The sequence below is a fragment of the Ranitomeya variabilis genome, chromosome 1 (assembly GCF_051348905.1).
Source record: "Ranitomeya variabilis isolate aRanVar5 chromosome 1, aRanVar5.hap1, whole genome shotgun sequence".
Taxonomy (NCBI): Eukaryota; Metazoa; Chordata; class Amphibia; order Anura; family Dendrobatidae; genus Ranitomeya; species Ranitomeya variabilis.
Window position 1 is genome coordinate 154,916,031 of NC_135232.1, and position 1,153,433 is coordinate 156,069,463.

The 1,153,433-nt window shown below is 42.5% G+C and overlaps 1 protein-coding gene and 1 long non-coding RNA gene across 4 annotated transcripts; both read right to left on the bottom strand.

Moving 5' to 3' along the window:
* Positions 1-41,499: 41,499 nt before the first annotated feature.
* On the bottom strand, positions 41,500-594,988 carry EFNA5 (ephrin A5). Of its 3 annotated transcripts, XM_077289975.1 has the most exons (6): positions 593,239-594,987; positions 164,711-165,003; positions 97,166-97,231; positions 96,679-96,759; positions 56,592-56,648; positions 41,500-42,988 (listed from the first exon to the last, which is right to left on the bottom strand). In XM_077289975.1, exons 1-6 carry the CDS (start codon positions 593,361-593,363, stop codon positions 42,867-42,869), a joined length of 744 nt encoding a protein of 247 aa, XP_077146090.1. In that variant the 5' UTR covers positions 593,364-594,987; the 3' UTR covers positions 41,500-42,866. The 3 variants fall into 3 exon arrangements, with proteins under 3 accessions (XP_077146090.1, XP_077146101.1, XP_077146109.1); XM_077289986.1 differs by lacking the exon at positions 56,592-56,648 and having other exon boundaries at positions 593,239-594,988; XM_077289994.1 differs by lacking the exons at positions 56,592-56,648; positions 96,679-96,759 and having other exon boundaries at positions 593,239-594,984.
* Positions 233,955-237,441, bottom strand: LOC143793793 (uncharacterized). Its single transcript, XR_013220265.1, has 3 exons — positions 236,412-237,441; positions 235,605-235,685; positions 233,955-234,461 (listed from the first exon to the last, which is right to left on the bottom strand). It is a non-coding gene; the product is annotated as an uncharacterized LOC143793793 (long non-coding RNA).
* Positions 594,989-1,153,433: the final 558,445 nt, after the last annotated feature.

The following is a 1,153,433-nucleotide window of genomic DNA, read 5'->3' on the forward strand; positions in this document are numbered from 1 at the left end:
TTGTGCAGTCCTGTGGGACTTGTGCTCGAGCTAAGCCTTGCTGTTCTCGTGCCAGCGGTTTGCTCTTGCCCTTGCCTGTCCCGAAGAGACCTTGGACACATATCTCCATGGATTTCATTTCTGATCTTCCGCTATCCCAGGGCATGTCCGTTATCTGGGTGATATGTGATCGCTTCTCAAAGATGGTCCATTTGGTTCCTTTGCCTAAGCTGCCTTCCTCTTCCGATCTGGTTCCTGTGTTTTTCCAGAACGTGGTTCGTTTGCACGGCATCCCTGAGAATATTGTGTCAGACAGAGGATCCCAGTTCGTTTCCAGATTCTGGCGATCCTTTTGTAGTAGGATGGGCATTGATTTGTCGTTTTCGTCTGCTTTCCATCCTCAGATTAATGGACAGACGGAGCGAACCAATCAGACTTTGGAGGCTTATTTGAGGTGTTTTGTCTCTGCTGATCAGGACGATTGGGTGACATTCTTGCCGTTGGCTGAGTTTGCCCTTAATAATCGGGCTAGTTCCGCCACCTTGGTTTCGCCTTTTTTCTGCAACTCTGGTTTCCATCCTCGCTTTTCTTCGGGTCATGTGGAGCCTTCTGACTGTCCTGGGGTGGATTCTGTGGTGGATAGGTTGCAGCGGATCTGGAATCATGTGGCGGACAACTTGAAGTTGTCACAGGAGAGGGCTCAGCGCTTTGCCAACCGCCGCCGCGGTGTGGGTCCCCGACTACGCGTTGGGGATTTGGTATGGCTTTCTTCCCGCTTTGTTCCTATGAAGGTCTCCTCTCCCAAATTTAAACCTCGTTTTATTGGGCCTTACAAGATATTGGAAATCCTTAATCCTGTATCTTTTCGTCTGGATCTTCCTGTGTCGTTTGCTATTCACAATGTATTTCATAGGTCCTTGTTGCGGCGGTACATTGTGCCTATAGTTCCTTCTGCTGAGCCTCCTGCTCCGGTGTTGGTTGAGGGCGAGTTGGAGTACGTGGTGGAGAAGATCTTGGATTCTCGCCTCTCCAGGCGGAGGCTTCAGTACCTGGTCAAGTGGAAGGGCTATGGTCAGGAGGATAATTCCTGGGTGGTCGCCTCTGATGTTCATGCGGCCGATTTAGTTCGTGCCTTTCATGCCGCTCATCCTGATCGCCCTGGTGGTCGTGGTGAGGGTTCGGTGACCCCTCACTAAGGGGGGGGTACTGTTGTGAATTTACTTTTTGCTCCCTCTAGTGGTTACTAGTTTTTTGACTCTGGTTTTTCTGTCATTCCTTTTATCCGCACCTGGGTCGTTAGTTAAGGGTGTTGCTATTTAAGCTCCCTGGACCTTCAGTTCAATGCCTGGCAACGTAGTTATCAGAGCTAGTCTGCTGTGCTCTTGTCTACTGATCCTGGTTCCAGTTATATCAGCTAAGTCCGCTTTTTGCTTTTTGCTATTTTGTTTTGGTTTTGTATTTTTGTCCAGCTTGTTCCAAATATATATCCTGACCTTTGCTGGAAGCTCTAGGGGGCTGGTGTTCTCCCCCCGGACCGTTAGACGGTTCGGGGGTTCTTGAATTTCCAGTGTGGATTTTGATAGGGTTTTTGTTGACCATATAAGTTACCTTTCTTTATTCTGCTATCAGTTAGCGGGCCTCTCTGTGCTAAACCTGGTTCATTTCTGTGTTTGTCATTTCCTCTTACCTCACCGTTATTATTTGTGGGGGGCTTCTATCCAGCTTTGGGGTCCCCTTCTCTGGAGGCAAGAAAGGTCTTTTGTTTCCCTCTACTAGGGGTAGCTAGATTCTCCGGCTGGAGCGTGTCATCTAGAATCAACGTAGGAATGATCCCCGGCTACTTCTAGTGTTGGCGTTAGGAGTAGATATATGGTCAACCCAGCTACCACTGCCCTATGAGCTGGATTTTTGTATTCTGCAGACTTCCACGTTCCTCTGAGACCCTCGCCATTGGGGTCATAACACACTCCTTGCAATCCTCCTCCGCTGACCACAATGCTGCCTGTGTATCCATGTAACCTATTTAAAAATGCCATGAGCCTATTTTTTGTTATTTTAGGCCTTCGTTAGCCTGTCTGCGGTCACTCCTTGCAATCCTCCTCCGCTGACCACAATGCTGCCTGTGTATCCATGTAACCTATTTAAAAATGCCATGAGCCTATTTTTTGTTATTTTAGGCCTTCGTTAGCCTGTCTGCGGTCACTCCTTGCAATCCTCCTCCGCTGACCACAATGCTGCCTGTGTATCCATGTAACCTATTTAAAAATGCCATGAGCCTATTTTTTGTTATTTTAGACCTTCGTTAGCCTGTCTGCGGTCACTCCTTGCAATCCTCCTCCGCTGACCACAATGCTGCCTGTGTATCCATGTAACCTATTTAAAAATGCCATGAGCCTATTTTTTGTTATTTTAGGCCTTCGTTAGCCTGTCTGCAGTCACTCCTTGCAATCCTCCTCCGCTGACCACAATGCTGCCTGTGTATCCATGTAACCTATCTAAAAATGCCATGAGCCTATTTTTTGTTATTTTAGGCCTTTGTTAGCCTGTCTGCGGTCACTCCTTGCAATCCTCCTCCGCTGACCACAATGCTGCCTGTGTATCCATGTAACCTATTTAAAAATGCCATGAGCCTATTTTTTGTTATTTTAGGCCTTCGTTAGCCTGTCTGCGGTCACTCCTTGCAATCCTCCTCCGCTGACCACAATGCTGCCTGTGTATCCATGTAACCTATTTAAAAATGCCATGAGCCTATTTTTTGTTATTTTAGGCCTTCGTTAGCCTGTCTGCGGTCACTCCTTGCAATCCTCCTCCGCTGACCACAATGCTGCCTGTGTATCCATGTAACCTATTTAAAAATGCCATGAGCCTATTTTTTGTTATTTTAGGCCTTTGTTAGCCTGTCTGCGGTCACTCCTTGCAATCCTCCTCCGCTGACCACAATGCTGCCTGTGTATCCATGTAACCTATTTAAAAATGCCATGAGCCTATTTTTTTTTATTTTAGGCCTTCGTTAGCCTGTCTGCGGTCACTCCTTGCAATCCTCCTCCGCTGACCACAATGCTGCCTGTGTATCCATGTAACCTATTTAAAAATGCCATGAGCCTATTTTTTGTTATTTTAGGCCTTCGTTAGCCTGTCTGCGGTCACTCCTTGCAATCCTCCTCCGCTGACCACAATGCTGCCTGTGTATCCATGTAACCTATTTAAAAATGCCATGAGCCTATTTTTTGTTATTTTAGGCCTTCGTTAGCCTGTCTGCGGTCACTCCTTGCAATCCTCCTCCGCTGACCACAATGCTGCCTGTGTATCCATGTAACCTATTTAAAAATGCCATGAGCCTATTTTTTTTTATTTTAGGCCTTCGTTAGCCTGTCTGCAGTCACTCCTTGCAATCCTCCTCCGCTGACCACAATGCTGCCTGTGTATCCATGTAACCTATCTAAAAATGCCATGAGCCTATTTTTTGTTATTTTAGGCCTTCGTTAGCCTGTCTGCGGTCACTCCTTGCAATACTCCTCCACTGACCACACCAATGCTGCCCGTGTACCCCTGGAACCTATTTAAAAGTTCTTAGAGCCTATTTATATATTTTATTTAATATTAATAAAGCCATGATGGACTACGCTGTACCACACTACGAGCTACCCAGTCGGCACTTCTTTTCTAGAAAAGCCATCCCAACCCTCCACCAGCATGTAAAAGACCGCATTGTCCATGCAGTCTGGCAATCTGTGAGTACAAAGGTGCACCTGACAACAGACGCATGGACCTGTAGGCATGGCCACGGAAGGTTACGTGTCCATTACAGCGCAATGGGTTAATGTGGTGGATGCATGGTCCACAGGGGACAGCCTACTAAGTCTGTCTGCAGTCCCTAATTCAAATTGTCCTCTACTGTCTAAATCTGAGCTTCAACCTTCAGGCTCTCATTAAGTGCTGTTTTTTAAAAAATTGGTGGTTACGGCCTACTAACGTTGTCTGCCCCTCCCTGGTGTTTTTCCTCAACTGAATAAAGCTGAGCTTCAACCTTCTGGCTTTCGGCCTATAGTATCAGATATTAAACTGCATTTGGCCTTCAACTTTGGTTACGGCCTACAAACGGTGTCTGCCCCTCCCTGGTGTTTTCCGTCAACTGAATAAAGCTGAGCTTCAACCTTCTGGCTCTCATTAAGTGCTGCTTTTTAAAAAATTGGTGGTTAGGGTTTACTAACGGTGTCTGCCCCTCCCTGGTGTTTTCCCTCAACTGAATAAAGCTGAGCTTCAACCTTCTGGCTCTCATTAAGTGCTGTTTTTTAAAAAATTGGTGGTTAGGACCTACTAACGGTGTCTGCCCCTCCCTGGTGTTTTCCCTCAACTGAATAAAGCTGAGCTTCAACCTTCTGGCTCTCATTAAGTGCTGTTTTTTAAAAAATTGGTGGTTACAACCTACTAACGGTGTCTGCCCCTCCCTGGTGTTTTTCCTCAACTGAATAAAGCTGAGCTTCAACCTTCTGGCTTTCGGCCTATAGTATCAGATATTAAACTGCATTTGGCCTTCAAATTTGGTTACGGCCTACTAACGGTGTCTGCCCCTCCCTGGTGTTTTCCCTCAACTGAATAAAGCTGAGCTTCAACCTTCTGGCTCTCATTAAGTGCTGTTTTTTAAAAAATTGGTGGTTACGGCCTATTAACGGTGTCTGCCCCTCCCTGGTGTTTTTTCTCAACTGAATAAAGCTGAGCTTCAACCTTCTAGCTTTTGGCCTACAGTAGCAGATATTAAATTGCATTTGGCCTACTAGTGTGGTTGGGCCCTTAAAACAGTGTCTGCTGCTCCTGGGTTTACTACTCCACTGAACAAAGCAATGCCGCCTGTTTAGTCCTGTTACCAATTTTGAACTGCATTTAGCCTACTTTATTCTTTGGCCCTATATCTCTTTCCTCCTCATCCTGCCCATTGCCCAGCCACTGCTAGATGAGTCTGCTGGTACATTGACCTAGACCACTACATTCCCCTTGCACTCTACACAGCCAGAATCTGACTCTGCTGAAAGTAAGGTTACCCTTCCCGCATGTTATACCACCTTACACAGGGACAAAGAGGAAGGTGCAGATGAAAGTGCAGGTTCCTTCATCAGGTGGGGGGGCATACTCGTTAGCGACGTCACTGGCACAGGGCCCCTCAGAGTACGCAAAAGTGTCGCTGCTGGTGGGAGGCGCCCCCGCCGTGCAAACACACCACTGTACTTTGAGGGGCCCTGTGCCAGTGCCAATGCGAACGAGTGGGCCCTCCCTGCTTGCTCAGGATCACAGCACTTGCAACGTTGAAATACTTACCTCTCCCTGCTCCACCGCCGTGACGTAGTCCACGTTTCCTGGGCCCACTAAAACCTTGAACCAGCCCTACCCCCCACAACTTTTGCCAAATGACCCCCAATTTCCAATGCCCAACTATTATTATAAAGTTAATTAAGATTGACAAGCTTCAGAAACAAGAATGGATGTTTTTGGCATTAAAATGGGCACTGTAGGTGTTTTCCTGGCCTCCACTCACTGCCGACTATGCTTCCCCATTGACTTGCATTGGGTTTCGTGTTTCGGTCGATCCCCGACTTTTAGCGATAATCGGCCAAATGCACTCGACTCGACTCTGGACAAAGTCGGGTTTCACAAAACCCGACTCGATCTTAAAAAAATGAAAGTCGCTCAACCCTAATGGTGACACCTACAAATGAGCCAGCATGTCTGGATAAACAGTAGAGGAGTCTCAATACTCCAGCAAGCACCATGGTCCTTTCATTATGCTCATTAATGAAGATCCAGGGGATGGATACCCAGCAGCAATCACTGATGGCCGAAAAAATAAAAATCTTGGATTTGATATAAGCAACAAATGCAGATTTATGGTTTCCATTTTTGGTCAACAGAATAAACATAATTTTAGATAACACTAGATAGGTATTTTTGATTCATGCAATGCTTAAATTATAGTGATAAATTTTATACACTTGAGACATTGTATTTATTATATGCCTCATTAATTGCTGCCAGCATGTAACCAACTTTACTTGACTTTTTCTTTATATTAGGCAGCTCATTTACTGAATTTTAATATGAAAACTATAAGCAGTGGAAAAGTTCTGCAAAAGTTGGGCTATACAATAGCTCTAGCCAGGAGTGAACAGTAATTACAGGATGTCACACATTAGTGGAGCAGCTAAATACTGAATGCATTTTTCGAAAGAAGGTATAAGCAGCATATGTACAAGGGTATATCATAAAATCCTCTTTATTACAGCACTGAACACATTAAGTACAGAAAAAAAATGAAATTTGGTGTTTTGCAAAAAATGTAAATGTTTGCAATAAACTGACATGACCTTTTTATTTTTTATGTACATACTTAATGAGTGTGACAGGGTATTTCCAGTAGAAAGACAAAAGCATAATGCTAAAAAAGGGAGAATAAAAAAGGGGAACACTGGCATCCAAATAAATAGTGTTACCACAGTGAAAGATCACTTCCCAGCCATATAACACATCTCACGAAAGTAATAATATTTAAGACATATGCAGTTGCAATCTAAATTATTCAATCATCCATTGCAAATTAGATTTCCCAGCAAAATTTGCAACGTTTCTGCTGTTTGCAATGAACCAATGAAAAAAAAATAACAACGTATGTACTCTAAGCCAAAACAACTAATATAACAAGGGGTTTCTCCAAATTCAAAATTAAATGCCTCTTTTACTATCTAATGGAGTCTTAGAATTACATGATACATAGCCATGCATCAATGTCTAGCAACATTCCTAAGAAATCTTAGCCCATTTACATGGACAATGGCCTCCAGCTCACTTACTGTTCACTCTTTTGTTGTTAATAGAGAAACAAGCAAATTTAAATTTGCCTGTTCTCTCAGATTTTCACAGGAAATGTGAATCACAGACAAAATTTTGTAAAATTTGTGTAGAATTAAATTCCACTCAAATATATTCACTCACCTCTAGTTATTGTCATGGTTCCACCCCTCAGCGTGTCTGAAATGCAGTTACTGACAGCTCAGCCATCCAATCTGGTACAGGGGAGTGCTGAAGCTGTCAGTACTTTGACAGCTCACTAATTCAATCTGGTACAGGGGGTTGCTGATCTGTCAATGTGTTGATTGACAACTTCACTATCCAATCTGAAACTGGGAGACGTCAGCTGTCTCTAACTGTTTCTTATCCCAGGTGATTGCCATCCTAGGTAACTGAGCTGTTTCTTCCAGACCTCTGCCAGATGCATATTCAGCTTGTGTGGTTTGTTTTTTCTGTGGCTAAAGTTCTGTATGTTGATATATTGTTGCCTGACCTTGGACCTCGTTCTAACCAACCATCTATTTAACCTCGTTTTTCTCTGATCCCCTGACCTCCTGGTATTCTGAGCTCGGAACGTTACCCGACCACTCTTTTGTCTCTTCCTTCTGTTATGATGTACCCTCCTAGCTTCTGACCTTGGACGTCTTGACTATCCTGACTCACGACTTAGCCGTAAAAAGTGACTAGCATCACATTATGTCGGGCCAATACGTTTTTCTTTTCCATTAGTATGGAGCCAGTTCACACGCTTTGTGACCAGGCGGCGATATTGATGCAGATGACTCAGGATCTGACTAAGGAATGCCAGAGTCTGGAGTCATCGCAATTTCTGTTGCAGGGTCAGATAAATGATTTGATGAAGACCCCATATAGCCCTTCAGCAGTGGCTGTGATGGCAGTACCCTCTGATGTAGAAGATCAAAATTCACAGCACTCCTGACTTTTATTCAAGCCTGTGAAAGAAAGCATAACAGCAGCAGTGCACAAAGGCGACTATGAATTCTAATAGACGTTTCAACCCATCCCGGGTCTTAGTCATTACCGAGGAGCAAGGTATCACATTAGTGATAAAGGAGGGGAAGGATATCCCTGTGAGATCCACAGAACAGGTGCGCCTCTATCACTAATATGATACCTTGCACCTCTACCTTCAAAAAACAGCGACTTAATGATTAAGACCCGGGATGGGCCGAAACATTTGTTATAATTTATAGTCGTCTTTGTGTACTACTATCTGACCTGCTCCTGTTATGTTTTCTTTCAAACACTTGAATAAAAACCTTTTTTTCACCATAAACCTCAGGAATGTGTAGTGAATTTTGATCTTCTATAGTCTTGGCCTCTACAGCCCGTTCCACCAGCACCTCGCTCCTCGTCAGTGTGCACACTAAATTCTACTCCAGTGCCCTCTGATGTACAATTGGCCTCTCCCATACCTGTGATATTTCTCCCTTATTATTTTTGGGAGAGAAAGACCAGTTTAGGTTATTCAGGGAGAGCAGTAATTTATTTTTTACACTTAACCCTCAGGGGTCCTCAAACCTGGGCATTCTCTTTGTCCCCACAAGCCCCAGAACGGTTTTCTGCTGACACCTTTTTTGACAGTTTAGGTCTGATATATGATGAACCTGACAGAATTCAGGTCGCTGAGGCTAAGATCATAAACCTGGCACAGGGAGTCACACAGTTGAAGACTGCTGTACTGAGTTCCGGCAGTGGTCCACCGAAGTTCTATGGAACGGTGATACTTTCAGGTGCCAGTTCCAAAAAGGCCTTTGAAAACCTCAAGCATGCTCTGGTCCTTCATGACACTCCTTGTTCTCTGGTGGGAGGTCATAACTCAGGCCATACGAATGGACCAAAGAATCCGTGAAAGACTTGCTGAACAGCAGGCAGCTCATTATACTTCCACAGAGCAGGTCCATTTACCCAAAGTGGACCCATTGAAGGTTAGAGTTGCCAGTCTTTGTATTGCAGAGAGAAGACGTAGACAAGATCTCACACTCTGTCTATACTTTGGTCTGTCTGGACATTTTCTTAAGAATTGCCCACTTCTTCATCAAGCTATCAAACCAATGGGAGAACATCTGAGTCTGGGTGATGGCCAAAGGGGTCACCCAGACTTGCAGGTACCTTTTTCTTCCTCTGATAAAGTTCTGATAAATGCGATGTTATCCTTCGAGAACCAGGTGTTATCAACATTCAAATCAACTGAAAAGATTGCACATCTAATGATATTTATATCTACTCCATTGCATTGTTTCTTATTGCAGGAGGATTGAGATCACAAGATATCATTACCTGCTAATATCTGGATTAGACCCGCTGTAAAGTAGAGTACCAATATCTGCTGTTTAGGCAGGTGTTCAGTTATCAGGAGACAGTTTAGTGTTACATTAGGGTTTTCTATGTTTTTATTTTTCAACAAGTTCTATGTTCTTATATCATTGGGATGCAAGTAGGTTCACTATTTTTGTCATTACCTGTGCACAAGTGACTTTCTTAAGGAATGTTTTTCTTGCTGCTACTAGTGCAAATTTTGCAAATTTGGTTCACATGGTGGTTAGACAGATTGCCATCCATCATTTAGTGGTTTTGTTTGATGTCATCACGCATCTAGGGCTTAACAGGGCAGTTAGGGACAGCCACTGTGGAGCGGGGCGCCATTTGCGTCTATATCCATAGGGTGCCAACCTCCACTGGTAGGCAGGCAATAGGTTATGCATTATATTATAGGGTAACCTAGTGTGTGCCTTTTGGTCTTTTTGATGTGTTCTTGTTATTCCTTTTAATCTACTTAATCAAAGTAAATTTTTACAATTATCTTATTTTTGGGGTTTCTCATGTTAGCCACCGGCAATGCCAGTAAGTAAGGTTATGTTCCTGGACTCATGCTGGTACAATGTGGGGATGCCACACCAGGAGAAAAAGTGGCAGCTGGGGATCGAATACCGAGGGATGGCAGCCGTTATGAGTCAATGGAAATCCTCCGGGTCTACCAGCCTAAACGACATCATGTCCAAGGAAATCAGCCTGGAAATGTGTCCATTTTGCATTTGGGCCTGTGGTTTGGTGTCTGGGAACTTTCTTTTTTGTTCCAAGACCTGGGAAAGGGACATCTGAACGCTGGGCTGAAACAAGAATTTGTAAGTCCCTGATAATGGTAAGTCAGAATGTGCCAGAATAGATGACGGGCAGGAAGCATCTGGGCCAGTGTTTTGTACAGGTGATTGGAAAGCGCCTAGCACCCGGGCTGATGTCACCTGATGGTACTAATCGTGTACCCAGGTGTTCTGCCACCGAGTGGGATGCTTACATGATATGTGCTTAATCATGCTGGTGGTGGTTAGGTTCTTAGTGGTCAGGCTCCTGCTGAACTTTGAATGGCAAAGGTTGCAAATGGCCATTTTATTTGTCTCAGAACTATTTTAAAAAGGTTCCAGACTGGGGACCAATTAACTCCTTGACAGAAAAATTGAGGACTGTCGATGCTCTGCAGAACAGTTGCCCGCCTTCTCCCTCTGATCACTCCACTGCCTCTTACTAACTGTTTCAGTACTGAAAATCTCTCCCCCTCAGCGCTGCTGGCCTTGCTCTATATGCCAGCTTCGTAGGTTTGGTTGGTGAATTCATCATCCACCCCCTCATCTTCCATGACAGCACCCTGGTCCTCCTGACATCACAACTTAACAACAACAAGACTTAGCGGCAACTGTGTCTCATCCTCATCTTCCTCCTCCTTATCCCAAATTTGCCATTCCCCACCATCATGATCTTGTGGCCGTGGCTACTCTAAGTTTTGTGCATAACTAACCAGCATGTTGTCTTGTCCTTCTTTGAGCATGTAGGTTGAGAAGCCATAATCAAGAAATGTTGTGGTAAACAGCTCTTCGAAGTGTCCTAGTGTGGGATAACTAGTCTCCTGGGACTCAAATGGTGGAAGAAAGAGAATCAGGGTGCGGATAAATTGATCCAGACTTTAGGCTGGTAAGACTGGACCATGTGGAAGACTGGGTGGTGCTGCCAAGCCTGCTGGAAGCATTATCTGCTATCCAACTGACCACCTCTTCGCACTGCTCTGGCTTCAGAAGTGGTGTACAATGCCTCCATGCAAAGTGGGACAGAAACCTATGTGTCATGGATGAGTGTGTTTCTTGTCCTCCAGCAACAGGTGTATTCGCACCTGCCCCACATCCTCAGCTTCTGTGTGCACCATCATCAGCACTTCCAGTTCCCTGTCCCTTAACGCATACCTTGTGCATTTTGTAATTGCTATGTCTTTTGAAACCAAGTTTATTTTTAATAAAAGAAAAAAGTTGGTCACCTGCAGCAATCAAAACTTTTTTGTGAGTTTACTCCACCGTAATGTAACAGAACGAACGCAAAAGTATATGGATGACAATCAAATTTAATCCAGAAAAATGTTTCAAAGCTTTTTCTCTGTTTTAGAGATCACAAAAATAAAAAATCGTGATATTCTCACCTTCCGGCATCCCACCGCAGCCTCCCCACTCTTCGCGATGCTCGTGATGCTCCCGGTCCCAGTAATGCATAGCGGCAATGACCCCAGATGATGTCCGGTCTCACGAGACTGCTACATCATCACAGGTCATTGCCATGATGCATTACTGGGATCGGGAGCATCGCGACCATCACGAGGAGCGGGAAGGCTGCCGGGTCCCCCAGAAGGTGAGAATATCACGATTTTTTATTTTTGTTTATTATTCTTTTACATTATATCTTTATCCCGGATCTGGAAGAAAGGCTGATCCGCCGCAATCAGTTTTTACACTAATTGCGCCGGATCCAGCAATCCATCCCGCTGCCGGATTATGCGTGACGAAGCGGGACGGATGTGTGAAAGTAGCCTTACCAGATCTTAGGTCATGGCACTGCTGGATATCTTCTGGTTTTGAAAAGAAATAAGCATGACGTATCTTTCATCTGCTACAGTAGGTTTTCTTGGCCGACTGTTGTGTCTAATGTCCTCAATATTGCCCATTTATTTGTACTTCTTCAAAAGAGATTCAAGATGTGCTGTTTAAACCCAAGTACAACTACCTTGTACTTTGTGTCTTGAAAATGTCTTCCGCAACCTGACCTTTGTAGCAGAGGGTGGCTTTTTCTCACACAATGTTAAGCCTCCTACACAAGTATTCCTATTTCAGTTAATGATTGTGTTTCAACCTTCATACAAAAATGATGATCATTATTACCTGTTTGGTAAATTTGGTTACTCTTACAACTGACTATAGTACTAGAAAATCCCTGACTTTGTGCAGGTATACCTAGAAGAATTAATGCTGTTTAAAAGGCAAAGAGTGATTGTCCCAAATATTGATTTGATTTACATTTCTTTTGTGTTCTTTCACTATATGAGTGTATTCCGTGTTATAAATGAATAATCACATTGCATCTTGGCACATTTAGCACAAGTTAGAACATATAAATTGTGTATGCTATCATTCATATACAAATGGTTCTGCACTATGTTCTGACAAAGCAGTTCCAAATAATTTTACTTCTCAAGGGACGATAGACAAGGTTTCCTTAATGAGAATCTGTCAGCAGGTTTTTGCTATGTAAGGTGAAGACAGCATTAGGTAGGGGTTAAAACATGGATTTCAGCAATGCCTCTCTTATCAAGCTTCAATGTTTTGTTTGCTTGCAAAGATTGTTTTAACACCAGTAGTTTATCATTGCTGTGACTAGCTAATCATGTGAGCCCTGGTTCTACATGCCCCCCCCTGTGATAGGTACCTTCCTGTCTAAGGACTTTGGCCATAGAGAGCCTGGTGTGGGCGGGATTAGCTTTCTAATCTCTGCTTCATTAACAATCTAAAGGCTGCCCCATAACGGCTGCCCCAGTAATCTAGTGATACATTGCTGGATTTAGCTTCTCTTTGCCTACATCAGACTGCGCTCAGGTATGGTAGCAAAGACCTGCTGACAGATTCCCTATAAGGTACATTTAGTTCAGTTATCTAAGCATCAATTTAGCACAATGAGTTAATATCAGGAAGGGGAAGCAATTCAGAGTGTCAGAGAGTATGGAAGACATAGACTTAAAATGATAAATAAAATCCACCTTAGCAAGGTGTATTCAATAATTCACAATTTGTAGTATTTACTCAATCCAGATATATGTAAGTTAAGGGGACTTTTAGCATTCATCTATCATACATTCCTCATCCTTCTCCTATATGGTTGTTTGTGATTCACAGCTCTGAGCCTGGTATCTCACATGCTAATTGTTAATGCACATGGTAAACAGTAGAGATCAGCTGATCTTTTGAAATTTAAATGCATCAGCTTTTCTACATTTTCCCAAAGAATTAGATTAACTCCTTAGTGACAGAGCCAGTTATGTACTCAATGACGGGGCCAATTTTTACAATTCTGATCACCGTCACTTTATGAAGTTATAGCTCTGGAACGCTTCAATGTATCCCACTGATTCTGATACTGTTTTTTTTTTAAATATTGTATTTCATGTTAGTATTAAAACTTATTCGATATGACTAATGTTTATTTCTGTAAAAAATTAAAATTTGGCAAAAATGTTTAAAAATGTTCAATTTTCAAACAATTAAAGGGAACCTGTCACCTGAATTTGGCGGGCCCTTTTCTCGGTCCGATGGGCGGTGTTTTTGGGTCTTTTATTCACCCCTTCCTTTCCCGCTGGCCGCAATATTGTCTAGAAGTTGATTAGTGCGCATGCGCCGGCGCACTATGTCCCGGAACACAGCGAAATACTTCCGGGACATAGTGCGCCGGCGCATGCGCACTAATGCTTTTCGGCTTTGCCCGCAGTTGGGCAAAGCATACGGCGTGTTTTACGGAGGAAAGCGAATCAACTTCTAGACAAAATTGCGGCCAGCGTGCAGCCAGCGGGACAGGAAGGGGTGAATAAAAGACCCGAAAACACCGCCCATCGGACCAAAAAAAGGGCCCACCAAATTCAGGTGACAGGTTCCTGTTATGACCCCAATGGCAGAGGGTCTCAGAAATAATTACTAAGTCTGCAAACACAAAAAACCAGCTCATAGGGCAGTGGTAACTGGGCTGACCATATATCTAATCCTAGCACCACAAATAGCAGCAGCCGGGGAACGTGCCTACGTTGGTTCTAGACGTCTCGCGCCAGCCGGAGAACTAACTAACCCTAGAAGGGAAAAGAAAGACCTTTCTTGCCTCCAGAGAAAAGACCCCAAAAGTTGGATACAAGCCCCCAACAAATAATAACGGTGAGGTAAGAGGAAAAGACAAACGTAAGAATGAGCTAGGTATTTAGCAAAGAGAGGCCCACTAGCTAATAGCAGAATATAGTAAGATGACTTATATGGTCAGCAAAAACCCTATCAAAATATCCACACTGGATATTCAAGAACCCCCGAACCGTCTAACGGCCCGGGGGCAGAACACCAGCCCCCTAGAGCTTCCAGCAAGGTCAGGAATCACATTTAGTACAAGCTGGACAAAAAATAAGAGCAAGCAAATAACCAAAAAACAAAGAAGCAGGACTTAGCTTAATTTTGCACGAACCCGGACCAGCAGACAGGAGCAAACAGAAAGGATCTGATTACAATGATGCCAGGCACTGGACTAAGGATCCAGGAAGCTAATATAGCAACTCCCCTGGACTAACGACCCAGGTGGGTGCCAAACTGAGGAAAGACAATCCCAGAGTCATATCACTAGTAACCACAAGAGGGAGCCAAAAAGTCTAATTCACAACAGGTTCCCTTTAATTATTGTCCCCTTAAATCAGAGTCATATCACACAAAATAGTTAATAAATAAATTTCCCAACTGCCATCTTTTCATCAGCACAATTTTTTTTGTTAGGAAGTTATAAAGGGTTAAAAATTGGCCAGCAAGTTCTCATTTTTCCAGCAAAATTTACAAAACCATTTTGTTTGGAACCACCTCACATTTGAAGTGAGTTTGGGGGTCAATATGATAGAAAATACCAAAAAGTGACACTATTCTAAAACTGCACCCCTCAAGGTGCTCAAAACCATCTTCAAGAACTTTATTAACCCTTCAGGTTATTTTATTGTTCGTTTCTGCTCTATGCAGCCGTAAAAGTGCTGATATACAGCTCTGGCAAAAATTAAGAGACCACCACATCAAACCCCTTCACGGGCAGCCCAATCTCCAGACCTGAACCCCATTGAAAACCTCTGGAATGTAATCAAGAGGATGATGGATAGTCATAAGCCATTAAACAAAGAAGAACTGCTTAAATTTTTTCGGCCAGAAGCAGCGTGAAAGACTAGTGGAAAACATGCCAAGACGCATGAAAGCTGTGATTAAAAATCATGGTTATTCCACATAATATTTCTGAACTCTTCCTGAGTTAAAACATTAGTGTTTCTAAATGATTATGAACTTGTTTTCTTTGCATTATTTGTGGTCTGAAAACCCTGTTTTATTTTTTTATTTTGACCATTTTTCTTTGTCAGAAAAAAAATACAAAATTTATTGCTTGGAAATTCGGAGACATGTTGTCAGTAGTTTATAGAATAAAAGAACAATGTACATTTTACTCAAAAATATACCTATAAAGAGAAAAATCAGACAAACTGAACATTTTGCAGTTGTCTCTTAATTTTTGCCAGAGCTGTATGTATTACCTAAGCTATTGAATAATGTATGTGTGAAAAAAGAATCTACCGTATATACTCGAGTATAAGCCGACCCGAGTATAAGCTGACCCCCCTAATTTTGCCACAAAAAACTGGGAAAACTTATTGACTCGAGTATAAGCCTAGGGTGGAAAATGCAGCAGGTACCGGTGAATTTCAAAATTAAAAATAGATACTCCATACCGTTCATTATGGCCCCATAGATGCTCCACATAAAGCTGTGCCACATATAATGCTCTGCACCATTCATTATGGCCCCATAGATGCTCCACATAAAGCTGTGCCATATATACAATGCTCTGCACCGTTGCCCCATAGATAGCTGTGCCATATATATAATGCTCTGCACCATTGCCCCATAGCTGTGCCATATATATAATGCTCTGCACCGTTGCCCCATAGCTGTGCCATATATATAATGCTCTGCACCGTTGCCCCATAGCTGTGCCATATATATATATAATGCTCTGCACCGTTGCTCCATAGCTGTGCCATGTAGTGGTCTGCACCGTTGCCCCATAGCTGTGCCATATAGTGCTCTGCACCGTTGCCCCATAGCTGTGCCATGTAGTGCTCTGCACCGTTGCCCCATAGCTGTGCCATATAGTGCTCTGCACCGTTGCCCCATAGCTGTGCCATGTAGTGCTCTGCACCGTTGCCCCATAGCTGTGCCATATAGTGCTCTGCACCGTTTCCCCATAGCTGTGCCATATAGTGCTCTGCACCGTTGCCCCATAGCTGTGCCATATAGTGCTCTGCACCGTTGCCCCATAGATACTCCACATAAATCTGTGCCATTGCTGCTGCTGCTGCAATAAAAAAAAAAAAACACACTCACCTCTCTTGCTTGCAGCTCCCCAGCGTCCGGTCCCGGTGTCTCTCTGCACTGACTGATCAGGCAGAGGGCGGCGCGCACACTATATGCGTCATCGCGCCCTCTGACCTGCACAGTCAGTGCGGAGAGACGCCGGGAAGATGGAGCGACGCCCGGCGTGTGGAACGAGGACAGGTGAATATGTAATACTTACCTGCTCCCGGTGTCCCGCTTCTTCCCCCGGACAGCTGTTCTTCGGTGCCGCAGCCTCTTCCTCTATCAGCGGTCACCGTTACCGCTTCATTAGAGAAATGAATAGGCGGCTCCGACCCTATGGGGGGTGGAGCAGCCTTTTCATTTCTCTAATGAGCGGTCCCACGTGACCGCTCAGGGGAAGAGGCTGCGGCACCGAAGACAGTGGGACGGGCAGGGGGAGCGACAGGAACGCCGGAACTAGGTGAGTATATGACAGTCCTCACCCGCCGACCCCACCACCGATCATGACTCGAGTATAAGCCGAGAGGGGCACTTTCAGCCCAAAAACTTGGGCTGAAAATCTCGGCTTATACTCGAGTATATACGGTAAGTCTGAACCTTCCATAGTGTATCATAGACCCCAGATAACCACTGCTGATGGGGGAAGTGAGTGTCCACACTGAGAGTGGATGGGCGAAGCATGGAGAAAACCCCTTATGGGTACTAGACCCATGAGACAGTAGCTCCTTTGTGGACACCAACTAACCCTGTGGAAAATGGTTATACCATTTACAATAGGGGGAAATTGATATAGAAGGGTTAATGTTTTTCCTTCTGTTACTAGAATTTGTTCTTATATTGTTGTAGCCTTATAATCTCTGATTCAAGGATTTTATACTTCATATCTCATATGAAATGTTTTCAAGAGTCAGCAGGAACATGTTTTGGGTACATGGGGGCTACATGAGTTACATTGCTGTAAATGGTATAAAATACTGCTTCTTGTTTCAATAAACTAGAAAAGTGACTTGCTCACAACCAGTGTGCATTCTTTTCTCCGAGCTCCTTATCTGGTGGCATAATCTTTTAATTCGGCCTCACTTTGATCCGGCATATTTGACTTCTGGGTCAGAACGAAAACAACTACAACAGTTTTTGGCTACTAAAGCCATGTGGAAGGAAAAAATGAACATTTTACTTGTTTCACAAAGAAATTACAAAGTTTTTATTTTTACAAGGGTGACAAGAGAAAATGGACCACAATATTTGTGCAATTACTCTTGAGTACACTGATACCCCATATGTGGGGGAAATCCGCTGTTTGGGCACATGGCAGGGCTCAGAAGGGAGGGAGCACCATTTGACTTTTTGAACTCAAAATTGGCGGAATCAATGGCGGGCACCATGTCACGTTTGGAGACCCACTGATTTACATAAAAACAGTGGAAACCCTTTAATTCTAAATCCAGCCTTAACACAGCCGTACCCCTGACCCTAATCCCAAGCGTAACCCTAACCACAACCCTAAACCCAACTCCAACACCCCAACCGTAACCCCAACACAATTGTAACCCTAACACAACTGTATCCCCCACACAACCCTAACCCCAACACCACAACTGTAACCCATACACCACAACAGTAACTCTAACCGAAACCCCAACACAATCCTAACCCTAGCCCAAAACCCAGCCCTAGCCCCAACCCTAATCCTAGCCCAACCCTAATCCTAGCCCAACCCTAATCCTATCCCAACCCTATCCAAACCCCAACCGTAGCCCCATCCCTACGCCTAGCACTAACCCCAACCCTAAATCTAATGAAAAAATGGAAATAAATACTTTTTTTATTTTATTATTTTTACCTAGCTAAGGGGGTGATAAAGGGGGGTTTGATTTACATTTTTTTTTATTTTGATCACTGTGATAGGGTCTATCACACTGATCAAAACGAACAATAGGAAAAATCTCCTATTGTTGCCGGCCTACAGATCTCGGCGGGCGCACTGCGCATGTGCCTGTCTTTCCTGGAATAAGACCGCAACAGAACAGGTGGGTCCAGGGACACCGGAGGTACCAGGGGGGCTCAGGGGACCCCATTTCTCTTTTCTCTGATGTGCTAGATCATATCAGAGGAGAGAGAAATAAATGGGAAATCAGACTTTTTTTTTCTTTGTAGGCACTGTTATTTGGTGAATATCGGCGATCGCAACACTTGGGACGGTAAAAAAAGACCCGAATCATGTTCTCTGTGGTCTCAGCTACACCCGGTAGCTGAAAGCCCAGAGATTTTCCAATGCTGGGGGCGCTATATCCTCATTTCTCCGCACCGTTAAAAAGGTGTTGCGGAGTAAGTACCCTTAACTGCCGCCATTAAATGGTGTATCGGCCTTCATTAAAGGGTTACCATCAAATATCAATACTGCAAGCCTCAATTTATCTGGAAAATATGTGTATAACACTTCTGAGGTCTCCTTATGCTGGATTGAACCGGTAATCAGTTGTTAAATGCAAACACAGCCATAATACTGTTAAATGACCTCAACCTATCTAGCAAGGAAAAACTGGATGGCAATCAGTGGTAATCAACAGACAATTTAACAACACATGACAGAAATAGAACTTTTAGGCTCCTTAAATTGTGATAAAAATCCAAAAACTATCCCTTTTGGCAATAGATGTATGCGTTATTTTTATGGTATAAAAATGTAAATATATACATAAAGATGTATGGTATTTAGGCACAAGTGGTGCAAATAGAAGAAGCTATGCCTTTTTTACAAGTGGTTGAACAAAAGTAATCCTTGTTTAGATATTATCAATCATTTTTTCTTTTCTAAATGAATAGTGTTAGCTAGTTAGCTAAATGAATAGTGTTAGACAGGGTCTCTGTCTGAGAAAGCTTGTGGTCTACATATGACTAAAACTGACTGTTCAGCAGTTGCATTCTTTATTTGTTGAAATGTGTTAGGTTGGTGCATGAACAGACAATATTTGGTAGCTGTAGCTGCTCTCTTGGCACATGCATGAGAGTGTCATGTCTGTGGGGATCACATAAGTCATTAATGGCAAACTACAATCTAAAACCCACTTATTTATCACGACAACATCCACCATCTTGGTATAATGTCCCTCATGTTGTATAATGTAACCATCCTGGTATAATGTCCCTCATCCTGATAGAATGTCCCCCATTCTGGTATAATGTTCCCCATTAGAATATAATGTCCCCATTCTGGTATGTCTCCCATATCGATATAGTATCCCTATTCTGGTATAATGTCCCTAGCCTAGTGTAATGCCCCTTCCTAGTTTAATGTCCCCCATAATATTACAGTAGGTACGGAAAGTATTCAAAAACCTTTACATTTTTCACTCTTTGTTTCATTGCAGCCATTTGGTAAATTCAAAAAAATTCATTTTTTTGGCATATTAATGTACACTCTGCACACAGAAATGTAGACATTTTTGCAAATTTAATAAAAAAGAAAAACTGAAATATCACATGGTCATAAGTATTCAGACCCTTTGCTCAGACACTCATATTTAAGTCACATACTGTCCATTTCCTTGTGATCCTCCTTGAGATGGTTCTACTCCTTCATTGGAGTCCAGCTGTGTTTAATTAAACTGATAGCACTTGATTTGGAAAGGCACACACCTGTCTATATAAGACCTCACAGCTCACAGTGCATGTCAGACCAAATGAGAATCATGAGCTCAAAGGAACCGGCCAAGGAGCTCAGAGACAGAATTGTGGCAAGGCACAGACCTGGCCAAGGTTACAACAGAATTTCTGCAGTACTAAAGGTTCCTAAGGGCACAGTGGCCTCCATAATCCTTAAATGGAAAAAGTTTGGGACAACCAGAAGTCTTCCTAGACCTTTCCGTCCAGCCAAATTGAGCAATCGTGGTAGAAGAGCCTTGGTGAGAGAGTTAAAGAAGAACCCCAAAATCACTGTGGCTGATCTACAGAGATGCAGTAGGGAGATGGGAGAAAGTTCAACAAAGTCACCTATCACTGCAGCCCTCCACCAGTCGGGTCTTAATGGCAGAGTGGCCCGACAGAAACCTCTCCTCAAGACATATGAAAGCCCACATAGAGTTTGCTAAAAAACACATGAAGGACTCCCAGACTATGAGAAATTAGATTCTCTGGTCTGATGAGAAGAAGATAGACCTTTTTGGTGATAATTCTAAGTGGTTTGTGTGGAGAAAATCAGGCACTGCTCATCACCTGCTCAATATAATCTCAGCAGTGAAACATGGTGGTGGCAGCATCATATGCAGGTGTTTTTAAGCTGCAGGGACAGGATGGCTGGTTGTCATTGCAGGAAACATGAATGCGGCCAAGTACAGAGATATCCTGGATGAAAACCTTTTCCAGAGAGCTCTGGACCTCAGACTTGGCTGAAGGTTCACCTTCCAAGAAGACAATGACCCTAAGCACACAGCTAAAATAACAAAGGAGTGGCCTCAGAACAACTCTGTGACCATTCTTGACTGGCCCGGCCAGAGCCCTGACCTAAACCCAATTGAGCATCTCTGTAGAGACCTGGAAATGGCTGTCCACCAATGCTCACCATCCAACCTGACAGAACTGGAGAGGATCTGTAAGGATGAATGGCAGAGGATCCCCAAATCCAGGCGTGAAAAACTTTTTCATTCCCAAGAAGACTCATGGCTGTATTAGTTCAAAAGTGTGCTTCTACTCAATACTGAGGAAAGGGTCTGAATACTTATGACCATGTGATATTTCAGTTTTTCTTTTTTAATACATTTGTAAAAATTACTACATTTTTGTTTTGTTTCAGTCAAGATGGGGTGCAGAGTGTACATTAATGTAAAAAAATGATTTTTTTTCAGTTTACCAAATGGCTGCAATGAAACAAAGAGTGAAAAATTGTGAAGGGGTATGAATACTTTCCGTACCCGCTGTATAATGTCTTCATTTTGGTATAAAGCTCCCATCCTAGTATAATGCCCTCATTCTGTTATAATGCCTACATTCTGGTATAATGCCTCCATTTTGGTATATTATCCTTATTCTTGTATAATATCCCCATCCTATAGCAATGCCCCCCCATGGTCAGCATCATTATCATCATCATTTTCATTCTAAATGTCAGCCTTGTTTCTATGCAAACTCAAAATCTTCCCTCACATTCACCTGCTGTTCCTCCTCCTTCTCTCCCTCCAACTCCACAATATGCAGCATATAACACAGATCTTGGAGGTCCCCAGTAGATAATAGGCAGTGATATAGGTGGGAGTTGCTGACCTTCCTCCATTGACTGTTGTATTCTAGCAATTTTTTAAAGAATAAATATGAGGAGGATGGCATGGTTGATTCCATAGTTGTTCCTTCTTACAATTTTTTTCACCTCTTTGAAGGGCTTCAGCATGTGACTTGTGTTCCTCATCAGCTGCCAATGGTGGATCTAAAGGTAACTTGTGCTCCAGTTTGACTGCTGCATGATATAGTCATTCAATACTTAACTCTGCTCTTACAGATGCTTCAACATATGCAGAGTCAAATTCCAATGGGTTGTTACATTGCAATATGGGCGGCATTCTGTAAGACCATTCTGTTTTTGCAAAGCCAGTATGCTTTGCCATGTTAAAACAGTTCAAATATGCAGACTCTTTCCTAGTTCTAAAATAAATCCACCATTTTCCTCAAGCAAGTATATTCCTGAAAGAAATGTTTCACAATTAAATTTTGGATGTGTGCCATGCTATTAGAAAAAGTTACTTTGCCCAACCAAAAAGCAGCAGAAATGTTTCGGAATTGTTGTTCACAATTCCCAGCTGTAGTTGATGGGGAGCCAACAAGATATTTGCATCTTGATGTATAGCAGCAGCTCATTTACTGAATAGCTTTTCTCCTCCCTGCTTTCAAGCTACCAAACTGCTAAGCAGCGCTTTACTTTGCATGAGCAAAAATAATGAGGTAGGTGTGTTGAATCAAAATTATACCCTGTGGCTGATGGGGATAGTTTTAGGCCTGTTGAGTAGGATCTGAAGAAGGTGTAGGAGGAGACAACAACACGAAAAAGTTATGTCTTTGTGATGATGACATTATGTTCAATTTATCTGTTATTATGACCATGTCTGTTATGGTTCCCAATGGCAGGGGAACATCAGGAGCATAGAAAAACGGACAAGCTCTCGGGTGATGGAAACTAGAGCTGACCGCGATGCTAAACCTATACACACAACTAATAGTAGCCAGGGAACGTACCTACGCTTTCGCTAGACGTCTCGCACCAGCCGGAGAGCTAACTACCCCTGAACGGTGAGTCCAGATGAAAAGACAAACGTAGTATGAAAGCAGATTTAGCACAGCGAGGCCCACTAACTAGATAGCAGAAGGATACAATAGTGGACTTCGCGGTCAGCTACAAAACCCTATAAAATACCACCCTGAAATTACCTTAAACTCATGTGCCAACTCATGACACCGGAGTGGTAATTCCAGCCCACAAGAGCTTCCAGTTGCTGAGAATCACATAACTGCAAACTGGACAAAACATACAAAAATAGACTAAGGACAATGTGTCCAACTTAGCTGGTCAGCAGACTGGGAGCAGGTACATGCAACAGAAAGACTCTGGTTACATTGATGGCCGGCATAGGAATGACTGAGGAGCAAAGCTAAATAGGAAACTCCCACATCCTGATAGAAACAGGTGAAAAGCTCACAAGACATCAGTACCATAAGCGACCACTGGGGGAACCAAATAACCGAATCACAACAGTACCCCCCCCCCCTTAAGGAGGGGGCACCGAACCCTCACAAGAACCACCAGGGTGATCCGGATGAGCCCTATGAAAGGCACGGACCAAATCAGAGGCATGAACATCTGAAGCTGAAACCCAAGAATTATCCTCCTGACCGTAGCCCTTCCACTTAACCAGATATTGAAGTGTCCGTCTGGAAACCCGGGAGTCCAAGATTTTCTCCACCACGTACTCCAACTCACCCTCAACCAGCACAGGAGCAGGAGGCTCAACAGAAGGCACCACTGGCACCTCATACCTCCGCAATAACGACCGATGGAAAACATTATGGATAGCAAAGGATGCTGGGAGGTCCAAACGAAAAGACACAGGGTTAAGAATTTCCAAAATCTTATAAGGACCGATGAACCGAGGCTTAAACTTAGGAGAAGAGACCCTCATAGGGACAAAACGGGAAGACAACCACACCAAGTCCCCAACACGAAGACGAGGACCAACACGACAATGGCGATTAGCAAAATGCTGAGTCCTCTCCTGGGACAACTTTAAATTGTCCACCACCTGACCCCAAATACGATGCAACCTGTCCACCATAGTATCCACTCCAGGACAATCCGAAGATTCCACCTGACCGGATGAAAAACGAGGATGGAACCCCGAATTGCAAAAGAAAGGGGAAACCAAAGTGGCAGAACTGGCCCGATTATTAAGGGCAAACTCTGCCAATGGCAAAAAGGTGACCCAATCATCCTGATCAGCAGACACAAAACACCTCAAATAAGTCTCCAAGGTCTGATTAGTACGCTCCGTCTGGCCATTCGTCTGGGGATGAAATGCAGACGAAAAAGACAAATCAATGCCCATCCTGGCACAAAACGCCTGCCAAAATCTGGACACAAACTGGGATCCCCTGTCAGAAACAATATTCTCCGGGATACCATGCAACCGAACCACATTCTGAAAAAACAGAGGCACCAACTCAGATGAGGAAGGCAACTTGGGCAAAGGCACCAAATGAACCATCTTAGAAAAACGGTCACACACCACCCAGATGACAGACATCTTCTGAGAAACAGGGAGATCAGAAATAAAATCCATAGAGATGTGTGTCCAAGGCCTCTTAGGAATAGGCAAGGACAACAACAATCCACTAGCCCGAGAACAACAAGGCTTGGCCCGAGCACAAACATCACAAGACTGCACAAAAGTACGCACGTCCCGAGACAGGGAAGGCCACCAGAAGGACCTAGCCACCAATTCCCTGGTACCAAAAATTCCCGGATGACCTGCCAACGCAGAAGAATGAACCTCCGAGATGACTCTACTGGTCCACTCATCCGGCACAAACAATCTACCAGGCGGACAACGATCAGGCCGATCCGCCTGAAACTCTTGTAAAGCACGTCGCAGGTCAGGGGAGACAGCAGACAATATCACCCCATCCTTAAGGATACCCGTAGGTTTAGAATCACCAGGGAAATCAGGCTCAAAACTCCTAGAAAGGGCATCTGCCTTCACATTTTTAGAACCTGGCAGATACGAGACCACAAAATTAAACCGAGAGAAAAACAACGACCAGCGCGCCTGTCTAGGATTCAGACGTCTGGCCGACTCAAGATAAATCAAATTCTTGTGATCAGTCAAGACCACCACCTGATGTCTAGCACCCTCAAGCCAATGACGCCACTCCTCGAATGCCCATTTCATCGCCAAAAGCTCCCGATTACCAACATCATAGTTTCGCTCGGCGGGCGAAAATTTTCGAGAAAAGAACGCACAAGGTATCATCGCTGAACCATCAGAACTTTTCTGTGACAAAACCGCCCCCGCTCCAATCTCGGAAGCATCAACTTCCACCTGAAAAGGAAGTGAACCATCAGGCTGGCGCAACACAGGGGCAGAAGAAAAGCGGCGCTTAAGCTCTCGAAAGGCCTCCAGAGCAGCAGGAGACCAATCGGCAACATCAGCACCTTTTTTAGTCAAATCAGTCAAAGGCTTGACCACGCTAGAAAAACCAGTTATGAATCGACGATAAAAATTAGCAAAGCCCAAAAATTTCTGAAGGCTCTTAAGAGAAGTCGGCTGCGTCCAGTCACAAATTGCCCGAACCTTAACAGGATCCATCTCAATAGAAGAAGGGGAAAAAATGTACCCCAGAAAAGAAATCTTCTGAACCCCAAAAACACACTTTGAACCCTTTACAAACAGAGAATTGGTCCGCAAAACCTGAAAAACCTTCCTAACCTGTTGAACATGAGACTCCCAGTCATCCGAAAAAATCAAAACATCATCCAGATACACAACCATGAATTTATCCAGATATTCACGGAAAATATTGTGCATAAAAGACTGAAAAACCGAAGGGGCATTTGACAAACCAAAAGGCATTACCAAATACTCAAAATGGCCCTCGGGCGTATTAAATGCGGTTTTCCACTCATCCCCCTGCTTAATTCGCACCAAATTATACGCACCGCGAAGATCAATCTTAGAGAACCACTTAGCTCCCTTAATGCGAGCAAATAAATCTGTCAGCAATGGCAAAGGATACTGATATTTGACTGTGATCTTATTTAAGAGTCTATAATCAATACAAGGTCTCAAAGAACCATCTCTTTTGGCTACAAAAAAGAACCCTGCTCCTAAAGGAGACAAAGAAGGACGAATATGTCCTTTTTCCAAGGACTCCCTAATATACTCTCGCATAGCAGCATGTTCAGGTACAGACAGATTGAATAAACGACCCTTAGGAAATTTACTGCCAGGAATCAAATCTATGGCGCAATCACAATCTCTGTGAGGAGGAAGAGAATTAAGAGTAGACTCCTCAAAAACATCACAGTAATCAGACAAAAAAGCCGGGATCTCAGAGGGAATAGATGAAGCAATGGAAACCAAAGGAGCGCCCCCATGAATTCCCTGACATCCCCAGCTTAGTACAGACATAGTTTTCCAGTCAAGGACTGGGTTATGAGTTTGCAACCATGGCAATCCCAGCACTAATACATCATGTAGATTAAACAACACAAGGAAGCGAATCACCTCCTGATGGTCTGGAGTCATACGCATGGTCACTTGTGTCCAGTATTGTGGTTTATTACTAGCCAATGGTGTAGAATCAATACCCTTTAAAGGTATAGGGACTTCCAAAGGCTCTAGATCAAACCCACAGCGCCTGGCAAAGGACCAATCCATAAGACTCAAAGCGGCACCAGAATCCACATAAGCATCCGCGACAATAGAAGATAACGAACAAATTAAAGTCACAGACAAAATAAACTTGGACTGCAAAGTGCCAATAGCAGAGGATTTAGCAACTTTGTTTGTTCGTTTTGAGCATGCATGATATAACATGAGTTGAATTCCCACAATAGAAGCACAACCTATTTTTGCGCCTATAATTCTGTCGTTCGCTTCTGGACAGAAAACTATCACATTGCATACTCTCTGGTGCCCTCTCAGAAGACACCGCCAAATGGTGCACAGGTTTGCGTTCCCGTAAACGCCGATCAATCTGAATCGCCATTGTCATGGACTCATTCAGACCCGTAGGCGTAGGAAACCCCACCATGACGTCTTTTACGGCATCAGAGAGACCTTCTCTGAAATTCGCCGCCAGAGCGCACTCATTCCACTGAGTAAGCACAGACCACCTTCGAAATTTTTGGCAATATATTTCGGCTTCATCTTGCCCCTGAGAGAGGGCTATCAAGGCCTTTTCAGCCTGTATCTCTAAATTAGGTTCCTCATAAAGCCACCCTAAAGGCCAGAAAAAACGCATCCACATTGAGCAACGCAGGATCCCCTGGCGCCAATGAAAATGCCCAATTTTGAGGGTCACCCCGCAATAATGAAATCACTATTTTGACCTGCTGTGCAGGATCTCCAGCAGAGTGAGATCTCAGAGAAAGAAACAATTTACAATTGTATTTAAAATTCAGAAAACAAGATCGATCTCCGGAGAAAAACTCTGGTAAAGGAATTTTAGGTTCAGACCGAGGAGCATGTATAACAAAATCTTGTATATTCTGAACTTTAGCAGCAAGATTATTCAAATTTGTAGCCAGACTCTGGAGATCCATATTTCAACAGATAAAATCTGAGCCATTCAGGGGTTAAGAGGAGAGGAAAGCAGGAGACTGCAATTAGAGCTGGAGTGCAACTTCAGAGAGAAAAAAAAAAAAAATTCCACACAGTTCCTTTTCTCTCCTGCTTCAGCCCATAGATTAAACATGTTGGCCGGCCATACTGTTATGGTTCCCAATGGCAGGGGAACATCAGGAGCATAGAAAAACGGACAAGCTCTCGGGTGATGGAAACTAGAGCTGACCGCGATGCTAAACCTATACACACAACTAATAGTAGCCAGGGAACGTACCTACGTTTTCGCTAGACGTCTCGCACCAGCCGGAGAGCTAACTACCCCTGAACGGTGAGTCCAGATGAAAAGACAAACGTAGTATGAAAGCAGATTTAGCACAGCGAGGCCCACTAACTAGATAGCAGAAGGATACAATAGTGGACTTCGCGGTCAGCTACAAAACCCTATAAAATACCACCCTGAAATTACCTTAAACTCATGTGCCAACTCATGACACCAGAGTGGTAATTCCAGCCCACAAGAGCTTCCAGTTGCTGAGAATCACATAACTGCAAACTGGACAAAACATACAAAAATAGACTAAGGACAATGTGTCCAACTTAGCTGGTCAGCAGACTGGGAGCAGGTACATGCAACAGAAAGACTCTGGTTACATTGATGGCCGGCATAGGAATGACTGAGGAGCAAAGCTAAATAGGAAACTCCCACATCCTGATAGAAACAGGTGAAAAGCTCACAAGACATCAGTACCATAAGCGACCACTGGGGGAACCAAATAACCGAATCACAACACATGTCATAATAGTTTATGCCCCCAATTCATCAAGATTGGCATGTTGTACTTCAGCATTGATGAAGAATATGCTGTAATGAGATGCGTCAAATTCATTAACTCTTGACTAGTGCTTCAAATCTAAGTCCCCTGCCCCCTGTCTTATTACTTTCCTTCCAGTGTCTTCGTCTGTTATGACTCTTGCTCCTGTTGGTCTTCCGCAGTTTTTTACCTGCCAGCTACTCAAGTGTTTCATGGCATGAGACTGAAGTTAGAACTCGTTCTTGCCCTCATAGACTTGCATTGACAGCTGGTGATGTAACTTCTGACTTTCTGCCAGTCAGTAGCTGTGGTCACAAGATGGCGAGGTGGGACCGAAGCGGCACCAAAAAAAGGTGAAGAAACTGGAGGGGGAGTATAAAAGTAGAGGCAAGATTAAAGAACCACTCAGGAGCAGAAAAAACAACTGGAGTAGTGCTTTAATTAATTTGGTGCAACTAACAGCTGTTGTGCGCCACTGCAAATAATGTATCTTCAGTCGATGACTGGTGTACACTTCTGTCATAATTTATACCACTATTGTGCCATAAACAATGATGAATTTGATGGAGTGTTGGGCCAAACACCTCCTGACTTTGCTCTGACCACTTTTCCAAAGAATGGCGATGCTGGCTGGGATTGCCATACAAGTGTCAAAAAATGCAAAAAATGTTCCAAACTTCAAGGTGTGCAAAAGTGTTGTAACATTTCAAGCAGTTTTATGACAGAATTGAATTTTGGCAGAAACTGCTTGATGAATCATCCTCTATGTCTTTATTTAAAAGTTGTGTTTTATTTGGATAGTGACACTATATTGTAATGCAAAAGTAAGAAAAGTATATAAATACTATATATAATGCCAAACAATGCCTGTTTTTTTTATTTTAGACTGTAATTTTCCTTTTAGAAATGTGTGCAAAGAAAAACAGTGAAAAAGAGTCAAGATGAAAAAGGAGCAAAAATAATGTTTAACGGAGCAGTTTGGTTTAAAGGCAACGCCAGAAAAAGATAACAGCTCTATTCATTTTAAAACTGAGAATGACTTTCATTTATCGGAAAGCAAAAGGGATTTACAGATTATCCTTATAGTAAATGGTTTAAAGGCATATATTAAAGGAGCTCAGGAGGGAGATTAACACTAGAGACTACTAATTCCTTTTATGTTATGGCCCCATAATGTCCTGAGCTATCTTCCACAGCATTCTGGGGTAATTCATGAAAACAGTCCATATAAAATTTTTTTTTGTGAAATCAGGTATTAGTATTTATTTATCGATGCACGTCTTTAGCTAGTGCATGTGTGTTTAATATATTTTCCAGAAAATTAGAAAAATTAGACATCTTTATAGAATTATATGTCATCCTTAATTGTGTGGGAGGCAATTTTATAAACATTAACATTTCACCACTATGAATAATCAGCCACCCACACCACTAATAAACGAGACATGCAAAACATGAAGCCTGAGCTGTTGATACTTAACTGCATTTCTGATATTACAATAACACACAGGGTATTTTTTCTAGCTAATGTTTGGCTCATAAGGGTGGAAAGTAGTTAATGCATTTCAATATTTTTAATAAGTTCTTAAAATATGTATGTTGGTTAATGCATTACTGTGGAGATAACAATCTTAGGGGATCATTTCATGTATTAGAATACATACATCTCTTTTCCCATGGGATGTTTTCAGCAAAAGAATCTTCAGTGTAATCTAATACATTATGCTACATTGTTAGCATTGTATTCAATTTGCTTACCGCATACCACATACAATAACGGAAGTAATGGGGATTCACGGTGTTACAGTAGATGTAGGGAATAGAAATTACATATGAATGTAGAATACTGGTAACAGATAAAAAAGTGGCCTATAATGTATATTCCATGCATACTACATGTTAAAGGAGTTGTTCCATCAAGACAACTCCTGTTGGAGGGCTGCGGAAAAATGTATGAACAATTGCTCTGGTGGACTTGGTATAATTATGCATTATGCGTGTCCATGTATATGCAAGGGGTACATGTATTCTTTGTGGGAAATGTGGGCTATCTAGAATTGTGTCTAATCGCTTGACACACTAGACTAGACTACACTAGACTAGACTAGGAAAACTGTTCTTGTAAAATAAGGTGGCTTCAGCATCAAGTGATGATCAACTTGCTTTAAATGACAAAGATCCAGACTTATACTAGGGGTTGAAACGTTGTTTCTGTTTCTCCATCTGTAATGCCATACAAAGCAAGTTGATAATAATAATTTTCTTTATATAGCGCCAACATATTCCACAGCGCTTTACAGTTTCAAACACAACAGTCATAAGTAACAACTATAACAATAATACAATAATTAAAGCAAAATAAGATTCCCTGCTCGTGAGAGCTTACAATCTACAATGAGGTGGGGGAGATACAAAGTACAGGTGTGTATTTACAATGATGGTCCAGCCAACTTGAGGGAGTGGGGGATAGATATAGATAGTGAATGGGCTGCACACACACACTTACATAGAAAATGACTTTGATTAGGGAATGTGATAGGCTGTTTTGAACAAATGTGTTTTGAGGGATCGCCTAATACTGTGCAAGCTGTGACTGGTCCTAATTTCTTGTGGTAGATCATTCCAGAGGATTGGCGTGGCACTAGAGATGTCTTGGAGTTGGGAGTGGGAGGTACGGATAAGTGCAGAGTTTAGACGAAAGTCATTTGCAGAGCGCAGCGATCGGCTAGGCAGATAGATGGAAATAAGGGAGGAGATTAAGGGGGTGCAGCACTGTGGAGAGCCTTGTGGGTGAGAACAAGTACTTTGAATTGGATCCTATAATGAATGGGCAGCCAGTGTAATGACTGGCAAAGTGCGGATGCGTCCGAGTACCTGGCTGCTGCATTAATGATACACTGGAGAGAGGAAAGTCGAGTGAGGGGGAGGCCAATTAATAGAGCGTTGCAGTAGTCCAGGCAGGAGTGGATCAGGGAGGCAGTGAGGGTTTTTGTGGTTTCCATGGTGAGAAAATGGCGAATTCTAGAAATGTTCTTTAGGTGTAAGTGGCAAGAGTAGGAACGAGATTGTATATGGGAGGTGAAGGAGAGATTGGTGTCAAACATAACACCCAGACAGTGTGCCTGCTGCTGGAGTGTTATTATGGTGCCACCCACAGAGAGGGAACTGTCAGTTGATCATCATTGGATGCTGAAACCTCATTTATTTACTTGGATTTTGCTTGGAAAAAAGGAATCATCCCACATTTGGAATTTATGCATCTACATGATATTGAAGCTTGATGCCGTCTCGGAGTCAACACCAGTATGGTTAACTTTTCTAAAGTCAACATATTCCTTTGAATAACTTTGCCTACCTCCTCGGCAAACTTAAAAATTGGCACCTTTGCATTACCTTTATTATCTTATTTCTTAAATCTAATTGGCTTCTCCTGATTGATGTAATTCTGACTTTGTTATGTCCTGAGAGCATAGATTATGTGGACCTGGATTCTTCCTTTAGGCTAAATCATATTTACCTTTGATGACAATTTTCTTTCTCCCATTTGTGGCTTAATACTTCTACTTTGAGACTACAAAATAAAAACATTTTTTCTATGCTGCACAAAATTGTTTTAAAACAAAAAAACATAGCAAATAAAAATATTTTAAATGATGTATTAAAGAGATGCTGAATTTTACGTTGACGACTAGTGTCAGTGCTGATCAAGGATGAAGCTTCATCTTACTAGCTTATCATAAGCCTTCATATTATCAGCTTACTGTTTGGTGATTTTGTAGTATGTCTACTTGAAGCTAGTTGTAAGTCTTCCCATCTCCTTCTACTTTTACACATTATTCCTAATCACCCTCTCTGCTCGTTTCCTACTCTGACCTATTGTCAACTTCAATTTCTCTTTCTTAGTTTCATTGTCTTCTTCTATAGGTGTCGAAAATAGACATATAATTTTTTTCATCAATCTATCTGAACAACAACATAGATTAATAATCTTATTTTAGGCATTTATAGCATACATTTTGCAAAGCTTATAAAAATGGATCCCATAGCATTATAAATGTGACAAAAAGGTGTCATGATGAGCATGCCTCTCTTCCTTATGTGACCACTTTGCTTTCATACTATATGTGAACCAAATAATGTATATTTATAATAAGTTAATGATTTATAAAAGTAGAAAGTATGCTCATCCAAGATTCTAAAAATATTAATACATCTTTTTTCTCTCAATGTAATGCAATCAGTTGCATTCCACTCATATCATCAAGGAAAATAAGTTCAAACTGTGTGCTTACCAACCATTTAATAAAAAAAAGTTCCATCATTATTTTATTCTCCGGACTATTAGGTCACAGCTACTGACATTGTCTGATGGAGTATGTTTAGTCTGAAGAACTAACTGTAGTTTAGTTAACCAGTCAGCATCTATTGTCAGAAACAATATAATAGCCCTGTAATAAAGATGGCTGTGCTTACCTGTCTCAATCTTTAGAGCAAAACAGACACGTGAACAGCAGAAAATGAGAAAATAAATTGTGTAACAGTTGGAATATTTCAGCAGATTTTATTTGAAACGTAAAACTAGATTTAAATTAAAACTCATAGCTGAAAAGTTCAAAACAACATGTTCACAATAAAAACATATATAGAATATTTAAATATTATGTATTATTCTCTCTGGAGATGACTTCTTCTGGCAATAGCTTACACCCCTTTTGTATGTGTATGAAGGTGAAGGAGGGTTGAAAAAGATAGCTTTTGGCCCAAAAAGCATCCAACACTAATGTTATTTTTAGGACTGTTGCTCTATGCCTTCTCCATTCTCTACATAGCAGCTGTTTTATCTTGGCTGCACAATTCCACTAAAGATTCACAGAAAATAATAGTGATGGTGAGCTTATTTACATCACAATTAGTAATTAATCAGTGAGAGCAATGTGATTATTATGTGTTTGTTATGAATACTAAGGAAGCCAAGTCAATTTAGGGGGATTGTGGTGTCCAGCATAAACTTCTTCAGGTGCTAAAAACAAAATAAAATGTGTACATTGCTTCAGTGGTTAGCATTGTTGAATTGCAGTATTTGGGGTCCTGCTTTCAAATTCCACCAAGGACGACAGCAGCAAGCAGTTTACATGTTTTTCCCATGTTTGCACTTTCCTCCCACACACCAAAGACTGGGAATTTACATTGTGAACCTTAAAGGAACAGTGATGATGATGTCTGTAAAGCGCTGTTAAAATGAATTGCTCTATATAAGCCAGTATATCATATAAATACATCTGTTAGTAAATGCCTAATTTGATAAATATGTCAGTATGGAAATTATAGGATTTGGCAGGCACAGTAGTGCATAAGGAACGTGCCTCTGAGTGTGGAGCCAAATTCCCCCCTCGCACCACTCCCCTTGGTGATGCACTAATTGGGATGCCCCTGCCGACCAATGGTTCTTAAAGGGGAAGGCTCCTACGGCTACACCTACAGGGATTAAATCAAGGTGTCTGGGTCAGTAACTTCCTCTTTCTTCCTCAGCGGACACCTGGAAGCTTTCTCCTCCATCTGCGGCGTCCGCCCCAAAACCGGGTGATATGCCTCTGGTGTGGGGGGGCCCTCAGTGTCTGGCTGTCCCTCCGTCTACAGCATCCACCACAGTGCTGAATTGTGTGCCTCTGGCGTGGGGGGCGGCGGTCCATGCAGCGCCCCTGCCATCCGGAGCCGCTGCAGGTGGATGGTTCCGCCACTATGGCCTATTCTACGTGGCAGCAGGCCGGGAAGCACTGGGCATGGGTACTTGTAGTCCCTGCCCTGCTTCCGGCATGTCACTTCCAGGCTCTACCCACTCAACATCACTTCCGGTCCTTATGTCGGGAACGTGATGTTAGCCCCGGCCCTGTCTTCAGTGTATCTCCTGCTGGCGCTGCATCAATGCCTGCAGGAGTGTACTTGGAGGCAGGTCACAGACCCCTGAACACAGCTGGGGAGCGCGTTGATCAGTCTAATCCGACCAAGCAGAGTGCTCCACAGCCTAACAATGAACAAAGTCATTACAATACGGTTATTGCACCAAACACTGTCCATACACCAGCATTAACCCCTATAACTGCTCAATTACCCAAATAAAGATTTAAGATTAACCATTGCCCCACCACCAATAATTTGATCATGGCTAGTAACACCCCCCTTGTGACTGATATCACCCCCATCACGCCACATAGTGACATGCCGTATAGTAACGGTGGACGCAGGCGTAAATGCCACACGTCCTTCCAATCCTCTTTTAACAACTCCCTCCACCATTATCACTACCCCTCTGAACGCTCCTCCGATTACCAAAATAGGTGCAGCTCACATACGAGCAGCCGCAGATTGCGGGCCTCAGGATGGCTTTCATCAGCCACATCAGAAGGGTCCGACACATCACCATCACAGAGCCCAGATAGCCGATATTGGGCACACGACAGATACCAAAAGTGTGCACCCTCCAAGGCTATCAGCCAGGGAGATCCATCCCCCTGGGCTTCCAGCCAAATCAGCTACCACGTAGTTGCACAGGACAGAGCCGTAATTCCACCATCACATGGTTGTAATCAGGCTTGAGCGCACAACAGTCCGTCATGCGCTCCAACATTGGCTAACAACCAGGAATACCCCTCTCAAGCTTCTCTAGTTTCCAATCAACGCATCGGCCAGGCCATCGCTGCAGTGGGAGCCAGAGTTTCTCCACCCTGTGACATCACCCCGTCAGCATCAGTGGGAGCCAGGGTTCCTCCAGGATCAGTTTACACTCCACCAGAGTCACACAGCGGTGAGTGTACCAAAGGTAGCAATGAATCATTACATTTCGGGGTTAACTTAGGGGAAATGGAGCTAACCTCAGTGATAAAGGACCTAATTATACACCTATCGCAACCGAGCAGTACAACGGAAAACAATACAACAATACAGTCAGCGAGTTTACACAAAGATGCCGTTTTCTGCGGGATCAGCCCGCTAGGTGCCCACATAGATCAGGAGACTGGACACAAAATATGGAACAATGATTATGTTGATATATGGTCGTTATTATCTTCCGACCAACAAACGGTAGATAAAGCTAACGAACGGGGATATGATATAAATAGACCAAGAATAGCATTAACTATGAATAATTGGCTTCAGGCCTTCTCAGTATTGGGCTGTATTATGGGCCAGAAACATCCGGAATGCTGCTCCGAATTATTTATATATATCAGGACCCGATATAGTTCATACAAATCACATGGCAGTTCAGCCTGGCGGCGGTATGATGAAGACTTCTGCAGGCGTCTGACTCTACAGCCTGATCTAGGCTGGGGGTGAAGGCTACAGACAAGTGGTTGCGACTGATGCTGTCACAGAAGCAGCCCCCCCTTTTTATCTGCGACCACTAACTACTCCACAGCCGCAGGTCAAAACTCAGTGGTCATATGAAAACCCGGGGTTTGCTGGCTATTTAACAAAGGATACTGCTGTTTCCACACACTATGCAAATTCAGACATGACTGCTCAGTTTGCAAGGGGGGGGGACACACCCAGCTTCAAGGTGCACTCGGCAGACAAACAAAGTGCCGACAAGGCAGAACCCCAGTGAGCGTAACCGCGATAGGGCCCTGGCTAGATCTCTACCCCAATAAGGAAGCGGCACGGCAACTACACTCTGGCTTTACGTACGGGTTTTTTATTCCTTTCAAGTTGACTAGAACACCAACCCTATCGGATAACCCAAATTCTGCTTATGAATTCCCCAAAATTTTAAAACAAAAAATACAAAAGGAGGTTGAATTAGATAGAATAGCAGGCCCGTTTCAGTCGCTGCCCTTCAAAAGTATCAAAATATCGCCATTAGGCATTATTCCAAAAAAGGAACCCGGTAAATATCTTCGGATCCATCATGTCACACCCAAATGGCGAATCGGTTAATGGCGCTATATCCCCAGAAGAAGCTTACGTCACATATGCGTCTTTCGATAAGGCAGTAGAATTTGTCCGGGCTGCCGGATCCGGCACCCTGTTAGCTAAATCCGACATAGAATCATCATTCCGCTTATTACCCGTGCACCCAGAATGTTTCCACCTATTAGGATGCAAGGTGGACAGCACTATTTTTTTGATATGTGCTTACCCATGGGATGTTCCATTTCGTGTCACTATTTTGAGCTATTCAGTATCTTCTTGGATTGGGTAGTTCGGTACGAAACGAGCAGCAATTCCCTGATCCACAACCTTGACGAATTTTTGTCCGTCGGTCCCGGAAATTCTAAACTCTGCTCCTTTCTTCTAGAAAAATTTAAATTTATATCGTGGCATTTCGGAGTGCCACTATTGCCCCCCAAAAATGAGGGACCATGCAATGTTTTGCCTTTCCTGGGCATCGAAATAGACACAAAGGCGATGGTTTTTCGCTTGCCGGAGGATAAAATTAAAAAAACTCAGGAGATGTTGGAAGGCTTCTGCGAAGTTAAAAAAGTAACCCTCAAGCAAATGCAGGCATTACTGGGTCTACTGACATTCGCCTGCCGTGTAATGCCGGTCGGCAGATCATTCTCACGCCGACTATTGTTGGCAACCAAAGGCGCTTCCCAGCTCGGCCATAGAGTTAGGCTCACTTGCGGGTTAAAGGTAGATTTGTTAGTGTGGAAGATATTCCTGCAATCGTACAATGGACATACATGTGTTATGGCTAGAGAAACTGCAAGCAAGGACCGAGGGCTGGCAATAGGGTGGAGCAAAAATGAGGGTTTTGCAGCAATCTCCAAAAACCAGTGGTGCAATAGCGATTGGCCAGAGCTATGGACAACATCAAACTGGGGGCGCGACCCAGCCCTGTGGGAAATGTTCGCAATAGTGGTGGCTGTTGAGATATGGGCTAATCAGTTGAGAAACATTTGTTTCCAAACCAAAAATACGAGAACAGCAAAGAGCCACATGTCATCCTCGCCCCTACTCGCCCTCTTACACTGGCTAGCGCTGCTGCTTAGAAAACAATATTTGGTGTAGAGCCACCTTTGTGGTGGACGTAGACAATAATATCATTAAGTCACTGTTATTTTCCGATTGGCAGGTTTTCAGAATCCAGCATCCCAAAGCGCAACCCCAGGGTATTCAGTGTCCACCATCCCTATGGGACACAGTGGCCAATCACTGATGTCCTTAATCTGTGCCTCCGTTTCGCCAGCTACCTAGCAGGTCTATGGTAAGGCTTGGGAGGAATGGTGCTCATGAATCCAGGGTAGGCCAGTCGATAAATGCGACCAAACAAGAGATGCGTTGATGGCAGAATTTCTAGTTCGAATGAGAGAAAGTGGGGCATCGGGGACGTCAGCGCAACATAAATTATCGGCATTGGCCTATTTCTTTCAATTAATGGGGTGGGTCAATGTAACAAAGCTCTTTTTCATTAAACAAGCCATTAAAGGCTGGAAAAGGCTTAAACCGAGCCAGGAATGCCGTCGCCCATTCTATTGAAACTATTGCATGACACCTCGGCTTCTCGGGTCTAGAAGTCAACTGGAGGGGTATAAAAGGCCTCCAATGGCAACAGGTGTTCAAAGAGATAGTTGACATTTCAAGGAGGGCGAGACGCCAGGTGATAATGGTGTTACACATGGGTGACAACGATCTCGGCAAGCGAAAGGTCGCTGATCTGTATAAATGGATGACAACAGACACGGAACGCTTCAGCTATTTGTTCGAGAATATGCTACTGGTGTGGTCAGAGATTATACCACGGGCGGTCTGGCATGGCGCAAGGGATAAAAAAGCAATAGAGCGCACAAGGAGGAAATTGAATGCTTGAATTGGAAAATTTGTGAGAAGAAAATGCAGTATTGCAATTCGTCACCACCAGCTGGAAGGGGATAACACAGCACTACTAAGAACGGACGGAGTTCACCTGATGGATATAGGCCTCGATATATTCTTGTCTGGCTTACAGGATGGGGTTGAACAGGCCTTAATGTTGATGGGTGGGGGTCGGGGTCCCGGGTAAGTCATAAACGGGATCCTCCATGGCAGAAGCGGAGGGCAAAGGTTCGTAACCGCTCATTGGCCAAATTGTCTGTCAATCGCAGACAGGAGCTCGGCGACGAGCCACCCGTTACAAAATGTAATTGCCTTTCTCTGCTGATGCAATTAATAAACTGTGACTGACCTGTTCAACCCACCTAGGACTGTTTCATTGCGGAATTGGTGGGAGGCACTGGTTACGACACACAGGTCTCCACAGTCTGGCAGGCACGATACTGCATAAGGAACGTACCTCTGACTGTTGAGCCCATATGACTAAAGCCAATAAAATACCATCAGTGCCCAATTCCTCACACCATTCCCTTTGGTGATGCACTAATTGGAATGCCCCTGACGGCCAATGGTCCTTAAAGGGGAAGACGGCCACACCTACAGGGGTTAAATCCAGGTGTCCGGGTCAGTAACTTTCTCTTTCCCCCTCTCAGCAGACACCTGCAAGCTTTTGTCCCATCCTCCCTCCCTTATAGACGTCAATGAGGTGTGAATCGCTATACTACCTGGTGGATGGTAGTAAACGTGTATAAATAAAAAAAACGATTATGTATATATAACTAACCATTGTTAACGATACCAAGTCACAGTGGAAGAAGCGGAGGAGGGCAAAGGTTCGTAACCGCTCATTGGCCTGTCAATCACGGACAGGAACTCAGCAGCGAGCCACCCGAAACGAAATGTATTTGCCTTTCTCTGCTGATGTAATTAATAAACTGTGACGGACCTGTTCAACCCACCTAGGACTGTGTTTCATTGCGGGATTGGTGGGAGGGGGGAAGGCACTGGTCACGACACACAGGTCTCCACAGTCTAGCTTTTCCCACCATGATCATGACTGTCATCTGTGACTGCAGATTTTCTTCTTGACTTACCTGGATCATCTATAAACTTCTTTATATTGTATGTTATTGGGTCTAATTTACTTTGGCCTACCACACCTAACTATAGACCTAGATTTAATTGTTACTAGTCTGCCTTTTCTATGCCAGCTGTATAACAGACCTGCCATCAGTCAACATATCCTCTACCATGTAACAATAATGAAATGGCTTTGATGACCTGGTCCCAATCTATACAGCAAAGCCAGCAAACGAACAACAGCAAATGAGATTCAATTGTGTAAGCTCTAAATGTCAATTTTGCAGATGAAAAATGTCAGCATGTTTTATTTGAAATGTAAATAATATTTTTAAGAAAATGAATGTAGAAATGTGCAAACAAAAATAAAACAGCAACAAGGTAATACTTTTTTTTATTTAAGTTTATTTGTACGGACACGTGTATATACAAACACAGCTTATGATTATTTTTTTTTACATTTTCTTTTTAACTCATATAATGTAAGCATTTCAAAACAGCACTCAATGAATAGTAAGTCCAAAGCAGGGGAGTACAAGCACAGGACCACACTGAGCTGGACTTTCTTACCCAGATGCACAGACAATGAGTGGTTTCAATGAGATGTCAAGAGTAAGTATGGAAAGCGGATTTTGTAGCCTCATGGGTAACCTCCAACATGCCAGCATTTATTAAACTGCACAGACAATGGCAGTGAGCGTATCATAGGGAGATTTGTCTTAGATCTGAGAAAGTTGGGGGTGAATGCCTGGGAAAAATTCTGTGATGCCAAAAAGTAGGGCAGATCTGCTCATTTACTGCTTGAAAGGAGAAAGATAGATAAGAGCAGAAGTAACAGAAAAGGGTAGAAATTAAAACAGGAAGCCACGCAGTTACATGACAGGTTAAGAGAACTAAGTACAACTTTTAAGAGATACTGAAAACACATTTAATATTACAATGATAAATGAACTATGAGGACTGTGGCTCGGCTGGACAAAATTACATAAACTTTAAATGATTAACATATGTACTGAAGTATTACATTAAATGTCTTAAATATGTCTTTTATTTCAATACTAGTATTTTTTTATTTGTTAAAGAATATGCCATGTAGATGATGCATGGCTCAAGCATGGAGAAAAGTATGTCTTAATTAGAAGACCCCCCCGAAGAAAATTATATAAAAAAAAATTCATATGTTCCCGTAAGCCAACATGCCAAAAATACACAGGGCTCCAACACTGGACCTATAAACATTTAGTATAAAACATTGATCATTACATGTTGTGTTTCTCTGGGTCATGACTGAGTGAGCACTTGTGAGTGATCATGTTTACAAACAAACCTTTTATTCTTTTTATTTATTTTTTTGTCCTTTTTTTCCATTTTTTTAAGTGTCATCGGATGACCAGCATGATTTTTTTAAATCTTTTTGTGGTCTGAAAGTCTAATGTATTCACTTACAAAAGACATAAGAATTGAATGAATACTTTATTATCAAACACTATATACAACATAGGTTGCTAATAATACAGAATTTAAAGAATGTTCTTTTTTTATCTTATATTTCTTTGCCATCCAAGAAGGTATAGTACAAAACAATATTCTAATCTAACATGAAATGTTATCTTGTGTATTAAAGGATACACAGTATCCACCAAACATACTGATGCTTAATCCCCCTGCTTCAGGTTGGAAAGCCACTGGCGACCAGGAAATTGGGTTTAAAAGGTTACCCTACCTGGGCCTTAATAGTTTATGGGGAAAAATAAAGAGGAAAAGACAAAGCGTGTGAGAAAAGAAGAAAGCCAAAGAGACTTCAAGTGCAATGAGCAGGTTCAATTTTGCCCCAATTTCCCAATCTCTAAACATTATGGAAAATCTCTATAATACTGTATTATTTTGGAGTTTCCTATCTGATTGTTTCTATATGGATACAACATTTACTCCGTTGTACTACAATATTGATAATTTAGTTGGTCATAATTGTTTATCACTGTACCTTTGTGTTTAAGAGGGGGATACAATTTTTTTAAGGTACAAAATAAAACTGCTACTTCAAGACAATAATAACAATAATAAAAAATGACTATAATAATCTTAACATTTATTAAAACTAAAAGCAATGTTAAGGCTGTTAAATACAATAACACCCATCAACACGCAATCCTTAGAAGTAGCAGTTGTGTTACTTAGGTGTTACTAGAGGCCATATTTCAAGAAACTAACATAAGGTTTCTTATTGTTTCATTCCATAATGGCTGTGATCAATTACTGCTACATCATCATTATAGAAACCAGACCCCGAACTATTGAAGGTAGTTTTTGTGCTAACACTGTAAAGTTGCGGCATGACAAATTACAACATATGAATCACATCGTTGTCAATGTAGCCTATGTGACAGTATAATATTTACTTCTTAGGTTATTGGTCTCTGTGCTTTATTGTACTTTATTGTATATACGACATAAAAAAAATTGCATAATACTATTGTTCTAGATTAAAGCAACTCAGGCCAGCACATTGATTTTTTGAAGGCTCTTGTTACAGCTCCCACTGTATTCATATCTCTAGGAATACATAATTTAGACAGTTAGAAAATGGCATTGAATAACTATGACCATTTATGTATGTCTGTATTGTTCATAGAAATATATTAAAAGTTATTGTACTTGATAATTTTTTTTTACTTTTTATATTAAACATAATCACAGTTTGTTAAAGTCTTTATTAAGTAAAGTACATTTGGTGACTATGAAGTGTCTGAGTCACGTCCTTTGCTATACATCAATAATAAACAAAAACTCAAGGCACCCTGAAAAGTTATTAAGCGTCCATATTTGATTCTTCCAATGTGACAATAGGTAGCTGTCCATGAACACAACCAAGATTTGATTTACTGCTGGAATCAGGTCTATCAACAATTTGGTGTTTTTGCAAAAACACATTGCGGTATCCTCAGCACAAAATATTTCTTAGCAGTGCATATACAAGTTGGTTGAGCGTTTTTCCTTACAATCTATTGGGGACAATTTAGATTATATCTAAATTTTAACAGATTTTCCATGTACATCTTTATTTTGGGGATACAATTCATTACTTAATTGAAACCACCTAAAGGGTCAAATGAAACATACAATGACTTTCCGGCATCTGACTTTCTTTTGAAGCTGGCACTTGACCATCATAATTTCACATAATTCTTCCAAGATTTAAGAAAAGTCAATTCAAAACCAAGAATAATGTCCGGTATTATGTCCTTGCTGATGCACATGTTGTAGGACGGTGGACCAAGAAGATGCTCTATAACTGCCTCCAAGACAGTTTAGCCTTGGGGCAAGTTCATATTGTATATAAAATGCATGAGTTGTAGAACAGCAAAATCAAAAATGTAGCACCTTGGAGTTCAATGTATGGTTTTTGCCAATGTTTTAAATAGTACAATGCTCTGGACTCCGGATGAATTCAAATATATTAAGACAACAAAAAATAAAATAATCTAAAAAGACTCCCTCATACCCTTTGGTACTCCCGTAGTGCATGTAAGAGTGCTTAGGAGAGTCATTGAATATTGTCTTCTCAGATAAACATGTCCTTGCCAATTTTGAATAAATCCTCTTGTGTTCTACTGCATATATTATCACACCATCTAACAGTTCTGTAAAGTGGTCAACAAAGGAGAAATTCCTTTTAGATTTCACTTCCATTAATATCCATATTATCTGGTTCATGCTGCCTACGTCGATCTGCACAGACAAAAATGTGTGCCAAATAGGTATTTTCATATGCCCAAATGCACAGGAAACTTTAATTCACTAGTGCTCCTATTTATATTTGGCATTTTACCAGGATTTAACGTTCTGGAATAAAAGCAACTTCTAAATTATAATATGTGAAGTAAATATTCTTGTGGAATTCATGTTCGCTTGAAAGTGGGAAAATATATATTAAATGCAACAAAAAAGGGAGAATAAAAACAAAGAAAATTTGTTCCTTTCTTGGGTGAAGCAGTTAGGTGGATCTTTGATGTTCCAAGACCCTGTTTTTCTGCAGTTGGTCTGTGAAATATGCTGTGCTATAACGTCAAATGCATCGCCAGGAGAAACAGAAGGATCGTTAAAAGCCAATTTGGTATCCTTGGTGTTGGTGCTGAATTTTCGCCACGGGAAGGCTCAGCTGATTCATGAACTGTGTCATCTGTTCAAACACAAAACAGACATTTAGTTGCTTGACTGGAAAGTTCACATGACTCACGTTTTGCATTTTAAGGATAATTGTTTCTTATTTTTAGAAAACACATTTTTTATCCAAATATTATCAAAATAGTATTTATTTTACTCTAGATAAAGACTGTTTGACAACTCATAGAAATCTTGAAATAATAAATGACATTTCATTTTTATTAGAAAACTGATGTTTGCATGCAAAATTTTGCAAGTAATTATTTACAAACAATATCTGCTATGTCAAAAACAGGTAAAACCCCCAATATGGTGAAACAGCCCAGCTAAAATTTACGTAGAGGAAAACATGTCTGAAAATGACCTTGACCTCATGCAGTATAGGCTGCATAAAAAGCAATACCCAATTTTGTTTAGCAAAATTTCTCCCTTCTTAGGCTCATGCACCCAGAACATGTATGTTGGCACAGACGCTTAGGCACCAAGCATGCCGTTGTATGCCTCTATGCTGCACCATGTTGTAGAGGTAATCTCTTCTCAAAAAAAAAGTTCAAAAGGGTAATGGTTCCATAATACATCATCTCATGAAACATGCCTTGATTTTTTTTTTCAAGTTTTAAATGAACATGACAAGAAAATAAACCTCTACTTGTGTTGCTACAGTTTCAACATTTTTCTCTTTATTTTGCCATCTCATCACTCCATCTTGTAAAAAGAGATGGTCTAGAATTTGTTTCTGCTATTTAGAATGTTCTTCAATATATTAGCATATGCTCACCAATGTTCAGCCTACACTATCACATAGAACGCACTGCACAAGATGCATTACACCATTTATTTTGCTAACATATGTTTCTTTACAGTGTTATGTAGCTAGACAATATGTTTAGCATCAGTATATTTATATTGCTACTCTAAAAGAAAATCAGATTTCTCGTTCTTTTTCAATTTATGCTTATAGCATATACAAAATATTCAAAGGGAACATAGCTTGTTGAACATAATATTTTCCAGTCCGAGGAGCAGAGAAGACATAGGGTTCGATTCAGCAATGCATTTTTACCACACATCTGGCAAAAAAAGGTTTGAAAAGTCACATTTTTTTTTCTTTACACAAACCCGAGGTTGTGCAAAAATATTTTAATACATTTTGCGTGTTTACGACATTCTCGCCCCAGTTCTGACAAAGTGGACAGAGCTGGAGTAGAACAAGGGCAGGGTGACCTGTTTGTCACATTCGTAATGAGTTGTGGCATTTGCTATGCCACAAATCTGACTCCTGCAAAAACTGGAGTAAGACTTGTGGTGAAGCGTGAATAATGGTGCATGTCATTATACAGCTTGCCTGCTTCATTAAGAGGCATGAACCTCTTAATGAATCAAGACCATCTGCTCCAAAACGCCCGCCGCATCAAGACTCATGAGGGAATTTCCGGTCTTGAAGAGTCACCGCCAAATAATTTTGTTTGAAGTATAGTTTGCAATTTATGGCTGACAGCTATCTCTAAAACCATCCAATGGACTCCTAAGTCCACAATGAGAAGGGAATTACAATAAAATTACAATCTATATTTAATAATTTCCAAAAAAACAGAATTTTAATTTTGCTAAGTTTCTCCTTTCTTTATATGCTGGCTTCAGATCAAAAGCCATGTTTAATTTGTCAGGTTCCCTTTGAGGCAGAAAGAAGAGTTGAAATTACCCGCAGTTGTCTTCAATATCTATCAATGGAGGCCAGACTATAGGCTATCATAAGACGAGGCAGATAAAGGGAGGAAGCACAATAAAATTAAGGTGGTCTACAGAACAAATTGGTAATAGAGTGTTCCGTGTGCATAGACTGTCGTTGTTTTCGGCAGTCTGCTGAGAACAATGACTTTTAGTTAAGCTTAAAAATAACTACTCTAATAACGAGCGTTTTTGCATATTCAGCGCGAGATTGGCAGACTATTTACACCTGACCGTTATAGGCAACCGAACTTTCAGAAGAACGCTCATTGATGATAATCTGCCATTGTAAATGCAGCCTTCGGACTCATTCACACATCCGAGTTTCAACATGTACATAAGCAAAATGTTACCAGTGTCATCAATGTATGGCCCATGTATCTGTTTTCACTATCAATGCCATCAGTTTTTTCACAGATGGATAAATAAATGCTGTAAATGACAAAGCTTCACCTATACTTTACAGTGTAAAATACAGACAGAACACAGATGGCACACGGATGCTATACGAGTGCGGTAAGTGTTTTTCACAGACCTAAAGACTTGAATTGGCACTTTTCATCAGTGATATCAGAGAAAAACGGACAGGACATTCTGAATTTTCCACAGACACACAGTCAGTAAAAAATCACTGAGATATGAATAGCAGCATAGATTATAATGGGTGCGTGCTGCATCCGTGAAAAAAAAGGATAAAACACGGATGTGTAAATGAAGCCTTAAATAAATCTGTAAACAAAAAAGTAATGGAAAGAAAAGGGAATAACTACAATTACAAGGAATTGTGTCAGGGAATTACTTTTTATGCAGATCCATAATGATCTTTAAAGTGAATTCACAAAAAAAAACAGATATTGAAAACTTTATCAACAATGACACTGCAAGATAAGTGATTATTCTTCCATGTAATTTTTTTCTGAGGCATACAACATGCTGTACATATTGGGAGCCAAAAGCATTCAATCTCAAATGGTAGTACTATACTGGCAGTAATTAAGTACTAAAAAATAAGTTACAAGATAAACGTCTTAATCAGGGGCACATCAATAAATGCATAAATTTTGGTGTGAATATGAAAAGTCTGAGTGGCTTCGCTAGTGGGTTTAGAGGTGTCTGTTTCTCCCTGGCCTTATGCCTGAAAGGCCAATGTCACATAAAATTCCCATCATAGGCAGACAGTTCTATCGTATATTTTATATGGGGCCCAGAAGTTTCCTATAAGGTTCTTTTCACCTTTGCATTGTGGCATCTGTTAACAACGGAAGCCAAAGTGCATTGTCAGATCCATCACACGATGGACATTACCAGTACCTAATGGACCTGGTCGACTCATAATGGTGTCCATTGTGTGCTGCCTTGTTTTATTAAAAGAGATGGAGCTCTCTAAGGAACATCAGAACCGAAGATTACTTCTCTGAAACTGCGATAGGGTTCTAAAAACTGTAATTCGAGCATTTGTGGGAGGAAATGGAATGATGCGTCCCAATGATTATGTGCTAGAAAGATACACCGAGTGATTGCCAACAGTCACAGCGGAGAGAGGAGAGGATAGCAAAAGAAACACTGTTTTAATAAATCTCCCACATAGTTCCCTTTATGTTTATCCAGCAGAAACCCTTTTATTTTCCTTTAACAGGCATAGATTTTTACAAAGGTTCTTCAAATATTAAACACGCGCCCCTGATAAATCAGATTATCTGGTAAGCTTATTGATGAATCGCTCTCAAGATAACATTGTTTTTATGAAATCATCATTGCATAAGACAAGTGCACAATGCTAAATAACATTAGAGAGCAAATTCTTCCACCATGCTTCAGTTATTCACACAAGCTGCTCAGACTACTGTGGTTTCCAGGCACAGACAGCTGGAGGATTGATAAAAGCAAGACTTGTAATGATTTTCAAAATTTTGAATGCTGATTTTGATTGGAGGATCCATTCAACATAGCGGCTCGCCCAATCACCAATAGCTAATCAATGTAAAGCCGGCCATAGATGTAATAATGCTGCCTGCTGTTGTTCAATAGCAATAATCTATGTAAAAAGCGTTTATGAGTTCTGAATCCCAAAAATGCATACACCATCTCGGCAAAATATTTAGAATTGAGAGTCCTCAGTGGCACACTCGGGACCGAAGTGTGCTGCTGCATTTCTATGCAGCTGAATGCTCCAGACCCGAGTGCTGGCGGCAGTGCCGGGTATAGATGCGCGAGTTTCTCGCATCACACTCGCAAGTGTGACCCCGGCCTAACTGAAAAGATGCTAACAGTTAGCCATTAAAAGGTATCAACCACTGCGGACTCTCAATTCTAAATATATTTCTGTTTACTGGCTAACATGGTACAAAGATATATATCTTTCCTGTACACCATCTCATACATATTAAAGTAAAACACACCAATTTCGCTAGACCTGGCCAACCATCTTATGTGTCTGGAGTTTCCCCCTTAAGAGCTTTGGGTATGTGGAATTTAATGCTCAATCTTCCTATTCCTCAACTCTTGTTATTGAGAATATGTGAACATTCATATGTATGGGGGTAGTCAGGTGACAACTGAAAGGTGTACAAGCACTTTTTGAAGAGCATTCCCATCCGTAATGTAATAATGGACATATATTAATTTATCAGTAACGGGCAATATCCAGAGTTTGATGCACTGCTCATTGATACCAAAACTTAGCTACAATATGATGACTATTATGATTTATTTTAAATTGGAAAAGAAGATTACAAGTTAAGATATTTACCATCTTAAAAACCCATGAACAATTAGAAACTATTTTGAAACATGAATGACAACGGTTTCTATATAAAAGATGAAAAGCAATTATTTTAGCATCATAGTTGAAATGATTATTGTTACCTCCCGGAAAATTTGACGTTATGTTTATGCCCATCATTACATGTATTACCAGAGCAAAGTCAGACCATACTGGTTGTTACTTTGATTAGTTTCTCAGAATTCACCATGCAATTTACAGCTTTACTACAAGGCTGTGCATACGATAGGGCCGATTCAATGGGGGCAAATCATCTTGATGAGGAGGACTCTTAACCCCTTTCTGACCTCGGACGGGATAGTACGTCCGTGGTCAGAAGCCCCGCTTTGATGCGGGCTCCGGCGGTGAGCCCACATCAAAGCCGGGACATGTTTTGAACAACTGACATGTGCCCGTAATAGGAGCGGGAAGAATCTCAATCTGCCCGCGCCTATTAACTAGTTAAATGCCACTGTCAAACGCATACAGCGGCATTTAACTACCGCTTCCGGCCGGGCAGCCGGAAATGATTGCATCGCCGACCCCCATCACATGATCGGAGGTCGGCGATGCTTCAGAATTGTAACCATAGAGGTCCTTGAGACCTCTATGGTTACTGATGCACGGTAGCTGTGAGCGCCACCCTGTGGTCGGCGCTCATAGCACACCTGCATTTCTGCTACATAGCAGCGAACATCAGATTGCTGCTATGTAGCAGAGGCGATCGTGGTGTTCCAGCTTCTAGCCTCCTATGGAGGCTATAGAAGCATGGCAAAAGTAAAAAAAAAAGTAAAAAAAAAAGTGAAAAAAATAAAAAAAATACAAAAGTTTAAATCACCCCCCTTTCGCCCCAATCAAAATAAATCAATAAAAAAAAAATCAAACCTACACATTTGGTATCGCCAAGTTCAGAATTGCTCGATCTATCAATAAAAAAAAGCATTAACCTGATCGCTAAACAGCGTAGCGAGAAAAAATCGAAACGCCAGAATTACGTTGTTTTTGGTCGCCGCGACATTGCATTAAAATGCAATAGCGGGTGATCAAAAGAACGTGTCTGCACCAAAATGGAATCATTAAAAACGCCAGCTCGGCACGCAAAAAATAAGCCCTCAACCGACCCCAGATCATGAAAAATGGAGATGCTACGAGTATCGGAAATTGGCGCAATTTTTTTTTCAGCAAAGTTTGGAATGTTTTTTCACCACTTAGATAAAAAATAACCTAGTCATATTAGGTGTCTATGAACTCGTACGGACCTGGAGAATCATAATGGCTGGTTAGTTTTAGCATTTAGTGAACCTAGCAAAGAAGCAAAACAAAAACCAAGTGTGGGACTGCACTTTTTTTGCAATTTCACCGCACTTGGAATTTTTTTCCCGTTTTCTAGTACACGAAATGGTAAAAGCAATGATGTTGTACAAAAGTACAACTTGTCCGCAAAAAAAAAGCCCTCTCATGGCCAAATTGACGGAAAAATAAAAAAAGTTATGGCTCTGGGAAGGAGGGGAGTGAAAAACGAACACGGAAAAACGGAAAATCCCAAGGTCATGAAGGGGTTAATAATCAGGTGAGGGGTGTAATAGCGTTTGCTGTTAGGTGCGCCTTGTCCCAAATATTATTTCAGCAAATGCCGTCACACATCATGAATTTTACAAGTGGGGTTCACCACGCCCCATCTCTTTTCCAGAATAGCTTGAACAAACCAAAAGTCGTTTTTTTCGCAGCCTGATGTTTTCCCCCAAAATGAGACTTATCAAAGTTTTTTTTTTTACACCAGAAATCTGTTGGAAAAGCTTTGAAGAATCGCCTCCTATATCTTTTGCAGGGGGTTTCTGCTCAGAATGCACCTGAAAAAGTAAAGCATCCCATAAAATAAACATGATAACATTACTTTGTACATATTTAGTCCAATGTCACTTCTTTTAACCTCTTCAGGAAAATTGGTTGTTTTGCCTGAGAAAATGTTTACACAGTGCATCCACTTGAAAATTCTCATCAAAAACCACTTCAAACGGAATACCCTCTTTGGGCTATCCGCATACAACCTATTTTAGACACCAGTGCAGCCGCCAAATTTTCCAAGACATAGTCATTTAAAGAATGGGTATTTGGAAACCCTTAAGTGGTAAAATAAGGGACATTGGAATGCACCTGAAAAAAATGTCACAAAAGCACCCCATAAAATGAGCACAGCAATGTCAAAACAGCAATGATGTGCACTTCTTTCTTCTGAAACCCTGAAGCTCTTATAAGAAGTAATATGCTCATTCTTCGAGTGACTTCAGCTAGGAAGCTGCCCGCTCTCTATACTTCACGTTATAGAGTAAAAGACACTGGCGGTGGAGCAGCTGCAAGAACAACGGCCACACCTCCGGCAAAGTGGCCTCAGAAAAATGACTGATTCTACTAGGAAAACTAGGCGGAAATGCTAGTATCTACAAGATGCCTTATGCACACAGTCACTGAGCAGAAACTTAAAATCTTTGAAGCACTTTGGGATTTGGTGAGTTTCCGCACAGTTTCCTTTTAGTAATTTCTAATACAAATACTCCCCAAAAACTCTGAGCTCATAGCCAAAATCCTCCTTAATAATTTGGAGTTGGTATTCAGTAGTTTCTGCTCTAAAAATGAAGCAAAAAGACTCCTTGTGCAGATAGCCTTATTCATTTTTATGGGAAATCCATTTATATAAGGAAATTTTGAGCTTTTTTTTTTCCTGAATAAGTTTTGAAAAATACATGTCTATTTTTTTTAGCGGATCCTGATGGAATTTAGTCTAAACTAGGCATTGTCAAATAAAAAGACTGCCAAAAAAGGCTTTAGGAAAATCTGTTTTAAAACTCTTCAAAACTGCTTCAGGAAAATAAAAATTCTTCCAAAATCTCCTGAAGGGTATATGCATACGGCAACATTTAGACACTGACGCCGCTACCGAGTTTTCTCAGGCAAATCCACGTTTTCCTACGCTTTCCATTCTAAGGCCATTATCACACTAGCCTTTAATAGAGACGAGTGCTATGCGAGAAAACATTGCATAGCACTCGGACCAGTGTTAATTTATGGGGCAGATCACATCTGCAATTATTTTCTCATGCTGAATTACTAGTAGATTAGGGAGACAAAAAGTGCATATAGGGTCTTATCCTCAGATTAAGTGCAGTTTTTTAACAGGGAGTTGCTCACCTGATGGTGTAAGGCAAAAAACATGTGCTTATCTGCTGCTGCAGATCCACGGGCTGCCCACGCGACCTTCTCAGAGACGTTGTGCATGTGATGTCTTTGTGGTATTTTCCTGATGAAGAGGTCAGATAGACCTTGTAATGCGTTGAATAAACCACCAGAGCTTTTCATTACCTTTGAATCTGTATTATTGTGGCAGTGCGGACTTAATCCACAAACTATCCTGCACAACGTCTCATGCTGAATTGGCATCTGAATTGGCATGCGAGAACAATCGGCTCACTCGCACCCATATAAGTCTATGGGTGCGAGTGACAATGCACATCACTCGGATATCATCCGAGTGTGGTGCGATATATGCCAACGCCGGCAGTGGAGGAGATGGAGAAATTACTTTCTCCACCTCGCCCCCAGAAGTGCTCCAATTCGCTCTGTGCGAGAGGGTCAGACCACAAAAGCATGAAACTCGGCTTCCGTTCACAGCAGAGCAGGAGCCGAGGGTCATTAGCATATCGCATCCGATGCTCTCGCTAGTGTGACCCTGGCCTAACTTCACTGGCGTGTTTGCCATTGTTCCTGTGGCGACTTTCACTCTATACTGTTAAAGAGGTTGTCCACTATTAGGACAACCCCTTCTTAAACTAAATGTTCAGCCCTGATAACATAGTAACGCCTATACTCACCCCCTGTGCCGGCGCCATTCCAGCGGTGTTGGCACTCGGGGTCAGGGGGCTGTGATGAGGTGGAATGACATGTGACGCCCGGCGCCCAATTAACTCTGGCCTCACTGCCTCTGCCTTTGTAAAAACTGAACATGAAGAGGAAGACAGGGCTACAGCTGACTGCAGAGTCCTTTTCATGTTCAGTTTGTCTTGAGGTGGAGACAGTGATGCCAGCGCTGATTTGACGCAGGGTGTCACATATCATTCCACTACATTACAGCCCCAGGACCGTGAGTGCCAACAACGTTCGAATGGAGCCAGCATAAGAGGTGAGTATAGGTTTATTATGTTATCAAGGCATAACATTTAGTTTAAGAAGGGGTTGTCCTAGTAGTGGACAACCCACTTAAGTATAAAGAGTTAGGAGCTTTCAGCAGAATCTGATCAAATAATGAGCATGTCACTTATTTTAACTGCTTCAGGGTTTCCCAGCCCTAAAGTGGTTAGAAGAAGTGATGATAGATGTAACGTGCACAGCAATGTCGTTTTGACATTGTTATGAGCTATGTTAATTCTATGGGAGGCTTTTTCTCACTGTGTACACATACCCCAAGGGTGTGCTCACACTGAGTTTTTTTAAAGAATTTTTGGAGCAGAAACCCTCCAAAAATCCCATGAATGTTAATTCTATGGGAGGCTTTTTCTCACTGTGTACACATACCCCAAGGGTGTGCTCACACTGAGTTTTTTTAAAGAATTTTTGGAGCAGAAACCCTCCAAAAATCCCATGAAGTTTAAAAACCATAGGTCTGCTTCGAAAATGTAAAAAAAAAAAAAAAAAAAAACCTCTGGGTAAACACCCCCTATGGCTATGTTCATAGCAGAGAACAAAAGAGTTAAACAATGATGAGTTGTTCAAGCCAAAACAACTCTCCTGTTTTTGGTAGTTTGGGGAAAAGTTTTTACTTTCCTGTGTTTTCTGAAGAGGTTTTAAGTGATTTTGAAAAGTCTTGAATCATTTTTTTCTTCAATTAATCTTTGCAGCCTTTTCGTTAGGTAGTCCGCGTTTAGAGAGATGTTCTTCAAGGTCTACTTCAAAGCAGTGACATGGAATTTCTTTTTTTCCACCAGGTGTTTTTCAAAAGCTCAAAAAATTCTCTAAGGGTATGTGCAGATGACAAAAAAGCACCCCTTAAAAAGGACAATGAATCAAAACGAAATTACTGTGCACATGTTTTGTCTTATGTTACTTCTTTCAGTCCCTTCACTGTTTGGAAATACTCACGCAGTTAAAAAAAAAAAAAAAAAGTGACAGGGTCATTCTTGTGGTGGCTTCTGCTCGAAAGCTGCCTGCATTCTATACAGGGAATATACATCGAAAGACCCAGGTGGCATTTTTCCGAAGTGGCTGCTCCTGGAAAAACTCAGTGGCTGCACCAACATCTAATAAATGCCTTGTGTCCATACCCAAGGGCTATGTGCATATGAACTACTCAAAACCAGAGGTTCTGCTCCATTTCTGCTCTGAAAATCAGCAAAAATGCTCTATGTGCCGATACTCTAGTAGTCTTTCTGCTGGATTTTGGGAGAAGGAACTGAGCAAAAACTGATTTTTTTTTCGGAGTTTTGAAATTTGGAGGAGAGCTTGGAATGTTCCATTCACTTTCTGCTCCAAAACATTCTAAAAAATTTCTGTTTGCACATACCCACTTTTCAATTAATGTGAGCTCCAAAAGCTCTTTGGCAAACTGTGTGCACATAGCCTTAGGGTATGTCTCCACGTTCAGGATTGCATCAGTCTTTGGTCAGGATTTTATGCAAGTAAAATCCTGACCAAAACTGCACCTGAGGTCACTGGCAGGTCACCTGTGGTGTACCTGCGTGTTTTGCTCATAGTAGCAACATGCAGCGTTTTGAAAAAACGCACAACGCATGCGTTTTCGCGGCAAAAACGCATGCGTTTTTAAACGCATAGTGGAGTCTGGATTTCATAAAATCCCATCCACTATGCTGTAACATCTGGACGCTGCGTTTTTGACGCAGCAGAAAAACGCAGCGTCAAAAACGCAGCGTTTCCTGAACGTGGAAACATACCCTAAGGATAATTGCACACAGCATCTTTAAGATGCCGGTGGTCCCACCGAGATTTTCCTAGGCAAAGTTGTTTCAGGCAAAAGTTATCAGCCCTTTTTCTGAATTAGCTATGCTGACGGTTTTCTCATAGATGTTGTTGCCGCTTCACCCCAAACATGTTTTCTTTATTTTAAACTGTAACTAACAAGTGACTTTCGTGTGGAAGCTGCCCAAAGAATGAACAAACTACTTCTTTGAACGGCTTCACAGTTTCCGAATCCTGAAATAGTTAAAAGCAGTAACAAAACAGTGAACATGGATGAAGCAATGTCATTTGTTGTACATTATGCTCATTTTTTGAGGTGGTTTTGAAATGAAGGTTCCAAGTGAATTGCAATGTGGATTTCATATATATATATATATATATATATATATATATATATATATATATATATATATATATATATATATATATATATATATATATATATACACACTCACCGGCCACTTTATTAGGTACACCTGTCCAACTTCTTGTTAACACTTAATTTCTAATCAGCCAATCACATGGCGGCAACTCAGTGCATTTAGGCATGTAGACATGGTCAAGACAATCTCTTGCAGTTCAAACCGAGCATTAGTATGGGGAAGAAAGGTGATTTGAGTGCCTTTGAACGTGGCATGGTTGTTGGTGCCAGAAGGGCTGGTCTGAGTATTTCAGAAACTGCTGATCTACTGGGATTTTCACGCACAACCATCTCTAGGGTTTACAGAGAATGGTCCGAAAAAGAAAAAAAATCCAGTGAGCGGCAGTTCTGTGGGCGGAAATGCCTTGCTGATGCCAGAGGTCAGAGGAGAATGGCCAGACTGGTTCGAGCTGATAGAAAGGCAACAGTGACTCAAATCGCCACCCGTTACAACCAAGGTAGGCCTAAGAGCATCTCTGAACGCACAGTGCGTCGAACTTTGAGACAGATGGGCTACAGCAGCAGAAGACCACACCGGGTACCACTCCTTTCAGCTAAGAACAGGAAACTGAGGCTACAATTTGTACAAGCTCATCGAAATTGGACAGTAGAAGATTGGAAAAACGTTGCTTGGTCTGATGAGTCTCGATTTCTGCTGCGACATTCGGATGGTAGGGTCAGAATTTGGCGTAAACAACATGAAAGCATGGATCCATCCTGCCTTGTATGGAGCATCTTTGGGATGTGCAGCCGACAAATCTGCGGCAACTGTGTGATGCCATCATGTCAATATGGACCAAAATCTCTGAGGAATGCTTCCAGCACCTTGTTGAATCTATGCCACGAAGAATTGAGGCAGTTCTGAAGGCAAAAGGGGGTCCAACCCGTTACTAGCATGGTGTACCTAATAAAGTGGCCGGTGAGTGTATATCTGGAAAAGTTTTCCAAGAGTTTTTGGAGCAGTTTTTGAGGAGGATTTTGGTGAGCATCTGCTCCAAATATACCTTTAAAAATCACAATGTGAACATAGTCTTACTTGCTGAGAAGCTCTTTCATAGATGACAACCAAGATGAGTGCAATTGCTGTTTTTCCAAAAATAGCTTATATAGCAAATTAGAAAAATATTAATATCTAGGTTAGTAAAAAATACAGTTCCCAAATCTTGTTTATAATCTTGTCTATGTCATCAAATGAATCTATATTGTGATTCACTAATTTTAAATATTTTTGCCATTTCTTGCTATTTTGTCTATCATTAAAAAAGAAATGAGCTAACATCAGAAAAGTTGATAAAATTACTATAAAAAAGATAATAAAACAAGGCTCACTTTTTCAATTCTTTGCATATTCAGCGCCAATGCTTTGGTGGTGTCCACCATACATGCATGTGACCTCTGCAGCCAGTCAATAGAATCATTGGTGACACTAGCATATACAACCAATGATTGACTGGATATGCTTAATGTCATTGCTCCAGGGAAGATAACGGTCTTGTGGGAACAAGTGGAATCTTTTGATTTTATATTATCAACATGCCTACTGGAAGCTTACTTTTATAAAATCCCATACAACCCCTTCAAGAGTTTTTTTTTTTAAGTTCTTGTTCCTACTATTGCTACTACCACTATTGAAACTATAATGTTTAAGTAACAGCCATTTGAGATTTTCCCACACAAGACAATGCACAATTAGTGATTGGAAACATTGTACTGTATGAAAAACTTCTAGGTAAGTCATTACATCTATGGTTGACCACTATAAGACTGGTGTCCCACTTGCGAGTGCAATGCGAGATACTCGCGAGAGTCTCTAGCATCAATACCCAGAACTGCCGCCGACACTCGGGACTGGTTGTGCGGATGCATGTATTTCTATGCAGCTGAACGTTCCGGTCCCAAGTGCCAGCGGCAGTGCCGGGTATTGATGCGAGAGACTCGAGCGAGATTCTCACATTGCACTCGCAAGTGTGACCCCGGTCTAACACTACTTTTAGATGTTCCGATAATTGGGGCACTAATGATGATAGGAACTCTCATTCTCGTCTACCTGGCCGTACAGACAAACCAGGAAGCACCTGACAAACAAGTAATTGCAAAATGTGATGATTTTTAGCCAACATTTTAGCTAATGAATGATCTCAGCAGCTCATCTTCCTATGTAAACTGTACATGTGAAGTGCCGCCGAGAACATTTTCATTCTATGTGCACAGAATAAATTTGTTAGCGATCATTCTGTGAGAATGGAGGTGCTAAACAATCACCAATTAGTTTGCATGTAGCAAATTGGTGGTTCTCTAACAGCGTTGGTCGACATTTGTAAACTCATCATTAGTCTTGGCCATTTTTAGATTTCTCCAGTTGTTGCTCTTTAATCTCTTTATATCAGACATTACTGCAGGGGAATTGTGGCTTTAGGATGAAACATAGTAGAATAACATTATTTCAAAATTTGGTTCATTCTCAAACACAAATTTGAATATAAATAGCTTGCCTTGGGTGGAAGACAATATTTTTGGAATTTTCATATATTGATACATTATGAGCATAATTTTAATGGGGTTTTTTGCCAATGTTATAAATTCTCTCCCCAACATATCTTAATTCATTAATTTGGAAAATTTTATTAAACACATGTTACAGAAAGACAAGCAAGGATGGTGGAAGAAGCAGCCAAACACAGAGCTTCATGGTAAACCCCTTCCCCAGTTCTAGCCCCACAAAATGCAAAGATTCATCTCACTGACTGAGTTCTGTGCTTGTCAGATTGGCAGGGTAACTTGGTGCTTCACTGATATCGAAGCCTGCAGGGAAAAGAGAGGAGTACCACTTGGGAAGGATATATGCTGCGGTTGTAGTACTTTAGTTTGTGAGCTATTGAGTGTTTAAAGCAAACTGTGTAAACACAGAGCAAAGTGATGGATAACAGTGGAGGCTTTAGGTGTGTTGTGGAGGTGGACAGATAGGAAATTAATGCATATTCCACAATTAAGTGTTGTATTGTGCTTGTTAAGTTTTCCAAATAGTACAACTTTGTGTTGGTTTTTATGGACTGTTTGGATAGTACACAAACAATTATGGTGTCTTCAATGTATTATTTATGCTATTATGTGATCAGTGCCTAATATTAAAATTGGAAATGTTAAATGTCTGTGCACAATAGTTTATCTCTAAGTCACATTGCACATCAATGCAGACATTTTGTGAATTTTTTAAACAACATAACACTTTGCACAGTGAATATAACCAGGTAAATCCTAAAATCAAATAATTTGTCCAAGTAAAATTGTGGGAAAATGAAGTCATTTTAAAACACATGAAATCAAATTTTATGGGAATTGCATTTTGTGGGTGGTAATGTAGGTACATTGATAAAATTGCATGAAATGCCAACCAAATGCCCAAACACAACATTGTGATGTGATAAAGACAATGAAATAAGGGACAATGACTTTAAAATAACTTATGACAAATTTTCTCAGCTAACCTATCAGCTACTATAATTAAAATTCTTTTCTACCAGTAAAGTAAAGGAAGCTATAGCCCAGGGTCAAGTGATATCAGTTACAACTAGAGATCGGATTTGCTAAGACTCAAACATAAGAAATGTAGGATGTAAAAAAATTAATACTTGCCTCACTGCTCACATGCACAGCTTTCCTCGCAGCCCAACGCTCGGTCATCTGTGCCTCTTTTTCTCCCCATCCTCTGTCAAGTACATTCTCTTTGGCCTCTTGGCTCCAGGTTCTGGCTTCTGGCTTGACTAGGCCTCAGACATCACTGCTGTTACTTGGACAATGGCCATAATTTTGTGAAATCATGACATATGTCATGATGGCATGGCAAACAGTGACATCAGAGGTCTAGGTATGTCAAAATCCAAAGCCCATAGTGAGGAGGCCTAAGAGGATGTGGGCATCATAGGTAGGGGAAAAGAAGGGGTGTGCAGGACTGGACAGTGGACTGTGGGGCAGTGGAACAGGTGAGCAGCCCGATCAGCATTTTTTTTACCATTTGCATGGTTCAGAAAATGGCAGTCACGGTTGGTTACCAGTTCCCTAAAATTCTCACACACAGAACTGCAAAATATACAGTTATGGAGAATACAAATGTTTATAAAAGTCTGCAAAAATTCAATTCCACTCATTTATAATCGCTCGTCTCTAGTTAGAACAATGTTATCATAATCCTTCTTATCTGAACTCTTATCTTTATTTCTAAATAGAGTTTTCATTGTTTGATAGAGTCTCAATTCATTGTAACAGAATGGCTAATCATAAAATCATAAAAGTTGTATTCTTAAGGTACCTTCACACTGAACAACTTAACAACGATAACGATAGCGGTCCGTGACGTTGCAGCGTCCTGGATAGCGATATCATTGTGTTTGACACGCAGCAGCGATCAGGATCCTGCTGTGACATCGTTGGTCGGAGCTAGAAGGCCAGCACCTTATTTCATCGCTGGATCACCCGCTGACATCGCTGAGTCGGCGTGTGTGTCGCGGATTCAGCGATGTCTTCACTGGTAACCAGGGTAAACATCGGGTTACTAAGCGCAGGGCCGCGCTTAGTAACCCGATGTTTACCCTGGTTGCCAGTGTAAATGTAAAAAAAAAAAAAACACTACATACTTACATTCCAGTGTCTGTCTCGTCCCCCGGCGTCCGCTTCCCTGCACTGTGTCAGCGCCACCGCTCTGCTTTACGGCCGGCGCTTACACAGTGCAGGGAAGCGGACGCCGGGGGACCCGACAGACACCGGAATGTAAGTATCTAGTGTTTGGTTTTTTTTACATCTACACTGGTAACCAGGGTAAACATCGGGTTACTAAGCGCGGCCCTGCGCTTAGTAACCCGATGTTTACCCTGGTTACCCGGGGACTTCGGCATCGTTGGTCGCTGGAGAGCTGTCTGTGTGACAGCTCTCCAGCGACCACACAACGACGAAACAGCGACGCTGCAGCGATCGGCATCATTGTCTATATCGCTGCAGCGTAGCTTAATGTGACGGTACCTTTAAATGTTACATTTTTGATTTTCCACTGGACAACCTCCTCCTCCCACTCAGTGTGGTTACTTCTATAGTTAAATATATTGTAAGTAGTGATGACTAAATCTTATCAAATTCTAATTCGTCATCAGAGCTACATTTTTACTAGGACAGCTGATTGGCTGCAAATCCAAAGTACTCCTAAGCCTTTAATTGTCCTGAGAAGATGTGTATGTGTGAAGGACATGTAGCAGAACTATAACTAATCAAGCAAGCAGCAGCCGCCAACAATATGTCCTTCTCTTTCCCTGCTTTACAGACACAGAGACTCTCCTATCTCTCACTCCCTACCAATTAAATCTGTATTATTCTATTTTCCCATAAATTCTTCTTCTTCAATGCTTTGCTGTCACACACTATCTGGACAGTTTCTTCATGTGTTTTATGTCTTACTCTCCCTATCTATATGGCTAAAGTATAGTCTGTGACATCCTGCTTACAACCTGCAGTAAAAATCGTTCCACCATACCGCTACACTACCAGCTCTACCCTCACCTGCTGTATGCTCACCCATCCCTTGTTGACTGTGAGCCCTTGTGGGCAGGGTCCTTTCTCCTGCTGTGCCAGTCAGTGGTTTGCATTGTTTAAAATTTTTGTACTTGTCTTTAATTATATAGAACTCTTTTCATATGTAAAGCGCCATGGAATAAAAGGCAATATAGAAATAAATAATAATAATAATAATAATAATAATAATAATAATAATGATCCTGTCACAATCCAGAATTACAACATATTGGCTGCTATATTTCCTGCTTCCGCTTTTATACAGGCTATGATATTTCTTTCTGATTGGCTGCACAATACCATTTGATGCGTTAGCTGCAAAGAATTATGCTTGCATTTGTGATCCTTCTCTAGTTGATGCAATGGGTAAAATGTGACTTTCATTTTAGGTGATTCGCACCAAGTGAATCACAAAATTTTCAAATTCACAGGCTTCAGCAAATTTCTAAAAATGTGTCACTAATTCAATTAGTATCAAATGGATTCACACATCTTTAATTGTACGTTTTTATATTCTGTATATAAAACACGGAAAGAATTGCAGCAAATCATACTATCTAGTCATTTTCACAATGATACTAAATAAAATTTCTAGTTATAGCTTTGTTTTGATCATTTCTGTCTTTTCACATCTAACATCACAGTATTATTCTGACATATGATCTCTGACCATATGCACACAAAGGAAATTAAAAAAGCACATTGCTTGTGAATGTTATAGGAAAGTAGCTAAAATCAGAAAAAAATTTCAACTTGATTACAAAAAAATTATATTTTATATTTTATATCAGATTGTTAAATAAAAAATACCGATAGATTTTAACTAATTTGATATATTTCTTTGTGAAACAAGTGGACACTTATGGTTTGAACTTATTTGAGTTGCATATTTTAGTATAATTTAGAATAGATTTATAGATTTTACATAAAGTAGATATGAACATATATTTTTTACTTAAACAGATAAACAATCCGGTCTATTTTCTGCATTGTTTTCATGAGTGCATAGAACATTTGCTATGATTTAATTGGGTTAACTAACTCAGGACTTTTCAAACTTTTCCTTTTGAAGTTTCACTTGGCCAAGGTGATACCTGAGCTTTATTATTTGCGAGCAGAGAATTTACTGTGGTGCTTGAAGGTTTGTAAACCCTTCACAATTTCCATATTTATGCTTAAATTTGACCTTAAAACTACAACAGCTTTTCACAAAAGTTCTAAAAGTTGATAGAGACAACCAAATAAAATTAAAAGGTGTAAAAAATATTAGACTGTCATTTTTTTAAAATGAGGAAAATTCCCCAATATCACAAGGTGAGTTTCAAAAACATTAGTCGATATTTACTGGTGAAATCAGAGTCTGGTATTTTCAACCAACAGGATGGCAATCAGGTATGAGAGGATTTCCTAGCAACCAGGTAACCCCCACATGTACTTATGCTGGCTAACAGATGTAAATCATTCAGCTGCGGCAAGAAAAACTAAATCTCCGAGCACTAAAAAATACTCGGAGGACCCCCGAGCATGCTCGAGAAATCTTGAGTAACGAGTATATTCGCTCATCACTAATAATAACATCATACCATCTGTAAAACAAAGCGATGGTGGTATCATGCTATTTTTTATTGCAGCATCTGGGCTAAGACTACATGCCATTATTGATGGAACAATGATTTTTCAATTTTAATAGCAAATTCTAAAGGAAAATGTCCATGAGCTAAATCTTAAGAGAACATTGGACATGTAGCAAGATCACAAACGACAGCACACAAGCTGTTCTAAAAAATGGTAAAAGAAGAATGAAGTTAAAGCTTTGGAATGGCCAAGTCAATGTCTTGACCTTAACCCTATAGAAATGATGTGGAGATATCAAAAGGAGCAGTTAATGGGAGAAAACCTACCTACATAATAGGGTTGAAGCTGTTTTATAGAGAGAAATTAGCTCAAACTCCTCCTAACCCATGTGCTGAGCTAATAAATTGCCAGAAATGTTTAGATGCACATATTGATGCACAAGGGGGTAATCCCAAATACTGAAAGCTAAGGTTCGCTAATTTTGCTACTCGCAGACATGTGATATTCGTAAACTACAAAAATTTTTACTCATTTGTTTGCTTTGTTTTTCTTTATCTACTTTTTGGACTTCTGTGAAAATCTGATGTAGTTTAGGTCAATGCAGCAATATGGAAAATTCTGCAGGCTTCACAAACTTTTAAGCACCATTGTACAACGCTTTTCCATCTGTATTCCCTATTTGGGGCATGTGGACATCATTAAAAAGGTGTCCATTGCTTAGGATCTCTAATAGCCAGTAAAGAGAAATGGTAGCAAGCATCTCTGTGATGGACTAATTCTGTCCTAGTATTACATGGGTGGCCAAAATGCTGATTTAAAAAAAATCATACAGTAAGAGGGGTTTCTGATAGCCGATTATCATTTTCAATTTAAAAAGGGGTTGTCACCATTTGCACAATCCATTTGATAGCTCAATTGTTCACCTTCTTATTGAACGTAATAGTAGTGATATTGACTTGTGCTTTCAAAAGTTTTCTACATTTTAACATAAATCAATATCTATTGGTCTCCAATTAATAGACATGAAGATATTCACTGTGACCACAAACTAAAGTTGAATGACTATGTCATTCATGAATACGGTAACAAAAACTAAATGTCTAACTGACAAATATCTTATGGATTTGAACATTTTTTTATTTTAGCTGCAAGACCTGCAATACCAGTGAAACAATCCTATATTTTTAACACTAATTTGTATGAACAACATTTTTATTCTTTATGTTGATTTTTTTGTAATGGTAGAATGAGTTATATGTAATGTTCTCTCAGCAGGAAGCCAATTCATAATGCTTTAGTCCAGAGTAATGGAATATTCATGCACTACTCAAATTGTGCTATATTAATTTTCAAGTGTCTCTTACTGTATGTACAAGGCTAAGTCATAGCTAGACTTGCTGCTCCTATAATCCCTTTATAGTATTTTATGTTTGTACAGTGCATTCATTCATTTTGAATGTATTATCTATGTTAAGTATAACAGCAGGTCCTTTCTGTCAGGTTTCTAATACACCCATTTAATTACTGAGATACAATGCATACGCTGTTAAAGGAGTTCTCTGGGAATATATAAATGATGCTAAAACAACAGAGTATTGCAAGTGCTCACACTTCCTAAATTCGTGTCTTAAATACCGTATATACTCGAGTATAAGCCGAGATTTTCAGCCCATTTTTTTTAAGCTAAACGTGCCCCTCTCGGCTTATACTCAAGTCATTGTCCCAAGAGGTCAGCAGGGGGAGGGGGAGTGGCAGCTGTCACATCATACTCACCCTCCATAGGGGTGGAGCGCATATTCATTACTTTAATGAGCAGTACCATGTGACCGCTGAGTACAGGAAGAGCTGCCAGCACCTGGAGATCATCGTGTAAGGAGTTAAAAGCACCAGAAGAATCTGGGGGCGGTTACCTTCTCGACTCTGTGCCCGGAACCTTTGAGCTGTGCCGCAGGTTCCCTAGGGGAGAGACTTGTAGACTGGGACAGGAGGGAAGCAGCCAGAGAGCGGGAAAGAGACGCATGCAGGAGAGAGAGCAGCTTGCAGAGCAGCGTGCAGAGCCGGGTGCAGCTGCGCTCCAGAAGAGAGAGAGAAAGAGACTGCCCAGAAAGACTGCATCTTGTAGAGACTGCTCAGAAACACTGCATCTTGTAGAGACTGCCCAGAAAGACTGCATCCAGTGAATACTTAAAGCAGACTCTGCTGTGACTTTAGGGGGGCGCTTTGAGACCCGTTGAGAGACTACTACACCCTGGCCCCTGACTCCTGGTACAGAGACTTAACAGTGCAGAGCCCCTTGTTTTCCTGGTACAGAGACAACCGTGCGGAGCCCTGATTTTCTGGCTGTGCTATAAAAGTTAAAGACTCAGAGCCTGTGCATACCACATTAACTCCCGAAACCCCAGGCAGCAGGCTCTCAGAGACTACTCTGCTCACGGACCACAGAGGGACGACAAGTGCCACTGATTCTCGGCGCCTACGTTGGAGAAGACGACCCTCCAAGCAAGTCCTCATGAGACTGATAAGTGTTCTTTTCTCAAGAAATCGTGCTTAATTCTGTTTTATTGTTTAACTCCCGTATTCTTGCATTGTTTTATTGCTAGTTATTTTCCATTGCTTCCTCCCTGCGAGGAGAACCTAATTCCTGTTATTAAACCCCTCAACTGTTGGTCTGCCTGTTCCGTGGTGACATACTCAGTACCTGCACGTTATTACATTTGGCGTAGTCGGCAGGATGTCACACGGTAGTGCGGATAGGGCAGACCAAGCAGCGGGGGAAGTTCCCAGGTCTAGCATTTCCCTGGGAGCCATGTTGAATAATTTGCCAAGGTTCACTGGAAACAATGTAATGTTGTGGAGTTGGACAGAGCGTATCCGGGGAATGATGCGGATGCACCCCATGACACCAGCCCTGGAGGCAGAAATTGCATTGATGGCTCTGGAGGGGGAGGCGCGGGATTCTGTCATGCATAGGTCCCCCCGGGAGAGAGATACCCTGGACAAAGTGCTGCGCATACTTGAGGAAACGCATGGGGACCCCACTGACGTAGGGGAACTTTGCATGCGACTGTTTCACCGGGTACAACGGGAGGGGGAGACCGTGACCCAATTCATGAACGCCCTACAAGAGCTTCACACTGCTATCAGACGAAAGGACGGTGTAGGGGTAGGGTCAGTTGATGTGGTGCTCAGAGATCAGCTAGTGACAGGACTGCGTGACGCAATGATGAAACAGGCACTGCGAGAGCACATGCGAGTAAAGCCAGACATGACTTTCTCTGAGGTTGGCAGTGAGGCGCGTGTGCGAGAACAAGAACAGGGAGTGACGGGGCTGGTAGGAAGGGTGCAGAGCGGGGAGGTAACCAACACCGCAGGCAATATTCCCCAGTGGGAGGAGGACCTGAGAATGGAGATTAGACAGGTCCGTGAAGAAATGGCGGCCTCCAGAAGAACTCTGGCAGAGGGGCCCGGCCCTCTGGTTCGAGACAGAGAAGCTGCCCCCCGAAGGGAGGGTGAAACTACCAGGAGGAGAAGCCCTCTTACATGCTACACTTGTGGAGAGTCCGGCCACATTGCTCGATGGTGTCCCCGGCGGAGCCGACCATCCCCGCATCCTCCTTTAAACTAGGTGGCTCTGGGCTTGAGGGGCGCCGCTCAGAGCGTGAAGAACAGAGGAGGAGGAGTAAAAGTCCCCACAGCCTTGTTTCCATGTGCCCTCTGGTCTGGGCAGAAATCAATGGAAGAGCAGTGCGATGCTTGATAGACACCGGCTCACAAGTGACCACCATGCCTGAGAGATATTTCCGCCATCACTTCACAGAGGCGCTACGGCCCGAATGGGGTCCTGTGATCAAACTTATGGCGGCCAATCACTTGCCCATCCCGGTCGCAGGGGTGGTATGGATGAACATAGAGGTCTGCGGAAAAGACCTCGGGAGGAGAGGAGTGGTATTGGTGGATGGAGAGGTAGCTAAAGACCATACCGTGACCCTGGGCATGAATGTGTTAAAAGACCTCGGAAGCCTTGTTTTCAACGAGTCCCCGGAACAGTTCCTACAACAATGGAGCGACCAAACTCCCCAGAGAAGGGTCTTCCAACAACTGATATGGACCGCCCAGGTCCGGGAAGCATACAGCGACGGAAAGGAACTCGGCAAAGTCGTCGTCCCCGCCTCAGTCAATCGAGTGTTGCCCCCTGGGCAGACAGTGCTTCCCCTGCCTGTACGAGCTGGCATCCCACTGGAGGGAGTCGAAGTCCAAATTGAGCCCAGCAGAGCCGACCAGCTGCCGTCAGGAATATTGGTCGCACGGTCCCTGGCTACCGTGCGGGATGGAACTGTCCTTGTGCGCTGCATCAATTTGGGGGAGACAGATATAACTTTGCCCCCTAGAAGCAAAGTCGCTCAAGTCCTGGGCCTTCCAGACGAATTGGTCCCCACTGAGGCGGTACAGCTGACAGCAAGGCCAGAAGATCCGTGGCTGGTGACCGTCAAGGCGGAGGCAGCTCCGGACCCCAGGTTAATGCAAGAAGGGCGACAGATACTGGAACGCATGAGGGCAGAGCTCTCGGAACTTACTCCGCAGCAGGTACCTCAGGTAGAAGCTGTATTGGGGAAATTTCAGGATGCGTTCACCAAAGATGAAGATGACTTTGGACGTACCACGGCCATTACCCACGAGATACCCACCGGGGATGCGGCGCCAATCCGGGAACGGTACCGCCAAATACCTCCACAGATGTACCAGGAGGTGAAGGGAATGCTGTCACACATGCTGAAGAAGGGAGTTATACGTGAGAGTCAGAGCCCGTGGGCTGCCCCTATCGTCTTGGTGAGAAAGAAAGACGGGTCCCTGCGGTTCTGTGTGGACTATCGGCGGCTCAATGCTTGCACAGTGCGGGACTCGTACCCACTGCCCAGGATAGAGGAGTCCCTGACGGCACTAAGGAATGCCAGATATTTCTCCACGTTAGACTTGGCCAGCAGCTACTGGCAGGTGCCCATGTCTGAGCAAGACCGAGCCAAGACGGCCTTCATCCTTCCGATGGGACAGTATGAGTTTGACCGGATACCCTTCGGCCTAGCAAACACCCCAGGAACATTTCAGCGACTCATGGAGAGATGTCTGGGAGACCTGAACTTTGAAGCCACTTTGATCTACTTGGATGATATCATCGTCTTTGCCCCCACCTTTGAGGAGCATCTGCAGAGATTAGAGCAAGTTCTGAGTCGGCTACAGAAGTATGGCTTGAAAGTGAAACCCCAGAAATGTCACCACTTCCGTACCGAGATTGAATACTTGGAACATGTTGTCTCCGCTGAAGGGGTGAGGCCTTCCCAGGAGAAGATCGCTGCGGTACAAGAGTGGCCAACTCCAAAAACGGTGAAAGATGTGCGTGCATTCCTGGGACTCACGGGATACTTCAGACGCTTTGTAAAAGACTTTACCCGCCTTGCTAATCCACTCCAGGAGTTGTTGAGGGGAGTGCCCTCTTGCGCCAAAAACAGGAACATACAGTGGGGGAAGCATCAGGAGGAGGCATTCTTGGCTTTGAAGAAGGCATTTACGGAGGCCCCCGTGCTGGCCTACGCTGACTTCACACAACCGTTCATCTTGCACACTGACGGGAGCCTGCAGGGCCTCGGGGCTGTACTGTCGCAGATGCAGGACGGGAAAGAGCGCGTCATCGCATACGCCAGTCGGTCTCTGCATGACTCAGAAAGGAATCCAGAAAATTACAGTTCATTCAAGCTGGAGTTGTTGGCGCTGGTGTGGGCAATGACTGAGAAGTTCACGGAATATCTGGCTGGCTCAGAAGTTCATGTACGCACCGATAACAATCCGTTGGCCCATCTCGAGAATGCCAAGTTAGGCGCCCTAGAACAACGTTGGGTAGCCCGAATGGCCAAGTTCCGATACAGAATTTCGTATAAAAGAGGAGCTGAGAATGTACATGCGGATGCCCTCTCTCGAGTAAACTATCGCAAACCAGCACCCAGCCAGGATGAAGAACTGGAAGATGTAGAGGTTCCAGGTTTTGGAAAGACTGCCAGGACAGTGGCAGCGGCGTGGGAAATTGAACAGGAAGAGGCCTCTGTGAATTTGCTGGAGCAGCCCCGCGATGAGTGGGTCCGAGTACAACAGGAGGATCCGGAGCTAGCTCAGTTGAGAAGGTGGGTCGTGTCTGAACAAATGCCCAATCGACGTGAGAGGAGGTCCATGTCACCTGAAGTACTGAAGATGCTACGCCAGTGGGAGAGGCTCGAGTTGCGGGATGGTATCCTGTACCGGAAGGTATTCCTGCAAACAGAACTCAGTCTTGTATGGCAGACAGTGATTCCCTCGTCCATGATAGACCAGGTGGCTAAGGAAGCACATGAGAAAGGAGCACACTTTGGGCCAGAAAAGACTTTCCAGTGGTTACAGCGCCTATTTTATCACCCCCACTTAAGGAACACTGTGGATAAAGTATGTCGGCAATGCAGAAGTTGTGAGCTGGTCAAACCACCAGAACAAAGAGCTCCCACAGAGACGGTGAGGTCTTCTGGCCCCATGGACCTACTGGCAATAGATTACTTGACAATTGGACCAGCACATCAAGGTTATGAGCATTGTTTAGTGATGATAGACCACTTTACTAAATTTGCCGTAGTGACGCCCACGCGGGACCAAACTGCCGAGTCTGCGGCTCACGCAATCTGCAAACACTTCATTCAGGTGTACGGGTGTTCCAAGCGCATCCATTCTGATCAAGGGGCCTGCTTCCTCGGAAGAGTGATGGAGGAGCTGCACCAGCTGTACAAAATAGATAAGTCCCGGACCACCCCTTATCATCCACAGGGGAATGGGGCTTGTGAAAGATTTAACCGCACTCTGATTCAAATGCTGAGGACTCTGGAGGAGGACCAGAAGGCGAAGTGGACTGAGTCCGTCCCTGAATTGGTGTGGGCATATAACAATCGTAAACACAGCACTACCGGATTCACCCCCTACTCTCTGTTCTTTGGCCGACCCGGGAAGGGACTGGCAGAGCTGGCGCTGGAACCCGAGGAGGACTACCCACGGACGGGGGTGTACTCCTGGGTTCAAGAACATCGTCGTCGGCTGCGGACAATTCAACGTCTAGTGCAGGACCGGCTACAAGAATTGGAGCATCCCCAGGTAGCTCCTAAAAAGGGGACAGCCCTGTGGCCTGGAGACCGAGTCTTAGTGAGGGAAAAGCGCCCACACAACAAACTGGAGTACTGATGGGAGAAAAGGCCATACCGAGTGAAGCGGCGGCTCGGCAACGGGGGTCCCATTTATGAGGTCCAGCCCGAAACGGAAGAAGGGACTCCCACCCGCACGCTGCACAGGAATATGTTGCGTCCATGTTTGTCTCGAGATCCTGAATCAGTCCAATTGGCTCCAGCACCCCCACCGGCTGCGCCAGTGATCAATGTAGATGTGGAAGATGAGGAAGACTTCGAATCTCCTCCAGTGAACCCAGGAACAGGGCTGGTGCCAGATTCTACCAACGTATCGGAGGAAGCCTCGACTCCTCCCACAGCAGCTGACACCACCGCCCCTGCTGGTTTTAGACGCTCTGAACGTTCAACGGCTGGTGTACCCCCTGTTCGCTACAATCAGGATGAGTTCATCTGGCAGCAGATTGTGCAAGGACTAGAAGATTGCCAACAGGAGCTCCTGAAGATCTCGCCCGTGGAATGGCGAGCAGAAAGAGGGGGGGAATGTAAGGAGTTAAAAGCACCAGAAGAGTCTGGGGGCGGTTACCTTCTCGACTCTGTGCCCGGAACCTTTGAGCTGTGCCGCAGGTTCCCTAGGGGAGAGACTTGTAGACTGGGACAGGAGGGAAGCAGCCAGAGAGCGGGAAAGAGACGCATGCAGGAGAGAGAGCAGCTTGCAGAGCAGCGTGCAGAGCCGGGTGCAGCTGCGCTCCAGAAGAGAGAGAGAAAGAGACTGCCCAGAAAGACTGCATCTTGTAGAGACTGCTCAGAAAGACTGCATCTTGTAGAGACTGCCCAGAAAGACTGCATCCAGTGAGTACTTAAAGCGGACTCTGCTGTGACTTTAGGGGGGCGCTTTGAGACCCGTTGAGAGACTACTACACCCTGGCCCCTGACTCCTGGTACAGAGACTTAACAGTGCAGAGCCCCTTGTTTTCCTGGTACAGAGACAACCGTGCGGAGCCCTGATTTTCTGGCTGTGCTATAAAAGTTAAAGACTCAGAGCCTGTGCATACCACATTAACTCCCGAAACCCCAGGCAGCAGGTTCTCAGAGACTACTCTGCTCACGGACCACAGAGGGACGACAAGTGCCACTGATTCTCGGCGCCTACGTTGGAGAAGACGACCCTCCAAGCAAGTCCTCATGAGACTGATAAGTGTTCTTTTCTCAAGAAATCGTGCTTAATTCTGTTTTATTGTTTAACTACCGTATTCTTGCATTGTTTTATTGCTAGTTATTTTCCATTGCTTCCTCCCTGCGAGGAGAACCTAATTCCTGTTATTAAACCCCTCAACTGTTGGTCTGCCTGTTCCGTGGTGACATACTCAGTACCTGCACGTTATTACAATCGCATTGGAGAAGCTGCCAGGGACCGCACCAGGAGGGTGAGCATTGCAATATTCACCTGTCCCCGTTCCACCACCAGGCTCCATCTTCCGCGTCCTCTGGCTGTGACGTTCAGGTCGTGGCGCGCAGCGGTGGAACGGGGACAGGTGAATATCTCAAGTGCCGGTGTCCCCGCCTGCTCAGGACAAGAGGTGAGTATGTCATTTTTTTTTTTAATCGCAGCAGCAGCATATGGGGCATAATATTCTATGGTGCATCTTATGAGGCCATAATCAACCTTTATGCAGCATTATAAGGGGCAAAAGATTCCATGGAGCATCTTATGGGGCCATAATCCTCCTTTATGCAGCACTGTATGGGGCAAATGTTTCTATTGAGCATCTTATGGGGCCCATAATAATCCTTTATGCAGCATTATATGGGGTAAATGTTTCTATGGAGCATCTAATGGGGCCATAATCAACCTTTGTGCAGAATTATATGGGGCAAACGTTTCTATGGAGCATCTTATGGGGCCATAATCAACCTTTGTGCAGCATTATATGGGGCAAATGTTTCTATGGAGCATATTATGGGGCCATAATCATCCTTTATGCAGCATTGTATGGGGCAAATGTTTCTATGGAGCATCTTATGGGGCCATAATCAACCTTTGTGCAGAATTATGGGGCAAATGTTTCTATGAAGCATGTTATGGGGCCATAATCAACCTTTATGCAGAAATATATGGGGCACATTTTCTATGGAGCATCTTATGGGGCCATAATCAACCTTTGTGCAGCATTATATGGGGCATATTTTTGTATAAAGCATCTTATGGGGCCCATCATAAACTTTCTGGAGCTTTATATGGGGCGTATTTTGTATGGAGCATCTTATGGGGCCCATCAAACTTTATGGAGCATTATATGGGGTGTATTTTGTATGGAGCATCTTATGGGGCTCCTGATTCAATATGGATATTCAAAAACACTTAACCTACTGATGTCTCAATTAATTTTACTTTTATTGATATCTATTTTTATTTTTGAAATGTACCAGTAGCTGCTGCATTTCCCACCCTAGGCTTATATTCGAGTCATTAAGTTTTCCAAGTTTTTTGTGGCAAAATTAGGGGTCTTGGCTTATACTCGAGTCGGCTTACACTCGAGTATATACGGTATTAATTTTTGTCTTAAAGTTCTAGTCTTAAGTACCAATGTTAGGGAGAATGGTGGTGTTGTCTATACACTTTCATCGTTTCTATAAAGACACATTTAAAATGTATAATTCACAGAATAGCCTTGTGGACCAACTGCAATCCTTCTTCCCAGATATTTAAGAGAACACTAAGAAAAGACTGAATTTCAACAGGACTTGTATAAGGTTGGCAATCCACTTTTATAGACAGTAGGCCAAAATCATCAGACTTAGCCAACTTTTCTTTACTATGTATGTATATGCTTCTTAAAGGCTTACAACCAGCAACTTTGCAAATCACTTTTTATTAAAATGTGCCCCTGTTGTCCTATAACCCTACATTATTATTTATTATCCATTGCCAATCAGTCATTAAGTGTTCTCTTTCCTATTGAGCTTGTAACTACTACATTGAAGCCAGCCAGAATAGCTGTAATTCTTTGTCAGCTGCTAATCATGATAAATTTCAGCTTCACTCAACTTTCAATACTGAACTTTCAAACTGCCTCGTATGGCAGCACCAGGAGCACAAAGTTTGGGCAAGTAACTGGATGATGCCGCTGGAGCGAAATGTCACTCAATCAGGATTGCCATTTACCCCAAGCAATAAAAAAGTCAGGAACCTGGAAGGTGTGACCAAACCCTTTAAAGTGTAACTATCATTTTAACTTTTACTTGATGAATCAATAATACACAAGAAAATAAGAAACTCTGCAATGTATCAGAGAAGTAAGCTTCATTCTCCTCATGGACTGATCTTTCATTCTCAATTCATGGGTTAAATCTACAAAAATCTGCATTCAGTGAGGACAAATATTCACATTACACAGAAAGAAGATTACAGTTGGTGTTCATAAGATTGTATGGAGAGGAGAGGTCAGAGGAGGAGGGAGGTGCTCCATTGAACCTTATGAGAACCGACTGTCAACTAAGTAGTCTTGACTTTACCTGTAAATTGAGAATGAAAAATCAATCCATGAGTAGAAAAAAGCAGAGTTCTCTGACAAGATAAATTAAAGTTTCTAATTTTCACGTGTACTATTGATTTATGAAAAAATAAAATAAAAAATGGTTACTCTAAGTATATTTGAGCCACAGACTATATTACATGTATGCTTCAACACAAAGTATAGCAGTGGAGTTAGTATAATGTGATACATTATAACATATATTATAATATATGGTGGGAGATTCAAGTAATGTAGAATACAGTTTTCTGCAGCATAAAAATTTGGAAACTACCACCAAAATTATGTGTTTAGGATGCAACAAACACATGTAAAATTATATGCGTATAAATAGTATGAACACTTGCAAAAAAATTATACACACACAAACACAGGTGTACACACAGATGCATACATAAAAGAACACACAAAAACATACTAACACTCATGTATAAAATTAGATCCACTACATACACGCACAATAGACTGCTATCCTCTGTGGCCCACTACACATGAAATTAATTAGAAATCAGGAGGAAATGTACTATACTCTGAAGAGAGTGGCCAAATAACATAGTAACATAAATACAAAAAGAATGCGTCAGTAAATTTATTTATGCATGCGACTACTCGATCATTAGCTTTTTAAACTGGAGAAAAACGAGTCATATTTCGCCTGGATATATAAAAGATATCCTTTATTAAGATAAATAATACCAATAGAATCCTATTGACACAAATGTACACATAATATACTGAATGGTAATTTTCACAGGGTTAATGTAAAGTGACTAATCAAAAAAGGTGCAACCCAAAAACCGGGACACAAGGAAGAACACTGATAATCAGTAAAAGGTATCCGGTACATACCCGCAAAAAATGGGCCCAGCGTTGCAGCACATAACAGGGTGTAACTATATTCATAAGGCTATACTGCCGAAGTCACTACCATCATCATGTACCACACTAATGCTGTCCATATTGCATAAATTAGAAAAGGTAAACAAACTAATTACCCATATTATAGTAGAGTGTCCAAGCTGGGTCCCGGTCCCGTACCCCAACGCGCGTTTCGCGTTCACGTGTTGCCGCTTCCTCAGGGGTATGTACCGGATACCTTTTACTGATTATCAGTGTTCTTCCATGTGTCCCGGTTTTTGGGTTGCACCTTTTTTGATTAGTCACTTTACATTAACCCTGTGAAAATTACCATTCAGTATATTATGTGTACATTTGTGTCAATAGGATTCTATTGGTATTATTTATCTTAATAAAGGATATGTTTTATATATCCAGGCGAAATATGACTCGTTTTTCTCCAGTTTAAATAACATAGTAACATAGTTTTTAAGGTTGAAGGAAGACTTTAAGTCCTTCTTGTTCAACATATAGCCTAACCTAACATGCCCTAACATGTTGATCCAGAGGAAGGCAAAAAAAAAACCCATGTGGCAAAGAGTAAGCTCCACATTGGGGAAAAAATTCCTTCCCGACTCCACATACGGCAATCAGACAAGTTCCCTGGATCAACGCCCTATCAAGGAATCTAATATATATATAACCTGTAACATTATTAGCAGAGAAAACTAGTGTATCTTTGTAACTGAAAAGAAACACAGGTTGCCTCAAAAATCATGGTGTTTAACTACCATGGAAATCTCTTATTATAAAAGAAAGTTGGGTGGATCATTTGAAATTCATATTTGCCAGCTTTGCCAAATTTTCCCCAAAGCGGCAATACTGAAAAGCCCCTAATTGACCCGAAAATACGTGTATAACACATTGAGTTTTTATAGAACTGCATTCAATTCATTTTGACCTCTTTAGAGTGAGCACAGCCTTATTAATGTCCACATAACCTCAACCTATCTGGCTATGTGGAAATGAATGGTAACCTGTAGTATTCAACACCGGTATTTGGGGGCTGTGTAAGTGTCTAATGTTGGACTGATTCAAGGAAGTGTGCAAAAAAAAATAGAACAATATTTTTTTGCAACATGCACACTGTGTGAGATACAAAGTTGTGTTTTACAGTTTTGGATTAGGGATATTTTTCTTTTGACTTGAAATAAAAATGATGTTCTGGTGGTCTCACAATGCAGAAAGCACACTTTCTGACATAGCCTTGGCTTCAAGCTTTGGGTTTAGTAGAAAAATTAGCACTGAGGGGTTTAATACTGCCTGCCTTTTGCAGAGTGTGAAGAATAAAGACAAGCTATTGTTAAAGTTGTACACCACCATCAGATTAGGTCTTATTTTACCACTATGTGCAATGAGCTGTGCGAAGTGACTCCTATCACTGAAACAGCCTATTATGGATCTCCCTGGCTTGCTTCCATATATTATACTGGCTGTAATAGTCCTCACCGATAGGCTGAGCTAGTTTATGTTATATGATAGCTGCAGGGCATTATGGAGATGCCAGCATAGTCACGTAGTCACTCATGATGCCATTAGCTTACTCACTCAGTCTTCAGAAGTATATGAAACGGCGGCAGATTTTTTTTGTCAACCCTTGCAAATCGATTTGCAGAGTTTTTAAATTTGAAAGGACCTGTGAATTTCAGGAAATTAAACTCCAATTTGATCCTCCAAAGACCAATCTGATCATCTCTACTCTTCACTATTGAAGGACTTTTTTTTAAAATTGATAAGAAAAGAATAGATTGCGAGACTTCACCCAAATGGACTTTAAGCATCAGAGTAATAATGTTCTCTGGCCTCCACTCACCTAGTGTCCTTTGACTTAGACCTTTAATGTGGCAGCTACAGCTGGGGCAGTAGTAGATTTTCTCTTCATATTACAAAAAATTATAGTATTATATGAGATGGTATAACATATATTTGTATTTCTTCTGCGTTACAATGATATAGTATATGGCCAAGAAAATATGGTGTTAAATAAGCATATAACAAATGAAACACCAAAAGATGTTTAATGTACTGCAGGAGTAATATTTGCATATCACAATCTGGTTATAATGCAATGAAGAAATGGCTTGAACACAAGAGCCCACCATACCTCTATGCTACAGAATTAAAGATATTTGGAGCAATTTAAAAATAAAATGGATAAAGAATTGGAAAGCAGAGGAGTTGTTCACAGCCAATAATCAATTAGATCCTGCCATTTCTCTTGGTGCCTTGTTAAAATGTTCACTGTAATGTGCTTGTTCTTGGCTATTCTACAGTTTTTATGAGATTTTAGCAAACTCAATAGCATTACTGTAACCATTGAAAGATGAAAGGATAAGTATTGCATGCCATGCCTAAAATTCCCTTCATTTTCTGATGTTATGTGTAGCTTTGCTTTAACTATTTGGATATAGACACATGCGACTATCTCATTTACTTTCTTGAAATGACACCAATACTTCGTACTTCTAATAATAGCAATTTACTCAGGGTGTTAGGAGCTAGATGCTTAAAGTGCATTTTCTTCGTATAATTTGTACTTCAAGGTTATTCAGAGTGTAAATGTTAAAGGAAAAAAAATAAAATAAATATATATATGTATATGTATATATATATGTATGTATATATATATATATATATATATATATATATATATGTATATATATATATATGTATATATATATATATATGTATATATATATATATATATATATATATATATATATATATATATATATATATATATACACATACACACACACACACACACACCGTATATCCTCGAGTATAAGCCGACCCGAGTATAAGCCGACCCCACTAATTTTGCCACGAAAAAACTGGGAAAACTTAATGACTCGAGTATAAGCCTAGGGTGGGAAATGCAGCAGCTACCGGTAAATGTCAAAAGTAAAAATAGGTACCAACCAATAAAAGTAAAATTAATTGAGACATCAGTAGGTTAAGCGTTTTTGAATATCCATATTGAATCAGGAGCCCCATATAATGCTCCATACAGTTTATGATGGCCCCATAAGATGCTCCATATTAAAATATGCCCCATATAATCATGCACAAAGGTTAATAATGGCCCCATAAGATGCTCCATGGACACATTTGCCCAATATAATGCTGCACAAATGTTGATTATGGCCCCATAAGATGCTCCATAAAGATATTTGCCCCATATAGTGCTGCACAAACGTTGATTATGGCCCCATACAGACACTTGCCCCATATAGTGCTGCACAAATGTTGATTATGGCCCCATACAGACACTTGCCCCATATAGTGCTGCACAAACGTTATGGCCCCATAAGATGCTCCATAAAGGTATTTGCGCCATATAGTGCTGAACAAACGTTATGGCCCCATATGATGCTCCATACAGACACTTGCCCCATTTGCTGTTGTGGCGATAAAAAATCCCATACTCACCTCTCCGTCGCTCAGGCCCCCGACACTTTCAATATTCACCTGACTTTGTTCCGGTGCCTCTCCATCTTCAGCGTCTTCTGCACTGACATTCAGGCAGAGGGCGCACACTAACCACATCATCACGCCCTCTGACCTGAGCGTCACTGCAGAAAAGACGCTGAAGATGGAGCGGCGGCTGGAACGAGGAGCAGGTGAATATCGCGCAGCACTCCCTGTTATACTCACCTGCTCCTGGCAGTCCCTGTTTCCCCGGCGCTGCTGCTTCCTCCTGTACTGAGCGGTCACCGTTACTGCTCATTACAGTAATGAATATGCTGCTCCACCCCTATGGGAGGTGGAGCAGCATATTCATTACTGTAATGAGTGGTACCATGTGACCGCTCACAACAGGAAGAAGCAGCAGCGCCGGGGAGCCAGGGACCACGCCAGGAGTAGGTGAGTATAATTAGACAGCCCACGCTCCCCCTCCCCTGCCGTCTCCTGGGTATGACTCGAGTATAAGCTGAGAGGGGAACTTTCAGCCCCCAAAAATGGGCTGCAAATCTCGGCTTATACTTGAGTATATATGGTATACTGTAAATATACACACTCAGACATATACTGTTGAAGCCAGAAGTTTACATACACTATATAAAAAGACAAATGCATGTTTTTCTCAATGTCTGACATGAAATCAGAGTAAACCTTTCTCGTTTTAGCTCAATTAGGATTACCATAATTGTTATTATTTGCCAAATGCCAGAATAATGAGAGAGACAGAGAATGTTTTAAGGCATTTTTATTACTGCACAGTCAAACGTTTATATACATTTCATTAGTATTTGGTACCATTGCCCTTAAACTGAATGACTTGGGTCACAGATTTGGGATATCCTTCCACAAGCTTCTCACAATAGTTGGTCAGAATTTGGGCCCATTTCTCCTGACAAAGCTGGTCTAACTGATCCAGTTTTTTATGTCGCCTTGCTCACACCTGCTTTTTCAGCTTTGCCCATAAATTTTCAATAGGATTGAGATCAGGGCTTTGTGATGGCCACTCCAAAACATTGACTTTCTTATCCTTAAGCCACTTTGTTACCATTTTGGCAGTATGCTTCGGGTCATTGTCCATTTGGAAGACCCATTTCCACCCAAGTTTTAATTTCCTGACTGATGTCTTGAGATGTTGCTTCAGTATTGACCAGTAATCTTCTTTTCTCAAGATGCCATCTATTTTGTGAAGTGCACCAGTCCATCCTGCAGCAAAACAACCCCACAACACGATGCTACCACCCCCGTGTTTTACAGTTGGGATGGTATTCTTTGGCTTTCAAGCTTCTCTATTTTTGCTCCAAATGTAACGATGGTCATTATGCCCAAACAGTTCAATTTTAGTTTCATCAGACCACAGGACATGTCCCCAAAAATGAAGGTTGTTGTTACTGTGTGCATTTCCAAACATTAATCTGGCTTTTTTATGTTTCTTTTGGTCTTTTGGAGTAATTCTTCTTCTTCTTCCTGGCAGAGTGGCCTTTCAGCCCATGTTGATACAGTACTTGTTCCACTGTGGATATCGACACAATTTTACCAGTTTCTGCCATCATCTTCACAAGGCCTTTTGCTTTTGTCCTTGGGTTGATATGCACATGTCGGACCAAAGCGCATTCATTTCTGGGACACAGAACACATCTCCTTCCTGAGTGGTATGATGGCTGGACATTCCCATCTTGTTTGAACTTGCGTATACTTGTTTGAACAGATGAACGAGGCACCTTCAGGTATTTTGAAATTGTACCCAAGGGATCAGACAGACTTGTGCAATTCCAAAATTATTTTCCTGATATCTCGGTTGAATTCTTGAGAAGTTCCAATGATGATACGCAAGGAAGAATTGTGTTTCAGGTGTGCATGAAAATACATCCACAGGTGTGTCTCTAATTAGCTCAGATGTTGACAAAAAACTGAAGCTTCCAAACACATAACATCATCATATGGGCAGTGCAGAATTGTTTAACGGCATAGTAATCTTAGTGTATGTAAACTTTTGATTTTGCAGTAAGTAATAAAAATGCCTTAGAACAATCCATCTCACTCATTATTCTGGCATTTGGCAAATATTAATCCCACCTCAATCCCACTATCCAACTCTAGCAGATTTACATGGGACGATTTCCTGCACTCCAATGGCCAATGTAACGAGATAACCTTCTATCCTAACCTGACCAGATCACAGCATGCTCAGTTTATTGCTGCTTATGGTCATGTGACTAATGAATAAAATGAAAAATTGGGAGTCCAATATTTGGTCTACTGGCCAATGTGGTGTTAAATTGGCGAGTTTTTTAATTTTTTTTTTTCGATATAGCAATGTAGAAAAATGAAAAAACAATGTTAAAAATGTAAAATATATTTTAATGTAAAAATATTTAATCATTAAATCATTTTTGGATGAGACAGAGAAGAAAAAAAAAAAAAAAAAAAATAAATAAATATATATATATATATATATATATATTTACAACATAAACAACTTATTTACAAATCAGATCATTTTCAGATGATAGCGAGAAGTGAATCTCCCAAAAATTATTTCGATTAAACTTGACTCTGTCTTGATAAAGTAATTCAGCATTGAACGTGCCCTGATTACCATGAAGATGTTTATTAGGTCTTTCCAGACTCCAAAATGGAATAAACACTTGAGGCCACAGTCATGTGGGGGGTGATGCACTTTAATGATGGAGGTCCCCCTACGTGGCCTCAGCATTGTAAGAATCAAAGACTGACATGAAGGACCACGGAGCTATGGCATCAGCATGAGAAGTCAAGTAAAAGCATAGGAAATTATGTTTATTTTTATTTCAGGCTCTTCATGTCCATCAAAAGCATGAAGCGAAATGGGGTCTATTTAGCCTCCACTTTGTTTAATTCATGTGAATCGAACCCCCAAAATTTCAGGTTTGACAAAATCGCTAATTTTTGTAATATATGTAACAAATTCAATTTGCTAAGAATTGATTTGCTCATCTCTCCTGATTCTACATTACCTTCTATATAAAAGATACATTTAAATTAGCAGAGATGGTTTGTACATGGTAATTATTCAGAGCTGTATAACTCTTTTGAATAGTGGTTGCTATAGGGGAAATTGGTGTTAAACTGTTCTTTAAAAATTGCACCAGGATTATAGAATAAAGGACATGGTATCAAATTGCAGGACTAAAATCTAATAGCTGATAGAAATATTTACAAGGCAAATTATTCTAAAAGTAAAAATTAAATCAGCTTTATAGGGGACTTTTTGCATTATTTGATCCCATTGTTTTACTTTTTGAAGTGCTACAGGCAACACTTTATTCTGCTTTACAGTAACAATTTACAGCAATTTAAGATGGAGATTTCATAAAGATGAACTGAAAATCTTAAAGGGAATCTGTCACCATGAAAATTCATTCCAATCTTCAGACACTATGCTATAGAGCAGGAGGAGCTGAGCAGAGTGATATATAGTTTTATGAGAAAAGATTCAGTATAACCTGTGTTTTAATCCTTTATACCTCTCCCATTTCAGGGATTCTCGGTCCAGTGGGTGGTCCTATCAATGACTGACAGTTATCTATTGATAGGACAGCCACTGGACTGAAGATACCAGATAGAGCAGAGGTTTGAATGATTAAAACACAAGGTTATACTGAATCTTTTCTCACTAAAATATATATTAGCCTGCTCATCTCCCCCTGCTCTATAACATGGTGCCTGCACATTGGACTGCATGTTCATGGTGACAGGTTCCCTTTAACAGCAAAAAAAAATTAAAGTAATTTTATTAGGATTTCTAGTCTTGTTTTTCATATATTTATCAGTTTTATTTTTTGGGATTTTGTGTTCTGTAAACTCTCTCAAATTTTTAGCATTCTGTCTGAATGTTTGTATTAAATATTGATCTCTTCCCACTGATCGGCTCCTGCTGCTCACTGTGGTGCTTGTTGTAGACTTGTTAACACAGGCGGTGGCATTGATGGTCAGGTTAAAAATGCAGAATTGGAAGAGGAAGTTCAAACCAGTAAATGTAATCACAGAAATTGTCAGGAGTAATGTTACTGGAAATATAGTGAACACTCGGATTATAAATTTGGCAGACATGGTAGAAACAAATTCAGCAAATGAATGTAATCATATTTTTTGTAAACATATATAACTAGATAAAATATGACGTTTCTATGAGAATCGAGCCAAAGGATTAAAAATCATGTTATAATCAGATGCTATTTTTTATATATATACCTAAACCCAAATAGTCAAAGGTGACTGAAGAGTATCATTAGTCAATGACTGTAAGTCATTATGTCTAGATGATTAACCCAAAACTACAGTATTCATCGTTTTGTAGCTGAAGTTCACTTTGGAGCCAAATCATATGATTACAGGATGTACATCCAACAAATACAGCTCAGTTTGATCTGCCAAGTTAAATAATTGAGGAAATGAGGGAGGAAAGTTATTTACTATAGCGCTGATAGGTAAACAATGGGATTTAGGCTGGACGCTCTGGTAGTCCCTGCCCCTATGGTAGTCAAGCCAAACTTGAAAACATCCGATCTAAGCTGCCAGAATGTTCATTAGATTTATAAAATATAATACAGGACTGCTATTTACAACTAAAATTAGACATTTTTTTCTACTTCTTTATGATTTTATGGAACATTCTTACCAATCACGTCATTTATCTTAAAAGATAAAAATACTGTGAAGCTAGAAAAAAAATTACGATTTGTAAAAAAAAGGATCTTTAAAGATGTTATTTTCATGGCTAATTCTTTCTATGTGTTCAATGCATTTTAGTTGGGTATTTTGGTGATGAAGCATGATCTGGTAAGCTATTTTTTGCATTCTTCCCATCCTACTTAAAAGAACACATGAATTAAAGAGAGTTACAAATGTTACCAAATACGAAAAAAAATTCTGCTAAAGTGATTGTAAAAAAAATGTATATAACAAAGACATTAAGGGCACTTTATGCCACATTCACAATGACAAAAACAAAATACAAAGGGAGGAATTCTTCAATGTGTTTCACAGGTTCCTGACATTAATCACCATGAAATGTTGGGAAATGTCAGCAAAGTTGGGCAATAATTTGGAGACCTTTGCCGTTTTTTTAACAACAGTCCCAACCAGCTCTACCTAAATGGATGGAGCTTGGCCAGGAAGGGGAGTGACAAAGACTACTCGGTACATTCATAAATATTCCCATTAATTAATTAGGTGCACATTTCTCTAGTGCTCCCTTCAGTAAGGCTGACATACAAAACGCCAGTCTTAATGAACTGGGCCCAAAACTCTTTGGATTAACTGGATATAGTTATTCTATTGTGCTGCTGTATTGTGCCTTCAAACAGCGCTATTCTTCAGAGAGGTTTTCCTGTGGAAACATTGCAGTTAGGGGAGAATAGCTCTGTAATTCAGCATCCGATAAAACATACTATTATTTTAATTAATAAAAAAACAACAAAATATAAACTTCTGTATTCCTACTTGTGTAATCAGAGTCATCCAGAAGTACAGCAGGTTCCAACTTGGAGATTACATGGTTCCTTTATTTAGGGAATCTTTTACCTTAAGCCCTAAAAGTTATTTTGGAATCAACTTTTGAAGTTTACTAAGGGCACAATCCTCTCTTGCTTCTCACAATCATGCCCAATAATATGATGATATTCAATATGTAACACCAGGTAAATATCTATTGTATTAAAGCAAAAAAAGAGAAAATGGTTCCGATATATTTTTACTGAGGAGCGGAAGAATCATCATCTGTTTTGTTGAGCACACAGCATGAATAGTTTCAAACTTCCGAAAAGTAATTTTTATGAATACATTTTAATAAAATATAGCTATATCTAAACTATAATTAGATTTCACATTGTTATGTAGTATGAAAAGTGGTACGGACATATTGAGGTCTATATTCTGACTGCAATCTGAGTTAAGGAAAAGCATAATCTAGACAAAACAATAGTCACTCAATGTGCATCAATAATCTTAGATTTTGCATTGACTTTTCACAATTTATGTAATCTTTGTTCCAATATTCTGTGCTGAATCATTTAATTGCTGTTGAAACAAATTTGATCCATTCTCACATAAGCCACAACCAACAGAGTAATGCAATTTTTTATGAAAACTGTTCATCTCATAGATTGTAAGCTTGCGAGCAGGGTACTCATTCCTCTTGGTATCTGTTTTGATGTGCTTATGATGTGCTTATTGTTATGCTCTAATGTCTATTGTATGTACAAGTCCCCTCTAAAATGTAAAGTGCTGCGGAATATGTCGGCGTTATAGAAATAAAATTATTATTATTATTATTATTTTCACCACTGATCTCAGGGTACAATATGCCTTAAGCTGAAGAGAATTTGGATCTACAGTGTGGGCCATTTATATGGATACACCTAGGTGGGCCATGTATATGGATACACCTAAATAAAGACCATGGTGGCCATTTTGAAGTCAGCCATTTTGGATCCAACTTTATAAATGGCCCACCCAGGTGGATCCATATAAATGGCCCACCCTGTACAATCATCACTCAGGGTTCTTACCACTGTATTTCTAGTCCTGTGTTTCAGTGCAGCAGTGAGTAAAGGGAATTGACTAGTTTAAAGAGGTGGTTCACTAATTTAATGTTGATAATTTATCCTTAGGATAGGTCATCAATGTCTGATTGTTGGGCGTGCAGCACCCCGCACCCTCACCTATCAGTTATTCTCCATGTCGGCGGTGTCCGAAACTGCTCAATTTCGGAGCTACACAGCCCAGCTCCATAGACAGAATAGTAGCCACGGCCGGGTAATTTACATCCGCCCCCTATTGATTTGAATAGGGGGTGGATCTGCAATTTCCAACAGTGGCCACAAGAGAATTGACGGAGCTGCACTGTGCAGCCCCATAACTGAGCAGCTCTGGCCGCTGCAGACACCGGGAACAGCTGATCAGCGGGGATGTCGGGTGTCGCAACCCGAACGATCAGACATTGATGACCTATCCTTTTCAATTAATATAGTTGTATGGGGCTTGTTTTTTTGCTGGACAAGTAGTAATTTTGAACAAAACCATTTATTTTATTATATAGTCTACTGGAAAACAGGAAAAAAATTCCAAAAGTGACGTAGGCGTCATGAAAGTCGGTGCCAATCCGACCTGTGACGCCTATGTGGCATCATGGAGTGATCGCGTCCCTGCAGATCGGGTGAAAGGGTTAACTCCAATTTCACCTGATCTGCAGGGACAGGGGGAGTGGTAACTTTAGCCCAGGGGGGTGGCTTCACCCCCCGTGGCTACGATCGCTCTGATTGGCTGTTGAAAATGAAACAGCCAATCAAAGCGATTTGTAATATTTCACCTATGAAAATGGTGAAATATTACAATCCAGCCATGGCCGATGCTGCAATATTATCGGCCATGGCTGGAAACCCTGATCTGCCCCCCCCCCGCCACCGATCGCCTCCCCAGTCCTCCGTCCTGTGCTCCACTCCCCTCTGTCCACCTGTCCGCTCCCCCTTCCTCCTGTCCGCTCCCCCGTGCTCCGATCTCCGATCCCACCCCCCGTGCTCCGATCCCACCCATGCTCTGATCCCCCCCCCTCACACTTACCGAGCCTCCGTCCGTCTGCTCCATGGGCACCTCCATCTTCCGGCTGGCAGATTCGTTCCAGGTACATTTTGATCACTGTGATAAAACCTATCACAGTGATCAAAATAAAAAAAATAGTAAATTAACTCCCCTTTATCACCCCCATAGGTAGGGACAATAATAAAAATAAAGAAAATATATTTACTTTTATTTTTCCACTAGGGTTAGGGCTAGGGTTGGAAATTTTTTTTTTTTCAAAAATGGTGCGGAAAAATCTCACACGAATCCGCAACGTGGGCACATAGCATTAGGGTTAGGGTTGGAATTAAACTTTTTTCCACTGTTTAGGCACATCAGGGGTCTCCAAACGCAACATGGCGCCACCATTGACTCCAGCCAATCTTGCGTTCAAAAAGTCAAATGGTGCTCCCTCCCTTCCGAGCCCTGAGGTGCGCCCAAACAGTGGTTTACTCCCGCATATGGGGTACCAGCATACTTAGGACAAACTGGGCAACAACTATTGGGGTCCAATTTCCCCTGTTAGCCTTGCAAAAATAAAAAATTGCTTGCTAAAACATAATTTTTGAGGACATTTTTTTATTTTCACGGCTCTGCGTTATAAACTTCTGTGAAGCACTTGGGGGTTCAAAGTGCTCACCACACATCTGGATAAGTTCCTTGGGGGGTCTAGTTTCCAAAATGGGGTCACTTGTGGAGGATTCCTACTGTTTAGGCACATCAGGGGATCTGCAAACACAACGTGACACCCGCAGACCATTCCATCAAAGTCTGCATTTCTAAATGTCACTACTTCCCTTCCGAGCCCTGACGTGTGCCCAAGCAGTGGTTTACCCCCACATATGGGGTATCAGCGTACTCAGGACAAAAAGGGCAACAAATATTGGGGTCCACTTCTCCTGTTACTCTTGTTTAAATAAAAAATTGCTTGCTAAAACTTAATTTTTGAGGAAAGAAAAATGATTTTTTATATTCACGGCTCTGCATTATAAACTTCTGTGAAGTACTTGGGGGTTCAAAGTGCTCACCGCACATCTAGATAAGTTCCTTGGGGGGTCTAGTTTCCAAAATGGGGTCACTTGTGGGGGGTTTCTAATGTTTAGGCACATCAGGGGCTCTGCAAACGTAACATGATGCCCGCAGACCATTCCATCAAAGTCTGCATTCCAAAACGTCACTACTTCCCTTCTGAGCCCCGACGTGTGCCGAAACAGTGGTTCCCCCTCGCATATGGGGTATCAGCGTACTCAGGACAAACTGGACAACAACTTTTGGGGTCCAATTTCTCCTGTTACTCTTGTGAAAATAAAAAATTGAGGGCTAAAAAATAATTTTTGAGGAAAGAAAAATGATTTTTTATTTTCACGGCTCTGCGTTATAAACTTCTGTGAAGCACTTGGTGGTTTAAAGTGGTCACCGCACATCTAGATTAGTTCCATGGGAGGTCTAGTTTCCAAAATGGGGTCACATATGGGGGAGCTCCAATGTTTAGGAACACAGGGGTTCTCCAAACATGACATGGTGTCCGCTAACGATTGGAGCTAATTTTTCATTCAAAAAGTCAAATGGCGCTCCTTCCCTTCAGAGCCCTGCTGTGTGCCCAAACAGTGGTTTACCCCCACATGTAAGGTATCAGTGTACTCAGGAGAAATTGCTCAATAAATTTTAGGATACATTTTATCATGTTGCCCATGTGGAAATGAACAAATTGAGGCTAAAATAATTTTTTTGTGAAAAAAAAGTACTTTTTCATTTTTACGGATCAATTTGTGAAGCACCTGGGGGTTCAAAGTGCTCACTATGCATCTAGATAAGTTCCTTGAGGGGTCTATTTTCCAAAATGGGGTCACTTATGGGGGAGCTCCAATCTTTAGGTACACAGGGGCTCTCCAAACGCGACATGGTGTCCGCTAACGATTGGAACTAATTTTTCATTCAAAAGTCAAATGGCGCTCCTTCCCTTCCAAGCCTTGCCGTGTGCACAAACAGTGGTTGGTGACCACATGTGAGGTATCAATGAACTCAGGAGAAATTGCCCAACATATTTTAGGATCCATTTTATCCTGTTGCCCATGTGAAAATGAACAAATTGAGGCTAAAATAAATTTTTTGTGAAAAAAAAGTACTTTTTCATTTTTACTGATCAATTTGTGAAGCACCTGGGGGTTCAAAGTGCTCACTATGCATCTAGATAAGTTCCTTGGGGGGTCTAGTTTCCAAAATGCGGTCACTTGTGGGGGAGCTCCAATGTTTAGGCACACAGGGGCTCTCCAAACGCGACATGGTGTCCGCTAAAGATTGGAGCAAATTTTTCATTGAAAAAGTCAAATGGCGCTTCTTCCCTTCTGAGCCCTGTCGTGCACCCAAACAGTGGTTCGCCCCCCATATGGGGTATCGGCGTACTCAGGACAAATTGTACAATAACTTTTGGGGTCCAGTTTCTCTTTTTACCCTTGGAAGAAAATAAAATAGCGCCATATACTGAGACCCATAGCATCTCCATTTTTCTGATCTGGGGCTGTGTGATGGCTTATTTTTTTGCGCAACGAACTGATGTTTCCATTGATACTATTTTGGGATAGATATGATGTTTTGATTGAATGTTATTACAATGTTGCAGCGACCAGAAAAAAAACTTAACTCTGGCTTATTGATTTTTTTTTTCATTACACCGTTTACCTATCAGATTAATTTACTTTATATTTTGATAGATTGGACGTTTGAAGACAGAGATACCAAATATGCGTATTTTTTATTTTATTTTGAATAGGGCAAAAGAGGTGATTTGAACTTTTGATATTTCTTTTATATTTTTTAAAACTTTTTTTTTTTTATATATATATATATTTTACTTGCTTCAATAGTCCCCGTAGGAGATTTGAAGCTGCGATATTCTGACCGCCTTTACTGCAGCCCTGCTATATGTAGCATAAATAATCTCATACCCCCACATGTCAAGACAACCCATCGACGCTATGTGGTCAAGTGACAGGGGTGCCGATGGGCATGACATGACATGACATGCCTACAGTTTGCGCAAATTAAATGCTGCTGTTAGAGATTGACAGCACATGACAGCTGATCACATTACCAGTCATGTGCAGGGAAAGATGAAGGCTCAGGGCAGGAGCCCATATCAAATGCAGGGAGACGACCTTGGATGTACAGTATAGGTACATATAGGGGTTAAAGTAGTGGAAACCTATTTCAGGCTATGTGCCCCCAATCCAGAAGTAGCAGAGTTTTGGACATAGCGTATGTTCGCTGCTTCTAAAGCACTGCCTTCTATTGAACGCAGGAAAATCTGCCTGTGTTCACTGAACCTTGTGGATTTATCACATTCAATAAATTCTATTGAATAACTTTTCGTTGTGGAGACTCGCCTCTCCGCAAGAGAAATTGACATGCTGCGGTCCTGAAAAACGAGCCGCATGCCAGGGTCCATGGGTGATTCACTGGCGCACATGCACGGATAGTGGACATGGAATTGCATAAATACGCAGCATGAAACCTGCAGCAATTCCTGATTTGGGCACATACCCTAAGGCCGGGGTCACACTTGCGAGTGCAATGCGAGAAACATGCACGAGTCTCTAGCATCAATACCCGCACTGCCACCGGCACTCGGGATCGGAGTGTGTGGCTGCATATATTTCTTCAATACCTGGCACTGCCGTCGGCACTCGGGATTGGAGTGTACGGCTGCATATATTTCTTCAATACCCGGCACTGCCGTCGGCACTCGGGATCGGAGTGTGCAGCTGCATATATTTCTTGAATACCCGGCACTGCCGCCGGCACTCGGGATCTGAGTGTGCGGCTGCATATATTTCTATGCAGCTGAACGTTCTGGTCAGAACTTCCGGCGTCAGTGCTGTGTATTGATGCTAGAGACTTGTGCGAGTTTCTCGCATTGCATTCGCAAGTGTGACCCTGGCCTATGTGTTTAAGCCAGACCCCTTCTCTGAAGCATAGACAAAGTACAGGTCCTTCTCAAAAAATTAGCATATAGTGTTAAATTTCATTATTTACCATAATGTAATGATTACAATTAAACTTTCATATACTATAGATTCATTATCCACCAACTGAAATTTGTCAGGTCTTTTATTGTTTTAATACTGATGATTTTGGCATACAACTCCTGATAACCCAAAAAACCTGTCTCAATAAATTAGCATATTTCACCCGTCCAATCAAATAAAAGTGTTTTTTAATAACAAACAAAAAAACCATCAAATAATAATGTTCAGTTATGCACTCAATACTTGGTCGGGAATCCTTTGGCAGAAATGACTGCTTCAATGCGGCGTGGCATGGAGGTAATCAGCCTGTGACACTGCTGAGATGTTATGGAGGCCCAGGATGCTTCAATAGCGGCCTTAAGCTCATCCAGAGTGTTGGGTCTTGCGTCTCTCAACTTTCTCTTCACAATATCCCACAGATTCTCTATGGGGTTCAGGTCAGGAGAGTTGGCAGGCCAATTGAGCACAGTAATACCATGGTCAGTAAACCATTTACCAGTGGTTTTGGCACTGTGAGCAGGTGCCAGGTCATGCTGAAAAATGAAATCTTCATCTCCATAAAGCATTTCAGCCGATGGAAGCATGAAGTGCTCCAAAATCTCCTGATAGCTAGCTGCATTGACCCTGCCCTTGATGAAACACAGTGGACCAACACCAGCAGCTGACATGGCACCCCACACCATCACTGACTGTGGGTACTTGACACTGGACTTCAGGCATTTTGGCATTTCCTTCTCCCCAGTCTTCCTCCAGACTCTGGCACCTTGATTTCCGAATGACATGCAAAATTTGCTTTCAGCAGAAAAAAGTACTTGGGACCACTTAGCAACAGTCCAGTGCTGCTTCTCTGTAGCCCATTTCCTGCACACGCCTGTGCACGGTGGCTCTGGATGTTTCCACACCAGACTCAGTCCACTGCTTTCTCAGGTTCCCCAAGGTCTGGAATCGGTCCTTCTCCACAATCTTCCTCAGGGTCCGGTCACCTCTTCTCGTTGTACAGCGTTTTCGGCCACATTGTTTCCTTCCAACAGACTTACCATTGAGGTGCCTTGATACAGCACTCTGGGAACAGCCTATTTGTTGAGAAATTTCTTTCTGGGTCTTACCCTCTTGCTTGAGGGTGTCAATGATGGCCTTCTTGACATCTGTCAGGTCGCTAGTCTTACACATGATGGGGGTTTTGAGTAATTAACCAGGCAGGGAGTTTTTAAAAGCCTCAGGTATCTTTTGCATGTGTTTAGAGTTAATTAGTTGATTCAGAAGATTAGGGTAATAGGTCATTTAGAGAACCTTTTCTTGATATGCTAATTTATTGAGACAGGTTTTTTGGGTTATCAGGAGTTGTATGCCAAAATCATCAGTATTAAAACAATAAAAGACCTGACAAATTTCAGTTGGTGGATAATGAATCTATAGTATATGAAAGTTTAATTGTAATCATTACATTATGGTAAATAATGAAATTTAACACTATATGCTAATTTTCTGAGAAGGACCTGTACATGGATAACTTAACTACTGAAATTACCAGATAGCCGGTCTTTATCTCTTACTGCTCCTATTGAGGGAAGGAGCTAGGTATGCAAATCATTACATGCAGAATACTATCACAACCCTATCAGATGAGCACAGTATATTGTTCCCTCACTATTCTACCTGGATAAGACCCTATTGCGCTTTGCATCTTTTTACCTTAAAATTATTCATTGCAGAATTATTTTATAATTATTGCTCTATTTAGGTTACAAAAACTTAAATAGTGTCTCTCTCTTTCCATGGCCGTAATCATCTTCTGTTCATATTTAGAACATCACGGGCCATAATAACCTACCAGAAAGCTAAATGGTTGGGAAAATAATTGAACATTTTTACAATGAATTCTGAATTGTGGATTTAATATCTATTAAAATTATCATTTTTTTCAAATGTTTTGTGTTTGGAGTTCTTTAGAAAAATTGATTGATACAGAACCTTACGCCATACACCTATTTATTCAATCAACGGTGAATCCCTTGTAAATATACGTGCGTATGGATTCATATGCCTTTGTTCTAATATTCTAGGCTTTGTAAGACGTATGAAATAGAAAAAAACATTACTTCCACTACATATAATGGAGTATGGAGCTGTCAGAAGTAGCCTGGAAAATTCCTTACAAATTGCGAGACGCTTTTATCCGTACGTTACACAGATGTGACATTTTTCAGACATATAGGATGTCCAAAAACCATTTTCAACATATTCTCAGAGGGAATCCTATAATCATAGCAATAAAGATTCTCCTGATTACCTTAAAATCAAATACTGGGAAGTAAGAAGAGCTACATAATAATACATGTGTTCCTCATAGTTTCTATGATTGTCGATCATTACAAGAGAATGCACAGATGGGCGCGGAATACTATGGCATTCTGGCAGCACTATATTTTGCTCACAAGTGCATACATTTATATTTAGAACGCAGCCGTGTCTGATGACAGAGTCATTTGCTTCTGTGTGTTGTTTATTGAATTCTCTACAATGTAAAGAAAGTCTGTGTATTCGTATGTGTAAAGAAAGCTGTTGACTTCTACGCGCCACATTTCCCCTGACATCTTTACTATTTTCTTAAAAGCAAGAATACAAAGTGTTGTGTGTGTCTTACATTTGTGTACTCTAACTATAAAGTGATGGTGCAAAAATATTATATTATTTAATATAATGGAGAATCTGTCATACTTCCACCATCAATCAGTCCTTCAATTCTATCTAGGGCAGTAGTTTGGGGGAGCCGTTGTTGCATGTCCCCTGAGATGAGATGGGCCACCAGCCCGGTCAGACAATGGTTTACAGCCAGCCAAGTTTTACTCTCACATCAATTTGCACACAGAGACCCGTGCCGGGCACATAGAGCATTTCTTCAAGCCAAACAGCAGATTTCAGTGGCAGCCACCTTACACACGCAACGGAAAGCAAAGGCTCTGTGCTGCACTTGGAACACTTATGAGTCCCAGATTTATAAGTATGCCACCCAGATCAGCACAAAATCAGCAACTTTTAAGTGTGTCGTGTGACTGTCATTGTTCACACTACCTCTTTTTCAACAGTGATTGTTGGTGATTCTCAAACTTCCATGTGCACAAAGTTAAATAATTCACACGTTTATCATTGATTGTGTGCTGGCCTAGCTTCCACTCTTACGACTCATGCTAAGCTGGTGATTTTTGGCAATGGAACTGGAGGAAGTGGAGCACTTACAAGTAATAAGTAGAGCTAGATTCTAATTAAACCCTTCAGAATGAAGCACTTCTCCACCAAGTCTTAGTACAGCAAACATTGCTGCTTACTGAGCCATGGTGACATCTCCTCTATGTGAATTCTACCTAGCATGCCACCAGGATTCGATGGTTGTTGGTTCTTCACTCTTCTTGGACCTGGTAGACCATGTTGTGGACCACATAGCCTACCTGGATGTCCCTGGCCTGCCTAAAGAAGCCTACTATGTTATTTGATCTAAAAAAATGTAAAAAGTAACACCACATTTGTTACACATGACATACCAAGATTTTAACTATTTATGACCCTTTTGCAAAATAAAATGCTGCGACTTATTGTAGATTTTACAAGAAAATAACATTCCCATTGGTGGGACTAAAAATAGTCTCTGTTGCTGGTTGAGGAGGACCTAGTATCTTTACATCTGACTTCCATTTATTTATTTCTATTAGATTGTAAAATAACACAAAAAAAGCAAAATATTTGGGGGAATTCATAAATTATCCACTAAAACTTAGTTAGAAGAATATGACTTAATTCAACTGGTTTTAAAACTATACTTGGACAACAGCCAGTTAGGGATTTTTTTAGCATTGTCAAATGTGTCTGACACAATTTTGTACAGTTATAAAATGCAATGTAAAGGAGATCCTATTGGGAAGAGTAACAAAGGTTTTTTTTTTTACAATTTTGTTTTGTTTGTTTTTTAGATATGATAGGAACTGGTAAAACATGTCTTCTTCCTGTTCAAAAATCCCCTTCATACTCTGACTTTGGACAACCCTTTTAAAAACAGAAGGTCTTGTCAGACATTTAGATATCAGCTGACTATGATTGGTCATGGCTATTTTTAAGATTGCATGTTATTACCAAGGAAACTGATTTGCTAGTGCTGCATTGAATGTTCAAACTTTAACAACATTTCACAGCATAAATCTATAATAAGGTTTAAAAACTATTTTTTTTTTATTTTTGTCTCAAGATTTAATGCATCTTTATAATGCCAATAATGCAATTCTGGTGGTTACCCTTGGAAAAACAGTCCAACAATAGGAAGGCGATTGACAGCAACTCTCCCACAATGCATCTCCCTCTTCTCTTCTTACAAGAAACTAGGATTTTACTTTAAAGGGAACCTATCACCCCGTTTTTTTCGGTATGAGATAAAAATACTGTTAAATATGGCCTGAGCTGTGCATTACAATAGTGTAGTTTGTGGACCCCGATTCCCCACCTATGCTGCCGAAATACGTTACCAAAGTAGTCATTTTCGCCTGTCAATCAGGCTGGTCAGGTCGGATGGGCGTGGCTTCTTCCCCCAGATATTGCGTAGTTTTCCGTTGGTGGCGTAGTGGTGTGCGCATGCCCAAGGTCCCCAATCCTGCACGGGGGGGTGAAAATAGCAGCGATGTCCGTTATTCCATTGGTGGTCGGTGGGCGCGGCCATCTTCCTTTGGCCGCGCGTGCGCAGAAGCGGCGCTCTGCTGGCCGCGGCTTCAGGAAAATGGCCGCGGGATGCCGCGCGTGCGCAGATGGAGATCGCGGCGGCCATTTTCCACGCCCATCCGACCTGACCAGCCTGATTGACAGGCGAAAATGACTACTTTGGTAACGTATTTCGGCAGCATAGGTGGGGAATCGGGGTCCACAAACTACACTATTGTAATGCACAGCTCAGGCCATATTTAACAGTATTTTTATCTCATACCGAAAAAAACGGGGTGATAGGTTCCCTTTAATACAGAACTTAGTCTAAGGCCAGGGTCACACTTGCGAGTGTGATGCAAGAAACTCGTGCGGGTCTCTCACGTCAATACCCGGCACTGCCGCCAGCACTCAGACCGCAGCATGTGGCTGTATGTATTTCTATGCAGCTGCACACTCTGGTCTCGAGTGCCGGCGGCAGTGCCGGGTATTGATGCACGAGTTTCTCGCATCACACTCGCATGTGTGACCCCAGCCTAACCCACAATTCTGGCAGTTTTCATTGTAGTTTTTGATGATGATTTTTAAGTCAGAGCCAGGAGTTGATACAAAGGAGTGTAAAAGCATCAGTTTTATTTTATATATAGTTTTTTGTATGTTTCCTTCCATTTGATTTACTCTTGGCTTTGGCGCATAAAAAACAAAATTGTACATAATTCTGTCATGAAACCCCCCCACAAAACATAACCTTTTGCATGGAAGGACAATATGTAGGTGTTAACTGTGCAATTTTTGAGATTGCTGTTTAAAGCTTGAGATCTCATCGTTCGGCAAGATAGCACCTATTGAAATCAATCGATGTCTGCTAATCTTAGGTCAGCCATATGTGTTGTAAACAGGTTGTCCAATCAGTTTTGCAAAAAAAAAAGTAAAAAACAAAGCAATATTTTCCTCCACTGATCTACAAGCACTCTAGTTCCTGCTTTTCTTGAGTCCCTATTGGTCTCTAATTTCTTTTGACTAAGAGGAAATACCGGAACAGATGGCTGGCACTTCCCCCTCACCCCTTGAGGTGCCAGCCATCTGTACCTGTGCTCCTGTCCCTGACTAAGGTATATACCATCCTTGTATATTTATATGCTCCTCACCTATGTGGTTCTTATAATTGCTCTGGTTTCTTGTTTTAATTGTGCCCTCTTATACTTTACAGCTTAGATAATTATATTATTGGATTATATACAGAGCGTTTTCCTCAGCATAGACACTTTCTATAACAAATTAAGGCATTATTACTCTTGATCCATACTAATACAGCTGTGCTCAAATTTTTACATACCCGGCAGAATTTTTTGCTTTCTTGGCCTTTTTTCAGAGAATATGAATGATAACACCAAAACTTTTTCTCCACTCATGGTTAGTGGTTGGGTGAAGCCATTTATTGTCAAACTACTGTGTTTTATCTTTTTAAATCATAATGATAACCCAAAACATCCAAATGACTCTGATCAAAAGTTCACATACCCTGTTGATTTTGGCCTGATAACATGCACAGAAGTTGACACAAATGGGTTTGAATGGCTATGAAAGGTAACATCCTCACCTGTGACCTGTTAGCTTTTATGCACAGACACTGATTACAAGCAGAGTGAGTTTCTGGGATCCAGACAGACTCTTGCATCTTTCATCCAGCCACTGATGTTTCTGGATTGTTAGTCATGGGGAAAGCAAAAGAATTGTCAAAGGATCTACGGGAAAAGGTAGTTGAACTGTATATAACAGGAAAAGGATACAAAAAGATATTCAAGGAATTGATAATGGCAGTCAGCAGCATTCAAACTGTGATTAACAAATGGAAAATCAGGGGCTCTGTAAAAACAAAACCACGGTCAAATAGAACAACAAAAATGTCATCCACAACTGTCAGGAAAATTTTTCGGTACGTAAAGAAAAACCCACAAATAACATCACCTGAAATACAGGACTCTCTGAAAACTAACGGTGTGGCTGTTTCAAGATGAACAATAAGGAGGCACTTGAAGAAAAATGGGCTGCATGGTCGAGTCGCCAGAAGAAAGCCATTACTGCGCAAATGCCACAAAGTATCTTGCCTACAATCCGCAAAACAGTACAGAGACAAGCCTCAAGACTTCTGGAACAAGGTAATTTGGAGTGATGAGACCAAAATTATACTTTTTCGCCACAACCATAAACGTTACATTTGATGAGAGGTGAACAAGGCCTATGATGAAAGGAACACCATTCCTACTGTAAAGCACGGAGGTGGATCGCTGATGTTTTGGGGATGCGCGAGCTACAAAGGTACAGGAAACTTGGTCAAGGTTAAAGGAAAGATGAATGCAGAACGTTATCAGCAAATACTGGTGGCAAATTCGCACTTATCAGCCTGGAAGCTGCGCATGGGATGTACTTGGACGTTCCCACATGACAAAGATCCAAAACACAAGGCCAAGTCGGCCTGTCATTGAATACAGCAGAACAAAGTGAAGGTTCTGGAGTGGCCATCTCAGTCTCCTGACCTCAATATCATTGAGCCACTCTGGGGAAATCTCAAGCGTGCAGTTCATGCTAGACAGCCCAGGAATTTACAGGAACTGGTGGCTTTTTGCCAAGAAGAGTGGGCAGCTTTACTATCTGAGAAAATAAAGAACCTCATCCACAACTACCACAAAAGACTTAAAGAGGTCATTGATGTTAGAGGGGGCAATACACGGTAGTAAGAAATGGGGTATGTGAACTTTTTATCAGGGTCATTTGGATGTTTTGGGTTGTCATTATGATGTAAAAAGAGAAAACACAGTAGTTTGACAATAAATGGCTTCACCCAGCCACTAACCATGAATGGAGAAAAAGTTTTGGTGTTATCATTCATATTCTCTGAAAAAAGGCCAAGAAAGCAAAAATTCTGCCGGGGTATGTAAACTTTTGATCACAACTGTATATGAGAAGGCATTATGATTTTGATTTGGTTAAGTAAAGGGTATTTGTTATTCCTTACATTTTGAGTATAGCCATACCTCCATACTTTATATATTATTTATGGTAAACACTTCCCCCTTTTGAGCACTCTGCTTTTTTATTAGTTTTTTCTATGAATGATTTTATTGATATGTTAAATAAAAATTGATTTTATATTTCACCTTCTGGTTCTCTTCATCGGCTATGGTTATGTAAGACCAAATTTATGTTTATATGTTATGGTATGACATGCCAGCTTTTCTATAAACGAACAATATTTGACGAGTTAATTTACATAGAGAGCATGGTGAGAGCACTCTCTGAGCTGTGCTATTTGATTGTGTGTCAACTGCCGCACCTAGTAAACTAAGTGATACATCGTTGGAATCAGCGTCTCTAGTCCTACAGTTTGGCGCTTTCAGATGAGGTACTAAAACCTGGTGATAGATTCCTTTTAATAGGAAATTAAACATAGGGTTTCTTCAAGAGGCAAACACTAATATACTAGTCTTCGTTCTGAAAGAAAGGTATTCAGATCTGAGCCTAAAGTGTGTTTATTTGGGCTTGGCTTTGATGCTACTAAACCCAAACAACTGTAATTTAAAGAATCACAACCTATTGACCTTACTGAAGGAATTCTACAGTATATTATGCTAAAGAATTGTATTAAATTAATGGAAAAAAACATGTCAAACAAAATACACAGAATTTTCCTACTATGAAACATTGATGGTTATAAACAAGTAAACAATGATGGAGTTTTACATTAAAATGTATTTTATTATGTCTCTATGCTGATTCTGAATGATAATCTGAATAGTGGGCACTGCCACCAAATTATATGTTTGAGCCAGAAAGTGTTATGTTGCTAGATTGTTTAGTCATAATAATCAATACAGAACACTGACACAAACAAAGACAAGTACAGATTTCGAGATTACAAAGAGGGGTGTGAGAGGGGTGGATTTAGTCATGCGGTATTATGGATCAATACAACAACACGTCATCTATTCATTATACACATAAGAACAACAAAACACTGATTAGAAGACTTGCCATCTACATACATAAAACGGAGGGATTCTATGTATCGGCATGCAAAAAGACATACAAAGACGGAGCTTGTGGTTGGCCCATAACAATAGCATGTTTACCAACATCAGCATAAACAAGACATTCAGGAAATACAGTCGTGTCTTTCATGCATTTCATAGCACTCAAAGAAATGAGGTTTACCATGACAGCAGTAGCACCGATATCATGCAAGACATGCAAGGCCGGAAATAAGAAAGACCAAAGGGAAGGATAAATTGGTTAAAAGATATTCTCTAAGCATACTAACCTGCTGGTTCTAATGAATTTTCTACTTTGTCGTTAACATCGAAAACACGGTCATGAACACCTATAGTTTTCAAACAGCTGTCTATAATAAAAATAGAGATAACAGCCAAATACGTTAGTGAGATCGTTTAAACTCCATCACTTTTGTTTATCTCTTTTTCTTTTTGTTTGTTTTTTCTTTTTTTTTGTTTTAAATACAGTTTTTTTTATTCTGTTACTTTGATCTATGGGGCATCTCCTCAAATGCCAAATTTAGCTTTTCTTTGTATAAACTAGACATAGACAACATTTGAGAAACAACAAGTTAGCAAGTGGCCTGTATTTATTAATGCTCAGTGATGAATGATTAGAAATTATAATGCAAAAGGAATCACAGATGTTGAGGTATCACACAAGGCTTTACAATAAAAACTTGAGGGCTTTTCCTTGTAGCTCACGTTATAACATGCATTTGTGGCCACCCATTAAAGCAGATGAAACCCACTTACTTTGTGGCCGTACGTAGACTTTGAGTTTTAAGCAGGATCTTCTTCCATTGTCTGGGATTGCTGAAGCTGAAGAGCAAACAGAATAAAGTGTTTCAGTAATATTTTAAGATCAGATTCTAATAAATAGATTTCACTCTGCTCTCACTGTATGTATCATTTACAGAAGTGTATTTACCTATTGAGCCACTTACACAGTGGACCATGGTCACCTCTAGATAAATTACACTGCTCTACAGCCAAAGTTGTGCATAGATGAAAACAGTTGAACTTAAAAAGGCCGTCCGCTACTTTAGCATTGATGACCTATCCATAGGATAGGTCAACAATGTCTGATCAGTGGGGTCCGACACCTAGCACCCCTGCCGATCAGCTGCTATCAACGTCGGTAGAGTCTGCCGCCGTACGAAAATGCTGGCTATCTTTTAACAGTGGTCGAGTCTTGGGACTATACATCTGCCTCATATTCAAATCAATAGGAGGTGGATGTGTAGTACCATGCGGCGACCAATATCAAAAGATGAACAGCTCCACAATTGAGTATTTCCATCCGGTAGCTGCCACAGGTGACACCAATTACAACTGGTTGGCCAGGAACCCGGGTGTTGGACCCTGACCAATCAGACATTGATGACCTGTCTTAAGGATAGGTCATCAATGATAAAGTATTGGACAGCCTCCAAGTAATTGTGTGGTGCTGAACACAAATATGATCCTTAAATTTGCTGATTGGCTCAAATTTCCAAGGTCCAAATGAAGTTGTAATTGCTTATTACGCCTTCATTCAGGCTTATAAAGAAAATTGCATCTTTATTATTTCATCATCATTATTGCATTGTTAGTAGCTAGTCTATTAGCCTGTTTAGTCTACTGATCATTCAGTATTCTATCATCTTAGGGTGACCTATGAAAAACTGCCAACTCCGCTCCGATGATGTAATCCTAATTACAATTACATCACCTACTTTAAAATAGCTCTCTGTGTAAGGTATACAGTTTTAGGATTTCTTATCTTCGTTTCTTAGCATATTGACATGACTCTTTATGTTTGTTCAGATATGCCATTCTTGCAGCAACAAAGCAGATAGTTTTTACTACATATACGGAGGGGTGCGCACACTACAGTGACCAGACGGACCTTAAAGGTATAGCCCTCCTATTACCTCACTACCTTTGATACACTTATATTTGTATCTTCGCACTCTGCACTTTATTTCCTTTTGAAGTTTTACTATCATGTGGGACTTAAAGGCATAGCCCCCTGTTTTATTTACAGTTATATGAAAAAGTTTGGGCACCCCTATTAATCTTAAGCTTAATGTTTTATAAAAATTGGTTTTTTTTGCAACAGCTATTTCAGTTTCATATATCTAATAACTGTTGGACACAATAATATTTCTGCCTTGAAATGAGGTTTATTGTACTAACAGAAAATGTGCAATCTGCATTCAAACAAAATTTGACAGGTGCATAAGTATGGGCACCCTTATCATTTTCTTGTTTTAAATACTCCTACCTACTTTTTACTGACTTACTAAAGCACTTTTTTGGGTTTTGTAACATCATTGAGCTTTGAACTTCATAGCCAGGTGTATGCAATCATGAGAAAAGCTACTTAAAGTGGCCACTTGCAAGTTGTTCTCCTGTTTGAATCTCCTCTGAAGAGTGGCATCATGGGCTCCTCAAAACAACTGTCAAATGATCTGAAAACAAAGATTATTCAACATAGTTGCTCAGGGGAAGGATACAAAAAGCTGTCTAAGAGATTTAACCTGTCAATTTCCACTGTGAGGAACATAGTAAGGAAATGGAAGAACACAGGTACAGTTCTTGTTAAGGCCAGAAGTGGCAGGCCAAGAAAAACATCAGAAAGGCAGAGAAGAAGAATGGTGAGATCAGTCAAGGACAATCCTCAGACCACCTCCAGAGAGCTGCAGCATCAACTTGCTGCAGATGGTGTCACTGTGCATCGGTCAACTATACAACGCACTTTGCACAAGGAGAAGCTGTATGGGAGAGTGATGCGAAAGAAGCCGTTTCTGCAAGCACGCCACAAACAGAGTCGGCTGAGGTATGCAAAAGCACATTTGGAGAAGCCAATTTCTTTTTGGAAGAAGGTCCTGTGGACTGATGAATCCAAGATTGAGTTGTTTGGTCATACAAAAATGTGTTATGCATGGCGGCAAAAAAACACAGCATTCCAAGAAAAACACTTGCTACCCACAGTAAAATTTGGTGGAGGTTCCATCATGCTTTGGGGCTGTGTGGCCAATGCCGGCACCGGGAATCTTGTTAAAGTTGAGGGACGCATGGATTCCTCTCAGTATCAGCAGATTCTTGACAATAATCAGTGACAAAGTTGAAGTTATGCAGGGGATGGATCTTTCAGCAAGACAATGATCCAAAACACCGCTCCAAATCTACTCAGGCATTCATGCAGAGGCCTCCTGAAGAAGAAACAGTGAAACGCGCGTCGGGGCGGCAGGCGGGGATACCAGGTCTCCATTTAAGTAAGCTGCCTTTTGATTTAGGTCGCATAATTTAGGTTTTGTACAGCACCTGGTATTCATCTCTCTGGTAGGGCTATACTATATGGCACTTGGGGATTACATATTTAATTCTCTATCAGCTCTAATGAAATATCCAGGATAATTCAGTCACGTATATATAAGCGCCCTAGGTTATTTCTTACTTACTTTCCTCTTAAAGGGCCATACATCCTTTTGGTTTTTTACCATACACAGCAACTTTGCATAAAAAATAAGATATGGATATATATGGCACCTGTTATGGTGGTCTTGACATTTATGTTTATTAAATGTTGATGGTGTAAATTGTTACTTGTAACATACCTGGTTTTACTTCCCCTTTCCTGTTTGGTTTGTGGTACTCTATTCTCATGTAAATAAATCTTGTTTGTATAATAAAATATTGATATTTTGGTAAAATACTCTCTACCTCATTGATTAACATTTATTTTATGCAAATAAAATTTCCCCCTGTAATTTTGGGAGATTTTCTTACCTCGAAGTAATATAATCAAACCATATCAAAGGATGTCTATAAGGAATTTGTTTAGTAGCCGTTTTAAATAGGATTATTACAATCACTTTGTTTCCTCATAGATCCTAGTAGCGTTGTGTTCTGATGTATCAGCTTTATATCTAGAAGTGTCTTTAGAAGTGAGATGAGCAAACGAATTACTTGGCACAAAATAATAATCAACACATCCCGTGTGTCAATTCATTTCACAAGCAGCTTTCTTCAGTTTGACATAAAAAATAACTTACTCTACAGGAAAACAAGTGACTGGGACAAGCATAATCTACATGATGAATGATGATGAACATGCTGTAGTCCCACATAATTCTATCATATAAAACTTTGTACGTAAGGTTCATACCTTCGTCCATCAAAATTCTATAAATGCTCAAGCTGGAGAGTAGCTAGGAGGCAGCTGGACATCTGCTATGAAAGCTAGGTGTCAGGGGGCAAAAACAAGCCACATTTCTTTGACAAGGGTATTTAGATACAGGGTTAAGGCAGAAAAGTAAATTTTCTTCCTGGGTAAAGAAAATCCTTGCTATTACCTAGAGTTAATTGTAACATACTCCGATAATCAAGAATTTTATACATGCAATTAGAATTTTAGGCATGTGAAAGAGCAGTTAGCTCTTTTAGATTATAGTTAAATATTCAAAGCAATTTTCATTAGATTTCTCTTTATTACCCATTGACAATTGTTTCCTGGGTTGAGAGAAAGAGTCTGATAATAACTTAGATTTTCTCTATAAAATCACATACATTGTTAAAGCAGTTTCTAGTTTAAGAACCGTCAGAAGGTATCATCAGGAGAATTCATGGAAGAGTGTAGGCCCTAAATAAAAAAAACATTCTCCAGGAATTAGCGAAATGACAACCAGCTTCTGGCCGTGATCACCCTTAGGGCTCAATAGATTTTCTGAGTTTGTTATAGCTAGGAATGCCCAACCATGAACACTCTATTGGGGGACATTTTCTGAGTAGCTATGGATGCAATTGCGAAGTAAATTGGCATATTTTTATCTGCAAGCCATACTTGCTCCAAAAATGTGAGACTTTTTGCAATTTTAAGCCACTTGTACTACTTGAAAAAAATGGATGGTGCCTTGCAGGAGGTGACAAGACCTGTTGTATTTATTATAATTTATTTAAGAAGATGGCATAAATTATAATGAAAATCTATGATAGTCTATTGACTAATTTGGGCAATAACACAATATCAAGATGCATTGCTGTAATTTAGAAACGTTAGGACCAAAGTGAGTTCAATGTTTTTTCACTTTCCAGCGTTGAAATGCATTGTGGAAATAAAAAGCGTTCAGCTCATCTTGGTCCTTAGAATTCTTCATTACAGCAGAGCAACCTAATATCATGTTATAGTCCAAATTGGTCAACTATCTTGGAGATCATCCCACAGCCACGAGGTAGCACCAGCTGATTTTTTCAGGTGTTCATAGGAATTGTGCCTGCACACAATCTGTTCTGGTGAGCACCTTCCTTTTCCTTTCCTTGTACCCAAAACGGTATCATCCTTTAGTCTTTTGTTAACCTACAGATTGTCTTTGATTGTCAATTGACATACAGTACAGACCAAAAGTTTGGACACACCTTCTCATTTAAAGATTTTTCTGTATTTTCATGACTATAAAAATTGTACATTCACACTGAAGGCATCAAAACTATGAATTACCACATGTGGAATTATATACTTAACAAAAAGTGTGAAAAAACTGAAAATATGTCTTATATTCTAGGTTCTTCAAAGTAGCCACCTTTTGCTTTGATGACTGCTTTGCACACTCTTGGCATTCTCTTGAAGAGAACAATCCGAGATCAGAAATGCTAGACACTTGACTCTCCCAACATCCATCTGTCTGGGGATTCTATACGTATTAGACGGTCGCCATATCTGTTCATTTGGGATGTAGGAGGGCTTTAGTTAGTAGTAATTTTGAAATAACGTGCTGGTTTTATAGCCACCTATCCCAAGAAAAATATATGCATGAGTTTGGCATGCTATCCTGGGTACTGCTGTTTATATCCCAAACACATACTGATGGTGCGCTATGAATCTGACCAAAGTGCATGCTCTCTATGTGTCAGCCAACTATGATTGTGACAGACTGATGTGAATAATGAACATATATGCAACATGAAATAAATATGGGCATCACTGTGTCTCCCAGCACCCGCATCTCTGCCAATATCGTCTGTTGACAGGTTTAAATGATATCCCATGGCTTTAGAACATGTCAATTTGTGATTTTGCTCATTATCTACCAGCTCATTGCATCCACCATTTGCCTAATATCTCTATGTATAATGCATGAACATGTACTGAACAAATGAAAGCAAATGTTTCCATACTGAACACAGTTAATATTAATAAATGATCAAACTGTAAGTGTATTGTAAGATTGTATTAATATTGCAATACTGTGTCCAAGACTACAGAGAAGACCTACGATTCAGCTTCGCTGTAATAATATTTTGACCTTTCAGTTTTACATCCTTTTATACTTTCCTCTTTGCTATGCAAATCAAGAGGAAAGCAAACATGTCTTGTACTAAAGCCGCAATGTGCAGAAGTAAATACTCCATGAATCCTTGAATATGAAAGGCTGTAAGTGGTAAAATAAAGTTACAATTATTCTAATTATTTTTTGTATATGAAGACGACTACACTATTCGAAATATTAAAAAGTAATTTGTGGAATATTGTTAGAACTAATATTTGGCCTTGTGAACCCAGGTATTATAACTTCATACAACTCTGAGGTTGTACAGCACCCGTAGATGAGACCTTACTGTACTCTATGCCTGTGACCTTTTATTCACCAATCTAGTGAGGCATTTTAGCTGATAACAAGCTCTTCCAGAAAGACTCTGTTAGTGGAGTAAAAGGTCACTTTTTCTTTTCTACTGGGAGTTGCAGCCTCTTTCCTTCCTCTTGCACTTATGTGGTTCTCTTTGAAGGAGTTCTGAAGGAGCTGTCCACATGGCATGTATTATTCCTTTCATAGACCGTGTGAATAGTTAGACTGTACACCTCACTAGGTCCAGGAACTTCACTCAGTGGATATTATCTATGCTCACTGGTACGGCACATAAATAAAAAAAACAATACACAATACATCAAGTAAACTACTAAACTGAATACATTTTTCAAGCTTAGATGAATACTTTATTCTCTTGCTGAATATCTCTTGAAAAAACATCATTCGCATCTTAAAGTGGACCTGGCACCAGTTCTGAAATGTCAGTTTTAGTAAATACTTTTATTTCCCATGAAATGACAATTGTGGAGCACCTTTTCTTGAACATTCTTTTCTGCTGTTTCTCTGTTATTCCTTCTAGAAATAGATGACTAAGTTGATAACTGGGCGCCGCCATTTTCCTTGTTACAGGGGCGTGTCTTTACAGAGTCTGATTTTGTTAGCACTGATTGGACGGTATGAGAGTGTGCAGAGACACGCCCCCCGCTGGTAACGTAGGGAGAAGTAACAGAGCAAGGCCAACTTTGTGTTCTAAGAAAAGGTGCCCCAAAGTATTGAATTGTGGATAAGGCAAATATTTACTAAAATAGACATGTTACTAGGACTGGCATCTTTCTTTAAACATGGAATAGTTACCGTAAAAGGGCTATTCAAAGTACAAATAATTGATTTACCTATTCTCATAAAATGAGTAAAAATTATTCTGAAACCTGGGGAATAAATTCATGAATGCATACCAGTGGCCAAGCAAATTATGTAAATGGCAATTGGACATTTTTGATAAAATGGAGACATGTCATGTACTTAATCATTTATGGTCAGTGAAATATGTTGCCTGACTATGGCCACATTATAGTCATTCATCCATAGGGCTCATATACAAGGCCATATTTTCGGTCCAAGTGTGATCTGACAAAACATCGGAGAGCACTTGTACCAATGTTAATCTATTGGGCAGTGCTCATGTTCAAGTTTGATCCAATATTCAGATCGGCAGTGCAAGTCAATGAGTCCGTGGAAAACATCAGACTGCACTCATATGACAAGACATTTCTACAGAATAACAAAATGAAGATGGAGACATTTTCTTCTCATCCAAGAGAATCAGATCACACTATGCTGACACTCTGATCAAACTCTGATCAGCATGTGATTAGCATAATTCAACTGATTTTTTCAGATAAGAGAATATACACTCATGTGACCCTAGCCATCAATGACTGATAGATTAAGGACAGACGTCTAAAAACAAACCTTAGGTATTACATTAAAGACAAATGCACCCATATATATGATAAAACAATAGCATTAAGTTGGCTGTTGCCCTTTGAGAATACATTAGGTTTTCTATACCATCATAAACCATATATCAAATCAGCTGCAGTATAAGTATCATTGGTCATAACATACCTAACATCTTAACTTCTGCTACATACACTAATCTTATAACATACAGTCTGGACAATGACAGCATGTTGTTAACAAACACGAGAAGTATTAGCTGTTCAGTGGCGGCGGCATGATGCACCGCTCTATGAAATTATTTATTTCCCAATGAATCAAATCACTATTGGTTTTGACTGGTACAAAATGAAATCTGATTATCCCTTTGTAATATATTAGGAAAAACAAAAATAGTTATGATAGAACACTAATAATACATGACAGTACATAGATAATCTGACATAACAGTAATAAAACATGATGGAATGTCTGAAAGAAAGCAAGCAATGCATCTGTCTTCTACTTCTCCTAATCATTGACTTTCCATTATCTGAGATAAATACAAGGCTTTTGTCTGACCTGCACTTCGCAATAATTATTTGGGTGTCAATTATTTTATTTTGTACTGTTATTACAAAATAACTAGCAGGGTTTGATCAGGAATAGAAAAGAACATGGCTGCTCACGTCCCCTAACAGCTCCACATATGTCCACAGGATGTACGCGGAATTTGCAACTCAGCCTCATTCACTTCAATGCATGTCAGCCTCAGTACCACACTCCAGACATCGTGTTGCTTCAGAAAGAAAGCAGCCATTGCCTTTAAGGGAAATCTGTCAATGGGTTTTTACCACTTGATCTAGAATCAGCATAATATAGAGTAATATAATATAGAGTAATAGACCTTCATTACAGTGATGTACCACTTACTGTGCTGCTTGCTGTAGTTTTGATAAAATCACTGTTTTATCAGCAGGTGATTGTCACTAGAAGATTAGAAAACCTGCTGCCAGGTACTCCTCCATATTCATGAGTTGTGTATAAACCCATCCCACTGATTGGCAGATTTCTGACTATGCACAGTGTACACAGAAAGCTACCAATCAGTGGTGGGGGTGGGGTTATACAGATTGCAGCATTCAGAGAGCTGCAGCAGATAAAACAGTGAGCCCAGTAAGTGATACATCGCTGAAATCTGAATTTCTGTCCCAACACGATGATGCTCTGGTGTACCATCCACAATCTGTCTCCTCCATACATCTGTGACCTCGTCTCCCGGTACTTTCCTGCACGCAACCTCCGATCCTCACAAGATCTCCTTCTCTACTCCCCTCTTATCTCCTCTTCCCACAATCGCATACAAGATTTATCTCGTGTATCACCCCTACTCTGGAACTCTCTACCACAACACATCAGACTCTCGCCTACCATCGAAACCTTCAAAAAGAACCTGAAGACCCACCTCTTCTGACAAGCCTAAAACCTGCAGTAACCACCGATCAACCAAACCGCTGCACGACCAGCTCTATCCTCACCTACTGTATCCTCACCCATACCTTGTAGATTGTGAGCCCTCTCGGGCAGGGTCCTCTCTCCTCCTGTACCAGCTGTGACTTGTATTGTTCAAGATTATTGTACTTGTTTTTATTATGTATACCCCTCCTCACATGTAAAGCACCATGGAATAAATGGCGCCATAATAATAAATAATAATAATAACAAAAAGCTGGTGACAGATTTCCTTTAAATCTAAAAAATCATGTATAGAAATTACATCTGAAACCCACAGGGTCCACTTCATCATTTGCAACTTTCTAAGCAATATTTTTTGTCCTGTCTTTCTTTTTACATTAACAGATTTTATCTCAACTCCATCAAAATGGGTTAAAATTGGATGCTTTATTTCTTGATTTGTTGTATTTTTGTGCCTTTATAATGTAAAAAGTGTACAATCCTTTAATTAAACTCTTAAAATGTCACAATTTAAAATTTGGACTCCACTAGAGTCCTGGAGTACAATTTGTCCTGTCTTTCTTTTTACTTTTGGCAAATTTTGTCTCAACTTTATCAAACTGGATGCTTTATTTTTTGCTTTTTTGCATTTTTGTGCCTTTTTAAAGTAAAAAGCTGTATAATCCTTTAATTAAACTTTTAAAATGTCACAAATTACAATTTGGACTCCACTAGAGTCCTGGAGCACAATTTGCAAATTTTGCATCAACTTTGCCCCCTCCAATTTTGATTTTGTAATCATTAATCCCAATAAAGCTTTAATTATGTCAGCTTAGTCATGCATGCACCAGCGCACTATGTCCCGGAAGTCCCGGAAGTATTTCGCTGTGTTGCGGGGACATAGTGCGCAGGCGTATGTGCAGTAATGCTTTTTGGCATTGCCCGCAGTTGGGCAAAGCATACTGTGCATGTGCGACCGAAGATTGCATTGCGTATGCGCCAACTATGGAGCACAAGTACTCTAATTCACTAACATATTATAACCTATAATAAATTGCACAAATAAGACCTCAAAGTACAATTAATAAACAACTTTATTAAATAAAAGCAAACAGCAAAAAGGACAACAATGATGATGGTAAGTACCAATGGTCAGGCACCATGCACCCCGGAAGAAGGCCTATACGGCCGAAACGTGCGTAGAGGTTCCTGGCGCCACTATACTTGAGGTAACTGTTATATGCGATGTAATATTGTGCCTCATTATATGTTAACTCTGTCTCCCTTTGTGCACTATCAGGCCACTGGGCGTAATAGTTTATTGATTGATGGGAGGGCTTTGTATGAGGCATTTGTAACATTCATTATTTATATTACCTCAGGTGCATGGTGCCTGACCATTGGTACTTACCATCATCATTGTTGTCCTTTTTGCTGTTTGCTTTTATTCAATAAAGTTGTTTATTAATTGTACTTTGAGGTCTTATTTGTGCAATTTATTATAGGTTATAACGTTTTTTTGTACGGGACCGTGGGTATAATTGTTTCCTTACGGACACAGGTGTTGATATACCCTGTGTTTTGTTTGTCCTTTTGGTAATTTTCACTAACATATTGCAGACATCAGGGACAGACGGGGCGGAGAAATGAAGATGAAACACCGCCCATCGGCCAATTTGAGGTGAAAGAGTCCCTTTAAGAATTTGTCCTCCTCAATCAATCAATTCATCTACCCTTAATTCTGGGGAATTTTCCAGGGCAGCTTAGTTTTTTTAAGGGTGAGGAAGAGGTTTACAGCGTATTTCTATAGCGAGACTGTTGTAACTCTTGATGAGATCCAGGGTCTGGCCACACATTTTCGGGCAATAAACAGACCCTCAGTCAGGAATAGTCTCTCTACAGCCCTTTGATATTGTTCAGGGTCAGCAAATAGTAGACAAGTCTTAAGGTCTTCTGTGATTGGCATTCCTATGTGATTGTGTAGGAACTGAACCACTTGGGCCCAGTATCCCTTATTCTCCGGGCAATCCTACAGATGGTGAGAAACTGTTCCCAGACATTTGGGGCAGTCAACCAGGAATTAAGTGTGTACTTTGTGCAAAAGGTGCACAACTTTATGTCAAGCAATTATGTACATCACCCATTGACTCCAATTTCTGGTATTTCTTTGTATAAAAGACACAGTAGTCCACTACGTTATACAATGCAGTGTTTGCTCTAGTATGCTGACATATACTGCCCATTCTTATGCCAAAAAAACTATCTTGGGTATGTTTGGAGGCCATTATACCCAAACGACATCTTTGGCATATGTATCTGGAGATTTTCTCATTGTATGCAATGTATATGCACCATATGTGTGGTATGAACAGAGTCTAACACTTAGAGCAGAGACAGACTACCGTATTTCTCGTGCGAGAATCGCATCGCACTGCACGGACTGACCTGGCACCTCTCCTGACCTGAGCAAGACAGCGTGATGGATTACTATGCAGCTGTCAAGCTCAGGTCACGAGAGCCGACAGTCAGTACGAGGTTTACGATGCAATTCTCGCATGAGAAATACGGCAGTCTGTCTCTGCCCTTATACTCCAACCCAGTCTTCTTCTCCTGTTAATTTCCCACACACAGAGTCATGTTACAGTGCTGGGTTAATCTTACTAAGGGCAGCATGGTGTTTGAAGATTATTTGCAGGGTTTAACTATTTGGCTATCCTGTTTTCTTCCACACCCCAAAACATACATGTAGAATTCCTATTGGGAACCCCAATGGAAACAGAGAAACCAAATTATTGATGAAAATTCTATACAGCTCTACAGAATGGAATGTATTGTTGGCATATAAATACATTATTAATTTCAGTCAATGTTGGATTCATATATTTCTTGCGTAAAATCAAGTTTGAGCCCTTGAATGAAAAATAGGACAACTCTATATAAATAGAGATCCAACTTTGAAGCTATCTTTCAGAATATCCAAGAGAAATTCCCTGCAAACTAATTTAGAGGCCCCAATTCATCTCTGTTGTTTCTTCAATTTCTGCAGTAATTTGCAATTTTGTAGTGGCATTAGTGCTTTACGCTTTTTACTTTACAAAATTATCACCAATTTTTATATTGTATTTCTTTTCTTCTCCTTTTTATTCTTCCACAACAGCTTTGCTTATCCAGATGTTTTTGTCCTAAGACACACTTTTTTTTCTAAATGTCACATTTTTGGGACCTACTCCCTGAATTTCCTGCCTGGAGTAAAGTTTTTAGTGGAGTTTGTCACATTTTAGACAAAACGTGTGACTTCCTTTTTTGAACTAAAATAATGGTTATATATTAAATTAAAGAGCGTTTTCCTTTTTGCAAAAAATTCAGGAATCTCGTGCGCCATTTTGAATTTGTTGTAAAAAACATCAGTGAATACAAGGCAAAAAAGACTTCAATAAATTGTAATTGGTAAATAGGGAACATAAAGTCTATAAAGTCTCATTTATTGACTAAATTCCTGATCTTCTCCTTAGTTAATCACTAGTATTTCAGTGTTTTTTAACAATATTTGATTGTTATTTAAGCAATTTTTCCAGACAGCAGAGCCAAAAAGTGAACCTTACTTTCATATGTTACTATATCGATTGAGAAGAGCCAGCACGTACGGAAAATAAGGACTGAATACAGGAATCTCATTGAGGCATTCCTCGTCTTCTCCTTTGCATTGAATTACAATAAAGCCACGTAGTAATAATTACCCAAAGAAAGAAAGGCGACAGATTAAAGATAATAATTACAAAATTTAAAACAATTCCAAATGATATTTGGCAGCAGCCAAATTACAAGCTAAAGCCGACACTGCGAAACATACTGTCTGCCTTCAATTGAAGCACGATTAAAGGGAGTCACAATGGGGATAGCACGAAGACAAGAAGCATTAGCCGAGTGCAATTACACATATAATAAGAACACATTCAATAGCTCCTTTAACGGTTTTTAGCGGAAATCGTTGGAGCTCAGTTCTGCGTGAATGTGCCGTGCCTCATTTTTCACTTTATTGAAGGCACTTGGTCTAAGTCTGCATTTTAATTTCCATTCACCATCCACATATGGAGTCATCATAAAATTGGCACGGGCTATTGAAGCTTTCGGAAATTGCACATTATAAAGGTAGAGATACGAAACATGGCAGTATACGGGGAACTGTTTTATCGCCTAATAGTAAAGGGAGATGGGGCAGAAAAAAAATAACTTTTGTGGGTTTGCCTCGAAAGCGACATTTAATTACACCTAATTTCCAACGTTTTAAAAGCTGTAATTCTGGAGCACTACACCAAATGTTGCTACAGAGGAAAAAGCACATAAAGGACTTCCAGCATGTGGAAGAAATGTATATATGCAGAGAGGATGGTGTGCTATAGGTGAAATTGGTGCTGAAGTGCCCTCAGCACTTACTGCTTCTCGCCGTCGTTTAAGTGACCATGCGTGAGTCTTTTTATTGTGTGTTGAAAAGATCATTTCTATTCGACTCAAGGGAAGTCTGCCCTCCTGTAAGCCGGCTCCTTTGTTATGAATATGGAACAGATGGAGATGAATCTATCAGCTCTGCTGGAACAAAAACACTTACAACCAAGCTCTATTAAATACTCTGCTTAGCTCTTTGATACCAGAAGCTCTTTGTGAACTGCTGTGATGCTACAGTTCTTTTAAAAAATAAAAAAAATCTTATTATAGCAAAATTACCTGATCACGTAAAATATGCATAATGTCTTCAATAATATATGACTGCATAATAGGGTGTGAGTCATAAGAAGATATGGATTTGTCTAATAGGCGACTTTTATAATTGTGGAGGAGGAATTCTGCGAATAATCTGTGGGAGTCAATCGGTGAATGATATGACTAGATGATCTTCTGATTAAAAAGGTGTCCTTATGTAACATACAGTGTGGAAAATATCACATGTAAGATGCAAAGCAATATAGCCATCAGTACAGTGAACCCTTGGATTTGTCATATCTGGTAGCCATGCAATACATTAAACGTATCCTATAACAGAAATGCTAGGTGAAAGCCAGTTGGGCAAATCTTCAGTCCAGGTTGAGCTCATTAGCAGAGATGAGCAAATTGAATCAAAATTTATCACATTCTCTATGAATTTCACAAATAAAATTGGATCTGCCATCTACAAGTTTGCTAGGTTACTTAAAGAGCCAGTAAGGGGTTAAAAAATGCCAAAAATATATTATACTCACATCACTCCTCACCTGCACCATTGTCGCAGCCCCCTGAACCAACCTTTGCTGCCTCAATACCCTTTCTACTCCTCTTCACCTCACCTGTCCTTCTGCCGGTTCCCTGCACACTTCCTCCCTCCAACTTCAAACATTTTCTTCTCAGTCTTCACTAACTGGGTCTAATGCCATGTCATGTGAGACATAGTCAGTGCTATAGGTACCAAAGAAAGGACTGACGAGGAGAAGAGAAGAATGGTGATATCAGTGGAGGAACTGGTGACAGGCCAGAGGAGTATAATGTTTGTTTTTTAAAAATCTGTTACAAGCTATAGGGACACATTTCATTCACATAAAATAAATTCAATGTGAATCGAATTTCTTGGCCAAATTTAAGCAAATCTGGGGCATTGGAATTTTTCAGCAGATTTGCTCATCTGTACTCGTTACTCACTAGCAGAGAAGAGAGAACCTGAAATGTAAATTTTGGGGTTCATACTGGATACCTTGTATCCTGTGCTGAACTCCGAACATGGAGCTCTCCAGGAAGTCCGTTTTGTAGTGCGCAAGTCTAGGGAGGAGATAGAGATATTTTCCAGTTCCAAAGTTCGGGTGCCTATTGATGAGGTTCAGGTTCAGGTTCAAGTTTGGGTAGAGGTCTGATACCAGAACTGAACTTTGGACTAATGTTTGGTCAGGTACCAGAACCTGAACTTCCAAGGATCTGCATATTTTACTTAATAGTAAATTGTAAGGATATATGGATTCCTAGGTCCAATAACTTATCTTAAAGTGACTAAACACCTATGTTTCTGTAAATGAGCCTGTGCGTACATAATTCTCCACTAGTGCAATTTTTTTTATAACCCACAAAATTACCCATGACACACATTTTCATCATTGGTCATGGTCACATGAGGCACATACGATGCCAACTCATTAGCTTATTTTGTTATATTCCTAGTAGAAGCTGATTGTGTTCCACAGCCAGTATCGGGCTGTAAAAGCAGCAACTGGAGCAAGAGCTGATTGCTGCTGTTTAACCTCAAGGTAGGATTCATAGGAAAGCATCAATTACACCACATATTGCAATACTCTAGTATTGCAGTGTATATTACGAGTGATCACAGGTTTAAGTCTCTTAAGGCAACTTTTAAAAATAAAGTAACAAAAAAATGTAAGTATAAAAAAAGAAATGAATGACACAAAAAAAGTTTTACCGTAAGACAGTTTTTGATTAATGAAGCCTGATAAGCATTATCATGAACAAACAACACAGAGAGAATGAAGGATTGAAAGTTTTTGATTTTAGGGATGTCTGACAGAGGCTTAAATGGACTGTCTGGTCTAAAATGATAAGCCTGCAGTCACTCTGTGTGTATGTAGCGAGGCCATGCCCACTTATCGGGTTCTCGACTTGCGTATGTATAACGCATTCATTGCTGCCATTCCCAGCTAAGAAATCGAGGCGCCCTCACTGCACACAGAGGATTAATAAGTCCGCAGTCACACAGAGTGGCTGCAGATTTTTCATTTTAGACCGGACAACCCCTTTAAATGCTCACTCTATTGAGAACATATGAAGATTCAGCCAAATCAAATTGGTGTGAAAGGGGTGCAGGAAGGCCAGATTTAGTGTGGAACAACTCATATCATGAACCACACAGATGAACAGTGTGAAAGTTAACAATTACAAGCACACACAGTGCAATCATTGCACTTACTCCAAACTTAAGAACAATAGTAGAGGGCTAGCGCTACAATGCAGGACAGTTAGGAATTTAGATTGTGAGCCCCGATGGGGACAACGATTATTATGTTTGTAAAGCACTCAGACATTTTTAGCGCTATATAAAAGTGAGTAAAATAATTTAAAAACTTAGTGTATATAATTACTGTGACATTCAGAGTATATAGAAATGATGTGTCATAGCATGAATATCTCTACCTGGAGGTCAAAATTGGCTTTAGTATATGTTTATTGATCATTGCTCTGAGAAAGATTAAAGGGGTTGTCCACTACTCAGAAAACTTCTTCTCAATCTTTTCTCCATGTAAAATTATAACACTCATACTCACCTCTGATGCCAAAGCCATTCCAGCCGTATCAGTACTGGCTCTCCTGTGGCTCGCGTGATACTTATGTCATGTGATCTCTGTGGCCAATCAGCAGCCACATCACGATACTCTCCTTCAAACAAATCAGACATCTAGAAGAAGTTAAAGAGTAGCCACAGCTTTCACTTCCTCCAGATATCATTAGTAGTAGACAACCCCTTAAATGAATGTATGATTCACCAGCATTTTGTTAATGGGCATAATTCTTATAGTCATTGTCTCCTTGTATAAGATAATGTAGGTTAGATCCTATTTTAGGATATGGCTTAAGAATAGGAGAAAGGAAAGTGATAATTTTAATCGTTCTTTTCTTTTTTTGACATTTATTTATATTTTGCTCATGTATAAGTTCTGTAATGAATATAAACTGAGACCTATATTTTGCTCATATGATCTTGAAGCCGAAAATAAAAACTGCAGACACACATTAGGTTAGTGTAGAATTCTATCATGCCCAAGTCACAATTTTTTATTTCCCTGCTTTCCTAAAATGAGCGATAGTAAGCTGGCAGAGCCGGGTATGATTCTTATCATAAACAAAGTGACAAAATAAACATGAGCGGCCGCCTACTCCCTGGTGAAATTAGGTTGTTTGTACATGTAGATAGAAATTTCTAGTTTCTATTAAATTTATATCGGAATCTTCAACACAGAGTACATTAACTCCATAAAGGTTTAGTGATTTCCGATCTATGTAATATCAAAGCTCCTAAGAATTAGAATATTGATTAACTGTTGAATCTAAAGTTCAGTCACTTAGGTTCTGTGGATAAACTTCCCGAAAAATTATTGATGAAACGTCCACCGTTAAGAAACTCACAACTACTAAGCCATGGAAAGAATGTTTGTTTTCTAGGGTAAAAAGACTATAAAAGTGACTTTCATATTCATAGAAACTGGATTATATGGAAGGATAAACTGTAATCAATGAGACTGCATGCACAATCAGATCATTTGGTATGTTACGGGGTTGGTAAGATACAATTAGTTCAATCCTTGTCTGAAAATACTTTGTAGGGTTTCTATTGACTGATGTGGGTTAGGATTCTGTTTGAAATATTTTGGTTGAATTCCCAAATATTTTTGAATAATTGTAAATATTTTTACCTATGCTGGGCTGAACCCTTGTGCAAACCGCTGTATTCGGAAACGGAGTTGTACTGATCTATGATACATCACCCATCGATAGTCCATACTCTACTTCGGAATACCTCTAAATGCAGGTGTATCAAGTTACTTCCCTTGGATTGCTGCATATCCCATCACTTGCCATGTTATAGAGATTCTTCCTTTTTTCTGCAATTTCCATTATATGTGGCAAATAGCAAGCTGCTACATTTGCATGTTATTTGAAAGCAAAATGTAAGGTCAGCCCTTTGTGACTCATTTTCTCCCAGACAGGGATTTGGGCTGAATATTAGTTTACATGAACTTTTCATATGGCGTGACGAACGTCATAAATTTTGCTCCCAAACAGAGAGTTAAACTATCCGCTATATGTTAATTTTATTGTGTGTTGATATCACCGTTTCATATAATTTTACAGAGGTGTTGAACCTCTATTTAGGAACTGACTAGTAAAAGTTAAATTTTAAAACCGTACTGTTGCTATTTTTCCTTATTTTATAGTCTACATTGGCATAATGGTTGCATTTGGCAAATTTTTCTCTTTTATCTGTTGAACATTCAGGTCGTCCACACAGGTCCATAAAACAATAAAACTAATACAAACCTAGCCCCATTCCTACCATGAGGCTGCACTATGCCATTGGTCATTAGCGATAAAATAAGATTGTCAGGGTTCTGTTGTTCTTGTGCGGATTGACCACTAGTGGCTGCTATTGATCTCATAGCTTATTTGTGCTGAATTTCCACTCATTACCACTGAAGGTTGTTATTGTAAGGGCTAGCGGAACGCACCAAGTAAAAATAGATGTTTATTATAAATGGTGCGTTCGCAGCCCGGGGTCCACCGTGCAGGAGAACCTGCTGCTAGTGAATGGTGGCACTGTTTGACGGTATAGACTAGCTCTGTTACCTCACAGAGCAGCCGTGAGAAGAAAGCACTGCACTCTGTTAGCCTCACAGGAGCGCAAGCTTGCTGCCGAACTGATAGCAGTCAGTGGTTATGCACACACACAATCTCCTCACTGGAGAAGCTGGTATTCTAGGGGCTTATGTCAGCCGGGTCCCTGAACACATTCATGCATAACCATACTGGCGCAAAGCACATATTTGAATTGATACTAGCGCATGGCCGTGCGGCCATGCAAGCCTTTTATAGCTGAAGCATGAACAAGACCTTCCTAGAAGGACCAATGAGAAGCCTGAGCACCTTCAGGACCTTCCAGGAGAACCAATGGCCTTTGCTGCAGTATCTAAGCATGTGATCCTCGATCTCCAATGATAGATCTTACCCTGGGCATGCTCAGAAGGAGAAAAGCGGGACTTAGTCCCAAAAGCGTCTGCTCGCCGCTGCCCAACACTGGCTTCAATGGCAGAAGCTGGAAAAGCAGCAGTAACCCTTTGCACAGAGTCAGACTGAGCGAGGCGCTGGGACCGACGTCTCCGCTGAGCAGACTCCACTGTGGCAGGAGAAGAATGGGAGACCGCAGTGGAGATGGACCGAGATTCCCCCTGTGCAGAGGCGGGAACTCGACCCCTAACAGTTATGTTCTGCATTCGCCCTTTAGTAAGATGGCCAATGTTGAACCAGGGGAAGCCATCGTGTTTCCTGTTTGGGTCTACTTAAAGCCACATGAAACATTCACTCATTATTTGAGTATTGTGACTAGACTTCAGTCTAGTTCCAGTCTCCAGCTCCTTGAATTGTCTTACACAGACTATTGCCACTTTTCACCAGGTTGTTCGTACTATCTCCAGTGTCACAGATAGATTTGTAGCCGAAGGCTGGACTGCTCCTTTAAGTGTACCAGGTCGCTGCCATGTCAGCGGATTTCCTACAAGTCTTTACTGTGCCCTGCACTAGCTAAGCACCTGTCAAGGGCATTCTGAAACAAAGGGATAATGTATTTGAAATGTTTCTAATGTATTAAAAATACATATTATATTGAATGGCTCTAAAAAGCAGAGAGTTGTACAATAACAAATGAATACAAACATTTTCTCTATTATAGTTCACAGATCTCATCCAATAAATGACCATGATAATAAAAAGGGAACAATATCCTTTGCTATTCAGAAGAACCACATTAGTATTTATAGCAAGGGATTGTGATAAAACATGTATTTGAGCTCAATATAAGCTAGCATGTTTAGACATATATCTGGGTGAGGCAAAGCTTGTGGTTTCCAGCAGACGATGAAGAACTGGAAAATATACATAAACTTTAAAGTAACACTTAAGGAACATTTGATCTGAAAAATATTGCACTACGGCTTGTTGGTTTAATAAGTTTGCAATTGCTAGAAAATAGTGGAACTCTCTGGATTCCTATTCTTATAAAGCATCATTTAAAAGAGAGTTTTCTGGGGAAAAAAATATTGTTCTTTATTAGCTTCCCAACAGCCCTTGCAGCCATACTTGTGGTCTGTTATTGTTTAAATTCTCACTTCGCCTGTATAGCACCATCTAGAGACTCCTATACAGTCTCAAGATGGATAAATCGTTGCTCACAGTTTCTTCCTGAACATTCCTCCAATTTCACCAAGTATGCACTGTTTAGAGATTCTCCTACAGTCAATATTAAAGGTTCTGACACTGCCACCCTAAACGTTCAGCGTACTATAGGGAGCAATGATGGCTACATTTAATATTTTATATGATGTAATCTAGCACACTGGAATACCCAGCACAAAAGTCACTAATTGCTTGTTATTCTCTATGGAGCCTGCATTGCTTCTGCGGTTTCTCTTGTTCCTCTGTGTGAAACCAGTAGAGGATCACTGGCCCAGCACATGCATGACATCAGCATTCACACTGCACTGAGAGCTGCCTCCTGCTTGCAGGGCTCTGTTCAACTTACTGGCTATGTTACGTTCAAAGCACAGATGGGAAACCTCTGTATTCTGTGCTTTGAATGGACTGTTGTAAGAAATAGGGAGCTGAAGACACATGACTGTATGTGCAAGCTCAGAATTTTAACAAGTAAAATATGTTTCCTCATTTCTCATAGGATTTACAATAATTAATATTGTGTGCGATCAAAAAATGCCTTTAAAGGGAACCTGTCAGGTCCCGCCTGCCCTCCAACCCAGCATTATTCACTTATGTATGAGTAAAATCCCTGCCTAACCATCCCTGTATAATGTTTTTTTGGTAAAATTAGGTTTAAAAAAGCATTTAATTGTCCCCATTTCCGATGCTAATTAGGGCTTTGATTAGTCAATGGGACATTAGTTTCCCCAGACTAGTCAGCCTTTTTTCCGTGTTATCACGCCCCTCTGTGTGTGATGAGATCGCCAGCTCCTGCAAATCTGCAAAAGTTCAGGTCATAAAGATGGCGCCTCTGAAGCCGGGAAGTGTACATCCAGGTGTAGAGGGACAGTGATGCTTCTGAACTTCTGGCCATGCGTTCTGTGCCTCTGAAGTCGGGAAGTGTACATCCAGGTACAGAGGGGCAGTGATGCTTCTGAACATCTGGTTATGCGTTCTGTGCCTCTGAAGCCAGGAAGCATACATCCAGGTGCAGAGGGGCAGCCAGTGATGCTTCTGAACTTCTGATCATGCATTCTGTGCCTCTGAAGCCGGGAAGTGTACATTGAGGTACAGAGGGGCAGTGACGCTTCTGAACTTCTGGTCATGCGTTCTGTGCCTCTGAAGCGAAGAACAGTACATCCAGGTGGAGGGGCAGTGACACTTCTGAACTTCTGGTCATGCATTCTGTGCCTCTGAAGCCGGGAAGTGTACATCCAGGTGCAGAGGGGCAGTGACGCTTCTGAACTTCTGGTCATGCATTCTCTGCCTCTGAAGCCGGGAAGTGTACATCCAGGTGCAGAGGGGCAGTGATGCTTCTGAACTTCTGGTCATGCGTTCTGTGCGTCTGAAGCCAGGAAGTGTACATCCAGGTGCAGAGGGGCAGTGATGCTTCTGAACTTCTGGTCATGTGTTCTGAGCCTCTGAAGCCGGGAAGCGTTCATCCAGGTGCAGAGGGGCAGTGACACTTCTAAACTTCTGGTCATGCATTCTGTGCCTCTGAAGCCGGGAAGTGTACATCCAGGTGCAGAGGGGCAGTGACGCTTCTGAACTTCTGGTCATGCATTCTGTGTCTCAGAAGCCGGAAAACGTACATCCAGGTGCAGAGGGGCAGTGACGCTTCTGAACTTCTGGTCATGCGTTTTGTGCCTCTGAAGGCGGAAAGTGTATATCCAGATGCAGAGGGGCAGTGACGCTTCTGTACTTCTGGTCATGCGTTCTGTGCTTCTGAAGCCAGGAATCGTATGCGGCTCCAATGACGCAGTTACGCTGTCAAAATGTGCCAAGTGCATGTGCGAGATTTGCAAGAACTGGCGATGATGACGACTCCTGTAAATTATGTTCTTATGCCCACAGAGTCGTGGTAACAAAGTGCTGACAAGTCTGGCTACACTAATGTCCCATCGACTAGTCAAAGCCCTAATTACCATAGGAAACAGGGACAATGTAAATACTTTTTCAAACCTGTTTTTTAACCTAAAAACATTATACATGGCTGGTTAGGCAGGAAATTTACTCATACCCAAGTGTATGGGGGCATGTGGGACCTGACATGTTTCCTTTAAGATCATGTCATAAGATTACATTGTTCATGGGACGGGGCATGAGATTCCACAGATACCCTGAATAGGAGGGTTCTGCACAAGTCAATTCTTTGATTGAATTAAGAGATGATAAAAATGTAGCACCTTTAGGGTACTGTCACACAGTGCCATTTTCATCACTACGACGGTACGATTCGTGACGTTCTAGCGATATCGTTACGATATCGTTGTGTCTGACACGCAGCAGCGATCAGGGACCCTGCTGAGAATCGTACGGCGTAGCAGATCGTTTGGAACTTTCTTTCGTCGCTTGATCACCCGCTGACATCGCTGGATCGTTGTGTGTGACAGCGATCCAGCGATGTGTTCGCTTGTAACCAGGGTAAACATCGGGTAACTAAGCGCAGGGCCGCGCTTAGTAACCCGATGTTTACCCTGGTTACCAGCGTAAACGTAAAAAAAACAAACAGTACATACTTACATTCCGGTGTCTGTCCTCCAGCGTCTCAGCTTCTCTGCACTGTGAGCGCCTGCCGGCCGGAAAGCGAGCACTGCGGTGACGTCACCGCTCTGCTTTCCGGCTATGGTGCTTACACAGTGCAGAGAAGCACAGCGCCGGGGACGGACACCAGGATGTAAGTATGTACTGTTTGTTTTTTTTACGTTTACGCTGGTAACCAGGGTAAACATCGGGTTACTAAGCGCGGCCCTGCGCTTAGGAACCCGATGTTTACCCTGGTTACCCGGGGACTTCGGCATCGCTCCAGCGCCGTGATTGCAAAGTGTGACCGCAGTCTACGACGCTGGAGCGATAATCATACGACGCTGCGACGTCACAAATCGTGCCGTCGTAGCGATGAAAATGACACTGTGTGACAGTACCCTTAGGTGAATTTAAGCAGAAGTTTATTTGTAAATGTAGAATCTAAATTACAAAGCGGTAACATCCTTTACCTAATGCATACAATTTTTTCAGGTAAATGAATATTGCTACAGATGCTGTGCAAAGTCGCGACAAATGCCTCTTTAGTACAGATATATATAAAGAAGTATATTATGCCTCTCATATGTAAAACATCTTGTTTTGGAAATATACAGGTTCTAAGTAACACTTCTATTTAAGTTCCTGCAATTCCATTTATTGCAGTATATGATTTATCTGTTTCAGCGAAAGAACATTATTAGAAAACTCACAGCTTGCCACTCGCTTTTCTGTATCTGAAATAATCCTTTCACCAAACAAGAGCATTAAACCCTCTTGACATGTGTAAAATAACTTGACTTTTAGACTTGATACAAAAAATGCACAGTACATAATAAGTGACATAGGTGCTTGAATGGTGACTGCGCCTCTGGAGGGAAAAACAGATCTGACAGTCACTTTAAACAAGTTTTTGAAGTTATTTGTCACAAATTTACATATACATTACTTTTAAAAAGTTTCTCCTTTTCAAACCCTGGATTTCGACTATTGTATTTCATAAAATGATTACATAAGGTTCAGTATATCAGAAAGTTAAGGGTTGTCAGTGTATATATCATGATATAAACTTTCTGAGGAACCCCTACGTGCCTCATTCTAACCTCAGAGTAGCTGGCGTATAGATGGGCAAAGCATTTCAAAATTCTTACCAAATGTTATATTCTGGCTTAGTTTAACCCCTTTACCACCCGTTTGCACGTTAATGACAGGGCCAATTTTTACAATTCTGACCACTGTCCCTTTATGAGGTTGTAACTCTGGAACACTTCAACGGATCTTGGCAATTCTGACACTGTTTTCTCGTGACATATTGTACTTCATGATAGTGATAAAGTTTCTTCGATATAACTTGCGTTTATTTGTGAAAAAAATGGAAATTTGGAGAAAATTTTGAAAATTTCGCAATTTTCCAACTTTGAATTTTTATGCCCTTAAATCACAGAGATATGTCACACATAATACTTAATAGGTAACATTTCCCACATGTCTACTTTACATCAGCACAATTTAGGAACCAAAATTTTTTTTGTTAGGGAGTTATAAGGGTTAAAAGTTAACCAGCAATTTCTCATTTTTACAACACCATTTTTTTTTAGGGATCACATCTCATTTGAAGTCATTTTGAGGGGTCTATATGATAGAAAATAAACAAGTGTGACACCATTCTAAAAACTGCACCCCTCAAGGTGCTCAAAACCACATTCAAGAAATTGATTAACCCTTCAGGTGTTTCACAGGAATTTTTGGAATGTTTAAATAAAAATGAACATTTCACTTTTTTCACAAAAAATTTATTTCAGCTCCAATTTGTTTTATTTTACCAAGGGTAACAGGAGAAATGGACCCAAAAAGTTGTTGTACAATTTGTGCTGAGTACGCTGATACCCCAAATGTGGGGGTAAACCACTGTTTGTGCGCACCGCAGAGCTCGGAAGGGAAGGAGCGCCATTTGACTTTTCAATGCAAAATTGACTGGAATTGAGATGGAACGCCATGTTGCGTTTGGAGAGCCCCTGATGTGCCTAAACATTGAAACACTCCACAAGTGACACCATTTTGGAAAGTAGACCCCCTAAGGAACTTATCTAGATGTGTTTTGAGAGCTTTGATTCCCCAAGTGTTTCACTACAGTTTATAACGCAGAGCCGTGAAAATAAAAATTCTTTTTTTTTTTCACAAAAATGATTTTTTAGCCCCCAGTTTTGTATTTTCACAAGGGTAACAGGATAAATTGGACCCCAAAAGTTGTTGTCCAATTTGTCCCTAAGGAACTTATCTAGATGTGTGGTGAGCACTTTGACCCACCAAGTGCTTCACAGAAGTTTATAATGCAGAGCCGTAAAAATAAAAAACCATATTTTTTCACAAAAATTATCTTTTCGCCCCAATTTTTTATTTTCCCAAGCGTAAGAGAAGAAATTGGACCCCAAAAGTTGTTGTGCAATTTGTCCTGAGTACGCTAATAACCCATATGTGGGGGTAAACCACTGTTTGGGCGCATAGCAGAGCTCGGAAGTGAAGGAGCACCGTTTGACTTTTCAATGTAAAATTGACTGGAATTAAGATGGGACGCCATGTTGCGTTTGGAGAGCCCCTGATGTGCCTAAACATTGAAACCCCCACAAGTGATGCCATTTTGGAAAGTAGACCCATAAAGGAACTTATCTAGATGTGTGGTGAGCACTTTGACCCAACAAGTGCTTCACAGAAGTTTATAATGCAGAGCCGTAAAAATAAAAAATCATATTTTTTTACAAAAATTATCTTTTTACCCCCAATTTTTTATTTTCCCAAGGGTAAGAGAAGAAATTAGACCACAAAAGTTATTGTGCAATTTGTCCTGAGTACGCCGATACCCCATATGTGGGGGTAAACGACTGTTTGGGTGCATGGCAGAGCTCGGAAGGGAAGGAGCGCCATTTGACTTTTCAATGCAAAATTGACTCCAATTAAGATGGGACGCCATGTCGCGTTTGGAGAGCCCCTGATGTGCCTAAACATTAAACCCCCCACAAGTGACACTATTTTGGAAAGTAGACCCCCTAAGGAACTTATCTAGATGTGTTTTGAGAGCTTTGATTCCCCAAGTGTTTCACTACAGTTTATAACGCAGAGCCGTGAAAATAAAAATTCTTTTTTTTTTCACAAAAATGATTTTTTAGCCCCCAGTTTTGTATTTTCACAAGGGTAACAGGATAAATTGGACCCCAAAAGTTGTTGTCCAATTTGTCCTGAGTACGCTGATACCCCATATGTGCTGAGTACGCTGATACCCCATATGTGGGGGGAACCATTGTTTGGGCGCATGGCAGAGCTCGGGAGGGAAGGAGCGCCATTTGGAATGCAGACTTAGATGGATTGGTTTGCAGGCGTCACGTTGCATTTGCAGAGCCCCTGATGTAGCCAAACAGTAGAAACCCCCCACAAGTGACCCCATATTGGAAACTAGACCTCCCAAGGAACTTATCTAGATGTGTTGTGAGAACTTTGAACCCCCAAGTGTTTCACTACAGTTTACAAAGCAGAGCCGTGAAAATAAAAAATCTTTTTTTTTCCCACAAAAATGATTTTTAGCCCCCCAAATTTATATTTTCCCAAGGGTAACAAGAGAACTTGGATCCCAAAAGTTGTTGTCCAATTTGTCCCGAGTACGCTGATGCCCCATATGTTGGGGTAAACCCTTGTTTGGGAGCACGGGAAAGCTCGGAAGGGAAGGAGCACTGTTTTACTTTTTCAATGCAAAATTGGCTGGAATTGAGATCGGACGCCATGTCGCGTTTGGAGAGCCCCTGATGTGCCTAAACAATGGAAACTCCCCAATTCTAACTGAAACCCTAATCCAAACACATCCCTAACCCTAATCCCAATGGTAACCCTAACCACACCCCTAACCCTGACACACCTCTAACTCTAATCCCAACCCTAGTCCCAACCGTAAATGTAATCCAAACCCTAACCCTAACTTTAGCCCCAACCCTAACCCTAACTTTAGCCCCAACCGTAACCCTAACTTTAGCCCCAACCCTAGCCCTAACCCTAACCCTAGCCCTAACGGGAAAATGGAAATAAATACATTTTTTTAATTTTATTATTTTTCCCTAACTAAGGGGGTGATGAAGGGGGGTTTGATTTACTTTTATAGCATTTTTTATAGCGGATTTTTATGATTGGCAGCCATCACACACAAAAAGACGCTTTTTATAGCAAAAAAGTTTTTGCGTCTCCACATTTTGAGACCTATAATTTTTCCATATTTTGGTCCACAGTGTCATATGAGGTCTTGTTTTTTGCAGGACGAGTTGTCGTTTTTATTGGTAACATTTTCGGACACGTGGCAGTTTTTAATTGCTTTTTATTCAGATTTTTGTGAGGCAGAATGACAAAAAACCAGCTATTCATGAATTTCTTTTGGGGGAGGCATTTATACCGTTCCACGTTTGGTAAAATTGATAAAGCAGTTTTATTCTTCGGGTCAGTACGATTACAGCGATACCTCATTTATATCATTTTTTATGCTTTGACGCTTTTATACGATAAAAACTATTTAATAGAATAAATAATTATTTTGGCATCGCTTTATTCTGAGGACTATAACTTTTTTATTTTTTCGCTGATGATGCTGTATGGTGGCTCGTTTTTTGCGGGACAAGATGACGTTTTCAGTGGTACCATGGTTATTTATATCTGTCTTTTTCATCGCGTGTTATTCCACTTTTTGTTCAGTGGTATGATAATAAAGCGTTGTTTTTTGCCTCTTTTTTTTTTCCCTACGGTGTTCACTGAAGGGGTTAACTAGTGATATAGTTTTATAGGTGGAGTCGTTACGGACGCGGCAATACTAAATATGTGTACTTTTATTGTTTTTTTTTATTTAGATAAAAAATGTATTTATGGGAATAATATATATATTTTCTTTATTTAGGATTTATTTTTTTTATTTTTTTTTTACACATGTGGAAATTTTTTTTTTAACTTTTTTACTTTGTACCGGGGGGGACATCACAGATCACTGATCTGACAGTTTGCACAGCACTCTGTCAGATCACCGATCTGACTTACAGCACTGCAGGCTTACCAAGCGCCTGCTCTGAGCAGGCACTCGGTAAGCCACCTCCCTCCCTGCAGGACCCGGATGCTGCGGCCATCTTGGATCCGGGCACCTGCAGCGAGGAGGTGGTAAGAGACCCTCGCAGCAACGCGATCACATCGCGTTGCTCTGGGGGTCTCAGCGAAGCACGCAGGGAGCCCCCTCCCTGCGCGATGCTTCCCTGTACCGCCGGCACACCACGATCATGTTTGATCGCGGTGTGCCGGGGGTTAATGTGCCGGGGGCGGTCCGTGACCGCTCCTGGCACATAGTGCCAGATGTCAGCTGCGATAGTCAGCTGACACCCGGCTGCGATCGGCCGTGCTACCCACGTGAGCGCCGCCGATCACGCTGGATGTACTATCCCGTCGGTGGTCATACGGGCCCACCCCACCTCGACGGGATAGTACGTCCAATGTCAGAAAGGGGTTAAATCAGTTTGCCATTACTATAGTAAAATGGTTAACAATGGCATAATTAGAGTTTGATGGGCCCTGGTGCAAAATTTGAACAGGGGACCCCATCCAGATTATACATACATGTCCTCTAACCTGGTACTTATGTCCCTCAGCCTGATATAGATAGATAGATAGATAGATAGATAGATAGATAATATATATATACATTATATATGTCACTCATTGTGGCCCTATCTTGATATATATTACCCATCCTGGTATATGTCCCTTATCCTGGGCTCCATGCTGATATACCAGGATGAGGTGTGTATATATATATATATATATATATATATATATATATATATATATATATATATATATATATATATATATATATATATATATATATATATACACACATATATATATATACACACTCACCGGCCACTTTATTTGGTACACCATGCTAGTAACGGGTTGGACCCCCTTTTGCCTTCAGAACTGCCTCAATTCTTCGTGGCATAGATTCAACAAGGTGCTGGAAGCATTCCTCAGAGATTTTGGTCCATATTGACATGATGGCATCACACAGTTGCCGCAGATTTGTCGGCTGCACATCCCAAAGATGCTCCATACAAGGCAGGATGGATCCATGCTTTCATGTTGTTTACACCAAATTCTGACCCTACCATCCGAATGTCGCAGCAGAAATCGAGACTCATCAGACCAAGCAACGTTTTTCCAATCTTCTACTGTCCAATTTCGATGAGCTTGTACAAATTGTAGCCTCAGTTTCCTGTTCTTAGCTGAAAGGAGTGGTACCCGGTGTGGTCTTCTGCTGCTGTAGCCCATCTGCCTCAAAGTTCGACGCACTGTGCATTCAGAGATGCTCTTAGGCCTACCTTGGTTGTAACGGGTGGCGATTTGAGTCACTGTTGCCTTTCTATCAGCTCGAACCAGTCTGCCCATTCTCCTCTGACCTCTGGCATCAACAAGGCATTTCCGCCCACAGAACTGCCGCTCACTGGATTTTTTTTCTTTTTCGGACCATTCTCTGTAAACCCTAGAGATGGTTGTGCGTGAAAATCCCAGTAGATCAGCAGTTTCTGAAATACTCAGACCAGCCCTTCTGGCACCAACAACCATGCCACGTTCAAAGGCACTCAAATCACCTTTCTTCCCCATACTGATGCTCGGTTTGAACTGCAGGAGATTGTCTTGACCATGTCTACATGCCTAAATGCACTGAGTTGCCGCCATGTGATTGGCTGATTAGAAATTAAGTGTTAAGAAGAAGTTGGACAGGTGTACCTAATAAAGTGGCCGGTGAGTGTATATGTCCCCCATTCTGCCGCTATTCTTTAAAGTGAACCTGTCAGCAGGATTTTGGTAAGTAAACTAAAGGCATTGTCATATTGATGTTGTTACACTGATTAAAATGATATCTGGGATGAAGTTATCCATCTTGTGGTTATTGTGTAATCAGTGTTAGAAGTTTTCAGCTAATGAGAACTCGTGTTCCAGGGTGGAACTGTAGGCAGAGTTTAATCTCCCTGCTCTAGGCCAGAGAAACCAAGGAGAGACCTGCCCTCAGGCCGCCCGGAAGCACAAACATGTTCCTCGTCATATAGACAGACAGAGACAGTCAGATACACAGACAGATACAAAGAGAGATGGAGAAACAGACACAAAACAAGAGACAGATGCACAGAGAAAGAGACAGATACACAGAGACAGAGAGAGATGGAGAGAGATACACAGAGAAAGACAGAAAGATAAACAGAGAGACACAGATACACAAAGACAGACAGAGAGAAATACAAACGTCATCTCTTCTGTGATCACTGCATTCAGGGATCTTCGGGACAGGTGGCGGCGACTTCCGCTCCAGTGACCTCCGGTGTGCGCACCGATAAGTTGCTCTTGCCACTTCTTCCCTGCATAGTCATCACCATACCATGTACACATGGTTCCTAGCATTACTGTGCAGGGAGGAAGTGGGGAGGGCATCTTATCTGCGCTCACACAGGAGGTCACAGTGACTCGCCTGCATTGAAGATCCTTGAACGCAGCATCCCCAGAAGGCAGGATGAGGTATTTGAGAGAGAGTGCAAGGTCGGGATTCCGGGGCTGTAACTGACGCTGATGGGAGGAGGTAAGTATTACAATGAGGAGAGGAATCGGGATTTCTTCCAGGCGCTGCATGTTCCAGAGCCTGGAAGAAAACATTAACATAAAGAAAGAATATAAGGTTTCTCAGCAACAAGACCATTAATATGAGGCATACAGGTAGGACTAGAGTATCATCTCTATTACCTGTATGCCCATATTAATAGGGCGTACCCCCGGGGGGGGGGGTAACCGATTTCCTTTAAGGCAGCTTCACATGCATGACGGTGCCTGTGCAACATCGTTAGTCTGTTTCTTAAACACACTTGCTAGTTCTCAGGTCCTAGTGCTCATATCCCAGTTCCCAGTATACACTGTGTTCCAAATTATTATGCAAATTGAATTTAAGTGTCATAAAGATTTAATTGTTTTGTTTTTCAAATAAACTCGTGGATGGTTTTGTGTCTCGGGGCTCAATGGATCACTGAAATCAATCTTAAACACATGTGATAATTGGTTTTCCAGGTGATTCTAATTAAAGGAAAACTACTTAAAAATGATGTTCCACATTATTAAGCAGGTCACAGTTTTCAAGTAACATGGGAAAGAAAAAGGATCTCTCTGCTGCTGAAAAGCATCAAATAGTGCAATGCCTTGGTGAAGGGATGAAAACATCAGAAATTTTCCAGAAACATAAGCGTGATCATCATACTGTTAAGAGATTTGTGGCTGCATCTGAGCACAAATGTGTTTGTGCTGATAAAGGCATAATGAGGAAGATTTCTGCCAGGCAAGTTCATCGGATTAAGAGAGCTAAAAAGCCATTACAAAGCAGCAAACAGATATTTTAAGCTGCTGGTGCCTCTGGAGTCCCTCAAACCTCAAGGTGTAGGATCCTTCAAAGGCTTGCTGTGGTGCATAAACCTACTATTCGGCCACCCTTAAACAGTGTTCACAAGCAGAAATGGTTGTATTGGGCCCACACATACATGAAGACTAATTTCCAAAAAGTCTTGTTTACTGATAAGTGTTGAGCAACCCTGGATGGTCCAGATGGATGGAGTAGTGGATGGCCACCATGTCCCAACAAGGCTGCAACGTCAGCGAGGAGGTGGAGGAGTCATGTTTTGGGCCGGAATCATGGGAAACAGCTGGTAAGGCCCTTTAAGGTTCCTGAAGGTGTGGAAATGACCTCTGCAAAGTATATAGAGTTTCTGACTGACAACTTTCTTCTATGGTCTAAAAAGCAGAAACGTGCCTTCTGGAGCAAAATCATCTTCATGCTGACAATGCCCCATCTCATGCTGCAAAGAATACCTCTGAGTCATTGGCTGCTATGGGCATAAAAGGAGGTAAACTCATGGTGCGGCCACCATCTTCCCCTGACCTCAACCCTATAGAGAACCTTTGGAGGATCATCAAGCAAAAAGATCTATGAGGGTGGGAGGCAGTTAACATCCAAACAGCAGCTCTGGGAAGCTATTCCAACTTCATGCAAAGAATTACAAGCAGAAACTCTCCAAAAACTCACAAGTTCAATGGATGCAAGAATTGTGAAGGTGACATCAAAGAAGGGTCCTATGTTAACATGTAACTTGGCCTGTTGGGATGTTTTGGCGTTAAATTGCTTTTTTGTTCAGTGAATGTGACCTCCTAATGCTGCAAATTCCACAAATGAGCATTTTCAGTTCTTTAAAACATATCAAATGTTTAGAAATTCTACTGTGCATAAGAATTTGGAACAGTGTATTTTGAGTTTTTATTTTGGAGATTATACTGTTATCATTGGGAGGTTTTTTCAATAAAATTTGATGTATAATCTAACGGGTGATGACTTTTATTAGACTGACTGTCATTTGCACTGACCATTTATGAAAATCTGATAAAAATGTAATTTACATAATAATTTGGAACATAGTGTACATGTCCTGTACATTAGCAGTGCTCACACATGTCTATTAGCCATGTAGCACCCGGGTCTCGTCTCCCTTGTCCCTCCTCAGATGACTCTTCATCAGCCACTGTGCATCCAAAGTCATGTTTGGTGAGGCACCTAATCACACCCCTCCAGGCTCTCCTCAGATCACAGCACAGTTGTTCCACCACCAAGTCCGTTACACCAGTAAACATATTTACACATACTAAAAAATATACAGTTAGGTCCATATATATTTGGACAGAGACAACATTTTTCTAATTTTGGTTATAGACATTACCACAATGAATTTTAAACATGTTAAGGAGCTGAAACTCCTAAACCCTTCATCCAATTTTAATGTGGATACCCTCAAATGAAAGCTGAAAGTCTGAACTTCAACTGCATCTGAATTGTTTTGTTTAAAATTCATTGTGGTAATGTCTATAACCAAAATTAGAAAAATGTTGTCTCTGTCCAAATATATATGGACCTGACTGTATACAGGTGCTTCTCACAAAATTAGAATATCATAAAAAAGTTAATTTATTTCAGTTCTTCAATACAAAAAGTGAAAATCATATATTAAATAGAGCCATTACAAACAGAGTGTTTATTTCTGTTAATGTTGATGATTATGGCTAACATGCAATGAAAACCCAAAAGTCATTGTCTCAGTAAGTTAGAATACTTTATAACACTACCTTGAAAAATGATTTTAAGATCCAAAATATTGGCATACTCTATTGGGTTAAAGTCAGGCGAGTTTGCTGGCCAATCAAGCATAGTGATACTGTTGTTTTTAAACCAGGTATTGGTACTTTTTGCAGTGTGGACAGTCCTGCTGGAGAATGAAATTTCCATCTCCAAAAATCTTATTGACAGAGGGAAGCATGAAGAACTCTAACATTTCCTGATAGATGGCTGCCCTGACTTTGTTCTTGATAAAACACAGTGCACCTACTCCGGCAGAAGATATGGCTCCCCAAACCATCACTGATTGTGGAAACCTCACATTAGACCTCAAGCAGCTTGGATTGTGTGCCCATGCACTCTTCCTCCAGACTCTGAGACCTTGATTTTCAAATGAAAAGCAAAATTTACTTTCATCTGAAAACAACACTTTGGACCACTGAGCAACAGTTCAGTTCTTTTTGTCCTTGGCCCAGGTAAGGCATTTCTGGCATTGTCTATTTGTCATGAGTGTATGGACACAAGGAATGCGACACTTGTAGATCATGTCCTGCATACCTCTGTGTGTGTTGGCTCTTGAAGCAATTACTCCAGCAGCACGCCACTCCTTGTGAATCTCCCCCAAATTTTTGAATGGCCTTTTCTTAATCCTTTCAAGGCTGCGGTTATCCCGATTGCTTGTGCACCTTTTTCTACCACACTTTTTCCTTCCACTCAACTTTCCATTAATATGCTTGGATACAGCACTCTGAACAGCCAGCTTCTTAGTAATGACTTTTTGCGGCTTACCCTCCTTGTGGAGCGTGTCAATGACAGCCTTCTGGACATCTGTCAAGTCAGCAGTCTTCCCCATGATTGTGGAACCTACTGAAACAGACTAAGGGACCTTTTTAAACACTTAGGAAGCCTCTGCAGATGTTTTTGTTAATTATTCTAATTTACTGAGATAATGACTTGTGGGTTTTCATTGGCTGTAAGCCATAATCATCAACACTAACAGAAATAAACACTTGAAATAGATCACTCTGTTTGTAACCACTCTATATAATTTATGAGTTTAACTTTTTGTATTGAAGAACTGAAATAAATTAACTTTTTGACGATATTCTAATTTTGTGAGAAGCACCCGTACTGTAGATACATTTTCTTCAATTTGCTTGAATTAGTGAAATTCAAAACCACCTGAATCTTAGTGTGTATTGCAATCATTATACCTTATACTTTCATAAGTATTACATTAATACTTGTTCAGCAGCCACATCTTACTGTAAATGGGAGCAGAATGGGTGAGAGACCTGAGTGATGTGCACAACATTATGGTATGTGCAGGCAACAGGAGACTGCGCCAAACTAAGGGCATCCATCATGCCAGGAAGTGCCTGCATGGAAGCAAGAAGATATAAAGCATGTAATAAGAAAGAAAAAAAGTCCAAATATGCAGGTTGGATGCCAAATTATTAGAGGCACAACATTAATTTTAAGGTTGAACTTTCCTTTAGCGATGTAAAGAATATGTCCATATTAAAACTTCCTGGAAGTGATAACCTTTTTTAACGGAATTAAACTGTCCTCAAAAGCAGCTGTTTCTGCCAAATCATAGTTTTGGTTTGCACCAGGTCCTGCAAATGAGACACTTTCAGTAAGCGTTCAATCATTTCAATTTTCCTCTCGTATGAAACATGAACTTAACAACAAATGGCCAGCTTGTGGTGCCGCTCAGCATCGTGTCCCAGCTGTGCCCAACACCACACTGCTTGTTCAATAAGTCTGTCTTGTAATGCGCCATCAGCTGAGGAATGCCGTTCAGGCAGTTTTATGGGATAAGACAACAAGATTTGTAAAGATAACTTTGCATTACCCACGTATGTGGTAACCAAACTCTTTTTCTTTCTAGCCAGGCAATTACAAAGTTTTCCCAATTTGTTCATTGATTGATTCCATAAGAGCCCCACTACGGGAACACATGTTACAAGGAATGGATGACGAGCCTACAGAAGTGAGAGAGAAATAACCAACTGTCGTATTTAATTACTACAAACTTTGCTGGTTTCATGTTTTGGCTGAAAAGAAGATTAGTGTTTGCAAAGATGGAACAAAAAGTCTTTATATAGCTAATTGTAAAATAACAGTCTGATCCTAAAATCCATCTGTATTTACTGGCTGTTACCGCTACTGGGCTCAGCTCTATAAATGACTGGGTGATTGTCAGCTTATTATGTGGATTAATAACAAGTGAGGCATTAAAAAAAATCCTAATGTATAGCAGAGCTGAAACTGGATACGGGGAAATAGATGGAATAGAGCTGCGGGATACTCTGAAGTTCTATAAATAAAGGATATGTCAAAGTAATTATTCTTTCATTATGTGGTAATAATATAGTAGTTACATATTTCACAGTCCCGTGCACAAAGAGACACATAATGGTATATATTATAATCTTTAAAGAGAACCTGTCATCTGATTCATGCTTCCTGAAACATAGGCAGCATGAATCAGAGTCTGGCTTCACTGCTGCAACCTTGTATGTTTTACTCTGAAATGCTCCACATTTCGAATGACTGGTTGGAGGCCTGTCCCTGGCAGACTCTCCCCAGCCTGCTCCATTAGAGTGATAAGTATTTCCCTATAGGTGTACGTAAGGAGACACCAGTGAGCCAAAGAGGTCGGAGTGTGGAGAAGCCACCAGATACTAGGCTCAGACTAAAGAGCCGAGACACACAATCTCAACATACTTTCAAAAGTTGGCCAAACTCTGAAATGCCGCAAAGTTTCACACTAAAACACAGTCGGCTGTGATAGCGTACCAAGACTCTGATTCATGCTGCTCTTGGTTCAGGCAGAAAGGATGAAACGACCGGTTCTTTTTATATGCCAAAATGTTACAAAACAATGATACTCGAGCCCACCAGAGTTGACCAGAATTGATTCTTATAGTCCACAAACTATCTGTACTACCTTGGCATAAGTAGTTTTAATTGGATCGGTATTTAGTTGGCATACTTACACAAACAGGACATGTCCGCAATAAGAATCTACTGAAAAAACAGACTGTAGATTAGAGTAATTTCTAAATAGGGCTGTCTTTCACTTGACCTTAGGGTGATTTATTGGGTCTGAAACCACTGGATGATCCCACAGTATTCTGCTGGGAAAATTTGATAATGTGGGCACAACATTTTTTTGTAATTCAGTTCTGCACTTATTCAGCAGTTCTGCACTTATTCAGCAAAATGGCAGCCATTGGCCGCCATTTTGGTGAACTGTAAATGTCCATCAAAAGGTTAAAAAATAAAGCAAACCTTATACACACCTTACAGTTCACTTCTCCATCCACCCCCCCCTCCATTCTACCCCATCACCCATCTTTTGCTCATGGTCTCTCCTTATCACCACTGTTGAGTGCTGAATTTCCTGGCTTCTTCACACTAAGATGGGACTATTGGCTCTCATCATTGCGTCATGACCATGTGCACTCAACCATCCCACATCCAGAAATCTCAGCCTTCAGTGCTCACAGCAGTGATAACACATGATGACCGGATGGGTAACAGTGAGGAGTGTAGCAACAGGAGAGGTGAGCTTTAAGGAGAGTATATCGTAAGTATTTTTTTTAATTTTTTAATCTTACATTTATTAAGCACTGGGGTTTAGAGACACATCAAAACATAATAATGGACATTCAATTTGCAGATAATAATTTCTCTTAGAATCAAATTTCCAAGGAAAATGCACACAAATAGGTGAATTTGAATGTTGCCTGATCCGCTCATTTCTACTCTTTAGGTGATGCTGACAACTAGTCAGTGTTTCATTCTCTTGTACGCTTTTGTGATAAGGCAGGGAAGATTGGTATGCGGCAAATTATCGAAGAATGACACATTTTTGACACAGTTTTATTTAAATGTATTGCGAATTTAGGATGCAAAATTTCATTACAGGCTTGTGATATTTCATATCCCACATTAAATGTGCCAGAATTCTGGTGCAAATTGTGCTCCCCTCCACTCCCTTTCACCCAAAAATTACATACATAAACTTTTATCTATTAAATACACAGTATCTTGAAAATTTGCATGGGCGTAGAGAAATTGGGATGTGGTTGAGAAAAAAAAAAAAAAGAGATGGGTTAAATTGCACCCATGTGCACAAAGAAAAATTTTGTCCCCAAACTTTGATAGACGGTATGCTCACCTAGAGGTATCATAAGAAAGTGTCTAAAATATCTAGCAGATACCGTATAGTGAATGCCACTGTGATAGATTTAATTTTTCTAACTGCCTGATCAATTGTTAAGCTGCCTATAATTAAGATAGAACTAAAAAATCTGCATCAATGTTCAAGAGAAAGCAGAAATCTTACAGAATATTTGTAAAACTAGTTTATTATACAAAGATATTACATAATGCCAGAGACTCCATTTAATCACAGAAAATGAGGCACGTGCACCGAAATGTGTTCAATTACATGAGTCACTGTGTACACCGAGACTCCCAATCTAGCAGTTATCCTACCGCTACACTTATGGCTGTTGCAGTTATTACAATAACGATGATTATTATTATTATCATTATTATTGTTCTTCTTATCATTATTAGTACTATTATTGTTGTTATTATTACTCCTGCTTATAAAACTATTGTCAGATTAGCTTTTTCTAAACTAAGAAATCCAGAAATGAAAATGTTAAAAAGGGATATACAGGAACATCAGTTTCTCAATGAAGCCCTTGAGAGCAGAATCCTATGTAACAAGGCGATAAATAATTAATTACTCATGTAACATGCACTGTTACCAAACTGTAACCACACTGTGAATTCAGCATCATATGAGCCGCGCCAATTCTACTGCTTCATGCCTGTTTCTGCTGTCACGGACAGCCGTACATCACAGGCACTCAATACTGTATTAGTTTTGACCCCTGCATGATTGCATTATTAACTACTCCAATAGAGCCGTTATCCAAGGATAAAAAAGGAATAGAAAGCACATACCATGAGAGACCTATGGACAGAGCAGCTACGGACAAATGTATATACAGCTAGCTACTATCTACAAAGCATCATCTCAATATGGACATATTCAGTGAAGTAAAATATGGAAATGCTGTTTAAAGGGGATGTCCGAGAGATTGGTGGAGGTGTGACCCAGCGCTGCTACCGATCAGCTGTTCCCGGCGGCGGACAGAACTGCTCAGTTAAGGACCCGGACAGCACAGTCCTGCAATCAGCAATGTTTAAGTCCCAGACAACACCTTTAACATAATTTGCTGTAGGTACTGTATATAATATTATTGCGCACACAATACATCTCCTAGATTTAAAGGGTCCAACTAAGCGGAGAGGTTTGCTGTTCCTACTGGCACATGGAGGTCAGAAAGGGAGGAGTAGTCTGAGCATATGTCTTGTTCAGAGAAGCACATTTAGCTCTGAGGCCATTACTGGTGCAATGAGTTCAAATTCCATTTGTATGATCACAACAATTTCATGTCATTAAAGATGTTTTCTGGAATTTTCATATTGATGGCCTATAGTTAAGACAAATAAGGCAGATCTACACAATCAGATTATCAGGAGTTTGCACCTCCATCGATCAGCTGATTTAAAGGGCAACTTTGCAATTTACCTCTTATTACAAATCTTCTCCATTCTTAAGAATGGAAAGATAACTAATTCTAAGTTTGATGCTCATTGTCTAGTTTACAGCTACCTGTGCAGTCCATCAGTGGCGGCTGGTTTCCTAGGCAAGGAGCACAGTATTTACAAGTTCTTTGATATAGAGCTTGCAAGCGCTGCTCTAAAGCTGTACTGGATACAACGTGATTCAGTGTCCCTGGATTCCTCCAATGCTGCAAAGGAAAAGCTGCATCTGTTTACAGCATCAGAGTGGGCATAGTTCGAGCCAGAGTCACAGCTATGCCGATCGTCCAAACTGTCAAGTATCAGGTGTGCACCCCCACACATAAATACATAAAAAACCTGGAACCCGGGGATCAATGCACTCCTAAAAAACACCATGAGACAAACTCTTTAAAGGGCACATCGGTCCCCTTAACAGTGTTCCAGACATGGTTCCGTTCACTTTGTAGTGGCTGTGCCTGGTATTACAGCTCCCTACAGTTAGTCGGACTCTCATGTGCATAGTACAAATAATTTCCAGAACAGAAAAATTATGGGATCTTTAAATAAGAATTTACATTTATTCAGGCAGTAATAATTCTACAATCATGAGTTCAGTACTATGGACATAATTATACTGCCAAGAATGCATTCAGAAGTGTACTTACAAAGTTTTGAACAGAGTTCAGAGCTCTGTAATTAAGCCATGCTTTTCCATCATCCATGTGACCACAATGTCATACACTCCTATAACCATGTCATCCACCCGTCTTACTTTCCCATGACCCCTTTTCAGTGTGAAGTTTAGTGTGAAGTTTTAATCAAGATAATTACAGTATAATATATAATTAGCAAGACCTTGTAAAAGTAGAATATATAGCATAAGGAGAGAAAATAGCATTTTATATTTCATGTATTAGTTCCCATGTTATTGCCACTGCACAACCTCCTCTGGATCTGTTTACCTGCCTTAAAGGGATTCTCCATTGTTTATACCTTTAGGTTTCATTTTTTATTGTGGTCTATCATATTATTTTATCCAAGGAAAAAATCTTTAATAAATCACTATGCAATTCAGTCCTGGGACTAAAAAAGCACATTAAAAGGGCTATCCACTGCAAAAAGCCCATTTTCACATTCCAAATTAGGGAATTTGGAGTCACCATCTTTGGAGCCCTCATCTTTCAAGAGGAGTAGAATAGAGAGTGTTGTCAAAGAATGTGTGCGTTTCTGGGTGGGGTGGCTCAAAGAATTGATCAATTGTTTGATAAATGTCTCATTTTCAAATACAGTTAGAAATCAATATGTGCATGTGCACTTTATGTATTGTGTTCTGACCATAAGCAGCGCTGGCTCCTCCCTTTTTTTATTTTGATATTGGTTTGTGGTTGACCTCCACTGTTGCTGTGAGCGCTGGGTTATGCATGCCATTCTTTCTGTGTTCATTGTGATTGACCTAGGCTGCTGTACACACATACAGCAGCCCTGCCCTAGGCTCTGTGTGATTGTGCACCTGTGTCCAAGCCTGTCTCACCCTTCATCTGTGGAGCTGGTTAGGCAGTGTGTAGGTTGGACCTGGTCAACCTTCAACCTTTATCTGCGCTTGCCCTTTCTGGCGCCATGGGAGTGATTCAGAAACGCTTCAGGTACAGTTTGCATTTAATGTCGTCTTGCTTTTTATACATTTAGGAGGCCGAAATGGCACAGCGAATATAAAAAACGTACAGTAGGACTGCCCCATGATGAGAATGCCTTGGTGTAGCAGGGTGGCTCAAAGAATTGATCAATTGTTTGCTAAATGTTTCATTTTGAAATCAGTTAGAAATCAATATGTGCATGTGGACTTTATGTATTGCGTTCTGACCATAAGCAGTGCTGGCTTCTCCCCTTTTTTGTTTATCTACATCAAACCTCATTTGCCAAGTGTTTGCCCATTCAGACATCTTATCCAGATCGTTTTGCAAAATTGTAATGTCAAGGTCAGATTTTAGTATCCTACATAGCTTGGTATCGTCAGCAAAAACTGAGACTTTACTCACAATCCCATCCAGATGAGACGCCTAGTTTGTGGCTATAAGGGTATGTGCACACGTCAAGATTTCTTGCAGAAATTTCCTGACAAAAAACGGCCATTTCTGCCAGAAATCCGCATGCGTTTTTTTTCAGGTTTTTATGCGTTTTTTGCGTGTTTTCTTTTCTCCCAATGCATAGAATAGCGGGAAAAATGCGAAAAATCCGCAAAATTAATGAACATGTTCATTTTTTTTACCGCGATGCATTTTTTCGCAGAAAAAAACGCATCATGTGCACAAAAATTGCAGAATGCATTGTAAATGATAGGATGCATAATGTATGTGTTTTTTATAGCGTTTTTATCGCGAAAAAAACACGAAAATTCCTGAACGTGTGCACATACCCTCAGAGTGCTAGGTCGCTTATTGAAGGTGTATGGCCACTGTAATCCTAAAAGCCCCGATTATTCTTACCAAAGTAGTAGATGTAATTCCTAAGTTATATCTAGTACAATAAAAGTTATTAGACACTTCGCTTGTTTTATTCAAATAGTTTTGTGGATGTGACTCGGCATTTTAATTTGTTCCAAAATTGATTTCTTTTTATCTGCATGATCCTCATTGTCTTAATTTTGATGTAAATGAAATCTAGCTGGGATTGTTACAACTAATGTTTAATTAATGATTCCTGATCCAAACTTTATTACGAGAGGTGGTTTTCATTTTGATTTTTTTTCTAAGGTGCATATAATGTAAGATACAACATAATCCTCAACCAGCATAGCGGCATGCCGTAACATTGACTTAGTCCGTGTAAAATTCCCTGAAGTTTTGATATCAGTCTGGGTTTTAACAACTCATGTAGCGTAACCAGACCATTGCCCAGAATACAGCAGCCAGCCTGGCACACAATCCTAAGCATGGAATAATCTACCGAGTTTATTTCTTTATGCAGAAAAATAATGAAAAAGTTTTATTCAACACAAAAAAACCTCAAGAGGCTAACTAAAAAAATGATTGATTATCTATACAACGGGTCTTTGAGAGAGGTATTGCTCTTGCATGGCTATAGGTCTCATAACCAGTGTGGTACTCCATTGGCATGCTCAATAGTGAACATATCTGTGAACCGTCACTTATTTACATCAATCACCTTGCTTATAAATAAAGTATGGTTCTGTGGGCTTACCCCTTTAATAGCAATCTAAATTAGACATACCTGATTGAGAGCAGCTCGCTGTATGTTGGGTTCGATCTTGGTTACAGCTGGATTTTTTGATAAACCTATTCACTTTTTCTAAAAATTAATTACAACGTCTCCTGATGAAGCCCAGTGTTGATGAAACGAGCGTTGAGGTGCCTGTGCACCCCATCCTCTTTTCACAATCCTATTTTCATTATACATGGCAGTATAAATCTGGGGCATGCTTTATTTCATGCAGCCTTGGTCTAAGTTTTCATGTGGTTTTAACACTTGCATGCAATTCACTATAGGTGTTGGATCTTTGTGAGCTTACATTCATATGTAGACCTTAACATGCTTTTTTTTTTTTTACTCTGTACTTGATGTGCCCTTGATTTGCATTATTATATATTTATATTTTATCTTCTAGGCAGGTGTCTTTCTTAGCTGCTGTGTGCACCGATTGGATCTACCTATAACTATTGTGCTTTCTAAGTATGGCTGATTAGTATTTGGCCTATGTTATTATAATAGCATGTCATTCATAAGGAGTGTTTTTGCTGGTGGGTTTTTCTTTTTCACATTAAAGGGAACTTGTCACCCCCAAAATCGAAGGTGAGCTAAGCCCACCAGCATCAGGGGCTTATCTACATCATTCTGTAATGCTGTAGATAAGCCCCCGTTGTATCCTGAAAGATGAGAAAAAGAGGTTAGATTATACTCACCCATGGGCGATCCCGGTCCGGTTCTGGTCTGAGAGCCGGGAAAGGTCAGAGAGGCCCGGCACCTGCGCACTGCAGTACTTTGCTCTGCCCTCAACAGGGTAGACAAAGTACACCTGCGCTGGAGCCGCAGCGTGAATACAAGAAGAGGACGTCATCGTAAGAAGATGGGAGGCCCCGGACCAGAATGTGACGCCCATTGGAGCAGAACCGGACCGACACCGCCCCTGGGTGAGTATAATCTAACCTCTTCTTCTCATCTTTCAGGATACATCGGGGGCTTATCTACAGCATTCCAGAATGCTGTAGATAAGCCCCTGATGCTGGTGGGCTTAGCTCACCTTCGATTTTGGGGGGTGACAGGTTCCCTTTAAGGATATAATATTTTCCACTTCATTCCTTATCTGTATATTTTAGTCTTGTTGTTATCTTGTGTATTTACTCATCAATAAACTTTATATATTTTTTTCTTTAATTAGTTGCCCTTATTACTCTTTTTATTTTTGTTTTTTTGTTTTTTTAAATTAAAGTTTCTTTGGTTCTATATATTGTATAATTGGGGCTTCTGTTACTCTTGGTGGAGACTATTATAGATTGGCACATTGTCTAATATGTCTGCCATATAATTTTATCAGACCGACAACAAATCAAGACCGCACTGATCCCTCTGCGCTAATGGAAACTACAGTGAAATATGTATTTTATTCTTCAATAAATTGCTGAAACTGTTAATCTTTATCCGAGGGCCCGTAATAACTGTTTTGTTCTCTATGACAGTTTGAAAGAAAATATCTTCCAGAAAGTACTTTGGCAGCCACTCTTCTTGTTATTAAACTTGGAAAAACGGTTATGATTAATATAGATTGCTAATTCCTTTTTTAATGCAGAAACGTGACAGAGACTAATTCATAGTCCTTCACTCCGGCTAGCACCGGCCATTGTAAAATAAGGTTCCGTGTCATATCATATGGCCGCATTCTTCTCTGGAAAGCTGCCACAGGTGCAGTTTAACATGCTAGTAATCCTATATATGAGTCTTTTGAAATAATAACATCTGCACGCATGTCTATAATACATTTAGAAGGAGTTGGGGTAATATAAAACTGAAGCTCATTTGTTGTCCTCTGCTGGCTAGACAAGGCTTGACGTGAACCTATGAAACCACTTTAATCACTTTTGACTTTCATAGTCTGAGCTCAGACATGCAAAAAGAAAACAAACAGTAGCCGGCACAGATAATGCCCCCTTCATCAAGTATCTAGCAAAGTGTAACCATCACATTAGAAATGATGCTCCGGAGATACAGATTCATTAGAAATACAGTAGAGATGACTGTATATTATTACTTTTTTTTTCCAGCCCATTATTGACCATAAAGAGCTCCACTCTTTCCAAGCTTTCCTCTTCTGATTGATTTTTAATAGTACAATTGGTGAAGGGAACCTGTCAGCTGATTCATGCTGCTCAAAACCACCAGCAGCATTCATAAGAGCTCCGATGCTTGATTGTTCTCCTATAAAACTCTCCGTAATTCCGGTTTTCAATATACAATGTCCATTTATTATTCATAATCAGTTTTTAGATCCTATTTACTTTATTTTTATTCCACAGCTCCATTCTGTATCCTGTTGCTTTGCATTTACTCCTCAGATCCCTCTTCTACATGTTCCCAAACCTCCGTGTTCCCAGCAATCAATGACTTTCTAAACTGACAATCCTGTTCTCAGTACATAAAAAGTGCAAAATTTGACATTTATTTTCATCATTTAAACTTCAGCAGTCAGTGTAGCTCTAAAAGTGTGACAAAAGTTGAATTCAGAGTTAAAGAAACACTCCCATCCTTATTTTTTTCATTAAATGTGTGTATATGTGCATGTAGCGTAGTGAGAGTGTATTAATATACCACTGATCTCTCTGGTACCTAGCGTCGCTCGGCTCCTCTTCTCGCTGATGTCACACTTTTGCAGAGACTCTCTGAGTCAAGCTGCTTTGTGTGACCCGGAAGGGACTATTACAATGGAAGCCTATGGAGCGCGGCTCAGAACAAGGCTCCATAGGCTTACTTTGTAAAGGAAACTTCCGGCTCAAACATAGAGTGACCTGGGTAGTCGGAGTTGCAGTTATGTCATTGAGAAGAGGAGCAGATCAGTGCTGGACACCAGGCAGAGCAGCGGTAGGGGAGTATATTAATACGCTCACAATACATTCCATGCACATCTACACACAATTAATGGAAAACTATATATGGTAGTGCTTCTTAAGTACACCTTAGAAAACTGTAGGCCAAAAGCTTGTTTATCTAAAATTGTTTAGATTTTGCTTTAAGACCTGATACCCCCATACCCATAAATGCTCAACTTGGTCAAGCTTTCATATGTTCTCATCTGGCAGAAACTTATCTCCCTGCATAAAAGGAGGATTGGAAGACTGAATTCACATAATCATGTTGGGGAAGATTCGGAGGGCCATAAATGTTGGCCAGTAAAGCCAAAATCAGCAGATTCAGTGACTTTTTATCAAATATGTACAGGAATCCATAGACATAGCAAATTATATTCTAGTGTTAAACGAGCATGCTCGGGTGTTATCCGAGTATCTTGGGCTTGCTCGTATATTATGTTCTATTCCCTGCAGCTGCATGATTCGCGTCTGTTAGACAGCCACAACACATGTGGAGCTTGCCTGATTGTTTGGGAATCCCCACATGTGTTCAGGCTAACAGCCGCGAAATACGCAGCTGCAGAGAATAAAACATACCATACGAGCACGCGCAAGATACTCGGATAACACCCGAGCATGCTCAGATAAGATATTATCTGTGCACGTTCGCTCATCACTATTAATTATCAGTACTGCAGAGCAAGGCTGATGGACCCTTTTAGGCAGTGAAACATAGGTGTTAATTCAACTTCTGCACGGAATATGGCTGAGAAGATATCAGAATTATTAAATATCCAGTAAATAGCCTTGTATGTGCAGAATATGCTTCCAATAACATGCTGTCATATGATTTGCAAAGAATTGTTGCCACATACAGCAGGTGTAAAAAGGAAGTTTACCTTTCCTGTGTCACGTGGGTATATACTGTATAAAGTATTTTGACATCAAGCAGCAAAAATAAGAATGCGCACATGGATGGCATTGAATCAGTGGTCTACAACTAATTTATTCTACATGCCTGTCGAAACCATTCTTTTTTTTTTAAGATTTGCTCAGTCTTCCATGTTGCACTGAATACATCTCGCATTGTAAAGCCAGTAGTGAGTGTCTTACCCTTTCATGGTCTGAATCATCCGCAAAAAGAAAATGATAACCATCTTATGCATATATCAGTGATGCTATTGCAAATATACAAAATATATTCATGGCATTGTTTAGCATTCTTTGTTATCAAATGTATTCCAAATTAAAAAGAGCATTCAATGAAGTCATAAATGAGTCACATTTCAATGGAGACACAACATTCATTCCCAATGAATACTTAATATTTCGTTTTTTCCCAAATACATGTTAATGTCATTTTGCAGCTACCTTATAACAAGAACATTGGATTTACAGTAATTTATGGAAATTAATTCTAGCAAATCATTTAACACTTTAAAAATACTGTACTGTATTGTACTACCTCAAATTTTTCCTAATTAAAGAGGTTTTTCCGGAGTATGATACAGGTTACCTAACATTACTATAGGTCACCCATATGAGATCAGTTAAAGGGGTTGTTTGTTCTAAAAGGATAAGTCTGCAGGCTCTCTGCTTGACTGTAGACTTATGAATTCCTCCAGTGGATTCACCAGTTTCTGAGCAAGACATGGCAGCAGGGCCGGACTGGCCATCTGGCAATTCTGGCAAATGCCAGAAGGGCCTGTCTGGTCATGGGCTGCCTTGTCTGCTACATTGTTAACAGAATCAGTCTTCTCAAGACACCCATACTGGTAAGAGTTGTGATGGAGCACAAAGTTGCTGACTCCGTCACTTACCCCAACAGGCCAGTGATATCATTAGAAATATTGGTCTTGTAGAAAATCTCCCTTTCCTCCATCCAGGGTAATATTAGTAATATATCCCATCTGTTTCATGGGGACGGGGACAACATGGGCCTGTGTGATTTCAAATGCCAGGGCTGAATTTCAGCCCCAGTCCATACCTGTACGGCAGTGGTGTATGCGATATACATACTCCCAGGCAGAAGATGTCTAGTGGGCGCAGCCTTGCTCCCGTACACTGGTATAGAGCGAAGCTGCTCCCACTAGACTGCCGCATCCACTGGAAGGTCGAGTCATTAGATGGAGCATGGCCTCACTAAATACAAGTGTATGGAACGAGGCCGCGCCCACTAGACCCGCTCCAGCCGGGAGAATGTAAAACTCATACATCACCTCCGTTCCCAGCTCAAAAACCGGTGAATCCCCACAGAGCACAGTATATGCTGGGGGGGGGGGGGATTCCGAAGTCTGCAGTCACATTTAGACTGGACAACCCCTTTAAGGTTCAGGTTCCCACACTAGACCAGAACGGTCTGTTTTTCTAAATGATATATTATTGCCATGAAATATATTGCTGCTCTTCCATATCAGTGAATGGAACAAGTAAGTAAGGAACTTACTTAACTGAAAAAAATAAACTGGAGTATAAGTTGGTATGCATGCAAAATAGGAGCATGTTCACAATGGCCATCAAAAAGACAAAAACTATGACAGAAACAAGATGAACAAATACCCTGCTGTAAGTAAATACGTCAAAGCACTTTTGCATTTACATTCTATGTGTTCATTTTATTTCTGTCTTAGGCTTTGTCTAAAATAATTAGGGGGCATCTGTCACTATGTTTTAGCTATGTAATCTGAGAGCAGCATGATGTAGGGCACAGACCCTGATTACAGTGATGTGTCACATGTTGGTTTGCATTCTGTCATTTTGATCAGTTCACTGTTTTCTCTTCTGCAAAACGAGCAGTGCTCTGAATGTTGATCTCTCGCCCACATTAATGATTGACAGCTTTCTGTGTACACTATACACTGACAAAAAGGTAAGTGGCTAATCAGTGAGGTTATACGGATTAGCTGGTCGGGCTTGCACATGACAACTAGTCATAATTTCCTGCTGATAAAACACTGATTTTATTGAAACAGAAACACACATCCCAGTAACTGACACATCATGGTTATCAGGCTCTCTTGCTCTACATTAAGCTGCTCTCAGATTACATAGAAAGAACCTGCTGACAGATTCTCTTTAAAGCACCATTCAAGCATTATGGGTGCTATTAATCTAAGGTCCCAGCCCTTAGTCTTATTCTTACTCTCTGCCGCCTTCACCATTTATCGGCATGACTCCGGTCCTGAAACGTCATTTTGTGACCGTAATTTCCGGTGACCGGAATTCAGAAGCAATAACCACAAGAGCTCAATACAACTCTATGAGAGCCTTACAATTGAAAAATGACCTCCTGCTCGCACGGCAAACACTGCAGCCATTCAGTTGGTCACAACTTGCGGAAGACCGACGGGAGCAGGATTGATAGAAGGTGAAGATGGTGGTGGATAAGTATAAGACAGGGGGCAGGGAACTTAGATTACAAGCACCACTCCAGCGCTGCAATAAAAAAGATGTTGGAGTGGTGCTTACTTTTTAGTTATATTTCAGTTGTTTTAACACTTTCTCACTTGTCAAGCATTGCGCTACAAATTACTTCAAATAGTCCCATATCACTTTCTATACTTACTGGATTAAAAGTAAGGTTTACTTTATGGTGTAATGTTAAATCTATGCCATAAATATAATCTGGAAGCAACTGCTCAATTTCCCTGCAAAGTCACCACAAGAGAAATGAAGCTCCAATATATTGCCATGTAAAGCATGCACAAGTCCTCCATAGACAGGAACTCTTTGCATTCATTATTACCTCCTTAAATATTTCAAGACTTTGTCTCAACATCACTAATAGTTAAAGGAAACCGGTCACGTACAATAAAGCTACTAACCTGCAGATATGGGGATAATTTGCAGGTTAGTAGCGTTCTGACACTGTACAGTGCCCACACTGAGGGCCCCACTGCCAGGAGGAAATAAACTTTATTCCCCCTCTAATGCTGAGCCAGCTGTCAGTCCGTGTCGGGTGCGGTTACAGCCGCCACTTTCTTTACACTGAGTGGTGACTGAAACCGTTCCAGCACCACCCCTGTGACAGAAAGAGCGAGGCTGCCAGGAGGAGGGAAGTTGACATCCTTCCGGAGCTGGGCTCTCAGTGCTGGAGCCGCCCGGTGACAGAACGCTACTAGCCTACAGATTACCTGCATATCTTCAAGTTAATAGTGTTGTTTTACATTACAGGTTTCCTTCAAAATTTGCAAAATGCTTGTAAAAATTTAGCATTTTACTTTTTATTAAAATGTTCTCTGTCCTCAAGAACTAATGGAGTTTTCATTTTAATTGTTTAATGGTTGTTGCCTAGATTACCGGCCACCACTGCAGTCTATCAGCAGTGGATGACTAAGCACAATCCTTACAAGCTCTTTTTAATTGAGCTGTAAGTGCTGATCTCAGGCTGGTTGGATGGTTGCAGGGCACTTTCCGGCCAGCTTTAGTGCCTTTACAGTCTTTCAAAGCTACAGTGAAAGATGCCTCTGCCTACAGCATCAGAGGGTACACAGTTTGTGCAGCAGTGCAACCATGCCGGTGGTCCGAACTGTCAATCTTCAGGAGCATACCATCCTAGAGCAAAAAGGGAGTGAGGAGGCAGGGGAGCAGAGAGCTCCTGAAGAGGAGATATGAGAAAATTTGTTCAAATACCCGTATTTTTCCTGACTATAAGACGCACCGGACCATAAGACGCACCCCAAATTTTCAGAAGCAAAAATAGGGAAAAAATGTGTCAAATGGTGGTCTGTCTTACAGTCAGAATTCAGCTTACCGGGGAAGGGATCGGCACAGGTGGAGGAGTGGTTACAGGGGTCATTTGGTGGTCAAGGCTGGTGCTGTGGCCTCTGGGAAATCCCATCCCAGGCTGGTGCGGTGGTGGTGCTCTGTGTTGCGGCGGTGCTCTGAGGGGTGGCTGGGCTCTGTGGGGTGGCAGGGCGGCAGTGCTCAGTGGGGTGGCAGCGCTCTGAGGTGTGGTGGTGGCGGGCCTCTGTGGTGGTGGCGGGGCTCCCCCAGCATGTTTTCAAAGCCCGGAAGCCCCCACAGCTCCATTGCTGCGATGCCGAGATCTGAATCTCAGCATGCTCTGCCCCAGCAGCCATTTTTACAGAGACCACCACATCGCAGCAACGGAGCTCTGGAGGCTTCCGGGCTTTGAAGAAATGCTGACGGAGCCCCGCCACCACCACAGAGCACCGCCACCGCTGCACCAGCCTGGGACGGGAAGCTGCATCAGGACCCCCGCCACCGGATTTGTAAGTATATTCTTACCATAAGACGAACCCCCATTTTTCCCAAAAAAATGTTTTGGTCTTATGGTTCGGAAAATACGCTAATATACTTTTCTGCTGTAATACAACAAGCCTTCCTATTGTGTACAGAGCTGTCCATAATAAATCACCAATTTACTAAAGTAGGTGGCAAGTTTGCGTAATATGAAAATGGACATATCTGCTTCATGTGATGTTATTGCACTGTTCAAGCATTAAACTCCTCTATTAAAATAATGTTTTTTTTATCAGTTTAAAACAGGCTGTACATTAGAATCACTGCATTATTTAGTCCAACTAGAGCAAACAGCTAATAAGTAAAGTATTTATCTACCCATTCATCTCACCGGCCTGAACTAAGCTAATTATATTGCACAAATTGATTTTATTGAATTGGCTTACAGAGCTAGCTGAATTCCCAGATATTTATTTTATGCAACTGAACACATTCACATTTATGAAAAAATGCATTCAATCAACTTTACCCTGTGTTAATAATTTCATGTACTGTAAAACCTATTTTCCGTGGTTGCTCATTGTGAATGGGTCTTTTAAAACTTGGTGACGTTCTCACAGTATTTCGCAGAGGATTACTGCATTTTGCAGATTACAAAGGGACATTCTAAACCATCCTCATCAATTCTTCACTTATAAAAAAGTTAAACTTTCATGTATTTGAGCCAAACTCTAGATTTGACAAGTTTTGTCTGGATTATTGTTTCTGTAATTTGTGGTCACACTATATAGCACATTGGGCAAATGCTTAGAGATCTCCACCGCTTTGGGGACCTATATGGTTTTCACAATCCTGTCTACTAGAGATGAGAGAATCTCTTGAAATTCAAATTCAATTAATTTTCAAAAAACCTCCCATCGAAAAAAACATGTTTTGTACACAAAATAGAATATCATAATAACTCATTTACAGTTGCTCCAGTGTGACCATTTACAGCACGTGACTACTGCAGCCAATCAGCATAAGACTTCAGAACTAGTGATCGTCTGCAGTGGTGAGGTGGAGTAGATAGGATGTTACTCTACAAAGCAATGCAATGTCTCCAAAGATCAGCACTGACCAGCAAAAGGGGGGGGGGGCTGAAATGGCAGTAGGTAAGTATGATCATGCCTACCTTAGGCAAGCCACTTAATAGACACATCTTTTCCCATATCTTTGATATGTCAATTTAATTTAATACTTTAGATTAGATAGATAGATAGATAGAGTAGTTGTCCCACATTTTAAATTGGTAAAATTGCAAAGTTCTTGTAAAAATGAGAAGCTTTGAAAGATAGTTCTTACTAAAATTCCTCTCCATTCTCAAGACCAAAAGGATTTTTACTCCTATTGCGTATTGCTCTTTGCCTAGGTTTTTGGCCATATATGCAGTCTATTAATGCTTTCCAGTCTTCTAGAGACAAAGTGCAGTGCTTACAAGAGCTTTGCTATAGAGCTTGTCAGTGTTATTCTGAACTTGGATGGAACTATAGATTCAGATAGCTTTAGTGTCACTGTGCTCCTCCAAATATGCCTCTGCTTGCAGGATTGGAGAGCGTACAATTTGTACCAGTGATGTCATGATTCCGTTGATCTGAGTGGTCAATCAACTAGGAATGCACCACACTCCAGCAACAAGGAAGTCGATAGGCTGTGGCTTTACTCAAGAAGATAAGAAAACCCATTTAATTCATTTTCTACCAAAATATGTAGTCTATAGAATAAGATATAATTACAGTTATTAAAGGAGCTGCTAATTACCGGCCTATTCGGTCTGGTGACGATCTCTGCTGGTGATCTTGCGACTTCTGCTGACATCACGTTGACAGAGCAGTGCCTTCTCTTTCGCTCTGCCCTGTTGGTGTGACATATCTGCCAATGTCATGCTGCTTGGCAGCCGGCTCCCCGCTTCGTAACTGAGGGGTGTCGGCTGTCAATCAGCAAGACTTCTGCAGTGACACCCCTTCAACAGAACACCAGAAGAGAATGTGTTGCTCTGTTGACAAGGGGTGAAATAAAGCAAGGGAATCACCGGCTGAGCCTGCAGAGATTGACCCTGTGTGAACAAGCAGGTAGTTAGCAGCTAACTGGCTGTAAGCTCTTAGCTCCATACACAAAAATAATAAAAGTCCCGGATAACCCCTTTAAAGTAACTATCTCAACTACTGAAATACTCCCTCAAAATATAACTGGTTTGGTGTTAAGTATTTAAATATGAGTCCATTTGCTGAAACCAACAATTGACAATGGCAGTAAAAATGCAACACATTCAAATGAGTGGGCAACCAACATATATTTGGTCACAGTGAGTGCAGCCAAATTAAGAGTTGTGCTTTCCAACAAATTTTCGGTTTGGTTATCAGTGGACTCCTCCCCTCTTCTGATGTCCATTTGTCCTACCCATAAAGATACATCCCTTTAAAGTAGTAGTTTAACCAACAAACATGTAATAGTTGTGATATGAGTGTAGTACATAAAAGAATCTGTTGGTTTTGTTATTTTGACAATGTTCTAGTAATTTGGCAGGGCACCAAAATTGTATTGATTTTGAACAATAATTCCTTCAACCTTAGGTTCACTTACAAATGTTCACAAAACTAAGATTGATTTTTTTTTGGATATACAATTGTGTGTCAAGCAGAATGAGTCTATACAAACCGATCTATACCAGCGGTTAACTCTTTGTTACACACCTCCTTGGCACACATTTACCCAGTCATTAGGGCCGTCCTAATTAGTCGATTCCAAGGACTAGATGAGTTTGTTCCACCAATGAGAGATTCGAACGACAATCGGTTGATCTTTGGCATAGATATAAAGCGAAGGAATACAATGGTAGATGTATCAAGAATAGATGCAGGAGAGCTAAAGCTACACAAAGAGCTTATCTTCTGATGCACTCCAAGGAGACGACAAATAGTAATTTAGTTTTTTTTTTTAAACAATGATTTTATTGGATTATAACAAATATTACATGTGATTGCATGTTGAAGATACAGAGAAAAGTCCACATCAAATATAATAAGAATATAGTGGATTACATGTCTGTGTATTAATGGTAGAACGAGAATCAAAATAATATCAACACAACATAAACTTTAGAAACTGTGAATTAAAACTTGCAGGATTTAATTAAAAAAGAGATCATCCAAAGTCGGCTTAATGAGAGACCATTTACCCCATCTTGCCTGGAACCGCTCCTCTGTTGAATGAAGGGTGTAATGGATTTTTTCATACGTTTGTTGGTTATCTACAAACATGATCAAGATCTTGATGTCAGGAACAAGCTTACTCTTCCAACCCTTCGCTATGTGAAAAGCCGCAGACATCAAGATATTGCATATCAAAAATTTGTTAGTTTTAAATTGTGACATATTGAGGAAGAGCAGCGCCAAGGACGGGTCAGGGGCAACAGCATTATCATGAATTAGTGAGATTATTTTAAAGATATCTCTCCAGAAGAGTGAAAGCTTAGGACAGGACCAGAAAACATGTAGAATGTTGGCTTGTAGGTTACAATCCCTCCAGCAAACGCCTGATTCTCCTTTGTAGAAGTGTTTGAGCCTAGAGGGTGTCATATAATACCTATGTATCAGTTTAAAATGAGACTCAATGATGTTGGTACATTTAGAGGATCTGTTTGGGAGCCTGAGGGCTATCTCCCATTGGGATGGGGTAATTAGGGTATTTAAACTAGTCTCCCACTTTTCGAAACAACCTGTATCGTTAAATATCAATTTTTTTGTCAACATATTATAAAAAGAGGCTAGGCAACTTTTGTTGTTGGGAGAGGGATTATTGAGGAAATTCAAAATGGATTGATTTATTAGTATTGGTTTAGACGAAGTCCAAGCCATCTTCCTATATTCCTCCTTGAGAAGGTGGAAAAGCATAAAATCTGAGTGTGGTAGTTTAAATCTTTCTCTAATTATATTAAATGGGGCCAATTTATTATTCTCAAACAGATCCTCCACGTATTTTATTTTTTGAGTCGACCAGTTTATAAATAAATGTCTCAAAGAAGGTCTCACTGGAAGCAAGAAGGGTGTCTTCAGCTCTGCTATCGAGTGGGGGAAAGAGCTGTGTTTTTTAGAACAGAGGTGTAACCAACTTTTTAGTGAAGCTTGTAGAATGGGGTCTGAAATAAGACTTAAATCTCTCGGATTGGAGAGGAGGCTTCTTAAAAGCAAAAGAGGTTCACCATTCGGCATCTGTTGTCTCTCCATTTTTGCCCAGTCTGGACTATCACTGATGTTGAACCATTTCTTAGTTTGATCTAGAAGGGTTGCGTGGTAGTAAGCCGACAGATCCGGAAGGGCCACACCACCTTTTTCTCTTGCCTTTACAAGTGTATTTTTTTTGACCCTAGGTCTCTTTCCATTCCACACAAATTGATTTAACTGTTGGGAGAATCTGGCCAGGATGTGAGGAGCAAGAGGGACCGGGATGCAACGGTAGAAATATAAGACCTTGGGTGAGTACAACATCTTATAGAGTATAATTCTCCCAAGCCATGAGGGTGCCAATGTCGTAGCTCTTTTCATTTTTTGCTCTAAATCGCCAAGAAGCCAGTCCGCGTTGACTAGAGAAATTTTATTTATGTTTTTTGTTAAGAGGATACCTAAATAGGTAATCTTGGTACAGTTCCAGTTCAGCGCAAATTGTTGTCTCAACGAGAAGGCTACTAATGGATTTAATGACATGGAGAGAACATTAGTTTTACTCAGATTTACTTTATAGTATGAGACAAGTCCAAACTCGGCCAGCAGTCTCCAAACTTCCTTAAGGGAGTCATAGGGATCGGTGAGTGTCAAAATAATGTCATCAGCATATAAATTTAATTTAAATTTATTGTTGCCCCAAGTGATGCCCTTTATATTTTCTGATTCTCTGATGGCCTGGGCCAATGGTTCTATACTAAGAATAAAAATCAGAGGGGACAGGGGGCATCCCTGTCTAGTGCCATTTGTTATAATAAATCTGTCTGATTGTGTGTTGTTGACTACTACTGTGGCGGAAGGACATGAGTACAAGGTCTTCACACTTGTAATAAAGGAGGTACTAAAGTTCATCCTTCGAAGAACATCGAACGCAAATTCCCAATTTAATCTGTCAAAAGCTTTTTCCGCGTCGAGTGTAACAAACAGACTGGGAATCCGCGTCCGACTACAATGAGACATAAGGTGAATTAGTTTTCTAGTACTATCGGCCGTTTGCCGGCCCTTTATAAAACCCACTTGGTCTGAATGAACAATTTCCGGTAATATGTCCTGTATCCTAACAGCTATCATTTTTGCATATAATTTTATATCTGCATTGAGCAGGGAAATGGGTCTGTAGTTTTCTAATTTACTTGGGTCTTTGTCAGGCTTTGGGATAACAGTTATCTGGGCTCGTAGCATGTCCTCTCTGCATTTCCCATTTTGTCTTATGTATTCTAAGGCCTTAGTCAAATATGGGGTGAGTATTTTTTGGTAATGTTGATAATATTCGTTAGGAAGGCCGTCGGGACCAGGTGTCTTATTTTTACTAGTTTTTTTTATAGTTCTAGATACTTCCTCTTCTGTGAAAGGAATATCCAGAGATTCCTTTTGTTCCTCAGAGAGGGCTTTGATGTTTATTTTGTCCAAGAATTTTTTAATGTCTAATTTAGTGGGGACAACAAAGTCTTTATGGTCTTTTAGGTTATATAATTTTTTATAAAAAATTTCAAATTCTTTAGCTATGTCTTTTGGCTTGTAAACTACTTTACCTAAGGGGAGGGATATTTTATCTATTGACTTCCGGGCATGTATGGGTTTAAATTTGTTTGCCATAATTTTAGAGGGTTTATTGTTATTGGTGAAGTAACCTGCCTTTAGAATTAATCTTTTTCTCTCATATTGAGAAATGAGTAGTTTTCTCAATTCTATTCTCGCTAGGTTTAATTCGTTGAATTTGTTAAAGGTGGGGTCTAACTGTGCGTTTCTTTCTAATTTATCAATATTATCAATAAGTTCTGATTGTTTTGCATTCCTTAGCCTTTTTAGTTTGGCCCCTAATTGTATCATTGCTCCTCTTATTGTACACTTATGAGCCAACCAGAGTATCTCAGGGCAGATGTCTTTGGTATCGTTTAATTTAAAATAGTCTTTCAAAGCAAGCTCAATCAAGTCTGAGTTTTCTTTAGTATTGATAAGAAATTTGTTCATCTTCCAGTTAAACATAGTGATCTCTTTTGTTGGCATACGTAACGTTAATAAAATTGGGGCATGGTCTGACCAAGTTATGGGACCTGTGTGGAAGTTTAAATACGAGTCTACTAAGGACAGACTAGTTAGAATATAATCTATTCTACTGAAAGATTTATGTTGAGGGGAAAAATGCATATATTCCCTAGAGGAAGCATTTAATAGTCTACAACTATCGTGCAGACCTGTCCCCTTAAGCCAGTGTTTTAGGTTTCTTGTTTTGTGAAAAGAAAGTGTTACTGAGCTGTCTAGTAGGGGGTCTACAATTAAATTAAAATCTCCTCCCCATATTACATGCCCTATGCTGAAGGATTCTAGTTTTCTTTTGAAGCTGTTTAGGAACCCTATCTGTCTAGTATTGGGGACATAGGTATTGACTATGGTAATGGAATTACCCCCAACAGTACCAGATATGGCTAAATATCTTCCCCCTGGGTCTTGAAGGACAGCAGTTTGTATAAATTGTAAGTCCGCATGGAGGGCGATCGCCACCCCCGCTTTTTTTTTTGTACTATTGGCGAAGAAAATTGTTGGGTATTTCTTATGTTTAAATCTGCCGTTATCTTCATTCAGAAGATGGGTCTCTTGTAGCATAATAATATCAGCTTTAAGGCCAATAGCCTCTCTCCATACTGTGAATCTCTTGTATGGGAGATTTAGGCCATTTACATTGTAGGACAATATTTTTAAATCCATATACGATAGTGTACAGAAAAATGCATGAAATATACAACAGTGACCAAACAAATATGACTACCAAAAACCCGACTAGTAGGTACCCATAAAACATTCTGATACCCGCTCAATGAGTTTTGAAACATTGACTCCTGGAAAGACGAGTCCCACAACAATTTATAACCGCAAGGATGATCTCCGTGAAGTGTACCTGCATAAAAGTAAACAGTAATAAACGCATAGAAATTTGTACAAAACTGAAGAAGCACACTGAAGAGTGTGGGGCTAAGAGAGCGGCAGCTCATTTAGCAGGTGGGGGTAACAAATTGGCCAAATAATCAGGTTGACCTATGCAATTTAGTTATCTCCTGCGAAAGACATGCACCGTGGAGAGATGTTTTGCAGGCTCTCTGGCGTTTTCCCTGCGAACTGGGCCCTGGATGGGGGGTAACCCAAGATCCTGTATAAATCTCTCCGCATTTCTGGCATCTGTGAGGGCGAAGGTAACACCGTCTCTCATTACTAGGAGTTTTGTGGGAAATCCCCATTTGTATAGGACCTTACATTTGTATAGGACAAATAGTAATTTTGAGATCAGTTGTATTTCTACTTCTAACTGTCTTTGGTACAGGATCTGTAAAATATTAACCAAACATTGGTCGGTACTAAAACTTGACAATGTGTTGGCTGTTCATCTTCCACAGATCCCTTGCAATACCTCTAGAAAGAGAGGAAATCTCAATGATTTCTTGATAAAAAGCCTCGATGTGGTGAAATATACCACTCATTTTAACACAATAGGTCCAAAACGAAGTTGTTATCCTTGTGGTAATTGTTTAAATATTCTGAGGGGTCTAATATTATCATCATCTAATGGAACAAAGAATATCAAATTCATGATTACATCAAATGTAACACTACATATGTGGCATACTATGCCACATGTCCATGCTCCAAAATTTATATTGGTCTAACATCACTCAAATTGAAAGTTGGAACTCGTGAACACGTCAGGGATATTTTGGCAGTCAAAAAGATATCAGATTTGTCTATGTTAAAAACGCTCCCCAGACACTTCAACAATATCATGATTGTGATCCACATGGCCTAAAATTAGAAGTATAGACAATATCCAGTGTGGTATTAGGGGTGGCAATGTTAAACAAATCCTTGCTCAATACAAATGTTAATGGCTCATAACACTTAATACAATGTAACCAATAGATCTCAACGAGAAATTGAGTGTTGTCCTCTTTTTGTAATGGTCTCATATGTATCCTATTGTCACCTTCTGTAACTCTTTGAAATGAGGTATGTTTTTAATGATTGTCTTTCTTTGTCTTGTTTTTAGTGTTGTCAGCATACCTATTCATGGTCTGTTTGGTTTTTGGATTCCAGTTCATGCCTTCTGTCAATATTTGTTATCCTTATGGACACTATGACATCATTGAATTTATATGATGATGATAGTTTTGGTTGCCCTTCATAAGGATTTATAGGGGAAGGGGTAGGGAGGGAGGAGGGCATTGTTTGTATTTCCATAGTCAATGTCATATGGACGTTGTGCTATTTATTTTATTATTTTAAATTCCATTTTATATATTTTCTTGATGTACTTAAACATTTTTTTTATTATCTTATATTTAATGGTTTATGTATTGACTATTTTCACATTTTCATCTCACCAATGCTATTACACTAACATTTTTTTTATACTCATAATACTTAATATTCACTTCACTTATACTATTAGTTACCTCTTTTGTTTACCTTGTTTTATCACATCTTTACAATTCTTACCTTTGTTTATTCTTGCATCAGCCTGTCTTCACATTTTACACTTGACATTTATTCAACTTTAGTCAGTGTTGACCTTTTTGATTAAATATAGTTTTACACATATATATCATGCACATTGCACTTTATGTATTACACTGCTTCTTCATAATGACTTTTCCCTTCGATCCCTCCATCCCACCCACTTTATGATATATGCTGCTTTATCGTAATGCCTCTCCCCTTGATCCGCCGATCCCCACCTCCCTGCTATTTGTCGTCCATCTCACATTTTGTCTGTGCTTTCCAATATGGTTGCACCCTTGGTCTTCTTAAAAATGGCCACCGATGTGCACATGCACACTGTGATCCAATGCCATGTTACTTCATATAGGTCATCAATACTGCGGCCATTACAGAAGTACCTTATTTAGCGTGGACCACGGAACACATGAACAGCTTAGTTGGAAACATTTAGTCCTTATATAATGTGGCTCAGTGGTTAGCACTGCAGTCTAATAGTGCTGTAGTCCTGGGTTGAAATCCCATCGACGACAACATCTACAAGGAGTTTGAATGTTCTCCTTATGTTTGCGTGGGTTTCCTCAGGGTTATCAATTTTCCTCCCACATTCCAAAGACATACTGATAGGGATTCTAGATTGTGATCCCCATTGGGGACAGTGCCGATAATGTCTGTAAAGCGCTGTTAATTAATGGCACTGTATAAGTGAGTAAAATAAATAAATATATAAACCTAGGCAAAACCAACTATGCAAACACGCGCATCGGGGCAGCCTAGGGAGTACAGCTATCCCTTAACACTATGGGTAAGCTACTGGCATTAAATTATTAATCTTTTTATGGAACATACATGCACATGGGTCGCTCTTTGCACTATTGTAATTGGTCTCTGATGCAATTATTTTTTTCCTATATTTGATGCTAGATATTGATGTTTTTCCCATTTTCATCTTCCTCCTTATTAAACCATGATATTTTGCATGTATGGTAATTTTAAACTAATTTCAATTAAAAAAAAAACTTATTTTCTTTGGTGGTATGTGGCTACTCTATCAGTGGTGGGTTCACAAGTTTTGATAGTTTTTAGGAGAACTCTACCCCTTTATTCTTCTTATCCAATTAGGCAAGGGGGGACACCCAAATTAGTTATGTTCCCAATCTGCATAAATAGTATGTGCTATATGAATGTTTTCATAGTAACCTTTTAAATAAGTAGTTTAACCATCAAATGTGTAATAGTTTTGATATGTTTTGAGTGTAGTACATAAAATGATTAAAAAGCAAAGCCCATGCTTTATTCATGATTATTGTATTCATTTTCTTTGTAAACCACATATTAAATAATCAGGAATGTTAGTTATATAATGGTGTGGTTTTGTTTCTGGATGGTATTCTAATAACAACATTAATTCCCATTATTGCTGTAATGCAAAACACCCTTTGGTTTCTAGATAGATCATGTCAGGCAAGCAGAGGAAGTTAGAGCTTAATGAAGCATCAAGCCACAACTATCCGGCTTGGAAGCATCTGCAGGTATTGGTTCCCCGCTGAATTTATTTACTGCATGATGCCAATATGGAGATGTAACATTCACAAGACAGGGATATGAGGGCTTTAAAACAGTAATAATATTTTGCCTAATGATCTTAATTTCTGCTACCAAAGGAAACAGACAGCAGGCACTTCACGCAGGTGGCAATCTTGAAGGAAAGTATAATTCCATCTGGAGGACCACAGGGGGATTTTATAAGCTAAATGAAACCATATGCAAAGTTGCCAAATCTTTTCCCACTCCAAAAGAAAAAAAGATATGACGGAAAAATAGTCTAAAAAATATTTCAAGTTTGTTTCTTCACACACTCATTTTGTAATAATACAATTTTAAAATCAACTGGTACTAGACGGATATAAGAATGTGAAAGTAGAACAAGCCAGGGATACAGGTCACTACTGGCTACTAACTGTACGAGCAAAGTCCATCACTACATGACCAAAAACCTGGACCATAATGAGCCACATGAGCCATTGCCACATTCAAAATATTGATGGCACAGTTAGTCTTACATTCTTGGGAATGGTCTTGATTTTTAGCAATCCCAACAAATGAAGGGATTTACCAGGCATGATAGTAGTTGGATTGACACCCACAAACACATGGTCGGTCCTGTCAGTTTTCGGGCTTCCTGGAAACAGGACTTAAACATCACTACATTACCAATTTCTGGAATGACCTAAAGGAATTGTCTCTGAAGATAAAAAAAAGTGACCTCTTAAAGTGGTTGTCTGGGTATCTAATACTGATGACTTATCAATATCAAATCAGTGGGTGTCCAAGACCCTCCATCCACCCCCACTGATCATTTGTTATTCTCTCCAGTGGAAAATGGATGTGATCATTGAAAAGTGATGCACAGCACAGCTCTTTTTACTGTAAGAAGAACTGCAGACCAATTTTTATTCTAGAGAATTAAACCTCAGCTCCTATTCACAAGAGTATTAGTAGACATGCAGTTCTTGGACGCAAGCCCTACCATATTGAGTGGAGTGGTGTTGTTCCACTTTATTCAGTATTTACATCGAACTGTCCCTGGATGTAATAACAGACCGGTGGGTGTGATGGGTGTAGGATCCCCAGTGATCTGATATTGATGAACAATCCTAAAGGAGAAATTATCAATATTAGATGCTCGGGAAACCACTATAGTTACGTCCCTTACTCCAGGTAGATACAAACTAAGGCAAAATGAGCCAAATGTGGAAGAAAACAGACTAAATTGATGAACTGCATACTGTTGGGAACCCCATAGACCAAGTATATAACTGGCAATGGGAAGTTGCATGAAATATTTGAATGATTATTTTCAACCGTTCTCTATTTACTGAAACAAATCTTTGCAATCTAAAGTCCTAGGGTTACTGGCTCTCATTGAGAAGATCCCCATGAGGAAGGGACTCTTACAGCTAATGCTCCATGAGAGATATGCATGTAGTTGGGTGTCCAGTTTCGCTGATATCCGCAGCCATGTTTCAAGGCTCATTTATGGGTCAAACACGCATTTGTTGGGTAGTTATTTATAGGTGGTGCTACTTAGTGATTTTTTTCTTTTTGGAAATAGCTGCTTTACATACTCCACAAAGAAGAACATTTCTCTCAACTTGTAATTTATTGCCTGACTCACTTAAGAGTTAAGAAACATGTACTAGATAGCAAAATATGGGATTCATTTCTCTTCCCACTTACATTGCCCTGAATTGATGCTGTGCAGAAGCAAATCATTACATTGTAAGGGGACTAATAGCATTGTACTGTAATATCCAACCTAATAAAAGGAATGATGCAGTAACTGGCACTTAACTTTAAGAAACAAGGCAAAACCTTTAATTCTACCTTTTTTTGCAGACCAAATGACTATTCTTGTAAAATCTTAATCTGGTCATACACAGTAGATACATATTGGTGGATCATGTCATTTTCAACAGGACCGACCAACCATCCAATATATATGAGAGACTTCCTACTCTCCTCCTGTAGTAGATTTCAGAGACATAAAGATCAGGCAGTTGGAATTTAACTGGTTGAACCTTTTGTTCTCAGAGAAATAAGACTCCCCCTCTTCTTACTAAGGAGAAATGCATGTGCATGAGGGTTGGGAAAGATGGCTTTCATCCAAGAGCGTGACCTGCCAACAGCTATTTAATGTGTATAGCCAGCCTCAGTGATACCATAGTTAAAAAAAAATCTAAATTAATGAAGTTGGCCACAAATGTCAGATCAAACAATCTTTATCATCTTAGATACATTTGGTGGATTTCCTCATTTCCGTGTGATGTTGTAACGAGTGATTCACTGCTAAAATTTAAGAAAGTACTGGATGCCTTTCTTGAAACGTATAATGTTACAAGTTATATATACTAGATACCTTGATAGGGCGTTGATCCAGGGAACTAGTCTGATTGCCGTATGTGGAGTCAGGAAGGATTTTTTTTCCCCAATGTGGAACTTAGTGTTGGCCGCATGTTTTTTTTTTGCCTTCCTTTGGATCAACATGTTAGGACATGTTAGGTTAGGCTATGGGTTGAACTTTATGGACTTAAAGTCTTCCTTCAACCTTAAATATTATGTTACTACGTAGATAATAAGGTGTACTGTAATTATGCTGTAAGTACAGATAATGAAGGCAATCACTGATATGTAAATGTCAGCCACAACTGTACACATAGGGTCTGATTCATCAAGATGTGCACTGCTTACATCAGTCTTGATGAGGGGGTGTACTAGAGTCAGATGCTCCTAACTAAGAGAACCTCTTAGCCTCTTCATGAATCTGTAGCATCTGGCGAGTGTGAGACCATGTGCCACACCAGAAACCTTGATACACTCAGTTAGTGCCACAGCTCATCATTTATTAGACAAGTTTTGGTGTCCAGCACCCAGTCCTAACCTTGTCCTGCCCCGCTCTGCCCTTTTTGTTGCAGTTGGGAGAAACTGGAGTGAAAATGCTGAAAGTTACATAATTTTGGTGCAACTATGGCTAAATTTTGTGACTTTTCAAAGCTTTTACAACAGAATTCTGGTATGAAAGCCTTGATGAATGGGGCCAATAGAATTGAGTGATGCGACAGTGTTGTTGTACATTAATGACCCCCCATAAAGCAATTTCTCCAAGCTAAAAGTAAAACTTAAGAATGTTAGTTCAGCTACCCTGAAACTTCACTTGATGTTTAAATTGACTTTTCAGTTAACCTTTTCACTGTGTCTCACATCCTTCTGGCAGGAATGACAAGTGAACTCCTGTCCTTGGACTGTATAGAGCTCTGGGTCAGAAGTGTCATGTCAGACAAGCAGATGAAAAGACCTCCTGCTTGGTAATGAGAAGCATGTCATCGTACAGAAAGCACCAGATCATTGTTGATTCCTCAGGTCAAAATTGGAGGCCACAGCTCGCCAGAACTAAGGACCAGGCTACAGTCAATTTGTATTCCCAAAATAGTACATACATTGCTTACACTTTACCAAAGACCAATACAACCAGGGTCTACGTGACAAAACAAAGCATGGTTTCTCCCGTATAACTGAGAGCGCAGTTCATGCCTGATACAGATGGAAGCTCTTTTTTTGTAATGAAGAGTTTAAATTACAAAATGCAAATCCTTCCATGCTAAATACATTACTGGGGAAATAGGATCTGCACAACTAAAATACAGTCAATTATCCAATATAACCCCTAGTACTTTGTTTAGAACATTGATTTGAGTACCAAAAGGCCAAATGCGTTATTCTTTATAGTAAATTCAGCTCTATCTTTAACCTATTCCCAATGGCAAATTTTAGTTTTTTTCTTTCATTTTTTCCTTACTTTGCCCACTTTTTATATATTTTTTAATATATTTTTATTTTTTAGATTGGGGAATGGTAGTGATTTAAATGTTTATTCCTTTGTATTTTTATTTTAAAAAATTTAAAAATTACCTTCTATAGTGCTTGAACCTGCGGTTATTTAATTTCCTGTAATATATGTGTACCAAAATGCTGTTGTCGCTTCCATGGCATACCATGATTACTGTACATTGCAGGGGGAGAAATTATATATTTCAATGTGGACACACACACCATTTCAAGCTATTTAAATGCTGCTGTTAGAGATTGACAACTCCTGAGCCCAACCCATACATCCAATACCACATGGGCGACATTTATTTCATATGCTGGGAAGGGGTATCTATTAGTGATGAGCGAATATACTTGTTACTCGAGATTTCTCGAGCATGCTCAGGGTCCTCCGCGTATTTTCTAGTGCTCGGAGATTTAGTTTTTCTTGCTGCAGCTGAATGATTTACATCTGTTAGGCAGCATAAGTACATGTGGGGGTTGCCTGGTTGCTAGGGAATCCCCACATGTACTTAAGCTGGCTAACAGATGTATAACTCCTATTAAATAATATCACTATACCTACATGTTGCAAACTAAAGTTAAGCAACCAGATAGGCAATGCAAGGAAGAAATTTCCCCTTTCCTTTCGCTTGCTACGATTCACTTCACTTTAGGATATGGTCACGCATGACGATCAGTTCCATCGCATGTGACAGGTGCCGAAATTTCTGCATTAATCCTTTGCGTGAACACGGCCTAAAGAAACTATTCTTCTGCACAACTGAGTAGGTGAATCTTATACTGTGACATTAAGAGGCCATTTCCATATTTTCTATGGGGGTTTCTTATTAAAATTGTATAAGCAGTTTGAGAAAATCTACCTAAATAATATCAATATAAATTGTATATGTGAATTGGAGGGATTATACTTCACATCTCGCCTTTGATTTGAAACTGATATATAAATAGCTGCTAATTTAAATTCTAGTTTTCTGTATTCAAAATTTTACAATGTTTTTATCACTTATTTAATCATCCAGATATTCCTTTCTGGAGATCACGGCTGTCTGGTACCTTCTATGGCCCTCGTGACGACCCTTCTACTCTTCAGTCTCTACTGTCAATACCTTCATAGAGATTATTGGCGAGGAACACAATAACTAACTAAATCCAGCTCTTGTACTAATAAGCTAGTGAAGGCATTAAGGATGTGGACATAAATGTAGATGGTGAGATCAGTGCTCCTGGATCTTTACAAGAGGATATCAAGGCTACGGTAATTGATTTAACATTCATTTCACACTGCAAAAGGGACTTTAATAAGGAGTTTTTAATAGTTCTCCTTTCAATGATGTATAATGCAGCATTTTGTAACTGTAACTAAAACACCTCCGCTGACTAATAAATGAATACTCTGTAACATCAAAAATGGAATTACAGCTAAATTGAAACGTTCAACATTTCAGTAACTCGGCACAAATAATGTTCGCTCCACTGGCTGAAATGAGTTTCCTTAGGCTTTTCTATTGTGCTTTGTCTATGTTCATGAATATCCATATTTTGAGAGATTTGCTTGTAACCTGGCTCATACATCCATCCTGGGCCTCTTAAACTGTGCGTTATTTACAGTAGTGAAATCACATTCTCACAAGCGGTGTAATTTCTAGCAGTAAACTGATTTTGCAGCCGGGTAATACAGATGTGTCTCAATGGTCCATTTTTTATTCTGCAGTTTAAGAAGTTAAGGGCCTATTTATAAGTGTGGAGAACAAAAACCATATGCCACGGAAAAGTACCGTATGATGTGTTTTCCTATAAACGTTTTCACTCGAAGAGTTAAAGACATAAATAAGAACCAGTAATACTTTCTACACTTTTAAATAGCTTTTACATGTCTCTTACAATACTGTTCTACTTGTGCCTATAAGAAACTACCGATCTCCCTATCTATCTTCGAATTATCTGGCTATGAAATCAGTGCATTTTATTACTGCAAGTGTGAATTCACAAATATCCCAATACCATTGTTCAGTGGCTGCTTTTATTCAGCTGTACCATAGGGTCATTTTAGCTTCTAACTTACGGCTTCAATACCTGGGACCTTCCACATTCTACTGAAGCAGACTTGTAGCACCATATAATCATGTAGAACCGAGGGAGGTCCAGACATTGCAGCCATAATACAGATGCCAGAATGCAAGCAGAATATGAAATAGGTAATGTAGATGGAAATATGATGATTGCATATTGCCCATACTGTGAGGAAGGGGTGGTACGGTGTACAAAAATGAAAAACGCTGCACTATTTGCATAGGGCGAGAGGGTGATAGAATTTTATTACAGGCTTTATGTTAAGTAGCTCATTATTCTACTAGTTTAAGAGGACTAAATAAAATCTAAATACATCCCAGAAAACAACTTTAAAGGGAAATTACACAAGTGTTCGATTCACTACACTGTCCCGCCAGATACTGCAATGAAACATTACACCGTTGGCAGATAAATTAATAGGCTGCTTCTGTCATGTACAAGCTAGTTCCCCCAAAGCAATTATTTAAAAAAAAATTAATATGCCTAAAATAATATTTAGAATCAGGCAAATGACTAGGAGCAAATTTAGCTTTGCTTCTTATGGGTGGTTTTGGCTTGGTTTATTGATATAGGATGGACACACAGATGCAGATTGGTTGGAAGCTTCAGACTTATATAGTCATCCTCAGAGGGCCCTAACTCACAAGATCAAAAACATGGGGACCACTTTTCACTGTGTCCATCACAAGGACTTGTTGGGATGCGGTTCTCTCATAGATGAATTCCCTGGGAGGATGTGTGTGGCCATCAGGTTTCATGCCCTGTGTAATACCTTGACTATGCTGACTGAGAACTAGACTGGTTCTCAGTTCACCTAGGATGGCACCTTAGGTGGTTGCTGGGAGAATGATAGGTTCTTTCCAAGCTTTGATGAGGGGTGGTCACTGACCCCTGGCTGTTGTTGTGACTTTCTGGACTGCACCAGAGAGATGAGAAAGTTTTTTTGAGGGCACTTCTCCTTTTGGAGGAGATTTTGATAGCCCACATCCATGTGCACTTTTTGTGTGGCGCCTCTCACATTTTTTGCCTGTACAACAACAGTTGCACTCAATAAAGGAGTTTTTAGAACTTTCGTTAATCAAAAAACGTGATTTCTTTATTGTGAACAAACACCAAAATGAGGGTATCACCGCAGTGTTTCAAGGTAGGTAACGTTTCGACCCACAGGGTCTTTCTCAAACCTTACTTTCAGTAGTAGATACCAAGAGGAGGGCATAAATCCCTGTAGAGATGCAGAAGTCCCGTTAGGGGCTGTAATATGTAATATGTCACACACCACCACCGCAGACATCGGATACTCTCATATTACAGCCCCTAACGGGACTTCTGCATCTCTACAGGGATTTATGCCCTCCTCTTGGTATCTACCACTGAAAGTAAGGTTTGAGAAAGACCCTGTGGGTCGAAACGTTACCTACCTTGAAACACTGCGGTGATACCCTCATTTTGGTGTTTGTTCACAATAAAGAAATCACGTTTTTTGATTAACGAAAGTTCTAAAAACTCCTTTATTGAGTGCGACTGTTGTTGTACAGGATTATAGTCTGGAGTATCCCTCCATGTTCAGTCTGCACCAGCACTAGCGAGAGTGCACGTCTTGTCCTTCACCTCTCACATTTTTTGAGCACCTGGATGGAGAGCACAATCTTAGACTCTTACAAAATGGGTTTTATTAACCAGACAAGTTAAGAACTGGATCTTTGAGGACACCCTGAAAAGGTACCATGCCACTTCTAAAGCATATTGTGTAATTTCTGAGCTAGCCCTATGCCCATTTTGTTATATACATCATAATTTTATATTGGTACATGTATCAAAATAATATTATAACAATCTGTGTAGTGATAAACCTGTGCATAGCAGGCCAGCTCTTTAATTTTGATGAACAAGATTAAGGTCATTCCTAAAACTTCAGCTTACATTGACCATGGGTTACCATTATCTGTTAAAAAAAAAAAAAGCAAATTTAAACACTGAGAGAAAAGAAATAAAATAGGATAGATTGTACTCACATATATAGTAATATTCTCTTCCTGGTCTAAATTCAAATCCTAATGAGAAAGGAGTGAAGAGTTGGAATTTTTCTGAGAACTTTAGAGGTCCATTGGAAGAGTGGGGTCGATTGCACTCCCATCTTTTGAAGCCTTTGGATGTGTGATCACAGGAGCTGTAGCCATCAAAGTTCACCATGAATAAAACGTATCTTTCAGTTCTATCTTCAGGCACGGAGTCTTCATAATGAGGGCAGAATACATCTAGATAGTCATTGATACAGACATCAATGTGGTAGTCACCTCTCATAAACCTGCCATTACAGAAGGAAATAAAAAGAAAGGGTTAATATTGTAAGTGGATTTATAGCTTTTACGTATTAGAAGCTCTTAAATACATATTACATTTTTAATCAAAACTAACTTGTGATTTACCTTTATCTAGTTACTGAAATGTCATTGAAATCTGTCAGGGAATTGGGTTCATAGAGGCCTACTGAGGTAAGACCCCCACTGACACCATGAAAAAAAAGGGGCCACTGCTCTCACAATCTACATATCAAATCAGCACTACTTAGGGATTTTCATAGCTCTAAGCTATGCTGATTGTATTATCATTGAAACTGATAGGACTCTAATATGAGCAGTACGTCCCTTCATTCTAGTGGAAGTGAATAAGGTCAGGTACAATGACACGTCAGAAGGTAGATAAAGGCAAAATTCATTATGAAATTATGCCCCCGCGCAAGAAAATATAACTATATTAACTGTACAATGTAATAAAAAATAATACTAGGGACAAAAATAAATAGTTAAATACAGACAAGTATTAAGCAAAAGTTTAAAAAATAATATTAATTGTATTATTATATACATATATAAAAGTATTCCTTAAAGAATATTAAAATAGATTATTATTATTATTGTTATTATTATTATTGTAATATTCTTGAAGGAATAGATATTTATTGAAATATTATAATTGTAATATATTGAAGGTATAGAAATGTATAATAATATAATTGTAATATTCTTGAAGGTATAGATATTTATTTTAATAATAATCATACAATTGAAATATTCTTGAAAGAATATTTATTTTATTATTATATAATTAATATAGCTGTAATATTCTTGAAATAATAGATATTTATTTTAAGAATAATAAATAATAATATCATTGTATTTTCTTTAAGAAATAGATATGTATTATTATTAATAAAAAAATAATAATTGCAATATTCTTTAACATATATTTATTTTAATCTATGGCCAATATCTGTCTATATTTAATGACTACCGTAATTTCATTCTTAGAAAATAATAATAATAATAATAATAATAATAATAATAATAATAATAGTAATTTATCATGAACAATATTTACACTATATGGACACAGTATATATTGCAATACCAAGCCAGGTTCTAGCTATTTACTATGATTTATGACATGAGGACAGCCATATTTACATAGTTACACATTGCTGGCACTTATTTCTGGTACATATACAAGGTCTTGTACAGCATTTACAAGAAAGGTAAGAGCAATGCAGTTTCACTGCCAAACTACACAGTAAAGAATCTGCAGCTTTATGATAAAAAGGATTCTGGGATATGAATTAATAGCGCTCGTGCTAACCTGACAGCTCTGAACAAGAGCCAGACGATCATTGTAGCCTTAGGTAGTCTAGCCCAAATGGGTTTTTTTCTTTAATTATTATAAAGCATTTTCCGACATGCTATACTTGAGAATTTGCAAGTGTCATTTTTGTGACATTTGACACCGATGTGCTATGAATGATAAATTAGGACTGAAATTTAAAGCCCACCCAAGGCATTGCGAAGAGAAAAAATGCATTAAATATATATTCCAGCAAAGACAGACTGGACATTTGTAGAACAAATGGTTTTCCACTCAAAAGACTGCGTGACATTTTGGAAAGCAAACCTTTGGCCATTTTAATTTATGCCAAAATTGTCAGTCGAAATAATTTAGCTAGTTTAATTCATCTAATTGGTTTATTGTTAAAGCTTATGTATGAAAGAGTAGACTTACTGTGTAAAATTTATATAGAAAAACATTCAAATCAACAACTCCTTTATTGGCAGAGAAGTCTCCAAAAATGCCAGAAAAATTGCTCAAAAAATGCTTGAAAGCCTAACTATTCATTTCTATTTTAAAACTACTTCATACGTTCAGACGTTTGAGTGTTTTTCTGCCATTTCAGGTTTTAGAACATGCCTGGGGGTAGAAAAGGAGGTGCATGTACTGTCTCCTCCTTGAAAATAAAGAAATACAAAAAGCACTGTCCAATCAAAAGGCTGGAAAAAAAACGCTTCAGGAAAACTCACCAACTCGCCAAAAATGCTTGAAAAATCTCTTTGAACTGCTTTAGGAAATGAAGAACCCCTCAAAACAACTTTCCGAGGCTATGTGCACATGGAGTTTTTTGAGGCGTTTCTGGAGCAGAAACTTTGCAGAAAAGCTACGAATCCTTCTCCAGATCTCAACATTTCTCAAAAACTCTGCTTCTACTCAATTTCTACTGTCAAAAACTCAGCAAAAAGACTCCATGTGCACATACTCCAAGAAAGGATAATTACAAGCAAGGCTGATTATTAAGAATAGAGGGGTCCCCACACCATTTTTTTAAATTATTTCAATAATAAAAAAAATGGCGTTGGGTCCCCCTATTTTTGACAACCAGCCTGTTTATCAAAAATACAGGGGAACCCACGCTTTTTAAAATTTTTAATTATTTATTTATATCTCAGGCGCCGGCTGATAAATACTTTCATCAGCCACTGCCTGCTCTCGCTGTTACTAGCGGCAGCAGGCGTAGGCTGATGGGAGTAATAGTCCCATCAGACGACTTCAGTGACCGGAGGTAAATTTTTTACCTCTGATCACAGTTGCGGGGTCATGCTGTCATTTGACAGTGTGGGAACCGTGGCTCTCTGTCCGGCGGCAATGATTTTACCGCCAATCAGGGCCAACAGCGTTTCTCGTGCGGTCATGCACATGACCGCACGAGAAACACCCAGAGTTGGGGGTGCCAAACTGGAACAGTAACATGGAAGTCCATGCCCGAACAGTAGGTGCTTGGTACGGACCCCCAACTCTACGTGGAAGTGTCCTAAGTAGAGATGGGCAAACCCGAACAGTAGAGTTGGGGGTCTGTACCATCTCTACTTAGGACATTTCCACGTACATTAGATGGTTGATGTCTTAAGTCTTCCATATACATTAGGCTAATACCAACTGTACCCACCGATATCGATGGGTTTGGCCGACAGTATAATGTGTATGGCCAGCCTGCTGATTGTCGCACAAGATATCAATTGGACATATGCATTTTTGACTGCCAATCCCTCAGTTCTCCTGGAGATAAGCCACCAGATAAAATGTCTGTTATTTATGAGAAAACCATTAACAGAGTCATGCTTAGCCAAATGAGCACTCCTGTGTATGGGAGAGATGGCTGTCGGCCGATCGTCCGAAGCATCATTCAGACTGCCATCTAATGTGCATAGAGGCCATAAAGCTATAATTCTCTTGTGTATGGCCACCTTTATGACTTGTAGGATTGTTATTTAGAAGAGGCATTTATGGTTCAATGCTAATGCTACTCTTTCTGCGATGAGTCAGTGTGTATTATGTGATAAACCTTCCCCTATGGAAATTTCTCAGTGAAGTCCCATGAAGCAGAAGTGCTACAGTTTAGACTCTTTGCTTTAGTAATCAGAGGGTGACTTGACTCAGAGACCACCACCACTAATGCATCTCAATGTTGTATTAGAAGATGCTCATATTGGCATGCACATACTTTTTAAAATTGTAATAAGATATTCTTAAGGCTAGTTTCACACTAGCGTTTAGCCGGGCTGCGGAGGGATGTGGACTTCCTCCGTGAAGCTCTGCCCACTGCCGCACCTCTTCATTCAGCTCCGCCTACAGCTGCATGCGGTGTGCACACCCTATCTTTAACATTGGGTAGGCAGGCCATGCTGCTGTATGCGGATGCTGCCGCATGCGTCGTTTTGATGTTGCGATGACCTGCACCAAACGCAACAAGTTGCAATTACATGCAGATGCCGCACCATCAAAACGATGCATGCGGCGGCATCAGCATACAGCAGCAAGGCAGAGGGCGGAGCTTCACGGAGGAAGTCCGCATCCTTCCGCAGCCCGGCTAAACGCTAGTGTGAAATTAGCCTAAGCCCAACACAAAAGGAATTCCAGACAACTGACATCATGTATAGTCATTAATCACACAAATCAGTAGAATATTGTATCATTTTGTCATGAATAGGAATTTCACAAAGTTTTTATGTGTAATGAAACAAAATAAGTCTTTTCAGTCAGTCTATTCGTCTGAATGTTCTCTAACAAAGTGTCCACTTTTAGGTTAGTGGTGTAATTCTCTAGAAGCACATACTTTACATTTACAAATCTCCAAAACATTTAATGTGATGAAAGTTCATATGAAGATTAATGAGGCATAAAGCTTATTAGCGGAACCTCTGAAACCCCAAATTATATATTACATCCAAATCATGGTTCATGGCAGCTCCTTAATCCATCAGTTATATTGATGATACAGTAACCCTTGTTCAGTGACCTCCTTCACTATCAGCTAATTGATCTTCTTTCACCAGCAGTCACATTGACAACCAAAGTTCTTTGCGTAAACAAAGATTAAAAAGGGGTCATGGTATGTTTCAGTTTGAAAGTGGACATCTGTAAAACTGTATAATATTTCTTATCAGTGCTGTTGTCACAAAGTGAAGAAAAATGTGACTGTGTGAATTTTGGTCCTGTAGTCAAAAATAAATTAGCATCCCAACAAATATAGTTCCTTGTGTATTCTCTTTTATACATTATAATCTCTGCACTTTCTGTGCTTCAGGGTCCTATTCACTGACTCACAGTCGTTCGTGTATATGTATAATCTACTTCGCCATGCAAGTCCTTTATTGGCATCGCTTTCTGTGTGATGGAGGGCAGGACATATAGATATTATCTCTGCTTTCCCTATATAACAGGGCATACAGAAATTATTGTCAATCACTAAGTAGGACCACCTACTGGACTTGTAAGGTCCCTTATATGCCACTGTGCATTCTTATTTATATTTACTTATATCTGACATCTTTCTCCATTCTTGGATATTTTTTGGCTTTGGTCCATCTACATATTATATGTTTGACATTTGCTATTTTTGGATCCAGTCTCTATTGAAGTATCCATTTTCAATATTGCTGACTATTATACATGAACTTTTCATGTCCTCTAATTTAACCTTTTTTGTACCTACTTGTGAGGGAATAATGTCACTACCCACTGGTCTGTGGTATTTTTTGTCTTAACATTGTTTAATTTTAATTACTATTGAATTAAACTTAAACACATTTTTCCAAAGATATTGTGCCTTGCACTCTAGTTATGTAAGTTTTCTTAAATGTATTGCATGTTAAATTGTTAGTATTTCCATTAACCTATGAATAACAATTAGGGATGAGCAGACCATTAGAGTTTGTCAGGTTCGAGCAAACTTTAGTTCAAAATTTCGGTTCAGGTACTAGAACTGTACCCAAACTTGAACCCTATCCACATAGAAGTCAAGGAAGACTCCGATTTTGGTGCTGTAAAATGGTCAGGCTAAGGACTAGGGGCTACAAAAGGCCCTCTCTCTCCTTGCCTCTCTCTCCCCTCGGTATCCGAACTCCGAACACTAAAAATTGACTTCCGGGAAAAATCCGTGTTTGGAGTTCAGAATCAGACACGTCGGTGTCGGGTACGAACCCGAAACTTTACAGTTCGCCTTTGCTCATCTCTAATTACAGTCTGTTGAGCATTTTCAGCTCTACTATGTAACTCACAGTTAGGTCAGCAAGTATAATATAACAGGTTTTCTTTAAAAAAAAAAAAAAAAAAAAGAGAGAAATTCATCTTCTGGATGAATGGGCACAAATTTCCACAGATTCACTCCAAAATCATGTAAAATATATTCCCAGAGGAATTGAAGCTGTAATAGCTGCAAACGGTGACAGACTGCACATTAATGTCTATAGATGTAGAATGGGATGTCATAAAAGATCCTTAAAGGGAACCTATCACCCCGTTTTTTAAAGATTAGATAAAAATAGTGTGAAATAGGGGCAGAGCTGGGCTTTACATTAGTGCCTTTTTGGTGCCTTTACACCCCCGTTAGGCTGCCGAAATACCTTTGTGAAGTGGCCGTTTTGTCCTGTCACTCAAGTTGGTCAGGTCGGATGGGCGTGGTCACAGCGCTGTTTCTCCCCCAGATCAGGCTCATCATTACGTTGGTGGCGTAGTGGTGTGCACATGTCCAAAGAGAAGATCCACTGCCCAGGAGATTCAAAACAGCGCGGTCTTCGCTATTCGCCGTTTACGTGGGATTCCGCGCGTGCGCAGATGGAGATCGCGGCGGCCATTTTCCTGAAGCCCCGGGCAGCAGAGCGCTCCAACTGCGCACGCGCGGCCACAGGAAAGATGGCCGCGCCCACCGGTAAACGGCGAATAGCGAAGACCGCGCTGTTTTGAATCTCCTGGGCAGTGGATCTTCTCTTTGGACATGCGCACACCACTACGCCACCAACGTAATGATGAGCCTGATCTGGGGGAAAAACAGCGCTGTGACCACGCCCATCCGACCTGACCAACTTGAGTGACAGGACAAAACGGCCACTTCACAAAGGTATTTCGGCAGCCTAACGGGGGTGTAAAGGCACCAAAAAGGCACTAATGTAAAGCCCAGCTCTGCCCCTATTTCACACTATTTTTATCTAATCTTTAAAAAACGGGGTGATAGGTTCCCTTTAAGGTGTAATGTGTAGGTGTCCCAAAACTTTTGTCCATACAGTGTAGTAATTATCTCCACCTCCTTGTTATAGATTGCTGAATATCGTGACAGATAGTGGAAGCTGTGTTGTGCTATAGATAATGAGTGTTAGTACAGAAGGAAAGCTATCATCAGAAAATAATCTAGTCAGGTTTTCCTCTTTCATGTACCTTTAAACATTTTTGGCAATGTTTTTTTTCATGTCACAATCTTTATTAAGTAAAACAAAATTTAAAATCTTGGAATTTTTACACTGGCCACTGATGCACTTTTGGAGTTTCCTTTCCTTTCAGCATACTCATTACCAGCAGAGGCAGGCTTTAAAAAAACAGGTAACATTTCTGCACACAGCTGATAATTCAAGACCCACCAATCAAAATAGGCGATGTCACACCTGACCCTGCTCCTCCTCTATTCATCATGACCCTTGTACAGACTTAAGGCCGGAGACACACTGGTGCGAGATACGGCCGAGTCTCGGTGGTTAAAAGCAAGCTGTGGCACCGGCACTCCGGAGCGGAGCGTGCAGCTCCATGTGTTCCTATGCGGCCGCACGCTCCGCTCCACAGTGCCAGAGCCAGAGCTTGGGTTTCACATGCGAGACACGGACGTGTTTCTCGCATGTGTGATCCCGGCCTAATAGATACTTCAATACAAAAGATAGTTATAATGTTCAAATCTTTAAAATAGTATACATTTTGTTTCCTGAAACAACAGGAAGTTAGAGTCTAAGAAACCTCCAGTGGCTACTTTTTATTTTTAATACATCTTGTCATAGCATAATGGAATCAATGATGCTCTAAAAATAAAAAATAATAATATTATATGCAAAAAATACTATTGCACAATATATTTAAAAAATACATTTAACAAAAAAATGATTAAAACAATATTTTCTAATGATAGGTTCCCTTTAACAATTTTTCAGCAAATCTTAACAATCATCCAAATCATTTACAACATATTTTGTGCACCAATTTATTGCACATTTTTATGAACACATCAGACCCTGTAGCCCTTGGGACTCATTATATGATTTCCCTATCTCAAACATACACGTTAGAGCCATGCAGATGTTGCATCTGTAATATTTTATTATATATATATATATATATATATATATATATATATATATATATATATATATATATATATATATATATATATATATATATATATACACACACAGTACATACATTATATATATATATATATATACACACACACACATATAATTTAATTTAATATTGAGATATTAATATGAGCAACATATAACATTATAAGAATCAACTTTTTCATTTTCTTTTGTTAGGGGAGATTTTTATGAAGCTTTGATAATTCTATTTCACACACTTCTTTCCAAACTCATAATGATAGGAAGTTTTGAGTTTCCGGGATCCACAGGTGGAAGTCAGTAATACATACAGTAAATGTTCATTGACTGACCTTTACCCTTTACAGCTGCTAGACGTGGCAGAAACGTAACCTTCCCAAATGTTTGCTCATTCAACAGACAGAATGACTCATTAATCAAATTCTCACAGAATTATCCATAACTATACTAGACTTTTCCTTTGCATATATAATTAAAAGACAGATTAACATTTTTAAATGGAAGAGATTCCGCCTAAAATAATTTGCAGCCGGTGCATCAAATGAAATTATTAAAGAATTCTATGAAATTATTAAATTTTAATACAAAAATAATGAGATAATATTGCAATTCATTATAACTGAAATAAGTTTCATGCTATGGAAAAAGTAATAGTGATCCTACTGTCTTTCAAGGAAAGAAGAGATGACTAGAAAGGTCATTATTCTTGATAATGATAAGTGTGAAAGCCACTGACTACCTGATTTCGAAGTCACAGAAAGTCACCATGTCACATATTCCCAATCAGCTATAAAGTCACCAGTCACAGAAAGGCCAAAATAAAAGGAAACAACTGTACATCCAACTAAATAAACAATGTATCACAAAACAAGTATTGAAAGCAAACACTAATGTAAGGACTATTGTGCTTTGATTAATCAGAAAAGGAAAAAAAGAAAAAAGCCAGCTCACCGATCCTGCAGAAGGAGAGTGGAACTCCGTCCTGATGGGACGTGAATATATGGAAAAAAGCACGCTTGTTGTTCCAGCTCCTTAGTTAAAATACTTCAAATTTATTTGGATTCTTTAAAACATGGTAAGCTATTAGACAGCACTATAGTGCACACTGGGACTGAGAGCGACGCGTTTCGATGGCAATGGCGATCTTTATCAAAGCTTTGGAGCTGGAACAACAAGCATGATTTGCTTTGATTAACGCAAGGAAGAAAAAGACGGCAAAATCTACAGATAAATGTATTATTATTCCACTTTTGGCAAGTAGAGGGTGTCCGTTTTCTCACCGCAGCGTCATCTGGCAAGATAGTAAATATTTTTGCAAGCGCTGGTTCAGATACCAGTCGATTGTTATGCCTGTGTAGTAACTCACTCAGGAAAATAGAATGTAGGTTATATACTAAAAACTGCAACTGACGCTGATGGTTCCTGTACAGATTAGATATCCTGACTCTGCAGTTCCCAATGGTGCCTGCAAGTGCAGAGATAGCCCTAACCATAGACTAGGAAATTGTAGCTTGGACCTAACTGCCTTAAAGCCCATCGTCTTGTTTCACGTTTCATCTTAAGAACCAGAAGGCAGAGCAGAGTGTGAATTATCTACAAAAGGAGAAGTGTACTGAACAAAGGACAGGTCCCAGAATGAATAAAGTAAATAACCAAAAAACAAACAAAGAATGAAGAAAGTACTAATAACAAATAGTGCCTCCTAATGCCTACTTCTTAATGATAAACAAAAGAAAGAAGAAAGTATAGCAAAGAAACAGTAAAGCAAAAACTCTTAGCTGGAATCTCACAGACTGGCTCAATACCATGCCTGCATATGCAAACGAATCTATCACCAGCCGTAAATGCCAGCAGGGGGACAGAATATAAAGCTGCATTCAAAAGGTGATAGGCAGACAAATTAAAACACTTCTGTTAAGCTAGACAGATTACAGCCACAATAGCAGAACCCAAACACTCAGCTAAAAGGTGTGTCTCCTGTGGCTCGGTGTAAAAACAAGCCGACCACAGAACACAAGCTCAAGGGATCCAATCAAGGAGCATGAAATTAATAAAGTGGCACCTTATACACACGTTACATTCTTGGGTTATTATATTCATTGTTTAACTCACTGTGTTTTATAATGTTATAAGTGGGACTTCGGGCCATATAATTTTATAGAACTTAAATAAGCACAGATTTGTGTATCCATATTGGGTCCAAGTCTGGAATACAGACAATTAAATATGGTCTAAATCAGTCCTGCCAATCAGAACGTGTCTGCCGCCATAACACTTTGTCCCCTGTTACTAAATGCAAGTAATGAACTATAAATAAAAGGCAGGATTAGTGTGTCATATTCTGAGAAAATTATTTTAATGATACAAATTTCAGTAAAAGAAATAATCACAATCTAATTATGACTAATAAGAAGCTAAATCATTGAAATGAGTTGCTTGGTAATACAAGCACAACCTCAAATAATACTGTACTAGGAACATTTTATCCATTGCAAGACGATCTTTGTGCTTTTATCAGCATGATCTCAAGGTCATGGTAATTCCATTTAACTTTCTGTCTCAGTTACAATACTCATTAAGACCTGGTAAATTAAAATCTGTATTCAGGACATCTCCATAGCATCTGGCTATTGAGGAAGAGCAGATCAAATTCCATAACGCATTGCATATCCCTTTCTAAAAGTACTTCTCAACTCAGACCAACAAGTGGGCAAAGAATGAGTGTAACAAACGGACACGGACAGGTAAATATTTCCTAAAGCTTATGTACCATTTACAAGAAATCTGAAATTTCATATTAACAATAAGTAGAAAAATCAATGAGATACATTTTTTCTATAAGTTATAGCAAAAAACGATGTAAAAAAATGAATAAGAATACGTTATAAAAATATTGTAGAACTGTACATTTCCTGCCATGGAGTTCTCCCCTCGAATAATTGCATTTGGAGGCGTACACGGTATAATATCAATGTACTATATGGCGGCACACTTAATACACAGAATCATAGGGGCAATTTGAGCCAACACATGAATGGACTATACGGAAACTCACGTAATACAAAGTCACAGGGCTCTTTTTGCCGATATTTGAGCCATTAATTCTTAGGATGGTTGTATAAGAAAACAACCAAAGAACATAATAGAAGTCAAGTGCTTTACACTATAAGAGCACATTTTAATAAAATGTCCCGAAATATTAGATTACTAGGCTAGAACAACTAAACAAAACAAAAGTGGTATCTGTAAGTGTGCATCAGTTCCCGCAAGATGCTAAATAATTATTAGTTCACATGAAAAGAGCTCATCTATATGGAAATCATTGGCCAGACACTTGTGTACAGCATGAATTCTAGCTGCTCCTTTGCTGATACATCCTTTATATTTCAATAAATCGTTTATATACAGGTTTTCTGCATTTATTTGCATCAATTGCATTTCTGCACATAGGGTATATCACCTCTCTAACTATATAGGAATAATCATTTGCTTTGTATTAATTTGTTTCTCCCCTGTTTAACCATAGAAATGAGGACTATAAAACCCTTCAATGATCATATTTAATGGCTTATTTTATAATCATGGTTTTGTATTTTCTGTGAAATAATACAATAGTTCATCAAAGATTCGGAAATCTAATTATGATAATTTGGATACAAAATGCAATATATTTCCCATTCCCCAGCTTCTGCCAGTTTTGCCGTTTGTTCCCATGTACCTGCAGACTGTGGCTTACAATGATGTATGGGGAGCTGTAATATAGAAGTCTGTCGCTAAACTATTAGCACTCAGGGGGATGTAGCGATACAAAGAGGTATGATTATCCATCACTCGGGGGCTAATCTGATATACCCGGAGGTGCGTTCTTTATGATTGAATTCATCTTAAAAAGTATCCAAGTATTTAGTAGCCCTAAAAACACTGCTACATATTCCACCCATGTAATTCCTATCACCATAACTTGTATTACCAATAGATTGATGGATGGGGTTTGCGACACCCGGCACCCACGCTGATCAGCTGTTTCTGGAGTTGGTAGCAGTCGGTGCTGCCAAGTTACGGAGCTACATATTGCAGCTCCATCAACTCTATGGAGGTCACGGCCTGGACACATCCTATTGATTTGAATAGGGAGTGGATGTGCAGTAGCCGGCCATAGCCACAATTCCGTCAGCCCCACAATTGAGGAGTTCCGGCTGCCGTTGACACTGAGATTAGGTGTTGTACCCCCATCGATCAGACATTGATGACCTATGACCTATACTGATGATAGTAAGGAAAAAGAAGCGTGTGCACTACTGGTAGGAAGGTGCTTAGGTAGGCTCCCACACCTTGATACAATAACGAAAAAAACCTAGCACTCAACTTGATGCTTAAAGTGAAGAATTTATTTGTAGTACCCAACAATCTACTACAAATAAATTCTTCACTTTAAGCATCAAGTTGAGTGCTAGGTTTTTTTCGTTACTATACTGATGATAGGTCACCAATGTTAAAATACTGGACAACCTCTTTAATTTCAGCACTCCCTAGTAAGACATCTATGAGTAGTAATACAAGTTATGGCTCTATCCCCTGTTCAGGACACTCATCCGTTAGCCAGAATGTACAGTAGCTACTAATAGTAGCTCTTCTCTCCCTCTAGAGGTCCTGTGAATGTCTTTGTATCAGACAGAAAGTTGCCATTAATTGAAATCGTAGCTTTGTAATGCTTCAGTTCCCCTGTGGTGGCGCTGCAGGGACATTGGACACTTAACTACAGCTGATCGCTGCGGTCAAATGTGTGGGATAGCTTGTAATTAGCTTTTCCTCTGAAAAAGCAGACAACTCCTTGAAACATGAACATAAACATTAAAAAGGACCTGTCCTTTTACCAGATACCACAGTAAAAACTGCCCTCATCTTCCAAAACAACATGAACCTCCTTTGGGTGCACAAACCCATCTAATATGTCCAGGAAATTCCCTTATGTTCATGCTCTGCAAGTTGATGTTCACTCTTTTTGAGTGGTTCTCTTACATCAGCATTCATCCAGCACTTTAGGTGCTGGAACTTCTTTTCCTTCACTGTCCAGTATATGTTGTACCTGGAAGTTTCCAATAGATTGCTTGCCATGAACTCACAACCACATTCTAGCAGATACCTGACTTTATGCTCCCACTGATAAATAACAGAATAAATTAATGACGTTGATCAGCTTAGACACTTTCAGTTGCTTTAGATCTCATTGATAGAGGCATCTATGGCTTACATCCACATGTATAAAGTTATATATACAGAGAAAGTGAATAAAAGTTGTATAGTACAATACATGTGAACAAATAAAAAAACACTAATTTTAGAGATAATAATGACATGAAAGTTGGGAATATGATTAATAAAAAATGAAGACAGATGTATAAGGTAGAAGTAAATATAATCACGAACTTGCATACAGACGGGCACATAACCCTCATTACATGCAAATTAAAATCTGTTTGTTCTTCCTAGTTTGATTTGCACATATGCTACAACCTGAGCGATGTGCAGAAGCTCCGCTAACACTAAGATTAATAGTCAAGGTCAAGCACCGATGGCGAAATCCTGGCAGAATGTAAAACAGGGGAAGTGATACTGTGTCTACACAACACGACTGAGCAGGCGGAGGACAATGATGCAGTGATCCTACCTGGAACAGACCAAAAGTTGTCTTTTTTTATCTTGCTGTTAAGTTCGCTATTCAATTACAGGTTATCAGGGTAATTAAACACCAAGAACGGATGCCAGGCTAATTGTTAGATTATGATAATTACAAGCCATAGTTCTGTTAAAGCTGATCAAAATAAGATGTGGTTGCATGCACTTGGTTAAAGCTGCTTTGTAATCTTGTACTGAAGCAATGAAAGCTCGGGTCATTTATAACTAGTTCATTACAAATCAGCCAGAGAGGCTTATTACTTGTAACCTTCCTCCTTCACCCAGTCTACTGGAACAAAACTCCAAAAAGGTTGAGCCCAAACTATTGCCTTGGATTGGCCTGCTTCCATCATAATTACACAGATGAATAAAATTAGGTTAGCTCAATGTAAAGAGTTTAGACTCGGAAACATTGTGTCAGGGAAGAACCTGCAGCTCCAAGGTGAATCTCAGCAAAGACACTGAACGGGAATTACAGAGACGAAAACAGAGGTGAGACCTTATTTATGCCATGTGCAAGGGGTTAAACACACAAGAGCACAGAATTAGAATCGTGTCTCTTAGAGTTAGACGAGGCATGCCAAATTTATCTCAGTGGCTCATGTTGGATGATAAATTTGGTGCATTTTCAGACAATGCTGTCTAACTTTATTCTAATCAACAAAGATGCATTTAATAAAGATGTTTGCATACATTTACATACTATCTGTTGGTTACTGTGAATTCATTTTTTTGCACCAAAATTTTGGCTTGATGGATCATGCCTTAAAGGGAACCTGTCACCCCAAAAATCGAAGATGAGCTAAGCCCACCAGCATCAAGAGCTTATCTACAGCATTCTGTAGTGCGCAGGTGTCGGGGAAGGTCAGAGAGGCCCAGCGCCTGCGCACTGCAGTACTTTGCTCTGCCCTCAACAGGGCAAAGTACACCTGCGCCGGAGCCACAGCGTGAAGACAAGAAGAGGACGTCATCCTATGAAGATAGGAGGCGCTGGACCCGGACCGCGACGCCCATCGGACCGGACCGCAGTGGGACCCCCCCTGGGTGAGTATAATCTAACCTCTTTTTCTCATCTTTCAGGATACATCGGGGGCTTATCTATAGCATTACAGAATGCTGTAGATAAGCCCCTGATGCTGGTGGGCTTAGCTCATCTTCGATTTTGGGGGTGACAGGTTCCCTTTAAACCACATCCCTAGATAGATGAATAAAATGGTGTTGAGAATGCCACCTAGGTCACTTATCTGCTCTGGTCTACATGCCCCATGCAGGAAATTCTTCACACATTTTACTGCTAGTGTTGGTTTAATTTTGCAACTTTTTGAAAAAGCTGAATTTTGAAGATACCTAAAAGGTAATATGTTAGAAGGAGAAAGACCAGAACACAGTCCTATTAACAAAGTAACATAGTAACATAGTTAGTAAGGCCGAAAAAAGACATTTGTCCATCCAGTTCAGCCTATATTCCATCATAATAAATCCCCAGATCTACGTCCTTCTACAGAACCTAATAATTGTATGATACAATATTATTCTGCTCCAGGAAGACATCCAGGCCTCTCTTGAACCCCTCGACTGAGTTCGCCATCACCACCTCCTCAGGCAAGCAATTCCAGATTCTCACTGCCCTAACAGTAAAGAATCCTCTTCTATGTTGGTGGAAAAACCTTCTTTCCTCCAGACGCAAAGAATGCCCACTTGTGCCCGTCACCTTCCTTGGTATAAACAGATCCTCAGCGAGATATTTGTATTGTCCCCTTATATACTTATACATGGTTATTAGATCACCCCTCAGGATTATTTAGTCTAGAAAAAAGACAACTAATTTCGCTAATCTATCTGGGTATTGTAGTTCTCCCATCCCCTTTATTAATTTTGTTGCCCTCCTTTGTACTCTCTCTAGTTCCATTATATCCTTCCTGAGCACCGGTGCCCAAAACTGGACACAGTACTCCATGTGCGGTCTAACTAGGGATTTGTACAGAGGCAGTATAATGCTCTCATCATGTGTATCCAGACCTCTTTTAATGCACCCCATGATCCTGTTTGCCTTGGCAGCTGCTGCCTGGCACTGGCTGCTCCAGGTAAGTTTATCATTAACTAGGATCCCCAAGTCCTTCTCCCTGTCAGATTTACCCAGTGGATTCCCGTTCAGTGTGTAATGGTGATATTGATTCCTTCTTCCCATGTGTATAACCTTACATTTATCATTGTTAAACCTCATATTAAAAAATTGTGTGATTAAGCAAGGCAAGACCTACAGTCTTATTTTCTTTTGTGGTGCTGAGGTTCCTTCCTCTAATAGGTACTATACCCAGAACAACCATAAATTGGGCATACACAGTATTTGCCATCATTTAAAAAAAAAAAATGTTGCTGTGAAATACATACATGTGGACTATGTCATTAGGGGTAGGTTATCTTTTCACATTTTAGCAACAATGTACTATGAAGTTGGGATGCTCCTGATGGCTTTTAAGCTAAGGCCATCTTTGCAGATGATGGGCCAACAGTAGACAAGACTACCAGATCGTTTACACTCGTCGATAATCGGGAATGAGCATTCCTAGTAATGGTCGCTCTTGATCCGATTGTCTAATCAGTCAAAATACTCATTGATTGGATGAAATTATTTTTAATCTTGCTAAAAATCACTGTTCTCAGCACTACATCTTGTGTAGACAGGACATATGGTGCTGAGAACATGATATTAGATGCTCACAGAATGATCAATTTAACGATCATTCTGTGCACACAGAAATGTGGTTGGCCTGTCTAAAAAGGCAACTAAATGAACACCGATCTGCAATTGGCAAACATTGTAACTGGACCCGGAGTTTAATTCCTATCTCATTTCATCACACCATGCTAGATAATGCCAAACTCTTCTTTAAACACACATTTATTAGGTCCTCAAAAGAAAACAGATTTATTATCATACCGTCCAGTTGTATAATGTCAGAATAATATATTGACATGTTTTCAAAACAATCAAAAACTGACACCAGTGGACCAAAAACAAGACTTCCGATCAAGTAACCAGTTTTATCCCCTTTCTAATCTCTGTAATAATCAAGGCAAGAATAGAGCCTTTGCTATTCTGGATCTAACATTTATTTTTCTCTGAAGGGCACCGAGTACACAATACCTACAGTCAGCTCAATTCACATCAATATTATTCTTAGGATTGAGGGAATTCATCAGACGGACACCATATGTCACTCAAGGCAATGACCCATTCGGATTCCTGTCAACTGTGACAACAGCTTGAACTTTTTAGTCCAAAAAGTATTCTGCTGGAAAAAGTTATATGAAATCCAAGTAATCACATTGGGGGGAGCTATCAATTTCTGCCTCCTTTCCACTTCGCAGTCAGTGATGAAACCAAAAAAATCTACAAATCAACAACTGTAACACTTTGTGGTGGAAAACGTGACATTGCATTAAATATTTGCTCCGAGATTCATGGTGCTTAGGGCTCATATGATGCTCACAACATTAATCAAAATTCATGGCAGGACGTTGAAAGCAATGGGCATAGCTTTCATGGAGAAATAGTTAGAAGTAGTTAAATCACTTGTAAAATACTTTTTCAGAAGGTTTTTGCAAGAGTTCCAGAAAACTGAAACTCTTAAAGTCTTAACTGATAGTTTACAAATCAGGATTTATTCTAAAAAATTGCCCCTGCAGTTTACATTCAGTCTCAGACTAAATGAAGGTGTCTCAGATGTCTACATTTGCAGGCTTATACCGTAAAGGGACTGTACTGTGCAGACAGCAGAATGCACGGTTTTAATTGTTACAGCTTGGTGATATAGGTTAAGTTCCTTTCTAGATTATGATGTAAGACATCCCTATGGTTTTTTTGTGCTGTCTTCCAGGTTGACGGTGATGCATTGAATGGTTGCTGTACATCCGAAGTAATGATGGTTCTGCTGAAAGCTGAAATCTGCACCAGTGAGTGGTAACTCTGGTCAAAACAAGTGCTAGGAAGAGATAAAAAAATAAATATTAACCTATAAACCCTGTCGAGTCCACTGCCAAGGCTTCAGTGGTCCCCACCAGTCTACACAATGATGACATGCCCTACATGCAAATTACCAATGCAGCCAAACACTGGCCATAGTGGTCCTCTGCCATATAGTGATTGGCATGTACAGCATGTTCTCACTGTAGGAAAATAATACAAAAGTGGTAGTTTGGATTTACCTTTTTTTTCTTAGTTTTTATTTTATCCACTTCCCTGCAATTTTTTATTGTGGGTTAAATATTTAATAATAGATTTTTTTCCAGCCCTTACCCACCCCCCCTTATCAAACACAATGGATGCTGAGTTTCCTATACTAATGCTGGGTAAATGTTTGCTTTGGGATAAAATTAAGATCTAACATTAGAGCTACTTTAAAGTGGGTACTAGGCAATACCCTAAATAGCCTTTCCCGAATAATGTAACGTTTCTGTAGCTAGATATAATTTTAATGTTCCCCTTCAGTTTTCTTACAGACCTGTACAGACTTGTAGAATGATGTGTTGTTAAAGGTCTAAAATGTTAAAAGGTCTAAAATGTCATTATCAGGTCTAAAATTACAAGTCTGCAGTCACTCTATGTGACTGCAGACTTGTGAGTCCTCACAGCTTGCGGTGTACATGGTTCTCAGGTAACAGTGCCAGGAGAGGGGGACATGATCACAAGTATGCTATTTGAGTACATGATGTCACCTGCTGACTAGACTGTATCCAGCCTTGGTCAAGTCAAGTGTATTGAGTGAGGTCTAGTTGGAATGTGGCTGGAATAAAGCCACTTTTTCATCTGAATATCCATTTGGACTTCTATCTTTCAAGCAGCGTGGACAGTGGCGTAACTACAAAGTGAGGGGCCCCGATGCAAACTTTCAAATGGGGCCCCCCGCGCCAAAATATTTCCCACCGAAATTCACATTTTCCCTATTCATTTCGCACACTATAGTTTTGTTGCTTTGTTGTATAGTCTGACCTAATACTGCCGTGTAATCGCTGAGAAAAATTATTTTATAACTAACAAGTCCCTATACTAATTAGGGCGATGTCTTCAGAAGTGCAGACTCTGGGCGTTCATGTCCTCCCTCGCTCTAATTCCAAGCGCACTCCCGGCGTTTGAAATCTGTGTGCTGTTTCTTCCTGGTATGACGCTGCAGTGCGTCATTTCCGGACCTGTGCAGTGTGGGGGTGTATTGGGTGTACTGGTCGGCTCCGGAGCATACGCACTGCACATTCTGATGCTGGCGAGTACACCCAATACTCCCCCACAGTGCACATGCTGGGCTCTGCCCATAGCCGAGTACCATTCTTCCCGACTCGGAAATTTACAGCCCGTACACACGCGGCTTCGCTCTGTGAACCCTGTACACACACGGCTCTGCTCCGTACACCTTGTACACACGCGGCTCCGCTCCTTACACCCACGGATCTGCTCTGTACACCTCATACACACGCGGATCCACTCCGCACACCTCACACACACAGCTCCGCTCCGTATACACGCGGCTCCGCTTCGTACACTCCATACACACACGGCTCTGCTCCGTCCACCCCGTACACATGCGGCTCCGCACACCTCTTACACAAGTGGCTCCGCTCCATACACCTCATAAACACGCAGCACCACTCCATACACCCCATACATACACAACTCCGCTCACCTCTTTCACACTCGGCTCAGCTTTGTACACCTCGCACACATCTGACTCCGCTCTGTACACCTCGTACACATTGCTCCACTACACACATACACGGCTCCGCTCTGTACACCTTGTACACACACGGCTCTGCTACATCCACACTATAAACCCCTCCTGACCCCACACATAAACTCCCCCTCATTCAGCACCATGACAATCAGCACAGCAGAGTCCTGCATACAATTAATTGAGACATCAGTAGGTTAAAAGTAATATTATACTAAGCGACGCTCCAGCGATATAGACAACGATCCGACCTAAACTAGATCGCTGCAGCGTCGCTGTTAGGTCGCTGTAGAGACGTCAAACACAGCAGCTCCAGAACGATGCAGGAGCGATCCTGTGACGTAACGGCGACTCACTTATCGTTCACGCTCCATGTAAAAACATTGCTGACATCGTTGCTTTTGCTGTCAGACGATACACGCCGATCTAGCGACCAAATAAAGTTCTGGACTTCTAGCTCCGACCAGCGATATAACAGCGGGATCCAGATCGCTGCACAACGAGATCGCTATCCAGGACGCTGCAACGTCACGGATCGTTCTCGTTCTCGTTGGAAAGTTGTTTAGTGTGAAGGTACCTTAAGTGTTTTTGAATATCCATATTGAATCAGGAGCCCCATATAATCCTGCATAAAGGTTAATAATGGCCCCATAAGATGCTCCGTTGACACATTTGCCCAATATAGTGCTGCAGAAACATTGATTATGGCCCTATAAGATGCTCCATAAAGATATTTGCGCCATATAATGCTGCAGAAACGTTGATTATGGCCCCATAAGATGCTCCATAAAGATATTTGCCCCATATAGTGCTGCAGAAACATTGATTATGGCCCCATAAAATGCTCCATAGAGACATTTGCCCCATATAGTGCTGCACAAACGTTATGGCCCCATACAGACACTTGCCCCGTTATAGTGCTGCACAAACATTATGGCCCCATAAGATGCTCTATACAGACGCTTGCCCCATATAGTGCTGCACAAATGTTATGGCCCCATAGATGCTCCATACAGACACTAGCCCCATTATAGTGCTGCACAAACGTTAGGGCCCCATAGATGCTTCATACAGACACTTGCCCAATTATAGTGCTGCACAAATGTTATGGCCCCATAAGATGCTCCATACAGGCACTTGCCCCATATAATGCTGCACAAATGTTATGGCCCCATAAGATGCTGCACACAGATATTTGCCCCATTTGCTGTTGCTGCGATAAAAAAAAAACACATACTCCCCTCTCCGTTGCTCAGGCCCCCGACACTCAATATTCACCTGCAGGCTGCTCCTCGTTCCAGCCGCCACTCCATCTTCCGCCTCCTCTGCACTGACACTCAGGCAGAGGTGCGCACTAAGTCACCGCGCCCTCTGACCTCAGCGTCACTGCAGAAGAGCGGCGGCTGGAACGAGGAGAGGTGAATATCGTGCAGCGCTCCCCCTCCCCGTTATACTCACCTGCTCCTGGCACGGTGCAGTCCCTGGTTTCCCGGCGCTGCTGCTTCCTGTACTGAGCGGTCACTGTTACCGCTCATTACAGTAATGAATATGCAGCTCCACCCCTAAGGAAGGTGGAGCCACATATTCATTACTGTAATGAGCGGTACCATATGACCGCTCAGTACAGGATGAAGCTGGGGCGCCGGGCAGCCAGGGACCTGCAGGGACCGCGCCAGGAGTAGGTGAGTATAATTAGACAGCCCCCACTCCCTGGCCCTGAAAACCCCTGGATACGCCACTGGACGGGCCCCTAAGAACTCCGGGCCCGGTCGCAGCTGCGACCGCGGTGGTTACGCCCCTGAGCGTGGATTTAATCCACCTTTTTATCCCATTTTTTTCTTTACTTTGGCTGGTCACGAGGAGACCGGTGGATCTGCAGCAGCTAATATTTCTATGAGCCTGTGTTTGGGCTCTATCTGGTGAGTAAAATCTGATAAGAGGTATATCTTAATACCCAGATAAGACCCTATTGCGCTTTTACTTTCCTTCCAGCTTTTTATTGACTCACTGCTGGTGCCAACACCAGAGGATCCTCACATGGCAAAGTGCATGCGATGTGAGGATTCACAAGTCTGCAGTCAGATAGAGTGACCGCAGACTTGAAGCTGTAGAATGGACAACCACTTTAATGAATCCAAATTAGAGGTCATCATAATATATACAATTTTTACTTGGAATATGCAGGTATGGGTGAAATCAAGCCCTGCTGGTTCTTACAGTCCTGTGGTTATAGTTATCTGTGATGATGATATTCAATATAATTTGCTTGAAACCGAAAAATGTACATTTTGTGATGAGTTCATACATAGCAAACTTTTCTCCAAGATTTGCTTTGTTATCTTCCATCTTTTTTGCCGTCGTCCCTACATCTGCACCCTCTAACAAAAGATGTTACTGTTCTACCAAGCTGCAGACAGAATAAAGCTTTACATTCTGCATTTTTATAAATAATACTATTTCAAAGTAAACATGTGTGACCCTTCTCTTGATCTTTAAGGATCTTTGTTCTGTAACTGTCTCAGAAGTGTGGTACTGCTCAGTAACGCTTCTCTGGGCATAGTTGGGCCAGACATGTGGATGATAAAGTGAGACAGTGAACTGAGGGGCACCTTCATGCTGTGTGACATGGCAGCGCATTGATCCTCCGGTGGTTAGACTGGTGTTCATCTTCCCCAGCGCCTATGGCTTTAATCCCTCCAATTGCTGCTTCTACCTGTGTATTGATCGCACACTGCAGTGGGAATTTAACTTGCTGGGAAAGGAAAGAAGAAGAACATTTCTGCCTGTTTGCAGCATAAACAGACTTACACATCAAAAACAGTTATTTGCAGGAAGTGGATTTAAAATAAAAACATTTTATATACCATTTTGGAGAGAAAATATTGTATTTCCAGCAAATATAATCGCAAAATATGCATCTTACAGAGATATTGAGAAATATGCTTTATACCAATACAAGCAACTTGGGCTTATGTTTCATTATTGTATATTGTCTTACAGTTTATTAAAGCAGTAAATATCATTTATACATGTGAAAATGAATGAGGACGAATAAAACATTGAAAAAGAAAATGGTAAAACAGAAGAATTTCAAACCTCGCTAAACCTTTGTATACAAAGATGTTGGATTTTGTACCTTGCAATGGGCAGAGTTTGTTTGTATAATTTTTAAATAAAAAATGTGACAATATATCAAAAAGTAGCTGTTAAATTTTATACGTTGCCTATAAACTTATGTCAAGGCATTCAACTTCCCTGTCCGCAAGACCACTAAGGGGTTAATCAACGTCACTATTTGTTAAAATGGCAAAGCGCTTGGAAAAACAGAGAAATTTGCACTTTAATGATTAAAAATCCTCTCTGTTCTCAACAGAGTGATTGTTAAGCTTGTGGATTGATATTTGTTGTCTAGGTTACCAGCCACTCCTGCCATTTTATCAGCAGGGAGCAGGATGCCCATCACTGTTGCAGCCAAATCACTAGAGGAGCAGTGGGGAACTGGTAATGGACCTAGAGAGGGGCTGAGTACTTGCTGTGCTTATTAGTTTAGATGTTTTGCACCATTTGTGGTCTACTTTCCTGAAACCCGTGAACAACCCCTTTATAACCTCACGTGAGCCCCAGGAACATGAGTGCCGACATCGCTGGAACACCACCGGCACGGGAGGTGAGTACAAGTTTTTTTTATTTTAACGTAGCCAAACATGAGGAATGAGATGGGATTGTCCTAGTAGTGGACAATCCATTTAATAGTAACTGTTCAAATCTATTTTCAGCAACCTCCTCTTGTGGCAGATACATGTAAACACAATTTTATCCCTTTACATCCTCGAATATGGGTCCCATTCAAAGTGGATTTTTTTGCTTTTCTGCATTTAACTCAGAACTAAATGTGCCTAATTGATGAATTTCTACTATGCTGTTCAGGAATCAGATTTGACATGGTCTAGGAAAATCATATTGAAATATCAATAGTTAACTTATTGGCATATTTTTTGTTATATTTTTGTATATTGTTTAAATTGCATTTTTCACCAATAAAGCTAAATTAAAAGCTAAGAGATGCTGGGACCCTTGTGATTGCATGTTGAACACGCAGTATGTATGGTACAGAAAAACATTTCTGTTCCAGTATCTTTCAATACTCTGCATGTTGTCCGTTCTTGTAAAATTCCCATTGAGCTCAATTAAAATAAAATGGAACGCTGCATTGCACATTTTGCAATATATTAAAAAATGTATTACAGTTCGGAAAAAACAACTCTGTCAAATATATGGTATCCATAATATAAGATAAATATGTTCACTATATACAGTAATGATGTAGAAAGCTACCGTTTTTCAACACCTGTAACTTGCCGGCGAACAATATTTTGGGCTTTTCCAAATCAGCACATATTGTACAGTTCATGATTAGAGGCACATTTTTAAATTGTTAAGAAAAAGAATTAAAAGGTTATTCATATAATCTTAAATGGGTGAAATTGTGAAGTGCTTCTAAATACAAATAGCCTTGCATTACACCTATTATTAAAAATCTTCTCTGTTCTCGAGAACAAAAAGGATTTTCAATTCTAATGTTACTGGTCTTAACATAAGATACTGGCACCTTCTGCAGTTGATGAGCAGTGACCGGTTTCCTGCGTATGCCATGTGAGCACTGATAAGATGCATTATTTAAGCAATGTTTTTCCTTGTTCTTATTGGAATGTGCTAATTGTTGCTTAAGACTAAGGCTATGTGCACACGTCAGGATTTCTTGCAGGAATTTCCTGAACAAAACCGGACATTTTCTGCAAGAAATCCGCATGTGGATTTTTCGAGTTTTTTTGTTCGTATTTCTCGCGTTTTTTGTGGATTTTTTGCATTTTTTTCCGGAGGTTCTGGGATGCAATAATATAGTGGGAAATCCACAAAACATCTGCAAAATTAATGAACATGCTGCGTTTTTTTCCGCGATGCACAAAAATTGCCGAATGCATTCTAAATGATGGGATGCATATGTATGCGTATTTTAAGCATTTTTATTGCGTTTTTATAGCGAAAAAACGCAAAAAAAAGCAAAAAATCCGCAATGTGTGCTCATAGCCTAATGGAAACTTTGAAAAACAGATAAGCAAATAGTAAAAGAACACACATGAAACAAACATGAATATGTATTATATTTTTCACTTCTCAAAGTGCCCGCTCCTTTTACTCTGATGACAGCTAGCTTTACACCAAGTTGGAATTCTCTCAAGTAGCTTCATCAGGTAGTCACCTGGAATGGCCCTTGTAGGCTGCTTTGCCTTCACTCTTTGGTCCAACCCAAATCAAACCATTTTTATTAAGTTGAGATCAGGTGTTTTTTTTGTTCACTTTTGTTCACGTAGCCCTTATATTGCCTGGAGGTGTGTTTCATCACAAATAGCGTCACCTACAAAGTATTTACACCATTCACAGAATTCACTCTTCATGATTCATTGCTATTATTACCCATGTCAAAACCATCTGCTCACCTTTTCAGCATCTGACAAAGAGATGGAGAATTGTCCAAAATTTCTCAAACTTTAACCCATCAGACCATAGTAAAAGTTTCCATTGATCTAACATCCAGTCCTTGTGTTGCTTTGCCCAAACAACATTCTTCTTTAATGTCCCCAGTACTAGCTTATTTGCAGCAATTCAACAAAGGCCTGCTTCTCACAGTCTGCTACAGACAGTTGATGTAGACGTGTGTCTCTTGCTTGATGTCTGTGCATTACTTAAGAGAGCTGTTTTCTGAAATAATGTCAATTTGCATTTTATAAGTTTGTTAACTGATGAACTTATCCTCTGCAGCAGAGGTAATTCTTCATCTTCCTTTCTTGGGACAATTCTAATGAGAGACAATTGATAGTTTTCATGATAACATTTAAAAAGGTTCCAGAAGTTTCCTGGATTGATTGACTATCCTGTCTTAATAATGATGGAATGCAATTTCTCTTTACTTAGTTAAATCTCTTTTACACATTCTGATTCAGAAGAGTTGAGAGATAGGGCTCAGTAATGTATGGAACCGTGTATCTCCACTCCTCCGGAGAAACATCTCTGGTGGTCGCACAGACATTCTTAACACCAGTGAGTCCACGAGTGTACTATTGACTAGGGATACTTGCTCAGTTGAAGCTATTCTAGGTGACCACTTTATGAAGATGCTTCAGAGAATGCCATTAGTATGTAAAACAGTCATACGAGTAAAAGGGGGGAGGAAAATTTGAGGAAACTAAGATTTAACATATATTCTGTTTTGATTCACACATGTTTCTTTACTCCTGTTTCCATTTGTGTCCCTTCATGGTTTTCCTATATTTGAAATTACAACATGCACATTACAGTAAAAACAAAGAAAACCATTGCATGAAGTGGTGTGTCCTAACTTTTATCTGGTCCTAATATTTTAATACTACCTGCAATATCAGTTTAATATCAGCTCAAAGGATCTACTGGCTAATGTTTCTCTAAAAAGACATCTAGCATTGCTTAAAAACGAGTGTCCCAAAGTAGGCAGCTGCTGATTTAGTTGAAGATTATGCATCATTATAATTAAACAAGAAGGCTATATGACAGCAGTAATTAGCAAGCACTGCTTGTTCGTCCACATGTAGCCGGCACAGTGACATGTGCTGACCGTGTGTCTATCCTGGCAATCTCTATGTAAGTAATGCGTGCTTCTAGGATTCCTTTTCCTTACTGCGCCCAGAGGCATACACTAAAATCCATTAATGGATATTGAAAACAATACCCTATCTGTCAAAGACCTTGTTGGCATAACATGCAGTTCACGGGATTAAGACAGATGCCTGCCTGGTACATCTACTAGAACGATCATGATACTCTGATATTGTGAAGGATTTTTTTGCTCTGGGATGAACTCATACGTTTAGAATCAAAGAGACAGAACTCGCAGGAAATAGAATGCGACAGTACGGCTTCATTCGTAGAAGCTAATTACTATATGATCCCGCCATGAAGAACAAATGAAGGCAGCTATCAGGTTCTTAACACCTTTCTTTGACCAAACCTAAGCTTAGATATTCTCTGTGGGGAGCTCCTAGTGTTTTATTTGGGGTAGAGTCTGTTGCATAGATCTGAAAATGTATCAAGTCACAGCTACAGCAATGAAACAATTTTCAGTCCATCTTTATGAAAGCAGTAGTTCATGTTCCTCACCTCTAAGTGAATGTAGTGCTGCAAGTAGTCCCTTGGGAAAAGGCTGACTTCCATTTTTCTCTTTTTAAATCTCTCATTCTCAGATAAAAAAAAAACTGTTCCAATTCTAAAAAAATATATATGTTAGGAAAAAAAAACCACATTTCCACAGTTGAAGCTCTTCACAGTGGGGAAGCAATGCGGTCATATTCCAGATGCCCCCTGCGGTTCAGCTTTTATTGAGATGTGAGCAGAAGATATATATTTTTTAAAAACTTCTGCATGTTTTATGTGGAGGGAAAGGATTTAAAGGGGTAGTCCCATTAGAAAAAATAAAATGGGGTTTTACATCGTCCTACAAAAGAAAATTTTGTAGGGGGGGGCAGCACTAAAGGAGTCCTCCTGATCAGAAAATGGTGGAATAACCTAGTGAGATGTCATCACCTTACGTGATAGGAATGCATTCTTTTCTAAGTGCCATGAAATATGTTTATGGGAAAATGAAACCTTTTGCTCTGTAAGATAATAGAAAAAATTGGAGTTCGGCTCAACAGGACTGGATTTTCATTTTATTTTTTCAAAAGAAAATATAGTGCATAGAAAAGAAAAAATTACATGGTCCACATGACCCAGTCGACGTGCTTCAACTGCACTAAGCAGTCCTACTCATTCACTCTGTACCGAATGTTGGCTCTACCGGCAGGAGGAGCTAAACAGATTCATATATAGTAGGAAAGAGTCACTGTATCTTGCATTAATAGATTTCACTCTTCACTCAGTGTTTAAGAGTCAAGGAGGTGGTCCTCATCAATGATTGGCAGCTATTACATGCACAACTGTATGAGAAGACTGTCACGCATTAATTAGAACTGTCCCTCAGACTCCTAAATGCTGAACTAGCCTTGAGTTCAATGAATACAATACATTAAATTACATAGTTACAGAGTTACATAGGTTGAAAAAAATCTAGGTCCATCAAGTTCAACCTTACGTAATCTTTTTCCACAAAGCAATATATCAATATTTTCAGCTTCTCCTGCTCCTCAATGATATAACAGTATTTCCAAGCTGATAGGATCCTTAAGCGATCATGTTTTATGTAATAATTAGAACAAAGTATTGATCTTGCAGCTTAGATTATTGTTTAAATAATCAATGCAGGACTTGAAGAAAGTCCTTACAGATGAAGCAGCTTGCTGGCCTATACCTTACACTACAGGTCCAGACATCATGTGAATTTTTAAATCATGTGGAACATAAATGGACATCTCGGTTAATTGCCTTCAAATTAGCTTTTCTTGCAAAATGACTTATTTGCAGGAGTAGAAATAGAACTTTTGATTTTGTATGTCTTGGCAGACACTGCTTGCAGAATATTATAGAAAAGCAGCCAAACCCATTTTTTTTTTAATCACAACAATTTAGAAGCCAGATGCAAATTTTCTCAGTTTTAGTAAGGAAAATTATATAACCTGCTAGAATATAATGGCTTAAGTGTTTCAATTTGGTCCTAAAATTAATACATATACAAAATTTGAAAAAATAATGTCCAATTTTTATATATTATATATATATATATATATATATATATATATATATATATATATATATATATATATATATATATATATATATATATATATTTAAAGGAGTTTACGTTACAGACTATACGAATGACTGAAAGTCCTGGTCATCCACATACGAGCTGCTCAGCAACACCCAGCAGCGGCAGCTACACATTGAATGGAGTCGTGCAGTGCCGCGTCGTAACATCTGTTCACGTTAGTACAATAGCTGGTTGGTGGGAGTGTTGGGTTCCACAGATTCGATATATTGATGACCCATCTCGTGGATTAATATCTATCTATTTTAGGGCCCAAGTTGCCTATTTAGCTGGCAGATCGGCTAACATGCTTTCGTTAAAATATGCAAGAAACTTGTGTTTTTACATGTGCATTAGGGGAATTAATTTATTTCATATCTATTTATCGAATCTATGCTTCTATGTATATATAGCCATTTGTAAATCATGTGACCAAACTTACACAAAGGTTCATTGGCTTGAGCAGTTCAAATCTTGAAGAAAATACGAGTAAAATTGTCCTGATGGTGTAACAAGAGTAAGAATGCTAATAAACGAATCGTCAATTCCCACTTTTCAGGGACTATTTTCTATCCCTTTAGCCGTGGCTTTAAAAGAAAGGCTTCTTCCGGGCTTCTAAATAGTCTTATTTCTGGTTATCTATAGGCTTCCAATACGTGTGGTGAACAGGTAGCATTGAGGTTGATATAATCAAATACTTTTTACACCTGCTCGCCTCCACAAAGACTTTGCAAGTAACATCCGTAGATCTTTTCCTCTAATAATAAATCTTCTCATATTGAAGACTTTTTTTTTGTAGATAATTATTCTTCTCAATCTCCCAGGAGCAAAGGTAATTTAAGGCTTTGGCCTTCACCACAATTGTAGACAATATGTTGAGCATATGGAGGTCATTTCTTTACTTCCTAACTTTTTCTCTGTAGATTACTGGGAGGAATGAGAAACTTGAAGTTGCCTCGCAGCGTGCACATGACATGAATAATACTTGGCAGTGAAACTAAATAATACATTTTTAAATGATTTATTTTCTCCTCCGTTGTCTCCAATTACTGTTATAAGCATATACATATTTAAGTATATCACTACCTTAAGTATATGGCTACACGCATTTGTAATTAAAGTGCAGTGGACACATTGGCAATACTTTTCTGGGGTAAGACGTAAAAATATTAGATTTTGTTGATTACTCTCAAAGGCCTTCATTCTGCTTTTCTTTGTGTAAGTCTTAATCTATCACTGCCATTGATGCAGTATTATGGCGGCTTCACACTTTTTTGGGGTACAGTGCCCTCTAGTGGTAGAGCACTTGTTGACATTCAATGCTTACAAAAAAGAAATGTGATTTTACTGGTGTCATATGATGTCATAAAGCACCTTGTAAAAATGAGGACCACCTTATAAAAATATTGTCATTACTCAGATTGGGGCTTGCTCCATGTCAAGGTATACTGTAGTTTAAATAGGTTGAAACCATAGAATAAATATACGGTTCAGGCAGAAATCATGCAATGAGTATAAAGTAGCAACACTGCCTGCCTGCAGCATCAAGATCAACAGCAAACATTTAACCCAAGATATTACAACCAGTGAGAACTTTGTGATTAGGTAGAGAAAAGCATGTTTTTTAAAAGAAATGATGGCGAGGATCATGATGTAACGATGCAATGATACTTCAGATTGTTTCAGCAGTCAGCCACTGAACGGAAATCATGCGGCTGCAGGAGAAGGTATCTGACAGCCGGACTTCCCATAGAGAAGGCAGAGATGGTTTCTTACCAGCTCTGCCTTCCTAATTCCTGTACACACAGTGTTGAGCGAGCACCAAGTATACTATTCGCATGGCACTAATCAGCCCTTCCTTCTGTCCTGGCGATCATGTCATCACCAGGTCTTGGGTGGGAGCAGGAGCTGCTAGGATTAACAGACCCAGAGCAGCTCTATAGTGCAGGCAGGAGGCGGAATTTGCCTTGTAACTTGTGATAGCATACCAAAGCTAGCTACAGGTAAAACGAGAATATTAACAATATATTTCAATGTTGAAATGTCCTTCAAATGTCATTTATGACCTTGTGGGGGCATAAAATGTGTAACGAAAGAGGGAAGGAGGCATAATTACGACATCATTTAAAAACAGGCAACTATTTATTTTCTTCTTTACAATTTACTCCGATAATGGCAAAATATAAAAAATATAGTACAGTTATGAAAATAATTTGAAAATTTGTCCGCAGCCATCATTAAAAAAAAAAGACAAAATTTATTTTAATAACCAAATGAGAAAAAAAACAAAGCTCATAAAACCGCACATGTGAAAAACAAAATTTGCTTGGTTTTGAAATGCCTAATGACCAGATCTGGCCTTCTTCGCCGTGTGTGACCCCTTCCTCACTCCTGGACTCTACTTGGCTTTACAAAATATGCTCTTGTCTCAGTCCTGGGATTAAACCCCTGGGTCCCGTAGTACTACTTCTTGTCTGGTTTCATGGTTCTTTCCGACTACATTTCTCCTTTGACCTTTGGATAATACGTCTGGTACCTCTAGTACTACAAGTAGTAATAGTGCTGTTCCTCTTCCCAACTATGTGTCTGTTTCACCAGTGTTGGGGACCACAATTTAGGGATTGTTTTGCAGCCAAGTCCAAACATTCTTGCAGGAAGCAAAGAAAGCCAATCCTATGTGATATAGATTTGACAACAGCAATTGGCTTGGTCCAGTCTAGACTATAGTAAAAAACTTAAAGGGGTATTCCCATCTCCAACATCTTATCCAAATATGTATTCAGTGTAATAATAATATTAGGAAATACCTCCAATTAGAAAGGTAGTATAGTTCTTCTGATTCACTATGTCTCTCTTCATGTGCAGGCATTGCAGGTCCTTAGCTAGTTGCTAGTGGCCGTAGCCATGGATACCTAAGTGTCACTATATCAGTGTGGTCATAACTATGAATACCTAAGGTCCTGGAATGCCTGCACATGAGGAAAGAGACTTAGCGAATCAGAAGAATTATACTACATTTCTAATTGGAGGTATTTGCTAATATTATTAGTATTACTACACCTACTACATATAGGGATAGGATCTTGGAGATGGGAAGACCCCTGTAAGCTTTCTATTACAATCTAGACTGGACCAAGCCAATTGCAGTTGTCAAATCTATATCACACATGAGCATATACAACACACGGATATCTGTGAATGATAAGTTTAGTAAAATAAGAAGAATATTCAAGTAGATTTTATCTTTTTGTCTCAGTGGCATAACATAAGCAATTATAAGAGATGTGACCACGCAAAAGGCTTTACTTTCAGAGCATAATCACTATAAGTAGTATCCGTAATTAGGAGGGCAGAGGTGAATTTGAGAGTGCTTGTTGGCATAGATCATTATTAAAAATACAGTAAAGAGTCTTACAGAGTATTCATTATTCTCTTATAAATCAAGCTCTGTTATTAAGAAGTATCATGTGCTTATCACTAGTGGAGTGGACAGCTTCGATCAGAAAAAAAGGCGAGCATTTGATAAGCTCTATGCTGAATTGATATCATGCTGAGATCTTTCTTTGACCATAATCAGTGTTATTAAATAAAAAGTTAAGATAAAAGGGACAAATATCACAAGCAATATTGGAAATAGCATGAGGTTTATTACATGCAAGGAACTGCAGAACAAAAAATGAATATTTATCTCCCATCTTTATAGATTACAAATGAATTTCCTAAATTCACTGTCCATAGTAGACATGGCTGTGGAGTTGGTAAGCCAAACATCGGGTTCTACTTCCAACTTCAGTGCTTTAGACATTGCGATAAATAATATGAAAGAAATAATACATTTCTTACTTTCACTTGATAAACAGAGGCCTTGGATTGAACATAAAATATTATATGATAAATATGTTATTACATTTTCAAAGGTTTCCTAATTCATATGACTATACACGGTGTTCCAAATTATTATTCAAATTGGATTGAAGTGTGATAAAGATTTAATTGTTTTGTTTTTCAAATAAACTCGTGGATGGTATTGTGTCTCAGGGCTCAATGGATCACTGAAATCAATCTTAAACACATGGGATAATTAGTTTTCCAGGTGATTCTAATTAAAGGAAAGCTACTTAAAAATGATGTTCCACATTATTAAGCAGGTCACAGTTTTCAAGTAACATGGTAAAGAAAAAGGACCTCTCTGCTGCTGAAAAGCATCAAATAGTGCAATGCCTTGGTGAAGGGATGAAAACATTAGAAATTTCCCGAAAACTTAAGCGTGATCATCGTACTGTTAAGAGATTTGTGGCTGCACCTGAGCACAGATGTGTTTGTGCTGATAAAGACATAATGAGGAAGATTTCTGCAAGGCAAGTTCATCGGATTAAGAGAGCAGCTGCTAAAAAGCCATTACAAAGCAGCAAACAGATATCTGAAGCTGCTGGTGCCTCTGGAGTCCTTCGAACCTCAAGGTGTAGGCTCCTTCAAAGGCTTGCTGTGGTGCATAAACCTACTATTTGGCCACCCTTAAACAGTGTTCATAAGCAGAAATGGTTGCATTGGGCCCACACATACATGAAGACTAATTTCCAAACATTCTTGTTTACTGATAAGTGTTGAGCAACCCTGGATGGTCCAGATGGATGGAGTAGTGGATGGTTGGTGGATGGCACCATGTCCCAACAAGGCTGCAACAACAGCAAGGAGGTGGAGGAGTCATGTTTTGGGCCGGAACCATGGAGAAACAGCTGGTAGAGCCCTTTAAGGTTCCTGAAGGTGTGAAAATGACCTCTGCAAAGTATAGTTTATTATAGAGTTTCTGCCTGACAACTTTCCTCCATGGTATAAAAAGCAGAAATGTGCCTTCAGGAGCAAAATCATCTTCATGCTGACAATGCACCATCTCATGCTGCAAAGAATACCTCTGAGTCATTGGCTGCTATGGGCATAAAAGAAGATAAACTCATGGTGTGGCCGCCATCTTCCCCTGACCTCAACCCTATAGAGAACCTTTGGAGTATCATCAAGCAAAAGATCTATGAGGGTGGGAGGCAGTTCACATCAAAACAGCAGCTCTGGGAGGCTATTCTGACTTCATGCAAAGAAATACAAGCAGAAACTCAATGGATGCAGGAATTGTGCAGGTGATATCAAAGAAGGGTTCCTATGGTAACATGTAACTTGGCCTGTTAGGATGTTTTGGAGTTAAATAGCATTTTGGTTAGTGAATGTGACCTCCTAATGCTGCAAATTCCACAAATGAGCATTTTCAGTTCTTTAAAACATATAAAATGTTTAGAAATTCTACTGTGCCTAATAATTTGGAACAGTGCATTTTAAGTTTTTATTCATTTTGGAGATTATACTGTTATCATTGGGAGGTCTCTTCAATAAAATTCGATGTATACTCTAACGGGTGATGACTTTTATTAGACTGACTGTCATTTGCACCAACCATTTAGGAAAATCAGAGAAAAATGTCATTTGCATAATAATTTGGAACATAGTGTAAAGCATGCATGAATTATATTGTATTACTAACAGACTAATATGGAGATTGAGGCAGCACATCCAGTGAAAATAAAGCTTTATTAACCCATGTGACATTTCATCACTAGGGAGCTCTTCTCATGCATTATCATCCTCAAAAAAGCTCACTAGAGATGAAACATTGCATGGGTTAATAACAGATTCACGCCACTGGCTGCGCTCTCTCATTTTCCATATTTGTTGACTGTTGGTAACTGTTGGATCCACTACTTAGAGGCGTGCACCCCCTCTTTCAAATTGCCAGTGCTGCTGACTTTATTTTAATTAAGTATTGCTAAAATAGTTGTCCTGGTAAAAATAAAATAAAACTTTGCCCAGGTGACTGGATATAGAAAAATTAGCAAACCCAGCCACTTACCAACTGGCACCCACCATGGTCTGCGTAGAGACAGGAAGCCGTAACCATGATGTCACCATTCCATCAGTCACTGGACTATTGCAGATTGGGATTGACTACAGCGGTGAGGTGACTGAGCATTACACATCAGAAAACATCTGCTGCACTCTCCTAACCACTGCAGCCAATCAAATGCCCCAGCGATCCTGCTAATGATGGAACTGTGATGTCTTCTCTTCCTATGTAAGCACAGACAAGCAGAGGCTCCTCAGGACCCAGGTGGGTGCTAGTAGTTGAGCATCACTAAGTTTGTTATTCTTTATTGCACCAAATCACCTTGTTTTGCCCAGATAGCCTCTTTATTACATATTTATTTGTTTCTCCTGCTTATGCCAAGTAAGAGCAGATGGTTTGACATTAAAAACTGCTTCTTATCAAAGGTTTATGAATATTGTGATACTTATGAAGTGTACCACGTTAATTTTAAAGAGGGCATTCACTCTTTCTACACACTAACGATCATCTTCTTTCGACAAATCTGTGTATCTGTGACTGAAGTTCAGACTATGGTTTTCAATAAAGAGTCACTGTGAGACATTTGTAGCAGCGTATCTTTCCTGAAAACAAAAAGATCTAGAATATTGAAATTCCATTGCCGGATCCTTTTTTTCACCACAATCAAGAGGATGCCTGAAAGCAATCATACACACAAAATCAGAGAAACGCACTATTACACACAAGGTAGTGATCGGGTCCACCAAAATCATCCAAAATTCCACCAACGTTAATTTAATGTGTATGGCCACCTTTAAAGTAAACTTACTGTAGCATCTTGGAAATTTCAAATTATAAAATGAATATATCAATGTTTCTCAAATGAAAAACAGTCAACACTAAAGGTACCTTCACACATAACGATTTCGTTAACGATATCGTTGCAACGTCATGCTTTTTTATGACGTAGCAAGGATCCCGCTAACGATCTCGTTATGTGTGACAGCGACCAATGATCAGGCCCCTGCTGGGAGATCGTTGGTCGTAGGGAATGATCAGGACCTTTTTTTGGTGGCTGATCACCTGCTGTCATCGCTGGATCGGCGTGTGTGACGCTGATCCAGCGATGTGTTCACTTGTAACCAGGGTAAACATCGGGTTACTAAGCGCAGGGCCACGCTTAGTAACCCGATATTTACCCTGGTTACCATTGTAAAAGTTAAAAAAAAAAAAACACTACATACTCACATTCTGATGTCTGTCACGTCCCCCGGCGCCAGCTTCCCGCACTGACTGTCAGTGTCGGCCGTAAAGAAGAGCACAGCGGTGACATCACCGCTGTGCTCTGCTTTATGGCCGGCGCTGACACAGAAGCTGACGGCGGGGGACGTGACAGACATCGGAATGTCAGTATGTAGTGTTTTTTTTTTTTTAACTTTTACAATGGTAACCAGGGTAAATATCGGGTTAATAAGCGCGACCCTGCACTTAGTAACCCGATGTTTACCCTGGTTACCCGGGTGCTGCAGGGGGACTTCGGCATCGTTGAAGACAATTTCAACTATGCCGAAGTCATTCCCCTGATCGTTGGTCGCTGGAGAGAGCTGTCTGTGTGTCAGCTCCCCAGCGACCATACAACGACTTACCGACGATCACGGCCAGGTCGTATCGCTTACCTTATGTACCTTAAGTTGTACATATCTCTCCCCCTTGAAATTGTGTGACTTTACTTAAAAGAGACAGGCTAAAACATAACATAACACATAACTTTTAGCTTACGTCATTGATCTTTATCAACTTTTATTTTAAGTCATTAGATGATCAAAACTAATATACCTTAGGTGCAGAAAAGTAATACCTTTTTGATGCAGCCAAAATTTTTTTAGACTTTACATATAAAAGCCTGGTTCCTGAAGTAAAAAGGGTGACCCAAGACAGCACAGGAACCTAGACCCACATTCCTGGTCCCTAAGTACATTGCCAGATGTCACTCTCTCCTTCGAAAGCATTTCATCAATCCAGGTTCATTAGAGAGAATATCTTTGGGAATTGTCTATATGTAGTTACTGTAAGTGGTGTCCGCAGCCCTTTTCACGATGTGGACGTGCAGTTGCCAATGTTAAGGAATGTGAAGGGGAGAGCTCATGATTATAGCTTGGGAACCTCAGAGACATCCTTCATACCCTACTCCTAGTACCACCTTACATAGGAAGAAGAACTTGCAGGACTACATTTACCAGATGTTAATATGGAAATATTTCAATGACACTTGTAGGTTTCTACATTAGTAAGGTGTCTACTTAACATGGGCCAACTGCAGTCTCTGAGTGCAGTCACTATGGCTCATAAAAAGTTGATATCATGTAAGTTTGGCAGCAGGCTAAAGTTCTTTGAGCTCAACAGAGAACATTATTCTGGAGATCCCTTCTCAATCTATACAAAGCATGAGAATTTCCCCTTTTAATTCTATCATATCATCAGTAATGTCCAATAGGATATTTATGAATCAACATGTAAGAAATAGACATGACTGACATGACTGGCTAAAATTTATCGTCAAAGTGATATCAAAATTGGGTTGTATTCTGATGTGCCACCAGGATTCCTGAATATTTCATTTACTGTAAAAACAATTTTCCCTTTTCATTCCCATTTTCTTAATGGTTTCTTTATAAGCAAGTTTATATTACAATATAAAAAATACATATCTTTCCTATACTTATTAATTACAGGTGAACCGCTGTCACATTGTCCTTCCTTCCATTTACGGTAAATTAGTTCCACAAATATCTACTGTATTGAACACAAGAGGAGAAAGTAAAATTGCAGATTTATAGCTCACATAAGAAAAAACAGAGTTTTGTAAAATCATCTTTTCCAGTTCATTAAAAAAATCTGTCACTACTTTAACTTTACAAATGTTAAATGCTGGCAAACTGCAAATGTCCCATGAAAAGTTTCTTCTTCCGTGGCAACAGCATAGTGTTTGAATTGTGACCTTTGTGAATATTCTACATCCTGAATGATAAAAAATGGGAGTAAATTGTTCTGTTACTTATCTCATTAAGATTGCAAAAAAAAAAGACACAAGCACAAAGCTGAATAGCAAATGTCCAGCCAAATAATCTTTTTCCAATAGTAGAGCAGTTAGCCATAGTTTCAAGCTATAGGGTAAAGGTTTCCAATTAGAACATAGCTATTTTGTACGATATCCTGACTGAATGCCATGAAGTACTAGTAAGTAAATATTATATTACAGTATTTCTAAGGGCGGATTAAATGTAATGTGAACCAATTAATCAGAAAGGAGTGGTATAAATACTCTTGTCAACAGCTATGAAAGATGACAGAAATCTAATGATGGCTAAAAGAACCCACCAGATCTCGATTCATTTCTAGTTCAGTTTTAATATATGTTTCAGTCATTCATTCAATTTCCTACCGCAATAAAACTTTATTCTGACATGACAAGAAAAAAAAAAAAAAGAGTGCTGCTTTATAACTAGTTGACTTCGTAGCTAGTTACCCTCTTGCTGTTCCCTGAAGGTTGTCCAAGAATGGTTATCAACACATATATTAGTGGTTCTCCACTTTGTCTTTATATGAACAGATGTGTTATGGACACATTTTGTGGCATTTACTAATATATAATACAAGTTCTTCTCCTATTCTTACTTATGCTGCTTTTTTCACAGACTGCACAGCTCTCCTGTTTTCAAAATGGCCTAGGAGCATGTCATCAGACCAGGCCATCAAAAAATTTCAGAAAATTTCATACCAACTACATAGCTTGAAGAGAAGTTGTTGATGGGAGATTCTTGATAATGTTACCCTAGTTTTTCACTACTTGATATGACTGCTATATGGAGAAACAAATCCACACACTACGAGGATCGGATCACCTACTAACCCTATAATCACTATAATTTCATTTAAAGGAAAGAAGAAAATACTTGGGCAATTGTTATTTATTTATTTATTGACTTTATTGTCTGTTTGCCTAATGTTAACATTGCTACCAGAAATGTTATACACATGAGTGGGTTTTGATGTCAAATCAAACACTTACTATACTGATTTCTTTGTACATAGTTTTGTAGACCAGAAAAAGATGTTAATAAGAACATTCGTTAAACAAACTCACGGAACATGGTGATGAATAGAAGGCAAAAAAATTAATTCATCTCACCTAGTTGAGGCATGGTTGCTCTCCTTGAACTCCATAAAATTATTCAGCACTCAAGGCTCTTAAACTCTTTCATAATTATTAAGCTTCAGATTAAAAAAGTCCACACAATAGTGTCTTAGTGCAGACAGTATACTCAAAAAATGGACATGAGTGACAGCAAATATATAACATTTCAGGCAAAGCATCTCTGATCTTCACAGTCCTTAAGCTCACTATACATATGAGATGGCTGTTGGCCGAGCAATGCTTAAGCCAATCGTTTATGGTAAAGCCAGCAAAGATGTCTGATTACTAAACTGGAACATTCGTGTTAGGGCTGGCGGAACGCACCGAGTATATTTAGATATTATTATTGGTGCGTTCACAGCCCGGGGTCCACTGTGCAGGAGACCAACCTGCTGCTAGCAAATGGTGGCACAATATGGTGGTAGAAGCGAACTCTGTTACTTCACAGAGTCGAACAGAAGGGAAAACGCTGTCCACTGTTAGCGTCATAGAGGAACACAGCTGCCTAACAGAGCAAAAGCAATCAGTGGTCAGGGAGTAGCAAGCACATAAACGCCTCCTCTCCGGGGGAGCCGGAATTCTAATGGCTTTACGCCAGCCCTGAATTCACCAAACTCCTCACCGGAGGTGCCGGTATTCTAGTGGCTTATTTCAGCTGGACCCTGACCACAAGCAGACAAGACCTCTGAGTAGATAAAGCTCATAACATAAGCTCATACTAGCGCATGGCTGTGCGGCCATGCAAACCTTTTATAGCTTCAGCAACTTCAGGACCTTCCTAGAGGACCAATGGGAGCTGCCAGAGTACCTGAGCATGCGACCCCCGACCTCCAATTAGAGGTCTTACCCCGGGCATGCTCAGAAGGGGAAAAGCAGGACTTAGTCCCAGAGACATCTGCTCGCCGTAGACCAGTACTGGCTACATTGGCTGAGCCTGGAAAGCAGCAGTAACCATCTGCACAGTATCAGGCTGAGCCAGACGCTGAGACTGACTTCTCCGCTGAGCAGGCTCCACTGCGGCTGGAGAAGAATGGGAGACTGCAGCCTAGATGGTTCGAGATTCCCCCTGTGCAGAGGTGGGAACTCGACCCTTACAATTCGCTTGACCAATCACTCCCATGTTTTCCATGTCTGGGAGAACAAAAGGAGTGGCAGTTCGACATCAGACATTCCAGGTCCTTAATTTTGTGGACAATCAATTGCCGAGCCGATCTACTTCAGCAGGTTCAGCTAGAAATAGTCCAATGTATATGGGGGCTTAAATAAAATTTGTGCTAAACTTGTAATATCTACATTGTATAGTAGAAAATACTAGAAAATCAAAGCGCCAACACATTTGTTAAAATAACAATAAATTAAAAATAAAAAACTAAAACGTTAATCTATTCCTGGAACTAGAAAATAATAGCTCTTGTGTTAGACAATCAGCATTGTCCAGTAAAAACAGCAACTAAAGCTTGCTTCAATTGGGGCAGTTTATTCATTGACAATGGTATTTCAATGATTGCTGGTGCATATGTGCACCAACTCCCCCAGACTGTATGAAAAAAGGGGAATGGGGAACGGGACAAGTCAGCTCACCATTTGCAGTCTCTTTCCAAGAATGAGTTCCAAGCATGGAGTCGCCTGGGCTTGGGTGTGTAAGTTCCAAAGAATGAAGAAAAGAAGGTACTCCAGCGTAGAAAAATATAAAACTTCGTCTTTAATGGAAAAAAGTAATAAAAACAGACACAATGTGGACAACATATGGATCCCAGAGAGCTACCAACCGATGCGTTTTGACACATGATTAAGACCGGAGTCTCGAAGCTCATCGGTTGGTAGCTCTCTGGGATCTACATGTTGTCCACATTGTGCCTGTTTTTATGAATTTTTTTTCCTTAAAGACGAAGTTTTATATTTTTCTACGCTGAAGTACCTTTTTTTCTTCATTCTTTGGAACTCCCCCAGGCCACCACAAATCATCTCCTTTTCCCCATTTAAAAATACAAACATTAAAAAATAAGCATATTTAGTTAGTATCAATACGTGTAAAAGTCAGATTTATCAGAATGTAAGTTTAATTAACCTGTATAGAAAACATGCATTAAAAAAAATCAAAACGGCAAAAATACGGGTTTCTGTCCACACCTTTCAAAAAAATTAAATAAAAAACAATCAAAATGTTGTATCTGCCACAAATTGACATGAATAAAAAGGTTATCACCCGAAGACAGCTCAGCTCCTTCTAAAGAAAAATAAGATCATTACGGGTTTCAAAAAAATGTCGATACACAACAAAAACCTTTTTTTCTTTACAAATTTCATATTTTTTTCATACCACTCAAAATTAAAAAAAACATGCAGATGTGATATTTCTGTAATTGGAATGACCTGGAAAATCATATTGCCAGGTCACTTTTGCCATCGATTGAACACCATAAAAACAAAAAATAATAGTGGAATTGCATTATTTCTCACTATTTCTCGCACTTGGAATTTTTTCCGTTTTCAAGTATATTTCATGGTAAGTAAATGAAACGAGATGAAATTTTGAATTACACCAAAGAAAGATAAGCCCTCAATCGTTGAAAGAAAAATAAAAAAGCTATGGATCTTGGAAGAAGTGGAGGAGAGAATGATAGCGTAAAACCCGAAAAATTACCTGTGCATTTAGGGGTTGAAATGTGAAGCATCACATTTTGGCATGAAAATCTAAAATATATTAAAAAATGTAATCTTTTTAAGGACTCTTCATATAGGAACAAAATCTGAAGTACTGCAGTTCTCCTTTTGGCCACTAGGACAATCCTAGTATCATACAGCAATCTTTTCAGCTGTACTATGCATACAGAATGTTGTGAGATGTGTTATATCTTCTTTACCATTAGATGACACCTTCACAGAACTGCAAGAGACTGGATAGACAGGATTGCTCCACTTATAATAGCAGAAGAGTGCACGCTTATCTATGAGGCATATGTATACTAGTTTTGTGCACTTTAGAATTAAATGCAGAACATCTACGTTAAAATATATATCTGTATACTGTTTATGTGTTGTGAAGTATAAAAATTAGTGTTAAAGGGATTGTTCAGGTCTATGATTTTTTCTCTAGCAGATTAAAAAAAGTACAACTAAAGCAGTAATCACCTCCCCAGGCCCAGTGTTGCCTCTCTACCGCTGATACTGTGAATATTTATGGATTTCAGCAGTGACGTCAACTGCAGAGCACTGTACCACTGCAGCCAATCACTGAGCTCAGCAGCGATGAGCATGTAGTTGGTAAAAGCTGCTGAGCCCAGTGAGTGACTGCAGTGGTGACAAGCACTGTAGTTCTGACATCACCACTGAAGCATTATCATTTTCCAACTATGACTAGAGCAGCACCGGCAAACAGCTTTGTCTTGGGGATGGTGAATATTGCCGTAATTGTTATTTTCAATATATGCAAACTTACACAGAAGGATAAATTATTCCAGAACAATCCCTTTAAATATTTGTCAATTTCAACTTCTATATATTTAGTAATATTAATATTATATTGTTGATGGATTGTCCTCAGAGAGAGGCAGGACGCTGATCTCATTGTTAACCTTAGGGTAAACAGAGTTTACATTACTGCAAATGCAGCTATATATATTGATTAAGTAATTCATCAACAAATCAGTTCCTTAAGAAATCATTCATGGGATATTGATGAACTCAAAGATGTAAATAAGAGAGAAAAAAGATTCCTATGAGAGGTACAAAAAAGGCAGACAAGTGTTAAGATTTTAGAGCTCTAATTTCCTGGAAATGTGCCCGCGTAGAAAGTTACCAGTCCCGGCCTTGGAAATTTCGGATGCAGCGCAGATTTCAACGGCTTCAGTAAAACACATTTGGCAGAAATGGCAACTTATGGAATGAATCTTACAGAAAGAAACGGCTATAAAGATGAAAGGAAAGGGTTCATGCTCGCTATACGGTAGGACTCGCTTCTGCAAATACATTTCAAATCAATTCTTCAGGAGATAAGAAAACCGCTGGGAAATTTCATTTGTAATTAGGATTAAACCAGACAATTAAAGTCCATTTGTACTAGGAGGTATTTTGTTGAGCCGTTTGATACATATGCTTTATGCGTAGATACTAGCTATGCAAGTTTAGTCTCTGCCGGTGTGTACATTAAATCATTTACTGGTCTCCCAAGTGTGCTATAGTTAATAGGGACTTTAATGTTTTACCTGCTTTAATTTCATAATCATTAGCACTGGCTTGACACCTATTACAAAGCTTCAGAAATAGTGATTATTAAGACAGAAAGCTTTAAGGGAAAAGATAATGGAATAGATATGCATCTGGAGGGCCATAATAAATTACTGTCCAAATGAGTTTTCCTCTAGATTTGGGCGTGAAATGGGGTAAACATTTTTAGACAGTGGCCTAGGCGCTACCAACAATTACGCATCAGCTTTTTTTATTCCAAAAATGAAATGGTTTGAATGAAAAGTCAATGCCATGTTTAGCATCAAAGGTTCAAGTACAAAATGAGTAGAAAACTTACAGTGAAATAATTGGGTGAGATCCTGGTGAAGTGTCTTGACTTCCATTATGTAAAAATGTCTTATAGAAACATCTACATCTGATAAATTTATCACAAAACTTAATTTCTGATTGAAAAATGTATCACACACTGGTGATTGCTTTTCATTTTTTGAACTTGGTAAACTTTTTTTTTTAAACTGTTGGTATACAAGCATGACCTTTTGAAAGTGAGCTAATTTTGAATGCTATGTATTCTAAAATGGGGGAAAATAGAAAAGATTTAGTTGCCTCCAAACTTAAAGGCCTCCATATACACAGACCAAAGTTGGTTGAACCTGCCAATATTGGCAGGATTGGCCAACAGTGTTAGGGGCCCTCACAACTTTCCCACGATATCATCTTAACTTTAGAGGAAGATCGTTTTGTTCTACCAGGAGATAAGTCAAGCCGAGCATTCCTGTGCATTTGGGAGTCAGGAGAGACAACGGCCAAATACGGATGATTGGATAGACCGCAGTGAGTCAATTTTGAGACGTGTTTCCTGAAATTCATGCAAATCAGCTAAAATAAATAACAGGTGTCATTTCACATACTGATGAAGGGTAGGCTAATGTAGGCAAAGACAAGTGGTCTTCCTCACAAGTATCTGAAGCTATCACTTCCCATGGGCTAGGGCAGCTAATCATGGGGGACTATCACAGCCTGTAGAAAACATGGGGCAGGCCAAGAAGCATCACTTTATGCCTAATGAGCAGGGATAGAGGTCACAGTGCATAGCTCATTCTACATAGTCACAGAAAAAAAGAACTAATGTTGACGAATACTTAGTTGCATCAATAGGGACACAGAGAGATACGGCAGAAAGTAATATTGTAATTGATTAATGACCCACATTTCTCATTGTTGCATTAAAAAAGTTTAGAACTTTCTGTGTCATACTCACTCCCTTCACTAAAACTATATTAACAATAAAACAGATTGCATAAAAATGTTCTATACACTGTTCCAAGGCAACAGGACTACTTGAGATTTGCCACAAATAAATTTGATAAAAATCAAATTTTAGGGAAACATTTGGCAAATCTGGCCAAAATGTTCGATCAAATCTAATGACAACAAAATTATTGTTTGTTATCTAATATACTTGGGGGCATTTACATGGTCACCCGAGTTGATTTCAGTGAGCAGAAGCCTTGCCCAATTTTATCAATTGTTTCTCAGCTGATTGATCCATTTTACATCCCTTCATCATCAGCACAGAAGAGCTATAGTCCTCCAGTTTATACTAACCCTTCAGTAAGCATAGACTGGGACTGAAAAGCAGTAAAGCTGGGCTTAGGTGAATATCACAGAAACTCACCGTATTTTTCAGACTATAAGACACACTTTTTTCCTCCCAAAATGTGGAGGAAAATGGGGGTGCATCTTATAGTCCGGATGTATGGGCTGTGGCTGTGGTGGGGAGGTTGGGGTGCGGTTTCGGCGGAGCATCAGGTCATAGGAGGCTGGAGCCATTGGCTCTGGCTAACTCCTGTGCCTGCTGCTAAAGAGAAATTAATATGCACTGCATTTCACACCCATGAGTGTGGAGGGCAATGAATATGCATTTCTTTCTGGCATCCTGGTATGATTGGCCCCATCCTGTTGCTGGTATGATTGGTCCCATCAGAAAAGATAAAAAAAAACAAAAAAAATTACACTTACCTTCCTCTGCTCCCTCGCAGTGTCCTGCTCCGGTGCCAGCAGCTGCCAGAAAACTCACTGAGACTGTTCATCGCAGAGAGCTGTGAGTATTCATTCCTCTTCAGTAGTGCGCAGTGTCAGCCGGAGCCTTTCTGCTGTTGCAGGCGGTCACGTGTGCCGATACATAAGAGAAATTAATATTCTGAATATTCATTTCTCTTAAGTATTGGCACACGTTACCCACAGCAGCAGCAGGAAGCCGCTGGCTGACACTGCACATTACTGAAGAGGAATGGATACTCACTGCAAAGAACAGTCCCAGTGAGTATTCTTGCAGGTGTGCGCTGCTTGTGAGCAGCGCATGACATCCCTGTCATGCGCTGCTTACAAGCATTAAGCAGCTGCTGGCACCGGAGCAGGACGCTGCGACTACAAGGGAGCGGCGGAAGGTGAGTGTAATGTTTTGTGTTTTTAATCTTTCCTTATGGGCCCATGCATACCAGGAATGGGATGGTGCCAATTATAAAAGAAAAAAGGATGAGACCAATCATACCAGGAACAGGATGGGGCCATTTATACCAGAAAAAAGATGGGACCAATTATACCAGGAACAGGATGGGGCCATTTATACTAGAAAAAGAATGGGACCAATCATACCAGGACCTTGATGGGGACAATCATACCAGAATAAGGATGGGACCAATCATACCAGGACCTTGATGGGGACAATTATACCAGAATAAGGATGGGCTCAATCATACCAGGAATGGGATGGGGACAAACAAATCAGAATAAGGATGGGACCAATCAAACCAGGACCATGATGGGGCCAATCATACCAGGACTGGGATGGGGCCGTGTATACCAGGACCAGGATGGTGCCAGTCATACCACGATAGGGATGAGGGGCCATGCATACCAGGATAGGCATGAGGGAGCCATGCATACCAGGATAGGGATCAGGGGCCATGTGTATCAGAACGGGGATGAGGGGCATGCTTGGGTGTCCTCCTAGTATTTGTAAGTGCTCGGAGATTTAGTTTTCATCGCCGCAGCTGAATGATTTACAGCGACTAGCCAGCATAAGTAAATGTGGGGGTCGCCTGGTTGCTAGGGAATCCCCACATGTAATCAAGATGGCTAAGAGATGTAAATCATTCAGCTGCTGCAAGGAAAACTAAATCTCCAAGCACTTACAAATACTTGGAGCTCACCCGAGCGTGCTCGGGAAATCTTGAGTAACGAGTATATTCGCTCATCACTAGTAAGCACTGCCACCAATCACTGGCCACAAGAGTGGCCAAGCCATAAGGGACTAGACCAATCACTGGCTGCAGCAGTCATGCCTTTCAGAAATGAACAATCAGTGTGGATACCAATGGGGAGAAGTGTTAGAAGAGGAGGAGTGGGGATCGGTTAAGGTGAGCGAGTATACTTTAGTTAATTATTTTTAAGCACTATTGTAAGCTTCAGGTGGGGACTACCCATTTAACTATTTATTTTTTCTGAACAGCTGCATACTCCACTTTTTTTTACGCTTGGCATGTACATGAAATGAATATTGTATATGTGTAGTTTATCTTTTGCAATATTTAAATTCTGCAAAAGGTCAAAGACTAATTGCATCAGACAGAGTGTCTGCATAGAAATGAACACTCAATCAGTAGCAACATAGTTTTGCTTTATTTTGTCTACTGAACTTGCTGAATATAATGACTTCAACCTACTGTCAGCTATTTTGCCAGCAGCAAATGATTAGTGTAATTTTGAAAGAGCAGTAATGTGCAAAAGCAATTATGTTTTTAGGCCAGTTATTTAGAAAAATGGACATTTTTCCATCATCCCAAAGAGACAGATTAGTTTACGCAGTCCCTGAAAAATAGAATAAAAATGAAAACTACATGCAGATATCTTCTTAGAATAAGGGCAATCCAATCATTCAATAACATTTCTTCAGCAAGCAATTTAACATGAAACGAGAGGGTCTGTTTATACGGCCATACCTTTTACAAAATGCCTTTGAAGTGTGCACTACTGCAATCTATATCCTTGTACTTCATAATCCTAAGCAAACCATGCAAAGCTAATACTCTGATTATATGGGTGTAATTTTACAGATTCACAGATATTATCATATTACTCCGAATAAAGCATATGGGAGATCACTGACCATTTTGTACTTGACACGACATTTACAATCCTGGTCCCACTATAGACCTGCTAATTGATTTGGTATCTCCCAGCTTACCTTAAAATGTCCATATGCCATAAACCCCTCATACATATTTGGCTAAATTTGGCTGAACCCGGTGATATTGTCAGCATCTGCTGATAGTCTCTTGGGTGTTTTTATGACAGTGTCACGCGGGCCTCCTGAATCTCTCCAAAAACAATGTTAGAGGCAATAACGTTTGGAAAGATGGAACTATAATGCCAGACCATTATGATATTCAGGAGATAAGAAGCTAGCAGATGCATCTGGCAATGACTTTCTCCACTCTGCCCGTTTGAAAACACAGGAACCATCTATACGGAGGAGTCAGCCTAATGTTCATCCAGCCAAAAGATATATAATGTACATGGAGGGACCATGTTGAAGCTCACAATACATATGAGATAGAATGGAAATGTTAGACAAGTATGGAGCCATCTTTCTGACGTATTCAGTGAGAAGAAATCAGAAAGCCACTGACAGACACTTCTGCCAGCAGGTCATCTAACATCCCAAGTTCTCAATCCTTTTTCCACCCCAATATAACCTTTCAGGGAAGAGTTGGGAGGCCCAAATACACATCAAGGTTTTGCCTGGTCTAACAGTAATTGGCAATTCAATAGAGATTCACCTAATGTATATACGGACCTTTAAACAGCAAGCAGAGAACAGTTTTATCTCCTTACTCCTCTTTACAAATGTACATTTGCTTTGGCCAAGCATGCATGTGTCTTTAGACTTCTGTTTCTGTGACAGATAAAACTAGAGAGTTGAATTTCAACATGCCAATCCTTTATTGCCCAACATCATCTGTCGGGGGACAGTTAGAGGATTCCCATACACCTTCTATGGTCAGCCAGTCCCATGGAAATTTGCAGACTTGGATGACATTACTCTAATATGTATGAGGGTCAACAGGGCTACATAGACTCTGTATATAGTGAAAGGTTAAGGGGAACCTGTCACCATGAAAATACAGTCCAATCTGCAAGCATCATATTACACAGCAGCGGGAGCTGTGTGGATTGATGTATAGTTTGAGAGAAACGATTCAGTATAAATTATGTTTTAATCATTTCATTCTCGGCTCTTTCTGGATTTTCGGTTAAGTGGGCGGTCCTATCACTGATTGACAGCTTTCTTTCTATAACTGTGCATATATATCACTGTCAGTCACTGATCGGACCGCCCACCGGACCGATAAACCAGAAAATACAGAAGTTACACATAACTTGATGCCTGCAGATTGGGCTGAATTTTTAGGGTGACAGGTTCCTTTAAAGTCTAATCATCGACAATCTATAGCATCCAAAGTATTATAGTTAACAAATTAAAACAGTGAACAGAGATTTAGAGGCTATATTACCCCTTTATGGCTTTTTGAACAGCTGACATGTGCCCGCAATATCCACAGGTAGAATCGCGATCCATCCGCGGCTATTAACCCTTTAAATGCTGCTGTCAAACTGACAGTGGCATTTAACAAGCGCTCTGGGAAGAAGGGGAGCAAAAAATGAAAATGCAAAACCAAAAATACCTCTGGTGGCTAAGGGGTTAATTCTACTTATGCTAAATTATGTATTCATATGATATACATATAATTGTTCTTTCAGGAAGCTACACATCTTTAGATATACTGAATACAATATATGCAGAAGAACATTATGGCAGTAGATGGTGTTTGATCCATGGTGAAGCCTTTGATATTTATTATGTTGGCATTATCATTTTATTTCTTATTGTTTTTTAGTCATTAAGTGAAGATTTTCCAAAAATCCCCAAATAAAATAATAATAAAAAAAAATGTATTCTTAACATAACAAAGCAAAACCCATTTCTATCTAAGTTTATACATGATAATAGCACAATGCTTGAACCCTGGATCAAATTGATCCCAGGCAACATCTGCATGTAATTTATATGTTCTCCTTGTCTTCATGTGGATTTCCCCCACACTTCAAAAAATATACTGGCAGCTTAATTGGCTTCCCGTGAAATTGGCCATAGTGCATACATGTGCATTCCTGTGGTATGGCAAATTAAATTGTAAGCTCCTCTGAGGCTACAGATCCATGCAAATGAATAGCCTCTTTGTACAAGTCTCTGGATTATGTTTGTGCTATTTAATTAAATATACTAACGATAATACTGATATTACAATAATGGAGGAAGAAAGTCAATTTTATTTATTATTACTCGTATCAGGAACTTTTCGAGAATTTTCTAATTGCAGCTATAGATTATAAATAAACAAAAATAAATAAAATATTATTTGCCACAAATCTTATGCTAAACAATTTGCAGTCATTATTTTGTATTACTAAAATTCATTCTATCATGACATTTGGTGTGGTTATCTGGAGTTCTACACTCCTTTATATTTAGATTCAGCTAGTTGGAAGGACGCACATTTTCTACACCAGCCACACATTTTCTATGCCAGCCACACAGTGCAATCACGGCCTGTCCTACACAGCTGAGGGAGATTAACTAAAAGGAATATGTCAACCTGTCTATTAGTTAAACGGAGGAAATATCCATTAAACACATCTATATTTTAGCCTTTGACCGAATCTGATCTGGCAAATTTTTTACATTCTTGTTGCTGGAATTAAAAGGCAGCCAAAAATATCTTCCCGGGCTCTTTCCTGCCACTAATGGATTTAATGCAGAGCGAAATTAAATTGCCTTTGTATTAATTCATCTATTTACAAGTAAAAGGTGAAATAACAGAATGGACAAAAAGATGACTTTTCCTGTTTTTAAGGCAGGAAGGTTCTGTGTCATCTCAGATATATTTATCTCGCTGCCAAGGGTAAGTAACCTATGAATAACGCATATTTGGCATTCAATATACAGTGGAATATAAGAGCGAGAAAGGGAGGACCGATTCATGTGGCAGAAGCAACAAGTGAGAAGGTTTCTTTTTCATTTTATTGTTTTTTTTCTTATACTGTATATGTGCCACTCAGGACTCAGAGGGCTGAGTAACAAGCTCTATGGAAAGGAAGGGTTATCCCTCACTATGGGCAAATTGATACCAAACAAATCATATTCATTTCGAATTTACCAAAATTTGCAGATTATAGCAAAACATTTTCAGAAAATTATTAGCCAGTCACGATTTTGTTTGATTCATATGGGCCAAGAAGGGGTTAAAAAAATAACATTCATTTGGTTCCTCACCTTTCCTTACAGCTCAACAACCATCCTCTGCTGGCTTCCTAAGGCACAGCCCCCTCTGGCTTCCTAAAACGTGCTCTCATGTCATGACATCATCATGTGCATTACCCCATGCAGTCACATAGGACGTCATTCCTATGACATCAAAACGCGCGCCGATGCCTGCCAGTGCTATAAAACTTAGGAAGTCACCAAAGGACCAGTGGGGAGATGTGGTGTCAGGGTAAGGTGAGGGGCTAAGCCAGTATGATATTTTACTGTTTTTAACCCTTTCCCAACCATTTATTTAAGCTTTGGAGTCGAGAGACTTAAGAATAATAATAAATGACTTTTCTTAAAAGCAATCAGGGATTATTTGATTTGTATCAAATAAATGTGATGTAAATTGAACTTCCAAGGCGAATTTGAGTGAATTTGACAACTTCAGCATGTGTCAGATTTGCTTAACTCTAGTTATCCCCCATAAACATTTATAACATGTCCACAGGATATGCTGCCATAATTGATAGATATTTTACCTCAGGGACACATAATATCTGTCTTCATAACTGAGGCCCCTGGAATATTGACCCTTACAGTGAGGTCACCACTGGTTCATCTGCACAGTAAATTGGGTGAAGAGTTGAAAATACGACTGAGCTTATGTTTTTGTAGCTCCCATATAATTTAATAGAGAGGGGCAAGCACATGGACCGCCATCCCTATAGTTACCCCCTCGCCAGGTGGAGCAGGAGTCGGGGAATCCCATTCTGAATAGATGCAGGTCCCAAAGGTGGAATTTGAGCCTAACAAGCAAATATGGATTATCACAAATCATTTTTTAAATACAATTTTTACTTCAAATTTTAATATATATCTTTTTGACAGCCATTTCATTGGAAATCCTAGTACCAATTTAAAAACTGTGAAAACAATAATGCTAATCCTGAATTTCTACAATTTCAGTTACATGATAAATACATAAATAAAAACAATTATAGTAATATATCAGTTACATGATAAATACAAAAATAGTAAAATTATATATGTACACACATGAATTATACATATATTAAGTATTTATCATGTAACTGATATTATTATCAATGTATTTAACATGGCACTGAAATGGTAAAAATTCAGAATTTCGCCAATTTCACTGACATGATAAATTAATTAATTGAAATTCAGATTTACCGTTAATGTTTGCATGCATAAAAAATTAACCATATATATAATTCTGCAATAGTTACCAGAAATCTATTGGAGTTACTGTGTACTGATCCACTAGATATTCTGCATTATTATATATTGAGTGCTACTTTAATTGCCATGGGTATTGCTACGAATCAGACTTTGTCCTATTTTTTTCTAGAAATCAATCAGTACTGTTTAGTAAAAAAAATAAAAAAAGTAATGATTTACTTTTTGTGAAATAAACAAGTTTCTATAAACTATAGTAAGACAGCGGAGTGGAGAATAAAATACCCCATCAACACCACTGCAGGAATAGTGGCCTTTGCTTTACTCTAGTAAAGGGCCAGGCAAAAATTAGCCTTGTGTGTCATCATGTGTCTAAAACAGAATTACCTCCAGTGAGCAATTACATTCAGGCCAGGCTCTTTTCTTCCAATCAGACCTTTGCGTACTCTCATTTAACACCGCGCCTGCTACAATGTAAAAGGATTGATGTGTAAAGATTCGCAGTGTATCTGTTTTTTTGACTGGGCTGCTGCATTGAACATATTGATAAAGGAGAAGACATCTTTAAAGGAAAAAAAAAAGAATCTTTCACCATAGAACAAGGAGATCTCTACCCCATCCATTTCTGCTCGATGTCTTCCATTATTGCCTGCTGACTATTGCTGCTCATGAGGGAGCATGAACTATCCATGAGTGTAAAATAGATACTGCACAAATTGATTCCGTAATACTGCACAGACATGTATGAATAATGAGACTCCGCAGACGCTTGTCACAAAGCAAGTATATCAGTGTATCTGATTTATTGACATTTTGACTGTAAAATCAAATCCGTAACAGGGAAGATGTAAGCCAAGCGCAAGGATTTTATCTTATGATTTATAAGCCGTTCAGTATCAGCGCACGAATCAAAGGTTAAAGACATATTTGTGGAAGAAATGCAGATAGGTATTCTAAGAAACTTATCAATACTTAATGTAACATGTATGCTAAGCGGTACCTTTACCTTCTCTCCAAAAATATGTGTACATAGATCATATTTTCTAATGTCGCCTTTGTATTACAGGGAAATTCCTACACATGAGTTGAGCATCAGGAGTGTAAACTATAATTGATGCAAGGGTTAAAGTCGCAACCAGGGCTTGAAGTTTAGAGGACCCTAAAAAGCCCTTTTGGAAAGATGAAAATTATTAAAAACTGTCATTTTTATTTTTTTTTCATAAATCATTAGTACGCATAAAAATAAGCAATTGTGTAATTCATCTCATCAGAGAAATCTCCCTCGTCCTCCTCCTGGACTGATTTTTTACTTACAGTTCATGAGTAAATATTGTATTCAGTGAGGACAGATTTTCCAGCTACTGAGGTAGAAGATGACAGTTTGTGCTCGTAAAATTCTAAGGAGGAGGCAGGAGCTAGAGGAGTACACAGACATTCTACCGTAAGTTCTGCTGAGACAACAGTTACAATTCTTCATGCAACTTTATGGGTTAACGTATTTTTCGGACTATATGACGCAGTTTTTTTCCCAAAAAATTGGGGGGGGGGGGAAACGGGGGGTGTCTTATAGTGGGAATGTACTTACAGTTAGTGTGGTGGCAGCCGAAGTCGGGTGATTCTTCTCGTAGTCTGACGCTGCAGGTCGATGATCTCGCTTCCATCCCAGCCTGATGCGGCAGGTTTGGTGGTGCTCGGTGGTACACGAGGCTCCAGCAACATTTTGTGAAAGCCTGGAGCTCCCGCACTTCTATTGCCTCAATGCTGTGGCCTCAGGGAAGATGGTCGCCAGATGCGGCGCATGCCCTGATTGATATCTCGGGATGAGATCTTGTTGCCATAGTCTCAATCTGCGCATGCGCCGCCTCCGGCGGCCATTTTCCTATAGGCCACAGCATTGAGGCAATAGAAGTTGCCATAGCCCTGCCAAACCTACAGCACCAGCTGCACTAGGCTGGGAGCGAGATCATCGCCCTGCAGCACCAGACTTGGATGGCATTTCCCAGAGACCACTGCATCACAGCAATGGATGCGTGGGGGCTCCGAGCTTTCACAAAATGTCGCCGTAGCCCCCCTCACCGCCAAGCACCACCGACCCTGCACACCAGTCTGGATCATATCATTGCCGGACCACCAAACACCCCCTGTGACTCCACTGCCGATCCCTCAGGTAAGCTGAATTCAGGACTGTAAGACGGACCCCCATTTGATGCATTAATTTTTTTCCCCATTTTCCTTCTGAAAATTTGGGGTGCGTCTTATGGTCCGATGCATCGTATAGTCCAAAAAATATGGAAATCTTTCTCAGTAATGGGAAAATTTGTTATCACTGAAGACACATTTTACCCATGAATTGAGAGTTTTTGATATGAATGATCAGTTGAGGGGGAGAAAGTCTGATTTCTCTGATAAGCTATATTACACATTTTCAGATTTTCATCTGCAAATTAGTTTTTTTAAATGAAAATAATATTTACTCCTTTAATATTTGCAAAAGTTGAATATTTTGCACTTGTGGTCATGAACTTTAATTTACGTCACTATTGCACATAAAATCTATAGCGTCCAGAGGACCTGTGATGGTGGCTAACTTCATTAGTGCTAACGAGAGAGTGGAGGGGGAACTATACCAAACCAGTCCCTCCGTTACCAAATTTTACCAGATCCAAAACAAATTAAAGAAAAGGTAATGAGAAATCATATACCATCTAGAGCTTCCATAGCTTCTGAACAGGGATGCGCGGACCCGTGGAAGTCAAAGTTCTGGTACCCAACCCGAACTTTATTCCAAAGTTCTGTTCGGGTACCAGAACTGTACCCAAACCAGAACTCCATTGAAAACAATTGGGGACCCAAACTTTTGAGCTGGAAAATCTCTCTCTCTTTCCCCCGGAAATCCGAACTTTGCAACCGACTTGTATGTGTTCGATGGACTAAATTTTAAGTTCGGATTCCCTCATCTCTACTTCTGGAGAACATGTCCACTGTGTACCATACTATATCCCAAAAGTAGGAGACTGATCACCATTGTCAGCTGGTGGGTTTTGGTACTTCCTTTTGCTTGGAGAACTTTAGAAAGGAAGAAAACCCTTATTCTTTCCGTACATTCTCTTGTGTCAGGAGAGTGTCCAGTGACAAAACAAAGTATATCAGGATCATCTTAATTTTGAGATAGGCAACTCCTGGTTTTGAAATATGGAGGATGCTACATTAGGAGACAACATTACATTTCTGAAAAAAAGATCAAATCACAAGAAGGATTATATTTGCCACCTAAGGGAATTAGACGTGAATTAGGCCAATAATTGAGGATTGCTGGACTGGTAGGATTCTGGGTTGGATTTAAGGATTGCTTGGAAACTGTTGTCTCACATAGTTGAAGGAGGATTTGTTTAGATCTTTATTAATCACGGATTATGCACGGATCTACATATGAAGGCTGTGTACGCCAGGTGAAGACACTTTGTAGTTTTAATAAAGATAGGCACAGCTGGCTCAGAAAGACTCATTAACCACTTGAGAATAACTTGGGTTTTCTCAGCAGAATCAGCTCAGCTGCAGTGAACCTGCAACTAATTGCCTTTCCTTAATAGGAACTGGCTAAGACAAGCAGGAAACACATGGGACACATAGGAGCCTCTGAACCTGGGCGCCAAACACTTATTTGTGTACATGAATTCAGAGAATAGCACAGTTAACCTAACATCTTACACAATACTAGATATAGTCTAGCTGGGAAAATATTAATGAAAAAAAACAATGATCCATGAAAATAACTACCGTAAATAAGGTTGAAAACACCAAACCACACTAAAGCCAAATGCCCAAAGACATTTAGGGGTCATTTACCTAGAGTGGCATTCTGTATTCTGGCCTAAGTACAGTGCATGCTAAAGGAAAGCGTGACAAATGAGCCTCTAATTGACAGATTTGCTGCTCCTTTTCCTGTCCATGTGCCAGAAAAGCCAATCTATGCTAGCTACTGGCCGACATAGGTTGGCACTATAGTTTAATCCAATTTGGGAAGGAAATTACAATAGATTCAGCCACATTTCTCCACTATCCCATTAGTTAAAGCCATTCTATGAATAAAAAAGGCTAAGTCATAAATTTGTGCACCAAAATGTGCTACTTTTTCCACCAGAAAGTTGGTGCAAGTTGCTAAACTAATTTCTCTCATTGTATAAAGTAGTAGGTTTTGATACGTTGAGCTGCACATAAACCACTTAGCCTGCACTAACACCTCAATATATTAGTCCTGTTTGGAAAAAAATCCAATTTCCATCATTCATTTGAACCCACTGATTTTTATCCATTTCTGGTCAATGTGTTCATTTTTACTAACGGTCTTTCACACGTTTTCTTGAATGAGAAAAAAAAGATGGCTGATTTTCAAGCTTTTTGTAGCAACCAGATAGTGAAAAATGGAGAGCACATGGGTGCAAAACGAATAATAAATAGGTGCTGTTCATTTTTGTTTGGAGAGCCATGTACTCACATAAATGGTCACGTTTGATCCAAATATCAGGCTAAACTTTAACATGTCCCTTTTTTTCTAGACTATTGGACAACAAAATGAACGCAAAAAGTGCCATAGATGCTATCTAGTGATGAGCGAGTGCACTCGTTACTCTAGTTTTCCGAGCACGCTCGGGTGCTCTCCGAGTATTTTAGGCGTGCTCGTAGATTATGTTTGAGTCCCTGCAGCTGCATGATTTGCGGCTGATAGTCAGCCTGAACACATGCAGGGATTGCCTGTTTGTTAGGGAATAACCCACATGCATTCAGGCGGTCTAGCAGTCGCAAATCACATAGCTCAAATAATCTATGAGCACGCCCAAAATACTCGGAGAACACCCGAACGTGCTCAGAAAACTAGAGTAAAGAGTACACTCGCTCACCACTAATGCTATCCATTAAAACAGACACCTAAAAATGACAGGTCCCATGGCAAAACTCAAAATGAGTAAATGACAACCAAATCTATCAATTTCTTAGCTACCTTTGGGCCACTAGCATAATCCTGAAATTGCTAGTAGGCACCCTTAAAATCAACAGCACTGATCCAGATATCGACATAATCTTGGTACAAAAGCGTTTTATTTAAAGGGGTTGTCCAGCCCTAGGCTACAAGTCTGAAGCCCCTCAATGTGATTGCAGACTTGTAAATCCTCATGCTTACTGCGCACTGTGAGGGTTCTCAGGTGCCGACACCATGAGCAGGAAGTCATGTGACCGCATTCATGCTGTTACATGCAGACTACATTGGAATGGCCTCGTTCAATGTGAGTATATTGAGTGAGGCCAGACAAGTCTAGTCTGAATGTGGCCAGAAATATGAAAATCACATGACCACCCACTCCAGGCATCGGCAAAATCCTCAATGCGCAGGGTGTAGATTTAAAGTTGCACTAATATGCAGTCACAGAGTGACTGCAGACTCGTAGCCTAAGGCCAGAAAACCCCTTTAAGTCCTTATCAAGTGTTGGGCCTTCATTCCTGATCCATGGCTAAGTTCAGTAAATGATTAATACTGAATCCTATATTTGTAAAAGTCACTACTACCCATCTTATGAGCCAATCATCATCTATAACTTTTTAAAATTGGATAAACTCTTCACTTTCATCATGTAATTTTAACCCAAGACAAACTGGTAAAATAACAATGGGGATATGAAGAGAACTGGTAGGAAAAAAATGTAAGGCACCTTTCTGAGAATACAAGAACATGAAAGAAAAAAATATTTGACATTGTGTCACACAACATTTGCTGTTGACAGACCTGTTGCTTAGTAGATAAATGTGATGCTGCTACCTTTCACAGAACAGATATACTTAAGCAATGCTGGGTGTGCAATCATAAAAGGAGATACATTCAGCAGGCATGTTCTGACTTTGCTCAGAAAAATCTTTAAAAAGAGCCCTGTGGTCAGGATTGACTGTCTGTGGAGGTTATCGTAGGAGGTCAAGACGTGAGACTTTTGTACATTATTTCACAAGCTGCTGTGGATTTAAATTACATTCAAATGTGGCTATCCTTTCAAATCCGGCATCTCGGTGAAGCGCGGTTCCAGTAGGTTGAATGGAGAGAAAAATCATCCTAAAAAGTAATGCCTTGTTTCCCATGGTCTCTGAACCTTAGCAGATGTTCTATAAACTCTGTAGGATTCAAGAAATGTAACGGGAAGAAGTCAAGATGTCTTGCAAACTCTCACACCCAAGTGACTATCCTCACACTGTTAATTCTTGACTATGACGAGACATATATTCATGTAATCTCTGACATTGAGGGAAGATCCACAGAGGTTATATTCAGAACCACACACTTTTGGTTAGAATTTATTCTCCGTTTTTCTCTGGGCTGCAGTTGAGATGTCTGCTGTGTAACAAAATATTACCGAAATCTGCCGTAACGTGACTATCTCACATACTACAATAAGAATATCCTATTAAACTTCAATTATACAAATGCCTGCTAGCAAATAATTTCATGATTAATTACCCTAATTTCTCTTTTAATTTAGAGTGGTTTGTTTTATTAACAAGAATTTACACATGGGAACCGCCATTAGGAAACTCTCTCCAGCAGTAAGATTATGTGTGGGGAAATGTTTGCAAACAATATTTTCACTGCACCCACAGTTAAAAAATAAGCGGCAGAAAATCAGATTATAAATGCAATATTGTATGTAAGATGTACTTAGGATATTCGCTCTCTTTTTTGTGCCTCAGGCATCTGGCACTTTTATGTCAATGAGTGTCCCCAGAACATGGCGGCAAATGTCATCTGCTCTTTGTTTTGTCAGTACTTAAAGGGTCACTGGGGGCAGCTGATCAGTAAGCCATTTAATATACTACTTGACCTAGTGGTCTGGCAGCTCGAGAACATATCATGTATTTAGTGCAAGGTACATTGGGTAAAATTTCACAATATTCTAAGACCAAAAATTCAGGTTCTTTAGTGTTTTTGCTCTTCTAACCTTTGCCTTTATTATCTCGCTATTGAATTAATATGTCAGTGACATTTTATTAGTAGAATCATGTGATTACAAGCATAGTAAAGTGAACTTACAGGTAACACCCCTTTTAAAAAGAAGTCAACTACAGTATATGATCAGCTGATCACCCTTAGGCTATGGTCAGATGGCCGTGTTTTCTTTCATCAGAGAGAATCGGGCTAATTATGATAATGACACGCTGATCAAACTCTGATCACAGTTTGATCTCAGTTTGATCACAGTTTGATCACAGTTTGATTAGCGTGTCGCCTTAGTGTGATCCAATTTTCTCAGATGAGAAAACCATAGCGCATGGTGAGGAAAAGATGGAAAACAAACTTTTGATATCTTCTTGATTCACGGAAATGTCATCCAAGTGTAGTCCAATGTTTTCCACACACACAGATTTAAGTGGATGAGCACATCTGATTTTAAAGTGAGATGACAGCATACCGTAATTTTTTTACAATAGATTTTTTGGCATTAGTGCAACTTCTGAAATATTAACTGATAGACTAATATTAACCAGGAGAAGAAGTTGTGGCTGCTCAAACAGAAATGTAGTGTCATGCAGGTGACCATACACATTAAAGTCAACCTAACCTACCATTTTTGATGGCATCTGTCAACCATCTAATGTGCATGAATAGTTTGGCTAAGGTTTCTTTGTTCTCAAGGTAATTTGCCACTAGAGTTATACAACATTGGTTTATTGGCCTTTCCCCAATGAGAACATATGCACATCCGGTGAAACAGCTGTCTGCAGGCCAAGCATTCTGCCAATAGCTTTTAAAGGTGTATGATCAACTTATGGCTCCCATGTAAATGAAGGGCAGACTATGTGATACAGTGCCAAGTGTAAGTCGTCTCTCTTACTAGCCGCTCTCAGTAGCTCTGGCTCCTAGTGCAGGTTCTTATGTTCTGATTAGATGAGTTTATTTTTTTGAGACAAAAAAAGTTTATAAAGTTTGTAAATTATTTGCCGACGTAAAAATTCCTTAATGTAATTTTAATATACACTTGCTCTTGGATGCTCTAATAATAACTCACAGAGCTCATAGGATTTTAATATATATATATATATATATATATATATATATATATATATTTTATATATATATATATATATATATATATATATATATATATATATATATATATATATATATATATGCATTTATTTTTGCAGAATATAGACTACTTTAACCCTTCCTGTCTGAGGTTACGATTCTTCAGTGTTTTTGCTGCTCTATTTTCTGCAGCCAAAACTTGCTCTCTTGGCAGTAAAAACAATGAGTTCCAAATGTCGATTTTTAGCATTTTCGCAGCATTTATTTAATTTTGGCAGAGGTTATTTTGCAGAGTTTTTGGAGTGTGGATTACTCGTGTGCTTCATCTACAGGACATGTTTAACAAAATAAGTTTTATTACCCAAAAGGGCCACGAAAAACGCCATTTTATTTTTGTAGCGTTTTCTAATTTTCTCATTGCTATCTATGGGTGAAAATTCACTGAAAGAATTGAAATGCTGCAGCTCTCAGGAAATAAAAATAAGCGTGTACATTTCTGAAATCTCATCGCCTTTGCTGGTACTGTAAAAAGCAGTTTTTAATTTGCATAAAAACCCTGCAAAAAAATGCTGCAAAAACAGCACATGTAAACATAGCCTAAAATCTGTTACAAAAATCACCATTCCATTAGAGATCTTCACTAGTGATGAGCGAGTATACTCATTGCTCGGGTTTTCCCGAGCACGCTCGGGTGATCTCCGAGTATTTGTTTGTGTTCGGAGATTTAGTTTTCATCAACTCAGCTGAATGATTTACAGCTATTAGCCAGGCTGAGTACATGTGGGGGTTGCCTGGTTGCTAGGGAATCCCCACATGTAATCAAGCTGGCTACTAGCTGTAAATCATTTAGCTGCCGTGATGAAAACTAAATCTCCGAACACTAACAAATACTCGGAGGTCACCCGAGTAACGAGTACACTCACTCAGCACTAATCTTCACACATCCCGAAAACAATCTTTACATTTGAGATTCATTTTTTATTCATACAGAAAACCGTCCCAAATTCTGACTTCATTTTATCCCGACTTGTAAGACTATGTTCAGATGATATCATTTTACTCAGTGTATGGCTTGAAAGACATGTTCCATTAGTTCTGTAGAACCCATAAGAATACTTGACAGGATAAATTTAATCAATCTATAAATGTATCTGAAGTTCTGTATCATGCAGACGTTTTACACAGAAATATGCTATGGCTGTCCAAATATTTCCAGACATACCACTCATCATACTGTATCTACATCTAGTAAAGATGAGGTCTGTCATTTGATAAGTAACTAAAAGCCAATTCTTTATTTTAACCCTTCTTAAAGTTTCATAGACACATTAAGACACACGTTCACATGTTCAAAAATAGAAGCGGATGGCTGGCTCGGAGGAGCTCTGGATGAAAATACTGGAGACTAACATGAACACTAATAAAATGTATTTTCCCATCGGCCTGATTTGAAGTCACAGGGAATTGGATTCCCAAACATGGACCTTCGATACCTTCAGCAGAGTAAAGGCTGCTGTCACAGATATTCTACGATAAGGAAAGTGAAGGGCAGACTGTTGGAAAATGCTCCCGGTCTGCTAAGAAAATTTGGCAGTATACAGAGTCACTGTTTTATTTTCTGCTTTCTGCCTCTACTTGATCTCTTGGGTAATTTAAAACCTTCAGCCCCAATAATAAATATAATATTACTGCAAAATATTCGTAAACCGGTACCTTGGAACATGGCCGTTTGGTAAATAGTTTATGACTCCAAATAAATTCCGATATTAGCAGTGAATTCTTTTATAATGGTTATTGATGGGTGTCAGCTACAGGGGCTGATCATATTTGAGCCCCCTTGGCGTTTTTCATATACCTTACCATTTACAACAGGACAGACAACTGCAACTCATCCCTTTTCATACAACTGGGACTGAAACGAAGCACATTTTCCATTTCCTATCATATATAGTAATCCGGCCTTATTTTAGTTTAGATTATATTTCAGCGTACCTAATATTTTCTGCAGAAAAAAAATCATATTACTAAGGTTATTTTAAGACGCTGAGTAAAATAATAATTATTCCATACGTGTATTAACTAAAATTATATAAAAAAAATCTGTAATTTATTCATTGGCCCTAGGGAGGGTTTGTCAGAATCAAAGAAGGACAAAGCTGCTCTCAAAATACTCTTACATGTTCTTGGAAAAGATCTGAAAGTGGTAACTACTTATCTGCTTGAGGCAATGTAGTAACTAAATTCCAACTTGCCCTGTCTGACATAACCCTTTTTATTGATTCCATTGTGAGTTTGTTGAAACAGTATTTCCATACAAGAGTGATCAAATTCTGTGCATTATGAGCAATATGAAATGCATTAGCCGAAAATATATATCGGGGAATTAAAGACAGGAATAGCGATCTTATTAAGAGGGGCTGCAATGAATTCTCTACGCCGAGCACACGTCACGGTGTGAAGGGATATATTGTTTGCCTTGCTATACAAGAGTAAATAAAATAAAGATGGGAAGGGGCTTGCCAGTGATCCATATAACCTGACAAAGTGTATTAGAAAGACTAAACTTCTCGAGGGGGATTCACTCTCTGAATAAACTGTGTCTATACCAACAACTACATCCCGAATCAGCCGCACTGGACCGCCCTACATGATAACCGACACAATGTGGTAACCTAAAATTGCCTCCTAAGCTGCAGCTTGGCTCATCGGTGACATCTGTTCGCTATTTTTTTTATTATTTTTCAAGAGCTGAACAAAACTCATTTTATTATTGAGATCCTCGCACAGATCAAGTTCAACTTTGCTCCGTGTAGTCAGTGATCACATCAAATAACATTGTCATACTGCAGACACGCTCTACCTCTTTCTTAGATTCCCTTGAAGAAAATATATCAGCAGGTTTTTGCTATCTAATCTGAGATTAGCATAATATAGTGCAAATGAGCCTGATTCTAATGATGTATCACTTTGATTATGTTACAACTCCCGCACCCAATAAACAGAGTTCTCAGATGCAGCTTGCAGCAGAGCTCAGGAAGCTAACCCCGCCCACACCAGGTTTCTTATGTACACAGTGTGTTGTTAGTGAGCTGCTTATCACAGGAGGGGGTGTGGTCAGACCAGCTGTTGTCCAGCAGTGATTATCTCCTAGTAATACAACCTACATTGCAAGTAAACAGCAGCACACAACCAAAAAACTTTACATATTATTGACTTCAGTGTCTCAGTTCCTACTTCATGCTGTCCTCAGATTACATACCAAAAACCTGCTGACACATTCCCTTTAAAGACTCCAAATATGATGAAAACAAACTCGCTTGTGGTCCAATGGACCCCTACACGACTAATTAAAAGTTAAAATAAAAACAAGGACCCTCACCTCCCACTGCAGTCTTGGCACCTCTGTTCCTGTAGGGTGCCATGACATTGATGCGTCACCTGCTCGCTGCAGAGCGCACCCAGCAATATTCCATCAGCCTCTGGGAACATCAACACAGACAGTGCTGAAATGGTGCTCTTGTTCGAGAAGAGTAGCCATTATTTTTATTTTTAATGGGTCCAGAATTGATTTAGCAGTGGTTGTACAGTAGTGTACAACCTACCTTAATGACCGGAGCTTTTTTTGGTTTCTCATTTTCATTTTTCGCTCCCCTTCTTCCCAGAGCCATAACTTTTCTATTTTTCCATCAATATGGCCATGTGAGGGCTTATTTTTTGCGGGACGAGTTGTAATTTTGAACAACAACATTGGTTTTCCATGTTGTGAACAAGAAAACAGGAAAAACATTCCAAGTGCGGTGAAATTGCAAAAAAGTGCAATCCCACACTTGTTTTTTTTTGTTTGGCCTTTTTGCTAGGTTCACTAAATACTAAAACTGACCTGCCATTATGATTCTCCAGGTCATTACGAGTTCATAGACAACAAACATGTCTAGGTTCTTTTTTATCCCCACTCCCTGAAGAAGCTACGTGTGAAACGCGCGTTGGAGTGCGGGGTTCAGGCACAGGAACGGTATCATGAGCATTGGTAAGATCCTTTACATGCACTTTGCACCTTTAATTGACTATATCTCTTAGGGGATGTGGGATAGGTATCATATAGGGATATTTACCCCTCATTGAATATTGGCATTAAGGGCCACTAGTACTGTGCACTATGCACTTTATATTTCACATCATCTAGAGAAGTGGATAATAAATCCATGAGATTTGAATGCACTATTAGTATGTACTTCTACTGGCTGGTTCTTACCATGGCTCATGTTTACATGGATATGTGAATTGGAGGCAAAGGCGTTATCAAGTACTATATATTATATTGAATGCTATAGCAAATTGCCTCTGCACCAATTTTTGTAAATTATACTTTGTGCCTCCTCCGGATTTCTGTGTTTTTGTTTTGTTGAGTGTCCTTATATTATCATAATAAAATATTTGGTTTTATAAATTGTGTGTTATTAGTGATATTTTCAGGTGGTTTTTTTAGGTTATATCTTTTTTATCTAAGGCTGGCTTTACACTTGCCGTGTTTTTTTGGCCCGTTTTTGCGGCCTCAATGCATTTCTATGGGGCTGCAAATACGGGGCCGCAAAAATTCGTAGGAGTGCCGTACGCCATAAGGCTGTGAGGGCCGTATTTATGGTAGTGAAAAAATATCGAGCTTGCTTGATATATTTCACGGCTTATGGACAAATGCAAAAACAATGGAAGTTTTTTTCCCAATACTTTTGCTATAGTATTGGGAACCCGAAAAACGGCGATCCACAAGTTTTTTGCAGTTCGTTATTGCGGCAGCAAGTGAAAATTGTGGCAACACGGCCTGCAAAAAAGGCCAGCAAAAAACCCTGTAAGTGTAAAAGAAGCCTAAGTGGTGAAAAAAATTCCAAACTTTGCTAAAAAAATTTTTAAAAATGCGCAATTTTCCGATACCCGTATCATCTCCATTTTTCGGGACTTCGGGTCGGGCGAGGGCCCGTTTGGTGCAGAACCGTTTTTTTGATTGCCCGTTATTGCATTTTAATGCAGTGTCACGGTGACTAAAAAAAGTAATTTTAATTTTTTTCTCGCTACGCCGTTTACTGATCAGGTTAATTCTTTTTTTTTTTTTTTATAGATAGGGCGATTCTGAAAGTGGCGATACCAAATATGTGTAGGTTTGATTTTTTTATTGTTTTATTTTGAATGGGGCGAAAGGGGGGTGATTTGAACTTTTATATTTTTTTATTTTTTCATATTTTTTTAAACTTTTTCTTAATCTTTTCCCTATGCTTCAGTAGCCTCCCAGAAGCTGACTTAGCCTGATCGGCTCTGCTACATAGGAGCAATGCTCAGATCGTCCTTATGTAGTAGAATTACAGCACTGCTATGAGTGTCAACCACAGGGTGGCGCTCACAGCAATCTGGCATCAACAACCATAGAGGTCTCAAGGAGACCTCTGGTTGTCATGCCAACACACCGATGACCCCCGATCACGTGACGGCCGGAAGCGCTTTTTAAATGCCGCTGTCAGCGTTTGACAACGGCATTTAACTAGTTAATAGCGGTGGGTGGATCGTGATTTCACCCGCCGCTATTGTGCGCACATGTCAGCTGTTCAAGACAGCTGACATGTCCCGGCTTTGATGCGGGCTCACCGCTAAAGGTTGTATAAAAGCGCAGGTTTCTGCAGGATATGACCTGACCAGCAGAGGAGGCTTCACCCAGTGGCTTGGACCCATGAGCGCTTGTTCACCTTCTTACAGTCTCTGGTTTCTAATCACGTCAGGCTCGGAGGTGGATGAATCTGCTTTCCCCATTTCACCATGATTGAATGTGCGTGGCGTTCATCATTCCAGCATGATCCAGTGTGCAGCGCTTACCTTGATCACCGAGCATTGACTTGGAGACAATAACAGATTACATTGCTGTTTACAACAACAGAAGAAATATGTATTTGGTGATGAAAACTATAAAGTTGCTTATCTATCCTTGCAGATTTCGCAGTAAATGGAGCATGCATTTTTTCACTTGTCAGGTTAGATGGTGTACTAAATGCTAAGCACATCTTTTTGCAATGATAATTTCAATATGCAAGCACAGTCATGAGAAATGATTTCCTCTCTCACATTTATTTATTTATTTTTCGCTCCATCAATACTGTAATCCCCCCGAGTCCGGAGCTGGAACATTAACATACCCTCATTTATTAGCAGCCAATTTTTACATTTGTAACCTTGAAATTGCTGGTAAACTAATTCTAATTAGCCAACAGAAATGACACAAAGCATTGACTGATTCCAAACCCGAACAGGCAATATTCTTTTAATTTGTTTCAGCTACTTAAAGGAAATCTGATCCGGGAGCTCATGTTGAAATGTGCTGCTCTACAAGCCCCTATAGTGTTAACATCAGACAGCTGCTTTTGTCCAGCAGTTTAGCATGGATTCAGTTCATTCATGCCGTGAAACATCAGCACATTTGTACCTCAATCCAGTTTTTCTTGAGAGCAAAATTAAAATCACTCGTCTCGCAGGCTGCGATATTTGCATGCATCGGTAACCTGTTGAGATGTGCTGGTCATTTCCCAAGCTTCTCCTAAAGAATTGAATTTTCGAGAAGCCTGATAACATTCAAAGAGAGCTACTTAGTAGCATATCTAAGTGGTTAGCTCAGTCAAAGCCCATGTTTCAAATAACTTTGATACAGTGGAAAAACAAAGTAAGTCAGTGAACCCATGTATTCCATTGTAGATAGCCTGACCTTACAAAGGCGATATCTCGGTGTGTCTGTGAATGTGCATATCATCACTCAGGACAGTATCTTTCCCAGGTTCAAGTCATTGCATTACAAAGACATTTTAATGCAGGGATCTCAGATGGCTCATAAGCCCAGCTTGTGGATTGGATTTCCATATGGAAATGTACGTTTAATATTTACAATGGGAACATAGAAGGACAAAGAATGGTTTTCAATATAAATACAATGAGCTGCTCGAATGTATCAGTCTACTGTCTCCAGTCTTATTAATTAATTTTTAATAATCATCATGTTTTGAAGCTGAACTGTACAATATCAATATGTATAAACATAAAATTGATATTTAGGCTACACGGAAGAGAGCACAAAACTGCCACCGACTCCCTCCGGGGTCTGTCTAATGGACAGTGTCATTTGCTTTCTAGCTCAGGAACATATAGCGACAAAAGTGCTAGTTAAAGATGCACTCCCAAAATTTTTATTCTCAAGATATTGCAATCATCATATATTATTATATATAAATATTTGATCAAAAACAGTGTTTTTACTATGTCCCCAATGTTATTTAGATGCACTATTGCTTTTTACTTGCTTACAACAGGGTGTATGTTCATTTCATTTCTATCTTGGGTTTAATCATCATATTATATAGCACTGTGTACTTACAATTGCTCATTTTACCTTTCTACTCAGATAATTATTCTCGTTTCTCTGCTCTATCTTGAAACAGTAAGTCTCTTTTCCCTGGAAAAATAATTTCCTTCTTCAACTCCTGACCCAGCTGCTCCCTTCTCCTTTTGCAGGTATTTAGGACTCATACAGGAAAATTGATCTCTTGTTTCTACATAGAGCTTAGAAGGATTCTGCTAGTCAGTTTGTAATGACATGATGTCATAGACCTAATGGGAAACAGAAGAAATAGCTGGGTGGAAGGGCAAATACACAGTGCTATATATTATGACAATGCAAAAGATCGTTCTCGGTGGCGCATCTTCCTGTCTAAATAGGACTTGCCTTGCCGAGAACAATGGTAGACTATACCCACTGAGCAATCTACTGCAGATCACTCAGTATGCATGGTTTACCATGTTCTGCCTATGTAAACAAGACAATAAATAATCCCCAACAGGTAAATGTTTACTGTCAGTGGACATTTAATGATGCCGGTCGTTCCGTGTAAAAGGATACTTAAGAATCATTTATTGTTAAAAAAAATTAGAGAACTTTATAATATAATGTAAAATAATCAAATAGCGGAGGTTAAGGAGTCCATAGGATGGCGTGTTTTCACTGAAATTTGGGTGTAACTGGGATAATTTGTGTGGGGTTAGATAACACCACTTTTAGCTAAATAGGTTCTTCAGGGACAAGATACTGATAAATTATCCTTAGGATAGGTCTTCAAAATCAGATCATCGGGCGTCTAATGTCCGGCATCCCAACCAATCAGCCCAGCTGGATGTGAACACTGAACAGAGTTGTTCTTTAAAGCTCTAAATCTCGGTCACTGCCAGGTACTGTAGTTCATATTCTATTCTCTTGTGTAGCAATATTAAATGTATACATCTGGCCACCACCAGAGATGTAACATGCGTCGAACCCCCAAAGACCTGATATTGATGACCTTTCCTATGGATTAGACATCAATATCAAATGACTGGACAAACCCTTTAATGCATATATAGATGGATCATATCTAGATTAGCTATATTGACAATCATAAATTGATTAAACACAGTAATTTAGACATGATGGTAAATTAACAAATAATCTTCAATGACTAAAAATACCTCAACACCACTCTTGTGATTTTTTTTCGTTATTTGGTAAGTTCATTTGGAATTACTCATTTTATTAAATATATGCTATGACGGTAGTGTACCGGCCTACGCTACTTGATAAGCACATCACTTATTCAGAACCATCAGAATGGCAAATAGCAAAGATCTGCATTGCACACCATATTGTTAATGCACAGCACTAGCTGTCGTGTGGTAGCTGTTACATGTGCATCTATGCAATCTGGCTTCTTTTCAGAAGATAGCACAAAAACAGTGTACTATCTGTAGGAGACAAATTTACATGCAGCTGAAAAGTACTGTTAGGTACAGCTCACTCCAGCTTGATGTGCATGTGATAAGTGTTGGTGTATGGGCAAAGCTGGTGAGGCTCGAAATGGACTAGATGAAGTCCAATGATAAATTGAAGTCCTGCACAAGGTGTTTTAAAATCCAATAAACTATATTGTGAACCTATTAAAATATTGAAGGTACAGAATAGTTCTCTGACTCTTTTAGACTCTTAATTGTAGATGATTCGAAACGTGTCAGTAAAACTCTTCTGTACCTTCTAGATGTTAATGCATTTACATTAACATTATTGAATTTTAAACTACTGTGAAATGGACTTCAAGCTATCAATGGACCAATTTGCATTTTTTGCATCCACCAATAGATAGCTCTAGAGAGACAGTTGCTTCCTTCTTTAGGGGAGCTATTGTATTTTGGACAAAAGGGGCGTAAGTATAATAAGTGCAGGGGTTGGTTCTTGACTCTAAGGGGTCCAAAGGGTTCCTTCAGCCCATGAAAAGAGACTCATTGCTGTTAAGGACTTGTAATAGTTGGGGGCTCCATTGCAGCTTTTGCATCGGGTGCCTACTGAGCTCCAATTTACGCAACTGTTTGCATACTTTTCCAATGAAGCATTAACCTGAAGACATTCCACGGGTATGTGTACACGATGCGGATTCTCTGCGGATCCGCAGCATTTTTTGAGGTGCAGAAACGCTGCAGATCTGCAATTGATTTACAGTACAATGTAAATCAATGAGAAAAAAAAATACTGTGCACACTTTGTGGAAAATCCGCTGCGGAAACGTTGCGGTTGAGTCAATACCTAGCAAATGGGGTTCATAAACTAATTTACATAGCAAACAAGGATCAACTTATCAAGAAAATAAATCAGGTAACACAAGAACGCATCAGGTGCCTAGGAGCCCTGCGCTTAGTAACCCGATATTTACCCTGGTTACCATTGTAAAACATCGCTGGCATCGTTGCTTTTGCTGTCAAACACGACGATACACGCCGATCTGACGACCAAATAAAGTTCTGAACTTTCAGCAACGACCAGCGATATCACAGCAGGATCCAGATCGCTGCTGCCTGTCAAACACAACGATATCGCTATCCAGGACGCTGCAACGTCACAGATCGCTATCGTTATCGTTGTAAAGTCGCTTAGTGTGAAGGTACCTTTACTCAACTGTTAGCATACTTTTCCAATGAAGCATTAACCTAAAGACATTCTACTACTTGGAGGATTCAATACCAAGCAAATGGGGCTCATAAACTAATTTATATAGCAAACAAGGATCAACTTATCAAGAAAACAAATCAGGTAACACAAGAACACATGGAGACTTTTCAGCCGCTGAGCAGATAGTTTATATATAATGTAGATTACACGCCAGGGTCCAAGATCAGCTCTGACAATGTGTCACCATAGTGCTCATTTTAGTTGGCAAGATATCAAAAAATTTTGACACACAAAAAAAGAAATGGTTTGTGTTTCCAGAACATAGTACAGAAATATTTAAAGTGCTTTTTTAATCAAGTGAGCTAATTTAATTTCACATTAGAAACATGATTGTTTACTTATTAGGACAAGAAATAGAACATGTCTGGTGTGAGCTATGTAACTACAAATCCAGAACCGTTACATCTTGGCTCCATAGTTCTCTGGAAGGATAAATTATGATGTAACACACTTGCATTCCTTTGCTGAAAGATTAACCAAAATCATGTAGTGGGAGCCGAGTCAATGGACCATAGGCGTACCATGCTTAGAGAAAGCCTTCAGATGATTTCCAGTATGTCAGCGACTGCTTGTTATGTTCATGAAGAAGTTGTTTAAGGTCTAGTGGAAAACTGTGTGACATGTGGAAATGCTTAAAAATAAACACGTTTTGTGCAGCAGAACACAAGCTAGAACAAAGAAAAACAAGTAAATGTCATCTCACATGAGAAACACAATTGAGTTGGCGAACATCATCAAATAATATAGGATTTAACTACAAAGCCATAAGCTGCTGCTTGTCAGAATATATAGAGAACAATCTTATATATAAAAGGGAATGGAATGCATTTTCATTCAGCGTGATGCCCGAGTGCAAGAAGCAATGGGCTACTTAGCACCAGAGTGCCTTCATTTCCTTCCATTTAATATCATGCAAATAAAGGTAATTATGTCATTACTGTTGAGACAAAGCCAATGATAATCTTCTGGTTGCACCAGCGCATCTTCACAAATAGTTCAGAGGTAAATTACTCGGACTCAGACTTTATTAACTTGCTTAAGTAAATTGAAGTCTTTAGGCATGAATCAGCCCGTATCATTCTCTCCTCCAATCTAAATATATCTAATAGTTCAAAGGGAACAGTAAGTTCTGTTCAACTTAGCTAGGGAGTGACGGAATGGTATTAAAAGAAAGTATTTGGTTTCTAAGTTTATGGTGTTAAATCTCTACAAATCCTTGAAAAACTAAACCCTTTGCGCATCCCTGATGTCTGGCCAGAACACAGACACTGAAATCTTTCACAAGCTGTAAATTCATATATTTTTTTTTTTCTTTTGCCAGATGTTCGCTTTCCATATTAAACCACAAGCCCTACACTTATCAGTTTTTCTGGAGAGGTTGGCACACAGACTATGTCAGGTGACACAGCATGGGCACCAGATAAGATGGCTTAAGCTTAATATTATGTAATTTGCATAAATGCGTACAAAGAAAAATAACAAAATAATAAAGTAGTAAACACAAGTCCAACTATGGTAATATTCCATAAACTTACTTAACCACTTGTGCTTTGCAGTTGAAGGCCATAGGGATAATTATCCAGAAACACTGATGGTATATATCAATACATTAACCCTTCACTGCTACAGAAAGTAATGTCTTTGGATCTCTAGTAGAGTATCTAATAGGGTGCCCAATACAGGGAGATTATTGGAACATGTAAAAAGACAACTTCAAACTTGTACCCAAGATAATTGATTGGGTAATGTTTCGAAAGTTCTTCTAAGCCTCCAATTCCCCTTAAAAACATGTATGGCAATTTTCTAATTACCTCACACTAATCTTTTTCATGTCTTCAGTGTTTGATGGATTTCTCTCTCTGTCTCTATTGCTAAGCTGTGACGTCTTCTCACTATATAGATTCATAAAAAAATAGTTGTTACATTCCCTGCTTCTACTTTTATATAGGCTAAGTCTCTAATTCCCTAAAAAGTATGTATGAAAAAATTCTAATTTCCTCACACTAATCTTTTCCACAGCTGTACTGTCACACACTATCTGTACAGTTTGTTCAGTTTTTTTTCTGACTAGTCCCTTTTCCCTGTCTCTAGCTGTTGCATTCCCTGCCTTTACTTTTATAGAGGCTTTAATTGTCCCTCCTGATCAGTTGTGTTGGTTATAAGGGAATATGGGAAATCCTACCTGAGACCATGTACTCTTTCTCTGACTGAAGCAAGCTTCTGTAATGTGTAAAAATACAATAGTCCTTTTAGGCTATTCAAACACTGCAAACCACATATTGAATGAGAAGGGTTTAGCTAATTTCTAAAAATTCAACACAAATTCAATTCACATTGAATCAATTCGCTCATCTCTAAAAGGACCTTTAGACACAAAATGGCATTGTGTGGCAGTGTTTGGCACTGGTTGCATCTCTTTGAGAGTATGGCAGCCAACTAGTCATCTCAGAGGCTCTAGCAGGGCATTCCCTTGTAGACAGAACATCCCATTCACCCATTTAGAGCCACTGAGCTCACTAATGAGCTACTGCACTGTCAACGTGACTTCATTTTCTATTGTTATGAAACTGAACAGAGTTCAGCCCAAACAACTGTCTCATCTGACCAGACCCACTCACCTTGATGATGGACCAAGCTTCTCTCGTTGTCAGGTCACTCATGACCTGTGTTCAAAAACACTTATGACCAGTGTTACATGTACATCACAGGAGCAATTACAGTAAATAGCAGGCTGAATGCACTTCCATGTGCACAGAACAATCAAATGTATGATTGTTCTGGGCAAAAAGAACATCATTGTTCTCAGCAGCACTTGTGCGGTTTACACAGGACGATGTGCTGCTGAGAACAATGATTTTTAAGAAAGCTTAAAAATCACTTCAACTGTTGAGCAAGATTAACGCTCGTTCTTTGAGGGATTGGAGGCCTGTGTAGACAGGCTGATAAATGGGAACTCTCATTCACAATTATCACCAGTGTGAATGTACAAATAATTCAGTTCACTTTCGATTAAAAGCACTACCCAAACTCATACTGTAACCACATACACACATACAGTCACATACACACTGCATCTTCTACTGCATAAACTATTGCATAAACTATAATTCATCGCTGGTTCTAAGAGGCAGCCATTTTTTCCTGCAGACTAATTCTTCACAAGGCCCTTTTGTGACTGATTCCACACCTTTGCGTTTAACATCTTTTGCCAGAGAAAAGAAGTACAACATTGAGTATTAAATTTTATCTGCTTTGTAATAAGTTTACTTTCTCTGAACGTCTGTGGTACGTTTAATATGGGCAGGATCAATGCTATCAAATTCCCATTACACAAAAAGACCAGGAAAGTTTATGACACTAAATAAGGAAAACTGAGATGGCCCAAGACATGTCTGTGATTGTCTGTGTTTCCAATTTACTATTTTTACATTTTAATTCTGATTACAGGGATATGACTTTCATCTCCATGAAAATTTACAAGGTCAATTTTAACCGATTCTAAATAATTATCCCTTTCCTAAATGCAAGAGAAATGAGACAAGCTGAGTTGTGGGCACAGTTCCCAGTAATTACTCAGAGCAAGTTCAGAGGTGTTACCTCTGCAAATAACATGTGGAGTTGGAATACATTTAAATTGCTTAACATATCTTGTAAACTTTCATTTTGTTGTTGTTTTTATTGGTTTCTATGGAAAACCATAGACAAACAGTGATATAACTGGAACCAAAAACAAGATATATAGACGGAAATATGAGGCTGTCTAAGGTGGAACAATAATTACAGCCAGTTATTACCAATTTGTTCATCGCAACTCTACAAGGTAACTCTAGCATTGGACACTATACTATGTGACATTTCTGTACTTGGGGTCTCTATGGATCATATTTTCAAGTGGGACATTTTTGTTGAATTTCAGCACATGAACATGTCATGTTAGGCGTCAAGCTACCATGCATTTTTCTTCTCCTATGTGCGTCATGGAAAATAACACTATAGCCCTGATTCATCAAATATTTTCTTCCAAAATTTTGGTGTAAAAAGCTTTGAAAAGTCATGATTTTTTTTTGACAAACTGTCAAAATGGAGAAAGTGGAGTTTTTCTGTTTTTTTTTTTTTTATTTCTCCACGCACTAAAAAAAGAGATGACACTTGTACCAGACTCTGATCAAACTCTAATCAAACTCTATTCAGAGTCTGATCAGAATGAAACAAATCGAACATGTGAATGAGGCCATACTTAGCACTTCAGAGCTCAATTCATATTTTACCCATTTTTCCCTAACCCATTGTCAGATAAATAAAAATTCAATTAATCTATTGGTTTCAGTTTAAAAAAAAAACAAATGAGAAAATGACGGATGGCACATGATGGAAAAATGGTCCCTTTTACAAGGATGGAAAAATAGATACAAATGTGTGATGGAATGTAGCCTCACCATTTTACAACAAGGCATGGGAGTAATTTTGTTAGCTGCGCCCATGTATTTAGTCTGACAGAAGGCCATTTATAGAATATATTATACTATCGCTAAATAGTTATCTATACTTTAATTACACCCTCCTAATGAACCAAAATTGTAGCATACATGGTTGTTGTATTGGTGGCCATTTCTAAAATAATCTTTTGCTAAGATTATCTGCTTTTTATCTGAGCATTGGAGAAAAAAAAACATACTAATCGCTTGGAACGACCTCCACCCAAATGATTACACTTTACCTATTATTTGGTGCCAAAACATAGAGCGGTCTGCCATGAAATGAAAGAAATCATACACAGAGGATTCACATAGCTATTTTATATTATCATAATATGCTAGGAATCACTTGCAAAGTCTAATTAACTCCTCCTCTACTGGAAAAGACTTCTCGCATTGATCTGTTCAGCTAATGCCACATAATGAGCAGCAACAAAGTCTAATAAGGATTTCCGTCCAGGGGTCATCCTGCGGGATTAGCCATAAAATGTTCTGCAAGTTCAGAAGATGCTGTATCTACACAAAAGTCCGGGGAAGAAATATGGCATCTTAAAATAATTCTAACTCAGGACTGTTTAACTGCATCACATTTGTTAGGCTCAAACAACCTATAAATTCTATGTAAAATATCAAAAGATGCAACTGTAATGAAAACGTATGGGGCAGCAAAGTTGTAAAACATTATAGTGAGAGTGTATGGTAATTTTACAAGCCCTGATCAATTCTTATAAAGCAATCTGACTTACAAAACTTTACATATCGCATCTATAAAAGTCCCTCAGTAGCTAATTATTTCTTGAGAAAGCAAGAAGTTGACTCCTTGATTTGCTTTCTTAAGTAGAGTGCCTCATATTTCATTAGTCAGCGTTTTATTAATAAAATGTAATGTCAGCTTTTTATTGACATGCTGAATCACAAAATATGTATCTTCCAGGCTATACATCACGGAGAATTACTAGTTTTTCCATTCCATATGTCACTCTGTAATGTAGCCACAGCAAAAGTGCTACCGTTAAACCACACAATAGTAGGTAGCAAAGTATGAGCCTGTCATCTTTTACCAACATGTCATTATTTTTTTATTACATTTTCTGCAGCGCTCCAACCAAGAGACATAAAACATATAGCACTAGTCTTCTAAATCACAGGTACAAAAAAAATGATGAAACTGAATTGCTGTAAATCCTAAGTCGGTATGATGAGAAGTAGGAACAATAGCTGAGTATTTTACAGAGCAACTGTAATAATTTTAAAATAAGGGTCATGTGTGAAAATTGATACCAAAACCAAGCCAGACTAATCCAAGATGTATTAATGGACTAAGAAAATCCAAGATTAAGTCTCTGTGATTATGTGGGGTTTGTGACTTGGTACTACTTCATACTATACTCCAAAAACAACGAAAACCGGAGAACAGATCAAAACGACCCTAGCTAGAATCTAAGAAGTTTGCTCTAGGATCTATAAAAAGACCACAAACTGGGGTTAGAAAAAAACAATTATGTGCAATGCTGCTGAATATTGTGGTGTGATATACTGATTTGTCCTTTTTTACCTTTTCTCTTGGATTGACATATGGTGGGAAAAGATCAGCTTTCAAAATAAAACTAGCATAATATAAAAAAATCAAGCTAACTCCCCACCAGGTGCACGGAGTGCACTGTCTGCATGTGGATGGAAGAAAATATAAGAAAGATCCAGCTCCTACAATTCAACGGATTCATTTTTTTTTTGATCGTGGGAGCAAGATGTCTCTGCAATTAAAAAAAAAAACAACACCTACCGTATTTTCTGGTGTATAAGACGACTGGGCGTATAAGACGACCCCCAACTTTTCCATATAATATATGGAATTTGGGATATGCCCGCTGTATAAGACGGGGGTCATCTTATACGCCTAGTCATCTTATACGGCGTGTGGTTCCCAGGGTCTGAAGGAGAGGAGACTCTCCTTCAGGCCCTGGGATCCATATTCATGTTAAAAATAAAGAATACAAAAAAAAAATATGTATATACTCACCCCTCCGACGGACCCTGGCTGTCACTGCTGCAAGCGTCTGCCTTCGTTCCTAAGAATTGCAGAGCATGAAGGACCCTCGATGACGTCACAGTCCTGTGATTGGTCCGTGACCGCTCATGTGACCGGTCACCTGACCGTGACGTCATCGAAGGTCCTTCACGCTCTGCAATTCTTAGGAACAGAGGCAGACGCTTGCAGCAGTGACAGCCATTTTTATTCTTTATTTTTTACATGAATATGGATCCCAGGGCCTGAAGGAGAGTTTCCTCTCCTTCAGACCCTGGGAACATCCAGGATCGCTCCCTGCACATGCCGTACCTGGCGTATAAGATGACCCCCGACTTTTGGGACAATTTTTAGGGGTTAAAAAGTCGTCATATACGCCGGAAAATACGGTAATTTTGAAATATTCTGTCAGGATATATTTATGCTATATGTATCCGCTCAGTGGTTATCCTGTTAAGGATTTGGATATGTCATAAACATCAGATTAGGGGTGGGCAAAACCTGACACTCCCACTGATTAGCTGCTGGCGACAGGAGTAGCGCACATCAGATGCTACTTAAGAGAATGGTAAGGGTGGACATGTCTAAAAATTTACTAAAATTAATACACCTAAGGAGAAATGTAATTTAAGTAAAGGGGTGTCCGCTTTTTTTTTTAATTGGCCTTTGGCTCAATCTTAAGCCTTGGCAACTTGATGCATGAACGATCTGTAGGAAGACGGATCTTATGCATGCCTAGATAGGTCCACCAGGGTTTTCTCCACAGTTATCTTGATGGCTTGATACTATCAGGTTGCTGGTCTTCCTCTTCGCTTTGCTCCTTCTATTCTTCTTATGATGATGGCATTCTCCAGGAATTGCTCTCTTTGTATGATGTGTCCAAAGTAGGCAAGTCTTAGCTTGGTGATTCTTGCTTCCAGTGATATGTCTGGTTTGATTTGTTCCAAAATTGATTTATTTGTTCATCACTTTACATTTCAACAAATGTATTGAGGATATAATTTGTGTTACACTACTTACGAGTTAGTAAGTATTAGAGGTTCTTCTTCTATGTGAACCTTTCTTCACATAGAGGACGGAGGAGTATGTGACCAGATCTGTGCATCAGCCTCCTCCAATTTATAAGCCCACCACATCGGAAAACTGAATTTCTGTTGAAGGAGCCTGATGAACAGGTGTGGTCAAATACTTCTCAACCTGAAGCCATTTTTTTTTAGACAACAGTGTGTGAGGAAGGTGGCACCAACAAGCGAGAGGTGCTTGAAAAAGGAGAACCCTTTTAATTCAAAGAGAGGCAGTTTCTGTATACTGTAATTGAAGTCACACACATCCAATTCCTACTGAATGCGATATTGATGTAACAACAGCTTAAATGATTATATATTCCAGTATTCTCCCGTCTAGGCGTAATAACCAAACTCATTACAACAGAAACACAAATCCCAAGCAATGCGCTTTTCTTTTCTACTGGGTTCATGAACTATATATTAACCATTGAGAATGAGGTTTATGGCTACTGAACGCTAAATTATTTTAAACAAAACACCAAAAGTACAACAAAACTATCCACCATGAAGATTGAAAGCCACAGTTTTCAGTGCAGACTATATGCTGAATTAGCATAAAAGGCTGCTTGTGTTGAGTTTTACAATATGTTGGTTATAGTTCATTGTTTATTCACCATCAGAGCCCTGTGACAAGATCTTGACAATACATCTATAGTAAAACACGCCACATACCATAAAATAACCCAGTTTGTGCCATACATAATAATTCTCCATAGTTTATGACATTTTGAGTTTTAGTGCAGCCATAAGTTAAATCTCTGGCTCAATGCGAAAGTATATTTTCTTCCATAAATAATAATAAGAGCTTTTGTTATTCTGGCACATTATAAAATGGCAGAAAATCTTGGAATGAATTCAACATGGTCACCTAGATGTCTGTGATCACTGGAGTATAAACCATTGCATTAATGTTTTGTGCAATATTCTTCCAAGCAATAAAGAAAAATAGCTAGTACCCCATTTCTATACAAGCATTTTTTATCACTTCAACTTGAGCAGATGTCGGTGTGACACTTTGTAATGCCTAATGGCTCCTACTTTAGCACAATAGGGGTCAACATAAAAAAAGATTATACTCACTTATTCTAGACATGTCCCTCACCTGTCTTACCACTGAATCTCCTTGTTGGTCCTTCAGATCAATGTTTTGACGAGTCTTCTCTTCGGTAAGTTCTTCCAGAATTTTATTTTTCATGTGTCTGCATTGGGCACTGAAGTCAATGCCGGAAAATCTGGACTAAAGACAGAACCAAACACTGATGTGGAGACCAAAGAGAAGACCAATATGAAGACCGATGCAAAGCAAGTGGAGGATCAGACAGGGAGCTATGGTGCCAGAACAGTTGAGGAGCAAATGTAGAATAACTTCCTAGCCCTCATAAAAATCCAGCAAAATGATGAAATCCAGTGCTTAAAAAACTCACTTGAGAGAAAAAACAACAAGTGCAAAGTCGGCTGACCCAGGGACTTGACAACTATTTAATAAGTTTGGGGGCCCCCAGCTTCTCCCCAATTGATGATCTGAATGGATGTATGATCCTTTGTTCTCACAATAGATTGGTCATTGCCAGAGGTGTCTGACAGCAGCTTAGTCCCATCTCCTCAGATTACATACATATTCAAAACAGAGTCTGCATGCTTGTAGGGGGTTTGTCAGTAATAGCTGTCAGAACTCTTGCTCTCATAATAAGTAAACGATGAGCACATTGCTTTAAATTCATGAATTAGCTAGCAAATTCAATTCACTGAAAATAAAATTAATCCAAATGAAAGTTATCAACAAAAGACATTTATTATGCTTCCATGTCTTTCCAAGCCTCAAATGATAATAAAAATATAAACTAAAGAGATTAAAAAAATGATAAAAGCTTACAGTCACCTGTTTTATGGCTGCATCTCATCTGTCCTGCTGCCATTGCTTCCCACTAGGTTCTGCATTCACTCCTTCCGGTCATTTTGGCATGAGCCCTCATTGGGTTATGTGGGAAGCAATGCATGTAATTAACATGTACTGTGCCCCCCATATTTGAGTGAGATCTAGTGTTGGAAGATCTAAAGAGTGAAGTGTGACCGGAAGGAGTGAATGGAGGGTCCTACAAGGAGCTAAAAGAGGCTTAGGACAAGTGAGTATACACTTTTATAAACTCCTATAAAGAACTCTTAACCCTCTATAAGGAATCCAGCAAACTAGCAGCCAGCTGGCCACCATTTTGCTGCATTTGTTTAAACCAAATCACAAGTAATTTGGGTACTGGCCAATATGAATTTGTAGAGAGATTTGTAACAAATTTGATTAATTGCAAATCATTTTGCTCATGTCTACTTGCGATACTGTACGCCTTTTGGATAAACTGTGATCTGTTGTAATGACTGCAGAAAGTGTAAATCCAGTCTGATGTAGACATAAACTCCCGTTGCAGAAAATGTCATCCTATCAAATATAGACAAGTATGGCACTTTCTGTTTTGAGTGACCTTAAGTATTTCAGAGAGTCTTGTAATAGTTTGCAGATTAGAAGATGATGAACTCTTTGTTCCTGCGGTCTTATTGTTAAGTAACAACACATGTCACTTCTGGCTCATGTTCAGATCTTTACAAAATCAAATCATTAATTTATAAACTTGAGGTCCAATTGAAAATCCTCATCTGAACACAAGGAGTGAGAATATTTTATGAACTACTTCATGGACATATGTTCAAGTGCCATTATGTGAAAATAACAAAAGCGTTCTACAGATAGATACATTTATAAATATGAGCAGGATCATACTGAAGGCAAATCAAACAGAGATGGAAATGGACTAATGATTTTGCTAACATCTGGACTGCGAGACATAACGCAGAGCAAGCTGAGCACAATCAAAGGGCAGATCTATTTCTATCAATTAAGCTTTGAATGAAAAAACAAATGCTGAAAATCATTTCATAAAATAAGGTCTTGTAATATAAAACATACCTGACATAGAAGCAAATGGTTTGTAAAGATCATAGGAGGTAGGAGGATGAAGTATGAGCCATTTAAGCCCTTCAAATTGCCTGTGTCACAAGGCTCATAGGAAGTGCACACAAACTAACAGCTCTGCCAAATCTAGATAGGAAAGGGAAAAAGTAGGGGCAACCACTAGTCTTGAAGGCTCCGTGATGTCACAGTTGGCATTTCTTGCAGTATGGTTGTTGGAGCACATACCGAAAGTGATGTGTACGTGTCATGGCCAGCTCCCTGCTCTCCAAACACCGGATGTGCTTCGCACAGTCCTAATATGCAGCCGCGACTCGGATATAAGGTCAGAAGTGGAGGGTACATCTGACGCTGTAGCAGTAACTATTTAAATGGGATCGTTCAGGGTCACTACTAGAGTTGAGGAAATTTGTACGGGACCCTGCTTATTCGGAAAGCTACAGTGGAAAACCCAGATACATGGAGAGTGCCGGCTGATCAGGTTTCCGGCACCACAGCTGCATGTGTCACGGCTATGTCACTGTCACAGCACATGCATGGAGAGCTTGTGTGTTGGGCTCTCCATGCATGTGCTGTGACAATGTCACAGCCACAACACTTGCAGCTGCGGCACCGGACAGCTGATCAGCTGGCGCGCTCCATGCATCCGGGTTCCCTCTGCAGCTTTTTCGGCAAGGACTATAGCTTGCTGAATAAGCAGGGACCCAAACAAATTTGCTCAACACTAGTCACTACATCAGCCTTTTCTGCATGATGCATGCCCCCTAAAGATGACAGAATTAACTACATCAAGTCTCTGACGAATCAAGGCGATGAAACACATCGGGAGATGGAAAAGTAGGAACAAAAAATAGTCTTAGGCTTTACCATGTATGAAGGCACATAGCCAGAAATAATAGGTAAGATATTTTTTTTTCGTAACACCACACGCGGAAGCTGACCAAAAATGCGAGTTGGGGTGCATGTGATATTGCAGACATGGATACTGTAAGCGCCATTAACAGTAGCATTCGTTTCACCGCTACTAAGGATACTACCCTGATCATTACTGACTAGAGTATATGTACCTTGAACTGTTTTCCCTGTGCGGTGTTATGAATCTGCCGTTACACCTATGTTTTTCTAATTAGTTGCATGGTCACTTTACTTAGTAATCTATTTGCACAATATGCTCGTTATCAATGTTTGTGCCTGTGGTGCCATACTACATTGTGGTGCACCTGAGATCTGTAATTAATAGCTGTCATTGATACAATTTTGTTATCTTTGTATTGCCGTGTATACTATGAAATATTTATTAAAAATATATCTTTTTTCATAATCTCTGTGTGGAATAAATGCTCCATGTTTTTCTGTATATATGCTATGTATTAGCTCCAATGGCTATTGCCTAAAAAATCCTAATAGATAGGCTCCGGATTGGTTTTCAATAATATGGTTTCTATTTCTGAGATCTTGTATTATACTACTAGGTGCTGGAAGTCTGCTGCCAAGCAAAGATGATGTAAAAATCAAAAAGAAGCATCAGACGATAGATAGATAGATAGATAGATAGATAGATAGATAGATAGATAGATAGATAGATAGTTGACCAGTTCAGCAAAAATCATGGAGAAACCAAATCTTTTGTAAAATTTGATGCAAATTCACTTTGCCTCAAACAGATTCTCTAGCAACCATCTAACGTGAGAACTTTACACGACATTCACAATACAGTCTTGGTGGACACTTATGTAGCTCTTGCTCCACTCAAAGTCACTAATGATTGCTTTCACAGTGAGCAAATATTTTTTCATCTACAGTAGGTAGAAAGATCTGGATAAATAAAAATGTCAAAAACTGCACTACCGTGTAATGAATTATGGCACTTTAGCATACGGTAATAAAAGCAGCATTTAATTACTGCAATTATTTTTTTTTCATGTAAAACCTGCCATTATCATCAAAAAGAATCCTACATCCATGACTGCAAACTGATGTGGGTGTCCTGGAATAGATATTTTAAGGGATTGTCTTAGATTTTCTGAACATTCTCTAAGAGGATGAAATACAGTAAAGTGAAAAAGACGGCCAGTTTTTCTTAAATTTATGCCAGGAGGATCAGTTTTCTTGCGCTTCAACTTATGACAACTAATGTAAAAAATGGCATCAGTTGTCATCAGGGATGGCTTTTGCATTTTTTGATCAAAAAAGGTATTAACTTAGTGCCCTATATCATTTTCCTGCACTATTGCTGTTTATTTACTGCAGTGTATTCAATCATTATATCTCTGTCTGTTTTTTTCTGTTCAATGGCCAGTGTGAACATGTGCTGACATGCTGTATGCACACCAGTTTATATGCTAGTTCATACCTTTGGGTTTTTTTAGTTTCTACTATAGCTAGATCAAAAGACGCAACATGTAGTATTTTCTGATCGGATTCTTTGAAAGGTCCACTACAACAACTGATGTGTCAGATGGACATAAACAATCAAAGAGCAAACTTTTGGGGTCAGTTCTCCCATCAGTGTCTCTCCGAGGTTTCACTGGAGGGGAAAAAATGCCGGATGGCGGATAAAGCCTTACTGTTATGCGCTCTTCGACCCTTCTGCTGCTCCCACAAAACTGTTCCATTGCTCCCACAATGATCACGTGTCCGACATCATTCACTTGACTGAGTGGTGACACTTGCATTTATGGCACATGACTACTGAGAGTATTGATTGGATGCATTAAAAAAATTATTTTTTTCTTTTGTAGAACTTTCAGAAAATTGTTTAATAACAGCACATCACAAGAAAAAATGTTGATGAAAACAACCAAATCCACTAGCTGCCTGAGATAACCCTATTAATAGGGATCTGTCAATGCATAGACATGTGAAGGCTGGGTTTGATCTGGAAACTGACACTGAACCTCTAGTGTAATGCCTGTTAGTTGCAAACACAAACTAAATGAGTTCCTAAAGGCAGGAGCGCTAATTAGATGTATGTCTAAGAAGTGGCGTCTCCTGCCTGCCAGCGACCATCAGCGGTGTAACTCGTAAACATCATCAGAATCCAGCGTGGATGAGGCAGATAGCCATGTCTAGGGTTCAGTCTACAGCTGAGGAGCGTACAGCCACACGTCAGTCAGATATGCTACACTCGTAGAAGAGGCTGGAGAGGACAAGGTGCGGCAGCCATCGAGGAAGCCCTATTTTGGTGTCCTTCTCAAACATCTTTTCATTTTGACTGTTCTCTTTTATGTGCACATATGACAGTAACAGAAAAATAAATTGAAAAAAGCAGTGAGGCAGAGTGTATTTCATGCACTGGTGCCAATATTTCATATCTCATGAACCTCGGGAAAACAATTCGTCGGACTAATTAGTTTACAGTGTTTAAGCAGCTTGTTTCCCCGTCTTTAATCTCCTTTATGCAATATTGTGAACAAAGACATATTATCTACTGTTTTTTTGTACAGTTTAACAAATATAATCTTTTCTTTTCTTGTGGAGATTACTTCATTTAGACATCAGACTTGGTTGGTGTTTTCTTTTTAACCATCCCTTTTTTATAGTGGGGGGGATATAAACAGCTTAGCGTCTATTCAGTTGTATTTCAATAGCCGCAAATATTAAACCATAATCCATAATCTGCTTTTGGCCGTCAATGAGTCCACCTGCTGCAATCATATGAGAATTTGAGAACTCAACATTTTTGGCCATTTTGACAATAATCAGAATATTGAGGCACGGTGTGAATTGTTACTATTATCAATTCTTGTTGACTACAGTGTGCTACATAAACTCCTTCTTATTATTCTAGCACAGCTGGAAGGCTCATTGAAAAGTATCAATGAGCAAGAAATATTTCATTTTTGTTTGAAATTGATGAATTTATCTCTTCGTATCCATTATGTTGTCTTTTATATCCATTAGAATTAGTTAAACATGTCTTATACATCAAATAGCTGTCAGCTAAACATTCATTCTTCCCAACTCCTAAACAAATACAATTTTAGCCAAGCTTTCATGTATCATCAATGGGGAGAGGAGAGTAAGGCTACTTTCACACTTCCATCATTTGGCCAACGTCGCAATGCGTCGTCTTGGAGGAAAAACGCATCCTGCAAAGTTGCCCGCAGGATGCATTTTTTCTCCATAGACTTGCATGGCCATACGTTGCATGCGTCGTGCACTGGTTGCGTTGGGTTTTGGCGGACCATCGTCTCGGAAAAACGTTAAAGGGAACGTTTTACTGTATGTCGAATCCAGTGTTTCACACTGTGCATACCCAGCAGGAAATATCGCACTCACGATCTTTCCTGCTCGGCAACGCAGATGGAAATGTGAAAGCAAACACGTCCGTCGGTACGTCGCGCCGACGCTTCATGACGGCCCCGTACCGACGGAAGTGTGAAAGAAGCCTAAGCCACAACCAGACAAATATGACGGCATCATCAGTGGTGAGAGCAAAAGGATAGGGCAGGTTGAAATTCAACCTGTCCAACCCTCCTTTACCCATACATTTGCAATCAGGGAATGTCAAAACATTGTATACATGTTAGATGGTTCAAAAGTCTCAAGTACATCTGTAATATGCATGGTCACATTGAGATCTGTGCATGGTAGAGCCATAGATATTAGTTATTTTATAAATACATTTTCTGTAATATGGTTTTCTACAAAATAAAAACGTTTAGGTATGTTTCATACGGAAACTGTGAATAGGACCTTATAGGGTTGCATGCAACATGGAGATTATACAAATTCATAATACAGTAGTGAGGATGAAAGGTTATGTTCACCTTATGGCCTTATAGAGGTTCTACGTAAGGCCGGTTTCACATTTGCATTTGGGTAGAGTGCGTAGGACTGCGTACTTCCTCCCTTAAGCTAAGACTACTTTCGAACTTCTTCCCTTAAGCTCCGCCTACTTCCTATGCATCCTGCGTACCAATCGTTAACATTTGGTATGCAGGGACATGCATTGTATGCGGATGCGTCATTTTGACGTGCACGTCGACCGCATGGGAAGCTTAAGGGAAGAAGTGCGGAAATTGGCTGGAGCTTAGGGAGGAAGTATGCAGCCCTATGCACTCTACCCAAACGCAAGTGTGAAACCGGCCTAAAACAGATCCTATGTCAGGACAGCCTGCTGAAGGATAGGGCTGATGTCCTTAAACTAGTGAGTACATCTCTTCATAGTATTATTGTTTGTTGACTTGTCTACCTCAAAACTACTTGATGCATCTGGGAATTTACCTTTTTTATCATTTGATGCATAATCCTCAGATTTTTTAATAGTTACCAAAGATTTAGTTAAAATGGCAAAGGTAGGTGAAATTTTTTGTTTTCACAAATGTATATTCTATTCTTTCACTTATAACCGTTTCCCCTTAAGAGCTGATGCAGGCATCCGTGGATCTCGGTCCGATCATGGACAACAATGCACGGACTCACTGCGGATCTCCTTACCCAAACGTGACAGCCTCATAAAAATATATCAAGCCGCCATGCTCGGGTTGGGAGATTGGCAGCTAGTCCATGCATTGCGATCTGTGTTCGGACCGAGATCCAAACGTCTGCATTAACCCTAATATGGTATTTACGGTAATGTAAATACTGATTTTTCTAAATAGACTCAGAAACATGCCATGCTACGAGTTAAAAGACTTGCCAAATTCTATTAAATACACACTTTTTTATTTGCATGACAGGTGTAATTCACAGAAATCTATGAAATGACAACAGATATGCTTAAGTGTACTTTCCACCTGTCATTGTGAAACCTAGTAATCGGGTATTTTTTAATGAAAATTTATTGTAAGAGGAAAATATTTGTAAACGGCAAAACTGCTCTCACGTGAAAACATCAATCATTTTCTTCTAGTTATATAACAATGGATTATCCTGCAGAGCTGTGAAAGATTATATTTCTCTACATCTGACCTGCTAGTCATTGCAGCCTGCAGTAACCATTTCAGCTGTAAATGCTTAATGTCTACCTATAATCATGTTTCTAAAGTACAAGAGGGACAATAGATAAGTTGGCCAAAGAACCAGAGTTGATGGACTCCATTTTTTTTTATATAAATGGGTTTTAATGAAATAGGACATTTTGTTTATTGTTTGCCTTAAAAGGGTGGCCCATTACTCTGACTGCCCCATCTCCATCACTATGTCCCCCCTCCTCATAAAATATTAACACTTCTAGACGCCTCCAGTGTGGTCACCACTCCAGCGGTGTTAGCACTGACTCTCCCAGGGCTCGCATGACATTGATAAGTCATGTGAGCCCTGCAGCCAATCAGCGACCATTTCACGCTCCAATCATTTGGACATATCAGACATAAGGAGGAAGTGAGCGCTGCGGAGGTGAGTATAGCTTTTATTATAAGTGGCAAAATAAAGATTGAGATGGGGTTGTAAGAGTCGTGGACAACCCCTTTAATCTCGTGAAAGCCTCAAAATTTATGACCTGTAATGAGTTTTGGACACGTCAACACAGCAAAAAAAGTCTTCATTTACTTAAAGGGGTTTTCTGGTCATTTAATATTGATAACTTAGTCAGAGAAAAGGGCTTCAAAACTAGATCTTCGGGCAAGACTCCTGGCACCTTGACCAGATGATCTATCATCAGATCTGGTAATGGCTGGTTGGAAACATTGAATTGAGGTGAACATCAAAGCAAATGTTCTGTTCTATTTCTAGCATTGCAGATCAGCTACTGTGCTGTTCAGCTGTTTAGTGTCTACATTTGTCCGTCACCGGAGCTAATCACAGCTGATCAGCTGGAGGGCCAGGTGACGGGTCCCCACCAATCTAATATTGATGGTTATCCTTTAGACTGGTCCCCAGTATTACTACTAGTTTACATAACAGGTCGGCAGACCATTACTGTTTATTAAAGGTGTCAGCAGCACATTCCTGCACATGCAAAGTGTCAGCAGCACACCCCTGCACATGCAAGGTGTCAGCAGCACACCCCTGTACATGCAAGGTGTCAGCAGCACACCCCCATACATGCAAGGTGTCAGCAGCACACCCCTGTACATGCAAGGCATCAGCAAAACACCCCTGTGAATGCAAGGTGTCAGCAGCACACCCCTGTACAGTTCTGGCCAAAAGTATTGACACCCCTGCAATTGTGTCAGATAATACTCAGTTTCTTCCTGAAAATTATTGCAATCACAAATTCTTTGAATTATTATCATCATTTAATGTGTCTCAAATGAAAAAAACACAAAGGAGAATGAAGCAAAAAGCAAAACATTGATCATTTCACACAAAACTCCAGAAATGGGCCAGACAAAAGTATTGGCACCCTCAGCCTAATACCTTGGTTGCACAACCTTTAGCCAAAATAACTGCGACCAACCGCTTCCAGTAACCATCAATGAGTTTCTTACAATGCTCTGCTGGAATTTTAGACCATTCTTCTTTGGCAAACTGCTCCAGGTCCCTGATATTTGAAGGGTGCCTTCTCCAAACTGCCATTTTTAGATCTCTCCACAGGTGTTCTATGGGATTCAGGTCTGGACTCATTGCTGGCCACCTTAGAAGTCTCCAGTGCTTTCTCTCAAACCATTTTCCAGTGCTTTTTGAAGTGTGTTTTGGGTCATTGTCCTGCTGCAAGACCCATGAACTCTGAGGGAGACCCAGATTTCTCACACTGGGCCCTACATTATGCTGCAAAATTTGTTGGTAGTCTTCAGACTTCATATAGCCATGCACACGGTCAAGCAGTCCAGTGCCAGAGGCAGCAAAGCAACCCCAAAACATCAGGGAACCTCCGCCATGTTTGACTGTAGGGACCGTGTTCTTTTCTTTGAATGCCTCTTTTTTTTCTCCTGTAAACTCTATGTTGATGCCTTTGCCCAAAAATCTCTACTTTTGTCTCATCTGACCACAGAACATTCTTCCAAAACGTTTTAGGCTTTTTCAGGTAAGTTTTGGCAAACTCCAGCCTGGCTTTTTTATGTCTCGGGGTAAGAAGTGGGGTCTTCCTGGGTCTCCTACCATACAGTCCCTTTTCATTCAGACGCCGATGGATAGTACAGGTTGACACTGTTGTACCCTCGGACTGCAGGGCAGCTTGAACTTGTTTGGATGTTAGTCAAGGTTCTTTATCCAACAGCCGCACAATCTTGCGTTGAAATCTCTTGTCAATTTTTCTTTTCTGCCCACATCTAGGGAGGTTAGCCACAGTGCCATTGGCTTTAAACTTCTTGATGACACTGCGCACGGTAGACACAGGAACATTCAGGTCTTTGGAGATGGACTTATAGCCTTGAGATTGCTCATGCTTCCTCACAATTTGGTTTCTCCAGTACTCAGACAGCTCTTTGGTCTTCTTTCTTTTCTCCTTCTCCATGCTCAATGTGGTAGACACAAGGACACAGGACAGAGGTTGAGTCAACTTTAATCCATGTCAACTGGCTGCAAGTGTGATTTAGTTATTGCCAACACCTGTTAGGTGCCACAGGTAAGTTACAGGTGCTGTTAATTACACAAATTAGAGAAGCATCACATGATTTTTCGAACAGTGCCAATACTTTTGTCCACCCTTTTTATGTTTGGTGTGGAATTAAAAAGAATTATCCTAAAGCCATATTGGATATGTGTTTTTTCATTTAAGACAAATTAAATGAAGATAATAATAACAAAGAATTTGTGTTTGCAATCATTTTCAGGAAGAAACTCAGTATTATCTGACAGAATTGCAGGGGTGTCAATACTTTTGGCCACAACTGTACATGCAAGGTGTCAGCAGCACACCCCTGTGCTTGCAAGGTGTCAGCGGCACACCCCTGTGCTTGCAAGGTGTCAGCAGCAAACCCCTGTACATGTAAGGTGTCAGCAGTGCACAACTCTGTATATGCAAGGTGTCAGCAGCACACCCCTGTGCATGTAAGGTGTCAGCAGCACACCCCTGTGCATGTAAGGTGTCAGCAGCAAACCCCTGTGCATGTAAGGTGTCAGCAGTGCACACCACAGTTTACACAAGGAGATGTGCTACTGACAAATGATTACCTTTATAGCCAAATAAAAGATGCAATACATGTACAGACAAATCTGTGACCATATGTTGGCTGATTGCTTGAGGTTCTTTTAGGGGACAATAATCAGGAATTAATGTTAACCTTTGTTCTGTAGATTAACAGCCTATGTAAAGAGCCTTAAAGGAGGACCTGGTCAAAAACAGCCAGTTTTTACTCTTATTTTATTCCCAACTGCTGCCAAAAGTGATCTGTGTTTTGACTTTATATGGTTCCTGAACAGAGATATGGACCGTCTTACTCAGATCTAATTTATATGGTCTATACCAAGGGGACATTGCTCACAGAATGTTCTAGGGATGTGGCTTTAGTTTTCTTTGCATAATTGACGTATTAACCATGCTCCATTGTAAAGACTATAAAAAATGTATAATCTGCCAAATTTTGACCTGGTGACTGGTCCTCTTTAAATTTTGGGTTCTAGCCTTTATCCATTAGTGACTGCCAGCTTACAACAATGGCAATATATAGTAACATAGTAGTATAATGTTTTGCTTTGTTGGCTAAGAGTAAAGGATAACTTTAGGACGTAGTGGAAGTAATTTCTCAGATGTACTGTGGAAACAATGTAATTGTAGGCACTGATTTTAAGTGCTGAGATCATGAAAGGTATAAGAGCACAGCACAGACATGGCAATCCAGCTACTTTAACTTTTCCGGTTGTAATACAGTAGCTAAGTTGTCGGGTCACAGACAGGTTGCAGGTAATATCCTTCCCCCTATAATCACAGATCGATTTCCTCATAGGATAGAATTGCCTTATATAACATTATTTGCCACCCAAGTAAAGTTATTAATTTTTTTTACAGCACATATAAAAAAGGGAGAGAAATCCATCTCTCAGCAGTATTTCGCTGCTGACTCCTGCCTTGTTTCAGACTGCTCATTTTCCCATGATGTCAATCTGCACCTAAAGTTCATTCCTTTTAATTGTCAGATAGATTCATCATAAACATAATTACCACCCAGACAATATAGAGGAACAGCTGTATGCGTCTGTCCTCATGAGCACCTTCAGGATTCAGAGACAGAGCCATTTAAGTTGATAGAAGCATGCTGCTGAGTTGGGCCTTTTTTAACCATCTTAGTAAAATTTCACAGACAAAAGTATATTACTGGTAAATACATTTCACTGTAAAACATGATTCATTTTTTCAGATCTGAAACCGCATGAATGGTGTATTATTTCATGAAAGCAGTCAATATATCCGTGTTATTTCAGGTGAATAAACCCACGATGGTTTGATATAAATTGTCTGTCCTGGTAGCTTTATTGAGTATCCGGTCTACTTCTGCTAGATTTGCCTGTAATTTTAGTCCTGTCATTTTATGTTTGAGGTTGCATATCAAAATAGGATGTGGTTAAATTTACAAGATATCGAATACCTTAATATATGTTCTCTGCTTGGAATTCCATTAAAAAAGGAGGTAAAAGGAAGAAGAATGTGGTACCTTTATTATACCCCAAGTTTGGGGTTTCATGGTGTTAGTATTAGGAGTTGTGTTTATTGTCAGGTAAACTCACATTGTTAATTTTTACCCTGAATCCTTTTCGTTCATCTATATCTTAATTATCACATTGTAAATATTTATTTTTATTACAGTTTCAATTTATTAAATGGGTTTGCAAAGACTAATAATTCAGACCAATGACTTTGGCCAAAAATAGATAAATAAAAGTATTTAGTCAGGGTATGGACTTTTTCTACCAATTTTAATGAGCCTTGTATTACATCAATCCCATGAGACTTGTTGCAGATTTCAGCTTTCAGTAGAATTATTCAACACTCAGACAATGTGGGAGAGTGAACGGTTTAACTTGGGACATAATGCATTATCACAACATGGAGGATTTCAGGAAGTAGATTGACACAGATGAAAACCGAGAGGTCATGCAACGCAGGCTAGATGAACTACTACACAAAGCAACCAAATGTATTAGTTAACACAGTGCAAGCAATTGTCCCTCCACCATAGCTGCAGTTGTTTTCATGTCATCAAAAAGACTTAGGCTATGGTAGAACAGGGCGATCACTGACACAGATGAAAACGGAGAGGTCATACAGTACAGACTAAATGAAGTGCTAAGCATATCAACCAACTGTAACAGTTGACACTATGTCAGCTATTGTATCTCCACCAGGACTGGACTGGCCTTCTGGCAAATACCAGAAGGGCCTGTCTAGTCATGGGCCGCCTTGTCTGCTATGTTGTTAAAAGAATCAGTGTTCTCAAGACACCCATACTGTTAGGAGTTGGGATGAAGCACAAAGTCGTTGACTGCCTCACTTACCCCAGCATGCCACAGTATCATTAGAAATATCGGTCTTGCAGTAATCTTGCTTTCCTCTATCTAGGGTAATATTAGTAATATAACCCATCTGATTCTTGGGGACGGGATGGCATGGGCCTGTGTGATTACAAATGCCAGGGCTGAATTTCAGCCTCAGTCCGTACCTGCCCTCCACCATAGCTGCAGCTGTTTCACCAAAAAGATTTAGATATGGTAAAATAGGAAGATTTCTGACACAGATGAAAACTGAGAGTCCATAGAAAGCAGACTAGATCAAGTACTGTGTAAATCAAACAACTGTAACAGTTAACGTAATGTCAGCTGGTGTCCATCCACCATAGCGGCAGCTGTTGTTGTTGTTTCTCCAAAAGGCTTAGGCTATGGTAACCCAAATACATATACTGTATATAGTCATTCATGAAGGAAAAAAGGACCCAACTATGAAAACAAAAAATTGAGTGTTACGTTATTCATAACGTTTAAAAACTAATTAATAAAATGACAACCAGCACTACCAACACTACTTAAAGCATAATAACTTAAGTAGTCTTCAAAATGTTCTACTGGTCAGCATCTTTTCAGTAGCGACCCCCAAACAGTAGAGTAATTCCAGTGGGACTGGGCCAACTACCTAATATATTTAATAGTCACCAGACTCCCCCAACAGATCAATTTAGCTATGGCAGTTTGAATTTAAGTTTTGGATCCTATTGTTCTGCCTGCCTGGAAATAAGCCACTGCTCTCTTCCTATCACTCAAACCAAACCTGCATCTATGTGGAGAATCAGGAGAGATAACTATTAGCTAAGTTTATAGAAAACCTCAGCACTGACACAAATGAAATAGATTTTTCTTGCTAACAAAATAAATCTGATTTATTATCAGATCCAGCATGGAGGATAAGGAATAGGTAACATCCAATGTTTCGACCTGCGTGAGGTCTTAATCAAGGACACCTCTCAGAGTGGTGGACGGGTATGCAAAGGGAGTGGCTACATACCACTACCATCAACTTGCGTCAATAACATATTTGTTCAGAGCAGCCTATCATGTTCCCTAATCAAAGTCATTTTATATGTAAGTGTGTGCAGCCCATTCACTATCTCCATCTATCCCCCACTCTGTCAAGATGGCTGATCCATCATTGTAAATACACACCTGTACTTTGTATCTCCCCCATCTCATTGTAGATTGTAAGCTCTCACGAGCAGGGTTGGCTTATTGTGCTTTAATTATTGTATTGTTAACGTTGTTACTTATGAACGTTGTGTTTGAAACTGTTAAACTGTAAAACGCTGCGGAATATGTTGGCGCTATATAAAGATTATTATTATTTATTATAAGCCTAGCAATAGAAAAGATGATAAATATGACTAATAGTTAGGGTTATAAAACTGTATATGTGACCTGAAGTTCGTATTATATGTATTATTAATTTTTAATGTCATGTGGTTATTTCCATTTTTTAATCTGTTTTGGGATCATAAAAATGATAGAAAATGTTGCAGTACAGTATGGGGCCCTTACAATTAAAGCTTGGGAATGGTCCTACACAGCTCCTTACCCTTTCTTCACTCTTTGTCCCTCAGACCTCTCCACGAGTGGCTAAATTTGCATGCATATAATAATAAGAGCTCTGTATGGTTCGTATCTTTTCTATATAACAATTTGTTTTGTAACTACCATATACGACAAGAGATATGTCTCATCTCTTGTGCACACGAAGCTAAAATCAGACACCTGTAATGTGTTAGAGAAGAGCTACAGGAACCATCAAGCATGAGATATAGCTTTCTCCTCTAATTCTCTATGTCCTAAGAATAATGATGAGACTTCGGGCTTTCTGCTGGAGATGGGGCACTACCATTCTCCTATCAGTTCTGAATATTTCAAGTCAGCACTGAAGCTTTTCACTTGGCTTATTCATTTCTGTAGCCCCAAACGCTTCAAGATGAGCAAAGAGCATCAGATGCATGTTTCTTTGTGGCTGATGGTTGATTGATTTTTTTGTACATAAGATGAATACATTGAAAGTTTGACCTGGATTGGAAATAACGATGCTTATGATTTTTGGAGAATTCCTGAGCAAGGTCCCATTACTGTTCAGTTTTACACTTGATTGAAACAGGATATGAGAATCACACTAGTAAATTAAATTTACTCAAGGTTTCCCATGCAAAAAGAAAGAAAAAAAAGATTACAGCCAGCATTGGCCTGTGCAGCAGCCAAAATGAAAATTGGATCCTCTGAAGGAAATGGAATCACAGGAAAAAAGCGGAGATAAATTGTAAATGTGGCTTTAGAAAATATGAAGGTGATATTTGCCTCACTCATCCCCTACAAGCTACTAAAAACTTGTCTAATGGGATTGCACTCTAAAACTGAACTCTACTGAAGCACTCTACTCTGTCTACAATACACATTCTATAAGCACATTTTTGAGCAGCACATTGGAGAAAATGAAAATAGGAATTGGCTTCAGTTTAGCTTCAGTGCAATTGTTTAGCAAGTTACGTCTGTAGTCAAGTAGTGAAATAACTTTAACTTGCTCAATTGATTTTATTTGTACACTGCCACATATTTGTATTCTTGTCTCATAGTGATAGGTCTTAAGAACTAAATATAAGTGATAGAAAACAAACTACATAAATTTGATGTGTTTGCTTTGTCCAACTTTGCTGGCTAAATATAGGGTTATTACAGAAAATCTGTCAGTAGGATCAACCCTCCTACGCCACCTATATGGACTTGTAGGTCATAGGAAGCTGGAAAAAGTGATACCTTGATATCTGTGATCCAATGTCTTACTGCAGAGTAATTAACATTTTTCTTATTATGTAAATTGTTAAGATCTATGGGCCGGACACTGATCTCCCCAAGAATCTGCCTCCAGAGATTATTTGAAATTAAAGGTGGGGGTACCATTGAAAGACATGTAATGACTGACAGTTTGCTATCTGATCCACCTGTTTCCCACTCGTAATGCTTACTTTCATAAAATAAGCTCTGGAGGCAGATTATCAGGGAGATCTCTTTCCCACCCATAGATCTTAGCAGCTAATGTACATATTAGGAAGAACATGGATTTCTCTGGAGTAAGACATCAGATCACAAATATCAAAGTATCATTTTGCTCAACGTTCAAGCCCATATAGACAGCTTAGGAGGTTTGACCCTACTGACAGATTCCCTCTAATGAAATTACTAACCAAGTTAAAATAAGCAAAAAAATGTTTTTAAGTTGCCTTATTTTTGGAAGATCCAGATATAACACATTTGGGGTGTTACTTTTAATGATTTTGGCCATAAATTCATGTTGATTAATCATTTGTAGAAAATGTACACAGATCTCTTTAGGTCATCACCTTCCTCAACCAAATGTAAAGTAAAAGGTAATGGACTTTCCTGCTCTGAGATAAAAGCTTTACCTTCTTTAACTTCCTTGATTGATCATTTGGCTTTACAATGTCATTTTCTGTTCTTGGTTGTAAGGAATAGATTGCCATGATTGCAGTATGGAAACAATTAGATGAAAGTCCAATTATCTGTATAAATAAACAGTGCGTCTTGTATTTTCAAACTCATTTATAAGATCTATGAGTTCAAACAGGTTTACACTTTTATTCCAACCATTTTTAGTAATTCCTTTTTTAAACCAAACATATAGTAACAGAGGGCAAAGTCAATGGTACAGACCAGAAGTGGCACACAGCAAACACAGCAAAAGTCCCCCATGATGACATCATGCTCCACATTCCTGGGGCAGAATGACCTAATGTGTTGTTATATCCTTCATTGCCATCTATACTTTGCAGGAGAGATTATCGGCTGTAATCCATGGTTCTTTCTTTATTACTTATTTGCTATTTTGGCTGTGATTGATGGAAGGGGTAATGACCTTGGATCCTATTTTCAATGGACCTTTAAACAACTGCAAGGCTAAACACTATAGTACATACACCATTGGGGAAGGGAATTATAATTTTGTATTAAAATGTATTATGTGGAATCATAAACGTGGTTAAGGGATAGTTCTTATCAGAAAGTGACCTTTTGTTTAATCAATTTTTGTGTTAGGGTATGTGCACACGTCAGGATTTTTTGCGTTTTTTCCGCTATAAAACCGCGATAAAAACGTGAAAAAAACGCTAACATATGCCTCCTATTATTTACAGTGTATTCCGCATTTTTTGTGCAAATGTTGTGATTTTTTCCGCGAAAAAATCGCATCGCGGAAAAAAAAGCAACATGTTCATTAAAAATGCGGAATTGCGGGGATTCCGCACACCTAGGAGTCCATTGATCTGCTTACTTCCCGCACGGGGCTGTGCACACCATGCGGGAAGTAAGCAGATTATGTGCGGTTGGTACCCAGGGTGGAGGAGAGGAGATTCTCCTCCACGGACTGGGCACCATATAATTGGTCAAAAATAAAAGAATTAAAATAAAAAATAGTCCTATACTCACCTTCGATGTCCCCCGCAGTGTTCCCACCTCACCGCTGCATGATGCCGCTTCGGTTCCTATAGCTGCTGTGCGGTGAAGGACCTGTGATGACGTCACTGTCTTGTGATTGGTCGTGAGCGGTCATGTGACCGCCCACGTGACCGCGACGTCATGGAAGGTCCTGCGCGCACACACCAGCTATAGGAAGAGGAACGGACGCCGCTGAGGAGATGTCTGGGTGAGTATAAGCATTTTTTTATTTTTTTAATTATTTTTAAACATTCTATCTTTTACTATAGATGCTGCATAAGCAGCACCTATAGTAAAAAGTTGGTCACACTTGTCAAACAGTATGTTTGACAAGTGTGACCAACCTGTCAGTCAGTTTTCCAAGCGATGCTACAGATCGCTTGGAAAACTTCAGCATTCTGCAAGCTAATTACGCTTGCAGAATGCTAAAAAAAACGCGAAAAAAACGGAAAAAAAACGCAAAAAAAAATGCGGATTTCTTGCAGAAAATTTCCGGTTTTCTTCAGGAAATTTCTGCAAGAAATCCGGACGTGTGCACATACCCTTACATGTATATTTTTTAAATGTTGTCAATGTGTTTTCTTTACATTGCAATTAATTTTTTTTTTTTTAAATAGTAATCTTCAAATTGGCCACTGGAACATTTTTAAGGCCCCTACTTCTTTCAGGAACATTGTTTCCTGAAAGAACAGAAATATAAATTCTAATAAAAAACAATGTGAAAGTTGCAAGATTTTTATTTTTAACAAAGATTGTGATAGGGTAAAAAAAATACCAAAAATATTTTAAGTAGTTTAACACAAAAAAAAACCTGATTAAAACAATAACTCATTTTCAGATGACATTTACCCTTTAATGGTTGCACAACCCTGAAACAATGTGTACAATTCAGGGATGAAACGCAAACATTTCAATACAAAAGATAGGATCAGAGTCGGAATATTGTGGCTTTGTTCATGTGTTGTTTCCTGAAACAGGAAGTTAAAGTCTAATAAAAAGTGAAAGTTGCAAAATTTTTATTTTTTATTTTTAACAAAGATTGTGAGGGTAAAAAATACCAAAAATATTTTAACAAGTAGTTTAACACAAAAAAACCTGATTCACACAATAGGTCATTTTCTGATTATAGTTACCCTTTAAAGGCAGCACGGAAAACCCTGAAACAATGTGTACAATTCAGGGATGAAATCCTCCCATTCCTATTTGCATTCTTATCTATTGAGTTTGATAAATTCACTCGGTTACCACGGTCTGATAATTTGAAGCAATTTGTGTACTTGGAAAGAAATACAATATATCTTGAATTATCCTTATATGCTACAATGATTAGATTAAATTTCAATATGAACTTAAATATGGAGACAATTTGTAATATTAAAAAACAACATAATTTAGTATACATGAATTCTGATGTGCTAATATGAACGTAATTTCTATTATACTTGGTGTAAGGTATGAACAACCTGTCATATCTTAATACAATGGAACATTATGACTACTTGGCGAATGTCTATTGTGAGAGAGAGAGTAAAAGCTTACATTGTTCAGAGAAACAATAAAAACATTACTCACGCTTGAATTAATCCCGCATTTTATGCAAATGGCGGGGTAATTGGTGAAAGATATAATTATCTAATAAAAGTATAAACAATAGGTGTGTCGTCTTAAAGGGTAACCACCATTTTTACAGTCAAAAACATCAGTAACAATAAAAAGAAATATACAAAAATAACTGAGAAAAATTTATAAAAAAATGTAAAATAGTTTTATCCACCCATACATAATTTGCAGATGTGCTGTTATGCCAGTATTAAATTGCTTTGCACTTTCTAAATCTGAGTCAAACTGGCCAGAGGAAGTGGTGCCGAAGTGACAATTGGCAGCAAGAGAACCAGGCAAAGGAATGTATGTCACCCAGGGCTACATGGTGACATGTCATCTACAGCCCCTATTGTGTGCTGCCACACATATGTATGGATATGTCACTGCCGTTCTGTTATCTGAATCATTCTCTTCACATACAGGAACCTTGCGATATTCACAATTCCAGAGAGGATATTTACATTCTCTTTCACTTGCCAACCCTGTAAGCAGACACAGACTATGCCTTCTAGACCATCAGCCATCAGGCTTTGTAAATGGTGATCACAGCCTGAGGATGGTGCCTGCATAGCAGGGGTGTGAATTTTGGGAAATCCATTTTTTTTACTTATAAATTATTATTATTATTATTATTATTATTATTAGTAACAGTATTAGTAGTAGTAATTATATTACAATGATATGTTCTGTTTTTTGTGCTCAATGCCTTTTCTTTTGTCTAGGTGGTTATTCATAACCAAAGTCCTATATTTCTATTGTTGCCTATTTTTGGATTTTCTTATTCCTATATTTGCTGACCACATAGAGCCATATGACTTATTGGCCCCATGCACCTTATTATTATTATTTATTATTATAGCGCCATTTATTCCATGGCGATTTACATGTGAGGAGGGGTATACATAGTAAAAACAAGTATAATAATCTTAAACAATACAAGTCACAACTGGTACAGGAGGAGAGAGGACCCTGCCCTCGAGGGCTCACAATCTACAAGGGATGGGTGAGGATACAGTAGGTGAGGGTAGAGCTGGTCGTGCAGCGGTTTGGTGGATCGGTGGTTACTGCAGGTTGTAGGTTTGTGGGAAGAAGTAGGTCTTCAGGTTATTTTTGAAGGTTTTGATGGTAGGTGAGAGTCGGATATGTTGTGGTAGAGAGTTCCAGTGTAGGGGTAATGCACGAGAGATGTCTTGTATGCGATTGTGGGAAGAGGAGATAAGGGGCAGTAGAGAAGGAGATCTTGTGAGGAACGGAGGTTGCGTGAAGGCAAGTACCGGGAGACGAGGTCACAGATATACAGAGGACACAGGCTGTGGATGGCTTTGTATGTCATGCTTAGGGTTTTGAACTGGAGTATTAGGGAAATGGGGAGCCAGTGAAGGGATTGACAGAGGGGAGAGGCCAGGGAATAGCGGGGAGCCAGGTGGATTAGTCAGGCTGCGGAGTTTAGAATAGATTGGAGGGGTGCAAGAGTGTTTGAGGGGAGGCCACAGAGCAGGAGGTTGCAGGAGTCAAGATGGGAGGTGATGAGTGCATGGACTAGGGTTTTTGCAGATTCTTGGTTGAGGAATGTACGGATCCGTGAAATATTAGATCAAAGTTGTACAAATGGACGATTTTGACCAAACATATTGTTCATTTCTTTAGATAGTGAGCAATCTATTTTTGGGCTACATAAGTTCATAGCCATCCAAAAGATCGAGCATTTCTGATATTTTCATATGGCTGTCGTCTATGTGTATGTACTGATTCTTTGGAAAATGAAAGATCTGCTACTTCAGTTAAATCATCCCACTGATTATTGAACATTTTTGCCCTCAATGCTTTTTTGTTTTTGTTCGCAATACATTAATAATGTATGGCGTCATCTAAAAGATATTTGTACAACGTAATCAGATCTTTCATCATTCGAATGTAATCTCCTGTGTGTGAGGGCCTTCAAGGACTCTGGGCCCTTTTCAAAAAGTTTGTAACAGAGTTCCCTGCCTACCATATGCCATTGATATCACTAGAGTTTTCTTATAGATATAGCAAAGTTTATCATGAATCACTTAATCACAACCCACCAATTTGATAACTTGAAACATGACAGAAAGTTATCTCATATAAGAGGATTAAGGCAACTTAATATTACACAAGCCAATGAACAATGTTAGGCTCGGTGTCAAATTAAACTTTTTTTGCGGCACAATTTACCCTTGTTGTGTTATCTGAGACAAAGTAATAAGAGATGAGTGATTCTCCCAAATTTTTTTCAGACAGATTTGCTCAAATTTGATTCGGTTCAAATAAAATTCGGGCTAAAATCAACTCTGCCGAAAATATGTTAATTATCCTTCAAGCTTTCTCCAGCTCCAAAAAGCATAATAAAGAGAGGGCTGGGAAGCTGATAAAAAATAATAAAAGGTTATAGACACCTTTCCAGGACCTGTCCGATCTTCCAGCCCTTTCAAAAAAGTCTCCTACTTGCTCTTCCGATAGGTCTTCAGTCTGGATTTTATATGACTGACCAGCCTCCCATAGTCATGTTGGGAGCTAGCAAATCCTAAAAAAAATTGACTGTGGAGAACTCAATTTTTGGAAAAATTTTAAAGAATTTGATTTCTTACAAACTGATTCACTCATCTCTAAATGTAACCTTTGCTAGATTTGTAGAAGTCAAAATCATTGTTGTGCCCCCTTGGCCACCAGGACCAGAGTGTAATTGCCACCTCTACACCCTTAAATTGCTCTTCAACAGACCACGCAAATTCACCTTTATTAGAACACTCATTGTAAACTACTCCTTGAAAAAGTGTAATGTTGAGCAATCTATACCATATTGTCCTATACATAACAGCGTAGGGCAAATCTCATTGTAATCGTCTGAAGAGAACGTATCGAGTGCACAAGCTTTGTGGAAAATTTCAGGTGCATAGTATTATATATGAATGAAAAGTAATTCATTATGTGTGAAGCCATTCAATGCTGCAAGAGCTTGAATGAAGCCAGGTGTTTAATGCCTGTGTCAAATGGATTATAATATATTTTTAAGGATTTCTTTCCTTGAAAATGTCAGTATTCTGAATACTACTTTATACAAGTGAATCATGTTCTCCAAGTTGAAAATACCTCACTTCATTGTATGCGCAGTTAATTGAGCTCTCTCTACACAATTCCCTTCAACAGCTTCCCACAACGTCTATTTTTTTCTGATTGATAACTCATAAAAGTGGGAGAACATGAAAGAAATTAAGATTTTCAACTCAGTGAGGAACATGTAAATAGCCATATTGCATTACTATAGTGTCAGTTGTATCTTAGCAATACTATATATGGCTTTCCATTAATTTTAATTTTTATTTTTTGTGAACATATTAGTTTGATGTAAAAAATAAAAAATAAAAAAATCTTATAGGTGTTTTCCGATTTCCAAAACTCACTAGAAAATTATGTTACTAGAGGGATTGAGGACCCCTTTAAGAAACTAAATGTATTAGCAGAAACAGATGATTTTTTCCACAGGTTTGTCCGACATTAATCTAATGTATGTGGTCAGCTTTATTTTCCATTTTCCCACCATATTAAACACGGTTAAATTAAAATCCAGGACCCCAGAAATGCAAGTGTATTGTACGGACCAACAAATCTTACAAAATTTTCTACTTTTTTGGACACTTTCCTATACAGACACTTTTCTATACAGGTTGTTGAATGAATCATGGTAAAAAGGTTGTCCAATACAATGTATAGTGGGCAGATTGATATAATCCTTGGAAATAAGGCTTTCATCAATTACTTTGCATTTCCAAAAGTGCCTGTGAACGGAGTCCGCTCATCCCCATCACGAGACCCCCGGCTGAAGCTGCCCCTGATGTCCGATGATGTCTTCTTAACTTCCAAAACTGGAAGCTGATCCGGCATCACCGAGGTGAAACCCAGTCTCCCCAAGTGACTGGACTGTGGGCTGAGCTTCACCATACGTCACAGCCCAGCATCACACGGGCTTGCTGTGCTCTGTTAATGAAAGTAGTGCAAGAGAGCCGGCATTGTAGTGGACAACCTCTTTAAATACTGCCCAAGGTCTGAGCACACAGGCAGGTTGTTCCTGCACTCTGAATTTTATGCGCAAGAGCGGCTTTCCAGAGTGGTTGCTACGATACAGGAGGAACACCAATGAGAACAGCAAGTGGTAGAAGGAATCATAGAATGGTAGAGGTGGAAGGGACCTCCTGCATCATCTGGTCCAACCCCTGCTCAATGCAGGATTCACTAAACCATCCCAGACAGATGTCTGTCCAGTCTCTGTTTGAAAACTTCTATTGAAGGAGAACTCACCACCTCTTGTGGTAGCCTGTTCTGAGTCCTTGGAAGTAGAATTAGGAGTTGTAGGAAAACAATCCAGAGCAATGTGGGAACAGTCATAAGACAGTTGAGAGCTGGAGGCTGGAACGAGACAAACAGCTAGACGATACTCAAGCAATGAGTGAATATTTTATGCTGGTTCATTTAGTCCCAAACAGAAAACAAGATGGCTTCCACAGGTTCAGAATCTGCCATCATAGAAAAAGGCAATTACAGAACACAACAACAGCCTCTAGTGGTAAGAAGTGGACTTGCAGAACAATTATTAAGGCGAAGAACAGCAGCCATTAGTGGTCAATCTGCAGAAGGACATAAAAATCCTAGCAGTGGCCCACAAACAGATGTGTCAACCCTGAACCTAGCTTGAATTTCGTTAAGGACCCCTAACGCAATACTGTATCACAACATGCCAGCAAAACTGTCGACTTGCTGAAACCCACACTGGGTGGTGAGACAGACATAAATATACTCAAACATCTCATAAAAAAAAGTATTTTGTGATACTCTGTAATATGTTACTCATCTCAAGCTATGCATCTCAAAATATATCAAGTCAAGTGGAATGGAATTACACATCGGTAGGTAACATTTTGGCCTGGTGGACTAAGCCTATTAGTATAGATTATCACTATAAAGGGGCAATTTCCCTGGGGTTAGAACAATAAAAGATGGCATACTCATACCTGTCCTCTGCTCGCTGCTTCTATGTCTCTACTGGACCAGGAGCAATAACATCTCTGACCACCAGTTATTGACTACTATGGCCACTGATTGGTTGCAGGGTTAGAACTGCCGATCCTGCAGGAAACTAGTAACCACAGTGGTTAGGTCACCGGTGGTCAGAGAAGTAACTCCTCCACAGTCAGCCAGAGTAGCGAGCAGAGTACAGGTGTGAGTGTATGCCAACTTTTATTGTTTTAGCCTCAATGCTGCTTAAGGGGAAATTTTCTAATTGAGAGGAAAACCTCTAAGATTTATTTATGTAAAATAGAAAAAGCCTTGGTAAAGGTCCATCAAATGAGTGGATCCCATAAAGAACAGATTGTAAATTAGAACAGCTCTGACACATATGTTTTTTCATTATTAGATCCATCTCCATCCTTTATTTATCATGTGGCGTTCAATCAAAGAAAATTATTAAGGCCCCACAAGATTATTGAAGCTTGCCATGTAATTTTCCTACACAGGCACACATGTAAGCATGTGCGCATATATACCATCTGTGCCATATTATATTAAAGGCATTGAAGGCATTTAGGGAAATAGCCTCAGGCTCCAGGCAACAAAAAGACTCAGATCTGACCATTTCAACCTCACTGATGAAATATTCACAGTAACGGATGAAGTCAGCTAAAAACGTTCTTCCTGCTTTATTGCAATCGCTTGATCAATGAGGCTTGTTGAGCATAAGACATGTTGTTTTATAATACTGCAAATGATCAAAAGTGGAGATTATATCACAGGCCTCTTAGCGGATGATCACGATGTATTGCTTTGGCACTCGGCCCATGGTTGCTGAAATGAGTTGCTTAATGCTATGTAAACAGAGCAAAAATATATAATAATTAATAACTAATTAATTAATATTCTAAATTCACAGCACTTTAAAAGTTATAATTGCTGCCAGGGAATGAAATGATTATTGCTTATACTCAAACTAAACACTTATCCTAACTTAACCCCTTCACCACTTTGGTATTTTCCATTTTTGCATTTTCATTTTTTGTCTCGCCTTCTTCCCAGAGCCGTAACTTTTTTATTTTTCCTTCAATATGGCAGTGTGAGGGCTTGGATTTTGAGGTACAAGTTGTACTTTTGAACCACACCATTGGTTTCACCATATAGCATCCTGGAAAACGGGAAAAAAATTCAAAGTGCGGTGAAATTGCAAAAAAATGCCATTCAACTATTTTTTTTTTCTTTAACCATGTTCACTAACTGCAGAAACTGACGTGTCATTATGATTCTCCAGGTCATTCCGAGTTTGTAGATACCAAACATACTTTTTATTTAAGTGGTGAAAAAAAAATGTTCAAAGTTTGTAAAAAAAAAATAATAAAATGGCGCTGGGTGAGGGCTTATTTTTGATTTCCGAGCTGACGTTTTTATGGATACCATTTTAGAGTACATACGAAACAGATGTTTTGTTTCTGCATTTTATTGCAATGTTGCCGAGACCAAAAAGATGTAATTATTTTGCTTTTATTTTTTTTCTCGTTACGCTGTTACTAATCGGATTAATTCTTTTTCATATTTTGATAGATCGGGCGTTCCTGAATGCAGCTATATCAAATATATGTATTTTTCTCTTTTTTTTTTTAGAATTTTTTTTTTAATATATTTTTTTAAAACTTTTTTACTTGCTTCAATAGTCTCCTTAGGAGACTTGAAGCTGCGATCTTCTAATCGCTTGTGTCCTGCTGTGTGTAGCAGAAAGTATCACCTGCTAAACGCATCCTGCAAAGTTGCCCGCAGGATGCGTTTTTTCTCCATAGACTTGCATTAGCGACGCATTGCGACGGATTGCCACACGTCGCATCTGTCATGCGACAGATGCGTCGTGTTTTGACTGACCGTCATCACAAAAAAAGTTCCATGTAATGTTTTTTTGTGCGTCGCGTCCATTTTCGACTGCGCATGCGCGGCCGGAACTCTGCCCCCTCCTCCCCGGACTGCAGAATGGGCAGCGGATGCGTTGTAAAACTGCCCACGTCTTGCAGTAATTTCACAGGTTCCGTCGGTACGTCGGCCCGACGCAATGCGACAGGCCCGTACTGACGCAAGTATGAAAGTAGCCTTAGGAGCACATGTCTGCTGATCAGATCAGCTGTCATGGGCCTAAAAAGATGTGGGCTCAGCACCCAAGGTATAGGTACATCATAAGTCGTAAAAGGATTAAGGTTGTTCACACTTGTTTTTTGCTGCGAAAAATGCATTTTACTGTCTCAGCAAAGTGAATGAGATTTTCAAAACTTTATGCTCATGAGTAAGACTGCCTAGTGCAGTCGAAACGAGTCAACTGGGTCTTGTCGACCATGCACATTTTTCTTTTGTATGCACTATAATTTCTTTTGAAAAATTAAAAAAAAGGAAAATCCAGTCCTGTTGAGCCGGACTCCAATTTTTTCTATTTTTCTTATTTTATTCCCTGCAGATTTGAAGCAATTTCAAATCTGCAGTATGTCACTTAATTTGAAGTGTTCACAGTGTTTTTCCTCCACTCAAATGAATGAGAAAAAAATGTGTTAAAAAAACATGAAAAATTAATGCAGAAAATTGCCAAAACGAGTTGATTTTAAACTGTGTTATTTCTTCCAAGATACACTTATTTTTGTCTGCAGCAAATACTTAAAGGCAATCTGTCAGCAGGTTTTTGCTACCTCATCTGAGAGCAGCCTGGTGTAGGCAAAGAGACCCTAAATCCAAAGATACATCAGTTAGATTACTGGGTGCAGCCGTTCTTACACAATCAGAGCTTTTAGATTTATCATGAAGCAGAGCGGAGAAAGCTAGCCCCGTCCACACCAGGCTCTCTATATACAATGTCCATAGACAGAGAGGTGCCTATCACAAGAGGAGGCGTGTCAGAGCAGGGCTCACAGGACCAGCTAGTCACAGCAATGATTAGCTACTAGTGCTAAAATAATCATGCTTGATAAGAGAGACATTACTTAACCCGTTAACGACCGCCGATACGCCTTTTAACGGCGGAAGTTAAGGGTACTTAAACCACAGTGTATAGCGCCCCCAGAGTCGGATTTTCTCTGGAGTCTCGGTTGCCGGGGGTACCCGAGACGCCAGAGAACATGATTCTGTCGGTTTTTACCGACCCCCGAGTTGTGATCGCCGGTAAATAACCGTTTACCGGCGGTCGCAAAAAAAAGCAATATGCCATTTAATTTCTCTGTCCTTCGATGTGATCGCACATCAGAGGACAGAGAAATGGGGTCCCCGATCGCCCCCGATACTCACCCATCTCCCCCGGTGCTCCTCGTGGTTCCCCATGGGCACCGACATCTTCTTCCGGCAAAAAAATGGCGGGCGCATGCGCCCACCTGCCGACACCCGGAAGTTCTTTGGGGTCTCGGCTTTTGTGATCGCCGGTAAACAACAGTTTACCGGCAACCGTAAAAAAAAAAAATGTGGTGTGTTATTCTATGTCCTCTGATGTGATCGCACATCAGATGACAGAGAATTAGCGGGCTCGGGGACCCTGTTATACTTACCAGTGTCCCTGGGTCCTCCTGCTTCTCCTGGCCGCTGGCATCTTCCTCTGGGAAGAAAATGACGGGCGGATGCGCAGTGCACCCGCCGTGATCTGATGGCCGGCAGAGGAAAATTCTTCCTCTTGTTTTATTTGATCACTGTGAGATCCTATCACAGTGATCAAAATAAAAAAAAGTAAATAACCCCCCTTTTATCACCCCCTTAGATAGAAAAAAATAAAATAAAAAAGTATGTATTTCCATTTTCAATTAGGGTTAGGGCTAGGGTTAGGGTTGGGGCTAAAGTTAGGGTTGGGGCTAGGGTTGGGGCTGGCGTTAGGGTTAGGGCTATGGTTAGGGCTAGGGTTGGTGCTAAAGTTAGGGTTGGGGCTACAGTTAGGATTGAGGCTAGGTTAGGGCTAGGGTGAGGGCTAAAGTTAGGGTTAGGGTTGGGGCTAAAGTTCGGTTAGGGCTAGGGTTGGGTTTGGGATTAGGGTTAAGGTTAGGATTGGATTAGGGGTGTATTGGGATTATGGTTAGGTTTGAGGTTAGGGTTGAGATTAGGATTAGGGGTGTGTTAGGTTTAGGCTTTTGTTTAGGGTTATGGTTAGGGTTGGGATTAGCGGTGTTTTGGGGTTAGGGTTGTGATAAGGATTATGGATTGGGTTGGGATTAGGGTGAGGGGTGTGTTGGGGTTAGGGTTGGAGTTAAAATTGGGGGGTTTCAACTGTTTAGGTACATCAGGGGGTCTCCAAACGAGGCAGCCAATTTTGCGCTCAAAAAGTCAAATGGTGCTCTCTCCCTTCTGAGCACTGCCATGTGCCCAAACAGTGGTTTACCCCCACATATGGGGCATCAGTGTACTAAGTACTAGTTGGACAACAACTTTTGGGGTCCAGTTTCTCCTGTTACCCTTGCAAAAAAAAATAAAAAATCGGGGCAAAAAAAACTTTTTTGTGGAAAAAATGATTTTTTATTTTCACGGCCCTGCGTCAAACTTCTGAGAAGCACTTGGGCGTTCAAAATGCTCACCTCACATCTAAATAAGTTCCTTGGGGGGTCTAGTTTCCAAAATTGGGGTCACTTGTAGGGGTTTTTTACTGTTTAGGTACATCAGGGGCTCTGCAACATAACGCCCACAGACCATTCTATCAAAGTCTGCATTCCAAAACGGTGCTCCTTCCCTTCCGAGCTCTGCCATGCGCCCAAACAGTGGTTCCCCCCACATATGGGTTATCGGCGTACTCAGGATGAATTGTCCAATAAAGTTTGGGGTCCAATTTCTCCTGTTACCCTTGTGACAGTAAAAATTTGGGGGTGAAAAAATCATTTTTGAGGAAAAGATATGATTTTTTATTTTCATGGCTCTACATTATAAGCTTCTGTGAAGCCGTTGGGGGTTCATAGTGCTCACCACACATCTAGATAAGCTCTTTGGGGGGTCTAGTCTCCAAAATGGGGTGACTTGGGGGGGGGGGTTTCTACTGTTTAGGTACATCAGGAGCTCTGCAAATGACACATGACGCCCGCAGACCATTCCATCAAAGTCAGCATTTTAAAGCGTCACTACTTCCCTTCGGAGCCCCGATGTGTGCCCAAACAGTCGTCTCCCCGCACACATGGGGTATCAGCGTGCTCAGGACAAATTGGACAACAACTTTTGGGGTCCAATTTCTCCTGTTACCCTTGGGAAAATAAAAAATTAGGGGCTAAAAAAAATCATTTTTGTGGAAAAAAAATATTTTTTATTTTCACGACTCTGCAATTATAAACTTCTGTAAAGCACTTGGGCGTTCAAAGTGCTCACCACACATCTAGATAAGTTCCTTAGGGGGTCTAGTTTCCAAACTGGTGTCAATTGTGGGGGTTTCTACTGTCTAGGCACATCAGGGGCTGTCCAAACGCGAAATGGCGTCCAATCTCAATTCCAGCAAATTCTGCATTGAAAAAGTCAAACGGCGCTCCTTCTCTTCCAAGCTCTGCCGTGCGCCTAAACAATGGTTTACCCCCACATATGGGGTATTGGCGTATTCAGGAGAGATTGCACAACACATTTTTTAGTTAATTTTTTCTTTTTACACTTGGGGAAATAAAAAATTGGTTCTGAAGTAAAATGTTTGCAAAAAAAGTTAAATGTTCACTTTTTCCTTCCACATTGTTTCAGTTCCTGTGAAGTATGTAAAGGGTTAATAAACTTCTTGACTGTGGTTTTGGGCACCTTGAGGGGTGTAGTTTTTAGAATGGTGTCAAGTTTGGGGATTTTCTGTCATGTGCACCCCTCAAAGTGACTTTAAATGTGAGATGGTCCCTAAAAAAAATGGTTTTGTAAATTTTGTTGTAAAAATGAGAAATCGTAGGTCAACTTTTAACCCTTACAACTTCCTAACAAAAAAATTGTGTTTCCAAAATTGTGCTGATGTAAAGTAGACATGTGTATAATGTTATTTATTAACTAATTTGTGTGACATATCTCTCTGATTTAAGGGCATAAAAATTCAATATTTGAAAATTGCAAAATTTAAAATTTGTTCGCAATATTTCCATTTTTTTCATTAATAATCACAAGTAATATGGAAGAAATGTTACCCCTAACATGAAGTACAATATGTCACAAAAAAACAAACTCAGAATCAGCGGGATCCGTTAAAGTGTTCCAGAGTTATAACCTCATAAAGGGACAGTGGTCAGAATTGTTAAAATTGGGTTGGTCATTAAGTACCAAATTGACTCTGTCATTATGGGGTTAAATCTGTGTTTTAACCAGTACAGTGTATGGTCTTCAGTTTACATAGCAAAAATATGCAGACAGATTCCCTTTATCATGTGCACAAATCTTTAAAGTTTCTCACACAACTGACATTTTGTGACAGTGTAACAGGTTGAGACGTACAAATCATCTTCTTGGATTTTAGAGTGATCGCTTTTAAGTATATTGATGCAATGTAACTAAAGGTGAGTGAATCTTCCAAAATTCAAAGTCAGGATATTTGAATGAATTTGGCTGGGAGATTTGATCTGGATTAACTTTATTTAATGCAAATCCAAAGAACCCAATTGTCATGCGTCCAGACCCCAAAGCAAAACAAACATAGAAAAGGAAAGGAGTTATAAAAAATATTATAGTCACCTTGCCCCTCACTTATCTTGTACCTGGTCCTTTGTTCACTCCCTTTGGTCTTTCACCGGAGACCTCTAGTCCTTCCCTACGGACCAATCTGGATAATCCACACATGCGTCTATGACATGCTTTATGCCCGGTCATGTGGCGTGTGGTGAAGGGAGTGTAACATTTTAAGTTTTAACACCTTCATACCAGAAAAATGGAGGCTGGTGGGTTGTCATCTCGCTAGATTCAAGCAACCTGCCAATAGCCAAAAAATTCTACTTCTGGCAAACCGTGTTTTATTTTTTTCTAAAATTCACAGCAAATTTGATTAATTTCAAAATGATTCACCCAGCGACAGAATGAAGTAAACAACGCATAATTGGTTTTCAGCAAAAATACTTCCAATCATTGACAGCCAGCGGACATCTTCAAAATGGTGGGAATGAAAATAAAAGTCTGTTAGAAAGCGGAATTTCCATGTTAAGGAGAATCATGAGGCAATGCAGTGCCCGACGATAGGCAGTGTGGAGGCAATGAAAACAAGTGTCCCATTGTGTGGGCACAGCAGGTGACGCTACAATAAACTAAAACAGCAACCCCTGCTAGGTAATGCTGGTGTGCGGCTGATATCTGGACATCATCCCTAACTACCGTAGAACTATTAAGTCTTTTGCAGAAATGTTACAGCAGTTCCATAAACCTGATCCTATTTTATGAAGGTGAGTGATTGGTATTATGTGCAGTTCTCTCCCAGAGATGATGATGATGATAATAATAATCATCATATAGATTATGATCTTATGCTATAAGAAATAATATTGTCACTGGAAAGATTTCCCCTATAAAAATGCTTCTGTTCTGCATAACGTCGGCATTTCCCAATAGCGGGCCATATCATCGAGTGCATGGAAAGGTCTCGCTACGTGTTTGTGTGTTTGTTTAGACTTTCCCGTACGAGTAATTTGTCCGGGGACTGCAAATCAGATCAATAGCTAAAAGTAAGCTGCAGCTTGGCACTGTACAAGCCTATCGACTGCAGCCTCATTTTTTATACCAATGCTCCTTAGTGCGGCCTCAACTATCTCGCACAATTTTCCAGCAGATGCCGCAATTAACTTCTCCAATTTCCCGCAGCTCATCACACGCCAGCGTCCTGATTGTCGGAGTCTTTGTGATTTCTGCTTCCAGTGGTGGCAGAGGTTTCTCCATAGGTAAGAGGGAGAAGAACGAATCAAGGAATTACATTAACATTAATCTCTCTCTGCACTTACTGCCTGATTTGTAGATTTCTCTACTGATTCACAAAGCACATGAATCATTTCTGAGAGCAAGATACACTGATATGACTATACTTATGTGTATTAATTGCCTCCGTATAAGGACGCAATTCCTATCTACAAACAGCCTTTTACAATAACTCTTTAATATGGGTAGGACCTCGCTTTTTCGGTTACACTGTTCCAAATCTTCAGCTTTTATTTATACAGCCATATAGTAAAGTGATAACATTCTGACTACCTGCAGCTGCCACTAGAGGGAGATATGGAGCCTAACGAACATGGGTTAATTGAAGAACTGAATCAGCACTATTAAAAGAGTCCTTCACCAGGATTCTCTTACAAATCTGAGCAGCATAATGTAGAGACAGAGACCCTGAATCCATCAGTCTGTCACTTACTGGGCTAGTTGCTGCCATTTTCTGTTGAAGATCAACCAGTTTTTGAATTCTGAGTAGTGATGAGCAAATATACTCGTTACTCGAGATTTCCCGAGCATGCTCAGGGGTCTTCTGAGTATTTTTTAGTGCTCGGAGAATTAGTTTTCATCGCCGCAGCTGAATGATTTACATCTGATAGCCAGCATAAGTACATGTGGGGGTTGCCTGGTTGCTAGGGAATCCCCACATGTACTTTTGCTGGCTAACAGATGTAAATCATTCAGCTGCGGCAAGAAAAACAAAATCTTCAAGCACTAAAAAATACTCGGAGGACACCCAAACATGCTCGGGAAATCTCGAGTAACGAGTATATTCGCTCATCACTAATTCTGAGCTGTGTATAACCCCGCCCACACCTCTAATTGGCAGCTTCCTGTGTGCACTGTGCATAGGCAGAAAGCTGCCAATCAGTATAAGGGTGGTTTTATACAGAACCCATGAATATGGAGGACTAAACAGCAGCAGTGAATAGTGAATATATCAAAACTGTAGCAAGGTCACTAAGTGACATCACTGGAATTAGTGTCTCTGCCGCTACATTATGCTACTCTCAGAATAATTGGCAAAAACCTGGTAACAGATCCCCTTCAAAACCATCTTTCCTGATCCTTGCCTAGTGGGTTAAGTGGACAACCTAAATGTTATTGTTTGAAAACCACCTGATATGGCTGCATTGTAAAGAATTCAATTCCTCAGAAAACAATTCAGATTTTTTTTTATATAATCTTACAATAAGCATTTCCTCTGTTATTCCTCTTAAAAATGTATGCGTAAATTGACAGTGCTAATAGTTTGGGTGGGTGTAGGGGGTGTGTCTGCATAGTCTGACACTGTCCAATCAGTGATGAACATGCCGAATTGTAGAGGACACAACCGGTTGGATTAGGGGAATGGTTACACCCAGATGTTAATTTTTTCCTACTTTTCCAGGAATCATAGAATGGTAGAGTTGGAAGCGACCTCCAGGGTCATTGTGTCCAACCCACTGCTCAAAGCAGGATTCAATAAACCATCTCAGACAGACGTCTGTCCATCCTCTGTTTGGTGACTTCCATTGAAGGAGAACTCACCACCTCTCGTGGCAGCCTGTTCCACTCATTGATCACCCTCACTGTCAAAAAAAAGGAGTATTAACAGATGCAAAGTACCAGATAATAGTTTTTTTTTATAGTGTAAGTAAGTACTTTTTAGACCCGGTACAAATCCAATCGTAACTTCTGAGGTTTTTTTTTTATTTTGATATACAGCACGCCAATAGAGATAATAAACATAATTTCCAATGAAATGCTGCATGCATAACCTTTATGATTTACTGTGGATGTGGTCCTGGTATTTTTTATCCTTACAGCTTTATTTATACGCTTCCTTATTCTGCTTCACTATTAAATATACCTGTGCGTGACAGAACAGTAAAATCCCAAATAATGCCTTAGAGATACATGAAAGATTTCTTGAACTCATGGGAATTGTATCAGACAGTCAGAGAGAAGCACTGAATATATTCTGGTGATTTATAAATTGAGATACAGTACATACTGATCGAATTGTACAGAACACATCTTTTATGGATCCTAGAATGTATTTTTTAAAATTGTAATTATATTAATTTGTATTGGAATCCACCTTAATATATTTGATTTGCATTAATGTATCAATGGACAGGACTAAAAAGAGTTTTAGCTTCAATCAGACAAAAAGGCCATTCAATACTATACACCCTTGTGCACTCAAAGTACTAATTGAATTTCAAACTAAAAATAATGACAACTGGTGAATGTAAAGGTATCGGGATATAATGTATACGCTGACTTCTAAATGAAACAAAAAAACAAAACAATAACTGTAATATATCTCATCAAATAGATCTGCTTCCTTTCCCACTATTAAGACTTTTTTCCCCAACCCCCTGCATCCTGAATTCATAGAAAATCTTGTCTAATTTGAGCTTTTTTTTTAATCTGCCCATTGTGTTGGTGTCAAGTGGCACAGCTGGAGAGAGGAAGAGGAAAAAAAAAAAAAAGAGGAATAGAGTGAGGAAACCAGCAGAGGGAGACACAGAAAGATCACGGTGAGCTTTCTAACAAGGCTTTTACCTCATTTCGGGATTTATATCTACACTGATCACTACTGCTCCATGCTGCTGCTGTTTGTCTTTTTTTGCTTAAAAAAAAAAAGAAAGAAGAGGATGGTTCCCTCTCTCTATGCTGTGCTGTGTCCGGCAGAGATCATAGCATCTAGTATCCTCTCACCAGCTTATAGAGAATTGCCAATTAAGGATAGAGCCTGCAGATGAGAAAACTTGTGAAAATGCAGGATAAATGTCATGTAATGGCCAGATATAGTGTCATTCCTCATGTACATACGAGTTTATTCCGAAAAGTTACATGAAAGTAGAGTTACCCATTATTGTTAATCTCTTAAATTTACGCTGACTCCCATGGGATTGCACAAAATGTATACCAAGATAATCTGATTAGATTCCACATGTCTGGAAAATCTTCATTAATATGGGAAGTTATTGCAGGGCTTCTATACAGATTGCAGTAATGTGAAATACCATGCTATGTAAAGTACCATGCAATGTGCTCATTAATGATGACATGCTACGGGATACTGGAACTAAACTTATGAGAAGTAATAAGAGGTACAAATTTCGATATCACTCCAGGAGGTCTGGCTGACATTATGTGGAACTTGAGTTTCAGGAGACAGACATAGAAATATCAGGCGAAACAAACTTATTATTAAAGATTAAAAAACATATGCAGATGTTTCTAATCCTTACATTAATGGCACGGAGACTGGGGACGTCATGTGTCTGTTCCAGATGGGCTAGATCTACAGGACAATTGTGTAATTAGGGCTATGGAATCTTACAGAAGATTGTTTTCTGTATGGATGGATATGGTGTCAGTTACTAGAATTACTTGGTTTCTTTATTTCATCTTCGAGGTACATTACTGTAAGAGCAATTTAATGTCATGTGCTTTTAACCTAATTTCGCAAATCATTACCATACCTGTAACTTAACCTTTTCAGCATCACTTTGTCTCCTTAGACAGAATAATGATTAAAAATCGGAGTCATAGGAATCTGCTGGGCCAAAGCTTTTACTTAGAGTAATGTTAGCGAATATAATAACACTCGGTATATGGTCTCCAAAGAGCAAAATGTGGTGCCAGGGAAAAGCAAATCGTGCATAGTAATGAGCATGCCCTATAGTTTATGGACCATATATGCCCCTATAACATTAGACCAAAGTTTGTCATACCCAAGTCTCTGCAAACAGATGATGTGGGGAGGGGAGATATTGGTCAGACAGATTGAATGTTGATGCCCGATCCTTTCGGTCTTCGTGAGCCAGAGCCACTCTCCCCCTTTGAAAACTCGTGAATGTTCAGCCAAGTGTATGGCAGATTGGGTAGTGAGAGGGTTGACGCTTGAATGAATGCTCCGTTGTCAGCTATCCTCTGTGTATGGCTAGCTTATAGGGAATTTGTCAGCAGATTTTTGCTATGTAATCTGAGAACATCATGAGGTAGGAGGCTAAAACACAAATTTCAAGACTGTGTCACTTATCAGGCTGTGTGCTGTTTACATACAATGAAGGTTTTATCACTAGGACACAATCATTGCTGTGACTACCTGGCACATGAGAACTGGCCCAAATCCACCCATCCCTGTGATTAGCAGTTCATTGACATACAATTGTACACAGAGAGCCTGGTGTGAGCGGGGTTAGCTTTCTCAGCTCTGCTTTATGCTGAATCTAAGTAGTCCGATTATGTCACAACTACTGCAACCAGTCAGCTAAGTGATACATTGTTGGATTAAGGGCCCCTTTGCCTACTTCAGGCTGCTCTCAGATGAGGTAGCAAAAACCTGCTGACAGATTCCCTTTAAGACTCGCAGATCATAACATGGCAGAACACAAGCACTCTGCAAGTCCCCAGTATGCGCACACAAGACTGGGTGCCACTGTGCACCCTCCTGCATACTAGTCTGATCAGTACACAAGGCCTATTGCTGAGAATGAAGCAATGCACTACATTCATTAAGAGGCAAGGACCTCCTTATAAATGTGACACACACATTGTGTTGTCCATGCACCAGGAGATTCAATTCAAGCCAGCTAGGAGTAATCTGTGCAAACATGACATATGCAAAAATTCTGCCTGCTTTCTATGCACAATAATAATTATCATCCAATGTACCAATATTGGGTATTTTTTGTTTGGAGAATTCTCATTCACGTCTTTATTTTCAGCAGTCAGATATAGAGTACAAATGAAAGCACAATGAATGCATAAACAGTCAATATTGAGGTAGTAATGAGCGAGCAGCAATAGAAAAATGGAGTTTGCTAGAAACCCTTATGCCTCAGCTCAGGCACGTTTATCATGGCTTTTATGTGCTCGCTACAGGATGCACTTTCTCCTCGCTTTAACAACTTCCTCTCATCGCCTACTAAAATTTCTCCAGCATCCTTCCAAGCCAAAGTTACAGCATGTCAGACCTGGAAAAAGGACAGAGGATGGAGTTTTACTGGAGGTGAAAATGATGAGAGGGTTTCTCTGAAATCGCTGACAGATGTTTGCAGCATGGATTATGGACTTTTGAAAGAGGGATGAGAAATATTTAGAGGACGGCCAATAAGTTCAGATGTGTGATTTAAGGGTGGCCTGGAAATGGGTTAGTGCGGTGTAAGGCTACTTTCACACTAGCGTCGGGCACTGCACGTCGCAATGCGTCGTTGTGGAGAAAAAACGCATCCTGCAAAGTTGCCCGCAGGATGCGTTTTTTCTCCATAGACTTATTAGCGACGTATTGCGATGCAGTGCCACACGTCGCAACCGTCGTGCGATGGTTGCGTCGTGTTTTAGCGGACCGCCGCCACAAAAAAGTTGCATGTAACTTTTTTGTGCGTCGAGACCGCCATTTTCGACTGCGCATGTGCGGCCGAAACTCCGCTCCCTCCTCCCCGGACCTTACAATGGGAAGCGCCCTAAGACTGCTTCCGCTGCCCACGTCGGGCATTTTTTTCACAGTATGCGTCGGTACGTCGGGCCAACGCAGCGCGACGGCTTCGTACCGACGCTAGTGTGAAAGCAGCCTAACAGAACAGAAAGCTTGTTTATAGAAGAATACTATACTAACAGAAGAGAACTATTATATAGAAGGTTGGCTTAAAGGAAACCTGTCAGCCCCCAAAATCGAAGGTAAGCTAAGCCCACTGGCATCAGGGGCTTATCTGCAGCATTCTGGAATGCTGTAGATAAGCCCCCGATGTAACCTGAAAGATGAGAAAAAGGTTAGATTATACTCACCTGGGCGGGCGGTCCGATCCGATGGGCGTCACGGTCCGGTCCGGGGCCTCCCATCTTTCTTAGGATAACATCCTCTTCTTGCATTCACGCTGCGGGAAAGGTCAGGGAGGCCCAGCGTCTGCGCACTGCAGTACTTTGCTTTGCCCTCAACAGGGCAGACAAAGTACGCCTGCGCCGAAGCCACAGCGTGAAGACAAGAAGAGGAAGTCATCGTAAGAAGATGGGAGGCCCCGGACCGCGACACCCATCGGACCAGAACCGGACCGAGACCGCCCCAGGGTGAGTGTAATATAACCTCTTTTTCTCATCTTTCAGGATACATCGGGGGCTTATCTACAGCATTACAGAATGCTGTAGATAAGCCCCTGATGCTGGTGGGCTTAGCTCACCTTCGATTCTGGGGGTGACAGGTTCCCTTTAAAGTGGAACCATCATTTTATAAAAGTTTTATATATAACATGTGCTGTATAGCATTTCTGATTGGTGGCAGTCCGGGTCCTGAGATCACCACTGATCACTCACAACACCGCTGTGAAGTGTTGCCGCCACTGCATGAACTGCGAGCACATAGAGGTGTATGTGCAGTATGAAGTCTATGGGAACGGGCACAGCTCTGCGAGAGCCATAGACTTGTTATTATTGTACACCACATTGCACACGCAGTTTATTCAGGAGCTACAGAATTCAGATCGGGGTTTTGACCGATCTGTGGGGATCACAGGATTTGGACCCCCAACCAGTCAACAACACTGTGCAGCGCCTTTAATCTATATATAAAGCTTTTATTTTTAAAATGATCGTTACATTTTAAATTTAACTTTTTTAATCCATGGGTTATTCAGATAAATGCTTGAGTATTTAATATATGGACAGGCAAGATCCGCCAAAACCAGTTGTTTTAATTTAGCATTTCTTTGCGGTCGTTGATAGAAGAGAGTCCAGAGAACAGAGACCCCCCCTCTATGGTGTCTATATGCTCCAACAGAGCTTATGAGTGGGGTTTGTCTTAATGAGATAAACCATTAAAAAAAGATAAGATTTCACCAAGTTTAAAGGGGAATGCACCTTGGCTCTACAGGTTCAGCTTAAAAGTACATTTTGTGGACTTGTGGTCACCATTCATTTTAAAATGTTATTTCATTCTAGCAATCTGTCATCAGTCCCAGACCAATTTTTTTTTATATAAAAGATTCTTACAAAGATGTTAAAGGGATCCTGTCATCTGATTCATGCTGCCCAAGCCACAGACAACATGAATCAGATCTTGGCTGCACAATTTTGTCCAGGTATATTGTTTCCTGAAATGCTCCGTCATAGTTTGAAGGTTCAGCCGGGAACAAAGGAAGAAGTATAACTAGTCCAGGGAAAACCCTGGTCAGCTTCTCTCAGCACCACTCCAGGTGACTGACCGGTGTCTCTAATGTGTGTACATCGGGAGAGACCTGTCAATCACCTGGAGCAGTGTACCGGTCTAGTCTGGTCTCCAGCTATTGTTTCCCGGACAGATCTTCAAACTATATTTTCTCTGACACACCGTAGCATTCCTCAGAAAAATATACCTGACGGCAATTGTGCATCCCGGATCTGATTGGTGCTGCTGTGGTTTAGGCAGAATTAATCAGCTGTCTGTTTCTCTTTAGGGCAGAATTCCCGTTTTTTATAGCCTTATTACACTTAGAACACATTTTTGCTGGCTTCCTTATAGTCCATGACCTGCAGTGACATTACAGACTATGTTATACTGCTACTGTTTTAGGTCAATGCTAGAAAACAGGAAGCCAGAAACATTTCTTCACGGCATTATCCAGCTGCTATGGAAACACAGAATGCAAAACTTCCCTTCAAATTGCTTTAAAGACAATTTATATAAAATAATAGCATTGTGATCTAGAACCTATCTATGTACAAGGCTGATGGCTGATCCATTGACCTGAAGTAGGTGTATGATGTAGGCTTCACAGGCATGTCATTTGTATTTCCTTCTTTTACCGCTAGATGCTCTCATACATTCATGACACTTCGCCGTCCCAATGTCTAGAGTTTAATGACTTCTAGCATCTAATCTTTAATGACATTCATTGTTCTAAACCTGCTACTCTGAAGACCTGTGTATATAACCCGTTCTTGTGCCTAACAAGTTGATTGCATGTGCTTGTAGGTGACATCTATATTCAGATGTTTGCCTTGAAATTCAATTATTGCTTCTGGCTCTTCAGTATTGCATTTAGTAGTCCAATTTCCATTGTCATGTACGTTAATCATCAAACAAGTCTAAATTTCCCAGGAAATTCTTGGAACTAAATGTATGCAAAGGCAGCAATAAAGATACGAGTCCCATTGATGTATATTTGGAGTCACCGATACACATGTTGGATTTCTAACTCCATCACTGAATTGTATGGACAGCTGAAGATATAGCAGTCATACTGGCAGATAAGACTCAGTTCACATCACGTCCAATGTGCACGTTTGTAGAGTGCCAATGAACATATGCCTCATCTATAAGTCTAAATAGTTCCATCGGTCTACTGTTGACTTCCACAAAAATGGTATCTCACAATGCCTAAGCCGCTTCAAAAAGCATGCATCTTTGTAGATTGCGGAATAATCCAATAAGAAAAAGTAAAATATAAATATCATATAAAAAAATATATAATTTCAATGTCCACCTCAATAGAATAGGCATTAGGTAGGAAACCTTTTTTGAAACCTTTTTATAAAACAATGCTTTATGTTTAAATGGCCGAATGAAGAGAACCAGGAAATGGAATAAAAAAAGCAATCTTTATTTAATCCCTTAAAGACAACATGGAATAAAATTAAATTCTAATATAACGAAAAACTTTCCCAAGAAGAAGCAGAAGGCGAAACGTATGTTGGGGTGAGGAGGGACATTGGTGCTTGTCCACATTGCTGTGCCCTATGCAGCTACCCTGGAAAGATGTTCACTCATTGAACTTATCCATTTATTTGATGTCTATATTTACAGAGTGGTATGATAATGTTTGTATAAACCCCTTTGGCCATCTATCAGGCTATATTAGGACTATGATTTTAGTTACCCATATCCACTCCAGTCTACTTTATATAACCAAGAGCTCACATATTGGAGATGGTTTTCATAGGTACTTCTGGCGTCATTGCAGTCGGCAGGCTGGGGCATTATTAGGTGGGAGGTCACGAGACGTTGAAATATGTGTAAATTGTTTTCTTAAGCCCCACATCTTCCAGTTCAGCTTTTCTCCTCAATATTTGGCTTTATAGGACACTGCATTTCCCCCCCTTTTGTGCGCTCTGTTTTTCGCTATATTATAATTTCATTTTATTCCATGTTGTTTTTAAGGGATTAAATAAAGATTGCTTTTTTATTCCATTTCCTGGTTCTCTTCATTCAGCTAGTTTGGTATGTTAGTCCAATTTTGTGTTTGTGCATTGATTTGAAGTGCCAGCTACTTAATATATGGATTCCCTTGGATAAATTGATGGCCAACACAAACTATCCTGGTTTACACGTGTTCCCTGCCACTCACCGCCACTTTGAGTGTACTGAAGTTCGTAGGAATGAGCGAACCCATGGAAGTTTGGGTGCTGGTACCCGACCTGAACTTTATTACAAAGTTTGGTTCAAGTATCAGAACTGTACTCAAACTTGAACCAGAACCACATTGAAAACAATGGATACCCAAATTTTTGATATGGAAAATTCTCTCTGTTCAGTATGAACCCCGAACTTACTCGGTTTCGCTCATCTCTAGTAGTTAGCAATGGTACCTTGTATCCCTGTGCTCCTAGTATTAAACCGACCAACCACATTAGTTGCTTTGAGTTTATATGTTCTTCCAGTGTTTGTGTGCGTTTCTTCCCCCACTTTGCAAACTACACTGATAGGTAAATTTGGAATTTTGATTGTGACCTGTAATGAGGAAGCGACCAAGATGGATGATAACCACTGTACAGAACTGTAGCCTATGTCGGTACTATATAAATGAATAAAATAAATACTCAATGTTTTATGTGATGTTCTCTTTAAGAGACTTTTACCCATCAAGAAAAGTACAAAATTGTAGCCAGATGACATTTTTCTCTATAGCTGACATCTATGAAAAAAAATCCCTATTTATGTGCACTGAGGTTAGGATGCATAACCAAATGCAGCTGTATCCTGTTTTCTAAATCCAGTCACATGGCAATGAACAGACATGATCAAGCAGCTCATGAGCTGCAGACAAAAAGCATACACAAGCGGCACAGGCAGCGCAACAGAGTGCAAGAGGCATTCCAACAATGGCACAAAGCAGTGCGTCACAAATTCCACCCCATCAGCTGACAGAAGAAATATTTGATTAATGAGTCCTAAGAGAGCGCTTTCTGTTGCCTTAGGACGGAATGGCTCGCAGGCATATGACACTCCATCAATGCAGAGAGATGGCAGATTGAAAGAAAGCTCACTGATCTCATGCATCTGCTTGCTAATAGCACTCGGCTGCAATCCCTTTCCCACTCATTGCCTAGAGAAACTGCTCTGCTGAGAGTCTGCCGCATCAACAGATGGGCCATGCACAAGGTGTAATCAGGAGCAGCTTGCAAAATTTACCCAAAACAAATAGAATTACAGCCTCTCTGCCTGACTCTGGATTCCTATTAGAAAGTCAGCATGGTAGAAATGATACTCCACATCTATACCTACAGCAGTGCTGAGATTGTGGAGATAGCGGGAGATTTACTCGTAAAACACTGACGTCACAATTCGTACGCCTCATTATGACATCACAAGGTATTGTCCGTGAACATACAGAGATCTGTGCAAAACACTGAATTATCTTAGAGGAACATCCAATATTGAAATGAACGTTTCAATTAAAGAAGAAATGTGGTGGCCCCCTCTTTTTGTTAGTCTGCAGAATCTTTAATGGGTCACTTGGGTAAATCTTCCCTGCTAAAGAGGGGGGAGGCTCAGTAATATTTTGTACTATTACAGGCAGAACACATGATGGATGCTTCTGCTGCAGACAATTGTCTTACAACCAAAGACTTGAGGATTGAGGGGCATGGCTGATCTTCCGAGACAGAAAGAGGTTAACTGAGATCATTCCGTTTTACTTGTAATCCGAGACAAAATAAGATAAAAAAGGAGAAGACTTATGGAGGAGTAGCTTGGATTTTTTTTATTAAAGCATCATTCTAGCGGTTTTTGTTTTCTTGCAGCACTGGAGCGGTAGTACTCATGCAAGTTCCCTGCACTTTGTCTCATACTTACCAACCATCAATTTCATCTTTCATCAGGGCTGCTACGGTAAGTCTCCAGCAGTTCGTGACCTGCCGGATTACTCCAGTGTTTCCTGGGTGATCAGGAAGTCACAACTCATTGTAAGGGTAAGTTTCCACGGTCAGTAAACACTGCAGGTTGGACACTGCGTACATCCGCAGCGTCCAGATGTTACAGCATAGTGGAGGGGATTTCATGAAATCCAATCACCACTATGCGTACTCTGACACCCGCGGCTTCCCTGCGGACACACGGAGCGTCTTTTCAGACACTCTGTCTCCACAAGATAAAGTCACCCATACAATGTATAGGATGCGGTGATTCCGCACGGTTCAATGAACACATGCTGAATCACCAGCGTACAAAAGCCAGCAGCGCTTTGGACGGAGCCGACATGTGCTGCATCCAAAGCGCTGCCAATACTGACCGTGGAAACATAACCTAAGTCTATGGGAGTCCGAACGAGGCCAGAACAAGACTCTTATAGAATTACACCAAGAGCTTATGGCTGTAAACCTCTGACTTGTGGTCAGTAAGAAGATGCGTTCACAATATGGCAGCGCGAGACCAGAGCGGTGAAGAGCTGAAGATGGTGGCTGTTAAGTGTCATACTAAGGTCAAAGAACTTAGATTAGTGATACCACTCCCGTGCTGAAAGAACAGAAAATGCTGGAGTAGTGCCGTAATTTTTTGCAGTTTCTGTGTTAAGCTTACTTTTAGTTTAAAAAGTGCACAAATCTATCTATCTTTGAGTCTGTACAACTGTATAAATATAATACTTTCTTTTTATTGTACCTTGAATTTGTTTCTAATAGATTCTAATGTTCTTCCAACTCGGTCCCTCAGGCTCTGGGTATCGCAGCACCTTAGCAGCTGTCACTAAAATCCTAAATGGCAACATACTACTTAGTAACACATTGTAACGTTGCATTACAGATAAATGACTAAGTAACGGCAGTGGAGACAGTTTTTCAGTCTATTTACATTCTGTACCATCTCTGCCAACCCTCCTGCCTTAATTACAGCAGCTAGTGGCACTGTAAGAGCGGATTCTCCGAATAGGTGTATTTCACGTACATGCTAGCTCTGGGACATAGTTTAGCCAATGAGACGTAATTCTCTTCCTTTTATGCATATTGGATGTAAGACAGATTGGCGTAGTTGTTTTGCAAAATTTCTGTGTAACAGTGGAATATGAAGGTCATGCAAGGTCAGTCGTCTTCATGTAAACATAATAGACAACAGATGAGCCAAATGCAGAGAACTATTTTGGCGACACACACACAAGGCTTTTCATATTAACTATTCGATTTCTGTGAATTTATCAGGACATTCATTCTGATTGTGTGAAACCTAATAATTACTCATTTCATATTGTATTAGAAAAGGCTAAATGCATTTGGATGATCTTGCCTCTTCCAGTGCATAAACCTAAAGAGATAATCTCCATTTCATATACTGTATATACCGTATATACTCGAGTATAAGCCGACCCGAGTATAAGCTGACCCCCCTAATTTTGACACAAAAAACTGGGAAAACTTAATGACTTGAGTATAAGCCTAGGGTGGGAAATGCAGCAGCTACTGGTAAATTTCAAAAATAAAAATAGATACCAATAAAAGTAAAATTAATTGAGACATCAGTAGGTTGTGTTTTTTAATATCCATATTGAATCAGGAGCCCCATATAATGCTCCATACAGTTCATGATGGGCCCCATAAGATGCTCCATATTAAAATATGCCCCATATAATGCTCCATATACAAATGTGCCACATATAATGCTCCATGAAGTTCATTATGGCCCCATAAGATGCTCCATATACAAATATGCCTCATATAATGCTCCATGCAGTTCATTATGGCCCCATAGATGCTCCATATACAAATATGCCCCATATAATGTTCCATACAGTTCATTATGGCCCCATAGATGCTCCATATACAAATATGCCCCATATAATGCTCCATACAGTTCATTATGGCCCCATAGATGCTCCATGTACAAATACCTACCTTTGCCTGACATTGCCATCTCCGTGTGTGGTTCCACCATTACTCCAAAGCAACATGCCCGCTGCCTTGGGGTTATCCTTGATTCCGAGCTTTCATTCACCCCCCACATCCGATCACTGGCTCGCTCTTCTTATTTGCATCTCAAAAACATTTCTAGAATTCGCCCTTTTCTTACTTTCGACTCTGCAAAAACTCTTACTGTTTCTCTTATTCATTCCCGTCTGGACTATTGTAACTCTCTACTAATCGGCCTCTCTCTTACCAAACTCTCCCCGCTCCAATCTGTCCTGAATGCTGCTGCCAGGATCATATTCCTCACCAACCGTTACACCGATGCCTCTACCTTGTGCCAGTCATTACACTGGCTACCCATCCACTCCAGAATCCAGTACAAAACTACTACCCTCATCCACAAAGCACTCCATGGCTCAGCACCACCCTACATCTCCTCTCTGGTCTCAGTCTACCACCCTAACCATGCCCTCCGCTCCGCTAATGACCTCAGGTTAGCATCCTCAATAATCAGAACCTCCCACTCCCGTCTCCAAGACTTTACACGTGCTGCGCCGATTCTTTGGAATGCACTACCTAGGTTAATACGATTAATCCCCAATCCCCACAGTTTTAAGCGTGCCCTAAAAACGCATTTGTTCAGACTGGCCTACCGCCTCAACGCATTAACCTAACTATCCCTGTGTGGCCTATTAAAAATAGAAATAAAAAACAAAAACAAAAAAAAAAAAAAACCACATCAGGTTCCTTGCATCGTGTTCTCATACACTTTATGCAGTTAATAGCCCTATGTCTCTGTACTGCTACATACTTAGGCAGTTAACTGGTTCATGCAGCTTTACATGAACACCCGAGCCTTACACTATGGCTGGTCCAAATAACTAAAGCAATTGTTACCATCCACCTCTCGTGTCTCCCCTTTTCCTCGTAGTTTGTAAGCTTGCGAGCAGGGCCCTCATTCCTCCTGGTATCTATTTTGAACTGTGATTTCTGTTATGCTGTAATGTCTATTGTCTGTACAAGTCCCCTCTATAAGTTGTAAAGCGCTGCGGAATATGTTGGCGCTATATAAATAAAAACTATTATTATTATTATTATAAATATGCCCCATATAATGCTCCATACAGTTCATTATGGCCCCCATAGATGCTCCATATACAAATATGCCCCATACAGTTCATTATGGGCCCATAGATGCTCCATATACAAATATGCCCCATATAATGCTCCATACAGTTCATTATGGCCCCATAGATGCTCCATATACAAATATGCCCCATTTATTGCTCCATACAGTTCAGTATGGCCCCATAGACGCTCCTTATAACAGTGTGCCACATATAATGCTGCTGCAATAAAAAAAAAATGACATACTCACATCTTGTCGCTGCTCCTCAGTGTCCAGTCTCTCCGCACTGACTGTTTAGGCAGAGGGTGGCGCGCACACTAATACATCATCGCGCCGTCTGACCTGAACAGTCACTGCAGAGGACGTGGAAGACGGAGCGGCGCTGACGCTGGAACGAGGGACAGGTGAATATTTAATACTCACCTGCTCCCGGCGTGGCCCCTGGCAGCTTCTCCCGGACAGATGGTCTCCGGCGCCCGCAGCTTCTTCCTCTGTTCAGCGGTCACTGGTACCGCTCATTAGAGTAATGAATATGCGGCTCCACCCCTATGGGAGTGGAGTCCATATTCATTACTTTAATGAGCGGAACCACGTGACCGCTGTACAGAGGAAGAAGGTGCTGGCACCGGAGACCATGGGACATGCAGGGACCGCGTCAGCAGCGCCAGGAGCAGGTGAGTATGTGACCGTCGTCGCTCCCCCTCATCCGCCAACCCCCGCATTCCATGACTCGAGTATAAGCGGAGAGGGGCACTTTCAGTCCATTTTTTTGGGCTGAAAATCTCGGCTTTTACTTGAATATATATGGTAAGTTGGTATGTGTGACTGGGTGTCCATTAGTCGGGGTCTTGGTCCCGCTTGGCCCTTATTCACATTTACATCATTTGACATATGGTAAGGTTTTAATGCTAGAGGTTAAGACCATCCCGAATAGTGTCACCTTGATGTGGTGGGATGGCTTTTACTTTTTTTTATTTTAACAGAATGATGTTAACTGAGTACCCCATGTCTTTTTCAAGCATTATTGCTATTTATTTATTGCAGGGTATTTGCTCATTTTGTTTTTATCTTAGGTTTTGTCTGTTCCAGTGTGTGCACAAAGGAAGAGAACTATAGAAACTTTCAAGATTCAATCCAACCAATTCATTCATCAGAAACCAGCTCATCATTAGTTTTGGCCTTTTGGTTCTTACATATTTGTTCCTTTCCTGCTTTTAGGTGACAGGATCCTTTCCCGCTGTGGCACCATGTGCAGCTCCTGCATTTGGACACATAATGCAGCCATCACTTGTATACTCGATAACTTAACCTTTAACCATTTATGCTAGGACTCAAATGTAATTATCAGGATACAGCTGCAATTAAAAGGACCACATTGAATAAAATGCAACCTTGTAGACTGCAGCTGTCACTCAAAAGTTAAAAAGAATCAGTAGCGCTATGAAAAGTCTAGCTCTTGTCAAGATTATCCTGAAAGTAATGTTGATCCTGGTCCATTGGTCACGTCAGTAATCAGTGGTTGTCCGATAATAGTCCTTAGAACTGCTCCTTAACTCTCAACATCCCTAGCTTTTCTGATGTTGCCAATGGACCCGGTCCTGGAAACTCTACCTGTGAGGCCAGTTTGTCTCAGTAAAGTCATGTGTACAGTGTGTGTACCGCTGCATTCAGAGTCCTAACAGATCCATTCTATTGAGCCCATACACACTTTGTGTTCTGCCAGAAGGTGCCATATTGTAGAATTCTGGACGTATTCTCCTCTGCATGCTATTCTTCAGGAGTAGAATATAACTGTAATATAAAGCATTCCATATTTTTCTGATGACTTTCAATCAAATAAAAAAAATCTTTTTATGCATCCATGTATCCATGTACTGTAAAATTAGAAATCCCCAAAACTTTAGTATGGGCCCAAACATAGCCAGTATGGCAAGTCTATGCAGTGTAAAGGCTGTATAAGTCATGATATGGCCAGGCCTAAAAATAATGCAAACCAATATATCTTAAAACAAATTTGTCACCAGATTTCACACATTATTAAATAGATCTCTTTGGACCTGGTGATCCTGGTGTACTTTATAATTATATCAGCTGTATAATAATTTTGAAAAATTAAATTCAAACCCTGTCCACCTAGACTGACGACTCTTCAGTGTCACTTCCGCGGCTGTGAAAGCGCATATTACTTACTAGTATTTCCCAAAATTCATGCATGATCGTTCAAATTGACCCTCAGGATTGAATTTGATCAGAATAAAATCGGTCCAAATTGAAAGATCTCTGTCATGATCTTCAGACCCCAAAACATGATTAAGGCTGGTTTCACACTTGTGTTTGGCTGGTCTGCATATGGCTGCGTACATTCTCCAATAAGCTCCGCCTACTTCCGCATGCATCCTGCGTTGTCCTGCGTACCTATCTTTAGTGTGTGCAGGGACATGCATTGTATGTGAATGCGTCCGCATGCGGCAGTTTGACGTGCCCGTCGACCACACGAGAACGCAAAAAAAACAAAAAACAATGGTGTGCTTGGTTTTAATGTAACTTTATTCTTTCATATGTTATTTACAAGTTTATGAGCACTTATAAAATGTGTTCAAAGTGCTGCCCATTGTGTTGGATTGTCAATGCAACCTTCTTCTCCCACTCTTGACACACTGATAGCAACACCACAGAAGAAATGCTAGCACAGGCTTCCAGTATCTATTGCTTCAGATGGTGCACATCTCATATCTTCACAGCATAGACAATTGCCTTCAGATGACTCCAAAGATAAAAGTCTAAGGGGGTCAGATCGGGAGACCTTGGTGGCCATTCAACTGACCCACGACAACCAATCCACTTTCCAGGAAACTGTTCATGTAGGAATGCTCGGACCTGACACCCATAATTGATGGTATGGTGTGGTATATGGGGTAAAAAGATAGTGGGGCCATTCTTCATCAATGGAAACCTCAATGCCACTGGATATCTGAAATTGCTACATGATGATGTGTTGCCCTCTTTATGTACTGAATATGGCACATTCCCTGAATTTTTCTAGCAAGATGGTGCACCACCACATTATGGGTGTCAGGTCCGAGTATTCCTACAAGGAATCTGACCCCCTTAGACTAGCATTTCTTCTTATCAGTGTGACAAGAGTGGGAGAAGAGGGTTGCATTGACAATCCAACACAATGGGCAGCACTTTGAACACATTTTATAAGTGATCAAAAACTTGTAAATAACCCATAAAAGAATAGTTACATTAAAACCAAGCACACCATTGTTTTTCTTGTGAAATTCTCAATAAGTCAGATGTGTCACAAGACCCTCTTCCCATTGGAAAAAATAAAGTTGGATCCAAAATGGCCGACTTCAAAATGGCCGCCATGGTCACCACCCATCTTGAAGTTTCCCTCCTACCATGTACTAATGTGCCATAAACAGGAAGTTGATATCACCAACCATTTCCATTTTATTTAGGTGTATCCATATAAATGGCCCATCCTGTAGATCTGGGAATAATCATTTCCACAATTGGATGTGCTGAGATAATCTTATAAATGTGCCCCTGCTGTATACTGTGTAATGGCCGCGTTTGATCATACAGGGATATGGTCTGATCATATCACAGCTCCTGGGAAGGGGCGGAAGCAGGAAAAAAAAAAAGAAAAAAAAAAGAGTATTACAGAAGGGGATCACAGACAATTCTTTTTGTGAAGGCAAACATTTCACTGCCTGTTTTTGAAACAATGTTTTACTTAAGAGAAAGAATCAGTTGCGACCCCATGATGTAATGTCTGTATACTTCCCCCACCCCTGCCCAGGAGCTGTCCTATGATGAGACCATGTTCCTGTATGGTGAGACACAGCCATTACATAGTACACAGCAGGAGCACATGTATAAGATTATCTCAGCACAGGAACATTTTATTTAAAACACACCCAATTGTTGAAATGTTTATTATTCACAGATCTATTGATCAAAAATAACTTTTGTTCTTGGGAAAGCCCCTTTAAAACTAATCCTTTGCCAGATTTCTCAGCACAGGAAAAAAAATTGAAACATCCAATTGTGAAAATTATTATTATTCCAAGATCTATTGAATAAAATGAACTTTTGTTGTGGGAAAACCTCTTTTAAGAGACAACAGCATTTTCAATAACAAAGGTAATATATTGTATTCTAATTTTTTTGCTGCCGTAACAAATGTTAGCAGTTAAGGTAATAGTTTAAGGTACACTGATCTGTAGATGCAGTGGATGGGCAACACTACAACCTACTACATCCATGGTCCACAGATTCCAGAAATGTCAAGGCTAGGGTTATTTTCTACTCAGTCCTTTACGTATATACATATTATCGCGCTATAAAAACTGATTAAAAATGCATACATTATGCATTCTATCATTTAGAATGCATTCTGTATGTTTTGTGCACATTGATGAGTTTTTTTTCCGCGAAAAAACCACATCGCGGTTATAAAAGCATCATGTTCATTAATTTTGCGGATTTTCTGCATTGTTCCTGCTATTCTATGCATTTGGGAAAAAACGCACAAAAAAACGCACCAAAAACGCGTCAAAAACGCATGAAAAAATGCGGAAAAAAAATGCATGCGGATTTCTGGCAGAAATGTCCGGTTTTTGTCAGGAAAATTTCTGCAAGAAATCCTGACGTGTGCACATACCCTAAAAGCTAAAGAATTAGGAGAGTTCTTGATAAAAATTCTAGCCATATATTGTAGGAGATTTTTCTCTGCTAATATGTCCGTTTGATATAAAAGAATAGGAAACACGAGCGTGCCCGGCAGCATACAAATTTGACTGGAGAACTAGAGATATGTCTCTGGCTTCAGGGTAAAGAACACACTGCCAGCGAAAAAGCGAAAACTGTGTGTGGGCCTTAAATCCAATGCATTTATACTGCATCTTTAAGTGATTAACTTGTACATTCAGTTCCCAATATAATCATGAAGAATCCAACTAGACGATAAAAATCTCACTTCCCAAAGCACACCATTTTTCTTTTTTTTCCGATAAGAAATTTTTGCCTTAACACAATAACATGTCAACATAAAAAATGACATCCCATATCAGTGGCTAATACTCAGGATCAGGAAACAAGGAACAAACAAATGGTGCCAATTACTGTCCCTGGGGTCCAAGCGCGTACATAGGGGTGGCTGTTTGTCCTGAATGCTGACAGAAATGGCAGCATTTTACCACATTTTACGCTTCTTTTGTGGAGGTTTGATTTACAGTTCTCACTGTGGGGTGAACTGACAGTGAGGTAAACACATACCACCTGCAAAATCCTTCATGCTAGGAAGGAAAATACAAAACTCGATCTGAATGTCGCTGATCTGCCCACATTTATTGCATTTTTCTAATGTTGCTATAAAAGCAACATAAGAGTAAGAATGCTACGTTTTTCTGTAGGTTTCTCTCTATTTATTGATCTTTACATAACATTGTCCCATTCAGTCCATATGTTTTCAGGAGAGTTTGATTATTGCATTTTATGATCACAGAGGTCAGATATTAAAAGGGGTGGCCATATAATGATAGCCCCTGTCCTTACCCGTATTAGAGCATTGGATGCCATAAAATAAACAGCTTCCCCTCAGGCAGCTCCATCCTATCAATATATTACACGGTTGGTCATTCACGTATAGCCAAATGCACCAGCTTTTATTCTAAGGGGTTTTATTTGTGAGACGACTTCTTTATATGTTAATGAAGGTTACCCTATAAAATTATGCTGAGACGGTGAACTGAATGATTTTAGGGTCTGCAGGACTTTTTAAAAGACTAAGTCAAACACTATCATTAACCCTTTAGCCTAATTTTTACTGTTTAATCGTTACCTGCTGGACCAGAGCCGTTCCTCCGTGCAATATCCACCGTTGGTCATCTGGCATCAACATTTGAGGGGGTCATCAACTGACTGCCGCAGCCAATCAGCAGCCCTCCAATGACTTGCAGCTTTCCGATTTTGTCCCAGATGGAAGAAATAATATCTCCTCTCCCGAGACAAAACATGAACATGAGCATTTTGCCTGGTAAATGTTAATGTCAGCTGAGCGATGAGGGACACAAAGAAGGGGCTTCTGTCCAGTAGGTGAATATGGGTTTTTACTTTTCTTAACCTCCTTAAGCCTTTTAAAGGACTGACCTGAATGCAATTTTTTTTTTTAATTACAAAGCCAAAAGAAACCCCTAAACTAAAGAGCTAACTTAAAAATGAACTTTTAGTTGCATAGACGATGGCAGATTTCCAATAATACAGATAGGATTAGATAGAATAAGGATCAGAATTACTGTGGTGGTCTGTGACCACGCAACCTACAGGTAGAGCACTAATGATCAACCACCTCCTGGGGACTATCAGAATAAGGAGACGATTGGATGATCTAATCCTCATAAAGGATATCTATCCATCATGCTATGTGTTTTTAATATTTAGCGCACCTTTCTTATCAATCAATCTAATAAAAGTTACTTTTTAAGTTAGGTCTTTAGTTTAGGGCTTTCTTTTGTCTTTAGCAATATGTAAGTAAGCAATAAATCGCCCCATCGATGACTGGTGAACAGTGATCTGTTTGTGCAATGCAATTTTTAGACACAGGTCGCAAAACAGTGTACAGGTTTGGGCACTGGTGCTCAGGAAGGATATAATGGAACTAGAGCAAGTACAAAGGAGGGCAACAACATTAATAAAGGGGATGGGGGAACTACAATACCCAGAGAGATTAGCAAAATTAGGATTATTTAGTCTAGAAAAAAAGATGACTGAGGGGCGATCCAATAACAATGTTTAAGTACATAAGGGGACAATACAAATATCTCTCCGAGGATCTGTTTATACCAAGGAAGCTGACGGTCACAAGGGGCATTCTCTGCGTCTGGAGGAGAGAAGGGTTTTCCACCAACATAGAAGAGAATCTGGAATTTCTTGCCTGAGGAGGTGGTGAAGGCGAACTCCGTCGAGGAGTTCAAGAGAGGCCTGGATGTCTTCCTGGAGCGTAACAATATTGTATCTTACAGTTATTAGGTTCTCTAGAAGGATGTAGATCTGGGAATTTAGTCTGACGGAATATAGGATGAACTGGATGGACAAATGTCTTTTTTCGGCCTTGCTAACTATGTAAAGCAATTTCCTTATTTAAGGATAACACTTATTAATATAGAACCTGCCGATTTCATCTGACAGGTATCCAGACTCAGACATCTACCATCTTGGCAGAGGAAAGAAGAGTCAGAGTGCTAAATTTCAACATATCCTAGCCCTTTTGTTATAAGAAGAGATAAACCACCACCTGAGGTATCCACTATGCTTCACCCCACTCACCCAAATTAAAAGATATTCATGTCCAATGAAACCAGGGTCAGGAGAATTAGCTATGGACTTAACTAGAATTTGACATACAGCTATCTAATGTATATGGCCACAGTTAGTGTCTTCTCTGATTAAATGCCACATCTTCCCTTGGACCAAACCAAACCTGTACTTTCCATTCCCAACTTGCTAAGCCTCCTGTAACCGTTGCCACTTTTGTTTTTTTTTCGTTTCTTGATTAACGAGCCTTGAACTAAGTTGTTGCCATTTTTTTTTCCTTGCCTGTGAAAACTACAACACTGAATTGCTAGGTTACAGAAAATATGAGCATGCCTGAAAACCACAGTACATTATCAAAGTCAAGGTAAAACTAAGCACAGGATATGCTCTAGTTGAAGATTAATGTCTTTCTATATATAATAAACCGACATGATGTTTCCACATGAAAAAATATGAAATTAGATCCTACTTATAAACAAACTAAAAACTTTAACAGCAAATTATAATTACAATAAACCTATCAGAAAAATCAATGATTTTGCTGGAAACTGTAGATAATGCATTGATTTATGAAAACTTCATTATTTATATATTGTTCAGTAAAGCAAGTGAAGTCTAAGAACAGGCATTTGTTATTCATCTCATTATCAATGGAAGGATAGGAAATGTAAAGCAGCGAAGATGGCGTAGTACTAATGATCTCTATCGTTCTTCCTCTTATCTCGTCTGCATTATACCTGCACCTTGCTCTCTGCTTAAATTTCTTCATCACACTTTAACCTCAGGAACCGAACTGAATACACAAAACAATTGCAAGTTGAGCAAGAATAAGGGAAATAATGATATCTTAAAACAAAGACACAAACCACGATGGACAGTTGTAATAAAAGGTAAGTAAACAATTTGGAAATATTAAGACTTCTGCATTGATTTCTAACAATAATTATACTTACAATGTAGAACCTACTTTTTCTCCAACTGCATATATCACTAAAACTGCAGTAAAAAGATATCGTAGAGCGACAGTAGATTTATTTGGGTCACCCTTCTATTAACCAGAGTAGAGTGTAAAAAGTTAGCAAAGAGGAGCCACCTCAAGTAAATCAGCGTCATTCGCTATGACAGCAACGACAAACTGTAGGTTCATATTAGGTCACTTTATCACAGACTATTGAAATCATATCTAAATAGAGATGTTGAGAAACAGGTAATTCATAAGAGAAAGAAACAGAGTGCCAGCGCTGCACTCACCTTTCCCACAGCTTCTATCACCATGGATCCAGGACATCTTCAGAGGATGGCAATGCTAGAAACTACATTAAGTAACTGCACCGCTGCACCCTGATTATGTCCTGTTCTAGCAGGAGCATAAAATATATATATTTTAGTATTGTAAAATGTTGGTTTTATTTATGCTATACTATTGTCACAGGGTGACATATCTGGAGTGATATGTTTAATGAAATATGTCTGCACTTTGTTATACGTACTTATTTATCAATTCTATTCATTGTACTAATATGCACTCTAGTAATGTTTTATACAATTGCACTGTCACTTTAAAATTTATTCATTGTACTAATGTTATAATATGCACTCTAGTAATGTCCATGCTGCGCACTGTCATTTTTGTTATTATGATAATAACTCTTTTCTTTCTTCTTCCGGTTTGGAGTTCGGGTCAGACGCATGCCCACTGTGATCACACGCTGCCCAGTGCTGTGTACGGCACTCGATGGTGGCTCTCGCGGGATTATGACATCATCGGGGGATTTCCCCTGCCCGCAGCGTCACCGAGAATGCCGGAAGCAGTGCTGTTACTGGTGGTGATTTTCAGCGCGCATGCGGCGGTTCCCCACCCGCTCCTATCGAATACACCTGAGGCAAATATTGGAATTAGCTGCTCCTATAAACTATTGGCATAGCACGCAATGAGTCACGGCCCCCCCGAGGAAGCCCACGCAAAACGCGCGTCGCGGTCCCATTGGCATCTCCACACACGGGTTATTATGGGTGAGATATCCGGACTTGGTTTCTAACCTTCACTTACCATGGCCTGTTTTTATAAAGCGGGCAGCATTCTTATGGGCTCTTTTTGCTCTGGTCTCATCTACAACAAATAATGATTATAACAGTACTATGAGATGGATGCTTTTTGGTATACTAATAACTTTGACTTGTCGGATATCAGAAGTGGACTAGCAAGCATTATTTACATTGTACTGATTATTAATTATGTATGTTTGCATGGTTCTTAACCTGTACCCGATACTTTATGTGTGGATTTGTGCAGTGGGAATTTTTTGACACTGTGCGCCATTTTTTCCATCACCTTTTTCTTTACTATTTGTGAATTTAATATTTGTATTAATGTAATAAAGTTTGTAATTTTTTTTACATATTCTTTGGACTCTGAACTCTATGTCTAGTATAGGTTGCAGCTTCTGTTAGAGTGTCCACTTTTATGTCCATTATAATGACAAAACAGTGTGTCTTTTTCTCTTTGTTTTGGGTTCAGTTGATATTGAATATAATGTTACAGGTAGAGTAGTAAAAAAAGTAAATCACATTTAGATATTAGCCAAATAGGTAGACGTGCGGGGTATTGTATAATAAAAGGAATTACAAAAGTGGTTAGGATGTAAAAATAGATATTTAGAAACATTTTAGGTTCTGTAACACCTAGCATCTGCTGAACCTATCTATTTCTGTAAGACCAACTAGCCATCTATAGTAGATTTCTGGATCTCCCCCTATGGCAGATGCAAATAAGGACCAGGCAATTGGATTTTAACATACCGATCCTTTTGTTACTAAGATAGATAAATCGCTGCCACAAGTGTCTGGCTGTGGCCTTCTTCCTTCTGTACACAAACGCGAGTTGAGTCTGCAGTGTGTAAGGTGATTGGGAGAATAGCAGTCACTCAGCTGACAGGTCTCTTTCTAAGGAAATGGCAAGTCTAAGAACCAGCAAACATTACATGCATCTTCTATATAAACACCACCAATAATTTCCTACAGAAACATTGCATTTACTTTTTCGTATTCATTTTCTTCCTTCACCGTGGGAATACAAATTCCAACAACTAGTAAAAATTCTTCCTTATTTTATTGATGTACTGTAGTTATCAAACTATACTTATATTTAATAGGTTTTAAGCCGGGCTATGCTCTCATGCTTTAAAGCAAATGCAGCCTCAGCAAAAAATTGTTCAATAATATGACAACCCCATCAGAGAAAATAGATTCTCCTTACAGAACATGGCCGAGCTAAACTGCTCGAAACGACATTTCTTCAATCAATGAAGATTTTTGTTCTACTGCTTTAGCCTAAATACAGCTGGTAATATTCACCTGGGAGCTCCTCTTTGGATTCATCTTCAGGAAATGTCTACACAGATGAACATTATATGTGAGGTGGTGTGTTTTCTTTGCCAGTGGATACGTTTCCGAGAGGGGGAAAAAAAAGAAAAGTCTTTGTTTTGTCTGGAATAAAATGTATTTTTTTATTCTCCTCATTGTATTGAGCTGAAAAACTACCAAAGCTTCCTGTGCTGTGTTCCTTCCCTCCTCGCCGTGTCATCTTGCTGCAAGCATTAATAATGGCGCTCTGACAAAAATCAGTTGTCAGGAGATGTTAAAGTTTGAACAATTTGCTGCAGACTGTGAACATCACAGTTTACTCGGTCTGGTTATAGTATAATATGTATCTTTCCATTACTTTTATCCTCTTAAATTGGATCTTTCCGAATGTCCTGATGCCACGGTGATGCACCGGAGTGCTACTGAAAGCTTACACTGCACTTTAGGCAGGCTGACGTGAGGAGCTTGCAAACGATGCGTGACAATGCTAGATAGATTATTATTGTAATACTTAGAATTCTGATCATGAGAAGAAAACAGAGTAATAAATAATAGAGGGTTTACGAGAACTCTGGCACAATTGTTTTCAGCCCTCTATCTCTATGCCAAGTGTGGGGATTCACTCTTGTAAGCACTGGCAGGCATGTAGTAAAGAGACGCACATAGGTTTTCAGTCCAACCTCAGTGTTTTATTCATACTGGCAGCAGAAAAAAAAACACAGCTTTACATGAGACAAAGCAAAAGTCCACCTTGTTTAAACAACATAGGTTAGGGTCCGAATGTGACAGTCCGTTCAGCTCAGCTTTTCCCAACCCCAAAATACACTCTGAGCAGTCCCGGCTGTCTATTTATGTTGTCCTAAGTCCTTCAGTTGTGCAATCTGGATGATGTCCCAATAACTCGGAATGGAAGAGAAGGTCTGGGCAAAGGCATGACCTCCTTTCCTGCTGTTCACCAGTGCAAGAGGCACTTGCTGGGAGGAATATATATCCTATCCAGCACTAGAGATGCGGAAATATTTCAATACTCGGTACGGATTACGATTGCAGTATTTGTAATATTCGCAGAACATAACCGAACACCATTGGAGTCAAAGGGAGTAAAGATAAGCGAATATGTCCAAAAACTATCATCAAACATAAAATAGGCACAAATATGTTACGAATATGGCACATTCAGATTCAGTGATCGTTTTCCAAACATTTTTGCTCATCTCTATCCAGCATCATACCCCTCAATGCGTCACACAAGGTACAGTAGTCAATCTGATTACTCATACAATCCTTTCTACTTTAAGAACTAAGCATAAAACAACTATATGCATTGATATAATTTTATTTAAAACTTGTGCCTAGATTTAGTCTATTTTTGCAATTGCATTGAATTTATGATCATACACTAATTGTAAACTAACTTTGAACAACTGTCACGAGTGGCAATCTTCATGGTAGCCTAGCAGTTAATGATATGGCTCCCACTGACAGGCTTAGCACTATCCACTCCATCTACCAGATCCCAATGATTACTCTGGCCTTCAACCTTTAACACCTGTATAAGGATCTGGACTTTCACTAGTGCTCCTGGGTTGGGGCTTTGGAGTAGGCCGCTGGCCAGTGGAGCAAGCTGGTGGCAAAAAGGGTCAACGTGTGAGACTGGTACCAGGAGGTCAAAGCTAGAGACAGAAATGAAAAGCAAGCAGGTGGTTAGAATATGAGTAGAGATCAAAAAAACAGAATAATCAAAACAGCACCATAGGGGCAGGGATACAGACCGGGTAAGCTGAACTTAATAACTGGCAGTGAGGAACAGGGAAAAGGAACTTAAGGTGCAGAATCCCCAGGGTTAATCAAAATGGATAAAATACAAACTAGAGACAGAAGTAACCCTTAAGTAAGCTACCTGGATGGCACTGCAAGTCACAGGGAATACAAAGAACTGCTTCATTATCGTCAATTTAATTCACAGCAACAGCACATTACCACCCAGTCAGAGAAACCAAAACAGAAGGACAGGCACTGACACGTGAGATACTTAAACATAGTTAGGCACCTTTTCACCTTCTCTTGGAGCACAATTTAATCAAATCATTCAGACATGCAATTTAAATAAATGTTAATACCCGTTATGTTCACATGACAGATATTTCTCCCAACCCTCACTGGCTGAGCACCCAATAGTGTGTTCCCAATAGTAATAAAGGAGTAAGCAGCTGCCAAACACCTCTGGCTGTGAGAAACAAAACAGATTGGGCATTTAGAAATCCACCACCAGATCCTTCTTTCCTCCGAAATCTTCTATCAGAGGAAAGTCAGGACTTCCTCATGCACATTAGGTGGTAAGCCAGTTCAGCCTAAATTTGCAGGGTCAGCTGATAGTAGTTTAAAGTGCATGTCCACCATTTCGTAAGAGGAAAATTTACTGGAGTAATCAGTGATCCCAGGCAACAACTCAATACCTAATTCAACTAAGAATACTCTCTTATCTGCCCAGTAAAATAAGGTGCTATAAGGCGAGAATACACTCCTACACAGTAACATATTCAGGAAGAGATATTGATTTTGGTCCATGAACATCAATATACTACCACAAATGTGAACAACACTATTGAGTGGGGATCTGTTGCTTTTAAGACTAAATGGAGGCCATCATTTGTAAAAATGTTTCCAGTAACACAGTAACGTGATATATAGCTACTAACTGTATTTCTAGACATGAATCAAATCCATTACTGTTTGTTTACACCTGATTTATTTCATCAATGCATTAAGGTGTGGGTCGATGATTGTAAATAAGCGAGTGTTCTTCAATGTGGGAAATTTTTGAAATTGTGCAATCTCACTAGAACCTATCATTAGAGTCATTGTACCTTAACCATGGGAAGAATGATCAGAGCCAGGTATGTCTACCTTAGAAATACCACGGCACTTCAGGGAAAACAAAGTTTGAAAAGCCATTCGAAGACCATAAGTAGAGATGTAACCATTCTGATGACATTCTTGGCTAGCTTCACCGGCTCCATTCCAAGTGATTGACAAGTTTCTCCCACATATACATGCCAGCCAGGGGATGTGCCAGTCCCATCTCTGCTAACGGTCCCCGGATGTCCAAACTATATTGTATCTGAAACGGTATGGAATTACAGAATAAAACATACCTGGCTGCAATCGCACAGCCATGCTCTGACTCATAATGCCTGTGGTGCATGCTACCTAGCCTGATTCTTTGAACATATGTCATCTTGTGGACACTGAAATCTCAAACTGAATTTTTCACTGAAAACATAAAATTGTGTATATATATATATATATATATATATATATATATATATATATATATATATATATATATATATATATATATATATAAGTAAATCAGTAATTAGCGAGATAATAGAGTTTGCTAATTAAGTTAATTAGCAAACTCTCTATTATCTCGCTAATGCATAGGGAGATACTGGCATATTTGCAAAAGTCTGAGCAGGAAGTGTAGGTTGACTTTACTGATCAAAAAACAATGGCAACACTAACTATGTCATTGATAAAAATGAAGAATTTGTACATTACCATCGGTTTTCCTCTTGGACTCCATGTTAGAGACTTCTCAATCATATAATTTAGTTCTACTTTGCACTGATGAGAGGTAAACCGCCCCAAACACATATTTACAAATGGAGTTTCTGGTTTGGCTTTTTATTCTAAGGCTACTTTCACACTAGCGTCGGGCTCGGCCTGTCGCAGTGCGTCGGGCCGAGGTTACCGACTATCGTTGTATACGCCGCACAACGGGGGCAGCGGATGCATTTTTCCAGCGCATCCGCTGCCCCATTGTGAGGTGCGGGGAGGTGGGGGCGGAGTTCCGGCCGCGCATGCGCGGTCGGAAAAAGCGGACCGTCGGCAGCAAAAAACGTTACATGTAGCGTTTTTTTTGTGCCGACGGTCCACCACAACACGGCGCAACCGTCGCACGACGGTTGCGACGTGTGTCAATCCGTCGCAATACGTCGCTTAATGTTAGTCTATGGGGAAAAAACGCATCCTGCAAGCACTTTTGCAGGATGCGTTTTTTCGGCCAAACGACGCATTGCAACGGATTGCAAAAAACGCTAGTGTGAAAGTAGCCTAAGTCATGCGGCAAGGCCTTTTAATGGGTCGATATTGTTATTTTCATCACTGTATGGGTTGCTTATATAGCACCATCATATTCCGCAGCGCCTTACATACATTATAATTGCTCACCATCTAAATTTCCTATCAGTATTTCTTTGAAGTGTGTGAGGAAACCGGAGTACCCAGAGGAAACCCACGCAAACAAGGGGAGAACATACAAACTCCTTGCAGATGTTGTCCTTGGTGGGATTTGAACCTAGGACCCAAGTGCTGCAAAGCTATAGTGCTAACCACTGAGCCACCGTGCTGCCCGATAATCACTTTCAGTATAGAACTTATCATCTGTCCTGTTACAAGGAGTTACCAGCTACTTTATGTCTGTAGTCAAGTAAAGTCTGGGAATAAGGGGGATGTCTTATCAATATAACAACTTTTTAAATTGAAGATGGGTTGTGAGCCACTCACTCCTGAAACTAGCAGAGATCAGCTTTTATTGTGGCTTCTAGACACTTAAATTCAGTGTTGCATGTCTGTCATCCTTATTAGTGGTTGATAGTGATGCCTTTCAGTTGCGTTTCTACACTCTTTCTAGTAGAGGTGAGTCCCAAGTGGAGGAAACCCTCTATAAACATGATATACACTAAGAGATCAACTAATAAGGGGTCCTTGTGGAACAACTTTCCGGACACTCAGCAGTGTGACAAACTTATACTAAAATATCAACTGTTTGCAGAATGCCATATTTGTATAGCTTATGGTTTATTCTAAACAATCCCATAGAAGCTGTGAAGCGCTCATGACCAGTAAAGTGCTACAAGCCTTGCACTGCCCGTTGCATTTTTTGGGGTTCCCATCCTTTTCAAATGAAATCATTATTTCTTTGAGAACACATAAGGGATGAAGTGTATGGAAAAGTGTATTCAAAAAGAGAAGCAAGCCTTTGTAAAAGCGTTTAAAGGGTTCTTAGTAATTGTATGCATGCCATAATAATGTCCTCTAAATCTTCTCTGTTTGAGATGTTGCAAACATTGTCAATATATTAGATTTGCTCAGAAACTCATTATTCAAGGCTCGTAATTATATAAACAGGAAAACAATTCATGGTAACCAGGTTTGAAGGCTGTAGCCAGGCATAAATATTGTTACAATAAAGATGTAGGTTTTATTTTGTATGAATACAAATCAGTCAGTCCTTTTTTCCCTCCGCACTTCAGCCGCTACCAGATGGGAATTTTTGGAAGTTTTGTTGCCTGATGAGAGAAGCTTAACTTCTTTGAAGGCCAGAATATAGAGCCCATCTATGCAGATAGAAAAGGATGTCATCAGAAAAGCAGAGGCCCCACTTAACGTCCCTTATTCAGTGTTTGCATACTCTTGTGAATAATTAGTGAATTCCTATACCAAAACAGATTAAAAAAGACTTTTTTTTCCAGCTTTGATTCTCTTGTTTGCTAGGCTTGTTAAGGGCCATGGCAGGTCATGGTGATTGACAGGCCTTGTGTGTGTATTAGCCTTAATAATGCATATGCATCTTCCAAGGAAGTTCGGAGCACTGACTGTGGTTAACCCTTTGGCGTTGAGTGATCCTTCACTACTTCATAATGCTATAAAGCCGATGCTAACTGCAACATCCAAAGAGTTAATGAAAGCACATCCAGCATTCACATCAGCTCTGAAGAATCTAGAAAGAAGTGGACTCAGCCATTGCAATTTATGCTCTCTCTGTCAATTAGTGCCAGTAAGGAAATTGGACGACTATCCACACACATAAAGCATGTTGTCCAACAAAGCACTATTCACCTTCTCCTGGCTTTTATCATTGGCAGTCGTTATACAAACAAAATCATCATTACCTCCAGAAAGGACCTGCTTTCCAGCAAATTTGTGGTGTAAATTTAAAGAATTTCATGTTTAGTAGATATCTCATTTTAGGAATTTTCCAAAAAATATTCTAGTAACTGAACGGTGTGAGATGCACTAGGACTTGGAGCGATTCCAAAGGGAGGAGAAGACATAATTACAGTGGTGATACTTGTTAAAAATACTATATATTCATTTGGTTGCATCTTAATGGCTGGAGACTTAGTCACCAACCGGTAGATTTAATCAGAGCCTGGTATTTATTTAATCCACGGAGATTAGAGAGTGAATTTAAAATGTGTCAGTCCTATATCTGGAAAGAAATAAAACTATGCCCTTACAGCTAATTGGAACTAAGCGCTTTCATTGGTATGCTAATATATTTAATGTGACACAATGTAATAAATCTGTCTCTTATTTATTGGCATTGAATGGCTTATGTTCTTAGATTCCCTGCAAGCACTGACATACTTTGTCCTGGGTTCTACAATGTACAGCCACAGAGCAAACATATTATATCTCAACAGCCCTATCGTCAGCAATCAGGTATTCTTCATCTAAAGACCAGCAGGAGGCAGCAGGTCAGTGACCATAAAAAGCAATATAATCTTTAATTATGTACTACATGCTCTAGAAGCTAACTGAGGGTACTGCATCCACATGTGATTAAGGGTCCAGTTACATGGACCCACCAATGCCACCATATTACCAGTGATCAGTAAACTTTTACCCAGCGGCAGTCGTTTAAATACCTGTTTACACAGACAGGTCCCAGTAAACTAAGTGCACTGGGAGATCTATTGCAGACCACTCAGTGCACATAGGGTGCCATGGTTCTTGGCAGTGCGAGTGATGATGCACCGCTTACAATGATTATTTTTTGCAGTGCAACAAATCATTTCACCCAATGAACAAGCAAAAAGCTTGAAAGACCTTAGATGACGTCGCGGCTTGTGATTGGTCGCATGAGCGGTCACGTGACCGCCACGCAACCAATCACAAGCCGCGACGTCATCTGAGGTCTTTCAAGCACTCATTCTTAGGAACGGAAGCTGCCGGTTACATCGGTAAGGTCCAGGCTGCGTCGGAGAGGTAAGTATATCAATATTTTTTTATTTTTATTCTTTATTTTACACATTAATATGGATCCCAGGGCCTGAAGGAGAGTTTCCTCTCCTTCAGACCCTGGGAACCATACAGGATACCTTCCAATACTTGGTGTCTCATTGACTTGTATTGGTATCGGGTATCGGTATCGGCGATATCCGATACTTTTCGGGTATCGGCCGATACTATCCGATACCGATACTTTCAAGTATCGGACGGTATCGCTCAACACTAATTACTAATAAAACAGCACATTTTATCGGAAATACCAAAGTTTTTCCCTTCTTCTATTTCCCATTTTGCCTATTGGGCCGATGGGCTTCCTGGATCTCTGAGTTTATACGCACGCGGTGACGGAGACATCCAAGTGGTGAGTTAATTTTTTTACTGAATACATCTCATCTGGGATATCATTATATAGAGAGCTGCCAACAGCAGATCCTGATGATTTGCATAACCAAATGCATTCAGCGAGGCAGCAAATTCCTCAGACAACTATTAGTAACCATATCAGCCATATTTATTAGCACGACTCACACTCGATATTGAATAAATCATTGTGTTCGATGGGAGACAAGTCTGGAGACGCTGCAGGCCATGGTGTCACATTTACAACACATATGCTGCCTGGCATTGTCGTGTTCAAAAACAGCTCCTGCGCAATTTGGGGATATGGTTTACCACTGGTTCCACTCCAAACTTAACGTAACCTTAAGCTGTTAGTGTACCTGGAATGAAGGCTGTGAAGGGTTAGGCTACCATACATTACCCTACCTCAAACCATAATCCCGGACGTAGTACCAATGTGATCTTCCCTTGTAAAAGCATTTTCCTGGCGTCACCCATTGGTCTCCAGACTAATCTCTGGCTAGCAACAAGACAAAAGCTGGACTACTTTCACCCACAAAATAACAGACATCATAGCAAAACTAAGATGACCCTATTATAAGTCAATATGGTCCTCTGGCACTTCTGGTGCTGGTTCTGAGACAAATCTTTCAGAACTTTAATTCAATTTTTTAGCTCCTACAACATCAGGGTGGATTGATTTAAATCACGCCGATTTAAATCATGATTTAAATCACGATTTAAATCAAAAGATTTTTTTCTATTTAAATCGGATCGATTTAAATCATGATTTTAATCATGATTTAAATCACTGATTTAAATCAAAAGGTTTTTTTTAATATAAATCACGATTAAAATGAGAAGTGAGAGCAGTGCGCATGTGCGCCCATAGTTACACGGACGAAACTAGGGGCAACGATCTAACGCCAGGGTGAGGGGGGGACCCCAAAGTAAGTAAAAATCTTTTTTGTTTTACTATATGGCAATAGGTAGGTGTTTAAAAGCAGCATGTCTTAATTGTATAAACTATTAATAGCCTCCACATTTTGTTCATACTGCCTCTTTAATTCCACACTTCTAGCTTGGTTTCACTTTTGGTTTAGTTTCTTTTTCCATTCAGTTGACATGCCCAAACTTGTTGGATAGTCAGCATCCTACAGAAACCTCTGGAAGAGCATGGCATTGTGAATGTTACACATATACAGCCTTTATTCTACTGAGTTAAACAACTCAGCTTAATCTCATGATGGAAGAACCTTTGGATGGTAAAATATTTTCCTCAAAAAGCAGTTTATTGAAAAAAATCCGATTTAAATCAAAAAAATCCGATTTAAATCAAAAAAATCCGATTTTTTTGATTTTTTTAAAAAAACATTGATTTTTATCCACCCTGTACAACATGCAATAAAATTAATTTTACAAACCAAATGTAAATTCTAGAAGAAATACAGTCTTTTTTGCAAAGGTATACTGTATAGAGTGCTGTACACAGTACGCACTTACAATGAGAGGGAAATTAGATTGTAAGCCCAGTAGGATAGTTTTCTTATCTTATACACAAACATGCTAAGTCCAATTTCAAAGAAAGTCAAGTAACATTTGTGCAGGAAACAAATATGTAGGAGAAAATCTGCACAAACATGGAAAGAATGTACAAACTCTAAGCAGATGTTGGTCTGATCAAATCAAAGTCGATTTCTCTAGTGCTACAAGGTAAACAATGTAAATACTGAGCCACCGAGAGAAATATATATGGAGCTTAGAAGGGGGATCCAAGAGCAAATTCCACGTGTTGGTTTCCTAAACTTAAACTTTTTTCTCTTGTAGATGGTTGGATATATAGATAGTCAGATATACATTATACAGATCATAGTGGAGGTGATCGAATCACCAGATCATTCGATTTACAATATTGGTCCAACTGGGAAATTGGATTTGTGTTGAATATATTTGTTTCTAATTGAATTGCTGGTAAAAACCATTGATTATGCTCCAAGATCTCTTTCAACCCCTTAGCATAAAAAACAAAGGTGTTAAAAATTAAAAATATTACCCACCTTGTCCCTCACCTGTCCTTGGGCCACAGCCCCACACCTGGCCCTCTTCTAGCATGCTTCCTCCATCTGGTTCCCGGTTTCTCTTGTTTTCAGCCTTCTTCACTCTTTGGCAGCTCTGGCGCTCACTAGGCCTCACAAGGCATCATCATGTCACTTGAGACTTAGAATTAAAGGCAATGAGAAGTGAAAACGGAAGAGTGACCGGAGCAAGACAAAGGAAGTAAGCCAGAAGGAGAATGGATGGGATGCTGAAGCCCTACGTTCAGCCCTGGGGTCCTGGGTTCAAATCCCACCATGGACAACATCTGCAAGGAGATTGTATGTTCTCCCCGTGTTTGCGTGTGTTTCATCTGGTTTCTCCAGTTTCCTCCCACACTCCAAAGTCATACTGATAAGGAATGTAGATTGTGAGCCCCATCGGGGACAACAGTGATGTCTGTAAAGCACTGGAGAATATGATAGCATTACATAAGGAATGCCTAATAATTAAATAGGTAATATTTTTTGGTGTTTTTTTAGTTTGCAACCGCTTCCTGTTGTTAAATACAATGAAGCAAAGTGAATCGAATTGCAAAATAAATCAGAACGACAGATAGATTCTAGTGGGTATAGATATGTAATTCAAAATTGATATATATTATTGTTAAAAACTGTAATTAGCATTAAGTCTGAAAAAGCACAATCCACGTAACACTTCTGTGGCCTGCAAATTCAGTTCATGGTACTATGTCCTGTTATTTTATATTCAAACTTTTTGATTTACGTGGTTTGATAGAATGGTCCTGAGTTTTTATAAGGTTCTTTAGGTAGAACATTTCCTTTCTAGCTAATTACAGCTAACTGTTTTCATTGATATGCTAATATATCTACCATGACAGTATGCAATAAATCTGTCTTCCCTGTATTGACACAAGAGTGCTCGTGTTCTAAGGCTTCCTGCAGCTAATGGTGTTCATTTCAGTGTAGTTTGTAAGGTCATACAATGCACCTAGGAAAACATATATCTCCACAACTGTCTTGTGTAGAATACGCATGTCACCTTCTATTTCAAACCAGAGAGGAAACAAGCTGACAGTCAACAAAATTTTGTAACTCAATTTTTAATGATAAACTGCATCATTAAAGCAAGATTATTACCCAAGAGCAGCTTCAACCCATATGATGTGCTATTGGTGGTTGAAGGAAGCAAATTAAAGCTGTGTGCTCTATGATCATTGCCGAGCTTTATGTGGTTATGTTTATTATAATTATTATAATGGGGTATGTTGTTAATTCTTCACAATATACAATATTTAATTGTTCAGTACAAAATATGACTACACATATATCTATCTATTGGTGTATACATATGTATAGATAGATAGATAGATAGATAGATAGATAGATAGATAGATAGATAGATAGATAGATAGAAAGATACCGTATATACTCGAGTATAAGCCAACCCGAGTATAAGCCGACCCCCCTAATTTTGCCACAAAAAACTGGGAAAACGTATTGACTCGAGTATAAGCCTAGGGTGGAAAATGCAGCAGCTACTGGTGAATTTCAAAAATAAAAATAGATGCTCCATACCATTCATTATTGCCCCATAGATGCTCCATATAAAGCTGTGCCATATATAATGCTCCATACCATTGATTATTGCCCCATATATTATCCATATATAGCTGTGCCATATAGAATGCTCTGCACCGTTCATTATGGCCCCATAGATGCTCCATATAAAGCTGTGCCCCATATATAATGCTCTGCACCGTTCATTATGGCCCTATAGATGCTCCATATAAAGCTGTGCCATATATGCTCTGCACCGTTCAGTTTGGCCCCATAGATGCTCATTATAAAGCTGTGCCCTATATGCTCTGCACCGTTCAGTTTGGCCCCATAGATGCTCATTATAAAGCTGTGCCCTATATGCTCTGCACCGTTCAGTTTGGCCCCATAGATGCTCATTATAAAGCTGTGCCCTATATGCTCTGCACCGTTCAGTTTGGCCCCATAGATGCTGTCACGATTCACACCGTGACTGTCAAGATCCCTTAGCCGCTGCCCACAATATGTCACGGATCGGGGTGACTTTAGACCAGCAGACGGCTGTCACATGTGCAGGGGGCTTATCCTAGTTATCCCTCCACTGCCACAATGTGATGAAAAAACACACACGAGGCTATTGCCCTCTTGTTTACAGCAGGGGCTTATTTTAGGTATCCCACTGCTCTTCAGTATACCAGGAACTGCAGGGATTTGTGTCTATCCCGCTTACAGTTCCACTTAACACTTGCAGCTCTCTGGCGCCCCCCTTACTCTCAGGTCAGATTAGGTACTGCACCTGGGGTAATTAGTCACCAGAAAGGCTGCCTGCTATGTACTGGCTATTGGGCGCGCTGCAGCGACGCGATAACTACTCCCACGCAGGCAGGAACAATAATTATCAAGCCGCAGTCGCTACAGTGACCCCCCAACAGCTGGCACACGGTAAGCTGCCACCAGCGCCGATTAAACGGGTCCGGCTGCTAACCCAAAACAGTAGCGTAAATTCCCTTCAAAGACAGGGTACGTTTTTAGAGCATGGAGAACGAACTAGTAATAAATATTATACCCCATAAATGATTTTTAGGCAGTGTTTATAAAATATTTTACAAAGATGTTACAAATGAGACAATTGCAAATATGTACAAGGTAATTATGAAAATAAAAGGATTAAAGGAAGAAAAGATAACACTCACATGTTCTTAGATCATTGCATTGCAGGCAACCACACGTCCCAGCTCATTGGGCGTGCTCAGGTCTGTCCAGGAAAAACTCCAAATCTGCCTCCTGAAAGTCTCCCAGCAACTTAAAACCTGCAGGCTGTGACCTCACAGAAAGGGCTGGCTTTTCCAACCCCTCCTACTTCTTCAGTATTACTCACTGGGCATTAAATATATCTGATGCCCGTAACTTCGCTACAGAACATAAAATAATCGCACCATACCCATCATTCATCTCGTAGTATCGTGGGCATTCCGATGAGATCAAATATGTCCTATTTGTCACGCACACTGACAGAGAAATCCCTACCTCTGTACCAGATGGAGCTAGAAACCTGTGTTTCGAGTGAGGGGTAGATCCATCGAGGAAAAATAAGAATATATATTTTCGTGTCCATAACTTAAACGGTTTGCATAATATCTTCCAAAAACAGAACAAAGAACTCCCATGCGTTCTAGAAGTTTCTCTACCAGTTCCTGCTAACACAAATTTCCCTTGCAGCTATGCCAGTCGTAAATACCTTTCGTCAATAAAACTCCCCCACAAGGCAAGCTCTTCTACACAGTTAGAAACACAGGGAAGGAAAGAGAACCAGAGAGAGGGGGGTTTAGCCCCCGCATGCTAGCAAGAAAACTAACTTATGATATTTCATACCATATCGTGACAGATGCTCCTTATAAAGCTGTGCCCTATATGCTCTGCACCGTTCAGTTTGGCCCCATAGATGCTCATTATAAAGCTGTGCCCTATATGCTCTGCACCGTTCAGTTTGGCCCCATAGATGCTCCTTATAAAGCTGTGCCATATATAATGTTCTGCACCGTTCAGTTTGGCCCCATAGATGCTCATTATAAAGCTGTGCCATATATGCTCTGCACCGTTCAGTTTGGCCCCATAGATGCTCCTTATAAAGCTGTGCCCTATATGCTCTGCACCGTTCAGTTTGGCCCCATAGATGCTCATTATAAAGCTGTGCCCTATATGCTCTGCACCGTTCAGTTTGGCCCCATAGATGCTCATTATAAAGCTGCCCCATATGGAATGCTCTGCAGCGTTCAGTTTGGCCCCATAGATGCTCCACATAAATCTGTGCCATATATAACGCTGCTGCTGCAATAAAAAAATCAAAACACATACTCACCTTTCTTGCTTGCAGCTCCTCAGCGTCCCGTCCCGGCGTCTCTCCATACTGACTGATCAGGCAGAGGGCGCCGCGCACACTATATGCGTCATCACGCCCTCTGATCTGCGCAGTCAGAGCAGAGAGACGCCAGGAAGATGGAGCGGCGCCCGGCATGTGGAACGTGGACAGGTAAATATGCGATACTTACCTGCTCCCGGCGTCCCGCTCCTTCCCCCGGACAGCTGGTCTCCGGGTGCCGCAGCCTCTTCCTCTATCAGCGGTCACCGGCACCACTGATTAGAGAAATGAATATGCGGCTCCACCCCTATGGGAGTGGAGTCTATATTCATAAGTTTAATGAGCGGTCCCACGTGACCGCTGTACAGGGGAAGAGCTGTGGCACCCGAAGACAGTGTGACGGGCAGGGGGAGCGTCAGGATCGCCGGGACTAGGCAAGTATGCCTCAGCACCCTCTCCCCCTCACCCGCCGACCCTGCCGCCGACCGTGACTCGAGTATAAGCCGAGAGGGGCACTTTCAGCCCAAAAATTTGGGCTGAAAATCTCGGCTTATACTCGAGTATATAAGGTAGATAGATAGTGTGGCTTTTTTTTTTTTTTCAGGTAATTTTTATTGAACTTTTAACATTTTAAGATATGGGAAAGGGGGAAGGGAAACAGGATAAGGATAGGGAAGGGAAATAATTCCCCAAATGATATGAGGAATGGAATATCAGGCATTAGAAAACAGACCAAAGCACAGTAGCTTAAATATACTCCAAGTATATGTTACTTTCAAAAGAGAGAAAAAAAAATTATAGCAATCTTACGGTATAGTAGAACAACGATAAATTTTAGCAAGGTAAAGTGTTGCTTAGGAACTAGACCTAGAAGTAAAAACAGCAGTACTCAACTTAAAATTAAAGTAGCTTAAACGTAGAGAAAACACTCTATATACCTGGTGCCTACGTGTAAATCTAATAGAGTACCAAAGAGCGTCGTTGACTACTTAGTATTATATGATGTTCATTAATGTTAGTATACTCGCTTAATAGTCTGTGAAGTAAAAGTAGATTAAAGTGTCGTATAATATATGTTATAATGCCTGCAAAGTCCCAGAGTGCACATGACACCCCTAAGACCTAGTGGAGGAAAGTTCGGTTTTGATCCAAGAAACAAACAAGTAAAGTAAAAGTAAAAAATAAACTTTGAAGTGGAATTAAGTTGTTTCAGTTACTCAAATAACTAATCGTTGATTATTTGTAGATTGTTCATCCAGAACAAGTACCCATCAAGTTGTGGAGAGAGAACTGAATGCGGCTTCAGAGGATTTGATTCCAGTACATTTTAAAAATTCAATACCCTCGTCTGGAGAGGAAACATTAAATAATCCTGATGGGAGTCTCACCCAGAGAGTTGATGATGTAGTCCAGGTGTAAGAGAGGCCGGCTCGCAGTAGTTCACGTGTGATATGCGAAAAAACTCTCCTATTTTGGAGAGTGACTTTTGACAAATCCTTATAAAAGACCAAGTGCTTGTATGGGGATGAGAGGGTCCCTGACTGGTGGCTTACATTTGGTAACTATGGTCCTTCCTTTATATATACTGTGAACATTTTGGTGACCGCACGGCGGTTGTCCATGATGCTGCGGTTGTCGGTGACATTGCACTTGTTACTATGATGTATTTATTTCTTATTAGTCTTTTAATATATTAACGATTAACATTAATACATACATATTTCTTATATTCTATTTAAATAATTTTTGTGCATTGTCATCTATGACCGCTGCATTGAGGATACTACTGGTTACACTTGCAGGAATTTTTTTTTTTTTCTCTTCTGCGGGTGTGTATATACGCACTATATGATTGATTGGAAGGATACATATATATATATATATATATATATATATATATATATATATATATATATATATATATATATATATATATATATATATATATATATATATATACAGTGCCTACAAGTAGTATTCAACCCCCTGCAGATTTAGCAGGTTTACACATTTGGAATTAACTTGGCATTGTGACATTTGGACTGTAGATCAGCCTGGAAGTGTGAAATGCACTGCAGCAAAAAAGAATGTTATTTCTTTGTTTATTTTTTTTTTAAAATTGTGAAAAGTATTTTCAGAGGGTCATTTATTATTCAACCCCTCAACCCACCAGAATTCTGTTTGGTTCCCCTAAAGTATTAAGAAGTAGTTCAGGCACAAAGAACAATGAGCTTCACATGTTTGGATTAATTATCTCTTTTTCCAGCCTTTTCTGACTATTTAAGACACTCCCCAAACTTGTGAACAGCACTCATACATGGTCAACATGGGAAAGACAAAGGAGCATTCCAAGGCCATCAGAGACAAGATCGTGGAGGGTCACAAGGCTGGCAAGGGGTACAAAACCCTTTCCAAGGAGTTGGGCCTACCTGTCTCCACTGTTGAGAGCATCATCCGGAAGTGGAAGGCTTATGGAACTACTGTTAGCCTTCCACGGCCTGGACAGCCTTTGAAAGTTTCCTCCCGTGCCGAGGCCAGGCTTGTCCGAAGAGTCAAGGCTAACCCAAGGACAACAAGGAAGGAGCTCCGGGAAGATCTCATGGCAGTGGGGACATTGGTTTCAGTCAATACCATAAGTAACGTACTCCACCGCAATGGTCTCCGTTCCAGACGAGCCCGTAAGGTACCTTTACTTTCAAAGCGTCATGTCAAGGCTCGTCTACAGTTTGCTTATGATCACTTGGAGGACTCTGAGACTGACTGGTTCAAGGTTCTCTGGTCTGATGAGACCAAGATCGAGATCTTTGGTGCCAACCACACACGTGACGTTTGGAGATTGGATGGCACTGCATACGACCCCAAGAATACCATCCCTACAGTCAAGCATGGTGGTGGCAGCATCATGCTGTGGGGCTGTTTCTCAGCCAAGGGGCCTGGCCATCTGGTCCGCATCCATGGGAAGATGGATAGCACGGCCTACCTGGAGATTTTGGCCAAGAACCTCCGCTCCTCCATCAAGGATCTTAAGATGGGTCGTCATTTCATCTTCCAACAAGACAACGACCCAAAGCACACAGCCAAGAAAACCAAGGCCTGGTTCAAGAGGCAAAAAATCAAGGTGTTGCAGTGGCCTAGTCAGTCTCCTGACCTTAACCCAATTGAAAACTTGTGGAAGGAGCTCAAGATTAAAGTCCACATGAGACACCCAAAAAACCTAGATAACTTGGAGAAGATCTGCATGGAGGAGTGGGCCAAGATAACTCCAGAGACCTGTGCCGGCCTGATCAGGTCTTATAAAAGACGATTATTAGCTGTAATTGCAAACAAAGGTTATTCCACAAAATATTAAACCTAGGGGTTGAATAATAATTGACCCACACTTTTATGTTTAAAATTTATAAAAATTTAACTGAGCAACAAAACTTTTTGGTTTGTAAGATTTATGCATCTGTTAATAAATCCTGCTCTTGTTTGAAGTTTGAAGGCTCTAACTTATTTGCATCTTATTAAACCTGCTAAATCTGCAGGGGGTTGAATACTACTTGTAGGCACTGTATATATATATATATATATATATATATATATTTCTTTGCCACTGTTCCAGTCATACCTGTCGGTTGTCTCTGTATTTTGGTTGCTCCATAATTTTATGTGTGATATATGGTTTTAGATATGTTCAAAATAAAGTTTGTACTTTTTCATATTTTATGGCCTGGTGTTCATTCTTGGTGTTATTAATTGTACTTTAGTAAAATCATGCTTCCCATTAATGCTGGTAAGCCCAGCTAAGCCCCCTGCAGTGTTATTACATGGGAATGGCTGCTCATGTAGATTGGGATGGTACAGCACATTGCTTACCCACGCAGATGTCCCTTGGTCCTCTCCATTCTCAAGTCCCGGTGTTCTGTTGTCCACTCCTTTAGCGGCGCAATCTTCTTCTTTATCCAAGTTCCCTCGGTTCGGCGTCCCGTCACTCCTTTCTATGTGCAGTGGCGCACCCTCTTGTACCTCCGATGTGAAGCTCCCCCGGCGCGATCTTGTTACCGCTTCCTCTGCAGGGAGCGGCGCTCCTTTTTGTGACTTCTGTGCAGCGGTCAGTGTCGCGGTCTCAGTCCGGGTCCCGGCGGCAGCTAGGCTCTTCGGCACAAACTCCTGTGCCCTGTGATTTAGGCTGCTCCTCCGGATTTGGCTGGGCGGCTGCAGTGGATGAGTCACCTCTTTGTTCTCAGCTGCCGCTTGCTTCCTCCCAGCGTCCGGGTCCACCGCAGCTCCATGCTTCTTTCTGCTGCCGCTTACTAGTGACAGCGTCGCTGGAAGAGGAGCTTTCATCCCGGTCTGAGTCCCATAGGTCCGCTGTACACCAGAGGTCAAAATTTTTAATGATATCCCCAAACTAGTATTAAATAGAAAAACTAAACGAAAACTAATTTTAACCAAAATCTTTATTACAACATATTTAGGATAAATATACCAACACAACCACTTAAAAACTTTTCCATATAAAACAGGGTTAACTATCCGGTCACATATGTGTATATGGGCAGAGGGATGGGGTCACTGTCTAGGGTCTGAACCTGCACGTCCCTATGGTGTCCCCTGCCTGACTGCGGAGGTTGGCACCCTCTTGAGCGCAAAGTGGCGCCCCCGCTCGTCGACGGCTAGCCCTCAATGCCCTATGAGTCCCTAGTACACAAAAAGACGTTGATACCTCATACCTGCCCACTCCTAGGGCCCAAATATTATCGATACTGACCAGATATGATATTTTCACCAATACCACAGCGATAGATGAAAAAACCGTCTCTTATGGCTCAATCAAAAGATTTAAAGACTGAACCATCTATTCTAGGCCTCCTTCACTGGCTATAACGCCCTCACGTGCCCCTACCAACGTTGCCCTACCTCTCAGCGGAGGTTGGCACCCTCTTGATCGCACTATGGCGCCCCCGCTCCTCGGCGGCTGTCCCTAGGGTACCCTAAAAAGGTCCCTACAAAAAATTGGACCCGCTGCGGGAGAGTGCCTATGGGGCTGTGCTGGTGGGCTACAATATATACATTAGTTCATCATATAGGCAGGAATTGCACAGTGAATTATAACATGCTGTGTATCAGCTCTGTCATTAAATTACTCACACAAAACAAAAATTAGATACAGTCTTGATTAAACCCTAAAGCCACATATATAATGATATCTCTGTTATTTCAAGATATACACATGGTGAAAAGATCAAAATAATAACGTTTAAAAATCTGTTGCACTTATCTGTGCCCAGGTCTCGCCTCTACGCGTTTCCCCCCCACGATATGGTTCCTCAGGAGGCACATGGGAAAAAAACCGTGTGCGTCCACATCGGTGATGCGCTGTGCCTGGTTGCAGGAAACGCGTAGAGGCGAGACCTGGGCACAGATAAGTGCAACAGATTTTTAAACGTTATTATTTTGATCTTTTCACCATGTGTATATCTTGAAATAACAGATATCATTATATATGTGGCTTTAGGGTTTAATCAAGACTGTATCTAATTTTTGTTTTGTGTGAGTAATTTAATGACAGAGCTGATACACAGCATGTTATAATTCACTGTGCAATTCCTGCCTATATGATGAACTAATGTATATATTGTAGCCCACCAGCACAGCCCCATAGGCACTCTCCCGCAGCGGGTCCAATTTTTTGTAGGGACCTTTTTAGGGTACCCTAGGGACAGCCGCCGAGGAGCGGGGGCGCCATAGTGCGATCAAGAGGGTGCCAACCTCCGCTGAGAGGTAGGGCAACGTTGGTAGGGGCACGTGAGGGCGTTATAGCCAGTGAAGGAGGCCTAGAATAGATGGTTCAGTCTTTAAATCTTTTGATTGAGCCATAAGAGACGGTTTTTTCATCTATCGCTGTGGTATTGGTGAAAATATCATATCTGGTCAGTATCGATAATATTTGGGCCCTAGGAGTGGGCAGGTATGAGGTATCAACGTCTTTTTGTGTACTAGGGACTCATAGGGCATTGAGGGCTAGCCGTCGACGAGCGGGGGCGCCACTTTGCGCTCAAGAGGGTGCCAACCTCCGCAGTCAGGCAGGGGACACCATAGGGACGTGCAGGTTCAGACCCTAGACAGTGACCCCATCCCTCTGCCCATATACACATATGTGACCGGATAGTTAACCCTGTTTTATATGGAAAAGTTTTTAAGTGGTTGTGTTGGTATATTTATCCTAAATATGTTGTAATAAAGATTTTGGTTAAAATTAGTTTTCGTTTAGTTTTTCTTGTACACCAGAGGTCCTCAGCTTAGCTGGGGGTCGGCAGGGTGTCAGCTTCAAAGGTGCAGGTCCGCCATGTTTTCCTCCATACGAGGGCAGCGCTCCTCCAGAGTCACGTCCGCATTTCTGTCCTGGAGAAGGGTTTCTCTTCACAGGATTGGGTCCATTCTTCTTGTAATCAGTACCAGGCATGTTCATAGATGCTTTGGGACCCAAATAATCCACTTTTGTAAACGTTTTAGTAGCTTGGATCTGGGAAATTACAGGAGTTCCTGTAAAGTAGGTCTGCTCCTGCTCCCGTGCAAACCACGCCCCCGATAGTGTGGCTTTCAAAAGTATTTCTACCCCTTGGCTTTTTACCTATTTTGTAACCTGTGTAAAAATATTTGTGCAATCTGATTTGTGTGTGATGCATCAGCACTATATAGTCGTAGGCTATGTGCCCACAATGCAGAAGTAGCAGCGCTTTGGACGCAATGTATTTTTGCTGCGTTCTACTGAACTCAGGTAAATCTGCATGTGTTCACTGCACCATGCGGATTTACCACATTCAATAAATTCTATTGATTACATTTCTATTGCAGGGATACTAGAGAGAGAAATTGACATGCTGCGGTTCTGAAAAATGACCAGCAAGTCAGCGTGTCAAAACCGCAGCAATTCCTAAGTTGGTGAAGTGAGAAAAGTATAGGCATGAATTAAATTTAAGGGGTGAAATAACTAAAAATTGACAAGTGCATATGTATTCACTCCTTTTGCACTGAAGTCCCTAAACATTTCTGGTGCAAGCAATTCCCTTCATAAGTCACATGCTTAGTGAAAGGAAGTCCACCTGTGTGCAATCCAAGTGTCAAGTGGTCTGTCAGTGTATACACACCTTTCCTGAAAGGCCACAGATGCTGCAACACCAGAAAGCAAGGTGCACCACTAACCAAACAACAGCATGAAGACCAAGGAGATCTCCACACAAGTCAGGGACAAAGTTGTTGAGAAGTACAAGTCAGGGTTGGGTAATACAAAAATACCCCAATCTTTAATGATCTCCTGAAACACCCATCGAATCCATTATCATCAAATGGAAAGAACATGGTACCACAACAAACCTGCCAAGAGAACTGCCCACCAATAATCTCAGCCCGGGCAAGGAGGACATTATTCAGAGAGGCAGCACAGAGACCAAAGGTAACCCTGAAGGAGCTGCAGAGTTCCCAAGCAGAGACTGGAGTATCTGCCCATACTACCACCATACGCCTTACACTCTATAGAGGTGGCCTTTTTGGAAGAGTGGGGAGAAAAAAGCCTTTACTTACACATAAATATTGTAAGGCTCATTTTAAACTTGCCAAAGACAAGTAGGAGAGGTGCTGTGGTCAGATGAGACCAAAATTGAACTTTTTGACCACCAAGGTAAATGCTATGTCTAGTGCCAAAGCAACACAATTCACCACCCCAAAAACACCATCCCCATAGTAAAACAGGTGGCGGCAGTATCATGGGGAAGATGGATGGTGCAAAATACAGGGATATTCTTGAGTGAAACCTGTTTCAGTCTGTAAGTAATTTGAGCCTGGGTTGGAGGTTTACATTCCAACAAGATAATAACCCAAAGCATGCTGCTAAAGCAACACTCACGTGACTTAAGGGGAAACATGCAAATGGTTTGGAGTGGCTTAAGGTACCGTCACACTAAACGATATCGCTAGCGATCCGTGACGTTGCAGCATCCTCGCTAGCGATATCGTTGAGTGTGACACGCAGCAGCGATCAGGATCCTGCTGTGATGTCGCTGGTCGCTGAATAAAGTTCAGAACTTTATTTGGTCGTCCGATCGCCGTGTATCGTTGTGTTTGACAGCAAAAGCAACGATACCAGCGATATTTTACACTGGTAACCAGGGTAAACATCGGGTTACTAAGCGCAGGGCCGCGCTTAGTAACCCGATGTTTACCCTGGTTACCAGCGTAAAATGTAAAAAAAACAAACAGTACATACTCACATGCGTCCCCCGGCGTCCGCTTCCCACACTGACTGAGCTCCGCAAAGTGAAAGTGAAAGCACAGCACAGCGGTGACGTCACCGCTGTGCCCTGCTACTGCCGGCGCTCAGTCACTGCAGCAAGCGGACGCCGGGGGACGCATGTAAGTATGTACTGTTTTTTTTTTTTTACATTTTACGCTGGTAACCAGGGTAAACATCGGGTTACTAAGCGCGGCCCTGCGCTTAGCAACCCGATGTTTACCCTGGTTACCCAGGGACCTCGGCATCGTTGGTCGCTGGAGAGCGGTCTGTGTGACAGCTCTCCAGCGACCAAACAGAGACGCTGCAGCGATCGGCATCGTTGTCGCTATCGCTGCAGCGTCGCTTAGTGTGACGGTACCTTTAGTCAAAGCCCAAAATATAATCCAATTGAGAATCTGTATCTGGGGATATTTAATGTCAGTCTTGCACAGACACCCCCTGTACACAAGGACCCAGGGAGGCATGGGGAGTGAGAGAGGGTGGCCCACACAACCGCCGGTGTGGCACAACACTTGCCCACAACCCTGATATGCTGACAGACCTCCTTCACTAGCACCAGTGAAACAGAACCTTGCCAGCCCACTAGGACTGCTACCAGTTCCTTGTTAGATGTAAGCCCAGTCCATTAACGGGATTGTATCAGGACAGAAAAAAGTTCCGGTAGCATATGACATTAAACCGAGAACACAGACGCATGGATTCATGGATCGAGATAAAAGAGCAGCTCAAGGTAAAATTGGTATTTAATCACCCTTAAGGGCACACTAAACAAAACACTGTGTACACAATGGATATACATATACGATGGTCAGATAGATATAGATGTAATTATAGATGATAGTACAATAGTAGTTGTTTTTTGAGAGAGAAATATGTAGTTAAAGGGAACCTGTCACCACGTTTTTGGAAGATGGGATAAAAATAGCGTTAAATAGGGGCAGAGGTGGGCATTACATTAGTGTGTTTGTTATGCGTTTATTACCCACCTAAGTTGCCGAAATACCTTTGCAAAGTCTCCGTTTTCGCCTGTCAATCAGGCTGGTCTGGTCAAAAGGGCGTCTTGTCTTCCCCCAGATTTTGCGTAGTTTTCCGTTGGTGGCGTAGTGGTGTGTGCATGCCCAAAGTCCTGAATCCTCTGCCAGGGGATTTAAAAGAGCGCGCTGTTCGTTTTCATTGGTGATCGGTGGGCGCGGCCATCTTCCTTTGGCCGCGCGTGCGCAGAAGCGGCGCTCTGCTGGCCGCGGCTTCAGGAAAATGGCCGCGGGATGCCGCGCGTGCGCAGATGGATATCGCGGCGGCCATTTTCCTGAAGCCGCGGCCAGCAGAGCGCCGCTTCTGCGCACGCGCGGCCAAAGGAAGATGGCCGCGCCCACCGATCGCCAATGAAAACGAACAGCGCGCTCTTTTAAATCCCCTGGCAGAGGATTCGGGACCTTGGGCATGCGCACACCACTACGCCACCAACGGAAAACTACGCAAAATCTGGGGGAAGACAACGCCCTTTTGACCAGACCAGCCTGATTGACAGGCGAAAACGGAGACTTTGCAAAGGTATTTCGGCAACTTAGGTGGGTAATAAACGCATAACAAACACACTAATGTAATGCCCACCTCTGCCCCTATTTAACGCTATTTTTATCCCATCTTCCAAAAACGTGGTGACAGGTTCCCTTTAAATATTTTGCTGAAACGTTACATATTGTATTCTGAAAAGAATGAACAAAATATCTTATAGTATATACAGTATACATTCTGTTTTTCTTTCTATAAATTTGTCCAGTTGTACATATTTTTACATATATACAGTATATATACAGTATGTCTTATAGTACTGTAGTGCTTGTGTTTAGAATGGACAACATTATAGTTTTATCTTGATATCATCATGAAGTTGTTTGAAATATACATATTATAATTCATTTATTTCTGACTGCCCCATCTTCTAAGATCCCAAACTACTTGGAGAATCAGCCTGCTCCCAAAGAATTAATTGGACAAAGCCAATACATTTCATCCACTACAAACAAACAGTCTCCACCTTGAAAGTCACCTGAATGAATACAAATCTGAGATTATATACATCTTAATATGCCAAAAATGTCCATGTTGTAAACAAGTTTACAAATACTCAAAATAAATTTTAATAATCAAAATCTTAGTTGTCTGTAATGCCAAAACAAATACGGTATATTTTATTTACTCAGTTTCTCAAGATTTTTTTTAAAAAAAGTGACAAAGTGGTTGGAGACTATTAAATGAGGATCTGCAGTGTAACATAACTGTCTTAAAATGTGTATAAAATATAGTATATAATACTAACTCTCGCCTTGGAGGAACACAACCACAGCAGGTCACTGTATGAGAACTTCCTTTAAATTATTGATAAAAATTACTGCTGTTGAATCTAGATTGGGTTGTGAGAAAACAATAGGAGCTGGAGGTAAGATATTATTGACATTAACAAGAGATTTTTATATATATATATATATATATATATATATATATATATATATACATACACGTATGTAAATATTTAGTATAGACCTACAGTAGGATCAGAACGCTCAGAGACTATGGTACAATGGAGACCATAGTATTACAGCATTTTCCTTTCAACAGAGCAGTCAAAGCCATACAAATCATTTACCCCAATGGGCAGCTAAGCATTCAGAACCACCAGCATATAGTAAGTACATTTACATGGTCAGAATAATTTATTCCAACCTGCAGATGTTTCAGGCTTGTTAGTATTTGCCAGTGCATGATATGGAACTCTTATAGTTACTATACTACACCACATATAAACAATTACACTTATCATTCTGGGAGATTAAATTCTATATATACTAGCTGTAGATACAAAGAAAAGTATATAATGAATTATATGGCAACTCTATTTACCCTTGACTCTCTGTAGAAGTTTCTGCCAGACAGGCCTTCTCCTTGCATTGGTAGATGAAGAGAAATATAGGACTTTTGGAAAAATTGCTGCCCTTATAATTCAAGGATAGCTCGAGATCTTCAAAATCTTCTTTGGCTCATAAAAGTGCGTCCTGAGAAAAGGAGTCCCCTCTATGATAGCCATAGTTTCTAATATACAATATTGGTTGAGGTCTACGAAAGAGAACCCCATTGTTTTTCCATATACAGGGCTGATAATGAGAAACAATTGTCAATTGGAATTTTCTTTTAATAAAGTGTTTCCTTTTTTCCGAATCTACATTCTCGTCCAACTGTTTCCACTGAAAGTATAAAATGTGCAAACTCTTCTAGTTGTTCGGGACTACAATAAAATGTTCAATCCATATAGACAATGGATGAGTTTCTCTTGCTCTCCAGAGGCTAGTGTATGTATGTGCTGCATAATTGATTACATATTTTTTTTCAACAGTTGCTGAGAGAAGTAGTAAATGAATAAAATTATTAGTTTTTATATTATTCCGGCCTTATTTTCAGCTTTATGAAACCTCCCTATAAATCCTGGAATATTTAAGGATGTATCCGGAAGGTTCAATTACATACAGGGAGTCGAACTCTTCCACTGAAAATAAGGTTTTGCTTTGAATCCCACAGTTTTACAACAACCAACTTGCGAATAATTTATGTCCTGCGCTCAAAGAGAATTTCTGTTTTCTTTTTACATTGGACAGAAAGTAATATATTAAAATATAATCCAAGGAAATAAAAAAAACGTGTTACTTATTTTCCAATAGTGGTGCATTCTCATTTGGAGATGTGGCAACGCAGATGGAGAATCAGTTACAGATGGAACATAATTTCTTAAATACATTAAATCTAATACTTTTAAGTCTGGGTATTACCGACATCTGGACATTACAAAAAATGACTGCCCCTGCTAAGCATTACAGAATTAATGAAGACAAATACAAATAGCATTATCATGGCTGGATAAATTATTGTTTAATTTGCCGGATCTATATGAATGGAGCATGTGAAACCACAGGAGGATGAACGGAGCATTTGAAACCACAGGAGGGCATCTATAAATCACAAATACTCATGCACTAAAGAAGTTAATTTGATCTGCTTTACACATTGGGGAATCAAATTGTTTCTTTTGTATGCAACATGACATTCAATAAGTAATAAAAAACTAATCTTTGACCAGAGATTGGCCACCCATCCTGACCATAAGTGGTCCTCCATCCCCATCATGACTCCAGCATGTTTTTACTACTAGGTATCCTTTGTTTCAGACATTGTTTAAAAGGGGGTAAGTCTGGTACACGCTGCTAAGCAAGAAATCCAAGTGCTATCGGCACAAATTCCCATGTAAGGCCATGTTCACACAATGCGGTTTTTACTGTGGAACCGCCGCGATTTTGCCGCTGCGGGTCCGCAGCTGTTTTCCATGCAGGGTACAGTACAATGTAACCCTATGGAAAACAGGAAACGCTGTGCACATGATGCTGAAATTCACTAAAAAAGCCGCGCTGAATAGCTGCGGTAAAAAAGAAGGACCATGTCACTTCTTTGTGCGGAACTGCAGCGGTTCTGCACCCATAGACCTCCATTGTGAGGTCAAACCCGCAGTAAAACCCGCAGATCAAAAATATATCTGCGGGTTTTATTGCGGTTATGGGTGGAGAAACCGCTGCAGCAGGAAGTGCGGGGAAGCGGGAGGAAGTGCGTGGGCGGAAGTGCTTGGGCGGAGTGTGTTCCTGTATCCCGAAGAGACATGGAGGCATACCGTCGCATGGGGATCGATGTCGGCCGTTTGATAGATTTGGTATGTGTGTGTGTGTGTGTGTGTGTGTGTGTGTGTGTGTGTCCCCATGCGACGCTAGTGCCACCATTGTGCTAAGTCGCCGTATGGGACTACTACTCCCATCTGGTATTAGGATCGGAGAGTTGTCCCTGTGTCCGGCGACTTAGCACAGTTGTAAAGTTACACAAAACACACACAATACACATACATGACACACAGTACATACAACATATAACACAGAGTATATACTCAAAAACAGCACACTGGTAGGCGAAGCCCTCGATCCCCTAGAAAAAATCCCAAAATAAAAAATCAAATCCATACTCCCTGTCCGCAGAATCCATAAAACGAGTGTCCCACGCCGATCGGCTGCTCTCCGGCGATACACTGCTAGGAGCTTTGCTCCTGGCAGTGTATCGCGTACTGTTCCGGAGTTCAATGGCGCCGACGTCTCGGTTAACGGCAGTACAGCTGCGTTGAACTTTCCCACGCAGCACTGCCGTTAAGCGAGAGTGCCGGGGTCAATGATCGCCGGTAAACTCGCTCGCGCATGCGCAGTGACACACCGACAGGAACTATGGCTCCTGTCAGTGTGTTGCTGCAGCCGTGGAGAGCAGACATATCTCTGGATGTGTCTGTTCTCCATGGAAGATCTTCGTGGGACCCTCGATGGATTTCTGTGGACAGGGCCAGGGAGTATGAATTTGTTTTTTTATTTTGCGTCTTTTTCAGGTCGAGGGTCTTCAGGACGGATTGAGCGTACAATAAAATATGGTCAAAAAGTGGGTGTCTTTATTTCATTAAAATATTTTTTTTCTAGTGTTTGTGGGTTTTTTTAACCCTTTCATTGGATTAATAATGGATAGGCGTCTTATTGACGCCTCTCCATTATTAACCAGGCTTAATGCCACCTTACAATAGCAAGGTGGCATTAACCCCTCATTACCCCATATCCCACCGCTACAGGGAGTGGGAAGAGAGGGGCTAAGTGCCGGAATTGGCACATCATTTTGATGCGCCTTTTCTGGGGCGGCTGCGGGCTAATATTTGTAGCCGGGGGGGGGGGCAAATATCCATGGCCCCTTTCCTAGGCTATGAATATAAGCCCACGGCTGTCTGCGTAGCCTTTCTGGCCTAAAAATATAGGGGGACCGCAACACTTTTTTTTGGGGGGGCTCCCCCTATATTTTTTTTTATCATTTTAATAGCATTAATAATGGATAGGCGTCTTATTGACGCCTCTCCATTATTAACCGGGATTAATGCCACCTTACAATAGCAAAAATACGTGCAACTGAAATACGTGGCACTGAAATACGTGATACGTGGCACTGAAATACGTGGCACTGAAATACGTGATATGTGGCACTGAAATACGTGGCACTGAAATACGTGATACGTGGCACTTAAATACGTGGCACTTAAATACGTGATATGTGGCACTGAAATACGTGATACGTGGCACTGAAATACGTGGCACTGAAATACGTGATACGTGGCACTGAAATACGTGGCACTTAAATACGTGGCACTGAAATACGTGATATGTGGCACTTAAATACGTGGCACTGAAATACGTGATACGTGGCACTTAAATATGTGGCACTTAAATACGTGATACGTGGCACTGAAATACGTGATACGTGGCACTTAAATACATGGCACTGAAATACATGATACGTGGCACTTAAATACGTGATACGTGGCACTTAAATATGTGATACGTGGCACTTAAATACGTGATACGTGGCACTGAAATACGTGGCACTGAAATATGTGGCACTGAAATACGTGATACGTGGCACTGAAATACGTGGCACTGAAATATGTTGCACTTAAATACGTGGCACTGAAATACGTGATACGTGGCACTTAAATAGCTGGATAGAGCTGGATCCACGGGCTGTGATCTGGCCTACGCTCAGCACTCTGCGGAGCGCTGTCATTCAAAACACGTCCACTCATTTTGGTGTTTAGTCCCAAAATGGAGGATGGAAGAAGAAAAGGGTTGGACAAGGAAATGACATCATTTCTTTTTTTTTTTCCCACTGCAGTTAAAGCTTTATTTGTGTCAAACACAGACAATCTGCAGAGAAAACTGCATAAAAAACCGCACTAAAAACCGCATCAAAAAACGCACCAAAAAACGCACCAAAAACCGCACCTGCGTTTTCTGCCAAGAGCTGCGGTTTTTAGTGCAGAAAAAACAGCAGGGAAATCAGGAACGTGTGAACATGGCCTTATAGTCTATAATCACTTGCTGCCTTGTCAATGAAAAAAAAAGTCTAATCGGACAAGATTAGTTAATGTAGATATTTATATTTTAGCTTTATATCACTAGGTTTAAATGAGTTGTTCAGCCTTAGGCTACAAGTCTGAGGTCACTCCATGTTACTGTAGACTTGTGAATCCTCACATCAAGCATACTGCTAGCCTAAGGTAGGAAAAACCAATTAAAGCTCCTGTGCCCCAGTGCAAAATATGTAACAGGCCCCCCACCACCCATCTGCTATCCACAATACTGAGCTCTTAGCAGAGACCACTAACTTCATATGTAGCAAGATCTAGGTGCAACTTCTATCTCTATACACCCTATAGCATTGCCAATCCTCAGACCAATGAAGCTGCTTCACTTGTTTGTATCTCACTTAACTTTACTGCTACCCAGCTATGTACACACCATCTTGCTACACCCAAAATCGTTGTCCATATTTAAAGGGCAACAAAACCTAAAAGAAAAAAAAATAAAGGCCCAAATAGATATTAGACAAAAGTCACAAGATTTCACCAACATAATAAAGATCAGCTAACAATCTAATGTGTATGGATGCCTCCCAAATTTCCCCCGAATTATGCTGTCAGTGAAGATGAGGATCTGGCTGTTGAAATTCAATGGCAGATCCTAATATTCTTCGGGAATATATACTGCTGCCAGAGGAGTCTGCTACAGGAGTCTCTCTAAGGGCTCTCATACTCACCTGCGAGAAACTCGGATGAGTCTCGAACGTCAATACCCGGCACTCAGGAGCGGAGCGTGCTGCTGCATGTATTGCTATGTGGCCGCATGCTCCAATCTGAGTGCCGGCAGCAGCGCCAGGTATTAACATGAGAGACTCATCTGAGTTTCTCGCAAGTGAGTATGAGCCCTTAAAGAGAGCACAGGCAGAGGTGATGGTTCCTGCACATAGGTGAGTTGGGATAGATAGGTCATTTGGCCAACAGCCATCTGATGTGTTAAAAAGAAGGGGCTCCTTACAGCAACAATCAGATTGCAACAAACAAAATAGCTAAGCAGGATTTTAGGTTTTGAGTCCTTTTAAATCTCGAATCAAAAATGTCTGCCTCCATAAGCATTACTTTATTTCACATACTTCTAGCCCGGAGCACCTTCAGAAACATTTATATACATATTTATGAATCTAAGCAGATGTTTTTTTAGAATATGCCTTTTTGGTTACTTTAGACACAGTGACCCTTTAAAAGCAAACAAGCAGATTGCCATAATCACTATATTCCTTTCAGTGAATATTTGTAGCAACATTGGTTTGTGCAGAATTTTCTCTTAAAATATAGATTGCTTTTACCATCAAAATACAGAGTGTTTCATGTTCTGCTGTCATTATATTTATTATGTTTTGTAGCTCGAGGCGTTCTTCAAATATGATATATTCAGAAAAAGTATTACATACAAATCTACAATGCATTCTGTCCACACTGCCAATCATAAACCTGTAGGTCATTCGCTGTAGGTATGTGTAATTACTCCAATACATATGGATCTTTTCAAAGACATGTCTCATAAGTCATAAATGAAAATAAACATTATGAAAAAGTAATAAATACAGCGACTGATACTTGACACCTACTTATCACAATTCTTGTTTTGAGTTTTTAGTAACTTTCAAAATTCAATTTTTGACCTATATATAGTCTAAATTTCCTAGATAATCTGATGTAATCATTATTATTATTATCATTTCTATAGCACCATTGATTCCATGGTACTGTACATGAAAATGTGTACACACAAATTACAGATATCACTTACAGTAAGCAAACTAACAATGACAGACTGATACAGAGGGGCGAGGACCCTGCCCTTGCGAGCTTACATTCTACAGGATCGTGGGGAAGGAGACAGTAGGTCGAGGCTTGCAGGAGCTCTGATGTTGGTGAGATGGCAGCTCCGGTAGTGGTGAGGAGGCAGCGGGGTCAGTGCAGGCTGTAAGCTTTCTTGAAGAGATGGGTTTTCAGGTTCCATCTGAAGGTTCCGAATGTGGTTGATAGTCGGACGAGTTGGGGCAAAGAGGAGAGAGATGAATTATTTGGGCAGCAGAGTTAAGAATGGACTGGAGAGGTGCAAGGTGTTAGCGGGGAGGCAATATAAAAGGATGTTGCAGTAGTCGAGGCGGGAGATGATAAGGGCATATACAAGCATTTTAGTAGATTGACGGTTGAGGAAAGAACGGATTCTGGAGATATTATTGAGCTGGAGGTGACAGGAGGTGGAAAGAGCTTGGATGTGCAGTTTGAAGGACAGGGCAGAGTCAAGGGTTACTGTGAGGCAGCAGACTTCCGGTATGGGGGGAGGCAATATAAAAGGATGTTGCAGTAGTCGAGGCGGGAGATGATAAGGGCATATACAAGCATTTTAGTAGATTGACGGTTGAGGAAAGAACGGATTCTGGAGATATTATTGAGCTGGAGGCGACAGGAGGTGGAAAGAGCTTGGATGTGCAGTTTGAAGGACAGGGCAGAGTCAAGGGTTACTGTGAGGCAGCAGACTTCCGGTATGGGGAAAGCGTGATGTCGTTAATTGTGATAGATAGGTCAGGTAAGGAAGATCTATGAGATGGAGGAAAGATTATGAGTTCAGATTTGTCCATATTGAGCGGAGGAGGGAGTTATAGGTTTTGAATAACTGTTTGGGTTTGTAGGATAGGGAAGACATGAGGGTTGTGAAGTAGGCCTGTTTAGCAGAGGTGAGAGCAGATTTGAAAGCGAGTGTTGCCTGTTTGAATGCAGTGAAGTTGTCTTGTGAATGTGTTTTCTCCCAACACCGCTCTGCAACCCTGGACACTTGCCGGGGCTTTTTAGTGACGTTATTGTGCCGGGGTTGTCTATTAATACGTCACATTGCCATGAACAGTGTCAATATATATAATATATATTTATTTTAAATAATCAAAACTTTAATATGACGAGCGTAATATGCACATATGATCTATATTTTCTCTAAGTATTCACTTTGTACTCATTTACTCTTACGCTATGTTCACACTGCGTTAGCGTATGTGCTGAACGGGCTGCTGCTAATGGGCTGCTGCTAGCGCAAGTGCCGGTGTTTGCATCCCACTAGCGCAGATAGAGCTCTGCTAGCTCTATCTGCGCTAGCAGTGACGGACCCGGAAACGCTGCAGCCCACGTCTCAGGGTCCGTCACTCAATGACGGCACATCGCTTGCGATGCGTCCGCCATTGCATTCAATGGCGGTGTTAACGGACTACGTTACACCGTGTTATGCCGCGGTGTAACGTAGTCTGTTAAACAGGTCACACTAACGCAGTGTGAACCCAGCCTTACGTTCAAAAACTTCCTCTGCTGAATTGACTGCTCATGAAATTGGCCATGGAAGAAGCCGTTGTGAGCCACTGGCTTTGTGACGTGGCAATTGTGAATGGTGCGAATACAGCATGCACGCTGTCTCCTTGCCACAATCACTGTATCTTCGCCTCTCAGATACCGCAGCTGCTCCAGAGAATGAGCACACAGGAAATGAAGCTGGGGACGTACATCCAAATCCAGTGTGCTTGCCTGGGAAGCTGCTCGTCACTGCGCAGGCACGGAATAACAGAGAAACAGCGTTACCGTCTATATAAGCAAATGAGTTCCAACGGTAATAGTACGTGGCCATTGTCTAAGGTGACTAATACAGTTTTGACTGCTCCAGAACAGACGACTGAAGTGTAATATTGGTGTAAAGCTTTATTATTAATGATTGCAGAATGCAGCGATTCCCAAATGGGATCAATGCGTCTATCTATAAATAAAGGCTTTGCCAGTGTGTAAGTTGCTTTAAGTCCCTTAATAGACTTGGCAAGTGAATATACGGCTATGACTCTTTATGAGACCAGCAAATATTGCTTTTCAACATGGCTGATATTCATCTAACACAAAAAAATTACACGAACATTAAAAATAAACAATAAAGAAAATGGACTAAAGACAAAATTATGCCCATAACGAGCGCAGCTCAAAAATACAACAAAGTCGACAAAGTATTTGCAAACTAATCGTTGCGTCCACATTTATTTTTGCATATTGCTGCACATCCTTCTTTACATGAAATATGCTGATGACAATGATTATCCTATAGGTGGCATAAGCTATATGATGCCGACTGCTTTCACAAACTGATCATTGACATGATGTTTGAGAACAACAATTCTTATAAATGTTCGTTAGGCCAAATATCAGTTAATGTAGGAGTCTAAACACCAAGTATTTCCCTGTGTACTTTTATATGAGCATTAACGAAGGTTCTCCTTTATTGTAGCGGCAAATCTCAGTTTTCCCCAAGACGCATTTTTAACAAATAAGTTATTGAAGGGCGTGTCTACCTTTAATAATATATTTACTTAAATGCATGCATTTAGGGCTACAAATAATTTTTGCCATTGGATTTCTTTAAAAGTGGCTCAATGTTTCCCTGCAAATTCAATTTGATGTCATCTATGGTCATTAGTGATGGGCGAGCATGCTCGTCACTGCTCGATAATCGAGCATCAGGGTGCCCGATCGAGAAGTGAGCAGTTCCGGGTATCGCGTGGTGCTCAAGTTTTAGCTTCCTGGTAAGTGAATTATGAGAGAAAGAGTTTGCTCTTCACTTCCGCTGTGCTGGCTTCTTGAGCTACGTCCGAGGTGCTCGATTCGAGTACCGAGCACTTGAGCATTTTACTGTTCGATCAATGTTAATGGTCATAGATCAACTGAAAGGAGCTCAGGATATGATAAAAGTTATAAACTCTCCAGTCAGACTATCAGAACCAGCTCACTGATAAATTCTTAGTTAATTTATTCTGCAGCCAACAGAAGATGAAAACTATACAAGGCAAACAGAGTAAATGTTTTAATTAAGTCCAATTTTAAAAAATGTAGCTTAAAAAATACAGAATTTAGGTAAAAATTAGTCACCAAAAGTGGATAAGCCCTTTACGTTTCACACTCTTCCTCGCTTTTACAAGCACTAATCTACAGTCATGTGACAACTAAGCTCCACCGTGAGTAGGAAAGGTTTTAAAAATGTGATCAAGGTTGATAAATATTGAACTACACCTGATTGGCAAGATTATATGGAAAATTAGTTTCTTTGAAATACCGTTTGTAATAAATGAGTGATGCGTGAGTCGATGACGAAGCTGCAGACTTGAAGAAGTGTTTTACAAAGTATATAGAAGAATATATAATATACATGTCAATGAACTAAAAGTTGCAAGTGAGTCAGGTAGAAGGCAGCGTATGATTGACAGCTGAATTCTTTCCTTACTGCCAGACTCCTGGATGCGTGTAAATCTTTAATGAATTCTATCACTAATCTCCCTTAACAGTCAGGAGCTAGTGATATCATCGTGAGTTAACATAATAAATGGCCATGTTTTAAGAGTAGGGAAGGGGTGTGCATAATTGATCTTGAGATTGCTGGCAGAGACTGTATGTATAAACACAAATTACCCATCCATGAACTATGTTTATATTGAATCCTGCATAGCGTGCTTAAGTGAAACGTCTTAAATCCACACGCTGCTAAGGAAGAGGTGGGGGAGGCTTCCCACGTTATTGATGACTTGCCTTTTTTGTCTTGCATCCAGTTTTTGATGTTTCCAGGTGAATTATTCCGGATAGATCTGGAGGAATGCATATCAATATCAACGCCTTATGTTCCAAGGACTGACATTAGAGCAGGGCCTAGCTTTCCTACAAAGGTCTCTTGTCGACCCAGCTTGCTATTTTGAAGATAATAGAAGCCATAACTTCTTGAGGTAACAGTACGTTTAAATTACAAGAAAAAAAAATATGAGGTCAAAAAAAGAAAATCCACAGCCTGTTTTTCCGAGAGGAAAAAATTTTGCTTGGCTTAGTCAAAAGTTTATTGTTGGCAGATCTTAGGCATTTTTTTGTAAAGCATGTAAGACACAGACGTATAGTATTAATGTCTCTTAACAGGGGAAATATGCAGAGTAGTCACCAGACTTATTTCGCAGACTTCTATAAACCAACCAAATCCAAAAAGAAACCTCTTAAACAACTTAATTTAAATACGTTCTTAGGAAGGCACGTCGGGAAATGGTTTTCTATCGACAAACTAAAACCTGCGGCTAAATGATACCAGGAGAAGCCTGTTCCTGCCTTTGAACTGTTGGTTCTGCTAAGCCCATGTCAGGTGTGATGAAGTGAGTGCAGCAGTGACAAAACCCAGCGACTTATTTGCTCATTCCCCCTTGATTTCTCATTCATAGGCTTTGTCTTAAGCTTCCATAGAAAGGGGAAAAAAATAAGGTGAGAGGGTTAGATTCACTTTCACCAGGACCACAAAACTATTTCAAGGGCCCTTGGGGACATCATGTCGCCAGAACAACAGAAAAAAGCACAAAAGACAGATGTAGAGACAGAACCTTTTCAAAGCCAAGCCATTTTGGCACTTCATAAATCACGTGTGTCACTTCGCTATAACAATAACTGTTCTCATGTAGGGCCCTCTCGCCAGGCTCCTCTGTATGGTCTAGATGATATGGCACATGGACTACAGATGGTTTATTACTAAGGACACTAAAAATGGAGCACCATGATGGAGGTTTGGAGAGGAGAGCTTGGTTTGTAGATAGGTCTTTACACGGACGCAACAATCAGTCCCACTATATTCAGAACTCAAGTGCAAACCACAAACGCTCAAGACAAATCTGTTCAGACATCATAGAAATATCAGGCAACGTGAAGAATGCCTGCCCATAATTATCAAATCAATAAATGTTTGTGTGAATCTATTTTATTATTTTTACGATACCATTTAAATCTGCCTAATCCTTTTCGGATTAACTGTGATGATGGATTGGAATGGATCGTTGTTTGCCTCTTATTATAATTTAACATTACAGCATGAAGGAGGGTGATTGCAATTTCTAATGGTAATATATCATGTTGTCACTTTGTACAATTGTTTAACAGAGTAGGCAAAGTAAACACATGCAGAATAATTCCTAGAGTGAAGGACTTGCAGACATTAGCGTGGCCGTGGAGACTTTCAGCTTTATTAAAATATGTTAAGTAAGTTCTGTATTCTGTCGTTAGTGCTACTGTACCATAAACATATTTTAGATCACTGTGTAAATACAGTTTAAAAGAGATTCCTGCACTTTCTTTACTGACCAGTTTATGGTTCCTGCATTATCAAAACTAAAGCAAAAGGTTTGTTCTTTCTATTTCAAATGAGAATAAAGATATCTTCTCAAACTCTCTCATACTTACCAGCTGCCGTCTTCATCTTTTATCGGTGCTGATCTGGCCAGTCTTCACCAGGTTGTGACCTGCCGATTGATCCAGTGTTTTCTGGGTGATTTAAAAGTCACAACTCAATGTAAGTCTATGGGAGCCAGAATGAGGCCTGAACAAGGCTCTCATAGACTTACACTGAGAGCTTGTGACCGTTCCCTCTGACTTGTGATCAATCGGAAGTTGCGATCACAAGATGGCGGCATGGGACTGAAGCGGCGCTGATGAACAGGTGAAGATGGTGGGTGATGAGTAAAAGACTAGGTGCAGGGACTTTACATTAAAAGGAACACTCCAGTGATTAAAAAAAAACAAATTGCTGAAGTGGCACTTTAGGCCGGGGTCACACTTGCGAGTGTGATTCGAGAAACTCGCGTGAGTGTGATGCGAGAAACTCGCGCGAGTGTCTCGCATCAATACCCAGCACTGCTGCCGGCACTCGAGACCGGAGTGTGTGTCTGCATATATTTTTATGCAGCCGCACACTCCGGTCTCGAGTGCCGGGTATTAACGAGAGAGACTTATGCGAGTTTCTCGCATCACACTCGCAAGTTTGAGCTCGGCCTCAAAAAGAGAATTACAAGGGTGTAATCCACCAAAAGATACCTATGTCGCGGTTATAGAGGGTGCTAAGATAACATATACAATGGGGCCTTGATGCTCTATAGAGCCAAATGCCCCTCTGACACATGAAAGAGGCAACAATATCATCAATGGTAACTACCTTAACAAGTAATTCCCATGCCTACTGTCAATGCAATATGTCTTGCTGTTTTTTTTTTTCTTGGTGACCGTTATTAGGGTTACAAGGACTCTGTTTCCAAACTAGGCTTCCATTAAAGCCAGCAATCTATTGACTATCCATGAGTTTACTCTACAATTTATATATAATAACATTATTTTAATGTTCTAATATTGCACCAATAACTAAGCGTTATAGCCCTGAAAGCCAAGAGGTGATGAGGAACATGCAGTGTTTAACCCTTTCACCCTAGTCCTGTAGCGGTGACCCTGGCATAATAAAATAGGCAGCATCCTTGCTTACATTGCCAGGTGGGGTAGACCTGGAGTCTTTGAAAAGACTTTGCAGCTATTTTTCCATATTGCCTATTGTTTGGTAAGCTTTGGTCTTTTGGATAGTTGTAATGTACCGGTATAGACACAAAGGTGTTAAACCCTTGGAATGTTTTCCCGTCTCCTCTCTGTTTTACAGTACATTCACAGGTTTAACTAGCTGGAAGGTTGGAAGGTGCAAAAGATATTAGAAATAGCTTTAGCATGTTGGTCAAATTCAATGGATAATGTTCACAAGTGCTCGTAGCGATAAAATTTGTACCACGGGATTTTATAAATATTGTTATAAAATTATATGGAGCAGGTTCTCAACACTTATAAATAATTACGGCCCCTCTGTAGCTCATTCACATTTTTGAGTTGGCGAATTATATGTCTGCATCAGAACTTTGAGGAACTTTTGCGCTTTATAGGTTGTATGTTTTCACACAATGCATTTTCTAGCAGAATCCAATGTGCCGTCGTAAATTCTATGTTATGAAAGTGTGGAAAAAACTTGGAGCTGTTAGCAACAAGATGGAACTGTCAGAAACTAGGTGTATAAAGTTCGGGTGGAAATTTATGAGCGAGAACAATATATTACAAAAAGAAAAGATTAGCCAGTGATTCCAGAACCTGGAGATACGCTGAAGATGACTGATGGGGAGATATCATAGAGAAACATTTTTATTTCCTCCAGAAGAGCATGGCTTTCTTATAATTACAGCAGTATAAATGGACCAAGCAAAATTATAAATTCAAGGTGTGTGACTATACAAGCCTCTCATTTCACTACATACAGTTATATGAAAAAGTTTGGGCACCCCTATTAATCTTAAGCTTAATGTTTTATAAAAATTGGTTTTTTTTGCAACAGCTATTTCAGTTTCATATATCTAATAACTGTTGGACACAGTAAGGGTATGTTTCCACGGTCAGGAAACGCTGCTTGTTTGACGCTGCGCAGAGCTGCAGCGTCAAACAAGCAGTGTCCAGATGTTCCAGCATAGTGGAGGGGATTTTATGAAATCCCGTCTCCACTATGCGTGGAAACTTGCACGCGGCGGCCCTGCGACTCCGGACATGCTGCGCGTCTTTTCAGATCGCAGCATGTCCGTACACCTTGCGGGGATGCAGCTTCCCCGCAAGGCATATCACAGGGCGCTATGGGAGAGAGCGATCATCCCGGATGTGAAGAGTTAACACATCCGGGATGATCGCGTCCCAGAAAGGGGGCGGGGCTTAGCTGCGGTTTTTTGGCTCCCCCTGGTGGTTTGGTTTATTATCCTGCGGGTCTGCTGGATCAGCTGCCTCGTTATTCACCAGGGAGGCTCCTATTTAGCCCTGCTTCATTTCCACTTGTTGCTGGCTGTCAATGTATTCAGTGCTATTCTGAATACTCCTGATTATCTCGTTTTCTGCCTCTTCAGGATAAGCTAAGTTCTGTTTGAATATTTTTTGCTCATCTGCCTGCAATATGATTTCTGTGTATGATGAGTCTAGTCCAGCTTGCTAACATGTGATTTCTTTTTGCAGGTAAGCTCTGGGGTACGGAGTTGCTTCCCCCGCACCGTTAGTTGGTGCGGGGGCTCGAGCAATCTCTGCGTGGATATTTTGAATAGGGTTTTTCATTGACCACACAGTTCTCTTCCTATTTTCTGCTATCTAGTATTAGCGGGCCTCATTTGCTAAATCTGATTTCATCTCTGCGTTTGTGCTTTCCCCTTAACTCACTGTTAATATTTGTGGGGGGCTATTCTATATCTTTGGGGTCTTCCACTGAGGCAAGTGAGGACTTACTTTCTCTCTAGGAATAGTCAGTTTCTCAGGCCGTGACGAGACGTCTAGGATTTTTAGGTAAACGTTCCACGGCTGCCTATAGTTGTTTGCGGATAGGATCAGGTTGCGATCAATCTAGTTACCACTTCCCCAGAGCTAGTAGTCTGTTCAGTTACTTAGCTAGTCCGACCTGCGATCCTTGCCACTAGGATCATAACACTGATCTCACCATTCTTCTTCTCTGCCTTTCTGATGTTTTTCTTGGCCTGCCACTTCTGGCCTTAACAAGAACTGTGCCTGTGTTCTTCCATTTCCTTACTATGTTCCTCACAGTGGAAATTGATAGGTTAAATCTCTGAGACAGCTTTTTGTATCCTTCCCCTGAACAACTATGTTGAATAATCTTTGTTTTCAGATCATTTGACAGTTGTTTTGAGGAGCCCATGATGCCACTCTTCAGAGGTGATTCAAACAGGAGAACAACTTGCAAGTGGCCACTTTAAGTAGCTTTTCTCATGATTGCATACACCTGGCTGTGAAGTTCAAAGCTCAATGAGGATACAAAACCAAGAAAAGTGCTTTAGTAAGTCAGTAAAAAGTAGGTAGGAGTATTTAAAACAAGAAAATGATAAGGGTGCCTGTTGTGAATTCTGTTGTGGGTTCTGCTCTTAGGCTCCCTCCGGTGGTTATAAGTGGTAGTGCTGCTGTTTGTCCTTCACAACAGTCATCAGCTGCTTCCACTTTGGACGGGGCTATTTAGTCTGGCTCCTTCCTTTAGTGAGTGCCAGTTGTCCATTGTTTTCTAGGGATCCACATCTCTGCTTGGTTTCTCCTTCTGGATTGTCCAAATCATCAAAGATAAGTCCTGGCTCTGTTTTTGCAGTCCACATGCGGTGGACTTAATAGTTCTGTGAATTGCTATGTTTTTTCTTGTCCAGCTTTGTCTGTGTTAAGATTTACTCAGCCAAGTTGGAAGCTCTGGAGTCACAGAGTTACCCTCCATGCATTTAGTTAGGTGTGGAGTTTTTTGTATTCTCTGTGGTGGATTTTGTAGTATTTTTTATACTGACCGCACAGTACTCTTTCCTGTCTTTTCTTTCTAGGTAGCGTGGCCTCCTTTGCTAAATTCTGTTTTCAGTCTGCGTTTGTAATTTCCCTCTCCTCTCACAGTCAATATTTGTGGGGGGCTGCCTTTCCTTTGGGAATTTTCTCTGAGGCAAGATAGTATTCCTGTTTCTTTCTTTAGGTGTAATTAGTCCTCCGGCCGTGACGAGGTGTCTAGGGAGTGACAGGAACATCCCACGGCTACTTCTAGTTGATGTGTTAAGTTCAGGGTCTGCGGTCAGTATAGAGGCCACCTACTCCAGAGCTCGTCCATGCTGCTCCTAGGCCACCAGTTCATAACAGGTGCCCATACTTATGCACCTGTCAAATTTTGTTTGAATGCAGATTGCACATTTTCTGTTAGTATAATAAACCTCATTTCAAGGCAGAAACATTACTGTGTCCAACAGTTATTAGATATATGAAACTGAAATAGCTGTTGCAAAAAAAAAATTTTTAATAAAACATTAAGCTTAAGATTAATAGGGGTGCCCAAACTTTTTCATATAACTGTAAATACTAAAACCCCCCCAAAACTGAGCAGGAGCATATGTTGCTGTAAGTGCAATGCATAGGTACACATTCACACTGTGGCCATTTAACACACAGAACCTAAAACACAACCAAAATGAGCCAATCCGCTGTAGTAAAAAAAATAATAGTACATGTAAATAACACAGGGTAAACCGTTAACAGTATTTTGATCAAAAATGCAGAAAAGCCTTCCCCCTGTGACAGGGTGTACCCAATTGGGACAGTATGTAACTCTTGTAGTTGACCTCACTATGTGTCAGTAGATGTAAAAATAGATAAGAGTAGAACAAGACCGGGTTCCAATTGTTCAGACATATGAATGCGGAAAGCTATATAAGCAAAATTAACAGCCCAAAAAGGCGAGCTGAGTCCCTGTTTGTACAAAGTACAAAAAAACTCAAGCAAAACCCAAAAAATGAGCCAAACCATATGTAGGTATTAGTGATGAGCGAATATACTCCTTGCTCGGGTGATCTCCGAGTATTTGTTAGTATTCGGAGATTAAGTTTTCATTGCCTCAGCTGAATGATTTACAGCTATTAGCCAGGCTGAGTACATGTGGGGGTTGCCTGGTTGCTAGGGAATCCCACATGTAATCAAGCTGGCTAATAGCTGTAAATCATTCAGCTGCCACGATGAAAACTTAATCTCCGAACACTAACAAATACTCGGAGGTCACCCGAGCAACGAGTACACTCGCTAATTTGGAAGAACTTTCTACTTACAAATGAGGCATCATGCACTGAGATAAAGCAACAGGGACCCAATACTACGGAGCTGATACCCATTCATATGATGCCACAATACGGTGCCATATTAACTCCACAACATGATGACTGAAGGAACATGTTCCAATTTTTTGTAAGACTAAAAATGACTAAGAAGTTCCCATACATCTATCGCTAACATGGTATTAGGGCTTCATACAACGTGAAGGTTGTGCAGGGCCGTAATACGATATACGAAGCCTAATGCATGTGCATATAGAAAGAGGCCATTACTTTAAAGACTTCTCTACCTGCAGACATGACAGCATGTTTAACCTCACAGTGACCTTGTTCTTTCCCCAGGCGGAAAAAGTAGCTGCTGAGAATATATTAATCCTTCCTCTGTTTCAGAACCACCCTCAGTCACCAATTTAAAGACTGGGAGATTTTGCAGAAGATTGAAGGTAAAATAAAAACTTTCAGGTCTGTACCTATAATAAGCATACACTGTAAGATTTATAGACAGTGTGGGACATGCCTCTAGGAGGAGGAGAAAAGGGAGAAAAAGCACTACATAGAGATGTGCACACCCGATATTATATAACATACCAAAAGTGTATTGAACAACATGGGACAAGAATAAAAACACTTAAACCCCAAGCAATGGGGCACAACACATCCCCGAGCAGGAATCTGTGCATATATTACAGAGCAGATTACATAAACCAGAGTAAGGAGAATAATATCCCCAGATGATAATACAGTATAGCTATACAAGGACCTTTAAGAATACCAGCAAATACGTAGCAAAGGTCTATAATGAGCAAGAAAATGAGATGCAGATGACTCACATTACATCAAAGATATTGAATTTCATTAGAAATAATCACAAACTTACATATGTAAAAGCATAAGCATCAAATAAGTACCCCCGTAGTATGGATTATAGTGTTTGTAAGGCCAAAAAGTGGTGGTGATAGCAGTCCGCCCGTACTAGGACTGGAATAACACAATATTTTAGACATGAAATAGTCTTGGAATCATCCCTAGTGTGATATTTTCTAAGATTAACCTCAAATTTTTTTTTTAACATTTTTTTTAATATTTCCTTACAATTTCCTGATAACTGCTAATGACAAACATTACAGTGATTACAAGAAGTCTTTAGCTTTTTATGGACCTTAAATGCCATACATATCAGCTTTCTTATACACGTAAAGGAAATCTGTCAGCAGGTTTCTGCCACCTAATTTCAGAGAAGGGGCAGAGAACCTGATTCCAACGATGTGTAACTTACTGGGCTGCGTACTGTAGTTTTTATATAATCGCCATTTTATCAGCAGCAGATTATCACTAGAGGACTAGTAAACCTGCTGCCAGGTAGTCCTCCATATTCATGAGCTCTATATAACCCAGCACCCATCACTGATTGGTTGCTTTCTGCACATGGGCAGAAAACTGCCAATCAGTGATGCGGGTGGGGTTATGCAGGGCCCAGAATTCAGAGAACTGCTAGATCTGCAGCAAATAAAACTATTTTTAATCATAACTACAACACCCAGTAAAGTAAGTGACACATTGCTCTAATCAGGGTCTCTGCACCCACATTATGCTGGTCTCAGATGGAGTAGCAAAGACATGGTGACAGATTCCCTTTAAAAATAAAAGATGTAGTGCTGGAAATGAACCTCATAAGACTTTATTGTTTACAAGTGCAGTCATGACAAAGTTACCATACCTCTTCCCCTCTACCGGTTATGTCATCTCCACTGCCGGATGTGTCCTGGTGCAGGAAGTTAGATCCCTCCTATGTGTCAATCATATTTTTGCAGATGGCTATTGCTGGGAGAAAGGGGCTGGCTTAGCTGTAAAACTGAACCAGACTGCCAGTCAACTTCGTGCCTTTTGCTCAACACAACCCCAAAGCATGATTGATCCCCCACCATGCTTAATGGATGGTGAGATGCCCTTGTTCTGAAATTCTGTGCCCTTTTTTCTCCACATATACCTTTGATCATTGTGGCCAAAGAATTACAGACATAAGAGGGATAGAGCGGAATTCAGATCGGACTTTGAAAACAGGATTTGCTTTCACGGATGCTATATTGAAGACGTTTGTCTATTGGGGTGTTGTGAATTAGGTTGTAAACAGACACCAATAAAAAACTCTTGCTTCTATGATCAGTTCTGACTTTTTCTGTTTCACGCTACCATACTGCATTGTAGGCATGGTGTTTGTGCGCACAATATAAAAGTACACTGTAGATCCTCATGGATATGTAAAAAGGAATTCAGTATAGCCACAATAAGTGAAGACAAAATATAGAAATTATCATACTCAGTATTTGCATTTTACAAGCTTACTGTTGAGCTGAGAAGGTTTATGGGTGCTTATCTGTCTTACCTTTCCTTTATTTCTCCATTAAAATTAATCCCTTGTAATAACAAATGAGGTTTAAATGGCTATTATGTATGTAAATGGAAGAGAAATAACAGTATCTCATATTGTAGCCAGTGCAAGGAAATGTGTTTATAGCTCAAAGTTGTAAAAGCAGCAACTTCAAACTCACTGCCAGATTTACAGCTCAGGAAATTCTGTACATTTTCATAGAACTGAGACTTTTGGGTATAGATGGGCTAATATCATAATTTTATTGTTTCTCTGAAATATTATCATCCCTGCACTGCAACAACTGCACACTTCTATAGCAGTCAGGAAACAAGGATTTTCCTAAAGTTTTAACCATAATTATGGCAGTAAACTACCGAGCAGAGATGGAGATAGATAGATAGATAGATAGATACATAGATAGATAGATAGATAGATAGATAGATAGATAGATAGATAGATAGATAGATAGATAGATACAGTAGATTGATGATGGATGGATAGATGATAGAAAGAAAGATACAGTAGATTGATAATAGATAGATAATGGAAAGATAGATAGATATAGATAAACACAAAAATGGAACAGCACTTTAACCAATAGGTGGGTGCACACCTCCCAGACAAAACATCTAAGACTTGCCTCAATCCAGACATGGGAAAAAATGCAGGCAGCACTCCGTAGCTTAAACGCAACGTTTCAGCTCAAATGAGCCTTTTTCAAGCTTGAAAAAGGCTCATTTGAGCTGAAAGGTTGCCATAGCATGTGGGTTTGAAATAAAACCACATTTTTTTCACCTTTAAGCTATGGAGTACTGCCTGCATTTTTTCCTTTGTCTAGATAATAGATAGAAAGAAAGAAACAAGCGGTAGATCAATAATGGATAGATAGACAGATGGATAGATAGATAGACAGACAGATCGATCGATCTACGGTAGATCGGTGATAAATAGATAGATACTTTAGATAAATAATAGGGGGCCTGACATTCAAGACCCCAAATACCATTCAAATGAATGGGTCATGACACTTATTTGTCCACTTTATTGTTTAGGCTATCGCAATGTCATACATGATGTACGTGACAAAGCCAATCTGAAGAACTATACTACATTTCTAATTGGAGGTATGTGCTAATAATATTATTACATTTACTGCATATTAGCATAGGATCTTGGAGATGTGAATGCCCCTTACAGTGCAGGGCACCAATATCTTAAAACTGGTGTAAAAAGGTTTGAAAAAAAAATCTGAATTAATTATTTTTCGCAGCACCAGCCTTTAATCACTGCTGTTTGCCCATGGCTACTGACTTAGGCCAGCGTTACACTGTGGACATGGCAACTTCATCTTCCAGTATTTATGCATGGACAAAAAGTGGGCTTCAAATTGACTGCTGGATTAAAGGGGACCTGTCACTAAGTTAAAAGTTTCTGCTGTCATTTGATTCTCATTAACCCTCTGAGCACTCTGCTTTCTCTTTTCTTTGAATCCGTCATACGGTGCCAGAGATATGGGCCTTTGCTTGTGTTACTTTTTATGCTCTTAAACAAGAGGGCGTGGCTCACATGATCAGACAGAGCAGCCTACAGACACGCCCCCAGAGAACCCTGTGAGCCACGCCCCTAAAGAACTCTGCGCCACACCCCCTTCAGTAAGACCATAAAAATTAGTGCTAAGTACAAAGGCTCATATCTCAGGAACCATATGACGGATTAAAAAAAAAAAAAAAAAAAGAATATACAGGTTGATCAGAGGAAATAAAATATCAAGCATCTAGTATATAAAGTGTCAGACTCCTTTTAATGTTTAGTGATCAGAAAACAGTCATTAAGACATAATGCAAAAAAATAGTGTTATATTTCATTCCTCTTAATACATAAATATTAATACCCACAGTAATAATATTTATTTATTCAGCAGTTCCCATTAAAGAGACACCAACAGGATAATTGATGACGCCTCTAGGCATTCCAAGTTTAATCACAAATAACGTGTTTTATAAAAACACGGCGCCGCTGCATGCTGGAATCCTCGCGCACATATGTGCCGTAATGAAATAACGGGTAGTTTAGGTTTAAACAGCAGAAGGGTTTTCCTGCTCAAACTGAAGATTTGCCAGTTACCTTAGCAACTAATAAATTATGTGATGATGAGGTTTGCCAACCTGTTAGCAAAGAAAGCGTAGTAAAAATATGCATGAAAGTGGTGAGAAAGCCTTTTAAGAGATTAGTCTAAGCTGTGGAAATAGCCCCAGGTTAAAGAGCGATGACTTAGTGCTGGCGTTGCTAACTTATGGGCCATGTGAAAGCACATGGAGGTTCTTTTAGCCATGACATAAACAATCATGTTTAGGTTGAAAAACTTAGATAAAAAAAACCAATATGTCGATGCACATTTCCTCCCAAAATATATACTTATTAACCGAAAAATAGGCCAGAGAATCAATCATACTAGCAATAGCTGGTCATAAAGTGCTCAGGGCGACGCAGTGAGGGGGTCTCGTTATGGACATCTTGGTTCAAGGGGTTGTCCAGGATTAGAAAAATATGGTTAGTTTCTTCCACAGGAGCTCATAGCTGGTTTGTGAAGTTGCAGCTCAGACCTATTCATTTCCATAGGTATACTAGCAGAACAGATGATACACAGGTCTATGTTCATATAAAAGTACAACATTTATTAGTAAAATACAAGAAAAAACAAGACAAAAGGTAGTGAGGGATCAGTCACAAGGGAATATTACACAAAATAGGCCACGCAGGGACCGAAGCTGTTACCAAAGAGGTATCAGTGATTCCCATGTATTAAGCTATACTGAGCTACAGTAGTACCCCATAAGTTATATTCAAAGTATAAATATATGTATTAAGCAATATCAAATGGAGTACAACCCAAAATATATACCATCGCAAATTTGGATGACAATCAAACACCTTCCAGCTTTAGTTCTATAAATATTTGCATGATTAACAAGATATAGTACATAGATGCAATATTACCGGTGATAGCAGGGCAGAGGGTACAGCCAGGTCCGTGCACGTCCGCCCCACCGCGCGTTTCGGACCTTCCTTCTTCGGGGGGCTGTACCCTCTGCCCTGCTATCACCGGTATTAAACCTTACACAATGGCAATGCAATGTACTCTTAAGATTTAAAGGGAATGTGTCATCAGAAAATTTCCTTGCAACATAAATCAGGTTTTTATGTAAAATGTATTTTAACTCCTTTCTGACATCAGGTGTAATAGTACGCCGATGTCGGACTCCCTCCCTTTGATGTGGGCTCCGGCAGTGAGCCCACATCTTTCCCAACACATGGCAGCTGTTTTGAAAAGCTGACATGTGCCCAGAACAACCACGGGTGAAATCGCGATCCACCTATGGCTATTAACCTGTTAAATGCCATTGTCAAAAGCTGACAGCGGCATTTAACATGCAATTCCGGTAATCGTGCCGGAAATTCGCCCACCAGTGACCCCCATCACGTGATCGCAGGTCACCGGTGTGTTGGAATGACAACCAGAGTTCTCCTGGAGACCTCTATGGTTGTCACTGATGGCTTGCTGTGAGCATCGCACAGTGGTCGGCGCTCATAGCAAGTGAGTTATTCAGCTACATACCTGTATAGGCAAAATGATCATCGCCTGTATGGAACTAAGCCGATCAAGTTATGGCAGCTTCTAGTCTCCCATGGACTATGCCAAAACTAAAACAAAAATGTTTTTAAAAAGATAAAATAATTAAAAAAAATATAAATGTTCAAATCATCCCCCTTTCGCCCCATTCAAAAATAAAAAAATAAAAAAATCAAACACACACATATTTGGTATCACCGCATTCAGAATCGCCAAACTGTGTAGCAAGAAAAAAGTCAAAATACCAGAATTACGTTTTTTGGTCACCACGACATTAAAATGCAATAATGGGAGATCAAAAGAACATATCTGCACCAAAATGGTATCATTTAAAACATCATCTCAGCATGCAAAAAAATAAGCTCTCACCTAACTCGAGATCATGAAAAATGGAGACGCTACGGGTATCGGAATACGGCACATTTTTTTTTAAACAAAGTTTGAAATTTTTTTTCACCACTTAGATAAAAAAGAACCTACACATGTTTGGTGTCTATGAACTTATAATGACCTGGAGAATCATAATATCACGTCAGTTTTAGCATTTAGTGAACCTAGCGAAAAAGCTAAACAAAAAACAAGTGTGGGATTGTATTTTTTTGCAATTTCACCGCACTTGGAATTTTTTCCTGCTTTCTAGTACACAACAAGGTAAAACCAATGTTGTTGTTTAAAAGTACAACTTGTCCCGCAAATAACAAGCCCTCACATGGCCATATTGACAGAAAAATAAAAAAGTTATGGCTCTGGGAAGAAGGGGAGCGAAAAACAAAAATGCAAAAACGAAAATACCTCCGTGTGTTATGGGGTTAAAAATATTTGGAGATGTTTTTCTGCTATTTTTCATATCTCAATCTTTATTAAAAATAAGAAACACAACAATTCTCACATTGCCCACTGAGGCTATGTTAGATTCATACGGATTGTACTTTTCTCAGCACTTTCAGAAGTCTCATTATCATCAGAGACAGTTATATAATGACTGGTAAACCTTTCTTCACAGTCTACTACTATTCAATATAAATGATGCCACTTCCCTTCACAAAGACCTTTCCACGTGCTCATTAGATGGCTCTATTAAAAAGATAGGGTCTGAGTCAGTCTATTGCTGATAATGTAGAATTCTTGAAAGAACAGGATGTGTGAGTCTAGAAATAGCCCTGGTGGACAGTGTTAAAATACCAAGATTTCTAATTTTATACAGTTTGCAATGTAAAGAATATAAAAAAAATTGCCAAAAATATTGAAGAATACATTTAACATAAGTCTGATTTATCAGAAGGTCACTTTCAGGTGATACATTCCCTTTAATAAGCTGATATTTAGTTGGACCCATGAGAATGATGTTTTGGATTCTAAGTTATTTTAGGAACAAGTTTCAATCAATGTTGTCAATTGTCACTACATAGAAGAGGTCGTCTCAGCATCCAAACAAAGATTTTGTAGATGCAATCAATATATACTTTCCTAAGTGTTTGTGTATTGCTATTTAGGCGGTTTAGTTTAGGCAAACTGTGTCACTCATTACTTAGACAGTAATTAGAATATCCTGGTGATTCAGCACAGATACACTGACTTATTGATCCCGGCTTAGAGGGAAGTCAGTCCTAAACCTGTATAGGTGTCATGAAAATTTGAAATAAAAAAGACTAACATTAAATTATGTTTTTATTGCTTGGCTTATTTCTGTAAAGTTCAAATTATCTTTCTTTTTTTTTGTTAATTCCATTTGGTTTTAAACAGGTTTTAATAATTTTCATAATAATGAATACATTTTGATTAACATATTACCAGAAAGCAATAATAGACTTATTAGTTGGACCCAATCATTTTATCCCAATAGCAGTATTGACTATTAAAGGGGTATTCCCATCTGCAAGATACTATCCCAATATGTAATAGGTATAATAATAATATTAGCAAATTCCTCCACTTAGAAATGTAGGATAGTTCTTCTGATTCGCTATGTCTCTTTCCACATGTGTAGGCAGTGCAGGACCTTATGTATCCATGGTTACAACCACTGATATAGTGACTGTTAATTAGCAAGTTGCAAGTGGTCCTAACCATGGATACCTAAGGTCCTGGAATGCCTGCACATGAGGAAAGAGACAGTGAATCAGAAGAACTACACTATTTCTAATTTGTGGAATTTGATATTATTACATCTACTACATATTGGGATAGCATCTTGGAGATGGAAATACCTCTTTAATCAGGCTATCTGGTATTGTTAACCATGTCAGTACTGGAGGGTTTATCCACTTACTAATCAATCCTATTTTAAAGGGACGCTGCATTTAGATTTCTCCCTATGTACACGCATAGGAGAGGCCTGCCAATCACCTGAGGTGAGGAGAAATCAGCCTGTGTGTCGGACTAGTCACATCTCTCCCTATGGTAGCAGCGTATTGAACTCTAAAAAAATAAACTGCTGCAACAGCACAGCCAGGCTGCTATTCATGCTGTCCATGGTTCTAGTTACAGGTCCCTTTAACTTTTTATTTTTTCATTTTTATACTGCTAAATTTAAAGAGCATTTAGCTATTTTTTTCAATGTAGCTCTACGAGGGCTTGTTTTGGGGGGACGATGCATTGTTAGTTTTACCATAAAGGCTATGCGCACATGTTCAGGTATTTTTGCGTTTTTTTCGCGTTAATTTTGTGTTTTTTTTTCGTGTTTTTCCCACTATTTAATGCATTGGAAAAAAACGCACAAAAAATGTACAAAAAACGTGCAAAAAAAGCATAAAAACCGTGAAAAAAACACATGCGGATTTCTGGCAGAAATGTCCGGTTTTTGTCAGGAAATTTCTGCAAGAAATCCTGAACGTGTGCACATACCCTTAGGGACAGAATAACAGAGTCTCTTTATATCATCAACATCACATTTAAATTTAATCTTAGGGGTTAGGCCCCTTTCACACATCAGTTTTTTGCCATCAGTCACAATCCGTTGGCTCGACGGATCAATCGCAGATTGTGAAAAACTGATGCGATGGATCCATTTTTACACCGGATCTGACTAGCGGATCTGGCTAATTGGATCGGAGCATGAAACGTGAGGCCATCTGTCACAATCCGTCGCCAATACAAGCCTATGAGAAAAAAACGGATCTGGCGGCATCAGTCACCTGATTAGTTTTTTCAAAATTCGACGGATTGCGACTGATAGCAAAAAACTGATGCGTTTTTTTTTTATTTCACAGTCTTTACTTGAAAAAAAAAAAAAAAAAGTAATATTGAAATTATCACACCGGGATTTTTTGAGACTTCTAAAAGTAGACTTCTATACACAGCTGATAACACAGTTGGTGATTTCACAGGGTAACCCGATGCTGCTCCATTCACAATCACCTTTGCACTTGCACATAAGATGCTTCAATACAAAAGAAAGACACGGTCAGTTCATTGCACCTAATATACTTGTGTATTTCCTTAAGCCACCAAAAGGTAAGTCTAAAAAAGTCCCAGAGGATAGAGCAAGATTTCTGTTTTCTAATACATATTTAAATATTAAAAAAACTGCAAAAAAAGAAAAACATTTAAATGAAACTTGTTACCAGAAAAAGAAAAACTCCATTAACCTAGAGATATGGGGTTAATCTACAGCTTAATTGTGTTATGAACCTACCAGGCGCCCGCACTTAGCTGAATGCTGCAGGGAGAAAATGAACTTGATTTCCCCAGCAGAATTCTGGTTTCAGTCACGGGGCGACGTGATATACAGTATACAGAGCAGCGGCTGTAACTGGCACTGGCTCTAGATTGAGGCCGGGGGCTCACTATACACTGAACCCGCACAGGTAACTGAAACTGGAACGCTGCCGGGGGGATTAAAGTTCATTTTCTCCCCGCATTGTTCGGGCGTCACACAGGTTACTAATAGTGATGAGCGAATATACTCGTTACTCGAGATTTCTTGAGCACGCTCGGGTGTCCTCCGAGTATTTTTTAGTGCTCGGAGATTTAGTTTTTTTCACCGCAGCTAAATGATTTACATCTGTTAGCCCGCATAAGTACATGTGGGGGTTGCCTGGTTGCTAGGGAACCCCCACATATAATCAAGCTGGCTAAGAGATGTAAATCATTCAGCTGAGGGGATGAAAACAAAATCTCCGAGCAATAAAAAATACTCGGAGGTCACCAGAGCGTGCTCTGGAAATCTCGAGTAAGGAGTATATTCGCTCATCACTAGTTACTAACTCTATTAACCTGCAGATTAACCCCATATCTGCAGGTTAAAAGCATTTTTCACATGACAGGTTCTCTTTAACGCAAAAACCTGATTTAGAGAATGAATCATTTTCGGATGATAGCATTGCTTTAATGCATCAGTCATGTCCTTATAAACGCTGCCGCAGCATTTACAGAGCCAACTAGCACTAAAACACTGAAACCTTAGCTGCCCTTTATAAATGGTTGCAGAGATAATAGGAAACCACTTCAATGTAAAAAAGTCATTGAGCGCTCCCCAAGTGGCTAGCACGACACTATTATAGTATTGCGAGGTTACCTCTGTTTACATGAAAGATGTTACTGAACATTTATGTGTTTAAACTCACATTTTCAGCACAGCAGCTAAAGGTGATTCAATGATTTTACAAACAACAACCAATAAGTAAACGATTGTTACAGAAATCATTGGAGAGGACCTATTGGATTTTTCCAGCAGTGTGCTTCTAATTAGGCAGGATCATTATTTTTGCCTATTGAAGACCCCCACAAGAGTCTTCGCTAGGTAGCACTGCCCATTGTAATCGCTGAAGAGGGTGGAATTCACATTTACCAATCATTATTTGTATGGCAACCTCGATTGATTAACCATCTCCCTACTATTGTTTATGGCCGATCCTATTCTTAATTAACAATGGCTAATTATCATCACGATTGCTCAGGAACAATAATTGGCCCATGACCTTTAAAATCCAAATAGATTAATAGGTCACATTATAAGAGGTTTTTTTCGATAGGTCACTTTGTGGATTGAGGTAACAGAATAGTAGAATTTAAAGTGTATCGGCACACACTATTCGATTTCTTCTAACGAGGATGGTGTACTTTTTTTTTGAAAATTCATGTCAAAATAGCTGCATAATCCTTTTTTAGCATTTTTCTCACCTAATATTAAGTCAAACTTTTTATGAGTTGTTGAATGGATTTTTAAAGTAATTGCACCAGCATCATCAGGTCTAAGAGATTCATTAGCGTAAATAGATTTTGCTGTGAAATCTAGTAACAGATCCACTTTAAAGTAGTTACAGATCCACTAGAAAGGAGTTGTATTAAAGTTATCCAATATTAAAAAGATGAAGGACTTAATAATTGCTGGGGGCTGGATCATTGGGATATCCATGATCCCCAGGACGAGGATCTGAAGAGCCTCATCATAAGAGTGCTTTACTCTATTTCTATGGGAGTACTGGATATGCCTGGACCCTTAGTGGTTAATGTTATCCTATTGTAAAGATAGCGGATAAGTTAGTAACTTAGTTCAACCCCTTAGGCGGCACTGGTGAGCTAAAACGAGTACATGCAAATCTATGAAATTGTCATTTGTTGATAAAAATGCTAATTGAATATATGAAGAAATGACAAAATAAATATATCATGCATTAAAATGTGAAACCATTTGTCTAGTCATTTTACCATTTTTGGTCATTTATGAATTTGCTAAATTAAAAATGTATTTTTTATTTCATTTATTCACTGTTTTATTACCGCTGCCCACTCTATACACAGCATATATACGTAGCGGCTTGCTTAAATCATTCAAAAAATAAATATTTAATTTCCTTTGTGTAAAATTAAAATAAAATGTAATTGAAACAATTACTTTTTATGTTATTACATTATCTTATTTGTTCTCTGAATCGCATAAAGATTATTATTATAATAATGTGATAATCATCAAAAGCCTATAAGGTGCGGAGAGAAAGATTCAATTTCAACAGGAGAAAATAAAAACACTAACGTCGGCTGCCCACAGCCTTATAAATATGGATTTTTCCTATTTCTCTTTGTTTATGTTAAGCCTTGACTATTTCAAGTGAAACTTACTTACTCAAGAGATTGGGTTGGTAACAAAATACATTGGCCTCTCTACCTACAAAAGGTCCCTAGGCTTCTTAGCCCCAGGGCCAAAATCACATTTGAAATGAGATCGCACTCCCAGTGTAATGTAAATATATGTCATTAGGAGTTGTGGCCTCATGCTGTGATATGCTTCCATGAGAAGGGCTCCGAAGAAGAGCACATTTACAAACACACATTATTAGACCCCGGGGAAAGAAATGCTATGGAAATTAATCCAATGCAAAATGTTTAATATTTGGATGCAGGACCGGGGCGGCTCCTATTGAACAGACAACATCCAAAACGGAAAAAAAAAGGGAAAATTCGATTTTTCAGATGTGTGTTTATTTTAATTCAAATGCAAGAAAAAAAGACGAGACCGCCAAGCATTTCTTCTTCTAACACTGCCTCGCCAGTGCTCTGAGCAGTTTATTAGGAGAGATGCAGAAATGCATATCAAGGTTGTGTAATAATGTTACATGTAGTAGAGGATTTCTTCTTAGTAGACCCATAGGGACTCATCACGCTAGAATACTTTAACAGCTGATATGACAAAGATGTCCATTACCTAAATGGACCGCACTCGCTATTGATCAGTGCCCCACTTAGCAATCCCATTTGTCATCATATAGTCCGTTCCATCATTTCTGTGGACTAGTAGGGGACTAAATTAGGTGTCATTTCTACTCAGGGTAGACCTGCGGTGCAAATGGTAGACATCAGTTACAAGTTCCGATTGATAAATCACACTGAAATAACTATAGTATTGTATATCCAAATAATCTGCAATATATCACAATGGCACACGCATAAGAAGAGTCCAAAGGATAGGCATAAATTAGGTATTATCTCAGAGGTCCAAGCTCCATAGTTAAAGTGTCAAATTTTATGGAACAGATGACATTAGCAGTTTACAATATACTAAGGGTACCGTTACACAAAATGATTTACCAACGATCACGACCAGCGATACGACCTGGCCGTGATCGTTGGTAAGTCGTTGTGTGGTCGCTGGAGAGCTGTCACACAGACAGCTCTCCAGCGACCAACGATGCCGAAGTCCCCGGGTAACCAGGGTAAACATTGGTGAGAATGGTGAGATCAGTCAAAGACAATCCTCAGACCACCTCCAGAGAGCTGCAGCATCAACTTGCTGCAGATGGTGTCACTGTGCATCGGTCAACTATACAACGCACTTTGCACAAGGAGAAGCTGTATGGGAGAGTGATGCGAAAGAAGCCGTTTCTGCAAGTACGCCACAAACAGAGTCGGCTGAGGTATGCAAAAGCACATTTGAAGAAGCCAATTTCTTTTTGGAAGAAGTTCCTGTGGACTGATGAAACCAAGATTGAGTTGTTTGGTCATACAAAAAGGCGTTATGCATGGCGGCAAAAAAACACAGTGCGTTGTACAGTTGACCGATGCACAGTGACACCATCTGCAGCAAGTTGATGCTGCAGCTCTCTGGAGGTGGTCTGAGGATTGTCTTTGACTGATCTCACCATTCTTCTTCTCTGCCTTTCTGATGTTTTTCTTGGCTTGCCACTTCTGGCCTTAACAAGAACTGTACCTGTGTTCTTCCATTTTCTTACTATGTTCCTCACAGTGGAAATTGACAGGTTAAATCTCTGAGACAGGTTTTTGTATCCTTTCCCTGAACAACTATGTTGAATAATCTTTGTTTTCAGATCATTTGACAGTTGTTTTGAGGAGCCCATGATGCCACTCTTCAGAGGAGATTCAAACAGGAGAACAACTTGCAAGTGGCCACTTTAAGTAGCTTTTCTCATGATTGCATACACCTAGCTATGAAGTTCAAAGCTCAATGAGGTTACAAAACCAAAAAAAGTGCTTTAGTAAGTCAGTAAAAAGTAGGTAGGAGTATTTAAAACAAGAAAATGATAAGGGTGCCCATACTTATGCACCTGTCAAATTTTGTTTGAATGCAGATTGCACATTTTCTGTTGGTACAATAAACCTCATTTCAAGGCAGAAACATTACTGTGTCCAACAGTTATTAGATATATGAAACAAAAATAGCCGTTGCAAAAAAAAACAATTTTTATAAAACATTAAGCTTAAGATTAATAGGGGTGCCCAAACTTTTTCATATAACTGTATATATATATATATATATATATACACACACACACACACACATACACTGTACATAAATAGTTGGAGCCGCTTCTCAGAAGGAGTTAAGTATTCCCTTAGATGGATGACATATTCATTATACAACAAGCATTGATTCTGACCATAACAGAGTGCACTTTATTTCTAGGCATTTCCAATCGGAAAAAACTTCCATACCCAGATTTCCTCTGAGACTCATTTTATGAAGCTATAAAGACTGTCAACCAGAGACGGGAACTCTTCGGCACCTGAGCTGCAGACTCAACTATCAAATAACATTTAATTGCTGGATGACAGTATGTGGCTGGACTTGAATTCTGATCTCAAAATATTATCTATATTACGGTCTGTACAGAATAGATTGTTATGGCACTGGAAGATAAAACCAATTAAACCGGGAAATGGATATTTTAAGATCTTAGTTATCAATAGTGTTTCATTATATCTTATATCAAAAGGCTTTATGGTTGAGCGACTTTTATTTTTATAGGATCGGGTCGAGCGAAATCGGACGATCCTATAAAAAAGTCGGGGTCGGGGTCGGCCGAAACACGAAACCCAATGCAGTGCAATGGGATACTATGGTTCCCAGGGTCTGAAGGAGAGGAAACTCTCCTTCAGGCCCTGGGATCCATATTAATGTGTAAAATAAAGAATTAAAATAAAAAATATTGATATACTCACCCGTCCGGAGGCCCCTGGACATCACCGCTGGTAACCGGCAGCCTTCTTTGCTTAAAATGAGCGCGTTCAGGGCCTTCCATGACGTCACGGCTTCTGATTGGTCGCGTGCCGCTCATGTGACCGCCACGCGACCAATGACAAGCCTTGACGTAATTCTCAGGTCCTAAATTCCTAACTCTAGGAATTTAGGACCTGAGAATTACATCACGGCTTGTGATTGGTCGCGTGGCGGTCACATGGGCGGCCACGACCAATCACAAGCCGTGATGTCATCTAAGGCCCTGAACGCGCTCATTCTTAGGAAGGAAGGCTGCTGGAAAGAAGCCGAGGGTGAGTATATTCCTATTAGGTATATACTCACCCTCGGACGCGCTTTGCTTCTTTCCGGCAGCCTTCCTTCTTAAGAATGAGCGCGTGAAGGGCCTTAGATGACGTCACGGCTTGTGATTGGTCGCGGCCGCCCATGTGACCACTCACGCGACCAATCACAAGCCGTGACGTAATTCTCAGGTCCTAAATTCCTAGAATGAGGAATTTAGGACCTGAGAATTACGTCACGGCTTGTGATTGGTCGCGTGGCGGTCACATGAGCGGCACGCGACCAATCAGAAGCCGTGACGTCATGGAAGGCCCTGAACGTGCTCATTTTAAGCAAAGAAGGCTGACGGTTACCAGCGGCGATGTCCAGGGGCCTCCGGAGAGGTGAGTATATCAATATTTTTTATTTTAATTCTTTATTTTACACTTAAATGTGGATTCCGATACCGATTTCCGATATCGCAAACATATCGGAACTCGGTATCGGAATTCCGATACCAGATTCAGAAGATCGCCGACCTCATGGCCGACCCCACACAGGGGTCGGGTCGGATTTCATGAAACCCGACTTTGCCAAAAGTCGGCGACTTCTGAAAATGGCCGACCAGTTTCGCTCAACCCTAGGCTTTATCAATACTAAATGTGTGAGTAGGAAAATAGTTGAAGTTTGGAAGAGATGGCTAATTGGTCCTGAATAATATTTCCATCTTTTGATGAATTTAGGGGTGTCACCAAGACTACTAATGTTGTTTAGTTTATAGCTGTAGCATGAGGAATATCTCAGAGCAGCAGCATTAGAAGGTCTACACTGAAGAATTTCATATTAGGCATAATTCTGAAAAGAACAACTCTCTTGTTATGCTTTTTTTTCTAATAATTCAAAAACCTGCTTTAAGGGGTTCTCTTGTCTTCTTCCTTCAGTAGCGCTCTGCTCCACAGCTTCCTGCTTGATGGTGGGTGGTGTGCAGCTAAAGATTAATTAGGAAAACACGGCACTTCTGGAGTTCTGGTGGTGCACAAATAGGATAACCAAATCCATCAGCTGTGATGTAGAAAAACTTTGCACTCGTATAGGTGTGTCGAAGAACTTATTTATTTATTGAGTGAAGAATTTCCAGAAATAAATGAGACGTTTTGGTCAATACCTAACCTCCTTCAGTCATCTGGATAGAGATCTGTGTGGCAGTGCGCTGTGTGGGAGTCTGCAGTATCCGCTGCTAAGACAGGAAGTGTCTGCAGACTCCCACACAGCGCACTGCCACACAGATCTCCTCTATCCAGATGACCGAAGGAGGTTAGGTATTGACCGAAACGTCTCATTTATTTCTGGAAATTCTTCACTCAATAAATAAATAAGTTCTTCAACACACCTATACGAGTGCAAAGTTTTCCTACATTGCAGCTAAAGATTGACAGCTCGGACAAACGGCAGGGTTACACTGAGGGTCCGAACTGGACACTTTCCCATGATACAAGCTGAGGCATCTTTGCATTGGAAAAGCATAGAGGTGCTAAGGCTGGCTAGAGTCAACGATTCATCCAGCTTCAGAGCAGTTCTTGCAAGCTCTAAAGCAAATGAAAGCGACAACCTTTGATAGACTGCACAGGTGATCAGTAGCCTAGTCAAAGAGTAGCAAACTTTTGAATGAAAAATCTTTCTTGTTGAGAACACTGAAATTTTTTTTAATAAGGTGTTGTTTTCACAAGCACTTTATAATTTTTTCCCCATTCAACAAGATGATACAATCCCTTTGCGTGTACAAAAAATTGGCCTATTGTGTGCTTAAGGTAAAACAATCTGCTATGGGACTTTTACTCATGCAATGGTAGCAGTAAATTGTTGGAATCTTTCCTCGAGGAGAAAGTCCAGTTAAATGGTGACTACACTGGATCTTCCTGGAGTCCTCTGCCTGTCTTTATGACCAGTTGTGAATATCCCCAAACAATGGAACTCGCTAGCCCAACCAGTCAGACTGTCCCTTATTTTCAAACACAGCCTGAAACCCCACTTCTTTATAAAAGTGTATAACATACACTAACCCTGCTGCCACTATACTTCTATATGAGCAGACTCCACTTTTACCTCCTGACTCCTTATTCTTCAGATTGTAAGCCCATGCAGACAGAGCTCTATGTACCAGTCTGTCTCTCGTTCAGTCATTTTTATTGTACTTGGTTTTTAATATCACCTTATTTTATATATTTATGTTATGAATTGTTATACGTTTGTTTTCACTATGAACCCTGTTTGCTTGTTATTCATAAGTACAGTACCCTGCCATTAGGGGGTGCTTTAAAGCACCACTCCAGTATGTTTTGTGTTAATTTACAACTGGAGTGGTACCACTAATTTAAGTTCCCTTCCCCTAATATCATACTTATCAGCCACCATCTTCTATTCTCGGCACCACTCTTGTCATCTCCAGTAGTTTTTGACCAGCTGGCTTACCCTAGTGCTTGTTGGACAATCCAGAAGTCACTACTCAATGTAAGTCTATTCGAGCCAGGATGAGATTCTCATAGATTTACTCCGTGCACTTGTGATTATTAGCTCTGACTTTTGGACAGTCAGAAGTTGCAGTCACAAGATGGCTGCGTAGGACCACAGCAGTGCCGGGAAGTCCAGGAGATTGAGAATGGTACATACAGGGCAAGGAGGTAAATCATGCCCTAAATTTAATAGATTAAAAGAGAACACATAGAGAAAGGTTGTTAGGACAGACAATGTCACTGTCATGGGTTTCTCGTTCCAAACATTTCTGCAATTTTCTAATGTCAAGTCTGTTCATGGATTAACAAGCACAAACTCACGTGGCACAGTTTAACAGTAGACTGTTGGACGTCACAAACCAATATTTAGCTTAGTCTGATGCCCGAAGGGCTAATTGAAAACAAAAGAACTGTCAAAATTACTATGGATGCTACCACCAGATTTTAGCTAATTATTAATACCCTGAAGCAAGATGAAATAGGATTGAAAAAAAAAAAAATGTCTCCTTAGTACGAATGTCCAGCTAATTCAAAATTATTATGAAGCTAATTAAACACGGAGCATTCATAAGTAATCTCTCCTATAAAGGCAGCACAATGGTTTTACAACAAATGAAAATATATTTATTACAGATCTATAACATGGTGTTTGCCTGCTATAGGTCACCTTCCCACCGTGCTGCCTTCTAGTTAGAGTATGAAAATGAGACTGGTTCACATATCAAAGACATTAAGGATTAAAACCATTACCAATGAGATTACATTTTTTATATTTCTTCTCAAGCCAGGCTGGATTTTGTCATTCTCTTGCTATCTAATTAAAAATGTACGATCCCAAGGGGCATTGACATAAAGAAAACTAATATCATTTTATGGTGGTCAAATCATATTCAATGTCTCTAATCTTCTTCACTAAAGGAACTTTAGATGTGTTAAAACTTTAGTACTTATTAAAATTTCACCACATTGAACACTGGAGAACATCGTCGTCTTTGGGATATAATATGTGACACATTGTTAGCTCTGCAGTCATACAGGCACAAGCTATTTTTGTGTTTTTTAGTACTGCTTATGGTATTTGAACAGTTTTACACTACTGTAAGTACATTGATTAATAAACCCAAACCCCGGGCTAAATCCCACCTTTACTCAGGAATTTCATATAAATTTGAACACCTACAGCCGAGTGATTTTGTTGCCTACGGTTTTTCATTATGTTTCTTTGACATGATACTGAACTTTAAACTTTTTATTCTTTCCTATCTCATCTAAACCTACAGTGTTCATCAAGATATGCTGGACCACCCAATGTTTGGGAAAAGCCTTTGGAACAACACTTGCCAAGAATCAGCTACTTTATGAAACACAATCTTAATTCATCTTAAAGGAATAGCTGAAGGCCCTCTTATGTCTTAACAGTGATAATGTATATCATTTGAGACATTCTAAACTGTAATTGTCTACCTTTGATAATGGCTACATACTAAACTATTCAACTGCATTTTATACCCTGGCTATCACAAGGTGACATTACACATTTGCTCCTAGATATGAGAAAAGCTCACAGATATGCACAAATCTAGCAAAGGTTACCTTAAAGGGGTTGTTCGAACTTAGCCTACAAGTCTGCAGTCACTCTATGTGACTACAGACTTGTGAGCCCTCACATTGCCCGTACTGTGAACGGTGAGGAATCTTGAGTGGTAATCTTAGGGAGTGGGGTGCACTGGGAGCGGGTGGTCATGTGACCACAAGTATACGAGTTGTACACTTCAGGTCAACATTCCTACTAGACTTGCCCAACCTCGCTCAATACACTTGCATTGCTGGAGGCCGCACCCATCTATTCGGCATGTGACTGCACGTATCCTTCTGGTGCCAGAACCGGTGAATCTTCACAACAGGTGGCGTGAGTGCTGTGATTCAAAATGCTGCAGATACGTAGAGTGACTGTAGTCTTGTAGCCAGAGGCTGGACAACACCGTTTAAAGTAACATTTGCTAGATCTGTACAAAATATGAATATCTGTGGACAACCCCTTTAACTCAGATAACACTATACTGGGATATAGCACAAAAAAGTTGTAGTTTGACACCTAACTTGACATTAGTCAATAGCATGTGCAATTTTAGAGAGGACCTGTTAATTTGGCATTATATTTCTTGTTCCTGCACATCTCCATGCCTCATATATGGCTCTTCTAGAAAGTATGTAAATTTAGTTCTGTTATTCAAGTGGGTGTAGTCAATAACCCTTCTATGTGGACATCTTCTTGAGTACCATACCCAGGTAGCGAAAGATAGCTATAATGACTGATGTCCAGCACAGCAATCACAGTAACCACGAGCATTGTTCAAGGGCTGTAGAACATAGGTCAGGCTAATTAACTAGTGGATTACTCTAAGGCCATGTGCACACGTTCAGTATTTTTCGCATTTTTTCGCTATAAAAACGTGAAAAAAACACGAAAAAACGCTTACATATGCCTCCTATTATTTACAGTGTATTCTGCATTTCTTGTGCAAATGTTGCATTTTTTTCCGCAAAAAAAATCGCATCGCGGAAAAAAAAGCAACATGTTCATTAAATTTGCGGAATTGTGGGGATTCCGCACACCTAGGAATGCATTGATCTGCTTACTTTCCACATGTGGCTGTGCACACCATGCGGGAACTAAGCAGATCATGTGCGGTTGGTACCCAGGGTGGAGGAGAGGAGACTCTCCTCCACGGACTGGGCACCATATAATTGGTAAAAAAGAATAATTAAAATAAAAAATAGTGATATGCTCACCTTCGATGGCCCCGGAGTCTTCCCGCCTCTCAGCGGTGCATGCTGCCGCTTCCGTTCCTATAGATGGTGTGTGTGAAGGACCTGCGATGACGTCGCGGTATTGTGATTGGTCGCGTGACCGCTCATGTGACCGCGACGTCATCGAAGGTCCTGCACACACACACCATCTATAGGAACGGACGCCGCTGAGGAGATCGGCTGTCTGCAGGGGAGTATAACCTTTTTTTATTTTTTTTATTATTTTTAAACATTCTTTTACTATTGATGCTGCATAAGCAGCATCTATAGTAAAAAGTTAGTCACACTTGTCAAACACTGTTTGACAAGTGTGACCAACCTGTCAGTCAGTTTTCCAAGCAATGCTACAGATCGCTTGGAAAACTTTAGCATTCTGCAAGCTAATTTCGCTTGCAAAATGCTAAAAAAACCGCGAAAAAAACGGGAAAAAAACTCAAAAAAAAAAATGCGGATTTCTTTGCAGAAAATTTCCGGTTTTCTTCAGGAAATTTCTGCAAGAAATCCTGACGTGTGCACATACCCTAAAAGGTTATTTTAGGATTAACATTTTATCTACTTCTGTTATTGTAGTTTGATCATGGTCTGGCTTTATTTGCACATTCTGCACACTTTTACAGTGATAACTCCCAAAAACTGTTTTGAACAAAAGCTTCTATATCAAAGACGTCTATAGTTTAGAAAATGCAACAGAAACACAGTGGGACAGTAATGAACAAAATGGGAATCTAAACCTCATTAATGCCGCAAGGGTCACACTACATTGAGATATCCTTGGGGGACTGTTAGCAGGAGCCCTGGTTGAGTTCATTGACTTGATGACCAGTTTATAGGAGAAACAAATCATGAGATTTTTATGTCTTCAGCCTTAATCATTCTTCTAAAATATTAAGTGATAAAAGCAATAATGCATTATGTATACATCATACAGTATATACTTAAGACATAAGGAATCCAGTTATTTTCCTTTCATATACATCATACTGTTCACTATACAAACAATAGGAAATAACTACTTCTTTTATTTCACTTGACAACCAAAGACAAACTAGAGTCACAATCTTCTGTAGACTAGAGGAAGGAAGTCACCATGGTCCTTGATGATTCAGCGTTGCACGAAAGTAGGATTTCAGAGCTGGAGGATTCACCCCAACCCAAACAGAAAACGCGATCCCATTTATTAATTTTACTTTCTGTCAATCCCGTGGTACGCCTGGTTGGCAGATGTCCTCAATCTCATTCTCCATAGTGCTTGATTTTTGGGTCTACGCAACCACTCAGAATTGGTTGAAAACCAACAATTAAAGGATCACAACAGAAATTCATCATTTTAGGAGTCTCACGAAATAATACAACAAATAATAGAACGTGACAATGGCGTCAGATTTATGGCTGAGGTGGTGTCTGTTATTTGCCCAAGTGATAACCCCAGGAAGCTCTTCCAAACACATTCCAGAGCAGCTCCACCTTCCCTATTGTTTCCCACAAAGCCTTTCCATCTATTGAAGGTCAATGATGCTGACAAAATGACACATTTGTGCTTAAAAGGCATTTAATCAGATTAACCCCATTATATCCTGTGAGAGATTACAAAGTGCAATATTCTGTAGACAGTGTTTTTCTCTAGAAGGATTACTTGTAAAATGACTGCACATTCATTAAAGCTAAATAATATAATTATGATTGCCCCTATAATTATGTAAAGTATGATAAGTGTGAGCAATGCGGTGGCTCAGTGGTTAGCACTACAGTCCTATAAAATGGAGTCTTGTCATTCAATGCTGTAAAACCAGAGTTGGAATGGGGATTATATATTCTCAGGATGTTTATATAAAGGGATGATATTCTTACATATTTAGATTTTTTTTGGAAGGCAATGACTCTTTATGGTGGTTATTGACTTTGCTATTAAGAGTAAAATATCTAATACACTTTCAATAACTGATGGCAAACTGGACAAATACTAAGAAACTAGGTTTTTAATGGAAAGAGAGAAGTGAGTCTCTGGCAGACACCTCTGGTGGTGGCTTATCTTCCTGAGAGCGGAGAAAGCTAGCACCACCCACACCAGACTCTGCATGCACATGGTCTATTGACAGTGAGCTGCTTATCACAGGAGGGGGCGGACCCAAACCAGGATGCACATGCTGTTGTAGTCTGAGCAATGATTATCACCAGGTGATAAAACCTTCATTGTAGGTAAACAACAGCACACAACCTGACAAGTGATACATCACTGAAATCTGTGTTTTCACCCCTACCTCATGCTGTCCTTAGATTACATAGCAAAGTCCTGCTGACAGATTCCCTTTAGTATATGTGCATGGTTGCCAGCTAGATCTAGATTATTTCTGTGTTCAAGATAGAAAAAAAAATCAGATGTTTCTTCATAATGGAGAACAATGACGAATCTTGAATAATTCAAGTGATATCAGTCTCCATGTATGCATATCAGTCTGATATAAATCCATTAGCACCATTTACAGTGAACTGTAAAATGATAAGAATTATAATCGCAATAACTTGTAGAAGCTTCTTCGGCTTAATACAAAAAAGCAAAGATGCATAAAGTGTTTTTCTTTTTTACACAGTGAAAAACTGACTATTGGTTGACAATTCTGTGTGTACGAAGGCTTAAATGAGTTATTTTCGTTATTATAAATGGCTTTAAAAAAAAAATCTCCATACTTAAGAAAGAAGGGGTAGCTAATTTGACTATTTGCTGTAGTTGCGGGTATCCTAGGAATATTGCTTATAAGTTATTTTCTATAGAAAAAGAACTGTGATATAAACTGGTGTGCATGCAGCATGTAAGTACTCAATCATTATGCATCTGTCTTTGTTTTTTCTATTTTCTATAGAGCTTGTAAGTGCTGATCTGAAGCTGTATCCCTTGATACTGCAGAGGCATGGGTGCCTCTACGTGCAGCATTGGAAAGTGCACAGTTTGGAAAAGAAGTGCAATAATACCGCTGGTCTAAACGACAGGGGAGGTACTGAAGCTAGGTGATGAGAACAACCCTTTAAAGAGTAACTATCACTTGAATTTTTATTTAATCTGCTTCTTTCAACTCCTGGATTGATCTTTCACTCTCAAATCATGGGTAAAATGTGAATTTAGTGAAGACAGATTGTCCCCTTAGCGGAGATAGATTGGTGCAGGGATCACCTAGAAGCAGGCACAGACATTCGGGTGAATTAATAGTTATTTCTGAAATGATATTTACTGCTCTCCAAAGAACTTTATAAGCACCAACTGTTATCTCCTATCTCAGTAATGAGGAAATCCGTACCTTACCCAAGAACTGAGAATTTTGCAAATTAATGATCAGTCCTGGGAGAGAAAGAAGCAAATTTATCTAATAAGATAAATAAAGTTTCTTATTTTCATATGTACAATTGATTTATGAAAGAAAAACTAAACCAACAGTTACTCTTTCAGGCTTATGAGAACTGCTCAGCATGATTTTTTATGTATTTGATCTACCTTGATGGTAGTTAATCCTTACCTAAAAATATTGCAATTCTGAGAGTTTAATAAACTTTAACACCCTACAAAAATTGAGTCATTAGACATAGGTATTAGACAAAAGGGGGAAAAGTTATAGCCAAAATCTCTACAGTGTACTGTATTATGATAAAATTATACCAGAAACTCAGAGCAAAATTAATTCTCCATGGACTCCATTGTAAACCAGAAGCTCCATGCATTTACTAATGGTGGGAACATCAGAGGAAAAATGGAACAGAGCAGAATTCATTAACCCAATTCGGGATCAGATGACATTTAATAAAAGTATGAATGCTGGAAGATAAAGAGTTCATGTTTTAATTTATCAAATGCTTCTGAACAGGTTAAAAAATGCAACTGATTGAATAAAAGTGAAAGCTACAGAGGACATACTCAACAGAGGTCTTTTTATGTTATGAGCATTGTGTAAAGGAGGTGGATGTGTTGCCCACACTCCCCCTTGAAGATATGTGATGTGATGCGTTATAACATGGTTGTATGTTTAATAATTTGCACAGTGATGAAGCTGTATTCTGCTGAGCAACAGGTAGTTAAAAAGGAGAGATAGTTAATGGTTTGGATTAGCCCAGAGTGGGAGAGGTTCCGTGAGGACACAGAAGACAACTTCCTGCTAGAATACCAAACAGGGACTAGCCAACAGCAGTAACAGACCATAGGTCTGACTAAGAAGTAGAGCCTCATGCAGTGGGTGTCCTGTGGTAAGAGAGTGACAGCCGAGCAGATAAGATCATACAGAGAAGTGAGTCGCAGTCCGGAGTCGGTTTACAGTGCGAGAGGAAAGGAAGAAGTATCAGGACCTTGGGCAAGAAGCCTAGCGGAACAGATCGAAGTTGTCTGTAAGTCAGCCAACGGGATGGAGAAGGAAGGAGAAGCGAGAGAAAGAGGAAATGCCCCATATGGTGGTCCAGAGGTGTCAAAGCAAGAAGCTAAGTAGCGGCCATATTGACATAGAAAACTCTCCTAAGAGGAGTAGGATGTGGAACAGCAGATGGAAGCATAGGACGCTTGCTTGCTGGACTTTAGTTATTGGGGACAAGGAGGCTCCCGGTATAGTGTGCTGGTGTAGTGTGTTGAGGCAGAAAAGCTATGAAGTTATGTGAAGTGGAAAGCGAGCATGACTCCAGGAAAGGGAGGAAGAAGTGTGTGATAATGTTCCATGCAATAACAGAAACATCCATGAAGATGAATGCCTACTATCTGCTGTACAGAGTTCCTCAAAAGTTATTGTTCAGTAAAAATATGTTTATTTATTAACTATGGCCTTTCTCATTGAACTCTGCAACACGTGGTCCTGGCCAGCCAAAAACAATGGCACCATGCGGTCTGAAAGGGTGTTTTGCCATCACAGCTAAAGTCTGCACTCCCAGCCAGGACCCCTATTTCCATGTAGCTTGCCGGGGTGTGAAGCACGAACACCTCACCCACAGCTACCGCCCCGCGTCACGTTACAGTTGAAGTAAGCGGCGCACAGATTCTGCAACCTAGTGTCCACGGCATTCCCAGCCAGCTGACAACCAGAGAAAACAAAGAAGAGCGGTCCTAAGGGATCACAAGAAGGGAACGAATCCTCTGCACACCCCTCACACTACAGAACACACCCCAGTTCCTGAGAGACTGCCATCTCTGATCAATATAAGGGAATGTTGGTACTTTGAAGTGCACGAGAAGAAAGGTGCTGAGAAAGAATATCCGAGTGCTGTCATTTTTTTTTTCCTTTCACATGTTTTGTTTTGGCTAAATACTGCAACTCGTGGCATTAAATTCTAGAAATGTAACAATTCACAAACCACCAAAGATAAGGCAAGCTTTATCATGGGAACAATGACAAATCCATGTTTTTCCAGAGCCTAAACATTCACTGTTAATTGTTTTATTCTTTATAGTTCTTCCACCTTTAGCACAAAACACCCAGAGTGAATTAGATGTTGAGCAGTCTGGATTTACAAGGCTGTTTGTGATTCAGATCAGGAATCTGAAGAAAATTCTGTTGGTAAATTATAAATAGACCTAATACATTTGAGTTGCCAGCAATCGGCTGGAAAAGTTTCACATATTAAATTACTTTGGTCAGGAAACTGCAGTGTGACCACCTAATAACACAGTTCCAATGCTTCAGTATACAGTTCCTCCCAATACTACAAATACCATCTGCTAGCCACTAAAGTGCGTCACCTTGGTCCATTCTCCTGCAGTCTAAGGGTATGTGCACACGTAGAAGTGGTCCACTGCGGATTTTTCCGCAGCGGATTTGATAAATCCGCAGTGCAAAAACACTGTGTTTTTACTGCTGATTTATCGTGGATTTACCGCAGATTTTGTGCGGTTTTCACTGCGGTTTTACACCTGTGGTTTTCTATTATGGAGCAGGTGTAAAACCGCTGCGGATTCCGCACAAAGAATTGACATGCTGCAGAATGTAAACCGCTGCGTTTCCGCGCGTTTTTTTCTGCAGCATGTGCACAGCGGATTGCGTTTCCCATAGGTTTACATTGTACTGTAAACGCATGTGAAACCGCTGAAGACCCGCAGCAAAATCCGCAGCATGACCTACCCTAAAAATGCTAAATGGGATTGTTACAGATATAAATCCCAAATGGCCCAAATAACCCAGCAGGACATCGAGTCTTTGTCAACTAGAGCCAACAGCCACATCATGTGCATTGTAGGTCAATAGGACCAAAATTAGGGAGGACCCAATTGTTATAATAATGTATTGTTTATTCTGCAGAGGAATGAACATGTCAATTACAGGCCCCAGAACTATAATCAACACCTATGAAGATAGAGAAGTAGAATCAACGCCTTTGAAACGTGGTGCTGGAGAAGGATGTTATTACCATGGATGGCAAGCAGAACAAACAAATCAATTTTGGAACAAATCAAGCCACACTTGTCACTCAAAGCAAAGATCACTAAGCTATGACTTACCTACCATGGACACATCATACGAAGAGAGTAATCACTAGAGAAGGACATCATGGACAGACAAATAGAAGTAAAAAGGTGAAGAGGAAGACCAGAAACCCAATGGCTTGATACTATCATGAAAATGGCGGACCTATCTAGGCTTGTACAAGATCGATCTTCCTACAGAGAGTTCATCCATCGGGTTGCCATGGCTTGAAACTGAGCCAAAGGCAGTTAAATAATAATAGTTATATATATAAATTTCTATACGAGTGTATGCATGTGTCTGTGTATATGTGTGTGTGAATTGATGTGACCATGCTGCACAGTTGCACTGGGACCAAGTAGATAGTAGTAGATAAGAGGGTCTATGCCCTAATGTCATTTTAACCCCTTTCTGACCTCGGACGGGATAGTACGTCCGAGGTCAGATACCCCGCTTTGATGCAGGGCTCCGGCGATGAGCCCACATCAAAGCCGGGACATTTCAGCTGTTTTGTACAGCTGACATGTGCTGGCAATAGCGGCAGGTGAAATCGCTATTAACTAGTTAAATGCCGCTGTCAAATGCAGACAGCGGCATTTAACCGGCGCTTCCGGCCGGGCGGCCGGAAATGAGCGCATCGCCGACCCCCATCACATGATCGGGGATCAGCGATGCTTCTGCAGAGTAACCATAGAGGTCCTTGAGACCTCTATGGTTACTGATCCCCGGTAGCTGTGAGTGCCACCCTGTGGTCGGCGCTCATAGCACACCTGCATTTCTGCTGCATAGCAGCGATCTGATGATCGCTGCTGTGTAGCAGAGCCGATCGCGTTGTGCCAGCTTCTAGCCTCCCATGGAGGCTATTGAAGCATGGCAAAAGTAAAAAAAAGTTAAAAAAAATGTGAAAAAAATAAAAAAAATATAAAAGTTTAAATCACCTCCCTTTCGCCCCATTCAAAATAAAGCAATAAAAAAAATCAAACCTACACATATTTGGTATCGCTGTGTTCAGAATCGCCCGATCTATCAATAATAAAAGCATTAACCTGATCGCTAAACAGCGTAGCGAGAAAAAAATTTGAAACGCCAGAATTACGTTTTTTTTGTCGCCACGACATTGCATTAAAATGCTATAACGAGCAATCAAAAAGAACGTATCGGCACCGAAATGGTATCAATAAAAACGCCAGCTGGGCATGCAAAAACTAAGCCCCCAACCGACCCCAGATCATGAAAAATGGAGACACTACGGGTATCGGAAAATGGCACATTTTTTTTTTTTTTTTTTAGCAAAGTTTGGAATTTTTTTTTCAGCACTTAGATAAAAAATAACCTAGTCATGTTTGGTGTCTATGAACTCGTACTGACCTGGAGAATCATAATGGCAGGTCAATTTTAGCATTTATTGAACCTAGCAAAAAAGCCAAACAAAAAACAAGTGTGGGACTGCACTTTTTTTTGCAATTTCACCGCACTTGGAATTTTGTTCCCGTTTTCTAGTACACAACATGCTAAAACCAATGATGTTGTTCAAAAGTACAACTTGTTTTGCAAAAAATAAGCCCTCACATGGCCATATTAACGGAAAAATAAAAAAGTTATGGCTCTGGGAAGGAGGGGAACGAAAAACGAACACGGAAAAACGGAAAATCCCAAGGTCATGAAGGGGTTAATGTTCGTTGACCTGTGTAAAAAGACCAGTAAAATCTGCAGATCAGCTTGCATATATCCATCGACACTTGATTAATGGCCAAGCTTCACCCATCTAAAGGGGCCATAAATGTGCCCATACACCATAGATAACTATCGGCTGACAGCTAGTTCTTTCACAATCTCCCCAGATACCTGTACACTCAGTTCAGCAGACCATCTATTCAATAGCGAGAGAGGAGGAAACCAATGCTAGCCACCTCTTGTGGTGGCTCATAACCTTGGACAACAACGTTCTGCATGTCTGATCCTTCTCTCCCATCATCTGTTGGCATTGGGGAGTCAGGAAGCCTCCATATACATTAGGCCAGTGATTTCATGAATTATTAAACAATACTTCAATATGTGCTCTATCATAAGCTACTGGTCCATAGCCCATTGCTCTTCCTGCACCTATACATTCATGTATACACAATGTAATATATAGCGCCAACAATGACACCAATTATTTATATATATACATATATATATATATATATATATATATATATATATATATATATATATATATATATATATTATTATTTATTGTTATAGCGCCATTTATTCCATGGCGCTTTACATGTGAGGAGGGGTATACATAATAAAAACAAGTTATATATATATATATATATATATATATATATATATATATATATATATATATATATATATATATATATATATATATACACACACTGTATATACATTGTATGTACGCACACACCATAGAATGTTATATACCTATAAAATCATCATACTTTTACATATAGTACGGTCTAATTTTCCCACAGTCGGTACGCTTAGTGCACTATACACAGACTATCTGTGAATTTGTGCACATACATTAACATATTAACGGCAGTGTAGCTGAAGCTAATGGACTACAAATCTCAGCACGCACTACAGCTCATACCACAATAAATGGGAATATAAAACTCAAGACATGTTGTCAGTTTCTCTAATCCACCGAAATGAGATCTGGTACTTATATTAGTTGCATGTCAAGACTTCATCCACTGCCAAAGATAAACTGTTTTCCCCCCTGAGATTGCTTGGCATTTTCTGGTATTTCATTTCCTCTCCAAACTATCTCCGAGCTCATACAGAACAGATCAGTACTCATAATATTTATTTAGGACACAGTATGTTACCGTAATACTGATTGTTAGTCAGGAATTTAAATACCACACAATTATCTGATGGCAAGAATGGAAAATGTTGTACAATCATGTAACAGCAGCTGCTCGGGGCTCGGTAACACAGTTTAGTAATGACCTCCAAATTAGTCATTTGGATGCCAACTATTGAAGGGCTATGACCAAACTCTGTGCAAGTATAAGGAATATTTCCACTGTGTTCGGTCTTAGGAAAATAAATGGTAGGTGACACTGATAGTCTACAGATACTCGTGGCACTAGTGTATTGAGCAAATCATAAAGGAAATGTGTCATGAGGACAGAGTACCCTTGCATCAGGGCATTTTTTATTATGCCCTATAAAAAGCGGAAGAAATAGGCCATCTGTAACCACTTAGTTGGTCCAGTGAAGTGACAATCACCATCAATTTAAGTCAAATTCGGCATGCCTGACCTTTTTTTCTTCAAACATCTGGCTTCAGAGGAGACTCGGGACATCACATACACGTTAGATGGTCAGCCTATCTTGCCAAAGTTCAGGGCTTCAGACAAGATTCACCTTAATGGTAGCAGGGAACTGGCATAAGGAATTTGATCTTCTTGGCAGACAAAAAAAGGAAATAAAATAATCCATTTCAGGATCAGATTTATTTATTTAAATTGTTAAGGAAAAGTCCCAAACTGTCTTTCGTTTGACTCCAATTTTCAGCTAGATCAAAAAAGTAGACTTCACATGTAATTTTGTATCTGATCAAAAAGATACAAGAAAACGGATCCAAATGGTATCTTAGGCTGGGTTCACATAGCGTTATGGCAGTCCGCGGCATAACGCGGTGTAACGCAGTCCATTAAAGCTGCCATTAACCCCTATTATCGGGCGCATCGCCAATGTATGCCATAATGGGCATGCGCTAGCAATGTGCTGTCATTCTGTGACGGACCCTCGGACGTGGGCTGCAGCGTTTCCGGGTCCGTCACCGCTAGCGCAGATAGAGCATAAAGTGATTTTTTTCAGCACTTGCGTTAACGCAGTCCATTTAACGCATGCGTTGAACGGACTGCAGTAACACAATGTGAACCCAGCCTAACATTAAATTCTATAGAAAACGAACCATAATAGTTGGTCACCTGTTATATCATTTGTTAATGAATCTGTTTTCTTAAGCACTGCACAAGCCTAGAACGATCAGAGACACCTCTAGTAAAAATGGATCCATTACAGATGGATAAAAAATGGATGCAAATCATAAACCAAAAAGTGTGTCACTTTTTGCATCACTTCAAGTGGATGAATGACAGCTGGACGTGAGAACAGAGCCTGATTTGTTTTATATTATTTTCATGTTTACCAATTGTACTCAGTATTTCTATGTGTAAACCAAAAGCAGAATATAAAATACGCAGAAAAAAATATATTGGAAAAAATGGGTACCACTTCTTTGTTTTAAACCTACTCATGACTTTGACAATTATGTATTTTGGTTAATATTTTGTATGAGTATTTAGAAGTCAAAGTGGCCTAATTTATAATCCAGAGCTATATTCACACTTCTGCTGTAACTATTGGAAGTAACCAAATAAACAGACTGAAGAAATGACCGCACTGCCAGCTGGTTCTATCACCTGAGTAATAACAATCCAACCTAGATACCAGAAGCTGTAGGATATCGGGTGCTCTCGCAGACGTCAAATAAAGTCATTCAAGCAAGAGAAAAAGAAGAAATGCGGGCACTCACCATCCAACTTTGCTTTAATCTTTATTCCAACATGATGTAAAATACAGGACAGGCAGGGAAATGTATATCCACTAGACGACGGCCTAGTTGGATGGTGAGTGCCCGCATTTCTTCTTTTTCTCTTGCTTGAATGACTATTGGAAGTAAGATGTCACCACATACACCAGTTTCATCAATTTCCAATATTTCAGGGATCACTGCTGCACTCTTAAATGGATCATTATAAAGTGCATGTCCTGAACAATGCACTTCCTATAATGGAAACTATTACAGGAAAATAGAATAAAGAGCTATATAATATACTGTAACGTAGGGTTAAAGAAGCACTCGAATTAAAGTTTTTATCCTCTTAATATGTTGCATTCATCATATTACATAGCACTGTGCACTTACAATTGCTCATTTTGCCTTTCTACCCAGTTAATTCTTCTCCACCAGGTCTATAACATAGTGTGATTAAAAATTGAGTAGCTGAATTCTTATAAGCTTTATTTAGAAACCGGAGGTCTATTTTTCCTATACGAGTCATCATTAGAACTGGAGGACATGGAGCTGGGCTGCCAGGGACTTTGCAGTGGTGTAGAATTGTAGTTCTTATGTCGACTCAAGCAGGGAAAAGAGACTCCTATTTCTATATAAAGCTTAGAAAGATTCAGCTAGTCTGTTTTCAATCTCATAATATTACAGAACTAATGGAGAAGAATTAGCTGGGTAGAAAGGCAAAATGAGCAATTGTAAGTACACAGTGTTATATAATATGATGACTGCAATATATTAAGAGGATGAAAACTTTGATAGAAGGATTGCTACTTTAATGTGAGTAAACTTATGTAATTGCTGTGTCTTACAACATTATCTTCTGGTTATACAGCTTGTGCTACACTCATGATACAGTGATACATTTAACTTTGTAAATGTTGAAAGAACAGGCAGGTTGGAGAAAATTCTGCTCCTCTCAATCACACACATAAGAGGTAAAAATGCATAAAATCTTAGAAATATTTTTGCATTATGTTGCACGACTCGTAGGCTGTTAATTACTGTAAGCACAGGTCAGTATCCTGTGGTTTACAAGCTTCATGGAGCTAGTCAGTAACGCACATTAAACAATCCATCGCCTGACATCAAACCAGAGGTGGTTCTACTGCACGAGAAACTCATAATTGCTCACAGATCCAAGCTGTCTAGCATGAAGGCAATTATGCAAGCTGATTTTCCTGCTAAATACTGTTTTGGATACTGTATATTTGGGCCTCATTTAATACATATATGATAATCAATTACATTTATAATCAGAGCTAAATATTCTTTCTGAATCATTCATTTGCTCTTCCAATGCTCTTTCACTGGTACTGCCACCGACAACATTGTACATGAGGATGGCATGGCATCCTAGGTATGGTGTTTATGTCGCTAATTACGCAAATTGGGAAATGAACTGAAAAATTGACATTATTACAATAACAAAAATGAGAGAATCACTTTCTGGCAAATTGAATTTGCCGTGTATTTTGAGAAAAATTCAAATTTGTCGGAATCAAAATTTTGATGGATTTCTTCAAAATGTCGGCAGGTCAGATGGATTCAACAGAGATGGGAAGTGGTTAAAAAAATAAAAAATGAATCCTCACCAGACCCTAACCAACCTCATGTGGTCCAAATCACCTATTTGGTCTTCAATGGATGATCTTCATTGTCTACCGCCATCTTCTGTCACCAGGCTGTGACACCTGCCATGAGCCACACGGCATTATAACATTGTGGTCAAGTTAACCATGGAGACACAATAGATGCCAAGCACCAGAAGATGCTGAAGATTATGGACACCAGAAGACAATGAAGATTACTCAGTGAAGACTAAACTGATAAGACTGAGGAAGTTCATTTGACCAAAGAAGAGCAGGTGGGTAAGCGGGTATCAATATATTTTTATGTATGTTTATTATGGTCTGTGGTCTGGAGAGATATCAAAGCATTATAATGGACATTCAATTCATATTAAACAAATTCAATGCATCAAACTGCCTGAAAAAAATCAAGCAAACTCGACAGATTTGAACATTAGTCACGATCAGTTTTGCAGTATGCAATTAACATCATACATACTTTAGATGAAATGCTGACTATTTAAAGTGAACCTGACTGAAGATACATGCTGCCTGATCTTGGGGCAGCAAGTATATCAGGCACCGACTGTGTGATCTCAGTCAGATGTGTTTGATTCTGAAGTGTCATGGTATTTCATTGAAAAACAATGTCTTCCCTCTCATTGTCCTGGATTGATAGGCGTCTCCCTAAACACACATGTAGGGAGATCGTTAGGGCTCGTGCACATGACTGGATTTTCTGTCCGAGTCATATCCAACAAAACATCAGATTGCACTGGGACTAATATTATTTTATGGGGTCAAGCACAGGTCCAATGTATTCCTTGGATCAAGCTAGTTTGAGGGAAAAAATTGCAGCATGCCCGAGTTGGATGTGATTGCATCGCACTCAACAATACAAGTCACTGAGTCCATGGAAACCATCAGACGGCATTCCGATGATATCTTCGTGCAGTCCGATTTTCATGGACTAACTGAATGGAAAAGATGGAGAGTGTTTTTCCTCATCCGAGAAATTTGTATCACACTATAATCACATAATTGGCCCAATTCTCTCAGATAAGAGAAAATACCACCTTAAGAGAAAATAATAAGATAAAATACCACCACCTAGATGTCCTTAGCCTTAGGTTGTGTCTAGTATTGCAGTTTTTCCCAACTCAAGTGGCTGTACAGTAACCGAGCAGTAATTTCACTCACAACCCATGACCAGGGTGGCGCAGGTCTCGGGAAGAAATCAGCCACCTAACTCTTTTATTTCAGGCCGCATTTTTGTAAAGAGGAAACAACTTCTCGCTTTCTCAATGTATGATAAGAAGAATCTTTTCAAATTAATTTTAATTTGTTTATCCTGTTTTTGCAGTAAGTTAATACAAAGATGAAATTTTAAGAATGCTAATTAGTTTATCATTGTTGTTCAATTAACTTGTCTCATGTACATTGACACATGATGAATTTTAGCTCAAGATCCAGAGACTGGTAAACAGCGGAGGCTGGGAAGTGGCACACACCTTTCCTAAGTAAGACAAATGACTCATTTTCACCGAACATTTTACATAAGACTGTTAATGCCACATTTATTTGCACTGCTCCAACTAAAATATTAGATGCATGAAATATTCACTCCAGTCGTGGCAGGTTCATTTTAATTAGATTTCATTCCTTCCCCTGATAGCTAAAGTAGACTGAGTAAGTGACAGAACTTTTTGTTGTCACATATAATCTAGTTTATTACGGAGTATTACATCTAGGTGGGATAAATGGCGGCTTTCATGGCTCTCTGTGTTGGGTCGCTGTCATGTGAATGGGTGCGTCAGTGGGGACCAAGTACGTTACTCACATGTCCAAGAACCGTCTTTTTCAAGTCAAAGATGGTGACAAATTGCTATTTGCTAAGGACTAAGCAAGCACAAAGGACCAGTCTCACTCTAGATTTCCTGCTTGTTCTTTGTATAACAAGATGGATGAAACAGTGAAGCAGAAAGGAGTTTGTGTCCGAGCACACTCCACTTATTGTGCACGCAAGCAGCCACTACTAACTAACAATGTTTTTGGATATGTTATACTATAAGGGACTGTAAATACGACTTTGGATAATCCAGTAATCACATATAGTTGAAATGGTAATATTTATTATAATTTATGAATATTTGTAATATTCAGATTTAAAGCAATTGTCCAAGGTTCATAAATATGTCTGCTTAATTCCAAAAAACAACACCACGTTTCTACAGGTCATATGAGGTATTGCAGCTCAGCCCCATTCAAATCAATGAAGCTGAGCTGTAAGGCCAGACATAAACTGTGTACTTTTGTGCTGCTGTTTTTACAAGAAAGCAGCCACGTTTTCCTAGGTGCTATAAAAGGGAGTCTGTCAGCTGAGAATGAATGTTTAAACCAAGTACAGGTGCTCGGTGTACCCTTGGCATGACCAAACATATAGGCACACCTTCCTACCCACTTGTTTTCTATCAAACTTCACCATTGACTAGCTCTATAAAGACAGAGCTGTCAATGATATACTGTAAGAGGATACGCTGCTCCTGAGCGTTCATTTCTGCCTGTAATCCTGTGCACACTGCAATCTGTCTGACTGATGAAGGTCAATGCAGGACCGAAATGTTTCTTTATTTTTGGATTGCCTGCACAAAATAAAATTATCTGCTGACAACATTTACCTGAGTGCCACGTTTTCTACAAGATTTACATTGGATAGGATCCTACTTGGGCACCATCCACAGGAGTGCTGTAATTACCATTTTTGATAGAAGAGGAGTGGCCTAGATAGAAGCAAATCATGTAGGTGGGATGGTGCACTTAAATGTTTATAGTCACTCCAAAGGTGCATTAAGTAGTTTCAACAATCATTAAGTGTTGACAGACTCCTTTCAAAAAGTTATAAGTACAGTAAATATATTATTTTAACACATTAGTCTTATACAAAGGGCTGCCAAAGAAAATAGATATTAAGCAAGGTACAGCAGTGTCACATGCTGATTATCTAATGAAAAACTAACTTTAATGCCTGGTGACAATTAGAGCATGGATCTCATGATATGTCGCTATAGGAGGTGATGTGGTAGCAGCTGCACTAGATTTAGCATTTTGACCAGGATCTCTTAGGCTACTTTCACACTTGCGTCGTTTGGCATCCATCGCAATGCGTCATTTTGGAAAAAAAAACACATCCTGCAAATGTGCCCGCAGGATGCATTTTTTCCCATAGACTTGTATTGCCCACGGATCACGACGTATGGCCATACGTCGCGTCCATCGTGCACTGGATGCTTCGTGTTTTGGCGGACCGTCGTCACGAAAAAACGTTCAAGGGAACGTTTTTTCATATGTCGGGTCTGCCATTTTCAACCGTGCATGCGCCGCCGGAACTCCGCCCCCTCCTCCCCGGGACTTTACAATGGGCAGCGGATGCGTGGAAAAACTGCATCCGCTGCCCACGTTGTGCTGAATTTTCACAATGTCCGTCGGTACGTTGCGCCGACGCTTAGCGACGGCCCCGTACCGACGGAAGTGTGAAAGTAGCCTAAGCTACTCCTTAGCTGTGAGATAAAATCTCAGTGAAGGAGCTTCCAAACACCATGTCCTTTTGGGTTTTACCTTGCAGATCTGGTGCCATAGGTTCTCATGATTTGTCAATAAAATCAGTGACTTATGTACATATCCATCAGCTAAAATCTAAGGGTACATGTACATATTTGCTTGGGATTTTCTTTTTGAAATTACGAGTCGAAAATCCACAGCAGAACACAGTCCCGACTATATCCATGAAATCTGCAAAATTTTAACTACACATTGCGGACATTTTTCATTTGGAAATACACATGCGGTACAGATATTAAAATCCACAGCACGTCAGCATCATATCTGCCCCTTGCAAATCTGCCCTTGCACATGTAGCCTAAGGAGGAAAAGTGCTTGGAAAAGTGGTGTTACCACTGTCTTCTAGTATTAATGCTGGTCCCAGGTCCCGAATAATTACTTCTGAATTCAAAAGATTATGTGTAAAGGTGAACTTTTTCCATAAATAATACCGATGTTGTCAGGAACCAGAATGTTATCGCCAATCTGCACACAACAATGTTTCTACGAAGTTTGCAGATTTCGATTAACACCGCTTCATTAGGTCTTGTTTTTGCTTTCCTCCTGGAATGTTACTTTGCAGCCAAGTCCCTCTCTTTGTGATTTTATTGATTACCTTGTATGCTGTTTTATATTATTAATCTTTGCTTATCTGCAGCAGGTTTTGGAGGGATTAAGCAATAACATATCTTCCCCTTCAAATAAAGGTCATGTGTGTTATGGATCTAAGTCGGACCACAGTAAACCTGGCTCTATGGAAAGGTTTTCCTATTGTTCTCCATTGAGAAAAAGATCACGTGCGTGATAAGATAAGCAATAAGCAGGATATATAATTCCAAGCTACAAGTACTGATTCCTTGATTGATAACTAGCAGTAAATACAGTTGCCAATATCCAAGTATAGAAATAGAATAGAAATAAAAAATAGGTTCCTATTTTCTAAAAACATCAACCAATATCACAAGTTCAGTTTTCCTTGCTCAACGACTCAATTATTCATTCAAATGCCTATACAGTCTTACTTTTTGATAGACAAATAGATAATAAGAAAACCTGACCAGCACCTCCTCAGTGTGAACAGGTGCAAGCTGCAATGACTGCACAATATGTAAAAAGAAACAGCAGCACTCTGAGGGCCAAGATACATAGAAACACTGGGAACAGTCAATCTAAGCTGCATTATCAATCAGTAAGATGTACTTACAAAAAACGAAGGCTCTTAGCGCATAAATTGGCCAATTCATGTGTGCCCATCAACCACGGCAAGGTGCCACTACTCTGATGGGCATACCACTTTCCTATCCTATGGAACATGCCTCTCTTGGACAAACATGTCTCTCTGAGGCTATAAGCCTACAATTTGAATGGGCAAGTAGCATTGGTTAAAGTCACCTGTAGGTTGAATTTTATGTAGTGTTTTTCTTGACAAGAGTCACATTTTTTATGCAGAAACATCTGCAGCAAATACTGAACATGTGGACATGTGAAGTGTTGCAGATCTGTGGCTATTCTGCTGATTTTGGCCATCTGGGGCTCTCAGGCATAAGCTGGGAGCTGTGGTCAACAATTGGAAAGACTAATTGCCTAATCCTATTAACACCTTTGTAAAAAGTCCTTAGGTCAATTTTTTGCATTATAAAACAAGTCATCAGCAGGACTCCACTTTAGAGATGTTGTGGTTGTAACCTGAAGTGCTGGATGCTGTAACACAAGAGTCAGCAAGCAAACATAGCAATCGTTAACACACTCTAGATATTTCTTATTTGCTACCGTTTATATTGCTTTTTGTGTGTTTTTATGTCAATGTAACTGTAACTGTATGTGTAGTCAGTATGTGCCCATTTATTGAAGGCCCATACAATTGGGACTCTGCAATTCTTGTTTTATGTTAGAAGAGGCATGTAACAAGCAGAAAGCCTCCAAACCATCTACATATGCATGCCACACACAAAAGAACATTGCCTTCTATCAAAAATCACATTAGAAAAATGGCCAATGCACATTCAGCATAAGCAGGCATTGTTGCAAAAACGAGTGCTATGACCTGACCCAAGTTCTATTCTGTAGAGATGAGCAGAGCGAGACCATTTACATATTTATAGCATAACAAGTGGAAAATATGCTTGGCATTATTGGGTCTACGTTGAATTTATACTCTGCTGAACTATTTGCATCTCAGGCACGCAGGACTTCTGAAGTGGAAATTGATCAGCCCTGCAGTTATGGATGGAGTACAGTATTAATATTTTTTCTTTATTAGAGAATATGCTCGCCGTTTTCTTCAGATTTTCTGTGATTTATAATTGTGATAAGGTAAAGCCTCTTCCAGCTGTTCCCATAATACAGCTCATAATCAAGGTCGGGGGCCTAGATCAGCAAAGTGACAGGCGTAATGTTAATACAACATAATTCACACAGGGATAAATGTCAGCTTAGAATCAAGTGGCATATAGAAAACTTATAAACTATCGCACACGGGCCAATATCCTCCCAGTCTCCAGGGCATCCACTTTCAGACAAGGTTAAGTAGGTAAAGAGGAGCTTAGACTCACATTCCTGACTGCTTTCCAGGCAAAATAAAATCGCATTTAAGGGTACCGTCACACATTGAAATTTCCATCGCTACGACGTTATGATTCGTGACGTTCTAGCGATATCGTTATGATATCGCTGTGTCTGACACGCTACTGCGATCAGACACCCTGCTGAGAATCGTACGTCGTAGCAGATCGTTTGGAACTTTCTTTCGTCGCTTGATCACCCGCTGACATCGCTGGATCGTTGTGTGTGACAGCGATCCAGCGATGTCTTCGCTTGTAACCAGGGTAAACATCGGGTAACTAAGCGCAGGGCTGCGCTTAGTAACCCGATGTTTACCCTGGTTACAAGCGTAAACGTAAAAAAAACAAACCGTACATACCCGTCGGTGTCCTTCAGGTCCCTTGCCGTCTGCTTCCTGCTGTGAGTGCCGGCCGGAAAGTGAGAGCAGATCACAGCGGTGCTGCGCTCTGCTCTCACTGTACGGCTGCACTCAGAGCAGGAAGCAGACGGCAAGGGACCTGAAGGACACCGACGGGTGAGTATGTACTGTTTGTTTTTTTACGTTTACGCTGGTAACCAGGGTAAACATCGGGTTACTAAGCACGGCCCTGCACTTAGTTACCCGATGTTTACCCTGGTTACCCGGGGACTTCGGCATCGCTCCAGCGCCGTGATTGCAACGTGTGACCGCAGTCTACGACGCTGGAGCGATGATTATACGATGCTGCGACGTCACGAATCGTGCCGTCGCAGCGATGAAAATTTCAATGTGTGACGGTACCCTTAGGTATTGTAATAGACTTGAAAGGACAACGAGGTAAAAGAGTTGGAGGTGTTTACTGGAAAGAAAGTACAACGTAGGAATCTATAAAGTGCCAGACTTGGTGTACTTCAGGAAACAGAGGAAATAGTAAAAACCTCAACACAATATCAATTCATTTTCTTAGGACGTTCCCAAAACTTATAATAAAATAATAAAAATGTCAGCCAAAAAATGAGGTCTGCTGCATGTAAAAGTGCAGTGGAGCAATGGTAATAAAGAAGTTGTCCAATACTTTAAGACTGATGGCCTATCCTTAGAATAAGTCATTAATGTCCGATTCATAGGGGTGCAATACCTAGCACCCAGACCGATCAGCAGTTCTTGGTTTCGGCAGACATAACTGACCAGTTACAGAGCTCCACAGCGCAGCTTCATCTACTGCATAGTGCCCCCGGCTAGGAACTACACATCTACACCCTATTATTTGGAATAAGCGGCAGATGTGCAATACCCGGCTGCGGACACTCTACAGTAGGTGGAGAGACGTTGGCACCGAAATCAGCTGATCAGCTGGTGTGCTGGCTATCTCACCCCCACCGAGCAGACATTGATGACCTATCCTAAGAACAGGCCATCAATGTTAAAGTAGTAGACCATCTCTTTAAACATAACCCTAAAAGTCATCCATTTGGATGTTTTCTTTACTCTTTTCATTATTATTGCATACATCTTTTACATTGATCTTCTCTAAACACAACAGACAGTGACCTGGGTCATGAATAGCTGCACCTCAATGTTCATACTCACATTTAGAAACACAGTGTAGTACATAATAGGAGAATATTTACTCAGATCAATCATATTAGCACCATTTTCTTATGTCTATATTGTAGCCTAAATAACCAACCTCAGTGTGATGCTGTGAGTTGAGGTCTTGAGATCTGCGGTTGGGCCATATCGTAGATCAGTGTTCCTCAACTCCGGTCCTCAAGAGCCACCAACAGGTCGTTTTTTTCAGGATTTCCTTAGTATTGCACAGGTAATGGAATTATCACCTGTGCAATACTAAGGAAACCCTGAAAACATGACCTGTTGGTGGCTCTTGAGGACCGAAGTTGGGGAACACTGCCGTAGATGATAAATACAACCTCTATCTGGTTTGCTGAATTGGCTCTTAATAATTACAATATAGTGGTGTAGATCCATAAACTCTGCTAGGTAGGGTAGGAATGTACGGTAAGTTATTACTGCCATTAGTGTTACTTATAAGGTGACTAAACGCATCAATAGATTTATGTTGGCTGAGCCGGCTGCTTTTGGCAAGACCGGATGACTATCCAATGGCCCTGATTCATCATTGCCTTTGCAGCTGTTTTTTTTTCTAGTTTTGTGTTTTTTTATCCTTTTTTGTGTGCACCCTATTTGTGCCTTTCTAAGCTTTTTTTTACATGAACTTAGCAGTTATTCTTCTTTTGTTTTCACTTTGTGGGCAGAGTTTAGCGATTCCAGATGTTTTCGTCTGATTCATCAATTGTGATTTTTTAAAAAGTCAGAAAATGTAACACAACTCTACTCCAGTCAACCTCTTGTGTAGTTTTATGCACATCTTTTCAAAAGTCACATGCTCTGCGACATTTTGAAAACAAGCAACTTTTTGCTCAAAAGTTTAAAAAAAAAAAAAATGAAAGGAAAAAGTCCCATTTTTGATTTGGAGTCAAATTTATGTGCACCTTTGCACATTTTTAATTAATTTAGCCAAGAAATATCAGCAAGTTCCACAAGACAAAAAAAAGTAAAGTGACTTAAAAAACCCTGTAAATAAAGAGTCGTGGCAAAGTGTATTTGGTTCTCCCAACTTTCCCTCAGTGGCACAGAACAGTTCGACTTTGACATATCCGAATCTTTAGCTCTCAGGAAAGCCAAGCTGCCACCAGAGATGTATAGCATTGGCTTTCTCTCTTACTCCCATATTATAGCGAACACATACAAAATCGCCTAAGCATGCATAGGTACAGGGGAATTGTGGACAGATACTTATAGGCTGTAGATAGGCATCTAATGTGTATGGTCGGCTATTTACTAATGAAGTATTTACATATATTAATATTGATTACAGCCACAATTTGTACGGTATAATAAACGTCTTTTTAAGTATTCACCATAGTCAAATATCATGACCCAAGATCTCTGTTCAGGGTTTCCCTAAACTGCTCAAAGACCAATAACATGACATATGAGCGGATGAACAGGGTCAACCTCTGACCTGCTATAATGGTTAAGAGTCAAGTGTATCCTTATTAAAAAGGTCAATATCAGAAGTCTGGGGATGAACCATAAGTGAGGAGTGCAGTAATGCTGGATTATTTGGTATCTGCTTTCTACGGCATATCAAATAATCTAATTGTATATATGGATATATACCATGCATTGTAGGACCTATCAGTACAGTACACATTTTTGCCCATAAGCAATATGAACAGCACATTACAGGAGAGCAATAAAATGCAAAGAGAGGAAAGAAAATGTATAGCACTTTCTTATGTAATATTGATTCTCCACAGAGCAATACATTTAGGACCCAATTCAATAGTAAGTTCTTACCCACGTTCAGGGGTTCTCTCGGTGCTTGTGTCCGAATCCCCTGAAAAACAGGTTTGAGGTGTACGTGCTAAAGGAGCCATTGACCATAATGTCAACGAGTGGCCTTTCATGCATCATTTTCGGGTGCATATGCCTATTGGAGGTGGGCACTCAGATAGGTCAAACCCGAAAATAATGTACAACAGAGCGCACATTGACTTTATTGGCATCATTGTAGTTAATGGCCCCTTCGGCACATAAGCCTGAAATCCGCAAGCACTGACGTGACCCCTGATCGTGCGCAAGAACACAATGTGAATGCACCCTTACATGTTTATACTTCACTTTTTGTGTTTGTCTTGTATTCATTGCCATTCTACAAAGTGACACATGCAAGTTTAGTTTTGCAAAAGTGAAAAATGTTCTTTATTTTTGTCTTTTACCTAATTTGCACCTTAAAGTTGCATGATCATTAAAATATCCCAGGTAAATCTTCAACTGCGCAAAATAACATTATAGAGATTTTATGCACTAACAGGAAACTAGGGCACAATTGCAAACATTTTTTGAAAAGTTGAAATTATTGAATTAGGATAAAATATCTGGATTAAAAGAAACTCGCACACAAAAGAAAAAAAAAGGCCAAACAACGTTATCTTGAAATAAAAGCACAAATTCAATAATGATTAAAGCACAAATGAAATAAAGGTCACAATTAGAACAATTTTTACTTCAGAAAAGCGCAGAAACAATGATGAATTGGGAAGATTTGGGGCCTAAGTATTTACATTTAAGAAGCTTATAGCCACCAAGAATGGAAATGTTATCACTCAAAGGCCTGAAGTCTATGGGGCATACTGTAGTAAATGTGTTCTTGGAGGACAATCATAAAGTAGATCTAAACAAGAAGCTCATCAGACCTATGGTGATCCTCGTCTTAGGAGTCTTTGATGTTTGAACCCATGAACAGGGCCGGACTTAGCCCAAAAGGCGCCCTGTGCGAGACTGCAGGACGGCGCCCCCCCCCCCCTCCAAACTTTGAAAGAAAACAATAACTCTTTAATATTCACAACAACACGTTTACTTAGAAAACTTGTGTTTCCCTGCAAAACACTTGAAGAAACACTAATATTGCAATAACGGGAATTATAAAGTGCTTTAAAGCGGACCAAAAGGAAAAAATGACGCTTGGTCCAAAGCCATATGGGCTGACAGCCAATCAGAGTGCAGAGCGGCGGCCTGCAAGGCCAAACACCGCCACACCATGACCAGATGACATATTACCACCACAGTGATCGAATAATATCAAATACAAGGAACGAATACCACAACATCATGACCAGACCACATATTACCACCACATAGTGACTGAATACTACAATACTGATCAATAATAAAAAAAACCACAATACTATCACCATAAGTGCCATTATACACAGGAGATCTGTACTTAGTATGCAGCGTCTGTGTATAGGTAATACAGTGATCACCGGTGACATACACAGGACCTCAGTATATAGTATACAGTGTATAGTGTCAGTGTATAGGTAACACACTGACTCACCAGTGACATCTCTAGGTGAAGTCCTTCATCTTTCATCCCGCACAGACCGCCATCACTTCATCCAGCCAGGACTCGTCTCTGCAGGAAATAACACAGTTATCTCGAGTTCCACTTGCAGAACACATTACTTAATTTTCCCAACTTCTACATTACACCACATGAAGAAGGCGACATAGTGTCACTCTACACAGTAATAGGACCGCCCCTCCATTTAAAACAGTATACTCAAAAAATAAAATAAATACATCACTGCAGTAATAATATCCCTTAATTAGCCCCTATGGTAATAATATTCGCCATCCTGGCCCCCGTGTGTCTCATTCCTGGCGTCAGCCATATATTCTCCCATCCTGCCCTAATGAGTATCTATCCTGCCCCATATGATCTTCCCATCCTGCCCCATCTGTCTCCATCGTATCCATCCTGCCCCATCTGTCTCCAATCCTGCCTCCAGTGTCTCCAGTCATGACGCCATGTCTGTCATCCTGCCCCGTGTCTCCATTCTGCCCCTGTGTCAAGCATTCTGCCCGTGTCCAGCATTCTGCACCAGTGTCCAGCATTCTGCACCAGTGTCCAGCATTCTGCACCAGTGTCCAGCATTCTGCACCAGTGTCCAGCATTCTGCCCCTGTGTCCAGCTTTCTGCCCCAGTGTCCAGCTTTCTGCCCCAGTGTCCAGCTTTCTGCCCCAGTGTCCAGCTTTCTGCCCCAGTGTCCAGCTTTCTGCCCCAGTGTCCAGCTTTCTGCCCCAGTGTCCAGCTTTCTGCCCCAGTGTCCAGCTTTCTGCCCCAGTGTCCAGCTTTCTGCCCCAGTGTCCAGCTTTCTGCCCCAGTGTCCAGCTTTCTGCCCCAGTGTCCAGCTTTCTGCCCCAGTGTCCAGCGTTCTGCCCCCGTGTCCAGCGTTCTGCCCCCGTGTCCAGCGTTCTGCCCCAGTGTCCAGCTTTCTGCCCCCGTGTCCAGCGTTCTGCCCCCGTGTCCAGCGTTCTGCCCCAGTGTCCAGCGTTCTGCCCCAGTGTCCAGCGTTCTGCCCCCGTGTCCAGGGTTCTGCCCCAGTGTCCAGCGTTCTGCATCAGTGTCCAGCGTTCTGCCCCAGTGTCCAGCGTTCTGCCCCAGTGTCCAGCGTTCTGCCCCAGTGTCCAGCGTTCTGCCCCAGTGTCCAGCGTTCTGCCCCCGTGTCCAGCGTTCTGCCCCAGTGTCCAGCGTTCTGCCCCAGTGTCCAGCGTTCTGCCCCCCGTGTCCAGCGTTCTGCCCTCGTGTGCAGCGTTCTGCCCCAATGTCCTTTCTGCCCCCCTGTGTCCAGCTTTCTGCCCCAGTGTCCAGCTTTCTGCCCCAGTGTCCAGCGTTCTGCCCCAGTGTCCAGCGTTCTGCCCCAGTGTCCAGCGTTCTGCCCCAGTGTCCAGCGTTCTGCCCCAGTGTCCAGCGTTCTGCCCCAGTGTCCAGCGTTCTGCCCCAGTGTCCAGCGTTCTGCCCCAGTGTCCAGCGTTCTGCCCCAGTGTCCAGCTTTCTGCCCCAGTGTCCAGCGTTCTGCCCCAGTGTCCAGCGTTCTGCCCCAGTGTCCAGCGTTCTGCCCCAGTGTCCAGCGTTCTGCCCCAGTGTCCAGCGTTCTGCCCCAGTGTCCAGCTTTCTGCCCCCCAGTGTCCAGCTTTCTGCCCCCCAGTGTCCAGCTTTCTGCCCCCCAGTGTCCAGCTTTCTGCCCCCCAGTGTCCAGCTTTCTGCCCCCCAGTGTCCAGCTTTCTGCCCCAGTGTCCAGCTTTCTGCCCCAGTGTCCAGCTTTCTGCCCCAGTGTCCAGCTTTCTGCCCCAGTGTCCAGCGTTCTGCCCCAGTGTCCAGCGTTCTGCCCCAGTGTCCAGCGTTCTGCCCCAGTGTCCAGCGTTCTGCCCCAGTGTCCAGCGTTCTGCCCCCGTGTCCAGCGTTCTGCCCCCCGTGTCCAGCGTTCTGCCCTCGTGTGCAGCGTTCTGCCCCAATGTCCTTTCTGCCCCCCTGTGTCCAGCTTTCTGCCCCCCCCTGTGTCCAGCGTTCTGCCCCAGTGTCCAGCTTTCTGCCCCCCTGTGTCCAGCTTTCTGCCCCCCTGTGTCCAGCTTTCTGCCCCCCAGTGTCCAGCTTTCTGCCCCCCTGTGTCCAGCTTTCTGCCCTGGGCCCCCCCCCCCGATCGCCGCTCTCAATAAAAAAAAAAAACAAAACAAGTTCTGCTTACCTGACCGCGATCCTGCTCTGTCTGGTTATCGGTGGGGGCGGCCATCTTCCTGAGGCCGCGCGTGCGCAGGTGGAGTGCTCTGCTGCCTGGGGCTTCAGGAAAATGGCCGCGGGATGCCGCGCATGCGCAGATGGAGATCGCGGCGGCCATTTTTCTGAAGCCGACATGCGAACAGGTAAATTCTGCGCCGCCGGCGACCCGCCCCCCGCATTGTGCCGCCCCCCGCATTGCGCCCCCCCTTCCTACGCCACTGCTTGGCGCCCTGTGCGGCCGCACAGGTCGCACAGGGCAAAGGCCGGCCCTGCCCATGAATGAACACCCAGAGGCAGTAAAGGGGTTAAGTAATAGATGGTTTTACTTTCAGCTGCTAAAGTCACTGAACTGGAGATAATTATTCCACAACTGTGAAAATCCCCGGCTTTCTGTATTGCTCAGCTGCAGCTAAATTCAATGCTAAGTATACATCCCACCATCCACAGGCAGCGGTGAGGACAGCTCTGATAGTGGGAGAAAAGTAATGTACATGTATATATGACCATAAATATTCCAAAAGACAGACGGAAGCATTATTAAAACCTGAACATATATCCCAACCCTGCAGAGCACAGGCGTGTAGCATTAGCATAAAAGGTCTCTTGTAATATTCCCACTGGGAAGACAAAAAATATCAGATCAATATATGTCTACATAGTACACAACGCATGTGTGCTTCTTGGGAAGTCCTACTACATATTTTCCTACATATATGTTTTCCTACATTGCGTCGTTCTCCCACAGTGGCAGGGAAACAAGCCACCTCTCTACATCCGAAGATCCCATTTAGTTGCTGCCAATTATATTTTTTAATCAATTCTGTTTTATTATAGAGTCTGTTGCCCATGCATTTCCTAATCATCCGCTATTTATGAGAGGTCAATATTTCTGTGAACTGATTTCTATCACGTATAAGGCATCTTTCTTCAAAACAGATAAAAATGTGCGCGCTGTCATGCATGAGAAATTCGGTGTGTAATCTAGCAATACAGAATAAACAAACCTCAGTGATGAAGGGGAGAGACAAAAGGCAAGGCATAGCAAAATAATCACAATCTTTACGGGAGCTGTGCAGTGGGGTGGCAATCGGATTTAACCCATCTTCTGCTAGCTAGGAACTTCGGTAACTCACTTATTGGACTGAATATAGAAGACATTTAAATGGCCATCTAGCCTTCCCCAAATTACTCCCAGTTCTAAGCATGGTTATACCAAATCTGAGTACAACACTATGTGACTATACACAAACTATGTGCTATATAGAGATAAGAAATGGATTTGAAAAACTCACAGATTTATCAGTCTATAAAAACAAGGTTGGAGAACAGATTTGATTTGTCTTTTATTTAGCTACATTCCCAAATTTTGTAAAAACAAATATTAAGCCGAAATCAGTTCAACAAATGCAACCTAAAAGTTGTCAAATTGTCCTCTTTAAATAAAATTTGGTCCCTGAGCGTGGATTGGTCTAAAAAAAATCATAACGGGCAGTACTCACCTTCCACGGGTCTACTGGCGAGTTTCCGCCACTCTTCCCGTCCTACCAGTGACTGGTTTTGACTGCAGTTCTGCAATACCGTGGCAGCCAATCAGTGAGTTCAAAAGCTCCGTTAGTGTAAACCGTGCGCCCCATTCAGAGCCACCGAGCTTACGAATTGGCTACCGTGCTTTCAATATGATGTCAGCAACACAGCCAATGCCAGATATTGCAAGCAGAGGCAGAGACTCGCTGCTGGACCCGGGGAACAGGAGTTCTGTGTGGTTTGTTTTTATATATCAAAATGTGTTAATGGACAAAAATTAACTAAAAAGGTGACAACTCCTTTAAACTCGCTGGCACATGCTATAATGTGCTAACTAAGGTTAGGCTTACTTCATACACAGGTTTTCCTGTGCTTATTTTAAAGAAATGCTTTTTGGAAAGGTAAAATCTTATCCAGTGCGGTAAATGGGTGAAAATGTACAAAAGCCTAAAAACAATCAAGACAAATACTAAAATAGATGCACAGGCATAAGAAGTGTATATCTGGCCTGTAATATATACTGGTTAAAGTCTTTCAAATGTCAGCAAACGGCATATTTTTTCTAGCGGGTGGTCCAAGTCATTTAAGATCTTAGAAAGGTGCTGACCGGGTATTTCAACAGTCTGATCCTGCAAACTTAAAGCCAGATGGATGACATCATAGCACAAACTCATAAGTCAGCATGAAGCAGTGCATAAATACATGTGACTTTAGTCTCCTTCGTCTTTGAGTAACGAAAAAAGAAATAGAAAATTCTTATAAATTGAAGCAACACACACAATTTAACATCATCCAAAATAGTTTTGGACTGCAAAACTAAAAATGGTCTTAATCTGTTAATATTAGAGATTACGCAAATTGAAATTGAGTCCAATTTCCTGAAATCTTTAGATACAGGCAAATTCGAACAATGAGTGTTACAATTTGCATGAATTGGCAAAAATCTTGTCACTATTTTACACAATGGAGAAGACTGCATGAATCACAGACTCATGAGCATCCGTGAAATTCACTGCATGCATGACATCACACAACATGGAGCCACCAACCAGGAGAGATTATGGTATTCCTGTGCCTATGAAGGTGGCAATGGGGCAGTTAGGAATGCTATTTTTTCCTCTCTCTCCCTCTCAGTCTCTTTCACTTTGTCTCACTCTCTCTCTCTTTCCCTCTGTCTCCATATTTCTCTCTCTTTCTTTCAATATTTCCATTCAATGGGTTACATGAAATTGCTTATGTTCCTAAGAGAACGCAAAGCATTAGACACATCTTTTCAGGACAATTAGACCACCTACAATTTGCGATAGCAGCAAATCAAATTTTTCGGAAATCTGCCAAGTTCGATTTTCAAAATAAAAGTTCAATTATCTCTAGTTAATAACTTTTTTTTTGTAAATGCATTGATTTTATATCATTACAATATGCTACCAATGTCTGTTTGATGTGGGCCCCATTGCTATGACCTCTGTCATTAAAATGACAGCATTTTTTTACGGATGCAAAATGGGCAGCTCCCTACTATCGATGGCCACCATATATCTGCTGAATAATGGTTAGATAGTCCCCTCAAAAATTAAGTAGCAGTGTTTTCGTACCAGAGCTACCACTCCATTCTATTTAATTTAGAGGTTGTTGGTCACAGCAGTGACTCATGATCATACCCTGAAAATTTTCTAGCAATATGACTACTTCTTTATTTAAGCAAGCCTTTTGCAAAAGAAGCCAAATGAAAATGGAATCATAATAGACTTAGGTGATCAGCCCAGGATGCATTAATCTCTTCAATTAACTGGTCAAACCACTTAAAGCCAGGGTCTTCCAACAGATTATGCTGGATTTCCAATAGTCAATCCCTTTGTTCTCCAGGAGAAAAGCTGCTATCAATGGAGTCTGGAAGTGCCTCTCTCATAGAGAACTCATGAGCACTTGGCCAAGCCAAACATTCCTTTGTATGGTGGAGGAGGGGGACATAGCTGTGGCTTGATCTATCAGTCCACAGACAGCTATCCCATGTGTATGGCAGCCTTTAAGGTGGACAAGCACAAGTATTGCCAGAAGTGATGTTAATAAAAGAAGGGCGGAGGATCATTTGTAGAAAGATTGTTTGCGTATCAGCCACTAAATTCAAACATGGCTGATATCATTACAGATGATGAGTGAGTGCGATTGGCAAACTATAAGAATTGTACAAAAATTATATTCACTATGATGAAAATTTACATTTTTATTTACTTTGGTCCAATGTGTTTGCTCACCTTTAGAATAAACAGTCTGAATGAACCAGTCAGTGGTCATATTCCAATACATTTCTTTCATCCTAATGCTTCTTGAATTTAAAAAGATTAATAAGTTCTGATACCCCACATATGATTCCATTGGGGTCCACTATTCGTTATTGTGTTTCAACAACTAATGTAAGAAGATGCCAAAACAGAAGATGCAATGGACGTACTAGGAAATTCTAGTTTTAAAGCAATCTAGAAAGTAGTGTTTTCTGTTAATTAAAGAGGCTGATAGGTGGATCAAGACAGTGATAGCCTCAAAAATCACAAGTCAAAACTCTCCGGAACTGCAGCATAGGAAATAATGTGTCGTCTTACAAGGTTTGTGGACAATTTGATAGCAAAGCTGATGGAAGAGCTTTTTAAATACAAGAACATATTAAATGCCAAAAAGAATGTTCCAGTTTGCTCTCTACTTGGAATTCATCATGAGACAATTAGATCTAATGAAAATTGGGCATGGTTTATTGCCTAGCTCCACAGAGGAGAGCTGTGCAGCTATATAAAGTGAAAAGAAAATTGACTAGATAGAAAAAAAACCTGACAGTTTTGTTTCACTATATAATGTCGGCTACAAAAGATGTTCTGATATCAGAGCTGGTGTCATTAGGCCTCCTGGAGAGACTCGTTATTGCTACAGAGAGGAGAGACATTTTGGATGCCCAAATATAAGTCTATGTAATTACATTTCAGTCATATGTTAAACAAGTTACTGCTAATCTATTTCGACATGTTGTAATGAAGCTAAAAAAAAAAAAATGTGCATATATTTCCAAAGGGAATTTTCGACTCAATTCCCAACCAAGCTTGTGAGTTATCTAGTTACGACTGGGGAAGAGACAGAAGGAAATGAGAGACATACGTTTGTGTAAAAGGGTGAAGTAACAGCAATTAGAATTATTGCAAACTGTTGGCTCTGCATCTACCAGCCATGTAGGATTGAAAGGGTGTAAGAAAAACACAGACATCCTCTTCTACTATTTTCTTTTCTTTTACCGTTTGCCACATTTGACCTATGGGATAAAAACAAGCCCTGAGGTTACTAAAGTAGAGCTGTTCTTGTCATCTGTGAGGCCTAGGACATCTAGCAGTGATTACAAGAGAAAGCCACAAAGAAAGTCCATACTGGAACTAATTGTTGCTGTAGAGGAAATGTAACGCAATACTCGGCTTTTCACAAAAAATATGTGTGGTTTTGGCACTAGTAAAAACAATATGGGTGTAAAATCAAGAGCCATGGTATAATATTAAATGATGAACCAAACAAAGCGAAAATGTGAATCATATATTAGGAAGCTATGAAAGGAATTCATGCCAAGTAGCTGCATTAGACAAAGAAGCTCAGTTTAAGCCTTTTACTCAAGGGGACCACAATATACTCTTGTGTCCATGGAAATATCTATAGAAACAGCATACAGGTTCCTTCTATTATTACAGATATGCAGGCAATGGATGCATTCAGGCACCAATTGTATGGAACTGCGTGCTTGTCTCTTTACCTACATGGTCATGAACTAATGACTCGCCCACAAAGCGCTCCACACTTCTGTGCTACCCTACATCTCCTGCCCCTCTCAGTCTACCACCCTACCCATGCCCTCCATTATGCTAATGATCTTTAACTACCATACTCAATAATCTGAACCTACCACACCCATCTCCAACACTTCTCACGTGCTGCGCCAATTCTCTGGAATGCACTACTCTGGACAATTCCCAATACTCAGTTTTAAGTGGGCCCTAAAAATGTATTTCTTTAGACTGACCTATTGCCTCACTTCACTTATGTTAATATCCCTCCATTTTGCTCTTCTAAATTTTTCCCCCAATTCTGGTCCCTTGTAACCTCTGTTTACGCACCCTTCATGCACGTAATAGCACATTGTACCTGAACATCATTCACCGTTCTTGGAATAGCCTATTTATTATATTGATGGCTGATCATACAATACAAGCATATTTTTTACCATTTACCTTGTGTGCCTGCACTATTTCTTCATAGATGGTAAGCTTTCGAGCAGAACCCACACACACACCTTTGCATCTGTCGAATTATGTTTTACTCTTTTATGTTTAAAATTAGTATTATTAATATTATTATTATTATTTTTAATGTGATTATTAATGAAGCCAAATTTGAAGTAGACTTCTCATTAACGTCCCCAGCAGATGGCAATATTCACCAATTTTGTTGGTAAGTGAAGGTTTAGTCAGCTGTCACAGAGATTGACAGCAGGATTTAACAGGCTAACATTGAGGGCAAAGCTCTGCTCCACTCGCGGCTGTTAGAGGTGAATGATGAGGGAAAGATGTGGGATCGGAGTCCAAGTCCACATCACAGGCAGGGACACGACGTGACACAAGTTTAGGTCATATGTTGTGAAGTGGTTAATATGTGTGTACAGCATTATTGCCTTCCCTTACGGTCTATACTAGATTACAGTAACACTAACAAATGTAATTTACAATCTTACCAAAAAACACAAAATGTATTATATCTGTTTCTAAGTAGTTGCAAGACAAAACAATCATGCAAGGAACATATTATATCTGGAACAATACAAGCACCTGGGATATTTTACTGACTGTTTCTTTCCTATTATATGTAACGCTTTTCTTTTTACATTGTGACAATGAGAGTTATTATTTATAGGCTTTGCAGATAAAGCAGGAAGAAAAGAATTTAAGAAAGGATTGAAAATTTAGAAAAATCCCATCTTCATTTTTCCTTGAAAAAACAAAATATTCAGCTGACAACCCATAAGTGCATGAGACCGTTATCACTCTTGTTACCAAATATTTAGACCTGGAAAATGCTTTTAGCGTGAGTCACACAATAGAGCACTGTTTTATGTTTATACAGGCAGTATTTTTCATCTGTGACATTACAAGATTTTTTGGTTTCTTATAAATCTGGTTTCACACTGATGTGTTTTCTTTAGAGATTATTCATATGGTTTGTATCCATCAGAAGTGATAGTCATTTATCACAGTCAATACCTATCTTCCATCTACTGTCATGGTTACTTTAAGGGGTTTATTCATCAAGTCACATATATATATATATATATATATATATATATATATATATATATATATATATATATATATATATATATATATATATATATAAATAAATAACATATTAGCGAATCACCCCCTTAGAATAAAATAGGAGCTTCGGAAATAAAATGAGTGCCTGATAAATATTGCAAGAAAGAACTTATAGGGAACTGTACCATTTTTTTTGTACAAAATGCGCTTTATTCAGTTTCATTATTCTGCCTCTCCAAAGAAGTCTTGTACGCCCTTGAACACATTTACAATGGATTTTATTTACAAATCAATAGTAAATGGATGTATATTATAACAGTCTGTTTAAAATGCTCAATTAAGATTTTCTGAAATCTCAAAATGGAAAGTTGGTGACAATACAGAGAGTTCAATTGTTCAAGGTGCCTGATAAAGAAAAGGATGGTTCCAGAGACTGTTGACTGGTAAGTATTGGTAAGGTTCCTTCCCAACATATTTATGCCACTTAGGCCGGTGAAACTTGCACGAGTCTCTCGCCTCATTACCTGGCACTGCCGCTGGCACTCGGTACTGGAATGTGTGGCTGCATGTATTTCTATGCAGCTGAACGCTCCAGTCTGAACTGATGGCGGCAGTGCCAGGAATTGATGTGCGGGTTTCTCGCATTGCACATGCAAGTGTGACATCGGCCTTACATACCCTGCATTAGATGGCTGTTGACTGAATGATTTTTCAGCCAATCGTTTGGTCGGCAGCTATCTCGACTAGTTCTCCCGTACACATATCGCTCATTTGACCGAGTGTCCTGTGTTCTCAATTAGAGTGTGATCAACAGACATGTAGGGTGGCGGATTATCTAAAGTAGAACAAACAGATTAGCAGTTCAAAACTAGACATACCCAACTGACATCTCCCCCAACAATCCAGGTTCCCTAAATACATCAGACTGTTGGTCGAACTTGTCGATATCTATGGAGTCAGCTGACATTAGTCTAATTTGTATGAGTGATGGTTTAGGAAGGGTTCCCAAAACATTTTTGCTCTTCATTAAAAGCCCTAGCAGGGAGCCTTTTAATATAGGCACTAAGTGGCTTTATATGGCACCATTGACCTAATGGAGGTGTGATATATGTGATGCAGTAACCCCTGTAACAGGTAGGGGGCGCTGCATGGTCTCCCCGGGATGTGCACGGAGTTGTATTGAAGCCGTGAGAATTGACCTGCAGTGATGTCAGGATCACGTGACCAGTCCATGTGATCCATTACTGTGGGTGTGGTTACAGGTACATAACGTGACCAGAGTGTGGGTCACATGGTCCTGTGTGGTTCCAGTGTTTGGACCTGAAGGGTCCAAGGGCAAAATCCCTGAGGGAGTTCCTGAGGGCTCGGTGTGTTCCTGTGTTGGAAGCCTGGGAGGAGGCTTCCTGGAAAGCACCTGCTGGCCTGGGATCGTCCTAGGAATGACTAGGATCCCGGAGCAGTGCACAGTGGAACTGGGGAAGCTACAATCCTTCAGTGGCTCTGGACTGACTAGTGTGTGCCGGCCAGGCAAGTTGGTGATCCCTGTAAGGCAGCTTACCCGGAGGTGCGGACTGGCAAGGAGTCAGCAGGTGGAGCCGGAGCTCCCGTCAGGTACGATACAGGCCGGTAGTGCTTGTGAAGCCCTATGAACTGCGTGGTCTCCCTTGGGAACTGGTTAAGGGAGTACCAGCGTGTTTAGAGACGACAACCCGGAGTCACATGTGCTGTCTGTGACTTGGGACGTTGGTGAAGTGTACGGCGTACGGACACCCTGGTAACTGGGCGAAGTGAGAGGCCCAGCACGTTAGTGTCCGTGAGGCAAAGCCGTACACTGAAGTGTTTGAAGATGTAAGTTAATATCACCAGTTGGTGCCTGTTGTGTTTCATGTTTTGAACTGTGCGTAACCCGGTTTATGAGGCTTAATAAACCGCATGGACTGCTTTGTTTTATAAACCCGTGCCCGTGTGCTTGAATATCGCGGCCAAGTGAGTGTCCCCCAACACTCTCAGTAAGAGAAACCTTACAGAGGCCAGAAAGTTGTCTTTTAGGCCATCATAAGGCTGGTACTGTAAATACTGGTATTGTACAAAAAAGTATGAAATATTTTAGGAGAAGACGAAGATGACATACTATTGGCATCCTTAATGGCTTCAGTTTAACATCTAGATTGGAAGATTTTTCTAGCACCAATGTCAAATGGATGCCAACTTCTCTTCACCAACACCATTCCTGCCCAGTATTGGAATTCTCAATACCATTTAAACGATAATCACTTAAGTTAAGGTATATGATGAGTTATTATTCATCTCTTTCTTTGCAAGTTGAATTTATACTTTTTTGGGTTAAACAGATTTATTTAAACAAAATATAAACTGAACAAAATGTTTATTTTATCAGCAAACGGTCTTATTTAAAACGGGTTGAAAGATCAACACTTCCAAATTACAAGGTTTAGTAAGTTATAATTAAGCTCTAGCAATTTCTACAATCTTTTGTTCACTTCATGTCCGCGTCTAAGTTTACTTCTTGGGTCATTGCAGCAAGAGACTTGTGGGGTTTTGATGTGGTAGGTTGTCTCCATATTGAAAATATCTATTTGTGGTTTGAATCATGATAAAAGTGGATTATATCCTGAAGGTTTTTGTATTTTTTGGTCCCATAAATTATTTTCTTAAGCAATATGAATAGAAGCTACAATGTATTGTTCTGTGTAAGTTGGACTTATGAAACCAAGTTAATGAAACAGTCAGCTCACCATTGAAGTAAAACATAGTCCAGGTTCATGGAAATCCATCTTGATCCAAAGTAATGAGACAATTAAAATCAAAGAGGGCTTAGTCCAGGCTCCTTAGATAAAATTTCAATGTTTTATTTAAACAATTATAAAAAATTGCATGGCACTGAAAACAAAAAGTCAACAAAGAGGAGAGGAAAGTGACGTGTTTCGATCACAGACTGCGATCTTAATAGCAGACTGTGATTGAAAAGGGTCGAGACTAAACCCTCTTTGCTTTTTGTTGAATAGGAATTTATATTCAAGGAAGTAATTTCTAAATCATTGCTTCGTTAAAGTATTAGAAAAATCCAAGCTTTACTTTACCAGTTAATAACATATGGTGGAAATTTTGCAACATGATTATCTTATGCCTTACACCACGTGGCAGCCGGAACTGTTCTGATGCACTACAGTCACCTGGTTACTGTACCTTACAATGCAAGATGCAAACGGTAGGTATAATTCTTTCAGATATAGTCGTTCAGTGATTTTTTACAACTAAGGATTGCTTACAGCAATGCCCGTGTCATCAGTAGAAAGTAGAGACCGATGGAGAACATGACGGCATCAGAAAATGATCAATGGAAAATCGGTGATGTACAATGCTCAAAAAAATAAAGGGAACATTAAAATCACAAATCCTAGATATTACTGAATGACATATTCCAGTTGTAAATCTATATTCATTACATAGTGGAATGTGTTGTGAACAATAAAACATAAAAATGATTAACATAAATCACAACTAATATCCCTCGGAGGTCTGGAGTTGGAATGATGCTCAAAATCAAAGTGGAAAATGAAGTTACAGGCTGATCCAATTTCAGTGGAAATGCCTCAAGACAAGGAAATGATGATCAGTAGTGTGTGTGGCCTCCATGTGCCTGTATGATCTCCCTACAATGCCTGGGCATGCTCCTGATGAGGGGGCAGATGGTCTCCTGAGGGATCTCCTCCCAGACCTGGACTAAAGCATCCGCCAACTCCTGGACAGTCTGTGGTGCAATGGTGCGAGACATGATGTCCCAGATGTGTTCAATCGGATTCAGGTCTGGGGAATGGGCAGGCCAGTCCATAGCTTCAATGCCTTCATCTTGCAGGAACTACTGACACCCTCCAGCCATATGAGGTCTGGCATTGTTCTGCATTAGGAGGAACCCAGGGCCAACCACACCAGCATATGGTCTCACAAGGGGTCTGAGGATCTCATCTCGGTACCTAATGGCAGTCAGGCTACCTCTGGCGAGCACATGGAGGGCTGTGCGGACCTCCAAAAAATACCACCCCACACCATTACTGACCTACTGCCAAACCGGTCATACTGAAGGATGTTGCAGGCATCAGATCAGTCTCCATGGCATCTTCAGACTCGGTCATGTCTGTCACATGTGCTCAGTGTGAACCTGCATTCATCTGTGAAGAGCACAGAGTGCCAGTGGCGAATTTGCCAATCCTGGTGTTCTGTGGCAAATGCCGAGCGTCTGCACGTAGTTGAGCTGTGAGCACAACCCCCATCTGTGGACGTCGGGCACTCAGACCATCATCATGGAGTCGGTTTCTAACCATTTGTGCAGACACATGCACATTTGTGGCCTGCTGGAGGTCATTTTACAGGGCTCTGGCAGTGCTCCTCTTGTTCCCCCTTGCACTAAGGTTGAGGTAGCAGTCCTGCTGCTGGGTTGTTGCCCCTCCTACAGTCCCCTCCACGTCTCCTGGTGTACTGGCCTGTCTCCTGGTAGTGCCTCCAGCCTCTGGACACTACGCTGACAGACACAGCAAACCTTCTTGCCACAGCTCACATTGATGTGCCATCCTGGATGAGCTGCATTACCTGAGCCACTTGTGTGGGTTGTAGAGTCCATCTCATGCTACCCTGTGTGTGAAAGCACAACCAAGATTCAAAAGTGACCAAAACATCATCCAGAAAGCTTTGGTACTGAAATGTGGTCTGTGGTCCCCACCTGCAGAACCACTCCTTTATTGAGAGTGTCTTGATAATTGCCAATAATTTCCATCTGTTGTCTATTCCATTTGCACAACAGCATGTGAAATTGATTGTCAAACAGTGTTGCTTCCTAAGTGGACAGTTTGATTTCACAGAAGTTTGATTTACTTGGAGTTATACACTGTTGTTTAAGTGTTCCATTTTTTTTTTTGAGCAGTGTATATAATGCTACGTTTGTTTTCTTGACTCATTTTGGGCATTTTGCTAAATAGCTTTACTCACGAGACATTTCCTTTAAACTAAAAAGGCAAAATGGCAGAAATGGAATCAAAGCTCAATGCAAATATCTATTTTGTACAAACATACCCCATCATCTGAACAGCCAAGAATAAATGACAAGAAGTAAACAATGCTGATATTTCTCTTTCAATAGGACACTACATGCTATGTCATCCATTATAGCAGATCATATCACATGGCGAAAGCTTGGCTTATAGAATGAAAGAAGCTTCCTATAGCATTAAACATCAATTTGAACACTTCATTGACCACAATCACATTCCCAATGGCGTCTACAATCTGATCTCCCTTTTTAAGACAAACATTAGGGCAAATTCCTTAGGAAGCCAATTAACCTTAGAAGTTATTTTTTAGGCATGGATATGTATATATCCTAGGGCCATTTTCATAGGGAGCCAATTGACCTAATGATGTGTCCACTCTTTACTTATCATGAGCTATACATTTAAGGGTCATTCATACCATGCAAATTTTATACATTACTGCAAAACACATTATAGAAAAACTCATGACAGATACAGTGTTCATCATGATCATTGGGTGGCCACATAGACATATCTAGCATAAACAACTCCCAACTGAGTGTCATAAAATCATATTTTAGTTTTATGGCGGCCGTCACGTACCATTAATTTGTTGAGCAAATAAAAAAAGGCAGAAGGACCCCATTATTTTGAACTTTCAAGTCTGTAATATGGTATGAGAAAAATTTGTTGTATTAAAAAAATAGCTTAATCCTGAATATTGATTACTGTACTACTCTATGCACTTAAAGTACACATGTCATTTTCCAGAATGTCATGTGTGAGTACATGAGGAATAACACTTTCTGGCTATTTTGTGACTTGTATGCTGCATTTTTCACCAGTTCTCCCCTCTGAGGAGATGCATTTCTAAGTTAGTTCTCACTGAACTAATCAGATTAGACTAGCTGCTATGATAGCTCCCATAGATAGCACAGAGAAAGGGAGAAGCAGCAGCATGGAACACATCATTTGGCAGTCCTATGCTGTGTGGCTGTGAATCCAGCACTGAAGGTAATATAATTGTGCCAAAAGCTGTAGCACAAGCTGCTTGGTCTTTCACTGTGCTGTGTGTTTCTCAATCTTTCCACTCTCCTCTCCATATATTTTAATAGAAACTGTAAACGGATACTTCTTTGAGTTGACAAGACAAAGTTCCTCATAAGTGGAGACAAAAGATCATTTTTCAAATAAGATATATTGCAAAAAAAATATTATATTCACCTGTACTATTGATTTATTTTTGTTGAAAGGACAGTAAACATTTAAAGGAAACTGGTCTGATGGGCGTTTCTGATCTTGATCTGGCACCTCCTCTCTCTAATATCGACATCTTTCTTACTGTTTTGTGTGGATGATACATCATATGTCATCCACCCAGTGTCCTCCATGTAGGTCTTGTGAGGGTAGAGCAAAGTACTGTAGTGCACATGCATCAACTTTAACCTACAGGTAATCAGCGCTCTTTAGTCTTTCCAGAAGCATGCGCACTACAGTACTTTGCTCTGCCTTCAGGAGGACAGAAAGAAGTGCGCCTGTGCAAGAGAGTAATGGAGGACACTGTGGATGACGTAGTCTACGTTATTTATATGAAACAGGGAAGGAGGATCAAGACAAGAGACAGACATAGGCCCGGACAGTGCCATCTGTAAGTACAGGGTGAGCCATTTATATGGATACACCTGGGTGGGCCATTTATAAAGTTGGATCCAAAAATGGCAGACTACAAAATGGCCGCCACGGTCACCACCCATCTTGAAAAGTTTCCCCCCTCCCATGTACTAATGTGCCACAAACAGGAAGTTGATATCACAAACTATTCCCATTTTAGTTAGGTTTATCCACATACATGGCCCACCCAGGTATATACATATACATGGCCCACCGTGTATAATTGAAGCTGTATTTCGTGCCTTGCAGAGCGGATTGGGGACATATATAAAGCATACTAGTATGCTGTAAGCGAGGGTTTGAAGTTGCTGCCATACTTGATATGGGAAAAACCTGATGACAGGTTCCCTTTAAGATGGAGTTTACAATACATTATTATAGTTGAAGGGACACATAGGCACAAGTGTAGGACGCATACACCACAGATCCCCATTACAATAATGCGTTGTGACCCAGACATTATATGCTTCCATCTTTAATTTCTTCTGTATCTTAAATCTGGCAGTATCTCAAATTAGAACTACTTTACTGAATACCAAAAAATAACAGCAAAGGAGAGTGTCTGCACAGCCACTTAGTGTCACAAACACTAAATTACTGCAAGAGGAAGGAGAAGATCATTTAAGATGACAAATCACAGGATGCGGACTTCTAGTGAAGATGCCTTTCACAAGCAAACAGGAAAGAAGTGAACTATAGAGCAAATTAAAGGGAAATCTGAGTAACAAGGTTAATTTCTGCAGATATCATAAAAACTCTGCTCAGAAGGAATTGTGACATTAGCTTAAAAAAAGATTAGCGGGAGCCCAATACAACATTATTCTGGAATGTTCCTTTCTTCTGTGTAAAAGGATGCATCATTGTTCTATGGCAGGCTGGGCAGCTGGCACTACACTTTGACCTTCAACCTTGTCTCAGCGAGGAGCTCATTTACAACCTCCCTAGCATGAATCAATGAAAGAACCTTACAGAGTAAAAAAAATAAAAAAAAATAGGCAAGCTTCTTCATCAATGGCAACATGCAGGTCTAGTCAAGCAACACAATTCCCTGGCTACATAAACTACTATTTTTCATACCCTTAACATAATCTCTTTCAGGGAGCCTTTCACAGTCTCCTAGGTTAAAGACATTTCTATTCTTGCCTGAAATTTGATTAATTTGCAGCATTTAGGTTTCCCAGTAGACCAATGAACATGGACCTTATCATCAGGCCTCTGATGTTCTTCCCAGAAGTGAAAAAGATTTGACTTTGGTGAAATAATCCAGGCTGTTAACCCCTTCTGGAAATATAATATCAATGCCTAGTTTGCGAATAGTCTATTAATGGCATGGCCATTTCAGGGCAGCGCACTCTTTAGAACAATGGCACTTTACACAACAATCTGCACACTCCTACATCTCTAAGGCTAGTTCACACTAGCGTTTTGAGGAGCTGCAGACTTCCTCAGTGAAGCCCCGCCCTCGGCCGCACCTCCACTGCTAGCTCCGCCTACTTCTGCATGCGGCCTACGTACCTATCTTTAACATTAGGTACGCAGGTCGTGCGGCTGTATGCGGATGCTTCCGCATGCGTCGTTTTGACGATGCAGAGAAAAAAAGAAATTGCAACCAGCTGCTTCCTACGCTGGTCGTCGCATCATCAAAACGACGCATGCGGAAACATCTGCATACAGCTGCACGACCTGCGTACCTAATGTTAAAGATAGGTACGCAGGCCACATGCAGAAGTAGGTGGAGCTAGCGGCGGAGGTGCGGACGAGGGCGGGGCTTCATGGAGGAAGTCCGCAGCTCTCCGCAGCTCAGCAAAACGCTAATGTGAAACCGGCCTAAGATGTTACATTATGAATTTTCTGCTATTGTGAATTTGCCATTGTTTACATCATCGTAGCAAGGACTTCAAGTCTGTTTTTCACAAAGCCCACTCTTGGAAAGGATAGAGAAAAAATAATTCCATTTCGGGGCCACAGCTTTTCATAATTGCAACCGACCGTGCCGACTAAGTTAATATCATCTGCAATATTAGAAATCACATTTTCCTTTTTCTAAGTACACGTTTCCAGACATGCCTCTCTGAAATGACAGTCTTTATAGCAATTCAGTAATAAATCTTAGCTCAGCAGGACCATGATTCAGAGAGAAGGAAAAAAAAAAAAAAAAAGAGAAAAGCAGAAAAAAAAGCCCAGTGAATCAGCAATCATCTCCCCTGGGGAATACCTACACTTTCTTCATTGCAGATTCTTTTTTGTCACTGCACTTAAGTACTGGTTGTTGATCACTACTAGCAATCACTCTTGGCTTCCTAGCTTATGACCACTTGTGCCATCTTTGACAAATCGGCTGAGACGGGACTGGAAGGCCAGGGAGATATTATTTGTCTGATTCAAGAGGCAGGCATCAGTGTTTCTGTGATGAGTTCTATTAAAAAAATAATAAATCCTCAGCTCAGTGATTTCAGTGTAATTATTTCAAATTGACAGACACATTATAATACAGCCGAACTGGCTCCGTGTTTGTCTCGTTCCCCCTCCTCTTCTCTCTGCACACACTACTAAAAAAAGGAATAAGAAAAGAAAATCTGCATATCAAACAGCCTTGGGCTAGATATCCTACACAAGTAATATGCTTGAGTCAATATGTCAGCGCTAAGATCAGATGAAACGTATGTTAACAACAAGAAGCCTTTCTGAGTGAAACCATCTCATTTTGATTATAATTCCCTGGTAATGGTTGTGATAAACTAACACTTAACGTGAAATACAGGTGTCGTATGATCCAGGGAAGGAGCGAGTAGAAATAGTCTCAAGGCCTTTTACTGTGGATAGAATGTGTCATTGAACGATTACCTTGTTAACCGTTTCTGGTGGGACAAAATACTGAATTAACCAAAGGGAATTGTGCAGAACACATATAATACAGAGGGTCGAGCAATGCAATATCTTTGCCGGAAAGAGGAAGTGAGGAGACTGGTGGAGGAACCAGGCATCAGTGATGGGGTCCAGGCAGCGGTACGGGAAATCAGTGGGTGACTACATGGTCTTTTTATTTTTGCTCAATGATGGGCTCGTTTTTAACAAATAAATAAGGGTCAACCCTGTTATGTTTAATTCTCATTCCAAGCAAATAACTAATCTACAGGAGTAAAGATGGAAATAGTTGAATATATAGAGGGAAATGAACCCCACATGACAAAACTCAAAATCAGATCTCATCTCAGGGAAAGTCAAATTAAAGAGACTGGCCCAACGTAACAACTATGCTATCTCATATTCACAAGAAAGAGGAAAAGTTGGGTCCAACAACAGGGACTCCCCACTGATCCCAAGAATAGGGATTTGGAGAGCTCAGTTTGCATGAAACAATGGTTTCCTATGCACAGTACTGCTCTATTCAATGTCTATGTGACTGAAGAAATTGAACTTTGAACTTAACCTGCAGATAAGTTATAAGTATTGATTTTGGAGAAAACCCAATTAGAGGAGTTTTCCACTACAGGGACAACTCCTTCTTCAACACTACGTTTGCCAGCATATAATAAAAATCACACATGCTATCCTTCTGCACTCTGGCCATTTCAGTGATAATAATAATCTTTATTTTTATATAGCGCTAACATATTCCGCAGCACTTTACAGTTATGCATACATTATTGTCGCTGTCCCCAATGGGGCTCACAATCTAAATTCCCTATCAGTATGTCTTTGGAGTGTGGGAGGAGACCGAGAACCCGGAGGAAATCCACGCAAACACGGGGAGAACATACAGACTCCTTGCAGATGTTGTCCTTGGTGGGATTTGAACCCAGGACCCCAGCGCTGCAAGGCTGCAGTGCTATCCACTGAGCCACCGTGCCGCCCGTGATGGCGGTGCCAGGTCTCCCAGAACTAAATTGACATGGTTCAGCCGCGTGACCCCTGCAGCCAATCAGCTACCACTATTGAGGAGCTGTGCTTTTCATTCCTTCGGACAAACCTCAGATGTCTGTGAGGCTCTGATCCCTGCAGACCAATAGCTGCACGTGATTGACTGCAGGTCTCCTGTGATACAACAATGTCATGCATGTCCCGAGAGATCCAGGGCCAACATTGCTCTAACAGTGCCAGTATGAGAAGTGAGAATGTTATTTGTATTTTACACTGGGGAATATAGTATTTAATAAGGTGCTGTCCAGGTAGTGCCCAACAATTCTAAGATCAAATGAGGCCTCAAATCTTTGGGTTCTTACCTTAATTACTGCAGATTGTGATAACACTTACTCTATGATTATATTCTATTTATAGTGATAATATACTAGATGGAGGCCTGATGCAATCGCATCGGGAGGGCGCTAATGTCACGATGGGGGGCAGGCTTTGCAGCGTTGAGAATCTCCTTTGCGGCTTTCTTTTCATGGTCATTGGCGTACTTTTTAGGAGGAGCCATGTTGGCGTTGATATTTGCTTTTTAAAGGGGTTTTCCCACTAAACTAAAGTTCATTTTAAAAATTGTCTGTGTCCGACTGTGTTCCGAACATACCACAGCTCCTGGGCAGGGGAGGAAACAAAAGACAATACTGACATTACCGCAGAGGATACATTTTGTGAGGTAAAATATTGTTTAAAAACAGTCAGTGAAATATTTTACCTGACAAAAGAAATCATCTGTGATCCCCTGCTGTCAGTATGGTCTTTTGCTTCCTCCCCTGCCCAGGAGATGTGGTATGCTCCGCAACAAGGTCAGACACAGACAATTTTTAAAATGAACTTTCAGTCGTGGGAAAACCCCTTTAATGTGACCGGCTTCCTCTGCCTGTAGACACATTGCACATCTGCCGCCAGGATCAGCCGAATTATTTACTGCGCCTGCACGGAATTCACGCAGGCGCAATAAATCAGACCTCCACCATCTTTGTGCAGATAGATAGCGGCGGTCATATTAAAACTGCGCATGCGCTCCTCCTGTACAAAGATGGCGGCGGTCAGTAAATCATTCGGCTGATCCCGGCAGGGGCATGTTCGCGATGGTGTTCCGCTGGTGGTACCACGCAAGAGGCTGGTACCACCAGCAGTTTCCATATTGAGACACTCATCACTTGGGTGTCCCAATATGGAGGTCGGTGAACTTGGAATTCTGGAATCCGGACACATCTGGACGGAACAGGGCGTGAAGACGTTACAAGGTAAGTATATATTAAGATATCACTATAATTAGAATAGAATGTCTATATATACACAAATACATATATGTAAAATATCTGCATGGACTATAGAATAGAATGTATGATATGATTTTTAGATGGCTATAATAGTATGCATATAAAATTCTGCACCGCCAGCTGCGCATGACTGTGATTTTTAATATGAGTAGTACAACCATATCCAACCTTATTGCTACAGTCAGATTTGCCCTGATGCCTAGTATGTCTATAGGCTACATTCTTATTAATATTGATTTAGGCCACCAAATGCCATCTGTGTAGGCGGATGATAGTTCTACAGGGAGAAACAGTAATAGCAGTGACACATGAAGGCTATGAGTGTCTACTGTTGCATTTCATTTAGATGATATATGTCAGGGATGTCCGACAGGCTAGTTTATGACACACACCATCCGTGACCATCTGTATTTTATGATGTTATTCAATGATATATTCTCTTGGATAGCAAGACGCCTAAAGCACATTGTTTTGTCATGACAAACATACATTATATGGGAAGACTGATGCAAATAATTGGATAACAGTAATGTACATGAATGGAAACATTGCTATATCTCAAACATAGGATAAAAAATGTCCTATTAGTGTCAGGAAAAGGCCATTGCTCACAATTTGCCAAGATCTGCTCAGTGCGTAGATCAATAATCAAATTAAGACCTTTCTTGCAACTCAAACCACATTACATCAAATCTGCAGGCCTATAAAACGCAGTGAAATACAGGATCACAGAGGTAGAGGTATTCAGTGTGTTCAAACTACATGGAAATCACAATCAAAGGTGTATGTTACTATGTAGAGTAACATTCCTTAAAGGTAATGTTCAATATTTTTTACATTTTTGGTTAGTAAAAATTCCCATCAAACAAGATGATTACTATTTTTGATTCTTAGTGATCAGCTGTAGTCTAATTGTGAATCCAGCAGACAGCGTTCAATTCTGCTGCAGCGCTACCACAGGGTTAATGAAGTACTACATAATAAATAAGATGTCCATGTAGAGCAAGCACAAAATGGGTCCTCCAAGTAAGTCATCCCCTTCATTAATTCAGAATTCAATAAAAGGGCATTTTATGTAAATGTCAATGTACTGTAAACCAGAGAACTGCTTGAAACGGTTTTCCGAGAATCAATCACTTATCAAGAACAGAGGTCACTTGACTGCAGAGCCTGGTTACGTTCATCAGTCCGATAGTCTTGGAATGAAGCTGTAGAAGGCGTGATCACTGCTACATTTAAACATGATATACTGGATCCTCATTTTTTATTAGTTGGAGTCCTAGCAGTGACACCCTGAGTACTCCAACACGGTCATCGATAGGACAGGTGATAAGTGGACATCTGAGAATTCTCCTTTACCATGCTAGTTGTGCTCGTGAAGGAACACAAGTCTTTTATCATCAGGTATGAGTAGTGAGTAAACGTCTGGTTCGGATCCGCAGGTGATGGCTTCGTTGGCTCCTACAAGGCTGGAAAGTTGTGTATGAGCTCATGGGTCTTGGTTTAGATGTTCACTTCCATTCTCACATGCCTTACTTTATATTACATTGGGAAAAGCACTTTACTCAACAACTAGCTGTCAGATATTTGCTTTTCTAATAGTCTGATCAAAGGTTTTACCAGGAGGGTTATTACTTAAGGTCCATTTGTGCTACTTGAACCAGTAGTGAGATGACCTCAAGTTTATCAATAAAAAGCTTAACTAAAGGAGTTTATGAATTAATGGTCCATTTACAGACAAGTGCTAATTGTCACTAATGTGAGCTAAAGTTTACATGAAATGTCACTTTGTTTACTAGTGTTCTCCACTAAATAAGCCCATTAGCATCAGACAGGACTAACCCTGCATTAGGGATGGGGCATGGTCCAGTCCAGCTTACACGCACAGTGGGTGGCATGTACAATAAATCTTTCCTGACATAAAGGTCAGAAATTGCTCTCAAGGCTCCCTGTAAGAAAAATGCCTCAAGGTATTTAATATATATTGGTAGATCTGGCTCCGTGGTCAAACATACCAGGAGTGAATGTATAGCCCATTCACATATGTAGTCTTTTCAGAGTGCAACACAAATGAGGCCATTATCCATCGAGAAATGTCCTCTGTACAATGTGAATATTCCATGTATCTATAATGTTTGTGTTAGTAGTTATCTAGATCGAGTGTCTATTGCCCACACTGAAGACATACAGTAGAGTTCACCGATGGCTGCCATAGCATATGTTGGCTATTTTTAAGGCATGTCTCATCCTTTAAAGGAGACTGGAAGTAGAAAGAATCAGAAAATGGAAAGAGTAACTGGGATTTTATTTTTTGTTCATAAAATGATAGTACATGTTAAAATAAGAAACGTTGTAATATACTGTATCTGATTAGAGAATTCTGCTCCCTTCTAAGGCTTCTTTCACACTAGCGTCGGGCTCGGCCCGTCGCCGTGCGTCGGGCCGAGGTCCCCGACGCTAGCGTTGTCCCTGCCGCACAACGGGTGCAGCGGATGCATTTTTCCAGCGCATCCGCTGCCCCATTGTGAGGTGCGGGGAAGTGCGGGGAGGTGGGGGCGGAGTTCCGGCCGCGCATGCGCGGTCGGAAAAAGCGGACCGTCGGGAGCAAAAACGTTACATGTAACGGTCCGCAACAGCACGGCACAACCGTCGCAGTACGGTTGCGACGTGTGTCATTGCATCGCAAATGCGTCGCTAATGTTAGTCAATGCTGAAAAAATGCATCCTGCAAGCACTTTTGCAGGATGCGTTTTTTCGGCAAAACGACGCATTTGCGACGTAATGCAGTTAACGCCAGTGTGAAAGTAGCCTAATGCTGATCGCTCATTCTCAAAATCCTTTATTCACAGTTGGTGCTCATAAAGTTCTATGGAGAACTGTAACTGTTTCAGTAGGTCTTGCAACAGGATGCCTGCATCTGCCTTTAGCTGTTTCCCCCACTTCTTTCTCTGGCACAAATATAAATTAATTGGCACATTATTAAAGACTTTTTCCCATCTTTAGAAGTTCTCACCTACCCAATGGATAATTGATAACTTCCTGATCCAAATGCACCAAAAACACCGATCCTGAGACCTTGGCTCTGGAAGTCATTCTCAATGGGACTGCCAGAAAAAGCAGAACACACTGCGCTTGGCTATCTCTGGCAGCCTAATACAGAATTAATGGAGCTCAGTTGTTGGGATCATTGGCTTCCCAGCAGTTACCGTAGATCCCCACCAATCAGCAAGTTATCACCTATCCTCCAAATATGGGCAGCACGGTGGCTCAGATATTTTGCAGTGCTGTAGTTTTGGGTTCATATCCCACCAAGGACAACATCTGGAAGGTTTGGGCTTTTTTCACCCTGTGTTTGAATGGAGTTCCTTCCGGTACTCTGCTTTCCTCCAACACTACAAAGATATACTTACAGGGAATTTAGATTGTGAGCCCCAATGGGGACAGTGATGATAAAGTCTGTAAAGTGCTGTGTAATATGTTGCTATATAAGTAAGTAAAATAAATAATATAATAATATCTAAAGGGTTTTATTCATTTGTCTACTTGAAGTATCCACTAGGGGGAGCTTAGGAAATAGCCGTACGCTGTTTATAAATCAGACTATGACAATATGCAGTAATCTCTCTCCAATGGTCGTTTCGGGAAAGCAACATTTTTGTATTTAGTGCCAAATGTATGCATGGGATTTGGAGATCTGCGTCAGAAAAATTGAGCTTTAATGCTCCAAAGGATCTATTGAGAAATGGATACACACTGAAATATAACCCATTTACATCGAAAAATAAAAAGGTCTTCAATGGATGTTTACGTTATGATACTGATGGACAAATGTCAAGTACCCCCCTGTGTTGGATATAAACACTATTTCAAGACTACAGCACACTGATAAATTGGACGAGTTTATATTTGACTTATATTGCCAACTAATATGTTGTTTAACAAAGCATATACAAGCAGGTAGAATTCCACAAAAACACTAAATATACATCATAAACTCTTTAGCCTGTGTGGTCATCAGTTTGCAGAAAACAGTTTCCCTGATGAAGCACCATATGAAACGAGTGTAGAGGTACTGGAAAGTGTGGTGTTGGCAGATATGGCTTATGGTTGGTGTGTGCCTTTATGTTTGGGGGATAGTGGATTTATTGCTTTTTTATATTTATGCTTTATCTTGGATTGCCTTGAATATACACTATGATCTTTTATGCAGTGGTTTCATTAGTCTTGGTGCACTGATTTACCTTCCAAAATATTTTGTTATTTCTAGAAACTTTATTGTATAAATTAGAAACTTTATTGTATAAATTATTGTAAGCCAGTTTTCTGTAAACTGATTGATCAAACTGTCCAATAAGGTTGTTATGGGATATTTTTAGCTTTTTCTTTAGCTTTTGTGTGTTTACTTTGTATATTTGAATAATACAGTAATTGGATTTGATGTTTATTATAGGTGCTCATTTGCTTTTTGGACTCTAAGGCCGGGATCACATATGCGAGAAATATGGCCGAGTCTCGCATGTTAATACCCAGCATTGCCGTTGTCACTCAGGAGCGGAGCATGCGGCCGCATAGCAATACATTGAGCCGCACGCTCCGCTCCTGAGTGACGGTGGCAATGCCGGGTATTAACATGCAAAACTCGTCTGTATTTCTCGCATGTGTGATCCCGGCATTAGGCTACATTCCCACGGAGAACTTTTGGTATGTTTTTGATGCTGCGTGTTTTTGCTGCATCAAAAACGCAGTGTCTTCCAGTGCTGCATAAACTGACCTGCGGTGTGTATTTCAAATCCACAGAATGTCAATTTCTCTTGTGAGTATGCCGAGTTTTCTGCACGGATTTTCCCCATACACTTGCATTAGAGGTGCAGCAAAAAAAAAAAAGCAGAAACGTTTTAGTTTCAGCGGAAACACATCCTAAACACATGTTATCCTTTCTAAGGATAGCAATAAAGATTTGACAAAGCAAAAAAAAACAAGCATTAAAAACAAAGCAGCTTTATTTAAAGAATGACACACCAAACACACAAAAAAATGCAGCATCAAAAACACAATAAAAATACATGTAAAAAACGCAATGAAAAAACACCTAATTAAATACCGTATTTAGCGGACTATAAGATGCACCGGACCATAAGACGCACCTCAAATTTTCAGAGGGAAAATGAGGGAAAAAAAATTAATGCGTGAAATGGGGGTCCATCTTACAGTCCTGAATACAGCTTACCCAGGGGGGGGGGGGATTGGCAGCGCTGGTGGAGTGGAGTCACAGAGGCTGTTTGGTGGTTCGGCAATATGACCCAGACTGGTGCGCAGGTTTGGCGGTGCAGAGGGGCTGCGGCAACATTTTGTGAAAGCCCGGAGCCCCTGCACAAACATTGCTGCAATGCGCTGGTCTCCGGGAAATCTCATCCCAGTGCTGCAGGTTCAGAGTGCACGGTGGTGCGGGTGCTATGGCAACATTTTGTTATAGCCCCTGAACTTTATTGCCTCGATGCTGTGGCCTCCTCGGAGCCAAGATCTCAATCTGCACATACGCCGCCTCCTGCGGCCATTTTCCCGAGGCCAGATTGGTTCCCAGGAGCAGAATGAGATCTCGGCAACAAGATCTCATCCTGAGATTTTGGGAGACGAGATGTCAGAGCAGAGATCTCAATCTGCATATGTGTCGCCTACGGCGGCCATTTTCCAGGAGGCCACATCATCGAGGCAATAGAAGTGTGGGGCCTCCGGGCTTTCACAAAAAGTCACCGGAGCCCCCCGCACCACCGAACCTGCCGCACCAGGCTGGGATGGGAGCGAGATCATCGCCCTGCAGCACTGGACCACTGGAAGAATCAACGGACAACTGCTGCCATCACGCTAACTGTAAGTACATTCCGACTATAAGACGCACCCCTGTTTTCCCCAAAACATTTTTGGAAAAAAGTGTGCCTTACAGTCCGTAAAATAGGTGCAGAAATTATGCAACATTAAAAAGGCACCAAAAGCTCATCGTGGGAATGTAGCCTTAGCCCACGTGCACACATTGAGTATTTGATTAGTTTTTTTACATCAGTATTTATTTGTAAGCCAAAATCAGGAGAGGGTAAAAAAAAAAAAAAGCACAAGTGGTGCACATGTTACTTTTGCTCTAATTGTTCCACTCCTGGTTTTATCTTACCAAAAATGAGGTGAAATACTGACCAAACACGCAAAGTGTGCACGTGGCCTTAATTGCCTTGAAAGGAACCGGTCAATCCCCCTGGCATTTTTAACTAAAAGAGCCACCTTGTGCAGCACTAATGCTGCATTCTGTCAAGGTGGCTCTTTTATTTCCCCCGGACACAAACGCCTCCCATCCATCCCTCAGCCCCTTTGTGCGCTGGGCGCCACCTCCTCTGCATTAATTTACGTCTCCGGCACCTGCGCTGTAAGTTCCCATCATTTTATGGGAGTCGAAGGGCAGTGCAAACTGCGCATGCCCGAAAAAAAAAAAACTTACAGCGCACGGAGGAAATGAGTGATGGCTGGGAGGTGTTTGTGTTCGGGTGGAAAAGACATGCCCCCCCGGAGAGACTACAGGTATGGCGGGCTAATTATAAAAACGAATATTTTAGCGTTGGAAGGGACCCCAAATAGAAGAGCCACCTTGACAGAATGCAGCATTAGTGCTGCACAAGGTGGCTTTTTTAGTTAAAAACATTGATGAGGCTTCAGATTCAGTTTCTGCTCTTAATAGAATTCCATAAAACTAGTGGAAAGAACTAGGACAAGAGGCCATTTCTTATAAAATGATACAAAACAGTCAGTTTTGCAACATTTTGGAGGAAATCAAAACCGTTTTATTTGGAGAAAAGTGAAGCAATAAATCCTAATTCTCAGGTCATCATAATGTGGATTTATGTGGTATGAAGCATTCACTTTTAGAGCTGTGTCAATTTAGCAAAAAAAAATCCTTATGATGTGATCATAAGACCTGAAAAGAAAGAAAATCTCACTGCTCGATAATTCAGCCCCATATAATAACTGCAGTTAGAAAGATTTTCCGATACGGGGTGAAATTACAGTTCTGATAGCATTAATCCTTAGTGGGCCAGTCAGCAAGCATCTTCAGTAATTCATCTCTGTATCCCATTATTACAGTGGTGTCTGAAGATGGAGATAGGGGGTCCCCCAAGCCCAAAAAGGTTTATCCCAAAGGGGACACATTTACAAAATTGAGGTGTTTTATTAGGTTCCTGGCAGCAAGAGACCTTGGCCTAAATTGCTTTCTAGTGTCAGTTGTATAAGTCCCTCAAGTACTGCAAGGGTTACAATTGCCTACATACTTTGACAAGATGAAGGAAAATGATACCTCCTCTAATGCAAACAGCAGGGGATAGGTAATGTGTATCACAATTCTTTCATTAGTAGGAGTGAAAGTGCAATAGCACGATGATACATTAGCCCGCCGAGCAGTAATAGGATGGGTTGTAAATAACTAGGAAGCGATATGAATTTTAAAACTGAGCACTCCGGCTAGTGTGAACTTTAAGCAGGATGCTACATGTTATTTTCCCTACCAAAGACTGATAGCATCCAGCTCTCAGAATAAGAAGAGGATAGAAGGGTTTTTAATCATAATGGTATGCTTCTAGCAGTGCACGCATCATTTTTTAATATATTCTCGCTGGTTAATTGCTCAGCTGCCTAATTAACTCCCTAAATTTTTAAGAATGACACAATCCATTATAATTTAGTAACTTTACCATTTTAAGCCCTCAGAGCAGCAAAGTGTTGTACTGCCAGAGGAACTGATTCTTCTATTTTTAATTATGAGATATTTAGTGCTGAAAAGAAACCTGTCACCGCACAATCTCCTTTACATTAATGTGAGGATGTCCGTGAGGTGAACTTGTGGTTGCAATGGCAGTATATAGCAACTTCCTTCTCCGCCATGAGCCCTCCAAGACCACGTGCACGCATTCAGTATTTGGTGAGCTTTTACCTCAGTACTTGTAAGCCAAAACCAGGTGAGGAACAATGAGAGAAAATGTATAATAGAAACACGTGCACCAATTCTGCATTTATCACCCACTGCTGATTTTTGCTTCTAAATACGGAGGTAAAAAAACTCATCAAATACTGATTGTGTGACCATGTCCTAATCCTTTCGTTAGCTTCAAAAAGGTTTAGACCACATGCACACATTGAGTATTTGGCGAGTTTTTGCAAACCAAAACCAGGAGTGGGTGGTGACGAGTTTCTATTAGGCTACTTTCACACTAGCGTCGTTGTGGAGAAAAAACGCATCCTGCAAAGTTGCCCGCAGGATGCGCTTTTTCTCCATAGACTTTTCTTAGCGACGCATTGTGATGCAGTGCCACACGTTGCAACCGTCGTGCGACGGTTGCGTCGTGTTATGGCGGACCGTCGGCACATAAAAAGTAACATGTAACTTTTTTTGCACATCGTGTCCGCCATTTTTGACCGCGTATGCGCGGCTGAAACTCCGCCCCCTCCTCCCCGGACCTTACAATGGGGCAGCGGAAGCGTCGTAAGACTGATTCCGCTGCCCACATCGGGCATTTTTTTCACAGTATGTGTCGGTACGTCGGGCCAATGCAGCGCGACGGCCCCGTACCGACACTAGTGTGAAAGCAGCCTTATACTTTTCCTCTGTCTGTTCTCACTCCTGGTTTTGGCTTACAGATACTGAGGTAAAAAACTCAAACATTTAACATGTGACCATGACCTAATAAGTCAGTGTCTCTTCATCAAAATGACAAATGATTTGTCCACCTCTGAGATAGCCGTCCGACGAATATTCTTTTGGCAAACAACTATTGCTCCAGAGTCTCTCATATACATGAGTGTTTGGCTCAGTTGAGCATTCATGTTTTTTTCAGCAGGAAGAGGGAAGAAACCACTGCCACACACCTTTAAAGGGCAGTACTTTTTCTTCCCTAAAAACAAAAAAAAAGAGACATCAAAATTCCAAGTGCCCAATTCAATTCTTCTCTTCTCTGATATCATTTGTCTAGTTGGGAGGCCCCCATAAACATTTCAACATGCCTGATCCTTTGTTCCCTTGATAACATCTGTCGAGGGAGAGTTAGGAGGCTTAAATACTCATTAGATGGTACAATACTACGGTACATAAATATATAAATATATCCTTTAGAAAAACTGGTGAGACTACCAGAGTATTTATACAAAAAAAGACAATATTTATGAGCAATAGCAATATATCAGGAAAAGAAGATAAAATGAAAAATATTATAGAAAGTGAGTGTCACAGGAGAGACAAGGGGAGACAGATCCAAACAGGAGGAGAAAACTACATCATAAGATACATTAATGTTTCAATGATGGGTACAAATCATAGACTCAATGGCCCTGATTCATCATTCCATAACGCCCCCTCAAGCAAACTGGTCTTGGAGTCAGACACTCGTGACTCATTAAGAAGTGCATTACCTCAGAAATCTCACTCCAGTCAAAGACTGGAGTGAGATATCTGGCTTTGGAAATGTCACAGCTCATCATGAATTAGACGAGCTATGGCATCCCACGCCAGCTCATGAATTGCGCCAAAATTTTGTGACTTTAAAATCTTTTATGCCACTTTCATTACATAAAAGCTTTGATGAAGCAATACTAATAAGTGTTAAAAGCTATGCATAGCATTAATATACACTATAATCAGGGAATGTGTTAGTTTGTATGGATATGAATCCAGTAGGCAGATCCTACTCAGTGATTGATACGTATCTCTGCATACAGTCATACAGGGAAGGATGTCAGCCACTGAACAGGATCGCCCACTGGACATGCAAACACCAGGGAATCCAATTAATAAGATGCAAGTTTTACTGAAACTGTTCCAATAAATCTGTGTATCAATGAGATCATCTCCTACTGCTCCATAACTTCCAGCCTGCAGATCAGATACCATTTTTAACATGACAGGTTTTCTTTAAAGTCAGCAGGTTTTTGCTACCTTATCTGTGAGCAGCATAATGAAGAGAAAGAGACCCTGATTCCAGTAATGTAGAGAAACCTTACCCCTTAGACCCCAGTCCAGAGCCTCTCGCCTAACCAAATCAGTTCTCATGCTTCACACCGACGAGGGCCAACAGCCCAGAACACCGTGTCTGCGAATGGACATACTGATTTAGCTTTTATCCTAAGTCATATTGCACGACTAGTTAAAAGAGTTGATTGTGACTTGTAGGATCGCTACTTCCAACAGGTGGCGCTATAGAGTTCAAGTCCTCTTTCTCTGAAGAGGCAATTTGCATATCACAGAGTATAAGAATTATTAGATGTAGCAGTGCTGAGAAAGTTACCCCCGCCCACATCACGGCTTTCTGTGTACATTGTATATTGACAATAAGCTGCTAATCAGAGCAGGGGATAGAGTTTGACCAAGATGCACCAGAGCTTTAGTCCTGTAGTGTAAATCTCCTGCCGATAATTGAATTGAATCAACATCACACAGCCTAATGATTGACACATAGTTGAAATCAGTGTCTCAGCCCCTACCTCATGCTGCCTTTGGATTACATAGCAAATACCTGCTGACAAATTCCCTTTAAGTAACACATTGTGTTGCCCCGTTGGTGACCCGAGAGCCATAAGCAAGGCGCAGGTACCTGTAGGTAAATTATAGCCGCTGTATTTTCTTATCTCCTTCCATAGCACTGGCTTCTAGCACTAATTGAATGTTCTCATGCAGAGATTCCATAAACAGAAATGCCCTTAAATTTACAGTAATTACACTGGTACTAAAAGTCACTAATTACAAAGCAGAACCAGCACTGCTCCGACCTTTGTGTTTCACTGTCAGGGCCAACAATTAGACTTGATTAATATTCTACTTTTCCCATGCTCAGTCATTTTTAAGCTTAGTGATCAGTGCCACATAGAACGTAGCAGTACGCCATGGTACCGTATCAAAGCCTTCTCCCTGCAAGAAATCAGAGCAGTTCTGGCATAAACACTGATTTACCTATTAGGAGAGAAGCTGCAATGTCATCCTTGTAATCACACTTAATCCCTTGCATCAAATAATGAATACAAGAGCAAAGCTTTTACTTGCATGTGAGCAATTATAACAAGTTCTTGGTAGTGCTCCAAATGCATTCCTGACGTTAATTTGTGAACAATGCGACTTTCGGTAATGGGATTCTCTGACAGGTGACTTTTTAGAAAAGGAAAGTTGATTAATATGAGTACATCAGGAAAATGAGTATGTACTGATAACATTTAGCACAATGGGGCAATTATATAATTTCCAATAAGGTGGTCGGTTCGTTAAGGGATTTGAAAAATGGATAATTCTGAAAACGGATCCTAAAAAGCGCACCGTACAACCTAAGGCTATGTTCACATGTCTAGTAGTGATCAGTTAGAACAGATCCAGCAGCAGTGTGTGTGTGTGTGCAGACACCTTTTCAGTCTTTCTTTAAATAACTGAACTCTGCTGGGCTTTTGGGTTTTTTCTTTTTAACATTGAACTCTATGGAAGTTGGATCCATTAATCAGAAATCTGTTTTTCTTTCATTTGTAATTGATCCATATCTTGCTTACAGGATCCAGTAAGCAAAAAACGAATGGTTACAAATTAAAAAAAACTAAAACGGATGCCTGATTAACGCATCCAATTTCCATAGGCTTCAATGTTTTAAAACACAAATGCAGTAGAAATCAGTTATTTTAAAACACAACTACACAACTTTTTTGCCAACGGATTGCTGCTGGATCCGTGAACATAGCCTAAGAAAATGGGCCCTTCACTTTCCATATCTTCTGGAAAGAAAAACATAGCGGAATCACATATACAGACACAAAGCCGAGCCTATTATAGCCCAATTACAAGATATTGTGGATGTATATACAAAATAGGTAATCAATATCCGATTGGAGGCACCCCCAATGACCAAATGTCGTAAGCTCTGGATATAAGAACATTGAATAGAGATGTACTAGGCTGTTCCATTTCTTATATAGCAGCCACTGATGGGTACTGCAGAACAGTAAAGAGGATAGAAGGTAATCTTCAGTACCTGGAGAATAGGAGTCGGAGTGCAGCACCCAAAGATAGTTGATCTGTAGTACTAGAGAATCGGAGCTGATCTGCAGTACCCAGAGAAACGGATCTGATCTGTAGTCCTGGAGAACAGCAGCTGGTCTGCAGTACCCTGAGAATCCTAGCTGGTCTGCAGTACCCTGAGAATCCGAGCTGGTATTTTACTTTGCTCCATGTAGTGTAAATGCTGCATTTTTTTGTGCAGAAAAAATCTGATGTGACTTCCTGAAACCTCATGGCCACTGCATGTCTAAGGCCATGTTCACACAGTGCGTTTTTTACTGCAGAACCGCAGCGGTTTTGCCGCTGCGGTTCCGCAGCTGTTTTCCATGCAGGGTACATTACAATGTACCCCTATGGAAAACAGGAACCACTGTGCACACGGTCCTGAATTTCCCTTAAAAAGCCGCGATGAATCGGTGCGGGAAAAAAAAAGGAGCATGTCACTTCTTTCCCCGAAACTGCAGCGGTTCTGCACCCATAGACCTCCATTGTGAGGTCAAACCCGCAGTAAAACCCGCAGATCAAAAATATATCTGCGGGTTTTATTGCGGTTTGTGGTGCAGAACCGCTGCAGCCGGAAGTGCGGGGAAGCGGCCGGAAGTGCGTCGGCGGAAGTGCTTGGGCGGAGAGACATGGAGGCGTACCGTCGCATGGGGATCGTGTCGGCCGTTTGATTGAATTGGTATGTGTGTGTGTCTGTGTGGTGTGTGTGTGTGTGTGTGTATATGTGTGTGTGTATGTGTGTATGTGTGTGTGTCCCCATGCGACGCTAGTGCCACCATTGTGCTAAGTCGCCGTATGGGACTACGACTCCCATCCGGTATTAGGATGGGAGAGTTGTCCCTGTGTCCGGCGACTTAGCACAATTGTAAAGTTACACAAAACACCTACACACAATACACATACATGACACACAGTACATACAACATATAACACAGAGTATATACTCACCAACAGCACACTTGTAGGCGAAGCCCTCGATCCTCCAGGAAAAAATCACAAAATAAAAAATCAAATCCATACTCCCTGTCCGCAGAATCCATAAAACGAGTGTCCCACGCCGATCGGCTGCTCTCCGGCGATACACTGCCAGGAGCGAAGCTCCTAGCAGTGTATCGCGTACTGTTCCGGAGTTCAATGACTCCGGCATCTCGGTTAACAGCAGTACAGCTGCGTTGAACTTTCCCACGCAGCACTGCCGTTAAGCGAGAGTGCCGGGGTCAATGACCGCCGGTAAACTCGCTCGCGCATGAAAAGTGACACACCGACAGGAACTATGGCTCCTGTCAGTGTGTTGCTGCAGCCGTGGAGAGCAGACATGTCTCTGGATGTGTCTGTTCTCCATGGAAAATCTTCGTGGGATACGTGGCACTTAAATACGTGGCAATTAAATACGTGACACGTGGCACTTAAATACGTGATACGTGTCACTTAAATATGTGGCACGTGGCACTGAAATACGTGATACGTGGCACTGAAATACGTGGCACTTAAATACATGGCACTTAAATATGTGGCACGTGGCACTGAAATACGTGATACGTGGCACTGAAATACGTGATACGTGGCACTGAAATACGTGGCACTTAAATACGTGGCACTGAAATACGTGATACGTGGCACTGAAATACGTGATACGTGGCACGTGGCACTTAAATACGTGGCACTGAAATACGTGGCACTTAAATACGTGGCACTTAAATATGTGGCACTGAAATACGTGGCACTGAAATACGTGGCACTGAAATACGTGGCACTGAAATACGTGGCACTGAAATACGTGGCACTGACATACGTGATACGTGGCACTTAAATACGTGGCACTTAGGCTATGTTCACATTTGCGTTGTGCGCCGCAGCGTCGGCGCCGCAACACACAACGCAAACAAAAACGCAGCAAAACGCATGCACAACGCTGCGTTTTGCGCCGCATGCGTCCTTTTTTTGATTGATTTTGGATGCAGCAAAAATGCAACTTGCTGCGTCCTCTGTGCCCGGATGCGTGCGCTGCAGTGACGCATGCGGCGCAAAACGCAAGTGCGACGCATGTCCATGCGCCCCCATGTTAAATATAGGGGCGCATGACGCATAGCTGGATAGAGCTGGATCCGCGGGCTGTGATCTGGCCTACGCTCCGCACTCGGCGGAGCGCTGTCATTCAAAACACGTCCACTCATTTTGGTGTTTAGTCCCAAAATGGAGGATGGAAGAAGAAAAGGGTTGGACAAGGAAATGACATCATTTCTTTTTTTTTTTCCCCCACTGCAGTTAAAGCTTTATTTGTGTCAAACACAGACAATCTGCAGAGAAAACTGCATAAAAAAACGCACTAAAAACCGCATAAAAAACCGCATCAAAAACGCATCAAAAACGCACCAAAAACGCACCAAAAACGCACCTGCGTTTTCTGCCAAGAGCTGCGGTTTTTGTCCTGAAAAAAAAAGGATTGAAATCAGGATCGTGTGAACATACCCTAAAGACGCTGTTGAACTATGTATCTTTTGATACATTTTTTTCTACAGGCTTCTATGAAGAGTCTGAATAAATAAAACGCATGTATATAAACACAGTTGTGTTTTTAAGTGCAGAACCAAAGCTTTTCTATATAAAAAAGTAAATACAAAAATACCTGCTTCAAATCTGCACCCAAAACACAAATAATAGAACAAATTGCACTAAAACACGCAGCAATCACAGGATTGTAATTGTGTACTTTTGTGCAGACACCTACCTGTAGATAAAAAGCAGAGTGCGCCATTTCTGCTGTGTGTGAACACTGCCTTGTGTTTCCTGTTACAGTGAAAACAGTTATTTGGCAGCGGTCAATAATTTTATGACTATTTTATAGCTTCATGTTCATACCAATTGTGGATTGTGTGGATGCCAATGCATTGTACTATTAAAACTGTTAACTTAAAAGGTAGATGAAGTTGTTTTGTTTTTGTTTTTTTTTGTTTTTTTTTGGGGGGGTGGGTCCTGCAGTTTATTCATACAACTGCTAAGCTGTGGTATCTGCTAGACACGTTACCGTTGACACAAACTGTCCCCTTAACCATAGACATGTCGCGTTTAGTGACACTAATTGCCCTGCCTCCTCCTATGCACCAGTGACACGGCCTGCCACATACATCGGAGCATACATACAACACATAATACACAATATCAACTGCCACATAATGATAATGCTGAGCGTAAATGTGAAACACGTCCTATTATCACCTACTCAAATGTCCCGCAGCCTTTAACACCCCTTTCTGCTCAGACGCCATTAGCATGCAATACTGTCACATGAACGCAGGCCTCGCCACCAGATAGCTGAACAGGTTTTTCCCATTTTGAGGGGATGAAAGATTCGACATTCTTCCTTGGCTATGTCATGGCTTAGAAAGCTATTAATGACTCAAAATGATCATGATTCCCCACATGTGTAATGTGCCTTTCTCGCCCGCTGACAGAATCTTCCCTATTCACGAGAGCATCTGCAACAGATGCTGTCTATCTCCCAGGATGGGAATGGGAATGTATTATAGATAAACATAGATCAGAAAAAAATACTCAGATCAAAATTCTGAAAATTCCCATGTTGTAATGGTCACGTATGACATGTAGTAATAAATCTTACACTACACAAGCTCTCGCTTTTTCCCAAATATATTTCAAAATTCTGTTTTATATGACTGTCATTGTAGGGCTGTAGCCTATGGCTTCAAACCTGATGTTGGCGCCCTCTACTGGGCTAAATGCCAAAGTTTCCACATTCACATTGTGTATACAGTCCATCTGTAGGACTATCTTTAATTATTAATAAAAATATAAGGAAGGAAAGAAGGAAGGAAGGAAGGAAGGAAGGAAGGAAGGAAGGAAGGAAGGAAGGAAGGAAGAAAGAAAGAAAGAAAGAAAGAAAGAAAGAAAGAAAGAAAGAAAGAAAGAAAGAAAAATAAAGAAAAAGAAAACGGAAAGTAAACAAAAAGACAAAGAGAAAGAAAGAAAGAAAGAAAGAAAGAAAGAAAGAAGAGAGAAAGGAAAGAGAAAAAAAAGAACGAAAGAAAGAACGAACGAATGAATGTCCTATGTTTGTAGTGCTGCCATTTTTTGCTACATTTATAAGGAGAACAGATAAATATGTGATAGATAGACAGACAGACAGACAGACAGATAGATAGGATAGATATGAGCATATAGACAGAACGTTCGATCCATCGATAGATAAATCAGATATGTGCATCCTTCCTGGTGGTGTACCAACAATCACTGAAAAGAAGTGTGCTTGCTCCTTTAAGCTATCATTTTAATGGAAGTCTGTTTATGAAACCAGATGCAAGTCAGGTGGAGATAGGATCAAAGAAGCAGCATTATATTAACACTCTAAAACACACAGATGTGACTTTTGGAAAACAAACAGATAAGAAATTGCATTTACAGGTGGTTTGATATTAAATTAACATGCTAACAAGCAGGAAAAGTTTTATATTAAGGATATGAGGATTGTGAAAACATGACCGATGGCTATGATAAGAGGTACTCAGCGCAGATATAACGAACAATGTAGGGGAACGGATGGCTATTTATTACTGAATGTACTAGGAAAATTACTGGCTGAGTTTACAGATACATCCTTCAGCACATGCACAAACATTCAAATGGACACAAGCATACAAACACCAACGCTTGCATGTACACACATACACACCCATGTACACATACATACATATATATATATATATATATATATATATATATATATATATATATATATATATATATATATATATATATATATATATATATACACATATATATATATATATATACATACATACACACCCATGTACACATTCATATACACATATATACATACCCATGTACACATACATATACATACACACATACATACACATATATATATATATATATATATATATATATATATATATATATATATATATATACACCCATATACACATACATACACACACTTAAGTACACAAATACACAAACATACAAATGCAAAAATAAAGACAAATACATATTTATGAGCAACCCTTACTTTTCCACATGTATACAGGGGAATTGCTAGAGGTAGTAGAAGACATCTGTATTGAAAATGATAAATTGTAGGTGATGGCCCCCTCACAGATTTCACATTGGGACCATACAGAAATATAGACATCCACAAACACCTACTCTACATTGGCAGTTGGATGTTAAAGTGTTTTTGGCCATACACATTAAGTAGCTGTCGCAAAAACTTTCCCATAAACAATGTTTGCTAATGCTCCAGAAAAATTGAGAGGAGACCTCCTGGACTTTTGGAAGTGTTGGCAAATCTCCCACATACCATAAAAGCCTGCTCAAGCCTCCCAAGAAGTAGTACTTCCCTAAGTTTGTTGCCATGATGTGGAACCCTGATGTGGAGCCCTGATGTTTAGAATGACAATCAGGGAAAAAAATGTGTTTTGACTTGTATGTATAGAACACTTAATTTGCACATGTGCTAGTACACATTCTGACATCCACGAAAACACATTAATGCTAGGTACTTATTCTACATGGACTGTACAAACAGGATGCTTACTCTTACTAATATGCATATGTGCTCCTTGGGACATCATTTTTGTCACATGTCACCTTGTCCTCCCATGAATCAAGATAAAATCAATAAAAAATAACCTAAAAAAAAAAAAAAATACTACAGCAATAAACCTGCCTGAAAAATGTCAGCACAGCTAAACACAAGTAAATATAATTTATTCTCCTCCATGGACATCACTAAAAGTCAATGAACTCTACGAATAATAGAGTTGCATTGGAGTAGGTCCTCTAGCACTATACAGAACATGATTATCATTGAAGGTTCCATTCTTAAACATTGACTAGAAAGGGCTCCAGATTCCATGTACAAGTTCTCAGATCAGTTCCCTGACTTCAACCATAAAAAGGAAGTTGACCGACTAATACAGAATCAGTCTTCTCTGGGGACCTAGACCTTCTGTCTTTTCTCATTTCACCACTTCAAACAGAGGTTAGAGAAGACAATCAAGACTGAGCCGAAAATATAATGGATAAAACAAACACAAGTCAGTCCCTTTGGGTCATCTGGTATCATTTTATATCTGTACTTTAGATAACTGCTGTAACCAAAATATAATGAACTATGTCTTCAAGATATAAAAGTGGGTAACAGAAACATATAAGAAAAGCTCAAGTACGAGAGAAGAAATCTATGATGAGAGAAGCAATATTTCATTACATTTCACTTTAGAGTCCCCTTTCAAACCTAGAAAAATGGCTTCTGGCCAAGGCATATCCGCTGTATGTTTGTCACTCCTCGGTTCTGCTAAGACACTTAAAACTCTTATTCTTTAAGTCATAAACTACTACAACTTCTCTCCATGTGTTTATGGAATAAGCACATAATGTTTTGGACAGCACTTGAAGCTTGAGAAGTTCTGTGTATTCAGTTACACTGAGCAATACAAACTTTAAGCAATTTTTGGCTTGAGCAAAACACACAACAGAGAGACCTCATTTTGGTAGCTCATATGCCTACCGCATGAAGACATATGGTCAATATCAAAGAGGACCCAAAAAGTCTTTCTAATTCTATACTCAAGGCTGCCATCAAGGCATTACTGCCTTTACTGCAGTATGAGGCCTGGTGAGCAGAAGTACATGAGGACCCAGACCCAGTCCAGCCCCCACTCTTGTGTTTCTCCACCCCGGGCCCCAGGGTGTAATATAGTGTTGTGCGCTGTGCACACCTTGGCGCTGTAAGCTTTCCCAGAGCTCCATGGGTGTCTAACCTGAAAAGCTGTGCAGCTCCACCTCCCTCCACCTTATCTGCACCTCTGGTCAGGTGACGGCGCATACACGATGACCTCATCGCGTACGCGCTAGCATGTATGAGCGCCACTAACACCAGAATCAGAGCTGTGCCTGTTTTTATCTTCATAAATTGAATTAAATGGGTGAGAGGGACTGTAAATGATGAAGTGATGGGAGAGGGAGACTGCAAATGATGAAATGAGGGGGGACTGCAAATGATGAAGAGGGGGGAGGACTGCAATTGATGAAGTGGGGGGAGGACTGCAAAAAATGAAGTGAGGTGGGACTGCAAATGATGAATTGAAGATGGGGTTGGGGAGAGCAAAGTATGAATTGAAGGTGGGAGTGGGAAGAACAAATATTGATGACTTTTGAGGGTAGGAGGAGTAAATAATGATGTATTGAGGGTGGGGGGAGAGTAAATGATGTACTGAATGTGGGGGAGAGACGTTTATAATGAATTCAGGGTGGGGGTGGGAGCGAGAGAAGACATGACAAATTAGGTTGGAAAGTGCATGTAAACAATGAATTGGGGGATCAGGAGATACATAGTGGGGGCATTGAAGATGCAGAAGTGTAACTTATTGAATTTGGGGAAAGAGTATAGGTGCTAATTAATTTACATATTTATTAGATGGGTAAAGTGTTTATTATAGTTAGTGGGGGCACAGTGGTGGATTACAATTTATATTCTGAATGGTGGGTTGCATAATAAACTAATTATATATTAATGCACATCTGTATTCAGCTGTATAGTATATAAGAAATGGAAAAAGTGGGGAATGTTCTCTGGAAGCGAGGCTCTAGTTAACTTATTTTATGCACAGAAGAGTCCTGGATAGAAGAAGCGATGGCGGGCTGCACTGGATGAAAAAGAAAAGCAAAGATGAAAAACTTCAACTAGATGTAACTGGTGAGACAGTGCATCATCTGTACTATACTATACCATATACAGAGCTCCTGTGTATAATGTCGCTGGTGATCACTGTATTACCTGTACACTGACACTATATACAGAGCTCCTGTGTATAATGGAACTTAGTATATTGTTTATTTTTATTAATGATCAGTATTGTTGTATTTGGTCACTATGTGGTGGTAATAAGTGGTCTGGTCATGGTGTGGCGGTACTTGTTCCTTGTATGTGGTATTATTCAGTCACTATGTAGTGATAATACGTGCTCTCGTCATGATGTGGCGGTATTTGTTCTTTGCATGTGGTATTATTCGGTCACTATGTAATGGTAATATGTGGTCTGGTCTTGGTGTGGCGGTATTTGTTCCTTGAATGTGGAATTAATGTCACTATGTGGTGACAATATGTAGTTTTGTCATGATGTGGCAGTATTTGTTCCTTGTATGTGATATTATTCAGTCACTATGTGATGCTAATATGTGGTCTGGTCATAGTGTGGCAACATTTGTTCCTTGTATGTGGTATTATTCAGTCACTATGTGATGATAATATGTGGTCTGGTCATAGTGTGGCAACATTTGTTCCTTGTATGTGGTATTATTCAGTCACTATGTGATGATAATATGTGGTCTGGTCATAGTGTGGCGGTATTTATTTCTTTGTGTGGTATTATTCGGTTACTATGTAATGGTAATATTTGATCTCATCATGGTGTGGCGGTATTTGGGTATTTGTGCCTTGTATTGCTATTATTCGATCACTATGTGGTGGTAATATGTGGTCAGGCCATGGTGTGATGGCACTTGTCCCTTGTATGTGGTATTATTGGTCATTTTTAAAAATGTATATGACACATTCCCTTAAAGATAAATAAAATTTTACCTAAAATGAGTATTGGGTATTTTAAGGAATTTTTAATAAGTTAGAGTAGAGTAGCGGCCAGCCAAAAGAGTCTACCTTGTCGTGGTGGAGGCTTAAAAAATGCTTTGGCCAAAAGAAAAGCTGATGGCTATGTATGTGATATGGTGTTCGATGGGAACTGTTAATGTGTGATTGGTGAGGAAGTGGTGTAAAAGTGGAGTTTTCCAAGAGTGCACGGTGGGACTGTGGAATGTTCGATGGGTGGAGGCGGAGCTTGGGTGGAGCCTGGGCAGAGTCTCCAGGGGTCTCAAAAATGTTGCCAGTATGGGGCCCTGAAATTCCTGGTGGCAGCCCTGTCTATACTCATAAAAATGCTGTAGGCAATTTACTACAAATTGCTAAAATTACCAAAGTATGAGGTGCTTCAAGGCTACCATTCCTAGAATACGGTCAACTGGACCCTACTACCATCTAAGGTATATGGGGTATCTTTGGTTCTCCCTTGACAAATGATGTCATGATAGAGAGGGATTCGGAACGCTGATTTACAATGCCCAATTGTTCTGCTTTCCCAGGATACTTGGTTTCCATGGAAGTTTGGCTGCATCTTACTCTACTCAACCACATGAAGAACAAATGAAAGCTGGGCAGAGCATTTGTGAATGGGCAAATCATGAAGATAGTTGTTGGTTAATTGTCTGCTGTCTATGGGTTTCCATATTTGTCAGCTGGATGACATTTCCGAAGACTTTTCGGCTGGCAGTTATTTTTGCAGACTCCTCTCTAAACAGGAGCACTCATTTTGAGATAGTCACTGCCAGACTTCTATGGTGGCTGCTTATTTTTCCAAGATTAAAAAGATTGGCATTTAAAAATAAGACATGCCGGATACTTATATTGTCCAAGATCACTGTCGAGGAAGAGTTTGGAAGTCGCTGCACACATAATACTGTTGGTTGAGTCCACCAATATCGGTGTATGGGGTCCTTGAAGTTTTTATGCAAAATAAATGGTTGTTCCCATCTTAGAACGTTATCATTTATCCAAAGAATAGGTGACAACTTGCTAATTGCTGGTGGTCTGACCACTGGGACTCTCACTGAGCTATTTCGTAATAGAAATGTAGTTACTCGTACATATTTCTGCTCTATTAAAGGCTATGGCGCTATCAGAGATAGCCAAGTATGGCAGTCCTATTAACAGTAGTGTTGGTGTGTGTCAAAATCAAGTTCACTTGATTGGTAGAAGTTCCAAGCAGATGAATGCCCAGAGTTCATCAAGTTATGGAGAAACCACAAGATACTAAAATCAGAAGAACAATTTAATTCTTCATTTTCTTAAATATCTAGTGCTTTGCCAAACAGAATGGCTTCTCCCATTGTATAACGAGTAGGTCTACTTTAATCACCATCTTATAATAAGGCAATGTTTACAGTAGTTAATTTCTCAGTAATTAGCTCTTTGAAAGATATTTATAACCCACAGAAGACCGTTACCTTCTGCGCTGTGGGAAGGCAAAATGAATCCCTTATGTGATATGAGTTGTAGCACCTATCATCTTACAAATACAGCAGATGGGGTCCTCATGGGAAATGGAGTCTTTAATATATTTATAAAGGTTCTGTTACGTACTGATCCCTGAGATCTTCCAGATTGCAGGGTGCTGGTAGAGCAAGAATATGTCACGCAACAGTCACAATTACCTAATTTATTTTTGCTTACAAGATAAGTTATTATCTTCACAAGAAGGAATCCACAGCAACAAAAATTAATCTCTATAGACTCTAATTGCTCGCATTTCATTCCAGTTGGAATACATTTTCTAACTGAAAAATTGTCAGTAGCTATAAAAATATTTCACAATCAAATACCTATTACGTAAGGTATTTAAAAGTTTCTGAGAGAATAAAAACATTTCTGCACACATATTTTCAAGTTTTTTAATTTCTATTCAGCCATTTTGAAATGTATTTGACAGCTTACATTGAGGATATGACCCCGATGCCATCAACCTCTGCCATCCCTATTTAAAAGATAGAGGGAGATTATAGGCTTTTTCTCCTAAGAAGATTTCTTTCCCCCCAGTGGAAAAAATATAAAAGACAATTCTGTAGCAGACATCAAATAGGCTTCACAAATGTCTTCTCAATTTTCGGGCCTAACTAATGCCTATTAAAGAACCCCTTGGGCATGACGCTGTGAAAAAAGCTGAGGAAAACGTAACTTCTAATCTAATCTTTTGAAAAACCGTGCGGTGATCTTGAACCAATAAAAAAGGGTGATATACAATGATGTGAGCGACAGCTTATGTTTCGTCTTGATGGATTTAAATGACTAAAGTTAAGCCTGTTCGCATATTAGAAAATGCTGTAATTTTGAATTCACTTCTCAAACTTTGATTTATACCCACATTTCACAAAGGCTTGAAGGACACCACTGTCTCATAGGAAAAAAGTCCCACGAGAGAGCAACTCCTTGTTTTGCAACTGTTAACATGAAAAACTGTCTTGTGACAAAGCATGACTTTTTCCCATTAATCCTCGAAATACAGCAAACAGAAAAAAACTGAAGTCTTTCATAGCTTCTTTTCCAAAAGACACGGGTGGTTAATCAAAGCAGACTAAAACGTAAGAAAAAGCCTTCCGTGTGAATCGAGCTGTTCTCTGAAAAGAAGAAGTCATAACTGATTAATCAGATTAAGGTTGAGCTATATTAAAAAGATAGATCTCCATGACTATGTACTACTTCATAAAAGACTATCTCCATCACTGCTCTCTACCTCCTTTCAGAAGAAAGTTATCTCAACTGATTCACGCCATAGAGACGTTTCTAAGGAACGATAAGTTATGCTTCACTTGTAGAACATGGAACCCAAATATTTAGAAGCCTGGGTCAAAAATTCATGCACTGTTAAACAATTATATTTTTCTTAATATACATTTATTCATGGAGAATCTTATAAAATGGTTACTTTTAACTTTTTGGTGGGACATTCAGAGATGGAAGATGAAAAATGAATGAAAATAAAAACATTGGTGCACAATGAATTACTTTTGCCTTTTGCTTTATGAGTTTTTTTATGAATATAAGACTTTTATATGGTGGGAATTTATACTTGTTAGGTATAAAATTAGTCTAGAAAATGTCTAAGTCCTGGACCAAATGCGGTCCTAATATGCGCTAAATTAAAGATGTTCAAAATACTATTGGTGCTATGTTTTGTGAAGTTTTAGGTAGAACGAAAAATTAAAAAAGAAAAAAGTATTATATGTGTGTAACATTTTAGTCATTACAATGTAAAATGGGATTTTTTTGCAGTAATATATTCTGATGGATGCAAAAATTCTATTTTTTGAGTGCTGTTACATCTTCTTTTAACTTAACAAAGCACTTACACTAAGTATTTTATTCACTAAGTGTATGTGTTTGTACATGTAATGTAGTATGAGTGTATTAATATACTCACCTACCGCTGCTCTCTCCGGTGTCCAGCGACATCACCGCTCTGCAGACTCTCTGGGTACTCTGCGCTCTGGGTGACACGGAAGTAATTTTTACAGTGTAAGTCTATGGAGTGTCAGAACAAGGCACCTTAGACTTATACTGTAAAAGAGACTTCTGACAAAGCATAGGAATTGGGGTGACGTCACTGAAGTGGAGAAGAGCAGCACTGGACACCGGAGAGAGTGGCAGTAAGGGAGTATATTAATACACTCACACTACACTACATGTATTTACTGAAGACACACATTTAATGAATAAACAACTTAAGGCCCCGTCTCACATAGCGAGATCGCTAGCGAGATCGCTGCTGAGTCACAAGTTTTGTGACGCAACAGCGACCTCCATAGCGATCTCGCTATGTGTGACACGTACCAGCGATCAGGCCCCTGCTGTGAGATCGCTGGTCGTGTCGGAATGGCCTGGACCTTTTTTTGGTCGTTGAGGCCCCGCTGACATCGCTGAATCGGTGTGTGTGACACCGATCCAGCGATGTCTTCACTGGTAACCAGGGTAAACATCGGGTTACTAAGCGCAGGGCCGCGCTTAGTAACCCGATGTTTACCCTGGTTACCAAAAAAACAAACAGTACATACTCGCCTTTCGGTGTCCAGGTCCCTTGCCGTCTGCTTCCTGCTCTCACTGACTGCCGGCCGTACAGTGAGAAGTGAGAGCACAGCAGTGACGTCACCGCTGCGCTCTGCTCTCGCTGTACGGCCGGATCTCAGTCAGAGCAGGAAGCAGACGGCAAGGGACCTGGACACCGAAAGGCGAGTATGTAGTGTTTGTTTTTTTTGGTAACCAGGGTAAACATCGGGTTACTAAGCGCGGCCCTGCACTTAGTAACCCGATGTTTACCCTGGTTACCCGGGTGCTGCAGGGGGACTTCGGCATCGTTGAAGACAGTTTCAGCGATGCCGAAGTCGTTCCCCTGATCGTTGGTCGCTGGAGAGAGCGGTCTGTGTGACAGCTCCCCAGCGACCACACAACGACTTACCAACGATCACGGCCAGGTCGTATCGCTGGTCGTGATCGTTGGTAAATCGCTTAGTGAGACGGGGCCTTTAGCGGGAGTGCTTCTTTAATAATCTCAGCTTCAGGCCATTCCCTGCAGGCATTTAGATCTGTGCTTACTATTCTTACTGATCTAACCAGCTATTTCTAGTCCCCTCCCCATGAATTATATGAGAAAACATAAGACTAGTGAATAACGCACATGGCCATATTATGGGTCTATGAGAATTTTATGGGTCCATATTGTACCAATGTGTGACTCCATTGCATGTCCCATTATGACATTGCTTCTAAAGGGGGAATTTAACACACAAAATGGATTTTCCTATTGTGTAATGAACAGGTGCCTAACAGAATCTCCATATAGTAGTACATAGCATGCTCACAGGTAGGGATGAGTGGAGTCGTGGAAGTTCAGATTCTGGCACCAGACCTTAAATTTATTTCAAAGTTTGGTTCAGGTACCAGAACAGTACCCGAACTTTAACCAGTTCCCAAACCTGAGAACAATGTGAACCTGAACTTTTGTACCAGAAATTTAATTCTCTCTCTCACGCTCTCTCTGCAATGGACTTCCACAGAAACTCCGAACATTGCAACGGGCTTCCAGTGAAAGTCTGTATTCTGCGTTTAGCACTGGACAGTAACAGTTTGGTATGAATGCTGAATTTTGTGAGCAGAACAGACTCGAACTTAAGTTTTATGGCCCTTAAGTAACCCTTTATGCCACCAAACACCTTAAGTAACACTTTATGCCACCAAAAGTCAGTGTATTGTATTGTGAAGCTCATGAACCCTTAAGAGTATGTGGACATGTTGAGCATTTACAGCAAATTTTGGTATTTGCAGGAAAACCACTGCATAAAATGCTAGCATTTTTGTGTGCATTTTTATGTGCTTTTACTTGTGTTTCTCCACTTATTGGAATAAGTGAAAAGCACTGCAAAAACGCTGAAAGAATTGTCAGTTAAAACATTTAATGATAAAGGCACTGAAAGTTCAAATCCGCAAGGAAAAAAAAAAGTTCATGAGATTTTAAAAATCTCATTCACTTTGCTGGTAGTGTAAAATGATGTGTTATTTCCCCGCAGCAAAAAAGGTACGGAAAAATGCATAAAAATGCAATGTATGAATAAGCCCCTAGGACGAAAAAAGTACCGGCACTTACTACTTGTACCCACAGAAAATAGCTAGATGCCTTATGGTGCTAGTAGCCTAATGGGTAAAATGTTACATGTTGGTTATATGCCTCCAAAGAACAAAAAAAACAAGGCATCTGGTATATTATTTTTCACTTTAATTAGATGAAATTTCCACTTTAATTGCAAATCAAATGTTTTATTGATACATATCATTTCTTACAAGTGATTTTCTAATAACGGCATAGAGAGAAGGAGCGATGCTACATATTGTAATGTAAAATAGAATTGTTAAGCTTTATTCCTGGTTACAACGAGTTTAATTAAAACAGAAATAAACTACAATACACTTAACCACACTGGGAAATTTACATGCTAATCATCTCAAGTCTCAAAGTGCTGCCGAAGAGAATTACTTTGTTTTTTTCTTTCTTTAGCTTTAAATGTTCCAGTAATATGTGTATATATAAATATATATATCGTGATGCAAAATAATAAATAGATTAATAAATAAGCTATTCATTTATATTAATAAATGTGGGATTTTATTAAATTAAATATTATATGAAGCATCACCGCAATGGTGCAAGTAACACCATATGTAAAACGAATCTAATTAAAATACATTAAATTGCCCTATCATTTCTATACTAAGTCAATTTCAGAGGGAAATTGGTAAAACTTATGACATATTCCATTAACATGTTGCCTGTAGGGCACACCCTTCATTTAAGGCGACTTTAAATTCTTTGACCATTTTTTTTTTTTTTTGCACAGAGTCCCCTATGAGATGACCAACTTATACTTGGAGCATTTTTTTTTCCATAGAAGTAGGTCAAGGTTGCATCTAAATGGATCAATTACAGATTTAACATCTCTCACTCTCCATTTCCCTCCTTTAACAAGCTTTAAGTTACAGAATTATAGGTACATTACAATAACAGTGGCCGGCCGGCATAGGAATGAAAATGTTATAGTAGCACGCATGAAAATAAATAAATATAAAAATAAAAGGAGAAAATGGTGAAATAACAGCAATCAGGCTAGTTCAGGAAATTATTGTAGAAAATGAGATAATTGTGTTCCAACGAGCCGGCAGATTGGCTGTGATTGCCTCACAGATTGCTATTTTGTTTAATCATCTTAGATCTGTTTAAGAAATGGGGCCCAACATTTTCAAATTGTGTTCCTTTGTATTTTTTTTTTTTATTACTATTATTTTTAATCAGTTTCAATGCTTTGACTACAGCACACGTGCTTCATTTCAAGGACTGGGGCTCGATTGTAGGAACGACTCAAAAAATAATTAGATATTTAGCTAAAATTGAGGGGGGAGTATAGGAGGTGAATGGTCTCTTTGCAGACTGTAAATAAGAGTATTATATGGTACTTTTATTGTGGCTGTACAGGTTTAGATTCCATGTAGCCTGCTCAACCCACACTTGTGACTTAGCCATCTCTTTAGTTTATAGCAATAATTACATGGAGGTAGTTGTGTATAGCAAATTAGGTTTGAAAAAAACATAATCAAACATATTGTGATCGACAAAAGACTGCTTAGATCTTATTCTTTCATAATGTAAATGATGGCACAAATTTGGCAAGGATTGTTCGCGAGAATGGCTAGAGTTAAAACACTGACTTCTGCGACAGAGCAGCCAAATTACAGGTTTATATGCTGAAAAATGAAACCATCCACTCTTCATAAGGTACTCAAAGTTTAAATGATTTCCATCATTAACTTTGTAGTTTTACAACCAGTGGAATAGTTCGCCTGTAATTTTAAATAAAATAATTAGAGGGTATGCTCCATTAGAAACAGCTTCTCCACGATCGTCCCTGCTATGCCTTATATTCCAATTGCCTGGAGAAAAGTACAGGCTTATTTTCATTAAACAAGGGCACTGCTATCTTTATCAGCGTCGTTCTGGTCAGATCATCTCAAAGAAGGCTGCAACCGGGGACTGTCATGTATAATGTAGTATGATAATGAACAAGCTCATACTGATGACATGGAATATGCATGTGATTGGAGAGAGCTCCGAGAACTAATCTAGAAAAAAAACCATAAAGCTGATTTTTTTTTTGTCTCATTAAATTCAGTACAACTAGGGATTTATAGAAGATGGTTCCTAGATCTGGCCTGCTTCACCAATATTTCTCCTCTATTTATCATGTAAGGCTACTTTCACACTAGCGTCGTATGACGCACATCGCAATGCGACGTGCCGACGCATACTTTGCAAAAAAAACACAACGTGGGCAGCGGATGCAGTTTTACAACGCATCCGCTGCCCCATTGTGATGTCCGGGGAGGCGGGGGCGGAGTTCCGGCCGCGCATGCGCGGTCGGAAATGGCTGACACGACGCACAAAAAAACTTTGCATGTAACTTTTCTTGTGCCGACGGTCCGCCACAACACGACGCATCCGTCGCACGACGGATGAAACGTGTGGCAATCCGTCGCAATGCGTCGCTAATGCAAGCCTATGGAGAAAAAACGCATCCTGCAAGCAATTTTGCAGGATGCGTCTTTTCTCCAAAATGACGCATTGTGACGAGCGTTATACGACGCTAGTGTAAAAGCAGCCTAACACACCCTCCAAATGTGTGCAGCCAGAGAGATCAGTGTAGCTTTCACTACGAAGATTTGAAATTAAAGGGTTAAAACTTTAGTCTGATAATATTAAGAATTATAACAAAATCAAGATCATTCAAGCATGAAGAATGTGGGAGGTTGGTGGGACATCTTACCTAACAGCAAAACAATCAGATGTCCAATTGTAATATACTCAATGTTTCATTCCTCATACATGAATTATCTGGGGAGAGTCAGGAGACCCTCATACACATAAGATAGCTGTGGTGGGTCTTGAAGAAGCTGACTTTGTGTTTAGGGGTCTAAAGTCTATATGCAAAACCTATATTTTCTGAACTGTGTTATGGTCCTATATAGGCTACAAAACTGGCGACACTACAGTCAATAGATTTCTGACATAAACACTTGAAAAGTCTCTACATTTTTGGACCATGCCAAAAATGTGGCAACTTTAAGCGTTTTCACGCTAATTTCGGTCATATTTGCCAAAGTGGCCAGAGTATTGGCAAGACGGGGTGTGGCAAGATCAGATCAACAAATTGTTCAATATATGTGCCACATTGGGGGCATAACTTATGCCTGACTTGATCTCCAGTCACTGATCGGAGTAAGAGTTCTGTCAAGGTGCTGGCCAGTGATAAGATGCACCTAATTTGTGTATTACTTAATAAATTAGGCTCATCTTACTCTTACACCCATCATTAAGTTTGGTTTGCGAAACACCAGTCTTAATGAACTGGGCCCTTTTCCCCTATTCATCAAGACTATTTTTTAGGCCATGATCACACTTTGCGGGTTCCTCTGCGGGTTAATCCCGCAGCGGAATTGATAAATCTGCAGGGCAAAACTGCTGCGGTTATCCCTGCAGATTTATCGCGGTTTGTTCCGCGGTTTCCGCTGCGGGATTACTCCTGTACTATTGATGCTGCATATGCAGCAATATGCAGCATCAATAGTAATGTAAAAAATAATAAAAATTGGCTATACTCACCCTCTGACGTCGCGATCTCCTCGGCGCTGCAAGCGGCTGTGCCGACAAGGACCTTCGTGACGTCACGGTCATGTGACCGCGGCGTCATCACGGTCATGTGACCGCGACGTCACCACAGGTCCTGTTCGGCACAGCAACTGAGACCGGACGCCGCGGGCAGCGCTGAGAGGTGAGTATAGCATCATTTTTTATTTTGATTCTTTTTTTTACACCAAAATATGGTTCCCAGGGCCTGGAGGAGAGTCTCCTCTCCTCCACCCCGGGTACCATCGGCACATTATCCGCTTAACTTCCCGCAACGTGGGCACAGCCCCATGCGGGAAGTGAGCGGATCAATGCATTTCTATGGGTGCAGAATCGCTGCGATTCTGCACCAAGAAGTGACATGCTCCAGCATGTGCACAGTGGGTTTTGTTTTCCATAGGGTAACATTGTACTGTACCCTGCATGGAAAACTGCTGCGGATCTGCAGTGTCAAATCCGCTGCGGATCCGCGGCAAAACCCGCAAAGTGTGAACATAGCCTTATACGATTCTTCAAGTAGGGTGTGATAGAATAAGAGGTGCCAAATTCATTAAGAGGCTTGTGCATTTTAGTGAATTTGGCATATCTTTCATCTGTCATGCATCACCACAAAAATATACTCAAGTCAATAACTAGATTACATTTTTGCCATAACTTACTCCACAAATACGTCAAGCATTTTTTTTTTATTTATTATCGCTCGGCCATGTCCCCTCTGGCAATGCTTCAACTACACTTCAAAAAGTTGGCGAAGTTGGCCATGACTGGCATAAAAATGGTGAGTTAACGATGAGATGTGTCATTTCAAACAGCTTTTTTTATACCAGGATTCTGTTTGATGAATCAGCCCCTAAAATAGTATTTAGGTTTATTTTTTATGAATAGCATTCAATAAAGTTTACATATTTGTTTATGTGCCTCACACATGGAGAAATGGTGGGATTTGCGTGAAAATTGAGTTCACGTGGCTTAAATGTTAACTGAAAAGTTCCATTGAGTGTGGCCTTCAGTAACAGTCTTTGATAAAACTGGCAAAGTTTAAAAATAGATTTATTGTGAACGGTTTCATCAATTTGGTGCAGTAGTAAGATGAAGAATGTGAACGGCTTGTGTTATTTAAGCCACAGTCATCTAATTGATTCTAGTGTCAGCAAAGTCATTCGCTAATCTATAACTTTAAAGATTGATAGTTGCACTTTCTCGTCTTATCACTGCCTAAGCCACTGATTGTACAAAGAACACTGAAACATTGACACTTCCCCAGATAACAGGCATTTGACCCACCAAGATGGTCCATTTTTTATATCTACTGTCAAGCAAAGTTTTAGTCCATTTCCCATGTGCAGATAAGTTATAAACAAAATCCTGAGTTTCTAACACATAAAACGAGACTGGTAAAAGTTCTACCTACAAACCTAAAACTATGAGAACTGGAGAAACCACAAGGTTGTTTAATGCAAATGAAATGCAGACAAACCAGAATACCACAAAAGATACAAATCAGCAGAGATGAAGTAAAGGTAAATGACTAAACCTGTCCCAGGAGTTCAGGAGGTAATTTACACAGCGTGCCGGCACGGTTACTGTAAATGTCGCTTGTCTAACCACTTACTTCTTATATGTGAGCAGATGTTTATACAATCATACTATGAGCAAATGGGTAGAAGATAAAGTTCCCCAAAAATAGTTCATTCTATAAAGCTGCAGAACATAAAATTATCTCACCTTCATAATTGTGAATATCTCTGTTGTTAACCCCTTAAAGACCGGGCGTTTTTTTGCAAGAAGGGTTTTCATTTTTAATGGCATAATTTTACCATACAATGTAGTGAAAAAAAAAATTTATATTTTATTTATATAGTGCCAACATATTCTGCAGCGCTTTACAGTTTAACAGTTTCAAACACAAGTCATAAGTAACAACATTGACGATACAATAATTAAAGCACAAAAAGACGACCCTGCTCGTAAGAGCTTACAATCTACAATGAGGTGGGGGAGATACGAAGTACAGGTGTGTATTTACAATGATGTATTTACAATGATGGTCCAGCCATCTTCAGGGGGTGGGGGATAGATGGAGATAGTGAATTGGGCTACACATGCGCCCTTACACATAAAATAACTTATTAGGGAACGTGATAGGCAGCTCTTAAATATGTTTTTAGGGTGTGCCTAAAATTATGCAAATTGTGGATGGTCCTAATTTCATGGGGTAGAGCATTCCAGAGGATTGTCGCAGCGCGGGAGAAGTCTTGGAAATTAAAAATAACCTGGCAGCATGATTTTCCAGGTCTGTACAATTATGGTGATAGCAAACATGTTTAGTTTTTTGTTTTTTTTTTATTCAAGAGGTGAAAAAGAAAGTGAAAAATTTCCAAAAGTTTTCTGAGACCCCAATTTTTTTTTATATTTTCATCGAGCTGACATTTTTATTGATACAATTTAGGTGTACATAAAATATTTAAGTCACTTTTTACTGCAATTATGGCGGGAACTGCGGCAACTAAAAAACGCAAATTCTGGCGATTTAATTTTTTGCTATTATTTCAGCGTTCACCAAGCAAATAAATATTTTTAGTTTTTTTCTTTTTAGTTTTGCCAATTACACACGCAGCAATACCACATACGATGTTTGTTTCTTTTGTTTGTTTTTTTTATATTTTGCTATTAACTTTGGGGAAAAGGGTGTAATTTAAAATTTCACATTTTTTATATCTAAAAATAATAAAAAATAATTTCCATTTTTAATCAGGCCACTAGGGGATTTCAACCTGTGATCACTTGATTTCCTATGCTACCCCAGAACAGTATTGTAAGTGGCTGGTCTGCATAAGAGACCTCACATGGCAGACATAAGGGTCTTCAGAAGACCTCCAGCTGTCATGCCAATTGATCAGCACCCCATGATCACACCACACGGGTTGCAGATGGATGTTAGAAATGACGGCCAACATATTGAAAACTTTTAAATGCTGTTTTCATGCTTGATGGTGGCATTTAAGACAATAAAAGGATGCAAACAGTGTAAGCTCCAATCTCATTACTATCAGCTTCCGCCTATGTACACCTGGTACCAGAGCCGATCCTGAACCTGCTGTACACAAAGACAACAGTGCACGGATGCCATACATGTATGATGAACTTTCCTAAGGAGTTTAAGTATACAGACCCATTCCTGTAACCCCTTCACCCCAGGGCCATTTTCCGGTTTTTGTTTTCTTTTTCACTTCCTTTCTTCTCAGAGCCGTAACTTTTTTTATTATTATTATTTTCCTCAATATGGCCATGTGAGGGCTTTTTTTTTGCAGTATGCGTTGTACTTTTGAACGACATCATTGATTTTACCATAGAATGTACTGGAAAACAAGAATAAAATTCCAAGTGCGGTGAAATTGTAAAAAATATGCATTCCCACAAATGTTTTTTGCTTTTGTTTTTTTACCGTGTTCACTAAATGCTACAACTGACCTGTCATTGTGATTCTCCAGGTCATTATGAGTTTGCAGATACCAAACATGTATAGGTTCTTTTTTATTTAAGTGGTGGAAAATAAAAAACAATTTTTTTTTTTTAAAAAAAGGCAGCATATCCATTTTACAATACCTGGGGGTAGGTGAGGAATTATTTTTTGCTGACATTTTTATTGATACCAATTTGGGGTAGATACAATGTTTTGATTGTCTATTATTGCTTTTTATTGCAATGTTGCGGCAACCAAAAAAAGGTAAATCTGGCATTTTTAATTTCAGCTGATCGTGCCTCCTCATACAGTATACAGTACAGTATACAGTACAGTATACAGACGCTGTAAGGCGGGGGACCTGGGTGACAGGCTGACACACGCAGTGCGCATACCCAGGAATCCTAGCCCCGCACTGTGCATAATGCATAACACAGTGCGGGGCTGGGATTCCCAAGGTGGGGGCCGCACTGCCCGCACAGACGCAGTCTGCAAGCCTGGCTGGGACGTCACACGGCCAGAGCTTAAACACAGTGCAGGCACCAGTTTTGAAGAGAAAAAAGCGCGGAGGGGGTGGCGCAGAAAGCCCCTGAAGATTTGAGTGACGGCAGAGTAGCGGTTCAAGCTGGGGAGTGAGGACCCGCCTCCCTGGCTAAAGACAGGTATTTTGGATAAGTTTTAAAACGCTTTATTTTGGGAATACTTGAGCCAAAAACTAAAAGAGCCACCTTGTTAGAATGCAGCATTACTGCTGCACAAGGTGGCTCTTTTAGTTTATAACGGCTGGGGGGGGGGGGGTGACAGTGACCCTTTAAGGGCATTTCTGAACACGGTGATACAAAATGTGTGTATTTTTTAGATTGCTTATATTTTATTTTGAATGGGCCAAAAGGGGGGTGATTTGAACTTTTAAATATTTTTAAAATATTTTTTAAAACATGTTTTTTTACTTGCTTCAATAGTCTCCTCATGACACTGATTGCTTGAGGCTTAAGCCCTGCTATATGTAGAAGAAATGCTCATCTGCAATGAACGACAGCCATGGGGCATGCTCCTAGCTGATCGGCAATGACAAACACGGGCATCTCCTGCAGACTCCCAGTTGTCATGCCAACACATCGGTGCCCCGCGATCATGTGATGGGGGGCCGATGGGTGGAGTTACTGACACGCTTCCGATGCGATCATGGGGCCGATGGGTGGAGTTACTGACACGCTTCCGATGCGATCATGTTAATTACTTCTATCAGAGATTGATAGAGGTTAACAGCAGCTGGTGGATCTTGAAAAGGTGTGAGCGCAGCGCCAGAGCCCACATCAAAGGGGGAGACACGACATATGACGTATATATATGTCATATGTTGGGAAGAGGTTAAGGTTCCACATTGGGTTCATTTTTTACTGTAGCCATGACATCTACAAGCATCTAATTTGATGGGTTTACACCTGAATTAAATGAGAAAGTAGACTATGCTAGGTTAGTGACAAAAGAGAAACAGAAACCAGATGGAAAATACCTGTTGTAAGTGTAAACAGAGCCTAGTATGGATCGTTCATACACCCATATGGATAGATTAGGCTGCCATGTGAGGGGGTGACTTTTCCTTCAGTGTAAGGATACCGTCTCACAGTGGCACTTTGGTCGCTACAACGGCACGATCCGTGACGTTCCAGCGATATACTTACGATCTCGCTGTGTCTGACACACTACTGCGATCAGGGACCCCGCTGAGAATCGTACGTCGTAGCAGATCGTTTGAAACTTTCTTTCGTCGTCAAGTGTCCCGCTGTGGCGGCATGATCGCATCGTGTAACAAAGGTGTGCACGACATTGTATACGATGTAATGGGTGGAGGAGCTTGATACCTCCTGTGTGACATGCCCGTACGACTGTCCCGTACGACTTCTACATCGCAAATATGTCATGAAATTATCGCTCCAGCGCCGTGCATTGCAACATGTGACCGCAGGCTACGACGCTGGAGCGATAATGGAGTGACGCTGGAGCATCACGGATCGTGCCGTCGTAGCGACCAAAGTGCCACTGTGAGACAGTACCTTAAGTCTTCAAAACAGAAACTGGACATCTGTCTGAGATGGTTTAGTGAATCCTGCATTGAGCAGGGGTTTACACACAATGGTCATTGAGGTCCCTTCCAACTGTAACATTCTATGATTCTATGTTGCAGTCCAAGTTTTAACAGCCATGCACTTACTGGCCAACAACCATATTTTAACCCAAACTTGAAAGATCTACAGTATGTATGCCTATGAGGCGGTTGAGTTTGGTTCGAGAAACCCATAGTGTCATGAATCACAGACTGCGACAAACGGATATATGGATATAAAACTAGTGGTCATTTAGTTGAAGAAAAAATACGCTATTGCAAACAACTCTAATCTTCCTGAAATCTGAAAATCTATACCACTTTTTCTAGCTTCAGATGATTTATATACATAACCAGTACATGATTCACAGCCAATATGCACCCTCTTCTAATTTCCAGTGACTTCACATTCAGGGGTGCATAAATGGCATTCACACTTTGGCTTTGGTGTTGAAGGGCTTAAACACTCCTTTTCCATATTATAAAATACTTGTATTACAAATGGTGCATTGTAGGTGGTGAGAGATGGTTATAGATCTAGTTTTGGATAGCAGTAATTCAAAACTTACACCTCTGATCACATTATACAGTCATAGTCACGTCTCTTGTTCTAAAAGGGACATTTTTCTTTTAAATGTAGCAATATAGTGACATATGGTGTACTAAATGTCCACAGTACCTACTGATTTATCAACACAGAGAAAGTAAAACTTAGTTAAGAGTTACCTTCAGTATGTCGATCAGGATCTTACTTTTTCTAAATTACAAGAGGAAGGACTAGATTCAGTAGCTTTTTCATCATTAATATCTAGACGGACCTCTAATTCTCTGCTATCACTGTCCCCACCTGAGGTTGTAGTAAATATGATGAATCTAGTTTTCCATTTCGCAAACCATTGCCAACTCACTGATCTACTCGAAAAATCTTTTCATTAAATGTTGGAACCACGTAAATATAATTCTCCTAATTCTTATTTTCTAATGCCATATGACACATTCCAACTTCTGTAAGACACAACAGCACTTACATCAAGAGTTAAAATGTATCTGCCGTCTACAGAAATGACTAAGTTAATTAGCTTCAGTCAAACTGGTTGGTCGTTTAGCCTAAGGACGTAATGACTCAACTTTTTCTAGTAAGTTTCTAGTAACAACTATTACAAGGAACTGTTCTGAACACACTTTTAAGAGCATGTTGGGTAAGATCTACTGTCAGGTCATACATTTCTGTACATTATAAAGTAAATTTTGAAGTAGTGTTTAATTCTTCTGTAATAGGCAAATGACTACTGAAAGTAATGTGCCTTTCATCCATGCGTAAAATTAGTAGCTCCTAAAAATAGAGGCATATTTAAAATAGCGCCCAGCATAAGTAACATTTTTAGAATTTTGCTTTCTCCATATGAAGCATTTTTTACATTCTCGCTGTTGTTACAATTAGATCCTGCCTGGCGTGTGTTAAATGTAAGAGCTGTTTAATAATTACACACATGGCAAAGTGGTTTCCTTTTACAGGAGGGATTATTGTTCAAAGCACATAATAATGTTAAAAAGCAGATGTAAAAGTAATGGATTTTATAGTTCTGGAAAAAAAAATACACTGATTCTGGAGTACATTAATAACATGTTCCAGCAATTGTACAGTTCCAAAAAGCTTCATTTTACAAAAATCCCTTGATTAAGCTGACAGATATCAAAGACTTGCCACTAATATGTGCTTTATTGATGCCATTCATGGTCCATATGAAGCATCTTAATCGTCTGTGGAGAATTACTTGTAAGTGCTATGTGCCGAATGCATCATAATCAAACATGGGAATTGTTACTAATGGATTTACGTTCTAAATCAAGCTACAAAAGTCATGGCCTGGTAAAAATCAAAGCAGGCGGCCACTCAAATCACTGACAATTGGTACAAAGTTGTGTCGATTTCCTGTAACAGAAGTCTCTCAACAGTGCCAAAGATTAAAGGTGTGGTCGGAAGTCCAACGTAATTCTCATTCTAAATCCCTTTCTATTTAATGCTATAATGTAAACTGTTTTTTTAATATAGTTGCATTAAAAATTCCCCATCCTTCCCTAACTACATTATATAACTGCTTTTCTAAATTTTTTACTTCCATTTTGATGAAGCTTTGTTTGAGAATCCCAGTGCATGCTGGAATACTCAAACGAAATGTCATCAGGGACCAGACGCAGCGTCACTGCCTCAGCCCCTGCTCCCTCCCTGGAATGAAGCGCCATCAATGACGCTTGTTTCAGGGGCTGGACTTTTCCCTGCGCACTATGCACAATGACAGTACACTCTCCGTTGCTTGCTCAGATCAGCAGTAATGAGTCAGAAACAGATCGCACTGTCAGTGCACAGTGTCAGAATACCCAAAGTACAGAGACCAGAACCACTCACGCACGTGACATTACTGGTCTCTGCCTGCCGGGTATAATGATAACAAGCTCTGTTGCTGAGTTGTTACTGCTGATCTGAGTAAGTAACTGAGAGCGCGCTGTCATTGTGCACATCATACAGTGTATAGTATGCGCAGGGATTAGCCCAGTCCCTAAAACGAAGGTCACCGATGACACTTAATTTCAGGAAATGGGCATGGTCTGCAGTAGTGATAACAGCCCCTGTCCCCTGATAACACTTCATTTGAGTATGCCAGAATGTATTGGGATTCTCAAACAAAGCGTAATCAAAAAGGAAGTGAAAAAATAGAAAAGTTAGAAGTGGTTAGGGAATTTTTTCATTCAAGTATATTAGAAATTTAATGCCAAATGCACCTTTAGAAATATATTTATTTTGAAAATTGGTGATGTGTTCAACACTTATTTCACCCACTGTATATCTGCTTACAAACTATGAATTTTAGTGTTGATTTTATTAAGTTGTGTCTTAATTTATCATGCAACACAACATGACACAATTTGAATAAAAAAATACACTGAAGAAATGAGTTCAGCTAACAAGTTTACTGTTTGTCTGTTGCTGCTTCCCAGGCCTCCCATGAGGACGTAACCTTTTTACCTCTGCTATTAGTAAGCTCTCTCTGCTCTCAAGGAAAAATAAACAAGACCAAGGAGGAAGCTCAAGAAGTTGGGTCATCTCCAGCAGTCTAAACTAATAACTACAGTGTTGGTGATACCACTTGTATGACATCTTAATGAAAATCAGACACAACTGTGCGATTACAAAGGAAGAAATTGTGCCAGACCTCAACTGACTCAACACTGATAGCCTTAAACTGGAATCAGTCATTCAAAAATTATATTCATACATATATTAGTGCCAAGTGAGCCCGTTTGCAGGAGTTATGTTAGATGGCAACATATCATGGAAAATATTCTCTTGAAGTTTATGAAGTGTTTTAATAATGGGCAGTCAGAGCTCTAATTCAATTTAAAATATGTGATCCCCTAGGTGCAAGAAGTTAGCGTGCTGTACATTACGACATTGGCACAGAAGGGGCTATACTGTGGTATTGCATATTCTTAAAAACCACAAATATGCTAAAGCCCAGGCAAAGAGTGACCTCATACTGCTGTTTTTTCAGCTGATACTTGTTTCTTCTTAAATGCACATTTTCCTTATCACGTCTTTCCTGAATTCAAGATTATCTGAATTGGCATTGATAGCTTACATTCAATAATATAGTTAAGAATGCAACAAGACAAAACTAGACTAAACTTTAAAAAAAAAAAAAAAATCTGTAGATCAATACACAATCCGGATAATGGTAATGTAATAGATATATACAATAAATAAGAAACAATTATCATATTTGAAATTGGGCTGCTAAGCCGATAAATCCCAACCTTATAAAGGGGTTGTCCAACCTCTAAATTTTTCCAAATCTCAAGGAAGGGAACTGTAAAACATAATCACCACTTCTTGTCTCGTAGAAGAACACCGGTGTGGCCTTCTCTGAATCCAAGGTGGTTAGAGCTGCAGTGTTTGGCTTGTTTTACTATTTTCAAATGTTCCATGACACTTAAAATTTGGACAAATCCTGTTGTTTATCCAACATTATTCAAACAGGTTATGGTCAAGGTCAACTATACAGAAGAACATTGCCTTAAAGCACAGTGCTAGTGTTTACACCACAGTGTATTGATGCCCACAAACATGTATTTTTCAGACTATAAGACTCACTTTTTTCCTCCCAAAATGTGGAGGAAAATGGGGGGATGCGTCTTATAGTCTGGATGTATCATCTCTGAATGTGGTGGGGAGATGGGAGAGCGGCATCGGCAAGGCAGCGGGTCACAGAGGCAGGAGCCGGCTGCTGAGGCTAACTCCTCGGCCCGCTGCTAAAGAGAAATGAATATTAACTGCATTTCATGCCAATGGGTATGGAGGGCAATGAATATTCATTTCTCTTTAATAGCATCCTGGTATTGTTGGCCCCCATCCCTGTCCTGGTATGAATGGTCCCATCCTTATCCTGGTATGCATGGCATGGCCCCATCCGAAAACATAAAAAAATACACTTACCTTCCTGGTGCTCCCTCGCATAATATTGTTCCAATGCCAGCAGCTACTTTATGTTTGTAAGCAGAACATGGCAGGGACATCATGCGCTGATTACAAGCTGGAGGGCAGCTGCTGGAATACTTGCTGCTCTGCATGGTTTTTTTTATGTTTTTTGATGGGGCCATGCATACCAGTATGAGGGTGGGGGCCAATCGTACCAGGATAGGGATGGGGCCATGCATACTGAGACGGATGAGGGTGACCATTCCTGCCAGGATAGGGATAATGGGGACCATTCCTACCAGGATAGGGATGAGGGGCAATGCGTACAATGCTAGGGATGAGGAGGCCATGCATACCAGGATAGGGATGAGGGCCATGCATACCAGGATAGGGATGAGGGAGCCATGCATACCAGGATAGGGATGAGGGGGCTATACATACCAGGGCAGGGATGAGGGGGGCCATGCATACCAGAATAGGGATACCAGGATAGAGGATATTAAGTAAAGAATTGACCACATTTTTTGCTTCAATTTTTTCCCCAATTCCCTCCTCCAAAACCTAGGTGCGTCTTATGGTCCAGTGCGTAGATAAAAGTCAGATGACTAGATAAAAGTCATCTAGTCATCTGAACCAGCTGATCATGGCAGGGTTAGTCAACAACCTAATATTTATGGAGGACACCTAGTCCCCTCCCTCAATAGCAGTGGTCAAGGAAAGGAGGATCAGGCATGTTACATTTCAACATGTCCATTCCCTTGTTCCCAAGAGATAAAGAGCAGTATAACAATTGTTAATTCCTCTATAACTGCTGAAAATACATTTTTTAAGTGAATGTGGATACATATGGGAAGGTTAGGAGCAACAGCTGACCATCAAGCAAGTTTATGTAAATATTGTAGTGGGCAGCATGGTGGCTCAGTGGTTATCACTGTTTTGCAGCCCTGTGGTCCTGGGTTCAAATCCCACCAAAGACCACATCTGCAAGGAGATTGTATGTTCTCCCCGTGTTTGGAGTGCGGGAAGAAACTGGAGTACCAAGAGGAAACCCACGCAAACACGGGGAGAACATACAAACTCCTTGCAGATGTTGTCCTTGGTGGTACTTACACTGAAGACCTCAAGCTAATGACAAATTCCTTATCAGTAAGTCTTTGGAGTGTGGGAAGAAACTGGAGTACCCAGAGGAAACCCATGCAAAGACTTACTGATAAGGAATTTGTTGTAAGCTTGAGGTCTCCGGTTTAAGTACCACCAAGGACAACATCTGCAAGGAGTTTGTGTGGATCTATACCAGGTACTCCACTTTCCTCCTACATTTCAAAGACATACTGAAAGGGAATTTACATCCCCAATGTGGACAGTGATGATGATATCTTTAAGGTACTGTGGAAATTAATGGTGCAAAATAAATGGAGCTAAATAAGTGACATATAAATAAATGTATGGTCAAGGTTGGTAGTCAGTGGAATATTTTCCTGTCCTCATAATATTTATTGTGGAACTTTAATGTCCTTGTCCTTTTTGCTTAGGTAAGGGAAATTATTTCAGCAATTTTAACACCTGTTGACCATCTCTTAGTAGCTACCCAGAATAGTAGTTCAATTGTAACATTGGACCAATACTACATGTCTTCTGTTTTACATACTATATGAAAAATAGAGATTGAATTACTTTATTATTATTATTATTATTATTATTATTATGTAAGAGAAAGTATCAATAAATAAAAGACAGACATCAGAGAATAAATATGGGTATATTACAGAAACAATTAAGAAATTTGCCAATCTCTGCCAATTTTTACACATGGTGAAGTTTATCAAATAAAAAAAGAGCAGAATTAAGAATTTATTGGTTGCACATAGCAACCAATCGCAGAGCAGCTTTCATTTTACCAGAGCAGTTTAAAAAAATAAATGATGAACTCTGATTGGTTGCTCTGGGCAACACAGGCAGATTTTTCAACCAGTTTTTTTAAAGGAAGCAAAAAGAAAATCCTGTTTTTGTAATGATTCTGGGAACAAGGGAGCAGTTGGGAAGTGATTTATCAATCGAGGACAACAACAAAGTCTAGTATGTTTCTTTATCCCATAATTATAGAAACAGAAATAATATGGCTGTAATTATACGGGATTACATCAGAATATGGAGATTGAGCTTATTAAACATATCACTGTATAATCGAATGAGGATGAGATTTTGTAATTTCCTGAAATCCTAATATTATGCAAGCTCAGTCTTGTCCAGAGAGCATGAGAACTAGGGAAATCTAAATGTACATGGTAATGGTGAGGGGTTCGGCCATTGTCCGAGAGCTAGGACGCTTTATAAGGAATAAGTATCACTATCTAAGTATCTACTCTGGAATAATTGACACATATATTCATCTTTGTACTGTGAGATATTTTAATAGGCAAGTCACAACGACGACCATTCATCCTATTCCTAATATGCTCATCCTGTAGGGATAGAATCGGATACAAAAATGCTTTGTGCGAGCCCGGTCTCTTTCATGCTTTACAATCTTTTTATTCCATGTACAATTTTTTCTGCATTTTTTCCCTTTTTTTGCATGTGTTTATTTCCGTGAAGTGTTCGCCACATCTTTATTAAAATTCAATTTCCAAGAAACCAAAATTCACTATGGATATAACCGTAATAACAGCCTCAAATCATGCTTGATAATTACGCTACAGAGTGTGTTTAGCCGGATGAAAAGATGTTTTCCAAGGCAAAGAAAAGAAATAGGGATATATATGCAGATCTGATTCAGAGCAGCATATTTAACATTACCATAAGTAATGAAAACCACTTTCCTAACTGAGCAATTCTGCTGATACTTCTTCCAGAACAGATGCTTTAGCTAAAGCCTATCTGCTCACACCATTCCTGCTCCCATAAAAAAGGAATCAGTGCCTGACTGACCCTGGTTCTGTCAGCTGTTTTTTCTTCTTGGCTACAGGCATACAGATTTATCTCTGATAGACAGTAAAAACATAAGCAATAACTGCATGAGCTCCACTGCTCGCTGGAAAATGTCTCTTCTTACAAAAACACAGCAGAAATCGTCTATAAAATAAGATCAACTATGTTCTTTACTAATGAGCCCACACATATATTGTCTGGTCATCCTTTCTCACCTCTTCCCACTGCAACCAGTTTTCATTTTTGTACTTTCTTTTTTTCCTCCCCTTCCTCCAAAGGCAGTAACGTTTTACATTTTCTGTCTATATGAGGTCTTAGTTTTTTGAGGGATGAATAACAGTTTTTATTGAAACCATTTATTTTACCCTATAACGTACTGGTAAATAGGGGAGAAAAAAATGCAATGAAAGTGCTGTGAAATGGTGAAAGAAAATGACCTGTAAACAGGATTTTCCTGGTCAAAACAGTAATGGCAATACCAAACTTGTAGTTTTCATTTATATACTGTATATTTTAGTGAGAAAGGTATTTAAAGGGAATATGTCAGTGAGTTTTAGCTGTGTAATCTGAGGGCATCATGAGGTAGGGTTGAGACATACCGTATATACTCGAGTATAAGCCGACACAAGTATAAGCCAAAAACCCTAACTTTGCCACAAAAAACTGGGAAAACTTAATGACTCGAGTATAAGCCTAGGGTAGGAAATGCAGAAGCTACTGGTAAATTTCAAAAATAAAAATAGATACTAATAAAAGTAAAATTAATTGAGACATCAGTAGGTTGTTTTTGAATATCCATATTGAATCAGGAGCCCCATACAATGCTCCATAAAGTTCATGATGGGCCCCATAAGATGCTTCATAATAAAATTTGCCACATATAATGCTCCATAAAGTTTATGATGGCCCCATAAGATGCTTCATACAAAAATATGCCCCATATAATGCTGCACAAAGGTTGATTATGGCCCCATAAGATGCTCCATAGAAACATTTGCCCCATACACTGCATAAAGGTTGATTATGGCCCCATAACATGCTCCATAGAAACATTTGCCCCATACACTGCATAAAGGTTGATTATGACCCCATAACATGCTCCATAGAAACATTTGCCCCATATAATGCTGCATAAATGCTGATTATGGCACCATAAGATGCTCCATAGAAACATTTGCCCCATATGCTGCTGCTGCTGCGATTAAAAAAAAAAAATGACATACCCCTTGTCCTGAGCAGGCAGGGACACCTGCACTTGCGATATTCACCTGTCCACGTTCCACTGCGCACACTAAACACGTCATCGTGCCCTCTGACCTGAACGTCACAGCCAGAGGACGCGGAAGACGGAGTGGCACGCGGCGGTGGAACGGGGACAGGTGAATATCTCAATACTCACCCTCCCGCTTCTGGTGCGGTCCCTAGCAGCTTCTCCGATGCGATGGTCTCTGACGCCGGCAGCTTGTTCCTGTGTTCAGCGGTCACTGGTACAGCTCATTAATGTAATTAATATGAGCTCCACAAACTATGGGAGTGGAGTCGCATCCATATTCATTACTTTAATGAGCGGTACCACGCGACTGCTGAACACAGGAAGAGCTGCAGGCACCGGAGAATAAGGGACATGCAGAGACGCGCCAGGAGCGTCTCTCCCCTTCCCCCGCCGACCCCCTGGGACAATGACTCGAGTATAAGCTGAGAGCGGCACTTTCAGCCTAAATAAATGGGCTGAAAATCTCGGCTTATACTTGTGTATATACGGTAAATTTCAGGGATACGTCACTAATTAGGTTGTGTGCTGTTTCAATACACTGAATGTTTTATCACCTGGAAATTATCACTGCTTGGACTACAGCTCCTGTGAACCCTGATCCGACCACGCCCCCTTCTCTGATAATCAGCTTAGGCCGGTTTCACATGTCAGTGGCTCCGGTACGTGTGGTGACAGTTTTCTCACGTACCGGAGACACTGACTCACGTAGACACATTAAAATCAATGTGTCTCTGCACATGTCAGCATGTTTTCACGGACCGTGTGTCCGTTTGAAAAACACGGAGACATGTCAGTGTTCGTGGGAGCGCACGGATCACACGGACCCATTAAAGTCAATGGGTCCGTGTAAAACACGTACCGCACACGGATGCGGTCCGTGTGCAGTCCGTGTGCCGTGCAGGAGACAGCGCTACAGTAAGCGCTGTCCCTCCAGCTTGTGGTGCTGAAGCCGCCATTCATTTCTTCTCTCCAGCAACGTTCGCAGGAGAGAAGGAGTGAAAAATCTTTTTTTTTTTTTTTTTTTTTTTTTGAGGTTGAAATAAAGTTCCCGGTAACCAACCAGCGAACGCTGCTGGAGAGAAGAAATGAATGGTGGCTTCAGTACCCAGTACCCAAAGCAGGGGACAGCGCTTACTGTAGCGCTGTCTCCTGTGCAGTCTGTGTGGTACCCAGTCGGCGCACGGTCCGTGTGGTACCCAGTCGGCACACGGCTGCCGCACGTGTGCCACGCTGATGTGCCATGTGAGCACACGGACACAGATAACTCCGGTACCGATTTTTCCGGTACTGGAATTATCTGGACGTGTGAGACTGGCCTTACTGTCAATAGACTATGTACACAGAAAGCTGTGGTGTGTTCAGGGCTAGCTTTCTGATCACTGCTGCAGGCTACATCTAAAAACTCTGATATGGTGCTCTCAGATGAGGTAGCAAAAACCTGGTGACAGATTCCCTTTAAAAAAAAAAAAAAAAATCTTAACTTTTCGTTTGCTGGATCCTTGGAAAATTGTCCGGCAGCTGGAGACAACGGACAAAGTAACATTTTCTGTGTACGTCGAAAAATCAGACAGCGACGGATCCGTCGCTGTCCGTCGTTTGCTCGAATGGAAGCCTATGTGGGCCGGACCCATCAAATGACGGAATCCGGCAAGATTCCATTTTTGTTAACTGAGCATGCTCCGATTTATTTAGGATCCAATTAGCCAGATCCGCTAGTGGGATCTGTTGAAAAAACGAATCCGTCGCATCAGGTTTTCACAATCTGCAATGGATCCGTGGAGCCAACAGATTGTGACTGATGGCAAAAAACTGATGTGTGAAAGGGGCCTAACATTTCTGATACATAAGTGTAGGTCAGTGATACGATGCGCCCAAGTCATTAAATGGTTTGCGACCCATAATGAATTACTACACCACGCCCCATCATTAAGTTTGGTGTATACAATGCCATTGTTAATGAATCGGATACTCTGTGTTTTGTTGTTATTATGAACCATAGAAATTATATAATTATATTATATCTTCCATAGTTTAAGATGAGCGATTTATGTTCATTAACAAGTACCAAGTCATAGTCTGCTAAGTTTCTGGGATTAGGTGGTTTTAGGGTTAACATAGATGGCCTCACTTTGTGATTCTTGGAGGCGTCTTATAGCCTCACTCTTTTCCCTTGGCAGAGTGTGTTTGACCCTGTTGTGCTTTGTGCTTGTGCTCGGTTACGTCTGTCTAGTTCTGATTTGGCTGTGTCCCTGTTACGAGTTTTGCCTGTCATTTTTGTACTGCACTGCCCTCTCTGTGTATGACCTATTGGCTACTTTCTGACTATCCTCTGCCTGCTTCTCTTGTACTGCGCTGCCCTCTCTGTGTATGACCCCTTGGCCACATGCGGACTATCTGTTCTGTCTAATCACTTGGTAACTTTGTCCCGTAGTTACCTTTCTAGGAGTTTTCCTTCAGCTCCTAGCTCTCTGGAGCTTAGGCCACGCCCCCAGAAGTCACATGCTTCAGGTCCTGTTTGTCTGAAGCACACATCTTCACCGCTGCTGCCCCGCTCTACAGGTATCTTTGGGCACAGTGTTTTACTCAGGACATGCACACTGGCTGAGTGAGCAAGTGCAGTGCGGTGTTCCTGACATACCGGTTCCTGATAAACAGCTTACGCTGCCGTATACTCTCACATGCGAGAGAATCGGGCCAATTATGGTAATGACAGTTGATTTAAAGTCTGTTAGAGTTTGATCCAAGTGTCATCTGAGCGAGATCCAATTCTCTCGCATTAGAGAATCGCAGCACAGGTGTGAAAAAGATGAAGAACTTAATTTTTCCACCTTCTTCATTGTCATCCAAGCGCAGTCCGATGTTTCACACGCACCCATAGACTTGAGCTGAATCGGCATAGTATAACACTGGGCTGAGTGCTATCCGATAAAACATCAGCACTCAGCAGTGTGAGAATATCCTTATGCTCACAATCCGAAAATATACTGATGGGTTAATTCTTGTTTAATGAAATTAGCCAATAAGATGATTTTCTGTATGTATACTTACATTAGAAGATGTTGTTAACACCTAATCCATCCACCCTATAGCAATTAGGACTGATGAGTGGTTACAATTGTGTTTAATACTGCATAATATACATTGGACTATAAAAATAATGAAAAAATAATTAGTTTAGTAGCTGAATGATCTTTATGTCTTTGGCTAGCATGATAAATACAACACCAAGCCCCAGCAATGACATAAGTCAATATTCACAAGTAATTGGATAATTATGCTGTTTAATGTATTTATTTTATCCATGTGTTTGTAATAATGTTGAATTTTAATAAAAACAATAGATTAAAATATGGCTCTACTGCAGATTCTTTGTTAAGAAGGAAACATTCGATACCACCTGTTTCGATCTTTACATTATTTTACTATAAACTGTTGACAACGTTAAACTATAAGTTCAAGCCAAATTAGTCTGTAAAAACGTTACTCACTATAAGAAAACTTTTGGCCACCCACCTCTAGCACACAGTGCCATTAACAATGGTTGTCAGATTGTCTTCACATTTAATTCCTGACATGTTTACTTATCTCATGTTTTTTTTCTTTTTGTTTGTTTTTATTGTTATGTCGCATAGAATTCCCTCTTAGCACAATGTTGACTTTGGTTTATTTTTCTCTATGTCCCATTTTTACAGACAGCAAAGCATATATTTGCATTCCACTTGTCCAGCTTGTTAGTATAAGTGAGTATTTCCAATATCTGGCCATTATTCAAGCTATTGTTACCAAGAAAGAACAGAAGGATAGTCAGATGGGATAGACCTATGCGAGTTAGAACATACAACAATCAGGCATATTTATTAAAACGTCTACTTCTTATAAAGTACAATATTAGACTAGACCGTATAGGAGGGGCAAATTTATGATAGAAGTTTAAGCTGTTTGATACATCTTGGCATATTTTTTGACTCAATGTTAGACAATGACCCTTCTAAACTATGCCCATATCCATTTAGGTCACAACGTTTTGTGAGACAGAGCACACAAATTGTCTAAAACACATACTAAATATAGTGTTCTGGATATAAGACAATAATTTGTTGCAATTTTATTGATACATTTTTCCTATTGACTTTGTTTTTTAATGGTCATAAAACCCCTAAACTTGTCACAAAAAAATCAGATTAAATATTAAATTAAAAAGTCAAAATATATAATTATTTTTTATGCATTCCAAAACAGACACCTGATTATACCCTCCATTTTATATTTATATTTTTTAATATTCATATATGCAAATACTTTAAAATATCATACTGACCTCCCCGCCCACACACATAAAAAAACAGGATAGGTAAATAAATTTAGGGGTTTTTTTTTCACATAGTTGGAAAATGTGAACAAGCAGTTCATATTGATCTACAATGCAATCACCTGCCTTAAACATAACCCTTTACACTACATATGTTAAAGTAATAAATGTGTAAAAATCTGTTTTATTTCAGACTCGCCGATTAACCACTGCTATGACTGACTAGCCTTTATTCACTGCTTGGGATCCTATTTCTAAATTTTTCAGAATTTTTAAATTATTCATGAATTTAGCAGGGAAACAGATCCTTCACCAAATACCAAATGCTGTAAAAAAATTCTGTTATACCCTCAGCTTGTATTGTACCATTTGACCTACGGGCCTCACAAAAATGAAACAATACTGGTTTTTGACATACATGTTTTGTCTCCCACATCCAAAAGATATTTTTGAAATGTCAGATTAAAATGTGGCATATTGAATTACGGCCAACAGCGCATTTCTGGTTTGAAAAACGTGAAGTGTCACCCAACCTGTCCGTCATGCGGAGAAACCGGCGGGAGTTGTTCTCACTTAGGTAGGGATTAGGTAATCTTTAGATAAAGATTTTCTTTTCGTTTCTACATTCAGAAGCTGGCACTGTCTCAGCTGGTCTAAACATCATGAGCCGACATGAGCTACTGCTTTAATAAAGATGATCTAACACCGGGTCTTGTATTTTTCGCTCAAAAAACCTGGTCGCCTTCCAAGATTCATCAGCTCTCTATTATTCTTGCAGCTGAAACCAAATGCATCTACATCTCTGTTTGGGTCAATATGATTTATAATTGTTCTGCAGTTACAACAAAAATAATGTAGCTGTTTTATGGCGTTAAATGGTAACTATTGCCATCGGGGTTTTAATAGCCTATTCTTTGAAATTGGACTTTTTTTTAATGAAAAATGAAAAATTAATAGCAGGACGCAGATATAGACAATTATTTGGTTTCATAAAATAAATCTCAGTAATGAGAAGGATATGGAGGCTTATACCGCATTAATGAAAATGATTTATGAATACAAATGATAACGTAACAAGATTATGAAACGCTAATAATTATGGGAAAATTAGGTATTTGTAGGACAAACTCATAAGGACTCGTCAGCTTTACTATCATGTTTAGCTAGCAAATAACTGCAGGCCCCTGGATTAATAATGTTGAAGCATCTTTTCTTTGACTCTGTTGTTGATCCTCTGTTATTCCTCTAGGAAATGTATGAATATATTGTCAACTCTGTGTTAGCAGTTGGGGGCGTGTCTTATCACTGTCCAATCAGTGCTGTTTATCTTAGGGCACAACTCATTGACACTGGGAATGTCATCACCCAGTTGTCAATTTATTAATAAGCATTGAGGAGGGATAATAACACATGGATGCAAATATATTATAGGGAACACAAATATTCACTAAAACGGACATCAGTAGTGTAGACAGGTTTTTTTTTGGACTGATGTTCTGATCAGGCCAACAATCGTACTAAATATGTGAAAGTATCACTTTTGAATGTAGAACAATCTCTACTTATTAGTAGTAATATTAGTACCAATAATAAGGTAAACTAGGGTTTACTTTTATTACTGTAGTATTTATAGGGAAACTGTCACCAGGTTTCTGCTACCACATCTGAGAGCAGCATAATATAGAAAAAGAAACCCTAATTCCAGGGATGGATCACAAAAGTTTACTGGGTGCAGCACGTGTGATGCAATCAGAGATATATATTAGGGTGTTTACAATTATTAAGTGTTTATATTGCTTGGTATGGATAAATAAATGTATGAATTTTTAAGCACCTATGTACTCCGTGTCCTCCTATCTACTGTGCTTGCATTTGGAGTTGGGGTTAGTATTGTTGAGGGAGGACCACCACTGAGTGTTATCCACCTCACGCATATAAAATGCAACTGGGCTTTGTGTTTGCAGAGATTTTAGATGTAGCAGAGCTCAGAAAGCTGCCCCCACCCACACCACAGCTTTCTGGGTACATTGTCTAGTGACAGTAAGCTGCTTATCAGTACTGGGGGTGGAGTTGGACCAGGTCTCAGGCACCAGTCACGGCAGCGATAATTTCCTAGTGATAACATACGCATTGTATTGAAACAGCACACAGCCTAATAAATGTTACATTGCTGAAATCAAGGACTCTGTCCCTACCTCATGCATGCTCCTTTTAAAAAAGTATGCCATTGTAATGATTTGAATTTATGATTTATAATAGACACTCATTCTATACATGTTGTAACTGAAGAAAGCAAGGACCAAACAACATCTAGCATATCTTTTCAAGCTTACTCAGCGGACCAGCAGTACGTGGCTTTTAGGATCCCAGGTGCAACATCTGAAACGAACAGGGTCATGTAAAATCCAGGCCAGAGAGGAAAAAATAAGTGGCACTCCGTGATCCAGTAAAACAATTCTTCTTTATTTAGGACAACCAACACATGGATGCAGGAGAACAGGTACAGCGGTGGACAGCGGCCATTTTGAACAAAGAAGAATTGTTTTACTTAATCACAGAATGCCACCTATTTTATCCTCTCTGGCCTGGATATATTCGATGCATTATCACACTATATAAAATATAATGCTGGATGCATCCTTCTGTCTGAAGCCGGTATGGATTGCGCCTGCACAGTGTGGCAGGAGTCAGAAGGATGCATCTAGCATTAACACACAGGCAGTCCAGAGCCTTGAGGTGACAGAGAGGAGGACAAGGCTGGAGGAGAGGGTGGCACCAGAGTCAGTGCCCTTCGCTGGCGCCATGAGGTGATGCTGGAGGACGAGAATTGCACCGTAGTCAATGCCTGGGCATACCGAGATCTCCGGTGCCATTTTATAATGGCATCAGATTGAGCCGTATGCGCACGCGCTGACTCCGGTGCCATTTTATTTAAATATTTAAGTCAGACGACGCCCTGCAGGTGAGCGGGGAAAGGTGAGTAAGAGTGTTTATTTTGTTTGTTTGTATGTATGTATTGAACAACAGCAGCGCAAGCAGGATGGTGGAGCATATAATAAGATAGGAGACAATATAATAGCATGCTGAACCAGGATCGGGGAGCATATACCAGGTTGTCGGAGCATATACTAGGCTGGGGGAGCATACACAAGGCTGGAAAAGCATATACCAGGCTGGGAAAGCATATACCAGGCTGGGAAAGCATATACGAGGCTGGGGAGGCATATACAAGGAAAGGGGACCATATACAAAGATGGGGTCCATATACCAGGACTAGCTATTAAACCAGTTCTATGCCCGGGTGGCAAGCATTTTTATTGGTACATTTTTGTGCTATGCGAAAGGGAACTGGTCACCAGAAACAATGCTATTAACCATCTAAGCGATAAATCTGCAGGCTAACATTATTATGCTGCCCAGTGCCTGCACAGAGCCAAATGCAGCAGGTAGAAAATTAACTTTATTTTCCCTACCAGCATTCGGCTTTGGTAATGGGATCGGGGGTGCTGCGGGTTCAGTCATTGCTCATATTTGACATTGAAAAATGAAAGCAGCCATCTGATTGGTTCTCAAGACAATTCCTTTGATACAGCTTCACTATAGTATTTTGATTTCACTGTAATTTCCTGTATTTATTTTTTTCATGGTGTTCTCGACCCCCCCCCCACTTGAAAAAAAAATTGACCACTGCACAAAATTAAGTTTGCATTATACTATTAAATAAATGCTAACGATTTTCTCATACACCATCCAAACTAAAGGAATTCAGAAAACTACAAGTAATTTTAAACCCCCCGGTTGACTGAAATTAATCCCAAAGCTCATATAAGAAAATGCGTTTTATGAAAAATAAAAATGAAAAATGTAAAATGGCATTGTTATGGTCCTAAATTGTATCATTAACCAGAATAATGTTTTCAGTCCAAGATCATAACATGACTTTATAGCTAATCCCCTAAGAGATGTGCCATGGAAGGATTCACATGATTACTTGCATACAATATCATGGGTGCTTTTATGCAATCCCATACAATTAAAGAAAAACGCCATCAGTATTTTTTTTGCCATTGTAAATTAGATGAACTAAAGAAATGAAACAACTATTTAGCAGGTGTTCCACGGGGTATGAAACTGGCAGAAAGTAGGGTCACGGTGTGTGCAGATAGATTACCGTATTTTTCGGACTATAAGACGCACTTTGTTTCCTCCAAATTTGGGAGGAAAGTGTGGGTGCGTCTTATAGTACGGATATAGCATGTGGGGAGGGGGGCAGCAGCCAGTGGGATCGCACTGTTATCCAACTTCAGGATGTCCCCGCTGCCCGGAATCAGCTGCTGGGGAAAGCACATGGCCCCGCTGATTAAGTGCAGTGAATATTCATTAGCTGCTCCCCGCCCACCGATCAGCTGAGCGGTGAGCCGGGAGCAGCAAATGAATGCTGCACTTAAGCAGCGACACACAGTTTCCCCAGCACTGATTCCGGGGAGAATCTGTGTGTCCCGGGGAGGAGGCAGCAGCAGCAGGGGCCAGGAGATCACTGCATACCTGCCTGTGCTGGATGCTGAGCTGTCTGGTGCACAGAGAGGACCTGTGTGATGTCAGAAGTGGGCGGGCTGGAGCATCACATGGCAGCTCAGAGCCCTCCCTCTTCTGACATCATCACAGGTCCTTCAGACTCCCACCTAGAATCTGCAGCTTCCTCTTATGTCCTGCGCTGTGGAAAGGCAACAACAACAGGGAGGGCTCTGTGTGTGTGCAGCCATGGGATGCTCCAGCTTTTACCTCACAACAGTGTGGCTGGCTGCCACAATTAAGAGGTCAGTCTTTACAAAACACAATAAAGCACTCTGCCACTCCTTTGGTGAACTATAACTCCCAGCATGTCATAGGATCTGCAGGACATGCTGGGAGTTATAGTTCTCCCATGGGATTTTAAAGCAGCACTCCAGTGTTATTTTGCAGTGCTGGAGTGGTGCTTTCACTATAAGCCCTGTGCACCCATTCTTAGGGCTCATTTCCACATGCGAGGCACACGTCCGTATCTCGCATGTGGAAACCAAGCTGTGGAGCCGGCACTCCAGAGCGGAGCGTGCGGTCGCATAGGAACACATGGAGCTGCACAGCTCCGCTCCAAAGTGCCGGCGCCAGAGCTTGGTTTCCACATGCGAGATACGGACGTGTGCCTCGCATGTGGAAATGAGCCCTTATACTCACCCTCCAGCGTCTTCATATCGTACTTCACAGACACCACACTGGTCCCGCAGCTTCCAACATAATAACATACTATTATATATAATAACACCACATATAATAGTATGTTATTTATGTTATTAAATATTTTACCACATTTTTTTTTTGCTTCAAATATTTTTTTCCCTATTTTCCACCTCTAAAACCTGGGTGCGCCTTATAGTCTGGTGCATCTTATAGTCCGAAAAATACGGTATATATATATATATATATATATATATATATATATATATATATATATATATATATATATATATATATATATATATATATATATATATATATACACACATACATGCCAGTCATATGAAAATTCTGAGAAAAATGGAAACAAAATTTTCAAAACATTTCAATTTGTTTATGGTTGAGTATGAGTGCCACTCACAGGACTATATGTACTTTCTAGCCTCGGTTGATATCAATAAGGTTATTAATAGTTCTTTGATTACTGTACAGGAATTAGGACTAGAGGGGTCTGGCTACTATACTGTACATTATGCCACTCCATACCATAATCTTGGGAGCAGTACTGCTATGACGTTTCCTCCTAAAGACCTCTTTATGCATTGTCCACATGGAGACCGAAGGCTGGTATTGAGCAATGGAGGCTGGAATAGAGGTCTAGCCTCTTCAGCAGTGAGTCCCGCTTTTGTCTTGGATGCAATGATAGCCAAAGATTGGTCTGGACTACTCCCGCGATTATGGTGTGGCATTATGGTGCAATTTTCAATTGTTTATCACTAACATGTCTATTGATCCTGTGTTATCCATAATTTTAGAACTTTCCCTTCTTCATATTGCAATTTCGATGTTGAAAAGTAAATGTATAAACCAGTTGTGACCATTGCAGCAAACAAGGACTGGTAATGGAGCACGGGACCATGGCAGGTGGCATAGCAGGGAATATAACATGTAGGTACAGATTCACTTGTCATTTTAAAGTATTTCCTCCCTGTGGAGATATTTTTATTGATTCCCTTAAGCAATGGAAGAGACAAAAAAATGTGGTTTGCATTCTGCCATGACTTTAAGAAAAAATGTCCTCAAAGGTGAAAAAATATTTGTTAACCCCTTCACGACCCAGCCTATTTTGACCTTAATGACCTGGCCGTTTTTTGCAATTCTGACCAGTTTTCCTTTATGAGGTAATAACTCAGGAACGCTTCAATGGATCTGAGTTCTGAGACATATTGGGCTTCATGTTAGTGGTAAATTTAGGTCTACAATTTTTGCATTTATTTGTGAAAAAATGGAAATTTTGCGAAAAATTTGAAAATTTCACAATTTTCAAATTTTGAATTTTTATTCTGTTAAACGAGAGAGTTATGTGACACAAAATAGTTAATAAATAACATTACCCACATGTCTACTTTACATCAGCACAATTTTGGAAACAGATTTTTTTTTGCTGGGAAGTTATAAAGGTTAAAATTTGACCAGCGATTTCTCATTTTTACAACGAAATTTACAAAACCATTTTTTTTTAGGGACCACCTCACATTTGAAGTTTATTTGAGGGGTCTATATGGCTAAAAATACCCAAAAGTGACACCATTCTAAAAACTGCACACCTCAAGGTGCTCAAAACCACATTAAAAAAAAAGTTTATTAACCCTTCAGGTGCTTCACAGCAGCAGAAGCAACATGGAAGGAAAAAATTAACATTTAACTTTATAGTCACAAAAATGATCTTCTAGCAACAATTTTTTTATTTTCCCAAGGGTAAAAAGAGAAACTGGAACCCAAAAGTTATTGTACAATATGTCCTGAGTACGCCAATACCCCATATGGGGGGGGAACCACTGTTTGGGCGCACAACAGGGCTCGGAAGGGAAGGAGCGCCATTTGACTTTTTCAATGAAAAATTGGCTCCAATCTTTAGCGGACACCATGTCGCGTTTGGAGAGCCCCTGTGTGCCTAAACATTGGAGCTCCCCCACAAGTGACCCCATATTGGAAACTAGACCCTCCAAGGAGCTTATCTAGATGCATAGTGAGCACTTTGAACCCCAAGGTGATTCACAAATTGATCCGTAAAAATGAAAAAGTACTTTTCACAAAAAAATTCTTTTAGCCTCAATTTTTTAATTTTCACATGGGCAACAGGATAAAATGGATCCTAAAATGTGTTGGGCAATTTCTGCTGAGTAGATTGATACCTCACATGTGGGGGTAAACCACTGTTTGGGCACACGGCAGGGCTTGGAAGGGAAGGAGCGCCATTTGACTTTTTGAATGAAAAATTAGCTCCAATCATTAGCGGACACCATGTCATGTTTGGAGAGCCCCTGTGTGCCTAAACATTGGAGCTCCCCCACATGTGACCCCATTTTGGAAACTAGACCTCCCATGGAACTTATCTAGATGTGCGGTGACCACTTTAAACCCCCAAGCGCTTCACAGAAGATTATAAAGCAGAGCCATGAAAATAAATAATTTTTCTTTCCTCAAAAATTATGTTTCAGCAAGCAATTTTTTATTTTCACAAGGGTAACAGGAGAAGTGGACCCCAATATTTGTTGCCCTTTTTGTCCTGAGCACGCTGATACCCCATATGTGGGGGTCAACCACTGCTTGGGCACACATCGGGGCTCGGAAGGGAAGTAGTGACGTTTAGAAATGCAGACTTTGATGGAATGGTCTGCGGGCGTCACGTTGCGCTTGCAGAGCCCCTGATCTGCTTAAAAAGTAGAAACCCCCCACAAGTGACCCCATTTTGGAAACTAGACCCCCCCAAGGAACTTATCTAGATGTGTGGTGAGCACTTTGAACCCCCAAGTGCTTCACAGAAGTTTATAAAGCAGAGCCATGAAAATAAAAAATCATTTTTCTTTCCTCAAAAATTATGTTTTAGCAAGCAATTTTTTATTTTCGCAAGGGTAACAGGAGAAATTGGACCCCAATAGTTGTTGCCCAGTTTGTCCTGAGTATGCTGATACCCCATATGTGGGGGTAAACCACTGTTTGGGCGCACGTCAGGGCTCGGAAGGGAGGGAGCACCATTTGACTTTTTAAACGCAAGATTGGCTGGAATCAATGGTGGCGCCATGTTGCGTTTGGAGACCCCTGATGTGCCTAAACAGCGGAAACCCCTCAATTCTAACTCCAACACTAACCCCAACACACCCCTAACCCAAATTCCAACTCCAGCCATAACCCTAATCACAACCCTAACCCCAACACACCCCTAACCACAACCCTAACCTCGACACACCCCTAACCCTAATCCCAACCCTAACCCCAACACACCCCTTACCCTAACCACAAGCCTAATCTTAACCCTATTTCCAACCCTAGCCCTAATTCCAACCCTAACTCTAATTCCAACCCTAACCCTAAGGCTATGTTGCCCACGTTGCGGATTCGTGTGAGATTTTTCGGCACCATTTCTGAAAAATCCGCAGGTAAAATTCACTGCATTTTACCTGCAGATTTACCGCGGATTTCCAGCGTTTTTTTGTGCGGATTTCACCTGCGGATTCCTGTTGAGGAACAGGTATAAAACGCTGCAGAATCCGCACAAAGAATTGACATGCTGCGGAAAATACAATGCAGCATTTCCGCAAGGTATTTTCTGCACCATGGGCACTGCGGATTTGGTTTTCCATAGGTTTACATGGTACTGTAAACCTGATGGAAAACTGCTACGAATCCGCAGCGGCCAATCCGCAACGGATCCACAGCCAAATCCACACCGTTTGCACATAGCCATAGGATATGTGCCCATGCTGCGGATTCCACTGCGGAACTTTCCGCAGCGGAATTGATAAATCCACAGTGCAAAACCGCTGTGGTTTTTACTGCGGATTTATCACGGTTTCTAGTGCGGTTTCCGCTGCGGGTTTACACCTGCAGTTTTCTATTGGAGCAGGTGTAAACCCGCAGCAGAATCCGCACAAAGAATTGACATGCTGCGGAATATAAACCGCTGCGTTTCTGCGTGTTTTTTTCCGCAGCATGTGCACTGCGGATTTCGTTTCCCATAGGTTTACATTGTACTGTAAACTTGTGGGAAACCGCTGCGGACCCGCAGCTGCGGAAACGCTGTGGTTCCGCAGTGAAATTCGCAGTGTGTGCACATACCCTAATTCTAACCCTAACCCTAACCCTAACCCTAGTTCTAACCCTAACTCTATTGTAAAAACAAAAGTAAATATATTTTCTTTATTTTTATTATTGTCCCTACCTATGGGGGTGATAAAGGGGGGGTTCATTTACTATTTTTTTTATTTTGATCACTGTGATAAAACCTATTACAGTGATCAAAATGTACCTAGAACGAATCTGCCGGCCGCAGTGCCCCTGCCATTTTGGAAGATGGTGGCACCCATGGAGCAGACAGACGGACACCGGGAGGCTCGGTAAGTAAGAGGGGGGATCGGAGCACGGGGGATCGGAGCACCGGGGGAGCGGACAGGAGGACGGGGGAGCGGACAGGCGGACAGAGGGGAGCGGAGCACAGGACGGAGGACTGGGGAGGCGATCGGTGGCAGTGGGGGGGCAGATCAGGGTTTCCAGCCATGGCCGATGATATTGCAGCATCGGCCATGGCTGGATTGTAATATTTCACCATTTTCATAGGTGAAATATTACAAATCGCCCTGACTGGCTGTTGAAAGTGAAACAGCCAATCAGAGTGATCGTAGCCACGAGGGGGTGAAGCCACCCCCCCTGGGCTGAAGTACCACTCCCCCTGTCCCTGCAGATCGGGTGAAATTGGAGTTAACCCTTTCACCCAATCTGCAGGGACGCAATCCCTTCATGACGCCACATAGGCATCACAGGTCGGATTGGCACCGACTTTCATGACGCCTACGTGGCGTCACAGGTTGGGAAGGGGTTAAATGCATGGTATATTTGGCTTTAAATAAATTTTATATTGGTTTTCATTAAAAACTTTGCATTATTTGCCTTCTATAGTCTCTGTATTCCAATATTTTGTTTATTGCTGGCCTCAGAATGTGTTGAGAATTCATAAGTGAGTTCATTCTGACAGTCTTATGAGAGACCTTCTAACTCTAATATGTCGTTTTGAGCTCTTCTCAGATGATTTATGACCACAGACCATATCACAGTTGAATGTACAGAAAACAATGAGCTTGTAAATGCCAAAGTGTAAAACATTTTGAATGAAAAAAAAATGGAAAAATGGATTTTCGCTCAAAATACATGCAGTTAATAAGAAAATGTCCCTAGAAGTGGATAGCCTCTAGAAAACTGTAGTGATTCAAGATTGAAATTAAGAATAAGGCCATAAGAAGATTATCATTAGCTATCAGTATTCATGCCAGCATGCCAGTTAAGAAACATTAGTTAATATATATTTTCTCAGAGGACTCGTTGTTTGTGTCTTTACTGGAACTAGGCCCGATGACAAAACAAACATCCTTGGGGATCTTCTATAGAGTTTTAATTGGCAGTGTGCTATTTGTTGACCTACGGGTGTTATGGCTACTCTTAAAATTAATAATAGGCAGAAATCTTCATTGTGTTTAACCTATAGAGCACTAGGTATTTATCATGTGCCTGATACAGGGAATAATAATAATAATCTTTATATAGCGCCAACGTATTCTGTAGCGCTTTACAGTTTAAGAGTTCATACGCAAGCCATAAGTAACAATGTTAAAAATAAAATAATTAAAGGAACATAAGATGACCCTGCTCGTGAGAGCTTACAATTTACAATGAGGTGGGGGAGCTACAAGGTAGAGGTGCATATTTACAATGATGGTCCAGCCATCTTGAGGGAGTAGGGATAGATAAAGGCTGTATGAGGTAGTCACCAGCCAGTATTTGTGATGCTATTGGGTGCGGCGGCGTTTGATGAAGTGTTATTTTCAGATTGATAGTGAATGGGCTACATACATATGCCCATAGGGAGCGCCTAAAACAGTATAAGTTGTGGATAGTTTTAACTTCTTGGGGTAGAGCATTCCAGAGGATTGGCGCATCTCGGCAGAAGTCTTGAAGCTGGGAGTGTGAGGTACAGATCAGTGCAGAGGTTAGTCAAAAGTTGCGGGTAGGCCAATAGACAGAAATGAGGGAGGAGAAGTAGGGGGGTGCCGCACTGTGGAGAGCTTTGTGGGTGAGAACAAACAGTTTACATTGGATCCTATAATGAATGGGCAACCAGTGCAATGACTGGCAAAGAGAGGGAACATAATTATGGATTATGAACATGTACGTCATATTGAAATCTCATAATAAAATTCACTCCAAATAGCTAATTTTCAGACCGGAACACTAAGGGAAATTCTCAAACAATTTGTGCCAATTTTCTGGTGGAACAGAGCACATATTTTTGTGCATGCCCACTTAAATATGTGGCAAATGTTATCATAAATCTCAAGGCTCCATCTTGATAACTTACTTCTTAAGTGAGATAACTTTTTGAGACAATTTATCATTGATAACATTGCGCAAGCAATAGATCCATGTCAAATTACAATATTTTGGGTTGCGATATCCCATTGCTGTGTTAACTGGGTAAAGGTGAGGATGTATTTATGGTAGTCAAATAGTATGAATGACCGTACCTAGCAACACGCATTCAGCGAGTGAAAAGATTTTTTTAAACTGGCTTAAAAGTCATCTTTTTCTGCAGCACATTATCTTGTATAAATAGAATATATGCTTCTGAGAACAATGACGGCCTATACGCACAAAACATTCAAAAAACAATCATACTGTGCATATTGGAAGCACAGTCGGTCTGTCTAAACAGGCTATTGAACAACAGCCAATTGGCAAAAGTAACCAATCGGCTCCGATTTAATGGTCTCAGGTCGTGCAATGTAAATCTACCTTAATTTTTGCTAGCTCTGCATCTTACCTTTGGCTAGATCTGAATGCTAAACTTTCTTAGCTTTATGCTGTTCTCTCCATTTTACAAAAAGTGTACAAATTTTAGCACGACCAACCATAGCTCAGCACATTTACTGGCATAGCTTGAGTAGATTTCAGTCTTTCTTGCACATACATTCCAAGGTGCAACAAATGATTAAGATGTTTGGCACGTCTAAACTGCTCCCTTGCTGGCAATTGTAAGAAAAGAGACTGAAAGCTACCAATGATTGCCACCACATTTATCTCGTGGAGTTGATGTTCTGGAAAATGTATTAAGCGTTGTGATCCTGGTTGCCTTCGACACTTACTGGGCTCCTCGATGTCATGACATCACAAGGCATAGTAAGTGCCAAAGATGACCAGAATGCGGAGTCAAACATGCTGAGTGCAGAAGTGAAGACCAGCTGCCTGCCATAGAGGACCGAACTGCATGCCGAATCAGAGCAGCACAAATCAAATTACTAATCTCTAGTGTATTTCATAATAAATTGGGTGCATTTGACTTCAATGGACTTGTGTTTATGACTGGGGTTTAAAAAGCCAAACTTGGTGAATTCCTCCCATATTTTTCAGGGACAGGTTTCTCGCCAAATATACGGATGTCTGAACCCAGCTTAAAAGAAATAATTATGAGTAACATCATATTGCTGACAATACATTTTCCTAATATAATATTTTAGGTGGCATCAAACCAGATCTTCACTGTATAAGAAAATAGGTTTACATTTTCACTACTTTATTTCCAGGGACCGTATACTGAGAATACAATTTGCTCTTGGAAGAATCTATGAAGCCTCAGACGGCGACTATGTGAAGAAAATCAAAGAGCTCCCCAGGACAAGAATGAAAACAGAGAAAGATTAGCACACAACATCATAGTGACCATCAATAATCATCCGGTTTTCTCTCTCATCTATCCTGAATCTGCCGAGTGCTGCTTCATATCTCAGTGGTTAGTTTTTTTTTCTTTTTGCACAGATTCTCTGGCTTTAATGTGCAGAATAATTCACAAACTGCCTAAAATGCTAAAGAAATTGAAAACAAACAATAGAATCCACGAAGGAATTTCTGTTAATACTTTCTGAAAAGGACAGAAAGGAATGATTTACGTATGTTTTATGTGTCTAATGAGATTGGCAAGGCTGTCACTCCACTGAAGGTCCCCTCTTTTTTAATCAATGGCTTCCTCAATGTGACACAGCATCAGCGTAGGTCAGTTCAGGGCGGGATGGAAATCAGAGGCGCAGATAATAAAAGATGAGTTGACATGGTTGAATGATACATGGCACTGTCTACTTGTTTCAATTCAGAGCCTATCTGATAACTAACATTGACTGACTGCTCACAAGATCTTTCAAATAAACCTAGTGAAACATTTTACCGCCAGACATTTTGCCAGCACAGCAAATACGGATTTTTAAAGGAGCACTTAAGCTAATCTGAAAAGCATAGAATAGTGAAATTTATGGAAAGGGGGCACTTAATGTCATCCGCACATCAGTATGTACATGTATCTGTAGACTGATCATGGGGGCTGCCATTTTCTAAATCAGTCATCTGATTCATACACACTACAATCTGCAGCTCTATAGCGTGAAATGGCTCCACACAGAGAACAGCAATTGCAATATTTTTTTTTACACCTCACAGAGAGTCCTTAATTTGACTGACAACAGCAGTCACATCTCCTTGCGCTGGGACGTCACTCCTGTAGCAGGGAGTAGAAAACTAAAAAAAATCTTTGCAAGGTCAGAACAGAAACAGACGATCCGTCAGGTGAATATTGGGCATTTTATTTTTTTCATGCCAGAAAACTCCTTTAGAAAGGCAAAGTTTTAAGGAATTTGCAGTTATAAAATTTCAGTGTCCCTGGATCACAATGGCATTTCCCGCATCATTATTGTACACATAATTCATATCTTTTAGCTTGACAGATCTCCATATAACAGTGGTAATCCTAGCAATTTTCTAAAGGTTAATAATTGCTGCTAAAAGAAAAGTGAAGTGACACCACTTTGTGTTTTACAAGGATTTGAAGACAAAAGTAGGCATATCATATTCATCGAACCATTGATAACGCGAGTGGTGTGATATGTAGGCGGAGGTTTCAGTTTCATTGGCAGCCCCAGGTAAGAGAGGAATTATGGAGACACTTTAGGGTATGGAAACGGTCAATACAACTGTAAGTGCCAGGTGACGAGAGGAAACTACTGTACAAAGAAGTATTGTACAAAATATAAGAAATTAATCACAAAAAGGTAGAAGGAAAACAGTGATGAAAAACACAGGCGTGTATTTTAGCCACACGCATTCGATTAAGCATTTAAGAGACTAACACTTGGGTATAACTACTTGTTTTGTAGTTCATGGACATATAGAGTTTAGCTGAACTTTAGAGTTACAGTAGCAGTTTACCAAGATCCTATAGAATGACATAGATGGTATGACAAAGATAATAACACATACTTGCCCACTATCGCAAAATGTTAGGAAAGTCCCAGAAAAAAATTTGTAAGACAAGTTGGCACATTTCCAGGGTACCAAATCCAGGGAAAACTTCTGAAAGCAATACTGAGAGAAGGCTAAGGGTTTCATACCAGGATGCTTTATCCTTAGAGTGAGCCCCAGTGTCCAAACAATTAACGGGTGGTAAGGGGCATAAAATGGACGTGAGAGGCGTGGTTTGAAATAGAAAAAAAAAACATTTGGCTTGGTAACATACTTGGCACCTGTCTTTAAAAGATGGAAAGCTGGTTGCAATATCTCTAAACTCAATTCCATTAGAACTCATACACAAAGCACAGCCAAGCGTGTGGTTCCGCTTTAACTCCATATATGTGTGCCACCATACTGTGCTTCTGTTGACTACTATATTCTAAAAGTTTTACAAAGCTGACATCATTGTAAGGTACCTTATGCCCCATAGATCTCTCTATGTCTTGTATCACGGCTTCTTGCAACTCAAGAGCCTTTACAGCAGAGGTGTCAAACTGCATTCCTCGAGGGCCGCAAACAGGTCATGTTTTCAGGACTTCCTTGTATTGCACAGGTGATAATTTAATCACCTGCACAGAATGATTCCAGCACCTTGTGGAATGCTAAGGAAATCCTGAAAACACGACCTGTTTGCGGCCCTCGAGGAATGCAGTTTGACACCCCTGCTTTACAGTGCCCTAACAAGATCATGTAAGAATGTGTATGTTAATAAGAGAGAAGAAATTATGGCACTCACCAAGTTGCATAGAAAACTTTGTTTCCAAAATAAGAGCATGGGAGAGAGCTACATGGTGTAGAACTGGGTAACAGCTGTTTTGCGTTCCCTTACGCTTCATCATAGGTAGTATTTTTACGCAGCTTGGTGAGTACCATAATTTCTTCTCTCTTATTATTACCCTTCATCTATTTCTATATATTGAGCACTACCGCTGTTTTTTTCCCCCAATCCTTGGCAGATCTTATTTTCCCACTTATGTTAATGTTTAGTACCTAAAGCTTACTTCTATTTTTTGGATCCAAATGTGTGTATTTACAGATACACATCTGAAATAAAAATAGGGTAACATTTTTCTTTTTTGATTCTACTTTAACGTTCTGGTTGCACTGCATAGCTTATCTTCACCAAGTTTTTTAATGTAACTATACATTAAACACCGTTGACAGATTTTGTAACAAATTTGCATTATTAGTCGTTTTTGCGGTAGCAGCTGACATAAAGAATCAATGGCATCTGTCGGATGCACGCAGAGATGTACATTAAATTTGTAGGTTAATAAATCCTGTCTGATGTGCTTCAACTATAAATATGTTTTTCTTGTACATGACCTGCTTTCTTCTCCATCAAAATGAAAAGGAACATTAACTTACTTCTCAGAGCGTCTCAACCTTTTGGTTTGCTTGGCAATCATACAAGATTATTAGCGGTCAAAAAGTTCAAGCAATATGAAGCAGCTGTCCGAGTGCAGACTTTGCTATGATTTGTCATTGTCTGCCTAAAGAATTTATCTAATCAAAGTGGGATTTTCTCAGTCATCAGAGGTTCACTCATAAGTTACAGAACTCAATGACCGATACATTGGTTAGATCAATAATAAGCAAAGACAGGCGCAGTCGATAGGGTGAATGTTCTGGTGATCCAGGACGTTTATTGTCTTAAGTTATTATAAGTGAACTGAAGATTTTAACATTACTTCTATTCTTTCGAGCTATAACAAAAACACTGCAGTGACTATCACAGTCTAATGTCCTCGTCTTACGGTGTAGGCCACAGAAAAAAAATTCCTGACACCGACCTGTGGATTTTTCTTCGATCTGCCCCTCCAAGTTATTAACATTAGCTGCAGGAGACGCAGGCCTGAACGAAAACTAGCACATAATTTTTCACAAAAACAAAGCTAAAATTCAGCTACTATCTAGGCTGCGAAGCAAAACGTATTGTTCATTGCTAGTAGCATGGATATGAGGTAATGTTTCAGGGCTGCTAAATCAATTAACCTAATTTTTTGCGATATGCCAAGAAAGTCTGTCGCAAAACAAGATTCAAAAGGAAATCTCACATTATTTCAGTGCGTAAACACAGATTTACAAAATTTATGAAGCTAAATACTATACTGTGTGCAAAAGATATATAAATTAGAGAAAAAAAAACTATAATTATAATTTACTAAAGGGCATGTGAGACACTTTACATCAAATTTTAATTTATTTTGTAGAAAAGCAGAAATTTATCCCAGAGAGATGAAGTCTTGTCAATAAAAAGCCTTATTTTACCCATCCCTTTGTATTCTAGCCCTTATACAAAGATGTCCAAATGACATTCTAAAAAAAATATAAGCGAGTCTATAAAGTGATGAATGATTTATTGCACTCAATAACTTCATTATCAGTTTTTGGATGATTTAGACACCACATAAATATAAATCAATTAATATAAATGCCCGAACAAGCCACAGTACTTAAAAAACAACAACAACAATAATAAAACATATTAATAAACTTTCTCTCTTACAATATATTTTATATTATGCAGCTTCATTTAGCGCTTGGTTATATTCTTCTTTTGAAATTATTTTGGAATTATGGTATAGTATGGATATTTGGATAAGAAAAGAATAGAAAAACAAAGGAAGGAAAGAAGTAAAAGCAATAAAGAAGAGAGAATGAAAAGAGAAAAATGAAAGAAAGAGAAAGAAAAAAAAAGAAAAGAGAAAAGAAAGAAAAATAAATGAAATAAAAATGATAGAATGAAAAAAAAGCACAGAAAAAAATATATGCAGAGAGAAAAGTAATAAAATATACATACGGTATATCTGTGTTTTCTTTCTCTCCTGTGTATGTATGTTTTCTTCTTTTTCCCTCTTTTCTGTTTCTTTGTTCAAAATCCAAATATCCATACTATACCATAATTCCAATATATAAATATTATATAATATAATATACGTATGATAGTTTAGTAATCCTATAATAAGTAAAATACTTGAAAATTAAATAATTGCACAATATAGTCCTAAGCACATCTGAAAAGTTCATTTCAGCTCCCACCAGTTTTATGTCTATCATGCACCATAGGACTCTCTTATACACAGGTGAATGAAATATTAGCTCATATCGCTATCGGTTTGCCATCACAATACAAACTACAGTGTTTGTACAGCTGACGTATCTTTACTTTACTTGTAATTATTATTGAAAAGCTCCACACATAGGAGCCTGTTGAACACATTTGGATGATCAAATTCTTCACTCCAAAAAGAGTAGAGGAGCGTAACGTAAGCAGGCGTAAATGATGGAATTATCCTATGTGAATATCTTTTGTTAAAACATCTGTGTTATCGCCAGTCTGTATTATTTGGTCTTCTAAAATATTTGGTCTATTACCACAGTGTTTGTTGATAATGGGGAGGGCAAATGGAAAATGGGGTTTAAGAAGTATAGTAGATTACAGGGCACAAGTCCAAGAAGCTAAAGTACAGCATATGGTTACGCAAAGAGCCCCTTGTTAAATCTTTACTAGATAAACAACTTCGGTATTTTAAAATTGACTGCAGTGGTTCCTTCCAGCGTAGGCCTTTCACCTCCTACTCAAGACCCCAGTGGTGTAGCAGACGAAAGCTTTCTGAAACTCCTCTGTACTACTGTAGCTTTGGAATTAAAAGTTTGAAGGGAGGGAAAAAGAAAATAACAGCCTCATTTAACATTTAAGCAGCCGCTTCGAAATATTAAATTTAAAGGAAATATGTGAAGCAGAATTTTCTTTATGAGAAAGGGGGTTAAGAAGTCTATGACTTCATTATTTCCAGGAAACACCACACATATCAATATAATATAGAGAAAAAAAACACCAAAAAAGGGCATCATAAACACAAAATGCAAAAGCAACAGAAAGACATCACAAATCAATTGCTATGTACAGCTGATAACGAGGCATATGTGTAGGGGGTACAGAGGTAACAGTCACATCCAGGCCCTGGAGACTGAGAATCGGAAACCGTTCTACTGTCCCAAGTAAAGACACAAGTACTGTAAAGTCCACATGATAGGTGGGTGGAAGGTGGGGGGTAGCTACAGATTTTACTTTAGAGAAAACAAGCTTAACGTTACGCTCCTATGAAAGAAGGGGTTTTTTTTGGGGGGGGGGTTTATAGTAGAAGTACGAAGTAGAGAACAGAAAATATTTCCACTTTTATCTCAACTTTAAAGTATTTATAGAGTCTCTTTAAAAATTAGAGACAAAATTAATAAAATTCTCACTGAGAAAAAATGATGAACAACCTGCATTTATTTAATGGCTGTAACTTTTACAATGTATTCCTGCCAATCAAGATATTCTTCATAATGTTGTAAATCCTTTCTATGTAGCATGGGCGCAGAGATTACATGAGAGAGGCCTGACTAAAGTGAGCCTATGGATAACAATTTCATTCTGCCTCATCTATAATATATAGAATAATACACAGATCAGTGAATGCCACATGGTCACCACAATGTTTCCACCTTAAGAAATGGTATCTATTTTCTGTCTGTGTTTTTACCTTTAGCCCTTACTAAGCTGTGCTTTAGGCAACAATAAGATTGAAAACTATTGGTCTGTGTCTTTTTTTTTTCCAAGGACATTTTTAGACTTAAACAAAAAAATTTAAAAATCAAAGTCATTTCCCCAAGGCAAAGATTAATGAATGACAGATTAAACCGGTATAAATAAAAGAAGCCCAACAGGCATATTCCACAGAATGATACCATACAGATTAAATCTTGACTGAAGTAAGCTTGTACACATGAAATGTATGTATAAATATACACACATATACATATGTGTATACAGATATATATTTATGTATAGCTATAACGTTATATATACAAAATGTTTTTTATATTTATATATATATATATATATATATATATATATATATATATATATATACACACGGTATATATAAATATGTATGTATATATATAGTATTTATTTATACATATATTATAGACACAAATGGTTTGTCCTTGGCGCAATAGAAACTCTCCAGCTATATCCATAACGCTTGATTGACTGTCTCATGTGGCTTAATGATAATTCAATTGGCAAGCAACAACTGTGCTGTTTAATTTCTGTGACAGTTTGTGTAACCTTGTGAACTCAAAGGAGAAACTAGCGGCTCTAACGCAGTTCGCGGTCACTGTTACCCAATCAGATTAACTTTATATGTATTTGAGTATTTGGAATAAAATATATCACCTGCGCTAATGTGTCCTGCAAACGGACAAATAATCTTTATAAAGAATGATGGATAGATGAACAGTTAGATATTAGATATACAGATACAAGATACAAGATAGATAAGATTAGATGGATAGATAAATAGATAAGAAAGGCAGATGGATACAAAAGATAAGTAGAGTAGATAAGATAAGAAAGAAATATAGATGATAGATAGGAAAGATATACAAGATAAGATAGAACCACACAAAAATGAAGAAAAACTTAATAGCCCATAGTGACGGCAACGTTTAGGTCCAATTGATGACCTTTCTCAAAAGTCCTCAATTGGACCGAAACGTTGCCTTCAATATGGGCTGTTAAATTTTTCTACAATTTTCTATTTTGGGAGTACTGCCTTCATTTTTGTGTATGTACTGGAGGATTGATTTATGGCTCTGCACCGCTGCCAACCTCACCCACTTTATCGTGCGGCCTTGATTTTTTCTATTTAGAAAGATAGATATTAGTAGAGTATGCAAATGACTATTATTACATTTTGATAGATAGAAATTTATTGCTATATTTATCAAATCTTATTGATCCCCCACCCTCCTCCACCTTTACAGAGTAAGACAAGAGCTTGATTGTTCTAAAAGATTCTGAAAGGTTTTCTTGATATGAGTCAAGGGGAATCAGATCAAATCTTTTCAGCCATGTGGTACTGATTCAGATTTTGGCAGGACATGTCAGCATAATATTAATGAAATGTAAGTATAAACTCCTGTAGAATGGAGAAAACTCCTTTGTTCTATTTTCAGTTGAATTTACCTTTTGAAGTAACAAAAAAAAAAATATTAAAACAAGTAAAACAATGAGCACAATAAATGATGCCGTGCAAGAGGATCAGAACAATGGCAACATGCAGTAGGTTTTTTTCTTGTATTATTTCTTCTACTAGAGATCACAGTTGTACTGAGATAAAGTATATTAATATAGTTATGCTAATACAATTATTTATATTCCTTTACCAAGTTATTCTTTTTAAGTGACCCCTTAAGACCCCTTAATATATTCCTAATGCTGATCAGCTGTTCAGAGGCCCAGATACACTTCAATTTTTAGAGTTATCCACTATTATGAATGTAAGGTTTCTGGTCACCTATAGAGATGCAATGACCATTCATGTCTTTACAGCCTTTCAAACAATGATTTGGAACAAGCATAAGCAGCAGTACAGTAAGCTCTGTACTATATAAAGGGCAGCATCGTGGCTCAGTGGATAGACTGTACTAAGGCTACGTTCACATTTACGTTGTTGGGCGTTGCGTCGCACAACACATGCAAAACGCAAGCAGAAACGCATTGTTTTGTGACGCATGCGTCCATTTTTGCCTTGATTTTGGACGCAAAAAAAATGCAACATGCAGCGTCCTGTGCGCCCTGATGCTTGCGCCAAAAGTGACGCATGCGTCACAAAACGCAAGACAACGCATGTCCATGCGCCCCCATGTTAAATATAGGGGCGCATGACGCATGCATCGCTATGAATCACCGAACCTGCGCCCGACGCAACGCAAATGTGAATGTAGCCATATATATATATATGTATATGAAGCACGGTGGCTCAGTGGTTAGCACTGTTGCTTTGCAGCGCTGGGGTCCTGGGTTAAAATCCCACCAAGGACAACATCTGCAAGGAGATTGTATGTTCTCCCTGTTTGTGTTGGTTTGCTACAGATTCACGGGATTCCTCTCACACTCAAAAGACATACTGATAGGGGATGTAGATTGTGAGCCCCATCGGGGCAGCGATGATGAGGTTTGTAAAGCGCTGTGAAATTAATGGTGCTATTTAAGTGAATAAACTAAATTTAAAAAATCGACTTTGATGAACTATCTTGTTGAGAGAGGCTGCCAGAAGCTATTTTGAAGCTCCGACTTGCCAACACAACATCCGTGTCATTTGTAACACTGGTGTCTTTATGTGGCAGAGGTGCCCTCAGCCCTCAATGTCCCGAATAACCAGCAGTGAATGCAGCCTCTGCACCTCACATAGCTACACCCCAGCACCTAGCTCTGCTTCCCAATTCAAGGAGCACATATCACTTTTACTTTATCAGCTGAATGTAGAACCAAAAGACTGTGTTGGATCCATTGTGATCTGTTCACTTCCAGATTCATTAATTTGTTTAATAGAAAATAGACATAAATATGGACACAATTTCCCATACACACCAGCATCTACATAATGCCTGTATCTTATTAATGTGCATCCCTTACAGCAGCGGAGGGGAATCTTTATTCTGCCAAGGGCCATTTGGATATTCATACCATCCTTCGGGGGCCGTACAAACTCCGCGCACAAAGTACATCCTGACTGGCACTGGTGTCAGGACATAATCCTTCATTGCATGCCCTTCAGTGTTCAGTAGTGAGCAGTGCATGTGTGTGCTAACAGAGCAAGAAGAAATTAATGAGCTGGTGGCAATCAAAATACAGCTCCCTGCCCAAGAATGTGGTCCCTGAGAATCTGCTCGGGGGCCTGATTAAAGGTCATCGAGGGCCGTACATGGCCTTGGGGCCTGAGGTTCCCCAGCCCTGCCTTACAATAGCGTTACAAATAGCAGCACACTACACTAAACCTGAAATAGACCAACTGTTGGTACCATCAACCATGTGTCGTACTTAAATCATTCATATATTACAGATTTGCTTGTAAAATAACACAGCATGGGTTATTTGTCATTTTCTGTCGTGCGAGTTACCGCAAATTGTAGAAAAATTAATAAGAAATATTTGTGATGAAGAAAAGACCAAAAAATGAAATGTATTAAAGCAAAGCTGGAGTAAAGGTACCGTTAGGAACATCGTTCATTTATAACATCATTCAATTCCTCTTTTTTCTTGTTTCTTCATACGTAGTGCTATCTTTACTGGTAGGAAAAGACAATATCAATAGAGATATGCAACACTAAACAACTGACCATACTAACAAAATATTATTCTATTCTGATTATTTTTATTTGTTTTCATATATAAAGCCAGATTTCTAGATGAATGGAGAAAGAAAACAGACTTGCCACTATAAAGATTTATCAAGAAATGTAATATCTTAAATAATTCAATAATGATATTATTTATTATCTACTTTAGACAACTTAAACTCTACCAAGAAATGGTGTTGAGGCCTTACAATTTAACATGAAGAGGAAAACTGGAACATCAATTACTTCTCATCCGGGAATATGGATGAATGCTAAATCTGAGAATATAAAAGATGGCAACATTTGGACTGTACAAGCAGCCCTTGATGATGCCTATTTTCTAGCTAAAATGCTCCTTTTTCCAGTCTCGGGTTTAACACTCGCCTCTTTCAGGCTAGCAGTTATTTAGTTGGAGTCAATCAGGCGTGTGATTAGAAATAATAACTCAATGAAGCAATGAATTCAAAAAGGTTAGATATTCGCTGAACTGAAAGTGCAGGTTATCCCATTATATATCTTTTATTGAAGGCTTCAAAAGAAAATCACAGAATGTTGCTGTGGAACTAAAAGATGACAGTTACTCTAACTCTATTTCATACCCTCAAGACCAATCCTCCATTCAGACACCATTTCTTCTCTGCTGATGTCAACCACATAAATACTGCATGCAACTTTCTGCTGGACCTGTGCCTTGTACTGAAACTTACCCTGACAGCAAAATAGAATCCCTTACGTCTCATTAAGGGCTCAAACATATTACACAAGCATTTCATATGGCTCCGTCCACCTTTATGCCACTAGAACAACTCAATTAACCAGTGACAGAGAAAACAGAATATCAACTATTCTGGATATCTAATGTGTGTTTGTGAAACAATTTTCGAATTTTCAACAAAAGAAGAGAAGCCAGCAGCTTTTTAAAACCCTAATCTATAACATCATGAAAAAAATACACCTATTATTCGAAGATAACATTTATGTATTTTATTTTTCAGAAAAAGTAGGTTTGTCTTTCTTTTTCGTGAGACAACCCTATTTACAAAAGTATTTTGGACCATCATAGTTTAGTTTGAATCCAAGTAGATCTACTTTGCCAGGAAAGGAATTTTACCCTATTGATAGTAAGGGATTATGTTGTCCTAATTTCAATACTATCACAACATTTAAAGGGAACCTGTCACCCCGTTTTTTGAAGATGAGCTAAAAATAGCGTTAAATAGGGGCAGAGCTGGGCGTTACATTAGTGTCTTTGTGTGCCTTTATTACCTACCTATGCTGCCGAAATACCTTTGTAAAGTCGCCGTTTTCTGCTGTCACTCACGCTGGTCTGGTCCTATGCGCTATTCAGCCGTTTACCGGTGGGCGCGGCCATCTTTCCTGCGCAGATGGAGCGCTCTGCTGCCCGGGGCTTCAGGAAAATGGCAGCGGGATTCCGCGCGTGCGCAGATGGAGATCGCGGTGGCCATTTTCCTGAAGCCCTGGGCAGCAGAGCGCTCCATCTGCGCACGCGCGGCCACAGGAAAGATGGCCGCGCCCACCGGTAAATGGCTGAATAGCGCAGATCGCGCTGTTTTTCATCTCCTGGGCAGTGGATATTCTCTTTGGAGATGCGCACACCACTACGCCACCAACGTAATGATGAGCAGGATTCTGGGGGAGAAACAGCGCTGTCACCACGCCCATAGGACCAGACCAGCGTGAGTGACAGCAGAAAACGGCGACTTTACAAAGGTATTTCGGCAGCATAGGTAGGTAATAAAGGCACCCAAAGACACTAATGTAACGCCCAGCTCTGCCCCTATTTAATGCTATTTTTAGCTCATCTTCAAAAAACGGGGTGACAGGTTCCCTTTAAGGTCAACATCTCCCTAACTTTGGAGACCATTGTGGAGAAGGCAGCAATATAAGCAGATGATGTAAAAATAAACACTTTAAGTTTTTCAGGCATACCATCCCAAGGCAGCTGTTAGGAACAAAAATAGTAATCCAAGTAATAAAACATTTACCACATTAGGTGTCTATTCTGTAGTGTTACCATCATTTGGCCCAAAATCATGGCGTAGCTTTGCTGCCCTCATATTCCACAACAAATTAAAGCTACTTTGCGTGTATATATTTGTCCAGTATGTCCTGGAACTGATTTTCATGCTCTATAATTTGGCATTCACTAGGTTTGAGAGGTGGTTCCTCTTCAAGAGCAATCTGAGTACTGTAAGTGCTGGAACATCCGTTTCTCTCTCTTTCCAGTAAGCATTGCTCTTGCAGGTGTCTAATCTCTTAGCTTCCCGAAACTGAAAGCTCACCCCTTTTATGCCTGAGGCAGTGTGACTGAAAGTAGAGCAGAGATACAAAGACCCCTACTCTACAGATGAGAGAATCAGTTACATAGAAACTGAATTTTTTAAAACAAATTACCAAAATGTCAACATTTCCTGTACATTTTTTTGAGCATCACTGAGTTTACCAACATAACAGCCTGCTGGATACAGCCAGAGACCCCTATCCATCCGTCTACGCAGCTTCTTCCAGCAACACATGCACAACACTCTCTTCGGCTCTCCTGTCATCTTCACTTGGCACCGAGTAGCTTTCTGATGTCATGACACATCGCCATCGTTATATTTTAATTACAAAAAAAAGAAATAAAATTATTTTAACCCCTTCATGACCTTGGGATTTTCCGTTTTCCCGTGTTCGTTTTTCACTCCCCTCCTTCCCAGAGCCATAACTTTTTTATTTTTCCGTCAATTTGCCCATGTGAGGGCATATTTTTTGCGGGACGAGTTGCACTTTTGAACGACATCATTGGTTTTACCATGTCGTGTACTAGAAAACGGGAAAAAAATTCCAAGTGCGGTGAAATTGCAAAAAAAGTGCAGTCCTACACTTGTTTTTTGTTTGGCTTTTTTGCTAGGTTCACTAAATGCTAAAACTGACCTGCCATTATGATTCTCCAGGTAATTATGAGTTCATAGACACCTAACATGACTAGGTTATTTTTCAAGTGGTGAAAAAAAATTCCAAACTTTGCAGTAAAAAAAAAATAAAAATTGCGCCATTTTCCGATACTCGTAGCGTCTCCATTTTTCGTGATCTGGGGTCAGGTGAGGGCTTATTTTTTGCATGCCGAGCTGGCGTTTTAATGATACCATTTTGGTGCAGATACGTTCTTTTGATCGCCCGTTATTGCATTTTAATGCAATGTCGCGGCGACCAAAAAAAGTAATTCTGGCGTTTCAAATTTTTTTCTCGTTACGCCATTTAGCGATCAGGTTAATGCTTTTTTTTTTTATAGATCGGGCGATTCTGAACGCGGCGATACCAAATATGTGTAGGTTTGATTTTTTTTTTATTGATTTATTTTGATTGGGGCGAAAGGGGGGTGATTTAAACTTTTATATTTTTTTTATTTTTTTCACTTTTTTTTAACTTTTTTTTTTTTTTACTTTTGCCATGCTTCAATAGCCTCCATGGGAGGCTAGAAGCAGGCACAGCACGATTGGCTCTGCTACATAACAGCGATCATCAGATCGCTGCTATGTAGCAGAAATTCAGGTGTGCTGTGAGCGCCGACCACAGGGTGGCGTTCACAGCTGCCGGAGATCAGTAACCATAGAGGTCTCAAGGACCTCTATGGTTACCATTCTAAAGCATCGCCGACCTCCGATCATGTGACGGGGGTCGGCGATGACGTCATTTCCGGCCGCCCGGCTGGATGCGGTAGTTAAATGCCGCTGTCTGCGTTTGACAGCGGCATTTAACTAGTTAATAGCGGCGGGTGAATCACGATTTCACCCGCCGCTATTGCGGGCACATGTCAGCTGTTACAAACAGCTGACATGTCCCGGCTTTGATGCGGGCTCACCGCGGAGCCCTGCATCAAAGCAGGGGAACTGACCTCGGACGTACTATCCCGTCCAAGGTCAGTAAGGGGTTAAAAAAGCGTCTGTTGGTAGTCGTTGACTTTTTTTGCTCCAAATTCATCAAATGGTAGCTCAAAAAGTCACGTTACAGTAAAATGGCCACAAAACATTGCATCAAAATTTCAGGTATTCATAAAATCCCTGCAGGGGGGAAATGACGCATATTTGCAACACATTTTTGAAAAGTAGCTTACAGTGGAGAGCTGACAAAGAAAGGCTGCAAAATACTAAAATCAAGACAAATAACAGGTGCAAATACAATAATGAATAGGGCCCAAAATATAAATACCGTAGCCTGGAATTACCCATGTTAAGTCAGACTAATAATACCAAATGTGCGATTTGTTGCCATGGATGTATCACTTTCCTCTTTGTTCCGAAATGACCATTAACAGAACATTTAGGGTAAAGTTTGCAGTGTGAAAAGAAAGTCAAGTTAATTAGGAAAAAATTATGTGTTGTGCCAGGCTACTTAGCAAATTTCTGTTTGTAAGTCTTTAATATTAGTGAATTCTGGATATAATCCAGCAGAGAGTTATTTGTCAGAGATATAGTCATGCATTTCCAGCCTTTATTATGCACCATTCCTAATTTATAGAACTGTGTTAAATCCACAGCCAGTCATGGAAACAACAGATTCTTCTCTAGTAAAAATATATATTGCCGTGGTTCAAAGTCCAACATGTAGACTAAACGGTTCTCACGTCACACCAAGGATAAAACTAAAGCCTCATTCAGAGGTATGTGAATCAGAAAGGTGTTGTATCTTTGATGTTCACAGACAGAACACAACCATTATAGTCTACTGTGCCATTTACATCTTCGTGGTTTTCTGTGAACAATATGTCCATAAAAAAATAATCATGGAGACAAGTTCCATTTTTGATCTGAGTATCGGATCAAAATGACCCATGTACACAGACAAACATATCGTTGGAGCAACCTGTGCATAGTCGCATAGGGGCCCAAGAGGTAAGATGGTACTCTTCCTCCTCCTAAGCAGGTCAAATCATGCATTATAACGAGCTATTGGACCACAAAGGGCCTATATATTGTGTTTCTTTTCACAGGTGTCCTCTTCTGACTGTAGACGCTCCTGCGCATACAAGTCTGAGTCCAAGAAGATCACTGATAGCACTCATTATCTGGATGCTATCCATGTCAAGTGTATAATAAATGCTGATGGCAAAAACTGCCACCCAGACTATACCCTGTTGAAAATCTGATCCAAAATGCTGATGAATGGTCCATGTTTTTATGCACGAGAAAAATCACTGTCTAAAAAAGGCCTAAGGATGCGTACAGAAACGGAAGAGTGAAAAAATGTATACAACACAATATATCATTATAATCAATAATAATTTAGCAATTCACATTTTTGACAGTTTTTTAATGAGTTACTCAAAAAAATGGGCCAGAGAATGATGTTTACAGAAAGGAAGAGGATTTCTGAAAGATACCCATTTTTAGTTTGGGATTCTTTAAATAGAAGGTGCATAAACTTAGTCTTAAATGGGGTCTCTCTTGGTTAGAAAAAAAAAAAAAAATTCAAATTTGGCATAGATAATATTTAGGGATACTCAATTTCAATGTACCTGAAATTGTCCTTTTATACTCATTGGGGTGCTTCCACATGGGTCAGACATGTTGTAGATTTTGTATTTGGATTTTCACAGGTAAAGTCTATAGTACAAAGTATGTTGATTGAATTTTTCAGCACATAAATCAAACTGAGATCGGTATTTAAAAATCCACAACTTCTGATGCAGATTTCCACTGTGGATTTCACATCACTTAATGTAGCGTGGTGAAATCCACACCAAAATCTGCTGATTTGCTCTGGAAAATACTCCTAGTGAGGGAGTCAGTTTAACGTTTCAGGACCCCCTCAGCTATTACCAAAAATCCCAGCCCATATGAACGTCACATGAAGAGTGTTATATCAAATTTTGCTTCCAAGATTTAGCTAAAAAGTGATAACATTTCTTTGGCTTCCATTTAAATATACTTTTGACTTTTTCTGACTCAAAACACATACAAGACAAGTTAAAAAGAAAGGTGTGAAAATTCGAAATTGAGGCTAAGGGATTAGGGAGTTTCTTCAGCATAAAATATTATACATACAGCATTAATAAAAACAAATATCCAGGAAATTTCAGTGGATACATGTAATATGGCTTCACAAGGTACACATATATCACCCAGCTTAAGTCTTTCAGAACTCGATTTTTTCCAGTACTTTTGTACTATAGATCTGGTGTTTTGAAAGACCTTCATAAATCACAAGTGGTGTACAGAACTGCTTTCCCCATCTTTCTACTAATCTTTATTGGGAATTTATGATAGAAGGACGTTTGTAAATTTAAGAGCCTATCAAAGTACCTGAAAGCGCACCAGTCCTAAGTACTCATTAAGTGACATTAAACATAACTTTTCATAAAGTACAGAATGGATAGGTTGGCCAGCTTGCAACTACTAAGACAAGAATTTATAGTTTGTAATATTGCCTTATTACTTCCAAAAACATAAAAAGGAGCATTTGGCAGCTGTGAAAAGTGTGGTCAGTGCTATGAATCATTAAGGAAGGCATTAAGAAAAAACCTTTTATGCTCTTGCAGAAAGTCTAAGCTATTTTAGTAGAGGAAGCATAACAAAGTTCCAGGCACTTTTTCAGTCTGCCTTCTATGTAGTCTCTGCAAAAGGGTTTATTCAACACAAATCCTGTCTTACTTTAAATCCACTGAGTACTGCCTGCCTCTTTATAAAGAATAAATGGCTCAAACAGCTTGGAGGAACCAGGCGAATGATAGCATCTTGTATGACGGAGCCAAGGAGTATCGCACAGAAGGATGCTGGGTTTTATGACTAAGACCTATTGCTCTATGGTTCACAGCTGTGTCTCAGCTTTTTGAAGAAAATCCAGAAGTGGATCTGAAAATGAAAAGTCTAAGGGCATGTATGTACGCAAATAAATGTTTGAGGTTTTTTTTAATCAAGTCTGCTTTAAAAAAAAAAAAAAAAAAAAAAAGCTGGAAAAAAACACCACACACCAACAATTCTTGTAAGATTCTTCGTATTTATTTTACTTCAAAAACTACTTTGATGTTCATATTTTTGGTCTTATGAGCTTTTCCTTGCTTCAAGTTTTAAAAAGCACCCGGTGGGAAAGAATAAAATGCTTGTCACTTTCTTGAAGCTGATCCTGATGGAAAACACTCCAAACTAGGCATGGTCTAATCCGAAAACTGCAAAAAAACACAAAGGGTTGTTTCACATTGCATCTAGGGTCACGTTTACTGGTCATGTCGGGCATACGTCCAAACCCCCAGTAAAACGGGATACAGATATTGGAACCAATGGGGCCATAGACTGTACTGGTGATGGCAGAGCAAACGTGTGCACTGACATGCATCATTTTCAGGCGTGTACCCCTATTGGAGGTGGGCACTTAGATGAAGTAGATTGCATCTAAGTGTTCACCTCCTGTAAGCGTACACTTCCGAAAATGATGCTTGCCAGAGCACACGTATGCTCTGCCATCATCATTACAGTCTATGGCCCCGTTGGTGCATACGTTTGGATCCCATTTTGCTGGGATTTTGAACATAAGCCCCATCGGGACCAGCAAACGTGACCCTAAAAGCAATGTAAAAGCACCCGTAGAATATTTTCCCATGATAAACTCTTGATTTTGCATATTTTCAGCAACATTCCTGAACCCATTAAGTAAAATAGGTTACTTGCATTTTTTCAAAAATATGCAGAGTAAAAAGCTCACTAAAAACTCATCATGGGAACGTAGCCTTAAAGAAAAAAACTTTCAAAACACTTCAAAAACTGTTTCAAACTCGTTTAGAAATGCTTCGAGAAAAGACAAGTTCCACCTTAAATTTCCCAAAAAAGGAGTATTTCCCACTAGAAAACATGATTTTTTAACCCCTTAAGCCCCGAGGGTGGTTTGCACGTTAATGACCAGGCCAATTTTTACAATTCTGACCACTGTCCCTTTATGAGGTTATAACTCTGGAACGCTTCAACGGATCTTGGCGATTCTGACATTGTTTTCTCGTGACATATTGTACTTCATGTTAGTGGTAAAATTTCTTCGATATAACTTGCGTTTATTTGTGAAAAAAACGAATATTTGGCGAAAATTTTGAAAATTTCGCAATTTTCCAACTTTGAATTTTTATGCCCTTAAATCACAGACATATGTCACACAAAATACTTAATAAATAACATTTCCCACATGTCTACTTTACATCAGCACAATTTTGGAACCAAAATTTTTTTTTGTGACGGAGTTATAAGGGTTAAAAGTTGACCAGCAATTTCTCATTTTTACAACACCATTTTTTTTTAGGGACCACATCTCATTTGAAGTCATTTTGACGGGTCTATATGATAGAAAATACCCAAGTGTGACACCATTCTAAAAACTGCACCCCTCAAGGTACTCAAAACCACTTTCAAGAAGTTTATTAACCCTTCAGGTGTTTCACAGGAATTTTTGGAATGTTTAAATAAAAATGAACATTTAACTTTTTTTCACACAAAATTTATTTCAGCTCCAATTTGTTTTATTTTACCAAGGGTAACAGGAGAAAATAGACCCCAAAAGTTGTTGTACAATTTGTCCTGAGTACGCTGATACCCCATATGTGGGGGTAAACCACAGTTTGGGCGCATGGCAGAGCTTGGAAGCAAAGGAGCGCCATTTGACTTTTCAATGCAAAATTGACTGGAATTGAGATGGGACGCCATGTTGCATTTGGAGAGCCCCTGATGTGCCTAAACATTGAAACCCCTAACAAGTGACACCATTTTGGAAAGTAGACCCCCTAAGGAACTTATCTAGATGTGTGGTGAGCACTTTGACCCAACAAGTGCTTTACAGAAGTTTATAATGCAGAGCCGTAAAAATAAAAAATCATATTTTTTCACAAAAATGATCTTTTCACCCCCAATTTTTTATTTTCCCAAGGGTGAGAGAAGAAATTGGACCCCAAAAATTGTTGTGCAATTTGTCCTGAGTACGCTGATACCCCATATGTGGGTGTAAACCATTGTTTGGGCGCAGGGCAGAGCTCGGAAGGGAAGGAGCGCCATTTGACTTTTCAATGCAAAATTGACTGGAATTGAGATGGGACGCCATGTTGCATTTAGAGAGCCCTTGATGTGCCTAAACATTGAAACCCCTAACAAGTGACACCATTTTGGAAAGTAGACCCCCTAAGGAACTTATCTAGATGTGTGGTGAGCACTTTGACCCAACAAGTGCTTCACAGAAGTTTATAATGCAGAGCCGTAAAAATAAAAAATCATATTTTTTCACAAAAATGATCTTTTCACCCCCATTTTTTTATTTCCCCAAGGGTAAGAGAAGAAATTAGACCACAAAAGTTGTTGTGCAATTTGTCCTGAGTACGACGATACCCCATATGTGGGTGTAAACCATTGTTTGGGCGCATAGCAGAGCTCAGAAGGGAAGAAGCGCTATTTTACTTTTCAATGCAAAATTGACTGGAATTAAGATGGGATGCCATGTTGCGTTTGGAGAGCCCCTGATGTGCCTAAACATTAAACCCCCCCACAAGTGACACCATTTTGGAAAGTAGACCCCCTAAGGAACTTATCTAGATGTGTTTTGAGAGCTTTGAACCCCCAAGTGTTTCACTACAGTTTATAACGCAGAGCCGTGAAAATAATTTTTTTTTTTTTTTCACAAAAATGAAATTTAGCCCTCAGTTTTGTATTTTCACAAGGGTATCAGGATAAATTGGACCCTAAAAGTTGTTGTCCAATTTGTCCTGAGTACGCTGATACCCCCTATGTGGGGGGGAACCACTGTTTGGGCGCATGACAGAGCTCGGAAGGGAAGGAGCGCCATTTGGAATGCAGACTTAAATGGATTGGTCTGCAGGCGTCACGTTGCATTTGCAGAGCCCCTGATGTACCCAAACAGTACAAACCCCCCACAAGTGACCCCATATTGGAAACTAGACCCCCCAAGGAACTTATCTAGATGTGTTGTGAGAACTTTGAACCCCCAAGTGTTTCACTACAGTTTATAACGCAGAGCCGTGAAAATAAAAATTATTTTTTTTTTCACAAAAATGATTTTTTAGCCCCCAGTTTTGTATTTTCACAAGGGTATCAGGATAAATTGGACCCTAAAAGTTGTTGTCCAATTTGTCCTGAGTACGCTGATACCCCCTATGTGGGGGGGAACCACTGTTTGGGCGCATGACAGAGCTCGGAAGGGAAGGAGCGCCATTTGGAATGCAGACTTAAATGGATTGGTCTGCAGGCGTCACGTTGCATTTGCAGAGCCCCTGATGTACCCAAACAGTACAAACCCCCCACAAGTGACCCCATATTGGAAACTAGACCCCCCAAGGAACTTATCTAGATGTGTTGTGAGAACTTTGAACCCCCAAGTGTTTCATTACAGTTTATAACGCAGAGCCGTGAAAATAAAAATTATTTTTTTTTTCACAAAAATGATTTTTTAGCCCCCAGTTTTGTATTTTCACAAGGGTATCAGGATAAATTGGACCCTAAAAGTTGTTGTCCAATTTGTCCTGAGTACGCTGATACCCCCTATGTGGGGGGGGAACCACTGTTTGGGTGCATGACAGAGCTCGGAAGGGAAGGAGCGCCATTTGGAATGCAGACTTAAATGGATTGGTCTGCAGGCGTCACGTTGCATTTGCAGAGCCCCTGATGTACCCAAATAGTACAAACCCCCCACAAGTGACCCCATATTGGAAACTAGACCTCCCAAGGAACTTATCTAGATGTGTTGTGAGAACTTTGAACCCCCAAGTGTTTCACTACAGTTTACAACGCAGAGCCGTGAAAATAAAACATATTTTTTTTCCCACAAAAATGATTTTTAGCCCCCCAAATTTTTATTTTCCCAAGGATAACAAGAGAACTTGGACCCCAGAAGTTGTTGTTCAATTTGTCCCTAGTACGCTGATACCCCATATGTTGGGGTAAACCCCTTTTTGGACGCACGGGAGAGCTCGGAAGGGAAGGAGCACTGTTTTACTTTTTCAACGCAGAATTGGCTGGAATTGAGATTGGACGCCATGTCGCGTTTGGAGAGCCCCTGATGTGCCTGAACAGTGGAAACTCCCCAATTCTACCTGAAACCCTACCCCTAACCGTTTACTGAACATTTTCTGACAGTCATAAGTGCCACGTATATAAGTGCCACGTATATAAGTGCCACGTATGTAAGTGCCACGTATGTAAGTGCCACGTATGTAAGTGCCACGTATGTAAGTGCCACGTATGTAAGTGCCACGTATGTAAGTGCCACGTATATAAGTGCCACGTATATAAGTGCCACGTATATAAGTGTCACGTATATAAGTGCCACGTATTTAAGTGCCACGATATTTCAGTGCCACGTATTTCAGTGCCACGTATTTCAGGCACTGAAAAATACGTGGCACGTAAATACGTGGCACGTAAATACGTGGCACTTAAATACGTGGCACTTAAATACGTGGCACTTAAATACGTGGCACTTAAATACGTGGCACTTAAATACGTGGCACTTAAATACGTGGCCACTGAAATATCGTGGCACTTATATACGTATATACGTATATAAACGTATATTTCAGTGCCACGTATTTCAGTGCCACGTATTTCAGGTTAGGGGTAGGGTTAGGGTTTTTTGTTTTTTTCTTGTTTTCTTGTGTTTTTCTATAAAAACGCATGCGTTTTACCGCGTTTACATGCATTTTTTTCACACATGCGTTTTTTTTAAAAAACGCATGCAGATAAAAACGCAAGTGTGAAACCAGACTAAAAGACGCTTTTTATAGCAAAAAAGTTTTTGCGTCTCCACATTTTGAGACCTATAATTTTTCCACATTTTGGTCCACAGAGTCATGTGAGGTCTTGTTTTTTGCGGGACGAGTTGACGTTTTTATTGGTAACATTTTCGGACACGTGACCATTTTTTATCACTTTTTATTCCGATTTTTGTGAGGCAGAATAACCAAAAACCAGCTATTCATGAATTTCTTTTGGGAGAGGCGTTTATACCGTTCTGCGCTTGGTAAAATTGATAAAGCAGTTTTATTCGTCGGGTCAGTACGATTACAGCGATACCTCATTTATATCATTTTTTTATGTTTTGACGCTTTTATACGATAAAAACTATTTTATAGAAAAAATAATTATTTTGGCATCGCTTTATTCTCAGGACTATAACTTTTTTATTTTTTTGCTGATGATGCTGTATGGCGGCTCGTTTTTTGCGGGACAAGATGACGTTTTCAGCGGTAACATGGTTATTTATATCCGTCTTTTTGATCGCGTGTTATTCCACTTTTTGTTCCGCGGTATGGTAATAAAGCGTTGTTTTTTGCCTCGTTTTTTTTTTTTTTTTCTTACGGTGTTTACTGAAGGGGTTAACTAGTGGGCCAGTTTTATAGGTTGGGTCGTTACGGACGCGGCGATACTAAATATGTGTACTTTTATTGTTTTTGTTTGTTTTTTTTAGATAAAGAAATGTATTTATGGGAATAATATTTTTTTTTTTTATTATTATTTATTTAGGAATTTTTTTTTTTTTTTTTTACACATGTGGAAATTTTTTTTTTTACTTTTTTACTTTGTCCCAGGGGGGGACATTACAGATCGCTGATCTCACAGTGTGCACAGCACTCTGTGAGATCTCCGATCTCACTTACAGCCGTGCAGGCTGCAGCTTTCATCTGCAGCCTGCTCCGACCCGGAAGTGCTCCCTGCAGGACCCGGATACAGCCCCTCGGCCATTTTGGATCCGGGGCCTGCAGGGAGAAGACGTTCGGTACGAGGTGAGTACATCACCTTGTACCGATCGTCTCAGGGAAGCCCGCAGGGAGCCCCCTCCCTGCGCGATGCTTCCCTGTACCGCCGGTACACCGCGATCATGTTTGATCGCGGTGTGCCGGGGGTTAATGTGCCGGGGGCGGTCCGTGACCGCTCCTGGCACATAGTGCCGGATGTCAGCTGCGATATGCAGCCGACACCCGGCCGCGATCGGCCGCGCTCCCCCCGTGAGCGCGGCCGATCGCGTATGACGTACTATACCGTCACCGGGAATTAAGGCCCACCCCACCTCGACGGTATAGTACGTCATACGGGATTAAGGGGTTAATGCCTTAAAAAAAAAAATCTATGTGCATATACCCTTAAAGGAGTTGTTGTTTTTTCAGGAGTTTTTGTAACAGAAACACACTAATGATATGCCCACATGATGTATTTTAATCTTGGTCAAACCCACCAAGTTTCCCAAGAGTTTAGGATACGACAGTGATTTTTGTCCCAAAGATGTTTTTGATACTTTACGGAGCTGTTTTTGACTGCTGACAGTTTTTCAAACGTTTTTCCATTAGTTTTTGTTTTGTCTTTTTTACTAGCATTTTCTATTCTTATTTATTCAATTAAACAATGAAGAAACAGCTGGTTGTTTCTAACTCAAAAACGCTGAGATATAGCTGAAAAAGACTTCTGGCTGTCTTCTGGGTGCCTTTCGAGTCGTTCCATTGACTTGTACTGTATAGTACATAGCATCTTCCGGAGTGGAAGATACCTGAAGAATGGTCATGACCCCTCTTTAAGCCACATGAAGTCTTTGGAAACCTTCAGCTTTTAGAAGACCCTCAAAAGCCTAAAACATATGCACAGCAAGTTGTTTTTAAATAGAAAAGAATACGTTTATTTTTTGAGAATGTGTTCTTAACTTTTTCGTGTCATTTTCAACAAAAAATGTTGGAAAAAGATTCAGTGTGAACACACCCTAGGGTGGTTGAATACATGGAAGTTTTTTTATTATTTAAAAACACCACTGAAGGTTTTTTTTGAGCCAGCGAGAAGAGGATCCAGCAGTAAGGAGAAGTATAACTTGTTCCTTTATATTTAAATCTACCTTGGGCTATGGTTTTAACATATGGATTAAAAAGCTCAGGTGGCATTTTTCCAAGAAACCTGTATGAAATCATCTTTAGGCAAGAGACACTTAAATAATTTTTTATGCAGTTTAAGGTGCAGTTTTAAAGCAGGCTCTGTCACCAGAGTTCATAAGACAAACTATATATACAGTAACAATAATAAACAGATTTCTATCACTATGATGCTGGTTTAGTTATTTTGAAAATCCAAATAATAATGGCTCAATAATCTGTCAGATAAACCTGGACTCTGAACTATTAGGCAGGGAAATGTGAAAGAGTTATACAGCCATTCTAACAAAACTTTTCAAAAGTAAGTACATCAACTTCATCAGGACTAAAATATCTATTTAACAATGTATGTAGCTTGTATTGTGAAATCCGGTGAAAGAGTTTTCGAACAAAAGTCAATGGTGGATTTCACATGAAGAAGTATAAATCTTCCAAATAGATTTCCCTTTTTTTTTTTTTAAACCACTTATGGATTTGGCTCAAAAAATTGCACCATAAATTGTATTGGCGACTCTGCATCTACGTGTTTTTTTCCACAACTCAGAAGGTTGTACTATTTTCTAAAATTAGGCCTATACTAGGTGAAGTCAGTTAGGCTCTGTTCTTACAGTATATACCGTATTATATTACATGTATACACAGCATATATTTTTATATGAAAAGAATATCTAAATTAAGACAAAATAAAAAATATATACACACATTCTACTATATATACTACAGTATATATAATATATACCTGTGTATATATATATATACATATATATATTATACAATGCATTATATTGTTTAAGACTACTGACACTTACAAAATAAGCCAAAATGAAAATTAAAAAAGTTAAATAGTTAAAAATTTAATTGTCACTCATGTGAAGCCTATGTTATGTTCACAGAAACTTTACATTATTAAACGAAAGTATATATATATATATATATATATATATATATATATATATATATATATATATATATACACATACAATTAAAATTTCATTGTAGTTTTTCTTACAGTAGGATAAAGAAAAGAATACCATCATCATAATGGCATGTAAGCATCCATTATAGTAATCTAGAAAAGGCACTTGAAAACATTACAATGTGCTTCTAAAATAGCCGTGTAGATGCTTATATTATTTTTATACTACATGTATATTTAATGTACTTTTTACATCCATGTTAATTGAACCATTTCAGCTTCTGAAGTGGATCAAAATATGCGAAATTCATATTTTATGAAAAAGAAAAAATATTTTATCCTTACTCTGAATACTCTAAAATATAACACCTTTAAGCTAAAACGTGATTGAAATCTCAGCCTCTAGCGCATAAGGTGGATACAATTTAATCCAGCACTCAAACAGTTGAAATTTCGTTGCGTGCCAGCAGAGAAGTCTCATCGCACCGATAGCGTGCGGAGGGTTGACCATATGATCACGAAAAGATTTGATGCTCGAGTGACTTGAAACTGTTGATGTAAAAGTAGTGTGGTAGAGTGCATTCTCTCAGGAAGGACTATCTAATTCGTTGTGATGGATCAGTGGTTTGGGTATCTCGTCACTATGTCATGTGGGCAGGACAGCGTTATCTTTCATCAATTTCTGCCATATACATATTCTGCATTAACACTTCTTCCTTTATCCTCAATAAAGGTGATTTGCAGCGTTAACTTCCTTCTTTACTCTATTTAATGGAGTAGTAAAGTGTAATGAGGATAAATCATTCATTTGATTCTGTTAGCATCTAGTGAAATATCTATATCTATTTTTTTTATTTTTTTTCAGACTTGGTAAATGACTTTGATTTATCTGTAATATAAATAACCTGAAAGTAAAATGACCTAGATATTCCCACATTATTGCACAGCACACAAGACAGCGTCGAAACGACTCTTGTCCCTGAAACAAGTTTAAGCTACTTATGCCGTTATTCATTTTTTTCATCAATTCTTTAATTCAATTTAGCTAGCTATCAATCATCGCCATCATAAAACACAGCTTGCTTTGACACGCTGCGCCTGAATTTGACAAATCGTCTAAAGGACAAAAAAAAAAAATTGCAATAAAATTCATTCTTTCAAACAGAAGCATGTAAAAGGTTACATCCTAAAAACAGCTTCGTTTTCCAACGGAAATGTGGCATTTAATGAAGTCCTTATGTACCATCAAGTGTGCACAGCTGGCTCTGTTTACCTATTTTTTGTTAAACATAAATGCCAATATGCCATCGGGATTATCTCTAGCCAATAGAGTACAGCACAAAAATCATTTATTTAGTAAATGAAACACCATCGCAAAGACCATATCTCCCTGTTTTTTTAATACCAAGGTTGAGCTGCGAAGAGAAATGCTCTCCCTCAAGAGTGATTAAAATGTTAATTTCCCCCATCACCTCACAAAAGGTAAGATATTCAGGCCATAGTTTATCTTACAGGCACAAAAAAGTGTCTGTTCTACATAAAGTTGGATTTTTTTATAGAAGCGTTTCTTGCTACATAAGGCCACCAGACTTGTGTCTACATAATACAAGGGTCAGAAGAGTATGGCTATGTATATTGCCAAGTGAGGCCTAGAAGGCTTACGAAATAAGTGATATAGCGTGTCTAAACCTTGGAAATGTTTCTAGTTTATTATCTTGTCTCTTTTCAATATGACAGTGCCAAGAAGAAAAACAATGTTTTGTTGTTGAAGATGTGTTGCTTGATGGTTACTCCTTCGGGCCTAGTCTCTAAGGAACGTTCCCGAGAGGTATTAAATGATACATAACTAGAACATGAAGGATCCCTCTGGTGGCTTCAGAGCAGAGATAATGAAAAGTTGCTAAGGTATAGCACTTTTGTGCCTAATTATTAACTTTTTCTTCTGTTTTCAAGTTATTGTTATGACACTTGAGCTTCTTACTGTAGGTAAAGCATTTCTTTTTCAGTCTATTAGGATACATTATAGCACAGTCATCACAGAAGCTAAGGATATGAGCTGCTTCATTAAGTGTTACGAGGCTTCCTTCCTTTAAAGAGATGACTCCTTCTTTTTCCAAGTCATTTTTATGACCTTAATGATCAATGTGTGATTTGCATTGTTTTGTGTGTTTTCATTTTCTGCTCTCCTTGTTGTGCTACCGAGCTTGCTTTCTTTTTTTTTTTTTTCTTTTTTTGTTTAGAAGATTAATATCCAAAATTGAGCAGGGACTTCCTTGAAAACTTGAATCTCCTAGTGCAGATTAAAGAGGAAGGAGATATTTATATTCTTTACAGAGGAATAATAATAAAAGTTATTAGCCACTTTATCACCTGGAGCAATGTCACTAGGGAAGCATTTAGCATGCAAATACAGGAATTAGTCCTTCCTCAGCTCAGAGACGTATGGCACATGGAGATTGCAGTTATACAACAAGCAGACAAGTACAAATAAATACAAACAGTAAGCAGATTATTTAGCATGAAAGCTGCGATTGTAAAAAAGAAATAATGCCATTAACCTGTTTCAATTATTCAGAGCAAGGGTAAATGTTTTGTAAAACAAGTACTGAACTTTAGATTTATTATTGTGCTGGTAATTAAAAATATTTGGAATAATGGCCTATTAGATGTAACGGAATATAATGTTGAGATGAAGATGTTCCTTGGAATTTCAGATTATTAAAAGGGTAAAAAAATGAACCCATCCTACTTTGTAATCAGTACCCATTGGGTAACCTTAATAGACCTTTAAAATATCTGACCTGAAAAAATGCAGAGCAACCATCAATATTGAAGATGTAGACGATGACTAAACAGATTCCTATTCATCTTGAAAACTGCAGCTATGATTCAGTTTGTTTATATACAATATGTCTAAAAGATCATCTGGCAAATCCAAACTTATATATTTGGACAACTACTGTAACAAGAAATGTTGGATCCAATTGGATAAAACATGTTAGGTGTGCTGTGCTGCTGGGGTAAACCGACTCTTTAACAATTATAAGGTTTATTATTTTATTCACAACGCGCTTGAATACTGTAGCGGCATCTTTATCAAGTGAATAAACCAAATGACATTTCTTTTTTTCCCCACTTTATAAAGACAATACAATGGCGTTGAAACACGTTGTGAATACAATATAAAAACCTTATTATCATCGTTGAAGAATTGGTTTACACCAACAGCGCAGCCTACCTAACATGTTTTATCCAACTGCATCCAATATTTCCTGGAGGATTTATTCATCAGCCATGGGGCAGCAGCAGTTTTTCTCCATGCTTTCATAGGAGTTGTGTCTGTCAGATTTCCACCAAGTGAGAGTTAACCAAGCACTTAACCACTTTCCCTCCATATTGTATCACTCTATTTTGCACCCTGTTCTAGATATCTTTAACAAAATATGTTCTCATTTCTGAACCCTCACCCCAAAAAACACATTCTCAAAGCAGCCATAAAGGTTAGGTTTTGGTTGATGAAAACGAAGGTGTTCAACTACCTCAAATATTCAACGTTTAATTTTTTTTAAGCTGACTGTTCACAAACTTCTATTGCTTAAAATGAAGGCACCCGGTGTTTTGTTGAACAAAAGATCTTTCGGTCAAAATTAACTTTTTGTTGAAAGAACATTCCTAGAAAGAACATGTGTTTGTCGTAGATGAACAGTTAAATCAGTAATTGTTCAGCCATAAAACTACTTTTATCTAAGGTATATGGTTGCCATAATACAAATTTGTAATGTTTGTATCTCCTCGGCATCTCCTAACCTAATGCCATGGAACTGTAGAATTTAATAAAGTCTAGGAAACCCTGCCATTAAACATGGAAATAGTTCTTTGTATTCTTACGACTTTTGCCCATACATATGCTTTACTGTATATAACAATAATTCTCCCACCACAGTCTATGAAACTGGATCCCATGTAAAACAGATATTATCTTATAATGTCAGCGTGTGTTAATTAAATATATTTAAAAACATTTTATTTTCCCAACTCCAGTATGCGATACAATTTTTTTTTAGCAAAATGGATAAAAGAAAAAAAATATATAAATTTAACAAAATTAACTAAATATATATTATGATTAGAGTTGAGCGAATTTGTTTGGATTCGGTTCCAAATACGATCGGCAGAGAATATTGTTTTTGCAATATTCGTCGAACACAGCCGAATATCATTAGAGTTAATGGGAGTAAAAATTACCAAATATGCTCGGAACCGATCAAACATACATTTGGCTTAAATAGGGTACCGATATTGCACGAATATGGCAAAATCAGATTCGGAGACCGAATCCGAACAAATTCGCTTAACTCTAATTATGATGCCAGTTCTCATCAAAATGGAATTAAATGCATTAAAAAAAACAAGCTAACTGATACAAGAGCATGACAAAATACCAATTTCCAATCTTTGATTCCCATGTAGCCCTTGTAAAGTCAATATAATGGTACAGTACATGGATACAATATTTTTTTTACTTTAAGTTTTAAGTTTTGTCCTTAAGTTATAATTTACCACATTTCATGGCTTTCTGGACAACTGGATCTAAGGATTTTGTGTATAGAAGGATACATTATCATTACATTGTATTGAATTTTAAAAAAGCTGAATGTGCCTCTATTTCTTCTAAACTACTTGGTGTTTATTTTCTATGCATGTTTAATAAGGCTTCATGTTTATACTTCAGATGCAGATTTCCTAAGCTTGGTCTGCTGCAATAATAAGATGTCCAGTAGAAATGTGAGCATATACATTCCTGGCCTCACAGTTTCCTACCGTTTCCTTCCTTCCTATTCATTTTCACACACAGACGTGTGAGAAATAACTTATAATGCCAATGTCGGCAGAGTCTGCGAATCGAGTTAGAACAAAAGTAATACAAACAGTGAAAAGATAGGAGACTTCTCTGGTCTCGTTGTCTAGACTCACAAGATTGGGTTGAGGCATCATCGTAACATCTTAGTAAATTTACTCAGGCTTCCATGTTGCCTTTATTAAGGTGTGCTAGCACAAAGATCTTTTATTGTTATCCTTTGTGCCATTTTATTTGCCTTATGAGGAAAACACACCTGTATTTTATAGTGCTCATTATTTGATTTTATAGCATCTTGCATGTCGATACAAGACTAGCCCTTCCCTTTATTCCTGCCTTTGCTAGAGTAGCACACGGAATTAAGCAATAAAAGGTAAACTAATGAGACTACAGTGCTGCTTTCTATAACCGTGACTATTGCTTTGATTTATACTTTGCCCTTATATGTTCCAATTATACCTCATATTAATAAAATGAAGGGGAAATTGGCCGTTAGCGTACACGGTAATAAAGCAAAACAAACGTGAATGTTCAGTTTTCCATTTGAACTTAGGAAATCCATGATGCTGAGTCTATCATCACTTTCTCTCCTCTTACTACAAACCCCTGACAGCATGCCAAGTCAAGACATGTTACTTCTGATGTCTTCTCCTCGGTGGGCATGCACACGCGATCTTCTACTTTCTCCGACCGCTCAATCCAACACGGCTGTGCCAGCTGGAGCTGCCTCACTGAACATTCGCATCACATTAATTCCGCTTTTCTAACTTTTCCACTTCTGAGCACCATCAATTATGCACTAGAATAACAGAGGCCTAGCTCGGCAATGTAACATAAAGGCCGATTATGAGTGTAAATAATTTAAACACCTGCGTGCCATGTTCCTTTTACTAGTGATATGAGGCTGGCAGAAAGTAATGCACTGTTGGGCAGTTCTGCTTCGAACCTGCCTACTATGGAAAGACCCCTCAATAACGAAAGCCCATGTATCTTGGAAAAACAAAAGCCAATGGTCAAAAAAGTTATTGTAGGTATGCTAAAAATTAGTTTTTCTGTTGTGTTAACAAGGCAAATTCCACAATAAAATCCATAGATTTCATCCAATTAACACATTTCTGAAGCTTTTTATTTTATGGTAACATATTTTATTGCCTTAGTTCTACAAAAGGTAAAGTTAGTGGGAATTTATGCCAAAATTTATATTTTTTCCATTTCTCTGTATGTATACACTCTGGCTGCATAAACTGTAATTAAACATGAACTATGAAAATTATCTAAAAAGCAGATTTTGCATCAGTTTAAATTTAGGGACTTTTGGACCATTTATACATATTCCAACGTAAAAAAAAGAAATGTAAAAAAAAAAAAAATTGACTGGCCTCCAACTTCTTTTCAGCATATTTCTTTCATGTAGTTTTTCTTTCATCTGGCAAGTTAAATGATTGTGTTGTTTCTTTGCAAGTTTCCACAAAAATTTCAGATGTATTTTTTTTTTTAATTTGCAGTCTAGGAAAACATACCACCGAGACTAAGTAAATAAGTGCTTTCACATAAAAAAAAAAAAACAACATTTGACCTACGGCCATATTGCTTTTTATGTTTGAGGAAGTATACAATGAATTGTGCTGACATTATGTGTGTTTAGAATGCTGTGCTAAACCATTAGTCTGAGCACACCATATGCTATGGTGGCAGAATCCAGAAATCCCATCTACACACATAATATGGCTAATGTTGTAGCATCCCAGATGACTGTTGATGTTATCTAATGACAACGAGGCACCAGATGACCGTATATTCTTCCTAATAGCAACCAAGCACCTGTTGTGAATATTTATCCTCTATTACAATTGACAACTCGGTCATCCTCAGGGTTGCATCCTTGTATCTTATTTTTCCATAACTTAATAGTATAAAAAAAACTTTATTATATCTTTATGAGAGAAATCTGCTTATTTCTCCACTTATGAGCCACTTTTTTATCTCCCAAACATACCGAACACCCCATCCAGATCCTTTCCATCTTTCTCAATGCAAGTGGACCACCAGAACAATGAGGTGTCAGATTACACATTCTATTATACCCTATGGAGAGGGAAGGTGGACAAGAAATGAGAAAAACAGTGAGAAAACAAGCATAGGGAGCAGTGGCGTAACTACAAAGTTATGGGCCCCGGTGCGAACTACCAAATGGGGCCCCCCCGCCATCAAATTCAATGTAACCCCCATAGAATACAATGCAGCCCCCCTCATAGTATAATGCAGCCCCTCCATACAGGGGCAGTGAGAAAGACACGAGCAAATGGTGACGAGGGGGCAGGGGAGAGGGCACAAGGGGGCAAGGAAGACAGGCACAAGGGGACACATGGGGGCTAGGAGGCAGGGGAGAAGGTTACAAGGGGACTAGTGGGCAAGGGAGACTGACACAAGGGGACAATGGAGACTGACACAAGGGGCACACGGGGACAAGTGGGCAAGGGAGACTGACACAAAGGGCACACGGGGACTAGTGGACAAGGGAGACTGGCACACGGGGACACAGGGACTAGTGGGCAAGGGAGACTGACACACGGGGAATAGTGGGCAAGGGAGACTGATACAAGGGGACACACGGGGACAAGCACAAGAGGACAAGGGAGACAGGCACAAGGGGACACACAGGGACTAGTGGGCAAGAGACTGACACAAGGGGACAAGGGATACAAGCACAAGGGGACACACAGGGACAAGTGGGAAAGGGAGACTGACACACAGGGACTAGTGGGCAAAGGAGACTGACAAGCACAAGGGGACATAGGAGACAGGCACATGGGGACACACAGGGACTAATGGGCAAGGGAGACTGGCACATGGGGACACAAGCATAAGGGAGACAGGCTCAAGGGGACACACGGCCCCCTAACCTGCCAGAGCCGCTTGCAGCTGCGACCGTGGTAGTTACGCCGCTGCCTCACACACACACATACTACAGATATCACACACACATCATACTACAGATATCACACACACACACACACACATCAGTTATCACACACACACACACACACACACTACAGATATCACACACACACATATACTACAGAGATCACACACACACACACACACACACACTACAGATATCACACACACACACACACACATATTACAGATATCACACACATACTAGTTATCACACACACAATACAGATATCACACACACACATCATACTACAGATATCACACACACACATACTACAGATATCACACACACACTACAGATAATCACACACACACATATTACAGATATCACACACATACTAGTTGTCACACACACACTACAGATATCACACACACACATCATACTACAGATATCACACACACACAATACAGTTATCACACACACACACTACAGATATCTCACACACACACACACACACACACGAGATACCAGCTCATATACACAACTCACAATCTCCTCTCTGGTACAGATGTAAGCCGGCTGCAGCTCCTCTGCTTCTCCTGACTAAAGCGGCTCTGTCCCGCACCTCCCCCCTGCTCTTGCCTTCTGTCCCGGGGCTTATTTTGGCTTTCTCTTAAATACGATCTCATTCAGACGTACATGAGATGTATGAGGGGGGAAAAATACAGACTGAGAAGCTGTCTCATCGTGATGACTGGAGCTGCTTCCTGTCTCTCACGTGCCCCGGCTGCCCCCTTCCCCTAGATACGCCTCGGACTGTTGCCGTGCAGGAGGAATCTCCTGCACTGCAACATGGTGTTGGGTGCCAGCACAGCCCGCACAGTGGTCTATCCAGCACAGCCCGCACAGTGGTCTATCCAGCACAGCCCGCACAGTGGTCTATCCAGCACAGCCCGCACAGTGGTCTATCCAGCACAGCCCGCACAGTGGTATATCCAGCACAGCCCGCATCTCTCGCCCCCCCCGAGAATGCCCCCACAGTCCAGGAAAAAAAAAAAAAACACTCTCCTTACCTTTCCTCTTGCCAGCATTGCTTCCTGCTCCGGTCTCAGGCTCGGCTGCAGTCTGCCTGGGACACAGCAGGTGCGCGATGATATGACGTCATCGCGCACCCGCAGTGTCAGAGGCAGAGCAGGGAATGATGGGAGAGGGAGCGTCTGTAGACGCTCTCTCCTCCGTCATTCCATTCAACTGTACCGGCGTCATAGACGCCGGTATAGTTGAATGCGATGGCAGGGGGGGTGAGTCGGCGGCGGCGGGGGGAGGCGGGTCGAGCGGCCCATGACTGGCACCGGCTCTTCTGGCATTTGCCAGAAGTGCCCGATGGCCAGTCCGGCCCTGCTCTGACCTGCGGCCCCCTGACCTGCCGGGCCCGGTCGCAATGGCGACCGCTGCAACCGCGGTAGTTACGCCCCTGTCCATACTGTACAATGGCCACATATAGTGCTCCATACTGTACAATGGCCACACATAGTGCTCTATACTGTACAATGGCCACACATGATATTGCCTACAGTATAATGGCCACACATAGTTACTCCTACACATGCGGCTGAGCTCCGTACACATTGCACATGCGGCTCCCCTCCGTACACCTCGTACACACCCGGCTCCGCTCCGTACACCTTGCACACACGGCTCTGCTCCGTATACCTCGTACACACACGGCTACGCTCCGTACACCTCGTACACACACGGCTACCCACCGTACACCTTGCACACACGGCTCCGCTCCGTACACCTCGTACACACACGGCTACGCTCCGTACACCTTGCACACACGGCTCCGCTCCGTACACCTCGTACACACACGGCTACGCTCCGTACACCTTGCACACACGGCTCCGCTCCGTATACCTCGTACACACACGGCTACGCTCCGTACACCTCGTACACACACGGCTACGCTCCGTACACCTTGCACACACGGCTCCGCTCCGTATACCTCGTACACACATGGCTATGCTCCGTACACCTCGTACACACACGGCTACGCTCCGTACACCTTGCACACACGGCTCCGCTCCGTATACCTCGTACACACACGGCTACGCTCCGTACACCTCGTACACACACGGCTCCGCTCCGTACACCTTGCACACACGGCTCCGCTCCGTATACCTCGTACACACATGGCTATGCTCCGTACACCTCGTACACACACGGCTACGCTCCGTACACCTTGCACACACGGCTCCGCTCTGTACACCTCATACACACGCGGCTCCGCTCCGTACACCTCATACACACACGGCTCCGCTCTGTACACCTCATACACACACGGCTCTGCTACATCCACACAAACCCCTCCTGACCTCACACAAAAGCTCTTACCCTCCTCCAGCACGATGACAACCAGCACTGCACTACTGTCCTGCACTACACGGAAGCCCTTGATCATGTGACTCCGACTCCTCCCCTCCTGTGACCTCATCACAGGTCCTGTGCGCACAGAGCAGCTGCAGCCATAGTTGTGGTGTGCGGCTCTCTGCGGTGGAGGGGCTCTGCTGCGGGACAAGTGCAGTCCCACCCGTGATCGCGCATGCACTGAGAGAGTGCACGCGCACCAGGGCCTGTAAAGAAGATTTATTTAAAGGGCCGGCGGCCCATTTTGTAGCTCAGAGTTCTTAGGGGCCCGCCCAGTCTGCTGGACTGGGTGGGCCCCTAAGCACTGTGGGCCCCGTCGCAATTGCGACCCCTGCGACCGCGGTAGTTACGCCCCTGATAGGGAGTAGTGTTGAGCGAATATACTCGTTACTTGAGATTTCCCAAGCACGCTCGAGTGTCCTCCGAGTATTTCTTAGTGCTCAGAGATTTAGTTTTCATCCCGGCAGCTGAATGATTTACATCTCTTAGCCAGATTGATTACATGTGGGGATTCCCTAGCAACCAGGCAGCCCCCACATGTACTTATGCTGGCTAACAGATGTAAATCATTCAGCTGCAGCGATGAAAACTAAATCTCTGAGCACTAAAAAATACTCAGAGGGCACCAGAGCGTCTTCGGGAAATCTCGAGTAACGAGTATATTCGCTCATCACTAATAGGGAGGCAAAAAAAGTGTGCCGAGTTTGCTATCAAGTATTTTGCCTAATTCCTTATTAAGTAAAACACTTGATAGAAAGCTCAGTACATTTTCTCTGCCTCCTTTTGCTTGATTTCTCACTCTGTTCCTCACTCCTTGTCCACCTCCACTCTCAATAAGGTGCAATCTCACAGCTGGATGCGCATCTACACTGATCAGTACTTGTGTAATTTCTTCCATGCTGCTTCTATCAGTTTGCTAACAAACGAATGAAGAGCAGGTATCTATATACCATATGGTAGACATCATAACAGTTAGTTAGTCTCCTTCCTCCAGCTCAGAATCAATTGTAAATTGAGAGCCTACAGAGAGGAAAACTGGTGAAAATGCAGAATATATGACATAGAACATCAAGACATAGTACTATAACTTACATACACAAAATTATTTGCCATTATAGTACTGTACCTCTTAGTATAAAAAAGTTGAAAAATGTGCAAAATTAAGGAAGAAAAAAAGTGTGTTAGTGTAGATGCCATGAATGCAGGCGTGTTACTTTTTCAAAAAAGGAAAAATACATCCTTAGAATAACAATCTCATTTAATCACATCCATATGATTAAGTAGAAGGATGAAGCCAAACTCTTTAAAACTTTATTACAGTTATTTTCTAAAATGAGTTCATTATTTTCTTTATGCCAAGGTTTTGTAATTGAGGTAGAACAGGAAAAATTTGCTCCGAATCCAACATTTCTGCACCTTTCTAACCAGCCCTTCTAAAACGTATTTTTATTGCACCATGTGCTGTACTTATCATATATATATATCAAAGCTACTAGATCTTGACAGGCTGTTTTTCTTGGAAAGTTCTTAGTGGAAACTTGCATTCTCAGGATAGGGATTAGCTGTATGAAGATATTCCTCAAAATGTATATTTTAGCCATACTCTTACCTTCCAATATCATAGTACAGTATAAAGTGTAACTGGGACTTTTCCAACTGCACAAAACTTCGAGGCTGGAAAAAATGCCCTATACAGGTGAAGTTTCTAAATTGGGGCATTCTGTTAACATACCGACATGTCTTCGTTTCTCGATAAAGCCTCAACTGATAGAACAGATCTGTTTTCCAATAGATACAGTCGGTGATGGATCACATTGACTTATAATGGTGTCCATTAACTATAGGAATTACTCTAAGCTATGTAATTATTTAAACCCATAATATCAAAGCAGCCATATATAAAGCTTATGGGGTAGCTTCTCTACTGCTCAAAACTCTGGATGAGCAAACAACCATGGCGATATAAAAGCCAGGTATTATATAGCAATGATAAATTGGTATACACTGCACACACACTTGCTATACAAGACATGATTGTAATTGTTCACAGCTGGTTTCAGTCGTATGGTGAGGAGAACGATATCACCGCCATGACTTTATAGAAATTCTTAGTGTATAATCTTTATATGCCATTGTTGTTACAGCACCTTGCATGTCGTGGATAATCCTTCACATGAGATAAGTAAAAGAAAATAAACAATAAGAGATTAATGAGAGAGATAGAAGATCAAGAGACTTGCCAATCAACACCTGGCTGTTGGATTAAACCTCGCTACTTCAATTCTTTTTATTTTAACAGAAATATTACTTCCATATCAACTTGCATAAATAAGCAAGAATATGTATATATACACTGCTAGGAAAAATGAAGGGAACACTTAAACAACACAATGTAACTTCAAGTCAATCACACTTCTGTGAAATCAACCTGTCCAGTTTTGAAGCAACACTGATTGTGAATCAATTTATTCTGCTGTTGCTCAAATGGAATGGACAACAGATAGAAATGATAGGCAATTAGCAAGACAACCCCTATAAAGGAGTGGTTCTGCATGGGGTGATCACAGACCATTACTCTGTTCTCATTCTTTTTGGCTGTTGTTTTGGTCACTTTTGCATTTTATTATTGCTCTCAGCCCTAAAGGTACTGTAGAGTAGCATGAGGCAGTGTTTACAACTCACAGAAGTTGCTCAGGTAGTGCAGCCCATCCAGGATGGCACAATAATGTGAACTGTGGCAAGAAGGGTGGCTGTGTCTGTCAGCACAGTGTCCATCCAGGTGTCTGCTCAAAGTGTCAGAAACAGACTCCATGAGGGTGGTGTAAGGGCTTGACGTCCACAAGTGGGTGTTGTGCATACAGTCCAACACCGTGCAGGGCGATTGGCATTTCCAAAAGAACACCAAGAATGGCAGATTCGACACTGGCACCCTGTGCTCTTCATAAAGGGAGAGCAGGTTCACACTGAGCACATGTGACAGAGTCTGGAGACACTGTGGAGAATGTTCTGCTGCCTGCAACATCCTCCAGCATGACCGATTTGGCAGGGGTCAGTAATGTTGTGGGGAGGAATTTCTTTAGAGGGCCTCATGGCTAGCCAGGAATGCCCTAACTGCCATTAGGTACCAGGATGAGATCATCAATTCCATTGTAAGACCATATGAAGGTGCAGTGAGCCCTGTGTTGCTTTTGATATATGACAATGCTAGGCCTCATGTGGCTGAAGTGTGTCAGCAGTTACTGCATGATGAAGGCATTGATGCTATGGCCTGGTCTGCCTGTTCTCCAGACCTGAATCCAATCAAGCACATCTGGGATATAATGTCTCATTCCATCCACCAACGCCAAATTGCACCACAGACTGTCCAGGAGTTGACTGATGCTTTAATCCAGGTCTGAGAGGAAATCCCTCAGGAGAACATCCACTGCCTTATCAAGAGCATGCCCAGGCATTGTAAGGAGGTTATACGGGCACATGGAGGCCACACAAACTACTGAGCATCATTTCCTTGTCTTGAGGAATTTCCACTGAAGTTGGATCAGTCTGTAATTTGATTTTCCACTTTTATTAAGAGTATCATTCAAAATCCAGACCTACATGGGATTTTAATTTTGATTTACATTGATCATTTTTATATGTTTTATTGTTCTCAATGCATTCCACTGTGTAATGAATAAAGATTTTCCACTGGAATATTTTATTCTGAGATATCTAGGATGTGATATTTTAGTGTTCCCTGTATTTTTTGAGCATTGTATATACATTTATATGTAGTTATAGTATAAATATATGTAATGCGTATGTATGGATATATAAGAATGTGTTTATTTATGTTTTTTCCTGATGAGCAAATCTGCTGACATTCATATTCAGCAGTTCACGCAGATTTGACCAGGAATTTAAATTTGCATCAAAATGATTTGTTGAGAATCTAATATTCCTTGTTATGCGAGAACTCTTTAGACCCCCGAACATAATAAAGTAGGATGAAAAAGGAAAACCACAGATCACTTGTCATCAATGCAGCCTCTTTTCTGGTCCTTCCTACGACTCCTTCCAGCATCCGACATGAAGTCCTCTGCGGCCCTTCTGGCATTTTCACTCAGCAACAAGGCTTTCATCTCTGAGTTTGTCCCTGTCAGACTAGTCAGCTCTTTGGTAAATGCAAGTCATGACGTCATGATGTCAAAGAGCTATGCAGTGTTGTAAGACATGGGTCCAGTGAAGATCTCAGAAGAGCTGAATGACATTGTGTGTGTTGTACTGGAAGACTTGGTCTGAAGATTAGTCTGGGGCTGTGATGGGACACATGAGCAGCGAGGTTAGTATTTTCTTCACCTCTTTTTGCTGCCGTCTACAAGTCAGCTGGCTACCATTTTGCCGAATTTGCAACCACCAAGTAAATCAATTTATTTAACCTCAAGGTAAAATCAGTTTGCCTTGAATCAATGTGATCTGTTCTGCAGTATTTGTTTTCTTTTACACAATGACCATAACAAAAATTCAGCATGCTGAGAGATGCTTTAGGTTGTCGAAGTCTTTTTCATCATGTAAGAACAGTATAGGTAATGCATACGGTAATATCAATAATAGCACCCTGGAAACTTTTTACATAACTATAAATGTGACTATAAATCAAATATGGTAGCATCGAAAAAGACCTATTTCACAAGTTATGTATAGCCATGAATACATTATGTAAGTATATCTATTACTTAAATTAACCCCTTCCCGACCTTTGACGCCACGTAGGCGTCATGAAAACCCGTGCCAATCCGACCTATGACGCCTATGTGGCGTCATGGAAAGATCGCATCCCTGCAGATCGGGTGAAAGGGTTAACTCCTATTTTACCCGATCTGCAGGGAGAGGGGGAGTGGTACTTCAGCCCAGGGGGGGTGGCTTCACCCCCCCGTGGCTACGATCGCTCTGATTGGCTGTTGAAAGTGAAACTGCCAATCAGAGCGATTTGTAATATTTCACCTAAAAAACTGGTGAAATATTACAATCCAGCCATGGCCGATGCTGCAATATCATCGGCCATGGCTGGAAACACTAATGTGACCCCCCCACACCCCACCGATCGCCCCCCCAGTGCTCCGTTATAGGGTCCGGTCCCCTCCGTCCGCCTGCCGGCTCCCCCGTCCTGCTGTCCGCTCCCCCGTCCTCCTGCCCACTCCCCCCCTGCTCCTATGTCACCCCCCCGTGCTCCGACGCCCCCCTCGTGCCCCGATCTCCCCCCCTTATACTTACCGAGGCTCCCGGTCCCCGTCCGCCTCCATCATGGGCGCCGCCATCTTCCAAAATGGCGGGCGCATGCTCAGTGCGCCCGCCGGCCGGCAGATTCATTAGAGGTACATTTTGATCGCTGTGGTAGGTTCTATCACAGCGATAAAAATAAAAAAATAATAAATAAACCCCCCCCCCTTTATCACCCCCATAGGTAGTGACAATAATAAAATAAAGAAAATATTTTTTTTTCTTTTTCCACTAGGGTTAGGGTTAGAACTAGGGTTAGAACTAGGGGTAGGGTTAGGGGTAGGGTTAGGGTTAGGGGTAGGGTTATGGCATGTGCACACAGAGCGGATCGGCCGCGGATCCGCAGCGGATCGGCAGCGGATCCGCAGCGGATCGGCCGCGGATCCGCAGCGGATCGGCCGCGGATCCGCAGCGGATCGGCAGCGGATCCGCAGCGGATCGGCAGCGGATCCGCAGCGGATCGGCCGCGGATCCGCAGCGGATCGGCCGCGGATCCGCAGCGGATCGGCAGCGGATCCGCAGCGGATCGGCAGCGGATCCGCAGCGGATCGGCCGCGGATCCGCAGCGGATCGGCAGCGGATCCGCAGCGGATCGGCAGCGGATCCGCAGCGGATTGGCCGCGGATCCGCAGCGGATTGGCAGCGGATTGGCCGCGGATCTGCAGCGGATTGGCCGCGGATCCGCAGCGGATTGGCCGCGGATTGGCAGCGGATCCGCAGCGGATTGGCAGCGGATCCGCAGCGGATTGGCCGCTGCGAATTCGAAGCAGTTTTCCATCAGGTTTACAGTACCATGTACACCTAAGGAAAACCAAATCCGCTGTGCCCATGGTGCGGAAAATTCCGTGCAGAAACGCTGCGTTGTATTTTCCGCAGCATGTCAATTCTTTGTGCGGATTCCGCAGCGTTTTACACCTGTTCCTCAATAGGAATCCGCAGGTGAAATCTGCACAAAAAAAACACTGGAAATCTGCTGTAAATCCGCAGGTAAAACGCAGTGCCTTTTACCTGCAGATTTTTCAAAAATCGTGCGGAAAAATCTCACACGAATCCGCAACGTGGGCACATAGCCTTAGGGTTAGGATTAGAGTTAGGGTTGGAATTAGGGCTAGGGTTTGAAATAGGGTTAAGATTAGGCTTGTGGTTAGGGTTACGGATAGGGTTAGGGGTGTGTTGGGGTTACAGTTGTGGTTAGGGTTGGGATTAGGGTTACGGTTGGGATTAGGGTTAGGATTAGGGTTGGAATTAGGGTTACGGGTGTGTTGCGGTTAGGGTTGTGGTTAGGGGTGTGTTGGGGTTAAGGTTGTGATTAGGGTTATGGCTACAGTTGGGATTAGGATTAGGGGTGTGTTGGGGTTAGTGTTGAAGTTAGAATTGAGGGGTTTCCACTGTTTAGGCACATCAGGGGTCTCCAAACGCAACATGGCGCCACCATTGATTCCAGCCAATCTTGCGTTCAAAAAGTCAAATGGTGCTCCCGCCCTTCCAAGCCCCGACGTGCGCCCAAACAGTGGTTTACCCCCACATTTGGGGTACCAGCGTACTCAGGACAAACTGGGCAACAACTGTTGGGGTCTAATTTCTCCTGTTACCCTTGCAAAAATAAAAAATTACTTGCTAAAACATAATTTTTGAGGAAAGAACAATTATTTTTTATTTTTACGGCTCTGCGTTATAAACTTCTGTGAAGCACTTGGGGGTTGAAAGTGCTCACCACACATCTAGATAAGTTCCTTCGGGGGTCTAGTTTCCAAAATGGGGTCACTTGTGGGGTGTTTCTACTGGTTAGGCACATCAGGGGCTCTGCAAATGCAATGTGACGCCCGCAGACCATTCCATCAAAGTCTGCATTTCAAATGTCACTACTTCCCTTCTGAGCCCTGACGTGTGCCCAAACAGTGGTTTACCCCCACATATGGGGTATCAGCGTACTCACAACAAACTGGGCAACAAATATTGGGGTCCAAATTCTCCTGTTACCCTTGTGAAAATAAAAAATTGCTTGCTAAAACATCTTTTTTGAGGAAAGACAAATGATTTTTTATTTTCACGGCTCTGCGTTGTAAACTTCTGTGAAGCACTTGGGGGTTGAAAGTGCTCACCACACATCTAGATAAGTTCCTTCGGGGGTCTAGTTTCCAAAATGGGGTCACTTGTGGGGTGTTTCTACTGGTTAGGCACATCAGGGGCTCTGCAAATGCAATGTGACGCCCGCAGACCATTCCATCAAAGTCTGCATTTCAAATGTCACTACTTCCCTTCTGAGCCCTGACGTGTGCCCAAACAGTGGTTTACCCCCACATATGGGGTATCAGCGTACTCACAACAAACTGGGCAACAAATATTGGGGTCCAAATTCTCCTGTTACCCTTGTGAAAATAAAAAATTGCTTGCTAAAACATCTTTTTTGAGGAAAGAAAAATGATTTTTTATTTTCACGGCTCTGCGTTGTAAACTTCTGTGAAGCACTTGGGGGTTGAACGTGCTCACCACACATCTAGATAAGTTCCTTGGGGGGTCTAGTTTCCAAAATGGGGTCACTTGTGGGGGGTTTCTACTGTTTAGGCATATCAGGGGCTCTGCAAACGTAACATGATGCCCGCAGACCATTCCATCAAAGTCTGCATTCCAAAACGTCACTACTTCCCTTCCGAGCCCCGGCATGTGCCCAAACAGTGGTTTACCCCCACATATGGGGTATCAGCGTACTCAGGAGAAACTGGACAACAACTTTTGGGGTCCAATTTCTCCTGTTACTCTTGCAAAAATAAAAAATTCTGGGCTAAAAAAATATTTTTGAGGAAAGGAAACACATTTATTATTTTCACGGCTCTGCGTTATAAACTTCTGTGAAGCACTTGGGGGTTCAAAGTGCTCACTACACATCTAGATAAGTTCCCTTGGGGGTCTAGTTTCCAAAATGGAGTCAATTGTGGGGAGTTCCTACTGTTTAGGCACATTAGGGGCTCTGCAAACGCAACCTGACGCCCGCAGAGCATTCCATCAAAGTCTGCATTTCAAAACGTCACTACTTCCCTTCCGAACCCCGACGTGTGCCAAAACAGTGGTTTACCCCCACATATGGGGTATCAGCGTACTCAGGAGAAACTGGACAACAACTTTTGGGGTCCAATTTCTCCTGTTACCCTTGGGAAAATAAAAAATTGTGGGCTAAAAAATCATTTTTGAGAAAAGAAAAATTATTTTTTATTTTCATGGCTCTGCGTTATAAACTTCTGTGAAGCACTTGGGGGTTCAAAGTGCTCACCACACATCTAGATTAGTTCCTTGGGAGGTCTAGTTTCCAAAATGGGGTCACTTGTGCGGGAGCTCCAATGTTTAGGCACACAGGGGCTCTCCAAACGCGACATGGTGTCCGCTAATGATTGGAGCTAATTTTCCATTCAAAAAGCCAAATGGCGTGCCTTCCCTTCCGAGCCCTGCCGTGCGCCCAAACAGTGGTTTACCCCCACATATGGGGTATCATCGTACTCAGAACAAACTGGACAACAACATTTGGGGTCCAATTTCTCCTATTACCCTTGGGAAAATAAAAAATTCTGGGCTAAAAATCATTTTTGAGGAAAGAAAAATTATTTTTTTATTTTCACGGCTCTGCGTTATAAACTTCTGTGAAGCACCTGGGGGTTATAAGTGCTCACTATGCATCTAGATAAGTTTCTTGGGGGGTCTAGTTTCCAAAATGGGGTCACTTGTAGGGGAGCTCCAATGTTTAGGCACACAGGGGCTCTCCAAACGCGACATGGTGTCCGCTAACGATTGGAGCTAATTTTCCATTCAAAAAGTCAAATGGCACGCCTCCCCTTCCGAGCCTTGCCGTGCACCCAAACAGTGGTTTACCCCCACATATGAGGTATCGGCATACTCAAGAGAAATTGCCCAACAAATTTTAGGATCCATTTTATCCTGTTGCCCATGTGAAAATGAAAGAATTGAGGCTAAAAGAAATTTTGTGTGAAAAAAAAGTACTTTTTCATTTTTGCGGATCAATTTGTGAAGCACCTGGGGGTTTAAAGTGCTCACTATGCCTCTGGATGAGTTCCTTGGGGGGTCTAGTTTCCAAAATGGGGTCACTTGTGGAGGAGCTCCAATGTTTAGGCACACAGGGGCTTTCTTAACGCGACATGGTGTCCGCTAACGATGGAGATAATTTTCCATTCAAAAAGTCAAATGGCGCTCCTTCCCTTCTGAGCCTTACCATGTGCCCAAACAGTGGTTTACCCCCACATGTGAGGTATTGGTGTACTCAGGAGAAATTGCCCAACAAAATTTAGGATCCATTTTATCCTGTTGCCCATGTGAAAATGAATAAATTGAGGCTAAAATAATTTTTTTGTGAAAAAAAAGTACTTTTTCATTTTTACGGATCAATTTGTGAAGCACCTGGGGGTTTAAAGTGCTCACTATGCTTCTAGATAAGTTCCTTGGGGGGTCTAGTTTCCAAAATGTGGTCACTTGTGGGGGAGCTCCAATGTTTAGGCACACGGGGGCTCTCCAAACGCGACATGGTGTCCGCTAAAGATTGGAGCCAATTTTTCATTCAAAAAGTCAAATGGCGCTCCTTCCCTTCCGAGTTCTGCCGTGCGCCCAAACAGTGGTTTACCCCCACATATGAGGTATCAGCGTACTCAGGACAAATTGGACAACAACGTCCCTGGTCCAGTTTCTCCTTTTACCCTTGGGAAAATAAAAAAATTGTTGCTAAAAGATCATTTTTGTGACTAAAAAGTTAAATGTTCATTTTTTACTTCCATGTTGCTTCTGCTGCTGTGAAACACCTGAACGGTTAATAAACTTCTTGAATGTGGTTTTGAGCACCTTGAGGGGTGCAGTTTTTAGAATGGTGTCACTTTTGGGTATTTTCAGCCATATAGAACCCTCAAAATGACTTCAAATGTGAGGTGGTCCCTAAAAAAAATGGTTTTGTAAATTTTGTTGTAAAAATGAGAAATCACTGGTCAAATTTTAACCCTTATAACTTCCTAGCAAAAAAAAAAATTGTTTCCAAAATTGTGCTGATGTAAAGTAGACATGTGGGAAACATTATTTATTAACTATTTTGTGTCACATAACTCTCTGGTTTAACAGAATAAAAATTCAAAATGTGAAAATTGCGAAATTTTCAAATTTTTTGCCAAATTTCCGTTTTTTTCACAAATAAACTCAAAAATTATCGACCTAAATTTACCACTAACATGAAGCCCAATATGTCACGAAAAAACAATCTCAGAATCGCTAGGATCCGTTGAAGCGTTCCTGAGTTATTACCTCATAAAGGGACACTGGTCAGAATTGCAAAAAACGGCAAGGTCATTAAGGCCAAAATAGGCTGGGTCATGAAGGGGTTAAATATCACAAAATGTTAAAAACAAGGAGTACTCTGGATTGTTGTTCATGGAAGAAAAAAAAGACATCCCTAAAAATAAGACCTAACCTGCCTTCAGGAACAAAAGATAAAATATGGTATAACACCCTGTCTTATTTTCGGCAAAACACGGTATCTAACCTAGTCTGGACCATACTGCTTTCACCGTCATTAGATTAGGACAACTGTGCTGTAAAAATCATGGTTAGTTCTAAAGTTATAAAACTTGCAGTCAGTCCAACTTTAAGTCATTTTTAATACCTTGGCTAGATTTTCATCTTGATAACTTAGAAATTCCAGTAAAGCTGTCTTCATTGAATTGTACTCAATTATTTGACAAAACGAGGGGGGATTTTATAGACTGGGGCGATTATCTAGCATTAATAGTCTTCAATAACAGGCTTCGTAGCCAATAAAAGTTTATCACAGATTAAAAAAAAGAAAAAAAAAAAAGTCTTCCCATTTTGCCAATTGATGTATTAGCAGTTTGTAGAATCAGATAGGCAAGCAAAGCCAACCACAACTAGATCACTGACAGTGAAGATGAAAGATCACGGTGGTAAGTCCCCATTCATGCAATAACTTTAATTAACAGGAACGACAAAAACTCTATGGGACAGTAAAGCTTTTGTATTAATACAATATCAGAGGGATTATCTGCAAATAATGCTTAAAATACAATTATTTCCTGTAACTTGCACTGTATCTGTTTGTATAGACCTGTGTGGACAGAACAGCAAGCTGATTTCATTTTAGTATTAAGCGCCTTGCAAGCTCCACTCAGGGTAGGTGGTCCAAGCTACAATCGGAAAACTGTGCTAATATCTTCCTTCATGTTTCCCTAGATGCAATAAATGTTAAGAACATGTAGAAAAAAAAAAATCACCTGCATTTTGAAATTGATGTCTGCCTAGCTTCTTTTCGTATCTGTATTGTGCATGTGAACGTTAGCCAGCTTGGCCCTTTAGTGAGATCACAAACAGCCTTTAATATTTCATCTGACCCAAACCACAAAGCGTGATCAAATTCAATACATGGAAATGCTTTATCTTGCCCTTCACAAGCTCATAATTCAGCACAGCCACCATCACTGGAGACTTGTAGCAATAAAAGAGGAAATGACATCATAGTGATTCGGGGATCTCATGCTATCGCGGCATATTTCCCACCAGGATGCTGTTCATATTTAACCACTGCCAAGCTTGATAATAATGATAAACTCAGTTGTATTCATGTCAAAAGAATGGCTAGTGTGAATTCTATTAAAGATGTTTAGTCTAAAGGCCCCGTCTCACATAGCGATTTACCAACGATCACGACCAGCGATACGACCTGGCCGTGATCGTTGGTAAGTCGCTGTGTGGTCGCTGGGGAGCTGTCACACAGACAGCTCTCTCCAGCGACCAACGATCAGGGGAACGACTTCGGCATCGTTGAAACTGTCTTCAACGATGCCGAAGTCCCCCTGCAGCACCCGGGTAACCAGGGTAAACATCGGGTTACTAAGCGCAGGGCCGCGCTTAGTAACTCGATGTTTACCCTGGTTACCAAAAAAAAAAAAACAGTACATACTCGCCTTTCGGTGTCCGTCAGGTCCCTTGCCGTCTACTTCCTGCTCTGACTGAGTGCCGCCGTACAGTGAGAGCAGAGCGCAGCGGTGACGTCACTGCTGTGCTGTGCTCTCACTGTACGGCCGGATCTCAGTCAGAGCAGGAAGCAGACGGCAAGGGACCTGACGGACATCAGATGGTGAGTATGTACTGTTTGTTTTTTTTTTTACATTTACGCTGGTAACCAGGGTAAACATCGGGTTACTAAGCGCGGCCCTGCGCTTAGTAACCCGATGTTTACCCTGGTTACCAGTGAAGACATCGCTGGATCGGTGTCACACACACCGATTCAGCGATGTCAGCGGGACCTCAACGACCAAAAAACGGTCCAGGCCATTCCGACACGACCAGCGATCTCACAGCAGGGGCCTGGTCGCTGGTACGTGTCACACATAGCGAGATCGCTACTGAGGTCGCTGTTGCATCACAAAACTTGTGACTCAGCAGCGATCTCGCTAGCGATCTCGCTATGTGTGACGGGGCCTTAAGTAAAATGGGCATCTGTCTGTATCTACAGTAATCTGGTGTTAGCAATGTAGATTGAGCTAGATAACGATGAGGGACGGCTAGACTCCCATGAGTATTCACTTTCAGATGGAAAATGTAGAGTTTTACTGCTTACCAAGACAATTCCTCCTATTAGGAGTCTGGTAGCTTTAGGGTACGTTCAGGTTTTTTCGCTTTTTTTGCGATAAAAACGCTATAAAAACTCATTAAAAATGCATACATTATGCATCCTATCATTTAGAATGCATTCTGCATGTTTTGTGCACATGGTGCATTTTTTTCCGCGAAAAAAACGCATAGCGGTAAAAAAAGCAGCATGTTCATTAATTTTGCGGATTTTCTGCATTTTTCCCGCTGTTCTATGCATTGGGAAAAACCGCACAAAAAACGCATGCGGATTTCTGGCAGATATGTCTGTTTTTTTGTCAGGAAAATTTCTGCAAGAAATCCTGACGTGTGCACATACCCTTACTACTTGCTTTCATGAAAACAAACATTAGTGCCCATGCACATTAAATATAGTCTGCCAAACCCACCATTTTTGGCTGGACCTGTTGTCAATTTGATGTGTTTGGTGGCCTCCCAACTCTACCCCAACAGTTGATATCAGGGTAAAGAAGGGTCCAGTATGTTAAGTTTCAACACAATTATGTCACCAGGGAAGAAAAGCTGTCACCATAAGTTCAAATACCCCATTGAAAACACATGCATGCTCAATCTATGATATAGCTCATATTTATCGGCATTCATATAGTTGAACAGACAGATATATAGTTTATGGGTAAAGATTCATCATAAGGCCAGCATCACTAGTCCAATAATCATGGTCCAGCTAAAGGCAGTGATGACTGGACTAGCTGTGGGTCTCCTGACCTGAACTCAACAGCTTCCTATATGCCTATGAGGCTGATAAGTTTGGGACAAATGACTTAGCACTGGTTCAGACATTACAGTCTGTACTTGGATCATGAATGTCGGACGTGTAAAACTATCCCAACTTTCAATTCATGGCTCTAACCTGCCAATATATGGTTAAATGTCCATTAAGCCAGTCCTACTGTATTAGTATCCATTCAAGGATGACTGTCAGTCATTAAATATGACCACTAGGGTTGAGCGACCTTTAGTTTTTTAGGGTCGAGTCGGGTTTTGTGAAACCCGACTGTCTTAAAAGTCGAGGCGAGTGAAATCGGCCGACCACCGTGAAAAGTCGGGTTTCGGCCGAAACACGAAACCCAATGAAGGAAATTTTTTTTTTTTTTTCTCTCTCTCTCTCTCTCTCTCTCTCCCTCCCTCCGTCCCAGCACAGAAAATTTCGTATTGCACATTCCAAATCCCTACTGCGCACGAGCGATAACATGACGATAGGCGTTCACTCCCCTAAGACCCATGTCATCACTCTGCCCACGCTCATTCATTGGCTGAAAAAATGGCGCTAAACGCGTCATACGAAACGTGACTTTGGCGCCAAGATCGCGTACCGCATGGCCGACCCCGCACAGGGATCGGGTCGGGTTTCATGAGACGCCGACTTTGCCAAAAGTCGGCAACTTATGAAAATGACCGAACCGTTTCGCTCAACCCTAATGACCACCCATTGGGCTCCTAAGCAAAGAAAGAAGAAATCCTTAGAGCGATAAGTTAGATTGATTATTTACCCATAAACTAAGGCCCCAAATCAGAGCTTTTACAAAGAAATGGTGTAAAAGCTTTGAAAAGTCTAAAAATGTTGCGAATTTTGTCATTTTCTTATCAGTTTCTCACAGCTCAGCTAAAATGGAAAGAACTGGGGCAGGATGGCACATGCATTTGTATATTCTTGCACTACACATAGGTCCTTGATAAAGACCTAATATACGGCAAGTTGAAAAGTTAGGCAATATCTGTTTCTCTTATTTGTTGGTGAATGTAAATAAAACACATTTGCAGCAAGTTCTTTTACATCTTCATGAGTTAAGGCCAAACCCGAATGGAAAAGTGTGCTCAGTGTGTTTCTGCTGTCATGAAGAGCTATGACATCACTGATGTGACTGCTCTCCATATCATCTGGATCGACGTGTGACAGATATGAATTAGCTTCTTGTCGGACAGATAAGGAATATAGTGGTTTAATTTTTTTTTTTTTTTTTTTTTAGAAAAAAAAGGGATGAAAGAGGGAGGGGAGATTTATGTCAAATAAAGGAGCCGATGTGTTTAATTATAAATAAAAGGACTTTATTCTTGCTGTGTCTTTATTACAATCTGACTATGGGGTTAGAAATGGGGGAATCATATATGCATCTCCATTACTAACCTGTGGGTTTGATGTCAACTGACAAAGCTGACATCAATCCCACAACTATTACCCCACCTGCCACCGCACGAGGGCAAGTGATCGGAAGAGTCAGGCAAAACACCAGAATTTGCGCATCTAATAGATGCACCTTTTCTAGGGCAGTAGCAGGCTGCTATTTTTAGGCTGGGGGGCAATATCCAGGGCCCCTTACCAGTCCAAAAATACCAGTCTCCGGCTGTCTCCTTTAGCTTGACTTGTTGTCCAAAATTGGAGGAGAATCCACTCCTTTTTATTAAATTGTTATTTAAATAATTAAAAAAACGGTGTGGGGATCCCTCTATTATTGATAACCAACCATGATAAAGCTGACATTTGGGGGCTGCAATCTACAGTTGTCGGTTTTGACTGAGTTGATTACCAAGAATAGAAGAGTTTTTAGTTCTTTTTAAATTAATTAAATTTATTGCACATGCGCCGGCTGGTGAATACTACTATCATTGTACACCCATCTTTAGTCTTCATTTGTGGGTGCTGAGGTTATCTTTGCAGTGGGGCGAGATGGGGGTTTGGCAGGGGTGTGATGCCACAGCTTGTCTAATTCATGATGAGCTTTGGTGTTCCATATGACAGAAATCTCACTACAGTCCCTGAATGGGCTTTGATTCCTAGTGTAATGCACAGAGGCATATGTCACTCGTCAGACACGCTAGACTCATGAAGAGAAGTGCACCTCTTAAGGAATCAGGAACATCTGACTCCACCACACCCCTTCAAGACGAGAAAAAATTGTGAATCTTGATGAATCGGGGCCTATATATCTATCTACTCAACAGGCTCGTTGCCATCCTGCCAGCAGATTAAGTCTACATTTTCAACAAAACAGGTTCCCTTTAAAATGGTTTTCCACCTCTCATACAGCTTTAATAATGACTTTATGTTGCAAATTTATGTTGCTAATTATCGCTTAATCACTAGACACATTTGTACTGGGCAGTGACTTTGATCACATTGTATAAAAGGCCCCTAGACAGTTTACCCCATAAAAGGACCACTCCAGCTGTGTTTTTTCTTTTTTCAGCACTGGAGTGGTGCTTTAAACCTAAGGTTCCTCTCCCCGGTCTTATACTCACCTTTTAGGAGTCTTCACCGTTTTTCAGTGCAGCTTTGGTACTGCGGTGCCATCTTGCGACTGACTGGCCAGAAGTCAAAAGATACATCACAAGCTCTCAATGTAAGTCTATGAGAGCCAGAATGAGTCTCTCATAGACTCGTATTGAGTTGTGACCTCCAGCTTGGTCCATGAAACAATGGAGCAGCTGGTAAGTCACAAACTGCTGCAGACTGACGGCAGCAGCGGTAAAGACAGATGAAGACGCCGGAAGGCAAGTAAAAGATGGGGGGGCAGAGGGCTTAAATTTGAAGCACCACTCCAGTGGTAAGATAAAACCCACTGGAGTGGTAGTTTAATGTTTGCTTACCTGAGGAGAATATATGACATTTGCAGAAGAGGTCTCCTTTTTGAGAATAAGTGCCACTCTTGCACATTGTCTTTGTCCAATATTGGAGCTCAGACCCAATCACTTGAATGGGGCTGAGCGGCAATACCAGTCCTACCCCCAAGAAAGAAGAGCTGTTCTGTTTATGAAGAATACAAGCAGAACACTTGTGCAGCTATTTTAAGTCTATGGGGATTGTTCTGACAAGTAAACATGATTTTCCAAAAAGTGCTTTGTTTCATATAAAAATCTGATGGCAAGTTCTCAGGATCTAAAAAGCTTATATGAATTAATATGTGAAAGCATAGGATTTCTCAGAATCCCTGCTGAGCTACCTACCAAAGAATAAATCTACCTACTGTATCATAAACCTCCTTCCTGTGAAAATAAGACAATATTTGTTCCACCGCAAAACACCTTTTATAAAGTCTGACAGTCAAATTAAAATGTTCAGTAGAAATCCAGCGATATGGATCAGTGACATTGCACAAATGTCTTCTTAAAAAATGGAAAGAGTATGAAATGGAACAAATCAGGCGCACATATTAATATTCCAATCAAAATAAACTAAATCGGCAAACCAAGCAAAGACTTTTCATCTCAATTATGTTGTTTTATACAAAGTCGAAAGTCAGATTTTCCTTGTTTCTTTGCATTTTCCTGATTATTATTTCTCTACTTTAAATGAGGCCTACAGGGAGATTTCTTAGTGTACATGACCTGTGACTGGAATGCAGAAAATAAACTTGATCATTATTGTTTTGTCTTGTCATAGGCACACACTGAAAGTGACACAATTGTAAATGGGGGTGGGGGAAGAAAAAGTCTAATTAAACATATATGTTGGGAACTGTCTGCATGGCTGCATAACTGTGCTACAATTAAGTAATACACACACGGCTCTAGTCAGGCTTCAGACAAAAAGACACTGCATAGGTTGACAAGTTCCAATTTGTAAGCAGGCTTCTTTCAGTCCACCTACTCTATTGCTCTGCTCTATTTTTTAATTAGTTTTAACCTGTATAACATAGTCCTTTGTTTCTGAGGCAACCATTGTTTTATGGTCGCCACAAGGAGCGGCGATGATTAGCACAAGACAGTAAATATTACAGGTGTGATTACTAATTTATCCGTTTCATCCAGAAGAAAACTGTATTCTTTAAAAAGTGCAAACAGAAACAAATAGCAGCCATTAACCTATTTCCTTTTTATGTAGAGTTGGGTTGTAGACAGAACAGATTATATGAATTACCGTATTTTTCGGACTATAGGACGCACCGGACAATAAGGCGCACCCAGGTTTTAGAGGTGGAAAATAGGGAAAAAAATATTTGAAGCAAAAAAAATGTGGTAAAATATTTAATAACATAAATAACATACTATTATATGTGGTGTTATTATATATAATAGTACGTTATTATGTTGGAAGCTGCGGGACCAGTGTGGTGTCTGTATACTATATGAAGACACTGGACGGTGAGTATAAGAATGGGGGCACAGGGCTTATAGTGAAAGCACCACTCCAGCACTGCAAAATAACACTGGAGTGCTGCTTTAAAATCCCATGGGAGAACTATAACTCCCAGCATGTCCTGCAGATCCTATGACATGCTGGGAGTTATAGTTCACCAAAGGAGTGGCAGAGTGCTTCATTGTGTTTTGTAAAGACTAACCTCTTAATTGTGGGAGCCAGCCTGTGGTGAGGTAAAAGCTGGAGCATCCCATGGCTGCACACACAGAGCCCTCTCTCTTGTTGCCTTTCCACAGCGCACGCGCAGGACATAAGAGGAAGCTGCAGATTCTAGGTGGGAGTCTGAAGGACCTATGATGATGTCAGAAGAGGGAGGGCTCTGAGCTGCCATGTGATGCTCCAGCCCGCCCACTTCTGACATCACACAGGTCCTCCTTGTGCACCACAGACAGCTCAGCGTCCAGCACAGGCAGGTATGCAGCGATCTCCTGGCCCCTGCTGCTGCTGCCTCCTCCCCCGGACACACAGATTCTCCCCAGAATCAGTGCTGGGGAAACTGTGTCGCTGCTTAAGTGCAGTATTCATTTGCTGCTCCTGGCTCACCGCTCAGCTGATCGGTGGGCGGGGAGCCGCTAATGAATATTCACTGCACTTAATCAGCGGGGCCAGGTGGTTTCCCCAGCAGCTGATTCCAGCAGCGGGGACATCCTGAAGTGGAATATCATTGCGATCCCACTCGCTGCTGCCCCCCTCCCCACATGCTATATCCGTACTATAAGACGCACCCACACTTTCCTCCCAAATTTGGAGGAAAAAAAGTGCGTCTTATAGTCGGAAAAATACGGTATATATAACAGTTTGTTTGTCTTTAGTTGTTTGCTTTATAATATATTTTACTCACTTATCTAGCACCATTTATTTCACAGCACTTTACAGATATCAGCATCTCTGTCCCCATTGGGGCTCACAATCTAAATTTCATTATCAGTATGTCTTTGGAGTGTGAGAGGAAACCTACGCACATGCGGGGAGAACATACAAAATGCTTGCAGATGTTGTCCTTGGTGGGATTTGAACCCAGGACATCAGCGCTGCAAAACAACAGTGCTAACCACCGAGCCACCGGGCTGCTCAACTAAGGGTAACCTGTGAGGCGAATCATCCTGCCCAAAACATAGGTAGCACAAATTGTATCCTGGTGGCACAATTGCTGCCAGTTACATCTACTTAGGAAAAATATACTTTAGACAAGACTAATCCAACTCCACTCCTACATGGCTTTTCCCCGCACCGATGGTGGGGATTGACAGATCATTCATCTGTAGCAGAAATGGAAGAAGCAAGTTTAGATCAATGTGGGACTAGTCTTCCCGATTATGGTCCTCCACTAGATATATGTTCTCCGAAATGGCAATATCATTTCAGGGAATAACAATCCTTGAAGACGTAAGAAATGTGAAGATTGGAAAGGAGCTGGAACAATTAAAAATCCTTTATTGATCCATATCCTTAAAAATCATCCATGCACAGAAGGGAATGTGAACAGTGTTTCTTACGTCTTCAGCTGTTGCTACGTCTTGGTCAGGACGGGTTCACGTGCTCCTGTGGTCTGTTGGTGAGCTGAATGGGCCCTTGGCCCCCGCATTTTTCTATTAATAATAATCCTTGATGCAATCGTGCAACCAGCTCCGATTCATGCTGCCTGTACTTTAGGCAGCATAAATCGCCTGAGATGTTCCCTCACGGTGGCTCAGTAGTTAACACTTACTTTTCAGTGCTGGGGCTCTGGTTTCAAATCCCAAGGACAACATCTACAAGGAGTTTTGAAGTTCTCCCCGGTTTCCTCCGGGTACTCCAGTTTTCTCCTACACTCCAAAGACATACTGGTAGGGAATGTAGGGAATGTAGAGCGAGTCTCAATGGGAACAGAGATGATAAATTATTGATAATTTATGTAAAGTGTTACAGAATATGATGGTGCTTATACTTAGAATAAAAGTATTTTATTTTATTCCCCTATATTTTCTTGTGCAGAAAATCTAATGAATTTAACATTTCAAGTATATATATATCGGTTATACGAAAACTCATGTCCACAGTGCATTTAAAAATGGTGTGGAACTGTGCATTAATTGATGTATTTTGTATCCCATAGAAGTATGGGACGTCTGAAAAACTCATGTAAAATTAGAATTGCATTTTTAAAGTCTGGAAGCACAGCAATTTTGCCCTTCACAGGCACGTTAAAAAATGTATCAAATCCACACTAAAAATGCATAAAAAAGAAAAATGCGACAAACAGGAGATTTTATATTTTGAAACTTGCACCTGTGGGAAAACATGCAGAAAAACTGCAGCAGAAAAAAAGCAGCATTCACATGTAGAAACATGGCCTAAGTTGACAAAATGTTGCCATTTATTTTTGCTATACACAACTTATGTACCATGATTTCCACTGTATATTTAAAAAAAAATAATATGGTATTGATTTATTGTTGAGTTTAGTGTAAAAAAAAGTTTTGTTAATTTTATGTACATTGTTATAATAAAATAATATTCACATAATCATTGCAACTGTAGGTGCAATGAGAAACAATATTCCTATTCAGATGTGTTCAAATTATAAAAACAATTGTATCATAAAAAATTCTGGCAAATAGACAAAATACACAAAAAAACTAATAAAGAAAGCAAAAAGAGAAGAAAAGGCTTACAAAATGAGACAATATACTTGGGTGGGTCTGGTGGGTTACAGAACCTAATATTCGCCACCTTTGGTTCAGAATATTTGTTCAAATCTTCTAATATTAACATTATTAGTATTGGTAGCAATATCAGTAGTAATTAATTAGCAGCAAACCTTTACCTGTCAGTGAAAAATATCAGTACTGATGTGAGCCATCAATATTTTATAGAATTATCTATGTTGAAGGTGTCAGTTCATAGGTAAATTTATCTTGTTCTTATATAGTAAGCTGAATCTATTATTCCGTCTAAACCCTTTGATAATATTCAATCCCATCAAAGTTACAAGCTTTTATAAATCAGTAATAACAAAGCAAAATGGATAAAAGTTAACGATCAGGCAGAAGGTAGAAGAATCCAGCGTCACGCACGAGACCTAATTCACTCTGAAAATTATAGTAAATTGTTGGTGACTATATTATATTAACGCATTTACAGGTCAAGTGATTTTCAGACATATTAACAGATAGCATTTGTGGGGTCCAATTTTTTGGGACCCCCTGACTGCCAGAATGCAGAGGCCTGCTGTGCTCTAGCAAGCGCCTTTTGCCTTTGAGTTCAGAGTTTTCAATATCTTCAAAACGCTGCATAAAGAGAGTTCAATCGAACTGTAATACGCAAAGGCAGCTCTATTCGATTGACTTTAAAAAAAAAAAACCACTGATGAAACTTCAATGATATTGAAATGTTTGAACTAAAAGCTGAAGAGTCATCTTGCTCAGCGGAGTGCCGTAAGCCCCAGCATTCTAATAACCATTGGGGTACATGGGTTTTCTCCAATGTTTTCACCTGAAATGCCTCAGTGATATGTCCAGAGCTAAAACCTAAGTTTCAGTGTGATCGGCTAATGTTCTCCGATGGTATCACACAGTGATCTCAAACCTAAATAGCTTGTTATAAGTACTTCTGTCCAATTAATAATCCAAGCCATTTATATGGAATGCTGACATTCCCAGGTCTATTTTTGTCCATGAGGTCGCCCAGCTACTATGCTCTTTTATCTCTAACAATTCTACCAATTTTTATAGTCTGCATATTTAATCATCCTTTTATTTTATTATTCAGCTGGTCATTTATATTACTCAAAGAGGTCTCAATCAATGCATAGTGCATGTATTATTAAATATCTATAAACCCTCTGACTAGAGGAGAAAGGCTTATACATTTCAAGTTCCAATTCCAAGATTGTTCAAAACTTACTATTAGAATATATTACAATAGTCATGGTTGTCTGCAATGTAGCAGTAGACGTGGGATGAACAGTTTTAGTGATCGTGTAGACGGTGTATTATCGGCCAGAGTCCAATGTTCATGGACTGACAGAAGGGAGAAAGTGGAAAAAATATGAGAGAATAGGATCACACTGTGCTCACACTCTGATCAAACTCTAATCAGAGTTTGATCAAATTGTGATTTGCATAATCAACCCAATTCTTTCGGGTCCCTAGTCTCAATGTGAAAGTATCCCTTCACCCAGGCACTGAAAAATAATTAAAAATTTGTCACATATAGTCACCATACCTAGTTGTCTTTTTTTACCTTCTGCTGCCTTCTCCGCTTCAAGAGCCATTCCTGTTCTCCCTCATTTAAGATAGCTCCCTTTTTTTGTGTGGCTAAGAAAGGGTCTGTGGGCCACCATAGATGCTTTGGGCTTTGCACACACCCTAACTTCTCAGCCACTCAGCTCTCCCCTGTTGATAAATTTGTGACCTTTGATATTTTCACTGTCTTTTGAGTTGTATAAATGTGAAGTAGTGAATGAAAAGTGTTTGCGATCATAAAGTGGTAGGCTAAGAAAGCCAAAAGTGACATTTATAAGTTTACATTTTACATCCAGTTCTTCTCTCTGACTACTTGGTGAACAATGAATCTGACTTAGCAGTTTATTTCAGATACACTTTTCCATATGTTTCTTGTGCTACAAAATCTGTTCTTGATTTTCCCTCGATGTTGCCTGCCATTAGGCAAGGGAAATAAACCAAGATATTGGCAAAAACACAGGTAACCTGTGCAATCTATACGACTTTAACATCAAGTTCCATCTTGGAGTCACAATTATGTTTAAAAAATATATTACGAGCATTTTACTGCTAAAATCTGATTATCGGAACCTTTCCAGAGCTGTGGGAAATTCTCTGCTGGTGTCCCACAAGTGTCATCAATACAGTAGACCTGTGGATGGATTACTTCTGACTGGTACAGATAGATGCTAGTGTATGAGAATGCCTTTCACATACTATAATCTGCTATAAAGAGCACTGGTATTTTCCAGATGGTGGTTTAGAAATGATATTTTTGGGCAGGTCTCTACAGATCATACTGATAAAAGTAGGCATTTAAATAAGAACATTTCAAAAATTGGGAGAAATGCACCATATAGTCTGCCACGGCAGCTGCTCATGAGCTTAAGAGAAAGGTTTATCATCTTAGGTTGTCGTCCACTGAGTAGTATGGGCAGTAGGAACATGCTCAGAGCTCTGCTCATTGACAAATGAAGAAGTAGTGAAGTTATGGAACACCCCACTGCCCTTCTGTCCTTTAAGACCTTCTTCACATGTCCGTGTTTCCAGTACGTATGGTATCCATTTTTTCACAGCTACTACACATACCCATTACAACCTATGATGCTATGAACATGACAAGGGCCAATACAAGTCTATGGGCCAGTTAAAAAAACGAAGAGCACACGGATAGCATCAGTGTACAGTCCATGTGCTATACATGTTATATAGTGGAAAGTATAGGAGAAGCTTTGTAATTTTTTTCTTTATCCATATTGGAAAAACATTGATGACCACATGGATTGTAAAAGCGGACACACGAATGACACACTGATGACACAGTACCGTTTTTTTCACATATATGTTTTAGACAGACATGTGAAGAAGGCCTAAGGCAGAATTCATATACAGAATGGTTGAAAATTACTGCAATCAAAACTGCAATCTGTTCCAATCATCTGAATGGGATTATTGTAATGGCAATCAGATGGATTTCAGTAAATGTTAAGATAATGAGGACAGCCTCAGAAAATTAAGTATCAACCCTATTGGGTGTGATTTAAACAGAACATATTTAAATTGTATTATTTCCACTCTAGAAATCCAAGGCTAGCTCTCACATTTCTGATATGGATGTGCCACTGAATAGCAGTATGTACAGCCATGAATCTGCACTAGGATAAACATCATTATCGTCCCTGCATTTTCTGTGATCAATTCATAGAAAAAAGTAACACACTGCTAATTTCTGTGATGGATTTTTTTCTGTGCTGTTATCAGCAATTTGCACTTCAAATTTTAATGCGCATGAACAGGATTGTAGAAACATCACTAATATTCATGGAATATGGATTTCATGCAAATTTAGGCAAGGAATCCACTCTGAAATCTGCATGAAAAAGCTCCATGAGAACATACCCTAAGAGAAAAACAGGAACGGGTGAACAAAAACGGTCTAGAGCCATAGGGATATGATAATGTGAGCTTATTAGGCTATGTGCAGATGGATTTTTTTCAAGAGATTTTCAAGTGAAACTGCTTCAGGAAATGTTCCTTCTTTGGGGAATTTTGAGGATTTTTTTCTTTTCCTGTAACTGTTTTGAAGAGTTCTTGAAGCATTTTGATTTTTTTTTTCCAGAAGCATTTTTTGCAGCCTTTTGATTGGACATTTCCTAGTTGGTAATAAATTCTATCAGGATCCGCTTCAAAAAAAATAACACATACTTTCTTTTATGCCACGAGACGGTTTTCACCATCTGAAGTGGAAAAAGAAATGCAAAGTAGATTTATAACAGAAATGAATAGTAAGAGACTATCAAGTGTTTTTTAATGACTGCAGGTGTTTGGGTTTTTTTTTTTTTAGAGTGGACCCGCTCTTCACAGGACTATTTCTGTTATTACATTTAGACCCTCTCACAAATAAAATATCTGATATAATATGACCCTAAATTGTGAATGTAATGAATGGTTGTACTATAAGAACTCACCGGTTATGAAACAAACACTGACTTGCAATTAAGAATCCTCAAACGTCCTTATTCACATTTGGTTGGAGTGACGTCATGTTAATGGGGTTATTGAGCAAGGTTTCTACTTTAACGTGTAAAAAGAACAAACCGATCTAAAGTGAGAACAGGACATATGTTAAGTGAGAGCTACTTCTCCTTGCTAAATGCACACTTCAAAACAGAGCATCAAGATTAAAAAAAGGAAAGATGAAAAGTGAATATATGACTCAAATTGCAAATAAAACATTGAGTATTCCGAATGTGCACGGCATCAAACAATTTAATTTTAGATCTTCTATTTGCTGAAGTAGCATCAGGTAGCTGAAGAACTAGGCTCCAATTATTTTAAAGTGTTTTCTCCTTGTAGATCAGGTGCTTTATTATTGCTCTTACACAATTACTTTTATACTTGGAATCTCATCTAGCTTTAAAAACTATGGAGAAAAGAAGAATTAATTTACACTTGTGTTTTCATTTGTCGACATAGGCATTGCAGGGAAACACCTCACCTGCTTTTTAGTCAATATGATTTCAGTCATCTGGGAATATACCAGTCATTACTGGTCAAGTAGCATGGTCACTTGCCATTGATCCACCAACAAAGAATTTGCAGAGAACTAAGATTACTTATTGCATTGACCTTGAATAGGTCATATGAAATTGGCTTTGGTAAGGATAATGTTGTCATACCCCAGGAGATCATCATGTTAAAATGGCAGGATTAGACTAAAACAATGTCAATCTGAAAATAGTCTTTTACTTATTCAGCTGGATTGTTTTAGTAGGAAATGTGGGATTCAACTGAATTTTGTTTTATACAAAACGTTCCCTTCTCCCTTCATCTAGAGAATAAGAACAGAACAAAAATCAAAACTATTTAGATCGCCCACCTCAAAGCCTGCACGTTCTCTGTTATGTTATCCATTGCAGACAACCGTCCTTGAGATGTTCTACTTATCAAAGAACTGTCCCTGAAAATTGCTGACCCTGCTTCAAAAATAGCCTAAACACACAGGAGAACTTCCAAGCTCAGTGCTGAATTTAGTCCAACAGTTTTGTCATGTGTATTAACAAAGTTCCAGACAATTAATTAAAAGTGTTTTAAATTTATTCTTATAGTTTACTTATATATTTTTAACTTTGGAAAAAAAAAAGAAAAACAAATTTGAACATGGAATAAAAAATTAACTGACATGAGTAGCCACGTAGGAAAAAAAAAAAGAGACTCATAAGTTAAATGTTCTTAGTGTAATTCCTCAATATTTAAGTTCTCAAATATTTCTCACCTGAGATGACAAAGTGTCTTCTCTCTTCACGACCTCTACTTCGAGGCCACATTGGTCACTGGGAATTGAAGAAATGGGGTTCTCGTGTCTGAAAACTTCAAACAATATTCAAACAATGACTGACTCTCTGCATGGTCCAGTAATCTGGAAGATTGTCAGAAAGCTCATAGAGGAAGAGGACGCCGCCTTCTGCCAATCTTCACACCAGGGAAGCAACAGCAAGGATTAGGGTGGGGTATAGACCATTAAAATCTGTTCTCCAGGCAAATTATCTGTTTTAGCTCAAATAAACACTGAATAAAAGGCCTGATGCTTCATAAATGTATACCCTGATGTAGAAGCACCACCATCATACTTAATTTCAACCTACATCTTTTTGATCAATGTTATTTCATCTGTGAACGACCCAGAGTAATTTTCCCAAGGATTTATAATAAATTACTTACATATGACTCACTTATAAACAAATATCCGAATCACAGCAATGATTACTTTGCTGTTGTGTCGCCAGTATTAAGGGTGTATAGTAGATGTATTCATTACTCTAGATGTCAAATAGGATTTCTCCCAAGGACAAGCAATATCCAGTGTTCCAGCTGCTGCCAAAATTTCTTTTGGATGGGAGGTACACTTGTTCAACAGCTTGACGTTAGAGAGATTCAACCTTTTATGCATCTGTATTCGGTCTTGATTGCGCGACTTTAAAGAGGCGCTTAATTGAAGCACTAGCTGTATTGATGTGTCCTGCCATGGCTCATGGTTGCCTTGATGTCATTGATTGTATTGACCATTTCTCGCCATTATCAAACTAATTAGGACTGTCACAACCAGCAAGTGGTTATACTGCAGAAATATATCACAACTGAAAGAAGACGGATAAAAATACTCCATAAAAAGAACAAAGAACCCTACCAAACCTTTATACTTATTCATAAGAGAATTACTACAGTATACACAATACTCATCCTAAAATTCTATATTTCCGTGAATTAAGGATGGTTGCTTGAGCCAACCTGATGTAAATGTATATGTTTATATCTACGGCTTTGAACTCTTTATCAACCCAAATCTGCTAGATTAATGGAGGTAATTCATGTAAGAGTCTAATTGGTTGATTGGTTGGATGAAATTACATGGCACGTTTGTGTAAATTGCACTTTGTTATTTACAGGGCTACAAATCAGTAGCAGCAGGAAGCCTTATGTGGACGTGTACAGATTTATCATCTTGTCTCAGAGGTCAGGAGCAAAAAGGATAAAACTCAGGATAAAAGCAGTCAGTAAGGCAAGCTTCTTTGTTTGGTTGGTTCAGGCAAATTTCCCATTAATGGTATTTTTTTTCCACTGTAGGTATTGTAGGGGTTGTACTCGCTCAGGTGCGATGGGTGACACTCAGGAGACACGTTTCATTAAAAGTTCACAGGGTTTATTGCTCCATAAACCCCATTGCAACAGGAACAACAGGTAAACAGTCTTACGTCAGACAGGTGATTCCTCAATGTCCATAGTAGAGCTCCGCTCTCTCAGGTCTGTGGGCACACAGACTGTGCTATGTCCAGCACGTAGGTTCTCCAGCCTAAATATGGTCTCTGTGTGTTGTTCAGGACGTCTGTCCCCACGTGGAACCGTCCAACACAGGCCACTCTGCAGTGTCCAGCCAGGACACATGGAAGTGTGTCCACCCTGACAGACTCCCACACACTCCTACCATGTGCTACACACACCTCCTTTACATAGTTGTAACGACACCCAGGTACCTGTCACATGGCCAGTCAGGTGAGCGTGACATCACCACAGGTCCTTACACACAAAACCATCTTACGAGTTCAAACACGCCTCTTTGGGTGGGTTTGTAGGTGACTGAACCCACCCATCTCTCCAATCACCTGGAAGCCTTCCCAATGTAAACAAATCCCTCAGCAGTAGATCTGCTTGAGCAAAACATACCCAGGCTTCCATCACAGGGCCACCCACCTCTGCGATACATACCGTCCATTAATCACATGACCAGTCACTATGCCACAGTATACATCTACATTCTTTGAGCAACTACATGCTGTGATACTGAACTTTTCTAATATTTCAAAGCAGGGTAAAAAAAGGAAAAAAGACATGCAAAAACTATATTAGTTATTTTCCATAAAAAAATGCTACTAATATTTTCCTGAACTTATTGTTTGAAATAAATTTTCCATAAACTTGGACTAACTATTCTTGCTAAAGGTTTTGCTGTTTGATAGTGGTGTGGTTCTTAAATACTCTTATAAAATGAGCCTGAGGAAAGCAATAAACATTAGGTAGCTGTCGACTGCACGAGGTTTCAACCATCAGCCATCTCAGCCAACACATCCATACACAGAGTTTGAGCCAAGTGTCAGTTTAAGGTGATCCGAATCATATCGTAAGTGCAAAAAAGATGGAGAACCTAATTTCTCCATCTTCTCCATTGTCTGTGTTTGCGTTAATCAGACTGCACTCCGATGACAGTCCGAAGCAGTCCGATGTTTTATACTCACTCATATGCTTGAATGGCTGTGAATGATCCAATTTTTGTAGCATAACTGACGTGAGAAATGAAACACAGACCGGCACCGCATCATTGTATAACATTGCTCCGAGTGCCATCTGATTAAACATTGGATAGCACTCGTCCGAGTTATACGCTCGTGTGAGAGGGCCCTTTGTTTGATCTAGGTAGGAGCATAGGCAAATGGTCCGCTTTCCTGGCAGAGATGTGGCTACATATATCTGTCATGATCAGTTGTGTGATAGTGGGGACATTTTTCATCTTCATCATTTTCTAGCCAGCCTAATACAAAACATTACTTAAAAGAATCAGCTTTTAACAACTGAAGATCCAATTGTGGGATCATCAAATCAAATGCTAATTTAGAACTGTACTAAATGTTCTCTTTTTTTTATCCCCAATGGATGTTGTTTTCGAATACCCTCATGGATTCGTGAGAACAGGGATAATTAACTCTAATTGATTTGCTCAGAGGATGAGACCTTGTTTAAAGAAAATCATCACATAATTATAAGTTATGTTAAAGAAAGCATGACATGGAAAAAATTCTGCTTATGTGGTAATGTACACAAAGTACAATTATAATTTGTACAATAGTCCATGTGCAGAAACCCTTGTAAGGTAGACTTACATGTTCTGGAAAAGTAATTTTATATAATTGTATGACTGAAGAACCCCCAGGGAGCTCAGTAGACGACAGTCCTAGGATGCTCTGTTTCCTGAGTATCAAAGACTGTCGCATCAGGGTGTAACCTTTATAAGAAAGTATCTTTTTCCATAATTATGTTTATAGTTGTTATATCACACACAAGAAAATAGACAGACAATAGCTTTTTCTTTAATCTCACTTTAAGACTCCATTTCGCACAAAAGGAGCTCCATACAGAACACTATATCCAGGCTCGGACTGGCCCATAGGGTAACAGGGGAATCCCCCGGTGGGCCCCTGTGCAGATCTGGGCCCCAACCCCACTATATGGGCATTATTTGGCATAATTCAATTCACTCACTCTGTACATAAAAAGCAGCATGTCATCATTCATTAACCAAACTACCCAGTGTATTATATAGAGATATAGGTACATTTGTGAACGAGGGTAGTGTAATATTTGAATGCAGGTGAAAAGTGGGCCCCCACAGGCAATGCTACTGGTGGGCCCGTAGCACCCCAGTCCGACACTGACTAAATCAGAGTGCCGAGTTCATCTTGCTCATCTTACAAAGTGACACCCTATCCAAGTATCCAACCAACGCAAATGCCATATATTGGAAAGTTTTAATCTTACATCTGTGGCTATAACTCAGCAGCTCCACTAAATCTGTAATCAGTAGAACAGGAATTGGAAAAGCTCATTTTTGAGAAGATTATACAATAGGGATCAGCCGATCCATGGATGTTTGGGTACATCGGGTTCGACCAAACTTTTGTCGAAAGTAAAGTTTTGGAACTAGAACTCTACTCAAACTTGAACCTGAACCCCATAGAAGTCAATGGGGATCAGAACTTTAGTGCTGTAAAATGGTCATAGTAAGGGCTCTCTCTCTTTACAGTTCAGGTTCACTCATCTTCTGTTATACACCAAAATAATTGCAACAGATGGATGAGATTAAAGCAAACCTGTCAGCTGTTTTGGCTGATATAAGATTTGTGCTCCTGTGCAGGCATACTTATCTGCCCTGTTGAAAGATCAGAGAGGCCCAGCGACTGCACATTGCAGTACTTTGCTCTGACCTCAACAGGGTAGATAAGTATGCCTACGCAGGAGCATAGTGCCAGGGAGCCATGACGCAAGCAGGAGGACAGAATCACAAGAAGATGGGAGGAGCTGGACCCGGACCTGCGACACCCATGGGACCAGATCGCCCTCCCGGGTGAGTATAATAAAACTTATTTTTCTTATCTTTCAGGTCAGATCAGCCCTGAAAGACGATGGCCACATCTTATATCGGCCAAACCTGGTGACAGATTCCCTTTAAGTAAAAACTCATTTTTCTGGTACTGTAAGATGGATCAAGTAAGCAACGTGTGAGCTCAGCCTTAAATTTATCCATCATCCTTATGTTTCCCTGATATGAGCAGTACAAGAAGGTCTGGCAGCCATTTATCTCCCCTCAAAGAAAATACATGCACACTTAGGCAGGTCACATAAATAAATTATAGTTTTGCTGAGCAGAAGGCATTTGGCCATGTTTACATGTGACGTTTTTGCAGCATTTTTTTTTTCTGTACTTACAGTGCTAGCAAACGCTATGACATTTTAGAAATCTTATGCACACAAAGCTTTTTTTCCTGACTGAAAGGCTAGGTCCCCACAACAACCATTTGAGTGTTTTGATGTTGCAGATTTTTTTTGCACCATTTCTGCACCTATTAAGTAAAATAGGTTACTTGCATTTTTTCAAACATATACAGTGTAAAAAAAAAATCACCATAACCCATCGCGGGAACGTGCCTTTGAGTACTGCAGTGTTTTTAAAAATCTTCATCACGTCAATTCTTTCAGCATTTTTTTTACCCAATGAAATTAATGAGAAAGTGCAAAAAGCACTACAAAAAAGCAGCATAACATTTGTGCATTTTTTGCAGTGTGTTTGATTAATAAAACAAATTTCATTAACATGTTCTGTAGACAAATCACACATGTAATCCGTCTGAAAAACGCTATTTGCTGTGTTTTATACTCAGCATTTTTACTGCCAAGATTGAAGGTTTTAGCTGCAGAAAGAAAATGCTGTAAAAATGTCACATGTGAACCTTCCTCTACACTTTAAATATGGATAGAAATAAAACCTTGGTAATTTTATAGGAATGTTTTAATTTTAGACATTTGAAAATGAAGTCACTTGACTGTTACTGAATGGATGCTCAGATAATCTATTGTTCCATACAAGCTTGGATTTCTAACATAGACTGGTAATAACTCGCCATTCCTCATTTTCCAGACATGTAAACATTGTAACATTGGTGGTCTGTTTCCCTGTTCCACAAATACTGGCTCACAATCAATGTCTGTCTACATTACATCCAAACTTGCCAATACTTCCACACCATAACTATCCAGAAATGAGTGAATCAGACACTATTTGTATTCAGCGTCTCTCAATAATAGCCGGCTATTAAAAGCACTCTGCATTTATCCAAGTCTCCCGAAACTCCATCTAATCTTGTTTCAGACAAATCAATTCACTCATCTGTACAAGTGACATATGTTCGTAATCTGGCAAAAGCAATATGGCTGAAGAGCTCTCTGGTGCACTCACATTATTATATTGTGCCTGGTTGAGTCTTACAGACTTTGCACATGAAGTAGCAAAGGAACCCAGATTAAACAGCTCCAAAATATATGAAGTGATACTCCTCACCTAATAAAATCCATGGTTTCTTGGGGCCGTTTACTTTTTCCAACCATTCCCACAAATTTCATTTTATGTCCAAATACAAGCAATATTAACAAAAATGGGATATTCATATGACGAACTCGTTTTTCTACATTCTCTATTGATAGTTACCCTATAAATGGAAATACAATGTAAAAAGCATTAATTCCAAAGTGAACAGGTCATGACCTTTCTACTGTCTGTACTGCTATAGTAAAAGTCCTTGTATACATTTATTTTTCAATAAATTAATGAATATCGCAAACCAACAAACATATAGTGAATGCATAGAACAGAAGACACAGCAGTATAAGGGCGCATTCAGACGGTCATATAACACGGACGACAATTGCATCACAATGCTCGCACTGGCCGTCGGCTATCCTGACCTGAGCATGGCAGCCTGTATTATTATGCAACTGTCTTGCCGAGGTCGGGATAGTCGATGGCCAGTCCGAGCATTTTGATGTGATCGCCATCTATGCTGATGTCTGTGACGTCAAGATATTGGCTCTGCTCAACATCCTGCATCTTAATCATTAAATTGGGGCACTGATCAAAGGCTTATTTCCTTCTTTTTAGGTAGCACTGCTTTGACAGGATCACAGAAGTGCAGTGTTAGCTCACCATCTTCAGTGCGTCTTTGCTCCACCGATGCTGCAGAGGCAAAGCCGACCTCATATAGCACCATATGTCAAACCGCTGGTCCAAAATGCCAATCTAGCAAGAATGCATAGCCCATCCTCCCGCCTCCCCAACAAGTAGCCAGAAAGCTGGGGAGCAGCAAGCTCCTGAAAATATATTGTGAGACAAAACATTTAAATATGACATGATAATTGCTACACTGACAGATTGCAAAAATATATACATGTATCTAGTGAGGATTAGAGATGAGTGAACCTGAACGTAAAAGCATGGGGTTCGTACAGGTCAGTTAGTGTCCGGTACTAAACATCAAATACGGACTTCTCCTGGAAGTCCGTAGCAATGTTCGGAGTTCCAGGGAGAGAGAGATTTTTTCCAGCTCAAAAGTTTGGGTCCCCATTGTTTTCAGTGGGGTTCGGTATCAAGTTTGGATACAGTACTTGTACCCAAACTGAATTCTGAAATATAGCTTGGGTTGGGTAACGAACCAGAACTTCCACGGATCCACTCATCCCTAGTGAGGAGGCTTATACAGGGCAAACATTCTCATATAAAAGTTACCACATAAATAGTCTGCAAATCTCCCTTTGGAATTAAAATCAAATCTTTATATCTGTAGCAGAAATCTCAGGCTGAGTCTCTCATTACTGCTGCTGATTTCCTACAGATGAGCTGGGGGTCCCGAAATGTGGCACCAAAAAATTCACATTGAAAATTGCTCATGATCAAGATTGCAAAATCATCACTAAACTTTGACTGAATTCCAATACGTGAAAATGAAGCCTAAAGAAAGCTGGGATCTGACAACTGATGGACAACTGACACATTTTGCTAGGTCACTGAGGCAATAGGCTTTACCTGTAAAAACAATTAGGCAGGTTAGGATATCTGAAAAGATTTCAGAGGGAATGTAATAAGGATATAACTAGTACATTTAGCCGTGAGTGCTGAGGCCGTCAGGTTACAGAACACTGAGTTTTCAATATATTGCTTGCAGCTCTCCAACTTTAAAGCATTGTATTTTTCTGTCGCTGCTTGTGAGGTAGAGCACATTTTACCTCAGCAGAGCCGGTGCAGGGAAGCTTGATAAATCACCCCAGATATCTGAGTTAGCTCTCAGTGTTCAAGACTCGACTGCTGTTCCAGAAAAATTGGAGTAGTTGATGTAAAAATTTACCTGACAATTTAGTGTCATAGTCATTCTCTCAGTGGCAGACATGTCTGTGCTTCTATTATTTCTGCTTTTGTGCTTCACCTTGCTGAAAAGCTCAGTACTTTAAGATAAAGAAACAATAAGCTCCCAGCAGACATGAAAATATCTACAGCCTTTCTTTTTCTGCTCCGCCAAAACCTTAGGGTATTTATTAAAAAATAATATATGACTCCAGGACTTGCTTATTCATGTAAATGAATGCCATGTACTTAGATATGCACCTGCGCAATATGTCAGATATGTGAATAATTTTCTTAAGAACCTCTTTTATATCACATATTTAGCAGATATAAGAGAGCTGAATCTGTCGGTGTAGGAGTCATTGTGTTAGCTGTCATTTTACATAGGACTGCATGGCAACCTGCTCGAATATAATAAAGGGAAACTGCGATGAGAACGGTAGTTTCCAATTTTTCTTTATGAAAGTGAAGCGATCGTCAGATTAAATAATGAGTTTTTAGCAGTAATTTGCTTCCTAGTCCAGATGTTAAGTTAACTAGAAACGTCCAAAGATGCACACAGGTGTCAGATACCTCAGTATACTACCTTGTGAAGATGTCAATGTAAAAGTCACTGCCAGTTGCAACATTTTTGCCCCAGCTCAAAAAGAAAAAACAAGATGGCATAGCCTTATTCATTAAAAATAACAAGGAAGCTAAATTTTAGAATGAGATCTTGAATGGTAAGTGGGCATCCAATAAATTATGTCACCTCGACCGAAGTCTAGACGTGATATTGATGACTTATCTGAAGAAGAAATGTTGTCAAAGAAGGAAATGACATATTCAGCTCTGTTATGTGCACCTTCTGAAAATAGTTAGAAAATATAAGAAATTGGTCAACCACCTTAAGACTCACTAGCTAGTTGTATAGCGTACTGCACAATGCTTCATTTTCTTCGTAGGAGACTATTGGTACCCTCACAGATTACCACTGATGCCTGGTGGTCTCAACAGAGGGTTTTTCTTGTGAACAGATTACTATCAGGAGATCTTCTAACAAAATGACAAAATTTAAAAGCCCCCATACACATTAGATAGTCAAGCAAAGTGTAAGGGGGAGTCAGGAGAGATAAAAGCTACCGTATATACTCGAGTATAAGCCGACACGAGAATAAGTCGAGACCCCTAATTTTGCCACAAAAAAACTGGGAAAACTTAATGACTCGAATATAAGCCTAGGGCGGAAAATGCAGCAGCTACTGGTAAATTTAAAAAATAAAGATAGATACCAATAAAAGTAAAATTAATTGATACATCAGTAGGTTAAGTGTTTTTGAATATCCATATTGAATCAGGAGCCCCATATAATGCTCCATACAGTTCATGATGTCCCTATAAGATGCTCCATACAAAATATGCCCCATATAATGCTCCATACAGTTTATGATGGGCCCCATAAGATGCTCCATATTAAAATATACCCCATATAATGCGGCACAAATGTTGATTATGGCCCCATAAGATGCTCCATAGACACATTTGCCCCGTATAATGCTCCACAAATGCTGATCATGGCCCCATAAGATGCTCCATACAGATATTTGCCCCATATAATGCTGCACATGGCCCATACAGATATTTGCCCCATATAATGCTGCACATGGCCCCATAAGATGCTCCATACAGATATTTGCCCCATATAATGCTGCACATGGCCCCATACAGATATTTTCCCCATTTAATGCTGCACATGGCCCCATAAGATGCTCCATACAGGTATTTGCCCCATATAATGCTGCACATGGCCCCATACAGATATTTGCCCCATAAAATGCTGCACATGGCCCCATACAGATATTTGCCCCATATAATGCTGCACATGGCCCCATACAGATATTTGTCCCATATAATGCTGCACATGGCCCCATAAGATGCTCCATACAGATATTTGTCCCATATAATGCTGCACATGGCCCCATAAGATGCTCCATACAGATATTTGTCCCATATAATGCTGCACATGGCCCCATAAGATGCTCCATACAGACATTTGTCCCATATGCTGTTGCTGCGATTAAAAAAAAAAGACATACTCACCTCTCAGGCCCCCGGCACTTGCTATATTCACCTGCTTCGCGTTCCACCATCGGCGCTGCTGTGTCTTCCCCGTCCTCTGCACTGACTGTTCAGGCAGAGGGTGGCGTGCACACTAATCGCGTCATCGCGCCCTCTGACCTGAGCATCACTGCAGAGGATGGGGAAGACGCAGTGGCGGCAGGCGGTGGAACGGGAGACAGGTGAATATCGTGCACTGCGTTATACTCACCTGCTCCTGGTGCGGTCCCTGCATGTCTGTTCCCCGGCAGCTTCTTCCTGTAGTGAGCGGTCACATGGTACCGCTCATTACAGTAATGAATATGTGGCTCCACCCCTATGGGAGTGGAGTGGGGTCCATATTCATTACTGTAATAAGCGGTACCATGTGACCACTCAATACAAGAAGAAGCTGTCAGCGCCCGGAGAAGCAGGGACGTCCAGGGACCACGCCAGGTGCAGGTGAGTATTATTAGACAGCTGCCGCTCCCCCTCCCCTGCCGATTCCTGGGTATGACTCGAGTATAAGCCGAGAGGGGCAATTTCAGGCTAAAAAAAAATGGGCTGAAATTCTCAGCTTATACTCGAGTATATACGGTAAGTTCTCCTTTCAAAGTTATGAATGAGCTGATGCCATTGTGGCTTGGTGAAATCCAACAGATGATGTCAGGAGAGAGTCAGGAGGCCCCACACACATTAGATGGTTGATAGACCCAGCTGAAATTGGCCGACTTTTATCCAATGTGCATGGGGGCCTTAAAGAATACAATCCCTTTACAACCCCATGGGCTCATTCAGATGTCAGTTATTCCAATACAAGTTTTTTCCATGTATTTCACAGATAGCACTAGTACCTACGATCGTCTTCTGGGAGATTCAGATGTCTGATATTTTTCCTTAGACTGAGGGACCCACACAAAAGCTTGGAGACTTGTCCGATATTGTCTAATCAAACTCAGCAATGCAATGCATGTCTATAGGTCCATTAAAAAATAATAAAGCTGAAAACCAGTTCATGTGTTTTGAGAATCTTCTAATAAATTAATCACACTACAATTGGTAAGAGATTTCTTTACTTGGCGGACATTGAGCCACTGCATCCTTGCAGACCAGCTCTTCACTTATCCCAACCGGGAAGTGTTTGGTGCTGCGGTCCTGCGGTCCTGCACAGAGGTAAGTATATACTATGAAGTGTGGTTACACTGAATGATCATTGTGAATTAGTGTTCTTAAGAACGCTTATATCATAATAATTTTATTTATATAGCGCCAACATATTCTGCAGCGCTTTGATGATACTCTTTCAATATAAAAAGGCTGATGATCACCTGATGAACAAGCTAAATGGGTGAAATTATGTTTTGTGCAGTACTGTTAGGGTTCATACTCATCTGCATATAAATCTGAAGAGCGCAATCTGATAAAAAAAAAAATCTACCGTAATTGCACCCTGTCTAGTGTTACTCACTCATTTAGTGCTCGTCTGCGATTTTTTTTCTCAGATGGAATCTGGATGAGAAAAAAAAAAAATCGCCTAGTACATTAGACGACACTAATCAATGCCAGTCAATGGGAGCGAGAAAAAAACGGACATCACACGGACCATCCATATGCCGTCTGATTTTTACACATACATTAACATTCTGTAGAATAATAGAACACTGTAAATGGTCCTGTAAATGATTGTAGAATAATACTTGCAGAGAAAAAAAATGCATTGCATATGCATGTCATATGGATGCTATGTGAGAAAAATCGCATTGTACTTGCATGACACTCGTCCTACCCTTCTGGATCAACAGCGGAGCGAAGTTTTAGACGCAGATGAGTGTGATCCCCTAAAAGGACTCTCAGTGCCGAGAATAATGGCAGCCTATATGCACTGCGTGATCTATTACGGATTGTTCAGTGTGCATTATCGCGGTATGCCGGGCTAGTAAGCAATCGCCGATAAATATTTACTGATCGGTGGATGTTTAGTGCCAATTGGTGCATGTAAACAGACCTTTAGACTCCAGCATTATCTTTGTAAAAGTAGCATAATCTAATCCTTCTCATTAATGAAAGCATAAGTAATGAAGTGATTGTTCCTTTGGATTTTCTGAAAGCCCTCAGTGAAAAGCTCTGGTCTAAATAACAAACCTCTTGAAATAAACGATAGTAGATAAGAGATCTTTGCTTTTATAATAGCGGTAATTTCCGTAATAATAACCTTTACCATGTGAGCAACATATTGTACTCTCTGGCCTTCTGTCACCATGGTAACCTTAACCAAAGCTGGTTTTCCTCATCTGAAGTCCGACATTGTATATCATTAGTTTCCTAACTTCATTGATACAACAATTTTCACATTTTATGTTCAGGTCCTCAACCCTTGTCTGCTTCAGTAATCTGATGTTGGGATGGTGCCTGCCAGACTTCTCCAGTCTGGCCACCTGGGCTACTGAAGGGTCGCCAGCCTTTTTGTTGAGAATAAGTAATTGTCTCACAGAGTACCCTATCAGGAATTCCAAGCAGCAGGGCTTATTAAAATGCTAAAGGGAAGTAATCCCCTAAGGACTTCCAGCTGCTACAGTTTATGAACTCAGCTTGACAAGGGAATGAAGCACTGATGGTTGGGAACTTGGTGAGCAGACTACAGAAACCTTATTAAAAGTGCAGCAACCTTGTCATATTTCAGATTACTCATCTCTGATATGGTCGCAACACAGCTCTTCTGACATGCCTGTCTTCGCAAATACTTGCATTGCACGTGTAATAACAATTCTGGAACTTGCTTTGTCATAACTCTCCATTGTGCCGTTACTATGTTATTCCTCCTGAGCATTTATGAATAAATGAACAATTAGCTATTACCATTTCCCTGGTCAAAGGGGAGTGTCCGTGCACAGTCTGCAACTATCAGAAGTGACTGGACAGTTACACATCATGTAAAGAGACATATCCAACTGGTACATATCCAACCAGAAGCTGTCAATTTATTCATGAATTTTTAAAGATGAAAAACAGACAAAAGGTGTAACATAGAATCAAAACCAAAAATATCCAGAATGGTCAGAAGTATTTCTAGAATTGACATGTCAGGAGAGCCGACAGATCCACTTTAAATGCCAATTTCAATTACCGTATATTAAAACTAAAAAACTACAAAAATGCAAGGCAGTCCCAAATAAGAAATGTTAAGTGAAATTCTTCCTTTCAATATCAGAATATGTGCTTATTATAGATGAGCAAACCCAAACTAAAAATTGAGAGAGATTTGTTGGTTGGCTCCAAATTTATTCTGCTGCAGGACAACAAGCCCAAACATACAAATATTGTCATTAAGAACTATTTTCAGAAGAAAAAGAACAAGTAGTCCTGGAAGTGAGTCTGTGTGTGATTACTTGAAGAGAAAGTAGGATTTGCACAAGCCTACATCACAGAAGATTGGTGGTTAGTTCTCCAAAATGTTTGGAAAAACCGTCCTGCAAAGTCCCTTCAAAATCTGTGTGCGAGTGCACCAATAATAACTGATGCTCGGATACTGCTTTGAAGGAAAAGGATGTCACAGAAAATATATCGATTCGACTTAGATTTTTCTTTTTATCATACAATTTGCACTTTGTTAATTGATAAAAATAACTTTTTTTAAGTACTCTTACTTTGCAGCATTTTTTCCACACCAGTGGAATAGAAGCTAGTAATAAAATTTGGCTAGGTATAAACTATTTAGTCTCCCACAAATTTGAATAGCTGTTGAGCGAACCATCGTTTGGTCCAGGAGTTGTCACGCCCAACTCTCCCATACACAGGAGCGCCCAGTCTACTGAGCGTTCATATGTTGCCTATAAAAGAGCTGCTGTTAGAAATCTATGGCAGTGGCATATGTCTTAAAGAACAAAAGGTGCGGCAGTCCAAAATTGGACATGCAGAATTTTTCCCTCCCCCGACATCATTGTCGGGGCAGAGTCGAGGGCTCCCATACACATTAGACTGTCGACCAAACCTGTAGATATTGGTGGGTTCAGCAAATGTTCATCTAATGTGTATGGGGGCCTTTACATGGTGGTGGTTGTGTATGTCCCAATACTTGCTTACCCATATAATTTTACAGGAGATCATGTATGGTGCTCAAAAGCTTTCACTAATCATCATCTTCATCAATACATCACTCTGATAAATGCTTGTTGTAGAGTTACTATATTTTTAGAATATGCCAGACAGCCTAAATATACGACAAGTCTTTTAGTCCAGCAATTGCTAAAAATACAGATACACCTGGTTCTGCACTGCAACGGATAGGCGACATAAAAATTCCAGGGACATTTATGAAGGATGGGAAAGTTAGAGTAAAGAGTGGACTTTTGCTTTCTACAGCCTAATGTAAAAGTCTCTGGTTATTAGCAGTTGGATGCATTTAAATAAGTTTAGAATCAAACTTATGAAAACTTGTCACTTCAAGTATGAAAAAAAAAAATGCTACTCCCCACACAATAGTTGAGAAAAACCTGAACGTATTGTAGATTGTACCACTAGATTATGCTCTTTATTAAATACACACCAACAGCTGATCCTTCCACCACTACAGATCTTCATCTAAACTGGATCCCAAATTGGATGCCATCTGTGTACTGTCCATTTTTCACTGACTGATAGAAAGGAGAAAGTGGAGGAATTTTTTTTTCCCCCATCAGTGACAATTTTTTTTGTGAAACGCTGGCCAAACTCTGGTGAAACTGTTGAAAATCACTCATGAGACTTGGCCCATTTTTCTCGTACGTAAAAAAAAAACCCTGAGGTCTGAATGAGGCCTAATGCTGTTGTGTCTGACCAGAAATTTTTATACCTTAGCTAAAACACAACTGGGAACAAAATTGTGCATTTTGTGCACTGGTCCAGCGCATGTAGCCAGGTCCAAGAATTAGGCATGCACCTTTTTTCAATTTGGCTCTGGGAAGAGTTCAAAAGGATAACTTATGTGCCAGATAATTGGAAATGATCCTTTAGAAATCAGAGTGATTGTTTCTAGCATTAGTTTTTCTTCAGTGTTCTATCACCAGGTAAAAAATAGCGTATACTGGAAAAATAGAAACAAAACCTAATAAATGATGGTTCAGTCGGCCAGCTACCTCGCCCGACTCTCCCATACACGCTCATTTGACTGATTGCTCCTGTGTTCTGTACGAGAGAGCCATTGCCAGATATCTCTATTGGCAGTTTATCTCTCAGAGAACAAAAAGGGTAGGTAGTCTAAAAATCAGACATGCCGGATCCTAGTCATCTCCGACAATAACATGTTGAGGGCCCTTATACACATTAAACTGTTTTCTGTACCTGTTGATATCAATGAGTTCGGAAGATGTTAGTCTAATGTTAATAGGGCCCTTAATGCCATTCCCTAGTAGATTAGTTGCCCGGGAGCTTAGTTGGTTATGTTCTTCATACAAAACATTTACAGCTTGTGAGGTTAAAAGAAAGTAAATTTAGTGAATGGACACATGGTCATATATCACCATTAAACTTTAGCCTAATAGCAATATTTATAAATGGACAAATGAATGCAAGGCTTCAAAGTGTCTAAAGTTCTCCCCTGGCAGCTCTGAATATTTTTTTTTAACCTAGGCCAAATTCTCGACACCTCATGAATAGATCTTTTCATCTCATTAGCTTAAGCAGATTAATAAAACACAAACGGCACCTTGCCCATGGATCTCTCAGAAGTGGTAAAGGAAGCTTGAGGACGTTAGCGGAAGGTTTTTGTGTTCAGGACAATGAAGAGGATGACTTTTTTTTTCAGATCCTTTCCAGTCATCCTCCATTAGCAACAGACACCTTGGCTCAAATTCCTAAGACAAACACTGCAGTGCTATGTATGTGTTGAGCAGATCCAGACCGTGCTGAGGATTTTCATTAAAAAGACATGTGGGTACAATTGTCCAAGTGAAAACTGGAAAAACTAGAAAAATGTTGGTATGCTGGGTCAGTCTGAACTGTTTTATCTTACTTTTGTCTGGCTGACACCATAGCTTGCTTTATTCAGGATGTAATTTTTAACGCTGGAGTGAAAAACATTCATATCAACTGAATTTGCATAAATTATTTGCAACCGGAGCAACATGACTGGCCAATGTTTGGGTAATTAAGGCTTTTCATTGGATGCCAAAGCATGTCTGGCAGTGTTATATTCTCTTCAAGGGCCCTCTAACTCTTTCAGCAGTAATAGAAAGTAAATGTTGGAACCATCCAGCTTCTATTAGTTAAAAAAAATGGAAAATGGGAGCTATTTTTAACACTTTGCTTTCTGTGACCTAGTATTGTTAATTTGTGTCCTCCCAAAGAGAAGTGTTATCAGTGAAGGCATGCAGGTTTTGTATGGACTTAAAAGGAGGTTGTCCACTACTTTAACATTGATGGCCAATTCTTATGATAGGTCATCAATGACTGATCCGTGAGGGAGCAACACCCAGCACCCCCATCAATCAGCTGTAGTGGCGGCAGGAACTGCTCAGTATCAGAGCTTACCAGCGCAGTTCCACCTATTGTTTAGTGGCCGCGGCAGAGTACTGAACATCGCCCCCTATTCAAATAGGTGGCAGATAAGCAATACAGGCAGCGGCCTTTATACAGTAAATGGGGCTGTGTTGTGTGTTGTATAGAATGTAAGTTCGCAAGGACAGGGTCCTCTCCCCTCTGTATCAGTCTGTCATCGTAAATTTATTCACTGTTAACGATATCTGTAACTCTGTATGTAACCCCTTCTCATGTACAGCACCATGCAATTAATGGTGCTATATTAATATATAATAATAAGTGGTCAGTTATGGTCACCGACACCAAGAACAGCTGATCAGTGAAGGTCCCAGGTGTCGCTCCCCCACCGATCAGATATTGGTGTCTTATCCTAAGGATAGAACATTGTCGGCCTATTAGTGGACAACCTCTAAGTTGCAGTTACACTGAAAGATTATCATGAACGACTGCAAGTTTAGGTCATTTCACAATAATCTTTCAGTGTAAACAGGCTACCGATGATCCAAAGAATCAGCAAAAAACTCGCTCATCAGGTGAAATGATGCAAATGCTCATAGCTCAAAGTGTGCAGCGTTCTGTGTAATGCTATGGAGAATTATGACAGCCTATGCGCACAGAGCAATCTATTATAGATCATTCAGTGTGCATCATTTTTTGTGGTCTGCCTATGTAAACAGCCTATTAAATGACTACTATTTGGTCAATTGTATCAATTGGTAGTAAGTTAGTGTGAACAGTCCTTTACATATAAGCAATGTTAGATGGGAGAAAATTTCAATACACTTTTCTGAAATGCCAAATAATTTCCTAAGAGTTTCAACAAGTTCCCTTAACGATTTGATCAGATTATCATCAATATATAATCAGTGGAGTCTGAACCCCAGGATCCCACCCAACCAGCAGAACATAGGACAAAAGGGATCACTATATTACCACTGGTCATTGCGCTGACAGTGCAGTGACTGTGCCATAGCTAAATAATCACAGGAAAACGGTGTTCTGGGGGTCCAGGCCCTATATTCCTGATTGCAGCAGCCCTGAAACTGCACTCAAGAAAAAAGGTAGGTACAAGAATAAGTTCTGCTTCCACTCTTCTAAATGTTACAGATTTAGCTCGATACTAACCGCATACCTGCATTGCAGATGTGCAGACGAATATATTACACATAATGATTTCCTTTCTTTTATTTGCTCACAGGCTGCATGTGTCTATATTAGATGCTTGAGTATAGCACCCATCTCTGTAATATACACTTCATTATATATGCCAATAATCACTCATGTGATGGGACTGTGGAGCATAGGTAGATTACAAATGTTAACGCAGCTGAATGATGAATGTTGAGTCAGGAGAGCAGGCAAATTATGAAAATTCCTGAAAAGCCCAGCTGGGGTAGGATTTCAATTTTAGACAATAGCCAAAAACTAGCAAGTAAGGAAATAAACAAACATACTTAGCACAAGAACCATGCATCCGTCTGTTAAACCAATGGCAGGGGAATAAGAACATTTCTATACGCTGCACATTGCATATTACATCTATTGCTAACACTTACTAAGGTCTCGTTCACACCAAGGTATATCAGCTTCATGTTTCCACCTTCATTTTATTACATGTGCAATCACAATGCAGGTATCTGTCTTGAGCTGCCCATACACATTAGATAGCTGTCAGCTGGATAGCATTCCGCTGCCAGCTATTTCTCCCGCCACCCCCATACACAGATGTGCTCGGCCAAGCATTCCTGTGTTCTATACACTTTCCCATTCGATTGGTCAACTAAATTCCAACTGGGTGATCCTTATATCCAAACACATCATATGATGGGGGACAGCTGAGAAGCCAAAATACACATTAGATGGTCAGCAGGTCCTACCGAAATTTGAGAGTTCGGACAACTTTTATTTAAAGTTTATTGGGGTCTTTATGGTGGGTTCATCCCTAATGAATCTTCATAATACTTCAGCAGGATTAAAAGTCCTATAAAGACTGACAGGTACTGGTGTTTATATCTGAAGCCCAAACCAGACCTTCTATGGATCTTCTAAACCATACTAAAGACTCCAGCAAGAGAAATCCATAAACTTCACCACTTCCAGTGCGAAGTGCAAAGGATCCTATCGGCCAGGCGTATAATAAGGACTATGCACACTGCGGTATTATGGCTCAGTTGTGTACAGTGCCACAATAAAGCAGAGATTAAGGTCAAAGTGGCCTCTACTGAACCGCTCAACGAAGGAGACCTCAGATCACCACAGGGTTCTATGTATGGTCAGTTTAGGACAAACACAGAAAGGTCTGGGCACTGTGAGTATAATTCAAATGATTAACTAGTGCTACATTGCAATAACATGAAATTTGTCTAAAACTAGGTTAAAAGTATGTTTGGGGTCTATGGAAAGTTTATACAACATATTCTTGGTCTAGTGGGTTTCATAAGCCAAAAGTGTCCTGTACACATTGGGATCCAGCAGGGTCAGCTGTACAAAAATGCATGACTATACTTTTCTATCTGAATACTAAAAAGTACACCAATTTGTAAACATTTTATTAACTGGAGGCCGATACACATATGTAACTATTCCTATGTCTGAGGCTCAGCAGACTGTTTCGAATGGCTTAAGCCTGTCTTACCGCCTCAATTAGCATTTGACATAAAACATATTTCCCTGAGTTGACAATATCATGTATTACATTAAAATATAATGCTTGGTGGTCTCTGATACAGATGAAATCAATTCAATTCATATATAAAAAATATCCCAGTTCCGCTTCATCTACTGTCAAGAAATACGCCTTCTCGAAAATTCTGGATGGGACATAAATACTTAACACAGAGACTAAGTAAAGCCTGTGAAGTGAGGACAGATTTTAGGATGGTTAGGTAAATTAAAATAAACACTATCTTTGTGGGATATTCCCCAGCCTAGTTATATGCGTTTCAGCAACTGGCCTGAATTATATGCTCCAATGGTGTGAACATATACACTATACCAGAAGTACGTGTGTGTGTATACATTTCTTAACGTAAATGTTTGGAACCTTAACCTAAACCGATAATTTCTAAATGATGGAATGATTACTGAGCTATAGAACCACTAATGTAATCAGTCCTCATGGAAGATTGGAGTTCGGCTGTCAGATTTCCTGCATTCCCGAATGAGTATTAGTCAAATGTTTCTGGGAAAATCAGTTCCAATCATTTGATTGGAGTAGTTTTGGCATCCAACGTATGATTAGGCAGATTTATCAAAACTGTGTAAGAGAAAAACTCAACATTATAGAAGAAAATGTAGGACGTGGGGTGATATGACTATGTAAAGAAGAGAGGATGTAATTAGTGTTCATTTACTGGCAAGATATTTAAGTTACATATTTCAATACCAAATTGGTATCTTCATCAGGTCAAAAACAGTAAAAGTGCACATGTATGCCATATAAATAGTAAAAATGGCACCAAAAGTGATGCAGTTTAATCTACTTCGCATAACAGAAGTAGGTAAAGTGCAATAAAAAACAACAAAAACACATCAATCATACATTTTTTTATTATAATAAACAATTAAATGTGTGTAAATAATAAAAAAAAAAAAACAAAAGAATGGATAATCTTAAACCATAGAATGTAAAGCAAACAAGGATATAGTACAAAATGGGCATTTGTTTAAAGGGAAGAAGTCAGGGCCAGCATGAGGGGGCATGCATAGAAGGGTGGAGACCGGCTCGGACTGGCCTATAGGGGAATCCCCCGATGGGCCCTAGTGGAGATCTAGGCACCGAACCTTACTGTATGGGTAGTATTGTCATAATTTACTTGATTCTCTCTATACAAAAAAAAGCAGAATCTTATTCATTAACCAAGCTACCCAGTTCATTATTATATAGAGATATAGGTAAATTTGTGAACCAGGGTCAAGTAATATTTGTATGCAGGTGAAAAGTGGGCCCCAAAAGTCAATGTTACTGGTGGGCCCTTGGCACCCCAGTCCGACACTGGGTGGAGATGTGCGAGAGCCAAATAGGGTGAAGAAAATGATCCACTGATAGATGGGTGAATAGAGGGAAAAAATGGGTGTAGATAAGGAAAAAGGAAGTTAGGGAAAGATGGATGTAGAGTAAGAAAAATTGATTTTGGTGCCCATATTAGCTAATCACACCTCAGCTTTCAATATACCACAACAGTTTATAAAATAAAAGCTGAGGTCTGACTGAAAAATGATCAAAAATGATGAAAAAAAAATGCAGAAAGGGTCTAGTATAATCTGCTGCATCATTGTAACTGGACATATTAAAGGTGTTATCCTGGACTTTAACACTGATGGTCTATCCTAAGGATAAGTCATCAATGTATGATCAGTGGGGCTGCTCCTAGTGCCGGTGGCAGCCTTAACTGCTCAGTTGTGGAGCTGCACAGCATTACTTCGTCAACAGAATAGTGGTTCTCTTTGGGTACTGCACATCCACCCCTTATTTATTTTAAAAGGGTATGGCTATGCAGTACGAATCAACCCCTACATAGTCGACGGAGCTGCTCTGTGCAGTTCCGTAACTGAGGATTTCTGGCCACCAACATCGGATTCAGCTGATTGGCGTGGGCTGCCAGGTGTCGCACCCTCACTGATCACACATTGATGACCTATCCTAAGGAAAGGCCATCAAAGTTAAAGCCCCGGACAACCCCTTTAATATTATGACTAACACCATTATTAATATTTATCACATTTAATTTATTGCCAGTATTCTGTTTATTACATTTTTTTATTCATGTAATACTGAAATATTAAAAATTTAAGAAAAAAAACTGATTAATGCAGAATGTTGTAAACATCAAGTGTTATCACGTAAGGCAAAAAGCTCCCTAATAGAGACAGTGCTTGTCTGTTGATAAAGATAACAAACTGGCTGACTGAGACTAGTGACAGGAAAACATCCGTCGCAGAAAGCTCAATTCAATCTGTGCTCCTCTCCTAGAGCGTTTTCTGTGTGCACTGGGTCAGTATGGAGAACAGAAGAAATTTATGGACAGATTTAGCCACTTTGATTTGTTCGCTCAAAGCTGCCACAGGAAGAAACGTTGTTGAATCATTTCCAATCACGCAGGAAGCAAATTCTGATGAATCTAAATTGGAAATTGTGTAAGGGACGGATGTTGAAATCTGGTTGTAGAGTCAGTAAATAAATTCAATTTTATTTCCACTGAATTAATGTTCTTGTAACTCAAGATCTGATATGTTAAGGCTTCTTGTATTATGTATCCTGCTGTACTTCCCCGGCATGCAGCATCCGCACTTGGCGTTCTATCATAGAAAAATGACCCCATCTATTTCTAGTGTACATTCACCATATTACTTGGGGTCACATTAATGTTTTTTCAGCATTTTTGTATGATAATAAACAACCACTCCCATCTATTTTTTTTATTGTATATAAGTGCATAAAATGTAACGTGAATTCTTAAACTAAATGTTTGGCCCTGATAACATAATAAAGCCTATACTCACCTCCTGTGCCAGCTGTTCCAGCTTTGTTGGCATTCGCGGTCCTGGGGCTAAGATATGGTGCAATGACACGAGATGTTGGGTGACAAATCAGTGCTGGCATCACCGTCTTCAACTTTGGACAAACTGAACATGAAGAAGCCCAGGATCAGCTGCAGCCCAGACTTCCTCTTGCATGTTCAGTTCGTATGAAGACGGAGACAGTGTCGCCAGTGCTGATTGGGAACTGGCATCAAGCTTCTCAACACCACATCACAGCCCAGGGAACGCTAGTGCTGACAACGCGGCAATGGCGCCGGCACGGGAGGTTAGTATAGGCTTTGTTATTTTATCGGGGTGGAACATTTACTTTAAGAAGGGGTTACCCTGGTAGTGGACAACTCCTTTAACATACTCACCTACCGCTGCGCTCTCCAGGATCCTGCACCGTTCTACTTTGCTTCTCAGTGATGTCACTGCAATTGCGACTAGCTGAATGATTTACAGCTAGTAGCCAGCCTAAGTATATGTGGGGATTCTCTAGCAACCAGGCAACCCCCACATGTACTCAGCCTGGCTAGTAGCTGTAAATCATGCAGCTGCCATGATGAAAACTAAATCTCGGAGCAGTCATAAATACTCAGAGGTCACCCGAGCAACGAGTACACTCGCTCATCACTACTACATATCTATAATATAGCACCCATAAACTTCTGTGGGCCCGGATTGTGCCTCTGATCCATTCTCCCCAAGAACCAATGAGTCCTAGGGTTTTTATGAGCTACCATGCAAAGTCTACACACTCAGCAATGCCGACTGCATGAGCACTTACGTGGTACTAGATTAGCTCAGACAATTACAGATGTAGAAGCTGCCATGCTGCCTCAGTGCTCTACGCTACTAATATAGCATGCCCAATTTCATTCACTTTGAATGAGCAGAGTGCTAAAGCTGTTGCTATAGCCTGCCACCGCCATCAAGCTGGCGGCTGCTACAGCGGGGTTACAGAGAGTGGACTATCCTAAGGCGCCAAACTGATAAGATGATGGTGAGGACCATCATAGTAAATGAGTGTTCGCTTGTCTAATGAACTCCTGAAAATAATATGCCGCTAACAGAAGCCCCATTCTTCACTCCCCTCCATCCATGTGGTCATTGCATGATTCTGCCCAGGTACATGGACACCCTACTCTTCTGCATATATTCCATTCTGACATTTCTATGGAATCAGTATACAAAATAACCAAGAGAATCCGAAAGGACAAAAGTGGCCAATAACCACGTAAAAAAATATATATAAAACATTTCATGCTTCCATATATTGCCTTATAACTTTTTATATCTGCAATCGCTTTTCACATCTTGGTAATTCAGAGTCATTAATAACGGTGAAACGTCTAAAGCGAAATGAACCCTATTTATAAAAGTAAAGTGTTTTCCATAACATTCTGCTGTTATGGGGCATATGTCATTCTGTTAAAATAAACCTTTCCCCTATTGACTATTATCAATATGAACTGTACATTGCTTAAAGTGAAATACGAGCCGTTCACATAAGAATAATCGCAGCAGTCACATTTTGTAGGAAAATGTTGACATAGGGAAATGTAAATAAGGGCGGCATTGTGACAGAATTGCTGCAGTGCTTTGTGTATGTCTTCAATTACCAAATGTCTATGCTATTCTAATACGCAATAATAAGTATAACATTCCTATGTTGTCGTCTGTCATTGTAGTCAGGTACGATGGTATTAATCAAGAACTGTATGTATTATTATGTATGGTAATTTTATATATGGACCAGATGATCTTCCATCTAAGGCTAGTTTCACACATCAGTTTTTTGTTTTCAGGATAAATCCGGCCAATTTGTAAAAAAACGGATCCGGCGCAAATTGTGAAAAACTGATGCGCCGGTCTTTAATGTGCAAGGATTTTTGACTGTGTGTGTGTGTGTGTGTGTGTGTGTGTGTGTGTGTGTGTGTGTGTGTGTGTGTGTGTGTGTGTGTGTGAGAGAGAGAGAGAGACCAGACCGGAAAACCTGCATGATTTGTATGGGAAATGCTTTGAAAACTGGATCCTGGCACCGGATTCATTGTTTCACACCTTGTTTTCAAACGTTGCAGTGGACGTTTTCTCCGTCCGCCGGAAACAACTATTTGGACGGATCCGGAAAAAAACAGATGAAACGTCTGGCCATCAGGCACAATCCGGCGCTAATACAACTCTATGGAAAAAAAACGGTTTTGGCGTAAAAAAAAAAACAAACGGATCCGTTTTTTCCAATAGTTGCCGAATTGTGCTTGAAACAAAAAGCCTGATGTGTGAAAGTAGCCTAAGACACAATTCTACCTTATAATAAATATATCTTGTAGACTCAAATCACCCTCTATTAGCAGGAAAAAGAAGGCACTACAAAGATTAGCTCTGCCTCTGAAGGACTAGCTTTACCTGAGAATATGGATAACCCAATGATTTGAACACTCGTTCCCCTAAGTGATAACTGTCAATCCTAGAATCATAGAATGTTAGAGTTGGAAGGGACCTCCAGGGTCATCGTGTCCAACCCCTGCTCAATGCAGGACTCACTAAACCATCTCAGACAGATCATCGGGGGCCAGGCAGTATATCCTGCTGTGTTCAGCACATCATTGAGGAACCATTCAAGTGTTCAAGGTTATCCAAATTAGACATCCTCTTTAAAGGTGATCATGCATATTAGACTCATTTCAGTGGAACTCATGCCTATAGGGGTGTCTCAACTCCCCCCCCCCCCCAAGAACAGACGATACCAGTCTATTGTATTTCATCATGACAATCATTGTAGTCTCATAGGAAAAAAGCCATTGTTAGATGTATATATGGTAGTTGCATTCTCCCAAGTTCCTGTTGAGAACACTTGAATGCTTGGCTTAGTGTCTGAACGATCGCCCAACAACCATCTAATGTGTAAGGGGTCCTTAAATGGGTTGTCCAGCCTTAAGCTACAAGTCTGCAGTCACTATGTGACTTCAGACTTGCGAATCCTCACATCACACACCATGAGGATCCTCCGATGCTGGGTGCAGGGGTCATGTGACCACAAATATGAGATTTGTTTACTTCTGGACACATTCCAAATAGACTATCAGTCCTCGCTTAATATACGTGCATTGAGCGACACCATGCCCATCTAGTTGGCACTTGACCACATGTATGCAAATCATATTTGCGGTCATGCGCCATCTGCTCCCAACAGTGTAATAGAATAATAATTTTGATTCATATAACGCCAACATATTCCGCAGCACTTTACAATTAAGTGGTGACATATACAATAAAGTCAATATAAAGTAAGACAGTGAACATTACAGGAGCAGTGAGGTCCCTGCTTGCAGGCTTACAATCTACAAGGAAATAGGGGGACACTATAGGTGAAAAGTGCTTTTTGTTTCAGGTCCAGAGATTATGATAAATAGGGATTTTCATATAAAGCTGCATGATCCGGTCATCAGCCCGTATGTGTAAGTGCAATTATCAGGTACAATTATTGTCCCATGGAGGTTGTGGAGACAGAGGGATAGGAGGGAGCAGATTCTGAATAAGGTTTAGAAGGAGGGAACAGGGAAGACTTAGGGTACCGTCACACAGTGGCATTTTTATCGCTACGACGGCACGATTCGTGACGTTCCAGCGATATCCATACGATATCGGTGTCTGACACGCAGCAGCGATCAGGGACCCTGCTGAGAATCGTACGTCGTAGCAGATCGTTTGAAACTTTCTTTCGTCACTGGATCTCCCGCTGTCATCGCTGGAAAGTGAGAGCGGATCACAGCGGTGACGTCACCGCTGCACTCTGCTCTCACTGTACGGCGGCACTCAGTCAGAGCGGGAAGCAGACAGCAAGGGACCTGACGGACACCGGAATGTGAGTATGTACGGTTTGTTTTTTTTAACTTTTACGCTGGTAACCACGGTAAACATCGGGTTACTAAGCGCGGCCCTGCGCTTAGTAACCCGATGTTTACCCTGGTTACCAGCGAACCTCGGCATCGTTGGTCGCTGGAGAGCGGTCTGTGTGACAGCTCCCCAGCGACCACACAACGACTTACCAACGATCACGGCCAGGTCGTATCGCAGGTCGTGATCGTTGGTAAATCGTATAGTGAGACGGTACCCTTAGGTGAGTTGAGGAGATAGGCTTGTTTAAAAAGATTTTTAAAGCATAGTTAAAACATGGGGATAGGTAACAGTCGGTTTGTTTGTGAGCAAGATGTGAGAATTCACAAGTCTGCAGTCACATAGAGACTGCAGACTTGTAGTCTAAGACTGGACAACTCCTTCAAGTCTATACTCTTCACTTGGCTTCTGCCATACAACCATTAGGGTGGTGTTCAGAGTGAGTGTTTCGGCATATACCGGCAAACATGTAATGTGTATGGAGATCTTGTGACTCTACCGGGAGAGATTAAACTTGTCCATGAAGGTTTAGGGTACTGTCACACAGTGCCATTTTGATCGCTACGACGGCACAATTCGTGACGTCGCAGCGATCGTATGACTGCGGTCACACGTTGCAATCACGGCGCTGGAGCGATGCCGAAGTCCCCAGGTAACCAGGGTAAACATCGGGTTACTAAGCGCAGGGCCGCGCTTAGTAACCCGATGTTTACCCTGGTTACCAGCGTAAACGTAAAAAAAAAAAAACAGTACATACTCACATTCCGGTGTCTGTCCTCCGGCGTCTCAGCTTCTCTGCACTGTGTAAGCACAGCGGCCGGAAAGCAGAGCGGTGACGTCAGACGTCACCGCTGTGCTCGCTTTCTGGCTGGCCGGCGCTCACAGTGCAGAGAAGCTGAGACGCCGGAGGACAGACACCGGAATGTAAGTATGTACTGTTTGTTTTTTTTAGTTTCAACAAGTTTTTATTTTCAAGATAAATCCAGAAAGCTTTACAACAAAATCCCACGCAGGGGAATATACTTGAATATTATCAAATTCCAGAATAACTTTAATGTTATTTAAACAATACAAATAAACACATAGACAAAGACACGTAAATGGAAAGAACAAGAAGGAAAGGGGAGGAAGTAAGAGATCCATAACTGCATCATGGTGGTACCGATCAAACAATCAATGGTCAGGTATAAGGAGCAAGTCCAATAGAAACCATCGGATATTAGATTAGCCTCATAGGGATAATGCTAAAATTTGATCGAGATTACTGTTAGGATTCCTTTCAATCCATGGTCTCCACACTTTATAATATGACTCCCAGGAGTCCTCTCTTGTAGCTTGTATTCGTTCACATAGCATGATAGTGTTCATCTTGTCAATTACTGGGGAGAGAGATAGGGTGGCTGTTCTCCATTTCGCTGCAATGTGCAGCTTAGCAGCAAGAAATAATTGATTAACTAAATTATGTAGCTTGTTGGAGAAGCCCGGATATCTGGCCCCCAGCAGGAACACTGTTATTTCTAACTGGATCGCTCCACCATACAGCTCTTCTACAATAGATTTGATTTTTGACCAAAAGGCTGACACGACCGGGCAATCCCACCACGTATGCCTCAGATCTCCCAGAGCGCCACATCCTCTGAAACACCGATCCGATATGTTTGAGAAGATAGCATGTAGTCTGCTCGGGACCAGATATGTTCTATGTAGAAGTTTGATAGACGTCTCAACTATAGAAGTCTGGAGACTGCCCTTAGTGAGGGAGCAACAACATTTTTGCCAATCTAATGGGGACATTATCTTATTAAAGTCATTTTCCCACTGTATCATATATTTAAGTTTTACATCTTCTGGTACTGCATTTAGGTTCGAATAGATTAAAGAGATAGCTCCCCCGCCCAGTGGATCACTTAAACATATTTGTTCATAACCTGATGGGCGGTGGGTGTTACCATGTCCCAGTATCTGTTCAGCAAAATGAAAAATTTGGATGATACGCAATATTTCAGAGCTTGGTGGAGAGTATTTTTGGATGAACTCTTGCTTGGTGAGTAGAGTGTTAAATGGTGAGGTAAGCTGTTTGAGGGTAATGAAACCTCTAGATGTCCACCAACTGAAAGGGCGAGGATCCAACCCTGGTAAGAAAGCCGGATTGTGAAAAATATGTGTCATTAAGGAGGACCCGGATTGCAGGGAGTGTTTAAATCTCTCCTTCCTCCACAGCATCAGGGAGTGTGCTGTAAAAGGGGCTGATTTATTAATCCCTTTCGGGAGTCTCTGCAGCGTCCACATGAGGCCAGGAAGGGTAAATGGGGAAAGGAGGTGTGATTCGAGATTCACCCATCTGGGTGTGCTGTGTTTGTCAGCATTAGCACCTATTAGCTGGGCTAGTTGGGCTGCTCTATAATATAAGATGAAGTTGGGTAGGGACAGACCCCCCCGTCTCCTGTTGATAAACATAGTCTTAAGCCTTATTCTAGGCTTCTTCCCCTGCCATATGAATTTAGAAATCGTGTTGTGGATATCTAGCAACGTTTTGGCGGGGAGAGGAATGGGCAAGGATCGAAAAACATACAGAAATCGTGGTAAGGAAACCATCTTAATGGCGTGGAGTCTACCCAACCAGGATAAGGGCATGGATGACCATCTAGTAAGGTCCGATTTGAGGTTAGAGATTAAGGGAGCATAGTTCCATTTAAATAAAGTCGACCTATGGGAAGTTAAATTTATACCGAGATAGGTTAAGTATTGCTCATTTCTGGTAAATTTGAATTGCGCTGTTATGTTGTTTTGTGTGTCCCTGGGAGTGTTAATAAACAGGGCTTCAGATTTATCTACGTTGATCTTGAGGCCTGAGACCAATTCAAATTCATGGAGAGCGACAAAAAGATTTGGGAGTGTAATTATGGGATTGATTAAGGACAAAAGCAGATCATCTGCAAAAAGGCTAGCCTTGTAGTGGTCACCTCTAATTGTAGGTCCATTAATGTTAGGGTTGGTTCTGATAGCTTCCGCCAATGGCTCCATGGCTAGGGCGAATAGAGCTGGGGAAAGTGGGCACCCTTGCCTGGTGCCACGTTGGATGTTAATAGGGGTAGGCTGGTTTGAGGGTAACTTTAGGTAGGCCATGGGGCGGTCATACAGGAGTTTAAGGCAGGAGGTGAAACCACTCGGAAAGCCAAACTTCGCAAGGACTTCGAACAAGTACAACCACGACACCGAGTCAAAGGCCTTCTCTATATCGAGGGCTAACAAGAGTAGGGGCTGTTTGGAGTGGTTAGCTAAATGTATTAAATTAAGGTTCCTCCTAATATTGTCTGGGCCCTGTCTTCTGGGAATGAACCCCACTTGATCCCGGTGAATTAGGGTAGGCAGTATTTTATTTATTCTGGCCGTGATTATAGATGTAAAAATTTTTAAGTCTATGTTTAGTAGTGAAATAGGCCTGTAGTTTTTGGGGTAAAGGTGATCTTTCTTCGGTTTTGGAATCACAGTTACGTGGGCAACGTAAAATTCAGATGGCATTTGGGCTCCATTTAGTAAAGCGTTACAGAAGCTTTGTATATGAGGTATAAGTATGCTGTCAAATTTTTTATAATACTGCGCTGTGAGCCCATCAGGCCCTGGAGCCTTATTTTTTTTTAATTTTTGATCGTTGTTTTTATTTCTTCAGAGTCGATTAGAGCTTGAAGATGTGCTATATCAGAATTTGGGACTTTAGGTAACGTCAGGTCTTTGAGGAAATTCTGGATGCGAGTTGGAGAAGGAGGCCGTGGGAGGGCCTATATATATGTTTTATATATTGCATCAGGATGGGCAGTAATACGGCCTGAAGAATCTTTAATGTGGGGGATATTATTCAGGAGCTCTCTACTCTTAAGTTTACGGGCCAACATGCTGCTTGGTTTGTTTGCATATTTGTGAAAAGTAGATTTAGTCCAAGCCAGGGCTCTTTCTGATCTATTTGTTAGAATGGTATTGAGTTGTAATTTAGTTTCACGAATTTTCTTAATTAGATAAAGTGAGGGGAGGTTTTGGTTCGCCTGTTCTAATTTTGAGAGTTTGTTTTCTAATTGTGATTGTAGCTCGGTCCTTTGCTTTTTTTTGCTAGAGGCAATTTTAATTAGGGTCCCTGTTATAAATTTTTTGTGTGCCATCCACACATTTCCCGGGGTCACCTCTGCAGTATTGTTGGTTTGGAAATATAGATTCAGCTCGTCCTTTATGGTAGACAAAACCGATGGGTCTACTAGTAGGGATTCATTCAGTCTCCACCTGAAGAGTCTAGAAGAGGTAATGGCAAGGTTAAATGCAGATAGGACAGCATCGTGGTCTGACCAAGACGATACTATATGTCGGGAGAACAAAACCGAAGGGAGTGTTCTGGAGGACGTGAGATGTAGGTCAATCCTGGAGTAGGATTTTTGTGCAGGTGAAAAGTATGTATATCCCCTCTGAGGGCCATTTTGCTCTCGCCAGATATCGGCCAGACAATTTACTTTCAGCATTTGTAGGATCTTTTTCCTGTCTGTTTTTGATATGTCTACTCGATTCAGAGAACTGCTGTCGAGCGACGGGCTGAGGGTGAGATTAAAGTCGCCACACCAGACAAGGTGATGATATGAGAGTGAGGCTAATTTTGATAGGATTAAACGCATGACCCGAGTCTGAGCAGCCGTTGGCAGGTAGCTATTAACAATGCATATATTTAAACCTTGCAGGGTTCCCATCAAGATAATGAATCTGCCCTCAGGGTCGGAATACGTGTTGGTGGGTTGGAATGGAAAACTGTTTTTAATTAAAATGGCCACACCCCTTGTTTTACGGTCCCAAGTTGAAAGGAAACATTTTGAATAGTGTGCGTCTAGGAATTTGGGTTGGGATGAATTGGAAAAATGGGTTTCCTGAATGCAAATTACATCCGGATTGTGCTTCTGATAATCGAGAAAGGCCTTTTTGCGTTTTACAGGTGAGTTGAAGCCCCTAACATTATGGGAGAGTATTCTACACATGTTTGGTTAAGTGAGCATTGCTAAAAGAAGGCGAACCATCACCCCCCACCCGACCTCGGCCTACAAATTCACCACCGCAGCCAAAATCTCTAAGTAGAAACAAAGGGAAAGAGACAAACAGGGGGAGGACGTCGACGCAAAACATAGCATAAGTTTTCCAAAGGGCATTGAGCCCACAAAATATGGCGATCTGGGGTCCCATATTAAAAGGAACGCCAAAAATCGCCAGGGTTGGGCAGCATGATACAACCCTTAGAACCCCAACCCTTGAATCATATAAGGTTGACTGTAAAATAAGGGGGGGGGGAGGGGGGGGATGGGGGGGATGGGTGAGGCAGGGAGGGGGGATGGGGGAGGGGAATGGGGGGGGAGGATGGGGAAGGAGGGTGAATTCCAAAAAAAAAAAAAAAGGGGAGGAGTAGGGAAAAGGGAAATTAATAATGCATTAGTAGGTAATACAACTGTAAATAGACCGAACATTAACTGCTAGGTAGTTAATCTAAATTCAGAGCAGGGCAAAGTTAACAACAGGCCCCATAAACATAACCTAGAGAAACATGAATGATTTTGGGGATATCAAATTTTGAGTTGTGCAAATCAGGTAATCTGAGTGTCTTGACTTCTTGTTCTGGGATGGGTTGTCCATTCCCTTGTTGGCCTGGGTTTTCTTTGCGGAAGCGAGGGATGTGGAAGCGAGGGAGTCTCTGATGATAGTGGAATACTAGCCTTTATCAAGGCCTGGGTTCCTTCCTCTAGTGACCGGCAGGTATAGAGCTGTGACTTGAAAGTGAAGATAAAACCCCACTTGTATTTAACCTGAGCCTCTTGTAGGGAGGTAGTAATTGGCCTGAGGGCTCTTCTTCTGGCCAATGTAGTGGGCGCAATGTCTGCATAAATGTGCACTGAGTCTGGTAGGCCAGGTAAGATAGGTTGGTTTCTAGCCGCCAGCAAGATCTGATCACGGGTCTCCTCATAGTGCATCTTTAGTATTACATCTCTGGGCATAGCATTAGATCTTGGCTTACCCAGTGCCCTGTGTATTCTTGTAATATGGAGAAGGGCCGGGTCTAGGTCAGGTAGAAGGGCTGCAAAAAGGGCTGCTGCTGTATCTTTAAGAGCAACCACATGTTCAGGAAGTCCTCTAATTCGAATGTTGCTTCTTCTGGACCTGTTCTCATAATCCTCACATCTCAATTCCAACTCAGTAAGACGGTCAGTATGCCGCTTGAGAGTCTCCTGATCTTCCTCCAGCGCGTCAGAGACAACATCCATTTTTTCCTCCAAGTTATTTGTGCGCTGTGCCAGGTCTTGCAACTGGGATGAGATACCCTGCATGGCGGTGGCAAGCTCCTCTCTAAAGGTTTCTTGCAAGGACCTTGTGAGGGCAGCCATTGAAATCATTGCTTCAGAGCCTGGGGAAGCATCTTCCCGCTCTGCGCCCCCATTACCCTGAGTTGCAGAAGGAGACGGAGGGTTAGTTGCTGCAGCCATTTTGGAGGGGGTGCCGTTCATAAGGAGGTCTGAAATGGTGCGGCCCGTCGGCTGTGCTGCGCCCCCCTTTTTCGGCATTACTGATTGCCCTGCTCTTAGAGTCAGACTGTCCCCAGGAGGGGAATATTTACAATGTTTCGGTCGCTGGAAAGGGTTGAATGGGGTCCGTCGGGTAGCAGAGCTCAGCACAACATGGCTGTCATTGCCGTACTCTGCACATGCGCCCCGTCAATAAAGTTTCATCTACTTGCTAATTTCACTTAGTTGCAAGATGGGCCGCATGCAGAGGGAGGCCGCATGGGCTGGAAGCTACTGGTACTGCTTTTAGTGTGTTCAGTCCCGGCTACAACGTCTACTACTTTCTGCTGAATTGAAGTGCCTCGTACTCAGGGCGGCAGTAGGCAATGGGGCAGCAAGAGATAAGGCACAAGTGTAGACTGCAGGCGGGGAGTGATCTCAGCACAGGGTGTCGCTTTCTGCTGAAGTGTGCTTCCGTGTAACAGTGCATAAACATCCACAGCTATCTCTCCAGCCCAGTAAGTGTTAAACAGATGGGTATGTGGCAGCAGGAGACAAGGCACAAGTACAGGCTGCAGGCGGGGAATGATCCCAGCACGGGGAGACGCTTTCTGCTGAAGTGTGCCTCAGTGTAACAGTGCACAAACATCCACAGCTATCTCTCCAGCCCAGTAAGTGTTAAACAGGTGGGTGTGGGGCAGCAGGGGACAAGGCACAGGTACAGATTGCAAGCGGGGAGTGATCCCAGCACAGGGAGACGGTTTCTGCTGAAGTGTGCCTCAGTGTAACAGTGCACAGACATCCACAGCTATCTTCCAGGCCAGTAGGTGTTAAACAGGTGGGTGTGGGGCAGCAGGAGACAAGGCACAAGCACAAACTGCAGACGGGGAGCGATCCCAGCAAGGCTATAGCTCCCGTCTCAAGCGTGCAGGGGCTCCCTCCACACCATGCGGTGAGTCAAAGATGGCGCCAGGACTGGCGGGAAAACTTGCAGCTCCCTCACCTCGCCAACAGGGATGCGTCCAGGGGAATTGCCAGGCCCCCAGGAGAGCAGAGCGCCGTCACAGGCGATGAGTTCGTCTAGTAATATCGCCGACCGTGGTGTCCCTCTATGCCTGCAGGCACCACCGCATGGGACAGGGACCAGGTTATGGAAGCAGCAGTCCAGAGCGCCGCTAAGCACAGCGAGATGCACCGGACCGCAGGGGGCACAGCTGCAGGTAAGCGGTGAGCCGCATGAGCGGCAAGCCGAGGCTGGAGAGGGTGTGTGGGAAGGGGGCAGTTCGTACCTCCCCACGGTCGCCGCAGCCCGGCACAGACCTGGCCCGTGGATGTTAAAGATGGCGGCGCCGCCGTCCTGTCTCCCTCTCTCCTCTCAGTCTCTGGGACTCGTGCTGGGGTGGGGTGCACCGTCCACTCCAGGGTCAGGCACAGCTTCTTGTCTGTCTATGGGGTTATTTCTCACGCTGCAGGGCTAATTAAATTTAGTGGGAATCCAGCGCTGGGCAGGAGCTCCTCAGACATGCGACTGTTCCCCTTCACAGCCAGGCCACGCCCCCGTTTGTTTTTTTTACGTTTACGCTGGTAACCACGGTAAACATCGGGTTACTAAGCGCGGCCCTGCGCTTAGTTACCCGATGTTTACCCTGGTTACAAGCGAACACATCGCTGGATCGCTGTCACACACAACGATCCAGCGATGTCAGCGGGTGATCAAGCGACGAAAGAAAGTTCCAAACGATCTGCTACGACGTACGATTCTCAGCAGGGTCCCTGATCGCTGCTGCGTGTCAGACACTGCGATATCGTAACGATATCGCTAGAACGTCACGAATCGTACCGTCGTAGCGATCAAAATGGCACTGTGTGACAGTACCCTTAGGCATGTTGAAGTGCAATGTCTGATCCTTTTGTTCCCAGGGTAGATGAGCCAATAACAGAGGTGTGTGACAGTGCCCCACTCCCACCTCCACATGTCTGTACATGGGTATGGAGGTATTGGGAAATATAACTGACCAACAGTTATCTGACATGTATGGCCAGCTTTACTTCTTAGCTACAGATCAGTGGGGTATACAAGGGTCGCTCATGTGTATAGTTATGATGTCTACATGAAAAATGGAATATGATAAAGAAAAGTACACGCTTTTATAACTAAAAACAAAGTAACATTTCCAAATTTACCGACTTTCTTTTTACTGTATGATTTCAAGCTGTCAGGGTTGGTCATGACACCGATGCTTTTATTCTATGTTCAGCATTACCTAAAAGCAGTTTTAACTCCAAAGTAATTTACTTTTCTGACATGTATTTCAATTGCCTTATCAGATTCTTACTGTTTATTGAGTGTTTTATTTTAACCCAATGTTATTTTTCCTAGCATCCATTCTATACATCATAAAAAGCCGAGATAATTCACATTTACAAAAAAAGGCAACAGAGAAAAATGTAGTGTACCTATTGCCATTGCAACGTGTGTTCTCTTTCGCTTTCCATATACTTTTATAATGGCAGTTTTAAAATCAATGCTCCTTTGTTGCCTTACTGAATTAAAAAGGAAAAATGTTATAAAAAAAAAGGAATATGGCCTTCAAGATTTCATAGAACTAATGGGCGTCAGAGCACATTATCCATAAAGCCTGTGCATAGGAGTTTCACGTCAATTCCTAGACAGTCGGATCCATAGTAAAATTTAGCACTTTCTATATTTACCAAATGTGCCAGGAAGTTTTCTTTCTTCTGCGGGAGTGTATTAGCGTGCAAGCACAGCCTTAAGGGACCGAATACAAAGATATGCTGACACTTTGAAAGCGTGCATGCATTTTACCCACAGATGGAGCTTATAATGTAAACACTCTGATGAACTTAATGTGGTTGAATGGTAAAGTGCACAGTTCACTTCGAGAAATTCGAACAAAGAACTCACACTTCATCCGAGCAACAGTGCCGATGAGTGATAAGTAGCAGCTACTTATGTTGATCCATTCCCAGACAGTAGCGTATATGAACGTTCTTTGTTTCTTCTTTTTTTTTTAGTTCAGCACTGAAAGGGTTTAGGCCACCAGGTCTTCAATACATGACATGGAAAAGTGTTTCTGGGTTTTCCACTAATTAAGTTTTACACTCTGTAGAGTATCATGAACTATTACGGTTTTTGAGTACAGTTTTCCCCCAACGTTGAACATCTACGAGTTCATTTTGTGCGGCTTGTTCCTCTCCTCGAGCTGCCTTTCTTCTCTCTGTAAGGCATGCATACTTTGGTCTTGGGCTATGGAATGCCGACTTACAGGGAACAATAGACGCCTTTCAAGACACCAGTGTCTGGCCCTATACAGCGTTCAGATCTGACACAGTCAATATTTACAGCAATGTGGAGTCAATGGCACGAAGACCACTACTAAACTTCAAATTACGCTGATTATTATCATTACATTAGAATGCCAGCTACTGCTAACATCAACTACACACATCCGAGTCTCATCCGGTATAGGGGCTTTGTTATTCTTACTGACTATGACCGTGAAATAGAAGACATTGTAAGTCTTAGGTATGCATCCTCACAAGCGTACTATAATAGATAATACTTGAAAATTATATATTTTTTGTAAAGAGTATTAGTAGTAATAATTATTTTAATAATAATGCAACATTATAATCTGATCATATTAAAATTTCCATCGCCCTTGGCCCAAAAGTGATGACATCTGTTCCATAAAATTATGACCTAAAATCAGTTGATGGTTACATTGCATCTTTCTACCATTGTCATTGTGTATCAGTCTACATTTACATGTTCTGCTGCTTTAGGCCATAGTTTCTGTGCAGTTTCCCATCCCCCATCCTCATTATCCATGTAATGGAGGCAACTATTCATGCAGACGTCTAATGTTCCAGCAAAAGTATCGATCTTGAAAAATGATTTAGGGTTCTTAGGAAACAGAGATATATTTTGTATTTCAAGTAAATTATTTGTGTTTTATTATTATGAGATTGTTTAAAAAAATGTTGGTGTGTTGTAGTCTGGTATGATATGTCTGGGCCTGTGTGACCCTTCTAAAAAATACAGAACTGCTTGTAGGACTAGTTTGACTGGATGCGCCACCTGGATCGATCTAAACACAACTCTGCCCACAATCAAACAGCTGTCAATCATTATTCTATACAGAAGCCTGTGACTAGTGTTTTATAGGTATAAGAAACCTTTGCTTATTAACCTTTGATTAAAGGTGACTGTTGTACTCACTCTCCTACAAATAGTGTTAACAGTAATCCCCAATATGGCGCTGATGGTAATTATGGTGTTGATGATGATACAGTGCGACAAATTTATGTGAAGCTTGGATTGAGGCACCCTATGGCTCATACACATCATATATTGTAGAGAATAGCCGCCGTGTAATATCAAACCGAACAAAGAAAACCTAGAATAAAAACAGTGTGCAAGCACATTACAGTAAGGAAATATAGTAGTACACGCCGTGAAAACTGTAGGGTACCTCGCTATGTATCAACCAGGCCACAAAATGGGTGTGGGCAGCGCAGGACCAGTACCTGACTGTTATGGAAACTGCCTGTAAAAAGCTGAACACAACGGTGCACAGCCAATGTTAACTTAGACCCCATGTTTTTAACATGTGCTACTATTTATTTACCTACTGCTGTATGCCTATGCGTTATGTTTTTATTCTAGGTTTTGTCTGTATGTATGTGCACTTGCACATTTACTTATACTCACAGGTATGCTGCCTGTGATTTTGGTTTTTATCAACCTGAACATGTCACTTTGCTATTCCATTGTATTGATAAGGAATGTTTGCCTTTGAATTCAGAGGCATACGATGGCCCCAGAAACTGACCTCTTCTTTTATGAAGAGCCAATTTACATTTTTAATTTCCCAGAGGAGCATTGCACAGCTGATAAGTCTCTTTAGCCTGGCATGTCAGGCATGTCACTCTACATAAGTTGAAACTTTACCCCTTAGCTCATATGGGTGGCATTTTATGGCGTTTTTACAACATAAGAGTTTGTACACAGCTGTAATATGGCCAGAAGACCTAAGTTTATTGCCATGCAGTAAAGTTGGCTCTAATGAGACCATATGGAACTGGCTAACCATAATATTAAAGTGTCTGAAGGGTCAAAGCATGGTGAAAACCAGGGTATAAAGGTAAACACCAAAAGTGCTTGCAATCAGCTTAAGCTCCATAGATCTTAGATGGCTGTCAGCTGAAGGATGATTTGCCTATCAACCATCTCTCCTGACTCTCCCATACATAGGAGGGTTCACCCTGCAGAGAAAAAACTGCTGGCAGTCTTCTATGGCAGCAGCTTACCTCTTAAGGGGCATTTACACTGCAAGATAATCATGAACAAGCATTGTTAAAAACATTCACTTCATGACCATCTTGCCGTGTAAACAGGCTGCCGATCACCCAATGATTGAGCAAAACCCTCATCGAACGAGTGAAATGATCTATTATTCAGCATAAAAGATCATCATTCTCGGCGATGTATTATCCTGTGCTATCAGGATTCATGCTGCAGAGAACAATGACAGCCTATGCGCACTAAGTGCATAAGGATAGATTGCTCAGTGTGCATCATTTGCTTTAGTCTGCCTGTGTAAACAAGCAATCAATCAGCTTCCGATGAGTAAAGGTACCTTCACACTAAAGGTACCGTCACACTAAGCAACGCTGCAGCGATAGCGACAACGATGCCGATCGCTGCAGCGTCACTGTTTGGTCGCTGGAGAGCTGTCACACAGACCGCTCTCCAGCGACCAACGATGCCGAGGTCCCCGGGTAACCAGGGTAAACATCGGGTTGCTAAGCGCAGGGCCTCGCTTAGTAACCCGATGTTTACCCTGGTTACCAGCGTAAAATGTAAAAAAACCAAACAGTACATACTTACATGCGTCCCCCGGCGTCCGCTTCCTGCAATGACTGAGCGCCGGCAGTAGCAGGGCACAGCGGTGACGTCACCGCTGTGCTATGCTTTCACTTTCACTTTGCGGCGCTCAGTCAGTGTGGGAAGCGGACGCCGGGGGACGCATGTAAGTATGTACTGTTTGTTTTTTTTACATTTTACGCTGGTAACCAGGGTAAACATCGGGTTACTAAGCGCGGCCCTGCGCTTAGTAACCCGATGTTTACCCTGGTTACCAGAGTAAAATATCACTGGTATCGTTGCTTTTGCTGTCAAACACAACGATACACGGCGATCGGACGACCAAATAAAGTTCTGAACTTTATTCAGCGACCAGCGACATCACAGCAGGATCCTGATCGCTGCGTGGTGTCAAACTAAACGATATCGCTAGCCAGGACGCTGCAACGTCACGGATCGCTAGCGATATCGTTTAGTGTGACGGTACCTTAAGGGTACCGTCACACAGTGCAATTTTGATCGCTACGACGGTACGATTCGTGACGTTCTAGCGATATCGTTACGATATCGCAGTGTCTGACACGCAGCAGCGATCAGGGATCCTGCTGAGAATCGTACGTCGTAGCAGATCGTTTGGAACTTTCTTTCGTCGCTTGATCACCCGCTGACATCGCTGGATCGTTGTGTGTGACAGCGATCCAGCGATGCGTTCGCTGGTAACCAGGGTAAACATCGGGTAACTAAGCGCAGGGCCGCGCTTAGTAACCCGATGTTTACCGTGGTTACCAGCGTAAAAGTAAAAAAAAAAAAAAACGTACATGCTCACCATCTGATGTCCGTCCGGTCCCTTGCCGTCCGCTTCCCGCTCTGACTGTCTGCCGGCGGAAAGTGAGAGCAGATCACAGCGGTGACGTCACCGCTGCACTCTGCTCTCACTGTACGGCCGGATCTGTCAGAGCAGGAAGCGGACGGCAAGGGACCGGACGGACATCAGATGGTGAGCATGTACGGTTTGTTTTTTTTTACTTTTACGCTGGTAACCACGGTAAACATCGGGTTACTAAGCGCGGCCCTGCGCTTAGTAACCCGATGTTTACCCTGGTTACCCGGGGACTTCGGCATCGCTCCAGCGCCGTTATTGCAACGTGTGACCGCAGTCTACGATGCTGGAGCGATAATCATACGATCGCTGCGACGTCACGGATCGTGCCGTCGTAGCGATCAAAATTGCACTGTGTGACAGTACCCTAAGGGTACCGTCACACAGTATCATTTTGATCGCTACGACGGCACGATCTGTGACGTCGCAGCGTCGTATGATTATCGCTCCAGCGTCGTAGACTGCGGTCACACTTTGCAATCATGGCGCTGGAGCGATGCCGAAGTCCCCGGGTAACCAGGGAAAACATCGGGTTACTAAGCGCAGGGCCGCGCTTAGTAACCCGATGTTTACCCTGGTTACCAGCGTAAACGTAAAAAAAACAAACAGTACATACTTACATTCCGGTGTCTGTCCCCCGGCGTTCTGCTTCTCTGCACTGTGTAAGCGCCATAGCCGGAAAGCACAGCGGTGACGTCACCGCGTCACCGCTGTGCTCGCTTTCCGGCCGGCAGGCGCTCACGGTGCAGAGAAGCTGAGACGCCGGGGGACAGACACCGGAATGTGAGTATGTACTGTTTGGTTTTTTTACGTTTACGCTGGTAACCACGGTAAACATCGGGTTACTAAGCGCGGCCCTGCGCTTAGTTACCCGATGTTTACCCTGGTTACAAGCGAACACATCGCTGGATCGCTGTCACACACAACGATCCAGCGATGTCAGCGGGTGATCAAGCAACGAAAGAAAGTTCCAAACGATCTGCTACGACGTACGATTCTCAGCAGGATCCCTGATCGCTGCTGCGTGTCAGACACTGCGATATCGTAACGATATCGCTAGAACGTCACGAATCGTACCGTCGTAGCGATGAAAATGGTACTGTGTGACGGTACCCTAAGGCTACTTTCACACTAGCTTCGGGCCGAGGTTCCCGACGCTAGCGTTGTCTCTGCCGCACAACGGGGGCAGCGGATGCATTTTTCCAGCGCATCCGCTGCCCCATTGTGAGGTGCGGGGAAGTGCGGGGAGGTGGGGGCGGCGTTCCGGCCGTGCATGCGCGGTCGGAAAAAGCGGACCGTCGTGAGCAAAAAACGTTACATGTAGCGTTTTTTGGTCCCGACGGTCCACCACAACACGGCGCAACCGTCGCACGACGGTTGCAACGTGTGTCAATCCGTCGCAATACGTCGCTTAATGTAAGTCTATGGGGAAAAAACGCATCCTGCAAGCACTTTTGCAGGATGCGGTTTTTCGGCAAAACGACGCATTGTGGCGGATTGCAGTTAACGCTAGTGTGAAAGTAGCCTAAGCGACTTTGCAGCGAGAACGACGACGATCCGTGACGTTGCAGCATCCTGGATAGCGATCTCGTTGTGTTTGACACGCAACAGCGAACTGGATCCCGCTGTGATATCGCTGGTCAGAGCTAGAAGTCCGGACCCTTATTTCGTCGCTGATCACCCGCTGTCCATCCCTGGATCGGCGTGTGTGACGCCTACCCAGCGATGTGTTCACTTGTAACCAGGGTAAACATCGGATCACTAAGTGCAGGGCCGCGCTTAGTAACCCGATATTTACCCTGGTTACCATTGTAAAAGTAAAAAAAAAAAAACACTACATACTCACCTTCTGATGTCTGTCACGTCCCCCGGCGTCCACAGGGTTACGCTCTGCTGCTGAGAGCTTCCTGCACTGACTGTGTCAAAGCAGAGCACAGCGGTGACGTCACCGCTGTGCTCTGCTTTCCGGCCACGCTGACACAGTCAGTGCAGGAAGCTCTGAGCAGCAGCGCGTAACCCTGTGGACGCCGGGGGACGTGACAGACATCAGAAGGTGAGTATGTAGTGTTTTTTTTTTTTTACTTTTACAATGGTAACCAGGGTAAATATCAGGTTACTAAGCGCGGCGCCGGAACTTAGTAACCCGATGTTTACCCTGGTTACCCGGGTGCTGCAGGGGGACTTCAGCATCGTTGAAGACAGTTTCAACGATGCTGAAGTCGTTCCCCTGATCGTTGGTCGCTGGAGAGAGCTGTCTGTGTGACAGCTCCCCAGCGACCTAAACAGCGACGCTGCAGCGATCGGGCTCATTGTCTATATCGCTGCAGCGTCGCTGAGTGTGACGGTACCCTAAGTTTACCCATCGGTGGTCCTATTATGCCACCAGTCGGTCTGTGCAAACAGAATCTTAAAGAGCAAAAGGATTGGCAGTTTGAAACCAGAAATATTGGCTCTTTATAGCCACCGAAAACCATCGTCAGAGACCCCCATACCCATGAGACTGTCAGCCGAATCCGTCAATATCAGTAGGTTTAGGTGACGTTAGTCCAATACGGGCAGTACAGTTGCCTTGTGGCTAGTAATGCAGCTTTGCATCAGTGGGTTCAAATCCCACCAAGGACATCTGCAAGGAGTTTGCATGTTCTCCCCGTGTTTGCGTGGTTTCCTCCGGGTACTCCGGTTTCCTCCCACACTTCAAAGACATACTGATAGAGAATTTAGATTGTGAGCCCCATTACTGACAACAATAATGCATGTGAAGCGCTGAGGAATATATATAAGCAGTGCATAATAAATAATGTGCCTTGACTTCATCTCCACATGAAGGACAAATACACATAGTATAGGGAAGGAATAGGTCCTGACCAAATAAACACTTAGGTGACATAACTAAACTGTATGGCCTCCTTTAAAATGTGATGAGAAAGAACACAAAAGGGACAAGGACTTTTAGTAGAATTCATCATTTGAAAAAGTCATCTCCGGACAGGTCATAGTAAAGGCCCATTTAGATGAACCAATGATGGGGAATGAATATTCTTTAGAACGCTTAAATGCTCATTATGGGCTGTTGTAAACATGCCAGTAACCACCAGACCAATGTGCAAAAAGCTTGTTCATCAGGTGATTGGATAATTCATGCCAGTAGTAAGATCATTCTTATCGCCAGCACATATTCATGTATACAGTGGACACATGCTTCCGATAGCGATAATATTCTACGAGCACACAATGGTAAATATTAACAATCGTTCTGTTGGTGTTCTGGTCGCCAGCCAACACATGGTATTAATGACAGTCGATCGTCTGGTATATTAAGGTACCTTCACACGAAGCGACGCTGCAGCGATAGCGACAACGATGCCGATCGCTGCAGCGTCGCTGTTTGATCGCTGGAGAGCTGTCACACAGACCGCTCTCCAGCGACCAACGATGCCGAAGTCCCCGGGTAACCAGGGTAAACATCGGGTTGCTAAGCGCAGGGCCGCGCTTAGTAACCCGATGTTTACCCTGGTTACCAGCGTAAAAGTAAAAAAAACAAACAGTACATGCTCACCTGTGCGTCCCCCGCCGTCCGCTTCCTGACACTGACTGAGCTCCGGCCCTAACAGCACAGCGGTGACGTCACCGCTGTGCTTTCACTTTCACTTTAGGGCCGGCGCTCAGTAAGTGTCAGGAAGCAGACGCTGGGGGATGCGCAGGTGAGCATGTACTGTTTGTTTTTTTTTACTTTTACGCTGGTAACCAGGGTAAACATCGGGTTACTAAGCGCGGCCCTGCGCTTGGTAACCCGATGTTTACCCTGGTTACCAGTGTAAAACATCGCTGGTATCGTTGCTTTTGCTTTCAAACACAACGATACACAGCGATCGGACGACCAAATAAAGTTCTGGACTTTATTCAGCGACCAGCGACATCACAGCAGGATCCTGATCGCTGCTGCGTGTCAAACGAAACGATATCGCTAGCCAGGACGCTGCAACGTCACGGATCTCTAGCGATGTCGTTTCGTGTGAAGGTACCTTTAGCAATCATGATTGTTTAACAGTCACAGTCATCAGATGTAAAATTCATTTGCTTCTTACATTGTAGGTTTTTTTATTTTTTATAAGCATCGCATATATATTGCACTTGGACTCATTGACTAATACTTCAGTCTCAGATTTTAATTAGCCACACTTTCTTTATGCTAATAATTACCTTACTAATTAGCATCACCAACAATGCACATTCTTAATATCAGTACAATAGATTACTGTACATCCCACAGACCAAAAGTCTAAGCCTAGAAAACAATTTTGATGCCGTCAACGGACTTCAAACAGAACCTGTTTAGCTGCTGTGCTCCACCAAGCCGTGTCAATGCAACAGACACAGTTCCCGAAATTCCTGCAGACATGTACCAACAACTTTCCATTGCTTCCTCCTCCAATGACTTGAAAGGTGGGAAATTATACCTTAAATGTTGAACATGTCAGAACACCAGAAAAATTATAGCTACTGTCAATTTGTAAGTTAAAGGTCAGCCGCCACACTATGTAAAGCTATGTGGAGCACATGCTGATGTTAAGTTTTCAGCGCAGCCTATTATACCACATGGATTATATACAACAGGTAAGCATTTAACAATGTTAGGTGTTTGGATAGGAATAAACAAATAACGACGGGAGGGAAGCAGACATGGCTTTTTCCTGTCATCCTCAGCAGATAAAAAAGGCAGTTGGAAAAGATTAGTGCAATTGAACCACAGATTAAAGAGCAAACATGGTTCTGACAGTGATGGGATTCCTGGGAGTAGGAGCTGATGCCCTGACGTTACCTGCCTGTCACCTGGAGCCGTCAAAGTGCTGTATCACTACAAAAACTCACTGGCAAAAAAAAAAGACCAATTCTCTGCTAGACCTCGCTACATTATCCTGTCACCCATTCATCACTGCTTCCTGTATACTTAAACGTGGTTTTCCGTAAGATGGCTAGTGGAGCAAACTGGAACATATATAGATATCATTTTATGAATATGTTGTATCTGCTGAATGGATTTGCATATGTAAATAAGCCGGTTATTTCCTGCAGGACTGACCACAGGGCAATCATTACCACATTAAGGACAAATGCTATTATTCCCCTAATGCAGCAATGATTGCGCTTATGTGTTCTGACAACAAATACTCCACAGAAAAGAACAAAGTATAATTCCACAGACCAAAACATTTAATTACCCGACAGCTTCAAACAAATCACTTCCTGCAAGATGGATGTGATACCCATAATTAAGGCGTACGTTAAAGAAGTTCCATTTTAATTAATATTTTGGCAAATATGAATCTAAATTAGCTTGGTGGAATGTTTACTCTGAATTGAGCTCCTACATATTAAAGACTAATGTCCACTGATTAGTAGGTTCAGGTTTCCTCTACAATTACTTTACTATTTGATTATGGAGGAGAAACAGAACTAGCAATGAAGCAAGATCCTAATGGCCCCCATATGCCATTAAGTCCACCAAACCTGCTTCTTTTGGTATGACCAGTAGGCCATCTGATATGCATGGAGACCTCTCAGCTCTCCCCTGACAGATGTTGGGGAGGGAAGAGAAGAATAGGGTATAGTCAATTTAAAGACCCAATCCTTTTGTTGTCTTTGGAGATAAGCTGCTGCCAGTTTACTACAGGGTGGGCCATTTATATGGAAACACCTAAATAAAATGGGAATGGTTGGTGATAACTTCCTGTTCGTCGCACATTAATATATGGGAGGGGGGAAACTTTTCAAGCTGGGTGGTGACTATGCTGGCCATTTTGAAGTCGGCCATTTTGGATCTATTTTTTTTTCAATGGGAAGAGGGTCATGTGACACATCAAACTTGAGAATTTCACAAGAAAAACAATGGTGTTGGTTTTAAAGGGAGGGGGCGGCCATCTTCCTGTGGCCGCGCGTGCGCAGATTATCATTATTATTATTATTTATATAGCACCATTAATTCCATGGTGCTGTACATGAGAAAGGGGTTACATACAGAGTTATAGATATCATTTACAGTAAACAGGTTTACAGTGACACACTGGTACAGAGGGGAGAGGACCCTGTCCTTGCGGACTTACATTCAAATGGAGCGCTCTGCTGCCCGCGGCTTCAGGAAAATGGCCGCGGGATGCCGCACGTGCGCAGATGGAGATCGCGGCGGCCATTTTCCTGAAGCAGAGTTCGCATCTCAGCTTCAGGAAAATGGCCGCCGCGATCTCCATCTGCGCACGTGCGGCATCCCGCGGCCATTTTCCTGAAGCCGCGGGCAGCAGAGCGCTCCATCTGCGCACGCGCGGCCACAGGAAGATGGCCGCCCCCACCGATCACCAGGGGAATAGCGCAGATCGCGCTCTTTTTCCACACCTATGAAGTGGATTCGGGCCTTGGGCATGCGCAAACCACTACGCCACCAACGGAAAAATAAGCAAGATCTGGGGAAGGAACAGCGATGTCACCACACCCATTTGACCAGACCAGCCTGATTGACAGGTGAAAACGGCGACTTTGGTAACGTATTTTGGCAGCATAGGTGGGGAGTCAGGGTCCACAAAATACACTATTGTAATGCACAGTTCAGGCCCTATTTAACGGTATTTTTATCTCATACGGAAAAAACGGGGTGACAGGTTCCCTTTAAAACCAAGCACACCATTGTTTTACTTGTGTAAACTGAGGGTCCTGTTCCAATTTTTGTTTTGCCCATTCTGCAAATTCAGCGTGCCGATCTGGGTCACCAACCATTCCCTTTTCATTTAGGTGTATCCATATAAATGGCCCACCCTGTACTTACTCCCCATACAGAACACATGGACACTCTGACAATCCGAGCGTGAATATGTATGGGTGGGTTGGGATACATAGCTCGTATGGTCAACAGCCATCTTATATCAATGGCCCTTAGATAGAGCTCTTTTAGGCAGAGTGGTCTGCAATGCCATAACTAATAGTGTTGAACCAGCAAGAGCTTTTTGGTCCCCATACACATTATACTGATGGCTAATACCACAGATATTGGTGGGTGATGCCAACTTTAGGGTAATGTGTATGGGGACCTTGAGCTGTGAAATAAAGGTCTATTTTAATGGTATAAATGTTATTTAATTCCTTCTGTTTGTATTAATCCATTCAAATCTCCCCACCCCAGGCTCCTCCATGTCTGGTTAGCGCCATCCACGTAACAATGGTGGGAACCCGTATTTCTATATATTTGTATAATTTAGTGTTTTCAAATTATCATTCTATCCAATGTATGCTATATATTCCATACTATTTAACCTCATTGTAAGCTTTCTCTATGAAACATATGCCATTGATGTAGACGGCAGCAGAAGACTCAACCAAAGCCAAAAATCCATTGCCTTGCCATGGATCAATCATTGCCAGATCTAAAATCATGAAAAAAAAAAATCAAGTAATGTATATGAAAGTAAAGTTTCAGAAACATTTTAATCTAAGCCTAATAAAATGATACATAGTATTGCTACTGAGAGTCTAGCCAAACCGAAATATTACATTCCATTACATTTTTCTTAACAGTATCTAAACCAAAAGCTGGTAATTAAATAACTGTAGAAATTAGTTTGTTAAGGTTTATCTTATTAAAAATTTTAAAATATTTAAAAACACAAAAGAAACAAATCAATTAGGCCATATATTATCTGCCATAGGCTATCCCCTGAGTGTTGTATAAGGTAGCCAGGTGCCACCAGGAGACATTAAATCTCTCGCTTCAATTTCCTAAGCAGAGCTCATGTAATAAAAAATGATTCAGTCTCTTGGTTTGAAACATAAACTGAAACCTTTTTTTTAATTATAAGACATGAAAATTTATTTTACATACAACTATCTCCCTAGGGTAATTCTAGTTTATAGGCAGAAAAAAACCCTAATTACTCAATATACAAAGATGTAGCAACAAAGTCACGATGTCTTTGTCTATTCAGTTTCGTACAGTAGGGCTAAGTAAATTGTAATTCTTCCTCATACGACGAAGACAAGTACAATGTGATTGATGAGAAATATCCTATTTGCAGATCATGTACTGTAAGTGACAAACACAAACGGATTAATCCTCCTATGACTCATCCAGAGAAGTCCTAATATGTCATATATGGAGGTAAATGAATATATTCCCTTGTCCGGAATGGTTCTACCCTGCACAATATTCACGCAGATCTCCTGTGGATTCGCACCCACTCTGAAGAGATTGAATTTAATATCCCTTTTACTTCTCTCCGAACGTCACAACAAGAAGAAATTCAAATCTTGGAAATAGTGATTATGTGAATGTATGAACAGCTGTCTGACAAAAGAAGAGATCGTCGAGCAGGCAAATGATAGTGCTCTCTCTGTAATTGTTTAAGCAAAGCAATTGAGAAAGAATATGTATAGACTAATGCTGTGCAGAAAATGTATACATATCAGAATTACCCTGTCATTTATACAGCTTACAACTACATATATTTTCATTCAGTAGTGAATTAGCTTATTTTATGGTAGGGGATACATATAAATAGTGTGATTTCAATATATTTCTATAAAACTGTCCCTAATGTATGAAGGCGTGTGTTCCCGAGATAGGGAAATTATGGTGAGCCCCTCCTAATGGATGGTGAAAGAGATAAACACATTGTACATTCTGTATTGTGGAATACATTGGGGTAGAACATATATATTAGTCATTTATGCAGTAACAGCACAATGCAAAATCTATGAGGACATGTTTTCATCTTGGAGATTGTATCTGTTTGTGTCTATCGCGTATGACTTACCATGGAGTTTGTCCGTGACTTTGTGTAGTGTGATGCAGTGACCCCTGTGGCAGCTAGGGGGTGCTGTGTGTGCTCCTCGGGATATGCATGGAGGCGTATCTGTTGTTGTAATGGTGGTGAAACAGTGACTGGCAGAATTGTAAGTGGCCGATATGTGTCACAGAGGGAGTCTGTGTGGTAAGTCTGATGTAATGTTGTTGTTCTGGGACCTGTAGTCCCACAAGTGTTTGGTATAGTTGTGAAGGGAGACTTACTAGGCTAGTTATGAGAGATGGGCGGGTCAAACTAGCCACACACACACTCCCACCTGTGGGAGTGGTTACACCTTCATAATGTGACCAGGGTGTGGGTCACATGGTCGCTGAGTGTGGACCTGAATGGTCTATGCTGGAAAGGTCCTGGAGAGCCTATGTGTTGGGAGTGTCATCTCCCTGAAGAGCACATGGTGGGGCTTTGGACCTGGTGGCCTGGGGTGTTGGACAGATGTCCTGAATAGCACCTGGACAGGTCACATGCCGATGTGTTGGACGGTCCCATGTGGGATGGACGTCCTGAATAACACACTGAGTAACCTGTGTTGAAAGTCCTGGGAGTAGGCTTCCTGAAGAGCACAACCTGTGTTGGATCTCCTGGGAGTAGGAATCCTGAAGAGCACATGCCAGCGTGTTGGACGGTCCCATGTGGGATGGAAATCCTGAATAGTGCACAGTAAGACTATGGTCCTGGGCAGTCTGTGTTGGAAGCTCCTGTGAGTGAAGTCTTCCTGGAGCACCTGAGAGGCTGTGGACCTGGATGGTCTGTGTTGGGGAAGCTATCGTCCTTCGGTGGCTCTGGACTGACTGATGTGTGCCGGCCAGTGTAATTCGGTGAACCCCATAAGGCAGTTTCCCCAGGAGAGAGGACTGACGAGGAGTCAGCAGGTGGAGCAGGAGCTCCCATAAGGTACCATTGACTGTTGGGGCTTGTGATAGTCTATAAACTGTGTTGTCTCCCATGGTAACCAAACTAAGTGAGGTTCAGCGTGTTTAGAGACCGCGACCCAGTCATGTGCGCTATATGACTAGGGACATTGATGAACTGTTCGGCGTACGGACACTCATGGTAACTGGATGGAGTGAGAGATCCAGCATGTTTAGTGTCCGTGAGATAAAGCCGAAATATGAAGTGTCTAAGATAAAGCTTCAACTTAATGTCACCGATTGGTGCCTATTGTGTTCCATGAAATGTATATAATGAACTGTGCATAACCTGGTTTATGATGCCATAATAAACCGTATGGACTGTTTAAGCGAAAAACCATTCCCATGTGCTTGAATCCCGTGCCAAGCGAGTGTCCCCCAAGACATGTGGTAAGCGCAATCTTACAGTAGGAAAATTAGATGGTAAAGCTTTGTTGAACATGTTGGAAAGACTGTATACACAGAGGATCTCCTGACATATAACTCCGATGGATGGCTGCATCATATCCAAATATATTTGTATGGCAAGTGAAGCACAATATGGTTCCATACAAAGTTGGATTTTCCAGGGTCATATCAGGCATATAAATTGTATCAATTAATAATCTCAGCTCATTCATCTGACAAAAAACTATGACTTCTCCATCCCAAAGCGTTCTTCAGAACGGGACTGTACACAGTTGAAGTGAACATGCTCGGCCTCTAGTCACTTCATTGCCAAAAATAGGTGAGCCCTGTAGTGGGCTTTCTCTGGTGGTCCCATAGTCACTTAATGAAGCAGAGGCTGAGCATGCACATCTCACCTCCATAGCAGAGCCCTGTTTTGGATCATTGGGGGTCCCAATGGTCCCATCCTTCATGAACTGCAAGTTGTACTTTAATGTATACTTAGGGGAAAACTGGCAATTTTAGGAAAAGCCCTTTAAGTCAACAGGAAATAGCACTAACCATTTTACATCTGTAGTTGACGTATCAGGTTGTAATCTATATTGACTAAAGGTCCATTTACAGAAGCAGATTGGTGAAATGAATGACCGTTGATCAGTAAATATACACCAATCGGAGGTCAATTAAATCTTGTTTATATCGGCAGAATGAGCTAAACGATGCGCACTGAACAATCTGTAATAGATCATTCAGTGCGAATAGACGGCCATTGTTCTCGACAAGGCAAGCCCTGTTTATACCGGATGCGGCACTGTCGATAACTATGACTTTAGGTAAGCTTAAAAATCATATCACCCGACAACAAGTGTTTTTGCTCATAATCGTCATCTTGTTTACATTACAAGACACCAGCATTCCTAGGAATAAGCTTTCGGTGTAAGTGCAACTTAATTATTTCAATGTACCAAATGCAGTGATTGGCAAGGAACGTTAACATATTAGTTGCAACTGATCTTCTGAGCTGCCTGTATCTTAAAGTGCCACTTAGATATTTATTAAATAAAACTTTGCAATGGCTTCTGTTATCAATTAAAAGGAGTGACAAATTGGCAGAAAGCAAATATTTCCGTGCCACAGCACAGCGAATGGTCTTCCAATGACCTCGGCTGGTGCCGCTCCAATGTCAGGGATGATTCTCTACCTAACAATGGGAAGATTTTATTCAGTCGACAGGTATTACAAACGCTGGCACACACTGCCTGATCAATAAAATTATATTAGATACATCCCGAGCTGCAAACACAGAGTGCTAATGAAACTCATCTGTATGTCTGCCTCCAAACACCCATTCACTTATTGTTAATCACTACCAGTGCCTGGAAAAGTAGTCAAATGCAAAATGAAGGCATTGGAAATCATTGCCAGCTTTGAGAACATGCAGCTTATTAGGTATTAGTTAAATTCCCACCAACATTAGGCAATAATATTTTAACTCTTATGTAAATTCTGAATGTAATAAACTGAAGTATTACTGTACTCAGTGAGATCTATAGAATGCTGTACCAAGGATCAAAGACTTAGCTGTCCTATGATCTGGTTAGAATGTGCATTTGCCTATAATAACAATTAGATATTCCTCATACTAGTGTACACGGTTTATCTGATTTATAACTAGAACTGTGGTGATCCAGAATTAGGAAAAATATTCATATTCACTATTTAATTAAGTGTGCTCACAAAGTGCCAACATATTCCATAGACGTGGTCATCACTCCATTGGCGCTAATCATCCAAATTCCGTCAGTACGTCTTTATATGGGAGGAAACCCACACAACCATGGAAAGAACATACAAACTCCATGGAGATGCTCCAGCAAAACAAACGTTAAAAAAAAATAAATAAGATTCATCTACACAAAGGATTAAGATTATGATGCAGTCTACAGTAAATGACCAACCATGTCTGACAATGTCTAAAAAGTGTTCTATGTATAACTACTGGGTGTAATGTTCACAAAATGTCAAAATTGAGCGTTTTCCCATTATTAAGCCATTAATAACAGCCATATTCTTCAGGTAATTACAATATTATAGTGGTGTTAATGTTCTTTGCTCTCCAGTTTTGGACCAGTTCTGACGTCAAGGCCAAAAATTACAAATACTTTTTTTTTTTTTTTTTTTAAAGCTATTCTTCCCCATACACATGCACGATCAGGTCAATGGGTTTAGAGTACCAAACACGTCCACCGCTGCATGGTACTAATGCTAAAGAATTGGGCATATTGAAATCCAGCATTCCTGGCGATTCTTCTACTGAGAAATAGGATACCTTCATGTATTTGAAAGTAGCACGATCTCCCTAAGGCCAGAACATTGGTTTGGCATTAATCTAATGTGTATCGCCGCCTTTACAGTTGTTGGACACATATGACCGATTAGATGGTTAATATACAAGAGATGAGAGAGTCCACAAAATTGAAGGTAGTCACAAAGCTAAAATTGATGGTCTCTTTTGGCTACAAACGGGTGGCCACTATACCTAGACTAGGCATACGACATTGTCTCGATAACACGATCTTGATAAGTTTTCAGCTTGCTCACATTTATTTTTTTTTTTTCTTTTAAGTGTCTTACTTTGTTGGGTTTATATCCAGTGTGTAATTTAATTAAGCTGTCAAAAGACTGGACAGACAGGAGCACATATGACAAAAGCGTAGATAAATCACAACTGCACCCACCATTGCTTATTAACACTTTATGACTAAGTCTGGCACAGCAGAGTGTGTAATTACTTTCATTGTTCCCCTAACGGACATAGCACATCTCTCATATTCCTTTGTTAGCTTGGTGTGAGGACCTTAAAATATAATATCGGCAATTTAATTATGAGCACTGTGATCATAATGGAATATATTAGTAAAAAACGAGTGCGGATGTGAATATTAGGTATTTGTTACAATTACGTTACTCATTCAGACCATTGTATCCTAGAACACCCCAACATGTGTGTACGTGTTACAGATCTGCAATGGTTCCAATCACACAAAGAACAGCCGTGCGCCGACAATGTGCACTAATAGTTCAGTTAGCATTCATTACTTGGCGCTAATTAACTACAAGGCAATGAAACCTTTAAGTATTGCTAAATTAGCACTCAACTGGATGAAACGAAAATTGACTGGCTGATTCTGAGAGGCAGCTACTACTTCGGAGTATTTCATTCCCCTTAACAAAAAACGAAAATTGAACAACACAGCAAAGTCATCAATATGCTGAAGTACATTTTTACTAGTAGCAAAACTGGCAGTCCATTCTAGATACAGTCGTTTAAAAGCAAATCATTTTCACAGACATGGATACCTCCTTTCATCTGTACTTTGTTAAGAAATACAATGTAATAAAATCCAGGTGGTACAATTCTTATTGAATATTCTTTCTTTGTTAAGAGTTATATTCCCGAGAATAAAACACAGACGACAGGAAAAAAGAAAAGAAATATAACGTTGTAAATATGATGCCAACCTTATCTGAGAAGTGAAATGCAGTCGTAACTACTGGGGAGTATCCTGGCTAGAAAATAATCATATCATTTATTTATATCTTGATAATCGAACAGAACTGTGGCTGTGGACAGCACTTTGGCTCGGTGCTTATACTGTAACCTTGCAGCAATAGGGTCGTGGATCTGCATCCAACAACTCGACATGGAGATTGCATAAGTTTCCTTCAGTTTCCCTGGATTTCTTGGACATTTTAAGGCTATGCTCACATGCCTCTATATGTTTTCAGTTTGTCTGTTCCACTTAGAACGAATAGAAAAGATAAATGGAACTAGCTTCTTGTGCATTTTTGTGTGAAAAGGGAGCAGATTGGTCCCATAAATGTTGCTTAGTGGTTAGCACTGTTGCTTTGCAGAGCTGGAGTCCTAGGCTCAAATCCCACCATGGACAACTTAGAATTTAGATCTTGAGCCCCAATGGGGACAGTGGTGTAAATATATGTAAAGAGCTGCGGAATGTGATGGCGCTATATAAGCAAAGCATACTAAATACTGTATATGGGGTCCGTCAGCTTTCCTTACATTATGTTCTGCAATTGGGAAGTCCACTAATACAATTCATCAAAAAAAAAAGTGACCATGTGAACAGAGTCTTAAAACATTCCTATACTGTAGGGTAGTTACATAGTGATGAAAATGGCCCTACCATGTGGCTAGGATCTGATACGTGTGGACAAGCTGCATACAATTTTGCAGAATGTTAGTTTGGGGGGGGGGGTAGTTTGGGGGGGGGGGGGCTTTAAGTTTTGGTCAAACATTTTTTTTTTTAATTAAACTGGTGCATTATTGGGTCCCCGATGAGATGCCAGGAAACGTATCTGTCCATACCGCCACTTTTACGGACCCATGGAATTCTAAAAATGTAGGCGTAGTCTAAATATAAATAGGTTTTGCCCAATCTAAAAGAATTATGTTTTTTACTCAATTTTGTCCCTTGGAAAACATACAGTTGAACATAAAAGTGATTTAATAACAAAATTTGTGCACACATTTAGGAGTGTAATATATTTTCAGTCATTTTTTTCACACCTACACATAATTATTGGTAATTTTCACCATTAGATGCAGCAAGAAAACTACTAATTCACAAGAAAAGTGAAGCATTTTCCAGTTAAGAGACAATGCAAACCTCTATGCATAAAAACTTAAGATCAATGAATGAAGAGGAGTAAAAGTTTGTTACATTTGTAATCTTAAAAATCTCTGGTTCTTCTTGTTCCTGAAGTCCTAAAACTGAATCGTAAGCCCAAAAAGTCAGGTAGGTAGCGAAATATTGCTACCATGTTGTTGCACACAGGCGTTAAAAAAAATTACACAAGTCCAAGGGTACCGTCACACATTGAAATTTCCATCGCTACGACGTTACGATTTGTGACGTTCTAGCGATATCGTTACGATATCGCAGTGTCTGACACGCAGCAGCGATCAGGGACCCTGCTGAGAATCGTACGTCGTAGCAGATCGTTTGGAACTTTCTTTCGTCGCTTGATCACCCGCTGACATCGCTGGATCGTTGTGTGTGACAGCGATCCAGCGATGTCTTCGCTTGTAACCAGGGTAAACATCGGGTAACTAAGCGCAGGGCCGCGCTTAGTAACCCGATGTTTACCCTGGTTACAAGCGTAAACGTAAAAAAACAAACCGTACATACTCACCCGTCGGTGTCCTTCAGGTCCCTTGCCGTCTGCTTCCTGCTCTGAGTGCCGGCCGGAAAGTGAGAGCAGAGCGCAGCGGTGCTGCGATGTGCTCTCACTGTACGGCTGCACTCAGAGCAGGAAGCAGACGGCAAGGGACCTGAAGGACACCGACGGGTGAGTATGTACGGTTTGTTTTTTTACGTTTACGCTTGTAACCAGGGTAAACATCGGGTTACTAAGCGCGACCCTGCGCTTAGTTACCCGATGTTTACCCTGGTTACCCGGGGACTTCGGCATCGCTCCAGCGCCGTGATTGCAACGTGTGACCGCAGTCTACGACGCTGGAGCGATGATTATACGACGCTGCGACGTCACGAATCGTACCGTCGCAGCGATGAAAATTTCAATGTGTGACGGTACCCCAAGGAGTTCAACCAGGATAAGGAAGGTAGAGGATGAAGAGAAGACAGACCGTCACTACGTTCCATACAGTATATAATGAAAAATATACAAGTTTCCGGTTTGGTGACTTTTCAGAAAGTCATGATTCAGATTAGACACCTGGACAATATTCAAGACACTATCAATTGTAGTTCCTAATCGTTAATTAGCTATTAATGATTATTCTACATGCCTACAAATCACATTAAAAAAATTCATAAAAGAGTGACCTGTTCAGGTATCTTCTTCTATGTTTCAGGTCGCGCTTTTGGAAAAAGCCACTGTGGATTGTGATGTCAGCTAAGAGCACAGGCCTCCAGAGAATCATTTAATTAGTTTTATTTATTTTTTTACAGTATCTCAAATAAAATATCCCAGAGAGGCTGTCAGCCTGACATTGGTTCTGTCAGTGAGGTGCCTTTTTGCCTGATTAATTAGTAATAAAGAGACACACTTTTTGGCAGCTTTTATTTCTTCACTATTTTCCCAGAACAGCAGGGAATACTATGGGGAGCGACAAAAACACTATTAGCATTTCAGCACTAAGAAGTAATAAATATGTTTTCGTCTTTCCAATCAATAGAAGCCAGTGGAAGAGTTATGGAACTTTCGAAAACATTAATGTCACCAGTTTTATTAATCAATGCCTATCAAGTGAGTCCGCCATCTTGTCTCCTGTCTGTGCACAGTATGATCTCTTAAGTCTCTATGAAAAGCCACAAGCTCATCACTACATCAAGTTCTCTATGCTGGATACAAACACTCTAGCGTATATATATATATATATATATATATATATATATATATATATATATATATATATATATATATATATATATATATATATATATATATATATATATATATATATATATATATATACACACATACATGTCAGGCAACTACCAACCCATCGCAGAGGCCAAGCCGAAACATAGACAAAGCACATAAACCGTATAAACACACGCAAAAGTTTGGGGACGTGATTATACCGCTTTTCCAAGTTTAATTGTGAGGCGATCACACACGCGTATCTTAATGCCAGCTTTATGGCGGCAAGAACTTTTCACGCAGCGCTGCTAGCGGGCGAAAGGATTTCGTAAAGCTGCACTATTAAACCAAGAAAGATCATCAGAGCGCAATCTAAAATACAATAATGAATATTGTACAAACAAAATTTACATACCATAATGAGCGCTCAGTGACAATATTGTAGCCATTGCGACCAGACTGGCAAGGCACCCACATAAAGAAGGGGGAATACATGAATAAAATAAATAATAGGCAGCCGGGATATAGAAGGTTGTAATTATCACAGGTTTACCTAATACCCAGATTTTAAGCCAAGCATGCATAGTCATGGTGTTAATTCAACGCGCCATGGAAAATATTACAAGGGAGCCATTAATTTGTGGGTGTGGGGTATTATTGTTGGAGGCACCGATTAATCTGAGCATACATTACTATGTAGAAAATAAACGGAAATTTTTAAATAATAATGACAATAAAAAAAATTAAAAAAATGACCACCTAGAAATTTCGGAATAGATACAACGCTAAGTATTGTAGAGTACTGGATAGTGTTTAGAATACACTGCTAGCCATTGGAGCATTTTTGACGATAACGTTCGTATTGGAGCATTACCGTATATTTTGTGTATTTAAAAAAAAAAAAAACAATATTACTGAAACTGCAAAATGTATAAAAAATCTTGTCTTCAAACCAACAGCCAATATTAATTCACAATCATGGTATCATTTTTGGGGGGAAATAGATGTACGAACGTGTGTGTGTGTGTGTGTGTGTGTGTGTGTGTGTGTGTGTGTGTGTGTGTGTGTGTGTGTGTGTGTGTGTGTGTGTGAATAATATATATATATATATATATATATATATATATATATTATTCTCACACACACACACACACACATATACATACACACTTTTTTTTTTATACCCCTGTACTGTGTGTATTTATAGCACATGATGAATCTGAGCAAAAAAAAAATGTTTTTGTAATCCCAAAACTTAAAAAAGTGCAAAAAAAACCCCCATCTTCTACATAAAAGTAAGTGACTGCATAATTATATATATACATACACACACACACACACACACACACACACACACACACGATTTATACACTGTAACGGGGGCGCCAAGCAAGGAGGGGGTAATCTACCTGTATGACCGCAATGGGTAAGCTTGATATCCTGTTTTGCTATATTCAGCAATATAATTAGGTTACTTTCTGTGTGGGATACCGGCTGGTCCTTATACATATTATCAGGGTCTTTCCATTGCTGCTGATTTAGAAAGGGACGTAGATTGACCCATGTTTCCCCCGACCGTGCTTGGTTTTTGTCATGTCTCCTTCCTGTTGCTCTCCTTTTAGTGCACAATGCACATAATATTGTGTTATAATTGTTTATATTGAGTCTAATTTATGAGAAATAAAGATTTAATGTTTTTTATAAATATGTGGTTTTGGACATTTCTACTCCGTTTCCTTGTGTTCAATTATATATATATATATATATATATATATATATATATATATATATATATATATATATATACACATACATATACATACATATATACATATATATATATATATGTATACACACACACACACACACACACACACACACACGCGCGATTTATACACTGTAAAAAAATAATCTAAATTAATCTACAGCAATAGATGAGCAAATAGTGCACCATGAACCCACAGATGAGGTCGTTGTGTGTCCAGACGTGTGCACCCAAACTAATCTTCATTACGAACGCTTATCATTCAAGAGGCTGAGAATCTCTTTATTTGCAGTGGAACCAACTTTTAACTACTGCAGAACGTTGTGCAAAATGTGGGTTCTCATAATTACTGTGTAATAATTCCAAGTATATAATTAAAATACATCTTATATTATTAAACCCTCCACGTGGTGCGACTTAATAATGTAATACTAAATTATGCAAACTTTCATAAAAAGAAATAAGGCCAAGGGTAAGCTTTGCACAGTGCAGTGCCGCTGTGACAAAAAAATGCCTTTCATTTGCTTTCTCTATTTGCTGCATTTTTCGAACAGAGAGCAAGGAACTAGCGGCAATTATGGCTTTGACAGACACTAATAACTTACAGGACAGTTGGAAATAGAAACCTCAAGAGCACTTTGCAACATGAGCAGACAAAGTAAGATTTGGGAGATTTGTCCTGTTCACACAATTAAACAGGAAAATATTATCAGAAAGACTAAATTTCATCTCTAATGGCCATCTGCCCAGTACTATTGCCAATCCAAAATGGAAGCGGAAATCTATATTTAAAGATCACCCGATAGGGGATGATTCCTTTAAACAGCAGTATGGGCATTTCCTATTTCCATGGTTATAATACACATATTGCACACATGAGATTATGTGTTTGGGCAGCCAGTGAATAAAACCAGTATCAGAGTATACTGGGAATGGTACACTTTGCCTTAATACTCCTGGCACATATCATCATGGTACAAATATTTCTCCTATTTATTATGTTCTTATGGAGTTTACAGATCAAACTTCGTCATATTATTTCTTTACTCAGATAATCAAGTAGTGAAATACATTAACTCAGGACGGCTGTATATGTAAGATTCTAAATATACATATTAGTTATATAGGTATATAGGGAACTGTCATACATCACCATATTCTCCTATCTGGTTCAGATAAACACTAAAGAGACTTATTGTATCATAGAAAAAGAATAAAAGGCAAAATTGATTATATATATATATATATATATATATATATATATATATATATATATATATATATATATATATATATATATATATATATACACACACACATATATATATATATATATATACACACACATATATATATATATAGCGGACCTGCATTAGTCATCTGCAGCAGAGCTAACTTCGTACTTGAGCACACTCTTCATGATACATTACTGTGTTTTCTAGGGTTTTCCTGCTCTGCAATATGAAGATTTCCACTTTGGAAATGTTTCTACATATAGTCGAGGGATATGAATGTATACATAATAAATTAGATTGGTTTGCCCCCCCCCTCTAAATATTTACTGAAGGGAATATAGCACATGTATAGACTTAAAATGACTTTTCCTTGGAACAGAATAGTCTCTAAAGTGCCCTGATATGGTTGTGGAGACGTCGCATTAGCATTATTTGTTAACTTTGATTAAAAGTCCTTAACGACAATAAATTATTTTAATTATTTGGTTCAATACCTTACAACATAGAATTCAGGATCTGGGAGTGTAAGTGGTCATTAGCTGTAGACATATGTCTTTCCAGTCAATACAATTATTGCATATTTAGCTGTAACTGTACCTGACCCCTAAGTAAAATGTATTTAATTTATTCTTCCATTTCTGGAGCCAGACAATGCACGTCAGATCAGATTTCATGCAATTTATGTTTATTTTGTACAATAAGAAAAATAAAAATTGCAAGGTACCACCTCACTACCTTGCTGTGCTCTCGGGAAGATTTCTGAAATATAATCTGCAAAATTTAAAGACCGGGGATCACATACTATTATGTTTTATGAAGGAAGGAAATAATTGGTGGAAATATCTACTATAAAACCTTGGAATATACTTTTAACAATCTCACTTGGAACACACTACCATTTTTACATTGCCAAAAAAATAGGTTTGCAAATGAGAAGGATTTCAGGCGTGCTAGTGCTGACGTTCTCCACCAGGATCTCTCCTGCCTTCAGTCCCATTAATCTGACAAGCATTCTCCATTTATGGAACTCCTAAGACATCGAGCGGCCATCTTTAAAAAATATCCAGGGAAGCCATTTTGTGTTTAAATAACATACAAGACGATAATATCCTCTTCTGATGACTTTCTTCAGATTAAGATACGTTCAGGGAACTTCTCTCTAGATGTCTAGTAGTACAATGTAATAATGAAACAAATGTAATGACAGAGAGGATATGGTCATTCAGCATTTTGCATTATGTGTTTGCAGTAGCTTCACGTATGAATGTAGGTAAGCCTACAGCATCTTGACTAAGTGCTCAAAATAAACAGCTAAATGCCAAATTCAGCTCTGCTACGTTTCTGCAGACCAGACTCAATATTATTTACCCTCGACCGGTCCAAGTCAGTGTATAAAACTACATTTTGGCATTTTCTAAATCTGTGTACGTGTCCCCATCCTGCCCGAAGTATGCAGAGAAGAGGACAGAGCTAATAACGTTGCTTTACAGAAGAACCAAATATTGACTACAGCCTTATATGGAAAACTATTACTACTATCGGAAGTGAAATAATTAGATCTATTAAGATATTAACCCATCGGCACTTCAACTATTAAGAATCGAACAATAATTATCACTCCGAAAAATATAATCTAGCCAATATGATCAATAACGCTCTTTTCATGCTAAGTATTAAATATTTTCTGTAGCTTTCTTGGATATTTTTCACTGGCACTTTATTAAATAAGTTAATGCTAAAATCATAAAAATGAAGATTAGACGTCACCTTCACCATTTCAAGTCACCTTAAAACCTCAATTTGTTGAGTTTGTCACTTAATTATAGAAGACATATTTCACCGAGCAGACAGTGAGCGAGTTCATATCCAAGCTTCCTGTTTTTTTTGCTATAAAGTTTTAGTGTCTTGAGTTATTTTCTTCGGTATGACATCTACAGTGCCATAGAAAACAGTGCTGCCCTAGCATTGGGTGATGGCTTTTCTCCATACCTCCAAGGCAAGCAGCCCTCCTCTCGGGACTCGGTGATACGATAGCAACGGATATTAGCTAGTTATTGGCATCATTAAAATTAGTGTACACATTTTATGCTCTTATTCCTGGCCCTTGTCATATAATTTTTTATATATATCCCTAGACATTATAAATTGAATAACTCTTAACTGACTCAAAAAGTTCCCTCTTCGAAAGGTCATACTCAGAAAAAAAAAAAAAGAGAGAAAGAGAGATGACTAACTGTAAGACTTCACAGGAAGGTCCTAATTTTAGTATCTGCGTAATTGAAGTGTAAGTTCTTCCAAAAACATTTTGAGGATGAATTTTTTTTTTTTTTTTAACTACCAATGTAAATGATTGAAAAAGCAAAACTCCTGGATGTACACATGTGTGATTGTCTATGGAGGTTCTGAAAAAAAAATAAAAATGTAACAAGCCAACTTTTCTTAAGCACTAATTGTATTCATTCATTTTCGCAGCCCAGCATGGAGCTGGTAGATTGCTGGGTCCATAGCAACAGGGGACAGAAAGAAAGACTCATCTTTATCTGTCCCTCTACAACAGGAAACGGGGCCACTGGGTGGAATGTAGAGCTTTCATTACGGGCATTTGCAAAAGATTAAATAGGAAGAATTACAGAAGGGTAATTTACCCTTAACTAGGTGCCCTTCCTTCAAAGGATGAGGTCTGTAAAACTACTGTTGATTGCATGGGATTCACAAGGGGAAAATAGAAGTCTGCTACAGGAACCCATTTGAAATAACCAAGGTATTCTTTCAAAGCTCTAACAGGCTAGAGTAACACTATTAAAGCCAGCAAGCTGCATGTAATGAACTTCTGAGAACACTACTGCTACACTTTTAATCATGAAAAATTTATTGGGCTGTAGGTCTCTTTGTCCCTCAAATTGAAATTGCCAAATCAAAAACCCCTCTGGAAGTTGGAAGCAGGAACCAATGTATCACGAATGCGACTATTTATTTTAACTTGCTGCCCTCCAAAGATTTCCAAATCTTGAAAACAAGCCCAGAGCAAGTATAAACCTGGTTCTGCAGGTATCGAGAGACAGACTTAGAAGAATTTAGCTGAAACAAAGCTATTTCAATATCCAGCCATGCAAGGAGTAGTAATCAAACTGCTTTGTATTCTGGAAACTGACTGCAAGGAGAAAGGGATTGAAATCAGTATACTTTCCTGCACATGCGTAACACATTACTTCCATTGTTACATCAGTTATGAAACACAGAAAAGCAATTTGCCCATACAATAAGAACTAACACAGCAAAGCTATATGAGGGCAAAGGAAGGCAATATGGCCGTAATGACGTAAAAAGTCCATGACCTTGGAAGTCACCTTTCCTTGACATGGTGAGGTGGACAGAGCAAGGAAAATAAACAATTTTGCTGGCAATTTTTCTAAAATATATATATATATATATATATATATATATATATATATATATATATAATAATAGAAAAATGAGCGAGGAAAAGAAAGAGGCATTTGACAAGTAACCCAACTTAATAGCCAGCTATGGTGAGTCTTAAATAGTGTTGTCAGCCTAGGTAATAATTTAGCACTGGTAGAGTCTCAGCACATAACGACTATTGCAGAAATCTGGAGGATATTGTTGGAGAAAGCACGTAGATTCAGCTAAAAAAACTAGGTTACGAGGTTACAGAAGAACTTAAACACATTCACTCAAGCAGGATACAAAAATAATCTTTCTTTGCTGGTGTCAGGCTTGTGAGACGAATGCTATGACTTCTGCATATTGCTAATTGACAAGCCTGACTTATATTAATGATTTGTTATGGATGCAATATTTCACAATCCCAGGCAGACACATTTTGGACCAGACATTTTTAATTATTACAGCAGCTTTTTGGCAAAAAGTCAAAAAAGTTCATTAATGCTTCTTCAAACCCATTTTCTGCATAGGAAGGATGTTGAACTAAAAATCGACTTAGAAGATTCATCAGGTTGTTAATATAAGTTATAATAGATGCCAGAACTTACTGTACCTTGAAGTAGCCGTGGATGACTCAGGATTATATTTCTAGAATAATCATTTGAAACTTTCGGAATATCAGGCTTGGGTTATTTTACTAAACTTTCCTTTTATTTTTCCATTCTACCTTTTTTTTTTGTATGGCTGTCTGTCCAAGTTGGGAGGTGGGAAACATCAATGCTCTTAAAAACTTAAGCTTCACCATATATCATATAAATCCTGGCAGCCACAGTAGTGCTCCCTTGTTCAGACTTTCACTAGCACTCCTGTTTTATTACATGGGGTTGTGTCTACAAAGCAAAACGACTACACTCATTAATTTGTATCTTGACGTTTCAGAACAAAAGAAATGTTCTTATCAGTTGTTTGCATGTTTTACAGTGCAATTAATGAACTTTGAAAGGCATTTAATAAAATCCAGATTCTGCCTGGCATTTCCCAAGGAAAATGAAAGCACATTTTGGCCTTGCTTTTAAATTTACCGAGAGAATCCTGCCTGACGTGCCCCAGCTTAACCACGACTTTCACTCAGTGCTCCAAAGCTGGTCACCCTACGAGACGTGGCCCCATTAATAACATGCTATATCAGGTGTTAAGTATCTACGGGACAGATGGGATTCTGGATGGAGAGGAAAAATATTAAGTTTTGAGAGTCCTCAGCGGTTGATACTTTTTAATGGCTGACAAAAGTTAAAAAGGTATCAACTACCGAGGACTCTCAAAATCTTAATATTTAACTATCTCCCGGCTATCATGGTACAAAGATTTATATCTTTCCTGTATGGATGGAGAGGAATATTTTTAAGAAATCTTATTGTTGATGTATCAATTAAGTTTTTTTTTGTCCTTGACATTTTTTGTAGGACCCTGATGTATCCGCGTAATTCACCGTTTGCATTGCAACGCTACCTACCACCTAAAATTGGGTGTCTATAACTTGCCCCCTATTCCTATAAGAAAAAAAATCTACTTTAAAGTCCATTTTCTCTCAGCTGTTGCTAGCTCTTTGGTATCAACTGCAAACGCTGTTAACTTGGGAGATTATTCCACAGCTCCCTCTTGAGCAAGAGATTTTTCTGCAGGCTATTCTGATCTATTAAAAAACATGACCTGTGACAAAAATCAATGTACTAATCTCAAACTAAACAGCAGTATCACAGGCATATAACGTAGATAACCCTCGATAAAATGTCCTCCTCAGCCAGGCTGAAAGGTAAAGAAGGATTTGGTTCACATCTGTTTTAACAAGACAATAATATAGGAGCCAGGTGACTTTGTCAAACATATGGTCACCATTTATAAAAAGGAATGTAATTTTATACCAGTGCAGCTAGGCGGGTAAGAAAAAAAGTATAGAAAAAAAACCCCTAACTTACAAAACAATAAAAACTGCTGCCTCCAACACCGGTCCCCATAACTCAAGAAAGTTATTGCCCGGGCGTCTCCATAAAACTTTTATTCAAGTTTATTTTACAATACCTTGCACTAAGCCCTAAGACTAATGCACTTTTAATCACATTGATGGTTATTATTTCCGGCCTAATTTGCCCTGGCATTTGAAAATGTATTCCTACTCTCATATTTCACGGTGCTAATCATCTTTAACCAAAGCAGCTGCAGTTTGGGGTGCACATTTAAAAAAAAGAAATCTAACTTCCAGGGGGGAAAAAAAAAAAACACATGTTTATGTAGAGTTAATTAGTAGCCGATCGGATGACCGAGATATTTGGCTTCAAAGCTTCATTATGTTTCAGAGAAATGTACTTTCTACATGGGGGAGGCAGGATCCGTAAGGAATGAAAACACTAGTGGAGTCTGACAGATCGATAGGAGTTTGTTCAATTAAGGGTTGTTATACTGCTCCACTGTCAATGAGCAGCCATCAGACAGCCGGTGGGGGAGGGAACGTGGCTGAAAACTTTCCTAAAAATGCACATAGTTAATTATTACTTGGACCAACCGCTTCTTACAACTTATCTTTTTTTTTTTTGTAATCTTATATGTAAGAGGAATTAAATTGAAATCACAAGTCTGGCAAGGTGCTGTAACTTTTACTCGCCCTATGTAAATCTGCCTGCTGCATGATAATACCAAGTAAGCGGAAGATGGGAGCAGAGATGAAAGCGGATGCAGATCTGATATTGGAAAGCTTGGCCAGTCACTGCTAATGCTTACCTGGTCTCTGACTGATAGAATGGAGAGTCCTCAGTGGTTGATACCTTTTAATGGCTAACTGAAAAGATGGTAACAATACCATGGCTGATTCCAAGGCATTAATAAAGGGACTGTCGCCTCTATAGTACAAAGCATTGAGTTTCTATAGACTGTACTGCACACATCAAGACTTTGTACTGATTAAACTGTATAGTCCATAGCTGCGATACCGTGCAAAAAAAAAAAGAATGGAATTGAATACAATATTAAAAGTGACATGTTACTCCACAATCATTCAGCCAGAATATGTCGCTGGTACGGCGCTCAGATCAATACAGCCTCCATGCTGCTGCAGCCGGATTTGGACAGCGTGTGTTTCGTACAGAGCGGCGTCTCAGCGCTCAGCCACCCCCCTCCTTACCTGGGGTTGGTGCTGTTCCAGTACACCGCATAGCGATCAGCAACCACCTTGGAGCCAGGATCCTGGCTGCACACACACATCCAGAGTAGCAGAGACAGAAGCGTCAACATCTCCACGTGCAACATCACTCCCGGCCAAAAAGAGGGGGCGCGAGAGGAGCAAACGCAGACGAATAAGAGGCGCGGAGCGGCAACGGGCTCCGGGTTTCGCTGGAACAGCTGGGCTGCTTTTCTCCGAGTTAATAGGAAAGGTTGTACGAATGTGTCAGGGACACCGCCGCTGCAATGGGATGGACAGCTTGGCTCAGGGAGGTGCTGGAGGCCGAAGGGCTGCTGCTGCTGAGAGCAGGAGTAGCAGGGCGGTGCACATTCACACAGCGCTCCCTGCACACACAGCAGGGCAAAGGAACAAGGGACACATTCCCCGGGGGCCACCTCAGGCGCACCACGGTCCAGATGCCAACCCCTCCTGCGAAACTCAAGGAAAAGTATCAGGGGTTCATAAAGGAACAGCTGGACTGGGGTCTGTGCAGTCCAGGAAGGGTGGCCAGCTCTCCTGCTGTAGAAAGTTACTGTATATAAGTGCTGGGACGCGGGGACTGGTGTTTGTGGCACTTGCTGGATAAAAGGCTTGGACAATGTCAAGGAAGAAGGAGAAGCTCTAGATGAAGGGTCTCGCTGACGCCAAACTTACACCCCGGATACCAAGTCCAAGAGCCTCTCTGTATCTGAAGGGAATCCTGCAACTGCCATCTCCAAAGCTTCTACTGGAAGGAAGATGTTCTGCAGTGTGGAGAGGCTGCGTCTTTGGGGGTACCTTATGTATCCTCACCCCCCGCCTCTGTCCTTGGGTGATTGCTTGAGAGGTAAGAAGAAATCGAACAATCCTACAAGCCGTGTGATGTCTTACATCCAAACTCCATGCGCAGGATGCAAATTAAATCGTTTTATATTTGGGGGAAAAAAAAATAAGAAAAAACAACAAACTCCTGGAAATGCATCCAAGTCTTCTGCATAAAACAGCCACATACATAAAGATGAGGTCCAGATACTGCCCCAGGCATCAACAGGAGGGGAAAAGTCACTCTTTTTTTTCAGGGGTTTTTTTTTTTTTTTTTTTCGGCCAGTCCCCAGGAGATCAACTTGTAAGAGCAGGAAACAGTTTGAAATAAATAAAATGAGCCACGATCTCCAGCATCAGACACATGAAAAGCTCTTGTGCCTCAGCCTGGCAGGACCTGCAGCTGCTCCCAGGCTCGGGGAGGAAGGCAAAGAGGGAGGAAAAAAACTTATTGTACTGATCAGCAAGAGGAGAGGCTAGGCAGCGACGGAAGGGTTAACAGACAAGGAGGAAAAAATGTAGTAGGATGGAGTAAGAGCCCCTCCAAAAAGTCCCACCCCTCACAAAGACTCACTGCTAGAGCTGTGGCGTGGAGCAGGCATGTCAGCCTGTGCGGTCCTGTGTGCGGCAGCCGGGCGCTGTATATAGGAGGAGAGGTGCGGCAGCCGGGCGCTGTATATAGGAGGAGAGGTGCGGCAGCCGGGCGCTGTATAGAGGAGGGTGGGCGCTGACTCCCGCGGCGGGGAGCAGGTACAGCTCTGGTCTCCAGATGATGCGCTCAGCAGAGGCTCACGGCACAGCTCGTGCACTTTACTAGGCAGCAGAGGGGGGGCGCGCAGAGCCCCGAGCAGCCACTCCAGGCGAGAGCTGCCGTGTGCTGCTGAGACATTTCCACAGTCTCGCGCTCCCTTTTTTTCTTCACTGCAACAGGATTGGTGTGCAACATGAGAAACAGGCGGTGCCAGGCGGCCAACAAAAATGTCCCCACCTTCCCGAAAGCCGGACTAATTGAATTACTCTGAAATCTGGATGCTTAGCAGGCAACATGCAGCCAGGGAAGTGCAGCTCCTGGCACTGGAGATTAACCCTTTCCAAGCTGCATTCTGCTCCATCACCAGCCACTGGAAACCCTGCAGGGTCATAACTCAGCAACACATGGATTTCCACCCTGCACTCAGACATCCACAGTGCACTCAGACATCCACACTATGCACATCCACCCTGCACTCGGATATCCACACTGCACTTGGGCATCCGCACTGCACACATCCACACTGCACTCATCCACACTGAACTCAGACATCCACACTGCACACAGACATCCCCAGTGCACGCAGACATCCCCAGTGCACGCAGACATCCCCAGTGCACGCAGACATCCCCAGTGCACGCAGACATCCCCAGTGCACGCAGACATCCCCAGTGCACGCAGACATCCCCAGTGCACTCAGACATCCCCACTGCACTCAGACATCCCCACTGCACTCAGACATCCAGACTGCACTCAGACATCCACACTATACACATCCACCCTGCACTCGGACATCCACACTGCACTCGGGCATCCGCACTGCACACATCCACACTGCACTTAGACACCCACACTGCACGCAGACACCCACACTGCACGCAGACACCCACACTGCACGCAGACACCCACACTGCACGCAGACATCCACACTGAACATGCATGTAGCCACTGCACACAGATATCCATACTGTACACAGACATCCACACTGCACACAGAAGTCCACACTAAACATACATGTCCACAATGCACACAGATGTCCACAATGCACACAGATGTCCACACTGCACACATCCACACTACACATCCACACTGCACTCAGACATCCACACTGTACACATCCACACTGTACACATCCACACTGTACACATCCACACTGTACACATCCACACTGTACACATCCACACTGCACTCGGACATCCACACTGCACTCGGACATCCACACTGCACTCGGACATCCACACTGCACACAGACATCCATACTGCACACAGACATCCACACTGCACACAGATATCCACACTGCACACAGACATCCACACTGCACACAGACATCCACACTGCACACAGACATCCACACTGCACACAGACATCCACACTGCACACACATCCACACTGCACATACATCCACACTGCATACACGTCCACACTGCACACAGACGTCCACACTGCATACAGACGTCCACACTGCACAAATAAATCAACAACGCTGCACAATGAACATGCATAATCTGCACTGCACACAGAATTCCACACTGAACATGCATGTAGCCACTGCACACAGATATCCATACTGTACACAGACATCCACACTGCACACAGAAGTCCACACTAAACATACATGTCCACAATGCACACAGATGTCCACACTGCACACATCCACACTACACATCCACACTGCACTCAGACATCCACACTGCACTCAGACATCCACACTGCACTCAGACATCCACACTACACATCCACACTGTACACATCCACACTGTACACATCCACACTGCACTCAGACATCCACACTGCACTCAGACATCCGCACTGCACACAGATATCCACACTGCACACAGACATCCACACTGCACACAGACATCCACACTGCACACAGATATCCACACTGCACACACATCCACACTGCACATACATCCACACTGCATACACGTCCACACTGCACACAGACGTCCACACTGCATACAGACGTCCACACTGCACAAATAAATCAACAACGCTGCACAATGAACATGCATAATCTGCACTGCACACAGAATTCCACACTGAACATGCATGTAGCCACTGCACACAGATATCCATACTGTACACAGACATCCACACTGCACACAGAAGTCCACACTAAACATACATGTCCACAATGCACACAGATGTCCACACTGCCACACTACACATCCACACTGCACTCAGACATCCACACTGCACTCAGACATCCACACTGCACTCAGACATCCAGACTGTACACATCCACACTGTACACATCCACACTGTACACATTCACACTGCACTCGGACATCCACACTGCACTCACATCCACACTGCACTCGGACATCCACACTGCACACAGACATCCATACTGCACACAGATATCCACACTGCACACAGACATCCACACTGCACACAGACATCCACACTGCAAACAGACATCCACACTGCACTCGGACATCCACACTGCACTCGGACATCCACACTGCACTCGGACATCCACACTGCACTCACATCCACACTGCACACAGACATCCACACTGCACACAGACATCCACACTGCACACAGACATCCACACTGCACACAGATATCCACACTGCACACACATCCACACTGCACATACATCCACACTGCATACACGTCCACACTGCACACAGACGTCCACACTGCATACAGACGTCCACACTGCACAAATAAATCAACGCTGCACAATGAACATGCATAATCTGCACTGCACACAGAATTCCACACTGAACATGCATGTAGCCACTGCACACAGATATCCATACTGTACACAGACATCCACACTGCACACAGAAGTCCACACTAAACATACATGTCCACAATGCACACAGATGTCCACACTGCACACATCCACACTGCACTCAGACATCCACACTGTACACATCCACACTGTACACATCCACACTGTACACATCCACACTGCACTCAGACATCCACACTGCACTCAGACATCCACACTGCACTCACATCCACACTGCACTCAGACATCCGCACTGCACTCAGACATCCGCACTGCACTCAGATACACCGCGCACACATCCACACTGCACACATCCACACTGCACACAGATATCCACACTGCACACAGATATCCACACTGCACTCCCATACACACATCAACACCGCACACAGATGTCCACACAGCACACAGATATCCACACTGAACATGCGTGTAAACACTGCACACAGATGTCCACACTAAACATACATGTCCACAATGCACACAGATATTCACACTGCACACAGACATCCATACTGCACACATCCACACTGCATTCGGACATCCACAATACACTCGGACATCCACGCTGCACATGAACATTAGCACTGCACACATCCACACTGCACACAGACATCCACCCTGCACTCGGACATCCACACTGCACTCGGACATCCACACTGCACACATCCACACTGCACACAGATATCCACACACATCGACACTGCACACACACATCCACACCGCACACAGACATCCACACTGCACACAGATATCCACACTGAACATGCGTGTAAACACTGCACACAGATGTCCACACTGAACATGCATGTCTACACCACACATACGTCCACACTGCACAAATAAATTCACACTGCACAATGAACATGCATATCCATACTGTACACAGACATCCACACTGCACACAGAAGTCTACATTGAACAATGGTGTCCACACTGCACACAGAAGTCCACACTATACATGTCCACAATGCACACATATCCATACTGCACACAGACATCCATAATGCACACATCCACACTGCATTCGGACATCCACACTGCACACGAACATCCACACTGTACACATCCACCCTGCTCTCGGACATCCACCCTGCTCTCGGACATCCACCCTGCACTCGGACATCCACCCTGCACTCGGACATCCACCCTGCACTCGGACATCCACCCTGCACTCGGACATCCACCCTGCACTCGGACATCCACCCTGCACTCGGACATCCACCCTGCACTCGGACATCCACCCTGCACTCGGACATCCACCCTGCACTCGGACATCCACCCTGCACTCGGACATCCACCCTGCACTTGGACATCCACCCTGCACTCGGACATCCACCCTGCACTCGGACATCCACCCTGCTAGTGATGGGCAGTCCGGCTCTTTCGGCTCACAAAACGGCTCTTTTTGGATCCTAAATGGATCCCTATTGAATAGCTGTTCAGGTGTCCGAAACTCCGCCCACCTACCGCAGAAACTCCGCCCACTTCTTAGAGCCAATTAAATTGAAGAGTAGGCGGGGTTTTGATCAGGTGGGCGGAGTTATGCCTCCCGAAGTCCAGGATTTTACGCCCAGTGAGAGCCATTCAGGAATTTTAGTGACTCTCACTGGCGTGCCGGCTCCCATCGTTCACAGCAGGAAGCCGGCTCTTTGTGTCGGCTCGTTCGCGAACGACACATCACTACACCCTGCACTCGGACATCCACACTTCACTCGGACATCCACACTGCACACGGACATCCACACTGCACACGGACATCCACACTGCACTCGGACATCCACACTGCACTCGGACATCCACACTGCACTCGGACATCCACACTGCACTCGGACATCCACACTGCACTCGGACATCCACACTGCACTCGGACATCCACACTGCACTCGGACATCCACACTGCACTCGGACATCCACACTGCACTCGGACATCCACACTGCACTCGGACATCCACACTGCACTCGGACATCCACACTGCACTCGGACATCCACACTGCACTCGGACATCCACACTGCACTCGGACATCCACACTGCACTCGGACATCCACACTGCACTCGGACATCCACACTGCACTCGGACATCCACACTGCACACAGATATCCACACCGCACACACATCCACACCGCACACAGACATCCACACTGCACACAGACATCCACACTGCACACACATCCACACCGCAGACAGATGTCCACACCACACAGATGTCTACACTGCACAAATAAATTCACACTGCACAATGAACATGCATATCCACACTGCACACATAATTCCACACTAAACATGCATGTCCCCACTGCACAGATATCCATACTGTACACAGACATCCACACTGCACACAAAAGTCCACATTGAACATGTGTGTCCACACCACACAGAAGTCCACACTAAACATACATGCCCACAATGCACACAGATATCCATACAGCACACAGACGTCCACACTGCACAAATATATGCACACTGAACATGCATGTCCACACTGCAGACAGATATCCACACTGCACACAGACCTCCACACTGCACACAGATATCCATACTGCACACAAACGTCCATACTGTTCACACTGCATACAGATGTCCACACTGCACACAGATGTCCACACTGAACATGCATGTCCACACTGCACACAGATATCTATGCAGCACAGAGACGTCCACACTGCACACAGATGTCCACACTGAACATGCATGTCCACACTGAACATGCATGTCCACACTGCACACAGATATCCATACTACACACAGATGTCCACACTGCACACAGATATCCACATTGCACATAGATATCCATATTGCACACCAATGTCCACACTGCACACTGAACATACATGTTCACACAGATATCCATACTGTACACGCATGTCCACACTGCACACAGATATCTACACTGCACACCAATGTCCACACTGCAGAAATATATCCACACTGCACATGCATGTAAACACTGCAGATATCCATATTGCACACATATGTCCACACTGCACACAGATGCCCATACTGATCATGCATGTCTACACTGCACAGATATCCACACTGCACACAGATATCCACACTGAACATGCATGTCCACAATGCACACAGATATCCATACTGCACACAGACATCCACACTGCACACAGATGCCCACTCTGAATATATATATAGATGTCCACACTGAACATGCATGTCCACACAGCACACAGTTATCCATACTGCACAGACATCCACACTGCACACAGAAGTCCACATTGAACATGTGTGTCCACACTGCACACAGAAGTCCACACTAAACATACGTGTCGACAGTGCACACAGATATCCATACAGCATACAGACGTCTACACTGCACACAGATATCCACACTGCACAAATGTATGCACACTGAGTATGCATGTCCACACTGCACACAGTTATCCATACTGCACACAGACATCCACACTAAACACAGTTGTCCACAGTGCGGACAGACTTCGATACTGAACATTCATGTCCACAATGCATACAGATATTTATACTGCACACAGACGCCTACACTGCACACAGATGTCCACACTGCACAAATATATCCACACTGCACACTGAACATACATGTCAACACTGCACACAGATATCCATACTGTACACAGATGTCCACAGGGAGCATGCATGCCCACACTGCACACAGACGTCCACACTAAACACAAATGTCCACACTGCACATGCATGTTCACACTGCACACAGATGTCCACACTGAGCATACATTTCCACACCACACACAGATGACTGCACTGCACAAATATATCCACAGTGCACACCTGAACATGTATGTCCACACTGCACACAGATATCCACTCTGCACACAGAAGTCCACAATGAACATGCATGTCCACGCTAGACACGTATATCCATACTGCACACTGATGCCCACACTGTTCACACTGAACATAAATGTCCACACTGCACACAAATGTCCACACTAAACATGCATGTCCATGCTGCACACAGATATCCATACTGAACACAGACATCCACACTGGACAAATATATCCACACTGCACACTGAACATGCATGTTAACACTGCACACAGAGGTCCACACTGAACATGCATGTTGACACTGCACACGGATATCCATACTGCACACAGATGCCCACACTGCACATAAATGTCCACACTGCACACAGATGTCCACACTAAACATGCATGTCCATGCTGCACACAGATATCCATACTGCACACAGACATCCACACTGAACATGTATGTCCACACCACACACAGACGTCCACACTGCACACAAATATTCACACTGCACACAGAAGTCCACACTGAACATGCAGGTCCACACTGCGCCACATATCCATACTGCACACAGATATCCACACTGGACAAATATATCCACACTGCACACTGAACATGCATGTTAACACTGCACACAGAGGTCCACACTGAACATGCATGTTGACACTGCACACGGATATCCATACTGCACACAGATGCCCACACTGTTCACACTGCACATAAATGTCCACACTGCACACAGATGTCCACACTAAACATGCATGTCCATGCTGCACACAGATATCTATGCAGCACAGAGACGTCCACACTGCACACAGATGTCCACACTGAACATGCATGTCCACACTGCACACAGATATCCATACTACACACAGATGTCCACACTGCACACAGATATCCACATTGCACATAGATATCCATATTGCACACCAATGTCCACACTGCACACTGAACATACATGTTCACACAGATATCCATACTGTACACGCATGTCCACACTGCACACAGATATCCACACTGCACACCAATGTCCACACTGCAGAAATATATCCACACTGCACATGCATGTAAACACTGCAGATATCCATATTGCACACATATGTCCACACTGCACACAGATGCCCATACTGATCATGCATGTCTACACTGCACAGATATCCACACTGCACACAGATGTCCACACTGAACATGCATGTCCACAATGCACACAGATATCCATACTGCACACAGACATCCACACTGCACACAGATGCCCACTCTGAATATATACACTCACCGGCCACTTTATTAGGTACACCATGCTAGTAACGGGTTGGACCCCCTTTTGCCTTCAGAACTGCCTCAATTCTTCGTGGCATAGATTCAACAAGGTGCTGGAAGCATTCCTCAGAGATTTTGGTCTATATTGACATGATGGCATCACACAGTTGCCGCAGATTTGTCGGCTGCACATCCCAAAGATGCTCCATACAAGGCAGGATGGATCCATGCTTTCATGTTGTGTACGCCAAATTCTGACCCTACCATCCGAATGTCGCAGCAGAAATCGAGACTCATCAGACCAAGCAATGTTTTTCCAATCTTCTACTGTCCAATTTCGATGAGCTTGTACAAATTGTAGCCTCAGTTTCCTGTTCTTAGCTGAAAGGAGTGGTACCCGGTGTGGTCTTCTGCTGCTGTAGCCCATCTGCCTCAAAGTTCGACGCACTGTGCGTTCAGAGATGCTCTTAGGCCTACCTTGGTTGTAACGGGTGGCGATTTGAGTCACTGTTGCCTTTCTATCAGCTCGAACCAGTCTGCCCATTCTCCTCTGACCTCTGGCATCAACAAGGCATTTCCGCCCACAGAACTGCCGCTCACTGGATTTTTTTTCTTTTTCGGACCATTCTCTGTAAACCCTAGAGATGGTTGTGCGTGAAAATCCCAGTAGATCAGCAGTTTCTGAAATACTCAGACCAGCCCTTCTGGCACCAACAACCATGCCACGTTCAAAGGCACTCAAATCACCTTTCTTCCCCATACTGATGCTCGGTTTGAACTGCAGGAGATTGTCTTGACCATGTCTACATGCCTAAATGCACTGAGTTGCCGCCATGTGATTGGCTGATTAGAAATTAAGTGTTAACAAGAAGTAGGACAGGTGTACCTAATAAAGTGGCCGGTGAGTGTATATAGATGTCCACACTGCAAACAGATGTCCACACTGAACATGCATGTCCACACAGCACACAGTTATCCATACTGCACACAGACATCCACACTGCACACAGAAGTCCACATTGAACATGTGTGTCCACACTGCACACAGAAGTCCACACTAAACATACGTGTCGACAGTGCACACAGATATCCATACTGCACACAGATATCCACACTGCACAAATGTATGCACACTGAGTATGCATGTCCACACTGCACACAGTTATCCATACTGCACACAGACATCCACACTAAACACAGTTGTCCACAGTGCGGACAGACTTCGATACTGAACATTCATGTCCACAATGCATACAGATATTTATACTGCACACAGACGCCTACACTGCACACAGATGTCCACACTGCACAAATATATCCACACTGCACACTGAACATACATGTCAACACTGCACACAGATATCCATACTGTACACAGATGTCCACAGGGAGCATGCATGCCCACACTGCACACAGACGTCCACACTAAACACAAATGTCCACACTGCACATGCATGTTCACACTGCACACAGATGTCCACACTGAGCATACATTTCCACACCACACACAGATGACTGCACTGCACAAATATATCCACAGTGCACACCTGAACATGTATGTCCACACTGCACACAGATATCCACTCTGCACACAGAAGTCCACAATGAACATGCATGTCCACGCTAGACACGTATATCCATACTGCACACCGATGCCCACACTGTTCACACTGCACATAAATGTCCACACTGCACACAAATGTCCACACTAAACATGCATGTCCATGCTGCACACAGATATCCATACTGAACACAGACATCCACACTGGACAAATATATCCACACTGCACACTGAACATGCATGTTAACACTGCACACAGAGGTCCACACTGAACATGCATGTTGACACTGCACACGGATATCCATACTGCACACAGATGCCCACACTGTTCACACTGCACATAAATGTCCACACTGCACACAGATGTCCACACTAAACATGCATGTCCATGCTGCACACAGATATCCATACTGCACACAGACATCCACACTGAACATGTATGTCCACACCACACACAGACGTCCACACTGCACACAAATATTCACACTGCACACAGAAGTCCACACTGAACATGCAGGTCCACACTGCGCCACATATCCATACTGCACACAGATATCCACACTGGACAAATATATCCACACTGCACACTGAACATGCATGTTAACACTGCACACAGAGGTCCACACTGAACATGCATGTTGACACTGCACACGGATATCCATACTGCACACAGATGCCCACACTGTTCACACTGCACATAAATGTCCACACTGCACACAGATGTCCACACTAAACATGCATGTCCATGCTGCACACAGATATCCATACTGCACACAGACATCCACACTGAACATGTATGTCCACACCACACACAGACGTCCACACTGCACACAAATATTCACACTGCACACAGAAGTCCACACTGAACATGCAGGTCCACACTGTGCCACATATCCATACTGCACACAGACATCCACACTGGACAAATATATCCACACTGAACATGCATGTTCACACTGCACACAGAAGTCCACACTGAACATGCATGTTCACACTGCACACAGAAGTCCACACTGAACATGCATGTTCACACTGCACACAGAAGTCCACACTGAACATGCATGTTCACACTGCACACAAAAGTCCACACTAAACATGCATGTTCACAATGCACACAGAAGTCCACACTGAACATGCATGTTCACACTGCACACAGAAGTCCACACCGAACATGCAAGTTCACACTGCACACAGAAGTCCACACTGAACACGCATGTTCACACTGCACACGGATATCCATACTGCACACAGATGCCCACACTGTTCACACTGCACATAAATGTCCACACTGCACACAGATGTCCACACTAAACATGCATGTCCATGCTGCACACAGATATCCATACTGCACACAGACATCCACACTGAACATGTATGTCCACACCACACACAGACGTCCACACTGCACACAAATATTCACACTGCACACAGAAGTCCACACTGAACATGCAGGTCCACACTGTGCCACATATCCATACTGCACACAGACATCCACACTGGACAAATATATCCACACTGAACATGCATGTTCACACTGCACACAGAAGTCCACACTGAACATGCATGTTCACACTGCACACAGAAGTCCACACTGAACATGCATGTTCACACTGCACACAGAAGTCCACACTGAACATGCATGTTCACACTGCACACAAAAGTCCACACTAAACATGCATGTTCACAATGCACACAGAAGTCCACACTGAACATGCATGTTCACACTGCACACAGAAGTCCACACCGAACATGCAAGTTCACACTGCACACAGAAGTCCACACTGAACACGCATGTTCACACTGCACACGGATATCCATACTGCACACAGATGCCCACACTGTTCACACTGCACATAAATGTCCACACTGCACACAGATGTCCACACTAAACATGCATGTCCATGCTGCACACAGATATCCATACTGCACACAGACATCCACACTGAACATGTATGTCCACACCACACACAGACGTCCACACTGCACACAAATATTCACACTGCACACAGAAGTCCACACTGAACATGCAGGTCCACACTGTGCCACATATCCATACTGCACACAGACATCCACACTGGACAAATATATCCACACTGAACATGCATGTTCACACTGCACACAGAAGTCCACACTGAACATGCATGTTCACACTGCACACAGAAGTCCACACTGAACATGCATGTTCACACTGCACACAGAAGTCCACACTGAACATGCATGTTCACACTGCACACAAAAGTCCACACTAAACATGCATGTTCACAATGCACACAGAAGTCCACACTGAACATGCATGTTCACACTGCACACAGAAGTCCACACCGAACATGCAAGTTCACACTGCACACAGAAGTCCACACTGAACACGCATGTTCACACTGCACACGGATATCCATACTGCACACAGATGCCCACACTGTTCACACTGCACATAAATGTCCACACTGCACACAGATGTCCACACTAAACATGCATGTCCATGCTGCACACAGATATCCATACTGCACACAGACATCCACACTGAACATGTATGTCCACACCACACACAGACGTCCACACTGCACACAAATATTCACACTGCACACAGAAGTCCACACTGAACATGCAGGTCCACACTGTGCCACATATCCATACTGCACACAGACATCCACACTGGACAAATATATCCACACTGAACATGCATGTTCACACTGCACACAGAAGTCCACACTGAACATGCATGTTCACACTGCACACAGAAGTCCACACTGAACATGCATGTTCACACTGCACACAGAAGTCCACACTAAACATACGTGTCGACAGTGCACACAGATATCCATACAGCATACAGACGTCTACACTGCACACAGATATCCACACTGCACAAATGTATGCACACTGAGTATGCATGTCCACACTGCACACAGTTATCCATACTGCACACAGACATCCACACTAAACACAGTTGTCCACAGTGCGGACAGACTTCGATACTGAACATTCATGTCCACAATGCATACAGATATTTATACTGCACACAGACGCCTACACTGCACACAGATGTCCACACTGCACAAATATATCCACACTGCACACTGAACATACATGTCAACACTGCACACAGATATCCATACTGTACACAGATGTCCACAGGGAGCATGCATGCCCACACTGCACACAGACGTCCACACTAAACACAAATGTCCACACTGCACATGCATGTTCACACTGCACACAGATGTCCACACTGAGCATACATTTCCACACCACACACAGATGACTGCACTGCACAAATATATCCACAGTGCACACCTGAACATGTATGTCCACACTGCACACAGATATCCACTCTGCACACAGAAGTCCACAATGAACATGCATGTCCACGCTAGACACGTATATCCATACTGCACACCGATGCCCACACTGTTCACACTGCACATAAATGTCCACACTGCACACAAATGTCCACACTAAACATGCATGTCCATGCTGCACACAGATATCCATACTGAACACAGACATCCACACTGGACAAATATATCCACACTGCACACTGAACATGCATGTTAACACTGCACACAGAGGTCCACACTGAACATGCATGTTGACACTGCACACGGATATCCATACTGCACACAGATGCCCACACTGTTCACACTGCACATAAATGTCCACACTGCACACAGATGTCCACACTAAACATGCATGTCCATGCTGCACACAGATATCCATACTGCACACAGACATCCACACTGAACATGTATGTCCACACCACACACAGACGTCCACACTGCACACAAATATTCACACTGCACACAGAAGTCCACACTGAACATGCAGGTCCACACTGTGCCACATATCCATACTGCACACAGACATCCACACTGGACAAATATATCCACACTGAACATGCATGTTCACACTGCACACAGAAGTCCACACTGAACATGCATGTTCACACTGCACACAGAAGTCCACACTGAACATGCATGTTCACACTGCACACAGAAGTCCACACTGAACATGCATGTTCACACTGCACACAAAAGTCCACACTAAACATGCATGTTCACAATGCACACAGAAGTCCACACTGAACATGCATGTTCACACTGCACACAGAAGTCCACACCGAACATGCAAGTTCACACTGCACACAGAAGTCCACACTGAACATGCATGTTCACACTGCACACAGACGTCCACACTGAACATACATGTCCACACCACACACAGACGTCCACGCTGCCTAAATATATCTGCAATGCACACAGATATCCACACTGCACACAGGTGTCCACACTGAACATGCATGTCCACACTGCACATAGTTATCCACACTGAACATACATGTCCACTGTGCACACCAATATCCATATTGCACACAGATATCTACACTGAACACACATGTCCACACTGCACAGTTGTCCACACTGCACAGTTGTCCACACTGCACAGTTGTCCACACTGCGCACAGATGTGCACACTGTGCACATATATCCACGCTGCACACAGATATCCACACTGCACAGAAATAGCCACAATGCACACAGGTGTCCACACTGCACATGCATTTCCACACTGCACACAGATGTCTACACTGCACTTGCATGTCCACACTGCACACAGATGTGCACACTGCACATAAATATCCACACTGCACATGTATGTCCTCACTGCACCCAGATGTGCATACTGCACACAAATATCCACACCACACGCAGATGTCCATACAGGCAGGGAAGTGCACCCCCTGGCACAGGAAATTAACCCTTGCAAAGCTGCATTCTGCACCATAACCGGTCACTGGAAACATTGTAGTATTTAACATGGATTTCCACACTGCACACAAATGACCACAATGAACATGCATGTCCACACCACACATAGATGTCCAAACAGCACACGGATGTCCAAACAGCACACAGATGTCCACTCTGAACATGGATGTCCACTCTGAACATGCATGTCCACACTGCACACAGATACTGTATCTACACTGAACACAGATATCCACACTGAAAATGTATTTCCACACTGCACACAATAGATAGATAGATAGATAGATAGATAGATAGATAGGCAAAAAATAGTGTAAGGCTGGTTCTTCTTTATCTCTTTCTAGATAGATAGATAGATATTATAGACAAATACATGGCAATACACGCTGCCAGACAATCAGAGGTCAGCAACCGAAGTCAGCGTGCATGTGACCAGGGACGCATGGCAGTGATGTAATTTGCTCCCGTCGCACATGGAAGTTAGCTGCCGGCTTCAGAAGAGGACACCGCACAGTGGGGAAGGGAAGGATTTTTTTTTTTTTCAAATCCACGGCCATACTTCTTCATGGATGACTGTGGGCTGTGCATTATACTTTAAGGATGACTATGGGCTCTGCATTATACTTCATAGATGACTATGGGCTGTGCAATATACTACAAGGATGACTATAAGCTGTGCATTATACTACATAGATGACTATGGGCTGTGCATTATATTTTATGGATGACTATGGGCTGTGCATTATACTTTATGGATGACTATGGGTTGTGCATTATAATACATGGAAGACTATGGGCTGTGCATTATACTATAGGGAGGACTATGGACTGTGCATTATACTATATGGAGGACTATGGGGAGTGCATTAAACTACATGGAGGACTATGGGCTGTGCGTTATACCTCATGGAGGACTATGGGCTGTGCATTATACTTTATGGATGACTATGGGCAGTACATTATACTTTTATGGATGACTATGGGCTGTGCATTAAAATACATGGAATACTATGTTGTGCATTATACTATAGGGAGGACTATGGACTGTTCATTATACTATAGGGAGTGCATTAAACTACATGGAAGACTATGGGCTGTGCATTATACTTCATGGAGGACTATGGGCAGTACATTATACTTTATCGATGACTATGGGCTCTGCATTATATTTCATGTATGACTATGGGCTGTGCATCATACTACATGGAGGATTATGGGCTGTGCATTATAATACATGGAGAACTACTGGCTGTCCATTTATATAATAGGAAGGACTATGGACTGTGCATTATGCAATATGGAGGACTACAGGAAGTGCATTAAACTACATGGATGACTATGGGCTGTGCATTATATTACATGGAGCACTATGGGCTGTGCATTATACTTTATGGAGAACTATGGCTGGATATTATACTCTATGGAGGACTGTGGGCTGTGCATTATACTTTATTGAGCACTATAGTCTGTGCAGTGTATTACTGTGGGTATGGAAAGTACTCAGACCCCTTTAAATTTTTCACTCTTTGTTTCACTGCAGCTATTTGGTAAATTCAAAAAAGTTAATTTTTTTCTCATTAATGTACACTTTGCACCCCATCTTGACTAAAAAAAACAAATGTAGAAATTTTTGCAAATTTATTAAAAAAGAAAAACTGAAATATCACATGGTCATAAGTATGCAGAGCCTTTGCTCAGACACTCATATTTAAGTCACATGCTGTCCATTTCCTTGTGATCTTCCTTGAGATGGTTCTACTCCTTCATTGGAGACCAGCTGTGTTTAATTAAACTGATAGGACTTGATTTGGAAAGGCACACACCTGTCTATATAAGACCTCACAGCTCACAGTGCATGTCAGACCGAATGAGAATCATGAGGTCAAAGGAACTGGCCCAGGAGCTCAGACACAGAATTGTGGTTAAGCACAGATCTGGCCAAGGTTACAACAGAATTTACAACAGAATTTCTGCAGTACTCAAGGTTCCTAAGAGCACAGTGGCCTCCATAATCCTTAATTGGAAGAAGTTTGGGACCACCAGAAGTCTTCATAGATTGTGAACCCTCGTAGGCAGGGTCCTCTCTCCTTCTGTACCAGTCATGACTAGGGTTGAGCAAAACGGGTCGGCCATTTTCAGAAGTCGCCGACTTTTGGCAAAGTCGGGTTTCATGAAACCCGACCCCTGTGTGGGGTCGGCCATGAGGTCGGCGATCTTCTGAATCTGGTATCGGAATTCCGATACCGAGTTCCGATATGTTTGCGATATCGGAAATCGGTATCGGAATCCACATTTAAGTGTAAAATAAAGAATTAAAATAAAAAATATTGATATACTCACCTCTCCGGAGGCCCCTGGACATCGCCGCTGGTAACCGGCAGCCTTCTTTGCTTAAAATGAGCGCGTTCAGGGCCTTCCATGACGTCACGGCTTCTGATTGGTCGCGGCCGCCCATGTGACCGCCACGCGACCAATCACAAGCCGTGACGTAATTCTCAGGTCCTAAATTCCTAATTCTAGGAATTTAGGACCTGAGAATTACGTCACGGCTTGTGATTGGTCGCGTGGCGGTCACATGGGCGGCGGGAACCAATCACAAGCCGTGACGTCATCTAAGGCCCTGAACGCGCTCATTCTTAAGAAGGAAGGCTGCCGGAAAGAAGCAGGGCGCGTCCGAGGGTGAGTATATACAGTGGGGCAAAAAAGTATTTAGTCAGTCAGCAATAGTGCAAGTTCCACCACTTAAAAAGATGAGAGGCGTCTGTAATTTACATCATAGGTAGACCTCAACTATGGGAGACAAACTGAGAAAAAAAAATCCAGAAAATCACATTGTCTGTTTTTTGATCATTTTATTTGCATTTTATGGTGGAAAATAAGTATTTGGTCAGAAACAAAATTTCATCTCAATACTTTGTAATATATCCTTTGTTGGCAATGACAGAGGTCAAACGTTTTCTGTAAGTCTTCACAAGGTTGCCACACACTGTTGTTGGTATTTTGGCCCATTCCTCCATGCAGATCTCCTCTAGAGCAGTGATGTTTTTGGCTTTTCGCTTGGCAACACGGACTTTCAACTCCAAAGGTTTTCTATAGGGTTGAGATCTGGAGACTGGCTAGGCCACTCCAGGACCTTGAAATGCTTCTTACGAAGCCACACCTTCGTTGCCCTGGCGGTGTGCTTTGGATCATTGTCATGTTGAAAGACCCAGCCACGTTTCAACTTCAATGCCCTTGCTGATGGAAGGAGGTTTGCACTCAAAATCTCACGATACATGGCCCCATTCATTCTTTCATGTACCCGGATCAGTCGTCCTGGCCCCTTTGCAGAGAAACAGCCCCAAAGCATGATGTTTCCACCACCATGCTTTACAGTAGGTATGGTGTTTGATGGATGCAACTCAGTATTCTTTTTCCTCCAAACACGACAAGTTGTGTTTCTACCAAACAGTTCCAGTTTGGTTTCATCAGACCATAGGACATTCTCCCAAAACTCCTCTGGATCATCCAAATGCTCTCTAGCAAACTTCAGACGGGCCCGGACATGTACTGGCTTAAGCAGTGGGACACGTCTGGCACTTCAGGATCTGAGTCCATGGTGGCGTAGTGTGTTACTTATGGTAGGCCTTGTTACATTGGTCCCAGCTCTCTGCAGTTCATTCACTAGGTCCCCCCGCGTGGTTCTGGGATTTTTGCTCACCGTTCTTGTGATCATTCTGACCCCACGGGGTGGGATTTTGCTTGGAGCCCCAGATCGAGGGAGATTATCAGTGGTCTTGTATGTCTTCCATTTTCTAATTATTGCTCCCAATGTTGATTTCTTCACTCCAAGCTGGTTGGCTATTGCAGATTCAGTCTTCCCAGCCTGGTGCAGGGCTACAATTTTGTTTCTGGTGTCCTTTGACAGCTCTTTGGTCTTCACCATAGTGGAGTTTGGAGTCAGACTGTTTGAGAGTGTGCACAGGTGTCTTTTTATACTGATAACAAGTTTAAACAGGTGCCATTACTACAGGTAATGAGTGGAGGAAAGAGGAGACTCTTAAAGAAGAAGTTACAGGTCTGTGAGAGCCAGAAATCTTGATTGTTTGTTTCTGACCAAATACTTATTTTCCACCATAAAATGCAAATAAAATGATCAAAAAACAGACAATGTGATTTTCTGGATTTTTTTTTCTCAGTTTGTCTCCCATAGTTGAGGTCTACCTATGATGTAAATTACAGACGCCTCTCATCTTTTTAAGTGGTGGAACTTGCACTATTGCTGACTGACTAAATACTTTTTTGCCCCACTGTACCTAATAGGAATATACTCACCCTCGACTTCTTTCCGGCAGCCTTCCTTCCTAAGAATGAGCGCGTTCAGGGTCTTAGATGACGTCACGGCTTGTGATTGGTCCCGCCGCCCATGTGACTGCCACGCGACCAATCACAAGCCGTGACGTAATTCTCAGGTCCTAAATTCCTAGAATTAGGAATTTAGGACCTGAGAATTACGTCACGGCTTGTGATTGGTCGCGTGGCGGTCACATGGGTGGCCGCGACCAATCAGAAGCCGTGACGTCATGGAAGGCCCTGAACGCGCTCATTTTAAGCAAAGAAGGCTGCCGGTTACCAGCGGTAAGGTCCAGGCTGCGTCGGAGAGGTGAGTATATCAATATTTTTTATTTTAATTCTTTATTTTACACATTAATATGGATCCCAGGGCCTGAAGGAGAGTTTCCTCTCCTTCAGACCCTGGGAACCATAGTATCCCATTGCACTGCATTGGGTTTCGTGTTTCGGCCGACCCCGACTTTTTTATAGGATCGGCCGATTTCACTCGACCCGACTTTTGAGAAAGTCGGGTTTCTTGAAACCCGACCCGATCCTATAAAAATAAAAGTCGCTCAATCCTAGTCGTGACTTGTATTCTTTGAGATTACTGTGCTTGTTTTTTTATTATGTATACCCCTCCTCACATGTAAAGCACTATGGAATAAATGGCGCTATAATAATAATAAATAATAATAATAATTTACTCAGTATGGTGGGTTCCTGATCATCTGGGCCAATCTGACTCTAGTTACGCCACTGCCAGTACTACTAAGTGACGTAAACTATGCTTCTAATCGCTACTGCTAATAATGTCAGTACTACTTTTGTCATTAGGACATAAGGGATCAGATTTCATGAGAAAAAGGTGTGTTTTATGTTGACGGACAGACCCCATGGATGACATTTATTTTACCCCCTTAACCCCTTTCTGCCAGCTTACGGCATTGTATGTCAGCAGACTTCCCCACTTTGAGGTGGGCTCCTGCGGTGAGCCCACGTCAAAGCCAGGACATGTCAGCTGTTATCAACAGCTGACATGTGGCCGCAATGGGTGTGAGCGGAATCACGATCCGCCCGCGTCCATTAACTAGTTAAATGCCGCTGTCAAACTCTGATAGCGGCATTTAACAAGCGCCGCCGGCCGTCACATGATCGGGGGTCAGCGGTGCATTGCCATTACAACCTGAGGTCTCCTTGAGACCTCTATGGTTGTTGATGGCAAATTGCTGTGAGCGCCACCCTGTGGTCGGCACTCAAAGCAATGCTGCATTTCTGCTACATAGAGGTGATCTGTGCTTCACCTCTGTGTAGCAGAGGCAATCGTGTAGTACATGCTTCTAGCTATTGAAGCATGCCAAAAAAATGTTTTTAAAAATATATATAACAAAATATCTTAAAGTTCAAATCACCCCCCTTTCGCCCCAATCAAAATAAAACAATAAAAAAAATCAAACCTACACATATTTGGTATCGCAGCATTCAGAATAGCCCGATCTATCAATAAAAAAAAAGGATTAACCTTTAGATTTACATCTGTTAGCCAGCATAAGTACATGTGGGGGTTGCCTGGTTGCTAGGGAATCCCCACATGAAATCAAGCTGGCTAACAGATGTAAATCATTCAGCTGCGGTGATGAAAACTAAATCTCCGAGCACTAAAAAATACTCGGAGGTCACCCGAGCATGCTCTGGAAATCTCGAGTAACGAGTATATTCGCTCATAACTAGAAACCAGCCTAAGGCCGGAGTCACACTAAAGTATGAAAAATTGCTCCGAATCTCCCTGCCAAGAGTCCCACGAGTGTAAAGGTACCGTCACATTAAGCGATGCTGCAGCGATATAGACAACGATGCCGATCGCTGCAGCGTCGCTGTTTCGTCATTGTGTGGTCACTGGAGAGCTGTCACACAGACAGCTCTCCAGCGACCAACGATGCCGAAGTCCCCGGGTAACCAGGGTAAACATCGGGTTACTAAGCGCAGGATGCTGCAACGTCACGGATCGCTATCGTTATCGTTGTTAAGTTGTTCAGTGTGAAGGTACCTTAATGCAACTGTCAGGCAAGTACAATCCAATTTTTCACACCTAAAATCCAATTTACATCCGAATGCCCTGTGATTACTATCCAATTAGACATTACCACAATGAATTTTAAACAAAACAATTCAGATGCAGTTGAAGTTCAGACTTTCAGCTTTCATTTGAGGGTATCCACAATAAAATTGGATGAAGGGTTTAGGAGTTTCAGCTCCTTAACATGTGCCACCCTGTTTTTAAAGGGACCAAAAGTGATTGGACAATTGACTCCAAGGCTGTTTCATGGACAGGTGTGGGCAATCCCTTCGTAATGTCATTCTCAATTAAGCAGATAAAAGGCCTGGAGTTGATTTGAGGTGTGGTGCTTGCATTTGGGAGGTTTTGCTGTGAAGTAAACATGCGGTCGAAGGAGCTCTCCATGCAGGTGAAACAAGCCATCCTTAAGCTGCGAAAACAGAAAAAACCCATCCGAGAAATTGCTACAATATTAGGAGTGGCAAAATCTACAGTTTGGCACATCCTGAGAAAGAAAGAAAGCACTGGTGGTGAACTCATCAATGCAAAAAGACCTGGGCGCCCACGGAAGACAGCAGTGGTGGATGATCGCAGAATAATCTCCATAGTGAAGAGAGACCCCTTCACAACAGCCAACCAAGTGAACAACACTCTCCAGGAGGTAGGCGTACTATCAATATCCAGATCTACCATATAGAGAGAAGACTGCATGAAAGTAAATACAGAGGGTTCACTGCACGGTGCAAGCCACTGATAAGCACCAAGAATAAAAAGGCTAGACTGGACTTTGCTAAAAAATATCTAAAAAAGCCAGCACAGTTCTGGAAGAACATTCTTTGGACAGATGAAACCAAGATCAACCTCTACCAGAATGATGGAAAGAGAAAAGTATGTCGAAGGCGTGGTACAGCTCATGATCCAAAGCATCCCACATCATCTGTAAAACACGGCGGAGGCAGTGTGATGGCTTGGGCATGCATGGCTGCCAGTGGCACTGGGTCACTAGTGTTTATTGATGATGTGACACAGGACAGAAGCAGCCAACTGAATTCTGAGGTATTCAGAGCCATACTGTGTGCTCAGATCCAGCCAAATGCAGCCAAACTGATTGCCCGTCGTTTCATACTACAGATGGACAATGACCCAAAACAAAGCCAAAGCAACCCAGGAGTTTATTTAAAGCAAAGAAGTGGAATATTCTTGAATGGCCAAGTCAGTCACCTGATCTCAACCCAATTGAGCATGCATTTCACTTGTTAAAGACTAAACTTCAGACAGAAAGGTCCACAAACAAACAGCAACTGAAAACCACCGCAGTGAAGGACTGGCAGAGCATCAAAAAGGAGGAAACACTGCCTCTGGTGATGTCCATGCTTTCAAGCCTTCAGGCAGTCATTGCCAACAAATAGTTTTCAACCAAGTACTAAAAATGAACATTTTATTTAAAATTATTGAATCTGTCCAATTACTTTTGGTCCGTTTAAAAACAGGGTGGCACATGTTAAGGAGCTGAAACTCCTAAACCCTTCATCCAATTTTAATGTGGATACCCTCAAATGAAAGCTGAAAGTCTGAACTTCAACTGCATCTGAATTGTTTTGCTTAAAATTCGTTGTGGTAATGTCTATAGCCAAAATTAGAAAAATGTTGTCTCTGTCCAAATATACTGTATATGTACCTAACTGTATTTATACACTGTAAATAATAGATAGATAGAATAAAAGTCGGCAATTCATGTGCCGCGTACAGTAAAATCAAAGTGACAGGTTAGAATAGAATAAATAAAATGGATATATACACATAGAATACATAGATATATAGATGTCAGTGACACACATATACAGTTAGGTCCATATATATTTGGACAGAGACAACATTTTTCTAATTTTGGTTATAGACATTACCACAATGAATTTTAAACAAAACAATTCAGATGCAGTTGAAGTTCAGACTTTCAGCTTTCATTTGAGGTTATCCACATTAAAATTGGATGAAGGGTTTAGGAGTTTCAACTCCTTAACAGGTGCCACCCTGTTTTTAAAGGGACCAAAAGTAATTGGACAGATTCAATAATTTTTAATGAAATGTTCATTTTTAGTACTTGGTTGAAAACCCTTTGTTTGCAATGGCTGCTTGAAGTCTTGAACTCATGGACATCACCAGACGCTGTGTTTCCTCCTTTTTGATGCTCTGCAAGGCCTTCACTGTGGTGGCTTTCAGTTGCTGTTTGTTTGTGGGCCTTTCTGTCTGAAGTTTAGTCTTTAACAAGTGAAATGCATGCTCAATTGGGTTGAGATCAGGTGACTGACTTGGCCATTCGAGAATATTCCACTTCTTTGCTTTAATAAACTCCTGGGTTGCTTTAGCTTTATGTTTTGGGTCATTGTCAATCTGTAGTATGAAACGACGACCAATCAGTTTTGCTGCATTTGGCTGGATCTGAGCACACAGTATGGCTCTGAATACCTCAGAATTCATTCGGCTGCTTCTGTCCTGTGTCACATCATCAATAAACACTAGTGACCCAGTGCCACTGGCAGCCATGCATGCCCAAGCCATCACACTGCCTCCGCCATGTTTTACAGATGATGTGGTATGCTTTGGATCATGAGCTGTACCACGCCTTCGCCATACTTTTCTCTTTCCATCATTCTGGTAGAGGTTGATCTTGGTTTCATCTGTCCACAAAATGTTCTTCCAGAACTGTGCTGGCTTTTTTAGATGTTTTTTAGCAAAGTCCAGTCTAGCCTTTTTATTCTTGATGCTTATGAGTGGCTTGCACCGTGCAGTGAACCCTCTGTATTTACTTTCATGCAGTCTTCTCTTTATGGTAGATTTGGATATTGATACGCCGACCTCCTGGAGAGTGTTGTTCACTTGGTTGGCTGTTGTGAAGGGGTTTCTCTTCACCATGGGGATTATTCTGTGATCATCCACCACTGTTGTCTTCCGTGGGCGCCCAGGTCTTTTTGCATTGATGAGTTCACCAGTGCTTTCTTTCTTTCTCAGGATGTACCAAACTGTAGATTTTGCCACTCCTAATATTGTAGCATTTTCTCGGATGGGTTTTTTCTGTTTTCGCAGCTTAAGGATGGCTTGTTTCACCTGCATGGAGAGCTCCTTTGACCGCATGTTTACTTAACAGCAAAACCTTCCAAATGCAAGCACCACACCTCAAATCAACTCCAGGCCTTTTATCTGCTTAATTGAGAATTACATAATGAAGGGATTGCCCACACCTGTCCAGGAAATAGCCTTGGAGTCAATTGTCCAATTACTTTTGGTCCCTTTAAAAACAGGGTGGCACAGGTTAAGGAGCTGAAACTTCTAAACCCTTCATCCAATTTTAATGTGGATACCCTCAAATGAAAGCTGAAAGTCTGAACTTCAACTGCATCTGAATTGTTTTGTTTAAAATTCATTGTGGTAATGCCTATAACCAAAAGTAGAAAAATGTTGTCTTTGTCCAAATATATATGGACCTAACTGTATATGTATATATTTTACACTAGATGGTGGCCCGATTCTAACGCATCAGGTATTCTAGAATACACAGCCACGTAGTATATAACACACCCCACGTAGTATATAGCACAGCCACGCAGTATATAACATAGCCCACGCAGTATATAACACAGGCCACGTAGTATATAGCAATGTGGGCACCATATCCCTGTTAAAAAAACAATTAAAATAAAAAATAGTTATATACTCACCTTCCGTCGGCCCCCGGATCCAGCCGAGACCTTTACCGATGCTCCTCGCGACGCTCCGTTCCGAGTAATGCCTAGCGGCAATAACCCGTGATCATATAGAGGTCTTACGAGACTGCCATGTGATCTCGGGGCATTGCCGCAATGCATTCTTGGGACCGGAGCTCGAGGAGCAGGAAAGGCTGCGGCGGACTTCGGAAGGTGAGAATATAACAATTTTTGTTTTTTATTATTTTTAACATTCTATGTTTTTACTATTGCTGCTGAATAGGCAGCATCAATAGTAAAAAGTGAAGTGGTGTTTACTCCCGCCCCACTATCGCAGAGCCGCGCCTCGACCAATCAGCGACCCAGGATTTCCGTTACAGACAGATGGAAGTTAGAAACAGACGGAAGTACCCGTTAGGTAATTATATATATATATATATATATATATATATATATATATATATATATATATATATATATATATATATATATATATATATATATATATATGTGTGTATATATATATATATATATATATGTATATATATATATATATATATATATATACAGTGGGGCAAAAAAGTATTTAGTCAGTCAGCAATAGTGCAAGTTCCACCACTTAAAAAGATGAGAGGCGTCTGTAATTTACATCATAGGTAGACCTCAACTATGGGAGACAAACTGAGAAAAAAAAATCCAGAAAATCACATTGTCTGTTTTTTAATCATTTTATTTGCATTTTATGGTGGAAAATAAGTATTTGGTCAGAAACAAAATTTCATCTCAATACTTTGTAATCTATCCTTTGTTGGCAATGACAGAGGTCAAACGTTTTCTGTAAGTCTTCACAAGGTTGCCACACACTGTTGTTGGTATGTTGGCCCATTCCTCCATGCAGATCTCCTCTAGAGCAGTGATGTTTTTGGCTTTTCGCTTGGCAACACGGACTTTCAACTCCCTCCAAAGGTTTTCTATAGGGTTGAGATCTGGAGACTGGCTAGGCCACTCCAGGGCCTTGAAATGCTTCTTACGAAGCCACTCCTTCGTTGCCCTGGCGGTGTGCTTTGGATCATTGTCATGTTGAAAGACCCAGCCACGTTTCATCTTCAATGCCCTTGCTGATGGAAGGAGGTTTGCACTCAAAATCTCACGAAACATGGCCCCATTCATTCTTTCATGTACCCGGATCAGTCGTCCTGGCCCCTTTGCAGAGAAACAGCCCCAAAGCATGGTGTTTCCACCACCATGCTTTACAGTAGGTATGGTGTTTGATGGATGCAACTCAGTATTCTTTTTCCTCCAAACACGACAAGTTGTGTTTCTACCAAACAGTTCCAGTTTGGTTTCATCAGACCATAGGACATTCTCCCAAAACTCCTCTGGATCATCCAAATGCTCTCTAGCAAACTTCAGACGGGCCCGGACATGTACTGGCTTAAGCAGTGGGACACGTCTGGCACTGCAGGATCTGAGTCCATGGTGGCGTAGTGTGTTACTTATGGTAGGCCTTGTTACATTGGTCCCAGCTCTCTGCAGTTCATTCACTAGGTCCCCCCGCATGGTTCTGGGGTTTTTGCTCACCGTTCTTGTGATCATTCTGACCCCACGGGGTGGGATTTTGCGTGGAGCCCCAGATCGAGGGAGATTATCAGTGGTCTTGAATGTCTTCCATTTTCTAATTATTGCTCCCACTGTTGATTTCTTCACTCCAAGCTGGTTGGCTATTGCAGATTCAGTCTTCCCATCCTGGTGCAGGGCTACAATTTTGTTTCTGGTGTCCTTTGACAGCTCTTTGGTCTTCACCATAGTGGAGTTTGGAGTCAGACTGTTTGAGGGTGTGCACAGGTGTCTTTTTATACTGATAACAAGTTTAAACAGGTGCCATTACTACAGGTAATGAGTGGAGGAAAGAGGAGACTCTTAAAGAAGAAGTTACAGGTCTGTGAGAGCCAGAAATCTTGATTGTTTGTTTCTGACCAAATACTTATTTTCCACCATAAAATGCAAATAAAATGATAAAAAAACAGACAATGTGATTTTCTGGATTTTTTTTTCTCAGTTTGTCTCCCATAGTTGAGGTCTACCTATGATGTAAATTACAGACGCCTCTCATCTTTTTAAGTGGTGGAACTTGCACTATTGCTGACTGACTAAATACTTTTTTGCCCCACTGTATATATGTATATATATATAGATAGACTAGATGGTGGCCCGATTCTAAGTGCCAATTCTGTAGCTGTGGCAAGTGGGGTGATAATTTTGGGGGATGATGTCACCTTTGTAATGCCAAGTGACATCAAGCCCCGAGGTTAGTAATGGAGAGGAGTCAATAAGACGCCCCCATTACTAACTCCATAGGTACATTGTATGAAAACACAGACTCCCAGAAAAAAGTCCTTTAATTGAAAGAATGACACAGACTCCTTTAATAATATTAATTATACCTTACTTATGTCCTAGACCATTCCCCCATTGCCCTCGTCATCTGCACAAGAGTTAAAAACAAATAACAATATTCCTCTCCTTTCTGCAGAGAAGCTGCTAATCCATTTGTTCCACGATGGGTCCATTGGTCTACATCTAGATGGCAGGCTGAATGGTTGCATGATGCGACCATACAGCCTGTCATGTGAACTGTGTGCTCAGTGTTTGCCTGTGAACTGCTATTCCCTCTCTGACGGCACTGCAAGTGTGAGAAAGTTCTCCTGTTCTTGGTGCCATCAGACAGGTCCTGCTAGTTCACAGCCAGTGACCTCACTTCACCTTTCTGTCGTCAATGTGAGCGCCGTGGGAAAAATGCCATCCAGATCTGGACCTTTCATCGACATCTATACATCTATGTATTCTATGTGTATATACCTATTCTATCTATTCTATGCTAACCTGTCAGTGTGATTTAACTGTATGTGGCACATGAATTGCCAGCTTTTCATTGGACACCAGTGCGTAAAAATTGGACAGCACTCGCATGGTGCAAGTGTTGTGCGATTTTTTTCCCTTGCACTCATAGGCTTGTATTGGCAAGTCTCAGAGGATATATCAAATAAGCCTGAGGTCGTTAAAGGGGTGGTCATGGTGGCAGCGACCAGGTCCGTGGCCCTTAGCATCCAAATTAAAGTGAAGGACTTTAAAGGGGTTGTGGAATAAAGTTTGTTTGTGACGCCACCTGTGGTATTCGGTCAGAGGTGACTGCTTAAAAGGGGTCCTCTGGGGAGTGATGGTACTGTAGCAAGGATGGTATGGCTTCCCACAAGTGAAGCTGGGGTCCCCAGGGCTCCCTATGTAGTAGGGACAGATGGTAGATGGTGTAGAAAGAACTAGAGGACACAAGGTTGCAGTCTCTTTACTGGTGTAAGGCAGCCACAGTCCAGGGTACCGGATCGCAGGTACTGGTATTGTCCGACCATCTTGGAAGCGATTTAGGAATCCCCCTAGCCAGGTGGGTTTGTAAGCCTTCCTCTCAGCGCCGTGTTGTAGTCCCTTGCTGCCTTAGGCCTCACACAAGGTCCTCACGTTGTTTGGTAGGACACTACCCGCATGACAGGTAACTTGAGCCTTTTTACAGGGGTCTCTCAGATGACTCCAGGCTCTATCTGTTACTGTGCCTTCGGGTGTTATTGGTGGACAGGAGGCTTGCAATCTGCTGTCCACCAGTTTCTGCTGTGGGGCATGAAGTTACCCCCACAACCTCGGTCTTCCGGCCACCGGTTCCTGCTCTTCGCAACTTCCCTCCAGCTCTTTACTTCTCCTGCACTTCTCTTCCCCTATCAGTCTCCTACAGACTGCTTTGTTTCTTTCTCCTTCCAGGAGCTGCAGATCTATTCGTCTGCACAGCCCCAGCTTTCCTCTCTCAGACTCTCGCTGTCTGCTTCCTCTCTCTTCCCTCTCCTCTCACAGACTGACTAACTCCTCCTCCAGACCAGAATAAATAAGGAAGTTTCCCTGAATCCGGGTCTCGAGGTCCCCCTTTTGGCCTGGAGTCAGAACAGTGTTGTATGTGCTGGTTACCTGTTAAAGGGATCCTTCCTCGCTTCCAAGCATGGCATTACCCTCCCCGAGTGGAAGGCAATACCACTGTAACAACCGGTTACCTGGGGTGTTACATATATATTATTTATATTATGTATTATTATGTTATATACAGGGGTTGGACAAAATAATGGAAACACCTGTAAACATCAACATATGTTAGTTTAATATGGTGTAGGTCCACCTTTTGCGGCGATTACAGCCTCAATTCTCTGAAGTATGGATTCATACAAGGTGTGAATTGTTTCCAAAGGAATTTTAGGCCATTCTACAGTTAAAAAACCCTCCAGTTCTTTGAGCAACGATGGCGGTGGAATCCGATGTCTAACTTGAATCTTTAAAATCGACCATAAATGCTCAATAATGTTGAGGTCTGGGGATTGTGGGGGCCAGATGAGATGCTCAACTTCATTAGAATGTTCCTTGTGCCATGCTTTAACAATTCTAGCTGTATGAATTGGTGCATTATCATCCTGAAAGATAGCGTTCCCCTCCGGGAACAGGGCTTGAACCATTGGTTGCATTTGGTCGCCGAAAATGCCTAAATAATCTTGGCTGTTAATTCTTCCATGAAGGGATATCATTGGCCCGGCGGATCTCTACAAAATAGCACCCCAGATCATCACAGAACCTCCACCATGTTTTACGGTTGGGAGAAGTCAGTCTGGATGGAATGCTTCTTTCGGCTGTCTCCAAAGGTACACTCTGCCGGAGGTCGGAAATAGGGTAAACGATGATTCGTCTGAAAATATCACGTTTCCACTGCTCCAGGGACCAATTCTGGAGGTTTCTACACCACTCTAAACGCTTGGAAACATTTGTCATTGAGAGCAGCGGTTTTCTAATTGCAGCTCTTCCGTGCAATCCAGATTTGTGCAGCTCCCGACGAACAGTTTTCGTGGAAACTGGGTTCTGTAGGTGTTCATTGAGCTCAGCAGTGATTTGCGGAGCCGTGGTCTTGCGATCCTCTCTCACAATTCGCTTTAGAGTCCGACGGTCTCTCTTAGTCGACTTTGACTTTCGGCCAGACCTGTGCTTTGCTGTGGACATTTTTCCTTCTCTTTCAAACGCAGTCATTACTTTGGAGACAGTACCTCTTGACACGCCAAGTATTCGGGCACTAGCGCCTGCCATACGAGCACCAACAATTTGGCCTCTTTGAAAATCCGAGAGGTCTGCCATTGGTATCAGGTTCTCATCAATGTTCTTACAATTATGCAAAACAAAGTTAATTTACACACACATATCACATAACACAAATAATCAACTACACAACATTACCATATGTCATGGTTTGCATGTTTATCACATGTTCAAAGATTATGATGCCAAAACGTTAGGTGTTTCCATTATTTTGTCCAACCCATATATATATGGCACTAGCTGAAGGATAGAGCCAGGATAAATAGCCGAGCCAGAATAGACGATCAGTGGAAGCAGCTGCTGACTGCTAAATCCAAGGAGCAGCAGTTCCACTTAAATCCACCGGAGGGAGCTCACAAAAGTGCCACTTACAACCACCGGAGGGAGCCCATGAGCGGAATTCACAACAGTGTGCTTCCTTTCTGTCAAACTCTTTATGTGCCTCTGTCACTATTAAGTTACTGGGTTACTAGCTGAAATTATGCATAATAGTCGGGCTCCTGCAGCTGATCGCACCAATACAGAAGCTGCACTGGGTGTTCAGCATGACATACATATCCATCATGGAGCTCTAAGTGACAAGTGCTCATGACGGATATGTATGTCATATAGCGTTAAGGGGTTAATAACAATGTAATACACATTGCTGCTGCGACTGTACTATTATAGTGTAGTTATATAATTGCTTAGACCAAGATGAAATAACATCACTGAACCGATAAATATAGCAGATAGTAGGCCAAAAATAATAATTTTAGCAGCAAATAGCTAAAATTGAGACTCAAGCGCAATGATCTGGGCTTCAGCAGTATAAACCCAAGCATCATATATTTAAAGACCACGACTTAAAGAGCCATAGGAGAAAAGCATTCTGTATGATGGAAAATCCCTGCCATAGACACCAATTTAAAGTCTCCGGCTCGGTATTCTGAGTACTCTGTCCCATCCATTTGAACTCAGAAGGCGGTGGACAATCCTGACAATGTTGCAGCCAGAGATAAGCCTTTCCAAACCAGACAGATTGTTTTTGTTCAGGGCATTGTCTATACAGTAATTATGAAGCCACCATTAGTCAAGCAGATGACGAGCTGATATTCCTGAACTCCACAGACCCAAGGAAGAGCTAAGCATATTCATAGTTATCCTACAAAGAAAAGCTGTTTTATAAGTAATAGATTAATTCTAGGAAAACCGACTGGACTGACATTTTACTAGAAGTAATATTGTATATGTATATTTTTTATTGTAGATTAAAGTCATATATCAGAAGTGGAGTTCGCATTGATTCTGTATCAAGACAGCTAAATATAGTGATATCTATGAGGGAACTCTGATGTGGCCAGGCCCATGAATACATACAGTAAAAATGATTATTTAAAAAACTTTTTAGGGTTTGCTTGCATTAGGCCAGGGTCAGATGACTAAAAAAATCGTCCAAGTTTCATCCAAAAACTTGGTTGATTTTCATCCATATTGTCATATGTGTGTGTTTTATTAACCATTTCGTACTATTGGATTAATAATGGATAGGTGTCATAATTGACGCCTCTCCATTATTAACGTGGCTTAATGTCACCTTACAATAGCAAGGTGACATTAACCCTTCATTACCCATATCCCACCATTACATGGGAGTGGGAAGAGAGAGTCTAAGTGCCAGAATAGGCGCATCTTTACAGATGTGCCTTTTCTGGGGTGGCTGGGGGCAGCTGTTTTTAGCCAGGGGGGGCAATAACCATGGTCCCTCCCTAGGCTATTAATATCTGCCCTCAGTCACTGGCTTTCCCACTCTGGCGGAGAAAATTGCGCGGGAGCCCATGCCAGTTTTTTCCGCGATTTAACCCTTTAATTTAATAGCTAGAGCCCCCAAATTTGACACCAAGACACTTGTTACATTAGTAAAGAGGAATATGTAATAAAAGAAGGGATATGAGATGGTTTACTGTATGTAAACAATGTCTCATATCCTGTCGGGTTTGTGAAGGAGATAGGAAAAGCCGGCAATTCAATTACCGGCTTTTCTGCTATCTAGTGCTGAATTAAATATAAATACAGTGTGTGTATATATATATATATATATCACTGACATATATATATATATATATATATATATATATATATAGACTGTATATATGTTTTAACGAATATTTGAGCCCATGGATCCATTGTATGTCATTTTTGCAAGCCTGCGAGAAAATACCGCAGTACGGACGCAATACGGATTACATACGGAGGATGACATGCGCAAAATACGTTGCCACACCCTGCCTACGGATGACATACGGATCACTATTTTGGGAACATTTCTGCGTATTACGGCCGTAAAAAACGGACCATATTTTCATACGCCTAGTGTGACGCAGGCCTAGTAGATGCGCCTTTTCTGGGCAGCTGTGGGCTGCTCTTTTTAGACTGGGGGGCCTATATCAACGACCCCTTACCAGCCTGAAAATAGCAGCCCCTAGCTATGAGCTGGTTGTCAAAAATGGGGGGACCCCACACCTTTTTTTTTAAATTATTTATTTAAATATTTAAAACAACAACATGGGGATCCCACTATTCTTGATAACCAACCTTGCAGAAGCTGACAGCTGAGGGTTGCAGCCCTCAGCTGTGAGTTTTGTCTGGTTGGTTAATAAAATAAGGGGGAACCCACGTTGGGGTTTTTTCATTCATTTATTTCCGAACTATCGCAGCCAGCGGCTGTGGAATACCTCAATCATCCACATCTATTTGTCACTGTTATTAGCGGCAGCAGGTGTGGGATGATGGGGGTAACAGTCCCAAGAGCCCCCACCTGCTGTCATTCGGACTTTAGTATAATGCTCATCATTCTCCTCTGCTCACCAGCAAAGCAGGGGAGAATGATGACATCTGGTTTCAGCACCAGCCGCCGGGAAAGAGCGCTTACTGTAGCGCTTCCCCGGCGGCTGTCTGTGTGGTACTGATGCGGCACACGGGTGGCACATGGTTGCCACACGTGTGCCACACTGGAAATATACGGATATCTGAAACCAGCCTTACAGACACTAAATCCACAAAAAAACACAGACATGTGACCAGCTCCAAAGATTATAAGACTGTTTTCCCTCAAGTAGCTTTTGTTGGGGTTTTTGACACTGCGTGTTTTTGCTACTTTAAAACCACTGCATCTTACAGTTCGAGTAAAGTGGATGGGATTTATAGAAGTCTCATGTTCCTGTGCTATTTTTTTACTCAGCGCAAACTGATGTTCGGTGTGTGTTTCGAATCCGCTGCATGTCAGTTTCTCTTGATCAAAAAAGAGAGAAAAGGAGTTCTATACAAATTTAATTTATAAAATCAATATTTTATTGTAGAAATATAAAATCTAGTATTTAATACAAAAATACACATGAAAAACGAAAGGAGACCCTAGTACAAAGAACATCCTCATCACAGGCACATAACTGTATAATGCACCATGGTGTAAAATAAATAAATGTACCTATCTAGCACATGATAATGTGATACAATACTGGTTCCCATATGGACAAGTGTCCACCATAAAGATCCGAGTGAAAGAACCAAGTACTATATATCAGGTATAAAGTTTCTTACCCATGGTGAAGTAGCAGATGCCTGGGACTTTGGAGAAAGGGTCTCCTTTCGTTTTTCATGTGTATTTTTGTATTAAATACTACATTTTATATTTCTACAATAAAATATTGATTTTATAAATTAAATTTGTATAGAACTCCTTTTCTCTCTTTTTTGATCAATGAATATTTGGAGTATACAGTATTGTCCTCATACATACATGGGTAAAAATATACATCTTTTTACAACTACGCACGGAGTGTGTGGGATCCATGTTGTTTCTGTTGGTGTGTTTTCATGTCAGTTTCTCTTGTGGTACGCTGCATTTTCTGTGCAGGTTTTCCGCATTACATGTGGAAAATCCGCAGCTAGAAAATGCACATATTTTTAGTGTGTTTCCACATCAGAAAGGCATAAAAAACGCATGTAATCCAAACCTAAGTATATCAATAAAGTTTTCTCAAAGCCAAATACCAGTAAGTACCAAAAACACAGCAGCTTTATTTAAAGCCTGACACACCAAAAAGAGACAAAAATGCAGCTTCAATAACGTGATAAAAATGCAACGAAAAAATCAAATAACCAAATTTGAATAATTTTTGCAGAAATTCTGCAGCGTCAAAAACGTATCGTTGGAACGTAAAGTGGGATGGGTACATCTGCTGTCCATGCAAAATGGATGTCTGAATGGGGCTTTAAACTGTCCTAATGAGGCAATTTAAAAGGTTTTTAAAACTTTTCTTTTTTTAAGCTTCATATGGATTTCATATAATTATTGCATTGTGTTTGAAAGAGAAAATACCCTAGGGATCATAGATTACATTTTTTATAAATGATTTTTTTCCAGTCCATTAATACTTGGAACACCATAAAAAATAAAATGTATATGGAGTCCACCTATTAATACAGATTTTGTTTACAGATTTTCCTGTGTGTCAAATGTGAACAAGACCTAGAACACCTTCCCGCTGCTGGCAGGAGAGATAACTCCATAGGAGAAGTGCATTAAAACATCAGGCCTTTTTCCCATTAGGAGCTAATCTTGCATCTGATATTGAGCTCATAATGAAGGCCGTTTTATCTGGATAAGAGGGGCATAATTGAAAGACAACGTATTTCGTTAACCTCTACGTGCGACACTAATGCAACTATTGATCAATTGAATTTGTTTGCAAATTAGAGTACAGGACTGATGAAGAGCGCCTTTAGTCATATCCATTTTTAATATATACATCAGGCACTTTCTGCTTGCTTGTCTTATTTAAATTTCCTTCATTATGACGGGGAGGGGGGAACTTTCCATATGTACCCAACTATAATGAGAAATCGATATGCAGCGTCTTTAGCTAATGCAGACTTACAGTCGTTTTATTCGCTCAGTTTTCTGTATAATTATCTTTTATATAATAGTGCCAAAGCTGTCATGCTTCAGCGGCTGATATCTTCCCTGGAAAAAGGCCAGCAGAGCATTTTAGTGCTGCAAGTCACTGGTCTTCCCAATAAAAAAGAAAGGTTATAGGGTTAGGTGACCTGTCCCACCATTAATCCACGACCTTTTCTTTTACTCCACTCCACACACCACATTAGGGGCCTATTATTAAAGTTTTAAAGTATAAAAGTACAATATTGAAAGTGGAATCTTTAATTCTAGAAATGGAAATTAAAAGCATATTATATTAACTACTCCTTTGTCTCATGTATTGAAGGGCTGACATGAAAATGACACGTGAAATCAATGCAAAATTATAAATGGGAATGGCGTATATATATATACAGTATATATAATTTCTTGTATCACTGATAATTAAAAAAAACAGCTAAAACACACATTGGTATAACTGAATCAGAATCCACTACTCTGAATGTCAGCCTGGTACTATCTCTAGTAGTTTGAAAGCGCCCAGACTCCCTCTACTGGTTACTTTTTGTACAGCAGTGTCTAAAACATGACCTACACAACTAAGACATTGCAGAAAAAGCATCTCACTGTCTCCGCTTACAAACCTATTGTTAAAGAGACAACACTAAATCTAAAATCGCTAAATCTAACCTCTTTTGATAATAGTAAAATACATTGCCTATTATATTATTATATTATTAAATCGAACTTAATGGCATGAATGCAAACAGATGTTTACACTTTGTAACATAGGATTTCTTAAACTTTGCTTTCTGACGGGAGAGTATCAACTCTTGGGAAATTCAAATTCCGCATTTTTGTCACATTTTTCAAAAATGGTTTTGGCTTACAAATACTGATGTAAAATACTGACCAGATACTGCTAGTGTGACGGCAGCTGAAGGGCTCCTTCTCACTTGCGTGAAATACAGCCGAGTCTCGCAGGTTAAAACCCAGCTCTGCTGCCGGCACTTGGGAGCAGAGCGTGCAGCTCCATGTATTGCTGTGTGGCCGCACGCTCCACTCTAGAGTGCCGGCGGCAGAGCCCGGTTTTAACCTGCGAGACTCGGCCGTATTTCATGCAAGTGAGCATGAGCCCTAAGACTGTATACAGTACAACCCCTTTTATTCTGTTTAAAGGAAAAATAGCTGCAGTAATTTTAATATGACCTCATAGAAGAAACAGATAAAAACCTGTAAATAATCAATAGCCCATTTAGTATCACAGCACACTGACAAACTTTTCATGTTTTTAAATGAAGAAAAAAATTTGTCTAAAAATCATCTCTTAGGCTAGTTTCACATTTGCGTCTATGTGCGCAGCGTATCATCCGCAAACGCATGCAAACGCAGCACCTTTTATCTGCATCAGCTTACACAAGACGGCAAAGAAAGCAGCGTTTGCATGCGATTGCATTCGTTTTTGTTTTTTATGTACATGCGTTCGATAGGAAAATGTTTTTTTCTAGGAGAATTTCCTTGACACAAGCCAAGCCCAATGGGCGTGTCTCATGGGATTTCTGTATATAGACCCTTGTACAGATGAAATCCTCAGATTTTGCTCCTGTATCCAGCGTCAAGATGGATCTTCGCATGGAGAGTTTCTATCGGAATCTGGATTTGGATATCAACTTGTTTCTTGCCTTTGCAGTAGCTTGTGAACAAGAAAGGAAAAGAAAAAGATGGAGCAGATGTCCTCGTCGATTCTGGCAACACCCCATTGTTGAAGTCCGACAGAGCCGTGGAGCCAACCACTCCTTATTCAGTGAGCTCCGTGAAAACCCAGAGAAATATTTTTTGAGTACACGAGGATGTCTCAAGAGAGCTTCAGGGATTTGCTGCTTCGTGTACAAGGAGCCATCAGCAGGCAGGACACACAGCTACGTAGAGCGATTCCCGCTGAGGAACATCTGCTGGTGACACTAAGGTACGTAATATTTAAACCTTAACGCCTGTCATAAATATTATTCTTCTGCCATGTACTTAATGTTTTTTCCCTTTCTCTTTTCGGCAGATTCCTGGCTACCGGAGAGAGCTTATCATTGCTCCATTTCCAATTCTGGATTGGAATTTCAACACTTTCTGGGATTGTTGCAGACACCTGCCGGGCTTTGTGGGACATTCTTCGTGAGGAATTTATCCCCCTACCCACCCACCCCTGAAATCTGGCAGGAAAATGCTGAAAAATACTTGCAAATTTGTAATTTCCCAAACTGGGAGCTGTGGACGGAAAACATATTAGAATTACCAAACCGGCTGGAACTGGATCAGAATACTTTAATTATAAAAAATATTTTTCTATAGTGCTCATGGCGATTGCAGCTGCGGACTGTAGATTTGTTGCCGTGGACATTGGATCTTTTGGATGAGGTAAGGAGTCGCAGACATTTAAAAACTCGGACATGGGCAAACGCTTGTATGGCAACAATTTTAATTTCCCACTGCCCCGACCTCTTCACAACAGTGAAGGCCCACCAATGCAATTTGTTGTTGGGGATGAGGCCTTTCAGATGAGTGCAAACCTCCTTAAACCATACTCCAGTCGGGACTTGAACCACACAAAAAGAATTATTAACTACCGACTGACAAGGGCATGCAGAACGATTGAGTGTGCCTTTGGTTTGCTGGTATCGAAATGGTGCATTTTGGGCACAGCCATTAACCCCTTCCCGACCTTTGACGCCACGTAGGCATCATGAAAGTCGTGCCAATCTGACCTGTGATGCCTATGTGGCGTCATGGAATGATCACATCCCTGCAGATCGGGTGAAAGGGTTAACTCCAATTTCACCCGATCTGCAGGGACAGGGGGAGTGGTACTTCAGCCCAGGGGGGTGGCTTCACCCCCCCGTGGCTACGATCGCTCTGATTGGCTGTTGAAAGTGAAACAGCCAATCAGAGCGATTTGTAATATTTCACCTATGAAAATGGTGAAATATTACAATCCAGCCACGGCCGATGCTGCAATATCATCGGCCATGGCTGGAAAACCTAATCTGCCCCCCCACTGCCACCGATCGCCTCCCCAGTCCTCCTTTCTGCCCCGTACTGTGGTCCGCTCCCCTCTGTCCTCCTGTCTGCTCCCCCGTCCTCCTTTCCGCTTCCCCCGTGCTTCGATCCACCCTCCCGAGCTCCGATCCCCCCCCGTGCTCCGATCTCCCCCCCTCATACTTACCGAGCCTCGCGGTGTCCGTCCGTCTTCTTCATGGGCACCGCCATCTTCCAAAATGGCGGGCGCATGCGCAGTGCGCCCGCCGAATCTGCCGGCTGGCAGATTCGTTCCAGGTACATTTTGATCACTGTGATAAAACCTATCACAGTGATCAAAATAAAAAAATAGTAAATGAACCCCCCCTTTATCACCCCCATAGGTGGGGACAATAATAAAAATAAAGAAAATATATATTTTTTTTCTTCCCCCACTAGGGTTAGGGTTAGGGTTAGGTTTAGGGTTAGGGTTAGGGCTAGGGTTAGGGTTAGGGTTAGGATTAGGGTTAGAATTAGGGTTAGAACTAGAGTTAGGGTTAGATTAGACTATGTGCACACATGGTGTGGATTTGGCTGGGGATCCGCAGCGGATTGGCCGCTACGGATTCGTAGCAGTTTTCCATCAGGTTTACAGTACCATGTAATCCTACTGAAAACCAAATCTGCTGTGCCCATGGTGCGGAAAATACCGCACGGAAACGCTGTGTTGTATGTTTCGCAGCATGTGAATTATTTGTGCTGATTCCGTTTTACACCTGCTCCTCAATAGGAATCCGCAGGTGAAATCTGCACAAAAAACACTGGAAATCCGGGGTAAATGCGCAGGTAAAACGCAGTGCCTTTTACCTGCGGATATTTAAAAAATGATGTGGAAAAATCTCACACGAATCCGCAATGTGGGCACATAGCCTTAGGGTTAGGGTTGGAATTAGAGTTAGGGTTGGAATTAGGGCTAGGGTTGGAAATAGGGTTAAGATTAGGCTTGTGGTTAGGGTTAGGGTTAGGGGTGTGTTGGGGTTAGGGTTGGGATTAGGGTTAGGGTTGGGATTAGGGTTAGGGGTGTGTTGTGTTAGGGGTGTGTTGGGGTTAGTGTTGGAGTTAGAATTGAGAGGTTTCCACTGTTTAGGCACATCAGGGGTCACCAAACGCAACATGGCACCACCGTTGATTCAAGCCAATCTTGCGTTCAAAAAGTCAAATGGTGCTCCCTCCCTTCCGAGCCCCGCCGTGCACCCAAACAGTGGTTTACCCCCACATATGGGGTACCAGCATACTCAGGACAAACTGGGAAAAAATTATTGGAGTCCAATTTCTCCTGTTACCCTTGCGAAAATAAAAAATTGCTTGCTAAAACATAATTTTAGAGGAATGAAAATTTTTTTATTTTCACGGCTCTGCGTTATAAACTTCTGTGAAGCACTTGGGGGTTGAAAGTGCTCACCACACATCTAGATAAGTTCCTTGGGGGGTCTAGTTTCCAAAATGGGATCACTTGTGGGGGGTTTCTACTCTTTAGGCACATCAGGGGCTCTGTAAATGCAACGTGACACCCGCAGACCATTCCATCAAAATCTGCATTTCAAAACGTCACTGCTTCCCTTCCGTGCCCCGACGTGTGCCCAAACAGTGGTTTACCCCCACATATGGGGTATCATTGTACTCAGGACAAACTGGGCAATGACTGTTGGGGTCCAATTTCTCCTGTTACCCTTGTGAAAATAAAAAATTGCTTGCTAAAACATCATTTTTGAGGAAAGAAAAATTATTTTTTATTTTCACGGCTCTGCGTTGTAAACTTCTGTGAAGCGCTTGGGGGTTCAAAGTGCTCACCACATATCTAGATAAGTTCCTTGGGGGGTCTAGTTTCCAAAATGGGGTCACTTGTGGGGGGTTTCTACTGTTTAGGCACATCAGGGGCTCTGCAAACCTAACATGATGCCCGCAGACCATTCCATCAAAGTCTGCATTTCAAAACGTCACTACTTCCCTTCCGAGCCCCGGCATGTGCCCAAACAGTGGTTTACCCCCACATATGGGGTATCAGCGTACTCAGGAGAAACTGGACAACAACTCTTGGGGTCAAATTTCTCCTGTTACCCTTGGTAAAATTAAAAAATTCTGGGCTAAAATATCATTTTTGAGAAAAGAAAAATTATTTTTTATTTTCATGGCTCTGCATTATAAACTTCTGTGAAGCACTTGGGGGTTCAAAGTGCTCACCACACATCTAGATTAGTTCCTTCGGAGGTCCAGTTTCCAAAATGGGGTCACTTGTGGGGGAGCTCCAATGTTTAGGCACACAGGGGCTCTCCAAACGCGACATGGTGTCCGCTAATGATTGGAGCTAATTTTCCATTCAAAAAGCCAAATGGCGTGCCTTCCCTTCCGAGCCCTGCTGTGCGCCCAAACAGTGGTTTACCCCCAAATATGGGGTATCATCATACTCAGAACAAACTGGACAACAACATTTGGGGTCCAATTTCTCCTGTTACCTTGGGAAATTAAAAAATTCTGGGCTAAAAATCATTTTTGAGGAAAGAAAAATTATTTTTTTTTTTCACGGCTCTGCATTATAAACTTCTGTGAAGCACCTGGCGTTTAAAGTGCTCACTATGCATCTAGGTAAGTTCCTTGGGAGGTCTAGTTTCCAAAATGGGGTCACTTGTAGGGCAGCTCCAATGTTTAGACACACAGGGGCTCTCCAAACGCGACATGGTGTCCGCTAACGATTGGAGCTAATTTTCCATTCAAAAAGTCAAATGGCGCGCCTTCCCTTCCGAGCCTTGCCGTGCACCCAAACAGTGGTTTACCCCCACAAATGAGGTATCTGCGTACTCAGGAGAAATTGCCCAACAAATTTTAGGATCCATTATATCCTGTTGCCCATGTGAAAATGAAAAAAATTGAGGCTAAAAGAAATTTTGTGTGAAAAAAAGTACTTTTTAATTTTTACGGATCAATTTGTGAAGCACCTGAGGGTTTAAAGTGCTCACTATGCTTCTTGATAAGTTCCATGGGGGGTCTAGTTTCCAAAATGGGGTCACTTGTGGGGGAGCTCCAATTTTTAGGCACACAGGGGCTTTCCAAACGCGACATGGTGTCCGCTAACGATGGAGATAATTTTTCATTCAAAAAGTCAAATGGCGCTCCTTCCCTTCCGAGCCTTACCATGTGCCCAAACAGTGGTTTACCCCACATGTGAGGTATCGGTGTACTCAGGAGAAATTGCCCAACAAATTTTAGGATCCATTTTATCCTGTTGCCCATGTAAAAATGAAAAAATTGAGGCTAAAATAATTTTTGTGTGAAAAAAAAGTACTTTTTCACTTTTACGGATCAATTTGTGAAGCACCTTGGGGTTTACAGTGCTCACTATGCTTCTAGATAAGTTCCTTGGGGGGTCTAGTTTCCAAAATGGGGTCACTTGTGGGGGAGCTCCAATGTTTAGGCACACGGGGGCTCTCCAAACACGACATGGTGTCTGCTAAAGATTGGAGCCAATTTTTCATTCAAAAAGTCAAATGGCGCTCCTTCCCTTCCGAGCCCTGCCGTACGCACAAACAGTGGTTTACCCCCACATATGAGGTATCAGCGTACTCAGAACAAATTGGACAACAACGTCCGTGGTCCAGTTTCTCCTTTTACCCTTGGGAAAATAAAAAAAATTGTTGCTAAAAGATCATTTTTGTGACTAAAAAGTTAAATGTTCATTTTTTCCTTCCATGTTGCTTCTGCTGCTGTAAAACACCTGAAGGGTTAATAAACTTCTTGAATGTTGTTTTGAGCACGTTGACGGGTGCAGTTCTTAGAATGGTGTCACTTTTGGGTATTTTCAGCCATATAGAACCCTCAAACTGACTTCAAATGCGAGGTGGTCCCTAAAAAAAATGGTTTTGTAAAATTTTGTTGTAAAAATGAGAAATCACTGGTCAAATTTTAACCCTTATAACTTCCTAGCAAAAAAAAACTTTGTTTCCAAAATTGTGCTGATGTAAATTAGACATGTGCGAAATGTTATTTATTAACTATTTTGTGTCACATAACTCTCTGGTTTAACAGAATAAAAATTCAAAATGTGAAAATTGCTAAATTTTCAACATTTTTGCCAATTTTCCATTTTTTTTCACAAATAAACTCAGAAATTATCGACCTAAATTTACCACCAACATGAAGCCCAATATGTCACGAAAAAACAATCTCAGAACCGCTAGGATCTGTTGAAGCGTTCCTGAGTTATTACCTCATAAAGGGACACTGGTCAGAATTGCAAAAAACGGCGAGGTCATTAAGGTCAAAATAGGCTGGGTCATGAAGGGGTTAATCTCAAAATTGATACAATCAATGAGGTTGTGAAAGCTTGGTGGTTCTGCACAACTACATCATGGCTAAAGAGAGACCCAAAACAGAACTTGATGAACCTGTTTCTAACCCATGGCCAGATTACCATCATCACCCTGAGGACAACAAGGGAAGTTGCCGAAATGATGGATACATTTTCTGCCTACTTTATTTCTGGTATCAGATGTGTGGCATGGCAAGATTAAATGGTTTAGTAAAATGTTACTGTAATGTTATGTACCTGGAATGTTAAAATGTACCTTTAATGTTTGCTGTCAATAAAACACCTCTAGTGAAACACCTGTTCCAAGTTCCCTCTACATTACAATACTTAGTTATATAAGATGATCAACAGGTCACAACTACATATTCCACTCCCTGTCTCATGCAGATTGGGTTATGTCACCCATGCTTTACACTACATCTCCTCTCTGTCATTGCTATGGTAGATGACATTGGATTAGCTCCATCTTCTCTTCAGTCTGCATTAATCTAGAGTCCAATAGATTAATGCAGACTGAAGAGATGAAGGAGCTAATCCACCTCATATCTTTACTCACCTGCCCGTGTGTCAGAACTAGTGCACTCAGGATGCAGAAAACCCATGTAGTAAACATGGCGTCAACACAGGTGCAAAAGACTGATGACACTACCACTCATAGTCTGCCAATTCATGGAGGTGTGATTGCTCAGTGTCGTTCTGAGCAGTGGTCTCATCAGTGTTTTCCAACCATGTTTCCTTCAAGGGTTTGCTGCATCCTGACTACACTAGTGCTGACACCTGGGCAGGTGAGCATTGCTGACCCCTGACCCTTTGTGCTGTATTAATTTTGTTTTTTTTGAGGATTTTCAGTCCTCTTTGTGTTTTTGCCACCTCATAGCTCCATGACAGACACAAGAAGCAAAGCTGCAGTGTAAAGCAAAGAAAGAAAAGGAGGAGCAGATTGTGTTTGTCATGGAGCTATGAGTTGGCAAAAACACAAAGCTTTACACTGCTGCTTTGCTTCTTGAGTGAATACTTCTATAGCGGTGATGGCGCAGTGTGTGTTGATGGCGATGTGTGTGTTGACGGCGCGCAGTGTGTGCTGACAGCAATGGCGCAGTGTGTGTTGATGGTGACGAAAGAGACAAAGAGCAAGCAGTGATAAGGGAAAAAAAACACAAATTTATTAACTTTTACGAGACAATGAGGGCGAAATGTTATGGACCTGGGGGGTGTGGACCTGGGATGATAGGCTAGGTGAGGATGATGAAGGGGTTCCAGGGGAAGGGCCAACTAAATGTGTTGGGTCTGGGAGGTCAGGGATGGAAGTAGACACATTAGGAGTGGAAGCATGGGATGGGAGAGACACATTGGAAGGGAGAGAAAAACTGGACAACAAAGACACATTGGGAGGTGAGGGTGGAGGCAGTTGGACAGTTCTGGTGCCACGACTCTTTTTTTGATTTCTGTCCTGTCTTAGGCGGCTGCCTTCTTTTTTTGTGTCTCCTTGGGAAGGTGGGAGTGGTGGGTTCAGCAGGTAGAGCAGGATCTGGACCCGGCCTGGTAGTGGCTGTGGACAGCCGTGCAGGATCTGGACATGGCATGGTGGTGGCGGTGGATGGCCATGCAGGAGCAGGACCCGGCATAGTGGTGGCAGTATAGTGGTGTTCAGCAGGACTGGGCGTGGTAGTGGCTGTACAGTGGTATGCATCAGAACTCGGTAATGAACTGAAGCGGGATAGTGGTGGCACAGGCAGAAATGCCACTTGTGGCTGCTGGAAGTACCGAGTCTGCTGCATAGCCTGAATGTAAGCAGAATTGCAGGCCTGCATCACATTAAGCTGGAGTTCAGGCATAAGGTGTTCCAACATGCCCCGCTCTATCGCATTAAAAAAATGTGTCGGTCTCTGAAGGTCGGCTTCCAGGTGGTCAAGGCATCGGTTGACATGGGCAAAACCACTTTCCAGTCTATCTCCGAGCGCCTTCAGGCCATTCTGGAAGACCGAGCTCAAGTGAATAAACTCGGGCATGAGTGACCTGTCCAAGGCCTTCTGCTGCTGGCGGGAAGACCCCAAAAAAAAGTGGCAGAGGACTGAGACAGGGGAGCATCTGAAGGACCAGCTGCCTGTTCTCCTGCCTGTGAAGCCTGCCCACTTGCTGCATTGCTGGTGGATGATTGGGACTGTTCCGTGGCAGCTCGATGAGGGACCGCTCCAGAGGACGATCCAGGTTCAGCGGTGCTGCTCCAGGTTCTGTGTGGAAAAGAAATGGAAAACATTAATAAAAAAAAATTACAATTGTAAAAGCGCCAACATATCCTGTGGAATAGAAAAATTCAGATTAGGGAATAGGACACAATGGAATATAGCACAAAAAAAAACTTACGTTCGCTGAGCAAGGACAGTCCTCAGGAAAGACAATCTTTTAGGATACTTGTATTTCCTGATCCTTGCAGCAGCACCACTGCAAACTTGGTTCTCCTGTCTCAGGTCCTTATTGAAGCGATCCTTCATCGAACGCCAACAGGTTCTGACTTTCTTCACTGTGAAGGGTCAAAAAAAGCAAAATTGTTAAACATTACACTTTAGGCCGGGATCACACAACCGTGTGTGATGTGAGAAACTTGCAGGAGTTTCTCGCATCACACACGGTTGTGTGATCACTGCCTACAGGTTCACTGCCACGTCAGACCACATTGCAATACTTATGAAAATCCTTTCGAACTTGTAGCGTGGCGTTGTACCAGTCATCCATTAGCGATTGGACCACTTCATTCCACAGCCTCCAAAACACCAGAGCGTCTGAGTGCTGCTGATCTTGGGTGTCTGTTATGATCCTTAGTGGCTGAGGATCACGAATAGACCAGCAAGTGAATAAACTAAGGACAAGCTCTAGGGAGATGGTAACTGGACTGATCGCAAATCTGAACATTTCCAACACAACTAGAGGTAGCCGGTGAACGTGCCTAAAAAATTCCTGGACGTCTCGAGCCAGCCTGAGGAACTAGCTACCCCTAAAGAGAAAGAAAGACCTCGCTTGCCTCCAGAGAAATAATCCCCAAAGATATAGAAGCCCCCAACAAATATTAATGGTGAAGTAAGAAGAAGGCACATATGTAGGGATGAAATAAGATTCAGCAAAAGAGGCCCACTAGTACTAGAAAGCAGAAAATAGAGCAGGGGTCTATGCGATCAATAAAAAACCCTTACAAAATATCCATCCTGAGATTTCAAGAACCCACGCACCAACTAATGGTGTGTGGGGAGAAACTCAGTCCACTAGAGCATCCAGCAAGCGAGGGAATCACATTTTAGCAAGCTGGACAAGAAAACATGATAAACACTGCTGATCAAAAAATGAGCAAACAAAACTTAGCTTGTGCTGGATAGACTGGGAGCAAGGTAGTCAGAAGGAATCTGAGTAGCACTGATTACATCGACAGCCGGCAACAAGTGGAAGTAAAAACAGAGCTATATAGGAACCTCCCAGAGGATAACGAACCAGCTGATAGCCAGAGACCAGCAGGATAACAAACAAAGCCACCAGAGGGAGCCCAAAGCAAAAGTCACACCATACCACCAGTGACCACAAGAGGGAGCCTGAAAACAGAGTTCACAACAGTACCCCCCCCCTTAAGGAGGGGTCACCGAACCCTCATGAAAACCCCCAGGGCGATCAGGATGAGCCACATGGAAGGCAGGAACCAAATCGGCCGCATGAACATCAGAGGCGACAACCCAAGAATTATCCTCCTGACCATAGCCCTTCCACTTGACCAAATACTGGAGCCTCCGTCTAGAAACACGAGAATCCAAGATCTTCTCCACCACGTATTCCAATTCTCCCTCAACCAGCACCGGGGCAGGAGGCTCAACCGGAGGAACCACAGGTACCACATACCTCCACAACAACGAGCGATGGAACACATTATGAATAGCAAATGATGCCGGGAGGTCCAGACGGAATGACACAGGGCCAAGGACTTCCAGAATCTTATAAGGACCGATAAACCGAGGCTTGAACGTAGGAGAGGAGACCTTCATAGGAACGAAGCGAGAAGACAACCACACCAAGTCCCCAACGCGAAGTCGGGGACCCACACAGCGACGGCGGTTGCCAAAGAGCTGAGCCTTCTCTTGTGACAACTTCAAATTGTCCACCACATGATTCCAAATCTGATGCAACCTATCCAACACAACATCCACTCCAGGACAGTCAGAAGGCTCCACCTGACCCGAGGAAAAACGAGGATGAAACCCTGAATTACAAAAAAAAGGAGAAACCAAAGTAGCAGAACTAGCCCGATTATTAAGGGCAAACTCGGCCAATGGCAAAAAAGTAACCCAGTCGTCCTGGTCAGCAGAAACAAAACATCTTAAATAAGTCTCCAAGGTCTGATTAGTTCGCTCGGTTTGGCCATTCGTCTGAGGATGGAAGGCCGACGAAAAAGACAATTCAATGCCCAACTTAGCACAAAAGGTCCGCCAAAATCTAGACACAAACTGGGATCCTCTGTCAGAAACAATGTTCTCAGGAATCCCGTGCAAACGAACCACATTTTGAAAAAACAGTGGAACCAACTCGGAGGAGGAAGGCAACTTAGGCAAGGGCACCAAATGGACCATCTTAGAAAAACGATCACACACCACCCAGATGACAGACATTCTCTGAGAGACAGGGAGATCTGAAATAAAATCCATGGAAATGTGCGTCCAAGGCCTCTTCGGGACAGGCAAAGGTAACAGCAAACCACTGGCACGAGAACAGCAAGGCTTCGCCCGAGCACAAATTCCACAAGACTGCACAAAGGAACGCACATCCCGCGACAAGGAAGGCCACCAAAAAGACCTGGCCACCAAGTCTCTGGTACCAAATATTCCAGGATGGCCCGCCAACACCGAACAATGGACCTCGGAGATGACTCTGTTGGTCCATCTATCCGGGACAAACAGTCTCTCCGGTGGACAGCGGTCAGGTCTATCCGCCTGAAACTCTTGCAGCACACGTCGCAAATCTGGGGAGATGGCAGACAAAATCACCCCTTCTCTAAGGATACCAGCCGGCTCTGAATCTCCAGGAGAGTCAGGCACAAAACTCCTAGAAAGAGCATCAGCCTTAACATTCTTCGAACCCGGCAGGTACGAGACCATGAAATCAAAACGAGAGAAAAACAACGACCAACGAGCCTGTCTGGGATTCAGCCGCTTGGCCGACTCGAGATAAATCAAATTCTTGTGATCAGTCAAGACCACCACACGATGTTTAGCTCCCTCGAGCCAATGTCGGCACTCCTCAAATGCCCACTTCATAGCCAACAGCTCCCGATTACCAAAATCATAATTGCGCTCGGCAGGTGAAAACTTTCTTGAAAAGAAAGCACATGGCTTCATCACAGAGCCATCGGGGCTTCTCTGCGACAATACAGCCCCCGCTCCAATCTCGGAAGCATCAACCTCCACCTGGAAGGGAAGTGAGACATCTGGCTGACATAAGACCGGAGCCGAAGAAAACCGATGCTTCAGCTCCCGAAAGGCCTCCACAGCCGCAGAAGACCAATTAGTCACATCAGAAGCCCTCTTGGTCAAATCCGTCAAAGGCTTAACAACGCCAGAAAAATTAGCTATGAAGCGACGGTAAAAATTAGCAAAACCCAAGAACTTCTGAAGACTCTTAACAGATGTAGGCTGCGTCTAGTCATAAATAGCCTGAACCTTGACTGGGTCCATCTCAATAGTAGAAGGAGAAAAAATGAAACCCAAAAAAGAAATCTTCTGGACTCCAAAAAGACATTTTGAGCCCTTCACAAATAAAGCATTGTCACGCAGGACCTGAAAGACCATCCTGACCTGCTTAACAGGAGACGCCCAATCATCCGAAAAAACCAGAATATCATCCAGATACACAATCATAAACTTATCCAGATATTCACGGAAGATGTCATGCATAAAGGACTGAAAGACTGAAGGAGCATTAGAAAGTCCAAAAGGCATCACCAAGTACTCAAAATGGCCTTCAGGCGTATTAAATGCAGTTTTCCATTCATCACCCTGTTTTATACGCACAAGGTTATACGCACCACGAAGATCTATCTTGGTGAACCAACTAGACCCCCTAATGCGAGCAAACAAATCAGTTAACAATGGCAAAGGATACTGAAATTTGACCGTGATTTTATTCAAAAGGCGATAATCAATACAGGGTCTCAGGGAACCATCCTTTTTAGCCACAAAAAAGAATCCTGCACCAAGAGGGGATGAGGACGTGCGAATATGTCCCTTCTCTAAAGACTCCTTTATATAACTCCGTATGGCAGCATGCTCCGGCACAGATAAATTGAAAAGTCGTCCCTTAGGAAACTTACTACCAGGAATCAAATTTATAGCACAATCACAGTCCCTATGAGGAGGTAGAGAATTGAGTTTGGGCTCCTCAAATACATCCTGGTAGTCTGACAAAAACGTAGGGACTTCAGAAGGAGTGGACGAAGCAATTGACACCACAGGAGCGTCACCATGAATTCCCTGACAACCCCAACTTGACACCGACATAGCTTTCCAATCCAGGACTGGATTATGAGTCTGCAACCATGGTAGACCCAACACAACGACATCATGCAAATTATGCAGTACAAGAAAGCGAATCACCTCCTGATGAACAGGAGTCATGCACATGGTCACTTGTGTCCAGTACTGAGGTCTATTCGTAGCCAATGGTGTAGAATCAATTCCCCTTAGTGGAATAGGGAATTTTAATGGCTCCAAATCAAAACCACAGCGCCTGGCAAATGACCAATCCATCAGACTCAGGGCGGCACCTGAATCTACAAAAGCATTAACCGGGTAAGATGACAGGGAACAAATCAGGGTAACAGACAAAATGAACTTAGGCTGTAAAGTACCAATGGTGACAGATTTATCAACCTTTTTTTTGCGCTTAGAGCATGCTGAGATAACATGAGCTGAGTCACCACAATAAAAGCACAACCCATTTTGCCGTCTATAATTTTGCCGTTCACTTCTGGTCAGAATTCTGTCACATTGCATAGATTCAGGTGTCTGTTCAGAAGACACTGCCAAATGGTGCACAGGCTTGCGCTCCCGCAAACGCCGATCAATCTGAATGGCCAGAGTCATTGACTCATTCAGACCTGCAGGCGTAGGGAACCCCACCATGACATTCTTAATGGCTTCAGAAAGACCTTCTCTGAAATTTGCAGCCAGGGCACACTCATTCCACTGAGTAAGCACCGACCATTTCCGAAATTTCTGGCAGTACACCTCTGCTTCATCTTGCCCCTGCGAGAGGGCCAATAACGTTTTTTCAGCCTGGTTCTCAAGATTAGGTTCCTCATAGAGCAATCCAAGGGCTAGAAAAAACGCATCTACACTAAGCAATGCAGGATCCCCTGGCGCCAATGCGAAGGCCCAATTTTGAGGGTCACCACGCAAAAAGGAATTGATAATCTTAACTTGCTGAACGGCATCACCAGAGGAACGAGGTTTCAAAGAAAGAAACAACTTACAATTGTTCCTAAAATTCAGGAACCTAGATCTATCTCCAGAAAACAACTCCGGAATAGGTATTCTAGGCTCTGACATAGGACTGTGAACAACAAAATCCTGAATACTTTGAACCCTAGCAGCAAGATGATCCAGACTGGAAGCCAAGCTCTGGACATCCATGTCAGCAGCTGAACTCAGAGCCACACCAAGATTAAGAGGAGGAGAGAAGCTAGCCACAGCAGCTAGACACACGGCAAAAAAAAGAAAAAATTCTCAAGGCTTCTTTTCTCCTGCTTCTGCCATGCAATTAACACTTTATGGGCCGGCTGTACTGTTATGATCCTTAGTGGCTGAGGATCACGAATAGACCAGCAAGTGAATAAACTAAGGACAAGCTCTAGGGAGATGGTAACTGGACTGATCGCAAATCTGAACCTATCCAACACAACTAGAGGTAGCCGGTGAACGTGCCTAAAAAAATTCCTGGACGTCTCGAGCCAGCCTGAGGAACTAGCTACCCCTAAAGAGAAAGAAAGACCTCGCTTGCCTCCAGAGAAATAATCCCCAAAGATATAGAAGCCCCCAACAAATATTAACGGTGAAGTAAGAAGAAGGCACATATGTAGGGATGAAATAAGATTCAGCAAAAGAGGCCCACTAGTACTAGAAAGCAGAAAATAGAGCAGGGGTCTATGCAATCAATAAAAAACCCTTACAAAATATCCATCCTGAGATTTCAAGAACCCACGCACCAACTAATGGTGTGTGGGGAGAAACTCAGTCCACTAGAGCATCCAGCAAGCGAGGGAATCACATTTTAGCAAGCTGGACAAGAAAACATGATAAACACTGCTGATCAAAAAATGAGCAAACAAAACTTAGCTTGTGCTGGATAGACTGGGAGCAAGGTAGTCAGAAGGAATCTGAGTAGCACTGATTACATCGACAGCCGGCAACAAGTGGAAGTAAAAACAGAGCTATATAGGAACCTCCCAGAGGATAACGAACCAGCTGATAGCCAAAGACCAGCAGGATAACAAAGCCACCAGAGGGAGCCCAAAGCAAAAGTCACACCATACCACCAGTGACCACAAGAGGGAGCCTGAAAACAGAGTTCACAACAGGTGTCCCACAATGGAACTCGCTCCTGCACCGATGTGATGAGGAGGTCATTGTCGATGAATTCTTCTTCATCCCGTTGTGAAACCTAGAAATGAAAGAAATACATTAATGTTGTAAAGATAAAACACTGAAAACAAAAGCAATCAACAAGAACAAAAAACAGTCAAGAGTACTAAAAACAGTCAAGAATAACTAAAAACAGTCAAGAATACTTTCACTCCGTCTTGTCACCGTAACTTGGGCGGATGCATCATGTTTTGGCGGCCGCGACGCACAAAAAAAGTTCAATGTAACATTTTTTTTGTGCGACTGGTCCTCCATTTTCGACCGCGCATGCCCGGCCGAAACTCCGCCCCCTCCTCCCCGGAACTCACAATGGGCAGCGGATGCGTTGTAAAACTGCATCCGCTACCCACGAAGGCTAGTTTCTCTCTTTACCATCTTTATCTATCTACTGTATCTACCTCTCCCTCAATTTTACATAGCCACAGTCTGCTGTAGAAATTTGGCATTAACAGGAGGCAATAGTTGTCTAGACATCAGATATTCTAAGTTATCAGTCGGCACAAAAATCTGCTTCTGATTGTGAAGAGAATCATGTAAGACAGCTAAAAATCAAATATCAAGACAAAAAATTCCACGTATCAAATATCAAATCACTATTTTTTAATTAGTGGAGTTTTAAAATTAAGTCTTACCATACAGTCTTCTTGTTCATCCTGAAGTTTTTTGTTCTGTGTAAAAGAAAATGCAAATTATTAGAATTTCTGAATTGTCAGTTGTGAGATTACAAGAATGTTACTGTAAAATACTGCGGCATTTCAGAGAAAACACATTTTAATGTAGAGCCAGAAATTGAGATGTTTCTGCACGGTGGCTTCGCTCCAAATTTATTTTTGTTATTCTAATTGTTAAACACTTATTTTATACTTTTGTTGCTATGTTACATTATTATTGTGTATTATTTTCTTGCACTGCAATGGTACCTATTTAAAGGGAACCTGTCATCAGGAATAGCACTGTTAGGCCGGGGTCGCACTCAGCGTAGGGAAATACGGTCCGTTTTTTACAGGCGTAATACACAGAAATGATCCCAAACCAGTGATCCGTATGTCATCCGTAGGCAAGGTGTGGCTGCGTATTTTGCGCATGTAAACCTCCGCATGTAATCTGGATGGCATCCGTACAGCGAGATTTTCTCACAAGCTTGCAAAATGGACATAGAATGGATCCATGGGCTCAAATAATCTTGAAAACATATATACAGTGTATATATATATATATATATATATATATATATATATATATATATATATATATATATATATATATATACACAGTGGGGCAAAAAAGTATTTAGTCATTCAGCAATAGTGCAAGTTCCACCACTTAAAAAGATGAGAGGCGTTTGTAATTTACATCATAGGTAGACCTCAACTATGGGAGACAAACTGAGAAAAAAAAATCCAGAAAATCACATTGTCTGTTTTTTTATCATTTTATTTGCATATTATGGTGGAAAATAAGTATTTGGTCAAAAACAAACAATCAAGATTTCTGGCTCTCACAGACCTGTAACTTCTTCTTTAAGAGTCTCCTCTTTCCTCCACTCATTACCTGTAGTAATGGCACCTGTATAAACTTGTTATCAGTATAAAAAGACACCTGTGCGCACCCTCAAACAGTCTGACTCCAAACTCCACTATGGTGAAGACCAAAGAGCTGTCAAAGGACACCAGAAACAAAATTGTAGCCCTGCACCAGGCTGGGAAGACTGAATCTGCAATAGCCAACCAGCTTGGAGTGAAGAAATCAACAGTGGGAGCAATAATTAGAAAATAGAAGACATTCAAGACCACTGATAATCTCCCTCGATCTGGGTCTCCACGCAAAATCCCACCCCGTGGGGTCAGAATGATCTCAAGAACGGTGAGCAAAAATCCCAGAACCACGCAGGGGGACCTAGTGAATGAACTGCAGAGAGCTGGGACCAATGTAACAAGGCCTACCATAAGTAACACACTACGCCACCATGGACTCAGATCCTGCAGTGCCAGACGTGTCCCACTGCTTAAGCCAGTACATGTCCGGGCCCGTCTGAAGTTTGCTAGAGAGCATTTGGATGATCCAGAGGAGTTTTGGGAGAATGGCCTATGGTCTGATGAAACCAAACTGGAACTGTTTGGTAGAAACACAACTTGTCGTGTTTGGAGGAAAAAGAATACTGAGTTGCATCCATCAAACACCATACCTACTGTAAAGCATGGTGGTGGAAACATCATGCTTTGGGGCTGTTTCTCTGCAAAAGGGCCAGGACGACTGATCCGGGTACATGAAAGAATGAATGGGGCCATGTATCGTGAGATTTTGAGTGCAAACCTCCTTCCATCAGCAAGGGCATTGAAGATGAAACGTGGCTGGGTCTTTCAACATGACAATGATCCAAAGCACACCGCCAGGGCAATGAAGGAGTGGCTTCGTAAGAAGCATTTCAAGGTCCTGGAGTGGCCTAGCCAGTCTCCAGATCTCAACCCTATAGAAAACCTTTGGAGGGAGTTGAAAGTCCGTGTTGCCAAGCGAAAAGCCAAAAACATCACTGCTCTAGAGGAGATCTGCATGGAGGAATGGGCCAACATACCAACAACAGTGTGTGGCAACCTTGTGAAGACTTACAGAAAACGTTTGACCTCTGTCATTGCCAACAAAGGATATATTACAAAGTATTGAGATGAAATTTTGTTTCTGACCAAATACTTATTTTCCACCATAATATGCAAATAAAATGATAAAAAAACAGACAATGTGATTTTCTGGATTTTTTTTTCTCAGTTTGTCTCCCATAGTTGAGGTCTACCTATGATGTAAATTACAGACGCCTCTCATCTTTTTAAGTGGTGGAACGTGCACTATTGCTGAATGACTAAATACTTTTTTGCCCCACTGTATATATATTACATCCAGGAGCCTGCTAATGCAGCTGTGCTACTGGCTGTAAAAACTGGGGAATGAATGGAAAGCAGGGGAATGTAGCTACCTAGACTTTCGGTCATGCGCCCCCTGCTGGCATAACCTCATATGCACTCGAGCGTGGGAATTTTTGAGAATATTTTCTCACGCTTGAGATCATATGAGGTTATGCCAGCAGGGGGCACAGCACCGCAAGTCTAGGTAGCTACATTCCCCTGCTTTCCATTTATTCCCCAGTTTTTACAGCCAGGAGCACAGCTGCATTAGCAGGCTCCTGGATGTAAAATTATTTAACCTCTTCTGATGGATTTACAGCGTGGGACATGACTGTACCGGTGGAGAGGTATGGGATATTGTTGTTTGTTTGTTTTTTACAGAAGACATGGGTCATCATTTGGATTGAGCATATAATAAGCATATTACAACACCCTGTGTTTTTATTTCATTTAAATACTTTATTCACAATGTGTGTGTGTATATTAATAACCCTTTATTAATATAGGATTAATAATGGATAGGTGTCTTACTGACATCTCTCCATTATTAACCAGGCTTAATGTCACCTTACATTAGCAAGGTGACATTAACCCTTTATTACCCCATATCCCACCACTACTCGGGAGTGGGAAGAGAGAGGCTGAGTACCAGAATAGGCGCATCTTACAGATGTGCCTTTTCTGGGGTGGCTGCGGCAGATGTTTTTAGCCAGGGGGGCCAATATCCATGGTCCCTCTCTACGCTATTAAGATTTGCCCTCAGTTACTGGCTTTCCCACTCTGGTGGAGAAAATTGCGCGGGAGCCCATGCCAGTTTTTTCCGTGATTTAACCCTTTATTTTAACAGCTAAAGCCCCCAAATTTTGGACACACACTCTACTAACATTATTAGTGAGGAATAGGGTTGAGCGAAACGGGTCGTTCATTTTCAAAAGTCGCCGACTTTTGGCAAAGTCGGCGTCTCATGAAACCGAGCCGATCCCAGCGTTGCATCGGCCATGCGGTACGCGACTTTCGCGCCAAAGTCGCATTTCAATGACGCGAAAAGCGCCATTTCTCAGCCAATGAAGGTGAACGCAGAGTGTGGGCAGCGTGATGACATAGATCTCAGTCCCCACCATCTTAGAGAAGGGCATTGCAGTGATTGGCTTGCTTTCTGCGGCGTCACAGGGGCTATAAAGGGGCATTCCCGCCGACCGCCATCTTACTGCTGCTGATCTGAGCGTAGGGAGAGGTTGCTGCAGCTTCTTCAGAAGCAGGGATAGTGATAGGCAGGGTACATAAAGCTGCAAACCGCTTGTGCTGTAGCGATTTCCACTGTCCAACACCACCTTTTGTTTGCAGGGACAGTGGAAGCTAAATTTTTTTTTCCTCAGCGCTGTTGCTCATTGGGCTGCCCTAGAAGGCTCCCTGACCCTGATAGCTGCGTTGCTGTGCCTGTGTGTGTACGACGCTGTGCAAACCAACTGCTTTTTTCAAAGCACAAATCCTCTTGTTCCTTCCTTTCTGCACAGCTATCTTTTTTGTTTGTCCACACTTTTTATTTAATTTGTGCATCAGTCCACTCCTTATTGCTGCCTGCCATACCTGGCTGAGATTACTGCAGGGAGATAGTAATTGTAGGACAGTCCCTGTTTTTTTTTTTTTTTTTTTGTGGGAGATTAAGATTGGCATTTCTGCTAGAGTGCCATCCTTGTGTGTGCCATCTCTCACTCAGTGGGCCATAGAAAGCCTATTTATTTGTTTGCTTGATTTGGGTTCTAAAATCTACCTGAAAAAAAATCACTACATCAATCAGTGGGAGAAAAATATTGGCCTCAGGGCTTGTGTGCCACTCCTGACTCCTGTGTGTGCCATCTCTCACTCAGTGGGCCATAGAAAGCCTATTTATTTTTATTATTTGGTTTCTAAAGTCTCCCTGAAAAAAAAAAAATTCAAACAGTGGGAGATTAATATTGCCCTTTCTGCTTGTGTGCCACTCCTGACTCCTGTGTGTGCCATCTCTCACTCAGTGGGCCATAGAAAGCCTATTTATTTTTATTATTTGGTTTCTAAAGTCTCCCTGAAAAAAAAAAAAAAATTCAAACAGTGGGAGATTAATATTGCCCTTTCTGCTTGTGTGCCACTCCTGACTCCTGTGTGTGCCATCTCTCACTCAGTGGGCCATAGAAAGCCTATTTATTTTTTTGCTTGATTTGGGTTCTAAAATCTACCTGAAAAAAAATCACTACATCAATCAGTGGGAGAAAAATATTGGCCTCAGGGCTTGTGTGCCACTCCTGACTCCTGTGTGTGCCATCTCTCACTCAGTGGGCCATAGAAAGCCTATTTATTTTTTTGCTTGATTTGGGTTCTAAAATCTACCTGAAAAAAAATCACTACATCAATCAGTGGGAGAAAAATATTGGCCTCAGGGCTTGTGTGCCACTCCTGACTCCTGTGTGTGCCATCTCTCACTCAGTGGGCCATAGAAAGCCTATTTATTTTTTTTGCTTGATTTGGGTTCTAAAATCTACCTGAAAAAAAATCACTACATCAATCAGTGGGAGAAAAATATTGGCCTCAGGGCTTGTGTGCCACTCCTGACTCCTGTGTGTGCCATCTCTCACTCAGTGGGCCATAGAAAGCCTATTTATTTTTATTATTTGGTTTCTAAAGTCTCCCTGAAAAAAAAAAAAAAATTCAAACAGTGGGAGATTAATATTGCCCTTTCTGCTTGTGTGCTACTCCTGACTCCTGTGTGTGCCATCTCTCACTCAGTGGGCCATAGAAAGCCTATTTATTTTTATTATTTGGTTTCTAAAGTCTCCCTGAAAAAAAAAAAATTCAAACAGTGGGAGATTAATATTGCCCTTTCTGCTTGTGTGCTACTCCTGACTCCTGTGTGTGCCATCTCTCACTCAGTGGGCCATAGAAAGCCTATTTATTTTTTTGCTTGATTTGGGTTCTAAAATCTACCTGAAAAAAAATCACTACATCAATCAGTGGGAGAAAAATATTGGCCTCAGGGCTTGTGTGCCACTCCTGACTCCTGTGTGTGCCATCTCTCACTCAGTGGGCCATAGAAAGCCTATTTATTTTTTTGCTTGATTTGGGTTCTAAAATCTACCTGAAAAAAAATCACTACATCAATCAGTGGGAGAAAAATATTGGCCTCAGGGCTTGTGTGCCACTCCTGACTCCTGTGTGTGCCATCTCTCACTCAGTGGGCCATAGAAAGCCTATTTATTTTTTTTGCTTGATTTGGGTTCTAAAATCTACCTGAAAAAAAATCACTACATCAATCAGTGGGAGAAAAATATTGGCCTCAGGCCTTGTGTGCCACTCCTGACTCCTGTGTGTGCCATCTCTCACTCAGTGGGCCATAGAAAGCCTATTTATTTTTATTATTTGGTTTCTAAAGTCTCCCTGAAAAAAAAAAAAAAAATTCAAACAGTGGGAGATTAATATTGCCCTTTCTGCTTGTGTGCTACTCCTGACTCCTGTGTGTGCCATCTCTCACTCAGTGGGCCATAGAAAGCCTATTTATTTTTATTATTTGGTTTCTAAAGTCTCCCTGAAAAAAAAAAAAATTCAAACAGTGGGAGATTAATATTGCCCTTTCTGCTTGTGTGCTACTCCTGACTCCTGTGTGTGCCATCTCTCACTCAGTGGGCCATAGAAAGCCTATTTATTTTTTTGCTTGATTTGGGTTCTAAAATCTACCTGAAAAAAAATCACTACATCAATCAGTGGGAGAAAAATATTGGCCTCAGGGCTTGTGTGCCACTCCTGACTCCTGTGTGTGCCATCTCTCACTCAGTGGGCCATAGAAAGCCTATTTATTTTTTTGCTTGATTTGGGTTCTAAAATCTACCTGAAAAAAAATCACTACATCAATCAGTGGGAGAAAAATATTGGCCTCAGGGCTTGTGTGCCACTCCTGACTCCTGTGTGTGCCATCTCTCACTCAGTGGGCCATAGAAAGCCTATTTATTTTTTTTGCTTGATTTGGGTTCTAAAATCTACCTGAAAAAAAATCACTACATCAATCAGTGGGAGAAAAATATTGGCCTCAGGCCTTGTGTGCCACTCCTGACTCCTGTGTGTGCCATCTCTCACTCAGTGGGCCATAGAAAGCCTATTTATTTTTATTATTTGGTTTCTAAAGTCTCCCTGAAAAAAAAAAAAAAATTCAAACAGTGGGAGATTAATATTGCCCTTTCTGCTTGTGTGCCACTCCTGACTCCTGTGTGTGCCATCTCTCACTCAGTGGGCCATAGAAAGCCTATTTATTTTTATTATTTGGTTTCTAAAGTCTCCCTGAAAAAAAAAAAAAAAATTCAAACAGTGGGAGATTAATATTGCCATTTCTGCTTGTGTGCCACTCCTGACTCCTGTGTGTGCCATCTCTCACTCAGTGGGCCATAGAAAGCCTATTTATTTTTTTGCTTGATTTGGGTTCTAAAATCTACCTGAAAAAAAATCACTACATCAATCAGTGGGAGAAAAATATTGGCCTCAGGGCTTGTGTGCCACTCCTGACTCCTGTGTGTGCCATCTCTCACTCAGTGGGCCATAGAAAGCCTATTTATTTTTTTGCTTGATTTGGGTTCTAAAATCTACCTGAAAAAAAATCACTACATCAATCAGTGGGAGAAAAATATTGGCCTCAGGGCTTGTGTGCCACTCCTGACTCCTATGTGTGCCATCTCTCACTCAGTGGGCCATAGAAAGCCTATTTATTTTTATTATTTGGTTTCTAAAGTCTCCCTGAAAAAAAAAAAAATTCAAACAGTGGGAGATTAATATTGCCCTTTCTGCTTGTGTGCCACTCCTGACTCCTGTGTGTGCCATCTCTCACTCAGTGGGCCATAGAAAGCCTATTTATTTTTATTATTTGGTTTCTAAAGTCTCCCTGAAAAAAAAAAAAATTCAAACAGTGGGAGATTAATATTGCCCTTTCTGCTTGTGTGCCACTCCTGACTCCTGTGTGTGCCATCTCTCACTCAGTGGGCCATAGAAAGCCTATTTATTTTTTATTATTTGGTTTCTAAAGTCTCCCTGAAAAAGAAAAAAAAAAAAAACAGTGGGAGATTAATATTGACATTTGTGCTTGAGTGACAGTCCTGCGTGTGTGGCATCTCTGTGATTTGGTGCCACAGAAAACAGAGTGTGTAACATTGTGCCTGATTTTCCTTGTGGTCTCACCAACCTGTTAAGGGATATTGAAATCATACTGAAGTTATAGCTCACCGTGTAAGTTGTTTGACAGCAACAAATAAAGTTACTTTGGTTAAGTTTTTAAAACAATGAGGAAGTCTGGTGCAAGAGGTCGTCGTGGCCGTGGGCGTTCATTGTCAGCTGGTAATGATGGTAGTGGTAGTGGAGCATCAGGTGGTCGTGGGGATAAAAATATTCCACCTAAGTCTGGAGCTGTGGAGCCAGTTTCGTCGTCTGGCTACACAAGGCCTCGAACGCTCTCTTTTCTGGGAGTAGGAAAACCGCTTTTAAAGGCTGAGCAGCAACAGCAAGTTTTGGCTTACATTGCAGACTCAGCCTCTAGCTCTTTTGCCTCCTCTTCTGAAACTGGTAAATGTAAAAGCAGCGCGTCGCTTGTGGATGTTCACGGTCAGGGACAAGTCGCTTCCTTGTCCTCTTCAGCAAAAACTACAACAAGAGAGAAGGATGCAGCAGGCGACACAACGGGTTACTCCATGGAGCTCTTTACACATACCGTCCCTGGCTTAGAAAGTGAAACACTTAACAGGCCATGCCCATTACAAGTAGATTCTGACATGGAGTGCACTGATGCACAGCCACAGCCAGAGTACTATGCTGCTCCTTTGACTCAGACCACCACATTGCCCTCTCAGGGTACTGATCCACAATCAGACCCTGATGAGACTATGTTGCCCCGCCACGAACGCTATACCACCGACCGACACAGTGACACAGACGAAGTTGCACACGAGCTCGAAGAGGAGGTAATAGATGACCCAGTTGTTGACCCCGATTGGCAGCCATTGGAGGAACAGGGTGCAGGCGGCAGTAGTTCAGAAGCGGAGGTGGAGGAGGGGCCGCAGCAGGCATCAACATCGCAACAGGTTCCATCTGCCGGGCCCGTATCTGGCCCAAAACGCGTGTCAAAGCCAAAACCTGTTGGAGGACAGCGTGGCCATCCGGTTAAAGCTCAGTCTGCAATCCCTGAAAAGTAATCCGATGCTAGGAAGAGTGCAGTCTGGCATTTTTTTAAGCAACATCCAATTGATCAGCGCAAAGTCATCTGTCAAAAATGTTTAACTAGCTTAAGCAGAGGTCAGAATCTGAAAAGTCTAAATACTAGTTGCATGCATAGACACTTAACCACCATGCATTTTCAAGCCTGGACTAACTACCAAACGTCCCTTAAGGTTGTAGCACCCTCGGCCAATGAAGCTAGTCAGCAACGCAACATCCCTTCCGTCACTGTAAGGCCACCATTTTCCGCACCACCGGCAGTATCTGTGCAGGTTTCTTTGCCAGCCAAAAGCAGTCAGGGTCAGGGAATCACCAGTTTTGTAGGAGGAAATATTGCATCTAGGTCACCGGCGGAAACAATACCGTCTCCAACCGTCTCTCAGTCTGCCATGTACACCGGCACACCCGAAAGTTCCTTGATCTCCAGCTCTCCAGTCCAGCTCACCCTACATGAGACTCTGGTTAGAAAAAGGAAGTACTTATCCTCGCATCCACATACACAGGGTTTTAACGCCCACATAGCTAGACTAATCTCGTTAGAGATGATGCCCTTCCGGTTAGTTGAAAGCGAAGCTTTCAAAGCCCTGATGGAGTACGCTGAACCACGATACCAGCTACCCAGTCGACACTTTTTTTCCAGAAAAGCCATCCCAGCCCTGCACCAGCACGTTATACAGCGCATCGTCCATGCACTCAGGCAATCTGTGAGTACAAGGGTGCACCTGACTACAGATGCATGGACCAGTAGGCATGGCCAGGGACGTTATGTGTCCATCACGGCACACTGGGTGAATGTGGTGGATGCAGGGTCCACAGGGGACATAAATTTCGGGACAGTTGTGCCTAGCCCACGGTCTAGGAAACAGTTGGCTGTAGACGTTCGCACCCCCTCCTCCTCCTCCTCATCCTCCTGCAGAAGCTACAGCTCTTCCACAGACCGCAGTCGGCCAACTACTCCATCGGCAGATGACACTGTTGCACACCAGTTGTCCCATTATGGGCCAGCTACTGGCAAGCGTCAGCAGGCTGTATTGGCTATGAAGTGTTTGGGCGACAACAGACACACCGCGGAAGTTCTGTCCGAGTTCTTGCAACAAGAAACGCAGTCGTGGCTGGGCACAGTAGATCTTGAGGCAGGCAAGGTAGTGAGTGATAACGGAAGGAATTTCATGGCTGCCATCTCCCTTTCCCAACTGAAACACATTCCTTGCCTGGCTCACACCTTAAACCTGGTGGTGCAGTGCTTATTGAAAACTTATCCTGGGTTCTCCGACCTGCTCCTCAAAGTGCGTGGACTTTGCTCACATATCCGACGCTCGCCTGTACACTCCAGCCGTATGCAGACCTATCAGCGGTCTTTGAACCTTCCCCAGCATCGCCTAATCATAGACGTTGCAACAAGGTGGAACTCAACACTGCACATGCTTCAGAGACTGTGCCAACAGAGGCGGGCTGTTATGTTTTTGTGGGAGGATACACATACACGGGCAGGCAGTAGGATGGCAGACATGGAGTTGTCAGGTGTGCAGTGGTCGAATTTACAAGACATGTGTCAAGTCCTTCAGTGTTTTGAGGAATGCACACGGCTGGTTAGTGCAGACAACGCCATAATAAGCATGAGCATCCCCCTAATGCGTCTGCTGATGCAAAGTTTGAAGCACATAAAGGATCAGGCGTCTGCACCAGAGGAAGAGGAAAGCCTTGATGACAGTCAGCCATTGTCTGGTCAGGGCAGTGTACAGGACGAGGTAGCGGGCGAAGAGGAGGTGGAGGACGAGGAGGATGATGGGGATGAGTATATTTTTAATGCGGAAGCTTTCCCGGGGGAACTGGAAATTGGTTGCGTGGCAAGGCCGGGTTCTGGTTTTTTGAGGGACACAAGTGACGTAGATTTGCCTGAAACTGCCCCTCAACCAATCACAACCGGAGATTTGACAACTGGAACTTTGGCCCACATGGCGGATTATGCCTTACGTATCCTAAAAAGGGACACACGCATTACGAAAATGATGAACGATGACGATTACTGGTTGGCCTGCCTCCTTGATCCACGCTATAAAGGCAAATTGCAAAATATTATGCCACATGAGAACTTGGAACTAATATTAGCAACCAAACAATCAACTCTTGTTGACCGTTTGCTTCAGGCATTCCCAGCACACAGCGCACGTGATCGTTCTCACACGAGCTCCAGGGGGCAGCAGACTAGGAGTGTTAGGGGTGCACACATCAGAAGTGGCGTTGGACAGAGGGGTTTTCTGACCAGGTTGTGGAGTGATTTTGCTATGACCGCAGACAGGACAGGTACTGCTGCATCAATTGAAAGTGACAGGAGACAACATTTGTCCAGTATGGTTACTAACTATTTTTCATCCCTTATCGATGTTCTCCCTCAACCGTCATTCCCATTTGATTACTGGGCATCAAAATTAGACAGAGTAAAGGAACAAAGTCCAGCTCACCATACCGACATTCCCCAGGTCTCGGAGCACGGAACCGCTGTGTCAGGGCGTGAACAAACAGGAAAAAAGGAGAAGAACCAGCTCAACGATATAGTGAAAAGTCCATAGTTTTATTTCACCTCGAAAATAGCATGGTGTAAGGACAAAACATCAGCATACAAAAGGGTTAAAAACCAAGATCAACGCGTTTCCGGTGACTAAGCACCCTTAATCATGATTAAGGGTGCTTAGTCACCGGAAACGCGTTGATCTTGGTTTTTAACCCTTTTGTATGCTGATGTTTTGTCCTTACACCATGCTATTTTCGAGGTGAAATAAAACTATGGACTTTTCACTATATCGTTGAGCTGGATCTTCTCCTTTTTTCCTATCAAAATTAGACACCTGGCCAGAATTGGCAGAATATGCATTGCAGGAGCTTGCTTGCCCGGCAGCAAGTGTCCTATCAGAAAGAGTATTCTGTGCTGCAGGTTCAATATTAACCGAAAAAAGGACTCGTCTGGCTACCCAAAATGTTGATGATCTAACATTCATTAAAATGAACCACAACTGGATTTCGAAATCTTTTGCCCCACCTTGCCCGGCCGACACCTAGCTTTCCTATGAAAAGCTCTTGCCTGTGGACTACTGTGATTTACTTTTCTAATGTCTAATTTGCTGCAGCTGATTGTCCAGCATACGACATGTTTACACCTCCCTAAATGGCCAAACTCCCCACACGGGGCCGTGGTATCGCGACTTGGCGCAAGCACCCGTGAGACTGCTGTTTGTCTGAAGAGGTGGGTGTGCTCGCTTTTGGTCGACGGCATTGCTACTGGGTCCCTCATAGTACAATAAAGTGTCTCTGGCGGTGGTGGTGCGCACCCAACGTCAGACACACTGTTGTAACATGAGGGGCCCTGGGCCTGTACCGCCGGCCACAAGAGAGTTCACCCACCCCCAGGTCAAACATTGCTCTACCACTTCCACAGTTATCTCTCACACTTCCACCAATGTTTAGTCTATGCGCTGACATCCTTCCATACCTGCCACTGACAATACCATTGTGTTGACATGTATGATGGTACTTAACATAGTCAGGGGCAGTGTCCTCTATTTACCACAGTAAATACTTTGCGCTAAATTAGTAGGTCTGAAACAACGCAGAGGATCCCACCCCTGAACCTAATGATTGCACCCTTTAGTGTTTTTGTTTTGTTTTAATGCGAGACATTCACATTTATTTTTTGTTTTTGACTACTAACTGGCAGACACTCATTACAATCGGCCTCCACTGACCAGACCACTGCTGCCCGTGTACCCCTGGAACCAATTATAAAGTGCCTACAGCCAGCCCATTTTATTGTGTTAGGCCTTCGAAGCCTGCCTACGGTCCCTCCTTCCACTAGGCCTCCACTGACCAGACCACTGCTGCCCGTGTACCCCTGGAACCTATTTTACAGTGCCTACAGCCAGCCCATTTTATTGTGTCAGGCCTTCGAAGCCTGTCTGCGGTCCCTCCTTCCACTAGGCCTCCACTCACCAGACCACTGCTGCCCGTGTACCCCTGGAACCAATTATAAAGTGCCTACAGCCAGCCCATTTTATTGTGTTAGGCCTTCGAAGCCTGTCTGCGGTCCCTCCTTCCACTAAAGACCACATTGTCCTTTCATTCTGTCAATCTATGAGTCCAAAGGTACACCTGACAACAGACACATGGAGCGGAAGGCATGGCCACGGAAGGTTACGTGTCCTTTGTGGCGCAATGGGTTAATGTACTGCATGCATGGTCCACACAGGGGACAGCCTGGTAAGTCTGTCTGCAGTCCCTAATTCAAGTTGTCCTCAACTGAATAAAGCTGAGCTTCTACCTTCTGGCTCTGATTAACTGCTGTTTTTAAAAAAATTGGTGGTTCCGGCCTACTAACGGTGTCTGCCCCTGCCTGGTGTTGTCCTCAACTGAATAAAGCTGAGCTTCTACCTTCTGGCTCTGATTAACTGCTGTTTTTAAAAAAATTGGTGGTTCCGGCCTACTAACGGTGTCTGCCCCTGCCTGGTGTTGTCCTCAACTGAATAAAGCTGAGCTTCTACCTTCTGGCTCTGATTAACTGCTGTTTTTAAAAAAATTGGTGGTTTCCGCCTACTAACGGTGTCTGCCCCTGCCTGGTGTTGTCCTCAACTGAATAAAGCTGAGCTTCTACCTTCTGGCTCTGATTAACTGCTGTTTTTAAAAAAATTGGTGGTTCCGGCCTACTAACAGTGTCTGCCCCTGCCTGGTGTTGTCCTCAACTGAATAAAGCTGAGCTTCTACCTTCTGGCTCTGATTAAGCTTTTTTTTTTTTTTTTTTTTTTTTTAATTGCTGGATGGGGCCTAATACCTCTGTTTGCTGTTCCCTGGTGTTTGTCCTCAACTGAATAAAGCTGAGCTTCTACCTTCTGGCTCTGATTAACTGCTGTTTTTAAAAAAATTGGTGGTTCCGGCCTACTAACGGTGTCTGCCCCTGCCTGGTGTTGTCCTCAACTGAATAAAGCTGAGCTTCTACCTTCTGGCTCTGATTAACTGCTGTTTTTAAAAAAATTGGTGGTTCCGGCCTACTAACGGTGTCTGCCCCTGCCTGGTGTTGTCCTCAACTGAATAAAGCTGAGCTTCTACCTTCTGGCTCTGATTAAGCTTTTTTTTTTTTTTTTAATTGCTGGATGGGGCCTAATACCTCTGTTTGCTGCTCCCTGGTGTTTGTCCTCAACTGAATAAAGCTGAGCTTCTACCTTCTGGCTCTGATTAACTGCTGTTTTTAAAAAAATTGGTGGTTCCCGCCTACTAACGGTGTCTGCCCCTGCCTGGTGTTGTCCTCAACTGAATAAAGCTGAGCTTCTACCTTCTGGCTCTGATTAAGCTTTTTTTTTTTTTTTTTTTTTTTATAATTGCTGGATGGGGCCTAATACCTCTGTTTGCTGCTCCCTGGTGTTTGTCCTCAACTGAATAAAGCTGAGCTTCTACCTTCTGGCTCTGATTAACTGCTGTTTTTAAAAAAATTGGTGGTTTCGGCCTACTAACGGTGTCTGCCCCTGCCTGGTGTTGTCCTCAACTGAATAAAGCTGAGCTTCTACCTTCTGGCTTTTGGCCTACAGTAGCAAATATTAAACTGCATTTGGCCTATTAGTGTGTTTGGGCATTTAAAACAGTGTCTGCTGCTCCTGGGTTTGCTACTCTACTCAACAATGCAATGCCGCCTGTTTAGTCCTGTTACCAATTTTGAACTGCATTTAGCCTACTTTATTCTTTGGCCCTATATCTGTTTCCTCCTCATCCTGCCCATTCCCCAGCCACTGCTAGATGAGTCTGCTGGTACATTGACCTAGACCACTACATTCCCCTTGCACTCTACACAGCCAGAATCTGACCCTGCTGAAAGTAAGGTTCCTCTTCCCGCATGTTATACCACCTTACACAGGGACAAAGAGGAAGGTGCAGATGAAAGTGCAGGTTCCTTCATCAGGTGGGGGGGGCATACTCGTTGGCGACGTCACTGGCACAGGGCCCCTCAGAGTGCGCAAAAGTGTCGCTGCCGGTGGGAGGCGCCCCCGCCGTGCAAACACACCGCTGTACTTTGAGGGGCCCTGTGCCAGTGCCAATGCCAACGAGTGGGCCCCCCTGCTTGCTTAGGATCACAGCACTTGCAAACTTGACATACTTACCTCTCACTGCTCCACCGCCGTGACGTAGTCCACGTTTCCTGTGCCCACTAAAACCTTGAACCAGCCCTACCCCCCACAACTTTTGCCAAATGACCCCAATTTCCAATGCCCAACTATTATTATAAAGTTAATTAAGATTGACAAGCTTCAGAAACAAGAATTGATGTTTTTGCCATTAAAATGGGCACTGTAGGTGTTTTCCTGGCCTCCACTCACTGCCGACTATGCTTCCCCATTGACTTGCATTGGGTTTCGTGTTTCGGTCGATCCCCGACTTTTAGCGATAATCGGCCGACTGCACTCGACTCGACTCTGGACAAAGTCGGGTTTCACAAAACCCGACTCGACCGTAAAAAAATGAAAGTCGCTCAACCCTAGTGAGGAATATGCAAAAAAAAGGGATATGAAATGGGTTACTGTATGTAAACTATGTCTCATATCCTGTCTGGTTTGATAAGGAGATAGCATAGGCCAGAAATTGAATTACCGGCTTTTATGTTTTCTAGCGCTGTATGAAATATAAATATATATATATATATATGTGTCTCAATGACATATACACTCACCGGCCACTTTATTAGGTACACCATGCTAGTAACGGGTTGGACCCCCTTTTGCCTTCAGAACTGCCTCAATTCTTCATGGCATAGATTCAACAAGGTGCTGGAAGCATTCCTCAGAGATTTTGGTCCATATTGACATGATGGCATCACACAGTTGCCGCAGATTTGTCGGCTGCACATCCCAAAGATGCTCCATACAAGGCAGGATGGATCCATGCTTTCATGTTGTTTACGCCAAATTCTGACCCTACCATCCGAATGTCGCAGCAGAAATCGAGACTCATCAGACCAAGCAACGTTTTTCCAATCTTCTACTGTCCAATTTCGATGAGCTTGTACAAATTGTAGCCTCAGTTTCCTGTTCTTAGCTGAAAGGAGTGGTACCCGGTGTGGTCTTCTGCTGCTGTAGCCCATCTGCCTCAAAGTTCGACGCACTGTGCGTTCAGAGATGCTCTTAGGCCTACCTTGGTTGTAACGGGTGGCGATTTGAGTCACTGTTGCCTTTCTATCAGCTCGAACCAGTCTGCCCATTCTCCTCTGACCTCTGGCATCAACAAGGCATTTCCGCCCACAGAACTGCCGCTCACTGGATTTTTTTTCTTTTTCGGACCATTCTCTGTAAACCCTAGAGATGGTTGTGCGTGAAAATCCCAGTAGATCAGCAGTTTCTGAAATACTCAGACCAGCCCTTCTGGCACCAACAACCATGCCACGTTCAAAGGCACTCAAATCACCTTTCTTCCCCATACTGATGCTCGGTTTGAACTGCAGGAGATTGTCTTGACCATGTCTACATGCCTAAATGCACTGAGTTGCCGCCATGTGATTGGCTGATTAGAAATTAAGTGTTAAGAAGAAGTTGGACAGGTGTACCTAATAAAGTGGCCAGTGAGTGTATATATACCTATACTATGTGTAGACATTTATTCGATCTATTCTATTCTAACCTGTCAGTGTGATTTTGCTGTACACCGCGCTGAATTGCCGGCTTTTCTATAGAACACCGCTGCGTATTTCTCGCAAGTCACACTGTTGGTCCGTGTGTAATCCGTATTTTTCTCGCCCCCATAGACTTTCATTGGCGGATTTTTTGCGCAATACGCTGACAAACGCAGCATGCTGCGATTTTCTATGCCCGTAAAATACTGCTGCAAAATATACTACACTGCTGCGAGTTTATAAATTGGATGCATTTAGATAGTGTTGGGCTGCCCAACTGATAGGCTGTGAACCAGAAACTGTGCATTACCTGTATGTGAACAGTGCCCTACACAAGCCTCTATTGTGCAATCAAAGCAGTCAACCCCTCCATGAATTGGTAGGCTGTGAGTGGTTGTCTTATTAGTATTTTGCACCTGTGTTGCCACCATCTTTACTACATGGGTTTGCTGCCTCCTGAGAGTTCATTAGTTCTGAAATCTGGGCAGGTAAACACTGCTGTCCCTTTTTTTGCTGTATAAATGAAGTTTAGGAGACTTTTGTGCATTTATTCAGAGACCTGGCTAGGTAAACACTGCTACCCCTTTTCTGCTGTATTAATTAAGAAGAGAAAGACCAAAGAATGAATGGTGTGCACACCTGATGCAATACAATTTTAAATACACATATAACCTTTATTAGGAACTTCGGACATACAAGAATTGAACACAATTAAAAACATCTAAAACATGTATAACACATGGTAATCATTTAACACCCACGAGTAGAGTTCAGCGACTTTTACTTCTTTCGGATCGAGTCTGGTTTTGCGAAACCCAACTTTGTCAAAAGTCGGGTCGGGTGAAATCGGCCGATTATTGCGTAAAGTCGGGGGCCGACTGATACACGAAACCCAATGCAAGTCAATGGGGAATAAAAGTCGGCAGTGAGTGGAGGACAGGAAAACACCTACAGTGCCCATTTTAATGCCAAAAACATCAATTCTTATAACTGAAGCTTGTCAATCTTAATTTACTTTATAATAATAGTTAGGCATTGAAAACTGGGAGTCATTTGGCTAAAGTTGTGGGGGGGTAGGGCTGTCTCAAGATTTTCGTGGGCCCAGGAAATGCGGAATACGTCATGGCGGTGGAGCAGGGAGAGGTAAGTATTTCTACTTTACAAGTGCTGTGATCCTGAGCAAGCAGGGGGGGCCCACTCGTTGGCATTGGCACTGGCACAGGGCCCCTCATAGTACGGCGGTGTGTTTGACGGCTGGTGGCGCCTCCCACCGGCAGAGACACTTTTGCGTACTATGAGGGGCCCTGTGCCAGTGACGTTGCCAACGAGTATGCCCCCCCACCTGATGAAGGAACCTGCACTTTCATCTGCACCTTCCTCTTTGTCCCCTTGTAAGGTGGTATAGTATGCGGGAAGGGGAAGCTGACTTTCAGCAGGGTCAGATTCTGGCTGTGTAGAGTGCAAGGGGAATGTAGTGGTCTGGGTCAATGTACCAGCAGACTCATCTAGCAATGGCTGGGCAATCGGCAGGATGAGGAGGAAACACAGATATAGGCCCAAATAATAAAGTGGGCTAAATGCAGTTCAAAATTGGTAACAGGACTAAACTGGCGGCATTGCTTTCTTCAGCGGAGGACAACTGTAAGGAGTGGCAGACACAGTTAGTAGGCCCAAATAATAAAGTGGGCTAAATGCAGTTGAAAATTGGTAACAGGACTAAACAGGCGGCATTGCTTTGTTCAGCGGAGGACAACTGTAATGAGGGGCAGACACAGTTAGTAGGCCAAACTAATTAAGTAGGCTAAATGCAGTTCAAAATTGGTAACAGGACTAAACAGGCAGCATTGCTTTGTTCAGTGGAGGACAACTGTAATGAGGGGCAGACACAGTTAGTAGGCCCAAATAATTAAGTAGGCTAAATGCAGTTCAAAATTGGTAACAGGACTAAACAGGCGGCATTGCTTTCTTCAGCGGAGGACAACTCTAAGGAGTGGCAGACACAGTTAGTAGGCCCAAATAATAAAGTGGGCTAAATGCAGTTCAAAATTGGTAACAGGACTAAATCGGCAGCATTGCTTTGTTCAGCGGAGGACAACTGTAATGAGGGGCAGACACAGTTAGTAGGCCCAAATAATTAAGTAGGCTAAATGCAGTTCAAAATTGGTAACAGGACTAAACAGGCGGCATTGCTTTGTTCAGTGGAGGACAACTGTAATGAGGGGCAGACACAGTTAGTAGGCCCAAATAATAAAGTGGGCTAAATGTCTGCCAAAAAATTGTTCATAAATAAACAGGTGGCATAGCTAGGTACAGGGGTGGGCTCCTCTGCTGAGTAGCAGACAGTGGTAGTAAGCGCAAAGTGTTAACTGGTCTAAATAGAGGCCAGGGCCCCTGTATATTTTTACTATCATCTATCATTTCAACAAATTTGTATTGGCAGTGCCATTGAAGGATTTAACAGCCCAGACTACACAGTGGTAGAGCAGGGAGAGGTAAGTATTGCAAGTGGTAGAGCACTGTTCGAGCTGGGGGGAACACTCTCTCGTGGGCTGCGGTACTGGCACAGGGCCCCTCATATTACGACGGTGTGTCTGACGTTGGTTGTGCACCACCACCATCAGAGACACTTCATTGTACTATGAGGGACCCTGTGCTAGTGCCGTCGCCCAAGAGGTGGGCACACCCACCTATCCAGGCAAACGCCACTCGCACGGGTGCTTGCGCCAGGTGGTGACCACGGCCCTGTGGGGGGAGTCAGCCCATTTAGGGAGGTATAAAAATGGCCTATGGTGGACATTCAGCAGCTGCAAATGGAGGAATTGGAGCAGTCAGTAAGAGGAGGCCAAAGGCAAGACATTTTTCAGGCAAGCTACGTGTCAGCAGGGGAAGATGGGGCCAAATGATTTGAAATTATGGTATCATGGTATGTTCATCCACCCAGCTCTCCTGCTCTCCTGCTGTCTGTCTATGAAGTGCACATATTACATCACCCAGCTTTGCACACAGATTTTCCTCTGCTCCTAGCATTCTCATGGTATGCTCATCCACCCAGCTCTCCTGCTCTCCTGCTGTCTGTCTATGAAGTGCACATATTACATCACCCAGCTTTGCACACAGATTTTCCTCTGCTCCTAGCATTCTCATGGTATGCATTTCAGCTCACCCCAGTTTACCCTGTGTTATTTATGACCTTGTTTACTCAGGCTTGATTGTATGCATCTGGTCCACTCTTAATTCTCTGACCAAGATGAGCAGAGACTCCTCTCTGCTTCACACCTGAACGCACTTAGTTGTACATATGTTAGACGCCCCCTGAGGAAGGACATCTCTGAAACGCGCGTCGGGGTGGGTCTGGAACGGACGTGCTTCCCTCATCGTCAGCTGGCATACGAGCTTCTTGGGTAATTAGACCAGTCCTTCATTGTCTTGCTACTTTTATTTATGGGCTTTGGTCTTTATCCACTACGATAATCTATCCTCTGTATACAACGTGCAGTGGCCATTGTCTGCTATATGCTTCCCAGCGTGTCATGCCGGACTGTTGATGTGGGATGTGTTGTCCTTCTCCACTTACCTGGAGCGGACATGCTTCCCTCATCGCCAGCTGACATGTCAGCGTTCTGGGGATTATATTTACATTAATATTATTTTTTTGTTATTTGGTTACTAATATTTGCGGACTTTTGCCCTTGGTACTTCCCATTTGGCTCTGCCTGACTGTTGATGTGGGGAGCATTCCCCCGTGTCCATGTGTTCCATGCAATATGCTTGTAGATTTTAACCCACTATTTCCTTTGGTTCCTTGTATTGTTATATTTATATACATTTAATAAAGATTTTGTTACTTCTTTTGGACTTTTTTGCACCTGTTTTTTCTTTAGTTTTCTGCTTAGCAATATTGGGTGTGTCCTACACTGTTCCATAGACAGGCATTTGTCTCCTCTTACTCACATTTCTTTGTGATACCATGTGGAGAGGATATATACAGCTTTGCTTGTTATGTTTTCCATGCTTTCACGTTGTACATATATTGCATAGCTAAAGTCTGCATGACTTTAGTCTGCAGTGTGATTCCTAGAAGTGTGTTCTAAAAGTGTGAAGATAACAGGAGAATTAAAACCTGAATTGAACCTGAAGGGAACTGAAGGTAACTGGCCAGTCACTGTAAACAATGTTTCTGTTTGTTTTCACTCTCACCCCTATAACCCTTCACTTTATGCTACCTCCCCTAATCCTTACACCAAGTAAGGAACTGTTTATCTCTACTTCAATTCTCCACATCCATCTCACCTCCTCCTCAGAACTGTTCCTTAACATACAATCCTCTGTCTCCAAGCACAGACAGCCCCCTCATGCCCTCTCTTGCTCCCACCTGCTAACACTTTCTCTGCTCCTTCTCACTGCTGGTGATATCTCTCCAAATCCTGGTCCTCCTCACCACATTCCCACAGTCATTTCGACCTCCCATCCACGCTCTATCACAAATTTCCGTAACCTCTCTAACTTTATACCCATTCGCCCAGCCCCCACTTCCCCAGTCCCACTAACAGGAGCTCTGTGGAATGCTCGCTCTGTCTGCAACAAGCTTTCCTGCATCCATGATCTCTTTGTTACTAACAAACTTTCCTTCCTCGCCATCACCGAAACCTGGCTCACTCCTTCCGACACAGCCTCCCCTGCTGCACTCTCTAACGGTGGCTTCCACCTTTCTCACCCCCCTGCTGCAGCAGCAGCAAACATGGCGGAGGAGTTGGTTTTCTCCTGTCAGACACCTGCTCCTTCACCCCAATCCCACTTCCACCCTCTGTTACCCTCCCTTCCTTTGAGGTGCACTCTGTGTGCATCTACTCCCCCTCCAACCTCCAACTGGCTGTCATTTACCGCCCCCCAGGGCCAGCCACCACCTTCTTTGACCACTTCACCACCTGTCTACTTAATTTCCTTTCTGCGAACATCCCCACTATCATCATGGGCGACTTCAACATCCCCATTGACACTTCCCTCTCAACTGCCACTAAACTTCTATCTCACTTCCTCCTTCGGCCTCACTCAATTGTCTTCTGCAGCCACTCACAAAGATGGTCACACACTGGACCTCATCTTCACCCGCCTCTGCTCCCTATCTAACCTCTCTAACTCACCTCTTCCTCTCTCTGACCACAACCTTCTCACATTCTCTTCCCTCTCCACTCCATGTCTACAATCCCCACCCCACAAACTTTCACACCCTCTCAGAAATCTTAAACATCTTGACCTACATTCATTCTCTGAATCCCTCCTCCCTCTCACAGACATAAGTTCTTTACACAATGCGGATGCCGCTGCCGCTCTATATGACACCACAATAGCTGTAGCTTTGGAATCTGCTGCCCCACTTACACATACCAAAGCTCGCAAAATCAATAGACAGCCCTGGCACACCAGCCTGACCAAAGAACTGAGGCAAGCTTCCAGGGCTGCTGAGCGCAGATGGAAAAGATCCCACTCCAACGAGCACTTCATCGCATTCAAACAGTCCCTCACTACTTTCAAGACCACACTCGCCACAGCTGAAGAAACCTACTTCTCATCTCTCATATCCTCCCTGTCTCACAACCCTAAAGTTATTCAACACCTTCAATTCTCTCCTCCGTCCCCCAGCACCTCCTCCCTCCCCACTTATCTCAGTTGAAGGCTTTGCCTCATTTTTCAAGCAGAAGATTGATAACATCAGAGACAGTTTTGGTCAACAACCCCCAGAGCCCTTCCTCTTGACTTCCCAGCCCTCCACCTTCAAATCCAACTTCTCCACCATTACAGAAGATCAACTCTCCACTCTACTCTCAAGATCACATCTCACCACCTGTGCACTTGACCCGCTCCCATCCCACTTCATTCCAATCCTCACCAAAGTCTTCATCCCAACCCTAACCCATCTCTTCAACCTATCACTAACAACTGGTGTTTTTCCCTCAAGCTTTAAACATGCCTCAATCACACCTATCCTCAAAAAGCCCTCTCTTGACCCATCCTCTGTATCTAGCTATCGCCCTATATCACTTCTCCCCTATGCCTCCAAACTACTGGAACAACACGTCTACCTTGAACTGTCCTCCCATCTCTCTTCTTGCTCCCTCTTTGACCACTTACAATCTGGCTTCCGGTTACACCACTCCACTGAAACTGCCCTAACTAAGGTCACCAATGACCTCTTAACCACCAAGAGCAAGCGACACTACTCTGTCCTCCTCCTCGACCTGTCGGCTGCCTTTGACACAGTGGACCATTCCCTATTATTACAGACCCTCTCATCCCTTGGCATCACAGACTTGGCCCTATCCTGGATCTCATCATACCTAACAGACCGGACATTCAGCTTCTCCCACTCACACACCACCTCCTCACCTTGCCCCCTATCTGTCGGAGTCCCACAAGGTTCAGTCCTTGGGCCCCTGCTCTTCTCCATTTACACCTTTGGCCTGGGACAGCTCATAGAATCTCATGGCTTCCAGTATCACCTCTATGCTGATGACACACAGATCTACATCTCTGGACCAGATATCACCTCCCTACTAACCAGAATCCCTCAATGTCTGTCCACTATTTCATCCTTCTCCGCTAGATTTCTGAAACTTAACATGGACAAAACAGAATTCATCATCTTTCCCCCATCTCACGCGACCCCTCCAACGAACCTATCCATTACAGTGCATGGCTGCCCACTCTCCCCAGTCCCACAAGCTCGCTGCCTCGGGGTAATCCTTGACGCTGATCTCTCCTTCAAACCACATATCCAAGCCCTTTCCACTTCCTGCCGACTTCAACTCAAAAATATTTCACGAATCCGTACATTCCTCAACCAAGAATCTGCAAAAACCCTAGTCCATGCCCTCATCATCTCTCGCCTTGACTACTGCAACCTCCTGCTCTGTGGCCTCCCCTCTAACACTCTCGCACCCCTCCAATCTATTCTAAACTCTGCTGCCCGACTAATCCACCTGTTACCCCGCTATTCCCCGGCCTCTCCCCTCTGTCAATCCCTTCACTGGCTCCCCATTGCCCAGAGACTCCAGTACAAAACCCTAACCATGACATACAAAGCCATCCACAACCTGTCTCCTCCATACATCTGTGACCTCGTCTCCCGGTACTTACCTACACGCAACCTCCGATCCTCACAAGATCTCCTTCTCTACTCCCCTCTTATCTCCTCTTCCCACAATCGTATACAAGATTTCTCTCGCGTATCACCCCTCCTCTGGAACCCTCTACCACAACACATCAGACTCTCGCCTACCATCAAAACCTTCAAAAAGATCCTGAAGACCCACCTCTTCCGACAAGCCTACAACCTGCAGTAACCACCGATCGACCAAACCGCTGCATAACCAGCTCTATCCTCGCCTACTGTATTCTTACCCATCCCTTGTAGATTGTGAGCCTTCGTGGGCAGGGTCCTCTCTCCTCCTGTACCAGTTATGACTTGTATTGTTTAAGATTATTGTACTTGTTTTTATTATGTATACCCCTCCTCACATGTAAAGCGCCATGGAATAAATGGCGCTATAATAATAATAATAATAATAATAATAAATCCATGATTGGTTCATTTTAATGAAGGTTAGATCATCAACCTTTTCGGGTAGCCAGACGTGTCCTTTTTTCGGTCAGTATTGAACCAGCAGCACTGAAGACTCTTTCTGATAGCACACTAGCAGCAGGGCAAGCGAGCTCCTGTAATGCATATTCTGCCAATTCAGGCCAGGTGTCTATTTTAGATGCCCAGTAATCAAAGGGGAATGACCTGTGAGGGAGAACATCGATAAGGGAGGAAAAGTAGTTCGTAACCATATTGGAGAAATGCTGTTTCCTGTCACTTTGAATCGATGCAGCAGTACCTGTCGTGTCAGCGGTCATTGCGAAATCACTCCACAACCTGGTCATAAAACCCCTCTGTCCAACGCCACTTCGGATTTGTGCACCTCTAACACCTCTGCCATGTTGCCCCCTACGGCTCATGTGAGAACCATCACCGCCGCTGTGTGCTGGAAATGCCTGAACCAAACGGTCTACAAGAGTTGCTTGTTTGGTAGCCAGTATTTGCTCAAGGTTCTCATGTGGCACAATATTTTGTAATTTTCCTTTATATCGTGGATCCAGGAGGCAGGCCAACCAGTAATCGTCATCGGTCATCATTTTGATAATGCGGTGGTCCCTTTTAGGATACGCAAGGCATACTCAGCCATGTGGGCCAATGTTCCAGGTGTCAATTCACTGCTTGTGCTGGGTTGAGGAGCACTTTCTTCCAAATCAACATCACTTGTGTCCCTCAAAAACCCTGTACCTGACCTTGCAACGTCACCAGTTTCTATTGCCCCCTGAGAAGCATCCTCCTCCCATAAATATTCATCCCCATCTTCCTCCTCCTCTTCGTCCGCCACCTCGTCCAGAAGAGTTCCCTGAGCAGACAATGGCTGACTGTCATCAAGGCTTCCCTCCTCCTCGGCTGCAGATGCTTGCTACTTAATGTGCGTCAAACTTTGCATCAGCAGACGCATTAGTGGGATGCTCATGCTTATGATGGCGTCGTCTGCACTTACCAGCCGTGTGCATTCCTCAAAACACTGAAGGACTTGACAGAGGTCTTGTAGTTTCGACCACTGCACACCAGACAACTCCATGTCTGCCGTCCAAGTGCCTGCCCGTTTATGTGTATCCTCCCACAAAATAATTACAGCACGCCTCTGTTCGCACAGCCTCTGAACCATGTGCAGTGTGGAGTTCCACCTTGTTGAAATGTCAATTATTAGGCGGTGCTGGGGAAGATTCAGCGATTGCTGATGGTTCAGCATACGGCTGGAGTGTACGGGCGACCGGCGGATGTGTGAGCAAAGTCTTCGCACCTTCAGGAGCAGGGCTGGTAACTCCAATAATTTTTTAGTTAGCACTGCACCACCAGGTTCAAGGTGTGAGCCAGGCAAGGTATGTGTTTCAGTTCTGAAAGGGCTATGGCAGCCATAAAACTCCTTCCAATATCACTGACTACCTTGCCTGCCTCAAGATGTACACTTCCTAGCCATGACTGCATTTGTTGCTGCAAGTACTTGGCCAGTACTTCCGCGGTGTGTCTGTTGTTGCCCAAACACTTCATTTGTAACAGCCTGCTGAAGCTTACCACTAGCTGTTGGATAATGGGACACCTCGTGTGCAACACTGGCAGCTGCGGATGGAGTGGCCATGCTACTGCGCTCTGTGGACGAGCTTTTGCTTCTGTAGGAGGAGGAGGAGGAAGAGGAGGGGTGGCGAACGCCTACAGCCAATTGTTTCCTAGACCGTGGGCTAGGCAGAACTGTCCCACTATGGCTGTCCCCTGTGGACCCTGCATCCACCACATTAACCCAGTGGGCCATGATGGACACGTAACGTCCCTGGCCATGCCTACTGGTCCATGCATCTGTTGTGAGGTGCACCTTTCCACTGACTGATTGCCTCAGTGCATGGACAATGCAGTCTTTGACATGCTGGTGGAGGGCTGGGATGGCTTTTCTCACAAAGAAGTGCCGACTGGGTAGGTCATAGCGTGGTACTGCGTAGGCCATCAGGTCTTTGAAAGCTTTGCTTTCAACCAACCGGTAGGGCATCATCTCTAACGAGATTAGTATAGCAATGTGGGCGTTCAAACCCTGTGTACGCGGATGAGAGGATGAGTACTTTCTTTTCCTATCGAGAGTCTCTTGTAGGGTGAGCTGGACTGGAGAGCTGCATGTGGTGGAACTAGCGGTGGTGGTGGTGGACATGGCGGATTGAAAGAGTGTTGGTGATGGTATTCTTGATGTTGGCCTACATACAGTGTTTCCTAACAAAAACCTTGTGATTCCCTGACTGCTTTGGCCTTGCGACGATACCTCCACATTTGCTGCTGGTGGTGTCCTAACCGGTGGGCTTACAGTGAGGGAAGCAAAGTAGCATTGCTGACTACCTTCATTCTGAGCAGGTGCACCAAGGGTACGGGACGTTTGGTAGTTAGTCCAGGCTTGCAAGTGCATGCTGGTTAAATGTCTACGCATGCACGTTGTATTTAAATTTTGAAGATTCTTCCCTCTGCTAAAGGTCTTTGAGCATTTCTTACAGATAACTTTTGACTGATCATTTGGATCTTGGTTAAAAAATTGCCACACTGCACTCTTCCTACTATCGAATACCTTTTCAGGCATTGCATGCTGTGCTACTTTCACCTGATGGCCACGCTGTCCTAAAACTGTTTTTGTTTTTGACACACGTTTTTGGCCTGATACGGGCCTGCCAGATGACAGCTGTTACGATGTAGATGGCTGCTGCGGATCATCCTCCTCTGCTTCTGAGCTACTGGCAGCGGCACCCTATTCCCCCAATGGCTGCCAATCTGGGTTAACAACTGGGTCATCTATCACCTCCTCTTCAATGTCATGTGCACCTTCCTCTGTGTCACCGTGTAAGGTGCTATAGCATTCAGGATGGGGCACCATAGTCTCATCAGGGTCAGAATCTGGCTCAGTACACTGAGAGGGCAATGTAGTGATCTGAGTCAATGGAACAGCATAATAATCTATCTGTGGCTGTGCATCAGTGCACTCCACATCCGATTCATCTTGTAATGGGCAGTTAACAATTTCCCTTTCTAACCCAGGCACGGTATGTGTAAAGAGCTCCATGGAGTAACCTGTAGTGTCGCCTGACGCATCCTTCACTTTTGGTTTGGGTGAAGGACACAAGGAAACGTCTTGTTCCTGACCGGGAGCATCCACTGACGACTCGCTGCTTTTATATTTTGAACTTTCTGAAGAGGAGGCGAAAGAGCTAGAGGCTGAGTCAGCAAGGAAAGCCAAACCTTTTTCCTGCTGCTCCGGCTTTAAAAGCGGGTTTCCTACTCCAAGATAAGGGAGCCTTCGAGGCCTTGTGTAGCCAGACGATGACGCTGGCTCAACACCTCCAGCCTTAGGTGCTAGTTTGCTTTTCCCACTTTCACCAGATGCTCCACCACCACCACTACCACCATCAGTACCAGCTGGCAATGACTGCCCACGGCCTCTTCCACCAGACTTCCTCATTTTGGGGAAAATCTAACCAAAATAACAACCGTTATATGGTACTGTAAAACAAGGTAGAAGGTGTATATAAACTTGATGACAATTTGAATCTCCCTTTTTTGGGGGGGAGACTGCACCAAAACTCAGGCCCAGTGTATAACACAACACAATGTAAGTGGCAGAACGTGGCTGGCTGATATACGACAAACTAACAGAACTGACGTATATCCACTTTGTGACAATTTAAATCTCCCTTTTTTGGGGGGGAGACTGCACCAAAACTCAGGCCCAGTGTATAACACAACACAATGTAAGTGGCAGAACGTGGCTGGCTGATATACGACAAACTAACAGAACTGACGTATATCCACTTTGTGACAATTTGAATCTTCCTTTTTTGGGGGGGAGACTGCACCAAAACTCAGGCCCAGTGTATAACACAACATAATGTAAGTGGCAGAACATGGCTGGCTGATATACGACAAACTAACAGAACTGACGTATATCCACTTTGTGACAATTTGAATCTCCCTTTTTTTGGGGGGAGACTGCACCAAAACTCAGGCCCAGTGTATAACACAACACAATGTAAGTGGCAGAACGTGGCTGGCTGATATACGACAAACTAACAGAACTGACGTATATCCACTTTGTGACAATTTGAATCTCCCTTTTTTGGGGGGGAGACTGCACCAAAACTCAGGCCCAGTGTAAAACACAACACAATGTAAGTGACAGAACGTGGCTGGCTGATATACGACAAACTAACAGAACTGACATATATCCACTTTGTGACAATTTGAATCTCCCTTTTTTGGGGGGGAGACTGCACCAAAACTCAGGCCCAGTGTATAACACAACACAATGTAAGTGGCAGAACGTGGCTGGCTGATATACGACAAACTAACAGAACTGACGTATATCCACTTTGTGACAATTTGAATTTCCCTTTTTTTGGGGGGGAGACTGCTCCAAATCCCAGGGCCAGTGTATAACACAACACAATGTAAGTGGCAGAACGTGGCTGGATGATATACGACAAGCTAACAGAACTGACATATATCCACTTTGTGACAATTTGAATCTCCCTTTTTTGGGGGGGAGACTGCACCAAAACTCAGGCCCAGTGTATAACACAACACAATGTAAGTGGCAGAACGTGGCTGGCTGATATACGACAAACTAACAGAACTGACGTATATCCACTTTGTGACAATTTGAATCTCCCTTTTTTTGGGGCAGACTGCACCAAAACTCAGGCCCAGTGTATAACACAACACAATGTAAGTGGCAGAACGTGGCTGGCTGATATATGACAAACTAACAGAACTGACGTATATCCACTTTGTGACAATTTGAATCTCCCTTTTTTTGGGGGGGGAGACTGCACCAAAACTCAGGCCCAGTGTATAACACAACACAATGTAAGTGGCAGAACGTGGCTGGCTGATATACGACAAACTAACAGAACTGACGTATATCCACTTTGTGACAATTTGAATCTCCCTTTTCTTGGGGGGGAGACTGCACCAAATCTCAGGGCCAGTGTATAACACAACACAATGTAAGTGGCAGAACGTGGCTGGCCGATATACGACAAACTAACAGAACTGATGTATATCCACTTTGTGACTATTTGAATCTCCTTTTTTGGGGGGGAGACTGTACCAAAACTCAGGGCCAGTGTATAACACAACACAATGTAAGTGGCAGAACGTGGCTTGCTGATATACGACAAGCTAACAAAACTGACGTATATCCACTTTGTGACAATTTGAATCTCCCTTTTTTTGGGGGGAGACTGCACCACAACTCAGGGCCAGTGTATAATACAACACAATGTAAGTGGCAGAACGTGGCTGGCTGATATACGACAAACTAACAGAACTGACGTATATCCACTTTGTGACAATTTGAATTTCCCTTTTTTTTGGGGGGAGACTGCTCCAAATCTCAGGGCCAGTGTATAACACAACACAATGTAAGTGGCAGAACGTGGCTGGATGATATACGACAAGCTAACAGAACTGACATATATCCACTTTGTGACAATTTGAATCTCCCTTTTTTGGGGGGGAGACTGCACCAAAACTCAGGCCCAGTGTATAACACAACACAATGTAAGTGGCAGAACGTGGCTGGCTGATATACGACAAACTAACAGAACTGACGTATATCCACTTTGTGACAATTTGAATCTCCCTTTTTTGGGGGGAGACTGCACCAAAACTCAGGCCCAGTGTATAACACAACACAATGTAAGTGGCAGAACGTGGCTGGCTGGTATACGGCAAACTAACAGAACTGACGTATATCCACTTTGTGACAATTTGAATCTCCCTTTTTTTGGGGGGGGAGACTGCACCAAAACTCAGGCCCAGTGTATAACACAACACAATGTAAGTGGCAGAACGTGGCTGGCTGATATACGACAAACTAACAGAACTGACGTATATTCACTTTGTGACAATTTGAATCTCCCTTTTCTTGGGGGGGAGACTGCACCAAATCTCAGGGCCAGTGTATAACACAACACAATGTAAGTGGCAGAACGTGGCTGGCCGATATACGACAAACTAACAGAACTGATGTATATCCACTTTGTGACAATTTGAATCTCCCTTTTTTGGGGGGGAGACTGCACCAAAACTCAGGGCCAGTGTATAACACAGCACAATGTAAGTGGCGGAACGTGGCTGGAAGATATATGAAAAAATACAAGGACTGTAGTACAATTTCAATCTCCGTACAATGATCGCAGGACAAGTATGGCAGCAATACAAAGGACTGCTGCACACAAAAGTGTGGACAAATAAACAAGATAACTGTGCAGAAAGGAGCAACAGGATTTTTGCTTTTAAAAAAGCAGTTGGTTTGCACAGCAGCGGTGCAAACAGCAATGCAGCTATCAGGGAGCCTTATAAGGCAGCCTAATAAGCTACAGAGCTGATGCACAAAAATATACCCTCCACTGTCCCTGCCAAAAAAAGGTGGTGTTGGACGGTACAAATCGCTACAGCACAAGCGGTTTGGGGGTTAATCTTCCCTCCCTAACTATATCTCTTCTTCTGATGAAACTGCAGCAATCTCTCCCTATGCTATGATCGGCAGAAGTAAAATGGCGGTCGACGTGCACGCCCTTTATACCCCCTGTGATGCCGCAGAAAGCAAGCCAATCACTGTTATGCCCTTCTCTAAGATGGTGGGGACCGAGACCTATGTCATCACGCTGCCCAGACTCTGCGTCCTCCTTCATTGGCTGAAAAATGGCACTGAATGCGTCATATGAAACGCGACTTTGGAGCGAAGATTACCGACTGCATGGCCGATCCCACACTAGGGGTGTGAAACCCAACTTTGCCGAAAGTCGGCGATTTTTGAATTTGTCCGATCCGTTTCGCTCAACCCTACCCACGAGCAATATCGATATGGGACAACTATGTGGAGCTCCACTTGTATATAAATGAGCAAAACATGACATGAAATCAAAGGTATACGTAACAAGACCTTCTATTTCAGGGTTACAAACATGAAATACAGAAGCATGTATACACATAGCAAAAAAAACCTAGACTGCGATTGACCTGTACAAGACCAACCCAAAGGAAGAGAGCTATTTTTCCGGCATGGGAGCCTTCTATTTCATTTCGATAGACATGGAAACATGGACTGACACGTTGTTCCAACATACTTATCAACATGCTCCTGGAGCACAATAAAAACCTCTTCTCTACCACTAAAGCTCACATTAAGGATTTAGAATCAAAGCTTAATAAGTTTGAGGAAACGCAGGTTACCAATTTTAAGGCCTAGCTCAAGGAAACTTTAGACAAATACAAAGAATATGTGACTCTCAATAATCGGTGGAAATTCCACAGAGCCAGGTCAGACTTTGCGCACCAAACAGTATTCAGGTGGAAGCATAGTGGCTATTCCCGTCACAACAGGACAAACAAACCTACTCACTCCCTGGCTACGACAGACCCCCCATTGGGGGAAGCAAGTTTGATCATTTTTTTGTGGTCAGCCGGAAGCGAAATAGACACCGGACCAGACGGGGCAGAAGACATAAGAACACTAAGAAAACAGCCAACCAGATACAGGGGCCGGGTATCTCCTTTTCGACACTGGTACAGGACCGAGGCAAATAAATCACAGGGATGGATCTGACTCCATGCGGGAGAACTCTTGGGTACCATCTCATTCCTTGCAAGATATTAATGTTTATGATCACATTTTGTCCCCACTTCGGTTTGGTTCTCCAGAGGGACCTCACCTTTGTGCCTACCCACAATGTTGATACATTTGGTTTGATCAAAGATCTTTATTTATTTTGTAGAAATTTAACATTTCAGGTAATCTACAATAAATCAGACATTGTACAGACTCTTACTGAGGATAAGAGTCGAACGTTTTGGACCTGTTGGAGCTTCTTGAGGAAAACCACTCTACTTTTACCAGAAAAGTTTTCCTTACAAGAATAAGTCCACGAATGTGTATAACCCATCCCCCCACTCACCATACTGTGTTCGCATACATTCTTCCCCTCACTCCCCATACTACGTCCGCACCCATCCACCCCATTCTGTGTCAGCACTAATCCTCCCACTCATCATACTGTGCCTGCACCCATCCCCCATACTGTTTCCTCATGATGCTGCCCAACTCCCCCTTGCTCCTCATTTTGTGCCTACAAATTTCTCCCCCTCACATACTGACTGCCCCTGTAGCTTCTTTGCTCCCCAAACTGTGTTCTTATATCTTAATCCCCACTCTCCCCTCTGTTACACTAAGTCTCCCCCACCACCCGGGCTCACTAAATCCCGATGACGCCCCCCAGCTTTCTGCACCTGAGTCAGATGCACCGGCTTCCCCCCTAGATACACCTTTGCTCATGTACACAAACTCATACACACATATTTCACCCACACAAATAAATAAATATATACTCATACACACATATTCACGCACTCATACACACACATATATACACACACATACATATACACACAAATATACATACTTATACACACTAATATAGATACAAACACATACATTTATACATACTAATATAGATACAGACTCATACATACAGTGGGTACGGAAAGTAATCAGACCCCTTTACATTTTTCACTCTTGCCTTCATTGATTTGGTAAATTCAAAAAATCGTTCACTCTTTGTTTCATTGCAGCCATTTGGTAAATTCAAAAAAGTTCATTTTTTTCTCAATAATGTACACTCTGTACCCCATTTTGACAGAAAAAAAACAGAAATGTAGTAATTTTTACAAATTTATAAAAGGAAAAACTAAAATATCACATGTCATAACTAGTGTTGAGCATTCCGATACCGCAAGTATCGGGTATCGGCCGATACTTGCGGGTATCGGAATTCCGATACCGAGATCCGATACTTTTGTGGTATCGGGTATCGGCATCGAAACAACATTAATGTGTAAAATAAAGAATTAAAATAAAAAATATTGCTATACTCACCTCTCCGATGCAGCCTGGACCTCACCGAGGGAACCGGCAGCGTTCTTTGCTTAAAATGCGCGCGTTTACTTCCTTCCGTGACGTCACGGCTTGTGATTGGTCGCGTGCCGCCCATGTGGCCGCGACGCGACCAATCACAGCAAGCCGTGACGTAATTTTCAGGTCCTCAATGCCTAATTCTAGGCATTCAGGATTTTAAAATTACGTTCCGGCTTGTGATTGGTCGCGTCGCGGTCACATGGGCGACACGACCAATCACAAGCCGTGACGTCACGGGAGGCAGGAAACGCGCGCATTTTAAAATTACGTCACAGCTTGTGATTGGTTGCGTGCCGCCCATGTGACCGCGACGCGACCAATCACAGCAAGCCGTGACGTAATTTCAGGTCCTGTATGCCTAATTCTGCATTCAGGACCTGAAATTACGTCACGGCTTGCTGTGATTGGTCGCGTCGCGGTCACATGGGCGGCACGCAACCAATCACAAGCCATGACGTAATTTTAAAATGCGCGCGTTTCCTGCCTCCCGTGACGTCACGGCTTGTGATTGGTCGCGTTGCCCATGTGACCCCGACGCGACCAATCACAAGCCGGAACATAATTTTAAAATCTTGAATGCCTAGAATTAGGCATTGAGGACCTGAAAATTACGTTACGGCTTGCTGTGATTGGTCGCGTCGCGGCCACATGGGCGGCACGCGACCAATCACAAGCTGTGTCGTCACGGAAGGAAGTAAACGTGCGCATTTTAAGCAAAGAACGCTGCCGGTTCCCTCGGTGAGGTCCAGGCTGCGTCGGAGAGGTGAGTATAGCAATATTTTTTATTTTAATTCTTTCTTTTACACATTAATATGGATCCCAGGGCCTGAAGGAGAGTTTCCTCTCCTTCAGACCCTGGGAACCATCAGGGATACCGTCCGATACTTGAGTCCCATTGACTTGTATTGGTATCGGGTATCGGTATCGGATTAGATCCGATACTTTGCCGGTATCGGCCGATACTTTCCGATACCGATACTTTCAAGTATCGGACGGTATCGCTCAACACTAGTCATAGCTATTCAGACCCTTTTCTCAGTATTGAGTAGAAGCACCCTTTTGTGCTAGTACAGCCATGAGTCTTCTTGGGAATGATGCAACAAGTTTTTCACACCTGGATATGGGGATCCTCTGCCATTCTTCCTTGCAGATCCTCTCCAGTTCCATCAAGTTGGATGGTGAACGTTGGTGGAGGGCCATTTTCGGGTCTCTCCAGAGATGCTCAATTGGGTTTAGGTAAGGGCTCTGGCTGGGCCAGTTAAGAATGATCGCAGAGTTGTACTGAAGCCACTCATTTGTTATTTTAGCTACGTTCTTAGGGTCATTTGACTTTAGCCAAGTCTGAGGTCCAGAGCATTCTGGAAGAGGTTTTCATCCAGGATATCTATCTGTACTTGGCTGCATTAATGTTTCCTTCAATGACAACCAGTCGTCCTGGCCATACAGCTGAGAAACACCCCCATAGCATGATGCTTCCACCACCATGTTTAACTGTTGGGATTGTATTGGGCAGGTGACGAGCAGTGCCTGGTTTTCACCACGCATTCCACTTAGAATTATCACCAAAAAGGTCTATCTATTTCTCATAGTCTTTTTGACAAACTCTATGCAGGCTTTCATGTATCTTGCACTGAGAAGAGGCTTCCATCAGGCCACTCTGCCATAAAGGTCTGACTGATGGAGGGCTGCAGTGATAGTTGACTTTGTGGAACTTTCCCCCATCTCCCTACTGCATCTCTGGAGCTCAGCCACAGTGATCTTGGGGTTCTTCTTTACCTCTCTCACCAAGGCTCTTCTCCCACGATTGCTCAATTTGGCTGGACGGACAGGTCTAGGAAGACTTCTGGTGGTCCCAAACATCTTCCATTTAAGGATTATGGAGGTCACTGTGCTCTTAGGAACCTTGAGTACTGCAGAAATTCTTTTGTAACGTCGGCCAGATCTGTGCCTTGCCACAATTTGGTCTCTGAGCTCCTTGGCCAGTTCCTTTGGATCGCAAGGAAATGGACAGCATGTGACCTAAATATGAGTGTCTGAGCAAAGGGTTTGAATGCTTATGACCATGTGATATTTCAGTTTTTCTTTTTTATTAAACTTGCAAAAATTAATACGTTTCTGTTTTTTTTCAGTCAAGATGGGGTACAGAGTGTACATTAATGTGAAAAAATGAACTTTTTTGAATTTACCAAATGGCTGCAATGAAACAAAAAGTAAAAAATTTAAAGGGGTCTGAATTCTTTCCATATGCACTGTATATGCACACATACAGTACATACACTGTTTATTATGTAAATATAGGGTACACAGTCTCTTTACTTGGTAGATCCTATATGATGTTTACTCTCGCAATGCAAAAGATAACGCAGCAACTGACAAGGAGCTGCATAAAATCTCTGTGTAAGACAGCAGGACAGATAACTCCCTAGTCCTGTGGTCCTCACTCTCAGCCCTCCCGTGCCCCAACCTCTGCTCTCTCACCCTAAAATGCTGAGGTTCCCACACAGATAAAGATGAGGACAGTTGATGATACACTCAGCATGATGTAAGCCCTGCTGTGCATCCTCCACTCTTCTGTCTCCTAGTAAACACTCACCATTGGGGCACCATGCAGGAGTACAGAGGCAGCAGTCAGTGAGCGCTCTCACCAGTCTGATGGGATTTCGGTCATTGACCAGCAGCCGTCTCTTCCTGCATGACACGCCCCCTTTTTGTATGCCCAAACCTGGAGCAGCGCCACAGAGAATACCATGCATCGGCTGTGCAGAGCTGACCAATGCATGGCAGAAAATAAGAGTCTGTGAGGGAAAATTATGCCCCTCCCCTTATGATATGAGGTGGCACCCTAGGCAGCCGCCTACACTGCCTACCCCTCGTCCTGGCCCTACCACCCAGATATGCAGGTTCCTCTACCCTATGCAGGTCATTGCAATGGTTGCCAATCCCCTACAGAACATAAACATATTTCACTCACAAACCTCTCCATAGAACTGTTCTGGCCTAAATATCCCTCATCTCAGTCTACTACGCTACCTGTACATTCTCCCATGATAATGATCTAAATCTAGCTCTCCATTTTATGAATCTATCACGCCAATCTTCAATCTTTCTTGTGCTGCACTAGTTTTCTGGAATGCACTACCACAGACAATTTGATTAGTTCCCATTGTGCACAGTTTTAAGCAGTACATCTTGTTAGAGTGGCCTATTACATACTGTAATTTCACTAACCTAACTTTTCTAGGTTTCTAAGCACTTTTCACCTTTTGTGTCCCCCCTATTTCCTTATAGGCTCTTGTGAGCATGGCCCTGTCTCTATTGTTTTAATAGTTCAACTTCTGTTACTCTGTAATGTCTGACATTGTTTGTATGTCTCCTCTGCTGCAGAATGTGTTGACACTACATACATTAAATTCTTATTATTTTTATCACTATGAGTTTTATAAACTTATGTGGGCGCAGTCAGTTGTAGCATCTATAACTACATGGACTACAGGATTAAGCTAAATTAATTAACATTGACAGAGATCTAATGACCACTGTCAAGGTAGATGCCAAATGACACGTTTTCTGTGCTGTGATATCCCAGTGCTAAAAAGTAAACTTTGCTACTTTGTATTTCTTTCTTCAAAGCCAATAGATGCAATTTGCTGCTGCTTTATTGTTGCGTGCTATGAGAGTGCCTGCAGTGCCTTGTCACAGTCGTTACCTGAGTGCAATGAGCCCTGACATATATAATTAAAATGTGTATCTGTGCCCACAAGTTTTGGCACATGTGGTGTTTTCAGGGGTGTTAGATTCAGGGGAAAATACACATTACAAAGTTTTTCATATATACTTCTCTAATACTGAATGTTGTACCGTAGAATGGGAATAAGTAATTTTTCCATGGTTCAGTCACCCGAGTGGCTACTAAAACTGGTAAATAATTCAATACCCTACACCTACTTGGGTGGGCAAAATTAATGAAATTTATTTTTTAGCATTCACATTTTTACGGCTCTGCTTACTAGCAATGAGCACTCTCTAAAAAAACGTATATTTTAGGTGACCTTGATTTTGTGGTCTTAGTAATCTCGGGGAGCTGCATCACACAGATTGACGCTCAGCTTCCACTAGATTTGGTGCGCTATAAATTCTGAACCATAAATATAATAAATAAATATAAATATTTTTGAAAGATGCTGTTAATACATATAGTAAACGGATCAGTTCATAAATGTTATATTATCTCTACGAAATACATTCTGGAAAATAATAACAATATATGTACGGTACTTCAAGTATCCAGTGATGGGTAGCCTATTTTTCACCTTTAACCTTTTGACATAAATCAGTTTTTAGTTAAACCAAAATGTGGCCATTAAAATAACAAAAGGAAGTATACTTCTAGCTTTATCCCCCATCCTTCCAGCAGTACCTCTCCAGTCTTCCCTGCTGGGCTCTGTTTACATTGCTGAAGTGATGACATGCAGTGTACGACATAACCCCTGATGAAACTGTGCGAATACCAATATGTGTTGGGATCCGTATTCCATGCAACATGCATTTGATCTATTTTTTGACCTACTAGATCCTTCTCCACCTGTTTATTTTCTATTGTCACATTATTTCTTTAATCTGGTGTTTACACTACTATTCTGGCATTTTCTGTGACATAGCCTTTGCATTTGTAATATATAATCAGGGATTAGTTTCTTTATCACTTCGATTTTGTGGTATTTTCTGCATTGTATGTGTGATCGTTGTGTACACTGTATTGCAATACTAGGTATTTTCATACAAGGGATGAATGAACTGTTGGTAAAGGTAAGAGTTCTAGTTTGATATAGTTATTTCATATTCTTGTTTATCTGTATTTTATAACATTAAAGATAAAAAAAATACCTGTCTCTATTATGGTTAATGGCTCTTTTACAGAATTGTGATCTTTTACCTTCCTATTTTTCAAACCCTGTTGGTTGGTACATTGTATCAAAGTGTGGTTGTTGAAGGCAGGTATATTTCCGAACAACAATCAATATTAACCCATTCAAGACTGAGACACTTTGTATGTTAATGACTGAGCTTCATTTTTCACTTTATGAAGCAACAACTCTGGAACGCTTCAACGTATCCCAGTGATTCTGAGATAGTTTTTTCGTGACACATGATTTGTGTTTGATCATGAAACTATTAAAAATTTGACAAAAATGTTTTAAAATTCACAATTTTCAAACTTTAAATTTTTATGCCCTTAAATGAGATAGTTATACCACACAAAGTAGCTAATAAATAACATTTCCCATATTTCTAGTTTACATTAACTTCATTTTTTTTAGTTAGGAGGTCAGAAGGGTTCAGCAATTTCTCATTTTTCCTGTAAAATTGAATAAAAAAACATTTTTGTGGGGACCACATCGCATTTGAAGTGACTTTGAGGGGCTTATATGACAGAAAATACCCCAAAGTGACACAATTTTAAAAACTGCACCCCTTAAGGTGCTCAAAACCCACATTCAAGAAGTATATTAACCCTTTAGATCATCACAGAAATGAAAACAATGTGAAAGGAAAAAAATGAACATTTTGCTTTTTTCCACAAAAATGTTGCTTTAGCCCCACAATTTTCACAAGGGTAACAGGACAAAATGGACACAAAAAAAATTGTTTCTAAATTCTCCTGAGTACACTAATACCCCAAAATGTGGTGGAAGACTACTATTTAGGCACCCCGCAGGGTTCAGAGGGGAAGGAGTGCAATTTGACTCTTGGTGTGCAAAATTGGCTGTAATAGATTTCGGATGTCGTGCCTCGTTTCGAGAGTCCCTGATGTGCCTAAACAGTCAAAATAAAACCCCACAAGGGGCCTCTATTTTGGAAACTACATTCCTGAAAGAATTTATCTAAAGGTGTGGTGCGCACCTTGATCCCAAAGATGATTTACAGAATTTTATAATATTGAGCTGTGAAAATGGAAAAATACATTATTCTCATAGAAATGTTCCTTTAACTGCAAGTTTTTTTTATTTTCATACAATTTGTTGTGCAATTTATCCTGGATACACAGATGTCACGGTCAGCTGATGTGGCCCAGCCCATAGACCCAGCTATGTCCTCCGGGGATGCAATATGGACCCTTTATACCGCAGAGGGGGACCCGGGCCTACCCATACTAGGGGAGAGCGGAGACCAGGGTTCTGTGGCAGCTGAGCATGTGGACAAGGAAAGAGACACGTAGGACTTGATTACACCGCACAACTTCAGTTATTGAGAAAGTAAAGTTTACTAAAGTAAAGTCACACAGTGCATAATCAAAACATAATGATGTCAGGCTCCCGATTCCGCACCTCCCAGAAGGGTACCACCCAGTGGACCCCAAGGCACCAACGGATCACCGAGGCACACATAGGCGGGACATCAGGGTACACGAGGTCATCAGGACGCAGGCAAGACATCAGGGTACAGACAGGACATCTGGATACAGGAAGGACATCAGGACACAGGCAGGGCATCAGGACATCAGGAATACCGGATAGACATCTGGGACACTCGCGTGGCAGCCCAGGTCATCAGCTGGGACACTGGTGTAGCAGCCCAGGGCATCAGTTACATCAGGACATCAGACACAGGAAGGACATCAGGACATCAGGGAACATGAGGTCATCAGGATGCAGGCAGGACATCAGGGTACAGACAAGGCATCTGGACCCAGGGTCACCGGCTGACATCAGACAGGAGTTGTTCGGTTCTGGACATCCGACATGACCTACAAGCACCACCATGGTCATCAGGCTCCAAGCTCCAGGCAGTGGTCATCAGGTTCCAGGCTGCGGTCGTCAGGCTCCGGGCATCGGACCTAGGAAGGGTCATGGTTTACTGTGCTCTCGGGTCAGGTAGTTGCAGGGTTAGCTCGAATGGCCTCTTTCTGGGTCCTGGGAGGCTTTTTATAGCCTCACTGTGAGGTCAGTCCTTGTCGTTTATACTCTGACCCTTGGCTGAGTGTGTCTGACCCTGGTGTGCCTCTGCTTTGTGCAAGTACTAAAGTCTGTCTGTTTGGTTTCTGATCTGGTCCTGTCCCTGTTGTGATTCCCGCCTGCTGTTTCTGTACCGTCTATTGCCCGTTCTGGTTTTCTGATCTCTTGCTACGTCCTGACTATTCTTCTGACTGCCCCTGTGTACTGCGCCGCCCTCTCCGTGTATGACCCCCGCCTGTCCAACCTGAGTTTCCCTCTCCTCTACTTCAGATTCCCTGTAAAATCCTGCACTCATCTCCAGCAGCAGGACGCTAAGCTCCACCCCCTGTGGTCACATGATCGTAGGTCCTTCTGGTCTCTACCATACTCAGCACACTGCTCAGGTCCCGTCTGTCTGAGTTTTCCTTGTGGTATCTGACCCCGGGCTCTCCCGCAGTGTGGGTGAGTCACCCTGTTCAGCCATGGCAGTGCACCGGTGCTGACAGGAAGTAACTCAAGCGGGATGGTGCTGGATCTGCAGGATTACTGGGCCTGCCAGGAGCTAGCACCACATGGTAGCCAGAGCACAGAGTAGTAGATGCTCAGCAGAAACAATAAGAGACTCAAAGTCACTGGGTGCGAGACTCCAGACGCAGAGGGATTCCAGGAACATAACACAGCAGACACAGTGCAGACAGGGTCAGGTACAGGATCAAGAATTCGGGCCTGGATATACCGCCTCCAAGACGGGCACCAAAACAGGACAAAACAGGAATCAAGGCAAGGACTTTGGTACAAAAACAGACAGGAGAGGTGCAGGAACACAAAACACACATAGCAACGTTCAGGAGCTTTGTGAGTAGCTCAGGCCCCGCCCATAGGGCAGGGGAACTTTATATAGGAGCTGCCCCTCAGCAATTGTCTGGGGACAGCATTTCAAGTACACACTCTAACCCTGATAAAGTAGGGGAGGTGAGGCCGTGCATGCCCTTAGCACAAACAGAAACCATTACAGCACAGTCAGTGCAGGAACTGAGGCTCAGGGCACCTGGCTGTGACTGCATGCCCGGACACACGTCGAAAGTCATGCACCAGCTGCAGATGACCTCGCAACCCGCAGACAGCTTCCCCAGCGGCAACCAGGGACCGCACATGCACATGCGGATAGTCATGCAGCAGAGCAAAGACCTAACCACCCATGTATGGCTACGCAGCAGAGCAGGGAACTGAGAAGGCTCCATACAGGTAACAGCCAACAGTATCCCAGCTCAATTAGGGGGAAAGGAGCAAAGGGTTAAAGCAAAGACATGCCTTGTCACGTCGAAAACCAGATACAGATAGAACGGCGTGACAACAGATACTTGTGATGGAAAACTACTGTTTGGGTGCATGGCAGGGCTCAGAAGGGAAGGAGAATCATATGACTTTTTGAGGGCAAAATTGTATGGAATAGATAGCGGATGCCATGTTGCACTTGCAAAGCCCCTAATGTGCCTAAACAGAGGAAACCTGCACAAGTTACCCTATTTTAGAAACTACAACCCTCAAGGAAGTTATCTAGAGTTGTAGTTAGCACCTCGAACCCCCAGGCTTTTCATTGAATTTTAAAACATTGGATCGTGAAAATTAAAAATGACATTTTTTCCCCAGAAATGTTGCTTTATCCCCACATTTTTCATTTTCACAAGGGTAACAGGAGAAAATGGACCAAGCAATTTGCTGTGCAATTTCTCCTGAGTACACCAATATCCCTTATGTGGTGGAAAACTACTGTTTGGGCACATGGCTTGAAAGAGAAATAACACTATTTGATTTTTGGAATGCAAAATTTTCTGGAATAGATTCTAGATACCATGCCGCATTTGGAGATCTGCTGAGGTTCTAAAACAGAGAAACTCCCAAAGGTGACCCCATTTTGGAAGCTACACCTCTCTAAGAATTCCTCTAGTCATGTAGCCTTGTTTTTTTGCTTAGTCATGTAGTGAGTATACTAAACTCACACGTATTTCACATAATTGTATAACACTGTGCTCTGAAAATGAAAAGTTAAATTTGTTCCACTAAAATGTTGTTTTTGACCCAAGGAATAATAGGAGAAAATAGACAACACAATTTGCTATGCATTGTTATTATTATTATTTATTATTATTATAGCACCATTTATTTATGTCTCATTAGTACGGCAATGCCTCATATGTGGTTAAAAACTATTTATGAGGTACAGTGCAAAGCTCAGGGAAGGAGTGTGTCACCCACGCGGTTGCCGCAAAAGGTCATATGCTAATAGTGATGCCCATACTATTAGATTAGGCGGGCTGCCCACCACTATCTGGCACTAATAGGCTGTACGACAGACACTGTGCATTACCTGTGTGTGACCAGTGCCCTATACAAGCTGCTTTTCTGCAATTTAATACTAAGCAATCACCCCCTCCATTAATTGGTAGTCCGTGAGTGGTTGTCTCATCAGTATTTTGCACCTGTGTTGCCGCCATCTTTCCTACATGGGTTTGCTGCATCCTGAGAGTTCATTAATTCTGAAATCTGGGCAGGTAAACACTTCTGCCCCTAATTTTGCTGTATAAATGTGGTTTAGGAGACTTTGTTCTACCAGTAATGTGTAAGCACCCTATATTTCTGATGACTAACCTGAGTGAGGATTTGTTTTTGTGGGTTATGTAAAAGCTATTTGTGGCATTTTGAGGTACAGAACATTTTTGGATCACATTTATCCTGTTCTCTACGCTGACCACTTCCATCAGGGTAAATTGTCATTGGGGTTGCCACCAATAACATTTGAGTATATTATTGAGGAATAAATGCCTTGCAAACACTTAAAGGGGTTTTCTAGGGAAAGATAGAAAGAAAGAAAGAAAGAAAGAAAGAAAGAAAGAAAGAAAGAAAGAAAGAAAGAAAGAAAGAAAGTGAAAGTATGAGAGAAGGAGAGAGAAAGGAAAAGAGAAAAAGAGAGATAAAGGGAGAGAAAGAGAGAGAGAAAGAGAAAGAAAGAAAGAAAGAAAGAAAGAAAGAAAGAATGAAAGAGTCATTATAAACAAAATCCTAAATGTTTTTACTTATCAAATCACTCTTGTTTTGTCGAGGGAGGTAAACCATGTATTATATTAAAACAGCCATCATCTTGTTACGCTAAGGGTACCGTCACACAGTGGCATTTTCATCGCTACGACGGCACGATTCGTGACGTTCTAGCGATATCGTTACAATATCGCAGTGTCTGACACGCTACTGCGATCCGGAACCCCACTGAGAATCGTACGTCGTAGCAGATCGTTTGAAACTTTCTTTCGTCGTCTAGTGTCCCGCTGTGGCGGCATGATTGCATCGTGTGACACAGGTTGTATACGATGTGCGCACAGTAACCAACGGCTTCTACATCGCAAATACGTCATGAAATTATCGCTCCAGCGCCGTGTATTGCAACGTGTGACCGCAGTCTACGACGCTGGAGCGATAATCATACGACGCTGCAACGTCACGAATCGTGCCGTCGTAGCGATGAAAATGCCACTGTGTGACGGTACCTTAACAGAAACCTGTCCTAGAATGTAAATAGAACAGGTGCATGTGAGCATGAGCAATAGGAAGCTCTGCTGCTGTGACCTGGAGATAATTTATTATTGCTTGGTATAGAATGTCAGAGCATCTGCTCAGCATTCAGAAAGACATGGTGGACAGCAGTGTGGGCAGCTCTTCTTACCTCAGCAAAACTGGTATCTTCAGTATTAAATCAGAAAGACAGTAAACAACGAGAGCAGCTTCTTCCTACTCCAACACCCATGATATTGCCAATATTAGATCAAAAATTGAGGGTCGAAAATAGTGTGAGTGAGCTGTTATTTCATCAACACTCCTGGTATCTCTAGTATTAGATAAAAAACAGGGTGCGCTGCAGTGTTAGCAGCCTTTTACCTCACCACTCCTCTATCTCCAGGATTAGCTCAGAAAGACAGGGTGGACAACAGCATCAATAACATCTTCTTACTGCAGCACCCCTGGTATTCATCTTTAGTATTTTGATCAGCAGGGTTAACAGTCTGTTCTTACCTCAAAACCTTTATATCTCCAGTATTGGATCATACAGACAGGGTGGACAGCAGTGTGAGCAGTCTCTTCTAACTTCACTACTCCTTGTATCTTCAGTATTAGATCAGAAAGACAGGATAGACAGAAGTTTGAGCAGCCTCTTCTTACCTCAGCATCCCTAATACTACAGTATGAGAACAGAAGGATTATGTAGAAAGCAATGTGTGAAGCCTTTACTTACCTCAGCATCCCTGATATTTCCAGTATTGGATCGGAAAGACAGGATAGCCAGCAGTGTGGGTGACATCTTCCTACCCCAGCACTTCTTGTATCTTTTAGTGTTATATCTAAAAAATATGGTGGACAGAAGTGTGAGCAGCCTCTTCTTACCTCCATACCCCTGATATTTTTAGTATTAGATCAGAAAGGCATGGTGGACAGCAGTGTGAGTGACTTCTTCTTACCTCAGCACCCTTGGTATCTCTAGTATTAGATACGAAATAAATGGTGGACAGCAGTGTGTCATCTTCTTACCTCAGCACTCTTGGTATCTCTAGTATTACATTAGAAACACATGGTAGAAAGCAGTGTGAGAACCCTCTTCCTACTTCAGTATACCTGGACCTCCAGTATCAGATTAAAAAGACATGGTGGACGGCAGTGTAAACAGCCTCTTCTTACCTGAATACTGTTGGTATCTATAGTAAGAGATAAGAAAGACATGATGGACAGCAGTGTGAATGATCTCTTTTTACCTCAGCCCCCCATGGTATCTTTAATAGTAGAACAGAAAGCAGGATTGAAAGCAGTGTGAGCAGCCTCTTTTTACCTCAGCACTTCTAATATGTCCCGTATGACCATCTTCCTCCACCTGAAAGGAGGGGTAGGAGTTTCGTACGGCATATACTCAAAGGTAACTGCCCTATTAGAGTAAGACTAGAGAGTGCAGTAGTGAAGCAGCCATGATTCTGTTAATACAGTCAAAAAAACATGCGCAGTTTACACATGCATTTAACTGAATGACCCTCATTTATTCATATGTGTAAATAGGAAGAGATCTGTCAATCAAGTTGTGCTTTGTGGGGACAAGTTGGCTGAGGGCAGTGGTCATATCAGATTAGTCAGTTCTCTCCCTGGATGGCTTTTCAAACTATGTTTTGTCTGAAATGATAATACATACCTTGCTGCAGTCAGACAACCAGGCTGTGATTAATGCTGCTCGTGGTTTGGGCAGCATGAATCTATTGCCAGGCTTCCATTAAGCAGTCTCTGTTTTTATGATCTATTAAGGCATATAGAGATGTACTGGCCCTTTAAATATTGCAGCGTTTTCTTTGGTGTATGCATAAGTTATTGGTGTCTGTGCTGACTCCATGTGCTATAATATAAGGTTATTGTCCTTAATGATTTACTATTCATATTGTAAGAGTTATTAAATATATATCACGCACATATGGCAAAAACAACAGAACAAATCCTAATTCATGTAAGTGCTTTTAGAAAATTGTAATTAACATAAGATTACATTTATCTGCTCTGAAGAAAGGTCATTATTATATATGGGCTGTGATATGAGAATCAGTGTACTTATCGGAATACTGCACCAAAGGACTCAATCAAATTTTATTTTTATTAGATTTCATCAAGGACCCTGTCTTAATTCTAGCTTCTGGCAAAAAGCAGAGGCACACAGGAAGGGGTAATCTGGAAGACATAAGGTAAAACCATCTGATAACAGGATTTCTGTGAAGTCCTGCATTTTATCGTTTTTTATAGCGTTCTCAAATGCTTGCAAAATGTGCCGTGTTTTATATAAATGATTTTATTGAGATTGCACAGTTGCACAAAGCAGTGTTATATGCCTTTTTTAGAATTAGTTTTATCATAAGTAGTAATATGAGTATTAATAAACTTGAGTGATGTCCCAAAAAAAGTACTTTTTACAATGAACTTTAAGGGACTTTATTTTGCCGTCCTGTAAAAAAATGAAAAATCTGCAATTTGATAAATGAATATTTTTTTAACTATATTTTATACAGTAAAATCCAGCCATTCTAAAAAGACAAACAATGAGGGCTTATTCACACAAAGAATCATTGCTGCCTTTTTATGTGCATTTTATCTCTGCAAGAAACACTGCATTTTACAGTACCGGCAAAATAAATATGATTTCAAAATCTGATGCATTTTTTCTATGTGTTTTTTTTGAGCTGCTGGGGCCTTTTTTTTTTATATAAAACTGCAGCATTCTAAAGTGTTTTTGCTACTTTTTTACCCATTCAATTGAATGCATAATAAAAGTATGAAAAACACATGTAAAGCATGTAGTGTTATTCCTGCCAACACTTTGCGTATTTCATATGGAAAAAAAATGCTGCAAAAAAGCACTGTGAGAACATATCCTAAAGCCCCAATTCTTCAAACAGTCTTCTGGTGTAAAGCTGTATAAAATATTACAAAATTGTGGAACTTGTAATTGCGCCAAAATTTTGCTATTGTTGGCTTTGTTAGACCAAACCCATCCAACTACTTTTGAAAAGTAGGAGTATATTCGTGAAGAGGGGTTGTAGTCTTTTCTGCAATTTCAGCATAACTGAAGCCACAAAGGTAGTGTAAAGTACTGCAGAAATATGGCGCATGGCAGTTGTAATGGTGGGAGCACACATCCAGGTGGCACATGCGCATTGCTGCTTCAATAAAAGTTCCCTGTACTTCTGATTAGTGTGGGTGCCAGCAGATGGACACCCATCATGGATAGGTGATAACTTGTTATAACCAAACTCTTTACCGCTGATATACAAAGCAACAGTATTGATGGATTGGGGTCTAACAGAAAAAGTTATCAAAAAGTCTTGTTGCTCCTTATTAATAAGTTGGGCTTAAAGTGAAATTGTTGTCTGAAAGATTCATTATAATTTGCAGAAAAGCAGTCTAAAGTTTAGCAGAAATCTATTCCTCCAGTGAACTAATGTAGATAAATAGCAATACAATTTATATATTTTACTACATTCACAGAGGAAGATAAATCATTTGTAAGAAGAGAATTCATAATAACACAAATGTGACACACCTTCACTAGGCTTTTAGTAGGCCAATAGAGGCTATGACAACCTATTAGCACCTCACAATCTCATTGTGGTGGGCAATGGAGTGATAAAGGGGCTATCAGAGCTAGCTCAACAGCCGCAGTTAGAAGTGGGTGTCAGCTGTACAATACAGTGTGCACCTGCAATGTGTGGATTGAGCTCAGCTACCGAGCTCACTCCATACATTTAATACACTGTGTGCAAAATTATTAGGCAAGTTATATTTTAGAGGATTATTTTTATTATTGATCAACAACTATGTTCTCAATCAAACCAAAAGACCCAAAGCTTAATATTTTTGGAAGTTGGAGTGTTTTTTTTTAAATTTGGCTATCTTAGGAGGATATCTGTTTGTGCATTATCTGTTTGTGCAGGTAACTATTACTGTGCAGAATTATTAGGCAACTTAATAAAAACCAAATATATTCCCATCTCACTTGTTTATTTTCACCAGGTAAACCAATATAACTGCACAAAATTTAGAAATAAACATTTCTGACATACAAAAACAACCCCCCCCAAAATTAGTGACCAATATAGCCACCTTTCTTTATGATGACACTCAACAGACAAACTGACATACATACATACATTCCAAAGACATACTGATAGGGAATTTAGATTGTGAGCCCCAACGGGGAAAGCGATGATAATATGTGCAACCTGTAAAGCGCTGAGGAATATGTTAGCGCTATATAAAAATAAAGATTATTATTATTATTACAGCCTTCCAACCATAGATTCTGTCAGTTGCTTGATCTGTTTACGATCAACATTGCGTGCAGCAGCCACCACAGCCTCCCAGACACTGTTCCGAGAGGTGTACTGTTTTTCCTCTCTGTAGATCTCACACTTTATGAGGGATCACAGGTTCTCTATGGGGTTCAGATCAAGTGAACAAGGGCATGTGATGGAGCATTGTCCTGCATGAAAATCATGTTTTTCTTGAACGATACCGACTTCTTCCTGTACCACTGCTTGAAGAAGTTGTCTTCCAGAAACTGGCAGTAGGTCTGGGAGTTGAGCTTCACTCCATCCTCAACCCGAAAAGGTCCCACAAGTTCATCTTTGATGATACCAGCCCATACCAGTACCCCACCTCCACCTTGCTGGCATCTGAGTCGGAGTGGAGCTCTCTGCCCTTTACTGATCCAGCCTCTTGCCCATCCATCTGGCCCATCAAGAGTCACTCTCATTTCATCAGTACATAAAACCAAAGCCATAAAAGTAAGTCTTAAGATATTTCTTGGCCCAGTCTTGATGTTTTATCTTATGTTTCTTGTTCAAAGGTGGTCATTTTTCAGCCTTCCTCACCTTGGCCATGTCCCTGAGTATCGCACACCTTGTGCTTTTTGTTACTCCAGTATCGTTGCAGCTCTGAAATATGGCAAAACTGGTGGCAAATGGCATCTTGGCAGCTTCACGCTTGATTTTCCTCAATTCATGGGCAGTTATTTTGCGCCTTTTTTGCCCAACACGCTTCTTGCGACCCTGTTGGCTATTTGCCATGAAACGCTTGATAAACAATCACGCTTCAAAAGTTTGGCAATTTCAAGACTGCTGCATCCGTCTGCAAGACATCTCACAATTTTGGACTTTTCAGAGCCCGTCAAATTTCTCTTCTGACCCATTTTGCCAAAGGAAAGGAAGTTGCCTAATAATTAAGCACACCTTATATAGGGTTTTGATGTCATTAAACAACACCCCTCCTCATTACAGAAATGCACATCACCTGATTTACTCAATTGGTAGTTGGCTCTCAAGCCTGAACAGCTTGGAGTAGGACAACATCTATAAAAAGTATCATGTGATCAAAATACAACTTGCCTAATAATTCTGCACACAGTGTATATGAAAAATGTGGGGGGCATAAGGGGTAAAGCAATTCAAAACTTATCAAGACCTTCTTAAAACAAAAGAAATTTATCGAAATACAGCCAAACAGCAAATAAATAAATCCACATTTCTGAAGTTGTGGACAGAGACATGCAAACTGTTAATTTTTGTGTCCTTGCAGTTTTGTACTGAAGAGTCATAGATTGCTGCCATATGATGACTGTGTTAGACACAGCATATAAGGGATAGCTCACACAAGTGTATAATCTGATAGCACTTGGACTAATGTTATTCTATGGGATAGTGTTGACTAGCATTTTCTTCTCATACTGAATCGGCATGAGAAAAAAATTGCATCATGCTGTTAGTGGATGCACAAATTGGAACGCACTTACCCATTCAAGTCAATGGGTGCGTGTGAAACTGACACAAACGTACACAGGTATGTCCAGTGGACAACGCAACATATATGTCTAATTGGAAGATAAAGGTATAGACAGGCCCTAACGTTAGGGAGAGGAGGATGGGACACCTCCTGACACCAACCTGTGCCTGTCCCTAAGCTCTGCGAATGCCCTATGCAGGTCCTCCCCCCCACTGGCCAATAAGGACGCTAGCCTGCAGATAATATTACACAGGTAAAGAGACTAACAAAGGCCTAACAGAATATAACTTACCACAGAATCTGCTGCTAAGCTCCACAGCAGCAAAGTAACAGCACCAGGTAAACAGGGCAAAAATGGTGGCAATACCACAGTCCCAGAAGAGTGCAACACACCTAGCTGGTCTACATAGATGTAACTCTATAACCGATAATCAGCTGATCATGTGACTATTATAGGGAAGTGGGAGAAGTTACCAACCAACATCAGCTGACCCAAAGCTGCCATAAATCCCTTAACGATTTGTGACAGAAACATTGGGCTACACTCGAATGTTATCTGCGGACTAAGACAATTGAGGGGATAGAGAAATTAAATTTTCCATCTGCTCCTTATCTGTGCTACAATTCTCTCATCCAAGAGAATCAGATCACAATCTGACTAAACTCTGATCAGAGTGTGAGCCGAGTGTCATTAGCATAATCGAGAATCAAGGCTCCTGTGACTCTGCTCTAAGATGAACTCTTGGAAACATTGTTTGAAATAGGTGTCTGAGCACAGGAAGATGTTTTCCTGGGGTTATATGGACTCCAACAGACAAAAACACTTTGTAGTCATTTGAAGCAAATGTAGGGACAGTCGTGCTCTGAGCACCTCTACGGATGCTGCGATATAGTTTCTTACAAATCAGAACTGTTAGCCCAACAGATGTGTCTTTCTTTGCCTTTCCTTTTCACACAACATATCTCAAAGATGGTGATACTTTCCCCTTCACACAACATATGTTGAAAATGGCAATACTCAGCTGTTTATGCTGTATGTTTCTTTTTGCCCTTCCCGCTAGTTGTAGTTGTCATTTTCAGAGTTTTGAGAGCCAGACTCAATGTGTGGAAAATTAAAAGGTTATAAGCAAGTTGTGCCTTAATCAGCAGACAGATCAGCAGTCTTTTTCACTTCTTTGTTACTGGGGGGCAGGAACAGCTCCTTGAGTTCTGGATTCTCTCATATAGAGTTTACCAGGCCTTTGAACAAGTGAACAGTGATTAGGAGGACTGTCTTGGAAACTGTTGATGGTCTGGGCTAGCGACAACTGAAAACAGTCAGGAGCTTGGAGCAAGGGAAAGGAGGTGAGCAGCTAACTGCCGCATAGAAATCCTTGGCCTGGAAAGAACTGACTGGTATCTCAGTAGTTAACTCGTCAGCTTGAGGTGTAACCACTGCGCACTCTCGCCCAGGCTACAGTTGTCAGTCTCTTTGGTAATTAGCTGTACACTATGTAAGAAAAATGCTCTTGAAGCAGGAGAATTACAGCAGATTGAAAAAGCAAGTCAGTTGCAAACCTGCTTATGTTCATGCTGTTTAATTAAGTGTACAAATGTCATAACATGGCTGAGAGGTAAAACTGGACACATTTGTAGATGAGGTTTCACATTGCATGTGTTCTGCTAGCAAAACAAATACTGTGCTGTTATGGCAGTGTTCAAAGAATGCAAGCTAAAAGCATCATAGGGAGAAATCAGTACTCATTGTATGATGTGACACAATGTACTATATTTAAAGTCTATTATAACAAGCAGAATATCTAATAAAATTTAGCAAGATAAAAATCCCAATTATTCAGCCAGAACTCTTGGTATATGACAACTGATATGCTCTTCTAAGGCCATAAAATTGTGTCATCAATGAAATTGGCTTTATTATAATGTCTTCCTGTGTTAATAATGAAATGGATTTCTACAAGTTGCAGCTAATACATCTCAAATGTCCAATAATATAATTGTAACCTCCAAATAACTATAACTAATCAAATCCCACAGATGTATGATAGAGAGAACAGAGGAAAAAACAAAATGACATACTATTAAAATTCAATAATTTATTTCACATATATATAGTGCCTTGCGAAAGTATTCGGCCCCCTGGAACTTTTCAACCTTTTCCCACATATCATGCTTCAAACATAAAGATACCAAATGTAAATTTTTGGTGAAGAATCAACAACAAGTGGAACACAATTGTGAAGTTGAGTGAAATTTATTGGTTATTTTAAATTTTTGTGGAAATTCAAAAACTGAAAAGTGAGGTGTGCAATATTATTCGGCCCTTTTACTTTCAGTGCAGCAAACTCACTCCAGAAGTTCATTGTGGATCTCTGAATGATCCAATGTTGTCCTAAATGCATAATGATGATAAATATACTCCACCTGTGTGTAATCAAGTCTCCGTATAAATGCACCTGCTCTGTGATAGTCTCAGGGTATGTGCACACGCTGCGGATTTTGCTGCGGATCCGCCACGGATTTGACGCTGCGGATCCACAGCAGTTTTCCCAAAATTTACAGTACCGTGTAAACCTATGGGAAAAAAAAAACGCTGTGCACATGCTGTGGAAAAATCCACGCGGAAACGCAGCGGATTATTTTCCTCAGCATGTCAATTCTTTCTGCGGATTCCGCAGCGGTTTTCAACATGCACCAATAGGAAAGTGCAGTTGAAAACCCGCAGAGGAATCCGCAGAACAAACCGCGATAAAATCCGCAGTGAAAACCGCAGTGGTTTTGCACTGCGGATTTTCCAAATCCGCTGCAGAAAAATACGCGGCAGAATCCGCAATGTGTGCACTTACCCTCAGGGTTCTGTTTGAAGCACAGAGAGCATCATGAAGACCAAGGACACAACAGGCAGGTCTGTGATACTGTTGTGAAGTTTAAAGCCGGATTTGGATACAAAATGTTTTCCAAAACTTTAAACATCCCAAGGAGCACTGTGCAAGCGATCACATTGAAATGGAAGGAGTATCATACCACTGCAAATCTACCAAGACCCGGCCGTCCCTCTAAACTTTCATCTTAAACAAGGAGAAGACTGATCAGAGATGCAGCCAAGAGGCCCATGATCACTCTGGATGAATTGCAGAGTTCTACAGCTGAGGTGGGACAGTCTGTCCATAGGACAACAATCAGTCGTACACTGCACAAATCTGGCCTTTATGGAAGAGTGGCAAGAAGAAAGCCATTTCTCAAAGATATCCATAAAAAGTGTCATTTAAAGTTTGCAACAAGCAACCTGGGAGACACACCAAACATGTGGAAGAAGGTGCTCTGGTCAGATGAAACCAAAATTGAACTTTTTAGCAACAATGCCAAACGATATGTTTGGTGTAAAGGCAACACAGCTCATTACTCTGAACACACCATCCCCACTGTCAAACATGGTGGTGTGAGCGTCATGGGCCTGCTTTTTTTCAGCAGGGACAGGGAAGATGGTTAAAATTGATGGGAAGATGGATGGAGCCAAATACAGGACCATTCTTGAAGAAAACCTGTTGGAGTCTGCAAAAGACCTGAGACTGGTCGGAGATTTGTCTTCCAACAAGACAATGATCCCAAACATAAAGCAAGATCTACAATGGAATGGTTCACAAATAAACATATCCAGGTGTTAGAATGGCCAAGTCAAAGTCCAGACCTCAATCCAATCGAGAATCTGGAAAGAGCTGAAAACTGCTATTCACAAACGATCTCTATCAAACCTCACTGAGCTCGAGCTGTTTGCCAAGGAAGAATGGACAAGAATTTCAGTCTCTCGATGTACAACACTGATAGAGACATACCCCAAGCAACTTGCAGCTGTAATTGCAGCAAAAGGTGGTGCAACAAAGTACTAAGTTAAAGGGACCGAATAATATTGCACGCCGCACTTTTCAGTTTTTGAATTTCCACAAAAATTTAAAATGACCAATAAATTTTGTTCAACTTCACAATTGTTTTCCACTTGTTGTTGATTCTTCACCAAAAATTTACATTTGATATCTTTATGTTTGAAGCATGGTATGTGGGAAAAGGTTGAAAAGTTCCAGGGGGCTGAATACTTTCGCAAGGCACTGTCTATTAAAAATAAAACAAGGGAATTTCACAAAATGATTGAGGGTAATACAAAGACCAGGAATTATGAACAATGGGACATATATGGTTAATGCCGTATGACACCTAGTCCATTTAAATGATCAACTACAACACTTTATAAAAAATGCACAGTGCAATGAATCATTGTTGTGATAACCAGATGGTAGTATATTATAAGATGTAAAGTGCCTAGTGCAGATAGGTGCATTAGTATACGCTCTTGCAAAATGCATCAACTAAATCATATTACTTACATAAGTATTGGTCCTGGTGTCTGTGCCCTCAAATACCCCGACAGCGCTGTTTCGCCATACTGGCTTCCTCAACACATGCCCCCTGTTGCTGCACTGTGCATTTTTAATAAAGTGTTGTTGGCTGATCATTTAAATTGATTAGGTGTCATACAGCATTAACTATATATGTCCCATTGTTCATAATTCCTGGTCTTTGTATTACCCTCAATCATTTTGTGAAATTCCCTTGTTTTATTTTTAATATATATATGTGTGAAATAAATTATTGAATTTTAATAGTATGTCATTTTGTTTTTTCCTCTGTTCTCTCTATTATACATATGGGGGACTTGATTAATTAAAGTTGCAGCTAATGCAATAGAATAAAAGGAAGGTTTTACAATGTCTTAAATTTGTAGCAGCCAAACTTACCGTATTTTTCAGACCATAAGATGCACTTTTTTCCTCCAAATTTGGGAGGAAAGTGTGGGGTGCATCTTATGGTCCAAATGTAACATGTGGAGAGGGGGCAGTGGTGAAGTGGGATTGCACTGGGATCGCACTCGCAGGAGGCAGGAAAATGTCGCTGCTGCAGTAATTCAGAGCTGGGGAAACCACGTGTACCCGATGCTTAAAGTGAAGGAGTATTCATTAGCCGCTTCCCCGCCCACCTGTCAGTGCCGAGCAGTGAGCGTGGAGCAGCAAATGAATATTCCTTCACTTAAACAGTGAGTGGCTGTGAAAATCATGTGTCCAGTGGAGGAGGGGCAAGAGCAGGGTGCCAGAGGAGAGATCACCGCATGCCTGCTGAGTGCTCCCATATAGGACCTGTGTGAGGTCATGAAGAGGGTGGGCTGGAACATCACATGACAGCACAGAGTCCTCCCTCTTCATGATGTCATCACAGGTCCTTCAGACATGGCACTAGAATCTGCAAGCTTTCTCTTATGACCTGTGAGAGGCAATAAGTGGGAGGGCTCTGTGCTGTCATGCGATGCTCCAGCTCTTCTTTATGTCACCACAGTGTGGCTGGCTGGCTGCAGGACCAGCACAGCCTGTACAAGTAAGAATTAATTAAAAGGTTAGTCACTACTACACACAAAAATGCACTCTGCCACTCCTGTAGTGAACTATAACTCCCAGCATGCCATAGGATCAGCAGGACATGCTGGGAGTTATAGTTCTCCCATGGGATCTTAAATCAGCATTCCAGTGTTATTTTTCAGTGCTGGAGTGGTGCTTTAAATATAAGCCCTGTGCCCCCATTCTTATACTCACCAGCGTCTTCACATAGTACTTTACAGACACCACACTGGTCCCGCAGCACCATCTTCTACCCACAGCTTCCAACATAGTAACATACTATTATATATAATAACACCACATATAATAGTATGTTATTTATGCTATTAAATATTTTACCACAATTTTTTGCTTCAAATATTTTTTTCCCTATTTTCCAACTCTAAAACCTGGGTGTGTCTTATAGTCTGGTGCATCTTATAGTCTGAAAAATAAGGTAGATGTTAAAATATGTGACTTGGTAAACGTAGTTCAACACACCCAGAGTAAATAGCATTTTCACCCTCCTATAATGCTGTAAAAAGGGAACTACTATTGAGCTCCCTCTGATGAGCGCCTTCATTAACACTGTGTGTGGTCGTCCTAGGAAAAATATATAACGAATGGAAACTGGAGCACAATAGCTAAACAAGCATGTCCTCTTATGACTACAAAGTTCAGATTGGTCCAGAGAGGAATTCCTGCAGTGCACAAGACGCTGCAGCTCCCAAAAAGCTGTACATGTAGCACTTGTTGGAGTTGTACTGTATATAATAATGCAATGGATATTTTTCATGGTGAGGATATATCGGTAGTAGTACATATTAGCTGTGCTGTTGGTTTACCTTTAGTTAGCTCCACTCTTCACCGTCATTGCAATGGATAAGCCACTAACTCAGTACCATAGATATAAAGGAGAGAGTGGATGAGGAACAAGACCAGACATGACAAATCACAGTATTGCGTGACAAATGGCTTGTACCTAAACATGAAGTTACCACCGTACTGATTGATGGGGGTCACATTCAGACAGAGTATTGCAGAACACTGTCCTCGGGATCTGTATGCATCCCAACTTTGGAATCTACAGTGATTATCTGTGATTAAACCTTTTAGGTATCAAAAATGAAAATCCTATTACGTACGTGGCTGACCAGGGTGAAACTATGGCTTAAACTGCAAAGATGGATCAGGACATGATACTGCAGCAGTGTGCACTCTAGTTAGTCCTTTGGTGTCTGTGATAATGATTAGTTGCTAACACTTGCTCTTTGCATCTTAGAGTCCTATCTGATGACTTTGAGTCTGTGTGACCTGACAACAAACATGATTCGTAGTTCTCAATTTGCTTAGCTACAGGCTTTCTGACCTTGGACAGCCTTTACCCCCAATTTGAGTAAATTAACCTTCAATGATGACCCATTGACTATCTTGTGACCATTCTTTCACATTACTAATTGATACTGTTGGGTTTTTTTTATGTTGCCATATCAGTAACTCTACTTCTATTGTTTACCATACCTATGTAATACTTAGCATTTGTCCTATTCTACTGCAGTCTCAGTCACTGGTCTGTAGTCACACTGCTAGATTGCAGCCATGCTGCCTGCTGTTGTTTATAGCCAGAATACATGGCACTTAACCTCCAATTACTCTGCCGGGCATATATTCCAAAAGCGGTTAACCCCATTTCCAACACTTGGACATAAATGTATGTTGAAAGCAGGAATAGATGCTTGTGTGAGAACTCACTGGAGCTTCACTTACATACATACTTAATACAGCCTTTGCCATTATAGAAGCACACCCACCACACTTTTTATTGCTCAAACCTTTGTAAATGTATATGTAGTGTAAGTGCAGTAATATGCATACTGATCAAACAGGGTAAAATGTATGAGCCTTAAAGGGGTGTTCCCAACTCCAAGATCGTATCACAATATGTAGTATGTGTAATAATAATATTAGCAAATACCTCCTTTTGCTGTGTCACTTACCCCATGTGCAGGGAATTGCAGTAGCTTAGGTATCCATGGATACGACCACTCATAGAGTGACAGTTAGTTAGTTGTTAGTGGTTGTAACTAGTGATGAGCGAGTATACTTGTTGTTCGGGTTTCCACGAGCACGCTCGGGTGGTCTCCGAGTATTTGTGACTGCTCAGAGATTTAGTCTTCCTTGCCACAGCTGCATGATTTGTGGCTACTAGACAGCTTGATTACATGTGGGGATTCCCTAGCAACCAGGCAACCCCCACATGTACTCAGGCTGGCTAGTAGCTGTAAATCATGCAGCTGTGTCAACAAAAACAAAATCTCCGAGCAGTCACAAATACTCGGAGAACACCCGAGCATGCTCGAGCAAACCCGAGCAACAAGTATACTCGCTCATCACTAGTCATAACCTTGGATATCTAAGCAACTGCAATGTCCTGCACATAGGGTAAGTGACATAGCTTATCAAAAGACCTATATTACATTTCTAATTGGAGGTATTTGCTAATATTATTATTACTACACCTACTACTTATTGGGATAGGATCTTGGAGATGGTAATACCCCATTAAGTCACTTTTAAAATGTAAGTCTATATAGTGTCAGAACAAGTCTACAATATAAAAGCGGCTTCTGGGTCACATATAGAGCCCTGTGTGATTTGGCAATTTTGAATAGCCATCATGTGACCCACAAGGAGACTGAAGTGACGCTGGAAAGTGGAGAAGATGGTAACTGGTAATATCTAAGCACAATGACAGGCAATGGAAATTTTGGTGGGAGTGCGTCTCTAACAGCATAAACATCTCGTTCACTTAGTGTGAAAAACGTAGGTGGAGATCCTTGACGCTGTCTATGCACAGTGCCGGCTTTAGTGGGCTTTTTGCTAATCCTCGGATAATAACTCTGCAATAAAAAATGTGACAACTTCAAGTCTCCTATAGCCATATCACTGTAAAAATAACAATCTTCTAGAATTGTCAAAGATGCCTGCATCCTTAAGAGGTTGATGATCATGCACTGGATGCAATCGTTATTCACAGGAAACTAGCTGTCAGATAAGTGACAGATCGGTCTGTAGTATTTAGCCAATAGCATTACAAACATGTACAACACGGGGTCTGTGTTGCAGCTTGGCCCCTTGAATCATGAAAAAAAAAACAAATCCACCTTCAGTAAAGTAGCACTCTGATATACTGCCTGAAACAATTTCTTTCTCTCTGTCTATGATTTACTAAAGGGATGTAACAAAAGTATTAAATGAGAAATCGTAGAAATCACATCCCTGCCTCGGGCTAAGAAAACGCTGCTGCTTTAGGGGAAGAGCCATTCTTCAAAGATTTTTTTTTTCGTGAGCAATGAAATTGTCTGTCTGCTGCTATAGTCCTTGAATCTTCAATACCATTAGTTTGTTAACACAAAGGAAATAAATAAGAATATTGGAGTCTGTTTCTATAATATACAATTACTCTTTATTTTACAGCAGAGCTTTTTTTATTTTCCGAGCGTCATCTAGTAGAGAGAAGTTTACATAAAATAATTGTTAGCATGTCACTTCTTTAAAACAGAAGACAATGAGGTTTTTTATTCAGGTGGTCTAATGTATCTCCATGCACATCAACAGCTAAATATCATATTTGAACATTTGGAGATTTATTTTTCCATGGTGATTGACATCATTTTTTTGCCTTATTTTGCACTCAGCTGCATTATGTTTTCATCATGTGGCTACAATAATGAAAATACTTCAAGCAGCAATCCCACACAACCTCTGAAAATGACGGCAATTATACCATTATGTGCATCTTACATAATCATACTAAATTGCTAAGCCCCCTATTTCATTTCAAAACAACTGATTCTCCATTCTCAGAGCAATTTGAAGCGAGCGAAGGAAAGCTTTGTCAAGGCCCAGTAAGTCACTACTTACCACTGATCCTTAATGTAACTATATTCCTCAAGGTTTACTTACCTTAAATGTTCCTAAATAAAAAATATATTCATTGAAGCAAAGCTGGTCCGCATTCATAATCATAAGTGCGTTACATCTTACCAAGGTCAACCAGGTTCTTTTTTTTTTGTTTTGCCATTGGTATAATTTAAAGTCAAGTTCCCATCTCTGGCTTTTCTCAAACGCCATCTTATGAAAATGTTTTCACATCTGTAGGATATGCAACCATTTGTATAAGATGGGACCACGGTTTTGTTAGTCTTGAAATGCTTATAAGTGAATAATGTGAGCCTTCAAATTTGTGTTTGCTAAAGAAGTCACATAGGAATATGAGAAGCACGCATGGCTCAGTTATTCTTGAAAGGGCTTGCTAGAGATGGAAAGCATGAGGACTGGAATAACAATGGCTATTTTGTTTCATAAGCCCTGGTCTCGCAAGCATGCCATGAAGGAAACCTGAAGGATATAAGAAGGTGCTCGGTCAAACTTTAAGGTAGTTGATTACATATAGGAGCATTGTCACCTTAGATGTTTGAAGGAGCAACACTCATCTACTTCTTCTGGGGAAAGACATACATTACATGCTCTACTCTAAATAGAAAAATGAATAAATATATTGAATAACTAGTTTTGAATGTAATTATTTATTTCCATTAACATATCTTGATACTTTTAAATAAAAAACACAGAACGAGAACATAGTTTATATATAATGTACGAGTATGCATTTCTCGTTAATGTGTGTATGTATAGGATGTATGTATAGAAAATGGTACATGACTTCCAGGAGAAATGATTTCCAAAATTTGTGAATAATAAAATTATTGCAAATAGTCTAAACTCTTGGAATGATGATAAAAGTAGTAGAGTATTGTAAAAGTAATACATTTGATGGCTCGCCTAAGATAAAAATGATAATCCGCAGCAAATGTAATAGGCACATGTGCTTAATTACTTAAAGGTACCGTCACACTCAGCGACGCTGCAGCGATATAGACAACGAGCCGATCGCTAGAGCGTCGCTGTTTTGGTCGCTGTAGAGACGTCAAACACAGCAGCTCCAGAACGATGCAGGAGCGATTCTGTGACGTAACGGGACTCACTTATCGTTCTCGCTGGTTGTTAGCTCCATGTAAAACATTGCTGACATCGTTGCTTTTGATGTCAAACATGACGATACACGCCGACCTGATGACGAAATAAAGTTCTGGACTTCTAGCTCCGACCAGCGATATCACAGCAGGATCCAGATCGCTACTGCGTGTCAAACACAACGAGATCGCTATCCAGGACGCTGCAACGTCACGGATCGTTGTCGTTCTCATTGCAAAGTTGCTGAGTGTGATGGTACCTTTAGTCCTGGACAACACCTTTACCATAGCACAATATCCAGTAGGCCTGCAATAATATATATATATATATATATATATATATATATATATATATATATACGTATATACATATATATATATATATATATATATATATATATAATTTTACTCCTGGGGATTCCTTTGACTTGTTGTGTCATCACTATCACAGCAACACAGCAAAAAAATTAAAATGCCAAATTTTAATACAAAAATCAGGGGGTCGAAGTCTAGCACCAAAAAGTCCAGCAGGAGGAGATGAATACCTATAATTACATAATTTAAAACAAGCTTTACTTATCCACACCTTCTCACGTTTTTCTCTGACTCTGACCACTATTGCGCATGCTGGATCTGACAATATTCATTGTGACACAGTGTGTTCAGAAATGTGTTTAAATATATACAGTACAGACTTAAAGTTTGGACACACCTTCTCATTTCTTATATTCTAGGTTCTTCAAAGTAGCCACCTTTTGCTTTGATGACTGCTTTGCACACTCTTGGCATTCTCTTGATGAGCTTCAAGAGGTAGTCACCGGAAATGGTTTTCACTTCACAGGTGTGCCCTGTCAGGTTTAATAAGTGGGATTTCTTGCCTTATAAATGGGGTTGGGACCATCAGTTGTGTTGTGCAGAAGTCTGGTCTACTGAATAGACTGTTAGAATTTGTATTATGGCAAGAAAAAAGCAGCTAAGTAAAGAAAAACAAGTGGCCATCACTACTTTAAGAAATGAAGGTCAGTCAGTCTGAAAAATTGGGAAAACTTTGAAAGTGTCCCCAAGTGCAGTGGCAAGAATCATCCAGCGCTACAAAGAAACTGGCTCACATGAGGACCGCCCTAGGAAAGGAAGACCAAGAGTCACCTCTGCTTCTGAGGATAAGTTTATCTGAGTCACCAGCCTCAGAAATCGCAGGTTAACAGCAGCTCAGATTAGAGACCAGGTCAATGCCACACAGAGTTCTAGCAGCAGACACATCTCTACAACATCTATTAAGATGAGACTTTGTGCAGCAGGCCTTCATGGTAAAATAGCTGCTAGGAAACCACTGCTAAGGGCAGGCATCAAGCAGAAGAGACTTGTTTAGGCTAAATAACACAAGGAATGGACATTAGACCAGTGGAAATCTGTGCTTTGGTCTGATGAGGCCAAATTTGAGATCTTTGGTTTCAACCACCATGTCTTTGTGCGACGCAGAAAAGGTGAACGGATGGACTCTACATGCTTGGTTCCCACCGTGAAGCATGGAGGAGGAGGTGGGATGGTGTGGGGGTGCTTTGCTGGTGACACAGTTGGGGATTTATTCAAAATTGAAGGCATACTGAACCAACATGGCTACCACAGCATCTTGCAGCGGCATGGTATTCCATCCGGTTTGCGTTTAGTTAGACCATCATTTATTTTTCAGCAGGACAATGACCCCTGTTGTGAATTCTGCTCTTGGGTTCCCCCCGGTGGTTGCTGGTGGTAATGCAGTTGTCCCTGGGTTGCAATCCTGGGCAGGTGTTCCTGCTGATTGCAGCTCTGACTGGGGTATTTAGGTGTGCAGGATTCATTAGCCATTGCCAGTTGTCCATTGTTCTTGGAGGTTATTCATCTCTGTCTGGTTCCTCCTGCCCTGCTGCCAAATCAGCCAAGATAAGTGTCTGGTTTTGTTTCTGCTGCACACATGCGGTGTGCTTTACAATTCAGTGCTATTCATTGTTTTTTCTTGTCCAGCTTAGACTGTGTTTGGATATTTTCAGTCCAGTTGGATTCTCAGGAGATGCAGAGATACATTCCATGACTTTAGTTAGATTGTGGAATTTTTTTATTTTCTGCTGTGGATATTTTTAGGGTTTTAATACTGACCGCTTAGAATTCTGTCCTATCCTTTCCTATTTAGCTAGCATGGCCTCTTTTGCGAAATCCTGATTTCTGCCTGCGTTTGTCTTTCCTCTTAAACTCACAGTCAATATTTGTGGGGGGCTGCCTATCCTTTGGGGTTCTGCTCTGAGGCAAGATAGAATTCCCATTTCCATCTATAGGGGTATTTAGTCCTCCGGCTGTGTCGAGGTGTCTAGGATGTGTTAGGTACACCCCACGGCTACTTCTAGTTGCGGTGTCAGTTTAGGGTTTGCGGTCAGTACAGGTCCCACCTTCTCCTGAGAAAGTCTCATGTGGCTCCAAGGTCACCGGATCATAACAGTACAACTGGCCAACAATGAGTTAAATGCATCTCAGAAGAAGGGAAGAAAGGTGTTGAGCCATTTTTTTTTCTGTAGTCTGCTTGGTCTCTTCTTCCCTCTTTTCCTCTGGGTGGCTGAGGAGTCTTGTGCTAGCATGGATGTTCAGGGATTGGCTTCTCGTGTGGACCAGCTTGCTGCTAGGGTACAGGATATTTCTGATTATATTGTTCAGACTCCAGTTTTGGAGCCTAGGATTCCTACTCCTGATTTGTTTTTTGGGGATAGGTCCAAGTTTTTGAGTTTTAAAAACAACTGTAAACTGTTTTTTGCTCTGAAACCTCGATCCTCTGGTGATTCCATTCAGCAGGTTAAAATTGTCATCTCCCTGCTGCGTGGCGATCCTCAGGATTGGGCATTTTCCCTGGAATCTGGGAATCCGGCCTTGCTTAATGTAGACGCCTTTTTTCAGGCTTTAGGATTATTATATGATGAACCAAATTCGGTTGATCAAGCTGAGAAGACCTTGTTGGCCCTGGTTCAGGGTCAAGAAGCAGCAGAGTTGTATTGTCAGAAATTTAGAAAATGGTCTGTGTTGACTAGATGGAATGATGATGCTTTGGCGGCAATTTTCAGAAAGGGTCTTTCTGAAGCCGTCAAAGATGTTATGGTGGGGTTTCCCACGCCTTTCGGTCTGAATGATTCTATGTCTCTGGCCATTCAGATTGATCGGCACTTGCGGGAGCGCAGAACTGTGCGCGCTGCGGCGTTGTCCTCAGAGCAGATGCCTGAGCCAATGCAGTGTGATAGGATTCTGTCTAGAACGGAACAACATGGATTCAGACATCAGAATAGGTTGTGTTTTTATTGTGGCGATGCTTCTCATGTCATTTCAGTCTGCCCTAAGCGTACAAAGAGGATCGCTACTTCATTTACCATCAGTACTGTACAACCTAAATTTCTGTTATCTGTGTCCTTGATATGCTCATTGCAATCATTTTCTGTCATGGCGTTTGTGGATTCAGGCGCCGCTTTGAACTTAATGGACTTTGAGTTTGCCAGGCGTTGTGGATTTCCCTTGCAGTCTTTGCAGAACCCTATTCCTTTAAGGGGCATTGATGCTACACCTTTGGCTAAAAATAAGCCCCAGTTCTGGACACAGGTGACCATGTGCATGGCACCAGCCCATCAGGAAGATTGTCGATTTCTGGTGTTGCATAATTTGCATGATGCTATCGTGCTGGGTTTTCCGTGGTTGCAGGTACATAATCCTGTGTTGGATTGGAAGTCTATGTCTGTGAAAGGTTGGGGATGTCAGGGGGTTCATAATGACGTTCCTTTGATGTCAATCTCCTCTTCTTCCTCTTCTGAAATTCCAGAGTTTTTGTCTGATTTTCAGGATGTATTCGATGAGCCCAGGTCTAGTTCTCTCCCACCGCATAGGGACTGTGATTGCGCGATTGACTTGATTCCAGACTGTAAGTTTCCTAAGGGCCAACTTTTCAACCTGTCTGTGCCTGAACCTACCGCCATGCGGAGTTATGTTAAGGAGTCTTTGGAGAAAGGGCATATTCGGCCATCTTCTTCACCATTGGGAGAGGGTTTTTTTTTGTTGCTAAGAAGGATGGCTCCTTGAGACCCTGTATTGATTATCGCCTCTTGAATAAGATCACGGTCAAGTTTCAATACCCCTTACCTCTGCTTTCTGATTTGTTTGCTAGGATTAAGGGGGCTAGTTGGTTTACGAAGATTGACCTTCGGGGGGCATATAATCTTGTTCGTATTAAGCAGGGTGATGAATGGAAAACTGCGTTTAATACGCCCAAAGGACATTTTGAATACCTTGTGATGCCATTCGGGCTCTCTAATGCTCCATCTGTTTTTCAGTCCTTCATGCACAATATCTTCCGGACTTATCTTGATAAATTCATGATTGTTTATTTGGATGACATTTTAATTTTTTCCGATGATTGGGAGTCCCATGTGGAACAGGTCAGGATGGTATTTCAGATCCTTCGTGATAATGCCTTGTTTGTGAAGGGGTCTAAGTGTCTCTTTGGAGTGCAGAAGGTTTCTTTTTTGGGCTTCATTTTTTCTCCCTCATCTATAGAGATGGATCCGGTTAAGGTTCAGGCCATTCATGATTGGATTCAACCCACATCCGTGAAGAGCCTTCAGAAATTTTTAGGCTTTGCTAATTTTTATCGCCGTTTCATTGCTAACTTCTCCAGTGTGGTTAAACCCTTGACCGATTTGACGAAGAAAGGCGCTGATGTGACGAATTGGTCCTCTGAGGCTGTCTCTGCCTTTCAGGAGCTTAAACGCTGATTTACTTCTGCCCCGGTGTTGCGTCAACTGGATGTTACTCTTCTGTTTCAGGTTGAGGTTGACGCTTCTGAGATTGGGGCAGGGGCCGTTTTGTCTCAGAGGGATCCTGTTGGTTCCTTGATGAAACCGTGTGCATTCTTTTCCCATAAATTTTCGCCTGCTGAACGCAATTATGATGTCGGCAATCGGGAGTTGTTGGCTATGAAGTGGGCATTTGAGGAGTGGCGACATTGGCTTGAGGGAGCTAAGCACCGTATTGTGGTCTTGACTGATCATAAAAATTTGATTTACCTCGAGTCTGCCAAGCGGCTGAATCCTAGACAGGCTCGATGGTCCTTGTTTTTTTCCCGTTTTGATTTCGTGGTTTCGTATCTTCCGGGTTCTAAGAACATTAAGGCTGATGCCCTCTCTAGGAGTTTTTTGCCCGATTCTCCTGAGGTCCTTGAACCGGTCGGCATTCTGAAAGAAGGGGTGGTTCTTTCTGCCATTTCCCCTGATTTACGACGGGTTCTTCAGGAATTTCAGGCTGACAAACCTGACCGCTGTCCAGCGGGGAAATTGTTTGTTCCTGATAGATGGACTAGTAGAGTGATTTCTGAGGTTCATTGTTCTGTGTTGGCTGGCCATCCTGGTATTTTTGGTACCAGAGATTTGGTGGGTAGGTCCTTTTGGTGGCCTTCTTTGTCACGTGATGTGCGTTCTTTTGTGCAGTCCTGTGGGACTTGTGCGCGGGCCAAGCCTTGTTGTTCCCGTGCTAGCGGGTTGCTTTTGCCTTTGCCGGTCCCTGAGAGGCCTTGGACGCATATTTCTATGGATTTTATTTCTGATCTTCCGGTTTCCCAGAGGATGTCTGTTATCTGGGTTGTTTGTGACCGGTTCTCTAAGATGGTTCATTTGGTGCCTTTGCCTAAATTGCCTTCCTCTTCTGATTTGGTTCCGTTGTTTTTTCAGCATGTGGTTCGTTTGCATGGTATTCCGGAGAATATTGTGTCTGACAGAGGTTCCCAGTTTGTTTCTAGGTTTTGGCGGGCCTTTTGTGCCAGGCTGGGCATTGATTTGTCTTTTTCTTCCGCATTTCATCCTCAGACAAATGGCCAGACCGAGTGAACTAATCAGACTTTGGAAACATATTTAAGATGCTTTGTGTCTGCTGATCAGGATGATTGGGTGGCTTTCTTGCCATTGGCCGAGTTTGCCCTTAATAATCGGGCTAGTTCGGCTACCTTGGTTTCGCCCTTCTTTTGTAATTTTGGTTTTTATCCTCGTTTTTCTTCGGGGCAGGTTGAGCCTTCGGACTGTCCTGGTGTGGATTCTGTGGTTGACAGGTTGCAGCAGATTTAGGCTCATGTGGTGGACAATTTGGTGTTGTCCCAGGAGGAGGCTCAACGTTTTGCTAACCGTCGTCGGTGTGTTGGTTCCCGGCTTCGGGTGGGGGATCTGGTTTGGTTGTCTTCCCTGTTGTGAATTAGACTTTTTGGCTCCCTCTTGTGGTCACTAGTGGTATGACTCTGGGATTGTCTTTTTTCTGTTTGGCACTCACCTTGGTCGTTAGTCCAGGGGTGTCACTATATTAACTTCCTGGATCCTTAGTCCAGTGCCTGGCATCGTTGTAATCAGATCCTTCTGTTGCTCCTGTCTGCTGGTCCTGGCTCTTGCAAAATTAAGCTAAGTCTTGCTTCTTTGTTTTTTGAGTTACTTGCTTTGCTACTATTTTTGTCCAGCTTGTACTAAATGTGATTTCTGACCTTGCTGGAAGCTCTAGGGGGCTGGTGTTCTCCCCCCGGCCGTTAGACGGTTCGGGGGTTCTTGAATATCCAGCGTGGATATTTTAATAGGGTTTTTGCTGATCATATAAGTCATCTTACTATATTCTGCTATTAGTCAGTGGGCCTCTCTTTGCTAAATACCTAGCTCATTCTTATGTTTGTCTTTTCCTCTTACCTCACCGTTATTATTTGTTGGGGGCTTGTATCCAACTTTTGGGGTCTTTTCTCTGGAGGCAAGAAAGGTCTTTCTTTTCCCTTCTAGGGTTAGTTAGTTCTCCGGCTGGCGCGAGACGTCTAGAACCAACGTAGGCACGTTCCCCGGCTGCTTCTATTTGTGGTGCTAGGATTAGATATATGGTCAGCCCAGTTACCACTGCCCTATGAGCTGGTTTTTTGTGTTTGCAGACTTGGTATTTATTCCTGAGACCCTCTGCCATTGGGGTCATAACACTTCCTGTCATGTTCCTATGAAGGTTTCTTCCCCTAAGTTTATGCCTTGGTTTATTGGTCCTTATAGGATTTCTGAGATTATTAATCCCGTGTCTTTTCGATTGGCCCTTCCGGCTTCTTTTGCTATCCATAATGTCTTCCATAGATCTTTATTACGGAAATATGTGGTGCCCGTCGTTCCTTCTGTTGATCCTCTGGCCCCTGTGTTGGTTGATGGGGAGTTGGAGTATGTGGTTGAGAAAATTTTGGATTCTCGCTTTTTGAGGCGGAGGCTTCAGTACCTTGTCAAATGGAAGGGTTATGGCCAGGAGGATAATTCTTGGGTTTTTGCCTCTGATGTCCATGCTGCTGATTTGGTCCGTGCCTTTCATCTGGCTCGTCCTGAGCGACCTGGGGGCTCTGGTGAGGGTTCGGTGACCCCTCCTCAAGGGGGGGTACTGTTCTGAATTCTGCTCTTGGGTTCCCCCCGGTGGTTGCTGGTGGTAATGCAGTTGTCCCTGGGTTGCAATCCTGGGCAGGTGTTCCTGCTGATTGCAGCTCTGACTGGGGTATTTGGGTGTGCAGGATTCATTAGCCATTGCCAGTTGTCCATTGTTCTTGGAGGTTATTCATCTCTGTCTGGTTCCTCCTGCCCTGCTGCCAAATCAGCCAAGATAAGTGTCTGGTTTTGTTTCTGCTGCACACATGCGGTGTGCTTTACAATTCAGTGCTATTCATTGTTTTTTCTTGTCCAGCTTAGACTGTGTTTGGATATTTTCAGTCCAGTTGGATTCTCAGGAGATGCAGAGATACATTCCATGACTTTAGTTAGATTGTGGAATTTTTTTATTTTCTGCTGTGGATATTTTTAGGGTTTTAATACTGACCGCTTAGAATTCTGTCCTATTCTTTCCTATTTTGCTAGGATGTCCTCTTTTGCAAAATCCTGATTTCTGCCTGCGTTTATCTTTCCTCTTATACTCACAGTCAATATTTGTGGGGGGCTGCCTATCCTTTGGGGTTCTGCTCTGAGGCAAGATAGAATTCCCATTTCCATCTATAGGGGTATTTAGTCCTCCGGCTGTGTCGAGGTGTCTAGGATGTGTTAGGTACACCCCACGGCTACTTCTAGTTGTGGTGTCAGTTTAGGGTTTGCAGTCAGTACAGGTCCCACCTTCTCCTGAGAAAGTCTCATGCGGCTCCAAGGTCACCGGATCATAACAGACCCCAAACACTCCTTCAGGCTGTGTAAGGGCTATTTGACCAAGAAGGAGAGTGATGGGATGCTATGCCAGATGACCTAGCCTCCACAGTCACCAGACCTGAACCCAATCGAGATGGTTTGGGGTGAGCTGGACCACAGAGTGAAGGCAAAAGGGCCAACAAGTGCTAAGCATCTCTGGGAACTCCTTCAAGATTGTTGGAAGACCATTTCCGGTGACTTCCTCTTGAAGCTCATCAAGAGAATGCCAAGAGTGTGCAAAGCAGTCATCAAAGCAAAAGGTGGCTACTTTGAAGAACCTAGAATATAAGACATAATTTCAGTTGTTTCACACTTTTTTGTTAAGTATATAATTCCACATGTGTTAATTCATAGTTTTGATGCCTTCAGTGTGAATGTACAATTTTCATAGTCATGAAAATACAGAAAAATCTTTAAACGAGAAGGTGTGTCGAAACTTTTGGTCTGTACTGTATATAGTATATATTATGTTTATCAGTGAATGTGCTGAGATATTATGGGTATGATTTAACCTGTAGTGCCATATCTTCTTGCTATGGTCTGTCGCATCCCTCTGTATTCTCTACGTGGTTTTTAACCTTTTAATTATTTTGCACTATGATGTAATAAATACAATTTAATATTAATTTATTGTATGCATCTATACCTTTTTGTGAATAGCCTTTTTTTTATTACCTCTTGCATTCAGAAATCTCTCAGCATCTCTTGCAAGCTCAACATCTGCACAGAGGCTGCTCTAGTGATTTGTATCCTGAGAAGTGTCATCTTTATACCAAGTACTGTATAATAAGAGGATGAAAGAAAAACTAACTGTCCCAATGATTTATAGGAGCTGAACCAAATATTAGGATATGTCTGTCGACAAGCTTGTTAAATAGCTAAAGTTTTATGTAGCTTATATCTATGGGTAAACTGTATAATTGAGTTGAAGGTTAAAATAAACTTTGAAAACATCCAGACAGTCTTTGGACTTTGTCTACTATAGCAGTTCAGCCTCATTCGCATTAGTCGGGCAGAGCCTCAATATCACACATAGCCGTAGACAAGAATGGCACTGTTTCTGGTCCTCAAATTCATCCCATCTATTTAAAAAGCCTTTATTTTATATCATTATGCCATATAGACATACATTTTTATATCTCAGCTGTTAAGGTAGTTTCCTAAAGCCCTCAGTCCAGATGAGTGGTCGTTGTGCAGCCCAGACAGATGATGTTGATGCTGCTTGCTCATCTGGTTGGCACAAAATAGATGAAGAATAGCAAAATTAGTATGTACCTTGTAGCAAGTAGAAAAGTAAATAGTAATAGTTCATGAAAATAACATATGGTACTTAGTGAACACTCAATCAGGATGGACCTATTCTGTCTTTGGTATTAAAACCTTACCTTGTGTCAGCCGACCTCAATGTAGATAAGAGCAGAGCAGTACAGAGCTCAACTCTTCAGCCACCTGTCCATGGGAAGCTAGATAGATGAAATGCTCTGCTAAGAAAGGAGGGCCATGCCCCTGTTAGTATAAAATGCAAGAAACTACTGCACAACTGAAGAAATGAGCAAGACCATAAGCTTGTATACATGCAATGTGAAAGAGTACATTCACACTGTGGTCATTTCACAGACAAAATCCATGAAAACTCAAAATGAGCATATACCCTGTAGTAAGTAAATGCATTGCATATCAACCTATACTCCAGCCATGTGACAGAGCTCAGAACAGAGCAGCGGTAATAGTTCTTAGTAGTGGTGCTACTCGTAACTACTTGAATACTCAGGCAGCTTGCTACATGAGCTGGCCCATAAAACTTAATTATGTGACCTAAGCGGTGCATGATTGGTCACTATGGTGGTAACCTGACATGTTGGAGAATAGAGGAACCCAGCCATGGCAGAAGGAGACTAGAATGGCCAGTGCTGGAGCCAGGGAAGGTGAGCAACACAAATGCAAATGTCAGTTGTTTAGTAAATAGCCAATTGTAATACAGTGACTTGCAAAAGTAGTCATGCCACCACCACGCCTTTGGATTTTTACCTATTTTCTTACATTACAAACTGTATTTAAATACACTGCTCAAAAAATAAAGGGAACACTAAAATACCACATGCTAGATATCACTGAATGAAATATTTCAGTTGCAAATCTTTATTCATTACATAGTGGAATGTGTTGAGAACAATAAAACATAAAAATGATCAATGTAAATCAAAATGAATATCCCATGGAGGTCTGGATTTGGATGCTCAAAATCTAAGTGGTAAATCAAATTACAGACTGATCCAACTTCAGTGGAAATGCCTCAAGACAAGAAAATGATGTTCAGTTGTGTGTGTGTTGCCTCCATGTGCCTGTATGACCTCCCTACAATGCCTGGGCATGGTCCAGATGAGGCGGCGGATGGTCTCATGAGGGATCTCCCAGACCTGGACTAAAGCATCCGCCAACTCCTGGACAGTCTGTGGTACAACATGACATTGGTGGATGGTGCGAGACATGATGTCCCAGATGTGTTCAATTGGATTCAGGTCTGGAGAATGGGCAGGCCAGTCCATAGCTTAAATGCCTTCATCTTTCAGGAACTGCTGACACACTCCAGCCACATGAAGTCTGGCATTGTCCTGTATTAGGAGGAACCCAGGGCCGACCGCACCAGCATATGGTTTCACAAGGGGTCTGAGGATGTCATCTCGGTACCTAATGGCAGTCAGGCTACCTCTGGCAAGCACATGGAGGGCTGTGCGGCCCTCCAAAGAAATCCCACCCCACACCATTACTGACCCACTGCCAAACCGGTCATGCTGAAGGATGTTGCAGGCAGCAGATCGCTTTCCACGGCCTCTCCAGACTCTGTCACATCTGTCACATGTGCTTAGTGTGAACCTGCTTTCATCTGTGAAGAGCACAGGGTGCCAGTGGCGAATTTCCCAATCCTGGTGTTCTGTGGCAAATGCCAAGCATCCTGCACGATATGGGGCTGTGAGCACAACCCCCATCTGTGGACGTCGAGCACTCAGACCATCCTCATGGAGTCAGTTTCTAACCGTTTGTGCAGACACATGCACATTTGTGGCCTGATGGAGGTCATTTTGCAGGGCTTTGGCAGTGCTCCTCCTGTTCCTCCTTGCACAAAGGCTGAGGTAGCGGTCCTGCTGCTGGGTTGTTGTCCTCCTGTGGCCCCCCTCTACTTCTCCTTGTGTACTGGCCTGTCTCCTGGTAGCGCCTCCAGCCTCTGGACACTACGCTGACAGACACAAAAAACCTTGCAACAGCTCGCAATGATGTGCCATCCTGAATGAGCTGCACTACCTGAGCCACTTGTGTGGGTTGTAGAGTATGTCGCATGCTACCACGAGTGTGAAAGCGCAACCAACATTCAAAATTGACCAAAACATCAGCCATAAAGCATTGGTACTGAGATGTGGTCTGTGGTCCCCACCTGCAGAACCACTCCTTTACTGAGTGTGTCTTGATAATTGCCAAAAATTTCCATCTGTTGTCTACTCCATTTGCACAACAGCATGTGAAATTGATTGTCAAACAGTGTTGCTTCCTAAGTGAACAGTTTGATTTCATGTAAGTTTGATTTACTTGGAGTTATATTCTGTTGTTTAAGTGTTCCCTTTATTTTTTTTGAGCAGTATATTTTTGTAATCCGATTTGTGCATGATGCATCAGCACTAAATAGTCTAAATTGGTGAAGTAAAGTCAGAAAAATATAGTTATAGATTATGGTCTTAGTCAAGGGGAAGAAGGATGGCGCGAAATACAGGGATATTCTTGAGCAAAACCTATTTCAGTCTGTCAGTGATTTCAGACTGGAATGGAGGTTCACCTTCCAACAAGACTATGACCCAATGCATACTGCTAAAGCAACACTTGCGTGGTTTAAGGGGAAAGGTGTAATGTTTTGGAGAGGCCTAGTCCAAGTCCAGACCTTAATCCAATTGAAAATCTGTAGTCAGACATGAAGGTTGCTTTTCACCAGAGGAAACCATCAAATTTGAAGGAGCTCGAGCAGTTTTGCCTTGAGGAATGGACAAAAATCCCAGTGGCAATATGTGGAAAGCTCATAGAGACTTATCTAAAGCGACATGCAGCTGTAATTTCCACCAAAGGAGGCTCTACAAAGTACTAAATTTAGGGAGGTGGATAGTTATGCGCAATTAAATTTTCAGTTATTTTGTTCTATTTGTTGTTTGCTTCACAATAAAATGAAAACCAAATGATCACAGTTGTAGACATGTTCTTTACATGAACTAAAGCAAACCCTAAAAAAGACAGTGAAATTCAAGGTTCTGAGGTAGCAAAATATGAAAAATGCTAAGGAGGAGTGGGGTGAATACTTTTGTAAGCCGCTGTATATAAGCTTTGTAGAAGGATAAACAAACATTTAAACATTTTTCACAAAGTTTATAATATCTTGGAAAATTGATCTAATGATAAATGTTAAACAAATTAACATAATGTGTTCCTTAATTATATGTAAGCTCCAATTTATATAGATTTCACTGTAAGATTGATCTCTTATGTATTGAAGGTAACCTTAATTTGAAATTGTTTTCTGGTCTTCCATTATAAACTCAACCAGAGTGATGACAAGCATAGCTGACATGAATATATCTGATGTACCTGACTGGAATCTATGTCTTGTAAACATGACTGCTCCTGACAGTAACACGCCATCCATTTCTTGAATAAAATTAAAGTCACACTTCATTGCATCATTCTGCAACTTATCTGTAAGTAACTCTACAAGCCTAGAAAAAATATGTCACATACTGATAGTACAAAATAAATATCAGCCACCGTGTAGAGCAAGGAAGCAGCAGGTGACATGAGCACGTACTAAAACGGTATTTTTTTGTTTATATAGGCACAAACGGGAACTTGTTTTATACAATGTTTGTTCTATCAAACCAAGTAGACATTGGATAGACTCGAAATATTGTAACGTTAAAAACAATGGTGCTTAACTATAATAGTAATAGATTAGAAGGGTAGTCTGATGGAAATGAGCTCAAGTAGGTAGAACCGGACCACAGCTCAGAAGTGATTCATTTTCCTCCTGTGTTTAGCGCTTACGTGCCCTCATCAAATACCTCTGGCTGCGGAGGTCCAGAAGTAACAGTGGCAGAAGTATTTACTTCCTTGTGGGATCCTTGTGAAAAGGTGCATAGAAACTGCACAATTCACCATTTGCTTCTAAAATCTTAAGAAAAAGGAGCATGCAGTAAAGTATGTTTATAATTGCTTTTATATCATATTAATATCCATCACACAGATGCAAATGATACATTACATATACCAAACACAATTGTCACAAATATGATCACCATTGTAAATTTTTCATGTCGAGTTTCTTTTTTAGTTCATAATGCAATAGCTCGGAAGCAGAGACGCCAACTTTACACATTTGCTGTTTATTTTCATATAAATGTCAAGCTACTGTTTTCTCTCTATGTTTTGTATCTATTTCTTTTTCCCCTTGTGCTTTCTTTCTTTTTTTACCTGAGTTTAAAGAGAACCTGTCAGCATGATTTTATAAAGTAAAGTATAGATATTTCTGTATTGGCTCTATAACATAAATTGATACCTTTGGTGAAACAAAACAGCTTAATGGTTCTTATTTAATCACCATGAAGTTTTGTGCTTATTGGATTTTGGTGCATAGGGGCCGGACTGTACACAGGGTCTTCTTCTCCCTGTCTTTGATTCCCCAGCTCTTCCTCCTGCCTTCGGTCTTTGAAGAACATGCTGGGTTTTGAAAGAGAAGAGGACGGTCATTCAAAGACCAGAGGCAGGCGAAGGGGCCAAAAATCACAGACTGGAGGCAGGCCATGAAAATAAGAACTAACAAGTATATCTGATCACTGATGTGCATATGGGATATTCCACAATTGATAGGTATATATAATATACACACCAATCCTGATAGGGGGCTAAAATCCTGCATCAAAGGACTAGCTGGTGAAATCGATTATATAGTTATTGCAGGTTCACAACTACTTGGATTCTCAAAAATGCATAATGATTGTATATTCCCATTTTCTTTATAATCTCATAATCAAAAATAAAGCATCAATTGAAATATCTAATCCCCAGTAATGATTATTACATCGGTCAGATATAAGAATGTAGACATAATTTTCATATTCTGTTATAAATACAGTAGATAGGGACTGCACTGGAAAAACACAGTCAACATATAAACATAGAAACTTGATTCCAGCTCCCCCAGTTGCTCTATGCTCATCCACCTTGGGCTCAGACCCTGGCCTCGCCCTAGCCTCACATCAAGGAAAATAGAAAAAATTGGATTCCGGCTCAACAGGACTGGATTTCCCTTTTCTTTTTATTTTTCAAAAGAAATGATAGTGCATACAAAAGAAAAATGTACATGGTCGACATGACCCAGTCGACGCATTTCGTCTGCACTAGGCTGTCTTACTCATGACTCATGAGTAACGTCGTCCTCCGAAAGGTCGCATCAAGTGTGAAGACGCTCAATATCATTTGCTAACTCTGCTTCCATGCACTATGGACTAAAAAGAAACTCAGCATGAAAAATTCAAAGCAGTGATGATATTTGTGGCAATTTTGTCTGGTAAATGCGATGTATGATCATCCTTTAATCTATCATTTGCATCTATTTGATGGATACTGTAAGGAGGCTAATGGCCGTGTAATCAATGGGAGGTATGTGTCACAGAGATGGCTGCTCTCTCTGATACTCTCTCGAAGTATTTTGCTTTAGTGCACGTCAGCACTAAGATATCGTTTAGTGTACCTGGGTCCGAGTTGTGGGTAGGTATGAGAGTGCTCTGTGGGTGTGGTTACATCCTACATAATGGAGGATGTTGATTGGTACATAGTCTGTGTCTTGGAAGGTAGAAGGCCTCCTGTGTGTGTGGCTTCAGATCGAGCCTGCGTGCTGGACATTTCCCCAGCCTGTGTGCCCACAGGCCTGAGGCAGCAGAGGGCCCAGCTAAGGACAGTTTTGTGTTGTTTTGTCTGCTCTGAAGGCTGATTACCCAGACTTGGACTGGCCCATAGGGGAACAGGGGAATCCTTCCGTGGGCCCCTGTGCAGATCTGGGCCCCCAACCCCACTGTATCGACAGTACTTAGCATAATTCACTTGATTCACTTCATTAATCAAACTACCCAGTTTATTACTAAATAGGGATATAGGTAAATTTGTGAACAAGAGTATTGTAATATTTGTATGTAGGTGAAAAATGCCCCCCCCCCAAAGTCAATGTTATTAGTGGGCCCTTGGCACCCCAGTCCTACACTGCGTTCACTGTTGGTGTGGTTACTGCTGGGTTTATGAAGGATATAAACCCGCATGGACTTTTTAAAGAAACACGCCTCCTGTTTTCCTCCTGCCACATACCTCCTGTACAAAATCCTTACTATACTAATGCAAAATAAAAGTAATTATAAATTGACTTTTTTGAATGCTTCAACCTTTTTCCTGAAATTTATTGTGGAGGATCATGGAGAGAACCATCTTTGGAGGCATTAGCTGAGTGTAATTGACGTTTTTATTACTGAATTATTGGTTTGGCACTTAAAATCTAATGCGTCTTGGTGGCACTGTAAAATACAGAGGACTTTACAAAAGCAAATGGGCAGCGGAAAATCTGCTATGTTTTCTCACTCAGGCTAGTTTCACACTAGCTTTTTGCTGAGCTGCGGACTTCCTCCGTGAAGCCCCGCCCACGGCCGCACCTCTGCTGCTCAGCTCCGCCTACATCCGCATGTGGCCTGCATACTTATCTTTAACATTAGGTACGCAGGTCTTGCTGATGTATGTGGATGCCTCCACATGCGTCATTTTGACGATGCAGAGAAAAAAGAAATTCCAACCAGCTGCGTTTGACGCGGGTCGCCGCATCGTCAAAACGACGCATGTGGAGGCATCCGCATACATCCGCATGACCTGCACAGGCCACATGCGGATGTAGGTGGAGCTGAGCGGCAGAGGTGTGGCCGTGGGCGGGCTTCTTGGAGGAAGCCTGTAGCCCTCCGCAGCTCAGCAAAATGTTAATGTGAAACTAGCCTCAGGGAACTTAGCATAATGGATCCGAAGGATTTAACAAATTCAAACTTACTAGTCAAATTACACACAAGGAAGACGGCTTACCCAACAAAATACTGGGAGACAGAGGGTCTTGGTGCATGAGGAAGAAGCACTTCAGTGATACCAAGGTTTTATGAACATTGGATATCAAATGAAATAAAAGCAGGACAAAGTCCAGTACGTTGACTATTAACAGTAAACAGACAATTTTGTAAATATGATCCAGTGGGTATAGCCGACTGGATGGCGCGGCCTTGCTCAATACAAGTGTATAAAAGAGTGGCTGCGCCCACTGGATGGGAGTATACATAACTCATACATACTCTCCAGCCCTGATTCAGATACCACCGAATCCCTGCAGCGCACAGTGCATGCGCTGGTGGGATTCATAAGTCTGCAATCACGCAGAGTGACTGCAAACTTGTCAATTTGGACTGGACAATCCCTTTAATCTGAGAGGAGTATAACATAGGAGCAGAGGGCCTGATTCCACTGCTGTGTAACTTACTGAGCTGCTTAGTGAAGTTTTCACAAAATCACTGTTTTATCAGCATGAGATTACCACAACAGGACTACTTGGCCTACTGTCAGGTAGTCCAACCACGCCCCCACCATTGTTTGGCAGCTTTCTGCCTATGCACAGTGTACACAAAAAGCTGCCAATTAGTGGTGTGGGCGAAATTATACAGAAAACTGGTTGATCTGCAGCAGATAAAACGGTTTAGCAGATAAAACATTAAATGACGGATTAGCAGCCATTTAATTGACTGCTTACCCAACTAAACGAGCGATCTGTAATAACTCATTCAGTGCGAACAGGCTGCCATGGTTCTTGGCAGTGAGAGTCCTGTTTACATGGGATGATGCACCGCTTGGAACAATAATTTTTTGCAGTGCGTAAAAGATCATTTCACCCAACAAGCAAGAAATTTTGCTTGTTCATAAGGTGTAAAGTGGCCTATTTACACTGCAAGATTATCGTGAAATGAGCTTTTCTAAAAACACTCATTCAAGATTATCTGTCAGTGTTATTAAAGAGGAGAAAAGGCAGAAGCTGGAGAGAAAAAAGGGCAGTGCACATAAAAAAACTCCTAAGGCCTCCAGTTCAAGGAATAAAACTACAGAAATGGAAGATAAATTTCTTGCAATAGCCAAAAATAGTGTCATTGGTCGTTTAAACATATGACAGCTTATTCAGAAATGTTATAAAACTGATGTTAAACATAAATATCAAAAATGGAATCTCATTAATAATAATTGATTAAAAAAATAAATTAAAAACATTTAGGCTATATGCACATGGTGCGTTTTTGATATGTTTTCGCGGCATTTTTCCCGCACGGAAATAGACCAAAAACGCAATGGAATCCTAATGCAAGCTCATTCTATGACAATCCTGAAGTGTTGTGCACATGATCAGTAAATTTCTGTCAACATTTGCAGTGCGTTTTTTTCTGCAGCATGTCAATTCTTTTAGCGTTTCTGTAGCGTTTCTGCACCCATTGACTTCAATTTAGTCAGTCAAACCCGCAGCAAAAACGCAGGTGTAAAAAGGTTTGCGGATTTGCTGAGATTTTGTATCGCATTTTACCGTCTTTCTACCGGCGTGGCGGTTCTTATTGGCGATAACGCTACCGCCAGTAAGACTGTCGATCAGAGAGCTGTGGGCTCATGCTGTCAGATGTCAGCATGATCCCGCAGCTCTGACTGTGACCTGCCGTAACCTGATCCTCACAATACATTTCTGGAAATTTATCAAGACATGAACAAATAAAATGAACAAATAAAATTTCTGAGGATCTCAATAGAACAGTAGTTGATGCTCAATAGGTTATAAAACCTTTCTCTAAGGAGTTTGAACTCCATTTATCCACAGACAGATTGTTTACATATGGTAGAAGCTCAAAACCATTATTAACCTCCCAAAGAGTGATTGACCAACAAAGATAATAGCAAGAGCAAGGCATATAACAGTCTGCAAGATCACAGAGGAGCCAAGGTAACCTCTAGGAAACTAAAGGCCTCTCTCACATTAGCGAGTGTTAATAATTATGAGTTCACCATCAGAGGGACACTGAACAACAATGGTGTGCATCACAAAATTACACGGAGAAATCAATTTGCGGTCCATTGCTGCCAATGTGCAGTTTGGAAAAGATTGCATTGACCAGCCAAAAGGCTATTGACACAATGTATTCTGGAAATATGAGACAAACATAAGGTTTTTTCATTTAAATGAGAAGCATTATGTTTGGAGAAAGAAAATCATTGCATTAAAGCAAAAAAAAAAAAATAAACAAACTCATACTGCCAGTGAAATTTGGGGTTGGTAGTATCATGGTTTTAGCCTGTTTTGCAACATTCATGCCAGAGCAGCTTGTCATTGATGGAACAATTAATTCTGAATTATACCAGCAATTTCTAAAGAAAAGGGACATCTACAATATCTGTGATCTAAATATCACAGATAGATCTCAGAGAGTATGGATCATTCAGCAAGACAAAGACCCAAAGCACACACGTCGTTCTACAAAAAAATGGTTAAAGAAGGGTAAAGTTAAAGTTTTGTAATAGCCAAATGAAAATTGTGATCTTAATCTTATAGAAGTGTTGTAGAAGCACCTGAAGGGAGCAGTTCATGGGAGAAAACTACCAACGTAACAAAGTTGAAGCTGTTTTGTAAGAACAAATGAACTAAAAATTCTCCAAGCCAATGTGCATGACTAGTCAACAATTACTGAAAGCACTCGGATACAGTAATTGCTGCACAAGAGGTCATATCAAATACTTAAAGAGAACCTGTCACCCCCCAGGGCCTATTAAAGTAAAAGAGCCACATTCAGTAGCACTAAGGCTGCATTCTGTGAAGGTGGCTCTTATGTTTATTATCCCTAGGAATGCTGAAATAATGAGTTTTATAAATTTCCCGCCATACCTCTTTTGAGTCAGGGAGGTATGATTTCTCCCCCTGACTCAACCACCTCGCAGCAGTCCATCATCCCCCGTCTTGCCTCCAGGCACTGCTTCCTCTCTTTCTCATGACATCACCGGCACCTGCGCTCTGCAATCAGTTCTTGGGCATGCGCCATGCGGGCTGCCTGGAAACTTACATCAGGTGATGTAAGGATATCGCGCGTGCGTGTAGCGGAGGCCCCAGATCCCACCTCACAGTGTGTTAGATGTATTCACACTGCGGGGTTGGGAATCTGGCACCTGCGCAATGGTGCGGGTCACCGTGCTCCATTGAATATAGTACCAATGTCTCGCGAAATTTGTGAAGTTTTGTGAGACTTTGGCACTTCTATCAAGGAGCACGATGACCCGCTCCACTGCGCAGGTGCCAGATTCCCAGCCCCGCAGTGTGAATACATCATAACACACTGCGGGGCGGGATCTGGGGCTTCCACTACACGCACGCGCAATATCCTTACATCACCTGATGTAAGTTCCCGCTCACGGGTAGAGCCCGGAAGCAAGACAGGGGATGATGGACGGCTGAGAGGTGGTTGAGTCAGGTGGAGAAAACATACCTCCCTGACTCAATGTATGGCGGGAAATTTATAAAACTTATTATTTCAGCGTTCCTAGGGATAATAAACATAAGAGCCACCTTCACAGAATGCAGCCTTAGTACTGCTGAAGGTGGCTCTTTTACTTTAATAGGCCATGGGGGGGGTGACAGGTTCCCTTCGAAACAAAAGTTCACTTACTTTTGATATTCACAGATGTGATATTGGGTCACTTCCATCATTTAAAAAATGACAAAGTCTATTATTTTTTTTAAATTTGTTAATTTTGGTTCTCTTAATCTACTTTTAGGACCAGTGTGAAAATCTGATGTAGTTTTACATAAAATGTGTGCAGAAATATGGAAAATTTCGAAGAGTTGACAGATTTACTTTTAAGCACCACTATGGATGCACAGCAGAAGCCAGAAAGGATGGTAAAACATCTATTTACTTAAAAAAGAAACAGTGAACCCACAAATAAGTGTTATACAAAAGCACATCAATTCTAGACTTTGCAGCAGTCCCATTCAGTATTCACTCAACCGGGGGTTTCACCCTCCCTGCTTCCTTAATACTTCCGGTTTCAGTCTTCTGACTTATGACAAGCTCATATACCCTAGAGGAACCAGAATTAGTGAAACCATGGGTCTGCTTCAATACTAAACAGATAAAGATTATATCTGATGTGCCTTTTTTCTCACTTTGTATTCAATATTTCTTATTTAATAAATAGATTTTTTTTTATTTCACGTTATTTGATGCTTTTCTGATTTATAGAGATACATACAGATATATCACATCATAGTGAAGTGTCAAAACAGACTGTCAAAGAAACACTAGTTACAACATCTAACCCAGAAGATATGATTGTAAAGCATGAAGTTTGAATCATCCTGGAGCATTGTGAGTTAATACAATTTGTATGAAATCCTTTCATTTATTGAGTGGTCACTTTTTCTTTATACTGTTATAAAATTATGCTGTATGTAGCATAACATCACCTTCCTTAGATAAATAATATGCACCTAAAAAGACATTGCAATTAAAAATATACAATCTAAGAAACATCTCAACTTTTTGCAAGTTAACTTAATATTTTCAACCTGTGTATTGTAACAAAAAATCCTGATTAGCACATCATTCTTATGGACAATTCATTGCACAGATTTATTTGACTTTATTTTATATAGACCTAGGACATCCAAATCTCAGCCTTCATTACATTGTGATTTATATAGGAAATAAATAGATTCATCTTTTAGTTTATGACAAAATTTATATGACAAATGGACTTGAGCGACTTTGTAGAAACTTTTACTTTAAAGGAAAAAGTGATCAGTCCTTCATAGTGTTTCAATAATTATGTACTATTGATTGATAGGCAAGAATAACTGACAAAAAACATTACCATACATCACAATAATGCTGAGCCAACAATTCACTTTATAATCAATTGGAGAACTCATCAGAAGATTTGCAGATAGAATGATAGATCACCCCATAGTTCCTTGTAATAAATATAGTTTGTTGATCAGTATCATACAGTATCTACACATACGTAAGAGCACAATGATACAAATTCTGATGAATCAGTGTCCTGTGTCTTTTATCAGACTCTACTTTTAGTAAGTTTTGCAAAGTGTAACATACAAATACACAGCATATGGGAAAATAAGGTGGCCATAACAAATTTCAGATGTCTTGGTAAAAGGATAGTTAAGAAGTGTACAGTGGCTTGCGAAAGTATGCATTCCAATTGTCATTTTTTGAGTTTTGTTACCTCACAACCTGGAATTTCACAGTTTTTTTAGGGTTTAAATCAGTTCATGTAATGAACAAGCCTACAAATGTGAACATTTAGTTTTGTCTTTTTTTGTGAAGCAAACAACAAATAGAACACAATAGCTGAATTCTTCAGTGTGCATAACTATTCACCCCTCAAGTCAGTACTATATAGAGCCTCCTTTTGCAGCAATTACAGCTGCAAGTTGCTTTGGATAAGTCTCTATGAGCTTTCCACATCTTGTCACTGGGACTTTTGCCCATTCCTTAAGGCAGAACTGCTCAAGCTCCTTCAAGTTAGATAGTTTCCTCAGGTGAACAGTAGTGTTGAGCGATACCGTCCGATACTTGAAAGTATCGGTATCGGAAAGTATCGGCCGATACCGTCACAGTATCGGAATCCAATCCGATACCGATACCCGATACCAATACAAGTCAATGGGACTCATGTATCGGACGGTATCCCTGATGGTTCCCAGGGTCTGAAGGAGAGGAAACTCTCCTTCAGGCCCTGGGAACCATATAAATGTGTAAAAGAAAGAATTAAAATAAAAAATATCGCTATACTCACCTGTCCGACGCAGCCGGGACTTCAGCGAGGGAACCGGCAGCGTTGTTTGTTTAAAAATCGCGCTATTACTTGGTTACGTGAATTCCCGGCTTGTGATTGGTCAGGTCGGCCATGTTGCCGGGACGCGGACCAATCACAGCAAGCCGTGACGAAATTACGTCACGGCTTGCTGTGATTGGTCCGCGTCCCGGCAATATGGCCGCCCTGACCAATCACAAGCCGGGACGTCACGGGAGGCTGGACACGCGCTCATTTTAAAATGGGCGCGTGTCCAGCCTCCCGTGACGTCATGGCTTGTGATTGGTTGCGCCGCGATCAACCAATCACAAGCCGGGAGGCTGGACGCGCTCATTTTGAAATGGGCACGTGTCCAGCCTCCCGTGACGTCACGGCTTGTGATTGGTTGCGCCGCGATCAACCAATCACAAGCCGGGAGGCTGGACGAGCTCATTTTGAAATGGGCGCGTGTCCAGCCTCCCGGCTTGTGATTGGTTGACCGCGACGCAACCAATCACAAGCCGTGACGTCACGGGAGGCTGGACACGCGCCCTTTTTAAAATGAGCGCGTTTCCAGCCTCCCGTGACGTCACGGCTTGTGATTGGTTAATGGCGGCCATGTTGCCGGGACGCGGACCAATCACAGCAAGCCGTGACGTATTTTCGTCACGGCTTGCTGTGATTGGTCCGCGGCCCGGCAACATGGCCGCCCTGACCAATCACAAGCCGGGACTTCGCGTAACCATGTAAAAGCGGGAATTTTAAACAAACAACGCTGCCGGTTCCTGCGCTGAGGTCCCGGCTGCGTCGGACAGGTGAGTATAGCGATATTTTTTATTTTAATTCTCTATTTTACACATTTTAACATTAATGTTGTTCCGATACCCGATACCCGATACCACAAGAGTATCGGAATCCCGGTATCGGAATTCCGATACAGCAAGTATCGGCCGATACCCGATACTTGCAGCATCGGAATGCTCAACACTAGTGAACAGCAATCTTCAAGTCTGACCGCAGATTCTCAATTGGATTAAGGTCTGGGCTTCGACTAGGCCTCTCGAAAACATTCATGTTTCTCCTTAAACCACTCGAGTGTTGCTTTAGCAGTGTGCTTTGGGTCATTGTCTTGTTGGAAGGTGAACTTCCATCCCAATCTCAAATCATTAACAGACTGAAACAGGTTTTGCTCAAGAATAGCCCTGTATTTCACACCATCTTCATCCATCTTCCCCGCAACTCAGACTATTTTACCTGTCCCTGCTGCTGAAAAACATCTCCACAGCATGATGCTACCACCACCATGTTTCACTGTCAGGGTGGTGTTCTTGGGGTGATGAGCGGTGTTTGTTTGAAGCCAAACATAGCGCTTAACTTGGTGGCCACAAAGTTCAAATTTGATCTCATCTAACCACAGCACCTTCCTCCATAGATTTGAGAAGTCTTCCACATGTCTTTTAGCAAACTCAAAATGAGCCTTACAATTTTTTTGTTTGTGGAAGTAAAAGCTTTTTTCTAGCCATTCTTCCAGAAATGCCACCTCTACAGAGTGTATGGCTTATTGTGGTCATATGGACAGATACTCCAGTCTCTGCTTTGGAACTCTGCAGCTCTTTCAGGGTTACCTTTGGTCTCTGTGTTGCCTCTGATTAATTCCCTCCTTGCCCGGGCTGAGAGATTTGGTGGTAACCCTCTCTTGGCAGGTTTGTTGTAGTACCATGTTCTTTCCATTTGATGATAATGGATTTGATGGTGCTCTGGGGGATCATTAGAGATTGGTAAAAAAAATTATATCCAACCTTAACTGGCATTCCTCAACAACTTTGTCCCTGACTTGTTTGGAGATCTCCTTACCTTAATGGTGTTGCAACCTCTGTGGCCTTTCAGAAAAGGTGTGTATATACTGACAGACCATGTGACACCTAAATTGCACACAGGCGAACTTCCTTTCACTAAGCATGTGAAGGTAATTGCTTGCACCATACATTTTTAAGGGCTTCATAGGAAAAGGGGTGAATACATATGCACATGCCAATTTTTATTTATTTTGTCCCATAAGTTTAATTTTATATTTAATTTCTATATTTTTCTCATTTCACATCACCAACTTAGACTATTTTGTGCTGATGTATCACAAATAGTGTTGAGCATTCCGATACCGCAAGTATCGGGTATCGGCCGATATTTGCTGTATCGGAATTCCGATACCGAGATCCGATACTTTCGTGGTATCGGGTATCGGTATCGAAACAACATTAATGTGTAAAAGAAAGAATTAAAATAAAAAATATTGCTATACTCACCTCTCCGACGCAGCCTGGACCTTACCGAGGGAACCGGCAGCGTTCTTTGCTTAAAATGCGTGCTTTTTCTTCCTTCCATGACGTCACGGCTTCTGATTGGTCGCGTGCCGCCCATGTGGCCGCGACGCGACCAATCACAGCAAGCCGTGACATAATTTTCAGGTCCTTCTAGGCATTCAGTATTTTAAAATTACGTTCCGGCGTTGTGATTGGTCGCGTCGCGGTCACATGGGCGACGCGACCAATCACAAGCCGTGACGTCACGGGAGGCAGGAGACGCGCACATTTTAAGCAAAGAACGCTGCCGGTTCCCTCGGTAAGGTACAGGCTGCGTCAGAGAGGTGAGTATAGCAATATTTTTTATTTTAATTATTTATTTTACACATTCATATGGTTCCCAGGGCCTGAAGGAGAGTTTCCTCTCCTTCAGACCCTGGGAACCATCAGGGATACCGTCCGATACATGAGTCCCATTGACTTGTATTGGTATCGGGTATCGGTATCGAATTGGATCCGATACTTTGCCGGTATCGGCCGATACTTTCCGATACCGATACTTTCAAGTATCGGACGGTATCGCTCAACACTAATCACAAACAAATTGAATTCCAAAAATATTTAAACACATGCTGTAATGTAAGAAATAGGTAAAAAGCTACACAACCATACAGGCTTGTGCATATTGTTGTGTTTTTTGTATTTTTTGTTTTGCAGTTTGTTTTGTATTTCTTGTTGTGCAGATATACACAATGGAGCACTCTATTCGATTATTCAATCATAAATAAGGAGAGTGGAATTAGAGACAAAATTTGAAAGCCAAAAGACGGTTTACTAAGTCTATGGTCAAGTCTGTGAATCAATCCAATAAGTTGGACAAGTAAGAAGTGAAGTAATAAGCTGAGTCATAAACAGTTACTCTATATTAGAAACTGTGATAACTCTCAGAACTGGCAAAAGACTGTATGAAAGTGCAAGATTTAAATAGGACACAGGCCCATGACAGCATATGTAGGCAGTGCAGGACAGTGGCCAGGTAAGCATGTGCCCTCTTTAAAGGAAAACCTCTTCAGACACTGCATAAGGCTTAATTCCTGGAACATGAGTGTTAGATGTCGAGTTCCTGCCGCTGCACAGGGGGAATCTCGAACCATGTCCGTGTAATAATTATAGGGGATAACTCAGGAGACTCTTTGCATGGAACAAGACAACTACAGGACACAGTTTTATAAGTGGTAAAGTCTATATTATCACACGGTGATTCAAACAGGTGCAGAGAGAAACTCAAGTCCACAACACTTAGTGCAAATAATAAACGCAGCTTAGCAGTCTATAGGAAACTTCAGAGGAAAATGCAATCAAGCAGAAAGTCTATGAAGCACAGTTATTCTTGAGGATACTTGACACGAATAAATCCTTGTCTTAGTCCAGGCACAGATAGATATGCTTATTAGGCAGTTCAAATCATATCTTAGCTCAACCATGGAGGCCTGGTTAATAGTCTCAGGTTATTGCAAAGCAGCAACAGCTTACATGACCAGCAAATGCAGATGGAAGTAAACACGAACAGCAGATGAAGGAGGATTACTGGAAACTTGTGTATGCAGCAGGAACTCAGAGCAGAGTAGCAGGATCACCACACAGGTTCACAGGAGCAGGTGTATAGCCAGGGAGTAATCAGAGGTCAGGAGCTGGATGCAAGGCAGAATACTCTAGCACAGACTGAAGGCTGGGGTGGAGTTTTATAGCAGAAGACACAATGCACATGATACCAAAGACCCCATCTTGAAAAAGGGCAGTAATGCACAAAAGGTAAAAAAATGTTCAGAGTCCTGACAGTCTCCCATTCTTCTCCAGCCACAGTGGAACCTGCTCAGCGGAGACATTGGTCCCAGCACCTGGCTCAGACAGATACTGCACATTTGGTTACTGCTGCCCTTCCAGGTTCAGCCATTATAACCAGTAATGTTCGGCGGGAAGCAGGCGCTCCGGGGACTGTCCTGCTTTTCTCCTTCTGAGCATGCCCAAGGGAAGACCTCTCATTGGAGGTCGGGGGTGACACACTCAGGTCCTGTAGCAGCTCCTATTGGTCCACTAGGAAGGTCCTGGAGAGCTACAACTATGAAAAGTTTGCATGGCTGCATGGCCATGCGCTAGTATCATTTGTGTTTGGCTGTTGCCAGTGGATACTCTACCACTCAGTTCATATGTGGTGTGAATCTGTTTAGCTTTGGGGTTGTACTCTCAGGCAGGCAGCTAGCGTCAGTGGGAGCAATTAGCCTTGGCTTAGCATCTGGTTGCTTCATGTGTGTGGCTAGCACAGAAGAGTTCCAGAGCAAGCACAACCCTAGGGTATTATTCCATGTGTACAGTGCGACTCTGTAAAGCAACAGAGTTCTCTTTCATTTCACATGGGGTGAAGTTTAACCCACGTGTGAGCTCAGAGTTTATCCGCCGTTACTTTGCAGCAAATATCTCTGCATGGTGGACCCCGGGCTGCGAACGCACCTCGTATCAACCTCTCCATTACTTGGTGCATTTTGCTAGCCCTAACAACAAGTATATCTTTCTCTTCAGACATTTTCTTATGGAACAGAAAAAGGTAGCTACATTTCAGCAGTTCTTACCTGGACATGCATGCACACCTCATTGTTGGGACACAAGCCAGTTCTCAATGAGGTCCATGTATGCTTCCTAAATTTGTTATATTTAGCTAGACTGATAAAGTAAATTATGCTGATGCCTTGGTTAAATGATATATCCCAGATCACTTCAATCATGATGGCACAAGGACAGGGGGAATCTCTAGCTGCAAAATATGCAGAAATGTGCTGACTGGCTAGTATTTTAAATTGTATTTGGCTCTGGTTGTACTCTTTGTGTCTATATTTTGGCATGAATGTAGATGAATATTGAGGCCACCATAGCTTTGTTGCTAGGGCTCTAGTAGATACACCTTAACAAGCCTTTAAAAGGGTTCTACCAATATTGAGAGTTATTCCTTAGCAATAGGATACTGATCTCTTGGGTTCCAACTACTGGGAAACTCACAAATTCAAAGAACAAGGTTAAAAACAGCCCTGTATGAATGGAGCAGAGATCAAGCATGAGCACATCTTCTCCATTCATTGTCTGTTGGACTGATGGAGAATGGAAGAGTACAGTGCTTGGGTATTTCCAGCAGTTCCTTAACAATGTCCCTAGACAATGAATAGAGTGGATGTGCACATGCTTAACCTCCACTTCATTTAGGTAGTGCTGCATGAAAATGTCATTTATCAGATCAGTGGGGCTCCCGGTGATCTAAGCCCCAGTGATCAGAAAGTTATATTCTTTCACATGAATTGTGGACAACTTCCAATCTTGGTAAAATCTCTTTAACTAGAGAATTGTAGCAGTGAAGAGGTATACATTTTTTGACACACGGGAAGAGCTTGGTTCGTTTCAGAGGTATGCTTAAGATAATCAGTGATTGGGTTAGAGTGAACACACAGCATGGTTATAAATGCTTGCATGCTTTCATGATCAAAGGAAATCTGTCAGTAGGATCAACTCTTCTAAGCCGTCTATGGGGGCATGTAGGTCATAGAAAGCTGAATAAAATGATATCTTGATATCTGTGATCTGATGCCTTATTCCAGAGAAATGCATGTATTTCTTATATTTAAATTACCTTTTCCAGGCTCCGGGGAGGATGTTGCCTGGAAGATAATTCTGCTTCCAGAGAATATTTTAAATAAAAGAAGGAGTAATCAGTGTGAGACACGTAATTAACACAGAACAGGAGAAATTAACTTCTTGAAAACACATTTTTTGCAGCTCTCTGAGCTCTGCTGTCTTTCAACTATATTGCAAACCCATCTGCCTGTGACATGGAAGCTGAAGAGGAGAGGAACGTGCAGATATGTCAGGTATAATCACACACAGCTCTGCAGTGAGATCAGTAGAACAGAAAGCAGCCATTATACATCCCACTGGTAACTCCCCTTCATATAAATTAAGCTCTGGAGGCAGAGTTATCTTCCAGGCACATCCTCCCCAGAGCCTGGAAGAGGTTATTTATATAAAGTGATAAAAGATGATTTATCAACAACAAGACATCTGTTATGAGACACACAAGTAGGACTTTTTTCAGCAGTCTATAACTTGTATGGCCATAGTAATAACTTAGATAGTTCAAATGTGGTGACAGGTTCCCTTTAAGGTCTCTGACTGACAGAGAGCAATTATTTTAGCTCCAGAAAGGCATTTAGTTGGTCACACATGTTATGAAAGCATATCACTTTGAGTCATATTTGAGTTTCAAATCAACAAGGTCAAAGTTTGTAGTTTGTAGTTATAACAATTTATACCATTTTGTTTATTTTCTATATTTGCTCTCGTTATACTCGTAAGAGCTCAAATGTACAAACATGGAAGCAATTCAGTCATCTTTTAGTAATCAACAGTATGACAGGTCTCTAAGGTTTTTGTTCTCCATTATCTGATACTTCTCTTAAACCTTTGTTCCCAAACTATTTTATTAACAAAAAGATGTCTACTTTGCCTTTATAATATGTTTTCTTCTTCCACTAGAGAGCCACATTGACATTCATTCTTGTTATTCATGTGTCTGGTTTACAATAGTGCATTGTATATTTTTATTTAGAAAGGAAAAAAGGACCGATCAAGAGCAGTTTCCTTAGCATATATTTAGAATTCAAAGTCTTAGCGTAGCATTCAAGAAATACAAGAATTGAAATAGCAAATAACATAAAACCGGTAAAGTGCTTTGTAAAACTGAACAAAGTACATAGATGCGGGGTTTAAAAATAAGTTAATTTATACAGAAAAAAAATTAAGATAAAATTTCAAAGGCTTAGAAAATAAGCATATTAATTTAAAATAAATCATATAAACTGATTTCTATACTCGGAGTTAAAATACTTTAACCAAATTAAAAATCAATGCATAACAAATACATTCTAAAAACTGTGGTAATGTTTACTAACTGATATAGTAATCAGGGCTATATTTTCCCATAAGCACTGGAGGTAAAGTGCCTAGGGTGACAGGTTGAGGGGAAAAGGGGCACCAGACTGCTAAAAGTAAAAAAAAAAATCCCTACACCACCCTCCACCAGGACAGAGGGAAGCAGGGTTTAGAATTCCAGCATTCATTTGTATTCAACTCTGTAGGACACAAATTCAAATTGAAACAAGATGCTGGCACTTCTAAAATCAGCTCCTGGCCCCAACGTGCCTCACGATGAGGTCACCTCATCAGGTTACGGACATCAAAACAGTGCTGCAGAGGACAGGAGGATGAGGGAGCAGCATACAGGAGAAGGTAACCACTTGGAGAACAGAAGATACAGAAGGCTGTCATTGTAGATGGAGAGGCTTAGCATGAAGAGAGCCTGCATGTGGTAGGCTCAGAATGGAGAATAAAAGTTCAGCTTATTTAGACAAATCCATTAAAATCCTTGTTTCATAGTGATACAGCAAATAATGGAGTACATGATGCGACCAACGCGTTTCCACCTGTTAACGTCTTAATCATGGTATATGACCCCTCAGCCTCTGGCATTTTTTAGTACAGCAGGATCTTACCTTCCCATATACATGCAAGCTATCAGCCCATGAGAGGAGTCTCAAATAGGATAGGTCCCAGCAATGAGAATTGCCTTTTTCGCGGCTGCAGGATACACATGATTTAGCCAATTTATGCGCTAAGTAATCTCAGTTTTCATATTTTCTAGAGCAATAATGTAATTCAAATTTCATATATTTAGCATTTGTATGCTATAGCGCTACAGAGTGCTGCTTTATTATTTATTCAGGGACACAGAATTGGGCTTAATTAGGGCACAGCATGAGTGGTTATTTTTATTAAGGCACTATAATCACACTGCTAATTTTCAGGACATGGATTTCCAGAGGATGGGGGATACTTTGAGGCAATTGAGTGAGGAACATACAATTGTGTAGGAGAGAAGTACATCTTTGGGAGGACTGCAGATTAGGTGTGGTAATATATTGGAGATTAGTTCAGAGATATATGGAAATGACTGATTATGGACAGCTTTGTAGGTCAATGTTAGTAGTTTTAGCTCAAATTCATTGGGGAATTGGGAGCCAATGAAGGGATTTGCAGAGGGGAGAAGTAGCAAAGAGACAGGTGGATTTTTTAGGCAGCAGAGATAAAAATGGACTGAAGAAGCGCAAGAGTGTTACCCGGAAGGCAACAGAGGAGGATATTGCAGTAATCGAGGAGGGAGATGAGGACATTCACTAGCATTTTAGTAGATTCAGAGCCATGGGAAGATTGGATACTGGAAATATTTTTAATTTAGAGGCTGCAGGAGGTGATAAGAGCTAGGTTTGAATGTAGAGGCACAGGAGGAAAGTGGAGGAAAGATGATGAATTCAGTTTGTCCACATTGAGTCTTAGGAAGTGAGAGAAGTGAGAGAAGAAAGAGGATATAACTGGCAGACACTCTGGGATTCTAGAGAGCAGAGAGGTGATGTCAGGACCAGAGAGGTAAATGTAATGTCATCAGCGTAGGTTGTCAAAGAGTGAGTTAGCTGAGAGGTGGGAGGAAAGTTCAGTGTGGACATGCTGTTTGAGGAGTTTTCAGGTGAATGGGAGCAGTGATGTGGGAAGATAGCTGGACATAGAGGTCCGGCATAGGGATCGTCTCTTCAGGATGTGATTCTGGCATGTTTGAAATCAGAAGGGAAGGCACCAAAAGTTTATGATAGGTTTGGATGGATGGGTACCACAGCTGCTCTATTGGAGCAGCCATAAGTAATGCCTAATAAAATAATAAATTAATAATATCAGTTTGCATTTTTTCCAGTGTGCTGCTCCAGTCCCTGCATGTGCAATCTATGTCATGCTAAAATAGTTGAAATTAACTTCCTTGGCAATAACTACCTAATTCCTTAAGCAGGTTTATTTCTTGAAGATATTTTGTGCGATTAAATTCAGGATGTGCAAGATGCGTGACTTTACTCAGAAGACATCCAAAATGTTTCAGGCATCATTGCTCAGAACAATAACCCGGCTGGAAATGACAGGAAACCATTATCGTGAGATGTGACACTGCAAAAGATTCATCTGTCAGCAGTATGCAAAAAATACATCCCACACTCGAGATGTCCGCATGTACTGTGGGGTACTCGGGCCGGGTCCGGTGGTACTTAAAGGGGTGGTCACGGAAGCGGTGACCCAGTCCGTGGACCTGGCTGTCCAATTAAAGGGGATGAAGTGAAGTGGAAAATAAAGTCTATGGAGAAATGTTCGTGACACCACCGGTGGTACTCGGCCATGGATGGCTGACGCTGCTTAAAGGGGACCACTGGGGCTTATGGTGTTGCAGCAGAGTTGGTGTAGCTCCCCACAGGTAGAGCTTAGTCCCCAGGGCTACCAGTGCAGTTGGTAAGGGATGATAGGTGGTAAGGTGAAGGAAGTAATTCTAGGACACGGGTATTGCAGTTTCCTTTACCTTTCACTGGTGAAATTGCAGGTGCAGTCCGGTGCACAGGTTACAGGTGTTGATGGGGTCCAGGCAGTCTGGGAATATCTTGGGATCCACCTTGCCAGGTGGGTTCTGAAGCCTTCCTTTTGCACTGTGCTCTCTGTCCTTTTCTGCCTAAAGCTTTACATAAGTTCCTCTTAGTGTCTGTTTCTCCTAACCCGTATGGTTGACAGCATGAGCCTTGCATGGTCACTGTCTTCTCACTAGCAGCCCCAGGCTCCGGACCTGCTGTGGTGCTTCCAGGTGTCAGATGGGCCAGGTGATGTGCAATCTCTTGCCCTCCGATTCTAGTTGCTGGGCCTTTAGTACCCATGCAAACACGGACTCCGGTGTCCGGTTTCTTGTGTGCTTAATCCTGGGAAGAGCTCAGTCATAGCTCCACTCCCAGTCTCTCTTTTCACACACTTGCTTTTCCTTCAGTGTCTCACACTAAACTCTGTAACCCCTCCTCCAGACCAGAACTTATAGGGAAGCTACCCTGAAACCAGGTTTAGAGCTCCCCATTCTGGTCCTGAGTCAGGAAGGTGTGTGTTACCTGCTAAGTGGATCCCTTCTTACCTCCAGGCATGACATCACCCCCCCCGTGAGGAAGGCAATGCCATTGTGGCAACTGGTTTCCTGGGGTGCCACACCACCATCACGTTACATTGCCTGCTCCTGAGCAAACTGCACACAAAACAGGTTTTGTCTTTTAGCTGCACATTGCCTCTGCTGTGTATCGCCGTGGCCAACACCTTACTCCTTTGTTGACATCATCTCCTCAGCACGGCATCCCTGTGAGATTCCCAGATCTTGTCTGCCACAGAATCATCATCATCTTCATCATCATCCCTGACTCGCTTGACAGTTGTGTCTGTAGGGAAAATATCCTGAGCTTCTTCAAACCCCCCACCGTAATGTACAACATTAAGTGTTATGGTGGAAGAGGTGGAGAGAGCGGAACACTAACTCCAGCTGATAATGTTGTTGAATATATTCTAGGGGAATTCTTTGTTCTGCATAAACTAATATGTACTAACTACAATGGGTAAAACTGTCACTGAAAAAGACTTGGGCATATGTATGGCTTGTAAACTCAACATTTGTTACCAGTGCCAGACAGCTGCAGGCAAAGTAAAAATATAAAAACATTGATGCTTGAAAAGAGGCAAAAATGCTCATGACATGAACACAGTTTTGCCTCAATACAAGTGTATTAAAAGGACAGACCTGAACTAGAGCAGGTGCAGGGAAGAGCAACCAAGTTTATTATGGGAATAGGTGAACAGCATGAGACAGGTTACCAAACTTGTGGTTATTTAGTTGGTAAAAATGAAGGCTTAAGAGTGATCTTATTACAATGTACAAATATATGAAGGGACAGTACAGAGATAATAATAAAGAGATTTGGGCCTAGGAGCAGTGTCTGCATGTCAGCAGAGTAGCCCGTCTGTGAAACAAACTATACCGCCTATGTATCAAATTTTTACTGCATCTAATCCAGGTAATAGTTTAGGGCCTAGGAGCAGTGTCTGCACGTCAGCAGAGTAGCCCGCCTGTGAAACTAACTATACCGCCTGTGTATCTCAATTTTTACTGCATCTAATCCAGTTAATAGTTTAGGGCCTAGGAGCAGTGTCTGCACATCAGCAGAGTAGCCTACCTGTGAAACAAACTATACCGCCTGTGTATCTCAATTTTTACTGCATCTAATCCAGTTAATAGTTTTGAGCCTAGGAGCAGTGTCTGCACGTCAGCAGAGTAGCCAGCCTGTGAAACAAACTATACCGCCTGTGTATCTCAATTTTTACTGCATCTAATCCAGTTAATAGTTTTGGGCCTAGGAGCAGTGTCTGCACTGTCCGACGAGCCCTGGTGCAATACGTTATGACGTACAGCCTGAACCAACGAGCTCAAGAGGTGGGGCAAATCACGCTGCAGGACTGGTCTCAGATCAGGGACCTATGCACCCTTCTGCACAGTTTTGAAATAGCAGCGAAGATGTTTAGTGCTGACAATGCCATTATCAGCATGACCATTCCGATGATTTACATGCTGGAGCACACCTTACACAGTGTTCGGAGTCAGGTGGTGGAACAAGAAGAGGAGGAGGAACAGGAGGAGTCATATGTGGAAGGGATCATATCTCCAAGGTCAAGAAGGTTGGCAGCACCAAGGCGGCTGGCATTGGAGGCTGGGGGAGAGGGATTACCGAGGGCGCATGGTAGCAGCCAAACTGTTGAGGAAGGTGCAGGAGCCGAGGAAGAAGTGGAGGACGAACTGGGGCTGGGCATGGAAGACTCATCAGATGAGGGAGACCTTGATCAAATTTCTGTTGTGTGAGGTTGGGGGGAGAGGGCAGACGAAGGAAGCATGATTCTCACCTCGCCACCACCAAGACAACAAGGACTTGGTCCTCCTGGATGCGCAAGACACATGAGTGCCTTCTTGCTGCTCTACCTGCAACATGAACCTCGGATTGTCAGAATCCAAAGTAATGCCGACTACTGGGTTGCCACACTCTTAGATCCCCGGTACAAAAGCAAATTTGGCGAAATAATTCCTGCCATTGAAAGGGATTCACGCATGCAGGAGTATCAGCAGAGACTGTTACAGAATCTAACATTTGCTTTTCCACAAAACACCAGTGGTGCACGTAGTCAATCTCTGAGTTCTAACTTGCCAACCGTGGGACTATCGAGTCATCACTCTAACCGTAACAGTAACATCGTATCTGGTGGTAACAGCAATTTTTTCCAATTGTTTCAAGATTTTTTTAAACCATCCTTTGCAAGGTCACAGGAGACAAGAAGTCTGACGCACAGCCAACGCCTAGAGAGGATGGTACAAGAGTATCTCCAAGTTAACATCGATGCCATGACTGTGGAACTGGACCCTTGCTCATTTTGGGCTTCCAATCTTGAAAAATGGCCTGAGCTCGCCACTCACGCCTTGGAGATCTTGTCGTGCCCTGTAGCCAGCGTTCTCTCTGAACGTGTGTTCAGCGCTGCTGGTGGTGTGCTGACAGATAAGCGCACGCGGCTGTCCAGTGACAATGCAGACAGACTAACGTTCATCAAGATGAACAAATCCTGGATCCGCAAGGACTTTTCTACCCCTGTGTCATCTTGGGGAGACTAAAAGCTTGATGATTTTTGAAAATCACCTCACCAACCGTTTTAAAAAACTCTGGCGAAATTGATGCCACTTAAGTGGTGTCTGTGGCCGAGTTTTTTGAAAAAATGGGGTCTCTTTTATTTAGTCCCCTTGCTGAGTTTTACATGACGTTGCCATCGTCAATTCCAGGTGGGTGGGGTCGTCTGCAGAGTTGTTTACTCATACTATGGCCTGTGATTCAGAGGTCTGCTCCAAAGCTTCAGTGTCTGCTAGTCAGCAGAGTAGCCCAGCCACCCACCGCCTGTTTATCTAAGTACTATTTTTAATGGCATCTGGCCCAGGAAATCCTTTTGGGCCTAGTAGAATTTAGTGCTACTCAGCAGCATACCCCACCCATGAAGCAAGCTACATCGCCTGTTTACCTAAGTACTATTTTTAACGGCATCTGGCTCAGGAAATCCTTTTGGGCCTAGTAGAATTTGGTGCTACTCAGCAGCGTACCCCACCCATGAAGCAAGCTACACTGCCTGTTTACCTAAGTACTATTTTAACGACATCTGGCCCAGGAAAACCTTTTGGGCCTAGTAGAATTTGGTGCTACTCAGCAGCGTACCCCACCCATGAAGAAAGCTACACCGCCTGTTTACCTAAGTACTATTTTCTAACGGCATCTAGCCCAGGAAATCCTTTTGGGCCTAGTAGAATTTGGTGCTACTCAGCAGCGTACCCCACCCATGAAGCAAGCTACACCGCCTGTTTACCTAACTACTATTTTGTAACGGCATCTAGCCCAGGAAATCCTTTTGGGCCTAGTAGAATTTGGTGCTACTCAGCAGCGTACCCCACCCATGAAGCAAGCTACACCACCTGTTTACCTAACTACTATTTTGTAACGGCATCTGGCCCAGGAAATCCTTTTGGGCCTACTAGAAAATTTCTGTTACTCAGCAGAGTACCCCACCCATGAAGCAAGCTACACCGCCTTCTTTCTTTCTTAATATAACCCCTCAGCTCTGGGGTGTCCACTCTCCCTCCAGCTCTCTCCTTTTCACAGGTGGACTACCGCGTGTTTTCTGTTGTGAATTCTGCTCTTGGGCTCCCTCCGGTGGTTGTAAGTGGTAGCGCTGCTGTCTCTGAATCACAGCATTTATCAGGTGTTTTCACTTTTTGCAATTTGGACAGGGCTATTTAGTCTTGCTTCACCCTTTAGTCAGTGCCAGTTGTCCATTGTTCCTGGAGGATTCACATCCCTGCCTGGTCTCTTCTGCTTTGCAGTTCTTTTCAACAAAGATAAGTTCTGGCCTTGATTTTGCTGTCCACATGCTGTGGTCTTATTGTTCAGTTATTTTCCATGTTTTGTCTTGTCCAGCTTGGTCTGTATAAGGATTTGTTTAGCCAAGCTGGTATCTCTGGAGATGCAGATATACCCTCCATTTCTTTAGTTAGCTGTGGAGTTTTTGTATTTTCTGTGGTGGATATTTTCTAGTGTTTTAATACTGACCGCATAGTACTCTGTCCTGTCCTTTCTATTTAGCTAGAAGTGGCCTCCTTTGCTAAATTCTCATTTCAGTCTGTGTATGTTTTTTCCCTCTCCTCTCACAGTCAATATTTGTGGGGGGCTGCCTGTTCTTTGGGGATATTCTCTGAGGCAAGATAGTTTTCCCTTTTCTATCTCTATGGGTAATTAGTCCTCCGGCTGTGTCGAGATGTCTAGGGAGCGCTAGGTACATTCCACGGCTACTTCTAGTTGCGGTGTTAGGTTCAGGGTCTGCGGTCAGTACAGGTATCACCTTCTCCAGAGTACGTCCCATGCTGCTCTTAGGCCACCAGATCATAACAGTACAACTGGCCAACAATGAGTTAACCGCATCTCAGAAGAAGGGAAGGAAAGTGCTGAGCCATTTTTTTTTCTGTAGTCTGTTGTGTTTTTTTTCTCTTCCCTCTTTGCCTCTGGGTGGCTCAGGAGTTCGGCGCTGATATGGATGTTCAGGGATTGGCTTCTCGTGTGGATCAACTTGCTGCTAGAGTACAGGGTATTTCCGATTATATCGTTCAGACTCCAGTTTTAGAGCTTAGAATTCCAACTCCTGATTTGTTTTTTGGGGATAGGTCCAAATTTCTGAGCTTTAAAAATAACTGTAAACTGTTTTTTTCTCTGAAACCCCGTTCCTCTGGTGATCCCATCCAGCAGGTTAAAATTATTATATCTCTGCTGCGTGGTGACCCCCAGGATTGGACATTTGCCCTGGAACCTGGGAATCCGGCGTTGCTTAATGTAGACACCTTTTTTCAGGCACTTGGGTTATTGTATGACGAATAGTGTTGAGCATTCCGATACCGCAAGTATCGGGTATCGGCCGATATTTGCTGTATCGGAATTCCGATACCGAGATCCGATACCTTTGTGGTATCGGGTATCGGTATCGAAACAACATTAATGTGTAAAATACAACATTAATGTGTAAAATAAAGAATTAAAATAAAAAATATTGCTATACTCACCTCTCCGACGCAGCCTGGACCTCACCGAGGGAACCGGCAGCGTTCTTTGCTTAAAATGTGCGCTTTTCCTTCCTTCCGTGACGTCACGGCTTCTGATTGGTCGCGTGACGCCCATGTGGCCGCGACCCGACCAATCACAGCAAGCCGTGACGTAATTTTCAGGTCCTTCTAGGCATTCAGTATTTTAAAATTACGTTCCGGCTTTGTGATTGGTCGCGTCGCGGTCACATGGGCGATGCGACCAATCACAAGCCGTGACGTCACGGGAGGCAGGAGACCCGCGCATTTTTAAAATTACGTCACGGCTTGTGATTGGTTGCGTGCCGCCCATGTGACCGCGACGCGACCAATCACAGCAAGCCGTGACGTAATTTCAGGTCCTGATGCCTATTTCTGCATTCAGGACCTGAAATTACGTCACGGCTTGCTGTGATTGGTCGCGTCGCGGTCACATGGGCGGCACGCAACCAATCACAAGCCGTGACGTAATTTTAAAAATGCGCGCGTCTCCTGCCTCCCGTGACGTCACGGCTTGTGATTAGTCGCGTCGCCCATGTGACCGCGACGCGACCAATCACAAAGCCGGAACGTAATTTTAAAATACTGAATGCCTAGAAGGACCTGAAAATTACGTCACGGCTTGCTGTGATTGGTCGCGTCGCGGCCACATGGGCGGCACGCGACCAATCAGAAGCCGTGACGTCACGGAAGGAAGGAAAAGCGCACATTTTAAGCAAAGAACGCTGCCGGTTCCCTCGGTGAGGTCCAGGCTGCGTCGGAGAGGTGAGTATAGCAATATTTTTTATTTTAATTCTTTATTTTACACATTAATATGGTTCCCAGGGCCTGAAGGAGAGTTTCCTCTCCTTCAGACCCTGGAAACCATCAGGAATACCGTCCGATACATGAGTCCCATTGACTTGTATTGGTATCGGGTATCAGTATCGGATTAGATCCGATACTTTGCCGGTATCGGCCGATACTTTCCGATACCGATACTTTCAAGTATCGGACGGTATCGCTCAACACTAATGACGAACCTAATTCAGTGGACCATGCTGAGAAGACCTTGTTGGCCCTGTCTCAGGGTTAAGAAGCGGCAGAATCATATTGCCAGAAGTTTAGAAAATGGTCTGTACTGACTAAATGGAATGAGGATGCCTTGGCGGCAATCTTCAGAAAGGGTCTTTCTGAATCCGTTAAAGATGTTATGGTGGGGTTTCCCACGCCTGCTGGTCTGAGTGATTCTATGTCTCTGGCCATTCAGATTGATCGGCGCTTGCGCGAGCGCAGAGTTGTGCACACTATGGCATTGTCTTCCGAGCACAGTCCTGAGCCTATGCAGTGTGATAGGATTGTGTCTAGAGCTGAACGACAAGGATTCAGACAACAGAATAGGTTGTGTTTTTACTGCGGTGATTCTGCTCATGTTATTTCTGATTGCCTTAAGCGTACCAAGAGAATCGCTGGTTCAGTTACCATCAGTACTGTACAACCTAAATTTCTGTTATCTGTGACCCTGATCTGCTCATTATCGTCATTTTCTGTCATGGCATTTGTGGATTCAGGCACCGCTCTAAATTTAATGGACTTAGAATTTGCCAGACGTTGTGGTTTCCCCTTACAGCCTTTGCAGAGTCCTATTCCTTTGAGGGGCATTGATGCTACACCGTTGGCTAAAAATAAACCTCAGTTTTGGACACAGCTGACCATGTGCATGGCGCCAGCCCATCAGGAAGATTGTCGTTTTCTGGTGTTGCATAATTTGCATGATGCTATTGTGCTGGGTTTTCCATGGTTACAGGTGCATAATCCGGTATTAGATTGGAAATCTATGTCTGTGACTAGTTGGGGTTGTCAGGGGGTTCATGGTGACGTTCCTGTGATGTCAATTGCCTCCTCCCCCTCTTCTGAAATTCCAGAGTTTTTGTCAGATTTCCAGGATGTATTCAATGAGCCCAAGTCCAGTTCCCTTCCACCACATAGGGACTGTGATTGTGATATTGACTTGATTCCAGGCTGTAAGTTCCCTAAAGGCCGACTTTTCAACCTGTCTGTGCCAGAACATACCGCCATGCGGAGTTATGTGAAGGAGTCCTTGGAGAAGGGGCATATTCGGCCATCTTCTTCACCACTGGGAGCAGGTTTTTTCTTTGTTGCCAAAAAAGATGGCTCCTTGAGACCCTGTATTGATTATCGCCTCTTGAATAAGATCACGGTCAAATTCCAATACCCTTTGCCTTTGCTTTCTTATCTGTTTGCTAGGATTAAGGGGGAGCAAAAGCACAAAAAGAGGATTCAAAGATCCTCCAAAAATAGAAAATACAGCAAAACAAGGCAGAGATGCTTACCTGCCTAGGCCACCAAACAAATGCACTCTCAGGATGCAGTGGACCCATGTGGTAGAAGAAACACAGGTGCAGCATAACCGATGAAGCAGCCACTCACAACCTACCAAATTAATGGAGGGGGTGGCTGCTTGGCACATTGCCGCACATAAAAGACTTGTATGCGGCGCTGTTCACACAATGGAGATGCACAGCATCCAGGCAGGCCTAGTAGTGACACCCTTCTATTAGATCAGGCGGGCCTGCCCAGCGCTATCCAAATGCACCCCATGTGAACAGACACCACAGTTTACAAGACAAAAATGGGCCCAACTGCACCCTGGAAAAAAAGTGCAAAAAACACATAAAAAAAAAAAAAATTCTATGTGAGGTATTGGTTAATATTTTGGCCAAAATACGGAAGCTCATGGCCCGCGTCAAGGGTCCCCACGCTCATGAGTCCTAACTCTAAACAGCAAAAGCACAAAAAGAGGATTCAAAGATCCTCCAAAAATAGAAAGTACAGCAAAACAAGGCAGAGATGCTTACCTGCCTAGGCCACCAAACAAATGCACTCTCAGGATGCAGTGGACCCATGTGGTAGAAGAAACACAGGTGCAGCATAACCGATGAAGCAGCCACTCACAACCTACCAAATTAATGAAGGGGGTGGCTGCTTGGCACATTGCCGCACATAAAAGACTTGTATGCGGCGCTGTTCACACAATGGAGATGCACAGCATCCAGGCAGGCCTAGTAGTGACACCCTTCTATTAGATCAGGCGGGCCTGCCCAGCGCTATCCAAATGCACCCCATGTGAACAGACACCACAGTTTACAAGACAAAAATGGGCCCAACTGCACCCTGGAAAAAAAGTGCAAAAAACACATTAAAAAAAAAAAAATTCTATGTGAGGTATTGGTTAATATTTTGGCCAAAATACGGAAGCTCATGACCCGCGTCAAGGGTCCCCACGCTCATGAGTCCTAACTCTAAACAGCAAAAGCACAAAAAGAGGATTCAAAGATCCTCCAAAAATAGAAAATACAGCAAAACAAGGCAGAGATGCTTACCTGCCTAGGCCACCAAACAAATGCACTCTCAGGATGCAGTGGACCCATGTGGTAGAAGAAACACAGGTGCAGCATAACCGATGAAGCAGCCACTCACAACCTACCAAATTAATGGAGGGGTTGGCTGCTTGGCACATTGCCGCACATAAAAGACTTGTATGCGGCGCTGTTCACACAATGGAGATGCACAGCATCCAGGCAGGCCTAGTAGTGACACCCTTCTATTAGATCAGGCGGGCCTGCCCAGCGCTATCCAAATGCACCCCATGTGAACAGACACCACAGTTTACAAGACAAAAATGGGCCCAACTGCACCCTGGAAAAAAAGTGCAAAAAACACATAAAAAAAAAAAATTCTATGTGAGGTATTGGTTAATATTTTGGCCAAAATACGGAAGCTCATGACCCGCGTCAAGGGTCCCCACGCTCATGAGTCCTAACTCTAAACAGCAAAAGCACAAAAAGAGGATTCAAAGATCCTCCAAAAATAGAAAATACAGCAAAACAAGGCAGAGATGCTTACCTGCCTAGGCCACCAAACAAATGCACTCTCAGGATGCAGTGGACCCATGTGGTAGAAGAAACACAGGTGCAGCATAACCGATGAAGCAGCCACTCACAACCTACCAAATTAATGGAGGGGGTGGCTGCTTCATCGGTTATGCTGCACCTGTGTTTCTTCTACCACATGGGTCCACTGCATCCTGAGAGTGCATTTGTTTGGTGGCCTAGGCAGGTAAGCATCTCTGCCTTGTTTTGCTGTATTTTCTAGGATTAAGGGGGCTAGTTGGTTTACTAAGATTGACCTTCGAGGGGAATATAATCTGGTTCGTATTAAGCAGGGGGACGAATGGAAAACTGAGTTTACTACGCCCGAAGGCCATTTTGAATACCTTGTGATGCCATTCGGACTCTCTAATGCTCCATCTGTGTTTCAGTCCTTCATGCATGATATATTTCGGAATTATCTTGATAAATTCATGATTGTATATTTCGATGATATTTTGATTTTATCAGATGATTGGGAGTCTCATGTGAAACAAGTCAGGATGGTATTTCAGATCCTTTGTGATAATGCCTTGTTTGTGAAGGGGTCTAAGTGCCTCTTTGGAGTACAGAAGATTTCTTTTTTGGGCTTCATTTTTTCTCCCTCATCTATAGAAATGGATCCGGTTAAGGTTCAGGCCATTCATGATTGGATCCAGCCCACATCCGTGAAGAGCCTTCAGAAATTTTTGGGCTTTGCTAATTTTTATCGCCGTTTCATTGCCAACTTCTCCAGTGTGGTTAAACCCCTGACCGATTTGACAAAGAAAGGCGCTGATGTTACGAATTGGTCCTCTGCGGCTGTTTCTGCCTTTCAGGAGCTTAAACGCCGATTTACTTCTGCCCCTGTGTTGCGTCAGCCGGATGTTTCTCTTCCTTTTCAGGTTGAGGTTGACGCTTCTGAGATTGGGGCAGGGGCCGTTTTGTCTCAGAGGAATTCTGATGGTTCCTTGATGAAACCGTGTGCCTTCTTTTCTCGAAAGTTTTCGCCTGCGGAACGCAATTATGATGTTGGCAATCGTGAATTGTTGGCTATGAAGTGGGCATTTGAGGAGTGGCGACATTGGCTTGAGGGGGCCAAGCACCGTATTGTGGTCTTGACCGATCATAAGAATCTGATTTATCTCGAGTCTGCCAAACGGCTGAATCCTAGACAGGCCCGATGGTCCCTGTTTTTCTCCCGTTTTGATTTTGTGGTCTCGTATCTTCCGGGTTCTAAGAATGTTAAGGCTGATGCCCTCTCTAGGAGCTTTTTGCCTGATTCTCCTGGGGTCCTTGAGCCGGTCGGTATTCTGAAGGAAGGGGTGATTCTTTATGCCATCTCCCCTGATTTACGACTGGTTCTTCAGAAATTTCAGGCTGATAAACCTGACCGCTGTCCAGTGCGGAAATTGTTTGTTCCTGACAGATGGACTAGTAAAGTGATTTCGGAGGTTCATTGTTCTGTGTTGGCCGGTCATCCTGGGATTTTTGGTACCAGAGATTTGGTTGGTAGGTCCTTTTGGTGGCCTTCTTTGTCATGGGATGTGCGTTCTTTTGTGCAGTCCTGTGGGACTTGTGCGCGGGCCAAGCCTTGCTGTTCCCGCGCTAGTGGGTTGCTTTTGCCTTTGTCGGTCCCTGGGAGGCCTTGGACGCATATTTCTATGGATTTTATTTCGGATCTTCTGGTTTCCCAGAGGATGTCAGTTATCTGGGTGGTTTGTGACCGGTTTTCTAAGATTGTTCAGTTGGTACCTTTGCCTAAGTTGCCTTCCTCTTCTGATTTGGTTCCGTTGTTTTTTCAGCATGTGGTTCGTTTGCATGGCGGAGAACATTGTGTCCAATAGAGGTTCCCAGTTTGTTTCTAGGTTTTGGCTGGCCTTTTGTGCTAGGCTGGGCATTGATTTGTCTTTTTCTTCCGCATTTCATCCTCAGACAAATGGCCAAACCGAGCGAACTAATCAGACTTTGGAAACTTATTTGAGATGCTTTGTGTCTGCTGATCAGGATGATTGGGTGGCTTTCTTGCCATTGGCCGAGTTTGCCCTTAATAATCGGGCTAGTTCTGCTACCTTGGTTTCACCCTTCTTTTGTAACTCTGGTTTTCATCCTCGTTTTTCTTCAGGGCAGGTTGAGCCTTCTGATTGTCCTGGAGTGGACTCTGTGGTTGACAGGTTGCAGCAAATTTGGGCTCATGTTGTTGACAATTTGGTGTTGTCTCAGGAAGGGGCTCAGCGTTTTGCTAACCGTCGTCGCTGTGTTGGTTCCCGGCTTCGGGTGGGGGATTTGGTCTGGTTGTCTTCCCGTCATGTCCCTATGAAGGTTTCTTCCCCTAAGTTTAAGCCTCGGTTTATTGGCCCTTATAAGATTTCTGAGATTATCAATCCAGTGTTTTTTCATTTGGCCCTTCCAGCATCTTTTTCCATCCATAATGTTTTTCATAGATCTTTGTTGCGGAAATATGTGGTGCCCGTTGTTCCCTCTGTTGATCCTCCTGCCCCGGTGTTGATTGATGGGGAGTTGGAGTATGTGGTTGAGAAGATTTTGGATTCTCGTTTTTCGAGGCGGAGGCTTCAGTATCTTGTCAAATGGAAGGGTTATGGCCAGGAGGATAATTCTTGGGTTGTTGCCTCCGATGTTCATGCTGATGATTTGGTTCGTGCCTTTCATTTGGCTCGTCCGGATCGGCCTGGGGGCTCTGGTGAGGGTTCGGTGACCCCTCCTCAAGGGGGGGGTGTCATGATTCTCAATGGCGAGAGAACATAGCCCAGCATATATGAGAACTAGCTCTTGGAAGATGGAAACTATACTGACCATGAACTAAACCTGCCGCACAACTAGAAGTGGCCGGGTAGCATGCCTACGTTTTTTTATCCCTAGATGCCCAGCGCCAGCCGGAGAACTACCTAATCCTAGCAGAGGAAAAGACAGTCCTGGCTCACCTCTAGAGAAATTTTCCCAAAAGGCAGACAGAGGCCCCCACATATATTGGCGGTGATTTTAGATGAAATGACAAACGTAGTATGAAAATAGGTTTAGCAAAAATCGAGGTCCGCTTACTAGATAGAAAGAAGACAGAAAGGGCACTTTCATGGTCAGCAGAAAACCCTATCAAAACACCATCCAGAAATTACTTTAAGACTCTAGCATTAACTCATAACACCAGAGTGGCAATTTCCGCTCACAAGAGCTTTCCAGACACAGTAACGAAACAGCAGCTGTGAACAGGAACAAAATGCAAAAACACACAAGGACAAAAGTCCAACTTAGCTGGGAGTTGTCAAGTAGCAGGAACATGCACAGAAAGGCTTCTGATTACATTGTTGACCGGCATGAAACTGACAGAGGAGCAAGGTTATATAGCGACTCCCACATCCTGATAGGAGCAGGTGAACAGAGGGGATGATGCACACAAGTACAATTCCACAAGTGGCCACCGGGGGAGCCCAGAATCCAATTTCACAACAGTACCCCCCCCTCAAGGAGGGGGCACCGAACCCCCACCAGAACCACCAGGGCGATCAGGATGAGCCCTATGAAAGGCACGGACAAGATCGGAGGCATGAACATCAGAGGCAGTGACCCAAGAATTATCCTCCTGACCGTATCCCTTCCATTTGACCAGATACTGGAGTTTCCGTCTGGAAACACGAGAGTCCAAGATCTTTTCCACAACGTACTCCAACTCACCCTCAACCAACACCGGAGCAGGAGGCTCAACGGAAGGCACAGCCGGTACCTCATACCTGCGCAACAATGACCGATGAAAAACATTATGAATCGAAAAGGATGCAGGGAGGTCCAAACGGAAGGACACAGGGTTAAGAATCTCCAATATCTTGTACGGGCCGATGAACCGAGGCTTAAACTTAGGAGAAGAAACCCTCATAGGGACAAAACGAGAAGCCAACCACACCAAGTCCCCAACACAAAGCCGAGGACCAACACGACGACGGCGGTTGGCAAAAAGCTGAGTCTTCTCCTGGGACAACTTCAAATTGTCCACCACCTGCCCCCAAATCTGATGCAACCTCTCCACCACAGCATCCACTCCAGGACAATCCGAAGATTCCACTTGACCGGAGGAAAATCGAGGATGAAACCCCGAATTACAGAAAAACGGGGACACCAAGGTGGCAGAGCTGGCCCGATTATTGAGGGCGAACTCCGCCAAAGGCAAAAAAGCAACCCAATCATCCTGATCCGCAGACACAAAACACCTCAAATATGTCTCCAAGGTCTGATTAGTCCGCTCGGTCTGGCCATTAGTCTGAGGATGGAAAGCAGACGAAAAAGACAAATCTATGCCCATCCTAGCACAGAATGCCCGCCAAAATCTAGACACGAATTGGGTCCCTCTGTCAGAAACGATATTCTCCGGAATACCATGCAAACGAACAACATTTTGAAAAAACAGAGGAACCAACTCGGAAGAAGAAGGCAACTTAGGCAAGGGAACCAGATGGACCATCTTAGAGAAACGGTCACACACCACCCAGATGACAGACATCTTATGAGAAACAGGCAGATCCGAAATAAAATCCATCGAGATGTGCGTCCAAGGCCTCTTCGGGATAGGCAAGGGTAACAACAATCCACTAGCCCGAGAACAACAAGGCTTGGCCCGAGCACAAACGTCACAAGACTGCACAAAGCCTTGCACATCTCGTGACAGGGAAGGCCACCAGAAGGACCTTGCCACCAAATCCCTGGTACCAAAGATTCCAGGATGACCTGCCAACGCAGAAGAATGAACCTCAGAGATGACTCTACTGGTCCAATCATCAGGAACAAACAGTCTACCAGGTGGGCAACGATCAGGTCTATCCGCCTGAAACTCCTGCAAGGCCCGCCGCAGGTCTGGAGAAACGGCAGACAATATCACTCCATCTTTAAGGATACCTGTGGGCTCAGAATTACCAGGGGAGTCAGGCTCAAAACTCCTAGAAAGGGCATCCGCCTTAACATTCTTAGAACCCGGTAGGTAAGACACCACAAAATTAAACCGAGAGAAAAACAACGACCAGCGCGCCTGTCTAGGATTCAGGCGCCTGGCAGACTCAAGGTAAATTAAATTTTTGTGGTCAGTCAATACCATCACCTGATGTCTGGCCCCCTCAAGCCAGTGACGCCACTCCTCAAAAGCCCACTTCATGGCCAAAAGCTCCCGATTCCCAATATCATAATTCCGCTCGGCGGGCGAAAATTTACGGGAAAAAAAAGCACAAGGTCTCATCACGGAGCAGTCGGAACTTCTCTGCGACAACACCGCCCCAGCTCCGATTTCAGAAGCGTCGACCTCAACCTGAAAAGGAAGAGCAACATCAGGCTGACGCAACACTGGGGCGGAAGAAAAGCGGCGCTTGAGCTCCCGAAAGGCCTCCACAGCATCAGGGGACCAATCAGCAACATCAGCACCCTTCTTAGTCAAATCAGTCAATGGTTTTACAACATCAGAAAAACCAGCAATAAATCGACGATAAAAGTTAGCAAAGCCCAAAAATTTCTGAAGACTCTTAAGAGAAGAGGGTTGCGTCCAATCACCAATAGCCTGAACCTTGACAGGATCCATCTCGATGGAAGAGGGGGAAAAAATGTATCCCAAGAAGGAAATCTTTTGAACCCCAAAAACACACTTAGAACCCTTCACACACAAGGAATTAGACCGCAAAACCTGAAAAACCCTCCTGACCTGCTGGACATGAGAGTCCCAGTCATCCGAAAAAATCAGAATATCATCCAGATACACAATCATAAATTTGTCCAAATAATCGCGGAAAATGTCATGCATAAAGGACTGGAAGACTGAAGGGGCATTTGAAAGACCAAAAGGCATCACCAAATACTCAAAATGGCCCTCGGGCGTATTAAATGCGGTTTTCCACTCATCCCCCTGCTTGATTCGCACCAAATTATACGCCCCACGGAGATCAATCTTAGAGAACCCCTTGGCCCCCTTTATACGAGCAAACAAATCAGTAAGCAGTGGTAACGGATATTGATATTTAACCGTGATTTTATTCAAAAGTCGATAATCAATACACGGCCTCAAAGAGCCGTCTTTCTTAGACACAAAGAAAAAACCGGCTCCTAAGGGAGATGACGAAGGACGAATATGTCCCTTTTCCAAGGACTCCTTTATATATTCTCGCATAGCCGCGTGTTCAGGCACAGACAGATTAAATAAACGACCCTTAGGGTATTTACTACCCGGGATCAAGTCTATGGCACAATCGCACTCCCGGTGCGGAGGTAGTGAACCAACCTTGGGTTCTTCAAAAACGTCACGAAAGTCAGACAAGAATTCAGGAATCTCAGAGGGAATAGATGATGAAATGGAAACCAAAGGTACGTCCCCATGAGTTCCTTTACATCCCCAGCTTAACACAGACATAGCTCTCCAGTCGAGGACTGGGTTATGAGATTGCAGCCATGGCAATCCCAGCACCAAAACATCATGTAGATTATACAGCACCAGAAAGCGAATAACCTCCTGGTGATCCGGATTAACACGCATAGTCACTTGTGTCCAGTATTGTGGTTTATTACTAGCCAATGGGGTGGAGTCAATCCCTTTCAGAGGTATCGGAGCCTCCAATGGCTCCAAATCATACCCACAGCGTTTGGCAAAGGACCAATCCATAAGACTCAAAGCAGCGCCAGAGTCGACATAGGCGTCCGCGGTAATAGATGACAAAGAACAAATCAGGGTCACAGATAGAATAAACTTAGACTGTAAAGTGCTAATTGAAACAGACTTGTCAGGCTTCTTAGTACGCTTAAAGCATGCTGATATAACATGAGTTGAATCACCAAAATAGAAGCACAACCCATTTTTTCGTCTAAAATTCTGCCGCTCGCTTCTGGACAGAATTCTATCACATTGCATATTTTCTGGCGTTTTCTCAGTAGACACCGCCAAATGGTGCACAGGTTTGCGCTCCCGCAGACGCCTATCGATCTGAATAGCCATCGTCATGGACTCATTCAGACTCGCAGGCACAGGGAACCCCACCATAACATCCTTAATGGCATCAGAGAGACCTTCTCTGAAAATCGCCGCCAGGGCGCACTCATTCCACTGAGTAAGCACAGACCATTTGCGGAATTTTTGGCAGTATATTTCAGCTTCATCTTGCCCCTGAGACAAGGACATCAAGGCCTTTTCCGCCTGAAGCTCTAACTGAGGTTCCTCATAAAGCAACCCCAAGGCCAGAAAAAACGCATCCACATTGAGCAACGCAGGATCCCCTGGTGCCAATGCAAAAGCCCAGTCTTGAGGGTCGCCCCGGAGCAAGGAAATTACAATCCTGACCTGCTGTGCAGGGTCTCCGGCAGAGCGAGACTTCAGGGACAAAAACAATTTGCAATTATTTTTAAAACTTTGAAAGTGAGATCTATTCCCCGAGAAGAATTCAGGCAAAGGAATTCTAGGCTCAGACATAGGTGCATGAACAACGAAATCTTGCAAATTTTGTACCTTTGTGGCGAGATTATTCAAACCTGTAGCTACACTCTGAAGATCCATTTGAAACAGGTGAACACAGAGCCATTCAAGGATAAGAAGGAGAGAAAGAGAGGAAGGCTGCAGTATAGGCAGACTAGCAAGTGATTCAATTAAGAGCACACTCAGAACTAGAGGAAAAAAAAAAAAAAAAAAAAAATTGTAGCAGACTTCTTTTTTCTCTCCTTTCTCAGCCAGTAATTTAACCCTTTTTTTTGGTCCGGTCAAACTGTCATGATTCTCAATGGCGAGAGAACATAGCCCAGCATATATGAGAACTAGCTCTTGGAAGATGGAAACTATACTGACCATGAACTAAACCTGCCGCACAACTAGAAGTGGCCGGGTAGCATGCCTACGTTTTTTTATCCCTAGATGCCCAGCGCCAGCCGGAGAACTACCTAATCCTAGCAGAGGAAAAGACAGTCCTGGCTCACCTCTAGAGAAATTTTCCCAAAAGGCAGACAGAGGCCCCCACATATATTGGCGGTGATTTTAGATGAAATGACAAACGTAGTATGAAAATAGGTTTAGCAAAAATCGAGGTCCGCTTACTAGATAGAAAGAAGACAGAAAGGGCACTTTCATGGTCAGCAGAAAACCCTATCAAAACACCATCCAGAAATTACTTTAAGACTCTAGCATTAACTCATAACACCAGAGTGGCAATTTCCGCTCACAAGAGCTTTCCAGACACAGTAACGAAACAGCAGCTGTGAACAGGAACAAAATGCAAAAACACACAAGGACAAAAGTCCAACTTAGCTGGGAGTTGTCAAGTAGCAGGAACATGCACAGAAAGGCTTCTGATTACATTGTTGACCGGCATGAAACTGACAGAGGAGCAAGGTTATATAGCGACTCCCACATCCTGATAGGAGCAGGTGAACAGAGGGGATGATGCACACAAGTACAATTCCACAAGTGGCCACCGGGGGAGCCCAGAATCCAATTTCACAACAGGGGGGGTACTGTTGTGAATTCTGCTCTTGGGCTCCCTCCGGTGGTTGTAAGTGGTAGCGCTGCTGTCTCTGAATCACAGCATTTATCAGGTGTTTTCACTTTTTGCAATTTGGACAGGGCTATTTAGTCTTGCTTCACCCTTTAGTCAGTGCCAGTTGTCCATTGTTCCTGGAAGATTCACATCCCTGCCTGGTCTCTTCTGCTTTGCAGTTCTTTTCAACAAAGATAAGTTCTGGCCTTGATTTTGCTGTCCACATGCTGTGGTCTTATTGTTCAGTTATTTTCCATGTTTTGTCTTGTCCAGCTTGGTCTGTATAAGGATTTGTTTAGCCAAGCTGGTATCTCTGGAGATGCAGATATACCCTCCATTTCTTTAGTTAGCTGTGGAGTTTTTGTATTTTCTGTGGTGGATATTCTCTAGTGTTTTAATACTGACCGCATAGTACTCTGTCCTGTCCTTTCTATTTAGCTAGAAGTGGCCTCCTTTGCTAAATTCTCATTTCAGTCTGTGTATGTTTTTTCCCTCTCCTCTCACAGTCAATATTTGTGGGGGGCTGCCTGTTCTTTGGGGATTTTCTCTGAGGCAAGATAGTTTTCCCTTTTCTATCTCTAGGGGTAATTACTCCTCCGGCTGTGTCGAGATGTCTAGTGTTATGACCCCAGTGGACAGGGTCTCAGAGGAACGTGTAAGTCTGCGAGATTCAAAAATCCAGCTCATAGGGCTGTGGTAACTGGGTTGACCAAATAGCTACTCCTAACGCCAACACTAGAAGTAGCCGGGGATCATGCCTACGGTGATCGCTAGATGACTCGCGCCAGCCGGAGAATCTAACTACCCCTAGGAGAAGAAAACAAAGACCTCTCTTGCCTCCAGAGAAAGGGACCCCAAAGCAAGATACAAGCCCCCCACAAATAATAACGGTGAGGTAAGAGGAAATGACAAACACAGAAATGAACCAGGTTCAGCAAAGAGAGGCCAGCTTACTAATAGCAGAATATAGCAAGATAACTTATCTGGTCAACAAAAACCCTATAAAAATCCACGCTGGAGATTCAAGAACCCCCGAACCGTCTAACGGTCCGGGGGGAGAACACCAGCCCCCTAGAGCTTCCAGCAAAGGTCAGGATACAGATAGGAACAAGCTGGACAAAAATACCAAACAAAACAAAAGCAAAAAGCAAGGAAGCAGACTTAGCTTGAAATACAGGAACCAGGATCATAGGACAAGAGCACAACAGATTACCTCTGATTACAACGATGCCAGGCATTGAACTGAAGGTCAAGGGAGCTTATATAGCAACGCCCCTGAACTAACGGCCCAGGTGAGGATATAGGAAAAGACAGAAGCTCCAGAGTCAAATCACTAATGACCACTAGAGGGAGCAAAAAGCAAAATCACAACAGTCTAGGGAGCGCTAGGTACATTCCACGGCTACTTCTAGTTGCGGTGTTAGGTTCAGGGTCTGCGGTCAGTACAGGTACCACCGTCTCCAGAGTATGTCCCATGCTGCTCTTAGGCCACCAGATCATAACAGTTTTCACACTGTGGCGAATCTTTTGGGCCCAGGCATAAGAAGTCGTCAAGGTAATGGATAATATGTGCCGCCTTACAAACGTCCATGACGACACATTCGAGGAAGCAACTAAACGCCTCAAATAGTGAGCAGGATATGGAGCACCCATGAGCAAACAGCGATCTATGTAGTATGCTCCTTCACAGAAGCAGCCCAATGGGAGGACACTAATCGGGGGCACAGGTAGTAACCGGAACGCCTCCTCAATGTCTGTTTTGGCCATTAGGGTGCCCCTTACCAACTTCTTGACCCGCCTGATAGCCTCGTCAAAGGAGGTACAGTACATAGTACTGTACTTGGTTCCGCGTTGATGTTGTCGTTTACTGACCTGCCCCTTGGATATGACAAATGGTGGATTAGTCTGAATGTATTGGGTTCATTTTTTGGCACAACTCCCAACGGGGGTACCACTACGTCTTCTAAGGAAAGTGTTCTGAATGGACCCGCCGCCATTCTACCTAAAGATATTTTTTTTTTTTTTGTCAAGACGTCTGGGTGTTGGTAGAGTGAGTTTAGATTTTTACTCCAGCCTTTCTTGATTTTAGAAGGGCATGACATGCCTATATCTGTGTCTCCTACTCCTTTTACTCCTCCACCTCTTTTCTTTTTGCATGACTATATGTAGTTGTGACTTTTCCATGTGTTTGTTGTGTCTTCTGAGCAGTTTGTCAGCTTTTGGACACCTTTTAAGGTGTTTTCTATGTGTTTTCCATGTGTTTGTATGTGTTTGTGTTTGCCTGCCATTGGTTTCAATGGGGTTCGACGGTGTTCGTCGAACGTTCGACGAACAGTTCGTCGAACACTTCCCTGTTCGACGAACCGAACCGAAACCGAAAACTAGAGAGGTGGCTCATTGTTATGATCCTAGTGGCAAGGATCGCAGGTTGGACTAGCTAAGTAACTGAACAGACTACTAGCTCTGGGGAAGTGGTAACTAGATTGACCGCAACCTGATCCTATCCGCAAACAACTATAGGCAGCCGTGGAACGTTACCTAAAAAATCCTAGACGTCTCGTCACAGCCTGAGAAACTGACTATTCCTGGAGGGAAAGTAAGTCCTCACTTGCCTCAGTGGAAGACCCCAAAGATATAGAATAGCCCCCCACAAATATTAACGGTGAGTTAAGGGGAAAGCACAAACGCAGAGATAAAATCAGATTTAGAAAATGAGGCCCGCTAATACTAGATAGCAGAAAATAGGAAGGAAACTGTGCGGTCAATAAAAAACCCTATTCAAAATATCCACGCAGAGATTGCTTGAGCCCCCGCACCAACTAACGGTGCGGGGGAAGCAACTCCGTACCCCAGAGCTTACCAGCAAAAAGAAATCATGTTAGCAAGCTGGACTAGACTCATCATACACAGAAGTCATATTGCAGGCAGATGAGCAAAAAATATTCAAACAGAACTTAGCTTATCCTGAAGAGGCAGAAAACGAGATAATCAGGAGAAATCAGAATAGCACTGAATACATTGACAGCCGGCAACAAGTGGAAGTGAAGCAGAGCTAAATAGGAGCCTCCCTGGTGAATAACGAGGCAGCTGATCCAGCAGACCCGCAGGATAATAAACCAAACCACCAGGGGGAGCCAAAAAACCAAAGTCACACAATACCATCTGTGACCACAAGAGGGAGCCTGAAAACGGAGTTCACAACAGCTCATATCTACTCATAAGGCTGTAGGAGAAACAGTCGTTATTATGAAATACTATTTTATGTGGAACTGATATGTATAATATAGAAATGGATCTATATGCATCAATTTTCGGGAGTGGAGACTTGGCTATGTATGCTATATGTGAGGGGGACTAGACTATATGTGAAGGGGACTAGTGTAGTGAATTCTGCTCTTGGGTTCCCCCCGGTGGTTGCTGGTGGTAATGCAGTTGTCCCTGGGTTGCAATCCTGGGCAGGTGTTCCTGCTGATTGCAGCTCTTACTGGGGTATTTAGGTGTGCAGGATTCATTAGCCATTGCCAGTTGTCCATTGTTCTTGGAGGTTATTCATCTCTGTCTGGTTCCTCCTGCCCTGCTGCCAAACCAGCCAAGATAAGTGTCTGGTTTTGTTTCTGCTGCACACATGCGGTGTGCTTTACAATTCAGTGCTATTCATTGTTTTTTCTTGTCCAGCTTAGACTGTGTTTGGATATTTTCAGTCCAGTTGGATTCTCAGGAGATGCAGAGATACATTCCATGACTTTAGTTAGATTGTGGAATTTTTGTATTTTCTGCTGTGGATATTTTTAGGGTTTTAATACTGACGACTTAGAATTCTGTCCTATCCTTTCCTATTTAGCTAGCATGGCCTCTTTTGCTAAATCCTGATTTCTGCCTGCATTTGTCTTTCTTCTTATACTCACAGTCAATATTTGTGGGGGGCTGCCTATCCTTTGGGGTTCTGCTCTGAGGCAAGATAGAATTCCCGTTTCCATCTATAGGGGTATTTAGTCCTCCGGCTGTGTCGAGGTGTCTAGGATGTGTTAGGTACACCCCACGGCTACTTCTAGTTGCGGTGTCAGTTTAGGGTTTGCGGTCAGTACAGGTCCCACCTTCTCCTGAGAAAGTCTCATGCGGCTCCAAGGTCACCGGATCATAACAGTACAACTGGCCAACAATGAGTTAAATGCATCTCAGAAGAAGGGAAGAAAGGTGTTGAGCCATTTTTTTTTCTGTAGTCTGCTTGGTCTCTTCTTCCCTCTTTTCCTCTGGGTGGCTGAGGAGTCTTGTGCTAGCATGGATGTTCAGGGATTGGCTTCTCGGGTGGATCATCTTGCTGCTAGGGTACAGGATATTTCTGATTATATTGTTCAGACTCCAGTTTTGGAGCCTAGGATTCCTACTCCTGATTTGTTTTTTGGGGATAGGTCCAAGTTTTTGAGTTTTAAAAACAACTGTAAACTGTTTTTTGCTCTGAAACCTCGATCCTCTGGTGATTCCATTCAGCAGGTTAAAATTGTCATCTCCCTGCTGCGTGGCGATCCTCAGGATTGGGCATTTTCCCTGGAATCTGGGAATCCGGCCTTGCTTAATGTAGACGCCTTTTTTCAGGCTTTAGGATTATTATATGATGATCCAAATTCAGTTGATCAAGCTGAGAAGACCTTGTTGGCCCTGGTTCAGGGTCAAGAAGCAGCAGAGTTGTATTGTCAGAAATTTAGAAAATGGTCTGTGTTGACTAGATGGAATGATGATGCTTTGGCGGCAATTTTCAGAAAGGGTCTTTCTGAAGCCGTCAAAGATGTTATGGTGGGGTTTCCCACGCCTTTCGGTCTGAATGATTCTATGTCTCTGCCTATTCAGTTTGATCGGCGCTTGCGGGAGCGCAGAACTGTGCGCGCTGCGGCGTTGTCCTCAGAGCAGATGCCTGAGCCAATGCAGTGTGATAGGATTCTGTCTAGAACGGAACAACATGGATTCAGACATCAGAATAGGTTGTGTTTTTATTGTGGCGATGCTTCTCATGTCACTTCAGTCTGCCCTAAGCGTACAAAGAGGATCGCTACTTCATTTACCATCAGTACTGTACAACCTAAATTTCTGCTATCTGTGTCCTTGATATGCTCATTTCATCATTTTCTGTCATGGCGTTTGTGGATTCAGGCGTTGTGGATTTCCCTTGCAGTCTTTGCAGAACCCTATTCCTTTAAGGGGCATTGATGCTACACGTTTGGCTAAAAATAAGCCCCAGTTCTGGAAACAGGTGACCATGTGCATGGCGCCAGCCCATCAGGAAGGTTGTCGATTTCTGGTGTTGCATAATTTGCATGATGCTATCGTGCTGGGTTTTCCATGGTTGCAGGTTCATAATCCTGTGTTGGATTGGAAGTCTATGTCTGTGACTAGTTGGGGATGTCAGGGGGTTCATAATGACATTCCTTTGATGTCAATCTCCTCTTCTTCCTCTACTGAAATTCCAGAGTTTTTGTCTGATTTTCAGGATGTATTCGATGAGCCCAGGTCCAGTTCTCTCCCACTGCATAGGGACTGTGATTGCGCGATTGACTTGATTCCAGGCTGCAAGTTTCCTAAGGGCCAACTTTTCAACCTGTCTGTGCCTGAACATACCGCCATGCGGAGTTATGTTAAGGAGTCTTTGGAGAAAGGGCATATTCGGCCATCTTCTTCACCGTTGGGAGCGAGTTTTTTTTTTTGTTGCTAAGAAGGATTGCTCCTTGAGACCCTGTATTGATTATTGCCTCTTGAATAAGATCACGGTCAAGTTTCAATACCCCTTACCTCTGCTTTCTGATTTGTTTGCTAGGATTAAGGGGGCTAGTTGGTTTACGAAGATTGACCTTCGGGGGGCATATAATCTGGTTCGTATTAAGCAGGGTGATGAATGGAAAACTGCGTTTAATACGCCCGAAGGCCATTTTGAATACCTTGTGATGCCATTCGGGCTCTCTAATGCTCCATCTGTTTTTCAGTCCTTCATGCACAATATCTTCCGGACTTATCTTGATAAATTCATGATTGTATATTTGGATGACATTTTAATTTTTTCCGATGATTGGGAGTCCCATGTGGAACAGGTCAGGATGGTATTTCAGATCCTTCGTGATAATGCCTTGTTTGTGAAGGGGTCTAAGTGTCTCTTTGGAGTGCAGAAGGTTTCTTTTTTGGGCTTCATTTTTTCTCCCTCATCTATAGAGATGGATCTGGTTAAGGTTCAGGCCATTCATGATTGGATTCAACCCACATCCATGAAGAGCCTTCAGAAATTTTGGGGCTTTGCTAATTTTTATCGCCGTTTCATTGCCAACTTCTCCAGTGTGGTTAAACCCTTGACCGATTTGACGAAGAAAGGCGCTGATGTGACGAATTGGTCCTCTGCGGCTGTCTGCCTTTCAGGAGCTTAAACGCCGATTCACTTCTGCCCCGGTGTTGCGTCAACCGGATGTTTCTCTTCCGTTTCAGGTTGAGGTTGACGCTTCTGAGATTGGGGCAGGGGCCGTTTTGTCTCAGAGGGATCCTGTTGGTTCCTTGATGAAACCGCGTGCATTCTTTTCCCGTAAATTTTCGCCTGCTGAATGCAATTATGATGTCGGCAATCGGGAGTTGTTGGCTATGAAGTGGGCATTTGAGGAGTGGCGACATTGGCTTGAGGGAGCAAAGCACCTTATTGTGGTCTTGACTGATCATAAAAATTTGATTTACCTCGAGTCTGCCAAGTGGCTGAATCCTAGACAGGCTCGATGGTCCTTGTTTTTTTTCCCGTTTTGATTTCGTGGTCTCGTATCTTCCGGGTCCTAAGAACATTAAGACTGATGCCCTCTCTAGGAGTTTTTTGCCCGATTCTCCTGAGGTCCTTGAACCGGTCGGCATTCTGAAAGAAGGGGTGGTTCTTTCTGCCATTTCCCCTGATTTACGACGGGTTCTTCAGGAATTTCAGGCTGACAAACCTGACCACTGTCCAGCGGGGAAATTGTTTGTTCCTGATAGATGGACTAGTAGAGTGATTTCTGAGGTTCATTGTTCTGTGTTGGCTGGCCATCCTGGTACTTTTGGTACCAGAGATTTGGTGGGTAGGTCCTTTTGATGGCCTTCTTTGTCACGTGATGTGCGTTCTTTTGTGCAGTCCTGTGGGACTTGTGCACGGGCCAAGCCTTGTTGTTCCCGTGCTAGCGGGTTGCTTTTGCCTTTGCCGGTCCCTGAGAGGCCTTGGACGCATATTTCTATGGATTTTATTTCTGATCTTCCGGTTTCCCAGAGGATGTCTGTTATCTGGGTTGTCTGTGACCGGTTCTCTAAGATGGTTCATTTGGTGCCTTTGCCTAAATTGCCTTCCTCTTCTGATTTGGTTCCGTTATTTTTTCAGCATGTGGTTCGTTTGCATGGTATTCCGGAGAATATTGTATCTGACAGAGGTTCCCAGTTTGTTTCTAGGTTTTGGCGGGCCTTTTGTGCCAGGCTGGGCATTGATTTGTCTTTTTCTTCCGCATTTCATCCTCAGACAAATGGCCAGACTGAGCGAACTAATCAGACTTTGGAAACTTATTTGATATGCTTTGTGTCTGCTGATCAGGATGATTGTGTGGCTTTCTTGCCATTGGCCGAGTTTGCCCTTAATAATTGGGCTAGTTAGGCTACCTTGGTTTCGCCCTTCTTTTGTAATTTTGGTTTTCATCATCGTTTTTCTTCGGGGCAGGTTGAGCCTTCGGACTGTCCTGGTGTGGATTCTGTGGTTGACAGGTTGCAGCAGATTTGGGCTCATGTGGTGGACAATTTGGTGTTGTCCCAGGAGGAGGCTGAACGTTTTGCTAACCGTCGTCGGTGTGTTGGTTCCCGGCTTCGGGTGGGGGATCTGGTTTGGTTGTCTTCCCGTCATGTTCCTATGAAGGTTTCTTCCCCTAAGTTTAAGCCTCGGTTTATTGGTCCTTATAGGATTTCTGAGATTATTAATCCGGTGTCTTTTCGATTGGCCCTTCTGGCCTCTTTTGCTATCCATAATGTCCTCCATAGATCTTTGTTACGGAAATATGTGGTGCCCGTCGTTCCTTCTGTTGATCCTCCGGCCCCTGTGTTGGTTGATGGGGAGTTGGAGTGTGTGATTGAGAAAATTTAGGATTCTCGCTTTTCGAGGAGGAGGCTTCAGTACCTTGTCAAATGGAAGGGTTATGGCCAGGAGGATAATTCTTGGGGATTTTGCCTCTGATGTCCATGCTGCTGATTTGGTCCGTGCCTTTCATCTGGCTCGTCCTGATCGGCCTGGGGGCTCTGGTGAGGGTTCGGTGACCCCTCCTCAAGGGGGGGGTACTGTTGTGAATTCTGCTCTTGGGTTCCCCCCGGTGGTTGCTGGTGGTAATGCAGTTGTCCCTGGGTTGCAATCCTGGGCAGGTGTTCCTGCTGATTGCAGCTCTTACTGGGGTATTTAGGTGTGCAGGATTCATTAGCCATTGCCAGTTGTACATTGTTCTTGGAGGTTATTCATCTCTGTCTGGTTCCTCCTGCCCTGCTGCCAAATCAGCCAAGATAAGTGTCTGGTTTTGTTTCTGCTGCACACATGCGGTGTGCTTTACAATTCAATGCTATTCATTGTTTTTTCTTGTCCAGCTTAGACTGTGTTTGGATATTTTCAGTCCAGTTGGATTCTCAGGAGATGCAGAGATACATTCCATGACTTTAGTTAGATTGTGGAATTTTTGTATTTTCTGCTGTTGATATTTTTAGGGTTTTAATACTGACCGCTTAGAATTCTGTCCTATCCTTTCCTATTTAGCTAGCATGGCCTCTTTTGCTATATCCTGATTTCTGCCTGCGTTTGTCTTTCTTCTTATACTCACAGTCAATATTTGTGGGGGGCTGCCTATCCTTTGGGGTTCTGCTCTGAGGCAAGATAGAATTCCCATTTCCATCTATAGGGGTATTTAGTCCTCCGGCTGTGTCGAGGTGTCTAGGATGTGTTAGGTACACCCCATGGCTACTTCTAGTTGCGGTGTCAGTTTAGGGTTTGCGGTCAGTACAGGTCCCACCTTCTCCTGAGAAAGTCTCATGCGGCTCCAAGGTCACCGGATCATAACAGACTAGGCTAAATGTGGAGATGGGGGGACTAGTCTATATAGGCTATATGTGGGGGCAGTATATATGTGGGTGCAGTAGCTGAGATATAAGTTGTATATGAGGGAGGGGTACTAGGCTACATTGGCTATATGTGGACTAGGGGGAACTAAGCTATATGCGAGGGAGGGGGACTAGGCTATATGCGGGGGAAAGGGGACTAGGCTATATAAGCTATGTGTGTGAGAGTGGGCACTAGGCTATATATGCTACACATGGATATTGGCCCCTTTCCAGACTAATAACACCAGCAGACCTCAGTCACCCCAGAAATGGTGCATCCATTTACATTATTGTGTATAAATAGAGTATGTTACAGAGGCAGAGTCTCTCAGAATCAAATGTGGTCAGAAGTTCACCAATCTGTAAAGAACTGCATTTTAAATTTGTGGAACAACTAGAAAAATGTTTCTCAATGTAAAATTGCAAAGACTTTGAATGTCTTACTATTTACAATTCATACTATCTTCAAAAGATTCCGATATTCTGGAGAAATCCATGGGCATAAGGGACAAAGCCAACAGTCGATATTGCATGCTCATGATCTATGAGTGCTCAGGCAGAGCTGCATTAAAAACAGGCATGATTTGGTTATGCAAATCACTGCATGGTCTCAAGAATACTTCTAGAAATCATTGATAATAAAAACATTCTCCAAGCCATTATTAGCTACATGTACAGCGATGCATTCATTTGCATCTATATGCTGATTGCATACAGTGATATTAGCAACTCAACTTTACTTGGTATATACAAAAAAGGACTAAGTCAATGCTAGTTTAACATACAAAGTGAACAATATTTTATTTCAACCCGTAGATCACACAAAAATCAATTCAGTACAAAAGTTAAAAAAGCAACGTATAGAGCAATATTAGAGAAGAATATACATACTGGGTCAATGATAGAAATCCAAGATAATGAGTGCCGCTAACAATGCAAAGCACCGAGGGTAAGTGAAAGGTTAAGTTACTGCTATAAGTATTATGTCACTAGAGTAGTGGCGAGTGAGTTGGTTCAGCTGGGAGGACAATAGGGGCCATAATAGAAATCTCACAGGTGCATTTAGCTACCAACCAATATCACAAAAAGACCTCTTAGCCTCAGATATAATAGCCACCATTCTCTGAATACCACACGTGAATAAGCAGTAAAAAGATAAACAGATACAGTTAAATACTATTACCCGTCATGGTGCAGAGCAAGTAAGCCGGGACTCACTCCCCAACGTACGTTTCGTTTCGGATCTCCTTCTTCAGGGGGCGTGGCTTGAAAGAGTAGGAATCCCTGTCTTTATATCCGTCTTACTGATCATATGATCAGGGGGCACCAATTGAAAAATGCCTGATGCGCATGCGCGTGGCCGCGATGCCGCTCGCTGCTGCACTCCGACGTCACCAGTCCAGACCCGGTCACGCGGGGTGGCCGGCGCCTAGCCGTCACCACGCAACGAGGTACACAGACGGTGATGCCGACATGCAGGACGAGAATGGACAGGGAGACCGCGGTACACGCGCATCAGGGCTGGCCCTGGGTAAGGACACACACTAGCTGCATCCCAAGGACAAATGCATCATAGATTTGACACAGAATAAGCATTTCTATCTGCATAATTCTATGTGTCAATTCCATGAGTCAATTCTATGCACAAACATTGCATAATTCTATATATCAAAAATCTGCACATGCAAAATAATAAAGAAGAAAAGAGCAGCCAAAGCGTTAAGTGCTGTACACTGTAATAAAGTCCATTTCTTCAGTCCATATGTGAACCACAGCACCTCATTTCTTCACCATTATAGCAAACTTTATAGTGTCCATCCGGAGGAAAAGGGACAGGGGATTCTTCATCCATCTTGGAAATACCACTTGAAGTCACATAAATGAAGTAAACCGATAAAATTCGTCACTCAGTAAAAAGAAAAGAACAACAAGTGAGTGCACAAGACAGAATAAGAATAAAATAGCCGTTAAAATCATACAAGTGACAGAGAGGTAGCAAGTATACACGAAGGCAGAGGGATATAGATTATTCTATAAATATGAGGCAAATCCTTGTGACTCATTGAGTCCATTGGGAGACATGGTCCCCAAGATAGTAATCCATCTGCACTCCTTTTGGGCTAACAAGCGCTTAATATCTCCGCCACGAATACCGCACTGGATATGTTGTATGCCTCTCACCATAAATGATTTGGGGTTACTCTGATGGAACATTTTATAGTGCCTTGGGATTGTTTTTAAGAGGGTCAGATCAGTGGCTGTAGCTGCTGCCTGGATGTCTCGTACATGCTCGCGTGTGTGTATCCTTAATTGGCGTGATGTTAAGCCAATGTATATTTTAGGACATCCACATGTCGCATAATATATCATCTGTGTGGTGGCACATGTGATGTATTGCTTGATAGAAAAGTTCCTGGTACCATCCGCCAAAGTGAAAGTAGATGTTCTTAAAATATTTTTACAGGCCATACATTTCCCACATGGAAAACATCCTTGTGGAGGACCGCGGGAATTGAAGAAATTTTTAGTTGTCAGAACGTAATGACTATGGACATATGGACAAGGATGTCGGACAAATTTTGGCTCCTTCTTGCCGTCATCAAGGGGTATTTGGGCAAACAGCCTACCAGGACTGGATTGGTCTGCAAAATGTTCCAGTGGCGCTGAAGGCATTCCCTCATTTGCGCCCACTGTCCATTAAATGTTGAGATGAATCTAATCTGATCCTGTCCTTTTTTAATTTTAGACTGGGAGTGTAAAAGCGCAGCACGGCTGCTTCCCTTAGCTCGCATATACCCCCTTCTAATGGATTTGCCGCTGTACCCACGCATCCGAAACCGATCACTAAGGTCTGCAGCCTGCCGCTCAAATCCCTCCTCAGATGAACAAATTCGCCTATTATTATAGAATAATCCATATCCCTCTGCCTTCGTGTATACTTGTTACCTCTCTGTCACTTGTATGATTTTAACGGCTATTTTATTCTTATTCTGTCTTGTGCACTCACTTGTTGTTCTTTTCTTTTTACTGAGTGACAAATTTTATCGGTTTACTTCATTTATGTGACTTCAAGTGGTATTTCCAAGATGGATGAAGAATCCCCTGTCTCTTTTCCTCTGGATGGACACTATAAAGTTTGCTATAATGGTGAAGAAATGAGGTGCTGTGGTTCACATATGGACTGAAGAAATGGACTTTATTACAGTGCACAGCACTTATCGCTTTGGCTGCTCTTTTCTTCTTTATTATTTTGCATGTGCAGATTTTTAATACATAGAATTATGCAATATATGTTTGTGCTTAGAATTGACTCATGGAATTGACACATAGAATTATGCAGATAGAAATGCTTATTCTGTGTCAAATCTATGATGTATTTGTCCTTGCGATGCAGCTAGTATATGTCCTTACCCAGGGCCAGCTCTCATGAGCGTGTACCGCGGTCTCCCTGTCCGTTCTCGTCCTGCGTGTCGGCATTGCCATCTGTGTACCTCGTTGCGTGGTGACGGCTAGGCGCCAGCCACCCCGCGTGACCGGGTCTGGACTGGTGACGTCAGAGTGCAGCAGCGAGCGGCGAGCGGCCACGAGCATGCGCATCAGGCATTTTTCAATTGGTGCCCCCTGATCATATGATCAGTAAGACGGATATAAAGAGAGGGATTCCTACTCTTTCAAGCCACGCCCCCTGAAGAAGGAGATCCGAAACGAAACGTACGTTAGGGAGTAAGTCCCAGCCTACTTGCTCTGCATCATGACGGGTAATAGTATTTTACTGCATCTGTTTATCTTTTTACTGCTTATTCATGTGTGGTATTCAGAGAATGGTGGCTATTATATCTGAGGCTAAGAGGTCTTTTTGTGATATTGGTTGGTAGCTAAATGCACCTGTGAGATTTCTATTATGGCCCCTATTGTCCTCCCAGCTGAACCAACTCACTAGCCACTAGTGACATAATACTTATAGCAGTAACTTAACCTTTCACTTACCCTCGGTGCTTTGCATTGTTAGCGGCACTCATTATCTTGGATTTCTATCGTTGACCCAGTATGTATATTCTTCTCTAACATTGCTCTATACGTTGCTTTTTTAACTTTTGTACTGAATTGATTTTTGTGTGATCTACGGGTTGAAATAAAATATTGTTCACTTTGTATGTTAAACTAGCAGTGACTTAGTCCTTTTTTGTATATACCTTCTAGAAATCATTGTCTGTGAACACAGCTCACTATACAACAAGCAAATTCTTTATGAGAACCACAGATGCCCTGTCCTGGAAATCAAGAAGAGAGAGACCATCCAGCTTGCTATCAGCGCACAGTTCATATTGTATCTCTGATGGTATGGGGTTGCATTAATGCCTGTGGCATTACACATATTGAAAGGCACTATCAATGTTATGCATTAGAATTTTAGGACAACATATGCTGCCATACTTCAGGTTTGGCTTTGCATATTTCAGGAAGACAATACTAAACTACACACTGCATCCATCACAACAGCATGTCTTCACAGAAAAAGTGTTCTGGTGATGAGCTGGCCGCCTGCTGTCTAAACATTTCAACAATGGAGAACATTTGGCACATTATGAAATTAAAAATTTGGCAAAGAAAACCCAGGACTTTTAAGCAGCAAGAATCCTACAAGAATAGGGCAACATTCCTTTCCCAAAACTGCAGCAATTAGGGATGCTACACAATGCTGGACATGACACTGACCCAACTTTTGAGATGTGTTGCTGATGTAAATTTATAAATGAGTTAGCTTTATTCAAATAAAATAGAAAACTGTCGAAGCATTCACTTTCTGATCGGTATTCAATGTTTTGTTGTGAATATAATATGGCTCTAAGCAGGGCCGGACTGGCCATAGGGCACTTCTGGCAAATGCCAGAAGGGCCGGTGCCAGTGGTGGGCCGCTCAATCCGCCGCCCCCGCCGTCGCATTCAACTATACCGGCGTATAGACGCCGGTACAGTTGAATGCAATGATGGAGGAGAGAGCGTCTACAGACGCTCCTCTCCCATCATTCCCCGCTCTGCCTCTGACACTGCGGGTGCGCGATGACGTCATATCATCGCGCACCTGCTGTGTCCCGGGCAGACTGCAGCTGCTGAGACAGGAGCAGGAACCAGGAAGCAACTCTGGGCATGAGGAGAGGTGAGGAGAGTTTTTTTTTTTTTTTCTGGACTGTGGGGCCATTCTCGGAGGAGGTGAGGGGAGGAAGAGAAGAGATGTGGGCTGTATATAGTTCTCTGTGGGCTGTGCTCTGTGCTGTATACTGCTGTGGGCTGTATATAGTTCTCTGTGGGCTGTGCTCTGTGCTGTATACTGCTGTGGGCTGTATATAGTTCTCTGTGGGCTGTGCTCTGTGCTGTATACTACTGTGGGCTGTATATAGTTCTCTGTGGGCTGTGCTCTGTGCTGTATACTGCTGTGGGCTGTATATAGCTCTCTGTGGGCTGTGCTCTGTGCTGTATACTACTGTGTGCTCTGTGCTATATATAGTTCTCTGTGGGCTGTGCTCTGTGCTGTATACTGCTGTGGGCTGTATATAGTTCTCTGTGGGCTGTGCTCTGTGCTGTATACTGCTGTGGGCTGTATATAGTTCTCTGTGGGCTGTGCTCTGTGCTGTATACTACTGTGGGCTGTATATAGTTCTCTGTGGGCTGTGCTCTGTGCTGTATACTACTGTGGGCTGTATATAGTTCTCTGTGGGCTGTGCTCTGTGCTGTATACTACTGTGTGCTCTGTGCTATATATAGTTCTCTGTGGGCTGTGCTCTGTGCTGTATACTGCTGTGGGCTGTATATAGTTCTCTGTGGGCTGTGCTCTGTGCTGTATACTGCTGTGGGCTGTATATAGTTCTCTGTGGGCTGTGCTCTGTGCTGTATACTACTGTGGGCTGTATATAGCTCTCTGTGGGCTGTGCTCTGTGCTGTATACTGCTGTGGGCTGTATATAGCTCTCTGTGGGCTGTGCTCTGTGCTGTATACTACTGTGTGCTCTGTGCTATATATAGTTCTCTGTGGGCTGTGCTCTGTGCTGTATACTGCTGTGGGCTGTATATAGCTCTCTGTGGGCTGTGCTCTGTGCTGTATACTACTGTGTGCTCTGTGCTATATATAGTTCTCTGTGGGCTGTGCTCTGTGCTGTATACTGCTGTGGGCTGTATATAGTTCTCTGTGGGCTGTGCTCTGTGCTGTATACTGCTGTGGGCTGTATATAGCTCTCTGTGGGCTGTGTTCTGTGCTGTATACTACTGTGTGCTCTGTGCTATATATAGTTCTCTGTGGGCTGTGCTCTGTGCTGTATACTGCTGTGGGCTGTATATAGTTCTCTGTGGGCTGTGCTCTGTGCTGTATACTGCGGTGGGCTGTATATAGTTCTCTGTGGGCTGTGCTCTGTGCTGTATACTACTGTGGGCTGTATATAGCTCTCTGTGGGCTGTGCTCCGTGCTGTATACTACTGTGGGCTGTATATAGTTCTCTGTGGGCTGTGCTCTGTGCTGTATACTGCTGTGGGCTGTATATAGCTCTCTGTGGGCTGTGCTCTGTGCTGTATACTACTGTGTGCTCTGTGCTATATATAGTTCTCTGTGGGCTGTGCTCTGTGCTGTATACTGCTGTGGGCTGTATATAGCTCTCTGTGGGCTGTGCTCTGTGCTGTATACTACTGTGTGCTCTGTGCTATATATAGTTCTCTGTGGGCTGTGCTCTGTGCTGTATACTGCTGTGGGCTGTATATAGTTCTCTGTGAGCTGTGCTCTGTGCTGTATACTGCTGTGGGCTGTATATAGCTCTCTGTGGGCTGTGCTCTGTGCTGTATACTACTGTGTGCTCTGTGCTATATATAGTTCTCTGTGGGCTGTGCTCTGTGCTGTATACTGCTGTGGGCTGTATATAGCTCTCTGTGGGCTGTGCTCTGTGCTGTATACTACTGTGTGCTCTGTGCTATATATAGTTCTCTGTGGGCTGTGCTCTGTGCTGTATACTGCTGTGGGCTGTATATAGTTCTCTGTGGGCTGTGCTCTGTGCTGTATACTGCTGTGGGCTGTATATAGCTCTCTGTGGGCTGTGCTCTGTGCTGTATACTACTGTGTGCTCTGTGCTATATATAGTTCTCTGTGGGCTGTGCTCTGTGCTGTATACTGCTGTGGGCTGTATATAGTTCTCTGTGAGCTGTGCTCTGTGCTGTATACTGCTGTGGGCTGTATATAGTTCTCTGTGGGCTGTGCTCTGTGCTGTATACTACTGTGGGCTGTATATAGCTCTCTGTGGGCTGTGCTCTGTGCTGTATACTACTGTGGGCTGTATATAGTTATCTGTGGGCTGTGCTCTGTGCTGTATGCTACTGTGGGCTGTATATAGTTCTCTGGGCTGTGCTCTGTGCTGTATATAGTTCTCTGTGGGCTGTGCTCTGTGCTGTATACTACTGTGGGCTGTATATAGTTATCTGTGGGCTGTGCTCTGTGCTGTATGCTACTGTGGGCTGTATATAGTTCTCTGTGGGCTGTGCTCTGTGCTGTATATAGTTCTCTGTGGGCTGTGCTCTGTGCTGTATACTACTGTGGGCTGTATATAGTTCTCTGTGGGCTGTGCTCTGTGCTGTATACTACTGTGTGCTGTATATAGTTCTCTGTGGGCTGTGCTGTATATAGTACTCTGTGGGCTGTGGTGTATATAGTACTCTGTGGGCTGTGCTGTATATAGTACTCTGTGGGCTGTGCTGTATATAGTACTCTGTGGGCTGTGCTGTGTATAGTACTCTGTGGGCTGTGCTGTATATAGTACTCTGGGCTGTGCTGTATATAGTACTCTGTGGGCTGTGCTGTATATAGTACTCTGTGGGCTGTGCTGTATATAGTACTCTCTGGGCTGTGCTGTATATAGTACTCTCTGGGCTGTGCTGTATATAGTACTCTCTGGGCTGTGCTTTATATAGTACTCTGGGCTGTGCTGTATATAGTACTCTGGGCTGTGCTTTATATAGTTCTCTGTGGGCTGTGCTGTATATAGTTCTCTGGGCTGTGCTGTATATAGTTCTCTGTGGGCTGTGCTGTATATATTACTTTGTGGGCTGTGCTGTATATATTACTTTGTGGGCTGTGCTGTATATATTACTCTGTGGGCTGTGCTGTATACTACTGTGTGGACTGTGCTGTATACTTCTACGTGGGCTGTGCTGTATACTACTGTGTGGTCTGTGCTGTATACTACTGTGTGGTCTGTGCTGAATACTGCTGTGTGGGCTGTGTTATCTACTACGCGAGCTGTGCTATAGTATGCAGGCTGTGCTGTATACTATGCGGTTTGTGCTATATAATATGCGGGCTTTGCTATATACTATGGGGAGTATATTATATTCTATGGGGGAGGCCATGTTATGTACTATGTGGCTGTGTTATATACTATTGTGGGGGTATATTATATTCTATGGGGGAGGCTGCATTATATACTATGGGGGGCTGCATTATATTATATGGGGGGCTACATTATATATTATGAGGAGGTGGGCTGTATTATATTCTATGGGGGTTACATACTCTGGGGTGGCTGCATTATACTCTGTGGGGTGGCTGCATTATACTCTGGGGTGGCTGCATTATACTCTGGGGTGGCTGCATTATACTCTGGGGTGGCTGCATTATACTCTGGGGTGGCTGCATTATACTATATGTGGGCTGCATTATACTGTATCGAGGACTATGGGGAATACGTTATACTATATGAAGAACTATGGGGTGCATTATACTATGGGAAGTGAATTGTACTACATGGATGATTGTGGCGGTGCATTATACTATATGGAGCACTATGAGGATTGTATTATGCTATATGGAGGACTATGAGGATTGTATTATGCTATATGGAGGACTATGAGGAGTGTATTATACTATGTGGAAGACTGAGCAGTGTATTTTAATATATGGAGGACTATAGGGAGTGTATTATACTATATGGAGGACTATGGGGTGTATTTTACTAAACAAGTAAAATGCTGCATATTCGGATTGTTTTTGCTGGAACAAAAAGCCTTGTTGTCAGCAGCACATTGCCAGTGTAAACTGTAGATGTGCTGCTGAAAACATGATACTGTATGGTGATCTATTAGTGATCGTTCTGTCTCATCATTATTCCTCAGCTGGTGGAAAGAGGCCGGGAAACAAGCGTTGAACAACTTCAGTATTGTCGATCAAACTCGTTTAGCGGCCTGAACTCAGCGCACGTAAATACAACAGAAAGGCTTCTGTGTGATGTGCAATATGTTAGCATTTGGGGACCCATTTTACACTTTGCCTAGGGCCCCACTTTGCCTAAAACCGGCCCTGCCTACAAGTGTACAAAGATATTATACAGTCACCATGTGACAAGTGGGCCTGTGTAACTTCAAATGCCAGGGCTGAATTTTAGTCCCAGTCCGGCCCTGGCTCTAAGAGATTTCCAAATCATTGCATTCTTGTGTTCTTTACACATTACATAGTATCCTATTCCTAACTCTTTTGGAAGTGAAGTTGGACATCACATTGGATATACTGAGACTCTGCTGTGTACATCATCTAGCATACACTGAGATTCTGCTGTATATATCACATTTTTCCGCACATAGGATTACTAAAAAAGGTATATTTTTATCAGGATCTTTAACTTTTTATTCCAGGACCTATACAGCCATACCACTAGTTATAGTAGTAAACTCTCCTAAAATGTTCTCTTTAAAAATGCAATGTCTCAAATGTAACATTTAGGTTCCTGATGGTAAGACAACTCACTTTAGATCCTTGTATTCTGTAGATGAAATACCTGCACATGTTACAGATTTTACAATAAGCACTCCGCTTTTGTTTACTGGCTTCCATAAATGCATGATTTACATAATTGTGCAACAATTCATCTACATTAGTTGAAGCAATTTTCAGACATTGTCAGGAAACTATGACATTTGTTTGAAGATCATTTACCAGCTGTCTATGGGCGGCCAGAAGGAGTTTTCTTCATGACTTTAAAAAGAACAAGGGACTGTTTGCCGACATATACAGTATGGTATGATTTCTATCTGGCTGACAGCCTGGAAATGTGATGTAAAGAGTATCATTAAATGGCCTTGAAGAAAGAAATAGTATGCTCTCCAACTTATAAAAATGTGTAGAAATAATTCTATTTGTTAATTCCTCCCCTAACACATCACTGCTGCTTTCTGTGTATAGCACACTTCCTAGCTGAGTGTCTATTCACACAATACAGATAAAATTTGGCACAATCATTTGTTTTTTAACATTTTTATGTTAAACATTTACAATACAGCTGGAAATCGGTAATGAAAAGCTAAATACTCCTAAGGCTATGTGCACACGTTCGGAATTGCCGCGGAAATTTCCGCGGCAATTCTGCAACTGTGCCGCGGGTAAAACGCATGCGGAATTGGCATGTGTTTTCCCGCTAAACACTAGCGTAATGTGCATGCAGAATGCTAGCATTTTCCAAGCGATCTGTAGCATAGCTTGGAAAACTGATTGACAGGTTGGTCACACTTGTCAAACAGTGTTTGACAAGTGTGACCAACTTTTTACTATTGATGCTGCCTATGCATCATCAATAGTAAAAAGATATAATGTTAAAAGTAATAAGAAAAATTGTGATATTCTCACCTTCCAGCGGCCCCGGCAGCATTGCCGCTCCTCGCGATGCTCCCATTCCCAATAATGCCTCGCCGCAATGACCCCAGATGACGTAGCATAATGCGAGACTGCTACGTCATCAGATCATTGCCGCAAAGCATCCCTGGGAACTGGGCATCGCGAGGAGCGGGAAGGCTGCCGGAGCCGCCAGAAGGTGAGAATATCATGATTTTTTATTTTAATTCTTTTTTTTTTTTTTAACAGGTATATGGTTCCCAGAGCCTGGAGAAGAGTCTCCTCTCCTCCACACCTGGGTACCAACCGCACATGATCTGCTTACTTCCCGCATGGTGGGCATTGCCACATGTGGAAAGTAAGTGGATCAATGCATTCCTATGTGTGCAGAATCCCCACGATTCCGCACAAAGAATAAAAATACTGCGTTTTTTTTCCGGAATGTGATTCTGCCGCGAAACAAAATGCAACATGTGCACAAAAATTGCAGATTGCATTCTATCAATAGGATGCTTAATGTTTTTGGTGGTTTTATCGTGCTTTTATAGTAAAAAAACGCAAAAAAAAACAGAAAAATCATGAACGTGTGCACACAGCCTTAAAGTTCTTCCTTCTGCTTTGTATATAGTGCAGAGACGAGCTAAGCAAAATAATTGTCAGTGGGCATGTATACTTGATCATTCTTGTATCAGTGAAAAATTAAAACATACCCATCGTTATCATTTTAAAAATAAATGAGTACATGAAATTACAAAACAGCTTTAATCCTGAATTAAAGAGGTTGTCCACCGTTGTTAGAATTTTCTGAAATTATGTCAGCTTGCTGAATCCTAACGGTGTGTGCACACAACATTTTTTCATGTGGGTTTGCTCTGAAACACACCTTAAAAAGAGCCTACTAAATGTGAAAGGAATCAAAAGAAAGAACATATGCATTTTTATGTAAAATCAACTTGCTGTTCATATGTTCAGCATCTTCTAACCACGTCATGTCTCCAAAAATGGCAAGGAGTTAAAATGTAGCAACAGGCCACAGTATAGGTATGGCCTGTATGGCTGACAAATTGGACTAGTAAAACAGGTGGGCAAAAAACAAACATGCATATTTAAATGCCAACTTTTAATTTTTTAATATTTTCTCAACAAAATTCAAGGTCCTTCACAAAAATGAGGGCATAAAAAAATGCTAGATAGGTGCACCATCTAAAGGCCAGCACCTGCAACACTTCATTTTATTGATGTAGCGTGTACACCACATACCAAATCATTTTTTAATTGCTATCTTTCTCTGCTTTTCATAGCTTATGTGGCTATGACACCACATTGGGACACATGATATCTATCAAGCCTCCTGATGAGCCTAGTGGGGCGAAACGCATTGAGGCGTTAAAGATTTATTTGGCAGATGGCGGGTGAAAAGAGATGAGTATTTACATTTATCTGATATGCTCATGGAATATATATATTTTTTGGTTATTTATCTTAATGTGAGCTGTTGGGGAACCCTATTTTTTTCTGTGACATTGTACCTTGTTTGGCTGGATTAATCCATGCAGTTAAGGGGCGTATGAATTTGATGGCTCCTGTATTTATCCCAGTATAGTATTAAATGTGTTTTGGGCTGTTACAGATGAAGGGGTGTGAGATCGTTAGTTTATTTAAACCTTCTCAATAGCTAACTTGGTGGTTGTGCGAATAACTTATCAACACCAAGTGTTATATTGTGTATTGACTTTTTTACCATAGTGTCATCACACTGCCTTATGTGTTCTACATATTGTTTTTAATGTGTTGGGGCCTAGGGTTCCTTTAGCATAGGAAGCATCTATGTTTATTGCTAGGGGTCCCTCTAGATTGTGGGTAGAGGGATTCCCTAGTGGCGGCAGGGTGCAATAGGGTCCCTAGTGATAGCCATCGTGGAGCGGGGGCACCATTATGCTCCCCCCTAGGGTGCCAACCTCCACAATCAGGTAGGGGTGAGTTCAGGTAACACACCAGGGACACCTAGTATACCCCAACTTTTAAAGGGAACCTGTCACCTGAATTTGTCCCGCCAAATTCAGGTGACAGGTTCCCTTTAAAGAAGTTTTGTGTGAGCACATGTTTTCAGTTTGTATTGAGTCATTTGGTGGTGTGTACCAATTATGGGTTCTTTTAATCAATAAAGATTTATCTAAATAGGGATTAGTATGATAATCAAGATGTCAGAATAGCCTCCTAGATCTTTTGTTTTGATGTGAAATGCATCCCACTCTCATAGATCTTTTGCTTGAGGATACACCAAAGGTTCTCAATAAGGTTGAGATCATGTGAGGCTGGTGGCCACACTTTGAGTTGCTCTCCAATTATTTTTATGCCCATTGCAGCCAATGATTCAAGAATTCTTTGTATCATAAGATGGTGCATTGCCATGCATGAAGAGGACTTTGCTACAGATAGTACAAAACGAAGAATCGTGCTATGAAAGAAAATGGTCAGTCAGAAACTCTATATACTTTACCATCAACATTTTTATGCCTTCAGAGACCTTCAAAACATGACTCCACCACCTCCTTGTGGACATCGCAGTCTTGTTGGGACTTGGTGATTCACCAACCACCCACTACTCCATCCATCTGCATGGCAATCATCAGTAAACAAGACTGTTTTAAAATTAGTTTTCATGTATGTCTGGGCCCATAGTAACCTTTTCTGCTTCTGAGCATTTTTTTGGCGTGGCTGAATAGTAGGTATATGCACAACTGCAAGCCTGTGGAGCATTATACACCTTGAGGTTCGCAGGACTAAAGAGACACCAGCAGCTTCAAATAAATGATTGCTTTGTAATTGTATTTTAGCATCTGCTCTCTTAATCCTATGAATATGTGTGGCAGAAACCTTCCTCATTATGCCTTTATCTACACAAACCCATCTGCACTCTGTATCAGCCGCAAATCTCTTCACAGTACAATGATCACGCTTACGTTTTCATGAAAAAATTTAATGTTTTCATGCCTTTTCAAAGGCATTGCACTATTTGATGCTTTTTGGCAGCACAGAACTCATTTTTCTTTCTTATATTGCATGAAACCTGTGGTTGCTTAAAGGGCACCTGTCACCCCGTTTTTTCAGTATGAGATAAAAATACTGTTAAATAGGGCCTGAGCTGTGCATTACAACAGTGTATTTTGTGGACCCCGATTCCCCACCTGCTTTGATCCCAAGTGGTGGAGGATCACAAATAGATCAGCAAGTGATAAAACTAAGGACAAGCTCTGGGGAGATGGTAACTGGACTGATCGCAAATCTGAACCTATCCAAAACAACTAGAGGTAGCCGGTGAACGTGCCTAAAAAATTCTTAGACGTCTCGAGCCAGCCTGAGGAACTAGCTACCCCTAAAGAGAAAGAAAGACCTCGCTTGCCTCCAGAGAAATAATCCCCAAAGATATAGAAGCCCCCAACAAATATTAATGGTGAAGTAAGAAGAAGGCACATACATAGGGATGAAATCAGATTCAGCAAAAAGGCCCACTAGTACTAGAAAGCAGAAAATAGAGCAGGGGTCTATGCGATCAATAAAAAACCCTTACAAAATATCCATCCTGAGATTTCAAGAACCCACACACCAACTAACGGTGTGTGGGGAGAAACTCAGCCCACTAGAGCAACCAGCAAGCGAGGGAATTACATTTTAGCAATCTGGAACAGAAAACATGATAAACACTGCTGATCAAAAAATGAGCAAACAAAACTTAGCTTATCCTGGATGGACTGGGAGCAAGGTAGTCAGAAGGAATCTGAGTAGCACTGATTACATCGACAGCCGGCCACAAGTGGAAGTAAAACAGAGCTATATAGGAACCTCCCAGAGGATAACGAACCAGCTGATAGCCAGAGACCAGCAGGATAACAAACAAAGCCACCAGGGGGAGCCCAAAGCAAAAGTCACACCATACCACCAGTGACCACAAGAGGGAGCCCGAAAACAGAGTTCACAACACCCACCTATGCTGCCAAAATACGTTACCAAAGTAGCCGTTTTCGCCTGTCAATCAGGCTGGTCTGGTCAAAAGGGCGTGGTGTCTTCCCCCAGCTCTTGCTTAGTTTTCCGTTGGTGGCGTAGTGGTTTGCGCATGCCCAAGGTCCCGAATCCACTGCACAGGGGAGTTAAAAGAGCGCGATGTGCACTATTTCATTAGTGATCGGTGGGGGTGGCCATCTTCCTTTGACCGCACGTGCGCAGAAGCGGCGCTCTGCTGGCCGCGGCTTCAGGAAAATGGCCGCGGGATGCCGTGCGTGCGCAGATGGAGATCGCGGCGGCCATTTTCCTGAAGCAGAGTTCGCATCTCGGCTTCAGGAAAATGGCCGCCGCGATCTCCATCTGCGCACGCGCGGCATCCCGCGGCCATTTTCCTGAAACCGCGGCCAGCAGAGCGCCGCTTCTGCGCACGCGCGGCCAAAGGAAGATGGCCGCCCCCACCGATCACCAATGAAATAGTGCACATCGCGCTCTTTTAACTCCCCTGTGCAGTGGATTCGGGACCTTGGGCATGCGCAAACCACTACGCCACCAACAGAAAACTAAGCAAGATCTGGGGGAAGACACCACGCCCTTTTGACCAGACCAGCCTGATTGACAGGCGAAAACGGCTACTTTGGTAACGTATTTTGGCAGCATAGGTGGGGAATCGGGGTCCACAAAATACACTGTTGTAATGCACAGCTCAGGCCCTATTTAACAGTATTTTTATCTCATACGGAAAAAACGGGGTGACAGGTTCCCTTTAAAGGGAATCTGTCAGCACATTTACACAATTTAACCTACTGTATTTATTTGGGTATACAGGTTATAGACTGTTGAAAAGAGTCATACTTGTATGTTTCATGGATGATGCCTTGTTGTGAAAGAATATGTTTTTAACACTTTATGTAAATGAGTTCTTCCAGACTGTGGGGCAGATGGTGCACGTAAGAAAATGCTGCCTCCTTGCTTCATTTTCCAAATTTTCTCCTCCCACATCACTTTATCCCTATCAAGTAAGGTGCGCGGCTGTAAATCCTGTGCCTGAGCATTCTGACTGCTATCATTCCTCTTCAGTATTCTGCCCATTTATGGGCATTGGCTTCACGTAGCTTCTGAGCAGGTAAGTCAATTGTAATACCGCTCCTAGTGATTTCTGGTGCGCAGAAAAGGTGGACTCTCAACTTCCTTCCTGCAGAGTAAGAATGTTATTTTTGATGCCCCAGTTTAATAAAATCACAGGGACACGGTGACGGTGTGGGAGGAGAAAGATGGGATAATGAAGCAAGAAGACAGCGTTATTTTCTGGACAGTGTCCGGCCCATAGCCAGGAAGAACTCTTTTACTTTAAGCGATTAAAGCTGATTTTTCCACAACATCATCAAGACATCATCCATGAGGCATACAGGTGTGATTTTTTTTCAGCAGCCTATAACCTGTATGCCCATATTAACAGGTTAGATCGCTCAAATGTGGTGACAGATAGAGATGAGCGCACTTGTTCAGAAAAAGTTAGTCAGTCTGAAAGTCAGCACGAACATTGCACATTTGGATTTGTGTTCGGGTTCCCAAGCATTTTCATCAAAATCAGCAAAGTTCAGCCAAAATTCGCTAAATGATCGAGTTTCCACTTTTTCTTTTGTTATAACATTGGTTAGGATAGTGGTGCTGTGTGAAGAGCAGGGGCTCATGTTAAATGAAGGGAGGGAGTGGGGATAGTTCAGAGGAGCAGCAGACTCATTCTTCTTTTTATTAACTTAATGTGTGGAGATTCTGGTGCAGAAACCATCCACAACATTCAGACACAAGGGCTTGTGTCAATGGCTATCGAAGTCACATGTCCCTTTCTGCGCTATTTTATAAGTGTAAGGTTGTGTGCATTTTTGTGGACTTCCTATGGTGTTTCCCATACTGTCATCTGTGTGACAGCACGAGATACAATGGCGGTTCTGGACGGCAGTAACGTTACTGCTAGAAATATCACTGCCATCTGTCAAAGCCCTGCCAGTTTATGCTGTCAGATGTCAGCATGACCCTGCAGCTGTGACAGTGACCCACAGTAAAAAGCTTACTGCCGGTCACAGGCTTCGGCTGATGAGACACTACTACTCCCATCAGATGATGCCTTCTGTCACTGATTAAAGCAAAAGCAGGCAGCGGCTGATAGATGTAGTCATCAGTCGGTGCCTGTGCTCAAAGTGAACAAAAAAAAGTTAAAATAAAGAGATAAATATTGAAATAAAAATAAAAAAACACAGTATATACTCAAAATTACACCTAATTCCTGAAAAGCTCTTGTCTCCTGTAAAAAAATAAAAAAACACCATATACTACCATAATGCCTAATCCCCAATGCCCATGTCAACTGGAAAAGAGAAAAAATAGTAAACCACCATATCCGTCCCCAGTCCTCCACAATCCATACTGTCCCACGTTGACTCAGATCACATGTAGAGCAGCCACATCACCTGATGTGACTGCTCTACCCAGCAGCTGTCGACACACCAACAGGAGCATGTAAGAAAGTTCATCGAAGTTCATCAGTTGATAAGCCCAGGTGATCTCACTTAGGGACCAACACTATGTGAGAAAATACTCACGCATCAGTGCCAACAGCAACGATGCCCGTGACCAGTGTGCTCACCCAAACCTTGGACTTAGAGGATCCACCTCACTTAGTGTGCCCATTTTCTGTAACAGCTGTTACATGTGATGTGATAGATTCAAGGCATTCTGGGGAAGCCTACGCAATCGCACCTGAGGTCAAGTCAGCCTTCTATAACTGATGCACTCTTCTACAATGTGTTAAAAGGCCACGTCCATTTTTTTGAGTGATTAGCACTAATTGAATTGCAAAATTTGACAATTGTCTCACCATGAATGAAAATAATAGCATCAGTGTCCAAATCTGTTGCTGCACTTCCAGAAATTGTTCATTAGTCAAATATGCTAATGAGATGCCTAGCACACCCCTAACGTGGTAGAGCAGTTCAATGTACCTTCTCACCTACTTATTTTCCATTTATCTTTGGCCTCCTTTTTCTTGATCAACAGTCTTGGCTTTACACTTGTCAGAAGAGGAGAGAAATAGATGGCAAACTAGTAGATTAATTTCACTTTGTGGGCATAGCAATTGTGCAATGAGCACCTCATTAGCATTTTTGAATAAAGAATGATTTCTGGCAAACACAACAATGGATTTGGACACTAAATGGTTAATGTGTTCCCTACAAGTTGCTATGCTTTGTAAGAACAGTCATTTTGTGCTGGCACACTTCTTAAATCAGGTAGCCTGTCCATGCACTGCACAGGACTAATTTATTGGCTTTATCAGTTTTTGGTACAGTAACAGCAAGTACTGGATTGAGCTATAAGAAAGACAAAGCAGTAAAAGTTTGAATATATGCATATTAGAACATTGCACAATTTCCTATTCTTTTAAAAATAAATTCAAAAATGGAATAGGCCTATAATATTTTCATTATTGGAAATGTTGATAAACTTCCAGTTAATGTTTTCCCTTCCTCAGTGTGATACCCGGCTACCACTCTCTTGGCAGAAACATGTAGATAGATAATGTCCCACTGCTTTATGTCCTGTCAGTGTTCAGTCACTAGAAGCCTTTGTAATTGGTACATAACAAATGGAAATCTTTTGAAATACAGAAGTCTATGACATACATTCAGCGTTTAATGCAAAGCACAAATCATTTTTATTACGCCATTGGCAATTCAATAAATGCCTGACAAAAGAAAAGTTAAATAGACAAAATACATTAAATATGTTTTTTTTTTTTTTTCAGTCTTGTACTGAATGTATAATTTTTAAGAAGAGTAGTTATTATTAGCATTTTTATTGCAAGCTAACATATCATGATATATTCATGGCCCTGCAGATAATCCCAAATTCAGACTAGTTACTTATTGTCAAAAATCTTCTACTAATGTGGAATTAATATATTGTATGGCACTTTTTCAATATTTTAGAATAATTTGAATGTATTATTAGTTAACTATATACTAAATAATTCACAGTACTAACACTAAAAGTAGTTAACAATTTATAGGGGTTGTCCATTCCCAACATATTGATGATAGGTCATCAATAAGAGAACATTGGTGGTCTAAAGCTCAGGACCCCCAGTGATTATCTATTAAAAGATCCTGTGGCAGCTGGATGTAAACACATTGAATGGAGCTGCACTGAACAGCTCAACTCAATGTGTAGTGACTAGTGTTGAGCATTCCGATGCTGCAAGTATCGGGTATCGGCCGATACTTGCTGTATCGGAATTCCGATACCGGGATTCCGATACTCTTGTGGTATCGGGTATCGGGTATCGCAACAACATTAATGTTAAAATGTGTAAAAGAGAGAATTAAAATAAAAAATATCGCTATACTCACCTCTCCGACGCAGCCGGGACTTCAGCGAGGGAACCGGCAGCGTTGTTTGTTTAAAATTCGCGCTATTACTTGGTTACGTGAATTCCCGGCTTGTGATTGGTCAGGTCGGCCACGTTGCCGGGACGCGGACCAATCACAGCAAGCCGTGACGAAATTACGTCACGGCTTGCTGTGATTGGTCCGCGTCCCGGCAATATGGCCGCCCTGACCAATCACAAGCCGTGACGTCACGGGAGGCTGGACACGCGCCCATTTTAAAATGAGCGCGTCCAGCCTCCCGGCTTGTGATTGGTTGACCGCGGCGCAACCAATCACAAGCCGTGACGTCACGGGAGGCTGGACACGCGCCCATTTTAAAATGAGCGCGTCCAGCCTCCCGGCTTGTGATTGGTTGACCGCGGCGCAACCAATCACAAGCCGTGACGTCACGGGAGGCTGGACACGCGCCCATTTTAAAATGAGCGCGTCCAGCCTCCCGGCTTGTGATTGGTTGACCGCGGCGCAACCAATCACAAGCCGTGACGTCACGGGAGGCTGGACACGCGCCCATTTTAAAATGAGCGCGTGTCCAGCCTCCCGTGACGTCACGGCTTGTGATTGGTCAGGGCGGCCATATTGCCGGGACGCGGACCAATCACAGCAAGCCGTGACGTAATTTCGTCACGGCTTGCTGTGATTGGTCCGCGTCCCGGCAACATGGCCGACCTGACCAATCACAAGCCGGGAATTCACGTAACCAAGTAATAGCGCGAATTTTAAACAAACAACGCTGCCGGTTCCCTCGCTGAGGTCCCGGCTGCGTCGGACAGGTGAGTATAGCGATATTTTTTATTTTAATTCTTTCTTTTACACATTTATATGGTTCCCAGGGCCTGAAGGAGAGTTTCCTCTCCTTCAGACCCTGGGAACCATCAGTGATACCGTCCGATACCTGAGTCCCATTGACTTGTATTGGTATCGGGTATCGGTATCGGATTGGATCCGATACTTTGCCGGTATCGGCCGATACTTTCCGATACCGATACTTTCAAGTATCGGACGGTATCGCTCAACACTAGTAGTGACTACTGTGAGATACTGCTCAACAGCTCTTGTTCAAGAGAAGAGGAGCTCAAGAGAATTCAAGAGAATAGTAGCTGGTCTGCAGTACCTGGCAGTGAACGCTACATGTTGAATGAAGGTGTGCTCTATTGAATGTGTTAACCTCCATTGGTGATGATGCTTATAGCAGCTGATTGTGGGGGAGTTGACTGTCTGACCCCCATGATGTGACATTGATGATGTATCTCATCAATATCACATCATGAGTCTGTCTGCTGTCTAACATGATGTCCTCCCTCTATCTAAAACTGAATCTGTCAAAAACCAAACACCTCATGCTTCCTTCCTCTACTACCCTTCCTATTGTCATTTACGTCTGTGGTTCTACCATAACTCCCAAGAAGAACGCCCGCTATCTTGGGGTTTTATTTGACTCATATCTTTTCTTCACTCTGTACATCTGATCACTTACTTGCTCAAGTCACTTGCACCTCAATAACATCTTTAGAATTTTTTTTATCTTTCACTCTGCAAGAACTCTTACTATTGCTCTTATTCATTCTCGTCTGAACTATTGCAACTCTCTACTGATTGTGCTCCCTCTTACTAAACTTTCTCCTCTCCAATCAATCCTAAATGCATCAGCCAGAATCATATTCCTGTCCAACAGCTACAACAATGCCTCCACCCTTTGCCAGTCATAGCATTGGTTACCCATTCACTAGAGAATACAATATAAACTTCTCTCACCCATAAAGCACCCCACAGTTCTTTACCGCACTAAATCTACTCTCTCATCTCTGTTTACCACCCTACCCGTACTCTCTGTTCCACTAATGACCTAAGACTAACATCTTCAATAATCCGAACCTCCCATTATCATCAAGAATTCTTGCCTGCTGCACCAATTCACTTGGATGCACTACCCTTTCAATTTGATTAATTCCCAATACCCACAGTTTTACGCGTGCCCTAAAACCACATTTTTTTAGACTGACCTATTGTCTCACCTCACTTATCTACCATAACTATTCACGTTTTGCCCTGCCAAAATTTTCCTCTGAATCCGATCCCTTGTAGCATCTGTTTACACAGCCTCCATGCACTTAATAGCACTCTGTATCTATACTTGTACAGATACTGGCTGGTGACCATTTCATGCAGCTTTATTTGAATGTCCCTATATGTTATATTGATAGCTGGACCATACACAACAAGAACTTTTTACCATTTAACTTTTGTGCCTCCCCTATTTCTTCATATGCTTTAAGCTTGATAGCAGGGCCCTCACTCCTCCTGTAACAGTTGAATTATGTGTTTACTCTATTATGTCTGATATTGGATTTGTCAGTACAAGTCCCCTCTGAATTATAAAGTTCTGTGGAATATGTTAGCACTATACTTATAAAACTTATTATTATTTTTTATTGTTATTATGTGATGACCTTCAAATAAAGGAGTGCCACTGATCTGCTCTTGCTGCTGCGTGCGATGTCTCCTAAACAGTCATGCTGTCATGTGACGACTGCAGCTAATCAACGACTGTTGAGCTGCTGCATACTTCTCATTCCATAAAGATTCTCTGTTAGTAGTGATGGAAAGTCTAAAGAAAACAGCCACCATATCAAGAAAAGAATTGTGGATTTGAACCAGTCTGGCTCATCCTTGGGTACAATTTCAAGATACCTGAAGGTGCCTTGTTCATCTGTACAAACAATTATATGCAAGTATAAACGGAATGTCCAGCCATCATACCACTAAGGAAGGAGACAGGTTCTGTGTCCCAGAGATGAATGTGCTTTTGTCCGACATGTGCATATCAACTTAACCCCTTAAGCCCCGAGATTGGTTTGCACGTTAATGACCGGGCCAATTTTTACAATTCTGACTACTGTCCCTTTATGAGGTAATAACTCTAGAACGCTTCAACGGATCTTGGCGATTATGACAATGTTTTCTCGTGACATAGTGTACTTTATGATAGTGGTAAAATTTATTCGATATATCTTGCGTTTATTTGTGAAAAAAATGGAAATTTGGCAAAAATTTTGAAAATTTTACAATTTTCCAACTTTGAATTTTTTTTTGAGAAAGAGGGTCGGCACCCTCGAAACGCGTCGGGATTGGCCCCTGTTAGTGTCCGTCATACGGACTGGTGACGTCACCTAGTAGCCACGCCCCCCACTCACCACGCCACTGCACGGCGGCGCTATCGGCCGTAGCTGCCTGCTGGACACTACAGCGGCGAGACTGGTGGGGTTTTCAGCACTACGGGAGGACGCTCCCCGGATGGTAGTGCATCGTTTACGTGGCTGCACTGTCTAATCACAGATCTTCCAAGATAGCAGAGGACGGTCTGCAGCAGCTCATTGTCCCAAGTGGACACATCAGTTCATAACAGTGAGGTAGGTGACTGAGATGTATTCCTAGTCACAGTTCCTCCTGCTAGCGCAGCACCTGTTTGTTGACTTAGTAAATAACATTTCCCACATGTCTACTTTACATCAGCACTATTTTAGAACCAAATTTTTTTTTTGTTAGGGAGTTATAAGGGTTAAAAGTTGACCAGCGATTTCTCATTTTTACAACACCATTTTTTTTTAGGGACCACATCTCATTTGAAGTCACTTTGAGGGGTCTATATGATAGAAAATACCCAAGTGTGTCACCATTCTAAAAACTGCACCCCTCAAGGTGCTCAAAACCACATTCAAGAAGTTTATTAACCCTTCAGGTGTTTCACAGGAATTTTTGGAATGTTTAAATAAAAATGAACATTTAACTTTTTTTCACACAAAATTTATTTCAGCTCCAATTTATTTTATTTTACCAAGGGTAACAGGAGAAAATGGACCCCAAAAATTGTTATAAAAATTTGTCCTGAGTACGCTGATACCCCATATGTGGGGGTAAACCACTGTTTGGGTGCATGGCAGAGCTCGGAAGGAAAGGAGCGCCATTTTACTTTTCAGTGCAAAATTGACTGGAATTGAGATGGGACGCCATGTTGCGATTGGAGAGCCCCTGATGTGCCTAAACATTGAAACCCCCCACAAGTGACACCATTTTGGAAAGTAGACCCTTAAGGAACTTATCTAGATATGTGGTGAGCACTTTGATCAAACAAGTGCCTCACAGAAGTTTATAATGCAGAGCCGTAAAAATAAAAAATCATATTTTTTCACAAAAATGATCTTTTTGCCCCCAATTTTTTATTTTCCCAAGGGTAAGAGAAGAAATTGGACCCCAAAACTTGTTGTGCAATTTGTCCTGAGTACGCTGATACCCCATATGTGGGGGTAAACCACTGTTTGGGCGCATGGCAGAGCTCGGAAGGGAAGGAGCGCCGTTTGACTTTTCAATGCAAAATTGACTGGAATTGAGATGGGACACCATGTCGCGTTTGGAGAGCCCCTGATGTGCCTAAACATTAAAACCCCCCACAAGTGACACCATTTTGGAAAGTAGACCCCCTAAGGAACGTATATAGATGTGTTTTGAGAGCTTTGAACCTCCAAGTGTTTCACTACAGTTTATAACGCAGAGCCGTGAAAATAAAAATTCTTTTTTTTTTCACAAAAATTATTTATTAGCCCCCAGTTTTGTATTTTCACGAGAGTAACAGGAGAAAATGGACCCCAAAAGTTGTTATCCAATTTGTCCTGAGTACGCTGATACCCCGTATGTGGGGGGGAACCACTGTTTGGGCGCATGGCAGAGCTCGGAAGGGAAGGAGCGCCATTTGGAATGCAGACTTAGATGGATTGGTCTGCAGGAGTCACGTTGCATTTGCAGAGCCCCTGATGTACCCAAACAGTACAAACCCCCCACAAGTGACCCCATATTGGAAACTAGACCTCCCAAGGAACTTATCTAGATGTGTTGTGAGAACTTTGAACCCCCAAGTGTTTCACTACAGTTTACAGCGCAGAGCCGTGAAAATAAAAAATCTTTGTTTCCCACAAAAATGGTATTTAGCCCCCCAAATTTTTATTTTCTCAAGGATAACAAGAGAACTTGGACCCCAAAAGTTGTTGCCCAATTTGTCCCGAGTACGCTGATACCCCTTATGTTGGGGTAAACCCCTGTTTGGGTGCACGGGAGAGCTTGGAAGGGAAGGAGCACTGTTTTACTTTTTTAACGCAGAATTGCCTGGAATTGAGATCGGACGCCATGTCACGTTTGGAGAGCCCCTGATGTGCCTGAACAGTGGAAACTCCCCAATTCTACCTGAAACCCTAATCCAAAAACACCTCTAACCCTAATCCCAACGGTAATCCTAACCACACCCTTAACCCTGACACACCTCTAACTCTAATCCCAACCCTAATCCCCACTGTAAATGTAACCCAAACCCTAACCCTAACTTTAGCCCCAACCCTAATCCTAACTTTAGCCCCAACCCTAACTTTAGCCCCAACCCTAACCCTAACTTTAGCTCCAACCCTAGCCCAAACTCTAACCCTAGCCTTAACCCTAGCTCTAACCCTAACCCTAGCCCTAACCCTAGCCCTAACCCTAACCCTAGCCCTAACCCTAGCCCTAACCCTAACCCTTGCCCTAACCTTAACCCTAGCCCTAACCCTAGCCCTAACCCTAGCCCTAACCCTAGCCCTAACCCTAACCCTAGCCCTAATCCTAATGGGAAAATGGAAATAAATAAATTTTTTTAATTTTATTATTTTTCCCTAACTAAGGGGGTGATGTAGGGGGGTTTGATTTACTTTTATAGCATTTTTTATATCGGATTTTTATGATTGGCAGCTGTCAGACACTAAAAGACGCTTTTTTATAGCAAAAAAGTTTTTGCGTCTCCACATTTTGAGAGCTATAATTTTTCCATATTTTAGTCCACAGAGTCATGTGAGGTCTTGTTTTTTGCGGGACGAGTTGTCGTTTTTATTGGTAACATTTTCGGACACGTGACAGTTTTTGATCACTTTTTATTCTGATTTTTGTGAGGTAGAATGACCAAAAACCAGCTATTCATGAATTACTTTTGGGGGAGGCGTTTATACCGTTCCACGTTTGGTAAAATGGATAAAGCAGTTTTATTCGTCAGGTCAGTGTGATTACAGTGATATCTCATTTATATCATTTTTTTATGTTTTTACGCTTTTATACGATAAAAGCTATTTTATAGAAAAAATAATTATTTTGGCATCGCTTTATTCTGAGGACTATAACTTTTTATTTTTTTGCTTATGATGCTGTATGGCAGCTCTTTTTTTGCGGGACAAGATGTCGTTTTCAGTGGTACCATGGTTATTTATATCCGTCTTTTTGATCGCGTGTTATTCCACTTTTTGTTCGGCGGTATGATAATAAAGCGTTGTTTTGTGGCTCGTTTTTTTTTTTTTTCTTACGGTGTTCACTGAAGGGGTTAACTAGTGGGACAGTTTTATAGGTTGGGTCGTTACGGACACGGCAATACTAAATATGTGTACTTTTGTTTTTTTTTTAATTTAGATAAAGAAATGTATTTATGGGAATAATATATATTTTTTAATTTATTTATTTAGGAATTTTTTTTTTTTTTACACGTGTTTTTTTTTTTTTAACTTTTTTACTTTGTCCCGGGGGGAACATCACAGATCGCTGATCTGACAGTTTTCACAGCACTCTGTCAGCTCACCGATCTGAGTTCCAGTGCTGCAGGCTTACCAGAGCCTGGTCTGCACCCGGAAGTAATCCCTGCAGGACCCGGATGCAGCCCCGCGGCCATTTTGGATCCGGGGCCTACAGGGATAGGAGGTAAGAGACCCTCGCAGCAACGCGATCACATCGCGTTGCTCCGGGGGTCTCAGGGAAGCACGCAGGGAGCCCCCTCCCTGCACGATGCTTCCTTATACCGCCGGAACACTGCCATCATGTTTGATTGCAGTGTGCCGGGGGTTAATGTGCCGGGGGCAGTCCGTGACCACTCCTGGCACATAGTGCCGGATGTTAGCTGTGATAATCAGCTGACACCCGGCCGCGATCGGCCGCGCTCCCCCGTGAGCACAGCCGATCGCGCTGGACGTACTATCCCGTCACTGAGAATTAAGTCCCAGGTCACCTTGACGGGATAGTACGTCCAATGGGATTAAGAGGTTAAGGACGAAAGCAAAAGACCTTGTGAAGATTATGGCGGAAGCTGGTAAGATTGTGTCAATATCCACAGTGAAACAAGTTCTGTATCAACATGGGCTGAAAGGCCACTTTGCCAGGAAGAAGTCATTACTCCAACAGAAACATAAAAAAAAGCCAGATTAATGTTTTCAAATGCACACAGGAACAAAAATGTTAATTTTTGGAGACAGGTCCTGTGGTATGATGAATCTTAAATAGAACTTTTTGGACATAATGACCATCGTTACATTTGGAGGAAATAGGGAGTAGCTTGGAAGCCATCCCATCTATAAACAAAGGGGTGGCAGCGTCATGTTGTGGGGTTATTTTGCTGCAGGAGGGACTGGTGCACTTCACAAAATAAATGGCATCATGAGAAAAGAACATTATGTGGCAATATTGGAGCAAAATCTGAAGACATCAGCCAGGAAGTTAAAGCTTGGGCGGAAATAGGTCTTCCAAATGGACAATGACCGAAAGCATACTGCCAAAATGTTATCAAAGTGGCTTAAGGATAACAAAGTCAATGTTTTGGAGTGGCCATCACTAAGTCCTGATCTCAATCCTATTGAAAATTTATGGGCAAAGCTGAAAAGGCAGATGTGAGCAAGGCGGCCTACAAACCTGGATCAGTTACAGCAGTTTTGTCAGGAGGAATGGCCCCAAATTCCAACCAACTATTGTGAGAAGCTTGTGGAAGGATATCTCGTTGTCATGCGGGTACTGGGTAGACTACGGCTGATTACCCGGGCCCCTGCGATATCCCTCAGACTAGGGAAAACCCTGTCTGTCCCTCTCCCAGAATTTACACTGATGGTGTGCTTGTCTGGGCCGCCAGGCCTGACCCTGACTCCTGTTTCAGTCCTGTGCTGAAATCTCCACCCGCCACCCAGTGATTAGACCATACACCAACCCCTACAGAAAGCACAGACAGGGAAAACGAAAAACGCACCACGCCGCAGTCTCACAGGAAAACACTATAACGTGCACAGGGCAAAACAAATACAAATATAGGAAGGAGAAATATGACAAAGGATAATACACCACCAGATACAATATTTCTTCTCCTAGACCACCACTCCAGACCGAAATCACCAGGCACAAGACACAAGCTATAATCGGTGACGCCCAAAGTCCAGAAAGACTATTTAAAGGCCACGGGTGTGACCCAGCCTCCAACCAGATTACCAGCTAGATTAACCCCGGACAACCTGGATAAAATCTAGCCGGCGCCATTGAGCGTATAGTGGATGAATGTGGAATTACCGCTGTCTGTCGGACGCCCTAGTGTGAATAGCGTCCGACATGACAGTACCCTGCCTTCTACAAGGGACCCCAGGGCCCTCACGACTTATAGGACCCGGCTTGTCCAGATGGCGGTGGTGAAACATACTGACCAGCCGGTCCGCATGTATGTCCGAAGCTGGTACCCAAGACCTCTCCTCCGGCCCATAACCACGCCAGTGTACCAGGTTCCTTTAATGTGCGGTGCACTATACGTGTCATGGTTCTCAATGGCAAGAGAACATAGAAAAGCATACAAAAAGGACTAGCTCTTGGAAGATGGGAACTCGAGCTGACTGTGAGCTAAACCTACCGCACAACTAACAATGGCCGGGTAGCGTGCCTACGTTTTATCCCTAGACGCCCAGCGCCAGCCGGAGAACTGACTGACCCTAGCAGAGGAAAATACAGACCTGGCTTACCTCTAGAGAAATTTTCCCCAAAAGGCAGACAGTAGCCCCCACATATATTGTCGGTGATTTCAGAGGAAATTGACATACGAAGTATGAAGATAGGTTTAGCAAATTGAGGTCCGCTTACTAGATAGTAGGAAGACAGAAAAGGGAACTTCACAGTCAGCTGAAAACCCTTTAAAAACACCATCCTGAAATTACTTTAAGACTCTAATATCAACTCATGACACCAGAGTGGCAATTTCAGCTCACAAGAGCTTCCAGCCTCAGAAATAATCAATCACAGAGAACTGGAACAAAAATGCAAAACAAACTTAGGACTACAAGTCCAACTTAGCTGATAGTAGTCTAGGAGCAGGAACATGCAACAGAAAGGCTTCTGGTAACATTGTTGGCCGGCATAGAAATGACTGAGGAGCCAGGTTAAATAGAAAACTCCCACATCCTGATGGAAACAGGTGAACAGAGGAGATGAAGCACACAAGTGCAGTACCACCAGAAACCACCGGGGGAGCCCAGAAACCAAATTCACAACAATACGAGAGTCAACCACCTTGGAGACTTCAAACTCCAAATTGCCATCCACCAAGACTGGAGGTGGCATTGGCGCCACGTCCACGGAACCCACCACCTTCTTTAAAAGAGATCTGTGAAACACGTTGTGTATTTTATATACCGTAGGAAGCTCCAATCGGTAGGCTACCGGGTTAATGATGGCGGCGACCCTAAATGAACCAATAAACCTTGGAACCAATAAACCTGACCAATTTCAGGGATGGTACTTTGAGTTTTATGTTTTTTGTGGACAACCACACCCAATCACCCACACTCAGGTCCGGACCTGGCACACGTTTACTGTCAGCCACTCATTTGTACCTTGCACCCACGCTCAGCAAGCGCTGTTTCACACTCCTCCAAATGGATGACAGTTGTGCTCCTAGCTGGTCCTCCTCCGGAACGCCAGCAGAGCCACCCTGACTCAGAGTACAAAATTGAGGATGGTGCCCATAAACACAAAAGAACGGGGACTCCCCAGACGATTCCTGGCGGTGATTATTAATGGCAAACTGAGCCAAAGGGAGGAACATCGACCACTCCTCCTGGTTGTCAGAAACAAAGCAGCGTAAGTACTGCTCCAAATTCTGGTTCATACGCTCGGTCTGACCATTTGACTGAGGATGAAACGCCAAAGAATGCGACAACTTGATCCCCAGCCATGAGCAAAATGCTTTCCAAAACTTTGCCACAAACTGAGTACCCCTATCAGACACTATGTCAGACGGGACCCGTGAAGTCTGACCACCTCCTGCACAAAAACCTGAGCCAGAGTCTTCGCGTTAGGCAACGAAGGCAAGGACACAAAGTGCGTTATCTTTGAGAACCGATCAACAACCACCAAGATGACTGTGTTCCCAGCTGAGGAGGGTAGGTGTTATGATCCTAGTGGCAAGGATCGCAAATCTGACTAGCTAAGAAACTGAACCAACGACTAGCTCTGGGGAAGTGGTAACTGAATTGACCGCAACCTGATCCTATCCGCAAACAACTATAAGTAGCCGTGGAACGTTACCTGGAAATCCTAGACGTCTCGTCACGGTCTGAGAAACTGACTATTCCTAGAGAGAAAGTAAGTCCTCACTTGCCTCAGAGAAATGACCCCCAAAGATATAGAAAAGCCCCCACAAATATTAACGGTGAGTTAAGGGGAAAGCACATACGCAGAGATGAAATAGATTTAGCAAATGAGGCCCACTAACACTAGATAGCAGAAAATAGGAAGAGAACTGTGCGGTCAATGAAAAACCCTATTCAAAATATCCATGCAGAGATTGCTCGAGCCCCCACACCAACTAACGGTGCGGGGGAAGCAACTCCGTACCCCAGAGCTTACCAGCAGCAAGAAATCACATATTAGCAAGCTGGACTAAACTCATCATAAACAGAAATCATATTGCAGACAGATGAGCAAAAAATAATCAAACAGAACTTAGCTTCTCATGAAGAGACAGAAAACCAAGATAGTCAGGAGTAATCAGAATAGCACTGAATACATCGACAGCCGGCAACAAGTGGAGGTGAAGCAGAGCTAAATAGGAACCTCCCTAGAGAATAATGAGGCAGCTGATCAGCCACAGACCCGCAAGATAACAAACAAAGCCACCAGGGGGAGCCCAAAAATAAAACTCACGCAATACCACCTGTGACCACAAGAGGGAGCCCGAAAACAGAGTTCACAACAGTACCCCCCCCTTGAGGAGGGGTCACCGAACCCTCATCAAAACCCCCAGGGCGATCAGGGTGAGCCACATGGAAGGCACGAACCAAATCGGCCGCATGAACATCAGAGGCGACAACCCAGGAATTATCCTCCTGACCATAGCCCTTCCACTTAACCAAATACTGAAGCCTCCGTCTAGAAACACGAGAATCCAAGATCTTCTCCACCACGTATTCCAATTCACCCTCAACCAGCACAGGGGCAGGAGGCTCAACCGAAGGAACCACAGGCACCATATACCTCCGCAACAACGACCGATGGAACACATTATGAATAGCAAACGATGCTGGGAGGTCCAGACGAAATGACACAGGGTTAAGGACTTTCAAAATCTTATAAGGACTGATAAACCGAGGCTTGAACTTAGGAGAGGAGACCTTCATAGGAACAAAGCGAGAAGACAACCACACCAAGTCCCCAACGCGAAGTTGGGGACCCACACAGCGACGGTGGTTGGCAAAGCGCTGAGCCTTCTCTTGTGACAGCTTCAAATTGTCCACCACATGATCCCAAATCTGATGCAACCTATCCACCACAATATCCACTCCAGGACAGTCAGAAGGCTCCACCTGACCCGAGGAAAAACGAGGATGAAACCCCGAATTACAAAAAAAAGGAGAAACCAAAGTAGCAGAACTAGCCCGATTATTAAGGACAAACTCGGCCAATGGCAAAAAAGTGACCCAGTCGTCCTGATCAGCAGAAACAAAACATCTTAAATAAGTTTCCAAGGTCTGATTAGTTCGCTCGGTTTGGCCATTCGTCTGAGGATGGAAGGCCGACGAAAAAGAGAAATCAATGCCCATCTTAGCACAAAAGGTCCGCCAAAATCTAGACACACACTGGGATCCTCTGTCGGAAACAATATTTTCAGGGATCCCGTGCAAACAAACCACATTTTGAAAAAACAGCGGAACCAACTCGGAGGAGGAAGGCAACTTATGCAAGGGCACCAAATGGACCATCTTAGAAAAACGATCACAAACCACCCAGATGACAGACATTCTCTGAGAGACAGGGAGATCTGAAATAAAATCCATGGAAATGTGCGTCCAAGGCCTCTTCGGGACAGGCAAAGGTAACAACAAACCACTGGCACGAGAACAGCAAGGCTTAGCCCGAGCACAAATTCCACAAGACTGCACAAAGGAACGCACATCCCGCGACAAGGAAGGCCACCAAAAGGACCTGGCCACCAAATCTCTGGTACCAAATATTCCAGGATGGCCCGCCAACACCGAAGAATGAACCTCGGAAATGACTCTACTGGTCCATCTATCTGGGACAAACAGTCTATCCGGTGGACAACGATCAGGTCTATCCGCCTGAAACTTCTGCAACACTCGTCGCAAATCTGGGGAGATGGCGGACAAAATCACCCCTTCTCTGAGGATACAAGCCGGCTCTGAATCTCCAGGAGAGTCAGGCACAAAACTCCTAGACAGAGCATCAGCCTTCACATTCTTCGAACCAGGCAGGTACGAGACCACAAAATCAAAACGAGAGAAAAACAATGACCAACGAGCCTGTCTAGGATTCAGCCGCTTGGCCGATTCGAGATAAATCAGATTTTTGTGATCAGTCAAGACCACCACACGATGCTTAGCTCCCTCAAGCCAATGTCGCCACTCCTCAAATGCCCACTTCATAGCCAACATCTCCCGATTACCGACATCATAATTCCGCTCGGCAGGCGAAAACTTTCTTGAAAAGAAAGCACATGGCTTCATCACAGAGCCATCAGAGCTTCTCTGCGACAAAACAGCCCCCGCTCCAATCTCAGAAGCATCAACCTCGACCTGGAAAGGAAGAGAGATATCTGGCTGACATAAGACCGGAGCAGAAGAAAACCGGTGCTTCAGCTCCCGAAAGGCCTCCACAGCCGCAGGAGACCAATTAGTAACATCAGAACCCTTCTTGGTCAAATCTGTCAAAGGCTTAACAACACCAGAAAAATTAGCGATGAAGCGACGGTAAAAATTAGCAAAACCCAAGAACTTCTGAAGACTCTTAACAGATGTAGGCTGAGTCCAGTCATGAATAGCCTGAACCTTGACTGGGTCCATCTCAATAGTAGAAGGAGAAAAAATGAAACCCAAAAAAGAAACCTTCTGGACTCCAAAAAGACATTTTCAGCCCTTCACAAATAAAGCATTGGCACACAGGACCTGAAACACCATCCTGACCTGCTTAACATGGGACTCCCAATCATCAGAAAAAAACAGAATATCATCCAGATACACAATCATAAATTTATCCAGATATTTGCGGAAGATGTCGTGCATGAAGGACTGAAAGACAGAAGGAGCCTTAGAAAGTCCAAAAGGTATCACCAAGTACTCAAAGTGGCCTTCGGGCGTATTAAATGCAGTTTTCCATTCATCACCCTGCTTAATACGCACAAGGTTATAAGCACCACGAAGCTCTATCTTGGTGAACCAACTAGACCCCCTAATGCGAGCAAACAGATCAGAAAACAATGGCAAAGGATACTGAAATTTGACCGTGATCTTATTTAGAAGGCGATAATCAATACAAGGTCTCAGGGAACCATCCTTCTTAGCCACAAAAAAGAACCCCGCACCAAGAGGGGAGGAGGAGGGGCGAATAAGTCCTTTCTCCAAAGACTCCTTTATATAACTCCACATAGCAGCATGATCCGGCACTGACAAATTGAAGAGTCGTCCCTTAGGAAACTTACTACCAGGAATCAAATTTATAGCACAATCACAATCCCTATGAGGAGGTAGAGAACTGAGTTTGGGCTCATCAAATACATCCTGGTAGTCCGACAAAAACGCAGGGACTTCAGAAGGAGTGGATGAAGCAATTGACACCACAGGAGCGTCGCCATGAATTCCCTGGCAACCCCAACTTGACACAGACATTGCTTTCCAATCCAGGACTGGATTATGAGTCTGCAACCATGGCAGACCCAACACGACGACATCATGCAAATTATGCAATACAAGAAAGCGAATCACCTCCTGATGAACAGGAGTCATGCACATGGTCACTTGCGTCCAGTACTGAGGTTTATTCATAGCCAATGGTGTAGCATCAATTCCCCTTAGTGGAATAGGGAATTTTAAAGGCTCCAAAACAAAACCACAGCGCCTGGCAAATGACAAATCCATCAGACTCAGGGCAGCACCTGAATCCACAAAAGCCATAACCGGGTAAGATGACAGGGAACAAATCAGGGTAACAGACAAAATAAACTTAGGCTGTAAAGTACCGATGACAGATTTATCAATCTTTTTTGTGCGCTTAGAGCATGCTGAGATAACATGAGCTGAGTCACCACAGTAAAAGCACAACCCATTTTGCCATCTATAATTTTGCCGTTCACTTCTGGTCAGAATTCTATCACATTGCATAGACTCAGGTGTCTGTTCAGAAGACACCGCCAAATGGTGCGCAGGTTTGCGCTCCCGCAAACGCCGATCAATCTGAATGGCCAGAGTCATTGACTCATTCAGACCTGCAGGCGTAGGGAACCCCACCATGACATTCTTAATGGCTTCAGAAAGACCTTTTCTGAAATTTGCAGCCAGGGCACCCTCATTCCATTGAGTAAGCACCGACCATTTCCGAAATTTCTGGCAATACACCTCTGCTTCATCTTGCCCCTGAGAGAGGGCCAACAAAGCTTTTTCAGCCTGGTTCTCAAGATTAGGTTCCTCATAGAGCAATCCAAGGGCCAGAAAAAACGCATCCACACTGAGCAATGCAGGATCCCCTGGTGCCAATGCGAAGGCCCAATCTTGAGGGTCGCCGCGCAAGAAAGAAATAATAATCTTAACTTGCTGAACGGAATCACCAGAGGAACGAGGTTTCAAAGAAAGAAACAACTTGCAATTGTTCTTAAAATTCAGGAACCTAGATCTATCTCCAGAAAACAACTCCGGAATAGGTATTCTAGGCTCTGACATAGGACTGTGAACAACAAAATCCTGAATACTTTGTACCCTTGCAGCAAGATGATCTACACTGGAGGCCAAACTCGGGATATCCATGTCAGCAGCTGAATTCAGAGCCACACCAAGATTAAGAGGAGGAGAGATGCTAGACACACAGCAGCTAGACACACAGAAACAAACAAAAAAAAAAAACTCAAGGCTTCTCTTCTCCTGCTTCTGCCATGCAATTAACACTTTACGGGCCGGCTGTACTGTTATGATCCTAGTGGCAAGGATCGCAAATCTGACTAGCTAAGAAACTGAACCAACGACTAGCTCTGGGGAAGTGGTAACTGAATTGACCGCAACCTGATCCTATCCGCAAACAACTATAAGTAGCCGTGGAACGTTACCTGGAAATCCTAGACGTCTCGTCATGGCCTGAGAAACTGACTATTCCTAGAGAGAAAGTAAGTCCTCACTTGCCTCAGAGAAATGACCCCCAAAGATGTAGAAAAGCCCCCCACAAATATTAACGGTGAGTTAAGGGGAAAGCACATACGCAGAGATGAAATAGATTTAGCAAATGAGGCCCACTAACACTAGATAGCAGAAAATAGGAAGAGAACTGTGCGGTCAATGAAAAACCCTATTCAAAATATCCACGCAGAGATTGCTCGAGCCCCCGCACCAACTAACGGTGCGGGGGAAGCAACTCCGTACCCCAGAGCTTACCAGCAGCAAGAAATCACATATTAGCAAGCTGGACTAAACTCATCATAAACAGAAATCATATCGCAGACAGATGAGCAAAAAATAATCAAACAGAACTTAGCTTCTCATGAAGAGACAGAAAACCAAGATAGTCAGGAGTAATCAGAATAGCACTGAATACATCGACAGCCGGCAACAAGTGGAGGTGAAGCAGAGCTAAATAGGAACCTCCCTAGAGAATAACGAGGCAGCTGATCAGCCACAGACCCGCAAGATAACAAACAAAGCCACCAGGGGGAGCCCAAAAATAAAACTCACGCAATACCACCTGTGACCACAAGAGGGAGCCCGAAAACAGAGTTCACAACAGGTAGGTCAGTAATAAAATCCATGGAGATCTCCGTCCATGGCCTACTGGGTACCCCTAGAGGATGTAACGAGCCAGCAGGACGGGAGCGAGGCATCTTAGCCCTAGCACACGTGGTACATTCTGATACATACGAGACCACATCCTGTCGGATTTTGGGCCACCAAAACCGATGCGACACCAACTCCAAGGTACCCCTAACCCCTGGATGGCCAGCCAGAACAGTATCATGATGCTCACCCAACACCTTTAGGCGAAGATGGAGCGGTACAAATGATTTGTTAATGGGAAGCTCTGGTGGTTCTTCCTCCTGAGCCTCGGCAATCTCAGCCTCAACCTCTGTCGTGAGAGCCGAGACCACTACACCCTTTTGGAGGATGGGTACCGGATCTTCCCGAGGTTCTCCCCCTGGAAAACACCTGGATAAAGCATCTGCCTTAGTGTTCTTAGACCCCGGACGGTACGTGACAAAAAAGTTGAATCGCGTGAAAAACAATGCCCAGCGAGCCTGCCTGGGGGACAGACGCTTGGCTGACTCTAAATAAAGCAGATTTTTATGGTCGGTGATAACTGTAACCTGGTGGACCGACCCCTCCAAGAAGTGTCTCCATTCCTCAAAAGCCAACTTGATAGCCAACAACTCCCTGTTGCCGATATCGTAGTTACGTTCGGCGGGCGACAGCTTCTTGGAAAAGTAGGCGCATGGACGCAACTCGCCCAAGGATGAGCCTTGTGACAGCACCGCCCCCACTCCAACCTCAGACGCATCGACTTCCACGGTAAATGGTTTTGATACATCTGGTTGCACCAGAATGGGGGCCGAAGCAAAACTGTTCTTCAGAAATTCGAATGCGCGCACAGCAGCCTCAGGCCAGGCGGAGAAATTGGTACCCTTTTTCGTCATGTCAGTAAGCAGTTTAGCAATGGTAGAAAAATCTTTGATAAATTTTCTATAATAATTAGAAAATCCAAGGAACAGCTGGAGTGCTTTTAGGTTATCAGGCCGTTCCCAATGCAGCACCGCTTGCACCTTAGCGGCGTCCATTTTAATCCCTGAAGCAGACACAATATAACCCAAGAAAGGCAACTCCTGAACCGAAAAAACACATTTCTCCAGTTTTGCATAGAGCTTATTTTCTCTGAGTAGCTGTAACACCTGCCTCACATGCTCTAAATGAGTATCATGGTCGCATGAATAAATGAGAATGTCATCTAGGTACACAATAACGAATTTCCCCAGTACATGCGAGAACACATCATTTATGAAATGTTGAAATACAGCAGGCGCATTTGTCAACCCAAATGGCATCACCAAATTTTCAAAATGAACCTCAGGAGTATTAAAAGCCGTCTTCCACTCATCACCTTCACGGACTCTTATGAGGTTGTACGGCCCCTGAGGTTAAGCTTGGAAAACCACTTAGCACCAGCCACCTGGTTGAACAAATCAGGTATCAGTGGCATAGGGTATGGATCACGAAACGTAATCTGGTTTAACTCCCTGAAATCCAGACACGGGAGTAGTCCGCCATCTTTCTTCTTAACGAAGAAGAACCCCACTGCCACCAGCGAAGACGAAGGCCTGATGTGCCCTTTGCTCAAACTCTCAGCAATGTAGTCTTTTAAAGCTTGCCTCTCAGGACCAGAGATGTTAAACATCCTAGCTTTCGGTAATTTGGCCCCTGGTTTAAACCTAATAGTACAGTCATAGGGGCGATGTGGTGGCAATTCTGAGCAACCCTTCTCAGAGAACACATCTGCGATATCCAGCAGTGACTCAGGAATGCTAGGAGTCACAGCGGACACACATGTGGCCAGGCAATTCTCCTGGCAGAATCCGCTCCACTGAATTATGTCCTGAGTTTTCCAGTCAATCACCGGGTTGTGCATCGACAACCATGGAAAACCCAGAACCATTTGTGCAGGAAGATTACTGAGCACCCTACATGTAACTTGCTCAGAATGTAGGACCCCAATGTGGAGTTTAACCTCAGCTGCAAACTCAGTAATCTCCCCCTGTGGGAGTGGAGTAGCATTGATGGTGACCACCCGGATAGGATGAGGCAGTTTTTCGACCGTGAACCCGGCCGTGTGCGCAAACTCCTCATCAATGAGATTAGTGGCCGACCCACTATCCACATAAACAGTGATTGGCAGCTCTCTGCCAGCGACCATAACTCTGGCAGGGAGCATACATTGAAAGACCACCATGGAAGATATGCATAAGCTCAGATTGGCCTCCTCCACACCCTCTGAGCTTAGTAGTTTTCCGTCGTTGCGCTTTTCTTAGAAAACAGAGGACAAGCATTTACATAATGCCCTTTTTTACCACAGCAAAAACAGGCTCCCTGCTTCCTGAGTGAGGGGGCTCGATGATGTGACACCCCTGCGATTTGCATAGGCTCCGTGGGCTCATCTGCAGCAACCTCACGTGCACCTACGCCCTCCTCCATAAGTGGCGTCTCTTGCACCCCCTGACGCAAACGGCGATCAATGTGGACAACAAGACTCATGGCACACTCCAGAGAAGCAGGAGTCTCATACATCAGGAGGGCTTGTTTAATCCTTCTCGAAACCCCATGTACAAACTGACTCCGCAGCGCCGGGTCATTCCATTGTGTGTCCACCGCCCAGCAGCGAAATTCAGAACAGTAATCCTCCGCCATTCGCTCCCCCTGGCGGAGAGCGCGTATTTTAGATTCTGCTAGAGCCAATCTGTCAGGATCATCATATATGAGTCCAAGAGCAGAAAAAAAAATCTCCACTGAGTTAAATGAAGCTGAATCAGATGGTAATGAAAAAGCTCATGCTTGGGGGTCTCCGTTTAGTAATGACAATACCAGGCCCACACGCTGAGCCTCATTACCTGAGGAAACCGGGTGCATACGAAAATATAATTTGCAAGCCTCACGAAAAACAACAAATTTACTGTTTTCCCCAGTAAACCTCTCAGGTAAAGGAATCTTTGGCTCTGCAACTCTATCTGCATTTTCAGCTTGCACATTAGATACTACAAGACCCTGTTGCTGAACTGCCCCCTTCAACTCAGTGACCTGTAAGGACAGCGCCTCCAACTGGCGGGTTATGGAAATCATGGGATCCATGGCATCCAAAATTTATTTTGGCTGATTATAATGTGGTGGTACTGGGTAGACTACAGCTGATTACCCGGGCCCCTGCAATATCCCTCAGACTAGGGAAAACCCTGTCTGTCCCTCTCCCAGAATTTACACTGATGGTGTGCTTGTCTGGGCCGCCAGGCCTGACCCTGACTCCTGATTCAGTCCTGTGCTGAAACCTGCACCCGCCACCCAGTGATTAGACCACACAACAACCTCTACAGAAAGCACAGACAGGCAAAATTAAAATGCTCCACGCCACAGACACACAGGTAAACACTATAATGTGCACAGGGCAAAACAAATACAAATATAGGAAGGAGAAATATGACAAAGGATAATACACCACCAGATACGATATTTCTTCTCCTGGACCACCACTCCAGACCGAGATCACCAGGCACAAGACACAAGCTATAATCGGCAACACCCAAAGTCCAGAAAGACTATTTAAAGGCCACGGGCATGACCCAGCCTCCAACCAGATTACCAGCTAGATTAACCCCGGACAACCTGGATAAAATCTAGCCGGCGCCTCTGAGCGTATAGTGGACGAATGTGGAATTACCGCTGTCTGTCGGACGCCCTAGTGTGAATAGCGTCTGACATGACACTCATTTGACCCAAGTAATTCAGTTTAAGGGCAATGGTACCAAATACTAATGAAATGTACACCGTGTTCCAAATTATTATGCAAATTGGATTTAAGTGTCATAAAGATTTAATTGTTTTGTTTTTCAAATAAACTCGTGGATGGTATTGCGTCTCAGGGCTGAATGGATCACTGAAATCAATCTTAAACACATGTGATAATTAGTTTTCCAGGTGATTCTAATTAAAGGAAAACTACTTAAAAATGATGTTCCACCTTATTTAGCAGGCCACAGTTTTCAAGTAACATGGGAAAGAAAATGGATCTCTCTGCTGCCGAAAAGCATCAAGTAGTGCAATGCCTTGGTCAAGGGATGAAAACATTAGATATTTCCTGAAAACTTAAGCGTGATCATCGTACTGTTAAGAGATTTGTGGCTGAATCTGAGCACAGACGTGTTCGTGCTGATAAAGGCATAATGAGGAAGGTTTCTGCCTGGCAAGTTCATCAGATTAAAAGAGTGCAGCTGCTAAAAAGCCATTACAAACCAGCAAACAGATATTTGAAGCTGCTGGTGCCTCTGGAGTCCCTCGAACCTCAAGGTGTAGAATCCTTCAAAGGCTTGCTTTGGTTTTAAACCTACTATTTGGCCACCCCTAAACAGTGTTCACAAGCAGAAATCGTTGCAGTGGGCCCAGACATACATAAAGACTAATTTTCAAACAGTCTTGTTTACTGATGAGTAGGGTTGAGCGAAACGGGTCGGCCATTTTCAGAAGTCGCCGACTTTTGGCAAAGTCGGGTTTCATGAAACCCGACCCGACCCCTGTGTGGGGTTGGCCATGAGGTCGGCGATCTTCTGAATCTGGTATCGGAATTCCGATACCGAGTTCCGATATGTTTGCGATATCGGAAATCGGTATCGGAATCCACATTTAAGTGTAAAATAAAGAATTAAAATAAAAAATATTGATATACTCACCTCTCCGACGCAGCCTGGACATCGCCGCTGGTAATCGGCATCTTCTGTTCCTAAGAATGGCGCTTGAAAGACCTTTCGATGACGTCACGGCTTGTGATTGGTCGCTGCGGCTCACGTGACCGCTCAGCGACCAATCACAAGTAATTCTCAGGTCCTAAATTCCTCATTCTAGGAATTTAGGACATGAGAATTACGTCACGGCTTGTGATTGGTCGCTGAGCGGTCACGTGGGCCGCCGCGACCAATCAGAATCTGTGACGTCATCGAAAGGTCCTGAACGCGCTCATTCTTAAGAAGGAAGGCTGCCGGAAAGAAGCAGGGCACGTCCGAGGGTGAGTATATACCTAATAGGAATATGCTCATCCTCGGCTTCTTTCCGGACTCTGCGGTCCAGCTCACCCCAAACCATCTCGATTGGGTTCAGGTCTAGTGACTGTGGAGGCCAGGTCACCTGGCGTAGCACCCCGTCACTCTCCTTCTTGGTCAAATAGCCCTTACACAGCTTGGAGGTGTGTTTGGGGTCATTGTCCTGTTGAAAAATAAATGATGGTTCAATTAAACGCAAACTGGATGGAATAGCATGCCGCTGCAAGATGCTGTGGTAGCCATGCTGGTTCAGTATGCCTTCAATTTTGAATAAATCCCCAACAGTGTCACCAGCAAAGCACCCCCACACCATTACACCTCCTCCTCCATGCTTCACGCTGAGAAGCAGGCATGTAGAGTCCATCCGTTCACCTTTTCTGCGTCGTACAAAGACAAATTTAGACTCATCAGACCAAAGCACAGATTTCCACTGGTCTAATGTCCATTCCTTGTGTTCTTTAGCCCAAACAAGTCTCTTCTGCTTGTTGCCTGTCCTTAGCAGTGTTTTCCTAGCAGCTATTTTACCATGAAGGCCTGCTGCACAAAGTCTCCTCTTAACAGTTGTTGTAGAGATGTGTCTGCTGCTAGAACTCTGTGTAGCATTGACCTGGTCTCTAATCTGAGCTGCTGTTAACCTGCGATTTCTGAGGCTGGTGACTCAGATAAACTTATCCTCAGAAGCAGAGGTGACTCGTAGGGTTGAGCGAAACGGATCGGTCATTTTCATAAGTCGCCGACTTTTGGCAAAGTCGGGTTTCATGAAACCTGACCCGATCCCTGTGTGGGGTCGGCCATGCGGTACGCGACTTTCGCGCCAAAGTCGCCATTTCTCAGCGAATGAAGGTGGACGCTGAGTGTGGGCAGCGTGATGACATAGATCTCAGTCCCCACCATCTTAGAGAAGGGCATTGCAGTGATTGGCTTGCTTTCTGCGGCGTCACAGGGGCTATAAAGGGGCGTTCCCGCCGACCGCCATCTTACTGCTGCTCATTGTGTGCCACAGAAAACCTAGTGTGTAATACTGGGCCATTTTTTATTTTTTTTTTATTCTCCCTGAAAAAAAATAAATAGTGGGAGATAAAGATTGGCAAGTCTGCCTCTGTGCCAGTGCTGTGTGTGGCATCTGTCTCTCATTGTGTGCCACAGAAAACCTAGTGTGTAATACTGGGCCATTTTTTTTTTTTTTTAATTCTCCCTGAAAAAAAATAAATACATAGTGGGAGATAAAGATTGGCAAGTCTGCCTCTGTGCCAGTGCTGTGTGTGGCATCTGTCTCTCATTGTGTGCCACAGAAAACCTAGTGTGCAATACTGGGCCATTTTTTTTTTTTTAATTCTCCCTGAAAAAAAAAAATAGTGGGAGATAAAGATTGGCAAGTCTGCCTCTGTGCCAGTGCTGTGTGTGGCATCTGTCTCTCATTGTGTGCCACAGAAAACCTAGTGTGTAATACTGGGCCATTTTTTTTTTTTTATAATTCTCCCTGAAAAAAAATAAATAAATAGTGGGAGATAAAGATTGGCAAGTCTGCCTCTGTGCCAGTGCTGTGTGTGGCATCTGTCTCTCATTGTGTGCCACAGAAAACCTAGTGTGTAATACTGGGCCTTTTTTTTTTTTTTTAATTCTCCCTGAAAAAAAAAAAAAAAATAGTGGGAGATAAAGATTGGCAAGTCTGCCTCTGTGCCAGTGCTGTGTGTGGCATCTGTCTCTCATTGTGTGCCACAGAAAACCTAGTGTGTAATACTGGGCCATTTTTTTTTTTTTTTTAATTCTCCCTGAAAAAAAAAAATAGTGGGAGATTAAGATTGGCATTTCTGCTTGAGTGCCAGTCCTGTGTGTGCCATCTGTCTCAAATTATTGGGGCACAGAAAACCTAGTGTGTCATACTGTTAATTTTTTTCTTTTTCTTTTAAATTCTCCCTGAAAAAAAAATAGTGGGAGATTAAGATTGGCATTTCTGCTTGAGTGCCGGTCCTGTGTGTGCCATCTGTCTCAAATTATTGGGGCACAGAAAACCTAGTGTGTAACATTGGGCCTGATTTTCCTTTCAGTGTCAGGCACCTATAAAGGTATATATAAATCCTACCGAAGTTTGAGTTCACCTTATAAGTTGTTTTACAGTAACAAATACCGTTACTTTGGTTACGTTTTGCAAACAATGAGGAAGTCTGGTGGAAGAGGTCGTGGCCATGGGCGGTCATTGTCAGCTGGCAATGATGGTAGTGGTGGTGGAGCATCAGGTGGTCGTGGTAAAAGCAGTACAGCACCTAAGTCTCGAGTTGTTGAGCCAGGTTTGTCGTCTGGCTACACAAGGCCTCGAACGCTCCTTTTTCTGGGAGTAGGAAAACCGCTTTTAAAGCCGGAGCAGCAAGAACAAGTTTTGGCTTTCCTTGCTGACTCAGCCTCTAGCTCTTTTGCCTCCTCTTCTGAAAGTGCTAAATGTAAAAGCAGCGCGTCGTTAGTGGATGTTCACGGTCAGGGACAAGTCGCTTCCTTGTCTTCTTCACCAGAACAAGAGAGAAGGATGCGTCAGGCGACACAACGGGTTACTCCATGGAGCTCTTTACACATACCGTTCCTGGGTTAGACAGTGAAACAGTTAACAGGCCATGCCCATTAGAAGTTGAATCGGACATGGAGTGCATAGATGCACAGCCACAGCCAGATTACCATGCTGTTCCTTTGACTCAGACCAGAACATTGCCCTCGCAGTGTACTGAGCCAGAATCAAACCCAGCGGAGACTATGGTGCCCCGTCACGAACGCTATACCACCGGCTTGCACGGTGACACAGACGAAGTTGCACACGACATAGAAGAGGAGGTCATAGATGACCCAGTTGTTGACCCCGATTGGCAGCCATTGGGGGAACAGGGTGCAGGCGGCAGTAGTTCTGAAGCGGAGGAGGAGCCGCAGCAGGCATCAACATCACAACAGGTTCCATCTGCCGGGCCCGTATCTGGCCAAAAACGCTTGGCAAAACCAAAACCAGTTGGAGGACAGCGTGGCCATCCGGTTAAAGAAGCTCAGTCTGCAATGCCTGAAAAGGTATCCGATAGTAGAAAGAGTGCAGTCTGGCATTTTTTTAAACAACATCCAAATGATCAGCGCAAAGTCATCTGTCAAAAATGTTCAACTACCTTAAGCAGAGGTCAGAATCTTAAAAGTCTAAATACAAGTTGCATGCATAGACATTTAACCACCATGCATTTGCAAGCCTGGACTAACTACCAAATGTCCCTAAAGGTTGCAGCACCCTCGGCCAATGAAGCTAGTCAGCAACGCTACATCCCTTCCCTCCCTGTAAGCCCACCATTTCCCGCACCACCTGCAGTATCTGTGCAGCTTTCGTCGCCAGGCCAAAGCAGTCAGGGAATCACCAGGTTAGTAGTAGGAAACACTGCATATAGGGCACCGGCAAGAATACCATCTCCAACCCTCTCTCAGTCACCCATGTCCACCGGCACCCCCGCTAGTTCCACCGTATGCAGCTCTCCGGTCCAGCTCACCCTTCATGAGACTCTCGTTAGGAAAAGGAAGTACTCATCCTCGCATCCGCGTACACAGGGTTTGAACGCCCACATTGCTAGACTAATCTCATTAGAGATGATGCCCTACCGGTTAGTTGAAAGCAAAGCTTTCAAAGCGCTGATGGACTACGCTGTACCACGCTACGAGCTACCCAGTCGACACTTCTTTTTGAGAAAAGCCATCCCAGCCCTCTACCACCATGTTAAAGAGCGCATCGTCCATACACTCAGGCAATCTGTGACTACAAAGGTGCACCTGACAACAGATGCATGGACCAGTAGGCATGGCCAGGGACGTTACGTGTCCATCACGGCACACTGGGTGAATGTGGTGGATGCAGGGTCCACAGGGGACAGCAATATTGGGACAGTTCTGCCTAGCCCACGGTCTAGGAAACAGTTGGCTGTAGGTGTTTGCCCCCCCCTCCTCCTCCTCGTCCTCCTGCAGAAGCGAAAGCTCGTCCACAGACCGCAGTCGCACATCCACTACATCCGCAGCTGCCACTGTTGCACACCAGGTGTGCCATTATGGGACAGCTAGTGGCAAGCGTCAGCAGGCTGTATTGGCAATGAAGTGTTTGGGCGACAACAGACACACCGCGGAAGTTCTGTCCGAGTTCTTGCAGAAAGAAACCCAGTCATGGCTGGGCACTGTACATCTTCAGGCAGGCAAGGTAGTGAGTGATAACGGAAGGAATTTCATGGCTGCCATAGCCCTTTCCCAACTGAAACACATTCCTTGCCTGGCTCACACCTTAAGCCTGGTGGTGCAGTGCTTCCTGAAAAGTTATCCGGGGTTACCCGACCTGGTCCTCAAAGTGCGCAGACTTTGCTCTCATATCCGCCCGTACACTCCAGCCGTATGCAGAACTATCAACGGTCTTTGAACCTTCCCCAGCATCGCTTAATCATCGATGTTGCAACAAGGTGGAACTCAACACTGCACATGCTTCAGAGAGTGCGAACAGAGGCGTGCTGTTATGTATTTGTGGGAGGATACACATACACGGGCAGGCAGTTGCATGGCAGACATGGAGTTATCTGCTGTGCAGTGGTCGAAGCTCCAAGACCTCTGTCAAGTCCTTCAGTGTTTTGAGGAATGCACATGGCTGGTTAGTGCAGACAACGCCATAATAAGCATGAGCATCCCCCTAATGCGTCTGCTGATGCAAAGTTTGATGCACATAAAGGAGCAGGCGTCTGCAGCCGAGGAAGAGGAAAGCCTTGATGACAGTCAGCCATTGTCTGGTCAGGGCAGTCTACAGGATGAGGTAGCTGGCGAAGAGGAGGAGGACGAGGAGGATGATGGGGATGAGTATTTTTTAAATGAGGAAGCTTCTCCAGGTCCAATGGAAATTGCTGGTGTGGCAAGGCCGGGTTCAGGTTTTTTGAGGGAGACAAGTGACGTGGATTTGCCTGTAACTGCCCCTCAAACCAGCACAACCGCATATTTGTCTACTGGAACTTTGGCCCACATGGCGGATTATGCCTTACGTATCCTCAAAAGGGACCCACGCATTCTTAAAATGATGACCGATGATGATTACTGGTTGGCCTGCCTCCTTGATCCTCGCTATAAAGGCAAATTGCAAAATATTATGCCACATGAGAACCTCGAACAAATATTAGCAACCAAACAAGCAACTCTTGTAGACCGTTTGATTCAGGCATTCCCAGCACACAGCGCCGGTGATGGTTCTCACACGAGCTGCAGGGGGCTACAGGGCAGAGGTGTTAGAGGTGCACAAATCAGAAGTGGCGTTGGACAGAGGGGTTTTCTGACCAGGTTGTGGAGTGATTTCGCAATGACCGCAGACAGGACAGGTACTGCAGCATCTATTCAAAGTGACAGGAGACAACATTTGTCCAGTATGGTTATTAACTATTTTTCAGCCCTTATCGATGTTCTCCCTCAACCGTCATTCTCATTTGATTACTGGGCATCCAAATTAGACACCTGGCCTGAATTGGCAGAATATGCATTGCAGGAGCTTGCTTGCCCAGCAGCTAGTGGGCTATCAGAAAGAGTATTCAGTGCTGCTGGTTCAATACTAACCAAAAAAAGGACTCATCTGGCTACCCAAAATGTTGATGATCTAACCTTCATTAAAATGAACCACTCCTGGATTTCAAATTATTTTGCCCCACCTTTCCCGGCTGACACCTAGCTTTCCTATAAAAAGGTCTTGCTTGTGGACTGGTCTTACTGAGTGTTCCAATCTCTTAATTTGCAGCAGCTGTTTGTCCAGCATACGACATGTTTACACCTCCCTAAATGGGAAAACTACCCCCACGGGGCCGTGGTCTCGCCACTTGGCACAAGCACCCGTTAGAGTGCCATTTGTCTGAAGAGGTGGGTGTGCCCGCTTTTGGTCGACGGCACTGCCACTGGGTCCCTCATAGTACAATAAAGTGTCTCCGGCGGTGGTGGCGCGCAACCAACGTCAGACACACCGTTGTAACATGAGGGGCCCTGGGCCTGTACCGCCGGCCACAAGAGAGTTCCCCCCCCAGCTCAAACTGTGCTCTACCACATGCAAAATTATCTCTCACAGCTCCAACAATGTTTAGTCTATGCGCTGACATCCTTCAATGCCTGGCACTGACAATACCAATTTGTTGACATGTATGATGCTAGTTAAAATAGTCAGGGTCAGTGTCCTATATTGACACCAGTAAATACGTATTGCCAAATTACTATGTCTGAAACTCAGTAGAGGCGCCCACCCCTGTACCTAAGTATGCCACACTTTTTTTTTTTTGTTTTGTTGTTTTGCGAGACATTAACATCTATTTATTTTTTGGGAGTACTAACTGTGTCAGACACTCCTTGCAATCGTCCTCCGCTGACCAAACCAATGCTGCCTGTGTACCCCTGCGAAATAACTCTAAGTGCCTTGAGCCTATTTTTATTTATTTTAGGCCTAGTAAGCCTGTCTGCGGTCCCTCCTTGCAATCGTCCTCCGCTGACCACACCAATGCTGCCTGTGTACCCCTGCGAGATAACTCTAAGTGCCTTGAGCCTATTTTTATTTATTTTAGGCCTAGTAAGCCTGTCTGCGGTCCCTCCTTGCAATCCTCCTCCACTGACCACACCAATGCTGCCTGTGTACCCATGTAACCTATTTAAAACTGCCTTGAGACAATTTTTATTTATTTTAGGCCTAGTAAGCCTGTCTGCGGTCCCTCCTTGCAATCGTCCTCCGCTGACCACACCAATGCTGCCTGTGTACCCCTGCGAGATAACTCTAAGTGCCTTGAGCCTATTTTTATTTATTTTAGGCCTAGTAAGCCTGTCTGCGGTCCATCCTTGCAATCGTCCTCCGCTGACCACACCAATGCAGCCTGTGTACCCCTGCGAAATAACTCTAACTGCCTTGAGCCTATTTTTATTTATTTTAGGCCTACTAAGTCTGTCTGCGGTCCTTCCTTGTAATCGTCCGCCGCTGACCACACCAATGCTGCCCGTGTACCCCTGGAACCTATTTTAAAGTGCATAGAGCCTATTTTTTTATTTTATTTAATATTAATAAAGCCATGATGGACTACGCTGTACCATGCTACGAGCTACCCAGTTGACACTTCTTTTGCGAGAAAAGCCATCCCAACCCTCCACCAGCATGTAAAAGACCGCATTGTCCATGCACTCTGGCAATCTGTGAGTACAAAGGTGCATCTGACAACAGACGCATGGACCTGTAGGCATGGCCACGGAAGGTTACGTGTCCATTATGGCGCAATGGGTTAATGTGGTGGATGCATGGTCCACAGGGGACAGCCTACTAACTCTGTCTGCAGTCCCTAATTCAAATTGTCCTCAATTCAGGTTTTCGGGCTTTTTTAAAAAATAGGAAACTGCATTTGGGCTACTAGTTTGGTTGGGGCCTACTGTTGATGTCTGCCGCTCCTGGGTGTTCTCCTCCTCCTGGGTGTTATCCTCCTCCTGGGTGTTCTCCTCCTCCTTGGTGTTCTCCTCCTGGTTTCCTTGTCTGAGCTTCAACCTTCAGGCTCTCAGAAAGTATTTTTAAATGTAACACTGCAGTTTCCCTGCTACCTGGGTTGGGGCCTAGTAACGGTGTCTGCCGCTCCCTGGTGTTCTCCTCCTTGGTGTTCTCCTCCAGGTTTCCTTGTCTGAGCTTCAACCTTCAGGCTCTCAGAAAGTATTTTTAAATGTAACACTGCAGTTGCCCTGCTACCTGGGTTGGGGCCTAGAAACGGTGTCTGCCGCTCCTTGGTGTTCTCCTCCTCCTTGGTGTTCTCCTCCTGGTTTCCTTGTCTGAGCTTCAACCTTCAGGCTCTCATTAAGTATTTGTTTTTAAAAATTGGTGGTTGGGGCCTACTAACGGTGTGTGCCGCTCCCTGGTGTTGTCCTCCACTCTATAAAGCTGAGCTTCAACCTTCAGGCTCTCATTAAGTATTTGTTTTTAAAAATTGGTGGTTGGGGCCTACTAACGGTGTGTGCCACTCCCTGGTGTTGTCCTCCACTGTATAAAGCTGAGCTTCAACCTTCAGGCTCTCATTAAGTATTTGTTTTTAAAAATTGGTGGTTGGGGCCTACTAACGGTGTGTGCCGCTCCCTGGTGTTGTCCTCCACTGTATAAAGCTGAGCTTCAGTCTTTAGGCTTTCGGCCTATAGTAGCAGATATTAAACTGCATTTGGCCTTCAACTTTGGTTGGGCCCTACTAACGGTGTGTGCCGCTCCCTGGTGTTGTCCTCCACTGTATAAAGCTGAGCTTCAACCTTCAGGCTCTCATTAAGTAGTTGTTTTTAAAAATTGGTGGTTGGGGCCTACTAACGGTGTCTGACGCTCCTGGGTGTTCTCCTCCTCCTGGGTGTTCTCCTCCTCCTGGGTGTTCTCCTCCTCCTGGGTGTTCTCCTACAGGTTTCCTTGTCTGAGCTTCAACCTTCAGGCTCTCATTAAGTATTTGTTTTTAAAAATTGGTGGTTGGGCCTACTAACGGTGTGTGCCGCTCCCTGGTGTTGTCCTCCACTTTATAAAGCTGAGCTTCAATCTTAAGGCTCTCATTAAGTAGTTGTTTTTAAAATGTGTGGTTGGGCCCTTAAAACGGTGTCTGACGCTACTGGGTGTTCTCCTCCTCATGGGTGTTCTCCTCCTCCTGGGTGTTCTCCTCCTCCTGGGTGTTCTCCTCCAGGTTTCCTTGTCTGAGCTTCAACCTTCAGGCTCTCATTAAGTATTTGTTTTTAAAAATTGGTGGTTGGGGCCTACTAACGGTGTGTGCCGCTCCCTGGTGTTGTCCTCCACTGTATAAAGCTGAGCTTCAATCTTAAGACTCTCGTTAAGTAGTTGTTTTTAAAATGTGTGGTTGGGCCCTTAAAACGGTGTCTGATGCTACTGGGTGTTCTCCTTCTCCTGGGTGTTCTCCTCCTCCTGGGTGTTCTCCTCCTCCTGGGTGTTCTCCTACAGGTTTCCTTGTCTGAGCTTCAACCTTCAGGCTCTCATTAAGTATTTGTTTTTAAAAATTGGTGGTTGGGGCCTACTAACGGTGTGTGCCGCTCCCTGGTGTTGTCCTCCACTGTATAAAGCTGAGCTTCAACCTTAAGGCTCTCATTAAGTAGTTGTTTTTAAAAATTGGTGGTTGGGGCCTACTAATGGTGTGTGCTGCTCCATGGTGTTGTCCTCCACTGTATAAAGCTGAGCTTCAATCTTAAGGCTCTCGTTAAGTAGTTGTTTTTAAAATGTGCGGTTGGGCCCTTAAAACGGTGTCTGACGCTACTGGGTTTTCTCCTGTTTTGTTGTCCCGACCTTCAATGTTCAGGCTTTCGGCTTACATTTTAAATAATTAAACTGCAGTTGGCCTACTACTTTGGTTGGGCCTAGTAATGGTGTGTGCCGCACCTTGGTGTTGTCCTGTGTTATTTTCCTGACCTTTAATCTTCAGGCTTTCGGCCTTCATTTGTAATATTAAACTGCATAGGGCCTACTAGTGTGGTTCGGCCCTACTAACGGTGTCTGCCGCTCCTGGGTTTTCTACTCCACTGAACTAAGCAATGCCACCTGGTTAGTCCTGTTACCAATTTTGAACTGCATTTTACCCACTTTATTATTTGGGCCTATATCAGTGTTTCGTCCTCATCCTGCCCATTGCCCAGCCGGTGCTAGATGAGTCTTGTGGTACTTTGACCCAGACCACTACATTCCCCTTGCACACTACACAGCCACAATCTGACCCTGCTGAAAGTCAGGTTCCCCTTCCCGCATACTATACCACCTTACACAGGGACAAAGAGGAAGGTGCAGATGAAAGTGCAAGGTTCTTCAACAGGTAGGGGGGCATACTCGTTGGTGATGTCACAGGCACAGGGCCCCTCAGAGTACGCAAAAGTGTTGCTGCCGGTGGGAGGTGCCCCCGCCGTGCAAACACACCGCCGTACTTTGAGGGGCCCTGTGCCATTGCCAATGCGAACGAGTGGGCCTCCCTGCTTGCTCAGGATCACAGCACTTGCAAAGTTGAAATACTTACCTCTCACTGCTCCACCGCCGTGACGTAGTCCACGTTTCCTGGGCCCACTAAAACCTTGAACCAGCCCTACACCCCACAACTTTTGCCAAATGACCCCCAATTTCCAATGCTCAACTATTATTAGAAAGTTAATTAAGATTGACAAGCTTCAGAAACAAGAATGGATGTTTTTGGCATTAAAATGGGCACTGTAGGTGTTTTCCTGGCCTCCACTCACTGCCGACTATGCTTCCCCATTGACTTGCATTGGGTTTCATGTTTCGGTCGATCCTCGACTTTTCGCTGTAATCGGCCGACTTCACTCGACTCTACTTTGGACAAAGTCGGGTTTCGCAAAACCCGACTCGATCTTAAAAAAATTAAAGTCGCTCAACCCTAGTGACTTGGTCTTCCTTTCCTGGGGTGGTCCTCATGTGAGCCAGTTTCTTTGTAGCGCTTAATGGTTTTTGCCACTGCACTTGGGGACACTTTCAAAGTTTTCCCAATTTTTCGGACTGACTGACCTTCATTTCTTAAAGTAATGATGGCCACTCGTTTTTCTTTACTTAGCTGCTTTTTTCTTCCCATAATACAAATTTTAACAGTCTATTCAGTAGCTGTGTATCCACCAGACTTCTGCACAACACAACTGATGGTCCCAACCCCATTTATAAGGCAAGAAATCCCACTTATTAAACCTAATATAAACTGTGCAGGAGGTGTGGGTTAAATCCGCGCTGCCTTAATGATGAAGTTCCAAGGATAATAAATTTAAAAGGTGGTTTATTCAACGCGTTTCAAGGTCAGTGCGACCTCTTCTTCAGGAAATTCCACATACAACATACCTATGTATGTTGTATGTGGAATTTCCTGAAGAAGAGGTCACACTGACCTTGAAACGCGTTGAATAAACCACCTTTTAAATTTATTATCCTTGGAACTTCATCATTAAGGCAGCGCGGATTTAACCCACACCTCCTGCACAGTTTATATTGTCATACGGCCGTTGATCGGCTTGTGGATCTGCAGCAGCTGAAATCGCTACATGCTCTTCATTCAACAAAATCAGGTGAGCATTTCTTAGAAAGCTCTCTTGGTTATCTAAAGGATAAGACCCTATTTTGCGCTTTGTGTATCCATTTTTCTTTTTTTTTTCCTATAGCTACTTATTAAACCTGACAGGGCACACCTGTGAAGTGAAAACCATTCCTGGTGACTACCTCTTGAAGCTTATCAAGAGAATGCCAAGAGTGTGCAAAGCAGTCATCATAGCAAAAGGTGGCTACTTTGAAGAACCTAGAACATAAGACATAATTTCAGTTGTTTCACACTTTTTTGTCAAGTATATAATTCCACATGTGTTAATTCATAGTTTTGATGCCTTCAGTGTGAATGTACAATTTTCATAGTCATGAAAATACAGAAAAATCTTTAAATGAGAAGGTGTGTTCAAACTTTTGGTCTGTTCTGTATATATACTGTATATATCTTAATATATACTTAACTTGTAATGTCTTCACATCCTGTTCCGTCCAGATGTGTCTGGATCCCAGAAATCCAAGCGGCGGAAGTTCACCGACCTCCATATTGGGACACCCAAGTGATGGGTGTCTCAATATAGAAATTGCTGGTGGAACTAGCCTCTTGCGTGGTACCACCAGCCGAACACACACGCACACGCACACACACACACACTGTATACGCCGTACACACCACACACACACTGTATATGCCGTATGCTCCACACCACACACACTGTATATGCCATACGCACCACACACACACTGTATATGCCGTACAAAGCCTCTTGCATGGTACCTCTAGCGGAACACCGTCGCAAACACACCGCCGCCGGGATCAGCCGAATGATTCACTGACCGCCGCCATCTTTGTAGAGGAGGAGCGCAAGCTCAGCTTTAATGTGACCTTGTGCACAAAGATGGCGGCAGCCTGATTTACTGTGCCTGCGAGAATTCTGTGCAGGCGCAGTGAATCATTCGGCTGATCCCGGCGGCAGATGCGCAATGTGTCTACAGGCAGAGGAAGCCGGTCACATTAAAGCGGTTTTCCCACAAACAAAAGTTCATTTTAAAAATTGTCTGTGTCTGACTGTGTACCACATCTTCTGCACAGGGGAGGAAGCAAAAGACAATACTGACATTACAGCAGGGGATCACAGAGGATTTCTTTTGTCAGGTAAAATATTTCACTGACTGTTTTTAAACAATATTTTACCTCACAAAATGTATTCTCTGCGATCTCCTGCTGTAATGTCATTATTGTCTTTCGCTTCCTCCCCTGCCCAGGAGGGGTGAGATAGACAGAGCACAGGGGGGAGACAGCTCAAATGGGACAGCATATGAGGGGAGAACACAGCACAGGAAGGAGAGACAGCAGACAAGGGGGATAGTACATGGAGTAGACAGGTCAAAGAAGAGAGCACAGATGGGAGAAGTCAGCACATGGGGAAAGAGAAAGTGGATAGGAGGGTGAGCACATGGGGGAGAGATTCTCAATGCTGCAAAGCCTGGATTACCACCTGGATTTGGAGTCACACACAAAATTAAAGTGGAATGTAATGTCCTTAAAACAAGTCAAAATGATGTTCAGTATTGTGTGTGGCCTCCACGTGCCTGTATGACCTCCCTATCGTACAATGCCTGGACATGCTCCTGATGAGGTGGTGGATGGTCTCCTGAGGGATCTCCTCCCAGACCTGGACTAAAGCATCCGCCAACTCCTGGACAGTCTGTGGTGCAACGTGACATTGGTGGATGGTGCGAGACATGATGTCCCAGATGTGTTCAATCAGATTCAGGTCTGGGGAATGGGCAGGAACTGCTGACACACTCCAGCCACATGAGGTCTGGCATTGTCCTGCATTAGAAGGAACCCAGGGCCAACCGTACCAGCATATGGTCCCACAAGGGGCCTGAGGATCTTATCTCTGTACCTAATGGCAGTCAGGCTACCTCTGGTGAGCATATGGATGGTTGTGCGGCCATCCAAAGAAATGCCACCCCACACCATTACTGACCAACTGCCAAACCGGTCAGGCTGAAAGATGTTGCAGGCAGCAGATAACTCTCCATGGCATCTCCAGTTTCTGTCATATGTGCTCAGTGTGAACCTGCTTTCATCTGTGAAGAGCACAGGGCGCCAGTGGTGAATTTGCCAATCCTGGTGTTCTATGGTAAATGCCAATCTTCCTGCATGGGGTTGGGCTGTGAGCACAACCCCTATCTGTGGACTTCGGGCACTCAGACCATCCTCATGGAGTCAGTTTCTAACCATTTGTACAGTCACATTCACATTTGTGGCCTGCTGGAGGTCATTTTTCAGGGCTCTGGCAGCGCCCCTCCTGTTTCTCCTTGCACTAAGGCTGAGGTAGCGGTGCTGCTGCTGGGTTGTTGCCCTCCTCCGGCCCCCTCCATATCTCCTGGTGTACAGGCCTGTCTCCTGGTAGTGCCTCCAGCCTCTGGACACTTCGCTGACAGACACAGCAAACCTTCTTGTCACAGCTCGCATTGATGTGCCATCCTGGATGACCTGCACTACCTGAGCCACTTGTGTGGGTTGTAGAGTCCGTCTCATGCTACAATGAGTGTGAAAGCACAACCAACATTCAAAAGTCACCAAAACATCAGCCAGAAAGCATTGGTACTGAGATGTGGTCTGTGGTCCCCACCTGCAGAACCACTCCATTATTGAGTGTGTCTTGATAATTGGCAATAATTTCCATCTGTTGTCTATTCCATTTGCACAACAGCATGTGAAATTGATTGTCAAACAGTGTTGCTTGTGTTTGATTTCACAGAAGTTTGATTTACTTGGAGTTATGTTCTGTTGTTTAAGTGTTCCCTTTATTTTTTTGAGCAGTGTATATACCGTATTTTTCGCTTTGTAAGACGCTCCGGATTATAAGACGCACCCCAAATTTTGAGGAGAAAAATAGGAAAAAACTTTTTTTAATAAATTGGTGGGGCGTCTTATAATCCATGCGTCTTATTACTTACCAGGGGTTGTGGCTGCGGTGGATCAGGGTCCCAGGGTCGTTGCTGGAGGCAGGAGTGGATCATTGCTGCAGGCTGGGATGAGGAGATCTGCAGGGGGGCTCCTGTGCAGCAGGCTGGGATGAGGGGGTCTGCAGGGGGGCTCCTGTGCAGCAGGCTGGGATGAGGAGGCCTGCAGGGGGGCTCCTGTGCTGCAGGGGGGCTCCTGTGCTGCAGGCTGGGATGAGGCAGTCTGCAGGGGGTCTCCTGTGCTGCAGGCTGGGATGAGGTGGTCTGCGGGGGGCTCCTGTGCTACAGGGGGGCTTCAGGGCTGCAGGGCTGTTTCCGGTGCTGCAGGGGCTCTGCCGACATATTGTGAAAGGCCAGAGCCCCCTGGCAGTTCGTCCATGTGTTCCTGTATGACTGACTCTGGGAAAATGGCCACCGGAATCTCGAGAGATGAGATCTCAGCGCTGAAATCTCATCTCCCGAGATTTCGGCGGCCATTTTCCCGGAGTCAGTCATACAGGAAGGAACGCATGGACGAACTGCCGGGGGGCTCAGGTCTTTCACAAAATGTCGCCAGAGCCCCCGCAGCACCGGAGTAGCAGCGGACAACCGCGGTGGCGGGCGACAGCGTTGGCGGGCGGCAGCAGCAGCGGTGGCAGGCGGCAGCAGCAGCGGTGGCGGGCGGCAGCAGCAGCGGTGGTGGGCGGCAGCAGCAGCGGGCGGCAGCGGACACCCCCTCATCCCAGCCTGTAACGGTAAGCGGTATATCTGCTTTGTAAGATGCACCCCCATTTCCCCCCTAAATTTGGGGGAAATAAAGTGCGTCTTACAAAGCGGAAAATACGGTATATATATATATATATATATATATATATATATATATACACTCACCGGCCACTTTATTAGGTTCACCATGCTAGTAACGGGTTGGACCCCCTTTTGCCTTTAGAACTGCCTCAATTCTTCGTGGCATAGATTCAACAAGGTGCTGGAAGCATTCCTCAGAGATTTTGGTCCATATTGACATGATGGCATCACACAGTTGCCGCAGATTTGTCGGCTGCACATCCCAAAGATGCTCCATACAAGGCAGGATGGATCCATGCTTTCATGTTGTTTACGCCAAATTCTGACCCTACCATCCGAATGTCGCAGCAGAAATCGAGACTCATCAGACCAAGCAACGTTTTTCCAATCTTCTACTGTCCAATTTCGATGAGCTTGTACAAATTGTAGCCTCAGTTTCCTGTTCTTAGCTGAAAGGAGTGGTGCCCGGTGTGGTCTTCTGCTGCTGTAGCCCATCTGCCTCAAAGTTCGACGCACTGTGCGTTCAGAGATGCTCTTAGGCCTACCTTGGTTGTAACGGGTGGCGATTTGAGTCACTGTTGCCTTTCTATCAGCTCGAACCAGTCTGCCCATTCTCCTCTGACCTCTGGCATCAACAAGGCATTTCCGCCCACAGAACTGCCGCTCACTGGATTTTTTTTCTTTTTCGGACCATTCTCTGTAAACCCTAGAGATGGTTGTGCGTGAAAATCCCAGTAGATCAGCAGTTTCTGAAATACTCAGACCAGCCCTTCTGGCACCAACAACCATGCCACGTTCAAAGGCACTCAAATCACCTTTCTTCCCCATACTGATGCTCGGTTTGAACTGCAGGAGATTGTCTTGACCATGTCTACATGCATAAATGCACTGAGTTGCCGCCATGTGATTGGCTGATTAGAAATTAAGTGCTAACAAGAAGTTGGACAGGTGTACCTAATAAAGTGGCCAGTGAGTGTATATATATATATATATATATATATATATATATATATATATATATATATATATATATATATTACTTGAATTTTTTTCATTTTTTTAATCTTTTGAAGTTGGTTGTAATTCTATAGAAAAAATTCTTTATATAAGCCTATTTAGAGCCTGAAATGAGTATCATTGAAGTATCATTGGTAAATTTTCCCTTGATATTTTGCTTTACATATGGCGTATTCCCTTTAATAAGTGGCATTTGTTGTATTTGTGTCCCTGCATTACTTTTAATCATGTTTTAACTAATATGCTTCAATAAATTTTGTACTTTTTATGGCATTTGCTTCCTTTTTCTTTTTGCTATATATGACTTATTCCAGATCTATACATGACTGCAATTATGCTTTGAATCATCATTATTTGCTTCTCGTAATCTCGTAAGCTTATTGTTTTTACCGTGTGTATACTTGTATTTTATTTATCTGGTATTTTTGTGTGTAATTTTATTATGGAATTGATCTCTCATACCTTGTTTTTCTTCTACTGCGACTATATGAATAAGACCCTATGAGGTTCGAAACGTTATGTTTTTGTCGCCTCACCATTTTCTCTATCCCTGCACCAATTCCTTATTCATGAATTGTGTTATTGCTGCATCTATATCTGTACAATAAAGTCCTCACAAACATCTATCAAGAGTGTGCAGTGATTGAACATTGAACAGTGTCACTATAACATTACCTGCCACAAGAATTTCAAACAATAAAAGTCATAGGTCCCCATACATTGACAGCAACAATTAATTCTGATAGGCATGTATAAGAGTCACAGAAATCGAAAACAATTTCCTCAGCTCCTTTACATAACTGCCAGCAATCGTAGCACAAGTCTTCCTTCTTTTCCATAGCAGAAAGAAATCATAATCTGCATAATTTTGCACTTTTACATGGTTTTGTTCTTTGTGCCGTAAATGAATTTTGTTTCTTTTGTGCCAGAATTAAGATTGAATCACATAAGAAGAGAAGTAGGAAATCAGATTCTGGGAAAAGTCATTCTGCCTCCCTGTAATGGAATATAATTTGGTTATTGACACAAAATTGATGGCCCTCACACAGATAGAAAATATGATGTAAAAGCAGCCAAATGCTCCCATCATGTGAAATTTTGATTTGCTTCTACATAGGAGCTATATACTTTGTGCCAGTAACTTGATCAGACAATATCAAAACAAAAGCAGGGAGATTATTCCAAAAATGAAAGCCTGGGAAAAGTTTCCACATTTTGATTTCAGGGCATGTTTCTGCCTTCTGAGTATGTTCATTTTAGTCCAGAATGCAGTGCACAATATGGAACCATACAAGATGCTTTAAATTACACAATATCCTACCCTAAAATGATAAAGGATTATTTTTAATGAGTGTTTAATGCTATGTTATATATATATATATATATATATATATATATATATATATATATATATATATATATATACAATACCATATAGAGAATGGTGGCATTGGTAGTATATATGTCCCCACTGAAACATATGGCTACCAAACTTGAATAATCCATAAGCCCTTAGAGACTGAGTTTTATGTGCTCACGTGAGGTAGACTCTCTAAGCCATTGGTCTGGGCGAGAAGCTCAGAATGCAACACAGGTCTTGAAGGATAACACATGGTACAGCGCGGACCAGGGCAGCAGGGTATGCAAAAGCAGAAGTCACAGATAAGGCAGGGCCAGGTGTGATATACACAAGAGCTGTAGCAGTATAGAAAACTGGTATTTTTCAGCATGGAAGCAGTTAATCACAAGAATACAGTCTGGTGTCTTACAGCAGGGCAAAGGTTAATAGCAACAACAGTAATGCAGAAAAATAAATGCAGTCTGATATCTTCCAACAAAGCAATAGGTAATAAGTTATATTTGTAAACTGGAATTTGTAGTTTATAAATAGTTAACTGCAAGAATTCAAAGAATAGAAAGAGGATGTGGGAACCACAAACACGAATACGACCAAAAAGTCCATTTGTATAAAAATAATAATACTTTATTGAAATATTAAATAGCTAAACGACAAGGATGGTTAACAAATAGTGCAACCATTGTGAAAAACGTGCAGCTGTAGAAGCAAGGTGCCCCAGCCCAAGGAGCCAATGTGGCATATATCAATATAGACAATCTAAATATTATTGCTCAAATACAACTACAGAGACCCACCACACAATATAAATGTCTCTTATTCATGGTCATTAGATGTATGTGTGTTTATATATTTACATGTATACAGTAGGTAATGATATGGTCTTATTTGTAGTAACTGTTATCTAATGATACTATTATGGTATGCATGTCAGATTCATATGTGATACTTTTAGTGACTGGTGCTATATGTTTATTGTACCACCAATTGTTGCTGCATATAGCCAATTATGTGGCCATTTAACCACCATGTATACTCCAAGATGCTGGCCTGACATCTTCTTTGGCCATGTTCATCACAATACTACAATGATAAATTTTATCTGATATGAGTCTCGGTCCTTTCAGTGACAGTGCCGCGGGTCTGTACGCATGCACGCCCTGCCCCATGATGCTGGGCTGCTCTCCGCGTTTATATGTGTGGGTGGTTGTCATAGTGCCTGCAGCCATGCTCTGCCTACACAGGACAGTTATGCTGCCTGGAGTCCCGGGTTGCCATGGCAGTGGAAGTGTCACTTCCGGTCCGCGGCCCTGCCACTTCCGGTATGGTGGATATTTTTATCTCCGGTTTGTTCTATCTGTCATACCTCCTGAGGAAAGACATCCAAAATGCACATCGGGGTGAAGCGCCAGCCCTGGTAGCCTGAGTGTGCCACTCACTACAGGTAACTATATAGATCTTGGCACCCATTGTATGGCATATCTATAGTACGGTACTATTTGTGTCTTACATAACACAAGTGATCCTACCTGGCTCTTTTGAGCCTATTTTTCTTGCTTACATGGCAAGGGCTATTGAACCAGTTAGGTATACCCACGTCTGGATAAGATACATTTACATTATGTGGTGAGTCCCTGTAGTTATATTTGTGCAATAATATTTAGATTGTCTATATTGATATATGCCACATTGGCTCCTTGGGCTGGGGCGTCTTGTTTCTACAGCTGCACCTTTTTCACAATGGTTGCACTATTTGTTAACCGTCCTTGTCGTTTATCTATTTCATAAAGTATTATTATTTTTATAGTATGCCGCTTGTGTCACATAGAGACAAGGGACTTTGGGCACCTACCTGATCCCTCAAAGTATCCCTGTCCCCTGGATTACTCCAGATGGTGGAGCTGCCAAAATCTTGTACCTTGCTATGCTCCTGTCTAACTCTTATCTGTTCCCTCCCCAACCCAGGTAGGTGTGAGGCCGAAGGGTTTAGACAAAAACTAACCAGATGGACAAGGGTAAACAGACAGGGATAACAGAGAACTATAATCATAAAAATACATTCACAAAATAACAAAGTAGGAAACGGGAGGAATAGGAAGGCAGAAACCAAATTGGAGAGGATAATGATAAACATGCAAACCAACTTCAGGCAACAATCTCATGAAAAACTCTCCAACCGCCTACTTCAAATAGTGAACTTTCTCATTCAACTCCAAACCAGGTAGTGGTAAATAAGCAATTTAACCCTTGCAGCACCAGAGTAAAGAAAGCCAGAACTGCTAATAGGATGGTGAAGCTATTCTAACTACCGCAGGTGTATATGTCAACAGATCATCTGACCCTACTCTGTCGTGGTATGCCTGTGACAGTTTAATTCTCAAGAACCTGATCTCTGGATGAATCAGCCTTACAAGGTCTAGAATGAAGATGTCAATGTAGTCCTGAGAAACTCAGTATTAACTAATGCATAGCAAAGTGACCATAGGGAAAGAGAGCAGGGGCTGGAGCCAGGACAGGTGAGGAAACTGATGATTATTTAGTCTACGGGCCTTTAAACTTGAGTTAGTAAAGTAACTACAATGGTAGCAAAATGTTTGTCTTTGCAATATATCTTATCAGAAAAATAAATAACTTTTTCTCTCCCCCTGACTGATGAAGTCATTATGGTCTCAGAAATACATCTGTCTTTCTTAAAACAAGACTAATTGCCAGCATTCTGAGGAATCAGATTATGTTTGCTTATTGAAGGTTATGCAAAGGAGATTTAGAAGGAAGGAGTAGAGATGATGCTGATGCTTCCTAGTAAGTGTTTATTTTCATCTTAGTGCTAGGTTCATAGCTACACTACTGAGTACTACTGTCAAATACCCTTCAAGCTGCTACCTTTCAGCATGTGCTATATTGTATAAAAACAGGAGAGCAGGATTATCTCATGTATCTTGATATTGTGTATATGAGATATTATATCAGTTAGTACTAGTCACCACCCAGTAGCTCAGAAGCTCAGAGAGAAATCAAAATTAAAGATAGAGCCCACATAGCAAAATAGTGGAAAATCAAGGATGAAGTTCATATAATGGTCAGAAATAGTATTACATCTCATATATGCATGAAATTTTGTTCTCAAATGACAGTATCAGTGACCTGAAATGCCATTCATTCTTTAGATGCAGTTGGCATTTTTGAGATAATTGCAAAGTCACTTTCAATATTTTCCCCATAGGAATTTACTGCATCTACTGTGCAGACCTATTTACTTGTAAATAGGGATGGGGAATCCGTGGATTTTCAAGACCATAGAGCTCAGCCAAACGTTATAAAAAAGTTTGGTTCAGGTACCAGAAGGGTACCCAGACTCAAGTGAATGGGGGCCCCAAACACCTGACTCTGATGTTCTTAATCGTGGTAACCTTACTGAATTCACCTCTGGTCACATCCACTGGGTATTGTGGTTCCCACACATTCATATAGAGAACAGAGTGTAAACCAGTGACTATGATCGGCAGTGACAAAGTTACCACCGGTCAGGTTTTAGCTGATGACTACAACTGTTATTAGTATTGCCTGCTTTCGCTGATAGCAGCGACGCATGTGCATTGCGGTAACTTTACTACTATCCACAGGCACCCGATACAAGGAAGATTCCACTTTATGGAATCATTTTATTTATAAATTGGTGAACGAAAGCTACTGTGTGGGAGTCTTTATTAAGATAAAGTTTTTTTCTGTGTGTACTGATTTATTTTTACTACTCAATTAGTAATGGGGGTGTCTGACTGACTCCTCTCCATTACTAACCCCAAAAACAACGACCCTGATTGCCACATTACCAGTGCAATCAGAAAGAGCTGAGGCTAAGTGCCACTTCTGGGGTGGCTGCAGGCTGATATTTGTAGATTGGGAATGGCCCAATAACCATTCGCATTTCCAGCCTATTAATATCAGCCTGCAGCTGTCTGCTTTCCCTTACCTGGTTATTAAAAATAGGGGGACCTAAAAAAATGATATGGGGTTCCACCCTATTTTTAATAACCTTCCAAGGGAAAGCAGACAGCTGTGAGCTGTGATTCTGGGAAGGTGACAATATCCATGGACCTTCCCAACCTATCAATATCAGCCCCCAGCTGTCTGCTTTCCCTTTGCTGGTTATTAAAAATGGGGGGAACTTAACAAAAATGAAGTGGGGTCAGCCTTATTTTTAATAACCAGCTAAGGCAAATCAGACAGCTGGGGGATGATATTAATAGGCTGGGAAAGGCCATGGATATTGGCCCCTTCCCAATCTAACATAACCAGTAGTAAGCAATCACAGAAATGGTGCAGCCATCAAATGAGCCAATTCTGGTGCTTAGCCTCAGCTCTTCCCGATTGCTCTGGTGTGGTGGCAATCAGGATAATGGGATTGTGGGATTATTATTAGTTGTGTAATGTCAGCTGACATCAAACCCACGGGTTAGTAAAGGAGAGGTGTACTATATAATAGTCCTGGACAATCACTTTAATAATTATTTTAGTAAGTATATATATTAATAATACTGCTATGGTAACTACATAGTTATGTAATTACACAGGTTGAAAAAAGACCTAGGTCCTTCAAGTACAACCTTTCTCAACAAATTGTACATTTTGTCACAAATTTAACTATAACCCACAATGGACAATCATCCAGCCATTTTTTAAAAGCTGTTATAGTGTCTGTCATTTCTACCTCTTGTGGTAGGGCATTCCACAGTCTGACTTCTCTAACTGTAAAGAACATTTTCCTATTAAGCTGCCAGAATTGCCTTTCTTCCACCTGTAATGAGTTCCCCCTGGTCCTTAGTATGTTCTTTGGAAGGAATAAAGGTACCTTCACACGAAGCGACGCTGCAGCGATAGCGACAACGATGCCGATCGCTGCAGCGTCGCTGTTTGATCGCTGGAGAGCTGTCACACAGACCGCTCTCCAGCGACCAACGATGCCGAGGTCCCCGGGTAACCAGGGTAAACATCGGGCTGCTAAGCGCAGGGCCGCGCTTAGTAACCCGATGTTTACCCTGGTTACCAGCGTAAAAGTAAAAAAAACAAACAGTACATGCTCACCTGCGCGTCCCCCAGCATCTGCTTCCTGACACTGACTGAGCTCCGGCCCTAACAGCAGAGCGGTGACGTCACCGCTGTGCTTTCACTTTCGGGCCGGCGCTCAGTAAGGGTCAGGAAGCAGACGCTGGGGGACGCGCAGGTGAGTATGTACTGTTTGTTTTCTTTACTTTTACGCTGGTAACCAGGGTAAACATCGGGTTACTAAGTGCGGCCCTGCGCTTGGTAACCCGATGTTTACCCTGGTTACTAGTGTAAAACATCGCTGGTATCGTTGCTTTTGCTTTCAAACACAACGATACACAGCGAACGGACGACCAAATAAAGTTCTGGACTTTATTCAGCGACCAGCGACATCACAGCAGGATCCTGATCGCTGCTGCGTGTCAAACTAAACGATATCGCTAGCGAGGACGCTGCAACGTCACGGATCGCTAGCGATGTCGTTTCGTGTGAAGGTACCTTAAGTCATGTGCAAGTCCTCTGCACTGACCACACATATACAGTATTTGTACGGGTAAATGAGATCTACTTTTCCAACCTCTCATCATTGTGAGAGATCTTTCATCCTTTGTAATAATCTAGTTGCCCTCCTTTGAACTGACTCTAACTTCTGAATATCTTTTTTTGAAATGTTGAGCCCAAAACTAGATCCCATATTGTAGATGTGGCCTCACCAGTGATTTATAAAGAGGTAGCGATACATTGGGATTGCGGGATTTTATCTCTCTTTTTAAACATCCTAAAATCTTGTTTGCTTTTGTGAATGCTGCTTGACATTGAGTACTGCTTCTCAGCTTACTTGTAACCAGAATACCCAAGTTCTTCTCCTGTTCTGTAGTCACAAGTATGTGATTGTGAATGTATTTTTATGATTATAGTTCTCTTTTATACCTGTCTGTTTACCCTTGTCCATCTGGTTAGTTTTTGTCTATACCCCTCGGCCTCACACCTACCTGGGTTAGGGAGGGAACAGATGAGAGTTAGATAGGAGCATAGCAAGGTACAAGATTTTGGCAGCTCCACCATCTGGAGTTATCCAGGGGACAGGGATACTTTGAGGGATCAGGAAGGTGCCCAAAGTCCCTTGTCTCTACGTGACACAAGCGGCATACTATAAAAATAATAATACTTTATTGAAATATTAAATAGATAAACGACAAGGACGGTTAACAAATAGTGCAACCATTGTGAAAAAGGTGCAGCTGTAGAAACAAGGTGCCCCAGCCCAAGGAGCCAATGTGGCATATATCAATATAGACAATCTAAATATTATTGCACAAATATAACTACAGGGACTCACCACATAATGTAAATGTATCTTATCCAGACGTGGGTATACCTAAGTGGTTCAATAGCCCTTGCCATGTAAGCAAGAAAAATAGGCTCAAAAGAGCTAGGTCTCGCGCAGTGCAGAACAAAATTTGGCAGTGGCTGCTGCTCCAGTCTATGGAGCTTCGTTCTCTGAATGAAACTCCATATACTGGATGAAGAAGACTGGGTTCACGGTGTGACCTCCATATTATGGATTATGGCAGACCCTGTGGATTATTTTTTATTATTTTTTTAATAAATGGGGGCAAAGAGGGAAATTGTTGGGGATTTTTATTTTTAAATAAAGCTTTTTTCTTTGTGTTTTCTTTTCTTTTCTCTTACTAGGTTATTAATGGGGTGTTTAACCCGTGGGCTTGATGGCAGTTGATATTACACAGATTACATCAACCCCACAATCCCAATCAATTACCCTGATTGCCTAATAATAACAGACCTCTGCTGTTTGTTTTGCCTTAGTTGGTTATTAAAAATAGGGGGGACCCAGTGTCATTTTTTTTTTAGGGTCCCACCATTTTAAATAAGCAGCAAAGGCAAAGGAGACAGCTGGGGTCTGATATTAATAGGCTGAGAAGGTCCCTGGATATTGGCCACTGCCCAGAATAAAAAGACCAGCTCACAGCCATTTTATTAAAATTATTATTATTTTTTTTTAATTAGTATTTTTCATTTATTTATTTATTAGTAATAAATCAATAAATAATTTAAAATAACAGCATGGGGTTCTCCCTATTTTTGATTGCCAGTCAAAGTAAAGCAGAATAGCTGGGAACTGGTATTCTCAGGCTGGGAAGGTCCATGGATATCTGGCCTTCCCCAGCCTAAAAATAGAAGCCTATAGCTGCCCCAGGAAAGGTGGTATTCCAATCCTAGGGCTTTGCCTTGCTCTTCTCACTTGTCCTGGTGTGTTAGAAAGCTTGCTAATATTTTGGAGTTGATGTCAGTTGTGTAATGTCCACTGACATCAAGCCCAGAGGTTAGTAATGGGGTGACATCTATCAGACACTACTAACTCGGAAAATGAACAGTTAAAAAAAACACAGACACGCAGGAAAAAAAATACTTTATTTGAATAAAGATTCCTCCACACTCCCTTCTTTACCCATTTATTGATTAAAAATAAACCCAGGAAGTTCCAATGTTAGTCCAGCAGTGAAATGTCCCACAATATCAATTGAATCCTATGAAGTCTCGTTGTCGCTGACCATGAGTAACCCTGTAGAGCCTCGCTCTGAAAACATTTTAAGAATGAGATTCCATAGGGTTACCCATGGTCAGCAGCAGGCAGGAGCGTGACAGTTTCCATGACTGCTGCTGAACGGTAGTGAATTAAGAAGCCTTGTTCTAAGAACTTTTTCACAACGAGACTCCACAGGATTCGATTGGCGCTGTGGAACATTTCACTATTGGATTACCGTCAGAACTTTCTAGATTTATTTAAAATTAATAAATGAGTAAGCAAGGAAGTGTGGAGGAGTCTTTAGTCAAATAAAGTATTTTTTTCCTGTGTATCTGTGTTGTTTTATCTATTCAATTTCTGGGTTAGTAATGGGTGTGTCTGACAGACATAATCCCATTACTAACCTCTGAGTTTCATGTCAGTGGACATCACACAGCTGACATCAACCCCAAAATACTACCGCATTTGCGACCGCACAAGGTCAATCGGGAAGAACCTGGCAAAAAGCCAGAATTAGCGCATCTAATGGATGCGCATTTTCTGGGGCGACTGCAGGCTGCTATTTTTAGGCTGGGGAAGGCCAAATATTCATGGACCGTGCCAGCTTGAGAATAACAGCCCCCCCAGCTGTCTGCTTTACATTGGATAGTTATCAAAATAGGGGGGATCCCATAGCATTTTTTTAAAGTTATTTATATCAATAGTTTAAAAAAATGGCATGGGGCCCCTCTACTTTTGATAACCAGCCAAGATAAAGCAGACAGCTGAGGGCTTCTGTTTATTTTTAATAATGAGGTCAGGTAAAGCAGAGGGGACCCCACATTTTTTTAAATTATTATTATTATTTTTTGTTACATACTTTGCCGACCAATCACAGCCATGCCAATATTGGCATGGCTGTGATGGAGACAGAGATGCCCACACTGGAAAATGTTGATTGGCCGAGTTGCTGAACCCGAACTATAACATGGACTTCTGTGAGAAATCCATGCTTGAGGTCCATGCATGGACACTAGGTGTTGGTATGGACCCTGAACTTTACCGTTTGGGCTTGCAAATAACTTCTAAGACGATATACATTTTGCTGTACAGGCAATGGCTGAATAATACATTTAATGGTTTAAAAATCTACTATAAAATTAAAATCCTATAAAAAGCTAAAAAATTATATACAGTCATGGCTAAAAGTTTTGGCACCCTTGAAATTGTTCTAGGAATATGAATATGTTTTGTTATACACATGTTTATTTCCTTTTTTGTGTATTGGAATAACCACAAAAAAGGCAATTTGGACATCATTTTGCAGAAAATCCCAAAGACATGCTCATTAAAATTGTTGTTGACTTTAACTTAATATTTGGTTGCACACCTTTTGGAAAAAATAACTGCAATAAATCGCTTTCTATAACCATCAACAAGCTTCTTACACCTGTAAAGGATTGTACTCACAGCTGCTTGAGATAGGCACAGGAAGTGGTGTTGCTGCAATGTCCAGGCAAGTTGATTTAAAGTTGATAAACCGTTCCAGATGGCAAAACAAAAACGCAGCCTTTCCCGCACAAAGTGAAAACGTAAACTAAAAAGTCCATACAACACACCCAGCACGTCTGCCCGCTCGGGATAGTGTCTGGGTTCTTTTAGGCCTTAGCACAGACCAACACAATGGAGATCCACACATCTCCAGCTCCAGACACTGAATGAGACACTTGGCCTCCATTTTATCTGCCAAACCATGCCCCTGGGGTTGGGAAATGTGAGCACTAATTCCCATCCATCTCTTATGACTGCTCGTAAAACCCAGCCCTGGAATGGCCCAAATAACTCTCTCAGCACCATATGTGCTGGAGCATGCTTCCGAGCTCACATCACTGCAGCTAATAGCCGTGATGACACATATCTCCCCTGAAGTACTCCTCCGGCGGCCATCTTACTCACCTATCAAGTGGAATTTTGGACAACTTTTCTTTTGCAAACTGCTCCAGGTCTCTCATATTTGCAGGCTGCTCTTTCCAAATAGCAATTTTAACATGTCTCCACAGGTATTCAATGGAATTTAGATCCGGATTCATTGCTAGCCACTTCAGAACAATCCAGTGCTTTTGCAGTGCCCCAGAGTCCTGGTCGTTGCAGTACTGATGCTCCGCTGCTAAGGGGGGCTATGGTACGTCTGATGGCACTGAAGGAGTTCACCTGACCAGGTATCACAGACACCAATACACTTCACAGTCTGGCCTCCAGGGGGAGCTAAGGGTGCTATGTATTAGTCCACTCCTCACAATCTGGTAAAACTGGGGGTTAGATAGAAAGTTAGTCAGAACCTGACTGGGTTGGAACCAGGCAACATCCTGTGGCAGAGGGTGTTGCAGGGGAAGATTCAGGGGGGTCCCTGTCAGGGGTGGGATCCTGACAGAGGCCTAGCGAACAGAAAGAACGTTACGGGACCGCGCCTGCACTTCTTTGCGGCGGTACCCCAAGAGAGGACAAGAAGCGAGGTTTATTGTGCTGAGTGAGAAACGAGATCAACGCAACAAGGAGTAACACCAGTAGAAGTCATGCTGTAAGACGAGGCAACATCCTACTGAGACGCGTAGCTGGTGGCCAGAAACGCCGAGGAAGTATTGAGCTACAGGCCTTACTTCAAACCTATGGCAGGACAGTCAGTTCTAGGCGGGCTGTCTCACCCAAAATCACCTAAGCAGACACAGGGGGCAACATTTGGAGAGGGGCGACTCTAGGGTCCCGGAAGACCTCCGAGCCTACCCGTCATACGGGTGCGTCCTAGCCATATCATCTGGGGGACGAAGAAGAACATCATAGGTTGATAGGTCCAGTTGCGGCGCCACCTCCCCCTGGGACCTATCGGCTCCAGCACCTCCTTCCCTGGGACCAAGCCACAGGCATGGAGCATCTCCTGAAGCCCCCGATCTCGACAGTCACCCTGCCGGGCGCGGTCTATGTGGAGCGCACGGTGTGCTGCTGGGTGAACCCCGGGGCCAACTTTATGGGGTTCCCCGGGGTGGCGACCCAGGAGGGTGAGATGGTGCAGGCCCTTAGCTGGGAGGAATACCAGGCCCAGCTAGAACAGCAGTGGGAAAAGAAGGAGGAGGCGTACTGGGCCGGGCTGGAGGCCCACCATCAAAAAGACTTGGCGGTCAAGGACCGGGCCCGCAAGGACCCCACCGCTCACCAGGCCCCGCGCAGGCAGGGCACCGTCATCGCCTTCAAGCTCCGCGGAGGCTGGGGCTTCATTAAAGAGCCAGGCCTGTACGTGGAAGTGTTTGTCAACCGGAGGGATGTCGAGTCTCACCTGAGGGAGGGTCATCCAGACCGGGACCTCTACCCAGGGGATGAAGTCACCTACACCCGGCACTTTGGGGAGAAGGGGTGGTTCGCTTTGAACGTCCATAAGAAAAAGCCTACGACACCCCCAACCAAGGTACCCGCAAAACAGCCCCCTGTGGTGAAGATGCCCTCCTGTGACCGCTCCACCATCACTACAAAGACTACGGTGGTTACTCCAACTTGCACCGTGGTAAAGACCACAACCTGCACTGTTACTACCACCGCCACTGTAGTGGCCGGGAGCTTGGCCGCAGTGGTAACAGGTGCCCCAGCTGGCGTTGAAACCAAAATGGTGGCCACCCAGACCCCTGTCTGGGAGAAGGAGGCCGCCTCCTGCTCAGCCAGAAACTGAGTAAGCAAGAATGCTTCATCACTTGTATATAGTTAACTGTCCGTCTTTCTATGTGTCTTCTTGCTGCTACAACCCGACTAGGGGTTAGTCGGTGAGTCCTCCTAGGAGCCGTACAGAGATGGCTCAGCGATCCTAAACTGAGAGAAGGTTGATAAGTTCTATACTGTGTATAGTAGCAGAAAGGCAGTAGGCCCGTATGAGGAATGGGGCGGTCCTGCAACAGAGCGAGAGGCAGTAGGCCTGGGGCAGATAGACAGGCGGTCCTGCAGATGTAAAGGTGGAAAATGAAGAAAAGTTGATTAGCCTTATAGTGTTTTATAAGAAGGTCTTTAGTGGATTCAGCGTATACGTCCTTAAAGGCAATGTTAAATTATTGTTCAGAAATTGCACTAAGTAGAATACCCGGTTGGGTAAGAGAAGTTATTTATAGTATGTTATTTAAAATATTTAACCATGTTTGTAACATTCAAGTGTCCTCATCTCCCATAAAGGGAAGCTCTGTTCAAATTTACTTGTTATTGCATTTCAAAAATTGTATGTCTTTTTGCTGACATGTATTGTTGCTTTCTTCCCAGTCCAGGAGTACTGGATTTAACCAGGGGGGAGTGCAGCGCCCCAGAGTCCTGGTCGTTGCAGTACTGATGCTCCGCCGCTAAGGGGGGCTATGGTACGTCTGATGGCACTGAAGGAGTTCACCTGACCAGGTATCACAGACACCAATACACTTCACAGTCTGGCCTCCATGGGGAGCTAAGAGTGCTATGTATTAGGCCACTCCTCACAATCTGGTAAAACTGGGGGTTAGATAGGAAGTTAGTCAGAAGCTGACTGGGTTGGAACCAGGCAACATCCTGTGGCAGAGGGCGTTGCAGGGGAAGATTCAGGGGGGTCCCTGTCAGGGGTGGGATCCTGACAGGGGCCTAACGAACAGAAAGAACGTTACGGGACCGCACCTGCACTTCATTGCGGCGGTACCCCAAGAGAGGACAAGAAGCGAGGTTTATTGTGCTGAGTGAGAAACGAGATCAACGCAACAAGGAGTAACACCAGTAGGAGTCGTGCTGTAAGAAGAGGCAACATCCTACTGAGGTGCGTAGCCGGTGGCCGGAAATGCCGAGGAAGTATTGAGCTACAGGCCTTACTTCAAACCTATGGCAGGACAGTCAGTTCTAGGCGGGCTGTCTCACCCAAAATCACCTAAGCAGACACAGGGGGCAACATTTGGAGAGGGGCGACTCTAGGGTCCCAGAAGACCTCCGAGCCTACCCGTCATACGGGTGCGTCCTAGCCATATCATCTGGGGGACGAAGAAGAACATCATAGGTTGATAGGTCCAGTTGCGGCGCCACCTCCCCCTGGGACCTATCGGCTCCAGCACCTCCTTCCCTGGGACCAAGCCACAGGCATGGAGCATCTCCTGAAGCCCCTGATCTCGACAGTCACCCTGCCGGGCGCGGTCTATGCGGAGCGCACGGTGTGCTGCTGGGTGAACCCCGGGGCCAACTTTATGGGGTTCCCCGGGGTGGCGACCCAGGAGGGTGAGATGGTGCAGGCCCTTAGCTGGGAGGAATACCAGGCCCAGCTAGAACAGCAGTGGGAAAAGAAGGAGGAGGCGTACCGGGCCGGGCTGGAGGCCCACCATCAAAAAGACTTGGCGGTCAAGGACCGGGCCCGCAAGGACCCCACCGCTCACCAGGCCCCACGCAGGCAGGGCACCGTCATCGCCTTCAAGCTCCGTGGAGGCTGGGGCTTCATTAAAGAGCCAGGCCTGTACGCAGAAGTGTTTGTCAACCGGAGGGATGTCGAGTCTCACCTGAGGGAGGGTCATCCGGACCGGGACCTCTACCCAGGGGATGAAGTCACCTACACCCGGCACTTTGGGGAGAAGGGGTGGTTCGCTTTGAACGTCCATAAGAAAAAGCCTACGACACCCCCAACCAAGGTACCCGCAAAACAGCCCCCTGTGGTGAAGATGCCCTCCTGTGACCGCTCCACCATCACTACAAAGACTACGGTGGTTACTCCAACTTGCACCGTGGTAAAGACCACAACCTGCACTGTTACTACCACCGCCACTGTAGTGGCCGGGAGCTTGGCCGCAGTGGTAACAGGTGCCCCAGCTGGCGTTGAAACCAAAATGGTGGCCACCCAGACCCCTGTCTGGGAGAAGGAGGCCACCTCCTGCTCAGCCAGAAACTGAGTAAGCAAGAATGCTTCATCACTTGTATATAGTTAACTGTCCGTCTTTCTATGTGTCTTCTTGCTGCTACAACCCGACTAGGGGTTAGTCGGTGAGTCCTCCTAGGAGCCGTACAGAGATGGCTCAGCGATCCTAAACTGAGAGAAGGTTGATAAGTTCTATACTATGTATAGTAGCAGAAAGGCAGTAGGCCCGTATGAGGAATGGGGCGGTCCTGCAACAGAGCGAGAGGCAGTAGGCCTGGGGCAGATAGACAGGCGGTCCTGCAGATGTAAAGGTGGAAAATGAAGAAAAGTTGATTAGCCTTATAGTGTTTTATAAGAAGGTCTTTAGTGGATTCAGCGTATACGTCCTTAAAGGCAATGTTAAATTATTGTTCAGAAATTGCACTAAGTAGAATACCCGGTTGGGTAAGAGAAGTTATTTATAGTATGTTATTTAAAATATTTAACCATGTTTGTAACATTCAAGTGTCCTCATCTCCCATAAAGGGAAGCTCTGTTCAAATTTACTTGTTATTGCATTTCAAAAATTGTATGTCTTTTTGCTGACATGTATTGTTGTTTTCTTCCCAGTCCAGGAGTACTGGATTTAACCAGGGGGGAGTGCAGCGCCCCAGAGTCCTGGTCGTTGCAGTACTGATGCTCCGCCGCTAAGGGGGGCTATGGTACGTCTGATGGCACTGAAGGAGTTCACCTGACCAGGTATCACAGACACCAATACACTTCACAGTCTGGCCTCCATGGGGAGCTAAGAGTGCTATGTATTAGGCCACTCCTCACAATCTGGTAAAACTGGGGGTTAGATAGGAAGTTAGTCAGAAGCTGACTGGGTTGGAACCAGGCAACATCCTGTGGCAGAGGGCGTTGCAGGGGAAGATTCAGGGGGGTCCCTGTCAGGGGTGGGATCCTGACAGGGGCCTAACGAACAGAAAGAACGTCACGGGACCGCACCTGCACTTCATTGCGGCGGTACCCCAAGAGAGGACAAGAAGCGAGGTTTATTGTGCTGAGTGAGAAACGAGATCAACGCAACAAGGAGTAACACCAGTAGGAGTCGTGCTGTAAGAAGAGGCAACATCCTACTGAGGCGCGTAGCCGGTGGCCGGAAATGCCGAGGAAGTATTGAGCTACAGGCCTTACTTCAAACCTATGGCAGGACAGTCAGTTCTAGGCGGGCTGTCTCACCCAAAATCACCTAAGCAGACACAGGGGGCAACATTTGGAGAGGGGCGACTCTAGGGTCCCGGAAGACCTCCGAGCCTACCCGTCATACGGGTGCGTCCTAGCCATATCATCTGGGGGACGAAGAAGAACATCATAGGTTGATAGGTCCAGTTGCGGCGCCACCTCCCCCTGGGACCTATCAGCTCCAGCACCTCCTTCCCTGGGACCAAGCCACAGGCATGGAGCATCTCCTGAAGCCCCCGATCTCGACAGTCACCCTGCCGGGCGCGGTCTATGCGGAGCGCACGGTGTGCTGCTGGGTGAACCCCGGGGCCAACTTTATGGGGTTCCCCGGGGTGGCGACCCAGGAGGGTGAGATGGTGCAGGCCCTTAGCTGGGAGGAATACCAGGCCCAGCTAGAACAGCAGTGGGAAAAGAAGGAGGAGGCGTACCGGGCCGGGCTGGAGGCCCACCATCAAAAAGACTTGGCGGTCAAGGACCGGGCCCGCAAGGACCCCACCGCTCACCAGGCCCCGCGCAGGCAGGGCACCGTCATCGCCTTCAAGCTCCGTGGAGGCTGGGGCTTCATTAAAGAGCCAGGCCTGTACGCGGAAGTGTTTGTCAACCGGAGGGATGTCGAGTCTCACCTGAGGGAGGGTCATCCGGACCGGGACCTCTACCCAGGGGATGAAGTCACCTACACCCGGCACTTTGGGGAGAAGGGGTGGTTCGCTTTGAACGTCCATAAGAAAAAGCCTACGACACCCCCAACCAAGGTACCCGCAAAACAGCCCCCTGTGGTGAAGATGCCCTCCTGTGACCGCTCCACCATCACTACAAAGACTACGGTGGTTACTCCAACTTGCACCGTGGTAAAGACCACAACCTGCACTGTTACTACCACCGCCACTGTAGTGGCCGGGAGCTTGGCCGCAGTGGTAACAGGTGCCCCAGCTGGCGTTGAAACCAAAATGGTGGCCACCCAGACCCCTGTCTGGGAGAAGGAGGCCACCTCCTGCTCAGCCAGAAACTGAGTAAGCAAGAATGCTTCATCACTTGTATATAGTTAACTGTCCGTCTTTCTATGTGTCTTCTTGCTGCTACAACCCGACTAGGGGTTAGTCGGTGAGTCCTCCTAGGAGCCGTACAGAGATGGCTCAGCGATCCTAAACTGAGAGAAGGTTGATAAGTTCTATACTGTGTATAGTATTCAAACATACTGATCCCTCAGAGAATCAAGAAGTGTTATCAACACAATTTTTAGTAGAAAACATATAAACATTTATTTATTTATTTAAATACAAATGACACAACATTAAAAACAGATGGTGCCTCATACCAAGCAAAAACCAGAAAGCAAGGCATATAAGTGGGACTCTAATGAGAACGGGTTTTAGAAACCCAGATAAATTTTCAAAAAATTATTGTAGAGGTATATGCTCAAACATTTAATAACTAACACGATACAAACTTCTTATTGAAAAATAGACAATAAAATTATTGTAAAAGCCTTTGTTAAATATACATCTAGGAGGAAGGAAAAAATTCCGGGCAAACAATATCTCCATAGCATGTCCTAAGAGCAAAATTAACCCATATGCAAAACCTCCATAATCAATCAGGCCACCATAATTGTCCTTTAACCTCACATAAATGATACAATGCAGAAAGAACCAGAGCAGAACCAATCTCCGCAGTATGTCATGGGAATATAATTATCCCATAACACTTGTAAGAACAATAAAGTGCACAAAGTTAGGTTTTTCACATATTACCTCCACGTGAGTCCCACTACAAATTCAGACGCCAAGTGCCAAGCCAAGCCTCCGGACCCCTACGCACGTTTCGCTGTTGCTTCTTCCTGGGGGTGTGTCAGTGTGCAGGCATCATGTGATTTTATATAATCCCCCAGCCAATCCATTGGACATATCATCTGGGGGACGAAGAAGAACATCATAATCGAGTTGTGAGGGAACTTCAGAAACAGACACAACAGTTGTGAGAACTATCCCGTAAGCACAGCAGGGAAGGACTACAACACACAAGCGCTAGAAGGTAGGCACAGATTTCCACCTGTAAAGGGAACTCTGGAGGTGCCATCGGACCGGCCGGACTCAGGTAGCCCAGTTAACTGTATTCCGGACTGAGGATCCTGAAGCCTTCAGTAAAGAGGTAAAGAGACTGCAATCTGGTGTCTTCGTTATTCACCGCGACCTGCACCACACCACGACATCATCACATTCTCAACTTTCACTGGACGCCCCTCAGCAGGGCCACGGACAGGGCCTAGCCACCGTGACAACCCCAGAACTGAGACGCAGAGGCCCGGTACCAGGTGCCCCTCGGCCCTGCGGCAGTGGGGGCGCTCCACTTTGTTTCTATCCATTTCAGGGTGCTTCTTAAACTATGTTTGGGTTCATTGTCCTGCTGGAAGAATTATGGCCTAGGATTTGTTTGTTTTTATCTGAATGACACCATCCATTTTACCATATACAGAAAAACAGTAAAAAATGTTCCAAGTGGGATGAAATTATGAAAAAAGCTGTCATTCAGTGCCGGGGCGCGCTTCCAGCCATCGCTCTCAGTACAGTGAGCGATTACTGTAATTGCTTCAGGCACGCCTGCATGCCTGAAAGGCAATGGCTCCCAGGAGAAATAAGGTTCTGTTTCTCACAGGTGCCACACTTTTAGCATTGCTGCCAGGCACCATCATAACACTTATGACCTGCAGATTAACCCTGTATCTATAGGTTAATAGTGTTATTGGACCTGACAGGTCCCTTTAACTGATGAAAAGAAATTCAAAATATTGTAAAGAAAAAAAGATTTTTGCTTTCTGTTGCCATTTTCCGATATCCCATAACATGTATATGTTTCTGTTGAAGGGGATGAGTGACAGATTTTCTTTTGCTTTGATTGCTTATTATTACGTTTTTTTATGGACATAAGGCAATCAAAAAAATTATATTCTGTCATTTTGATTATTTCTGTGTCTACTTTAACTGAATGGATTCCTTAATTCATTATTTTAATTATCTTTACAACAGTGGTAACACCAAATATTTTTTTACTTTAGTTTTTTAGTCCCCTAAGGAGACTTGTTAATGTGATCATTTATTTTCTTATACAGCATACTACAATGCCACATTATTATAGAATATTTAAAGTCCCAGTCTCCTATGGAGCTCAACCTATGGCTGAGTGTCACACGTATGCCGAGGTGATAGTGACGGGCACTTTAGCAGTTCTCTGTCTGCCTGTGCGAAAGAGCCTTGTGGCGCTTTCCATTTAAACGCTGTTGTCAGAGATTGACAGTGGCATTTAAATAATTGACAGCTGCGCCAAGAACGCAACGTAGATGGTATCTGCCTCTTATTCCAACCCCTTTATAAGAAGTTCATTCAAATCCTTATGCAGGAAGGTGTTAAGATTTTCTATGTGTCCGTAGCCAATATTGGCTGATTTTAAAAATTTTTAATAGACTGGCCAAAAAAAGAAGAAAGAAAAAAATCCGATTGGCAACCTTGGGCTAGTTAAAAAGACAAATGAATGACAATAAAACCATAATATTAAAAAAAGGGTTAAAATGCAAAGACACTATACAAATAAATAGCAAGGTCTTTCATTAACCCCTTAACGACTGCCGATACGCCTTTTAATGGCGGCAGTTAAGGGTACTTAAACCACAGCGCCGTTAATTAAATGCGCTGTGGAAAAAGTGAATAGTGCCTCCCAGAGTCGGATTTTCTCTGGGGTCTCGGTTGCCAAGGGTAGCTGAGACCCCAGAGAACATGATTCAGGGGGGTTTTACCGACTCCCAGGTTGCGAAAACCGGTAATTAACCGTTTACCGGTGGTCGCTAAAACCCCCCCAAAAACGCACATCAGAGGACAGAGAAATGAGGTCCTAGATAGTCCCCCGATACTCACCCGTCTCCCTCGATGCTCCTCGTGGCTCCCGATGGGCGGCGCCATCTTTTTCCGGGGCGGGCGTATGCAGATCTTTGGGGTCTCGGCTGCCGGGGGTAGCCAAGACCCCAAAGACCCCAAAGAATATGATCGGGGTCGGTTTACCGACCCCTGTTTTGCAATCGCCGGTAATTAACTGTTTACCGGTGAACGCAAAAAAAAGCGCCAGTCATTCTCTGTCATCTAATGTGATCGCACATCAAAGGACAGAGAAATAGGAGGATTCGGGGACCCTATCATACTTACCGGTGTCCCTGGATCCTCCTGCGTCCCCTCCTGGCTGCCGGCTTCTTCCTCTGGGAAGAAAATAGCGGGCGCATGCGCAGTGCGCCCTTCGTGATGTGCCGGCCGGTAGAGGAAGATTCTTCCTCTTGTTTTATTTTGGTCACTGTGAGATCCTATCACAGTGATCAAAATAAAAAAAATAGTAAATTCAGGTTAGGGTTGAGATTATGATTAGGGGTGTGTTGGGCATAGGGATTTGATTAGGGTTAGGGTTGGGATTAGTGTTAGGGGTGTTTTGGAGTTAGGGTTGTGATTAGGGTTATGCCATAACTCTAATCACAACCCTAACGCCAAAACACCCCTAACCCTAATCCCAACCCTAACCTTAACCGTTATGGTTAGGGTTGGGATTAGGGTTAGGGGTGTTTTGAGGTCAGGGTTTTGATTAGGGTTATGGATTGGGTTGGGATTAGCTTTAGGGGTGTGTTGGAGTTATGGTTGGAGTTAGAATTGGGAGTTTCCACTGTTTAGGTACATCAGGGGGTCTCCAAACGCGACAGCCAATTTTGCGTTCAAAAAGTCAATTGGTGCTCCCTCCCTTCTGAGCTCTGCCGTGCACCCAAACAGTGGTATGCCCCCACATGTGGGATGTCAGCGTACTCAGGACTGATTGGACAACAACTTTTGAGCTCCAGTTTCTCCTGTTACCCTTGCAAAAATAAAAAAAAATTGGGGGCTAAAAAATCATTTTTGTATGGAAGAAAATGATTTTTTATTTTCATGGCTCTGCGTCAAACTTCTGTGAAGCACTTGGACGTTCAAAATGCTCACCACATATATCTAGATAAGTTTCTTGGGGGGTCTAGTTTCCAAAATGGCATCACTTGTGGGGGGTTTCTAATGTTTAGGTACATCAGGGGCTCTGCAAGCGCAACATAACGCCTGCTGACCATTCTATCAAAGTCTGCATTCCAAAATGGCGCGCCTTCCCTTCCGAGCTCTGCCATGCACCCAAACAGTGGTCCCCCCCCACATATGAGGTATCAGCGTACTCAGGATAAATTGCACAATAAATTTTGGGGTCCAATTTCTCCTGTTACCCTTGTGAAAGTAAAAATCTGGGGGTGAAAAAATCATTTTTGTGGAAAAAGATATTTTTTTTATTTTCATGGCTCTATATTATAAACTTCTGTGAAGCAGTTGGGGGTTCATAGTGCTCTGCTCACCAAACATCTAGATAAGCTCTTTGGGGGGGTCCAGTTTCCAAAATGGGGTCACTTGTGGGGGGATTCTACTGTTTAGGTACATCAGGAGCTCTGCAAATGCAATATGATGCCCGCAGACGATTCCATCAAAATCTCCATTTTAAAACATCACTACTTCCATTCCGAGCCCCGATGTGTGCCCAAACAGCGGTCCTCCTCACATATGGGGTATCAGCGTACTCAGGACAAACTGGACAACAAATTTTGGGTTCAATTTCTCCTGTTACCCTTGAAAAAATAACAAATTGTGAGCTAAAAAATCATTTTTGAGGAAAAAAAATGATTTTTTTATTTTCATGGCTCTGCATTATAAAGTTCTGTGAAGCACTTGGGCGTTCAAAGTGCTCGCCACACATCTAGATAAGTTCCTTGGGGGGTCTAGTTTCCAAAATGGGGTCACTTGTGGGGAGTTTCTACTGTTTAGGCACATCAGGAGCTCTGCAAATGCAACATGATGCCCGCAGACCATTCCATCAAAGTCTGCATTTTAAAACATCACTACTTCCCTTCCGAGCCCCGATGTTTGCCCAAACAGTGGTCTCCCCCCACATATGGGGTATCAGCGTACTCAGGACAAACTGGACAACAAATTTTGGGGTCCAATTTCTCCTGTTACCCTTGAGAAAATAAAGATTTGGGGGCGAAAAATCATTTTTGAGGAAAAAAAAGGATTTTTTATTTTCACTGCTCTATGTTATAAATTTCTGTGAAGCACTTGGGGGTTCAAAGTGCTCACCACACATCTAGATAAGTTCCTTAATGGGTTTAGTTTTGAAAATGGGGTCACTTGTGGGGGGTTTCCACTGTTTAGTCACATCAGGGGCTCTCCAACCGCGACATGGCGTCCGATCTCAATTCCAGCCAATTCTGCATTGAAAAAGTCACACAGAACTCCTTCTCTTCCAAGCTCTGCCATGCACCCAAACAGTGGTTTACCCCCACATATGGTGTATCAGCGTACTCAGGACAAATTGCACAACAACTTTCATGGTCTAATTTCTCCTTCTACCCTTGTGAAAATAAAGATTTGGGGGTGAAAATATCATTTTTGTGTAAAAAAATGCAATTTTTTTATTTTCATGGCTCCACGTTATAAACTTCTGTGAAGCACCTGGGGGTTTAAAGTGCTCACCACACATCTAGACAAGTTCTTTAAAGGGTCTAGTTTCCAAAATGGTGTCAATTGTGGGGGGTTTCCACTGTTTAGGCACATCAGGGGCTCTCCAAACACGACATGGCGTCCGATCTCAATTCCAGCCAATTCTGCGTTGAAAAAGTCAAACAGTGCTCCTTCTCTTCCAAGCCCTGCCATGCACCCAAACAGTAGTTTACCCCCACATATAGGGTATCGGCGTATTCAGGAGAAATTGCTCAACATTTTTGTTGTTCAATTTCTCTTTTTACTCTTGTAAAAATAAAAAAAATTGGTTCTGAAGTAAAATGTTTGCAAAAAAAAGTTAAATGTTTATTTTTTCCTTCCACATTGTTTCAGTTGTTGTGAAGCACGTCAAGGGTTAATAAACTTCTTGAATGTGATTTTGAGCACCTTGAGGGGTGTAGTTTTTAGAATGGTGTCAAGTTTGGGTATTTTCTGTCATGTACACCCCTCAAAGTGACTTTAAATGTGAGATGGTCCCTAAAAAAAAATGGTTTTGTAAATTTTGTTGTAAAAATGAGAAATTGCTGGTCAACTTTTAGCCCTTATAACTTTTGTTTCCAAAATTGTGCTGATGTAAAGTAGATATGTGGTAAATGCTATTTATTAACTATTTTGTGTGACATATCTCTCTGATTTAAGGGCATAAAAATTCAAAGTTTGAAAATTGCAAAATTTCGCCATAGTTCCGTTTTTTTCATAAATAATCACAAGTAATATCGAAGAAATGTTACCACTACCATGAAGTACAATATCTTACAAAAAACTATCTCAGAATCAGCGGGATCCGTTAAAGCATTCTAGAGTTATAACCTCATAAAGTGACAATGGTCAGAATTGTAAAAATTGGCTTGGTCATTAAGTACCAAATTGGCTCTGTCACTAAGGGGTTAAAAGTCTTTTTTTGTGAATGACTTGGATAAGTTGCTTTGAAAATCCTCCATGAAGTCAACCGGTAAATTAGTAGCACGATGAAGTATCTTTTTTAATATTATGAACGGTATTATATAACCGAGAGCATGTGCAAGTCAGGTAAAAACAAAAGAAATTGCCAGGAAGACTAAAAATTGAAATTTGCTCATGGGGAAAATTCACAAGTGAGATCCTGTAATGAGTGAAGATTAATAATCTCCAGCAGACAGTCTCTGAGTGTTCAATTTGAATCACAGCATTCAGTTTTGAATAAGAGAAATAAAAAAGAAGACATACATAATTGTTTTGTACTCCTAAAATCCAGAGTTATTAGGCTACTAACTGAGCAGCTGGAAGAAAAAGAAAATGTCAATATACAAATCCTGGATTATAGAAGCTACCCTGTTATTTCATTTGATTGGTTTTCATCTTTCAAGATGAGTGACACATTCTACGTTCTCTATGGAGGGTGCAAAATCTGGTAGAATGCAACATGTCCACATGCACAACCCATCTGTAGAATGGAATGACCATTAGGCATCCTGCTGTTGCTTTATTGAAGGTTTAATAATGACGTTATTTATTAATCCAAAAAAGAAAAGAATGTCCAGCTTCACCGAATCCGTAAAAAAGAGTTTTCTGGAGACTAAGCTCCCTTAAAGGGGTTGTCCACTACTTTAAATTAACCCCCAATGTATCCCCCCGGGGCCCCTGATGAATTGTGCAAATACCTTCCTTAGCCGTTTTCGCCTGTGAGCGGCGCTATGCTGGTGGCTGAGTCCGGGTCACGTGACCCCCAGGCTTCAGCCACCGCTCATTTCCGCCGACGTCACGTCAATTTCCAGACTCTGGAAATTGACGTGACGTCAGTAGCAGGCGTGACCCCAGGCTCCACAGACAGCAGTCACTCATAAAGAGTGACTGGGCTGTGGGTGGGGCTGAGGCTGCCTGCGGGGCTGTGCTGGGGGTGGGCGGGGCTAGGCAGGGATGTGTGGGCGGGCACCGGTGCTGTGTGTGCGGTCCCCGGCGCCGTTGCTGTGCGGTCCCCGGTGCTGGTGCTGTGCGGTCCCCGGCGCCTGTGCTGTGCGGTCCCGGGCACCGGTGCTGTGCGGTCCCGGGCGCCGGTGCTGTACGGTCCCCGGCGCCATGCGGTCCCCGGCGCCGGTGCTGTGCAGTCCCCGGCGCCGGTGCTGTGCGGTCCCCGGCGCCGGTGCTGTGCGGTCCCCGACGCCGGTGCTGTGCGGTCCCCGACGCCGGTATGTGCTGGGGTGTGTGGTGTGGTGTGTTGTGTGTGTGTGTCTCTCTGTGTGCAGGCATCGTCCGATGGGACTACAAGTCCCATCGGGCTCTGCCTGGTACAGTGACAGTGAGTGACACATTAGCCAATGATGGGACAGTAGTAGTCCCATCATCCGGCTAATGTGTTGAATGTAAAAAAAAATATATATATATACACATATACATATACAGTACATACATACATACAACACACACCATGCGACGCCATGCTACGACACTCACCATGCGGCGACATGCACCATGCGACGGCATGCGACATGTACCATGCAATGACATCCGCCATGCAACGACATGCGCCATGCACCATGCGACGACATGCACCATGCGACGACACACACCATGCGATGGCATGCGACATGTACCATGCAATGACATGCGCCATGCGACGCCATGCGCCATGCGACGACATGCACCATGCGACTACATGCGACATGCGACGACATGTGGCATCATGCGACATGCCACATACAGTGCATACATACAGTACATACATACATACAGACATACAGTACATGTAACATAGAGTACATACTCACCATTACTTGTCACTTTGATCCTCGAAGCCATTGTCATCTGTAAAAAATATTAAAATAATAAACAAACACTATACTCCCTGATCCGCAGAAATCCAATTAAAATGAGTGTCCCTCGACGATCTCCCATGGAGAGCAGGAGCATCAGATAATGCGACTGCTCTCCAGGGGCTCAGGAACACAATGAGGAGAGGAAGGTATCCTTCCACAATGTATTCCCCACAGTGTATTCCTACGCCCCTGTGAGAAAATAGTCCCTAGTCTCACTTTATGGCATTGCTGTGTGAGGAAGTTCCCACGCAGCTTTTTGCCATAAAGTGAGACCAGTGAACTTTAGTAACCTCTCAGTGATGCACTGCAGGAGCCATTGTCTCCTGTCAGTGTGTCACTGAGGGTCCTATAGAGCAGTGACATCACCCGATGTCACTGTTCTATAGGGGAGATCGGCGTGGGACACTCGTTATTAATTGGACTACGGCGGACAGGTAGTATACGGTTTATTTTACATTTTTTGCAGGCGCTGAAGTATGGTAAGTATGGTTAAATGAAGAATATTAAAATACTTTTTCCTAATGTGTGCGTGTTTTATTAACCCTTTCTTACTATTGGATTAATAATGGATAGGCGTCTTATTGACGCCTCTCCGTTATTAACCCGGCTTAATGTCACCTTACAATAGCAAGGAGACATTAACCCCTTATTACCCCATATCCCACCACAACACGGGAGTGGGAAGAGAGGGGCTAAGTGCCGGAATTGGCGCATCTTACAGATGCGCCATTTCTGGGGCGGCTGTGGACTGGTATTTGTAGCCGGGGGGGCAATATCCATGACCCCTCTCTAGGCTATGAATATCAGCCCACAGCTGTCTGCGTAGCCTTTCTGGCTATAAAATATAGGGGGACCCCACGTCATTTTTTTGGGGGGGTCTCCGTATTTTAATAGCCAGTAAAGGCTACGCAGACAGCTGCAGGCTGATATTCCTAGCAGGCTACAAATATTGGCCCCCGGCCGTCGGCTTTCCCCCTCTGGTGCAGAAAATTGCGTGGGAGCCCACACCATTTTTTTCCTTTTTTTATTAAATGAAACGCTCATAAAGGCCTATTTAACCCTTGCATCGGTACGGGTCCGTTGGGCCTATGTACTGATGCACATTGTGAAATTTGTGCACGTCGTGGGCAGCGGATGCAGTTTTTCAACACATCCGCTGCCCATTCTGAAGTCCGGGGAGGAGGGGGCGGATTTTTGGCCGCGGATGCGCGGTAGAAAATGGCGGATGCGACAGACCAAAAAAAACTTTCACTGGAACGTTTTTTCGTCCCAACGTGCCGCCAAAACACGACGCATCCGTTGCACGACGGACACGACGTGTGGCCATCCATCGCGATCCGTCACTAATACAAGTCTATGGGTAAAAACGCATCCTGCGAGCACATTTGCAGGATCCGTTTTTTTCCCAAAAAGATGGATTGCATACTGGTCCAGTCTTAAGACGCTTCCGCTGCCCCATTGCAAGGTCCGGGAAGGAGGGGGCTGCGTTTCGCCCGTCGAAAATGGCGGATTAGACGCACAAAAAAAGTTACATATAACTTTTTTTGTGCCGGCGGTGCGCCAAAACACGGCGCAACCGTCGCGTGACGGTTGCGACGTGTGGCACTGGGTCGCTAATAAAAGTCTATGGAGAAAAAACGCATCCTGCGGGCAACTTAGCAGGATGCGTTTTTTCTCCACAACGACGCATTGCGACGTGCAGTGCACGACGCTAGTGTGAAAGTAGCCTTAGAAACATCGGCCTTTCTATTATATATCTATGGATATATCTATCTATAGATATATTTATAGATAGATATATCTATAGATACATAGATGTATCTGTCCATATATTTGGCTGCTTTCACATCAGGTTTTTGCCGTCAGGCACAATCTGGCAAGCTTTGAAAAAAAAGATCAGTTTTTTTCTGCTGGATCCATTTTTTTCTCATAGAGTTGTATTAGCGCCGGGTTGCGCCTGATGGCCACACGTTTCATCCGTTTTTTGCAGGATCCGTCAAAAAAGCTGTTTCCGCCGGACGGAAAACACATACAGAGGAACGTTTTTTTCTGTCCGGCGAAAAAACGCACAGCGACGGATCCGGCAAAAAACGTATGAAACTGAGATGTGAAATTATGAATCCAGCCTTGGAATCCGTTTTTTCATGCATGTTTCCATTCAAATCATGCACATTTTCCGTTTATTTATTTATTTCCAAAAATGGCATTAAAACCGTGCATAAACCGCACCAAAAAAAGCATCAAAACTGCACCAAAAACTGCACAAAAACTGCATCAAAACTTGGTGCAGTTTTGCAGTTTTGGTGCGGTTTTGATGCAGTTTTTGGTGCAGTTTTGGTGCGGTTTTGATGGAGTTTTTGGTGCGGCTTTGATACAGTTCTTGGTGCGGTTTTGATACAGTTTTTGGTGCGGTTTTGATGCAGTTTTTGGTGCGGTTTTGATGCAGTTTTTGGTGCAGTTTTGATGGAGTTTTTGGTGCGGTTTTGATACTGTTTTTGGTGTGGTTTTGATGCAGTTTTTGGTGTGGTTTTTGCGCAGTTTTGATGCAGTTTTTGGTGCGGTTTTGGTGCAGTGTTGTTGCAATTTTGGTGCGGTTTTGATGCAGTTTTTGGTGCAGTTTTGATGCGTTTTTTATGCAGGTTTTTGCACGGTTTTGATGCATTTTTTAATTCGCTTTTGGTGCGGTTTTTATGCGTTTTGGAAAGCTAAATAAAGGTGTATTATTGTACAAAAAAAAAGATTTGTGATGTCATTATTGTCCAACCTCCTCTTTTACATTTGTCCAACCCACACTCCATTACACACAGATAGACAGATAGATGATAGATTAAATGGATAGACAGATCTACATATACATAAATCTATAGATGCATACATCTATCTATTCATATATCTATCTATAGGTATATCTGGATAGATATATCTATTGATAGATGTATGGATAGCGTAGGGTGTGTGTCCACTGTTCGGATTACATCCGAATGAGCTGCAGATTGGATGCTGCGTACTTGTAGTCCCATTGGATGATGCATGCACACACACCCCAAAAGACCCCCCGCACAGCCCTGCACACACCCGAAGAGTCCCGCACAGGGCCGCACACATCTGAACAGTCCGGCACACATCCGAACAGCCCGCAGACCCCGCACACACCTGAACAGTCCCGCACAGCGCCGCACACATCCGAACAGCCCGCAGACCCCGCCCACACACACATACACACACACCGTCACCGCCGACACACTTCTCTCCTCCTCCTCCCGAGCTGCAGAGTTTCTCGGACCCACATCCGCATCTAAAATGCAGATCTTTTTTACATCTGCGGTTTTGCTGTGGATGTGCCCAACTCAATGAAAGTCTATGGGTGCAGAAACGCTGCAGCTCCGCACAAAAGAAGTGACATGCTGTGAGAAAAAAAAAAGCTACGTTTCGGTGCAGCTTTTTCCGCAGCATGTGCACAACAAGTCTGCGGCTCCCATAGACTTACATTGGTTGTTGTGCACTACACTGCGGATTTGATGCAATTCAGTGCGGCAAAAAACCCTGCGGATCTGCAATCAAATACGCAACGTGTGCACAGCCTTAACATTTAGTGAACCTAGCAAAAAAGCCAAGCAAAAAACAAGTGTGGGATTGCACTTTTTTTGCAATTTCATTGCACTTTGAATTTTTTTCACATTTTCTGTTACACGATATGGTAAAACCAATGGTGTCGTTCAAAAGTAGAACTTGTCCCGCAAAAAATAAGCCCTCACATGGCCATATTGATGGACAAATGATGGCTCTGGAAAGAAGGGGAGAGATAAACGAAAACAAAAAAGCTCCAGGGGTGAAGGGGTTTAGAAACATGGATATGGACATATCCATGGAAATATTTTTTTTTTTCTATGGAAATAGACATAGATATATCTGTATCTATCTATCTATCTATCTATCTATCTATCTATCTATCTATCTATCTATCTATCTATCTATCTATCTATCATCTATCTATCTGTGTGTAATGGAGTGTGGGTTGGACAAATGTAAAAGAGGAGGTTGGACAGAAATGACATCACAAATCTTTTTGAAGATAGAGGGGGGAGAGGAGGGAGGGGTTGGGGTGTGTTTTGGAGTGGGTGTGCCAGGTTCGGACTTAGTGGCAATGCAATGCATCATGGAACTTGTAGTATTAGAGCACAATAACAGGAGAAAGGAAGTTGTCGATTAACTCCATGAGAGCTAAATCCAGCACTGAAAATGTGCTGCTACAGCATGATAAAAGGTAATATTGCTAAAATAAACACAGTAGATGTTTTCAGTGGCACATAATAGCAAGATTTATGGAAAGAAAAAAAAAAGTTTATTGTAGTGGACAACTTCTTTAACCCCTTCACCCCCAAGGGTGGTTTGCACGTTAATGACCGGGCCAATTTTTACAATTCTGACCACTGTCCCTTTATGAGGTTATAACTCTGGAACGCTTCAACGGATCTTGGCGATTCTGACACTGTTTTCTCGTGACATATTGTACTTCATGATAGTGGTAAAATTTCTTCGATATAAATTGCGTTTATTTGTGAAAAAAACGAATATTTGGCGAAAATTTTGAAAATTTCGCAATTTTCCAACTTTTAATTTTTATGCCCTTAAATCACAGACATATGTCACGCAAAATACTTAATAAGTAACATTTCCCACATGTCTACTTTACATCAGCACAATTTTGGAACCAAAATTTTTTTTTGTGACGGAGTTATAAGGGTTAAAAGTTGACCAGCAATTTCTCATTTTTACAACACCATTTTTTTTTAGGGACCACATCTCATTTGAAGTCATTTTGAGGGGTCTATATGATAGAAAATACCCAAGTGTGACACCATTCTAAAAACTGCACCCCTCAAGGTACTCAAAACCACTTTCAAGAAGTTTATTAACCCTTCAGGTATTTCACAGGAATTTTTGGAATGTTTAAATAAAAATGAACATTTAACTTTTTTTCACACAAAATTTATTTCAGATCCAATTTGTTTTATTTTACCAAGGGTAACAGGAGAAAATAGACCCCAAAATTTGTTGTACAATTTGTCCTGAGTATGCTGATACCCCATATGTGGGGGTAATCCACTGTTTGGGCGCATGGCAGAGCTCGGAAGGAAAGGAGCGCCATTTTACTTTTCAATGCAAAATTGACTGGAATTGAGATGGGACGCCATGTTGCATTTGGAGAGCCCCTGATGTGCCTAAACATTGAAACCCCCCACAAGTGACACCATTTTGGAAAGTAGACCCCCTAAGGAACTTATCTGGATGTGTGGTGAGCACTTTGACCCAACAAGTGCTTCACATAAGTTTATAATGCAGAGCCGTAAAAATAAAAAATCATATTTTTTCACAAAAATGATCTTTTCGCCCCCAATTTTTTATTTTCCCAAGGGTAAGAGAAGAAATTGGACCCCAAAAATTGTTGTGCAATTTGCCCTGAGTACGCTGATACCCCATATGTTGGTGTAAACCATTGTTTGGGCGCAGGGCAGAGCTCGGAAGGGAACGAGCGCCATTTGACTTTTCAATGCAAAATTGACTGGAATTGAGATGGGACGTCATGTTGCGTTTGGAGAGCTCCTGATGTGCCTAAACATTGAAACCCCCCACAAGTGACACCATTTTGGAAAGTAGACCCCCTAAGGAACTTATCTAGATGTGTGGTGAGCACTTTGACCCAACAAGTGCTTCACAGAAGTTTATAATGCAGAGCCGTAAAAATAAAAAATCATATTTTTTCACAAAAATGATCTTTTCGCCCCCATTTTTTTATTTCCCCAAGGGTAAGAGAAGAAATTAGAGCACAAAAGTTGTTGTGCAATTTGTCCTGAGTACGACGATACCCCATATGTGGGGGTAAACCACTGTTTGGGCGCATAGCAGAGCTCGGAAGGGAAGGAGCGCTATTTTACTTTTCAATGCAAAATTGACTGGAATTAAGATGGGATGCCATGTTGCGTTTGCAGAGCCCCTGATGTGCCTAAACATTAAAAACCCCCACAAGTGACACCATTTTGGAAAGTAGACCCCCTAAGGAACTTATTTAGATGTGTTTTGAGAGCTTTGAACCCCCAAGTGTTTCACTACAGTTTATAACGCAGAGCCGTGAAAATAAATTCTTTTTTTTGTTTTCACAAAAATGATTTTTTAGCCCCCAGTTTTGTATTTTCACAAGGGTAACAGGATAAATTGGACCCCAAAATTTGTTGTCCAATTTGTCCTGAGTATGCTGATACCCGATATGTGGGGGGGAACCACTGTTTGGGCGCATGACAGAGCTCGGAAGGGAAGGAGCGCCATTTGGAATGCAGACTTAAATGGATTGGTCTGCAGGCGTCACGTTGCATTTGCAGAGCCCCTGATGTACCCAAACAGTACAAACCCCCCACAAGTGACCCCATATTGGAAACTAGACCCCCCAAGGAACTTATCTAGATGTGTTGTGAGAACTTTGAACCCCCAAGTGTTTCACTACAGTTTATAACGCAGAGCCGTGAAAATAAATTCTTTTTTTTTTCACAAAAATGATGTTTTAGCCCCCAGTTTTGTATTTTCACAAGGGTAACAGGATAAATTGGACCCCAAAATTTGTTGTCCAATTTGTCCTGAGTATGCTGATACCCAATATGTGGGGGGAACCACTGTTTGGGCGCATGACAGAGCTCGGAAGGGAAGGAGCGCCATTTGGAATGCAGACTTAAATGGATTGGTCTGCAGGCGTCACGTTGCATTTGCAGAGCCCCTGATGTACCCAAACAGTACAAACCCCCCACAAGTGACCCCATATTGGAAACTAGACCCCCCAAGGAACTTATCTAGATGTGTTGTGAGAACTTTGAACCCCCAAGTGTTTCACTACAGTTTATAACGCAGAGCCGTGAAAATAAAAATTATTTTTTTTTTCACAAAAATGATTTTTTTAGCCCCCAGTTTTGTATTTTCACAAGGGTATCAGGGTAAATTGGACCCAAAAAGTTGTTGTCTAATTTGTCCTGAGTATGCTGATACCCCATATGTGGGGGGGAACCACTGTTTGGGCGCATGACAGAGCTCGGAAGGGAAGGAGCGCCATTTGGAATGCAGACTTAAATGGATTGGTCTGCAGGCGTCACGTTGCATTTGCAGAGCCCCTGATGTACGCAAACAGTACAAACCCCCCACAAGTGACCCCATATCGGAAATTAGACCCCCCAAGGAACTTATCTAGATGTGTTGTGAGAACTTTGAACCCCCAAGTGTTTCACTACAGTTTACAACGCAGAGCCGTGAAAATAAAAAATCTTTTTTTTCCCACAAAACTTATTTTTTGGCCCCCAGTTTTGTATTTTCCCAAGGGTAGCAGGAGAAATTGGACCCCAAAAGATGATGTCCAATTTGTCCTGAGTACGCTGATACCCCATATGTTGGGGTAAACCCCTGTTTGGGCACACGGGAGAGCTCGGAAGGGAAGGAGCACTGTTTTCCTTTTTCAACGCAGAATTGGCTGGAATTCAGATCGGATGCCATATCCCGTTTGGAAAGCCCCTGATGTGCCTAAACAGTGGAAACCCCCCAATTATAACTGAAACCCTAATCCAAACACACCCCTTACCCTAATCCCAACAGTAACCCTAACCACTCCTCTAACCCAGACACACCCAACCCTATTCCCAACCGTAAATGTAATCCAAACCCTAACCCTATCTTTAGACCCAACCCTAACTGTAGCCCCAACGCTAGCCCTAACCCTAGCAATAACCCTAGCCCTAACTCTAGTCCTAACTCTAGCCCTAACCCTAACCCTAATGGGAAAATGGAAATAAATACATTTTTTTATTTTTTTATTTTTCCCTAACTAAGGGGGTGATGAAGGGGGGTTTGATTTACTTTTATAGCGGGTTTTTTAGCGGATTTTTATGATTGGCAGCCGTCACACACTGCACATTTGACATTGCAAAAAATATTTTTTGCGTTACCACATTTTGAGAGCTGTAATTTTTCCATATTTGAGTCCACAGAGTCATGTGAGATCTTGTTTTTTGCGGGATGCGTTGACGTTTTTATTGGTAACATATTCGGACACGTGACATTTTTTGATCGCTTTTTATTCCGATTTTTGTGAGGCAGAGTGATCAAAAACCAGCTATTCATGAATTTCTTTTTGGGGAGGCGTTTTACCGTTCCGCGTTTGGTAAAATTGATAAAGCAGTTTTATTCGTCGGGTCAGTACGATTACAGCGATATCTCATTTATATCATTTTTTTATGTTTTGGCGCTTTTATGCGATAAAAACTATTTTATAGAAAAAATAATTATTTTGGTATCGCTTTATTCTCAGGACTATAACTTTTATATTTTTTTGCTGATGATGCTGTATGGCGGCTTGTTTTTTGCGGGACAAGATGACGTTTTCAGTGGTACCATGGTTATTTATATCAGTCTTTTTGATCGCGTGTTATTCCACTTTTTGTTCGGCGGTATGATAATAAAGCGTTGTTTTTTGCCTCGTTTTTTTTTTTTTTTCTTACGGCGTTTACTGAAGGGGTTAACTAGTGGGCCAGTTTTATAGGTCGGGTCGTTACGGACGCGGCGATACTAAATATGTGTACTTTTATTGTTTTTTTTATTTTATTTAGATAAAGAAATGTATTTATGGGAATAATATTTTTTTTTTTTCATTATTTTGAAATATTTTTTTTTTTTTTTTTTACACATTTGGAAAAATTTTTTTTAACTTTTTTACTTTGCCCCAGGGGGGGGCAATACAGATCGGTGATCTGTCAGTTTGCATAGCACTCTGACAGATCACCGATCTGCGAGAAGTGCAGGCTGCTTCACAGTGCCTGCTCTGAGCAGGCTTCTGTGAAGCCACCTCCCTCCCTGCAGGACCCGGATCCGTGGCCATCTTGGATCCGGGTCTGGAGCAGGCAGGGAGGGAGGTAAGACCCTCGCAGCAACGCGATCACATCGCGTTGCTGCGGGGGGCTCAGGGAAGCCCGCAGGGAGCCCCCTCCCTGCGCGATGCTTCCCTGCACCGCCGGCACATCGCGATCATGTTTGATCGCGGTGTGCCGGGGGTTAATGTGCCGGGGGCGGTCCGTGACCGCTCCTGGCACATAGTGCCGGATGTCAGCTGCGATATGCAGCTGACACCCGGCCGCGATCGGCCGTGCTCCCCCCGTGAGCGCGGCCGATCGCGTATGACGTACTATTCCGTCCTTGGGAAGTAGGGCCCACCCCACATGGACGGAATAGTACGTCTAATGACAGAAAGGGGTTAATCATGTCATGATTAAGGGAGCTTAGTCTCCAGAAACGCATTGAGATTCTTACCCATATGGCTTGTGCTGAAGTCTGTATCTTCTATGCTTAAAAGTTTGTGAATAAAGAAAACTCTTTTTTACGGATTCGGTGAAGCTGGACATTATTTTCTTTTTTGGTCTCTATACGCCTGGACACAGCGGGTCCGTGCTCCCGAGGATTGGTTTATGCATCACGGGTGAGCTGGTTTATATTCCTTCTTTCTAAGTTATTTATTAATGCCTCATGTGGGATATTATAAAACATATTACAGGGAAGCTATCATGTCCCCAAATGCTTTCAACCTGCATTGTCAGTGGTGGCTGTAAATAAGCCCTAGCATATTGTTTGACAGTCAGGTCTGGAGCCTGCATGTGCACAGTGAGCTGTTAATCAAAGTGACGGAGCATTTTTACAACTGCCACTCAAAATAATGCTTTGAGTGGTGACTTTAAGCATCCCGGCATACTTCTATGATTAAAAGCAGCACTCCCATCCAATTTGGTGTGCATTGAGCTACAATTCAGCTTCTTTCAATTAAATGGCACAATACTACACTTTTTTACACACCTGAGAGAGAGGAGTAATGCAAATAAATGAAAGGCATTGTGGCTTAATTATTCTGAAGGCAAGGAGGTCCTCAACAAGCAAATCCCAAACAATTCATTGTCATTGCACATCCCAATGATATGTTATAATTAGGGTTGAGCGACTTTTGCTTTTTTAGGATCGAGTTGGGTTTTGTGAAACCCGACCTTCTCGAAAGTCGGATCGCGTGAAATCGGCCGATTCTACTGTAAAGTCGGGTTCCGGACCGGAACACGAAACCCAATGCAAGTCAATGTGGATTATTCTCTCTCTCTCTCTCCCCTCCGTGCAAAGCATATGTTGTGTTTGACTGCGGAAATCACTGCAGCCCAAACGGTAATATGGCTCTATGACGCCGCAGAACCAGACCGGAACCTATGTCATCACGCTGCCCACACTCCTTAATTGGCTGAAAAAATGGCGGGGAAGGCGTCATACAAAACGCGACTTTGGTGCCAAGATCGCCGACCACGTGGCCGATCCCATGCTGGAGTCGGGTCGGGTTTCACGAAACCCGACTTTGCCAAAAGTCGGCGACTTTTGAAAATGAACGATCTGTTTCGCTCAACCCTAGTTATAATGTTAAATGTTAGGGACTACCTTTCAGAGTGCCAGTGCTAGAATTTTTTTAAGATATGTCTTTTTTGTATGTTTAGTATAAAAGTATTTCGTTTTATACCTTTTTTTAAAATTTTTATTGAAAAATTTTTAATTTAACAAGTGGACACAAGTCTGAACAGACAATGAGATTCAGTATCATGATACAGAAGAAATCAAATTAAGCCCCGAATGCCTCCAGGGTGAAACAGCGCTATACATACATGGTATAATACAGACTCTAGGTCTAGAGCACTACATAACAAAATCATGAATTGAGATCAGAAAGACTAAGAGTCCTATAAACATAAACGTCTATCAACCCCATTGGCTCCTCCAGAATTTTTTTGTACTGAATATCACTTTAAAAAAATTTATTAAACCAAAGTAAAACTACAATAATAGTACTAATAAATGGATCCCAGACATACACCAGACAGACAAAACAGGGGAAAGGAAGGAAGATAAGATGCAGATACCTTAGAATAATAGAAGAGACAGTCCTCAACCAGTTCTCTGAGCCCAGTAGTAATCCCAGTGAACCCAAATAGAGTCAAAGCCGTCCACCCTCGCTCTTATCAAAGCCGTCATGTACTCCATCCTGTGAACGTCTTCAATTCTATTTAATAAGTGCTGCAAAGACGGAGAGGAAACCTGCCTCCAGATAAGGGCAATCAAGCACCTAGCTGTAGTAAGAATATGAAGTAATAGTCTGACTGGGTTTTTCCCGAACCCTTAGTTTTATACCAGTTAATATGAATATATGGAAGCCTGGAAGACCATTACAGTGTTAGATCACAAATAATATTTCCAAGATCACAAAAATATTGAGCATATCTGTACATTCAAAATGGCATTCTCTGAACCTACAGAAAAGTGCAAACATTTGATGATTGATAATCCTCTACTAATCTGGTAAAATAACATGACTACCTAGGTTACATTGCTTCCTATTTAAACATAATAAATGAGAGGAAATTTATTGAGTCATACAGAAACATGGAAGAGCTCAAGTCTTGAAAATTTCAAAGAATATGTTACCCCCCAACAACAGATTGAAAAATTCATTTTTTGTTATGTCACTGAGAAATGTAATAAAATAATCAATTGTTATAAAAAATGTTCACATTTGGTTATTGATGGAAGGATCAATAATATGGCTATTTGGCACAGAAACAGACCTTAAAACTTACTTAATAATAATAATAATAATAATCTTTATTTATATAATGCCAACATATTCCGCAGCGCTTTACAGTTTAACAGCTTCAAACACAACAGTCATGAGTAACAATGTTAACAATACAATAATTAAAGCAACACAAGACGACCCTGCTCATGAGAGCTTACAAAGAGCTTACAAATCTACAATGAGGTGGGGGAGATACAAAGTACAGGTGTGTATTTACAATGATGTATTTACAATGATGGTCCAGCCATCTTCAGGGGGTGGGGGATAGATGGGGATAGTGAATGGGCTACACACAAACAAAATAACTGATTAGGGAACATGATAGGCCGCTCTGAACAAATGTGTTTTGAGGGAGCGCCTAAAACTATGCAAATTGTGGATGGTCCTAATTTCTTGGAGTACAGCATTCCAGAGGATTGGCGCAGCACGGGAGAAGTCTTGTAGTCGGGAGTGGGAGGTACGGATTAGTGCAGAGGTTAGTCGAAAGTCATTTGCAGAGCGCAGAGGTCGGTTAGGCCGATAGACAGAAATGAGGGAGGAGATGTAAGGGGGTTCCACAATGTGAAGAGCTTTGTGGGTGAGAACAAGTACTTTGAATTGTATCCTGTAATGAATGGGCAGCCAGTGTAATGACTGGCGAAGAGCGGACGCGATTGAGTAACGATTTGCTAGATAGATGGCCCTGGCTGCTGCATTAAGGATAGACTGGAGAGGGGAAAGTCGAGTGAGGGGGAGGCCAATTAATAGAGCATTGCAGTAGTCCAGGCGGGAGTGGATCAGGGCGACAGTGAGGGTTTTTGTTGTTTCTATAGTGCGTAAAAACTTAAAATATATAATATTAAAATATACTTAAAATATCTTCTTAGGATAAGTTCACAAAATGTTTCGACCCAACGTTTGTGACTAATGTTTACATCTGAACACGCCGCTGACAGAGCCATAGACTTCAAATCCTGATTATCAGAGGTTGAGATGAAACTCCTGACAGAGTCATAAATGTATCTCCAAAACGTGATGTGAACCCATCCCTTATATGCCAATAATGCATCAAAAGATTATTTAATTTAAAATTTGTCCATAATATTTCTGTATCAGAAATCACTATTCTAATAATGTTAGTTGTTTCTTAAACACTTATTTTTAGTAAGACAACAGCCAAATCGTTTATGATACTCTGTTCATGATACATGTTCTCCTCACTAGGGTTGAGCGACCTTTACTTTTATAGGATCGGGTCGGGTTTCACGAAACCCGACTTTTTCAAAAGTCGGGCCGAGTGAAATCGGCCGATCCTATAAAAAAGTCGGGGTCGGGGTCGGCCGAAACTCGAAACCCAATGCAGTGCATTGGGTTTCCAATGGTTCCCAGGGTCTGAAGGAGCGGAAACTCTCCTTCAGGCCCTGGGATCCATATTTAAGTGTAAAATAAAGAATTAAAATAAAAAATATCGCTATACTTATCCTCTGACGGGCCCTGGTACTAACCGGGAACCTTCCTTCCTTAGAATCAGCCTTCCAGGACCTTGCGGTGACGTCGCGGCTTGTGATTGGTGCGCGGCCGCCCATGTGACCGCTCGCGCGACCAATCACAAGCCGAGACGTCACCGTGACGTCACCGAGGGTCCTGGAAGGGCTGATTCTTAGGAAGGAAGGCTGCCGGAAAGAAGCAGGGCATGTCCGAGAGTGAGTATATACCTAATAGGAATATACTCACCCTCGGCTTCATTCCGGCAGCCTTCCTTCCTAAGAATCAGCCCTTCCAGGACCTTCGGTGACGTCATGGTGACGTCGCGGCTTGTGATTGGTCGCGCGAGCGGTCACATGGGCGGCCGCGCACCAATCACAAGCCGCGACGTCACCGCGACGTCACCGCAAGGTCCTGGAAGGCTGATTCTAAGGAAGGAAGGTTCCCGGTTAGTACCAGGGCCCGTCAGAGGATAAGTATAGCGATATTTTTTATTTTAATTCTTTATTTTACACTTAAATCTGAATTCCGATACCAATTCCCGATATCTTAAACATATCGGGAATCGGTATCGGAATTCCGATTCCAGATTCAGAAGATCGCCGACTTCATGGCCGACCCCACACAGGGGTCGGGTCGGGTTTCATGAAACCCGACTTTGCCAAAAGTCGGCGACTTCTGAAAATTGCCGACCCGTTTTGCTCAACCCTACTCCTCACTAATAACAGGACAGGTAAATACTAGTGAGTCACATAACTTTCATTTATAAAGGAGACATGATGGAACGGATTCAGATCCTGTAGTACCCAAATGATTTCTCATTTCCCAAATGAGTAGGTCAGAGTTCTGGTATTCTAGAGAACAAGAATTTCTCTTCAGACTTTGATATCTCTGCCATCAAACTGCTTAAAACTTGATACAACTCTACTGTATAGTCAAGGTAAAAAGAGAGCCTAAATCATGCATTTTAGAAATCCCATTAGGCTTAATAAATAAAATAGGTTAAAAAATGAATAAAATATTAAAATGTATTCTAATAATGTGAACATGAATATAAATGCGAACAAGAACGTATGTGAAAAGATGATTTAAAAGCATCCCTGATTTCTCCTAACAACCTGCATCAAGTTTCTCTAGTTATTGCACATATCTCTGACTGCCCTTTTTGACCTGTGACATTTTCTGTTACAGTTTATCATTGTAATGAAAGGTTTTTTGTACTTTAGTAATATTACTAACCTTTCAGAAAATGTTTCTGTAATCTGTAATTTGATTGTAACAGATATACATATATGTACAGTCTATGATGAATATACATCTAGATTTATATCTACATGTATTATATTATATATAAATGTATATTTAAAAAAAATATATATATATATATATGTATATATACATATACATAAATATGTATACTGTATATATATATACACTTGTGTGTAAAAGTGTTTGTACCCGTCCTGATTTCCTATTCTTTTGCATGTTTGTTGCACTTAAATGTTTGAGATCACCAAACACATTTAAATATTAGACAAAGATAGCAAAGATAACACAAGTAAACACAAATTGCAATTTTTAAATGAGGGTCTTTATTAGTAAGAAAAAAATAAATCTAGTTTGCGATAACTAGCAAAGAGTCTTTTACAACGCTCTGGAGTTACACTACTGTTCAAAAGTTTAGGGTCGCTTAGAAATGTCCTCATTTTTTAAAGAAGAGCACAATTTTTGCCAATGAAGCTAACATTAAATGATTCAGAAATACACTCTATACATTGTTAATGTGGTAAATGTCTATTCTAGCTGCAAACGCCTGGTTTGTAATGCAATATCTTCATAGGTGTATAGAGGCCCATTTCCAACAACGGTCACTCCAGTGTTCTTATGGTACTTTGTGTTTGCTAACTGTGTAAGAAGGCTAATGGATGGTTAGAGTACCCTTGAAAACCCTTGTGCAAGTATGTTAGCACAGCTGAATACAGTTTGGCTGATTAGAGAACCTATCAACCTGACCTTCCTTTGAGCTAGTTGAGAATCTGGAGCATTACATTTGTTGGTTCCATTAAACTCTCAAAATGGCAAGATAAAAAGAATTTTAATGTGAAACTTGACAGCCTATTTTTGTTCCTAGAAATGAAGGTTATTCCATGCGAGAAATTGCCAAGAAACTGAAGATTTCCTACAACGGTGTGTACTACTCCCTTCAGAGGAGAGCACAAACAGGCTCTAACCAGAGTAGAAAGAGAAGTGGGAGGCCCCGCTGCACAACTGAGCAACAAGCCAAGTACATTAGAGTCTGTAGTTTGAGAAATCGATGCCTCACTGGTCCTCAACTGGCAGCTTCATTAAATAGTACATGCAAAACACCAGTGTCAACGTCTACAGCGAAGATGCTGGCCTTCAGGGCAGAGTGGCAAAGAAAAAGCCATATCTGAGACTGGCTAATAAAATGAAAAGATTAATATGGGCAAAGGAACACAGACATTGGAAAGAGGAAGATTGAAAAAAGTGTTATGGACAGACAAATCCAAGTTTGAGGTGTTTGGATCACACAGAAGAACATTTGTGAGACGCAGAACACCTGAAAAGATGCTGGAAGAGTGCCTGATGCCATCTGTCAAACATGGTGGAGGTAATGTGATGGTCTGGGCTTGCTTTGGTGCTGGTAAAGTGGGAGATTTGTACAAGGTAAAAGGGATTTTGAATAAGGAAGGCTATCACTCCATTTTGCAATGCCATGCCATACCCTGTGGACAGTGCTTGATTGGGGCTAATCTCATCCTACAACAGGACAATGACCCAAAGTACACCTCCAAATTATGCAAGAACTATTTAGGGAAGAAGCAGGCAGCTGGTATTCTATCTGTAATGGCCAGCACAGTCACCAGATCTCAACCCCATTGAGCTGTTGTGGGAGCAGCTCGACTGAATGGTATGCAAAAAGTGCCCATCAAGCCAAACCTACTTGTGGGAAGGGCTTCTGGAAGCATGGGGTGACATTTCTCCAGATTACCTCAGCATATTAACTGCTAGAATGCCAAATGCTGCAATTGTTGCAAAGGGAGCAGTCTTTGATGAAAGCAAAGTTTGAAGGAGAAAATTATTATTTCAAATAAAAATCTTTTTTCTGAACCTTGTCAATGTCTGGACTAGATTTTCAACTCATTTGGCAATTCATTTGATTAATAAAAGTATGAGTTTTCATGGAAAACACAAAATTGTCTGGGTGGATATGGTGCCCGGCTGCTATCCACAGGATATCCTGAACTGTGTACGACTGTGTGAGTAAAGAGTCTGTAAAGAGACTGTGATACAGCGATGCAGGACACCCACAAGAACTAGTCAGAGGAGGGCTGGCATGTGTAGTGTCTGCAACATATGAGGCTGTGTGTATGGAGACGTATAGAGACTGTGAGACGGCGTTCCATCTGTATCCAGCTAGATTGCTTGCAAACACTATATAGGAGTAAATAGAGGAGCCTTCTGCAGCCTTGCAGTGCTAGTGTACAGTTCTCTGCACTGTTCACGGCTGTCTGCGAGGTCTCTGTGTGTGAGTGCAGCTCACGCTGTAGTAGGTTCTGCAGCCACCTCCGGTTGTAGTCTGCTCAGTGTGCATCACTGCCTCATACATTGTCCTTTTTTGTATTAGTGCTGCTTATTTTTCCCGAATTCTCCTATTAGAGTGGTTCCATCCGTATCCAGCTAGATTGCTTGCAAAAAACTATATAGGAGTAGATAGAGGAGCCTTTCTGCAGCCTTGTGCCCTGCAGCCCCAGCCAGATTAGTATTAGCCTATTTTTTGGAGCCTCATCTATTGCATTGTAGGTTACCTTCCTGCATTGTAATAGCTACAAAAAGTTTGTGATACTATTGGTTTTACATCTTTGGGCACATCCAGTGTCTTTTTGTGAAAAAAACATAAATAAAGTTCACCAAACACTCCACTTTACAGTTGTGTAGGCCACATTAGCTCATATTAAAGTCTAGTTCACACCTTATAAAATTAGTGTTTCTTATACCTGTTAGCAGCTGTTCAGAAATAAGCACACTAAGCTCTTAGTACTTTTCTGCCTATCTTTATCAGTCTCCCAAGATGAAGAAGGCAGGGATTAAGGCACGTGGTCATGGGCGTGGAGTTTATGCAGGGAGAGGACGAGGGGATTCTGTGCCTGCTGCAGGCACCAGTGACTCAGCATCCCCCAGTTTTACCAGGGAGCAGTCCTTTATGCGCAGCTTTGTAGGAGCTTGTGCAGCGCCCCAGAGTCCTGGTCGTTGCAGTACTGGAGCTCCGCCGCTAAGGGGGGCTATGGTATGTCTGATGGCACTGAAGGAGTTCATCTGACCAGGTATCACAGACACCAATACACTTCACAGTCTGGCCTCCAGGGGGAGCTAAGGGTTCTATGTATTAGGCCACTCCTCACAATCTGGTAAAACTGGGGGTTAGGCAGGAAGTTAGATGAGAAAGCTGACTGGGTTGGAACCAGGCAACACCTTGTGGCAGAGGGTGTTTTAGGGGAAGATTCAGAGGGGTCCCTGTCAGGGGTGGGATCCTGACAGAGGCCTAGCAACCAGAAAGAACGTTACGGGACTGCGCCTGCACAATATAGCGGCGGTACCCTAAGAAAGGACAAGAAGCGAGGTTTATTGTGCTGAGTGAGAAATGAGATCAACGCAACAAGGAGAATACCAGTAGGAGTCGTGCTGTAAGACGAGGCAACATCCTACTGAGGCGCGTAACCGGTGGCCAGAACGCCGAGGAAGTATAGAGCTCCAAGCCAAACTTCAAACCTACGGCAGGACAGTCAGTTATAGGTGGGCTGTCTCACCCAATTGACCTAGGAAGACACAGGGGGGTAACAACAGGAGTGGGGCGACGCTAGAGTCCCGGAAGAGCTCCGAGCCTTCCCGTCATAAGGGTGCGTCCTAACCATAAGATCTGGGGGACGTGGAAGAACATCAGAATCGAGTTGTGATGGAACACGAGAAACAGACACAACAGTTGTGGGGTACTATCCCGTAAGCACAGCAGGGGAGGACCACAACACACAAGCGCTAGAAGGTAGGCACAGATTTCCACCTGCAAAGGGAACTCTGGAGGTGCCATCGGACCGGCCGGACTTGCGCAGCCTGGTTAACCGTATTCCGGACTGAGGACCCTGAAGCCTTCAGTAAAGAGGTAAAGAGACTGCAACCTGGTGTCCTCGTTATTTGCTGCGACCGGCACTTCACTGCACCGCACTACCACCACCATCCACATCTATTATTTGGGCGCCCCTCAGCAGGGTCACGGACCGGGTCTAGCCACCATGACAACCCCAGAGCAGAGACTCAGAGGCCCGGTACCGGGTACCCCTCGGCCCTGCGGCAGTGGGGGCGCTGCACTTGCCGTACCCCACTGTTGCGGGAGGACCAAATTGAAGCCGTTGTCGGATGGATGGCAGCTAATGCATCGACTTCAATTAGTTCCAGATCCTCTCAGGTCCTGAGCACTGAAGAGCACCCATCTGTCTCTTCACCACCAGCCAAATTGCCCAGGCAGTCAGAGAGCCCTGGACAGGAGCCATCTCTACTTCTGTTCTCTGAATCTCTTGGCTTGGAAAAAGGGGGCCAGCCAAGCAGCATGCTAGAATTTGAAGAAGAGGTAGTATGCAGTGATGTGCAACTGCTTTGTCTTTCTGAATCTGAAGAGGTGGGTGGGCCAGTGACTATGGTCAGCACACCTAAGTACGCATCTGATGATGAGACTCAGGTGCCACTTTCTGGTGTGTACTGTGCTGTCGAGACTACCCAGGAGAACCAGTTGTTTGAAGAGGGTAGTGTAGATGATTAGGTCCTTGACCCATCATGGCGTGAGGTACAGGAAGGTGGTGGGAGCAGATCCGAGGAAGAGATTCCCCGAACAGCCCAAAAAGGAGGGAGAGGGAGGGGGCAGTCTTGGTTGCCTGTAGCCTCCACTTCAGCACCCATTAAGAGCATGCATCTTCCAAAACCCAATACAGGCGCTCCCAAGACTTGCAGTGCCTGGTCCTTTTTTGACACAGTTGCAGATGACATTTGCTTTGTCAAATGCAAGCTGTGTAATCAGAAAGTGAAAAGAGGGAAAAGAGTCAGCAACCTCAATACCATACATGTGTGGAAACATGTGCGGACCAACAAAGACACACTGAAGACCTAGGCCAATCTACAGCGCCACCTACCACCTCTTCAGCTCATGTTGTAGCCTCTTCCTCCAGCTCACACACAGCTGGTTCGGCTTCCTCACAGGATCACCATGGAAGAACCTCTGGCACTATTGTACAGGAACACAGTGTCATTCCACCCACAGCACCACGTTCCCTGTCATCCTCATACTCCCAGGCCAGTCTACAGCCATCGGTAGCACAGGCATGGGAGAAAAGGCGCCCATACTCGGCAAACCACCCCAGAGCACAGGCTCTAAATGCTGGCATTACAAAACTACTGTCCCTTGAAATGCTATCTTTCAGGCTGGTGGAGACTGACACCTTCCGTAACTTCATGGCATTGGCAGTCCCACAATACAACATGCCCAGCCACTTTTATTTCAGCAGGCAAGCTGTCCCTGCCCTGCAAAAGCATGTGGAAGGAAAAATTAAACATGCGCTACTAAACGCAAGGTCCACCTGACCACCGATGCGTGGACCAGTAAGCATGGACAGGAACAATACCTTTCTCTCACTGCCCATTGGGTAAATGTTGTGGAGCCGGGTACAAATTTTGAGAGTGGCGCTGTACGTGTTCTGCCAACTCCAAGGATTGCAGGAATCCAGTCTGTACACATTGACTCCTCCTCATACTCCAGTTCCTCTGAATCAGCGCTGCAGGAGCCGTCACGGTCTACCTCCACATGGACCCGTGAACGCTTACTGTTACGACCGATATGAGCACAGCCATGGCCAAACGTCAACAGTAGTGTTGAGCGATACCTTCCGATATCGGAAAGTATCGGTATCGGATAGTATCGGCCGATACCGTCAAAGTATCGGATCTAATCCGATACCGATACCCGATCCCAATGCAAGTCAATGGGATGAAAATATCGGAATTAAAATAAACCCTTTCTTTCCTTGTAGGTTAATTCTACATGAAGGAAAACAACAAAGAATAATGTAGGATGTATTGGGGGAGGTGGCGGAGACATTAAAGGCACAGAGGTTTAGCCCAATCAAATAGAATAGCAGGATTTTTATTTTTTTTTATGACGTTAGGCGTTAGAAAGATTTTGACTATGTTAATTTTTTACTTATTTTTGTCAGATATTGATGTTTCACTACTTCCACGCCCTTCACCTTCTTTTTTACTTCTCCGACACTTTCTTCTTCATTATCCTCATCATCAGCTTCTTTGACATCAACTTCTTCACCTTATTCATCTTCTTTTTCATCTTCTACCTATTTTTTTTTTTTTGTTACATTGTTCATATTCTTTTAATTTAACTATTATCTTCTTCATATTCAACTTCTTCATCATATTCTTATTTGTGACAGGCATTCCCGTAGTTGTTATCTATAAAAGTTTGAAGATTACACCTTCCGTTCTGCCTGTCACAAAAGAGTTACATTTGTCCGCGTTCAGTTTGGCCTGCAGCATCAGGCTTTATCCAGGGGCACCACGAGGAGGAACGGACTCACCCCCATACACTGCTTAGTTTTCTTCTGCTTATAATTTAGATAATATCTTTTGTTCTGATATTTAGTCTTATGCTTAATGTTCTTCTGCTCTTTGTTCTGCAGCCTCTTGTTCTTCTGCTTCTCGGTCTTCCAGGTCGTCGTCGTCTCCAGGGTCATCGTCTCCGGGGTCGTAGTCATCGGGGTGGTCTTCAGGGTCATCGTCTCCAGGGTCGTCGTCATCACGGTGGTTGTCGTCTCTGGTGTCGTCGTCATCTTAGGGGTGGTCTTCCGGGTCATCGTCTTTAGGGTCTTGAACTTGGAAATGTAGCAGAAGGTACAAGAAGGCTGAGAAAATGCCGAGAAACAGCTGATGGAACTGGAACTCGGATGGCTACCCGAAGGTCCAAGAGCCAATGGAACTACCGTGGACCAGCTGACGTTACTGGAACCCGGTTACTAAGCAGGAGGTACCCGTGCCTGAAAGCACTACCAAGGACCACCTGACATTGGTGGAACTCGGATACCCAGAGGGAGGCACCTAAGCCAAAGGCTCTGCCCGGAACCAGCTGACGGTACTGGAACCAGGATGGGGAGCAGAAGTTACAAGAGCAAAAGACACTGCCGAGAACCAGCTGACGGTACTGGAACCCGGATGAGTAGCCGAAGGTCCAAGAGCCAATGGAACTACCGAGGACCAGCTGATGTTACTGGAACCCGGTTACTAAGCAGGAGGTACCCGTGCCTGAAAGCACTACCAAGGACCACCTGACGTTGGTGGAACTCGGATACCCAGAGGGAGGCACCTAAGCCAAAGGCTCTGCCCGGAACCAGCTGACGGTACTGGAACCAGGATGGGGACTTATTCAAGCTTGTCTTCCTAGAGCCCCAACTGGCGGTGTTAGAGCCCAGGGTCAGCAGGAGGAGGAGCAGTAGGAGGAGCAGGGGGAGGGGAGTGTAGGCCGAAGCCTGCACTGGCGGCAGCTTTGGGTCTGTTGTGTCTGCGTGGCGGTCGCAGGACACGCTATACAGCAGGGGAACAGCTGGCAGTGCTGGACCCCACTGACACATTGGCGAGGTGTTTGGCTCTGTGCAGCCAGCACTTCCGGACAGCAACTAGCGGTGTTGGAGCCCGGGCTCTGCAGGTGGAGCAGAGTGTAGGCCGAAGCCTAATTGAACCGATTTCAAAAGTAACCTTTAACCCCCCCTCAGGGGTTACAAACTAGAAGAGCCACAGCTTATGCAGCAGTAGTGCTGCACAAGTCAAAGGTTGCTCTTTTAATTTTTCTCCTTGCACACGCTGAATGAAACACGTATAACATTTAGCCCTTTATACAGTCAAACTGTGTTGGAGGCGAGAGTTCCCTTCGTAATGAGACGCAGCACAGATGTCAAGAATCCCACCTTGGTGCTGGGCGCAGCCTCCTGAGCGTCGTTATTTGCTGTACAGGAGTCTGCGCTGTCATGTTATCCCTTGGCCTTGCACTGTTAGCGCTGCCCATCTTCTGACATCATTTAATGTCGGCCGTTGCGCTTTGCGATGACCATGAATCCCAGCCCCGCAGTGTCTTAACATTGTTAAAACACTGCGGGGCTGGGATTCATGGCCTGGCGCAGTACATATGTTCGCCTCTCACACTCGGGTCCTTACACCCGCTTCAGACTGTGCGGCGTCAGCTGATCCCTTATCGCATGCCGCGGCCATGAAGCCGCACAGTCTGAAGAAGGCGGAAGGAGATGAGGGACAGGCGAACATAGGCACTGCTCATGCCCATCAATCACACCCTCGCAGTCCAAATAAATAAGACACCGAGGGGCGTTGTGTGGGTCAGGGCGGCCGCAGAGGCGCAGCCAGCCAAACAATGGCAACTAGCAGTGTTGGAGCCCAGGGACAGGAGGAGGAGGAGGAGGTGGAGGAGATAGGAGGGATTGCCACACACACAGCAGGGGAACAGCTGACGTTACTGAACCCCAATAACAGAGGAGGGACTGTTGACTGTGCGTACAGCACTTCTGGACAGCAACTATCGGTGTTGGAGCCCAGGGACAGGAGGAGGAGGAGGTGGAGGAGATAGGAGGGATTGCCACACACACAGCAGGGGAGCAGCTGACGTTACTGAACCCCACTAACACATTGGCGAGGTGTTTGGCTCTGTGCGTACAGCACTTCTGGACAGCAACTAGCGGTGTTGGAGCCCAAGGACAGGAGGAGAAGCAGAGGAACACAATGTAGGCCGAAGCCTGATTGGAGAAAGTCGAAAGGGAACCTTTAACTCCCCCCCCAAGGCGTTTGTAGCTGAAAGAGCCAGCTTGTGCAGCACAAAAGATGCAAAAGGAAAAGGTGGCTCTTTTCATTATGCTCCTTGCAAACACAGAACTAAACACTTATAAAATGTGTCCCCTGAAACCGTGAGACCGTCCCGGAGGTGGGACTTTCCTTCGTAATAAGACGCAGCACAGCTGTCATTCCTACCCCCTCGGCGCCGTGCCCCGGCTCCTCAGCGTTGTTTGATTCCGTCCCGGAGCCTGCGCTGTTATGTTATCCCTTGGCCAGGCACACTTAGCACTGCCCATCTTCTGACATCATTTGGTGTCAGGCTGGCTGCGCCTGTGCGGCCGCGCTGGCCGAGAGCCCGCCTCGCAGTGTCGTCTAATGTAATCCCACCGCGGGCCTGGGATCCGTGGCCATGCGCAGTGCATATCCTCGCCTCTCACTCCCCTCCCTACGGCTTCTTCAGACTGTGCGGCGTCACGGCCGTGGCATGCTATTAGGGATCAGCTGACGGCGCACAGTCTGAAGAAGGCGTAGGGAGATGAGTGAGAGGCGGAGGTTCAGATATGCACTGCGCATGTCCATGGATCTCAGGCCCCCAGTGGGATTAAATCAGAGGACACTGCGAGGCGGGCTCTCGGCCAGCGCGGCCGCATAGGCGCAGTCAGCCTGACACCAAATGATGTCAGAAGAGGGGCAGCGCTAAGTGTGCCTGGCCAAGGGATAACATAACAGCGCAGGCTCCGGGATGGAATCAAACAACGGTGAGGAGCCGGGGCACGGCGCCAAGGGGGTAGGAATGACAGCTGTGCTGCGTCATATTACGAAGGAAAGTCCCACCTCCGGGACGGTTTTACGGTATCAGTGGACACATTTTATAAGTGTTAAGTTCTGCGTGTGCAAGGAGCATAATGAAAATAGCTACCTTTTCCTTGTGCAGCATTACTGCTGCACAAGGTGGCTCTTTCAGTAACAAACGCCTTGGGGGGGGGACAGGTTCCCTTACATCTCAGTTGTTGTGTCAGCGTGGCGGTCGCAGGACACATTGCCGGCTACACAGCTGGGGATCAGCTGACGTTACTGAAACCCAATAACACTGGGTCGTATGTTTTGACTGTGCAGACGGCACTTCTGAGCCTCAACTGGCGGTGTTGGAGCCCAGGAATTTAAGTTCAGGTGGTAGAAAGATGAACACAACAGGAGACCTGGATAACGTAGACAGTCACCTAATTATTTAATCAGGAAGAGGAGTGGCAAATTCCTTCGAGATCCAGGCCTTGTTCATTTTCAGGAAAGTAAGCCGGTCAACGTTATCGGAGGATAGTCGCATGCGACGGTCAGTTAGTACACCACCTGCAGCACTAAAGACGTGTTCCGATAATACACTAGCCGCAGGGCAAGCCAGCACCTCCAATGCATACTGGCTTAGCTCTGGCCATGTATCCAGCTTTGAGACCCAAAACTTGAAAGGGGAAGAGCCGTCTGGGAGTACAGCAAGAGGGCAAGACATGTAGTCTGTCACCATCTGACGGAACCGTTGCCTCCTGCTGACTGGAGCCGTCTGTGATGGTGTAGACTTTTGTGGCGGGCACAGAAAACTGTGCCACAGTTGGGCCATACTGGTCTTGCCTTGGGCAGAGGCACTGCTTCTGCTCCCTCTTTGTGCAGAGCCTCCACCACTGCCTGGACGCACTGAGCTGCTTTGTAATGCACTAGCAGCACTTCTCTCACTTGGAATGGAGAAGATGATGGAATTCACCAGTGTGTCTTGGTACTCCCGCATTTTTCGCTCCCGGTTCAACGGTGTGATGAGGCTTTCTACGTTGTCCCGGTAGCGAGGATCGAGGAAGGTGAACACCCAATAATCAGACATGTTGAGAATGTGGGCGATGCGGCGGTCGTTTCTCAGGCACTGCAGCATGTAATCCACCATGTGCTGCAGACTGCCAACTGCCCAAGAAACGCTGTCCCCTGCTGGAGGCGTGATCTCTGCCCGCTCGTCATCACCCCACCCTCGCTGTACACACTGAGTACTGGACAATTGTGTAACTCCCTCCTCTGGACGGATGTCTTCCTCCTCCATTGACTCCTCCTCATCCTCCTCACAAACTGTCCCCTGCCTACGCGTTTGTGAGGAACCACGTGGCGCTGACTGTCCAGAAGATGATGGAAGTGGTGAATCCTCATCCTCCACCTCTTCCACAACATCATCCCTTAGCGCTTGCAGTGATTTTTCAAGCAGGCAGATAAGGGGGACAGTCATGCTGACTAGTGCATCATCTGCACTCGCCATCCGCGTGGAATAATCAAAGGAACGCAAAACCTGGCAGACGTCATTCATAGTGGCCCACTCTGTGGTTGTGAAGTCTGTACGGTGCGGAGTGCGACTTCTTTGCGCCTGATACAGCTGGTACTCCATTACAGCTTGCTGCTGCTCACACAACCGCTCCAACATATGTAATGTGGAATTCCACCTGGTAGGTAGGTCACATTTGATGCGATGTTCCGGCAGGTGGTGTCGGCGCTGCAGAGCCACAATGCGCGCTTTTGCCGTGCTGGAACGCCGCAAGTGAGCATTCTCTAGGCGGACCTTGTGCAGCAGCGCATCAAGATCCGGATAGTCCCTCAAAAAACTCTGCACGACCAAATTGAGCACATGTGCCAGACATGGGATGTGAGTGAGGTTGCCGAGGCCCAGAGCTGCCACCAGATTTCGGCCATTATCACACACTACCATGCCTGGTTGGAGATTCGCTGGCACAAACCACACATCGCTCTCCTGCTTGATGGCATTCCAGAGCTCCTGCGCTGTGTGGCTTCGATTCCCCAAAGAAATTAATTTCAAGACGGCCTGTTGACGTTTGGCCACGGCTGTGCTCATGTCAGTCGTAACAGGTAAACGTTCATCACGGGTCCATGTGGAGGTGGACTGTGACGGCTCCTGCAGCGATGATTCTGAGGAACTGGTGTAAGAGGAGGAGTCAATGCGTACAGAATGGATTCCTGCAATCCTTGGAGTGGGCAGGACACGTCCTGCGCCACTCGCACGATCTGTACCCGGCTCAACGACATTAACCCAATGGGCAGTGAGGGAAAGGTATCGCCCCTGTCCATGTTGACTGGTCCACGCATCGGTGGTGAGGTGGACCTTGCTACTGACGGCATTCAGTAGCGCGTGTTTTATGTGTCCCTCCACATGCTTGTGCAGGGCAGGGACGGCTTGCCTGCTGAAGTAAAAGCGGCTGGGCACATTGTACTGTGGGACTGCCAATGACATCAAGTCACGGAAGCTGTCAGTCTCCACCAGCCTGAATGACAGCATTTCCAGTGACAGAAGTTTGGCAATGCCTGCAGTCAGAGCCTGTGCTCGTGGGTGGTTTGACGAGAAAGGCCGCCTTTTCTCCCATGCCTGTACTAACGATGGCTGTAGACTGGGCTGGGAGTGTGTGGATGACTGGGAAAGTGGTGCTGTGGGTGGAATTACAGCGGGTCTCTGGACAACAGGGCCAGAGGTTCTTCCACGGCGATCCTGGGAGGAAGCCGAACCAGCTGTGTGTGAGCTGGAGGAAGAGGCAACACGAGCTGAAGAGGTGGTAGCTGCCGCTGTTGGTTGGCCTAGCTCTTCAGTGTGTTTTTGTAACTCCGCCGCGTGCCTGTTGCGCACATGTTTCCACATGTTGGAGGTATTGAGGTTGCTGACATTTCGACCTCTTTTTACTTTGTGATGACACACCTTGCATTTGACATAGCAAATGTCATCTGCAACTGTGTCAAAAAAGGACCAGGCACTGCAAGTCTTGGGAGCGCCCTTTTTGGCTTTTGGAAGAGACATGCTCCTAACGGGTGCCAAAGCGGAGGCTGCACGATCCGCAGTCTTCCCCCTCCCTCTCCCTCTTTGGGCTGTACGGGGAATCTCTTCCTCAGAGCTGCTCCCACCACCTTTCTGTCCCTCACGCCAAGATGGGTCAAGGACCTCATCATCTACACTACCCTCTGCCCCCAACTGCTCCTCCTGGGTAGTCTCAGCAGCAGAGCACGCACCAGTAAGTGGCACCTGAGTGTCATCATCAGCGGATGCGGCCTGCGATGTGGTGACCGGAGGCACTGGCCCACCCGCCTCTTCAGACTCAGAGAGAAAAAGCTGTTGGGCATCACTGCACCCTGCCTCTTCTTCCATTTCTCCAATGCTGCTTGGCTGGCCCCCTGTTTCCAAGCCAAGAGATTCAGAGAACAGAAGTAGAGACGGCTCCTGTCCTGGGCTCTCTGTCTGCCTGGGCAATTTGGCAGGTGGTGAAGAGACAGATGGCTGCTCTCCAGTGCTCTGTGTCTGAGAGGATGTGGCACTAATTGAAGTTGATGCATTAGCTGCCATCCATCCGACAACGGCTTCAATTTGTTCTTCACGCAGCAGCGGTGTACGGCGCTCTGCGACAAAGCTGCGCATGAATGACTGTTCCCTGGTGAAAGTGGGTGCTGATGAGTCACCGGTGCCCGCAGCAGGCACAGAATCCCCACGTCCCCTCCCTGCTCCGCGCCCACGCCCACGTGCCTTACTCACTGCCTTCTTCATCTTGGTTGACTGATAAAGATAAGCAGAAAAGTACTAACGGCTTTGTGTGCTTATTCCTGAACAACTCCTAACAGGTATAAGAAACACTAATTTTCTAAAGTGTGGACTAGACTTTAATATGAGCTAATGTGGCCTACACAAATGTAAAGTGGTGTCACTGGTGTGTTTGGTGAACTTTATTATTTATTTTTTTGGGGGGGGGCTGAACTGACAACAGAGAGAGCTGCAGTCACACGGAGACCGTGCAGACAGCTGTAAATGGCGCTGCAAGGCCAGAAAACCCTCCTCTACGTTATCCTATGTAGTGTTTTTCCACAAATTAGCTGGAGACGGGTGGAAAGACACTAATAGGATTTTTTTGAAAAAATGTGCAGCAGCCTGCACTACTTAAAAGAAAAGGAAAATTGATTTTACGGTATGACGCAGTGAAGAACCCTGAGCTGGAGACAACCAGGCTATGGCTGCTCACAGACTACAGGGCGAGCTGCAGTCACACGGAGACCGTGCAGACAGCCGTAAACGGCGCTGCAAGGCCCAAAAACCCTCCTCTACGTTATCCTATGTAGTGTTTTTCCACAAATTAGCTGGAGACGGGTGGAAAGACACTAATAGGATTTTTTTGAAAAAATGTGCAGCAGCCTGCACTACTTAAAAGAAAAGGAAAATTGATTTTACGGTATGACGCAGTGAAGAACCCTGAGCTGGAGACAACCAGGCTATGGCTGCTCACAGACTACAGGGCGAGCTGCAGTCACACGGAGACCGTGCAGACAGCCGTAAACGGCGCTGCAAGGCCCAAAAACCCTCCTCTACGTTATCCTATGTAGTGTTTTTCCACAAATTAGCTGGAGACGGGTGGAAAGACACTAATAGGATTTTTTTGAAAAAATGTGCAGCAGCCTGCACTACTTAAAAGAAAAGGAAAATTGATTTTACGGTATGACGCAGTGAAGAACCCTGAGCTGGAGACAACCAGGCTATGGCTGCTCACAGACTACAGGGCGAGCTGCAGTCACACGGAGACCGTGCAGACAGCCGTAAACGGCGCTGCAAGGCCCAAAAACCCTCCTCTACGTTATCCTATGTAGTGTTTTTCCACAAATTAGCTGGAGACGGGTGGAAAGACACTAATAGGATTTTTTTGAAAAAATGTGCAGCAGCCTGCACTACTTAAAAGAAAAGGAAAATTGATTTTACGGTATGACGCAGTGAAGAACCCTGAGCTGGAGACAACCAGGCTATGGCTGCTCACAGACTACAGGGCGATCTGCAGTCACACGGAGACCGTGCAGACAGCCGTAAACGGCGCTGCAAGGCCCAAAAACCCTCCTCTACGTTTTCCTATGTAGTGTTTTTCCACAAATTAGCTGGAGACGGGTGGAAAGACACTAATAGGATTTTTTTGAAAAAATTAGCAGCAGACTACACTACTTGGAAAAAAAAAAAAAACAGTATGAGGCAATGAACCACGCTCCCTGAACTGAATTCAACCAGCTATGGATGGCCTATGTGGCTGCACTCAGACTAGAGAGTGGGCTGCACTCACACACACACACACACACACAGACCTTGCAGATCGCTGTGAAAACAGCGCTACAAGGCAAAAGCAAGGTGAATAGTAGGTGAACACAGCGGTTGCTAAATTAGCCTTTGAAAAGCACAAAAAAGCAAATCGCTATCTCTAAACTGGCCCTCAGTCAGCAAACAGCGTCCTGTCACTAACTGAATTCACAGCAGAGTGAGCGCAAAATGGCGCCAGCGACTTTTAAACTGCATCATGACATCATTTCAGCAGCCAATCACAGCCATGCCAGTAGTTTCATGCCCTCCATGCTGAACAGGATGTGCCCACACTTGGAATCATTGTCATTGGCTGAATTTGTGCAGTTTGAATCTGGGAACTTCCGATTCCGGTATCCGATACGCGGCAAGTATCGGAATCCCGGTATCGGAATGCCGATACCGCAAGTATCGGCCGATACCCGATACTTGCGGTATCGGAATGCTCAACACTAGTCAACAGGCCATATTGAAATTAATTTCTTTGGAGAACTTAAGCCACACAGTGAAGGAGCTCTGGAATGCCATCAAGCAGCAGAGCAACATGTGGTTTGTGCCAGCGAATCTCCAGCCAGGCATGGTAGTGTGTGACAATGGCCGAAATCTGGTGGCAGCTCTGGCCCTAGGCAACCTCACTCACATCCCATGTCTGGCACATGTGCTCAACTTGGTCGTGCAGAGTTTTTTGAGGGACTATACGGATCTTGATGCACTGCTGCACAAGGTCCGCCTAGAGTGTGCTCACTTGCGGTGTTCCAGCATGGCAAGATCGCGCATTGCAGTTCTGCAGCGCCGATTCCGCCATCCAGAGCATCGCATCATATGTGACCTACCCACCAGGTGAAATTCAACGTTACATATGTTGGAGAGGTTGTGTGAGCAGTAGGCAGCAGTAATGGAGTACCAGCTGCATCAGGCGCAAAGAAGTCGCACTGCGCGCCATTAACACTTCACCACCACTGAGTGGGCCTCTATGAAGGACATCTGCCACGTTTTGAGTGCCTTCGATGATTCCACGTGATGGCGATCGCAGATGATGCACTAGTCAGCATGACTATCCCCCTTATCTGCCTGCTTGAAAAAACACTGCAAGCACTAAGGGAGGAGGTTTTGGAAGAGGTGGAGGATGAGGAGTCACAAATGCCATCTGCTTCTGGACAGTCTGCGCAACGTGGTTCCTCACAAAGACCTAGGCAGGGGACACTTTGTGAGGAGGATAAGGAGGAGTGTTGTGATCCTAATGGCAGAGGATCTCAGGGTCTTCAGCAAAGTCTGCAAACATAAAAACTAGCTCTTAGGGAGGTGGTAACTGAGCTGACCACATACCTGATCCTAGCCCACAAATAATAGCAGCCGGGGAACGTGCCTACGTTGGTTCTAGACGTCTCGCGCCAGCCGGAGATCTAACTAACCCTTTCAGAGAAAATACAGACCTCACTTGCCTCCAGAGAAAGATACCCCAAAGTAGATACAGGCCCCCAACAAATAATAACGGTGAGGTAAGAGGAAAGGACAAACGTAAGTATGAACTAGATTCAGCAAAGAGAGGCCCACTAAATAATAGCAGAAATATAGAAAGCGGACTTATGTGGTCAGCGAAAAACCCTACTAAAATATCCACGCTGAATATCCAAGAACCCCCGTACCGACTAACGGTATGGGGGGAGAATATCAGCCCCCTAAGAGCTTCCAGCAAAATCAGGAATCACATTATGAACAAGCTGGACAAAAAACAGAATAATACAAATAAACAAAAAACAAGAAAGCAAGACTTAGCTTATGTTGCAAAAATCAGGACCAGTAGACAAGAGCAACCAGACAAGGACTGATTACATGGATGCCAGGCAATGGACTAAGACTCCAGGAAGTTTAAATAGAAACACCCAGAGTCTTAACGAACAGGTGACTACCAACCTGAGGAAAGAGAATCAAGAGCCATACCGCGAGTGACCACAAGAGGGAGCCAAAAAGTATAGTTCATAACAGTACCCCCCCTTTAAGGAGGGGTCACCGAACCCTCACCAAGACCACCAGGGCAATCAGGATGGGCAGCGTGAAAAGCACGAACCAAATCGGCCGCATGAACATCAGAGGCGACCACCCAGGAATTATCCTCCTGACCATAGCCCTTCCATTTGACCAGATACTGAAGCCTCCGTCTAGAGAGACGAGAATCTAAGATCTTCTCCACCACATACTCCAACTCGCCCTCAACCAAGACCGGAGCAGGAGGGTCAACAGCAGGAACCACAGGCACAATGTACCACCGCAACAAAGACCTATGGAACACATTGTGAATGGCAAACGACACAGGAAGATCCAAACGAAAAGACACCGGATTAAGGACCTCCAAAATTCTATAAGGACCAATAAAGCGAGGCTTAAACTTAGGAGAGGAAACCTTCAGAGGGACAAACCGAGAAGACAACCAAACCAAATCCCCAACACGAAGTCGGGGACCCACACCGCGGCGGCGGTTGGCAAAACGCTGAGCCTTCTCCTGTGACAACTTCAAGTTGTCCACCACATGATTCCAAGTCCGCTGCAACCTATCAACCACAGAATCCACCCCAGGACAGTCAGAAGGCTCAACATGACCCGAGGAGAAACGAGGATGAAAACCAGAGTTGCAGAAAAATGGCGAAACCAAAGTAGCGGAACTAGCCCGATTATTGAGGGCAAACTCAGCCAATGGCAAGAAGGTCACCCAATCATCCTGATCCGCAGAAACAAAACATCTCAAATAAGCCTCCAGCGTCTGATTAGTTCGCTCCGTTTGGCCATTAGTCTGAGGATGAAAGGCAGACGAGAACGACAGATCAATGCCCATCTTAGCACAAAAAGATCGCCAGAATCTGGACACAAACTGGGATCCTCTGTCAGACACGATATTCTCAGGAATGCCGTGCAAACGAACCACATTCTGAAAAAACAAAGGAACCAGATCGGAAGAGGAAGGCAACTTAGGCAAGGGCACCAAATGGACCATCTTGGAAAAACGATCACACACCACCCAGATGACAGACATTCCCTGAGACACCGGAAGATCTGAAATGAAATCCATGCAAATGTGTGTCCAAGGCCCCTTCGGGACGGGCAAGGGCAAAAGCAACCCGCTGGCACGAGAACAGCAAGGCTTAGCCCGAGCACAAGTCCCACAGGACTGCACAAAAGCACGCACATCCCGTGACAAGGAAGGCCACCAAAAGGACCTAGCCACCAAATCTCTGGTACCAAAAATCCCAGGATGCCCTGCCAACACCGAGGAATGAACCTCGGAAATAACTCTGCTGGTCCATTTATCAGGAACAAACAGTCTATCAGGTGGACAAGAGTCAGGTCTACCAGCCTGAAATCTCTGCAACACACGTAGCAAATCAGGAGAAATGGCCGACAAAATCACTCCCTCTTTAAGAATACCAGCCGGCTCTGAGACTCCAGGAGAATCCGGCACAAAGCTCCTAGAGAGAGCATCAGCCTTCACATTTTTCGAACCAGGCAGGTATGAGACCACAAAGTCAAAACGGGAGAAAAACAATGACCAACGAGCCTGTCTAGGATTCAGGCGTTTAGCAGACTCGAGATACATCAAGTTCTTGTGATCAGTCAAGACCACCACACGATGCTTAGCTCCCTCGAGCCAATGACGCCACTCCTCAAATGCCCACTTCATGGCCAACAACTCCCAATTACCAACATCATAGTTCCGCTCAGCCGGCGAAAACTTCGTGGAAAAGAAAGCACATGGTTTCATCATAGAGCAACCAGAGCCTCTCTGCGACAAAACAGCTCCTGCACCAATCTCAGAAGCATCCACTTCAACCTGAAAGGGAAGTGAGACATCAGGCTGGCACAAAACAGGCGCCGAAGTAAACCGGCGCTTCAGCTCCCGGAAGGCCTCAATGGCCGCAGGAGCCCAATTAGAAACATCAGAACCTTTCTTGGTCATATCCGTCAGGGGTTTAACAACGCTAGAAAAGTTAGCAATACAACGACGGTAGAAATTAGCAAAACCCAAAAACTTCTGAACACTCTTAACAGACGTGGGTTGAGTCCAATCATGAATAGCTCGGACCTTGACTGGGTCCATCTCCACAGCAGAAGGGGAAAAGATAAAACTCAAAAAGGAAACCTTCTGCACTCCAAAGAGACACTTTGAGCCCTTCACAAACAAAGCATTATCACGCAAAACCTGAAACACCATCCTGACCTGCTTTACATGAGAATCCCAATCATCAGAAAAAACTAAAATGTCATCCAGATAAACAATCACAAATTTATCTAGATACTTCCGGAAGATGTCATGCATAAAGGATTGAAACACTGAAGGAGCATTAGAGAGCCCAAAAGGCATCACCAAGTACTCAAAATGACCTTCGGGCGTATTAAATGCAGTTTTCCATTCATCTCCCTGCCTAATGCGCACAAGGTTGTACACACCACGAAGATCTATCTTGATGAACCAACAGGCACCCTTAATCCGAGCAAACAAGTCCGACAATAGTGGCAGAGGGTACTGAAATTTAACCGTGATTTTATTCAGAAGCCGATAGTCTATACAAGGTCTCAAAGATCCGTCTTTCTTGGCCACAAAAAAGAATCCCGCACCAAGAGGGGAAGAGGATGGACGAATATGCCCCTTCTCCAAAGACTCCTTTATATAAGAACGCATCGCGGCATGCTCAGGTACCGACAGATTAAATAATCGTCCCTTAGGAAACTTGCTACCAGGAATCAAATCTATAGCGCAGTCACAGTCCCTATGAGGAGGAAGAGCACTGGTCCTGGACTCACTGAACACATCCTGATAGTAATGCAAAAACTCAGGCACTTCTGAAGGAGTGGAGGAAGCAATAGACACCGACGGGGAATCGCAATGAATTCCCTGACAACCCCAACTTGACACAGACATAGCCCTCCAATCCAGAACAGGATTATGAGCCTGTAACCATGGCAGACCCAAAACGACCAAATCATGCATTTTATGCAGAACAAGAAAACGAATCACCTCCCGATGTTCAGGAGTCATGCACATGGTCACTTGTGTCCAATACTGCGGTTTATTCTCCGCCAATGGCGTAGCATCAATTCCTCTAAGAGGAATAGGATTTTCTAAAGGCTCCAGGACAAAACCACAGCGCCTGGCAAACGACAAGTCCATAAGACTCAGGGCAGCGCCTGAATCCACAAACGCCATAACAGGGTAGGAAGACAATGAGCAAATTAAAGTCACAGACAAAATAAATTTAGGCTGCAAGTTACCAACGGTGACAGGACTAACAAACTATGTTAGGCGTTTAGAGCATGCTGATATAACATGTGTAGAATCACCACAGTAAAAACACAACCCATTCTGACGTCTATGATTTTGCCGTTCAGTTCTAGTCTGAATTCTATCACATTGCATTAAATCAGGCGTCTGTTCAGACAACACCGCCAAAGGATTAGCGGATTTGCGCTCCCGCAAACGCCGATCAATCTGAATGGCCAGCGTCATAGAATCACTCAGACTTGTAGGAATGGGAAAGCCCACCATCACATTCTTAATAGCTTCAGAAAGGCCATTTCTGAAATTTGCGGCCAAAGCACACTCATTCCACTGAGTAAGCATGGACCATTTCCGAAATTTTTGGCAATACACTTCGGCTTCATCCTGGCCCTGAGAAATAGCCAGCAAAGCCTTCTCTGCCTGAATTTCAAGATTGGGCTCCTCATAAAGCAATCCGAGCGCCAGAAAAAAACGCATCAATATTCGCCAATGCCGGATCTCCTGGCGCCAATGAGAAAGCCCAATCCTGAGGGTCGCCCCGCAAGAAGGAGATAACAATTTTAACTTGCTGAGCTGTGTCTCCAGACGAACAAGGTCTCAAAGATAGAAACAATTTACAATTATTCCTAAAATTCCTAAATTTAAATCGATCTCCAGAGAACAGCTAAGGAATAGGAATCTTAGGCTCTGACATAGGACTGCCAATAACAAAATCCTGAATGCTCTGCACCCGAGCAGCAAGCTGATCCACACTAGTAATCAGAGTTTGCACATTCATGTCTGCAGCAGAGTTTCAAGCCATTCAGAGGTAAAGGGGAAGGAAGAAAAAACAAAAAACAAAAACTCAGAACTTCTTTTTTCTTTTAATCCCACTTCTGCAATGCATTAACTATTCAGTGGCCTGGCATACTGTTGTGATCCTAATGGCAGAGGATCTCAGGGTCTTCAGCAAAGTCTGCAAACATAAAAACTAGCTCTTAGGGAGGTGGTAACTGAGCTGACCACATACGTGATCCTAGCCCACAAATAATAGCAGCCGGGGAACGTGCCTACGTTGGTTCTAGACGTCTCGCGCCAGCCGGAGATCTAACTAACCCTTTCAGAGAAAATACAGACCTCACTTGCCTCCAGAGAAAGATACCCCAAAGTAGATACAGGCCCCCAACAAATAATAAAGGTGAGGTAAGAGGAAAGGACAAACGTAAGTATGAACTAGATTCAGCAAAGAGAGGCCCACTAAATAATAGCAGAAATATAGAAAGCGGACTTATGTGGTCAGCGAAAAAAACCCTACTAAAATATCCACGCTGAATATCCAAGAACATCAGAATATCAGCCCCCTAAGAGCTTCCAGCAAAATCAGGAATCACATTATGAACAAGCTGGACAAAAAACAGAATAATACAAATAAACAAAAAACAAGAAAGCAAGACTTAGCTTATGTTGCAAAAATCAGGACCAGTAGACAAGAGCAACCAGACAAGGACTGATTACATGGATGCCAGGCAATGGACTAAGACTCCAGGAAGTTTAAATAGAAACACCCAGAGTCTTAACGAATAGGTGACGACCAACCTGAGGAAAGAGAATCAAGAGCCATACCGCGAGTGACCACAAGAGGGAGCCCAAAAGTATAGTTCATAACAGAGGAGTCAATGGAGGAGGAAGACATCTGTCCAGAGGAGGGAGGTACAGAATGCTCTAGTAGTCAGTAGGTAGAGCGAGGGTGGGGTGATGCAGAGCAGGCAGAGATGACGCCTCAACAGGGGACAGCATTTCTTGGCCAGTTGGCAGTCTGCAGCACATGGTTGATTTCATGCTGCAGTGCCTGACAAACGACCGCCTCATCGTCCACATTCTCAACACAGCTGATTATTGGGTGTCCACCCTCCTAGCTCCTTGCTACCGGGACAACTTACAAAGCCTCATAACACCGTTGACCCGGGAGTGTAAAATGCGGGAGTACCAAGACACACTGGTGCATTACATCAGGTTCTCCATTCCACCCGAGAGCAGTGCTGCTAGTGCTTTACAAAGCAGCTCAGTGTGTCGAGGCAGTGGAGGAAGCTCTGCACAAAGAGGGAGCAGAAGCAGCACCTCAGCACAAGGCAAGACCAGTATGGCCCAAATGTGGCAAAGTTTTGTGTCCCTGCCACAAATGTCTACACCATCACAGACGGCTCCAGTCAGCAGGAGGCAATGTTTCCGTCAGATGGTGACAGACTACACGTCTTGCCCTCTTAGTGTACTCCCAGATGGCTCTTCCCCTTCAAGTTTTGGGTCTCTAAGCTGGATACATGGCCAGAGCTTAGCCAGTATGCATTGGAGGTGCTGGCTTGCCCTGCTGCCAGTGTATTATCGGAATGTGTCTTTAGTGCCGCAGGTGGTGTACTAACAGACCGTCGCATGTGACTATCCTCTGATAACGCTTACTTTTCTGAAAATGAACAAGGTCTGGATCTCGCAAGAATTTGCTAGTCCTCTTCCAGATTAAATAATTGGTTGGCAACAGTATCCAGGTCTCCTGTTGTGTTCATGTTTCTACCACCTGAACTGTAATCCCTGGGCTCCAACACCGCCAGTTGCTGCTCAAAAGTGCCATTTGCACAGTCAACACTTGCTCCTGTGTTATTGGGGTTCAGTAACATCAGCTGATCCCCTGCTGTGTGTCCGGCAATTTCTCCTGCTCTGTCCACATTCACACTACTAATGATTTTAAACTAGCTCCAATTAGGCCTCTGGCTCCACTCTGTTTTTAGTATTTACCCTGGGTTCCAGCACCACCAGCTGTTTCCAAGCAGTGTCTTTGGCACGGGTACTCCCTCCTGCCCAGCCTGGTTCCAGCACGCCAGCTGTTTCTGGGTAGTGTCAACGTCACTTTGCCTCCAATATGTTGTCCTGTCGTGTTGCGGTCGAGTTAGACGACTCTATGGTGCCTGCAGTTTAGGTGCTTCCTATGTGGGCTGCGGGATCTGGCAATGAAGGCTGATTCCGTAGTGCCAATAGGACAAGCACCCCCTGTAGGACTGTGGGTTTCGGTAACTCCAGCCGGCTCGCAGCCTTTCAACTTTTTTTTTCATGTGTACTTTCTGCTGCCTATCTGAGTTCCAGTAACATTAGCTGGTTCTTTGGAAGTCAATCTTGAATAAGTCCCCCTGGGTTCCAGTAACATCAGCTGGTTCCAGGCAGTACCCTTTGGCTTAGGTGCCTCCTTCTTGGTATCTGAGTTCCACCAATGTCTGCTGGTCCTTGGTAGTGCTTTCTTGCACAGGTACCGCCTGCTTAGTAACCGGGTTCCAGTACCATCAGCTGGTCCTTGGTAGTTCCATTGGCTCTTGTACCTTCTGCTACCCATCCGGGTTCCAGCACCGTCAGCTGGTTCTCGGCAGTTCCTCAGCCTTCTTGTACCTTCTGCTACATTTCAAACTTCAAGCTTTTTTAAATGGTTTTTGGTAATCACTCTGGATCTCCCTGATGGCGACCCTGAAGACGACGACCCAGAAGACCACCCCGAAGAAGAAGATGACGACCCCGAAGACGACAACCCTGAAGATGACGACCCTGAAGACCACCCCAAAGAAGACCAAGAAGATGACCCTGAAAAAGATGACCAAGAGGACAAAGAACAAGAAGACAACCACCAAGATACAGAAGAACAAGAGACAGAAGACCAAGAAGCAGAAGAACAAGAAGCTGCAGAACAAAAAGCAGAAGAACATTAAGCATAAGACTACAAATCTGAGCAAAAGATATTATCTAAATTATAAGCAGAAGAAGACAAAGCAGTGTATGGGGGTGAGTCTGTTCCTCCTTGTGGTGCCCCTGGAAAACACCTGCTGCTGCAGGCCAAACTGAGCGCTGACAAATCCTGTTGTAAATCTTTTGTGACAGGCAGAACGGAAGGTGTAATCTTCAAACTTTTATAGATAACAACTACAGGAATGCCTGTCACAAATAAGAATATGATGAAGAAGAAGAATATGAATATGAAGAACATGAAGAAGTAGAATATGAAGAAGAGTAATAGTTGAATAAGAATATGAAGAATGTAAAAAAAAAGAATAATAGGAAGAAGGTGAAGAAGAAGATGAATAAGGTGAAGAAGAAGTTGATGAAAAAGATGCTGCTGCTGAGGATGATGAAGAAGGAGAAAGTGTGGGAGAAGTAAAAAAGAAGGTGAAGAGCATGGCAGTAGTGAAACATAAATATCTGACAAAATATAAAAAAAACTTAACATAGTCAATATCTTTGTAACTCCGAACGTCTTAAAAAAAAATGTAATTCCTGCTATTCCATTTGATTGGGCTAAATCTCTATGCCTTTAATGTCTCCTCCACCTCCCCCAATACATTCTACATTATTCTTAGTTGTTTTCCTTCATGTAGAATTAACCTACAAGGAAAGAAAGGGTTTATTTTCATTCCGATATTTGTGTCCCATTGACTTGCATTGGTTTCCGGTATCGGAATTGGCGATATCCGATATTTTTTTGGGTATTGGTCCGATCCAATCCTATCCGATATTTCCAGATATCAGAAGGTATCACTGAACACTACTCGTGATATAAAACTGTCTTCTTTGTAGCAGAATTTGGTTGTTCTTCATCCCGTTTCCATTTTGGTTAATAATGGTGTTTCAACCTATATATGAAAATCATAATCATTATCTTCTGTTTGGTAGCATTGATGACACATACACCTGATAATAAACCTACAAAATCCTTAACTTTGTGCAAGTTTATTTGGAAGTATTGATGTTGTTTCGATGGCAATGGATGGCAATGGATGGCCTCAACACATATTGATTTGATTCTTTTATTCTTTTCAGTTTGTATTTTGTTAATTGATAAAAATATACTATTCTATTTTTGAAAGCATTCTTTTTTTTTCACAAAATTATGATAAAAGTGTTTTTTATCCATATTCAATCTGTATTAAAATATTTAGCTGGTGATAATATTAAGATATATATTTCTAAGTGGATTTATATGTGCTGTTGATTATTTACTTAGCATTTTTTATACACCTGCCTTAAACTTTTGCACAGTCTTGTGCGTTTATCACTATAGCTTAGGTTCCATCACTAAAAAAATTACTAAAGTGTAAAGACTTTGCAAACTTCAGGTATTAGCATGACATTTTTGTTGCAGGTTGCGGGTATAAATAGCTATGGAACTTTTTTAAAACACTTAAAGCAGACAATCATAACACAGTTTTCATTTTTTAAAAGCAGAATACAAATTTAAAATGTTACTGTGATTGGTTGTTATGAAAAATAAAGGAATTTTTTCTTTGAGACAAGTTTTATGTGCTTCCCCACTTGTTCATAAACACCCTTTGGCACTCCTTGTACAGAGGCGGAGATGTCATTAGTGCAATCTCTACAGTCGCGTGGGGTCATCCACCTCCAAAACAGCAATCAGCTTCCTTCGAAGGGCTCATACTCACCTACGAGAAACTCGGATGAGTCTCGCATGTTAATACCCGGCGCTGCTGCCGGCACTCAAGAGCGGAGAGTGGGGCTGCCTGTATTTCTATGCGGCTGCACGCTCTGATCTGAGTGCCAGGTATTAACATGCGAGACTCATCTGAGTTTCTCGCAGATGAGTATGAGCCCAAAGACTCATACACTGTATGGGTGCATTGTGATGAACTATTGTATTGCAAAGGGTCCATATATAGATCTTGAACAGGGGCCCTCTCTTTCTGTCTGTGTCCTGCTGTTGAACATACTAGGTTCAGTCACATGGCCCACCCTTTTTAGTCTATGATGGCTTGGACGTGCAGATTTTTTAAGTAGTAAAAAAAGGGTGCAGATATTAAAGATCCTTCAAATTTTCAATTCACAAACATGCATCCTAACGGATATTCAACTGGATTCTGCCATAGATTTCAGAAAAATGTGCATGTACCTACCCCCTGAAGAACATAATATTTTTTAACAAAGAAGTGCCCACTATTCCAATACCCATCCATTCATATTTGTACTTTAGCTTTGTACCTTCTCCAATTATGTTTCAGGATCTGCTTAAATGCAGAGAATTGGTTCTGTAAGATTACCTCATCCAAACTTTTGGGCTTGTGGATTCAAAACCTTGAAAATTCCTGAGAAATTTCCATGTAAGCATTTTTTATAATGCAATAATGGTATATTTTAGTGTGGCAGCATTATGTCTGCATGTGAATTTACCCTTATCGCTTCAGTAGCTTGGGTAACATTTAAGTATACCAGATTGAAAAGACACCTGGCATTTTACAGCAAATTTTTTTGGGGGAGATTTATGAATTTGCTTGAAAATGCCAACTTGGCATATGGTCACAAAGATATTCACTGTAAAATTGTATATTTTTTTTTACAGTAACTTCTTGTAAATCTTAATCCTTCATTGTACTATGAAGTATAATAGGAAGGTCAATCTCCCCTCATGTTTGCTTCACTTAGTCCCCTGAATGTTTTCTTCCCTTGGGCCTAATAACTAGAAATGCCATCTGTAGAGAAACTATGTTTATCTTCTGTCTGAATATACAAACATGTGGTTATATATTTCTCTAATTCAAGTACCTTTTACATGCTTCTGAACTAATGTGAAACATTAACAACTCAAAAAACCTCTCAGCTATGTCCCCGCATTAAATTGTCCATAACCAACGGAAGTTAAAAATTACATGTCTGTAAAGCACTGAACTTTCTGCAACCCCATTACTGAATCCTGGCATGTTACAAGCTGGACCTTTCTCTAGGTGAAGCGGCAGAATGAGCAATGTTCAAGTTCCATTCACCTTAAAAGGTCTATAGGAAGAATGGTGAAGGACATGAGAATATGTTCACATGAATCAAAAGGCATAATCTAAAAGAGTGAATGTGCAGATGATTATTTACATAATATAATAATAATCATAATAAACAAATGCTGTCAAATGGAAAAAAATACCCCATGGAAATTAAAGTCAAAGTATTGAAATATGGATTGTGGTAGTGAGAAGAATTCCATGACACTTGATTAAAATTATATTGTTTTATAGAAAGCACGACTTTTCCAACTTTTACTAGATAAGTGACAAACAGAATTGAGTTGTTTACTATGGATAGTACCAACAATTTTGCTATATATTTATAAGAAAACATTATATAAACACAAAAAAAGTAGAAATATTTTGATTGAACAGTAACCTTAGAATAAATCAAAAGTGAATAACACCAGTCAGAAATACGTTTCAAAGCAGGGTGTGACTAATAAGACTAAAAAACAATCTTTAATAATATTAGTTAAAAAGTTGGTATAACCAACTGTGTATGAAAAAACATAAAAGACTCACAAGAAAAAAATTCCCATACAAGGGGAATAATCAATAGCTAATTGCCCAAGACCCTCTGGTCCACACAGATATAACAGTCTTTTTGGGGAAAAAAGCACTCCTATCAAGGAGTATAAAGACCATATACACCTCAAACCGCATATAACTTATCCCCATCCATGAAAAGGAGATGCAGTACTTATAAACAGTGTATAGTAAATGGAACGATCTCACCTCAGGACTTCCTTTTTGGCCCGGGTAAGACCTCTCACATCCTTAGCATCCGGAAGGGGGGGGCATTCAATTGCAGCCACACACATACCCATCCACGCTGTTTAGGAGGGAGATTTTAACCTTGAAACATCCCATACATTTCCCTACGCGTTTTGTTGTAACTCATCAGGGGAAAATATAGTATAGTCTCTCCACAACGGTGGGGGACCCGCAAAATGGGGGGATATAGGCAATCACCTTCATCCAGCATTGCTCGTTCTTAAATAGCCCGCCCCGTGTTATTTGGGCTGGGCTGGATGACGCAGTGTGCTGTGCGTCCCCTGTGGAACGCAGCTCATGGACCGCACACATCATTTCCGGCGGCGCCTGTTGATACCGTAACCATAGTAGCGCACCGCCCAATCCTATCCTAGACTACAGGGCCGTGTATGTCACTTCCGGTACCGTGCCCCTGTCCAGTTACTATAGCAGCGCGACGCCCGACCATGTTCACCGGTCCAGGCAATCGCGTTGTATATCTCTTTCCGGAGTCTCAGAATAACGCTGCATCCGCCTAGAGAACAAGACAAATGCCACGTTCGGTCAGTAAGGAATATGTTAACCCCTGCACAGTCGCTAGATATGGATTTCCGCATATTGCAAAGTTCATACAGGGTCATCCTTTTCATGGATGGGGATAAGTTATATGCAGTTTGAGGTGTATATGGTCTTTATACTCCTTGATAGGAGTGCTTTTTTCCCCAAAAAGACTGTTATATCTGTGTGGACCAGAGGGTCTTGGGCAATTAGCTATTGATTATTCCCCTTGTATGGGAATTTTTTTCTTGTGAGTCTTTTATGTTTTTTCATACACAGTTGGTTATACCAACTTTTTAACTAATATTATAAAAAAAATTTTAGTCTTATTAGTCACACCCTGCTTTGAAACACATTGAACAGTAACCTTCATTAAATATTTTTGGATAGGAATCCCGTAATCCAGTGTAGATGAAAAACATTGTACTATAGAAGAAAAACCTATGTATCCACTTGTCAGACTCTTCTCCTCCTTCACCTTTGCAAAATGAAATGTAATTACTCTAAGGCTGGGGTCACAGGACTGTTTTTCTCTCATCTGATAAAATCAGGCCGATTATGCTAATTATACTCTGATCAAATTCTAATCAGAGTTTTATCAGAGTGGGATCCAATTTTCTCAAATGTGGAGAATAAAAAAAAATTGTGTTTTCTCCATTCAGTCAGTCTGTGATTATCTGTCCTCACTCGAATGTCATCTAAAAGCGGTTCAGTTTTTTTCCACTGACTCATAGACATGAATGGCCAAGTGTCATCCGATAAGCAACTGGATGCAACTCGTGCAATCTGCTATTACTTTCCTAGGGCCCCTCAATCCACAGAAAAATTGGACATGTGTCCCATAGAATATCATTGGGACAAGTGCTATCCATCAAAAAGAAAGATAGTACTCATCCCATTTTTACAGTTGACTGCAAGAGCCCTTAAAGGGACTCTGTCACCTGAATTTGAAGGGAACTATTTTCAGCCATAGGGGCGGGGTTTTCGGGTGTTTGATTCACCCTTTCCTTACCCGCTGGCTGCATGCTGGCTGCAATATTGGATTGAAGTTCATTCTCTGTCCTCCGTAGTACACGCCTGCACAAGGCAATCTTGCCTTACGCAGGCGTGTACTATGGAGGACAGAGAATGAACGTCAATCCAATATTGCAGCCAGCATGCAGCCAGCGGGTAAGGAAAGGGTGAATCAAACACCCGAAAACCCCGCCCCTATGGCTGAAAATTGTTCCCTCCAAATTCAGGTGACAGAGTCCCTTTAATCCAGTGGAAAAATATATTTCTTCCGAGAGGCAAACATGAAAACCTATTATAAGCTCTCTGTGAAATCAGGATACTGGCGTTGTTCATAGATGTCTATGGAGATGAGATGAGGTGAAAGAGTAGAAGATGATAAGAGGCTTCACATCTTTACAGTGTAAGTTTGCCTCCTATTCTCTTCTGTCTGATGTATATTTAAACCATTAAGGAATTTACTGCAATATACAGTCTGGAAAATAAGTATTTGATGCACTGACGATCTTGCAAGTTTTCCCACCTACAAAGAATGGAGAGGTCTGTGATTTTTATCTTAGGTACCCTTCTACTGTGAGAAATAGAATCTAAAAATAAAAGCCAGAAAGTCACATTGTATGATTTTTATATAATTAAATTGCATTTTATTGCGTGAAATAAGTATTTAACCACCTACCAACCGGCAAGACAGACCTGTTCGTTTTTCTTTAAGAAGCCTCCTATCCTACTCATTATCTGTAATAATTGCACATGTTTGAACTTGTTACCTCTATAAAAAGACACCTGTCCACACAATCAATCACATTCCAACCTCTCCACCATGGACAAGACCAAAGAGCTGTGTAAGGACACAAGGGACAAAACTGTAGACCTACACAAGGCTGGGATGAGCTCTCACCTCTTGAATCTATACCACATTTTTCCTCCCACCTCCCAAATTAAAATGGCAGTTTTGAAACTTTATCCATCAAAGAAGAAGGGACAAGTTAAAAGAAGCTTTTTTTTTTACTTCCTCATGGTGGCACTGCACCTGGCAACCTGCCATCCTGGGCACCTGACCTCAGGTGCCTAGTGACTAATACAGCCCTGCTGCTAATACTGGATCCAAATGGAAGCCTGCATATTTTGGGAAGATTGGTCAGAGATAGATTAACAAAAAAGCAGAAGACTGCTGGTTGAGATAGCATGAGCACAATACCTAAGCTAAGCCCAAATAAATAACACATATGTGGGGTGAAAAGACATTGACAGGTATCTTACAGTCAAGAGCTGAGAGCCACCATGAAATAGCTGCACACAAGATATTGATACCAAATGCCTTAGATCCAGCCATGTGGGCATTCTGGAAATAATTTATCAATGTAAATATAATAGTTTTCCAGAGTAATTTTAGTGTAAAAATAGTGAAAAATATTTTAAAGACTCTCATAAATTTATCAAACATAGGGGTTTTACCTCTTTGTTGGAGACTAAAAGGATTGTGGTGTTGTATTCCTGAGTTATACAGAGTAAAAGTTGGCAAAAGGTAATCTGTTACCAGGTTTCTGAGAGCAGTATGGTGCAGGGACAGATACCCCATTTTACCCAATATATCACTTACTTTACTGCATGCTGCAGTTTTGAATAAAAACTATTTTAACTGATGACTAATCTACCAGTTCTCTGAATGCTGAGCTCTGTGTAACCCCGCCCACACCATTGATTAGCAGCTTTCTGTGTACACTGTGAATAGGCAGAAAGTTGCCAGTCCGTGATTGGGGTATGGTTGGACTACATGGTAGCAGGCCAAACAATCCTCTAGTGATAATCTGCTGGTAAATCAATGATTTTATAGAAACTTCACTAAGGAGTCTAGTAAGTGGCACATCGGTGGAATCACGGTTTCTGCCTTTACATCATGGTGCTCTGAGATTTGATAGCAAAAACCTGGTGAAAGATTCCCTTTAAATGCTGTGCACTGGCTTTTAATAGGTGTATGCTACCTTGTAAATGCAGAGCAGTGTCATCTTAGAGATTGACCTAATGCACAGCAGTATGCCAGTCTCTATAAATATGTCTCACTGCAGACAGCCACCCAATAAGCCAATTACCAATTTACCATTCCAAGAGAAAGTTGATTTGACAGAAAATCAAATTGAGCATCCACTCATGTGCTCAGAGAGCCTGTGTACAGGGGGGCAGATCCCTGTAGTTGATGACCTGACAATGTTCTAAGACAAAGCAAAGAACTTGCCGTTCCTTCCATTGAGCAGTGATTAGTTTAAATAAATAGTAGTCCATTAAAGACCGGGAGAGTTTTAATACACCTCTCGGAACTTCATTCCTTTTTCCCTTCTGTACTGTACATGTAACAATATCTTCAAAAGTTCAAGCAGCTTCTGATTGGTTTACATAGGACACTTCATTTCCTAAACTCCAGACATCTGTTCCCAACACCCTATTCTAGAGTCTTTATCTAAACAATGTGACCTCGGAGTATAATGGAAGAAGGTAAAGCAATACCACTGAAATTTACAGTTCTATTTTTACCATGCTTTTTACTTAATGTGCAAGTGCTTAGATGCTAATAGGCCCTAAGGCTTCTGCCAGAAAGCCTTTCATTTTGTTAATAGTAATTTAGGTGGAACAAAAGTGAACAGCAATGTGAATTTGGTTTACAGTCAAAAAGTATACAAAGTAGAACACATTAACTTCCAGCATCCTACAAAACTTCTCTCCCTTGATATAGCACTTACGCCTACATTTAATGTAATCCGCTGTGAACCACTAACCCCTTTGACTCAAAGTTATGATTCTTCTTCATGTTGAGTTATTTTGATCAAAAAGCAGATCTATGAACAGCTATAATCGCCAGGAAGGATCTCCACTATGTTTAATGATGTAGTTTTATTTTTCACTACAATAAGAGGCACCAAATACAGAAATAGCTGTTATAAGTGGTCAAGATGTTATCAAAGCTGCTCCTTTAGGAAGCACCGTTTTACACATGACTAGCTGTGCGTTAAATGAAATCATTGCTCGCCCCAGGTGTGTTCGTTAGCTACAACTTCTGTGAAGTAAGGAAACTAAACTTAATGTACATCCTGTGGTGCTTGTAAAGTAGACAGGAGAAACAAAATACATCTCAATAGGCAGCGCATAAACACAAAATCATTTAACGTGCACAGTGTTAGTCATATCAATGCTTTTTAACCTAGAAATTACAAGCCTTTCGGTTCCGGCTATTGCTCAGAAATTCATCTAGCGGCTCAGAGGTGCACTTATTAATTCAGCAGAAATCAAAAGTTAAATTGTTATAAAATATCTAGTTGTGTGCAGGCATGCTCCTCTACATTAATGCTTACTGCAAGACAATGTGAGAGGTCCTGGTTCAATCTGGCTAGGTATGCACATAAATAAATTCCTACACATTATATGCATACATTCCAGCCCTATGTAAAGTTCAAGCAACTGGAAGAATCTGTTTTTGGCTTTCCATTGTCAATAAAACACTGAATATGGAAGATATTGACTCCTTATTGGCTGCTTACTACTCTTCCTTCGAATGCATCTGGTAGTACTGGTTGGACTATCAACAATCTCTAGAGTGAAAAGCTTGAATTGACTTCTTGTCGTATACATGCCCATACACATTCAATAGCCGTTTGCCAAAAGCCTACTTAGCCAACAGGTACCCCTATAACATACATATGCATACTTTTTTCTGATAAGGCATATATTTTCAGTGGAGAGAGAGAAATATGCCCCTGACACAAACTTCTGCACTTATGTGCTTCGATGATAATAGGAGAAAATTAAAAAGTGATGGACCAACTATTTAAGGTTGTGTTCACACTACTCTAAACCCTTGTCTAGAATGGAAAGCAGCTGGGGATGGATTTATCATTAGACACACAATAGTGGAGTCCTACTATCCCCACTGACCATAGTAAAATTCCAAAATTCTGTCAAGATTCCACTCATTTTTCACACCTATGTTCCTGTTTTTTAAGTCCCCACTCAGGCAATGTCCTCAGGACTCCTGTTTGCCATATGGCTGTCTCTTCAGCATTTTTCTTTGACCTCATTCCATCTTCTCAGCTTTCCTCTCTGCCCTCAGACTGTCTCCTCAGTGCTCCTGTCTACCCTCAGGTGCTCTCCTGAAGGCTACTCTCAGGCCATCTATTCAGCATTCCTCTTTGCTCTGAGCTTATCACCTCAGTGTGTCCCTCTGTCTTCTTGCCATCTCCTCAGGGTTCCTCTCCGCTCTCTGGCCATCTCCTCAGTACTCCTCTCTGCACTCAGCATGTCTCCTTAGCATTTCTCTCTGCTCTCTGGCCATCTCCTCAGTGCTTCTCTCTGCTCTCCGGCCATCTCCTCATTTGTACTCTCTGTCCTAAGGCCATCTCCTCACTGTATTCCTCTGATCCTAGATCATCTTTTTAATACTCCTTACTGCCCTCAGGCCCAATCCTCAGCATTCCTCTCTTCCCTCAGGTCACCTCATCAAGCAATCCTCTCTACCTTTAGGCGAGCTCCTCAGCACTTTTCTCTACTCTCAGACCTTCTCCCCAGGATTCCCCTCTGCCCTCAGGCCAAGGCAATCACTAGTTTCAATGTAAAAATGAGCCATTGACCAATGGCAGAGAGAAACACCATAAATGAGTTGTCTTTATAGTTAACTCATTAAAGGGTTTCTAGTTTCAATCTTCTGTCCACCATCAACCTGCCTATGTTAAGCTAATATAATCAGCAATACTCACCTTCTGCTGGTCTGCTCTATTGCCAGATTTGTTTACAACCTGCAATGGTGATGTCATGCCTGTAGTGCATATGACTGCTGCAGCCAATCACTGAGCTCAACAGCTCATGCTGACTAATCCAGCATCATTGCTATGCTCAGTGATTGGTTGTAGTGGTCACATGTGCTTAACGACAAAAGTATCATTATACGGTAGACACATTTTATATGTCACCACACATCTATATAAAATTCAATAATTAGCTATTAAAACTTTTTAAGCACCCCGAAATTGGTATCAATGAATCCATCAGCTCACCATGCAAAAAATAATCTCTCACCTAGCTTTACTGACGGAAAAATAACGCCTCAGAAAATGACGACACAGCCCAAAATATTTTCTTTGACAAAGTTCTGTTTTTTTCACCTGTTAAATAAAAAATAATCAAGTTTCTTATCTATGTAGTTGCACTGACCTAGAGAGATGGATTTCCAGGTATTTTTTTTACCATACAATATATACTGTAAAAGCAGGCCTCAAAAAACCATGGTGAAATTGCATTTTTAAACCATTTCACTTTTTTCCCATTTTTCAGTACATATATTGAAAAATGGATTGTTATCATTCAAAACTACAACTCATCTGCAAAAAAATCAAGATATCAATGGAAAAATAAAAAAAGTTAGGGATCTTGGAAATAAAACATAAAATAGAAATTTGTAGCACTTGACCTCTTCTCTTTTGCCAAAATCCCTCATATTTTTTTACTCTTTATAATTTCTACTTTCACAATTTTGACCTTACCTTTCTGCTTAGATGTGTTTTAACCATTCATTACTCATCATCTCCCACTCTCCCTCTACTGATAATATTCAGCAGTTTTATGTTTATATTTGTTTCATACTTATTGCTGGTAACTACAAACACAGACTACAGAAGCTTTGTTTGTAGTCTGTTACCATAGTGACACATCTGTCTCACAATTAATGGAAAAGATATTACAAGCCACAATAAAAATATAATTTTATATGGAATTTTCACTTTCTGGCTGCAGCTGCTATTGCACTTTTAGCTTAACATACCTGATTCAATTTTTCAAGTAGATCAACCCAGCAGTCCAGCAGTTAGAGATTGTAAAGGACTTTGTAAAGTACTTTTATTATAACATGCTGCATAAACCTAAATTAGCTTTTCTGACATTTCAAGTCTTTCAAAATCCAATAAATCTAAAACTTAATTTTATTCACATTTAATCTCATTATTAATACACTTTAGTAATTATTTGGTCAGTATTTATGCTTAATGTTACTGTCATGAATAATTACAGTGGAATTCCATGTGAATTTATCTTTTGGCATTCCTTACAATAAACTTTTGTTAGGTTCAGAGGTGTATCTAGGGTTTCTGGCACCCGGGGCAAGAATTCATTTTGCCCCCCCCCCCCAACCAAGGACATATGCGATTTTCACACTTAGTCATGTACCGACGAGCTCCTCTCCCTAATGCTCTCAATAATCAGTGAAAAACAGAGAAGCAGGAAGAGAAGCTCATTGTCACAGGACCATAAGTATGAAAATCACATATGAGTGAAGTGTCCATGTGACGACTACTGGAACCTGCAGAGCTGAATCCTGACATTGCAAACTTCTGAATTCTCACAACGAATGCACTGCACACTTTTAGGATTCTCCCTTGCTGGTGGACAGTCATGTCAGCACAAGCATGTGATTTGTATACTTCTGACCACATTCCGACTAGTAGGGTTGAGCGACTTTCATTTTTTTAAGATCGAGTAGGGTTTTGGGAAACCCGATTTTGTCCAGAGTCGAGTCGAGTGCAGTCGGCCGATTATCGCTAAAAGTCGGGGATCGACCGAAACACGAAACCCAATGCAAGTCAATGGGGAAGCATAGTCGGCAGTGAGTGGAGGCCAGGAAAACACCTACAGTGCCCATTTTAATGCCAAAAACATCCATTCTTGTTTCTGAAGCTTGCCAATCTTAATTAACTGTATAATAATAGTTGGGCATAGGGAATTGGGTGAAAGTTGTGGGGGGAGTAGGGCTGGCTCAAGTTTTTCGTGGGCCCAGGAAATGCGGACTACGTCACGGCGGTGTTGCAGGGAAAGGTAAGTATTTAAAAGTTGCAAGTGCTGTGATCCTGAGCAAGCAGGGGGGGGGCCCACTCGTTCGCATTGCCACTGGCACAGGGCCCCTCAAAGTACGGCGGTGTGTTTGCATGGCGGGGGCGCCTCCCACCAGCAGCGACACTTTTGCGTACTCTGAGGGGCCCTGTGCCAGTGACGTCGCCAACGAGTATGCCCCCCCACCTGATGAAGGAACCTGCACTTTCATCTGCACCTTCCTCTTTGTCCCTGTGTAAGGTGGTATAACATGCGGGAAGGGGAACCTTACTTTCAGCAGGGACAGATTCTGGCTGTGTAGAGTACAAGGGGAATGTAGTGGTCTAGGTCAATGTACCAGCAGACTCATTTAGCAGTGGCTGGGCAATGGGCAGGATGAGGAGGAAACAGATATAGGGCCAAAGAATAAAGTAGGCTACATGCAGTTCAAAATTGGTAACAGGACTAAACAGGCGGCATTGCTTTGTTCAGTGGAGTAGCAAACCCAAGAGCAGCAGACACTGTTTCAAGGGCCTAACCACACTAGTAGGCCAAATGCAGTTTAATATCTGATAGTATAGGGCGAAAGCCAGAATGTGGAAGCTCAGCTTTGTTCAGTTGAGGACAACACCAGGGAGGGGCAGACACCTTTAGTAGGCCGGAAAAGCCTATTGCATTTTTTAAAATGGTAATTTGGAGCAGAAGGTTGAAGCTCAGCTTTATTTACTTGAGGGCAACACCAGGGAGGGGCAGAAGCCGTTAGTAGGCCCTAACCACCATTTTTTTTTTTTAAACCACATAATGAGAGCCGGAAGGTTGAAGCTCAGCTTTATTTAGTTGAGGGCAACACCAGGGAGGGGCAGAAGCCGTTAGTAGGCCCTAACCACCATTTTTTTTTTTTAAACCACATAATGAGAGCCGGAAGGTTGAAGCTCAGCTTTATTTAGTTGAGGGCAACACCAGGGAGGGGCAGAAGCCGTTAGTAGGCCCTAACCAAAGTTGAAGGCCAAATGCAGTTTAATTTCTGATACTATAGGCCGAAAGCCAGAAGGTGGAAGTTCCGATTTAGACAGTGGAGGACAATTTGAATTAGGGACTGCAGACAGACTTAGTAGGCTGTCCCCTGTGGACCATGCATCCACCACATTAACCCATTGCGCCGTAATGGACACGTAATCTTCCGTGGCCATGCCTACAGGTCCATGCGTCTGTTGTCAGGTGCACCTTTGTACTCACAGATTGCCAGAGTGCATGGACAATGCGGTCTTCTACATGCTGGTGGAGGGTTGGGATGGCTTTTCTCGCAAAAGAAGTGTCGACTGGTTAGCTTGTAGCGTGGTACAGCGTAGTCCATCATGGCCTTATTAATAGTAAATAAAATATATAACTAGGCTCTATGAACTTTTAAATAGGTTCCAGGGGTACACGGGCAGCATTGGTGTGGTCAGTGGAGGAGTATTGCAAGTAGGGGCTGCAGACAGGCTATCAAAGGCCTAAAATAACAAACAGTAGGCAGTCATGGCAGTTTTACATCGGTTACATGGATACACAGGCAGGCACTCCAGGCAGCATTGTGGTCAGTGGAGGAGTATTGCAAGTAGGGGCCGCAGACAGGCTATCAAAGGCCTAAAATAACAAACAATAGGCTCATGGCAGTTTTACAGCGGTTACATGGATACACGGGCAGGCAGCTTGGTGGTCAGTGGAGGAGTATTTAAAGTAGGGACCGCAGACAGGCTTCAAAGGCCTAACATAAGAAAATGGGCTGGCTGTAGGCACTTTATAATTGGTTCCAGGGGTACACGGGCAGCAGTGGTCTGGTCAGTGGAGGAGTATTTAAAGTAGGGACCGCAGACAGGCTATCAAAGGCCTAACATAACAAACAATAGGCTCATGGCAGTTTCACAGCGGTTACATGGATACACGGGCAGGCAGCTTGGTGGTCAGTGGAGGAGTATTGCAAGTAGGGGCTGCAGACAGGCTATCAAAGGCCTAAAATAACAAACAGTAGGCAGTCATGGCAGTTTTACATCGGTTACATGGATACACAGGCAGGCACTCCAGGCAGCATTGTGGTCAGTGGAGGAGTATTGCAAGTAGGGGCCGCAGACAGGCTATCAAAGGCCTAAAATAACAAACAATAGGCTCATGGCAGTTTTACAGCGGTTACATGGATACACGGGCAGGCAGCTTGGTGGTCAGTGGAGGAGTATTTAAAGTAGGGACCGCAGACAGGCTTCAAAGGCCTAACATAAGAAAATGGGCTGGCTGTAGGCACTTTATAATTGGTTCCAGGGGTACACGGGCAGCAGTGGTCTGGTCAGTGGAGGAGTATTTAAAGTAGGGACCGCAGACAGGCTATCAAAGGCCTAACATAACAAACAATAGGCTCATGGCAGTTTCACAGCGGTTACATGGATACACGGGCAGGCAGCTTGGTGGTCAGTGGAGGAGTATTGCAAGTAGGGGCTGCAGACAGGCTATCAAAGGCCTAAAATAACAAACAGTAGGCAGTCATGGCAGTTTTACATCGGTTACATGGATACACAGGCAGGCACTCCAGGCAGCATTGTGGTCAGTGGAGGAGTATTGCAAGTAGGGGCCGCAGACAGGCTATCAAAGGCCTAAAATAACAAACAATAGGCTCATGGCAGTTTTACAGCGGTTACATGGATACACGGGCAGGCAGCTTGGTGGTCAGTGGAGGAGTATTTAAAGTAGGGACCGCAGACAGGCTTCAAAGGCCTAACATAAGAAAATGGGCTGGCTGTAGGCACTTTATAATTGGTTCCAGGGGTACACGGGCAGCAGTGGTCTGGTCAGTGGAGGAGTATTTAAAGTAGGGACCGCAGACAGGCTATCAAAGGCCTAACATAACAAACAATAGGCTCATGGCAGTTTCACAGCGGTTACATGGATACACGGGCAGGCAGCTTGGTGGTCAGTGGAGGAGTATTGCAAGTAGGGGCCGCAGACAGGCTATCAAAGGCCTAAAATAACAAACAATAGGCTCATGGCAGTTTTACAGCGGTTACATGGATACACAGGCAGCTTGGTGGTGAGTGGAGGAGTAGTGCAAGGAGTGTCTGTCCCAGTACTCCCAAAATATAAATAGATGTTAATGTCTCGCAAAACAACCAAAACAAAAAAAAAAGGTGGCATACTTAGGTACAGGGGTGGGCTCATCTACTGAGTTTCTGACATAGTAATTTGGCAGTAACTATTTAATGGTGCCAATATAGGACACAGACACAGACTACTTTAAGTTGCATCATAGATGTCTACAAATTTGTATTGTCAGTGCCAGACATTGAATGATGTCAGCGAATAGACTAAAGATTGGTGGAGCTGTGCGACATAATTTTGCACGTGGTAGAGCACATTTTGAGCTGGGGTAGGGGGGAACTCTCTTGAGGCCGGCGGGACCGCCCCAGGGCCCCTCATGTTACAACGGTGTGTCTGACGTTGGGTGCGCACCACCACCGCCAGAGACACTACATTGTACTATGAGGGACCCAGTAGCAATGCCGTCAACCAAAAGCGAGCACACCCACCTCTTCAGACAAACAGCAGTCTCACGGGTGCTTGCGCCAAGTCGCGATACCACGGCCCCGTGTGGGGAGTTTTGCCATTTAGGGAGGTGTAAACATGTCGTATGCTGTACAATCAGCTGCAGCAAATTAGACATTAGAAAAGTAATTCACAGGCAAGAGCTTTTCATAGGAAAGCTAGGTGTCGGCCGGGCAAGGTGGGGCAAAAGATTTCGAAATCCAGTTGTGGTTCATTTTAATGAATGTTAGATCGTCAACATTTTGGGTAGCCAGACGAGTCCTTTTTTCGGTTAATATTGAACCTGCAGCACTGAATACTCTTTCTGATAGGACACTTGCTGCCGGGCAAGCAAGCTCCTGCAATGCATATTCTGCCAATTCTGGCCAGGTGTCTAATTTGGAGGCCCAGTAATCAAATGGGAATGACGGTTGAGGGAGAACATCGATAAGGGATGAAAAATAGTTAGTAACCATACTGGACAAATGTTGTCTCCTGTCACTTTCAATTGATGCAGCAGTACCTGTCCTGTCTGCGGTCATAGCAAAATCACTCCACAACCTGGTCAGAAAACCCCTCTGTCCAATGCCACTTCTGATGTGTGCACCCCTAACACTCCTAGTCTGCTGCCCCCTGGAGCTCGTGTGAGAACGATCACGTGCGCTGTGTGCTGGGAATGCCTGAAGCAAACGGTCAACAAGAGTTGATTGTTTGGTTGCTAATATTAGTTCCAAGTTCTCATGTGGCATAATATTTTGCAATTTGCCTTTATAGCGTGGATCAAGGAGGCAGGCCAACCAGTAATCGTCATCGTTCATCATTTTCGTAATGCGTGTGTCCCTTTTTAGGATACGTAAGGCATAATCCGCCATGTGGGCCAAAGTTCCAGTTGTCAAATCTCCGGTTGTGATTGGTTGAGGGGCAGTTGCAGGCAAATCTACGTCACTTGTGTCCCTCAAAAAACCAGAACCCGGCCGTGACACGCAACCAAATTCCTGTGCCCCCGGGAAAGGTTCGGCATTAAAAATATACTCATCCCCATCATCCTCCTCGTCCTCCACCTCCTCTTCGCCCGCTACCTCGTCCTGTACACTGCCCTGACCAGACAATGGCTGACTGTCATCAAGGCTTTCCTCTTCCTCTGGTGCAGACGCCTGCTCCTTTATGTGCGTCAAACTTTGCATCAGCAGACGCATTAGGGGGATGCTCATGCTTATTACGGCGTTGTCTGCACTAACCAGCCGTGTGCATTCCTCAAAGCACTGAAGGACTTGACACATGTCTTGTATCTTAGACCACTGCACACCTGACAACTCCATGTCTGCCATCCTACTGCCTGCCCGTGTATCCTCCCACAAATAAATAACAGCACGCCTCTGTTCGCACAGTCTCTGAAGCATGTGCAGTGTTGAGTTCCACCTTGTTGCAACGTCTATGATTAGGCGATGCTGGGGAAGGTTCAAAGACCGCTGATAGGTCTGCATACGGCTGGCGTGTACAGGCGAACGTCGGATATGTGAGCAAAGTGCACGCACTTTGAGGAGCAGGTCGGAGAACCCAGGATAAGTTTTCAATAAGCACTGCACCACCAGGTTTAAGGTGTGAGCCAGGCAAGGAATGTGTTTCAGTTGGGAAAGGGAGATGGCAGCCATGAAATTCCTTCCGTTATCACTCACTACCTTGCCTGCCTCAAGATCTACTGTGCCCAGCCACGACTGCGTTTCTTGTTGCAAGAACTCGGACAGAACTTCCGCGGTGTGTCTATTGTCGCCCAAGCACTTCATAGCCAATACAGCCTGCTGACGCTTGGCAGTAGCTGGCCCATAATGGGACAACTGGTGTGCAACAGTGTCATCTGCCGATGGAGTGGTTGGCAGACTGCGTTCTGTGGAAGAGCTGTAGCTTCTGCAGGAGGACGAGGAGGAGGAGGAGGAGGGGGTGCGAACGCCTACAGCCAACTGTTTCCTAGACCGTGGGCTAGGCACAACTGTCCCTAAATTGATGTCGCCTGTGGACCCTGCATCCACCACATTCACCCAGTGTGCCGTGATGGACACATAACGTCCCTGGCCATGCCTACTGGTCCATGCATCTGTAGTCAGGTGCACCTTTGTACTCACAGATTGCCTGAGTGCATGGACGATGCGCTGTTTAACATGCTGGTGCAGGGCTGGGATGGCTTTTCTGGAAAAAAAGTGTCGACTGGGTAGCTCGTATCGTGGTTCAGCGTACTCCATCAGGGCTTTGAAAGCTTCGCTTTCAACTAACCGGTAGGGCATCATCTCTAACGAGATTAGTCTAGCTATGTGGGCGTTAAAACCCTGTGTACGCGGATGCGAGGATAAGTACTTCCTTTTTCTAACCAGAGTCTCATGTAGGGTGAGCTGGACTGGAGAGCTGGAGATCGTGGAACTTTCGGGTGTGCCGGTGTACATGGCAGACTGAGAGACGGTTGGAGACGGTATTGTTTCCGCCGGTGCCCTAGATGCAATATTTCCTCCTACAAAACTGGTGATTCCCTGACCCTGACTGCTTTTGGCTGGCAAAGAAACCTGCACAGATACTGCCTGTGGTGCGGAAAATGGTGGCCTTACAGTGACGGAAGGGATGTTGCGTTGCTGACTAGCTTCATTGGCCGAGGGTGCTACAACCTTGAGGGACGTTTGGTAGTTAGTCCAGGCTTGAAAATGCATGGTGGTTAAGTGTCTATGCATGCAACTAGTATTTAGACTTTTCAGATTCTGACCTCTGCTTAAGCTAGTTGAACATTTTTGACAGATGACTTTGCGCTGATCAGTTGGATGTTGTTTAAAAAAATGCCAGACTGCACTCTTCCTAGACTCGGATCCCTTTTCAGGGATTGCAGACTGAGCTTTAACCGGATGGCAACGCTGTGCTCCAACAGGTTTTGGCTTTGACACGCGTTTTGGGCCAGATACGGGCCCGGCAGATGTAACCTGTTGCGATGTTGATGCCTGCTGCGGCCCCTCCTCCACCTCCGCTTCTGAACTACTGCCGCCTGCACCCTGTTCCCCCAATGGCTGCCAATCGGGGTCAATAACTGGGTCATCTATTACCTCCTCTTCGAGCTCGTGTGCAACTTCGTCTGTGTCACTGTGTCGGTCGGTGGTATAGCGTTCGTGGCGGGGCAACATAGTCTCATCAGGGTCTGATTGTGGATCTGTACCCTGAGAGGGCAATGTGGTGGTCTGAGTCAAAGGAGCAGCATAGTACTCTGGCTGTGGCTGTGCATCAGTGCACTCCATGTCAGAATATACTTGTAATGGGCATGGCCTGTTAAATGTTTCACTTTCTAAGCCAGGGACGGTATGTGTAAAGAGCTCCATGGAGTGACCCGTTGTGTCGCCTGCTGCATCCTTCTCTCTTGTTGTAGTTTTTGCTGAGGAGGACAAGGAAGCGACTTGTCCCTGACCGTGAACATCCACAAGCGACGCGCTGCTTTTACATTTACCAGTTTCGGAAGAGGAGGCAAAAGAGCTAGAGGCTGAGTCTGCAATGTAAGCCAAAACTTGCTGTTGCTGCTCCGCCTTTAAAAGCGGTTTTCCTACTCCCAGAAAAGAGAGCGTTCGAGGCCTTGTGTAGCCTGACGACGAAACTGGCTCCACAGCTCCAGACTTAGGTGGAATATTTTTATCCCCACGACCACCTGATGCTCCTCTACCACTACCATCATTACCAGCTGACAATGAACGCCCACGATGACCTCTTGCACCAGACTTCCTCATTGTTTTAAAATCTTAACCAAAGTAACTTTATTTGTTGCTGTCAAACAACTTACACGGTGAGCTATAACTTCAGTATGATTTCAATATCCCTTAACAGGTTGGTGAGACCACAAGGAAAATCAGGCACAATGTTACACACTCTGTTTTCTGTGGCACAAAATCACAGAGATGACACACACGCAGGACTGTCACTCAAGCACTAATGTCAATATTAATCTCCCACCTAATTTATTTTTTTTTTTTTCTCAGGGAGACTTTAGAAACCAAATAATATTAAAAAAAAAAAAAAAAAAGGCTTTCTATGGCCCACAATTAGAGAGAGAGAGGTGGCACACCCAGGAGTCAAGACTGGCACACAAGCTGAGAGGGCAATATTACTCTCCCACTGTTTTTTTATGTATTTTTTGTTTTTTCAGGGAGACTTTAGAAACCCAATAATATTTTAAAAAAAAAATAAATAGGCTTTCTATGGCCCACTGAATGAGAGGGAGAGAGGTGGCACACCCAGGAGTCAAGACTGGCACACAAGCTGAAAGGGCAATATTACTCTCCCACTGTTTTTTTAGGTTTTTTTTTTTTTTTCAGGGAGACTTTAGAAACCCAATAATATTTTAAAAAAAAAATAAATAGGCTTTCTATGGCCCACTGAATGAAAGGGAGAGAGGTGGCACACCCAGGAGTCAAGACTGGCACACAAGCTGAAAGGGCAATATTACTCTCCCACTGTTTTTTTATGTATTTTTTGTTTTTTCAGGGAGACTTTAGAAACCCAATAATATTTAAAAAAAAAAATAAATAGGCTTTCTATGGCCCACTGAATGAGAGGGAGAGAGGTGGCACACCCAGGAGTCAAGACTGGCACACAAGCTGAAAGGGCAATATTACTCTCCCACTGTTTTTTTAGGTTTTTTTTTTTTTTTCAGGGAGACTTTAGAAACCAAATAATATAAAAAAAAAAAAAAAAAATAGGCTTGCTATAGCCCACTGAATGAGAGATAGCACACACAGCAGTGGCACACAAGCCCTGACTGAGGCCAATATTTTTCTCCCACTGATTGATGTAGTGTTTTTGTGTTGAGGTAGAATTTAGAACACAAATCACGGAAAAAATAAATAGGCTTTCTATGGCCCACTGAATGAAAGGGAGAGAGGTGGCACACCCAGGAGTCAAGACTGGCACACAAGCTGAAAGGGCAATATTACTCTCCCACTGTTTTTTTATGTATTTTTTGTTTTTTCAGGGAGACTTTAGAAACCCAATAATATTTAAAAAAAAAAATAAATAGGCTTTCTATGGCCCACTGAATGAGAGGGAGAGAGGTGGCACACCCAGGAGTCAAGACTGGCACACAAGCTGAAAGGGCAATATTACTCTCCCACTGTTTTTTTAGGTTTTTTTTTTTTTTTCAGGGAGACTTTAGAAACCAAATAATATAAAAAAAAAAAAAAAAAATAGGCTTGCTATAGCCCACTGAATGAGAGATAGCACACACAGCAGTGGCACACAAGCCCTGACTGAGGCCAATATTTTTCTCCCACTGATTGATGTAGTGTTTTTGTGTTGAGGTAGAATTTAGAACACAAATCACGGAAAAAATAAATAGGCTTTCTATGGCCCACTGAATGAAAGGGAGAGAGGTGGCACACCCAGGAGTCAAGACTGGCACACAAGCTGAAAGGGCAATATTACTCTCCCACTGTTTTTTTATGTATTTTTTGTTTTTTCAGGGAGACTTTAGAAACCCAATAATATTTAAAAAAAAAAATAAATAGGCTTTCTATGGCCCACTGAATGAGAGGGAGAGAGGTGGCACACCCAGGAGTCAAGACTGGCACACAAGCTGAAAGGGCAATATTACTCTCCCACTGTTTTTTTAGGTTTTTTTTTTTTTTTCAGGGAGACTTTAGAAACCAAATAATATAAAAAAAAAAAAAAAAAATAGGCTTGCTATAGCCCACTGAATGAGAGATAGCACACACAGCAGTGGCACACAAGCCCTGACTGAGGCCAATATTTTTCTCCCACTGATTGATGTAGTGTTTTTGTGTTGAGGTAGAATTTAGAACACAAATCACGGAAAAAATAAATAGGCTTTCTATGGCCCACTGAATGAAAGGGAGAGAGGTGGCACACCCAGGAGTCAAGACTGGCACACAAGCTGAAAGGGCAATATTACTCTCCCACTGTTTTTTTATGTATTTTTTGTTTTTTCAGGGAGACTTTAGAAACCCAATAATATTTAAAAAAAAAAATAAATAGGCTTTCTATGGCCCACTGAATGAGAGGGAGAGAGGTGGCACACCCAGGAGTCAAGACTGGCACACAAGCTGAAAGGGCAATATTACTCTCCCACTGTTTTTTTAGGTTTTTTTTTTTTTTTTCAGGGAGACTTTAGAAACCCAATAATATTTTAAAAAAAAAATAAATAGGCTTTCTATGGCCCACTGAATGAGAGGGAGAGAGGTGGCACACCCAGGAGTCAAGACTGGCACACAAGCTGAAAGGGCAATATTACTCTCCCACTGTTTTTTTAGGTTTTTTTTTTTTTTTCAGGGAGACTTTAGAAACCCAATAATATTTTAAAAAAAAAATAAATAGGCTTTCTATGGCCCACTGAATGAAAGGGAGAGAGGTGGCACACCCAGGAGTCAAGACTGGCACACAAGCTGAAAGGGCAATATTACTCTCCCACTGTTTTTTTATGTATTTTTTGTTTTTTCAGGGAGACTTTAGAAACCCAATAATATTTTTAAAAAAAAATAAATAGGCTTTCTATGGCCCGCTGAATGAGAGGGAGAGAGGTGGCACACCCAGGAGTCAAGACTGGCACACAAGCTGAAAGGGCAATATTATTCTCCCACTGTTTTTTTAGGTTTTTTTTTTTTTTTCAGGGAGAATTAGAAACCAAATAATATTAAAAAAAAAAAATAAATAGGCTTTCTATGGCCCACTGAATGAGAGGGAGAGAGGTGGCACACCCAGGAGTCAAGACTGGCACACAAGCTGAAAGGGCAATATTACTCTCCCACTGTTTTTTTAGGTTTTTTTTTTTTTTTCAGGGAGACTTTAGAAACCAAATAATATTAAAAAAAAAAAAAAAAAAAAAAAAATAGGCTTGCTATAGCCCACTGAATGAGAGATAGCACACACAGCAGTGGCACACAAGCCCTGACTGAGGCCAATATTTTTCTCCCACTGATTGATGTAGTGTTTTTGTGTTGAGGTAGAATTTAGAACACAAATCACGGAAAAAATAAATAGGCTTTCTATGGCCCACTGAATGAAAGGGAGAGAGGTGGCACACCCAGGAGTCAAGACTGGCACACAAGCTGAAAGGGCAATATTACTCTCCCACTGTTTTTTTATGTATTTTTTGTTTTTTCAGGGAGACTTTAGAAACCCAATAATATTTTTTAAAAAAAATAAATAGGCTTTCTATGGCCCACTGAATGAGAGGGAGAGAGGTGGCACACCCAGGAGTCAAGACTGGCACACAAGCTGAAAGGGCAATATTACTCTCCCACTGTTTTTTTAGGTTTTTTTTTTTTTTCAGGGAGACTTTAGAAACCAAATAATATTAAAAAAAAAAAAAAAAAATAGGCTTGCTATAGCCCACTGAATGAGAGATAGCACACACAGCAGTGGCACACAAGCCCTGACTGAGGCCAATATTTTTCTCCCACTGATTGATGTAGTGTTTTTGTGTTGAGGTAGATTTTAGAACACAAATCACGGAAAAAATAAATAGGCTTTCTATGGCCCACTCAGTGAGAGATGGCACACACAGGGATGGCACTGTAGCAGAAATGCCAATCTTAATCTCCCACAAAAAAAAAAAAAAAAAAAAAAAAAAACTGTCCTACAATTACTATCTCCCTGCAGTAATGTAAGCCAGGTATGGCAGGCAGCAATAGGAGTGGACTGATGCACAAATTAAATAAAAAGTGTGGACAAACAAAAAAGATAGCTGTGCAGAAAGGAAGGAACAAGAGGATATGTGCTTTGAAAAAAGCAGTTGGTTTCCACAGTGGCGTACACACAGCAATACAGCTATCACGGAGCCTTCTAGGGCAGCCCAATGAGCTACAGCGCTGAGGGGAAAAAAAAAAAAAAATAGCTTCCACAGTCCCTGCACACCGAAGGTGGTGTTGGACAGTGGAAATCGCTGCAGCACAAGCGGTTTGGTGGTTAGTGGACCCTGCCTAACGCTCTCCCTGCTTCTGACGAAGCGGCAGCAACCTCTCCCTAAGCTCAGATCAGCAGCAGTAAGATGGCGGTCGGCGGGAACGCCCCTTTATAGCCCCTGTGACGCCGCAGACAGCAAGCCAATCACTGCAATGCCCTTCTCTAAGATGGTGGGGACCAGGATCTATGTCATCACGCTGCCCACACTCTGCGTTCACCTTCATTGGCTGAGAAATGGCGCTTTTCGCGTCATTGAAACGCGACTTTGGCGCGAAAGTCGCGTACCGCATGGCCGACAAGCACAGGGGTCGGATCGGGTTTCATGAGACGCCGACTTAGCCAAAAGTCGGCGACTTTTGAAAATGATCGACCCGTTTCGCTCAACCCTACCGACTAGACGTGCCCGGCCTCGCTCAGTTCATTATCATTGAGTGAGGCCACACATGTCTAGTCAGCACGTGACCACATGTATGTAAATTGCCAGCATGAGAGAATCCTGACAGTGTGCAGTGCGCACTGTGAGAACTCAGAGGTCTGCAGTCACAAAGAATGACTGCAGACTCATTACAAACCTGGACATCCTCTTTAAAGCTCCTAACATAAATAAAAACATGAGAGTTAGTCAGTATCACAAATAACATTTACATCCAGATACCTTATAGATGACGTCGTCTCTCGAGCCGTTCTCCTTCTTTTCTTCATCTTGTCCAGATCCCATGATGCGTTTTCTCATCCACAGCTCATCGCTGCAGACTTCCATTTTCTCCGCTCTTTTGCAGAAAATCTCCACATGATGCACTTAAAGATACAAGTGTCATTAAAGTGCTCCTGAATAAAAAATTGCACCATCCCCAAATTCTCCCCACACATAATAAATCCCCCTATTCCCACTCAAATTGTCCACACACATATTGTCCTCTACCCCACCCCATCATTGCTCTCTTCACCACCTCCATCATTGCCTTCTCCGTCATGCCCATCATTGCCCATTTCACCACCTCCAGCATTTCCTCCCCCCAAACCCATCATTGCCCTTTCCACCACATCCATTGTTTCCTCCTCCCCCACCATCCCCATCTTTGCCCATTCCACCACTTCCATCATTTCCTCCTCCCCCACCATCCCCATGATTGCTCTCTCCCCGTCAGCCCCATCATTGCCCTCTCCTCCCCCACCATCCCCATCATTGCTCTCTCTCCATCAGCCCCATCATTGCCCTCTCCTCTCCCACCATCCCCATCATTGCTCTCCCTCCGTCAGCCCCATCATTGCCCTCGCTCACCATCCTCATCATTGCTCTCTCCCGTCAGTCCCATCATTGCCCTCTCCTCCTCCACCATCCCCATCATTGCCCTCTCCCTGTTAGCCCCATCATTGCCCTTTCCTCCCCCACCATCCCCATAATTGCTCTCTCCCCGTCAGCCCCATCATTGCCCTCTCCTCCACCACCATCCCCATCATTGCCCTCTCCCCATCAGTCCCATCATTGTCCTCTCCTCCCCCACTATCCCTATCATTGCTCTCTCCCCATCAGCCCCATCATTGCCCTCCCCTTCTCCACCATCCCCATCATTGCCCTCTCCCCATCAGTCGCATTATTGTCCTCTCCTCCCCCACCATCCCCATCATTGCTCTCTCCCCATCAGCCCCATCATTGCCCTCTCCTCCGCCACCATTGCTCTCTCCCCATCAGCCCCATCATTGCCCTCTCCTCTTCCACCATCCCCATCATTGCCCTCTCACTGTCAGCCCCATTATTGTCCTCTCCTCCCCCTCCATCCCTATCATTGCTCTCTCCCCGTCAGCCCCATCATTGCCCTCTCCTCTTCCACCATCCCCATCATTGCCCTCTCACTGTCAGCCCCATCATTGCCCTCTCCTCCCCCACCATTCCTCTCTCCCCATCAGCCCCATCATTGCCCTCTCCTCCTCCACCATCCCCATCATTGCCCTCTCCCTGTCACTCCCATCATTGTCCTCTCCTCCTCCACCTTACCCATCATTGCTCTCTCCCCATCAGCCCCATCATTGCCCTCTCCTCCCCCACCATCCCCATCATTGCTCTCTCCCCATCAGCCCCATCATTGCCCTCTCCTGCCCCACCATCCCCATCATTGCCCTCTCTCCATCAGTCCCATCATTGTCCTCTCCTCCCCCACCATCCCTATCATTGCTCTCTCCCCATCAGCCCCATCATTGCCCTCTCCTCCTCCACCATCCCCATCATTGCCCTCTCCCCGTCAGTCCCATCATTGTCCTCTCCTCCCCCACCATCCCCATCATTGCTCTCTCCCCATCAGCCCCATCATTGCTCTCTCCCCATCAGCCATATCATTGCCCTCCCCTCCCCCACCATTGCTCTCTCCCCATCAGCCCCATCATTGCCCTCTCCTCCCCCCATCCCCATCATTGCCCTCTCCTCCCCCTACACACACACACCATTTACTTTTCTGCACATTCCCCTGCAGCGCACCACACACACACACTCCTCTCACCTCTCCTCGCGCTCTGCAGCATCATCTCCATCGCCTTCCTCTGACATAGCTGGCCGCTGAATGATGGCGTCATCCAGCGACGCGTCTGTGTGAGAGGAAGTGTGGGCAGGAAGACAGATTGCTGCAGCTCCGCTGCTATTTTGTCTTGTAGGCAGCGGAGCTGCAGCGATTTCACCCTGCCTGCCGCAGCCACCCTGCAGGGGCCCCCTCCATCTCCGCACATGTTGGGAGCCGGCGCTCTGCAGCTTCTCTGTGCCGGCTGTCAGCTTGTCAGTCGGCATAGAGAACAGCTGACTCCCAGACCGGGGGCAGCAGAATGCAGCCACTGGGGGAGACACTGTGGACCGCCACATTAGGTGGCTTGATTGCACCCCCCTGCCGGCTGTGCCCGGGGAACATGCCCTGGCTGCCCCCCCTAGATACGCCACTGGTTAGGTTCCATGAGTTAAGAATGTCACCTACTAAAAAATAAAACCTGCAATGCTATTTCAAGTCCTAAGTACCCATAAACAATTTCTCACAGTGACACAGTATTTTGCAACAGAGGTCCACATTCTTAGGCCGGTTTCACACGTCAGTGTCTCCAGTACATGAGGTGACAGTTTCCTCACGTACCGGAGACACTGACACACGTAGACCCATTAAAATCAATGCATCTGTGCAGATGTCATTGATTTTTTGCGGACGGGGGCCGCGTGTGCCAAACACGGAGACATGTCAGTGTTCGTGGGAGCGCACGTATTACACGGACCCATTAAAGTCAATGGGTCCGTGTAAAACACGGACCGCACACGGACGTTGTCCGTCTGCAGTCCGTGTGCGTGCAGGAGACAGCGCTACAGTAAGCGCTGTCCCCCCCACATGGTGCTGAAGCCGCCATTCATATCTTCTCTGCAGTAGCGTTTGCTGCAGAGAAGATATGAATAATAGTGTTTAAAATAAAGATCTATGTGTCTGCCGCCCCCCCACCCCCTGTGCGCCCCCCCCCCCGTGCTGTTCAGAAAATACTCACCCGCTCCCTCGTTGGCTGTCGGTGCTTCCTAGTCTGGCCATGGCTTCTACTGTATGCGGTCACGTGGGGCCGCCGATTAGAGTCATGAATATGTGGCTCCACCTCCCATAGGGGTGGAGCCGCCTATTCATGAGTGTAAATGAGCAGCCCCATGTGACCACATACAGTGGAAGCCGCGGCCAGACCAGGAAGCACCGACAGCCAACGAGGGAGTGGGTGAGTATTTTCTGAACAGCGGGGGGGTGCACAGGGGGTGGGGGGGCGCACAGGGGGTGGGAGGGCGGGGGACACATAGATCTTTATTTTAAACACTATTATTCATATTTTCTCTGCAGCAAACGCTGCTGCAGGGAACATATGAATTGCGGATTCAGCACCAGATGCTGGTAGTACGTGTGGTACCCAGCACGGTGCGTGTGGTACCCAGTGGGCACACGGGCGGCACACGTGTGCCGCACTGATGTTCACCAGAAACGCAGGGTCACACGGACACGGATAACTCCGGTACCGTTTTTTTCCGGTACCGGAATTATCTGGACGTGTGGGATAGCCCTAAGGTAGCGTACAGCTTTATAATCTAACTACAAAATGCATAGTTAAGAAAAGTATTAAAGTCTTTTTCAGGATTTTTCAGAATATATCAAAGTGAGAATATGTGCACACAAAAATTTTTTTTACTTAATACACAAAATTCTTCAGGAAACACCAGCTATTTTTTCTCCTCAACTATTTGTTTTTAGAATTTTTTTGTCTGAGTGTTTTTAACCCCATTACCCCCAAGGGTGGTTTACACGTTAATGACCGGGCCGATTTTTACAATTCTGACCACTGTCCCTTTATGAGGTTATAACTCTGGAGCGCTTCAATGGATCTTGATGATTCTGACAATGTTTTCTCGTAACATATTGTACTTCATGTTAGTGGTAAAATTTCTTTGATATTACCTGCGTTTATTTGTGAAAATAATGGAAATTTGGCAAAAATGTTGAAAATTTCGCAATTTTCCAACTTTGAAATTTTATGCCCTTAAATCACAGAGATATGTCACACACAATAGTTAATACGTAATATTTCCCACATGTCTACTTTACATCAGCACACTATTGGAACCAAAAATTTTTTTCGTTAGGGAGTTTATAAGGGTTAAAAATTGACCAGCAATTTCTCATTTTTACAGCACCATTTTTTTTTAGGGACCACATCACATTTGAAGTTACTTTTAGGGGTGTATATGATAGAAAATACTCAAGTGTGACACCATTCTAAAAACTGCACATCACAAGGTGCTCAAAACCACATTCAAGAAGTTTATTAACCCTTCATGTTTCACAGGAATTTCTGGAATGTTTAAAAAAAAAAATGAACATTTAACTTTTTTTCACAATTAATTTATTTCAGCTCTAATTTGTTTTATTTTACCAAGGATAAAAGGAGAAATTGGACCCCAAAAGTTGTTGTACGATTTGTCCTGAGTATGCTGATACCCTAAATGTGGGGGTAAACCATTGTTTGGGCACATGGCAGAGCTCGGAAGGGAAGGAGCGCCATTTGACTTTTCAATGCAAAATTGACTGGAATTGAGATGGGACACCATGTCGCGTTTGGAGAGCCCCTGATGTGCCTAAACATTGAAACCCCCCTCAAATGAAACCACTTTGGAAAATAGACCCCTAAGGAACTTATCTAGATGTGTGGTGAGCACTTTCACCCACGAGTGCTTCACAGAAGTTTATAATGCAGAGCCGTAAAAATAAAAAATCATATTTTTTCACAAAAATGATATTTTTGCCCTCAATTTTTTATTTTTCCAAGGGTAACAGAAGAAATTGGACCCCAAAAGTTGTTATAAAATTTGTCCTGAGTATGCTGATACCCCATATGTGAGGGTAAACAACTGTTTGGGCACATGGCAGAGCTCGGAAGGGAAGGAGCGCCGTTTGACTTTTAAATGCAAAATTGACTGGAATTGAGATAGGACACCATGTCGCGTTTGGAGAGCCCCTGATGTGCCTAAACATTGAAACCCCCCACAAGTGACACCATTTTGGAAAGAAGACCCTTTAAGGAACTTATCTAGATGTGTTGTGAGAACTTTGAACCCCCAAGTATTTCACTACAGTTTAGAACGCAGAACTGTGAAAATAAAAGTTATTTTTTTTCCACAAAAATTATTTTTAGCCCCCAGTTTTGTATTTTCCAAAGGGTAACAGGAGAAATTGGATGGCAAAAGTTGTTGTCCAATATGTCCTGAGTACGCTGATACCCCTTACGTGGGGGGGAAGCACCGTTTGGGCGCATGGCAGGGCTCGGAAGGGAAGGAGCACCGTTTGGAATGCAGACTTAGATGGATTGGTCTGCAGCCGTCATGTTGCATTTGCAGAGCCCCTGATGTACCTAAACAGTAGAAACCCCCCACAAGTGACCCCATATTGGAAACTAGACCCCCCAAGGAACTTATCTAGATGTGTTGTGAGAACTTTGAACCGCAAGTGTTCCACTACAGTTTATAACACAGAGCCGTGAAAATAATCTTTTTTTTCCACAAAAATAATTTTTAGCCCCTGGTTTTGTATTTTCTCAAGGGTAACAGGGGAAACTGGACCCCAAAAGTTGTTGTCCAATATGTCCTGAGTACGCTGATACCCCATATGTTGGTGTCAACCCCTGTTTGGGCACACGGGAGAGCTTGGAAGGGAAGGAGAACTGTTTAACTTTTTCAACGCAGAATTGGCTGGAATTGAGATCGGATGCCATGTTGCGTTTGGAGAGCCTCTGATGTGCCTAAACAGTGCAAACCCCCCAATTCTAACTGAAACCCTAATCCAAACACCCCCCCAACCCTAATCTCAACCAAAACCCTAACCACACCTCTAACCCTTATCCCAACCCTAATCCCAACCGTAAATGTAATCCAAACCCTAACTATAGCCCCAACCCTAACTTTAGCCCCAACCCTAACTTTAGCCCCAACCTTAACCCTAACTTGAGCCCCAACCCTAACCCTAACTTTAGCACCAACCCTAACTGTAGCCCTAACCCTGACCCTAACTTTAGCCCCAACCCTAACTCTAACTTTAGCACCAACCCTAACCCCAACTCTAACTTTAGCCCTAACCCTGACCCTAACTTTAGCCCCAAACCTAACCCTAACTTTAGCCCCAACCCTAACCCTAACTTTAGCCTCAACCCTAACTGTAGCCCCAACCCTAACTTTAGCCTCAACCCTAACTATAATGGGAAAATGGAAATAAATACATTTTTTAAAATCTTATTATTTTTCCCCAACTAAGGGGGTGATGAAGGGGGTTTGATTTACTTTTATAACCTTTTTTAAAAGGATTTTTATGATTGGCAGCCGTCACACACTGAAAGACGCTTTTTATTGCAAAGAAATAGTTTTTGCATCTTCACAATTTTGAGAGCTACAATTTTTCCAGATTTTGGTCCACAGAGTCATGTGAGGTCCTGTTTTTTGCGGGACGAGTAGACGTTTTTATTGGTACCATTTTTGGGCACGTTACATTTTTTGATCGCTTTTTATTCCCATTTTTGTGAGGTACAATGAAAAAAAACCAGCTGTTCATGAATTTCTTTTTGGGGGGCGCTTATACCGTTCCACATTTGGTAAAATTGATAAAGCGGTTTTATTCCTCGGGTCAGTACGATTACAGCAATACCTCATTTATATCATTTTTTATTTTTTTGGCGCTTTTATACGATAAAAACTATTTTATATAAAAAATAATTATTTTTGCATCGCTTTATTCTGAGGGCTATAACTTTTTTCGTTGATGACGCTGTATGGTGGCTCATTTTTCCTGGGACAAGTTGACGTTTTCAGCGGTATCAGAATTATTTATATCCGTCTTTCTGATCGCGTGTTATTCCACTTTTTGTTTGGCGGTACGATAATAAAGCGTCCTTTTTTGCCTGTTTTTATTTTTTTACGGTGTTCTCTGAAGGGGTTAAGTAGTGGGGCAGTTTTATAGGTCGGGTCGTTACGGACACAGCGATATTAAATATGTGTACTTTTATTATTTTTTTATTTAGATAAAGAAATATATTTATTGGAACAATATTTATTTTCTTTATTTAGGAATTTTTTATTTTTTTTTACACACGTAAATATTTTTTTTAAAAACTTTTTTACATTGCCCCGGGGGGGACATCACAGTAAAGTGACAGATCGCTGATCTGACACTTTGCAATGCACTGTGTCAGATCAGCGATCATATAGGCACTGCAGGGAGAATTCCCGGCGCCTGCTCTGAGCAGGCGCTTGAAAGCCACATCCCTGCAGGACCCGGAAGGCTCCCTGTGGCCATTTTGGATCCAGGCCTGCAGGGAGGAAGAGGTAGGAGACCCTCGGAGCAACATGATCGCGTTGCTCTGAGGGTCTCAGGGAAGCACGCAGGGAGCCCCCTCCCTGCACGATGCTTCCCTGTGCCGCCGGAACACTGCGATCATCTTTAATCGCAGTGTGCCGGGGGTTAATGGTGACCGCTCCTGGCACATAGTGCCGGATGTCAGCTGCGATAGTCAGCTGACACCTGGCCGCAATCGGCGGTGCTCCCCCCGTGAGCGCAGCTGATCGCGTTAGACGTACTATCCCATCGGTGGTCATACGGGACCATACCACCTCGATGGGATAGTACGTCTAATGTCAGAAAGGGGTTAAAACATGTTTGCCCACTAACATTTTTTGAGCATTTTTCCAAGTTTTTTCAAGCATGTTTTTTAAAAGCATTTTCAGATTTTTTTTAACCCAATTTAACAAAAAATGAAAAAAAAAAAAAAAAACACTTTTAACTTTTGCAGGAACATGCTGGCAACATTCTCAAAAACATAAGAACCCTTAAAATGTATCCTTTATTAAGGAAAGTTAAAGTTGTCCCTACATAAAAATATCCCACAATATAAAGTACATTTGCAAAACTAGTGATATAAATGAGAAAATCAATAAGTAGATGATTATAATATAACACAGTATATTAATATTGACCTAATCTCTTCCTATTGCTCCCTATAACAACCCTTCCTGACACTGGGGGTTGGCATCCTTAGCAGTGTATTATATTGGCATCCCCACTCATAAGTCGTCTATCCCTAAAAATCCCTATAGGTACCTGGAACGAAGAGGGAGGAGCAGTAGTTAAGGGATAATATAGTCAAAACTGGGAACTAGTCTCCTCTAGTATCTCCCTATGGTATCCCTTCCTGACCGCAGGGGTTATTATTATTATTATCATTTATTAGGGGTTGGCATTCTAAAAATGGTACGTCAATGGCTCTCCACTAGTGTGTTGAGCATTCCGATACCGCAAGTACAGTGTGAGTGTAGCTCACTCCGTAGTCTGTTCTGCCGCCACAGCCGGTTGTAGTCAGCTCAGGGTGCGTCACTGCCTCATACCATTCCATTGTCAGTTTCTCAATTAGTGCAGCCTGCTGCACATTTTTTCAAATTTATCCTATTAGTGGCTTTCCATCCGTATCCTGCTAGATTGTGGAAAAACACTATATAGGATTACATAGAGGAGCTTTATTTGACCTTGCAGCGCCGTTTATGACTGTCTGCACTGTCTCTGTGTGAGCGCAGCTCACTCTGTAGTCTGTTCTGTGGAAAAAAAAGATTATAAAGTTCACCAAACACTCCACTTTAGAGTTGTGTAGGCCACATTAGCTCATATTAAAGTCTAGTCCACACTTGATAAAATTAGTGTTCCTTATACTAAATATCTCGCTGAGGAAATATCTCGCTGAGGATCTGTTTATACCAAGGAAGGTGACGGGCACAAGGGGGCATTCTTTGCGTCTGGAGGAGAGAAGGTTTTTCCACCAACATAGAAGAGGATTCTTTACTGTTAGGGCAGTGAGAATCTGGAATTGCTTGCCTGAGGAGGTGGTGATGGCGAACTCAGTCGAGGGGTTCAAGAGAGGCCTGGATGTCTTCCTGGAGCAGAACAATATTGTATCATACAATTATTAGGTTCTGTAGAAGGATGTAGATCTGGGGATTTATTATGATGGAATATAGGAATATAGGCTGAACTGGATGGACAAATGTCTTTTTTCGGCCTTACTAACTATGTTACTATGTTACTATGTTATACCTGTTAGCAGCTGTTCAGGAATAAGCACACTAAGCCCTTAGTACTTTTCTGCCTATCTTTATCAGTCTACCAAGATGAAGAAGGCAGGGAGTAAGGCACGTGGGCATGGAGGTGGAGCAGGGAGAGGACCTGGGGATTCTGTGCCTGCTGCGGGCACCGGTGACTCATCATCCCCCAGTTTTAGCAGGGAACAGTCCTTCATGCGCAGCTTTGTAGGAGCTCACCATGCCCCACTGCTGCGGGACGAACATATTGAAGCCGTTGTCGGATGGATGGCAGCTAACGCATCAACTTCAATTAGTGCCACATCCTCTCAAGCACAGACCACTGTAGAGCACCCATCTCTCTCTTCACCACCTGCCAAATTGCCCAGGCAGTCAGAGAGCCCAGGACAGGAGCCATCTCTACTTCTGTTCTCAGAATCTCTTGGCTTGGAAAGAGGTGGCCAGCCAAGCAGCATTGGAGAAATGTAAGATGAGGCAGTATGCAGTGATGCCCAACAGCTTTGTCTCTCTGACTCTGAAGAGATGGGTGGGCCAGTGCCTCCAGTCAGCACACCTCAGTACGCATCTGATGATGAGACTCAGGTGCCACTTTCAGGTGCGTACTGTGCTGCCGAGACTACCCAGGAGAAGCAGTTGGTGGAAGAGGGTAGTGTAGATGATGAGGTCCTTGACCCATTATGAGGAAGAGATTCCCCAAATGGCCCAAAGAGGAAGAGGGAGGGGGAAGACTGTGGTGCCTGTAGCCTCTACTTCGGCACCCATTAGGAGCATGCCTCTTCCAAAACCCAAAACAGGCGCTCCCAAGACTTTCAGTGCCTGGTCCTTTTTTGACACAGTTGCAGATGACATTTGCTTAGTCAAATGCAAGGTGTGTCATCAGAAAGTCAAAAGAGGGAAAAGTGTCAGCAACCTCAATACCACAAATATGTGGAAACATGTGCGGACCTAGCACGCGGTGGAGTTACAAAAACACACTGAAGACCTAGGCCAACCTACAGCGGCACCTACCACCTCTTCAGCTCGTGTTGTTGCACCTTCCTCCAGCTCACACATAGCTGGTTCGGCTTCCTCACAGGATCACCATGGAAGAACCTCTGGCACTGTTGTCCAAAGACCCAGTGTAATTCCACCCACAGCACCACGTTCCCAGTCATCCTCACACTCCCAGCCCAGTCTACAGCCATCGGTAGCACAGGCATGGGAGAAAAGGCGGCCATTCTCAGCAAACCGCACAGGCTCTGAATGCTGGCATTGCAAAACTACTGTCCCTTGAAATGCTGTCATTCAGGCTGGTGGAGACTGACACCTTCCGTAACTTGATGGCATTGGCAGTCCCACACTACAACATGCCCAGCCGCTTTTATTTCAGCAGGCAAGCCGTCCCTGCCCTGCACAAGCATGTGGAGGGAAACATAAAACACGCGCTACTGAACGCCATCAGTAGCAAGGTCCACCTCACCACCGATGCGTGGACCAGTCACCATGGACAGGGGCGATACCTTTCCCTCACTGCCCATTGGGTTAATGTTGTGGAGCCGGGTACAGATCGTGCGAGTGGCTCAGGATGTTTTCTGCCAACTTCAAGGATTTCAGGAATCCAAACTGTACACATTGACTCCTCCTCATACTCAAGTTCCTCAGAATCAGCGCTGCAGGAGCCGTCACAGTCCACCTCCACATGGACCCGTGAACGTTTACCTGTTACTAGTGTTGAGCGATACCGTCCGATACTTGAAAGTATCGATATCGGAAAGTATCGGCCGATACCGGCAAAGTATCGGATCCAATCCGATACCGATACCCGATACCAATACAAGTCAATGGGACTCAAGTATCGGACGGTATCCCTGATGGTTCCCAGGGTCTGAAGGAGAGGAAACTCTCCTTCAGGCCCTGGGATCCATATTAATGTGTAAAAGAAAGAATTAAAATAAAAAATATTGCTATACTCACCTCTCCGACGCAGCCTGGACCTCAGCGAGGGAACCGGCAGCGTTGCTTGCTTAAAATTCGCGCGTTTACTTCCTTACTTGAAGTCCCGGCTTGTGATTGGTCGCGTGCCGCCCATGTGGCCGCGACGCGACCAATCACAGCAAGCCGTGACATAATTTTAGGTCCTTCAGGATTTTAAAATTACGTTCTGGCTTGTGATTGGTCGCGTCGCGGTCACATGGGCGACGCGACCAATCACAAGCCGTGACGTCACGGGAGGCTGGACACGCGCGCATTTTAAAATGCGCGCTTGTCCTGCCTCCCGTGACGTCCCGGCTTGTGATTGGTCGCGTCGCCCATGTGGCCGCGACGCGACCAATCACAGCAAGCCGTGACGTAATTTTAGGTCCTTCAGGATTTTAAAATTACGTTCTGGCTTGTGATTGGTCGCGTCGCGGTCACATGGGCGACGCGACCAATCACAAGCCGTGACGTCACGGGAGGCTGGACACGCGCGCATTTTAAAATGCGCGCTTGTCCTGCCTCCCGTGACGTCCCGGCTTGTGATTGGTCGCGTCGCCCATGTGGCCGCGACGCGACCAATCACAGCAAGCCGTGACGTAATTTTAGGTCCTTCAGGATTTTAAAATTACGTTCTGGCTTGTGATTGGTCGCGTCGCGGTCACATGGGCGACACGACCAATCACAAGCCGTGACGTCACGGGAGGCAGGACAAGCGCGCATCTCCAGCCAGGCATGGTAGTGTGTGACAATGGCCGAAATCTGGTGGCAGCTCTGGCCCTAGGCAACCTCACTCACATCCAATGTCTGGCACATGTGCTCAACTTGGTCGTGCAGAGTTTTTTGAGGGACTATATGGATCTCGATGCACTGCTGCACAAGGTCCGCCTAGGGTGTGCTCACTTGCGGCGTTCCAGCATGACAAGATCGCGCATTGCAGCTCTGCAGTGCCGATTCCGCCTTCTGGAACATCGCATTATATGTGACCTACCCACCAGGTGGAATTCCACGTTACATATGTTGGAGCGGTTGTGTGAGCAGCAGCCAGCTGTAATCGAGTACCAGCTGCATCAGGCGCAAAGAAGTCGCACTGTGCGCCGTTCAGACTTCACAAACACTGAGAAGGCCACTAAGAAGGACGTCTGCCAGGTTTTACATGCATTCGATGATTCCACGCGGATGGCGAGTGCAGATGATGCACTAGTCAGCATGACTGTCCCCCTTATCTGCCTGCTTGAAAGAACACTGCAACGCTAAGCGATGATGTTGTGGAAGAGGTGGAGGATGAGGAGTCACCAATTCCATCTGCTTCTGGACAGTCAGCGCAACGTGGTTCCTCACAAAGGACTAGGCAGGGGACACTTTGTGAGGAGGATGAGGAGGAGTCAATGGAGGAGGAAGACATCTGTCCAGAGGAGGGAGTTACACAATTCTCCAGTAGTCAGTGTGTAGAGCGAGGGTGGGGTGATGCAGAGCAGTTGGCCAGTTGGCAGTCTGCAGCACATGGTTGATTTCATGCTGCCGTGCCTGAGAAACGACCGCCGCATCGCCCACTTTCTCAACACGGCTGATTATTGGGTGTACACCCTCCTAGATCCTCACTACCAGGACAACTTTCAAAGCCTCATTACACCGTTGAACCGGGACCGTAAATTGCGGGAGGACCAAGACACACTGGTGCAGTCCATCATCTTCTCCAGTCCAATCGAGAGCAGTGCTGCTAGTGCTTTACAAAGCAGCTCAGTGCGTCAAGGCAGTGAAGGAAGCTGTGCACAAAGAGGGAGCAGAAGCTGTGCCTCAGCACAAGGCAAGACCAGTATGGTCCAACTGTGGCAAAGTTTTGTGTGCCCGCCACAAATGTCTACACCATCACAGACGGCTCCAGTCAGCAGGAGGTAACGTTTCCGTCAAATGGTGACAGACTACATGTCTTGCCCTCTCAGTGTACTCCCAGACGGCTCTTCCCCCTTCTAGTTTTGGGTCTCTAAGCTGGATACATGGCCAGAGCTTAGCCAGTATGCATTGGAGGTGCTGGCTTGCCCTGCTGCTAGTGTATTATCGGAACGCGTCTTTAGTGCCACAGGTTGTGTACTAACAGACCGTCGCATGCGACTATCCTCCGATAATGTTGACCGGCTTACTTTTCTGAAAATGAACAAGTCCTGGTTCTCGCAGGAATTTGCCACTCCTCTTCCAGATTAAATAATTGGTTGGCTACAGTATCCAGGTCTCCCGTTGTATTCATGTTTCTACCACCTGAACTGTAATCCCTGGGCTCCAACACCGCCAGTTGCTGTTCAGAAGTGCCGTCTGCACAGTCAACACATGACCCAGTGTTATTGGATTTCAGTAACGTCAGCTGATCCCCAGCTGTGTATCCGGCAATGTGTCCTGCTACCTCCACGCTGACACTACAACAGAAATTTAAGGGAACTTGTCCCCCCCAGGCGTTTGTTACTGAAAGAGCCACCTTGTGCAGCAGTAATGCTATGCTCCTTGCACACGCTGAACTTAACACTGGGATTCATGGGCATGCGCAGTGCATATCTTCACCTCAGGCTCTCACTCATCTCCCTCTGCCTTCTTCAGACTGTGTGCCGTCAGCATGTGATTAGGGATCAGCTGATGCCACACAGTCTGAAGAAGCCGGAAGGAGGTGAGTGAGAGGCGAAGATATGCACTGCGCATGCCCATGTATCCCAGGCCCACAGTGTGATTAAATCAGAAGACATTGCGAGGCGGGATCTCGGGCAATGGGGCCGCACAGGCGCTGTCAGCCTGACACCAAATGATGTCAGAAGACAGGCAGCGCTAACTGCGCATGGCCAAGGTTTAACATAACAGCGCAGGCTACGGGACAGATTCAAACAACGCTGAGGAGGCAGCACTCTGCACCAAGGGGGTAGGAATGACAGCTGTGCTGCGTGTCATTATAAAGGAAAGTTCCACCTCCGGGGCGGTTTCACGGTATCAGGGGACACATTTTATAAGTGTTTAGTTCTGCGTTTGCAAGGAGCATAATTGAAAGAGCCACCTTTTCCTTGTGCAGCATTAGCAGTGCAAAAAGTGGCTCATTCAGTTACAAACGCCTGGGGGGTTAAAGGTTCCCTTTCAACTTGCTCCAATTAGGCCTCAGCCTACACTCTGCTTCTCCTGCATTCCCTGGGCTCCAACACCGCCAGTTGCTGCCCGGAAGTGCCGTTTGCACAGTCAACACTTGCTGCCGTGTTATTGGGTTTCAGTAACGTCAGCTGATCCCCAGCTGTGTATCCGGCAATGTGTCCTGCGACCGCCATGCTGACACTACAACAGATATTAAACTGCCTCGAGTGCAGGCATCGGCCTACACTCTGCTTCTCCTGCATTCCCTGGGCTCCAACACCACCAATTGCTGCTCGGAAGTGCCATCTGCACAGGGAAAAACACTTGCTTCTGTTTTAGTGGGGTTCAGTAATGTCAGCTGCTCCCCTGCTGTGTATCCGGCAATGTGTCCTGCGACCGCCACGCTGACACTACAACAGATATTAAACTGCCTCGAGTGAAGGCCTCGGCCTACACTCTGCTTCTCCTGCATTCCCTGGGCTCCAACACCGCCAGTTGCTGCTTGGAAGTGCCGTCTGCACAGATAAAAACACTCGCTTTTGTGTTAGTGGGGTTCAGTAATGTCAGCTGCTCCCCTGCTGTGTATCCGGCAATTGCTCCTGCTACCTTCACAGTCAAATTACATCAGATATTAAACTTGCTCCAATTAGGCCTCGGTCTACAGCCTGATTGACCCTGGGCTCCAACACCGCCAGTTGCTGCTCGCAAGTGCCGTCTGCACAGAGAAAAACACTCGCTCCTGTGTCAGTGTGGTTCAGTAACGTCAGCTGCTCCCCTGCTGTGTATCCGGCAATGTGTCCTGCGACCGCCACGCTAACACTACATTAGATATTAAACTGCCTCGAGGGCAGGCCTCGGCCTACACTCTACTTCTCCTGCATTCCCTGGGCTCCAACACCACCAGTTGCTGCTCGGAAGTGCCATCTGCACAGAGAAAAACACTCGCTCCTGTGTCAGTGGGGTTCAGTAACGTCAGCTGCTCCCCTGCTGTGTATCCGGCAATGTGTCCTGCGACCGCCACGCTGACACTACAACAGAAATTAAAGAGAACCTGTCCCCTTACCCCAGGCATTTGTATGTGAAAGAGCCACCTTGTGCAGCAGTAATGCTGCACAAGGAAAAGGTGGCTCTTTTAGTTATGCTTCTTGCACCTGCTGAACTTAACACTTATAAAATGTGTCCCCTCATACCGTGAAACCGACCCGAAGGTGGGACTTTCCTTTGTAATGAGACACAACACAGCCGTCATTCCTACTCCCTTGGCGCCGGGCGCCGCCTCCTCAGCATTGTTTGAATCTGTCACGGAGCCTATGCTGTTATGTTAAACCTTGAGCATGTACAGTTAGCGCTGCCCGTCTTCTGACATCATTTGGTGTCAGGATGACTGCGTCTGTGCGGCCACGTTGTCAGAGATCCCACCTCGCAGTGTCTTCTGATTTATTCACACTGCAGGGCTGGGATTCATGGCCTTGCGCAGTGCATACCTTTGCCTCTCACTCATCTCCTTCCACCTTCTTCCGACTGTGTGGCATCAGCTAATCCCTAATCACATGACACGGCCGTGACGCCGCACAGTCTGAAGAAGGCAGAGATGAGTGAGAGGCGAAGATATGCACTGCGCATGCCCATGAATCCCAGCCCCGCAATGTGATTAAATCAGAAGACACTGTGAGGTGGGATCTCAGGCAGCGCGGCCGCACAGGCGCAGTCAGACTGACACCAAATGATGTCAGAAGATGGGCAGCGCTAACTGTGCATGGCCAAGGTTTAAAATAGCGCAGGCTACGGGACAGATTCAAAAAAGACTGAGGAGGCAGCGCCCGGCGCCAAGGGGGTAGGAATGACAGCTGTGCTGCGTGTCATTACGAAGGAAAGTCCCACCTCTGGGATGGTTTCACGGTATCAGGGGACACATTTTAGTTCTGTGTTTAGTTCTGTGTTTGCAAGGAGCATAATTAAAAGAGCCACCTTTTCCTTGTGCAGCATTAGCGCTGCACAAGGTGGATCTTTCAGTTACAAATGCCTGGGGGGGTTAAAGGTTCCCTTTCAACTTGCTCCAATTATGCCTCAGCCTACACTCTGCTTCTCCTGCATTCCCTGGGCTCCAACACCGCCAGTTGCTGCCCGGAAGTGCTGTTTGCACAGTCAACACTTGCTGCCGTGTTATTGGGTTTAAGTAACGTCAGCTGATCCCCAGCTGTGTATCAAGCAATGTGGCCTGCCTCCTCCACGCCCCTGCTGTGTGTGCGGCAATAACTCAAGCCTGCTCCTCCTGCTGTCCCTGGGGTCCAACACCGCCAGTTGCTGCTCAGAAGTGCTGTCTGCACAGTCAACAGTTGCTCCAATGTTATTGGGGTTCAGTAACTCCAGCTGCTCCCCTGCTGTGTGTGCAGCAATTTCTCCTCTCAGTTTCTAGCATTGACCCTGGGCTCCAACACTGCCAGTTGCTGCCTGGAAGTGCTGTCTGCACAGTCAACAGTTGCTCCTCTGTTATTGGGTTCAGTAACGCCAGCTGCTCCACTGCTGTGTGTGCGGCAATAACTCTAGTCTGCTCCTCCTGCAGTCCCTGGGCTCCAACACCGCCAGTTGCTGCTCAGAAGTGCCATCTGCACAGTCAACAGTTGCTCCTCTGTTACTGGGGTTCAGTAATGCCAGCTGCTCCCCTGCTGTGTGTGCGGCAATTTCTCCTCTCAGTTTCTAGCATTGACCCTGGGCTCCAACACTGCCAGTTGCTGCCTGGAAGTGCTGTCTGCACAGTCAACAGTTGCTCCTCTGATATTGGGTTCAGTAACGCCAGCTGCTCCCCTGCTGTGTGTGCGGCAATAACTCAAGTCTGCTCCTCCTGCTGTCCCTGGGGTCCAACACTGCCAGTTGCTGCTCAGAAGTGCTGTCTGCACAGTCAACAGTTGCTCCAATGTTATTGGGGTTCAGTAACTCCAGCTGCTCCCCTGCTGTGTGTGCAGCAATTTCTCCTCTCAGTTTCTAGCATTGACCCTGGGCTCCAACACTGCCAGTTGCTGCCTGGAAGTGCTGTCTGCACAGTCAACAGTTGCTCCTCTGTTATTGGGTTCAGTAACGCCAGCTGCTCCACTGCTGTGTGTGCAGCAATAACTCTAGTCTGCTCCTCCTGCAGTCCCTGGGCTCCAACACCGCCAGTTGCTGCTCAGAAGTGCCATCTGCACAGTCAACATTTGCTCCTCTTTTACTGGGGTTCAGTAATTCCAGCTGCTCCCCTGCTGTGTGTGCGGCAATTTCTCCTCTCAGTTTCTAGCATTGACCCTGGGCTCCAACACTGCCAGTTGCTGCCTGGAAGTGCTGCAAGGGTACAAGGCATTCAAGATTATGTAGTTCAGAACCCGATGTTAGAACCCAGAATTCCAATTCCTGATTTGTTTTCTGGGGATAGATCTAAGTTCCTGAATTTCAAAAATAATTGTAGACTGTTTTTTGCTTTGAAACCCCGCTCCTCTGGTGACCCCATTCAGCAAGTAAAAATCATTATTTCTTTGCTACGTGGCGACCCTCAAGACTGGGCATTTTCCCTTGCGCCAGGAGATCCTGCATTGCGTAATGTAGATGCGTTATTTCTGGCGCTTGGGTTGCTTTATGATGAACCAGATTCAGTGGATCAGGCAGAGAAAATCTTGCTGGCTTTGTGTCAGGGTCAGGATGAAGCGGAGGTATATTGTCAGAAGTTTAGAAAGTGGTCTGTGCTTACTCAGTGGAATGAGTGTGCCCTGGAGGCAATTTTCAGAAAGGGTCTTTCTGAAGCCCTTAAGGATGTTATGGTGGGATTCCCCACGCCTTCTGGTCTGAATGAGTCTATGTCCTTGGCCATTCAGATCGATCGACGCTTACGTGAGCGCAAAACTGTGCACCATTTGGCGGCATCTTCTGAGCAGAGGCCTGAGCCTATGCAATGTGATAGGACCTTGACCAGAGCTGAACGGCAAGAATACAGACGTCAGAATGGGCTGTGTTTTTACTGTGGTGACTCCACTCATGCTATCTCTGATTGTCCTAAGCACACTGAGCGGTTCGCTAGGTCTGCCACCATTGGTACGGTACAGCCAAAATTTATTTTGTCCGTTACTCTGATTTGCTCTTTGTCATCCTATTCTGTTATGGCATTTGTGGATTCAGGCGCTGCCCTGAATTTGATGGACTTGGAGTTTGCCAGGCGCTGTGGTTTTTTTCTTGGAGCCCTTACAGTATCCTAATCCATTGAGAGGAATTGATGCTACGCCTTTGGCCAAGAATAAGCCTCAGTACTGGACTCAATTGACCATGTGCATGGCTCCTGCACATGAGGAGGATATTCGCTTTTTGGTGTTGCATAATCTGCATGATGTGGTCGTTTTGGGTTTGCCATGGCTACAGGTCCATAATCCAGTATTGGATTGGAAATCAATGTCTGTATCCAGTTGGGGTTGTCAAGGGGTACATGGGGATGTCCCATTGTTGTCAATTTTGTCTTCCCATCCTTCTGAAGTCCCTGAGTTCTTGTCAGATTACCGGGATGTATTTGATGAGCCCAAATCCAGTGCCCTACCTCCTCATAGGGATTGCGATTCTGCTATTAATTTGATTCCTGGTAGTAAGTTTCCGAAGGGCCGACTGTTCAATTTATCTGTGCCAGAACACGCCGCTATGCGAAGTTATGTAAAGGAGTCCTTGGAGAAAGGGCATATTCGCCCGTCGTCGTCACCGTTGGGAGCAGGGTTCTTTTTTGTGGCCAAGAAGGATGGTTCTCTGAGACCTTGTATAGATTACCGCCTTCTCAATAAAATCACCGTCAAATTTCAGTACCCTTTGCCGCTACTGTCTGATTTGTTTGCTCGGATTAAGGGGGCTAGCTGGTTCACCAAGATAGATCTTCGAGGGGCGTTGTTGTGAATTAGACTTTTTTGGCTCCCTCTTGTGGTCACTAGTGATATGACTCTGGGATTGTCTTTCCTCAGTTTGGCACCCACCTGGGTCGTTAGTCCAGGGGTGTTGCTATATAAACTTCCTGGTTTCTCAGTCCAGTGCCTGGCATCGTTGTAATCAGTTCCTTTCTGTTTGCTCCTGTCTGCTGGTCTTGGATCTTGCAAAATTAAGCTAAGTCCTGCTTCCTTGTTTTTTGGTTATTTGCTTTGCTCTTATTTTTTGTCCAGCTTGTACTAAATGTGAGTTCTGACCTTGCTGGAAGCTCTAGGGGGCTGGTGTTCTCCCCCCGGCCGTTAGACGGTTCGGGGGTTCTTGAATATCCAGCGTGGAAATTTTGATAGGGTTTTTGCTGACCATATAAGTCATCTTACTATATTCTGCTATTAGCTAGTGGGCCTCTCTTTGCTAAATATCTAGTTCATTCTTACGTTTGTCTTTTCTCCTTACCTCATCGTTATTATTTGTTGGGGGCTTGTATCCAACTTTTGGGGTCTTTTCTCTGGAGGCAAGAAAGGTCTATCTTTTCCCTTCTAGGGTTAGTTAGTTCTCCGGCTGGCGCGAGACGTCTAGAACCAACGTAGGCACGTTCCCCGGCTGCTGCTATTTGTGGTGCTAGGATTAGATATATGGTCAGCCCAGTTACCACTGCCCTATGAGCTGTTTTTTTGTGTTTGCAGACTTGGTATGTACTTTTGAGACCCTCTGCCATTGGGGTCACAACAGTATGCCAGGCCAAGTTTGAATGTTTAATGCATTGCAGAAGTGGGATTACAAGAAAGGAAAGTCTGAGTTTTTTTTTTTTTTTCTTTCCTCTCTTTTTTCCTCCCCTTTACCTCTGAGTGGCTTGTGCTTGCTGCAGACATGAATGTCCAGACTTTGATTACAAGTGTGGATCAGCTTGCTGCTCGTGTGCAGGGCATACAAGATTTTGTTACCAGTAGTCCAATGTCTGAACCTAAAATACCTATTCCTGAACTGTTCTCTGGAGACCGATTTAAGTTTAGGAATTTCAGGAATAATTGTAAATTGTTTCTATCTCTGAGACCCCGTTCGTCTGGAGACTCAGCTCAGCAAGTTAAAATTGTTATCTCTTTCTTGCGGGGCGACCCTCAGGATTGGGCTTTCTCGCTAGCGCCAGGAGATCCGGCATTGGCAAATATTGATGCGTTTTTTCTGGCGCTCGGATTGCTTTACGAGGAACCCAATCTTGAAATTCAGGCAGAAAAAGCCTTGCTGGCTATTTCTCAGGGTCAGGATGAAGCTGAAGTGTATTGCCAAAAATTTCGGAAATGGTCCGTGCTTACTCAGTGGAATGAGTGTGCTCTGGCCGCAAATTTCAGAAATGGCCTTTCTGAAGCCATTAAGAATGTGATGGTGGGTTTCTCCATTCTTACAGGTCTGAATGATTCCATGGCGCTGGCTATTCAAATTGACCGGCGTTTGCGGGAGCGCAAAGCCGCGAATCCTCTGGTGGTGTTGTCTGAACAAACACCTGATTTAATGCAATGTGGTAGAATTCAGACTAGAAATGAACGGAAAAATCATAGACGTCAGAATGGGTTGTGTTTTTACTGTGGTGATTCTACACATGTTATATCTGCATGCTCTAAACGCCTAACTAGGGTTGTTAGTCCTGTCGCCATTGGTAATTTGCAACCTAAATTTATTTTGTCTGTGACTTTAATTTGCTCATTGTCCTCCTACCCTGTTATGGCGTTTGTGGATTCAGGTGCTGCCCTGAGTCTTATGGATCTGTCGTTTGCCAAGCGCTGTGGTTTTGTTCTTGAGCCGTTGGTAAATCCTATCCCTCTTAGAGGTATTGATGCTACGCCATTGGCGGAAAATAAACCGCAGTTTTGGACACAGGTAACCATGTGCATGACTCCTGAACATCGGGAGGTGATTCGTTTTCTTGTTCTGCATAAAATGCATGATTTGGTCGTTTTGGGTCTGCCATGGTTACAGACCCATAATCCAGTCTTGGATTGGAAGGCAATGTCTGTGTCAAGTTGGGGCTGTCGGGGAATTCATGGTGATTCCCCGCCGGTGTCTATTGCTTCCTCTACTCCTTCGGAAGTTCCTGAGTATTTGTCTGATTACCAGGATGTGTTCAGCGAGTCCAGGTCCAGTGCTCTTCCTCCTCATAGGGACTGTGACTGCGCTATAGATTTGATTCCAGGTAGTAAATTTCCTAAGGGAAGATTATTTAATCTGTCTGTACCTGAGCATACCGCAATGCGTTCGTATATCAAGGAATCTCTGGAGAAGGGGCATATCCGTCCATCCTCTTCCCCTCTTGGTGCGGGATTCTTTTTTGTGGCCAAGAAGGACGGATCTTTGAGACCTTGTATTGACTATCGGCTTCTGAATAAAATCACTGTTAAATTTCAGTATCCTTTGCCTCTGTTGTCGGACTTGTTTGCCCGGATTAAAGGTGCCAAGTGGTTCACCAAGATAGATCTTCGTGGTGCGTACAACCTTGTGCGCATTAAGCAAGGAGATGAATGGAAAACTGCATTTAATACGCCCGAAGGTCATTTTGAGTACTTGGTGATGCCTTTCGGGCTCTCTAATGCTCCTTCAGTGTTTCAGTCCTTTATGCATGATATTTTCCGGAAGTATCTGGATAAATTTATGATTGTTTATCTGGATGATATTCTGTTTTTTTCTGATGATTGGGACTCGCATGTAGAGCAGGTCAGGATGGTGTTTCAGGTTTTGCGTGAGAATGCTTTGTTTGTTAAGGGCTCAAAGTGTCTCTTTGGAGTACAGAAGGTTCCCTTTTTGGGTTTTATTTTTTCCCCTTCTGCGGTGGAGATGGACCCAGTCAAGGTCCGAGCTATTCATGATTGGACTCAACCCACGTCAGTTAAGAGTCTTCAGAAGTTCTTGGGTTTTGCTAACTTCTACCGTCGTTTTATCGCTAATTTTTCTAGCGTTGTTAAACCTTTGACGGATATGACCAAGAAAGGTTCTGATGTTGCTAACTGGGCTCCTGCAGCCGTGGAAGCCTTTCAAGAGTTGAAGCGCCGGTTTACTTCGGCGCCTGTTTTGTGCCAACCTGATGTCTCACTTCCCTTTCAGGTTGAAGTGGATGCTTCTGAGATTGGGGCAGGGGCCGTTTTGTCGCAGAGAGGCCCTGGTTGCTCTGTAATGAGACCTTGTGCCTTTTTCTCTAGGAAGTTTTCGCCTGCTGAGCGGAATTATGATGTTGGCAATCGGGAGTTGTTGGCCATGAAGTGGGCATTTGAGGAGTGGCGTCATTGGCTTGAGGGTGCTAAGCATCGTGTGGTGGTCTTGACTGATCACAAAAATCTGATGTATCTCGAGTCTGCTAAACGCCTGAATCCTAGACAGGCCCGCTGGTCATTGTTTTTCTCCCATTTTGACTTTGTGGTCTCGTATTTACCAGGTTCAAAGAATGTGAAGGCTGATGCTCTTTCAAGGAGCTTTGTGCCTGACTCTCCTGGAGTCGCAGAACCAGTTGGTATTCTCAAAGAGGGAGTTATCCTGTCAGCCATTTCTCCGGATTTGCGACGTGTGTTGCAGAGATTTCAGGCTGGTAGACCTGACTCTTGTCCACCTGACAGACTGTTTGTTCCTGATAAGTGGACCAGCAGAGTCATTTCCGAGGTTCATTCCTCGGTGTTGGCAGGGCATCCGGGAATTTTTGGCACCAGAGATCTGGTGGCTAGGTCCTGTTGGTGGCCTTCCTTGTCACGGGATGTGCGGTCATTTGTGCAGTCCTGTGGGACTTGTGCTCGAGCTAAGCCTTGCTGTTCTCGTGCCAGCAGGTTGCTCTTGCCCTTGCCTGTCCCGAAGAGGCCTTGGACACACATTTCCACATGGATTTCATTTCAGATCTTCCGGTGTCTCAGGGCATGTCTGTCATCTGGGTGGTATGTGATCGCTTTTCCAAGATGGTCCATTTGGTATCTTTGCCTAAGCTGCCTTCCTCTTCCGATCTGGTTCCTTTGTTCTTTCAGAATGTGGTTTGTTTACACGGCATTCCTGAGAATATTGTGTCTGACAGAGGATCCCAGTTTGTTTCCAGGTTCTGGCGATCCTTTTGTGCTAAGATGGGCATTGATTTGTCGTTTTCGTCTGCCTTTCATCCTCAGACTAATGGACAAACGGAGCGAACTAATCAGACTCTGGAGGCTTATTTGAGGTGTTTTGTTTCTGCAGATCAGGATGATTGGGTGACCTTCTTGCCGTTGGCTGAGTTTGCCCTTAATAATCGGGCTAGTTCCGCTACTTTGGTTTGGCCATTTTTTTGCAACTCTGGTTTCCATCCCCGTTTTTCCTCGGGACATGTGGAGCCTTCTGACTGTCCTGGGGTAGATTCCATGGTGGATAGGTTGCAGCGGATCTGGAATCATGTGGTGGACAACTTGAAGTTGTCACAGGAGAAGGCTCAGCGTTTTGCCAACCGCTGCCGCGGTGTGGGTCCCCGACTTCGTGTTGGGGATTTGGTATGGCTGTCTTCTCGATTTGTTCCTATGAAGGTCTCCTCTCCTAAATTTAAGCCTCGCTTCATCGGTCCTTACAAGATATTGGAAATCCTTAATCCTGTGTCCTTTCGCTTGGATCTTCCGGTGTCGTTTGCCATTCACAACGTGTTCCATAGGTCTTTGTTGCGGCGGTACGTTGTACCTGTGGTTCCTTCTGTTGAGCCTCCTGCTCCGGTGTTGGTTGAGGGCGAGTTGGAGTACGTGGTGGAGAAGATCTTGGATTCTCGTCTCTCCAGGCGGAGGCTTCAGTATCTGGTCAAGTGGAAGGGCTATGGTCAGGAGGATAATTCCTGGGTGGTTGCCTCTGATGTGCATGCGGCCGATTTAGTTTGTGCCTTTCACGCTGCTCATCCTGATCGCCCTGGTGGTCTTGGTGAGGGTTCGGTGACCCCTCCTTAAAGAGGGGGTACTGTTGTGAATTAGACTTTTTTGGCTCCCTCTTGTGGTCACTAGTGATATGACTCTGGGATTGTCTTTCCTCAGTTTGGCACCCACCTGGGTCGTTAGTCCAGGGGTGTTGCTATATAAACTTCCTGGTTTCTCAGTCCAGTGCCTGGCATCGTTGTAATCAGTTCCTTTCTGTTTGCTCCTGTCTGCTGGTCTTGGATCTTGCAAAATTAAGCTAAGTCCTGCTTCCTTGTTTTTTGGTTATTTGCTTTGCTCTTATTTTTTGTCCAGCTTGTACTAAATGTGAGTTCTGACCTTGCTGGAAGCTCTAGGGGGCTGGTGTTCTCCCCCCGGCCGTTAGACGGTTTGGGGGTTCTTGAATATCCAGCGTGGAAATTTTGATAGGGTTTTTGCTGACTATATAAGTCATCTTACTATATTCTGCTATTAGTCAGTGGGCCTCTCTTTGCTAAATATCTAGTTCATTCTTACGTTTGTCTTTTCTCCTTACCTCACCGTTATTATTTGTTGGGGGCTTGTATCCAACTTTTGGGGTCTTTTCTCTGGAGGCAAGAAAGGTCTATCTTTTCCCTTCTAGGGTTAGTTAGTTCTCCGGCTGGCGCGAGACGTCTAGAACCAACGTAGGCACGTTCCCCGGCTGCTGCTATTTGTGGTGCTAGGATTAGATATATGGTCAGCCCAGTTACCACTGCCCTATGAGCTGTTTTTTTGTGTTTGCAGACTTGGTATGTACTTTTGAGACCCTCTGCCATTGGGGTCATAACAGGGCGTATAATCTTGTGCGTATTAAACAGGGCGACGAATGGAAAACAGCATTTAATACGCCCGAGGGCCATTTTGAGTACCTGGTGATGCCATTCGGGCTTTCTAATGCTCCATCTGTGTTTCAGTCCTTTATGCATGACATCTTCCGAAAGTACCTGGATAGATTCATGATTGTATATTTGGATGATATTTTGGTCTTTTTGGACGATTGGGAGTCTCATGTGAAGCAGGTCAGAATGGTGTTCCAGGTCCTCCGTGCTAATTCCTTGTTTGTGAAGGGGTCTAAATGTCTCTTTGGAGTTCAGAAGGTTTCATTTTTGGGCTTCATTTTTTCCCCTTCTACTATCGAGATGGACCCTGTTAAAGTTCAGGCCATTTATGATTGGACTCAGCCTACTTCTGTGAAGAGCCTTCAGAAATTCCTGGGCTTTGCTAATTTTTACCGTCGCTTCATCTCTAATTTTTCTAGTGTTGTTAAACCATTTACTGATTTAATCAAGAAAGGTGCGGATGTGGTCAATTGGTCCTCTGCGGCCTTTGAGGCTTTTCGGGAGTTGAAGCGTCGTTTTTCTTCTGCCCCTGTGTTGTGTCAGCCAGATGTTTCGCTCCCGTTTCAGGTCGAGGTGGATGCTTCTGAGATTGGAGCAGGGGCTGTTCTATCTCAAAGAAGTTCTGATGGCTCGGTGATGAAACCATGTGCTTTCTTTTCTAGAAAGTTTTCGCCTGCTGAGCGCAATTATGATGTGGGCAATCGAGAGTTGTTGGCTATGAAGTGGGCATTCGAGGAGTGGCGACATTGGCTTGAAGGAGCCAAGCATCTCGTGGTGGTCTTGACAGATCACAAGAATCTGACTTATCTCGAGTCTGCCAAGCGGTTGAATCCTAGACAGGCTCGATGGTCACTGTTTTTCTCCCGCTTCGATTTTGTGGTTTCGTACCTTCCGGGTTCTAAGAATGTGAAGGCTGATGCCCTTTCAAGGAGTTTTGTGCCTGATTCTCCGGGAGTTCCTGAGCTGGCTGGTATTCTCAGGGAGGGGGTAATTTTGTCTGCCATCTCCCCTGATTTGCGGCGGGTGCTGCAGGAGTTTCAGGCTGATAGACCTGACCGTTGCCCAGCGGAGAAACTATTTGTCCCTGATAGATGGACTAGTAGAGTTATCTCTGAGGTTCATTGTTCGGTGTTGGCTGGTCATCCTGGAATCTTTGGTACCAGGGATTTGGTGGCTAGATCCTTTTGGTGGCCTTCCTTGTCACGGGATGTGCGTTCTTTTGTGCAGTCCTGTGGGACTTGTGCTCGGGCTAAGCCCTGCTGTTCTCGTGCCAGTGGGTTGCTTTTGCCCTTGCCGGTCCCGAAAAGGCCCTGGACGCATCTTTCCATGGATTTTATTTCAGATCTCCCTGTCTCTCAAAGGATGTCGGTTATCTGGGTGGTTTGTGATCGCTTCTCTAAGATGGTCCAATTGGTATCTTTGCCTAAATTGCCTTCCTCCTCTGATTTGGTTCCATTATTTTTCCAGCACATGGTTCGTTTGCATGGCATTCCGGAGAACGTCGTGTCGGACAGAGGTTCCCAGTTTGTTTCGAGGTTTTGGCGGTCCTTTTGTGCTAAGATGGGCATTGATTTGTCTTTTTCTTCAGCTTTCCATCCTCAGACAAATGGCCAAACTGAACGAACCAATCAGACTTTGGAGACATATCTGAGATGCTTTGTTTCTGCTGATCAGGATGATTGGGTGTCCTTCTTGCCTTTGGCTGAGTTCGCCCTTAATAATCGGGCCAGCTCGGCCACTGTGGTTTCGCCTTTTTTCTGTAATTCTGGTTTCCACCCTCGTTTTTCTTCAGGGCAGGTTGAGCCTTCGGACTGTCCTGTGTTGTGAACTCTGTTTTTGGGCTCCCTCTTGTGGTCACAAGTGGTACTGTGTGAGTGCTGTCTTTGGGCTCCCTCTGGTGGCTCTTTGTGTCATTCTGCAGGTCTGAGGCAGGATCAGCTGTCTCGTTATCTGTTAGCTGGTTTCCTATTTAGCTCACCTGGACTTTCTGTGTTTGCCTGCTGTCGATGTATTCAGTGCTATTTTGATCTCTCCTGAATTCCTTCGCTCTTCCAGTCTCTTCAAGAGAAGCTAAGTTTTCTGTTTGGTTATTTTTTGCTCATCAGTGTTCAATATGTTTCTTGGTTATTTACTTGTCCTTGTCCAGCTTGCTAATATGTGATTTCCTTGCTTGCTGGTAGCTCTGGGGGGCTGAGTTTCTCCCCTCACACCGTTAGTTGGTGTGGGGGTTCTTGAATTCTCGGCGTGGATATTTTGTATAGGGTTTTTTACTGACCGCACAGTTCCCTGCCTGTCTTCTGCTATCTAGTATTAGTGGGCCTCATTTGCTGAATCTGTTTTCATTTCTACGTTTTGTATTTTCCCCTTACCTCACCGTTAATATTTGTTGGGGGCTTCCTATATCTTTGGGGTCATTTCTCTGAGGCAAGTGAGGTCTTACTTTCTCTATAGGGGTAGCAAGTTTCTCAGGCTGCGTCGAGACGTCCAGGAATTTAGGCACGTTCACCGGCTACCTTCAGTGTGTTTGGTTAGGATCAGGTTTTGCGGTCAGTCCAGTTACCACCTCCCTAGAGCTCGTTCTATGTTCAGTTACTTAGCTAGTTCATTCTGTGATCTTCAGCCACTAAGGATCATAACAGTACAGCAGGCCAAAAAGTGTTTAATGCATCGCAGAAGTGGGATAAGAGAAGTCCTGAGTACAATTTTTTTTTTTTCCTCTCCCTTTGCTGCAGTCTGTCCAGCTTCTCTCATCCCCTTAATCTCTGGGTGGCTTTGAGTTCAGCTGCAGACATGGATATTCAGAGTCTGACTTCTAGTGTGGATCATCTTGCTGCAAGGGTGCAAAGCATTCAGGATTTTGTTGTTCACAGTCCTATGTCTGAGCCAAAAGTACCTATTCCTGAGTTGTTTTCTGGAGATAGATCTAGGTTTCTGAATTTTAAGAATAATTGTAAATTATTTCTTTCTTTGAGACCTCGTTCCTCTGGTGATTCCGCTCAGCAAGTTAGAATTGTTATCTCCCTGTTACGTGGCGACCCTCAAGATTGGGCTTTCTCCCTGGCACCAGGAGATCCTGCATTGCTGAATGTGGATGCGTTTTTTCTGGCGCTTGGTTTGCTTTATGAGGAACCTAATCTTGAGAACCAGGCAGAAAAGGCCTTGCTGGCTCTCTCTCAGGGCCAGGATGAAGCTGAGGTGTATTGTCAAAAATTTCAGAAATGGTCGGTGCTTACTCAATGGAATGAGTGTGCCCTGGCTGCAAATTTCAGAGAAGGTCTTTCTGAAGCCATTAAGAATGTTATGGTGGGGTTCCCCACGCCTGCAAGTCTGAATGACTCAATGGCTTTGGCCATTCAGATTGATCGGCGTTTGCGGGAGGGCAAATCTGCGCACCATCTGGCGGTGTTTTCTGAACAGAGACCTGAGTCTATGCAATGTGACCGAATTCTGACCAGAATTGAGCGGCAAAATCATAGACGTCAAAATGGGTTGTGCTTTTACTGTGGTGATTCAACTCATGTTATCTCAGCATGCTCTAAGCGCGTAAAAAAAATCGCTAAATCTGTCATCGTTGGTACTATACAGCCTAAATTCATTTTGTCTGTTACTTTAATTTGTTTTTTGTCATCCTACTTGGTTATGGCTTTTGTGGATTCAGGTGCTGCCCTGAACCTGATGGATTTGTCGTTTGCCAGGCGCTGTGGTTTTGTTCTGGAGCCTTTAGAATTCCCTATTCCACTGAGGGGAATTGATGCTACACCATTGGCTGAGAATAAGCCTCAGTATTGGACTCAAGTGACCATGTGCATGACTCCTGTACATCAGGAGGTGATTCACTTTCTTGTGCTGCATAATTTGCATGATGTTGTCGTTTTGGGTCTGCCATGGCTGCAGGCCCATAATCCAGTTCTGGATTGGAAAGCTATGTCTGTTTCAAGTTGGGGTTGCCAGGGGATTCATGGCGATGCTCCTTTGGTGTCAATTGCTTCTTCCACTCCTTCTGAGGTCCCTGAGTTTTTGTCGGACTACCAGGATGTATTTGATGAGCCCAGATCCGGTGCCCTGCCTCCTCACAGGGATTGTGATTGTGCTATAAATTTGATTCCTGGTAGTAAGTTCCCTAAGGGACGACTTTTTAATTTGTCTGTACCAGAACATGCCGCGATGCAGAGTTATATAAAGGAGTCTTTAGAAAAGGGACATATTTGCCCGTCCTCCTCCCCTCTTGGTGCAGGATTCTTTTTTGTGGCCAAAAAGGATGGTTCTATGAGACCTTGTATAGATTATCGTCTTCTAAATAAAATCACGGTCAAATATCAGTATCCTTTGCCATTATTATCTGATCTGTTTGCTCGGATTAAGGGGTCCAGTTGGTTCACCAAGATAGATCTTCGTGGTGCATATAACCTTGTGCGTATTAAGCAGGGGGATGAATGGAAACAAGCATTTAATACGCCCGAAGGCCATTTTGAGTACTTGGTGATGCCTTTTGGACTCTCTAATGCTCCTTCTGTGTTCCAGTCCTTCATGCATGACATCTTCTGAGAATATCTGGATAAATTTATGATTGTGTATCTGGATGACATTTTGGTCTTTTCTAAGGACTGGGAGTCCCATGTGAAGCAGGTCAGGATGGTATTTCAGGTCCTGCGTGCTAATGCCTTATTTGTGAAGGGCTCAAAATGTCTCTTCGGAGTACAGAAGGTTTCCTTTTTGGGATTTATTTTTTCTCCTTCTACTATTGAGATGGACCCAGTCAAGGTCCAGGCTATTCATGACTGGACTCAGCCTACATCTGTTAAGAGTCTTCAGAAGTTCTTGGGTTTTGCTAATTTTTACCGTCGCTTCATTGCTAATTTTTCTGGCGTGGTTAAACCCTTGACGGATTTGACCAAGAAGGGTTCTGATGTGACTAATTGGTCTCCTGCAGCCAAGGAAGCCTTTCGGGAGCTGAAGCGCCGGTTTTCTTCCGCTCCAGTTTTGTGTCAGCCTGATGTCTCTCTGTTATGATTTTCCCAATGGCAGGGAAATCAAAAATAACAAACGGACTAGCTCTCGGGTGATGGAAACTAAAGTGACCGTGACCTGAACCTGACACAACACTGGAAGTAGCCGGGGAGTGTTTCCTACGATGCCCTAGACACCACGCGCCAGCCGGAGATCTAACTACCCCTATCAGAGGAATATACAGGCCTGCCTTACCTCCAGAGATGAACCCCAAAAGGAGATAGCAGGCCCCCACAAATATTGACGGTGAGTCAAGAGGAAAAGACATACGTAGGATGAACAGCAGATTTAGCACAGTGAGGTCCGCTTACTAGATAGCAGAAGTACAGGAAAGAGTTACTTCACGGTCAACTTCAAAACACTACTCAAAAACACCATCCTGAAATTACTTTAAAACTCCAGTGACAACTCATGCCACTGGAGTGGCAATTTCAGTCCACGAGAGCTTCCAGCTGCAGAGAGTCACATTGCAGATAGCTGGACAAAAAATAACATTAACTAGGAACAAAATTCAACTTAGCTGAACTGGAACTTGAGGCAGGAGAATGCAACAGAATGCTACTGATACATTGTTGGCCGGCATCGGACCAGCAGCCAAGCAGCCTTAAATAGGAAACTCCCCTAATGGGTGTCAACAGGTGATCAAGGATAGAAGAAGGCAAATAAGTTGCAATACCATAAAACACCACCGGGGGAGCCCACAAACAGAATTCACAACAGTACCCCCCCCTTAAGGAGGGGGCACCGAACCCTCACCAGAACCACCAGGGCGATCTGGATGAGCACTATGGAATGCACGAACCAAATCAGGAGCATGAACATCAGATGCTGTCACCCAAGAATTATCCTCCTGACCATAGCCTTTCCACTTAACCAGATACTGAAGTTTCCGTCTGGAAACACGGGAGTCCAAGATCTTTTCTACCACATACTCCAACTCACCCTCAACCAGCACAGGAGCAGGAGGATCAGCAGACGGAACAACCGGCACCTCATACCTCCGCAATAATGACCGATGAAAAACATTATGAATAGTAAAAGATGCTGGGAGGTCCAAACGAAAGGACACAGGATTGAGAACCTCCAGAATCCTATAAGGGCCGATAAACCGAGGCTTAAACTTAGGAGACGAGACCTTCATAGGAACAAATCGAGAAGACAACCAAACCAGGTCCCCAACACAAAGACGAGGACCGACACGCCGATGACGATTAGTGAACTGTTGAGTCTTCTCCTGGGACAACTTCAGATTGTCCACAACCTGTCCCCAAATCTGATGCATTCTATCAACCACAGCATCTACTCCAGGACAATCCGAAGATTCCAATTGACCGGACGAAAAGCGAGGGTGAAACCCTGAATTACAAAAAAATGGAGAAACCAAAGTGGCAGAACTGGCCCGATTGTTAAGGGCAAACTCTGCCAATGGCAAAAAATCAAGCCAATCGTCCTGATCAGCGGACACAAAACACCTCAAGTAAGTCTCCAAGGTCTGATTAGTACGCTCAGTCTGGCCATTAGTCTGAGGATGGAATGCAGACGAAAACGACAAGTCGATGCCCATCCTGGCACAGAACGCCCGCCAAAATCTAGACACAAACTGAGTACCCCTGTCAGAAACTATATTCTCAGGAATACCATGCAAACGCACAACATTCTGAAAAAATAGAGGGACCAGCTCAGAGGAGGAGGGCAATTTGGGCAAAGGTACCAAGTGAACCATCTTGGAAAAACGGTCACACACCACCCAGATGACGGACATCCTACAAGAAACAGGAAGGTCAGAAATAAAGTCCATAGAGATGTGCGTCCAAGGCCTCTTAGGAATAGGCAAGGGCAACAACAACCCGCTGGCCCGGGAACAGCAGGGCTTAGCCCGAGCACAAACATCACAAGACTGCACAAAAATACGTACATCTCGAGACAAGGAAGGCCACCAGAAGGACCTAGACACCAGATCCCTGGTGCCAAAAATTCCAGGATGACCTGCCAACGCGGAAGAGTGAACCTCCGAAATAACTCTACTGGTCCAGTCATCAGGGACAAACAGTCTACCAGGCGGACAGCGATCAGGCCTATCCACCTGAAACTCCTGCAAAGAGCGCCGCAGGTCTGGGGAGACAGCTGACAATATCACCCCATCCTTCAGGATGCCAGTAGGTTCGGAATCACCAGGCGAGTCAGGCTCAAAACTCCTAGAGAGGGCATCCGCCCTCACATTCTTAGACCCAGGCAGATATGAGACCACAAAGTTAAATCGAGAGAAAAACAACGACCAGCGCGCCTGTCTAGGATTCAGACGCCTGGCTGACTCAAGATAAATTAGATTTTTGTGGTCAGTCAAGACCACCACCTGGTGTCTAGCACCCTCAAGCCAATGACGCCACTCCTCAAATGCCCACTTCATGGCCAAGAGCTCCCGATTTCCAACATCATAATTTCGCTCAGCGGGCGAAAACTTTCGAGAGAAAAACGCACATGGTCTCATCACTGAGCAGTCAGGACCTTTCTGCGACAAAACTGCACCTGCTCCGATCTCGGAAGCATCTACTTCAACCTGGAACGGGAGCGAAACATCAGGCTGGCGCAACACAGGAGCAGAAGAAAAGCGGCGCTTAAGCTCCCGAAAGGCCTCCACAGCCGCAGAGGACCAATTAGCAACATCAGCACCCTTCTTGGTCAAATCAGTCAAAGGTTTAGCAATGGCAGAAAAACCCGCTATGAATCGGCGATAGAAATTAGCAAATCCCAAGAATTTCTGAAGACTCTTTAGAGAAGTAGGTTGTATCCAATCACAAATAGCCTGAACCTTAACAGGGTCCATCTCCATAGATGAAGGGGAAAAAATATATCCCAGAAAGGAAATTCTCTGAACCCCAAAAATACACTTTGAGCCCTTCACAAATAGAGAATTAGCTCGTAAAACCTGAAAAACTCTCCTGACCTGTTGAACATGAGATTCCCAGTCCTCCGAAAAAATCAAAATATCATCCAAATACACAATCATAAATTTATCCAGATATTCACGGAAAATATCGTGCATAAAGGACTGAAAAACGGAAGGGGCATTCGCGAGACCGAAAGGCATTACCAAATACTCAAAATGGCCTTCAGGCGTATTAAATGCGGTCTTCCACTCATCCCCCTGCTTAATCCGCACCAAATTATACGCACCACGTAGATCGATCTTAGTGAACCACTTCGCCCCCTTTATGCGAGCAAAAAGATCAGTCAGTAAAGGTAACGGGTACTGGTATTTAACAGTAATCTTATTCAGAAGTCGATAGTCGATACAAGGTCTCAATGAACCATCCTTTTTACCCACAAAGAAAAACCCTGCCCCCAATGGAGACAAAGAGGGGCGAATATGACCCTTTTCTAAAGATTCTCTGATATACTCCCGCATAGCAGTATGTTCAGGTACAGACAAATTAAACAAGCGACCCTTAGGAAATTTACTACCGGGAATCAACTCAATAGCGCAGTCACACTCTCTGTGAGGGGGGAGAGAATCAGTTTTAGGCTCCTGAAAGACATCATAAAAATCTGACAGAAATGCTGGGATCTCAGAGGGAGTAGATGAAGAAATGGGAAGCAAAGGTGCATCCCCATGAATCCCCCGACATCCCCAACTCAGCACAGACATTGATCTCCAGTCCAAGACTGGATTATGAATTTGTAACCATGGTAATCCAAGTACTAATACGTCATGTAGATTATATAACACAAGGAAACGAATAATCTCCTGATGGTCTGGGGAAAGATGCATAGTCACTTGTGTCCAATATTGTGGTTTATTGCTAGCCAAAGGTGTAGAATCAATACCCTTTAAGGGAATAGAAACCTCCAGAGGCTCTAAATCAAACCCACAACGCTTGGCAAAGGACCAATCCATGAGACTCAGAGCGGCGCCAGAATCCACATAAGCATCCACGGTAACAGATGACAAAGTACAAATCAATGTCACGGACAAAAGAAATTTAGACTGCAAGGTACCCATAGAAAAAGATTTATCAACCTTTTTATCAACCTTCTTTATGCGTTTAGAGCATGCTGATATAACATGAGCTGGATCTCCACAATAGAAGCACAACCCATTTTTGCGCCTGTAATTCTGTCGTTCGCCTCTAGACAATACACTATCGCATTGCATATGCTCTGGTGCCTTTTCAGAGGTCACCGCCAAATGATGCACAGGTTTTTGCTCAGAAGATACCGCCATATGGTGCACAGGTTTTTGCTCAGAAGATACCGCCATATGGTGCACAGGTTTTTGCTCAAAAGATACCGCCATATGGTGCACAGATTTTTGCTCAGAAGATACCGCCATATGGTGCACAGATTTGCGCTCCCGTAAACGCCGATCAATCTGGATAGCCAATTTCATGGCATCATTCAGACCTGTAGGCACAGGGAACCCCACCATGACATCCTTCACGGCATCAGAGAGACCTTCTCTGAAATTAGCTGCTAGAGCGCACTCATTCCATTTAGTAAGTACCGACCATTTACGAAATTTCTGGCAGTATATCTCAGCTTCATCTTGCCCTTGGGAAAGGGCTATCAAGGCTTTCTCAGCCAAAATCTCTAAATTAGGTTCTTCATAAAGCAACCCCAAAGCCAGAAAAAACGCATCTACATTTAATAACGCAGGATCCCCTGGCGACAATGCAAATGCCCAACTTTGTGGGTCACCCCGCAATAGAGAAATAACAATTTTAACCTGTTGCGCAGGATCACCAGCAGAGTGAGATTTCAGAGACAAAAACAATTTACAATTCTCTCTGAAATTCAAAAAACGGGATCTGTCTCCGGTAAAAAATTCAGGCATAGGGATCTTAGGTTCAGACATTGGAGCACGTATAACAAAATCTTGTAAGTTCTGGACCTTTGAAGCCAGGTTATTCAGACCTGCAACCAAACTCTGTGGATCCATGATTCAAACAGGTGTAACCAAAGCCATTCAAAGATTAAGAGGAGAGAAAAAAAAAAAAAGGCTGAAGACTGCAGTTTAAGCAAGGAGTACAAATAAGCACTAAGGTGCACTTTCCAAACACAGAAGGAAAAAAAAAACCTTTTCATATCCTTTCCTGCTTTAGTGCATAGTTTTAACACATGTGGCCGGCCAAACTGTTATGATTTTCCCAATGGCAGGGAAATCAAAAATAACAAACGGACTAGCTCTCGGGTGATGGAAACTAAAGTGACCGTGACCTGAACCTGACACAACACTGGAAGTAGCCGGGGAGTGTTTCCTACGATGCCCTAGACACCACGCGCCAGCCGGAGATCTAACTACCCCTATCAGAGGAATATACAGGCCTGCCTTACCTCCAGAGATGAACCCCAAAAGGAGATAGCAGGCCCCCACAAATATTGACGGTGAGTCAAGAGGAAAAGACATACGTAGGATGAACAGCAGATTTAGCACAGTGAGGTCCGCTTACTAGATAGCAGAAGTACAGGAAAGAGTTACTTCACGGTCAACTTCAAAACACTACTCAAAAACACCATCCTGAAATTACTTTAAAACTCCAGTGACAACTCATGCCACTGGAGTGGCAATTTCAGTCCACGAGAGCTTGCAGCTGCAGAGAGTCACATTGCAGATAGCTGGACAAAAAATAACATTAACTAGGAACAAAATTCAACTTAGCTGAACTGGAACTTGAGGCAGGAGAATGCAACAGAATGCTACTGATACATTGTTGGCCGGCATCGGACCAGCAGCCAAGCAGCCTTAAATAGGAAACTCCCCTAATGGGTGTCAACAGGTGATCAAGGATAGAAGAAGGCAAATAAGTTGCAATACCATAAAACACCACCGGGGGAGCCCACAAACAGAATTCACAACAGTACCCCCCCCTTAAGGAGGGGGCACCGAACCCTCACCAGAACCACCAGGGCGATCTGGATGAGCACTATGGAATGCACGAACCAAATCAGGAGCATGAACATCAGATGCTGTCACCCAAGAATTATCCTCCTGACCATAGCCTTTCCACTTAACCAGATACTGAAGTTTCCGTCTGGAAACACGGGAGTCCAAGATCTTTTCTACCACATACTCCAACTCACCCTCAACCAGCACAGGAGCAGGAGGATCAGCAGACGGAACAACCGGCACCTCATACCTCCGCAATAATGACCGATGAAAAACATTATGAATAGTAAAAGATGCTGGGAGGTCCAAACGAAAGGACACAGGATTGAGAACCTCCAGAATCCTATAAGGGCCGATAAACCGAGGCTTAAACTTAGGAGACGAGACCTTCATAGGAACAAATCGAGAAGACAACCAAACCAGGTCCCCAACACAAAGACGAGGACCGACACGCCGATGACGATTAGTGAACTGTTGAGTCTTCTCCTGGGACAACTTCAGATTGTCCACAACCTGTCCCCAAATCTGATGCATTCTATCAACCACAGCATCTACTCCAGGACAATCCGAAGATTCCAATTGACCGGACGAAAAGCGAGGGTGAAACCCTGAATTACAAAAAAATGGAGAAACCAAAGTGGCAGAACTGGCCCGATTGTTAAGGGCAAACTCTGCCAATGGCAAAAAATCAAGCCAATCGTCCTGATCAGCGGACACAAAACACCTCAAGTAAGTCTCCAAGGTCTGATTAGTACGCTCAGTCTGGCCATTAGTCTGAGGATGGAATGCAGACGAAAACGACAAGTCGATGCCCATCCTGGCACAGAACGCCCGCCAAAATCTAGACACAAACTGAGTACCCCTGTCAGAAACTATATTCTCAGGAATACCATGCAAACGCACAACATTCTGAAAAAATAGAGGGACCAGCTCAGAGGAGGAGGGCAATTTGGGCAAAGGTACCAAGTGAACCATCTTGGAAAAACGGTCACACACCACCCAGATGACGGACATCCTACAAGAAACAGGAAGGTCAGAAATAAAGTCCATAGAGATGTGCGTCCAAGGCCTCTTAGGAATAGGCAAGGGCAACAACAACCCGCTGGCCCGGGAACAGCAGGGCTTAGCCCGAGCACAAACATCACAAGACTGCACAAAAATACGTACATCTCGAGACAAGGAAGGCCACCAGAAGGACCTAGACACCAGATCCCTGGTGCCAAAAATTCCAGGATGACCTGCCAACGCGGAAGAGTGAACCTCCGAAATAACTCTACTGGTCCAGTCATCAGGGACAAACAGTCTACCAGGCGGACAGCGATCAGGCCTATCCACCTGAAACTCCTGCAAAGAGCGCCGCAGGTCTGGGGAGACAGCTGACAATATCACCCCATCCTTCAGGATGCCAGTAGGTTCGGAATCACCAGGCGAGTCAGGCTCAAAACTCCTAGAGAGGGCATCCGCCCTCACATTCTTAGACCCAGGCAGATATGAGACCACAAAGTTAAATCGAGAGAAAAACAACGACCAGCGCGCCTGTCTAGGATTCAGACGCCTGGCTGACTCAAGATAAATTAGATTTTTGTGGTCAGTCAAGACCACCACCTGGTGTCTAGCACCCTCAAGCCAATGACGCCACTCCTCAAATGCCCACTTCATGGCCAAGAGCTCCCGATTTCCAACATCATAATTTCGCTCAGCGGGCGAAAACTTTCGAGAGAAAAACGCACATGGTCTCATCACTGAGCAGTCAGGACCTTTCTGCGACAAAACTGCACCTGCTCCGATCTCGGAAGCATCTACTTCAACCTGGAACGGGAGCGAAACATCAGGCTGGCGCAACACAGGAGCAGAAGAAAAGCGGCGCTTAAGCTCCCGAAAGGCCTCCACAGCCGCAGAGGACCAATTAGCAACATCAGCACCCTTCTTGGTCAAATCAGTCAAAGGTTTAGCAATGGCAGAAAAACCCGCTATGAATCGGCGATAGAAATTAGCAAATCCCAAGAATTTCTGAAGACTCTTTAGAGAAGTAGGTTGTATCCAATCACAAATAGCCTGAACCTTAACAGGGTCCATCTCCATAGATGAAGGGGAAAAAATATATCCCAGAAAGGAAATTCTCTGAACCCCAAAAATACACTTTGAGCCCTTCACAAATAGAGAATTAGCTCGTAAAACCTGAAAAACTCTCCTGACCTGTTGAACATGAGATTCCCAGTCCTCCGAAAAAATCAAAATATCATCCAAATACACAATCATAAATTTATCCAGATATTCACGGAAAATATCGTGCATAAAGGACTGAAAAACGGAAGGGGCATTCGCGAGACCGAAAGGCATTACCAAATACTCAAAATGGCCTTCAGGCGTATTAAATGCGGTCTTCCACTCATCCCCCTGCTTAATCCGCACCAAATTATACGCACCACGTAGATCGATCTTAGTGAACCACTTCGCCCCCTTTATGCGAGCAAAAAGATCAGTCAGTAAAGGTAACGGGTACTGGTATTTAACAGTAATCTTATTCAGAAGTCGATAGTCGATACAAGGTCTCAATGAACCATCCTTTTTACCCACAAAGAAAAACCCTGCCCCCAATGGAGACAAAGAGGGGCGAATATGACCCTTTTCTAAAGATTCTCTGATATACTCCCGCATAGCAGTATGTTCAGGTACAGACAAATTAAACAAGCGACCCTTAGGAAATTTACTACCGGGAATCAACTCAATAGCGCAGTCACACTCTCTGTGAGGGGGGGAGAGAATCAGTTTTAGGCTCCTGAAAGACATCATAAAAATCTGACAGAAATGCTGGGATCTCAGAGGGAGTAGATGAAGAAATGGGAAGCAAAGGTGCATCCCCATGAATCCCCCGACATCCCCAACTCAGCACAGACATTGATCTCCAGTCCAAGACTGGATTATGAATTTGTAACCATGGTAATCCAAGTACTAATACGTCATGTAGATTATATAACACAAGGAAACGAATAATCTCCTGATGGTCTGGGGAAAGATGCATAGTCACTTGTGTCCAATATTGTGGTTTATTGCTAGCCAAAGGTGTAGAATCAATACCCTTTAAGGGAATAGAAACCTCCAGAGGCTCTAAATCAAACCCACAACGCTTGGCAAAGGACCAATCCATGAGACTCAGAGCGGCGCCAGAATCCACATAAGCATCCACGGTAACAGATGACAAAGTACAAATCAATGTCACGGACAAAAGAAATTTAGACTGCAAGGTACCCATAGAAAAAGATTTATCAACCTTTTTATCAACCTTCTTTATGCGTTTAGAGCATGCTGATATAACATGAGCTGGATCTCCACAATAGAAGCACAACCCATTTTTGCGCCTGTAATTCTGTCGTTCGCCTCTAGACAATACACTATCGCATTGCATATGCTCTGGTGCCTTTTCAGAGGTCACCGCCAAATGATGCACAGGTTTTTGCTCAGAAGATACCGCCATATGGTGCACAGGTTTTTGCTCAGAAGATACCGCCATATGGTGCACAGGTTTTTGCTCAAAAGATACCGCCATATGGTGCACAGATTTTTGCTCAGAAGATACCGCCATATGGTGCACAGATTTGCGCTCCCGTAAACGCCGATCAATCTGGATAGCCAATTTCATGGCATCATTCAGACCTGTAGGCACAGGGAACCCCACCATGACATCCTTCACGGCATCAGAGAGACCTTCTCTGAAATTAGCTGCTAGAGCGCACTCATTCCATTTAGTAAGTACCGACCATTTACGAAATTTCTGGCAGTATATCTCAGCTTCATCTTGCCCTTGGGAAAGGGCTATCAAGGCTTTCTCAGCCAAAATCTCTAAATTAGGTTCTTCATAAAGCAACCCCAAAGCCAGAAAAAACGCATCTACATTTAATAACGCAGGATCCCCTGGCGACAATGCAAATGCCCAACTTTGTGGGTCACCCCGCAATAGAGAAATAACAATTTTAACCTGTTGCGCAGGATCACCAGCAGAGTGAGATTTCAGAGACAAAAACAATTTACAATTCTCTCTGAAATTCAAAAAACGGGATCTGTCTCCGGTAAAAAATTCAGGCATAGGGATCTTAGGTTCAGACATTGGAGCACGTATAACAAAATCTTGTAAGTTCTGGACCTTTGAAGCCAGGTTATTCAGACCTGCAACCAAACTCTGTGGATCCATGATTCAAACAGGTGTAACCAAAGCCATTCAAAGATTAAGAGGAGAGAAAAAAAAAAAAAGGCTGAAGACTGCAGTTTAAGCAAGGAGTACAAATAAGCACTAAGGTGCACTTTCCAAACACAGAAGGAAAAAAAAAACCTTTTCATATCCTTTCCTGCTTTAGTGCATAGTTTTAACACATGTGGCCGGCCAAACTGTTATGATTTTCCCAATGGCAGGGAAATCAAAAATAACAAACGGACTAGCTCTCGGGTGATGGAAACTAAAGTGACCGTGACCTGAACCTGACACAACACTGGAAGTAGCCGGGGAGTGTTTCCTACGATGCCCTAGACACCACGCGCCAGCCGGAGATCTAACTACCCCTATCAGAGGAATATACAGGCCTGCCTTACCTCCAGAGATGAACCCCAAAAGGAGATAGCAGGCCCCCACAAATATTGACGGTGAGTCAAGAGGAAAAGACATACGTAGGATGAACAGCAGATTTAGCACAGTGAGGTCCGCTTACTAGATAGCAGAAGTACAGGAAAGAGTTACTTCACGGTCAACTTCAAAACACTACTCAAAAACACCATCCTGAAATTACTTTAAAACTCCAGTGACAACTCATGCCACTGGAGTGGCAATTTCAGTCCACGAGAGCTTCCAGCTGCAGAGAGTCACATTGCAGATAGCTGGACAAAAAATAACATTAACTAGGAACAAAATTCAACTTAGCTGAACTGGAACTTGAGGCAGGAGAATGCAACAGAATGCTACTGATACATTGTTGGCCGGCATCGGACCAGCAGCCAAGCAGCCTTAAATAGGAAACTCCCCTAATGGGTGTCAACAGGTGATCAAGGATAGAAGAAGGCAAATAAGTGGCAATACCATAAAACACCACCGGGGGAGCCCACAAACAGAATTCACAACATCTCTCTTCCTTTTCAGGTCGAGGTTGATGCTTCTGAGATTGGAGCAGGGGCTGTTTTGTCGCAGAGAAGCTCTGATTGCTCGGTGATGAAAACTTGTGCTTTCTTTTCAAGAAAGTTTTCGCCTGCCGAGCAGAATTATGATGTTGGTAATCGGGAGTTGTTGGCTATGAAGTGGGCATTTGAGGAGTGGCGACATTGGCTCGAGGGAGCTAAGCATCGTGTGGTGGTCTTGACTGATCACAAAAATCTGATTTATCTCGAGTCTGCCAAGCGGCTGAATCCTAGACAGGCTCGTTGGTCGTTGTTATTCTCCCATTTCGATTTCGTGGTCTCGTACCTGCCTGGTTCGAAGAACGTGAAGGCTGATGCTCTTTCTAGGAGTTTTGTGCCTGACTCTCCGGGAGTTTCAGAGCCGGCTGGTATCCTCAGAGAGGGAGTGATTTTGTCTGCCATTTCCCCAGATTTGCGACGAGTGCTGCAGAAATTTCAGGCGGATAGACCTGACCGTTGCCCACCAGAGAGACTGTTTGGCCCAGATAGATGGACCAGCAGAGTTATTTCCGAGGTTCATTCTTCGGTGTTGGCAGGCCATCCTGGGACTTTTGGTACCAGAGATTTGGTGGCTAGGTCCTTTTGGTGGCCTTCCTTGTCGCGGGATGTGCGTTCCTTTGTGCAGTCCTGTGGGATTTGTGCTCGGGCTAAGCCTTGCTGTTCTCGTGCCAGCGGTTTGCTTTTGCCTTTGCCTGTCCCGAAGAGGCCTTGGACGCACATTTCCATGGATTTTATTTTGGATCTTCCAGTCTCTCAGAGAATGTCTGTCATCTGGGTGGTGTGTGATCGTTTTTCCAAAATGGTCCATTTGGTGCCCTTGCCTAAGTTGCCTTCCTCCTCCGATTTGGTTCCTCTATTTTTTCAGAATGTGGTTCGCTTGCACGGCATCCCTGAAAATATTGTGTCTGACAGAGGATCCCAGTTTGTGTCCAGATTTTGGCGGATCTTTTGTGCTAAGATGGGCATTGATTTGTCTTTTTCGTCGGCCTTCCATCCTCAGATGAATGGCCAAACCGAGCGAACTAATCAGACCTTGGAAACTTATTTAAGATGTTTTGTTTCTGCTGATCAGGATGATTGGGTGACTTTTTTGCCATTGGCCGAGTTTGCCCTTAATAATCGGGCTAGTTCTGCTACTTTGGTTTCGCCTTTTTTCTGCAATTCTGGTTTTCATCCTCGTTTTTCCTCGGGTCAGGTTGAGCCTTCTGACTGTCCTGGGGTGGATTCTGTGGTGGATAGGTTGCAGCAGATTTGGAACCATGTGGTGGACAATTTGAAGTTGTCACAGGAGAAGGCTCAGCGATTTGCCAACCGCCGTCGCGGTGTGGGTCCCCGACTTCGTGTTGGGGATTTGGTATGGCTGTCTTCTCGGTATGTTCCTATGAAGGTCTCCTCTCCTAAATTCAAGCCTCGCTTCATCGGTCCTTATAAGATTTTGGAAATCCTTAACCCGGTGTCATTTCGTTTGGACCTCCCAGCGTCGTTTGCCATTCATAACGTGTTCCATAGGTCTTTGTTGCGGAGGTATGTGGTGCCTGTGGTTCCTTCTGTTGAGCCCCCTGCCCCGGTGCTGGTTGAGGGCGAATTGGAGTACGTGGTGGAGAAGATCTTGGATTCTCGTATTTCTAGACGGAGGCTTCAGTATTTGGTTAAGTGGAAGGGCTATGGTCAGGAGGATAATTCCTGGGTTGTCGCCTCTGATGTTCATGCGGCCGATTTGGTTCATGCCTTCCATGTGGCTCATCCTGATCGCCCTGGGGGTTTTGATGAGGGTTCGGTGACCCCTCCTCAAGGGGGGGTACTGTTGTGAACTCTGTTTTTGGGCTCCCTCTTGTGGTCACAAGTGGTACTGTGTGAGTGCTGTCTTTGGGCTCCCTCTGGTGGCTCTTTGTGTCATTCTGCAGGTCTGAGGCAGGATCAGCTGTCTCGTTATCTGTTAGCTGGTTTCCTATTTAGCTCACCTGGACTTTCTGTGTTTGCCTGCTGTCGATGTATTCAGTGCTATTTTGATCTCTCCTGAATTCCTTCGCTATCAGTCTCTTCAAGAGAAGCTAAGTTTTCTGTTTGGTTATTTTTTGCTCATCAGTGTTCAATATGTTTCTTGGTTATTTACTTGTCCTTGTCCAGCTTGCTAATATGTGATTTCCTTGCTTGCTGGTAGCTCTGGGGGGCCGAGTTTCTCCCCTCACACCGTTAGTTGGTGTGGGGGTTCTTGAATTCTCGGCGTGGATATTTTGTATAGGGTTTTTTACTGACCGTACAGTTCCCTGCCTGTCTTCTGCTATCTAGTATTAGTGGGCCTCATTTGCTGAATCTGTTTTCATTTCTACGTTTTGTATTTTCCCCTTACCTCACCGTTAATATTTGTTGGGGGCTTCCTATATCTTTGGGGTCATTTCTCTGAGGCAAGTGAGGTCTTACTTTCTCTATAGGGGTAGCAAGTTTCTCAGGCTGCGTCGAGACGTCCAGGAATTTAGGCACGTTCACTGGCTACCTTCAGTGTGTTTGGTTAGGATCAGGTTTTGCGGTCAGTCCAGTTACCACCTCCCTAGAGCTCGTTCTATGTTCAGTTACTTAGCTAGTTCATTCTGTGATCCTCAGCCACTAAGGATTATAGCAGTCCTGGTGTGGATTCTGTGGTGGACAGGTTGCAGCAGATTTGGACTCACGTGGTGGACAATTTGACATTGTCCCAGGAGAAGGCTCAACGTTTTGCTAACAGCCGTCGCTGTGTTGGTTGTTATGATCCGGTGGTAGGATCTCAAAACTGACCTGACACATATGACCAGAATATAGGACAAGTTCTGGGGAGGTGGAAGATATACTGACCGCAATCCTGATCCTATCCACAAACACTAAAGGCAGCCGTGGAGCGTTCCTAAAATCCTAGACGCCTCGTTCACAGCCTGAGAAACTGACTACCCCTAGAGAGAAAGCAAAGACCTCACTTGCCTCAGAGAAATAACCCCAAAGTTTTAGTCAGCCCCCCACAAATAATAATGGTGAGTTAAGGGGAAAAGACAAACGTAGAAATGAAATAGGCTTAGCAAATGAGGCCCGCTAACACTAGATAGACTGAAAATAGATAGGAGTCTGTGCGGTCAGTACAAAAACTATCAAAAATAAACCACGCAGGGAATACAAGAACCCCCACACCGACTCACGATGTGAGGGGCGCACTCTGCACCCCAGAACTAACCAGCAAGCGAAAAATCACATATAAGCAAGCTGGGCTGAACTCATAATATACAGAGAAACGTTTTCAAGGAAATAATGAGCAAAATGAACAAACAAACTTAACTTCTCCAGCAGGAGACTGGTCACAAGGAATATTCAGGAGCTCTCAGAAACAGGACTGAATACACCGACAGCAGGCAACAAATGAAGGGCCAGGTGAATTAAATAGGCCCAGTATAGCAGGAAATGAAGCAGCTGAGCCCAGCCATATCGCTAAAGGCCACCAGAGGGAGCCCCAGAACAAACTCACACAGTACCGCTCATGACCACAGGAGAGAGCCCGAGAACGGAATTCACAACAGTACCCCCCCCTTGAGAAGGGGTCACCGAACCCTCACCAGAGCTCTCAGGCCGATCAGGACGAGCTGAATGAAAGGCACGAACCAAATCGGCCGCATGGACATCGGAGGCGACAACCCAGGAATTATCCTCCTGACCATAGCCCTTCCATTTAACTGAGTACTGAAGCTTCCGTCTCGAAATACGAGAATCCAAGATCTTCTCCACCACATACTCCAACTACCCCTCGACCAAGACCGGAGCAGGAGGATCAACAGAAGGGACCACAGGCACCACGTATCTCCGCAACAATGACCTATGGAACACATTATGAATGGCAAACGATGTTGGGAGGTCCAACCGAAATGACACAGGGTTGAGGATTTCCATAATCTTATAAGGACCGATGAAACAAGGCTTGAACTTAGGAGAGGAAACCTTCATCGGGACATAACGAGAAGACAACCATACCAAATCCCCCACACGAAGTCAGGGACCCACACAGCGACGGCGGTTAGCAAAGCGCTGAGCCTTCTCCTAGGACAATGTCAAATTGTCCACCACATGGTTCCAAATCTGCTGCAACCTATCCACCACAGAATCCACCCCAGGAAAGTCAGAGGGCTCAACCTGACCCGAGGAAAAACGAGGATGAAACCCAGAATTGCAAAAGAATGGTGAAACCAAAGTAGCAGAACTAGCCCGATTATTGAGGGCGAACTCAGCCAATGGCAGAAAAGTCACCCAATCATCCTGATCAGCAGAAACAAAACATCTCAAATAAGTTTCCAAGGTCTGATTAGTTCGTTTGGTTTGGCCATTCGTCTGAGGATGCAAGGCCGATGAAAAAGACAATTCAATGTCCATCTTAGCACAAAAGGACCGCCAAAATCTGGACACAAACTGGGATCCTCTGTCAGACACAATGTTCTCCGGAATACCATGTAAACGAACCACATTCTGAAAAAATAGTGGCACCAAATCGGAGGAGGAAGGCAGCTTAGGCAAGGGTACCAAATGGACCATTTTAGAAAAACGATCACAAACCACCCAGATGACAGACATCCTCTGAGAGACAGGAAGATCCGAAATAAAATCCATGGAAATATGCGTCCAAGGTCTCTTCGGGACAGGCAAAGGCAAAAGCAATCCACTGGCACGAGAACAGCAAGGCTTGGCCCGAGCACAAATCCCACAGGACTGCACAAAGGAACGCACATCCCGCGACAAGGAAGGCCACCAAAAGGACCTCGCCACCAAATCCCTGGTACCAAAAATCCCAGGATGACCCACCAACACTGAAGAATGAACCTCGGAAATAACTCTATTGGTCCATCTGTCCGGGACAAACAGTCTCTCCGGAGGACAACGGTCAGGTCTATTGGCCTGAAACTCCTGCAACACCCGTCGCAGATCAGGAGAGATGGCAGACAAAATCACCCCCTCTTTGAGGACACCAGTCGGTTCAGAAACTTCCGGGGAGTCAGGTACAAAACTCCTAGAAAGGGCATCAGCCTTCATGTTTTTCGAACCCGAAGATATGAAACCACGAAATCGAAATGAGAGAAAAACAGCGACCATCGAGCCTGTCTCGGATTCAACCGTTTGGCAGACTCAAGATAAGTCAAATTCTTGTGATCAGTCAAGACCACCACACGATGCTTGGCTCCCTCAAGCCAATGTCGCCACTCCTCAAATGCCCACTTCATTGCCAACAACTCATGATTACCGACATCATAATTCCGCTCGGCAGGCGAAAACTTTCTTGAAAAGAAAGCACATGGTCTCATCACAGAGCCATCAGAGCTTCTCTGCGACAAGACAGCCCCTGCTCCAATCTCAGAAGCATCAACCTCGACCTGAAATGGAAGAGAGACATCGGGCTGGCGTAAGACAGGAGCCGAAGAAAACCGACGTTTCAGCTCCTGAAAGGCCTCCACGGCCGCAGGAGACCAATTCGTCACATCAGAACCCTTCTTGGTCAAATCCGTCAAAGGCTTAACCACGCCAGAAAAATTATTGATGAAGCGACAGTAAAAATTAGCAAAACCCAAGAACTTCTGAAGACTCTTCACAGATGTAGGTTGAGTCCAGTCATGAATAGCCTGGACCTTGACTGGATCCATCTCAATAGTAGAAGGAGAAAAAATAAAGCCCAAAAAGGAAATTTTCTGGACTCCGAAGAGACATTTAGAGCCCTTCACAAACAAGGCATTGGCACGCAGGACCTGAAGTACCATCCTGACCTGCTTCACATGAGACTCCCAATCATCAGAAAAGACCAAAATATCATCCAGGTACACAATCATAAATCTATCCAGATACTCTCGGAAGATGTCGTGCATGAAGGACTGAAACACAGAGGGAGCATTAGAAAGCCCAAAAGGCATCACCAAGTACTCAAAATGGCCTTCGGGCGTATTAAATGCTGTTTTCCATTCATCGCCCTGCTTTATGCGCACAAGATTATACGCTCCTCGAAGATCTATCTTGGTGAACCAACTGGCCCCCCTAATCCGGGCAAACAGATCGGACAACAGTGGCAAGGGGTACTGAAATTTGACCGTGATGTTATTTAGAAGGCGATAATCTATACAGGGTCTCAGAGAACAATCCTTCTTGGCCACAAAAAAGAACCCCGCACCCAAAGGGGACGAGGACGGGCGAATATGCCCATTCTCCAAGGACTCCTTTATATAACTCCGCATAGCGGCATGTTCTGGTACAGATAAATTAAAAAGTCGTCCCTTAGGGAACTTACTACCAGGAATGAGATTTATAGCACAATCACAATCCCTATGAGGAGGTAGGGCACTGGATTTGGGCTCATCAAATACATCCTGGTAGTCCGACAAAAATTCAGGGACTTCAGAAGGAGTAGAAGAAGCAATAGACACCAAAGGAGCATCACCATGAATCCCCTGGCAACCCCAACTTGACACAGACATTGCTTTCCAAACCAGGACTGGATTATGAGCCTGCAGCCATGGCAGACCCAACACGACAACATCATGCAAATTATGTAACACAAGAAAGCGAATCACCTCCTGATGTGCAGGAGTCATGCACATGGTCACTTGAGCCCAGTACTGAGGTTTATTCTTGGCCAATGGCATGGCATCAATTCCCTTTAGTGGAATAGGGAATTGCAAAGGCTCCAAGATAAAACCACAGCGCCTGGCAAAAGACAAATCCATCAAATTCAGGGCAGCACCCGAATCCACAAAAGCCATAACTGAGTAGGATGACAGAGAGCAAATCAAAGTAACAGACAAAATGAATTTAGGCTGTACAGTACCAATGGTGACAGACTTAGCAAAGTTTTTTATGCGCTTAGAACAATCTGAGATAACATGAGCAGAATCACCACAGTAATAGCACAACCCATTCTGACGTCTGTGATTTTGCCGTTCAATTCTGGTCAGAATCCTGTCACATTGCATAGACTCAGGCTTCTGCTCAGAAAATACCGCCAGATGGTGCACTGGTTTGCGCTCCCGTAAGCGCCGATCAATCTGAATGGCCAAAGACATTGACTCATTCAGACCCGCAGGCGTGGGGAACCCCACCATAACATCCTTAATGGCTTCAGAAAGACCCTTTCTGAAAATCGCTGCCAGGGCACACTCGAATGAGTGAGTGAGTGAGTGAGTGAGCACAGACCATTTCCTAAACTTCTGACAGAAAACCTCTGCTTCATCCTGACCCTGGGAGAGAGCCAGCAAAACCTTTTCTGCTTGGTCTACCAGATTAGGTTCCTCATAAAGCACTCCAAGTGCCAGAAAAAACGCATCCACATTCTGCAGTGCAGGATCTCCCGGCGCCAGAGAAAATGCCCAATCTTGAGGGTCACCACGTAACAAAGAAATAATAATTTTAACTTGCTGAACCGGATCACCAGAGGAATGAGGTCTCAGAGAAAGGAATAATCTGCAATTATTTTTAAAGTTCAAAAACCTAGATCTGTCTCCGGAGAACAGCTCAGGAATAGGTATCTCAGGCTCTGACATAGGACTGCGGACTACATAATCCTGAATGCCTTGTACCCTAGCAGTGAGATAATCCACACTAGAAGACAGACTTTGAAGGTCCATAGCTGCAGCTGAATTCTGAACCACCCAGAGATTAATGGGAGGAGAGAGGCTAGACACACTGCAGAGGAAAAAAAAAATGGATTTCTCTTATCCCTCTTTTGCGATGCATTAACTCTTTATGGGCCTGCTGTACTGTTATGATCAGGTGGTAGGATCACCAAACTGACCTGATAGGTAAACCTGAATGATGGGACAAGCTCCGGGGATGTGGGAACTATACCGACCGCAATCCTGATCCTATCCACAAACACTAAAGGCAGCCGTGGAGCGTTACCTAAAAACCTAGACGCCTCTTCACAGCCTGAGAAACTGGCTACCCCTAGAGAGAAAGCAAGCCTCACTTGCCTCAGAGAAATAACCCCAAAGTTTAGACAGCCCCCCACAAATAATAACGGTGAGTTAAGGGGAAAATACAAACGTAGGAATGAAAAACAGGTTTAAGCAAATGAGGCCCGCTAACACTAAATAGACAGAAGATAGCAGGGATCTGTGCGGTCGGTACAAAAACTATCAAAAACTATCCACGCAGAAAGTACAAGAACCCCCACACCGACTCACGATGTGAGGGGCGCACTCTGCTCCCCAGAGCTTCCAGCAAGTGAAAAATCACATATAAGCAAGCTGGACTGAACACATCATATACTGAGAAACATTTTCAAGGAAACAATGAGCAAAAAGAACTAGCAAGACTTAGCTTCTCAGAAATAGACAGGTCACAAGGAAAATCCAGGAGAGGTCAGAACCAGTACTGAATACAACGACAGCAGGCAACAAGTGAAGGTCCAGGTGGAGTTAAATAGGAACCAGCATAGCAGGAAATGAGGCAGCTGAGCCCAGCTCCAGACCCGCAGTATCGCTAAGAGCCACCAGAGGGAGCCCAGACGGAATTCACAACAGAGATGGCACAGACTAGGGACTTGTGATGTATTTGGGAGAAGAGTCACAGTGGCTATTTAAATTATATAAAAAGAATGATTAATTATCAATTTATATTTTGGATGGTGGGCAAATAATTGTATATTGTGGGGTCCATATTTGTATTCAGGGGCACGGTGTGGGGGATATGTATGGTATATGCCATATATGTTCAGTTGTGCTCAAAAGTTTACATACTCAAGCTTTTTGCTTTCTTGGCCTTTTTTCAGAGAATGATAACATCAAAACTTTTTCTCCACTCATGGTTAGTTGTTGGGTGAAGACATTTAATGTCAAACTACTGTGTTTTCTCTTTTTAAATCATAATGACAACCCAAAACATCCAAATGACCCTAATCAAAAGTTAACATACCCTGGTAATTTTAGCCTGATAGCATGCACAGAAGTTGACACAAATGGGTTTGAATGGCTACTAATGGTAACATCCTCACCTGTGACCTGTTTGCTTGTAATCAGTGTGTGTGCATAAAAGATGAGTGAGTTTCTGGACAGACTCTTGCATCTTTCATCCAGCCACTGACGTGTCTGGATTGTGAGTTATGAGGAAAGCAAAAGAATTGTCAATGGATCTATGGGAAAAGGTAGTTGCACTGTATAAAACAGGAAAGGGATACAAAAATGATATGCAAGGAATTGATAATGCCAGTCAGCAGTGTTCAAACTGTGATTAACAAATGGAAAATCAGGGGTTCAGTAAAAACTAAACCACAGTCAGGTAAACCAGCAAAAATGTAATCCACAACTGCCAGGAAAACTGTTCGGGATGCAAAGAAAAACCCACAAATAACATCAGCTCAAATACTAAAGTCTCTGAAAATTAGCGGTGTGCCTGTTTCAAGATGCACAATATGGAGGAAAATGGGCTGCATGGTCGAATTGCCAGAAGAAAGCCATTACTACGCAAATGCCACAAAGTATCTCACTTACTCACATATCTCATGTATCTCACATCATTCTTACTGTAAAGCACGGAGGTGGATCGCTGATGTTTTGGGGATGTGTGAGCTACAAAGGCACAGGAAACTTAGTCAAAGTTGAAGGAAAGATGAATGCAGCACATTATCAGAAGATACTGGAGGCAAATTTGCAATCATCACCCCAGAAGTTGCGTATGGACAACGATCCAAAACACAAGGCCAAGTCAACCTGTCATTGGCCACAGCAGAACAAAGCGAGGGTACTAGAGTGGCCATCTCAGTCTCCTGACCTCAATATCATTGAGCCACTATGGGGAGATCTCAAGTGTGCAGTTCATGCTAGACAGCCCAGGAATTTAAAAGAACTGGAGGCTTTTTGCCAAGAATAGTGGGAAGATTTACTATCTGAGAAAATAAAAAACCTCATCCACAACTGCCACAAAAGACTTCAAGCAGTCATTGATGTTAGAGGGGGCAATACACAGTGTTAAGAAATGGGGTATCTGAACTTTTGATCAGGGTCATTTGGATGTTTTGGGTTGTCAATATGAATTAAAAAGAGAAAACAGTACTTTGACAATAAATGTCTTCACCCAACCACTAACCATGGGTGGAGAAAAAGTTTTGGTGTTATCATTAATATTGTCTGAAAAAGGCGAAGAAAGCAAAAAAATCTGCCAGGGTATGTAAACTTTTGAGCACAATTGTATGTATGTTATGTATAGTGCTGTCTATTTTTACAATGTGTCCTGACATGTTATATGTAAAATAAAATTAATGCAGACAGAGAAGCATGTGGCCAGACCAGTCCATCAGCCTTGTCCAACAAAAAAGTAACTTCTCAAATATTTTTAGCACATATAATCTGTAACCTCTTTGCCATCATGGGCAGTGTCCTTCTGTACGAGTCAGTTACTTGTATTCTTTAACCGCTTCCCGACCGCCCATGGTATATAAATGCCGGTGCTTGCTGTGATGTTTTTAAGCGGTTGGTGGTCTTGCAGTGCTTAGAAAGCCCAGGGTCCTGCAAGCACTGTGATTCCTTTGGAGAGCAGTAGCTCTGACAAGTGACATCATCACGACCTGATTAGATCTGGTCTCAATGATGTTAACCCTTTGCTATCTTCTAGATGCCGCGATAGCAGCATTTAGAAGATAGCCGAGGAAGACCACTGCTATACTCACCTCTCCGACGCCCCTGTGATGAGATCTGTTCACATCACGGGGGATCACGCATTGTCCCAGCAGCCGGAGGTCACGTGATGACTTCTGGGTCTGCCTGCTGCAGTGGCTTGTTAGATTCAGCCAGCAGCAGAGTCTAACAAGCGATCTGACAGTATAAAACTGTCAGGTCTCATACAATGCAATACATGTGTATTGCATTGTATGAGACCAGTGATCAGAGAAATAAAAATTGAAGTCCCATACAGGGACTAAGTAAAAAAAAGTTAAAAAATAAAAAATAAAAAAATGTTTTAAAACTATTAAAAAAATAAATCACAAAATAAATTTAAAAAAGAAGAAAAATATTAAACCAATAAACATATATATTTTAGTAAAAACAAAAAAGTACACATCCGGAATGAGCTGACATATAAAGCTGTCACACTTGTTAACTCCAGTGCACACCGTAAAAAAAAACAACAAAAAAGGATCAAAAACATTTGCTTTTTCATCATGCCGCCAAACATAAAGTAGAATAAAACGCGATCAAAAAGTCAAATCAAAATAAAAATCGTAGCGATGTAAACGTCATCTTGTCCGGCAAAAAACAAGCTGCCATACAGCTCCAACAATAAAAAAGTTATAGCTCTCAGAATAAAGTGATGCAAAAACAATTATTTTTTCTATAAAATAATTTTATTGTGAAAAAGCGGCAACACATGAAAAACAATATAAATGAGGTATCACTGTAATCGTACTGACCCAAAGAATAAAGCTGCTTTATCAATTTTGCAACATGCGGAATAGTAATTAAAAAAACCCTAAAAACAATTCCTGAATTCCTGGAGTTTGATCATTCTGTCTCCCAAAAATCAGTATAGAAAGCGATCAAAACATGTCATGTGCCCGAAAATGATACCAATAAAAACGTCAACTCGACTTGCAAGAAACAAGCTCTCACATGACTCTGTCGGCCGAAATATGGAAAAATTATAGCTCTCAAAATATAGTTATGTAATAACTTGTTTTTGCACAAAGAGTCTTTTAGTGTGTGACTGCAGCCAAACATAAAAACCCAATACAAATCTAGTATCGCTGTAATCACACAAACCCAAAGAATAAAGTCGCCTAATCACTTATACCGCACAAGAAATGGTGTAAAAAATAAATAAAATAAATTTTTCACCTGCTGTTGATTTTTTCATTCTGCCTCCCAAAGATTGCAGTAAGTCTCAGTGCGCTAAGCCCTTGCGCCGGGACTTCCATGTAAATCTCTGAAATATGTGATTCAGATGGAATCCCTGGCAGAAGATTCCCTATAATGAGGCAGGCAGATGAATGCACTGTGGACGCCATAGGACCTGTGATCTGGTGGTGTCCGTCTTTTTAGTTATACATAAAAGCGCAGTCCATCAGTTTTGTGCAACTCTGAAAAGAAGGACACCGCTGAACACAGACCAGACGGAGTCCAGTGTAACTCTGCTGCCTTATTATAGTGAATAGATCCCGTGGAGGTTTCATCTGAATCACGTCACTCAGACATAGATGGAAAACCAAAGTAAATGCTAAGCACAGAGCACCGGATGAATGTGATCAGGGCTGGTGTCAGCACCCGGCGCACCCGGGCAAGTGCCAGGGCCCTGGTGAGACTGGGGGGGGCCCATAACGGTAAGACACTTATGCCTACACTGATGTGCATCATGCACTCCTGGGGGGGCCCCCGAAGCCGGACTACATCCCGACCCTCCCTCCATGTGCTAGTGTGCTGTGTGTGACTCCAGCCAGGACTCAGAGGCGGAGCTGGAGCTGACATATGATTCCCGGCAGCAGGAAGCGGCACACAGAGCTTTCTGGGACTGCAGGAATACTCACCATGGGGATAGAAGAGTCACTTCTGGGCCAGTGGTCGTCACTTCCGGGTGAGAGTGAGGAGCTCGTCATCCTAAGAAGAGCTCACACACAGATTGTCGCGACACGGTCCGGAACCCGGGTCTACAGTCCAGGTCCAGGTCCACCACGACAGTGAGCAGCAGAAAGATGAGCAGCAGTCGTCAGTGCATGCACGTGCATCCTGTGTCCACAACGGTCGAGGGCGACGGCGATGGTGTGGGTGAGTAATGACTGGTGAGTGACGTGACGGTGAAAGTGAAGCAGTGTGACTGTCTTCCTTTCAAGTTCCTGGTTCCAAGCATTGCAGGGAGATGCAGCCTGCTGGGACTTGTAGTCCTACATTACACAGACAGACCTACAGTATTGCATCTGAATGATGCTGGGGCAGGACTTGTAGACTATATACTACATGGCTGGCTGTGCTATATACTACGTGGGCTGCCTGTGTTATATACTACGCGGGCTGTGCTATATACTATGTGGGCTGCCTATGTACGTGGGTTGCCTGTGTTATATACTACGAACGTGGGCTGCCTGTGTTATATACTATGTGGGCTGGGCTATATACTACGTGGGCTGTGTTATACACTGCATGGGCTGTGCTATATACTATGTGGGCTGTGTTATACACTGCGTGGGCTGTGCTATATACTGCGTGGGCTGTGCTATATACTATGTGGGCTGTGCTATATACTACGTGGGATGGGCTATATGCTACGTGGGCTGTGCTATATGCTATGTGGGCTGTGCTATATGCTACGTGGGCTGTGCTATATGCTACGTGGGCTGTGCTATATGCTACATGAGCTGTGTTATATGCTATGTGGGCTGTGTTATATGCTACTTGGCTGTGGTATATTTCTCTGCTGTATCTGTGCATCATGAATCGTGGTATGTGTTAAAGAGGGCGGCCCACTGAGACACTTTCGCCCAGGGCCCTCAAAAACCTGGAGCCGACCCTGAATGTGATCTCTAACGGTATGTAAAATGTTCCCAATAAAAGCTTCAACTCAATCCACAAAAAAGCAAGTCCTCACACAAGTCCGTGATCTGTTAATGGAAATATAGGGGGCTTCCAAATTACTGCTAGTACAAAGGCTCTGGAAAAGCGTTATGGCTCTTCACTCCCTAAAAGAAACTCTACTCTCCCAAATTCAAATGCCCCCCTCCCTTTTGAGCCCCAGTGTGTCTTAACCATATATAGTGTCCACATGTTTGGAATTTCTGTAGTGATAAAAGCCCACCTAATTTTCAGGTGCATGTGTCCAGAAGCACGAGCTGGGCATAAAATGCTGGTGACTGCAACGTACTGGTCACTACAGCGTACTGGTCACTACAATGGCAGTTTGCAATTTTCACTCAGCAACATCTACTGCTGCTTGTTTCTTTAAAGCCCATATGTATTCAAAATCATCACTAAACCTGTAGATAAATTCCCAAAGGGGTGTAATTTCCAAATTGGGGTCATGTGAGGGGAGATTCTGCTTTTCTGGCATTTAGGGGATTTTTATATGGAGTCTTGAAGCTATTCTATAATAACTTGTTCTCCAAGAGTCAAATATCACTTCGTCCCTCCCGAGTCTTGCTATGTGGCTAAGCAGTACTGTATAGCCACATATGGGGTATTGCCAAGTTCAGCAGAAATTATTTGACACATTTTAGTACAATTTTTACCCATTTCCCAGTGTGAAAATGTAAAATCTGGAGCTAAAACAATAATTTGTGGTAAAAATGTAATTATTTTTTCTTTACTGCCCAATGGTATAAAATTCTGTTACCCACTTGTGGTGTCAATATAATCACTGCATCCCTAGATGAACTCATTGAGAGGTGTAGTTTGTAAAATGGGGTCTCTTATGGGGATTTCTGCTATTCTGGCAAAATCTACACTGTAATATGGCGCTCGTTCCATTTTGAGCTTTGCACTGTGCCTCAAAAGTAGTTTTCAACCACTTATGGGGTATTGATGTACACAGGAGAAATTGCATAACAAATTGTTCTGTTTGTTTTCTTCTATTACCCTTTTGAAAATTGCAAACTTGGGGTCAAAGCAACATTTTAGTGGAAAAAATGGTAATTTTTCATTTACTCAGCCCTATTTTATACAAGTTTGTGAATCGCCTGAGGGTTAAACATACTCACTACTCCCTTAGATGAATTCCTTGAGAGCTGTAGTTTACAAAATGGGATCACCTGTGGGGGTTTCTGCTGTTTTGGCAGGGACACTTCAAATGTGACATGGTATCGGCAACCTATTGCAGACAAAATCTTGCTCATTCTCTTTCCAATGCGCCCAAACAGTCGTTTTTCAACAAATAGGGGGTACCTATTAATTAATTATGTTTCAAAAATTGTACTGATGTAAATTAGACATCTGGGAAATGTTATTTATTAACTATTTTGTGTGACATAACTCTCTGGTTTAAGGGCATAAAGATTAAAAATTTGAAAATTGTGACATTTTCAAAAGTTTTGCCAAATTTCTGGTATTTTCATATAAATAAACAGAAGTTATATTGAACAAATTTTACCACTATCACGAACTACAATATGTCACAAAAAAACATTCTCAGAATCAGTGGGATGTATTAAAGCGTTGCAGAGTTATAACTTCATAAAGTGACAGTAGTCAGAATTGTAAAAATTGGCCCGGTCACGAAGGCAAAAATAGTCTGTGGCACGAAAGGCTTAAAATTACTGTACTCGTTTCTATGTATACCCCTTTTCGCATGTAAAGCACCATGGAATAAATGGTGCCATAATAATAAATAATAATAGGGGAGAGGGATACAGAAACACCTCTTGCCCAGGGGCCAAGCAGCCAGTGTCCATCCCTGATCTATACTGGGTGTGACCATGAAGCAAACATTGAATTCCCATTTTCAGTTATATCAGCATTGTGTTTATGAAAATAACTACAATTCTCAAAAAGAAAAGATTTGGACTATTATGCCCTTTTCTGTCAGACATATCCAACAGAGAAAACATTCTACAACTTTTGGTTTTCCTTGTCTTACTTCTATTCAGCTCCGTAAGAGCAAGTTGATATTTTCCATTAGATTCTGCAAAATCCTATTTTGTTAACACTGATATGGGGATAGATAGAAAAATATATTGGAATTACAGGATTATGAATATGTTGAAACACAGAGAAGATTGCTCTAGACAATCCTTTTGAAATACAGTTTGAAGAGAGAAATGTTTCGCCCATGAGTTTAAATTATACTACGGTACGATACGATACGATACACTTTATTGATCCCAAGGGAAATTATGGTATTACAGCGTTGCAAAACAGCATTTCGAACATAAGAACATTACAAACAGCATTACATAAAGTAATTACTAGATACAGATCTTGCACATGACTAACCACATTATGTAACAAACAAATTTGGGTGAATCCAGGTACTTAAATCTCTGATCATTGCCACTAGTGCACCAGCCATAGGTCATTGTCATCTTTCACCTTTAGGAAATTGTTATATATCCCCATATCAGTAGGCACAAACGATTTCCTGAATTTCTCCTACTTGCACTTAAGTAGATTAGACGACTGCTGAATGTGCTCTTCTGCTTCAAGGACAGCTCATATAGTGGGTGTGTATTATTGTTCATTATAGCTCTACACTTCATCTGAATCTTATCTTCTACTACCTCCTCAAAAGAGTCAAGATGGTGGCCAACAGCCACACTTGCCTTCTTGATAAGTTTGTTGAGCTTATTAGTGTCAGCTACTCGCACACTACTGCCCCAGCAAATGATAGCAAAAAAGATGGCGCTTTGACAACGGACCGGTAAACATTTCGGGCATTTTACTGCACACATTGAATGACCTGAGCTTCTTTAGAAAGTACAGTATGCTCATTTCCTTCTTGTAAACCTTCTCCGTATGATACCTCCAATCAAGTTTGTCGTCAAGGTGAACCCCCAAATATTTGTAGCTCTCAAACATCTCTACCTACTGGCCTGCAATAGTGATCATAAGTAATTATCCTTTTTCCTTCTATAACTCACCACCATCTCCTTGGTTTTATCTTACCCCCATGACGGCACCACGGAGAGAGAGAGGGATCCGCCCTTAGGGACAGGAAACTTACAGGTGAAAAAGGCGGTACCTCTCTCCCACATCAGTTTGGTTTCCTGTCCCTGATGGGGAACCTGCAGCATACCTGTCGTCGTGGGATGCCAGGGGTCTATCTAGCCAGATTCAGGCAGCGGGGGGCCCTGCCTCGGATGTGGTGGATTCTCCCTCCCTGAAGGCCACAATCTGAGGTCGGCGGGCCCTGTGCGTGTGCGGGGAGAGGCAGTGAAGCAGGATCCAGTCTGCCTCTCCCTCAGAATGCATAATGGCCGGTAATAGGTGGCGGCGGCCGCCTGGTGACATACTGCCAGTCCATGGCCCGGCAGGTGGTGGTGGAGGTCACATATAGGAAGTGCCGCAACTTTGGAGGCAGCGGCGGCTGCTCCGGCACTTCCAACGCTCCTTCCTGGAGGCAGGGCGCCGGTATGGTAACGTGCGCGCCGACCGCAAAGCTTTCTGGGATATCCAGAGTGCGCAGGCGCGGGGGTCATTTCCGGGGCAAGGCATCTCTGGGTAAAACTGATGCCGCGGCACGCCGCCCACCCGGAAACATAAGGCAGCCAAACCAAACCCCGGTGCTCAATTATTTTCACCATGAGTGAGAAGGAGCAGCTGGCAGAAGAAATTCTGCAGTCCCCTCCAAAAAAACACCATCAGCAACAGCACCATCACCAGCAGCGGCGACAGCAGCAGGACACCTCTTCCCAGCATCACAGCTCAGGATCCAAGCGCAGCAGAGGCTCCAATGGATCTGGGAGAACAACAGTGGTTCAAATTGAGGATGCAACTCCTAGGCCAGAACCGGGGAACAAATATACAGCGAAAACCAGATACAGAGTATTTCCAGTCTGCTCTGTAGAATTACCCGCTACGTGGGTAAAAAAGCTCTGTGATATATGCATAGAAAATACTATATGTGAAAAGTCCTCAAGATTTGCATCTGACCTAAAAGAGTTAATCAAAACCCAAGTGGAAGATGCGTTAAAAAACGTTAAAAGTCTAAAAAGGAAGCATAAATCCAGGCGCAAATCCCCGGAGTTCAGTTCCAGTGAGATGGATAGTGATCAGTATAGATCAGATAGTTCACTCTCTTCTCCATCATCCTCTTCATCTTCAGAAGGGGGTTGCAATTGTTTCCCTATTGAAGAAACATATGCTTTAGTAAAAGCAGTTAGGACAGCCATGGGGCTAGTGGAGATTCGGTCCAAGAAATCGGCGCAAGATCTTATGTTTAGCGGCCTAGAACAATGGAAACGAAGAGCGTTCCCATTAAATGAAAAAATACAAGCGTTATTAAAAAAAAGAATGGAAGAGGCCAGATAAAAAAGTCCTCCTAACCCCAGAGAGGAAATACCCATTTGATGACACAGCTTGCTCTTTCTGGGGAAAGGCGCCAAAGTTAGACGTCGACATTGCAAAAGCCTCTAAAAAATGTGGCTTGCCTTTTGAAGATATAGGGACCCTTAAGGACCCCATGGACAAGAGGGCGGAAGTATTCTTAATGGGCTCTTGGAAGGCTGCCAGTGGGGGGTTAAAACCAGCAATAGCCGCCACATGTACCGCCAGAGCGTTAATGGTGTGGCTAGACCACCTAGAGTCACAACTAAAGGATAGATCCCCAAGAGAATCAATATTGGACTCAGTCTCAATAAAGAAGGGAGCCACTGCGTATCTAGCAGACGCCTCTATAGACTCGGTGAGACTGGCAGCAAGGTCTGCCTCATTTTCAAACGCAGATAGAAGGGCTTTATGGCTCAAGTTTTGGCTGGGAGACCTACAGACAAAAGCCAAACAATGCTCCATTCCCTGCGAAGGATAATTTTTATTTGGGCCTACCCTAGATGACATTCTTGAGAAAGCAGAGGACAAGAAAAAAGCTTTTCCAGGGTTTCCCAACCAATCCTATAGACAGCCCTTTCAGAGCAGAAAATTTATGCATAGAAGACCCCTTAAAAATCAAAAAGAAGGATGGGAGGATAAAAAATTTAAAGGAGGCTTCATGTTCAACAAATCTGATAATAAAAAACAGCCCCAATGAAGGTGTGCCCCAGGTGGGAGGGATATTCACATACTTTCTTCCAGCCTGGGAAAAAATATCTAGGATACTAAATATAATAAAGACATGATTGAAACTGAAATTCCATATGATGCCATATCATCATTTTATCATAACACCACAAAAAAAGTAGAGGCCGAGCAACTGGGCCTTCAAAAGGAGATACAGAGTCTTCTGACAAAAAATGTCCTGCAGGAAGTCCCAGACCAGGAGAAGGGCACAGGATTCTACTCCCCTCTGTTTCTTCGAATGAAACCGGATGGAACTTACAGGACGATCATAAACCTGAAAAAACTAAACAATTACCTAGTGACTCAGAGTTTCAAAATGGAAACAATAAATACCTGTGTCAGAACGCTTTATCTGTCTTATTTTATGACTGTCTTCGATTTAAAAGACGCATACTACCATGTGCCCATCCACTCAGATCACCAAAAATTCCTCAGAGTGGCGGTATTAATGCAAGGGGAACTAAAGTATTACCAATTCAGGGCCCTTCCCTTCGGCCTAGCCATAGCCCCAAGGGTGTTTATAAAACTAATGGCAGAGGTCATGGCTCACATAAGAGAGCAAAATATACTAAGCGTCCCATATCTGGATGACCTCCTGGTAGATGGCGAGTCATCCCTCCATTGCAGTCAACAGTTGGACAAAGTGATGACATTCCTGACAAATCTAGGTTGGATGTTGAACCTAGCAAAGTCCAGGATTATCCCAACCCAAGTACAACAGTACCTAGGGATAATGATAAACTCAATAAAGCAAGAATGCCATCTTCCGGGGGAAAAGTTTCAAACATGATTCAACTGGTAACACAATTGAAGGGATCCCCAGTCATCACTTTGCGCAAGGCAATGACCATACTGGGATCAATGGCAGCCTGTATTCCAGCGGTCCAATGGGCCCAGACTCACACCAGAGATCTCCAGTGGGAGATACTAGAAGAAGAATCTCGCCTAAAGGGAGATTTAGAAAAGTGCTTAGAAATCTCCTCACAAACAATACGTTCCCTAGCTTGGTGGGTGGATCCAGACAACCTAACCAGGGGTGTTCCGTGGGTATGGTCGATATCTATAACACACTGACCACTGACGCGAGTCCTTGGGGATGGGGGGCTCATTTAGACAATCAAATTGCTCAAGGCCCCGGGTCGGAGGAGGAAAAACTAGTTTCCTCAAACATGAAAGAACTCCTGGCAGTGAAATGTGCGCTCAACCACTTCCTAGTCTTCCTCCGTTCCCACCACATGAGGGTGCTCTCAGACAACAGGGTGATGGTAGCATACTTGAATCACCAGGGGGGTCGAGATCTCGAGAGCTGATGGAGGTAGCAAAATCTATCCTCTTGTTAGCAGAGGCCAATCTGTCCTCACTGTCAGCCCTTCATATCAAAGAGACAGAAAATCAGGCCGCAGATTTTTTTAAGCTAAACACAGCTGAAGCAAGGGGAGTTGGAATTGAACCAGGTGGTATTCAACCACATAGTAGAGCTTTGGGGTCTCACGGAGATAGACTTGTTTGCAAACAGTCTAAACCGAAAGACACATGTCTTCTGTTCGATCAACCCATAGGGGATTCCAGTAACCCTAGAGCCTTTTTAATTCCCTGGAACTTTCAGCTAGCCTATGCCTTTCCCCTAATAGCACTAATTCCCTTAGTACTGAGGAAGACTTGGGAGGACAGAGCAAGGGTAATCATGATAGCTCTCTTTTGGCCGAAAAGAGCATGGTTTCCGTGGCTGCAGATAATTTCTATAACAGACCTTTGGGTTCTCCCAGATATCCCAAACCTTCTGTGTCAGGGGCCGGTAAACCATCCGCAAGTGAAAAACTTGCATATGACGGCCTGGATTTTGAAAGGGAACTTTTAACCAAGAGAGGATTCTCTTCAAACTTAGTTTCTACTCTCTTGTTAAGTAGAAAACCAGTAACTACTAGAGCATATGGGAAGGTCTGGAGGAGATTTTTGTCAGTTTTGGGTGCCAGTTTATTGAGGGAGATCCCAATTCAGAAAGTGTGAGAGTTCCTTCAAAAGAGGTTGGAAAAAGGCTTAGCAACAAGCACACTTAAAGTTCAAGTGGCAGCGCTAGGCGCCCTTTACAACTGCGATTTAGCAGGGAATCACTGGATAAAAAGATTTATTACGGCCTCAAATAGATCCAGTTGTCCACCACACTACACCTCCCTGGGATCTAAACTTAGTACTTTCTGCAATGACTAAAGCACCTTTTGAACCTTTGCAACAAGCTTCTTTAAAAATAATATCCCTCAAAACGTCTCTTCTTGTAGCGCTAACGCCGGCTCGCAGAATTAGTGATATGCAGGCTCTATCAGCATACCCGCCTCTGACCCAGATATTAGATGATAGAGTAGTCCTTAGGACCGATCCATCCTACCTTCATAAAGTGGCATCACGGTTTCATAGATCTCAGGACATCTCTTTACCCTCTTTCTGTCCAAACCCCAGAAATGGAAAGGAAGAACTCCTACACACACTAGATGTTAAAAGATGCTTAACCCAATATCTAGCAGCCACGAGGGAGTGTAGGAGGAATAGGTCTCTGTTTGTGTGCTTTCAGGGTCCCAACAAAGGACACAAAGCATCGAAGGCCACGCTGGCGAGATGGGTAAGGGATGCCATCATCCTGTCATATTCTTCGTGTAATGAAGCCATTCCAGAGGGGGTCAGAGCTCATTCGACCAGATCAGTGGTGACCTCCTGGGCAGAGAGAGCGGGAGCATCAATTGAACAGATATGTAGAGCAGCCACTTGGTCTTCATTTTTAAAACACTACCAACTAGACCTGACTTCTTCAGACCTCACCTTTGGCAGAAGGGTCCTTGAGGCAGTGGTTCCCCTAATATATATTCTATGAAATTCTCTCCATGGAGCCGTCATGGGGGTAAGAGAATATCGTAGTTACTTACCGATAACGGTATTTCTCTGATCCCATGACGGCACCCGTATATTCCCTCCCTTCACGTGTGGGTGTGCACACTAAGTTCAGTCATTAATATTTAGTCACACGGTGCCTCTAATAAGCCTAAAGTTAAAACATTTTTTGTTTGGATAACCATTTAAAGTTACAGCTGAAGTTCTGTTAAGGCTCTGTAAACCAACTGATGTGAGAGAGAGGTACCGCCTTTTTCATCTGTAGGTTTCCTGTCCCTGAGGGCGGATACCTCTCTCTCTCCATGGTGCCGTCATGGGATAAGAGAAATACAGTTATCGGTAAGTAACTACGATATTCTTCACATTTAGTTCTAGACAGTTAGTCTGGCACCAATCCACAAAGTCAGAAACCACCCTTCTATATTCCTACTTCCCCCTGTCCCCCACAATGCCCCCTGCAATCACAGAGGCATCTGAGAATTTTTGGAGGTGACAGAGATCTGCTTTATACTGAAAGTCAGCTGTATACAATGTGAAGAGGAGGGGTGACAACACTGTACCCTGAGGGGCTCCAACACTGCTTCATACACTGCCAAGTACCACCTCCCCCATCCTTACAAACTGCGGCCTGTCCGTCAGGTAGTCCTTTATCCAGTTCACCATCCCCTCATCTACCGCCATATCAGTCAACTTATTTCATAGTAAGGGCGGCTGTAAGGTAATAAAAGCACTTGAGAAGTCAGAGAACATGGCGCGCACTGCAGTTCCATCATTGTCCAAGAATGAATGTACTGTATGTAGCAGAGACACTACCACATCATCCACTCCCATTCTCTTCTGGTATGCAGACTGTAGGGGGTCAGTGTATGCCCTCACCCTCGGGCACAAGTAGGCAAGTACTATTCTCTCCAATGACTTCATAGCATGCGATGTTAAAGCCACTGGATGATAGTCATGTAGGGAAGTCGGAAAAGTGTTCTTGGGAACCAGCACCAGGCAGGTGGTCTTCCACAGCATTGGTAGTCTCTGTAATTGTAGGCTCCTGTTAAACAAGAGCTGGAAGACAGTACACAGTTGGTTTGCGCATGCTCTGAGGACACGTGGACTGAGGCCATCAGGCCCAGCTGCTTTGCCAATGACTAGTTTACTAAACTGTTTCCTTACATTGCTTGGGGAGACAGTGAAAGCAGACAGATTATCCCCCAATGTCAATGCTGCTGATCATTCCCCTGCTCCATCCCCCATTCCTGTTGGCACTGTGCATGTGTTGGTGAATCTATTGAAAAACTCGTTCATTTAATTAGCCATGGGCAGATCCACTTCCCCACGCTCTTGCTTTGCCTTAAACCCAGTTAACTGCTTCATGCCCGACCATACCTCCATAGAAATGTTGTGTGACAATTTATTTTCTAATTTAATTCAGAATGCCTCACGGGCATTCTTAATTTTCCCCTTTAAGTTCCTATGTATCAGTTTCAGTCTCTTTGTATACTTCATTTTAAATGCCAGTTTTATTCTTGTTTAGTACGTATTTAAATTCTTCTGTAATCCAAGGCTTGTTATTTGCATAATATCAAATCTTTTTAACTGGTACTACAGTATCAGTACAAATATATATATAATCAGTTACTCTCCCGACAATATCATTTACGGTACAGACCAAAATTTTGGACACACCTTCTCATTTAAAGATTTTTCTGTATTTTCATGACTATAAAAATTGTACATTCACAGTGAAGGCATCAAAACTGCGAATTAACACATGTGGAATTATATACTTAACAAAAAAGTGTGAAACAACTGAAAATATGTCTTATATTCTAGCTTCTTCAAAGTAGCCACGTTTTGCTTTGATGACTGCTTTGCACACTCTTGGAATTCTCTTGATGAGCTTCAAGAGGTAGTCACCGGAAATGGTTTTCACTTCACAGGTGTGCCCTGTCAGGTTTAATAAATGGGATTTCTTGCCTTATAATTGGTGATGGGACCATTGGTTGTGTTGTGCAGAAGTCTGGTGGATACACAGCTGAGTTCTACTGAATAGACTGTTAAAATTTGTATTATGGCAAGAAAAAAGCAGCTAAGTAAAGAAAAACGAATGGCCATCATTACTTTAAGAAATGAAGGTTAGTAAGTCTGAAAAATTGGGAAAACTTTGAAAGTGTCCCCAAGTGTAGTGGCAAAAACCATCAAACGCTACAAAGAAATTGGCTCACATGAGGACCGCCCTCAGGAAAGGAAGACCAAGAGTCACGTCTGCTTCTGAGGATAAGTTTATCTGAGTCACCAGCCTCAGAAATCGCAGGTTAACAGCAGCTCAGATTAGAGACCAGGTCAATGCCACACAGTGTTCTAGCAGCAGACACATCCCTGCAACAACTGTTAAGAGGAGACTTTGTACAGCAGGCCTTCATGGTAAAATAGCTACTAGGAAACCACTGCTAAGGACAGGCAACAAGCAGGAGAGACTTGTTTGGGCTAAAGAACACAAGGACTGGACATTAGACCAGTGGAAATCTGTGCTTTGGTCTGATGAGTCCAAATTTGAGATCTTTGATTCCAACCACCGTGTCTTTGTGCGGCACAGAAAAGGTGAACGGATGGACTCTACATGCCTAGTTCCCACCGTGAAGCATGGAGGAGGAGGTGTGATGGTGTGGGGGTGCTTTGCTGATGACACTGTTGGGGTTTTATTCAAAATTGAAGGCATACTGAACCAGCATGGCTACCACAGCATCTTGCAGCGGCATGCTATTCCATCCGGTTTGCGTTTAGCTGGACCATCATTTATTTTACAACAGGACAATGACCCCAAACACACCTCCAGGCTGTGTAAGGGCTATTTGACCAAGAAGGAGAGTGATGGGGTGCTACGCTAGATGACCTGGCCTCCACAGTCACCAGACCTGAACCTAATTGAGATGGTTTGGGGTGAGCTGGACCGAAGAGTGAAGGCAAAAGATCCAGCAAGTGCTAAGCATCTCTGGGAACTCCTTCAGGATTGTTGCAAGACCATTCCCGGTGACTACCTCTTGAAGCTCACCAAGAGAATGCCAAGAGTTTGCAAAACAGTCATCAAAGCAAAAGGTGGCTACTTTGAAGAACCTAGAATGTAAGACATAATTTCAGTTGTTTCACACGTTTTTGTTAAGTATATAATTCCACATGTGTTAATTCATAGTTTTGATGCCTTCAGTGTGAATGTACAATTTTTATAGTCATGAAAATACAGAAGAATCTTTAAATGAGAAGGTTTGTCCAAACTTTTGGTCTGTACTGTACATCATCATGCTCTCCCCTGTCGCATATCACCACCCAGTCTGTGAGGTCAAAGCAGTCTTGCAGGGCCTCTTCAGCTGCATGAGACCACCTCCTAATTAGTTTTGTAGTCACTGGTTGTTTGCTGACAATTGTTTGATAAGATGGAGACAATAGTATGAGGTTGTGGTCAGATTTCCCCGGGAGGGGTAATGCAGATGATGAATAGGCGTCTTTAACATTTGCATAGAGGAGATCGAATATACTGTTGTCCCTTGTTGCACATATAACATATTGATAGAACTTTGGAAGAGCCTTTGAGATCATGACTCTGTTAAAATCCTCAGCGATTATGATTAACAAGTTTGGATGCTTTGGCTGAAGGCAAGCCAACGTCCCTGACAACACTTCCTCAGCCGCCTCTTGGCTGGCAGATGGAGGTATGTACATGACTACTGCAATGCAAATGGAGAATTCTCTAGGTAGATAGTAAGGCCTAAGGCCAACTGCTAAGAGTTCAATGTTTTGACTGCAGTGACTTTCCTTAACAGTAATATGCCACTGATTACACCATCTGTTATTAATATATAATATCACCCCGCCACCCTTCTTCTTACCACACTAGCTTTGTCTCTGTCAGCCCGGACCATGTGAAACCCTGGTATCGAGACACTTGAATCAGGGACCTCCCCATGTAACCAGGTTTCTGTAAAGCAAATGAGACTGCATTCCTTGAACTACATCTGAGTTTTACACAGAGCAAGCAGTTCATCCGTCTTATTTCCCAGGGAGCGTACATTACCCATGATAATTGATGGTACTGCTGGTTTAAACCTTCTTCTCCTGGACTTCAACTTTTTACCTGCTGTGCAGCCTCTCAAAGGTCTGCACACTTCACGAGGAATATACAGGTCCTTCTCAAAAAATTAGCATATAGTGTTAAATTTCATTATTTACCATAATGTAATGATTACAATTAAACTTTCATATATTATAGATTCATTATCCACCAACTGAAATTTGTCAGGTCTTTTATTGTTTTAATACTGATGATTTTGGCCTACAACTCCTGATAACCCAAAAAACCTGTCTCAATAAATTAGCATATCAAGAAAAGGTTCTCTAAATGACCTATTACCCTAATCTTCTGAATCAACTAATTAACTCTAAACACATGCAAAAGATACCTGAGGCTTTTAAAAACTCCCTGCCTGGTTCATTACTCAAAACCCCCATCATGGGTAAGACTAGCGACCTGACAGATGTCAAGAAGGCCATCATTGACACCCTCAAGCAAGAGGGTAAGACCCAGAAAGAAATTTCTCAACAAATAGGCTGTTCCCAGAGTGCTGTATCAAGGCACCTCAATGGTAAGTCTGTTGGAAGGAAACAATGTGGCAGAAAACGCTGTACAACGAGAAGAGGTGACCGGACCCTGAGGAAGATTGTGGAGAAGGACCGATTCCAGACCTTGGGGAACCTGAGGAAGCAGTGGACTGAGTCTGGTGTGGAAAGACGTGTGCAGGAAATGGGCTACAGGTGCCGCATTCCCCAGGTAAAGCCACTTTTGAACCATAAACAGCGGCAGAAGCGCCTGACCTGGGCTACAGAGAAGCAGCACTGGACTGTTGCTAAGTGGTCCCAAGTACTTTTTTCTGATGAAAGCAAATTTTGCATGTCATTCGGAAATCAAGGTGCCAGAGTCTGGAGGAAGACTGGGGAGAAGGAAATGCCAAAATGCCTGAAGTCCAGTGTCAAGTACCCACAGTCAGTGATGGTGTGGGGTGCCATGTCAGCTGCTGGTGTTGGTCCACTGTGTTTCATCAAGGGCAGGGTCAATGCAGCTAGCTATCAGGAGATTTTGGAGCACTTCATGCTTCCATCGGCTGAAATGCTTTATGGAGATGAAGATTTCATTTTTCAGCACGACCTGGCACCTGCTCACAGTGCCAAAACCACTGGTAAATGGTTTACTGACCATGGTATTACTGTGCTCAATTGGCCTGCCAACTCTCCTGACCTGAACCCCATAGAGAATCTGTGGGATATTGTGAAGAGAAAGTTGAGAGACGCAAGACCCAACACTCTGGATGAGCTTAAGGCCGCTATTGAAGCATCCTGGGCCTCCATAACATCTCAGCAGTGTCACAGGCTGATTGCCTCCATGCCACGCCGCATTGAAGCAGTCATTTCTGCCAAAGGATTCCCGACAAAGTATTGAGTGCATAACTGAACATTATTATTTGATGTTTTTTTTGTTTGTTATTAAAAAACACTTTTATTTGATTGGACGGGTGAAATATGCTAATTTATTGAGACAGGTTTTTTGGGTTATCAGGAGTTGTAGGCCAAAATCATCAGTATTAAAACAATAAAAGACCTGACAAATTTCAGTTGGTGGCTAATGAATCTATAATATATGAAAGTTTAATTGTAATCATTACATTATGGTAAATAATGAAATTTAACACTATATGCTAATTTTTTGAGAAGGACCTGTATGGTATGACCACAGCCAGAGAAGACTTCAACCTGCTCAGCTCCAGAAGTTGATCCCTTGAATACACAACACGCTTAGTGACGGGTTTTGGGACAGCCAGCAGATCAGTGACCCTTTCCTTCACTCCAGTCCACGCCGTGTCTGACTGTGTCCAGTGTTGACTTCTGTACCAAGATGACTGCATCAGCAACCAACAAGGTAGAAGCTGTGTGTATTGCGGAACTGTAGTTGACAATGGTTGTATTAGAATCATGTCCAAGGGTGCTATTAACTGCTCATCCCTGTTATCCATTTAGGAGTTGCATGTACCTATGAGGGAAGTACGTAGTAGTGGCAGATCCGGTTGCTGATCCAGAGCTGCGTGTCCAAAAGCCTTTGGTTGGTTGTGGTGTGTGGTTTCCACCTTCCCACAATGCAGGTCCGTCATGCAGGAACAGTGCGATCCACAGGGTATAAAACATCCATCAATCCAAGATTAAAATTAGGGGTCTGTCAAAGGTCAGAAGGTCCAAAAGATTACTATTTTAATGATAACACTGTTTCTCTTCAACCATTATACTGTGTTCAGCTCTTCATTCTTTACAGTTTATAACACTTGATGCTCACGTTGTGGCTGTGTTTTTACTAGGATTATGGTCTAAAGCAAGTAATCAATGATGGATATTTTTTCTAAATATATTTCAAAGATTGAGAATATGAAAACAACCAAGAGAATTTTTAGAAAAGGTATCTCATATTTTTGAAATAAGAAGGATTTTCCAGTTCTTCACTATTGTTGCATACTTAGTGTATGATGTATCGAAACAGGGCACAAATTACCCTACTAATTTATAATCTGGAAAGGCTTCCGCATGACTCAATGTAGATATGAATAACAGAAAAACTGTATAAACTTCATATTTCACATATTTCACATTTCCTTGTTTTTTAGCACAGACAAGTTTGGCCATTGATCTATTGTATATTTGACTTTTTTTTGGCTACAAACTATTTATATATATATATATATTGTTCGGTCAGTTGATCTATTTACTATATATTATTTTCTGACTTGAACGCCCTGCCCTTCTCCATGTTTTAATTACATCTCAACACAATTGGTTCTGAGCCTCCTATATAAGTAGGCTTTACCCTGTCATTAGCCATAAGCAAGTGTTCACATTAGGCATTCAGCTCAGATACCATAGGTAAGTGTTCACACCAGACAGTCAGTGTAGTTACCCATTCGATCTGAGATTACCTTGACGTTTTGGTGAATGGGCTCACAACGTTTGCAAATCTTGTGCTAAAAATCTCATGTGTTTGTTCATAAAGTTCATAAGCCAGTATGCTATTCATATTTCACATATTTCACATTTCCTTGTTTTTTAGCACAGACAAGTTTGGCCATTGATCTATTGTATATTTGACTTTTTTTTGGCTACAAACTATTTATATATATATATATATATATATATATATATATATATATATATATATATATTGTTCGGTCAGTTGATCTATTTACTATATATTATTTTCTGACTTGAACGCCCTGCCCTTCTCCATGTTTTAATTACATCTCAACACAATTGGTTCTGAGCCTCCTATATAAGTAGGCTTTACCCTGTCATTAGCCATAAGCAAGTGTTCACATTAGGCATTCAGCTCAGATACCATAGGTAAGTGTTCACACCAGACAGTCAGTGTAGTTACCCATTCGATCTGAGATTACCTTGACGTTTTGGTGAATGGGCTCACAACGTTTGCAAATCTTGTGCTAAAAATCTCATGTGTTTGTTCATAAAGTTCATAAGCCAGTATGCTATTCATATTTCACATATTTCACATTTCCTTGTTTTTTAGCACAGACAAGTTTGGCCATTGATCTATTGTATATTTGACTTTTTTTTGGCTACAAACTATTTATATATATATATATATATATATATATATATATATATATATATATATATATTGTTCGGTCAGTTGATCTATTTACTATATATTATTTTCTGACTTGAACGCCCTGCCCTTCTCCATGTTTTAATTACATCTCAACACAATTGGTTCTGAGCCTCCTATATAAGTAGGCTTTACCCTGTCATTAGCCATAAGCAAGTGTTCACATTAGGCATTCAGCTCAGATACCATAGGTAAGTGTTCACACCAGACAGTCAGTGTAGTTACCCATTCGATCTGAGATTACCTTGACGTTTTGGTGAATGGGCTCACAACGTTTGCAAATCTTGTGCTAAAAATCTCATGTGTTTGTTCATAAAGTTCATAAGCCAGTATGCTATTCATATTTCACATATTTCACATTTCCTTGTTTTTTAGCACAGACAAGTTTGGCCATTGATCTATTGTATATTTGACTTTTTTTTGGCTACAAACTATTTATATATATATATATATATATATATATATATATATATATTGTTCGGTCAGTTGATCTATTTACTATATATTATTTTCTGACTTGAACGCCCTGCCCTTCTCCATGTTTTAATTACATCTCAACACAATTGGTTCTGAGCCTCCTATATAAGTAGGCTTTACCCTGTCATTAGCCATAAGCAAGTGTTCACATTAGGCATTCAGCTCAGATACCATAGGTAAGTGTTCACACCAGACAGTCAGTGTAGTTACCCATTCGATCTGAGATTACCTTGACGTTTTGGTGAATGGGCTCACAACGTTTGCAAATCTTGTGCTAAAAATCTCATGTGTTTGTTCATAAAGTTCATAAACCAGTATGCTATTCATATTTCACATATTTCACATTTCCTTGTTTTTTAGCACAGACAAGTTTGGCCATTGATCTATTGTATATTTGACTTTTTTTTGGCTACAAACTATTTATATATATATATATATATATATATATATATATATATATATATATATATATATATATATATATATATATATATATATTGTTCGGTCAGTTGATCTATTTACTAACAGAAAAACTGACCGGCACATCAAGAACTAGTCTGAACAGGTGCATACCAAAAAAAGCAATTTGTATATCAAAATATGAAAATGGTTGCACTCAATTGTGGTAAAGCATGTCAATGTGAAATACATGAAGTGGGAATAGCAAAATGGCTTTTGAAATTTAGGAAAAATACATGAGACGTTTAGCATTTTTCCTAAATTTCAAAAGCAATTTTGCTATTCCCACTTCATGTATTTCATGTCAGTGACATATGACTGGCCTAGGGTTGTGAAACAGCTGGTTAAAAGAGGGGAAGGGTACATCCAACATGACTAGGAAAAAGTGAGGTTGTGGTGGAAGGGGGAATAGGCTTGGTGTTTAACCCCTTCCCGACCCATGACGCCACATAGGCGTCATGAAAACCCGTGCCAATCCGACCCATGACGCCTATGTGGCGTCATGGAATGATCGCGTCCCTGCAGATCGGGTGAAGGGGTTAACTCCTATTTTACCCGATCTGCAGGGAGAGGGGGAGTGGTACTTCAGCCCAGGGGGGGTGGCTTCACCCCCCCGTGGCTACGATCGCTCTGATTGGCTGTTGAAAGTGAAACTGCCAATCAGAGCGATTTGTAATATTTCACCTAAAAAACTGGTGAAATATTACAATCCAGCCATGGCCGATGCTGCAATATCATCGGCCATGGCTGGAAACACTAATGTGACCCCCCCCCACCCCACCGATCGCCCCCCCAGTGCTCCATTATAGGGTCCGGTCCCCTCCGTCTGCCTGCCGGCTCCCCCGTCCTGCTGTCCGCTCCCCCGTCCTCCTGCCCGCTCCCCCCCTGCTCCTATGTCACCCCCCCGTGCTCCGACGCCCCCCCGTGCCCCGATCTCCCCCCCCTTATACTTACCGAGGCTCCCGGTCCCCACACGCCTCCATCATGGGCGCCGCCATCTTCCAAAATGGCGGGCGCATGCTCAGTGCGCCCGCCGGCCGGCAGATTCATTAGAGGTACATTTTGATCACTGTGGTAGGTTCTATCACAGCGATCAAAATAAAAAAATAATAAATAAACCCCCCCCTTTATCACCCCCATAGGTAGGGACAATAATAAAATAAAGAAAATATTTTTTTTTCTTTTTCCACTAGGGTTAGGGTTAGAACTAGGGTTAGAACTAGGGGTAGGGTTAGGGGTAGGGTTAGGGTTACGGGTAGGGTTAGGGTTAGGGGTAGGGTTATGGCATGTGCACACAGAGCGGATCGGCCGCGGATCCGCAGCGGATCGGCCGCAGATCCGCAGCGGATCGGCAGCGGATCGGCAGCGGATCGGCAGCGGATCCGCCGCGGATCGGCCGCGGATCCGCAGCGGATCGGCCGCGGATCGGCCGCGGATCCGCAGCGGATCGGCAGCGGATCGGCAGCGGATCGGCAGCGGATCCGCAGCGGATCCGCAGCGGATCGGCAGCGGATCGGCAGCGGATCCGCAGCGGATTGGCAGCGGATCCGCAGCGGATCGGCAGCGGATCGGCAGCGGATCGGCAGCGGATCGGCAGCGGATCCGCAGCGGATTGGCAGCGGATCCGCAGCGGATCGGCAGCGGATCCGCAGCGGATCCGCAGCGGATCGGCCGCGGATCCGCAGTGGATCCGCAGCGGATTGGCCGCGGATCCGCAGCGGATTGGCAGCGGATTGGCCGCGGATCCGCAGCGGATTGGCCGCTGCGAATTCGAAGCAGTTTTCCATCAGGTTTACAGTACCATGTACACCTAAGGAAAACCAAATCCGCTGTGCCCATGGTGCGGAAAATTCCGTGCAGAAACGCTGCGTTGTATTTTCCGCAGCATGTCAATTCTTTGTGCGGATTCCGCAGCGTTTTACACCTGTTCCTCAATAGGAATCCGCAGGTGAAATCTGCACAAAAAAACACTGGAAATCTGCTGTAAATCCGCAGGTAAAACGCAGTGCCTTTTACCTGCAGATTTTTCAAAAATCATGAGGAAAAATCTCACACGAATCCGCAATGTGGGCACATAGCCTTAGGGTTAGGGTTGGAATTAGAGTTAGGGTTGGAATTAGGGCTAGGGTTTGAAATAGGGTTAAGATTAGGCTTGTGGTTAGGGTTACGGATAGGGTTAGGGGTGTGTTGGGGTTACAGTTGTGGTTAGGGTTGGGATTAGGGTTACGGTTGGGATTAGGGTTAGGATTAGGGTTGGAATTAGGGTTACGGGTGTGTTGCGGTTAGGGTTGTGGTTAGGGGTGTGTTGGGGTTAAGGTTGTGATTAGGGTTATGGCTACAGTTGGGATTAGGATTAGGGGTGTGTTGGGGTTAGTGTTGAAGTTAGAATTGAGGGGTTTCCACTGTTTAGGCACATCAGGGGTCTCCAAACGCAACATGGCGCCACCATTGATTCCAGCCAATCTTGCGTTCAAAAAGTCAAATGGTGCTCCCGCCCTTCCAAGCCCCGACGTGCGCCCAAACAGTGGTTTACCCCCACATTTGGGGTACCAGCGTACTCAGGACAAACTGGGCAACAACTGCTGGGGTCTAATTTCTCCTGTTACCCTTGCAAAAATAAAAAATTACTTGCTAAAACATAATTTTTGAGGAAAGAACAATTATTTTTTATTTTCACGGCTCTGCGTTATAAACTTCTGTGAAGCACTTGGGGGTTGAAAGTGCTCACCACACATCTAGATAAGTTCCTTCGGGGGTCTAGTTTCCAAAATGGGGTCACTTGTGGGGTGTTTCTACTGTTTAGGTACATCAGGGGCTCTGCAAATGCAATGTGACGCCCGCAGACCATTCCATCAAAGTCTGCATTTCAAATGTCACTACTTCCCTTCCGAGCCCTGACGTGTGCCCAAACAGTGGTTTACCCCCACATATGGGGTATCAGCGTACTCACAACAAACTGGGCAACAAATATTGGGGTCCAAATTCTCCTGTTACCCTTGTGAAAATAAAAAATTGCTTGCTAAAACATCTTTTTTGAGGAAAGAAAAATGATTTTTTATTTTCACGGCTCTGCGTTGTAAACTTCTGTGAAGCACTTGGGGGTTGAACGTGCTCACCACACATCTAGATAAGTTCCTTGGGGGGTCTAGTTTCCAAAATGGGGTCACTTGTGGGGGGTTTCTACTGTTTAGGCATATCAGGGGCTCTGCAAACGCAACCTGACGCCCGCAGAGCATTCCATCAAAGTCTGCATTTCAAAACGTCACTACTTCCCTTCCGAACCCCGACGTGTGCCAAAACAGTGGTTTACCCCCACATATGGGGTATCAGCGTACTCAGGAGAAACTGGACAACAACTTTTGGGGTCCAATTTCTCCTGTTACTCTTGCAAAAATAAAAAAATTCTGGGCTAAAAAAATATTTTTGAGGAAAGGAAACACATTTTTTATTTTCACGGCTCTGCGTTATAAACTTCTGTGAAGCACTTGGGGGTTCAAAGTGCTCACTACACATCTAGATAAGTTCCCTTGGGGGTCTAGTTTCCAAAATGGAGTCAATTGTGGGGAGTTCCTACTGTTTAGGCACATCAGGGGCTCTGCAAACGCAACCTGACGCCCGCAGAGCATTCCATCAAAGTCTGCATTTCAAAACGTCACTACTTCCCTTCCGAACCCTGACGTGTGCCAAAACAGTGGTTTACCCCCACATATGGGGTATCAGCGTACTCAGGAGAAACTGGACAACAACTTTTGGGGTCCAATTTCTCCTGTTACCCTTGGGAAAATAAAAAATTGTGGGCTAAAAAATCATTTTTGAGAAAAGAAAAATTATTTTTTATTTTCATGGCTCTGCGTTATAAACTTCTGTGAAGCACTTGGGGGTTCAAAGTGCTCACCACACATCTAGATTAGTTCCTTGGGAGGTCTAGTTTCCAAAATGGGGTCACTTGTGCGGGAGCTCCAATGTTTAGGCACACAGGGGCTCTCCAAATGCGACATGGTGTCCGCTAATGATTGGAGCTAATTTTCCATTCAAAAAGCCAAATGGCGTGCCTTCCCTTCCGAGCCCTGCCGTGCGCCCAAACAGTGGTTTACCCCCACATATGGGGTATCATCGTACTCAGAACAAACTGGACAAAAACATTTGGGGTCCAATTTCTCCTATTACCCTTGGGAAAATAAAAAATTCTGGGCTAAAAATCATTTTTGAGGAAAGAAAAATTATTTTTTTATTTTCACGGCTCTGCGTTATAAACTTCTGTGAAGCACCTGGGGGTTATAAGTGCTCACTATGCATCTAGATAAGTTTCTTGGGGGGTCTAGTTTCCAAAATGGGGTCACTTGTAGGGGAGCTCCAATGTTTAGGCACACAGGGGCTCTCCAAACGCGACATGGTGTCCGCTAACGATTGGAGCTAATTTTCCATTCAAAAAGTCAAATGGCACGCCTCCCCTTCCGAGCCTTGCCGTGCACCCAAACAGTGGTTTACCCCCACATATGAGGTATCGGCATACTCAGGAGAAATTGCCCAACAAATTTTAGGATCCATTTTATCCTGTTGCCCATGTGAAAATGAAAGAATTGAGGCTAAAAGAAATTTTGTGTGAAAAAAAAGTACTTTTTCATTTTTGCGGATCAATTTGTGAAGCACCTGGGGGTTTAAAGTGCTCACTATGCCTCTGGATGAGTTCCTTGGGGGGTCTAGTTTCCAAAATGGGGTCACTTGTGGAGGAGCTCCAATGTTTAGGCACACAGGAGCTTTCCAAACGCGACATGGTGTCCGCTAACGATGGAGATAATTTTCCATTCAAAAAGTCAAATGGCGCTCCTTCCCTTCCGAGCCTTACCATGTGCCCAAACAGTGGTTTACCCCCACATGTGAGGTATTGGTGTACTCAGGAGAAATTGCCCAACAAAATTTAGGATCCATTTTATCCTGTTGCCCATGTGAAAATGAAAAAATTGAGGCTAAAATAATTTTTTTGTGAAAAAAAAGTACTTTTTCATTTTTACGGATCAATTTGTGAAGCACCTGGGGGTTTAAAGTGCTCACTATGCTTCTAGATAAGTTCCTTGGGGGGTCTAGTTTCCAAAATGTGGTCACTTGTGGGGGAGCTCCAATGTTTAGGCACACGGGGGCTCTCCAAACGCGACATGGTGTCCGCTAAAGATTGGAGCCAATTTTTCATTAAAAAAGTCAAATGGCGCTCCTTCCCTTCCGAGCCCTGCCGTGCGCCCAAACAGTGGTTTACCCCCACATATGAGGTATCAGCGTACTCAGGACAAATTGGACAACAACGTCCCTGGTCCAGTTTCTCCTTTTACCCTTGGGAAAATAAAAAAATTGTTGCTAAAAGATCATTTTTGTGACTAAAAAGTTAAATGTTCATTTTTTACTTCCATGTTGCTTCTGCTGCTGTGAAACACCTGAAGGGTTAATAAACTTCTTGAATGTGGTTTTGAGCACCTTGAGGGGTGCAGTTTTTAGAATGGTGTCACTTTTGGGTATTTTCAGCCATATAGAACCCTCAAAATGACTTCAAATGTGAGGTGGTCCCTAAAAAAAATGGTTTTGTAAATTTTGTTGTAAAAATGAGAAATCACTGGTCAAATTTTAACCCTTATAACTTCCTAGCAAAAAAAAAAAATTGTTTCCAAAATTGAGCTGATGTAAAGTAGACATGTGGGAAACGTTATTTATTAACTATTTTGTGTCACATAACTCTCTGGTTTAACAGAATAAAAATTCAAAATGTGAAAATTGCGAAATTTTCAAATTTTTTGCCACATTTCCGTTTTTTTCACAAATAAACTCAAAAATTATCGACCTAAATTTACCACTAACATGAAGCCCAATATGTCACGAAAAAACAATCTCAGAATCGCTAGGATCCGTTGAAGCGTTCCTGAGTTATTACCTCATAAAGGGACACTGGTCAGAATTGCAAAAAACAGCAAGGTCATTAAGGCCAAAATAGGCTGGGTCATGAAGGGGTTAAGGTGTACGTGGGTTAGGTGGTAATGTTACTGAAAAATCTACTGAGCAAACACCATCTCGTTCTATCAAAAGACAAATGACATCATCTGTTACTGGACAGGCTACTCGACTCCCTTTCTTTGGCAGCCATGCAATGGTACATCTTGTAGATGAGGGACAAAAAAAGCATGTGCTTCAGTAGATGGCAAACGCTGCATCAAGTGGCCTCTCCTCCTCTTCCTCCACCTTAACCTCACACACAGTACAATCCTCAATCCTCAGAGGTGGCACCCCAATTACCCTTGTTTCCCTCCACATCACAACTCTGCAACTGCTCCACTGACTGTGGGGAACCACAGATAGGCAAGTCTGCAGAGCTGTTCACGTCTTCTATTCCATGGGCATCAGAGGTCTGCTCCATAGATTCACAGAATGAAAAGGAGGAAAGCATCTGCTCTGATGCCCAAAAATTTTTCCATTTTGATCTGGGGCCCAATAAAGTAGCACTGAAGTAGAATACAGACCCTTGTCACCAGGCATTAACCCACAGGAAGGTGACACTGATGAGACTCAGATACCTGAGGCCCACGTGGACTGTGCTGTGTTGTCAGTGGAGAAAGATGAAGAGGATGATTTTGAGGGCAAGGAGTGGGAGAACAGAGAGGATGATGAGGTTGTAGATCCCACTTAGTGTGAACCCAGAGGCATGCAGCTGAGTAGCTCAGCAGAGGAGGTGGAGGAGGAGGAAGGTGAGGAGGTTAAATTGGGGCATGCCACATCGGTCCGACATGGAGTGATGCAACCAAGATGAGCAATGCATCCTCAACCACAACTCTGCCTTTGGCCAGCAGCGGTTGCAAGTCTGCAGTTCATAGAAGCGGCAAGGGTTGCCTAGCCTTGGCCTATTTTCATACCACATAGTCTGGGAATCTGGCTGTCATGAACTGCATCCGATGCTTCTTCCTCCATCACCATGGCAAGTGTTCTCACACAGGTCTCTAGCTACAGAACCTCCACTTTTTTACCCCCTGAAGTTGGAGTGAGTGAAAGCCGGTCAGTTGTTGTGGAAGTAGAGATGCCTGCTGTTTTTGGTTCACCAAGTACACTACATCTTTCTCAATCCACTATAACATCTTTTTCAAATGTGGAGACTCCATGTTGTTTCTCCATCTGGTGGGTTGCCTGAAGTGGAAGGGGTGCCAGCGCATCATTATACTATGTCTACTCTGGGGAAATTGATGCCACTTTAGTGGTGTGTGGTAATCATTTTTTGAAGTGTTTGAACTTCAAGTTGGGTCTTCTTCATGTGTGTTGCCTGTAGCAGTAGGGCTCCCAGACCAGTAGGCCTGCTTTTACTTTCAGTCAACTACCTATGTTACTATCCTTAAATTAGTGACCTATCAAGCTGATATTTGTGCCACCTGTTGTGATTCGGTTCGTGGGCTCCCCCGGTGGTCTCTTGTGGTACTGGTGTCCTGCAAGCTTTGCCTTCTCAGTTCACCTGTTCCTATCAGGATGTGGGAGTATCCTATTTAACCTTGCTCCTTAGTCGTTCTAATGCTGGCCATCAATGTATCCAGAGTGATTCTGTTGCATGTTCCTGCTCCCAGTTTTCTGCTCAGCTAAGTTGGACACTTTAGTCCTTAAGTCTATTTTTGTATGTTTTGTCCAGTTTGCACTTATGTGAATCTCTGCAGCTGGAAGCTCTTGTTGGGCTGAAATTACCACTCCAGTGGCATGAGTTGTCACATGAGTTAAGGTAATTTCAGGATGGTGTTTTGAAGGGTTTTGCAGCTGACCGCGAAGTCCTCTGTTGTATCTTTCTGCTATTTAGTTAGCGGGCCTCTCTGTGCTAAATCTGCTTTCATACTACGTGTGTCTTTTCATCTGCTCTCACCGTTATTATATGTGGGGGGCTGCTATCTCCTGTGGGGACATTCTCTGGAGGCAAGCCAGGACTGTGTTTTCTTCTACCAGGGGTAGTTAGTTCTCCGGCTGGCGCGCGGCATCTAGAGACAACGCAGGAATGCCCCCTGGCTACTTCTAGTGTGGTGTGTAGGTTTAGCATCGCGGTCAGCTCTAGTTTCCATCACCCGAGAGCTTGTCCGTTTATTCTATGCTTCTGATGTTTCCTTGCCATTGGAAACCATAACAGTATGGCCAGCCCAAATGTTTAATCTATAGGCTGAAGCAGGAGAGAAAAGGAACTGTGTGAAACCTTTTTTTTTTTTTTTTTTCCTTCCTCTGAAGTTGCACTCCAGCTCTAATTGCAGTCTCCTGTTTTCCTCTCCTCTTAACCCTTGAATGGCTCAGACTTTATCTGTTGAAATATGGATCCCCAGAGTCTGGCTACCAATTTGAATAATCTTGCCTCTAAAGTTCAGAATATAAAAGATTTTTTGTTACATGCTCCTCGGTCTGAACCTAAAATTCCTATACCGGAGTTTTTTTCTGGAGATCGATCTTGTTTTCTAAATTTTAAATACAATTGTAAATTGTTTCTTTCGCTGAGATCTCATTCTGCTGGAGATCCTGCCCAGCAAGTAAAAATTGTTATTTCTTTACTGCGGGGTGACCCCCAAAATTGGGCATTTTCATTGGCACCAGGGGATCCTGCGTTGCTCAATGTGGATGCGTTTTTTCTGGCTTTGGGGTTGCTTTATGAGGAACCAAATTTGGAGATTCAGGCTGAGAAAGCCCTAATAGCCCTCTCTCAGGGGCAAGATGAAGCCGAAATATATTGCCAAAAATTTCGAAAATGGTCTGTGCTTACTCAGTGGAATGAGTGCGCTCTGGCGGCAATTTTCAGAGAAGGTCTCTCTGATGCTGTAAAAGACGTCATGGTGGGGTTTCCTGCGCCTACTGGTCTGAATGAGTCCATGACAATGGCAATTCAGATTGATCGGCGTTTACGGGAACGCAAACCTGTGCACCAGTTGGCGGTGTCTTCTGAAGAGGCACCACAGAGTATGCAATGTGATAGCTTTCTGTCCAGAAGCGAACGACAGATTTATAGGCGCAAAAATCATTTGTGCTTCTATTGTGGAAATTCTACTCATGTTATATCAGCATGCTCTAAACGAACAAAGAAAGTTGATAAATCCTCTGCTATTGGCACTTTGCAGTCCAAGTTTATTTTGTCTGTAACTCTAATTTGTTCGTTATCTTCTATTGTTGCGGATGCGTATGTGGATTCTGGCGCCGCTTTGAGTCTTATGGATTGGTCCTTTGCCAGGCGCTGTGGGTTTGATCTAGAGCCTCTGGAAGTTCCTATACCTTTAAAGGGTATTGATTCTACACCATTGGCTAGTAATAAACCACAATACTGGACACAAGTGACTATGCGTATGACTCCAGACCATCAAGAGGTGATTCGCTTCCTTGTACTGTATAATCTACATGATGTGTTGGTGCTGGGATTGCCATGGTTGCAAACTCATAACCCAGTCCTTGACTGGAAAACAATGTCTGTACTAAGCTGGGGATGTCAGGGAAATCATGGGGACACATCTTTGGTCTCCATTGCTTCATCTATTCCCTCTGAAATTCCTGAGTTTTTGTCTGATTATCGTGAGGTTTTTGAGGAATCTACTCTTAATTCTCTTCCTCCTCACAGAGATTGCGATTGCGCCATAGATTTGATCCCTGGCAGTAAATTTCCTAAGGGTCGTCTATTCAATCTGTCTGTACCTGAACATGCTGCCATGCGAGAGTATATTAGGGAGTCCTTGGAAAAGGGACATATTCGTCCTTCTTCGTCTCCTCTTGGAGCGGGGTTCTTTTTCGTAGCTAAAAGCGATGGTTCTTTGAGACCTTGTATTGATTATAGACTCTTGAATAAGATCACAGTCAAGTATCAGTATCCTTTGCCATTGCTGACAGATTTATTTGCTCGCATTGAGGGGGCGAAGTGGTTCTCTAAGATTGATCTTCGTGGTGTGTATAATTTGGTGCGAATTAAGCAGGGGGATGAGTGGAAAACCGCATTTAATACGCCCGAGGGCCATTTTGAGTATTTGGTGATGCCTTTTGGTCTGTCAAATGCCCCTTCGGTCTTTCAGTCTTTTATGCACAATTTTTTCCGTGAATATCTGGATAAATTTTTGATTGTGTATTTGGACGATATCTTGATTTTTTCAGATGACTGGGAATCTCATGTTCAACAAGTTAGGAGGGTTTTTCAGGTTTTGCGGACCAATTCTCTGTTTGTTAAAGGTTCAAAGTGTGTTTTTGGGGTTCAGAAGATTTCTTTTTTGGGGTACATTTTTTCCCCCTCTTCTATTGAGATGGATCCTGTGAAGGTTCGGGCTATTTGTGACTGGACGCAACCGACTTCTCTTAAGGGCCTTCAGAAATTTTTGGGCTTTGCTAACTTTTATCGTCGATTCATAACTGGTTTTTCTAGCGTTGTCAGGCCTTTGACTGATTTGACTAAAAAGGGTGCTGATGTTGCAGATTGGTCTCCTGCTGCTGTGGAGGCCTTTCGGGAGCTTAAGCGCCGTTTTTCTTCTGCTCCGGTGTTGTGCCAGCCTGATGTTTCTCTTCCTTTTCAGGTGGAAGTTGATGCTTCCGAGATCAGAGCGGGGGCGGTTTTGTCGCAGAAAAGTTCAGATTGTTCAGTGATGAGACCTTGTGCGTTCTTTTCTCGAAAATTTTCGCCCGCCGAGCGAAATTATGACGTCGGTAATCGGGAGCTTTTGGCGATGAAGTGGGCATTCGAGGAGTGGCGTCATTGGCTTGAGGGTGCTAAACATCAGGTGGTGGTCTTGACTGATCACAAAAATTTGATTTATCTTGAGTCGGCCAGACGTCTGAATCCTAGACAGGCGCGCTGGTCGTTGTTTTTCTCCCGGTTTAATTTTGTGGTTTCGTATCTGCCAGGTACTAAGAATGTGAAGGCGGATGCCCTTTCTAGGAGTTTTGAACCTGATTCCCCTGGTGATTCTAAACCTACGGGTATACTTAAGGATGGGGTGATATTGTCTGCTGTCTTCCCAGACCTGCGACGTGCTTTACAAGAGTTTCAGGCGGATCGGCCTGATCGTTGTCCGCCTGGTAGATTGTTTGTGCCGGATGAGTGGACCAATAGAGTCATCTCGGAGGTTCATTCTTCTGCGTTGGCAGGTCATCCGGGAATTTTTGGTACCAGAGATTTGGTGGCTAGGTCCTTCTGGTGGCCTTCCCTGTCTCGGGACGTGCGTACTTTTGTGCAGTCTTGCGATGTTTGTGCTCGGGCCAAGCCTTGTTGTTCTCGGGCTAGTGGGTTGTTGTTGCCCTGTTCCTAAGAGGCCTTGGACACACATCTCTATGGATTTTATTTCTGATCTCCCTGTTTCTCAGAAGATGTCCGTCATTTGGGTGGTGTGTGACCACTTTTCTAAGATGGTTCATTTGGTGCCCTTGCCCAAGCTGCCTTCCTCATCTGAGTTGGTGCCCCTGTTTTTTCAGAATGTGGTTCGGCTGCATGGTATTCCGGAGAATATCGTTTCCGACAGGGGATCCCAGTTTGTGTCCAGATTTTGGCGGGCGTTTTGTGCCATGATGGGCATTGATTTGTCTTTTTCGTCTGCATTTCATCCCCAGACAAATGGCCAGACGGAACGTACTAATCAGACCCTGGAGACTTATTTGAGGTGTTTCGTGTCTGCTGATCAGGATGACTGGGTCTCCTTTTTGCCGTTGGCTGAGTTTGCCCTTAATAATCGGGCCAGTTCTGCCACTTTGGTCTCCCCTTTCTTTTGCAATTCAGGGTTCCATCCTCGTTTTTCATCTGGTCAGGTGGAGTCTTCGGATTGTCCTGGAGTGGATACCATGGTGGATAGGTTGCATCGTATTTGGGGGCAGGTGGTGGACAATTTGGAGTTGTCCCAGGAGAGGACTCAACGTTTTGCTAATTGCCATCGTCGTGTTGGTCCTCGTCTTCGTGTTGGGGACTTGGTGTGGTTGTCCTCCCGTTTTGTCCCTATGAGGGTCTCTTCTCCTAAGTTTAAGCCTCGGTTCATCGGTCCTTATAAGATTTTGGAAATTCTTAACCCTGTGTCTTTTCGTTTGGACCTCCCAGCATCCTTTGCTATCCATAATGTCTTCCATCGGTCATTATTGCGGAGGTATGAGGTACCACTTGTGCCTTCTGTTGAGCCTCCTGCTCCTGTGCTGGTTGAGGGTGAATTGGAGTACGTGGTGGAGAAAATCTTGGACTCCCGTGTTTCCAGACGGAGACTTCAATATCTGGTGAAATGGAAGGGCTACGGTCAAGAGGATAATTCTTGGGTTACAGCTTCTGATGTTCATGCTTCTGATTTGGTCCGTGCCTTTCATAGGGCTCATCCAGATCGCCCTGGTGGTTCTTGTGAGGGTTCGGTGCCCCCTCCTTAAGGGGGGGGTACTGTTGTGATTCGGTTCGTGGGCTCCCCCGGTGGTCTCTTGTGGTACTGGTGTCCTGCAAGCTTTGCCTTCTCAGTTCACCTGTTCCTATCAGGATGTGGGAGTATCCTATTTAACCTTGCTCCTTAGTCATTCTAATGCTGGCCATCAATGTATCCAGAGTGATTCTGTTGCATGTTCCTGCTCCCAGTTTTCTGCTCAGCTAAGTTGGACACTTTAGTCCTTAAGTCTATTTTTGTATGTTTTGTCCAGTTTGCACTTATGTGAATCTCTGCAGCTGGAAGCTCTTGTTGGGCTGAAATTACCACTCCAGTGGCATGAGTTGTCACATGAGTTAAGGTAATTTCAGGATGGTGTTTTGAAGGGTTTTGCAGCTGACCGCGAAGTCCTCTGTTGTATCTTTCTGCTATTTAGTTAGCGGGCCTCTCTGTGCTAAATCTGCTTTCATACTACGTGTGTCTTTTCATCTGCTCTCACCGTTATTATATGTGGGGGGCTGCTATCTCCTGTGGGGACATTCTCTGGAGGCAAGCCAGGACTGTGTTTTCTTCTACCAGGGGTAGTTAGTTCTCCGGCTGGCGCGCGGCATCTAGAGACAACGCAGGAATGCCCCCTGGCTACTTCTAGTGTGGTGTGTAGGTTTAGCATCGCAGTCAGCTCTAGTTTCCATCACCCGAGAGCTTGTCCGTTTATTCTATGCTTCTGATGTTTCCTTGCCTTTGGAAACCATAACAGCCACCTGAGTGTGACTGAGCAAAAAAGCAGTTTGAGCTGTTGCATGAGGTATCAGGGCTTCCCGCAAAGCAGGCTTACACCAGTCCCTCACCCACCTTATCTTAATTTAAACTTAAATTCAAAGCTGTAAATGCTGGCCCAGACCCTGATACCTCATGCATGGCCCATGGCTCACTGCTCCTATGCCATTATTAAATTTCTACCGTGGATCAATTGATCAGTCAACTATCTTGGTTCCTATCCTTAAATTTTTCTACCAATTGTAGTCTGCGAAACTGATGTTTGTGGCACCTGAGTGTGGCTTAAAAGAAAAACAGTTTGAGCTGTTGCATGAGGTATCAGAGCTCCCAGCAAAGCAGTCTCTAAACTGGTCCCTCACCCACCCCATCTTAATTTAAACTTAAATTTAAAGTTCTAAATGTTGGCACAGACCATGATACCTCATGCATGGCCCATGGTTGACTGCTGCTGTGAGATTATCAAATTTCTACTGTGGGTCAATTTATGCCACTTTTCCTGGTGTCTGGCTCTAGTTTTTGTAAATGTTTGGACTCCAAGTTGGGTCTCCTTCGTGTGTGTTGCCTGATTTTGGCAGAGCTCTCAGAGCACCAGGCTTACACCAGTCATTCATCCACCAGTTACTGATCAATGTCTAAGCTCGAAATGCTGGTCCAAGCCCTTTCCCAGGCTCTATCCCATGCATCCATGCTGCACAATTATAGTATTTGTACTCCGGGTCCATTAATGCCACTTTTCCTGGTGTCTGGCCCTAATTTGAGCTGTTTTGTCAGGTTTTTGCTCCCCCATATTGTGTTGTCTATGTGTTTGGTTTTGCCTCCCATTGAAATGCATGGGGCTTGGATACGTCCAGTGAACTGTTCGGTGAACATCGGGACATTCACGTATGTGAACCTTGATAGGTTTTCTCACCTCTACCCATCATGGCAACTTCCTAAAAGAAGTCCTGGTCCCTTTCTGTAATAATGTTCCTTCCTGGCCTCCATCATGTAATAATGTGTCTCATCCTAAGCTCTTTCCTGTTTTATTATTCCTTGTCATTGGCCTCTTCCTGTTATGATGTCCCCCATCTTGGGCCTCTTCCTGGTCTAATGTCCCTCTTCCTGATAAAATGCCCCCCCATGGGCACCTTCCAGGTATAATGTCCCTCATTCTGAGTCCCTTCTAGTAATAATGTCCTCCATCTCCATCCGCAGCTACCAACCTCTGATTGATTAGAGGCATGTGTTGCAACACTGGGAGCCGAAGCACTTCAGCTGAATGTTGGTCCAAGGTAAAGTAAGACCCAGTCGCATCCTCTGCGACCGTGATTGTTACACCACCCTGGTTACAGCTAAAAAGAGACTCTGAATGCAATATTAACAGTGTTGCTGGATGTTTACAACTAATTATAATCAAGAGAAATGTTTTTTAAATTAGTACACTGGTTCATTTAGACAACAAATAATATTCTACATGAAATCAATTTACTACTGCCACTCAATTCCAAGGTGTGGTGCATAGGAATTAGATTCTTCTATTTGATAATTAAGTATTTCTTCCTCTCTTACAAGTGTCCTTGACGTTCTGCTATTCCAGACATTCTTGCTCTGGAAAGAATATTAAACTTGGGGCAAAAGAATGCAAATTATAGTTTCTTGTATATTTTTTTCATGACCAATGTGCAGATCTGAAATGTATGTTTTTGTCTTTCTAAATAAATAATAAAAGCGATAGTAATTAAAGATTTTTTTATTACTTTGAAGGATGAATTTTACTTATTTATAAATGTAACAGAACGTATGAAGGAAGCATAAAATTAAGTAAAGAAAAGTGAAATTCATAGGAAACTCATGTTGCTCTATGAAAATGTCTTGCAGCTGGCATGAATTTACTTAGGCACTTGTTTCCATTTTAAATAGAATGGTATATCATACATTTTTACCTTTTGGAGATCTATTAGCTTAAATGTGGTAATGTTTCCAGTATTGCTTCCATCTGTTCTTAAAAGTGCCATCTGATCTGAATATACTGAAAAGTCATTGTTCCACCCGGTCTACCCACAAATTACACTGTCAAATTAATTTTCTCCATATCATCTATTAACCATTTTCTTTATGACCTTTTGAATTCCCTTAAACTTTTGGGGAAATGATTTTTCAGCCCTGCTAAGGTATTTTTTAACTTGAGTGCTTTGCCAGATCGATAGGTTTCCTCTGCCAAGACATTCTGAAAATTTGTAACTTAAAGATCTTTTTCAGCAGTATCTCATTTGACATATGATGGTGTGGTTTTAGCTTAAATAACTTGCTTATTAAGGTATTCATAATGCATGGAATATGGGAAAGTACAGGTATGAAGCCAACATAGCTCAGGTGAATTGTGATATTCAGTTAACGACTGAATGAGGATAACTTTGTACCATACCGGTCCTGCCTTGTCCTGTATAATTTTGATTTCTTGCTGCTTCTTAAAATTAGAGTGGTTGTCCCTTTTAGGCAACCTTTTCCTTAAAGGAGAACTGACTCAATAGTGACCAATTGAATGAAAGACAGAAAGACAGTCATCTAGAATCTGTCACCTGGAGCCCATTGTGTCACTAATGGCTGTGCCAACAGGGATGTGGTAATACATGACAACTATTCATATGAATGGGAAGCAAGTATTAGGCCGGTTTCACATTTGCAGTTGTGTCCACAGCGTTTCTTCCGCAATAATCCTCATGCGTTGTCTTTTCCTATATTTAACATCAGGAAAGCAAGTGTCAGCATTTGATTGCGTTTTGCCTCTTTTGACGACGCATGCGTCGTTTCGTCGTCTGCCGTTTGGCACGGTAATTGCTACATGTAGTAATTTTAGAGGCGTCAATTTGCCGCCTAGAAACGTATGCGGTTGTTAGCGGTAGAAATGCGCCAAAAAAACGCATTGCTGTCTATGTGAACGCATGCGTTGCACCAGATAAAAACATGTCTAGACACTGATTAGCCACCCCGCACATACAAGGTGATAAAGGGAGGGAGTGGACAGTTGCAGGTCACTACACAGCAGACAGAGAAGCAGAGGAGACAGACAAAAGCAGCTTGGAGGAAACAAGACTCTGAACAATGTGAGTATATCCTAGCCAATGCCTTTATTTTCTATTTTATGTCTCTACATGTCTTAATTTCTTTCATTTCTTTCTTTCTGCATGCATCAGAATGTCTTCTTCTTCTGATGAGGAGCAACGTCCTGGGCCTTCTGAAGTAGAACATGTCAGTGAAGTGAGTACTCACCTCCTCAGATTGGTAAGTATTCACTGTCACATCTACACATATGACAATTTTTGTTTTTCATTTTTTTAGAGCACTTCTTCTACTGGGGCAGAGACTGGGCCGGAGCAGCGGGGTCATGTACGAGTGTCAAGGCTGACTGTTTACTGTATCCTCACTGTAGTATTCTTGAATCTCCCTTTCTGTACTTTACTCTTTCTTTACAATTTTCTTCTGGACTCCTTTTGTATCTTGACTAGTGTTGAGCGATACCTTCCGATATCGGAAAGTATCAGTATCAGATTGGATCGGCCGATACCGGCAAAATATCGGATCTCGCCGATACCGATACCCGATACCAATGCAAGTCAATGGGACGAAAATATCGGAATTAAAATAAACCCTTTCTTTCCTTGTAGGTTCATTCTACATGAAGGAAAACAACTAAGAATAATGTAGGATGTATTGGGGGAGGTGGCGGAGACATTAAAGGCATAGAGGTTTAGCCCAATCCAATAGAATAGCAGGAATTTTTATTTTTTTTTAAGATGTTCGGAGTTACAAAGATATTGACTATGTTAAGAATTTTTTTATTTTGTCAGATATTGATGTGTCACTATTTCCACGCCCTTCACCTTTTTTTTTACTTCTCCCACACTTTCTTCTTCATCATCATCATCAGCATCTTTGACATCAACTTCTTCTTCATCTTATTCATCTTCTTCTTCATCTTCTACCTATTATTTTTTTTGTTACATTCTTCATATTCTTTTTATTAAACTATTATTCTTCTTCATATTCTACTTCTTCATCACATTCTTATTTGTGACAGGCATTCCTGTAGTTGTTATCTATAAAAGTTTGAAGATTACACCTTCCGTTCTGCCTGTCACAAAAGAGTTACATTTGTCCGCGTTCAGTTTGACCTGCAGCATCAGGCTTTATCCAGGGGCACCACGAGGAGGAACGGACTCACCCCCATACACTGCTTAGTCTTCTTCTGCTTATAATTTAGATAATATCTTTGGATCTGATATTTAGTGTTATGCTTAACGTTCTTCTGCTCTTTGTTCTGCAGTCTCTTGTTCTTCTGCTTCTCGGTCTTCCATGTCGTCGTCTCCAGGGTCGTCGTCTCTGGGGTCGTCGTCGTCATCGGGGTGGTCTTCAGGGTCATCGTCTCCAGGGTCGTCATCATCTCAGTGGTTGTCGTCTCTGGTGTCGTCATCTTAGGGGTGGTCTTCCGGGTCGTCGTCTTTAGGGTCTTGAACTTGGAAATGTAGCAGCAGGTACAAGAAGGCTGAGAAAATGCCGAGAACCAGCTGATGGAACTGGAACTCGGATGGCTACCCGAAGGTCCAAGAGCCAATGGAACTACCGAGGACCAGCTGACGTTACTGTAACCCGGTAACTAAGCAGGAGGTACCCGTGCCAGAAAGCACTACCAAGGACCACCTGACGTTGGTGGAACTCGGATACCCAGAAGGAGGCACTTAAGCCAAAGGCTCTGCCCGGAACCAGCTAATGGTACTGGAACCAGGATGGGGAGCAGAAGGTACAAGAGCAAAAGACACTGCCGAGAACCAGCTGATGGTACTGGAACCCGGATGGGTAGCCGAAGGTTCAAGAGCCAATGGAACTATCGAGGACCAGCTGACGTTACTGGAACCCGGTTACTAAGCAGGAGGTACCCGTGCCTGAAAGCACTACCAAGGACCACCTGACATTGGTGGAACTCGGATACCCAGAAGGATGCACCTAGGCCAAAGGCTCTACTCAGAACCAGCTGACGGTACTGGAACCAGGATGGGGACCTATTCAAGCTTGTCTTCCTAGAGCCCCAACCAGCGGTGTTGGAGCAAAGGGTCAGCAGGGGGAGCTGAGTGTAGGCCGAAGCCTGCACTGGCGGCTGCTTTGTGTCTGTGTGGCGTTTGCAGGACACGATGCCGGCTACACAGCAGGGGAACAGCTGGCGTTGCTGAACCCCACTGACACATTGGCGGGTGTTTTGCTCTGTGCAGCCAGCCCTTCCAGGCACCAACTGGCAGTGTTAGAGCCCAGGGTCAGCAGGAGGAGCAGAGTGTAGAACGAAGCCTGCACTGGCGGCAGCTTTGTGTCTGCGTGGCGTTTGCAGGACACGATCCGGCTACACAGCAGGGGAACAGCTGGCGTTGCTGAACCCCACTGACACATTGGTGGGTGTTTTGCTCTGTGCAGCCAGCCCTTCCGGGCACCAACTGGTGGTGTTAGAGCCCAGGGTCTGCAGGAGGAGCAGAGTGTAGGCCGAAGCCTAATTGAACCAATTTTAAAGGTAACCTTTAACTCCCCCCTCAGGTGTTACAAACTAGAAGAACCACCTTGTGCAGCAGTAATGCTGCACAAGTCAAAGGTTGCTCTTTTAATTTTGTTCCTTGCACACGCTGAATGAAACACGTATAACATTTAGCCCCTTATACAGTCAAACTGTCTTGGAGGCGGGAGTTTCCTTCTTAATGAGACGCAGCACAGCTGTCAAAAATACCACCTTGGTGCTGGGCGCGGCCTCCTGAGCGTCGCTTTTTGCTGTACAGGAGTCTGCGCTGTTGTGTTATCCCTTGGCCATGCGCTGTTAGCGCTGCCCGTCTTCTGACATCATTTGATGTCAGCCGGTGCGGTTCGCGATGCCCATGAATCCCAGCCCCGCAGTGTCTTTTGATTTATTCACACTGCAGGGCTGGGATTCATGGCCTTGTGCAGTACATATGTTTGCCTCTCACTCGGGTCCTTACACCTGCTTCAGACTGTGCGGCGTTAGCTGATCCCTTATCGCATGCCACGGCCATGAAGCCGCACAGTCTGAAGAAGGCGGAAGGAGATGAGTGACAGGCGAAGATATGCTCTGCTCATGCCCATCAATCACACCCTCGCATTCTAAATAAATAAGACACCGAGGGGCGTTGTGTCGGGAAGGGCGGCCGCAGAGGCGCAGCCAGCCAAACAATGATGTCAGAAGACGGGCAGCGCTACCAAGGGGGTTGCTGCGTGTCATTACAAAGGAAAGTCACACCGGAGGGACGTTTTAATGGTCTCAGGGACACATTTTATACGTGTTGAGTTCGACGTGTGCAAGGAGAATAACTTAATGAGCCACCTTGTACAAATGCAGCATTACTGCTGTACAAGGTGGCTGTAATACATACAAACGCCTGGGGGGGGGACAGGTTCCCTTCAATTTCAGTTCTTGTGTCTGCGTGGCGTTTTCAGGACACGATGCCGGCTACACAGCAGGGGAACAGCTGGCGTTGCTGAACCCCACTGACACATTGGCGGGTGTTTTTCTCTGTGCAGCTAGCACTTCCGGGCACCAACTGGCGGTGTTAGAGCCCAGGGTCAGCAGGAGGAGCAGAGGGAGCAGAGTGTAGGCCGAAGCCTGCACTGGCGGCAGTTTTAGGTTAGTTGTGTCTGCGTGGCGTTTGCAGGACACGTTGCCGGCTACACAGCGGGGGAACAGCTGGCGTTGCTGAACCCCACTGACACATTGAAGGGTGTTTTTCTCTGTGCAGCCAGCACTTCCGGGCACCAACTGGCGGTGTTAGAGCCCAGGCTCTGCAGGAGGAGCAGAGGAGCAGAGTGTAGGCCGAAGCCTGCACTGGAGCAAGTTGAAAGGGAACCTTTAACCCCCCAGGCATTTGTTGCTGAAAGAGCCATCTTGCACAGCACTAATGCTGCAAAAGGAAAAGCTGACTCTTTTAATTATGCTCCTTGCAAACGCTGAACTAGACACTTATGAAATGTGTCCCCTCACACCGTAAAACCGTCCTGGAGGTGGGACTTTCCTTTGTAATGTGACGCAGCACAGCCATCATTCCTACCCACTTGGCGCCGTGTGCCGCCTCCTCAGCGTTGTTTGATTCTGTCCCAGAGCTTGCGCTGTTATGTTATCCCTTGGCCAGGTGCAGTTAGCGCTGCCCGTCTTCTGACATCATTTGGTGTCAGGCTGGCTGCGCTTGTGCGGCCGCGCTGCCCGAGATCCCGCCTCACAGTGTCGTCTAATGTAATCCCACTGCGGGCCTGGGATCCATGGGCATGTGCAGTGCATATCCTCGCCTCTCACTCCCCTCCCTTCAGCTTCTTCAGACTGTGCGGCGTCACGGCCGTGGCATGCTATTAAGGATCAGCTGACGGCGCACAGTCTGAAGAAGGCGGAGGGAAATGAGTGAGAGCCTGAGGTGAAGATATGCACTGCGCATGCCCATGGATCCCAGGCCCGCAGTGTGATTAAATCAGAAGACACTGTGAGGCGGGATCTCGGCCAGCGCGACCGCACAAGCGCAGCCAGCCTGACACCAAATGATGTCAGAAGACGGGCAGCACTAACTGCGCCTGGCCAAGGGATAACATAACAGCGCAGGCTCCGGGACAGAATCAAACAGTGCTGAGGAGGCGGCGCACGGCGCCAAGGGGGTAGGAATGATGGCTGTGCTGGGTCACATTACAAAGGAAAGTCCCACCTCTGGGACGGTTGTACGGTGTGAGGAGACACATTTCATAAGTGTCTAGTTCAGCGTCTGAAAGGAGCACAACAAAAAGTGGCACCTTTTTCTTGTGCAGCATTACTGCTGCACAAGGTGGCTCTTTCAGTAACAAACGCCTGGGGGGGGTAAAGGTTCCCTTAAATTTAAGTAGTTGTGCCAGCGTGGCGGTCGCATGACGCGTTGACGGATACACAGCAGGGGAGCAGCAGGCATTGCTGAACCCCAATAACAGAGGAGCGACTGTTGACTGTGCAGACAGCACTTCCGGACAGCAACTAGCGGTGTTGAAGCCCATGGACAGCAGGAGGAGCATATTGGAGGTATTGCCGCACACACAGCTGGGGAACAGCTGACGTTACTGAACCCCAATAACAGAGGAGCGACTGTTGACTGTGCAGACAGCACTTCCGGACAGCAACTAGCAGTGTTGAAGCTCAGGGACAGCAGGAGGAGCAGATTGGAGGTGTTGCCGCACACACAGCTGGGGAACAGCTGACGTTACTGAACCCCAATAACAGAGGAGCGACTGTTGACTGTGCAGACAGCACTTCCAGGCACCAGCTGGTGGTGTTAGAGCCCAGGGACAGCAGGAGGAGCAGATTTGTTTTGCAAGATACACAGCAGGGGAGCAGCTGACGTTACTGAACCCCAATAATACGGCAGCAAGTGTTAACTGAGCAGCCAGCACTTCCAGGCACCAACTGGCAGTGTTGGAGCCCAGGGACAGCAGGAGGAGCAGATTAGAGGTATTGCCGCACACACAGATGGGGAACAGCTGGGGTTACTGAACCCCAATAACAGAGGAGTGACTGTTGACTGTGCAGACAGCACTTCCGGACAGTAACTAGCGGTGTTGAAGCCCAGGGACAGCAGGAGGAGCAGAGGAACAGAGTGTAGGCCGAAGACTGATTGGAGCAAGTTGAAAGGGAACCTTTAACCCCCCAAGGCGTTTGCAGCTGAAAGAGCCATCTTGTGCAGCACTAAGGATGCAAAAGGAAAAGGTGGCTCTTTTAATTATGCTCCTTGCAAACACAGAAGTAAACACTTACAAAATGTGTCCCCTGATACCGTGAGACCGTCACGGAGGTGGGACTTTCCTTCGTAATGGGACGCAGCACAGCCGTCATTCCTACCCCCATGGTGTCATATGCTGCCTCCTCAGCATTGTTTTCATCTGTCCCGGAGCCTGTGCTGTTATGTTATCCCTTGGCCATGCACACTTAGCGCTGCCCGTCTTCTGACATCATTTGGTGTCGGGCTGGCTGCGCCTGTGCGGCCGCGCTGCCCGAGATCCCGCCTTGCAGTGTCGTCTAATGTAATCCCACTGCGGGCCTGGGATCCATGGGCATGCGCAGTGCATATACTCGCCTCTCACTCCCCTCCTTCCGGCTTCTTCAGACTGTGCGGCTTCACGGCCGTGGCATGCTATTAGGGATCAGCTGACGGCGCACAGTCTGAAGAAGGCGGAGGGAGATGAGTGAGAGCCTGAGGTGAAGATATGCACTCTGCATGCCCATGGATCCCAGAAGAAGAATCAGAAGACACTGCAAGGTGGGATCTCGGCCAGCGCGGCCGCACAGGCGCAGCCTGCCTGCAACCAAATGATGTCAGAAGATGGACAGCGCTAAGCGTGCATGGCCAAGGGATAACCTAACAGCGCAGGCTCCGGGACAGATTCAAACAACACTGGGTCGTATGTTTTTACTGTGCAGACGGCACTTCTGAGCCTCAACTGGCGGTGTTGGAGCCCAGGAAATAAAGTTCAGGTGGTAGAAAGATGAACACATCAGGAGACCTGGATACTGTAGACACCCAATTATTTAATCAGGAAGAGGAGTGGCAAATTCCTGCGAGATCCAGGCCTGGTTCGTTTTCAGAAAAGTAAGCCGGTCAACGTTATCGGAGGATAGTCGCATGCGACGGTCTGTTAGTACACCACCTGCAGCACTAAAGACGCGTTCCGATAATACACTAGCCCCAGGGCAATTCAGCACCTCCAATGCATACTGGCTTAGCTCTGGCCATATATCCAGCTTAGAGACCCAAAACTTGAAAGGGGAAGAGCCGTCTGGGAGTACAGCAAGAGGGCAAGACATGTAGTCTGTCACCATCTGACGGAACCATTGCCTCCTGCTGACTGGAGCCACCGTGATGGTGTAGACATTTGTGGCGGGCACACAAAACTGTGCCACAGTTGGGCCATACTGGTCTTGCCTTGGGCAGAGGCACTGCTTCTGCTCCCTCTTTGTGCAGAGCCTCCTCCACTGCCTCGATGCACTGAGCTGCTTTGTAACGCACTAGCAGCACTGCTCTCAGTTGGAATGGAGAAGATGATGGAATTCACCAGTGTGTCTTGGTACTCCTGCATTTTACGCTCCCGGTTCAATGGTGTGATGAGGCTTTGTACGTTGTCCCGGTAGTGAGGATCGAGGAGGGTGTACACCCAATAATCAGCCATGTTGAGAATGTGGGCGATGCGGCGGTCGTTTCTCAGGCACTGCAGCATGTAATCAACCATGTGCTGCAGACTTCCAACTAGCCAAGAAACGCTGTCCCCTGCTTGTGGCGTGATCTCTGCCCGCTCTTCATCACCCCCCCTCGCTGTACACACTGACTACTGGACAATTGTGTAACTCCCTCCTCTGGACAGATGTCTTCCTCCTCTATTGACTCCTCCTCATCCTCCTCACAAAGTGTCCCCTGCCTACGCCTTTGTGAGGAACCATGTGGCGCTGACTGTCCAGAAGCTGATGGAAATGGTGACTCCTCATCCTCACCCTCTTCCACAACATCATCCCTTAGCGCTTGCAGTGTTTGTTGAAGCAGGCAGATAAGGGGGACAGTCAGGCTGATTAGTGCATCATCTGCACTCACCATACGCGTGGATTAATCGAAGGGATGCAAAACCTGGCAGACATCCTTCATAGTGGCCCATTCTGTGGTTTTGAAGTCTGAACGGCGCGGAGTGCGACTTCTTTGCGCCTGATACAGCTGGTACTCCATTACTGCTTGCTGCTGCTCACACAACCGCTCCAACATATGTAACGTGGAATTCCTCCTGGTAGGTAGGTCACATATGATGCGATGTTCCGGAAGGTGGAATCGGCGCTGCAGAGCTGCAATGCGCGATCTTGCCGTGCTGGAACGCCGCAAGTGAGCACACTCTAGGCGGACCTTGTGCAGCAGTGCATCAAGATCCGGATAGTCCCTCAAAAAACTCTGCACGACCAAGTTGAGCACATGTGCCAGACATGGGATGTGAGTGAGGTTGCCGAGGCCCAGAGCTGCCACCAGATTTCGGCCATTGTCACACACTACCATGCCTGGCTGGATATTCGCTGGCACAAACCACACGTCGCTCTCCTGCTTGATGGCATTCCAGAGCTCCTGCACTGTGTGGCTTCAATTCCCCAAAGAAATTAATTTCAATAAGATGTATAACTATGTGCTTAATTCTAAAACTCTGGGCAAAACCGTCAATGAAAAAGACCTGGGTATATGGGTGGATGACAAACTCATATTCAGTGGCCAGTGTCAGACAGCTGCTACAAAGGCAAATAAAATAATGGGATGTATTAAAAGAGGCATAGATGCTCATGAGGAGAACATAATTTTACCTCTATACAAGTCACTAGTTCGACCACACTTAGAATACTGTGCACAGTTCTGGTCTCCGGTGTATAAGAAAGACATAGCTGAACTGGAGCGGGTGCAGAGAAGAGCGACCAAGGTTATTAGAGGACTGGGGGGTCTGCAATACCAAGATAGGTTATTACACTTGGGGCTATTTAGTTTGGAAAAACGAAGACTAAGGGGTGATCTTATTTTAATGTATAAATATATGAGGGGACAGTACAAAGACCTTTCTGGTGATCTTTTTAATCATAGACCTGAGACAGGGACAAGGGGGCATCCTCTACGTCTGGAGGAAAAAAGGTTTAAGCATAATAACAGACGCGGATTCTTTACTGTAAGAGCAGTGAGACTATGGAACTCTCTGCCGTATGATGTTGTAATGAGTGATTCATTAATTAAATTTAAGAGGGGACTGGATGCCTTTCTGGAAAAGTATAATGTTACAGGGTATATACACTAGATTCCTTGATAAGGTGTTGATCCAGGGAACTAGTCTGATTGCCGTATGTGGAGTCGGGAAGGAATTTTTTTCCCCATGGTGGAGTTACTCTTTGCCACATGGGTTTTTTTTGCCTTCCTCTGGATCAACATGTTAGGGCATGTTAGGTTAGGCTATGGGTTGAACTAGATGGACTTACAGTCTTCCTTCAACCTTAATAACTATGTAACTATGTAATACGGCCTGTTGACGTTTGGCCACGGCTGTGCTCATGTCGGTCGTAACAGGTAAACGTTCACGGGTCCATGTGGAGGTGGACTGTGACGGCTCTTGCAGCGAAGATTCTGAGGAACTTGTGTATGAGGAGGAGTCAATGCGTACAGACTGGATTCCTGCAATCCTTGGAGTGGGCAGGACACGTCCTGCACCACTCGCACGATCTGTACCCGGCTCAACAACATTAACCCAATGGGCAGTGAGGGAAAGGTATCGCCCCTGCCCATGGTGACTGGTCCACGCATCGGTGGTGAGGTGGACCTTGCTACTGATGGCGTTCAGTAGCGCGTGTTTTATGTGTCCCTCCACATGCTTGTGCAGGGCAGGGACGGCTTGCCTGCTGAAATAAAAGCGGCTGGGCACATTGTACTGTGGGACTGCCAATGCCATCAAGTCACGGAAGCTGTCAGTCTCCACCAGCCTGAATGAGAGCATTTTAAGGGACAGTGGTTTTGCTATGCCAGCATTCAGAGCCTGTGCTCATGGGTGGTTTGCCGAGAATGGCCGCCTTTTCTCCCATGCCTGTACTACCGATGGCAGTAGACTGGGCTGGGAGTGTGAGGATGACTGGGAACGTGGTGCTGCGGGTGGAATTACAGTGGGTCTCTGGACAACTGTGCCAGAGCTTCTTCCATGGCGATCCTGGGAGGAAGCCGATCCAGCTGTGTGTGAGATGGAGGAAGAGGCAACACGAGCTGAAGAGGTGGTAGCTGCCGCTGTTGGTTGGCCTAGGTCTTCAGTGTGTTTGTGTAACTCCACCGCGTGCCTGGTCCACAAATGTTTCCACATATTTGAGGTATTGAGGTTGCCGACATTTCTCCCTCTTTTGATTTTCTGATGACACACCTTGCATTTGACAAAGCAAATGTCATCTGCAACTGTGTCAAAAAAGGACCAGGCACTGCAAGTCTTGGGAGCGCCCTTTTTGGCTTTTGGAAGAGACATGCTCCTAACGGGTGCCAAAGCGGAGGCTGCAGGATCCGCAGTCTTCCCCCTCCCTCTCCCTCTTTGGGCCGTACAGGGAATCTCTTCCTCAGAGCTGCTCCCACCACCTTCCTGTCCCTCACGCCAAGATGGGTCAAGGACCTCATCATCTACACTACCCTCTGCCCCCAACTGCTCCTCCTGGGTAGTCTCAGCAGCAGAGCACGCACCAGAAAGTGGCACCTGAGTGTCATCATCAGAAGCTTACTGCGGTGTGGTGACCGGAGGCACTGGCCCACCCGCCTCTTCAGAGTCAGAGAGACAAAGCTGTTGCACATCACTGCACACTGCCTCTTCTTCCATTTCTCCAATGCTGCTTGGCTGGCCCCCTGTTTCCAAGCCAAGAGATTCATAGAACAGAAGTAGAGACGGCTCCTGTCCTGGGCTCTCTGACTGCCTGGGCAATTTGGCAGGTGGTGAAGAGACAGATGGGTGCTCTCCAGTGCTCTGTGCCTGAGAGGATGTGGCACTAATTGAAGTCGATGCGTTAGCTGCCATCCATCCGACAACGGCTTCAATTTGGTCTTCACGCAGCAGCTGTGTATGGCGCTCTCCGACTAAGCTGCGCATGAAGGACTGTTCCCTGCTGAAACTGGGTGATGATGAGTCACCGGTCTCCGCAGCAGGCACAGAATCCCCACGTCCTCTCCCTGCTCCGTGCCCACGCCCACGTGCCTTACTCCCTGCCTTCTTCATCTTGGTTGACTGATAAAGATAAGCGGAAAAGTACTAAGGGCTTAGTGTGCTTATTCCTGAACAGCTCCTAACAGGTATAAGAAACACTAATTTTCTAAAGTGTGGACTACACTTTAATATGAGCTAATGTGGCCTACACAACTGTAAAGAGGTGTGTTTGGTGAACTTTATTATTCATTTATTTATTTTTTGGCAGAACCGACTACAGGGCGAGCTGCACTCACACGGAGACCGTGCAGACAGCCGTAAATGGCGCTGCAAGGCCCAAAAAACCTCCTCTAGGTTATCCTATGTAGTGTTTTTCAACAATTTAGCTGGATACGGGTGGAAAGCCACTAATAGGAATTATTTGAAAAAATGTGCAGCAGGCTGCACTATTTGCAAAAAAGGACAATGTATTTCACGGTATGAGGCAGTGACGCACCCTGAGCTGGATACAACCGGCTGTGGCTGCACACAGACTACAGGGCGAGCTGCACTCACACGGAGACCATGCAGACAGCCGTAAACGGCGCTGCAAGGCCCAAAAAAACCTCCTCTAGGTTATCCTATGTAGTGTTTTTCCACAATTTAGCTGGATACGAGTGGAAAGCCACTAATAGGAATTATTTGAAAAATGTGCAGCAGGCTGCACTATTTGCAAAAAAGGACAATGTATTTCACGGTATGAGGCAGTGACGCACCCTGAGCTGGATACAACTGGCTGTGGCTGCACGCAGACTACAGGGCAAGCTGCACTCACACGGAGACTGTGCAGACAGCCGTAAACGGCGCTGCAAGGCCCAAAAAACCTCCTCTAGGTTATCCTATGTAGTGTTTTTCCACAATTTAGCTGGATACGGGTGGAAAGCCACTAATAGGAATTATTTGAAAAAATGTGCAGCAGGCTGCACTATTTGCAAAAAAGGACAATGCATTTTACGGTATGAGGCAGTGACGCACCCTGAGCTGGATACAACCGGCTGTGGCTGCACACAGACTACAGGGCGAGCTGCACTCACACGGAGACCGTGCAGACAGCCGTAAACGGCGCTGCAAGGCCCAATAAACCTCCTCTAGGTTATCCTATGTAGTGTTTTTCCACAATTTAGCTGGATACAGGTGGAAAGCCACTAATAGGAATTATTTGAAAAAATGTGCAGCAGGCTGCACTATTTGCAAAAAAGGACAATGGATAGAACAGTATGAGGCAGTGAACCACCCTGAGCTGAATACAACCAGCTATGGCTGCACACAGGCTACAGAGTGGGCTGCACTCACACACACACAGAGACCTTCCAGAACGCTGTGAAAACAGCGCTGCAAGGCATAAGCAAGGTGAACACACAGCGGTTTCTAAATTAGCCTGGGAAAAGCACAATGAAGCAAATTGCTATCTCAACTGGCCCTCAGTCAGAACACAGCGTCCTATGCCTAACTGAATTCACAGCAGAGTGAGCCAGAAAGGGCTGCAGCGTTTTTTATAGTGCATCATGACATCATTTCAGCAGCCAATCACAGCCTTGCCAGTAGTTACATGCCCACCATGCTGAACAGGATATGCCCGCACTTGTAATCATTCCTCATTGGCTGAATTCGTGCAGTTTGAATTATGGGAACTTCCGATTCCGGTATCCGATATGCGGTAAATATTGGAACTCGGTATCGGAATTCCGATACCGCAAGTGTCGGCTGATACCCGATACTTGCGGTATCGGAATGTTCAACACTAATCTTGACATTCCTTATTCATGCCATTTCTCATCCTCTGTCTTCTTTCTTTTCCTTATGTTAATGTCTCCAACATTAATGTCTTTATTTAAGTTTTAGATTCCAGAACGGGATGAAGACCTCATAGAAAATGACCTCATCTCCCTGGTCCAGGAGCGAGTCCTGTTGTGGGACACCCGGGTTCCACAGCACTCGGACAATGTGATGATCCGGCGCCTATGGAATGAGGTGGCCAAAGCGATGTGGGATGGCTGGGACAATGCCCCGACTCAGGTCCGAACTGCATTTTGTAAGTTTTGCAATGCAGTGGGAAGCAGCAGAGACCTTGGCCGTGCTCACACAACTGTGTGTGTGATGAGAGAAACTCCTGAGACTTTCTCTCATCACTCAGTTGTGTGAGCACAGCCAAAAGTCCATTGTCTAATAACCATTATGGTTTTTTTTCAACAGTGGGCAGAGTCAAAGCACATTGGCGTTTGATGAAGGACCGCTTCAACAAGGACCTGCATCAAGAGAGCCGTGTTCCCAGTGGTTCTGGAGCAAGGATCCAAAAGTACAAATACCATCGCATTCTGGCATTTTTAAGACCGGTCCTTGCCCAGAGAACATAAGTATTTCTCCCGTGCATTAGGTTGTGTTGTATTGCCATAATCTGTATGTTTCTATTCCACAGGAGTTGGCGTCTGGTTAATTTTTGCTATTAATTTTTTCTCCTTTTTTCACAGCACATGGAGCAGCACTGTTGGCCCAGGTTCTGGAGCGGTCCTTAATCAGACAGCCATGGACCCGTCTCAGCCATCCAGCAGCGCTGCAGCAAGTGGGCCTGCCACACAAACTGGAGACGAGGAAGCTGGTCCATCAGGTCTTCCCCTTTCCCAGTCCTCTGCCTCTGCACCTTTTTTTTTGGGCTCCTCCCGGCAGTGGCAGAGGGCATCGGACAGGTCCCTCATGCCCGAGTTTTTGCACTTGAGCTCAGTTTTTCACGAAGAACTCAAGGCTTTGGGTGACCGAATGGATATTTCCCTTAGCCACATGAATACACGTATCCAGGAGGTCACCAAAAGTCTCGACCAAGTAAAAGCCAACCTCCAGAGGCCAGCACATCATTTTTTTAACCAAATTGTGGAGGGCATGTCGGAACACCTTACTCCTGATCTTCAGCTTAGTGTCATGCAGGCCTGCAATGCTGCTTATGTGCAGGCTATGCAGCAGAGTCGGTATTTTCAGCAGACTGTGGCGGCATATCCACCTGTGCCTTTACTGTCACGATTAACCTCAATGCCGACCTCTGCTGCATACCACTGCATGGCCACCTCTATTCCTAGCACTGCCGGACACCAATACAGCACCACCACCATGCCGAGTGCTGTAGGACAGCCCACCGCTACCACCATGACAACCGCTGCTCCTGATTGGACCTCCTCCACTGACACCATGATGCAGCAGCAGGACCCTGGCATGGCCTTCAGTACCACCACCACCACGATGCAACAGGACCCAGGCATGCCTTTCCGTACCGCCACCACCATGATGCAGCAGGACCCAGGCATGGCCTTCTGCTCTACAAGCGCTATGGACTCTGGCATAGCTGCATGCTCTACGAGCACTATGGACTCTGGCATGGCTGCACACTCTACGAGCACTATGAGCTCTGGCATGGCCTTCCGCTCTATGAGCACTATGGACTCTGGCATGGCTGCACGCTCTACGAGCACTATGGACTCTGGCATGGCTGCACACTCTACGAGCACTATGAGCTCTGGCATGGCCTTCCGCTCTATGAGCACTATGGACTCTGGCATGGCTGCATGCTCTACGAGCACTATGGACTCTGGCATGGCCTTCCGCTCTATGAGCACTATGGACTCTGGCATGGCTGCACGCTCTACGAGCACTATGGACTCTGGCATGGCTGCACGCTCTACGAGCACTAGGGACTCTGGCACGGTGCAGCCGGACCCTGACAGGTCATCAACCACGACCATGCCATGACATATGAGTCCACTGAGGCTTCCCAGAACCCGGCAATCCCAGAAGGGGAAAAAAAACAAACAGCGGACTCTTAGTATTCCTCCCCCCTCACCTCCTAGTGTGTCTGTATTGTCAGGTTTGTCTCACCCTTCCATTGCGTCTCAGGCCTCTCATGTGTCAAGCCCTATCCCCGAACTACCAGACCCCACAAGTTTCTTGCCCCTTCTCCTGCCACCTCTGTGTCGTCCACAGTTAGCCAGGCCTCACAGCTGCACACCCCCCGTTTACATCACTCTACCCCAAGCAGGCACAGGTAAATAAAAATTTTGTGTATAACTAAATAAATAATATTGTTTTTTGCCCCAATTATGTGTGGTTTACTTGTGTATTTCGCCACCGTCAACACACACACCGTGCGCCAAACAGTTAATTTTTTGGCCACATAATAGCTCCAGTAGTTAGCAAGTAAAAGACTGCAGCTTTGTGTGTCTTTAGTATAGAGATATGAGATGGGCCAAAAAATGAATAATTGTATTATCTCCATAATCTCTTCCTTCTGCTTAGTCTGTGACTAGTGTTGCAGACTGAAGAGAAAATGGCGGAAATACAATGCAGAACTATACTCAACAGGTCAGGTGTCCAAAAACTCATTAGTTATGACACCTGATCTTGTGAGTAGAGAACTGCCTTGTATAACCTCCATTTTCTCTTCTGTGTACGTAATCTATTTCACACAAAGTGAAGGGACGATGATGGTCATACAAGGCATATCTATGCTCACCTGGACATGTGTCAGAAATAGTGAATGCATGAGGCTGCTATATGTGCATCATGAATTCATTATTTCTGACACCTGACTTGATGATGAGTATAGATCTGTTTTGTATGACAGCCATTGTCTCTTCAGTCTGTGTCCAATGGATACTGCAGAACAGAATCAGGACGCAATGATGTCAACAACCTTACCACTAACAACATGGCTGCCATCACACTAGCAGTATGTGGTCAGTATTTTATATCAGTATTTGTAAGCCAAAACAAGGATTGGAACAATTACAGGAAAATTATAATATTAACATATCTAGCACCTCAGCCTTTATCACCCACTCATGGTTTTGGATTACAAATACTAATATTAAATACAGACCTAATACTGCTAGTGTGAGGACAGCCTGGGTTTGTACAGGAAAGACATAGGAGACACGGTCAAGACGCCAAAAAATAAAGTTTATTAACGAGAAATATTTGTAACATTTAAGAAAATCACTGGTACAGATAAAATCCCAAAAGGACATTTAGACAACATTGTCCTGCCTTGACACACGTCCAATATCCGAATCAAAAAAGGCAGCAAATTGCATGCGGATGTGGCCAACTTCAGCTGTTGACCACAGCAGGTGATGCTGGTAATCTGGCAATGGGTTTCCAACAGGTTCATCCAGTTCAATTTTGGGCCGCTCCTTTGCCATTATGTAATTGTGCAGAACCACACAGGCTTTGACAACCTCGTCGACTGTCTCCATTTTTAGATTAATGGCTGATGCAAGAATGCGCCATTTTGAGACAATAATCCCAAAGGTACACTCTACTGTTCTTCGGGCCCTGGTCAGTCTGTAGTTAAAAATCCTTTTAGTGTGTTTCAAGTCCCAGCTGGAATATGGCTTCAGTAGGTTTTCACACATCTGAAAGGCCTTATCACCAACCATAACAAATGGCATTGGTGGACCTTGAGTGTTGGGGAGAGGTCGTGGCCGTGGAAAATTAAAATTTTGGCCATACACACGGCGGCCCATATCAGAGTTCTTAAAAGTCTGTGAATCGTTGCCACGGCCAAAAGCTCCAATGTCCACGACGATGAAGCGACAGTCTGCATCGGCTATTGCCATGAGCACAACAGAAAAATATTTTTTATAATTGAAGTACTCTGATCCTGTTCTGGCTGGTTTGATAATGTGGATGTGCTTTCCATCCACCGCTCCCAAACAGTTGGGGAAATCACACACACTCCAGAATTTTTCCGCAATTCCAATCCACATGTCCAAGGTGGGTAGGGGTATAAACTCATCCCGGAGTACATTCCACAATGCCCGGCAGGTGTCCGCAACTATTCCGGACAGGGTGGAAATTCCAAGCCGTTATTGGAAGTGGAGGGATGATAAACTCTCTCCGGTTGCCAGAAATCTGGAAGGAAAAAAAAAAATTACAATCAATTCTATTTATGGTGTTGTTATGCTAAAGACATAAAGGAAAATACCAAAAAAAACCATTTCTCAACACCAAAAATTAGCACTGCCATTGGTTTAGATTTGTTACGTACCTTAATGTAACCAGCAGACGTTCCTCTGTTGGAATGGCTCTACGGAGCTGGGTGTCCGGTCTCCGTATGGCTCCTTGGACACGAGCAAGCAAATCCCGGGAACGAGTCTTGCGACATACTTGTATATTCCGGGAATTTGTCCGGTTTGGCATTAAGCTCGCCATACAGCGTGTGATAGGCTCCACGTCTCTCACAGAATTCAATAATGGGGTGTCTCCAAAAACGCCTACGACATCTCCTTCTCCATCTTTCGCGATTTCTGTCTTGCTCCCAAGCAAACGCACAGGCATGAAACAGCTTGCTTACATCCAGGTTGAAATAAAAGCTCTCCATGCAAAGATCCATCATGACACAGGATACAGTAGCACACTGTTAAAATTTCAGCAGTCCTAGGGTCTATATATAGAGATCCCATAATACACACCCTCTGTAGTCCCATTGGCGGTGTCTGGTTATCTAGATTTTTCTCCTGTAAAATTTATCACCATGCGCACCAGAAGCGCAAACGCAGGAAAAAATGCATTGAAAAGCATGCAAACGCTGCGTTTTTTTAAACGCTGTGGATTCTAACGCAAATGTGAAATTAGCCTTACACAAGGAAGGTGAGTAGTGGAGATCAGGATTAATACTTTGCAGAGGACGAGGTTGGGAAGAGGGTAAACAGGGTAGGCTCCTGCCTTGGACACCACCTCCTACCTAACTAAGGGAGGCGCACTTTGACAAAAAAATACTCAATGTCTGCGGTCACTTGACATCTTACTGCCACCGCAGACATTCAGCACAGTGAAGGCCAGGAGGTGAGCTATGTCAGTCAATGACACTGATCGCCCCTCTCTACTGCAACCACCTGTGGCTCCCTCCCTGTTCTAAATTGCATTCACACCTATAAATGGACAGGAGAAAATTAGCCGTAATCTCCCTTACTCCACCGCAAACTCCAGTTTGAGGTTCTGTGCAGATGGGGGAATTAAAATGGGGGAGGGGCTGTGCTGATTGGGGGAATAAAATGAAGGGAGGGGCTGTGCTGATGGGGAATAAAATGAGGGGCTGTGCTGATGGAGAGCGGGGAGAATAAGATGAGAGGCTATGCAGAAGGTAGTAATAAACTGAGGGCCTGTGCTGATGAAGGGAATAAACTGAGGGCTGTGCTGATGGGGGAAGGGGGGATAAAATGGGCTGTGTAGATGGGGGAAAAACTGAGGCGATGTGCTGATGGGGGAATAAACTGAGGGCTGTGTAGATGGGGGAATAAATTGACAGACTGTGCAGATAGGGGAATGAGCTGAGAGTCTGGGCAGAGAGGGGATAAAATGAGGGGCTATACAAATGGGGGAATTAACTGATGGGCTGTGCAGATGGGGCAGAATAAACTGATGGGCTGTGCAGATGGGAAAATAAGCTGAGGAGCTGTGCAGAGAGCAGAATAAGCTGAGGGGCTGGACAGAGGGTGGATAAAATGAGGGGCTGTGCAGATGGGAAAATAAGCTGAGGGCAGGGGGAGGTAAAATGAGGGGCTGTTGTTGTGAACTCTGTTTTCAGGCTCCCTCTTGTGGTCACAGGTGGTATTGTGTGACTTTTGTTTTGGGCTCTCCCTGGTGGCTTTGTTTGTTATCCTGCGGGTCTGTGGCTGATCAGCTGCCTCGTTATTCACTTGGGAGTTTCCTATTTAGCTCTGTTTCACTTCCACTTGTTGCCGGCTGTCAATGTACTCAGTGCTATTCTGATTACTCCTGATTATCTTCGGTTTCAGTCTCTTCAGGAGAAGCTAAGTTCTGTTTAATTATTTTTTGCTCATCAGTCTGCAATATGATTTCTGTGTATGATGAGTTTAGTCCAGCTTGCTAATATGTGATTTCTTCTGCTGGTTTGCTCTGGGGTACAGAGTTGCTTCCCCCGCACCGTTAGTTGGTGCGGGGGCTCGAGCGATCTCTGCGTGGATATTTTGAATAGGGTTTTTAATTGACCGCACAGTTCCCTTTCTATTTTCTGCTTTCTAGTGTTAGCGGGCCTCATTTGCTAAATCTAATTTCATCTCTGCGTTTGTGCTTTCCCCTTAACTCACCGTTAATATTTGTGGGGGGCTATTCTATATCTTTGGGGTCATTTCACTGAGGCAAGTGAGGACTTTCGTTCCCTCTAGGAATAGTCAGTTTCTCAGGCCGTGAAGAGACATCTAGGATTTTCAGGTAACGTTCCACGGCTGCCTATAGTTGTTTGCGGATAGGATCAGGTTGCGGTCAATTCAGTTACCACTTCCCCAGAGTTTGTAGTCAATTTAGTTACTTAGCTAGTCCTACTTGCGATCCTTGCCACTAGGATCATAACAGGCTGTGCAGAAAGGGGATAAAATGAGGGGCTGTGCAGATAGGGGAAATAAACTGATTGGCTTTGCAGATGATGGGATAAAATAAAGGGCTGTGCAGTTCAGGGGAATTAAATGAGGGGCTGTGCAGATAGGAGTGAATAAGCAGAGGTGCTGTGCAGATGAGGGTGAAAAAACTGACGGCTGTGCAAATGGGAGACAGTAAACTGACTAGCTGTGCAGATATGGGAATAAGCCGAGGAGATGTGCAAAGTGGGGTAAAATGGGGGCTGTGTAGGTGAAGGGAATAAACTGAGGGGCTGTACAGATGGGGGAATAAAATGAGGGTCTGTGCAGTTAAGGGAAATAAACTGATAGGCTTTGCAAATGGTGGAATAAAATAAAAGGCTGTACAGGTCAGGGGAATAAAATGAGGGGCTGTGCAGATAGGAGTGAATAAGCAGAGGTGCTGTGCAGATGAGGGGGAAAACTGATGGGATGTGCAGATGGGAGAGAGTAAACTGACTGGCTGTGCAGATGGGGGAATAAGCTAAGGAGATGTGCAGAGTGTGGTAAAGTGGGGGCTGTGTAGGTGGGGAAATAAACTGAGGGGCTGTGCAGATAGGAGTGAATAAGCAGAGGTGCTGTGTAGATGAGGGTGAAAAAACTGACAAGCTATGCAAATGAGAGAGTAAACTGACTGGCTGTGCAGATCGGGGGAATAAGCTGAGGAGATGTGCAGAGTGGGGTAAAATGAGGGGCTGTGCAGGTGGGAGGAATAAACTGAGAGGCTGTGCAGATGGGGGAATAAACTGAGGGGCTGTATAAATGGGGGAACCTGAGGGGTCTGTGCAGATGAGGGAATAAACTGAGGGGCTGTGCAGAGGGGAATAAACAGAAGGGCTGTGCCGATGGGGGGAATAAACTGATGGGCTGTGCAGATGGGGGGAATAAACTGATGAGCTGTGCAGATGGAGAAATAAGATGAGGGGCTGTGCAGAGGGGGGAATAAAATGAAGGGCTGTGCAGGTGGGGGGAATAAAATGAGGGGCTCTGCAGATAGGAATAAACAAACAGAGCGGCTGTGCAAATGTGGGGGAATAAACTGACAGCCTCTGCAGATGAGGAAATAAATTGATGGGCTGTGCAGATCTGAGAATAAGCTAAGGAGCTGTGAAGTGGAGGGTAAAATGGGGAGCTGTGTATGTGGGGGAATAAACAAAGGGACTGTGCAGAAGAGGGAATAAACTGCGGAGTTGTGCAGAGGGGGATAAAATGAGGGGCTGCACAGATGGGGTAAATAAACAGTTGGCCATGCTGATGGAAATGAATAAACTGACGGGTTGTGCATAGTGATGGGCAAGCACTAAAATGCTTGGGTGCTCGTTGCTCGGGTCGAGCAAATTGGAATACTCTGGTACTCGGCCAGAACAACGAATGTACTAAAACTCAATGTAGACAAAACCAAACTCATCATCTTTCCCCCATCTCACGTATCCCCCCCACCTGATCTATCTATTATGGTAAACGGCATCACGTTCTCTCCCGCACCTGAAATCCGTTGCCTCGGAGTAACTCTCGACTCTGCCTTGTCCTTCAAACCGCATGTTTAAACTCTTGCCACCTCCTGTCGCCTCCAACTCAAAAATATTGCCAGAATCCGTCCCTTCCTCACCCCACAATCTACTAAGACTCTTGTGCATGCCCTCATCATCTCCCGCCTCGACTACTGCAACACCCTCCTCTGTGGCCTCCCCGCTAACTCTCTTGCACCACTCCAGTCTGTCCTCAACTCTGCTGCCCGGCTAATCCACCTCTCTCCTCGCTACTCCCCTGCTTCTCCCCTTTGCAAATCCCTCCACTGGCTCCCAATTCCCCAACAAATCCAGTTCAAACTACTAACACTGATCTACAAAGCCATCCACAACCTGTCCCCTCCCTATATCTCTGAACTAATCTCCCAATACCTTCCCTCACGTAACCTCCGATCCTCCCAAGACCACCTACTCTCCACCACACTTATTCGGTCCTCACACAACCGCCTCCAAGATTTCTCCCGAATATCCCCCATCCTCTGGAATTCCATGCCTCAACACATCCGACTATCCACCACCCTCGGATCCTTCAGACCGAACCTGAAAACCCATCTCTTCAAGAAAGCCTACAGCCTGCAATAACCATTCTGCCGCCTCGCCATCGCCAGAGCAGCCGCCTCTCCATCGCCAGAGCTGCTGCACCTCTGACCTTCTGTCTCTTCCCCACTATCCCATAGAATGTAAATCCGCAAGGACAGGGTCCTCTCCCCTTTGTACCAGTCTGTCACTGTAAACTTGTTTACTGTAAATGATATTTATAACCCTGTATGTAACCCCTTTCTCATGTACAGCACCATGGAATTAATGGTGCTATATAAATAAATAATAATAATAATAATAACAACGAGCCCAATGTAAGTCTATGGGAGACCCGAGTATTTTTACCGTGATCGCCCGCGGTCCTTTTAAGGTCTAAAAACGTCTGAAAATTATAGAAACATTGCTCAAATGACACAGGAACCTCATGGGGATTGCCCCTGGAACCATTCCTGACTCCTAGTTCACAGCTTTAATCATTTTTTTTCCGAGATTCATGCCATTTTTCCCGGTGCCACAAAAAACACATGAAAACTAAACCAAAACAGGTTTTGCTTGGAAATATGTCAAGGTACATCCTTTGCAGGTAAATGACTTGCATGTAAGGCCAAATATTTAACCCCAGACCAAAAATGTCCTCTCCCACTTAGGCTTAGTTCAGACGCAGCTTTTTTATTGGGTTTTTCAACTTTAACATTGCTTTCAACCGCTACAAATGCATTCACTGGAAAATGTCTTTGTAACATTTAACATCCCTAGCTGGCTATGTGGTGTGTGACACATAAGCAGAGCCATCTTGTTTCATTTACGAAGGAGGGATTCTTAAAGTCACACAGCCTATTTTTACTGGTGCATCAGGCCATTATGAAACAGTGGGTCTCCTAAGCTGTTGTAGCCTATGCTGTGAGTGGATGGGCTGCAAAGAATTACGACATAGCAAAATACCCCTGTCATAAGATGTCCAGAGGGGACTCCTAAAAAAGTGTTGCATTGAATTCAAGGCCTGCCCTGCTACAAATTCATATGCACCCCAATAAGCCTTTGAACCCACATAGTGGATGGGCCCATGAAAATCCACTTCACAATATGCATTTTGTACTCAGTACTCTTTTGTTTTACGCATTGGTGGTAAGGCGAGCCCTGCTGCATAGTCAGTTATATGCACCCCATTAGGGCTTGGAATCCACATAGTGGATGTGCCCATGAAAATCTACTTCACAATATGCATTTTGTACCCCCGTACTCCTTGGTTTTACATATTACCAGCAAGGCCAGCCCGGCTGCATAGTCAGTCAAATGCACCCCATTAGTCCTTGGAACCCACATACTGGATGGGCCCATTAAAATCCACTTCACAATATGCATTTTGTACTCTACACTCCTTTGTTTTATACATAGGCAGGAAGGCAAGCCCTGCTGCATAGTCATATGCACCCCATTAGGCCTTGGAACCCACATAGGGGATGAGCCCATGAAAATCCACTTCACAATATGCATTTTGTACTCCCATACTCCTTTGTTTTACACATTGGCAGCAAGGCCAGCCCTGCTGCATAGTCAGTCATATGCACCCCATTAGGTCTTGGAACCCACATAGTGGAAGTGTCCATAAAAATCCACTTCACAATATGCATTTTGTACTCCTGTACTCATTTGTTTTACACATTGGCAGGAAGGCAAGCCCTGCTGCATAGTCAGTCATATGCACCCCATTAGGCCTTGGAACCCACATAGTGGATGTGCCCATGAAAATCCACTTCACAATATGCATTTTGTACTCCACACTCCTTTGTTTTATACATTGGCAGGAAGGTGAGCCTTGCTGCATAGTCATATGCACCCCATTAGGCCTTTTAACCCACATAGTGGATGGGCCCATGAAAATCCACTTCACAATATGCATTTTGTACTCCCGTACTCCTTGGTTTTACACATTGGCGGCAAGGCCAGCCCTGCTGCATAGTCATATGCCCCCCATTAGGCCTTGGAACCCACATAGTGGATGGACCAATGAAAATCCACTTCACAATATGCATTTTGTACTCCTGTACTCTTTGGTTTTACACATTGCCAGCAAGGCCAGCCCTGCTGCATAGTCAGTCATATGCACCCCATTACGCCTTGGAACCCACATACTGGATGGGCCCATGAAAATCCACTCGTATTTTTTAATGGTATGATGGTTCCCTCCTTGCAGAATTATTTACAGGAAAATTTGGCAATTGTGTTTGCCATGTTTTTAACACTAATGTTCAGATACGGCTTTAAAAAAGGCTAATCCTTGCAATACAAAGCAATTTCATTGCAAACTACAAAATTCAAGGAATATTAAGATTGAATAGTGTTAGTGCGTACATTTTTGTACATGTTATAAATAACATACAAAGGTTAATAAGTACATATAAGGATTACATAAATATACTGATTATGTATATATGAAGATTAACTTCATACAGTCTACTTAGATCATCACCAAGAGGCTTTTAAATATCATCCGTCTGGAATATCCGAGAAGCAACTGTCACGGGGAGACTAGGTGGGTGAGAGCTAATAACCCGGGCCCCTGCAATTTCCCTCAGACTAGGGAAATGCTGACTGACCCTCTACCTGAAGTTTACACTGATGGTGTGCATGTCCAGGCCTCGAACCTCACCCTGCCTCCTGTTACAACCCTAAGCTGAAAACCTCTGCCCTCCACCCAGTGAATGTAATACACCAATACCCACAGTTAGCACAGACAAGGATAAAGGAAAATATACACCACGCCGCAGTCACTCAGGAATACACTATAAATGTGCAGGGCAAAATAGACACAAATATAGGAAGGAGTAAATAAGACAAAGGAAAATACACCACCAGCAACAATTCTCCAACAACCAGCTCTCCACTCCAGACCGAGATAACAACGCAAGACAGAAGCTATAATCGGCGACGCCCAATGATCCGGAGAACTATTTAAAGGCCATGGGCATGGCCCAGCTTCCAATCCGAGGATCAGGTAAATTAACCCTGGAACAGCTGGACAACACCTAGCCGACACCAATGAGCAAATAGTGGTCAAAAGCGGAATTACCGCTGTCTGTCGAACGACCTGCTCTGAACAGCGTCCGACATGACAGCAACACCAAGACAGAGAACCCCTGGGAGATTACTTACACTGCATGGGCGTCCCCAATTATGCAGGTATCAGCACACTGTACATGTACAGGTACCCCAGTTTTGGCATCTGTCTTAAGCTGGAGTTACACTAAATGACTTACCAATAGTGTTGAGCGATACCGTCCGATACTTGAAAGTATCGGTATCGGAAAGTATCGGCCGATACCGGCAAAGTATCGGATCTAATCCGATACCGATACCCGATACCAATACAAGTCAATGGGACTCATGTATCGGACGGTATTCCTGATGGTTCCCAGGGTCTGAAGGAGAGGAAACTCTCCTTCAGGCCCTGGGAACCATATTAATGTGTAAAATAAAGAATTAAAATAAAAAATATTGCTATACTCACCTCTCCGACGCAGCCTGGACTTCAGCGAGGGAACCGGCAGCGTTGTTTGCTTAAAATTCGCGCTTTAACTTCCTTACTTGAAGTCCCGGCTGCGACCAATCACAGCAAGCCATGACGTAATTTTAGGTCCTTCAGGATTTTGACCTAAAATTACGTCGCGGCTTGCTGTGATTGGTCACGTCGCGGTCACATGGGCGACGCGACCAATCACAAGTCGTAAAATGCGCGCGTCTCCTGTCTCCTGTGACGTCACGGCTTGTGATTGGTCGCGTCGCCCATGTGACCGTGACGCAACCAATCACAACGCCGGAACGTAATTTTAAAATCCTGAAGGACCTAAAATTACGTCACGGCTTGCTGTGATTGGTCGCGTCGCGGTCACATGGGCGGCGCGCGACCAATCACAAGCCGGGACTTCAAGTAAGGAAGTTAAAGCGCGAATTTTAAGCAAACAACGCTGCCGGTTCCCTCGCTGAAGTCCAGGCTGCGTCGGAGAGGTGAGTATAGCAATATTTTTTATTTTAATTCTTTATTTTACACATTAATGTTGTTTCGATACCGATACCCGATACCACAAAAGTATCGGATCTCGGTATCGGAATTCCGATACAGCAAATATCGGCCGATACCCGATACTTGCGGTATCGGAATGCTCAACACTACTTACCAATGATCACGACCAGCGATACGACCTGGCCGTGATCATTGGTAAGTCGTTGTGTGGTCGCTGGGGAGCTGTCACACAGACAGCTCTCTCCAGCGACCAACGATCAGGGGAACGACTTTGGCATCGTTGAAACTGTCTTCAATGATGCCGAAGTCCCCTAGTAGCACCCGGGTAACCAGGGTAAACATCGGGTTACTAAGTGCAGGGCCATGCTTAGTAACCTGATATTTACCCTGGTTACCATTGTAAAAGTAAAAAAAAAACCACTACATACTCACATTCTGATGTCTGTCACGTCCCCCGCCGGCGTCCACAGGGTTAAAACTGCTTTTGGCAAGAGCACTGCTAAATGCATGCGATGCTGCCGAGAGCTTCCCTGCACTGAATGTGTCAGCGCCGGCAGTAACAGCAGTGATGTCACCGCTGTGCTCTGCTTTACGGCCGGCGCTGACACAGTCAGTTTTAACAGTTTAGCAGTTTTAACCCTGTGGACGCCGGGGGACGTGACAGACATCAGAATGTGAGTATGTACTGGTTTTTTTTAACTTTTACAATGGTAACCAGGGTAAATATCGGGTTACTAAGTGCAGCCCTGCGCTTAGTAACCCGATATTTACCCTGGTTACAAGTGAACACATCGCTGGATCGGCGTCACACACGCCGATCCAGCGATGACAGCGGGTGATCAGAGACCAAAAAATGGTCCTGATCATTCCTATTGACCAACGATCTCCCAGCAGGAGCCTGATCGTTGGTGGCTGTCACACATAACGAGATCATTAGCGGGATCATTGCTACGTCACCAAAAGCGTGACGTTGCAACGATATCGTTAACGATATCGTTATGTGTGACTCAGCCTTAAGGCATGTTTCTCTGATCTTATATAGTGATTTACACTATGTAGTACCTCTAGTTTCATCCAGACCTTCAAGTGGCCACTTTTCAAGGTTGGATGAAACTGAGATATCATGGACTCATCAGAGGAGGGGCCATAAATCCCTAGAAAATAAAAGCCACAAGGATTTAGATCAAACCACCACAGGCTGAGTTTCAGTAAACCTTAATGTTTTACAATGACAAACAGCAAACATATAGAGGCTTCGAACTGTTTGTGAAGTGAGTAAACAAACATTTATCAAGATTGTGTCACTATGAGCATTGTCTGTCACATCTGTAAAGGTTTTACAAGACATGCAATTATGTGATTTTCTGAATGCATTTGGGGTACAGTATTTCAATCTTGTTTACAAATCGCCATTTGTATATTCACCATTTGTACATTTGAGGCAGCCAAAGGTATGGCTCTCAAGGAGAGAAACTAATATAGTGGACAAAGCTATATTTTTAATGAACTACTGAGCCAAACTAACAGCATTGCTTTATCAAATTTATATGAACTGTATTGTGTCCAATTTGAGCAACCAGGCAACACAAAAAGGAGCTTTTCAAGTGAGCTCTTTAAGGTACACAAATGTGAAGTGTTTGCCATCAAGGATGTGGTTTCACCAATAAGGGGTACCTTTTTTAAAACTATACTATTGCCATCACAGTCTCCCTTGCCCAAACTTCATGGGCCTATAACAGTACAAAGCATGGTCACCCAGGTCATGTTGTCGAAGTTAAGGAAGAGACATTGCAGGAGACAGAGTTAAGAATTAGGGCCAATGTAGTGGTGTGGGTCTCTGAGACTTGTAATGCAGTGCATGATCTGCCAAACAATTCCCCAATGGGGGTACCTTTTTTAAAAATACACTAGTGCCATCGTATGCCCCTAGCCCAAACTTCAACGGCCTATAACAGTACTAAGCACGTTCACCCTGGTGATCTAGTGGCAGGTACATTTTAGAATGCAGGAGACCGAGTTAAGAAGTCAGCCCAATGGAATGTCATGCCCAATTCCCCAACGTGAAATCTTTTTTTTTAAATAAAAGAGTGCCATCACAGCCCCCTTGGCCAAAATGCACAGTGCAGAGCACGTTCACCCTGGTGATCTACTGGCAGGTACAGGACAAATTGCAGGAGACCGCGTTAAGAAGTAGGCCCAATGTAATGTCATGCCAAATTCCCCAATGTGGGATCCTTTTTTAGAAAAATAAAAGAGTGCCATCACAGCCCCCTTGGCCAAAATGCACCGTACAGAGCACGTTCAACTTGGTGATCTACTCGCAGGTACAGGACAGATTGCAGGCGACCGAGTTAAGAAGTAGGCCCAATGTAATGTCATGCCCAATTCCACAATGTGTTGTCCTTTTTGGACTTAAAAAAATAGTGCCATCACAGCTCCCTTGCCCAAAATTCACTGGACTATAACAGTACAGAGCATGTTCACCATGATGATCTACTGGCAGGACAGATTGCAGGCGACCGAGTTAAGAAGTAGGCCCAATGTAATGTCATGCCCAATTCCCCAATATGTTGTCCTTTTTTAAAAAAATAAGAGTGCCATCCCTTGGCCAAAATGCACCATACAGACCACTTTCACCCTGGTGAATTTTCTAAGTAATTCCACTACAAGGGCCCTATGGTACTGCAACAGTTTAGTACTCCTCTCTTCCTCAGGCAGAAGAGATTGAAAGTTTTCCTTGTAGCGTGGGTCTAGAAGTGTCACTAACCAGTAATGAGTGTCACCCAAAATGTTGAGAATCCGAGGGTCACATGAAATGCAGCGCAACGTAAAGTCAGTCACGCGTGCCAGACTGCTAAAAGGCAAGACTTCCGTGTCCTCACCAACAGGACGACTGACCATGCTGTCTTCCTCCTCCTCATCCTCATCCTCCCCCATCCTGAGGCCATCCCCGCTGAACAGAAGCTAATACAGATGTGTTTCTGGTACCGTCTATAGAGCATGAAAGTAGCTCCTGTTCTTCCTCCTCCTCCTCCTCGCCTACCAATCCACTTTGAGAAGACATGAGGCTGGGCTGCGTATAATCCCCCTGTATGTTTCCTTGTGCCATGTCCTCATGCTCCACCTGCAATGCATCCTCTTTGATTGTGAACAGAGAGTTTTTCAGAAAGCTGAGAAGCAGGATGGTGATGCTAATTATGGTATCATCTCATCGCCACTCACCATCTTGGTGCATTCCTCAAAGTTTTGGAGGATGTTACATATGTCTGACATCCATGTCCACTCCTGAGGTCTTATGTATGGAGTCTGACCTGAAATTCGACGGCCTTGTTGATGTTGGTAGTCTACAACGGCCCTCTTCTGCTCACAAATCCTTTCCAACATATGCAGCGTAGAGTTCCAGCGTGTGGGGACATCACACAACAGTCGGTGAGCTGGAAGCTGAAAACGCTGCTGAAGCATGGCAAGGGCGGCAGAAGCTGTAGCTGACTTTCTAAAATGGGCAGACGGCGTACTTTCACTAGCAGATCCGGCAGCTCCGGGTAGCTTTTCAGAAAATGTTTGACCATGAGGTTAAGAACATGGGCCAAGCAACGTACGTGTGTGAGCTCACTTTGCCTCAGAGCCGCCACCAGGTTACAGCCATTGTCACACATGACCATGCCTGGCTGTAGGTTCAGCGGTGTCATCCAAACATCTGACTGCTCTTTCAGCGCAGTCCACAACTCTTCTGCATTGTGCGGTTTGTAGACTGTGGGGGCAACACTTATTGACGTAGGGCCATCAATCCTCGGCGTGGGGAGGATGTGTTCAATCCCACAGTCCCATGGGTCCCAGCTTCCACTATGTTAACCCAGTGTGCCATCATTAAGATGTACTGTCCCTGCCCACAAGCACTTGTCCACATGTCCATGGTTAGGCGGGCTTTCCCAGTAACAGCATTGTTGAGGTCACGGGTAATGTTGTGGGACACATGCTGGTGTAATGCCGGTACGGCACACCGGGAGAAATAGTGGTGACTGGGGACTGAGTAACTTGGGATGGCCGCCACCATGAGGTTGCGGAAAGCTTCCGTCTCAACAGCCTAAAAGGCAGCTCTTCTAGCGCAAGCAGAAGATAAATATTAGAATTGAGGACTGTGGCCTGTGGGGCATTAGCTGGGTATTTACGCTTGCGTTCCAAAGACTGGGTTATAGACAACTGAACACTGTGCTGGGAAAAGGGCGTGGATGGGCTTGCTGATTGTGCTGCTTGACTGTGGGCCACAACAGGGCTAGAGGCATCATCACATGTATGGTGTACTGAGGATTGGCTTCTATGCAAAACAGTGATCCTGGAGCCTGAGGTTCGGCCCACAAAGTTGGGTGCTTTGATTGCATGTGCCTGAACATGCTGGTGGTGGTCAGGCTGGTTGTTTTGCTACCCCTGCTGATGCGGGCATGGCAGGTGCTGCAAATGGCCTGTTTGGGGTTATTGGCAGAGTCTTTAAAAATTAGCCAGACTCGGGAAGATCTCACAGGTGGAGTGGCAACTTCACTCATGTTGGTGTTACGGGGAGCGGATGCACGCCTTCTGTCTGTGGCCACCACACTGCTTCTTACTGCTTGTTGGGGGGGATATGCCTCCTTCCCCATTTGTGCTGCTGTCCTCGCTATGCACGTCCTCCTGCCAGGTTGGGTCAGTTAGTATGTCATCCACCACCTTGTCTTCCACATCTGCACCCTGCTCCTCCTGACTTTCTGGCAATTGTGTCTCATCATCGTCCACCTCTTGTGACACTTTCCCACCATCGCCTTTGTGTGACTGAGGCTGGTCAAAGCTTTGGGCAGCTCTACATGCGATCTCATCTTTCCCTACTTCAAGTTGACTGGCAGAGATTTCTGAATCTTGAAATGGAAAACTGAACAGCTCTTCAGAGTGTCCAAGTGTGGGATCAGTTGTCTCAGGGCACTAGGCATGGTGGGAGGAAGGAGGATCAGGGTGAGGAATATCCTTGCCACACTCATGGCTACTCAGACTTGACCGTGTAGAAGACAAGGTGGTGGTGGTGGCTAAGTGACTGAAAGCAATATCCGCTATCCAACCAACAACCGTTTCACATAGCTCTGGCTTCAATAGTGGTGTGCTGCGGTCCCCTAGAAACTGGGACAGGAAGGTCGAGCGAGAAGATGTGGGTCTTTGTTGTTGCCCACTTTCACCTTGCCCACGGCCTCGTCCTCTGGATGCACCATCAGCATCACATCCACTTCCCCATGCCTTGCCCCTTGCCTTAACCATTTTAAATGAACTACTGCACTATTTCAAATGCTCAACACAAATGTCTTTATTAGTAGTGAAATAATATGTGATCGGTATGCCTGCAAATCTGCGATTTTTCAAACTCAAACACCAGGCAGGTCTCAGCCTGACCTAACAGACTGTATTCAATTTTTTTTTTTTAAGTTAATTTATGTGAAATAGTGCTGTATAGAATTTGAGTTTCACACAGCCAAAAACTAAGTACACCAGCCTACAATGCCCAAACTTGGAGCAGAGATGTATATGAGGGCTCTCACAGAAATACCACACTGGCAAATCTGTGGCCTTTGAATTTTTTTATGCGAAATAGTGCTGTATAGAATTTGAGTATCACACAGCCAAAAAATAAGTACACTGGCCTCCATTGCCCAAACTTGGAGCACAGAGATATATGACGGCTGTAACGGAAATACCACACTGGCAAATCTGTGGCCTTTCAATTTTTTTTATGAAAAATAGTGCTGTCTAGAATTTGAGTATCACACAGCCAAAAAATAAGTACACTGGCCTCCAATGCCCAAACTTGGAGCACAGAGATATATGATGGCTGTAAAGGAAATACCACACTGGCAAATCTGTGTCCTTGGAATTTTTTTTTATGTGAAATAGCGCTGTATAGAATTTGAATATCATGCAGCCAAAAAATAAGTACACCGGCCTCCAATGCCCAAACTTGGAGCACAGAGATATATGATGGCTGTAACGGAAATACCACACTGGCAAATCTGTGGCCTTTCAATTTTTTTTATGCTAAATAGCGCTGTATAGAATTTGAGTATCAGACAGATAAAAAATAAGTACACCGGCCTCCAATGACCAAACTTGGAGCACACAGATATATGAGACCTTTTTCGGTGAATTTAAAACACACACAAAAAAAGAAGGTGCACAAGGGTAGCACACACAACTATGCTACATATGCCTGACAAACTATAACTTTTCAACAGGTCTCAGTCTGACAGAACAGACTGTATATTTTTTTTTTGGGGGGGGGATTTTTGGAAAAAAAAATTGGTATATAGACAGTAAATAAGCTGCAGCAGGCAGTTATGGAGCTTTGGGAAGGATGCAGTGGGACCAATGGACGCACATACAGTGCCTGCAGGCCTTGCACTGATGTGGATATGCTGTGCTGTGCCGTGCCTACCTAGCGCTGCAATATCAGGACCCACGAATTAGCCCTAAAAAGGACTTTTGGTTTCTGAGGAGTTGCAGATGTAAGAGTTGCAGACCTACACTAACTCTAAAACCACGATTCTGACCCTATCTTGGCAGCAGCTCTCCCTACTCTCGCTGAAACAAGAACAGAATGCGGCGAGCAGGGCGGCGCCGGGTCTCTTATACTCGGGATGATGCTGTATGGCCAAGCCAATCACTGCAGGACCACAACAAAGATGACTGCGGCGTTTCGTGGCCTGGCAGACAATCCCTGCACCGTGATTGGGTCTCTAAAGTCCGCCAAAACTGCTGGGTCGAGACTCCAGTTACCGCTGAATAATACTGGAAATGTTCGCTGCTCGCTGAGTACGCCGAGCATAGCGATACTCGGGCGAGTAACGAGTAGTGGCGAGCACGTTCGCTCATCGCTAGTTGTGCAGGTGGGGGGAATAAACTGATGAGCTGTGCAGATGGGGGAATAAGATGAAGGGCTGTGCAGGTGGGGGGAATAAAATGAGGTGCTGTACAGATAGTAGTGAGAAAACAGAAGGGCTGTGCTGATGTGTGGGAATAAACTGACAGGTTGTGCAGTTGGGAGGAATAGACTGACAGGCTGTGCAGATCTGGGGAATAAGCTGAGGAGCTGTGCAGAGAGGAATAAAATTTCCTATCACTATGTCATTGGAGTGTGGGAAGAAAAATGAGTACTGGGAGGAAACACTTGCAAACACGGGGAGAACATACAAACTCTTTGCAGATGCTGTCCTTGGTGGGGTTGGAACCCAGGACTCCAGCGATGCAAGGCTGCTAATGTTTTTGCATTAACGACTGAATGTACCCATGATTTGAAGACTTTTACTGCGATGTGGAGCGCCCACCAGGGCTGCGTGGTACTTGGTACTGGGTCCGGTCTTAAAGGGGATGTCACGGTGGCTGCGACCTGGTCCATGGCCCTGGGTGCCCAATTAAGCGGACGGTCTTTTAAGAGAAAAGTGTTTATAAGTCTGCCGTGATGCCACGTGTGGTGTTCGGTCAATAGTGGGACCGACGCTGCGTTAAAGGAGTCCTCTGGGGGATGTTGTTACAGCACTGATGGTACACTTCCCACAGGTGAAGAGAGGTCCGCAGGGGTCCTAAGGTGTATGGTAAAAATGACGTATGCCAGTAAATGATTAAAGGACACAAGTTATAAGTCTTTAGCTGGTTTACTGTAGTTGGCAGGCCACAGTAGAGGGTACCAGGCATGGATGATGGTATGGCCCGGCTGGCCCAGAGGCAATGGAGGGTTCCCTTTTTCCAGTAGAGGTCTATGAGCCTCTCCAACTAGCGCTTGCTGTATATGAAGTCCCAGCTGCCTGAAGCTTTCTGCAGAATCCTCTTTTCCCCTGTCCTGAGACAGTTACCTGCATGACGGGCAGCTTGAGCCTATTTATAGAGACTCTATCATGCCCCGGGCTCCTCAGGTGCTGCTGTGTCTGAAGTGTGGTGTGGGCCAATCCCATAAAGTTCTCAGCCCTCTGGTTCTGTCAAGTGTCCTACAGTTCCACTAAGGCCTCGGGCTCCCGGTACCCGGTACTGCGCTTCAGCTCTGAGGGTGCCCGGTCACAGTTCCCCTCTGAGCCCTGTTCCTCTCCTTTGCTCCTTTCCTCGGTAGCTCCACCACATACAACCCTTGGGGTCTTTCTCCTTCCAGAGGCTGCAGCTCCCTCATGGCTGCCAGGCCTTTCTGTCTGCTCTCAGGTTCAGACTTCCTTCTCCTTCTGTGTCTCTCCCAGACTGGCTGACTCCTCCTCCAGACCAGGAAAAATATCCATATTTGAGGGAGCTCCCCTGAATCCAGGTCCTGAGCTCCCCCTCATGGCCTGGATTCAGAATGTGTTGCATGCGAGTACTTTACCTGGTGAAGAAAACTCCATTGCCTCTGAGCTTGAATTTACTCTCCCCGAAGAGAAAGCAACATCACTGCAACAACCGGTTACCTGGGGTGCTGCACGAAGCACACTGTGTTCCTCACTGCTGTCTTGGGAAAAATCACTGTCAAGAATGTCTTCAAGCATGTTTTGATACTACAGTAGGGGCGCATCCCTTTCCAGGGGGGAAGCAACTGGCAAAATTTACTTTTGTATCGTGGATAGAACACACTGGCAACCCAGTAGTCAGCACTATTTTGAATCCTAACAATAGGGGCAACAATCATGTTGCAGTGCAGCAAGGAGGCACTCATGGGTCAGTCTCTTTCATGAGTTACAAGTCCATAGTGTGTTGGAGGCAGGATAACACTCAAGCTTGCTTCCTTCATCCCCTCCTGGCAACCATGGACAACACAGAGGGAATCTTTATCCTTTTCTTCTACTAACTGTTGCACGTCCATCACTTCTTCATTCTCGTCCTTCTCCATTTGTTCCTCCCATGCAGAGGTGTATCTAGGGGGGCGCAGCCGGCAGGGGGGCGCAGTCGGGCCGCCTAATGTGATGGCCTGCAGTGTCTCCTCTGGCAACTGCATTCTGCCACCTTTGGACTGGTAGTTGGCACAGAGAAGCTGCAGTGCGCCAGCTGCCAATGCTCAATAGTACTCGCGTCAAACAGATGCGAATACAATTGAAGCTCTTACCGCCAGGTGAGAGCGACGCCAGTAGCGTGATCAGGTCATGTGATCACACTGCTGATGTCACTGGCCCGCGTTGCAGAGGCGAACACTGGTGGTAAGTGCTCCAGTGGAGCTGAAGACACCAAAGCTAAAGTGCACGGGGGATTTGGAGTGGGGAAGGGGAAATTTGGACTGGGGATGGGGGATTTAATGTGTGGGGGGGAGATTTGCACTGGTGATGGGGAGAGAGTTGGACTGGGGATGGGGGATTTAATGTGTGGGGGGATTTGCAGTGGTGATGGGGGATTTAATGTGAGTGGGGAGATTTGGACTGGGGATGGGGGATTTAATGTGTGGGGGGAGATTTGCACTGGTGATGGGGAGAGAGTTGGACTGGGGATGGGGGATTTAATGTGTGGGGGGATTTGCAGTGGTGATGGGGGATTTAATGTGAGTGGGGAGATTTGTAGTGGTGATGGGGGATTTAGTGTGTGTGGGGAGATTTGGCCTGGGGATGGGGGAATTTAATGTGTGGGAGGAGATTTGGACTGGGGATGGGGGTATTTAATATGTGGGGGGAGATTTGGACTGGGTGATGTCAGGATTTAATGTGTCAGGGGAGATTTGGACTGGAGATGGGGGGATTTAGGGCATGTATGAGGAAACAGTATTGGGGATAGGTGCAGGCACAGTATGGTAAGTGGGGTGATGGGTGCAGACAATATGGGGCGAACAGGGAATTCATGCAGACGCGGTATGAGTAGTGATGGGAAAAATGTATGTGGACACAGTATGGGGAGTAAGGGTGATGGGATGTGTGGAGACACAGTATGTGGAGTCGGGGGTATGTGTGAGCAGGCAGTATAGAGAGTGAGAGGGTAAATATATGAAGAGACAGTTTGGTAAACAGGGGGGATGTGAGAGGAGACAGTATGAGGAGGGAGGGGAATAGTGTGAGGAGACGGTAAGAGGGGAGAAAAGTGAGTGGGCACAGAATAGACACTGAGTAGTGGGGGCATAGCATGGGGGGGACAGTGCAAGGGTACAACCAGGAGGGAACAGTATACCAAGGAAGGGAGAGTGATGAGAGGGAACAATAAAGAGACTGGGCCCTATAGGGAGGACACAGTGTGAGAGGACAGTGTGAAGAGGGGGCCTAGCATGGAAAGAAGAGGTCAGTGTGAAGAGCATGTACCATAAGAGGGACAGTGTGGGTGTCATATTTTGTGCAGACAGTATAGTGAGGGGCAATTATTTATTCAAGGGCTCAGCATAGGGCAGATATTTTTATTCAGGAGCTTTATAATAATAGTGCTATCTTTAAGGGAATCATGTGTGGATGTGCTGCAGAAGACCTGAGAAGATAGAAGTCTGCAGAGACGGCTGTAGATGAGAAACCTCACCATGGGGTCTGGACAAGATGAAGAAAAGAAGAATGACTCCAGAGATGACATCATCTAAAAGGTACCTGAATGTAAATATTATTTGTGATACTTAGGTTAAGTTCACAATTACGTTTGGCTGGTCTGCGTATGGCTGCGTACTTCCTCTCTTAAGCTCCGCCTACGCTCTGCCTACTTCCACATGCGTCCTGCATACCTATCTTTAACATTGGGTATGCAGGGACATGCGTTGTATGCGGATGCGTCCGCATGCGGTGATTTGACGTGCCCCCGGCCGCATGGGAATGCAACATGTGGCCAGAAGTATACAAATCACATGCTTGTGTTGACATGACCATCCACTCTTGCCACCAGCAAAGGAGAATCCTAAAAGTGTGCAGTGCATTTGTTGTGAGAATGGAGAAGCCTACAATGTCAGGATTCAGCTCACTGTCAGGATTCATCTCTGCAGGTTCCAGTAGTCATCAAATTGATACTTTACTCATATGTGATTTTCATACCTATGGTCCTGTGGAAAAGAGCTTCTCTTCCTGCTTCTCTCAGTTGCTCACTGAACATTGAGAGCATTAGGGAGAGCAGCTCGTCGGTACATAGTGTGCAAATCACATATGTGCTTGGGAGGGGGGTCATCAAACTAAATTTTTACCCTGGGTGCCAGAAAACCTAGATACACCTCTGCTCCCATGGCAACCATCTTTGAGACAGCAGACCTGAACTTGTAGATATTGTTAACCCTAAAGGCATCCTCCTCTGCTTCCTCCTCTTCCCCCGGGGCCACCACCACCTCCTCACCCAGACTATTTAAAGTGTGCTCCAGCATGTAGATGACAGCAATTAGTGATACTGATGACAGCATTGTCACCACTAACCATCTTAGTAGCCATTTCAAAAATGTGCAGAGTTCCTCCATCTGTATCCACTGCGCAAGTGTGAATTGCACCATGTCCGTACTACATTGTGCCAGGTTTTGCAAAATTTCATACTGCACTACGTCTTGGCGCTCCTGCCACAGTAGCTGTAACATGTGCAGAGTTGAATTCCACAGTGTAGTCACATTGTTTATCAACCAGTTAAACGGTAGGTCAAAAGATCTCTATACCAACTTAAGTGGAATGGTGGAAGCACACAATGACAGTAGTTTCTGCATCAGCACATCCAGGCTGGGACATTGGCAAAGGAATTGTTGTACCATCAGGTTGAGGATGTGAGCCAAATAAGGCACGTGTATGAGGTTGCCCTGGAGTAGGCCAGCAATCAGGTTTGCACTGTTATGGCACACGGTCTTCCCTGGCTCCAGGTTGAGTGGAGACAGCCATTGCTCCAACTTGGCATGGATAGCTGTCCACAACTCTTGATCTGTATGACTGTGATCTCCAAGGCATATTAATTTAAACACTGCCTGATTGCATTGAGCTTTAGCTGTGCAGTACTGAGGTGGGGGGATTCCCTCTGCAGTGTTGGAACATGTGTCTCATTAAGGCAGTGGTTGAGGGCACAGGTGGAGGCCCTATAGGAGGTGGAGGAGGAAGAAGCACTGGAGGAAGTGTTAGATACAGAGGTTTGTCCTGCAAGCCCTAGTATCTAGTGCTTTACTTTTTCATCCCCTGGTGTGTACTAGTTTAGTTCTCCAACCCAAGCTGTTTAGTAGCTTAGTTCTCCACCCCCTGTTGCCTTTAATTTAGTTCCCCATGTTCTGGTGTGTATTTGTTTTGTTCTCCAACTATAGCTGTTAAGTAGTTTAGTTCTCCACCCCCTGTTGTCTTTTAGTTTAGTTCTCCATGTTCTCGTGTGTATTTGTTTTGTTCTCCATTCCCTGTTGTCTAGTACTTTAGTTCTCCATCTTATGGTGTGCAGTAGTTTAGTTAGCCATCTTTAGGTATTTAATAGTTTAGTTCACCAAGCACTGTTGTTTAGTAGTTTAGTTCTCCTTCTAGTGGTGTGTAATGGTTTAGTTCTCCATCCCCAAGTGCTCTGCAAGGCTTGGGGATTCCAAGACTGGTGGAGCAGCCCCTTTCCCGACTGCCCCTACAGCCACCAGAGTCACTCAGTGCCCAGTCAGCGAGCTGTAACGCCCCTGTCCATGCTTGCTCGTCCAGGTGTCAGTGTTAAAATACGTAAAAATGTGGCAGACATAGAATTTTTCATTGAACAGGTGATGTTGTCTGCGACATGCTGGTGTAAGCGCAAGCACATCTTTCTTAGAGAAGTAATGGTGACTGGGGAACTGGTATTGGGGAACTACTGTACGATGGCCATCAGCTTTTGCAAACTGTCTGTATCCACAAGGTGGAAAGGCTGTATTTCCATGGCCAACAGATTGGGTAGGCCATCCAATAATCACAGAGATCATAGGCCATGAGTCACGCAGAACCACCCTCTGTGATCTTTGGAGTGAAGAGCTCTCAGCTGGCTCCTATCATCCAGACAATTACACTATTGGGCAATGATCAACCAAGGAGGCTGCAGGCTGTTCACATTAATTAGTTCTCGAAAACTAATAGTGGTCGCCTAGCATATCCACCTTTGGATTGCTATACATGGAACATGTTTATGTATATACCACCATATGATCATCGCTAACTCCATGATAACCCCACACTCCTCGCTGCCATCACCAATCCTGTTAAATAAATTCAGGCCCAGTGGACGTTATTCTTCTTTGGAGGTTCACACCATCAGGGTCTTCCATCCCCTTTCCCTCAGAGTAGCAACCCCATGCTCACACAACCACCTCTTTGACCACTTTTCTGCTTTGCTGCCACATTTCATGTCCTTAGAATTGCCAACCCTTATCCTGGAAAACCTCAACAGCCCCACCTCCCCAACCGCATCCCAGCTTCTATCGCTAGCCACTTCTCATGGCCTCTCACAACTTTCAACCTCTAAGACACATAAAGATGGTAACACTACTGATTTGGTCTTTGTCCGGCTCAGTTCAATCTCCTACCTAGATAACTCACCTCTTACCCTTTCTACCACATGAAATTAGGAGTATAACCATAACTTACACATTTTTAGGCGCTCCCTAAAAACACATCTGTTTAGGGTGACCTATCATGTTCCCTAATCAAAGTTCTTTTTATATATAGCTTATTCTCTACTTCTCTGAACATAATTCCCCATCAAGCACCTGTAATTTGTATCACTCCCACTTCATTGTAGATTGTAAGCTCTGAAGAGCAGAGTCAACATTATTTTTGCTTTGTTTGATTATCGCGAACTTTGTAACTTTTAACATTTTATATGAACTGCTGACTTGTAAAGCTATGTGGAATATGTTTGCACTATGTAAAAAAAGGTAATAATTATTATTAGTAGATTGAACATGGTGAAGTTCAAGCTCTTAGCTTTGCCATGTGTAGGAGGAAAGAATCTTTTACGTGAGCACAACTGCACAAATGAGGGCTGGCTGCTGTGCTGACAGAGGGTACAGCAGGATGAACACGACAAGCTGCTGGACTGAGAGAGAGGTGCAAGCGGAGATATTATGGTGGATTGAGAATTATGGGGTGTGCTTGGTATCTACGATCAGTCAAAAATGACAGGCAAGTCCACATCTGTATCAGCTGACAGGCTCTCACTCACCCCGACTGTAGCAGGTAAACAAGTGGAGGTTCTGCGGATGGAAACCTGTGTGACAAAACTTGCCATGGTGAGGGAGGAGGAAGAATCAGAAGATACGGTTGATAAGGTGGATGGTGGTTGGCAAGGCCCACTAGTCTGATTTTAGCACAGTGAAATTCCCAGATTAACATATGTTGATCGCGCATGTGCCAGTTCATGTATGTAGTAGTCAAATTCTTGCATTTTCTACTAGAAAACACACATCAGTTTAGAATTGTTTTTATTTGGCCTACAAATGGCAATGAGATAACTGAGGCCAGTTATTTATTTCTCAGACTAATATAAATCACACATGGGTTTAGAAAATGTATTTCTTTGGCCTAGAATTGGCAATGAGACAGCTGATGCTAATTATTTATTTCCCATGACTCTTGCTTTGGATGTTTGTCAAGGTCTTTGGTTTCTGTGAAACTGAGTGTGATGTTTTTCCACCACATAGGTTATATGATTGTGTTATTGACTTCATACCAGGAGCTAAGATACCTAAAAATGGTTTGTTTAACCTTTCTCTTCCAAAGAGGGAGGTTTTGAAAGATTATATTCAAAAGAGTCTTGCTAAGGGTCATAAAAAAAGCTCTTCACCTCTTCAGTCACTGTGGGGTTCTTTTTTGTTAAGAAAACAGATGGGGGGTTGCGCACGTGCTTGCATTTTAGAGAGAATAATAAAATCAAGGTTCGCATTCCTTACCTTTTACCCATTATATCTTACCTTGTTAACCTGTTATCTGGAGCTATATGGTTTCCAAACTTGACATAAGAGGGGCATATAACCTTATATGCATACGTCAGGTTGATGAAAGGAAGACTGGATTCAATACACCTGAAGGCCATTTTGAAAATTTTGTGATGCCATTCGTATTAACCAATGCGCCGGCGGTTTTTAAAATTTTAATAAATTACATTTTTTTGCTCCCTGGTGGGTAAATTTGTAGTAATTTGTCTGGATGACATATTAATTTACTCTTGTACTTAAGCAGAGCATGGTAACAGGTTCTTCAGATTCTGTAATAATTTATTTCTGAAACTGCAGAAATGTCAGTTTGAAGTGCATCAGGTTCAGTTCTTAAAACATTTGTTTTCTGCATCAAGGTTTTGAATGGACCCTGTTATGGTGCCAGTGATTCTTACTTGGGTCCAGCCAAGAAACTTGAAAGCTGACTTGGGAGAAGGTATTTTTGTGCCTTAGGCATATGAAGTCAATGACATCCCCATACACCCCAATGAAACCTCAGCCCCAAAGTAAAGGAATACATGAGAGACTAAGGTAACAGGATTCCTAATGCAACCCCTCTTCTCCGATGGGTCAGGTAGCAAGCTCTGACAACCACTGCCACTAAAATCGCTACCTTTTTCAGCACAGAATATCAGCAAAAGTAAAAAAGTGGTGCCCTTTAGGGGTGAGGATCAACAGGGAGTGCAATTTCAAAGTTAGATATGGAATCCTTCATTGTTTTTGGACCATTTATACAATACCCGGGACTAATAGCGACATTCATCCCTGACATCCCATTTTTTAGACCCAAGAATAGTCATGGAAAGTAATATAGCTTTACTATAATGAGGGCCATTCAGTTTCAATTAATGTGTCCAGCATTTGGCAGATACCGTAATGGAAACTAAACAGACCCAATCATAGATAAAGGGATGCATGATGGTTTTTACATTCATCATGCTACGAATACAGTTTGCAACAAAGTGGATGGTGATTCTTGTGCCATATTCCTGCATGGAAAGTAGTTCTGGTGACGTATTCATGTACTGATAGTAGTTCTGGTGTAGTGGTACTGGTGTTAGTTGCCACGGCCAGGTACTGCACATACACCCCTATTGATTGGAATAGGGGGCTGATGTGCAGTACTTAGCCGCAGCCACTATACAGTTTATGGAGTAGTGCTGTTCAGTTTTACATCTAAGCACAAGGAACAGCTGATTGGTGGGTTTGCCAGGCGTAGCACCCACACTGATCAGACATTGCTGACCTATCCTAAGGATAGGCTATTCATGGTGAAGTCCCAAACAACCCCCTTAATAGTGGAATTTACATCTTAGACATTTTTAGCATATTCTCAGGATTTGACAAATGTCTCATAAGCGTGGGTCCCACCTTTGCAACCTATGATAAGAATGGGGGTCCTTAAGATTTAATTTTTTATTATACTATAGTGTGGGGGTAATTATTTTATAATTTTACCTAAAGGGGTTGTTCCCTTTCAGCAAAGGAATGTAATAAGCTTCGGATTACTATAAAAAATAAACCATGCTGTACTTTCCTTTCTTGAGTCCACTGGTGAGCTTTGCCACTGCTCTCAGTGTCGGTCATTGACTGTGGTGCCGAAGTCCCATTAACTGTGCAGCAGTTAACTCAATGACTTAGGCTAAGTTCACATTTGCATATGTGTCCGCAGCATATTGTCTGCATGCGCAAAAAAGCATGCAAACGCATGTGTACGCAGCATTTTTTATCCGCATGCTCTTACGCATGACTTAAAAAATGGTGCGATTGCATTCTTTTGTATGTGTTTGCGTTTTTCATGCGCATGCATATGGTATTTCTCAATGTGCTGCAAGATGGATAGCGTGGAGAGCTTCAATCTGAATCTGGATTTATCATTGAAATTGGCTTTTGCTTTTGCTGTGGCTTGTGAGGAAGAAAGGAGAAAAGAAAGACAGAGAAGACATCGTCATCACTATTGGCAACACCCCATTGTTGAACTCCGACAGAGCCATGGAGCCTACCACTCATTGTACACAGAGCTTCATGCACACCCGGAGAAGTTTTTTGACTACACCAGGATGTCGTAACAGAGCTTCGATGACTTGCTGCAACGTGTCCGAGCATCAGTAGGCTGGACGCACAGCTACGGCAAGCAATTCCTGCTGAGGAACATCTATTGGTGACCATAAGGTATGTAATTTTGAACAACACCTGTCGATACTATTATTGTTAGAAAAGCCATGAACTGATTTATTTGCTACCCTTGTCTGTTGCGCAGATTCCTGGCTACCAGAGACACCTTAAGATCTCTACATTTTCAGTTTCGGATTGGACTGTCCACCCTTTCTGGGATTCTTGGAGACACCTGCCGTGCATTGTGTGATGTCCTGAGTGATGAGGGTTAAGGGGGTGTGCATTTTTTTTCCCAGTTTTTCTCCTCCTGGACTTTGGTTTTGCCTCTTTTTTTTCCTGGTGCTGTGTTGGTGTCGTAGAAGTGTGGGCTGCTGCACTCGGCTTGATGATGGAACAGGTGGCTGGGCTGCTGCACTTGGCTGCATGGTGGTGGATGAGGATGGCTGGGCTGCTGCATGGTGAAGCTGAATATTCTTGGAAATGTCATAATGTCCAGCGGTGGTGGTAGATAAGTCCCTTGGTGATTCGGTGCTGGTGGATTCTGCCACAGCTGCTGTCCTGGAGCTTGTTGCCCTGTATACCTGGGCTTGTTTCCCTGAGCTTTGTGCCTGCTGCTGATATCGAGACTGCTGCATGGCCTCAGTATGAGCATCCTGACAGGCTTTCATCACAAAAAGCTGAAGATCAGGACTAAGGTTTTCCATCACACCCGCTCTATAGTGGAAAAATAATGTTGCACGGGTCTATTAAGGTCGCCTTCCAGGTGGCCAAAGCGTTTGTGGACTTACTGGAAAAGCGTGTTCACATGAGTGAACCCACTCTCCATTCTATCCACAACCACCTTCATCTCAGCATGGAAGACCGAGCTTAAGTGAATAAACCCGGGCATGACTAACCTCTCCCAGGCCCTCTGCCACTGGCGAGCAGACCCAAGTAAAGTAGTGGCAGAGGGCTGGGAGTGCTAAAAACCAAACGGACCAGCTTCCTGTTCACCAGCCTGTGAAGCCTGCCTGGCTGTTCCAACGCTGGTGGATGATTGGGAAGGTTGGCTGGTCGATCAGGGGCCACTCCAACAGAGGACGATCTAGGTTCTACGGTGCTGCTCCAGGTTCTGTGTAGAAATGAAATAAAAAAAATTATTAAAAAAATTAAATTATAATAATAGTAAAAGACAACACAAAAGATACTCACGTTCGCTGAGGAACCATTGGCTTCAGAAAAGACAGCTGGTTATAGTACTTATATTTTCAGATTTTTCAAGCTGCACCACTTCGAACCCGAATCTCTCTCTCTCATGTCCTTATTGAAGCGATCCTTCATCAAACGCCAACAAACTTTTACTCTCTTTTCTGTGAAGGGGGAAGAAAAAAAAAATTGTTAATAGACAGCAAAATTTACAGAAAAACACACTCGTCCAAAATTGCAATACTTACCAAAAGTCTTTCTGACTTTTGGCATTGCAAGGTCCCAATCATCCAGCAGCGATCTGGCCACTTCATCCCAGAGTCATCGGATCAAGACTGAGTTGGAATGATTCCGATCACGGGGGTCCTACAACGCTGCTCAGTCTTGCACAGCTTGAATAAGTAACTCGTTATCTATGTTACATTGTGGAACCTATAGATGAAATACAAAAAAAGAATTTGTTAGTAAAAATGAAAACAAATTCAATTACAACTCTGATAAAGGATACTTACACCCTGTCTTTCCTCCTCAGTAACTTGAGGCCAATGACCTTGGGAAGAATTATTTCCACTTGACTGCTCCTGCTCTTCCTCACTGTCAGAAACCTGCAAAGAAAATGCATGGCTAAACACATGTATAGTATTGCCAGTCAATACATACCAATCAATATATCAAATGTGATTACATAATTTGTGTCATGTCCAGTCTGTGAAGCCTCACTGGAGGATATCTTGGATTCGCAGGCAACAGTCAAGTGAAACACTAGAGAAAAGAAAAAATAAACTTGTTTTAGTACACACACAATGTAGGCCAAAAAAAGGGACTCATATACTTACATTACAGGCATTAGTCCAACCACACAGCAGGCAGGCACCACACAACAGGAACCACAGAACAGCACCAGGACGGACTGAAGAACAGCACCAGGACAGCAGCACCGGGACCAAGACAGCAGCACTGGGACCAGGATAGCAGCACTGAGACCAAGACAACAGCACTGGGACCAAGACAGCAACATCGAGACCAAGACAGCAGCACCAGGACCAGGACAGCAGCACCTAATCTGCAAAGAATGGAAAAAAATCTGTACAGAGTACAGAGTGCAAAGACAATAAGACATTTTCAAAGCTTCTGTACTTACATAAATGGAAACACTGGAACCAAGACAGCAGCATCGGGACCAAGGCAGCAGCACCAGGACCAGGACAGCAGTACCTAATCTACAAGGAATGGAACAAAAATGTGTACAGAGTACAGAGTGGAAAGACAGAAAGACATTTTCAAAGCTTCTATACTTACATAAAAGGCAGCACTGGGACCAAAACAGCAAGACGGAAACATCGGGACCAAGACAACAGCATCGGGACCAAGACAGCAGCACCAGGATCTGGACAGCAGCACCTAATGTACAAGGAATGGAAAAAAATCTGTACAGAGTACAGAGTGCAAAGACAGAAGGACATTTTCAAAGCTTCTGTACTTACATAAATGGAAACACTGGGACTAAGAGAGCAGCACTGGGACCAAGACATCATCATCGGGACCAAGCCAGCAGCACCAGGACCAGGACAGCAGCACCTAATCTACAAGGAATGGAAAAAAAATCTGTACAGAGTGCAAAGACAGAAAGACATTTTCAAAGCTTCTGTACTTACATAAACGGAAACACTAGGACCAAGACAGCAGCACTGGGACCAAGACAGCAGCACTGGGACCAAGATAGCAGGACCGAGACCAAGACAGCAGCACCAGGACCAAGACCGCAGCACTGGGACCAAGACAGCAGCACCGGGACCAAGACAGCAGCAGCGGGATGGCAGCAACAAACAGTCTAGAAGCAACAGAAAAAAAACAAACATAAGTACAGAGTTTAGAATGCAGTGAGAGACAGACAGACATTTTCAAAGCTCCCATACTTATATCCAGAGTCTTCTGCCTTCATCCAATGTCCTGTGCCCGCATCCAGAGACTTCTGCCTTCATCCAATGTCCTTACCCTCATCAAGAGTCTTGAGAGTAATGGACTACCTGTCTCCACAACCCCTTTTATACATCAGTGATTTTGCAGGTGGTAACATAGTTTCCTGGACATGATTAGTGTGAAGTACGTATTGCGTTTCAAACGCATGTGTACGCATGTCCTGGCGTACCAATGCGTTCCCATAGATAGTAATGCTTTTTTTACACAATCGTCCGCATGTGGACAATTGTGCAATATTTGACACCTCAAAAAATACAACATGTTGCATTTGCCGGACCCCGCCGCACACCTCAAAACGACGCATGCGTACACATCCGCAAGCAAATACTCCTTCCAATATCCAATTATTTCAAGAAAGTATCAATTTTGACTCATCATTTTTTCACCTACAATCATAATTTCTACCTTCAAACTTGGGGCATAGTTTCCACGAAGCTATGCCAGTTTGTATGTACGGAGATGGGAGGAGTCGGTGATTTACCTCCAATGACAAATCGTTTCATCGACGATATCATCTTTATTTGGGAAGGTTCCCATTATTTCTTAACCAATTTAAATGTCAATTATTTCGGATTAATCTATACCCCCACAATCAGTTCCACTAGTATCAATTTTCTCAATTTGATCATGGGAAATTGATCACTAAAAGTTTCCCCAAGGAAGTTGACTCTAATAGCTACATTCCCATAAATAGCTGTCATCTTCCATCGTGGTTAACAAACATTACAAAAAGCCAATTTACCCATCTTAGACAAAACTGTACTAAAGTCTCTGATTTTGTGGAGGATGCTCAAACTGTAAAAAAAAAATCAATTTTTCAGTAAAGGCTATACTATTGACTCTCTAGAAGCCACTATAAAGAAGGTCCAAAATACAACTAGAAATAGTTTAATTTATAACGGTAAATCACCATCAAAATAATTAAATCTACAAGAAAAAATTCAACAAATTCCCTTTATCACTCAATACCATACAAACAAATTGGGCTTTCAAAAATATAATATACATATATAATATATAATATCCTCCAGCAAGATAACATCATAGGAGATTTTGTACCATCACACCATAAGTTTGTATACAGATGTGCACCTACTTTGGGCTTAAAGATTACCCCCATTAACAAAGGCATTAATTCACCAGTTATTAGAGGTAAACCAGGCCTTTCAGGACAAGGCAGATTTACATCATGTAGATTTTGTTCATGCTGCAGACAGTGGTCTAATACTAGAATAAACATAATCAATTTCAGCAATACAGAAGAGACTGAGGAGTTCCGTATTAAGGATACCATCACGTGTTCAACTAGGTGGGTCATATATGTAATTAAATGTCCATGTAATTAAATTTATGTAGGACGATCCATAAGGAAAGAATAAAAGAACATCTCAATAACATTAAAAAAGGATTTTGGGACACCCCCTGTCAAGACTTTTCAAAAAGTCACAACCAGTCCTGTAAGGGTCTCATTTTTATGGAATCCAAACTATACATAAACATTTGAGAGGCAGAAATTATATAGAGAAAATGTCAAGGGCATAATCCAAACTAATTTTTTTATTAAACATTTTAGCCCCAAAAGGTTTGAATTATGATTTGGAGCTACATGCTTTTTAATCCCTCTCCCCCCTTTTTTCCTCCTTGTATATACATTTTATTATAAAAACATTTTTATTTCTTGTTTTTATCAAAATAAGACAATTAAGGTACAATATAAACCTTTTTTAATATATTTTTTGTTTTAAGTGTTGTTGGTCATCACATCGTTTATCGTTCCTCAACCACTCCATACCCTCGGTCTTTGTCCCATCTGCTCACTCTTCTTTTTCTTTCCTTCTTCTCTCCTTCCAGTCATACACATATTTAATAAAGAAATGTAAAAAAATCTTTTAACAAGTTTATTACACTTTTATTAGTAGAATTCATAATTGAAACACAAAAGAGGAAAATTGGCTCATGCAATTTGCAACTTTTTGCACTAGCTCTCATTATACTAGGAATAGTGTGCAATATGCACTAAATCCACCATTGGTGGATCGAGGGAGAATTTTTCCACATGTGCTTGGAGAAATAGGTGGGGTACGAGCATATAAAGCATCCCTCGGTGCTATTATGCACAGATACCCTGAGAAAGGGGAACCGTGTATTCCCTGAAACGCGTCGGTTAGCTTTTTGGTCTTCCTGACACTCCTTACCCCCGTGACGTCACGCACCATTTCCACCATTGTTGGCCATCTTCTTCCGGTCCAGTATCCCGAGATGCAACCTGCCGGAACGTCCCTGGTTATACATATGCATCCTTCGACATGCATCCTTCGATCCGCACCAGATGCCCCATTTTTGCCACGTTGGACCACCTTTTCAAGTCAGCTTCTCCAAGAGGCTACATGGCATCATGCCTGAAAGGTGCAACAGTAGGGTATGGTACAAGCCAAATTTAAATGATTGAATATCTTACCTGCTGCCTGTATTTTTGAGCATTTGAGTCCTAACCTTTTTTGGAAGCTTGAAGATTTACATTCTAATTATCTGCTAAATTCAGGCATGAATAGATATACTGTATACCCAATTATTAACAAGTACACATTGAGTTTCTGTGTTACCCTTTTACAACAGCCATCTTTGTGCAAGTGGTGAAGAGTACTCAAAGTTTATCCCCTGAATAGCTATCTCTTCCTGCCATTTATCGATCTGGTGACCTGCTTGTTGAGCTATGGCCCTTTTCCTTCCCTGTTCAATTGCTAATTATTCCTTTGTCCTTATTCCCCTTTATTGGTTTGCTCCTTTACAGGTGTATTCCATTTTCCCATTTGAGTTTGACCTATCATGTTCTGGGTGAGGCTTTTTATCCCTTCTCTGCGCTTCCTTACTGGCCATATTTCCTGTTGGATGTTCTTAGGTGTTTCAGCTCTTTATTGCAATTCTAGTCACCATTCACGGACAAGCCGTGAGGCCAGATAGTCAAACGTTTCGGGGTCAGATACCAAGAAAGCACTTAATGAGCTAAAGGGCAAAGATAAATGCAAAGTCAGGTTATGGTCCGAAGTCAGAATACTAGGAGAACAGAGAATAAGAACAAAGGTGTTGATAGTCAGAATGAGGTCCAAAGTCAGACACCAGTAGATCAACGATTAGAGCACAGAAAACCAGGCAAACAGCACCACCGAACGAATGCTACCATTGGCATAGATCTGAGCTGATAACTCAGCTAAGTACTGTGGAATTATTTAGAAACGGAGCAAGAGGCCCAGCACCTCCCAGTCTGATTGCACAACTGTCAAAGTACCAACATCTCAGCACACCCCTGCATGAGATTGGATGACTGAGCTGTCTATCAACAAACAGGCAGCTCAGCATGTCGCTGCACCTGATTAGCTGACTGATCTATCACTCACTGCGCCCATGACACCTTGAGAGGAGGAATCATGACGTGTTTTCTTGCTGTGTAAACTCCAGTCGTATTCTTGGTGCAAAGTTGGTTTGCTTTCCCTCCCAGAAACTTTTCCTATTGCCACTCTTAGGTTCCTTAGAGGTATTTCTTTTTCCTTTTATTTTGGCACTCCTTAACCTTCACCCCTCCTATCTTTATGTGTTTCTCACCTTGGGTTCTCGTATTTCTCCTCACACTTTCCTTTCCCCTTGCTGGTTGTGTGCTGCAGCTTCCCCTCTGCTTCCTCAGGAGTTACAATAAATCCCTCAATTGTCTTGTAGGAAGCCAGAGCCGAGGTGGTGTTTTTAGTTGTATGGATAGGGCCTTTCTAGTCTGTACAGGGACCAGTTGGGTGTAGATCCAGAGTTTTCCTGGTGTGAGAGTGAACACATTCATAACAGTCACCTCTGACAGATATCACAACATCAGCTTCAACTTCATTCTATTGATTTAGTGGATAAGATGAAAAGTCGGCATTTATTCTTGGATGAGATGGGACCAGAGGAGATGTAAGACACAATTCAAACACCTAACTTTTTTTTGCAGGGTCTTTCAGCCTTGGTGGTAGGGTCACTGGCAATAGCAGCAGAAGTGGTTGTGGAACTCTGAGTCAAGGCAAATCCAGTGGTGGGAATTAGAATAGTGGGGAAGTGGGCAAAGGAGCAAAGGAGATTTTCCAGTGTCAACTGTGAAACTAGTCAGGAATGATGATGATGATTTTGTGGCGGACATAACCAGGGAACCATGTTGGTTATGACATCAAAGGAGCAGGGTGTGCACATTTGTGATAAAGAGCAGATCAAACCAATATCTTCTGGTGGCATATCTTTTTCTTCTGCATCATCAAATAATTCCTGGTTCTGATCATCATTATCATCATTTTCATCCTCTGTACTTCATTCTCTTTCTCCTCTGTTGCAACCTCAATTCTACATGTCCAAGTTCAGTAGAATCACCATTCACCAGTGTACAACTTGGATTGTTCTGCCTTTTGCAAAATGATATTCACTCAATGGACAGTCAATAACTATCCACCATTATTTCTCGAAACCAGCCATTCCTGATTTGTACTATCATATGGCAGAGACCATGAGCCGCTCCTTGGAACTGACATTGTGCCACAAGCTATACTCCACCAACAACAAAAACAATTACAGTCAGGGACTTTTCACTAGCGAATTTCCAGACAATGCTTACTCATCTCCTCCACAACCTCCACAAATTCACTTATGTCTCCAATTTTGACTGATTTTCATTTTTCAGTCAATAGAGCTTTGTGAAGTGTAGTTTTTTTTTTGCAGCTAGGGCTTGTGTTTTTATTGATACCATTTGAGGAGAGAAATTACATTTTAATTGTTCCTTATTGTATTTTTGTGTTGTTGCAGCATTTTTTTCTCATTGTACCATTTGCCTATATTAAAATAAAGATTATTGTTTGCCAATATGGGAAATTATGTTTTCTTTATTTTATTTTATGGAAATGGGGATACCATATATGATTGTTTTTCTTTTTTTTCATTTAATTATTTTGTAGTCCCTTTAGGGGACTTGAACCTTATCAAAATTAATTAAATACATTAATACAACAGTATTGCAATATGTAGTAATATCATGATCATTTATGCACACTAGCCACTGATTGTTCTTCATAGGAGCACTGTCATGACGCAATGAAGATCTTTTGCAGACAACTGACTGCCATAGCAAGCCATTGGCACCCTGAAATTGGAGCCATAGGCATATGGAATGGCATGCCCCCTTAGGTCTCATGCTCTTAATTCCTCTGTCAGTGATTGAAGATTTACCACCCGTGAGAGAAGCTCAGTTCTTCTCACTACTGTTAGATGGAAGTTCTATTAACGACAAGTTAATTCACTGCAAATCACATTTTTCAAGAAAACCTATGGATTTGATTTTTTTCAAAAGAGCTGCTCATCTCCAGGGCTGCTACCAGGAACTACTGGCAACATTTTAGGGCCTCCTTGAGACTCTGCCCAGGCTCCAACCCAGCTCCACCTCCACCCCGCACACATTCCACTGTCCCATCGCCCAATATTATCACCAATAACAGCTCCCATTGAACACCAGATCCCATAGCCATCAGATTTTGATTTGGCCTAAAGATTTTTTAAGCCTGCCACCACAACAAGGTAGACACTTGTGACCAGGTCCTACTCTAACCTTTAAGCATTTGGTAAAATACCTAATACTCTTTTTAGGAACATTTGTATTTATTTTTCTTTAAGGGAATATCTCACATCCATTTTTCAAATTGACCAACGATACCACATACAAGGAATAAATGCCATCACACAATGGCCAAATTACATATTACCACCACATAGTGACCAAATAATACCACATACAAAGAATAAATACCATCACACCTTGACCAGACCACATATTACTATCACATAGTGGCTGAAAAATGCCACATACAGGGACACATAGTAACACACCATGACTAGACCATATTACCACCACATAGTGACCGAATAATACCACATACAAGGAACAAATACTGTCACACTATGACCAGATCACACATTACCACCACATAGTGACCGAATATTACCACATACAAGAAACAAATACCACCACATATTAAAATAAGTGCCATTATACACAGGAGCTCTGTACATAGTATAGAGCATATAGTGTCAGTGTACAGGTAACAAACTAACTTACCAGTGTCAGTTGAAGATATTCATCTTCACTTTGCTTCTTCATCCTGTGCATCCGGGCCCCCATGTGTCACATCACCTGACCCCATGTGTCTTCATCCTGCTGCCATATGACCTCCCATCATGGCCTCATATGTCTCCATTCTGCCCCATATGTCTCAATCCTGCCCCCACATATGTCTCCTGTTGTGAACTCTGTTTTCAGGCTCCCTCTTGTGGTCACAGATGGTATTGTGTGACTTTTGTTTTGGGCTCCCCCTGGTGGCTTTGTTTGTTATCCTGCGGGTCTGTGGCTGATCAGCTGCCTCGTTATTCACTTGGGAGTTTCCTATTTAGCTCTGTTCCACTTCCACTTGTTGCCGGCTGTCAATGTACTCAGTGCCATTCTGATTACTCCTGATTATCTTCGGTTTCAGTCTCTTCAGGAGAAGCTAAGTTCTGTTTAATTATTTTTTGCTCATCAGTCTGCAATATGATTTCTGTGTATGATGAGTTTAGTCCAGCTTGCTAATATGTGATTTCTTCTGCTGGTTTGCTCTGGGGTACAGAGTTGCTTTCCCCGCACCGTTAGTTGGTGCGGGGGCTCGAGCGATCTCTGCGTGGATATTTTTGAATAGGGTTTTTAATTGACCGCACAGTTCCCTTCCTATTTTCTGCTTTCTAGTGTTAGCGGGCCTCATTTGCTAAATCTAATTTCATCTCTGCGTTTGTGCTTTCCCCTTGACTCACCGTTAATATTTGTGGGGGGCTATTCTATATCTTTGGGGTCATTTCACTGAGGCAAGTGAGGACTTTCGTTCCCTCTAGGAATAGTCAGTTTCTCAGGCCGTGAAGAGACGTCTAGGATTTTCAGGTACGTTCCACGGCTGCCTATAGATGTTTGTGGATAGGATCAGGTTGCGGTCAATTCAGTTACCACTTCCTCAGAGTTTGTAGTCGGTTTAGTTACTTAGCTAGTCCTACTTGCGATCCTTGCCACTAGGATCATAACAGTACAGCCGGCCAGTAAAGTGTTAATTGCATGGCAGAAGCAGGAGAAAAGAAGCCTTGAGAATTTTTTTTTTTTTTTTGCCGTGTGTCTAGCTGCTGTGTGTCTAGCTTCTCTCCTCCTCTTAATCTTGGTGTGGCTCTGAACTCAGCTGCTGATATGGATATTCAGAGTTTGGCCTCCAGTGTAGATCATCTTGCTGCAAGGGTACAAAGTATTCAGGATTTTGTTGTTCACAGTCCTATGTCAGAGCCTAGAATACCTATTCCGGAGTTGTTTTCTGGGGATAGATCTAGGTTCCTGAATTTTAAGAACAATTGTAAATTGTTTCTTTCTTTGAAACCTCGTTCCTCTGGTGATTCCGTTCAGCAAGTTAAAATTATAATTTCTTTCTTGCGTGGTGACCCTCAAGATTGGGCCTTCGCATTGGCGCCAGGGGATCCGGCATTGCTCAGTGTTGATGCGTTTTTTCTGGCCCTTGGATTGCTCTATGAGGAACCTAATCTTGAGAACCAGGCTGAAAAAGCGTTGTTGGCCCTCTCTCAGGGGCAAGATGAAGCAGAGGTGTACTGCCAGAAATTTCGGAAATGGTCGGTGCTTACTCAGTGGAATGAGTGTGCCCTGGCTGCAAATTTCAGAAAAGGTCTTTCTGAGGCCATTAAGAATGTCATGGTGGGGTTCCCTATGCCTGCAGGTCTGAATGAGTCAATGACTCTGGCCATTCAGATTGACCGGCGTTTGCGGGAGCGCAAACCTGCGCACTATTTGGCGGTGTCTTCTGAACAGACACCTGCGTCTATACAATGTGATAGAATTCTGACCAGAAGTGAACAGCAAAATTATAGACGGCAAAATGGGTTGTGCTTTTACTGTGGTGACTCAGCTCATGTTATCTCAGCATGCTCTAAGCGAAAAAAAAAGGTTGATAAATCTGTCACCATTGGTACTTTACAGCCTAAGTTCATTTTGTCTGTTACCCTGATTTGTTCCTTGTCATCTTACCCGGTTATGGCTTTTGTAGATTCAGGTGCTGCCCTGAGTCTGATGGACTTGTCATTTGCCAGGCGCTGTGGTTTTGTTTTGGAGCCTTTAAAATTCCCTATTCCACTAAGGGGAATTGATGCTACGCCATTGGCTACGAATAAACCTCAGTACTGGACACAAGTGACCATGTGCATGACTCCTGTTCATCAGGAGGTGATTCGCTTTCTTGTGCTGCATAATTTGCATGATGTTGTCGTGTTGGGTCTGCCATGGTTGCAGACTCATAATCCAGTCCTGGATTGGAAAGCAATGTCTGTGTCAAGTTGGGGTTGTCAGGGAATTCATGGCGACGCTCCTGTGGTGTCAATTGCTTCATCCACCCCTTCTGAAGTCCCTGCGTTTTTGTCAGACTACCAGGATGTATTTGATGAGCCCAAACTCAGTTCTCTACCTCCTCATAGGGATTGTGATTGTGCTATAAATTTGATTCCTGGTAGTAAGTTTCCTAAGGGACGACTTTTCAATTTGTCAGTGCCGGAGCATGCTGCCATGTGGAGTTATATAAAGGAGTCTTTGGAGAAAGGACTTATTCGCCCCTCCTCCTCCCCTCTTGGTGCAGGGTTCTTTTTTGTGGCTAAGAAGGATGGTTCTCTGAGACCTTGTATTGATTATCGCCTTCTAAATAAAATCACGGTCAAATTTCAGTATCCTTTGCCATTGTTATCTGATCTGTTTGCTCGCATTAAGGGGTCTAGTTGGTTCACCAAGATAGATCTTTGTGGTGCGTATAACCTTGTGCGTATTAAGCAGGGTGATGAATGGAAAACTGCATTTAATACGCCCGAAGGCCATTTTGAGTACTTGGTGATGCCTTTTGGACTTTCTAACGCTCCTTCTGTCTTTCAGTCTTTTATGCACGACATCTTCCGCGAATATCTGGATAAATTTATGATTGTGTGTCTGGATGATATTCTGTTTTTTTCTGATGATTGGGAGTCCCATGTTAAGCAGGTCAGGATGGTGTTTCAGGTCCTGCGTGCCAATGCTTTATTTGTGAAGGGCTCAAAATGTCTTTTTGGAGTCCAGAAGGTTTCTTTTTTGGGTTTCATTTTTTCTCCTTCTACTATTGAGATGGACCCAGTCAAGGTTCAGGCTATTCATGACTGGACGCAGCCTACATCTGTTAAGAGTCTTCAGAAGTTCTTGGGTTTTGCTAATTTTTACCGTCGCTTCATCGCTAATTTTTCTGGTGTTGTTAAGCCTTTGACGGATTTGACCAAGAAAGGTTCTGATGTTACTAACTGGTCTCCTGCAGCTGTGGAGGCCTTTCGGGAGCTGAAGCGCCGGTTTTCTTCGGCTCCGGTCTTATGTCAGCCAGATGTCTCTCTTCCTTTCCAAGTCGAGGTTGATGCTTCCGAGATTGGAGCGGGGGGCTGTTTTGTCGCAGAGAAGCGCCGATGGCTCTGTGATGAAGCCATGTGCCTTCTTTTCAAGAAAGTTTTCGCCTGCTGAGCGGAATTATGATGTCAGTAATCGGGAGTTGTTGGCTATGAAGTGGGCATTTGAGGAGCGGCGACATTGGCTCGAGGGAGCTAAGCATCGTGTGGTGGTCTTGACTGATCACAAGAATCTGATTTATCTCGAGTCGGCCAAGCGGCTGAATCCTATACAGGCTCGTTGGTCGTTGTTTTTCTCTCGTTTTGATTTTGTGGTCTCGGACCTGCCTGGTTCGAAGAATGTAAAGGCTGATGCTCTTTCTAGGAGTTTGTGCCTGACTCTCCTGGAGATTCAGAGCCGGCTGGTATTCTCAGAGAAGGGGTGATTTTGTCTGCCATCTCCCCAGATTTGCGACGAGTGCTGCAGGAGTTTCAGGTGGATAGACCTGACCGTTGTCCACCGGAGAGACTGTTTGTCCCGGATAGATGGACCAGCAGAGTTATTTCCGAGGTTCATTCTTTGGTGTTGGCGGGCCATCCTGGAATATTTGGTACCAGAGATTTGGTGGCCAGGTCCTTTTGGTGGCCTTCCTTGTCGCGGGATGTGCGTTCCTTTGTGCAGTCTTGTGGAATTTGTGCTCGGGCTAAGCCTTGCTGTTCTCGTGCCAGTGGTCTGCTGTTACCTTTGCCTGTCCCGAAGAGGCCTTGGACGCACATTTCCATGGATTTTATTTCGGATCTCCCTGTCTCTCAGAGAATGTCTGTCATCTGGGTGGTGTGTGATCGTTTTTCTAAGATGGTCCATTTGGTGCCCTTGCCTAAGTTGCCTTCCTCCTCCAAGTTGGTTCCGCTGTTTTTTCAAAATGTGGTTCGTTTGCATGGGATCCCTGAAAATATTGTTTCCGACAGAGGATCCCAGTTTGTGTCTAGATTTTGGCGGATCTTTTGCGATAAGATGGGCATTGATTTGTCTTTTTCGTCGGCCTTCCATCCTCAGACGAATGGCCAAACAGAACAAACTAATCAGACCTTGGAAACCTATTTGAGATGTTTTGTTTCTGCTGATCAGGACGACTGGGTGACTTTTTTGCCATTGGCCGAGTTTGCCCTTAATAATCGGGCTAGTTCTGCTACTTTGGTTTCTCCTTTTTTTTGTAATTCGGGGTTTCATCCTCGTTTTTCCTCGGGTCAGGTGGAGCCTTCTGACTGTCCTGGAGTGGATGTTGTGGTGGATAGGTTGCATCAGATTTGGAATCATGTTGTGGACAATTTGAAGCTGTCACAAGAGAAGGTTCAGCGCTTTGCCAACCGCCGTCGCTGTGTGGGTCCCCGACTTCGCGTTGGGGACTTGGTGTGGTTGTCTTCTCGCTTTGTTCCTATGAAGGTCTCCTCTCCTAAGTTCAAGCCTTGGTTTATCAGTCCTTATAAGATTTTGTAAGTCCTTAACCCTGTGTCATTTCGTTTGGACCTCCCAGCATCGTTTGCTATTCATGATGTCTTTCATCGGTCGTTGTTGCGGAGGTATGTGGTGCCTGTGGGTCCCCCGGTTGAGCCTCCTGCCCCTGTGCTGGTTGAGGGAGAATTGGAATACGTGGGGGAGAAGATCTTGGATTCTCGTATTTCTAGACGGAGGCTTCAGTATTTGGTTAAATAGAAGGGCTATGGTCAGGAGGATAATTCCTGGGTTGTCGCCTCTGATGTTCATGCGGCCGATTTGGTTCGTGCCTTCCATGTGGCTCACCCTGATCGCCCTGGGGGTTTTGATGAGGGTTTGGTGACCCCTCCTCAAGGGGGGGTACTGTTGTGAACTCTGTTTTCAGGCTCCCTCTTGTGGTCACAGATGGTATTGTGTGACTTTTGTTTTGGGCTCCCCCTCGTGGCTTTGTTTGTTATCCTGCGGGTCTGTGGCTGATCAGCTGCCTCGTTATTCACTTGGGAGTTTCCTATTTAGCTCTGTTCCACTTCCACTTCTTGCCGGCTGTCAATGTACTCAGTGCTATTCTGATTACTCCTGATTATCTTCGGTTTCAGTCTCTTCAGGAGAAGCTAAGTTCTGTTTAATTATTTTTTGCTCATCAGTCTGCAATATGATTTCTGTGTATGATGAGTTTAGTCCAGCTTGCTAATATGTGATTTCTTCTGCTGGTTTGCTCTGGGGTACAGAGTTGCTTTCCCCGCACCGTTAGTTGGTGCGGGGGCTCGAGCGATCTCTGCGTGGATATTTTTGAATAGGGTTTTTAATTGACCGCACAGTTCCCTTCCTATTTTCTGCTTTCTAGTGTTAGCGGGCCTCATTTGCTAAATCTAATTTCATCTCTGCGTTTGTGCTTTCCCCTTGACTCACCGTTAATATTTGTGGGGGGCTATTCTATATCTTTGGGGTCATTTCACTGAGGCAAGTGAGGACTTTCGTTCCCTCTAGGAATAGTCAGTTTCTCAGGCCGTGAAGAGACGTCTAGGATTTTCAGGTACGTTCCACGGCTGCCTATAGTTGTTTGCGGATAGGATCAGGTTGCGGTCAATTCAGTTACCACTTCCCCAGAGTTTGTAGTCGGTTTAGTTACTTAGCTAGTCCTACTTGCGATCCTTGCCACTAGGATCATAACAGTCTCCATCTTATTGCGTGGAGGAAGGGGGTCCTGCATGACAATAGGTTTCAACTGAACATGGTCCAAGGACTTACATTCATTTACTGAACAAACAGTTGAATCCTGCCCCTGGGCCTGAACAGGGCCCCCCTTCTCATCGAGCCCCAAACACCAGTAAAGGCAGTAATGTCCTGATGACAGCCCTGATCAACTTTACTAGACTCCTTTCCTTTTCTTTTTGAGGAACATTTGAGATCATATTTTCTCTTACAATGTCCTTTGCTATAAATTAGGCCAACAAGAAATTCTTATAAAGTATTTTTGCTTACATGTGATACAAAATCTTTAATGGCACAGAACATTTAAGAAATGGCAGAGACACTCTAATATACTACACACTTATTATCTTCAGCCAATAAGATGCATGTTGAATTATCTGAATTTTAGTTACAGGTGTATTTTAAAATATAACAAATCAAATATATTATTTTGGAGAGAAAGTACATTTGACAAACTTTTACTTTAAACGTGTATTATGCAGATCTATTGTATTTACCATGATTTTCTTATTTTAACCATTTTTGTTTCTTTAAAATACTTGAAGTCTATTAAAAAGCATTTATTTTATGTAAGAATGTATGACCTTTTCTGAAGTGAGGCGAGAAGCACGCACACGCAAGCAAAAGCAGGGGGTGACAGTCTTGGTTGGAAAGGTCCGGAGTGAAGAGGTATCCGTGACAATGGCGACTGAACCGAGATGGGTGGAAGAGTTGTGGAAAGAAATCCAGGGAATACGAGAAGAACTGTCTGAGTCAAAGAAGAAAGCAGCCCCATCAAACCTGCCGGGGGGCTGAACTGGTCCTGAGCCTCATCATGAAGTAAGAATGTCCCATAGAGAAGAACTCTAGACTTGCTACAACTGTGGTGAGCTTAGACATTTGGCTAAGGGTTGTATATGATGAAGCCGCCCCCTACAGCGCCATCTGTTAAACTAGTAGGCTCCGAGGTTGGGGGACGCCACCCGGGGCCTGGACAGTCAAGGAGAAGAATCAGAAGTTTCCATGTGCCCTCTCATTTAGGCCGAAATGGATGGTTGGGCCATTCGATGTTTGGTTGACGCTGACTCACAGGTGACCACGATGCCTGAAATGTACTTTCGAAGACATTTCTCTGAAGCTATGCGGCCTGAATGGGGCCCTGTGATAAAGTTGACAGCTGCCAATCATTTACCCATCCCCATCGCAGGGGTGGTCTGGATGCAAATCTCTGTGGCAAAGACCTGGGCCGAAAGAGTCATGCTGACTACCAGTGATGCAGTTAAGGGATATGCTGTCACTCTAGGGATGAACATATTGAAGGAATTTGGAAGTCTTCTCATCGGGTCCCTAGATGTGTTCCTAAAAACAGTGGAGCCCTCACACCCTGCCCCAGAGGAGGGGGTTCCAGCAGCTAATCCATATGGCAAAAGCTCAAGAAACCTCTAGTGACGGGGAGATGTCTGAGCACGATGAAGACGGCTTTTATACTGCCTATGGGCCTGTACGAATTCAACTGGATGCCGTTTGGCCTGGCTAACGCTCCTGGTACATTCCAACGACTTAAGGAGAGGTGTCTAGGCGACTTGAATTTTGAGGCCACTCTCATCTATCTAGATGACATCATCGTGTATGCTGCCACTTTCGAGGAACATATGCAAAGAGTGAAACAAGTGCTGAGCCATCTTCAGAGACACGGTTTTAAAGTAAAGCCTCAGAAGTGTCATTTATTTCATACCCAGATTCGGTACTTCGACATGTCATCTCTGCAAAAGGGGGGGGTGAGAATGTCCAGTGAGAAAATTGCTGCAGTACAAGATTGGCCCACCCCAAAGACCGTGAAAGATGTGCGAGCCTTCCTGGGGCTCATCGGGTATTATCGGCAATTAGTGAAGAACTTTACTCGCTAGTAAAGTGAACCCACTACTAGAACTGCTGAAAGGGGTGCCATCTGGTGCAAAGAACAGGACTATCCCCTGGGGAGAACGCCAGGAGAAAGCATTTTGAGCCCTGAATGTGGTTTTGACTGAGGCGCCAGCGTTAGCCTATGCAGACTTCTCCCGGACATTTATTCTCCACACTCATGGAAGCCTGCATGGACTCAGAGCTGTGTTCTCTCAGATCCAAGACAGAAAAGAGCGGGTGATCATCTACATGACTCCGAATGGAATCCAGACAATTACAGTTCGTTCAAACTGGAGCAGCGCTGGGTGGCTCGGATGGGGAAGTTTTGATATAAGAACGCCTACAAGAGGGGAGCTGAAAATACCCACACTGATGTCTTATCCAGAGTGATGCATGAAAGACCTGGGCCCACCTGTGATGAAGAGCTGGAGGCTGAGGAGGTCCCTGAGTTCCGAGATTCTGCCAGGATGTTGGCAGCTACACAGGACCAGGTACAGACAGTGACTTGGAAATGCATTCTGGGGTGGTCCCAGGATAAGTGGGTCCGGTTAAAACAAGAAGATGGGGAACTTGCTCAAATGAGATAGTGGGTAACTCTGAAACAACTATCCAGTGACATGGTTGTGGTCTGAGTTCTCTCCCAGTCCTCACAGGGTTAATTACTTTTGGCCTCCATTTGGATTGGAGAGAGACATATATGCCCACACCAGGCTTAGGTTCCTTGTCAGTTATACGGTCATTCTGTCTGTGTGTCTGACCCCCTGGTGTGTTTGCATACTGCTTGCCTGTTTTGCCTTATTGTGCCTTGACCCGGTCCGTTTTCTGGTATTGCGCTTAGTTTTCTGATTCAGTATTATCGCACCTGTCTGTCCCACTTGTACTTCACCGTTATCTCCGACTTTCTGACCTCGGCTTTGTGTTTGACTTCGCCTCCCGTCTCATCCTGCGCCACCTATTTGACTTCTTGGTTTGACCTCAGCTCGTTCACCACGCTCCGGCCTCACTGGTCCCCTCCATCACCCGGCGGTAGTCTCCACCTTTGGCCACTCTCCCGGGAGTCACATGTTGCAGGTTCTGCACTCGGCTCACTACGGCTCTCCTCGTCCATCCTGAGACTCTGGAGTCTTGTGTTAGACCCTCTGCTTTAGACCTACTGCAGGGGTTGTGACACCCAGTCAAAGAGAGAGAGAGAGACGCCCTGTCCCCAGGGACTCTGCAGATCCTTCGGCAGTGGGAAAGATTTCAACTAAAGAATGGGCTATTGTACTGGAAGATTCAGTTACAACAGGAACTGGGTATCACCTGACAGGTGGTAATCCCCGAGGCGCTGCTGCCTAAGATAGAAGGAAGCACACGAAAGAGGAGCTCACTTCATTCAAGAGAAGACCTTTCAGTGGCTACAAAAGCTAGCTTACCATCCTCGCCTGAAAGCTGTGGTGGAAGAAGCCTGTCGGCAATGTAGAAGCTGCGAATTAGCTAAGTCTCCTGAGCAAAGAGCTCCCACACAGACCATCATGACTTCTGCACCTCTGCAAGTATTGATGACAGATTATCTGATGATAGGTCCGACCCATCAGGAATAAGAGCATTGTCTAGTAATGACGAACCACTTCACTAAGTTCGCTGTTATGACTCCGACACGTGACCAAACTGCTGAATCTGTGTATGGCTGCCCAAAGAGAATCCACTCCGATCAAGGTACCTGTTTCCTAGGGCGAATGATGGAAGAACTGCATTGCCTGTACCAGATTGAAAAATCTCAGACTATGCCTTACCACCCTCAGGGAAATGGAACCTGTGAACGGTTCAATCGGACTCTTATCCAGATGTTAAGGGCTCTACAGGAAGATTGAAAGGCTCGGTGGCCTGAATTTGTAGTTGAGTTAGTGTGGGTGTATAACAACTGAGTACATCGCACCACTGGGTACACGCCATATACCCTGCTGTTTGGCTGGCCGGGAAGGGAGATTACCAAACTGGAGATGGAGCAAGAGGAGGACTACCCATTGACGGCAGTGTTCACCTGGGTCTGAGAAGATAGTCATCATCTGCAGACAGTACACCGCTTGGTGCAGACCTGGTTTCAGGAACTTGAGCATCCAGAGACAGCTCCTCTGTAAGGAATAGCTCTCCAAGCCAGAGACAGAGTATTAGTCCAAGATAAGTGTCCTAAGGACAAACTGGAGTACCGGTGGAAAAAAATCCCATATCGAGTGAAGCGGAGAATCAGCTTGGAAGGGCCCGTCTATGTAATCCAAGCTGAAGGGGAAGAAAATGCACCCACTCGAGTAATCCACTGGAATATGCTACGTCCCTGTTTGTCGAGAGATCCTGATCAAATTGAAGAGGAGAAGAGTGCTCCTGAAATGTTCCCTCTATCCATTGCTGTTTGTGAAGAAGAAAACTCACTTGATCTGTCACCTGTAAATCCAGAAGAAGGACAGGTTCCTGAAGTCCCTGAAGTTCCTGAAGTCCCTGAGGTTTCCGAAGTGGTAGCTCTGGTGGAAAAGGGCATGTCCCCACCCTTGTCTGTTCAGCCCAACTCGACTACCCAACCTGATTTCACTACTTCTTTCTGACTTGAGGCGCTTTGAACGGGCCACAGGTGGGATATCCCCCAACAGATACAATCAGGACTAATTTATTTGGCAACAAATAATTCAAGGACTAGTTGAATGTCAACGCCAACTACAAGAACTCTCGCTCGTGGAATGGCGAGCAAAAGGAGAGGGGGAGTGTAAGAAGAGGGACCGGACTGGGGGTTCCTTTCATGCGCTGGGTCCGGAACTGTCAGCACTGTCACCTTTGTTGTCTGGGGGAAAGCTTAGGAACCCAGACTAACCTTTGTACTCGACAGCAGGGGGCATAGCTAGACTAAAAAGGCAAGAGCATGTGAAAAAGCAGACAGACTTAGCAGGAGCACCCAGCAGGGGAAGTTTGGAGCTCTGTCCTCTGAGCACTGTGGCAGCGCAGGCCTGCGCTATAGTATCCCGGCTGCCACCCATAGAGACTGTGACCAGAGAATTGTCTGTTGTCCATCGGCTCCTGCTGTTGAAAGTACCCAACGCAATGGGACACAACCCAACCTACTCACAATTGCTTGCTGCATTAATTATTGCTCAAAGTGAGTGAATTTACCAACTTTATTCTTTGCATGTAAATCAACCATGCAAGAGGGAACTGATCATAATTTCCAAATGGAAATAAAGTGGTTTTGCAGTTTAAACAAATATGTCCACAAATACTTTAGAAATATATAATAACATACACTGCAGGTACTTACCTTCAACAGATCCAGTACTAGTTATCTGCTACTTCTGCAGGACCAACTATAGTGAGCATTATTTCTTTAGTCAATCACTGAGAATACCAGCAGCACTGGCAGATCAGGTAAGCTCAGTGATTGGCAGCAGCAGTGGGGTGTAGTATGTAAAGAATCTATCCTGTGTGGTGTAGTATATAGAGGATGTGTCAGCTGTCCTATGTGGTGTAGTATATAGAGGATGTGTCCCATGTGGTGTAGTATATAGAGGATGTGTCCTGTGCGGTGTAGTATATAGAGGATATGTCCCATGAAGTGTGGTATATAGAGGATGTGTCCTGTGTGGTATAGTATATAGAGGATGTGTCCCCTGCGGTGTTCTATGTAGAGGATATGTTCCGTGCGGTGTAGTATATAGAGAATCTATCCTGTGTGATGTAGTATATAGAAGATCTGTCCCGTGTGGTGTAGTATATAGAGGATCTATCTTGTGTGGTGTAGTATAAAGAGGATCTATCAAGTGTGGTGTAGTATGTAGAGGATCTATCAGCTATCCTGTGTGGCGTAGTATACAGAGGATGTGACCTATATGGTGTAGTATAAAGAGGATCTGTCAACTCTACTATGTGGTGTAGTACATAGAGGATCTGTCCTGTGTGGTGTAGTATATAGAGAATCTGTCAGCTCTGCTGTGTTGTGTAATATATGATTCTTCTGCTGCCATGACATCACTTTGACAGAGCAGCTCCTTCTCTTCCACTCTGTTCTTTTGCAAAGAACCACTGCCGACATCATGCAGGATGACAGCCAGCTCCCCGCTGCCTAAGTGTGGAAAGCTGGCTGTCAATCAGCAAGAATATTTGGCAGTGACACTCAACATATGCTGTAGATTTAATGAACCGCTTCATGAATCAGGATCATCAGACTCCAGCACGCCACCTCATCAAGATTAGTGTGAACAATGCCATTCTTGATGAATCAGGCCCATTGTGTTTTATATTATGGAAAGATATTAGCACATTTTACTATACATACTGATGTGACAGCTATCCAAATTATCTGAATCGGCACATGCCCATTAAAAGATTATCGGCGGACAGGTGAGGAATATGGTGTTTTATTATTTTTTGTCTTTTACAGGTGACATGGGCTTTTTTTTAATTGTAAAGGTGAGTATAACTTTTCTTTTTTCTTTTTATTTCAAATAACAGTGTCATTCTTTTTATTTCAATTAACAGACTTTATTCTGGATTTTTTTTACAATCTAACAATGTGGTTAGTAATGGGGACATCTTATAGATGCCTCTCCATTACTATGCCCTGGGCTTGACCTCAGCAGCCATATAACGGCTGACATCGACCCGACAACTATTACCCCACTTTTCCTAGCATCAGGACAAGTGGAAAGAGCCAGGCAAAGCACCACAATTTGGCGCATATAATGGATGAGCCTTTCCTTGGCTGGCTGCGGACTTCAATTTTTAGGCTGGGGAGAGACAATATCATATGGCCCCTTCCCAGTCTGAGAATAACATCCTCCAGCTGTCTGCTTTAGCTTGGCTGCTTGTCAAAAATAATGGCACCCCACTCCGTTTTTTAAAATTATTTATTTAAATAATTTTTTCAAAACCAGCATTCAAACCCTCTATTCTTGATAACCAGTCATGATAAAGCTGACAGCTGGGGGTTGCAGCCTGCAGCTGTCAGTTTTACCTGCTCTGGTTATCAAAAATAGAACATTCCCACGCAATTTTAATTATTTATTGCACAGGCACCAGCTAATGAATGCTCTCATCAGCCTCACTTGTTCTCGCTGCTACTAGGGACAGCAGATATAGGATGATGATGATAGTGATACTCTCATCAGTCGACAACTAAAACCAGTGATAGCCTTTTTACCACCGGTCACAACTGCTGGCTCACATGCTGTCAACTGTTGGTAACGTGGCTCAGAGACGCCTGTGTTTCTCACGCTTTTATGGAGATGATCGCATGGGAAACATGTTCAGAGTGCCGAACCTGTGCACAAAAAAACACTTCCTGGAGAAGTACATGTTCGGGGTCCATGCACAGACACTAGGTGTCCGATACGGACCGCAGACTTTACTGTTTGGGTAAGACCATCACTAGCAAAGACTGATATAAAATGAACCCCTGACAAAGCCACTTTGCATGGCAATATACATAGAGTGCTGCTTTCATATGGCTCCTACATGATTTGTAAATTGGAACTATCAACTTTTTGTTTATTCGCAAGGTTATATTTCTATAAATAATAAACTAATATAACTAATTTAGAAATTGATTGCAGCAGCACATCTCAAAAAAAGTTTGAACTGGGTTAACAAAAGGCTGGAAAATAAAGTACCACTAATGGAAAAACAGCTGGAGGGTGAATTTTTAAAATTCCCAATGTGGGAATAATTGCGTCTAAAATGTGTTTTGACTGTGGTTTTGAGGACTTTGAGTATTTTCTGTCATATATGCCCCCCAAATTCACTTACAGTGTGAGGTTTATCCAGAAAAAATAGTTTTGTAAATTTTGTTGGAAAAATTAGAAATTGCTGGTCAACTTTTAACCCTTCTGACTTCCTAAAAAAATTCTGTTAAAAAAAATTATGCAAATGTAAAGTAGACATATAGGAAATTTTATTTATTGACTACTTTGTGTGATGTACCTCGCTGGTTTAAGGGAATAAGAATTAAAAGTTTGAAAATTGCTAAAGTTTCAAAATTTTTGCCAAATTTCTTATATTTTAACAAATAAACGTGTTATATTGAATACATTTTACTACTATCATGAAGTACAATATGTCACAAAAAAAACAGTCTCTGAATCATTGGGATCAGTTGAAGCATTTCCGAGTTATTACCTCATGAAGTGACACTGGTCAGATTTTAAAAATTGGTCTCTAAGGGGTTAAGTATCTATTATTTATTTTTACAGTTAGGCACAGCACAGGCACTTTATTTGTTGTGTTCTAGTTTAAAAACCATACAATAAAAATTACAAACCTCTCCATTTTTTGTAGGTGGGAAAATTTGCAAAATCTGCAGTGTATCAAATACTTATTTTCCCCAATGTATGCTCTCATGCATAAACAACACATATGCATTTTTTATTTGTGTATATTCCTAATCTCATGTAAGACTATGGGCAAATAAAATCCATATTTACCACATGAGAAATTGACATATTGCAGTTTTCAAAATAATGCCGCAGCTCAGTTTCCACAGCATAAAAACAGTGTACATGAGATTTCTTTAAAACCCATACACTTTGCTGGAACTGTAATAAACTACTTTTTTTGCTGCAAAAACACAACAAATACTCATTGCGGGAACTTAGCCTAAGAATACATAGAATGTCATCAAAAAGTTAATTTATTTCAGTTCTTTAATACAAAAAGTGAAACTTATATATTATATAGAGTCATTACAAACAGAGTGATCTATTTCAAGAGTTTAATTCTGTTAATGTCGATGATTATGGCTTACAGGCCAATCAAAACCCCCAAATCATTATCTCAGTAAATTAGAATAATTAAAAAAAACAAAAACTATTAAGAAACCAGTAGCGCCAATAACCAACAAGCTGCAGGTAATGATTAGTGTTGAGCGATACCGTCCGATACTTGAAAGTTTCGGTATCGGAAAGTATCGGCCGATACCGGCAAAGTATCGGATCTAATCCGATACCGATACCCGATACCAATACAAGTCAATGGGACTCATGTATCGGACGGTATTCCTGATGGTTCCCAGGGTCTGAAGGAGAGGAAACTCTCCTTCAGGCCCTGGGAACCATATTAATGTGTAAAATAAAGAATTAAAATAAAAAATATTGCTATACTCACCTCTCCGATGCAGCCTGCACCTTACCGAGGGAACCGGCAGCGTTGTTTGCTTAAAATTCGCGCTTTAACTTCCTTACGTGAAGTCCCGGCTTGTGATTGGTCGCGCGCCGCCCATGTGGCCGCGACGCGACCAATCACAGCAAGCCGTGACGTAATTTTAGGTCCTTCAGTATTTTAAAATTAAGTTCCGGCGTTGTGATTGGTCGCGTCGCGGTCACATGGGCGACGCGACCAATCACAAGCCGTGACGTCACGGGAGGCAGGAGACGCGCGCATTTTAAAATGCGCGCGTGTCCAGCCTTCCGTGACGTCACGGCTTGTGATTGGTCACGTCGCCCATGTGGCCGCGACGCAACCAATCACAGCAAGCCGTGACGTAATTTCAGGTCCTTCAGGATTTTAAAATTACGTTCCGGCGTTGTGATTGGTCGCGTCGCGGTCACATGGGCGACGTGACCAATCACAAGCCGTGACATCACGGGAGGCTGGACACGCGCGCGCACTACTCAATCCTTCTGTGTAGTAAAAACCTTTGTCCTTTATTTTTTATAACGTGGACATGGTGAAAAGGGCAGTATTGAGTGCATTTATTAAACATACATTTCAGTAGGCCACATTTCAGATTGTAAAATTATTTTTCAAGCTGCTGTTATAAAATATTCTATTTTACTGAGATAATGACTTTTTGGTTTTCATTTGCTGTAAGCCATAATCATAAACATTAACAGAAATAAATACTTGAAATATATCACTCTATAATGACATTTCGCATTGAAGAACTGAAATAAATTAACTTTTTGATGATAATTTTGTGGGAAGCACCTGTATACTGGTTATAAGGGAAGACACATTTCAACGAGTTTAGGCAGAGTTTGCCACACAATTACTGCCCTGTATACACACACAATAATATTGAATTGTCTGTTTTCTCAGGTCTGCAGCTGAATGCTAATTCTCCGACTGCCATATCAATCGGGTTGACTTTTATTTTAACGTGACTTTTTTAAGAGAAGATTGAAAATCTGAAATTATTCCTGGATGCAGAACTAGAGAAGCAGAACTAGACTTGTCAATACTGAAAGAAGAGGAAACTGGGGAAGTTCAATAGAATATTGGTTTTCCCAATCCTAATTAGTCTAACTGCTATACTGAATATGCAGAAGAAATAAACTTTTAAGAATACATTAGAATGAGAGGGGGCTTTTTGTGAAATGTCATTCTTCTACAACATGTTTCCGATTTAAAAAAAGAAAAGGAAAAGTGCTAGCAATTACTAAATAGAAACTACACTATGATGTTCACATAGTAGTACAAATATCAATGACTACCAGCTGTTCACTCTATATTAGCCACTTAGAATAATTAACATTACTTACTGTCTGCTAACTGTTGAGATATTGTTAGAACAAAAGATCTGTTTACCATTTACATTCACAAAGTCTGTCGATTGAAAATGTCTACTGCAGCCTGTCATCTGGGACCTGCTTAACTGCTTTTCTCCATCTTTAAGTTTACATCTTTTTGATTATGGAAAAGTGGCTAAGACACAACGTGGTCCTATGCACCTGTTATATATTTCAAGCAATTAAAGAATTATGGGAACTAAAAATACTCAATTCCAGAAGAGGATACTTGCCAGAAAATAGTTGATTTAAGCTACATCATGTCTGCTGGTATACATACCTCTATAACACTGAGAATAGAAAAAAGATCACTTAGTTTTAAATACTAAAAGTAAATTGATCAATTTATATCACAGTGGAATAGTCTGTGTTTTTTTTTTTTACAAAAATGTGTGTTTGAAAAAATTAGCATGTTTTAGCATTGTTTGGTTCTTTTTTTTTTAAGGAAAAAAAACTATGCTGAGAGATGCTCTCAGAGGTGTATCTAGGGTTTCTGGCACCCGGGGCAAGAATTCATTTTGGCGCCCCCCCAACCAAGGACATATGCGATTTTCACACTTAGTCATGTACCGACGAGCTCCTCTCCCTAATGCTCTCAATGATCAGTGAAAAACAGAGAAGCAGGAAGAGAAGCTCGTTGTCACAGGACCATAAGTATGAAAATGGCATATGAGTGAAGTGTCCATGTGACGACTACTGGAACCTGCAGAGATAAATCCTGACATCGCAAACTTCTGAATTCTCACAACGAATGCACTGCACACTTTTAGGATTCTCCCTTGCTGTTGGACAGTCATGTCAGCACAAGCATGTGATTTGTATACTTCTGACCACATTCCGACTAGACGTGCCCGGCCTCGCTCAGTTCATTATCATTGAGTGAGGCCACACATGTCTAGTCAGCACGTGACTGCATGTATGTAAATTGCCAGCATGAGAGAATCCTGACAGTGTGCCGTGCGCACTATGAGAACTCAGAAGTCTGCAGTCACAAAGAATGACTGCAGAGTCATTACAAACCTGGACATCCTCTTTAAAGCTCCTAACTAGTGTTGAGCGATACCGTCCAATACTTGAAAGTATCGGTATCGGATAGTATCGGCCGATACCCAAAAAATATCGGATATCGCCGATACCGATACCCGATACCAATGCATTTCAATGGGACGCAAAGTATCGGAATGGTTCCCAGGGTCTGAAGGAGAGGAAACTCTCCTTCAGGCCCTGGGATCCATATTCATGTGTAAAATAAAGAATTAAAATAAAAAATATGGATATACTCACCTCTCCGGTGGCCCCTGGATCTTACCGCTGTACCCGGGAGCCTCCGTTCCTAAGAATGAGCACGTGAAGGGCCTTCGATGACGTCGCGGCTTCTGATTGGTCGCGTGACTGCTCATGTGACCTCTCACGCGACCAATCAGAAGCCGCGACGTCAGCCGCGACGTCAGCCGCGACGTCATCGAAGGTCCTTCACGGGCTCATTCTTAGGAATGGAGGCTCCCGCTTACAGAGGTAAGGTCCAGGGGCCGCTTGAGAGGTGAGTATATCCATATATATCCATATACTCACCTCTCCGGCGGCCCCTGGACCTTACCACTGTAACCGGGAGCCTCCGTTCCTAAGAATGAGCCCGTGAAGGACCTTCGATGACGTCGCGGCTGACATCGCGGCTTCTGATTGGTCGCGTGAGCAGTCACATGAGTGGTCACGCGACCAATCAGAAGCCGCGACATCATCGAAGGCCCTTCACGCGCTCATTCTTAGGAACTGAGGCTCCCGGTTACATCGGTAAGATCCAGGGGCCGCCGGAGAGGTGAGTATATCCATATTTTTTATTTTAATTCTTTATTTTACACATGAATATGGTTCCGATACCGATTCCCGATACCACAAAAGTATCGGAACTCGGTATCGGAATTCCGATACCGCAAGTATCGGCCGATACCCGATACTTGCGGTATCGGAATGCTCAACACTACTCCTAACATAAATAAAAACATGAGAGTTAGTCAGTATCACAAATAACATTTACATCCAGGTACCTTATAGATGACGTCGTGTCTCAAGCCGTTCTCCTTCTTTTCTTCATCTTGTCCAGATCCCATGATGCGTTTTCTCATCCACAGCTCGTCGCTGTAGACTTCCATCTTCTCCGCTCTTTTGCAGAAAATCTCCACATGATGCACTTAAAGATACAAGTGTCATTAAAGTGCTCCTGAATAAAAAATTGCCCCATCCCCAAATTCTCCCCACACATAATAAATCCCCCTATTCCCACTCAAATTGTCCACACACATATTACTGTCCTCTACCCCACCCCATCATTGCTCTCTTCACCACCTCCATCATTGCCTTCTCCGTCATGCCCATCATTGCCCATTTCACCACCTCCAGCATTTCCTCCCCCCAATCCCATCATTGCCCTTTCCACCACATCCATCGTTTCCTCCTACCCCACCATCCCCATCTTTGCCCATTCCACCACTTCCATCATTTCCTCCTCCCCACCATCCCCATGATTGCTCTCTCCCCGTCAGCCCCATCATTGCCCTCTCCTCCCCCACCATCCCCATCATTGCTCTCTCCCCGTCAGCCCCATCATTGCCTTCTCCTCCCCCATCATCCCCATCATTACTGTTGTGAATTCTGCTTTTGGGCTCCCTCCGGTGGTTGTAGGTGGTAATGCAGTTGCCCCTGAGTTGCAGCCCTGGTAAGGTGTATCTGCTGATTGCAGATCTGACTGGGGTATTTAGGCATGCAGGATTCATTAGTCCTTGCCAGTTGTCAATTGTTGTTGGGAGGTGTAGGACCTCTGCCTGGTTCCTCCTGCCTTTCTGCCAAATCAGCAAAGATAAGTGTCTGGTTCTTTTTCCCTGTGGCACACATGTTGTGTGCTTCACAATTCAGTGCTATTCTTTGTGTTTTCTTGTCCAGCTTAGATTGTGTCAGTATTTTCTCAGTCTTGCTGGATTCTCTGGAGTGGCAGATATACATTCCATGTCTTTAGTTAGATTGTGGAACTTTTTGTATTATCTGCTTTGGATATTTTTGGAAGGGTTTTAATACTGACCGCCTAGTTATCTGTCCTATCCTTTCCTATTTAGCTAGAGTGGCCTCTTCTGCTAAATCCTGTTTTCTACCTGCGTGTGTCTATTCTTCTCCTACTCACAGTCATTATTTGTGGGGGGCTGCCCATCCTTTGGGGGTCTGCTCTGAGGCAAGATAGCATTCCCATTTCCATCTATAGGGGCATTTAGTCCTCCGGCTGTGTCGAGGTGTCTAGGGAGTGTTAGGCACACCCCACGGCTACTTCTAGTTGCGGTGTTAGTTCAGGATTGCGGTCAGTACAGGTTCCACCATCTCCAGAGAAAGTTTCATGCAGCTCCAAGGTCACCAGATCATAACAGTACAACTGGCCCATAATGAGTTAAATGCATCTCAGAAGAAGGGAAGAATAGTGTTGAGCCATTTTTTTTTCTGCAGTCTGTTTTGTCTTTTTTTCCCCTCTTTATTTATGGGTGGCTGAGGAGTCTTGTGCCAGCATGGATGTTCAGGAATTAGCTTCTCGTGTAGACCAGCTTGCTGCTAGGGTACAGGGTATTTCTGATTATATTGTTCAGACTCCAGCTTTAGAACCGAAGATTCCTACTCCTGATTTGTTTTTTTGTGATAGGTCCAAATTTGTGGGGTTTAAAAATAATTGTAAACTGTTTTTTGCTCTGAGACCACGATCCTCTGGTGATTCCATTCAGCAGGTTAAAATTGTCATCTCCGTGCTGCGTGGTGATCCACAGGATTGGGCATTTTTCCTGGAATCTGGGAATCTGGCCTTGCTTAATGTAGATTCCTTTTTTCAGGCTTTAGGTTTATTATATGATGAACCTAATTCTGTGGATCAAGCGGAGAAAACCTTGTTGGCCCTGTCTCAGGGTCAAGAGGCAGCAGAATTGTTTTGTCAGAAATTTAGAAAATGGTCTGTGTTGACTAAATGGAATGATGATGCTTTGGCGGCAATTTTCAGAAAGGGTCTTTCTGAATCCGTTAAAGATGTTATGGTGGGGTTTCCCACGCCTTCCGGTCTGAGTGATTCTATGTCTCTGGCCATTCAGATTGATCGGCGCTTGTGGGAGCGTAGAACTGTGCGCGCTGTGGCGTCGTCCTCAGAGCCAATTCCTGAGCCAATGCAGTGTGATAGGATTTTGTCTAGAATGGAACGACAAGGATTCAGACGTCAGAATGGGTTGTGTTATTATTGTGGCGACGCTTCTCATGTCATTTCAGTCTGCCCTAAGCGGACAAAGAGGATCGCTACCATCAGTACTGTACAACCTAAATTTCTGTTATCGGTGTCCTTGATTTGCTCATTGTCATCATTCTCTGTCATGGCGATTGTGGATTCAGGTGCCGCCTTGAACTTAATGGATTTTGAGCTTGCCAGGCGTTGTGGTTTTCCCTTGCAGCCTTTGCAGAACCCTATTCCTTTAAGGGGGATTGATGCTACACCTTTGGCTAAATATAAGCCTCAGTTTTGGACACAGGTGACCATGCACATGACGCCAGCCCATCAGGAAGATTGTCGATTTCTGGTGTTGCATAATTTGCATGATGTTATCGTGCTGGGTTTCCCGTGGTTGCAGGTACATAATTGTTATGGTTCTCAATGGCAAGAGAACATAGCCCAGCATACATAGGAACTAGCTCTTGGAAGGGTGGAAACTTAAACTGACCATGAACTAAACCTGCCGCACAACTAACAGTAGCCGGGTAGCGTAGCCTGCGTTTTATCCCTAGACGCCCAGCGCCGGCCGGAGGACTAACTAATCCTGGCAGAGGAAAATATAGTCCTGGCTCACCTCTAGAGAAATTTCCCCGAAAGGCAGACAGAGGCCCCCACATATATTGGCGGTGATTTAAGATGAAAATGACAAACGTAGTATGAAAATAGGTTTAGCAAAATCGAGGTCCGCTTACTAGATAGCAGGAAGACAGAAAGGGTACTTTCATGGTCAGCTGAAAACCCTATCAATACACCATCCTGAAATTACTTTAAGACTCTAGTATTAACTCATAACATCAGAGTGGCAATTTCAGATCACAAGAGCTTTCCAGACACAGAAACGAAACTGCAGCTGTGAACTGGAACAAAATGCAAAAAACAAACAAGGACAAAAGTCCGACTTAGCTGGAAGTAGTCTGGTAGCAGGAACATGCACAGAAAGGCTTCTGATTACAATGTTGACCGGCATGGAAGTGACAGAGGAGCAAGGTTAAATAGCGACTCCCACATCCTGATGGGAACAGGTGAACAGAGGGGATGATGCACACAAGTTCAATTCCACCAGTGGCCACCGGGGGAGCCCAAAATCCAATTTCACAACAGTACCCCCCCCCTCAAGGAGGGGGCACCGAACCCTCACCAGAACCACCAGGGCGATCAGGATGAGCCCTATGAAAGGCACGGACCAGATCGGAGGCATGAACATCAGAGGCAGTCACCCAAGAATTATCCTCCTGACCGTATCCCTTCCATTTGACCAGATACTGGAGTTTCCGTCTGGAAACACGGGAGTCCAAGATTTTTTCCACAATGTACTCCAACTCGCCCTCAACCAACACCGGAGCAGGAGGCTCAACGGAAGGCACAACCGGTACCTCATACCTGCGCAACAATGACCGATGAAAAACATTATGAATAGAAAAAGATGCAGGGAGGTCCAAACGGAAGGACACAGGGTTAAGAATCTCCAATATCTTGTACGGGCCGATGAACCGAGGCTTAAACTTAGGAGAAGAAACCCTCATAGGGACAAAACGAGAAGACAACCACACCAAGTCCCCGACACAAAGCCGAGGACCAACCCGACGCCGGCGGTTGGCAAAAAGCTGAGTCTTCTCCTGGGACAACTTCAAATTGTCCACCACCTGCCCCCAAATCTGATGCAACCTCTCCACCACAGCATCCACTCCAGGACAATCCGAAGATTCCACCTGACCGGAGGAAAATCGAGGATGAAACCCCGAATTACAGAAAAAAGGAGACACCAAGGTGGCAGAGCTGGCCCGATTATTGAGGGCAAACTCCGCTAAAGGCAAAAAAGCAACCCAATCATCCTGATCTGCAGACACAAAACACCTCAAATATGTCTCCAAAGTCTGATTCGTCCGCTCGGTCTGGCCATTAGTCTGAGGATGGAAAGCAGACGAGAAAGACAAATCTATGCCCATCCTAGCACAGAATGCCCGCCAAAATCTAGACACGAATTGGGTTCCTCTGTCAGAAACGATATTCTCCGGAATACCATGCAAACGAACCACATTTTGAAAAAACAGAGGAACCAACTCGGAAGAAGAAGGCAACTTAGGCAGGGGAACCAAATGGACCATCTTAGAGAAACGGTCACACACCACCCAGATGACAGACATCTTCTGAGAAACAGGAAGATCCGAAATAAAATCCATCGAGATGTGCGTCCAAGGCCTCTTCGGGATAGGCAAGGGCAACAACAATCCACTAGCCCGAGAACAACAAGGCTTGGCCCGAGCACAAACGTCACAAGACTGCACAAAGCCTCGTACATCTCGTGACAGGGAAGGCCACCAGAAGGACCTTGCCACCAAATCCCTGGTACCAAAGATTCCAGGATGACCTGCCAATGCAGAAGAATGAACCTCAGAAATGACTTTACTGGTCCAATCATCAGGAACAAACAGTCTACCAGGTGGGCAACGATCAGGTCTATCCGCCTGAAAATCCTGCAAGGCCCGCCGCAGGTCTGGAGAAACGGCAGACAATATCACTCCATCCTTAAGGATACCTGTAGGTTCAGAATTACCAGGGGAGTCAGGCTCAAAACTCCTAGAAAGGGCATCCGCCTTAACATTCTTAGAACCCGGTAGGTATGACACCACAAAATTAAACCGAGAGAAAAACAACGACCAGCGCGCCTGTCTAGGATTCAGGCGTCTGGCGGACTCAAGATAAATTAAATTTTTGTGGTCGGTCAATACCACCACCTGATGTCTAGCCCCCTCAAGCCAATGACGCCACTCCTCAAAAGCCCACTTCATGGCCAAAAGCTCTCGATTCCCAATATCATAATTCCGCTCGGCGGGCGAAAATTTACGAGAAAAAAAAGCACAAGGTTTCATCACGGAGCAGTCGGAACTTCTTTGCGACAAAACCGCCCCAGCTCCGATTTCAGAAGCATCGACCTCAACCTGAAAAGGAAGAGCAACATCAGGCTGACGCAACACAGGGGCGGAAGAAAAGCGGCGCTTAAGCTCCCGAAAGGCCTCCACAGCAGCAGGGGACCAATCAGCAACATCAGCACCCTTCTTAGTCAAATCAGTCAATGGTTTAACAACATCAGAAAAACCAGCAATAAATCGACGATAAAAGTTAGCAAAGCCCAAAAATTTCTGAAGACTCTTAAGAGAAGAGGGTTGCGTCCAATCACAAATAGCCCGAACCTTGACAGGATCCATCTCGATGGAAGAGGGGGAAAAAATGTATCCCAAGAAGGAAATCTTTTGAACCCCAAAAACGCACTTAGAACCCTTCACACACAAGGAATTAGACCGCAAAACCTGAAAAACCCTCCTGACCTGCTGGACATGAGAGTCCCAGTCATCCGAAAAAATCAGAATATCATCCAGATACACGATCATAAATTTATCCAAATAATCACGGAAAATGTCATGCATAAAGGACTGAAAGACTGAAGGGGCATTTGAAAGGCCAAAAGGCATCACCAAATACTCAAAGTGGCCCTCGGGCGTATTAAATGCGGTTTTCCACTCATCCCCCTGCTTAATTCGCACCAAATTATACGCCCCACGGAGATATATCTTAGAGAACCACTTGGCCCCCTTTATGCGAGCAAACAAATCAGTCAGCAGTGGCAACGGATATTGATATTTAACCGTGATTTTATTCAAAAGCCGATAATCGATACATGGTCTCAAAGAGCCGTCTTTTTTTGACACAAAGAAAAAACCGGCTCCTAAGGGAGATGACGATGGACGAATATGTCCCTTTTCCAAGGACTCCTTTATATATTCTCGCATAGCAGCATGTTCAGGCACAGACAGATTAAATAAACGACCCTTTGGGTATTTACTACCCGGGATTAAATCTATTGCACAATCGCACTCTCGGTGCGGAGGTAATGAACCAAGTTTGGATTCTTCAAAGACGTCACGATAGTCAGACAGGAACTCAGGAATTTCAGAGGGAATAGATGATGAAATGGAAACCACAGGTACATCCCCATGAGCCCCCTTACATCCCCAGCTCAACACAGACATAGCTCTCCAGTCGAGGACTGGGTTGTGAGATTGCAGCCAAGGCAATCCTAGCACCAAATCATCATGTAGATTATACAGCACCAGAAAGCGAATAATCTCCTGGTGATCCGGATTAATACGCATAGTTACTTGTGTCCAGTATTGTGGTTTATTATTAGCCAATGGGGTGGAGTCAATCCCCTTCAGAGGAATAAGAGTCTCCAAAGGCTCTAAATCATACCCACAACGTTTGGCAAAGGACCAATCCATAAGACTCAAAGCGGCGCCAGAGTCGACATATGCGTCCGTGGTAATAGATGACAAAGAGCAAATCAGGGTCACAGATAGAATAAACTTAGACGGTAAGGTGCAAATGGAAACAGATTTATCAAGCTTTTTAGTGCGCTTAGAGCATGCTGATATAACATGAGTAGAATCACCACAATAGAAACACAACCCATTTTTCCGTCTAAAATTCTGCCGCTCGCTTCGGGACAGAATTCTATCACACTGCATACTCTCTGGCGACTTCTCAGTGGACACCGCCAGATGGTGCACTGGTTTGCGCTCCCGCAAACGCCTATCGATCTGAATAGCCATTGTCATGGACTCATTCAGACCCGCAGGCACAGGGAACCCCACCATAACATCCTTAATGGCATCAGAGAGACCCTCTCTGAAAGTCGCCGCCAGGGCGCACTCATTCCACTGAGTAAGCACAGACCATTTACGGAATCTTTGACAGTAAATTTCCGCTTCATCTTGCCCCTGAGATAGGGACATCAAAGTTTTTTCTGCCTGAAGCTCCAAATGAGGTTCGTCATAAAGCAACCCCAAGGCCAGAAAAAACGCATCCACATTGAGCAACGCAGGATCCCCTGGTGTCAATGAAAAAGCCCAGTCTTGAGGGTCGCCCTGGAGCAAGGAAATCACAATCCTGACCTGCTGTGCAGGGTCTCCGGCAGAGCGAAATTTCAGGGACAAAAATAATTTGCAATTATTTCGAAAATTCTGAAACCCAGATCTATTCCCCGAGAAAAATTCCGGCAAAGGAATTCTCGGCTCAGATATAGGTGCATGACAAACCAAGTCTTGCAAATTTTGTACCTTCGTGGCGAGATTATTCAAACCTGCAGTTACACTCTGAAGATCCATTACAAACAGGTGGACACAGAGCCATTCAAAGATTAGAAGGAGAAAAAAAAAAAAAAAAAAATTCTCAGCAGACTTCTTATTTCTCTCCTTTCTCAGCCAAGGATTTTAACCCTTTAGTGGGCCGGTCAAACTGTCATGTTCTCAATGGCAAGAGAACATAGCATCAGCATATATAGGAACTAGCTCTTGGAAGATGGGAACTGAGCTGACCATGAACTAAACCTAACACACAACTAGCAGTGGCCGGGTAGCATGCCTACGTTGATTCTAGATGCCCAGCACCAGCCGGAGGACTAAATAATGCTAGCAGAGGGAAATATTAGTCCTAGCTCACCTCTAGAGAAATACCCCGAAAGGAGACAGAGGCCCCCCACATGTATTGGCGGTGAATCAAGATGAAATAACAAACGTAGTATGAAAATAGGTTTAGCAAATTTGAGGTCCACTTACTACATAGCAGAAGACAGAAAGGGCACTTTCATGGTCAGCTGAAAACCCTATCAAAACACCATCCAGAAATTACTTTAAAACTCTGGCATTAACTCATAACACCAGAGTGGCAATTCCTGTTCACAAGAGCTTTCCAGACACAGTAACGAAACTACAGCTGTGAACTGGAACAAAAATGCAAAAACAAACATGGACAAGAGTCCAACTTATCTAGTAGTTGTCTAGGAGCAGGAACAAGCACAGAGAGGCTTCTGATAACATTGTTGACCGGCAAGCAACTAACAGAGCAGCAAGGTTATATAGCGACTCCCACATCTTGATGGGAACAGGTGAACAGAGAAGATGAAAACACCAGTTCAATTCCACCAGTAGCCACCGGGGGAGCCCAGAATCCAAATTCACAACAGCCATCTTTCTTAGACACAAAGAAAAAACCGGCTCCTAAGGGAGATGACGAAGGACGAATATGTCCCTTTTCCAAGGACTCCTTTATATATTCTCGCATAGCAGCATGTTCAGGCACAGACAGATTAAATAAACGACCCTTAGGGTATTTACTACCCGGAATCAAATCTATGGCACAATCGCACTCCCGGTGCGGAGGTAATGAACCAAGCTTAGGTTCTTCAAAAACGTCACGATAGTCAGACAAGAATTCAGGAATCTCAGAGGGAATAGATGACGAAATGGAAACCAAAGGTACGTCCCCATGCATCCCCTTACATCCCCAGCTTAACACAGACATAGCGTTCCAGTCGAGGACTGGGTTATGACATTGCAGCCATGGCAATCCAAGCACCAACACATCATGTAGATTATACAGCACAAGAAAGCGAATAATCTCCTGATGATCCGGATTAATTCGCATAGTTACTTGTGTCCAGTATTGTGGTTTATTACTAGCCAATGGGGTGGAGTCAATCCCCTTCAGAGGTATAGGAGTTTCAAGAGGCTCTAAATCATACCCACAGCGTTTGGCAAAGGACCAATCCATAAGACTCAAAGCGGCGCCAGAGTCGACATAGGCATCCGCGGTAATAGATGATAAAGAACAAATCAGGGTCACAGATAGAATAAACTTAGACTGAAAAGTGCCAATTGAAACTGACTTATCAAGCTTCTTAGTACGCTTAGAGCATGCTGATATAACATGAGTTGAATCACCACAATAAAAGCACAACCCATTTTTTTGTCTAAAATTCTGCCGTTCGCTTCTGGACAGAATTCTATCACATTGCATATTCTCTGGCGTCTTCTCAGTAGACACCGCCAAATGGTGCACAGGTTTGCGCTCCCGCAGACGTCTATCGATCTGGATAGCCATTGTCATGGACTCATTCAGACCCGCAGGCACAGGGAACCCCACCATAACATCCTTAACGGCATCAGAGAGACCCTCTCTGAAATTCGCCGCCAGGGCGCACTCATTCCACTGAGTAAGCACAGACCATTTACGGAATTTTTGGCAGTATATTTCAACTTCATCTTGCCCCTGAGATAGGGACATCAAGGCTTTTTCCGCCTGAAGCTCTAAATGAGGTTCCTCATAAAGCAACCCCAAGGCTAGAAAAAACGCATCCACATTGAGCAACGCAGGATCCCCTGGAGCCAATGCAAAAGCCCAATCTTGAGGGTCGCCCCGGAGCAAGGAAATCACAATCCTGACCTGCTGAGCAGGATCTCCAGCAGAGCGAGATTTCAGGGACAAAAACAACTTGCAATTATTTTTGAAATTTTGAAAGCAAGATCTATTCCCCGAGAAAAATTCAGGCAAAGGAATTCTAGGTTCAGATATAGGAACATGAACAACAAAATCTTGTAAATTTTGAACTTTCGTGGTGAGATTATTCAAACCTGCAGCTAAACTCTGAATATCCATTTTAAACAGGTGAACACAGAGCCATTCCAGGATTAGAAGGAGAGAGAGAGAGGAAGGCTGCAATATAGGCAGACTTGCAAGTGATTCAATTGAAAGCACACTCAGAACTGAAGGAAAAAAAAAAAAAAAAATTTCAGCAGACTTCTTTTTTCTCTCCTTTCTCTGCCAATTAATTTAACCCTTTGTGGGCCGGTCAAACTGTTATGGTTCTCAATGGCAAGAGAACATAGCCCAGCATACATAGGAACTAGCTCTTGGAAGGATGGAAACTTAAACTGACCATGAACTAAACCTGCCGCACAACTAACAGTAGCCGGGTAGCGTAGCCTGCGTTTTATCCCTAGACGCCCAGCGCCGGCCGGAGGACTAACTAATCCTGGCAGAGGAAAATATAGTCCTGGCTCACCTCTAGAGAAATTTCCCCGAAAGGCAGACAGAGGCCCCCACATATATTGGCGGTGATTTAAGATGAAAATGACAAACGTAGTATGAAAATAGGTTTAGCAAAATCGAGGTCCGCTTACTAGATAGCAGGAAGACAGAAAGGGTACTTTCATGGTCAGCTGAAAACCCTATCAATACACCATCCTGAAATTACTTTAAGACTCTAGTATTAACTCATAACATCAGAGTGGCAATTTCAGATCACAAGAGCTTTCCAGACACAGAAACGAAACTGCAGCTGTGAACTGGAACAAAATGCAAAAAACAAACAAGGACAAAAGTCCGACTTAGCTGGAAGTAGTCTGGTAGCAGGAACATGCACAGAAAGGCTTCTGATTACAATGTTGACCGGCATGGAAGTGACAGAGGAGCAAGGTTAAATAGCGACTCCCACATCCTGATGGGAACAGGTGAACAGAGGGGATGATGCACACAAGTTCAATTCCACCAGTGGCCACCGGGGGAGCCCAAAATCCAATTTCACAACACATAATCCTGTATTGGATTGGAAATCTATGTCTGTGACTAGTTGGGGTTGTCAGGGGGTTCATAATGATGTTCCTTTGATGTCAATCTCCTCTCCCTCCTCCTCTGAAATTCCAGAGTTTTTGTCTGATTTTCAGGATGTATTCGATGAGCCCAAGTCCAGTTCCCTTCCACCGCACAGGGACTGTGATTGTGCTATTGACTTGATTCCAGGCAGTAAGTTTCCTAAGGGTCGACTTTTCAACCTGTCTGTGCCTGAACATACCGCCATGTGGAGTTATGTTAAGGAGTCTTTGGAGAAAGGGCATATTCGGCCATCTTCTTCACCGTTAGGAGCAGGTTTTTTTTTTGTTGCTAAGAAGGATGGCTCCTTGAGACCTTGTATTGATTATCGCCTCTTGAATAAGATCACGGTCAATTTTCAATACCCTTTACCTTTGCTTTCCGATTTGTTTGCTAGGATTAAGGGGGCTAGTTGGTTTACTAAGATTGACCTTCCGGGGGCATATAATCTTGTTCGTATTAAGCAGGGTGATGAATGGAAAACTGCGTTTAATACGCCCGAAGGCCATTTTGAATACCTTGTGATGCCATTCGGGCTCACTAACGCTCCATCTGTTTTTCAATCCTTCAAGCATGATATCTTCCGGACTTATATTGATAAATTCTTGATTGTATATTTGGACGATATTTTGATTTTTTCCGATGATTGGAAGTCTCATGTGGAACAGGTCAGGATGGTATTTCAGATCCTTTGTGACAATGCTTTGTTTGTGAAGGGGTCTAAGTGTCTCTTTGGGGTGCAGAAGGTTTCTTTTTTGGGCTTTATTTTTTCTCCCTCATCTATGGAGATGGATCCGGTTAAGGTTCAGGCCATTCATGATTGGATTCAACCCACATCCGTGAAGAGCCTTCAGAAATTTTTGGGTTTTGCAAATTGTTATCGCCGTTTCATTGCTAACCTCTCCAGCGTGGTTAAACCCTTGACTGATTTGATGAAAAAAGGCGCTGATGTGGCGAATTGGTCCTCTGCGGCTGTCTCTGCCTTTCAGGAGCTTAAACGCCGATTTACTTCTGCTCCGGTGTTGCGCCAACCAGATGTTTCTCTTCTGTTTCAGGTTGAGATTGATGCTTCTGAGATTGGGGCAGGGGCCGTTTTGTCTCAGAGGGATTCTGTTGGTTCTTTGATGAAACCGTGTGCCTTCTTCTCCCGCAAGTTTTCGCCTGCTGAACGCAATTATGATGTCGGCAATCGGGAGTTGTTGACTATGAAGTGGGCGTTTGAGGAGTGGCGACATTGGCTTGAGGGAGCTAAGCACCGTATTGTGGTCCTGACCGATCATAAGAATTTGATTTACCTCGAGTCTGCCAAACGGCTGAGTACTAGACAGGCTCGATGGTCCTTGTTTTTTTCCCGTTTTGATTTCGTGGTTTCGTATCTTCCGGGTTCTAAGAATATTAAGGCTGATGCCCTTTCTATGAGTTTTTTGCCTGATTCTCCTGAGGCCCTTGAACCGGTCGGCTTTCTGAAAGAAGGGATGGTCCTTTCTGCCATTTCCCCTGATTTACGGCGGGTTCTTCAGGAATTTCAGGCTGATAGACTTGACCGCTGTCCTGTGGGGAAATTGTTTGTTCCTGACAGATGGACTAGTAGAGTGATTTCTGAGGTTCACTGTTCTGTGTTTGCTGGTCATCCTGGTATTTTTGGTACCAGAGATTTGGTTGGTAGGTCCTTTTGGTGGCCTTCGTTGACAGGTGATGTGCGTTTTTTTGTGCAGTCCTGTGGGACTTGTGCGCGGGCCAAGCCTTGTTGTTCCCGTGCTAGTGGGTTACTTTTGCCATTGCCGGTCCCTGAGAGGCCCTGGACGCATATTTCTATGGATTTTATTTCTGATCTTCCGGTTTCCCAGAGGATGTCGGTTATCTGGGTTGTTTGTGACCGGTTTTCTAAGATGGTTCATTTGGTGCCTTTGCCTAAATTGCCTTCCTCTTCAGAGTTGGTTCCGTTGTTATTTCAGCATGTGGTTCGTTTGCATGGTATTCCGGAGAATATTGTGTCCGATAGAGGTTCCCAGTTTGTTTCTAGGTTTTGGCGGGCCTTTTGTGCTAGGCTGGGCATTGATTTGTCTTTTTCTTCTGCATTCCATCCTCAGACAAATGGCCAGACCGAGCAAACTAATCAGACTTTGGAGACTTATTTGAGATGCTTTGTGTCTGCTGATCAGGATGATTGGGTGGCCTTTTTGTCATTGGCCGAGTTTGCCCTTAATAATCGGGCTAGTTCGGCTACTTTGGTTTCGCCTTTTTTTTGTAATTTTGGTTTTCATCCTCGTTTTTCTTCTGGGCAGGTTGAGCCTTCTGACTGTCCTGGTGTGGATTCTGGGGTTGACAGGTTGCAGCAGATTTGGGCTCATGTGGTGGACAATTTGGTGTTGTCTCAGGAGGAGGCTCAACGTTTTGCTAACCGTCGTCGGTGTGTTGGTTCCCGGCTTCAGGTTGGGGATTTGGTTTGGTTGTCTTCCCGTCATGTTCCTATGAAGGTCTCTTCCCCTAAGTTTAAGCCTCGGTTTATTGGTCCTTATAGGATTTCTGAGATTATTAATCCGGTGTCTTTTCGATTGGCGCTTCCGGCCTCTTTTGCTATCCATAATGTCTTCCATAGATCTTTATTGCGGAAATATGTGGTGCCCGTTGTTCCCTCTGTTGATCCTCCGGCCCCTGTGTTGGTTGATGGGAAGTTGGAGTATGTGGTTGAGAAGATTTTGGATTCTCATTTTTCGAGGTGGAGGCTTCAGTACCTTGTCAAATGAAAGGGTTATGGCCAGGAGGATAATTCTTGGGTTTTTGCTTCTGATGTACATGCTGCTGATTTGGTTCATGCTTTTCATCTGGCTCGTCCTGATCGGCCTGGGGGCTCTGGTGAGGGTTCTGTGACCCCTCCTCAAGGGGGGGGTACTGTTGTGAATTCTGCTTTTGGGCTCCCTCCGGTGGTTGTAGGTGGTAATGCAGTTGCCCCTGAGTTGCAGCCCTGGTCAGGTGTATCTGCTGATTGCAGATCTGACTGGGGTATTTAGGTGTGCAGGATTCATTAGTCCTTGCCAGTTGTCAATTGTTGTTGGGAGGTGTAGGACCTCTGCCTGGTTCCTCCTGCCTTTCTGCCAAATCAGCAAAGATAAGTGTCTGGTTCTTTTTCCCTGTGGCACACATGTTGTGTGCTTCACAATTCAGTGCTATTCTTTGTGTTTTCTTGTCCAGCTTAGATTGTGTCAGTATTTTCTCAGTCTTGCTGGATTCTCTGGAGTGGCAGATATACATTCCATGTCTTTAGTTAGATTGTGGAACTTTTTGTATTATCTGCTGTGGATATTTTTGGAAGGGTTTTAATACTGACCGCCTAGTTATCTGTCCTATCCTTTCCTATTTAGCTAGAGTGGCCTCTTCTGCTAAATCCTGTTTTCTACCTGCGTGTGTCTATTCTTCTCCTACTCACAGTCATTATTTGTGGGGGGCTGCCTATCCTTTGGGGGTCTGCTCTGAGGCAAGATAGCATTCCCATTTCCATCTATAGGGGTATTTAGTCCTCCGGCTGTGTCGAGGTGTCTAGGGAGTGTTAGGCACACCCCACGGCTACTTCTAGTTGCGGTGTTAGTTCAGGATTGCGGTCAGTACTGGTTCCACCGTCTCCAGAGAAAGTTTCATGCGGCTCCAAGGTCACCAGATCATAACACATTACTCTCTCTCCCGTCAGTCCCATCACTCCTCCTCCACCATCCCCATCATTGCCCTCTCCCCATCAGCCCCATCATTGCCCTCTCCTCCCCCACCATCCCCATCATTGCTCTCTCCCCATCAGCCCCATCATTACCCTCTCCTCGCCCACCATCCCCATCATTGCCCTCTCCCCGTCAGTCCCATTATTGTCCTCTCCTCCCCCACCATCCCTATCATTGCTCTCTCCCCGTCAGCCCCATCATTGCCCTCTCCTCCTCCGCCATCCCCATCATTGCTCTCTCCCTTCAGCCCCATCATTGTCCTCTCCTCCTCCACCATCCCCATCATTGCCCTCTCACTGTCAGCCCCATCATTGCCCTCTCCTCCCCCTACACACGCACACACCATTTACTTTTCTGCACATTCCCCTGCAGCGCACCACACACACACACACTCCTCTCACCTCTTCTCGCACTCTGCCGCAGCATCTCCATCGCCTTCCTCTGACACAGCCAGCCGCTGAATGATGGCGTCATCCAGCGGCGCGTCTGTGTGAGAGGAAGTGCGGGCAGGAAGACAGATCGCTGCAGCTCCGCTGCTATTTTGCCTTGTAGGCAGCGGAGCTGCAGGGATTTTTCCCCTCCATCTCCGCACATGTTGGGAGCCGGCGCTCTGCAGCTTCTCTGTGCTGGCTGTCAGCTTGTCAGTTGGCATAGAGAACAGCTGACTCCCAGACCGGGGGCAGCAGAATGCAGCCGCTGGGGGAGACACTGTGAACCGCCACATTAGGTGGCCCGACTGCGCTCCCCTGCCAGCTGCGCCTGGGGCACATGCCCCTGCTGCCCCCCCTTAGATACGCCACTGGATGCTCTAAACGAAGTTAACAGAGGAGCATTTCATTCAATACATTTGCTTGCAAATTTACAACTTAGATGCTAAAATCTAATATTAATATTTCTGACCAGTATGTCTTTTAAAGCGTAGGAGGAAGAAAACACAAATTTGGGGATAATATTCAACCTCCATGCAAGAGCCTTGTATCTTATCCTATTAAGTACGATACTTTCCACTGAGTCTAGGGTATGGAAGTATCCTGATCCATTTCTGTTTATTAAATTATTTATTTAAATTAAAAAATACAGTGTGAGGACCCCTCTATTCTTGATAACCAACCTTTCTGAAGCTGGCAGCTGAGGGTTGCAGCCCCCAGCTGTGAGTTTTGCCTGGCTGGCTATCAAAAATGCAGGGGAATCCATCCAGGTCGTTTTTTTAAATTATTTATTTACAGCACAGGAGTGGCTGACAAATACTCCCATCTGCCGCTCCTGTTCTTACTGTTATTAGTGGCAGCAGGTACCAGCTGATGGGAGCTGTAGTCCCATCAGCTGACACCAGTGACCGGAGACAAACTTTATATCTCCAATCACAGCTGAGTGCTCACGCTGTCTTCAGACAGCGTGGAAATCATGGCTCTCTGACAAAGCGCTACCCTGGTGTTTCCCATGCTGTCACGCTTTAGCGCTGTGTATGTTCGGCTATATTCGGTGATTAAACCGACAAATAAATCGGCGAATATTGCAAATTCAGCGATCGTTAGCTGAACCAAATATTGAAATATTCACTCATCTCTAATCATCACCATCTGTCTCAATTATCTTGAAGGATTGCACTAATTTTGTCAAGAAGTTGAGTCCATCCACATATTACCGGGAGCAACAATAATTAAATACTGGACACATATTATCCAAACCCTGACCTTCATGTTTTGTAATAGCTTTTAAAAGTTTTTTTTTTGCAGTAGATCTCTGCCCATTGCCACATAATAGATACTGTACTATTTGTAAGCCTACAATTCTACAACTCAATGAACACAAAGTTTGTACATTTTAAATTAGACTTCTGAGGTGCATATCCTAAGTTTAGAAAATGAATATACATTTTAAGGAGTAAGCTATATTAAATAATCCTTTTGGCATATCAGTATTAGCTAAATAAAGCTATAAGAAAAAAAAATAAAAGGGGTATCTTTGAGTAGATCTCTACAAAGGTGTTGTTTGCGTTAAGGACATTATCTGCAAAGGGTTTATTGGAAAGAGTACCACTGGCCCATGATAGAATTTTACAGGCTTTGTTTACATCTAGATCAGGAACCCTGAAAGTCATTATATTCCATAAATTGTTTTTATTTGCCAGGGAAGACATGAGTATGATCTATAGTGGAGTCCATATTTTTTTTATTGTACATGGACCAATTGGAGAAAAACTCACACTCGGAATTTACATGTCCATACGTTACATGGATGGTTATTCATTTGAATGGCCACTAGGTATTGCTGTGTTTTAGTTGCTGTAGGGAAAACAATTACAATAGCAATATGACTATCTCCAAAATTAATGTATCACTTTAGGGTTAAAGAAGCCAAACCCATTGTGAGCCCAGTCAGTTTTTATTAAGATTTTGATGAGTGATGACAAAAGTATATTTTTCAGCAGCAATGCAAATATGTAATGCTAGAAGCTTTCCAATTCCCTGTAGCATTGCTGAACCTCAAATTTAAACAACATTATATTATCGTAACTCAAGCATAAGGCAGCTGGGACATCCAGTGTAACCAGATTTAACTTCCATCAAAAAAACACTTACATCTATAATGCAATGACAATTGCCAGATATAAAGCCATTCCTACATGATGCATTTCATGACAAAGTCAAATCAATTCTAGGAAAAGTATGTGAATAAATCATGTTCTCCAAAAAATAAAATTATCCATCTATTGAACGAGCTGGTAATATAAATGGTTATCAAATAAGACCACATTTAAACCACATTATATTCATCATGCACCATTTTGTATGATGTATGCATCCTTCACATTTGCTGGGCATGCCTGGAATATAATACTTTGAATAACTGGTGCTAGAACTAAAGGACAGATTTTATTGCATTTTTTAATATGTAGTAATCAGTGTCAAATCAAGTAAGAGCTTAGCAGTGTCCTTAAATTAGTTCTGATTGTTTAAAGAAGCAGGATGTGCAGTTCTGAAGGGTTTCCAAGATTATTGGAAAAATTACTAACCTTTCCTGCTCATGCTAATTTGCATAAAATCTCTCTATTTCTTTCACCAACTTGATCATTTAGTCCATGGGCATACATATAAAATATTGGGGCTTCATATTAGACGTCCTGGCTGTCCTCCCATTGGCTGTCCCACGACCACAAAACAAAAGAATATTCACATAGGCGTACCAATAGAAAGGCATATGTCCCAACTTTGCAACACTTACAAAGTAATTTTGCTCTTGTTGAATACTCTTAGTGTTCCCACCCACTATGTTACAACTTTCACGGCCCCTATAAAGTATCATGCCAACAAGAGTGTCCTACAAAGACAGTATGATACCGCCATAGTTACAGGTGCTTCTCACAAATTTAGAATATCATTAGAAAAGTTAATTTATTTAGGCTCTTCAATACAAAAAGTGTAACTCATATACTATACAGAGTCATTACAAGCAGATTGATATGTTTCAAGTGTTTGTTTCTGTTAATGTTGATGATTATGGCATACAGCCAATGAAAACCCAAAAAGCCATTATCACAGTAAATTAGAATACTTTATAACACCAGCTTGAAAAATGATTTTCAAATCCGAAATGTTGGCCTACTAAAATGTATGTTCAGTAAATGCACTCAATACTTGGTCAGGTTTCCTTTGGCATCAATTACTGCATCAATGCGGCGTGGAATGGAGGCGATCAGCCTGTGGCACTGCTGAGGTGTTATGGAAGCCCAGGTTGCTTTGATAGTAGCCTTCAGTTTGTCTGCATTGTTGGGCCTGGTGTCTCTCATCTTCCTCTTGACAATACCCCATAGATTTTCAGGTGATTTTGCTGGCCAATCAAGCACAGTGATACTGTTGTTTTAAAACCAGGTATTGCTAGTTTTTGCAGTGTGGACAGGTGCCAAGTCCCACTGGAGAATGAAATTCCCATCTCCAAAAAACTTGTCGGCAGACGGAAGCATGAAGTGCTCTAAAATTACATGGTAGATGGCTGCGCTGACATTGGTCTTGATAAAACACAGTGGACCTACACTAGCAGGTGACATGGCTCCCCAAACCATCACTGATTGTGGAAACTCCACACTAGACCTCAAGCAGCTTGGATTGTGCCTCTCCACTCTTCCTCTAGACTCAGGGACCTTGATTTCCAAATGAAATGCAAAATGTACTTTCATCTGAAAACAACACCTTGAATCACTGATCATCAACTGTCCAGTTCTTTTTCTCCTTGGCCCAGGTAAGGAGCTTCTGGCGTTGTTTATTGTTCATGAGTAGTTTTGAGCATTCCGATACCGCAAGTATCGGGTATCGGCCGATGCTTGCGGTATCGAAATTCCGATACCGAGATCCAATACTTTTGTGGTATCGGGAATTGGAATCGGAAGTTCCCAGTGTATGGTTCCCAGGGTCTGAAGGAGAGGAAACTCTCCTTCAGGCCCTGGGATCCATATCCATGTAAAAAATAAAGAATTAAAATAAAAAATAGGGATATACTCACCCTCTGACGCGCCCTGGTAGTAACCGGCAGCCTGCTTTGCTTAAAATGAGCGCGTTCAGCACCTTCCATGACGTCACGGCTTCTGATTGGTCGCGTGCCGCTCATGTGACCGCCACGCGACCAATCACAAGCCGTGACGTCATTCTCAGGTCCTAAATTCCTAATTCTAGGAATTTAGGACCTAAGAATGACGTCACGGCTTGTGATTGGTCGCCTGGCGGTCACATGAGCGGCATGCGACCAATCAGAAGCCGTGACTGTTGTGAATTTGCTTTTTGCTCCCTCTAGTGGTTACTAGTTTTTTGACTCTGGTTTTTCTGTCATTCCTTTTATCCGCACCTGGGTCGTTAGTTAGGGGTGTTGCTATATAAGCTCCCTGGACCTTCAGTTCAATGCCTGGCAACGTAGTTATCAGAGCTAGTCTGCTGTGCTCTTGTCTACTGATCCTGGTTCCAGTTATATCAGCTAAGTCTGCCTTTTGCTTTTTGCTATTTGTTTTGTTTTTGTATTTTTGTCCAGCTTGTTCCAAATCTATATCCTGACCTTTGCTGGAAGCTCTAGGGGGCTGGTGTTCTCCCCCCGGACCGTTAGACGGTTCGGGGGTTCTTGAATTTCCAGTGTGGATTTTGATAGGGTTTTTGTTGACCATATAAGTTACCTTTCTTTATTCTGCTATCAGTAAGCGGGCCTCTCTGTGCTAAACCTGGTTCATTTCTGTGTTTGTCATTTCCTCTTACCTAACCGTCATTATTTGTGGGGGGCTTCTATCCAGCTTTGGGGTCCCCTTCTCTGGAGGCAAGAAAGGTCTTTGTTTTCCTCTACTAGGGGTAGCTAGATTCTCCGGCTGGCGCGTGTCATCTAGAATCAACGTAGGAATGATCCCCGGCTACTTCTAGTGTTGGCGTTAGGAGTAGATATATGGTCAACCCAGTTACCACTGCCCTATGAGCTGGATTTTTGTATTCTGCAGACTTCCACGTTCCTCTGAGACCCTCGCCATTGGGGTCATAACAGTTTGCCAGGCCAGTATTAAATGTTTAATGCATTGCAGAAGAGGGATTATAAGAAAGAAGATTCTGAGTTTTTTTTTTTTTTTTTTCTCTTCTTCCCCTTTACCTCAGAGTGGCTATGCTTGCTGCAGACATGAATGTCCAGACCTTGATTACAAGTGTGGACCAGCTGGCTACTCGTGTGCAGGGCATACAAGACTATGTTATCAGAAATCCTAGGTCAGAACCTAAAATACCGATTCCTGAACTGTTTTCCGGAGACAGGTTTAAGTTTAGGAATTTCGTGAATAATTGTAAATTGTTTTTGTCCCTGAGACCCTGTTCATCTGGAGATTCTGCTCAGCAAGTAAAGATTGTTATTTCGTTCTTACGGGGCGACCCTCAGGATTGGGCTTTTTCGCTGGCGCCAGGAGATCCGGCATTGGCTGATCTTGATGCGTTTTTTCTGGCACTTGGTTTACTTTATGAGGAACCCAATCTTGAGATTCAGGCAGAAAAGGCCTTGCTGGCTATGTCTCAGGGGCAGGACGAGGCTGAAGTGTATTGCCAAAAATTTCGGAAATGGTCCGTGCTGACACATTGGAACGAGTGTGCACTGGCCGCTAATTTTAGAAATGGCCTTTCTGAAGCCATTAAGAATGTTATGGTGGGTTTTCCCATTCCCACAGGTCTGAATGATACTATGGCACTGGCTATTCAAATTGACCGGCGGTTGCGGGAGCGCAAAACCGCAAATTCCCTCATGGTGTTGTCTGAACAGACACCTAATTCGGTGCAATGTGATAGAAAAACCGCAAATTCCCTCATGGTGTTGTCTGAACAGACACCTGATTTAATGCAATGTGATAGAATTCTGACTAGAAATGAGCGGAAAATTCATAGACGCCGGAATGGCTTGTGCTACTACTGTGGTGATTCTACACATGTTATCTCAGCATGCTCTAAACGTATAGCTAAGGTTGTTAGTCCTGTCACCGTTGGTAATTTGCAACCTAAATTTATTCTGTCTGTAACTTTGATTTGCTCACTGTCATCTTATCCTGTCATGGCGTTTGTAGATTCAGGTGCTGCCCTGAGTCTCATGGATCTCTCATTTGCTAAGCGCTGTGGATTTACTCTTGAACCATTAGAAAATCCTATTCCTCTTAGGGGTATTGATGCTACACCATTGGCAGCAAATAAACCGCAGTATTGGACACAGGTTACCATGTGCATGACTCCTGAACACCGCGAGGTGATACGTTTCCTGGTTTTACATAAAATGCATGATTTGGTTGTTTTAGGGCTGCCATGGTTACAGACCCATAATCCAGTCCTGGACTGGAAGGCTATGTCAGTCTCAAGTTGGGGCTGTCGTGGTATTCATGGGGATTCCCTGCCTGTGTCTATTGCTTCTTCTACGCCTTCGGAAGTTCCGGAGTATTTGTCTGATTATCAGGATGTCTTCAGTGAGTCTGAGTCCAGTGCACTGCCTCCTCATAGGGACTGTGACTGTGCTATAGATTTGATCCCAGGCAGTAAATTTCCTAAGGGAAGACTGTTTAATCTGTCGGTACCTGAACATACCGCTATGCGTTCATATATCAAGGAGTCTCTGGAGAAAGGACATATTCGTCCGTCTTCTTCCCCTCTTGGTGCGGGATTCTTTTTTGTGGCAAAAAAGGACGGATCTTTGAGACCTTGTATTGATTATCGGCTTTTAAATAAGATCACTGTCAAATTTCAGTATCCTTTACCGCTGTTGTCTGACTTGTTTGCCCGGATTAAGGGTGCCAAGTGGTTCACCAAGATAGACCTTCGTGGTGCGTACAACCTTGTGCGCATTAAGCAAGGTGATGAATGGAAAACCGCATTCAATACGCCCGAAGGTCATTTTGAGTACTTGGTGATGCCTTTTGGGCTCTCCAATGCGCCTTCAGTTTTTCAGTCCTTTATGCATGACATTTTCCGGAAGTATCTGGATAAATTTTTGATTGTTTATCTGGATGATATTTTGGTTTTTTCTGATAATTGGGATTCGCATGTGGAGCAGGTCAGGTTGGTCTTTAAAATTTTGCGTGAAAATTCTTTGTTTGTCAAGGGCTCAAAGTGTCTCTTTGGTGTACAGAAGGTTCCCTTTTTGGGGTTCATTTTTTCCCCTTCTGCTGTGGAGATGGACCCAGTCAAGGTCCGAGCTATTCTTGATTGGACTCAGCCCTCGTCAGTTAAGAGTCTTCAGAAGTTCTTGGGCTTCGCTAACTTCTACCGTCGTTTTATCGCTAATTTTTCTAGCATTGTGAAACCTTTGACGGATATGACCAAGAAGGGCTCCGATGTAGCTAACTGGGCTCCTGCTGCCATGGAGGCTTTCCAGGAGTTGAAATGCCGGTTTACTTCGGCGCCGGTTTTGTGCCAGCCTGACGTCTCACTTCCCTTTCAGGTTGAGGTGGATGCTTCGGAGATTGGGGCAGGGGCCGTTTTGTCGCAGAGAGGCCCTGGTTGCTCTGTTATGAAACCTTGTGCCTTTTTCTCTAGGAAGTTTTCGCCTGCCGAGCGAAATTATGATGTGGGCAATCGGGAGTTGTTGGCCATGAAATGGGCATTTGAGGAGTGGCGTCATTGGCTCGAGGGTGCTAAGCATCGTGTGGTGGTCTTGACTGATCACAAAAATCTGATGTATCTCGAGTCTGCTAAACGCCTTAATCCGAGACAGGCCCGCTGGTCATTGTTTTTCTCCCGCTTTGATTTTGTTGTCTCGTATTTACCAGGTTCAAAGAATGTGAAGGCCGATGCTCTTTCTAGGAGCTTTGTGCCTGATGCTCCTGGAGTCGCTGATCCTGTTGGTATTCTTAAAGATGGAGTTATCTTGTCAGCTATTTCTCCGGATCTGCGACGTGTGTTGCAGAGATTTCAGGCTGATAGGCCTGAGTCTTGTCCACCTGACAGACTGTTTGTCCCGGATAAGTGGACCAGCAGAGTCATTTCCGAGGTTCATTCCTCGGTGTTGGCAGGTCACCCGGGAATTTTTGGCACCAGAGATCTGGTGGCCAGGTCCTTTTGGTGGCCTTCCTTGTCAAGGGATGTGCGGTCATTTGTGCAGTCCTGTGGGACTTGTGCTCGAGCTAAGCCTTGCTGTTCTCGTGCCAGCGGTTTGCTCTTGCCCTTGCCTGTCCCGAAGAGACCTTGGACACATATCTCCATGGATTTCATTTCTGATCTTCCGCTATCTCAGGGCATGTCCGTTATCTGGGTGATATGTGATCGCTTCTCCAAGATGGTCCATTTGGTTCCTTTGCCTAAGCTGCCTTCCTCTTCCGATCTGGTTCCTGTGTTTTTCCAGAACGTGGTTCGTTTGCACGGCATCCCTGAGAATATTGTGTCAGACAGAGGATCCCAGTTCGTTTCCAGGTTCTGGCGATCCTTTTGTAGTAGGATGGGCATTGATTTGTCGTTTTCGTCTGCTTTCCATCCTCAGACTAATGGACAGACGGAGCGAACCAATCAGACTTTGGAGGCTTATTTGAGGTGTTTTGTCTCTGCTGATCAGGACGATTGGGTGACATTCTTGCCGTTGGCTGAGTTTGCCCTTAATAATCGGGCTAGTTCCGCCACCTTGGTTTCGCCTTTTTTCTGCAACTCTGGTTTCCATCCTCGCTTTTCTTCGGGTCATGTGGAGCCTTCTGACTGTCCTGGGGTGGATTCTGTGGTGGATAGGTTGCAGCAGATCTGGAATCATGTGGTGGACAACTTGAAGTTGTCACAGGAGAAGGCTCAGCGCTTTGCCAACCGCCGCCGCGGTGTGGGTCCCCGACTACGCATTGGGGATTTGGTATGGCTTTCTTCCCGCTTTGTTCCTATGAAGGTCTCCTCTCCCAAATTTAAACCTCGTTTTATTGGGCCTTACAAGATATTGGAAATCCTTAATCCTGTATCTTTTCGTCTGGATCTTCCTGTGTCGTTTGCTATTCACAATGTATTTCATAGGTCCTTGTTGCGGCGGTACATTGTGCCTGTAGTTCCTTCTGCTGAGCCTCCTGCTCCGGTGTTGGTTGAGGGCGAGTTGGAGTACGTGGTGGAGAAGATCTTGGATTCTCGCCTCTCCAGGCGGAGGCTTCAGTACCTGGTCAAGTGGAAGGGCTATGGTCAGGAGGATAATTCCTGGGTGGTCGCCTCTGATGTTCATGCGGCCGATTTAGTTCGTGCCTTTCATGCCGCTCATCCTGATCGCCCTGGTGGTCGTGGTGAGGGTTCGGTGACCCCTCACTAAGGGGGGGGTACTGTTGTGAATTTGCTTTTTGCTCCCTCTAGTGGTTACTAGTTTTTTGACTCTGGTTTTTCTGTCATTCCTTTTATCCGCACCTGGGTCGTTAGTTAGGGGTGTTGCTATATAAGCTCCCTGGACCTTCAGTTCAATGCCTGGCAACGTAGTTATCAGAGCTAGTCTGCTGTGCTCTTGTCTACTGATCCTGGTTCCAGTTATATCAGCTAAGTCTGCCTTTTGCTTTTTGCTATTTGTTTTGTTTTTGTATTTTTGTCCAGCTTGTTCCAAATCTATATCCTGACCTTTGCTGGAAGCTCTAGGGGGCTGGTGTTCTCCCCCCGGACCGTTAGACGGTTCGGGGGTTCTTGAATTTCCAGTGTGGATTTTGATAGGGTTTTTGTTGACCATATAAGTTACCTTTCTTTATTCTGCTATCAGTAAGCGGGCCTCTCTGTGCTAAACCTGGTTCATTTCTGTGTTTGTCATTTCCTCTTACCTAACCGTCATTATTTGTGGGGGGCTTCTATCCAGCTTTGGGGTCCCCTTCTCTGGAGGCAAGAAAGGTCTTTGTTTTCCTCTACTAGGGGTAGCTAGATTCTCCGGCTGGCGCGTGTCATCTAGAATCAACGTAGGAATGATCCCCGGCTACTTCTAGTGTTGGCGTTAGGAGTAGATATATGGTCAACCCAGTTACCACTGCCCTATGAGCTGGATTTTTGTATTCTGCAGACTTCCACGTTCCTCTGAGACCCTCGCCATTGGGGTCATAACACGTGACATCATGAAAGGCCCTAAACGCGCTCAATTTAAGCAAAGAAGGCTGCCGGTTAACAGCAGTGAGATGCAGGGGCCTCCGGAGAGGTGAGTATATCAATATTTTTTATTTAATTCTTTATTTTACACATTAATATGGATCCCAGGGCCTGAAGGAGAGTTTCCTCTCTTTCAGACCCTGGGAACCATCAGGATACCTTCCGATACTTGGTGTCCCATTGACTTGTATTGGTTTCGGGTATCGGCCGATACTATCCGATACCGATACTTTCAAGTATCGGACGGTATCGCTCAACACTATTCATGAGTAGCTTGACACAAGGAATGCGACATTTGTAGTCCATGTCCTGGATACGTCTGTGTGTGGTCACGCTTGAAGCAATGACTCCAGCACCAGTCCACTCCTTGTGAATCTCCCCCAAATTTTTGAATGGCCTTTTCTTAACAATACTTTCAAGGCTGCGGATATCCCGGTTGCTTGTGCACCTTTTTCTACCACATTTTTTCCTTCCTCTCAACTTTCCACTATTACACACTTTGTGAACAGCCAGCTTCTTTAGTAATGGCCTTTTATGGCTTACCCTCCTTCTGGAGTGTGTCAATGACTGCCTTCTGGACATCTGTCAAGTCAGCAGTGTACCCCATGATTGTGGAGCCTACTGAAACAGACTAAGGGACCTTTTTATACACTTTGGAAACCTTTGAAAGGTGTTTTTTGTTAGTTATTCTAATTTGCTGAAATAATGACTTATGGGTTTTCATTGGCTGTAAGCCATAATCATCAACATTAACAGAAATAATCACTTGAAATAGATCACTCTGTATTGACTCTATATAATATATGAGTTTCACTTTTTGCATTGAAGAACTGAAATAAATCAACTTTTTGGTGATATTCTAATTTTGTGTGAAGCACCTGTAATTCCTTCACAATACCCTCCACATGCACAGTATGATAACAACAAATTGCCGCCTCCCACAAAGTATGATGCCTCCTTAGTGCCTCCATCACAGTATAACCTCACAGTCCTCCACATGCAGAAGACCGGTAAAATATAATGGCCCCCACTGCTCTCCCACACAACATGAGACCTCAACTGCCCTCCAGCCAATATGTTTGTCCCACACAATATGCTGGTCTGCACACAATATAATGGCCTCCACCCAGTACCTTGGCCACTACACAGTCTTTCACACTGTATCATGGCCCTTTACAGCCCCATGCACAGTATAATAGTCTCCACACAGCAAGATGGCTCCTACACAACCTTCCATACAGTATGATGACCCACACCCAGTATGATGACCTCCATACAGTATGATGATTCTCACCCAGCCCTTTAAAACCTTTAAACAGTATATTGGCCTCCACACAGTATAATACCTCTCCACAGATATCTGCACATTATAATAGCCCCCATGCAGCTGTCCACACAGTATAATTGCCCCCACACAGCCCTGCACACAGTATAATGACTCCAACACCGACCTCCCACACAGTATAATTGCCCCTACACAGTATAATGACTATGACATAGCCCTCCACACAGTATAATAGTCTCCATACAGCCTCCATGCACAGTACAATGGACCCACACAGCCCTCCCACACAGTATAATGACCCCCACACAGCACTTCATACAGTACAATGGCCCCTACAGTCCTTCCCTAAAAAACTCTTGTGTCTGGACTTCTCCAAATTTTATATGGGTGTCGTTTGATCCCAATGGCTGCTGCCAATTCTGAATTGATGGAATTGCCAGACAACTTTGAATTACAAAGGGAAGTAATGATGCTGGGGCTTTCATTTGCTGTACTAAGTTTCTTCTGCTGGCTAGGGATGGGCGAACTCGAACTGTAAAGTTCTGGACCCCTACCGAACTCATAATGTTCGGTCACAAGGTCCCTTACACGGGTTTCCATGGGAAACCCGTGTTACAGTTCGGGTCTAGGGCCTTTAAAAGCACAAAATTAATAAAAAACATTATAATTATACTTACCTGTCCAGCGACGCGTCCTCCCGTCCCGCTGTCTCCCGGCCGCATCTGCTTCTGAGGCTGCTCATTAACTTCTGGCGGTATTCACTGCACTCAGCAGTCTTTGGCTTTTTCCAGCAGTGTTTGTGCGGTGACATGCAATGAGCAGCCCCATAAGTAGATGCGGCCTGGAGACAGAGAGATGGGAGGACACGTCGCTGGACCGGTAAGTATATTATGTATTATAATGTTTAGTATTAATATTAGGCTTTGTTTTACAGCCCCATCCCATATCTGTAAAGTCCAAGCTCGGGGTTTGGACGCAAGTTCGCATCATATCCGGCACCAAGCTCAAACTTTACAAAAAAACTCAGGTGAGCCCGTCGATCCCGGTCGTTGGGGGGTTCGCCCATCACTACTGCTGACCACTGCATCCACTGTACTTATTGTTGCTCATTTCTTGGCACTTCTTTAAAGGAGCTTGGACATCACATTTTGAGACATTACTTACTGAAGCAGTATAACTACCTTGTGTCTTGTTGCTGTGCTCAGTATTGCTATGTGTATGTCCTGTGATGTGAAACTGTCTTTCACAAACTCAACTTTCTATCAGATTTTTGCTATGCCTCAGTTTTAAGCTAAATGGTAACTTTATGTTTATTCACAATTAGGTGACCTGTGTGTACATGAGCAATAACACTACTTCCGACCATTGTGTGGCTTGAATCACTGGTTTTCCTCTCTGCATGCTCTATCTGTTAATTGCAATCAACTGGGAACTGGGGAAGGAAACAAGCTACAGTGATTTTTCCCATAGACCGCTCAGCACAAAGAGGGGAATGCTTATCCCTCACTTTTAGCTCACTTTTTTTAGATTTTGTAATATACTATAGAAGGTTGTGGCTATTATAATAATAGTTGAATTTATAAAGTGGCAGCATATTCCATAGCACTTTACAATTACTTGTCTCCATATTTAGCTGAGCACTAGGGATGAGCGAACGTTCTCGGTGATGCTCGATTATCATGGTGCTCAGATGTGCTCTTTACTTGGTGAGTAATGTAAAGCTCAAATCCCCGCCCCACATTTTTGGTGCCTGTTACACAATACACCAATAAGCATGCGGGGATTGCCTGCAAGTCACTGTAATACCGTAGCCATCTTGGTTGTGGCATTACTGTTATTAGCTGGCCATGTGACATCATCAAGGGTTATAAAAGAACAGGCACTGATGCCATTGCACAACTCTTTGACCCTTCGTATTGGAGCGAGAGAGTGATTGCCTAGGCCTGTGTGCACAGTATAACGAATCAGAGGCCTGTAGTGTTGATACTGGTGCTGAAGCTGAGCCATACTAACAGCCCATTTAAGGGCTAATCGTTTGCTTTTCTGTTTGTATCACATGCAATGTACATTTAGCCTAGAGTGAGAGAGAGTCGCAGGAGCAGGGAGAGTGTCAAAATCCAGTCTGTAGACAGGAATTAGGGCTGTGCAGTCTGTTGGCAAATGTATAGCTGCAGCTTTTTGGGGGGATGGATTGAATATATTTTGATTCATCGAGTATTACGTGATTTGTGTTACTTTTTTATGTTATGTGTGCATAGCATTTACTATGCAGGGATGTAGTGGCGCACACACCAGAGGTCACTGGAGCGGAATTCACCGGCACCTGAGTAGAAGATCACTGGCACCGCACATCCCGGAGCCTGGAAGAAATCATTAGCATAAAGACAGAATATAACATTTCTCAGCAACAAGACCATTAATATGAGGCACACAGGTAGGACTAGTGTAACATTTCTATTACCTGTATGTCCATATTGATAGGGCATATACATCCGGGGGGGGGGGGGTGAGAGACTCCCTTTAACAACAAGACTTAGTGGCATCTGTGGGTCATCATCATCTTCCTCCATGGCCAAACTTGTGGTTCCTCATATCACCTTCTTGTGGCTGTAGGTACTCTAAGTTTTGTGCATGAGGGGCCTGAGCTACTCACAAAGCTCCTGAACTTTGCTTTGTGTATTTCTTTCCTGCACCTCTCCTGTTTATGTTTTGGTACCAAAGTCCTTGCCTTGATTCCTGTTTTGTCCTGTTCTGGCACCTGTCCTGGAGGCGGTATATCCAGGCCCGAATCCTTGATCCTGTACCTGTCCTGTACCAGAACTGTGTCTTCTGTGATTATGTTCCTAGAATCCCTCTGCATATGGAGCCTCACTCCCAGTGACTTTGAGTCTCTTGAAATCGGTGTTTCTGCTGAGCATCTACTACTCTGTGCTCTGACTACAATACGGTGTAAACCCAGTCTAGGCTCACGTCCAGTACGGTGGTGCTTGCACCATCACGCTTGAGTTCCTTCATAGGTCCAATGCCCGGAGCCTGATGACCGCAGTCTGGAACCTGATGACTGCTGCCTGGAGCTTGGAGCCTGATGACTGGTGGTGCCTGTAGGTCATATCGGATGTCCGGAACCGAACGACTCCTGTCTGATGTCTGCCGGTGACCCTGGGTCCAGATTTCCTGATGTCCTGTCTGTACCCTGATGTCCTGCCTGTGTCCTGATGACCTCATGGACCCTGATGTCCTGACGTTCTCGTGTGTCCTGATGTCTTACCTGCATCCTGATGACCTCGTGTTCCCTGATGTCCTGATGTCCTTCCTGTGTTCGATGTCCTGATGTAACTGATTCCCTGAGCTGCCACGCTAGTGTCCCAGCTGATGACCTGGGCTGCCACACCAGTGTCCCAGATGTCTATCCAGTATTCCTGTGTCCTGATGCCCTGCCTGTGTCCTGATGTCCTGAGGTCTTTCCTGAGTCCAGATGTCCTGATGTCCTGTCTGTATCCTGATGTCTTGCCTGTACCCTGATGTCCTGCCTATGTGTGCCTCAGTGATCCGTTGGTGCCTTTGGGTCCACTGGGTGGTACCCTTTTGGAGGTGTGGAATTGGGAGCCTGACACCGTCATGTTTTGTTTATGTACTGTGTGACTTTACTTTAGTAAACTTTACTTTCTCTATACCTGAAGTTGTGCGGTGTAATCAAGTCCTACTTGTCTCTTTCCTTGTCCATATGCTCAGCTGCCACAGAACCCCGGTCTCTGCCCTCCCCTAGTTCGGGTAGGCCCGGGTCCCCCTCTGCGGTTTAAAGGGTCCGTATTGTGTCCCCGCGGGACGCACCCCATGCCTTCTGAGATTGGTCGGCTTGGGGGTGTCTATGGGCTGGGCCACATCAGTACTGCGGCTGCAGCTGATGGTGATACTAGTCTCCTGGGACTCAACATGGTGGGAGGAAGGAGGATCAAAGAGAGGATTAAGTGATCCAGACTCCACGCTGGTGAGACTGGACCTTGTAGAAGACTAGGTAATTCTGCTAAACCTGCTGGAAGCATTATCTGCTATCCAATAGACCACCTGTTTGCACTGTTCTGGCTTTAGAAGTGGTGAACCGTACATCTCAAATAATGAAAGGTTGGAAAAGTTGGGCTTGTTTAGCTTAGAAAAAAGACTCCTCAGAGGAGATCTCATTGACATGTATAAATACATGTGTGGCTAGTATAAAACACTGGCACATGACTTATTTCTTCCAAAGACCATACTAAGAACAAGGGGGCACTCATTTTGGTGGAAGAAAGGCGATTCCGACAGCTAAATAAGAAAGGGTTCTTTACAGTTAGAACAGTCAGACTGTGGAATGCTCTACCGTAAGGCCTGTTTCACACGTCAGTGGGTCCAGTACGTGTGGTGACAGTTTTCTCACTTACCGGAGACACTGACTCACGTAGACACATTAAAATAAATGTGTCTCTGCACATGTCAGCGTGTTTTCACAGACTGTGTTTCCGTTTGAAAAACACGGAGACATGTCAGTGTTCGTGGGAGCGCACGGATCACACGTGTAAAACACGTACTACACACTGATGCTGTCCGTGTGCAGTCCGTGTGCCATGCAAGAGTCAGCGCTACGGTAAGCGCTGTCCCCCCAGCTTGTGGTGCTGAAGCCGCCATTCATTTCTTCTCTCCAGCAGCGTTCGCTGGAGAGAAGGAATGAAAAATCCTTGTTTTTTTATTTTTTTGCGGTTGAAATAAAGTTCCTGGTAACCAACCCCCTCCCACCCCCTGTGCGTCCACCCGCTGGAAATAAAATACTCACCCAGCTCCCTCGATGCTTCCTCTCAGCGTCGCAGCTTGTCCTGTATGAGCGGTCATGTGGTGCCGCTCATTACAGTGATGAATATGCGGCTCCACCTCCCATAGGGGACAAGCTGTGACGCTGAGAGGAAGCATTGAGGGAGCTGGGTGAGTATTTTATCTCTAGCGGGCTGGCGCACAGGGGGTGGGAGGGGGTGTGAGTGGGTTGGTTACCGGGAACTTTATTTCAACTGCAAAAAAAATAAAGAAATGAATGGCGGCTTCAGCACCCAAAGCAGGGGACAGCGCTTACTGTAGCGCTGTCTCCTGCACAGTCCGTGTGGTACCCAGTCGGCACACGGGCGGCACATGGCTGCCGCACGTGTGCCACACTGATGTGCCACGTGAGCACACGGACACGGATAACTCCGGTACCGATTTTTACGGTACCGGAATTATCTGGACATGTGAGACTGGCCTAAGGTGTAGTAATGGCAAACACTATAACAGCTTATAAAACAGGGCTGAATGATTAAATGCATATTATACCTGATGAATGCCGTTGCAGGCTGAAACGCGTTGTTTGCTCTTAGCAAATTTGATATCGAGTAAAATATCTCATCTTTAACCATTCTCCAGAAGCGGTGAAAAAGGAAATCTTCTATTTACTACTAGTGACGAAAAGTATAATTCGTGGAGGAATTCGGTATTATATTACTCACCCATAGACTGGTCTGGAGTACATTTCCTTGGTATATAACCCTCAAAAGTGCATAGCCTTTATGTGTGTAGGAGTTCCGCTACTTGACAATTTGAACAGAATATGTATGAGGCCCTCCTTTATGTCTAATACAGGGTGTATCTGAGTCCCTAATTTTGCAATTCTTGCTTCCATCATAAATTGAAATTACCGGAAAAAACTCAGCTTTACAATTGACTACCATTATAGGCATTACTCAAAATGAGCATGTGAGTATTAGGATTGCTTCGTCTGAGGAACGAGTACCCGAGCATTTTAGTGCTCACTCACCTCTTCCAATCAGCCTAACGCTGCTTTTAATTAATGCAGGATCCTACCTGCCCTTTAAATTTGTAGACTTTTAGCCTGGGAGAGGCATTTTTGATAAATATTAGGTTTAGGGTCCAACAAAAAAGAAAGATACATCTTCCTGTGGCTGGTGTGCTCTCATGAATTGACCAATTTATAAGCTTAGTACCTTCATTTCATAAATATATTCTATATAGCATATTATATAGCAATAATGCAGTCCAAATATCATAGATTAAATATTTACATTAACCTTAGCACATAAAGAGTGCTACTGCCTTCTTCTATTTATCTCTCTCATTCTATAATATATGTATATTGTATACAGCTCTGGCAAAAACTAAGAAACCACCACATCAAAACCCTGTCATGGGCAGCCCAATCTCCAGACCTGAACCCCATTGAAAACCTCTGGAATGTAATCAAGAGGATGATAGATAGTCACAAGCCATCAAACAAAGAAGAACTGCCTAAATTTTTGCGCCAGGAGCAGTGTGAAAGACTGGTGGAAAGCATGCCAAGACGCATGAAAGCTGTGATTAAAAATCTTAGTTATTCCACAAAATATTAATTTCTGAACTCTTCCTGAGTTAAAACATTAGCATTGTTGTTTGTAAATGATTATGAACTTGTTTTCTTTACATTATTTAAGGTCTGAAAGCACTGTTTTTTTTTTTATTTTGACCATTTCTCATTTTCAGAAAAAAATACAAAATTTATTGCTTGGAAATTCAGAGACATGTTGTCAGAAGTTTATAGAATAAAAGAACAATTTACATTGTGCTCAAAAATATACCTATAAAGAGAAAAGTCAGACAAACTGATCATTTTGCAGTGGTCTCTTAATTTTTGCCAGAGCTGTATATATATATATATATATATATATATATATATATATATATATATATATATATATATATATATATATATATATATATATATATATATATATATATATATACACACACACACACACTCACACACACACACACATTGGTGTGAAAAAAGTGTTTGCACCCTTCCTGATTTCCTATCCTTTTGCATGTTTTCAGTGTGAAAAACAAGATAATCTTGTAGTTTAATTGCTAATAAAAATAAACTAAATGATGTTACAAAGCAAGCTTTCGGGCCTTCTCAGATCCCTTCCTCAGGCATGGTATAACAAAGTTTCTGAAGAAACACACATATATGCATAAACAAACAGTAAAAAAAAAGAAAAAAAAAGAAAAGAAAGAGGGGCATGGTATATTAAATGAACCTTTGAATATACAAACAAGTTGAGCTCAGACGATACCAAACCCCCTTTTTTACTTTTAACTAAATGGAGGATACTGGAATGTACCGTACTATTACATGGTACCTACCAAACCCCTTTTTTTCTTTTTACATGTTTGTCACACTTAAATGTTTTAGATCACCAAATTTAAATACAAATTTAAATGGAGGGAGGGGCAAGTCAATGATCCAAATCACACCAGCATGTTCACCTCTGAATGGCTTAAGAAAAGCAAAATTAAGATTTTGGAGTTGCCTAGTCAAAGTTCTGACCTTAATATGATTGAGAGGCTTAAAAAGACAGTTTATGCTCAGAAACCCTCCAATGTGGCTGAATTCCAACAATTCTGCAAAGATGGGTGGGTAAAAATTCCTCCAGGGCATTGTAAGGTTCTGTGCACACGTTGTGGATTTGGCTGCAGATCCGCAGCAGTTTTCCAGGCGTTGTACAGTACCATGTAAACCTGTGGAAAACCAAAATCGCAGTGCACATGCTGCGGAAAATTCAGCTCAGAAATGCTGCGGTTTATTTTCTACAGCATGTCAATTCTTTGTGCGGATCCCGCAGCGTTTTACACCTATTCCATAATAGGAATCCGCAGGTGTAAAAACGCAGGCGAAATCTGCACAAAATCCGCAGATAATCCACAGGGAATCCGCAGGTAAAACGCAGGTCATTTTACCTGCGGATTCTGCAGAATCCGCACGGAAAAATCCGCAACGTGTGCACATACCCTAAAAGACTCATTGCCAGTTATCACAAATGCTTGATTCTAGCTGTTGCTATAAGGGTGGCCCAACCAGTTATTAAGTTTAGGAGCAATCATTTTTTCATACAGGGCCCTGTAGGTTTGGATTTCTTTTTCCCTTAATACAGACAATCATTTAAAAACTGCATTTTGTGTTGACTTGTGCTATCTTTTTCTAATATTTAAATATGTTTGATGAACTGAAACATTTAAGTGTGACAAACATGCAAAAGAATAGGAAATCAGGAAAGGGGAAACACCTTTTTACATCACTGCTGTTTATAATCACCAGTATGTAGAAAACACTAAAGGTCCAGTTCATTGTCGCACTTGCACCTGTTTGTCTGTTTGTCTAATTTTCAAGAAGAAAACAATTGCAAATCTTTAAAATATACTTTTTTGTTAGTGATGAGCTTTTGTGGTATAATAACAGTTACGGAGTTAAAATATTTCTGAGGCATTTTGTTTAATATGAAGCCTATTTCATTTTGTTTGCAGTTTATGCTTCAGCTATTCTCTGACCTTGGTGCATATTCTTCCTTCATAAAGCCTATCATTAAAGAGGCTTGTTTTTTCAGATTTTGTTTTATATTTGTTTTATTTTGCATTGATTCAAGTGCATATCTTTATAGTCAGACTGTATATTTTACTCCTTTTAAGTTCTGAGAATCGGCTAACATTTTATATTAACTATTTTCAAACAGATCATTGCGACAGTTTTTTATTGTATAGAAAAAAAAAAGAAATGTTTTCTTTTGCTTTGTGTTAGTTTGTTTTTCTACAACTGGTTTAAAATGTCCTTTTTTTGTTTGAAAAAGTGGAAAGAAGATTCCACGTATATTTACTACATATAAAGAAATACACTAAATACAATATACACACAATAATACACTGTTTCAGTTCTGTATAAGCAAAAAAAATATTTACATACTTGTATAGTTTTACATTCTTTCAATATATGTGTATGTCCGGCTTTAGACTTATGATATCCTCATGTCTGATAGATTATATTTTTTCAAAAAAATGGGAAATGGTCCTAATTTATATAACAAAAAATGTGATGGGGTTAAGGGAATGCAACAAGTGCTGTTCAATTAATTAGAATGCTGCATAATGACCCTACTATATGGTTGAGTGCATGCGGTCTATCAATTACACTTAGGGAGGATTGATTAGGAGATTTGAAGTCTTGGGGGTTGGCTACTCTAAAAGAAGAGATGTCTGCAGGACTAATCTTGCCTCATTTGCATATACAGAATAAAAATGGCAAAAGTTGCAACATTTTTGCACAACTCCAAGTTGTGCATAACATTTTGTGACTATTCAAAGTTTATTTAACTCTTACCAAGGCATTTAGACTGACCCTACTATTTAGCATTCTGGACTAAAGTTGATGGTAATAGATCTCTTAGGCTAACAAGGCTCGATATCATTAATTGGAAAGCAATGAGATTTCTTATTGATTTGGAGACCTGAATAAGATTCATTCACCTCAAATATATCAAATAAGAACATAACGGAATAGTTTTAGCCCCAAACAGTTAGACATGAGCAGCATTAATGGGTATTTTCTAATCTTACTGTGTAATATCCTTTTAAAGCATCCAAGGTCAACTTCTCTTTTCTAGGATGTATTAAAAGAAGCATAGAGTCTAGATCACGTGAAGTAATTATCCTCTTCTACTCCTCCTTGGTCAGACTTCGTCTGGAATACTGTATCCAGTTCTGGACACTGCATTTTAAAAAAGATATTGAAAAACTGGAGCAAGTTCACAGAAGAGCTACCAGGATGGTGAGCGGACTGCAAAGTATGTCTTACGAGGAACGGTTAAAGGATCTGAGAATGTTTAGCTTGAAAAAAAGAAGACTAAGAGGACATTTAATACCTGTCTACAAATGTGTGAAGGGATGTTACAGTGTAGAGGAATCATCCTTATTCTTATTTGCACATGGAAACACGAGAAGCAATGGAATAAAACTGAAAGGGAGAAGATTAGTGTTGAGCATTCCGATACTGCAAGTATCGGGTATCGGCCGATACTTGCTGTATCGGAATTCCGATACCGAGATCCGATATTTTTGTGGTATCGGGTATCGGTATCGAAACAACATTAATGTAAAAATGTGTAAAAGAAAGAATTAAAATAAAAAATATTGCTATACTCACCTCTCCGACGCAGCCTGCACCTTACCGAGGGAAGCGGCAGCGTTCTTTGTTTAAAATTCGCGCTTTTCTTTCCTTTACTGAAGTCCCGGCTTGTGATTGGTCGCGTGCCGACCATGTGGCCGGGACGCAACCAATCACAGCAAGCCGTGACGTAATTTCAGGTCCTTCAGGATTTTAAAATTACGTTCCGGCGTTGTGATTGGTTGCGTCGCAGTCACATGGGCAACGCAACCAATCACAGCAAGCCGTGACGTAATTTCAGGTCCTTAAGGATTTTAAAATTACGTCCCGGCTTTGTGATTGGTTGCGTCGCAGTCACATGGGAGACGCAACCAATCACAAGCCGTGACGTCACGGGAGGCTGGACACGCGCGCATTTTAAAATGGGCGCGTGTCCAGCCTCCCGTGACGTCCCGGCTTGTGATTGGTTGCGTCGTGATCAACCAATCACAAGCCGGGAGGCTGGACACGCGCGCATTTTAAAATTTTAAAATGCGCGCGTGTCCAGCCTCCCGGCTTGTGATTGGTTGACCGCGACGCAACCAATCACAAGCCGGGACGTCACGGGAGGCTGGACACGCGCCCATTTTAAAATGCGCGCGTGTCCAGCCTCCCGTGACGTCACGGCTTGTGATTGGTTGCGTCTCCCATGTGACTGCGACGCAACCAATCACAAAGCCGGGACGTAATTTTAAAATCCTTAAGGACCTGAAATTACGTCATGGCTTGCTGTGATTGGTTGCGTTGCCCATGTGACTGCGACGCAACCAATCACAACGCCGGAACGTAATTTTAAAATCCTGAAGGACCTGAAATTACGTCACGGCTTGCTGTGATTGGTTGCGTCCCGGCCACATGGTCGGCACGCGACCAATCACAAGCCGGGACTTCAGTAAAGGAAAGAAAAGCGCGAATTTTAAACAAAGAACGCTGCCGCTTCCCTCGGTAAGGTGCAGGCTGCGTCGGAGAGGTGAGTATAGCAATATTTTTTATTTTAATTCTTTCTTTTACACATTAATATGGTTCCCAGGGCCTGAAGGAGAGTTTCCTCTCCTTCAGACCCTGGGAACCATCAGGAATACCGTCCGATACATGAGTCCCATTGACTTGTATTGGTATCGGGTATCGGTATCGGATTGGATCCGATACTTTGCCGGTATCGGCCGATACTTTCCGATACCGATACTTTCAAGTATCGGACGGTATCGCTCAACACTAGAGAAGATACAGATTAGATATTACAATAAAGTTTTGACAGTGAGGGTGATAAATGAACGGAAAAGGCTGCCACGAGAGGTAGTGAGTTCCAATAAAAGTCTTCAAACAGCGTCTGGACAGACATATGTCTGAGATGGTTTTGTGAGTCCTGCATTGAGCAGGGGGTTGCACAATGACCCTTGAGGTCCCTTCCAACTCTAACATTCTATGATTCTATGATTCTTCTTCACACTGGCTGGTAGCAGCTGGTGATTCATGTAAACTCTTATTACATTATCTAAAGTTACCTTGTTAGCAGGGGTTGCAATCACACCTGGGCCCTGGAGCTGAGGGGGCTCCAAAAGTCCCTTTAGCCTATATAAAAAAGACTAATGCTATTAAAGATTTGCTGGGGGCCATGTTCGAGCTTTTGGGGGCCCATGAGCTTCAAGTTACGCCACTGATTGTTAGGCATAAAACCATATCAGATGTCTACTGGGTTTCCAGTTTTGTAGAATATACTGTGATATTACAGCAATGAAGTAAAAGGCAGGCCATCTGCAGTACACTCGATTGGACCCAATATCTGGATTATATATATATATACAGTACAGACCCAAAGTTTGGACACACCTTCTCATTTAAAGATTTTGCTGTATTTTCATGACTATGAAAATTGTACATTCACAATGAAGGCATCAAAACTATGAATTAACACATGTGGAATTATATACTTGACAAAAAAGTATGAAACAACTGAAATTATGTCTTATATTCTAGGTTCTTCAAACTAGCCACCTTTTGCTTTGATGACTGCTTTGCACACTCCTGGCATTCTCTTGATGAGCTTCAAGAGGTAGTCACCAGGAATGGTCTTCCAACAATCTTGAAGGAGTTCCCAAAGATGGTTAGCACTTGTTGGCCCTTTTGCTTTCACTCTGCGGTCCAGCTCACCCCAAACCATCTCGATTGGGTTCAGGTCTGGTGACTGTGGAGGCCAGGTCATCTGGTGTAGCACCCCATCACTCTCCTTCTTGGTCAAATAGCCCATACACAGCCTGGAGGTGTGTTTGGGGTCATTGTCCTGTTGAAAAATAAATGATGGTCCAACTAAACGCAAACTGGATGGAATAGCATGCCGCTGCAAGATGCTGTGGTAGCCATGCTGGTTCAGTATGCCTTCAATTTTGAATAAATCCTCAACAGTGTCACCAGCAAAGCACCCCCACACCATCACACCTCCTCCTCCATGCTTCACGGTGGGAACCAGGCATGTACAGTCGATCCATTCACCTTTTCTGCATCGCAAAAAGACACGGCCGTTGGAACCAAAGGTCTAAAATTTGGACTCATCAGACCAAAGCACAGATTTCCACTGGTCTAATGTCCATTCCTTGTGTTCTTTAGCCCAAACAAGTCTCTTCTGCTTGATGCCTGTCCTTAGCAGTGGTTTCCTAGCAGCTATTTTACCATGAAGGCCTACTGCACAAAGTCTCCTCTTAACAGTTGTTGTAGAGATGTGTGCTGCTAGAACTCTGTGTGGCATTGACCTGGTCTCTAATCTGAGCTGCTGTTAACCTGCGATTTCTGAGGCTGGTGACTCGGATAAATTTATTCTCAGAAGCAGAGGTGACTCTTGGTCTTCCTTTCCTGGGGCGGTCCTCATGTGAGTCAGTTTCTTTGTAGCACTTGATGGTTTTTGCCACTGCACTTGGGGACACTTTCAAAGTTTTCCCAATTTTTCAGACTGACTGACCTTCATTTCTTAAAGTAATGATGGCCACTCATTTTTCTTTACTTAGCTGCTTTTTCTTGCCATAATACAAATTCTAACAGTCTATTCAGTAGGACTATCAGCTGTGTATCCACCAGACTTCTGCTCAACACAACCGATGGTCCCAACCCCATTTATAAGGCAAGAAATCCCACTTATTAAACCTGACAAGGCACACCTGTGAAGTGAAAACCATTCCCGGTGACTACCTCTTGAAGCTCATCAAGAGAATGCCAAGAGTGTGCAAAGCACTCATCAAAGCAAAAGGTGGCTACTTTGAAGAACCTAGAATATAAGACATATTTTCAGTTGTTTCACACTTTTTAGTTAAGTATATAATTCCACATGTGTTAATTCATAGTTTTGATGCCTTCAGTGTGAATGTACAATTTTCATAGTCATGAAAATACAGAAAAATCTTTAAATGAGAAGGTGTGTCCAAACTTTTGGTCTGTACTGTACATGTACAGACCTGGAGACAAAAACCTCAACAAAAGGATACACCATTCTGATATGTGCTGCTATCGAGGATCAAAGAGAAAATCTCTAATAAAAGTTATTTTAAAGAGATTATTGTACAAATTTTTTAAATTTAACATCTTTCTGTATAACTGGAGGAAATATGTGATGTCACCTGCTATTGCCATTGTGTATTGTACATTAACGTAATAATAATAATTTTATTTATATAGCGCCAACATATTCCACAGCGCTATACCGTTATAGAGGGGATTTGTACAGAAAATAGACATTACAGCATAATAATCACAGTTCAAAACAGATACCAAGAGGAGAGAGGGCCCTGTTCGTAAGCTTACAATCTATGAGGAAGAAAGGGAGACACGTGAGGTGGATGGTAACAATTTCTTTCGTTGTTCGGACCAGCCAGAGTGTAAGGATTGGGTGTTCATGTAAAGCTGCATGAACTAGTTAACAGCCTAAATATGTAACAGTACAGACACAGAGGGCTAATTAACTGCATAAAGTGTATGAGAACATGATGCGATGAACCTGATTATGGTTTAAGTCTTTTGAATGGGCCACACAGGGATAGTTAGGTTAATGCATTGAGGCGGTAGGTGTTGTGAAATTGGATTTTGGGCTCCCCCGGTGGCCACTGGTGGAATTGAACTTGTGTGCATCATCCCCTCTGTTCACCTGTTCCCATCAGGATGTGGGAGTCGCTATTTAACCTTGCTCCTCTGTCACTTCCATGCCGGTCAACATTGTAATCAGAAGCCTTTCTGTGCATGTTCCTGCTACCAGACAACTTCCAGCTAAGTCGGACTTTTGTCCTTGTTTGTTTTTTGCATTTTGTTCCAGTTCACAGCTGCAGTTTCGTTTCTGTGTCTGGAAAGCTCTTGTGATCTGAAATTGCCACTCTGATGTTATGAGTTAATACTAGAGTCTTAAAGTAATTTCAGGATGGTGTATTGATAGGGTTTTCAGCTGACCATGAAAGTACCCTTTCTGTCTTCCTGCTATCTAGTAAGCGGACCTCGATTTTGCTAAACCTATTTTCATACTACGTTTGTCATTTTCATCTTAAATCACCAATATATGTGGGGGCCTCTGTCTGCCTTTCGGGGAAATTTCTCTAGAGGTGAGCCAGGACTATATTTTCCTCTGCCAGGATTAGTTAGTCCTCCGGCCGGCGCTGGGCGTCTAGGGATAAAACGCAGGCTACGCTACCCGGCTACTGTTAGTTGTGCGGCAGGTTTAGTTCATGGTCAGTTTAAGTTTCCATCCTTCCAAGAGCTAGTTCCTATGTATGCTGGGCTATGTTCTCTTGCCATTGAGAACCATAACAGGTAGGCCAGTCAGAATAAATGCGTTTTTAGGGCACGCTTAAAACTAGGGGATTGGGGATTTATCGTATTAACCTGGGTAGTGCATTCCACAGAATTGGCGCAGCACATGAAAAGTCTTGGAGACGGGAGTGGGAGGTTCTGATTATTGAGGATGTTAACCTCAGGTCATTAGCAGAAAGGAAAAAGCACTGGTATGGTGGTAGACTGAGACCAGGGAGGAGATGTAGGGTGGAGCTGAGCCATGGAGTGCTTTGTGGGTGAGGGTAATAGTTTTGTACTGGATTCTGGAGTTCATGGGTAACCAGTGTAATGACTGGCACAAGGTAATGCAAACTCAATGTAATCGTAATATGTGTGTAAAATATGGATTTCTTCCTTAAACTTCAACCCCTTCATGTATGACTATACTAACCCCTGTGTGCAGTGAGTACAATTGACCTGATGCTTTTCTACACTATTTAAGGCTGTATTTTCACGGACAAGCGAAATTCTATAGAAATGCTACTTTGCATCCCATGTTCTGTCCTCCCATCCAATGTCCATAAAATATAGTCATACGATATTGCTATAAATGAAGGTGTTATACTGCTATAGTTGTGTTTTGCCTTTGATGTAATAGCTGAAAAGTGTCCAATTTATCGTTGTACATACAGCAATGTGTTGGATGTTATGTTCCAATGCCCATGTATATCTAACACCCACCTACTTTTTTATTACTTTTATTTACCAATTTTTATTGCCATTTCTCTAGACAATTACCTTAATGATGATGCAAATGTTCTTGTAAAAGTGGCCTTGCAATTCTAATAAAAGATACAGCAGTGAGCAATCGTTTTACTGGCTAGTAGTTCACATCCACCTATTTTAATTAACATTATACCCAGGGGACATTTTTTAAGTACTTAAAACAACTGTTCAAATTTGGAACATTTTAAACAGCAGAAAGAGGATCTTTATAATTGATTTCTGGTGAGCTGCGGCAACGACAAAGAGCTGGATGGAGTCTATGGGAGAGAAGCTTTCAAATGCTTTATTAGTGCAGAGACGGGTTGGCAAGTTTGATTTAAAAAATGTATTCCGAGGTGGCCCTTCCAATTTTCTTTGATTTATCACACAAGTTAGAAGAACATTTAAAAAATCAACAGGAATATTGATGATTCCTGTAGATTCCTAATGTACTAAAAGGCCTGCAGCACAATAGCTTTTCCAATAAAAATCCAAATATTAAGTCTTCGCCGTGCTTTACTTCAATCCAATACCGTATACCAGAGCCCATTATATGTATATTGTATTGAATCTATAATATATACATTGTTTACAGCATTTACATTTATAATAGTATTATTATTGCCATTAACAAGGGAAGAAATGGAATTATTTTACCCTTCAGCTGAATAAAGGTGCTGGCTCTAATGAGATCAATGTTTAGCTCTCACATTATTGAAAGTACAATCTATAAAGATGTTGGAGAGCGGAACCAAAAGATTTATTGTATTTTAGCTCCTGTTTACAATTTCTGCATTATTCCTTAGCTTTCTCACTGTGTTATTATTTCATAGTGAGATTGACTATTGCATCTCACAACTTTATCCACATAAGAAAACTTTTATAGAATTCATATCCCATGACTCTATTACTCCTGCTTTTCAATAGAAACCATGACGGTATGTATGTTTTAGTTAACGCATAGGGGATTCATAGTTGCTGGAGCTGGCAATGTGATCACAAGTTTTATACCTGGTGAAACCCACAATAACTGTAGAGAAATAGACACACTGATTAGTTTCCAGTTGGAGCTTATACTGTGCTGGGGTGCGGCATACAATGAAGATCAGGTCTCTACCCTTATTGCATGGGGCACACTTTTGGCAGGTAAGTTATCCCAGCAAGAATGATCGGTAGGAAAAAAACTGCTAAGCAGACATCTTTTTCTTATTTTGAACTTCTTTCATGTCGTTGTTGGCTGCGGAATTAGAAGCAGGTGGAAGCATGCACCATAAATGTTTGCTATGTTTTACAATGAGACTGTAACTATTGGCACTTAAATATATGTGGCATCATCTTCGATAAGCATTATAAAACTGACTCATTTTGAAGGTGTCATAAGACAATTTAAGGTGCCGTTTGGACTCGATGCATTAAAGTGTTTTCACCAGAAATGTGGCATAAGACAGTTTAATAAGTCTCAACATTTTTAATGTTTTCACGCAAGTTTTGCCCAACTCCACCAAAATAAGAGGAGTTGTGGTCGGAGAAGTACTGGACAGAGGTGTGACACCACCGCTTGTCTAATTCATGACAAGCTGTGGTGAATCTTATGCCAGAAACAGAGATTGGAGTAAGATTTGTGGCAAGGGGTGCACTCCACTCTTCAGATGCACCCAATTCATTAAGTATATGCACTAATTTTCCAGTAAAAATAATGGGCACCTTTAGAGAATAGACCGAGTATCGAGGTCCACTCAGTATCACTGATGTACATCGTCACAGACATGCGACTGTGGCTTTTCATTCGAAATTGAAACCTCAAAACAAATGTGATCAGAGACTTAGAAGGTGGAATGTATAATTCTTTGCCTCCTATTGCAGACAGTGAAGTTGGGGGAGGCTCCTTCCGCAATCAGTTGTTCTACAGCGAGACACAAAATTGTGACAAGAAGAGGAAAATCGTTTTAATTGTTCAGCATCACATCAATCCCAGCAGTTATATTGCAGTATAGCTATGCTTTATACCATATTCATAAGCAAGTAATAACAGGCTCTGTTAAGAAAATAAAAAAGGAAAATAATATGAAGTCAGAGCAAGAGGTTGACTTTCTAGAACTCCCTGTACTGTTAATGGTGAATAGGCAAAGATAACTGCACTTTGAATGTTAAGTGTAAATTTTCTAATAAAGTTCTGTCTTGAAACTACTATGAATTCATTCTGAGCTCCAGTAGGGATAAAAGTTTAAAATGAAAGCAACGAGTGTATCAATCTCAATGAATAATGTGATGTGGCTGAAGCTGCTGAAGTCAAGAGACCGAAAAATAAAGTGCGGAGAAGAAATCCACAGCTGATTATTTTATTATACAATATAAAAAATAAAATAAGTCACCGACTGACAAGGCTAGCATGTATTTAAGGATCCCTGTCAACTCATAGTAATATAGAAGGCTAGACCCTGTGTAGCCGTCCGAGACGAACACCTTAATCAATAAAGTCAGATTTAGCTTTTAAAATTAATAGGCTGGAGATAATGTGCCCCACAATCAGAGCTTCACGGCTGATCCCCAATAACCGTAAAGGTAAATAAAATAACCGTACACTAAAAAGAGAGAAAATAAAGCTGAGGGATTTATGTAAGATCCTCCATCAAGGAAATGTGAAGCATATAACTTTAGCACAAGTAAGAAAGTCGATTAACTGCTTCTGGCAAAGCTATATTAAATATTGATGGGAATTTCATTGTACAGTAGGTACTCTTTCTAAGGAATTGATAAATGCTTAATGAGAGCTAGCAAGACGCTGTACAGTACACCCTAAATGGATAATTATTTGGATAACAATACTTGCTTTTCCCCATGAGCCGGTTCCTCTGCAGGGCGAAAGTGGATAATTTAGTGCTTGTAATGTCTTAGGATACCAAGAGCAATAATATATATTTTGATAGCTGTACTTGAAGCTCGAGCCTATTTCGAGCAACGGAATAAAAAATATAATAACCGGCGTCCAATATGCAGAATTGGATGTGCTGTAAACACATTATCCTCAGCAGATGAAAACTGCACTGTGATGCCATAATCATAGCCGCAGACTCTGTTTGTGTGATATGGTTGGAGATGTTTCAGATGGTTAGTATTAGACATCATGATGAAAGGGATAGATATATTTTAGAGGAAATCTGATAAACAAGCACACATCACTTTTATGTATTTGTATCAGATCTATCTTTCTGCACAATATGTGAATATTATTATTTATTTGTTATGCATTACACCATCATATTTCTCAGTGATTTAAAGACATTACCATAGCTGTCGCCATTGAGGTGAACAATCTATATTCTCTTTAAATATGTCTTAGGAGTATGGAAGGAAACCCTCGCAAACACGTGGAGAACCTATACACTCCTGGCAGATGTTGTCCCTGGTGGGATTTGAACCCAGGACCTTAGCGCTCCAAAGCAACAGTGCTGACCACTGAGACACCGTGCTCTATATTTTTTAAGTGCATTTCAATATGAAGGGTCAGGGGAGAGGGGTGGTTAGCCCTCCCTGAGCACCTTAAAGTGGTTGTCCACTACCTTGATATTGATGATCCACCGATCAGTTGTCTCCAGCCCTGTCAGCGGCCGGAGGTATACAGTGTGACAACATCAAACACAACAGTTCTGTACACTGTTTAGTGGCTGCTCCTAGGTAGCATAAATCAGATTCTAATAATAGGAGCTAATCAGCAGTACCCAATCACTAAGTAGTTTTTGGGGCTTTGGTGTTCTGCTCCATATATTATTTACATCTGCTTGCTGCCAGACCTGACAACAGCTGATAGATCTGCCCTTTTCACTTTAATAAAGTAGACATGCAATTCTAGAAACAACACATGAACAAGTGTAGAGCTGTTTATTTCTTTTACTTACCCTAGCATGTCAGTCTAATGAGATCCGAAAATAAATTCTCCTTGCATAGCCCTTTTTTTCCATGTAACCTTCTTATTAGCTCATTCCCAGTAAATTAAGTACTATTACATCATGGAGCAGGTACAGATTCATGGCCGTGTTAGCAACAATTGGAGATAGCTCTGATCGCTGCTGTTTAGCCACTTAAATGCTGCTGTCAGTCTTTAGCAGCAGAATTAAAGTGATACAAGCCCATCGTGGCGCTCCTTCAGATGAACATCACACCTCCCCTTGTAAAGTGATCAATGTTTGCCGATGGGTTGAAATGGCTGCTGAAAGCCCCCCATCATCGTCATCTTGGTCTTCCTGTGAGGCACGTGCAAACAGTTTTTTGAGGGGTCCAAAAATTCAAATTATTCTAGAGGCAGCTGCTTACAGAAAAACTCCTTCTTTGAGGAGTTTATTTTAGGGGTTTTTCATTTCCAGGAGTTGTTTTGAACAGTTTTTGAAGTGTTTTTCTTGTGTTTCTTGCAGCCTTTAGATTGGACATTTCCTAATTTAGAGCCGATTCCATCAGGAACTGCTTAAAACAAGTGATGTATTTTTTGTGTTTTCAATAACCTGAAAAAAACTCTCCAAAGACTGAACATATAACCAGCAGAGTATTTTTCCAATATAAATGAATAGGGAGAATTTTCCAAGCATTTTTAAAGTTTTTTTCAGGCATTTTTCGAAGCAGACACGCTTAAAAACACATCTCAAAAACTTGGTGTCCACATACCCTAATTAACCAAGCGAAACACAGGACAATACATAGAAATATGAGATCTAACAATTTCCTGTATTCATTAATATTCATTATTGGACACAATCCATAGCTGCATACCACTGAATTAAATTAAAGCCTCCTTTGTATCATTATTAAAACATTCAATATATTTTTAATTTATATAAATACAGCCTATTTATTAAATGTAAGATAAAACATTACATCTATTTCTTCCCCTGGGATTTCATATGCAGCTTTTAGTCATGTAATATATATTAATGCTATTTATTACCATGTTTTGATGGTGATGGAGCATTTCTATTCAGGAGATATAATCATAATGTCATGAGCTTAACCGCATGATCCAATCCATCAGAAAACTCTTGCATGCAATTACTGTATATACATTCTAACCAATGTACAATGTATTAGGGAAGCAGCATAAGTGACCAATCATTAGGAATTCTTCATATACAATAACAATATTGAAGCCAGTCATGAGAGATTTATTTAAATTAATATTCCAGTTTGTATAAATTCTCACTTCTCCCCTAGATAGGTGATCATTGCTTGATCGATGTGGATTCCACAACTGTGACCATCTTTAATCAGTAGAATGGAGATATGTGACCATTAATTTTCTCTGTTTCTCTAAACTCTAATCCTGGCCATTGAAATCTTTGAATTTCTCTGTCAATTGCAACCTGATCTTTTAAGTGGTTGGATGGGGAAGTGGGCTCCTTCTGCCATTTAGTTTGTGCCACTGTAATTGCAGGTACTAATGGGTTACTATGGCATTACAAAAGCCTCGATGTCTGCCATGTGTTATGTCTGGCATGTATAATACAATACAATATGAAATATGTCCTCTTAGATTATTTTAGAGGGAGTCTGTCAGCTGGTTTTTGCTACCTCATCTGAGAGCAGCTTGATGTAGTCTAAGTGACCCTGAATCCAACAATGTGTCACTTGGTTTACTGAGTGCAGTTGTTCTGACACAATCAGAGCTTTCAGATTTAGAATGAAGCAGAGTGGAGAAAGCTAACCCCGCCCACACCACAGCTGACCCCGCCCACACTAGGGTCTGTATATACAATGTCCATAAGCAGTGAGGCACTTAGTTGCTGGACTAGTCCGGCAATGTCAATCTCTTAGTGATAAATCCTTCACAGTCAGTAAACAACATCATGTACTTTGACAAGTGACACATCCCTGAATTCTGTGTTTTAGCCTCTATCTGCCAATGTCTTCAGATTACATAGCAAAATCTGTCTGACAGATTCCCTTTAAGCATTTTGAAATTCCCTAATTTATACATTATCTTATTATATTAAAAGATAAAAATTGTTGAACTAAAGAAATTGTTTTTATTGATTGTCTTGTAATCCTCACTTTTCCCAGCACTGGTGCTGAAACATTCCCATCGTGGTGATCCAGTCAAAAATAGCAGATCACTCCATGCCTGTGCACCTGCATCTCAGGTGGAGTTTGTCAAACCAGACAACCACGTTAATATATGCTGTATTTTTTCATTGTTACTTATTTGCATAAGACATCATGAATCTGCAACTGTGATAAACTGCTCGGCTTATCTAATCTGAGCAATGTTTCCAGCTTGAAAAATTGCCTTTGTTCACTGGCTCCAATAAACTTGAGTCATTCAATTGATCAAGTGTCATGAGCGTACAAAGTATTACCAGGCCAATGGGACTACAATTAACATGAGATGGCACAATGCGTAGCTAAGAGTACCACAGTTATCCCCGTTTTTATTGATTTTGAAGTACAGTTGGTTACTTTCTATGCAAGTTCTTTGGCTTAGGTTCTTCACATTATACATTTTAGACAGAGCAAAACAGACTTTTTACAATTGGAAATTGATTGCAAAGCTCAGCAGATCAATGGCACGTACAATTTCCTGAAGCATATAAATGTGTAAAATACCGTACTTAAAGTAATGCAAGTTTGTATGATTGTACAGAAAAATAAACTAAGTAAAAATATATTTAAGAAGTTTAAACAGCCAAACAATAAGATAATCCGTTCAGCACTTATTAAAAGTAACGCATAATAATAATAATAATAATAATAATAATGCCCCATGCACATTATAGACACCCAGTTTGTCTCTATACAGTGCCTCCATGTGGTACCAAAATACAGAGATTCTTTCCCATCAGGCAATGCATCTAAAGGAGATTCACTCTGTAATATAGTGACCTATGGAGCAGTAGAAATTTTTCCCTTTCAGAGACAGAAAACAATTTTAAAAACCTATGTATTTCTCGCTCCCTATAGTCGTTCAATGTAAATGCACATGTATTGGACTCTTTGCTGTAGTTTTGATAAAATTATTGTGGTATCTAATGTAGATCTACAAGTTTTCTCAGTAATGATCTCAGACTAAGGCCGGTGTCACACTTTCGAGTGCAAGGCGAGAAACTCGCGCGAGTCTCTAGCATCAATACCCGGCACTGCAGGTGGCACTCAGGACCGGAGCATTCAGCTGCATAGAAATACATACAGCCGCACACTCCGGTCCAGAGTGGCAGCGGCAGTGCCAGGAATTGATGCACAAGTTTCTCGCATTGCACATGCAAGTGTGACACCGGCCTAAATCTGCCTATACTATTAGGTGGCTATCAGCCAAACAATGGTTTGGGACGATCATTTGGCCAACAGCTGCAGCTGATTATCCCATGCAAAGGAGATCTCATTCAGCAGAGCACTCCTGTATTTTCTGTGAAACAGCTGACAACTTAGGGTACCGTTACACTAAACGATTTACCAACGATCACGACCAGCGATACGACCTGGCCGTGATCGTTGGTAAGTCGTTGTATGGTCGCTGGGGAGCTGTCACACAGACAGCTCTCCAGCGACCAACGATGCCGAAGTCCCCGGGTAACCAGGGTAAACATCGGGTTACTAAGCGCAGGGCCGCACTTAGTAACCCAATGTTTACCCTGGTTACCATCGTAAATGTAAAAAAAAAAAAACACTACATACTTACATTCCGGTGTCCGTCAGGTCCCTCGCCGTCAGCTTCCTGCACTGACTGTGAGTGCCGGCCGTAAAGTAAAAGCAGAGCACAGCGGTGACGTCACCGCTGTGCCCTGCTTTCCGGCCGGCACTCACAGTCAGTGCGGGAAGCAGACGGCGAGGGACCTGATGGACACCGGAATGTGAATATGTACTGTTTGCTTTTTTTTACATTTACGATGGTAACCAGGGTAAACATCGGGTTACTAAGCGCGGCCCTGTGCTTAGTAACCCGATGTTTACCCTGGTTACAAGTGAACGCATCGCTGGATTGGTGTCACACACACCGATCCAGCGATGACAGCGGGAGATCCAGCGACGAAATAAAGTTCCAAATGATCTGCTACGACGTACGATTCTCAGCGGGGTCCCTGATTGCTGCTGCGTGTCAGACACAGCGATATCGTATGGATATCGCTGGAACATCACGGATCGTACCGTCGTAGCGACCAAAGTGCCACTGTGAGACGGTACCCTTACACAAATGGTCAATAGCTTTTCTCCAAGAAGACAATGTGATCAGTAGTCCAAAAATGGTCATCCGGGTTCGACATCTCCCTTGACCATCTGGCATTGTCAGACTGTTGGCCCAACCTGTCTATATCTATGGGTTTGGCCTACATTAGGCTTATGTGTATGGGGGCCTTAAAGGGGTTTTCCCATGAAGAAAAGTTCATTTTAATCAATGCAACTTGGAATAATACAGGAAAGATATTCATCTTTGTACCGTGTTAGCCAGTAGATAGAAAAATATTTAGAATTGAGAGTCCTCAGTGGTTAGTACTTTTTAATGGCTAACTGTTATCATCTTCTCACTTAGCTATTAAAAGGTATCAACCACTGAGGACTCTCAATTCTAAATATTTTTCTTGGAATAATAATAAGTTCCACAATTGGATGTGTATAAATAAAATGTTCCTGTGCTGAGATAATCTTATAAATGTGCCCCTGTTGTGTACTGTGTAATGGCTGTGTCTGACCATGCAGGGATATGGTCTGATCATACCACAGGTCCTTGGCAGGGGAGGACACAAAAGAGAGTACACAGACAGGACAGGATGGGATCACAAATGATTCTTTCTTTGAAGTAAAACATGGTTTAAAAACAGGCAAGGAAATGCTTTACCTCACAGAAACTGGGATCCCATGCTGTGCTATCTGTTTACTCTCTTTTGCATTCTCCCCTGCCCAGGAGATGTGGTATGATCAGACCATGTTCCTGCATGGTCAGACATGGCCATTACACAGTACACAGCAGGAGCACATTTATAAGATTATCTCAGAACAGGAATATTTTATATATACACATCCAATTGTGGAACTTTTTATTATTCCAAGATTTATTGATTAAGATGAACTTCTGTAAGGGTACTGTCACACAGTGCAATTTTGATCGCTACGACGGCACGATCCGTGACGTCGCAGCATCGTATGATTATCGCTCCAGCGTCGTAGACTGCGGTCACACGTTGCAATCACGGCGCTGGAGCGATGCCGAAGTCCCCGGGTAACCAGGGTAAACATCGGGTTACTAAGCGCAGGGCCGCGCTTAGTAACCCGATGTTTACCCTGGTTACCAGCGTAAACGTAAAAAAAAACAAAACAGTACATACTTACATTCCGGTGTCTGTCCCCCGGCGTTCTGCTTCTTTCCACTGTGTAAGCACCATAGCCGTGACGTAATTTCAGGTCCTGAATGCCTATTTCTGCATTCAGGACCTGAAATTACGTCACGGCTTGCTGTGATTGGTCGCGTCGCGGTCACATGGGCGGCACGCAACCAATCACAAGCCGCGACGCAGTTTTAAAAATGCGCACGTTTCCTGCCTCCCGTGACGTCACGGCTTGTGATTGGTCGCGTCGCCCATGTGACTGCGACGCGACCAATCACAAAGCCGGAACGTAATTTTAAACTACTGAATGCCTAGAAGGACCTGAAAATTACGTCACGGCTTGCTGTGATTGGTCGTGTCGCAGCCACATGGGCGGCACGCGACCAATCACAAGCCGTGATGTCACGGAATGAAGAAAACGCGCGCATTTGAAGCAAAGAAGGCTCCCGGTTACGGCGGTAAAGTCCAGGGCACGTCAGAGGGTGAGTATATCCCTATTTTTTTATTTTAATTCTTTATTTTAAACATTTATATGGATCCCAGGGCCTGAAGGAGAGTTTCCTCTCCTTCAGACCCTGGGAACCATCAGGGATACCGTCCGATACATGAGTCCCATTGACTTGTATTGGTATCGGGTATCGGTATCGGATTGGATCCGATACTTTGCCGGTATCGGCCGATACTTTCCGATACCGATACTTTCAAGTATCGGACGGTATCGCTCAACACTAGTTAGGAGAAAAAACTGTGGTTCGCCTAAACTACAGCAAGAATCTCAGTAATTGGTCCAGATCAGAAATTAGGATTTCTGCAATCACTTTATGCTGCTCTCAGACGGGGACCAAAAACCTGGTTGGAGAGTCTCTTTAAAGTTTTAATTATTTTCTGTGGAGTTCTACAAAATAACAAGACTTCTTTAGTTCATGAGATTAAAGTATAAACTTGTTCATGTTCTTATTAAAAATAAAATTATTGTGCAGATAAAATCTAATTCTAAGAACTTTATGTAAAGGAAATATAAAGAACCGCTTGAATAAAACAAAGCAACATGCAAGACGGAAAATAAAAGTATACCATGTACAATATTTGGTTTATTTGATTTGTTGGGCTTAGTTTTAATTATAGTTTGTCATGTTTACCTTTTTATGTTATTTTTTTACAAAAAGTCCAAAGCTTTATTTTAATAATGGGTTCCAATCTGATGGGCCTCAACTGCTCTCATGTAAAGTAATCAAACTATGAAATCCCAAAGAAACCTGGCTACCAAACAGAATTATTAAAGGCACTTAATTAAAAGCTCTGAAAGAGGATTGAATCTGTTTTGTAATATCTGCCACAGTGGGAAAATACACTACAAGAGGCATAAATTGCTTACTCATAAAAAAAATGTAAATCTAATGTACCGTAAATCCTAGGAAGATAGCAGAACAATATGATACTGAAGCATTCTAATTTAATTCTCTTCATATATTAGCATAATTATGAGAAATATAGAATTTGTGTATTCAATAAGCAACAACACAAAAATAAAACATATTCCTGCAAACAGGAAAGAGTATAATGTTCAATGTTGTAGTCTAAAAGACCTCAGAAACTTATTTTCAATTTAATATCTCATACCAAAAATGGCTGCAAAGGACATTTCAAGTTTCTGTCGTTGATTCACAGGTAAGAGCATTTTTCTTCTGAGAAATAGATTAGAATGAATATAATCATATTAACAATGTTTAACGATAAGTAAAATCTTACCAGAAAACAAGTATCTTAGTTCCATAGGTAAATGTGATTCAGATTTAGAGAGAATCGGTTGATATTAATTTGGATTCTGCCATCACTGTTCCTTGAACTACTTGTACCTGGAAGTTTTGACTCCAACACCTTGACATTGCCCAAAGCAAAGCTTCATTTGATTTACCAAAATATTTAGAATTGAGAATCCTCAATGGTTGATACTAGTGATGAGTGAGTATATTCGTTGTTCGGGTGGTCTCCGAGTATTTGTTAGTGCTCGGAGATTTAGTTTTCCTTGCTGCAGCTGCATGATTTACGGCTGCTAGACATGCTGAATACATGTGAGGAATGCCTGTTTGTTAGGGAATCCCCACATGTACTCAGGCTGTCTAGCAGCCATAAATCATGCAGCTGAGGCGACGAAAACTAAATCTCCAAGCACGCCAAAATACTCAGAGATCAAGTATACTCGCTCATCACTAGTTGATACCTTTTCATGGCTAACTGAAAAGATGGTAGCAAATTGTATTTGAGACTGTATTACATGAATATGTTATAATCCAAGATTCTCAGGCCCCAATTATTTAAAACTGGCATTTTGTACATCAAACTGTGACATCTGTTCTTGAACATACTGCTGTAACCCCTGCTTTGGTCACTAGGTGGGGCCCCACTAACACTATAGTCACTGCTAGATACAGGCTTTTGTGTGTTTAGGATTCAGATTGCTGAGACTAGTTCCCCCTTTGCTGTTCACTTGTGTTTTGATGCAGTGAGCTGGTATATAATTAACTCTCATCTGGGACATAAACTCTAGTTGCCAGTGTTTAGTTTGTTTAGCTAGTACTAGGCTCTGTAACTTGGCTTCTGTTTACAGATTTGTATTTCTGTAGTTCTGACTCAGGCTTGCATTTTGACTTGATCCTGCTTGGTGACCCTCTTTGCCTCTGGTTTGCTGTTGCGGATGGCGATGGCTGTCCTTCCATGGAAGCAATGCACTGGACCCAGTTGTAAGACCAGGCTTAAAGGGTGAAGATTAGGGTTTCTCTGGAATCAGTAGGATGAAGTGGCTTGTGCCAAGTCTGTCCGAGGTAGCCTTTTTTAAGCTTGTAGCCTCTGACAGATGTAACACAGACTTAACCCCTTAGTGACAGAGCCAATTGGGTACTTAATGACCGAGCCAATTTTTACAATTCTGACCACTGTCATTTTATGAGGTTATAACTCTGGAACGCTTTAACAGATCCCGCTGATTCAGAGATTGTTTTTTCGTGACATATTGTACTTCATGTTAGTGGTAACATTTCTTCGATATTACTTGCGATTATTTATGAAAAAAACGGAAATATGGCAAAATTTGTATTTTATGCCCTTAAATCAGAGAGATAAGTCACAAAAAATAGTTAATAAATAACATTTGCAACATGTCTATCTTACATCAGCACAATTTTGGAAACAAATTTTTTTTTTTGTTAGGGAGTTATAAGGGTTACGTGCTTCACAGGAACTGAAACAATGTGGAGGGAAAAATGAACATTTAACTTTTTTTGCAAACATTTTACTTCAGAACCTTTTTTTTATTTTAACAAGTGTAAAAACAGAAATGTAACCATAAATTTTGTTGTGTATTTTCTCCTGAATATGCCGATACCCCATATGTGGGGGTAAACCACTGTTTGGGCGCACCGCAGAGCTTGGAAGAGAAGGAGCGCCGTTTGACTTTTTCAATGCAGAATTGGCTGGAATTAAGATAGGATGCCATGTCATGTTTAGAGTGCCCCTCATGTGCCTAAACAGTGGAAATGCTCCACAAGTGACACCTTTTTGGAAACTAGACCCCTTAAGGAACTTATCTAGATGTGTGGTGAGCACTTTGAATCCCCAAGTGCTTCACAGAAGTTTATAACGTAGAGCCGTGAAAATAAAAAAATCGTATTTGATTACACAAAAATGATTTTACGCTCACAAATTGTTAATTTCACAAGGGTATCAAGAAAAATTAGACTACAAAAGTTGTTGTGCAATTTCTCCTGAGTACGTTGATACCCCATATGTGGGTGTAAACCACTGTTTGGGCGCACCGCAGAGCTTGGAAGAGAAGGAGTGCTGTTTTACTTTTTCAATGTAGAATTGGCTGGAATTGAGATCGGACGCCATGTCGTGTTTGGAGAGCCCCTGATGTGCCTAAACAGTTGAAACCCCCCACAAGTGACACCATTTTGGAAACTAGACCCCTAAAGGAACTTATCTAGATGTGTGGTGAGCACTTTAAACCCCCAGGTGCTTCACAGAAGTTTATAACGTAGAGCCATGAAAATAAAAAATCCCATTTTTTCTACAAAAATGATTTTTTGCCCCCAAATTTTTATTTTCACAAGGGTAACAGGAAAAATTAGACTACAAAAGTTGTTGTGAAATTTCTCCTGAGTATGTCGATACCCCATATGTGGAGGTAAACCACTGTTTGGGCGCACCGCAGAGCTTGGAAGAGAAGGAGTGTCGTTTGACTTTTTCAATGTAGAATTGGCTGGAATTAAGATCGGATGCCATGTCGTGTTTGGAGAGCCCCTGATGTGCCTAAACAGTGGAAACCCCCCACAAGTGACACTATTTTGGAAACTAGACCCCTTATGGAAAGTATCTAGATGTGTGGTGAGCACTTTAAACCCCCAAGTGCTTCACAGAAATTTATAAAGTAGAGCAAAAATGATTTTTTAGCCTGCAATTTTTTATTTTCTCAAGGGTAACAGGAGACATTGGACCCCAAAATCTGTTGACCAGTTTGTCCTGAGTAAGCTGATACCCCATATGTGGGGGGGGACTGTTTGGGCACCCATCGGGGCTTGAAAGGGAAGGAGTGCCGCTTGGAATGCAGACTTTGATGGGATGGTCTGCGGGCGTCATGTTGCATTTGCAGAGCTCCTGATGTACCTAAACAGTGGAAACACCCCCACAAGTGACCCCATTTTGGAAACTATACCCACCAAAGAGCTTATCTAGATGTGTGGTGAGTAGGGTTGAGCGACTTTCATTTTTTTAAGATCGAGTAGGGTTTTGGGAAACCCGATTTTGTCCAGAGTCGAGTCGAGTGCAGTCGGCCGATTATCGCTAAAAGTCGGGGATCGACCGAAACACGAAACCCAATGCAAGTCAATGGGGAAGCATAGTCGGCAGTGAGTGGAGGCCAGGAAAACACCTACAGTGCCCATTTTAATGCCAAAAACATCCATTCTTGTTTCTGAAGCTTGCCAATCTTAATTAACTGTATAATAATAGTTGGGCATAGGGAATTGGGGGAAAGTTGTGGGGGGAGTAGGGCTGGCTCAAGTTTTTCGTGGGCCCAGGAAATGCGGACTACGTCACGGCGGTGTTGCAGGGAAAGGTAAGTATTTAAAAGTTGCAAGTGCTGTGATCCTGAGCAAGCAGGGGGGGCCCACTCGTTCGCATTGCCACTGGCACAGGGCCCCTCAAAGTACGGCGGTGTGTTTGCATGGCGGGGGCGCCTCCCACCAGCAGCGACACTTTTGCGTACTCTGAGGGGCCCTGTGCCAGTGACGTCGCCAACGAGTATGCCCCCCCACCTGATGAAGGAACCTGCACTTTCATCTGCACCTTCCTCTTTGTCCCTGTGTAAGGTGGTATAACATGCGGGAAGGGGAACCTTACTTTCAGCAGGGACAGATTCTGGCTGTGTAGAGTACAAGGGGAATGTAGTGGTCTAGGTCAATGTACCAGCAGACTCATTTAGCAGTGGCTGGGCAATGGGCAGGATGAGGAGGAAACAGATATAGGGCCAAAGAATAAAGTAGGCTACATGCAGTTCAAAATTGGTAACAGGACTAAACAGGCGGCATTGCTTTGTTCAGTGGAGTAGCAAACCCAAGAGCAGCAGACACTGTTTCAAGGGCCTAACCACACTAGTAGGCCAAATGCAGTTTAATATCTGATAGTATAGGGCGAAAGCCAGAATGTGGAAGCTCAGCTTTGTTCAGTTGAGGACAACACCAGGGAGGGGCAGACACCTTTAGTAGGCCGGAAAAGCCTATTGCATTTTTTAAAATGGTAATTTGGAGCAGAAGGTTGAAGCTCAGCTTTATTTAGTTGAGGGCAACACCAGGGAGGGGCAGAAGCCGTTAGTAGGCCCTAACCACCATTTTTTTTTTTTTTAAAACCACTTAATGAGAGCCGGAAGGTTGAAGCTCAGCTTTATTTAGTTGAGGACAACACCAGGGAGGGGCAGAAGCCGTTAGTAGGCCCTAACCACCATTTTTTTTTTAAAACCACTTAATGAGAGCCGGAAGGTTGAAGCTCAGCTTTATTTAGTTGAGGACAACACCAGGGAGGGGCAGAAGCCGTTAGTAGGCCCTAACCACCATTTTTTTTTTTTTTAAAACCACTTAATGAGAGCCGGAAGGTTGAAGCTCAGCTTTATTTAGTTGAGGACAACACCAGGGAGGGGCAGAAGCCGTTAGTAGGCCCTAACCACCATTTTTTTTTTAAAACCACTTAATGAGAGCCGGAAGGTTGAAGCTCAGCTTTATTTAGTTGAGGACAACACCAGGGAGGGGCAGAAGCCGTTAGTAGGCCCTAACCACCATTTTTTTTTTTTAAACCACATAATGAGAGCCGGAAGGTTGAAGCTCAGCTTTATTTAGTTGAGGACAACACCAGGGAGGGGCAGAAGCCGTTAGTAGGCCCTAACCACCATTTTTTTTTTTTTTAAAACCACTTAATGAGAGCCGGAAGGTTGAAGCTCAGCTTTATTTAGTTGAGGACAACACCAGGGAGGGGCAGAAGCCGTTAGTAGGCCCTAACCACCATTTTTTTTTAAAAACCACTTAATGAGAGCCGGAAGGTTGAAGCTCAGCTTTATTTAGTTGAGGACAACACCAGGGAGGGGCAGAAGCCGTTAGTAGGCCCTAACCACCATTTTTTTTTTTAAAACCACATAATGAGAGCCGGAAGGTTGAAGCTCAGCTTTATTTAGTTGAGGACAACACCAGGGAGGGGCAGAAGCCGTTAGTAGGCCCTAACCACCATTTTTTTTTTTTTTAAAACCACTTAATGAGAGCCGGAAGGTTGAAGCTCAGCTTTATTTAGTTGAGGACAACACCAGGGAGGGGCAGAAGCCGTTAGTAGGCCCTAACCACCATTTTTTTTTTAAAACCACTTAATGAGAGCCGGAAGGTTGAAGCTCAGCTTTATTTAGTTGAGGACAACACCAGGGAGGGGCAGAAGCCGTTAGTAGGCCCTAACCACCATTTTTTTTTTTTAAACCACATAATGAGAGCCGGAAGGTTGAAGCTCAGCTTTATTTAGTTGAGGACAACACCAGGGAGGGGCAGAAGCCGTTAGTAGGCCCTAACCACCATTTTTTTTTTTAAAACCACATAATGAGAGCCGGAAGGTTGAAGCTCAGCTTTATTTAGTTGAGGGCAACACCAGGGAGGGGCAGAAGCCGTTAGTAGGCCCTAACCAAAGTTGAAGGCCAAATGCAGTTTAATTTCTGATACTATAGGCCGAAAGCCAGAAGGTGGAAGTTCCGATTTAGACAGTGGAGGACAATTTGAATTAGGGACTGCAGACAGACTTAGTAGGCTGTCCCCTGTGGACCATGCATCCACCACATTAACCCATTGCGCCGTAATGGACACGTAATCTTCCGTGGCCATGCCTACAGGTCCATGCGTCTGTTGTCAGGTGCACCTTTGTACTCACAGATTGCCAGAGTGCATGGACAATGCGGTCTTCTACATGCTGGTGGAGGGTTGGGATGGCTTTTCTCGCAAAAGAAGTGTCGACTGGTTAGCTTGTAGCGTGGTACAGCGTAGTCCATCATGGCCTTATTAATAGTAAATAAAATATATAACTAGGCTCTATGAACTTTTAAATAGGTTCCAGGGGTACACGGGCAGCATTGGTGTGGTCAGTGGAGGAGTATTGCAAGTAGGGGCTGCAGACAGGCTATCAAAGGCCTAAAATAACAAACAGTAGGCAGTCATGGCAGTTTTACATCGGTTACATGGATACACAGGCAGGCACTCCAGGCAGCATTGTGCTCAGTGGAGGAGTATTGCAAGTAGGGGCCGCAGACAGGCTATCAAAGGCCTAAAATAACAAACAGTAGGCAGTCATGGCAGTTTTACATCGGTTACATGGATACACAGGCAGGCACTCCAGGCAGCATTGTGGTCAGTGGAGGAGTATTGCAAGTAGGGGCCGCAGACAGGCTATCAAAGGCCTAAAATAACAAACAGTAGGCAGTCATGGCAGTTTTACATCGGTTACATGGATACACAGGCAGCTAGGTGGTGAGTGGAGGAGTATTTAAAGTAAGGACCGCAGACAGGCTATCAAAGGCCTAACATAACAAACAATAGGCTCATGGCAGTTTTACAGCGGTTACATGGATACACGGGCAGGCAGCTTGGTGGTGGTGAGTGGAGGAGTATTTAAAGTAGGGACCGCAGACAGGCTATCAAAGGCCTAACATAACAAACAATAGGCTCATGGCAGTTTTACAGCGGTTACATGGATACACGGGCAGGCAGCTTGGTGGTGAGTGGAGGAGTATTTAAAGTATGGACCGCAGACAGGCTTCGAAGGCCTAACACAATAAAATGGGCTGGCTGTAGGCACTTTAAAATTGGTTCCAGGGGTACACGGGCAGCAGTGGTCTGGTCAGTGGAGGCCTAGTGGAAGTATGGACCGCAGACAGGCTTCGAAGGCCTAACACAATAAAATGGGCTGGCTGTAGGCACTTTAAAATTGGTTCCAGGGGTACACGGGCAGCAGTGGTCTGGTCAGTGGAGGACTAGTGGAAGTATGGACCGCAGACAGGCTTCGAAGGCCTAACACAATAAAATGGGCTGGCTGTAGGCACTTTAAAATTGGTTCCAGGGGTACACGGGCAGCAGTGGTCTGGTCAGTGGAGGACTAGTGGAAGGAGGGAGCGCAGAAAGGCTTCAAAGGCCTAAAATAACAAACAATAGGCTCATGGCAGTTTTACAGCGGTTACATGGATACACGGGCAGGCAGCTTGGTGGTCAGTGGAGGAGTAGGGACCGCAGACAGGCTATCAAAGGCCTAAAATAACAAACAATAGGCTCATGGCAGTTTTACAGCGGTTACATGGATACACGGGCAGGCAGCTTGGTGCTGAGTGGAGGAGTAGTGCAAGGAGTGTCTGTCCCAGTACTCCCAAAATATAAATAGATGTTAATGTCTCGCAAAACAACCAAAACAAAAAAAAAGATGGCATACTTAGGTACAGGGGTGGGCTCATCTGCTGTGTTTCTGACATAGTAATTTGGCAGTAACTATTTAATGGTGCCAATATAGGACACAGACACAGACTACTTTAAGTTGCATCATAGATGTCTACAAATTTGTATTGTCAGTGCCAGACATTGAATGATGTCAGCGAATAGACTAAAGATTGGTGGAGCTGTGCGACATAATTTTGCACGTAGTAGAGCCCAGTTTGAGCTGGGGTAGGGGGGAACTCTCTTGAGGCCGGCGGGACCGCCCCAGGGCCACTCATGTTACAACGGTGTGTCTGACGTTGGGTGCGCACCACCACCGCCAGAGACACTACATTGTACTATGAGGGACCCAGTAGCAATGCCGTCAACCAAAAGCGAGCACACCCACCTCTTCAGACAAACAGCAGTCTCACGGGTGCTTGCGCCAAGTCGCGATACCACGGCCCCGTGTGGGGAGTTTGGCCATTTAGGGAGGTGTAAACATGTCGTATGCTGTACAATCTGCAGCAGCAAATTAGACATTAGAAAAGTAATTCACAGGCAAGAGCTTTTCATAGGAAAGCTAGGTGTCGGCCGGGCAAGGTGGGGCAAAAGATTTTGAAATCCAGTTGTGGTTCATTTTAATGAATGTTAGATCGTCAACATTTTGGGTAGCCAGACGAGTCCTTTTTTCGGTTAATATTGACCCTGCAGCACTGAATACTCTTTCTGATAGGACACTTGCTGCCGGGCAAGCAAGCTCCTGCAATGCATATTCTGCCAATTCTGGCCAGGTGTCTAATTTGGAGGCCCAGTAATCAAATGGGAATGACGGTTGAGGGAGAACATCGATAAGGGATGAAAAATAGTTAGTAACCATACTGGACAAATGTTGTCTCCTGTCACTTTCAATTGATGCAGCAGTACCTGTCCTGTCTGCGGTCATAGCAAAATCACTCCACAACCTGGTCAGAAAACCCCTCTGTCCAACGCCACTTCTGATGTGTGCACCCCTAACACTCCTAGTCTGCTGCCCCCTGGAGCTCGTGTGAGAACGATCACGTGCGCTGTGTGCTGGGAATGCCTGAAGCAAACGGTCAACAAGAGTTGATTGTTTGGTTGCTAATATTAGTTCCAAGTTCTCATGTGGCATAATATTTTGCAATTTGCCTTTATAGCGTGGATCAAGGAGGCAGGCCAACCAGTAATCGTCATCGTTCATCATTTTCGTAATGCGTGTGTCCCTTTTTAGGATACGTAAGGCATAATCCGCCATGTGGGCCAAAGTTCCAGTTGTCAAATCTCCGGTTGTGATTGGTTGAGGGGCAGTTGCAGGCAAATCTACGTCACTTGTGTCCCTCAAAAAACCAGAACCCGGCCGTGACACGCAACCAATTTCCTGTGCCCCCGTGAAAGTTTCCGCATTAAAAATATACTCATCCCCATCATCCTCCTCGTCCTCCACCTCCTCTTCGCCCGCTACCTCGTCCTGTACACTGCCCTGACCAGACAATGGCTGACTGTCATCAAGGCTTCCCTCTTCCTCTGGTGCAGACGCCTGCTCCTTTATGTGCGTCAAACTTTGCATCAGCAGACGCATTAGGGGGATGCTCATGCTTATTACGGCGTTGTCTGCACTAACCAGCCGTGTGCATTCCTCAAAACACTGAAGGACTTGACACATGTCTTGTATCTTCGACCACTGCACACCTGACAACTCCATGTCTGCCATCCTACTGCCTGCCCGTGTATCCTCCCACAAATAAATAACAGCACGCCTCTGTTCGCACAGTCTCTGAAGCATGTGCAGTGTTGAGTTCCACCTTGTTGCAACGTCTATGATTAGGCGATGCTGGGGAAGGTTCAAAGACCGCTGATAGGTTTGCATACGGCTGGCGTGTACAGGCGAACGTCGGATATGTGAGCAAAGTGCACGCACTTTGAGGAGCAGGTCGGAGAACCCAGGATAAGTTTTCAATAAGCACTGCACCACCAGGTTTAAGGTGTGAGCCAGGCAAGGAATGTGTTTCAGTTGGGAAAGGGAGATGGCAGCCATGAAATTCCTTCCGTTATCACTCACTACCTTGCCTGCCTCAAGATCTACTGTGCCCAGCCACGACTGCGTTTCTTGTTGCAAGAACTCGGACAGAACTTCCGCGGTGTGTCTGTTGTCGCCCAAACACTTCATAGCCAATACAGCCTGCTGACGCTTGGCAGTAGCTGGCCCATAATGGGACAACTGGTGTGCAACAGTGTCATCTGCCGATGGAGTGGTTGGCCGACTGCGTTCTGTGGAAGAGCTGTAGCTTCTGCAGGAGGACGAGGAGGAGGAGGAGGGGGTGCGAACGCCTACAGCCAACTGTTTCCTAGACCGTGGGCTAGGCACAACTGTCCCTAAATTGATGTCGCCTGTGGACCCTGCATCCACCACATTCACCCAGTGTGCCGTGATGGACACATAACGTCCCTGGCCATGCCTACTGGTCCATGCATCTGTAGTCAGGTGCACCTTTGTACTCACAGATTGCCTGAGTGCATGGACGATGCGCTGTTTAACATGCTGGTGCAGGGCTGGGATGGCTTTTCTGGAAAAAAAGTGTCGACTGGGTAGCTCGTATCGTGGTTCAGCGTACTCCATCAGGGCTTTGAAAGCTTCGCTTTCAACTAACCGGTAGGGCATCATCTCTAACGAGATTAGTCTAGCTATGTGGGCGTTAAAACCCTGTGTACGCGGATGCGAGGATAAGTACTTCCTTTTTCTAACCAGAGTCTCATGTAGGGTGAGCTGGACTGGAGAGCTGTAGATCGTGGAACTTTCGGGTGTGCCGGTGGACATGGCAGACTGAGAGACGGTTGGAGACGGTATTGTTTCCGCCGGTGCCCTACATGCAATATTTCCTCCTACAAAACTGGTGATTCCCTGACCCTGACTGCTTTTGGCTGGCAAAGAAACCTGCACAGATACTGCCGGTGGTGCGGAAAATGGTGGCCTTACAGTGACGGAAGGGATGTTGCGTTGCTGACTAGCTTCATTGGCCGAGGGTGCTACAACCTTGAGGGACGTTTGGTAGTTAGTCCAGGCTTGAGAATGCATGGTGGTTAAGTGTCTATGCATGCAACTAGTATTTAGACTTTTCAGATTCTGACCTCTGCTTAAGCTAGTTGAACATTTTTGACAGATGACTTTGCGCTGATCAGTTGGATGTTGTTTAAAAAAATGCCAGACTGCACTCTTCCTAGACTCTGATCCCTTTTCAGGGATTGCAGACTGAGCTTTAACCGGATGGCAACGCTGTGCTCCAACAGGTTTTGGCTTTGACACGCGTTTTGGTCCAGATACGGGCCCGGCAGATGGAACCTGTTGCGATGTTGATGCCTGCTGCGGCCCCTCCTCCACCTCCGCTTCTGAACTACTGCCGCCTGCACCCTGTTCCCCCAATGGCTGCCAATCGGGGTCAATAACTGGGTCATCTATTACCTCCTCTTCGAGCTCGTGTGCAACTTCGTCTGTGTCACTGTGTCGGTCGGTGGTATAGCGTTCGTGGCGGGGCAACATAGTCTCATCAGGGTCTGATTGTGGATCTGTACCCTGAGAGGGCAATGTGGTGGTCTGAGTCAAAGGAGCAGCATAGTACTCTGGCTGTGGCTGTGCATCAGTGCACTCCATGTCAGAATATACTTGTAATGGGCATGGCCTGTTAAATGTTTCACTTTCTAAGCCAGGGACGGTATGTGTAAAGAGCTCCATGGAGTGACCCGTTGTGTCGCCTGCTGCATCCTTCTCTCTTGTTGTAGTTTTTGCTGAGGAGGACAAGGAAGCGACTTGTCCCTGACCGTGAACATCCACAAGCGACGCGCTGCTTTTACATTTACCAGTTTCGGAAGAGGAGGCAAAAGAGCTAGAGGCTGAGTCTGCAATGTAAGCCAAAACTTGCTGTTGCTGCTCCGCCTTTAAAAGCGGTTTTCCTACTCCCAGAAAAGAGAGCGTTCGAGGCCTTGTGTAGCCTGACGACGAAACTGGCTCCACAGCTCCAGACTTAGGTGGAATATTTTTATCCCCACGACCACCTGATGCTCCACTACCACTACCATCATTACCAGCTGACAATGAACGCCCACGACGACCTCTTGCACCAGACTTCCTCATTGTTTTAAAATCTTAACCAAAGTAACTTTATTTGTTGCTATCAAACAACTTACACGGTGAGCTATAACTTCAGTATGATTTCAATATCCCTTAACAGGTTGGTGAGACCACAAGGAAAATCAGGCACAATGTTACACACTCTGTTTTCTGTGGCACAAAATCACAGAGATGACACACACGCAGGACTGTCACTCAAGCACTAATGTCAATATTAATCTCCCACCTAATTTATTTATTTTTTTTTCTCAGGGAGACTTTAGAAACCAAATAATATTAAAAAAAAAAAAAAAAAAGGCTTTCTATGGCCCACAATTAGAGAGAGAGAGGTGGCACAACCAGGAGTCAAGACTGGCGCACAAGCTGAAAGGGCAATATTACTCTCCCACTGTTTTTTATGTTTTTTTTGTTTTTTTCAGGGAGACTTTAGAAACCAAATAATATTAAAAAAACCAAAAAAAAAAAAGGCTTTCTATGGCCCACTGAATGAGAGGGAGAGAGGTGGCACACCCAGGAGTCAAGACTGGCACACAAGCTGAAAGGGCAATATTACTCTCCCACTGTTTTTTTATGTATTTTTTGTTTTTTCAGGGAGACTTTAGAAACCCAATAATATTTAAAAAAAAAAATAAATAGGCTTTCTATGGCCCACTGAATGAGAGGGAGAGAGGTGACACACCCAGGAGTCAAGACTGGCACACAAGCTGAAAGGGCAATATTACTCTCCCACTGTTTTTTTAGGTTTTTTTTTTTTTTTCAGGGAGACTTTAGAAACCCAATAATATTTAAAAAAAAAAATAAATAGGCTTTCTATGGCCCACTGAATGAAAGGGAGAGAGGTGGCACACCCAGGAGTCAAGACTGGCACACAAGCTGAAAGGGCAATATTACTCTCCCACTGTTTTTTTATGTATTTTTTGTTTTTTTCAGGGAGACTTTAGAAACCCAATAATATTTAAAAAAAAAAATAAATAGGCTTTCTATGGCCCACTGAATGAGAGGGAGAGAGGTGGCACACCCAGGAGTCAAGACTGGCACACAAGCTGAAAGGGCAATATTACTCTCCCACTGTTTTTTTAGGTTTTTTTTGTTTTTTCAGGGAGACTTTAGAAACCCAATAATATTTAAAAAAAAAAATAAATAGGCTTTCTATGGCCCACTGAATGAAAGGGAGAGAGGTGGCACACCCAGGAGTCAAGACTGGCACACAAGCTGAAAGGGCAATATTACTCTCCCACTGTTTTTTTATGTATTTTTTGTTTTTTTCAGGGAGACTTTAGAAACCCAATAATATTTAAAAAAAAAAATAAATAGGCTTTCTATGGCCCACTGAATGAGAGGGAGAGAGGTGGCACACCCAGGAGTCAAGACTGGCACACAAGCTGAAAGGGCAATATTACTCTCCCACTGTTTTTTTAGGTTTTTTTTGTTTTTTCAGGGAGACTTTAGAAACCCAATAATATTTAAAAAAAAAAATAAATAGGCTTTCTATGGCCCACTGAATGAAAGGGAGAGAGGTGGCACACCCAGGAGTCAAGACTGGCACACAAGCTGAAAGGGCAATATTACTCTCCCACTGTTTTTTTATGTATTTTTTGTTTTTTTCAGGGAGACTTTAGAAACCCAATAATATTTAAAAAAAAAAATAAATAGGCTTTCTATGGCCCACTGAATGAGAGGGAGAGAGGTGGCACACCCAGGAGTCAAGACTGGCACACAAGCTGAAAGGGCAATATTACTCTCCCACTGTTTTTTTAGGTTTTTTTTTTTTTTTCAGGGAGAATTAGAAACCAAATAATATTAAAAAAAAAAAAAATAGGCTTTCTATGGCCCACTGAATGAAAGGGAGAGAGGTGGTACACCCAGGAGTCAAGACTGGCACACAAGCTGAAAGGGCAATATTACTCTCCCACTGTTTTTTTATGTATTTTTTGTTTTTTCAGGGAGACTTTAGAAACCCAATAATATTTAAAAAAAAAAATAAATAGGCTTTCTATGGCCCACTGAATGAGAGGGAGAGAGGTGGCACACCCAGGAGTCAAGACTGGCACACAAGCTGAAAGGGCAATATTACTCTCCCACTGTTTTTTTAGGTTTTTTTTTTTTTTCAGGGAGACTTTAGAAACCAAATAATATTAAAAAAAAAAAAAAAAAAAAAAAAATAGGCTTGCTATAGCCCACTGAATGAGAGATAGCACACACAGCAGTGGCACACAAGCCCTGACTGAGGCCAATATTTTTCTCCCACTGATTGATGTAGTGTTTTTGTGTTGAGGTAGAATTTAGAACACAAATCACGGAAAAAATAAATAGGCTTTCTATGGCCCACTGAATGAAAGGGAGAGAGGTGGCACACCCAGGAGTCAAGACTGGCACACAAGCTGAAAGGGCAATATTACTCTCCCACTGTTTTTTTATGTATTTTTTGTTTTTTCAGGGAGACTTTAGAAACCCAATAATATTTTTAAAAAAAAAAAAGGCTTTCTATGGCCCACAATTAGAGAGAGAGAGGTGGCACAACCAGGAGTCAAGACTGGCGCACAAGCTGAAAGGGCAATATTACTCTCCCACTGTTTTTTATGTTTTTTTTGTTTTTTTCAGGGAGACTTTAGAAACCAAATAATATTAAAAAAACCAAAAAAAAAAAAGGCTTTCTATGGCCCACTGAATGAGAGGGAGAGAGGTGGCACACCCAGGAGTCAAGACTGGCACACAAGCTGAAAGGGCAATATTACTCTCCCACTGTTTTTTTATGTATTTTTTGTTTTTTTCAGGGAGACTTTAGAAACCCAATAATATTTAAAAAAAAAAATAAATAGGCTTTCTATGGCCCACTGAATGAGAGGGAGAGAGGTGGCACACCCAGGAGTCAAGACTGGCACACAAGCTGAAAGGGCAATATTACTCTCCCACTGTTTTTTTAGGTTTTTTTTTTTTTTCAGGGAGACTTTTGAAACCAAATAATATTAAAAAAAAAAAAAAAAAAAAAATATAGGCTTGCTATAGCCCACTGAATGAGAGATAGCGCACACACAGCAGTGGCACACAAGCCCTGACTGAGGCCAATATTTTTCTCCCACTGATTGATGTAGTGTTTCTGTGTTGAGGTAGATTTTAGAACACAAATCACGGAAAAAATAAATAGGCTTTCTATGGCCCACTCAGTGAGAGATGGCACACACAGGGATGGCACTGTAGCAGAAATGCCAATCTTAATCTCCCACAAAAAAAAAAAAAAAAAAAAAAAAAAACTGTCCTACAATTACTATCTCCCTGCAGTAATGTAAGCCAGGTATGGCAGGCAGCAATAGGAGTGGACTGATGCACAAATTAAATAAAAAGTGTGGACAAACAAAAAAGATAGCTGTGCAGAAAGGAAGGAACAAGAGGATATGTGCTTTGAAAAAAGCAGTTGGTTTCCACAGTGGCGTACACACAGCAATACAGCTATCACGGAGCCTTCTAGGGCAGCCCAATGAGCTACAGCGCTGAGGGGAAAAAAAAAAAAAATAGCTTCCACTGTTCCTGCACACCGAAGGTGGTGTTGGACAGTGGAAATCGCTGCAGCACAAGCGGTTTGGTGGTTAGTGGACCCTGCCTAACGCTCTCCCTGCTTCTGATGAAGCGGCAGCAACCTGTCCCTAAGCTCAGATCAGCAGCAGTAAGATGGCGGTCGGCGGGAACGCCCCTTTATAGCCCCTGTGACGCCGCAGACAGCAAGCCAATCACTGCAATGCCCTTCTCTAAGATGGTGGGGACCAGGATCTATGTCATCACGCTGCCCACACTCTGCGTTCACCTTCATTGGCTGAGAAATGGCGCTTTTCGCGTCATTGAAACGCGACTTTGGCGCGAAAGTCGCGTACCGCATGGCCGACAAGCACAGGGGTCGGATCGGGTTTCATGAGACGCCGACTTAGCCAAAAGTCGGCGACTTTTGAAAATGATCGACCCGTTTCGCTCAACCCTAGTGGTGAGCACTATGAACCCCCAACTGCTTCACAGAAGTTTATAATGTAGAGCCATGAAAATAAAGAAATCATATTTTTTCCACAAAAATGATCTTTTCACCCCCAAATTTTTACTTTCACAAGGGTAACAGGAGAAATTTGAACCCAAATTTATTGTGCAATTTATGCTGAGTAGGCTGATACCCCATATGTAGGGGGGACCACTGTTTAGGCGTATGGCAGAGCTCGGAAGGGAAGGAGCGCTGTTTTGGAATAATGCAGACTTTGATAGAATGGTCTGTGGCCGTTATGTTACGTTTGCAGAGCCCCTGATGTACCTAAACAGTAGAAACCCCTCACAAGTGACCCCATTTTAGAAACTAGACCCCCCAAGGAACTAATCTAGATGTGTGGTGAGAACTTTGAATGCCCAAGTGCTTCACAGAAGTTTATAATGCAGAGTCGTGAAAATAAAAAATATTTTTTTTCCACAAAAAAGATTTTTTAGCCCCCAAGTTTTTATTTTCACAAGGGTAACAAGAGAAGTTGGACCCCAAAAGTTGTTGTACAATTTGTCCTGAGTACTCTGATGCCCCATATGTTGGGGTAAACCACTGTTTGGGCGCACGGCAGAGCTCAGAAGGGAGGGAGCACCATTTGACTTTTTGAGCGCAAAATTGTCTGTCGTGTTTGGAGACCCCCTGATGTACCTAAACAGTGGACAATTATAACTTCGACCCTAACCCCAACACATCCCTAACCCTAATCCCAACCCGATCCATAATCCTAATCACAACCCTAACGATAATCACAACTCTAACCCCAAAACAACCCTAATCTCAACCCTAACCATAACCCTAATCAAAACCCTAAATCCAACACACCCCTAATCCTAATCTCAACCCTAACCTCAAACCTAACCCTAATCCCAATACACCCCTAACCCTAATCCCAATCCTAACCTTAACCCTAACCCCAAACCTAACCCTAATCCTAATACACCCCTAACCCTAATCCCAATCCTAACCTTAACCCTAACCCCAAACCTAACCCTAATCCCAAATGTAACCCTAATGCCAACCCTAACCCTAATACCAACCTTAATACAAAACCTAACCCTAATCCCAACTCTAACCCTAACTTTAGCCGCAACCCTAGCCCTAACTTTAGCCCCAACCCTGGCCCTAACTTTAGCCCCAACAATAACTTAAGCCCCAAACCTAACCCTAACCCTAGCCCTAACCCTAACCCTAGCCCTAACCCTAAATTTAGCCCCAACCCTTACCCTAGCCCTAACTCTAGCCCAACCCTAACCCTAGCCCTAACTTTAGCCCCAACTGTCATGTTCCCAATGGCAGGGAATTAAACACATAACACGGGCAAAAACAGGACGAGCTCTAGGGTGATGGAACCTGAGCTGACCGCGATCCTGACCCTCAACACTCAACTAACAGCAGCCGGGGAACGTTCCTGGGGGGACTCTAGACGTCTCGCGCCAGCCGGAGATCTAGCTACCCCTATCAGAAGAATCACAGACCTATCTTGCCTCCAGAGAAATATTCCCACAGAAATAGCAGCCCCCCACATATAATGACGGTGAAATGAGAGGAAGGCACAAACGTAGTTATGAAAACAGATTCAGCAAAATGAGGCCCGCTTAAGCTAGATAGCAGAGGATACAAAAGGTGAACTGCGCGGTCAGCTTAAAACCCTTCAAAATACCATCCTGAAATTACTTGAACTCATGTGCCAACTCATGGTACATGAGTGGTAATTTCAGCCCACTAGAGCAACCAGCAGCAGAGAATTACATATCTGCAAGCTGGACTAAAAACATGAAAGCAAACATGAAACAGGGAAATCCAGACTTAGCTTGTCTTGAAGGCCTAGGAGCAGGTAGCAAAGGTAACAGAGACACACTGATACATTGATAGCCGGCAAGGGAATGACAGGAAAGCCAGGTTAAATAGGAAACACCCAGCCTCTGATGGACAGGTGGAAACCAGAGACCGCAACCCACCAAAGTCACCCAGTACCAGCTGTAACCACCAGAGGGAGCCCAAAAACAGAATCCACAACAGTACCCCCCCTTGAGGAGGGGTCACCGAACCCTCACGAGAACCCCCAGGGCGATCAGGATGAGCTCTATGGAAGGCGCGGACCAAATCAGTCGCATGAACATCAGAGGCGACCACCCAGGAATTATCCTCCTGACCATAACCCTTCCACTTAACCAAATACTGGAGTTTACGTCTGGAAACACGAGAATCCAAGATCTTCTCAACAACATACTCCAATTCTCCCTCCACCAGCACCGGAGCAGGAGGCTCAACCGAAGGAACAACGGGCACCTCATACCTCCGCAATAACGACTGATGGAACACATTATGAATAGCAAACAATGCTGGGAGATCCAAACGAAAAGATACAGGGTAAAGAATCTCCAAGATCTTATAAGGACCGATGAACCGAGGCTTGAACTTAGGAGAAGAGACCTTCATAGGGACAAAACGAGAAGACAACCACACCAAGTCCCCAACAAGAAGTCGGGGACCCACGCGGCGACGGCGATTAGCAAACTGCTGAGTCTTCTCCTGAGACAACTTCAAATTGTCCACCACCTGATTCCAAATCTGATGTAGCCTGTCCACCACCACGTCCACTCCAGGACAATCCGAAGGCTCCACCTGACCAGAGGAAAAACGAGGATGAAACCCCGAATTACAAAAGAAAGGAGAAACCAAAGTAGCAGAACTAGCCCGATTATTAAGGGCAAATTCGGCCAGTGGCAAAAAGGCAACCCAGTCATCTTGATCAGCAGAAACAAAACACCTTAAATAAGTTTCCAAGGTCTGATTAGTTCGCTCCGTCTGGCCATTCGTCTGAGGATGGAATGCAGACGAGAAAGACAAATCAATGCCCATCTTAGCACAAAACGTCCGCCAAAATCTAGACACAAACTGGGATCCCCTGTCAGAAACGATATTCTCCGGAATCCCATGCAAACGAACCACGTTCTGAAAAAATAAAGGGACCAACTCAGAGGAGGAAGGCAACTTAGGCAAGGGTACCAAATGAACCATCTTAGAAAAGCGGTCACACACAACCCAGATAACGGACATTTTCTGTGAGACAGGGAGATCTGAAATAAAATCCATGGAAATGTGCATCCAAGGCCTCTTCGGGATAGGCAAGGATAACAACAACCCACTGGAACGAGAACAGCAAGGCTTAGCCCGAGCACACACTTCACAAGACTGCACAAAGGTGCGCACATCCCTTGACAAGGAAGGCCACCAAAAAGACCTGGCCACCAAGTCTCTAGTACCAAATATTCCAGGATGACCAGCCAACACAGAAGAATGGACCTCGGAGATGACTCTACTGGTCCAATGATCCGGAACAAACAGTCTTTCTGGTGGACAACGATCAGGTTTATCCGCCTGAAACTCCTGCAATGCACGTCGCAAGTCTGGGGAGACGGCGGACAATATTACCCCATCCCTAAGGATACCAGTAGGCCCAGAGTCTCCAGGAGAGTCAGGCACAAAACTCCTGGAAAGAGCATCTGCCTTCACATTCTTTGAACCTGGCAGGTATGAAACCACAAAATTGAAACGAGAAAAAAACAACGACCAACGAGCCTGTCTAGGATTCAGACGCCTGGCAGACTCAAGGTAAATCAGATTTTTGTGATCAGTCAAGACCACCACACGATGTCTAGCACCCTCAAGCCAATGACACCACTCCTCAAATGCCCACTTCATGGCCAAAAGCTCCCGATTACCCACATCATAATTGCGCTCGGCGGGCGAGAATTTTCTAGAAAAGAACGCACATGGCTTCATCACCGAGCCATCGGAACTTCTCTGTGACAAAACCGCCCCCGCTCCAATCTCGGAAGCATCAACCTCAACCTGAAAAGGAAGTGAAACATCTGGTTGACATAACACAGGAGCAGAAGAAAACCGGCGCTTAAGTTCCTGAAAGGCCTCCACAGCCGTAGGAGACCAATTAGCAACATCAGCACCCTTTTTAGTCAAATCAGTCAAAGGTTTAACAACACTGGAAAAATTAGTAATGAACCGACGATAAAAATTAGCAAAACCCAAGAACTTCTGAAGACTCTTAACAGATGTAGGTTGTGTCCAGTCACAAATCGCCTGAACCTTGACGGGATCCATCTCAATAGTAGAAGGAGAAAAAATGTACCCCAAAAAAGAAATCTTCTGGACTCCGAAGAGACATTTTGAGCCCTTCACAAACAGAGAATTGGCCCGCAGGACTTGAAACACCTTCCTGACCTGTAGAACATGAGACTCCCAGTCATCAGAAAACACCAAAATATCATCCAAATACACAATCATAAACTTATCCAGATATTCACGGAAAATATTGTGCATAAAGGACTGAAAGACTGAAGGAGCATTAGAAAGTCCAAAAGGCATTACCAAATACTCAAAATGGCCCTCAGGTGTATTAAATGCGGTTTTCCACTCATCACCCTGCTTTATCCGCACAAGATTATACGCACCGCGAAGATCTATCTTAGTGAACCACCTAGCCCCCTTAATGCGAGCAAACAAATCAGTCAATAATGGCAATGGATACTGATATTTGACTGTAATCTTATTCAGAAGGCGATAATCTATACAAGGCCTCAGGGAACCATCTTTTTTGCCACGAAAAAAAAAACCTGCTCCCAGAGGGGACGAAGATGGACGAATATGTCCCTTTTCCAAGGACTCCTTAATATAATTCCGCATAGCAGTATGCTCTGGCACTGACAGATTAAATAAACGACCCTTAGGGAACTTACTGCCAGGAATTAATTCTATAGCACAGTCACAATCCCTATGAGGAGGGAGTGAATTGAGCTTAGGCTCCTCAAAAACATCCCGATAGTCAGACAAAAATGCAGGGACCTCAGAAGGAGTAGATGAAGCGATTGAAATCAGAGGTGCATCATCATGAACCCCCTGACATCCCCAGCTTAACACAGACATTGTTTTCCAATCCAGGACTGGATTATGAGTTTGTAACCATGGCAGACCAAGCACTAGTACATCATGTAAATTATACAGTACAAGGAAGCGAATCACCTCCTGATGAACGGGAGTCATGCGCATGGTCACTTGTGTCCAGTACTGCGGTTTATTCATAGCCAATGGTGTAGAGTCAATTCCCTTCAAAGGAATAGGAACTTCCAGAGGCTCCAGACTAAAACCGCAGCGTTTGGCAAATGACCAATCCATAAGACTCAGGGCAGCGCCCGAATCCACATAGGCGTCGACGGAAATGGATGACAGTGAACAAATCAGAGTTACAGACAAAATGAACTTAGACTGCAGAGTACTAATGGCAAAAGATTTATCAACCTTTTTTGTGCGTTTAGAGCATGCTGATATAACATGAGCTGAATCACCACAATAAAAACACAATCCATTTTTCCGCCTATAATTTTGCCGTTCACTTCTGGACTGAATTCTATCACATTGCATAGTCTCAGGTGCCTGTTCAGAAGACACCGCCAACTGGTGCACAGGTTTGCGCTCCCGTAAACGCTGATCAATCTGAATGGCCATAGCCATAGACTCATTCAGACCTGTAGGCGCAGGGAACCCCACCATAATATCCTTAATGGCCTCAGAAAGACCATCTCTGAAGTTTGCAGCCAGGGCGCACTCATTCCACTGAGTAAGCACCGACCATTTCCGAAATTTTTGACAATATACTTCCGCTTCATCATGCCCCTGAGAGAGGGCTAATAAAGCCAATCTCCAGGTTAGGTTCCTCATAGAGCAATCCCAGTGCCAGAAAAAACGCATCCACACTGAGCAATGCAGGATCCCCTGGTGCCAATGCAAATGCCCAATTCTGAGGGTCGCCCCGCAGGAAAGATATTACAATCTTGACCTGCTGAGCAGGGTCTCCAGAGGAGCGAGATTTCAAAGAAAGAAACAATTTGCAATTGTTCCTGAAATTCAGGAAGGTAGATCTATCTCCAGAAAAAAACTCTGGAATAGGAATTCTAGGTTCAGACATAGGAGTGTGAACAACAAAATCCTGTATGTTTTGAACTTTTGCAGCAAGATTATTCAGGCTGGAAGCCAGACTCTGGACATCCATGTTAAACAGCTAAGGTCAGAGCCATTCAAGGGTTAAGAGGAGGTAAGAAGCAGCTAGACAGCAATTAAGGGCTAGGCAGCAAAACTCTGAGGGAAAAAAAAAAAAAATTTCCCTTGAACACTTCTTTTTCTCCTGCTTCAGCCCAAACAATTAACACTTTGTGGGCCGGCTATACTGTCATGTTCCCAATGGCAGGGAATTAAACACATAACGGGCAAAAACAGGACGAGCTCTAGGGTGATGGAACCTGAGCTGACCGCGATCCTGAACCTCAACACTCAACTAACAGCAGCCGGGGAACGTTCCTGGGGGGACTCTAGACGTTTCGCGCCAGCTGGAGATCTAGCTACCCCTATCAGAAGAATCACAGACCTATCTTGCCTCCAGAGAAATATTCCCACAGAAATAGCAGCCCCCCACATATAATGACGGTGAAATGAGAGGAAGGCACAAACGTAGTTATGAAAACAGATTCAGCAAAATGAGGCCCGCTTAAGCTAGATAGCAGAGGATACAAAAGGTGAACTGCGCGGTCAGCTTAAAACCCTTCAAAATACCATCCTGAAATTACTTGAACTCATGTGCCAACTCATGGTACATGAGTGGTAATTTCAGCCCACTAGAGCAACCAGCAGCAGAGAATTACATATCTGCAAGCTGGACTAAAAACATGAAAGCAAACATGAAACAGGGAAATCCAGACTTAGCTTGTCTTGAAGGCCTAGGAGCAGGTAGCAAAGGTAACAGAGACACACTGATACATTGATAGCCGGCAAGGGAATGACAGGAAAGCCAGGTTAAATAGGAAACACCCAGCCTCTGATGGACAGGTGGAAACCAGAGACCGCAACCCACCAAAGTCACCCAGTACCAGCTGTAACCACCAGAGGGAGCCCAAAAACAGAATCCACAACACCCAACCCTAACCCTAGTCCTAAACCTAGCCCTAAGGCTACTTTCACACTTGCGTCGTGTGGCATCCTTCGCAATCCGTCGTTTTGGACAAAAAACGGATCTTGCAAATGTGCCCGCAGGATATGTTTTTTGCCCATAGACTTGTATTGCCAACGAACTGTGACGGATGGCCACATGTCGTGTCCGTCGTGCACTGGATCCATTGTGTTTTGGTGGACCATCGTCACAAAAAAAGTTCAATGTAACATTTTTTTGTACGTCACTTCCGTCATTTCTGACCACGCATGTGCGGCCATAACTCCGTCCCCTCCTCCCCAGGACAAAGACTGGGCAGCGGATGTGTTGAAAAATTGCATCCGCTGCCCACGTTGTGCACAATTTTCACAACATGCGTCGGTACGTCGGGCCGACGAATTGCGAATGCCCCGTACTGACGCAAGTGTGAAAGAAGCCTAACCCTAACCCTAGCCCTAACCCTAACCCTAAATTTAGCCCAACCCTAACCCTAAATTTAGCCCCAACTCTAACCCTAACCCTAAATTTACCCCAACTCCTCTAGCTGCCAGCCAGCAGATCATGGCGGGTGCATTGCGCTTGCGCCCGCCATTTTCTTATGCCGGCGGGCAGGAGGGGACGCAGGAGGACCCAGGGACACCGGTAAGTATAACAGGGTCCCTGAATCCCCTATTTCTCTGTCCTCTGATGTGCGATCACATCAGAGGACAGAAAATGACACATCACTTTTTTTTTGCGGCTGCCGGTAAACAGTTAATTACCAGCGATCGCAAAACAGGGGTCGGTAAAAACCGACCCCGATCATGTTCTTTGGGGTCTCCCCGGCAGCCGAGACCTCAAAGATCTTCCGGGTGCCGGCCGGCGGGCGCACTGCGGATGCGACCAACATTTTTTGGCTGGAACAAGATGGCGGCGCCCATCGGGAGCCACGAGGAGCACCGGGGGAGACAGGTGAGTATCGGGGGGCGATCTGGGACCCCATTTCTCTGTCCTCTGATGTGCGATCACATCGGAGGACAGAGAAATTAAATGGAAAATTGTGGGTTTTTTGTGACCGCCGATAAATGGTTAATTACCGGCGATAGCAACCCGGGGGTCGGTAAAAAAACCCTGAATCATGTTCTCTGGGGTCTCGGCTACACTCGGCAACCGAGACCCCAGAGAAAATCCGACTCTGGGAGGCAGCTATTCACTTTTTCCACAGCGCCATTAATTAACGGTGCTGTGGTTTAAGTACCCTTAACTTCTGCCGTTAAAAGGCGTATCGGCGGTCGTTAAGGGGTGAAAGAGGGCTGTGCATAATAAGATGCACCAAATTCATTTTTGCACCTTGACAGAAATGTTACTCTAGTCAGTGACTGGATTAACACTTCTGGTGTAAGAAACACTGGCACTTTTTATGAATTGGATGGGCAAGTGTAGCAACTTGACCTGGCTGCTCCAGAGCTCTGCCCATTTTGAAAGAGCTATTTGAAAGTGGTGTGAAAATGCTATAAGTTACGTTTTTGTGCAACACCACATTCACAAAAATGTTGTCAGTATTCAAAGTGTTTTATGCCAGTTTTCTGAAGATTTGATGGTTATGTAATGCATTGTGATGTTTTGAAATGCTGTTTGTATATTTTCTGCCCAGCAACAGTGAGTAAGCTATGAAAAGGGTTAACAACTGGGAGCAGCCTTTATTGGGAGGACTTACATGGACACAAGCTGAGGCAGATTTCCTTTTATTAGTAAGATATGGCTAAGAAATGGTGTTATGTGACAAGAGGATAGCATGTTCTAAGGAGAAGCAGATATTAAGTGGCAGTGGAATTCCAATATTCAGGCAAGACCCATAGTGAAGTTGAAAGCGAAAACAAGGTGCTTGTCCCAGGACAAGAGGCCCAATCAACAAAATTAAGAATCATTCAAGTGAGCAGCAGTACAAGGTCCTGGAGAGAACCAAGATAAAGGAAGGACTCCTAATTTCAGTCTACTAGAGAAGAACCTAGCGCGTATCTATACTGGGACATGAGTTCTCCTACAGTGAGCTGAAGATGCAGTGGTATAGTAAAGAGCGTGTGGCCCTGATCAATTTGACCTTGAGAATACTAGTGAAGCATCGTACTGATGCACCATAGCCATTGGGATCCTCATTAGCCACTGGGAACTGAAAGCAGCTGTGAGGGACTGAAGCATTACATCTCAACCTATGTAGCCTTCACAGGTGAAGATGGACTTGACCATAATGGTTTGCTGGACTGTTGTGACTTGTATCGAAAGTGATGTAACAAATGTAACCAGAAAGTTTTTGCATCTGTGGAATGCAGAAGAAGCATTCATGAAGTGTTGTGCCTTCTATCCAACATATATAATTTCATCATACTTCTCTTCATATGTCCTCATCAAGTTATTCTTAAATAAAAAGTTAATTTTTTTACTTTGGTCTCTCTCTACTTCAATTCTATCTCATCTGGTGCTGACCTGCTAAATCCAATTAGACGGGTTGTGTGGTGAAGTGTGATGGCAATCCCCTTAGTAGAGTAATGTTCAATCACCGCAATCACCACACACTCTTGATATATGCTTGTGAGAATATCATTGTACAGATACTGATGCAGCAAAAACACAGTACACTGCAGCAACCACATAGGCCACAATATAATACACATTTTTACCAGTTCATGGGAAAAGAGAGGAAATCCTTGACAAGCTGGCAAATCTCTAGTTCTTCCAAAATGTTTCTTGTGCAGGATACAGGGAGGATACTACATTTTAAGATAAAGATTTGGCATCCAGTCCCACATGCAGTTAGAATGAGCCAAAAATGATTTCTAAAGGGGCAGGTAAAGGCATGAAATGTACAAATTATTTAAAACTACAGTAACAAAGTATTATTAGACCCTCATCACACTGTCAAAGTGTCTATTTCTAATGAAGCTATGACCTGTATAGTATGATATACTGTATCTGTCTTTAAGCAAGTCTCCACAAAATCCATTGATTCAATGTGGGATTGATTAGTTAGCTCTCATAGAATGTTAGAGTTGGAACGGACCTCAAGGGTCATCATGTCCAACACCCGGCTCAATAATAATGATCCCTCTACACTGTGACATCCCTTCAGATATTTGTAGACAGCTATTAAGTCTCCTCAAAGCCTTCTTTTTGCAAGCTAAACATTCCCAGATCCTTTAATTGTTCCTTGTAGGACATGCTTTGCAGTCTGCTCACCATCCTGGTAGTTCTTCTCTGAATTTGTCCCAGTTTTTCAATGTCTTTTTTAAAATGTGGTGCACAGAACTGGACACAATATTCAAGATACGTCCTGACCAAGGAGGAGTAGAGGGAGATAATTACTTCATGTGATCTAGACACTATGCTTCTCTTCACCAATCCTAGAACTGTGTTTCCTTTTCTACAGCAGCATCACGCTGTTAACTCATGTGCAGTCTGTGATCTGTAAGTCTTTTTCACATGTTCTGTTGCTTAGTTCTATTCCTTTTCTGTAAATGTAATTTTCATTTTTCTTGCATTTCTCCCTGTTAAATACCATTCTATTAGTCGTTGTGCATTGTTCAAGCTTGTCTAGTGTTATCTAGTTTATCTTCAGGGTTCCTGATGTTTTAGACTGTAGGAATAGCACTGTAAACTATTATAGTCTTACAAACTAAACACTGGAACCCCCATAAAACTTAATCTATCTGCTCTTAAGACTTTGCACTTATAAACCAGCTGTATAACAAAGTTTACACAAACATAGTGTAATATCAGCATTCTCACTGACTACTCCATGCCACAAAATATGAATAGTTGAGGTTTCTATCATGACTTTGTTAATTTTGGGAGCAAGTTTGGATTGGCATGCAGGACTCTTCCTAATGTCAAAAAGCATGAACCATAATATCACATTATGTCAGTCAGGTGATGTTTCTGTCACACAATCATGCTTTAGCTATTATATATGGATCTGCCAGTTTGATGGCTTTAGTTATCAATACTAATCATGCTGCCAATATAAACAGGTCTATAATAACAGACAGAGATACTGTATGATCCAAGCATCCAACTATTCACAGCAATCTATTGTTGTTAAGCATCATTTTTCAAACTTGAATTTTAGTTTAGTACTGATTTTTAACCTCTGCTTGACTGGGCATTTTTTTTTATCTTTGCACTTCAGTTTTTTCCTTCTTTTTTTCCATCAATATAACCATGTAAGGCCTTGTTTTTTGCAGAACGAGTTGTAGTTTAGTTTTGAATGGAAAAATGGAATAGAAATTTGGAGAAATGGTTAAAAAAGCAATTATGTTATTCTGTTTTTTGGTTTAACATTCACAGTGTGCATTGTGTGTTAAAAATAACCTGGAGACATAATTTTCCTGGTCAGTGTGGTTATGGCAATACCAAACTTGTATAGGTTTTTTTTATCATTATTTAAGTGATGAAAAAATTAGAAATTTGTAAAATAAAATAAAAACATTTTCTGAATCCCATAACTCTTATTTTGTATTAAACTGTGTGCATGCTTGATTTTTTGTGGGTTTTTTGGTACATGTATTTGGTGTATTATCTTATGTAGACTCCCTGATACATATATTACTGTATATACTTTCTAGGGCACTTGTGCTTTCTATGTGTTTAAATGGGTTTACAAACCATATGTATTATTACTTTCATGTTTTATGCCAATTTATCATTTATTTTTCTGGTTGCATATATTTTTTATCAGAGTAGCATTTATTTATCTTGTTATACATAATCTTTCGACCTCGGATTATTTATGGTTCATGGCGTCCAAATTCCTGCATCTCCGTTTTTTTATTCCTATTTTTATCCTTGTCTTACATATTTTTATTTTGTTATGGTATATCAATTTGTGTTCTATTAATCCCTTTCTGATATCGGATGTACTATCCCGTTGAGGTGGTATGGGCCCGTATGACCACCGATGGGCTAGCACGTCATCACCGATCAGCCGCGCTCACGGGGGGAGCGCGGCCGATCGGACCCGGGTGTCAGCTGACTATCGCAGCTGACATCCGACACTATGTGCCAGGAGCGGTCACGGACCGCTCCTGGCACATTAACCCCCGGCACACTGCGATCAAACATGATAGCAGCATTCCGGCGGCAATGGGGAAGCATCGCGCAGGGGCTCCCTGCGTGCTTCCCTGCGTTGCTCTGAGGGTCTCTTACCTCCTCCTCCCTACAGGCTCGGATCCAAAATGGCCACGGAGGGCCTTCCGGGTTCTGCAGGGAGGTGGCAAGCGCCTGCTCAGAGCAGGCGCCGGGAAGCCTCCTGCACTGCCTGTCAGATAGCTGATCTGACACAGTGCACAGCAAAGTGTCAGATCAGCGATCTGACCCTATATAATCATGTCCCCCCGGGACAAAGTAAAAAAGTTTAAAAAAAAATTTACATGTGTAAAAAAATAATAATTCCTAAATAAAGAAAAAAAAATTACAGTATATATTGTTCCAATAAATACATTTCTTTATCTAAATTAAAAAAAACAATAAAAGTACACATATTTAGTATCGCCGCGTCCATAACAACCCAAGCTATAAAACTGTCCCACTAGTTAACCACTTCAGTGAACACTGTAAAAAAAATAAACGAGGCAAAAAACGACGCTTTATTATCATACCGCCAAAACAAAAAGTGGAATAACACGCGATCAAAAAGACGGATATAAATAACCATGGTACCGCTGAAAAACGTCATCTTGTCCCGCAAAAAAACGCCATAGAGCATCATCAACGAAAAAATAAAAAAGTTAGAGTCCTCAGTAGAGTTTTAACTTTTTTAGGATCGAGTCGGGTTTCGCGAGTCGGGTGAAATCGGCCGATTATTGCGAAAAGTCGGTGATCCAACTGAAACACGAAACCCAATGCAAGTCAATGGGGAAGCAAAGTCGGCAGTGAGTGGAGGACAGGAAAACACCTACAGTGCCCATTTTAATGCCAAAAACATCAATTCTTGTTACTTAACCCCTTTACCCCCAAGGGTGGTTTGCACGTTAATGACCGGGCCAATTTTTACAATTCTGACCACTGTCCATTTATGAGGTTATAACTCTGGAATGCTTCAACGGATCCCGGTGATTTTGACACTGTTTTCTTATGACATATTGTACTTCATGATAGTCGTAAAATTTCTTCGATATAACTTGCGTTTATTTGTGAAAAAAAAACAGAAAATTGGCAATTTTCCAAATTTGAATTTTTATGCCCTTAAATCACAGAGATATGTCACGCAAAATACTTAATAAGTAACATTTCCCACATGTCTACTTTACATCAGCACAATTATGGAACCAAAATTTTTTTTTGTTAGGGAGTTATAAGGGTTAAAAGTTGACCAGAAATTTCTCATTTTTACAACACCATTTTTTTTTAGGGACCACATCTCATTTGAAGTCATTTTGAGGGGTCTATATGATAGAAAATAGCCAAGTGTGACACCATTCTAAAAGCTGTACCCCTCAAGGTGCTCAAAACCACATTCAAGAAGTTTATTAACCCTTCAGGTGTTTCACAGGAATTTTTGGAATGTTTAAATAAAAATGAACATTTAACTTTTTTTCACACAAAATTTATTTAAGCTCCAATTTGTTTTATTTTACCAAGGGTAACTGGAGAAAATGGACCCAAAAGTTGTTGTACAATTTGTGCTGAGTATGCTGATACCCAATATGTGGGGGTAAACCACTGTTTGGGCTCATGGCAGAGCTCGGAAGGAAAGGAGCGCCATTTTACTTTTCAATGCAAAATTGACTGGAATTGAGATGGGACGCCATGCTGCGTTTGGAGAGCCCCTGATGTGTCTAAACATTGAAACCCCCCACAAGTGACACCATTTTGGAAAGTAGACCCCCTAAGGAACTTATCTAGATGTGTGGTGAGCACTTTGACCCACCAAGTGCTTCACAGAAGTTTATAATGCAGAGCCATAAAAATAAAAATCATATTTTTTCACAAAAATGATCTTTCACCCCCATTGTTTTATTTTCCCAAGGGTAAGAGAAGAAATTGGACCCCAAAAATTGCTGTGCAATTTATCCTGAGTATGCTGATACCCCATATTTGGGTGTAAAGCACTGTTTGGGTGCATGGCAGAACTCGGAAGGAAAGGAGCACCATTTGACTTTTCAATGCAAAATTGACTGGAATTGAGATGGGACGCCATGTTGCGTTTGAAGAGCCTCTGATGTGCGTAAACATTGAAACCCCCCACAAGTGACACCATTTTGGAAAGTAGAACCCATAAGGAACTTATCTAGATGTGTGGTGAGCACTTTGATCCAACAAGTGCTTCACAAAAGTTTTAATGCAGAGCCGTAAAAATAAAAAAAATCATATTTTTTCACAAAAATGATCTTTTGCCCCCAATATTTTATTTTCCCAAGGGTAAGAGAAGAAATTGGACCCCAAAAGTTGTTGTGCAATTTGTCCTGAGTACGCTGATATCCCATATGTGGGGGTAAATGACTGTTTGGGCGCATGGCAGAGATCGGAAGGGAAGGAATGCCGTTTGACTTTTCAATGCAAAATTGACTGGAATTGAGATGGGACACCATGTCGCGTTTGGAGAGCCCCTGATGTGCCTAAACAATAAAACCCCCCACAACTGACCCCATATTGGAAACTAGACCTCCCAAGGAACTTATTTAGATGTGTTGTGAGAACTTTGAACCCCCAAGTGTTTCACAACAGTTTATAACGCAGAGCCGTGAAAATAAGAATTCTTTTTTTTCACAAAAATGATTTTTTAGCCACCAGTTTTGTATTTTTCCAAGGGTAACAGGAGAAATTGGACCCCAAAAGTTGTTGTCCAATTTGTCCTGAGTACGCTGATACCCTGTATGTGGGGGGAACCACTGTTTGGGCGCATGGCAGAGTTCGGAAGGGAAGGAGCGCCATTTGGAATGCAGACTTAGATGGATTGGTCTGCATTGCAAGCGTCACATTGCATTTACAGAGCCCCTGATGTACCCAAACAGTACAAACCCCCCACAAGTGACCCCATATTGGAAACTAGACCTCCCAAGGAACTTATCTAGATGTGTTGTGAGAACTTTGAACCCCCAAGTGTTTCACTACAGTTTACAAAGCAGAGCTGTGAAAATAAAAAATCTTTTTTTCCCACAAAAATTATTTTTAGCCCCCCAAATTTTTATTTTTTCCAAGGATAACAAGAGAACTTGGACCCTAAAAGTTGTTGTCCAATTTGTCCCGAGTACGCTGATACCCCATATGTTGGGGTAAACCCCTGTTTGGGTGCACGGGAGAGCTCAGAAGGGAAGGAGCACTGTTTTACTATTTCAACGCAGAATTGGCTGGAATTGAGATCGGACGCCATGTCGCGTTTGGAGAGCCCCTGAAGTGCCTGAACAGTGGAGACTCCCCAATTCTACCTGAAACCCTAATCCAAACACACCCCTAACCCTAATCCCAATGGTAACCCTAACCACACCCCTAACCCTGTCACACCCCTAACTCTAATCCCAACCCTAATCCCAACCGTAAATATAATCCAAATCCTAACCCTAACTTTAGCCTCAACTTTAACCCTAACTTTAGCCCCAACCTTAACCCTAAACTTATCCCCAACCCTAACCATAACTTTAGCTCCAACCCTAGACCCAACCCTAACCCTAGCCCTAACCCTAGCCCTAACCCTAGCCCTAACCCTAACCCTAACCCTAGTCCTAATCCTAACCCTAACCCTAGCCCTAACCCTAGCCCTAACCCTAATGGGAAAATGGAAATAAATACATTTTTTTAATTTTATTATTTTTCCCTAACTAAGGGGGTGATGAAGGGGGGTTTGATTTACTTTTATAGTGTTTTTATAGCGGATTTTTATGATTGGCAGCTGTCACACACTAAAAGACGCTTTTTATAGCAAAATAGTTTTTGCCTCTCCACATTTTGAAAGCTATAATTTTTCCATATTTTGGTCGACAGAGTCATGTGAGGTCTTGTTTTTTGCGGGACGAGTTGACATTTTTATTGGTAACATTTTCGGACACGTGACAGTTTTTGATCGCTTTTCATTCTGATTTTTGTGAGGCAGAATGACCAAAAACAAGCTATTCATGAATTTCTTTTAGGGGAGGCGTTTATACCGTTCCACATTTGGTAAAGCAGTTTTATTCTTCGGGTCAGTACGATTACAGCGATATCTCATTTATATCAATTTTTTATGTTTTGGCGCTTTTATACGATAAAAGCTATTTTATAGAAAAAAAAATTATTTTGGCATCGCTTTATTCTGAGGACTATAACTTTTTTGTTTTTTGCTTATGATGCTGAATTGTGGCTCGTTTTTTGCGGGACAACATGACGTTTTCAGCGGTAGCATGGTTATTTATATCCGTCTTTTTGATCGCGTGTTATTCCACTTTTTGTGCGGCAGTATGATAATAAAGCTATGTTTTTTGCCTCGGTTTTTTTTTTTACGGTGTTCACTGAAGGGGTTAACTAGTGGGACAGTTTTATAGGTTGGGTCATTACGGATGCGGCGATACTAAATATGTGTACTTTTATTGTTTTTTAATTTTTTTTATTTAGATAAAGAAATGTATTTATGGGAATAATTTTTTTCTTCTTTATTTAGGAATTTTATTTTATTTTTTACATGTGGAATTTTTTTTTTTACTTTTTTACTTTGTCCCAGGGGGGACATCACAGATTGCTGATCTGGCAGTTTTCACAGCACTCTGTCAGATCAGCGATCTGACTTACAGCACTGCAGGCTTACCAGCACCTGCTCTGGACCCGGAAGTAGTCCCTGCAGGACCCGGATGCAGCCTCGTGGCCATTTTGGATCCAGGGCCTGCAGGGATAGGAGGTAAGAGACGCTCGGAGCAACACGATCACATTGCGTTGCTCCGGGGGTCTCAGGGAAGCATGTAGGGAGCCCCCTCCCTGCGCGATAGTAGTAGAGAACAGGGAGGTCTCGTCAAACTCAATTTGACAGGTGGACCTGCCCCTATCAAAGTATATCAAAGTGTGTAAGCCCTCCCCTCCCTGTCTGTCAGCTTTCCCTGGCTGACAGCTTTTGATACAGTTTGATATTGTTATCACAGTATTTGATACAGTGATTATTATCACAGTATTTGATTGTTTTTATATACTATTAGATTTTCATATTATATGTAGCTGATGTGAGGTTATTCTGTAATCAGGGCAGTGAGTTTTTTACCAATGAGCACATATAGTGCAAAATTGTGTTTTATAACACACCGGGCCAATTATATAATTTATATCCTAGTCGTGTATTTATTTGATACTGTGATTCTCATTTTTACACGTGGTTTATAACACCAGGCTCATTGTATTTTATTCCCAATGATCGCATATAGTGAATAGTGATGGTATTTCTGCAGCCTGTTATGTGAAAGGCAGGCAATGTATTTTATTCCCAATGTTTCTGCTGACCCCCCCCAGCTCAGCATATGATCATCTCATTTACACAGAGTAGATGTCTATTCCCACCGACGCAGCAAAAACAGAGAAAGATATTCTCATTTTACACAAACACAAACAGATGTAGCTCTGCAAGACATACACCAAATGGTTAAAGAGACGGCTCATAAACTACAGCCAGAGTTTCACATGTTATTCAACACCATACATGACAACCGACAAATGGTCACTAGACAATCAGAGTTTCTGCTGTCGCCAAACAGCTCCATACAAACAAAAAGGTCAATACCCAACCGTGACTGGAGCAGCAAAAACAGATGCAGTATGTAGACACAGAGCGGCTTAAAATATTTATTGTCACATGCCACAACTACAGGAAAAACACATTATAAGACAGCTTTAAATAATTGCTAGCAGATGCTAGCTAACAGTGTGAACCTGACAGGCAAGTACATTTTTGATTAAAATGGCCGATCCCACAGTGGGATCAGGTCGGGTATCACGAAACCCGACTTTGCCAAAAGTCGGCGATATTTCAATTTGTCCGATCCATTTCGCTCAACCCTAGTCCTCAGAATAAAGCGAGGTAAAAAAAATTATTGTATATATAAATTAGTTTTTATTGTATAAAAGCGCCAAAACATAAAAAAATTATATAAATGAGGTATCGCTGTAATCGTACTGACCCGAAGAATGAAAATGGAAGATCAATCCATCTAAGTCTGCATTCCAAACGGCGTGCCTTCCCTTCTGAGCTCTGCCATGCACCCAAACGGTGGTTCTCCCCACATATGGGGTATCAGTGTACGCAGGACAAATTGGACAACAACTTTTGGGGTCCAATTTCTCCTGTTACCCTTGGGAAAATACAAAACTGGGGGCTAAAAAATAATTTTTGTGGAATTTTTTTTTTTATTTTCATGGCTCTGTGTTATAAACTGTAGTGAAACACTTGGAGGTTCAAAGTTTTCACAACACATCTAGATAAGTTCCTTAGGGGGTCTTCTTTCCAAAATGGTGTCACTTATGGGGGATTTCAATGTTTAGGTACATCAGGGGTTCTCCAAACGCGACATGGCATCCCATCTCAATTCCAGTCAATTTTGCATTGAAAAGTCAAATGGTGCTCCTTCCCTTCGGAGCTCTACCATGCGCCCAAACAGTGCTTTACCCCCACATATAGGGTATCACCGTACTCAGGACAAATTGTACAAGAACTTTTGTGGTCTAATTTCTCCTGTTACCCTTGGTAAAATAAAACAAATTGGAGCTGAAATAATTATTTTGTGAAAAAAAAGTGAAATGTTCATTTTGTCTTAACATTCCAAAAATTCCTGTGAGACACCTGAAGGGTTACTAAACTTCTTGAATCTGGTTTTGAGTACGTTGAGATGTGCAGTTTTTAGAATGGTGTCACACTTGGGTATTTTCTATCATATAGATCCCTCAAAGTGACTTGAAATGTGATGTAGTCCCTAAAAAAAATGGTGTTGTAAAAATGAGAAATTGCTGGTCAACTTTTACCCCTTATACCTCCCTAACAAAAAAAAATGTTGTTCAAAAATTGTCCTGATGTAAAGTAGACATGTGGGAAATGTTACTTATTAAGTATTTTGTGTGCATCCGGGCCTGCAGGGAGGAGGAGGTAGGAGACCCTCGGAGCAACACGATCACATCGCATTGCTCGGATGGCCTCAGGGAAGCATGCAGGGAGCCCCCTCCCTGCGCAATGCTTCCCTGTGTTGCCGGAATGCTGCGATCATCTTTGATCGCAGTGTGCCAGGGGTTAATGTGCCAGGAGTGGTCTGTGGCACATAGTGCCTGGCACATAGTGCTGTGTCATGGTTCCCAATGGCAAGGGAACATCAGAGAACATAAATAACAGAACAGCTCTTGGGTGATGGAATCTCGAGCTGACCGTGAGCTAAACCTACCACACAACTAACAGTGGCCGGGTGGCATACCTACGTTTTATCCCTAGACGCCTAGCGCCAGCCGGAGGACTAACTAACCCTAATAGAGGAAAAGACAGACCTGGCTTACCTCTAGGGAAATTCCCCCAAAAAGGAGACAGAAGCCCCCCACATATATTGACGGTGAGTTCAGAGGAAAAGACATACGCAGTATGAAGGTAGGTTCAGCAAAGCAAGGTCCGCTTACTAGATAGCAAGAAGATACAATAGGGAACTTCACGGTCAGCTGAAAACCCTATTAAAATACCATCCCGAAATTACTTTAAGACTCATGTGTCAACTCATGACACCGGAGTGGCAATTTCGGCCCACAAGAGCTTCCAGCTACAGAAAAATAACATAACTGTGAACTGGAACAAAAATGCAAAACAAACTTAGGACTAAGAGTCCAACTTAGCTGATAGTAGTCTAGAAGCAGGAACATGCAACAGAAAGGCTCTGGTTACATTGATGGCCGGCACTAGAATAACTGAGCAGCAAGGCTAAATAGGATACACCCATATCCTGATGGAAACAGGTGAATAGAGAAAGTGAAGCACACAAGTCCAGTACCACCAGTGACCACCGGGGGAGCC

Excerpts from the sequence above, each read along its gene's own strand:
- EFNA5 (XM_077289975.1), bottom strand. The coding sequence starts at position 593,363 with ATGTTGCACGTGGAGATGTTGACGCTTCTGTCTCTGCTACTCTGGATG. Across the intron at positions 96,760-97,165 it reads AGTCTACGTACGGCCACAAA|ACAGCTGTTTGAAAACTATA; the intron begins GTAAGTGGGTTT and ends TTTTTATTATAG. Across the intron at positions 42,989-56,591 it reads TCTGACAAGCACAGAACTCA|ATGACACAGTTCATGAATCA; the intron begins GTCAGTGAGATG and ends GTGTTTGAACAG.